This window comes from Pseudophryne corroboree, chromosome 1, assembly GCF_028390025.1.
Source record: "Pseudophryne corroboree isolate aPseCor3 chromosome 1, aPseCor3.hap2, whole genome shotgun sequence".
NCBI classification, from domain to species: domain Eukaryota; kingdom Metazoa; phylum Chordata; class Amphibia; order Anura; family Myobatrachidae; genus Pseudophryne; species Pseudophryne corroboree.
Genome location: NC_086444.1, coordinates 1035012017 through 1036165449, shown reverse-complemented (window position 1 = coordinate 1036165449; position 1153433 = coordinate 1035012017). Strand labels below are relative to the sequence as shown.

At 45.6% G+C, this 1153433-nt stretch overlaps 1 protein-coding gene, 1 long non-coding RNA gene and 5 pseudogenes across 26 annotated transcripts; 5 read left to right on the top strand and 2 right to left on the bottom strand.

Moving 5' to 3' along the window:
* Positions 1-119793: 119793 nt before the first annotated feature.
* Positions 119794-119912, top strand: LOC134936442 (5S ribosomal RNA; annotated as a pseudogene).
* Positions 119913-465215: 345303 nt separating this feature from the next.
* SORBS2 (sorbin and SH3 domain containing 2) lies at positions 465216-997572 on the top strand. Of its 25 annotated transcripts, XM_063920768.1 has the most exons (29): positions 465218-465823; positions 589379-589512; positions 722810-722919; positions 748745-748794; positions 757854-757946; positions 760130-760156; positions 760331-760458; positions 800381-800519; positions 815415-815587; positions 860891-860957; positions 864862-864906; positions 868506-868698; positions 883837-883951; positions 892358-892441; positions 901462-901518; positions 916059-916108; positions 918740-918918; positions 926574-928127; positions 929548-929633; positions 930750-930790; positions 933438-933552; positions 933823-933951; positions 943661-943864; positions 953834-954655; positions 956390-956572; positions 964746-964853; positions 968786-968832; positions 987345-987451; positions 988383-997572. In XM_063920768.1, the coding sequence occupies exons 4-29, from the start codon at positions 748785-748787 to the stop codon at positions 988442-988444; spliced, it is 4818 nt and encodes a 1605-aa protein (XP_063776838.1). In that variant the 5' UTR covers positions 465218-465823; positions 589379-589512; positions 722810-722919; positions 748745-748784; the 3' UTR covers positions 988445-997572. The 25 variants fall into 25 exon arrangements, with proteins under 25 accessions (XP_063776856.1, XP_063776857.1, XP_063776838.1 ...); XM_063920773.1 differs by lacking the exon at positions 722810-722919 and having other exon boundaries at positions 760403-760458; XM_063920784.1 differs by lacking the exon at positions 722810-722919 and having other exon boundaries at positions 868548-868698; positions 954212-954655.
* Positions 935129-935247, bottom strand: LOC134933676 (5S ribosomal RNA; annotated as a pseudogene).
* Positions 997573-1050758: 53186 nt separating the features above from the next.
* LOC134937962 (5S ribosomal RNA) lies at positions 1050759-1050876 on the bottom strand (annotated as a pseudogene).
* Positions 1050877-1053979: 3103 nt separating this feature from the next.
* On the top strand, positions 1053980-1054097 carry LOC134943196 (5S ribosomal RNA; annotated as a pseudogene).
* A 149-nt stretch (positions 1054098-1054246) lies between these two features.
* LOC134937951 (5S ribosomal RNA) lies at positions 1054247-1054364 on the top strand (annotated as a pseudogene).
* A 41612-nt stretch (positions 1054365-1095976) lies between these two features.
* On the top strand, positions 1095977-1096800 carry LOC134985615 (uncharacterized). The gene is made up of 3 exons (XR_010191830.1): positions 1095977-1096068; positions 1096305-1096409; positions 1096641-1096800. It is a non-coding gene; the product is annotated as an uncharacterized LOC134985615 (long non-coding RNA).
* The last annotated feature ends 56633 nt before the right edge of the window (positions 1096801-1153433 follow it).

Here is a 1153433-nt window from a genome sequence, read left to right as displayed (position 1 = left end):
GGCAGATGCTCTTATCTTTGATACTGTGTTTGAAGTTTGAGACCAGGCCTGTGTCAACAGCCTTGACACTGTACAACCTGTTTAGGAAGAAGATCACACTTCCCTGGTCATAGCATCTCTGGTGGCTAAACCCCTGCGGTGTTATAAACAAACCCCAGTCTCTGATCACTGTTCCACACAGGGCCCCAGGGATATTAACAGCTTGTCTCTGGAGTTTTGTGGCTATATGGAATACCAGCAAGGTAATTAACTTTCCAACCATTTGTCATCTAAAGACATTTTCATCCATACAATATACGTGACTAGTTGTGGCATATGAAAATGACATGTTCATATCCTGGGGTATGCTATATCTTCCCCCCTACCTAGAGTTTGTCAATTACATTTCCCCTGTACGATATACATTGATATACCATACAATTTGAATAATACTTTAATTATGCCCATTCTGATGTGAAATGGGGGTTCGCTACAATGGAGAACATCAAAGCCATTGTAATAACTATATGCATGTGCAGACGCCAGCCGCACATGCCCATTTTACATACCTATTCACCAGCAGAGTCAGGCTGTCATCGACTGAGAGTCAGGCTGTGCAGTGAGATACCGCCCCCACATCGCCGGACAGGTGATAATGAAAACTGATGGTATCCAAGTATGTCAAAAAGCCATTTAATATCAATGGAAGCAAGGGCGTAGCTACCATAGGTGCAGGAAGTGCAGCTGTTATGGGGCCCAGAACTGAGAGGGGCCCACATTCCCTGTCAAAGTTACATGTGTTAGATACATTTTTTGCCATTGGGTGATACATAGGGGTCCTTTCACACTTTTTCCTTGGGGTCTGCTATATATCTAGGTATGCTCATGGATCTGCTCATTGTAGTGCGGTATAAAATGAACTGGAGGGCATTTTAATGTTCTATAATATGAACCGGGGCACTGTAATGAGGCACAATATGAACGGTGGGCACTATATATCATAATGTGTATTGGCGGTACTGCGCGGCATAATGTGTACTGGCAGCTCTGAAATGTGACATAGGGTGAACTTATGCACTACTGCGATTCATAAAAGAAACTAAGGCACTACTATGGGGCATAACATTAAATAAGGCTCTACTATGGTTCAGAAAATGAACTAGGGCACTATTATAGGGCATAAAATTAATAACTGCTGCAGAGAAGTGTCTCTAGAAGTATTGGTACGGGGTCCCTTCAAAATGTTGCTATGGGGCCCGCAAAGTTCTGGCTACACCTCTGAATGGAAGAATCACTTATTGCACTTGGAATCTACTTCACCCCATCCAGACCAGTCACCAGTGGACGTAACATCAGTGACGTAGCATTAGTGCAAGCATCCCGTAAGAGACCCCATGGTAATTCCACGTCTACCACAGTGTGCTGGACTTCCTATGGATCTCATCTATTCTACCTCAATCATTGTACTAAATTAACAGCATTATTTATAGGACATTTGCATTTACGAATCAATTGTGATGATCCTCCTTTTTATCCTTAGCCATTTTAGTCATACAGGTTATCATATACGTTTATACCTAATGTCTATTATGTATTATTGACTAACTGATGTATTAATGTATGTTTATGACAGCATATAATGGGGCTTATTCAGCGTAGATCGCTATTGAGACAGAAATTGCCATTTTCTCAGAACTGCTTCTACTAAAAAATCATGTGAAGAGCAGACTATTTGGGGGTAAGCATTGGGGTGAGGGGTCCCCTGAACTGTTCTGTCTGGGCCACTCCGGGACATTACACCCTAACACTTATAGTCACTATTTTTCCCACTACCTCCTATGTGTGCTATTTTATCTATGTATATATTTCACCTACTTTATATCTAATTTTAAAACACTTTCTACACTCAGTAACTCTCTTTGCTTATCCTATACTTTATTACACCTCACTATTTTCTACTAGTGTGATACCTCGGAGAGGGAGGGGGGGGGGGGGAGGGTGTTGTGGCTGGGCTGATTTGGGGTGCCCTGCGCCCCGATGTGAACCCCAAAGTGTTAGGGACTTGCTCGATAGAGGTTACCTTGATGCTGTGGGCATGCCCATATCATTGGCCAATTATACGCTAACAACCTCTTATTATATATTAAATACAGTATTGTAATTTACAGTAATGATTGCATTCCTTCTCCTGTAGTACCAATTGCATTCCTTCTCCTATAGTAAATACATCGATTGCATTCCTTCTCCTCTAGTAAATACACACTTGAAGTCAGATTACTTCATTCTTGACCAGGGCCGGCAACAGAAATATTGAGGCCCGGTACACGGATATCTCTGGGCCCCCCCCCCCCCCTTGACCCCCACACCCACACATCCCTCTTTTGGGAGCGAGAAAGGGTGTCAGGGTGAGAGAGAGAGAGAAGTTAGAAAGAGAGGGAGATAAAAGGTTGGATCAGGGAGAGAGAGAAAGAAAGAAAGTAAGTGTCAGAGCGAGAGAGAGAGAGGTTTTCATGAAAAAAAGGGAATAAGTGGAAGAGAGAGGGGAGAGCGAGAGAGAGGGTGTCAGGGAGAGAGAGAGACAGAGAGAGAGTGGAGTGTGAGAGAGGGTGTCAGGGAGAAAGGGATGAGAGAGGGGAGAGAAAGAAAGGGCATCAGGAAGAGAGTGTGTGTCAGAGGGAGAGGAGCAAGAAAGAGACTGAGGGGAGCAGGCGAGAGTGAGTGAGAGAGAGAGCGTTTGTCAGGTAGAAAGAAGGTAGCAAGAGAGACAGTGTCATGGAAAGAAAGAGGGACGGAGAGAGAGAGAGAGAGGGGGGGGGATAGAGAGAGACAGTGTCAGGGAGAAAGAGACAGATAGAGTCACAGAGAGAGTGTCAGTGAGAAAGACAAGGAGACAGAGAGAGACTGTCAGGGAGAGAGAGAAACAGCGTCAGAGAGAGAGAGAGACAGTCATGGAGAGAGAGGAAGAGACTGTCAGGGAGAGAGACTGTCAGAGAGAGAGAGAGAGAGAGAGAGATAGTGTCAAGGAGAGTCAGAGAGAGAGAGATAGTGTCGGGGAGAGTGTGAGACACTGTCAGTGAGAGAGACCAAGTGTCAGGGAGAGGCGGGGAGAGAGTGTGTTGGAGAGACAGACAGTCTCAGAAAGAGAGAGGCAAAGTTACAGAGAGAGAGAGAGAGAGAGTATCAGGCATGCAGAGAGAGAGAGAGAGAGATTAACAGGGAAAGAAAGGAGATAGAGAGACAGTGTCAGGGAGAGAGAGAGAGAGAGGGTCAGGGAGAGAGATATAGTTACAGAGAGAGTGTCAATGAGAGAGACAGTCAGGAAGAGAGAGACTGTGTCAGGGAGAGAGTGTCAGTGAGAGACAGTCAGGGAGAGATAGAGACTGTGTCAGGGAGAGAGAAGGACAGTGTCAAGGAGAGAGTGTCAGTGAGAGAGACAGTCAGGGGGAGAGAGAGAGAGAGAGAGAGAGAGAGAGAGAGGGAGAGAATGTCAGGAAGAGAGAGAGACAGTGTCAGAGATGAAAAGAGGTTGAAAGAGAAATTGTGTCAGGGAGAGTCAGAGAGAGAGAGAGACAGTGTCAGGGAGAGTATGAAAGACTATCAAGGAGAGAGACCAAGTGTCAGGGAGAGAGACAGTGTCAGAGATGAAGAGGTTGAAAGAGAAATTGTGTCAGGGAGAGTCAGAGAGAGAGAGACAGTGTCAGGGACAGTATGATAGACTATCAAGGAGAGAGACCAAGTGTCAGGGAGAGAGGGGGAGAGGGTGTGTCAGAGAGAGAGAGACACACAGATAGTCTCAGAGAGAGAGAGGCACAGTAACGTAGGGAGGGAGAGAAAGAGACAGTATCAGGGACAGTGAGAGAGTGTCAGGGAGAGAGATTGTCAGGGAGAGCGAGAGCAGCAAGGAGAAAGACAGCATCAGGGAGAGAGAGAGAGCTCCAGGGAGATAGGAAAGAGAGTGTTAGGCAGAGAGAGGGAGAGAGATAGTGGCCCTCATTCCGAGTTGTTCGCTCGCAAGGCGATTTTAGCAGTATTGCACACGCTAAGCCGCCGCCTACTGGGAGTGAATCTTAGCATCTTAAAATTGCGAACGATGTATTCGCAATATTGCGATTACACATCTCGTAGCAGTTTCAGAGTAGCTTCAGACTTACTCGGCATCTGCGATCAGTTCAGTGCTTATCGTTCCTGGTTTGACGTCACAAACACACCCAGCGTTCGCCCAGACACTCCTCCGTTTCTCCAGCCACTCCCGCGTTTTTTCCGGAAACGGTAGCGTTTTTTCCCACACGCCCATAAAACGGCCTGTTTCCGCCCAGTAACACCCATTTCCTGTCAATCACACTACGATCGCCTGAGCGAAGAAAAAGCCGTGAGTAAAAATTCAAACTTCATAGCAAATTTACTTGGCGCAGTCGCAGTGCGGACATTGCGCATGCGCACTAAGCGGAAAAACGCGCGATGCGAAGAAATTTTCCGAGCGAACGACTCGGAATGACCTCCAGTGAGAGAGACTGTCAATGAGACAGAGAGGGGAGAAATTGTTAGGGAGAGAGAGGGGAAGAGAGAAAGAGAGAGCAAGCTGGAGAGACATACTGTACCTGACTGCAGAACTCGTCTCTCATGGGGGCAGGCACTTCTTGGCATTAGGCCCCGCCCCCTAAAAACCCGCAAATCGCTGCACTGCACAGGAGCCTGCACCGGTAATCGGGAAGGGGGTGGGGTTATTCCTGTGAACCTTGGGGCCCCTCAGGACCTTGGGACCCGGACGGGAGTACACTTTGTACCCCACTGTCGCTAGGCCTGTTCTTGACTAGCAGCACACACACACACACACACACACACACACACACACACACACACACACACACACACACACACACACACACACACCTTCCCAACTGGTTTTAAGCAGGGACCTACATCAGACTGCACATCAATGATTCAGGCATAATGCAAAGTAAGTCCTATTATTTTCATATAGTGTCAGTATATTTGGGGGTAAGCATTGGGGTGAGGGGTCCCCTGAACTGTTCTGTCTGGGCCACTCCGGGGCATCACACCCTAACACTTATATTCACTATTTTTCCCACTACCTCCTATGTGTGCTATTTTATCCATGTATATTTTTTCACCTACTTTAGTTTATATCTAATTTTAAAACACTTTCTACACTCAGTAACCTTTGCTTATCCTATACTTTATTACACCTCACTATTTTCTACTAGTGTGATGCCTTGGGGAAGGGGGGTGTTTTGTGGCTGGGCTGATTTGGGGGTGCCCTGCGCCCCGATGTGAACCCCAAAGTGTTAGGAACTTGCTCGATAGAGGTGACCTCGACGCGGTTGGCAAGCCCATATCATTGGACAATTATATGCTAACAACCTCTAATTATATATTATATATTGTAATTTACAGTAATGATTGCAAATGCATTTTCGGCCTTCACGCATGCGCAATGCATGCGCAGTCATCCGATAATCGCCTTTGCAACTAAAGCTGAATAAGGCCCTATACACAATATTAGTGATCTGATATATTACTGAATTTTTATTTCTCCTGCCTTTTTCCTTACTTGAGTATGTAACTAAATTAATTATAATTGTGTCACAGATCGCATTATGTATTTAATTATTTATTTTTAGGAATATATAAATTTAGCGTTGTTCAGTGTTTTCTTTGTTTTTCCACCTACGCTTGAGCCAGGGAGTTGACATCCCCTATTTATCTCATAGTGCCATAAGGGCTTTCCTTTCTCTTCCAAAACTAAAGGTAGCACAGGTTATATGCCAAATTGATAAATGCACTATGGGGTTGATGCAGAGTTACACAAAAGTTAACTGCAAGTGCGACCACATTGCACACTCAACTCTGAATGTGTATACTTGCCCATTCCTCTCAGTTGTACGCATTTATGAGACATGGCCACCACTAAGAATCCAATTGCTGATATAGCAGTCACCATTATCAGTGCTTATTTACAATAGCCCTATGCTTGGTGCAAGAGATCTGTCTGAAAACTAATCCCTGCATACACCCAACACTACGTAGCTCTGCATACACCCAACACTGCCTAGATCTGCAAATACACAATACTAGGTAGCTCTGCATACACCCAACACTACGTAGATCTGCATACACAACAACACTGCCTAGATCTGCAAATACCCAACACTATGTAGCTCTGCATACACCCAACACTACGTAGATCTGCATACACAACAACACTGCCTAGATCTGCAAATACCCAACACTATGTAGCTCTGCATACACCCAACACTACGTAGATCTGCATACACAACAACACTGCCTAGATCTGCAAATACCCAACACTATGTAGCTCTGCATACACCCAACACTACGTAGATCTGCATACACAACAACACTGCCTAGATATGCAAATACCCAACACTATGTAGCTCTGCATACACCCAACACTATGTAGATCTGCATACACAACAACACTGCCTAGATCTGCAAATACCCAACACTATGTAGCTCTGCATACACCCAACACTACGTAGATCTGCATACACAACAACACTGCCTAGATCTGCAAATACCCAACACTATGTAGCTCTGCATACACCCAACACTACGTAGATCTGCATACACAACAACACTGCCTAGATCTGCAAATACCCAACACTATGTAGCTCTGCATACACTCAACACTACGTAGATCTGCATACACAACAACACTGCCTAGATCTGCAAATACCCAACACTATGTAGCTCTGCATACACCCAACACTACGTAGATCTGCATACACAACAACACTGCCTAGATCTGCAAATACCCAACACTATGTAGCTCTGCATACACCCAACACTACGTAGATCTGCATACACAACAACACTGCCTAGATCTGCAAATACCCAACACTATGTAGCTCTGCATACACCCAACACTACGTAGATCTGCATACACAACAACACTGCCTAGATCTGCAAATACCCAACACTATGTAGCTCTGCATACACCCAACACTACGTAGATCTGCATACACAACAACACTGCCTAGATCTGCAAATACCCAACACTATGGACGGGATGTACTAAAGGGAAAATTCAGTAAAACACCCATTTTGGGGGTTTTATCGCATTTTCATATATACTGAGACCCGACCGCCGGGTTTTCGCTGCCATGGGTATCGTCCTCTTTTGATGGTGATACCCTATAGAAGCCCATGGGCTTCTTTCGCACCCATCACCGCCGAGCGACGCAACTACCAACCAGCGCCGCACCCGACAGCTCCCCCTCACCTGTGTACTGGCAGCAAGCACCGATCCCCCAGCTCCTTCTCCCCCGCAGCACAGCCATTAATTCTTCCGGCTGCAGGGGGGAGGAGGAGGAGCCTGAAGGCTCCCAGCACACATCACCTCCCAGAGCTGGGAGGTGACGGACCCCACAGAAACCCCTCAGACACCATCTGGCAGGTATCGCGAGGGGTCTGTCACCGCATTGCGATGCTAATCGCATACGTTAGTACATATGCGATTAGCATCGCTGCGGTGGGTGACGAGGGTCGGCGATGTATTTTAATACAGTACATCCTTCCCTTTGTACCTCTACATACACCAAACACTACATAGCTCTGCATGCACCTGACACTGTGTAGCTCTGCATACACCCAACACTACAACCAACACTACATAGCTCTGCATACACCGAACAGTATGTAGCTCTGCATACACCCAACATTACATAGCTCTTCATACACCCAATTCTACATGCCCTTGACACTCAGTATACTTAGACTATGGGGTATATTCAATTAGTGCCGAATTTTCCGACAGTCGGAAAATCCAGGGCCGTCTTTTTGTATGGGCTCAATGGGCTCTTGCCCAAGGGCCCCAGGAGTATAAGGGCCCTTGGCTGATAGCTGAAAGTCTACTCTTTCCAGGGTACCAGCTTTTTGAAAATCAGCCCTGGGAAACCAGGGATATCTGACTTCAAAGCAGTGGTCCCCATCCGAGACTGTTAATTGCTCTTCCCAGCCAGATATCTCAGGTTCTAGTGACTTAGAGTACACTCTAAAAGCTGGGACTCTCCCCTTTCGGTCAAAACTGGCATCTTGTCTCTACTGTGCCCAGAACCAGAATCCAGCAGCTGGTCTCTGCTCCAGCTCCACTCGCCTGGAATCCAGTTTAATATTTTTGTTGGTAGATTGCTCTGGCTCCTGAAATCTGATCCCGACGTCCCCAGTACCTCCTGAAAGGTGGGACTCTCTAATTTTTTATCCAATTGAAAGCTAATAAATCTATTTCCAGGAACTGAAGATATCAACAGTTAAGCAAGCTGCCCTCCCACCAGAAGATGATGAAAATTAAGCCCACTTCACTAACCACTCCTCCCCTGTGTATTAAACACTCCCTACCACCCTGGAAGTCATTCAGCCCAATGCCCCCTTCTACAGTTTAGTGTTCTCCCTCCAGCCCCATCTCCCACCATCTGTGCAGTTAAGGAGTAATTAGCAGAAATTAATGTTCCAGGTCCTACATTCTGAGCGGGAGATAATATAACCCCTACCTCCCTACCTCCCGCGGAACATCAAAGCTGCTGCTGTTAGCACCCCCCACCCCTACCTCTGTAGGATGGGTAGGGGCCCCAGTGCATTGCTTTGCCCAGGGGCCTCCACTGCTGTTAAGATGACCCTGGGAAAATCTGCAGTAAATCGACCTCAGCGTATTCAATAGTATTCAATTTAAACCCATTTTTGCACATACATTTTCGTCTTTGTTTTTTTTTTGTTGAATCGGCATGGGCGAAATCAGACACAAAAACTGTCATAAACTGTCATAAAAAGCCTGCAAATTTGACAAAACATGTGGATCGGCGGCGAAGCCGAAAAAACGGCACAGGCATTGAATAGGTCGCATGTAAATTCAACCTAAACATGGGAGAAAGGTGCAGTTTTTTCATGGTTGAAAATACTGCAGTAATGGAATTCCCCCTACAGTATGTGTGAAAATCCAGTTGACACCAGTCACACCATTTCAGCTGCAAATGGAGATGCAACTGTGACTCTGAATAGCCTGCAGTTGGACATAAATGAGTATTTTAGGTTTGGATGCCCAGTGTGGATAATTGTAAAATGAAGAGTGCAACGCCGCATCCGCCCTTATACTAGACTTACAGAGAGACAAAGCCGCACTTCCAATAATAGATTTACTCCACTTTAAAGTACTGGGTAGTATAAATTGTGGACAAGTTATATCTTTAGTTAGCAACATTTTCACTTAATTTACTAATATTATTAGATGCTTTTCAGATGTTGTTTGTGGATGGATTTTCATATTTTGCTTTGTATTGCCTGAAACGGATTCATCACAGAGATATAACAGATATGTCACTTACACTTCAAATGTTTTACCTGATACAGGGGGTCATTCCGAGTTGTTCGCTTGGTAAATTTCTTCGCATCGCAGCGATTTTCCGCTTAGTGCGCATGCGCAATGTTCGCACTGCGACTGCGCCAAGTAAATTTGCTATGCAGTTAGGAATTTTACTCACGGTTTTTTCTTCGTTCTGGTGATCGTACTGTGATTGACAGGAAGTGGGTGTTTCTGGGCGGAAACTGGCCGTTTTATGGGTGTGTGTGAAAAAACGCTACCGTTTCTGGGAAAAACGCGGGAGTGGCTGGAGAAACGGAGGAGTGTCTGGGCGAACGCTGGGTGTGTTTGTGACGTCAAACCAGGAACGACAAGCACTGAACTGATCGCAGATGCCGAGTAAGTTTCGAGTTACTCAGAAACTGCACAGAGATGTCTTATCGCAACATTGCGAATCTTTCGTTCGCAATTTTAAGAAGCTAAGATTCACTCCCAGTAGGCGGCGGCTTAGCGTGTGCAAAGCTGCTAAAAGCAGCTTGCGAGCGAACAACTCGGAATGACCCCCACAGTGAATTAAATTCATACACAGTCTGATTCAATAAGATAAGTTGACTAAGCTCTGCTATGTCAGCGTCCGGAGTCTTACCTGTACACTGGGGCCGCGGGGCTGGCTTCCTTGGCGATGTGCGGGCAGCGGCAGAGGTGGGCTGCTGCGCCGACCCGTGGGCAGCAGTAGCAGTGGTGAGGGGGTCCGCTCGTGGCGGCGGGACGCTGCTACAGCGGGTCGCTCTTGCTGAGCCGTTGCTAGGAAACCAGGGGCAGTGTACATTGTGGTTTTGCAAAAAGGTCTGCATTACTGGGCGCCGCCATGTTGGAGACCAAATTTTAAGCATAGTTCCTGTTTCTTCCAGCCAATCCAGGGGAAGCTTTCCCTATAAAAGGGGGCTGGTTTAGAACAGGGATGCCAGTGCTTCAAGTTACAACCCTGTTGTAGGTGCTTTAGCCTGTGCTCCCAGGATTCCTGCTGTATTCTGGTACCTCCTGATCCTGCTTGGTCGGTTCTCTGCTGCTGCTGCAGCTCTGCCGTTTCTAGCCTGCTACTGCCTGTGGAAGCGCTCCTGGAAAACCTGGTCCAGTAAGACTCTTTGGGCACAGTCGGCCCCGGGTCTTCTGCCTTGTCTTTCAAGCCACACTCCACAGATCTCCTTCACCAGCCACGCCTTGATACCACCGACCATAGCCTGCAGATTATTATCTTCAGCCTCGTTTTCCAAACCACAGTCCACAGTCCTTGTCTCCAGCCACGTCTTCAACCACCATCCACAGTTCCACAGTTCATCATCTACAGTCTCGTCTTTCAAATCACAGTCCACAGATCTTCGCCTCCAGCCACGTCTTTAACCATCGTGCTCCAGCCTCGGTTCTCTACCTCAGCCCTGTACATAATAAATACTTTCCATTGATTCTCTAACCCCGCCTACGTTCTTCATTGCTCCGTGTCCCATGCGAAGGAACTATATCCAGCCCCCTCATCTGGTTCATTCACAGCCTGCTACCTCCTCGGGCAAATCTCAGCTGCCGCATCCTCAAACTCTGCTAGACGTGACAGTAAGCACTGGCCCAATGGATTCGATGGGTGATCAGGCCTCAGTAGGGGATTCAACTGCAGATATCTGGTCTCGCTTAAGTAAGCAGGAGGCCACACAATCTCAAATCGTGCAGTTCATGCAGAGTATGTCCGAACGTCTCGATTCTCTCTGTGTTGCCATGATGGCCCCTCAAGTATCTACAGCTGCTCCCACATTAGCACCTCCGGTCCCGCTTCCTCCTGTACCAGTACCACTTCCACGGTTGCATTTTCCACCTCCCAGTAAATTCGATGGGAATCCAAAACAATGCCGCGGGTTTCTTAACCAGGGTGAAATCCAGTTCGAACTACAGTCGGCCAACTTCCCATCAGCACGAACCAAAGTAGCCTATATAATTTCTTTACTTACCGGGCAAGCGTTGGAATGTGCTTCACCTTTGTGGGAGAGGATGGATCCCATCTTATCTAACTATCCAGAATTCGTGGCCACCTTTCGAAGAATCTTCGACGAACCGGGCAGGACTTCTGCCGCCTCATTGGAGATTCTGCGCCTGCGTCATGACACGTGTACGGTCAGTCAGTACGTGATCCAGTTTCGCACCCTTTCCTCAGAACTGAACTGGAACGAGGAGGCTCTCATTGCAGCTTTCTGGAGCGGTCTCTCCGAAAAGATCAAAGATGACCTCGCAACTCAGGACGTAGCTGATAAGTTGGATAAACTAATTTCTTTATGCAATAAGTTAGACCTGAGGTACAGAGAACGCTGTATGGAGAGGTTGCGGTCAGATCGCCCTAAGCCTAGAGTTGTTCTTCCACCAACACCATCATCACCAACTGCGGAAGAACCCATGCAGATTAATCGCTCCCACTTCTCCAATGAAGAACGTCAGAGATGGCGACAAGGGAACCTCTACATGTACTGTGGTGCATCTGATCACTTTGTTAAAACTTGCAATCTACGTCCGGGAAACGCCCGCTCCTAGTTTGTGCTGGAGAGGTCAAGCTAGGAGAATTCTCGGAATTACATACCAAGAAAGAGTCTGTCCTGTTAACCCAATTGGAGCTCCCTTCTTCTTCTCTTCTCATCCCTGCACTACTCGACTCCGGAGCCGCCGAAAGCTTCATTACGTCAGCTCTGGTCAAACGATCTGGAATACAAACGGTTCCTTTGGATCGTACCATTTCTGTTACCGCAGTGGATGGAAGTTATATCCCTGAGGGTATTATATCCTTTCGTACTATTCCTCTCAAGATGAAGGTCGGAGTTCTCCATTCAGAAGAAATCTCTTTCCTTGTAATTCCTAAAGCCTCTCATGAACTAATCCTAGGGTTTCCATGGTTAATCTGACACAATCCCCACATAGATTGGCAAACTATGGATGTTCTCTCTTGGGGACAAGACTGCTTTCAGAACTGTTTACCTTCGGTTAGGACTCTCTGTTCTTCCAGCCCTTCCAGCCTTCCTGTGGAGTACCAAGCTTTTCAAGATGTTTTCAGTAAGCAAGGGGTGGACACCTTGCCTCCGCATCGTACTTGGGATTGTCCCATTGAGCTAGTACCCGGTAAGACTCCTCCCCGAGGTTGAATTTACCATCTCTCACTTCCTGAGACACAGGCCATGTCGGAGTACATCCGGGAGAACTTGGAGAAAGGGTTCATCAGGTCTTCTACATCTCCGGCCGGAGCAAGGTTTTTCTTCTTCAAAAAGAAGGATGGGGGGTTGCGGCCCTGTATTGACTATAGAGGTCTCAATGACATAACAGCTAAGAACAGATATCCGTTACCTCTGATTCCAGAACTGTTCGACCGTGTTAAAGGAGCTACTGTATTTACTAAGTTGGACTTATGGGGGGCCTACAATCTTATACAGATTCGCCCAGGGGATGAATGGAAGACGGCCTTTAATACCCGCGACGGCCATTAGGAATACCTGGTAATGCCTTTTGGCCTATGTAACGCCCCAGCCGTCTTTCAAGAGTTCATTAACGAAATCTTCAGAGATCTTCTCTATGACTGCTTGGTAGTGTATCTGGATGACATCCCCATTTTTTCTAGGGATCTGAAGACCCATCGGGAACAAGTCAAAGAAGTGTTAACTTGTTTATGAAGGAATCAGTTATTCTGTAATTTAGAGAAGTGCACCTTTGAAGTACCCACGATTCCATTCCTCGGTTACATTCTTTCAGGGCAGAGGTTACAGATGGACCCCGCTAAAGTCCAGGCGATTCAGGATTGGGCACTTCCAGCTACCCTTAAAGGAATTCAACGTTTCCTGGGGTTTGCTAACTTCTACCGAAGATTCATTCAAAATTATTCTTCTGTCATAGCTCCTATAACCGCATTAACTAGGAAGGGAGCCGATCCTGCCAAGTGGTCTCCGGAGGCTTTGGAAGCTTTTTCATCTTTAAAGGAGGCCTTCACGACTGCTCCAGTTCTTCGACAACCCGATCTCAGCCATCCGTTCTTGGTGGAGGTTGATGCCTCTACTGTAGGAGTAGGAGCAGTATTATCCCAGCTTTTTGAGGACAAGAAGGTCCATCCTTGTGCGTTCTTCTCGCGAAGATTCTCCCATGCTGAACAGAATTACGCTATTGGAGAACAGGAATTACTGGCAATTAAGTTGGCCTTTGAGGAGTGGAGGTATTTGTTGGAGGGAGCTCAGCATCCAATTTCAGTGACCACGGATCACAAGAACCTCCTGTATCTACAGTCAGCCCGATGTCTGAAACCACGCCAAGCAAGATGGGCACTCTTCTTTACCCATTTTAATTTTAAACTCAGTTACCGACCAGGTTCCCTCAACAAAAAGGCAGATGCATTATCTCGCTCCCTAAGTTCAGAAGAACCCTCTGACCGTTCAAAAGAGCAATTTATCCTGGAATCCACCTCTTTTTCTGCAACTAATACCTCTCCACTTACTCCTCCTGGGAAAATCTTCGTTGCACCAAATCTTCGCAAAAAAATTCTTACATGGGCTCACTCCTCCTCCTTCATGGGCCATGCGGGCAGTTATAAGACACTTAAATTAATTCAGCGCTCCTACTGGTGGCCTCATCTCAGGACTGACATTCAGGAATTCGTAGCTGCCTGTCCAAAATGTGCCCAGCATAAAAGTCCCAAAGGTCCACCAGCCGGGTTACTCCATCCTTTGCCGGTACCACGAAGACCATGGACGCATATTTCTATGGACTTTATTACAGATTTACCTATGTCTGGTGGGCGGAACACCATATGGGTCATAGTTGACCAATTCTCTAAAATGGCACACTTTGTTCCTCTGGCTAATCTTCCATCTGCATCCCAGTTGTTAAAATTGTTTATAGCAGAGATCTTTCGACTCCATGGTCTACCACAGGAAATCGTGTCTGATAGAGGTCCTCAATTTGTGACCAAGTTTTGGAGATCCCTATGTTCTGCTCTTGGCGTGAAATTAAACTTCTCCTCAGGATATCATCCCCAAACGGATGGTCAAACAGAGTGAGTGAACCAGGATCTGGAGACTTTTCTGCGTTTATTCATGTCCTCCTCACAGGATGACTGGCTGGACTTCCTCCCATTCGCAGAATTTGCCCATAACAATCTTTATCACTCTGCCACAAAATCTTCTCCATTCTTCATTAATTATGGTTACCATCCAAGAGTTCCTGACTTCCAACTTCTGCCTACGCTCGAGGTTCCTGCCGCAGAGTCAACACTTCGACAATTTACTGAAGCCTGGAAACAAGTTCACAAGACTTTGCTCAAGACATCCAAGAGATATAAGACCTATGCAGATCTGAAACGAAAAGCTGTACCAAGCCTTAAGGTAGGAGATCGGGTTTGGGTTTCCACACGTAACCTAAGATTAAAGGTTCCTACAAAGAAGTTTGGTCCCAGATTTATTGGGCCTTACCCAATCGAAAAAGTGTTGAATCCTGTGGCATACAAAGTGAAATTACCTCCGCAGTTAAGAATTCCTAATGCATTTCATATTTCTCTCTTAAAACCATTGGTACTTAATCAGTTCAGAGCCGCTGTGCCTAAATCACCCAATCAGCACATGGAGACTAATTTGAGATTCACAAGATCCTCGATTTTCGCAGACGTTATGGTCGCATCCAGTACCTTGTTGATTGGAAGGGGTACGGGCCAGAGGAGAGATCTTGGGTAAATGCAGAGGATGTCCATGCTCCAAGACTTCTTCGGACATTTCATGCCAAGTTTCCAACTAAACCACATAGGTGTCCGGAGTCCACCCGCAAAGGGGGGGGGGGGGGGGGTACTGTCAGCGTCCGGAGTCTTACCGGTACGCTGGGGCCGCGGGGCTGGCTTCCTTGGCGATGTGCGGGCAGCGGCTGAGGTGGGCTGCTGCGCCGGATCCGTGGGCAGCAGTAACGGCGGTGAGGGGGTCCGCTCGTGGCGGCGGGACGCTGCTACAGCGGGTCGCTCTTGCTGAGCTGTTGCTAGGAGACCAGGGGCAGTGTGCATTGTGGCTTTGCAAAAAGGTCTGCATTACTGGGCGCCGCCATGTTGGAGACCAAGTTTTAAGCATAGTTCCTGTTTCCTGTTTCTTCCAGCCAATCCAGGGGAAGCTCTCCCTATAAAAGGGGGCTGGTTTAGGACAGGGATGCCAGTGCTTCAAGTTACAACCCTGTTGTAGGTGCTTTAGCCTGTGCTCCCAGGATTCCTGCTGTATTCTGGTTCCTCCTGATCCTGCTTGGTCGGTTCTCTGTTGCTGCTGCAGCTCTGCCGTTTCTAGCCTGCTACTGCCTGTGGAAGCGCTCCTGGAAAACCTGGTCCAGTAAGACTCTTTGGGCACAGTCGGCCCCTGGTCTTCTGCCTCGTCTTTCAAGCCACACTCCACAGATCTCCTTCACCAGCCACGCCTTGATACCACCGACCACAGCCTGCAGATTATTATCTTCAGCCTCGTTTTCCAAACCACAGTCCACAGTCCTTGTCTCCAGCCACGTCTTCAACCACCATCCATAGTTCCACAGTTCATCATCTACAGTCTCGTCTTTCAAATCACAGTCCACAGTTCTTCGCCTCCAGCCACGTCTTTAACCATCGTGCTCCAGCCTCGGTTCTCTACCTCAGCCCTGTACATAATAAATACTTTCCATTGACTCTCAAACCCTGCCTACGTTCTTCATTGCTCCGTGTCCCATGCGAAGGAACTATATCCAGCTGCCTCATCTGGTTCATTCACAGCTTGCTACCTCCTCGGGCAAATCTCAGCTGCCGGATCCTCAAACACTGCTAGACGTGACATGCTACTCTCACTTAGAAAGCATTAGCACATACTTAAATATTCTGCGCAGCCTGCAGTGTTTTACAGTATGGTATCCAATTAAGTAATATAACGTAAGGCTGGGTACACAACAGACAGACATGTTGGTAGACCTGTTGCCGTGTGGACAGAGTGACCGATTCAGGTAAGCATACACACTTATCGATCGGCCACTCGATGTCTCGGTCCTCTCATCTAGTTGGGCGGTCATTTGAATTCAAATGCTCACCCAGCTGTGATGTCTTCCCCAGCAGCAATTGTAAGCGGAACACCTGTATACACAGCTAGATGCGTTGATATTAGTGATGTGCACCGGAAATTTTTCGGGTTTTGTGTTTTGGTTTTGGATTCGGTTCCGCGGCCGTGTTTTGGATTCGGACGCGTTTTGGCAAAACCTCCCTGAAAATTTTTTGGCGGATTCGGGTGTGTTTTGGATTCGGGTGTTTTTTTACAAAAAACCCTCAAAAACAGCTTAAATCATAGAATTTGGGGGTCATTTTGATCCCATAGTATTATTAACCTCAATAACCATAATTTACACTAATTTTCAGTCTATTCTGAACACCTCACACCTCACAATATTATTTTTAGTCCTAAAATTTGCACCGAGGTCGCTGGATGACTAAGCTAAGCGACCCAAGTGGCCGACACAAACACCTGGCCCATCTAGGAGTGGCACTGCAGTGTCAGGCAGGATGGCACTTCAAAGAAATAGTCCCCAAACAGCACATGATGCAAAGAAAAAAGAGGTGCACCAAGGTCGCTGGATGGCTAAGCTAAGCGACACAAGTGGCCGACACAAACACCTGGCCCATCTAGGAGTGGCACTGCAGTGTCAGGCAGGATGGCACTTCAAAAAAATAGTCCCCAAACAGCACATGATGCAAAGAAAAAAAGAGGCGCAATGAGGTAGCTGTGTGACTAAGCTAAGCGACCCAAGTGGCCGACACAAACACCTGGCCCATCTAGGAGTGGCACTGCAGTTTTCTAGCGAGAGGATGAGTGCTTCCATCCTCATGTGAATCTGAACCACTAGCCATGAACATAGGCCAGGGCCTCAGCCGTTCCTTGCCACTCCGTGTCGTAAATGGCATATTGGCAAATTTACGCTTCTCCTCAGACGCTTTTAATTTTGATTTTTGGGTCATTTTACTGAACTTTTGTTTTTGGGATTTTACATGCTCTCTACTATGACATTGGGCATTGGCCTTGGCAGACGACGTTGATGGCATTTCATCGTCTCGGCCATGACTAGTGGCAGCAGCTTCAGCACGAGGTGGAAGTGGATCTTGATCTTTCCCTATTTTCCCCTCCACATTTTTGTTCTCCATTTTTTAATGTGTGGAATTATATGCCAGTATCAATAGCAATGGCCTACTACTATATATACTGTGCACAACTGAAATGCACCACAGGTATGGATGGATAGTATACTTGACGACACAGAGGTAGGTAGAGCAGTGGCCTACTGTACCGTACTGCTATATACTATATACTGGTGGTCAGCAAACTGTTCAAAACTGAAATGCACCACAGGTATGGATGGATAGTATACTTGACGACACAGAGGTAGGTAGAGCAGTGGCCTTCTGTACCGTACTGCTATATATTATATACTGGTGGTCAGCAAACTGTGCAAACCTGAAATGCACCACAGGTATGGATGGATAGTATACTTGACGACACAGAGGTAGGTAGAGCAGTGGCCTACTGTACCGTACTGCTATATACTATATACTGGTGGTCAGCAAACTGTGCAAAACTGAAATGCACCACAGGTATGGATGGATAGTATACTTGACGACACAGAGGTAGGTAGAGCAGTGGCCTACTGTACCGTACTGCTATATACTATATACTGGTGGTCAGCAAACTGTTCAAAACTGAAGTGCACCACAGGTATGGATGGATAGTATACTTGACGACACAGAGGTAGGTAGAGCAGTGGCCTTCTGTACCGTACTGCTATATATTATATACTGGTGGTCAGCAAACTGTGCAAACCTGAAATGCACCACAGGTATGGATGGATAGTATACTTGACGACACAGAGGTAGGTAGAGCAGTGGCCTACTGTACCGTACTGCTATATACTATATACTGGTGGTCAGCAAACTGTGCAAAACTGAAATGCACCACAGGTATGGATGGATAGTATACTTGACGACACAGAGGTAGGTAGAGCAGTGGCCTTCTGTACCGTACTGCTATATATTATATACTGGTGGTCAGCAAACTGTTCAAAACTGAAATGCACCACAGGTATGGATGGATAGTATACTTGACGACACAGAGGTAGGTAGAGCAGTGGCCTTCTGTACCGTACTGCTATATATTATATACTGGTGGTCAGCAAACTGTGCAAACCTGAAATGCACCACAGGTATGGATGGATAGTATACTTGACGACACAGAGGTAGGTAGAGCAGTGGCCTACTGTACCGTACTGCTATATACTATATACTGGTGGTCAGCAAACTGTGCAAAACTGAAATGCACCACAGGTATGGATGGATAGTATACTTGACGACACAGAGGTAGGTAGAGCAGTGGCCTTCTGTACCGTACTGCTATATATTATATACTGGTGGTCAGCAAACTGTGCAAAACTGAAATGCACCACAGGTATGGATGGATAGTATACTTGACGACACAGAGGTAGGTAGAGCAGTGGCCTTCTGTACCGTACTGCTATATATTATATACTGGTGGTCAGCAAAATTATGCACTGTACTCCTACTATATACTACAGGTGGTCCCCAGTCCCCACAATAAAGCAGTATGAGCACAGATATATGTAGCACACTGAGCACTAATACTGGTGGTCACTGGTCAGCAAAACTCTGCACTGTACTCCTCCTATATAATACTGGTGGTCCCCAGTCCCCACAATAAAGCAGTGTGAGCACAGATATATGTAGCACACTGAGCACAGATATGGAGCGTTTTTCAGGCAGAGAACGTATAATACTGGTGGTCACTGGTCAGCAAAACTCTGCACTGTACTTCTCCTATATAATACTGCTGGTCCCCAGTCCCCACAATAAAGCAGTGAGCACAGATATTTGCAGCCACCTGAATAAAACTGAGAGGACGCCAGCCACGTCCTCTCACTTTCATTTCCAATGCACGAGTGAAAAATGGCGGCGACGCGCGGCTCCTTATATAGAATCCGAATCTCGCGAGAATCCGACAGCGGGATGATGACGTTCGGGCGCGCTCGGGTTAACCGAGCAAGGCGGGAAGGTTCGAATCTGCCTCGGACCCGTGTAAAAAGGGTGAAGTTCGGGGGGGTTCGGATTCACTAGTTGATATATCTTTAGATATATCGGCCATCGGTTGTGCCGACGCGATGTGTCTGTGGACAATGTCATTCACATATATATCAGGGGTACACACTTGCCTTCAGGCATGCAATATATATCGGCCTTTCGCTCAAACAGCCGATATATATCGTCTAGTATGTACCCAGTTTAATGCACATTACAGATTACGGAGTTTCAAATGTAATGTAGAGTAAAGTACGTCTACTTTCAATAATTCAAGTGTAACATTTAACTTAGGTGAAGAACCAACCTTTTAAATGGATGAGATAACCTTGCATAATTGTGTAGTCTAGAGTTTTTAATCATCTCAGTCTGTCCTGTTGTTTCCATCTGCTGTGTGGAGAATCGGCAGTCACCTGACCAGAACTGACTGTGTTACACAGATGTCAGAGTCATATCTCCTTAGAATTACCAGACTGCTATTCTTATACTATCTATTTTATCTTGTTTAGCTTTGCCTGGTAGCATGGAACCTAGGGAAACTAATATTAGTCGTGTCACATGAATAATGCACAAATTACTGAAGATAGCCTACTGCGTATTTTTAATATGTATTACAATTTATGTATGGGAACGGATGTGAATTAAATTCTAAGAGAGACTAATAGAAAAAATCTACAGTCTCGACAATTATGAAACCTAAAAGGATTTTAAAGGAGTAGAAGAAAAATCCTTACAAGTACTTTTATCAATATTGAGTAGGTTCAGAATTACTTTTACTCTTTCCAGGCCGGTTAGAAACTGTATTAAATATATGGAAAGGATCCACAGTGCAAACACAGTCCTCAATAAATTGTATCTAAGGACTTCAATATAAAAAGCAGTATTAATCAAGATATCCTCAAAATAGACAGCACATCACATGGTCCATGGCAGGACAAATATAAGGAAACCGGTCACAGAAATAAAACCTTAGTATTTCTGTCCCAGCCTCCTGTGTTCCCATTCTGTATCTGTCCAGCTTTGTTACTAATGGGTTTTTCCCATTCCATTTTAAAATAATAATAATAATAATAATAATAATCTTTTTAAAAATATATAAATAATACTTGTGCCTCCAAAAAAGACAAACCAAGTACCTAATCCCTTCTAATATAAATAGATATGCTATTACCCAAAAAAAAACACCCAAAAAAAACATGTTTTTAAAGTTTTTTATTAGATTCCGCCAGCAAAGTGTGGCAGATTGAAAATGACCGAAACCGAAACGTTAAGCTGTCAGAACAGGGTCACGTATGTTCTTGATTTTTGAAAAGTCCTAGAGTGCCGCCTATCGTTTGTGATATGTTTGCTTTTTGAAGCTCAGGAGGGCACCAGGCAAGCTGTACATTTTACTACATTGGGAGTGCCGAATATCTACATCTGGTATATATATATATATATATATATATTTGCCTTGGCAGCCCAACCATGCTGGTATCCATAGTTCAGTATAAAAATAAGTAAATCTAATAAATGTATGGTGGTGAAAGAAAAGCCCAGTTTCACTGAAAAAAAGACACTTCTGCATGTTTTGAAATGAAAAAACAAAACAAAACTGAAGAACTGTAGGCAGGCACTGTCCGCCTACTTCGGTGACATCACAAGTTGGACAGAAGTTGGAAGGTTGGTTGGTCTGATGAAAAGTTGGTTAGATGTGTGGAGCACTGGTAAAAAGTTGGTGAGATGTGTGGGGCACTGTTTTAGTTGAACAGACAAGTTGGATGGTTGGAAGTTTGGAGTGTTGGAGAAAAGTTGGTCTGATGTATGGCTAGCTTAAGGTTTAAAATGGCAATGGGAGTGCACCCCAGCAACTGTAGTGACATCTGCCCATTCTTCAGTGGTCAGTCTGGCAGCAAATCAGAATGCTCAAACTTCACTCTGATTCACTGCCAGATTGCCCCAGCGCAATTGCAGAGCCTAGTCAGAGCGGTGATGGGGATGTATTAAAACAGAGGTGATGGGGAAAAGTGTTACAGGGGTGGGGATGCATAGATGTGTTACAACAGTGGCGAGGGAGGAGGGAGTAATGTGTAATTAGAGGACATAAGACGGCGAATGTGTTACAACAGAGGTGACAGAGGCCAAATATGTGATAGGGAAGGGGCACAGCTATTTATTTATTTTTTATTTTGTAGTGTGACCACACCCACTAAATGTATGGTTATGACCATTGACTGACCACATGCGCATGTGCTGAGTTCCACATAGGAATATTAGATAAAGGAGAATACTGATGCACACTTTTAGCTCCAAGAACACTAGTAATAAAAACAATTATAATAAACTACAATTTTACATAGAGCAAAATTGAGGTTCTTAGCACAATTTTATCTAAAAATGTGGTTCCACCTCCCACGTCATGGTGACCTCATCAGGTGGGTCCCAACATCCCGAATACTGACATATAAAAGGTTGAGATTGCCTAAAGGATAAAAAAAAAGGGGCAGACTAGATGGGCCAAGTAGTTCTTATCTGCCGTCAAATTCTATGTTTCTATGTTTATATATTATATGGGTGGAATGGTGGCTTGCCTGCTGATGACCCCTGGTTATATATAGCCTACCCATGGGAAACAGTTGAGAATATGGATATTTTAACTTAGTCTAATATTAATTCCCATTTCTAGATGCTATAATTTAGGGTATCTACTATTAGTGAGCTAAAATACTGACTTTATATTATTATTCAATGTCAGTCAGCTTTATCTTGCTGAATTCAGCAATAGGATAATAATAGGTGGCTGTTTTTACAGCTCTAACAGGTGCAGTGTATTTGGTAATTTAGGGGCTATTTATACTGTGGTTGCCAGAACAAGTAAATTACATTTGGGATGGTGGTGCAATGATCATGATTAAGACCCCTGCTGAGGGTCAAAATGTTGATCAGTGATATTATTATTGTTGTTTATTTATATTGCGCCACAAAGGTTCCACAGCCCCTAACAAAGATGGATAACAGAGAGAGCAGGAAGGAAGAAGAATGACATATATAGGACAGGACAAGAAGATGGATGTCACAGAGAACAGGAGGGGAAGATGGATGGTACAGAGGACAGGAAGGGGAGATGAATGCCACAGAGGACAGGAGGGAAAGATGGATGCCACAGAAGACATGAGGGGAAGATGGATGCCACAGAGTACAGGAGGGGCAGATAGATGGTCGAGAGGGCAAGAGGGGGAGATATATGGCTGACAGAAAAGACAGGAGGGGAAGATGGCTGGCAGAGAATGCTGAAGGGGGAAATGGATAGCAGAGAGGGCAGGAGGGAAGGTGGATGACATATAGAACAGGACGAGAATATGGATAGCACATAGGACAGGAGGGGAAGATGGATGGCAAATACTATACAACAGACAGTGGATCATTATGCAAACACTCAGTATGACCTCACAAAACAGAATAATTCAATCCTGAATCCCAAGTTTAAAGAAAATATGGTGAGATTAGCTTCCAGTAAAAAACACTTTTAAGCCACTCCTCCTGGTGTAAACCAAATGCATATAGTAATAGCTTCTCCTAACACAAATCTGGCGGTTATGTCATCCTTGTAGAGCTGGGCTCATCTTGAGATGCATCTGATTCTGCACTTATAATAGAGATGAGCGGGTTCGGTTCTCAGAGAACCGAACCCTACCGAACATCACGTTCCGAGCCCGGATCCGAGTCCAGCTCAGGTTTTCCCGCCGGACTCGGAAACCAGAACGAGGCAAAACGTCATCATCCCGCTGTCGGATTCTCGCGGGTTTTGGATTCCATATAAGGAGCCGCGCATCGCCGCCATTTTCACTCCAGCCCTGGAGAGTGTAGCGAGAGAGGACGTGTCTCTCTCCTCCATGTCTGTCAGTGTCTCTCTGTGCGGGAAAGTGGTGTGGCGACCTGCTCTGTCTTATGTGTGTCATTCCAGTGCTGTGTTGTGCTGCATCAGTCCAGTGGTGGTGTGTTGTGCTGCATCAGTCCAGTCACAGTGGTGGTGTCCTCTGCTGCCATATGTTCAGTGCTGCTGTATAAGTCCAGTCCATTGCTGTGGTGCTGTGTTGTCTTGCATTAGTCCAGTGATGGTGTCCTTGTGCTGCTGTATAAGTCCAGTGGTACTGCCGTATAATTCCAGTGATACTGCCATATATGTCCAGTGAAACTGCCGTATAAGTCCAGTGATACTGCTGTATAAATACAGTTCAGTGGTACAGCCGTATAAGTCCAGTGATACTGCCATATAAATCCAGTCCAGTGGTACTGCCGTATAAATCCATTGTTACTGCCGTATAAATCCAGTCCAGTGGTACTGCCGTATACGCCCAGTCCAGTGGTACTGCTGTATAAGTCCAGTCCAGTGGTGTTTCCATATAAGTTCAGTGGTGCTGTCCTGTGCTGTATATTACAGGTTGAGTATCCCTTATCCAAAATGCTTGGGACCAGAGGTATTTTGGATATGGGATTTTTCCGTATTTTGGAATAATTGCATACCATAATGAGATATCATGGTGATGGGACCTAAGACTAAGCACAGAATGCATTTATGTTACATATACACCTTATACACACAGCCTGAAGGTCATTATAGCCAATATTTTTTACAACTTTGTGCATTAAACAAAGTGTGTCTACATTCACACAATTCATTTATGTTTCATATACACAGCCTGAAGGTCATTTAATACAATATTTTTTAATAACTTTGTGTATTAAACAAAGTTTTTGTACATTGAGCTATCAGAAAACAAAGTTTCACTATCTCACTCTCACTCAAAAAAGTCCGTATTTCAGAATATTCCGTATTTCGGATATTTGGATATGGGATACTCAACCTGTATTTATTCCAAATAAAGGGGTCATTAATATTTAATCCAAATAATTTTTACAGGGTTTGCCCTGTGTGGTGTAGAGGTACGCTCTCCTGTTCTGTATTTTGTTATATAACTCCAGAAAAATAATGGAGAACAAAAATTTGGAGGATAAAATAGGGAAAGATCAAGAACCACTTCCTCCTACTGCTGCTGTTGTTGCTGCTGGGAGTCAATCGTCATCCCAGAGGGGAAGTTGGAAAACCACTTGTACTACTTCAACAAAGCAAATGACTGTCCAACAGTCCTTTGTGAGTAAGATGAAATATGACAGCAGTCATCCTGTTGCAGAGTGGATAACTGAGGCCTTGGCAGCTATGTTGGTGTTAGACGTGCGTCCGGTATCCGCCATTAGTGCAGTGGGACTGCAATGCCACTCCAAGATGGGCCTGGTGTTTGTGCCGCACACTTGGATCGCTTAGCTTAGTCACACAGCTGCCTCATTGCAACTCTTTTACTTCTTTGCATGATGTGCTGTTTGGGGACTAGTTTTTTTAAGTGCCCTCCTGTCTGACACTGCAGTGCCACTCCTAGATGGGCCAGGTGTTTGTGCCGCACACTTGTGTCGCTTAGCTTAGTCATACAGCTACAGTACCTCGGTGCAACTTTTAGGCCTAAAAACAATATTGTGAGGTGTTCAGAATAGACTGGAAATAAGTGGAAATGAATGTTATTGAGGTTAATAATACCGTAGGATCAAAATTACCCCCAAATTCTGTGATTTTAGCTATTTTTATGTTTTTTTCAAAAATCTTCCAGATCCAAAACCAAAACCCGAAAGGGTGGTTTTGGCAAAACCTATCCAGATCCAAAACACGAGTGGGGATCCAGATCCAAAACCAAAACAACGGTGGAACTACATATCCCGGTATGCTATGCCTTTGGCTGTTATGGTGTTCTGGGACATGTATAACAAAGGTTTTTACAGCAGACACTAGGTCTTCTATTTTATGGTTCAGTTATATACTGGTTATACAGTAGAAATGTGGTGGAAAATCAGTCCACAGTATATCTGTATGCAGTATATATAAATCAGTAAACAAATATATGGATCATATTCTGTAAAGACTTTGGGGCTGAAGCAGAATGGGACGTACACAAGTTTGTGTTACATAAATTATGCACATCGCATCAAGTCCTTCATATGTACAGTACTGTATATACTATTTATGTTAAGATTCCTTTTACTGGCCCATTACTCCAATCTGATGATGATGATGATGATGATGATGATGATGATAATAATAATGTGACCTGTAATTAAAGAGATACTAATATAATGAGTAGTCTCTGTATTAGATACTAATATAATGAGTAGTCTCTGTATTTGGGTAATCCGTAGCAGCGTTGTGTCACACACTCTAATTAATAAAGGCATTGTACAATATTCTCCACAGGAATGTGGTATTTGAGGAATGTTCCTCTTTGTAGACAGCTATTTCTTCTACATTTACATAGAGACTATGCACTTAGACTAGTGGTTTTCCTAAAACTCACACTCACCCAGCACTAAAACAAAAGCTATTGTGTTATCACGGAGGAAACAAAATAACACCATTATCTGAGGCTATAAATGGTCTTCAGCACACAAATGGATGGGAATATACTGCTGCCACATCACGGGAATTCACCCATCTAACAGTTCCGAAATAAGTGATGGTGCCCGCTCGGTCGATGCTACACTATGGCACATACATTTGTGTTTTGGGAATTAAACCCTGTTTCCTTCCTTTGAGACATAACAAAGACCAGTCGTTTCCATTGTGCAGCTCTGGCCTGCAGTCATTTTATAAATTGTTTTCATTAAATGCAGTTTTTCGTCCCAATGGTTTTTCTTCGATTGTGAAGTGAGTTGTTATTGATTAACTATTCATTAGAGTCCTGGAATGGAACAATTTGTAATCCACCAGCAAAGGTAGATGTTATTATTTAATTGCAGGAAAGGATTTACAGTCGGAATCCTTCTAATGCTCAGCATGTGACTGCACAAATTCCTTTTTCAAGCACATTTCCTACTTAATATGCCATGGATTTATAACACGGGTACACTGTTATAGTCTTACAGGCTCAGGTTATTTAGTTGTTCATGTTGAAGTTGGATGTTTAAACTTCATTTAATTTACAAGTACATACATCTGACACCACAATCTTCCAGCATCAGGCTGACAGCAGCATGCCTCCCAATAGTCCCGATAAGGAAGTAATGATAAATAACACATGCACAAGTCACAATTGATACCCTATGTCACATTAGTTAGAATGATGATCCAGATTTTATAGGGATGAACCTACAAACTAGTTGGGACCCCGTGGCTAGAAGAAAACAAATCCATATTTACCATTGCAGTATATGTAAAACATATAACAAGGCACGAGCAGGGCCCTCTTCCCTCATGTGCTTTTCCTTCTCTTAATGAAACCAACTTTGACGGCACCAAATCCTGTGGTTTTCTGCTACCCTGATACTTATTTCACACCTCCCAACTTTCTTTAATGTGTAGGAGGGACACATGAGCAGCGAAGCCGCGTACGCTCCAGAGAAAGGGACGTGGCCTCTGTAAAGGGGGCGTGGCTTTGTGGTGATGCCACAATTTAAGCCACGCCTCCCTTGTCCATCACTGAAGGGGGCATGCCAAGCGCTCTGTGAGCTGCTGGCATGCCCCCTTCTCCCTCTGTCACTTGTGAATAGACGCTGTGCGCATGCGCACAGCGTCTATTCTCAGCTGCTCTGCTAAGCAGGGCAGCAAGAGACAGAGCCTCCCAACTGACCCCCCACTGCGGTACACTGCGGCCCGCGGGTGGGACAGTCCCCAAAAATTGGGACTATTCCGTGAAAATCGGGACAGTTGGGAAGTATGCTTATTTCAGTGTCGTCTGCTGATGCAGCTACAGTATGTTTATGTACCCTGTACTTGTTTTTTGTCTTCAACTGTAAGTCACTGTGTTCCTGTTTTGCTTATTCGTTTATGTAGTCTGCAGTCCAGCGCTGCGGATCCCTTGTGGTGCTATATAAATAAAGATAACGCTGGGCGTGGCCACCCAACTCTCATTGGGTTAGCAGCAGGTCTATGACTCCCAGTCCACAGCTGATTGGCGAGAAACTCCTTCCCGCCCTCCCACACAGGTTACATCCAATAGGAGGCTCTGCCCTTTAGCTGCTGTGTGTTCCCAGAGCAGGATTAACAGTGGGGCTGATGGAGCTGCAGGTTCCAGGTCCACACCACAAAATAGGCCCACTGCATCTGCAGCAACATACCCTCCAACAATTTACACATAAACATCAGTACAAATTTGAAAAGGGGGCATGGCCATGGGTAAAGTGATGTGGTCACGCCCCTTTTCCTATACTTTCAATGGAAGATTGTAGAGCCAAAAATCGGTACATACCATAAAAAAAAGGTACTGTCCCTGCCAAAAAAGTACAGTTGGAGGGTATGCCACTGCATCTACAGCAAGTCTCTGCACTGTAGACTGATAGTCTCTGCGCTGTAGACTGATGTAAATGGCCAAATATTCTCTGTAAAGCGCTGCGGAATATGTGTGCACTATATAAATAACTGGTAATAAATAAATAAATCTCCGCACCAGCCCCTCCCCCACCCGCGCCATCCCCACAACCACCCCTCCCCCACCCGCAGCACCCCCGGACCCCTCCCCATCCACGTCTTCCCTGCACCCGCCACTCCACCAACCACAGCACCTACTAGGTGATGCATCAGGCCCTGCGTGCGCTGTTCACGCTGTTGCATGGAGCTACGACCCCTTAACCATCGCATGCCCTTTGTCCGTGCAATAGTTAACCATTCACACAATTATGATTGGAGGTAATACTCCATATAATACAAATATTGCACGCCGCAAGGGCGTGCAAGGGTTAAGGGGACGTAGCCCCTTACGACAATGTGAAGAGCGCCCATAGGGTGCAATGAATCACCTAGTAGTAATAATAATAATACTAATAATAAAAGAACACCACAGCTTCTGCCTCAAACCTCTGATAAATTCACTTAAGCTGGGTACACACTGGGCAACATATTGTCTGTTTGATGGAACGGCCGATATATCGGTAGTGCATCGGCAAGTGTGTACACCTGGTGTGTCTGTGAACAATGTCGTTAACAGACATATCGTGTCAGCCCTTATCTTGCAGATATATCAGCATGGCTGGTTGTGTGTACAGGCAACCCACCGACCACAGAGACTGATATCATAGCTAGATGGGAAAATTCAAATGCCCACCGAGCTGTGATGTCAGGACTGACAGCGGACCTGCAGACAGATCTGCCAATTGCAGGGTCGGACTGGCCCATAGTGGTACAGTGGAAAACACTGGTGAGTCCCACTGCCTGTGGGCCTCAACCTCTCCTCTGATGTTAGGTTCCAGACTGTGCACTTACACAGAGCTGGCCTTAACCAATTTGATGCCCTAGGAAAGATTTTGGCTAGTGCCCCCTAGCATCGCCGCTAGTTCTGCCTCTCACCGATCACCCCTTTCCCAGCACCCAGCACCTGGCAGATCAGATCAGAGTAATAGCCAGCAACATCCCTCACTCATAGCAATCCTCAGTTTGGTGGCATGTGCCAGCAGCAGCATTGGCGCACCCGACCCCCATACTTTAAAACAGGAACAGTGCTTCCCCCCCCCAAAAAAAGGGACGTGTTCTTGCTGGAGTGTGGCATGGCCACACAACAGTACCCCCAATTCAAATGAAGCCACACAGTATTGCAATCTTATACGATAGTGCCCCTTGCTCAAGTTACACCACTCAGAAGTGTCCATATACCTTATACATATTACGCCTCACAGTACTGCACATTGGTGGTCATTCCGAGTTGATCGCTTGCTAGCAGTTTTTAGCAGCCATGCAAACGCTATGCCGCCACCCACTGGGAGTATATTTTATCTTAGCAGAAGTGCGAACGAAGGGATCGCAGAGCGGCTACAAAATAATTTTGTGAAATTTCAGAGTAGCTTCAAACCTACTCAGCGCTTGCGATCACTTCATACCATTCAGTTTCTGATTTGACGTCACAAACACGCCCTGCTTTCGGCCAGCCCCCCCTTGCTTTTTCCTGGCACGCCTGCGTTTTTCCGAACATTCCCTGAAAACGGTCAGTTGACACCCAGAAACGCCCTCTTCCTGTCAATCACTCTGCGGCTGCCTCAGCGACTGAAAAGCATCGCTAGACCCTGTGTAAAACTACATCGTTCGTTGTAATAGTACGCCGCGCGTGTGCATTGCGCCACATACGCATGTGCAGAAGTGCCAGTTTTTTGCCTCATCGCTGCACAGCGAATGAATGCAGCTAGCGAACAACTCGGAATGACCACCCTTATTCACATTACGTCACACTATAGTGCTGCTTACTCACAATTAATCACACCGTATTGCTCCTTATTCATATTACGCTACACCATATTGCTCCTTATTCACATTACACTACACCGGATTGCTCCTTATTCACATTGCGTCCCACCGTATCGCTCCTTATTCACATTACGCTACACCGGATCGCTCCTTATTCACATTACGCTACACCGGATCGCTCCTTATTCACATTACGCTACATCGTATCGTTCCTTATTTACATTACGTCCCACCATATCGCTCCTTATTCACATTACGCTACACTGCATCGCTCCTTATTGTCAGAGACTGGGTGAATGTCAGAGACTTGGTGCAGAATCTGGAACTTGGGGTCAGGTACCAAGTAGTTGACATTACCCAGAACAGAGGCGCGGAGTCTAACACACTGGGAGATCTTCACCAGGGAACCCTGAAAGGGGATATGGTCATCTCTGAACCCGACATGCAGGTTGTGGCCCTCTGTCTGGGTCGCTTAGTACCTGAGCTGATGTTCGAGTAGTCCAGACATTAGCAGCAGAGCCGCAGTAACAGACAGGCACAAATGGGAACTGGAGAGGGTGGCGGGGAGCTCACGGCCAGATGGTATACTAATGCCATGGAGATGGTTCGATAGCAGGTAACACTAGGAGAGGTACAGGAGGTAGTGGTACACAGACAGACTGGGATTAACACAGGTAAACAGGGTAGACCGAAGTCGGTAATCCAGGGAACGTCAGCAGGTGAATAAGATGGAATAATGCTGAAACACGGCAAAGTATCCACTGGACAGATAGCTGGAACCAGAGACATGAACCACGGAGCTGAACACAGGAAACATTAGCTATAACTGGCGAAGCATCATGGGATTGAGAGGCTTAAAAGAACAGGCAGGACCAATCAGCTGAGAGCACCAGACAGGCCCCCCCAGTAATTGATATATCATGCAGCTGCAATGCAGACTGAGCAGGCTGACAGGCTGAATAGTAGGATTCAAGTAACCAGCTGTAATTACAGAATGCAGACACCTGTGGAGTCAGTTGCTGAATGCAGGAGCTGAGGCACTGGGAGACAACAATGCAGGAGCTAGCTGTGACCTGTAGTTCCACAAACTGAAGCAGAGGTAAGTCATAAGAATAACCAGCAAAACATTAGTAATATTAGTTAACGAGGTACTCCACATCAGCTGTGCAGCTAGTATCCTAGTTATCAGGAACAACCTGAATACAAAGAAGAGAGAGCAGCAGCAGCATCCAGGTGCTTGATCAATGCTGAAAGCAGAACTGACAGATTTGCTGATGCTGCATATGACACATATTCACATTATGTCCCACCGTATCGCTCATTATTCACATTACAACACACCATATCGCTCCTTATTCACATTATGTCCCACTATACCGCTCCTTATTCACATTATGTCCTAACGTATCGCTCCTTATTCCCATTACGCTACACCGTATCGCTCTTTATTCACATTACGCGACACCGTATTTCTCCTTATTCACATTACGCTACACCGTATCACTCCTTATTCACATTATGTCCAACCGTACCGCTCCTTATTCACATTATGTCCCACCGTATCGCTCCATATTCACATTACGCTACACCGCATCGCTCCTTATTCACATTACGTCCCACCATATCGCTTCTTATTCACATTACGCTATACCGTATTGCTCTTTATTCACATTACGCTACACCGTATCGCTCCTTATTCACATTACGTTACATCGAATCGCTCCTTATTCACATTACGTCCCACAATTTCGCTCCTGATTCACATTATGCTACATCGTATCGCCCCTTATTCACATTACGCTACATCGTATCGCTCCTTATTCACATTATGTCACATCATATCACTCCTTATTCACATTACGCTATACCAAACTGCTCCTTATTCACATTACGCTACACCGTATCGCTCCTTATTCCCATTACATTACATCGTATCGCTCCTTATTCACATTACGTCCCACAATATCGCTCCTGATTCACATTATTATTTGTTAGGGGCACCCCCTCTTACCCCGATTCAGCAGCAGCACCGCATGCCCACAACTGAGTGGCTGCAGATAGCATACAGACGATCCAACATTACCCCTGGCAGCTCAGCTCAGGTGTACACGAACAGAGCCGCCAGCAGTGGCGCCGACGATTTGGTGCCCCATGGACCACCAATGTTAGCAGAGCCGGTCCCTAGGCAAAGGCAAATGCCATAGGCAATAGAATAGTTTGCCTATAGCTAGGGCCGGCTCTGCACTTACATTATACATTGTTACTCTATTAAAGGGTTAGTTAACTGGTAGAGCAAGAACATGGATGAACATGGGTTATGGGTTTGTTTCTAGAGAAACTACACCAAGATCCCCCTCCTGCCAATCAAATCTAGAGGTTGGGTTAATATATATATATATATATATATATACAAAACAAAGGTAATACAGGTGCGCTGGTTGGAATTAACAGTCCACAGGTGTAGTAATTCCTGACTGTAGCACAGGCACTGATAGGTGCCGCAGCACTTCTTCAAACAAACGACTCCGGACTCCTGGAGCCAAGGATTTTTTCTAAGAACAAAAGAAGAATGCGCTCATAGCGCAGATAAGTTTGATAATTTATTTTCACACAGGTAGGTCAAAGCTGCTCACAATAATTAAAAAGACTCGTACCCTATATTCCCACTCTGTGGGCTGATTACCACATGGTATAAAGAAAGAACCCAGGCAAAGACCTGTACACCGCCGTCCAAGGACCAGGACCTGAAACCCGCATCGCTGGCTGAGGATATCGACCGTGACTCGTCCGGACGCCACGTCAATGGAACAGTCGGAGATACAGTGCACATGGGTGAAGTACCTGACGAAGTACCTTACAAAACGCGTTGAAGTGTGGCCTACCAGACGCTCGATTCACCCGTGTGCACTGTATCTCCGACTGTTCCATTGACGTGGTGTCCGGACGAGTCACGGCTGATATCCTCAGCCAGCGACGCGGGTTTCAGGTCCTGGTCCTTGGACGGCGGTGTACAGGTCTTTGCCTGGGTTCTTTCTTTATACCATGTGGTAATCAGCCCACAGAGTGGGAATATAGGGTACGAGTCTTTTTAATTATTGTGAACAGCTTTGACCTACCTGTGTGAAAATAAATTATCAAACTTATCTGCACTATGAGCGCATTCTTCTTTTGTTCTTAGAAACATTTTTTTTTTATATATATATATATATATATATATATATATATATGGTTTTGTTACCGATACTGCGCTCTTAACTATTCTTAGTACAGTTTTATGAAAGAATAGATGAATCTAGGTTCGGCTGCTAAATACCCTGAAGAAATAGAATGAAAGTATCTACAGGGGCGGATATAGTAAGTATAGCTTTTGCTAAACCGATTAAGCTTAGTATAAACAATTTCTTAGTACAACCAAATAACCATTCATTGAATTTATTTAGAACATATATCTTAAAATCATTAAAACTTTAAAAGTGTTGCCTAAAGGACTGCTGAAGTAGAAGAAACAGGAGAGAGACCTCTACCATAAGGTTTCCACTTTGACCAAATCTACAGCAAGCACAGATTGGCATGAAGAATAATGCATCCAGTTATATAATCATTTTCAAGTGGTGTCCTTTGAAAAATACACTAAGGGAAACCCTTTCATCAAAATGTTAAAGAGGATTTAACTTGCTATAAATAGGAGCAACTTATCTGACTGTTGTTTGGTTCAGAGAAACCATTTCCATCTGAGATAACCAGCAAAAATCGTCTGAATTAGAGTGAAACACCCCTGATGAAGTCAATACTGATGAAACGCATTTGGTGATAGGCAAGTTGTTATATCTGAAGTTAACAGAAACCTTTGGCCCTAACAAGGCACACTGACAACTAAAGAAAGCAATGTGTTAATGTATTGTATAGACTGGAAAACCTAACAATTTTAAAGTTTTAATGCTTTTAAGATATATGTTCTCAATAAATTCAATGAATGGTTATTAGGTTGTACTAAGAAATTGTTTATACTAAGGGTAATCAGTTAAGCAAAAGCTATACTTACTATAGGCGCCCCTCTAGATACTTTCATTTTACCGTATGTGTATATATACAGTATATATATATATATATATATATATATATAGAGAGAGAGAGAGAGAGAGAGAGAGAGTATATATATAGACCCACGCATTGTAGTACTCATGTTTTCTCCAGACTGTCCTCTCTGATAGTCGGCCAAGCCCCTGAGGTATGCTCCCCTACTGCGCTCCATTCCCCCAGTGGGCCCTTAATACCCGAGTCCGACACTGGCCAGATATGTACCGAGCTTAACTGTCCTTCCATCCCAACTTCAAAATTAGAGAAAGTACGGCATTCAACACAAAAGGTGTGATGCACATGTTGGTTAACAATCTTTGGTCTGCACCATAAGGAATGTTAATGATATGATTTCCTAACTTTTAAGGAAGAAACCATGGAGTTGATGTATAAAGCAGTGAAAAGAGTGGAGAAGTTGCCAATAGCAAGCAATCCCCATTTGATGTAGCATTTATTAGGTACGTTCTATAAACTGCAGTATAGCTGATTGGGTGCTATGGGGAAAATCTCCTTTGGTCCTCATCCATTCACTTACCTTTGTTGATATCAAGAAGTTACCCTGGGCAGAGAAAGGCTTTGTAATCTGTATGCTCCAAGAATAATCAAAGTGGATTTACCAAATGGGCACGCTTACATTGACTTTAACCTTGAGGATGTTTTATGATGATAAACAAACATGGTAGATATCCCTCTTAGGAGAGCAGGACATATACTTCAGGCACTAGGATCCAGAGTCTACAGGTTCCTGTGACCTCCAACCTTATGACTAATGCCCATGTGTTGACTGCAGCCATTATTCTTTACACACTTGCAGTTCTTAGCTTCTGAGGTGAGACACCTATTAGATGCAGTACCATCTGTTTGATATCGCTACTGTTAACCCCTGCATTGACACTGTGTGCCTGCAATACCTCCTACCTGCTGTTTACCAATAAACCCAGCATCCTGGTTAAGGACACACTTTTCACACCTGCTGTGCAAATATTGTAACAAGATATGTGCGCTGAGCCCCGTGTTTTGAATTTGTATCTGGATGCATCTCCTTTTTTTTGGTTTTAGGTTTACAAAACCACCCTCAAGTGTTTTGGTTAGGATTCAGATTTTGGTTCAGTTTAAAACTGATTAAAAATCGACAAGCATTGATGACAATCAGTAAAAACAGCTAATCATGTACTTTTTGCAATCTAAAATCCAAAATTCTGATTTAAAATCCAAAATCCGAACCAGTGTATGATTCAAACTGGGACTCTGGGCCTAATTCAGTCCTGACTGCAACAGCAAAATTGTTCTCTAATAAGCAAAACCATGGCCCTCATTCCGAGTCGTTCGCTCGGTATTTTTCATCGCATCGCAATGAAAATCCGCTTAGTACGCATGCGCAATGTTCGCACTGCGACTGCGCCAAGTAACTTTGCTATGTAGAAAGTAATTTTACTCACGGCTTTTTCATCGCTCCGGCGATCGTAATGTGATTGACAGGAAATGGGTGTTACTGGGGCGGAAACACGGCGTTTCAGGGGCGTGTGGCTGAAAACGCTACCGTTTCCGGAAAAAACGCAGGAGTGGCCGGAGAAACGGTGGGAGTGCCTGGGCGAACGCTGGGTGTGTTTGTGACGTCAACCAGGAACGACAAGCACTGAACTGATCGCACAGGCAGAGTAAGTCTGAAGCTACTCCAAAACTGCTACGAGGTTTGTGATCGCAATATTGCGATTACTTCGGTCGCACTTTTAAGAAGCTAAGATACACTCCCAGTAGGCGGCGGCTTAGCGTGTGTAACTCTGCTACATTCGCATTGCGACCGATCAACTCGGAATGAGGGCCCATGTGCACTGCATTGGGTGGCAGATGTAACATGTGCAGATAGAGTAAAGGCCTGTATTCACGGGCAGATGTGGGGAGAGATGTGTGCTGTCTCCCCCCCCCCCGTTCAGCACAGCGCGATGTGTGCTAAGCGTGTGGGGGGGGGGGGGGGGGAGAGGTGACCGGGGGGGGGGGGGTTATTTCACCCAGCGGGTGAAATAAGCGATGTGCTAGATAGGCCAATCTAGCACCAGTGATAGCGACGTGTGGGTCTGCGCATCGCTATCGCTGTGTGGGGTACACCCGGACAGATCATGCTTAAAATCTAAGCAATCTAGTCAGATTGCTTAGATTATCGCTCCGTGAGTACCCCCCTTTAGATTTTTGTGGGTTATTGTTCTGTGCAGGGTAAATACTGGCTGCTTTATTTTTACACTGCAATTTAGATTTCAGTTTGAAAACGTCCCACCCAAATATATCTCTCTCTACACATGTTATATCTGCCCCACCTGCAGTGCATATGGTTTTGCCCATTAAAGAACAATTTTGCTGCTGTGATCAGGTCTGAATTAGGCCATCAGTTCGGATTGGATCTCCTCAGGGGATCCGGACTAGGATTTGGTTTGGTTTTGATGCACAAACTTCGTGAGGATTCAGATTTCTGGAGAACTGAACTGCACATCTCTAATTGTGACCACAATAGGCTATATATCAATAATCCCATCATTACATAGTCATGAATCAGCTTTAAATTGCTACAAAATATAATACCAAGAACATATGGTTAGAGATCAATGAATTTCATTGGAACAAAAAAAGTAATTCATGCTTATGTAACTGGGATATTATAAATGTATGACAAAAATGTAGAAGTAAACTACTGTAATCCAATTTAATTACGGAAACACATTCTTTGAAATGATAGGCGATTAGTTGCTTTTGTCTTTGCGAACCAAATTCTACTCAGAATAATCTGCGCACTCCCGGAAAGGCATACCCTGGTTTCTGGGAACGCAGTGCAAGTGAGTCTCTCCCTGGGGTAACAGTGGATTGGTGAGGGCATACAGGGCTTTGGGATGGGGTGGGAGAGCTGGGAATGCAGCATGGAGTCATTGGGGATAGACAGACTATGGGATGTGTGGGAGAAAGGAGAGATATACATATTTATATATGTGTATAGATATATAAATATATATATATATATATATATAAATAAATAAATATATATATTAATATATATATATATTAGCTAAATACCCATGCTTCGCTACGGACTTTCAAGTATAATCACAAAGAGGTGAAAAGTGCTGGTATGTAAGCAAATTTAATATTGCTTTTTAACAGTTTTATAAATAAAACACAAAACTACACATGTAACATCTGTGATACTGTATACAGTATATGGATAAAATCAGCAAATTACTCAAATGCAATTAATAGTAGATAGATTATTATTATTATTATTATTATTATTATTATTATTAATAAATATAATAATAATCATCATTATTATTATTATTATTATTATTATATTGGCATGCCACTTTAATTATGAAGGACTTCCTCATAAACTATATTTCTCTGACGTCCTAAGTGGATGCTGGGGACTCCGTCAGGACCATGGGGAATAGCGGCTCCGCAGGAGACAGGGCACAAAAGTAAAAGCTTTAGGATCAGGTGGTGTGCACTGGCTCCTCCCCCCATGACCCCCCTCCAAGCCTCAGTTAGATTTTTGTGCCCGGCCGAGAAGGGTGCAATCTAGGTGGCTCTCCTAAACAGCTGCTTAGAGTAAAAGTTTTGTTAGGTTTTTTATTTTCAGTGAGTCCTGCTGGCAACAGGCTCACTGCTACGAGGGACTTAGGGGAGAAGAAGTGAACTCACCTGCGTGCAGGATGGATTGGCTTCTTAGGCTACTGGACACCATTAGCTCCAGAGGGAGTCGGAACACAGGTCTCACCCTGGGGTTCGTCCCGGAGCCGCGCCGCCGACCCCCTTGCAGATGCCGAAAAGCGAAGAGGTCCAGAAACCGGCGGCAGAAGACTTTTCAGTCTTCATAAGGTAGCGCACAGCACTGCAGCTGTGCGCCATTGTTGTCAGCACACTTCATAGCAGCGGTCACTGAGGGTGCAGGGCGCTGGGGGGGGCGCCCTGGGCAGCAATGATAGTACCTTATTCTGGCTAAAAATACATCACATATAGCCCCTAGGGGCTATATGGATGTATTTAACCCCTGCCAGGTCTCAGAAAAACGGGAGAAGAAGCCCGCCGAAAAGGGGGCGGGGCCTATTCTCCTCAGCACACAGCGCCATTTTCCCTCACAGAAATGCTGGTGGGAAGGCTCCCATGCTCTCCTCTGCACTGCACTACAGAAACAGGGTTAAAACAGAGAGGGGGGGCACTGATTTGGCGATATGACTATATATATTAAAATGCTATAAGGGAAAAACACTTATATAAAGGTTGTCCCTGTATAATTATAGCGTTTTTGGTGTGTGCTGGCAAACTCTCCCTCTGTCTCCCCAAAGGGCTTGTGGGGTCCTGTCCTCTATCAGAGCATTCCCTGTGTGTGTGCTGTATGTCGGTACGTGTGTGTCGACATGTATGAGGACGATGTTGGTGAGGAGGCGGAGCAATTGCCTGTAATGGTGATGTCACTCTCTAGGGAGTCGACACCGGAATGGATGGCTTATTCAAGGAATTACGTGATAATGTCAACAGAGACGGCCGGCAAACAAAATAGTACCTGTCCAGGCGTCTCAAACACCGTCAGGGGCTTTAAAACGCCCATTTACCTCAGTCGGTCGACAGACACAGACACGGACACTGGGGTTTATTTACTAAGATTCGTAATTTCCGAAAAAAGGTCAAAGTTCAATCACGAATGACATCGACAGTGTAAAACTGCAACTTTTTGAATGGATTACGACTAATTTACTAAGCTGTCGTATTCGTGTTTTTCTTTGCTTCCGATGTCGATGTCATTCGTGTTTTTTTACCTAATTTAACGGCAGTGATTAGCAAAACACTGCCGTTTTTTTTTACAATCAATCTCGGCCGGATTTGTGTGATCCGTGCTGGGTTTTTTTTTTTTTTTTTTTTAAAGTAAACAATGTAATTTTTTTAAAAAAAATGCGTGGGGTCCCCCCTCCTAAGCATAACCAGCCTCGGGCTCTTTGAGCCGATCCTGGTTGCAGAAATATGTGGAAAAAAATGACAGGGGTTCCCCCATATTTAAGCAACCAGCATCGGGCTCTGCGCCTGGTCCTGGTCCCAAAAATACGAGGGACAAAAAGAGTAGGGGTCCCCCATATTTTTAAAACCAGCACCGGGCTCCACTAGCTGGACAGATAATGCCACAGCCGGGGGTCACTTTTATACTGCGCCCTGCGGCCGTGGCATCAAAAATCCAACTAGTCACCCCTGGCCGGGGTACCCTGGGGGAGTGAGGACCCCTTCAATCAAGGGGTCCCCCCCCCCCCAGCCACCCAAGGGCCAGGGGTGAAGCCCGAGGCTGTCCCCCCCCATCCAATGGGCTGCGGATGGGAGGGCTGATAGCCTTTGTTGAAAAATAAAAGATATTGTTTTTAGTAGCAGTACTACAAGTCCCAGCAAGCCTCCCCCGCATGCTGGTACTTGGAGAACCACAAGTACCAGCATGCGGCGGAAAAACTGGCCCGCTGGTACCTGTAGTACTATTACTAAAAAAATACCCAACAAAACACAAGACACACACACCGTGAAAGTATAATTTTATTAAATACATACACACATACATACATACTTACCTTAAGTTCCCACGCAGGTCGGTCCTCTTGTCCAGTAGAATCCAAGGGGTACCTGTTGAAAAAATTATACTCACGAGATCCAGTGGTCCAGGCTCCTCGGCAAATCCAGGGTTAATCCACGTACTTGAATAAACTAAAAAAACGCTGTCACGACCACGAACTGAAAGGTGACCCATGTTTGCACATGGGTCACCTTGCCCCGAATGCCAGAAACCCACTTTGCCTTCTGGATAAGTGGGTTTCTTCAGCCAATCAGGGAGTGCCACGTTGTAGCACTCTCCTGATCGGCTGTGTGCTCCTGTACTGAGTGACAGGCAGCACACGGCAGTGTTACAATGTAGCGCCTATGCGCTACATTGTAACCAATGATGGGAACTTTCTTCCCTGCGGTGGACCTAAAGTGACGTCACCGCTGAGCAGAAAGTTCCCATCATTGGTTACAATGTAGCGCATAGGCGCTACATTGTAACACTGCCGTGTGCTGCCTGTCAGTGAGGACAGGAGCACACAGCTGATCAGGAGAGTGCTACAACGTGCACTCCCTGATTGGCTGAAGAAACCCACTTAGCCAGAAGGCAAAGTGGGTTTCTGGCATTCGGGGCAAGGTGACCCATGTGCAAACATGGGTCACCTTTCAGTTCGTGGTCGTGACAGCGTTTTTTTATTTTATTCAAGTACGTGGATTAACCCTGGATTTGCCGAGGAGCCTGGACCCATGGATCTGGTGAGTAGAATTTCTTCAACAGGTAGCCCTTGGATTCTACTGGAGAAGAGGACCGACCTGCGTGGGAACTTAAGGTAAGTATGTATGTATGTGTGTATGTAATAAAATTATACTTTCACGGTGTGTGTGTCTTGTGTTTTGTTGGGTATTTTTTTAGTAATAGTACTACAGGTACCAGCGGGCCAGTTTTTCCGCCGCATGCTGGTACTTGTGGTTCTCCAAGTACCAGCATGCGGGGGAGGCTTGCTGGGACTTGTAGTACTGCTACTAAAAACAATATCTTTTATTTTTCAACAAAGGCTATCAGCCCTCCCATCCGCAGCCCATTGGATGGGGGGGGACAGCCTCGGGCTTCACCCCTGGCCCTTGGGTGGCTGGGGGGGGGGGACCCCTTGATTGAAGGGGTCCTCACTCCCCCAGGGTACCCCGGCCAGGGGTGACTAGTTGGATTTTTGATGCCACGGCCGCAGGGCGCAGTATAAAAGTGACCCCCGGCTGTGGCATTATCTGTCCAGCTAGTGGAGCCCGGTGCTGGTTTTAAAAATACGGGGGACCCCTACTCTTTTTGTCCCTCGTATTTTTGGGACCAGGACCAGGCGCAGAGCCCGATGCTGGTTGCTTAAATATGGGGGAACCCCTGTCATTTTTTTCCCCATATTTCTGCAACCAGGATCGGCTCAAAGAGCCCGAGGCTGGTTATGCTTAGGAGGGGGGACCCCACGCAATTTTTTTTAACAACAAAAAACACTTTCCCACCCCTTCCCATTGATATACATGCACGGATCTCATGGATCCCTGCATGCATCTCAAATCACGAATAAAAAAAGCAGGTCTGTTTTTTTTTAGGACTTTTTTGCGAATTGTAATTTTTCACGGCAGTGTTTTGTGTTTTTTTGCTTAGTAAATGACCGAGATTCGTATCTAAACAGGCGTAATTTGACCGATGGTGTATTCATTCGTAATTTTTTACCTGAACTAGCAAAAAATTACGAATGCTCTCATCACTGCCGTGATTAGTGTTTAGTAAATGACCGAGATTGACCGAGATGACACTTTGATGAAAAAACGGCATCTCGGTCAAAATCGGGAGCTTAGTAAATATACCCCACTGACTTCAGTGTCGACGGTGAAGAAACAAACGTATTTTCCTTTAGGGCCACACGTTACTTGTTAAGGGCAATGAAGGAGGTGTTACATATTTCTGATACTACAAGTACCACAAAGAAGGGTATTATGTGGGGTGTGAAAAAACTACCTGTAGTTTTTCCTGAATCAGATAAATTAAATGAAGTGTGTGATGATGCGTGGGTTTCCCCCGATAGAAAATTATTGGCGGTATACCCTTTCCCGCCAGAAGTTAGGGCGCGTTGGGAAACACCCCTTAGGGTGGATAAGGCGCTCACACGCTTATCAAAACAAGTGGCGGTACCGTCTCCAGATAGGGCCGTCCTCAAGGAGCCAACTGATAGGAGGCTGGAAAATATCCTAAGAAGTATATACACACATACTGGTGTTATACTGCGACCAGCGATCGCCTCAGCCTGGATGTGCAGAGCTGGGGTGGCTTGGTCGGATTCCCTGACTAAAAATATTGATACCTTTGACAGGGACAGTATTTTATTGACTATAGAGCATTTAAAGGATGCATTTCTATATATGCGAGATGCACAGAGGGATATTTGCACTCTGGCATCAAGAGTAAGTGCGATGTCCATATCTGCCAGAAGATGTTTCTGGACACGACAGTGGTCAGGTGATGCAGATTCCAAACGGCACAAAGATGTATTGCCGTATAAAGGGGAGGAGTTATTTGGGGTCGGTCCATCGGACCTGGTGGCCACGGCAACTGCTGGAAAATCCACCGTTTTTACCCTAAGTCACATCTCTGCAGAAAAAGACACCGTCTTTTCAGCCTCAGTCCTTTCGTCCCCATAAGAGTCATATCTGCCCAGGGATAGAGGAAAGGGAAGAAGACTGCAGCAGGCAGCCCATTCCCAGGAACAGAAGCCCTCCACCGCTTCTGCCGAGTTCTCAGCATGACGCTGGGGCCGTACAGGACCCCTGGATCCTACAAGTAGTATCCCAGGGGTACAGATTGGAAAGTCGAGACGTTTCCCCCTCGCAGGTTCCTGAAGTCTGCTTTAGCAACGTCTCCCTCCGACAGGGAGGCAGTATTGGAAACAATTCACAAGCTGTATTCCCAGCAGGTGATAATCAAAGTACCCCTCCTACAACAAGGAAAGGGGTATTATTCCACACTATATTGTGGTACTGAAGCCAGAAGGCTCGGTGAGACCTATTCTAAATCTGAAATATTTGAACACTTACAAAGGTTCAAATCAAGATGGAGTCACTCAGAGCAGTGATAGCGAACCAGGAAGAAGGGGACTATATGGTGTCCCGGGACATCAGGGATGCTTACCTCCATGTCCCAATTTGCCCTTCTCACCAAGGGTACCTCAGGTTCGTGGTACAGAACTGTCACTATCAGTTTCAGACGCTGCCGTTTGGATTGTCCACGGCACCCCGGGTCTTTACCAAGGTAATGGCCGAAATGATGATTCTTCTTCAAAGAAAATGGACGACCTCCTGATAAGAGCAAGGTCCAGAGAACAGTTGGAGGTCGGAGTAGCACTATCTCAAGTAGTTCTACGACAGCACGGGTTGATTCTAAATATTCCAAAACCGCAGTTGTTTCCGACGACACGTCTGCTGTTCCTAGGGATGATTCTGGACACAGTCCAGAAAAAGGTGTTTCTCCCGGAGGAGAAAGCCAGGGAGTTATCCGAGCTAGTCAGGAACCTCCTAAAACCAGGAAAAGTGTCAGTGCATCATTGCACAAGAGTCCTGGGAAAAATGGTGGCTTATTACGAAGCGATTCCATTCGGCAGATTCCACGCAAGAACTTTTCAGTGGGATCTGCTGGACAAATGGTCCGGATCGCATCTTCAGATGCATCAGCGGATAACCCTATCTCCAAGGACAAGGGTGTCTCTCCTGTGGTGGTTACAGAGTGCTCATCTTCTAGAGGGCCGCAGATTCGGCATTCAGGATTGGATGCTGGTGACCACGGAGGCCAGCCTGAGAGGCTGGGGGAGCAGTCACACAGGGAAAAAAATTCCAGGGAGTGTGATCAAGTATGGAGATTTTTCTCCACATAAATATACTGGAGCTAAGGGCAATTTATAATGCTCTAAGCTTAGCAAGACCTCTGCTTCAAGGTCAGCCGGTATTGATCCAGTGGGACAACATCACGGCAGTCGCCCACGTAAACAGACAGGGCGGCACAAGAAGCAGGACGGAAAATCATGTGATAGCACTGTCAGCAGTGTTCATTCCGGGAGTGGACAACTGGGAAGCAGACTTCCTCAGCAGGCACGACCTCCACCCGGGAGAGTGGGGACTTCATCGGGAAGTTTTCCACATGATTGTGAACCGTTGGGAAAGACCAAAGGTGGACATGATGGCGTCCCGCCTGAACAAAAAACTGGACAGGTATTGCGCCAGGTCAAGAGACCTTCAGGCAATAGCTGTGGACGTTCTGGTAACACCGTGGGTGTACCAGTCGGTGTATGTGTTCCCTCCTCTGCTTCTCATACCCAAGGTATTGAGAATTATAAGACGTAGAGGAGTAAGAACTATACTCGTGGCTCCGGATTGGCCAAGAAGGACTTGGTACCCGGAACTTCAAGAGATACTCACAGAGGACTCATGGTCTCTGCCGCTAAGAAGGGACTTGCTTCAGCAAGTACCATGTCTGTTCCAAGACTTACCGCGGCTGCGTTTGACGGCAGGGCGGTTGAACGCCGGATCCTAAGGGAAAAAGGCATTCCGGAAGAGGTCATTCCTACCTTGGACAAAGCCAGGAAGGAGGTGACCGCACAACATTATCACCACATGTGGCGAAAATATGTTGCATGGGGTGAGGCCAGGAAGGCCCCACGAAGAAATTTCAACTCGGTCGATTCCTGCATTTCCTGTAAACAGGAGTGTCTATGGGCCTCAAATTGGGGTCCATTAAGGTTCAAATTTCGGCCCTGTCGATTTTCTTCCAGAAAGAATTGGCTTCAGTTCCTGAAGTCCAGAAGTTTGTCAAGGGAGTACTGCATATACAACCCCCTTTTGTGCCTCCAGTGGCACTGTGGGATCTCAACGTAGTTCTGGGATTCCTTAAATCACATTGGTTTAAACCGCTCAAATCTGTGGATTTGAAGTATCTCACATGGAAAGTGACCATGCTGTTGGCCCTGGCCTCGGCCAGGCGAGTGTCAAAATTGGCGGCATTTGTCTCACAAAAGCCCATATCTGTTTGTCCATTCGGACAGGGCAGAGCTGCGGACTCGTCCCCAGTTTCTCCCTAAGGTGGTGTCAGTGTTTCACCTGAACCAGCTTATTGTGGTACCTGCGGCTACTAGGGACTTGGAGGACTCCAAGTTGCTAGATGTTGTCAGGGCCCTGAAAATATAGGTTTCCAGGACGGCTGGAGTCAGGAAAACTGACTTGCTGTTATCCTGTATGCACCCAACAAACTGGGTGCTCTTGCTTCTAAGCAGACGATTGCTAGTTGGATGTGTAGTACAATTCAGCTTGCACATTCTGTGGCAGGCCTGCCACAGCCAAAATATGTAAATGCCCATTCCACAAGGAAGGTGGGCTCATCTTGGGCGGCTGCCCGAGGGGTCTCGGCTTTACAACTTTGCCGAGCTGCTACATGGTCAGGGGCACACCCTGACTGAGGAGGACCTGGAGTTCTCTCATTCGGTGCTGCAGAGTCATCCGCACTCTCCCGCCCGTTTGGGAGCTTTGGTATAATCCCCATGGTCCTGACGGAGTCCCCAGCATCCACTTAGGACGTCAGAGAAAATAAGAATTTACTTACCGATAATTCTATTTCTCGTAGTCCGTAGTGGATGCTGGGCGCCCATCCCAAGTGCGGATTGTCTGCAATACTTGTACATAGTTATTGTTACAAAAATCGGGTTATTATTGTTGTGAGCCATCTTTTCAGAGGCTCCGCTGTTATCATGCTGTTAACTGGGTTCAGATCACAGGTTGTACAGTGTGATTGGTGTGGCTGGTATGAGTCTTACCCGGGATTCAAAAATCCTTCCTTATTGTGTACGCTCGTCCGGGCACAGTATCCTAACTGAGGCTTGGAGGGGGGTCATGGGGGGAGGAGCCAGTGCACACCACCTGATCCTAAAGCTTTTACTTTTGTGCCCTGTCTCCTGCGGAGCCGCTATTCCCCATGGTCCTGACGGAGTCCCCAGCATCCACTACGGACTACGAGAAATAGAATTATCGGTAAGTAAATTCTTATTTTTTAGTCTTTCCTTCAGGCTAGAGAATGGCCAGGCTGTCAGAGGAGCTGACTCTGGAACAGGCAACATACTGTACAACTGGCCATGGGAGAAGCAGTCACTCCTGAGATCCACACCAGCCACTTTCAAACTCTGCCTCTGAGCTTTGTTAATGGTCATGGCGTAGCAGACCTTTACCGGGAAGTGCAGCCGTTTGAACTGGAATTGGAAGTCTGATGGGACCAGAGGAATTCTCAGAATGAAGACAGTCACTTCCTGCCCGATGTGAATACTGTCGCTTCAAATACATGTTTGTGCAGAGTCTTCACCTGCAGCCTGGTACCATTGCATAGTTTGGGTGTCTGTAGTCTCTGTGTCTTATTTTCTGGACAATATGATATACTGTACCTAAAGTTAGTTTATCACAGAAAATTGACCCGTATTTGAATAATGGACTGCTCTGCAACCGCCACTGGCAAGGAAGTCCAGGAACAGAGCATTGTGTCCTCCCGCCTCCGCAACCTGGTATTGCCGGTACCATGCATTATTTATAGCCCCGGCTGGGTGGGCTGTCTTAACTCTCCTCTGTGAGGGGGAAATTCCCAATAATCATCTCACCCCTTTTAACCCCTTTGTGGGTGGAATTTTGAAAAATCCCTTCTTAGTGGGTGCCTTCGTGACAAAAGCAAGCTACTGTTTAACTTTCAAGTTCCTAGTCCTTATGGTTAAGGAGATTTTGTGATGAGTCAGTGGTATTTGCCTTTTACAACAATTCGCTTGCAGCGCGGGGGAGGTGTTTCCAATCACTATTGTCTATATATTGTGCATCCCATTATACGTTATGGAAGAAGGGGTTTGATTTCGCACAGAGCATGTTTAGATAATGTCACACAAATACAGTGTTTTGTGAAGTTGGAATAACCAACATCAATCAAACAAACCCTTGATTTTAGGGTAATGATGTGTGTTGGTGGTGCTCCCAAGAGTCAGAAAGGACAGTATTGTAAACTACAGGAGAAAAGAAGGACTTATGGTGGGTAGACACTAGGCAATTTTGTAAATAAAATCACTAATTTTACCCTTTGAGCAATATTGTTTATAATATCGCCCAGTGTGTATGCTACCAGCGATGGCTGATGCGTGCTCCCAGGGGTCATTAACGACCTCCGCTGTCGGCTGTACATGCAGCTCAATCTGACTATATCGTCCGATGCTGCATGTTCGGGCTGACTGCAGCATGACGTCACTGTGCGATATCGACTGCGATATTGCATATTGTGTACGCTCTATGGGCCTAATTCAGATCTGATCGCTGCTAAGAGGGCGATCAGATCCAAACTGCACATGCGAATGTAGTGTGCAGGCACGTAGTATGGGTAAAACGGGCTTCGCCAGTCAGCGTAGGGATGGTGCGAAGAATCCATTCGCACAGGCGTTCATAAGGAGATTGACAGGAAGAGTCCGTTTCTGGGTGGCAACTGACCGTTTTCAGGGAGTGTCCGGAAAACGCAGGTGGGCTCAAGCGTTTTCAGGGAGGGTGTCTAGCGTGAACTCCATCCACGATCATCAGTATTCTTACGCACATGAAGAGTAAGTTCTGGGCAGCACAGAGGATGCACAAAATCAGTTTGTGCAGCTCTGCTACACATGCGATCGCACACTTACACAGCAAAAATACACTCCCCCTGTAGGCGGCGACTATCTGATCGCAGGTCAGCAAAAAACGCAGCCCAGCAATCAGATCTGAATTAGGCTCTATGTCGGCTGCCTGGCATGGGAGAGGAAACACTATGCGATATCGCTCAGAAACACTATACGATATCGCATAGTATGTACCCACCTTTAGAGTGCCCCAACACCAAAGTCCTTTTCTCCTGTAGCTTACAATACATCCCATTATGTATCAGAACAAATTTTCATTGAGATGATTATATAACATTTAATTTTTTTCATTTCATATTTTTAGGAGGATATTTTTTATCTGGATTCCTCACAATCTGTATGATCCAGTAATATTTTTTCCATTTCATACATTTTGGTGGAAATTTATTCATAACATTTGCAGCAATACAAGTGAGCCTTTCATCTTGTACATGAGTAGCTATGACAACATGACAGCACAAAGGCGTAACTTCCATAATCACACTGGAAGAATATGTGTTATACTGAATGTGAGAAGTGCAAATGTCTTCTTCACCTATGCTGGGGGCAGAGGCGGAACTACCGCCAGTGCAACCAGTGCGTTGCACTGGGGCCCGCCTCTGTCCAGGGGCCCAAAGCATGTAATGAGTCAAACTGACTCATTACATGCCGCTGTGTGCTGCGGGCAACCGCTGCCCACAGCACACAGCCGCCCGGACAGAGAGGAGAGGAGCAGTGGTACGGGGGAGAAGGAGGGAGGTGGAGGAGGGAGCCGCAGCAGTGCTTTGTTACTGGTGGAGGCGCTGCTGCTGCTGTCCCTCTGCTTCACTATAGGCTGTCTTCCGAGAACAGCCTATAGTGAAGCAGAGGGGCAGCAGCAGCAGCGCCTCCACCAATAACACAGCGCTGCTGCGGCTCCCTCCTCCTCCTCCTTCTCTCCTGCCCGGGAATCGTGACCAGAAGCTGCACCGAGGAGCCTGAGCCAGCGGAGAGGGTAAATATAATTATTTCTTTCTTTCTTTCTTTCTTTCTTTCTTTCTTTCTTTCTTTCTCTTTCTTTCTGTCTTTCTTTCCTTGTACAAAAAGGGGGACTGCCTGCCGCAATGTGTAAAAATGGGGGACTGCCTGCCGCAATGTGTAAAAATGGGGGACTGCCTGCCGCAATGTGTAAAAAGGGGGAATCTGCTTGCCGGAATGTGTAAAAAGGGGGAATCTGCTTGCCGCAATGTGTAAAAAGGGGGAATCTGCCTGCCGCAATGTGTAAAAAGGGTGAATCTGCTTGCCGCAATGTGTAAAAAGGGTGAATCTGCCTGACGTAATGTGTAAAAAGGGGGTATCTGCCTGACGCAATGTGTAAAAAGGGGGAATCTGTCTGTCGTGATGTGTAACAAGGGCACACTGTCTGCCGTAATGTGTAAAAAGGGGACGCTGTCTGCCGTTATGTGTAAAAAGGGCACGCTGTCTGCCGTTATGTGTAAAAACTGTACGCTGTCTGCCGCTATGTTTAACAAGGGCACGCTGTCTGCCGTTATGTGTAAAAAGTGTACGCTGTCTGCCGCTATGTGTAACAAGGGCACGCTGTCTGCCGTTATGTGTAAAAAGGGGACGCTGTCTGCCGTTATGTGTAAAAAGTGCATGCTGTCTGCCGCTATGTGTAAAAAGGGCACGCTGTCTGCCGCTATGTGTAAAAAGGGCACGCTGTCTGCCGTTATGTGTAAAAAGGGGGATACTGTCTGCCGTAATGTGTAAAAAGGGGACACTGTCTGTTGTAATGTGTAAAAAGAAGAATATGTCTCATGTAAGGTGTAAAAGGGTCTCTACCTGGTGTAGTGGTGCTACTGTGCGGCGTAATTTGAATAATGGAGACTACTGTGCACCATTTTATGAATTGGTATTATTTTGTGGCCACACCCCTTCCCCACGAAGCAACGCCACTATGTATTTTTGCGCGCGCCTATGGCGCGCACTGCCCCTGTTTTGCATGCAGGGGTGGGGTTCCGATGCCGTTTCTTGCACACAGTGCTAAAATGTCTAGTTACGGCACTGTTGCTAGGTATCCATTTCTCTGGCCCTAAGCAGGTCCCCCTCACCAGGTCCTCTCCAGGGGTGAGGGGGTGGACTTGGATGGGATGGGGGGCCCAAAGCATTTGTCGCACCTGGGCCCACCGCTCGCTAGTTCCGCCACTGGCTGGGGGACTTGTGTTCTAAGATTCACGGAAATAATAAACAGCATCTGTAACATGCAACATTGGATAATTCTACTGTCATACCATATATGTATCCATGGTGGTAACGGACTGTTACGGGCCCATAGTCCCAGTGCTTCGTGAAAGATACCTCTCTACAGCAGTTATTCATTTTGAGTCCCTTAATAGTGAAATAGTTCATTTTCTGTACAATGGTAGTGCCCCAGTTAATATTATGCCCCATCGTAGTGTCCAAGTTTATTTTATGAACCATTGTAGTTCCCTAGTTAACATGATGTTACAGTGTAGGGCTGCCAGTACACATTATGCCACACAGTATCCCCAATTCTCATTATGACATACAGTGTCCCCAGTTAATTTTATGCCACTTTACAGTGCCCCCTGTTCATACTATGCTACATTAGAGTGTCCTCCATTTCAAATGATGCCACATTACAGTATCCAATTCATATTATTCCACATTATTTCATACTGTGCCGCATTACGGTGCCCCGGTTCTTATTATGTAACAGTATAGTGGCCGCCACATTACAAGTAGCAGATCAGATCATGACAGATTGCAGTGCCCTCCAGTTCAAATGGTTCCACATTACAGTGGCCTCTTAACATTATAACATCCACTACACACTCCTCTCACTGAGAATGTAATGTCACACAAATCAGTCTGGGCAATGGATCACAACCAAATGCTTAGCAGGCAAATTTGGGAAATTTGTATGCATCTTTATAACCTTGGTCCAGGCCCCCATAAACCTCTGGGCCCCATAGCAATGGCATCCCTTGCACACACTATAGTTACACCCATGTATGATTTAGCATTAAATGAATTCTCTTGAACTGTTTCTTATATAACACGGCCATTCTCTATTACTCTTCTAACTTTTATTATTATTTTACATTTTTAAAACAATATTTTATTGAGGATATTAACATAACACATAGAATAGCGAGACAGCTGAACATGTTACCAGAACAGGAGACAGAAACATATGCAAAGAAAGAGCAAATGGTATGTAAGAAAAAGAAAGAACCAAGAGTGCAGACTGCAAGACCAGGAGCGAGCAGAAAGGTTTTCATACATAAGGAGGCATAAAACCAGGTTGGGGAGGGGCTCGGGGTGAGAAATGAAGCAGCGGGAATGGGGGTATGGTACTGATCCATAAAACAGTACCAGAATTGTGATAGAATGGTGGGGCAAGGGTATGGCAAAAGAAGTTAGCAGAGTCCAGGTGTGAATAGAGGTTTAAATTGAAACCACTGAAAACCAGACGTGATGGAAGGTATCCCTCATGTTATCTGTAAACCCATTAATGTATTCTATTATTTTACGTTTCATCTGTATGGACATGGACTGACCTACTGTATAACTCAGTGACTGTCAGGAGGTCATTGGTGCCTCATTGGTGAACAGATGGGATGGTGTCCATTATTGACCCATTCATCAGTCCTAACTTGTATTGATAGTAAAACTGTAGTATTGGTATCAGTGGCGGAACTAGCGAGCGGTGGGCCCAGGTGCGACAAAATGCTTTGGGCCCCCCCCACATCCCCCCCACACACATCCCATCCAAGTCCACCCCCTCACCCCTGGAGAGGATCTGGTGAGGGGGACCTGCTCAGGGCCAGAGAAATGGATACCTAGCAACAGTGCCGTAACTAGACATTTTAGCACTGTGTGCAAAAAACGGCATCGGAGCCCCACCCCTGCAAGCTAAACAGGGGCAGTGCGCGCCATAGGCGCGCGCAAAAATACATAGTGGCGTGGCTTCGTGGGGAAGGGGTGTGGCCACAAAATAATACCAATTCATAAAACGGTACACAGTAGTCTCCATTATTCAAATTACGCCGCACAGTAGCACCACTACACCAGGTAGAGACCCTTTTACACCTTACAGCGGACAGATTCCTCTTTTTACACATTACAGCAGACAGCGTGCACTTTTTACACATAACGGCAGACAGCGTGCCCTTTTTACACATAACGGCAGACAGCGTGCTCTTTTTACACATAGCGGCAGACAGCGTGCCATTTTTACACAACGGCAGACAGCGTGCCCTTTTTACACATAACGGCAGACCGCGTGCCCTTGTTACACATAGCGGCAGACAGCGTACACTTTTTACACATAACGGCAGACAGCGTGCCCTTGTTACACATTACGGCAGACAGCATCCCCTTTTTACACATAACGGCAGACAGCGTCCCCTTTTTACACATTACGGCAGACAGCGTGCCCTTGTTACACATTACGGCAGACAGCGTCCCCATTTTTACACATTACGGCAGGCAGATTCCCCATTTTTACACATTGCGGCAGGCAGATTATCCCTTTTTACACATAGCGGCAGGCAGATTACCCCTTTTTACACATAGCGGCAGGCAGTCCCCCATTTTTACACATTGCGGCAGGCTGATTCCCCCTTTTTACACATTACGTCAGGCAGTCCCCCCTTTTTACACATTGCGGCAGGCTGATTCCCCCTTTTTACACATTACGTCAGGCAGTCCCCCCTTTTTACACATTGCGGCAGGCTGATTCCCCCTTTTTACACATTACGTCAGGCAGTCCCCCCTTTTTACACATTGCGGCAGGCTGATTCCCCCTTTTTACACATTACGTCAGGCAGTCCCCCCTTTTTACACATTGCGGCAGGCTGATTCCCCCTTTTTACACATTACGTCAGGCAGTCCCCCCCTTTTTACACATTGCGGCAGGCTGATTCCCCTTTTTACACATAGCGGCAGGCAGTCCCCCATTTTTACACATAGCGGCAGGCAGGCCCAAGAAAGAAAGAAAGAGAAAGAAAGAAAGAAAGAAAGAAAGAAAGAAAGAAAGAAAGAAAGAAAGAAAGAAAGAAAGAAAGAAAGAAAGAAAGAAAGAAAAAGAGAAAAAGAAAGAAAGAGGAATTATACTTACCCTCTCCGCCGGCTCAGGCTCTTCGGTGCAGCCGCGTCAGACGATTCCCGGGCAGTAGAGGAGGTGGAGGACGGAGGTGAAGAAGGGAGCCGCAGCAGCAGCGCTTTGTTACTGGTGGAGGCGCTGCTGCTGCTGCCCCTCTGCTTCCCTATAGGCTGTTCTCGGAAGACAGCCTATAGTGAAGCAGAGGGGCAGCAGCAGCAGCGCCTCCACCAGTAACAAAGCGCTGCTGCGGCTCCCTCCTTCACCTCCCTCCTCCTCCTTCCCCCGTCAGTGCCGCTGCTCCTCTCCTCTCCGGGCGGCTGTGCGCTGCCTGCAGCGGTTGCCCGCAGCGCACAGCGGCATGTAATGAGTCAGTTTGACTCATTACATGCTTGGGCCCCTGGACAGAGGCGGGCCCCAGTGCAACGCACTGCTTGCACTGCCGGTAGTTCCGCCTCTGATGGTATTATGAAGAGTATTTTTGTTATGTTTTTAATGAGAACTTTTTTTCTGTGGTGAGTGATTTCATTTCAGCTGAGAATGAGGATGAGTAACACAGGCCACAGAATATAGAGAACTACTAACAAGGTCATAACTTTTAGTGCTGTCTCCCAGTCTTGTTCCTGAGGAAGAGGAAGGGCATCTATACTTAGTAATACATGCAGAAATATCTTCAAGAACAAAGGTGGATTTAGACCTCATGGGGCCCTAAGCAAAACATCCATTTGGGGCCCCCCTTCCTCAAACAATCCATAGCACTATATCCTGTCATCACTGCCCCTGGCTGTGTCTGTGCCTCCTTTTCTTGCATGTCCATAAGGCGGTAGCAGCAGCACAGGTTCTACCTGAACTCCTGCAATGGGGGCAGATTCCAGAGCCTTCTCTCGTGCAGTGTGGGGACCGATTCTGCTTTTCTACAGTTTTCCGACACCACCATCAGCTCTCCCAGTAGCTGCACTGCTGCTTGCAGGAGAGGCTGGAGATAATCAGAATCAACCCTGAACAACAGCGCCAGCAGGGGCGGATCATACTTTTCTTTTAGGTTGAGCTGGCAGTGGACAACCACCTGATGTGAGAGGTTTGTGTTACAGTTTTGGAGCAAGCAGGAATCCAAAGGATGGAAAACAATGGGAAAGCGCTACCTTATCTGTTGCAGATTTTATTTAATAAAATTTATCACATAAATCTGTATTTGATACCGGCCAGCATCAAAAAAACAATTAAAAAATATTCATTATTACTCCATAATTCTATAAAAGCAATATTATTATTAAATTCTCAATACAATATAGCTTGAATTAGTTTTAAGAACAAAAGCAGCTGCTCTATAAAACTGATATGCACCAAAGTCTCCTTCATGCAATCTTCCGTGATACTTTGTACCACCTTAATATTTAATAGGCTCACTGGTAACTCCGCATGCGTAATGATAACGAGCATAACATGCACTAGAAGCTGATATCCACATAATCAGTCATTCAGTTAGTAATTGAGCTCAGCATATAGTTACTTTGCAGTATAATAATTAGTAGCCTTTCTCACAACTTCTGATTAGTGTTTAAAAGCGTTCATGCATAGCCTTGCAGCATTAGTGTGAGCAGTCCATGCCTCTCACATACAGGTTAGTTACCAGGAATCTATGCCATTCAGCATGCTTCTATTATAACACGGATTGGTGATGTCCCTCCCGGCTGGTACTCTCCCCGTCAGCCGTGTGCGGTCACTTCACAGCAATTCGTCCCCTTTCTTTGGCAATGGGGTGTGCGGTATGCCGGCCAGCTTATGAGTGGTCTGTGGCTGTATCCTGTATGCTGGGAGATCGTACATCCAAAATGATGCAACAACAAAGGGGAGAGAGAGACCATGGACAGGTGCAAGAAGCAAGATGGGAGCTGGCAGTAGATGGATTTTTCTTTTTAATTTTAGTATCTTTATTGGATTTTTTTGTCATAATAAAGAACAGAAAAATAGAAACAGTACAGAGTTATTGTATACAAAGTATTGTATAGAAAAATAAGGGTCAGGCAGAACAACAAAATAATTTCAGCAATAAGATAGGCAAAAACAATTCTAAAAGGTAGAGGGGCCAATTCAGTAAGGTTGGTGTGAGCGGGCACCAGGCTGGGGGAACGAAGGAGGTCTCTTACCTCCGTCTTCGCCGGGCAGGCAGTGGCGAATGGGCCGCGACGAGCCAAACAGGGCTCCGCCCCTCCCAGCGTCATATAACAGATGCTGCGGAGCGGGAGCAGTCAGTCGGGCGCAGGAGATGGAGCGGTGAAGAGCTCCGGAAGAGAAGAAGACGGCAGAAGAAGATCCGGCGGTGGAGGAAGAAGCGGCGGCCGAAGAAGAAGGGGAAGCGGCGGCGGAAAGAAGAGGAAGCGGCAATCGGAGAAGAGGAAGCGGCGGCCAAAGAAGAAGAGTAGGCAGAGCCCGGGATCCAGCGCGGAGGTCCGGCTGAGAGTGCTGCAGTGTGTGGGCAGCAAAAGAGCTAACGAAGCTCCCCACTGCAGCCTCTCCCTACGATCAGGGTAAGCGGCCTTGGGCCAAGTGTTTACTCTCCCTAGACCACCAGGGTGTCAGGCATTAGGCCTGTGGCCACGGACGGGCAATAGGCCCGAGCAGTAGTTAGGAGGAGAGGGGCCCCGCACTCATAAGTAATCCTGGCATTAGGCCAGGATTACTATTCCCCAAGTAGGCAGGCACTAGGCCTGAGGCTGCAGTCAGGCACTAGGCCTGTGGCACAGTTAGGAGGAAGGAGGCCACAACTGGTATAAGTAGTCTTGGCATTGGGCCAAGACTACACCTCATTTGGTAGGCAGGCACTAGGCCTGAGGCTTCAGTCAGGCACTAGGCCTGTGGCACAGTTAGGAGGAAGGAGGCCACAACTGGTATAAGTAGTCTTGGCATTGGCATTGGCATTGGCCAAGACTACACCTCACTTGGTAGGCAGGCACTAGGCCTGTGGCCCTAGATAGGCGGGCATTAGGCCCGATGGGCAATATCGGCAGTAGGCCGCGGGAAAGATAGGATTTGGATTGTGATCTCTGCTGTAGGGAGCTCTAGTCCAGGGTTGGCACGCCGTCACCACTTTAGTGTCCGGAGGGACTGTGGAGAGACTGCCCGGCCTCACACGGTCGATTCCATGACTCTGGAGTGGGCGGCGGCCCCCGTAGGGAATTAGGTTGCACAGGCAATTATCCTCCAGATGCGAAGCAGCTGAATCTTCACCAGACCGGACTATAGAGGTAACTCACATTTCATTCTATTGTCATTTTTTTACCCTGTATTTGCTTGTACTGTTTGCTGGAGTTAGGTGAAGTAGCTAACCAGGTTGTACTGTTTAGAGTTTATAGAAAATTGGCTCAGTTCCGTTGTTTGCCATTTATTAGTTTGTAGGGAGGCTGCTGTCATTCTCTTTCCAGGAACAGCGATTCGTGGCAGGCAAGCTGACAAGAGTGCCAGTGTGAGTATACTCTGTGTGGGTGTGTGTCTTGGTCCGCGTTGAGCGCCAGTTTGCGAGACCCCGCTAGGCCTAGCGGGCTCGCTTTCACCTAGGTGCGCAAGTGCTGAGTAGGTGACGTTTGGGTGGCTGAGGCAGTGCCGTAACTAGGTATTTTAGCGCTGTGTGCAAGACACGACAGTGGCGCCCCCCCATGCAAGATAGGGGCAGTGCGCGCCATAGGAGCGCGAAAAATTTATAGGGGCGTGGCTTCACGGGGAAGGGGCGTGGCCACAAAATAATAGCAATTCATACTACGGTGCACAGTAGTCTACATTATTCAAATTACGCTGCACAGTAGCGCCACTACACCAGGTAGAGCCCCTTTTATACATTACAGCAGACAGCGTCCCCCTTTTTACACATTACAGCAGACAGTCCCCCCTTTTTACACATTGCGGCAGCCAGTCCCCGTTTTTACACATTGCGGCAGCCAGGCCCCCTCTTTACACATTGCGGCAGCCAGTACCCCTTTTTACACATTGCGGCAGCCAGTCCCCCTTTTTACACATTGCGGCAGCCAGGCCCCCTCTTTACACATTGCAGCAGCCAGTCCCCCTTTTTACACATTGCGGCAGCCAGGCCCCCTCTTTACACATTGCGGCAGCCAGGCCCCCTTTTTACACATTGCGGCAGCCAGGCCCCCTTTTTACAGCCAGTCCCCCTTTTTACACATTGCGGCAGCCATCCCCCTTTTTACACATTGCGGCAGACGGTGACCCCCTGAGAGAGAGAGAGAGAGAGAGAGAGAGAGAGAAAGAGACATATACTTACCATCTCCCTGCTGGCAGTCAGGCTCCTCGTGCAGCTTCCTCGGTGCAGGCAGTGAGGTGAGAAGGAGGAGGAGGGAGGGGGAGCAGGGAGCCGCAGCAGCGCTATGTCATTGGTAGTAAGCGCCGCTGCAGTATCCCCCTCTCCTTCCGTATTGGCTGCCCGGCGCTGCTGTGGATGCTGGGATGGAAGAACCGCATCCCAGCATCCACAGCAGCGCCGGGCAGCCAATACAGAAGGAGAGGGGGATGCTGCAGCGGCGCTTACTACCAATGACATAGCGCTGCTGCGGCGCCCTGCTCCCCCTCCCTCCTCCTCCTTCTCCGCTGCCCGGCGCTGGTCCTCTTCTCCCTCCACAGCGCGGCGCACGGCGCACACAGCAGAGGCGGCATGTAATGAGTCAATTTGACTCATTACATGCCGCTGGCCATGCGCCCTCAGGGCAACTGCACTGTGTGCCAAGCCCACTTGGCACACACGTAGTTACGGCCCTGGGCTGAGGCCCGCGGGCCAGTGATGACATTCACCTGACCGGTGAACGTCGCGGCCACCCCGGTGTGCCATCTTCCCCCGTCGTGGATGGAGTGGGCACATGGTGATAGTGTCTCTTTTTCCCCTAGCCGTCGGCCCTCCAGGCTGAATCCCCGTCTTGAGGTCTAAAGGAAGGATTTCACCAGACGACGTGAACCCGCGGTTGGGAAACGAGGAAGGCAACTTGAGGTAAGGAACGCGGTACACCTGCACGGCAGCAGATACTACACGGTACCGCCACCCATACACTTGGCGTAGTCGGCAGGATCCTCTTGTAAGAATGGACCGATAAGACAAGTCGGAGAGCGGCAGTGATGAGTCTCGGGCCAAGCTACCCATTGGGGCAGCCCTGAACCATCTCGACAAGTTCGATGGACAAAATATGCCCCTGACGGAGTGGATCGAACAGTTGGAGACTACTAGTGAACTCTACCAGATCCCAAAGAGCGTACAAGTTAATTTGGCGTTGAAGGTCCTAACTGGTGACGCCCGGAAGACGGTACGGGTACGCCTCGAACGGCTCCGGAGGAGCCTGGCGGACGTCTTCAAAATTCTAAAGGACGTATATGGAGAAAAGGCTACCACGACCACGTTAAAGAAGCGCGTTTTTGCGCGGATCCAAAGGGAGGCTGAGACCATCTCCCAATTCGCCAACGCGATACAGGAATATATGACCGACATCCAGACAAGGGAGGATGAGGAACTGATGACGGGGATTCGACCTTGAGGGGTATCCTAATAGGTGGACTGAGGAGTAGGTACCTAAGGAACTATCTCCAGGACAAGGTCGATGGGGATGACAAGCTTACCTTCTTTGAAGTATTGGGTATGGCGCTGAAGAAGGAAGAGAATGCGGAATTTAGTTCCAGCGCCGTGGCCACACAACAAGCTCAACCGGTATATAGAGTTCGGACACCGGAGGTTAGTCCCTTGGAGGGCTGCATCTAAGAATTAACCACAACACTCCTACTCGTCCAGGAAGAAGTGTCCCAGTTGAGGCAGAGAGTGGAACGGGCAAGAGGGGTTGGGATGACAAGAAAAGTCCCCTCGGAAGAGAAGAGAACAGGAGACTACTAGACTTCGGGGAGAGGAGGTGCACTCGAGGGGACCCCGCAAATTGGTGTGCTGGGAGTGTGAGGAGCCTGGACACTTTGCTCGGGACTGCCCAGTCCGCCGACGTGGCAGAGAAGAGCGCAGGAGGCCTTTAAACTGAGGTCCCTCGCGGTGGCGGGACAATCCGCGGGGGGGGGAGGCGAGCGAGTAGATGTCGTCAACTCATCCGATTTGTTTGGTGAGTGTCCCACTGTAGTAGCGAAGTTGGGAGGGAGGGATCAACGTTGTCTTTTGGATACAGGATCGCAAGGGTCCACTATGTCTGAGAAACGTTTTAAAGAAGACTATGCCCATCTCACGACGACCTGTGTCGGGAATTGGCTGACCCTCGTGGCTGCGAACAATCTCCCTATTCCCGTAAAGGGGGTCGTGTGGATCGAGGTGGAGGTATATGGACAATCTCTCGGGAAGAAAGGGTTTGTAGTGGTCAGTGGAGAAGAATTTCAGCATGGACCGCTGATCCTGGGAATGAACATCCTTCGGAGTCTGGACCAAGTTCTCGTGCAAGACAAGGGTCCACAGCACTGGAAGTACCACGGAGTACAGAAACCGGTGCAGCAAGCTTTTCAGAGGGTCGTCCGGCGGAACGATGAGGCCGCCTCCGTGGAGTTTTCACGTCCTCTAGGTCTGATCAAGACACAGCATAATCAAAAGGTGAGGATCTCAGCGAGACAAGAGGTGGTCCTGGAATTGCCCGTCCGTTCGCAGCAGTGGTTGGAAGGGAGAGAGGTTGTGATAGAACCTTGTTGGTTCAGACAAGTGGAGGCCGGTTTGCTGCTGGCCAGAGCCGTAGCGGTGGTGAGGGATGGCGTCGTAACCCTACGCGTGTGCAATGTGGGAAACTCTCCGATCAAGATTCCGGCCAGGCCGGTGTTTGCCCATCTGGAGGCTATCCCTGAGGGTGGTATCGAACCTAGTCCCAGAGTTACCTTGAGGCCTGATGCATGTGAGCCTTGGACGTTGGCCGTCATCATCGAGGAGAAACAAGAGCCAACCGCTGAATGAAATGAGAGAGTAATTCTGGAACAAATGGACGTATCGCTGGAGGGCCTCAGTAAAGCAGAGGAAGACAGGGTGGAGCAAATGCTGTGGGCATGACAGAAATCGTTTTCACGTAACGAGGAAGACTTCGGTCACACGACGGAGATAGAGCATGAAATTAACACTGGAGACAGTTTGCCTGCTCGGGAGCGGTATCAACAGATTCCCCCGAAGCTGTACCAGGAGGTCAAAACTATGATTCAACAAATGTTGACCAACGGCGTCATCAAGTAGAGTAAGAGTCCATGGGCTGCCCCGATTGTTTTGGTGAAGAAGAAGGATGGGACGATTCGATTTTGCATGGATTATCTGAGTTTTAACAGCTGCACCGTTCGAGATGCCTATCCATTGCCCCGTATCGAGGAGTCACTGGCTGCTATGGGAAAGTCTTGGCATTTTTCCACGCTGGATCTGGCCAGTGGGTACTGGCAGGTGCCCGTAGCGGAAAAAGACCAGGCGAAAACAGCATTCATCACTCCCATGGGACTCTTTGATTTCTGTCGAATGCCCTTCAGGCTCTCCAATGCACCGGTCACGTTCCAATGCCTTATGGAGCGCTGCCTCGGGGACTTAAACTTTGAGGCGATTCGTATCTATTTGGATGAAATCATAGTGTTTGCCCCCACTTTGGAGGAACACTTGCATAGATTGGAACAAGTGCTTCAACGATTGGAACAGTACGGCCTCAAACTAAAACCAAGGAAATGCCATCTCTTGAAGTCCAGTCTGGAATACCTGGGACATGTGGTCTCAGAGGAAGGGGTGAGGCCCACCCCCGACAAAATTGCCGCTGTAGAAGGATGGAAGACTCCGGGCAATGTGACGGAGTTGAGAGCATTTCTTGGATTGGTGGGCTACTACAGGCGGTTTATACGGGACTTTGCTAAGATCGTGGGACCACTACACGAATTACTGCGAGGTGTTGCTACCGATGTACGGAACCGGGCGGTGGCATTGAATCAAGCGCAAGAGGATGCCTTCGCTTGTCTGAAACAGGCCCTCACCCAGGCCCCAGTACTGGCTTATGCCGACTTTGATAAGCCGTTTATATTATACACCGACGGGAGTCACCGAGGACTGGGGGCTGTACTCTCCCAGCTACAGGAGGGCCAGGAACGAGTGATTGCTTACGGGAGCCGGAGCCTCCTGGAATCTGAGCGGAATCCAGACAACTATAGCACATTCAAGCTGGAGCTGCTGGCGGTCGTCTGGGCGGTCACCGAAAAGTTTGCGGAGTACCTAACCGCCGCCGACTTTGAAGTTGTCACGGATAACAACCCCTTGTCACACCTGAATACAGCCAAGTTGGGCGCTCTGGAAGAGCGCTGGGTGGCTCGCTTGGCAAAATTCTCGTTCAAAATTCGATACCGACCAGGAAAGGTGAATACGAATGCGGATGCCTTGTCCCGCTATCTAGTAGAGTTACCTACTGGTCCCACAGATGAGGAGCGAGAAGGACAGGAGATCTTTGACCTCGCCAGGGTGATTCCCCCTTCAGCAGAACCAAAGATCATGTGTGGAATTCTGCTACAGAAAACCTTGCCGGCTGGGCTATAGAACAAGGGCGGGATCAGGAGGTGCAATGTGTCCGCGGGTGAAAGGAACGGAATCACTGGCCTTCCTCCTCGGAGAGACTACAACTTAGCCTGTGGGGTAGGAAGCTGCTACATCAATGGGATCGGATGGCCATACGGGAAGGGGTGTTATGTTGTCAGACTTACCTTGAGCAAGAGCTTCGGAAGGTGTGGCAGATCGTTCTCCCTAAAGACTTAGCCCGTGCTCTGGTGACCGAAGCGGACGAAGAAGGGGCCCATTTTGGAGCTGAGAAGACGCTACAATGGATCCATCGTCAGTATTTCTTTCCAGGCTTGCAGACAATGGTTGAAGAGGTATACCAGACATGTAGAAGATGTGCTGTTACGAAGGGTGGCGAGCAGCGGGCACCGGTACAGACCATTAGGACCACAAGACCCCTTGAACTCCTCATGGCGGACTATGTTTTGATAGGGGAGTCGGTGCGTGGGTATCAATATGCTATTGTGATGACCGACCACTTTACTAAATTTACGGTAGTTGTCCCTACCATGGACCAAACGGCCGACACGGCAGCCAAGGCTATTGTTGAACATTTTATCTGCAGATATGGCTGCCCGGAGTGCATCCATTCCGATCAAGGTGCGTGTTTCCAAGGCTGGGTAATGGAGCGGCTGTGCCGCACCTATGGCATGCACAAATCAAAGACCACACCATATCACCCGCAGGGAAATGGAGCCTGTGATCGATTTAATCAGACGTTGCTACAGATGTTGAGGGTCCTAGAGGCCGAAAAGAAGCGGCGCTGGCCTGACTTCGTTCCGGAATTGGTATGGGTGTATAACAATAGGGTACACCGGACCACTGGTTTCTCACCGTATTTTTTGCTGTTTGGCCGATCAGGGAAGGAATTGCAAGACCTTGATCTGTCTCTACCCATGGAAGATGATCAGTGGACGCACAGTGGATGGATCGAGGAGCAGAAACGGCGCCCGAAATTTGCCAGGGATGTGGCAGCGGGGAACATTGGGTCCAAACTGCATCCTAGCCTTGGACGGACATTGGGAGGACCATTTGCTGATGGTCAAAGGGTGCTAGTTCTAGAGAAGCAACCTGGGAACAAGTTGAGCGAGCGATGGGAGGTGATGCCTTATATCGTACAGCAGCGGGTGTCTCTTGACAACCCGGTCTATGAGGTGAAGGCAGAAGACGGAAGCGGACGTGGCCGCACTTTGCATCGGAACATGCTGCGCCCTTGCCTCTTTGAGGATTTGTCTCCCCTTGAAACGGTCCAAGTGGCCACCCCTGGACAGGATGAAGATGATTGGTGGGTTCCTCCATCTGATGTAGCACAAGAGCACCTGCCGTCTGAAAGATCAGCCGAGTCCGCGGATCCAGAGGGATCTGTTTCGCCCCCAGCTACTCTGCCTAGGCGTTTCACCCGAACGACGTTGGGAGTGCCAGCCCCCCATTTTTCAGATCCAAACTTTGAGTGAGCGACAGCTCGCATCTTTGCAGGGACTACAAAGGAAACAGGGGGGGGGGGGATGTGAGCAGGCACCAGGCTGGGGGAACGAAGGAGGTCTCTTACCTCCGTATTCCCCGTGCAGGCAGCGGCGGGAAGTGACATCGCGGCGAGCTGGGATTCAAGCCCCTCCAATCGCGTCGCGGCCATTTGAATTTGGCGCCGGGCGGGAGCCAATCGGGGCTCACGCCTGGTCAGCCAATAGGAACCGCCCCCTCCCAGCATCATATAACAGATGCTGCGGAGCGGGAGCAGTCAGTCGGGCGCCAGAGACGGAGCGGTGAAGAGCTCCAGAAGAGAAGAAGACGGCGGAAGAAGACCCGGCGGCGGAAGAAGACCCGGCGGCGGAGGAAGAAGCGGCGGCCGAAGAAGAAAGGGAAGTGGCGGCGGAAAGAAGAGGAAGCGGCGGCCGGAGAAGAAGAGGAAGCGGTGGCCAAAGAGGAAGAGGAGGCGGAGCCCGGGATCCAGCGCAGAGGTCCGGCGGAGAGTGCTGCAGTGTGTGGGCAGCAAAAGAGCTAATGAAGCTCCCCACTGCAGCCTCTCCCTACGGTCAGGGTAAGCGGCCTTGGGCCAAGTGTTTACTCCCCATAGACCACCAGGGTGTCAGACATTAGGCCTGTGGCCACGGATGGGCAATAGGCACGAGCAGTAGTTAGGAGGAGAGGGGCCCCGCACTCATAAGTAATCCTGGCATTAGGCCAGGATTACTATTCCCCAAGTAGGCAGGCACTAGGCCTGAGGCTGCAGTCAGGCACTAGGCCTGTGGCACAGTTAGGAGGAAGGAGGCCACAACTGGTATAAGTAGTCTTGGCATTAGGCCAAGACTAAACCTCATTTGGTAGGCAGGCACTAGGCCTGAGGCTGCAGTCAAGCACTAGGCCTGTGGCACAGTTAGGAGGAAGGAGGCCACAACTGGTATAAGTAGTCTTGGCATTGGCCAAGACTACACCTCACTTGGTAGGCAGGCACTAGGCCTGTGGCCCTAGATAGGCGGGCATTATGCCCGAGGGGCAATATCGGCAGTAGGCCGCGGGAAAGATAGGATTTGGTTTGTGATCTCTGCTGTAGGGAGCTCTAGTCCAGGGTTGGCACACCGTCACCACTTTAGTGTCCGGAGGGACTGTAGAGAGACTGCCCGGCCTCACACGGTTGATTCCGTGACTCTGGAGTGGGCGGCGGCCCCCGTAGGGAATTAGGTTGCAAAGGCAATTATCCTCCAGATGCGAAGCAGCTGAATCTTCACCAGACCATTTCGTTCTATTGTCATTTTGTTACCCTGTATTTGCTTGTACTGTTTGCTGGAGTTAAGTGAAGTAGCTAACCAGGTTGTACTGTTTAGAGTTTATAGTAAATTGGCTCAGTTCCGTTGTTTGCCATTTATTAGTTTGTAGGGAGGCTTCTGTCTTTCTCTTTCCAGGAACAGCGACTCGCGGCAAGCAAGCTGACAAGAGTGCCAGTGTGAGTATACTCTGTGTGGGTGTGTGTCTTGGTCCGCATTGAGCGCCGGTTTGCGAGACCCCACTAGGCCTAGCGGGCTCGCTTTCACCTAGGTGCGCAAGTGCCGAGTAGGTGACGTTTGGGTGGCTGAGGCCCGCGGGCCAGGGATGACATTCACCTAACTGGTGAACGTCGCAGCCACCCCAGTGTGCCATCTTCCCCCGTCGTGGAAGGAGTGGGCACACGGTGATAGTGTCTCTTTTTCCCCTAGCCGTTGGCCCTCCAGGCTGAGTCCCCGTCTTGAGGTCTAAAGGAAGGATTTCACCAGATGAAGTGAACCCGCGGTCGGGAAACGAAGAAGGCAACTTGAGGTAAGGAGCGCAGTACACCTGCACGGCAGCAGATACTACACGGTACCGCCACCCTTACATTAGCAAATTCTGCTAATCAGCAGAATTTGCTAACCATTAGCACGCATGCTGGGGGCCGCCCAGCACTGGGCAAGGCTGCCCAGCATGCTGACCGGCGCCTCACCCCCTGCTTCAAGCAGAAATTGCGAACAGCACGTTATTTCTGTTTGTTAGCAGAACTTAAGGATGACTCCTGCCGGCGCAGCTTAGTGTGACGTCACGCAGCCGCTGCGGCCGCACCCTCCGGCACCCCCCCCTCCCCCTCTATTCGTGTGTACCAGCCCACCGTTTGAGCTGGCATGCCTCCGCAACGCTCCGTTTCCACCCAGAAAACGGAGCATTGCCGCCCCCCTCCTACCCCGCGAACGCCTCTGCCTGATTGACAGGCAGAGGCGATCATATTTTCTGCGCCCCCGGGCGCATGCGCAGTAGGGCTTGCTGCGCATGCATCCGCGGCCCCTCAGCAAAAATTCCGTACGAATCGCTACTTGCAATTCATACTGAATTTGCCCCTGAGTTCATAAACATTCCTAAAGAGTGTTATAATATATGCTATAACATATTGTAACCACCAGGCCCAGAACAAATACAAAATAAATATGCATACAATCACTCAATAAAACAATCACAGTATTAAGAAAGAAGGACATAGATGAGGAAAAGAGTTAGAAGGTGGGGGAGGACTGTAGTAGTCACTGAGAAAACCACCAAAAGAGAAACAGAGACACAGAAAATATACAAAGATATTGGAAGAACGGTATTGACATGTATTAAAGAAAGGAGCAAGAAACACATGGAGCCTAAAGGTAAATCATAGGTTAAATGGGAATACAGAGTCTACGGTAAGATTCCCAGCTAAGGGAGTTAAATAACTGCAAAATATGCTGTTGTGAGGAAGAGACTCAATGTAGGGGCTTCATTTCCTATAGAAACGTAGAGCATTGCGGTCCAAGTAGGGAGGCCAATCCCAGAGCATTTTTTCAATCCTGGGATTCGGGATTGAAAAATGCTCAATCCCGGGATTCCTGGGATTGCAGTAGGGATCAGTGTAGGGAGCAGGGAGAGTATATGTGGAGGGCAGCAAGGGAGGGTGGATGTAGGGAGCAAGGGAGGGTGGGTGTAGAAGCATGTAAGGAGCAGGAAGGGTGGGTGTAGCGAGCAGGAAGGATGTCAGGAGCAGAAAGGGAGGGAGGATGTCTGGAGCAGTGAGGGAGGGTGGGTGTAGGGAGCATGTAAGGAGCAGGAAGGGAAGGTGGGTGTAGCGAACAGGGAGGATGTCAGGAGCAGTGAGGGAGGGAGGATGTCTGGAGCAGTGAGGGAGGGTGGGTGTAGGTAGCGATAAGTAAATATTACTTACTCTTCTTAGGCGGGCAGAAGTCATGGGCACACACATACACTGACCGCGCTGGCGGCATTTCAAATGTAGCGCTGGCCGCCAGCCAGTCAGAACTGGCAGTCCGCAGCCAACCAGGAGCCACGACTGCTGCCGCTTCCCTGATTGGCTGCTGGTCTGCCAGCTCTGATTGACTGGCGGCCGGCACTACATTTGAAATGCCGCCAGCGCGGTCAGTGTGTGTGTCCATGGCTGCTGTAACTACCTCGCTGACAGCCGGGCAGTGCTGTGCTATAGTGCTCAGCGCTGTCCAGCAAAACTGCGCATACACACCCTAATCCCGTGAATCCCGGGATTGGAGGCTCCAATCCCAGGATTTAAATCCCTGCATTTTTGGGCCAAAATCCCGGGATCCCGCTGATCCTGATCCCGGGATTGGCCTCCCTAGGTCCAAGTCAGGGAGAGTGGACTGGCATTCAAGGTATAGTGTAGTATTGAGTAGCAATTTGAGGTTCTCAAGGGAAGGGGAAGTTTGGAAAATCCAATGATTTAAAATCAGCTTTTTCCCCAGGGTCAATAATACATACAAAAAGGGAGTATAATGTACCTGGGAAGGGGGTAGGCGCCAGGTGGTAGTGTTCAGGCCAAGGATTGCTGCTGGGTCCATAGGGAGAAGAATACGGAAACAGGGACGTTTTTTCGTTTGGGCTCAATGGGCTCTTGCCCAAGGGCCCCAGTAGTATAAGGGGCCTTGGCTGATAGCTGAGGGTCCCCTCTTTCCAGGGGTACCAGATTTTTGAAAATCAGGGGAACCGGAGATATCCGACTTCAAAGCAGTGGTCCCCATCCAAGCCTGTTAATTGGTCTTCCCAGCCAGATATCTTAGGTTCTGTCTGACTTAGAGTGTTTCTGAGGGAATACTGCAAACGTTGGGGCTCTCCTCTTTCGGTGGACACTGGCAGCTTGTCTCTACTATGCCCAGAACCAGAGATATTAGCCTTCAAGCAGGTGGTCCCTGTTCCAGATCCACACGCCTGGTATGCAGTTTTATATTTTCATTGGTGGATTGCTCTGGCTCCTGAACTCTGATCCCCAAGTCCCCAGTACCTCATGAAAGGGGGGGACTCTATAGCTTTTTTTATCCCATTCAAAGCTAAGAAATCAATTTCCAGGAACTTGAGATATCTGCAGTCAAGCAAGCTGCCCTCCCACCAGAAAATGATAAATATTAAGCCCATTCCAATATCCAGCCTTCCCCTATGTATTAAACACCCCCTAGCACCCTGGAAGTCATGTACCAGGGCCCCTTCATTCAGCCCAATGCCCCTTCTACAGTTTAGTGTTAAGACGGCCCTGTACGGAAAGTAGACTTAAGATACCATAACACCTTATGCCAAAACTGTTTCACTTTCTGGCAATGCCAAAAATTCTGCATCAGGAGAGTGTTAAGCGTTTCCGAGGAAACCATATGTTTACGCTGCCCAGGGGCAATATAAGCTTGGTGGAGAAACCTAACATGGATCTCTTGGAGCTGGGCTGAGTGCAGGGCCTTATGGACAGAAGGAAGGGGGGAGAGGAAACAATCCGTGTTTGGAGTTCAGGACCAATCGGAGGACCATCTAGAGATCACAGGGGGCCAGAGAACATCAGGTTTACATGGGAGCAGGTCATGATATAACCAGCTAGTTTTATAGGAAAAATGTTGTCGTTTTAGTAAAAGAGGTGACAAAGGGTCACACCTCCGCTCATGCACTGGAGGAATAGGTAAAGATTGCATATAATGACGAATTTGGAGAAACATATAAAAAGTAGATGGGAGCACAGCATGCCGCTCAGCTAAGTCTACAAAAAACACTATAGACCCACCAGGATCAAACACATCCCTAATGATATCAATTCCCTTAGACTTCCAGGCAGGAAATCTGTTATTGTCTAGAGACGGGGGGTAAAACATGGGTTCCCACACAAAAGAAATGAAGGGGGAATATTCAGGGTTCCTATTTATGGCTTTATTTATAGCCCCCCATGAGAGGTAAGCATCCCAGAAAAGCATGTGCTACAGGTGGAAGCAGGGCCTTGGGAGTGTGGAGAAGAGCCCTAAGATCATAAGGATGCATGAGGGCTGGTTCCAAAGCTCAATTAACATAAGAGGAGGTACCCAGTAACCAGTCAGATATGTACCTAAAATTCACGGCTCTAAAGAAGGCTAAGAGGTCGGGGACAGCGATACCACCATCCTTGCAGGGAAGTTTGAGCTTGTTAAGGGAGATTCTCGACTTCTTATTGTTCCACAAAAATTTAGAGAACAGTCGGTCACATAATGTTAAGTCAGTTCAGGGGGGTTGGACAGGTAGCATCTGAAAAAGATAGGAGATTTTAAGGAAAACAATAAAGAGATAGGAAGGGAGGACCAAGTGGTGAGAAACTGGGATACTTTCGTGAAGACTGGGGCATAATTAACCGAGTACAAATCCAGTATATTGACTGGAATATAAACTCCTAAGTATTTCAATTTAGATGTGTTCAGCTGGATTTGGATAAGAGTGGGAGAAGAGGAACGGACGCATGCTACCGAAGTGAGTGGAAAGAGCTCAGACTTGGAGGCGTTTATCCAATAACCCGCAAAAGAGCCAAAATTAGAGATTACCTGCATAATTAGGGTAATAGAGGTCTCAGGGTTTGAGATAAAAAGGAGCATGTCATCTGTGAACAGACTAAAATGCAGCTCAAAGTCACGGACCTTAACACTGGAGTAGCCGGGTAGGTGAGGTAGCATGATGGCGAGGGGTTCTATTGCGATGGCAAACAATAACGGTGAAAGGGGGCAGCCTTGCCTAGTGCCCCTGTGAAGAGGAATGGGGCTAGATAAGTAGCCATTACACATTGCTGATGGGGAGTAGAGGGTGCGTAGTACATTGATCAGATCCAGCGGGAACCCGAATCTATCCAAAGCAGTGTATAGGTGATCCCAGCTAACAAGATCAAACGCCTTCTCAGTATCTAAGGAAAGCACATATTGTGGGTCAGGGTTCCGACTAGAGCATAACCAAGTAGCTGCTGCTATGATTTTATGAATATTAGTGGTGGAGTGGCGGCCGGAGATAAAGCCTGTTTGGTCTGGGTTGATAATAGAAGGAAGGAGCCCCTTTAATCTATCCGCAATAATTTTAGTGAACAATTTATAGTCAACATTTAGGAGAGATATGGGGCGATAAGAGCCAGGAAGATGGGGATCTTTGTCAGGTTTGGGAAGAAGACAGACCAGTGCATCATTCAAATACAGGAGGATAGAGTGGGAAGTTAAAATTTTATTAAATACCAAAGCCAGAAGTTCCACCAATTTGAGCAGTAGCATTTTATAGTACTCTCTTGAAAAGCCATCAGTCCCTGTAGCCTTTAGTGGTTTAAGACCCTTAATAGCTTTTTCCACTTCCTGCGGAGTAATTGGGGAACATAGACCATTGGCTAGGGACAGGGATATCCGAGGGAGGGGATGAGTACCCCAAAAAGATTATTTTGCTTGTTCATCAATGGGAGGTTGGAAGTATATATTTATGTAAATATCTGAAAGGAGGTGAGCCATATCACAAGACTTCGCAGTCAACAAGCCATCAGCACATTTTAGCATCTGGATTACAGAGGAAGGCACAGAACCTTTCAGAAGATTGGAAAGAAGACGACCCGTTTTATTACCAAACCTATAAACCGATGACTTTTGTGAAAAGTGTGACGGTCACCCATGGCTGCCAGAACGGCATTAAACTGGGATTTAGATTCCAGGTACAATTTCTTGGAGGAGGGGGAGGGGTGTTGTTTGAAATTCTAGTAGGCTTCAGTTAAACATCGCTGAGAACGTTTAAATTTAGAGAGGAAATGTTTTTTTCCTCGTGGAGACATACGCTATAAATCTTCCACGGAGAACTGCCTTTGACGCCTGCCAGAATGTCAAGAGATCAGTGAAGCAAGCATACTCATTTTTCAGTCTGAACTCTTCCCAGAACACATCCAATTTGTTGCAAAACTTCAATGAGGAGGCAAAAGCAGTCGGGAAGCGCCAGCATTTAAGGGAGCCACAGTCTAGGGAGGTAGTGAGGGACGTCCAGACTAAGGAATGGTCAGAAAGAGACATAGTTTCCATTTGTGACTCGGTAGTCGTAGGGACCAAGGTGTCTGACAATAAAAGGAAATCAATCCTGGATAAGGTATTATGAGCAGCTGAGGGACATGAGTACTCCCTGTCAGTAAGGTGGAAAAATCTCCACACATCAGTTAATTGAAGTTTCTGTGCAAAAAAGGGAACACCAAGGGCAGGGGGAGAGCGTGCATTGGCAGAGGAGTTAAAATTAGAGATGCCAATATTAAAGTCTCCGCCCACATTCATAGGGAGGGAGGCAAATGGGTAAAATTTAGCCAAAAGGTTTTTGAAAAATATCTTAGAGTATGAGTTCGGGGCATACACAGTGCACAAAACATATTTTGTATTATACAGGTTAACCTCTAATATAAGAAATCTGCCATCTGGGTCATAGACAGAATGAAGAACCTCAATTTGCAAGTTACGTTTAGGAAGTATTAAGACACCTCCAGCTTTAGAAGTATAGGGGTCATCAGAGAGCACCTTCCATCCTAGAATATCCAATTTTTGGGCCTCCGGGGAGAGGAAGTTGGTCTCCTGCAAAAACACCAAGGGGGTCATTCTGACCTGAACGCTCGCTGCAGTTCTTCGCAGTGCAGCATTAAGGTCAGAACTGCACATGCGCTGGTGCCACAGTGCACATGCGCATGGCTGACAGCCAACGGCTGTCGTTGCTAAGCGATCGCCTCTGCCTGATTGACAGGCAGAGGCATAGCTGGGCGTGAGGGGGCGGCACGGTAGCATTTGGACGCAGTTTTGTGAGCGCAGTCTGGCCAATGCAGGCGTGACCGGACCCGCAGTGCTGCGTGACGCTATGCATTACTTTTGTACTTGTGCGGGGGGGGGCGGCCTGACATGCGGGGCGGACTAGCCCTGTGCTAGGCATCCCCCCGCATGTCAGTGTAAGTGATCATAGCTGTGCTAAATTTAGCACAACTACGATCAGGTCGGAATGACCCCCCAAGTCCATATGTAATCTGTTTAGATAGATCAGAATCTTCTTCCACTGAACAGGGGAATGAATTCCCCCAAACATTCCATGTACCTACTTTAATTGAAGACATATAAAAACAGATATATAACGGTTAGAATTGCAAACAACACGCACACCCAGAAACCCCAGGGGGGGAAGAGGCAGACATATGAGGAGGGGAAGGGGGGTTGGGAAGGTAGTAGAAGCATCGAAAAACAAGAACAAAGAGAAAAAGAGAGCCTTGGGGGGGGGGGGGGGGGGGCACAATAACAATTCCAGAAAGACTTCACGGGAAGTAGAGAGAACAACAAGTAATACCCCTTTCACACTGACAAATATTTCCCGGGTTATTGCACATGAATGCACATCAACCTGGGAATATGCTCAGTGTGAAAAGGTCCTGTAAGAATATCCCGGGTCATTTGTCTCGGCATTTCATCCCAGGTCTCGACCTGGGTTGAATCTGGAATTGACCCAGGATGCGCGCAGTGTGAACGGGTATGCCAGGTCAAGGCGACCCGGCACCCGTTCTCTGCATAGGAGGAGGCGGTGCTTGGAGATGATTATCTCCAAGCACAGCCTCCGGTAGTGTCAGCAGTGACGTCACCAACCTGGCAATATGCTGTGTCGGGCCGCAAGTCTGAAGGGGTCTCAATCCGGGTCGCACCTGGGAAGCACACATTTACACCTGGGAAGCACCCGTGTAAATATTATATCTAGAAGCGCATCAGCAGAGGGGATGAGGGATAGTAGAGCGACCAAACAATGGGATTCACTGTCTAAGTGGGTAGAAAAAACATTGAGGCCTCTACATTAATAACAGTAAATAAAGTGCAGGAAGCCATAGGTATAACATAAAGCAAACTCACAAGCTGGTATAAGTTTACATTACCCATATGACCAGTAGAAGCATGTAGAAATAGTCTATGGAAATCCACAAAATGGGTTCCGGTCCAAGGGGTGCAAAGGAATAAAGAAAGGAGTACAATGGCAATGCAAAGGAAGCAACAGAGGATTAGGAGAGTCCCGAGACAGGGTCAAATTGCACATTCATTCCAACAGAAAGTCAGGGGTGAGGAGTTCAGAAAGAAAGGCAGCGTCATCCTCAGGGTTGGTGAAGTCTTTGAAAGATGAGCCCTCTAAGGTCCTCAGGCGTGCGGGATAAAGTAGAGTGAACTTGCGGCCATCCTGAACAAACTTGGGGTAGGTAGGGGAAAACGCCTTCCTGAACCTGGTAAGTTCTAGGGAGAAATCCTGAAAGATTAGCATGTTAGCATCCTCCCAAGCCAAATCACGCTTGCGACGAGAGGCAGACCACAACGCTTCATTCTGAAGGACCTTGAGACCCTGGAATAACACAGCCCTCAGCCGAGGAGATGATGAGGAGGGGCAGGTGTGACCTGTTCTATGAGCACGCTCCACCATCAGGTCCGAGCAGACATCTTGTACATGATGGAGATCTGGTCCCTTTATAGACTCAGGCAACCCAATGAGCCTGAGGTTATTACAAAGTGACCTATTCTCAAGGTCGTCAAGCTTCGACCACGCCATGATTTCATATATCCAGCGGTGTGCTCCACATGTAAAACTTGTTTAGCCAGCTGCTTGTATTGACTCTTGATGTCGAGGACAGCCTTCTGCAAGGCTGCAGCTTGTGACTGTGCTTGTTCCAGGAACATAGGCTGCACATTCTCCTTTACAGCCCTGACAATGTCTTCATAAGACAGGGAGTGAGGAGGAGGATGGGGGATTAGTGTGTTCCCTGTAGTCTTAGTCCCAGCAGTGACATCAGAAGTGGGAGGCAGGGGAGCCTGGCAGTCAGCCCAGGCACCCGCCGCCGGAACCCCAAGGTCCAGAGATGCTGCGGCGGCCATATTGGATGCAAATCCACGAGCAGCCTCAGGTTTAGCATGGGAGGCTTTGTCCTGAATGGTTGGAGCCAGAAACCTGTCCATTAGGAGAGCCGGACACCAGGAGGGTGGACGTGGGCTGTAGACCGCTCAGTGGACGTCCAGTATGGGCGATAAGCAGGGTTAGTGGCGGGAGGAACCGGAACTACAGGAGGGAGTGACTACTCCATGCAGCGCTGGAACTGTAAGTCGGCAGTAGATGTTTCAGAAGAGACAGAAATAGCAAGAGAGGTGGAGACAGAGAGGCAAATAGAGGAGAGAGAAAGGAAGGGTCAAGAGAGAAGCAGAGAGGAGAAAGGGGAGACAGAGGCAAATAGAGGAGAGAGAAGCAGAAGAAAAGGGGGTGAGGAGAGAAAAGCAGAGAAAGAGGGGAGAGAAGGGCAGTCTATATCTGGACAAACCAGGAGGCGGGGGAGAGTCCAGGTTTGCTCTTTTTCAAGATAGGGGATGCAGGGACCCTCAGTACCTGTGTAGCAGTCTATAGAGCGGGTGATCCTGTATCAGAGGTGTGGAAGGGCACAGCAGCAGAATGACAGAAGACGCAGTAATAAATCTGACATCTCAACCAGTATAGGGGACACAACGACCATTTACTCTCGCATATTCACAGTAGGAAGAGACATATGCCCTAGCATGGACAAGTTAGCAAGTGCTTATAACAAACAATTTCCTCTCCCAGCGTTAGTCCCAATCACAATGCAGCAAGCTCCTGGGACTTTAGTCTGCCCTCTCTCTGCCCGGCTGGCTGATAGAACCAGACAGCTGTACTACTGCGAGACTTTTAGCTCACTGCACGTCCCTGCTTGTCACATAGAATCATAGAAATTGACAGCAGAGAGGAATAACTTGGCCCATCTAGTCTGCCCTTGTATATACACATATACACACTATGGTTCATTTTTGTCATGAGCCAATTAACTTGCCAGTAGGGAGGAAACCGGAGTACCTGGAGGAAACCCAGGCAAGCACTGGGAGAATATACAAACTCTACACAGTTAGGGCCATGGTGGGAATTGAAACCATGACCTCAGTGCTTTGAGGCAGTAATGCTAACCATTACACCATTCATACTAAAAAAGTATGCAAATCATTTTATTCAATGGACACTAACATGCTGTACATAATATTATAGCTTCTGCAGAACTGTGGCCTTCCATTTTGTGATTTTTTTTTTATAAGTACAAATGTAGCCACGCTCATCATGGCTACATCTAGGCAATAATGTGCCTTGTTTGCTGCGACCACGTGCACGTGTGTCTTAGCCATGCCTGCGCCTATTAAGAATGTATTGTGCAGCAATTGCCACAGCAAGGTGCGGCCTGGCGCAAGTTCAACTAGGTGCACCCAGCGTACAAATATTGCTGCGGGAAGCCACGATGATAGTGGCTAAGGGGGTGGTTCAGACCTGATCGCTGTGCTGCTAATTTTGCTGTCAGTATATTTGCACCATGCAATTACATGGTGCGAAAATGTCCCTTAGTCAGCGGACAGCTGCAAATCCATTTGCAACTCACTCACCCTCAAATGGTTTTTCCAGTGTGTGTAGTCTGTGCGCAGCCCAGGACTTAGTCCTGCAGTGCGAAAAGAACAGGCTGATCGGGTCCAGAGCTGACGTCACACACCCTCCCAGAAAACACTTGGTCATGCCTGCGTTTTTTCTGGCACTCACAGAGAACGGGCAGTTAACACCCTCAAACGTCCTCTTCCTGTCAATCACCTTGCGAATGGCTGTGCAATCGAAATTTTCGCACCACCTTGTTATTATTTTGCGTGCATACACATGCGCCGTCAATCGGTAATCGCCTGCTGTCTGAAAATTCACAGCAGGGATCAGCTCTGAATTGGGCCCAATGTCTGTATAGCTGGAATTTTGGGGTATTGCCTTCTCACATCTGTGCATGCAATGACTGCACCTCAGGCAACCTGGAGGAGACTGCCAGCACACATGGGTATATATGGGAGCTTTTAGGAGATTATATATGGGAGAACAAAAAAAAGTGTGTGTGTGTAAATATATATATTAGTGATGAGCGGGTTCGGTTTCTCGGAAACCGAACCCCTCGAACTTCACCCTTTTTACACGTGTCCGAGCCATACTCGGATTCTCCCGTATGGCTCGGGTAACCCGAGCGCGCCCGAACGTCATCATCCCGCTGTCGGATTCTCGCGAGATTCGGATTCTATATAAGCAGCCGCGCGTCGCCGCCATTTTCACTCGTGCATTGGAAATGTTAGGGAGAGGACGTGGCTGGCGTCCTCTCCGTTATTGTTGAACTTGATTGTGCACTATTGCTTAATTGTGGGGAGGGCTGGGGAGCAGCTGTATAATATAGGAGGAGTACAGTGCAGAGTTTTGCTGATCAGTGACCACCAGTTATCCGTTCTCTGCCTGAAAAAAACGCTCCATATCTGTGCTCAGTGTGCTGCATATATCTGTGCTCACACTGCTTAATTGTGGGGACTGGGGACCAGCTGTATTATATAGCAGGAGTACAGTGCAGAGTTTTGCTGACAGTGACCACCAGTATACGTTGTCTGCCTGAAAAACACTCCATATCTGTGCTCAGTGTGCTGCTTTATTGTGGGGACTGGGGACCACCAGTATAATATTATATAGGAGGAGTACAGTGCAGATTTTTGCTGACCAGTGACCACCAGTATATTATATAGAGCAGTACGGAAGGCCACTGCTGTACCTACCTCTGTGTCGTCATTCATTAAGTATACTATCCATCTACATTCTATACCTGTGGTGCATTTTAGTTTTGCAGTTTGCTGACACAGTGACCACAAGTATACTATATATAGCAGTACGGAAGGCCACTGCTGTACCTACCTCTGTGTCGTCATTCATTAAGTATACTATCCATCTACATTCTATACCTGTGGTGCATTTTAGTTTTGCAATTTGCTGACACAGTGACCACCAGTATACTATATATAGCAGTACGGAAGGCCACTGCTGTACCTACCTCTGTGTCGTCATTAAGTACACTATCCATCTATATTCTATACCTGTGGTGCATTTTAGTTTTGCAGTTTGCTGACACAGTGACCACCAGTATACTATATATAATAGCAGTACAGTACGGAAGGCCACTGCTGTACCTACCTCTGTGTCGTCATTAAATATACTATCCATCTACATTCTATACCTGTGGTGCATTTTAGTTTTGCAGTTTGCTGACACAGTGACCACCAGTATACTATGTATAGCAGTACGGAAGGCCACTGCTGTACCAACCTCTGTGTCGTCATTCATTAAGTATACTATCCATCTACATTCTATACCTGTGGTGCATTTTAGTTTTGCAGTTTGCTGACACAGTGACCACCAGTATACTATATATAGCAGTACGGAAGGCCACTGCTGTACCTACCTCTGTGTCGTCATTCATTAAGTATACTATCCATCTACATTCTATACCTGTGGTGCATTTTAGTTTTGCAGTTTGCTGACACAGTGACCACCAGTATACTATATATAGCAGTACGGAAGGCCACTGCTGTACCTACCTCTGTGTCGTCATTCATTAAGTATACTATCCATCTACATTCTATACCTGTGGTGCATTTTAGTTTTGCAGTGTGCTGACACAGTGACCACCAGTATACTATATATAGCAGTACGGAAGGCCACTGCTGTACCTACCTCTGTGTCGTCATTAAGTATACTATCCATCTACATTCTATACCTGTGGTGCATTTTAGTTTTGCAGTTTGCTGACACAGTGACCACCAGTATACTATGTATAATAGCAGTACGGTACGGAAGGCCACTGCTGTACCTACCTCTGTGTCGTCATTCATTAAGTATACTATCCATCTACATTCTATACCTGTGGTGCATTTTAGTTTTGCAGTTTGCTGACACAGTGACCACCAGTATACTATATATAATAGCAGTACGGTACGGAAGGCCACTGCTGTACCTACCTCTGTGTCGTCATTCATTAAGTATACTATCCATCTACATTCTATACCTGTGGTGCATTTTAGTTTTGCAGTTTGCTGACACAGTGACCACCAGTATACTATATATAGCAGTACGGAAGGCCACTGCTGTACCTACCTCTGTGTCGTCATTAAGTATACTACCTGTGGTGCGTTTTAGTTTTGCAGTTTGCTGACACAGTGACCACCAGTATACTATATATAATAGCAGTACGGAAGGCCACTGCTGTACTTACCTCTGTGTCGTCATTAAGTATACTATCCATCTACATTTTATACCTGTGGTGCGCCTCTTTTTTTCTTTGCATCATGTGCTGTTTGGGGACAATTTTTTTGAAGTGCCATCCTGCCTGACACTGCAGTGCCACTCCTAGATGGGCCAGGTGTTTGTGTCGGCCACTTGTGTCGCTTAGCTTAGTCACACAGCGACCTTGGTGCGCCTCTTTTTTTCTTTGCATCATGTGCTGTTTGGGGACTATTTTTTTGAAGTGCTATCCTGTCTGACACTGCAGTGCCACTCCTAGATGGGCCAGGTGTTTGTGTCGGCCACTTGTGTCGCTTAGCTTAGTCACACAGCGACTTTGGTGCGCCTCTTTTTTTTTTTTGCATCATGTGCTGTTTGGGGACAATTTTTTTGAAGTGCCATCCTGCCTGACACTGCAGTGCCACTCCTAGATGGGCCAGGTGTTTGTGTCGGCCACTTGTGTCGCTTAGCTTAGTCACACAGCGACCTTGGTGCGCCTCTTTTTTTCTTTGCATCATGTGCTGTTTGGGGACAATTTTTTTGAAGTGCCATCCTGCCTGACACTGCAGTGCCACTCCTAGATGGGCCAGGTGTTTGTGTCGGCCACTTGTGTCGCTTAGCTTAGTCACACAGCGACCTTGGTGCGCCTCTTTTTTTCTTTGCATCATGTGCTGTTTGGGGACTATTTTTTTGAAGTGCCATCCTGCCTGACACTGCAGTGCCACTCCTAGATGGGCCAGGTGTTTGTGTCGGCCACTTGTGTCGCTTAGCTTAGCCATCCAGCGACCTCAGTGCAAATTTTAGGACTAAAAATAATATTGTGAGGTGTGAGGTGTTCAGAGAAGACTGGAAATGAGTGGAAATTATGGTTATTGAGGTTAATAAAACTAGGGGATCAAAATGACCCCCAAATTCTATGATTTAAGCTGTTTTTTAGGGTTTTTTGTAAAAAAACACCCGGATCCAAAACACACCCGAATCCGACAAAAAAATTTCGGTGAGGTTTTTGACAAAAAGCGTCCGAATCCAAAACACGGCCGCGGAACCGAATCCAAAACCAAAACACAAAACCCGAAAAATGTCCGGTGCACATCACTAATATATATATATATATATATATACAGAAATAAACAAACTGCGGCACTCGGGGACTGATAGAAGAATCAATGTATTAAGCAATTCAAGATATCCATCGACGTTTCGGGGAATTCAACCCCTTTCTCAAGATGTGCAAGTGTCAAAAGAAAAAGAAAATCCCACTCACCTTTTAAAAGAAGAGAGAGAGTCCGCCACGACACCCGTGGATACGTTTCCCGAGCTTCCGGGTCCAGCAAAAAAAGGGGGAGGCGCCAGGAGATGACACGGCATGACGTCCGCGCTATGCCCGGCCCGCCCGTTGCTTGGCAACGCCTGACGCTGCACCCGCTGGCCGGAGGCCCAGTACGGGCAAAAGAATCTCCATCAGGCATGTCGTCTCCTGTACTTCAACGCACATCATCTATCTCATCATTTGCCCCTGCAACCTTTGCTACATAGGTAAGACGATCAGGACTTTGAGGGAACGGATGACCCTGCATCGTTCGGCCATCAAGGCCGCCATCGCAGGGTCCCCCTCTGACCAGCCAGTGGCCAGACACTTCCAGGAGGCCAAGCATGCACTGGGAGATCTCAAGCACATCATCATCGACCATGTCCCCAAGTCCATCCGGGGGGGCGACCGCGATGGCATACTGCTTCGCAAGGAGGCGTCCTGGATCTTCGGGCTCAACACGATTCACCCGGCGGGCCTTAATGAGAGAATGGTGTGGAGTTTTTTTGGTTAGATACCAGGGGAGATTCCGGCCTCTGTCTTACCCAGGCTGGTTACCTACCGGCCCCATGATATGTGGACTCTAGGGTCACATGGATTTCCCAGGACTATCCTTTATTCATGTGTGATGCTTAGTGACACTACTTGTATTGGGGATGTTGGCATAGTACCTCGGTGCCGGGCACTAGCATGGGTCATATTCCTTATGGTGGATATGTATTTAGCCTATCTAACCTACTGGTGCCGACGAGCGGACCATCATTATGGCATTGGGGTCGGTTGTGATATGTTATAGATGCTCAGTTGACAATGATTGTTATGTGCACATTTGTTTTTTCTGTCTTTCTAAATGCTGTTCTCTCGGTCTCTTTCCTTTCCCCAGCCTCCGGTCAGCGGGTGCAGCGTCAGGCGTTGCCGAGCAACGGGCGGGCCGGGCATAGCACGGACATCATACCGTGTCATCTCCTGGCGCCTCCCCCTTTGTTTGCCGGACCCGGAAGCTCGGGAAACGTATCCACGGGTGTCGTGGCCGGCTCTCTCTCTTCTTTTAAAAGGTGAGTGGGATTCTCTTTTTCTTTTGACACTTGCACATCTTGAGAAAGGGGTTGAATTCCCAGAAACGTCGATGGATATCTTGTATTGCTTAATACATTGATTCTTCTATCAGTCCCCGAGTGCCGCAGTTTGTTTATTTCTGTGTTCATACCCTTCTGAGGGCACCAGGGCATGTAGCCAGCTGTGGGAGTGCCGGGCTTTCCATACAATATATAATAAGAATTTACTCACCGGTAATTCTATTTCTCGTAGTCCGTAGTGGATGCTGGGTACTCCGTAAGGACCATGGGGGTATAGACGGGCCCCGCAGGAGACTGGGCACTCTTAAAAGAAAGATTAGGTACTATATCTGGTGTGCACTGGCTCCTCCCTCTATGCCCCTCCTCCAGACCTCAGTTAGGGAAACTGTGCCCGGAAGAGCTGACATTACTAGGAAAGAATTTGGAATCCAGGGTAAGACTCATACCAGCCACACCAATCACATCGTACAACTCGTGATAACTATACCCAGTTAACAGTATAAACAATAACTGAGCCTCTCTCAACAGATGGCTCATACAATAACTAGAGATGAGCGCCTGAAATTTTTCGGGTTTTGGTTTTGGGTTCGGTTCCGCGGCCGTGTTTTGGGTTCGAACGCGTTTTGGCAAAACCTCACCGAATTATTTTTGTCGGATTCGGGTGTGTTTTGGATTCGGGTGTTTTTTTCCAAAAACACTAAAAAACAGCTTAAATCATAGAATTTGGGGGTCATTTTGATCCCAAAGTATTATTAACCTCAAAAACCATAATTTACACTCATTTTCAGTCTATTCTGAATACCTCACACCTCACAATATTATTTTTAGTCCTAAAATTTGCACCGAGGTCGCTGTGTGAGTAAGATAAGCGACCCTAGTGGCCGACACAAACACCGGGCCCATCTAGGAGTGGCACTGCAGTGTCACGCAGGATGTCCCTTCCAAAAAACCCTCCCCAAACAGCACACGACGCAAAGAAAAAAAGAGGCGCAATGAGGTAGCTGTGTGAGTAAGATTAGCGACCCTAGTGGCCGACACAAACACCGGGCCCATCTAGGAGTGGCACTGCAGTGTCACGCAGGATGGCCCTTCCAAAAAACCCTCCCCAAACAGCACATGACGCAAAGAAAAAAAGAGGCGCAATGAGGTAGCTGACTGTGTGAGTAAGATTAGCGACCCTAGTGGCCGACACAAACACCGGGCACATCTAGGAGTGGCACTGCAGTGTCACGCAGGATGTCCCTTCCAAAAAACCCTCCCCAAACAGCACATGACGCAAAGAAAAAAAGAGGCGCAATGAGGTAGCTGTGTGAGTAAGATTAGCGACCCTAGTGGCCGACACAAACACCGGGCACATCTAGGAGTGGCACTGCAGTGTCACGCAGGATGTCCCTTCCAAAAAAACCTCCCCAAACAGCACATGACGCAAAGAAAAAAAGAGGCGCAATGAGGTAGCTGTGTGAGTAAGATTAGCGACCCTAGTGGCCGACACAAACACCGGGCCCATCTAGGAGTGGCACTGCAGTGTCACGCAGGATGTCCCTTCCAAAAAACCCTCCCCAATCAGCACATGATGCAAAGAAAAAGAAAAGAAAAAAGAGGTGCAAGATGGAATTATCCTTGGGCCCTCCCACCCACCCTTATGTTGTATAAACAAAACAGGACATGCACACTTTAACCAACCCATCATTTCAGTGACAGGGTCTGCCACACGACTGTGACTGATATGACGGGTTGGTTTGGACCTCCCCCAAAAAAGAAGCAATTAATCTCTCCTTGCACAAACTGGCTCTACAGAGGCAAGATGTCCACCTCATCTTCACCCTCCGATATATCACCGTGTACATCCCCCTCCTCACAGATTATCAATTCGTCCCCACTGGAATCCACCATCTCAGCTCCCTGTGTACTTTGTGGAGGCAATTGCTGCTGGTCAATGTCTCCGCGGAGGAATTGATTATAATTCATTTTAATGAACATCATCTTCTCCACATTTTCTGGATGTAACCTCGTACGCCGATTGCTGACAAGGTGAGCGGCGGCACTAAACACTCTTTCGGAGTACACACTTGTGGGAGGGCAACTTAGGTAGAATAAAGCCAGTTTGTGCAAGGGCCTCCAAATTGCCTCTTTTTCCTGCCAGTATAAGTACGGACTGTGTGACGTGCCTACTTGGATGCGGTCACTCATATAATCCTCCACCATTCTATCAATGTTGAGAGAATCATATGCAGTGACAGTAGACGACATGTCCGTAATCGTTGTCAGGTCCTTCAGTCCGGACCAGATGTCAGCATCAGCAGTCGCTCCAGACTGCCCTGCATCACCGCCAGCGGGTGGGCTCGGAATTCTGAGCCTTTTCCTCGCACCCCCAGTTGCGGGAGAATGTGAAGGAGGAGATGTTGACAGGTCGCGTTCCGCTTGACTTGACAATTTTGTCACCAGCAGGTCTTTCAACCCCAGCAGACCTGTGTCTGCCGGAAAGAGAGATCCAAGGTAGGCTTTAAATCTAGGATCGAGCACGGTGGCCAAAATGTAGTGCTCTGATTTCAACAGATTGACCACCCGTGAATCCTTGTTAAGCGAATTAAGGGCTGCATCCACAAGTCCCACATGCCTAGCGGAATCGCTCCGTGTTAGCTCCTTCTTCAATGCCTCCAGCTTCTTCTGCAAAAGCCTGATGAGGGGAATGACCTGACTCAGGCTGGCAGTGTCTGAACTGACTTCACGTGTGGCAAGTTCAAAGGGCATCAGAACCTTGCACAACGTTGAAATCATTCTCCACTGCACTTGAGACAGGTGCATTCCATCTCCTATATCGTGCTCAATTGTATAGGCTTGAATGGCCTTTTGCTGCTCCTCCAACCTCTGAAGCCTATAGAGGGTTGAATTCCACCTCGTTACCACTTCTTGCTTCAGATGATGGCAGGGCAGGTTCAGTAGTTTTTGGTGGTGCTCCAGTCTTCTGTACGTGGTGCCTGTACGCCGAAAGTGTCCCGCAATTTTTCTGGCCACCGACAGCATCTCTTGCACGCCCCTGTCGTTTTTTTAAAAATTCTGCACCACCAAATTCAAGGTATGTGCAAAACATGGGACGTGCTGGAATTTGCCCATATTTAATGCACACACAATATTGCTGGCGTTGTCCGATGCCACAAATCCACAGGAGAGTCCAATTGGGGTAAGCCATTCCGCGATGATCTTCCTCAGTTGCCGTAAGAGGTTTTCAGCTGTGTGCGTATTCTGGAAAGCGGTGATACAAAGCGTAGCCTGCCTAGGAAAGAGTTGGCGTTTGCGAGATGCTGCTACTGGTGCCGCCGCTGCTGTTCTTGCGGCGGGAGTCCATACATCTACCCAGTGGGCTGTCACAGTCATATAGTCCTGACCCTGCCCTGCTCCACTTGTCCACATGTCCGTGGTTAAGTGGACATTGGGTACAACTGCATTTTTTAGGACACTGGTGAGTCTTTTTCTGACGTCCGTGTACATTCTCGGTATCGCCTGCCTAGAGAAGTGGAACCTAGATGGTATTTGGTAACGGGGGCACACTGCCTCAATAAATTGTCTAGTTCCCTGTGAACTAACGGCGGATACCGGACGCACGTCTAACACCAACATAGTTGTCAAGGACTCAGTTATCCGCTTTGCAGTAGGATGACTGCTGTGATATTTCATCTTCCTCGCAAAGGACTGTTGAACAGTCAATTGCTTACTGGAAGTAGTACAAGTGGGCTTACGACTTCCCCTCTGGGATGACCATCGACTCCCAGCGGCAACAACAGCAGCGCCAGCAGCAGTAGGCGTTACACGCAAGGATGCATCGGAGGAATCCCAGGCAGGAGAGGACTCGTCAGACTTGCCAGTGACATGGCCTGCAGGACTATTGGCATTCCTGGGGAAGGAGGAAATTGACACTGAGGGAGTTGGTGGGGTGGTTTGCGTGAGCTTGGTTACAAGAGGAAGGGATTTACTGGTCAGTGGACTGCTTCCGCTGTCACCCAAAGTTTTTGAACTTGTCACTGACTTATTATGAATGCGCTGCAGGTGACGTATAAGGGAGGATGTTCCGAGGTGGTTAACGTCCTTACCCCTACTTATTACAGCTTGACAAAGGGAACACACAGCTTGACACCTGTTGTCCGCATTTCTGGTGAAATACCTCCACACCGAAGAGCTGATTTTTTTGGTATTTTCACCTGGCATGTCAACGGCCATATTCCTCCCACGGACAACAGGTGTCTCCCCGGGTGCCTGACTTAAACAAACCACCTCACCATCAGAATCCTCCTGGTCAATTTCCTCCCCAGCGCCAGCAACACCCATATCCTCCTCATCCTGGTGTACTTCAACACTGACATCTTCAATCTGACTATCAGGAACTGGACTGCGGGTGCTCCTTCCAGCACTTGCAGGGGGCATGCAAATAGTGGAAGGCGCATGCTCTTCACGTCCAGTGTTGGGAAGGTCAGGCATCGCAAACGACACAATTGGACTCTCCTTGTGGATTTGGGATTTCAAAGAACGCACAGTTCTTTGCGGTGCTTTTGCCAGCTTGAGTCTTTTCAGTTTTCTAGCGAGAGGCTGAGTGCTTCCATCCTCATGTGAAGCTGAACCACTAGCCATGAACATAGGCCAGGGCCTCAGCCGTTCCTTGCCACTCCGTGTGGTAAATGGCATATTGGCAAGTTTACGCTTCTCCTCCGACAATTTTATTTTAGGTTTTGGAGTCCTTTTTTTTCTGATATTTGGTGTTTTGGATTTGACATGCTCTGTACTATGACATTGGGCATCGGCCTTGGCAGACGACGTTGCTGGCATTTCATCGTCTCGGCCATGACTAGTGGCAGCAGCTTCAGCACGAGGTGGAAGTGGATCTTGATCTTTCCCTAATTTTGGAACCTCAACTTTTTTGTTCTCCATATTTTATAGGCAGAACTAAAAGGCACCTCAGGTAAACAATGGAGATGGATGGATTGGATACTAGTATACAATTATGGACGGACTGCCACGGTTAGGTGGTATAAAAAAACCACGGTTAGGTGGTATATAATACAATTATGGATGGACGGACTGCCTGCCGAGTGCCGACACAGAGGTAGCCACAGCCGTGAACTACCGCACTGTACACTGGTTGATAAAGAGATAGTAGTATACTCGTAACAACTAGTATGACGACGGTATAAAGAATGAAAAAAAAACCACGGTTAGGTGGTATATATTATAATACAATTATGGTTGGACGGACTGCCTGCCGAGTGCCGACACAGAGGTAGCCACAGCCGTGAACTACCGCACTGTACACTGGTTGATAAAGAGATAGTAGTATACTCGTAACAACTAGTATGACGACGGTATAAAGAATGAAAAAAAAACCACGGTTAGGTGGTATATATTATAATACAATTATGGTTGGACGGACTGCCTGCCGAGTGCCGACACAGAGGTAGCCACAGCCGTGAACTACCGCACTGTACACTGGTTGATAAAGAGATAGTAGTATACTCGTAACAACTAGTATGACGACGGTATAAAGAATGAAAAAAAAACCACGGTTAGGTGGTATATATTATAATACAATTATGGATGGACGGACTGCCTGCCGAGTGCCGACACAGAGGTAGCCACAGCCGTGAACTACCGCACTGTACACTGGTTGATAAAGAGATAGTAGTATACTCGTAACAACTAGTATGACGACGGTATAAAGAATGAAAAAAAAACCACGGTTAGGTGGTATATATTATAATACAATTATGGTTGGACGGACTGCCTGCCGAGTGCCGACACAGAGGTAGCCACAGCCGTGAACTACCGCACTGTACACTGGTTGATAAAGAGATAGTAGTATACTCGTAACAACTAGTATGACGACGGTATAAAGAATGAAAAAAAAACCACGGTTAGGTGGTATATAATACAATTATGGTTGGACGGACTGCCTGCCGAGTGCCGACACAGAGGTAGCCACAGCCGTGAACTACCGCACTGTACACTGGTTGATAAAGAGATAGTAGTATACTCGTAACAACTAGTATGACGACGGTATAAAGAATGAAAAAAAAACCACGGTTAGGTGGTATATATTATAATACAATTATGGTTGGACGGACTGCCTGCCGAGTGCCGACACAGAGGTAGCCACAGCCGTGAACTACCGCACTGTACACTGGTTGATAAAGAGATAGTAGTATACTCGTAACAACTAGTATGACGACGGTATAAAGAATGAAAAAAAAACCACGGTTAGGTGGTATATATTATAATACAATTATGGTTGGACGGACTGCCTGCCGAGTGCCGACACAGAGGTAGCCACAGCCGTGAACTACCGCACTGTACACTGGTTGATAAAGAGATAGTAGTATACTCGTAACAACTAGTATGACGACGGTATAAAGAATGAAAAAAAAACCACGGTTAGGTGGTATATATTATAATACAATTATGGTTGGACGGACTGCCTGCCGAGTGCCGACACAGAGGTAGCCACAGCCGTGAACTACCGCACTGTACACTGGTTGATAAAGAGATAGTAGTATACTCGTAACAACTAGTATGACGACGGTATAAAGAATGAAAAAAAAAACACGGTTAGGTGGTATATAATACAATTATGGTTGGACGGACTGCCTGCCGAGTGCCGACACAGAGGTAGCCACAGCCGTGAACTACCGCACTGTACACTGGTTGATAAAGAGATAGTAGTATACTCGTAACAACTAGTATGACGACGGTATAAAGAATGAAAAAAAAACCACGGTTAGGTGGTATATATTATAATACAATTATGGTTGGACGGACTGCCTGCCGAGTGCCGACACAGAGGTAGCCACAGCCGTGAACTACCGCACTGTACACTGGTTGATAAAGAGATAGTAGTATACTCGTAACAACTAGTATGACGACGGTATAAAGAATGAAAAAAAAACCACGGTTAGGTGGTATATATTATAATACAATTATGGATGGACGGACTGCCTGCCGAGTGCCGACACAGAGGTAGCCACAGCCGTGAACTACCGCACTGTACACTGGTTGATAAAGAGATAGTAGTATACTCGTAACAACTAGTATGACGACGGTATAAAGAATGAAAAAAAAAACACGGTTAGGTGGTATATAATACAATTATGGTTGGACGGACTGCCTGCCGAGTGCCGACACAGAGGTAGCCACAGCCGTGAACTACCGCACTGTACACTGGTTGATAAAGAGATAGTAGTATACTCGTAACAACTAGTATGACGACGGTATAAAGAATGAAAAAAAAACCACGGTTAGGTGGTATATATTATAATACAATTATGGATGGACGGACTGCCTGCCGAGTGCCGACACAGAGGTAGCCACAGCCGTGAACTACCGCACTGTACTGTGTCTGCTGCTAATATAGACTGGTTGATAAAGAGATAGTATACAATACTACTAATATACTGGTGGTCAGGCACTGGTCACCACTAGTCACACTGGCAGTGGCACTCCTGCAGCAAAAGTGTGCACTGTTTAATTTTAATATAATATTATTTATCATGTACTCCTGGCTCCTGCTATAACAACCTGCAGTGCTCCCCAGTCTCCCCCACAATTATAAGCTTTATATACAATACACTGATGTGCAGCACACTGGGCTGAGCAGTGCACACAGACTGAGTCACTGTGTGACTGTGTATCGTTTTTTTCAGGCAGAGAACGGATATATTAAATAAAACAAACAACTGCACTGTCTCTGGTGGTCACTGGTCACTGTGGTCGTCAGTCACTAAACTCTGTCTGCACTCTCTTCTAATCTACAGTATCACAGCAATCTCTCTCTCTCTCTCTCTTCTAAATCTAATCTAAATGGAGAGGACGCCAGCCACGTCCTCTCCCTATCAATCTCAATGCACGTGTGAAAATGGCGGCGACGCGCGGCTCCTTATATAGAATCCGAGTCTCGCGAGAATCCGACAGCGTCATGATGACGTTCGGGCGCGCTCGGGTTAACCGAGCAAGGCGGGAAGATCCGAGTCGCTCGGACCCGTGAAAAAAAAAGTGAAGTTCGTGCGGGTTCGGATTCAAAGAAACCGAACCCGCTCATCTCTAACAATAACCCTTTAGTTAAGCAATAACTATATACATGTATTGCAGAGAGTCCGCACTTGGGACGGGCTCCCAGCATCCACTACGGACTACGAGAAATAGAATTACCGGTGAGTAAATTCTTATTTTCTCTACGTCCTAGTGGATGCTGGGTAATCCGTAAGGACCATGGGGATTATACCAAAGCTCCCAAACAGGCGGGAGAGTGCGGATGACTCTGCAGCACCGAATGAGCAAACTCAAGGTCCTCCTCAGCCAGGGTATCAAACTTGTACAATTTTGCAAAAGTGTTTGAACCCGACCCAGTAGCAGCTCGGCAAAGTTGTAAAGCCGAGACCCCTCGGGCAGCCGCCCAAGAAGAGCCCACCTTCCTCGTGGAATGGGCTTTTACTAATTTAGGATGCGGCAGTCCAGCCGCAGAATGTGCAAGCTGAATCGTGCTACAGATCCAGCGAGCAATAGTCTGCTTTGAAGCAGGAGCACCCAGCTTGTTGGGTGCATGCAGGATAAATAGCGAGTCAGTTTTTCTGACTCTAGTCGTCCTGGAACATAAAGTTTCAGGGCCCGGACTACGTCCAGCAACTTGGAATCCTCCAAGTCCCTAGTAGCCGCAGGCACCACAATAGGTTGGTTCAAATGAAACGATGATACCACCTTAGGGAGAAATTGGGGACGAGTCCTCTATTTTGCCCTTTCCATATGGAAGATCAGATATGGGCTTTTACATGACAAAGCCGCCAATTCTGACACACGCCTAGTCCAAGCTAAGGCCAAAAGCATGACCACTTTCCACGTGAGATATTTTAGCTCCACGGTCTTAAGTGGCTCAAACCAGTGAGATTTTAGGAATCCAACACACGTTAAGATCCCAAGGTGCCACTGGAGGCACAAAAGGGGCTGAATATGCAGCACCCCTGTAACAACGTCCGAACTTCAGGCAGTGAAGCCAGTTCTTTTTGAGAGAAAAAGGGATAGGGCCGAAATCTTGGCCTTTATGGATCCTAATTTTAGACCCATAGTCACTCCTGACTGTAGGAAGTGCAGGAATCGACCCCCCTGGAATTCCTCTGTAGGGCCTTCCCGGCCACACACCAAGCAACCTATTTTCGCCATAAACAGTGAAAAAGTCTTGCTGTCACGTCTTTCCTAGCCTTTATCAGCGTAGGAATAACTGCATCCGGAATGCCCTTTTCCGCTAGGATCCGGCGTTCAACCGCCATGCCGTCCAACGCAGCCACGTTGGATCAGACAGGGTCCCTGTTGCAACATGTCCTGACTGAGAGGCAGAGGCCATTGGTCCTCTGAGAGCATTTCTTGCAGTTCCGGGTACCGAGTCCTTCTTGGCCAATCCGGAGCAAAGAATATTGTTCACACTCCTCCGTTTATTACAATTCTCAGCCCTTGGGTCTGAGAGGAAGAGGAGGGAATATATAGACCGACTGGAACACCCACGGTGTTACTAGTGCGACCACAGCTATCGCCTGAGAGTCCCTTGACCCAGCGTAAAAACCTTTTTTATCTTTTTATTGAGGTGGGACGCCATGTAGTCCACCTAAGGCAGTTTTGCAAAACTGAGTGAAGACTTCCTGATGAAGTCACCACTTTCCCGGGTAGAGGTCGTGTCCACTCCCGGAATGAACACTGCTGACAGTGCGCTTACTTGATTCTCCGCCCAGCGAAGAATTCTGGAGGCTTCTACCCTCGCCACCCTGCTCCTTGTGCCGCCCTGGCGGTTTACATGAGCCCCTGCGGTCTGACTGGATCAGAACCGGTTGGTCGCGAAGCAGGAACTCCGCTTGACTTAGGGCGTTGTATATGGCCCTTAGTTCCAGGATATTGATGTGAAGGCAAGTCTGTTGCTTGACCACAAACCTTGGAAATTTCTTCCCTGTGTAACTGCCCCCCACCCTCGGAGGCTTGCATCCGTGGTCACCAAGACCCAGTCCTGAATGCCGAATCTGCGGCCCTCGAGAAGGTGAGCACTCCGCAGCCACCACAGGAGAGACACCCTGGCCCTGGGGGATAGGGTGATTAACCGATGCATCTGAGATGTGATGCGGACCACTTGTCCAGTAAGTTCCATTGTCCTTGCATAGAACCAGCCGAAGGGGATGGCCTCGTATGATGCCATCATCCTTCCCAGGACTCGAGTGCAGTGATGCACTGACACCTGTTTTGGTTTTCAATGGATTCCTGACCAGTGTCATGAGCTCCTGAGCTCTCTCTATCGGGAGATAAACCCTCTTCTGGTCTGTGTCTAGGATCATGCCTAGGCGAGGCAGATGAGCTGTAGGAACCAACTGCGACTTCGGAATATATAGAATCCAGTCGTGTTGCCGTTTCACTTCCAGAGAAGGTGATACGCTGTCCAGCAACTGCTCTCTTGATCTCGCTTTTATGAGGAGATCATCCAAGTATGTGATAATAGTGACACCTTGCTTCCGCAGGAGCACCATCATATCCGCCATTACCTTGGTGAAATTGGTAATGACAATCCCGTACCGCAATTCTGAGGTACGCCTGATGAGGTGGATAAATGGGGACACTAAGGTATGCATCCCTTATGTCCCGATTCATTTCAGGCTTGCAATGACCACTCTTAGCGATTCCATCTTGAACCTGAACCTTTTCAGGTATATGTTCAGGGATTTTAATACAATATGGGTCTAACCGAACCGTCTGGTTTCGGGATTATAACATGGTTGAATAATAACACCCTCTTGTTGAAGGAGGGGACCCTTGACCACCACCTGTTGAAGATACAATTTATGAATTGCAGTTAACACTGGCTCCCTCTATTGGGGGGAAGCCCGCCGGGTCCTCGGTGAGGGGGCATCTTCTCACAGTCCAGCCTGTATCCCTGCGATACAATTTCTATTGCCCAGGGATCTAACAGGGAGTGAACCCACTTGTGGCTGAACTTACGAAGGCGTGTCCCCACCGGGCCTAGCTCCGCCTGTGGAGCCCCAGCGACATGCAGTGGATTTTTGTAGAGGCCGGGGAGGACTTCTGTTCCTGGGGACTAGCTGTGTTGTACAGCTTCTTTCCTCTGCCCCCGGCTCTGACAAGAAAGGACGCACCTCAGACTTTCTTGTTTCTTTATTCGAAAAGCTGCATTTAATAATGTCGTGCTTTCCTAGGCTGTGCAGGAATATAAAGCAAAATATCAGAATTACCAGCTATAGCTGTGGAGACCAGGCCCGAGAACCTTTCTCCACACAATCCTCAGCCTTCCATATGCCTCTTAAGTCGGCATCATCTGTCCAATGTATATTCTACAGGACACGTCAAGCAGAAATCGACATAGCTTTTGTCTCTAGGACCCAGTATACTCATGTCCCTTTGGGCATGCTTTATAATTATATATCTATCACTTAAGAAGACAGCATCTTAAAATATTTATATGCATACTAGGGTCTCAATCTCTGCTGATAAGGTACCTGTCCACGCTGCCACAGCGCTATAAACCCATGCCGACACAATCGCCGGTCTGGGTAGTATACTAGAATGTGCACACTATCTGCAGGATCCCTGAGAATAGCTAGTGCAAACAGGACACCCAAGGGGAAGATGCTCAACACATCCTGGCCCTAGTGGGGAAAGGATACAGCCTGAGAATTCTCTTGTGGGAAGCTGCCGTCTCTTGTCTGGAGATTCCCGCTCTTTTTCCTCATGAGAGGAGGGAAATTTACCTCAGCATTCTTCCCCTTAACATGTGTACTCTCGTGTCAGGGACAGATGAGTCATCAGTGATATGCAAATCATCTTTTATTCCAATAATCATATATTGAATATCTTTTAGCCCTCTTGGCTGTAACTTTGCATTATCGTAGTCGACAGTGGAGTTAAACTCCGTGTCGATACTTTGTTATTTTGGATAGTGAACATAGAGAGACTCTGAAGGACTCTGTGACATAGGGACAGACCAGGGTAGATTTCCTTTCTGTTCCCTAACCTTTTGTGCAATAATTTTACCTCAGCACTTACACATATCCAAACAGGTGTCAGCGTTGTCGACGGAGACACCCTCCCACACACATATCCGCTCTATCACCTCCTTAGAGGAGCCTTTTACCTCAGACATGTCGACACACGCGTACCGACACACCACATACACAGGGGATGCTCTATTTGAAGACAGTTCCCCCACCAGGCCCTTTGGAGAGACAGAGAGAGAGTATGCCAGCACACACCACAGCGCTATATAATACAGGGATGTACACCATACTGAGTGATTTTTCCCCTATAGCAGCTTATATACACAGTTTTTCGCCTAAATTGATGTGCCCCCCCTCTCTTTTTTACCCTTTGTGTACCAGGATACTGCAGGGGAGAGCCTGGGGAGCTTCCTTCCAGCTGAGCTGTGAAGAGAAAATGGCGCCGGTGTGCTGAGGAAGAAGGCCCGGCCCCCTCAGCGGCGGGCTTCTGTCCTTTTATGTACTTTAATGGCGGGGGTTAATGCACATATACAGTTTATCAGACTGTATTATGTGCTTTTCGCCAAGTAAGGTAATCTAATTGCTGCCCAGGGCGCCCCCCCCCCCCCCCAGCGCCCTGCACCCATCAGTGACCGGAGTGTGTGGTGTGCTAAGGGAGCAATGTCGCACAGCTGCAGTGCTGTGCGCTACCTTAATGAAGACCGGAGTCTTCAGCCGCCAATTTTCAACTTCTCTTCGTTCTTCTGGCTCTGCAAGGGGGACGGCGGCGCGGCTCCGGGACCGGACGACCGAGGACTGGGCCTGTGTTCGATCCCTCTGGAGCTAATGGTGTCCAGTAGCCTTAGAAGCCCAAGCTAGCTGCAAGCAGGTAGGTTCGCTTCTCTCCCCTCAGTCCCACGTAGCAGTGAGTCTGTTGCCAGCAGATCTCACTGAAAATAAAAAACCTAACAAATACTTTCTTTTCTAGGAAGCTCAGGAGAGCCCCTAGGGTGCATCCAGCTCTGGCCGGGCACAGATACTAACTGAGGTCTGGAGGAGGGGCATAGAGGGAGGAGCCAGTGCACACCAGATATAGTACCTAATCTTTCTTTTAAGAGTGCCCAGTCTCCTGCGGAGCCCGTCTATACCCCCATGGTCCTTACGGAGTACCCAGCATCCACTAGGACGTCAGAGAAATATATATTTATATATATATACTATATGTACACTACCTATACACTACCTATACACTGCCTATACAGTATATATACATACATATACACACACACACATATATATCAGAGCCTTACTTAGACATTTTGTTGCTCTGTGCCAGCTACCAGTCTCTGTGGTTTCAATATTTCATACAACCTATATACTCACCGGGAATAGAAACATTACCAAAGCAGTACTGTTTAATTAATATGTAAGACCTACTATATATGCATTTATAATTATATTCATAAGGCCCTCACAGTAAATGTATAGGCTGTGCCCCCCTTCCTATACATGTACATTTTAAAAATTACCGCCATTCTCCTGCCCCTCCAATACATTTGCCGGCCGGTGAAGCTGTTCCTCTGCTGCGATGTGCAGTCAATGGGGGTGGCGATGGGAGATGTGGCAGAGAGGGGGTGGTGATAGGAGAACTTTCCGGCTCCCATAGTAAGATCCAGCGCACCATCCATCAGTTCACCACCGCCCGTAGTGGTCCTGCGACCCGGGTGCATACAGGCCAGCGGGGTCAAGTCACGTGGCAGACGTGAGCCGGGCAGTGCGCTCAATGGCAAGTAACATGCCGCGTGCTGCAGCCTCAGCATCGCTGCAAAGGAGCAGCAGCAGACCTAGGCTTCTGTCTGTCTGTGGGCCGCTGGGCCCTAAGCGCCTGCCTATGTTGCATAGCGGTACATCCACTACAATTCAAGAAGGTTCACAAACACCACTACAAACTCTTCCAGATTATCTCTCCAAGTCTTATTTACTAAGCCTTGGAGAGATAAAGTACCAGCCAACAAGCTCCTTACATTTTTCAAACCCAGCCTGTAACATGACAGTTAGGAGCTGATTGGCTGTTACTTTATCTGCGTCCACTTTATCTCTCTCCAAGTCTTAGTAAATAGACCCCCATGTCACAAGCTCCTTAGAGATCCATCAATAGTGGAAGCGCCCACCAAATTGTGCTGCCTTAAATGTACACAGTAAGCTCCAGTATCAGGCAAATTGCTGTTCACCTGCATATACTGCAGGGTGTTACCTTTGTAAGGAAATTTGTGATTATTAGTGAATATATAGATGTCTGTTTTAATTGTTTCTTGAGGTAATTCTTAAAACACTGCAACATTAAGGGGTATATTTACAAAAGTGCAGGTTTACAGAAGTGGAGATGTTGCCCATAGCAACCAATCCCATTCTAGCTATTATCTTCTAGAACAGTGATGGCGAACCTTGACACTCCAGCTGTTGTTGAACTACACATCCCAGCATGCCATGCTACAGTTTTGCTATTTGGCCATGCTAAAACTGATGCAGGGCATGCTGGGATGTGTAGTTCAACAACAGCTGGAGTGTCAAGGTTAGCCATCACTGTTCTAGAAGGTACTAGATCCATAAGTAGAATCTAATTTGGTTGCTATGGGCAATATCTCAACTTCTATAAACCCACACTTTAGTAAATACTGTATACCTCTAAGACTTTAGTCATAAGTGTCTTCAATTTTATAGTTTGTGTGGTTATTTCTGAAACATTAAGACATTCAAATGTCTTCTACATCTGTAATACAACAACTGTGATGGGTATGAAATAAACAGTCCAATATGCTTATCACCAATGTATAAAGTCTGTACAATAAGAATAGACTTGTAAATAGGTATTTCATATAATTTTATAATGTCTGTGCACCTTGTAGAAATTTAACTGAAGCATGCAAATTATTGGTGCATATTATATACACATTGTTGGTGCTTTTTATTAACAAATACTGTATATCTACCATTTCCACATCAAATCCCTTTTTATATAAATTGGCAATAAATCTCCATTATTATCTAGGTAAATTGTATCTGAGTCAGCAGTGGAGGGCAACATATTTTGTTTTCTTTTAAATGAGTACAATAACCTCTCTGTATCACTGTGTGTGGTCCAAAAGCCATTCTCAAATCACTGTGAAATTCTGTACGAAACCTAGCCCTGTGTGTTTCAGACCTCTCATGTAAGGCTGCGTTTCAGTTGCAAGAATACCTGAATAGAAGTTGAGATGTTTGGAACATACAGAATGCTGGAAGTATGCACGGAATCCACTTTAGTGTGGTTTAGTGGTCGCAACAGCTGCTTAAATGTGTGTTGCTTAGAATGGCTATACAAATTTATGCTGTGCTCTATGATATATATTTTTAACAAAACAAAAAAACAGAATAATGGAAAAGACAGCATGTAAGTTAAATATCTGCTTAGTGTGAGTAAAACATTCACCAAAGTTTATTCACTATACAGATCAGTACTATACAGCCCTAGTGCTTGACTTAATGTTGGGATAAATTGACAAAACAATGGGGGTAATTCAGACCTGATCGCTAGGGTGCGTTTCTTGCATCCCTGCGATCAGGTAGTCGCTGCCTACAGGGGGAGGGTATTTCATGTGTGCAGGTGTGCGAGTGCGATCACATTTGTAGCAGAGCTGCACAAATACGAGTTTGTGATTTTGTGAGATTGTGCAGTCTCTGCTCAGCCCGGGGCTTACTCAGCCGCTGCGATGATCGGGGCCGGAGCTGACGTCAGAAACCCTCCCTCCAAACGCCTGGTCCATTCTGCGTTTTCCCGGACACTCCTCTGAAACGGTCAGCTGCCACCCAGAAACGTCCTCTTCCTTTCAGTCACCTTGCGATCGCCTGTGCGATCATTTTTTTCGCACCATCCCGTCCGATGCGCTGGTGCATTGCGGTGCATACACATGCGCAGTACAGACCTGATCGTCTGCTGTGCGAAAACGCAGAGCAGTGATCGGGTCTGAATTACCCCCAATGTGTGTGTGCTGTACAAATTTTTTTGAAAATACAATACACAAAGAGGACGAGTAATTCAATGTTTCAGTGTCTTTAATTCACACTGTCAGAATTATACCTGTATCTTACCTTAACCCTGTTTAACACCACATGCACAGTTCCGGCATCGGGACCTCTGTCTCCATGGTGCTAATACATTATGTCACCATGTGACCTGTAACCAGGACAACATACTATACCTAAATTTGTTGTCTGTTATCACACACTCTTGCTAACACAGCTATGTAGGAAAAGCTGTGCACCAGTTTAAAGAATGCGTAGCCCTTCATAGATAAGCCATCTGAGCTTACCTTAATACTGGCTGCAGTGAACAGACTGTCGCCAAACATTTTAGTATTATTGGCCATATTGCCATTTCTGTCAAGGGTGGTAAAAAGATTTGAACTGCTGTTATAATGCGAATGCAAATTAATTCATCCCTTCTATTTGTAACTGAATAAGTCTTAAGACTGCACTGATTTTTGCTCACTCTGTGAAACTTTATAACCACGTATATATCTATTAACCCTCCTTGCAGGGCTGCCATCAGGGGGGCCCAGACACTTAGGGGGGCCCAGCCCTGGCCCCTACTCAGTGTAGATGTCATGGATGTGTGGTCCTGGTACAAGGAATAAAGTGTGAGTAGGACAGCCACAGGAGAAGGCTGGATGCAGGGGCCAGCTGAAGATACAGAACAGGGTGTCTGGCTGGAGACACAGAAGGGGGGAAATGGCTGGCTGGAGTGACAGAAGGGGTGCTGGCTGGAGACACAGAAGGAGGACTGGCTGTTGAGACAGAAGGAGAGCTGGCTGGAAACACATGTAATACCCTGAAGCTATTGCACCATGGAGATCCCCTTGTGATTTTTTTTTTTTGTTTACATTGTGGAACTACAAGTCCCAGAGTAGATCGTGGGCTGAACTTTATGTGACCCTGTCAGATTGGGACAGGGATTTTGCCGCCAATTCTCTGGTCCTGTCACTTCTTACCCAGCAACATAAAAAGTCTGGGAAACATGTCCCCAGCTGATTGGGTCCCCTGGGTTGTAGGGCAGAGTGACCAGGGGGTGGTCTGTTGCTGGGGCCCCGGGAGCCAGTCATCATAGAGGAGAGGGGAGGTGGAGGAGCACCAGGACCCTTAAAAGAAGCCTCACAGCACAGGAGGGAGAGACCTGGAGGAATGGGAATATGTACCTGGGGAAGTGGAGCCATGTAGTGTCCAGAGCCTGAAGACTGGAGTATGCAGCGCTGGGAGGATCGCTGCCAGAGGAGACCTGGAGGAATGGGAATATGTACCTGGGGAAGTGGAGCCATGTAGTGTCCAGAGCCTGAAGACTGGAGTATGCAGCGCTGGGAGGATCGCTGCCAGAGGAGACCTGGAGGAATGGGAATATGTACCTGGGGAAGTGGAGCCATGTAGTGTCCAGAGCCTGAAGACTGGAGTATGCAGCGCTGGGAGGATCGCTGCCAGAGGAGACCTGGAGGAATGGGAATATGTACCTGGGGAAGTGGAGCCATGTAGTGTCCAGAGCCTGAAGACTGGAGTATGCAGCGCTGGGAGGATCGCTGCCAGAGGAGCCCTGGAGGAATGGGAAGATTACCTGGGGAAGGTGTCGCCATGTAGCCCCAGGAGCCGCCTGCCAGTGTGTGAGGACCGTCTGCGCAGAGAAGAAGCCGAGGGGAGAACCAGCGACCGGAGCACCAGTGCCAGAAGAATGCCGGAGACCCTGCCTGAGGAGAAGAGCTGGCCGCGTCAGTGCCAGCGGGGATGGAGTGCGGAGAAGAGCCGCCGCTGCTGAGAGACTGGAGCGCTGGGCCGGAGGAACCGCAGCCCGTCCAGCAGAGCAGTGATGACATCCGTCCCCTGGATTCCAAGGAGCGGCAGATGAGAAGCGCGCAGGCACCGCGAAGGACGACCCCGGGAAGAAGACCCCAGCGAGGACCCCTGGCGGCTGGAGTATGGCGAGGACCCGAGAAGACCCCAGCGTAGAGATGACGGCGCGGACCGGAGTCTGCTGCACAAGAGGAGTGAAGACCCGGAGACGGCGCGGCGGCAGCTGAAGAGGAGAAGACCGGACCGGAGACTGAGGAGGGAGACTCCAGACAGCCACGCTGAAGATGCGGAGGATCGGAGGTGGCAGAATCGCCGCAGCGATGGGTGAGAACTTGCAAACAACCCTTCCGCTGCCAGAAACTCTGCCCCTGTTGAGCCCTTCCGCTGCTTGAACTCTGCAAAGAGGGGACATAGTATTAGTAAAGGGGGTAGACACCCCTAAGATCCCCTGTGTCCGGTATTTAACCCCTTCCGCTGCATGAACTCTGCATTTGGGGAACATATTTACTAAGTGGGTAGGTTGCCCTTCATGAGTGCCCCGGTGAGACAATTAATAATAAAAGGGGTGTGCTCCCCTCATGATAGTACCCCCGCAAAGTTTAGTTAATTAGGGGTTGCGCTCCCCTCATTTGTATGTGCCCCGCATATTTGTTTTGGGAATGTTGTAAAAGGGGGTAGACTGCCCTTATATATTGGTACCCACATCTGGGATTGTTTGGTAGGGGGTAGGAGTGTAGACACCCCTTGGTAAGTGCTGCGGTGATAGTTCTTTGATGCAAGCTCCGCCCAGCAGTGTGAAAGCTAATGTTAATGCATTTATCTGCTATTAAGGAATGCTGGTACTGATAGTTCTTTTTATGCAAGCTCCGCCCAGCAGTGTGAAAGCTAATGTTAATGCATTTATCTGCTATTAAGGAATGCTGGTACTGATAGTTCTTTTTATGCAAGCTCCGCCCAGCAGTGTGAAAGTTAATGTTAAAGCATTTATCCGCTATTAAGGATTGCTGATACTGATAGTTTTTTTTTATGCAAGCTCCGCCCAGCAGTGTGAAAGCTAATGTTAATGCATTTATCTGCTATTAAGGAATGCTGGTACTGATAGTTCTTTTTTATGCAAGCTCCGCCCAGCAGTGTGAAAGCTAATGTTAATGCATTTATCTGCTATTAAGGAATGCTGGTACTGATAGTTCTTTTTATGCAAGCTCCGCCCAGCAGTGTGAAAGCTAATGTTAATGCATTTATCTGCTATTAAGGAATGCTGGTACTGATAGTTTTTTTTATGCAAGCTCCGCCCAGCAGTGTGAAAGCTAATGTTAATGCATTTATCTGCTATTAAGGAATGCTGGTACTGATAGTTCTTTTTATGCAAGCTCCGCCCAGCAGTGTGAAAGCTAATGTTAATGCATTTATCTGCTATTAAGGAATGCTGGTACTGATAGTTCTTTTTATGCAAGCTCCGCCCAGCAGTGTGAAAGCTAATGTTAATGCATTTATCTGCTATTAAGGAATGCTGGTACTGATAGTTCTTTTATTGCAAGCTCCGCCCAGCAGTGTGAAAGCTAATGTTAATGCATTTATCTGCTATTAAGGAATGCTGGTACTGATAGTTCTTTTTATGCAAGCTCCGCCCAGCAGTGTAAAAGCTAATGTTAATGCATTTGTCTGCTATTAAGGAATGCTGGTACTGATAGTTCTTTTTATGCAAGCTCCGCCCAGCAGTGTGAAAGCTAATGTTAATGCATTTATCTGCTTTAATTGTGCACAAGTTACCTGCTTACCTGCTACTTGTATTGCTAACGCTGGTTACCTGAGACTGTCGTTTAATAGCCATAACCAGCCTGCTTTAATCGTGCACAAGTTCCTGCTTACCTGCTACCTGTATTGCTGACGCCTGTTACCTGAGACTGTTGTTTAGTAGCCATAACCAGCCTGCTTTAATTGTGCACAAGTTACCTGCTTACCTGCTACTTGTATTGATAACGCTGGTTACCTGAGACTGTCGTTTAATAGCCATAACCAGCCTGCTTTAATCGTGCACAAGTTCCTGCTTACCTGCTACCTGTATTGCTGACGCTGGTTACCTGAGACTGTCGTTTAATAGCCATAACCAGCCTGCTTTAATCGTGCACAAGTTCATGCTTACCTGCTACTTGTATTGCTAACGCTGGTTACCTGAGACTGTCGTTTAATAGCCATAACCAGCCTGCTTTAATCGTGCACAAGTTCCTGCTTACCTGCTACCTGTATTGCTGACGCTGGTTACCTGAGACTGTTGTTTAGTAGCCATAACCAGCCTGCTTTAATTGTGCACAAGTTACCTGCTTACCTGCTACTTGTATTGCTAACGCTGGTTACCTGAGACTGTCGCTTAATAGCCATAACCAGCCTGCTTTAATCGTGCACAAGTTCCTGCTTACCTGCTACCTGTATTGCTGACGCTGGTTACCTGAGACTGTTGTTTAGTAGCCATAACCAGCCTGCTTTAATTGTGCACAAGTTCCTGCTTACCTGCTACCTGTATTGCTAACGCTGGTTACCTGAGACTGTCGTTTAATAGCCATAACCAGCCTGCTTTAATCGTGCACAAGTTCCTGCTTACCTGCTACCTGTATTGCTGACGCTGGTTACCTGAGACTGTTGTTTAGTAGCCATAACCAGCCTGCTTTAATTGTGCACAAGTTACCTGCTTACCTGCTACTTGTATTGCTAACGCTGGTTACCTGAGACTGTCGTTTAATAGCCATAACCAGCCTGCTTTAATCGTGCACAAGTTCCTGCTTACCTGCTACCTGTATTGCTGACGCTGGTTACCTGAGACTGTTGTTTAGTAGCCATAACCAGCCTGCTTTAATTGTGCACAAGTTCCTGCTTACCTGCTACCTGTATTGCTAACGCTGGTTACCTGAGACTGTCGTTTAATAGCCATAACCAGCCTGCTTTAATCGTGCACAAGTTCCTGCTTGCCTGCTACCTGTATTGCTGACGCTGGTTACCTGAGACTGTTGTTTAGTAGCCATAACCAGCCTGCTTTAATTGTGCACAAGTTACCTGCTTACCTGTTACTTGTATTGCTAACGCTGGTTACCTGAGACTGTCGTTTAATAGCCATAACCAGCCTGCTTTAATCGTGCACAAGTTCCTGCTTACCTGCTACCTGTATTGCTGACGCTGGTTACCTGAGACTATTACTTAGAAGCCATAACCAGCCTGCTTCAATTGTGCACCAGTTACTTGCTTACCTGCTACCTGTATTGCTAACGCTGGTTACTTGAGACTGTTATTTAGAAGCCATAACCAGCCTGCTTCAATTGTGCGCCAGTTTCCTGTTTACCTGTCACTTGTAAATTTTGTTAGGATAATAAAATGGAGTTGGATACTATATTATGTTTGTGTTGTCATTGTGTCTGAGAGGTAAAGCAGGTCTGCCGCTCTGATCACCCGAACCTGATTCACACTAGCACCCCACAATTTAGTTCAAGTTTTCGGCACCGTAAATGTCATGTGTTTGTTTGTGAATAAGTCTTAAGACTGCACTGATTTTTGCTCACTCTGTGAAACTTTATAACCACGTATATATCTATTAACCCTCCTTGCAGGGCTGCCATCAGGGGGGCCCAGACACTTAGGGGGGCCCAGCCCTGGCCCCTACTCAGTGTAGATGTCATGGATGTGTGGTCCTGGTACAAGGAATAAAGTGTGAGTAGGACAGCCACAGGAGAAGGCTGGATGCAGGGGCCAGCTGAAGATACAGAACAGGGTGTCTGGCTGGAGACACAGAAGGGGGGAAATGGCTGGCTGGAGTGACAGAAGGGGGGCTGGCTGGAGACACAGAAGGAGGACTGGCTGTTGAGACAGAAGGAGAGCTGGCTGGAAACACATGTAATACCCTGAAGCTATTGCACCATGGAGATCCCCTTGTGATTTTTTTTTTTTGTTTACATTGTGGAACTACAAGTCCCAGAGTAGATCGTGGGCTGAACTTTATGTGACCCTGTCAGATTGGGACAGGGATTTTGCCGCCAATTCTCTGGTCCTGTCACTTCTTACCCAGCAACATAAAAAGTCTGGGAAACATGTCCCCAGCTGATTGGGTCCCCTGGGTTGTAGGGCAGAGTGACCAGGGGGTGGTCTGTTGCTGGGGCCCCGGGAGCCAGTCATCATAGAGGAGAGGGGAGGTGGAGGAGCACCATGACCCTTAAAAGAAGCCTCACAGCACAGGAGGGAGAGACCTGGAGGAATGGGAATATGTACCTGGGGAAGTGGAGCCATGTAGTGTCCAGAGCCTGAAGACTGGAGTATGCAGCGCTGGGAGGATCGCTGCCAGAGGAGACCTGGAGGAATGGGAATATGTACCTGGGGAAGTGGAGCCATGTAGTGTCCAGAGCCTGAAGACTGGAGTATGCAGCGCTGGGAGGATCGCTGCCAGAGGAGACCTGGAGGAATGGGAATATGTACCTGGGGAAGTGGAGCCATGTAGTGTCCAGAGCCTGAAGACTGGAGTATGCAGCGCTGGGAGGATCGCTGCCAGAGGAGACCAGGAGGAATGGGAATATGTACCTGGGGAAGTGGAGCCATGTAGTGTCCAGAGCCTGAAGACTGGAGTATGCAGCGCTGGGAGGATCGCTGCCAGAGGAGACCTGGAGGAATGGGAATATGTACCTGGGGAAGTGGAGCCATGTAGTGTCCAGAGCCTGAAGACTGGAGTATGCAGCGCTGGGAGGATCGCTGCCAGAGGAGACCTGGAGGAATGGGAATATGTACCTGGGGAAGTGGAGCCATGTAGTGTCCAGAGCCTGAAGACTGGAGTATGCAGCGCTGGGAGGATCGCTGCCAGAGGAGACCTGGAGGAATGGGAATATGTACCTGGGGAAGTGGAGCCATGTAGTGTCCAGAGCCTGAAGACTGGAGTATGCAGCGCTGGGAGGATCGCTGCCAGAGGAGCCCTGGAGGAATGGGAAGATTACCTGGGGAAGGTGTCGCCATGTAGCCCCAGGAGCCGCCTGCCAGTGTGTGAGGACCGTCTGTGCAGAGAAGAAGCCGAGGGGAGAACCAGCGACCGGAGCACCAGTGCCAGAAGAATGCCGGAGACCCTGCCTGAGGAGAAGAGCTGGCCGCGTCAGTGCCAGCGGGGATGGAGTGCGGAGAAGAGCCGCCACTGCTGAGAGACTGGAGCGCTGGGCCGGAGGAACCGCAGCCCGTCCAGCAGAGCAGTGATGACATCCGTCCCCTGGATTCCAAGGAGCGGCAGATGAGAAGCGCGCAGGCACCGCGAAGGACGACCCCGGGAAGAAGACCCCAGCGAGGACCCCTGGCGGCTGGAGTATGGCGAGGACCCGAGAAGACCCCAGCGTAGAGATGACGGCGCGGACCGGAGTCTGCTGCACAAGAGGAGTGAAGACCCGGAGACGGCGCGGCGGCAGCTGAAGAGGAGAAGACCGGACCGGAGACTGAGGAGGGAGACTCCAGACAGCCACGCTGAAGATGCGGAGGATCGGAGGTGGCAGAAGCGCCGCAGCGATGGGTGAGAACTTGCAAACAACCCTTCCGCTGCCAGAAACTCTGCCCCTGTTGAGCCCTTCCGCTGCTTGAACTCTGCAAAGAGGGGACATAGTATTAGTAAAGGGGGTAGACACCCCTAAGATCCCCTGTGTCCGGTATTTAACCCCTTCCGCTGCATGAACTCTGCATTTGGGGAACATATTTACTAAGTGGGTAGGTTGCCCTTCATGAGTGCCCCGGTGAGACAATTAATAATAAAAGGGGTGTGCTCCCCTCATGATAGTACCCCCGCAAAGTTTAGATAATTAGGGGTTGCGCTCCCCTCATTTGTATGTGCCCCGCATATTTGTTTTGGGAATGTTGTAAAAGGGGGTAGACTGCCCTTATATATTGGTACCCACATCTGGGATTGTTTGGTAGGGGGTAGGAGTGTAGACACCCCTTGGTAAGTGCTGCGGTGATAGTTCTTTGATGCAAGCTCCGCCCAGCAGTGTGAAAGCTAATGTTAATGCATTTATCTGCTATTAAGGAATGCTGGTACTGATAGTTCTTTTTATGCAAGCTCCGCCAAGCAGTGTGAAAGCTAATGTTAATGCATTTATCTGCTATTAAGGAATGCTGGTACTGATAGTTCTTTTTATGCAAGCTCCGCCCAGCAGTGTGAAAGCTAATGTTAATGCATTTATCTGCTATTAAGGAATGCTGGTACTGATAGTTCTTTTTATGCAAGCTCCGCCCAGCAGTGTGAAAGTTAATGTTAAAGCATTTATCCGCTATTAAGGATTGCTGATACTGATAGTTTTTTTTTATGCAAGCTCCGCCCAGCAGTGTGAAAGCTAATGTTAATGCATTTATCTGCTATTAAGGAATGCTGGTACTGATAGTTCTTTTTTTATGCAAGCTCCGCCCAGCAGTGTGAAAGCTAATGTTAATGCATTTATCTGCTATTAAGGAATGCTGGTACTGATAGTTCTTTTTATGCAAGCTCCGCCCAGCAGTGTGAAAGCTAATGTTAATGCATTTATCTGCTATTAAGGAATGCTGGTACTGATAGTTTTTTTTATGCAAGCTCCGCCCAGCAGTGTGAAAGCTAATGTTAATGCATTTATCTGCTATTAAGGAATGCTGGTACTGATAGTTCTTTTTTATGCAAGCTCCGCCCAGCAGTGTGAAAGCTAATGTTAATGCATTTATCTGCTATTAAGGAATGCTGGTACTGATAGTTCTTTTTATGCAAGCTCCGCCCAGCAGTGTGAAAGCTAATGTTAATGCATTTATCTGCTATTAAGGAATGCTGGTACTGATAGTTCTTTTTATGCAAGCTCCGCCCAGCAGTGTGAAAGCTAATGTTAATGCATTTATCTGCTATTAAGGAATGCTGGTACTGATAGTTCTTTTATTGCAAGCTCCGCCCAGCAGTGTGAAAGCTAATGTTAATGCATTTATCTGCTATTAAGGAATGCTGGTACTGATAGTTCTTTTTATGCAAGCTCCGCCCAGCAGTGTAAAAGCTAATGTGTTAATGCATTTGTCTGCTATTAAGGAATGCTGGTACTGATAGTTCTTTTTATGCAAGCTCCGCCCAGCAGTGTGAAAGCTAATGTTAATGCATTTATCTGCTTTAATTGTGCACAAGTTACCTGCTTACCTACTACTTGTATTGCTAACGCTGGTTACCTGAGACTGTCGTTTAATAGCCATAACCAGCCTGCTTTAATCGTGCACAAGTTCCTGCTTACCTGCTACCTGTATTGCTGACGCTGGTTACCTGAGACTGTTGTTTAGTAGCCATAACCAGCCTGCTTTAATTGTGCACAAGTTACCTGCTTACCTGCTACTTGTATTGATAACGCTGGTTACCTGAGACTGTCGTTTAATAGCCATAACCAGCCTGCTTTAATCGTGCACAAGTTCCTGCTTACCTGCTACCTGTATTGCTGACGCTGGTTACCTGAGACTGTCGTTTAATAGCCATAACCAGCCTGCTTTAATTGTGCACAAGTTCCTGCTTACCTGCTACTTGTATTGCTAACGCTGGTTACCTGAGACTGTCGTTTAATAGCCATAACCAGCCTGCTTTAATCGTGCACAAGTTCCTGCTTACCTGCTACCTGTATTGCTGACACTGGTTACCTGAGACTGTTGTTTAGTAGCCATAACCAGCCTGCTTTAATTGTGCACAAGTTACCTGCTTACCTGCTACTTGTATTGCTAACGCTGGTTACCTGAGACTGTCGTTTAATAGCCATAACCAGCCTGCTTTAATCGTGCACAAGTTCCTGCTTACCTGCTACCTGTATTGCTGACGCTGGTTACCTGAGACTGTTGTTTAGTAGCCATAACCAGCCTGCTTTAATTGTGCACAAGTTCCTGCTTACCTGCTACCTGTATTGCTAACGCTGGTTACCTGAGACTGTCGTTTAATAGCCATAACCAGCCTGCTTTAATCGTGCACAAGTTCCTGCTTACCTGCTACCTGTATTGCTGACGCTGGTTACCTGAGACTGTTGTTTAGTAGCCATAACCAGCCTGCTTTAATTGTGCACAAGTTACCTGCTTACCTGCTACTTGTATTGCTAACGCTGGTTACCTGAGACTGTCGTTTAATAGCCATAACCAGCCTGCTTTAATCGTGCACAAGTTCCTGCTTACCTGCTACCTGTATTGCTGACGCTGGTTACCTGAGACTGTTGTTTAGTAGCCATAACCAGCCTGCTTTAATTGTGCACAAGTTCCTGCTTACCTGCTACCTGTATTGCTAACGCTGGTTACCTGAGACTGTCGTTTAATAGCCATAACCAGCCTGCTTTAATCGTGCACAAGTTCCTGCTTACCTGCTACCTGTATTGCTGACGCTGGTTACCTGAGACTGTTGTTTAGTAGCCATAACCAGCCTGCTTTAATTGTGCACAAGTTACCTGCTACATGTATTGCTAACGCTGGTTACCTGAGACTGTCGTTTAATAGCCATAACCAGCCTGCTTTAATCGTGCACAAGTTCCTGCTTACCTGCTACCTGTATTGCTGACGCTGGTTACCTGAGACTATTATTTAGAAGCCATAACCAGCCTGCTTCAATTGTGCACCAGTTACTTGCTTACCTGCTACCTGTATTGCTAACGCTGGTTACTTGAGACTGTTATTTAGAAGCCATAACCAGCCTGCTTCAATTGTGCGCCAGTTTCCTGTTTACCTGTCACTTGTAAATTTTGTTAGGATAATAAAATGGAGTTGGATACTATATTATGTTTGTGTTGTCATTGTGTCTGAGAGGTGTCAAAGTCAGAAAAATGTCTCAATGCACGTTGCCATATTTGCACCGCACACTGGTCCGCGCTGCGCGTGCGTGCGCTCTCCCGTGGATGCGCATACCCGCAATAACGTGCACTCGCAGGCGCGGTATGCGTATTTACGGTAGAGTTTATGTAGTCGTAGCGTGCGACTCATTCGTTACAAATGTTCACAATTAATGTAGTTTATAGATCATGGTCCCTTTGATAGATTCTGAAAGTTTGGTTAAAATACAATGTCCCAGAGCTGAGGAATCCCTCTTTATATCGTACGAAGGGTCTAACAGGAATCATACAGCAGTGTTTGGTACCCATCGGAAGAGTATTTAATTAGCAATATTCCGGTGTTGGTTTGGAGCGTATTAATCGCTCGTGCGAATAGTTATGGACATAAGAAGTTTATGTCCATTTCTATTAATTACACATACTCAGGTATGCGGCGGGAAACCCAGTTTCCCACCCACCTGAGCTGTTGGAAATCGTCACAGCCCACCTGTATGAATCACCCTATGACCTTTTGTTATGATGCAGGGCCGAATTCCTTCGGCCAATGGACAATGGGATTGTAGGACCAGGAGATTGCATTGTGTGTGGGGCATAAATAGGCAGGCCGACCACATCCAGCTCTCACTCTCTCATCAACGGTTATCTGCTGATAGCCGGGAGCTGGATATCGAGGCGCAGGCGATCATACCCTTTGTGCGTAAGTTTCTCTCCGTAATCATTGTCTTTCTGTGAGCCAATTTCTCTCATCTCATCTCTCTCTCTCTCTCTCTCTCTCTCTGTTCTGTTCTCTCATATCTCCCCTAGACTAGGCTAGTATTGTATTGTATTAGATAGTATTGTATTATATTGCATTTAGGTCAGTGTAGTATTGTCTTTTTGTATTTATTGTTTAGTTCTGTGGTTAGGAAGTCTCTGTTATATTGTAGTGTATCATTTGTACTGTTATCCCCTTTTACAAGTATATTAGATATAATACAGTTAATAGGCCTTGGAACCTAAACCAGTATCTGTGTATTTCCTATAGTGTTAAGTGTTCACTTGAGCGTCGGTGACGCTCAAGCAGCTTTGTAGTTAGTCAGGTTACACAAGGTTGCACATACACCCTGTACTCACATTAAGGTATTCAGTGTATTTCATTGGTATAAGGTTTTATCATAAAGGTATAGTGTTGTGAGCGTCTGCATCGCTGGTGACCTCCTCGTGGTCTCGAGCGTAAGCTACGCCATAGCGAATCATTACCCTAGACATAACCAATAACGTGTCCTGTGATCGCTGGGCCGTGAGCGAACGTGACGCTTGAGCGTCTCGCCTACGGCTGAGCGATCGTTACGCAACTAGCGTACCATTACGGTACTTCTTAAGTAAACAGCGTACAGTGTTCTTAGCTTCATAAAGGGTTGTTATACGACAAAGGAATTTAGCATTGTCAATTGGGGGCTCGTCCTATACTTCTCACATCTGCACTAGGTAGATCAGCAGACATTATCCCCCAGCAAAGGGTGGGAGATTGTCTCATAGTGCTGGCGGGATAAGCGTCTGCTTCGCTTAGATAAAGAGTGCTGAAGGAACCCGGGAACCGGAAGTAAGAACAAAACGCTTGTGTCTTTTTAAAACTGTTTATTTTTCTTTTGTCTTGCGTACGCACGCATATATCTGCATTTCTGTTTCATTTTCGTATATCACTATTCCTGTTTGCCAATTTTATAGTTGATAGAAAGTGCTAAAAAGAGATTTGCTGTTATTTAATAGTAGAGGTAATAGTTAAAGTATAGAACAACACACGGTTTGTCTGAGATACAAGGCAGTCAGTGTGGATTGCGGTAGATGATCAGGGATCATTTACATTGATAAAAATATATTGTGTTACGGTGGATCTTTATATTGCGTACACGTGTCGCTAACAAAGACTAGCGTACGCAATCCAAAGGCAGACGCACGCAGCGTTCATTACGCAACGTAGCGTCCGGTTACGCCCACGTAGCTCAAGTTGTGATAAAGTGAAGTAACGCAAAGGCGATAATTAACGCACAGCGGTAGATAACGCGACGCGGTAAATAACGCAAATCTAATTTTGGAAAATCTGAAATTTAGTTTAACAGATCCTGCTCCTAATTGGTAACACTCTTGGCCTGAAGACAATTTCTGCGCAGAAATAGACATAGAAACAAAGTGTACATGTGTTGAGTGAGTGTGTTTATACAATTTTAAAGGTGGAACCACAAGGAAAGCCGAGTACTCGTCAAGGGACATACGTGTAAGTGACATATACGGTGGCTAGGGAGGCATCTCTGGTTAAATAATATTTGAGCATTAGAGTATAGCGGACCATAAGGTAACAAGACCAGGAGGTCATAAGGTAACAAGACCAGGAGGTCATAAGGTAACAAGACCAGGAGGTCATAAGGTAACAAGACCAGGAGGTCGTAAGGTACTAAAAGAGGTCCGCTATAAAAGTCCAGTGGCACAACGCCTGGGGTGTTGGTGCAGAACCCATATAGGCCATACAAGCTCTGGCTGAAGGAATCGCAGCCGGAAACATAGATTCCATTGATCTTTCAGTACATGACAAGTAGTGCTCGTATACTGAACGATTGGACCGCACGTTATTGTGTGCAGTAGTTAGTAATCTGACCTAATACCATTAGAGTAAAGTGGTCACAAACGCTATTTGTACATTCTGACGTGATTTGTGTAATTTTTTATTTTTGGAAGGGAAGTTCGCTGGTCACTCAGGAACTATCCAACAACCGATACTTGCTGGGGACTGGTAGGTCCAGCACGCCCCAGTAAATAAAGGTTCACAGGGGCCTTGGGTTGGGTACCGCAGCTCTGGTTACAGTGATTGCGGCACAGGCCAACGTGGGCGAGAAGTAAGTGGGGTACTTGATAAACCACCACCGCCGGCCTGCCCAAGGACATCTTGGTTTGTTTGTAAGGGTTCGCTGAAAGCCTTGATATTCAAGGAGGAATAAGCAACGCCTGCAGATTATGGGGGCCATTTGTTCAGGTAGGGGGCGATCAACCCTGGTTCAGGTTGATTCTGTGAACCGACCAGTTGGGTCGGCACGATATGTAATGTGTGAAAAATATGGAATTCACACCGAATCTTTATGTGATGAATGGGAGAGAATGACTGTACAAGACAGGGACAAATTCCCAAGAATAGGTAGCTTTAGTCCAGAAGTGTTACAAAATTTAAGGAGGAGGATATGTCTCGTAAAATCAGCAAAGAGACGAATTCAGCATCATGATTATTTACAGTTATGGCACCAGGAAGGTGAGATACAGAGAGGTTTGGCTCTGGCGGCAGGATCTGGGGCAGTCAGGAAGTTGATTGCCACAGCTCCTCCTCCACCATACATTGCAGGAGAGAAGTTGATTGCGGAGAGAAACGCACTGGGTTGTAAAACACAAACTCTTAGTAACACTGTAAATGTTAATGATGTTAACCAAATAACTCATGCAAGTATTAACCCGTGCAAGATGTACCCTGTTTTGAACCTTCCTCAGGAGTGTGATCAAGAAGACGATTCAGCAACAATTTCAGCTCTCTCTCTTGCAGCCACCATAGCAGAGACCACAGTAGGCACAGCGACACCCACGAGATTAGTGAAAGCCCCTAGCGGAGGGATAGGTGAGGTCGTGTCAACGGGTAAGTACGGCACCATGCACTACACTGAAACAATTGTACCACAACAAGCTGTAGAATCTACACAGGAAGAGGCTGTTAGAATTGCTCCTGTAAGGGTAATAGCAGTTCCCAATGGAAAAACAGATGTGTCTGGAGCCACTCCCATAAGGAACATTGCCATGTACACTCCATTTTCCAGAATGGAATTAAGAACAATAGTGTCCGAATTTCCTGACCCCAGAAAAGATTTAGTTGCTAGCCAAAAATACATCAGGGATCTAGGTAACACTGTAGAACCCAACAACAAGGATTGGCAGATACTGCTAAGAGCTTGTTTACCTTCCAATGTTGATGCAAATCAGTTTTTAGCTGATTGTGCATTGGATAAAGATGTACCGCTTACAGACGTGTACAACAAGGATAATGTAAAAAGGATAAATTTACAGCTAAAAGAGTATTTCCCAGCCGTTGTTAAATGGAATAAAATATTTTCCATTAAGCAAAAGGAGTCCGAAACGGCAACAGAATATTTTCACCGGGCACTATTAGAAATGGCAAAGTACACTGGTATAGAAGACATTAAGACCAACCCAAACCATCGGGAAGTAGCAGTATCTGTACTGATGGATGGTTTAAAGGAAACATTAAAAGCTAGGGTACAGACCACACAACCATGTTGGCGAGGTCTGTCAGTGTCCACATTGAGAGAGGCTGCTATTGATCACGACAGAAACATCACTAGGCACAGAGAGTCGCAAAGTGATAAGTTGATGTCCGTAAGTATACAGGCGCTGACCACAAGGCAGCCTGCGTATGTACCACCGAATCCTGTGGGTAAGGCAAGTGTAATAACATGTTTTTCTTGTAACAGACCGGGACACTTTGCACGAGAATGTAGAACAAAGAATGTACAAAGATCTTTTCAACCCCCTAGACAACAACACAAAACACGACATTGGGAGCAGGGTCCACAGAGGCGGAGTTTTGAGCCACATACAGGGGAAACAAAAAGATATCCCCCGAACAGAGATTGGCATGCCTCTGGTAGTTCCCAACTAACTCCCTCACAAGTAGTTGCTGCCAGCGGGATTCAGGGAGGTCAGCATACCCAATAGGGGTGTGGCCATACCTGTAATCTGCAGCCAGTTAAGTTGATTGCTAGTCTTGGAAGCGAACCAGAAATTGCAATCAATGTAGCTGGTAAAACTTTAAACTTTCTTGTAGACACAGGGGCGGCCAAGTCAGTGATAAATTCGACAGTGGGCATGAGAACCACTGGTAGGACAATTCCAGCCATGGGAGTAACAGGAGTAGTCCAGCACTACCCTGTTAGCAAACCAGCCGAGATTACAATAGGGCCTTTGCATACCAAGCATTCCTTTTTGCTGGCTGCATCGGCACCAACCAATCTCCTGGGAAGAGACTTACTATGTAAAATGGGTTGCGTCATTTATTGTACTCCTGAAGGTGTATTCTTGGACATCCCTGAGAATCACGCTCAGGAAGTACGAGACATGCTAGACTCCCCATCAAAATTAATGTCACATTCCATTATGACAAATAGGAATCCATCCCAAGTAGAAGAGATGATATCTCAGATACCAGAGTCACTTTGGACAAAAGATGGACAGGACACTGGATTAATGGCAAACGTAGCTCCAGTAGTTGTACAAGTAAAAGATGGTAGGATAGCTCCAAAAATCCCACAGTATCCTCTGAAGCCAGAGGTGGAGCTAGGAGTTTTTCCCGTAATAGAGCGCTTGCTACAACAGGGCATTCTAGTAAGAACGTCCAGCACCGCAAATAGTCCCATCTTCCCTGTTAAAAAGAGTGGGGGGAGGGGTTACAGGCTAGTGCAGGATCTAAGGGGGATTAACAAAATAGTTGAGAGTCAGTTCCCCGTAGTGCCTAATCCAGCTGTCATCCTAATGCAAATTCCTCCCACTGCCAAATTTTTCACTGTTATTGACCTCTGCTCCGCTTTCTTTTCGGTACCTCTGCACCCTGACAGCCAATATTTGTTTGCATTCACATACAGAGGAGTCCAATACACGTGGACTCGGTTACCCCAAGGTTTCATAGATAGTCCAAGTATATTTTCTCAGGCTTTGCATGATTGTTTACAGTCTTTCCAACCAGACAGTGGATCAGTATTGATACAGTATGTGGACGATTTATTACTGTGTTCAGATTCACTGGAAGCATCTCTGAAGGATACGAAACAGCTCCTGTTTCATCTTTCAGACACAGGTCACAAGGTTTCCAAAGACAAGTTGCAATTATGCCAAGCTAAGGTAAAATATTTGGGACACTGTCTAACACAAGGACTGAGACACCTGACCGCTGATAGAATCCAAGCCATTAGAGACATGACACTGCCACAAACCCAGCAACAGATCAGGACGTTTTTAGGAATGTGTGGGTATTGCCGTAATTGGATCCCAGGGTTTTCCATATTGGCGCTACCTTTGCAGGAAATGGTCTCCTCAAACAAACCTGATCGGATTTCGCATACAGACGAATCTGAAACAGCATTTGAGAGACTCAAACAGTGCCTAACACAGGCACCAGCACTAGGTATGCCAGACTATGGGAAACCCTTTGAACTATACGGAACAGAAAGTGCTGGGTGCGCAGCAGGTGTACTAACACAAAAACACGGTGACGCCAGCAGGCCAATTGCATACTACAGCGCCCAGCTAGACACGGTAGCGCGATCCCTCCCCACATGCTTGCGTAGCGTTGCGGCGATAGCATTGCTAGTGACGAAAAGCGAAGATGTCGTGCTAGGCCACAACCTCACAATCCATACACCGCATGCGGTATCTGCCTTATTGAATTCTGCCCAAACCAGACACGTCTCATCTGCAAGGTTTACAAGATGGGAATTGGCATTAATGGCCCCAGTAAACATCACCATAAGGAGATGCAGCGCATTAAATCCTGCAACATTTCTCCCAGGTGTGCCTGGTCAGACACAAAGGGTGGAAGGTGAGAGTGATGGGGAAGGAGGATTTAATGCAAAGGAAGATACACATGATTGTATGGAATATTTGACCCAAAATTTTACCGCAAGGCCTGACATCAGTGACAATCCACTGAAAGATGCAGAACTCACGTTCTACACGGACGGTAGTTGTCACAGACAGTCAGACTCGGGAGACTTGTGTACTGGATACGCAGTCGTAGATGACCAAGACACCATAGAAGCGGAACCGCTAGGCCCACCTCACTCAGCCCAGGTTGCTGAACTGGTCGCCCTAACCAGAGCATGTGAATTGGCTAAGGGTAAGTCAGCCAATATCTACACTGATTCCAGATACGCGTTCGGGGTAGTCCATGATTTCGGAGCCCTATGGCGGCTCAGAAATTTCATGACGGCAGCTGGTACACCGATAGCGCATGCAGCTCACATAAAAAGGCTTCTAACAGCGATACAGGAACCCGACAGAGTGGCTGTTATCAAATGTAAAGCACATACATATAGCCAAGACCCAGTATCCCTTGGTAACAGCCGAGCAGACGAAGCCGCAAAGCTTGCAGCTGCTACCCCCATACAGACAAATACCACACAGTTGATGGTATTTAATACCATCAACACACAGAAGTTGTGTGAGATGCAGAATCTGTGTTCCACACAGGAAAGAGCAGTCTGGAAGGCAAAGGGATATGGCCAGGAGTCCTCAGGGCTCTGGACGGATGGACATGGTAAACCAGTGGCCCCCAGGGCATACCTTCCATGTCTGGCTGAAGCAGCTCACGGGCTGACTCATCTAGGCAAGGAGGGGATGTGCAAATTGGTAAGAGCATACTGGTGCGCCCCAGGATTCTCCTCTCATGCGGGTAAAAGAGCAATGTCATGCCTTACCTGTCTGAGAAAGAATATTGGAAAAGCAATACCTACAGAACCATCCCATATCCCACCTGCCGGCGGCCCTTTCCAGGTAATACAAATTGACTTCATTCAATTACCCCCATGTCGAAATTTGAAATATGTACTTGTCTGTATAGATGTTTTCTCGAATTGGGTCGAAGCTTTTCCAGCAGCTACAAATACCGCTATGTTTACAGCTAAGAAAATTGTGCAGGAATTTGTATGTAGATATGGTATCCCTAGAATCATTGAAAGTGATAGGGGTACCCATTTTACAGGTGATGTCTTTCAAGGAATGTGTAAATTGATGGGAATTGATAGCAAGCTGCACACTCCGTACCGTCCACAGGCGAGTGCGAAGGTCGAAAGAGTGAACAGCACTATTAAAAATAAATTGAGTAAAGTAATGGCAGAGACAGGATTGACGTGGCCAGAAGCTTTACCCATTGTTTTGTATAGCATCAGAACCACTCCCAGGTCCCCTCTTAACCTGTCCCCTTTTGAAATTCTGTATGGCCGACAACCGCATGTCATGATTAACCCTCAGGATGATTTGAAATGTAACAATGAAGTAACTGTAAAGTACTTGATTAACATGAGTAAACAGTTGAGGAATCAAAATGATAATCTGAAGTTGATGATTCCTGATTTACCAGATAGTAATTGTCATGACATTGAACCTGGGGATTATGTAATGATACGAAATTTTCTACGCTCAGGTTGTCTTATTGATAGATGGGAAGGACCATACCAGGTCTTATTGACTAGCACCACAGCATTGAAGGTTGCTGAGAGAGAGACTTGGGTCCATTCATCCCACTGCAAAAAGGTTGCCGATCCAGAGAAGTCCCGTGATAAGGAACAGACGGTAGAGGTTGTATCACTGGAGTGTCTGTTCCAGGAGGACTGAGGCGGCACCTGAGCCTTGAAGACCGAAAGCAGTTGTCGACTCCCTTCTCCCTTTTATTGTTTTTCTCCACTTCCCAGCCCCTCTCCCTTAAAATTTCTTTTTTCCCCTTCTCATTCTTCTCTATTTCCTCCTCAAAGATGGACTTGCCCCAAGAGACTGTGATCCGGATTTTGATGTTAACCATGATGTTGACCAGAGCAGTCTGTTCCGGCGAGAGTACCATAGAGGTCGAGAGAGGTTCTGGAATGGGTTCCGATTATGATGATGGAGGCGTAGTTTTCCAAGATCAACCAAACCAACAAGCAAAGGCGAGTATCAGAAAACGATCCGATAGAAGAAATTGTGATGGATTGTTAGCTGAAGAAAATTGTATCTGTAGGCTCTGTGATAATCTGGTTGAAGATGGATGCATAAAGAAATGCCAATCCAGTTTTAATATCCATATGGACCGGCATCCATTGAGTGACTATCACTCCTTAGTGGGTAATGTGTTAAATAAGACCGATTGTTGGGTATGCTCTCAAGTACCTCAGGGACACAGCAAATCAGGGCTAGTACCATTTCCTTTAACGTTAGGGGAGGTACTTGAGCTAAGTGGTGGGAGACCGGTGGACCGGAGGTTTAATATCTCCAGCCCTCCTAGTTTGAAGCTCCACCAATACCATGTGGATAGGTCCCTCATATGTTTTAACATCTCCAATCCCAGAAAACCGGGAAATTGGGAAGTGTCATGGAGCAACCTTACCATGACCTTTTCACACAGAGCAGATAGAATGCCTACAGATACAGAGCTGGTACGCCACATAGCCAGTAGAGGAAAATCTTTTCGGTATCGATATACCTTAGGAAATAGGATTACTAGAGTTGGAGAGGTATCACCAGGATACTGTGCACATGTCATACAAACTGATACGTGCATTAGGCAGATGGAAGAATTAGGGTCAGGAGATTTCACCTGGAAGGTTTGTAACATGGTCATGTCCTTCTCCGTCCCTTATGTTCTCCCCGATGACGCATATTTCATATGCGGGAGAAAGGCGTACAAGTGGCTAGCCCCAAACTCTGAAGGATTGTGTTATATTGGAAAAGTATTGCCTGAAGTGATGACTGTTACACATGACAAAATGAAGGACATACACCGTGGTGCCCAAGCTCCTTATACTCACACTCATTACGAGCACCGAGTTAAAAGACAACTGTCAGAAAGGTTAGAGCATCCGGCCTCTGATCTTATCCATGAATCCACCGGGATTCAGGTTCTGGTAGCGTTAGATTTCACTCGCACCGCTCGAGGTGTGATGAATTATAGATACATTTCCGCACTCGCCAATTTGTTAGATAATATCACTGAAATGTATGATGACACTTTCAGATACACTGGAAGAGAACTTCAAGCTTATAAAACAGAACTAGTTCAGCATAGGATGGTTCTTAATTATCTTACAGCAGTAACAGGCGGATATTGTGTTACATTGGCAACACAGTACGGCATAAAGTGTTGCACGTATATCACAAATAGCACCGAGGATCCGGTAGAGGTCATAGACCAAAAGATGGACAATATTCTCCAATTGAAGTGGGAATTTCGTCGAAAACACAATCTCACCCTTGCTGCTGTAGGTAATGAGCTGACTGGTTGGGTGTCATGGTTGAACCCGCGAAATTGGTTCTCCGGTTTAGGAGACTGGGCTCAAGGAGTCATAATGGATGTTGGAAAGTTTCTACTATGTATCTTGGGTGTCGTTATATCGATTGGATTGATATTTAGATGCGGGCAGGCTTTAATGAGGTGCAAACAAAGTACAAAAGTGATGAGCTTGAGGAGTGAGGAAACTGTAATTAACCTGGATTTGATTTATGACCCAATGATAGAAACCAGAATGTGATGAAAATGCGATTATACGGTCCGTTTCTTTCACCTGTTTTTCTGCTTTTCTCCAAGATACAAAGACCCCCTTGGACGAGGAAGTTGACGAGACGAGATGTATACAGACAACAGACAAGCACCAAAGAAGAAGATTTGACAACTTTAAATATGGACACTTGATGAACTTTGCCATGGATCCCCAGTTTCCCTAGTATCTTTAAACTTACGCTAGCCCAACATTTTTGTAAATCTGATGGCTCAGACAAAGCTATTTGCTCATGCCTAAGGAGCAATACAGCGCAAAGAAGACGACTCTCAACAGATACCGAAAACAACTTCGACGACAGATGTACATTTCCCTGACATAGAATATCATTGCATTTTTCGTAAGTGTTCTTTATCTTCATCTCTACAACCCTCAGGTAACGACACACATAGACGATAGGGAATACAGGCACAGATATCAGCAACCACATACCTCCCCCATTCATGTATCATCAACTAAAATGTGCATCCCCATTTTGTTACAACCACAGCCGAAATGAGCTCGGTAGAGTTTGACAGCCCATCCACAGACCTGTACCACAGGATAAGAAGGAATTCAAATGTATACTTCGCAATACCTCGAAGCTTGATTTACAACACGTACGGCACGATGATACATGACCCCCCAAACATGGATTCATACACACATGCTTCTGCTATCTCACTAGGTCATACCCTCTTCACACCTTCTCCTCTCTCCTCCCTTACCCAACCATGGAAATCAATTAACCCCTGACTTACATTTTTCTCCTTAAATGTTTTGTGGCAGTTATTATTGACTGCCAAAGGGTGGACTGTCAAAGTCAGAAAAATGTCTCAATGCACGTTGCCATATTTGCACCGCACACTGGTCCGCGCTGCGCGTGCGTGCGCTCTCCCGTGGATGCGCATACCCGCAATAACGTGCACTCGCAGGCGCGGTATGCGTATTTACGGTAGAGTTTATGTAGTCGTAGCATGCGACTCATTCGTTACAAATGTTCACAATTAATGTAGTTTATAGATCATGGTCCCTTTGATAGATTCTGAAAGTTTGGTTAAAATACAATGTCCCAGAGCTGAGGAATCCCTCTTTATATCGTACGAAGGGTCTAACAGGAATCATACAGCAGTGTTTGGTACCCATCGGAAGAGTATTTAATTAGCAATATTCCGGTGTTGGTTTGGAGCGTATTAATCGCTCGTGCGAATAGTTATGGACATAAGAAGTTTATGTCCATTTCTATTAATTACACATACTCAGGTATGCGGCGGGAAACCCAGTTTCCCACCCACCTGAGCTGTTGGAAATCGTCACAGCCCACCTGTATGAATCACCCTATGACCTTTTGTTATGATGCAGGGCCGAATTCCTTCGGCCAATGGACAATGGGATTGTAGGACCAGGAGATTGCATTGTGTGTGGGGCATAAATAGGCAGGCCGACCACATCCAGCTCTCACTCTCTCATCAACGGTTATCTGCTGATAGCCGGGAGCTGGATATCGAGGCGCAGGCGATCATACCCTTTGTGCGTAAGTTTCTCTCCGTAATCATTGTCTTTCTGTGAGCCAATTTCTCTCATCTCATCTCTCTCTCTCTCTCTCTCTCTCTCTGTTCTGTTCTCTCATATCTCCCCTAGACTAGGCTAGTATTGTATTGTATTAGATAGTATTGTATTATATTGCATTTAGGTCAGTGTAGTATTGTCTTTTTGTATTTATTGTTTAGTTCTGTGGTTAGGAAGTCTCTGTTATATTGTAGTGTATCATTTGTACTGTTATCCCCTTTTACAAGTATATTAGATATAATACAGTTAATAGGCCTTGGAACCTAAACCAGTATCTGTGTATTTCCTATAGTGTTAAGTGTTCACTTGAGCGTCGGTGACGCTCAAGCAGCTTTGTAGTTAGTCAGGTTACACAAGGTTGCACATACACCCTGTACTCACATTAAGGTATTCAGTGTATTTCATTGGTATAAGGTTTTATCATAAAGGTATAGTGTTGTGAGCGTCTGCATCGCTGGTGACCTCCTCGTGGTCTCGAGCGTAAGCTACGCCATAGCGAATCATTACCCTAGACATAACCAATAACGTGTCCTGTGATCGCTGGGCCGTGAGCGAACGTGACGCTTGAGCGTCTCGCCTACGGCTGAGCGATCGTTACGCAACTAGCGTACCATTACGGTACTTCTTAAGTAAACAGCGTACAGTGTTCTTAGCTTCATAAAGGGTTGTTATACGACAAAGGAATTTAGCATTGTCAATTGGGGGCTCGTCCTATACTTCTCACATCTGCACTAGGTAGATCAGCAGACATTATCCCCCAGCAAAGGGTGGGAGATTGTCTCATAGTGCTGGCGGGATAAGCGTCTGCTTCGCTTAGATAAAGAGTGCTGAAGGAACCCGGGAACCGGAAGTAAGAACAAAACGCTTGTGTCTTTTTAAAACTGTTTATTTTTCTTTTGTCTTGCGTACAGGTCTGCCGCTCTGATCACCCGAACCTGATTCACACTAGCACCCCACAATTTAGTTCAAGTTTTCGGCACCGTAAATGTCATGTGTTTGTTTGTGGGTGGACATTACACACAGAAGGGGGGTTTGCTGGAGACACAGAAGGAGGACTGGCTGATGAAACAGAAGGGGAGCTGTCTGGAAGCAAAGAAGGGGAGGCTAGCTGGAGACACAGAATGGAAACTGGCTGCAGACACAGAAGAGGGGGGGCAAGTTGTAGACACAGAGGGGGGCTGGCTGTGGACACAGAAGGAGGGCTGGTTGGAGATACAGAAGGGGGCTGGCTGGAGAGATAGAAAGGTACTGGATGGAACCACAGAAGTAATCTGGCTGGAAGGGGGGCTGTCTGGAGATGCAGATGAAGGACCAGCTACAGACACAGAATGGGTGGCTGGCTGGAGATACAGATGGGGGGCTGAAGAGATGCAAGGAGAGCTGGCTGGAGACACAGAAGGTGGGCTGGCTGGAGACACAGAAAAGGGTCTGGCTGTACATACCGGAGGGGAGCTGGCTGGAGAGACAGCAGGGAGTGCTGAATGGAATTAGAAAGACACTGGGGGGATCTAGAGCAGCGGTCAGGGAACAGGGGTAAATTATCCCAAATGGGGTAAAAATGAAATTCCTGGGGGTAATGGATGGTCGCGCTGCCGAGACACAGCCCCGTCCAGCACCGCCCAGCTTGCGATGTGACATGCTGACGTCACACCACGCTCCCTCCTGCCTGCCCTGTGCTGTGCTCCTGGCCACCCTGTGCTGTATTCCTGGCCGCGGTGTGACGTGCTAATGTCACACCGTGTTCCTTCCCGCCCGTTCGTCCTGCACTGTCCTGTCCTCCCGCCGGTGGCCCACCAACCCACACACAGAACTTGAAGTGTTCTGTGGCTGACCGCTGACGGAGTACCACAGGATCAGACAGTTGCCCACATAACAGTGGGAAATTCCCACTGACATTATTGAGGTGAGGATGTGACCATCTGTCTCCTAAAAATCGTGTGTCCCACCCTTTCCCCCCTCAACCATCTTTCTTACATTCATTCTGGTGTTTTGGGGAGAAAGTGATAATTAACACAATCATTGCCAAAAAAATAATTGGCGAAAATAATAATAAAAAATATAATAATAATAATAATTGTATATATACATATATATATATATATATATATATATATATACAAAATAAGGACTCCTGGGCAGTCAGTTAAGTGAAACAAGCTGCTCCTGTTAATATCAACGTTTTGGGGCACTTCCCCCATCATGACTGGGCACTACCCCTTCCCTGTCACTACCCTACTACCACATATCCACGTTTTCACTTGGCCTTCGTGAACACTCATACACAGAGAATGTTCATTTATATTACTGGAGTGATGACCTAGAAGGCACAACATCGCTACAGTCAAACCACGCTGGAAATGCCCAAACACATCCGATCTTGGAAGCCAAGCAGCGTTGGGCCTGATCAGTACCAGTAGGGGGGACCACCTGGGAAGATTAGGTACTGTATAGAACGAATCTGAATAGGGGCCTGAGAAAGGAACATACTCCATGTGAATACGAACTCACGTTGAACACATATTTGTATTTCACTTATATAATGTTCCCTATTTCACTTTATGCATACCTTTTACAGTGTGTACATTTTCCCCCTTGCCCATAAGGGGTCGAACTAATGCGTAGGCACGGTATCTTATTAAATTACACCCCCTATGGCAATTTAACTCCACTCACGCCAAACTCATAATATATGTGTCATTTTATCTATCCTTTTTCTTTCTTATTGTATATAATGGTCTTATACAATTGCGTATGTATAATGCACAGATATAAGCTGCTAAATTCTCCACTATGTTTTACTGAATTACACACCAAGTCTGACCTTTATATCATACTCCCATAGTGATGTCCGCAATTATACACCTTTATAAATGTACAGCAAAGCATTTCATTCATTATAATCCTGTTTAGCTATTTCTCTTATAATTTATGGTAAAATTAGGTGTTTACAAAACAATACCATGCTCCTGATACTCTTATTTACTTTTTTTTATTTATTTTTTTATGTGTAATTATCACCATGGATACCGGGGTATCTGACAAGTGTCAGATGAACTATTAGAAAATGGCCGCCGCTACCTGGAGACCTATGGACATAATCACATCAAAAATGGCCACCATCTTTTGGACTTTACAAAGACTGGCTCCAGTCCTTCCCCCTGTGAACTGTAGCCACTGACAACAAGAAATGGATACGAGCACGGAATCGCCGCGGGCGCATGCGCAGCAAGCGCCGGAAGTGGGGCGGAAGTGACGCGCCGAGTCCGCCGCCGCCGGAAGTGTGGCGGAAGTTCCGCCTTTTATCATTCTAGAGCCGTTTTACAGTGTTTTTAACTGTTTTCTAAGTGTGAATCAACTCGTTTTTACTTATATTCAGTCCATAATAACCTGTTAAGCATTGATTTATATATATGAGCAGCCTTAAAGTATTTAACATGTAATTGCATCACATGACTATATGTGAAGTCATAGGCCTCCCACTGATCACTTTGGCTATAAAAGCATATACTGTCTCATTCTGTCCCTACCCCTTGAAGAAGTCTCATCAGACGAAACGCGTTGGGTGACCTGTACCTACCTCATTCTAAGATAAGGAAAAATTATTTATTTTTTAGTGCATATATTTATGTAAGTGCTTTTAGTTCAGTTGTGTATATATTGTTGTTCCTATTTTTTATGTGTTTCTTTTATGTTCATTTTAATAAACAGGTATATTTTTAAGATTTTAACTGGCAATTTATTTTATTGACTCCTTGGTCGCTATTTATCCCTCATCCCCTCCTTTTTCTTACATTACTCCCAGGGAATTACCACCCCTGTATTTATTTGAGGGAAACAGCTGACGCCCCACTAGCAGCATAGGGGAGTGTCATATAAGCCAGCTATCACACAACATATTTGTTTCTTATCGCATGTGGCGCAGTAATAATCCTTGTTTTTACACATATATATATATATATATATATAAAGTAATGTTGAAATACTCAGTCTCTGCGCAAACAGTCCAAATGTTTCCAGAGTTGATTCCTCTCCTGCTTTTAAAACTCCTCCATGTGCAGCTACATCCAGCTCCAAGCCAAAGGAGCAGAAGGGTATTGTTGCTAAGAAATTAGGAGAGCGCACTGGTAAGTTTAAAATGTAATATCTTTATAAATAAAGTGTAGTAGCAACGTACATTTCAGTTTCAGAAGACAAATACAGCATGTATTTAAAAACCGTCAGGGCTCTGCTCTGCTCCGTCTCGCTGTTAGCACTGCACCGGCTCTGGTTCCAGCAGCTGACGTCACAACGTCCACGGTGTGTAGCCATGCCCAATGCGTTTCAACCAATAGTGGTCTTCGGTATATATATATATATATATATATATATACACACACACTATCTCAGAAATGCCATATAAACAGTGATAACCAGTATATATGCACAATAATATATGATTTCCATCCTTTCAAATCAAGGGGTAATGTCAACGTATATAAATATATTTTGGGGTAAAAGGTAAAAAAGTTCCCTGACCCCTGATCTAGAGGGACCCTGCAGGGCTGGTGCTGCAGAAACACATGAAGTGAGGCTGAAGAGAAGTGGGGGGAAGGGGCTGGAGATTTTTCTCAACTACCAGAATTACTGGCACATTACTAACTCCTTTTCCCCCCAACCCTTCCCCCCAGCTGTGCTACTGTGCAGGTGCTGTTAGGGGAGGGTGAATGATGTGGCACCACAGTCTATTTTGCCTCCATGGGGGTGGGCTGCCTATTTTGACAGTCCTGAGCTTTCTGATGGCAGCCCTGTCTCCTTGGTCACTTCATAAATACAATGTTTGTCTACACAGATCATACACCCACACAAATACAGTAGTATTCTGATCAATAAGTGGGCTGATACAATTCACTTTTAAAACAAATGTAACCATGTAGCTGTGCAGTTTAAAAATAGCCGTACATAACATATAATCTGCTAATGTGGGTAATATTGTTCCGATATATTTGCATACAGTATGTGGGCAGTAAACATTCCAAATGCTCTTCACTACTAAAATGATGAGATCTAGATATATTTGCAGAAATACAGCACTTTAAGCCAACAAAACTATGTAACATTGCAATTATTATTATTATTATTATTATCCTTTATTTATATGGCGCCACAAGGGTTCCGCAGCGCCCAATTACAGAGTACATAAACAAATAATCAAACAGGAAAACAGCAACTTACAGTTGACGACAATATAGGACAAGTACAGGGTAAATAAACAGCTACATCTGCAGATGACACTGGAATAAGTATTAGGTGGCAGGAGACTGCTGGATTTGGTGCAGTTGAAGATTATTAAAGTAAGAAAAAGGATAAGCACATGAGGGAAGAGGGCCCACTCGTGAGAGATTACATTCTAAAGGGGAGGGGTAGACAGACATGGGTGGCACAGACGGGGTACATAGAAAGCGTGGAACAGAGGGTTAGGATGAGATTTGGCTGGGTTTGGTGAAGAAGTGGGTTTGAAGTTTTGTAGAGAGATGGAGAGTCTAAGGGGGAGAGGTAGGGAATTTCAGATAAGTGGTGCAGCACGTGAAAAATCTTGGAGGTAGGAGTAGGAGGAAGTAATCCGTAGGCAGGAGAGTCAGCGTGCATTAGCAGAGTGAAGAGGATGGGTGGAAGTGTAAAGGGAGATAAGGTCAGAGATGTAGATGGGAGAGGAGTGGGTAAGGGCTTTGTAAGTGAGTGTGAGAAGCTTGAAATGGATTCTGAAAGGGAAGGGGAGCCAGTGAAGATCTTGTAAGAAAGGAGAGGTGGACGCAGCGCGTTTGGTGAGGAAAATGAGCCGGGCAGCAGCATTGAGGTTAGATTGGAGTGGAGAGAGGTATTTTTCAAGAATGCCAGTCAGGAGAAGATTACAGTAGTCCAGTCTTAAGATGACCAGTGAGTGGATAAGAGTCTTAGTAGCATCCTGGGTCAGAAAGGGTCTGATCCTGGAAATATTTTTTAGATGAAAACGGCAGGTTTTGTGAGAGGTGCTGAATGTGTGGTTTGAAGGAGAGGGAGGAGTCAAGGATTACTCCAAGACAGCGTACTTGGGAACAAGAGGAGATAGTAGTGCCATCAATAGATAATGAGATTGTAGGAGGTGAGGTTATGCTGGAGGGAGGGAAGATGATCAGCTTGGTCTTAGACATGTTAAGTTTAAGAAAGCGCTGGGACATCCAAACAGAGATAGCAGAGAGACAGTTGGAGATACGAGTGAGGAGAGCAGGGGAGAAGTCTGAAGAGGAAAGATAGATTTGAGTGTCATCAGCATAGAGATGATATTGGAAATCAAAAGAACTAATGAGCTTACCTAGTGAGGACGTATAGAGAGAGAAAAGAAGAGGACCAAGGACAGAACCTTGGAGTACACCTACAGTTAGTGGAAGTGAGGGGGAGGTGGAGTCATGAAAGGAGAAAAGGAGACAGAGAATGAACGTTCAGAGAGGTAGGGAGACAGCCAAGAGAGGGCAGTATCACGCAGACCAATGGAGTGAAGGATTTGCAATAGGAGAGGATGGTCCACAGTGTCAAAAGCAGCCGAGAGATCAAGTAGAATAAGTAGAGAGTAGTGTCCATTAGATTTAGCAGCATGGAGGTCATTGCATACTTTTGTAAGGGCAGTTTCAGTGGAGTGGAGAGGACGGAAGCCAGACTGGAATGTGTCAAGCAGTGAGTGTGAGGAAAGAAAGGAAGTAATTCGGTTGTAGACAATACGCTCAAGGAGTTTGGAGACAAAAGGGAGGAGAGAGATGGGTCGGTAGTTGGAGAGAGTGTTTGGATCAAGGGAAGGTTTTTTAAGAATAGGAGAGATGAGTGCATGCTTGAAGGCAGAGGGGACAGTACCTGATGAGAGGGAGAGATTGAGAAGGTGGGAAAGATGGGAAAAGGCAGAAGGAGAAAGGTAGCGGAGGAGGCACGAGGGGATAGGGTTAAGTGGGGAAGTGGTGAGGGGACAGGAATGAATGAGCACCATGACTTCCTCACCAGATGCGTGGGAGGAAGATGTCAGATTTGGTGAGAGGGATGGGGAGGAGAGGCAAGGGATGGGAGGAGGCTGGTTACTGTTGGTCTGGTGTGATGTGATGTCCTCATGTATGAAGTAAATTTTGGATGTGAAGTACGTGGCAAAGTCAAGAGCAGAGAGTGAGGAAGGGAGACAAGGTGGAGGTGGGCAGAGGAGTGAGTTGAGAGTGGCAAAGAAGCGCCGGGGGTTGGAAGAGGGGGAGGAGATGAGGTTCTTGAAGTATGACTGTTTAGCAAGAGAAAGGGCAGCACTGAAGGATGAGAGCATAAGTTTGAAATGGAGAAAGTCTGCCTTAGAGCGTGATTTCCTCCAGTGACGCTCAGCAGTATGTGAGCATTTTTGCAGATATCTGGTGCATATGGTGTGCCAGAGTTGAGGTGTTAATTTGCGAGGGTGAATAGTGGTTGGTGGAGCAACAGAGTCAAGAGCACAAGTAAGGGATGCATTGTATATGGAAGTGGCTTGTTCAGGGCATGAGAGAGAGAGAGAGAGAATAGGAGAGAGAAGTGAGTCAAACAGGGAGGAAAGGAATGTGGTGTCAATAGCTTCAATGTTACGCTTAGTGATGGTAGCCTTAGGAGGTAGAGATGGGGAAGCAGAGAGAGAGATAGGTTAAAGGAGAGTAGGTGGTGGTCAGAGAGGGGAAATGGGGAGGTGGAAAAATCAGAAATATCACAACGGTGAGTTAAAACCAGATCTAGTGAGCTCCCATTCACATGGGAGGCTGAGGAGGTCCACTGGGAGAGACCAAGTGAAGAGGGGAGGTTAAGGAGTTTAGAGGCAGGGGATTGTGTGGGGATGTCGATAGGGATGTTGAAATCACCTAGGATAATGGTGGGAATGTCAGAAGAGAGGAAGTGAGGAAGCCAGGAAGCAAAGTTGTCGATGAATTTGAAAGCAGTGCCAGGGGGGCGGTAAATGACAGCTACTCTAAGATGGACTGGTTGGAAGAGGCGTATGGCATGGACCTCAAATGTAGCGAATGTAAGGGACGGTTCTGGTGGTATGAGTTGGTAGGAGTAACTAGAAGGTAATAGGACCCCAACACCACCCCCATGGAGACCCCCAGGTCGGGGTGTGTGTGTAAATGCAAGGCCCCCAGCAGTGAGAGTAGCAGGAGAAGTAGTGTCAGAGGGCGTAATACAAGTTTCAGTAATGGCTAGTAGGTGCAGGGAGTTGGAAATGAAAAGGTCATGAGTGGGGACCAGTTTGTTACAAACAGATCTGTCATTCCAGAGGGCACAGGATAGGGGGTATGAATTTGGAGGAGAGATGTGAATGAAATTATTAGTGCTGCTGTAGCGATGAGGTGAGACTAACTTTGAGGGCAGGGATGATGAGAGAGTAGTGATGGTCCGGGTGCCTGAGCTAGGATAGGAAACTGCAGGAGGTGGGCAGGGGGGGAGTTCAGTGTGATGTGGATTGAAAGCTACACACAAATGTATCAGTTTCATATTGATTTGGATTCAATTAAACATCTACATGTATATTATCAGTAACTAATACTGAATTAAATGTAACAATTGTAAAATATTTGTACCTGTCTTGTAGCAAGATTATATATGATGGATATCATGACTATGGGGTTGATGTATCACGCACTGAAATGAGTGAAGTGGTGGATCAGTGGAGAAGTTTATCTAGATCTTTGTAGTGCATACTCCCATCCAAGTGACAAATCCATAAAGGTTCTTTGTTTAGTACCCTGAGAATAATTCACCCCTGCTAACATCAATGACATGGAATTAATATCACGTCAGCCTGTCTGACTCGACATAACGCTGTCACCCTTGTCCACAATCTGACCATCGATAACTTGACTATATCCCACAATAGCAGTCCAATTTCCTAAACGCTGTACCTAGAGGTTAGAGTAGGAGGCTGATACCTCCGAACCATGGAAGACGACCAATCAGCATTATGATTCCAATGCAATAAGCAATGTATTCTATGAAACATTTTTGGAGATGTCAAGTGGGTCTAGGCCTGATTAATGGCTGTGACATTTGCATATTTCCATGCAGCCACTGCGTACAAAGATGCAACCACAAATACATTAGCGAACATCCCTCAATCAGACCCTATGTCATTTTGGGGGAATCAGCTACAGGTAACAGCCGTCTGGGGCTCCTACTATCAAAATCACTAAGATAATCAAATGTATATAGTACTGTAGAAGATAGTAATTTAATTCTATAAATATGTGTTTATTTTTATCTTGGAAATGTCTTATCTTTTAATAGGTATTGTAATTTAACAGTAAAACCGACAGTAGGCTGCTGTAGACAGGTGTGTGTCAATTTTAAGAAAATAAATCAGCCAAGATGTCTGACAATGTAAGAGGCCTGCATATGCCTTTCAGCACCATTGTGCACCACTGGCTTCAAGTTACATACAGAGTAACCTGCTTTATATGACAAAAAGCCACATTACCACTGAGATTACACAGAGCTGGGGACAGAAGGTGTTCTGTGCAGCGTAAAATAATCTCTTCAGGGTGGCAGGAGAATTTGGCACATCGACCTCAACTGACTTAAGAAATGGTGGGAATTGGCCTAAACTCAGATTTTATCTCTTATGTCCAAGATTTGTAGGGACTTTTTTTTAAGAAGGAATTTTAAGTATAAAAGTCCCATTCTGTCTGTAACTGAAAGATAATCTCACAGATGGGCTTAAAGGGAAGTTGTAATTCAAATAGATCCTTGTAAGAGAAGGAAATTGCTCACAGTGTCAGTATAATAGTTACCTATAATGTAATTGAGACCATTTTATCCCTACCTACCAGTGTTATAAGTAAGAGGTTTAGCTTACATGCAAACTGTGTGTCATAAAGCTATGCATAATGATTTTCTTTGTGCACATGATGTGATTCATGGTTATATATTTGATGTTTTTGTTTTGAAATAAGGCTTGTTACTGCAATTGTGTAACATGACTGTACCAATGGCTGTAAAAGCTACATAACACGCTCTGATTGTATCTACTTATATAGATAACAGACATCCCATAGGGCACAGCTACTAGGGGCAGCGGCCATAGGAACTAGCGATTACAATGGCAAAACCAGTTTTATTGGGGAATTTTTCTGCCATCAGTCTTAATATGAAAATACAATGGGCCTAATTCTGAGTTGATCGCAGCAGCAATTTTGTTAGCAGTTGGGCAAAACCATGTGCACTGCAGGAGGGGCAGATATAACATGTGCAGAGAGAGTTAGATTTGGGTGGGGTGTATTCAAACTGAAATCTAAATTGCAGTGTAAAAATAAAGCAGCCAGCAGTTACCCTGCACAGAAACAAAATAACCCACCCAAATCTAACTCTCTCTGCAAATGTTATATCTGCCCCCCCCTGCAGTGCACATTGTTTTGCCCAACTGCTAACAAACTTGCTGCTGCAATCAACTCAGAATTACCCCCAATGTTGTGGTTTCGACAAAATAGACTATTGCAACTTGCCATATTGTTTATTAAACCTACTTGTTTGGCCATTCAGGAACCTAGGACCATTGTGTTTCATGACACATTCATTGAAATAGGACATTTATTATAGCAGTACCTGGTGTCTCATATTAGTTAACATAATATAAATCTATATAATTTAAATATATATATATATATATATATATATATATAAAACAAGCAATTACCGGCACTCCACCTGTTCAAATGATGCCTCCGGTGCCATCCAGCTGATGCAGCATATGTAGTAGTCGAAAAACGGCGGCACTCGGTAAGGACTTTCACAACCTCAGATAAGGACCTACCGATGTTCAATAATAATTCTTTATTACCCTCATATACCCGTAACAAGAATTTAAAAGACCTATTGGTCCATAATGACATCTCTGGATACAAACCGGCACCAGTGGCAACATTTTTAACAAGAAAACCAGGGTGCTATAAGTGTGTGGGCTGCACAACCTGCAACTATATGGAGACTGGCCCAGGATTTTCCCATCCCCATACAGGTAAATTCATTAAAATCGCTAAAGTCCTCACCTGCACTAGCACCCATGTCATTTACTTTATACGATGCCCATGTGGGCTGTATTACATTGGCAAGACCTCCAGGCAGTTCCGTGAAAGGATGGCGATGCATAGATCGGCCATCAGGGCTGCCCTGGAGGCTGACCATCAAGCACAACCGGTAGCCAGGCACTTTAAAAATTATAAGCATAATTTAGCATCCTTAAAATACAAAATTATAGACCAGCAACCAGCCAACATCAGGGGTGGTGATCGAGCTCTCCTCCGCAGGGAGGCGAGGTGGATACATCGCCTGAATACTCTAGTACCAGCAGGTTTAAATGAGCAATTGGGATTGCACTGTTTTTTATAGAATTATAATAGCGTGATTTGATAAGTGTCTTTGAACGATTTATGAGTAGTTTAACATTTATCACCCATAAGAGTACACTACTGGGCATCAGGGGTCCATTGATGTTGTTTTTTGCACTGTTTTACTGTGTTTTAATGGAATGTATTATTTGTGTACATGTTGCCTAGGTGACCGGCGCCCTGACGAGGAAAGGAGCGCGCCGCACATGTGGGTGGTGACGTCATCCGGACCCGCCGGGTAGTCACGCAAAAGGAACAGAGGGTGATGCGGTGAGGGTATAAAGGTATGTTTTCTGAAATACACCTGTTGTTCTGATGAAAGTTTCATTACTGAAACGTTAACAGCATAGACGGAGTGTCTGTCTCTTTATTTGGTTGTGAAAGTCCTTACCGAGTGCCGCCGTTTTTCGACTAATATATATATATATATATATATATATATATAGCGCTATATATATATATATATAGATAGATAGATATAGATAGATAGATATAGATGTATATAGATAGATAGAGATAGATAGATAGATAGATAGATAGATAGATAGATAGATAGATAGATAGATAGATAGATAGATATAGAGCTATATAGATATATAAAATAACCCATTACACTCTACTGTAGAATTAGGCCAGTATGTATTATGCATCGCATATTGTATGTAATACTGTACATTCTGCCACTCCTTGCATGCATAACAGCTTTTATTAATGCTGTATACATAAATAATTGTGAATATTTACGAATAGGACAGCTGTTCCGATAGGACCTGTTTTATGTTGTGACCCAGGAGTCCTACTGTACAGGTACATACGTCAGCCTGCAAAAGTGCAACAGAGGGACAGAGGGGTAGATGTATTAAAGTTCCCTTTTCGATCGTTAAATACCGGGTCCCGCTTCACCGCATTATCGCAGTGAACCAGGCACCAGTATCGCCCAAATGTATTATGCTACCTTGAGCCGTTAACGGAATTCGATATTGCAGCCCTCTGGTGATATAGGAGCTCCGTTTTTTCTCCACCCCACAGATCTCATGCGCATGCGTCGGCGGTGTGTCCCAGCTCTCCTCGCGTCTGTGTTCTGGTGCATGCGCCGGCTGGGAGTCCCAAGTCTCCCCACGTCTCTGTTCCGGCGCATGCGCCGGCTGGGAATCCCAGCTCTCCCCGCATCTCTGTCCCAGCGCATGCGTATTGAGTGCAGGGACGCCATCTACATATTATATTTCCCACAGCGGTCACATGATACAAATAACTTTATTAAAAAGATTACAAACAAACATGGCCGCCGGACGAAAAAACGAGATTAGGGAGCCGCACCGCATGCAAACAAACGGCGAAGTCGAAGACTGCAGGCGACGAAGCGGAGATCCGGAAAAGCTGTTCATACATTAGGTAAGTCCCGCAGCTGCCGGCAAGAGGGTGGAGACGGCGAAAAGGTGAGGGGCCCATAGCGCAGCACGAAAAAAATACCACAATTCACAATCATACATCAGGAGGTGCGGTAACTACAGCAATTAGTGTGTCCAGTTACCGTTTTTACCCAGTAAACCAGTTCATACATCTGCCCCAGAGAGAATTTTCTAATATTAAATATGTTTACAAAGTGGAGAGAAATGATTTTGTAGTGGATGTCCTTGCTTTGTGAGGGTCCAGTATGATACTGCATCCCCTTTGTGGAAGACAAATCCACCTCCTTGCATACAGTAGGTGTACTAGCACACTGTTCCCAAGGGCAGCAATTCAGAGGCATAGTAAGGGGTACTGGAAGAAACACTCAAACATACTGGTGTAAAGCCAAATTGAATTACAGGGCTTATCCACATCCATTATAAATTAGATCAATACACTGTGAACTGGACACGTATGGGAGAGAACACAAAAAATTCCTATTCATTTTGTCACTTATGCAAAGGGAAAAACGAATGAGAGGGATGTGTATAATGGCAAATTTGCTATTTTTACCAACAATTTCTGTTCATATGTTGTAAAGTACTGTACCATGGGGGTCATTCCGACCCGATCGCACGCTGCAGTTTCTCGCAGCGATCGGGTCAGAACTGCAAATGCAACGGCGCTGCAGTGCGTCAGCGCATGCCAGTTGTTGTTGCCTAGCGATCGCCTCTGAGGCAGAGTTGGTCGCTGGGCGGAATGACCCCCAATGTACAATGTGCACATAGATAAACATATATAAAGTTATCCTCTTCAACAAACAAATAAGCCTCATGGTTGTCTGACCATTTCTATCCAACCAAAATATATTCTATAATCTTTTGGACAAGATACCCTCTAAGGGTCCTACCTATATACTCCTACAGGCACCCCCTCCTAGTCATCATTACATGGCAGTCCGGGAGTGTTGTCATAATGGGTTGACTGAACCTACCATAGCTATTTAAGCAGATAGGATGGAGTTGTGCAGTCTGTGCTGCACCTAGTCGGATTGGCTACAGCTCTTGTCCAATCGGGAGCTTCTTGTGCTACACACCTGCCTTTATTTGCAAGAGTTACCAGTGATGTTTTTAGATACAGTATGCACTTTGCTAGTTAATGCATCCACCATATATTGCTTAACCAAGTTACATAATGACAAGTGCTCACTCTCTGAAAGTAACAAATAGGCACATCTTTAAAATGAAGAGCAAGAAGAGAAGCTGCTTATCTCAGGCTCAGGGGGAAAGCAATCATAATGTACTGTATGTTCAAACAGTTCTTGCAAAGCACCCATTTAACTGTTGACATTGCAATTTTGTGATATTTACTAAAGTGTTTCACTGCAGAAACAGCACAGCAGAAACCGCTATTATTCCAGCATAATTGTACTCCACGGATTCACAATGCTTTGCTCATTATGCCCTATACAAAACCATAACAAAATCTGCAATCTAAAAAGTTGGTAGTTTTTAACATCTTGTAATACTGTGGGAAACATTGATAGATAACTTTGCAAAGACATACGGGTTGCTAATATTTGAGGAACACAACCATGATACATTTTCAAAACATAGTTGACAACAGCTGTCAGAGGGTAGTCTCTGCACAAACATGTCCCAGTTTTGCCAGTGTTAATTTACTACACAGTAAAAATGGGTATCACAAATCTCCCAGTCAGCAAGCTATGTTCATATTATCAATTTGATAACTATGACTAGATATCTGCATCTTACGTCACATTTTAGGGCCTAATTTAGATTTGTATACAAACCCAATGGATTCCATACAAATCTAATGTTTGTAGGTCTGCACTTGTGCAGAACAGGTCCAGCATCATCGCTCGCAGTCCCCCCTTAGCTGCAGCATAATTGACATGATGTGGTATTTGGGGGCGGAGACCAGGACCAGTCTACAAAGAGGGCGTGCCAAGCCCAAGGTCTGCGTTGTCAGATACAGACTTCCTCTTCCCAGCAGAGAGGTTCCGATGACCACTCTGAGTAAGCTTTGGCTTACACACACTGGCCGACAGTTGCGACAATCGAGACTGACGCAGCACTCAGATCACAGATGCTGGCAGGAGGCACTTCCCTGCCAGGGCCATCTGAACAGCAGTGTAGGCCCAGCCATGTACTGGGCCCCCTACCCATCCTCTAGCGGTAGGGGTGGGGGGTGCTATCAGTGGTAACTTTGATGTCCTGCGGGCGGTAGGGGGTGTTCTATCTTCCGCTCAGCATGTAGGACCTGGAGCAGTAATTTATGCTAATCACTCCTTTACTGCACAGATGGGGCTAAACTGTAGAAGGGGGCATTGGGCTGAATGAAGAAGCCCTGGTACATGACTTCCAGGGTGGTAGGGGGTGTTTAATACGTGGGGGAGCGGAAGATAGTGAAGTGGGCTTAATATTTATCATTTTCCGGTGGGAGGGCAGCTTGCTTGACTGCAGATATCTCAAGTTCCTGAAAATATATTTCTTAGCTTTGACTGGGATAAAAAAAACTAGGGAGTCCCACCTTTCACAAGGTTCTGGGGACTTGGGGATCAGAGTTCAGGAGCCAGAGCAATCCACCAACGAAAATCTAAAACTGCATATTACGCATGTGGAGCTGGCGCAGGGACCAGCTGCTTGAAGGCTGATATCTCTGGTTCTGGGCCTATTAGAGACAAGCTGCCAGTGTCCACCAAAAGGGGAGAGTCCCAGCTTTTGGACTATACCCTCAGAAAAACTCTTAGTCAGTCAGAACTCAAGAAATCTGACTGAGAAGTGGAATTAATAAGCTTGGATGGTGACCACTGCTTTCAAGTTGGATATCTCCGGTTCCCCAGGGCCGATTTTCAAATATCTGGTACCCCTGGAAAGAGGGGACCCTCAGCTATCAGCCTGGGGCCCGTATACTCCTGGGGCCCTTGGGCAAGAGCTCATTGAGCCCATATGAAAAGACAGCCCTGTTCCCTGCGACTGTGCAATACCAACCTCATCAGAATCAGGCTCCTAGGTTACATGACTTTTTTTTTGTTATTTATGTATTTATGTATTTATTTAAGCTTCTATACATCTTCCAGTAGCTAGAGATCCCTGAGCAATCGTGCAAACTCTGAGCCAGTTGACACCACTCATGGGAAAGCACCGAAGAATCCTATTTAGCAGATATTGGAGACTTTGCAGGTGATTGGGGGCAAAGCACTAAAAGCAAGTATGTTTTAACTAGTGATGTGCACCGGAAATTTTTCGGGTTTTGTGTTTTGGTTTTGGATTCGGTTCCGCGGCCGTGTTTTGGATTCGGACGCATTTTGGCAAAACCTCCCTGAAATTTTTTTGTCGGATTCGGGTGTGTTTTGGATTCGGGTGTTTTTTTTATAAAAAAACCCTCAAAACAGCTTAAATCATAGAATTTGGGGGTCATTTTGATCCCATAGTATTATTAACCTCAATAACCATAATTTACACTCATTTTCAGTCTATTCTGAACACCTAATACCTCACAATATTATTTTTAGTCCTAAAATTTGCACCGAGGTCGCTGGATGGCTAAGCTAAGCGACACAAGTGGCCGACACAAACACCTGGCCCATCTAGGAGTGGCACTGCAGTGTCAGGCAGGATGGCACTTCAAAAAAATAGTCCCCAAACAGCACATGATGCAAAGAAAAAAAGAGGCGCACCAAGGTCGCTGTGTGACTAAGCTAAGCGACACAAGTGGCCGACACAAACACCTGGCCCATCTAGGAGTGGCACTGCAGTGTCAGGCAGGATGGCACTTCAAAAAAATTGTCCCCAAACAGTACATGATGCAAAGAAAAAAAGAGGCGCAATGAGGTAGCTGTGTGACTAAGCTAAGCGACCCAAGTGGCCGACACAAACACCTGACCCATCTAGGAGTGGCACTGCAGTGTCAGGCAGGATGGCACTTCAAAAAAATAGTCCCCAAACAGCACATGATGCAAAGAAAAAAAGAGGCGCACCAAGGTCGCTGTGTGACTAAGCTAAGCGACACAAGTGGCCGACACAAACACCTGGCCTATCTAGGAGTGGCACTGCAGTTTTCTAGCAAGAGGATGAGTGCTTCCATCCTCATGTGAATCTGAACCACTAGCCATGTACATAGGCCAGGGCCTCAGCCGTTCCTTGCCACTCCGTGCCGTAAATGGCATATTGTCAAGTTTACGCTTCTCATCAGACGCTTTCAATTTTGATTTTTGGGTCATTTTACTGAACTTTTGTTTTTTGGATTTAACATGCTCTCTACTATGACATTGGGCATCGGCCTTGGCAGACAACGTTGATGGCATTTCATCGTCTCGGCCATGACTAGTGGCAGCAGCTTCAGCACGAGGTGGAAGTGGATCTTGATCTTTCCCTATTTTAACCTCCACATTTTTGTTCTCTATTTTTTAATGTGTGGAATTATATGCCAGTATCAATAGCAATGGCCTACTACTATATATACTGCGCACAACTGAAATGCACCACAGGTATGGATGGATAGCATACTTGACGACACAGAGGTAGGTAGAGCAGTGGCCTTCCGTACCGTACTGCTATATATACTGGTGGTCACTGTCAGCAAACTGCAAAACTAAAATGCACCACAGGTATAGAATCTAGATGGATAGTATACTTGACGACACAGAGGTAGGTACAGCAGTGGCCTTCCGTACCGTACTGCTATATATACTGGTGGTCACTGTCAGCAAACTGCAAAACTAAAATGCACCACAGGTATAGAATCTAGATGGATAGTATACTTGACGACACAGAGGTAGGTAGAGCAGTGGCCTTTCGTACCGTACTGCTATATATACTGGTGGTCACTGTCAGCAAACTGCAAAACTAAAATTCACCACAGGTATAGAATCTAGATGGATAGTATACTTGACGACACAGAGGTAGGTAGAGCAGTGGCCTTTCGTACCGTACTGCTATATATACTGGTGGTCACTGTCTGCAAACTGCAAAACTAAAATTCACCACAGGTATAGAATCTAGATGGATAGTATACTTGACGACACAGAGGTAGGTAGAGCAGTGGCCTTCCGTACCGTACTGCTATATATACTGGTGGTCACTGTCAGCAAACTGCAAAACTAAAATGCACCACAGGTATAGAATCTAGATGGATAGTATACTTGATGACACAGAGGTAGGTAGAGCAGTGGCCTTTCGTACCGTACTGCTATATATACTGGTGGTCACTGTCAGCAAACTGCAAAACTAAAATTCACCACAGGTATAGAATCTAGATGGATAGTATACTTGACGACACAGAGGTAGGTAGAGCAGTGGCCTTCCGTACCGTACTGCTATATATACTGGTGGTCACTGTCAGCAAACTGCAAAACTAAAATGCACCACAGGTATGGAATCTAGATGGATAGTATACTTGACGACACAGAGGTAGGTAGAGCAGTGGCCTTCCGTACCGTACTGCTATATATACTGGTGGTCACTGTCAGCAAAACTCTGCACTGTACTCCTCCTATATAATCCTGCTGGTCCCCAGTCCCCACAATAAAGCAGTGTGAGCACAGATATATGCAGCACACTGAGCACAGATATGGAGTGTTTTTCAGGCAGACAACATATACTGGTGGTCACTGTCAGCAAAACTCTGCACTGTACTCCTCCTATATAATATACTGGTGGTCCCCAGTCCCCACAATAAAGTAGTGTGAGCACAGATATATGCAGCATACTAAGTACAGATATGGAGTGTTTTTCAGGCAGACAACGTATACTGGTGGTCACTGTCAGCAAAACTCTGCACTGTACTCCTCCTATATAATACAGCTGCTCCCCAGTCCCCACAATTAAGCAGTGTGAGCACAGATATATGCAGGACACTGAGCACAGATATGGAGTGTTTTTCATGCAGACAACGTATACTGGTGGTCACTGTCAGCAAAACTCTGCACTGTACTCCTCCTATATAATATACTGGTGGTCTCCAGTCCCCACAATAAAGCAGTGTGAGCAGGGATATATGCAGCACACTGAGCACAGATATGGAGTGTTTTTCAGACAGACAACGTATACTGGTGGTCACTGTCAGCAAAACTCTGCACTGTACTCCTCCTATATAATACTGGTGGTCCCCAGTCCCCACAATAAAGCAGTGTGAGCACAGATATATGCAGCACACTGAGCACAGATATGGAGTGTTTTTCAGGCAGACAACGTATACTGGTGGTCACTGTCAGCAAAACTCTGCACTGTACTCCTCATATATAACATACTGGTGGTCCCCAGTCCCCACAATAAAGCAGTGTGAGCACAGATATATGCAGCACACTGAGCACAGATATGGAGTGTTTTTCAGGCAGACAACGTATACTGGTGGTCACTGGTCAGCAAAACTCTGCACTGTACTCCTCCTATATATTATACTGGTGGTCCCAAGTCCCCACAATTAAGCAATAAGCACAAATATTTGCATCAACATTAATAAACGGAGAGGACGCCAGCCACGTCCTCTCCCTAACATTTCCAATGCACGGGTGAAAATGGCGGCGACGCGCGGCTGCTTATATAGAATCCAAATCTCGCGAGAATCCGACAGCGGGATGATGACGTTCGGGCGCGCTTGGGTTAACCGAGCCATATGGGAGAATCCGAGTATGCCTTGGACCCGTGTAAAATGGGTGAAGGAACCGAACCCGCTCATCACTAGTTTTAACCTTAGTAAAAGACGTTGCACTGCAGGTGGGGCAGATGCAACATGCACAGAGAGATTTAGATTTGGGTGTGGTGTTTGTCCAAACTAAAATCTAAAATGCAGAGTGTAAAAACAAAGCTGAACAGTATATGTGGGATTGTCCATGTGCAAAGTTTGTCCTTTTCTTGTTCCATCCCAACTCTGAATGGAATGGTATCAACACCCGGCGCTTGGGATGCCGACAGTCATAATACCGATAGCAGCTCAGGATCCTAACATGTAGTACAGTAGATAAGTATACTATGTCTAATCCCCAAATCCCCTATCCATAACCCTCCTTTTCTGCAGCCTGACCCTAACCCTCTCACCCCAACCCAACCCCCGCAGCCTTGGTGGTGCATAACCCTAACCACCCACTACTGCAGCCTAAACCTAACCCCACCACCCCGCAGCCTAACCCTAGCCCTCCCCCCGCAGCCTAAACCTACCCCTCCTCCCTCTTCCACATGGCTTACCTGTCCGTCGGTCCAGCGAATCTACATTCGAAATCCCGGTGCCGGGATAGTGATCAATGTCAAGATCCTACACCGGCATTCTGAGTAGTGTTGTGATTCTGGTGTCAGGATTTTGACTGCCGGGATCCCGACCGGATCCCCTCTGAATCAGCCGCTGTTTGTGGTGGGAAAACTGCCTATGACACAGTATTCCAGATGTAGACAGCCTCCTGTAGCTGCCATACTGTGGAAATGAATAGAGGGAAAGAGCCAGGCTGCCAATCCCAACATCTGACATTGATATTTGCATTGCATACAAAGCACATATGCATTCATCTGCCTGATTAACTGTAATTCTCCTCCTCCTCTTACCAAATTACATTTTACTGACATTTAGCCTGTTCTCTCTATCAAAAATAACGTTTTTAAATTATCAGATCACTTTAATTTATCATAGGATAAGGTTTGGTAATTCTAATCTTGTTTGGGGTGACACATCTTGTACAATCCGTTACACTTGCATTAAACTGATTATTTTCATAACCTTGGCCAGTTCCATTCATTTGCTTTCTTAGTTTGTGTATAGTAGGGGTCATTCCGAGTTGATCGTAGCTGTGCTAAATTTAGCACAGCCACAATCATCTTCCCAGATATGCGGGGGGACGCCCAGCACAGGGCTAGTCCGCCCCACATGTCAGTCCGCCCCCCCCCCCCTCGCACAAGTACAAAAGCATTGCACAACGGCGATGCTATTGTACTTGAAGAGTATCTCCCGGCCAGCGCAGCTCCTGCGTCTGGCCGGGAGTTACTCGTCCCTGCCCTGGGTCACAGCAGCTGCATGTGATGTCACGCAGCCGCTGCGGCCCGTTGGCCAGACCACGCCCTGAAAACTGCGGCTAAACACCGCTGTGCTGCCCACTCCCGCCCAGCGAATGCCTCTGCCTGACAATCAGGCAGAGGCGATCGCTAGGTAATGACGGCCTTTGGCCGTCTGGCATGCGCTGGTGCACTGCGATTGCTGCGCTGCGAACAACGGCAGCATGCGATCGAGTCGGAATGACTCCCTGTGTCCTTGAACTGAGCACAAACTGACACAATGTCTGCTCAAACCTACACTCTACACTCTAATCCTATGTATGATCTCCATAATTATTTGAATAACATGGAAGCATTTTGGATTTTTATCATTTATTTTTATTTTTTCATCAGTTGTTTTTTTTTCCTTTGATCTACTTCTCACCATATCTACAGATTGTGTGGAGGATCAGATTAATGTGCATTCCTCGCACATTTCTGCTACCACACTTAGAGCTGTCACAGTAAGCCCCTGTTACAGGATTCCTTCTGACTGAGAATACAAAACATGATATGCCCTGTGTGTTTGGCACTGCATAATGCATGATATCATCTTGGCAAACGGCTCACTAAGGAATTGTCTACTCTAGGCTCTCAATAATCATATAAATTAAGAAAAAAGTTATTAACCTTTCTTTGACCTAGAAGTAAACTTTGTAACTAATAGATTTCCTTATTTTTGATCATATTATAATAATAATAATAATAATAAAGTATTACCTCTAATTACTTTACATAATAATAACTCAAAAGTTTTTACTATTACTCCATGGCCTGAGCACTATTAATTATATATTAACAGTTATTCATATCCGCGTACATATCCCACAGCACTTTCCCTGCCCCAAAGGAGCTTACAATCTATATTCCCTACCACATGTACACATACATACACACTGGGGTTAATTTTTGTTTTGATCCAATTAACCTACCAGTGTATTTTTGGATTCTGGGTGGAAACCGGAGTACCTGGAGGAAACTCATGCAGGGGGGGGGGGGGGGGGTATACAAACTACAGTTATGAACGTGGTGGGAATCGATCCCAAGACCCCAGTGCTGTGAGGCAGTAATGCTAACCATTACACTAACCAGATGTCTTATGTAAGTAGTCACAGCTACCTGTAAAGAATGACAACTACTAATTCCATATTCAGAGCATGCAGCATTGTAGCTTACAGTCTTGAGAAAATACAGTATTTGGATTATACTTTTAAAGTATCTATACACTGTACTACTTTAGTCTTTGACAACATCATATGTTCTGGGGGCTTTATTGCTTTTGTTTTGTGTTCTGTTTTTTTGTAGGCGATTTGTCTCCTGTAATATCTTATGACACTGGCTCTCTGGTCCTAAACAGTTTTACTGCACTATCCAGAATTATGATGATAATAATGATTGTTGGCTATGAAAGCAGTTAGGTATACTGTAGTACTTTAGAAGAATATTGGTAATTACCTAGCAAATGATGCAATAATCTTCTAAATCCTGGGAGTGTTCTTTATCCTCATTCAGATCCCAAGCATTTCCCTGAGCTTAGCTCTAATGTCAGAGTTACAATAATGCTTGTGGAGCAACACAATGGCAGTATATTAACATATTAGCCTTGCAATTCTTATAGTGGCCAGAAGGAGAATAAAAAAAATCCATATAGAGATAAATGCTGAATGTTTGGAGACTTTTTAGAAAATAAAGCTCCTAAGAATATGTTATCGGGCATCCTACACTGTTGAGAATGAGCTGTAGTGCTAGATGGTCTCAATGTTGACACTCAGCATATACTGTATTTATGTGGCTAGTTTATAGTTCAGCAGATACACTCCAGGATGCGGAGTAGCCCACAGATTGATGTCACCCCTTCTAGGCGTCACACCCGGGTGCGGGCCGCACCCCCCGAACCTGCCTTGTGACGCCACTTGTCAGACAAGAAGGTGGATATGCAGGATGCAGTTGATATTAGAGATGAGCGCCTGAAATTTTTCGGGTTTTGTGTTTTGGTTTTGGGTTCGGTTCCGCGGCCGTGTTTTGGGTTCGAACGCGTTTTGGCAAAACCTCACCGAATTTTTTTTGTCGGATTCGGGTGTGTTTTGGATTCGGGTGTTTTTTTCAAAAAACACTAAAAAACAGCTTAAATCATAGAATTTGGGGGTCATTTTGATCCCAAAGTATTATTAACCTCAAAAACCATAATTTACACTCATTTTCAGTCTATTCTGAATACCTCACACCTCACAATATTATTTTTAGTCCTAAAATTTGCACCGAGGTCGCTGTGTGAGTAAGATAAGCGACCCTAGTGGCCGACACAAACACCGGGCCCATCTAGGAGTGGCACTGCAGTGTCACGCAGGATGTCCCTTCCAAAAAACCCTCCCCAAACAGCACATGACGCAAAGAAAAAAAGAGGCGCAATGAGGTAGCTGTGTGAGTAAGATTAGCGACCCTAGTGGCCGACACAAACACCGGGCCCATCTAGGAGTGGCACTGCAGTGTCACGCAGGATGGCCCTTCCAAAAAAACCTCCCCAAACAGCACATGACGCAAAGAAAAAAAGAGGCGCAATGAGGTAGCTGTGTGAGTAAGATTAGCGACCCTAGTGGCCGACACAAACACCGGGCCCATCTAGGAGTGGCACTGCAGTGTCACGCAGGATGGCCCTTCCAAAAAACCCTCCCCAAACAGCACATGACGCAAAGAAAAAAAGAGGCGCAATGAGGTAGCTGTGTGAGTAAGATTAGCGACCCTAGTGGCCGACACAAACACCGGGCCCATCTAGGAGTGGCACTGCAGTGTCACGCAGGATGTCCCTTCCAAAAAACCCTCCCCAAACAGCACATGACGCAAAGAAAAAAAGAGGCGCAATGAGGTAGCTGACTGTGTGAGTAAGATTAGCGACCCTAGTGGCCGACACAAACACCGGGCCCATTTAGGAGTGGCACTGCAGTGTCACGCAGGATGTCCCTTCCAAAAAACCCTCCCCAATCAGCACATGATGCAAAGAAAAAGAAAAGAAAAAAGAGGTGCAAGATGGAATTGTCCTTGGGCCCTCCCACCCACCCTTATGTTGTATAAACAAAACAGGACATGCACACTTTAACCAACCCATCATTTCAGTGACAGGGTCTGCCACACGACTGTGACTGATATGACGGGTTGGTTTGGACCCCCCCCCAAAAAAGAAGCAATTAATCTCTCCTTGCACAAACTGGCTCTACAGAGGCAAGATGTCCACCTCATCATCACCCTCCGATATATCACCGTGTACATCCCCCTCCTCACAGATTATCAATTCGTCCCCACTGGAATCCACCATCTCAGCTCCCTGTGTACTTTGTGGAGGCAATTGCTGCTGGTCAATGTCTCCGCGGAGGAATTGATTATAATTCATTTTAATGAACATCATCTTCTCCACATTTTCTGGATGTAACCTCGTACGCCGATTGCTGACAAGGTGAGCGGCGGCACTAAACACTCTTTCGGAGTACACACTTGTGGGAGGGCAACTTAGGTAGAATAAAGCCAGTTTGTGCAAGGGCCTCCAAATTGCCTCTTTTTCCTGCCAGTATAAGTACGGACTGTGTGACGTGCCTACTTGGATGCGGTCACTCATATAATCCTCCACCATTCTATCAATGTTGAGAGAATCATATGCAGTGACAGTAGACGACATGTCCGTAATCGTTGTCAGGTCCTTCAGTCCGGACCAGATGTCAGCATCAGCAGTCGCTCCAGACTGCCCTGCATCACCGCCAGCGGGTGGGCTCGGAATTCTGAGCCTTTTCCTCGCACCCCCAGTTGCGGGAGAATGTGAAGGAGGAGATGTTGACAGGTCGCGTTCCGCTTGACTTGACAATTTTGTCACCAGCAGGTCTTTCAACCCCAGCAGACTTGTGTCTGCCGGAAAGAGAGATCCAAGGTAGGCTTTAAATCTAGGATCGAGCACGGTGGCCAAAATGTAGTGCTCTGATTTCAACAGATTGACCACCCGTGAATCCTTGTTAAGCGAATTAAGGGCTCCATCCACAAGTCCCACATGCCTAGCGGAATCGCTCCGTGTTAGCTCCTCCTTCAATGTCTCCAGCTTCTTCTGCAAAAGCCTGATGAGGGGAATGACCTGACTCAGGCTGGCAGTGTCTGAACTGACTTCACGTGTGGCAAGTTCAAAGGGCATCAGAACCTTGCACAACGTTGAAATCATTCTCCACTGCGCCTGAGACAGGTGCATTCCACCTACTATATCGTGCTCAATTGTATAGGCTTGAATGGCCTTTTGCTGCTCCTCCAACCTCTGAAGCATATAGAGGGTTGAATTCCACCTCGTTACCACTTCTTGCTTCAGATGATGGCAGGGCAGGTTCAGTAGTTTTTGGTGGTGCTCCAGTCTTCTGTACGTGGTGCCTGTACGCCGAAAGTGTCCCGCAATTCTTCTGGCCACCGACAGCATCTCTTGCACGCCCCTGTCGTTTTTTAAAAAATTCTGCACCACCAAATTCAAGGTATGTGCAAAACATGGGACGTGCTGGAATTTGCCCATATTTAATGCACACACAATATTGCTGGCGTTGTCCGATGCCACAAATCCACAGGAGAGTCCAATTGGGGTAAGCCATTCCGCGATGATCTTCCTCAGTTGCCGTAAGAGGTTTTCAGCTGTGTGCGTATTCTGGAAACCGGTGATACAAAGCGTAGCCTGCCTAGGAAAGAGTTGGCGTTTGCGAGATGCTGCTACTGGTGCCGCCGCTGCTGTTCTTGCGGCGGGAGTCCATACATCTACCCAGTGGGCTGTCACAGTCATATAGTCCTGACCCTGCCCTGCTCCACTTGTCCACATGTCCGTGGTTAAGTGGACATTGGGTACAGCTGCATTTTTTAGGACACTGGTGACTCTTTTTCTGAGGTCTGTGTACATTTTCGGTATCGCCTGCCTAGAGAAATGGAACCTAGATGGTATTTGGTACCGGGGACACAGTACCTCCAACAAGTCTCTAGTTGGCTCTGCAGTAATGATGGATACCGGAACCACGTTTCTCACCACCCAGGATGTCAAGGCCTCAGTTATCCGCTTTGCAGTAGGATGACTGCTGTGATATTTCATCTTCCTCGCAAAGGACTGTTGGACAGTCAATTGCTTGGTGGAAGTAGTAAAAGTGGTCTTACGACTTCCCCTTTGGGATGACCATCGACTCCCAGCAGCAACAACAGCAGCGCCAGCAGCAGTAGGCGTTACACGCAAGGATGCATCGGAGGAATCCCAGGCAGGAGAGGACTCGTCAGAATTGCCAGTGACATGGCCTGCAGGACTATTGGCATTCCTGGGGAAGGAGGAAATTGACACTGAGGGAGTTGGTGGGGTGGTTTGCGTGAGCTTGGTTACAAGAGGAAGGGATTTACTGGTCAGTGGACTGCTTCCGCTGTCGGCCCAAGTTTTTGAACTTGTCACTGACTTATTATGAATGCGCTGCAGGTGACGTATAAGGGAGGATGTTCCGAGGTGGTTAACGTCCTTACCCCTACTTATTACAGCTTGACAAAGGGAACACACGGCTTGACACCTGTTGTCCGCATTTCTGGTGAAATACTTCCACACCGAAGAGCTGATTTTTTTGGTATTTTCACCAGGCATGTCAACGGCCATATTCCTACCACGGACAACAGGTGTCTCCCCGGGTGCCTGACTTAAACAAACCACCTCACCATCAGAATCCTCCTGGTCAATTTCCTCCCCAGCGCCAGCAACACCCATATCCTCCTCATCCTGGTGTACTTCAACACTGACATCTTCAATCTGACTATCAGGAACTGGACTGCGGGTGCTCCTTCCATCACTTGCAGGGGGCGTGCAAATGGTGGAAGGCGCATGCTCTTCACGTCCAGTGTTGGGAAGGTCAGGCATCGCAACCGACACAATTGGAGTCGGACTCTCCTTGTGGATTTGGGATTTCGAAGAACGCACAGTTCTTTGCGGTGCTACTGCTTTTGCCAGCTTTAGTCTTTTCATTTTTCTAGCGAGAGGCTGAGTGCTTCCATCCTCATGTGAAGCTGAACCACTAGCCATGAACATAGGCCAGGGCCTCAGCCGTTCCTTGCCACTCCGTGTGGTAAATGGCATATTGGCAAGTTTACGCTTCTCCTCCGACAATTTTATTTTAGGTTTTGGAGTCCTTTTTTTACTGATATTTGGTGTTTTGGATTTGACATGCTCTGTACTATGACATTGGGCATCGGCCTTGGCAGACGACGTTGCTGGCATTTCATCGTCTCGGCCATGACTAGTGGCAGCAGCTTCAGCACGAGGTGGAAGTGGATCTTGATCTTTCCCTAATTTTGGAACCTCAACATTTTTGATCTCCATATTTTAATAGGCACAACTAAAAGGCACCTCAGGTAAACAATGGAGATGGATGGATTGGATACTAGTATACAATTATGGACGGGCTGCCGAGTGCCGACACAGAGGTAGCCACAGCCGTGAACTACCGCACTGTACTGTGTCTGCTGCTAATATATAGACTGGTTGATAAAGAGATAGTATACTCGTAACTAGTATGTATGTATAAAGAAAGAAAAAAAAACCACGGTTAGGTGGTATATACAATTATGGACGGGCTGCCGAGTGCCGACACAGAGGTAGCCACAGCCGTGAACTACCGCACTGTACTGTGTCTGCTGCTAATATATAGACTGGTTGATAAAGAGATAGTATACTCGTAACTAGTATGTATGTATAAAGAAAGGAAAAAAAACCACGGTTAGGTGGTATATACAATTATGGACGGGCTGCCGAGTGCCGACACAGAGGTAGCCACAGCCGTGAACTACCGCACTGTACTGTGTCTGCTGCTAATATAGACTGGTTGATAAAGAGATAGTATACTCGTAACTAGTATGTATGTATAAAGAAAGAAAAAAAAACCACGGTTAGGTGGTATATACAATTATGGACGGGCTGCCGAGTGCCGACACAGAGGTAGCCACAGCCGTGAACTACCGCACTGTACTGTGTCTGCTGCTAATATAGACTGGTTGATAAAGAGATAGTATACTCGTAACTAGTATGTATGTATAAAGAAAGAAAAAAAAACCACGGTTAGGTGGTATATACAATTATGGACGGGCTGCCGAGTGCCGACACAGAGGTAGCCACAGCCGTGAACTACCGCACTGTACTGTGTCTGCTGCTAATATAGACTGGTTGATAAAGAGATAGTATACTCGTAACTAGTATGACTATAAAGAAAGAAAAAAAAACCACGGTTAGGTGGTATATACAATTATGGACGGGCTGCCGAGTGCCGACACAGAGGTAGCCACAGCCGTGAACTACCGCACTGTACTGTGTCTGCTGCTAATATATAGACTGGTTGATAAAGAGATAGTATACTCGTAACTAGTATGTATGTATAAAGAAAGAAAAAAAAACCACGGTTAGGTGGTATATACAATTATGGACGGGCTGCCGAGTGCCGACACAGAGGTAGCCACAGCCGTGAACTACCGCACTGTACTGTGTCTGCTGCTAATATGTAGACTGGTTGATAAAGAGATAGTATACTCGTAACTAGTATGTATGTATAAAGAAAGAAAAAAAAACCACGGTTAGGTGGTATATACAATTATGGACGGGCTGCCGAGTGCCGACACAGAGGTAGCCACAGCCGTGAACTACCGCACTGTACTGTGTCTGCTGCTAATATAGACTGGTTGATAAAGAGATAGTATACTCGTAACTAGTATGTATGTATAAAGAAAGAAAAAAAAACCACGGTTAGGTGGTATATACAATTATGGACGGGCTGCCGAGTGCCGACACAGAGGTAGCCACAGCCGTGAACTACCGCACTGTACTGTGTCTGCTGCTAATATATAGACTGGTTGATAAAGAGATAGTATACTCGTAACTAGTATGTATGTATAAAGAAAGAAAAAAAAACCACGGTTAGGTGGTATATACAATTATGGACGGGCTGCCGAGTGCCGACACAGAGGTAGCCACAGCCGTGAACTACCGCACTGTACTGTGTCTGCTGCTAATATAGACTGGTTGATAAAGAGATAGTATACTCGTAACTAGTATGTATGTATAAAGAAAGAAAAAAAAAACCACGGTTAGGTGGTATATACAATTATGGACGGGCTGCCGAGTGCCGACACAGAGGTAGCCACAGCCGTGAACTACCGCACTGTACTGTGTCTGCTGCTAATATAGACTGGTTGATAAAGAGATAGTATACTCGTAACTAGTATGTATGTATAAAGAAAGAAAAAAAAACCACGGTTAGGTGGTATATACAATTATGGACGGGCTGCCGAGTGCCGACACAGAGGTAGCCACAGCCGTGAACTACCGCACTGTACTGTGTCTGCTGCTAATATAGACTGGTTGATAAAGAGATAGTATACTCGTAACTAGTATGTATGTATAAAGAAAGGAAAAAAAAACACGGTTAGGTGGTATATACAATTATGGACGGGCTGCCGAGTGCCGACACAGAGGTAGCCACAGCCGTGAACTACCGCACTGTACTGTGTCTGCTGCTAATATAGACTGGTTGATAAAGAGATAGTATACTCGTAACTAGTATGACTATAAAGAAAGAAAAAAAAAACACGGTTAGGTGGTATATACAATTATGGACGGGCTTCCGAGTGCCGACACAGAGGTAGCCACAGCCGTGAACTACCGCACTGTACTGTGTCTGCTGCTAATATATAGACTGGTTGATAAAGAGATAGTATACTCGTAACTAGTATGTATGTATAAAGAAAGAAAAAAAAACCACGGTTAGGTGGTATATACAATTATGGACGGGCTGCCGAGTGCCGACACAGAGGTAGCCACAGCCGTGAACTACCGCACTGTACTGTGTCTGCTGCTAATATATAGACTGGTTGATAAAGAGATAGTATACTCGTAACTAGTATGTATGTATAAAGAAAGAAAAAAAAACCACGGTTAGGTGGTATATACAATTATGGACGGGGTGCCGAGTGCCGACACAGAGGTAGCCACAGCCGTGAACTACCGCACTGTACTGTGTCTGCTGCTAATATAGACTGGTTGATAAAGAGATAGTATACTCGTAACTAGTATGTATGTATAAAGAAAGAAAAAAAAACCACGGTTAGGTGGTATATACAATTATGGACGGGCTGCCGAGTGCCGACACAGAGGTAGCCACAGCCATGAACTACCGCACTGTACTGTGTCTGCTGCTAATATATAGACTGGTTGATAAAGAGATAGTATACTCGTAACTAGTATGTATGTATAAAGAAAGAAAAAAAAACCACGGTTAGGTGGTATATATAATTATGGACGGGCTTCCGTGTGCCGACACAGAGGTAGCCACAGCCGTGAACTACCGCACTGTACTGTGTCTGCTGCTAATATATAGACTGGTTGATAAAGAGATAGTATACTCGTAACTAGTATGTATGTATAAAGAAAGAAAAAAAAACCACGGTTAGGTGGTATATACAATTATGGACGGGCTGCCGAGTGCCGACACAGAGGTAGCCACAGCCGTGAACTACCGCACTGTACTGTGTCTGCTGCTAATATAGACTGGTTGATAAAGAGATAGTATACTCGTAACTAGTATGTATGTATAAAGAAAGAAAAAAAAACCACGGTTAGGTGGTATATACAATTATGGACGGGCTGCCGAGTGCCGACACAGAGGTAGCCACAGCCGTGAACTACCGCACTGTACTGTGTCTGCTGCTAATATAGACTGGTTGATAAAGAGATAGTATACTCGTAACTAGTATGACTATAAAGAAAGAAAAAAAAAACACGGTTAGGTGGTATATACAATTATGGACGGGCTTCCGAGTGCCGACACAGAGGTAGCCACAGCCGTGAACTACCGCACTGTACTGTGTCTGCTGCTAATATATAGACTGGTTGATAAAGAGATAGTATACTCGTAACTAGTATGTATGTATAAAGAAAGAAAAAAAAACCACGGTTAGGTGGTATATACAATTATGGACGGGCTGCCGAGTGCCGACACAGAGGTAGCCACAGCCGTGAACTACCGCACTGTACTGTGTCTGCTGCTAATATATAGACTGGTTGATAAAGAGATAGTATACTCGTAACTAGTATGTATGTATAAAGAAAGAAAAAAAAACCACGGTTAGGTGGTATATACAATTATGGACGGGGTGCCGAGTGCCGACACAGAGGTAGCCACAGCCGTGAACTACCGCACTGTACTGTGTCTGCTGCTAATATAGACTGGTTGATAAAGAGATAGTATACTCGTAACTAGTATGTATGTATAAAGAAAGAAAAAAAAACCACGGTTAGGTGGTATATACAATTATGGACGGGCTGCCGAGTGCCGACACAGAGGTAGCCACAGCCATGAACTACCGCACTGTACTGTGTCTGCTGCTAATATATAGACTGGTTGATAAAGAGATAGTATACTCGTAACTAGTATGTATGTATAAAGAAAGAAAAAAAAACCACGGTTAGGTGGTATATATAATTATGGACGGGCTTCCGTGTGCCGACACAGAGGTAGCCACAGCCGTGAACTACCGCACTGTACTGTGTCTGCTGCTAATATATAGACTGGTTGATAAAGAGATAGTATACTCGTAACTAGTATGTATGTATAAAGAAAGAAAAAAAAACCACGGTTAGGTGGTATATACAATTATGGACGGGCTGCCGAGTGCCGACACAGAGGTAGCCACAGCCGTGAACTACCGCACTGTACTGTGTCTGCTGCTAATATAGACTGGTTGATAAAGAGATAGTATACTCGTAACTAGTATGTATGTATAAAGAAAGAAAAAAAAACCACGGTTAGGTGGTATATACAATTATGGACGGGCTGCCGAGTGCCGACACAGAGGTAGCCACAGCCGTGAACTACCGCACTGTACTGTGTCTGCTGCTAATATAGACTGGTTGATAAAGAGATAGTATACTCGTAACTAGTATGACTATAAAGAAAGAAAAAAAAACCACGGTTAGGTGGTATATACAATTATGGACGGGCTGCCGAGTGCCGACACAGAGGTAGCCACAGCCGTGAACTACCGCACTGTACTGTGTCTGCTGCTAATATAGACTGGTTGATAAAGAGATAGTATACTACTAATATTATATATACAGTACTGGTGGTCAGGTCACTGGTCACTAGTCACACTGGCAGTGGCACTCCTGCAGCAAAAGTGTGCACTGTTTAATTTTAATATAATATTATGTACTCCTGGCTCCTGCTATAACCTATAACTGGCACTGCAGTGCTCCCCAGTCTCCCCCACAATTATAAGCTGTGTGAGCTGAGCACAGTCAGATATATATATATACATTGATGCAGCACACTGGGCTGAGCAGTGCACACAGATATGGTATGTGACTGAGTCACTGTGTGTATCGTTTTTTTCAGGCAGAGAACGGATATATTAAATAAAACAAACAACTGCACTGTCTGGTGGTCACTGTGGTCGTCAGTCACTAAACTCTGCACTCTCTTCTACAGTATCACAGCCTCAGGTCAATCTCTCTCTCTCTCTCTCAACCCTAATCTAAATGGAGAGGACGCCAGCCACGTCCTCTCCCTATCAATCTCAATGCACGTGTGAAAATGGCGGCGACGCGCGGCTCCTTATATAGAATCCGAGTCTCGCGATAGAATCCGAGCCTCGCGAGAATCCGACAGCGTCATGATGACGTTCGGGCGCGCTCGGGTTAACCGAGCAAGGCGGGAAGATCCGAGTCGCTCGGACCCGTGAAAAAAAACATGAAGTTCGGGCGGGTTCGGATTCAGAGAAACCGAACCCGCTCATCTCTAGTTGATATGCCGGCGGATCCCGCTGCTCAGGATACCAGAGATGTAATCCCGACCGCTGACAATGCTGACAGCTGGAATGCCGGCTAACAGGTGCTATTCCCACTTGTGGGTGTCCACGACACCCATAAAGCGGGAATAGAACCTGTGGCGAGCACAGAGAGCCACCGAGCCCACAAGGGGCTCCGTTGTGCTCAGCCCTCTCCCCACAACAGTCTGCCGGTTGGGATCCCGGGATCAGTATGCTGACCTCCGGGATTCCGACCGACGATATATCAGCCCCACCCGTATATGCTCTTATTGTGTGTAAAACAGTGACATAAAGCAAACTAAATATCTGCTGAATTATAGACCATACAGTGACCCCATAATATAAATTTCTTTTAAAAATGTTGAAATCCTTTTAGCACCTTATTTATCACTTATCACTTTATCATTGAAATGTTTCAGAATGTGCTTTCGGGCAAGCATGATTTCATTATACCCAACACTGGAAAACAAGGGCAATGAAAATTCACAATCAATTGAAGTAGCATTTCAGCAATTTAAAATAATGGACAGAATAATCAAACTCTCCGCAATTATGCCTGAAAGGCGCTTTGGGTTCATTTATTTATATGCATGGGCCACAGTACATTTTACGCAGCAAATCACCATCAGTGCAGTATCTAGCTCTAACACACTGGTTCTCCAATAGCCTTGCTGTGCGTCACATACTCGCTGCATTAAATATCAGACATAATGTATATCTTTACCTGTCAATGCTGCAAATGTGACATTGATTAACGCTTGCTCTAAAATGTTGACCTTGTCATCACACACTTACTGTGTCCTTCAAACAATGATTTGATAGTGATTTATAGTATATGATTATACACAGACATACACTACACTGAATGAAAACGTTGTAATAAATGCAAATAAAACTGAGTTACAAAACTCTTATAATACAATGTAGTCAAGATGATTAAAAGCGCACAGCAAGTGCACACTATAGAGTATGCCGTGTAATAGGGTGTTCCTCATGCACACGTCTACTTTTACGTTTTCTAAATTATAATAATAGGGTACACTAGGGAAAAAAATGTTTTAAACTTGAATACAGTTCAAAAGAATTAAGTTCACAATGTGATATAAGCAGCCTAAAGATGATAAAGGAGAGGTATACACAGTACATTACCAGTGTTCCCAAACTGTGTGTCGTGGCACCCTGGGGTGCCTCAGGGCACTTGCAGGTGTGCCCTGGGTTGGTGCTTCAGGGCCAATTCAATTTATTTATGGTCAATGTAATAGGCAAAACCAGTGGTGGTGGCTGTCAATCATTAATCCTGTCCCTCACCACATAACTGGACCTAAGGATGACATATAAGCAGAATTTACTTAATTTAATGTTTTTCTGAATTTCTCAATAAGAAACTTTTGGCCTAGGGGTCCCATAAAAAAAAATCTGATAATTTAGCGTGCCGTGATTCAAAAAAGTTTGGGAACCATTGTGTTATATAATCTGAAGGACTAATGAAATGGACAGAAAACAACGCTCTAGAAGTTATTTTAAGAATTACTAATACAGTTTCACTGATGATAATAATAATAATAATGATAATAATAATAATAATAATAATAACAAACATTACATTTTTCACAGTAATTTGAATTAAGACCATCAACATGCCTGCCCCTCCTGCCGCTCCTCCTGTATGCTGCACAGTCATCTGTCTTCAGCCCTCCTTGTGCCAGCCTCTGCTCTCTAGCTGTTGCTTGGGCTGTCCTCGGCGCCTGGCTCCACAAGAACCTGCTGCGGCCAGCTGGGAGCCCCGGTGCCGCGAGGCCGGATCGCCGGAGCATGGGGGGGTGCTGCCATGTGATTGGTAGCTGACCCCCTTGTGGCTATAACCCTGTTGCTGCCGTTAACCCGCCGGAGATGACCTCAATGGCTGCTGGAGGCTGTGGGGCTTGGACCTGGTCCTGAGTGGCAGCACCTTCTCCATCACTCTCCTCTGGACTCCTCTAAAGTGCTGGGTGGTCTGCAGTGGCACTTTGACCGCAGGCTGCTCCATGGTTTGTGCTCCCACCTGATTGTATTGTCACCATATGCCAGATTCCATGGAGGGGTGAGTAGCTGCTTCCTCGCCATTGCCCTTGCACTCATTTTGTTACTTGCTGCCCAAGCTAATGTAACAGCTCCTGGAGGGGCTATGCTTCTTCATGGTTCCTCTATTGTTGTGTCTGCACCCCCATTATACTTCACCCGCCACAAACGCATAACTGGACTTTTGCTGCCACTATACAGTATGCAACTGTATTTGCTTACCAGTATCTTCATTATTGTATTTGAAACTGATACACTGACCCCCTCTGGTGGCCACTGACGTTATCTATATTACTTATTGTTTGTTCAATTTACTCTTCATAGAGAGGAACTCTGTGCCTTTCTCTATGAAGTTATTGCTGGCCCCTTCCCATCCTTTACGAGCTCCTTAGGACTTACAGGGCTTGACTTCTCACTCACACTGGAGCCTGGGATGCGGCCCTAAGGCTGTTATTTGGCCTGCCTGGACCACTGTCCTCGCCTGATATTTCATCTACAGACTGTTTTTTCCTTTGTTCCCTTTTACTGATTTCTCCCCCTCTACAGCCATTTTTTCACTATGTCAAAAAACAAGAGGCATTTGCAGGTCCCAACCAACTTCTTTGGATTAAAATCGAAGGGCCCACAGAACCCTGCCATGCCCTCGGACTCTCCCCCTTCTTCTCCATGCTCATTGGAAGCAGGTATCGACCCTCAGATTCAATTGGTAATGACGAATCTATGGGAGGGAGTTCAATCTGCGTAGAAACAAGAACTCTCTAACGCTATTACGGAATTCATCTGTCTCACAGCTCTTGGTAACCGAATAGATGCTTTGGAATGGAAGACTGACGATCTTGGCCACTCCCAGCATTGCCTCGACAAGGAGCTCACTAGGCTGCATGAAGAAGTGGAGGTGCTTAAAGAACGTCAGGAGGACTAGAAGAACCGCTCTCGTCGGAACAACTTGTGCATATGCAATGTTGCGGAATCAGTCCTTGGCCCTTTGTTGCCGTCATTCTTGAAAGACTTATTCAAACACCTCGTACCAGACCTCATAGATGAAGATTGTCTTTGAGATAGGGCTCATAGAGCGCTTCGTGCAAAACCTTCCCCCACTCAGCCAGGGATGTCATTGTCTGTTTTCATTATTTCCACTCAAAAGAGAGAGTCCTGTCATCCATTCAAGTCTCCCCAGAGCTCTTGTTCCAAGGCATGCAATTACAAGTTTTCCAGGATTTAGCTCCCTTTACCATCCAAAAAAGATGGGATCTCCAGCCTGTGACTCGGATCTTGTGACAGCAACATATTCGGTACAGATGGGGGTTCCCCTTTCAACTTCACGTTTCAGTAAATAACTCCGTCCACTCTGTTAAAACTTTGACTCAAGGGCAGAAATTTTTGTCAAAGCTTGATCTCCTCGCAGCATCATCTGAAGCCTACGCTACAGTCTCTCCCCCTAAATCGCAATGCCTCCAACCTCCTTTACCCAACTGGACAAGAGTAACCCATCAGCGCTCTGAGGACAGTGAATATCCCCGAACTGAGAGGGTACCCCATAGCAATTTGGTCTCTCTGTTTTTGGGCTGTGTATCCATGCCCTGCAATATCCATTGGTTGATGGAGGCTTAGCCTTCCATTTTAGTTTCTTTTATATATACGTTTTTTGCTAATGTATTGTTTGTTTAGACTCTGGATTTTCGTATATGTTATGTACATGATGTTGTATTATTTCGTCAGTCTCTATCCCTTTTGCCCACCACCCCCTCTTGCCTCCTACCCTTCCCCGTCTCTCTCTTTCTTCCTTCTCCCCCCTCCTTTTCTCCCATTAATATTTTTCTCTTTTTCCATTTGTTTTGACACAGTCCTACACTTTTCGTATTGTGGTTTCTAATGCTGTATTGTGGCCATCGCCACATTTGATTATTATGTTCCAGGCGGTCTTGACTATGTTGCATAGTCTCCCAGTTACCCCCAAATTTTCCATTTTTGATGTTTATATTTTTTTATGCTGCTCTCTTCTGTGGTGGTCCTTGAGTGGGACCTACGATTTCAGGGATTTATCCAATTTGGTTCTTTCTTTTCTTACTCTCTTCTCTTTCTCTTTTTTTCTTGTGGCTTTTTTCCAATCTTTTTGCTCTCTTTTTCTTTTCTTTTTATGGGGTGGCCCTGCCGGGCTCATACTGTGCCTTCTCAGGTTATTATATGCAATATGTAGCACTCCCTTTTATACATAGTCATGTCTCTTAAAATATTATCTGTCAATGTTAATGGCTTGAACTCACCTAGGAAGCGTACTGTGTTTCTGAAAGCCTGCTAGCGAGAAAAAGACGATATTGCCTTTATCTAAGAAACGCATTTCACTGGTTTACATACCCAGCTTAGAGGTAGGTGGTTTTCTTAGTCTTTCTTCACCTCGGCGGATTGTAAAAAATATGGCGTGGCCATTTTAATCCCCCGTAACATCCCGTTTGTCCACTCTAAAACTGTGATAGACCCGGATGGGCGGTTCCTTATGGTAATAGGTACCCTCCGCTCCATGGCTCTCACTCTAGTCTCTATTTATGCTCCCAACCATGACCAATCCCTGTTCTCTGAATCCCTGTCTAAGCACTTGGACAAAGATTTGCAAGGTCGCATTATTATGGGCGACGATTTTAATACAGTCATCGACCCATTGCTGGATAGAACCAGTCCTCCTACTCAAGCTTCCTTGATGACCCTCCCTAGGGCCTCTCATACCCTCATTGCCTCCTTAAAACGCCACAGCCTCTGTGATACCTGGTGGTCACAACATCCTCACACTAAAGACTTTACCCATTTTTCGGCCCTGCACCAACACTATTCCAGGATCGATATGATTCATATTTTCTCTACCCTAATACCTCTGATTACTGATGCAGGCATTACTACACTGACCTGGATAGACCGTACAGGGGTCTTTCTCCTTATAGGTATATACCGTACACCCCTTTGACAGTATAAATGGCGCCTTGATGACTCGCTTTTGCAACATCCTTCTGCATCGGCTGAAATTCGGTTGGCAATCACTCACTATTTCTCAGAAAACACATCTCCCGACATCTTAGTGTCCTCTGGGAGGCTCATAAGGCCACCATACGAGGTGCTCTAATGGCAAAATCATCGGCAATCAGGAAAAAAGCTGTGCTGGAGGTCCAGTCGCTTGAATCGGAAATTGCCACCTTATCAACTCAACATAAAACATCCCCCAGTGCTTCTCTGCTCTCTCAAATCGAATCTTTACGGAGCCAACATAATACCCTTCTTTCAAATCACGCAGCACTTATTCTACGGAAACTTCGGCAATGCTTTAATGATAAAATGGATAAAATGGACTCCTTGCTGGCCAATAAACTGCGCCGCAAACATGCGCTAGGCGCAATAGATAAATTATACTCGCCACAACGTGGTTCCTATACATATGCCCCTGAAGTGATGACCGAACACTTCAGGACTTTTTGCGCGAATGGGGGAGGGGATCGGGAAGTGCTGCAGGTGGGGTAGGGGCAGGGGAGTGGGGGCCACGGATGGTGGTGGTTCAAATTTTGTGTGATACCCTCACTGAGAAAAACCATATATGGGGATGAGATGATTATAACCATTCATACATTTAATCTCCGAAAGAAACCCAGATGCGTTTGAACATAACCATTTTTCCCGTGAGTAGGGTACGCCTTATATTCATCCACTAAAGTATAAAAGAAACCTTTATGTGCTTCTATCAGACCCTCTTTGTGTGAGTGAGGTACGCCTATTCTTCTGGTAAAGAGGGTTCATCACCAAATTGATGCTGTCTGACACAGTGATGGATAAAAGATACCTTTATGGGTTTTAACCCACTGTTTGGAAAGTGAGTTGGGGTACGCCTCTTCAGTGGACGAATATTGTCTTCTTCATGTGAATGTGTACAGCAATAAGAGAGACTTGTCTATAGTTAAAAACCTTGGCCCTCATTCCGAGTTGTTCGCTCGTTCTTTTTCATCGCATCGCAGTGAAAATCCGCTTAGTACGCATGCGCAATGTTCGCACTGCGACTGCGCCAAGTAACTTTACTATGAAGAAAGTATTTTTACTCACGGCTTTTTCTTCGCTCCGGCGATCGTAATGTGATTGACAGGAAATGGGTGTTACTGGGCGGAAACACGGCGTTTCAGGGGCGTGTGGCTGAAAACGCTACCGTTTCCGGAAAAAACGCAGGAGTGGCCGGAGAAACGGTGGGAGTGCCTGGGCGAACGCTGGGTGTGTTTGTGACGTCAACCAGGAACGACAAGCACTGAACTGATCGCACAGGCAGAGTAAGTCTGGAGCTACTCTGAAACTGCTAAGTAGTTAGTAATCGCATTATTGCGAATACATCGGTCGCAATTTTAAGAAGCTAAGATTCACTCCCAGTAGGCGGCGGCTTAGCGTGTGTAACTCTGCTAAATTCGCCTTGCGACCGATCAACTCGGAATGAGGGCCCTTATTACACATATATACATTACTCTTTTTTCATGTCAACATCTGCATGAGAGGAGAGCATCTTGTAGAAGAAGAAAGAAGGTTGCCCACGCTTCAGTGTGGAGATCTAATCCACCTTAGGGACGTATTGATAAGTATATACTATTTTGGTGTGTTTAAGCGCCTGCTATCTTGAGTCCCACAAATCATTTATCTTAATACATTTCCCCACAGTGTCAGATAAACATTTCCACAGAGTGCAAGATACACATAGTATCGGATACATATTGCCCCAGAGTGTCAGATGAACATTGCCCCAGAGTACCAGATACAGATTGCCCCAAAGTGCCAGATACACATTGGCCCACACTGTCAGATACACAGTGTCCCAGAGTGCCAGATACACGTTGCTCCAGAGTGCCCCCCCCCCCCCACTGCCTCTGTTGTTTCTGCTAAGAGAGGGTAGGAGAGCTCAGAGCTGCGCCTCTCGTGCCCCTCTATGCTCGTGAAGTCTGGTCTCCGGCGGCGGGTATCACAAATGAGGGACCGGTTCGTTAGCCAATCAGAGCTCGTGGACCGACATCCTATCAGGAGCCGCGGCTTCCGGTCCGTGAGTTCTGATTGGCTAACAAACCAGTGCCTGATTGAGATTTACCCCGCTGCCACTACCTCCGGTGGCCGGACACCGCAGAGCATTGAGGGGCATGAGAGGTGCTGTGCTACGCTCTCCTCCTCTCACACAGCACTGGGCTGCAGGTATGGTGGACGGGCCAGCGGTATGGCGTATCAGCTGGGAATTTCTTACCGGTACGCCGTATCACCCCGTACCGCCATATTTGCAGCACTGTGTGCTCCACATGGCACAGTGTGCTGGGGGCTTAGCATATGTGTAGTGTACATACAGTAACAGGCTGTGTATTGTGTTACACATGGCGCAGGGTGATGGTGGGGGGGTGCTGAGCATGTGTGTATTCAACAGTACAGAGCAGGCTGTATGGGGCTGCTGCTGTCAGTGTCTGTGTCTGCGTTTGTGGCTATGCCTGTGTTGCTGCTGCTGTACCTAATGACGTCACCCGGAATCCACCACCAGACACACACAGTCAGTGAAAGACTCAGGCATTGTGCTGTGCTTGCTGCCACCCCCTTCTCCCAGGAGCGTAATCCTCCCTTTCTCCCTGGTGTGTGACCCCACTCCTCCGCATGCCTGGTGCCGGCCATGTTCCAGAGACCACACCCGGCAGTGTCTCAATCAGTCCAATTCATGAGAGCTGTGCGCCATTCACCGCAGATACCTTCTGACCCCCTGACATGCAGCCGCACCCACACATTCTGAGGAGCAGCAGGAGGAGGAGATGAAGCTCCGCCTCCCGAGTCCCGGCAGCCACGGCAATAAAAGCGGGGCGGATCACAGCTCACAGGCACGCTACAAAGTACCCACTGCCAAATTCTTAAGGGTATGCCGTACCCAAGCATACCAACACACTTGCACCACTGTCTATATATTTGGCCAGAACTGTGACTCTATGACTCTGACACTGCCCAGCATTGTGACTCCGCCCAGCATTAGGAAATGAGTCACAGATCTGGGCAAATATATAGGAGATGGAATAGTAAATGCCCTCGTATTAGACTTAAACTACTCCAGCGTCCCACCAGAGGGGGAGGACTGGGTATCCCAGACTTTAGAAAATACTTCTATGCTGCGCAGCTCTCTCAATGTGTAAAATAGGCAGTTTGCCTTGGACCCACATACGTCTCCTCTGATTCCATTGTATCATAATCCTGCCTTCCCCCCTGGTATGTGTATATCCTCCTTTACTACCTTGCACTTGGGTAACATATTTTATATCAATGACATTACTTCTGATGCTTCCTTTCCTCAGTTCGCAGATATTCGTGATGCAACAGTAATTCCAACTGCTGACTTCTTTTATTGCTATCTGCAAACTAGACACTTCCACTCCACAATCACCTCCACTCTTCTTAATAGGAAACTATCCTCTTTTGAATATAAAAGCTGGTAGCGTTCCGATACTAAAGCTTAATCTCTGACATCTACCCTGCCCCGGGCTCCTCACGAACTGGCATGGGAAAAGGATCTGGGACTTACTACAGACAATGAGGATTGGGTTGACAACTGGGATAATGTTACTTCCAGTTCCATTTGTGTTAAAATCAAAGAAAATATTTATAAATTGCTATACTGCTGGTACTATGTTCCCTCTCGTCTACATCGTCTACATACTATGGGGGTGATTCCGAGTTGATTGTAGCTGTGCTAAATTTAGCACAGCTACGATCATCTTCCCAGACATGCGGGGAGACGCATGTCTGGGAAGTCGTGGCACTCGTGGCACTCTCCTGATTGGCTGTGCGCTCCTGTAGTGTGATTGAGGCTGCGCACTGAAGATACAATGTAGCGCATAGGCGCTCCATTGTATCCAATGGTGGGAACTTTGCGGTCAGCGGTTGACCGAAAGTAACCTCACCGCTGACCGCAAAGTTCCCACCATTGGATACAATGGAGCGCATAGGCGCAACATTGTATCTCTGCCGTGTGCAGCCTCAATCACACTACAGGAGCGCACAGCCAATCAGGAGAGTGCCACGACGTGGCGCTCCCTGATTTGCTGAAGGGACCCTCTTTGACAGGAGTCAGGGGGGATCCTGGCAGTCGGGGAAAGGGGTCCCATGTGTAAACATGGGACTTCTTTCAGTGCGTGGTCGGGTTTCCGGTTTGTTTTTTTTCCAAGTACGTGGATTATACAAAGAACAGAAGATACACTGGATTATGTGAGTATAATTTTTTCAACAGGTACCCCGAGGATTCTACATGGAGAAGAGGACCGAGCCTCGTGTGAACATAGGTAAGTATGTATGTATGTAGGTGTGCATGTAAGTAATAAACTTTTACTGTCACGGTGTGTGTGTCTTGTTTTTTGTTGGGTAATTTTTTAGTAGTAGTACTACAGGTACCAGCGGGCCCGGTTTTCCACCGCATGCTGGTACTTGTGGTTCTCCAAGTACCAGCTTGCGGGGGAGGCTTGCTGGGACTTGTAGTACTGCTACTAAATACAATATTCTGATTTTTTACACTTGGCTATCCAAGGGTGGCGGATGGGGGGGACACAGCCTCGGGCTTCACCCCTGGCCCTTGGGTGGCTGGAGGGGGGACCGCTTGATTTAAGGGGTTCCCACTCCTCCAGGGTACCCCGGCCAGGGGTGACTAGTTGGGGATGTAATGCCAGGGCCGCCAGGACCACAATAAAAGTGTCCCCCGGCTCTGGCATTATGTACCTGGCAAGTGGAGCCCGGTGCTGGTTCAAAAAATATGGGGGACCCCTACGCTTTTTGTCCCCCGTATTTTTTGCACCAGGACCAGGCGCAGAGCCTGGTGCTGGTTGATGAAATATTTTTTTCCCATATTTTGACAACCAGGACGGGCTCAAAGAGCCCGAGGCTGGTTTTGGACCCCACGCATTTTTTTTCTTACATTTAACACTTTCCCACCCCTTCCCACTGATAAACATGCACGGATCTCACGGATCTGTGCATGCCTATCAGAACACGGTAAAAAAAAAGCAGGTCTATTTGAAAACTGCTTTTTTTTACGATTTTTATTTATTCACGGCAGTGTTTGGCTATTGCCGGCAGTGTTTGTGAAATACAAATTTTAGTAAATTACAGAGTTCTACCAAATAACAGGCGTATTTGACCGATGGGGTATTCATTCGTAATTTTTTTCTTTGACTTCAACAAAAATACGAATGCCCTCATCACTGCCGTGATTTGAGTTTAGACACTTTGAAGAAAAAACGCCATCTCGGTCAAAATCGGGAGCTTAGTAAATATACCCCCTAGTGTAATAAGGCAGCCGATCCTAATTATTGAAAGTGATCTCTATCCTATTACTCTATTTTCAATCAGCGCAGAAAGAGGTTGTGTTTTTTTTTTTTTGTATGAGCTATTTGTTGCCTGCATGTTGCCCCAATGTCTGGTAGAAAGAATTTTCACTCCCTGCCAATCAGCTGAGAGCACAAGGCCCCTGTTTAGCATCTGCAATATAAATCTAGCCATGTGTCAACTTTTTTGGAACTCAAAGTTTGCCAAAAAGTATGGGAGGCTGTCCCGTGCACATGACGTCATTACACAGATCTTTTTACATGAAGCCAAAGGAAACATTAGTGATACGACCCTGTGGTAAAATCTACGGCAACATGACAGAAAATAGAAACATGATTAATTTGTATAAATAAATGTAGCAACTCCTACACAGTGTGATTTTTCTCAGAATAACTTCATTCACTTCATTCTTTCAAATAACACATTTTAGAAAAAAGATCTCACAGTAACTCTGCAGCCTAATTGGCCACTGCAATGAATAGAATTACTAAAGAGTAATCTTTATGAAAAGACTCACAACTCTTTTCATAATGTGGGGGAGATGTATCAAAGCTTGGTAGAGATAAAGTTGAGAGAGAAATAAAGTACCAAACAATCAGCTGACATTATATAGGTTGTGTTTGAAAAATGTCAGTTAGGAGGTGATTAGCTGGTATCTCTTCACTTTATCTCTCTCCAAGCTTTGATACGTTTCTCCCAGTGTGTCTTTTTCCAATCATATGACAGATGTGCGACTGCATATATCTAGGGGTCCTTGACATGGGCTGGAAAAGGCGTAAGAGCATGGTGTGGACATGTACAGTAGTCATGAATTGCGACTAAAGTGCCCCAAAAAGTCACATGAGTAGCTGCCTGGAAAGGTTAGGGGTACTATAATCCTGCTGTAGGTTGCGCATTGATGACGGCATCTAATTGGTCACACACGTTGAAAACAAACCCCTAAATTCAACATCACTGCAAAAGTGCTGCAACAGTGTTTTAAAAGTCACTGTACCCTGCAGTGCACACTTGTTTTATCCAAATAAAAAATGACTTAAGGCCTATACACACTAGACGAGAAAGTGAAAGATCTCGCTCAGAAGGGCCAATCTAAGCGAGACCTTTTACAATCTCGTCCAGTGTGTACACTTAATGTCGTTAACGATGCATGCTCCCGCGCATCGTTATCGACCCCCATGTTCAGACGAGGGAGGTCCTCGTTAACGACAGCCATGCTGCAGATGCAGAATGGGCGTCGTTCCCCCGCCTTCGCTCCCTTCCCTGCTTGCATCAGCAAGTGTGTATGCACTTGCCGATGCCAGAACCCTTCCGGATCCCTGCTGCTGCTAATATAGGCGTCGGCGGGGACTCGTTCAGTGTATATGGGGCTTTACACAACCCCAAAACATCATTGAGACCACTAACCTGCCAGGAAAATCTTCTGAAAATGTATAACTATGTCTTCATAAATAACAGCATGCACAAGTGTAGGCTGGGTGTATGAATGACCCTTGAATAAGGCCGACTTGCAAAAACAAAAACAACTTTTTGCAGAAAGAGTTATCTAAGTGAGATTAATGTGGTGGAGTGGGCATACTTATGGTGCATAGCTTGGAGGCCTTTTTCCACAGTTACTAAAGAAGTGCCAGTGTCACCTCTGGAATGTGGGTGTGCTGTACATCTGTATACAGTAGGTACGGGGATACACCAGTCTGTGCTTATAAGAATGTATTGCCTTTTTTGCACGTGTAAATGCTGTCCCCGGCTCAGCTAATACACAGCAGCGACCAGCAGGTCAGAAAGGTCTGTATGCAGACAGCTCCCTTTATATAAGCATGGTAACAGCTTGCGCTCATTGGTGGTCAGTCCAAGTTGTTCGCTAGTTGCATTCGTTCGCTGTGAGCAATAAGGCAAAAAAACATAAATTCTGCGCATGCGGCGCAATGCACACGCGCGACGTACTATTACAACGAACTATGTCGTTTCACACAGGGTCTAGCAAAGCTTTTCAGTCACACTGCTGGCCGCAGAGTGATTGACATGAAGTGGGCGTTTCTGGGTGTCAACTGACCGTTTTCAGGGAGTGTTCGAAAAAACGCAGGTGTGCCAGGAAAAACGCTGGCATGGCTGGGTGAACGCAGGGCGTGTTTGTGACTTCAAAACAGGAACTGAACAGTCTGAAGTGATCACAAGCACTGAGTAGGTATTGAGCTACTCTAAAACTGCACAAAAAACTTTGTAGCCGCTCTGCAATCCTTTCGTTCGCACTTCTGCTAAGCTTAGATACACTCCCAGTGGGCGGCGGCATAGCGTTTGCACGGCTGCTAAAAACTGCTAGCGAGCGAACAACTCGGAATGACCACCATTGTACAGTGTTGCTCTGCAGTGGGTTCAGGATAGTTAAGACTATCATACATAGTTAAGGGAAGAATTGTGTGGAATGTTGCTCGTAAACACTGTATATGAGTTACACACGATTTAAATTGTTGTGTGTGAATATACCCTAAATTGCAGAATAGCCTCCTACAGATTCATTATATTCACTGGGCGACTTTTTACAGGTAAATACATAGCAGCGTAAAAAGGTAATAATCGGGATTGCTATAAAGCAGGTTACTGAACATTTTCATTTTCTGCTGCTTTCAGGAATAATCCCTAGTGTATAATTTTGTTTTACGTCATCATTTAGTAGCAGGAGAGAAGCGAAGGGCTACAGTAAATGACTGTGTACTGTAAGTGGATTTGTGATTTGAAATGTTTTGATGCTGACTTTGGTTACATTTAAATTAAATGAGCAATTCTGACTATTGAGTTACATAAATCAATTTGTTATAGAGATGGAAGGTTATGTCAAGGAAATGTTAAACATCACTTTACTGAATATCATTTTAATTCACACAGTGCCAATAGCTACTTACAGTGAAAATATAAATTATTTGATTCATATAAAAGGAAGTACATATACCAGATTAACCCATTCTGTGGATACGGTTTAGTCATTGGATTACGGTTTAGTCATTTAGTCATTTGCTTTGCCAATACAAGCTTAATACATGATATAAAACCTTGTTCCTGCATTTTCATCTTATGATTCTATAGTCATCATGGTAACCACTGAGGACAGGACCAGATTATGGGCTACAAGGGGCTAGGGCAAAAAATGTTTAAGCGCCCTCTACTAAGAAGCAGAGCAGCTGTGACCAGTTATGTGTGAGTGTGGCAAGTGCCGTGTGGGTGTGACTAGTGCTGTGTGGGTGTGACCAGTGCTATATGGGTGTGGCTGTGTCATGTGGGTGTGGCTGTGCCATGTGGGTATAGCCTTTGCCAGTGCCGTAACTAGGCATTTTAGCACTGTGTGCAAGAAACGGCATTGCCCCCCCCCCCCCATGTAAGAAAGGGACAGAGTGTGCATGAAAAATATAGAGGGGCGTGGCTTCTTGGGGAAGGGGCATGGCCACAAAATAATCCCAATTCACACTACGGTGCACAGTAGTCTCCATTATTCAAATTACGTTGCACAGTAGCGCACTACACCAGGTAGAGCCCCTTTTACACATTTCGGCAGACAGTCTCCCTTTTTACACATTACGGCAGCCAGTCCTCTTTTTTACACATTACGGCAGACAGCGTCCCCTTTTTACACATTACGGCAGACATCGCGCCTTTTTTACACATTACGGCAAACAGCGTCCCTTTTTACACATTACGGAAGACAGCGTCCACCTTTTAACACATTACGGCAGACAGCGCACCCTTTTTACACATTATAGCAGACAGCGTCCCCTTTTTACACATTACGGCAGACAGCGCCCACCTTTTTACACATTACGGCAGACAGAGTCCCCTTTTTGAACATTACGGCAAACAGTGTCCCCTTTTTACACATTATGGCAGACAGCATCCCCCTTTTTACACATTACGGCAGACAGCGTCCCCCTTTTTACACATTACGGCAGACAGCGTCCCCTTTTTACACATTACGGAAGACAGCGTCCCCCTTTTTACACATTACGGCAGACAGCGTCGCCTTTTTACACATTACGGCAGACAGCATCCCCCTTTTTACACATTACGGCAGACAGCATCCCCCTTTTTACACATTACGGCAGCCAGTCCCTCTTTTTACACATTGTGGCAGACAGAATGGATAGATAGATAGATAGATAGATAGATAGATAGATAGATAGATAGATAGACAGACAGACAGACAGATACTTACCATCTCTCCCCGCTGGCTCAGGCTCCTCGGTTCAGGCTTCATGCAGCAGATCCCGGGCAGGGGAGAAGGAAGAGAATGGAGGGGGACTGGAGCCGCAGCAGCGCTATGTAATTGGTAGTGGCACCGCTGCAGCTGTCCCTCTCCTTCCGCATTGGCTGGCTGACACCGCTGTGAATGCTGGGATGAGGGAAGCGCATCCCAGCATTCACAGCAGCGCCGGGCAGCCAATGCGGAAGGACAAGGGACTGCTGCAGCGGCGCCACTACTAATTACATAGCGATGCAGCGGCTCCAGTCCCCCTCCCTCCTCCTCCGCCTCCCCTGCCTCCAGCGCTGCTGCTCTCCTCTCCCCTTCTCCAGTGCTGCGCAACCAGCACAGCAGAGGGTCGGCTTGTAATGAGTCAATTTGACTCATTACAAGCTGCTGGCCGTTGCGTCCTCAGGTCAACTGCGTTGTGTGCCAGGCACACCTGGCACACTCGTAGTTACGGCACTGGCCTGTGCCATGTGGGTGTAGCCTGAGCCATATCGGTATGTATATATAAAAACAGAACAATTGCACAATTTTGTGAGAAACCTAGAAAATACAATGTTAATACTAATGATGGTGGGCCATCTCTTACAAGGATACCTGGATCTGGAACTCTATCTGCCCCATTATTAATATGGCCCTGGTTGTGGGTCTCTACCTAGATTTTCAGAGATTGTGTTCAATCTGTGTCAATCTGACCTAGAGCTCAGTAGTTGAAATGCTCGAAAATGTTCAACCGGTTAAAAAAAAGCAAATTTCACTGGATTGATGGCAACAAATATGTTCATAGCACAGTTATTAATAGACCACAGTTCAACCTGGCAGAATTAAGGTGCGACATCCGTGGTTTGCATTAACGTGAATGTTTTTAGATACTTTTTTTTAAATATTATTAAACACTATTTTTAATGAAGTAAAATGTACTTTAACATTTATTTTTAAATCAGAATCAACTTTTGCAATTCATGGCTTGCCAAAATGTATCTATTTGAGCTCAACTGTCTTCTAGAGATGAGCGCCTGAAATTTTTCGGGTTTTGTGTTTTGGTTTTGGGTTCGGTTCCGCGGCCGTGTTTTGGGTTTGAACGCGTTTTGGCAAAACCTCACCGAATTATTTTTGTCGGATTCGGGTGTGTTTTGGATTCGGGTGTTTTTTTCCAAAAACACTAAAAAACAGCTTAAATCATAGAATTTGGGGGTCATTTTGATCCCAAAGTATTATTAACCTCAAAAACCATAATTTACACTCATTTTCAGTCTATTCTGAATACCTCACACCTCACAATATTATTTTTAGTCCTAAAATTTGCACCGAGGTCGCTGTGTGAGTAAGATAAGCGACCCTAGTGGCCGACACAAACACCGGGCCCATCTAGGAGTGGCACTGCAGTGTCACGCAGGATGTCCCTTCCAAAAAACCCTCCCCAAACAGCACATGACGCAAAGAAAAAAAGAGGCGCAATGAGGTAGCTGTGTGAGTAAGATTAGCGACCCTAGTGGCCGACACAAACACCGGGCCCATCTAGGAGTGGCACTGCAGTGTCACGCAGGATGGCCCTTCCAAAAAACCCTCCCCAAACAGCACATGACGCAAAGAAAAAAAGAGGCGCAATGAGGTAGCTGACTGTGTGAGTAAGATTAGCGACCCTAGTGGCCGACACAAACACCGGGCCCATCTAGGAGTGGCACTGCAGTATGTATGTATAAAGAAAGAAAAAAAAACCACGGTTAGGTGGTATATACAATTATGGACGGGCTGCCGAGTGCCGACACAGAGGTAGCCACAGCCGTGAACTACCGCACTGTACTGTGTCTGCTGCTAATATATAGACTGGTTGATAAAGAGATAGTATACTCGTAACTAGTATGTATGTATAAAGAAAGAAAAAAAAACCACGGTTAGGTCACTGGTATATACAATTATGGACGGGCTGCCGAGTGCCGACACAGAGGTAGCCACAGCCGTGAACTACCGCACTGTACACTGGTTGATAAAGAGATAGTAGTATACTCGTAACAACTAGTATGACGACGGTATAAAGAATGAAAAAAAAACCACGGTTAGGTGGTATATAATACAATTATGGTTGGACGGACTGCCTGCCGAGTGCCGACACAGAGGTAGCCACAGCCGTGAACTACCGCACTGTACACTGGTTGATAAAGAGATAGTAGTATACTCGTAACAACTAGTATGACGACGGTATAAAGAATGAAAAAAAAACCACGGTTAGGTGGTATATAATACAATTATGGTTGGACGGACTGCCTGCCGAGTGCCGACACAGAGGTAGCCACAGCCGTGAACTACCGCACTGTACACTGGTTGATAAAGAGATAGTAGTATACTCGTAACAACTAGTATGACGACGGTATAAAGAACGAAAAAAAAACCACGGTTAGGTGGTATATATTATAATACAATTATGGATGGACGGACTGCCTGCCGAGTTCCGACACAGAGGTAGCCACAGCCGTGAACTACCGCACTGTACACTGGTTGATAAAGAGATAGTAGTATACTCGTAACAACTAGTATGACGACGGTATAAAGAACGAAAAAAAAACCACGGTTAGGTGGTATATATTATAATACAATTATGGATGGACGGACTGCCTGCCGAGTTCCGACACAGAGGTAGCCACAGCCGTGAACTACCGCACTGTACACTGGTTGATAAAGAGATAGTAGTATACTCGTAACAACTAGTATGACGACGGTATAAAGAACGAAAAAAAACCACGGTTAGGTGGTATATATTATAATACAATTATGGATGGACGGACTGCCTGCCGAGTTCCGACACAGAGGTAGCCACAGCCGTGAACTACCGCACTGTACACTGGTTGATAAAGAGATAGTAGTATACTCGTAACAACTAGTATGACTGACTATGACGGTATAAAGAATGAAAAAAAAACCACGGTTAGGTGGTATATATTATAATAATACAATTATGGATGGACGGACTGCCTGCCGAGTTCCGACACAGAGGTAGCCACAGCCGTGAACTACCGCACTGTACACTGGTTGATAAAGAGATAGTAGTATACTCGTAACAACTAGTATGACTGACTATGACGGTATAAAGAATGAAAAAAAAACCACGGTTAGGTGGTATATATTATAATACAATTATGGATGGACGGACTGCCTGCCGACTGCCGACACAGAGGTAGCCACAGCCGTGAACTACCGCACTGTACACTGGTTGATAAAGAGATAGTAGTATACTCGTAACAACTAGTATGACACTATGACGGTATAAAGAATGAAAAAAAAACCACGGTTAGGTGGTATATATTATAATACAATTATGGATGGACGGACTGCCTGCCGACTGCCGACACAGAGGTAGCCACAGCCGTGAACTACCGCACTGTACACTGGTTGATAAAGAGATAGTAGTATACTCGTAACAACTAGTATGACTGACTATGACGGTATAAAGAATGAAAAAAAAACCACGGTTAGGTGGTATATATTATAATAATACAATTATGGATGGACGGACTGCCTGCCGAGTTCCGACACAGAGGTAGCCACAGCCGTGAACTACCGCACTGTACACTGGTTGATAAAGAGATAGTAGTATACTCGTAACAACTAGTATGACTATGACAACGGTATAAAGAAAGAAAAAAAAATACCACGGTTAGGTGGTATATAATTATACAATTATGGATGGACGGACTGCCTGCCGAGTGCCGACTGCCGACACAGAGGTAGCCACAGCCGTGAACTACCGCACTGTACTGTGTCTGCTGCTAATATAGACTGGTTGATAAAGAGATAGTATACAACAATATACTACTATACTGGTGGTCAGGCACTGGTCACCACTAGTCACACTGGCAGTGGCACTCCTGCAGCAAAAGTGTGCACTGTTTAATTTTAAATTAATATAATATTATGTACTCCTGGCTCCTGCTATAACAACCTGCAGTGCTCCCCAGTCTCCCCCACAATTATTATAAGCTTTTATACATTGATGTGCAGCACACTGGGCTGAGCTGAGTGCACACAGACTGAGTCACACTGTGTGACTGCTGTGTATCGTTTTTTTCAGGCAGAGAACGGATATAGCAGAGAACGGATATATTAAATAAAAGTTAACTTAACAACAACTGCACTGGTCACTGTGGTAAACTCTGTCTGCACAATCTCTCTCTCTCCCTCTCTCTTCTAATCTATTCTAATGGAGAGGACGCCAGCCACGTCCTCTCCCTATCAATCTCAATGCACGTGTGAAAATGGCGGCGACGCGCGGCTCCTTATATAGAATCCGAGTCTCGCGAGAATCCGACAGCGTCATGATGACGTTCGGGCGCGCTCGGGTTAACCGAGCAAGGCGGGAAGATCCGAGTCGCTCGGACCCGTGAAAAAAAAAGTGAAGTTCGTGCGGGTTCGGATTCAAAGAAACCGAACCCGCTCATCTCTACTGTCTTCAAGCTGCTTCACAAATGTATGGAAAGGCATGGTAGTATGTAAACTGGCTGGAACATAGTGTAACCAGCTTGAACATGAGCATCATAAATGTTTAACTTTCTGAAACGTAAATAGCTCATATTTTTTCATGTTATGCAGTCAGGTTAATAATATAACTCTAGACATTTTCATGTTATGCAGTCAGGTTAATAATATAACTCTAGACATTTTCATGTTATGCAGTCAGGTTAATAATATAACTCTAGACATTTTCCGGTTTCTATTATATGGGCCCTGTTGTCAACATACTGTAGTTGAGGAAACCAGCCCCAGGGCATTTGGGGTGGGATGTACTAAACATTACTTCTGCGATGTGGTACATCTTCCGGTGCAAGAATGTGAAAAGTCAAGAAACAAAATTTACGAACTTCTTTGTAAAAGGAAAAGAATGCAAAATAACTGACTTCAATACATGCCACACCCCAAATGTGGTTTGTTTAATTGAATGCTCTTGTGGACTATTCTACGTGGGACACTGCTATTACACCACCAGGGGCTCCATCCAAAAAGACCGGGTAAGAATACTTCTGTCTACACCCAATAAGACTATTGCCTTTTATTTCTGCATCAACAAATGATTTTTATTTATATGGCTAAAGCCATGTTGTCAAGATATCCTGTCATGCATGCCATGTTTTAGGGATAGCTTTCTTTGTTTTAACTACTGTGTTTCATTGTTTCATTGTCAACATTAGTCTTGTATTTTTATTAAATTTATCAATTTGGGAAAATATTCCAGCGCCCACTGTAATATACCACATTCCCCTTTAGTGCCTAAACCTAACCTTCACCTGGTTGTGCCTAACGCTAACCCCCCCCCCCCCCCCTGTCCACAGCCTGACCCTAACATCCCACTCCATGCAGCCTTAAAGGGGGGTACTCACGGGAGAGATGTGTGCTGAGCGATCTTAACACAGACCGCTCAGCACACATCTCTCACCCCGCTCAGCACAGCGCGATGTGCTGAGCGAGGGGGAAAGCCGACGGGGGGCCGCTCACTTCACACAACGGTGAAGTGAGCGACCCGCTAGATTGAGCCTGCATGCAGGCTCAATCTAGCACCGGCGATAGCGATGCGCGGGACCGCGCATCGCTATCGCTGGAGGGCATACACACGGCAGATCCGTGCTTAAAATCTAAGCAATCTAGCAAGATTGCTTAGATTTTAAGCACGGATCTCTCCGTGTGTACCCCCCTTAACCCTAACCCAGAATACCGACTGCAGCATCACGATGGTCAGAATCCCGACAGGTGAAGTAAGTATACCTACCTTCCACCAACCTTCTAACACCCCTTCAGCCCCCCAACCCCCGGTCCGCTGACTAACCTTCCCCCCGTAACCTAAACCTAACATTCCCCACCCACCTGTGGCTTACCTGTCAGACGGTCCGGCGGATGCTCGTTCGGGATCCAGGCAGGCAGGATTCTGGTGCTGTGCTAGTGACGGTATTCAGGATGCTGGTGGCAGCATTCCAAGTAGTGTCGGGATTCCGGTATTGGTATTCTGACTGCCCGGATCCTGACTGGATTCCCTCTGCATAAGGGGCATAATCATCAAAGCAGATTCACATAGCATTTTACAGGGTACAAAAAGCCACTCTCCGTTAAGAATCCTGCACACTGAAAATGGGAAAGAATATTGGGCACTGTTGAATACATAATTTAGGGATACGCACCAATGTAATCTATCATCATAACCCTGAAATAAAACTGGCAAAACAAATTAAGTAAATTACAACTTGAATGTTAAAATAAAAAAAACTAATAAAAAAAAAACTTGTGGAGTAAAATAAGGCTGAAAAACCAGTTCATTGGGGACATGGGCCCTCATTCCGAGTTGTTCGCTCGCTAGCTGCTTTTAGCAGCAGTGCACACGCTAAGCCGCCGCCTACTGGGAGTGAATCTTAGCTTAGCAGAATTGCGAACGAAAGATTCTCAAAATTGCGAATAGAAATTTCTTAGCAGTTTCTGAGTAGCTCGAGACTTACTCCTACATTGCGATCAGTTCAGTCAGTTTCGTTCCTGGTTTGACGTCACAAACACACCCAGCGTTCGCCCAGACACTCCCCCGTTTCTCCAGCCACTCCCACATTTTTCCCAGAAACGGCAGCGTTTTTTCACACACACCCATAAAACGGTCAGTTTCCGCCCAGAAACACCCACTTCCTGTCAATCACACTCCGATCACCAGAACGAAGAAAATTCCTCGTAATGCCGTGAGTAAAATACCTAACTGTTGAGTAAAATAACTAAGCACATGCGCTCTGCGAACATTGCGCATGCGCAGTAAGCGACTAATCGCAAAATCGAGAAAATCGGCAACAAGCGAACAACTCGGAATGGGGGGAGTGTATTTCTGCATAGCGGGGCTGCGATCACTGGTGCAGCCCTGCTATGCAAAAAAAGATTCCTGTAAAACAAGACCAGGGTGAGAGTTACTTACCCTGTGCGATCAATCCAGTGATGCAGATCCCGGGATTGATGTCAGACATCCGCCCACCAAACGCCTGGACACGCCTGCGTTGGACTCACCACTCCCCGAAAACGGTGAGTATCCGCCCCGGAACGCCTCCCTGCTGTCAATCTTGTTACGATCGCTGGGCAACAACGCGCATGCACATTGCGGGTGCCGCGCAGCCGCTGTCCCAACCCGTTCGCACCGCTGCAACAGCTGGCAGCGTGCGAACGGGTCGGAATGACCCCCAAAAGGGCCATTCTAGTGGGTATCTCTCACCGATAGAAAGTACTGGCTGGACACAAGGAGAGGTAGCTGTGCACTCAGGACAGGTCTTCTGCCTGGCTGGCTGACCCTCATACCCTGTACCAGCATACCCTCTGGGTGGGCCCCCTCCCCTGAACGGTGCATGCGCAGGTCTCCGGAAACATGGCGCCCGCCATGATCCGGAGACCAATTTGGCTACAACGCATGTGCGGCGGCCATTTGGTGGTGTTTTCCACCACAAACGCTGCGCCTGCCACTGGACTCCGGTAAGGTAAGTATTTAAATGAGTGCAGTGTGTGCGGTGTGGGTCCCCCCTGGACACAGGGGCCCGTGTGCACCGCACACATTACACCCATTATAGAAACGCCAATGCCTCCAACATTTTACACTTGAAAACCGGTACAAATTAGGAAAGGGGGCGTGGTCACGGTTAATTTGGAGAGTCAACAATTGGTACAAAGCCCTTTTTGGCAGGTACAGACCATAAAAAAGGTACCGCACCTGATTAAAAGGTACAGTTGGAGGGTATGTACCAGCTAAAGAATATAATCAGCCTCAACAAGTTTGCAGCTCTAGGCCTCAGGCAGGTTGACAGTTGTGCAGGCCTGTGACTCGCTCAGTAAAGCCGCTGTCACAACTGAGGGCCTGAGCTGACGGGAGGCAGCCTCAGTTGTAGGGGCTGAGATGTACCGGAACCTGGGAGGTTGTATCAGACCCCTGGACATGTAAGTAACATGAATAATAACTGCCCGAAGGCGTGACCACGACAACTTAGATAAAAGTCAATGATGTTTATTATGACAACTCCGCAACACAGCAGCAGTAAAAGAAAACGTAAAAGTCAGCAAATAATAAATACAGTTCCTGGGTACTACAGGATGGCAGGAGCCACAGGGCACTGGTAGTGTGAGATAGTTCTTATGATCTTCTAGATGGAAAGTCCTTACCAGGCCCGACTGTAGCAATGGAGATAACCCAGGATTGTGCCAGCTGGTGTTCCAGGAAAAGCTGGGTTGCTGAAGGTAAAACAGCTGCTGTGGATACTGGCTGGAACCAGACTGTTGTTAGCACGGAGTGGATACTGGCTGGAACCAGTTAAATAATAAATGAACTTGGGAGCGATGAAATATGAACTGAAATGTAGAACTTGAGAGCGGAGAAATAATAATACCGGTGGAGAGTGGTAAAGTGTAGAAAGGACACCGGCCCTTTAAGGGAAGCTGTACTCTGCTGGAAGCTGAGCTGGAAGCAGGTAATGTTGTAGCTGGAAACAGATGAATCCACAATGGATTGGAGAGTCAGGCTACACCGCAGGTGGAATGCTGGTGCGGGTCTCTATGGTGGAAGTCTTGAGACAGGAGCTGGAACCTGGAAGACAATCACAGGAGAGAGACAAACAGGAACTAGGTTTGACAACCAAAGCACTGACGCCTTCCTTGCTCAGGCACAGTGTATTTATACCTGCAGCAAGGAAGGGATTGGCTAGGCAATTATGCAGATTAACAATACTGACAACAGATTGGAGGAAATGATCAGCTGACAGAATCCAAGATGGCTGCGCCCATGCAGACACTTGGAGGGAAGTTTGGTTTGTAATCCATGTGGTAATGAAAACAGTAATGGCGGCGCCGGCCACTGGAGACAGGAGACGCCAGGCTGACAAGTGCACATCCAACCACGCGGACACAGCGGAGGCCGCGGCTGACGTAATCGCCACTCTGACACTCTGCATGCAGAAGCTCAGGGACGGCGGCGGAGGCCGCGGGAGACGCCATGCCAGATGTAATAAGGCGTTACTGTGACAGCGTCTCAGAGAGACAGGAGAGGATGCAGGAATGTGAACATTAGGATAACAGATGGGATCCGGTCCTGGAGCGCTGAGCCAGCCTTAGGAGGCATCTGATGGGTAAGAAATGGCGTCCAGATACCCGGATCGTGACAGCACCCCCCCCTTTAGGAGTGGACCCAGGACACTTCTTTGGCTTTTGAGGAAACTTGGAATGGAATCTCCGGACCAAGGCAGGAGCATGGACATCAGAAGCATTGGTCCATGAACGTTCCTCAGGACCATAACCCTTCCAGTCAATAAGATATTGTAGTTGACCGTAACGGTGACGTGAGTCCAGGATCTTGGCCACTTCATACTCAACGCCTCGTTGAGTTTGGACTTTCGGAGTTGGAGGAAGTGAGGAATGAAACCGATTCAAGATCAGCGGTTTCAACAGGGAAACATGGAATGTCCTGGGTATTTTTAAGAAGGGAGGCAACTGGAGTCTGTAAGCAACAGGATTGATGACTTGTTCAATCTTGAAAGGGCCGATATAGCGAGGTGCAAACTTCATACTGGGAACTCTTAACCTCAAATTCTTCGTGGATAACCATACCCGATCACCCACCTTGAGAGCAGGAACTGCTCGACGCTTCTTATCCGCAAACTTCTTGTACCTGAACGATGCCTTGAGCAGAGCTGATTGTACGCTCTTCCAGATATTGGCAAACTGATGCAAGGTGATATCCACTGCGGGAACAGAAGTTGCTGGAAGCGGTTGGAACTCAGGAACTTTAGGGTGGAATCCAAAGTTAGTGAAGAATGGTGTTGAAGCAGATGAAGAATGATACTGGTTGTTATGACAGAACTCGGCCCAGGGAAGTGATTGAACCCAGTCATCTTGAGAGGAGGACACATAGATGCGGAGGAAGGCCTCCAAGTCCTGATTCACCCTCTCGGTTTGACCATTGGTCTGAGGATGGTAAGCCGTGGAAAACTTTAGCTTGACTTGGAGGACTTGACATAAACTTCGCCAGAATTTGGCTGTGAATTGAACTCCTCGATCTGAGATAATTTCTTCAGGAAGACCGTGGAGTCGGAAGATCTCTTGTATGAATACTTGAGCCAACTTGGAAGCTGACGGAAGACCGGTGAGAGGAATGAAGTGTGCCATCTTGGTGAACCGGTCAACTACCACCCAGATGGTATTGAACTTGTTGCACATGGGTAAGTCTGTAATGAAATCCATCGACAAGTGGGTCCATGGTCGACGGGGAACGGATAGTGGAACCAGTTGCCCCGCAGGCGACTGGCGGGATACTTTATGTTGGGCACACTTTGGGCAAGATGCAATAAACTCCAAGACGTCCTTTTTCAGAGTTGGCCACCAATAGGACCTAGAGATAAACTCCAGGGTTTTTTGGATACCTGTATGTCCGGCAAAACGGGAAGCATGGGCCCAATGCATGAGCTTCTTCCTTAGCATCGGCTTCACAAAACTTTTCCCTGATGGGGGCGTAGAGTCCATCCCTACCGTGGAGAATGCCAACGGATTTATAATAGGATGCTTGTCTGAAGACTCTGACTCATTTTCTTGCTCCCATGAGCGGGAAAGGGCATCGGCCTTGCGATTCTGAGAGCCCGGACAGAACTGGAGTTTAAAGTCGAACCTGGAAAAGAAAAGTGCCCATCTGGCCTGACGAGGGTTGAGACATTGTGCGCCCTTCAGGTATAAAAGGTTCTTGTGGTCTGTAAGTATGGTGATTAAATGAGAAGCTCCCTCCAACAGATACCTCCACTCTTCTAGAGCGAGCTTGATGGCTAGCAACTCCTGGTCGCCAATGGCATAGTTGCGCTCAGCTGGGGAGAACTTCCGGGAGAAGAAACTGCAAGGATGTAAATGGCCATCTTTAGCCCTCTGAGATAACACCGCTCCTACTCCAACGGAGGAGGCATCCACCTCTAGGATGAAAGGAGAGTCGATGTCAGGCTGTTTCAGGACAGGCGCAGAGATGAACCTCTGTTTTAAAAGATGAAAAGCTTGCATGGCTTCTTCAGACCACTTGGACGGGTTAGCACCCTTCTTGGTGAAAGCAGTAATAGGCGCCACAATGGTGGAAAAGTCTCGTATAAACTTTCGGTAATAATTGGCGAACCCTAAGAACCTCTGGACCCCTTTGAGGGTTAAGGGTACCGGCCAATTCTGAATTGCTTGTAGTTTCTCAGGATCCATCTCTAGTCCGGAACCGGACACAATGTACCCTAGAAACGGAATGGACTTGACTTCAAAGACGCATTTTTCTAATTTGCAATAGAGATGATTGACACGGAGACGGGACAGAACCTCTTTAACCCAAAAACGATGTTCCTCTAAATCGTTGGCAAAAATGAGGATATCGTCTAGATAGACCACGACATGACGGTATAGAATGTCTCTGAAAATCTCATTGACAAAATGCTGGAAGACAGCTGGAGCATTGCTCAATCCGAAGGGCATGACGAGGTACTCATAATGTCCGTCACGGGTGTTAAAGGCGGTCTTCCACTCGTCACCCTCACGGATCCGGATGAGATTGTATGCACCTCGCAAGTCCAGCTTTGTAAAGATGGTAGCTCCGCTAACTCTGTCAAAGAGCTCAGTAATCAGGGGTAAAGGATAACGGTTCTTGATGGTAATGTCGTTCAAACCTCTGTAGTCGATGCACGGCCGCAGACCACCATCTTTCTTTTTTACAAAAAAGAAGCCTGCGCCGGCTGGGGAAGAAGAAGGTCGAATGAACCCCTTTGCTAGGTTCTCTTTAATGTATTCCTCCATAGAATGCGTCTCAGGCAGAGACAACGGATAAGTTCGGCCTCGAGGTGGAACCTTCCCTGGAACGAGATCAATCGGGCAGTCCCATTCTCTATGAGGAGGAAGGATATCAGCAGAAGCTTTACTGAACACATCCGTGAAATCTTGATATGGAGGAGGTGGAACATCAGACGACCTGGGGGAGGAAGAACAGACAGGCAATACTTTAAACAAACATGTCTCTGCACAGGAGGAACCCCATGCCAGGATTTGCGTAGTCGTCCAATCAATTGTAGGATTGTGAAGACGGAGCCATGGAAGGCCCAGGACCACAGGATGTGTGGCTCTTGGAATCACTAAAAGTGAAATAAGTTCGGAATGAAGAACTCCCACTCTCAGACGAACTGGTAGAGTCCTTAGAGCAATAACAGTATCAAAAATTTTACTGCCATCCACGGCAGTTAAGGAAAAGGAGGAAGGAAGTCTCTCGGTGGGTAGGGACCACCGTTTAACATAGGCTTCAGTAATAAAGTTCCCAGCTGCTCCGGAATCAAGGAGAGCAATGACGTTCCGATAACGTTGAGCAACTTGAAGCGAGACTGGGAGATTACAATCATGAGGAGATGGAGAGGAGATCATTACTCCTAGCCGGCCCTCTCCTGGGCGAGCTAGGGTTTGGAGTTTTCCCGGACGTTCGGGACAGGCATTGATGGTGTGAGACGGAGCTGCACAGTAAAGACAAAGAGACTCAGAGAGACGTCTTCGGCGCTCAGCAGGAGTTAAACGGGAACGGCCAATTTGCATGGGCTCATCTTTAGATGGTGACAGTTGACGAGGAGGAGGAGCAGAAGATTTTGGAGCAGATGATCTTCCACGCTCAGTTGCTCTCTCTCTGAAACGTAAATCAACTTTCGTGCAGAGTGAGATTAGCTCATCTAACTTAGAAGGTAAGTCTCTGGTAGCTAACTCATCTTTAATAAGCTCAGATAAGCCATGCCAGAATGCAGCATACAGGGCCTCGTCGTTCCATGCCAGTTCGGATGCCAGGATCTGGAACTGTATCAGATATTGTCCTACAGTACGTGACCCCTGGCGTAAACGGAGAATCTCGGATGAAGCTGAGGTTACCCGGCCTGGCTCGTCGAAGATGCGCCTGAATGTTGACACGAATGCAGTGTAAGAAGATAGCAGGGTGTCGGACCTCTCCCATAACGGTGATGCCCAGTCAAGGGCGGAGCCACTGAGAAGAGAGATGATGTAGGCAATTTTTGTACGGTCACTGGGAAAATTGCCAGGTTGTAGCTCAAACTGAATCTCACACTGGTTGAGAAATCCCCTGTAGAATCTTGGAGATCCGTCAAATTTTGCTGGCGTTGGAAGATGAAGACGTGGAGCAGAAATGGGTAAGGTGGGTGGGGTTATAGCTGGAGTCACTGTGGTTGACGCACCAGATGCGCCTGATCCACGGAGAGTTGTCTGAATCCCATCCAGCCGAGTAGAGAGATCCTGGAGACAGCGGATGATGTGGCCCTGTGCAGCCTCCTGATGTTCTAGTCGGGCTGCCAGTTCTTGCATCGGCCTGGCCGCTTGATCCTGGTCTCCGGCTGGATTCATTAGGTCAGTGCTTACTGTCACAACTGAGGGCCTGAGCTGACGGGAGGCAGCCTCAGTTGTAGGGGCTGAGATGTACCGGAACCTGGGAGGTTGTATCAGACCCCTGGACATGTAAGTAACATGAATAATAACTGCCCGAAGGCGTGACCACGACAACTTAGATAAAAGTCAATGATGTTTATTATGACAACTCCGCAACACAGCAGCAGTAAAAGAAAACGTAAAAGTCAGCAAATAATAAATACAGTTCCTGGGTACTACAGGATGGCAGGAGCCACAGGGCACTGGTAGTGTGAGATAGTTCTTATGATCTTCTAGATGGAAAGTCCTTACCAGGCCCGACTGTAGCAATGGAGATAACCCAGGATTGTGCCAGCTGGTGTTCCAGGAAAAGCTGGGTTGCTGAAGGTAAAACAGCTGCTGTGGATACTGGCTGGAACCAGACTGTTGTTAGCACGGAGTGGATACTGGCTGGAACCAGTTAAATAATAAATGAACTTGGGAGCGATGAAATATGAACTGAAATGTAGAACTTGAGAGCGGAGAAATAATAATACCGGTGGAGAGTGGTAAAGTGTAGAAAGGACACCGGCCCTTTAAGGGAAGCTGTACTCTGCTGGAAGCTGAGCTGGAAGCAGGTAATGTTGTAGCTGGAAACAGATGAATCCACAATGGATTGGAGAGTCAGGCTACACCGCAGGTGGAATGCTGGTGCGGGTCTCTATGGTGGAAGTCTTGAGACAGGAGCTGGAACCTGGAAGACAATCACAGGAGAGAGACAAACAGGAACTAGGTTTGACAACCAAAGCACTGACGCCTTCCTTGCTCAGGCACAGTGTATTTATACCTGCAGCAAGGAAGGGATTGGCTAGGCAATTATGCAGATTAACAATACTGACAACAGATTGGAGGAAATGATCAGCTGACAGAATCCAAGATGGCTGCGCCCATGCAGACACTTGGAGGGAAGTTTGGTTTGTAATCCATGTGGTAATGAAAACAGTAATGGCGGCGCCGGCCACTGGAGACAGGAGACGCCAGGCTGACAAGTGCACATCCAACCACGCGGACACAGCGGAGGCCGCGGCTGACGTAATCGCCACTCTGACACTCTGCATGCAGAAGCTCAGGGACGGCGGCGGAGGCCGCGGGAGACGCCATGCCAGATGTAATAAGGCGTTACTGTGACAGCGTCTCAGAGAGACAGGAGAGGATGCAGGAATGTGAACATTAGGATAACAGATGGGATCCGGTCCTGGAGCGCTGAGCCAGCCTTAGGAGGCATCTGATGGGTAAGAAATGGCGTCCAGATACCCGGATCGTGACAGCCGCACAGCAGAGGCAGCAGTGGTGATATGGCCACCTATGGGCGGCAGTATCACAGCCTTCACTTTAATCACTAAATTTGGTAATACAGAGTTCTTGTAGCCCAGACTGTAGGAAGTGCTGCCAATCAGATGACGTGGCCACAGAGGCACTGCCTGTCAGCACTAGGCGCCGCCAATCGTGGCTGCATCGATCACTAGACCACCAGGTGTAAAAGGCTCTAACTGTGCAGCAGCGTGACTGGGTACAGGGGAGCGGCGGGCCCTGCTGACATCTTGGGCCCCGTAGCAGCCACATCCCCGGCACCTATGGTAGTTACGCCACTGCCCTCCTCTCCGAGTCCTAGTTGCAGCCGTGATGTAGTAGATGATCGAGTTTCTTCATTTTGTCACAAACCACATCAGAGTATTTACCCAGGGCTGCGGTACTTCTGTGCTTGTTGTCTTTCACTCATGCTGCAGATTTTGAACTAGAATTCAGGCTTCTTCTGTCTCACTTGACAGTTGTTTTGTCTTGTTGCCAAACCAGTATGTGGAACGGGAAACCCCATTTATAGTGGATGTTATTTTCTCTGAAGGGAAACTTCTATGTTATGTGTATGCTCATTCTTGTGTCACTAGAATGGTCTCTATATTTATATAACCCTGTTTAGTTTTAACAGATGGGGCCCAGTGAAAATTATCATTGGGTCATTGGGCCAGGTACAGTATCTCTAGGTGTGGGGACTAATCAGTGTTCTGTTACAGAGAGTGAGAAGGTTATTTGGGAGGGTTTTGTCATATCAAGGCTTCCTAAATCTCCTGCCTTGTTTTCTTATCTTGTAAACAATTGGGACAGAGATATATAATGAGGAGCTTTGTAAAACACAGATTTTCCAATGTTTTTGTTTTATTACATTTTGCAGTTTTCTATTCAATGAAAAAAAGATTATTTTTTTTTCACTAAATTGCCCTTTATTAATTACTATACCCCCTCTTGTGTTTCTGGGTTTATTGAGGTTTTCTTTTCTGAAATTATTGGGCTATCTCCGTAGAGCGTGCTTTCTTTCTGGTTAAGGATTTTGAGGGTTTTAGAGGTAGATTTACTAAATGCACTTTTCATAGCTGCCTTGTTCATGGGATTTAAAAGGGTAGAAATATTAACCCTTAATATACCAAGCCTACCTCGTCAACGTACTTTACCAAGCTGGGGTCTTCAGAGGACCCCACAGTTTTTTGCCTAATTCTCAACTGTTTGATGTAGTAAATTACTAAAATTATGTTTTTGGGGTTTCTGAAGGGATACGTTCTAGTAAGGGTATGACAGCATAAAATATTTTGTTTATTTATTTCAAGAGTAGTTAGCCAATAAAAGCCATATATTCTTCTTCATTACAGTGAGTACATTTTTACATCCAATTGGATACTGTATATTCTTGTAAAAAGGTTATATAATTTTTCCACAGTAACAGTACATCACTATTCATGTGTTGCCATCGCTACAGTCCTTAGCACATGTCACAGTGGTGGTTGTTTTCCTGTGTTTCTCACATATAAAATGTTCTGCATTTGTAACGTAGTAAACCAAGCGGGGTCCCGTTGGGACCCCAATTGTGTTTTTTATTATTTAAATTTTTTTGAAAGAACATTTTATAAGCCTAAATGCACAGTATGTATCTTAATCCGACGCGGGACACATAGAAAAATCAGGTGTAAAATAGTTGTTATAAATACGTCAGGATAACAATATAAAAACATTCTGGGGTCCTCAGAAGACCCCCCTTGGTATACTAAAGGTTTAATACAAATCCTGACAGTATTATTATTGTCCCTTTAAACTCAGCAGCTGACCACACAGAAGACAGGGCAACTTTAATGGGCTGCTTAGTCTATCCCTTGTATTTTTGGTAGTCTTTAGATTTAGTAACACAGTTGCCTTTGCATGTCTTAATTGTCTCTTACTGTCTATAAATGGTGATAATCATTTTATAAACTTAGGGACAGATTAAACATTGAGTTATATCCCTGTTATCATGTGTTATGAATGTGATCCGTTAGTAGCCAATCAGCTACTAATTGTTATTTTTCAAACACATGACAGGAGCTGATTGGTTGGAGCACAATTTATCATTCATTAAAAATGATAACAAAAATATCACTTGTTGTTAAATCTGCCCCTTAATAAAAATTTTGGTAATAATGGTATCACTGCACCGGCTTTGTGTTATCATAATGAAGAGAAAAAAATATACCAAGGCTCATAATTGTTTGGACAATACAAAACCTTTCATTAAATATATAGCCTGCAAAAAAAAATGACACAAAATGGGATATTTCAAGACAGTAGCACTAATACTTAGTTGCAAAACTATTTGCTTATTCTACTGCCTGCCGTCGTCGGGGCCTAGATTCAACAAATTTAAGTAAACGTTCCTGAGGAACATTTGTTCATTTCCGTTGTAAAGCACAAAAAAAATCTCATGGTTTGAGAACTCTTAGGTCCTTACATGACTGCCTAGCTCTTCCCACATGTGCTCAATGGGATTAAGGTCAGTACTTTGACTTGACTACTTTAGTAATACTCTAGTACAGTGGTTCTCAAACTCGGTCCTCAGGACCCCACACAGTGCATGTTTTGCAGGTAACCCAGCAGGTTCACAGGTGTATTAATTACTCACTGACACATTTTAAAAGGTCTGCAGGTGGAGCTAATTATGTCACTTGTGATTCTGTGAGGAGACCTGCAAAACATGCCCCGTGTGGGGTCTTGAGGACCGAGTTTGAGAACCTGTGCTCTAGTACATTGTTTTTGTTTTTAGTCGAAGTAGTTCTGAATCATTTTGGAACAGTGTTTGGGATTGTTGCCTTGCTGGTAGATCCATTTTCAGGGCATGTTCTTTTTCACAAACAATCCACGCACAGTACAGGGTCTATCAGCCTATCAAGTGCTGTGACTTGCTCAGTGGCGCCATCGGTGTCGGCAGTCGTGGCTATGGTGTACCGGCTACTAATGTCTTAATGTTCTGCCATACTGGCCCATAATACTTTATTACACCATTGTAACTGGGATCCTGAGAATGATTAAGAGCATGAATATTGGTTGGTATTTTGAGGTGAAAGGAGACCCCAAAAATCACATTAGGATGTATAATTGCGGGAGCTGGTGTTGAGAGTGTCCTACTTAAATAGCCACCAAGTCACGCCTCGCAGGATCTTTTTCATACTTGCTACAGAAACAGTTGACTAGTCGGACCAAGGTTAGCCTCAACATCATAGGATGACATGAGATCTTTTAATAGCATAACGAGAATAATGATTCACTCTTGCCAGGCTGATAGCTATAGTGTAATGTTTTACAAAGCAAATGTTTATTGATATAGGAGGTAAAATTAACTTCAAGACAAGGGCTGTAGAACACATTCCTTTCCTTATCTCAGGGTGCCAAATAAATATAATAGGATGGAAAGTACGCTTGGAATGACCTAGACTTCCTGCTTGTATAGCAGAATATTTATACTGTATCTCATTACATTTTCTTGGAAACGTTAAAAAGATACTTTGTATTGCAACTTTAATAGGCCATGTAACATTTATTTTATCTCCCAGTTTATGTAACGTATAACGATTACATGAAAACGTATTTAGCACTGGCACATGCCTGACAGCTATTCATTGCACTTAGTAAATACATTTCTGAGCATTGTAGTATGGTTTTCCGGCAGTCGGGATCCCGGCGGGCAGCACACTGGCGCGGGATCCCGACCGCCGGCATGCCGACAGCGGGATGAGCGCAAATTAGCCCCTTGCAGGCTCGCTGTGGGCTATGCGCGCCACGCTATTTATTCTCACTCCAGAGGGGTCATGGACCCCCAAGAGGGAGAATAAGTGTCGTTATGCCGTGTGTCGGGATTCCGGCGCCGGTATACTGAGCACCGGCATCCCAACAGCCGGCAAACGGAATACTACCCATTTCTGAGAGACAATACTATATTTGTAATGAAATATTGTGAATAAACATAAGCAAAGCTTCCCACAATGGCAATTCAAATAGTTATTATAATAAAATTATACTGTAATAAGTGTTTGAGGTCTTCCCAAACAAATGTTGTAACACCTCTCTCCAATGTATAGTTCCAGACCTAGATTGAGGAAACCGGTCTAGACCACCTCATAGCAGGATCTTTATTTCTTCCTATACTACCATCATGAAACAACTTTAGAGGAGAGATCTCACCACACAGGCAAAAAAATTAACATGACATTTGTATCATATTTGTAATTAAAAGTAAGTGTACCAATTTACATAAATGGTGGTGCTTCCACTGAGTGATTAAGGATTCTAAGTGAAACAAAAACCCAAAGGGTAAGGGGGCAGACTCTTAACGTGGTCAAAAACTCTTTTAATAGAAAGTAGGAGTATACAAAGAATTAAAACTTAGCCTTTAATAATGACCATTAATAATCCCTAAGATTAGGTATGCATTCACAAACAAAAACAATTACATATATTGTGAACAAATGTTCTCATTGCAAAGGTGAAATATGGACTAAGACATACATGTACACATACACAGTAAAAAATACATTTATTAGCTAAAAGGCAATCAGGTCCTTTTTCATATTTATGAATGTTGTAAACAAGGATTTTGATTCATCAATTGACAAAAAGACAGTTGGGTGTCCGTGAGACGATAGCATGGGCACTTTTCTGGCCATATATTTCTCACTGTATCTAAGATGCCTACAACATAAACATTTCGGGTTTAATAAAAGCAACAATGCAGTCATTCACAAACCCCCCCCCCCCCCCCCGTGAATCTTTCTTTAGAGAGGTCAGTCAACAATAACCAAAATGCAAAATGCTCAAAAAAATGCTATTTCCTGTCGAAAAAGCCTCCCACCAGGTGAAACATACGTTCAAAGAAAACTGAAGGGTATGTCCGCAACTTGCGCATAGCGGACTACCCTGGCATGAAGGTCCAATATGCTTACAGATGATATGTTAGTTATACCCCTTTTACACTAAAATCCCGGGTCTGACCCAGGATTTGGAACATGGTTCCAAGCCGGGTCTCCCCCCATTTACACTGCAGTGTCGATCCGGCATATTCCTGGGTCGGCACCGTTTACACTGCACCCGGGTGCAGTGTCTTTTGGGCTGGCACTTAGAGATGATGTAATCTCCAAGCGTCGGGAAACACTGCAGAGCGGGACTCCGGAGAGTCTTGCCGGGGGCAAGCACAGCAATCTGGAAGCTGCTGTGCCATGTCCCCAGCCGCTGCATGGCAACCAGCACGGTGCACACTGTCTGCCGGACACTGCGGTACGGGAGGTTTGCCATGCTGTAAATGGGTGCCGGGTCGGCTGACCCGGCTTACCCATTTACACCGCCTCCTACCAACCCTGCGTATGTGCCGTGTTGGATTCCCGGGAAAGTGGACCCGGGGTTTAGGAGAAGGACCCTTTTACACCGTCTGCAGTCCCGGGTTTTTGCGCGCACCCGTGCAAAATCCCGGGATATTTCAGGTGGTGTAAAAGGGGTATTAGTTACAGTTTGCCTTTTGACAACTAAAGACAGTGAGAAATATATGGACAGAAAAGTTTATTATTGAAAATACCCTGAATCATTCTGCATATACCTCTGGTTGTTTATGCCTATTTTGAACACATACTAAAGGTGCATACACAGTCACACTGGGCGTTTTTGCCCAGCGTGTATGCACCGCGATGATGGCTGACATCGCTGGGCTGAAAATCACTCAGTGCATACACACTGAGCTATTTTCCCCCCTGCCCAGCGATGTCAGTGGGGATGAATGGCTTTCCATAGCAGGAAGCTATGGAAAGCCGTTCACCCCGCCGTTCATCTACTGGTAATACCAGCAGATGAATGACGGCTGCCGGCGATTAAGCAGGGGCGCGCATCAGCGCACATCGCTCATTGCCGGGATACACACTGGCCGGTTTTGAGCTGAAAGCAGCTCAACACACCAAAAGCCCAGTGTGTATGGGCCTTTCAACACCCCAGCACTGTGATCTCCCTTCTTTCAGTCAGAACAAGGGCAACCCAGTTATTCTTCCACTGGCTGCGCCAGTGGCGGAATTAGCGAGCAGTGGGGACAGGTGTAACATATGCCCCCACAGTGCTAGATATGCCCCCACAATGCCAGATACACATATGCCCCCGCAGTGCCAGATATGCCCCCACATTGCCAAATACACATGCCCCACAGTGCTAGATATGCCACCAGAGTGCCAGATACACATATTTCCCCACATTGCCAGATATGCCCCCACATTGCCAGATACACATGCCCCCATGGTGCCAGATATGCCCTCATAGTGCCTTTTTTGCCCCCACAGTGCTAGATATGCCAGCACAGTGCCAGTTTAGATATTTTTACCTGTGCATTGCCAGGTATTTCATGCACGTTGCCAGGGGTCTCCAGCACGTTGCTATGGGTTTCATGTGCGTTGCCAGGGGTTTCATGCATGTTGCTATGGGTTTCCTGTGCGTTGCCAGGGGTCTCCTGCGCGTTGCCAGGGGTTTCCTGCGTGTCGCCAAGGGGGTCCCCTGCGAGATGCCAGGGGTCTTCTGGCCACTGTTCAAGTAAAGTATGGGAGGGTGTTTGTGGGCTTCAATATGTATAATTCTAGCCCCCGCAGTTGATTGAGACGTGCTGGGGGCTGCGGAAGTGCTTCCGTACATTACAGTGTGAAAAAAAACCTTAAAATGCCCGCCACCGGGGAGACAGGTGCTAGAGGCCAAATGTGACTTCTAGCGTCTGTCATCGCCTTGGCGGCGGCCATTTTTGGTGGGGGGGGGGTTTTACCTTGCAATGTACGAAAGCGCTGCCGCAGCCCCCAGCGCGTCTCCATTCACTCACTGCGGGGGCTGCGGTGGCTAGAGTAACTGCCTATGCTTTGGGCCCCCTGACAGCGGTGGGCCCCAGTGCAAGGCACTGCTAACACTGGCGGTAGTTCTGCAACTGGGCTGCGCTGATTTCCAACTTTTAACAGCCAAAAGCAGAAAGGAAAAGTTCCCAGCTCTCTGGCGTTTACTGTCTTTCTAAGGCAAATGGGGGATAGCAGAACTTTGAAAGTACCTCAGTAGTCCTGTCTATGCTATCATCTCACGGACACCCAACTATCTTTTTGTCAATTGATGAATCAGCAAAATTCTTGCTTACTACATTCATAAATATGAAAAAGGACCTGACTGCCTTTTAACTATTAAATGTGTTTTACTATGTATGCGTACATGTATGTCTTGTCTTTGTCCATATTTCAGAAGGCATAAGGAAGTGATAAACCAGTGATATGTGCAAGGTGATAAAGGCACCAGCCAATCAGCTCCAATATGTAAATTAACAGTTAGGATCTGATTGGCAGCTGCCTTTATCACCTTGCACATATCTCTGGTTTATCACTTCCTTATGCCTTCTCCAGGTTAATACATCTGCCCCACAATTTCTTACTGACAGGGGTTCTCCACTCTCCTTCATTCTTCTACAAACTAAATATCTGGAAGTTAATCAAATACTCATTGAATACTGAGACATTCCATAGCTCTGCTCCCGCCAGATGAGGTCCCTTTGTAGTGGTAACATATTTTTTTGGGAGGAGCTATGCATGTCCCATGAATAGGTATGATTTCATCTATGTATGATGTTTAACGCTATACTATCCAGTAAACCCTTGTAAGGTATAGTATAGATGACAAGCTTACTAAAATTATAGCTTTTCCACCTCATTCTCTGCTGGAGGGGGTGTAGACTGACAGCAAAGTTCCTCTTTCTGGGACAAGATCCTGTACAGTATTTCTGCTCTCTGCCACTTCTATGTTTTGTTCCCAAAGAACACCAGGTGCTTTGTCCTATGTCACTACCTATAGGATACAGATGAAAATTCTGCATAATAAAGGTCCTCATTCCGAGTTGATCGCTCGTTAGCTGCTTTTAGCAGCTGTGCAAACGCTAAGCCGCTGCCCTCTGGGAGTGTATCTTAGCTTGGCAGAAATGCGAACGAAAAGATCGCACAGCGGCTACAAAGTAATTTTTTGCAGCTTCAGAGTAGCTCCAGACCTTCTCCTAGCTTGCGATCACTTCAGACTGTTCAGTTCCTGTTTTGACATCACGAACACGCCCTGCGTTCGGCCAGCCACGTCTGCGTTTCCCCAGGCACGCCCGCGTTTGTATCTGACACGCCTGCGTTTTTACACACACTCCCCAAAAACGGGCAGTTACTACCCAGAAACACCCACTTCCTGTCAATCACTCTGCAGTGAGCAGTGCGATTGAAAAGCGTCGGTAGACCTTGTGTGAAACTGCATCGGCTGTTGTGAAAATACGTCGCGCATGCGCACTGCGCCGCATACACATGCACAGAAGTGCCACTTTTTGACCTAATCGCTGCGCTGCGAACGAAAACAGCTAGAGATCAACTCGGAATGACCCCCAAAAATCCCACATCATAGCTGCAGCTAGATGACGCATTGCTGAAACATGGAAGCAGAAGGCCAGGGTGGTGACCAGACCCCTCTTCCCAAGCCTCCACCAATTTCTGCTCTTGGTAAAGACTTGATGTTGCTATTTTTCTTAGATAATTTATTTGCAGATGTTTGTACCCTAATCCTCCTAAATAAAACATAAAAAATTTTAAAATGATCATTGGGGGTCATTCCGAGTTGATCGCTCGCTAGCAGTTTTTAGCAGCCGTGCAAACGCATTGTCACCGCCCACTGGGGAGTGTATTTTCGCTTTGCAGAAGTGCGAACGCCTGTGCAGAGGAGCGCCTGCAAAATCGTTTTGTGCAAAACAAGACCAGCCCTGTAGTTACTCTTCATGTGCGTTGATTCTAATGACGGAGGGATGGCTTTTGACGTCACACTCCCGCCCAGCCACGCCTGCGTTTTTTCTGCCACACCTGCGTTTTTCTAAGCACTCCCTGAAAATGGTCAGTTGACACCCAGAAACGCCTACTTCATGTCAATCTTCCTGCATTCGGCCATGCGACTGGAATGTTCGTTACACTCTGTGCAAACCCATGATGATCATTGTACCCGTATGACGCGCCAGCGCATTGCGGTGCATACGCATGCGCAGAAATGCCAATTTTTACCCTGATCACTGCGCTGCGAACAGCGGCAGCTAGTGATCAACTCGGAATGACCCCCATTGTATACAGAATGTGTATAGTAATAATAAAACAAATACCAATATTTTTGTTAAATTAAAAGTAAAAACATTGGCCCTCATTCCGAGTTGATCGCTCGCAAGGCGATTTTAGCAGAGTTACACACGCTAAGCCGCCGCCTACTGGGAGTGAATCTTAGCTTCTTAAAATTGCGACCGATGTATTCGCAATATTGCGATTACAAACTACTTAGCAGTTTCAGAGTAGCTTCAGACTTACTCGGCATCTGCGATCAGTTCAGTGCTTGTCGTTCCTGGTTTGACGTCACAAACACACCCAGCGTTCGCTCAGACACTCCCCCGTTTCTCCGGCCACTCCTGCGTTTTTTCCGGAAACGGTAGCGTTTTTATCCACACGCCCATAAAACGCCGTGTTTCCGCCCAGTAACACCCATTTCCTGTCAATCACACTACTATCGCCGGAGCGAAGAAAAAGCCGTGAGTAAAAATACTATCTTCATTGTTAAATTACTTGGCGCAGTCGCAGTGCGAATATTGCGCATGCGTACTAAGCGGGATTTCACTGCGATGCGATGAAAATTACCGAGCGAACGACTCGGAATGAGGGCCATTAGCTGTTATTCTCTATACAACTTCTTACAGTGGGTATATTTAGCAATTTAAACTGAATATAATGCTAATTCTGTCTTATAGTATGCTAATTATGTTGTTACCTGATATGTCACTGCTGTGCTTTTAAAGATCATTGGTTGCCATGATGTACACATTCATCTGTTGGGGAATGACTGATTGATGTGTTCTATTAAGTTTAAACTAACCAAGAAAATAGTAATACAATCAACCTACAGACATAGCAGATGTCTATAATAAACAATCCACATTATTCAGAGAAAAAGAATTAGTACTCAATGGATCATGTTAAATAAATTCTGTTACACTTCAAAACAAACTTTCCCTAAAAACCCCCCCACAAAACTAGATACTTTTTTAGAAATAATTATATCAAATCACATAAAGAAACATTACAAATATAGTAATTGCATATAAATAATTATATTACATTTCAGAAAAAAAAACTGAATAACAACAAAAGTATAACTGCAAAATATTTAATTCCAATAATTATTGGAGGGGTGAATCCAAGTGGAAAACGACTCATTGAGATTCAAGGTCAACGTGGAAAAAGGAATTAAACAACTGCGCAACTACAGCTTTGTCTATTTTGCTTGCTATTCATTATAGAATGTTATGAAACCTTGATACTTTTGTATCACTTTTGTCTCTTCACAACTATATTATTATGACATTGTACACTGATTCCTTGTTCATATTGCTTCAGAATCAATTAAAAAATATATTTAGCATGCTGTATATACAGTACAGTACTGTGCAAAAGTTTTAGGCAGGTGTGGAAACAGTGGAGGATTTACCACAAGGCAACCAAAGCGGCTGTTGGTCCCAGGGGGCCCTCTGACAAGGCTGTATAAAGGGCATTTCCAACGGACCATGAGCTTCACCGACATTGTCTGAAAGCTGGGCTGGCTGAATACTCCCGGCAGGCTGTCAGTGATTATTAGGCAGCTGTTGGGTGCCAGCTCCAGCGCATACCTGTGACTCTAATCCTGCAGAATTGTGCGTATGACCAGACATGACACATGTGTATGACGTCAGATGCTTAGAGAGAGGAGCCGGGATGTTCACAGAAAACAACACAAGGTCTTCCAGTGTACTTTATTACGGGAGACAGTCGTTAGGTCGACAAGCATTAGGTCGACATAAATTGGGTTGACATGGTCACTAGGTCGACATGGTCAATAGGTCGACATGCAAAAAGGTCGACATGAGTTTTTTCCCCAAAAAAAACTAATTTTTTTTCACCTTTTTCATACTTAACGATCCACGTGGACTACGATTGGGAACGGTAACCTGTGCCGAGCACAGCGGTAGCGGAGTGAGGCACCTTGCCGAAGCATGGCGAGCGAAGCGAGCCATGCCAGGGGACGCGGTGCTCTAATTGGGGTTCCCCGTCACTTTACGAAGAAAACGACACCAAAAACAGTAAAAAAAACTCATGTCAAACTTTTTCCATGTCGACCTTGTACATGTCAACCTAATGACCATGTTGACCTAATGCATGTCGACCTTCAGTGGTCGACTCAATGTATGTCAACCTAATGCATGTCGATCTAATTAACCACACCCCTTTATTACAGTGTTATTTTAAATACAGTGTCTAACAGCCACCTGCTACAATCATGGCTATTTTAAGTGCTACCATGTATAGGACATGCCTGCTACAATCAGTGGGGCACTATATATAATCAATACAGTCACACTGACTGAGGGGTGTAATAATGAATATTATAAGGGATGGGGGCCTGCTAGGCTGCTACAATCAGTAAGCGGGGGGAAAGGCACTCATATAATGCAGTCAACACTAATGTGATTGGGTGTAAAAATAAAGTACTCTCAAATTAAAAAGTATAAATAACAATACATAGTTCGTAACACACCGGCCAGCATGATCACAAATAAATACATATAAAGAAGTCACAATCAATAGTTTAAAAAGATTTTTTAAAAGTCCATATACAGTACCTAGTGAATATAGTAATTCATATCTCAAGTCCCATATTCAGATTGCAGGGTTCTCAGTCAATATTGCAATCTGTATTGTTCATATGTCTTAATTAATTCTCAGCTCTATGGCGTTCTTAGCCACTCTTATCAGTCCTTTGTTAGGAAGAGGTGGAGGAGGCAATCCGGTCCTTACGAAACAGAGGGACATTTTGAAATTAGCAGTCTTGATGGTCGTGCTGAGTGTCCCCGGGATCCCCACATTGCCTGCATGAGCTGCTATTGAACTGTCTAAACACAGTTCCACCATATCTGGTAATCACCCACTGTTTAAGTTGACTGGGAAGCCTGCCTTTTTTCTGAAGAAATATGCATACCATGTTTTATATTTAAGAGCATTTTTTTCTACTTAATGTTGTATGTCAATTAAAACTGTGTTACACTATATGTTCTCTTTTTCATCTTTGTTATATACACCATCTATGGAGATGATATAATGAGAATTAAGTGACCAGTGAACCAACGAAGAAGCGCTGGTTAAGTTGTTCCTTAATTTTTTTGTGTCTTTGTTAGGAAGACAATATACTGTAGAGCAGAAAAGAGAGAGAATAGCCGTACTCCTGGCCAGGAAAAAGAAAAACATATGGAGAAGAATTGTCTCCAATATCTTCCAATCACATGTGGGTATTAGCTGCGGTGTTTCCCAGCTCCTGGTGGTTCACCTTTTTGCGGTTGCCTTGTCTGAAGTATTAAGGCTGTGCAGCATGTGGTGGTCAGCCAGTGGGGTGGTTAGGAACAACCATCTATGCGTTTCTCCACCTTTAGGTAAACTCAGCGGCTTCCTCCGAGGTCATGATTGACCGTTATTGCATCCTTCAGTCAGTGACAGTATTGACTAAATATCAGTGCCTTTAGTGTGACTCCATTATACGAGGTCTGACAATTAAGTTAGTGAAATCATTACTGTGCAGTAGCGGATTTACCACTAGACAACCAAATCAGCCGCAAGGGCATGGCGGGTTCCAGGGGGCTCCCCGATAGATCATGGAGTTGGGAGGGCATTTCTGATTTCTGCCAAAAATGTCTGAGAGCTGGGCTGGCTGAATACTCCCGGCATGCTATCAGTGACTAGATCACTGCCAGGTGCCAGTTGCCTGCACCTGCCTGTGCGCAGTGTCTACAGTGTGATTTAATTACACTAGTACAACTATTATCCGGCTGCTATAATCGGGCGAGGGGCAGACTAGGAGCATACACTGACTTGGGGGGCAGTACAATAAGTAGGGGCCTTTCTGCTTTAATTGGTGTGGAGGGGGCACACTGAGGAAGGGGGGCACAAAATCTGTGTCTTGCTTAGGACCCCATGAGGTCTAAATCCGTCTCTGTGTGGAAATAATGCTGCAAAATAAGAATGCTTTCAAAAATAGAAGTGTTAATGGTTTATCTTTATTAATTAACAAAATGCAAAATCAACTGAAGAGAAAGCTAAATCAAATCAATATTTGTTGTGACCACCCTTTGTCTTCAAAACAACATCAATTCTTTAACACTTTCACACAGTTTTTGAAGGAACTCGGCAGGGAGGTATTTACAAACATCTTAGAGAACTAACCACAGATCTTCCGTATAGTAGGCTTGCTCAAAATGTTCTGTCTCTTCATGTAATCCCAGACAGACTCGATGATGTTGAGATCAGGGCTCTGTGGGGGCCAAATCATCACTTCCATGACTCCTTGTTCTTCTTTATGCTGTAGATAGTTGTTATGATGGGATAGTATCGTGATCATGGTACTTGGGTTGCTGGCGGTCAGAATACCAACAGCGCCAACCCGACGCGCAGAATCCTGACACCTGGTAGGTAAGTAAGCTAGCCCTCCTGTTCTACTTACCTAACCCTAACCGTCCTTCCTGCAGCCTGACTCTAACTACATCACCCCTCCCCGCAGCCTAATTCTTACACTCCCCGGAGGTGTCTAAACCTACCCCCTACCCCACACACACACACACACCTTCCCACAGCCAAAACCTAACCATCCCACCCGCAGCCTAACCCTAACTCTCCCCCCGCATTCTAAACCTAATCTCCCCTCGTGGTCTGACCCTAAGGATCCCCGGCATACTTACTTTGTTGGTATTCTGGCACCAGCATTTTGATCCATGTCGGGATCCCAGCATCGCCATTCTGACCAGTGTTGGGATTCCGGCATGAGTATTCTGAGCCTGAATCCAGAATGCCGGTATGCTGACCACATTCCCCTTAATGACATTGGCTGTATGTTTGGGGTCGTTGTCCTGCTGCAGAATAAATTTGTAGCCAATCTGATACCTCCCTGATGGTATTGCATGATGGATAAGTACCTGCCTGTATTTCTCAACATTGAGGACACCACGTTTGCGATTAGTGCTGCTTGCAAACACACAGCCACTTTAGATGGACACAGAACAGCCAATTAAACTAGCAGACTACAGCACAGCACACAGCAGAATGCCCCATGTATACACTGACTACACACATAGCTCAACCAATTTACAGCAGAGTACTGCACAGCACACTGCAGCATGCCCATGTATACATTTACACTGACTATATAACACAGCTCAGCCAATACAGTAGTAAGAGCAGAGTACAGAGCAGCACACAGCAGCATGCCACTGTATACAGTTACACTGACTATTTGTAACACAGCTCAGCCAATGCAGTAGTAAGAGCAGAGTACAGCGCAGCACAAGGCAGCATGCCACTGTATACAGTTACACTGACTATTTGTAACACAGTAAAGCCAATACAGTAGTAAGAGCAGAGTACAGCGCAGCACACAGCAGCGTGCCACTGTATACAGTTACACTGACTATATAACACAGCTCGCCCAGTACAGTAACAGCAGAGTACAGCACAGAAAACAGCAGCTTACCCCTGTATACAGTTGCACTGACTATATAACACAGCTCGGCCAATACAGTAACAGCAGAGTACAGCACAGCAAACAACAGGGTGCCTGAACAGAGTGAAATGGTACCAAGTCCCAGCCGAGGTGCCCTTATAGAGAATCTAAAACCCATAAGAATCTGACGTCGGGAGGATGACATTTTGCCTTTTTGTTGAATCTGAGCCTGGTGGGAAAACCCAAGCCACAGCTCGGATTAACTCGGATCCTGGAAGTTCGGAGTGGTTCAGATTCCACATAATCCAAACCGCTCATCTCTAATTTTCAATAGGCCTTTAAAAAAGGAGACTTCAAGAGTGCAGTAGAGGAAAAGAAAAGAAAAGGAAGACAAGTACAGTATGTCAGTGTTTTGTGTTATGCTACAAGCTGATATATTTACAGTCTTCAAGTGATTATTATAATACTTTCATAAATCATGTAGCTGATTTTTTGTTTCTAAAGCTAGTTGAGTACTGTCAGCTAAGAAGTACTGAATATAATCATTTTCAAATTGGTAAATTTTGAATTAGGTTGAAAGCTTTATCTAATATCAGATGCTAAGCATGCAATAACAAAGAGATGCCCTAAAGAAGGTTAAATACAGAATGGGGAGGAAGGAGGGCATGTTAGAACAGTTAAGGGGGAGTTCCTATGGGATGGAAAGTCAAAGGTTGTTTCAGAGGGCAACAGCTTGGCATATCCTATGAAGAAGACCTCAAGTTAATAGTGGGTGAGGAGAGTTTTACAAAAGCTCCATGCTGCCAGGTTCCAACAAATGTATTGGGGCAAGACATCATGGATAAAGCTCATGTGTTCTAGTTTCTGAATTTGACAGACCTTGTTGATTTGGAGGAGCTTTATCTTCTTCTAGTTAAGTGCCACTGGGCACCTACAGTAGCTGCATCAAGGACTTTTACACGAGTGTTATTGAATGCCTGGGAGTGCCTAGTATCAGCTGTGGGCATAGAAACATAAAAACATAGAGTTTTGCTGGCAGATAAGAATCACTTGGTCCACCTAGTCTGCCCATGTACACTCACACACTAGGGTTAGTTTTAGTCAGGAGCCAATTAGCCTACCAGTATATTTTTGGAATGTGGGAGGACACCGGAGTAACTGGAGGCAACCCACGCAAGAAAGGGGAGAATATGCAAACTCCACATAGTTTGTGGTGGGCCAAGGCCATGCTGGGAATCCAACCCATAACCTCAGTGCTGTGAGGCAGTAATGCTAACTGTTACACCACCTGCATTGCTGCATAGCTAAAGTGGGAGCAAGGATGCAATTGCTATGAAACCCAGATGCTTAAGGGGCCTAGACACAGGTCATATAGTTGTCTTACCAAATTCTTAGAATTACCTGCCAAGCAATTAGGTCTGACCTGTTGCCAGGCTTAAATCGGGTGACATTATGCATTGTGTTTTTAGTAAATGATGTGTGTGTGTAGTGGATATTATAATGGTAAAGGGGTCTGTATGGTGGCATAATATTAACTGGGCACTGTAATGTATCACAGTATGAACTGGAGACACTATAGTGTGGCACATAAGGAAATGGGTGCACTACAATGTTTAATAACATGTACTGCGGACCAGGGGTGTTTTAACATAGTAGGGGGCAGGCTCCGTTCCATGGCGCAGTAGGCTCTGGCACTGAGTCTACTGCGTATGTACAGGTCTCCGGAAACATGGCGCCCGACATGTGCCGGAGACTAATCACTAATGCGCAGCTGGCATTTTGGCAGCAGTGCCGATGCAGGACTCCAGAAAGGTAAGTAATAAAACATGGGTGCATTACTCCCATTAGAAACAATGGGTGCACTGTGCGACATAAAAAGTACTGGCAGCACTTCAGTGTGTTATAATGTGAACAAGGGCACTACTGTTGGGCATACAATGAACTAAGGCCAGTGGTATAATAAGGCTGGCGCGAGCAGGGCATGTGGCAGACCCGGCAGAGGGGGGCACAACTGACCAGTGCAGTGTATTAGCCGGACATCCTGCTGGGTGCACTACTCACTACCTTGCAGCATGCCACCCCAAATCCCTTCCAGCTGGAGAGGAGAGAAAACTTGCAGACCAATCGACTAAGGTGGGTATTCAAATTGCAGCGAAATTGAGGCAATTTACAGCATGATCACGCAAACAAAAAAAATTGGCCAATTCAAGTTAAGAGAAATATCAGAATCAGAATCAGCTTTATTGGTCAGGTATACTCGAGTATACTAGGAATTGTGTTTAAATTCAAAGTAACAAAGTCAGGTTTGGATTCCGGTGAGTTAACAGTTCTTGCAAAGGTGATGGTTATCTTCCGTGGGATAGAGATGGTTTTGGGGGTGGGTGGCATGGGTTCCAAATGTTCTGTTCCGGCGTCCCGTACATTCCAGTCTCCGCATAAATTACTCCTCTGGTGTACAGGATGTTTGTTCCCTGGATGCGTTTTTTGTGGTATCAGCCACGATTGGTTTTCCTCCGTTCACCAGGTGCCCATGCTGTCTTGGTGAGGGTCTCTTCTCACACGGCTGGTTGCCCGGTGAGTAAGTTCTGCATAGACTGGAGGGTATGGGTCGCCGGCCCTCCAGAACGGAACCCAAAACCATCTCTAACCCACAGAAGATAAGCGCCACCTTTGCAAGAACTGTTATCTCACAGAATCCAAACCTGAAATTGTTACTTTATTTATTATTTATTTATTAACAGTTTCTTATATAGAGCAGCAAATTCCGTTGCGCTTTACAATTGACTTTGAATTTAAACACAATACAGTATTTCTCTTATGAACTTGAATTGGACAATTTTTTTTCATTTGCATGATGATCACACCATATCACTATGTCTTTGTGTTATTTTGATTGTTCAATTGTCACATATATTGCACCTAAATAAACCTTGTCACGCACATACCCGTTCTGTATTAATTTATAGATCACTGACCATAACTTAATTCATATAGAAACAACTCCGAGCGCTGCACAACTAACCATCCTTGTACTCAGTGAGGTCTGGTATCCCCATATATGCCAGCAGCATGGCAAAGAAAACAATAGGACTCTGTGCGCAAGGCCCTTCCAGCCTTACCTAAGTTTTGAGTACACTTAAAAATACTAATTTGTTCTGTATGTGCCTACATTCGTATGCTGACATGCCACTTGTACCTCACATTTCTAAAGGTGGAATGGAGAAAGGAGGGGTTTGCAAATGCAGCTACAATTGCTATCATAAACAACTTAATATTGGGCAAGCTGGGAGGTTGAAAAAAACTTATAACGCAACATTGGATATTGGATTATTTTGTAACTGCAGTTCAGAAAAGGAGATTGTGAATTATTCTATAATCTTTCTTTCTACAACCCTAAACATACTTTTGGAAGGAGACATTCTCTCTCTTATGTTTACGGACAATGACCAGGTTCATTATCCACAAAATGTTTCCTTCGGCCCTGGGAAACATGCACTCTATTTAATGTCTTAATGAAGACCTTTTGCTGATTGGCCGAAGGAACATATATCAATGATTTGTAATAATACTTAATCAACATTGTATGCTAAGTGAATATAAAGAGGGGCAAATTCTCTCCAATCATCCCTGTGATTCAAGTATTTAGCCCCTTTGGCAGCGTTTGGTGCACCACAAAGTTTGAATTGGAGAGGGGTCTTGTTATATTTAATTAAAGTGGAGCCATAAGCAGCAGCACTTATCTTATGGAAAGGTTCCGTCATCGGCTTGGCTAAACCCACTGTTGGAGCGTATTAGGCTCTCCTGTCCCCTGTGGTAGTATGACCACACATGTGGCAGAGGAAGCAGAACACACTGCAAATGCAAACTGCAAAAGTCTGTTATGGTCATGCGTTATATACAACAAAACAAGGAACTAGCGCTTCAAAACAATGGTGCAGCAACAGTTGCTGGGGCGGTCACCAACACCCCCAAGGATACGTCTAAAAGGTCAAAGATGGGTTGCAGCCGTGCGCACCTCTAGTACAATATTCACACATCCAGTCTCAGTATGTGGTTCAGAAACTCTGGGTGATTTCTTGTAGAGGGATAAGTTCACAGATTCCACTTAAATCTCATGGTCATGCGTTATGCTCAGATGGGTTTCTCAAAGGCATGTGATTCCCAGCCATTATTGCACCTGTGATCAGTTATTCCTTGGTTTCTAATCAATGTAACAGGGTGGTGGGAATAGCCCTACTTCCATCATGCAGCCTAGGGCTCGTTGGCACTACAGTATGGTACCCCACACACTGTGTTTTTTCCTTGCTATATTGCCAGTAACCCTAGCTGGTAAAGTCTAGTCTGGTTGTGGAAAAACTTGTGAATTCCCCCCCAATTTTCTCACTACCAGCATAGGTTGGCAGTGCTATTGCTGGTTTTAAGGAAATACAGGTTTCTCTAACGTCCTAAGTGGATGCTGGGACTCCGTAAGGACCATGGGGGATAGCGGCTCCGCAGGAGACTGGGCACAAAAGTAAAAGCTTGAACTAGCTGGTGTGCACTGGCTCCTCCCCCTATGACCCTCCTCCAAGCCTCAGTTAGATTTTTGTGCCCGAACGAGAAGGGTGCATGCTAGGTGGCTCTCCTGAGCTGCTTAGAGTAAAAGTTTATTTTAGGTTTTTTATTTTCAGTGAGTCCTGCTGGCAACAGGCTCACTGCATCGTGGGACTAAGGGGAGAAGAAACGAACTCACCTGCGTGCAGAGTGGATTGGGTTTCTTAGGCTACTGGACATTAGCTCCAGAGGGACGATCACAGGTTCAGCCTGGATGGGTCCCGGAGCCGCGCCGCCGGCCCCCTTACAGAGCCAGAAGAACGAAGAGGTCCGGTGAAATCGGCGGCAGAAGACGTTCCTGTCTTCAACTAAGGTAGCGCACAGCACTGCAGCTGTGCGCCATTGCTCTCAGCACACTTCACACTCCGGTCACTGAGGGTGCAGGGCGCTGGGGGGGAGCGCCCTGAGACGCAATAAAAAACCTTAGGATGGCAAAAGAAATACATCACATATAGCTCCTGGGCTATATGGATGTATTTAACCCCTGCCAGTTTTCCAGAAAAAAGCGGGAGATAAGGCCGTCGTGAAGGGGCGGAGCCTATCTCCTCAGCACACAAGCGCCATTTTCCCTCACAGTTCCGCTGGAAGGACGGCTCCCTGACTCTCCCCTGCAGTCCCTACAGAATCAGGGTAAAAAACGAGAGAGGGGGGGCACTATTGGCAGCTAAATTATAAACAGCAGCTATAAAAGGGAGTAACACTTATATAAGGTTATCCCTATTGATATATATAGCGCTCTGGTGTGTGCTGGCAAACTCTCCCTCTGTCTCCCTAGTGGGGTCCTGTCCTCTATCAGAGCATTCCCTGTGTGTGTGCTGGGTGTCGGTACGATTGTGTCGACATGTATGAGGAGGAAAATGATGTGGAAGCAGAGCAATTGCCTGTATTAGTGATGTCACCCCCTAGGGAGTCGACACCTGACTGGATGGTTGTATTTAAAGAACTACGTGACAATGTCAGCACTTTACAAAAAACTGTTGACGACATGAGACAGCCGACAAATCAATTAGTGCCTGTCCAGGCGTCTCAGACACCGTCAGGGGCGATAAAACGCCCGTTACCTCAGTGGGTCGACACAGACCCAGACACGGATACTGAGTCCAGTGTCGACGGTGAGGAGACAAACGTAATGTCCAGTAGGGCCACACGTTACATGATCACGGCAATGAAGGAGGCATTGAATATTTCTGACACTACAAGTACCACAAAGAAGGGTATTATGTGGGGAGTGAAAAAACTACCAGTAGTTTTTCCTGAGTCAGATGAATTAAATGAGGTGTGTGATAAAGCGTGGGTTTCCCCCGATAAAAAAGTGCTAATTTCTAATAAATTATTGGCACTATACCCTTTCCCGCCAGAGGTTAGGGCGCGTTGGGAAACACCCCCTAGAGTAGATAAAGCGCTCACACGTTTATCTAAACAAGTAGCGTTACCGTCTCCTGATACGGCCGCCCTCAAAGAACCAGCGGATAGAAGGCTGGAAAATATCCTGAAGGGTATATACACACATACTGGTGTTATACTGCGACCAGCAATCGCATCAGCCTGGATGTGCAGTGCTGGAGTTGCGTGGTCGGATTCCCTGACTGAAAATATTGATACCCTGGATAGGGACAGTATATTACTAACTATAGAGCATTTGAAGGATGCATTACTATATATGCGTGATGCACAGAGGGATATTTGCACCCTGGCATCAAGAGTGAGTGCTATGTCCATTTCTGCCAGAAGAGCGTTATGGACGCGACAGTGGTCAGGGGATGCGGATTCCAAACGACATATGGAAGTATTGCCGTTTAAAGGGGAGGAGTTATTTGGGGCCGGTCTATCGGATCTGGTGGCCACGGCAACGGCCGGAAAGTCCACCTTTTTACCCCAGGTCACCTCTCAGCAAAAAAAGACACCGTCTTTTCAAACTCAGTCCTTTCGTCCCCATAAGTACAGGCGGGCAAAAGGCCACTCATTTCTGCCCCGGGGCAGAGGAAGAGGAAAAAGACTGCACCAGGCAGCCTCTTCACAGGAGCAGAAGCCCTCCTCTGCTTCTGCCAAGTCTTCAGCATGACGCTGGGGCTTTACAAGCGGACTCGGACACGGTGGGGGCCCGTCTCAAAAATTTTAACGCGCAGTGGGCTCACTCGCAAGTGGACCCCTGGATTCTACAGGTAGTATCACAGGGGTACAAACTGGAATTCGAGACGTCTCCCCCTCGCCGGTTCCTGAAGTCTGCTCTACCAAAGTCTCCCTCCGACAGGGAGGCAGTTTTGGAAGCCATTCACAAGCTGTATTCCCAGCAGGTGATAATCAAGGTACCTCTCCTACAACAGGGAAAGGGGTATTATTCCACGCTGTTTGTGGTACCGAAGCCGGACGGCTCGGTGAGACCAATTTTAAATCTAAAATCCTTGAACACTTACATAAAGAGGTTCAAATTCAAGATGGAGTCACTCAGAGCAGTGATAGCAAACCTGGAAGAAGGGGACTATATGGTGTCTCTGGACATCAAAGATGCTTATCTCCACGTCCCAATCTACCCTTCTCACCAAGGGTACCTCAGGTTTGTAGTACAAAACTGTCATTATCAGTTTCAGACGCTGCCGTTTGGATTGTCCACGGCACCTCGGGTCTTTACCAAGGTAATGGCCGAAATGATGATTCTTCTTCGAAGTAAAGGCGTTTTAATTATCCCTTACTTGGACGATCTCCTGATAAGGGCAAGGTCCAGGGAACAGTTAGAAGTCGGAGTAGCACTATCTCAGTTAGTGTTACGTCAGCACGGGTGGATTCTAAATATTCCAAAATCGCAGCTGATTCCAACGACACGTCTCCTGTTCCTAGGAATGATTCTGGACACAGTCCAGAAAAAGGTGTTTCTCCCAGAGGAGAAGGCCAGGGAGTTATCCGAGCTAGTCAGGAATCTCCTAAAACCAGGCCAGGTGTCAGTGCATCAGTGCACGAGGGTCCTGGGAAAAATGGTGGCTTCTTACGAAGCGATTCCATTCGGAAGATTCCATGCAAGAACGTTTCAGTGGGATCTTCTGGACAAATGGTCCGGATCGCATCTTCAGATGCATCAGCGGATAACCCTGTCGCCAAGGACAAGGGTGTCTCTTCTGTGGTGGCTGCAGAGTGCTCATCTACTAGAGGGCCGCAGATTCGGCATTCAGGATTGGATCCTGGTGACCACAGATGCCAGCCTGAGAGGCTGGGGAGCAGTCACACAGGGACAAAATTTCCAGGGCTTGTGGTCAAGCATGGAAACATCTCTTCATATAAACATTCTGGAACTAAGGGCCATTTACAATGCCCTAACTCAAGCAAAACCCCTGCTTCAGGGTCAGGCGGTATTGATCCAATCGGACAACATCACGTCAGTCGCCCACGTAAACAGACAGGGCGGCACGAGAAGCAGGAGGGCGATGGCAGAAGCTGCAAGGATTTTTCGCTGGGCGGAGAATCATGTGATAGCACTGTCAGCAGTGTTCATTCCGGGAGTGGACAACTGGGAAGCGGACTTCCTCAGTAGACACGACCTTCACCCGGGGGAGTGGGGACTTCATCCAGAAGTCTTCCAAGAGATGGTAAACCGTTGGGAAAAACCAAAGGTGGACATGATGGCGTCCCGTCTCAACAAAAAACTAGACAGATATTGCGCCAGGTCAAGGGACCCTCAGGCAATAGCGGTGGACGCTCTGGTAACACCATGGGTGTACCAGTCAGTGTATGTGTTCCCTCCTCTGCCTCTCATACCAAAAGTACTGAGAATCATAAAAAGGAGAGGAGTAAGAACTATACTCGTGGTTCCGGATTGGCCAAGAAGGACTTGGTACCCGGAACTTCAAGAGATGCTCACGGAGGACCCGTGGCCTCTACCTCTAAGAAAGGACCTGCTCCATCAGGGACCTTGTCTGTTCCAAGACTTACCGCGGCTGCGTTTGACGGCATGGCGGTTGAATGCCGGATCCTGAAGGAAAAAGGCATTCCAGAAGAAGTCATCCCTACCCTGATAAAGGCCAGGAAGGATGTAACCGCGAAACATTATCACCGCATTTGGCGAAAATATGTTGCGTGGTGTGAGGCCAAAGAGGCCCCTACAGAGGAATTTCAACTGGGTCGCTTCCTACATTTCCTGCAAACAGGACTGTCTATGGGCCTAAAATTAGGGTCCATTAAGGTTCAAATTTCGGCCCTGTCGATTTTCTTCCAAAAAGAACTGGCTTCTCTGCCTGAAGTCCAGACGTTTGTCAAAGGGGTACTGCATATACAGCCTCCTTTTGTGCCCCCGGTGGCACCTTGGGATCTCAATGTGGTTTTGGGGTTCCTAAAATTACATTGGTTTGAACCACTCCCCACTGTGGAATTAAAATATCTCACATGGAAGGTGGTAATGCTGTTAGCCCTGGCTTCAGCCAGGCGTGTCTCAGAATTGGCGGCTTTATCTTATAAAAGCCCTTACCTGATTTTTCACACGGATAGGGCAGAATTGAGGACTCGTCCTCAATTTCTCCCAAAGGTGGTTTCAGCGTTTCACGTGAACCAGCCTATTGTGGTGCCTGCGGCTACTAGGGACTTGGAGGACTCCAAGTTACTGGACGTAGTCAGGGCCCTGAAAATATATATTTCCAGGACGGCTGGAGTCAGGAAATCTGACTCGCTGTTTATCCTGTATGCACCCAACAAGCTGGGTGCTCCTGCTTCTAAGCAGACGATTGCTCGTTGGATTTGTAGTACAATTCAGCTTGCACATTCTGTGGCAGGCCTGCCACAGCCAAAATCTGTAAAAGCCCATTCCACAAGGAAGGTGGGCTCATCTTGGGCGGCTGCCCGAGGGGTTTCGGCTTTACAACTTTGCCGAGCAGCTACTTGGTCAGGGGCAAACACGTTTGCTAAATTCTACAAATTTGATACCCTGGCTGAGGAGGACCTGGAGTTCTCTCATTCGGTGCTGCAGAGTCATCCGCACTCTCCCGCCCGTTTGGGAGCTTTGGTATAATCCCCATGGTCCTTACGGAGTCCCAGCATCCACTTAGGACGTTAGAGAAAATAAGAATTTACTTACCGATAATTCTATTTCTCATAGTCCGTAGTGGATGCTGGGCGCCCATCCCAAGTGCGGATTGTCTGCAATGCTTGTATATAGTTATTGTTACAAAATTCGGGTTATTATTGTTGTGAGCCATCTTTTCAGAGGCTCCTTCGTTTATCATACAGTTAACTGGGTTCAGATCACAGGTTGTACGGTGTGATTGGTGTGGCTGGTATGAGTCTTACCCGGGATTCAATATCCTTCCTTATTATGTACGCTCGTCCGGGCACAGTATCCTAACTGAGGCTTGGAGGAGGGTCATAGGGGGAGGAGCCAGTGCACACCAGCTAGTTCAAGCTTTTACTTTTGTGCCCAGTCTCCTGCGGAGCCGCTATCCCCCATGGTCCTTACGGAGTCCCAGCATCCACTACGGACTATGAGAAATAGAATTATCGGTAAGTAAATTCTTATTTTTTACAGTATATTATAATGGTTCATGTTATTTGTTCATTCACATTATTTTTTTGCATTGTTTCGTTTTTAGTTTTTATTTGTTGTTTTACATTATTTTGTTTTTTAGATGTTGTTTCTTTTACAATATATTTTTGTTTTTTAGGTTTTTTAATGACTGGTGACATACAGTACAGTAGCTGCAATGCAACAATTGTTTGTGTTGCTTTTTCAGAAACTTTATCAAAATATTCAAGACTCATGGCAACAAGTTTTAACCATTACAGGTTTCTCCCAATTTTGCAACAATTTGTACTCTGTTACTGTACATACAGTGACAACCACAAACACAGTACATGTATGTCACTTATGTAAAGCCTATAACTAGTCCTGTGTGTTTGGGCTTGGATTTATTTTTAGCAGTACATACATTCTAAAAAGCAGAACCTCACAGCACAGTATACCTCCCTGACTACCTGTCTCTCATATTGCCTAAACTCCTACATACCTGAACCTTCATGACTCATCTCTTTCTATCTGTGGGTGTTGTTGGCAGCAGAGCTGTCATTTTCCTACTTGTCACGTTTATAAATTGACCTTATTCCGCAGCATAGAAAAGAAACATTGATTCAAAAGTATGCTCACTGTATGGGACACTTGTTAAGGCTTCAGTTCATGTCAAGGACTAAATAACTGAAAGGTAGAGTCACACATTGCACAAAGAACCCTTTTCTATAAAGACCATTCCAAGAGAGTTAAAAATGATTTCTGCTTATATAACTTAACCTTTTAACACTTGCAAGATTATCGCTGCTACATTAGATGTTTATTTAAGGGGATTTTGTCAAAAATTAATCTTTTGGTGTGTTTATATGAAAGTATTAGGATATATAAGCACCAATGTTTTTTATGGAATTGACAGGTGGTTAGGGGTTAAAAGGGGCTTGGTTTGTTTTGGATTACTGAATGACAGTTAATTAGCCTACCCCTCCACACACACACACACACACACACACACACACACACACTTGGCCTAGGCCTTCCAGTCTATCATCACAGTTGCTCCAGTCATTAGCAGACGTATAAATGACAGCCTACAGGATTGCCAGGATCGCATTGCGGCCTGCTGCTTCCCTGTCCAAATTGTACACTGGCTTGGTGCCACAAGTCCTGTGGGAACCTCCCTGGGCCTGTTACCCAGTATCATCCAACTGTGGCCAGCTCACAATCGGAGATGGGATATCATCCCCACACAAAGAGGATACTTTTTAAGAAAATTGTCGCTTGTTCCTTTACTTTGTCATCATCCCCTCATGCTTATACAACTTATCTGTGTTGATTAGATGCAAGTCTAAGATGAAGTATGCATGAGTCTGAACTCATCAAGGTAACCAATGGTCTGATGTAAGATGATGTTCATACAATCTATCTGTGTTAATTAGACACAAGTCTAAGGTGAAATATCTCCCTATTCGTGACCCTGAACTTATCAAGGGAACTGTTGGTCCAATGTAAGCTGATTTTCACTGGTCTTATTGTTGAATCACAATAAAATGTGATTTCCATATTAAGCATCTTCCAAAGAATTACCCCTGAAGACGTCTCTTAGAGATGAAACGCGTAGGGTTAAACATTACAGGTTTCATTCAAAGAACCTGTGACTGGGGAAAATGCTTCCCTACCAATAAGGGTGAAATCTATGTTCACCGAATTATGTACTGTATGACAAAATGTTTGAATGTATTTTCTTTATCTCATGCTGTCTAACTTTAGCATTTTAATAAACTGTGATTGATATTATTTTTAAAATAAAATTGTATAAGGGTGTCAAACTATTTCTAATAATAAAGTATTTACATTACTTTCCCTACAGATACAATCTAGTAAGATTCCTTAGTAAGTAAGGTTAGAACTTCTTTTTCAATTTTATCTGAACAGATCTGAGGACACTAAATCTAGTGTTCCTGATTTATACCATCCAGAATGAGATTGTTGACATAACAGATACATTTATCAATAAAACGTTGCTTTCATATATTTGTGTTTATCCAGTATGTATTCAGTATAGCAAGTTTCTTTGTTGACGTTCAAACGATACAGAAGTTTGAACGGAACATGAATCCAACGCGTTTCGTCCCGAAGGACTTCCTCAGGGGTACAGAATCTGGATGGCAAATGGAACAACTACATTCTTGAACAATAACAATTTCTGTTAATGAATACAATAAATAATTACAGTACATATTAGAAGCCCAAAATTAGCGTGCCATACTGATAGTGCCAGCTTGGATTAATCTAAAAACTAATAAAAATTATGCATTATTTGGGTATTAGAATTAACAGAGAGGGAATGAGAAGCAGGTTGAAAAAGTAATACATTCCGAACTGTATTTAGTACATGTAAACAGTAGGGTAGTCACAGATAAAAGATTTCTGTGGGTAAAGCATCATTAAGAGGCTAATGACATAAGAGGCCACCAACAGATGTTGGACCTAAAGTGGATCAGAAAAAAATCAATGGAGTTAGGATAAACTTCAAACAGTCTATTCCTAGTGCCCAACTTTATAAGGAAAGGTTATACATACCAATAGGCAGAGTATAATATATCGTACTGAACTTTTAGTAGGCAACGTATGACCTTCGGCAAACAGTCTAGTATAAATGGAACACCTATAAGAAGTTATATAGGGATTTATTAGACCTTTCAGGTATTCCGTCATACTGGCAAATATTTAATCCATAAAGTGCTAGTCACTAAATAAATGTAATAATAGAGAACGCTCTATTTATTAATTCAGAAGCAACACGCATAACCAGCGCTATTAGAAAGTATCAGTCTTTAACATCATTTAATAGGTGATGGCAATTATACAGGCTAACCAAAAATAATGAAAGATCATCACACAGCAGTTTTACATCTATATATGGGAACAATGAAGAAACATCTGCAGATATGCCATACTTACAATGGGTATGATGTGTTCCTCACAAAGTTCAGTAAGTGAACAAGGCTAATCTCTGTGACTGCTATTTAAACCCCCAGAGGGATGACCTCACTTCCTCCCTAGTAATTTAATGAAGTAATGGGAATGAGGTGCCAAAAAGGACTTAAGAGGCTGGTGCAAGGCCTCCCTATACAATGTGCTCACTGTGGGGAAAGCGATTTTCTAGTAAATATAAAAATAATATATGTTATGCTGAAGAAAATACTCATAACAGCCTAATAAGAACCGGTGAAATGCACTTCCGGTGTGCATTCCACCAGCATCTGTGCACTTCTGGTTCGTGTTCCACCAGGATATGAGCAGCAGAAAGCGCTCGAACATTGTGTGTGTTCACTGTAATTGCATAGTGCTAAGACTTATATGCTGGTGGAGGCTAGGGGAGCAATATAATTGGGTATGGGAAACTAAAAAATCTAATTGATGTAAAACATAAGTACACATACAGGTGGAACGCACTTCCGGTATGCATTCCACCGATGCCTAGTGCTTCTGGTTTGCGTTCCACTGGAAACCTAGACAGATATACCGAACCACAAAAGTGAAAACAGCACAAAACGTACATGAAGCCCTGTGCTGGTGCTTATATATACTATATATATAACAGATGATTAAAAGGATTGCCCAAAGAGGGTATAAATAGGAACATCCTTTGGAGGTAAACCGCACCCCCTGACGAAGTCCCTATTGGATGAAACGCGTTAAGTGTGGCCTGAGACATGGACGTTGTGACGTCTCCTGCTGGAATCAGAACCGGTTGAGAATCAAGCCACAATATCGTTGTAGAATGGTTAAGTGACTGTGCTATTCATGCTGACCTTTTTTAACCTTGATGTACGTGAGCATATTTTTCAAGTAAAAATTGTGTATTTTTTATTATTCATGAGTGCGCTCTCCATTTGTTCTCTCTCTCTCTCTCTCTCTCCATTTAGATAGATAGATAGATAGATAGATAGATAGATAGATAGATAGATAGATAGATAGATAGATAGATGATGGATGTAGTTACGTGACCGGCGGTCACAATACCTCCCCCTACATCCCGTAGCCTGACAAGCCCGACAGTCGGCATGACAACTAATAGGGACTATTCCCGCTCGTTGGTGTTCCCATAGAGTGGGAATAGAACCTGTGGCGAGCTTAGCTCGCCACCAAGCCCACAGCGTGGCGAGCCCGCAGTGTGGAGAGCGTTCTGCATTCTGTATTGGAATGCTGACCGCCAGGATTCCGCCCGCTGGTAAAACATATAATTATTATTATTTATTTTTATTTTCATGTTTTAAATAAACTATGAGCTTATGAAGTACACTTTGTTCCAGTCCATTGCCGGAACTTACCACATGAACTCTTTTTCCCCCTCTCCAGGGCTCTGATGGGTGAAATGCAGAACATCTTTATACTGTAGCTGCATCCAGGATGTAATCTGTAACTGTGCCCCAGCCAGGGTGACTCACACAGCGGGTACATCACCTCTCGTTCCATTGAGAGGGACTTCTGGCCTACTTCCAGCTTCTACCACCACCCTCTGGATCTGTAGCCTGTATAGCATAATGCACACTGGAATTGGATTTCAGGCTTTACTAGGTGCGCACACTGCCACCTCCACCTCAGTTTATATTTTTGTCCAGCCTAAAATCCAATTTTGCAGAAAGCTTAAAGATGGCCATTTTCTGTAAGATAAGATACAATACTGGTTACGTGTCTAAGGCAGACAATCAAAATGTAAAATAGAAACTCAATAAATATTATCAAAAATTGCTTCTACAATTATTCTCATCTATTTTTGACATAACTAAACTGAGATAAACCTCAATAATAATTTTAATAATAATAATAATAATAATAATAATAATAATAATAATGTAACTATGTACAGAGAGATAGAGCAATACAGAAAGGCAGACAGAGAGAGATAGAGAGAAAGAGAGAGAGAGAGAGAGAGAGAGAGAGAGAGAGAGAGAGGACGCCTGCACTGGAAGTGTGTTAGAAATTATAACTAATATTTCATATATTACAATGTAATGGATGCTCTTCCGAATATTATATAAGCCTATATTGAAAAAAAAAACAGAATATTCCTAATTGGAGGACATCAAAATATAGTCAAATTCATAATTGAAACCTTTAAATCTTTAATCACTTTCTTTAAAATATATTTCTAAACTGCCGGGCCAAATATATGAAATATAGCTACTGTAAGTGATTAAAGAAGAAAAATAAGAGAAACAGTTTTAAAATCACTGTAGTTTCAATTCAACCTGTTAGAGAATATATAGTGTAGTATATATTTACTTTGAACCTAAAGTCATAGCACTGTAATTAAAGGAACATATACAGTATAATATAATATAAACAGTTTTACTTGATAACATTAACAGTGCTGAATAAATTCAATTCTTCTAATCATCAGAAATTATGAATATTACATCAACTAGTCTGATATTAAAGATTAGCCTTTCACATTGCCCCTGTTCATATATCAAAGATATTATATTTGTTCCTTTTCACGTTATTATAAATTATTCTCATTCATTCCTGATTTTCATTTGTGTTGTCAGATGTTAGTTATAAATTATGAAAGGGTATTATAATGTTATATTTATCATGTAGAGTTTACATACGGTATGTAACAGTAAATACTGTATATCCTTTATGTTAGGGAGGCCAATCAGTGGGATCCCAGGATTTGGCCGAAAATTGCCGGGGCTCCAATCCCAGGATTTCAGGATTCATTTGTGCATGTGCAGTAATGCCGGGCAGTGCTGAGAAACAGCAGCACCCGACTCAGACACTGTGCGGCTGTGCGCAGCGTGATGTAGGTCACACTGCACAGCCACCTGTCTGCCCCTTCACCTGCGCCCGGCCATCTGCTTAATGATGCTGTGTGGCTGTGCGTGGCATGTTGTAGGTCATACTGTGCAGCCACCTGCCTGCCCACTTATGGACTACGGCACAGCAGTGCCCAGTCTGGTGTATCAATCTCGAGTATCCCGGGCAAGAGAGTTTTTCAATCTCGGGATTGAAAAAAATGGCCTGTTATTGGCCTCCTACTTTGTTTCTAATATGCTTCCTGCAAGATGACAATCTCACCATTTAGTTTACATCCCATTCATAGAATTTATACATCACTTGTATAACATTCATAATTTAAATGTACATGTATGAACAGGGCCAGATTAAGGCAGGTGGGGGTCCAGGGGCACTTCTCCCCCACCCCTGCTGCAGCAGGCTATACTAATCACTTCAGTGTTACAGATGGATGATAGTCTGAGCCCAGAGAGAAGCATACACAACCACTCTCTCTGAGAGTCTGCACCAGCAGCACTCACTCACCTTTACGCTGCAGGTTGCAGTGCTGCAGTGCTGCCTGCTCCATGAGCGGAAGGAACCCAGTCATCTGAGTGAGGCCAGAAGTACCCTACTCCACTGTGTAGGGGCCCCTACTGCGTGGGGGCCCCAGGACTGCCGCCCCTGTCGCCCCTCCCTTAATTCGGCCCTATTGATGGGGGCAACATAGAGACTTACAGTTGTTCCCCAATTTTCTAAAAAAGTGACCTTATCGTGTGTATGTGCTTTCTGATTGAACCCTGGCTGTCTGTGAGTCCTCACTGGTCAGGTTACGTGAGGGTGAGTGAGTGCTGCTCCCCGAGCTCGGACCATAGGCGTGCGCAGCACATTTTATTAGGGGGTGCACCATCGGAGGGGTGTGTCTAGCACCATCTATTGATGGTCAACACAATATACTTGTACCAATCCTAATAATGCAGATGCATTGTCAGATGTTGTGGTGTTCACCAAACAAACACCCCTGATGGCACTCACTACAATTACACTGCTCCTCCGCAGCTGGTCAGGCTCCTCCTCTCTTTCCCCTGAAAGCTGCAGCAGCTTACTTACAAGTCAGTCACTCACTGACACTGACAGTCACAGACTAGTACTGCCGCTGCTGGAAAAACGAGTGACGTGTCAATGCTGCTGCCGGCCGCCTGCCAGTATTGAATTTGTCTTCCTAAGAGGAACGCTGGCTGCATGCTGCTTCTCATCAGTGCCTGGCATTGGCATAGCATAGGAGGAGAGAGGTGGGCATGTGGCGGGTGGGCGTGCGAGCAGCATGGCGTAATAATCACATCACATTACGCTGTTTTTTTACATGGAAGTGGAGCCGGGAGTTTGAAAGCCGGTGGCAGTGGCACCCTTGATTAACCTAGGCGGCCGGTCAGTAATGCAGTCCTGACAGGGTGCAGCGCAGAGGGGACAGCAATCAGCCTGCTCGGCGATCGCTGCATCAGGCATGTGAGATCGGGGTGCCAGACATTAGGGGGTGCCTGTGCGCACCAGGCACCCCCCCTGCGCACACCTATGGCTCGGACTATCCTCCATATGTAACACTGAAGTGTTTAGAATAGCCTGCAACAGCGGGTGGGGAAGGAGGGAGGGTTCCCCTAAAATGTTTAATAATCTTTTACTATTACTTGGTCACAAACAGGACAGTTCAGTGAGTAATAAGCCTACTTCAGGCTATGGGAGTATTTACGCCTAGACCTGCAGAGTTGTTAATGTCAGTAATGTATGCTACCAATGCCACTTTCCCTGTGTGCATGTTTTCCGACATATGTACGTGTTTACTCATTATTTGCAGTTGGCATAAATGCATTGTGTATGCCGACACGGTAGAGTCAGAGATGTGTACATACTGTTGGTGAAAAAAATATGAATTTGCATTCACTTTTTATGGATGTCGATTTTCTACAACTCTGCACCAGCCCCAACACTTTATCACCTCCTTTCAAATATCTCTTTACTTTTTCATGGCCTAACATTGTAGTCCAGTATCTGTCAATGGCAACCACTTATGGAAACATTAGCATTTCTGGTCACCGCCAATGACACACAGCCATGTGTGTTAAGAGCCACTGCCCTTCTTATCGACAAAGTATATATCCTAAAAGTGGTAATACTAACCAAACAACTGTATATTCAGTAGGTACCACATGTCATACCAGCGGCGGAACGAGTGGTGGTCCCTGGTGCAATAGCATTCTTTGGGCCCTGCGGCTGCAACCTCGAAACCCAATTTAGAGACTCTTTGACTGGTGCATGGCTTTACGGTACACAGGATATCAGTATCACTTGTGCACAATGCAAAATAGTCTTCAATCAAATCAGGATGACTATTTTGCATTATACATGAATAATACTTATACCCTGTGTGGAGACAGTGTTTTGTATGCAGGGAATGGGTCAGATGGAACAGCAGAAATGTGAATTGGGTGGGCTGAGATTCTGGAGAGTCTTTACTTACCTTGGCCTACACCAGAACTGCAGCAGGCAGAGGTGGCTCCCCCTCTCCTCCCCTGGTAGCAAAAGCAGGACCGCCTGAGAGAGGCAGAGCGGAAGAGCTGAGTATTCAGAGAAAAGGGGAGAGGAGAGGTGAGGGGTCCCCTCAATCTCCTCCTTTCCTGGGGTGAAGCAAGCCTTTTTGGCAAAGTCTTATTACGGTGACCCCATCCTAGTGGATAACAGTCACTTTTTACCTGCATGAATACCACATATTTCAGTCAGTATCAGTGACAGCAATGTACTACTGACAGCATTAATAGCCCCCATATACTACAGACAGAATTAGTGACCTTTATATACTACAGACAGTATCAGTAACCGCAATATACTACAGACAGCATTAGTGACTGCAATGTACAGTACTACACACAGTATTAGTGACCGCAATGTACTAAAGACAGTGGGCCAGATGCATCATCGCTTGGAAAGTGATAAAATGAAGAGTGAAAAAGTACCAGCCAATCAGCTCCTAACTGCCATTTTTCAAACACAGCATGTGACATGGTAGTTAGGACCTGATTGGTTGGCACTTTTTCACTCTCCATTTTATCACTCTCCAAGCGATGATGCATCTAGCCCAGTATCGGTGACCACAATTTACTACAGATAGTATCAGTGACTGTAATGTACTACAGACATCATTAGTGACCATCATATACTAGAAACAGTGTCAGTGACCGCAATGTACTAAGGATGGCATTAGTGACCGTCATATACTACAGACAGCATTAGTGACCTTCATATACTACAGACAGTATCAGTAACCACAATATACTAAACACAGTATTAGTGACCGCAATGTACTAAAGACAGTATCAGTGACCACAATTTACTACAGATAGTATCAGTGACTGCAATGTACTACAGACAGCGTTAGTGACCACAATATACTACAAACAGTATCAGTGACCGCAATATATTTAGGACGGCATTAGTGACCATCATATACTACAGACAGCATTAGTGACCGCAATGTACTACAGACAGTATCATACCAATGACCACAATGTACTACAGACAGCATTAGGGACCTTCATATATTACAAACAGTATCAGTGACAGCAATGTACTAAGTACGGCATTAGTGACCGTCATATACTATAGACATTATCAGTGACCACAGTGTACTACAGACAGCATCAGTGACCACAATGTGCTACAGATAGTATCAGTAACTGCAATGTACTACAGATGGCATTAGTGAACAACTAAGTGTAGCCCACCGGACCCCAGTCTGGTAAGACTGTTCCAGGGAAGAAGGGTGCTGGCTTGTGAAAAGATCCTAAAGGTGTGTACACAGTTAGATGATATTTTAAACCATATGGTTGATTCTGACACATCGGAATGATATTGTTTAAAATCGTCCAGTGTGTACGCACTATATGATGCCAATGTGTGCTCCCGCACGTCATTCTCTATCAGACTGCATGCACGATTTCAAAAGGTTCTTGCCACTTAGCCAAAAGTTAACTTTGTACTAAAGGAACCAAACATGCACTCTGTCCCCAGGAGCAAAGATGCATAACTGGGCATTGTTATTGTACACACACTGCCGTGCCTGTTGAGCCTGTTTTAAGTGCTCTCTCACTACTGGCACCAGTACAGCAATCCTCTCCTGCATCTGAGATACATGCTTAATAACAGTTTTATATGGAAGTATCATTTTATCTCAGCACTCTCGGTACTGTAAGCAGTCCATTAAATAAAGTATATATATATATCTATATATATATATATGAGATGTGCGGCTGCCACTTTTCGTGTTTTGGTTTTGGTTCTAATTCCACTTTTGTGTTCTGGTTTTGGCTTGGTTTTGCCAAAACCACCCTTTCGGGTTTTGGTTTTGGTTTTGGATCTGGATGATTTTTAAAAAAAACATAAAAACCACTAAAATCACTAAATTTGGGGGTCATTTTAATCCTACGGTATTATTAACCTCAATAACATTCATTTCCACTCATTTCCAGTCTATTCTGAACACCTCACAATATTGTTTTTAGGCCAAAAGGTTGCACCGAGGTGGCTGTATAACTAAGCTAAATGACAAAAGTGTGCGGCACAAACACCTGGCCCATCTAGGAGTGGCACTGCAGTGTCAGACAGGAGGGCAGATTTAAAAAAGGCCCCAAACAGCACATGATGCAAAGAATAAAAAGAGGTGCACCGAGGCTGCTGTATGACTAAGCCAAGCAACACAAGTGTGCGGCACAAACACCTGGCCCATCTAGGAGTGGCACTGCAGTGTCAGACAGGATGGCACTTTTCAAAAACTAGGCCCCAAACATCACCTCATTCAAAGATGTAGAAGAGGTGCAATGAGGTAGCTGTATGACTAAGCCAAGTGACACAAACAATTTGCCCATCTAGGAGTGGCACTGCAGTGGCAGACAGGAGGGCAGGTATCCAAAAAAAAAGGCTCCAAACAGCACATGAAGCAAAGAAGAAAAAGAGGTGCACCGAGGTTGCTGTATGACTAAGCTAAGCGATACAACCACCTGGCCCATCTAGTAGTGTCACGCAGTGGCTGAATGTCGAAACTGGGCTGCAATTGTTCGGTCCACTGACAGCATCTCCTGCACGCCCCTGTCATTTTAAAAAAAAAGTGCAATTGGTGGACTTATACGCAGTACCCCAGGACTAATACAGCAGTACCCCTGGACTCATACGGCAGTGTAGGACAGGATGGCGCTTTTCAAAAACTAGGCCACAAACAGCACCTCATGCAAAGCTGTCGAAGAGGTGCAATGACTAAGCCAAGCGACACAAACAATTCCCACTGGAATTATACGTCCAAATCACTGGAATTATACATCCAAAGCACTGGAATTATACTGCAAAATCACAGGAATTATACTGCAAAATCACTGGAATTATACATCCAAATCACTGGAATTATACATCCAAATCACTGGAATTATACGGCAAAATCACTGGAATTAAATGGCAAAATCACTGGAATTATACGTTCAAATCACTGGAATTAAATGGCAAAATCACTGGAATTATACGGCCAAATCACTGGGATTATACTGCAAAATCACTGGAATTAAATGGCAAAATCACTAGAATTATACGTCCAAATCACTGGAATTAAATGGCAAAACCACTGAAATTATACTGCAAAATCACTGGAATTATACTGCAAAATCACTGGAATTATACGGCAAAATTACTGGAATTATACTGCAAAATAACTGGAATTATACGTCCAAATCACTGAAATTAAATGGCAAAATCACTGGAATTATACTGCAAAATCACTGTAATTATACATCCAAATCAATGTAATTATACATCCAAATCACTGGAATTATACGGCAAAATCACTGGAATTATACAGCAAAATCACTGGAATTAAATAGCAGTACCACTGGACATATACGGAAGTGTCAGACAGGATGGCACTTTAAAAAAATAGGCCCCAAACAGCTCATGATGCAAAGATGAAAAAGAGGTGCAAGATGGAATTGTCCTTGGATCTTCCCACCCACCCTTATGTTGTATAAACAGGACATGCACACTTTAACAAACCAATAATTTCAACGACAGGGTCTGCCACACGACTGTGGCTGAAATGATTGGTTTGTTTGGGCCCCCATCAAAAAATAAGCAATCAATCTCTCCTTGCACAAACTTGCTCTACAGAGGCAAGATGTTGACCTCATCCTCATCCTTCAATTCCTCAGCCCTTTAACTGTGTACATCCCCCTCCTCACAGAGTATTAATTCGTCCCCACTGGAATCCACCATCACAGGTCCCTGTGTACTTTCCGGAGACAATTGCTGGTCAAGGTCTTCCCGGAGGAATTTATAATTCATTTTGATGAACATCATCTTCTCCACATTTTCTGGAAGCAATCTCCTACGCCGATCGCTGACAAGGTTACCGGCTGCACTAAACACTCTTTCAGAGTACACACTGGAGGGGGGTGGGGCAACTTAGGTAAAATAAAGCCATTTTGTGCAAGGGCATCCAAATTGCCTCTTTTTCCTGCCAGTATACATATGGACTGTCTGACATGCCTACTTGGATGCTGTCACTCATATAATCCTCTACCATTCTTTCAATGGTGACAGAATAATATGCAGTGACAGTAGACATGTCAGTAATCGTTGGCAGGTCCTTCAGTCCAGACCAGATGTCAGCTTTCGCTCCTTACTGCCCTGCATCACCACCAGCGGGTGGGCTAGGAAATCTTATTTTTTTCCTTGCAGCCCCAGTGGTGGGAGAAATTGAAGGAGGAGCTGTTGACGGGTCACATTCCGCTTGAGTTGACCATTTACTCACCAGCAGGTCTTTGTACCTCTGCACACTTGTGTCTGTTGGAAAGAAAGATACTATGTAGGCTTTAAACCTAGGATCGAGCATAGTGGCCAAAATGTAGTGCTCTGATTTCAACAGATTGACCACCGTGAATCCTGGCAAAGCGAATGAAGTGCTCCATCCACAAGTCCCACATACTTAGCGGAATCACTCCGTCTTAGCTCCTCCTTTAATTTCTCCAGCTGCTTCTGCAAAAGCCTGATGAGGGGAATGACCTGACTCAAGCTGGCAGTGTCTGAACTGACTTCACGTGTTGCAAGTTCAAAGGGTTGGAGAACCTTGCACAAGACGGAAATCATTCTCCACTGCGCTTGAGTCAGGTGCATTCTCCCTCCTTTGCATATATCGTAGGTGGATGTATAGGCTTTAATGGCCTTTTGCTGCTCCTCCATCCTCTGAAGCATATAGAGTGTTGAATTCCACCTTGTTACCACCTCTTTCTTCAGTTGATGGCAGGGCAGGTTAAGGAGTGTTTGCTGGTGCTCCAGTCATCGGCATGCAGTGGCAGAATGTTGAAAGTGGCCCGCAATTTTTCGGGCCACCGACAGCATCTCCTGTACACCCCTGTCATTTTCAAAAAATTCTGCACCACCAAATTAATTGTATGTGCAAAACATGGGACGTGCTGGAATTTGCCCAGTTGTAATGCACGCACAATATTGGTGGCGTTGTTCGATATCACAAATCCCCAGGAGAGTTTAAGTGGGGTAAGCCAATGCGCGATGTTGTCCCTCAGTTTCCGTAAGAGGTTGTTAGCGGTGTGCCTCTTACGGAAAGCGGTGATACACAGCGTAGCCTGCCTAGAAACGAGTTTGGATTTGCGAGATGCTGCTACTTATGCCGCTGCAGCTGTTGTTGCTGTGGGAGGCAATTCATCTACCCAGTTGGCTGTCACAGTTATATAGTCCTTAGTCTGCCCTGTTCCACTTGTCCAAATGTCCGTGGTTAAGTGGACACTGGATACAACCACATTTTTTAGGACACTTTTTCTGACGTTTCTGTACATTCTCGGTATCGCCTGCCCAGTGAAGTGGAACCTAGATGGGATTTGATACCGGGGACACAATACATCCATCAATTGTCTAAATCCCACTGCACTAATCGTGGATAAAGGACGCACGTCTAACATCAACAGAAGTGTCAAGGCTTCAGTTATCCACTTTGCAACAGGATGACTGCTGTCATATTTAATCTTCCTCACAAAGGACTGTTGGACAGTCAATTGCTTAGTTGAAGTAGTACAAGTGGTCTTCCGACTTTCCCTCTGGGATGATGATCGACTCCTAGCAGCAACAACAGCAGGCGTACCACTCAAGGATCCTCCGTAGGAATCCCGGTTAGGAGAGGACTCGTCAGTCTTGCCAGGGACATGGCCTGCAGGACTACTGACATTCATGGCTCAGCAGGAAGTTGACGTTGAGGGAGTTGGTGGTGTGGCTTGCAGGAGCTTGGGTACAAGAGGAAGAAGGGATTTAGGTGCCATTGGACTGCTTACGCTCTTATCCAAAGTTTCACAACTTGACACTGACTTCTGATGAATGCGCAGCAGGTGACGTATGAGGGAGGATGTTCCTAGGTGGTTAACATCCTTACCCCTACTTATTGCAGATTGACAGAGGCAACACACAGCTTGACACCTATTGTCCGGATTTGTGGAGAAATAATTCCACATCGAAGAGGGGGCTTTTCTTGGTATTTTGCCCAGGCATCACAATGGTCTTCTTCATCCCACGTACAACAGGTGTTTCCACCGGTGCCTCATTTAAACAAACCACATCACCATCAGAATCCTCATCGTCAACTTGCTCAGCGCCAGCAACACCATTATCATCATCCTTCAACAGTGACATCTTCAATTTGAATATCAGAAACTGGACTGTGGGTGCTCATTCCAGCACTTGCAGGGGGGGTGCAAATGGTGGAAGGAGCTACCTCTTCCCGTCCAGTGTTGGGAAGGTCAGGCATCGCAACCGCCGACACATTTGGACTCTCCTTGGGGATTTTTGATACCATCTCAGAACGCACAGTTCTTTTCTGTGCTTTTTCCAGCTTAACTCTTTTAATTTTTGTAGTGGGAGGATGAGGGCTTCCATCTTCATGTGAAGTTGAACCACTAGTCATGAACATAGGCCAGGGCCTTAGCCGTTCCTTGCTACTCCGTGTCGTAAATGGCATATTGGCAAGTTTACGTTTCTCCTCAGACCATTTAAATTTCTTTTTTGGGTCTTTTTACTGGACTTTGGCTTTTGGGATTTACATGACCTCTGTAATCACATTGGGCATCGGCCTTGGCAGACGACGTTGATGGCATTTCATCGCCTATGTCATGGCTAGTGGAAGCAGCTTCAGCACTAGGAGTAAGTGGTTCTTGATCTTTCCCTATTTTATCCTCCAAATTTTTGTTCTCCATTATTTTTCTGGAGTTATGTAACACAATATGCGGCACAGGAGCACTAGACATATGGCAGCAGAGTATACCACTGTGACTGCTTGATCACTGGAATGACTGATGGCTGATGCACAGGACACTACCACTGGTCTGATGCAGGACAATACAGCAACACTGTACGGGACTTGTTATTATTATACAGCAGCACTGGACATATGGCAGCAGAGTATACCACTGTGACTGCCTGGTCACTGGAATGACTGATGGCTGATGCACAGGACACTACCACTGGTCTGATACAGGACAACACAGCAACACTGTAAGGGACTTGTTATCATTATACAGCAGCACTGGACATATGGCAGCAGAGTATACCACTGTGACTGCCTGGTCACTGGAATGACTGATGGCTGATGCACAGACACTACCACTGGTCTGATGCAAGACAACACAGCAACACTGTAAGGGACTTGTTATTATTATACAGCAGCACTGGACATATGGCAGCAGAGTATACCACTATGACTGCCTGGTCACGGGAATGACTGATGGCTGATGCACAGGACACTACCACTGGTCTGATGCAGGACAAAACAGCAACACTGTAAGGGACTTGTTATTATTATACAGCAGCACTGGACATATGGCAGCAGAGTATACCACTGTGACTGATCACTGGAATGACTGATGGCTGATGCACAGGATACTAACACTGGTCTGATGCAGGACAACACAGCAACACTGTAAGGGACTTATTATTATACAGCAGCACTGAACATATGGCAGCAGAGTATACCACTGTGACTGGTCACTGGAATGACTGATGGCTGATGCACAGGACACTACCACTGGTCTGATGCAGGACAACACAGCAACACTGTAAGGGACGTGTTATTATTATACAGCAGCACTGGACATATGGCAGCAGTGTATACTCAGGGCCGGTGCAAGGTTTTGTGTCACCCTAGGCAAAACTTCAGCATACTGCCCCACCCCACACACACACACACAGGTGGCATCTTATTAGTACACCTGCCGCTTGCTTGCATGGAATACATCAACACCCTTTTTTTTTTATTGCATTATTTTCATTACCTACATATAAATAAATGAGGGCAGTCAGGAAACATCTTTTTTATGTATGTAAATTGTGTCCAATTCTATATGAGTACCACTTAGGGGTTAATCCAATTAGTCATGATGATATCGCAGGAACAAATCATCGCGGCAGCAGCCGCACTTTACAGCGGACCAAACTTGCTCAAAAGTGCTTGCGGCCCCATAGGGTAATGAGCAATTTTGTGCGAATCCAGGATGTGAAGGGTACAAGGCTGTGTACCGTTGCTGGAGTTTAAATGCCATGGCAACGGTGCTTCGCAGTTAATTAAATTTACCGCAATGTCTGTTCTTATAGCTGTACAAAGAATGTATTTTACAATATTCCCCTTAAGTATTAGTGATTTAATGCCTAATTCAGCAGTTTTTACTGTGTGATTTATACTGAATTAGACACCATATATGCTTTAAATTTGATAACTTATGTGAGCTTATTCAATTGGGTGTGCATATTATGCAGTAAAAATTACCACGGCTATCGCAACCTTTTTTTCATTGCCGCAGGTATGCAAACCCCTGATACCTGTGGTATCCAATTGAAAAAAACATTGTGGTAATATTTATTGCAAAAATACATGGCGGAATTTTACTTTATTTTTTTAAATCAGCCTGTACTTTCCCCACCCCAAAATAAATAAAATAAATAAATAAAACATTGCTGCCCTCTCCTTGCTGTCCCAGCTCCATTTGATTCAATAATCGGATGCAGCACTGCCGAACCTGGAGAGGAGCGATGCTGAATCCACCGGCGAGAGGAGGAATTGGGGAAGACAGTTGAGTGAGAGAGGAGAAATAGGGGGATACGGGAGAGAGAGGAAAAATAGGGGGAGACGGGAGAGAGAGGAGGATGGTGGAAATAGGAAAGAAAGGAGGAATAGGGAGAGAAGGGAAATAGGAGGAATAGGGGGAGAAGGGAAAGAGAGGAGGATGGGGGAAATAGGGAAGAGAGGAGGGATAGGGGGAGAAGGGAAAGAGAGGAGGATGGGGGAAATAGGAAAGAGGAGGAATAGGGGAGAAGGGAAAGAGAGAAGGAATAGTGGGAGAAGGGAAAGAGAGGAGGATGGGGAAATAGGAAAGAGAGGAGGAATAGGAGGAGACGGGAAAGAGAGGAGGAATAGAGGGAAATAGGAAAGAGATGAGGAATAGGGGGAGACGGGCGAAAAGGACAAGGAGGAGATGGCAGAGAGAGATACACAGTCAGAGTAGAAGACAGGAGGGTATTTACCTGCCTGTAGTGTAGTTCTGTTTTAGTGTAATGCATAGATAATGAAGTTATGAAAGGTACTTATAGTACAGAGATGAGTCCCTAGGTAGCAGATGCTGTCTGGGATCCATAAGTCTCCTCCCTGCAGCTGCAGCCCCGTCACTGCTGGGTGGGAATGTCTAGAAATTTGTGGAGCATCGATGGCTGTCACTGACACAGTCGTGCTGTTCTCGGCAGCCATGTTCCAGTGGACATTATGCTCTGCCATAGGGGGTGTCCGATAGTTGGACTGATGGTATGTAGATACTGCAATTTGCATTGGAGGTGGGTCTCGCAGTAGGAAGCCATAGATTGTGTCATTGGCATAATGTTGCAGTATATGTATGAGCACAGTATATATATACGGTGTGTATGTATATATATATATATATATATATATATAAATACTGTGTATATATATATACTGTGTGTATATATATAAGTTGTAACACTGTAAGGGAACAAGGTGCCGTTTCGTGGGGTAAATGGCAGCTATGCAGCAGCTGAGGAATCACACAAGTCCAGTGTGTGGCGTAACTGGCCACGACCAGTTTTATTAAACAGAAAACAAAACAAACATCAAAAGAAAATACCTTGCCTGTCCAGCACTAACTAAACATAAGACGTTCCTAACTATCACTAAACAAAAACACAGGGTTCTCCAGTAAACACTGTATAGCTCACTTGTATAAGGAAGCTCCTCTCACAGAGATTCTGCAGTCTCTCCCCAGGCAATCTGCCCACACTAATCAGGCTAGCAGCCCTAAAAGGCTCTTGCACAGCTGAAAGCCCTGATTAGCCCTCTGTGAGGCAAAAGACCCGAACTGGGCCCAATGTCTGGAACTTGCCCTATCTCTCTTTCAGGGCACTTATCCAGCTTTTCCAATACACTGAAAAGGTTCTGACAAAACAAAACATTTTCCTAGAAGTTTTCACATGTAAGACAAGAAGATGGGACAAACATACCTGCCCTCAAACACTATTCCAGTGTTCTTGTCACATATCCCCCTCCCATGTTTCGACCTAGGGGACGGAACACTTGTAGCCCCCAAACAGAAGATGCGGGACAATGCATCTGCATTGGCCAATTGTGTACCCGGTCTATGTTCGACAGTAAACTTAAAATCCTGCAATGCTAGAAACCATCTAGCTACACGAGCATTCTTGCCTCTATTTACATACATCCATTTTAAAGGGGCATGATCTGTCACTAGTCTGAATTGTCTACCCAAGAGGTAGTATCTCAAGGTATCTAGTGCCCACTTAATGGCCAAAGCCTCCTTTTCCACAATGGCATACCTTTCTTCATGCTCATTGAGTTTCCTACTCAAATAAATGATAGGGTGTTCGTCCCCATCTCTGGTTTGGGACAGCACAGCCCTATCCCTACCTCTGAGGCATCTGTCTGTACCACAAATTCTTTTGAAAAATCTGGTGTTATCAATACAGGTTGTGAACACAAAGCCACTTTCAACGCTTGGAACGCTTTTTCTGCATCAGGGTTTCATTTCACCATATTTGACTGCTTCCCTTTGGTAAGGTCTGACAATGGCACTGCTGTGGTCGCAAAATTGTGAATAAACCGTCTATAGTACCCAGTTATTCCCAAAAAAGCCCTTACCTGTTTTTTATTCACTGGACGAGGCCAGTTTTGAATAGCATCAATTTTATTCAATTGGGGCCTAATCAGACCTCTACCTATGGTGAAGCCCAAGTATTTGACCTCCTCCATTGCGAGGCAGCACTTCTTTGGGTTAGCTGTTAACCCTGCCTCTCTGATTGAGTCCAGTACTGCTTGTACTTTAACCAAATGGGACCCCCAGACTGTACTGTGAACAACCACATCATCCAAATAGGCAGCTGCAGATTTTTTGTGGGGCCTCAAAATTTTATCCATCGCCCGTTGAAAGGTTGCTGGAGCCCCATGCAACCCAAAGGGTAACATCTTATACTGGTACAGCCCCTCCGGAACCGAAAAGGCTGTTTTTTCTTTTGCGCTATCAGATAAAGGTATTTGCCAGTAACCTTTGGTCAGGTCCAACGTGGTGAGAAACCTGGCTGTTCCCAGCCTTTCTATAAGCTCATCCACACGGGGCATGGGGTATGCGTCAAACTTGGACACCTCATTTAACTTACGAAAGTCATTACAGAAGCGTATGCTACCGTCTGGCTTCAGGATGAGAACTATGGGACTGAACCACTCACTGTTAGATTCCTCTATGACTCCAAGTTCTAACATGGTTTTAACTTCTTTAGAAACAGCTTCTCGCTGAGCTTCAGGAATCCTATATGGCTTTAAATGAACCCTGACCCCTGGTTCTGTGACAATGTCATGTTTTATTATGGTCGTTCGGCCAGGCACCTCTGAAAATATCTCCCTATTTTGGATGAGAAATTCTTTAACCTGATTGTTCTGATCAGCTGATAATGTCTCTGACACCTTTACTGCAGGAAGCAACCGAGGTGAAGACACCGAAGGGCAAGGCTCCGCTGACAGAGACAACCTATCTTTCCAGGGTTTGATTAAGTTAACATGGTAGATTTTTTCGGGTTTTCTCTTTCTCGGTTGGTATACTTTGTAATTAACCTCATTCACTTTTTCCCTAATCTCAAATGGACCCTGCCATTTAGCTAAGAACTTGCTTTCCACAGTGGGTACCAACACAAGAACTCTATCTCCAGGAGCAAATTCCCCTACCTTTGGTATTCCAGTTATATACCCTCTGTTGAGCACTTTGGGCCTGTTCCATGTGCTCTCTGACAATAGGTACCACGGCTGCAATCCTATCCTTCATTTGTGTTACATGTTCAAAAACGCTTCTATAAGGAGTGGGCTGTCCTTCCCACGTCTCTTTGGCAATGTCCAACAGCCCTCTGGGGTGTCTACCATACAACAAATCAAATGGAGAAAACCCCGTAGAGGACTGAGGAACTTCTCTGATGGCCATTAACAAGTAGGGCAACAAACAATCCCAGTTTTTCCCATCTTTATCAACAACCTTTTTTAACATACTTTTTAATGTATTATTAAACCTTTCCACCAACCCATCATTTGGGGATGGTAAATGGATGTCCTGAGGTGAGTGACCTTAAATAATTTGCACAATTCTTTCATGATCCTTGACATAAATGGAGTACCTTGGTCAGTCAAAATTTCTTTTGGTATTCCCACTCTAATTGTTACGCACACCAGTGCTAACAGGAGTATACCGGTGTATGAACAGAGAGGGAAGCGAAGCAAACGTACTCACAGACAGTATAACATAACATACACAGGAGGTGATGGAATAACTAATAAACACAAAGTGAACGGAGAAGCCCAAAGACTCAGGAATTGGGTGTCTCCCTAGTGTCAGGAATGCTCAGATGGAATAGAGCGGACAATGAAGCGATGTGTAGTGATTTAACATGTGGAGCACCTGAAATGATGTTGCTAAGAGCAACAGAAAAAACCCCAAAGGGTTACCAACGGGTGTGGGAATAAACTCCTTGGTCAGAGATAGAAATATAGACACAAGGAGAGTATCCACAATCCTAACCCCCACTTGCAGGGCACAGGTTCAGCTTACTGCCACTAAACTGACACCTGGACGCCCTGCACAGTGAGGGAGGATTAAGCAAGCAGGTCTGAGAGTACAGCCGCAAACCTGCTGGGTTCACAGAATAGCAAAAGAACCCCAGCAGGTCAAACAACTGACTCCAGTCTTACTGCTAGGTCCGGATTGGCAGAATGAAGTACCGAATCCCAAGGCCTATTCGCAGTAAGCAACAAGTAAATACAAAGTCACACAGTACTAGCTAACTCTCTGGAACTGACTAACAAACAAAGATTCAGCAGCATTTGCCTAGCCTGAGAGGATGGTTTATATAGCAGGTGCTGTCCACGCCCCACTCAGACCTCACAGACTGTGAGCACAAAACCAGCGCCGGATTCCCTGCCGTGCACAGAGCCTGTAACCACTACACAGTAAAAACCCGGACCGGAGTATCAGCTGCGCTCAGGTTACTTCGCTAACACTTGCCTCCCGGTTGCCATGGCGACGTGGCAGCACAGAGCAGGAGATCCTAACAGTACCCCCCCTCTGACGAGGGGTCAAAGAACCCCTACCACCGGGTTTATCGGGGAACTGCGAGAAGAAAGAGTGTATCAGTCTGGGGGCATGAAGATCACAACTGCGCACCCACGACCGCTCCTCCGGGCCATACCCCTTCCAGTGCACCAAAAATGACAGCCGACCCCGAACCATCTTGGAGTCAAGAACCCTTTCAACCACAAACTCCCTCTGACCCCGTATCAGAAGAGGAGAAGGTCTTCCACTGGAAGAAGGATTACTAACCGCCAGTTTTAAAAGGGAACAATGAAATGTTTTATTGATACCCAATGAACGGGGCAGATCTAACTGAAATGCCACCGGATTGATAACCCTGGTGATCTTATAAGGGCCGATGAACCGGAGGCCAAACTTATGAGATGGCTGTCTCAACTTCAAATTCTTGGTGGACAACCAGACGAAGTCTCCTAATTTGAAGCTGCAGGGTCTTCTCCGCTTATCAAAAACCCTTTTGGTCACTAATGACACAGACACAAGGGCTTTCTTCACTTTCCTCCAAATACCCCTAAGGACCGAAACAACAGAGGAACCACCAGACGTGGAATCCAGGGGGTCAAAAGAATTGGCCTTAGGATGATGCCCATACACACAAAGGAAGGGAGAGATCCCTGTAGCAGAGTGAGCCGCGTTGTTATAGGCAAACTCCGCCATGGACAGATGAGCAACCCAGTCAGTATGACACTTGGAGACATAACACCTGAGGAACTGCTCCAAGGACTGGTTCACCCTCTCAGTCTGCCCATTAGACTGTGGATGGTAGCCTGACGACAAGCTCACAGAAATCTGGAGATCAGAACAAAATGCCCTCCAGAATTTGGCCACAAACTGGGATCCACGGTCAGAGACCACATCAAGTGGCAACCCGTGGAGGCGCACAACATGCTGCATAAATAACTCAGACAGGCGTCTGGCCGATGGCAACCCAACCAGTGGAACGAAATGCGCCATCTTCGAAAAACCTGTTAACGACAACCCAAATGGCTCTCATCCCCAAGGATTTGGGCAAGTCCACCACAAAATCCATGGAAATGTGGGTCCATGGCTTAGACGGAATAGAGAGTGGATGTAATGGGCCGACAGGAACCCCTCTAGGAGTTTTATTTCGGGCACAAACGTCACATGCCCGAACCCACTCATCCACATCCCTAGCCACCGAGGGCCACCACACCGCCCTAGACAGCAACTCCTGAGTTCTGGCAATACCCGGATGCCCTGCCGACCTCTTGGCATGGAATTCCAGGAACACTCGCTGTCTTAACCTAGGAGGCACAAACAAGAGACCTACCAGAAGGTCTGGAGGAGCCTGCTCCTGTGCTCTAAGGACTAATGATAAGAGGTCCTGGGTAATGCCCACTTTAATACATGATGGGGACACAATGGGCAATGGCTCCTCGGTGGTCTCTTGAACTGGAGCAAAACTCTGCGAGAGCGCATCAGCCTTGATGTTTTTTGACCCAGGGCGATATGTTATCAAAAAATTAAAGCGAGCAAAAAACAAAGCCCATCGAGCCTGCCCGGCATTGAGCCGCTTCGCTGACTCTAAATATGCCAGATTCTTATGGTCGGTGAGAATTGAGACCACAAACTTAGCCCCCTCAAGCCAGTGTCTCCACTCCCCGAGTGCATCCTTTATAGCCAACAATTCCCGGTTACCCACATCATAATTCATCTCGGCAGACGAAAATTTACGGGAAAAGTAAGCACAGGGATGAAGGCGATTATCAACACCCCCATCTGAGAGAGCACTGCCCCAATACCTATCTCAGAGGCATCCACTTCTACCACAAAAGGACGCTCTGGATCTGGGTGTCGCAGCACCTTGGCCGAGACAAATGCCCTTTTGAGACGGGCAAAGGCCGCTTTGGCCTCACAAGACCAGTGAGCAACATCCGCCCCTTTCTTAGTGAGTGCCACCAAGGGGGCCACTATAGACGAAAATCCAGCGATAAACCGTCTATAAAAATTCGCAAAGCCCAGAAAACGCTGAAGCGCCTTCAAACTAGTGGGCTGCACCCAATCCAGGACTGCCTGTACCTTAGAACCCTCCATTTGGAAACCTTCTGAGGAGATAATATACCCTAGAAATGCGATTTGCTGGACTTCAAACTCGCACTTCTCCAGCTTCGCCCCAAGCTGGTGGTCTCTGAGTTTCTGGAGGACTAAGCGTACATGCTTCCGATGTTCTTCCAGGGAATGAGAGAAGATTAGGATGTCATCTAGATAAACAACTAAGAATCTATCCAAATATTCCCTGAGCACATCGTTCATGAATTCCTGGAAGACTGCCGGGGCATTAGAGAGCCCAAAAGGCATCACCAAATATTCATAATGCCCTGAGTGGGTATTAAAGGCAGTCCTCCATTCATCCCCCTCTCTTATTCGGATTAGATTGTAAGCACCGCGTAGGTCAATCTTAGAAAAAATGGTGGCAGTACGAAGCTGGTCAAACAAAACCGAAATGAGAGGCAGTGGGTACGAGTTTTTAATCGCGATACCGTTCAATTCCCTGAAGTCGATGCAGGGTCGCAACGAACCGTCCTTTTTACCCACGAAAAAGAACCCCGACCCAACTGGGGACTGTGAGGGTCTGATAAATCCCTTAGCCAAGTTCTCCTGAATGTACTCTGCCATAGCCTGAGTCTCAGGACGTGACAGGGAGTACAACCTGCTCTTGGGAAGCTTAGCATCCGGCAACAAATCAATGGCACAGTCATAGGGGCGATGGGGAGGTAGTACCTCCGCAACTTTTTTGGAGAACACATCCGCAAAACCTGCATAACATCCTGGCAATCCTGGCAAACTTAGCTGCGAGAGCCTGACTGGAAGGCTCAAGCAACTCCTGAAACAATCACTACCCCAACTAAGAATCTCCCCAGAGACCCAGTCAAAGTGAGGGTTATGGGCCCTTAACCAGGGTAACCCCAAAACCAATGGGGCAAAAGAACAGACAGTCACATAGAAAGACAATTTTTCAGAGTGTGTGGCTCCAATAAACAAAGGAATTTGGCTGGTGCAGGAGGTAATTTTACCCTGGGACAATGGTTCCGCGTTTAACCCACAGATCTCAATCTCTGATGCCAAAGGTACTGAGGGAACAGAGTGTTCCAGGGCGAATTGACGGTCCATGAAAACCCCATCGGCCCCACTGTCAACAAAGGCCTCAGTCTTGACAGTTTGACCGAGGATCTCCAAAGTCACCGGAATGAGAAAAGTCTTTTTAGGAAATTCTGACTTCTGGCCTGACAGGATATTTCCCATCACCCTCAGGCCCTGAAGTTTTCCGGTTTTTCTGGGCATGATACTACAACATGACCTTTATTCCCACAGTACAAACACAAACCCTGCTGTCTCCTCCGCGACTTCTCACACGAGGAGAGGCGGGTAGCCCCAATCTGCATAGGCTCCTCGGAATATTTCTCAGAGTCTGAGGCTCCCTTGGGAAAAAAGGAAACTGCGGTCTCCCTTTCAAGCCTACGCTCTCTCAGCCGTCTATCCACCAGGATGGATAACTGCATGAGCTGATCTAAGCTATCAGGCAAGGGATATTGTACCAGTTGGTCCTTTATCTGGTCAGAAAGGCCCCTTCGGTACTGGTTTCTCAGGGCTGGGTCATTCCACTGGGTATCATGAGCCAACCTCCGAAACTCCGTACTATAAACCTCAGCTGGCCGTTGCCCTTGCTTAAGAACCGTAATCTGAGCCTCGGCTGAAGCCATCTTGTCAGGGTCATCATACAAAATGCCCAGTGCCGTAAAAAAAGCATCAACACTTTTAAGCGACGGACAGTCAGGCTGTAACCCATATGCCCAGACCTGTGGGTCTCCTTGTAGCAAGGAAATCACCATGCCCACCCGCTGAATCTCCGACCCAGAATACTGGGGCCTAAGCCTGAAATATAGCTTACAGCTCTCCTTGAAACAAAAGAACTGCGAGCGATCTCCAGAAAAACGATCCGGGAGATTTACTTTCGGCTCCTTAACCCCTGAACTTGCCGCTGCTGCTGCGTGAGCTCCGCTAGCGGCCTGCGGGGTGTTCATTTTAATGGACATCTCATTAAATTGTCGAGTCAGGACCTGCACCTGATCGACCACCTGTTGCAAAGTATTTTGAGGGGTATGCTCCATATTCCCACAAAATTTCAACAGGAGTAGGGCTGCTGAATATGTTACGCACACCAGTGCTAACAGGAGTATACCGGTATATGAACAGAGAGGGAAGCGAAGCAAACGTACTCACAGACAGTATAACATAACATACACAGGAGGTGATGGAATAACTAATAAACACAAAGTGAACGGAGAAGCCCAAAGACTCAGGAATTGGGTGTCTCCGTAGTGTCAGGAATGCTCAGATGGAATAGAGCGGACAATGAAGCGATGTGTAGTGATTTAACATGTGGAGCACCTGAAATGATGTTGCTAAGAGCAACAGAAAAAACCCCAAAGGGTTACCAACGGGTGTGGGAATAACTCCTTGGTCAGAGATAGAAATATAGACACAAGGAGAGTATCCACAATCCTAACCCCCACTTGCAGGGCACAGGTTCAGCTTACTGCCACTAAACTGACACCTGGACGCCCTGCACAGTGAGGGAGGATTAAGCAAGCAGGTCTGAGAGTACAGCTGCAAACCTGCTGGGTTCACAGAATAGCAAAAGAACCCCAGCAGGTCAAACAACTGACTCCAGTCTTACTGCTAGGTCCGGATTGGCAGAATGAAGTACCAAATCCCAAGGCCTATTCGCAGTAAGCAACAAGTAAATACAAAGTCACACAGTACTAGCTAACTCTCTGGAACTGACAAACAAACAAAGATTCAGCAGCATTTGCCTAGCCTGAGAGGATGGTTTATATAGCAGGTGCTGTCCACGCCCCACTCAGACCTCACAGACTGTGAGCACAAAACCAGCGTCGGATTCCCTGCCGTGCACAGAGCCTGTAACCACTACACAGTAAAAACCATGACCGGAGTATCAGCTGCGCTCAGGTTACTTCGCTAACACTTGCCTCCCGGTTGCAATGGCGACATGGCAGCACAGAGCAGGAGATCCTAGCACTACTAAAAACCTGCACCAGCTCCCTAGCTATCGCCTTGGTTGTGATAGTGCGTAAAGGAACAGCCTCAGGATATCGGCATAGTCCATTATTACCAAGATATACTGATGGCACCAAGCGGACTTTAACAAGGGCCCCACGAGATCCATGGCTATACTGTCAAACGGGACCTCTATAATAGACATGGGAACTATTGGGCTCCTGAAATGGGGTCTAGGGGCATGATCTCAGTTTTTAGTTTATCATAGTCCCGAGCCTCAGCAGGGCTTAAATCAAAGTATGCTTTTTGGGGCTCACCTGACAGAAAAGGTGCCAGCAGACTGGCCCACTGTGCTTTCGGCCAGTTCTCACGCTCGGCAGTCCTTTCAAACGTGGTCAGGTAGGCATCCACATCATCAGCCTCTGTCATTTTCTGCAGGAAGTGACTGGGCCGTATAGAACTAGAGCTGGTCGGAGCAATGACGGCCACATCTCCAATCCGGGCTGCAAGGCTCTGCACCACTTCTGTTAAGGCCTCTGTATCCTGACGCTGTTGCCTGTAAAGTTCGTCAATAGCCACCTGCTGCTTTCTCCTATTTTCCTCCATTGCCACCTGCTGCTGTCTGTTGGCCTCCTGCTGTAGTCTCCAATTTTCCTCCATTGCCACCTGCTGCTGTCTCCTATTTTCCTCCATTGCCACCTGCTGCTGTCTGTTGGCCTCCTGCTGAGCCGCTGTAGCTTGCAGCAAGGCTTTAAGAAGTTCCTCCATGTCGATTTTTCAGGCGGCTTTGTCGCTGCTTTCACCCAGGACATATATCAAATCCTCAGGGGTGAATCTCAGCAACTTCACACTGGGCTTTATCTGCATAAACCACTGTTTTCTGCAGGCCTCATAAAGCTGCTGCTTTCACTTATGCGCAGAACGGAATGCTCGCATTCTCCACCAAGTTGTAACACTGTAAGGGAACAAGATGCCGTTTCGTGGGGTAAATGGCAGCTATGCAGCAGCTGAGGAATCACACAAGTCCAGTGTGTGGTGTAACTGGCCACGACCAGTTTTATTAAACAGAAAACAAAACAAACATCAAAAGAAAATACCTTGCCTGTCCGGCACTAACTAAACATAAGACGTTCCTAACTATCACTAAACAAAAACACAGGGTTCTCCAGTAAACACTGTATAGCTCACTTGTATAAGGAAGCTCCTCTCACAGAGATTCTGCAGTCTCTCCCCAGGCAATCTGCCCACACTAATCAGGCTAGCAGCCCTAAAAGGCTCTTGCACAGCTGAAAGCCCTGATTAGCCCTCTGTGAGGCAATAGACCCGAACTGGGCCCAATGTCTGGAACTTGCCCTATCTCTCTTTCAGGGCACTTATCCAGCTTTTCCAATACACTGAAAAGGTTCTGACAAAACAAAACATTTTCCTAGAAGTTTTCATTTTTCTAATACATGTAAGACAAGAACCCGGGACAAACATACCTGCCCTCAAACACTATTCCAGTGTTCTTGTCACAATATATATATATATACACTTTGTATATATATATATATATATATATATATGTATATATATACACATACATAAAACCATGGTATATATACATTTATATAGGAGTGTACAGTATATGTCATTTATTCATGTATATACTGTAAATTGTATGTTTTTAATAACATCAAGAGGGCCGGTCTGTGAATATGTATGTATATATATCTCTATCTATTTAGATTGATAGATATACAGACACACAAAGTAGTAGCAGCTATCCTCCTATACTGCCAATTCCCCCCCCCCCCCCCCAATACATATGAGTGGTGGGAACCCCCCTTTCCCGTCCACAGCGGTGGCCAGAATCCCCATACATTACACAGGAGTGGCGGCAAAGCCCCCCCCCCCCCCTTGCCCCACCATTTATAAAACATGAGCAGCAGCAGCGGCAGGCAACCCCTCTCTCCACAGCTGCAGCAGCCGGCAACTCCCCAACCCACACGCCCGTCTGCCTGTTCGCCTCAATAGCAGTAGCAGCGGCGGTGGCCGGCACATCCCCCGTACTTGATAATATACATGAGCGCCCAGCGCCGGCAAGCTCCTCCATCCCCAGAGGCACACTCAGTGGCATCTCTCTCCTACCCCATCCTACAAGAAACACAGCAGCCAGCATTTTCCCCTTACTCTCCCACCCCGCAGCACGCCCACTGTAGCAGTCTTTACTAACCCCACCCCCACCTCCCAGAGCAGTAGCTGGCCTCTCCCACCTCCAGAGGAGTGCAGCAGTAGGTGGGCAGGCACCCACCGCCGCCGCTCCCTACTCCCTCCCTCCATCTCAACCCGTGGTAGCAGCCGTCAGTAAACCTCATTACCCCCCTTCCCGCCACACTCCCCACAAGCAGGGATCTAGTGACAGCGTTGTCTGTGGATGGTTAGACTCACAGCCGCCACTAGCTAGCGCAATCTGTGAAAGGAAGATTCATTTTCAGTATGAAAGATGTAGCGGTGCCCTCAAGTGGCTGGCGCCCATAGGCAGCTGCCTAAAGCTGCCTAATGGTGGCGCCGGCCCTGTGTATACCACTGTGACTGATCACTGGAATGGCTGATGCACAGGACACTACCACTGGACTGATGCAGCACAGTACACCACCACTGAACTGATACAGTACAACACAGCACTACTGGACTGGACTTATACAGCAGCACTGGTCATATGGCAGCAAGAGGACACCACCACTGTGACTGGACTGATGCAGCACAAGGCACGGACACTAAGGACACTGTGAGAATGGAGACACGTCCTTTCTCTACACTCTCCAATGCCGGAGTGAAAATGGCGGGGACGCGCGGCTCCTTATATGGAATCCAAATCCCGAGAGAATCTAACAGCAGGATGATGACGTTTTGCCTCATTCTGGTTTCCGAGTCAGGCGGGAAAACCTGAGCCTGACTCGGAGCTGGGCTCGGAGCGTAAAGTCCGGTAGGGTTCGGTTCTCTGAGAACCGAACCCGCTCTTCTCTAATATATATATATATATATATATATTATATACAGTTATAAAGGCGCTCCAATAAAATAGATGCAAAATTAATAAGAAAATATATTAATAAGAGAATACATTAGTGGCACCTGTAAAGAAAGAAATACAATTTTTTTTCCGCAGTAACATAATACAGAGTATCCCCATGTATGCAAATCACACCAACAGTTTTCTCCTTATGTAATACAAATGGGGGATATACAACCTCAGGCGCTTAGAATACTAAACATAAAGTTCTTATATGGAAAAATGCATTCCTTTTCACTAGATGTCTTCGTATTTCTCTCTCTTGTTCCACTCTATGCTTGTTTTCCACTCAAGGTGATGGAATATGTAAAGGGAATATTCAAACAAAAGAAAGATATATAGTGTAACACAGTTTCATAAAGTCATTTTATGTAAACATAATTTCTACTTAATGATGTTCAATTCTACCGGGCGTATCCGCCGTAATTTAGTATATGAACAAGATGGTGCGTACCACACTCACTATAAACAAAGGATGAATCAAGCTCATAAAGGTATCTTTTAGCCGTAAGAAATCAGCGTACCTAACTCACAATGTCACTGGAAGTTGTGAAGCATCAAGGTTTCTTTTGTATGTTCCCCTGCACCACTTCAGATAACTTAGGCCTTGTCCTCAGAATTCATGCCTGTAGTATTCAACAGCAGACAATTTATCCTCCATCATCTGTCAATATGAGGACGCCAAATAGACCGCAGCAGATGTACGTGTCAGGTTAAATCTTGATTGTTCTTATTCCCAGTTCAGAGACAGGTATAAAGAGATCAGTTGCTATCTGCGACAGGAGGTAAACGCACACGTGCAGGCCTGGCCAACCTGTGGCTCTCCAGCTGTTGTAAAACTACACATCCCAGCATGCCCTGCCACAGTTTTAGTATTCCCTAATAGCAAAGGTGTGGCAGGGCATGATGGGAGTTGTAGTTTCACAACAGCTGTAGAGCCACAGGTTAGCCAGGCCTGGTTTAATGAGTTCACCAATTTGGCTTTCATAAGAGTAACCAGGCTACCAGAATCTAACAAAGCCTCTACCCGGTTGCCTTCTATAGACATTTGCTTACCTGTCTCAGCCTGTCAGTATGCAGTGTAGGCTAGCTGAACAAAAAAAGACACTATGCAAAAACATTTTATCATATTATTATCAAGTCTTTTACAAGGTAGTAACCTTCTTGGTAGTACTGGCCCACTTTCAAACAATGTTTTAAATGATGTGTACCCAGTGCAATATCAGCGGCAGCAGGGTACACATCGATGCTTGCTAATGCTGGCAGTGATGGAGCGACAATGGGGGCGGGGGAGTGGCAGCCTGGGAAAAGAAAGCCAGAACAGATCTACCATGTAAATCTTATAGAACCTTGGAAGGATAGAGCCGATGTGTCAGCCATCCCAGTCCCTCCAGTAAACCCGGTGCCTTTGGATCTCGTAGTAATAATAGCTAAAACCCGCTCAACTGTTCGACACCAAGGGGCTTAAGAATTTCTCAGAAGAAATAGAGTTTACAGACATACCGGGTAAAACAAGTCATTAGACATGACATAATTACTGACCCATGGGTTAAGGTTAACCTAAAGCCCTGTAGAATATTGGAGTTGGGGATAATTTAAGAGACAGAGTGGTCAAGTTCCACTGTGCTTATTCCGAAGCCAGATGGGAGTTTGGATAGCTTCTGTTATGTCAAAACAAGATGTTGCCATTTGGGTTACATGTGGCACCCACCTCCATTCAAAGGATATAGAAATTGATTTGGACCGAGCGCTTATGTGTGCTAATGTATAGTGTGCACACTATACATTAGCACACATAAGCGCTCGGTCCAAATCAATTTCTATATACGTCAAACAATAACCTGAGCAGCCTCATTTCACAAGCGCAGCAAACTATATTTATTTATCCATTCAAAGGATGATGGATAGAATTCTAAGGCCACATAGACAGTATGCTTGTGCTCATTTAGATGACGTAATCATCTATAGTCCTGATTGGCAGTCTCACTTACCCAAGCAGTAGGTACAAGTAGTGTTCGACTCCATCTGTAAGACAGGATTGACAGCCAACCCCAAAAAAAAATATTGTCTAGGGATAAAAGAAGTAAAGTATCTTGGAAACACCATTGATAGAGTTTTGATAAACCTCAACTTAGTAAAACTGAGGCAATACAAAATTGACCATTGTCCCTAGATAAGAAGCATGTGAGAGCGTTCTAAGGAATCACAGGGTATTATAAAAGGTTTATACCCAATTTTGCCACTTTTGCTGTCCCACTGACAAACATTACCAAGGGCAACCAGAAAGTTATGGTTAAATAGAGTCCTGAAGCAGAAAAGGTATTTCAGTAGTTGAAGGTAGCATTGTGTAACCAACCATTTATGATGATGCCTCACTTTCTAAGTGAATTTGTGGTGCAAACTGATGTATCGGATGTAGGGATAGGTGCGGTCCTATTTCATAACATCCTCTTATTTACTTAAGCAGAAATGTAAATGTACATGAGAGATACTATGACACTGTCGAGAAAGAAGCATTGCCAATAAATTGGGCATTAGAAACTCTCAGCTACTATTTGCTGGGGGGAAAAATCAGGTTGATCACTGATCATGCCCCATTAAAATGGATGTCTGAGAATAAAAAGAGCAATGGAAGAATAACAAGATAGTTCTTAGCATTGCAAAACATTTTCAGTACAGCACAGGCCAGGAAGCCAACTGGCCCATGCAGATTCATTGGGGTAAATTTACTAAGGTGGGAGATTTTTAGAACTGGTGATGTTGCCCATGGCAACCAATCAGATTCTACTTACCATTTATCTAGCTGCTTCTAGCAGATAATAGATATAATCTGATTGGTTGCTATGGGCAACATCACCAGTTCTAAAAATCTCCCACCTTAGTAAATTTACCCCATTGTCTCGTGTTTTGTTTGGGAGCTGTCGTTGATTTGCCGCACATGTTAAAACAGATAAGGGATAAAAGCGCTTGTAAAGCGATAAATGGGAGATATGTTTTTGGCCTATGTGATTTAAACCAGGGCCGTAACTAGGGAACGGCAGACGGTGCCTTGCACATATCGCAGTTTTACAGTGGGCCCACTGTCTGCTCTTACCCCGAGTTGGCAGCTGGTGCAGGTCATTGGCTATGTGACAGTAGGAAGCGCTGTTCCAGTGTGTGGTGCGCTCCTCCTCTGGTTGTGATGCAATGTATGTGTAGGTTGAAGAACAAGTGAGACCGAGTGTGCTGGAGTGCTCTCTGTGAGGAAGATGTTGTTAGAGACACACACACTCTCTCTCTAGGAATGATCTACCTGGCGTAATGTGTTTAAGGGGCTCTACCTGGCTTAATGTGTTTAAGGGCTTTACTTGGCATAATCTTTATAAGGGGCTGTAAAAGGCATGAAGACCTGCTGGTATGTTCTATGAGTCTCAACCCCAGGTATACAAAGGTCACTGCCCAGAAGACCTCTGTGAGCTCAGCCCTCCTTGGAAGGAGAGCCGTTGATGGCTAAAACAATAAGGGGCTCTACCTGGCGTAATGTGTTTAAGGAGCTTGCTCTACCTGCCATAATGTGTGTAAGGGCTCTACCTTGCGTAATGTGTATAAGGGGCGCTACCTGGCATAATGTTTTTGAGGGGCCCTACCTGGCATAATGTGTTTAGGGGGCTCTACCTGGCGTAATGTGTTTAATGGGCTCTACCTAGCGAAATTTGCATAAGGGGCTCTATCTGGCATAATGTTTATAAGGGGCTCTTCCTGCCATAATGTGCATAAGGGGCTGTACCTGCCATAATGTGCGTAAGGGACCATACCTGCCATAATGTGTTTAAGGGGCTCTACCTGGCATAATGTGTTTAAGGGGCTCTTCCTGGCCATGCCCCTTACCTCTGAAACCACGCCTCTATATTTTTGCCACTCACTGTTTTAAATATAAGGAGGGGGGCACCAATTCTCCTTCTGGCACAGAGAGAAGGGAGGGCTGCACCCATAAAGCCCATTTTAGATTTTAGGCATTATGGACCTGATTCAGTAAGGATTGCAAATTCTGCAAGTAGCAGAACTTGCAATCATTTTGATCACATCCTGGGGGACGCCCATCGCAGGGCAAGGCCACCCAGCATGCTATCAGCCGGCTCCCCTTAGACCATACTGAAATTGCGGTTGCATATATGGGTGTATGTAGAGAGAAAGAGGCTCCATTCAAGCCCCCTCCTCTCTATCCAGCAGCGCTGTAGCTCTGGGCACTAGGGTCCCTAGGGGACCTTAGTGGTTTCCCGGAGCCTAGAGCGCATGTGCAGATCTCCAGGAAAATGGTGCCGTGGCCAATGTCCCTGTGATTTTCCTACTGCGCATGCACAAAACACCGGGAAAATGGCACCACGCTATTTTCCCAGTGATCTCTGCAGCACTGCGCCGCGGGACTCCGGAGGGTAAGTGTTAAAAATAATGGGTGCAGGGTGTAAATACGCCAGCATGTATATATATATATATATATATATATACACACACTAGTTACAGTCCTGTATGGGTTTACATCTCTTGTTAAGGCAATAAAAATGTTTTTCTCTCCTTCACATTTTTCAGTGTGTGTTGTTCTTCATCTCTCTCCTCTCCTCTAGCTAACATGCATATTCTCCCCCGCACATCCTACACATTACTTTTCTTATAGCGTTCTGTCATTGTGTGTGCAGCTAGTGGATGAACTCCCTGTGTTCAGCATATGCACAGTGTACCCTGACTGTGATCCATTATATGCTCAAAGTAAGTGTATAATGAAAAAAGAAGTACATTCTCCATTGCACATATTATTCCTTTTCTTTTGGTTTCAAGGATAATCAGACATAATTTTGAGTTTCAGGAATATCACTTTATTTTCCCAGCTGCTTGTTCCTCTTACCATGAAGGTAATGAAAGAATGCTTATTTATCTTTACAGCACATCACAACATTTACTTTTTTTCAGATAAGTTTTGAATTTATCTCAATAGCATTGTGGCCGGAGAGACTAACCAGCCACACGTGTAATGGCGGCTGCGGCACTGAAGGGGTTAACCCTCGTGCCCGGCGCCATGTTGCGGACAATAGGCGCTTGGCGTCACTGTTAAATGTACTTACGGCGCTGGGCGCAGACTGTTTAAAAATATGTTTAATGATGTGTCTTAACATGTCATATGTAGTGCTCTGTGCACAATTGCAGGAATGCATGTTTAAATGTATTTATATTTAAGATGTGGTCACCTGTATATTTAAAGGAAAAATGCACTTACTATAGATGTCTGAATAATCATCTCCTGTCAGTAGGAAGTGGCATGCTAATGGCCCTGTCCTAGCAGAGAGGTGTGAAGGACAATACCTTTTGATGTGTAAGTTCCTTAGAGAAAGATGCTAATCACGTGGGATCTCCTTATCCCATAGATAAAGTCTATGGGCTTGGAACCTGTTTGTTTCATGTAGCTGATTTCATTGATATACGAATCCTGAATGGTAGATGCAGGAAGGAAGAATATTTGTTTGGTAAATCCAATACAAACCGTATTTAAAGCGATGTGTTAAATGTATCAATGGTGAAGTGTAACCTCCCAGGTGGTAGGAATTGGAGTTTACATTATACAAAACTTTGTCTGTGTGTGGCAGGAAAAAGGAAATAGCTTTTTTGCACTTACTGACATCCTTGTAAAATGTAATTTATTTATATTTTGTGCGATAACCTGATTGGTTGGAGAGGACAGGGAGGGCTTACCCCCCTGTGGTACTGTGTGGAAAATTGACATAAAAAGGAGGCCTGCGTGCCTCCAGAGAGTTTTTGTACCATCTTTATTCTGCTGGAACATCTTGCTGTATGCTGTTGCCCCTAGCAATAGGGATTAGTCTTTTTTAAGGCTATTATTGAGCAAATAAACATCTGCCTCAAGAAGATTGCTTCATCTTGTGACCTAGAGGGTTATTGCAAACATAGCCCCGTCCTCCGGCTATCCAGGGAAGCACCTAACGTCTCCAAGTTCCGCCTTCCGCCAGCTACCGGTAGAGGCCTAGCAAGGATTCGTCAACACCACACAGGTGTGGTAACGCAGTGTGTCGGCACATACAGAGCAGAACCGTGGTTCCAAACGCCACGGCAGGTTAGGAGTTTGGTGGTGGCAGCATAAACCCGCCCACAGCGCAGTGGGTGGAGTCAGTAACAGGTGGTTACTGACGGTAAGCGGGAATCCCCTATGTGTTCAGGTCCCGTGTGACCTAACCTTCCATTCTGTGCACAGGAGACGGGACGCGAAAGCAGTGAGTGCTTTCGTACGGGACCGTCCTGTCACAAGCATGTAAAAGGAATGATTATGTAATCTGAAAGCTCTTGGGAGTACTTGCATTACAGGCAAAGCCTTATGTTCCAGCATATAGTTCACATTTTGACCAAGAAAACTTTGGGAATGGGCTGAGCTCAGAAGCTCCAATCATACTTACCTACTCTCCCAGAATGTATGGGAGACTCACAAAATGCTTTCTAACAGACACCCAGGAAAGTACGAGACCTGACTCTTGGATCCTGTCCACTTCCACAGGGAAGGCACTGTGGAAGGTAGTTTACTGCCACTGACATACTGTATGCAGTTGTGTGAATTACTACTGTACAGCTCCATAAAACACCTGGATTGAGCATTTACCAGAGAATAATTGAATTTTGGCAAGTTTGCAACAAGTATTACCATAAGTATCATAACTAGAGGTTCATGGTCGTTGAGACAAACTTTATGGCTGCCTAAAGGTTTCACGGGTGTAGTACGGTATGCCGGCGCTCGGGCTCCCGGCGACCAGCATTCCGGCGCCGGGAGCCCGACCGCCGGCATACCGACAGCGTGGTGAGCGCAAAGGAGCGGACACTATTTTATTCTCCCTCCAGGGGGGTCGTGGACCCCCACAAGGGAGAATAGTTGTCGGTATGCCGGGTGTCGGGATTCCGGCGCCGGTATACTGTGTGCCGGGATCCCGACATTCGGCATACAGAAGACCACCCAGTTTCACAGCCATCCACCTCTAATGCTGGGTACACACTAGACCATGGGTCTTCAACCTGCGGCCCTCCAGCTGCTGTGGAACTACAAATCCCAGCATGCCCTGCCTCCGTTTTAGTATATCTTAGTAGCAAAACTGTGGCAGGTCATGCTGGGATGTGTAGTTTCACACAGCTGGTGGGCCACAGGTTGAAGACCCATGCACTAGACGATAAAGTGGACGATGTGGCCCATACCAACATTTCATCCACAATATCATCTAGTGTATGCACAATGGGCCTAATTCAGACCTGATCGCTGCTGTGCGTTTTCGCACAGCAGCCGATCAGGTCTGAACTGTGCATGCGCCAGCGCCGCAGTTCTGCAATCGTCTCTGCCTGATTGACAGGCAGAGACGATCGCTGGGCGGGAGGGGGTTTGGCCGCCATTTTAGGGGCACGGTCCAGGCAACACAGGTGTGCCCGGACCGTGTGGGGAACGGGCCGCGGTGATTGCGTGACATCACATGAAGCCGCTGCGACCTGAACAGCGACGAGTAGCTCCCTGCTGCACTGGTAGGGAGCTACTCTTCAGGTACAAAAGCATCACCACTGTGCGATGCTTTTGTACTTGTGCGACGGGGCAGGGCCTGACATGCGGGGTGGGCTAGCCCTGTGCTGGACGTCCCCACGCATGTCAGGGAAGCTGATCGTAGAGGTGCTAAATTTAGCACATCTACGATCACATCTGAATTAGGCCCTATGTCGCCTAACGATGCGCGCTCCTGCATGTACAATGGGCGATATCGCCAGTGAGGGCCATGCTGCCTAATGCGGTCCCACTGACTGCACATGCGAGGTGACCATTGAATGTAAGCCGCCGGCATGCTCAAGGTCCCGGCTTTTCCCCACAGAGGAGAAAGAGCTGCCCAGCAGCAGTACAGAGAGGCTGTATCACACTAGGGGCAGCCATGAGACCACGCCCCTTGACGATCACACCTACAGAGTGCAAACACTTTTCCTTACCGCACTGGTGTCACCACACCTGATGACTCCACTGGCTGACACTTTAATGTACCGGTGTTAAAAATGGGGTTTAAGCTCGCCGTACGTACATTCACTCTTTACAATGTTAATCCAGGCTCGACCAGTGTGACTAGAACTACAGCTTTGAATCTCTAGCCTTTCTGGAGACTATCTTTAAAAGTGATTACTTACCTGGTTTTAAACTATAACCAGAATACCAGTTTCAGCATTAATGATGGGGGGTTTATTTTATTTTAATTACTCTCTGGGCCTGAGCAGTTTGCTTATTTTACTTATGCAGCTAACCAACACCATTAGGGGGGGACTGTCGGGACAAGACACCCAGACCGGACAGAAAGGGGGCCTAGATGGCAGTGGTGGGGACAGTACCGGGCCACCAGGGCTGTAGATAGCACACCAGCAGGCAGCATCCATGTACAGACAGGGACATCAGCATTTCAAATGTGGCACTGGCCACATCCCCCAGCCCACCACACTTCCTCCCTCCTTTCATCTCTCCATGAGTCCCCTGCGCTTCCTACCTCTGCAAGCCCAGTGACTGCCTGCCTGCCTGACTGCCTGCTTGCTAAGGAAGTTCTGCAGCTGCCCCAGGACCTGAGGTCACGCTACAGCTCTACTGTAATTGTAAAAATAAGCACTTTATTTATCACCCTCTCCCTGTCCCCCTTAGCCTGTAACCCTCTGCCTCTCCTTCTCCATCTCTCCCTATCACCCACTCCCAGTCACCCTCTGTCTCTCTTTGTGATCCACTGCCTCTCCCCATCACCCTTCCTCTCCCCGTCATCCTCTCCCCATCACCCTCAGCCTGCCAACCTCTGCCTCTCCCGACTGTCCACACGCCCTTCAGCTTTGTACCGCCTCCCTTCAGTGGGCCCCCACCATTGCATTCCACCTGTGGACCCTTCATGTCCTAGTCTGACAGTTTTCACACAATTTATATGCATCTTCCTCACGCTAAGGTCTTTTACTGTACTGTTTGACTTTGGGACCACTAGTGAAAACAGTTCTCTAGGCTCACCCACCAAATAATTACCATCTATTACATTTTAATTATCTGGAGTCATAATAGAAGTCCAAACAAAGTACTATTATCCCTTCTTCCAAGTATGTTTAGAACAAATGTGGCAGTTATTGGTACTACAGCTAAATTCTGCATTACTGTTATCTTCTCCCCTCACTGCTGTTGTGTGCATTCATAGTGTGCAAGAGTTAACGATTATTGGTCCCTGGAGTATGCAGCCCTTCATTTAGAGTGGGGAAGAAAAGAATTGCCAGAACAGTTTAACTAATAACAAGCTAACAAAACATTTCTGTCTGCCCACATACGGTCAATCATACATCCAGAGACATCCCTGTACTTTAGACTGCAGGTCACTCATTTCAAAGCTCTGTCCTGGATGTCTTCCCATTTAAAGTAAGACTGTAATTGCTACTGTAGCGTAATGTGGGAACATAAGAACATATTTATTAAAGAAAGACTAACAACCTTATTTTTTCTGCAAAAGTCTAATTTTTATCAATGTTTATTACAGGGGCAGCTCAGCAACAGTCAGCTACTGCTTGGGAGATACTGGCCCAGTGTGGTAAAAGTTACTTATAGACTCATGTGGTAATATCAGTTATATTATATTTGTCATAACAAGGTGAGAGAAAGAGGAGAAAATGGTGCACTATGATACAACCTCATAATCTAGGGGTTCCAATAAAGGTTAAATGATGTTAATTTGACTTCAGCACCAATTCTTAGCATCTTTAAGCGCAAACAAGTATGTGGTGTCCGTTGGACTCTCTCCCTCTGGTTTTGGGTGTGCTTCTTTGTCTCTGTAGTTCTTTTATCTACTGATGTAAACAAATGGCACGTTTCAGAATGTGCTTATGGCATGCACCCTACTAACAGATTTTTTTGCTACTTGTGATTTATTTTGTGTATGATTACCAGCTACTATTCCATCCTGTTTCCTCACCTGCCTGCCTGACAGTCACGGTAACTGTTCATCAGTTTTTTCTGACTCTTCATATCTACTACTCATCCTTACGTGTGGCCGGTAATTTAACCGCATACCCCTCTGGCCAACTTGAGTCTTCCATTGTAGCAGTTTATCCTGTGCAACAAAACTCTCCACAAAGTCCATCATCTCACCTGCTGTTGGCACACAGGGTCCACACATTCAGTCAGTAATAACACTATCATTATCACTAACTGATACTAACACCATAAAACATTATGTTTGGGATAATGTCTGGTATACAGTAAGGAATGTTTACACTGGATTTGATTTCCATGTCAGTTATTTAAAAGAAATAATTTGCACAAATATGTGATGTAATTAAAAATGCAAGCATTAAAGACTTCAGTAACAAGACTGTGTACGTAAGCTTGGGCAAACTTCTCATACAAATCTGCTTGGGCCGCACAAATTCTCTTTCATTGTTAATTGTCCAGAAATAACTGGACAACTTTTCCCATCCATGCTTACAATGGAGGCTTCTGCCTGTGTTCATTCATTTATGTTGTGGAACACATTAAGGAGCCGAAGTGAACTGTAAGCTTTATAAAGGCTGCCCGAGTCAATTATTTCTGCTCAAACATTAGCCCAAACAGGAAGTGCACCCAGATAAACATGTCTACTATTTATTTACTATATTGTATATGCTTTGATAATCATTTAGAGATGGTATTTATCTGGCTTCACAGGATTAAAGATCATAATTGAATGCATACTCCAGCTCACTTGAAATAGAACCTTCATTAAGGCATCTACGGTAATTACACGGATGTTTTCAAGAAGAATTTATTTTATTAGAATACACTTTTCTATTATGTCTACAAAGCACAGTGGTATGGACTAGCTTACAGTTTATTGCTCATTTGATTATTAATTGATAATATATTGATATGATTTTTTTATTATTATTATTATTATTATTATTATTATTATTATTAGTAGTAGTAGTAGTAGTAGTAGTAGTAGTAGTATTATTATTAGTATTATTATTATTGTCATGTGTTGCATCCCATGAAGAGGTGCAGTGTGGAGCCAAACCCGGGCTTGTTTGAGGGGCCTGGATCCACCATCGCCAACAATTATCAAACAATTATCATTAATACTGGTGACTCTTTTTCTGAGGTCTGTGTACATTCTCGGTATCGCCTGCCTAGAGAAGTGGAATCTAGATGGTATTTGGTACCGGGGACACACTAACTCAATAAATTCTCTAATTCCCTGTGAATTAACGGTGGATACCGGACACACGTTTAACACCACCCAGGCTGCCAAGGATGACTGCTGTGATATTTTATCTTCCTCGCAAAGGACTGTGGGACAGTCAATTGCTTACTGGAAGTAGTACAAGTGGTCTTCCGACTTCTCCTCTGGGATGACGATCGACTACCAGCAGCAACAACAGCAGCGCCAGCAGCAGTAGGCGTTACACTCAAGGATGCATCGGAGGAATCCCAGGCAGGAGAGGACTCGTCAGACTTGACAGTGACATGGCCTGCAGGACTATTGGCTTTCCTGTCTAAGGAGGAAATTGACACTGAGGGAGTTGGTGGTGTGGTTTGCAGGAGCTTGGGTAAAGGAGGAAGAAGGGATTTAGTTGTCAGTGGACTGCTTCCGCTGTCACCCAAAGTTTTTGAACTTGTCAATGACTTCTGATGAATGCGCTCCAGGTGACGTATAAGGGAGGATGTTCCTAGGTGGTTAACATCCTTACCCCTACTTATTACAGCTTGACAAAAGCAACACACGGTTTGACAAATGTTGTCTGCATTTCTGTTAAAATAATTCCACACCAAAGAGCTGATTTTTTTTGTAATTTGACCAGGCATGTCAATGGCCATATTCGTCCCACGGACACAGGTGTCTCCCCGGGTGCCTGACTTAAACAAACCACCTCACCATCAGAATCCTCCTTGTCAATTTCCTCCTCAGCGCTAGCAACACCCATATCCTCATCCTGGTGTACTTCAACAGTGACATCTTCAATTTGACTATCAGGAACTGGACTGTGGATGCTCCTTCCAGCACTTGCAGGGGGCGTGCAAATGGTGGAAGTCGCAAGCTCTTCCCGTCCAGTGCTGGGAAGGTCAGGCATCGCAACCGACACAATTGGACTCTCCTTGGGGATTTGTGATTTAGAAGAACGCACAGTTCTTTGCTGTGCTTTTGCCAGCTTAAGTCTTTTCATTTTTCTAGCGAGAGGATGAGTGCTTCCATCCTCATGTGAATCTGAACCACTAGCCATGAACATAGGCCAGGGCCTCAGCCGTTCCTTGCCACTCGGTGTCGTAAATGGCATATTGGCAAGTGTACGCTTCTCATCAGACGCTTTTAATTTTGATTTTTGGGTCATTTTACTGAACTTTTGTTTTTTGGATTTTACATGCTCTCTACTATGACATTGGGCATCGGCCTTGGCAGACAACGCTGATGGCATTTCATCGTCTCGGCCATGACTAGTGGCAGCAGCTTCAGCACGAGGTGGAAGTGGATCTTGATCTTTACCTATTTTACCCTCCACATTTTTGTTCTCCATTTTTTTATGTGTGGAATTATATGCCAGTAATATATCAATAGCAATGGCCTACTGTACCGTACTGCTATATATATACTGGTGGTCAGCAAAATTCTGCACTGTCCTCCTACTATATATACTGCGCACAACTAAAATGCAGCACAGGTATGGATGGATAGTATACTTGATGACACAGAGGTAGGTAGAGCAGTGGACTACTGTACCGTACTGCTATATATATACTGGTGGTCAGCAAAATTCTGCACTGTCCTCCTACTATATATACTGCGCACAACTAAAATGCAGCACAGGTATGGATGGATAGTATACTTGACGACACAGAGGTAGGTAGAGCAGTGGACTACTGTACCATACTGCTATATATATGTACTGGTGGTCAGCAAAATTCTGCACTGTCCTCCTACTATATATACTGCGCACAACTAAAATGTAGCACAGGTATGGATGGATAGTGTACTTGACGACACAGAGGTAGGTAGAGCAGTGGACTGCTGTACCGTACTGCTATATATATACTGGTGGTCAGCAAAATTCTACACTGTCCTCCTACTATATATACTGCGCACAACTAAAATGCAGCACAGGTATGTATGGATAGTATACTTGACGACACAGAGGTAGGTAGAGCAGTGGACTACTGTACCGTACTGCTATATATATACTGGTGGTCAGCAAAATTCTGCACTGTCCTCCTACTATATATACTGCGCACAACTAAAATGCAGCACAGGTATGGATGGATAGTATGCTTGACGACACAGAGGTAGGTAGAGCAGTGGACTACTGTACCGTACTGCTATATATATACTGGTGGTCAGCAAAATTCTGCACTGTCCTCCTACTATATATACTGCGCTCAACTAAAATGCAGCACAGGTATGGATGGATAGTATACATGACGACACAGAGGTAGGTAGAGCAGTGGACTACTGTACCGTACTGCTATATATATACTGGTGGTCAGCAAAATTCTTCACTGTCCTCCTACTATATATACTGCGCACAACTAAAATGCAGCACAGGTATGGATGGATAGTATACTTGATGACACAGAGGTAGGTAGAGCAGTGGACTACTGTACCGTACTGCTATATAATACTGGTGGTCAGCAAAATTCTGCACTGTCCTCCTACTATATACTACAATGCAGCACAGATATGCAGCGTTTTTCAGGCAGAGAACGTAGATATTTTCAGCACACTGAGCACAGATATTTGCAAGCACACTGAGCACAGATATTTGCAGCACACTGAGTACAGATATTTGCAGCACACTGAACACAGAAACTGAGAGAACGCTGCACGTCCTCTCGCTATCATCTCCAATGCACGAGTGAAAATGGCGGCGACGCGCGGCTCCTTATATAGAATACGAATCTCGCGAGAATCCGACAGCGGGATGATGACGTTCGGGCGCGCTCGGGTTAACCGAGCAAGGCGGGAAGATCCGAGTCTGCCTCGGAACCGTGTAAAATGAGTGAAGTTCGGGGGGGGTTCGGATCTCGAGGAACCGAACCCGCTCATCACTAATTTTAAGTACTAAAATGACCTCAGCCAGTATAAAAAAGCGGGAAGACCGCGCGCCATTGAAGGGGCAGGGTTTCACTACGAGCGTATCCAGCAGCTCATAAGCGCCATTTTCCCTCTGCAGTGGACACAGACGCTGACTGACAGGGACGTGCAGCTCCTCCGAAGAGACTCCAGATTACCTCAGCGGTACCAGGGGGCAGTGTCGGACTGGGGCATGTAGGGCCCACTGGGGGAATGCAGTGGTAGGGACCCATGTTTAGGGGTGTGGCCAGTCCGCAGAGGGGGTGTGGCCTGCCACCCCATTGGTTTGACTAACCATTAGAGAGTGCAACGTCTTGGCCCCTTCATAAATATACAGTAAATTCATCTGCTGCATGCATGATAATGTACAGTACCAGATTAATAACAGATTAATAACAGCAATGCACTGTAGAAAATACACCATAGTACAGTATAAGGTAACATATGTATTTATTATTATTATTATTATTATCCTTTATTTATATGGCGCCACAAGGGTTCCGCAGCACCCAATTACAGAGTACATAAGCACATAATCAAAACAGTAAAACAGTGACTTACAGTTGAAGACAATTTAGGACAAGTACAGGGTAACTAAGCATATCTACACCAGTAAATGACAGAGAAGTTCCAGGTGGCCAAAAAACTGCTTGATTTGGGCAGTTGAGGATTATTAAAGTAAGAAAAGGATAAGCACATGAGGGAAGAGGGTCCTACTCGTGAGAGCTTACAATACATGTATGATGTATAATTCAAGTGCACGGTCTGGAACCTGATCCCTAGAGGAGGGGGGGGGGGCCCAGGCAGTGGTGCCCACCGGTGGTTTCCCCTGTACCCCTGTGGGCCAGTCCAAGCCTGCCAGGGGGTCATAGCAGGGGGGAGCACTTACTAGTGTACTAAATCCCCAATCTGGATACTTAGTCTGCGACCCGGCTAAGCTTGGCATTAGCAGTAAGGGTGCTGTGTACTGGCTCCAGGCAGTGGCGCACCCAGGGGGGGTTTCCGAGTACCCAGAAACCCCCCTCCACTAAAAAAAAAATATATTTTTGTTTTATTTTTTATTTTTTAGCTGCATGAGTATTATTAATGACTGTCTAGCGTCCTCTGCAGCCTGCTGTCTTCCTGGTGGCACTTGCAAGTGCAATAAAAGTTTACTTTATTTTAATTATAGTACATATATATCCATGTGCCTACATATATACACATGTATATACATACATACATATATATAAACACACACACACACATATGATATATATATACATGTGTATATATATGTGTACTGTATGTGTGTGTGTATATATATGCATGTTTAATATGCTATGTATATGTGTATATGGGTTCACTACGATCTCCCGGCGGCCGGCCTCCCGGCGACCAGCATACCGGCGCCGGGAGGCCGGCCGCCGGCTTACCAACAGAGTGGCGAGCGCAAATGAGCCCCTTGCGGGCTCGCTGCGCTCGCCACGCTACGCGCGCCACACTATTCTATTCTCCCTCCAGGAGGGTCGTGGACCCCCACGAGGGAAAATAAGTGTCGGTATGCCGGCGGTCAGGCTCCCGGCGCCGGTATGCTGGTCGCCGGGAGCCCGACCGCCGGCATACTGAAGACCACCCGTGTATATGTATGTGTGTGTGTATGTATATATATATATATATATATATATGTGTGTGTAGATATATGTATATATATATATATATATGTGTAGATATATATATATATACACACACACACACACACACACACACAGACACACTAGTTTTACGGACCAAGCATATACTGGGTCACCTCAGTCCCCACCCCCGTGATTGGCTCCGCCCAGTTCTGGAAACCCCCCCATGCAAATCCTGCGTTTGCCACTGGCTCCAGGCTATCTCTGTGTCTCTCTTGAAAGGGCTCTTTGTGGGTTAATTGTGCATTTAATCTTTTCCTGTGTGTGTGTGTGTGTGTGTGTGTGTGTGTGTGTGTGTGTGTGTGTGTGTGTGTGTCTGTGTGTGTGTGTGTGTGTGTGCTGTCACTGTCACAATATGTCAGACAAAGAGTGTGTTTCATGTAAGGCACAGTGGGGGTGATTCAGAGTTGATCATTGCTGTGCTAAATTTAGCACAGCTACAATCAGGCACACTGACATGCAGGGGAACGCCCAGCACAGGGCTAGCCCGCCCCGCATGTCAGTCCCTGCCCCGTCGCAGAAGTACAAAAGCATCGCATCACAATAGATCATGCGCGCTAGCCGGGAGCTACAGTACTCACCGCTGCCCGGGTTGCATCGGCTGCCGGTCGCACGCACAGCACCGATCAGGTTTGAATTAGCCCCAGTGTTCCTCTTCTCCGGGGGTTTCACTACAGTGTACTCAGTGCAGTGTACTTTCCCAGGCTAGCGGGGTAGAGCCAGCTTGGCTGGATCCCATTAGGGGAATGATTTCCAATATTTCTACTAAATTACCCCGCAATGAGAAAGAGACGCAATACTTAAGAAAATCAATGACTGAGTTTATGAACAGAGACTCAGTACCCAAACTAGCATCTCAGATCACTACCATTTGTCCGCAAAAACATCCTTTGGCCCATATCCTCCAGTCTCACTCTGATGAGGAGGGGTCAGACATGGAGGAGGGGAAGGTGGACTCAGAGGTGGGGGACGCAACTCTGTCACAGGGAATAGAAGCTTTCATAGAAGCTATCAGAGAAGTTATACATATCCCTGATAAGGTAACAGAGACTGAGGAATCTTATTTTAGTATAAAAAAGAAATCCTCAGCCACTTTTCCTACGTCAAAGGAACTAAATACCCTGTTTGAAGAACCGTGGGTTAATCCTGATACAAAATTTCAAATCCCTAAAAGTTTGCTATCATATTTTCCCTTTCTTCCTGAGGATAGGAAAAATTGGGAAAATCCACCAATATTGGATGCATTAGTATCAAGGCTCTCACGGAAAATTGTATTGCCTGTCCCGGGTGCAGCCTCCCTGAAAGACGCGGCTGATCGAAAGATTAAGACTACGCTCAAATCTTTGTATACAGCTCTGGGGGTGGCCCAGAGACCCACTATAGCATGTGGGTGGATTACTAAGGCCATCGCCAAATAGTCAGGTAACCTAATTGAGGGGTTAGGTACCTTGCCTCAGGGGGAGATTATTTTACTCCTGCAATATATACAGACCTCTGCAAATTTTATGGTGGAAGCCATAAAAGAAATAGGATTGCTTAATGCATGCACCACTGCTATGGCAGTGTCAGCATGCAGAGGCTTATGGCTACGCCAATGGACTGCTGACGTGGACTCCAGGAAAGGTGTGGAAGGCCTACCCATCACAGCAGAGGCCTTATTTGGATATGAACTAGACAAATAGATCTCCAAAGCTACTGCGGGTAAGTCCACGTATCTTCCTTCTGCAGCTCCCCCAGCCAGGAAGGCCTACTCAGGACCTAATCTACAGTCCTTTCGGACGGCCAAGTTTAAGGGCAAAACCAGAGGTTCTTCTACAGCCACCAGAGGTGCTAGAGGTAAACCACAAAAAACAGCAAGTGCCGGTTCACATGAGCAGAGCTCAAGTTCTGCTTCATCAAAGCCTTCAGCATGATGGTGGGCCACGATGCCTGAAGGACTGGCAGGTGGGAACCTGACTAAAATTTTTCAGTCACATCTGGACAACATCATGCCAGGATCCCTGGGTCATAGATCTTATTTCCCAGGGCTACAGACTGAAGTTCAGGAGCTCCCACCTCACAGATTCTTCAAATCAAGCTTACCAGTTTCACAAGAAGCAAGTATAACCTTACTGGACGCCATTCAAAAACTGGTACAGACTCTGGTCATTGTTTCAGTTCCACCTCATCTGCAAAACAAGGGATATTATTCCAACTTGTTTCTAGTACCGAAACCGGACAGTTCGGTAAGACCGATTTTGAACCTGAAGTCGTTAAACCCGTACTTACGAGTGTTCAAATTGAAGATGGAGTCTCTGAGAGTGGTGATCTTAGGTCTGGAGGAGGGGGAATTCCTAGTGTCTCTGGATATCAAGGATACGTACCTTCACTTCACTTCCGATCTGGCCACCTCATCAGGCTTATCTACGATTTGCACTGCAGGACTGCCACTACCAGTTCCAGGCACTTACTTTTGGTCTCTCCACAGCACCGAGGTGATAGCAGAGATGATGTTTCTACTCCACAAAGAGGGAGTGAACATAATTCTGTACCTGGACAATCTTCTGATAAAGGCACCGTCCAGGGAGCGGTTGTCGGCCAGCATTGGCCTCTCGACCAAACTACTCCTGGATCACAGGTAGATTCTGAACTTACCAAAATCTCACCTGGAACCAATGCAGAGGCTCTACTTCCTGGGAATGATACTGGACACGGGGCCTAATTGAGACCTGGTCGCACGCAGGCTATTTTTTTGCACTGCTGCGACCAGGTAATCGGGTGCAATCGGCTGTGCAGAGAGCTGCACAAACAAAAGTTTGTGCAGTTTCTGCACTGCCGAGGATTTACTCAGCCGCTACGACGATCCGGGATGTTGCTGACGTCAGGAACCCTCCCTGGAAACAGCCGGTTATGCCTGCGTTTTTCCGGACACTCCCAGAAAACGTTGAGTTGCTGCCCACGAACGCCTTCTTCCTGTCAATCTTCTTGCGATCGCCGGTGCTATCGCTTTCTTCGTTCATTTCGTCACTGCCCGGTGACGGCCGGCGACGGCGGCCGACGCACCTGCGCATTGCGGGTCACACGCATGCACAGTACAGACCCGATCACATGGCTGCAAAAAAATGCATTGTGCGATCGGGTCTGAATGACCCCCACAGTCTCAGAGAGTGTTCCTTCCCTTGGAGAAGGCTGTGGAAATCCAGTCGATGGTTCGGGCTGTCCTGAAGCCAACCCGGATCTTGGTGCATCTGCGCATTCGCCTTCTGGGGAAAATGTTGGCCTCTTACGAGGCGCTTCAGTATGGAAGGTTTCATGCGAGGCCCTTCCAGCTGGATCTGTTGGACAAATGGTCCGGATCGCATCTTCACATGCACCAGAGGATCTCCCTTCTGTGGTGGCTACAGACTTCTCACCTCGTCGAGGGTCGGAGGTTTGGAATTCAGAATTGGATTCTACTAACCACAGACGTAAGACTCAGAGGTTGGGGAGCAGTCACCCAGGGGGTGCAGTTTCAAGGAAGATGGTTAAGTCAGGAAGTCACCTTCCAATAAACATCCTGGAACTCAGGGCAATCTACAACACCCTTCTGCAGGCCTCATCTCTACTTTGGAATCAGGCCATTCAGGTCCAGTTGGACAATGTAACAGCAGTAATGTACATAAACCGACAGGGCGTGACGAAAAGCAGAGGAGCAATGTCAGAGGTGTCAAGAATTCTCTCCTGGGCGGAAAAACACGCCATGGTGTTGTCATCGGTCTTCATTCTGGGAATAGACAACTGGGAAGCAGACTTCCTCAGCAGAAACGACCTGCACCTGGGGGAGTGGGGCCTCCACCCGGTGGTGTTCCAGTGGTTGACACGTCAGTGGGGATATCCACAGATCGACATGATTGCCTCTGGACTCATCAAGAAGCTCATGCGGTATTGTTCCAGGTCGAGAGACCCACAAGCAGTGCCGGTAAACGCTCTGACAACTCCGTGGGTCTACCAACTGGTGTACGTGTTTCTTCCACTTCCTCTGATCCCAAGAATTCTAAAGAGAATAAAAAAACAAAAAGTTCAAGCAGTCATCATTGCTCCAGACTGGCCTCGAAGGGCCTGGTACGTGGATCTTCCCGAGATGTTGATAGAAGATCTGTGGCCTTACCTCTTCGCGAGGATCTTCTGCAACATGGCCCGTTCGTCTATCAAGACTTACCGCGGCTACGTTTAACGGCATGGAAGTTGAACGGGATCCCTTACAAGGTCATCCCAACTATGATCCAAGCCAGGAAGGGGGTAACATCTAAACATTACCACCGTATATGGAAGAAGTATGTCTCTTGGTGTGAGAGCAGACAATATTCCGTGGTTGAATTTCAACTGGGACATTTCCTGCTTTTTCTGCAGTCGGGAGTGCACGTGGGCCTACGCCTAGGCTCTATTAAAGTCCAAATTTTGGCTTTGTCTATTTTCTTTCAGAAGCAGTTGGCTTCTCTCCCTGAGGTCCAGACGTTCTTGAAAGGTGTTCTGCACATCCAGCCCGCCTTTGTGCCTCCCACGGCACCTTGGGATCTCAATTTGGTGCTGCAGTTCCTCCAATTGGACTGATTTGAACTGTTACAGGAGGTTGACGTAAAGTACCTTACGTGGAAGACCATCACACTGTTGGCCTTGGCCTCAGCAAGACGTATGTCGGAGCTAGGGGTGTTGTCTCACAAGAGTCCCTACTTAATTTTCCATGAGGACAGAGCTGAACTCAGAACTCGTCAGCAATTTCTTCCTAAGGCGGTGTCCGCTTTTCACATCAACCAACCTATTGTGGTTCCGGCTGTGACGGACACCTCTGCTACTTCAAAGTCTTTGGATGTTGTGAGGGCTTTGAAGGTATATGTAAAGAGAACAGCCGGTCACAGAAAATTCGACTCGCTGTTCGTTCTCTATGATCCCAATAAAATTGTGTGTCCTGCTTCAAAGCAGTCTATCGCACGCTGGATCAGGCTCACTATCCAGCATGCTTATTCCACGGCAGGCTTGCCGGTTTCAAAATCTGTACTCTACTAGGTCGGTGGGTTCTTCTTGAGCGGCTGCCCGGGGTGTCTCGGCTTTACAGCTCTGCCGAGCAGCTACTTGGTCAGGTTCGAACACGTTTGCAAAGTTCTACAATTTCGATACTTTGGCCTCTGAGGACCTTCAGTTTGGTCAATTAGTTCTGCAGGAACCTCAGCACTCTCCCACCCAGTTTGGGAGCTTTGGTACTTCCCCATGGTACTAAATGGATTCCCAGTATCCTCTAGGACGTAAGAGAAAATAGGATTTTAATTACCTACCGGTAAATCCTTTTCTCGTAGTCAGTAGATACCGGGCGCCCGCCTGGTGCTTTGTTCTTCCTGCACTGTTACTTGGTTAAGTATTCTGGTTTGTTCAGCTGTTGCTGTTCATGTTTCAAGTTTGGTTAGCATGGCTTTCCTATTGTTTCTGTGTGCTGGTTCATTATCTCACCACTTTCCTTATCTATCCTTCTCTCAAAGTATGTCCGTCTCCTCGGGCACAGTTTCCTTAAAGTGCCCAAGGCTCCTAGTGGACCCGTCTATACCCCATGGTACTAAATGGATTCCCAGTATCCTCTACGGACTACGAGAAAAAGATTTACTGGTAGGTCATTAAAATCCCCAAAATTTTTTTTGCTTTAATGCTTATAATAAAATTGTAATAATATTTGCTTTATCATTTGTCAGAGTATTTATTATGTTCAGGTATTATAGAGGGGGTGGTTTATTAATGTAAGAACGCAAGCAGTCAGTGTGTATGTATAAAAATACATTAACATTGTCGCTTTTATTCCAAGCAGCTGCTTAGACCAGCTGCATAAATGTGCGCTGCTTTATTGCAAATCCATCACACACTAGCTTCCAGATTTAAGACTGGTAATCTATAGCCACTTCCTGAATACTGGTGATAATGTGTAAAAATGCATGGAAGGGAAACTTGCCCTATCATATATATAATTACAATTGGTATCCCTATTGCAACTGTACAATCAACAGCCCTGATCTAAGGGGGTTATTCTGAGTTGATCGCTCGCTAGCAACTTTTTGCAGCGCTGCGATCAGATAGTCGGCGCCTATAGGGGAGAGTATTTTAGCTTTGCAAGTGTGCGAATGCTTTTGCACCCGACGGCACAAAAAAGTTTTTTGCAGTTTCTGAGTAGCTCTGGACTTACTCAGCCTCTGCGATCACTCCCAGTAAACGGTCAATTGACACCCACAAATGCCCTCTGTCAATCACCTTGCGATCAGCTGTGCGAATGGATTCTTCGTTAAATCCATCGCCCAGCACCGATTATCTTTGTACCCATACGATGCGCCTGTGCAATGCGGTGCATACGCATGGGCAGTTTTGCTGAGAATTAACCTGATCACAGCGCTGCAAAAAGTTGCTAGGGAGCGATCAACTCAGAATGACCCCCATAGTCATGTAAGGTTTTATGCTTCATGGACCAATCTAGGTTAGGGTAGAAATCTGTAATTTTGCTTTATTTGGGATTACTTTCAATTGCTCCCAGAAATAAGTCAGGACAGACCATACCCATATTATCTATGGTCAGAGAAAGCTTGATGTGGAATATCTACCACTGTAACCTTTTCATCTCCTTGGACAAGATGTATCAAACTATAAGTTTACGGTAAAATATCCTAAAAAAAAATAGTTTTCTGAGCTTTTCCTCATCACTTTGGTATCCCCCCATATATATTATCTGTTGCTGTCCCTCCCCCAGGGTTTTTATGGTGCTGCGATCTGGATACTTGTATGAAGCTCTCAATAGCGGATCTTGCCACGAGCAAGCAGGATTTTTGCACGGGGCGCCGCTGTCCAGAGGGCGCCGCTGCCATGGCAAGATCCGCTACTGGTGCCGTGCAGTGAGCGATGATGACGTCATCACGCACCGCACGGCATTGTGGAAGCGGCCGTAGACACTAGAGGTCATAATTACGGCGCGCACTGGGGGAGGGGGGGCCCGCCAAAGGAAACTTTCCCCCTGGGCGCCACGAGGTCTAGAACCGGCCCTGGAAGCTCTAGAAAGACGTAGCATGTATCGTAAATTGGTCCGATAGTGGCCCCTAACACATGCAGATCCTGGTGGCTGTGCAGGCATATTACATTAGCTGTGTCAAAAACCTGGAAGTGAACACTTTGTCAATACAGATGGACATTTCTAAGCTCTTCCAGCATGATTTTAATGCAGCATAGCAACAGACAGAAGGTAAGTACGCAATGATAGACGTTAGTGATTGCATATTAGTTGCAATCGTTAAATACATCTCACCCTTAAACTTTGTTGGCTATCACCCAGCATTTTAGTACAATCTGTTTTTTATTAGTTCAGGAAAAGCAAATAAACAATTGAGGCCGACAAGGCCATAAACAGATAAATGCAAAGAAGAGTCAGTATATAATTGAACATAACTGCACAACTGTAGATGCATTTGATACCATAAAAGCGAAATGTAAACAGACATCAACAATACATATACAACCATAATGAGAATACTGATAAGAAAGAAATAGAAGAAGCAGAAAATAGAAAGTAGAGAGACGTAGGATGGGAGAAGGGGGAGCAGGGAACACAGTGACGTTTACAGAGTATCAGATAAGGGGAAGGCCAGATGGACTTGGTAGTAAGGTGAATTTTTAAAGGCCAACCAGTTTCTCCAAGTAGCGGTAAAATTTAACAAGGGTGATTTCATAAAGGATGATAAGTCGTCCATTAACATACAATGATCAAGCCTCTGAAACCAACGGGAGATAGGAGGGCATGTGGTGGTTCTCCAATAACAAGGTATTATTGTCTTTGCGGCATTCATCAGATGCCGCAGAAGCAACGTTTTATATACTGAGATGGGCAACTCCATCAGGTTAAACAGCCAAAATTCAGGCGTATTGGGTAGTGTAAGGCCAGTAATTTTTGAACAAATATCACGTATCGTTAACCAAAAACACTTCAAAACCGTACAACTCCACCATATATGGAGAGGAGTGCCTGATTCATGGTTGCATCGCCAACACGTAGACGGTACGGTGGGAAGCATCTGATGAACCTGTACTGGACATCTATACCAACGAGCTAAGAGTTTATATTGGGTAGCTAATACTTGAAGAGAAGAGTAGCTAGCAAAAGTGTGGGTAAAAATACAGGTCCACTGACCCTCCATCAAATCCCTACATAACTCGCCTTGCCAAGCCGAGACATAGGAGGGAAGACCAGCATTTATATCAGTGAGACACAAACTATATAGCTGTGATATGAAGTGTTCAGGGGGGCTATCAGACTGGCAAAAAGAGTAAAATTTACTGGGGGGGGGGGGGGGGGTGACAGAGCGTGTTTCCTGAAAGAGTGGATGAAGTGTCTAACCTGCAAGTAAAACCATAAGGAATTAGTCGGAAGGTCATATTTCCGCTGGAAATCCTCAAAAGAGCAAACACCAGAGCTTGTAACTAAGTGGTGGATACGAGATATACCGGCATTAGACCAGGAGGGAGGTTTAAATGGCGGCATTCCTGGGGGGAAAATAAGAATTTACTTACCGATAATTCTATTTCTCGTAGTCCGTAGTGGATGCTGGGGACTCCGTAAGGACCATGGGGAATAGCGGCTCCGCAGGAGACTGGGCACAAAAGTAAAGCTTTAGAACTACCTGGTGTGCACTGGCTCCTCCCCCTATGACCCTCCTCCAAGCCTCAGTTAGGATACTGTGCCCGGACGAGCGTACACAATAAGGAAGGATTTTGAATCCCGGGTAAGACTCATACCAGCCACACCAATCACACCATATAACTTGTGATCTAAACCCAGTTAACAGCATGATAACAGAGGAGCCTCTAGAAAAGATGGCTCACTACAGCAATAACCCGATTTTTTGGTAACAATAACTATGTACCAGTATTGCAGACAATCCGCACTTGGGATGGGCGCCCAGCATCCACTACGGACTACGAGAAATAGAATTATCGCTAAGTAAATTCTTATTTTCTCTGACGTCCTAGTGAATGCTGGGGACTCCGTAAGGACCATGGGGATTATACCAAAGCTCCCAAACGGGCGGGAGAGTGCGGATGACTCTGCAGCACCAAATGAGAGAACTCCAGGTCCTCCTCAGCCAGGGTATCAAATTTGTAGAATTTTACAAACGTATTTCCTCCTGACCAAGTAGCTGCTCGGCAAAGTTGTAAAGCCGAGACCCCTCGGGCAGCCGCCCAAGATGAGCCCACCTTCCTTGTGGAATGGGCTTTTACAGATTTTGGCTGTGGCAGGCCTGCCACAGAATGTGCAAGCTGAATTGTACTACAAATCCAACGAGCAATAGTCTGCTTAGAAGCAGGAGCACCCAGTTTGTTGGGTGCATACAGAATAAACAACGAGTCAGATTTTCTGACTCCAGCCGTCCTGGAAACCTATATTTCCAGGGCCCTGACAACATCTAGCAACTTGGAGTCCTCCAAGTCCCTAGTAGCCGCAGGCACCACAATAGGTTGATTCAGGTGAAACGCTGAAAACCACCTTAGGGAGAAACTGAGGACAAGTCCTCAATTCCGCCCTGTCCGAATGGAAAATCAGATGCGGGCTTTTACAGGATAAAGCCGCCAATTCTGACACGCACCTGGCCCAGGCCAGGGCCAACAGCATGACCACTTTCCATGTGAGATATTTTAACTCCACATATTTAAGTGGTTCAAACCAATGTGACTTTTGGAACCCAAAAACTACATTTAGATCCCAAGGTGCCACTGGAGGCACAAAAGGAGGCTGTATATACAGTACCCCTTTCACAACGTCTGAACTTCAGGGACTGAAGCTAGTTCTTCTTGGAAGAAAATTGACAGGGCCGAAATTTGAACCTTAATGGACCCCCATTTCAGGCCCATAGACACTCCTGTTTGCAGGAAATGTAGGAATCGACCTAGTTGAAAATTCCTCCGTCGGGGCCTTACTGGCCTCGCACCACGCAACATATTTTCGCCAAATGCGGTGATAATGTTTTGCGGTTATATCTTTCCTGGCTTTGATCAGGATAGGAATGACTTCATCCGGAATGCCTTTCTCCTTCAGGATCCGGCGTTCAACCGCCATGCCGTCAAACGCAGCCGCGGTAAGTCTTGGAACAGACAGGGTCCTTGCTGGAGCAGGTCCCTTCTTAGAGGTAGAGGCCACGGATCCTCCGTGAGCATCTCTTGAAGTTCCGGTTACCAAGTCCTTCTTGGTCAATCCGGAGCCACGAATATAGTGCTTACTCCTCTCCATCTTATAATTCTCAGTACCTTGGGTATGAGAGGCAGAGGAGGGAACACATACACTGACTGGTACACCCACTGTGTTACCAGAGCGTCTACAGCTATTGCCTGAGGGTCCCTTGACCTGGCGCAATACTTGTCGAGTTTTATAAACATGTGGAAGACTTCTGGGTGAAGTCCCCACTCTCCCGGGTGGGGGTCGTGTCTGCTGAGGAAGTCTGCTTCCCAGTTGTCCACTCCCGGAATGAATACTGCTGACAGTGCTATCACATGATTTTCCGCCCAGCGAAGAATCCTTGCAGCTTCTGCCTTGCCCTCCTGCTTCTTGTGTCACCCTGTCTGTTTACGTGGGTGACTGCCGTGATGTTGTCCGAATGGATCAACTCCGGGTGACCTTGAAGCAGAGGTCATGCTGAGCTTAGAGCATTGTAAATGGCCCTTAGCTTCAGGATATTTATGTGAAGTGATGTCTCCAGGCTTGACCATAAGCTCTGGAAATTCCTTCCCTGTGTGACTGCTCCCCAGCCTCGCAGGCTGGCATCCGTGGTCACCAGGACCCAGTCCTGAATGTCGAATCTGCGGCCCTCTAGAAGATGAGCACTCTGCAACCACCACAGGAGAGACACCCTTGTGCTTGGTGACAGGGTTATCCGCTGATGCATCTGAAGATGCGACCCGGACCATTTGTCCAGCAGGTCCCACTGGAAAGTTCTTGCGTGGAATCTGCCGAATGGGATTGCTTCGTAGGAAGCCACCATTTTTCCCAGAACCCTTTCATTGATGTACTGAGACTTGGCTCGGTTATAGGAGGTTCCTGACTAGCTCGGATAACTCCCTGACTTTCTCCTCCGGGAGAAACCCCTTTTTCTGGACTGTGTCCAGGATCATCCCTAGGAACAGAAGACGAGTCGTCGGAATCAGCTGCGATTTTGGAATATTGAGAATCCAATCGTGCTGCCGCAACACTACCTGAGATAGTGCTACACCGACCTCCAACTGTTCCCTGGATCTTACCCTTATCAGGGAATCGTCCAAGTAAGGGATAACTAAAATTCCCTTCCTTCGAAAGAGTATCATCATTTCGGCCATTACCTTGGTAAAGACCCGGGGTGCCGTGGACCATCCATACGGCAGCGTCTGAAACTGATAGTGACAGTTCTGTACCACAAACCTGAGGTACCCTCGGTGAGAAGGGTAAATTGGGACATGAAGGTAAGCATCCTTGATGTCCCGAGACATCATGTAGTCCCCTTCTTCCAGGTTCGCAATCACTGCTCTGAGTGACTCAATCTTGAATTTGAACCTCCGTATGTAAGTGTTCAAGATTTTAGATTTAGAATCGGTCTCACCGAGCCGTCCGGCTTCGGTACCACAACAGTGTGGAATAATACCCCGTTCCCTGTTGCAGGAGGGGTACCTTGATTATCACCTGCTGGGAATACAGCTTGTGAATGGCTTCCAAAACTGCCTCCCTGTCAGAGGGAGACATCGGTAAAGCCGACTTTAGGAAACGGCGAGGGGGAGACGTCTCGAATTCCAATTTGTACCCCTGAGATATCACCTGAAGGATCCAGGGGTCTAATTGCGAGTGAGCCCACTGCGCGCTGAAATTCATTGAGACGGGCCCCCACCGTGCCTGATTCTGCTTGTAAAGCCCCAGCGTCATACTGAGGGCTTGGCAGAGGCGGGAGAGGGCTTCTGTTCCTGGGAACTGGCTGATTTCTGCAGCCTTTTTCCTCTCCCTCTGTCACGGGGCAGAAATGAGGAACCTTTTGCCCGCTTGCCCACGAAAGGACTGCGCCTGATAATACGGCGTCTTCTTATGTTGAGAGGCGACCTGGGGTACAAACGTGGATTTCCCAGCTGTTGCCGTGGCCACCAGGTCTGAAAGACCGACCCCAAATAACTCCTCCCCTTAATAAGGCAATACTTCCAAATGCCGTTTGGAATCCGCATCACCTGACCACTGTCGTGTCCATAACCCTCTACTGGCAGAAATGGACAACGCACTTAGACTTGATGCCAGTCGGCAAATATTCCGCTGTGCATCACGCATATATAGAAATGCATCCTTTAAAATGCTCTATAGGCAATAATATACTGTCCCTATCTAGGGTATCAATATTTTCAGTCAGGGAATCCGACCACGCCAACCCAGCACTGCACATCCAGGCTGAGGCGATTGCTGGTCGCAGTATAACACCAGTATGTGTGTAAATACATTTTAGGATACCCTCCTGCTTTCTATCAGCAGGATCCTTAAGGGCGGCCATCTCAGGAGAGGGTAGAGCCCTTGTTCTTACAAGCGTGTGAGCGCTTTATCCACCCTAGGGGGTGTTTCCCAACGCACCCTAACCTCTGGCGGGAAAGGATATAATGCCAATAACATTTTAGAAATTATCAGTTGTTATCGGGGGAAACCCACGCATCATCACACACCTCATTTAATTTCTCAGATTCAGGAAAACTACAGGTAGTTTTTCCTCACCGAACATAATACCCCTTTTTGGTGGTACTCGTATTATCAGAAATGTGTAAAACATTTTTCATTGCCTCAATCATGTAACGTGTGGCCCTACTGGAAGTCACATTTGTCTCTTCACCGTCGACACTGGAGTCAGTATCCGTGTCGGCGTCTATATCTGCCATCTGAGGTAACGGGCGCTTTAGAGCCCCTGACGGCCTATGAGACGTCTGGACAGGCACAAGCTGAGTAGCCGGCTGTCTCATGTCAACCACTGTCTTTTATACAGAGCTGACACTGTCACGTAATTCCTTCCAACAGTCCATTCACTCAGGTGTCGACCCCCTAGGGGGTGACATCACTATTACAGGCAATCTGCTCCGTCTCCACATCATTTTTCTCCTCATACATGTCGACACAAACGTACCGACACACAGCACACACACAGGGAATGCTCTGATAGAGGACAGGACCCCACTAGCCCTTTGGGGAGACAGAGGGAGAGTTTGCCAGCACACACCAGAGCGCTATATATATACAGGGATAACCTTATATAAGTGTTTTTCCCCTTATAGCTGCTGTATTATTAATACTGCGCATAATTAGTGCCCCCCTCTCTTTTTTAACCCTTTCTGTAGTGTAGTGACTGCAGGGGAGAGCCAAGGAGCTTCCCTCCAACGGAGCTGTGAGGGAAAATGGCGCCAGTGTGCTGAGGAGATAGGCTCCGCCCCCTTCTCGGCGGCCTTATCTCCCGTTTTTCTGTGTATTCTGGCAGGGGTTAAATTCATCCATATAGCCCAGGAGCTATATGTGATGCATTTTTTGCCATCCAAGGTGTTTTTATTGCGTCTCAGGGTGCCCCCCCCCCCCCAGCGCCCTGCACCCTCAGTGACCGGAGTGTGAAGTGTGCTGAGAGCAATGGTGCACAGCTGCAGTGCTGTGCGCTACCTTGTTGAAGACAGGACGTCTTCTGCCGCCGATTTTCCGGACCTCTTCTGTCTTCTGGCTCTGTAAGGGGGCCGGCGGCGCGGCTCTGGGACCTATCTATGGCTGGGCCTGTGATCGGTCCCTCTGGAGCTAATGTCCAGTAGCCTAAGAAGCCCAATCCACTCTGCACGCAGGTGAGTTCGCTTCTTCTCCCCTTAGTCCCTCGATGCAGTGAGCCTGTTGCCAGCAGGTATCACTGAACATAAAAAACCTAAAACTAAACTTTTCACTAAGCAGCTCAGGAGAGCCACCTAGTGTGCACCCTTCTCGTTCGGGCACAAAAATCTAACTGAGGCTTGGAGGAGGGTCATAGGGGGAGGAGCCAGTGCACACCAGGTAGTTCTAAAGCTTTACTTTTGTGCCCAGTCTCCTGCGGAGCCGCTATTCCCCATGGTCCTTACGGAGTCCCCAGCATCCACTAGGACGTCAGAGAAATCAGGGTTATTATACCGGGGCGTAGATAAAGGAATTCCCGAGATAAAAGCAGAAAGGGTCTTGTATTTTTGCCAGCACTGAAGTGTAGAGCCCAGAGTGGGGTGAGCGAGGCGGGGACATCTAGACATCGACGGGAGGACGCCCGAAGGAACAGGAGCTGCGTGATCCACAATAAGCATTGTTTCGTAACACGAGGTCCAGACATCTCAACAACCCTAGCAAGGTGAACAGCATGATAGTACGCTAGAAAGCAGGGCAGCTGAAGGCCACCTCGAACTCGGTTTCAAATTAGAGTAGCTCGAGATATGCGGGGTCCAAGCGATCCCCAGATAAATCGACCAACCATACTTTGCAAGTCCCTAAAAATGGAAGATGGTATGGAAATAGGTAGAGTTTGCAGCAAGTATAAGACCTTGGAGAAGATACTCATTTTGATTACATTTAATCTACCCAACCAGGACAGATTCAGCAGGGACCAATTTTGAAAGTCCGTCTTAATTTGCTTCACGAGAGGAAGAAAATTAAGTTGAAACAGGGAGTCAATGGGGGTAATTCCGAGTTGATCGCAGCAGGATTATTGATAGCAATTGGGCAAAACCATGTGCACTGCAGGGGAGGCAGATATAACATGTGCAGAAAGAGTTAGATTTGGGTGTGTTATTTTATTTCTGTGCAGGGTAAATACTGGCTGCTTTATTTTTACACTGCAATTTAGATTGCAGATTGAACACATCCCACCCAAATCTAACTCTCTCTGCACATGTTATATCTGCCTCCCCTGCAGTGCACATGGTTTTGCCCAATTGCTAACAAAAATCCTGCTGCGATCAACTTGGAATTACCCCCAATGTTAGGAGACAGCAAAACCCCTAAACATTTAAGCTGGGATGGATTCCAAAGGAAAGGGAACGAGCCTTTAAGGCTATTCATTATAGAGGGGAGTGCCGAGATATTCAGTGCTACAGATTTTGCATAGTTTATTTTAAAATCAGAGACAAGACTAAATCTGTTGAATTCATGCATGAGGGCAGGGAGAGAGGTCACTGGAGCAGTTACGGTGGCAAGAAGATCGTCGGCAAATAAGGCCAACTTATATTCAGAGTGTCGAAGTCAAAAATATTACATAAAAAGAACATACAAACTACACACATTTAAGTCGCTATACTTGCAAATACGCACAGCGAGCACAGCAATATATGGTAACACACGCATTTACACGGACATGCCACAGAGATGGATTCAACACTTATTTCATGCAGTACATAATTATAATAATATCAAGCGCCAGACATCATGATGATTTAAAATGATCTAATGAAGTAATGTCATGTATGTGTATTATTTGAATGAAACAAGATAGACCGGTCATATTTACTATTAAAGCAACCAGATTAATGTGTAGATTCATTTGGTAGTTGTTATAAAGTTGTAGGACATTGCAACAAATAATTATGATTAAATGTATGTAAGCTAAAATCACTTTTATTAGAACAATAGATATTCCAAACAGGTAGTGGACAAGAAGCTCAGGCCAGCCCCTTTGGACATCCCCAAGGCTGAACCTGTTCAGCATATACAAAGAGACTAGTGACTCATCATGAATGAGTAAGTCCCCTCCCCCAGAAACTAGATAACACATTGCTGACCACACAGGAAGTGAGTTGCTCTTTGGTACCAGAGGATGAAGGAGTTGCTGGCTGACCAGTTCCTGCATTTATTTACAGAGAGAGAGAGAGAGAGAGAGAGAGAGAGTGATATGGAAAGACGAATTTATATAACTTAAGGATAATGGTATTGTATGCTGGCCTGTAACTGTATGTAACTGTGAATGTAACTGTATGTTTTAACTGCTTACTGTGTGAGTGTAACCATGTAACTATAGGTATACTGTACTTTGTAATATATTGAATCTATATCCTTTTAATAACAAATATATACATCAATGAGCTTTGGAACTCAGATAATGTGTGGGCTTATTGTTTTCTCTTATGGGATGCAGTGTTTTGCGATGTACAGCACACTTTTATCGTATATGGTAATAAGATGCGCCTGGCGTCTGCAATATTTATTAGAGCGGGCATTTTAAATATTTGTGAGAAAGCAATTTGGCATTCACAAGAGCCACCGAGCTGTAAACCTTGAATATTATCGTTTGAACGGATCGCCCTCGCCACCGCCTCCATGCATAGGACAAAAATAAGGGGAGATAAAGGGCATCCCTGACGCATACTGTTCCGAATCACAAATGGATCCGATAAAGCCCCATTTACACGTACTCGTGCAAAGGGATTGTTATAAAGAGCAAGTATCCTATGCAAACAATATGGCCCCAGTCCTAAACAACAGAGAAGACCCTCCATGAACCGCCAGTCAATCCGATCAAAGGCCTTTTCCGCATCTGTGGATAAGAGAATCATAGTCTCATTGTTACGCACAGCGTGATGGATAAGGTCGATGATTTTTGTGGTATTATCCTTGGCTTCCCTGCCCCTCACAAACCCCACCTGATCCCAATGGATCAAAGACGGCAAGAGGTGATTTAGCCTGTTAGCCAACATTTTAGCATAAAGTTTGATATAATTATTAAGTAAAGAGATAGGTCGATAGCTGGAGCAGTGAGTGGGGTCCTTCCCCTCCTTAGGGATTATAGAAATATGCGCCTCCAAAGATTGGGGGGGGGGACACATTTTCAGCAGTTATTGCATTACACGCTTTCAAAAACAAAGGCATGAGGGATGACTGGAACGATTTATAATAACTCACCGGGAAACCGTCCCGGCCCGGACTCTACCCAAGAGGGGTAGCAGACAGGGCCAGTTCCAATTCCTCAATAGCAAAAGGCCATTCAAGGAACTCTACATCATCTCCAGATAACTGAGGGTAATTCACAGAAGAGAGATAATCATTGACTGCCTCCACGGCTAAGAGAACATCAGATAGAGACTGGTCTTTTCTTAAATTATAGAGATCCATAAAGTAAGATTGAAAGGCCCCTGCCATTTGCGGACCAGTTGGACCCTACGCCCTTCTGAGTCCCGGATTGAGTGAACATAAGACTTCTGGCGTTGAGATTTTAGTGCTTTCGCTAACATAGAGCCAGGTTTATCACCCCATAAATAGAATTTATGGCGGTATCTCTGCAATTCAAATTTGGTTTTCTCTTGTATAAGTTTTTTAAAGACTAATCGTGCCTCAGTGAGATCACGCAGCACCCGTCCATCAAGCGACTGCTTATGAGAGAGCTCTAAAGATTGGATACAGGTCAAAAGTAGCCTTCTTTGAGCCTCTCTTTCTTTCTTTAATTGGGAACCCAATTGGATACATTTACCCCTAACTACACATTTGTGTGCCTCCCAGATCATAACAGCAGGTGTATCAGGCAAGTCATTTAGAGAGATGTAATCAGTGATAGTTTGGAGTAGGCCATCTTTCAGTCGTGTATCATGGAGCAAAGTCTCATTAAATTTCTACGTCCAAGGTTTTACAAAGACAGTAGGGAGACAAACGGAAGCATATATAGGAGCATGATCCGACCAAGTAATCTGGCCTATCCGACTATCAGTGAAAAACTGCAATTGTTTATGATCCACTAAAAAGAAGTCAAGGCGAGCGTAAGAGGCATGAGGGGTAGAGTAGAAGGTGTAATCTTTGACTGTGGGGTGGTGCAATCTCCAAAGATCGGCCAACTGACTATCGTGCAGAAGTTTACGTACTCTACGATGGTCCCTAGTGGAATGGTGCAAAGGCCTAGTAGAAGAGTCAAGTGCGGGGTCTAGGGTCCAATTAAAGTCTCCCCCTAGTATCAAACAACCCTCCCTCAAAGGTTCTAAGAGTCGCATAACCTTAGTAATGAATTTCCTTTGATGTTGATTGGGTGAGTAAACATTAACCAGGGTATATACCTGGTCAAAAATCTTACATTTTAAAACTTGCCATCTTCCAGCCACTAAAACATGATTAGGGAAGCATCTGAAATAACTAGGTGGAGAGATAGGAGTATAGCCACACCCAATGACTTACCGAGAGGGTTATCACTACAAAATTGGTGAGGGAAGTTACAGTTTCTAAGGGGAGGGGCAGCATCTTGTTTGAAATGTGTCTCCTGCACAAAAGCCACGTCAACCTTTTCAGAGTAAAGTTCTCTCAAAAGAGTAGAACATTTTTCAGGGATATTTAATCCTTTGACGTTATAAGAACATACAGTAGTTTCAATGTCCTCACTTTCAAAGAGGCCATGTCAATTTTGGGAGAAAACGCGGAATATGTGCAGGAGAGCCCATTTGGAGATACATCAAGAGACAGAGATTCAACCTCACGAAGAAACCACGACAAACAATCAAGCGTGAGAGGGGGGGGGTAGGAAAAAAGGGAAGGGAGAAAAATACAGAAGAGTAGAAAGAATAGAAAAAAGTAGAATCCAAAAAAGCATGCAAAAAACAACAATAACCAAAACAAATGGAAGAAAGAAATGTCCGCTATTGGATAGCATAGGCAAAACTTGTTCACCCATGAACCAATAAAAAAAATGCGGACCGACCCAACTGGGGCGGGGCATCTGCGGCCGCCACCCAGGGCCCCTTAATCTGTAATAGTAACAAAGCAATAACATAACAGTAGCAAAATCCTGCAAATAGAGAATAGAACAAAACGTCATGCTTAGGGTAAGCACATAAACAGCGGACGGTATGTGGATCATAGCCGTGTTTCCAGAAAAACAGTATCGCGATTAAGAAACAGTATAAAGTAAAAACAACATAAGGAACACTTGCAGAATGAAGTCCAGAAAACACTTGGGTTAACAGCCTAGGCCGCAGCCCTAGCAAGTAAGTCCCGTAGCAAACAGTAGAAAGAAGTCCAGTAACTACATATGAGAAAGAGACGGCTATCAGGTACCGGAGGACTCTAGACGAGAGTGTGATGAAGCTTGTTCTTTCTTGTGAGGACGCACAGGCGTCCAAGGTGCACGCGTTGGAGGAGGCGTGGGAGGATCCAATCTAGCATATAGTTGTGTCCATTCTGGTAGCGACGGCGCGTCAATGGAGAGAGCAGAACAAAAGCGATCCAAGTCATCTGGAGATTGTAAACTAAGATTAAGACCCTCATGGGAGACTTGGATGCTCAGAGGGAAGCCCCAACGGAAACGGATATTCTTACGCTTTAAGGCATCCGTAAGCGGTTTGAGGAGCCGTCTGTGCTGAAGAGTATTCCAGGACAGGTCAGGGAAGATTTGGATTTTAGAACCACTAAATTCAATCCCGTCGAGTTTCCTCGCTTTTGCTAGCACATCTTCCTTAACATGGCAGTAATGGAGGCAACAGAAAATATCCCTGGGAGCTTCAGAGGAAAGGCCTTTCAGACGTAGTGTGCGGTGTGCGCAATCAAAGAGAATAACATTGTCCGGTTCCGCCTCTGTGATTTCGTTAAAAATCTTGGTGAATACGTCCACGATACCCGGCCCTTGTACATCCTCAGGGATGCCACATATACGGAGATTGTTTCTCCTCCCCCTGTTGACCAAATCGTCCATGCGGCGCTGAAGCGCCTTGAGTTCTTGAGCGTGTGTGAAGACGGTGTCTCCAAGTCGTCGTTGGTAAGAAACCAAATCACTGAGGTGACCCTACACGTCATACACATGATGGGTAATGTGGGATAGATCGGCTTGAAGCGCAGAGAACTCCGCCTTGACTGTAGCACCAATTCTCTTTTCTAAATCCAAGAAATCAGATTTCGTAGAGGGAGATCCTTTTGGGTAGGAAGGGATCTAAGATGTTTTAAGACATCGGCCATGGTGGGCTCCGTAGATGTGTCAGACCCACTCTGAGGTCATGACGTCGGTGGTGTCAGCAGGAGAAGAGTCAGGAACAAAACAATTATCATCGCTTTGAGTGTCAGTTCCAGGGACAAGATAACGGAGCAAATTAGACTGCGAGGCTGTGGTTCCGGACACTTGGTGCGAGACATCCGCCCGCTCTTTCTGGTTCTTCCCATCAAAAAGGAAATGTCCGCATACGTAATGAAATATAGCAGGACTAGCAGCAGGAAAGGCTAAAAAAAATACATCAGCAGATAGGGGAGACCACGGTCACGGCCACAGGATGCACCACCCCATACCGCATGGGTGAGCTAGGGGGTCATGGCATTAAGATGGTCGACTCGGCATCAGCCCCAGTGGTACGGCAAGGATAACATGAGGATCACAGCTGGAGCTAGGAGATGTAGCATAGAGGCAGAACAGCAGTGGAGATGAGACTAATGGGAAAGCTGTGCTGTTGTTGGGGTCCCAGAGTATTCAATCATTAGAGGTAACAGGCCAGGAGAGTGAGACAAATAAAATAAAAATTTGTATATGGAGCACCACAGAGCCACCAGCGTTGTATAGGATCTGCGGGTATCAGGCACAACAGAGTCTGGAGGGAGAGAGTAAGTGCAGGGAGAGGTGTCCTCCAGGGAGCTGCACAGCGGGGGTCCCAATGGTGAGATGAAGGAAGGGGGAGAGCAATGATTCCAGGGGCTAGCTCTTAGAATCGTGGGGCCAGATAGCGCTGGAGTAAGGCTCACCTAGTACTCTGGAAGTGGGCAGCAGATCACGATGTGTGCCCCTACCAAGATGGCCGCCGGGCATCCCGCAGCTCCGTCAGGCCGCCTGAGATCCTGCTGTCCCCGGCGCAGGAGGCAGGCAGGCGCAGCAGAAGAGGACTCTTCAGGGTGTCCAGCGGCAGCCAGAACACCAGGAGGCAAAGGGGGAGAGCCGTATCCGCGGCACCGGAAGCGCGAGCCGGCCCAGAGGTATAATTGAGGTCCCGGTCTGGGGGCTGCAGGTAGGCCACAATCCGCTGGAACTACAGAGTCCGCTCCCCGATTCCGCGGCGCTTACCAGGCCACACCAGGGGGGTCAGGGGAGGCAGGAATGGAGCCAAACAGAAAAAAAGTGCCATGGGAAAGAAGGTTTGAGGGGAGAAGGCCACAAATAGTAGGAGCCCACAGCAAACGTGACTGTCTCCCTCGGCAGCCGGGCCACGCCCCCTCACCCAGCATTTTAAAATAAATAATTGCATTGATTCACATCTCAACTTTTATTAATAATTCCATTAAACTACTTAATTATTGTATTCTTATGGATATTGTTAATAGGTATAAAGAATGAGGAATTTGGGATTTGTACTAAACAATAAATTATGATTTATAGCCATATTCGGGCTTGTAAGTTAAAACCCTCTTGTCTAAAGTGAATACTGGTTCTTTTTAAAATTAATAATACATATTAGGACTCATATAGAGATAGGTGCATTTTCACCCTAATTAAACGTACATTTACAACTATCCATTACTCTGACATGCGGGAAAACGCTCCGGAACAGGGCAAGTCCGCCCCGCATGCAAGGCCCTGACACCCCTTCCCCACCGGCACATATGCAAAAAAATTGCACATCGGCGAGGCTTTCGCATGTTTAGGGTAGCCTAGCTGCGAAGGCAGATGGCTACCTGCTCCTTGTGATGTCACGCAGCCACCACGGCCTGCCCAGCAAATGGTCCAGGCACGCCTGCATTGTCCGGACTGCGCACCCCCAACGTCGCCGCGACGCCCCGTAAAACGCTGCACACACACACCCATTAAAAAAAGAACAAACACTCATTATATTTCCTACTTTAAATATAATAACATTTTAGCACAGCACTAAATTTGGCTTATTTTATGACGAAAAACCAAATATACTATAATAACAAAACTATACACATAATGTATGCTAAACAAACATGGTAGAATGCTACAGACAGACACTGAGGGGGACATGTACTAAGTAGTGATACGAGTGGAGAAGTGAGCCAGTGGAGAAGTTGCCCATGGCAACCAATCAGCTGTTCTGTATATTTTTATAGTTTGCAAATTATAAATGTTACGTCAGTGCTGATTGGTTGCCATGGGCAACTTCTTCACTTTTATCACTGCTTAGTACATGTCCCCCTAAGGGGCTACTTCAGCAAGCCTTGCAGAAGTGCGGAAATCGCTATTTGCAGACTTCCGCACTTCTGCATGCAATCACAGTTTAAGAGTCCGTGGGGAACAGTGACGGGGGCGTCGATGCCGTGATTTGTGGGTGTCGATGCACCATTTGGGGGGCGCGGTTTGGACAACTCAAGCATGTCCGGACCGGTTGCGGGGCGGGCCACAGCGGCTGCGTGACGTCACACGCAGCCGCTGTGACCCCCAAAGATGGATGCCCTCTGACTGTCTTCACAGCTAGACTGCGTAGGCAGGGGGCAACCCTAATCATGCGAGCACATCGCTGTATAGTGGTGCGCTCGCATGTTAGCGAGCTGGGGGGACAGGAACTGGCATGTGGGGCGGACTTGCCCTGTGCTGGGCGTCCCCCCGCATGTCAGAGTAAAGGGTTGTAGTTGTGCGTTTTTTCGCACAACTACAACCCATGCTGAATAAGGCTGTAAGTCAGGTATATTGGGTCTCCAGCAGATGATGGAATCTGTGAATCTTAATAAATATAAGACCATTACATGATGCACTGTACCATTGTCTGCTGAATGCCTTACAGCTTCCTTGGTACTGTATGAAATGCTAATAAATCTAACATAGGCTACTGCAAGCTCAAAGCAGAATTGAAAATTATACATACAAAATAAGTCTGCAAGTGACTACAGTACCAACTGGAGTTTCTGTAGGTGTAAAGTTATCCAAGCAGCAAATCAAAGATAATATGACCTTGAATAAAAGAATGCTACAGATTAGATGGTGAGTGCTTTTTTCTGTCGCTGCTGGGGACACTAGTGGTGCCAGACTAGCATTCCTTCAGCATTGCCTAGGCATGAAGTCTTACAGCATTTATATTTGGACTGTAGCCTGTCAGGAAGGGTTCATGATCTCATCAGCTACCTATAATGGGTGTCTCTTGTGACTCCTAAATTTGTATTTACATTCATAGAAATCTAAATTTGCTCATTAGGACATTTCCAACATTCTCAAAGCGTTTTTACAACTTTATGTCACCCAAACGGTATATCCATTTTTGTTGCATTGAATGTGACCCATAACTGTATAATGCAGGAAAGCAGAGCATATATGTAACATATACTCAGGCAACAAAAATGCACATTTGTAGGCTCTTATGTCTTTTTTTTTTTTTTAAATAATAGATTTTTATCGAATAAAGAGTCAGCGTAACTTAATACATGGGCCAATATTTACTAAGAATTCGAGATTGTCCGATTTGTGTTTTTTTTTCAAAGTCCCAATCCGGGAATTCACTAAACACCAATCTCGGCAGTGTTTGGACTATTCGTAATGGTTTGATTTGCAAAGTTCCGAAATACGAATGAATAGACCATCGGTCAAACGCGGCTGATATTTCATACAGTACGGGAATTCACTATTCATTCGTATTTGGGTGTTAGTTTCTGAGTGCTCAATTGCGGTCGTATTTTTTTGAAAATCGGTAAAAAAAGCGGCAAAAAAATAGACCTGCTTTTTTCATCCGTGTTTACATGTGTTGGCACTTACAAATCATTCTAACCTGAATTAGGATGCCTATAAAAGGGACACAAACTTCTCTCATGCAAAATAATTTATTTCCTTATGTTTGCAGCCCAAAACTTGTAGATTTGTAAGGCAATACACATTTTTCAACATATATCCATTATTACACACATTTGTGGTCAACTTTCAAATATTTCAAATGTTGTTGTTTCTGCATCATGTTTTTAAATCTGATTACTTATTTTTAACACACTCAAACATGGCACAACAATAATGTCAGTCATTTTCGGACTGAATTATCTAAATATTATCCCCAACATATTAGGACACTTTTAGCCAACTCAATTGTGTTTTTATTGTCAATTCATCTAGAGAAGAAATGTTAAACAGTTACAATTCACATTGTAAATTGTATTGGTCATGGATGAATCTGCCTGGCTGCCAATTAGTCTGTCTGCTGGCTCAAAGAATGATTAGAATCTAGAAAGAGTAATGATTAGAAAAAAATCAAGTGGTCTGCTTTCTGCCTGCTTAAGACAATCTGCCTGGCTGCCAATTAGTCTGTCTGCTGGATCAAAGAATGATTAGAATCTAGAAAGAGTAATGATTAGAAAAATTCAAGTGGTCTGCTTTCTGCCTGCTTAAGACAATCTGCCTGGCTGCCAATTAGTCTGTCTCCTGGCTCAAAGAATGATTAGAATCTAGAAAGAGTAATGATTAGAAAAAAATCAAGTGGTCTGCTTTCTGCCTGCTTAAGACAATCTGCCTGGCTGCCAATTAGTCTGTCTTCTGGCTCAAAGAATGATTAGAATCTAGAAAGAGTAATGATTAGAAAAAAATCAAGTGGTCTGCTTTCTGCCTGCTTAAGACAATCTGCCTGGCTGCCAATTAGTCTGTCTGCTGCCTCAAAGAATGATTATAATCCAGAAAGAGTAATGATTAGAAAAAATCAAGTGGTTTGCTTTCTGCCTGCTTAAGACAATCTGCCTGGCTGCCAATTATTCTGTCTGCTGGCTCAAAGAATGATTAGAATCTAGAAAGAGTAATGATTAGAAAAAAATCAAGTGGTCTGCTTTCTGCCTGCTTAAGACAATCTGCCTGTCTGCCAACTAGTCTGTCTCCTGGCTCAAAGAATGATTAGAATTTAGAAAGAGTAATTATTAGAAACAAATCAAGTGGTCTGCTTTCTGCCTGCTTAAGACAATCTGCCTGGCTGCCAATTAGTCTGTCTGCTGGCTCAAAGAATGATTAGAATCTAGAAAGAGTAATGATTACAAACAAATCAAGTGGTCTGCTTTCTGCCTGCTTAAGACAATCTGCCTGGCTGCCAATTAGTCTGTCTCCTGGCTCAAAGAATGATTAGAATCTAGAAAGAGTAATGATTAGAAAAAATTCAAGTGGTCTGCTTTCTGCCTGCTTAAGACAATCTGCCTGGCTGCCAATTAGTCTGTCTGCTGGCTCAAAGAATGATTAGAATCTAGAAAGAGTAATGATTACAAAAAAATTAAGTGGTCTGCTTTCTGCATGCTAACAACTATGTGCAGCTCAAACAGTTTCCTGCTAACAAAAAATACAAAGATGATAAAGAAATGTGCGTACAAAATTCCTGTTGTTGTTTGTACCAGTTATAATTAATGATGTTGTACAAATTGTCAAGGAGCTAAGTGTTATATATATTCTGTTAATCATACACTTGGTAAGTGTTTTGTTTCTCTTCTCTTTAAAGAAATGGGTGTGTGTTTTTTATGTTTATTTGGGTGGTTGCTTGTCCTGGCCTTTGCCTTTACCACTGTCGTGTTGGAGCGCCTTGGTGGTGATGACACTGGCGTTACATTTGGAGTAGTCGTACCAGAACTGCTGCTTGTTTGCTGTTGCTGCAGGGATCTGAGTGTTTCATTGAGGTTAGTGAGGGTGGCATTGAGTTCACGTGTTGCAGCATTTTGATTGTCTTCAATTCTGGACATGGATTCATTGATCATTTGACTGCTTTCTAAAATGTTGATATAGCTATGCTGTTGTCTGTGCTGTTCTTCCATTATGCGCTGTAAGTTGCCTATGACATGTGTAATGTCTGCACGCATGATTTCCATGGTATTTGCAATTCTTGTGTTTGTTTCATTTTGTCTACTCAGATTTCTGCTGATTCGTCTGAGGTGAGATGGTAGGCTTGCAAACATTTGGGTCTGCCTACGCAGGCAATCTTCATTAGTGGCCTGCTGTTTGTGGCAAATGTGTCTGGTTACTTTATTTTGAAAGCAAACACATGAGTTGTATGGTACATCAGACATACTCCTGCCTAAAAACACATTGTAATCCATAATGTGTTGCCTTATAGTGTCTCCAACCAAAACATAGTAATGTTTTTGTATGCAGTTGGCAATGTTAGGACAAACACACATGTGTAAATGATTCTAACAACCTTACTATTTGCAAAGCTTACACATGAGTTTCTGTTGCAGCATCTTCCACACATTGTGCTACTGTATGGCTGATGTGGACATACATATCTTTACTGGATGTTGTGAAGGCCATTTTGTTAGGTTTCCATTTCATGTTTTACTGACTTGGGTAAGTATAGCAGATTTTGATGGGTATTTACTTAATGAGTTTAAGTAAATGGTTTTTTAAAGATCTGACATTTTTAATTGTTATCACAGTTTGTTACTCACAATCAAGATGAGGGGAGTGTGGTTGGCGTCTTGGAGGTGTGTCCAAAATTTGGAGTGGGGGCACCGAACAAACAGTAGATAATCTTCGTGGCGGGGTAGCCTGCTGTGGTTGGCCCTGGACATCAGACCTTGCTTTCTTTGCTGGCAGATGTTTTTTGTGGTGTGTTCCAGAAGTGTGCCTTCTGCTGCTTAAGACTTCTTTGGATGGACCTAGTATTGAATGTGACATTTTGTTATGGCCATTCATTTACAAACCTAACCTATACTACAATGGACACTTTACCTGCTTCCGCAGCATCATCATCATCAGATGTGATGGGAGTGACTGTAGGACGACCAGTACTGCTTTTTTTCAACACTGTAAATCCCCAAAAAATAAATATTCATGCTATTGTTAATACATCCACCCATTATGCTTATAAACATTACATCTTTAAAAAATTGATGTTTTATTATGAATTTCAAAATAAGGACATTAAACACAAAAAGCACAACATCAAACCCAAAACATCGACCAATAGCCATATGCACTATGGAAAGTGCAACACAGGGAATCATATACAGGACACAGACATAGGACACAATTCCAAAAACATACACTAACAAGTCAAAAAACACACAGCTTCATTTTCTAATAAAAGGAAAAAAATTACAGATGCAATATAGAAATAGGTCTGTGATGTGGCACTCCAAACACACATTACCACAATATGAGGCCAACAAAAAAAACTAATAAATAATAAAATAAAAAAAAACAGTAAGGTAACTAAGTCTGCAGTTGTTGTGTCAGTGTACAAATACAAACTCAAAATGAACCAGCAAATAGTGGCCTTGACTTAAACAATATTACATTGAGTACTAATGAAATTACACATGTAACTGCCTTCAAAGACACTTTGCACTACTCCAGCCTCTAACATATCAACCACTGATTTGGAAACATTGCACATGGATAACTGAAATAAAAAACATATTCCAACTTTCAAAATGTACAATGTGCAAAAGGAAAACATTATTGCGGGACAATTCAATGACACACCAAGTCCAAACTACACATGGAAAATCTACTGTCCAAAAACCACATGACATACAAGCAAGTAAGACGTTACATTGACTTTTGTATGAAACATGACCCAAAACAATGTATTTGATGACGCACACTTGAAGATGGGAGTAATATGCAACGTCACATGACACACATTTAAAACATACATTAAGCCAGCAGTAATGTCATAGAATGTTAAGGCAAATACACATGCTCACCATCCTTCCTGGGGCGATCGGAATCCCGGACATGGGTTGCAGACACTACTTCTGGAGGGATTATAGTCCGCATGGGCTCCTCATAGTCCAGATATGTGGCAATACAGGGCAGACCACCACCGGTTTTGCGAGCCGACTTCGCCTCCTTGGCCATTTTGGACTTGACACGTCGCTTTATGTCATAGTACCATTTGCGCCACGTGTCCACCGTCCGCTTCACCACCCCCTCACTATTTACAGCAGCAACTACTTTCGCCCACAACACCGTCTTCCTCCGTGTTGGCACCTTGGCTGACTCAGGCCCAAATAGCTGCCGCTGATACTTCATCAGCTCCCGCACCAATGCCACATTTTCTGCATAACTAAGCTTTACATTACGCCCAGTCTTAGTAGTGGTGCGTGGCTGCGGAGCTCTCTGACTGTCACTATCACTGTCACTTGAGGCTGCTGCACCAACCTCACCCACCTCCTCCACCTCACTCACACTCACCTCCTCCACCTGACCGACCTCCTCCCCCTCACTCACACCCTCCACCTCACCCACCTCTGAGTCACACATAATTGTGTGTCTAAACACTTAACACAGAAAAATAAAAAGACAAACAACACACTCCTCCACTACCACTGCACAAATCACACACACACACACACACACACACACACACACACACACACACACACAGTGATAAGGGACTATAAATAAAAAATACTTGGACCAAAATTAGACAAAACCACAAAAAACAAGACTACAAGAATGACAAGACTACTTTCAAACACAATACAGGTTGAGTATCCCTTATCCAAAATGCTTGGGACCAGAGGTATTTTGGATATGGGATTTTTCCGTATTTTGGAATAATTGCATACCATAAAGAGATATCATAGTGATGGGACCTAAATCTAAGCACAGAATGCATTTATGTTACATATACACCTTATACACACAGCCTGAAGGTAATTGTAGCTAATATTTTTTATAACTTTGTACATTAAACAAAGTGTGTGTATATTCACACAATTCATGTATGTTCCATATACACCTTATACACACAGCCTGAAGGTCATTTAATACAATATTTTTAACAACTTTGTGTATTAAACATAGTTTGTGTACATTGAGCCATCAAAAAACAAAGGTTTCACTATCTCACTCTCACACAAAAAAGTCCGTAATTCGGAATATTCCGTATTTCGGAATATTTGGATATGGGATACTCAACCTGTACTACACTCAGAAATCGCCCAAAAAACTCCTCACCAAACCAACTACTCACCAACCTCCACAGCACAACCTCCCTCCTCACCACTAACTAAACCCACGAGGTGCGGACGGTTTGGGGCGTATTTATATGGTTGCGCACAGACACTCCTACCATCTGAAACACAACCAATCACGAACGGGGATGAAAATCGAAACTAAAAGTGAAAATGCGGCAGCGGGAAAAAAAAAACCCTGCCGCGTTTAACTTAGAAAAGAACCCAGCAAAAACAACAAAAACACGTACGCAAACGACAATGACGGCCGCAAATGTGCCAAAAAAAACGACTGGCATCGACATCGGAAAACACGAAAACAATAAACTCGAATGCTTAGTAACTTGGCGTATATAGGCCCTCATTCCGAGTTGTTCGCTCTGTATTTTTCATCGCATCGCAATGAAAATCCGCTTAGTACGCATGCGCAATGTTCGCACTGCGACTGCGCCAAGTAACTTTGCTATGTAGAAAGTAATTTTACTCACGGCTTTTTCATCGCTCCGGCGATCGTAATGTGATTGACAGGAAATGGGTGTTACTGGGCGGAAACACGGCGTTTCAGGGGCGTGTGGCTGAAAACGCTACCGTTTCCGGAAAAAACGCAGGAGTGGCCGGAGAAACGGTGGGAGTGCCTGGGCGAACGCTGGGTGTGTTTGTGACGTCAAACAGGAACGACAAGCACTGAACTGATCGCACAGGCAGAGTAAGTCTGAAGCTACTCTGAAACTGCTAAGTAGTTAGTAATCGCAATATTGCGAATACATCGGTCGCAATTTTAAGAAGCTAAGATTCACTCCCAGTAGGCGGCGGCTTAGCGTGTGTAACTCTGCTAAATTCGCCTTGCGACCGATCAACTCGGAATGAGGGCCATAGTTTCAAAAAGTTGCATGAAAATGCACCCGATACAAAACGAGTTTAAACACTACACAAACCGATGCAAACACGAATCTTAGTAAATATTGGCCATGGAGGTGATACATACAATACTGCAGTTAATCCACTGACAATTCCATATTTAGAAATATGTAACCACCTCTATACACATCAAAATTAGTTAAACAACTTACAATCAAGTAAGTAAAATGGGGAAAGAGACAAAAGGGTTAGACAGAGACATACAGGGGTAGACAGGATATTAACATTGCATCGTGTGTCGTGCACAACAACCATCAAGCAAACTTACTGACTAGTCTAGAGTAAGTCATGGGATAGGTTACCACTTGGCGATTGTAGCACAGTTAAGTCAATAAGATCATTATAGATAATGGACTGCCCATTATTCTTTCGGTATTCATTCCACTAAGACCACTTCACACGTGCAGAATAGGTGAAAGAAGTGTATGAACATTTGGCCGTTTCAAACAGATAATGTTTATGGACTTTATTCACAATGTGCCTAATATTCGGCACAGAAGCGGATTTCCACAACTGTGCTATGGCGGCCTTAGTGGAGATCAGTATGTGACCCAGAAGGTATGCCAGGGCTAAAACTAGGATTTTCGTCACCCAGGGCAAGGCAGTAATTTTGCGCGATCCCAGCTACTGGAGCTCACTCACACAGCGTCGGAGCCAGCTGAGAGCAGACATGTGGGTCAGATACATTGCCCTGGGAGCTGTCTGCTGTCTCACTGGAGCAGCACAGCACTGCCGGTAAAAAAAAACCTGCTCCTCTGTAACTCCTTGGCGCCCCCTCAAATCCTGCACCCGGGGTGCATGCCCCCTTAGGGCCACCCCCCCCTAGTTACGGCCCTGGGTATGCATCACTACGAGAGAGTTTTTGTGTAGTATAATGAAATAATGCCACAACTGGGTCAGCTGTAATCGGCACTAATAGCACATCTTCTATCAATGAGAATATCTCAGACCAAAGCGGGCGGAGAACAGGACATTCCCAAAAAACATGGTATATATTCCCAATGTAACCGCAATTTCTCCAACAGAACTGAGAAGTGGAGGGCCATATACTATGTTGCCGCTCAGGTGTAAAGTACGCCCTCTGACACAGTTTGTAAAACATCTCTGAGTGGCTCAAACATTTGGACATCTTAAAACAATTAAAAGAAATAGCATCCCACTCGTCCTCCCGTAGATTTCTAGAAAGGTCCCTTTCCCATTTAAATTGAGCTGGTAGTTTTCCTACTTTAAAAATAATTACTATAAACTGGTAGCATTTTGTTATACCACCTCGGTGCTGAGGGGAGGTCAGTCTGGAGTGTAAAATTTTAGGAAAGGGAGGTAGAACATACGGCCTTGGGATGTAGGTTGTCAGCCAGTGGCGCAATTGAAGAAATTTATGGAAGTATTGTTTGGGGATGTGGAGCTGTGTCTGCAATTGGGAAAAAGATGCCATCTGACCCTCTGGGAAAATATCTCTCAGAGTCGAGAGACCAACTAGCTTCCATGAATCAAGCCTCAAATCCGGGATAACTTGCGCTATCGTCAAAAGCGTTAAGTCTGGGGCGGGTAGCCTTATGCCGTCATGTTTAGAGATAGTTCTATGCCACATGGAGAGGGTTGTTTTAATTGCAGCTCCTGGGCCAGGTAGGGGAGGGGCAATGCGGGGAGGTAGCCAAAGCAGGTCAGTAAGTATAGTCGGTTATACAAAGGAGCGTTCTATCAGCACCCAAGGCTAAGGAGCTAGAGAAGTAAACCAGTCCCGTATCTGGCTAAGTATGCATGCTGCATGATATTCATCCAGATCGGGGTAGGCCACTCCACCAGAATGTTTAGGCAAAACAAGAGTCTGTCTAGCTATACGCGGTTTAGAGCCCTTCCAAATGTATCGGGAAAGCACCCCATAGAACTTATTACTAAGTATAAGAATAAGTACATAAGTTTGGGAAGTAAAATCATCTTAGCCGCCGCAATGCATCCCAACCAAGATATTTCATGGTTCAGCCAGTCCTTAATCAGCTTCTCAACGTTGTGAAGCAATACCTTGTAGTTACAGTCAAATAAGTCACTATATCTAGCCAGGTGGACCCCAAGGTATTTAATAGATCTATGTGGCCATGCGTATCTGTATTTGTCCTTAAGTATCTAAACCTCCTCGATCGGGATGTTTATGGGGAAAGCCTCAGTCTTAGAAGTATTACGTTTATAGTAGGAGATAAGGGAGTATTCCTCCAGCACTTGGTGAAGTGGCGGGAGCGAAGTTTCGGGACATAGCAGGCAAAGTAGAATATCATCTGCAAATAAGCTAATTTTATGGGTCAGACCCCCTAACTCAGGACCCCTAACACCGTCAGTAGATCTGATATTTGCAGCCAGTGGCTCTATGGCCAGAGTAAATATAATGGGAGACAGTGGGCAACCTTGTCTAGTGCCATTAGAGATGTCAAATTTTGCAGACAAACAGCCATTTACGAATACCCTCGCAGAAGGAGCAGAGTACAATGCCAGGATGGAGTCTAATATCTGGCCACAAAGGCCAAAGCGCTGTAGAACTGATTTCAGATACCCCCAATGCAGTCTATCGAACGCCTTTTCGGCGTCCAAAGACAAAACCAACAAGGGTTATGATCACAGTATTCAATGATGTTGAGCACCCTGTGAGTATTATCCAGGGCCTGCCTGCCCGGGACAAACCCAACCTGGTCAGCCGCGATCAACGAGGGGAGAAGGGGACCCAGACGGGTTGCAATGACCTTAGCAAACAATTTAATATCTGTATTTAGCAGGGCAATCGGGCAGGTAGTTATGGACCGAAGAGGGGGGCTTACCCAGTTTTGGGATCGCTACAATCTGTGCTACCAGCATTTCTCCGGGGAGTCTCCCGGAGGCGGACGCCTCATTGAAGACTGCCAAGAGCAACGGGGCCAGACTGCTTTTATAGGATTTGTAAAAATTAGCTGGGTAACCATCAGGACCCGGAGCCTTGTCTGCAGGCATAGCATCAATAGCTGCCTCCACCTCAGAAAGAGACCAGGGAGCACACAGGGATCGGCAGGCGGCCAGGTCCAGGGCAGGCAGGCCCAAACCATCCAGAAACGCATCAACATCAGAATCTGATGGCTGGGGGGTATTGGGGTCTGTACGTAAATTATAAAGCTGGGAGTAATATTCCGCGAAGGTATTAGCAATGTCATAGGGGTCCGAAACTTTACAGCCTGTGGAGCTATACACATAATGTATCTGTTATGATTCCAGCACTCTGGTCAGAGGAGATCTTATGGCAAGGACCGGAGCACTGGAACGGAATGCTGGGGAAGGGAGCAGGACAGGAAAATAGCCCCTGGCGCCCTAACTCTGTTGTCTCACCCGTGTTGTCAGAAATCCCCTGCAAGACTATGGTTTCTTGAGCCCTTGGCAGCCGCGTTTGAAGGGCGGATTATGTCTGCCCAACTTCGATGCCCCCCGGTCTTAATGAGAGACAAAGGGAAACCCGAGACAGGGTGATAACAAGAGGCCCTCTAACTAAACAACCAGGCCAGGGGCTAAGCAAACTCAAAACTATAATATGTGCGGAGAAACCGCCAGGGAAAAGGACAACCAAAATATCCACTTGTCCAATTCTCCTACCCGGCACCGCCGAGTACCAGAGAGGACTTGTGGAAGCGGAACCCTCTGCAAATGCTCCAAACACAAAATATAAACGGTAAAGCGGCTGAGCCGCAACACACGGCAGAGCCGCAACTCACGAACACCACTGGATATAAAACGGTGATCAGTCAGGACTCCAGGGAACCAAACGACCTCTTGGGATGAGATGACAACTCCCGAATACCGGACTTCTGAGGACTGGAATGACCGGATACAGCAGGACTGGAAACAGACTCTCGGCAAACAAAGGCAGCATGCAGGAAGCTATTACCGGCGTCTGTGAGAAGCCCTGGGAGTGTATTTAACAAGGAGTCCTCCAATTAGCTGCTAAAGGCTGATTAGAATAAATGCCGTGCAGCTGCCTTGCTGCTCGGCCAGAGAGCAGGTGAATATCTTAATTTCCTAAAGCCTAGCAATGGGGAACGCGGTCCGCCAGTGGCGTCCCCGTTGCTAGGGTCCGTGCGGCTCAGCGCGCCCGGCGTCTAGCATTGCTAGGGAGCCGGCGGCTGTACGTGCACGGCGTCTCTAGTTGCTAGGCGCCGGGCCGCGCAGACTATCAAGCGGACCCCAGCGCCTAACAGTACCCCCCCCCCCTTGAGGAGGGGTCAAGGAACCCCTAAAGCCAGGTTTCTGAGGAAATTCCCGAAAAAATGCCCTCTTGAGCCTCGGGGCATGAAGATCCTTATCCAGGACCCAAGACCTTTCCTCCGGACCATAGCCTTTCCAGTGAACCAGAAAATACAGCCGATCCCGGGACAATTTGGAATCGAGAACCTTCTCTACCAAGAACTCCTGTTGTCCCTGTATATCCACTGGAGATCTACCCTGAGAGATCTTCCGAGGAAATCTACTGGAAGAAACGTATTGTTTCAACAGGGAACAATGAAACGTATTTCCAATCCTGAGAGATCTTGGTAAACGTAATCGAAAGGCAACTGGGTTGACTCTTTTAATAATAAGAAATGGCCCAATAAATTTGGGTCCCAGTCTAGCCGAGGATTGTCGAAGCCTGATGTTGCGAGTCGACAACCACACCCTATCTCCCACCTTAAAAGTGCAAGGACGTCGGAGCCTGTCAGAAAATTTCTTCTCTCGAAAGGCCGCTTTTCTGAGAGCAAGGTGCACCTTTTTCCAAATGGCTCTGAGATGGGAGGTTAAGGTAAGCGAGGAGACCGAGGAATGATGAAAAAAAAGAATTAGCTCTGGGGTGAAAACCAAAAACTGAAAAGAATGGAGACTCTTTAGTGGAGGAATGACAAGAATTATTGTAAGCAAATTCAGCCAACGGAAGAAACTCGGACCAATCATTCTGGAGTTTAGCTGAATACAAGCGCAAATATTGTTTCAATGATTGGTTAACTCGTTCGGTTTGCCCGTTGGATTGTGGGTGGTAACCGGATGTTAACGACAATCTCATCTTCAATGAGGCACAAAAACATTTCCAGAATTGTGCGATGAATTGTGGACCCCGATCAGAAACAATATCAGTAGGCAACCCATGAAGCCTGAATACATGGCGGAGAAACAAAACTGCCAACCCTTGGGCAGAAGGCAATCGGGGAAGAGCAATAAAATGAGCCATTTTGCTAAAACGGTCCACTACCACCCATATGACTCGGAATCCGGCTGAAAGGGGAAGGTCAATCACAAAATCCATGGAAATATGAGACCACGGCCTGAGAGGAACATTTAAGGGCATAAGTTGCCCGATGGGCAAGGAACGGGGAACCTTATGCTGTGCACAAACCTGACATGAATAAACAAATTCCTTGACGTCTTTAGAAAGACCAGGCCACCATACTGAGCGAGAGACTAACTCCAATGTCTTAGAGACTCCTGGATGCCCTGAAACTTTGTTATCATGGAATTCCGTTAAAACAGTAGCTCTCAAAAACTCAGGGACGTAAAGACGACCAGCAGGAGTAATTCTAGGAGCTTGGTGTTGAAGCTGTTTTAACTGGGTAAATAAATCTTGTGTGAGGCCCGCCCAGATGACCGAAGATGGAAGTATGGGGGTAACAGGATTGTTATTGTGAACCGGAAGAAAGCTACATGACAGGGCATCAGCCTTAGTATTCTTGGAACCAGGCCTGAAAGTGATTATAAATTTGAAACGCGTAAAAAATAATGCCCAACGTGCCTGCCGGGCATTAAGCCGCTTAGCCGATTCAATGCATTGCAGGTTCTTATGGTCAGTCAATACCGAAATAGTATGTTTTGCTCCCTCCAGCCAATGCCTCCACTCCTCGAAAGCCCACTTTACCGCCAGTAACTCCCGATTACAAACGTCATAGTTGGATTCAGCGGAGGAGAATTTCCTGGACATAAAGGCACAAGGATGTAACTCCAGAGACTCCGGATCCTTTTGAGAAAGGATAGCCCCCACTCCAACCTCCGAGGCATCAACCTCCACCACAAAGGGCAATTCCGGATTAGGATGTCTGAGGACTGGAGCCGAGACAAAGGCTTGTTTCAAGGCCCGGAAGGACAACTCAGCTTCATGCGACCAGTTGGTAGGATCCGCTCCTTTCTTTGTCAGAGCTACAATGGGAGCAACCAGGTCAGAAAAAGAATGAATGAACCTCCTATAATAATTCGCAAACCCTAAAAAGCGCTGAATTGCTTTTAAATTGGTGGGTTGCGCCCAACTAAGGATGGCCTGGAGTTTCTTTGGTTCCATGGAAAATCCCTGAGGGGAAATTATGTACCCAAAAAAGATACTTCCGTGACATGAAACTCACACTTCTCCAGCTTGGCATATAAATGATTCTCACGTAACTTTTGAAGAACCAGACGCACCTGGGTAACATGTTGTTCCATTGATTCAGAAAAAATCAGGATGTCGTCTAAGTAAACGACCACGAATTTCCCTAGGAAGTCACGGAGCACATCGTTAATGAGGTCTTGAAAAACTGCCGGAGCATTGGACAGGCCGAACGGCATCACCAGGTATTCGTAGTGACCCGACTGAGTACTGAAGGCCGTTTTCCACTCATCTCCAGATTTAATTCGGATGAGGTTGTACGCTCCTCTAAGGTCAATTTTAGAAATAATCACAGCAGAACGTAACTGATCAAAGAGTACAGAAATCACGGCAAAGGATAGGTGTTTTTAACTGAGATCTTATTCAGGGCTCTAAAATCAATGCAAGGTCTAAGCGAGCCATCCTTTTTCTCCACAAAGAAGAAGCCTGCACTTAAAGGAGATTTTGATGGTCTAATAAATCCTTTCTCAAGGCTCTCCTTTACATAATCATTCATAGCCGCAGTTTCTGGCCCGGATAATGCATATAATCTTCCCTTTGGCAATGCGGCACCAGGAATTAACTCAATAGCACAATCATAAGGCCGATGGGGAGGCAGAATGTCCGCATTGCCTTTGGAGAAAACATCAGCAAACTCCTGGTATTCCACCGGAATGAGTTCTGGAATGATAGCTGCTACTCTGACTGGAAACGTGATACATTCCTTATCACAAAAAGAACCCCAATGTGAAATCTCCCCCGACCGCCAATCAATGGTGGGATTATGAAAGGCCAGCCAAGGGTGACCCAGAACAACTGGAACTTCTGGGCAATGTGTAAGAAAGAACTCGATTTTCTCGGAATGTAGAGCTCCTACTGTAAGTAGTACAGGGGGTGTACGGAGAGAAATAATCCCATTAGACAGCGGACTCCCATCTAAGCCATGCATGGTGACACACCTACCCAAAGGTAACTGAGGAATGCCTAAGGCCTTAGCCCAAGTTAAATCCATAAAGTTTCCTGCAGCTCCACTGTCAACAAAAGCCGACACCGAAGAACTGAGGCTGCCAAAGGAAACTTTAACTGGGACTAAAAGGGAGTTATTCGAGGAGATAAGCTGCAGACCTAGGTGAACCCCCTCACAATTCACCTGGTCAAAGCGTTTCCCGACTTGTTCGGACAATTACAAGCAAAATGTCCCTTACCCCCACAGTACAGACAAAGACCAGAATTTTGCCTTCTGGCTCTTTCTTCAGGAGACAGCCGGGAGAGACCCATCTGCATGGGCTCCTCTACGTCTTCAGGAATGGAATATACACACGGACTTGACCTTACAGGTGCTCCTTTTTCAGCCCTCCGCTCTCTGAGACGACGATCAATCTTAATAGAAAGCTCCATGAGTTTATCGAGAGTCTCAGGAGCGGGGTACTGAAGGAGACTGTCTTTTATAGACTCTGATAAGCCGAGGCGAAACTGACTGCGCAGGGCTGGGTCATTCCAGCCACAGTCGTTCGACCAACGGCGAAACTCCGTACAATAAACCTCCGTAGGATTTCTACCCTGTCTGAGAGCGCGCAACTGACTTTCAGCGGACGCCTCTCTATCAGGGTCATCATACAAGAGCCCTAAAGACTCAAAAAAAGCGTCAACTGACAACAATGCCGGATCCTCTGCTCTTAAACCAAATGCCCAGGTCTGAGGATCCCCCTGGAGCAAAGAAATAATAAACCCGACCCGCTGAGATTCAGTACCCGAGGAAGTCGGTCTTAAACGAAAATAAAGTTTACAGGATTCTTTAAAATTAAAAAACTCTTTTCTATCACCAGAAAAATGGTCAGACAAATGCATCTTTGGTTCAGGGACTACCCTTGGGGAAGCTCGCAAAAGATCTTCCTGCGACTTCACCCGAAGAGAAAGATCCTGAACCATCTGAGTAAGTTCTTGAATCTGGCTGACTAAGAGCTGACCAGGATTTGGCCCTAAACCTGTTAGATTCATGAGGCCGATAAACTCTCACAAAACTGAATGAGAAAAAATTAAACCCCGTTTAATTTTAAGTTTTGGTATGGCCGGTAATAATGTTATGATTCCAGCACTCTGGTCAGAGGAGATCTTATGGCAAGGACCGGAGCACTGGAACGGAATGCTGGGGAAGGGAGCAGGACAGGAAAATAGCCCCTGGCGCCCTAACTCTGTTGTCTCACCCGTGTTGTCAGAAATCCCCTGCGAGACTATGGTTTCTTGAGCCCTTGGCAGCCGCGTTTGAAGGGCGGATTATGTCTGCCCAACTTCGATGCCCCCCGGTCTTAATGAGAGACAAAGGGAAACCCGAGACAGGGTGATAACAAGAGGCCCTCTAACTAAACAACCAGGCCAGGGGCTAAGCAAACTCAAAACTATAATATGTGCGGAGAAACCGCCAGGGAAAAGGACAACCAAAATATCCACTTGTCCAATTCTCCTACCCGGCACCGCCGAGTACCAGAGAGGACTTGTGGAAGCGGAACCCTCCGCAAATGCTCCAAACACAAAATATAAACTGTAAAGCGGCTGAGCCGCAACACACGGCAGAGCCGCAACTCACGAACACCACTGGATATAAAACGGTGATCAGTCAGGACTCCAGGGAACCAAACGACCTCTTGGGATGAGATGACAACTCCCGAATACCGGACTTCTGAGGACTGGAATGACCGGATACAGCAGGACTGGAAACAGACTCTCAGCAAACAAAGGCAGCATGCAGGAAGCTATTACCGGCGTCTGTGAGAAGCCCTGGGAGTGTATTTAACAAGGAGTCCTCCAATCAGCTGCTAAAGGCTGATTAGAATAAATGCAGGTGAATATCTTAATTTCCTAAAGCCTAGCAACGGGGAACGCGGTCCGCCAGTGGCGTCCCCGTTGCTAGGGTCCGTGCGGCTCAGCGCGCCCGGCGTCTAGCGTTGCTAGGGAGCCGGCGGCTGTACGTGCACGGCGTCTCTAGTTGCTAGGCGCCGGGCCGCGCAGACCATCAAGCGGACCCCGGCGCCTAACAGTATCTGTGTTTCGTACGCCGGCCTCTTAGTTTCCTGGCGAGAAGGCGACCAGCCCTGTCACCGAAAATGTAGAAGTGCTGATTCAGCAGATCCAAATTCCGCTGGACCTCTTGGAGAGCATAAGTATTCACGTGCCTGCAAAAGAAGCTTATAGAGTGCCTTATCGGAGGGGTTGCTTTGTGTGCAACTTCCAAACTAGCGTCCTCTATTTCTGCTTCATCAAATTTAGACCTGTAAGCCTTTTTAAGTCTGGCCGACGTTTGTATGGCCGCTCCACGCACCACAGCCTTAAGGGAACACCAGTGATTAAAAGTGTTCGTCTCCTCTGGGCAATTGGTTTGTAGATATAAGGAAATAGAATTCTGATTGGACTGCTTGGCCTCTGGCTGAGTTAAAAGGAACCTACCAAGTCTCCAAGGGCCCGGGGCGGCTCTACGCAATGCAAAGTCCCATTGGTCAAATAGAGGGGAATGATCAGACCAAGTCATGGGTAGTATATCGATTCGGTTTATAGACGGCAGAGTCCATTTGTCTGTCAGCAATAAGTTGATTCTCGAGTATGTACGATGGACGTGCGAGTAGTAGGTGTAATTTCTGACCGTCAGATGTTTTGAGTGCCATGCATCATATAGGTCAAATTCACCTAATAAGGTACGGAAACCCGAGGCAGATTCCGGGGGGGGCTTTAGTTTTCAACACCGTAAAATGAGATCTATCAACCCGGGGATCTAAGACCAAGTTAAAGTCGCCAAGAACCATAACAGCCCATTTAACATATTTCTGGAGAACCGTACAAATTTTCCTGCAAAAGGGAAGCTGTCTGGAATTAGGGCCATAATAGGAGGCTATAGTAACGTTAGTGTCCTCAAGTCGCCCAGCTAAAATCAGAAACCTCCCCTCAGGGTCAGTGTATTGAGAGGAAACTACAAAAAGGCAATGCTGTGAAACGAGAATAGCAACTCCTGCTTTCTTGGTGGGACCATTGACCATATAACAGTGAGGGAATCAATTGTCAAAGAAGCGGGGGGGTCTACTTTGCAGAAATGCGTCTCCTGAAGCGCTACAATCTGCACTTTCATCTTATGAAAAGAGGACAAAGCTACTTTCCTCTTCTGAGGCGAGTTCAGACCTTTGGCATTGATTGAGATACAGTTAACCATAGTGTAGGAGTAAAGAGGCTGCTAAAGCAAAGCCATTTCTGTGTGTGCACTTCACCGACCGACACTTAATCCATATGGGGGAAGGAAGGGACAAGACATCACACATCAGGGGAAACATACATAAAAACAAAACAAATACAGAAAGTAAAAGAACAGACTCCAACGGGAGTCATAGAGAGGCATCTAGTAGTGAACGCCCCACCCAGAAAGTGTAGGGGGGGTAGTGACCCACCTCCCCCGCACTCATCCAAGGAACCTCAATAACACACATTAGCCCATAACTGGGAACAGTAGAAAACTCGACGTACGCCCTACAGACCTATCAATAGGGAGAGAATAAAAGAAGGGCGCTAAAGAGAAAAACCCAACCAACAGTAAACAATGCTGAAAATATTACAAAAGTAACTCCCTGGAAGCATAAAAAATTACATACATTATGGAATGTGAACTAAAACAACCTTATCATACTGAGAAGTTAGCATAAACAAAAAAAATTCCTAACCCACGGGAACGTTTAGGTATGCTTCACAACCGTCGCCCAGTCCTGCTGAAGTTGGCGGTCAGGCGGAGAAGTCCCTGAATTGCTGGAGAGGCCCCACCTGGTAAGAAGCTTCATGCCATCATCAACCATAGCAACAGCCACGGTGGAGCCTTCCCGGGAGATCAGGAGCTTAGTCGGGAAGCCCCATCTATAAGGAATGCCTTTTTTTCTGAGAACAGTTGTGACGTGCCGAAATGAGCGTCTTTTCTGTAGAGTAGCCTGAGAGAAGTCCCCAAAGAGTTGGTAGTGTCCCAATATTTCTTCCGAATGCCACAATGGTCTGGCAGCCTTGAGCAGGGCTTCCTTAATATGGAAAAAATGTATCCTCATTAAGACATCACGAGGGACCCCGTCCGGGGCATTTCTCGCTTTGGACAGTCTGTGGATGCGATCAATAAGGAGATCCGATGCGGAGGCCGACGGCAATAGTTTCCGAAATAGCTCAAGGGCAGCATCATGTAGGATACTGTTTGAGATGGTTTCCGGGACACACCGCTACTTGAGGTTGTTTCAGCGCGATCTGTCCTCGATATCAGCCATTTTGTCACGAAGAGAGGATACTTCATTTTCCAGCGTCTCGTGGGAAACAATTAGATCGTTATGAGATCCCACCACTTCTCCCATTTTAGATTCTAAATGATTGGTACGTTCGCCTAGATCGTCTATGGCATGTTGACATGCTTGGAATGTTGCACGAAACTCCGCCGCAACTTCGTCGTTGAACTGCGCCAGTAGGAGTTTCATGGTGCCGACTGTTAAGGCATCACCCTCGCTCGGCTGAGAAGAGTCGACGGCGCAGTGGGCAGGGGATAGTGACATAGCTGCAGCCGGGGGAGGGGTTCGCACTGCAATGCCAGCATTCATTCCAATCTTCGTCGCAGTAGCAGCACGGAGAGGCAAAGGTTTGAAAAAAGCCACCTGAGACACAGATTTGGACACTATGTTTCTTCGGAGGCATAATGTTATAATGAAGATAATGTTGGTAGAAGGCTCAAATTGAAATTTCTCAGGCAACACTGTTAAGGCATCAGTTAGAGCATATCAGATCATGGATGAGTGCAGGGGAGGGAGAGAAGAGCCAACAAGAGAAATCACATCCGAAGCTGCGGTGATGTCAACGCTCCAGCCCACTCACTCAGTGCCGCCAGGGTTGGGTGTAACAATATTCCTTGGAGGCCAGTCGCAGGGTCGTAGTAAATGGGCAGAAACCGGACCGACCGTCAGGAATAGCTAAAATGGTCGCCGTACCTTTACTCCCGATCTGCGCCCTCCAGCAGGCCCCACAGTGAGCAGTGATGGGTCCGACGGTCTGAGGTGTTAGGGCGAAGAAGTGCTCCGGCTGCCGTCCGCACTTAAAGGGGGTTTTATTACCCAGGCACTATTGTGAGGGAGCCCACTGCAAGCCGCGACGGAAGCCTGTGGTCAGGGGCGCCCAGGAGACCTCCGGTGGCAAAGGGTGCAATATACACTAGCCCCTGGTCAAACCTAAGTGTGGAGCCGTGCTGAGGGGATCTCCACTCGGACAGACAGTGGCAGGAGAGACAGCGGTGATTAAGGGGAGGACCCGCGACTTCTAGGTCCTCTGCAGCAGCTTCCGATCTTAGACGGGCGCCGTCCGCCATCGCCAGCCTGGACTCCCGCTGTACACAGCGTGCACAGGCTCCCGGCATGCAGACCCTCTGTGAGTGCTCAGCGAAGCGGGGGAAATGAAGCCGGGCCGGGCGGGTGTTAGCCGCGAGTAGTAGGGATCCGTCCACGGACTTCCGGTGGGCCAAGTCAGCTACAGGGGGGCTCGAGGTCCCGGCTTCAGTGGGGCAGGGAGGCCGCAGCCTGCAGGGTCGGAAAAAAACGCCCCCCGGCTCCGCAGCTCAGCCCCACCGACACAGAATGACCAGGGCAGCTTGTTGCAGCAGGTATGGAGCGCTGCTGTAAAGAAAGCCGAGTAGAATAGACTATATTTCCACTTTCTCGTGGAGCTCTCAGCCGACGCGACCACTCAGCATGCAGCTCAAGCCACGCCCCTGTAGGCTCTCATTTCAACCAATAAGAGAAAGCTATTTGGTTGTACTGTAAAAAATGATTTTAAAAAATTTATAAATATGATAACCCCATCTTATCCTATTGGTCCAAACTCAGTTTGGTACATCTTCTGCAGTCCCTGCTTTATAATTTTTTTTATCCAATAAAATTAATGGGAGAGGGTTCCTCCAGAACCCTCACTGGCAATGGCTGCTGCTTATAGCCTGTTAACCGTGCATGCCCAGAACGGTCCGGCTCCCAATATAGAAGAGAGATTCTAGCTTTTATGTGATCATTTCCCATCTTTACACCTTGCAGGGATGACTGAGATCTTTCCGGAGTCCCCCTCCCTGCATGTGGCTATTAGTACATATGGGGGAAAGTCAATTTCTTATTGCTGTGAATAGCTTGTGTGTGTCTCAAGACAGCCAGGTCGCACATGTGGAATAAATTAGGGCTTGTACCGTATATTGACTATGCGGTGGTGCCCTAAAATGAATGGATGCTCTATTATTTCTGTAAATTGGCATCAAAACCTAAGAGGCAAACTGGATTATTGGTATACCGAGTTCAGGATGTGTGACCAGCGGACAGGATGGCATCCCGATCTTTAAAATCCCGACAGGGGCGAGGTAAGTATGCTATCCCCTCTCACCTTCCCCCTAACACTTCCTCCCTGCAGCCTTACCCTAACCCTCCCCCCATAGTGCCTAAACCCAACACCCCACCCCCCTGGTTGTGCCTATCCCTAACCCCCCTCCCTGCAACCTACTCCTCCCCCCCCCCTCCCACCACTCCTGCAGCCTTAGAAGAACCCCCCTGGGTGGCACCTAAACCTAACCTTCCACCCTCCCGGCCCTAACTCGCCCGCTAAACTTACGGTCAGGATGCTGGCTGTTGGGATTCCCGCGTCGGTCTCCTGACCCTGTCAGTATTCTGGCATCAGCATTCTGACGGGTGTCGGGATTCCGGCGTCGGGATTCTAAATGCCAGTATCTTAATTGCATCCCAGTTGCCCACTCAGGGCATGGACATGGTTTGGGTGTTAATCTTAAAATATTTCAGTAATGATAGATTAAAAGCAGGCCAGGTAAATGTTCCAATTGTACAAGACTATACAAATTAAAAGGAGGCAAACTTAAATCCAATAAACAGTTAGGACAGGCAGCAATAAATCAAAGTCCAAACTACAGTACAAGCCATCAACAGGAAATCATGGGAAAAAAGAAAAATGTACCCAGACTGAAGCAGACCTTAAACCATAATGAGTGATCAGCCTGCTTAATACAGTGCACGACTGTGTCTGAGGCCGTACGCCTGCACACAAGAGAGTTATTATCTGATGAAGAAATAGGTATTTTGAAACAACAGTGAAATAAATGTGTCCAATCAGGTTCAGATAACATTGATGAGACTAAAATGTGTAAAATGCATATATACACATCCATAGCATATGCAGTGTTCAACATACACACACATTCCTCCAAGTGATGACAGGCTGAGGTCTCCTGTAAGACTGCACTGTTGGGAAGGAGCCCCTTTATCAGATGGAGAGAGAGCCCCTGTGATAAGAAGCAAGGACCCCACACAGGAGGTTGCAGTATGGAGATTATGTAGAGTTAATGGCAAAGCAGAAAAAAGCAACTTTGATCCTGGACAAAATATGTTGCAATCCAATGGGATTTGGGGAGGTCAGTCCGAGTTGATCGCTAGCTGTATTTGTTTGCAGCGCAGCATTCAGGCTAAAAATCGGCAGTTCTGCGTATGCGTATGTGGCGCAATGCGCACGCGCGATGTACGGGCACAACGAACGATGTCGTTTTGCACAGGGTCTAGCGATGCAGAGTGATTGACATGAAGTGGGCGTTTCTGGGTGGCAACTGACCGTTTTCAGGGAGTGTGCGGAAAAACGCAGGCATGCCAGGAAAAACGCAGGCGTGGCTGGGCGAACGCTGGGCTGGGTTTGTGACGTCATATCCGGAACTGAATTGTCTGAAGTGATCACAAGCGCTGAGTAGGTTTTGAGCTACTCTGAAACTACACAAAAATGATTTGTAGCTGCTCTGCGATACAACCATTCGCACTTCTGCTAAGTTAAATGCACTCCCAGTGGGCGGCGGCATAGTGTTTGCACGGCTGCTAAAACTAGCTAGCGAGCGATCAACTCGGAATGACCCCCTATAGCACTGATTTATTTGCATGCAGGGAAAATATGGACTGCATTTACAGATAGCAAACAAATACTGAGTAGTTTTGTTTTTAACTGTCAACATTAAACTAGGACACAAGTCAATACCGAATCTAAGGGGCATATTTATTAACATTATTTTTACAAAAAAATGTCAAAAAGGTTTCACATTATTTTAGTATCACTCAAATGTGTTAAAGGGCTTTTTTTTTATTAACCCACATCGCATTTCCCATACTTATAATGGGGAATGCAATAGGGCCGAATTTACTTTAAAAAAAAAAGCAAAAAAACACTGCTGTGAGCCCTGTGATTATAACGCCTGCTGGCACTGCGATAAGCAGCCTTTTGCACAGCTTTCTCTGCCCCCCGGCAGAGAAAGCTGTGCGGGACTGGGCTCCGGTGATCAGCTCTGTGTGTCCGATGAACACACAAGCTGATCACCTTTAAAAAAAAAAAAGGTTAAAAATAAATGTCATACTTACAGTACTAGTGCCTGGAGCCGGAGCCGGGGATCTGCCAGGCACTGGGTCCTCCCTGTGCTGTGCTGTAACCCCTTTGCAGTAAAGTGATGCTGCAAAGCGCAGCTCACTATACAGCACAAGGGGTCACAGCACAGAAGCAGGATCCGGCGCCCGGCAGCCTCCTGGAAGCAGTGGAAAGTGGCTCCTGGGACTGGTAAGTATAAATCCTTGGGGTGAGGGCTGTTTGCGGCACGGGGGTAGTCGCGATGGGGGGTGTGATCCCGGCGATGGTGGTGGTGACGGACAGTGGTGCATGCGCAGCAGTACATCGGGGTATTTTTTACGAAAAATACCCCGATGATGCTGCAGAGAGGCATCGTAGGAACAGAGCTTTCTTGCAAGCTCTGTCCCTGCATACAATAATTGATACATCCATGCGATGTACTCAATTATCGCATTGCGAGTTTGGCCAATATTATCACCTGTCATCCACATCATCAGATGCAGACGGTGATAAATCGGCCCCTTTATCTGTTTGCTCATTTAAAATGTGCCCCCTTTCAGTGCTATGGGCAACATTGGTTGCTATGGGCAACATCTCCACTTCTAAAAAAAAACCTCACACTTTAGTAAATTTACCCCTGTGTATTTGGGGGCACTTTAGTCAGGAATGTTTCACCCAAAACATAGCTAGAGTTTAAGAAACCAGATAATTGGTATGTCACATTTGCACCCTGTTGCTAAACTGGTTCACACACCAAGAAATGTGCTCTCTCAAACTCTCTATTTTCTTCCAATAGTGAATAGTGAGTGCGAGTGAAGATGTTGCGGCTCTAAAATCAGTGATTTGCATTACAGATTTCATTTTCTGCTGACCAATACCATTGCAGCAATTACAGTACAGACGGCCACTAAGGACACAGATGAAATGAAAAACTATTTTGAAGCCTCGAAGACCTTCTCCATGAATCCGAGATCCCTCACCCCCCCCCCCATTGACACTACATAGGTGTGTATTATGCATTCTACATCAATTTCAATTGACTGACTGAATATTATTAATTGATTTAACAATGCACATAACGTGAGCAGATACAATATTCCTGCAATAAGGATAGATTTTGTGCTACTTAAAAAAATGAGCATCGACTGACTTGACAGACCAAACTAATTTTCTACACACTGAAGATTTCTTTTAGAAACTTACAAAATTTCATCAACTTCAAATCACATTTGAATTGTATTCTTTATTGCTTCCTTATTATATACGCACTAATCGTATTTAAAAAGCAGCTTGGTACACAGTACTTAGGGTTGCCATAATATCCCTTTAATCCAGGACACCTATGAATTATACAGGTTCTGTGGCTGGCTAAATTAAATTCAAGGCTGTTTCACCAGGTTTTAATCATCCGTAGAACATGTGTATTAAAGGGATATTATGGCAACCCTAGGCATACTCCAAACATATTCCCAAACTTTGGCAGCACAGTTTTCCACGCATATTGGGCCTGATTCAGATGTGGTTGTTCTTGCTGCTTCTGTTGCTATCTTTTGCCATACGCAACTGCGATTATATGCTAATATGGGCAGAAGTAACCTGAGCATATGGACGCCCGCTGCTCTCGCATCATTTCCATCCAACAGCATATAATAGCTGATACATCTGCACCATTGACACAAATCGGAACATGTTGCAGTGTCTGAGTGCCTCTGAAGACGTACAGACTGAGCTGCTCTCGCGGGACGCAGAGGGCTCTCCAGTACAAGTAAGATCACAACTGCTCATTTCTGCATGCATAGAAAACGCTTTCTGAACGGCCATGACACGCCTGCATGTGACCTACTGTACCACTCCCCATTTCCATCCCCAAACGCCATATTCCGGTCACTCACTCTGCGACTAATTCCTCGTTGCGACCGCTATAGCAACTCAGTTGTTGCGTTTGCGTGCTGCGGCTCATACGCATAGTTAAAAACATTGATTGATTTGTTTACAATAGCCGCCTTGAAGTTGCAACTGCATCTAAATCAGGCCCATAATAAAGCACCTCACAGTTACCTCCTGCATTATTTTTCATGGGCCACTCAAACACTGGATATATTTATTGGATATATTGTGACTTAACTACCTGGATCTCATGATAATAAGTGCTCTTTATTAAATACTATGGGCATGACTTGATCATATAAAATGTAATGATCTCTGAAAGCAGCACTCTGGTATAATACACTAACTATCGCACATGAAAATATATAGTACATATGAAGTAGTCAACAGATCAACTCTAGAGTTATGAAAACACTGCATATTTGTACAATTCAGTGTATACACTTTCTAAAACTAAAGAGGCCATTATGATACAATGCAGCTTCATACATACAGATATAAATCATTGATGCCTTTGTGCCCTAAAAATATACAGAATTCAGATCTCCATCACAGATACCCCAAAACCCGCACTTATTTCAAGATCCTTGCTGTCAAAGGACAGTTGTCGCAAATCCTTTCGAAAAAAGCAGCTCAGTCTTTATTGTGGGTTCGACAAACTTTCTACGAAAAGTCTGACAAAGCCGACTCCCTGTTGGCCAATAACCTCCGCACCAAACGCCCCCTTAACTGAAGTCATACTCTAAAATGTCTCAACGGCACCATCACCCATGAACCCCAAGTAATGACACTGCAATTTTGCCAGTTTTACGAATCTCTCTATAACCTCTCCCATGACTCTGCTACATCGGCACCGGATCTCACCTCTATTTCCCATTACTTATACTCCTGCTTTTTACCCAAACTATCCATGACTCAACTTCAAACTCTTAACTCAGCAATTACTGATGAGGAAATTAGAGCAGCTATTAAACTACTGCGCCGCTCTGAGGGAACCGGACACAGACGGCTTCTCTGCCCTTTACTACAAAAAGTTTACTGAACCTCTACTTCCCATGCTTCGCTCTCTTTTCAATTTGCTATTCGCGGGCGGTTTGCTCGATGATGCCACCACCAGGGCCAACGTAATAGTCATTCCAAAACCCCAGAGAGAGCCTACAGAGATTGGGAATTACAGAACAATCTCTCCCCTAAATGTTGACCTAAAGCTTTTTGCTAAAATTCTTGCCATGCGACTCGCCCCTATGCTCCCATCTTTGATCCATCCAGATAGAGTGGGCTTCATTCCCAATAAACAGTCATCCTCATCCACATAGCAACAAGCTGCTTGATGTCGGCCTTGATGGTGGCGCTCGACACTGAAAAAGTCTTTGACAGAGTAGCTTGGCCTTTTTTGCAACAGACTCTTTATAATATGGGATTTGAGGGCGCCTTTCTCCATGGGGTTAATTTCCTTTATCATAATCCAATGGCTTCAGTATTGGTAAATGGCCTTTCATCTGAACCCTTTCAGATTCATAACGGGACCCGACAGGGCTGCCCCCTTTCTCCCCTATTGTTCGCCCTTGTTATGGAACCGCTGGCTGCAAGGATCAGACCAAATAAAAGTATCATGGGTATAGCAGTGGGACACTTGGATCATAAAATATCATTATATGCGGACAACGTAATCCTGACTCTGACCAATCCTACTATTTCCCTTTCCGACCCTGTTTACTGAAGCTCGCACCTATGGCCAATACTCGAACTACAATATCAATACTGACAAAACAGAATTTCTGGATATAAATATGCCACACTCTGATCTACTGTTGTTACAGGCTGAATATCCATTTCGATGGCAACCCAGCAAACTTAAATACTTGGGTGTTTACCTTACAAAATCATATAGACAGCTATATGCGGCTAACTTCCCGAGATTGCTGGCTTCCATCAAATCGTACCTATCGGCATGGGACAAACAGTTAATCTCGTGGTTCGGTCACACTGCAGCGGTCAAAATGAACATTCTTCCCCGTTTATTGTATCTCTGGCAAACACTTCCTATCCATATCCCTACGTCAACCCTCAAGCACTTGCAACGTGAGATTTCTAATTTTATATGGGCGGGTAAGAAGCCGAGAGTTAAAATGCGAATATTACAGAAACACCAACACTTTGGAGGTGTGGGCATACTTGTGTGCATTGGCATGTCCCTCCGACTCAGAAAGTGTGGACGTATATTTAAGCCCACACTCTCTCAGTTTATTCTCCCTCTGCCCTATTATGGTGCTCCCCCTCTAACTGACCAATCTCTATCTCCCTCCTCCCTACAGTACGGTTCTCATTATCCATTTGGGATTTTTGTACTCGTTTCTATAAACTACGCTCGTTTCACTCCCTTTTGGTTCCCCTCTGGAACAACCTGCCTTCATTCCAGGAATGGATCACTGTCAGTTCCAGTTATGGACTAACCACAACCTCTTATTTCCTTTGGACATTGTCTTTCCCAAACTTTGCTAGCCTACAATCCCGCTTTAATCTCCCCCACAGGGTCTTTCACCAATTTCTACAAATTCAGCATTTCTACCTCTCCCTACTTCGACTACGTCCACTTCAACCATTGAATCTCTTTGTCGGCATAACCAGTCTTCTAAGGAGCTCGTTACATCTCTGTATCAACTTCTATTATCCCACAATCATAGTTGATTAAAAATGTCACAGATTTTGATATGCCTTCTTCACTCTTATTTACACTTTTAGCTAGACCGATTTCCCACCTCCCACAACCCACGCATAAACTGATTACCTATATACTCAATACAGCTAAGTGCCAAATTGCTGCACATTGGAAGTCGATTACCCTTCCCCCCTTACCTGCCACTATCAACACTATATGGTCGACCTATATGCTGGAACGGATATCCTCAGTTATTCATGATACTCCCACTCAATTTGTTCGTGTTTGGTCTCCCCGGACTACTTATTATGAGGCCGAACCCCCTGTGGCTACCATTTAATTTAATTTCACCTAGTCCTGTAGATGTGCGCACACCTCGGCTGGCTATCCTTCTTTCCTTCCACCCTCCTTTCTTCTCTTCTTCTGTTCCACTATTCCTCTTTTCCTCTTATCCCCTATTTCTTTCTTTCTTTCTCTGTCTTTCTTTCTTTCTCTTTCTTTCTTTCTTTCTTTCTTTCTTCTTTCTCTATCTCTTTCTTTCTTTATCTCTTTCTTTCTTTCTCTATCTCTTTCTTTCTTTCTCTATCTTTCTTTCTTTCTTTCTCTATCTCTTTCTCTATCTTTCTTTCTTTCTTTCTCTTTCTCTATCTTTCTTTCTCTATCTTTCTTTCTTTCTTTCTTTCTCTATCTCTTTCTCTATCTCTTTCTTTCTTTCTTTCTTTCTGTATTTCTCTATCTCTTTCTTTCTCTATCTTTCTTTCTCTATCTATCTTTCTTTCTCTTTCTTTCTCTTTCGTTCTCTTTCTTTCTTTCTCTATCTTTCTTTCTTTCTCTATCTTTCTTTCTCTTTCTTTATCTCTTTCTTTCTATCTCTTTCTTTCTCTGTCTTTCTTTCTCTTTCTTTATCTTTCTTTCTTTCTTTATCTCTTTCTTTCTCTATCTCTTTCCTTCTTTCTCTATCTCTTTCTTTCTCTATCTCTTTCCTTCTTTCTCTATCTTTCTTTCTCTTTCTTTCTTTATTTCTTTCTTTCTCTATCTATCTTTCTTTCTTTTTCTTTCTTTCTTTCTTTCTCTATCTCTTTCTTTCTTTATCTTTCTTTCTCTATCTTTCTCTTTCTTTCTTTCTTTCTTTCTTTCTATCTTTCTTTCTCTATCTTTCTATCTTTCTTTCTTTCTTTCTCTATCTTTCTTTCTATATCTCTTTCTTTCTTTCTCAATCTCTTTCTTTCTCTATCTTTCTTTCTTTCTTTCTCTATCTTTCTTTATCTTTCTTTTTCTCTCTTTCTTTCTTTCTCTATCTTTCTTTCTTTCTTTATCTATTTCTTTCTTTCTCTCTCTCTTTCTTTCTTTCTCTCTCTTTCTCTCTCTCTCTTTCTCTCTCTTTCTTTCTCTTTCTCTCTCTTTCTTTCTCTTTCTCTCTGTCTTTCTTTCTCTCTTTCTTTCTTTCTTCCTATATTCTTCTGCTCCTCTATTTCTCTTTTTCCTCTCATATCCTCCCTTTTTCATATACTTTTCTGGTCATTGTTCTGATTGTTTTCCCTCAACTAGATAAAAAAAATGTTTTAAGTTCTATTTCAGTATTTTGGCAGGTTACACCTTTACTGATCTTTCTTATTGCCCTTAAGATTTCAACCCCAACTACTTGTTGTCTACATTAATGTGTATATTGTTTTGTTTATAGAGCTGCTCGATCTAATTGGTGTAACTTTTTCCTATTATACTTAATAAAATGTATTAAAAAAAAATATATATATATATATATATATATATATAGAATTAATACTATATAATATTCATTATGCCTTATGACCATGTATGAACATGCTTAAAAATTGTGAAGCCAGGTGTCCCAAAGTCTTAAAGGGGTACTGACGGGGGATATGTGTGCTGGGCGATCTTAACACAGACCGTTATGCACACATCTCTCCCCCCACTCAGCACAGCGTGATGTGTGCTGAGCGAGGGGGGGGGGGACTGGGGGACGCTCACTTCACACAGCGCTGAAGTGAGCGACAAGCTAGATTGAGCCTACATGCAGGCTCAGTCTAGCACGGCGATAGCGCCGCATGGGGCCGCGCATCGCTATCACTGAGGGGCATTCATACTCCAGATCCGTGCTTAAAATCTAAGCAATCTAGTCAGATTGCTTAGATTTTAAACACGGATCTCTCCGTGTGTACCCCCCTTTAGGCACAAAGTAGAGGCTTACTGAATATGCCACTAAATATATTGGAGATGCTAATCAATTATATTGTAAAGAATAAACTTAGGTACTCACAATTACCAGATAGGATGGACTGGTCCCTTGTCTGTAGTCTGGGCAAACAAAAACCAGGACTACTGTAGCCTACATTCAAAAACAATTTGGCAGTGTACAAGGAATAATCAGAATCCAATGCTGAGGTCAGGGCAGGCAGCACTTCAGAGTGTAGCATGTATATAATACAGAGGTCAAGGCAGGCACTGAACCAAAGGGTTGTAAGATTCCAATTCAGAATCAAAACAAGATGAAACAGAGCAGGAATTCCACAGACACACTGATCTTGAGTCAGACACAGCCACGTCTGTGTATTATGCTAATGCCGCAGCCAATTTAATCTAAACTGAGATGCCCACTTGCCAGGCTGCAGCGTAGGGGGTCTGCACTGCTTAAATATTGTGCAGGACTTTAAAAGAATTTACATGCCTGTATGTAGTGGTGGTTTAGGTTGCCGGCAGGTGAAAGGGCCCACAGCAATCTGCCAGAACGAGGGATTGGGGGGGGGCTTCAGAAAAGCAGAGTGGTAGGGGTCTGACAGAGTAGAGGGCGGGACCAGACGGGATGGAGACAGGTGTCGCTTATACGAAAATGAGATACTAAGTTTGGGGTTCAACAAGATATTGGTGTTTTCCAAGAACTGTTCTTGATAAATAGGTTCTTCTATACAAAGTCCCTTTGTCAGCGATTACCTCCTAAAAATATTGGGTGAAACAAAAAAGGCTTAGTTATCTTAGGATAAAGGAATAGTACACCACACACATGAAATAGTGCAAAGGCAAAAAATGTCTATGTTTAGAATTTCGTGAAATTCTATTTGCATTTTTTGAAAAAGCAAAATTATCTCTTTTTCTATTTTCCTGTGCCAAACATCTGTTGTGTGTTATTTAAACATAGACTTCTGCAGACAGAGATTACCAGACAAAGCACTGAGGACGCTACTGTATGTATCACAGTATTTGTATAGAGTGTGTTAGCCAAAGAGAACAAATCGGATTTAATTTAGACTACTATGTATCTGTGATCAAAGACTACAAGGAAATATGAGAGCTACTTAATATACAGTATATACAGGCGAGAGAGAACACAAGAAGGGAAATAATTTACAGTTTCTATACTGCCATCTGGTAAGTATGTAGCATATAACCATGCATAAAGTGCACATACAAGGCCTGATTTAGGTCCCAACGCTAATGTGGCGCATGCCGCAAAGTATGATGTTTGGTACTTTGCACATGCTCCAGACCTGTACTGCACATGTGCAGTACGGACCTGTGACATCGGTCACACTAGGGACCTTGGGGGTAATTCTGAGTTGATCGCAGCAGCAAGTTTGTAAGCAATTGGGCAAAACCATGTGCACTGCAGGGGGGGGGGGCAGATATAAAATTTGCAGAGAGAGTTAGATTTGGGTGGGTTATTTTGTTTCTGTGCAGGGTAAATATTGGCTGCTTTATTTTTACACTGCAATTTAGATTTCAGTTTGAATACACCCCACCCAAATCTAACTCTCTCTGCACATGTTATATCTGTCCCTCCTGCAGTGCACATGGTTTTGCCCAACTGCTAACAAAATTTCTGCTGCGATCAACTCAGAATTAGGCCCCTTATTCAGGTCGCATTGCCACTGTACACGTGTAGGTCCTGTTTTGTGCATGCGCGGCCGGGAGAAATCGATCATATTGCTGTGAACGCCTCTGCCTGATTGACAGGGAGAGACGTTTGTGGGGCGGAATGGGGCGGTGGCGATGCGGGGGAGGCGACTCGGCGTTGGGCGGCCGTGGCATGGGAAACGGGGGGCGGATTCAGGGCGGCCGCATGACATCACATGCGGCCGCTACAACCCGAAAAAAGGTTGCCCTGTGTCTGTCTTCGCAGCCTGGCTGCAGAGGCAGCGGGGCTTCCACAAATCAGCGAAGCAATTGCAATTGTATTACGATTGCATCGCTGCCGGGTATTTGCATGCTGAGCGGTCTTGCCCTGTGCGGGGTGGCCTTGAGCATGCGATCGCAGCCAGTTGCAGTTTTGCTAAATTAGCAAAAATGCAACTGAAGCTGAATACGTCATAAGACTGTCAGTGATTGACAGTAAAAAAAAATAGGTATGTCATATTTTGAGGGGGGAACAGGGCTAGGATCTCCGTCCGAGGTGGCGGCAGTTGGCATCCGCAAGCCCATGGCTCACACGGTCGGCTGATGGTGTCGCAGATGATCCGATATTTCGAGAAAACAGCTAATGACAATCTTATAGCGGCCACATCTACCAGTGATTCATACTGGTAACCATACTCTACCATTTAATAGAAATATATATTTGGCATATCTGAATTAAGTTTACCAATAATCTTAAGAAAATAACTGAATATAATCCTCTGCATTTGATTCTATGTAGATTATTAATATAAATACTGAATAAATACTGAATTATTATTATTATTATCCTTTATTTATATGGCGCCACAAGGGTTCCACAGCGCCCAATTACAGAGTACATGAATAATCAAACAAAACAGCAATTTACAGTTGATGACAGTATAGGACAAGTACAGGGTAAATAAACATCAGCAGATGACACTGGAATAAGTATCAGGTGGCAGAAGACTGCTGGATGTGGTGCAGTTGAAGATTATTAAAGTAAGAAAGGATAAGCACATGAGGGAAGAAAAGAGAGCCCTGCTCGTGAGAGCTTACATTCTAAAGGGGAGGGGTAGACAGACAGGGGTGACACAGAAGGGGTACATGGAGAGTGTAGAACAGAGGGTTAGGATGAGATTTGGCTGGGTTTGGTGAAGAAGTGGGTCTTGAGAGCCCGTTTGAAGTTTTGTAGGGAGGTGGAGAGTCTGAGGGGGAGAGGTAGGGAATTCCAGAGAAGTGGTGCAGCACGTGAAAAATCTTGGAGGTAGGAGTGGGAGGAGGTGATCCGTAGGCAGGAAAGTCGTCGTGCATTAGCAGAGCGAAGAGGACGTGTGGGAATGTAAAGGGAGATAAGATCAGAGATGTAGATGGGAGAGGAGTGGGTGAGGGCTTTGTAAGCGAGTGTGAGAAGCTTGAAATGGATTCTGAAAGGGAAGGGGAGCCAGTGAAGGTCTAGTAAGAGAGGAGAGGTAGACGTAGTGCGTTTGGTGAGGAAAATGAGCCGGGCAGCAGCATTGAGGATAGATTGGAGTGGAGAGAGGTGTTTGTCAGGAATGCCAGTCAGGAGGAGATTACAGTAATCCAGTCTGGAGATGACCAGTGAGTGGATAAGAGTCTTAGTAGCATCCTGGGTCAGAAAGGGTCTGATCCTGGAAATATTTTTTAGATGAAAATGGCAGGTTTGTGAGAGGTGCTGAATGTGTGGTTTGAAGGAGAGGGAGGAGTCAAGGATTACTCCAAGACAGCGCACTTGGGGGCTAGAGGAGATAGTAGTGCCATCAATAGATAATGAGATTGTAGGAGGTGAGGTTATGCGGGAGGGAGGAAAGATGATCAATTCGGTCTTAGACATGTTAAGTTTGAGAAAGCGCTGGGACATCCAGGAAGAGGTAGCAGAGAGACAGTTGGAGATACGAGTGAGGAGAGCAGGGGAGAGGTCTGGAGAGGAAAGATAGATTTGGGTGTCATCAGCATAGAGATGATATTGGAAACCAAAAGAACTAATGAGCTTACCTAGTGAGGACGTATAGAGAGAGAAGAGGAGAGGACCAAGGACAGAACCTTGGGGTACACCTACAGTTAGTGGAAGTGAGGGGGAGGTGGAGTCATGAGAAGAGACAGAGAATGAACGGTCAGAGAGGTAGGAAGACAGCCAAGAGAGGGCAGTGTCGCGCAGACCAATGGAGTGAAGGATTTGCAGTAGGAGAGGATGGTCCACAGTGTCAAAAGCAGCAGAGAGATCAAGTAGAATAAGTAGAGAGTAGTGTCCCTTAGATTTAGCAGCATGGAGGTCATTGCATACTTTTGTAAGGGCAGTTTCAGTGGAGTGGAGAGGACGGAAGCCAGACTGGAATGGGTCAAGTAGTGAGTATGAGGAAAGAAAGGCAGTAAGGCGGTTGTAGACAATACGCTCAAGGTCCTTCACTCCATTGCACATGTTATATCTGCCTCCCCTGCAGTGCACATGGTTTTGCCCAACTGCTAACAAAATTCCTGCTGCGATCAACTTGGAATTACCCCCATGGTTTTGCCCAACTGCTAACAAAATTCCTGCTGCGATCAACTTGGAATTACCCCCTATAAGTGATACGATTTTGGGATTTTCGTGTAAGCACTGGAGTAGCCACTGGTGCAGAGGTCTACCATTTTCCCCCTATTCCCTTTCCAAACAGTTAGTTGCCAGGAACATGGCAGGCTCCATGTTTCCAGAGACCTGCGCATGTGCAATAGTCGCCTGGAATATGGCGGGAACCATGTTTCCGGAGTCCGGCACATCAGCAGAGTCTGCACCGCAGAGAGGAGGGGACCCGCACAGAGTGTATACATGGCCCCATCTCCCATCACTGCGCATGCCCCAACGCCTCTATTTATCAAGCCGTGAAGGAGGTTTCAATGGGAAAATTCATAACCAGGACAGCTATTGGATGCGCTGACCTGGCATGATTTTAATGAAAAAATTCTGTTAATTCATCTACTATAATTGCAAATAGCAGTGATAACAAATAGTAATTAATATGCTTCTTACCCCTTAATAAATAGGCCCCTAAATCATTATAACAGGGGGAAGGGGGCAGAGTGGAGAGTATAGAGCAGTGGAAGATCTCAAGATACAGTCATTGGTACAAATTTCAAAAGGAAGTCTCTGATCTTTTTTTATAAACTTCTTAAGCAGAAGTGGGCAGCTACAGTATGTGATGTACAGTAAGCAGATTTGCACTAGCTAAGTAGTTATTTGAGTTAAACATCTGTGCTCAAGCATGGATATCCTTAAAATCTATACCAAGGTTTGTCATACTTGGTCCTCAAGGCACCTTAACAGTCTGGTTCAGAACTTCCCAAACTTGTTCATCAAAGCACCCTAAGAGTCCAGGTTATAATGATATATGTAACATCACCGGGGTTGGCAGGGTATGTATAAGTGGTTGAGAGAGGTATCACAGTTGTTGGGTGGCTATGTGACAGACCTTTCCCCTGGTATGTTGTTCCCCATATCTTGTCTTGTAGTACCATGCTCAGAGAGGTTGGATAAATTATTATGAATCAAAAGTGAGTCAGCAATTCCAACAGATCTTTTTATTGAGCTGCAATGAACTCTGGATTGAAGATGATTGATTGACTTTGAATTCAAAGAATCACAAAAGAATTGGACGTCAAAGAAGAACAAGCTACAGTTCACACCACAAAGGATCATTCAGTATGCAAAAGCCAATTGGTTTGAATCACAGATGAAGAAGATTACTATTGGAATCACAAATCAACATTAAATGATTGGAATCATAAATAATTGCAAAGTGGGATGTAGTCAGGTGGTCAGTGGGAAAGTGGGATCCCGGTGGTCAGCATACCGATGTTGGGATTCCGGCCGCCAGGATGCCGGCAGGGGGCCCAGGGCTATTTTCACTCGTGGGTGTCCACGACACCCATAGAGTGTGAATAGAGCCACCATGCCCACAGCATGGTGACTGCAGCGAGCCCGAAAGGGGCTTCATTGTGCTAGCCCTCCTGCCAGCATCCTGGTGGCCGGGATCCCAGTGTCGGTATGCTGACTGCCTGGATACCGACCGCCGGTCATCCATCTCCTACTCGCATGTGATGAGAAGAATAATGGATAACATACTTAATCATAAATAATAATTATCTAGCTTTCCCTAGCTAAGGTACAAATATCTTCACTGGCAAATATCATTGGAGCTCTGATTGAAGTTTGCTGTGCCACAGCGTGTCAATGGGGTAATGGGCACACAGATGTATGGGGAAATCCTGGGTTGGGATAATGTCAATTATACTAAGTTCTTTATCCAAAGAGGGTAGCTAGCTAGGAAGGGTAACGTCACTTGACAATGGCAAACTCACCCAACAATGAGGGGCTTTGGATGGAACAAACACAGGGCATAATTCTGAGTTGATCGCAGCATCAAATTTGTTAGCAGTTGGGCAAAACCATGTGCACTGCAGGTGGGGCAGATATAACAAGTGCAGAGAGTTAGATTTGGGTGGGGTGTGTTCAAACTGAAATCTAAATTGTAGTGTATAAATAAAGCAGCCAGTATTTACCCTGCATAGAAACAAAATAACCCACCCAAATCTAACTCTCTCTGCAAATTTTATATCTGCCATACCTGCAGTGCACATGGGGCCTAATCCAGACCTGGTCGCACGCAGGCTATTTTTTGCACTGCTGTGACCAGGTAATTGCCGCTTACAGGGGAGGGGGTTAGGGCTTTGCAGCGATGCGTTTGGCTGTGCAGTAAGCTGCACAAACAAAAGTTTGTGCAGTTTCTGCAGAGCCCAGGACTTACTCACCCGCTGCGATGATCCAGAAGGAAGCTGACGTCAGGATCCCTCCCTGGAAACGGCCGGGCACGCCTTCGTTTTTCCGAACACCCCCAGAAAACGGGGAGTTGCCGCCCACAAACGCCTTCTGTCTGTCAATCTTCTTGCGATCACCGGTGCGATCACCGGTGCGATTGCTTTCTTCATGCAGGTTGTCGCTCTCTGGCGACCCCCATCGCCGGGCAGCGGTGCACCTGAGCATTGCGGGTCACGCGCATGCGCAGTTCAGACCCGTTTGCACGGCTGCGAAAAGATGCAGCGTGCGAACGGGTCTGAATGAGGCTCATGGTTTTGCCCAACAGCTAACAAATTTGCTGCTGCAATCAACTCTGAATTACCCCCACAGTCTGTCTCAGTTGCAGGACTTTGCTTATATTTGCATTAATCACTCAGTCCTTCCTGCACTTGCATCGAACTCAGTTTTTCGAAGCAAATATCTACCTTGTACTTGCAGGGTAGTCTTTTTAGAACAAATATCTGCTTTGTATTTGCATTAAACTGTCTTTTGTTAACACCTTTAGTTGGTTTTAACTTGTAGAATATAGCGCCGCTGGCTGTGCACTTTTAACACTGCACAGCCAATAAATAAAGGGTTGCGGAGGTTGGAGGGAACACTTGCCTGTGGTCTGGGCTGTCAATTACTCAAGGTACTCACTTAGACCCTTGGAGCAGAGGTATGTACTTGCTGTACCTGCTCTAAATGGTTCCTCGCTGATCCAAGATGGCCGCAGCGTCTGCACCTCTCACCAGGCCTGACACTGTCCGGTCACCCCACTGCTCACTCTTCTGTAGCGCTGCTCTCACCGCCCAGCTTCCTGCAGCTGGCACTTTTTCTTAGCTCCCATCCTGCTCCATGTTATGCCTGCGTCTCCAGCACCTCCTATCTCAACTCTCTGCTCTTGCTTCTTCTTCCCACAAAACTCTCCTCTACCCAAGTTGCCTTTGTCTAATCAACTCAAACCACGTGACCGGACTCTGTACACAAGGCTGGAGGTAAGTGTCAAGGTAAGTCGAGACCGGTTGAAAGACAGAACCCCGGGCAGGAATAATTGCACCTTTGGTAGAGTATAAAGTAAAGGTTTAACAGGAAATTTCGTTTTCAATAACATGGCAATCTCCTTTGAGAAGATACCCACCTGCACAGCCTGTGAGAGACATATATCAAAAGAGATGATACCCACCTGCACAACGTATGAGAGACATATATCAAGACATATATCAAGATCCGTTTTAAAAAATAACGGTGGGATCATTCTGCAAGGAACAGTATGTACTGTTATCCGACAACTGGCGACTAATCTCCACTTTATAATCACTTAAACCCTGAACAACAATCAAGCCGTCCTAATCCGCGGCTCGAATAACAATATCTTCTCTGGACCCCAGAGATATGAGCGCTGTAAATTCAGATTTAGTAAGACTAAAGCGCCCTTTATCCTGCCTAATAGTGCTTCCATCAAATATCTTGTAAGATTGGTGGATTCTCTTGTGGACACTCCTACAACTATGCAGGATAAAGGAAGCCTTAAATTAATTAAGCTTCATGAGAGTCCAGGTGGCTTGATGTCGTTATTCACACTGAACAGTGTCATCATGGCCTCTTTACCAAGCCAAGAATCATTGTTTGTATAGTGATCAGATATGTGATAATGAGAGAGATAAATAGATAGATAGATAGATAGATAGATAGATAGATAGATAGATAGATAGATAGATAGATGGTAATTATTGTATTACTGTTTATTATTTATTAACAGTATATATACACTGCTCAAAAAAAGAAAGGGAACACTGAAATAACACATCCTAGATCTCAATGAATGAAATATTCTTATTAAATACTTTGTTCTTTACATAGTTGAATGTGCTGACAACAAAATCACACAAAAATTATCAATGGAAATAAAATGTATTAACCCATGGAGTCACACTCAAAATTAAAGTGGAAAAACACACTACAGGCAGATCCAACTTTGATGTAATGTCCTTAAAACAAGTCAAAATGAGGCTCAGTAGTGTGTGGCCTCCACGTGCCTGTATGACCTCCCTACAATGCCTGGGCATGCTCCTGATGAGGTGGCGGATGGTCTCCTGAGGTATCTCCTCCCAGACCCTGGACTAAAGCATCCACCAACTCCTAGACAGTCTGTGGTGCAGTCTGTTGGTGGATGGAGCGAGACATGATGTCCCAGATGTGCTCATTTGGATTCAGGTCTGGGGAACGGGCGGGCCAGTCCATAGCATCAATGTCTTCATCTTGCAGGAACTGCTGACACACTCCCGCCACATGAGGTCTAGCATTGTGTTCTCTGGCAAATGCCAAACGTCCTGCACGGTGTTGGGCTGTAAGCACAACCCCCACCTGTGGATGTCGGGACCTCATACCACCCTCATGGAGTCTGTTTCTGATCGTTTGAGTAGACACATGCACATTTGTGGCTTGCTGGAGGTCATTTTGCAGGGCTCTGGCGGTGCTCCTCCTGTTCCTCCTTGCACAAAGGCGGAGGTAGTGGTCCTGCTGCTGGGTTGTTGCCCTCCTACGGCCTCCTCCACGTCTCCTGATGTACTGGCCTGTCTCCTGGTAGCGCCTCCATACTCTGGACACCACGCTGACAGACACAGCACACCTTCTTACCATAGCTCGCATTGATGTGCCATCCTGGGTGAGCTGCACTACCTGAGCCACTTGTGTGGGTTGTAGACTCCGTCTCATGCTACCACTAGAGTGAAAGCACCGCCAGCTTTCAAAAGTGACCAAAACCTCAGCCAGAAAGCATAGGAGCTGAGAAGTGGTCTGTGGTCCCCACCTGCAGAACAACTCCTTTATTGGGGGTGTCTTGCTAATTGCCTATAATTTCCACCTGTTGTCTATTCCATTTGCACAACAGCATGTGAAATTGATTGTCAATCAGTGTTGCTTCCTAAGTGGACAGTTAGATTTCACAGAAGTGTGATTGACTTGGAGTTACATTGTGTTGTTTAAGTGTTCCCTTTATTTTTTTGAGCAGTGTGTATGTATATATATATATATATATATACACAGTTGTGCTCATAAGTTTAGATACCCTAGCAGAATTTGTTATTTTCTGCCCATTTGTCAGGGAATATGAATGATAACTCACAAACTTTTCTTTCACTCATGTTTATTGGTTGGGTGGAGCCATTTATTGTCAAACAACTGTGTTTGCTCTTTTTAAATCATAATGACAACAGAAACTACCCAAATGTCCCCTGATCAAAAGTTTACAAGCCCTGGAGATTTTGGCCTGATAACATGCACACAAGTTGACACAAATGGGTGTCAATTGCTACTAAAGGTAACCATCCTCACCTGTGATCTGTTTGCTTGTAATCAGTGTGTGTATAAAAGGTCAGTGAGTTTCTGGACTCCTGAAAGACCCTTGCATCTTTCATCCAGTGCTGCACTGACGTGTCTGGATTCTGAGTCATGGGGAAAGCAAAAGAATTGTCAAAGGATCTGCGGGAAAAGGTAATTAAACGGTATAAAACAGGAAAGGGATATAAAAAGATATACAAGAAATTGAGAATGCCAATCAGCAGTGTTCAAACTCTAATTAAGAAATGGAAAATAAAGGGATTCTGTGGAAACCAAATCACAGTCAGGTAGACCAACAAAAATTTCAGCCACAACTGCCAGGAAAATTGTTCGGGATGCAAAGAAAAATCCACAAATAACTTCAGCTGAAATACAGGACTCTCTGATAAAAAGTGGTGTGGTTATTTCAAGATGCACACTAAGGAGGCATTTGAAGAAAAATGGGCTGCATGGTCGAGTCTCCAGAAGAAAGCCATTACTACGTAAATGCCACAAAGCATCCCGCTTACAATACACCAAACAGCACAGAGACAAGCCTCAAAACTTCTGGAACAAAGTCATTTGGAGTGATGAGACGAAAAAATTGACCGTTTTGGCCACAACCATAAACGTTACATTTGGAGAGGAGTCAACAAGGCCTATGATGAAAGGTACACCATTCCTACTGTGAAACATGGAGGTGGATCGCTGATGTTTTGGGGATGTGTGAGCTACAAAGGCACTGGAAACTTGGTCAAAATTGATGGCAAAATGAATGCAGCATATTATCAGAAAATACTGGAGGAAAATTTGCACTCAGAGGCCCGGAAGCTGCGCATGGGACGTACTTGGACGTTCCAACATGACAATGATCCAAAACACAAGGCCAAGTCAACCTGTCATTGGCTACAGCAGAATAAAGTGAAGGTTCTGGAGTGGCCATCTCAGTCTCCTGACCTCAATATCATTGAGCCACTCTGGAGAGATCTCAAACGTGCAGTTCATGCAAGACAGCCCAAGAATTTACAGGAACTGGAGGCTTTTTGCCAAGAAGAATGGGCAGCTTTACCATCTGAGAAAATAAAGAGCCTCATCCACAACTACCACAAAAGACTTCAAGCTGTCATTGATGTTAAAGGGGGCATTACACGGTATTAAGAACTGTGGTATGTAAACTTTTGATCAGGGTCATTTGGGTAGTTTCTGTTGTCATTATGATTTAAAAAGAGTAAACACAGTTGTTTGACAATAAATGGCTTCACCCAACCACTAACCATGAGTGAAAGAAAAGTTTGTGAGTTATCATTCATATTCTCTGACATATGGCCAGAAAATCACAAATTCTGCTAGGGTATGTAAGCTTATGAGCACAACTGTATACACACACACACACACACACACACACACACACACACATACAAACAGCATGCTAGAGCCAACAGCGGTAGTGGACAAGAGGGAATTTTGCAATGGTGGCGGGATTTCCCTGATAGCCTCACCCCATCAGGATTAGCCACTGTATACTGTATATCGCAAGTATATATTCTTCATTCAAGTATCTCTATATATTAAGTCTCTGTATTTCACTACTAAATCCAGAAGTATATGAATGCCTGAATTCTGACAAATGTGATCTGTGATTGAACAGTGGGGGTCAGGTTTAATCATTCCCTGTTGCTCTGTCACCACATGCATTGCTACTGACATTCAGAATGTGGCACTGAGTCTTTGAATGTTGCTATTATCCATATTTGGAGTCCTGTCTGCTGCAATGTATTAGTGTCTGTTACATTTCTGTTTGTTCTGTAACAATATCATATAAATAGTATAAATAAATAGGATGAAACAAAGCAATTTAAGGATCTTTTCCTTGGAAAAACATTTATGGCATATATATCAAAATCATTTTTACTAAAATAAAGGTGAAAAAAGATGTGTTTGCACACCCATATCAAATGATTTTAGTATCACCATAATGTACTACTGGATAATTGGAGCATAATTCCTAAAATCCTCTCCCAAGTCCTTAAATTAGCATTTATTTTTTTTAGTAACCATATCAAATTTCACATACTTGTAATGGGAAATGCAATCTGCCCAAATTTACTAAAATGAAATTGTAATAGGAGCCCTGTGATAATAATGCTATCTTCCGATAGCGTTAATAGGGCTTCCCTCCGGTTCCCCTACTCCTGTACAGCCTTCCCTGTCTGCTGGAAGTGAAGGCAAAGCTCAGATCTGACCCCTGTGATCAGACATGTGTGTCTGATAGACCACAGCCTGTTCACTGTTTTAAAAAAAAATATAGAAATAAATAAATAAAAGTAACACTTACCTGCACCCAGAAACTGGTGATCAGTGATACGATGAGTGAAGACAGTAATTTGATCGCTGTGCTCTTGCTGTAAATCCAGCATCTTACATTACAGCACCCGGGGATCACAGCTGAGCACTGGATTAGATGATCAGCTGCCTTCCCAGATCACTGATCACCACTTCTGGTCAAGGCCAGATTAACAATGGGGCTTATTGAGCTGCAGCTCCAGGACCACTGTCCAAACAGGCCCACTGCATCTGCAGATTGCTATGCTGAAATAGACAGGATATTTTTTTTCCTTCTACTCCAGTGTCCAGTCTGGCAGAAGTCATCCGAGGCCCCGCTCCCACCTGGTCGCAAACTCCCCACCCCACCCCTTCAATCATGCTGTATATCTAAAGTCGCCGCCGGCATACAGCACAGTATGTATTATATCATGGAGGTGCAGTGGAGGGCTTCCATTGCCCTCCGTGCGCTGCATATGCATGGTGACCTGGCACCTTCGCGCCACGTGATGTCACGGCGGTGCCGTTGCACTACTATCATGCCCAGAATAGCATACTAGCCGTAGTGTGTACAGATTCTACACAGGCACACAGCAGAGCCCAGGCAGTCACAAGTTTCACAACACTGACAGCAGCTACACTGAAGTGAGGTGACATGACAGACCTGCTTGCTGCCTGGCTGCTGCTGCTGCGACTGTTAGCACAATAATATAGTATGCAGGGCAGCAGGGCAGGCTAATGCCCAGTGCCAGATTGCCCAGTGCCACATGGGCCTGGAGCTGAAATTTCTGAAGGGCCTATTGCAGAGGTTCTCAAACTCGGTCCTCAGGAGCCCACACAGTGCATGTTTGCAGGTAACCCAGCAGGTGCACACTGCACAGGTGTATTAATTACTCACTGACACATTTTAAAAGGTCCACAGGTGGAGCTAATTATTTCACTTGTGATTCTGTGAGGAGACCTGCAAAACATGCCCTGTGTGGGGTCGTGAGGACCGAGTTTGAGAACCTCTGGCCTATTGTGTACCTCAGAAGGTGGTGTGACAAGTGCTGCAGTGGTGTAACTAGCGACAAGGGTGTGTGACCAGTGTGGTGTGGGTGTGGTCAAAATATGGGGTGCAGCCTATGCCATGAGTATGGCTATTTATATCCATGGGGGTCATAGGGATTAAATCAGACCTGATCGTACATGTGCAAAAAAACGCAGATCTACAATCAAATTCTTTGACATGCGGGGGGGGGGGGAGGGGGGACGCCAAGCACAGGGCAAGTCCGCCCCGCATGCCGGATCCAGCTTACCCACAGACATGCAAAAGCAATGCACGGTGGCGATGCTTTCGCATGTTTCAAGTAGCCCTCTGAGTGCCTACACAGCTTAGCTGCGAAGGCAGATGGCTACCCACCATGTTAAGGGTCGCAGTGGCTGCATGTGATGTCACGCGACCCGCCCCAGCAATGGTCCAGACACGTTTCTCTGTTGTCCGGACCACGCCCCTTAAATGCAGGGATGATGCCCACAAAGTGCAGCGCCGACGCCTTGTTCCCGCCCCCCCCCCCCCCCCCCCCCAGGTTTTAAACTGCGTTCTGAAGAGAAGAATGCAGTTTAGGACCTTGCACTTGCGCGTACCGGTGTACATGCATAAGCAGATGAGCAAAAAATTTTAGCGATTTTTGCACATCAGCGACAGGGTCTGAATTAGGCCCATATCTAGTTCCTACCTTCAACCACTTAATAGTTAACTATAACAAGAAAAAGTTTGTGACCACCTTATAATACAGAGCATCAGTGACCAACATAAGATACTGGAAGCATTGCAGCAACCTTCATAGTGAGCTGTATCAACATGCAAAGAAGGTGGAAAGGAGAGCGATGATGGGACAACACAGAGCAGATGTGGAATGATTAGAAAAGATGGGGTCAAAACAGACAGGGAACTAAGGGCTTCTAGGACACACAAACCGACACAGGCACCACTTAGGAGTCTGTTCATGAAGCAGTGAAAAGAGTTGAGAAGTGAGCCAGTGGAGAAGTTGCCCATGGCAACCAATCAGCTGCTCCGTATAATTTTATAATATGCAAATTTTAAATGTTACGTCAATGCCGATTGGTTGCCATGGGCAAATTCTCCACTGGCTCACTTTTCACTGTTTCATGAATAAACCCCTTAGTGACAGACACACTTGCTGACACAGACATCATTACTAACACAAATACACTGATACAGACAACCCTTACTAACATGTTCACTCTTACTGACACAAACACACTTATTGACAGATACCAATTGCTGACACAGAGACAGGTTACTGGTACAAACATACTTACATAAACAGACACCCCTTACTGACACAAACACCCCTTACTGACAGATACCACTTGCTAACACAGACACCCCTTACTGACACAAATTCCACTTACTGACAAACATAGTGACAAAGACACTTACTGACAAACATTGGCACACACACCACTTACGGACACATACATACTTACTGACAGACACTCCTTACTGAAAAAGACACAACTTACTGACACAAACACACTTACTGACAGAACACCCCTTATGGAAATACGTAGATTCCACTTACTGACACAGATACCCTTTCTGATACAGACACACACGACAGACACCACTTACTGACACACACTACACAGATAAACTTACATGCACACACAGTACTAACAGATGCTTACTGACACAGACAGCATTTCTTGACAGACAGACAGACAAACACACAGAACACAGATAAACTTACTGTCCCCCACAGAAGTTGTCATTGCAGAACTTGCAGTGGAATCTGGCTTCTATCCTCCTCCCTTGCCCTCAGCCGCAGCCTAAGTCAGTATGCACTGTATGGCGCACAGGTGCATGACCTTCATGACATCATGACCTAGGCAGTGCTGGACTCATCTTCCAAGTAGCGCTGGGCTCAAACCTGGCCTGGGCCAAACATTTCTTACATTGGCACTGCATACAGATGCAGTAGTGTTGGTGGCTAGCTGGCTGCTGCCAGTTATTGGTCCCAGTGATGGTCGTGCTGCACCCTCCATGTAATGGCACCCACATTATGTTGCTCCACTTAAATGGCCTTGAGGTGGCAGGCACACAGGGTGAGGGTAAGGGGGCTGCACAGGGTTGAAGTGGCCGGCACACAGGGGTAAGGTGGCCAGCACACAGGGGTAAGGTGGCCGGCACACAGAGTTGAGGTGGCAGGAACACACAGAGGTGGTAGGTACCCACAGGGGTGAGGTGGCATGTACCCACAGGGGTGAGATGGCAGGTACCCACAGGGATAGGGTGGCAGGTACCCACAGGGATAGGGTGGCAGGCGCACAGGGTTACAGTGGCAGGCGCAGAGGGGTGAGGCCGCAAACACGCACAGGGGTGAGGCGTCAGGCACAAAGGGTGAGGTGGCAGACACACACAGGAGTGAGACCTCAGGCACACAGAGTGAGGTAGAGGGTGAGGTGGCAGACACACAGGGGTGAGGTGGCAGGAACACACAGGGGGTGAGGTGGCAGGAACACACAGGGGTGAGGTGGCAGGCACACACAGGGGTGAGGTGGCAGGCACACAGGGGTGAGGTGGCAGGCACACAGGGGTGAAAAGTTGGGAACACAGGGTCAGTGGCATAACTATATATATATGTGTGTGTGCCCCATTGCTATGCCCTTTTCCCCTCCCAGCCGCTAGAGTCACTTCTCTCCACAGCATACCTCCCGTCTTTGCAGTGCTCACTTCACACTGTAAGTGCTTCTGCAGCTCACTACAGGCGCTAAGCAAGGCGTCAGGATGCGGGGCTCCTCTCATCCTGGTGTGGGCTGTCTGATGTTGTCGGGCGCTGAACGGTGTGGCACGATCCGACTCTCTGTTGCTGGGAGGTGTGGCGTTCCCTCTGCAGCATTCTTTAGCATGTGTGGTATTACTGGTTGCTGGGGGAGTGGAGTGGACTGGTTGGGCCTCATAGCAGCCGAAGTCGAACATTCTGCACCCGCGGGCCGCGGAAGCTACGGGTGACATCATAATCAGATGCTCAGTCTGGCCCTGACCACTGCTCAGAGCCTCCGGGGTCTGGACTCCCCTCCCACCCAATGATGCTTGCTCCGGCGTCTACTTTCCCATCCCCGCCCCATACTATTTCTATTGATTCCAGCAAACACATCGCAGGTGTGGCTATGTATTTTCACATTCCCCACCCACCCCTGGAGGGCACAGAGCGGAGGCGGAGCAATGGGAGGTTGGGATGTAGCATTTCAGCAAACGCTGGTGAGATCACCTGCAGTGGACACCCCACCATCGCATGTACACTACGCTGGCGCTGGCTGCACTGGAGGGATCCTGTGGGCCTATTTTCAATGGGGGGCCTGGAGCTGCAGCTCTATCCGCCCCATTGTTAATCCGGCCCTGCTAATGCCTCTGCTTAATAAATAAATATATATATAATATATAAAAAATATTTATAAAATAATATAATAAGATTCTACTTCTCATTTATCTAGCACCATCTAGAATATAATACCTGGAAACTGATTGGTTGCTATGGGCAACATCCCATCTTAAATAGAACTCCTATTTTAGTAATTTTACTCCCTAGAGTCTAAATATAATATTCATAATATATACATATATATATATATCTGGTGGTGTATCTGGCACTGCGGGGGGCATTGTGTATCTGGCGCTGCCGGGACTATTGTGTATCTGGTGATGCAGCGGCCTTTGTGTATCTGGTGCTGCTGGGGGAATTCTGTGTATCTGGCACTGCTGGGGGCATTCTATGTATCTGGCACTGCCGGGGGCATTGTGTATCTGGCACTGCCGGGGGGCATTGTGTATTTGGTGCTGCCAGGGGCACAGTGTTTCTGGCACTGATGGGGGCATGCCAGAGGCATTGTGTGTATCTGGCACTAATGAGGGCATTGTATGTATCTGGCTATCCCAGGGGCATTGTGTGTAGTGTATCTGACACTGCTTTGGGCATTGTGCATATCTGCCACTGTCAGGGGCATTCTGTGTATCTGGCACTGCCAGGGAATTTGTGTGTATCTGGCACTGCCAGGGGCATTCTGTATATCTGGCATAAATAAGCACGTAGAAAAACCATCACTCCACATTATGCAGAAATATGTGAGTTGCCCTGGTGCCCTCCTATATGTGTAGAAACAGGTAGCACTCATGGATCTTTTACAGAAGAATTCACACCACAGATGTGGTATTAGAAATATCTATCAGAAATATAGATCATGTATGATTGTTGGATGTTGCAGGAGGCAGAGTTTGAATTTAGAAGATATTCTGCATTGTCATCAATAAAAGCACATTATTTTTATGAGATATGAAGGGGACGGTTTAATCAAGGTATTTACATCCATAATACTTACCAAGCTAAATACCCACACTGGACTGCCCATTCTTTGTTTACAGTTCAATTGTGCTGTGAATGCTCCGTGATGCTGAATCTTGCAAGACCTGTGTCATCAAGCATGGTGAAGCGGCACAAAGGATAGTCCAGTGTGGTGTGTATGTAGCTTGGTAAGTATTATTCTGTATGCATCTTGGCAGAAAATATTCCATCTGTCCTCTATCTATCTATCTATCTATCTATCTATCTATCTATCTATCTATCTATCTATCTATCTATCTGTGCATGGCCGTAAGGAGGGCGGTGCTGCCACATAGGGTAGGATGCCCTATAGATGAAATCTGCCCTACTCACCTGGCAGCCGTTGCCCTCTTCCGTGTCCCAGCTCCTGCAGCCTGCACAGTGGGAGAGACATAATCACGTCTCCCACAGTGCTGTGCAAGGAGGCGGGGGAGCGTCCTCAGAGTGGTCCGACTCTTCCAGCGTTTGGTATGCTGGTTATGGACAGCCACGCTAGAGAACTCTGGGTTTTGACAGAAGGGAAATTGGCGGCCACATATCACATTGCTGCTTATGTGTGTACAAGGCATGCCTATTAAATAATGAAACTGATGCTATAATTTACATTTTAACTCTGTTCCCCTTCTATGCACTCCCCTTCTGCATCCACACAGCTCTGAATTCTTATTTTCTATTGTTCAAACTACAAAGCTGTACTGTAGCTCATTATCTGTCAGCTGTCTCAACAGCTCAGTTGTTCTCTTCTTTACCTCAGTAACCGATGCAAAACGGGTTCCCTTGACTACAGATATGACTTTAGGGAAAAGAAAGAAGTCACAAGGTGCTAGGTCTGGCGAGTATGGAGTGTGTTCTAGCACTGCAGTCTGTTTCTTAGCCAAAAACGGCTTCACAGAGAAAGCTGTGTGGGCTGGTGTGTTGTCCTGATGGAGGATGAAACCATTTTTCCAGAACTCTGGCCTCTTCTGATTCTTTCCTGCAAATTTGTTAGAACGTTCTTTTAGTAATGCTGATTCACTTTGATGCCTTCTGGTACTCAGTCTGCCAAAATAACACCATTGATATCAAAGTTAACAATTAAATGGCTTTGAATTTGCATTTGCTTCAATCTTAGTGATGATGGTTGCTTTTCATTAAGTTTGTGGTGTTGTTGTTTTTATTATCATTGTTTTATTCAGAGGTCAATAACGTAGCAGGTGGTGCATACTTCATATAAGCAAACAGGGGAGGGAGATTGAGGTGGTTGAAGTAGGTGAGAAGCCACACCCCATAGCACAGACCACACCTCCACATCACTAGCCACACCTTTATATCAGTGTTAGGTGCCGCGGTCCGCGGCGCCGCTCGGTCTGCTTCCGAGCGACGCTCACGGCCGCCGCACCTCCCTCCCTGCCCGCCCGGCGCCTAGCAACGCCAGGACGCCGTGCGTACTGTAGCCGCCGGGTCCCTGGCAACGCTAGGACGCCGGGCATCCTCAGCCGCTGGGTCCATAGCAACGGGGACGCCATTGGCGGACCGCGTTCCCCGTTGCCAGATAGGATTGATTAGTTTCTCGTGCAGCAGGGCAGCTGCACGGCAACTAGTAATTAGGGTCTGGGGGGGCTGGTCTTGCTGGCCCTCCTGTCATTGGCCAGCAGGGTCTTTTTATGGGAGCCAGCACACTGCAGCCTCGCCGGTGATAGCTTCCTGTATGCTGTTCCTGCCTTGCAACGTCTGTTCCTGGTCAGCTGTATCTGGTCGATCCTGCTCCCTGTGCTCCTGAGTTCTGGAGTTCTGAAGCCGGTCCTGGGAATCCTTCCTGTCCAAGTGAACCTGTTGCAGTCATCTGGGGGTTCTCGCTTGTTGGGGTTCTCTCCCGGTTTCGTGAGTAGCGGCCTCTGCCGCGTGTTGCGGCCTAGGCCGCTTAGTCCTTGTGTTAATTTTGTATTGGTGGTTTTTGCGGAGGTTTCCGCTTTTCACTGTCCTCCCCGGAACTCGGCGGTGCCGTGTGGGGGAGTGGACAGTGGTATCTTTTGTTGTTCATTTCCTTTGGCGGCGTGCCGCACATATATTTAGTTTTAGGGTAATTAGTAGCCCCTAGCTTTCTGTTTGCTTTAGTTAGAGGTCCCCTTGTTATTATCCTGTCTCGGTTCACGCCTTGTCTCACTCTAAGACCTGGGGGCATCGGAGTTGGGCAGACCTAATCCGCCCTTCAAACGCGGCTGCCGTGGGCCCAAGAAACCATAGTCACTCAGGCGTGAACTGACCACACGGGTAAAACAATGGCGGTAGGGTGCTAGGGGCTATTCCCGTACCACCCCCTTATTTCAGCGTCACGTCCTGGTGCTCTGGACTCACTACGCAACATCTCTCTAGTTCTGAGCAACAGGAACGTAACATTATAACCGGCCCAAAAACAACAAAAAAAGAATAATATAAAGAGTTATTTGTTTTTGGTTGGCCTTGAAATTCGGCCTCATGAATCCGGCAGTATTAGGACCGAATCCCAGCCAGCTTTTGGCCAACCAGATTCAGGAACTAACTCAGATGGTTCAGGATCTTACTCTTCGGGTGAGATCGCAGGAAGATCTTTTGCAAGCCTCCCCGAGTATGATTCCAGAACCAAAGATGCACCTTCCTGACCGTTTTTCAGGTAACCGAAAGGATGTTGCCTTGTTTTCTGTAGATGCCTTTTTTAAGTCTCTAGGCCTTCGGTACGATGACCCTGATAGAGAAGCGTCGGCTGAGAGCCACCTGCGTGCACTTAAGCAAGGGAAAAATCCAGCAGAGGCGTATTGTACCGAGTTTCGCCGTTGGTCGAACGACTGTGGCTGGAATGACCCGGCCCTGCACAGTCAGTTTCGCCTCGGTTTGTCTGAAGTTATTAAAGACAGTCTCCTTCAGTACCCCGCTCCAGAGACTTTAGACAAACTCATGGAGCTTGCTATTAAAATTGATCGTCGTCTCCGGGAGCGGAGGGCTGAAAGAGGAGCTAGTTTCAGGCCTAGTCCATGTGTGTATACTTTCCCTGAGGACGTCGAGGAGCCCATGCAAATGGTTCTCTCCCGGCTGTCCCCAGAGGAAAGAACCAGAAGGCTAAATTCTGGTCTTTGCTTGTATTGTGGTGGCAAGGGACATATCGCACGTAATTGCCTGAATAAGCAGGGAAACGCTCTGACCAAGTGAATTGTGAGGGGGTTCACTTGGGTCTGCAATTGATCTCCTCTACTGATTCCTTATTAGTTCCTGTAAAAATTTCCTTTGGTAGTCTCAGTTCGTTGGTGTCGGCCTTCGTCGACAGTGGAGCTGCGGGAAATTTCATGGATCTTGGTTGGGCTCAGGCTTTGGGCGTTCCACAGATACCTTTGGATAAACGTATCACCATGCACGGCTTGGATGGTGGTCCGCTTTCCAATGGGGTAATCACTCACCGCACACCTCCAGTACAACTGACAGTGGGGGCCCTACATTCGGAGAAAATCGAATTTTACCTTACCCATTGTCCGGCTGTTTCCATAGTTTTGGGTCACCCCTGGCTTGCCTTTCATAATCCCACCATAGATTGGCGGTCTGGGGAGATTTCCCGATGGGGTCCCTTTTGTATTAAGGAATGTATCTCCCGTCCAGTCCGGGTTGCGGCAGTCACCCGAGAACTTATTCCTTTGGAATATCAGGACTTTGACGATGTTTTCTGCAAGGGTAATGCGGATATTCTGCCTCCTCATCGGTCCTATGACTGCGCTATTGACTTAGTTCCCGGTGCCTCTTTGCCTAAAGGGAGACTATATGCCCTGTCTGGGCCGGAAACTACGGCAATGAATGATTATGTACAGGAGAGCCTAAAAAAAGGCTTCATTAGGCCCTCGAAATCTCCATTGAGTGCAGGGTTCTTTTTTGTTGAGAAAAAAGATGGGTTGCTCAGACCATGTATTGATTATCGGGCTCTGAATAAAATTTCTGTTAAAAACACCTACCCCTTGCCACTGATTTCAGTACTATTTGATCAGCTCCGGACTGCCGTTATCTTTTCCATGATCGATCTTAGAGGGGCTTACAATCTCATCCGAATAAAATCTGGGGATGAGTGGAAGACGGCTTTCAGCACACAGTCGGGACATTATGAATACCTTGTGATGCCGTTTGGGCTGTCTAATGCTCCTGCTGTATTTCAAGATCTCATTAACGACGTCCTTCACGACTTTCTAGGAAAGTTCGTAGTCGTTTATTTAGATGACATTTTGATTTACTCTGAGTCTTTTGAACAACATATTACCCATGTGCGACTGGTCCTTCAGAAGTTACGGGAAAATCATTTATACGCCAAACTGGAGAAATGTGATTTCCACATCACAGAAGTGTCCTTCCTGGGGTATATTATTTCTCCTAAGGGGTTTTTCATGGAACCAAAAAAACTCCAGGCCATCCTAAATTGGGCACAACTAACGAACTTAAAAGCAATTCAGCGCTTTTTAGGGTTTGCAAATTACTATAGGCGTTTTATTCATACGTTCTCAGGTTTGGTTGCTCCTATTGTGGCATTGACTAAAAAAGGAGCGGACCCTTCCAGTTGGTCGCCTGAAGCCAAGTCTGCCTTCCTGGCCTTAAAGCAGGCCTTTGTCTCAGCTCCAGTACTCAGACACCCTAACCCGGATCTCCCCTTTATTGTCGAGGTAGATGCCTCAGAGGTTGGAGTGGGGGCTATCCTTTCTCAGGAAGACCCGGAGTCTCAGGAATTACACCCATGTGCCTTCATGTCCAGAAAATTCTCCTCCGCAGAATCCAACTATGATGTTGGTAATCGAAAATTGTTGGCAGTTAAATGGGCTTTCGAGGAGTGGAGGCACTGGCTGGAAGGAGCAAGGCATACCATTACGGTGTTTACTGACCACAAGAACCTGCAGTATATTGAGTCAGCTAAACGGCTTAATGCTCGATAGGCACGTTGGGCGCTGTTTTTTACTCGCTTCAGGTTTATTATCACCTTCAGGCCCGGTTCCAAGAATACAAAAGCCGATGCCCTGTCACGTTGTTTTCTTCCGGTTCACAATAACCACCCGGCTACTACCCCCATAGTTCCATTGTCTGTCATCCGGGCTGGCCTCACACAGGATTTATTTACACAGCTAGTCCAGCTTCAGCAGCAGGCTTCCAAAGTCACTCCTGCAGATCGTCTCTTCGTCCCTGAATTTCTGAGAGGCACTGTTCTAGCTGAGTTTCATGATAATAAGGTTTCTGGTCATCCGGGTATCACTAAGACCTTGGAGTTAATCTCTCGCTCAGTGTGGTGGCCTAATCTTTCTAAAGATGTAAGGGAATTTGTCCGTTCCTGTCAGGTTTGTGCTCAGTACAAGGTATCTCGATCGTTGCCGGTCGGGCAACTCATGCCTCTAGCCGTTCCTCTCAGGCCATGGTCACATATATCCATGGATTTCGTGGTGGACCTTCCTCTTTCAGCTGGATTTCGAGTCATTTGGGTGGTAGTAGACCGTTTTAGTAAGATGGCCCACTTCATTGCTCTCCCCCGATTACCCTCTGCTCAAGGGTTGGCAGTTTTGTTTCTCCGCCATGTGTTCAGGCTCCATGGTTTACCCAGGGATATTGTCTCTGATCGGGGACCGCAATTCATCGCCCGTTTCTGGATACGTTTTTGTGCCTCATTAAATATGAAACTCTCTTTAACATCTGGGTACCATCCACAGTCTAACGGACAAACTGAACGTGTTAATAAGTCGTTAAAACAGTATTTACGGCTATATTCGGCCAAACTTCAGAATGATTGGTCTGAATTTCTTCCTTTGGCCGAGTTTGCCTATAATAACTTTTGTCATTCTTCCACCAAGGAGTCCCCATTCTTTTCGGTCTTGGGCTTTCATCCTAGAGCCAATTCTTTTTACCCTCATTTTCCAGTCTCCTCGTTGACCTTAACTTCCCATCTCAGAATGATTTGGAAAAAGGTGCACCTTGCCCTTAAGAAGGCTGCCTTCCGAGAAAAAAAAAATTCTGATAGGTTCCGACGCCCATGCACTTTTAAGGTGGGAGATAAGGTGTGGTTGTCAACCCGCAACATCAAGCTCCGACAACCCTCGGCTAGATTGGGACCCAAATTTATTGGACCGTTCCTTATCGTTAAGAAGGTCAACCCAGTTGCTTTTCGGCTACGCTTGCCTAAATCACTCAAAATTGGCAATACTTTTCACTGTTCCCTTCTGAAGCAGTATTTTTCTTCCAGGAGATTCCCTCGGAAGACTTCCCAGGGTAGACCTCTGGTGGATGTTCAGGGGCAACAAGAGTTCTTGATGGAGAAGGTTTTAGATTCCAAAGTTTCTCGGGGCCGGCTTTATTTTTTGGTTCACTGGAAAGGCTATGGCCCGGAAGAAAGGTCTTGGGTCCTGGATAACAATTTACATGCCCCTAAACTTGAGATTATTCTTTCAGGAATTTCCTCAGAAACCCGGCTTTAGGGGTTCTTTAACCCCTCCTCAAGGGGGGGTACTGTTAGGTGCCGCGGTCCGCGGCGCCGCTCGGTCTGCTTCCGAGCGACGCTCACGGCCGCCGCACCTCCCTCCCTGCCCGCCCGGTGCCTAGCAACGCCAGGACGCCATGCGTACTGTAGCCGCCGGGTCCCTGGCAACGCTAGGACGCCGGGCATCCTCAGCCGCTGGGTCCATAGCAACGGGGACGCCATTGGCGGACCGCGTTCCCCGTTGCCAGATAGGATTGATTAGTTGCTCATGCAGCAGGGCAGCTGCACGGCAACTAGTAATTAGGGTGTGGGGGCTGGTCTTGCTGGCCCTCCTGTCATTGGCCAGCAGGGTCTTTTTATGGGAGCCAGCACACTGCAGCCTCGCCGGAGATAGCTTCCTGTATGCTGTTCCTGCCTTGCAACGTCTGTTCCTGGTCAGCTGTATCTGTTCGATCCTGCTCCCTGTGCTCCTGAGTTCTGGAGTTCTGAAGCCGGTCCTGGGAATCCTTCCTGTCCAAGTGAACCTGTTACAGTCATCTGGGGGTTCTCGCTTGTTGGGGTTCTCTCCCGGTTTCGTGAGTAACGGCTTCTGCCGCGTGTTGCGGCCTAGGCCGCTTAGTCCTTGTGTTAATTTTGTATTGGTGGTTTTTGCGGAGGTTTCCACTTTTTACTGTCCTCCCCGGAACTCGGCGGTGCCGTGTGGGGGAGTGGACAGTGGTATCTTTTGTTGTTCTTTTCCTTTGGCGGCGTGCCGCACATATATTTAGTTTTAGGGTAGTTAGTAGCCCCTAGCTTTCTGTTTGCTTTAGTTAGAGGTCCCCTTGTTATTATCCTGTCTCGGTTCATGCCTTGTCTCACTCTAAGACCTGGGGGCATCGGAGTTGGGCAGACCTAATCCGCCCTTCAAACGCGGCTGCCGTGGGCCCAAGAAACCATAGTCACTCAGGCGTGAACTGACCACACGGGTAAAACAATGGAGGTAGGGTGCTAGGGGCTATTCCCGTACCACCCCCTTATTTCAGCGTCACGTCCTGGTGCTCTGGACTCACTACGCAACATCTCTCTAGTTCTGAGCATCAGGAACGTAACAATCAGTAGTCACACATCCACCATGCTGGTCACACCCCCTGACACAATAGGCCCTTCATAAATATCAGCTCCAGGCACATGAGTACCTTAATCTGGCACTGCTCCTGGGTGCAGGTAGGTGTAAGCGGAGTGTGGGTGGGGGGAGCTGCCGACACATGCACTGTCACAGACTCTGGGTATTTGTCATGAAAAATACCCTGAGAATTGTGTATATATTAATGTTGCTCCCGGCTAGCTGATTGCTGCTCCAGACTCGCTCTGGCCCCGCCACAGTGTCTCTGATTCCCTGCTGCACCCGATTCGCTTTGTCCACCTCATTGACCTTACTATGTTGACAGTGCGGCTCCCTCTGGCCCCCCACTGTGTCTGCTGCCCCCAGCTCACTCTGCTCCTTGGACACACTGTGCAGATGGACTGCAGGATCACATCGCAGGAAGGTACATGAATTTCTGCTTCTTAGGTATAAGCAGCACGACTACTGTGGGCATTATGTGTATAAGCAGAGCTGCTTCTGTGGGCACTGTGTGTATAAGCGCCACCACTACTGTGGGCATTATGTGGGTAAGTGGCACTACTGTTGGCATTATGTGGGTAAGTGGCACTACTGTGGGCATTATGTGTATACGCGGCACTGCTACTGTGGGCACTATATGTATAAGCAGCACTGCTACTGTGGGCACTATATGTATAAGCAGCACTGCTACTGTGGTCGTTATGTGTATAAGCAGCGCCGCTACTGTTGGCATTATGTGTATAAGCGGTGCCGCTACTGTGGGTACTATGTGTATAATATGGTTCTACTTCTGTGGGCATTCATTCATACGTGTGCGCACAGGGGGCACCTGGTGAGCAAGTAACCCCCTAATGTCCGGCACCCTCACGCGCCAGTGATGATCATCGTGACCATGCAGCTAATTACAGTAATTGACTGTGTCTCCCCCACCGCTACACCGATGCGCCCGCCGCCCAGTCAGGACTGCTGTCACATAGTGTGTACAATTCACTGGCTGGTAGCCGCACAGGAGGACTTACGTGACGTACAAGAGGACTTATGTGAAACATCCTCCTGACTTGTGCCTCACGATGTGACGTGATGTCACACGCGCGCCCTCCCTCTCCGCTGGCCCTCACTCTCTCTTCTCCCCTCAGCGCTGTCAATCCTCAGCATTCCTCTCAGGAGGACTCGGAGCCGCTGCTGATACAACAGTAAGTCATCGCTCAGCATTGCAGCCTGTAGCTGAGCCTGCTCCTGCTGCAAAATGGGGGCCAGGCCAGGTCAGGGGGAATAACATCCATGAATTGAAGTAACCCCCCAAAAAAAAATTAGATCTCAGGGTGCACATAGAAAAAAAAAAGAGAAGAACGGTTACATAAATATAATAGCTGATTTAAGCAGTCCATAGTTTCCTGAGCTGGGATCATTACATGTATCTGGCACTGCTGGGGGCAAACTGTGTGGGGTAATGTGAATTTCGGCTCATACTGTGTGGAGTAATGTGAATTTGGCTCATAATGCGTGGCATAATGTAAATTTTGTCTCATACTGTGTAGGGTAATGTGAATTTCGGCTCATACTGTATGGCGTAATGTGAATTTGGCTCATACCGTGTGGCGTAATGTGAATTTCGGCTCATACTAAGTGGCATAATGTGAATTTAGATCATACTGTGCGGTGTAATGTGTATTTCGTCTCTTACTAGGTGTTGTGTTTTGTGAATTTATCACATACTGTGTGGTGTAATGTGAATTTATCCCATACTGTGTGGCGTAAAGGTGAATTTTTCCTCATACTGTGTGGTGTAATGTGAATTTATACCATACTGTGCGGTGTAATGTGAATTTCGTCTCTTACTAGGTGTTGTGTTTTGTGAATTTATCACATACTGTACTGGGGGTAATTTCAAGTTGATCGCAGCAGGAATTTTTTTAGCAGTTGGGCAAAACCATGTGCACTGCAGGGGAGGCAGATATAACATGTGCAGAGAGAGTTAGATTTGGGTGTGGTGAGTTCAATCTGCAATGTAATTTGCAGTGTAAAAATAAAGCAGCCAGTATTTACCCTGCACAGAAATAAAATAACCCACCCAAATCTAACTCTTTCTGCACGTTATATCTGCCTCCCCTGCAGTGCACATGGTTTTGCCCAACTGCTAAAAAATTTCCTGCTGCGATCAACTTGGAATTACCCCCACTGTGTGGTGTAATGTGAATTTATCCCATACTGTGTGGCGTAATGTGAATTTGGGCTCATACTGTGTGGTGTAATGTGAACTAATTTCATACTGTGTGGTGTAATGTGAATTTATCTCATACTTTGTGGCGAAACGGGAATTTATCTCATACTGTGTGGTGTAATGTGAATTTCGGCTCATACTGTGTGGCGTGATGTGAATTTGGCTCATACCATGTGGCATAATGTGAATTTCTCTAATGTCCTAGAGGATGCTGGGGACTCCGTAAGGACCATGGGGGATAGACAGGCTCCGCAGGAGACAAGGGCACTTTAAGAAAGAACTTGACTCTGGGTGTGCACTGGCTCCTCCCTCTATGCCCCTCCTCCAGACCTCAGTTTGAGACCGTGCCCAGAGGCAGATGGGTGCACTGCAGGCAGCTCTCCTGAGTTTCCTGCTAAAAAAGTATATTTGTTAGGTTTTTTATTTTCAGGGAGCACTGCTGGCAACACACTCCTTGCATCGAGGGACTGAGGAGAGGGGAGCAGACCTACTTAAATGATAGGCTCTGCTTCTTAGGCCACTGGACACCATTAGCTCCAGGGGGAGTCGGAACACAGGTTCGCCCTGGACGTTCGTCACAGAGCCGCGCCGCCGTCCTCCTCACAGAGCCAGAAGAAAGAAGCCGGGTGAGTATGAGAAGAAAGAAGGCTTCAAAAGGAGGCATAAGACTTTGTGAGCTTCACTAAGGTAACGCACAGCACGGCAGCTGTGCGCCATTGCTCCCATACACCTCACATACTCCGGTCACTGTAAGGGTGCAGGGCGCAGGGGGGGGGGGGGCACCCTGGGCAGCAATATAAACCTCTTATTTGGCAAAAGAGAGCATATATACAGCTGGACACTGTATATATGCATGAGCCCCCGCCAATTTTACACTTTTAGCGGGACTGAAGCCAGCCACCAAGGGGGCGGGGCTTCTCCCTCAGCACTCACCAGCGCCATGTTTTTCTCCACAGCACCGCTGAGAGGAAGCTCCCCGGACTCTCCCCTGCTTATACCACGGTAGAAGAGAGGGTTTTAAAGAAGAGGGGGGGCACATAATTCGGCGCAGATATTAATAACAGCGCTACGGGGAAAACATTAAATCGCTGTGTTTTTCTTGGGTCATATTGCGCTGGGGTGTGTGCTGGCATACTCTCTCTCTGTCTCTCCAAAGGGCCTTGTGGGGGAACTGTCTTCAGAAGAGCATTCCCTGAGTGTGTGGTGTGTTGGTACGTGTGTGTCGACATGTCTGAGGTAAAAGGCTCTCCTATGGAGGAGATGGAGCAAATGTGTGTGTGTGTGTGTGTGTGTGTGTGTGTGTGTGTGTGTGTGTGTGTGTGTGTGTGTGTGCGCGCGCGCGTGTGTGTGTGTGTGTGTGTGTGTGTGTGTGTGTGTGTGGTGTCTCCGTCGACACCGCCGACGCCTGATGGGATATGTGAAATTAAGGGCTAACCCATGTCTGTCCCTATGTCACAGAGACTTTCAGAGTCTCACAACGCTCACTATCCAAAATAATAGACACTGATATCGACAAGGAGTCTGACTCCAGTGTCGACTACGATAATGCAAAGTACAGCCAAAACTGGCAGAAAAGTATTCAATATATGATTATTGTAATAAAAGATGTTTTGCTTATCACTGATGACTCATCTGTCCCTGACACGAAGGTACACATGTTTAAGGGGAAGAAAGCTGAGGTAAATTTCCCTCCTCTCATGAGGAAAAAGAGCGTGAATCTCCAGACAAGAAGCTGCAGCTTCCCAAAAAGAATTCTCAGGGAGTATCCTTCCCCTAATGGGGCAAGGATATGATGGGAATCTTCCCATAGGGTGTACAAGGCATTGACACGTTTACCCAAAAAGGTAGCGTTGACTTTACAGCTATCCTCAGGGATCCTGCAGATAGCAGGCAGTAAAAGTACTTTGAAGTCCATTTACACACATTCTGGTACACTACTCAGACCGGCGATTGTGTCGGCATGGGTTTATAGCGCTGTAGCAGCGTAGACAGATATCTTATCTGCTGAGATTAAAACCCTAGATAAGGATACCATGTCATTGTCCCTAATATATATATATATATATATATATATATTTATATGTAAAAGATGTTGTCTTATATATATATATATATATATATATATGTGTATATATTAGTGATGAGCGGGTTCGGTTTCTCGGAAACCGAACCCCCCCCGAACTTCATCCTTTTTACACGGGTCCGAGGCAGGTTCGAACCTTCCCGCCTTGCTTGGCTAACCCGAGCGCGCCCGAACATCATCATCCCGCTGTCGGATTCTCGCGAGATTCGGATTCTATATAAGCAGCCGCGCGTCGCCGCCATTTTCACTCGTGCATTGGAGATGATAGGGAGAGGACGTGGCTGGCGTCCTTTCCGTTTATTGCTGAAGTTGATTGGTTTATTGCTTAATTGTGGGGAGGACTGGGGAGCAGCTGTTAGGAGGAGTACAGTGCAGAGTTTTGCTGATAAGTGACCACCAGTTTTTATCCGTTCTCTGCTCACACTGCTTAATTGTGGGGACTGGGGAGCAGCTATAGCAGGAGTACAGTGCAGAGTTTTGCTGACAGTGACCACCAGTATACGTTGTCTGCCTGAAAAACACTCCATATCTGTGCTCAGTGTAGTGATGAGCGGGTTCGGATCCTCGGAATCCGACCCGCCCGAACTTCACCTTTTTTTTACACGGGTCCGAGCGACTCGGATCCTCCCGCCTTGCTCGGTTAACCCGAGCGCGCCCGAACGTCATCATCCTGCTGTTGGATTCTCGCAAGACTCGGATTCTATATAAGGAGCCGCGCGTCGCCGCCATTTTCACACGTGCATTGAGATTGATAGGGAGAGGACGTGGCTGGCGTCCTCTCCGTTATAGTAGAACACAGAGTGACTTAGTTAGTTATAATTGTGGGGAGGATTGGGGACGGGGAGCAGCTGTTAGGGAGTACAGTGCAGGGTTTTGATTATACCACCAGTGAGTTTAATCCTTTGTTTCTCTGCCTGAAAAAAACGCTCCGACCACCATATCTGTGCTCACTCAGTGTGCTGCACTGCTGCATGATATATCTGTGCTGAGTGCACTGCTCTGCTCACACTGCCTAATTGTGGGGACTGGGGAGCAGTTATAGCAGGAGTACAGTGCACAGTTTTGCTGACAGTGACCACCAGTCCAGTATACGTTTGTCTGCCTGAAAAACACTCCTGTCTGTGGTGGCTTTTTTTTTCTTCATACTAGTTTAGCAGTCTGCTGACAGTGTCCACCAGGTCCGTTATTATTTATTATACAGTATATTATATTTATTTTATATATATCTAGCAGTACGGTAGGCCACGGCTGTACCTACCTCTGTGTCGTCAGTGCACTCGTCGTCCATAAGTAATATAATACTATACTATCCATCCATCTACATTGTATACCTGTGGTGGCTTTTTTTTTTCTTCATACTAGTTTAGCAGTCTGCTGACAGTGTCCACCAGGTCCGTTATTATATTATACAGTATATTATATATATATAAGCAGTACGGTAGGCCACGGCTGTACCTACCTCTGTGTCGTCAGTGCACTCGTCGTCCATAAGTAATATAATACTATACTATCCATCCATCTACATTGTATACCTGTGGTGGCTTTTTTTTTCTTCATACTAGTTTAGCAGTCTGCTGACAGTGTCCACCAGGTCCGTTATTATATTATACAGTATATTATATATATATAAAAGCAGTACGGTAGGCCACGGCTGTACCTACCTCTGTGTCGTCAGTGCACTCGTCGTCCATAAGTAATATAATACTATACTATCCATCCATCTACATTGTATACCTGTGGTGGCTTTTAGTTGTGCGCATTAAAATATGGAGAACAAAAATGTGGAGGCTAAAAAAATAGGGAAAGATAAAGATCCACTTCCACCTCGTGCTGAAGCTGCTGCCACTAGTCATGGCCGAGACGATGAAATGCCATCAACGTCGTCTGCCAAGGCCGATGCCCAATGTCATAGTACAGAGCATGTAAAATCCAAAACACAAAAGATCAGTAAAATGACCCAAAAATCAAAATTAAAAGCGTCTGAGGAGAAGCGTAAACTTGCCAATATGCCATTTACGACACGGAGTGGCAAGGAACGGCTGAGGCCCTGGCCTATGTTCATGGCTAGTGGTTCAGCTTCACATGAGGATGGAAGCACTCATCCTCTCGCTAGAAAAAAGAAAAGACTTAAGCTGGCAAAAGCACAGCAAAGAACTGTGCGTTCTTCGAAATCACAAATCCCAAAGGAGAGTCCAATTGTGTCGGTTGCGATGCCTGACCTTCCCAACACTGGACGGGAAGAGCTTGCGCCTTCCTCCATTTGCACGCCCCCTGCAAGTGCTGAAAGGAGCACCCGCAGTCCAGTTCCTGATAGTCAAATTGAAGATGTCAGTGTTGAAGTACACCAGGATGAGGATATGGGTGTTGCTGGCGCTGGGGAGGAAATTGACAAGGAGGATTCTGATGGTGAGGTGGTTTGTTTAAGTCAGGCACCCGGGGAGACACCTGTTGTCCGTGGGAGGAATATGGCCATTGACATGCCTGGTCAAAATACCCAAAAAATCAGCTCTTCAGTGTGGAATTATTTCAACAGAAATGCGGACAACTGGTGTCAAGCCGTGTGTTGCCTTTGTCAAGCTGTAATAAGTAGGGGTAAGGACGTTAACCACCTCGGAACATCCTCCCTTATACGTCACCTGCAGCGCATTCATCATAAGTCAGTGACAAGTTCAAAAACTTTGGGCGACAGCGGAAGCAGTCCACTGACCAGTAAATCCCTTCCTCTTGTAACCAAGCTCGCGCAAACCACACCACCAACTCCCTCAGTGTCAATTTCCTCCTTACCCAGGAAAGCCAATAGTCTTGCAGGCGATGTCACTGGCAAGTCTGACGAGTCCTCTCCTGCCTGGGATTCCTCCGATGCATCCTTGAGTGTAACGCCTACTGCTGCTGGCGCTGCTGTTGTTGCTGCTGGGAGTCGATCGTCATCCCAGAGGGGAAGTCGGAAGACCACTTGTACTACTTCCAGTAAGCAATTGACTGTCCAACAGTCCTTTGCGAGGAAGATGAAATATCACAGCAGTCATCCTGTTGCAAAGCGGATAACTGAGGCCTTGACAACTATGTTGGTGTTAGACGTGCGTCCGGTATCCGCCGTTAGTTCATGGGGAACTAGACAATTGCTTGAGGTAGTGTGCCCCCGTTACCAAATACCATCTAGGTTCCACTTCTCTAGGCAGGCGATACCGAGAATGTACACAGACGTCAGAAAAAGAGTCACCAGTGTCCTAAAAAATGCAGTTGTACCCAATGTCCACTTAACCACGGACATGTGGACAAGTGGAGCAGGGCAGACTCAGGACTACATGACTGTGACAGCCCACTGGGTAGATGTATTGCCTCCCGCTGCAAGAACAGCAGCGGCGGCACCAGTAGCAGCATCTCGCAAACGCCAACTCGTTCCTAGGCAGGCTACTCTTTGTATCACTGCTTTCCAGAATAGGCACACAGCTGAAAACCTCTTACGGCAACTGAGGAAGATCATCGCAGAATGGCTTACCCCAATTGGACTCTCCTGGGGATTTGTGACATCGGACATCGCCAGCAATATTGTGAGTGCATTACATCTGGGCAAATTCCAGCACGTCCCATGTTTTGCACATACATTGAATTTGGTGGTGCAGAATTATTTAAAAAACGACAGGGGCGTGCAAGAGATGCTGTCGGTGGCCAGAAGAATTGCGGGCCACTTTCGGCATACAGGCACCGCGTACAGAAGACTGGAGCACCACCAAAAACACCTGAACCTGCCCTGCCATCATCTGAAGCAAGAGGTGGTAACGAGGTGGAATTCAACCCTCTATATGCTTCAGAGGATGGAGGAGCAGCAAAAGGCCATTCAAGCCTATACATCTGGCCATGATATAGGCAAAGGAGGTGGAATGCACCTGTCTCAAGCTCAGTGGAGAATGATTTCAACATTGTGCAAGGTTCTGCAACCTTTTGAACTTGCCACACGTGAAGTCAGTTCAGACACTGCCAGCCTGAGTCAGGTCATTCCCCTCATCAGGCTTTTGCAGAAGAAGCTGGAGGCATTAAGGGAGGAGCTAAAACAGAGCGATTCCGCTAGGCATGTGGGACTTGTGGATGGAGCCCTTCATTCGCTTAACCAGGATTCACGTGTGGTCAATCTGTTGAAATCAGAGCACTACATTTTGGCCACCGTGCTCGATCCTAGATTTAAAACCTACCTTGGATCTCTCTTTACGGCAGACACAAGTCTGCAGAGGTTAAAAGACCTGCTGGTGACAAAATTGTCAAGTCAAGCGGAACGCGACCCGTCAACATCTCCTCCTTCACATTCTCCCGCAACTGGGGGTGCAAGGAAAAGGCTACGAATTCCAAGCCCACCCGCTGGCGGTGATGCAGGGCAGTCTGGAGCGACTGCTGATGCTGACATCTGGTCCGGACTGAAGGACCTGCCAGCGATTACTGACAAGTCGTCTACTGTCACTGCATATGATTCTCTCACCATTGAAAGAATGGTGGAGGATTATATGAGCGACCGCATCCAAGTAGGCACGTCAGACAGTCCGTACGTATACTGGCAGGAAAAAGAGGCAATTTGGAGGCCCTTGCACAAACTGGCTTTATTCTACCTAAGTTGCCCTCCCTCCAGTGTGTACTCCGAAAGAGTGTTTAGTGCCGCCGCTCACCTTGTCAGCAATCGGCGTACGAGGTTACTTCCAGAAAATGTGGAGAAGATGATGTTCATTAAAATGAATTATAATCAATTCCTCCATGGAGACATTCACCAGCAGCAATTGCCTCCAGAAAGTACACGGGGACCTGAGATGGTGGATTCCAGTGGGGACGAATTAATAATCTGTGAGGAGGGGGATGTACACAGTGAAAGGGGTGATGAATCGGACGATGATGATGAGGTGGACATCTTGCCTCCGTAGAGCCAGTTTGTGCAAGGAGAGATTGATTGCTTCTTTTTTGGTGGGGGCCCAAACCAACCAGTCATTTCAGTCACAGTCGTGTGGCAGACCCTGTCGCTAAAATGATGGGTTCGTTAAAGTGTGCATGTCCTGTTTTTACAACATAAGGGTGGGTGGGAGGGCCCAAGGACAATTCCATCTTGCACCTCTTTTTTCTTTCATTTTTCTTTGCGTCATGTGCTGTTTGTGGAGTATTTTTTTGAAGGGCCATCCTGCCTGACACTGCAGTGCCACTCCTAGATGGGCCAGGTGTTTGTGTCGGCCACTAGGGTCGCTTAGCTTAGTCACACAGCTACCTCATTGCGCCTCTTTTTTTCTTTGCGTCATGTGCTGTTTGGGGAGTATTTTTTGAAGGGCCATCCTGCGTGACACTGCAGTGCCACTCCTAGATGGGCCAGGTGTTTGTGTCGGCCACTAGGGTCGCTTAGCTTAGCCATCCAGCGACCTCGGTGCAAATTTTAGGACTAAAAATAATATTGTGAGGTGTGAGGTGTTCAGAATAGACTGAAAATTAGTGGAAATTATGGTTATTGAGGTTAATAATACTATGGGATCAAAATGACCCCCAAATTCTATGATTTAAGCTGTTTTTTAGGGTTTTTTGAAAAAAAACACCCGAATCCAAAACACACCCGAATCCGACAAAAAAAATTCGGTGAGGTTTTGCCAAAACGCGTCCGAACCCAAAACACGGCCACGGAACCGAACCCAAAACCAAAACACAAAACCCGAAAAATTTCAGGTGCACATCACTAGCTCAGTGTGCTGCTTTATTGTGGGGACTGGGGACCACCAGTATAATTAATATTATATAGGAGGAATACAGTGCAGAGTGCACTGCTGTACCTACCTCTGTGTCGTCATCCATTAAGTATACTATCCATCTACATTCTATACCTGTGGTGCATTTTAGTTTTGCAGTTTGCTGACACAGTGTCCACCAGTATACTATATATAGCAGTACGGTAGGCCACTGCTGTACCTACCTCTGTGTCGTCATCCATTAAGTATACTATCCATCTACATTCTATACCTGTGGTGCATTTTAGTTTTGCAGTTTGCTGACAGTGTCCACCAGTATACTATATATAGCAGTACGGTAGGCCACTGCTGTACCTACCTCTGTGTCGTCATCCATTAAGTATACTATCCATCTACATTCTATACCTGTGGTGCATTTTAGTTTTGCAGTTTGCTGACAGTGTCCACCAGTATACTATATATAGCAGTACGGTAGGCCACTGCTGTACCTACCTCTGTGTCGTCATCCATTAAGTATACTATCCATCTACATTCTATACCTGTGGTGCATTTTAGTTTTGCAGTTTGCTGACAGTGTCCACCAGTATACTATATATAGCAGTACGGTAGGCCACTGCTGTACCTACCTCTGTGTCGTCATCCATTAAGTATACTATCCATCTACATTCTATACCTGTGGTGCATTTTAGTTTTGCAGTTTGCTGACACAGTGACCACCAGTATACTATATATAGCAGTACGGTAGGCCACTGCTGTACCTACCTCTGTGTCGTCATCCATTAAGTATACTATCCATCTACATTCTATACCTGTGGTGCATTTTAGTTTTGCAGTTTGCTGACAGTGTCCACCAGTATACTATATATAGCAGTACGGTAGGCCACTGCTGTACCTACCTCTGTGTCGTCATCCATTAAGTATACTATCCATCTACATTCTATACCTGTGGTGCATTTTAGTTTTGCAGTTTGCTGACAGTGTCCACCAGTATACTATATATAGCAGTACGGTAGGCCACTGCTGTACCTACCTCTGTGTCGTCATCCATTAAGTATACTATCCATCTACATTCTATACCTGTGGTGCATTTTAGTTTTGCAGTTTGCTGACAGTGTCCACCAGTATACTATATATAGCAGTACGGTAGGCCACTGCTGTACCTACCTCTGTGTCGTCATCCATTAAGTATACTATCCAATATCCATCTACATTCTATACCTGTGGTGCATTTTAGTTTTGCAGTTTGCTGACACAGTGTCCACCAGTATACTATATATAGCAGTACGGTAGGCCACTGCTGTACCTACCTCTGTGTCGTCATCCATTAAGTATACTATCCAATATCCATCTACATTCTATACCTGTGGTGCATTTTAGTTTTGAAGTTTGCTGACACAGTGTCCACCAGTATACTATATATAGCAGTACGGTAGGCCACTGCTGTACCTACCTCTGTGTCATCATCCATTAAGTATACTATCCATCTACATTCTATACCTGTGGTGCATTTCAGTTGTGCGCAGTAAATATAGTAGTAGGCCATTGCTATTGATACTGGCATATAATTCCACACATTAAAAAATGGAGAACAAAAATGTGGAGGTTAAAATAGGGAAAAATCAAGATCCACTTCCACCTCGTGCTGAAGCCGCTGCCACTAGTCATGGCCGAGACGATGAAATGCCATCAACGTCGTCTGCCAAGGCCGATGCCCAATGTCATAGTAGAGAGCATGTAAAATCCAAAACACAAAAGTTCAGTAAAATGACCCAAAAATCAAAATTAAAAGCGTCTGAGGAGAAGCGTAAACTTGCCAATATGCCATTTACGACACGGAGTGGCAAGGAACGGCTGAGGCCCTGGCCTATGTTCATGGCTAATGGTTCAGCTTCACATGAGGATGGAAGCACTCATCCTCTCGCTAGAAAAAAGAAAAGACTTAAGCTGGCAAAAGCACAGCAAAGAACTGTGCATTCTTCTAAATCACAAATCCCCAAGGAGAGTCCAATTGTGTCGGTTGCGATGCCTGACCTTCCCAACACTGGACGGGAAGAGCTTGCGCCTTCCACCATTTGCACGCACCCTGCAAGTGCTGTAAGGAGCACCCGCAGTCCAGTTCCTGATAGTCAAATTGAAGATGTCACTGTTGAAGTACACCAGGATGAGGATATGGGTGTTGCTGGCGCTGGGGAGGAAATTGACAAGGAGGATTCTGATGGTGAGGTGGTTTGTTTAAGTCAGGTACCCGGGGAGACACCTGTTGTCCATGGGAGGAATATGGCCATTGACATGCCTGGTCAAAATACAAAAAAAATCAGCTCTTCGGTGTGGAATTATTTCAACACAAATGCGGACAACAGGTGTCAAGCCGTGTGTTGCCTTTGTCAAGCTGTAATAAGTAAGGGTAAGGACGTTAACCACCTCGGAACATCCTCCCTTATACGTCACCTGCAGCGCATTCATCATAAGTCAGTGACAAGTTCAAAAACTTTGGGTGACAGCGGAAGCAGTCCACTGACCACTAAATCCCTTACTCTTGTAACCAAGCTCCTGCAAACCACACCACCAACTCCCTCAGTGTCAATTTCCTCCTTACCCTGGAAAGCCAATAGTCCTGCAGGCCATGTCACTGTCAAGTCTGACGAGTCCTCTCCTGCCTGGGATTCCTCCGATGCATCCTTGAGTGTAACGCCTACTGCTGCTGGCGCTGCTGTTGTTGCTGCTGGGAGTCGATCGTCATCCAAGAGGGGAAGTCGGAAGACCACTTGTACTACTTCCAGTAAGCAATTGACTGTCCAATAGTCCTTTGCGAGGAAGATGAAATATCACAGCAGTCATCCTGCTGCAAAGCAGATAACTCAGGCCTTGGCAGCCTGGGCGGTGAGAAACGTGGTTCCGGTATCCATCGTTAATTCAGAGGCAACTATAGACTTGATTGAGGTACTGTGTCCCCGGTACCAAATACCATCTAGGTTCCATTTCTCTAGGCAGGCGATACCGAAAATGTACACAGACCTCAGAAAAAGACTCACCAGTGTCCTAAAAAATGCAGTTGTACCCAATGTCCACTTAACCACGGACATGTGGACAAGTGGAGCAGGGCAGACTCAGGACTATATGACTGTGACAGCCCACTGGGTAGATGTATTGCCTCCCGCAGCAAGAACAGCAGCAGCGGCACCAGTAGCAGCATCTCGCAAACGCCAACTCGTTCCTAGGCAGGCTACGCTTTGTATCACCGCTTTCCATAAGAGGCACACAGCTGACAACCTCTTACGGCAACTGAGGAAGATCATCGCGGAATGGCTTATCCCAATTGGACTCTCCTGGGGATTTGTGACATCGGACAACGCCAGCAATATTGTGCGTGCATTACATCTGGGCAAATTCCAGCACGTCCCATGTTTTGCACATACATTGAATTTGGTGGTGCAGAATTATTTAAAAAACGACAGGGGCATGCAAGAGATGCTGTCGGTGGCCCGAAGAATTGCGGGCCACTTTCGGCACTCAGGCACCGCGTACAGAAGACTGGAGCACCACCAAACATTCCTGAACCTGCCCTGCCATCATCTGAAGCAAGAGGTGGTAACGAGGTGGAATTCAACCCTCTATATGCTTCAGAGGATGGAGGAGCAGCAAAAGGCCATTCAAGCCTATACATCTGGCCACGATATAGGCAAAGGAGGGGGAATGCACCTGACTCAAGCGCAGTGGAGAATGATTTCAACGTTGTGCAAGGTTCTGCAACCCTTTGAACTTGCCACACGTGAAGTCAGTTCAGACACTGCCAGCCTGAGTCAGGTCATTCCCCTCATCAGGCTTTTGCAGAAGAAGCTGGAGACATTGAAGGAGGAGCTAAAACAGACCGATTCCGCTAGGCTTGTGGGACTTGTGGATGGAGCCCTTAATTCGCTTAACCAGGATTCACGGGTGGTCAATCTGTTGAAATCAGAGCACTACATTTTGGCCACCGTGCTCGATCCTAGATTTAAAACCTACGTTGTATCTCTCTTTCCGGCAGACACAAGTCTGCAGAGGTTCAAAGACCTGCTGGTGAGAAAATTGTCAAGTCAAGCGGAACGTGACCCGTCAACATCTCCTCCTTCACATTCTCCCGCAACTGGGGGTGCGAGGAAAAGGCTAAGAATTCCGAGCCCACCCGCTGGCGGTGATGCAGGGCAGTCTGGAGCGAGTGCTGACATCTGGTCTGGACTGAAGGACCTGCCAATGATTACTGACATGTCGTCTACTGTCACTGCATATGATTCTCTCACCGTGGAAAGAATGGTGGAGGATTATATGAGTGACCGCATCCAAGTAGGCACGTCAGACAGTCCGTACGTATACTGGCAGGAAAAAGAGGCAATTTGGAGGCCCTTGCACAAACTGGCTTTATTCTACCTAAGTTGCCCTCCCTCCAGTGTGTACTCCGAAAGAGTGTTTAGTGCAGCCGCTCACCTTGTCAGCAATCGGCGTACGAGGTTACTTCCAGAAAATGTGGAGAAGATGATGTTCATCAAAATGAATTATAATCAATTCCTCCGTGGAGACATTCACCAGCAGCAATTGCCTTCAGAAAGTACACGGGGACCTGAGATGGTGGATTCCAGTGGGGACGAATTAATAATCTGTGAGGAGGGGGATGTACACAGTGAAAGGGGTGAGGAATCGGAGGATGATGATGAGGTGGACATCTTGCCTCTGTAGAGCCAGTTTGTGCAAGGAGAGATTGATTGCTTCTTTTTTGGTGGTGGCACAAACCAACCAGTCATTTCAGTCACAGTCGTGTGGCAGACCCTGTCGCTGAAATGATGGGTTCGTTAAAGTGTGCATGTCTTGTTTATACAACATAAGGGTGGGTGGGAGGGCCCAAGGACAATTCCATCTTGCACCTCTTTTTTCTTTCATTTTTCTTTGCATCATGTGCTGTTTGGGGACAATTTTTTGGAAGTGCCATCCTGTCTTGATTGACACTGCAGTGCCACTCCTAGATGGGCCAGGTGTTTGTGTCGGCCACTTGTGTCGCTTAGCTTAGTCACACAGCCACCTTGGTGCGCCTCTTTTTTTCTTTGCATCATGTGCTGTTTGGGGACAATTTTTTGGAAGTGCCATCCTGCCTGACACTGCAGTGCCACTCCTAGATGGGCCAGGTGTTTGTGTCGGCCACTTGTGTCGCTTAGCTTAGTCACACAGCCACCTTGGTGCGCCTCTTTTTTTCTTTGCATCATGTGCTGCTTGGGGACTATTTTTTAAATCGGCCATCCTGTCTGACACTGCAGTGCCACTCCTAGATGGGCCAGGTGTTTGTGTCGGCCACTTGGGTCGCTTAGCTTAGTCATCCAGCGACCTTGGTGCAAATTGTAGGACTAAAAATAATATTGTGAGGTGTGAGGTGTTCAGAATAGACTGGAAATGAGTGGAAATTATGGTAATTGAGGTTAATAATACTATGGGATCAAAATGACCCCCAAATTCTATGATTTAAGCTGTTTTTTAGGGGTTTTTGAAAAAAACACCCGAATCCAAAACACACCCGAATCCGACAAAAAAATTTCGGTGAGGTTTTGCCAAAACGCGTCCGAATCCAAAACACGGCCGCGTAACCGAATCCAAAACCAAAACACAAAACCCGAAAAATGTCCGGTGCACATCACTAATATATATATATATATATATATATATATATATAAGACATGCCCAAAGAGACGTTAGTCTACTGGGTTCTAGAGTCGACGCTATGTCGATTTCTGCTAGACGTGTCCTGTGGCACATGCAGTGGACAGGTGATGCCGACTAAAAGAGGCATATGGAGTTGTTGCCTTACAAGGGTTAGGAATTGTTTGGAGAGGGCCTCTCGGATCTCGTCTCCACGGCTACGGCAGGTAAATCAAATTTTTTGCCATATATTCCCTCACAATCTAAGAAAGTGCCTCATTATCAAATGCAGTCCTTTCGTTCCAATAAAAGCAAGAGAGCACGTGGTTCGTCCTTTCTTGCCAGAGGTAAGGATGGAGGGAAAAAGCTGCACAACACAGCTAGTTCCCAGGAACAGAAGTCCTCCCCGGCCTCTGCTAAATCCACCGCATGACGCTGGGGCTCCCCTGAGGGAGTCAGCTCCTGTGGGGGCACGTCTTCGACTGTTCAGCCACGTCTGGTTCCACTCACAGGTGGATCCATGGGCAATAGAAATTGTTTCCCAGTGTTACAAGCTGGATTTCGAAGAAGTGCCTCCTCGCCGTTTTTTTCAAATCGGCCCTACCGAAACAACCCCTGGAAAGGGAGATAGTGTTACATGCGATTCACAGATTGTGTCTGCAACAAGTGGTGGTAGAGGTTCCCCTGCTTCAAAGAGGGCAGGGGTACTACTCAACTCTGTTTGTGGTTCCGAAACCGGACGGTTCGGTCAGACCCATTTTAAATTTAAAACCCCTGAACCTTTACTTAAAACGGTTCAAGTTCAAGATGGAATCACTCAGGGCGGTCATCGCCAGCCTAGAAGGGGGAGATTTTTTAGTATCTCAGGACATAAAGGATGCATACCTACATGTCCCCATATATCCTCCTCATCAGGCGTACCTGAGATTTGAGGTACAGGATTGTCATTACCAATTTCAGATGTTGCCGTTTGGGCTTTCCACAGCCCTGAGTAATTTCACCAAGGTAATGGCGGAAACGATGGTGCTCCGGCGCAAGCAGGGTGTCACAATTATCCCGTACTTGGACGATCTCCTCATAAAAGTGAAATCATGGGAGAAGTTGCTGAGCAGCGTATCACTTTCACTGAATGTGTTACAGCGACACGGCTGGATTCTCAATATTCCAAAGTCGCAGCTGAATCCTACAACTCGTCTGCCCTTCTTGGGCATGATTCTGGACACAGACCAGAAAAGGTTTTTTCTTCCGAAGGGAAAAGCGCAGGAACTCATGACTCTAGTCATGAACTTGTTGAAACCACAACAAGTGTCAGTACATCATTGCACTCAAGTTCTGGGAAGGATGGTGGCAACATACGAAGCCATTCCATATGGCAGATTCCATGCAAGGGCCTTCCAATGGGACCTATTGGACAAATGGTCCGGGTCGTATCTGCAATTGCGTCAGCGGATCGTCCTGTCTCCCAGGGCCAGAGTTTCTCTCCTGTGGTGGCAAAACAGTGCTCACCTTCTAGAGGGCCGCAGGTTCGGCATTCAGGACTGGATTCTGGTGACCACGGACGCGAGCCTCCGAGGTTGGGGAGCGGTCACACAGGGAAGAAATTTCCAAGGACTTTGGTCAAGTCAAGAGACTTGTCTTCACACATCCTGGAACTAAGGGCCATATACAACGCCCTACGTCAAGCGGAGATCTTACTTCGCAATCGACCAGTTCTGATCCAGTCGGGCAACATCACCGCAGTAGCTCATGTAAACCGCCAGGGCGGCACAAGGAGCAGAGTGGCAATGGCGGAAGCCACCAGAGTTCTTCTCTGGGCGGGGAATCATGTAAGCGCTCTGTCAGCAGTGTTCATTCCGTGAATGGATGACTGGGATGCAGACTTCCTCAGCAGACACGCTCTGCATCCGGGAGAGTGGGGACTTCATCAGGAAGTCTTTGCGCAGATTGCAAGTCGGTGGGGACTACCACAAATAGACATGATGGCATCCCGTCTCAACAAAAAGCTACAAAGGTATTGCGCCAGGTCAAGAGACCCTCAGGCGGTAGCTGTAGACGCCCTGGTGACACCGTGGGTGTTCCAGTCGGTGTATGTGTTTCCTTCTCTTCCTCTCATACCCAAGGTGTTGAGGATAATAAGAAAAAGAGGAGTGAGAGCAATTCTCATTGTTCCAGATTGGCCACGGAGGACCTGGTATCCGGATCTGCAAGAAATGCTCACAGAAGATCCGTGGCCTCTTCCTCTAAGGCTAGACTTGTTACAACAAGGTCCCTGTCTGTTCCAAGACTTACCGCGGCTGCGTTTGACGGCATGGCGGTTGAACGCCGAATCCTAGCGGAAAAAGGTATTCCGGATGAGGTCATTCCTACGCTAATAAAGGCTAGGAAGGACGTGACATCTAAACATTATCACCGAGTATGGAGAAAATATGTTTCTTGGTGTGAGGCCAGGAATGCTCCTACGGAAGAATTCCACCTGGGCCGTTTTCTTCGTTTCCTACAAACTGGAGTAAATTTGGGCCAGAAATTAGGCTCCATTAAAAGTTCAGATTTCGGCCTTATCCATTTTCTTGTACCTCCGGTGGCGCCTTGGGACCTTAACGTGGTGTTAAGTCTCCTTAAGTCACATTGGTTTGAACCACTTAAGACAGTGGAGTTGAAATATCTCACCTGGATGGTGGTCATGTTGTTAGCCTTGGCTTCGGCTAGGCGAGTTTCGGAATTGGCGGCTTTATCACATAAAAGCCCCTATCTGGTTTTCCATATGGATAGAGCGGAATTGCGGACCCGTCCTCAATTCCTACCTAAGGTGGTCTCATCCTTTCATATGAACCAACCTATTGTCGTGCCTGTGGCTACACGTGACTTGGAGGATTCCGAGTCCCTTGATGTGGTCAGGGCTTTGAAAATTTACGTGGCCAGGACGGCTAGGATCAGAAAAACAGAAGCACTGTTTGTCCTGTATGCAGCCAACAAAGTTGGCGGCCCTGCTTCAAAGCAGACTATTGCTCGCTGGATCTGTAACAGGATTCAGCAGGCGCATTCTTCGGCAGGATTGCCGTTACCAAAATCGGTTAAGGCCCATTCTACTAGGAAGGTGGGCTCTTCTTGGGCGGCTGCCCGAGGGGTCTCGGCACTACAGTTGTGCCGGGCTGCTACTTGGTCGGGGTCAAACACCTTTGCAAAGTTCTATAAGTTTGATACCCTGGCTGAGGGGGACCTCCTGTTTGCTTAATCGGTGCTGCAGAGTCATCCGCACTCTCCCGCCCGTTTGGGAGCTTTGGTATAATCCCCATGGTCCTTACGGAGTCCCCAGCATCCTCTAGGACGTTAGAGAAAATAAGATTTTAAACCTACCGGTAAATCTATTTCTCGTAGTCCGTAGAGGATGCTGGGCGCCCGTCCCAAGTGCGGACTACTTCTGCAAGACTTGTATATAGTTAATGCTTACATAAGGGTTATGTTTTAGTTTCATCGGTCTTGGACTGATGCTATGTTGTTGTTTTCATACTGTTAACTGGGTAGTTTATCACGAGTTATACGGTGTGATTGGTGTGGCTGGTATGGATCTTGCCCTTGGATTAACAAAAGTCCTTTCCTCGTACTGTCCATCTCCTCTCGGCACAGTTTTTCTAACTGAGGTCTGGAGGAGGGGCATAGAGGGAGAAGCCAGTGCACACCCAGAGTCAAGTTCTTTCTTAAAGTGCCCATGTCTCCTGCGGAGCCCGTCTATTCCCCATGGTCCTTACGGAGTCCCCAGCATCCTCTACGGACTACGAGAAATAGATTTACCGGTAGGTTTAAAATCTTATTTTTGGCTCTTACTAAGTGGCATAATGTGAATTTATCTCATACTGTGCGGTGTAATGTGTATTTCGTCTCATACTAAGTGTTGTGTATTGTGATTTTATCACATACTGTGTGGTGTAATGTGAATTTATCTCATACTGTGCAGTGTAATGTGTATTTTGTCTCATACTAGGTGTTGTGTATTGTGATTTTATCACATACTGTGTGGCATAATGTGAATTTATCTCATACTGTGCGATATAATGTGTATTTTGTCTCATACTAGGTGTGGTGAATTGTGAATTTATCACATACTGTGTGGTGTAATGTGAATTTATCTCATATTGTGTGGCGTAATGTGAATTTATCTCATACTGTGTGGTGTAATGTGAATATATCTCATACTGTGTGGTGTAATGTGAATTTCGGCTCATAATGTGTGGCATAATGTGAATTTGGCTCATACCATGTGGGGTAATGTGAATTTCGGCTCATACTAAGTGGCATAATGTGAATTTATATCATACTGTGCGGTGTAATGTGTATTTCGTCTCATACTAGGTGTTGTGTATTGTGAATTTATCACATACTGTGTGGTGTAATGTGAATTTTGGCTCATACTGTGTGGTGTAATGTGAATTTATCTCATACTAGTGGCGTAATGTGAATTTATCTCATACTGTGTGGCGTAATGTGAATTTTGTCTCATACTGTATGATGTAACGTGAAATTTAGCTCATACTGTGTGGTGTAATCTGCATACTGTATGACGTAACCTGAAATTTGGCGCATATTGTGTGGCGTAATGTAGTGTGAATTTTGGCTCATACTGTGTGACGTAACATGAATTTTGGCTCATACTGTGGCATAATATGCATTTAAACTCATGCTATATGCTGTAATGTGAATAAGGGGCACTAATGCCAGTAGCTGGAGAGCATGGGGACATGTGTGACAAATTCTGCTTTCCTGCGGAGGTGGGGTCAGATGGCTTAGAAAGAGGCATTTTTAAACTTTTACTTGTGTTATACTAAAACCCAAAAGTTCAGCCCCCTTAATCTCCCGTACTTTGCAGAGTGGCCCACTCAAAATCAAGGTGTAGAGGCTGGGGGGTGCAAGGGGGGGGGGGGGGAATGTACAGTACATGCACCTAAGTCCACCACTCTCTAGTTCCGCCACTGGGTCAGGGATAGGTTAGGGAAGTGCTAGCAGCGATAGAGTGCAGCGGAAGCTATGACTCAGGTTTATGCCATAGCGGACAGTCAGTGCTGGCCAGTGGTCACAGCATTATGTTTCATTTAATTTCTCTGGGGTGTATTATATCTACTTTATTATGAACTAGGGAGAAATTAGATTAAGCCATGTGATTCTACTGAATGTAAAATATTGCTAAATATGTTCCTGGGCGGTGCTAGACACATCCAAAAGGTGGGGCTAGACATGCTCAAAAGGTGGTGCGAGACACGCCCAAAAGGCGATGCTAGACACGCCCCTCCGGTGGTGTACCCCGTAATAAAATTAGCTGCACATGCCTATGTGGGCATTATGTGTATAAGCAGCGCTACTACTGGGGGCATTATGTGTATAAGCGCACCGCTACTGTGGGCATTATGTGTATAAGTGACATCGCTACTGTGGGTATTATGTATATAAGCGGCACTGCTACTGTGGGCATTATGTGTAAAGACATTACTACTGTGGGCATTGCATATAAGGGGCACTACTGTGTGGTGTAACGTGTATAAGGGGAAATACTGTGTAGTGTAATGCAGGGGCGTAAATTCATGCCAGGCAAAATAGTAGGTGGTGCCCCCCCACCAGTGGTTTCGGCTTGCACATGTGCTGATGTCACATCGACATGTCAATGGTACATCTGGGAGAATAAAGATTCCTTATTGCAGCTAGTTGTGGCGATAAGTAGAGATGTGCACCCGCCACTTTTCGGGTTTTGTGTTTTGGTTTTGGAATCGGTTCCGCGGGCGTGTTTTGGATTCGGACACGTTTTGTCAAAACCTCCTGAAAATTTTTTGTCGGATTCGGGTGTGTTTTGGATTCGGGTGTTTTTTTACAGCTTAAATCATAGAATGTGGGGGTAATTTTGAGCCTATAGTATTATTAACCTCAATAACCATAATTTCCACTCATTTCCAGTCTATTCTGAACACCTCACACCTCACAATATTATTTTTAGTCCTAAAATTTGCACCAAGGTCGCTGGATGACTAAGCTAAGCAACCCAAGTGGGCGGCACAAACACCTGGCCCATCTAGGAGTGGCACTGCAGTGTCAGACAGGATGCCACTTAAAAAAATAGTCCCCAAACAGCACATGATGCAAATAATACATAAAAAATGAGGTGCAAGATGGAATTGTCCTTGGGCCCTCCCACCCACCCTTATGTTGTTGTATAAAAAGGACATGCACACTTTAACAAACCCATCATTTCAGCGACAGGGTCTGCCACACGACTGTGGCTGAAATGATTGGTTGGTTTGAGCCCCCACCAAAAAAGAAACAATCAATCTCTCCTTGCACAAACTGGCTCTACAGAGGCAAGATGTCCACCTCCTCCTCATCGTCCGATTCCTCACCCCTTTCACTGTGTACATCCCCCTCCTCACAGAGTATTAATTCGTTCCCACTGGAATCCACCATCACAGGTCCCTGTGTAATTTCTGGAGGCAATTGCTGGTAAATGTCTCCACGGAGGAATTGATTATAATTCATTTCGATAAACATCATCTTCTCCACATTTTCTGGAAGTAACCTCCTACGCCGATCGCTGACAAGGTGACCAGCTGCACTAAACAGTCTTTTCGGAGTGCACACTGGAGGGGGGCAACTTAGGTAAAATAAAGCCAGTTTGTGCAAGGGCCTCCAAATTGACTCTTTTTCCTGCCAGTATACGTACGGACTGTCTGACATGCCTACAGTGATGCTGTCACTCATATAATCCTCCACCATTCTTTCAATGGTGACAGAATCATATGCAGTGACAGTAGACGACATGTCAGTAATCGTTGGCAGGTTCTTCAGTCCGGACCAGATGTCAGCACTTGCTCCTGACTGCCCTGCATCACCACCAGCAGGTGGTTTTGTAAATTTGATCCTTTTCATGGCAGCTCCAGTGGCGAGAGAAAATGAAGGAGGAGCTGTTGGCGGGTCACGTTCCGCTTGACTTGACAAGTGTCTCACCAGCAGGTCTTTGAACATCTGCAGACTTGTGTCTGCCGGAAAGAGAGATACAACGTAGGCTTTAAACCTAGGATCGAGCACGGTGGCCAAAATGTAGTGCTCTGATTTTAACAGATTGACCACCCGTGAATCCTGGTTAAGCGAATTAAGGGCTCCATCCACAAGTCCCACAAGCCTAGCGGAATCGCTCCATTTTAGCTCCTCTTTCAATCTCTCCAACTGCATCTGCAAAAGCCTGATGAGGGGAATGACCTGACTTAGGCTGGCAGTGTCTGAACTGACTTCACGTGTGCAAGTTCAAAGGGTTGGAGAACCTTGCACAACGTTGAAATCATTCTCCACTGTGCTTGAGTCAGGTGCATTCCCCCTCCTTTGCCTATATCGTAGGCAGATGTATAGGCTTGAATGGCCTTTTGCTGCTCCTCCATCCTCTGAAGCATATAGAGGGTTGAATTCCACCTCGTTACCACCTCTTGCTTCAGCTGATGGCAGGGCATGTTCAGGAGTGTTTGCTGGTGCTCCAGTCTTCGGCACGCGGTGGCTGAATGCCGAAAGTGTCCCGCAATTCTTCGGGCCACCGACAGCATCTCCGTTACGCCCCTGTCGTTTTTTATAAAATTCTGCACCACCAAATTCATTGTATGTGCAAAACATGGGACGTGCTGGAATTTTCCCACATGTAATGCACGCACAATATTGGTGGCGTTGTCCGATGTCACAAATCCCCAGGAGAGTCCAATTAGGGTAAGCCATTTTGCGATGATGTTTCTCAGTTTCCGTAAGAGGTTGTCAGCTGTGTGCCTCTTATGGAAAGCGGTGATACAAAGCGTAGCCTGCCTAGGAACGAGTTGGCGTTTGCGAGATGCTGCTACTGGTGCCGCTGCTGCTGTTGTTGCTGCGGGATGCAATACTTCTACCCAGTGGGCTGTCACAGTCATATAGTCCTTAGTCTGCCCTGCTCCACTTGTCCACATGTCCGTGGTTAAGTGGACACTGGGTACAACTGCATTTTTTAGGACACTGGTGACTGTTTTTCTGACGTCTGTGTACATTCTCTGTATCACATGCCTAGAGAAGTGGAACCTAGATGGTATTTGGTACCGGGGACACACTATCTCAAGAAATTCTCTAAGTCCCTGTGAACTAACGGCGGATATTGGACGCACGTCTAACACCAACATAGTTGTCAAGGCCTGAGTTATCCGCTTTGCAACAGGATGACTGCTGTGATATTTCATCTTCCTCACAAAGGACTGTTGGACAGTCAATTGCTTACTGGAAGTAGTACAAGTGGTCTTCCGACTTCCCCTCTGGGATGACGATCGACTCCCAGCAGCAACAACAGCAGCGCCAGCAGTAACAACAGCAGCAGTAGGCGTTAGACTCACGGATCCATCGGAGGAATCCCAGTTAGGAGAGGACTCGTCAGTCTTGACAGTGACATGGCCTGCATGACTATTGGCGTTCCTGTCTAAGGAGGAAATTGACATTGAGGGAGTTGGTGGGGTGGTTTGCAGGAGCTTGGGTACAAGAGGAAGAAGGGATTTAGTTGTCAGTGGACTGCTTCCGCTGTCACCCAAAGTTTTTGAGCTTGTCAATGATTTCTGATGAATGTGCTCCAGGTGACGTATAAGGGAGGATGTTCCTAGGTAGTTAACGTCCTTACCCCTACTTATTACAGCTTGACAAAGACAACACACAGCTTGACACCTGTTGTCCGCATTTCTGTTAAAATAATTACACACCGAAGTGATTTTTTTTTGTATTTTGACCAGGCATGTCAATGGCCATATTCATCCCACGGACAACAGGTGTCTCCCCGGGTACCTGACTTAAACAAACCACCTCACCATCAGAATCCTCCTTGTCAATTTCCTCCTCAGCGCCAGCAACACCCATATCCTCATCTTGGTGTACTTCAACAGTGACATCTTCAATTTGAAGATCAGGAACTGGACTGTGGGTGCTCCTTCCAGCACTTGCAGGGGGCGTGCGAATGGTGGAAGGAGCAACCTCTTCCCGTACAGTGTTGGGAAAGTCAGGCATCGCAACCGACACAATTGGACTCTCCTTGGGGATTTGTGATTTAGAAGAACGCACAGTTCTTTGCTGTGCTTTTCCCAGCTTTAACTCTTTTCATTTTTCTAGCGGAAGGATGAGTGCTTCCATCCTCATGTGAAGCTGAACCACTAGCCATGAACATAGGCCAGGGCCTCAGCCGTTCCTTGCCACTCCGTGTCGTAAATGGCATATTGGCAAGTTTATGCTTCTCCTCAGACGATTTTAATTTAGATTTTTGGGTCATCATTTTACTGAACTTTTGCTTTTAGGATTTTACACGCTCTGTATTATAACATTGGGCATCAGCCTTGCAGACGACGTTGATGGCATTTCATCGTCTCTGCCATGATTAGTGGCAGCAGCTTCAGCACTAGGTGGAAGTGGATCTTGATCTTTCCCTATTTTATCCTCCACATTTTTGTTCTCCATTTTTTAATGTGTGGAATTATATGCCAGTAATATATCTGGAATTAGACGGCAGTAATGTCTGGAATTAGATACCACTATATAGATACCAGATACCACTGTGACTGGAATGATGATGACCTATGCACAGTGACAGGACACTACCACAGCACCCTACAGCAGCAAGATGCAGCACAAGACACTGGACTTTTAGTCACCACAATACAGCACTGACAATGAGCACAGATATTAAGCACTGTTCAGGATACTAGAAGTGACACGGTTCAGAAAGATACACCTATGGCCTACTGTACTGTACTACTATATACTGGTCACCACAATGCAGCACTGTACTACTATATACTAATCACCACAATGCAGCACAGATATTGAGCACTGATCAGGATACTAGAACTGAGTCTGACACGGAGTTGCAAGATACAGCAATGGCCTACTGTACTACTATATACTGGTGATCACCACAATGCAGCACTGTACTACTATATACTGGTCACCACAATGCAGCACAGATATTGAGCACTGATCAGGATACTAGAAGTGACACAGAGCAGCAAGATACAGTAATGGCCTACTGTACGGTACTACTATATACTGGTGGTCACCACAATGCAGCACTGTACCACTATATACTGGTCACCACAATGCAGCACAGATATTGAGCACTGATCAGGATACTAGAACTGAACTGAGTCTGACACAGAGCTGCAAGGTACAGCAATGGCCTACTGTACTGTACTACTATATACTGGTTGTCACAACAATGCAGCACTGTACTACTATATACTGGTCACCACAATGCAGCACAGATATTGAACACTGATCAGGATACTAGAACTGAGTCTCTCACATGGAGCTGCAAGATACAGCAATGGCCTACTGTACTACTATATACTGGTGGTCACCACAATGCAGCACTGTGCTACTATATACTGGTCACCACAATGCAACACAGATATTGAGCACTGTTCAGGATACTAGAAGTGACACAGAGCAGCAAGATACAGCAATGGCCTACTGTACTGTACTACTATATACTGGTGGTCACCACAATGCAGCACTGTACTACTATATACTGCTCACCACAATGCAGCACAGATATTGAGCACTGATAAGGATACTAGAACTGAGTCTGACACAGAGCTGCAAGATACAGCAATGGCCTACTGTACTGTACTACTATATACTGGTGGTCACCACAATGCAGCACACTGAGCACAGATATTGAGCTTTTCAGGCAGAGAACATAGCCACGTCCTCTCCACTCAATCTACAATGCACGAGTGAAAATGGCAGCGACGCGCGGTTCTTTATATGGAATACGAATCTCACGAGAATCCGACAGCGGGATGATGATGTTCGGCATCGTTTGGGTTAACCGAGCAAGGAGGGAAAAACCGAGGCTGCCTCGGACCCGTGTAAACCACGTGAAGTTCGGGGGGGTTCGGATCTCGACGAATCGAACCCGCTCATCTCTAGCGATAAGGAATCTTTATCTTCAGGTGCTGTCTGCAAATGATAATAAATAGAGCCCTGAGGAGGGGTTTTTATCAAAGCTCGGACAGAAATACATTTGTAAGAGATAAAGTACCAGCCAATCAGCTTTTGCCTTAGATTTTACAGGCTATGGGGGTAATTCCAAGTTGATCGCAGCAGGAAAGTTTTTAGCAGTTGGGCAAAACCATGTGCACTGCAGGGGAGGCAGATATAACATGTGCAGAGAGAGTTAGATTTGGGTGGGGTGTGTTCAAACTGAAATCTAAATTGCAGTGTAAAAACAAGCAGCCAGTATTTACCCTGCACAGAAACGAATTAACCCACCCAAATCTAACTCTCTCTGCAAATGTTATATCTGCCCCCCCCCCCCCCCCCTGCTGTGCACATGGTTTTGCCCAATTGCTAACAAACTTGCTGCTGCGATAAACTCAGAATTACCCCCTATGTTTAAAAAATGACAGCGGATTGGTTGATATTTTATCTCTCATGATCTTATCTCACTCCATGCTTTGAAAAATACCACCATTAAAAGTTTTATTATAATAATTAGTGCATTTTCTGAAAATCAAGTTCTTGTTTCCTTTCTTTCTTCATAGACATAGCAGCAGAGCTGTAGACCATTGTGCACACTTTGATCTGTTATCAGACACATTCCAGACTCTTCAGCTGAAGGTGTCTTCAAGGGGGTTTTTGGAGCTTTGACGGCAGTCAGCAGTGTCTGCAGCAAGACACTATGAAATGAGTGGAGAGAGATATATTCAAGGTCAGAATCCCCCTCTGTCTTTCTTTCTTTGTGCCCCTCTGACAGCTAGAGCCCGGCGGCAAATGTCTCTATTGTCACTGGTGTGACGTGACTAAGGGGCACTACTGTATGTTGCAGTGTATATAAGGGGCACTACTATTTGGTGTAATATGAATTAGGGTCACTACATGCGGTGTAGTGAGACAAAGATTGTGCTACTGTGTGGCGTAATTTGAATTGGGGATATTATTGTGTGGCCATGCCCCTTCCTTATGACACCACACCCCTTTTTTGTGCTGTGCGCTTTTAGATAGTATATTGTTCCTTTAGAAAGCATTGGAGGTAGAGCACAAATTAGTTTGCAGGGAGGTGCCGAAAACCCTAGCACTGGCCCTGGCTCTGCCTAATGGGGGTGGTCTCAGGATGTAGGTGGCAGGGAAATGAGTTCCACCACCCAAAATATCATGGCCGGGATGTAATGAAGTCCGCCCACTGTGAATATCTGATACATACTTCATTCTTTGCTGCATTTTCTATAGAAGTTTGGGGGTAATTCCAAGTTGATCGCAGCAGGAATTTTTTTAGCAGTTGGGCAAAACCTTGGGGGTCATTCCGAGTTGTTCGCTCGTTATTTTTTTCTCGCAACGGAGCGATTAGTCGCTAATGCGCATGCGCAATGTCCGCAGTGCGACTGCGCCAAGTAAATTTGCTATGCAGTTAGGTATTTTACTCACGGCATTACGAGGTTTTTTCTTCGTTCTGGTGATCGTAATGTGATTGACAGGAAGTGGGTGTTTCTGGGCGGAAACTGGCCGTTTTATGGGTGTGTGCGAAAAAACGCTACCGTTTCTGGGAAAAACGCGGGAGTGGCTGGAGAAACGGAGGAGTGTCTGGGCGAACGCTGGGTGTGTTTGTGACGTCAAACCTGGAACGAAACTGACTGAACTGATCGCAGATGCCGAGTAAGTGTGGAGCTACTCAGAAACTGCTAAGAAGTGTCTATTCGCAATTCTGCTAATCTTTCGTTCGCAATTTTGATAGGCTAAGATTCACTCCCAGTAGGCGGCGGCTTAGCATGTGCAAAGCTGCTAAAAGCAGCTTGCGAGCGAACAACTCGGAATGACCCCCCTTGTGCACTGCAGGGGAGGCAGATTTAACATGTGCAGAGAGAGTTAGATTTGGGTGTGGTGTGTTCAATCTGCAATCTAATTTGCAGTGTAAAAATAAAGCAGCCAGTATTTACCCTGCACAGAAATAAAATAACCCACCCAAATCTAACTCTTTCTGCACATGTTATATCTGCCTCCCCTGCAGTGCACATGGTTTTGCCCAACTGCTAACAAAATTCCTGCTGCGATCAACTTGGAATTACCCCCCTATATTCTTTTTCCAATACTAATTTGTGCAGTAATCTTATAGCCTGAGATTATACAGATGCCTAAATTCCGGCATGCCGTGGCGTTTGTGGGAGCGTGCCCGGCAACAGGGGTCGCCGGGTTACGTCGCGTCCTACGAAGAAAGTGGTCGCAGAGCCGACCGCAAGAAGATTGGCAGAAAGAAGGCGTACCTGGGGGCGGATTCGGACCGTTGGCTGCCGTTTTTGGGGAGTGGTAAGGAAAACGCAGGCGTGTCCAAGAGAACTGAGGGCGGATGTCTGACGTCAAAGCCGGCTCCAGCATCGCAGAGATCTTCGCACAGGGTAAGTATGTCCAGGGCTAGTAAAGTTCTGCTTGAAAATTATTTGGCTTAGCAGGGCTGCACAAGTGATCGCAGCCCTGCTAAGCTAAAATACACTCCCCCATAGGCGTGGACTAGTTGATCACTGCAGCAGCAAAAAGTTGCTGGCTGCGATCAACTCGGAATGACCACCTTGGAGGGGGAATAAGCGGAAACGCTTGTGCTCAGGTAGCGGTAGATAAGCTCCCACTACCTGTTTCTATATGTCAGGCAATAGAAGACAATAGACAACAGAAGTGTGGTGGTACAAGTTCCAGCGATGCATACATATCGTGGAAACGCCACATCATGCTGCTCTTTTGAGCTCTTTTCAATTGTTAGAGGCACTGGACCTGATTCTGAGATGCATGCAAATAAGACGGTATCCCATGGGTATGTTGTGTGTGTGACCCATTCTGAGTGCACACCAGGGCCATGGGGAAGTGTGTGAGCACTGCCGTCATCCGAGGGCACATGGTCCACCATCACTGTCCCACAGTCCCTACGTCTGGTTAGCAGGGTGACTAGAATGGCAACCTACTGCCAGTAGTGCAGTTTCACATCCAAAGGATGCTCCAGGCACACAATCTGCATACTGTAGAGCTGCTTGGAGGGTCCGGGGCAGCTCTCTACAGTCTAATGTCATGGCCCCTACCCAGTGGTGCAAGTGTGCGGGTACGGTCGGGTACGGTCGGGTACGGCGTACCCTTAAGAATTTGGCAGTGGGTACGCCGTACCGCCAACTGCACACATTGCAGCGCACCAGTGATGCGCCCCGCCATTACTGCCGCCTCACACTTTAGGGAGAGAGGAGAGCACAGCATGCGCCTCTCCTCTCCTGCCTGAGACAGTCCGGCGGCGGCGGCGTGCACTGAAATGCCGGTTTGGAGCCAATCAGAGCTTGCGGACCGGCAGCCAATAAGGAGCTGTCGCTGCCGGACTGCAAGCCCTGATTGGCTCGCGGACCAGCGCCAGATCTAAAATAGGAGGACGCGGAGACCGGACTGACGGCAGGAGGGGCGCGTGCTGTGCTCTCCTCTCCCCGGCTGCAGCAGCAGAAGACAGTGCCAGCCCCAGGCAGCAGCAACAATGGTGAGTTGCACTGCTGGGGCATATCTGGCACTCTGGGGGCATGTGTATCTGGCAAAGTGGGAGCATATCTGGCACTGTGGGGGCATATCTGGCACTCTGGAGTCATGTGTATATGGCAAAGTAGGGGAATATCTGGCACTCTGGGGGCATGTATATCTGTCACTGTGGGGCATAATTGGCACTGTCTGAGGGCATATCTGGCACTCTGGTGGGAATATCTGGCACTCTGGTGGCATGTATATCTGGCACTGTGGGGGCATATCTGGTACTGAAGGGGCATATCTGGTACTGAAGGGGCATATCTGGCACTCTGGGGGTATGTGTATCTGGCAAAGTGGGGGCATTTTTGGCACTGTGGGGGTATGTCTGGCACTGTGGGGGCATATGTGTATCTGGCACTGTGGGGGGCATATCTGGCACTGTGGAGCATATCTGGCACTGTGGGGGCATATCTGGCATATGTGTATCTGGTACTGTGGGGGCATTTGTGCATCTGGCACCATGGGGCATTTGTGCATCTGGCACCGTGGGGCATATCTGGCACGGTGTGGGAGTATCTGGCACTGTGGGGGCATATGTGTATCTGGTACTCTTGGGGTCATATGTGTATCTGCCCCCCCCCCCCCCCCATATGTGTGTCACACCCCCATTTTAATTGGCCGCGCCCCATGTGGCATTTGGCCACATCCATTTTTTGGGCGTGCGCACACAGTACCTATAAGACATTTTGTCTTCTTGCACCACTGCCCCTCCCCCTTGTGTGACATCATGGCTTTATGGGAGGGGCCATCATAGGGCAGCAGTAAGCCCTGCTCCACCATTGGTGCATGCTATTTTTTGTCATATCTTCTGCACCAAGCATGGGCTTAGTGTAAAAAGCATATCTACCGATGACAGCAGAAATATTTGATAATAAAGTTAAAGATTAATAATTCTTTTAAAAGGGGCGTACATACTTACCAATGTGTACAGAGATGTGTGCTGAGCATTCTAGCGCACAGAAGGCTCTGCACACATCTCTCCCCCCGCTCAGCACACAGTGCGATGTGTGCTGAGCGAGGATATGGGGGATGCTTACTTCACCACTGGGATCTAACTAGGTTTGACCTACATGCAGGCCAATCTAGAGTCAGTGATAGCGACACGCGGGGCCGTGCATCACTATGAGGCATACACACGTAGAGATCTGTGCTTAATTTCTAAGCAATCTAGTCAGGTTGCTTATAAATTAAGCATACATCTCTCCGTGTGCACCCCTCTAAACAAGTCCATCACTTTTTGCAACTAATTTTTCTATTTATCTATTATCTATAATTTTTCTATTATGGCATCTCAAGATATGTTTGGCACTGCATATGGGGGGAAATGGTGTGTGTGTGTGTGTGTGTGTGTGTGTGTGTGTGTGTGTGTGTGTGTGTGTGTGTGTGTGTGTGTGTGTGTGTGTGTGTGTGTGTGTGTGTGTGTGTGTGTGTGTGTTACATTACTCTCATCCACATATAGCCCAAATTCTTCTACAGAATTTTTGTTATTGCTACTGATATTTCTAGTTATGTGAAACATGTAGCATACTGTACCTTGATACTATTTTTACAGATTCCTATCCTCCCACAAAAATAACACTTGATTTCTTAATGCCCACGTTCCCGGAAGTTTATTATAAGTAGGCGATAACTTCTGTAAATGCCGATTGTGGTGTATGGAGGAGTGCAATCCAGCATTTCTCTAACGTCCTAGAGGATGCTGGGACTCCGTAAGGACCATGGGGATAGACGGGCTCCGCAGGAGACATGGGCACTTTAAGAAAGACTTTGACTCTGGGTGTGCACTGGCTCCTCCCTCTATGCCCCTCCTCCAGACCTCAGTTTGATACTGTGCCCAGAGGAGCTGGGTGCATTTCAGGAGCTCTCCTGAGTTTCCTGTAAGAAAGCATTTTTGTTAGGTTTTTTATTTTCAGGGAGCCTGCTGGCAACAGACTCCCTGCATCGAGGGACTGAGGAGAGAGAAACAGACCCACTTCTCTGAGTTTCAGGGCTCTGTTTCTTAGGCTACTGGACACCATTAGCTCCAGAGGTAGTCGGAACACAGGTCTCACCCTGGAGTTCGTCCCGGAGCCGCGCCGCCGTCCTCCTCACAGAGCCGGAAGATAGATGCCGGGTGAGTATGAGAGGAAAAGATCTTCAGAGGCGGCAGAAGACTTCATTGATCTTCACTGAGGTAACGCACAGCACTGCAGCTGTGCGACATTGCTCCCATACACCTCACAAACGGCAGTCACTGTAAGGGTGCAGGGCGCAGGGGGGGGCGCCCTGGGCAGCAATATAAACCTCTTATTTGGCAAAAGAGAGCATATATACAGCTGGACACTGTATATATGCATGAGCCCCCGCCAATTTTACACTTTTAGCGGGACTGAAGCCCGCCGCCGAGGGGGCGGGGCTTCTCCCTCAGCACTCACCAGCGCCATGTTTTTCTCCACAGCACCGATGAGAGGAAGGTCCCCGGACTCACCCCTGCTTATACCAGGGTAGAAGAGAGGGTTTTAAATAAGAGGGGGGGCACATAATTCGGCGCAGATAATAATAACAGCGCTACGGGGTAAACATTAAATTGCTGTGTTTTTCCTGGGTCATATTGCGCTGGGGTGTGTGCTGGCATACTCTCTCTCTGTCTCTCCAAAGGGCCTTGTGGGGGAACTGTCTTCATATCTGAATGTTCCCATATATCCTCCTCATCAGGCGTACCTGAGATTTGCGGTACAGGATTGTCATTATCAATTACAGACGTTGCCGTTTAGGCTTTCCACGGCCCCGAGAATTTTCACCAAGGTAATGGCGGAAATTATGGTGCTCCTGTGCAAGCAGGGTGTCACATTTATCCCGTACTTGGACGATCTCCTCATAAAAGCGAGATCACGGGAGTAGTTGCTGAGCAGCGTATCACTTTAACTGAATGTGTTACAGCGACACGGCTGGATTCTCAATATTCCAAAGTCGCAGCTGAATCCTACAACTCATCTGCCCTTCTTGGGCATGATTCTGGACACAGACCAGAAAAGGGTTTTTCTTCGAAGGAAAAAGCGCAGGAACTCATGACTCTAGTCATGAACTTGTTGAAACCACAACAAGTGTCAGTACATCATTGCACTCAAGTTCTGGGAAAGATGGTGGCAACATACAAAGCCATTCCATACGGCAGATTCCATGCAAGGGCCTTCCAATGGGACCTATTGGACAAATGGTCCGGGTCGTATCTGCAATTGCATCAGCGGATCACCCTGTCCCCCACGGCCAGAGTATCTCTCCTGTGGTGGCTAAACAGTGCTCACCTTCTAGAGGGCCGCAGGTTTGGCATTCAGGACTGGATCCTGGTGACCACGGATGCGAGCCTCCGAGGTTGGGGAGCGGTCACACAGGGAAGAAATTTCCAAGGACTTTGGTCAAGTCAAGAGACTTGTCTTCACACATCCTGGAACTAAGGGCCATATACAACGCCCTACGTCAAGCGGAGATCTTACTTCGAAATCGACCAGTTCTGATCCAGTCAGACATCACCGCAGTAGCACATGTAAATCGCCAAGATGGCACAAGGAGCAGAGTGGCAATTGCGGAAGCCACCAGAGTTATTCGCTTGGCGGAGAATCATGTAAGCGCTCTGTCAGCAGTGTTCATTCCGGGAGTGGACAACTGGGAAGCAGACTTCCTCAGCAGACATGATCTGCATCCGGGAGAGTGGGGACTTCATCAGGAAGTCTTCGCGCAGATTGCAAGTCGGTGGGGACTACCCCAAATAGACATGATGGCATCCCGTCTCAACAAAAAGCTACAAAGGTATTCCGCCAGGTCAAGAGACCCTCAGGCGGTAGCTGTGGACGCCCTAGTGACACCGTGGTTGTTCCAGTTGGTATATGTGTTTCCTCCTCTTCCACTCATACCCAAGGTGTTGAGGATAATAAGGAAAAGAGGAGTGAGAACAATTCTCATTGTTCCAGATTGGCCACGAAGGACCTGGTATCCGGATCTGCAAGAAATGCTCACAGAAGATCCGTGGCCTCTTCCTCTAAGGCAGGACTTGTTACAACAAGGTCCCTGTATGTTCCAAGACTTACCGCGGCTGCGTTTGACGGCATGGCGGTTGAACGCCGGATCCTAGCGGAAAAAGGTATTCCGGATGAGGTCATTCCTACGCTAATAAAGGCTAGGAAGGACGTGACATCTAAACATTATCACTGAATATGGAGAAAATATGTTTCTTGGTGTGAGGCCAGGAATGCTCCTATGGAAGAATTCCACCTGGGCCGTTTTCTTCACTTCCTACAAACTGGAGTGAATTTGGGCCTAAAATTAGGCTCAATTAAAAGTTCAGATTTCGGCCTTATCCATTTTCTTTCAAAAGGAATTGGCCCCTCTACCTGAAGTACAGACCTTTGTAAAGGGAGTACTGCATATTCAGCCTCCTTTTGTACCTCCGGTGGCGCCTTGGGACCTTAACGTGGTGTTAAGTTTCCTTAAGTCACATTGGTTTGAACCACTTAAGACAGTGGAGTTGAAATATCTCACCTGGAAGGTGGTCATGTTGTTAGCCTTGGCTTCGGCTAGGCGAGTTTCGGAATTGGCGGCTTTATCACATAAAAGCCCCTATCTGGTTTTCCATATGGATAGAGCGGAATTGCGGACACGTCCTCAATTCCTGCCTAAAGTGGTCTCATCCTTTCATATGAACCAACCTATTGTCGTGCCTGTGGCTACACGTGACTTGGAGGATTCCGAGTCCCTTGATGTGGTCAGGGCTTTGAAAATTTACGTGGCCAGGACGGCTAGGATCAGAAAAACAGAAGCACTGTTTGTCCTGTATGCAGCCAACAAAGTTGGCGGCCCTGCTTCAAAACAGACTATTGCTCGCTGGATCTGTAACACGATTCAGCAGGCGCATTCTACCGCAGGATTGCCGTTACCAAAATCGGTTAAGGCCCATTCCACTAGGAAGGTGGGCTCTTCTTGGGCGGGGCTTCTGTATATATGCATGAGCCCCCGCCAATTTTACACTTTTAGCGGGACTGAAGCCCGCCGCCGAGGGGGCGGGGCTTCTCCCTCAGCACTCACCAGCGCCATGTTTTTCTCCACAGCACCGATGAGAGGAAGGTCCCCGGACTCACCCCTGCTTATACCAGGGTAGAAGAGAGGGTTTTAAATAAGAGGGGGGGCACATAATTCGGCGCAGATAATAATAACAGCGCTACGGGGTAAACATTAAATTGCTGTGTTTTTCCTGGGTCATATTGCGCTGGGGTGTGTGCTGGCATACTCTCTCTCTGTCTCTCCAAAGGGCCTTGTGGGGGAACTGTCTTCAGAAGAGCATTCCCTGAGTGTGTGGTGTGTCGGTATGTATGTGTCGACATGTCTGAGGTAAAAGGCTCTCCGACGCCTGATTGGATATGTGAAATTTAGTGCTAAGATGAATTTATTACACAAAAGATTAGAGAACAGACTATGGGGTAAATTTACTAAGGTCCCGATTTTGACCGAGATGCCGTTTTTTCATCAAAGTGTCATCTCGGTAATTTACTAAACTCAAATCACGGCAGTGATGAGGGCATTCGTAATATTTGGAAGTCCTAGGAAAAAATCACGAATGAATACACCATCGGTCAAAATGCGGCTGTTTAAGTATGAATCTCGGTCATTTACTAAGAAGTGCAAAGCCAAAAAAAACAAAACACTGCCGTGAAAAATTACAACTCGTAAAAAAGTGCTTAAAAAAAACAGACCTGCTTTTTTTATCCGTGATTGGATAGGCATGCACGGATCCATGAGATCCGTGCATGTATATCAGTGGGAAGGGGTGGGAAAGTGGTTATTTTCTTTAAAAAAATTGCGTGGGGTCCCCCCTCCTAAGCATAACCAGCCTCGGGCTCTTTGATGGTGAAAAAATTGACAGGGGTTCCCCCATATTTAAGCAACCAGCATCTGCGCCTGGTCCTGGTTCCAAAAATACGGGGGACAAAAAGAGTAGGGGTCCCCCGTATTTTTAAAACCAGCACCGGGCTCCACTAGCTGGACAGATAATGCCACAGCCGGGGGTCACTTTTATATAGTGCCCTGCGGCCGTGGCATCAAATATCCAACTAGTCACCCCTGGCCGGGGTACCCTGGGGGAGTGGGGACCCCTTCAATCAAGGGGTGCCCCCCCCCCAGCCACCCAAGGGCCATGGGTGAAGCCCGAGGCTGTCCCCCCCATCCAATTGGCTGCGGATGGGGGGCTGATAGCCTTTTGTGAAAATGAAAAGATATTGTTTTTAGTAGCAGTACTACAAGGCCCAGCAAGCCTCCCCCGCATGCTGGTACTTGGAGAACCACAAGTACCAGCATGCGACGGAAAAACGGGCCCGCTGGTACCTGTAGTACTACTACTAAAAAAATACCCAAAAAAAGACAATACACACACACCTTGAAAGTAAAGTTTTATTACATGCATCCACACAAACATACATACATACTTACCTTATGTTCACAGGAGGGTCTGTCCTCTTCTCCAGTAGAATCCATGGGTACCTGTTGAATAAATTCTACTCACCAGATCCAGGGTCCCAGGCTCCTCGTAGCATCCATTTGTAATCCACGTACTTGAATAAAATAAAAAAACGGAGAGCCGAGCCACGCACTGAAAGGGGACCCATGTTTGCACATGGGTCCCCTTTCCCCGAATGCCAGAAACCCACTCTGACTGATGTCTAAGTGGGTTTCTTCAGCCAATCAGGGAGCGCCACGTTGTAGCACCCTCCTGATCGGCTGTGTGCTCCTGTACTGACTGAAAGTGACCTCACCGCTGAGCAGAAAGTTCCCACCATTGGTTACAATGGAGCGCATAGTAGGCGCTACATTGTAACACTGCCGTGTGCCGCCTGTCAGACAGTACAGGAGCACACAGCCGATCAGGAGGGTGCTACAACGTGGCGCTCCCTGATTGGCTGAAGAAACCCACTTAGACATCAGTCAGAGTGGGTTTCTGGCATTCGGGGAAAGGGGGCCCATGTGCAAACATGGGTCCCCTTTCAGTGCGTGGCTCGGCTCTCCGTTTTTTTATTTTATTCAAGTACGTGGATTACAAATGGATGCTACGAGGAGCCTGGGACCCTGGATCTGGTGAGTAGAATTTATTCAACAGGTACCCCATGGATTCTACTGGAGAAGAGGACCGACCCTCGTGTGAACATAAGGTAAGTATGTATGTATGTTTGTGTGGATGTATGTAATAAATCTTTACTTTCAAGGTGTGTGTGTCTTGTCTTTTTTTGGGTATTTTTTTAGTAGTAGTACTACAGGTACCAGCGGGCCCGTTTTTCCGCCGCATGCTGGTACTTGTAGTTCTCCAAGTACCAGCATGCGGGGGAGGCTTGCTGGGCCTTGTAGTACTGCTACTAAAAACAATATCTTTTCATTTTCACAAAAGGCTATCAGCCCCCCATCCGCAGCCAATTGGATGGGGGGGACAGCCTCGGGCTTCACCCCTGGCCCTTGGGTGGCTGGGGGGGGGCCCCTTGATTGAAGGGGTCCCCACTCCCCCAGGGTACCCCGGCCAGGGGTGACTAGTTGGATTTTTGATGCCACGGCCGCAGGGCACTATATCAAAGTGACCCCCGGCTGTGGCATTATCTGTCCAGCTAGTGGAGCCCGGTGCTGGTTTTAAAAATACGGGGGACCCCTACTCTTTTTGTCCCCCGTATTTTTGGAACCAGGACCAGGCGCAGAGCCCGATGCTGGTTGCTTAAATATGGGGGAACCCATGTCATTTTTCCCCCCATATTTCTGCAACCAGGATCGGCTCAAAGAGCCCGAGGCTGGTTATGCTTAGGAGGGGGGACCCCACGCAATTTTTTTTAAAGTTTTACAGTGTTTATTTAAAAAAAAAAAATTAACCCCAGCACGGATCACACAGATCCGGCCGAGATTCATTGTGATAAAGTCGGCAGTGTTTTGCTAATCACTGCCATAAAAAACGGGAAAAAAACACGAATGACATCGACATCGGTACAAATGAAAAATCCGAATACGACAGCTTAGTAAATTAGGCGTAATAAATTCAAAAAGTTGCAGTTTTACACTTTCGATGTCATTCGTGATTGAACTTTGACCTGAAACGGGAAAATACGAATCTTAGTAAATTTACCCCAGGGTATCTACCCATGTCTGTCCCTATGTCACAGAGACCTTCAGAGTCTCACAACGCTCACTAACAAAATAATAGACACTGATATCGACACGGAGTCTGACTCTAGTATCGACTACGATAATGCAAAGTACAGCCAAAACTGGCAGAAAAGTATTCAATATATGATTATTGTAATAAAAGATGTTTTGCATATCACTGATGACTCATCTGTCCCTGACACGAGGGTACACATGTTTAAGGGGAAGAAAGCTGAGGTAAATTTCCCTCCTCTCATGAAGAAAAAGAGCGGGATTCTCCAGACAAGAAGCTGCAGCTTCCCAAAAAGAATTCTCAGGGAGTATCCTTTCCCTAATGGGGCCAGGATACGATGGGAATCTTCCCCTAGGGTGTACAAGGCATTGACACGTTTACCCAAAAAGGTAGCGCTGACTTTACAGCTATCCTCAGGGATCCTGCAGATAGCATGCAGTAAAAGTACTTTGAAGTCCATTTACACACATTCTGGTACACTACTCAGACCGGCGATTATGTCGGCATGGGTTTATAGCGCCGTAGCAGCGTAGACAGATACCTTATCAGCGGAGATTGAAACCCTAGATAAGGATACCATGTTATTGTCCCTAGTATATATATATATATATATATATATTTATATGTAAAAGATGTTGTCTTTTATATATATATATATATATATATATATATAAGACATGCCCAAAGAGACGTTAGACTACTGGGTTCTAGAGTCAACGCTATGTCGATTTCTGCTAGACGTGTCCTGTGGAACATGCAATGGACAGGTGATGCAGACTAAAAGTGGGATATGGCGTTCTTGCCTTACAAGGGTGAGGAATTGTTCGGAGAGGGCCTCTCGGATCTCGTATCCACGGCTACGGCAGGTAAATCAAATTTTTTGCCATATATTCCCTCACAATCTAAGAAAGCGCCTCATTATCAAATGCAGTCCTTTCGTTCCAATAAAAGCAAGAGAGCACATGGATCGTCCTTTCTTGCCAGAGGTAAGGGCAGAGGGAAAAAGCTGCACAACCCAGCTAGTTACCAGGAACAGAAGTCCCCCCCGGCCTCTGCTAAATCCACCGCATGACGCTGGGGCTCCCCTGAGGGAGTCAGCTCCTGTGGGGGCACGTCTTCAACTGTTCAGCCACGTCTGGGTCCACTCACAGATGGATCCATGGGCAATAGAAATTGTTTCCCAGGGTTACAAGCTGGAATTCGAAGAAGTGCCTCCTCGCCGGTTTTTCAAATCGGCCCTACCGAAACAACCCCTGGAAAGGGAGATAGTGTTACATGCGATTCACAAATTGTGTCGGCAACAAGTGGTGGTAGAGGTTCCCCTACTTCAAAGAGGGCAGGGGTACTACTCAACTCTGTTTGTGGTTCCGAAACCGGACGGTTCGGTCAGACCCATTTTAAATTTAAAATCCCTGAACCTTTACTTTAAACGGTTCAAGTTCAAGATGGAATCACTCAGGGCGGTCATCGCCAGCCTAGAAGGGGGCGATTTTTTTGGTATTTCTGGACATAAAGGATGCATATCTGAATGTTCCCATATATCCTCCTTATCAGGCGTACCTGAGATTTGCGGTACAGGATTGTCATTATCAATTACAGACGTTGCCGTTTAGGCTTTCCACGGCCCCGAGAATTTTCACCAAGGTAATGGCGGAAATTATGGTGCTCCTGTGCAAGCAGGGTGTCACATTTATCCCGTACTTGGACGATCTCCTCATAAAAGCGAGATCACGGGAGTAGTTGCTGAGCAGCGTATCACTTTAACTGAATGTGTTACAGCGACACGGCTGGATTCTCAATATTCCAAAGTCGCAGCTGAATCCTACAACTCATCTGCCCTTCTTGGGCATGATTCTGGACACAGACCAGAAAAGGGTTTTTCTTCGAAGGAAAAAGCGCAGGAACTCATGACTCTAGTCATGAACTTGTTGAAACCACAACAAGTGTCAGTACATCATTGCACTCAAGTTCTGGGAAAGATGGTGGCAACATACAAAGCCATTCCATACGGCAGATTCCATGCAAGGGCCTTCCAATGGGACCTATTGGACAAATGGTCCGGGTCGTATCTGCAATTGCATCAGCGGATCACCCTGTCCCCCAGGGCCAGAGTATCTCTCCTGTGGTGGCTAAACAGTGCTCACCTTCTAGAGGGCCGCAGGTTTGGCATTCAGGACTGGATCCTGGTGACCACGGATGCGAGCCTCCGAGGTTGGGGAGCGGTCACACAGGGAAGAAATTTCCAAGGACTTTGGTCAAGTCAAGAGACTTGTCTTCACACATCCTGGAACTAAGGGCCATATACAACGCCCTACGTCAAGCGGAGATCTTACTTCGAAATCGACCAGTTCTGATCCAGTCAGACATCACCGCAGTAGCTCATGTAAACCGCCAAGATGGCACAAGGAGCAGAGTGGCAATGGCGGAAGCCACCAGAGTTATTCGCTTGGCGGAGAATCATGTAAGCGCTCTGTCAGCAGTGTTCATTCCGGGAGTGGACAACTGGGAAGCAGACTTCCTCAGCAGACATGATCTGCATCCGGGAGAGTGGGGACTTCATCAGGAAGTCTTCGCGCAGATTGCAAGTCGGTGGGGACTACCCCAAATAGACATGATGGCATCCCGTCTCAACAAAAAGCTACAAAGGTATTCCGCCAGGTCAAGAGACCCTCAGGCGGTAGCTGTGGACGCCCTAGTGACACCGTGGTTGTTCCAGTTGGTATATGTGTTTCCTCCTCTTCCACTCATACCCAAGGTGTTGAGGATAATAAGGAAAAGAGGAGTGAGAACAATTCTCATTGTTCCAGATTGGCCACGAAGGACCTGGTATCCGGATCTGCAAGAAATGCTCACAGAAGATCCGTGGCCTCTTCCTCTAAGGCAGGACTTGTTACAACAAGGTCCCTGTATGTTCCAAGACTTACCGCGGCTGCGTTTGACGGCATGGCGGTTGAACGCCGGATCCTAGCGGAAAAAGGTATTCCGGATGAGGTCATTCCTACGCTAATAAAGGCTAGGAAGGACGTGACATCTAAACATTATCACTGAATATGGAGAAAATATGTTTCTTGGTGTGAGGCCAGGAATGCTCCTATGGAAGAATTCCACCTGGGCCGTTTTCTTCACTTCCTACAAACTGGAGTGAATTTGGGCCTAAAATTAGGCTCAATTAAAAGTTCAGATTTCGGCCTTATCCATTTTCTTTCAAAAGGAATTGGCCTCTCTACCTGAAGTACAGACCTTTGTAAAGGGAGTACTGCATATTCAGCCTCCTTTTGTACCTCCGGTGGCACCTTGGGACCTTAACGTGGTGTTAAGTTTCCTTAAGTCACATTGGTTTGAACCACTTAAGACAGTGGAGTTGAAATATCTCACCTGGAAGGTGGTCATGTTGTTAGCCTTGGCTTCGGCTAGGCGAGTTTCGGAATTGGCGGCTTTATCACATAAAAGCCCCTATCTGGTTTTCCATATGGATAGAGCGGAATTGCGGACACGTCCTCAATTCCTGCCTAAGGTGGTCTCATCCTTTCATATGAACCAACCTATTGTCGTGCCTGTGGCTACACGTGACTTGGAGGATTCCGAGTCCCTTGATGTGGTCAGGGCTTTGAAAATTTACGTGGCCAGGACGGCTAGGATCAGAAAAACAGAAGCACTGTTTGTCCTGTATGCAGCCAACAAAGTTGGCGGCCCTGCTTCAAAACAGACTATTGCTCGCTGGATCTGTAACACGATTCAGCAGGCGCATTCTACCGCAGGATTGCCGTTACCAAAATCGGTTAAGGCCCATTCCACTAGGAAGGTGGGCTCTTCTTGGGCGGCTGCCCGAGGGGTCTCGGCACTACAGCTGTGCCGAGCTGCTACTTGGTCGGGGTCAAACACCTTTGCAAAGTTCTATAAGTTTGATACCCTGGCTGAGGAGGACCTCCTGTTTGCTCAATCGGTGCTGCAGAGTCATTCGCACTCTCCCGCCCGTTTGGGAGCTTTGGTATAATCCCCATGGTCCTTACGGAGTCCCAGCATCCTCTAGGACGTTAGAGAAAATAAGATTTTAAACCTACCGGTAAATCTTTTTCTCGTAGTCCGTAGAGGATGCTGGGCACCCGTCCCAAGTGCGGACTACTTCTGCAAGACTTGTATATAGTTATTGCTTACATAAGGGTTATGTTATAGTTTCATCGGTCTTCGACTGATGCTATGTTGTTTTTCATACTGTTAACTGGGTAGTATATCACAAGTTATACGGTGTGATTGGTGTGGCTGGTATGAATCTTTCCCTTGGATTACAAAAATCCTTTCCTTGTACTGTCCGTCTCCTCTGGGCACAGTTTCTCTAACTGTGGTCTGGAGGAGGGGCATAGAGGGAGGAGCCAGTGCACACCCAGAGTCAAAGTCTTTCTTAAAGTGCCCATGTCTCCTGCGGAGCCCGTCTATCCCCATGGTCCTTACGGAGTCCCAGCATCCTCTACGGACTACGAGAACAAGATTTACCGGTAGGTTTAAAATCTTATTTTTGCAATAATGCTGCCACTAACTTCATGCTGATTGCTGACAGGAAAGTCAGAGCATCACAACGGAGGATCCTGCAGAATGCAGCTGAGGAAAGCCACTGCACTAGATGAATTGCTGTCATTCGAATAGATGGTGATATTAGTAGTAGTATGGATATGGCATATTTGTTTTCAATGAAGACAGTTCTCTGCATGTTTCAGCACGTAGTGTACTTGGGCTTTTTCAAGAAGATGACTGTACGGGACTTTACATCACTGTTAATCTTGCTGCATGATGATCATCACACCCCCACTACATTATTATAATTTCCTCCTACTACACAGTAGATATATACTAATTTATTTTACTTTATATTTTTTTACATCCAGATCATGCTGCTTCATGCCTTATGTGTTCCATACTGAAACACAGCTTTCATGTCTGATGGGCAATTTAATATAAGATGACAAGACAATAAAGTTCTTGAGCATATTGTATGCCTTAAAAAAAGGGTTGGGCTGCAGACCATTTAGGTGATAAAGTGATATCAAGCATTAATGTCGTTTTGCTAGCTATTGCATCGGTGCTGGGAGTAGAGAACACAGCAAGGGTATGTGGAATAGAAGACAAACTCCTTCAGTCTATGCAAACTATTGAAAGAATATAATAAACCTCAACCCACAGGGAATATTGACTTTCTTCTGCACTCACTGATGCTATAAGTGGGTAGCTAAAGTACTGTACACTAATTGAATTTCTAAGATCATATGCATTCGAGCACAACAATATTTAAAATTGAATTTGTTTTGGTGTAAGAGAATGAATTAATATTTTATAGCTAACAGATTCAGAAGTCATGGTTGAATAAAATGGACTTATTATGTGAACAACCGCAACATCTCACTAATACCCCTTTCACACTGACAAATATTTCCTGGGTTATTGCACATGAACGTGCATCAACCTAGAGATGAGCGGGTTCGGTTCCTCGGAATCCGAACCCGCCCGAACTTCATGTTTTTTTACACGGGTCCGAGCGACTCGGATCTTCCCGCCTTGCTCGGTTAACCCGAGCGCGCCCGAACGTCATCATCCCGCTGTCGGATTCTCGCGAGGCTCGGATTCTATCGCGAGACTCGGATTCTATATAAGGAGCCGCGCGTCGCCGCCATTTTCACACGTGCATTGAGATTGATAGGGAGAGGACGTGGCTGGCGTCCTCTCCGTTTATAGAGAGTGAGACTAGAGTAGAGAGAGACACAGTAGTAATTTTGGGGAGCATTAGGAGGAGTACTTTAGGAGGAGTACTACTACTTGCTGAAGTGATAGATAGATAGTGTGACTGTATAATGTATATCTGACTTGTGGGGGAGACACTGACAGTGGGGAGCAGTTAGAGTCTGAGAGCAGGACTCAGGAGTACATATAACGTACAGTGCACACTTTTGCTGCCAGAGTGCCACACTGCCATTGTGACCACACTGACCACCAGTATAATATATATTGTGATTGTCTGCTTAGGAGTACTACTTGCAAGTTGCTGATAGTGTGACCAGTGACCTGACCACCAGTTTATAATAATCACCACCAGTTTAATATATATAATATATATATATATATAATTGTATATAATATATATATAATATTGTATACCACCTACCCGTGTTTTTTTTTTTTTTCTTTCTTCTTGATACATACTACTATAGTAGCTTACTGTAGCAGTCTGCGGTGCTGCTGAGCTGACAGTGTCCAGCAGGTCCGTCATCAGTCATTACATAATAAATATATATTATATACCTGTCCGGCTGCAGTACTAGTGATATTATATATATATATATATTGATTTCATCTCATTATTATCCAGTCTATAGTAGCAGCAGACACAGTACGGTAGTCCACGGCTGTAGCTACCTCTGTGTCGGCAGTCGCTGGTCCATCCATAATTGTATACCACCTACCCGTGGTTTTTTTTTTTCTTTCTTCTTGATACATACTACTATAGTAGCTTACTGTAGCAGTCTGCGGTGCTGCTGAGCTGACAGTGTCCAGCAGGTCCGTCATCAGTCATTAGTACATAATAAATATATATTATATACCTGTCCGGCTGCAGTACTAGTGTGATATTATATATATATATATATATATATATATATATTGATTTCATCTCATTATCATCCAGTCTATATTAGCAGCAGACACAGTACGGTAGTCCACGGCTGTAGCTACCTCTGTGTCGGCAGTCGCTGGTCCATCCATAATTGTATACCACCTACCCGTGGTTTTTTTTTTTTCTTTCTTCTTGATACATACTACTATAGTAGCTTACTGTAGCAGTCTGCGGTGCTGCTGAGCTGACAGTGTCCAGCAGGTCCGTCATCAGTCATTAGTACATAATAAATATATATTATATACCTGTCCGGCTGCAGTACTAGTGTGATATTATATATATATATATATTGATTTCATCTCATTATCATCCAGTCTATATTAGCAGCAGACACAGTACGGTAGTCCACGGCTGTAGCTACCTCTGTGTCGGCAGTCGCTGGTCCATCCATAATTGTATACCACCTACCCGTGGTTTTTTTTTTTCTTTCTTCTTGATACATACTACTATAGTAGCTTACTGTAGCAGTCTGCGGTGCTGCTGAGCTGACAGTGTCCAGCAGGTCCGTCATCAGTCATTAGTACATAATAAATATATATTATATACCTGTCCGGCTGCAGTACTAGTGTGATATTATATATATATATATATATATATATATATTGATTTCATCTCATTATCATCCAGTCTATATTAGCAGCAGACACAGTACGGTAGTCCACGGCTGTAGCTACCTCTGTGTCGGAAGTCGCTGGTCCATCCATAATTGTATACCACCTACCCGTGGTTTTTTTTTTTTCTTTCTTCTTGATACATACTACTATAGTAGCTTACTGTAGCAGTCTGCGGTGCTGCTGAGCTGACAGTGTCCAGCAGGTCCGTCATCAGTCATTAGTACATAATAAATATATATTATATACCTGTCCGGCTGCAGTACTAGTGTGATATTATATATATATATATATTGATTTCATCTCATTATCATCCAGTCTATATTAGCAGCAGACACAGTACGGTAGTCCACGGCTGTAGCTACCTCTGTGTCTTTTAGTTGTGCCTATTAAAATATGGAGAACAAAAATGTTGAGGTTCCAAAATTAGGGAAAGATCAAGATCCACTTCCACCTCGTGCTGAAGCTGCTGCCACTAGTCATGGCCGAGACGATGAAATGCCAGCAACGTCGTCTGCCAAGGCCGATGCCCAATGTCATAGTACAGAGCATGTAAAATCCAAAACACCAAATATCAGTAAAAAAAGGACTCCAAAATCTAAAATAAAATTGTCGGAGGAGAAGCGTAAACTTGCCAATATGCCATTTACCACACGGAGTGGCAAGGAACGGCTGAGGCCCTGGCCTATGTTCATGGCTAGTGGTTCAGCTTCACATGAGGATGGAAGCACTCAGCCTCTCGCTAGAAAACTGAAAAGACTCAAGCTGGCAAAAGCACCGCAAAGAACTGTGCGTTCTTCCAAATCCCAAATCCACAAGGAGAGTTCAATTGTGTCGGTTGCGATGCCTGACCTTCCCAACACTGGACGTGAAGAGCATGCGCCTTCCACCATTTGCACGCCCCCTGCAAGTGCTGGAAGGAGCACCCGCAGTCCAGTTCCTGATAGTCAGATTGAAGATGTCAGTGTTGAAGTACACCAGGATGAGGAGGATATGGGTGTTGCTGGCGCTGGGGAGGAAATTGACAAGGAGGATTCTGATGGTGAGGTGGTTTGTTTAAGTCAGGCACCCGGGGAGACACCTGTTGTCCGTGGGAGGAATAGGGCCGTTGACATGCCTGGTGAAAATACCAAAAAAATCAGCTCTTCGGTGTGGAAGTATTTCACCAGAAATGCGGACAACATTTGTCAAGCCGTGTGTTGCCTTTGTCAAGCTGTAATAAGTAGGGGTAAGGACGTTAACCACCTCGGAACATCCTCCCTTATACGTCACCTGCAGCGCATTCATAATAAGTCAGTGACAAGTTCAAAAACTTTGGGCGACAGCGGAAGCAGTCCACTGACCAGTAAATCCCTTCCTCTTGTAACCAAGCTCACGCAAACCACCCCACCAACTCCCGAAGTGTCAATTTCCTCCTTCCCCAGGAATGCCAATAGTCCTGCAGGCCATGTCACTGGCAATTCTGACGAGTCCTCTCCTGCCTGGGATTCCTCCGATGCATCCTTGCGTGTAACGCCTACTGCTGCTGGCGCTGCTGTTGTTGCTGCTGGGAGTCGATGGTCATCCCAGAGGGGAAGTCGCACTCGTAAGACCACTTTTACTACTTCCACCAAGCAATTGACTGTCCAACAGTCCTTTGCGAGGAAGATGAAATATCACAGCAGTCATCCTGCTGCAACGCGGATAACTGAGGCCTTGGCATCCGGGGTGGTGAGAAACGTGGTTCCGGTATCCATCATTACTGCAGAGCCAACTAGAGACTTGTTGGAGGTACTGTGTCCCCGGTACCAAATACCATCTAGGTTCCATTTCTCTAGGCAGGCAATACCGAAAATGTACACAGACCTCAGAAAAAGAGTCACCAGTGTCCTAAAAAATGCAGCTGTACCCAATGTCCACTTAACCACGGACATGTGGACAAGTGGAGCAGGGCAGGGTCAGGACTATATGACTGTGACAGCCCACTGGGTCGATGTATGGACTCCCGCCGCAAGAACAGCAGCGGCGGCACCAGTAGCAGCATCTCGCAAACGCCAACTCTTTCCTAGGCAGGCTACGCTTTGTATCACCGGTTTCCAGAATACGCACACAGCTGAAAACCTCTTACGGCAACTGAGGAAGATCATCGCGGAATGGCTTACCCCAATTGGACTCTCCTGTGGATTTGTGGCATCGGACAACGCCAGCAATATTGTGTGTGCATTAAATATGGGCAAATTCCAGCACGTCCCATGTTTTGCACATACCTTGAATTTGGTGGTGCAGAATTTTTTTAAAAACGAGAGGGGCGTGCAAGAGATGCTGTCGGTGGCCAGAAGAATTGCGGGACACTTTCGGCGTACAGGCACCACGTACAGAAAACTGGAGCACCACCAAAAACGCCTGAACCTGCCCTGCCATCATCTGAAGCAAGAAGTGGTAACGAGGTGGAATTCAACCCTCTATATGCTTCAGAGGTTGGAGGAGCAGCAAAAGGCCATTCAAGCCTATACAATTGAGCACGATATAGGAGGTGGAATGTACCTGTCTCAAGCGCAGTGGAGAATGATTTCAACGTTGTGCAAGGTTCTGCAACCTTTTGAACTTGCCACACGTGAAGTCAGTTCAGACACTGCCAGCCTGAGTCAGGTCATTCCCCTCATCAGGCTTTTGCAGAAGAAGCTGGAGGCATTGAAGGAGGAGCTAAAAGGGAGCGATTCCGCTAGGCATGTGGGACTTGTGGATGCAGCCCTTAATTCGCTTAACAAGGATTCACGGGTGGTCAATCTGTTGAAATCAGAGCACTACATTTTGGCCACCGTGCTCGATCCTAGATTTAAAACCTACCTTGGATCTCTCTTTCCGGCAGACACAAGTCTGCTGGGGTTCAAAGACCTGCTGGTGACAAAATTGTCAAGTCAAGCGGAACGCGACCTGTCAACATCTCCTCCTTCACATTCTCCCGCAACTGGGGGTGCGAGGAAAAGGCTCAGAATTCCGAGCCCACCCGCTGGCGGTGATGCAGGGCAGTCTGGAGCGACTGCTGATGCTGACATCTGGTCCGGACTGAAGGACCTGACAACGATTACGGACATGTCGTCTACTGTCACTGCATATGATTCTGTCACCATTGAAAGAATGGTGGAGGATTATATGAGTGACCGCATCCAAGTAGGCACGTCAGACAGTCCGTACTTATACTGGCAGGAAAAAGAGGCAATTTGGAGGCCCTTGCACAAACTGGCTTTATTCTACCTAAGTTGCCCTCCCACAAGTGTGTACTCCGAAAGAGTGTTTAGTGCCGCCGCTCACCTTGTCAGCAATCGGCGTACGAGGTTACTTCCAGAAAATGTGGAGAAGATGATGTTCATTAAAATGAATTATAATCAATTCCTCCGTGGAGACATTGACCAGCAGCAATTGCCTCCACAAAGTACACAGGGAGCTGAGATGGTGGATTCCAGTGGGGACGAATTGATAATCTGTGAGGAGCGGGATGTACACGGTGATATATCGGAGGATGATGATGAGGTGGACATCTTGCCTCTGTAGAGCCAGTTTGTGCAAGGAGAGATTAATTGCTTCTTTTTCGGTGGGGGTCCAAACCAACCCGTCATTTCAGTCACAGTCGTGTGGCAGACCCTGTCACTGAAATGATGGGTTGGTTAAAGTGTGCATGTCCTGTTTATACAACATAAGGGTGGGTGGGAGGGCCCAAGGACAATTCCATCTTGCACCTCTTTTTTCTTTCATTTTTATTTGCGTCATGTGCTGTTTGGGGAGTGTTTTTTGGAAGGGCCATCCTGCGTGACACTGCAGTGCCACTCCTAGATGGGCCCGGTGTTTGTGTCGGCCACTAGGGTCGCTTATCTTACTCACACAGCTACCTCATTGCGCCTCTTTTTTTCTTCTTTGCGTCATGTGCTGTTTGGGGAGTGTTTTTTGGAAGGGCCATCCTGCGTGACACTGCAGTGCCACTCCTAGATGGGCCCGGTGTTTGTGTCGGCCACTAGGGTCGCTTATCTTACTCACACAGCTACCTCATTGCGCCTCTTTTTTTCTTTGCGTCATGTGCTGTTTGGGGAGTGTTTTTTGGAAGGGCCATCCTGCGTGACACTGCAGTGCCACTCCTAGATGGGCCCGGTGTTTGTGTCGGCCACTAGGGTCGCTTATCTTACTCACACAGCTACCTCATTGCGCCTCTTTTTTTCTTTGCGTCATGTGCTGTTTGGGGAGTGTTTTTTGGAAGGGCCATCCTGCGTGACACTGCAGTGCCACTCCTAGATGGGCCCGGTGTTTGTGTCGGCCACTAGGGTCGCTTAGCTTAGTCATCCAGCGACCTCGGTGCAAATTTTAGGACTAAAAATAATATTGTGAGGTGTGAGGTATTCAGAATAGACTGAAAATGAGTGGAAATTATGGATTTTGAGGTTAATAATACTTTGGGATCAAAATGACCCCCAAATTCTATGATTTAAGCTGTTTTTTAGTGTTTTTTGAAAAAAACACCCGAATCCAAAACACACCCGAATCCGACAAAAAAAATTCGGTGAGGTTTTGCCAAAACGCGGTCGAACCCAAAACACGGCCGCGGAACCGAACCCAAAACCAAAACACAAAACCCGAAAAATTTCAAGTGCACATCTCTACATCAACCTGGGAATTTGCTCAGTGTGAAATGGTCATGAAAGAGTATCCCGAGTCGAGCGTCCCGGCATTTCATCCCAGGTCGCGACCTGGGTTGAATCCGGAATCGACCGGGGATGCGGTGCAGTGTGAATGTGCCCTACCCGGTATTCTGTACACGGGACTGTAAAAATGCCTCTGATTGGAGCTTTCTTGGGCTCAGAAAAGATGATGTCATCATCCAGAGTCCAGGAAAGCGGAGGAGAAGCCCTGGAAAGCACAGAAGCAGAAGAGACAGGCAACATGATGACCTTGACAGATCAGGAGATCAGAGTGCTGCTCAGCATAAGGGGGGAGGAGGAAATAAAGAGACAGATAACAGGCACAGTGAAAGATGCTATTATTTATAAGAACATTGCAAAGCTGCTTGAAGCCAGAGGAATTATCTGTACACAACAGCAAGTTGTTAAGAAAATGAAGACGCTGAGAAAGCAGTTTTTGGAGGTGCATGACAACAACCGTAAAAAAAGTGCGGCTGGCCAGATCGAGTGGCAATACTGTGATATCAGCGCAAATGTCTTTGGACACACAGCTATCTGCAATCCTGTGAGTCTGTCTTCCAGTTCACAGTACACTGCTACAGAAGGCAGTCAAGGTCCTGAAGATACACAGACAACCAGTGAAGTCTGCCTGCCATCACCCCTGTTAATTGAGGACACACCTGAGAACGGCGAACCTGAACATGACACATCCACCCACCTTAGCAAGCATACGTCTAGCCATGATGACAGCATATCTGACACCGTTGATGAGGTTGTGGAAGCTCAGTCCAGTGACAGTGGGACTGTGCAAAGTGCCATCACCGCAACTTTTCAGAAAAACTGTAAGTACCGTATATACTCGAGTATAAGTCAACCCGAATATAAGCCGAGGCACCTAATTCTACCACAAAAACCTGGGAAAACTTATTGACTCGAGTATAAGCCTAGTGTGGGAAATGCTGCTGTAGCCGTACACAGCCCTCAGTGCCAGATATGCCCCCACAGTGACAGAAATGCCCTCATACTGCCAGATATGCCCTCATACTGCCAGATATGCCCTCATACTGCCAGATATGCCCCACAGTGCCAGATATGCCCTCATGCTGCCAAATATGCCCCACAGTGCCAGATGTGCCAGATATGCCCTCATGCTGCCAAATATGCCCCACAGTGCCAGATGTGCCAGATATGCCCTCATGCTGCCAAATATACCCCACAGTGCCAGATATGCCCTCATGCTGCCACATATGCCCCTCATGCTGCCACATATGCCCCTCATGCTGCCAGATATGCCCCCTCATGCTGCCAGATATGCCACCCTCATGCTGCCAGATATGCCCCCTCATGCTGCCAGATATGCCCCCTCCCCAAGTGCCAAATATGCTCCCCCAGTGCCTGTTACTTACCCCTCCGTCGATCCCGCGCTGTCTTCTGAAGGAGGGACACGGAGCGCACAGCGCGCGCCTCTCCTGTGTCCCTCCTGCATCTCCGGCGGCCGCGGCGGGTCTATTAAAGGAAGTGCCGGTTCGTGATCAGAGGTCACGAACGGGTACTTCCTTTAATAGACCCGCTGCTGCCGCCGGAGATGCAGGAGGGACACAGGAGAGGCGCGCGCTGTGCGCTCCGTGTCCCTCCTTCACACTGCTCTGCCTGTCACACTGACTGACTCGAGTATAAGCCGAGGTAGCTTTTTCAGCACAAAAAAAAGTGCTGAAAAAGTCGGCTTATACTCGAGTATATACGGTATATTTTTTCAATTCTAAACACACATAGCACAGTATTATTATTATTATATTGGTTAAATATGAGCCAGTGATAATGGTGGGTGGCCGTTTTCTCCACTGCTGCACTTCCCCAATTTTTTCACAACATGTGGTGACGATACTGACAGTCCGGATCCTGAACATCTGACCACGGGAGTTGAGTATGCAGTCAGGGAAGGGGGGTTAGGGTAGGGAGGGAAGAGGCTTAGGGTTAGGCTGTGGGGAGGTGGGTTAGACACCACCCAGGGGGACTTAGAGTTTGGTACTTACCAGGGAGGGTTAGGTTTTGGCTGTCAGGAGGAAGGATTAGAGTTGGTGACAGGGTGCAGGGGGGTACCATGATGACCAATTATGGTCAGGATTGCCACATTCAGAATGCCTGCATTGAGAACCCCGGGATATAGTTTTCACTGCTTTATATATAGCTCAATGTAACTTGTTGCAGAGTTAAGCTAGTGTGTAGGTGGGTTAATGCCACAAACGCATGTTTGCTAACGCTGCTATTTTTATGTACGCTCAGTTATTTAACTTATCTTCACAGTTTTTAACATTCCGCCTAGAAGGAAGAAACTGAAGAAAGTAAGAGCAAGTAGCTAAAGCCATGACAAATGTCCTTGTTGAACAACTCAGAGAGATGGAAACTGCTATGTCCACACAGGAGGATGCAAGGCTCCACAGGTTTATAGAGGCCGAGCGCCAAATGCAAGACACATTTATTGCCCAAGTCATGACAATGCAGGACCGCATGAATAGAGAGCAGCATGAGTGTCATAGGGAACTGCAACAAATGAACATGGCTTTCTTTGAACTTTTGATCAATACTTCGAAAGCTCCAACCCAACACCACAGCTCACAATACCCTGAGCAGGGTTATTCCACATTTAATCTTGGCCCATACTATGCTCCAAGTACTGCAGCATCTAACGCACAAAGGGGGTCATTCCAACCCATTCGTACACATCGGTTCATCGCTGCAGTGCGAACGGGTCAGAACTGCGCATGCGCAGGGGCCGCGTTGCGGACACCGACCAGACTAAAGAAGAAAGTGAACACTAGCGCGATCGCAAGAAGACTGACAGCGGGGAGTCGTTCCTGGGCATCTACTCACTGTTTTCCGGGCATGGAGAGCCAAACGCAGGCGTGTCCAGGCGTTTGAAGGGCGGATGTCTGACATCAAATCCGGGACCTTCATCGCTGGATCGATCGCACAGGGTAAGTAACTGCAGGGCTAGTCTACTTCTGCACAAAACTTTTTTAGCATAGCAGGGCTGCACAAGCGATCGCAGCCCTGCTATGCTAAAATACACTCCCCCGATAGGCGGCGTCTAGTTGATCGCACGAGCAGCAAAAAGTTGCTACGTGCAATCAACTCGGAATGACCCCCAAAGTTCAGAGTTAAGTGTATACTGCAATTTTACTTAAACTTATGGGCACATTTATCAATGAGTGATAAATTTCACTGTGAGTGACAAATTGCACCATCCAAACAGTTCCCAGATGTTTTTTTTTTATAGATGGCAGTTAGGAGCTGATTAACTGGAGCACCAACTGATTGGCTGATGCAATTTATCACTTACAGTGGTGGTTAATAATAAAGTGTTTATGCACAACTGTTTGTGCATTATGTTTAATTCTTATGGTTTACTTTATTGCAATTTTTGTTTGGGATGGGGGTGGTATGGGAGGAGTGAGGGTTGCTTATGGCTGTTGTGTTTATTTTGTATAGTGTCTACAAACCTCAAAACGAACACTTACTTTTTTTATTTTATACTGCAGGGATAATGTGGCTATACATTGGTGTAATTGTATCTAAAACCCTACCAGCGTGCATTTTTTTCTTGGAATTCAAAAGTTATGTGAAACTATATACATAATGTACCCAAATGTGCGTATCATAAGTAGACCATGTTTTCCTTGTTTTTGAACAAATAGAAACTATTGTTTTACCATATATATGCATGCTGTTAATGTATTGTTGTTTTTTTGTTAAAAATTGCACCTATAACACAAAGGTGGTAATCAAACTAAACAACATTTAATTAACCAAACATGTTGTGATGACTTTTCGAATACTCAACTTTTCTAATAATGATGAAAGGGTTGTAACTACTATTGTAACAGTGCTGCAAGATTTGACGTAATAGTGTCACGGATTTGTTCTGCTGTGGAGTTTGTGTCAGCACCAAAAAATGCACATCCAACAGGTGGGTTTCCATCATCAGGGTCCTGCATAGTCCACTCAGGAAGAAATAGTTCATTGTTAAGTTTGCAGATGTTGTGTAATATACAGCATGCAGCCAATATATTAGGCATGATCTTTAGATCAATATCATTTCGCTTCAGCAAACAACACCATCTTCCTTTTAACCTGCAAAAGGTGTTCTCCACCACCATCTTGCTGAACTCAGGGTGTGTGTATATTAGAGATGAGCGCCTGAAATTTTTCGGGTTTTGTGTTTTGGTTTTGGGTTCGGTTCCGCGGCCGTGTTTTGGGTTCGAACGCGTTTTGGCAAAACCTCACCGAATTTTTTTTGTCGGATTCGGGTGTGTTTTGGATTCGGGTGTTTTTTTCAAAAAACACTAAAAAACAGCTTAAATCATAGAATTTGGGGGTCATTTTGATCCCAAAGTATTATTAACCTCAAAAACCATAATTTACACTCATTTTCAGTCTATTCTGAATACCTCACACCTCACAATATTATTTTTAGTCCTAAAATTTGCACCGAGGTCGCTGTGTGAGTAAGATAAGCGACCCTAGTGGCCGACACAAACACCAGGCCCATCTAGGAGTGGCACTGCAGTGTCACGCAGGATGTCCCTTCCAAAAAACCCTCCCCAAACAGCACATGACGCAAAGAAAAAAAGAGGCGCAATGAGGTAGCTGTGTGAGTAAGATAAGCGACCCTAGTGGCCGACACAAACACCGGGCCCATCTAGGAGTGGCACTGCAGTGTCACGCAGGATGTCCCTTCCAAAAAACCCTCCCCAAACAGCACATGACGCAAAGAAAAAAAGAGGCGCAATGAGGTAGCTGTGTGAGTAAGATTAGCGACCCTAGTGGCCGACACAAACACCAGGCCCATCTAGGAGTGGCACTGCAGTGTCACGCAGGATGTCCCTTCCAAAAAACCCTCCCCAAACAGCACATGACGCAAAGAAAAAAAGAGGCGCAATGAGGTAGCTGTGTGAGTAAGATTAGCGACCCTAGTGGCCGACACAAACACCGGGCCCATCTAGGAGTGGCACTGCAGTGTCACGCAGGATGTCCCTTCCAAAAAACCCTCCCCAAACAGCACATGACGCAAAGAAAAAAAGAGGCGCAATGAGGTAGCTGTGTGAGTAAGATTAGCGACCCTAGTGGCCGACACAAACACCGGGCCCATCTAGGAGTGGCACTGCAGTGTCACGCAGGATGTCCCTTCCAAAAAACCCTCCCCAAACAGCACATGACGCAAAGAAAAAAAGAGGCGCAATGAGGTAGCTGACTGTGTGAGTAAGATTAGCGACCCTAGTGGCCGACACAAACACCGGGCCCATCTAGGAGTGGCACTGCAGTGTCACGCAGGATGTCCCTTCCAAAAAACCCTCCCCAATCAGCACATGATGCAAAGAAAAAGAAAAGAAAAAAGAGGTGCAAGATGGAATTGTCCTTGGGCCCTCCCACCCACCCTTATGTTGTATAAACAAAACAGGACATGCACACTTTAACCAACCCATCATTTCAGTGACAGGGTCTGCCACACGACTGTGACTGATATGACGGGTTGGTTTGGACCCCCCCCAAAAAAGAAGCAATTAATCTCTCCTTGCACAAACTGGCTCTACAGAGGCAAGATGTCCACCTCATCTTCACCCTCCGATATATCACCGTGTACATCCCCCTCCTCACAGATTATCAATTCGTCCCCACTGGAATCCACCATCTCAGCTCCCTGTGTACTTTGTGGAGGCAATTGCTGCTGGTCAATGTCTCCGCGGAGGAATTGATTATAATTCATTTTAATGAACATCATCTTCTCCACATTTTCTGGATGTAACCTCGTACGCCGATTGCTGACAAGGTGAGCGGCGGCACTAAACACTCTTTCGGAGTACACACTTGTGGGAGGGCAACTTAGGTAGAATAAAGCCAGTTTGTGCAAGGGCCTCCAAATTGCCTCTTTTTCCTGCCAGTATAAGTACGGACTGTGTGACGTGCCTACTTGGATGCGGTAACTCATATAATCCTCCACCATTCTATCAATGTTGAGAGAATCATATGCAGTGACAGTAGACGACATGTCCGTAATCGTTGTCAGGTCCTTCAGTCCGGACCAGATGTCAGCATCAGCAGTCGCTCCAGACTGCCCTGCATCACCGCCAGCGGGTGGGCTCGGAATTCTGAGCCTTTTCCTCGCACCCCCAGTTGCGGGAGAATGTGAAGGAGGAGATGTTGACAGGTCGCGTTCCGCTTGACTTGACAATTTTGTCACCAGCAGGTCTTTCAACCCCAGCAGACCTGTGTCTGCCGGAAAGAGAGATCCAAGGTAGGCTTTAAATCTAGGATCGAGCACGGTGGCCAAAATGTAGTGCTCTGATTTCAACAGATTGACCACCCGTGAATCCTTGTTAAGCGAATTAAGGGCTGCATCCACAAGTCCCACATGCCTAGCGGAATCGCTCCCTTTTAGCTCCTTCTTCAATGCCTCCAGCTTCTTCTGCAAAAGCCTGATGAGGGGAATGACCTGACTCAGGCTGGCAGTGTCTGAACTGACTTCACGTGTGGCAAGTTCAAAGGGCATCAGAACCTTGCACAACGTTGAAATCATTCTCCACTGCACTTGAGACAGGTGCATTCCACCTACTATATCGTGCTCAATTGTATAGGCTTGAATGGCCTTTTGCTGCTCCTCCAACCTCTGAAGCATATAGAGGGTTGAATTCCACCTCGTTACCACTTCTTGCTTCAGATGATGGCAGGGCAGGTTCAGTAGTTTTTGGTGGTGCTCCAGTCTTCTGTACGTGGTGCCTGTACGCCGAAAGTGTCCCGCAATTTTTCTGGCCACCGACAGCATCTCTTGCACGCCCCTGTCGTTTTTTAAAAAATTCTGCACCACCAAATTCAAGGTATGTGCAAAACATGGGACGTGCTGGAATTTGCCCATATTTAATGCACACACAATATTGCTGGCGTTGTCCGATGCCACAAATCCACAGGAGAGTCCAATTGGGGTAAGCCATTCCGCGATGATCTTCCTCAGTTGCCGTAAGAGGTTTTCAGCTGTGTGCGTATTCTGGAAAGCGGTGATACAAAGCGTAGCCTGCCTAGGAAAGAGTTGGCGTTTGCGAGATGCTGCTACTGGTGCCGCCGCTGCTGTTCTTGCGGCGGGAGTCCATACATCTACCCAGTGGGCTGTCACAGTCATATAGTCCTGACCCTGCCCTGCTCCACTTGTCCACATGTCCGTGGTTAAGTGGACATTGGGTACAACTGCATTTTTTAGGACACTGGTGAGTCTTTTTCTGACGTCCGTGTACATTCTCGGTATCGCCTGCCTAGAGAAGTGGAACCTAGATGGTATTTGGTAACGGGGGCACACTGCCTCAATAAATTGTCTAGTTCCCTGTGAACTAACGGCGGATACCGGACGCACGTCTAACACCAACATAGTTGTCAAGGACTCAGTTATCCGCTTTGCAGTAGGATGACTGCTGTGATATTTCATCTTCCTCGCAAAGGACTGTTGAACAGTCAATTGCTTACTGGAAGTAGTACAAGTGGGCTTACGACTTCCCCTCTGGGATGACCATCGACTCCCAGCGGCAACAACAGCAGCGCCAGCAGCAGTAGGCGTTACACGCAAGGATGCATCGGAGGAATCCCAGGCAGGAGAGGACTCGTCAGAATTGCCAGTGACATGGCCTGCAGGACTATTGGCATTCCTGGGGAAGGAGGAAATTGACACTGAGGGAGTTGGTGGGGTGGTTTGCGTGAGCTTGGTTACAAGAGGAAGGGATTTACTGGTCAGTGGACTGCTTCCGCTGTCACCCAAAGTTTTTGAACTTGTCACTGACTTATTATGAATGCGCTGCAGGTGACGTATAAGGGAGGATGTTCCGAGGTGGTTAACGTCCTTACCCCTACTTATTACAGCTTGACAAAGGGAACACACGGCTTGACACCTGTTGTCCGCATTTCTGGTGAAATACCTCCACACCGAAGAGCTGATTTTTTTGGTATTTTCACCTGGCATGTCAACGGCCATATTCCTCCCACGGACAACAGGTGTCTCCCCGGGTGCCTGACTTAAACAAACCACCTCACCATCAGAATCCTCCTGGTCAATTTCCTCCCCAGCGCCAGCAACACCCATATCCTCCTCATCCTGGTGTACTTCAACACTGACATCTTCAATCTGACTATCAGGAACTGGACTGCGGGTGCTCCTTCCAGCCCTTGCAGGGGGCGTGCAAATGGTGGAAGGCGCATGCTCTTCACGTCCAGTGTTGGGAAGGTCAGGCATCGCAACCGACACAATTGGACTCTCCTTGTGGATTTGGGATTTCGAAGAATGCACAGTTCTTTGCTGTGCTGCTTTTGCCAGCTTGAGTCTTTTCATTTTTCTAGCGAGAGGCTGAGTGCTTCCATCCTCATGTGAAGCTGAACCACTAGCCATGAACATAGGCCAGGGCCTCAGCCGTTCCTTGCCACTCCGTGTGGTAAATGGCATATTGGCAAGTTTACGCTTCTCCTCCGACAATTTTATTTTAGGTTTTGGAGTCCTTTTTTTACTGATATTTGGTGTTTTGGATTTGACATGCTCTGTACTATGACATTGGGCATCGGCCTTGGCAGACGACGTTGCTGGCATTTCATCGTCTCGGCCATGACTAGTGGCAGCAGCTTCAGCACGAGGTGGAAGTGGATCTTGATCTTTCCCTAATTTTGGAACCTCAACATTTTTGTTCTCCATATTTTAATAGGCACAACTAAAAGGCACCTCAGGTAAACAATGGAGATGGATGGATTGGATACTAGTATACAATTATGGACGGGCTGCCGAGTGCCGACACAGAGGTAGCCACAGCCGTGAACTACCGCACTGTACTGTGTCTGCTGCTAATATATAGACTGGTTGATAAAGAGATAGTATACTCGTAACTAGTATGTATGTATAAAGAAAGAAAAAAAAACCACGGTTAGGTGGTATATACAATTATGGACGGGCTGCCGAGTGCCGACACAGAGGTAGCCACAGCCATGAACTACCGCACTGTACTGTGTCTGCTGCTAATATATAGACTGGTTGATAAAGAGATAGTATACTCGTAACTAGTATGTATGTATAAAGAAAGAAAAAAAACCACGGTTAGGTGGTATATACAATTATGGACGGGCTGCCGAGTGCCGACACAGAGGTAGCCACAGCCGTGAACTACCGCACTGTACTGTGTCTGCTGCTAATATATAGACTGGTTGATAAAGAGATAGTATACTCGTAACTAGTATGTATGTATAAAGAAAGAAAAAAAAACCACGGTTAGGTGGTATATACAATTATGGACGGGCTGCCGAGTGCCGACACAGAGGTAGCCACAGCCGTGAACTACCGCACTGTACTGTGTCTGCTGCTAATATATAGACTGGTTGATAAAGAGATAGTATACTCGTAACTAGTATGTATGTATAAAGAAAGAAAAAAAAACCACGGTTAGGTGGTATATACAATTATGGACGGGCTGCCGAGTGCCGACACAGAGGTAGCCACAGCCGTGAACTACCGCACTGTACTGTGTCTGCTGCTAATATATAGACTGGTTGATAAAGAGATAGTATACTCGTAACTAGTATGTATGTATAAAGAAAGAAAAAAAAACCACGGTTAGGTGGTATATACAATTATGGACGGGCTGCCGAGTGCCGACACAGAGGTAGCCACAGCCGTGAACTACCGCACTGTACTGTGTCTGCTGCTAATATATAGACTGGTTGATAAAGAGATAGTATACTCGTAACTAGTATGTATGTATAAAGAAAGAAAAAAAAACCACGGTTAGGTGGTATATACAATTATGGATGGGCTGCCGAGTGCCGACACAGAGGTAGCCACAGCCGTGAACTACCGCACTGTACTGTGTCTGCTGCTAATATATAGACTGGTTGATAAAGAGATAGTATACTCGTAACTAGTATGTATGTATAAAGAAAGAAAAAAAAACCACGGTTAGGTGGTATATACAATTATGGACGGGCTGCCGAGTGCCGACACAGAGGTAGCCACAGCCGTGAACTACCGCACTGTACTGTGTCTGCTGCTAATATAGACTGGTTGATAAAGAGATAGTATACTCGTAACTAGTATGTATGTATAAAGAAAGAAAAAAAAACCACGGTTAGGTGGTATATACAATTATGGACGGGCTGCCGAGTGCCGACACAGAGGTAGCCACAGCCGTGAACTACCGCACTGTACTGTGTCTGCTGCTAATATATAGACTGGTTGATAAAGAGATAGTATACTCGTAACTAGTATGTATGTATAAAGAAAGAAAAAAAAAACACGGTTAGGTGGTATATACAATTATGGACGGGCTGCCGAGTGCCGACACAGAGGTAGCCACAGCCGTGAACTACCGCACTGTACTGTGTCTGCTGCTAATATATAGACTGGTTGATAAAGAGATAGTATACTCGTAACTAGTATGTATGTATAAAGAAAGAAAAAAAAACCACGGTTAGGTGGTATATACAATTATGGACGGGCTGCCGAGTGCCGACACAGAGGTAGCCACAGCCGTGAACTACCGCACTGTACTGTGTCTGCTGCTAATATATAGACTGGTTGATAAAGAGATAGTATACTCGTAACTAGTATGTATGTATAAAGAAAGAAAAAAAACCACGGTTAGGTGGTATATACAATTATGGACGGGCTGCCGAGTGCCGACACAGAGGTAGCCACAGCCGTGAACTACCGCACTGTACTGTGTCTGCTGCTAATATATAGACTGGTTGATAAAGAGATAGTATACTCGTAACTAGTATGTATGTATAAAGAAAGAAAAAAAAACCACGGTTAGGTGGTATATACAATTATGGACGGGCTGCCGAGTGCCGACACAGAGGTAGCCACAGCCGTGAACTACCGCACTGTACTGTGTCTGCTGCTAATATAGACTGGTTGATAAAGAGATAGTATACTACTAATATTATATATACTGGTGGTCAGGTCACTGGTCACTAGTCACACTGGCAGTGGCACTCCTGCAGCAAAAGTGTGCACTGTTTAATTTAATATAATATTATGTACTCCTGGCTCCTGCTATAACCTATAACTGGCACTGCAGTAGTGCTCCCCAGTCTCCCCCATAATTATAAGCTGTGTGAGCTGAGCAGTCAGACAGATATATAATATATATAGATGATGCAGCACACTGGCCTGAGCCTGAGCAGTGCACACAGATATGGTATGTGACTGACTGAGTCACTGTGTGTATCGCTTTTTTCAGGCAGAGAACGGATATATTAAATAAACTGCACTGTGTGTCTGGTGGTCACTCACTATATAATATATTATGTACTCCTGGCTCCTGCTATAACCTATAACTGGCACTGCAGTAGTGCTCCCCAGTCTCCCCCACAATTATAAGCTGTGTGAGCTGAGCAGTCAGACAGATATATATAATATTATATATAGATAATAGATGATGCAGCACACTGGCCTGAGCCTGAGCAGTGCACACAGATATGGTATGTGACTGAGTCACTGTGTGCTGTGTATCGCTTTTTTCAGGCAGAGAACGGATTATAAATAAAACTGGTGGTCACTGGTCACTATCAGCAAAACTCTGCACTGTACTGAGTACTCCTAATGCTCCCCAAAATTAGTAAATCAAGTGTCTCTCTAATCTATTCTAAACGGAGAGGACGCCAGCCACGTCCTCTCCCTATCAATCTCAATGCACGTGTGAAAATGGCGGCGACGCGCGGCTCCTTATATAGAATCCGAGTCTCGCGATAGAATCCGAGCCTCGCGAGAATCCGACAGCGTCATGATGACGTTCGGGCGCGCTCGGGTTAACCGAGCAAGGCGGGAAGATCCGAGTCGCTCGGACCCGTGAAAAAAAACATGAAGTTCTGGCGGGTTCGGATTCAGAGAAACCGAACCCGCTCATCTCTAGTGTATATGTTACTTTTTCAGAGCTCAACTGAACCTGTTGGGTGTAGCCTTTCATAATCTAGTGGCATAAAGGGTATGCTGTTCCCCGATGATGTGAACGGGGATCTCCACCCCTTTCATGATCATAGAATAGTGTTTTAAAATGGGGAAAAAAATATATTGCAGAGGAGTCAAAACTATAAGAAGATGTGGATAAAAAATGATTTAGGCAATTATATACAACCATTACAGCTAAAATAGAGAACATAGGAGATCATTTAAAAAATGTTTACCTCTTTGGGGTACAGCCAGCCACCCTGCTTCTCCTCTACAATGTTGAAAAGAACTCGGAAGTCATGAGATCTTCCTTGCCAGCCAATAAACACATCTAGGAAACTGAAATACATTTAAATTGAAAAAAGATATACTGTAAAACACCCATGCGACTCACCCCACCACACCAAAAAAAACACCTATTAATATTTGTGGTCCACAACAGCCTGTAATATGATTGAGTGCCATCCTTTCCTGTTAAAATGGTCTGTAGGGTTGTCACATGGGGCAATAATGGGGATTTGTGTCCCATCAATCGCTCCTGCACACTGCGGATAGCCTCGCTTCACAAATCCTTTTATGGTGTCCTGTAAGCGCTGTCCTTGTGGAATACATATGAAGCGCTTGTATAAGGTAGACACCATCGCCTGAGTCACTTGCTGGACTATGACACAAACTGAACAAGCACAAGATTATGCGGTACTCTCCCGAGTTAGCATCGATTGGGTCTCCTAGGCCTGGTGGTCTGCATGTCAAGTGCCTGGGTAAGTAAGCCCAGCATGTAATCAAAGGTTGCACGAGACATACGGAAGTTAGCCTTCCACTCATCATCCTGGTAAGCTTCCACGGTCCTCATAAAGGCTTCTCCGTGCTGGCAATTTCTGGACCACAATGATTGGTTGGTCCCCGTGTTCAGTCTCAGGATGGTACTAATTCTGGATGATATGATGCCTCTCCTCCTGCGCAAATACTGGCGGCGACTAGCAGCCCTTTCCACCATAAATTGCGCCCTCCTCCTCCTCAAAAAATACATGTGCAGTATACTGCACAGTGTGACAAGATGCATCATGTTCTCACTGGCTGCGTTAAACATCAGCAAAGAAGAAAGAATCACGAGCTCCGGCATACACTCTGGTACTCCGTTGGCCATGACTGCACCAATGCTGTGAGCAGGCCCCACCCCTCCCTTTGGTTGCCTATTGTGACCTCATCTATGTGAGCCAGACAAATGTCAATTTCTAATGACATACATATGTATTTGCAGGGATTTCCCGGTATCAGTGTAAAAGGGGCTGTGCCTGGTCGATCCCAGGTCTAAGTGCAGTGTGAAAGGGGACATTCCCGGGACCTTCCAACCCTGTCGACCTAGTGACTGTCGACCTATAGTGGTCGACCTAAACACTGTTGACCTAGACACTGTCGATCTAATGATCCACAGCCATGCTCCAAGGCTGCCATGACACTTTTGTTTGTCACAAGCTCTGATGCACCAACCAGCAGCAATATCACCTTAGAACTTATTTTGAAATGTTGGTCTTTAGAGTTTACAATGTAACAGAGATTGTAGTAATTAAATGAATAGGACACATCCAGGACATTGCCATAGATAATAATCTGCCGTAATTTCTAGCCATGTCCAAATATTCTGCTGTTTTTTACTTTACTAATCCCTTTTAGTTTATGCAGCACATACTAAAAACTGTCCCTTATTTTAAAATGCTACAAACGTACATTGATCTTTTATACCATTTGTCTTATGTATAATTGAAACCACTGTAAGGTCTACATGCACACTGACAGCAACAAAATGCTTTCAAAGTAGTCTGACATGGATGTAAATACATCTAACATTAGAAACCATTGTTCCAAGAAACTATATCAATCTGCTTTTTTACTTGAGTTGCATTTATTTGCTGTAACATTGGACCTAATTCAAGGTTGATTGCAAAAGCAAATTTTTCCTCTAATGGGCAAAACCATGTGCACTGCAGGTGTGGCAGATATAACATGTGCAGAGAGAGTTAGATTTGGGTGGGTTATTTTGTTTCTGTGCAGGGTAAATACTGGCTGCTTTATTTTTACACTGCAATTTAGATTTCAATTTGAACACACCCCACCCAAATCTAACTCTCTCTGCACATGTTATATCTGCCCCCCTCCCCCTGCAGTGTACATGGTTTTGCCCATTAGAGGAAGATTTTGCTTTTGCAATCAACCTTGAATTAGGCCCATTTTAGGGAATATCGCTTGTTAAATTTCTATGTGTCTCTGCATTTCAGCACAATGGAAAGCATGCAACTGTTGGTAATGTACATCAGACATGAATTGATCATGACTACATCTGATATGCATTTTTACTAGCATGAAAAATTATTCTAAAATGCCAGGGGGTGTATATCCTTTATGGGTTTGTCAGACAAGAGCTTTATTAAATGTTGGTCACACCATGTTCTGGATGGCTTGTTTCCAATTTTTTCCATCAGAAGTGTGCTAACACTGGAGTTAATGATCCTGTTGCTACATTTCAGCTGAGTTTGCTTGTGCTGTAAAAAATGTATAATGGTGTTGTACTGTGGACCTAATTCAGAGTTGTACATTAATGCAAATGCGATTTTCTGGGCTTCGGAACTGCTAATGGTAGCATGTGAAGCTGCTGCCCAGAATTAAAAAGCGACACCCACCAGAGCGATTGCAAACTCATTTGCAATTGCGTACACATTCACAGCCTATCTATATATATAAATCACTCACTTACTCACTCACTCACTCTCTCACTCATCACTAATTCTCTTACTTCCCGATATGTTAGGAAGCTGAAAATTTAACAGAGGTATTCTTCAAGTGGGAAATAGGAAGACTACTTAATTAGAATTCTAGTAAACCTCCAGTAGGGGATGAAAAGGGTGTTGACATAATGACGTAATTACCGATGTGTGGTTTGCGTTAATGGAATGATAACACCCAAACCAACAATTGGATCAAAATTATGATTGCATCTCCAGTGTGTAGAATTTCATAAACTACAAAAATGGTCCTGTCACTTTTTACCGTATCTGCTACGGGTGCTCCTCGGGTAACGCTAAGAACCATGGATTAATATTTATTTACTAAGATGTCTCAAATTTACATCTCTATAGATTTACCAAATTTTTAACACTCATTTATATAGTATGAACAACCGTGAAAATCAGAAACTCCCGTGTGAAGAACGGGTAGAACAGCTAGTACAAAATAAGGAGGAACATCAACTGTTCGAGTAGGTCTATGGCGTCACAGACTGGCCACGGCAGTAGTGACACAGGCGCCATGTTTCTCTGCGTACATGATCGGCATAGCGTACAACTCTGAATTAGTCCCTGTGTTCCATAATACTAGCTGCATGATCCAAATCGAAGAAAACCTGTGCAAATCATTAAAATGTAGCAAAATCAATTAATTTCTACTTTATAGTTATTTTATCTCCACACTAACTGGATATGTACTGTATGTAAAATGTACATTGTCATAGCTACGTGTCTAAATACAACATCAAAGCTGAATTGATGTAAAAATGCTATAGAAATGTCTTGCACAATTTGACAACTAATAAACAATAATCATAGACTGTTTTTTTAAATAGATTGAGGGACACCTTAATTAATCTACACACTTACAATGGAAAATAAGCATTTTGGTAATGAAAACTGGCAGATATTTGTAAGCCTTTTCTAGTTGTTTCTGACTCATTTAACTGTGCACAGGTGCTTATTATATTATTAAAAGATTTGATTGTCTACATTACTGCACAATTAATCATCAACTTCAAAAGTAAACAGATGCAGATGCTTTATGTTCAAGCATATTTCAGTGTGCCTGAAGATAAAGCACTCTTATAAAGGACGCTAAATATAGCATTAAAGAAACAATAAAGAAAATGTTAAAACAAGGTGTGTGCTAATCAGTAGCCAAGATGCTATAAAATGTTACTTTTACTGACAATTAAAAATATTTAACATCACTTATGTGGGAGTACACTGAGAACAAAGACAATTCAACTACACGATTGAGAAGAATGAAAATAATTTGCTCCTCTGGAATTTTTTCTTTTTAACTCACAATTTTTCTCATTGTATTTTTGCACAAATTAAAAGAGTCTATTATATCTCAATAGTTTACATAGTAGTTAGAGTAAGACCGAGTACACATTAGGCCGATATCGGCGCAATTTGCTGAAGGCACAACAAATCATGCATAACGGCTAGTGTGTACCCACTATTGTGCGCTCCTGTGGGTCGTATGCGATGTCTTCCGGTCGGCCATGCTGCGCTGGCAACTGGAAGATATTGCATGCGCCCCGGTGCTTTGTAATGAAGGACGGAACAGTGATCGTACAAGTGTGCACCTGGCCATAGGCACCTGCAGCAGTGTTTCTTAAGTCCAGACCTCATACAAACAGCTCATGTTTTCATGATTTATTTAATCACACACAGATGACATGGCTGGATCATTTATTATCCTAACAGTTGTCATATACAGGAAAGCCTCAAAATATTAGCTGCTTGAGGAAAATGAATTAACAAATACTACGTTTTAAGAGCATCTGTTTTACTGATCACGGAAATTAGAAATTCTGCTCATAGAAGAATCTGAGAATGTATGTTTTATTGAAATGTCTTTATTGTACTAATGCCTTAGCCACTGCCCACATGATTGCTCTTTGTATATGTTAAAAATTAATAAAAGCTGATTGCAAAAAAACAAAAAACAAAAAAAACTATGTATAGTACATTAGAGAGATGCTCTTCACATGCACATGGCTAATGTATATGTTGCAACCAGGGGTGTGGTTCTGGGGGCCCCATAGCATAATTTCCATGAGCCCCCCAGGTGACTGCTCAAAGGCACGTCCCTGTCCCCCCCCTCCCATGGACTACTAAAAGACCCCCTTCACCCCCCATGACTACTTAAAGACCCCCCTGGTGGATTACCTGCAGTGGGTAGGCACTTACCTCTGGGGCCCCATTTGCAGCTTTATACGTGTTAGCATTGTGCTGCTGCCCTGCAGTCACATCTTCTCTCCCAGACGGCTCCGTATAGGGATGGTCATCGGCCATCGACGATTCAAAATCAGCAAAGGTCGATGTCGAATACTTTTACCATCGATGGGGGAGAACCAGATGGTTTCCCGCCATCAATGGTTCACTGCTAAAGAATGTTTTTTCTTTATCTCAGTGTCAGGGCACAGAGCTTAGCCCTGCCCCTTGACACCCGCATAGCCACCCCACCTGGGCTCTGATTGGCCCGCATTTCATTATACAGTAATGTAGGGGTGAATATCGATGGGTAAAACCATTGATGGATCTCTTCCAGATGGTTTTACACCATTGATGTTATCCATCGATGGATAACCCACCGATGGCCATCCATAGCTCTGTATCATCTCTCCTCAAAGTCGCTGGGAGGAGGCGGTCCAGTGGTCCGTGACATCCCTGCAGACTCAGCCACGCCTCCTCCCAGCATCAGTTAGTATTAGTACTCAGGAGAGGCGGTGTGAGTTGGTGTGGCTGCAGATACAAGCAGCCATGGCCGGGGTTCAGCAATTAGGTGCAGAGGAAGTGTAGGACACGGGCCCCAGAGATGGCCTGGACTCCATAGCAGCCACATCCGCTGCACCTATTGTAGCTACGCCCTTGTATATAAGGGATGTAGTTATGTTACCGGTGGTCTCCTGACAATACTGGCACCTACTTCCCGCCCCCTCACAATCCCGACAGATCAGCATGCCGACTTGCAGGGACTATTCCTATTCGTGGGTGTCCACATAGTTGGTGAGGTTGAAAAAAGAAAAATGTCCATCGAGTTCATATTCATATTCCACGACACCCACGGAGTGGGAATAGAACCTGTGGCGAGCGCAGCGAGGCCGCAAGGGGCTTCATTGCGATCGCCCCCCTCCCCGCCGGGCATTTCAATGCCGGGATCCCGGCGCCAGTGTGGTCCGCCGGTCACGCAATACAGACCCGTATATACTGCATGTTGTTCTGAATAATGCAGGGTGGGGTGGGGGATGGGCATTTATTAACTGTTTCTTTATTATTTTCATGTAAACACAGGCAACACAGAATTATTAGGACAGTGACTGAACTCACAGCTCACCTTCAGTCAGTTTTATGTCTTTATATTCTTATTTGGATTGCTACCAGTCTTCAGATCCTTCTTTCAAAGTACACTGACTGTCTCACACTGGTGCTGCTAGGAATGCTGGGAGGTCGGGCTTCCCATAAGGCTTGCAGATAATTGGGGCTGGGCTGGACAGTGACTACAGGGATGCTGGGAGAAGCTTTAATGTCATCGTCCCTCCCAGCATGTCTATCAGAGAAGAGCTATAGTGCACTTTCACAGGGAAGAATGCTGGCTCATGGATGCTGGGCGGAGGCATGACATCATCGCCCTTTCCAATTGGCGGGCAGAAACTGGTGGGGGAGGGCTGGGTGACGCTGGATGAGGGGAGAACACAGAAGGCTTCAGGGTTTTCTGGGAGGAGGTGTGACCATCCCTCCAAGCATGCAGGAAGTACTGCAGAGGTGAGAGCTGGTGCAGGGGAGGTGAGCCCGGGGGCGTGGCCATATGCTGCTGGGCCCCGTAGCAACTGCACTCCCTGCACCTATGGTAGCTACGCCCTTGGTTCCAACTCTGTACTACGTTTTTCTGGTTCTTTGTACAATCTGCTCCACCACAGAGCACCAGGCTACAGATGGGCTAGAGTAGCTTTGCTCATTCTGTTTCTGCAGTTTTTTTGTCTGTAATCTTATTTTGGACGGAGCATAAGCTCTTCAGTTGCTGAGCTGACCTAACCTACAGTATCTGTCCACTGTGTCCATCCACTCCAGTGGCTGTGCTGACCTGACCTATCTATGTCCATCATGTCCATCAACTCTAGTGGCTGAGCTGACCTGACCTACAGTATCTGTCCACTGTGTCCATCCACTCCAGTGGCTGAGATGAACTGACCTACAGTGTACACCATGTCCATCAACTCCAATGGCTGAGCTGACCTGACCTACAGTATCTGTCCACTGTGTCCATCCACTCCAGTGGCTGAACTGACCTGACCTACAGTATCTGTGTCCACCATGTCCATAAACTCCAGTGGCTGAGCTGACCTGACACTGTGTCTATCCACTCCAGTGGCTGAGTTGACTTATCTGTCCACTCCAATCCTCTCCTGCTGTGTTGTTAATATTGGCTGAGCTAGAGTACAGTACAGGCAGTTAACAAGTCATTGTTTATTATTTTTTATATTGCAGGAGCTTAGTTACATCTATTGTCTAAGTGTGTCAAACTGATGTTGCACTGTGACTCCGCAGCCATACCACACTGCTTTCGCACAAATAATATAAGCACTGTGACTCTGTATTGTGACTTGTCATTTGCTAAAAAAAGTCTTAAAAAATCTTTCAGCTATATCACAGCACCTGCAATCTCCACCGCCAACACCATCATCATCAATATACTCACTAATGATTGGAGGTAGTCCACATTCCAATTTGATAAGGCTAGGTGACTCCTCCCCTATCAAGGATTCCTCAGAAGAATCCTTGAGTGCTAGGCCTGATGATGATGATGATGATGATGATGATGATGATGATGATGATGATGATGATGATGATGATTCTGGGGTAAATCTTCATCCCAGAAGGGGACCAAGAAGACTACTAGTAGTCTCAAACAACAATTGAATGTTTAACACTTTTTTGCAAGAGGAAGCAAGTATGACAGCTGTCACCCAGTCGCACAGCGGATCACTAACGCCATGATGGATATGCTAGTATTAGATCTGCATCCAATATCTGCCAGAAATGCAGTGGGGTTTAGGCAGTTACTTGAGGTTCTTTGTCCGTACTAGCAAATTCCATCTCAGTTCCATTTTACTAGAGAAGCAACTCCTCATCTGTACCAGATTGTTACAAAAAAAATGAATTATTGGCTTACAAAATGCCATTGTACCTGCTGTCAACTTAACCACTGATATGTGGACACTGGGCAAACTAAATATTACATGACTGTGGTAGCCCACTGGGTGGGTGAATCACCTTCAGCAGCAGGAACAGCAGCAGCATCCAACACACAACAGCAGCTCATTCAGAGGCAGGCTATCACTAGCTTCACTAAAGGTGCACAGACACTAGACAACCTATAAACAATGCATTCTCGTTAACGATTTCCCTTGAACTCCCCCGGCAGCTCCCCGACAGTCCTGGGCAAACGATATAGTACAATACACATAAGATATATCTTAAGATCTGGGAGTGGCTACATCCAGGAGCATTCTGTCACTGACGATAGCTTCAGATCTACCCTGCAGCAAGGAAGATCAGAAGCTCCGACCAATGACCAGCGGGGCCGCGCATCGTGATTGTTATCGTTCACAGACACTGAACGATCTGCACTGTTATTAACGATTTGTAATTCCGATCCATCGGAAATTGCCAAATCGCTCATAATAACGTCTAGTGCAGTGGTTCTCAAACTCGGTCCTCAGGACCCCACACAGTGCATGTTTTGCAGGTAACCCAGCAAGTGCACAGGTGTATTCATTATTCACTGGCACATTTTAAAATGTCCACAGGTGGAGCAAATTATTTCAATTGTGATTCTGTGAGGAGACCTGCAAAACATGCACTGTGTGGGGTCCTGAGGACCGAGTTTGAGAACCTGTGGTCTAGTGTATGGGCACATTAAGAGCTGCACTGCTGACAACCTGTTATAAAAACTAAGGTATATCATAGTAAAATGGCTTACCCAGCTTGTACTTACCTCAGAATTTGTAATTTCACAAATATTGTTAAAGCATTACAGCTGGTTGCTCACACAATCAACTTGCAGTCAACACTACATTTTGACATCTGGTCGGCTCTAAAAGAATTGCCAAAATTAGTGACACCTCTCCTGTAACTTCATCTGATACATTTAACAGCCAAAGAATGGTGGAGCATTATTTTAATGAAAGCATACAAATAGGTATGTCACAGACTCCCTTTGACTACTGAAAGGAAAAAAAGGCAATTTGGAGGCCCTTGTACAAGCTCACTTTGCATTACTTAAGTTGCCTACCCTCCATTGTGTACTCTAGCACAGCCGAGAATCTTGTCAGACAACGGAATTGGAGGCTACTTCCTCAAAATGTGTAAAAGAAGATGTTTAGCAAAATGAACTTCAAATTCCACACGGAAGACCTTTACCGGCAATAACATCAAAGTACAGAGAATTCGATTATGGTGAATTCCAGCAGGAATTAAATAATATTGTGTAAGGATGATGTACACACTGCTGAGGGTGAGGATGAGGATGATAATGACAATAACATCTTGCCACTGTAGAGATCAGAACTATTAGCTTAGCTGCCTTAAGCCCATTAGTAGCTTGTTTTGTGGGGGCCCAAACAGACCAAGCACTTCAGCTACAAAAGTGTCAGTCCCTGTCACTGAAGTGCTTGGTTTGTTAAACTGTGTATGTCCTTTTTAATATCCGACATGAGGTTGGTCGAGAGGTCCCAAATACAAAATGCACATCAAATGAATTCAATTTTAATTTAAGATGTGCTAGAAATGCTGCTGTAACTCAAGGTAAAACATCAATAGGTAAAATAACACTAGAAGCAATTATTTTTTAGTGTTGGGCCCCTGTGAATGCAATATATAACCATTAAAAAGTACATAAAACACATTTATAAAATAAAATTGGTTTTGTGCGCCACGGACATACTGGTGTTTTAGATGCGTTTTGAACTCTAATAACAAAAAATGATAGCAAAAAAGCATATCAAAGGCTGTGCTGTCAAATAATTTACATGAAAAGAGTTATGTGTGCTTGTGGACAGAAAAATACTTCAAAAATTATGTTATCTAAGAGAGTCTGTGGAAATTACAGAAGGAAAAGGTACAATCCCACTGCTTCTATGCCACTGGATGGACAGACTTGTACTAAGCAATAATAAAAGGTAAGGTGGGCCCTTATTTCAAATAAACCTATTTCCTTTTGGACTGAGTTTACTGTACACTATAGCAGAGCATACAGTATTTGCCCATCATGGAAATTCTGAAGCAGTAATACTGCATTCACAGCTATGACATCATAATAATTTTCAGAAGTGTCACAAGGTGGGTTTGAGGGGTACGAACCACACCTGGGTGTCAGCTTTCCAGGGGGTAACACCAAAATACCGGCTCCTCCATAGTGACAGGGAGTGCTGCACTGAGCCATTCTTGTGCATCCGCATTACTTGTTCACACTCAAAATTACAGGACTTTATCCGGGCTTCACCCACTCTGTGGAATGCCCTCCCACGCACAATAAGACTCGCCTTTAGTCTCCAAACCTTTAAACGTTCCCTGAAAACTCACCTCTTCAGACAAGCCTATCAAATTCCAGACCCACCCACATAACCTTCAGTGCTTCCCTATCTAATTACATCCTCTCTGTACAGTATACATAGCATCACATATTTTGTCTTTCTTTACTCTCACACCCTCCTGACACTTGGCCAACATTGCGGGGTATCATCATACAACCCATTGAGAACCTGGCAATCTGGTGGGCCATTATGCAATAGATGGCATCTATCCTTGTGTATCTATGCCTATTTCCCTATAGATTGTAAGCTTGCGAGCAGGGCCTTCCTACCTTTATGTCTGTCTGTTTTTACCCAGTTTTGTTCTATTACTGTTGTTCTAATTGTAAAGCGCAACGGAATATGCTGCGCTATATAAGAAACTGTTAATAAATAAATATGTCGATCAATATGGTGAGTCCATAATGTTCACATGTTCCGAATGTCAACACTCAGTGCATATACATGTTCAAGATATCAACAGATGACATTTCGAAATCCACATTGTTGACACTGACATAATCTACCCATTTTCAGAATGTCGGCATTGTGAATGTACATAAGCAGAATGCTGACAGTACTATTTTATCTTAAAACTAATCCTAACTGCAGCCTAATCCAAACTCTAATTGGTGCCTAACCTCCACCCTAATTGTATGTGTCAACATTGTTACTATCGACATTCACAAAGTAGACATTTGAACATGTTGACATTATGACAATGTCGTCATTGTGCAGGTTGACATTTTCTTTTTTGACATTTTAAACACGTTGGTATCCTGAATGTCCACATTCAGAACATGATGACATTCTGCTGTTGACATTTTGATTGTCAACATTCTGAATGTTGACTACCTGGAACCCCAGCAAATATCCTGGCAGCAATGCCTATAATGTTAGCATCATTGTTGGATTTAGGCGGCATACCCTGTACCGTGTAATAATGCAGAACTCTAAGAAGATTGTTTCAGACTTTTATTGACGGCGCAAAATAATTTTCCATGAAGGAGAGAAATTGAGCTGAGTGCTACGCAAAATCCCATCATTTGCATAAAAACAACGATTTGGATTCACATTTTGAGAGATTTCTCTTGAAATATCCTAATTTGTTACTGACAATTTTACAATATCATAATTAGTAATAGATACTGTCACTGAAATCATCAAGAATGCGACATTGTGAAATTAATTCTAGAGGTTGCTATGTGTAGCGGGCTCTCATAGACATGACCAGTGGCAGGCTCGGACTGGCCCACAGGGGTACAGGGGAAACCACCAGTAGGCCCCACTGCCTGGGGGGCCCTCCTGCTCTAGGGATCAGGTTCTAGACTGTGCACTTGAATTATATATTATACATGTTACCTTATACTGCACAGGATTATGATGTATGCTCTACAGTACATTGCTGTCATTAATCTGGCACATTATCATGCATGCACTAGCATTAATTACTATATAAATTATCAAGGAGTCCAGACCAGGTACTCTATAATGGTTAGCCAAACCTCTGCTGTGGCTGGCCACACCCCCTTTGGAGGCTGGCCACACCTCTAATCATGGGCCCCTACCACTGCATACCCCCGGTGGGCCCTTCATGCTCCAGTCCGACACTGACCAGTGGTGTGCAGAGGAAAGCTGCTGAAGACAGACAACTACCAGGAGGGTAAGTATACAACAGCTTTATTTTAAAAAGCACCTACCACACAGGGGTAGTTCTAGACCATGTAGAGCCAAGGGTGAAAAGTACTTTTGGAACCTCCCTTAAAAAAAAAATCTATACTTTTTTTTGTGTGTACTAAATAAAAATATAAACCTCTGAAAAAAATGGGCGGACAATGGCCCTCATTCCGAGTTGTTCGCTCGCTAGCCGCTTTTCGCAGCAGTGCACACGCTAAGCCGCCGCCCTCTGGGAGTGAATCTTAGCTTAGCAGAATTGCGAACGAAAGATTCTCAAAATTGCGAATAGAAATTTCTTAGCAGTTTCTGAGCAGCTCGAGACTTACTCTGCCACTGCGATCAGTTCAGTCAGTTTCGTTCCTGGTTTGACGTCACAAACACACCCAGCGTTCGCCCAGACACTCCCCCGTTTCTCCAGACACTCCCGCGTTTTTCCCAGAAACGGCAGCGTTTTTTCACACACACCCATAAAACGGCCAGTTTCCGCCCAGAAACACCCACTTCCTGTCAATCACACTCCGATCACCAAAACGAAGAAAAAACCTTGTAATGCCGTGAGTAAAATACCAAACTTCTTAGCAAATTTACTTGACGCAGCCGCAGTGCGAACATTGCGCATGCGCAGTTAGAGGAAAATCGCACCGATGCGAAGGAAAATAACGAGCGAACAACTCGGAATGAGGGCCAATGTCTTCAGTTGCTAGTCACTATTCATGTAGGTGATCACTTGGTCCGGAAACTGTTTGTTTGCGCCTGCTGCCCCCTGTCACTGGAGGAAAGACGCATCAGTGAGCAGTGCAGAAGGCATATGTTGGAGGTCGCGCCTCCTTGGTGAGCCGCTGGGTCCTAGCTTCCAGCAGCTGTTGCCCACCAGTAAACCAAGGCAGCGAGGAGCGCATCTTTATCAGATGGGCTGGCTGGTTGACTGAAACTATGCCCCCAGCCCACTTTGTCTTGTGCAGAAACAATGCCAGTCCCCTCCATAAGCCACTCCTGCCCACACACAATATAAAAGAAAAATAGGTATGATGAATAGTGGGCTCAAAGAATGCTTCATGTAATGTACCTTTATCAACACCAACTGTACATGAATAAATAGCAATAGGCATATTTGGCTCACATTTACAGCACATTTCCAAGGACATACTGTATGCGCTTGTATTCTATACATATGCTTACAAGTACACAGCCAGTAAGAAAAAATGCCTACACACAGAAACAGGGGCAAACACATCTGAAATGACAGCTTTAACTCTATCAGAAACAATCACACATGTGCACACTCACAGAGAATCAGCTCATCCCCCACTCAATCACCTTTATGTAGGGAAACCTAAAGAAGATTACAGTTAAGTAGTGTCAAGAAGCTCTGAGTGTACTGAAAGTGACAGCTTCTCTACAAGCTAAAGTATGGTAACTGCACAATTTATTCATTCATTTACTTATTTATAAAGTATGTTACCAAGAAAAAATACATTGAAAGATTGAAAGTCAACAATACTGTATCTTCTGGACATTCTGCAATATAGTAGCGAAGTAGGGAGCAATAGAAAATATGGACATACTAATATTTGCTGGTTCATACTTATTTATTCACTCACTCACTCACTCACTCAAATAGTTGTTAAAAATGTTAAATCATTTACAAAAGTTCAGTGTTCATATGCACGCAGGGACACAAGGGGAAATTTGGCAAGCAGCAGGTTTTCCGTCATTTAAAACCTACTGTATGAACAAACCCAGTGGTTTGGGGTGGCCAAACCCAGTGTTTACTAAGCATCGGATCTGACACTGCTGTAAACCACTACTGTATCCTGCTGCAAACTTGACAAAATCTGCCTCTGTTCTCCAGCATTGCACATATACCTAGGATCTGTGCAAACTTCTATATAACAAAAATAAAAATATAAAGACAAAAGATTCTGAAGTCTAGGCTCATAGTAAAAAATATCCCCACCCAATGTTCTACTAAACAATATTATGCCTTACCAACAGAGCCGTAAATGGACTTTGTGGTGCCCCGTGCCAGAGAGAGAATAGGTGCACCCCCTTACCCCCATTTTTTCAATAGGCGCATGCCTTGTAGGGAAGGGGCATGACAAGATTGATCCCAGAGAAAGCCCATGCTATGATGCCCCTTTATATATATATATATATATATATATATATATATATATACACACGTACACTGCTCAAAAAAATAAAGGGAACACTTAAACAACACAATGTAACTCCAAGTCAATCACACTTCTGTGAAATCAAACTGTCCACTTAGGAAGCAACACTGATTGACAATCAATTTCACATGCTGTTGTGCAAATGGAATAGACAACAGGTGGAAATTATAGGCAATTAGCAAGACACCCCCAATAAAGGTGTTGCTCTGCAGGTGGTGACCACAGACCACTTCTCAGCTCCTATGCTTTCTGGCTGATGTTATGGTCAATTTTGAAAGCTGGCGGTGCTTTCACTCTAGTGGTAGCATGAGACTACAACCCACAAAAGTGGCTCAGGTAGTGCAGCTCATCCAGGATGGCACATCAATGCGAGCTGTGGCAAGAAGGTTTGCTGTGTCTGTCAGCGTAGTGTCCAGAGCATGGAGGCGCTACCAGCAGACAGGCCAGTACATTAGGAGACGTGGAGGAGGCCGTAGGAGGGCAACAACCCAGCAGCAGGACCGCTACCTCTGCCTTTGTGCAAGGAGGAACAGGAGGAGCACTGCCAGAGCCCTGCAAAATGACCTCCAGCAAGCCACAAATGTGCATGTGTCTACTCAAACGATCAGAAACAGACTCCATGAGGGTGGTATGAGGGCCCGACGTCCACAGGTGGGGGTTGTGCTTACAGCCCAACACCGTGCAGGATGTTTGGTATTTGCCAGAGAACACCAAGATTGGCAAATTCGCCACTGGCGCCCTGTGCTCTTCACAGATGAAAGCAGGTTCTCACTGAGCACATGTGACAGACGTGACAAAGTCTGGAGACGCCAAGGAGAACGTTCTGCTGCCTGCAACATCCTCCAGCATGACCGGTTTGGTAGTGGGTCAGTAATGGTGTGGGGTGGCATTTCTTTGGGGGGCCGCACAGCCCTCCATGTGTTCTCCAGAGGTAGCCTGACTGCCATTAGGTACCGTGATGAGATCCTCAGACCCCTTGTGAGACCATATGCTGGTGCAGTTGGTCCTGGGTTCCTCCTAATGCAAGACAATGCTAGACCTCCTGTGGCTGGAGTGTGTCAGCAGTTCCTGCAAGACAAAGGCATTGATGCTATGGACTGGCCCGCCCGTTCCCCAGACCTGAATCCAATTGAGCACATCTGGGACATCATGTCTCGCTCCATCCACCAACGCCACGTTGCACCACAGAGATGTCCAGGAGTTGGCGGATGCTTTAGTCCAGGTCTGGGAGGAGATTCCTCAGGAGACCATCCGTCACCTCATCAGGAGCATGCCCAGGCATTGTAGGGAGGTCATACAGGCACGTGGAGGCCACACACACTACTGAGCCTCATTTTGACTTGTTTTAAGGACATTAAATCAAAGTTAGATCAGCCTATAGTGTGTTTTTCCACTTTAATTTTGAGTGTGACTCCAAATCCAGACCTCCATGGGTTAATAAATTTGATTTCCATTGATAATTTTTGTGTGATTTTGTTGTCAGCACATTCAACTATGTAAAGAACAAAGTATTTAATAAGAATATTTCATTCATTCAGATCTAGGATGTGTTATTTTAGTGTTCCCTTTATTTTTTTGAGCAGTGTATATATATGTAAATAATACACACACATTCATAGACCACAGCAAGAAAGTGGATTTGAACACAAATCCTCTTTATACCATATTCATGCACATAACTTTAGAGCTTGTTTTATTCAGTTACAATAACATTTATTAAATGACGCATTTCAAGATTTTGCCATAGCCAGGATTCAAATCTATAACCTGTTGAATTCTGATCAAACACCCTACTCATTGAGCTATTTGATCCTGCATAAAAACGATGAACACTATATGAATTTACTGGTACTTTGTAAAAAAAAATTATTAATATTGCGGCTGAGCAGATCTATGTAGTATTGCAGCCAATCTCTTGCAGCTATACACTACATAGATCTGCTCAGCCGCAATACTGATAATTTTTACACAAAGTATAAGGTAAGTTTCAAATAGTTAGACTTCTCTAGCTTAGCATTATCTACCTTTCTATGCAATGGCAGATAGCTCTATGAATAGAGTGTCCGACTGCAATACCACTGGAAATGGGTTTAAATACTAGGTATGTCAGCATCTGGAAATGTAATAAAGGACAGTGTGACTGAATTACAAAGAGATCTCAAGTTGAGTTCATGAATGTTGTATAGGTATTAGTGACAGAAGGTGTCAGTGTAGAAGACAGGGCCGACCAGGGCTTCAAAAAGGGGGGAAGCTGCAAGTGAAAGTAATTAAAACAGATAAAATGACAAGTGCCGCCAACAGCACCCCCTACCCTGCAGCGCTATGTGTGGTGCCCCCTCCCAGGGCCGGATTAACAATGGGGCGGATGGAGCTGCAGCTCCAGGCCCCCCACTGAAAATAGGCCCACAGATTCCCTGCAGTTCAGATTGTGTTGACAGGAAAAAAAAACTTTTCTCTTGTCATCACCAATAGTATTCCCTCACTCGACTCCTGTCTCAGAGAGCCAAAGCTCTGCCTATCCCCTTCCAAGCTGCCAGCAGCTGTGCACAAACGCTCTCCCAATGTCGGCTGAAGCTCATACCCAGGCCAGGTTCGATATAGGCTCCGCCCCAGATCGCAATAAGCTCCGCCTCCTTGTCCATCTACAGCAGTGCTCACGATTGGCAAAAGGTCTTCTCACATGCCATCCCATTAAAGCTCTGGGCCATTACAAGCTCCGCTACCTGGTTCTTCCACTGCTGTGCCCTCTGATGCCGAAGCTCCGCCCCTGGGCCATTCTAAGCACCGCACACTGGACAGTACACTGGAGTGCTCCCCGCCTGGGTCATCTGTGAGGTGTTCTGCAGCTGCTGTTTGAGGTACAAAGGAAGGGTGGTATTCATGTGACCGGCAGTCAGGAGACCGACGGCCACATGACCTCCACCAACATCCTGCATCCTCACTATCCCAATGGTCGGCATGCCGACCAACAGGGATTATTTCCAGTTGTGGGTGTCCACGACACCCATAGAGTAGGAATAAAACCCGTGGTGACCGCAGGTCGTCACCGAGCCCGCAGCATGGTGAGCGTAGCTGCATTCACCCCTCCCCATCCCGGCATCGGTATGCTTCCAGGATCCCAGCGTCGGTATGCTGGGAGACAGCCGGTCAGCCATACTACACCCCAAAGGAGGATATGCTGTGTATCCCTATGCCCATGACAGCACACTAAGCAGTCCTGACTTTCTCACACTAAGGGGGTCATTCCGAGTTGTTCGCTCGTTATTTTTTTGTCGCAACGGAGCGATTAGTCGCTAATGCGCATGCGCAATGCCCGCAGTGCGACTGCGCCAAGTAAATTTGCTATGCAGTTTGGTATTTTACTCACGGCATTACAAGGTTTTTTCTTCGTTCTGGTGATCGGAATGTGATTGACAGGAAGTGGGTGTTTCTGGGCGGAAATGGGCCGTTTTATGGGTGTGTGTGAAAAAACGCTACAGTTTCTGGGAAAAACGCGGGAGTGGCTGGAGAAACGGAGGAGTGTCTGGGCGAACGCTGGGTGTGTTTGTGACGTCAAACCAGGAACGACAAGCACTGAACTGATCGCACTGGCAGAGTAAGTCTCGAGCTACTCAGAAACTGCACAGAGAAGTCTTTTCGTATTATTGCAAATCTTTCGTTCGCAATTTTAATATGCTAAGATTCACTCCCAGTAGGCGGCGGCTTAGCGTGTGCAAAGCTGCTAAAAGCAGCTTGCGAGCGAACAACTCGGAATGACCCCTTAAGCTTCTGTGTTAACACCCAAAATCCTAACATTTAAAGTTATGTCTGCATGTTCTGTGACCTTAATTGCATACTGTTTTAAATATTGCTCAGTATATATATATATATATATATATACAAAGCGAATTGAATCGCACACACCTTCTAAATAATTTGCTGGGTGCACGGTGAAACAATCAGTACAAGGTAATCCGTGTTTTTTTTCCACATGAACCAGCACACCAAAAAGTAGCAAAATTTTCAATTCATTTAATCCATGTTAATTCTCCAAAAGTGCAATGTGCAATGTGCAAACATAGGCATGAGTAATAAAAATAATACTTAGCAGTTCAATGCATCAGAATGAATGGAGCTGCCATTCATTCTGATGCATTGAACTGCTAAGTATTATTTTTATTACTCATGCCTATGTTTGCACATTGCACTTTTGGAGAATTAACATGGATTAAATGAATTGAAAATTTTGCTACTTTTTGGTGTGCTGGTTCATGTGGAAAAAAACCATGGATTACCTTATATATATATATATATATATATATATATACTGTGTGTGTGTATATGTATATATATATATATATATATATATATATAAAATCTAATATTATCCATCTATTGTGCATGATAATCAATTGAATTCTGGCCAATGTGTATTACGGACGCTACCATGTGGTGTAATGTAACAAACAGACGCTGCCGTGAGAGGTGTAATGTGACTCGGACACTTCCGCGTCGTGTAATGTAACTAATGGATGCTGCTGTCCGGTGTAAAGTGAATAGTGACTAACGGACGCTGTGCAGTGTAATGTGACGAATGGACGCTACCGTGCTGCGTAATGTGACTAACGAATGCTTCCATGTGGTGTAATGTGACTCGGACACTACCGTGCAGTGTATTTTACCTAACGGATGCTGCTGTGCGGCGTAATGTGACTAATGGACGCTACCGTGCATCATAATGTGACTAACGGATCCTACTGTGCAGCGTACTGTGACTTGGATACTACCGTGCAGTGTAATGTAACTAACGGATGCTGCTGTGCGATGTAATGTGAATAGTGACTAATGGACACTGCTAGCGGTGTAATGTGACTAATGGAACTGCACACTATTGTGCAGTGTAGTGTGACTGTCGTACACTACCGTGCAGTGTAATGTAATTAACGGACGCTGCTGTGTGGTGTAATGTGACTAACGGACACTGCTAGTGGTGTAATGTGACTAACAGACGCTACACACTACAGTATGGTGTAATGTGACTGTTGTACACTACTGTGCGGTGTAAACTGGCTAACGGACGCTGCCGTGCAGTGTAATGTAATTAACAGATGCAGCCGTGCGGTATAATGTGACAAACAGATGCTGCCATGCGATGTAATGTAACTAACCAACGCTGTTGTGCAGAGTAATGTGACTAATGGATGCTGCCGTGTGGTGTAATGTGACTAACAGAATGCTGATGTGCGGTGTAATGTGACTAACGGATGCTGTTGTGCAGTGTAATGTGACTAATGGACGCTGTTGTGCGGTGTAATGTGACTAACGGATGCTGCCGTGCAATGTAATGTGACTAACAGATGCTGCTGTGCCCTTTATAAAATATAGAGGGTGGCACCAATGGACTTTCAGGCACAGGCACCAAAATGTTTAGTTATGGCTCTAGTGGTCACTGATGCTCTCTGTAGTATACGGGGGTCACTGATGCTCTCTGTAGTATATGGTGGTCATTGATGCTCTCTGTAATATACAGTAGTCACTGATGTTCTCTAATATATGGTGGTCACTGATGCTCTCTGTATTAAACAGGCGTCACTGATGCTCTACGTAATATATGATAGTCACTGATGCTCTCTGTAATATATGGTGGTCACTGATGCTCTCTGTAGTATATGGAGGTCACTGATGCTCTCTGTGGTAGACGGGGGTCACTGATGCTGTCTGTAGTATACGGGGGTCACTGATGCTCTCTGTAATATATGGTGGTCACTGATGCTCTCTGTAATATATGTTGGTCACTGATTTTCTCTGTAATATAGGGTGGTCACTGATGCTCTCTGTAGTATACAGTGGTCACTGATGTTCTCTGTAATATAAAGTGGTCACTGAAGCTCTCTGTAGTATATGGTGGTCACTGATGCTCTCTGCAGTATACAGTGGTTACTGATGCTTTCTGTAGTATACGGGGTCACTGATGCTCTCTGTAGTATACAGTAGTCACTGATGCTCTATGTACTCTATGGTGGTCACTGATGCTCTCTGTAATATATGGTGGTCATTGATGCTCTCTGTAGTATACAGTGGTCATTGATGCTCTCTGTAATATATGTTGGTTACTGATGCTCTCTGTAATATAAAGTGGTCACTGAAGCTCTCTATAGTATATGGTGGTCACTGATGCTCTCTGCAGTATACAGTGGTCACTGATGCTGTCTGTAGTATACGGGGGTCACTGATGCTCTCTGCAGTATATAGTGGTCACTGATGCTCTATGTAATCTGTGGTGGTCACTGATGCTCTCTGTAATATATGGTGGTCATTGATGCTCTCTATAGTATACAGTGGTCACTGATGCTCTCTGTAATATGTAGTGGTCACTGAAGCTCTCTGTAGTATATGGTGGTCACTGATGCTCTCTGCAGTATACGGTGGTCACTGATGCTGTCTGTAGTATACAGTGGTCACTGATGCTCTCTGTAGTATGCAGTGGTCCCTGATGCTCTATGTAATATATGGTGGTCACTGATGCTCTCTGTTATATATGGTGGTCACTGATGCTATCTGTGGTATACAGTGATCACTGATGCTCTCTGTAATATATAGTGGCCTCTGATGCTCTCTGTAATATATAGTGGTCACTGATGCTCTCTGTAATATACGGTGGTCACTGATGCTCTCTGTAATATATGGTGGTCACTGATGCTCTCTGTAGTATATGGAGGTCACTGATGCTCTCTGTAGTAGACGGGGGTCACTGATGCTGTCTGTAGTATACGGGGGTCACTGATGCTCTCTGTAATATATGGTGGTCACTGATGCTCTCTGTAATATACAGTGGTCACTGATGATCTATGTAATATATGATGGTCACTGATGCTCTCTGTAATATATGTTGGTCACTGATTTTCTCTGTAATATAGGGTGGTCACTGATGCTCTCTGTAGTATACAGTGGTCACTGATGTTCTCTGTAATATAAAGTGGTCACTGAAGCTCTCTGTAGTACATGGTGGTCACTGATGCTCACTGCAGTATACAGTGGTTACTGATGCTTTCTGTAGTATACGGGGTCACTGATGCTCTCTGTAGTATACAGTAGTCACTGATGCTCTATGTACTCTATGGTGGTCACTGATGCTCTCTGTAATATATGGTGGTCATTGATGCTCTCTATAGTATACAGTGGTCATTGATGCTGTCTGTAATATATGTTGGTTACTGATGCTCTCTGTAATATATAGTGGTCACTGAAGCTCTCTATAGTATATGGTGGTCACTGATGCTCTCTGCAGTATACAGTGGTCACTGATGCTGTCTGTAGTATACGGGGGTCACTGATGCTCTCTGCAGTATACAGTGGTCACTGATGCTCTATGTAATCTGTGGTGGTCACTGATGCTCTCTGTAATATATGGTGGTCATTTATGCTCTCTATAGTATACCGTGGTCACTGATGCTCTCTGTAATATGTAGTGGTCACTGAAGCTCTCTGTAGTATATGGTGGTCACTGATGCTCTCTGCAGTATACGGTGGTCACTGATGCTGTCTGTAGTATACAGTGGTCACTGATGCTCTCTGTAGTATGCAGTGGTCCCTGATGCTCTATGTAATATATGGTGGTCACTGATGCTCTCTGTTATATATGGTGGTCACTGATGCTATCTGTGGTATACAGTGATCACTGATGCTCTCTGTAATATATAGTGGCCTCTGATGCTCTCTGTAATATATAGTGGTCACTGATGCTCTCTGTAATATACGGTGGTCACTGATGCTCTCTGTAATATATGGTTGTCACTTATGCTCTCTGTAGTAAACAGTGGTCACTTATGCTCTCTGTAGTAAACAGTGGTCACTGATGTTCTCTGTAATATATAGTGGTCATTGATGCTCTCTGTAATATATGGTGGTCACTGATGCTCTCTGTAATATATGGTGGTCAGTTAGTGCTGGTGGGTGTCCGCCGCTGGGGCTGTAATGAGTCTCCTGTTATGTGACGGTTGTGCTCGCTTACGCAGCAGGAGAGCAAAGCCATTCTTCACTGCTCCTTCTATATGATGCCTCCTCTAATGGCAAATGTAAATCAGCGCCCACCGCTGATGTGAGCTGACCATGTTGGGTACTCAGCTTCAAGGTGCATGGTGGGAGTATTAGAGGAAACCACTGAACACAAAGTGGAGGGGCTCTCCCACAGCTGAACTTCTTCATAAAAAAATAAAAATAAAATTACAAGCAATCGGCTAGTGGTTGACGGCAGGCACGGTGGGGCTCTGAGAGAGGGGGCCCCAGGATAACATATCCCCTGCTCCCCCCTCCTTAATCCGATCTGCTGCAGTGGTACACAATCGGCCTTAGAGATGAGCGGGTTCGGTTTCTCTGAATCCGAACCCGCCAGAACTTCATGGTTTTTTTCACGGGTCCGAGCAGACTCGGATCTTCCCGCCTTGCTCGGTTAACCCGAGCGCGCCCGAACGTCATCATGACGCTGTCGGATTCTCGCGAGGCTCGGATTCTATCGCGAGACTCGGATTCTATATAAGGAGCCGCGCGTCGCCGCCATTTTCACACGTGCATTGAGATTGATAGGGAGAGGACGTGGCTGGCGTCCTCTCCATTTAGATTATAAGAGACTGAGAGAGATTTACTGGAGCTGACTAGGAGGAGTACTGTTACTGTAGAAGTGTAGAGACTGAGTGGAGAGAGTTTACTAGTGAGGACAGTGCAGTTTACTTTATAATCCGTTCTCTGCCTGAAAAAAGCGATACACAGCACACAGTGACTCAGTCACATACCATATCTGTGTGCACTGCTCAGGCTCAGGCCAGTGTGCTGCATCATCTATTATCTATATATAATATTATATATATCTGACTGCTCAGCTCACACAGCTTATAATTGTGGGGGAGACTGGGGAGCACTACTGCAGTGCCAGTTATAGGTTATAGCAGGAGCCAGGAGTACATAATATATTATATAGTGAGTGACCACCAGACACACAGTGCAGTTTATTTAATATATCCGTTCTCTGCCTGAAAAAAGCGATACACACAGTGACTCAGTCAGTCACATACCATATCTGTGTGCACTGCTCAGGCTCAGGCCAGTGTGCTGCATCATCTATTATCTATATATAATATTATATATATCTGTCTGACTGCTCAGCTCACACAGCTTATAATTGTGGGGGAGACTGGGGAGCACTACTGCAGTGCCAGTTATAGGTTATAGCAGGAGCCAGGAGTACATAATATATTATATAGTGAGTGACCACCAGACACACAGTGCAGTTTATTTAATATATCCGTTCTCTGCCTGAAAAAAGCGATACACACAGTGACTCAGTCAGTCACATACCATATCTGTGTGCACTGCTCAGGCTCAGGCCAGTGTGCTGCATCATCTATTATCTATATATAATATTATATATATCTGTCTGACTGCTCAGCTCACACAGCTTATAATTGTGGGGGAGACTGGGGAGCACTACTGCAGTGCCAGTTATAGGTTATAGCAGGAGCCAGGAGTACATAATATATTATATAGTGAGTGACCACCAGACACACAGTGCAGTTTATTTAATATATCCGTTCTCTGCCTGAAAAAAGCGATACACACAGTGACTCAGTCAGTCACATACCATATCTGTGTGCACTGCTCAGGCTCAGGCCAGTGTGCTGCATCATCTATTATCTATATATAATATTATATATATATCTGTCTGACTGCTCAGCTCACACAGCTTATAATTGTGGGGGAGACTGGGGAGCACTACTGCAGTGCCAGTTATAGGTTATAGCAGGAGCCAGGAGTACATAATATATTATATAGTGAGTGACCACCAGACACACAGTGCAGTTTATTTAATATATCCGTTCTCTGCCTGAAAAAAGCGATACACACAGTGACTCAGTCAGTCACATACCATATCTGTGTGCACTGCTCAGGCTCAGGCCAGTGTGCTGCATCATCTATTATCTATATATAATATTATATATATCTGTCTGACTGCTCAGCTCACACAGCTTATAATTGTGGGGGAGACTGGGGAGCACTACTGCAGTGCCAGTTATAGGTTATAGCAGGAGCCAGGAGTACATAATATATTATATAGTGAGTGACCACCAGACACACAGTGCAGTTTATTTAATATATCCGTTCTCTGCCTGAAAAAAGCGATACACACAGTGACTCAGTCAGTCACATACCATATCTGTGTGCACTGCTCAGGCTCAGGCCAGTGTGCTGCATCATCTATATATATTATATATCTGTCTGACTGCTCAGCTCACACAGCTTATAATTGTGGGGGAGACTGGGGAGCACTACTGCAGTGCCAGTTATAGGTTATAGCAGGAGCCAGGAGTACATATTATATTAAAATTAAACAGTGCACACTTTTGCTGCAGGAGTGCCACTGCCAGTGTGACTGACCAGTGACCTGACCACACTGACCACCAGTATAGTTAGTAGTATACTTATATTGTGATTGCCTGAAAAAGTTAAACACTCGTCGTGTGACTTCACTTGTGTGTTTTTTTTTTTTTTTTTTATTCTATAAAAATAAAACTCATTCTGCTGACAGACAGTGTCCAGCAGGTCCGTCATTATATAATATATAATATATACCTGTCCGGCTGCAGTAGTGATATATATATATTTTTTATATCATTTATCATCCAGTCGCAGCAGACACAGTACGGTAGTTCACGGCTGTGGCTACCTCTGTGTCTCTGCACTCGGCAGGCAGTCCGTCCATAATTGTAATACCACCTAACCGTGGATTTTTTTCATTCTTCTTTATACATACATAGTTACATAGACATCTTCTCTTTATCAACCAGTCTATATTAGCTGCAGACACAGTACAGTACGGTAGTTCACGGCTGTGGCTACCTCTGTGTCTGCACTCGGCAGGCAGTCCGTCCATAATTGTATACCACCTAACCGTGGTTTTTTTTCATTCTTCTTTATACATACATAGTTACATAGACATCATCTCTTTATCAACCAGTCTATATTAGCTGCAGACACAGTACAGTACGGTAGTTCACGGCTGTGGCTACCTCTGTGTCTGCACTCGGCAGGCAGTCCGTCCATAATTGTATACCACCTAACCGTGGATTTTTTTCAGTCTTCTTTATACATACATAGTTACATAGACATCTTCTCTTTATCAACCAGTCTATATTAGCTGCAGACACAGTACAGTACGGTAGTTCACGGCTGTGGCTACCTCTGTGTCTGCAGTCGGCAGGCAGTCCATAATTGTATACTAGTATCCATCTCCATTGTTTACCTGAGGTGCCTTTTAGTTGTGCCTATTAAAATATGGAGAACAAAAATGTTGAGGTTCCAAAATTAGGGAAAGATCAAGATCCACTTCCACCTCGTGCTGAAGCTGCTGCCACTAGTCATGACCGAGACGATGAAATGCCAGCAACGTCGTCTGCCAAGGCCGATGCCCAATGTCATAGTACAGAGCATGTCAAATCCAAAACACCAAATATCAGAAAAAAAAGGACTCCAAAACCTAAAATAAAATTGTCGGAGGAGAAGCGTAAACTTGCCAATATGCCATTTACCACACGGAGTGGCAAGGAACGGCTGAGGCCCTGGCCTATGTTCATGGCTAGTGGTTCAGCTTCACATGAGGATGGAAGCACTCAGCCTCTCGCTAGAAAAATGAAAAGACTCAAGCTGGCAAAAGCAGCACAGCAAAGAACTGTGCATTCTTCGAAATCCCAAATCCACAAGGAGAGTCCAATTGTGTCGGTTGCGATGCCTGACCTTCCCAACACTGGACGTGAAGAGCATGCGCCTTCCACCATTTGCACGCCCCCTGCAAGTGCTGGAAGGAGCACCCGCAGTCCAGTTCCTGATAGTCAGATTGAAGATGTCAGTGTTGAAGTACACCAGGATGAGGAGGATATGGGTGTTGCTGGCGCTGGGGAGGAAATTGACCAGGAGGATTCTGATGGTGAGGTGGTTTGTTTAAGTCAGGCACCCGGGGAGACACCTGTTGTCCGTGGGAGGAATATGGCCGTTGACATGCCAGGTGAAAATACCAAAAAAATCAGCTCTTCGGTGTGGAGGTATTTCACCAGAAATGCGGACAACAGGTGTCAAGCCGTGTGTTCCCTTTGTCAAGCTGTAATAAGTAGGGGTAAGGACGTTAACCACCTCGGAACATCCTCCCTTATACGTCACCTGCAGCGCATTCATAATAAGTCAGTGACAAGTTCAAAAACTTTGGGTGACAGCGGAAGCAGTCCACTGACCAGTAAATCCCTTCCTCTTGTAACCAAGCTCACGCAAACCACCCCACCAACTCCCTCAGTGTCAATTTCCTCCTTCCCCAGGAATGCCAATAGTCCTGCAGGCCATGTCACTGGCAATTCTGACGAGTCCTCTCCTGCCTGGGATTCCTCCGATGCATCCTTGCGTGTAACGCCTACTGCTGCTGGCGCTGCTGTTGTTGCCGCTGGGAGTCGATGGTCATCCCAGAGGGGAAGTCGTAAGCCCACTTGTACTACTTCCAGTAAGCAATTGACTGTTCAACAGTCCTTTGCGAGGAAGATGAAATATCACAGCAGTCATCCTACTGCAAAGCGGATAACTGAGGCCTTGACAACTATGTTGGTGTTAGACGTGCGTCCGGTATCCGCCGTTAGTTCACAGGGAACTAGACAATTTATTGAGGCAGTGTGCCCCCGTTACCAAATACCATCTAGGTTCCACTTCTCTAGGCAGGCGATACCGAGAATGTACACGGACGTCAGAAAAAGACTCACCAGTGTCCTAAAAAATGCAGTTGTACCCAATGTCCACTTAACCACGGACATGTGGACAAGTGGAGCAGGGCAGGGTCAGGACTATATGACTGTGACAGCCCACTGGGTAGATGTATGGACTCCCGCCGCAAGAACAGCAGCGGCGGCACCAGTAGCAGCATCTCGCAAACGCCAACTCTTTCCTAGGCAGGCTACGCTTTGTATCACCGCTTTCCAGAATACGCACACAGCTGAAAACCTCTTACGGCAACTGAGGAAGATCATCGCGGAATGGCTTACCCCAATTGGACTCTCCTGTGGATTTGTAGCATCGGACAACGCCAGCAATATTGTGTGTGCATTAAATATGGGCAAATTCCAGCACGTCCCATGTTTTGCACATACCTTGAGTTTGGTGGTGCAGAATTTTTAAAAAAACGACAGGGGCGTGCAAGAGATGCTGTCGGTGGCCAGAAGAATTGCGGGACACTTTCGGCGTACAGGCACCACGTACAGAAGACTGGAGCACCACCAAAAACTACTGAACCTGCCCTGCCATCATCTGAAGCAAGAAGTGGTAACGAGGTGGAATTCAACCCTCTATATGCTTCAGAGGTTGGAGGAGCAGCAAAAGGCCATTCAAGCCTATACAATTGAGCACGATATAGTAGGTGGAATGCACCTGTCTCAAGCGCAGTGGAGAATGATTTCAACGTTGTGCAAGGTTCTGATGCCCTTTGAACTTGCCACACGTGAAGTCAGTTCAGACACTGCCAGCCTGAGTCAGGTCATTCCCCTCATCAGGCTTTTGCAGAAGAAGCTGGAGACATTGAAGGAGGAGCTAACACGGAGCGATTCCGCTAGGCATGTGGGACTTGTGGATGGAGCCCTTAATTCGCTTAACAAGGATTCACGGGTGGTCAATCTGTTGAAATCAGAGCACTACATTTTGGCCACCGTGCTCGATCCTAGATTTAAAGCCTACCTTGGATCTCTCTTTCCGGCAGACACAAGTCTGCTGGGGTTGAAAGACCTGCTGGTGACAAAATTGTCAAGTCAAGCGGAACGCGACCTGTCAACATCTCCTCCTTCACATTCTCCCGCAACTGGGGGTGCGAGGAAAAGGCTCAGAATTCCGAGCCCACCCGCTGGCGGTGATGCAGGGCAGTCTGGAGCGACTGCTGATGCTGACATCTGGTCCGGACTGAAGGACCTGACAACGATTACGGACATGTCGTCTACTGTCACTGCATATGATTCTCTCAACATTGATAGAATGGTGGAGGATTATATGAGTGACCGCATCCAAGTAGGCACGTCACACAGTCCGTACTTATACTGGCAGGAAAAAGAGGCAATTTGGAGGCCCTTGCACAAACTGGCTTTATTCTACCTAAGTTGCCCTCCCACAAGTGTGTACTCCGAAAGAGTGTTTAGTGCCGCCGCTCACCTTGTCAGCAATCGGCGTACGAGGTTACATCCAGAAAATGTGGAGAAGATGATGTTCATTAAAATGAATTATAATCAATTCCTCCGCGGAGACATTGACCAGCAGCAATTGCCTCCACAAAGTACACAGGGAGCTGAGATGGTGGATTCCAGTGGGGACGAATTGATAATCTGTGAGGAGGGGGATGTACACGGTGATATATCGGAGGGTGAAGATGAGGTGGACATCTTGCCTCTGTAGAGCCAGTTTGTGCAAGGAGAGATTAATTGCTTCTTTTTTGGGGGGGGTCCAAACCAACCCGTCATATCAGTCACAGTCGTGTGGCAGACCCTGTCACTGAAATGATGGGTTGGTTAAAGTGTGCATGTCCTGTTTTGTTTATACAACATAAGGGTGGGTGGGAGGGCCCAAGGACAATTCCATCTTGCACCTCTTTTTTCTTTTCTTTTTCTTTGCATCATGTGCTGATTGGGGAGGGTTTTTTGGAAGGGACATCCTGCGTGACACTGCAGTGCCACTCCTAGATGGGCCCGGTGTTTGTGTCGGCCACTAGGGTCGCTAATCTTACTCACACAGTCAGCTACCTCATTGCGCCTCTTTTTTTCTTTGCGTCATGTGCTGTTTGGGGAGGGTTTTTTGGAAGGGACATCCTGCGTGACACTGCAGTGCCACTCCTAGATGGGCCCGGTGTTTGTGTCGGCCACTAGGGTCGCTAATCTTACTCACACAGCTACCTCATTGCGCCTCTTTTTTTCTTTGCGTCATGTGCTGTTTGGGGAGGGTTTTTTGGAAGGGACATCCTGCGTGACACTGCAGTGCCACTCCTAGATGGGCCCGGTGTTTGTGTCGGCCACTAGGGTCGCTAATCTTACTCACACAGCTACCTCATTGCGCCTCTTTTTTTCTTTGCGTCATGTGCTGTTTGGGGAGGGTTTTTTGGAAGGGCCATCCTGCGTGACACTGCAGTGCCACTCCTAGATGGGCCCGGTGTTTGTGTCGGCCACTAGGGTCGCTAATCTTACTCACACAGCTACCTCATTGCGCCTCTTTTTTTCTTTGCGTCATGTGCTGTTTGGGGAGGGTTTTTTGGAAGGGACATCCTGCGTGACACTGCAGTGCCACTCCTAGATGGGCCCGGTGTTTGTGTCGGCCACTAGGGTCGCTTATCTTACTCACACAGCGACCTCGGTGCAAATTTTAGGACTAAAAATAATATTGTGAGGTGTGAGGTATTCAGAATAGACTGAAAATGAGTGTAAATTATGGTTTTTGAGGTTAATAATACTTTGGGATCAAAATGACCCCCAAATTCTATGATTTAAGCTGTTTTTTAGTGTTTTTTGAAAAAAACACCCGAATCCAAAACACACCCGAATCCGACAAAAAAAATTCGGTGAGGTTTTGCCAAAACGCGTTCGAACCCAAAACACGGCCGCGGAACCGAACCCAAAACCAAAACACAAAACCCGAAAAATTTCAGGCGCTCATCTCTAAATTCGGCCTTTCATAAATTTCAGTTCCAGGCCCAAGTGGACGTTAATCTGGCACTGCCCCCTCCGCTCAAACCTAGTTACGGCCCTGCTTACCAAAAAGGGCTTGTAGAATAATAGAGGGGAGACATGCAGTCCCACCCACCCTGCTTCCAACCAGCTATACTGTAGGTCAGCATGGTTGGGTTTCCTAGGGGTTCGAGCTGGAAAAAAAACTTACAGGCCTCCCTGCTAGGTATACAAATCCCTAGTGACATTAGCACTAGGACTAGTCCCACCTAACTGGTACTGGGTGTTGGGCTAATAATTTTATATAAATCATAATAATTATAACAATGTTCTTTACTGACACACTACAGGTTCCGAATAGCCCGTCATGCCCAATTTTAAGGACTGCCAGGGCATGCTGGAACTTGCAGAACCACAAGCACCAACATGCCCTGGCAGACAGGGTCCACTGGCATGCACACATTGAATGGGGCAATAGTTTATTTAAAAAAATTTTTAAAAACCTCCCCAGATCCACCGTTCACCCTTTTATTACAAACTAATCCCTTGAGCAATGTCCTCTTAATTTAGTCATCTTCTTACTTGGAAGAAAAAAAACTCATAAACATAGCTGAGTTGCTATCAATGGAAGTCCATCACAAATGATAAGTCCATTCTGATTGGTCACAGCACGTCAGCTACCACATTATGACCATACTGTTGGTTTTACCTTTATGGTTCCACCAGCCCCAGTGGTAAAGCCTAGAGCTCTTTAGAGGAAAATCAGGGTGACCCACACTCTTTATCCCCAATTTTTTTTACCTTAGGTTTCATGACGTAGGGTTGGCAATAGGGTTGCGTAGGGTTGGCAATTAATTTAGGAGGAAACCCCACACTGTTTTTAATTTTGCCATTTTTGTATTAAAAAGCTTGTACAGATTCAAAGGATCTGCACAGTGCTTTCTATAAGCATGCCTGCCAGGTCTGTTATTTTTGCTGCAATTCCATCAAAACTGCATAACTATTTTGTTGATGACATTTCTATACAGATATCCTTGTTCGCAGAGGATCTTTGTCCAGGCCCAGTGCTACAGTCCCCCCTGATGGCGGCCCTGGGGCAAAGCTACAACAATCTCTATTTCCAACAAACACACATTTTCATCGTGATAAGAGCTTTTCACCATTTGATAAATAGGTCCCTCAAATCACGCATGGTGACAGGTGAAGCAAAGGGGTTAAACTCCTCCCCTGTTGCACAGGAGAAATTTAAATGAGTGAATTTACAGTAGCATGACATTTCTTCAGAGCTTAGATGCTCCAGTGCGACATTGAAGAACTCTCCCCCTTAACATTATCCTGCCACCACAAATGTGACTGACAAACACTGCTCTTTTCTAGATGGAACCATGTGTCAACGTCCTTGGGGAGTTTTTCTCCTGCGCTACTGCACTTAATCTAATAAGAAGGGAAATAGAGTTGTTATCAGCATTTATATTCTGATGTGTTTGCACATACAGCAGGGAATGTAAACAAGTGGCAGAGAATTAATAGCAAGAAAACATGAAGGAATGATTAGGAATGTTAACTCCTCCACAAACACCTACGTTTCATTGCTCACTCATTGCAGCACAGATTGTAGGTTTGGTCGTGTGCTGAAATAGTGAACCTCTATGTTGAATTTACATTTGAACATTTATTTAATTTTAACAATTGCCTAGGTCTGTCCAAAATACTGTTTATCAAAAGCAATCAAGTTCCAAAAGTGCATATGAAATACGAAATGTCCTCTGCGTAGATAAAAGATAAATGAGAAGAAGGTTATATCTTATGCTTTGTGTAATACAGTTATCTATTTTGATCTTATTACATCTTTCCATTACATCTGAGCTTTAGGGGACAAGTTGTTGCAGGGGATACTTAATTACTGGAGCAAATCAGCATTGCTCAAGTGCGGGGACAGCTCCCCCGAAATGCAACCATCCCCATGGTCAGTAACACTGCTTCTTCAGTAGCACTGATACTTACAGAGGCCGGGTGTTCCCAGTGCGCATGCGTGACCTCAGAAACACATGCGTATGGCCGTAAGAAGTCACTCAATTCGGAGGAGGTGTAGGGGTCCGCTGGGATCCCTCTTCGCAAACCCAGATCTGCCAGATCTGGCTGGTTGGAAGGAAAATCTGGTAATGGATGAGAGCAAATGACAATTGACCATTTGCTCCAAAATACTGGAAAATGGACAAAACCTGCCTTTCAGTCAAATTGGTTAAAACCCTTAGTTAACCAATTTGTATGAAAGACACTTTTTGTCCGTTTTCCAGTGTTTGGGAACAAATGGTCGATTGTCATTGACTCTCATCCATTACCATATTTTCATTCCAACCAGCCAGATCTGTCAGATTATCTGCCAGATAATTATATAGTGTATGCCCAGCTTTAGGCTGGTGTAAAGTTCGATTTACTTACACAAGGATAAGCAATACCTAACCATACTGTGGCTCGGGCCGCTGCGGCCGCTACACATGAACAATAACCGTTAAGATGTGTATGCACGTTGCGTATACACACCGACACGCTGTTCACACAGTGCAGTGACACGTGTGGCTGAATACACCTTATTCACCAAACAAGAATGGAATGCGACACCAGTAGTTAAATTAAATGTTATGTTGTGGTCCAACGCATCAATAATATTTACTCAAAAGATTCATGTCAAAGATACAAAAATATTACAGAGAAGAGCTACAACCAATAGCACATACGTTTGTTCGCCAGCGCTCTCGGATCCAGGCCTCAGTCAGTCTTAGCAAGATGACCTTCAGAGAATAGACTGGTGCCTGGTCAGGGAGCCTTTCTTTTATACAATGGGTCCAAATTCAATACAATGGGAAATGTAAGCTCTTCTTCCATAGGTCATGGGGCAGGTCATTTACAGTACATAAGGGGTCATAGGTTGGTTTGAATGAGTGGGCGATGCTTGGTCCAGGTGTGCTTGCAGGTCTCCACCACCGGGTTCCCGCCGAATATCAAGAGTACAGTATTTACAGTATTGGCAAATATTACAATTCTGCGCATAACTATGCGCAGAAACATGCGATTAACTGCACATAACAACCGGAATGTAGATCTCAAAATACTGCACGTTTGGATACCAAACACTAAGTCCTAACCTTGCTCTGTCCCCTCACATCCTGTAAAGCTGGATACCTCTATTGTTCTACCTGTCACGATCCGGGTATCTGGACGCCATTTCTTACCTATCAGATGCCTCCTAAGGCTGGCTCAGCGCTCCAGGACCGGATCCCATCTGTTATCCTGATGTGCACATTCCCGCATCCTCTCCTGTCTCTCTGGACGCAGTCACAGTAACGCCTTATACATCTGGCATGGCGTCTCCCGCGGCCTCCGCCGCCGTCCCTGAGCTTCTGCATTCAGAGTGGCGATTACGTCAGCCGCGGCCTCCGCTGTGTCTGCGTGGTCGGATGTGCATCTGTCAGCCTGGCGTCTCCTGTCTCCGGTGGCCGGCGCCGCCATTACTGTTTTCCAGACCACATGGATTACAATCCAAACTTCCCTCCAAGTGTCTGCATGGGCGCAGCCATCTTGGATTCTGTCAGCTGATCATGTCTACCAATCCGTTGTCAGTATTATTAATTTGCATAATTGTCTAGCCAATGCCTTCCTTGCTGCAGGTATAAATAGGTTGTGCCTGAGCAAGGAAGGCGTCAGTGCTTTGGTTGTCAAACCTAGTTCCAGTTTGTCTCTCTCCTGTGAATGTCTTCCAGGTTCCAGCTCCTGTTTCCAGACTTCTGCTATAGAGACCCGCACCAGCATTCCATCTGCGGTGTAGCCTGACTCTCCGATCCATTCTGGACTCACCTGTTTCCAGCTACAACATCACCTGCTTCCAGCTCAGCTTCCAGCAGTGTACAGCTTCTCTTAAAGGGCCGGTGTCCTTTCTGCAGTTTACCACTCTCCACCGGTATTTATTATTTCTCCGCTCTCAAATTCTACATTTCATCTACATTGCATCGCTCTCAAGCTTTATTTATTATTTAACTGGTTCCAGCCAGTATCCACTCCGTGCCAACACCTGTCTGGTTCTAACCAGTACCCACAGCAGCATTTTATCTACAGCAGTCCAGCTTTCCCTGGAACACCAGCTGGTACGACCCTGGGCTTTCCTCATTGCTACAGTTGAGCCTGGTAAGGACTTTCCAACTTGCAGATAATAAGAACTGTCTCATACCACCAGAGCTCTGTGGCCCCTGCCACCCTGTAGTACCCAGGAACTGTATTATTATTTCTCTGCTGATTTTTATGTTACTTTTTACTGCTACTGTGATGCATGGAGTTTGTCATAAATAAATATCATTGACTTTTACTCAAGTTGTCGTGGTCACGCCTTCGGGCGGTTTCTCTTCATGTTACTTACATGTCCAGGGGTCTGATACAACCTCCCAGGTTCCGGTACATCTCAGCCCCTACAACTGAGGCTGCCTTCCGTCAGCTCAGGCCCTCAGTTGTGACAGTAAGCACTGACCAAATGAATCCAGCAGGAGACCAGGATCAAGCGGCCAGGCCGATGCAAGAACTGGCAGCCCGACTTGAACATCAGGAGGCTGCACAGGGCCACATCATCCGCTGTCTCCAGGATCTCTCTACTCGGCTGGATGGGATTCAGACAACTCTCCGTGGATCAGGCGCATCTGGGGCGTCAACCACAGTGACTCCAACTATAACCCCACCCACCTTACCCGTTTCTGCTCCACGTCTTCATCTTCCAACGCCAGCAAAATTTGACGGATCTCCAAGATTCTGCAGGGGATTTCTCAACCAGTGTGAGATTCAGTTTGAGCTACAACCTGGCAATTTTCCCAGTGACCGTACAAAAATTGCCTACATCATCTCTCTTCTCAGTGGCTCAGCCCTTGACTGGGCATCACCGTTATGGGAGAGGTCCGACACCCTGCTATCTTCTTACACTGCATTCGTGTCAACATTCAGGCGCATCTTCGACGAGCCAGGCCAGGTAACTTCAGCTTCGTCTGAGATTCTCCGTTTACGCCAGGGATCACATACTGTAGGACAATATCTTATACAGTTCCAGATCCTGGCATCTGAACTGGCATGGAACGACGAGGCCCTGTATGCTGCATTCTGGCATGGTTTATCCGAGCGTATTAAAGATGAGTTGGCTACCAGAGACTTACCCTCCAAGTTAGATGAGCTAATTTCACTTTGTACAAAAGTTGACTTACGTTTCAGAGAGAGAGCAACTGAGCGTGGAAGATCATCTGCTCCAAAATCTTCTGCTCCTCCTCCTCGCCAACTGTCACCAACTAAAGATGAACCCATGCAAATTGGCCGTTCCCGTTTAACTCCTGCTGAGCGCCGAAGACGTCTCTCTGAGTCTCTCTGTCTGTATTGTGCAGCTCCGTCTCACACTATTAATGCCTGTCCCAAACGTCCGGGAAAACTCCAAATCCTAGCTCGCCAAGGAGAGGGCCGGCTAGGAGTAATGATCTCCTCTCCATCTCCTCAAGATTGTAATCTCCCAGTCTCGCTTCAAGTTGCTCAACGTTACCAGAACGTCATTGCCCTCCTGGATTCCGGAGCAGCTGGGAACTTTATTACCGAAGCCTATGTTAAACGGTGGTCCCTACCCACCGAGAGACTTCCTTCCTCCTTTTCCTTAACTGCCGTGGATGGCAGTAAAAATTTTTATACAGTTATTGCTCTAAGGACTCTACCAGTTCGTCTGAGAGTGGGAGTTCTTCATTCCGAACTTATTTCACTTTTAGTGATTCCAAGAGCCACACATCCTGTGGTCCTGGGCCTTCCATGGCTCCGTCTTCACAATCCTACAATTGATTGGACGACTACGCAAATCCTGGCATGGGGTTCCTCCTGTGCTGAGACATGTTTGTTTAAAGTGTTGCCTGTCTGTTCTTCCTCCCCCAGGTCGTCTGATGTTCCACCTCCTCCATATCAAGATTTCACGGATGTGTTCAGTAAAGCTTCTGCTGATATCCTTCCTCCTCATAGAGAATGGGACTGCCCGATTGATCTCGTTCCAGGGAAGGTTCCACCTCGAGGCCGAACTTATCCGTTGTCTCTGCCCGAGACGCATTCTATGGAGGAATACATTAAAGAGAACCTAGCAAAGGGGTTCATTCGACCTTCTTCTTCTCCAGCCGGCGCAGGCTTCTTTTTTGTAAAAAAGAAAGATGGTGGTCTGCGGCCGTGCATCGACTACAGAGGTTTGAACGACATTACCATCAAGAACCGCTATCCTTTACCCCTGATTACTGAGCTCTTTGACAGAGTTAGCGGAGCTACCATCTTTACAAAGCTGGACTTGAGAGGTGCATACAATCTCATCCGGATCCGTGAGGGTGACGAGTGGAAGACCGCATTTAACACCCGTGACGGACATTATGAGTACCTCGTCATGCCCTTCGGATTGAGCAATGCTCCAGCTGTCTTCCAGCATTTCGTCAATGAGATCTTCAGAGACATTCTATACCGTCATGTCGTGGTCTATCTAGATGATATCCTCATTTTTGCCAACAATTTAGAGGAACATCGTTTTTGGGTAAAGGAGGTTCTGTCCCGTCTCCGTGTCAATCATCTCTATTGCAAATTAGAGAAATGCGTCTTTGAAGTCAAGTCCATTCCGTTTCTAGGGTACATTGTGTCCGGTTCCGGACTAGAGATGGATCCTGAGAAACTACAAGCAATCCAGAATTGGCCGGTACCCTTAACCCTCAAAGGGGTCCAGAGGTTCTTAGGGTTCGCCAATTATTACCGAAAGTTTATACGAGACTTTTCCACCATTGTGGCGCCTATTACTGCTTTCACCAAGAAGGGTGCTAACCCGTCCAAGTGGTCTGAAGAAGCCATGCAAGCTTTTCATCTTTTAAAACAGAGGTTCATCTCTGCGCCTGTCCTGAAACAGCCTGACATCGACTCTCCTTTCATCTTAGAGGTGGATGCCTCCTCCGTTGGAGTAGGAGCGGTGTTATCTCAGAGGGCTAAAGATGGCCATTTACATCCTTGCAGTTTCTTCTCACGGAAGTTCTCCCCAGCGGAGCGCAACTATGCCATTGGCGACCAGGAGTTGCTAGCTATCAAGCTCGCTCTAGAGGAGTGGAGATATCTGTTGGAGGGAGCTTCTCATTCAATCACCATCCTTACAGACCACAAGAACCTTCTATATCTGAAAGGCGCACAATGTCTCAACCCTCGTCAGGCCAGATGGGCACTTTTCTTTTCCAGGTTCGACTTTAAACTCCAGTTCTGTCCGGGCTCTCAGAATCGCAAGGCCGATGCCCTTTCCCGCTCATGGGAGCAAGAAAATGAGTCAGAGTCTTCAGACAAGCATCCTATTATAAATCCGTTGGCATTCTCCATGGTAGGGATGGACTCTACGCCCCCATCAGGGAAAAGTTTTGTGAAGCCGACACTAAGGAAGAAGCTCATGCATTGGGCCCATGCTTCCCGCTTGTATCCAAAAAACCCTTGAGTTTATCTCTAGGTCCTATTGGTGGCCAACTCTGAAAAAGGACGTTTTGGAGTTTATTGCATCTTGCCCAAAGTGTGCTCAACATAAAGTATCCCGCCAGTCACCTGCGGGGCAACTGGTTCCACTATCTGTTCCCCGTCGACCATGGACCCATTTGTCGATGGACTTTATTACAGATTTGCCCATGTGCAACAAGTTTAATACCATCTGGGTGGTAGTTGACCGGTTCACCAAGATGGCACACTTCATTCCTCTCACCGGTCTTCCGTCAGCTTCCAAGTTGGCTCAAGTATTCATACAAGAGATCTTTCGACTCCACGGTCTCCCAGAAGAAATTATCTCAGATCGAGGAGTTCAATTCACAGCCAAATTCTGGCGAAGTTTATGTCAAGTCCTCCAAGTCAAGCTAAAGTTTTCCACGGCTTACCATCCTCAGACCAATGGTCAAACTGAGAGGGTGAATCAGGACTTGGAGTCCTTCCTCCGCATCTATGTGTCCTCCTCTCAAGATGACTGGGTTCAATTACTTCCCTGGGCCGAGTTCTGTCATAACAACCAGTATCATTCTTCATCTTCTTCAACACCATTCTTCACCAACTTTGGATTCCACCCTAAAGTCCCTGAGTTCCAACCGCTTCCAGCAACTTCTGTTCCCGCAGTGGATATCACCTTGCATCAGTTTGCCAATATCTGGAAGAGCGTACGATCAGCTCTGCTCAAGGCATCGTTCAGGTACAAGAAGTTTGCGGATAAGAAGCGTCGAGCAGTTCCTGCTCTCAAGGTGGGTGATCGGGTATGGTTATCCACGAAGAATTTGAGGTTAAGAGTTCCCAGTATGAAGTTTGCACCTCGCTATATCGGTCCTTTCAAGATTGAACAAGTCATCAATCCTGTTGCTTACAGACTCCAGTTGCCTCCCTTCTTAAAGATACCCAGGACATTCCATGTTTCCCTGTTGAAACCGCTAATCTTGAATCGGTTTCATTCCTCACTTCCTCCAACTCCAAAAGTCCAAACTCAACGAGGCGTTGAGTATGAAGTAGCCAAGATCCTGGACTCACGTCACCGTTACGGTCAACTTCAGTATCTTATTGACTGGAAGGGTTATGGCCCTGAGGAACGTTCATGGACCAAAGCTTCTGATGTCCATGCTCCTGCCTTGGTCCGGAGATTCCATTCCAAGTTTCCTCAAAAGCCAAAGAAGTGTCCTGGGGCCACTCCTAAAGGGGGGGGGGGGTGCTGTCACGATCCGGGTATCTGGACGCCATTTCTTACCTATCAGATGCCTCCTAAGGCTGGCTCAGCGCTCCAGGACCGGATCCCATCTGTTATCCTGATGTGCACATTCCCGCATCCTCTCCTGTCTCTCTGGACGCAGTCACAGTAACGCCTTATACATCTGGCATGGCGTCTCCCGCGGCCTCCGCCGCCGTCCCTGAGCTTCTGCATTCAGAGTGGCGATGACGTCAGCCGCGGCCTCCGCTGTGTCCGCGTGGTCGGATGTGCATCTGTCAGCCTGGCGTCTCCTGTCTCCGGTGGCCGGCGCCGCCATTACTGTTTTCCAGACCACATGGATTACAATCCAAACTTCCCTCCAAGTGTCTGCATGGGCGCAGCCATCTTGGATTCTGTCAGCTGATCATGTCTACCAATCCGTTGTCAGTATTATTAATTTGCATAATTGTCTAGCCAATGCCTTCCTTGCTGCAGGTATAAATAGGTTGTGCCTGAGCAAGGAAGGCGTCAGTGCTTTGGTTGTCAAACCTAGTTCCAGTTTGTCTCTCTCCTGTGAATGTCTTCCAGGTTCCAGCTCCTGTTTCCAGACTTCTGCTATAGAGACCCGCACCAGCATTCCATCTGCGGTGTAGCCTGACTCTCCGATCCATTCTGGACTCACCTGTTTCCAGCTACAACATCACCTGCTTCCAGCTCAGCTTCCAGCAGTGTACAGCTTCTCTTAAAGGGCCGGTGTCCTTTCTGCAGTTTACCACTCTCCACCGGTATTTATTATTTCTCCGCTCTCAAATTCTACATTTCATCTACATTGCATCGCTCTCAAGCTTTATTTATTATTTAACTGGTTCCAGCCAGTATCCACTCTGTGCCAACACCTGTCTGGTTCTAACCAGTACCCACAGCAGCATTTTATCTACAGCAGTCCAGCTTTCCCTGGAACACCAGCTGGTACGACCCTGGGCTTTCCTCATTGCTACAGTTGAGCCTGGTAAGGACTTTCCAACTTGCAGATAATAAGAACTGTCTCATACCACCAGAGCTCTGTGGCCCCTGCCACCCTGTAGTACCCAGGAACTGTATTATTATTTCTCTGCTGATTTTTATGTTACTTTTTACTGCTACTGTGATGCATGGAGTTTGTCATAAATAAATATCATTGACTTTTACTCAAGTTGTCGTGGTCACGCCTTCGGGCGGTTTCTCTTCATGTTACTTACATGTCCAGGGGTCTGATACAACCTCCCAGGTTCCGGTACATCTCAGCCCCTACAACTGAGGCTGCCTTCCGTCAGCTCAGGCCCTCAGTTGTGACACTACCCTTTGAATAAATGTAACTTGCTGGCAATGTGTGTGGAGACTATGGGTTTAATTCTAAGTTGATCGCAGCAGGATTTTTGTTAGCAGTTGGGCAAAACCATGTGCACTGCAGGGGAGGCAGATATAACATGTGCAGAGAGAGTTAGATTTGGGTGGGTTATTTTGTTTCTGTGCAGGGTAAATACTGGCTGCTTTATTTTACACTGCAATTTAGATTGCAGATTGAACACACCACACCCAAATCTAACTCTCTCTGCACATGTTATATCTGCCTCCCCTGCAGTGCACATGGTTTTGCCCAACTGCTAACAAAAATCCTGCTGCGATCAACTCAGAATTACCCCCATGTGTAAATTGTGCACTATATGAATTGAATATTGAATATGTCTTTGTAGCTTTTCTGTTCGAATGCATATGCTACCATATATACTCATACCATGCGCCAATGCACAAGGCTCGCGAACCAGTGTACGTAGCGTGCGTGTATGCGTACGCATGGTGAAAACGTGCTGTTGTGTGTGTAATATTTTCGACTTTGACACTGGGTACACACTTCAGGATGTCGGGCAGGACATACGTTGTATCAGCAGCGACCACATCCGCCCATATCCCGGAGCATGCAGGGCAGTCACATATCTTTTGCTCTCAAGCGCAGAACAAAAGATATGTGACGTTGTATACGAGCCGCGGGACCACACATCGTATACGAGATCACCCGTACACACTGTCCGATGGTACCGATATATCGTACGAGCCGGCAGCTTGTACAATATATCGGGTGCACATCAGGCAGTGTATACCCAGCCGTGTTTAAAAAAACATATGTAGTTTTTAAGTTTCAAACTACTAAAGCTGGATGAATATTTTTCAGTTAAAAATCCTTCAAGCACTGCATATATTATATATGACCTAAAATTGTATTATTAATGTATACTAATAGAGCTTTGTTCTTAGTTTAGGTCATTGCCGAAAGTGGATATAACTTTTAAATAGTTTTGCAGCTTACAGTTCTTGTTTTAATTATATTTTTACTTTATTTTAATTAATGACTTGTCTATAAAATAAATATGTTACTGTTCAATACACATTAAGCACATTAATGTAGAAATTAAATATATGAAATCATGATAGATAAATAATCTATCATTTGATCGTACACAATAGGTTTGCAGAGAGGATTATGGGGACACACCTTAATACCATGATGACTCACATATACAGTATGGGGAAAAAAATACGAGCAAGCAGAGTTATTTAGGAAAACATAGTCATATTTTATTTAAGACAATGCATCTTATATTATTACGCATATTTAAAGTATAACCTGGAACTTAATCTTGTTATTGAGTTTCTTCCTTCTTTGCCCAAACAAGAGCTTCCCAGATCCTTCCAGCCTGGTCACCACACCTTTTTTCAATGTCTTAGCACGAGAAGTCAAATATTATCCTCTTAAAGAATAAAAATGATTACCGAATACACAACTGGGGAACATGCATAAATGTGAATAAAAAAGATTAATGTTAATACATCAGCATAATGTATGACAGATGAGAGATAGAGATTTCATTGTAGAATTAGAGTCACATTGTACTTCGGCCATTCTTGAGTGATAAGCGGGATAAGTGTCAGTAGAAGTCTACTCATTGACTTGAGGTCCACAATGAAAAAAAACTTCCAGAAACATATAACAGATGTTAAAGACGATAGGAATCACACCAGACATGCTGTAATTTGTAAAAATCACGTTAAGCTAAAAAAAGAAATATCAAAAAGGCAAAGGGGGAATGTAATAGGGTGTGAGAATCAGGAAGTGAGACATTTTGTGAGGGTTCTACTGTTTTGTTTTGGTTTTTGTCTTGGTTCTTTTAAAGTGGCAATCATTTACAGTACATAACAAAACCAGATTCATTTTGCTATGTAAATGATTGCCACTTTATAAAAACAAAACAAAACAGGAGAACCCTCACAAAATCTCTCACTTCCTGATTCTCAGACCCTATTACATTACCCCCAAAATGTGTGTGAATAACCAAGAAGAATAAAAATGTAGGGGTAGATAAACTGGAACCGCTGGAAGTACAATTGACAATATGGTATTAAGGTTGCGAATGGGTTAATTGGATGTGTGTACTGTGTGAAGTATAAGATACGTACCAGGGCAGATACAAGTAACCAATGTTTGGAATCAGATGAGGATGCAAATAAAACTGCTTAGCTCTAAAGGGTCAATCCAATTGTGAGCAATGTTTTTGCCTCCCCTACTTTACGGTAGCTCGTACTTGCACCATTTTTTTTCCGCAACCCCATAGGGCTGTCTACAAAATTGTGTGAGTTTGGGTGGAGATCAGGACCCAAGATGTGGTGCCATTGCCAGCAACTCGCACCCTTTCCCTGCAATTGTATTGCCTCTGGGAGTATTGAGTGGGAATTATTTAATTCTGTTCGCATGTGGTATGAATGAGATTATTGGTGCAATAATAAAATGAATCCACTGCAGGTGGAGTTATTTGTGCAGTATCAAACAATGTTTACAGCTCTTATTGAGGACTTGGAAGTGGAACCTTAAAGCGGGAGTTTGGGAGCCCTAACTCCGACTCAAAGTGCATGGAGCCCTAACTCCGACTCAAAGTGCATGCTAGCATTTTCGTCGTCATTGGAGTGGTTTTCAGCACAGTCTCTTCTTTGCATTCTGCTCCAGTCAATGAGTGGGGAGCACCGCTGTGAGCTTGATTCCAGCTTTCCTTGGATGGGAGCTGGCCTGAGTCAGTGTTTTTTGCAAAAAAACTAATTGGTGAGATGAAACGCGATTGTAATAGAGTGCCATACTGACTAAGGCTGGCTTTTTTATTTTATTTATTATTATTAGTAGTAGTAGTAGTAGGAGTAGGAGTAGTAGTAGTTATTTTTAGTCATTTCTATTGGGCTTTTTTTCTGTTGAGTATACTATTGTCTCACAGCATACTTATTGGTAGGCCTTGAACGGTACTTCCCTCATACATTTGCATGAGTTGGGGATGGAATCCCAGCGGCCCGCCGCCCGTAGGTCAGAATATCTACACCGAGATCCCGGACGTCAGAATGCAGGCAGCGGGGTGAGCGCTAGAAAGCCCCTTGCAGGCTCACTGCGCTCGCCACACTGTCAACTCAGTGACTCGCTGCGCTCGCCACAGGTTCTATTCCCACTCTATGGTTGTCTTGGACGCCCACGAGTGGGAATAGCCCTGGCGCAGCTGTCGACATTCTCATTGGTCGGGATCCCGGCATCAGTATTCTGACCGCCAGGGTTCCAACCGGCATACCTGCTTATTACTTTTCACAGGAGCACTTGTATACTTTTAATGCTGTTTAAACAAGATACACTTTAAATCCAGCTTTGAAAATTGCAAAAATCTATGATTTTGACAAATTGCTGTTCAATACATTTCCCCATTTGAGTAAGCAGTCTGTGTATATGTGATGTGTTTTTGCTTTAGAAACAAGTAGTTGCTTTTAGCGTGCAATCATTTGCACTGCTTCCGGGTGTATTCACAACATGGCTTTCATTTGTGTTCCAAATTAAAGTTTCTGTAACTTTTCATGGATTGGCTCCATTTGTACTCCAGTAACATCCTATGATGAATTCCCAGGCTTAGACGGGTATTTATGATGCTCTGATTATAGGGGCTTGGCTTCCTGCTACTCTACCACTGGTCAAGCACTAAATACTTGAGCTTAACGTGCTTTTTCTGTCTGATTCTCTGCTGTCCTGGATTGTTCGATGACTATAGTGACCTATACAATCCTGACCCCAGCTTTCTTCTAGAACTCCCCTTGGCTATCTGCTTGCCCTGAACTCAGATTCTCGTTTACTTTGCTTTCACCTAACCCAGATCTCGAACCTAAACCTTAGCTATTATTTGATGCTGCCAGCCAAGACAGAGCATGATTGACCTAACCCCTGCTTACTGATTCCACAATCTTATGATATCCTACTGAACATAACTGTTATGTCCGGTACTAACCCAGGGGTCACAACCTGAGTAGCGTAGCAATGAAGACCATTGCAGGGGTCAGTGATAAATAGAGAAGGGAAGTCGTGGCTGAAACTAGAAGTTGGTCAGAAGTCTATTAAAATCAAAGTGAGTATACAAAGATTGTGGCAAATATAATGTTTCCTACACTGACAGGTTATACTATTAGTAGTATTATTAGCACTTTTAGTAATTTTGTCAGTAAACATGGAGGAAAGCCATGATAAGAAGGTTAGATGGCCACAAATTTGTTAGGGGTCTAAGGAAGTTAAATATAATCAAGGCCAGTTGTGTACAGTAAGTTCATTTTTTTTACTTTATTATGAGTTACAATCACCAGAAGACAAGCACAGCATATACAGTACTCCGTATGATTGTGACTTCTTCCAGATCTAGTGAATAGGAGGACTAAATGTGTTAAATGGGATCCACTCGAATTACTCCAAAGGAGAAATGCCAATAAGCAACTTAGACTACCCAGGTAGTTAATTTACAGTTCATGGGGGAATCGTTTCATTTACTGTATACTGTAGATTTCTCAGATATTGTGGAAAGCACAAGGAGTTTAACTAAGTATCACCTACACTTAAACTGGATAACAGGAAACTATGAGCAGGGTCAAAATATATTACATGTCTCAGACTTCAAGGTATTAATCTTTAAGAATGAAAGATCACTGAAACAGGATTGTAATAACATAATCTGCAAAAAGTGCCCACCTCCACCAGTAATTTTTGGATCAAGATAAATGCTACACATCAGAGACTCAAAAAAAAGGTCAAAAAGCCCTGTCATATACTGTATCATTCACACCAAGCATCAGTTGTGAAATGTACAAAACTGAACTGCATGGAAAGAAAGCATAAAACAACACATACAGACCATGACTATCAAAATACTTCTCAATATCAACTACAACTACCACGATGAAGCATGAGACTAATATATCAGGTTATTTACATGTGTATGGTTTAGATCTTATTTTTATTGAATGTGTAACAGAGTTCGCACTGCCTCACCTGTGATAAACTTTTTACTCCAGAGTTTTGGTTATAAAAATGATTAGAATAATGCAAAGAAGATATTTCAAACAGATTTTTTGTATTTTTCATATACTTTATTCAGTCAAAACTCTGGCACAAACGTTAGTATGACAGGAAAGGCTCTGCCTCACCTGCCTCACCCCACCACACGTCACTGGAGTGGGGTGGATGTATTAAACCTGGAGAAGTGATAAAGCAATGATAAGTGGAAGGTGATAACACACCAGGCAATCATTATGGTCTGAAAAATGACAGGAGCTGATTGTCAGGTGCGTTATATCACCTTCCACTTATCACTGCTTTATCACTTCTCCAGGCTTAATACATCTGCACCGTTATACCCCTTTCACATCGCACTGAAAACCCGGTACCGACACGAAACGGGTCCATGTGCGATGTGAAAGGTCCAAATGTGAATTAGCGGGTCGCCTGACCCGGTAATTTAACCCGGTAAAAAAGAAGGGTTTTACCCGGGTTGATTACCGGGTCAGGTGCGGTGTGAATGGGAGCCGTGTCGATGCGACACGGTTCCCATTCACAGCATAGGGAGAGGCGGCGCAGGAGATGAGCTCATCTCCCAGCGCCGCCTCCACCCCCGCTCCTGCTGCTGCTGCTCCCTCCGTTGCTATGGCAACCGACCCGGTATATTGCCGGGTCGGAAAGCCAGCAGCGGAGCGCAAATGCCGGATCCCACCCGGTAAGTACACGTTTGTCTTACCGGTTAGGATCCGGCATTTGCGGTGTGAATGCGGTATTACCTACCTGCCTAGTGGCAGGGGCCATTTGTGGTTTGATGGTAAAATTGAGCACAGACACATTGATATGCTTGCCTGAAATACTGCTCTAGAAGAGGGTCTATATCAAATCTAAAGGAGGAGAGCTCCACAGCCTCATACTTGTTCGTGACTAATCTTCATGCTCAAGATGTGTCCTGAGTTCGATCCCAGGTCTAACCTGTATCCCATCCTTAAGGGTAATACACAGTTAAACTTGTGGCATAAAACTTTAACCTAAAAATAGGTTAAGAAAAGGTTTAGGAGTGCGCACATATGCTTAAATCACAATAGGCTGCCATAGTAACCACTTCTGCTATGCAAATATTAAACTGAATCAACTTTACACAATTTTTTTTAAAATAATAATGGTGATACAAGTTTGATCATTTTCTCTAATCCAGTTCATTATATGGGAGTACTTTAAAATACAGGATGGACCCTGTACACTTGTCATTGTGGACACTGCCCACTTGTCATTGTGGCTCACAGAATGTAAGATGTCCTCTTGCACTCTTTGAGGCTAATGCAGAGTGCGCACTATGCCAAGCGGTAAAGCCTAGCCTGCATGAATTCACAGTGCATACAGGTATGCTCAGAATAGTTGGCACATACTTATGTGCCCATGCAGATTTGAGTGATTGTACTACTTGAATGAGCAAATGAGGCAGGACAGAGTTCTCTAGAATAGGCTAAGTACAGTAAGGGTGTGTTTGTGCAATTGTGACTTGTATACTCGGGAGAAGACGCACACAGTATACGCCTGGGGAAACGCATAGGGGGGAATTCAAATGTTTGAAAAGTCAGTTGGGTGTATGTTTTTTTCTATCTAATAGACAGGGGGGGGAAAAGACACCCAACCGACTTTTCAAACATTTGAATTTCCCCCATAGTATTTGCAGGTGGACTGATGCAAATAGGTATGATGATGATGATGATGATGATGATGATCGCCACCGGTACTAGCAAACCACTTGTGACTGTTGGTTTTTAAGCACTTTTTGACACTGATTGGCTTTTTTTTTTATTATTTTTTATTTAACTCTAAAATGGTTTCCTGTTATATCATAGAGTTCTTTAGTATTATGGTTCACTAATATCAAATGAGTTTGTTGCACATAAAATAAATGGGTAATAACATGGGCGATAGAGCGACGTTGTCTATTGTGCATGGAGCTTACGAGTGATCAGGCTGTGGCTGCTGTTATGCTAGGTATTGGAACGAGGTCTGCACTGTAAACCAATGACAGACTGCTTCCTGTTGGCCATTATAAAGTTTTTTTTTATGGCAACGCTTCCAATTGAATCTGCCCCATGGCTTTGTCCCTCAAAAAACTGACAACTCTGGTGAATAACAGATAGATGGCAGACCTATACAAGATAGTGTGCACTAATGAAATGCATCAGACTGAACTAGTTACATACATGAATATGAGCAAGTCAGAGCACACTCCCTCTTAATGTAAAAAAAAATATTTTTTTTTATCCAGTGCTACAGTATTTTATGAAATCTTGTAATGTATGTGGTGAGAGCAATCTGAAGGCAGTCTTGTAGTCTCTCGTTACAAAATGAGCTTCATGTGTTGCACTTTATTGTGTTTATGTGTGAAAATGCCTATTCACATACATAAGCAGATCCAAACATTCTTCTTCTTTTTCAAAATTGTATTTATTGAGCAAACAATGGCAGTACAATCAAAGGTCAGTAATCCTCCAACAACCAGACACCATTGGGATAAAAAAAAGAGGTATATTACAGTCAAACGTGCAGTGTAGTATATGTTAATAAGTACAAAGTAGATAGGATACTACATAAAATCTCACTGAACATGACATTGAGGCTAATTCAGACTGGATCGTTGCAGCGGCAGCGATCGCAGTCTGAATTGTTTTGTGGAGTGCGCACGCGCAGTGGCCGCACTGCGAGTACGCACCCTGGGAGCCCAGTGAGATGCTAAAAGTATCTCAGGGCTGCGATTGCTACTGCCTGATTGACAGGCAGAGGCGGTCATGGGAGGGGGCGTGCCAATGGCGTTAGAACACCGTTGGCGGGGCGTGGTCTGGATAACGGAGGCATGTCTGGACCATTGGGGAGGGGCGGGCCAGGGTGGCGGCGAGACATCACGTTAAGTGGCTGTGACCCAGGACGCGGTGGGTAGCGGCCTGCCAGCGCGCAGGAACTGCGCTGGCAGGGAGCTACCCGCCAGGTGCAAAAGCATCACCGCTGTGCGATGCTTTTGCAACTGTGCGGGGGAGTCCTGACATGTGGGGGCGGACTAGCCCTGCGTTGGACGTCCCCCGCATGTCAGATCTGTAGTAAGAAAAAAGAAGGTGTAGCCATCATCTGTTCTTCCTTTTCCAGTTTTCATTATGGTCCAGAGCTGAGAACTTTGGAGAAAACGCAGGGTATGCAAAAGGAAGTGTCCCGATCCGGGTATCTGGACGCCATTATTTACCTTTCAGGTGTCTCCTGAGGCTAGCTCAGCGTCCTAGGCCCAGTTCCCAGCTGTGTTGCTAGCATTCATATGTCATGTCTCATCTCTGCTGGTCCGTGGATGTTGTCCTTCCGGTGCCCGGGCGACTGGCGTGGCGTCGCCAGCCGGCGGGGCCTCGGGCATCGTCTGTGTATTCTCAATGCATTACAGGTTATGTGGCACTCCTCATCTACTGCGGCCGCGGCCGTCCGCGCTGGAGGTTTGAGACGCAAGTCGGCGTTCTCTGTGTTCACCGCCGCCATTACAGAGGAATCTCCATGTGGTGTTACAAACAAGGTTTCCCTCCACTGGCCGGTATGGACGCAGCCATCTTAGTTCTAGTCACATGATTCTGTCCTCCAATCCATAGCTCCGCTGAAGTCTGCCTAATTGCTCATCCAATCCCTGCATACCTAAGGGTATAAAGGGATTGAGCCTGAACCAGGAAATCGTCAGTGCTTTGGTTGTCAAACCTTGTTTCCAGTCTCTCTCTCCTGTGGTTGTTTCCATTTAAGGTTTCCAGCTCCTGTTTCCAGATTCCACTAAGAGACCCGCACCAGCCTACCATCTTGCGGTGCAGCCTGACTCTATAGTCTCCTGTGTTTGCTCCAGTCTCCAGCTACAGTTTCATCTGCTTCCAGCGGTCAGCTTCCAGCAGTGATCAGCTTTCTTAAAGAGCCGGTGCTTTTCCAGCGGTTACCTGCATACCATCGGTTACCTGCATACCATCGGTAACCTGCATACCATCGGTACCTGCAAACCATCGTTTTCTACATCTTCGCTCCCTAGCTTCATTCTACTTTCTGGCTGGTTCCATCCAGCATCTACTCTATGTCTTAACACCTGGCTGGTTCCATCCAGCGTCCTCAGCAGCTACCTTAACTACAGTGCTACCAGCTTCCAGTGAAACATCTGCTGGTGTGTTCCTTGGTTATACCTCATACTACGGACGGGTCTGGTAAGGACATTCCATCTCTAGGACATTAAGAACTGTACCTACTGCTACCAGTACCCTGTGACCGTTGCCAACCCGTAGTTCTCCAGGAACTGTTTTTATCAAATCTACTGTATATCTTCATTGACTTATTACTGCTGTGATTACATGGAGTTCTGTTAATAAATACTTATTGACTTTTAATCCTGGTTGTCATGGTCACGCCTTCGGGCAACCTTTCTACATCCTACTCGTATGTCCAGGGGTCTGATAAAACTTCCGAAGTTTAGCTTCACCCCAGCCCCTACAACTGAGGCTTCCTCCTGTCAGCTCAGGCCCTCAGTTGTGACAGTAAGCACTGACCATATGAATCCAGCCGGAGACCAGGATCAAGCGGCCAGGCCAATGCAAGAACTGGCAGCCAGACTCGAACATCAGGAGGCTGCACAAGGCCACATTATCCGCTGTCTCCAGGATCTCTCTACTCGGCTGGATGGGATCCAAATGACCCTCCATGGTTCAGGGGCGTCCGGTGCATCCACCACAGTGACACCAGTTGTAACTCCACCCACCTTACCCATTTCTGCTCCACGTCTTCATCTTCCAACGCCAGCAAAATTTGATGGATCCCCAAGATCTCTCAACCAATGTGAAATTCATTTTGAGCTACAACCTGGCAGTTTCCCTAGTGATCGCACTAAAATTGCTTACATTATTTCCCTCCTCAGTGGCTCCGCCCTTGATTGGGCATCACCTTTATGGGAGAAATCCGACACCCTGTTGTCCTCATATACTGACTTTGTAACGACTTTCAGGCGCATCTTCGACGAGCCAGGCCGTGTAATTTCTGCTTCCTCTGAGATTCTTCGTTTACGCCAAGGAACGCGTACTGTGGGACAGTACTTAATACAATTCAAGATCCTGGCATCTGAACTGGCATGGAACGACGAAGCCCTGTATGCTGCATTCTGGCATGGCTTATCTGAACGCATCAAGGACGAATTAGCTACCAGAGACTTGCCCTCTAAGTTGGATGAGCTAATATCCCTGTGTACAAAAGTTGATCTACGGTTCAGAGAAAGGGCAACCGAGCGGGGAAGATCATCTATCCCGAAATCTTCTGCTCCTCCTCTTCGTCAACCGTCTCCACCCAAAGATGAGCCCATGCAAATTGGCCGTTCCCGTCTATCTCCAGCTGAGCGTCGAAGACGTCTTTCTGAGTACCTTTGTCTTTACTGTGCAGCTCCGTCTCATGTAATCAATGCCTGTCCCAAACGTCCGGGAAACTTCAAGTCCTAGCCCGCCAAGGAGAGGGCCGGCTAGGAGTAATGCTCTCCTCTCCATCTCCTCATGATTGTAATCTCCCAGTCTCGCTTCAATTTGCTCAACGTTATAGGAACGTCATTGCCCTCCTAGATTCCGGAGCAGCTGGGAATTTTATAACTGAAGCATATGTTAAACGGTGGTCCCTACCCACTGAGAGACTTTCCTCGTCCATATCTTTGACTGCTGTGGATGGCAGTAAGATTTTTGATGCAGTTATTTCCTCAAGAACTCTACCAGTTCGTCTGAAAGTAGGAGTTCTTCATTCAGAATTAATTTCCTTCCTAGTAATTCAAAGAGCCACACATCCAGTGGTTTTGGGCCTTCCATGGCTTTGTCTCCTTACCCCTTCGATTGACTGGATGACTACTCAAAACCTGGCATGGGGTCCTTCCTGTACTGAGACCTGTTTGTCCAAAGTGCTTCCCGTATGTTCTTCCTCCTCCAAGTCGTCTGATGTTCCACCTCCTCCGTATCAAGATTACACGGACGTGTTCAGTAAAGCTTCTGCCGATATCCTTCCTCCTCATAGGGAATGGGACTGTCCAATCGATCTCATCCCGGGGAAGGTTCCACCCCGAGGCCGAACCTATCCGCTGTCTTTACCAGAAACGCATTTTATGGAAAAATATATTAAGGAGAATTTGGCGAAGGGCTTCATTCGACCTTCTTCCTCCCCAGCTGGCGCAGGTTTCTTCTTCGTCAAGAAGAAAGATGGTGGCCTGCGGCCATGCATCGACTACAGAGGCTTGAACGACATCACTGTCAAGAACCGATATCCTTTACCCCTGATTACAGAACTCTTTGATCGAGTTAGCGGAGCAACCATCTTCACGAAATTAGATTTGAGGGGTGCCTACAACCTCATCCGGATCCGAGAGGGTGACGAGTGGAAGACCGCATTTAACACCCCTGATGGACATTATGAGTACCTCGTCATGCCTTTCGGATTAAGTAATGCTCCAGCTGTCTTCCAGCATTTTGTGAACGAGATCTTCAGAGATATCTTATATCGTCATGTCGTGGTTTATCTCGATGATATCCTCATCTTTGCCAACAATCTGGAGGAACATCGTTTCTGGGTAAAGGAAGTTCTGACCCGTCTCCGTGTCAATCATCTCTATTGCAAATTGGAGAAGTGCGTTTTTGAACTCAAATCCATTCCGTTTCTAGGCTACATTGTGTCCGGTTCTGGACTAGAGATGGATCCTGAGAAACTACAAGCTATTCAGAATTGGCCGATACCTTTAACCCTCAAAGGGGTCCAGAGATTTTTAGGATTCGCCAATTATTACAGAAAGTTTATACGAGACTTTTCCACCATTGTGGCGCCTATCACTGCATTAACTAAGAAGGGTGCTAATCCGTCCAAGTGGTCTGAAGAAGCTATTCAAGCCTTTCATTTATTAAAGCAACGATTCATCTCTGCTTCGGTATTGAAACAGCCCGACATCAACTCGCCTTTCATCCTTGAGGTGGATGCCTCTTCCGTTGGAGTAGGCGCGGTGCTATCCCAAAGAGCAAAAGATGGTCATCTGCATCCTTGCAGTTTCTTCTCCCGTAAGTTTTCCCCAGCTGAGCGCAACTATGCCATTGGCGATCAGGAGTTGCTGGCAATCAAACTCGCTCTGGAGGAGTGGAGATACCTGCTGGAGGGAGCTTCTCATTCTGTTACCATACTTACCGATCACAAGAATCTTTTGTATTTGAAAAGCGCACAATGTCTCAATCCTCGTCAGGCCAGATAGGCACTTTTCTTTTCTAGGTTCGACTTTAAACTCCAGTTCTGTCCGGGCTCTCAGAATCGCAAGGCCGATGCCCTTTCCCGCTCTTGGGAGCAAGAAAATGAGTCGGAGTCTTCTGACAAGCATCCTATTATCAATCCGATGGCATTCTCCACGGTAAGGATGGACTCTACGCCCCCACCAGGGAAAAGTTTTGTGAAGTCGGTGCTAAGGAAGAAGCTCATGCATTGGGCACATGCTTCCCGTTTTGCCGGACATACAGGCATTCAGAAAACCCTTGAGTTCATCTCTAGGACTTATTGGTGGCCAACTCTGAAAAAGGACGTCATGGAGTTTATTGCTTCTTGCCCAAAGTGTGCCCAACACAAAGTATCCCGCCAGTCGCCTGCGGGGCAACTGGTTCCATTATCTGTTCCCCGTCGACCGTGGACCCATTTGTCGATGGACTTCGTTACAGACCTGCCTATGTGCAACAAGTTTAATACCATCTGGGTAGTGGTTGACCGGTTCACCAAGATGGCGCATTTCATTCCCCTCACCGGTCTTCTGTCAGCTTCCAAGTTGGCTCAAGTGTTCATTCAGGAGATCTTCCGACTACACGGTCTTCCCGAGGAGATCATCTCTGACAGAGGAGTACAATTCGTAGCCAAATTTTGGCGAAGTTTGTGTCAAGCCCTCCAAGTCAAATTAAAGTTTTCTACAGCTTACCATCCTCAGACCAATGGTCAAACTGAGAGGGTGAATCAGGACTTGGAGGCCTTCCTCCGCATTTATGTGTCTTCCTCTCAAGATGACTGGGTTCAACTCCTTCCCTGGGCCGAGTTCAGCCATAACAACCAATATCATTCCTCATCTTCTTCAACACCATTCTTCATCAACTACGGATTCCACCCTAAAGTTCCAGAATTCCAACCGCTTCCAGCGACTTCTGTCCCAGCAGTTGATATCACCTTGCGCCAGTTTTCAAACAACTGGAAGAATGTTCGAGCGGCTCTGCTCAAAGCATCGTTTAGATACAAGAAGTTTGCAGATAAGAAGCGTAGGGCAATTCCTGCCCTCAAAGTGGGTGATCGTGTTTGGCTGTCTACAAAGAATTTGAGGTTGAGAGTTCCAAGCATGAAGTTTGCTCCCCGTTACATCGGTCCTTTTCAAATTGAACAAGTTATCAATCCTGTTGCTTACAAACTCCAGTTACCCCCATTCTTGAAAATTCCTAGGACATTCCACGTTTCCCTTCTGAAACCGCTGATCCTGAATCGATTCCATTCTGCACTACCTTCAGCTCCTAAAGTCCAGACTCAATGGGGAGTTGAGTATGAAGTTGCCAAGATTCTGGATTCACGTTTCCGTTATGGTCAGTTACAATATCTTATTGATTGGAAGGGCTATGGCCCTGAGGAACGCTCTTGGACCAATGCTTCAGATGTCCATGCTCCTACCTTGGTCCGGAATTTCCACTCCAGATTTCCTCAGAAGCCTAAGAATTGTCCTGGGGCCACTCCTAAAGGGGGGGTGCTGTCACGATCCGGGTATCTGGACGCCATTATTTGCCTTTCAGGTGTCTCCTGAGGCTGGCTCAGCGTCCTAGGCCCGGTTCCCAGCTGTGTTGCTAGCATTCATATGTCATGTCTCATCTCTGCTGGTCCGTGGATGTTGTCCTTCCGGTGCCCGGGCGACTGGCGTGGCGTCGCCAGCCGGCGGGGCCTCGGGCATCGTCTGTGTATTCTCAATGCATTACAGGTTATGTGGCACTCCTCATCTACTGCGGCCGCGGCCGTCCACGCTGGAGGTTTGAGACGCAAGTCGGCGTTCTCTGTGTTCACCGCCGCCATTACAGAGGAATCTCCATGTGGTGTTACAAACAAGGTTTCCCTCCACTGGCCGGTATGTGCGCAGCCATCTTAGTTCTAGTCACATGATCCTGTCCTCCAATCCATAGCTCCGCTGAAGTCTGCCTACTTGCTCATCCAATCCCTGCATACCTAAGGGTATAAAGGGATTGAGCCTGAACCAGGAAATCGTCAGTGCTTTGGTTGTCAAACCTTGTTTCCAGTCTCTCTCTCCTGTGGTTGTTTCCATTTCAGGTTTCCAGCTCCTGTTTCCAGATTCCACTAAGAGACCCGCACCAGCCTACCATCTTGCGGTGCAGCCTGACTCTATAGTCTCCTGTGTTTGCTCCAGTCTCCAGCTACAGTCTCATCTGCTTCCAGCGGTCAGCTTCCAGCAGTGATCAGCTTTCTTAAAGAGCCGGTGCTTTTCCAGCGGTTACCTGCATACCATCGGTTACCTGCATACCATCGGTTACCTGCATACCATCGGTACCTGCAAACCATCGTTTTCTACATCTTCGCTCCCTAGCTTCATTCTACTTTCTGGCTGGTTCCATCCAGCATCTACTCTATGTCTTAACACCTGGCTGGTTCCATCCAGCGTCCTCAGCAGCTACCTCAACTACAGTGCTACCAGCTTCCAGTGAAACATCTGCTGGTGTGTTCCTTGGTTATACCTCATACTACGGACGGGTCTGGTAAGGACATTCCATCTCTGGGACATTAAGAACTGTACCTACTGCTACCAGTACCCTGTGGCCGTTGCCAACCCGTAGTTCTCCAGGAACTGTTTTTTATCAAATCTACTGTATATCTTCATTGACTTATTACTGCTGTGATTACATGGAGTTCTGTTAATAAATACTTATTGACTTTTAATCCTGGTTGTCATGGTCACGCCTTCGGGCAACCTTTCTATATCCTACTCGTATGTCCAGGGGTCTGATAAAACCTCTGAAGTTTAGCTTCACCCCAGCCCCTACAACTGAGGCTTCCTCCTGTCAGCTCAGGCCCTCAGTTGTGACAGGAAGAAAACATGAGGAGAGAACAGAAAGAGAAAAGAACAAAGGAGAAAGAAAAAAAGAGGGGAGAGGAGAGAATGATGGAAGGAAAAAGGGGTTAGGGAACAAGGGAAGGATGGAGGAGGAAAAGAAGCAATGAGCATAGGAGAAGGGGTATAGAACAACAATCAGCTATACAGGGTGCAGCAGACGCAAGCATTCTTAAAAGAAGAGGCCAATTTGTTTTAAATTCAGAATTTGGAAGGAATCAACATCCAAAATGTCTCTAAGCCTGTGTTTCTGAACAGGTCTTCAAGTGCAGATGAAGATTGGCATCTATTACCTCCAACTGTAGCTGACCTTCATCAGTTGTAGTAGGTAGCTGCTGTTTACATAAACTCAAAAAATCCGCACACTGCAAAGGGAAGAATGGGTTGCAAAAAAAAAGACATTATTATTAGACTATCCACACTGAAGCTGTTAAAACATTCTTCAAAATTATGATTAAGCTTAACCAAGAAATCTGTCATAACATGAGTGACACCAACAGATGAAGAATTGATAAAAATAAGTTCAATTTGAACTTAAATGCTTTGCGCCCCATTTAACAAAGAGTGTGACAATGTCTATAATATTTATCTTATTTAAATCCCTCTAAAAGGTTAAAGAACACAGTACGCTATTGGCGTATGGACTACCGTAAGAGTACGCACGTTGCGTACCAAACGCTTTAGCCGTGGTCGAGACGCACGAGCGGCACGTTCTCTCACGGCTAAGAGCGTACAGGCAAGCACGCTATAGGCTGCCGACTAACGTAATGGTATGCTATCAGCGTAGCGGACGCTTGAGACCACGAGGAGATCACCAGCAGCGCAGACGCTCACAGAGTTAAACCTTAACAACTATACCTTGAACAATGTATCTATACAGTAAACCTTCGTGCAATGATAGGGTGTAAATGCAACACAGTGTAACCTTATTAGTTCAAAAGCTGTATGAGCGTAAGTGATGCTCTGAGAACCCCTTAGTAATACAATAATCAACCAAATACCGGTCTAAGGTTCTAACGCCTTTAGTGAGAGAATGAGAACGTTCACTTTGCAAAAGAATACACTTTACAATTTATACACTACCAAGATAACATAGAATATCTAACCAAGTAACTACACATAAAATACAATAAAGACACAAGTACGTTTAAGGGGGAGGGGAGAGAGAGGGGGAGAGAGAATGGCTAACAATAACAATAAGACAATATGGTTGCAGAGAATCTTTGTGGAGAGAATACTTGAGCTTACCCATACTGGCTGTCCCTATATACACAACACCCAGCAACAACACAATGGTACCGCATGGGACAGAAGCTAGACTCCATTTTGGGAAAACTCCCATGATTCCAAAGACTGCAACACATGGTTCAAAGGGGGAGGGGAAAACACCCAGCAGCAGCCATTTCTTACAAACCAACTAATCTTATTCCACATTCCAATCCAACTTCCTAGAACCATCTTATTCAATTTCACATTCCAAACAAACTCAGTATTTCAATAACCAGAGCATATGGTATGCTGGCTATGCTATATGAATCATCACAAGAACCACACATATCAGCCTGCCATTGCTACAAGCACATGACTACAGTAACAAAAGGAAGTATGCTTTGACTTTAAACCTTCAGCAAGATGCATCATGTAAAACTACTATAATCTGTTATAAATCACCAACCATAAATGTATACCAGGAATGCTATGCTACAGATTGTCTACTGTTCCAATTCATTACAGATTTCATAGAGTATTATCACCAACACATAACAATCACACAACTGCACAAGCCTCATTAACCTTAAGCCATTTGTATCTCCACTAACTATTCAATACCAATCATTTCACAACTACTTTAAACTATGCCAATCAGCCATGTGGATTCAATACTTAGCCTTTCGCTTGGAGCCTGGTGATAAGCAAGCCATTTCTTCTGGATGCCAGCTTGGTTCTGAGTGTAGCTACAGTACATCTGTTCTCTGAGATCACAAGCAACTGCACTGATCTCTCTTTTTGGCCAGGAACTACCTTCCTGTTTGACTAGTTCCTGGGGGAGGGGTCTCTCTTGCTTTGTATATGCTGATCAGGTTCAGCCCTGCAAACTGCCAACTGTATCATTCATTGTTCTAACAAAGGGATTTTAGCTTTTATACATATAATCATATCTATCCGCTGCAATGTCCCACAACTTCACAACAAGTATCAAATTAATCTACACACCAATCTGCTTGTTTCAATATTAAACATGACGGGTGTATCTGGTTCTGTTCAAATAATACACATTCATGACATTAATTCATTAGCTAATTTTAAATCTCCATGATGTCTGGTGCTTGATATTATTATAATTATGCACTGTATGAAATAAGTGTCGAATCCATCTCTGTGCCATGTCCGTGTAAATGCGTGTGTTACCATATATTGCTGTGCTCGCTGCGCATATTTGCAAGTATAGCGACTTAAATGTGTGCAGTTTGTATGTTCTCTCTATGTAATATTTTTGACTTTGACAAGTGATAAGCAATTTATCACTCACTTAAAATGATAATAGGTGCACCTTTCCAGTATCTATTAAGGCAGGTACTGCTCTCTGCCCAGGGGCTGGCTGGCAACTTTCAGCCTGGGGGGCAGACGCTAGCAAGCATCCCAGCTTTTCACAGGGAATCTGCAGTCAGGTGGCCCTGGAACACTTAAATTGGACTGGCTCGGGGGGCAGATGGCACCCTGCCCCCCTGCCCAGCCAAACCCTGTCTCTGCCCCATCCCTGCAGCTCTCTGCACATTCTCTCCTATTCTCTGCCCCTTCTACCCACTTTCTATCCCCTTCCTCCTACTCAGTGGCGTAAGTTTGTCCCAGTTGCCGGAGGCAAGAAAAATATTGGTGCCCGCCCTATATATCATCCGTGAGCCAATAAGATGCCATTTGGAGATCCGAGTAAAACCGAACCCGCTCATCTCTAATTCTTACTACAGTATATGAAGCTACGACAAAACCGTTGCAACTAGTCAGATCTATGTAGGGGTCCAACCACACACTACATAGATCTGCTCAGTCACTCACAATGCTGATTATTTCTCTGATTATTAATTTACAAGTGTCATATCCAGGATTAGAACCCACAACCTTTTACACTGGAAGCATGCACCTTACTGGTGGATATATCTGCTCTTGCATAGGAAGTATGAGAATTCTAACTGTATGAAGTTACTTGTAATCGTCAGAGAAATAACTTCATATAGTTAGAATTGTCATGTTTCCTTTATATGAGCAAATAGCTTCATCAGTAAGGTGTCTGCTTCCAGTGTATCTATAATAAAGAAGGTGTGATTTGTAAGGTGCAGTGACTAGTGGGGAAGTCGGGTACGGAAGAGATAGCGGCTGCTGTCAGTGTCAATTAACTTAATTGATTAATGTTGCTGAACACACGGAACAGGAGGAGAGGTGCCCCCCTTCAAAACAGGAGCCCAGCGGCAGCTGACTCCGTTGCCTCCCAGAGTTCTGCCTCTGCTCCTACTCTCTGCACTTCAGTCCTGACACTCCGACCTCCCACAGATCCTCTTTATTTGTTGTCGTCTGTGGATGAGAAAAAAGTGCTGCCTGGTAAAATAACACTAACACTCGCTGGATAGCATTACAACATTAAACACCAGCAGTGGTTATGTAAATTGGCTGCGAGCAGGAACGAAAAGCAGCCGCTATATTGTGCCTAATTTTTCCCCATGTTAAATGGGGCCCTAAAGTATGTCATTGAACAAGATAAACAGTATATCTATCTTTTCCTTGCAACTGTTGGTTCTGCACGTTAAGGTGAGAATATACATCACATATAAAACACAATGGTGGCCATAAATTCGTTATATTTATTAGCGTTCTTGATAGTTGAAGTGTGAAGAAATTGTACAATTTCATTTTTGAGATCAATAAACCTCTTAAAAACTTTGCTCTTACTCAACCAACAAATCACCCTGGAAATAAGAGTGCAGCAAGAAACTGAAAAGTCTGAGCTGAAGACTTGATGTCGCTTATATATTGCTAACAATTTTAAACACAGTATCCAAAATATATTTGTGGCCACTTGAGAGTCTGGCACCAAGCCCACTTTCATGAATAAGACAATGCAATGACTGCACATAAGGCAAAACCCCGTTCAGTTTAGTGACCCAATCATTCTACCTTTCTTATGGGCCAGCCGGCTCCCGAGCTGAGCATCCACCGGCCTGGAGGCAGACACCCATCCCTGTGCTGCATTCCGGGCTGGATGGGTGGCTTCTCACCTTACCCTGCCGGGAGTTAGGTAAAAAATCTTAAAAAAGAGGGGGAAAAAACTTAAAAGAAATCTTAGAAATTGAACACTGTGGATCATAGCAGTTTGCAGGCTATACCTGCACTGTGGACCGCCAATTGACTAGTCCTTATTTCTGCATGACCATCTAGAACCATCCTGATTTTTGCACCCAAAAAGAGGTGGATCTTTTGTTTGGAGGTGAGTGTGCTCTGAGCTGTCTCTCTCCAAATGCAATGTCCAGGAGGGTGCGCTGACCCAAATGCACAATTCTCTCTCCGTCCTCTATTAATGCAGGACATGCCCCTGAGCTTCTCGCTGCTCCAGAGAATGGATTACACAGTTGGAGTCACTACAGATATCTCTGTGCCATCACAGCTCGCTGTAAAAGGGTGTACATACAGGTATGTGCTACTCTAAAATGCACACCACCTGCATTAACCCTATAAGCTCCTGGCTGGTTCTGTTTGCACCATTATATATGCATACGTACATTAACCCAGTGTTACCCTGCATCCTGTTTCCTACCAGTAAATAAACCAATAATCACTAGAGATGTGCACCGGACACTTTTCGGGTTTTGTGTTTTGGTTTTGGATTCGGTTCCACGGTTGTGTTTTGGATTCGGACGCATTTTGGCAAAACCTCCCTTAAGAATTTTTGTCGGATTCGGGTGTGTTTTGGATTCGGGTGGGTTTTTTTTTAAAAACCCTCAAAAACAGCTTAAATCATAGAATTTGGGGGTAATTTTGATCCTATAGTATTATTAACCTCAATAACCAGAATTTCCACTCATTTCCAGTCTATTCTGAACACCTCACACCTCACAATATTATTTTTAGTCCTAAAATTTGCACCAAGGTTGCTGGATGACTAAACTAAGCGACCCAAGTGGGCGGCACACACACCTGGTCAATCTAGGAGTGGCACTAAAGTGTCAGACAGGATGGCACTTAAAAAAATAGTCCCCAAACAGCACATGATGCATAGATAAAGTTTTTTAAAAAAGAGGTGCAATATGGAATTGTCCTTGGGCTCTCCCACCCACCCTTATGTTGTATAAACAGGACATGCACAATTTAACAAACCCATCATTTCAGCGACAGGGTCTGCCACACGACTGTGGCTGAAATGATTGGTTGGTTTGGGCCCCCACCAAAAAAGAAGCAATCAATCTCTCCTTGCACAAGCTGGCTCTACAGAGGCAGGATGTAGTATTATATACCACAATGCAGCACTGATACTGAGCACAGATATTGAGCATTGATGAGGATACTAGAACTGACACGGAGCAGCAATATACAGCAATGGACTATTGTACTTTAGTATTATATACTGGTCACCACAATGCAGCACTGATACTGAGCACAGATATTGAGCACTGATGAGGATACTAGAACTGACACGGAGCAGCAAGATACAGCAATGGACTGTTGTACTGTAGTATTATATACTGGTTACCACAATGCAGCACTGATACTGAGCACAGATACTGCGCACTGATGAGGATACTAGAACTGACATGGAGCAGCAAGATACAGCGATGGACTATTGTACTGTAGTATTATATACTGGTCACCACAATGCAGCACTGATACTGAGCATAGATATTGAGCACTGATGAGGATACTAGAACTGACACGGAGCAGCAAGATGCAGCAATGGACTATTGTACTGTAGTAGTATTATATACTGGTCACCACAATGCAGCACTGATACTGAGCACAGATACTGAGCACTGATGAGGATACTAGAACTGACACTGGGCAGCAAGATACAGCAATGGACTATTGTACTGTAGTATTATATACTGGTCACCACAATGCAGCACTGATACTGAGCACAGATATTGAGCACTGATGAGGATACTAGAACTGACATGGAGCAGCAAGATACAGCGATGGACTATTGTACTGTAGTATTATATACTGGTCACCACAATGCAGCACTGATACTGAGCACAGATATTGAGCACTGATGAGGATACTAGAACTGACACAGAGCAGCAAGATGCAGCAATGGACTATTGTACTGTAGTAGTATTATATACTGGTCACCACAATGCAACACTGATACTGAGCACAGATATTGAGCACTGATGAGGATACTAGAACTGACACTGGGCAGCGAGAACAGCACTGGACTATTGTACTGTAGCATTATATACTGGTCACCACAATGCAGCACTGATACTGAGCACAGATATTGAGCACTGATGAGGATACTAGAACTGACACGGAGCAGCAAGATACAGCAATGGACTATTGTACTGTAGTGTTATATACTGGTCACCACAATGCAGCACTGATACTGAGCATAGATATTGAGCACTGATGAGGATACTAGAACTGACACGGAGCAGCAAGATACAGCAATGGACTATTGTACTTTAGTATTATATACTGGTCACCACAATGCAGCACTGATACTGAGCACAGATATTGAGCACTGATGAGGATACTAGAAATGACACTTGCAGCAAGATACAGCAATGGACTATTGTACTTTAGTATTATATACTGGTCACCACAATGCAGCACTGATACTGAGCACAGATATTGAGCACTGATGAGGATACTAGAACTGACACTGGGCAGTGAGAACAGCACTGGACTATTGTACTGTAGTATTATATACTGGTCACCACAATTCAGCACTGATACTGAGCACAGATATTGAGCACTGATGACGATACTAGAACTGACACGGAGCAGCAAGATACAGCAATGGACTATTGTACTGTAGTATTATATACTGGTCACCACAATGCAGCACTGATACTGAGCACAGATATTGAGCACTGATGAGGATACTAGAACTGACACGGAGCAGCAAGATACAGCAATGGACTATTGTACTGTAGTATACTGGTCACCACAATGCAGCACTGATACTGAGCACAGATATTGAGCTGATATTGGGCTTTTCAGGCAGAGAACATAGCCTCGTCCTCTCCGCTCAATCTACAATGCACGAGTGAAAATGGCGGCGAGGCGAGGCGCGGCTCTTTATATGGAATCCGAATCTCGCGAGAATCCGACAGCGGGATGATGACGTTTTCCCCCATTCAGGTTTTGCGAGTAAGGCGGGAAGAACCTAGGTTGCCTCGGACCCGTGTAAACCACGTGAAGTTCGGGGGGTTCGGTTCTCGGTGAACTGAACCCGCTCATCTCTAATAATCACAGAATGGCTCTTTACATTCACCTGTAATGGACCAATAAATTAATTTGAGCAATAACAATTCTGAGGGGCATAAATGGGATCAGTAGTTGGGGTGGTATGCTGATCCTTGTAGTGCCATATTGGAGAAACCTGGCTCCAGGTAAGTTGGCTCTCACTTTAAAAATACATAAACATATGACCCAATTATGCCTTGCGGTAGCTGCAGCTTACCATATGTCTGCAAAAATATGTAACTGAGATCTCTGCATTGCTATTTTCACCTAGGATGTATGGGGTCCATGTACTAAGGGATCAGATGGCCAAACAAAAAGGCAGGTCCAATCCCTGTTCCTTTTCGCTTCTCGTTATGCAGTAAAGGGATTTCTCTGCCTTCTGCCTGCTAGCGCTAATATGGGTAAATATATGATGTGGCGATATGGGGGAGAAGCACTAAACGCACGTTATGTGCACTATGCCGCTTCTCCCCCATGTATGATGGCTGCGGTGCGGGCACAGTTATAGGGGCGCTATTCACCCCTCTCCATATCAGTGCTGCTATCTAAAAGATAGCAGGCCGATATGCGCGGACAATGTATGAACGGTCAATATCGCTGACCATTCCGAAAACCTGGCGCTGTCAATTTCTACAGCTGCAGGTGGCGAAGCCCATAGACCACAGCATGGACAGAGCTGTCCCTGGTTGTGGCTGGTGTCGGTTTCAGACTGCGCTGGGGATCCCTCGTGAGTAGTGAGATCCCGCACATGCGCACAGGAGCCTGCCGGGCAGGGAGACACAGCACATTAGCACTAAGCTGATGCACACAGCTCAGGCAGGGCATCGCCGCAGAGGGGAGCGTCGGCAGACAAGATGTTCTTACATTCTGCTGATGTCCCTTCCTGCTTCACCTCGGTACGCACGGAATGCACGATGCATGCCGCTATAATACATTTACCTAATAGTGGGCTAGAATATTGTGCTGTGGCAGAGCTAAGTGATCTAGCTACTACTGAGAAGAGAGGTCACTTACCGTCAGCTGTCTTCTCCAGCACCACCTCTAGCTGTCATCAGTCATCTAGTCTCATGGTTGAGACTAGATCCTCTTCAGAGAAGTGTGGGAAATACAATATGACCCACGATACGAGGAGGGAGAGCAAGGTTCAGAAAATGGGAGCCAAAGTGTACCCTTGCTGGCTCGCTTTGCTCGCCACACTTCAGACTGCTAATGGTACTATATGGTGACGTGGATAGTGTAATTGCTCTTCCCCCTGTGAGATTGTTTTTCCTATGGTTTTCATTTTCTTTGAAGGTGATCTAGCTACTACCCTCCTCAAAGTTTGAAAAAAAAATATTCCTAATGCTAAAGCTACATGGGACTCGGGAGACCAGAGGAGAGAGGTGGGTGAGAGCACTGAGAGGTCACAGTGTCAGGATGCGCAATGCGCTCTGCTGTCACCACCAAGTTGTGATGGGGAAGCTTAATGATATTTTCAGTACAAATCACGTCAGTCACCTCCTGCTTCTCACCGATAACAGGTGAAGCACGAGCAGCTTTTTCTCCACTACCAGTGGATTTTTGGCACATGGTGCCCTGTGTCTCTTTTGCTGGTCCACTATGGTGTGCTGGGGGAATTTGTTATATTCGAATAAGCCAATAAGCCTGGTTAAGCATTCTTCCACGTGGACTGCATTGCACACCACTGACACCTATCAACAGCATATGTTCTGTCTATATCTTTGATAAATAGGGTGACGTTTCATTTAGTTAGGCTGTAATTTGGGTAGGTCAGGGGTTGTGACAAGTGAGATTGTAGCTGAAGGGTTAAATGAGGAATCCGTAAAGCATACAAGTAAGTGCCACGTAGGCTGGCTTTATTTGTATTACCAAATATGGTCAAGCACTGTATGCTTGCTATACATTGATACTGTGTATCTGCTAATGCTCTAGTTTCACCATGTAGCCTACACATGCACGGACGCCCTTATATGGAGATTCCCCTCTTGATTGGCTCGTGCTATGTGTCCTTCCTGCATATGAGATCCTGTATGCTTTTACTAAACTGCCTAGTAACTGTTAACGAGCCAATGACAATGTAACACATACTGCTTACACCCATGTATCCTGTCCTTTTTAACAAGCTGTTGCCCCCCTAATAAACCAGAGTGATTCTTAACTATCAACTGTGTGTTTTCTGTATGGTGTTAAGTTTTGCTCTCACGGGTACCTAAGAGGTCATCACATCGAGGTGGTTCAGAGATATTATCCTTACAATTTGGGGGCTCGATGCCGGGATCCAGCCGATCGTCCCCTGATCGGTAAGATAGAGAATTTTGTTGTCTGTCTTGTCCGCTAAGGGATTGCGACCATCTACTGGATCTGAACTCACTCCGTGTTCCGGGAACACGTGACAAGGTAATATTTAAGTCCGGGACTTAATGTTACGTAGTTTTATGTAAAGGATTTTTTTAAGGCGCCATAAACAGGTATCAGGGATACCATAGAAGGACCAGGGGTCCACGTAACAACGCCTCCTCGATTTGATCACCTAAATATTTGTATGTCTGTCTTATAAGTACTCATATTGTAATTTTTCTATTAAGGACACTCAGTGAACGGGTGGTAAGTGCACGGACGCTGAGTGTCAGAGGACATTGTTGTTTACAGTGATTTTAAGTACATTTAGAAGTTGATTTGTGACAAATATTATTGTGACTGTATTAACTAAAACACTGACATATTATGGGATCGCACCAGAGTAAGGAGACTGAATATCCCCCGCCCTTACCAGGGGAGACATGCAAGGAATACGTTGCCCGTGTGTCTCCCACAAACTATTATCTTGTCAATCCCTGGGTAGATAATTTGTCAGGCTGGACAGAAGCCGTAAAAAGTCCCAGTCCTTTCCCTCGAAATGGATCAAATTATCCATTCTATATGGATATGGTTAAGGGACTATGTTTAGGAGATAAGGCAGCCTGGCCGTGGTATGATCACGACCCCCAGTGGAATATGACATATATGAGGGCGGGAGGGGAACAATGGCTTACCATAGCACCCTACTGGCGCGACAGGTCCGCCATTAAGAAACAAAAGACATCCATAGACTGTAATAAATTACACAAAGGAGAACAGGAAAGATTAAATAAGTTAAAAGAGGCCACCTGCCCACCTCCTTATACCCCACTTTACCCATCTTTAACTGATGAGGAGATCCTAGCGGCGGTCTCTCTACATCGACCGCCACCTCTCAACCCCGATCTTCCCCCTCAAGACAACGTTCCCATAATGCCACCCCCTGTAAATGACCCACCACCTAGACCCGCTCTCACCAGAAGGTCGCCCGACTCAACTATCGTAGACCTCAATGTTACTAGTCCACACCACACACGGGCCGGTGCACATTTTTCCGGTTCCACTGCGGAAGCACTAGACACTAGTAACCCAGATATATCCATCGATCATCTCCCGTTTATGACGGTCGGTGACCAACTCCTAAAGAAACCTATAGAAGTAGAGGACCTCGATAGGATAATTAAAAATTGCCCTAAGCCAATGGTCACCCCCTTAGGATGTATCACATACTTAAAAAAGGCTTGTAAGGGACGTAGTTTCACACAGGAAGACATGAGACTTATTATTGATGGTGTCATAGATCACTATAATGGTTGGGACTGGGCAAAAGTCCCCTCGATCAGTACTGTGGCAGCCAACCAGACCGCAACCGGTTACCCACTTAATACCCAGAGTGGCATTGACACTATGTGGACAGAACTCACAGAGCATATGGGGGAGGTGTTTAAAACTCGCTCGTCTCTCCCCATAGCTGTAGCCTGTAAGCAGAAAAATAGTGAAGGAGTGACAGAATTTTGGAAGAGATTTAAGAAATGCTGGTCTGAGGAAGCAGGACTTAGTCTGGTAGGTAGTGACAACCTTCTCATTTCTACATTTGTTAACAATCTGCTGCCCTCAATTGGCCTCACAGTAAAACAGAGTGTTTCCAGTTGGACCTCTGATAATCTTAAAGATTTTGAAAAACATCTATATGAAAAAGAGGCAGCAGGCTGTTTTGAAATGAGGAAAAATACTGCCACCACACCCTCACACAATTTTCAGAATCACCCTAGGAGACAGAACCGACCTTTCCGTCCCCCACGGGACAGCCTACCTCAGAGGGCCCCTGTGGGACCCCCAGTCAGAAGACAAACATGCTGCTATAATTGTGGAAGGGATAATCACTGGGCTAGAGATTGTCCATATCCCTCAAGCAAGCCCCGACAGACCCCGGCCCCCATGCAGACCAACCAGCCCAGAGACGCTTCCCGATTCCAGATTGACTGGCAGGGACAAACCCGTTGACGGGGCCCGGAGGAGGGTATCCCAGCCTTTACCCAGGTCACGGAGCACTGGAAACAGCCGCCGCTTGTCACCTTGATTGTGGATGGAAGACCCATCCCGTTCCTGGTGGACAGCGGCGCTACTACCAGCGTTCTGTGTAGGGACCTCTACAATGGTCCCCTGGAAAGGACTGCTCCTTCTATGGGAATCAATGGGATACCCACAAGAGCTTACATCACGATTGCCCTCCCCATAGAGACCTCAAAAGGCCACTACATGGGGAGACACATATTCACTGTAATACCTGACTGTCCAATCAACCTATTGGGAAGGGACCTTCTCAATGCATTAGAAATCACAATCAGCCCATCTGAATCAGGCAGCGGCATAGACATCACATCGCCACACTTACCCATGTGGGAAACCTCTAATCTGTACCCTGAGTTAGACACTGTGGACCCGCAGATATGGTCAGACGGGCCCTATGACACAGGCTTAATATCCTGCACACCGTACAAGGCCACACTTAAGCCCGATGCACAGCCAATCTATCACAAACAATACCCTTTGTCCAGAGAGAAAATAGAGGGTCTTAGACCTATGGTGCAGCGATTTTTAGGACAAGGCATCCTCAAACCCGTTGTGTCCCCATACTGCACACCAGTTAATCCAGTACCCAAGGCAGATGGTACTGTTAGATTTGTACAGGACCTCAGGGCAATAAACCAACTGATTGTCCCCATTGCACCCATTGTACCCGATGTGAACTCACTCATCTCAGCCATCCCTGTAGATGCTGCTTACTTCTCAGTAATTGACTTGAAAAATGCATTTTTCAGCATACCAGTGGACCCTCAGACACAACTGTTATTTGCATTTTCTTTTGAGGGCCAGCAGCTAACATGGTGTCGATTTCCGCAGGGTTATATTGATTCCCCTGTCGTGTACAGCATCATGCTCCAAGCCACTTTAACACCCTGGCACCCCCCCTATGGTTCCGTCCTGCTACAGTATGCAGATGATCTGCTTATCTGTAGTTCAAGAGAGGAGGCATGCCGAGAGGATGGTTTATCACTGTTAAACTGGCTCTGTAAATGTGGACACAAAGTGTCAAAGACAAAAATGCAATGGTGTAAAAAGCATGTTGATTACCTAGGTTTTGTCCTCACAAAGTGGGAAAGGAAAGTCAGTCCACAGCGCATTCAGTCTGTATTGGGTCTGGTCCGCCCAACCACTCAGAAAGAAATGCTATCTTTTCTGGGAATGATAAATTATTGCAGACAGTGGATATCTGACTGTTCCTACTATGATAATATTTTGAGACAAGCCACACTCAATGACAAACCTAAACAGATACAATGGTCACAAGAAATGTTAAATGCATATGAAAGCTTAAAATGTATGTTGATGAAAAGTCCGGCATTGGGCCTCCCAAACTATGTACAACCATTTCATTTATATGCAAGGGACAACTGTAAAACCATGGCGGGGGTACTAACCCAAGAACATGGAGGTAAACTGCGCCCCGTGGCATTCTTTTCTAAAGTAATGCCTGTGTCGGTCCAAGGTATGCCTGCCTGTCTTCGGGCACTGGCGGCCTGTGCAATGGTGGCTGAGATGGCAACTACACTCACCCTGGGACACCCCACTGTCCTTCACACAACCCATGATGTGATGGCCATACTTAAAGGGTTACACACACAGCACATGTCAGCCCAGCGTCTTAGTGGATATGAGGTCCTGCTACTAGGAAGCCCCTCACTCACCATTAAGTATGCAAACACATCCTCAGGCCCCGCACCCATTCTTAATGCACTTCTAGGACTAAAGGGTCCCCAAGATGACATACCTGACGACCATGACTGTTCTACATCAATAGAGTCAGAGACCTCCCCAAGACTGGATATGTCCCCTGTACCAATACCAGGTTCTGACCATGTTTTTGTGGACGGCTCATGTAGCAGACCCAATGACTCTACATACCAGGCGGGCTACGCTGTTGTACACCCCCCAAATGACATCCTAGAAGCCAAACCTATCCCATACCAGTCAGCACAAGCAGCAGAGCTCATAGCCCTTACAAGAGCTTGCCAAATGTACCAAGACAAACCTGTTACAATTTACACAGATTCCAAATACGCCCATGGCGTGGTGCATGATCATGGTATGATATGGGCCCGCCGAGGGTTTGTGGTAGCCGACGGGAAAGGAATTTCCCACGCACAACTCATCACAGATTTACTCCATGCCATCACACTGCCCTCCGATGTTGCAATATTGCATTGCAGAGCTCACACGGGTGGCAAGGATGACATATCTAAAGGTAACGCCCTTGCTGACAAAGCTGCCAAAGAAGCAGCACTGCAAGCCATTAACCAGTCACATATGACCGTCATGACACCTCCTGTGATTGACGATCAATATCTGATAACTGAATTACAGGCCTCAGCATCCCCAAAAGATTTAGATGACTGGGTATTCCCTATATTGCAGAAAAATCCTAAAACAGGATTGATCTGCAAAGAGGGGAGACCATGCATACCACAATCAAGTGCCCCTTTGTTCATTGCTCACTACCACGGGGTAGGACACCATAGCAAAAGCACCACAGCTATACTCTTGAGCAAAGACTTTTATATCACAGATGTTAAAACATTGGTAGATCAGTATGTCAGCAGATGTATTACCTGTCTACGCAATAACCCTAACAATCCTATGAAAGCAAAACATCAGCATCTTGAGTACCCCACCACGCCTTTTACACACTTGCAAATTGATTTTACGCACATACCTAGCAAAGGAACAAAACAGGAATACGCCTTGGTTATAGTGGACATGTTCTCACGATGGCCAGAGGCATTCCCAACAAAAGCAGAAGATGCCAAAACTGTAGCAAGAATTCTAACCCAAGAAGTTATCCCCAGATGGGGATGCCCGTTACAGATCAATAGTGATAAAGGCGCTGCCTTTACAGCAAAAATCACACAAGCCTTAGTAAAAGCACTCCAAATAGAGTGGAAAATCCACATTCCCTATCATCCTCAAAGCTCAGCGATAGTGGAGAGAATGAACAGAACTTTAAAGGACAAACTCAGGAAAGCAACAGGAGGGACGTTCAATAAATGGAAACAGGTCCTCCCCATTGTCCTAGCAGAGATTAGGATGACCCCCCAAAAGACTCTGGGTTATTCACCCTTTGAAATACTTATGGGAAGACCCTTTCCCACACCCTGGGCTAAGAAACCACTAGTAGTACAGGAAGGGGACCTAGAACAGATTAAGGAAGAATATGTCAGATCCCTTATGACCAGACTGAGTGAAATTGAAAACAATGTTGTACGTAAAAATCCTTTTAATCCACAGGAACCGACACATCCTTTCCAGGTCGGAGACAAAGTCGTTGTGAAGGTGCTCCCCAGGAATAAAGGCCCAGGAGATTTCACCTATGGTCCAGAGACGGAAGTCGTGGCAGTGACCAGGACGGCTGTCCTTACCGAAGAGGGGCCCACGTGGATACATGCATCCCGAGTGAAGAAAGTCCCAAGTGCCATCCCTGATAGAGAAGAGACTCAGGAAGGGGTACTAACGGGAGTAGACAACTCTGACCCCCAACTAGGAGAAGAGGTACTAACGGGGGCAGACAGCCCTGACCTCCACCATGAGGGAACAGAGGACTCCCCAGCAGATGGAGCGATCTCGGAATTCTGGTCAATGGTGGACTTACATCATCCTGTTGACCCTTGCTTACCAGATACCCCTGCACAGGACTGAAGTAGACATAACACAAACCCATGGAGTAATTACCCTATGGTACAACTCCTCCAGCACACATGTCGCCACTTATATTGTAGACTATTTCAAATTTACTAAACTCGCTGAAGCAAGACGTTCCATAGATCAAAAGATTAGACACTCAAGAGGCCCTGAAACCGTCTATATTTGTGTTACCAGTACACACTGGGGAAACAACTGTGATTATTGGGGAGCGATAGGGTGGAATACTGGGACTGACTGGGGTTACAAACCAACGGAAGCCCTGGCTAAGAAAGACAAAAATAATAAATCCCTAATTTCTAGAATGTCTGTCTTTAAGATGGATACTGGTTCACACAAATTCAGACTAAACATAGAAAACCCTAGCCCCACTGACAGTGGCACTTATGTATTTGGGCTCTGGTATGAAACAGGATACTACAGTGATAGGGAAGTGTTCCATTTAAAAGATATGTACAATAATAGTGAGTATTCTGCAACATCCACAGCCACATCCAGACAGGAGAAGCCCCTCAAACCCCATATAACCACCTTTAACGAAATAATAGCCATTGATAATCCCTCATTTGAGGACACTCTAGCTATAGAAACAGGTTTTTCAGATATCAACTTCTGGTTAGAATGGATGAAATATAATGCTATCAAGCATAATAAAAGTAACTGTTATGTTTGTGGCAAATCTAGACCCCATTTAGGTACTGTGCCTTTAAATATCCCAGTATCACAAGAAGGTTGTTTCTTCAGCCTTTACAATGGCACAGAAACCAACAGTAGTGAATGTGAGCTGTGGAAAAAGGAATACCCCATACTGTCTAAGAATCCCAACCCAGGTAACACCATAACTATATACCCTGGTAATTACACTTGTTATGTATCCAATGACACCTCGGGTAGAAATTTGAAAACTTTCCCCCCAGGATATTGTGCAGAGAGAAGGACTACTGTCCTAGTTAACCAGACTAAATCCCTAGGAGATATCTATTATATCTGTGGGGACATGAGGCTAAGAACAAAATTAGACACCCCATGGAAAGGAGAGTGTGCATTGGCTAAAGTAATCATGCCCCTCCATATTCTCTCAGAAGATGAGCAACCACCTTCTCCTACTGTAGCCTCCAAGAGAAGGAAAAGAGAGAGCCCAGAAGGTAGCTTTGACCCCCATGTATATATTGATGCTATAGGAATCCCTAGAGGAGTTCCTGATGAATTTAAAGCTAGAGATGAAGTTGCTGCAGGTTTTGAATCTTTAATCCCTATAATAACTGTTAATAAGAATGTTGCTTGGATTAACTATATATATTATAATCAGCAGAGATTCATTAACGACACCAGAGACGCCTTGGGAGGAGTAGCTGAACAGTTGGAATCCACTACCCAGATGACATTCCAAAACCGTATGGCCCTAGATATGATATTAGCAGAAAAGGGTGGAACATGCGTGTATATAAAAAGGGTAGAAGGATGTTGTACCTACATACCAGATAACACAGGTCCCAATGGTAAGGTCACCTTAGCTATTAAAAGGTTAGAGGATTTATCCATTGAGCTGAAGAGGAATTCAGGTATTGATAACCCATGGAGCCAATGGTTTGGATGGTTTGAAAATTGGAAGCAGGCCCTTGTCCAGTTAGGAATCTATATATTGATTATTCTTGCTATTATCTGTGTTGTTGTTTTTTGCATCATACCATGTTGCAGAAAGCTTGCTACCAAAGGTATTGAGAATACCCTTATGTATGAATCCATTGCCCCTGCACACGTAAATTCCCCTGAAGGCTACAAGCAGTACCTTGCCAAATACAGGAATAAGGAGTTTAGTAAGAAGAATCATATCATTTAAATGTATGATTCTAAGAGGGGATTGAAGGGTTAAATGAGGAATCCGTAAAGCATACAAGTAAGTGCCACGTAGGCTGGCTTTATTTGTATTACCAAATATGGTCAAGCACTGTATGCTTGCTATACATTGATACTGTGTATCTGCTAATGCTCTAGTTTCACCATGTAGCCTACACATGCACGGACGCCCTTATATGGAGATTCCCCTCTTGATTGGCTCGTGCTATGTGTCCTTCCTGCATATGAGATCCTGTATGCTTTTACTAAACTGCCTAGTAACTGTTAACGAGCCAATGACAATGTAACACATACTGCTTACACCCATGTATCCTGTCCTTTTTAACAAGCTGTTGCCCCCCTAATAAACCAGAGTGATTCTTAACTATCAACTGTGTGTTTTCTGTATGGTGTTAAGTTTTGCTCTCACGGGTACCTAAGAGGTCATCACATCGAGGTGGTTCAGAGATATTATCCTTACAGTAGCCACCATGGGGAAGATGGTAATACAGTAGGTCTTATTTTGCCTATAATTTATTTTCTCCAATATTGGAGATATACTGTAGGTCAGTGTTTTTCAACCACTGTGCCGTGGCACACTAGTGTGCCCTGAGCAGTCTCCAGGTGTGCCGACATAGAAGCACAGCCAGGCTCGTCAGTGTTTTGCCGCTACTGAGGCCCTGGAACGATTAATACTGGTGGGTTTAGTGGTTGCAGAGCCAGTTCTAATTTTGGGCCCGGGCAGTGTTGGGACCTTTTGGCTTTCTCAGATGTGACTCAGGCGTTACCTATAGAGAAGCTGCAACATGACATCCTAGGACATGCAACTGCACCATGCATCACCATTATATTTGAGTGTGCCTTGGCAATAGTTAAATCTTGTTCAGTGTGCCGCGAGTTGCAGAAGGTTGAAAATCTCTGCTATTGGTGAATAATTTGGATAAATAATTCAACTGTTCTGATCGGGTTAGCAAGTATTTGCCCCAGTGAAGTTCTATTTGCAGGCAGCTTGTAGAACTGTTTTTAGTTTGCTTTACACAAAATTAATACATTTCAAATTATTATTATTTATTTTCACCATCACAAACTATCCTGCCTTCAATGTCACTCCTTATGTGAAATCATCTAAATAATGGCACACCATGTAGAAAGCATCTGTTCATTCATCTGAAAGAAGTACATTTCTTTCAATAGATTACCTGAGTTCTACTCTCTAAGGGCAGTTGTTACCAAAAGACAATTTTCAACAGTTTTTATCGATTTTAAATTAATATTTAGTTCAAGGGGCTATAACACACATGTAATAAGAGTGGATTTTTTAATATTATTTTTTAGATGTTACTACTTGTGTGTTTTAGCCCCAGAAACACAACATCAATTTTGATTTCAGATCGATAAAAATGGATGAAATCGACTTTTAGTAAACAAACCCCTAGGGGACACATTGATCAAAGAGTGTATCTGGGATATATGCTGCAGTCCCCCGTAAATACATCTGGGTGATGCTTGATATTTGCAGGTACCTCCCAAAATCAATTGTTTTGTACGATCCCCCAATTTTGATTGTAAAAGCAGCCTTCATCGGCTGGCAGGGGCTGCTAAAATGACGAATTTACCAAGCTCTGCAATTCCCGATTGCACACACATACATGATCTGATCTGATGACTGTTTATTCATAGTACTGTGGCCACTGGACAGCCCCTGGGCCAGGAAGTAAAGTGATCTCGTCAGGAGGGCTGGAATTTGTGTTTGCAATTTTGCAGGAAGCTTCAGCCTCTCGGATATCTTTCACTGATCACCTACCTGGGTGATCGACCCTTTGGTCGTTTATTTTTTCCTTTATTAGAATCCCCCAAAACATCCCATAGTATATAATCAGCTATGTTTCACAAGGAATGGCCAAGTTCCTGCAAAATACTGGCAATTGTTCCCACCGATGCCGGAATCCCGAGTAAGATCACACTGCCGGTGGGGGAAGGTGGGGGGCGGGTTGGTGCGGGTAATTAGGCTGTGGAGAGGGAAGGGCTAGGTTTAGACGGCGGGGAGGTGGGTTAGGTTTAGGCACCACCAGGGAGGGTTAGGTTTAGGATGTGGGGAGGTGGGTTAGGTTTAGGCACCACCAGGGAGGGATAGGTTTAGGCTGCGTGGAGCAGGGTTAGGTTAGGCTGCTGTAAAGAAGGGTTAGGGGATAAGGGATTCTAAACAGCGGGATGCCGCAGTAGGTATTCTGACCGCTGGCATCCCGCCTGCTGGCATTGCAGCTCTAACTCGAACTTGCCACAACTATTCTGATAGCTAAGAAAAAGTTATCCAGTACAAGTCACCCATTCATATAATACACCAAAATATTCCAGAAACTGGCTTTGTGCGTGTGCGCAATGTCAGATTCTTCACATGAGAGACTCCTCCAATACGCCGGGGAAGTAACTCGCAGGGACAGCAGTTATCGCTACCGTTGTCCCTGTGGGTTTCCCTATGTACATAGCGGGGATACTTGCATCAAAGTGTTAATAATCGCAGCAGTTCCACGATTATTAAATAATTCAGAGGTTTGTCATTATAGTCAACCTACACCAAAAAATCTGTACGGTATATAATTTTATTGTTTAAAACACCAAGGTAGAAGGTCTGTCATAATGGGTGGTATTCATGTGACCGCCGGTCAGCTGACTGACAGTCACATAACCTCCTCCACCAGCCCGACGGCTCACTATCCCGATGGTCGGCATGCCGACCAACAGGGACTATTTCCACTCGTGGGTGTCCACGACACGCATAGAGTGGGAATAAAACCCGGTCGCCACCGAGCCCGCAGCGTGGCGAGCGCAGCGAGCCCGCAAGGGGCTTGCTGCACTCGCCCCTCCCCGCCGGGATCCTGGCGTCGGTATGCTGCCGGGATCCCGGCGTCGGTAAGCTGACCGGCGGTCTCCAGTACTACACCCGTCATAATAACTAGTTCTGATTATAGGGGATTCTCACAACATGACAGCAAAGTGATCTCACTCACATGCTGACCTGCTTACATAACCTAATCTTTAGTTAATACTCCGTACAATTCTTATGATAATTAGATTTGTGTAACTATAACAATACATGCTATTTTTGTTTTACTGTGACGCAAATCTCTTCTATTATCATATTGCAGCCCCAGCAACACGACCCCTTCCATCCGGTACAACATGCTCTGCTCCTGCACTTCCCCCTTAATCTATTATTTCAGTCACCTCTGCCGAACTAGTTAGCTGATGAGAAAGATGTTTCACCACAGGTGATGGCAGTCATAAAGTAAAAGGGAAGTCCAGGAGCAGTGCATGTTATACCTGATGGATGGGGTCATGTTGATATTAAGATATCCATACTTAAATCAATGAGCAGCTTTCTAGGTCACTAATTGTAACAGTGATATTGGGACTCTTTTTAAATAGATAAAAATAATACTGAATTCCACTGGCAGCAAAGGTGTTAATTTGGATAAACAGGAGCTGTGTGGTACTGTGGCATGTACTGAAATGATACAATTATAATATTAAGCAACATGGATAAAGCACACTGTAATTGAAAGAAATTAGCATTCAGGGCTGATGACCTGCACATGGTCAGCCATGCTTGCTGTGTAAGCCTGTCTGTTGGCTGTTGCTATAGTTACAAAAAGCTAATGCAACCCAATGAGCTATCTGCTCTGCAGCCATTTTCCTCCCTGGGAGCAGTGTGCTCTATTATGCCTGCCTAGTCTTGATTTAAAAGGGGGAAAATATATATGTAGAGTGAAAGGTGCAGCAGTGTAGGAAGACACAGCCAGCATAGCTGAGAATGCCTTCCATCTCCCATCATTACAGGCTGCCGGCTGCTGCTCCTGTGAGCTGAGTATGGAATGCAGGCTGATAGTGCTGCATATCCTCTGTCAGGAATGGAGTAGGTTTTTTTGTCTTGTAAAGGCAAGGTTCCTCTGCAACGTTATCTGCACGGCTAAGTACTAGCTCTTCACAAGGAAAGCTTAGTGACCCAGACAAAGGGTGTTGCCCTTTTTGTAAGCCTTCTTTTTTTTTTTTTCCATTCTATCTAATACAAGAAGACAGCAGTAGTGAAGAAGCAGGTGTATTACCCAGCCGGCTCTGTGCTACTAACCACAGCCTCACATTATCCTTCCTGGATACCTCTGCTCAGCACACCAAGATTGCTGGTATCCTGTGCAACCAAGGTAAGAGTTAACTCTATACATGGGGGAAAATGATTTAAGGGCAAATATTAATGTGATTTCCATGACTTGTGTTTGTGAGAAAATAAGTGATATTGTGCCTTAACCATTTTTATTTTCAGTAGTTTTTGGTTCATGATTCTGCCAGAAATCAGCTTTTAATTGGCCGCATCAAGCAGGTTGGACCCAGCAATTGCAACATTGTTAGTTGCCTAAAGATATGTTTCAAACTGGCAATGAAGTTATGTTATGCTGGGAATAATAATTAAATTTCCACATAATAATTAAATTTCCAATGCATTACAAAATATTGTCATACACATGCAAATTTTATTTTACATTTGCCCACTTGCGGCGCCTGCCTTCTGGTTTTCCCGCAATGCCTGTCGACACGCACACTACACCCCATTCCCAATCACCATAGTTTTTAAACTGTACATTTTTCTGCACATATATATGGGAAGATTTTAGTGATGTCAGATACTTGGCCTCCAGGATACTCCCCTGTCTCCTCATTGTTGTGGTATGTAGATCAGAGTGGCAGGTGGCCCGTCTATATTTTAGGCTGGCATTTGTTTACCATGGCTAGTAAAAGTTGGTAAATAATTGTTCACATCTACAGCAGAGTGATGCTGTTGTTACTGTCTAGAATAGCCCGGGCATAGAAGAGTTAATCAAATCTCGCTTACACCCCACTACTCAGCTTAGCACACCCACTGTGCTTCATAGCATGGAGTCTAAAGGAAAAATAGACAGCAGCAGCAAGCTGGGAGTGGAGCACGTACAGTGTGTGATGCTGGCTATAATAAGCATACAGTCTCATTTACCTCACATAAAACAGGATCTATCACACAATGAAACCAGTCTGTTACTCCTCAGATATTCATAACCACAACACAGACCAACACCCACCAATAATTCATTCTCTACCGTGACAGATCAGCTATCACTATTGGTAAAGGTCAATAGAGGCTGCAGAGACTGTCATCGGTCAATACTTAAATTATATTCAAGGATTCAGCTAAACACAAAGCTCGGCACACATGTCTAAGCAGAAGGGAAACATGCTGCATTCACTCAACTAGTTGAAATAATACTTTTCCTATCAAATGCAACACATCTCCTTTGTTCATTTACTGTGTGTGCAAATATTAACATTTCCATATAGTTAATGTTAACCAAGGTCATTTGTTTAACACAGTGTATCAGGTCAAACATTGATGCTGAAGTTCTAATTACAGTATGCATGTTGATGTTGCAGCCATGTCGTTTATATAAACTTTATTGACATGAGCCTCTGTGCACAATAACGCAGTGACAATGTGACAGCCGTCAGTCTAGTAAACAGATTTTTACTGTGTGTGTGTGTTTGAGGCTTTATCCTCATGTTCTTTTTAAATTGATATTTTGTTGTTTCCATTTGAATGGTTATTTGGGTCTTTTAATGACCAGGGGTTTTCTTCATCCGCTACTATGGTATGCATTGTGGTGTTATTGATTTTGTTCTTCCTCCCCCACCCTGTACTGTTGCTAGCTATTTTTTTTTTCTACTGTGCCATTGATATTGTCTTATATTGAATATACTATATAAAGTAATATTACTGGAAAATGTGTGCATAATCCTGCATCATTAGAATCCGTAAAAGTAATTTTGAAATATAATTTCTTAATCATGTTGTTCATTAATTGTGAAACAATGGAGGTGTTAATCTCTGGAAATACTGGGGGAGTAATACCCCTTTCAGACATAAGCGCATCAGTTCATGTCTGCAAGTAATGAATGACCTAAGTTGACAGTCCCGGATCGGTGCCCCTTCAATCGACCAGGATTATTCCCAGGACTTGCAACCTGGGTCAGTGCCCTGGCATATGTGTGAAAGGAATGACTCAGGGTATGCCTAAAATAAATTAATTGGTGGGAACAGTATCGCTTGGAGATTACATCATCTCAAAGCGCCCACAGTAAATTGAGAGACCAGGGTCTGGTGTGAAGTGTGACGACCTAGGTCATCACCCATGTGTGAATGGGGGTTAAGTACAAAAATCCCTGGCTTCAACCCCTGCTTGGTGTCCGGGGTTCCAACCCGGTTAAAGCCAGGGTTTTAAAACTGAAAGGGGTGTTAGAGACTTTCTGCTACAGCCTTATAAGGGATGAGGAATGAAGGTTAGATGACTAGACGGGCACAAGTCCCACGCAGGATGTGTCAGTGTGACCTACACCTAATGTCTTAACTGTTAGCATTGCTAAACATATAACATTCAAAGCCTCAGTACTGATAGTGGTCATAATTTACTGGGCCAGATTTAACATACTAACACTCACTACTTTTGCCACGCCCTACCTCCTCACCTCCTTCTCATTGTCAACGACCACCAGAACTATCCACATGTATCAGTATAAGTGTATTATAACTATAATTAAGTGAGCATTGTTCCTTTTTTTTGTTTTTTTCCACTGATGAGCATGAATAAGAAAAACATAATTGAGGATGAAACAATGCAGGTAGCCTTTCACCTTGCAAGTCCCTAACTCAGTCTCCAGGTCTATGTGGCCTTTTCACAAACCATGGAGACTGGTGGGGGTATGATCAAGAAGATATTTGCTTGACTTCTGTACTATAGTTCATTTTAGGATTAAGTCAAACTGGAGGGGTCCGTTTCTTTCTTTGTTCTTTATTCAGAAGAAATTTATAAAAAATAAATAAATAAAAATATATACATTTTAGTTTAATATACACTTTACAGGCACATGTGAAACCTGAGAATCCATTACAAACCTATTTGATTATATCCTGATTCTGTATAGGCCTCAATTGGTTTTGTTTAAGCTTACAATAGAACAATGACTAGTAATAAGAAGACTTTTCAGGCAATGTTCCCTGGGGAAAAAGATATTCAAATAATCCTCTTTTAAAAGGAGAATGGACTCCTGGAGAACGTTTTTACATGGCAGCCCAATGAGACAATACCTGCTATGTTTTTAGAGCAGTGCTTCTCAGCTCCAGTCCTCAAGTACCACTAATACCCCTTTCAGGCGTGCATCAAAATCCCAGGTTTATGCACACGAACGCACATCAACCTGGGATTTTGGTATGTTTGAATGCAATCAACCCAGGTCCACGACTCTTCTCCCGACCAGGGTCATGGAGCTCAGACCCGGGAATTTGCCGACATGCTAGACCTGTCATTTCCCTGGTCTGATGTCTGAAAGGAGTATAAGAGGTCATTTTATGTGGATTTCTTTAATTATGCACAGGTGAGTTAATCTATTTTGCTCAGTCAGTAATTATCCCACTTGTTTTCATAGATTATTTGAAACATGACCTGTTTGAAAAACTTGAGGGTTGAGAACAACTGTTTTAGACGTTGGCAGATCTATTTCTGCCTTCAGTGGTCTCATTACTACATGGCCGGTAATTCTGAGGCAGCGCTATGAGCAATAGAAGCAGCTTCATCAGGTAAATGAGATGCAATAGGATAATGTACATACATACGCATTTAAAAGTGGAGAGTTCCCACCTGCCGACTTTGGGTGGGCCCCCTCCTTTTTAACGGCACAGGAGGCTTTGCCATTATACCAGAGTCTACTGTGCATGCGCAATTCTCTGGAAATATGGCGCCCGCCATGTTTCAGAGACTAAATCCCTACTGTGGATTTTTTGCCGGTGACTTGTTTTTTTCTACCGTGGCTGCAACTACGATTCGGAAAGGTAAGTTATCGAACATGGGTGCAGTGTGTGCGGAAATGCCCATACATACATACATACATACATACATACATACATACATACATACATACATACATACATACAACTGGTCAAAAGTTTTAGAACACCAGCATTTCTCAAGGTTTTATTGAACTTTGAGTTCAGTGTCTCAATGTACTATTCCAGTGGTTCACTAACTTTTTGGAATCACGGCACCCTAGCGTATCAGAATTATTTTCATGGCACCCCCTAGGCCAAAAGTTTCTTATTGAGAAATTTACAAAAAAATTATTAAATTAAGCAAATTGTGTTTATCATCCTTAGGTTCAGTTGCGTGGTGAGGGACAAGATTTGCTTCTGTTTGTCCGCATATTTTATGATGGACAGCCACCAACACTGGTTTTGCCTATTACATTGACCATAAATAATTTGAATTGGTCCTGGACCACCAATCCAAGGCACCTCTACAAGTGTCCCAAGGTGACATGGCACACAGTTTGAGAACCACTGTACTATTCTATAAAAGCATGGAACAAATAAAACAATTGGAAATGAAAATAAATCTTGGAATCATTTTAACAAAATGTAGTCTACATTTTTGACTCCTCAAAGTAGCCATCTATTGAACATATAACCAGCAAGCACACTCACAGCATTATTTCTACATTTGAAGCCAAATATTGTTTGAAAAGTTCTGCCCAACACTGTTGTACTTCTGGTTTGCTTTGCTTGTACCCTTCTGTCAAGTTCATCCCAAACCAGCTAAATTGGGTTTAAGTCTGGAGGCTGTTCTGGCCATGCCATGATTTGAAGCTTCTTGTCTATTCTTTTCCTTGAAGGTAGATTTGACATAGCCTTGAGGTATGTTTAGAGTCATCATCTTGCTGTAGGATGAAACACTGACCAATTAGGCTTAGACCATAGGTCTGAGTATGGTGCTATAAAAAGCTGTGGTAGCCCTTTTGGTCTGGGTTCCAGTCATTTTGTGCAAATTGCTAACTTGGGATCCATCAAAAGAGCCCCAGACTACCATGCTTTCTCCACCATTAAATTATATTTCTCTAACGTCCTAGTGGATGCTGGGGACTCTGTAAGGACCATGGGGAATAGACGGGCTCCGCAGGAGACATGGGCACTTTAAGAAAGAATTTAGATTCTGGTGTGCTCTGGCTCCTCCCTCTATGTCCCTCCTCCAGTTTGAATCTGTGCCCGGACGAGCTGGGTGCTGTTCAGTGAGCTCTCCTGAGCTTGCTGTAAGAAAGTATTTTGTTAGGTTTTTTTATTTTCAGGGAGCTCTGCTGGCAACAGACTCCCTGCATCGTGGGACAGAGGGGAGAGAAGCAGCCCTACTCTCTGAAACTAGGTCCTGCTTCTTAGGCTACTGGACACCATTAGCTCCAGAGGGATCGTACACAGGATCTCACCCTCGTCGTCCGATCCCAGAGCCGCACCGCCGTCCCCCTCGCAGAGCCGGAAGACAGAAGCCGGGTGAGTATGAGAAGCAAGAAGACTTCGAAATCGGCGGCAGAAGACTCCGTTCTTCACATGAGGTAACGCACAGCACTGCAGCTGTGCGCCATTGCTCCAAACACACCTCACATACTCCGGTCACTGTAAGGGTGCAGGGCGCAGGGCGGGGGGGCGCCCTGGGCAGCAGATGGACCTCTGTTGGCAAAAGTACTCATATATACAGTTGGGCACTGTATATATGTATGAGCCCCCGCCAAAAATATATGTATTTTAGCGGGACAGAAGCCCGCCGTCGAGGGGGCGGGGCTTCTCCCTCAGCACTCACCAGCGCCATTTTTTCTCCACAGCTCCGCTGAGAAGAAGCTCTCCCCTGCAGATCACTGTAGAAAAGGGTAAAAGGAGAGGGGGGGCACATAATTAGGCGCTAAAAACACAGTATACAGCAGCTACTGGGTTAACATTAAGTTACTGTGTTATTCCTGGGTTATATAGCGCTGGGGTGTGTGCTGGCATACTCTCTCTCTGTCTCACCAAAGGGCCTTGTGGGGGAACTGTCTTCAAAAAGGGCATTCCCTGTGTGTGTGGTGTGTCGGTACGCTTGTGTCGACATGTCTGATGAGGAAGGCTATGTGGAAGCAGAGCGGGAGCAAATGAATGTGGTGTCTCTGCCGACTGCACCGACACCTGATTGGATGGATATGTGGAAGGTTTTAAATGATAATGTTAATTCCTTGCATAAAAGGTTAGACAAAGCTGAAGCCTCAGGACAGTCAGGGTCCCAACCCATGCCTGATCCTATGTCGCAGAGGCCGACAGGGTCTCAGAAGCGCCCACTATCCAAAATTATTGACACGGATACCGACATGGATTCTGACTCCAGTGTCGATTACGATGATGCAAAGTTACAGCCAAAATTGGCTAAATCCATCCGTTTATATTATTATAGCTATTAAGGATGTGTTGCACATCACAGAGGAAACCCCAGTCCCTGACAGGAGGGTTCATATGTATGGGGAAAAGAAGCCGCAGGTAACTTTTCCCCCCCTCACACGAGCTCAATGAGTTATGTGAAAAGGCTTGGGAATCTCCAGATAAAAAACTGCAGATTTCCAAAAGGATTCTTAAGGATTCTTTCCCGCCAACGGACAGGTTACGCTGGGAATCCTCCCCTAGGGTGGACAAAGCTTTGACACGTTTATCCAAGAAGGTAGCCCTGCCGTCACAGGATACGGCTACCCTCAAAGATGCTGCGGATCGCAAACAGGAGGTTACCCTGAAGTCCATTTATACACATTCGGGTACCTTACTGAGGCCGGCAATCGCGTCGGCTTGGGTGTGTAGTGCTGTAGCAGCATGGACGGATACCTTATCTTAGGAACTTGATACCTTAGACAAGGATACTATATTAATGACCCTGGGGCATATTAAAGACGCTGTCCTTTATATGAGAGATGCTCAGAGAGACATTAGCCTACTAGGTTCTAGAATAAATGCTATGTCGATTTCTGCCAGAAGGGTCCTGTGGACTCGGCAATGGACAGGTGATGCCGACTCAAAAAGGCACATGGAGGTTTTACCTTACAAGGGTGAGGAATTGTTTGGGGAGGGTCTCTCGGACCTCGTCTCCACAGCTACGGCTGGAAAGTCAAATTTTTTGCCATATGTTTCCTCACAGCCTAAGAAAGCACCGTATTACCACATGCAGTCCTTTCGATCACAGAAAAACAAGAAAGTCCGAGGTGCGTCCTTTCTTGGCAGGGGCAGAGGAAAGAAGCTGCACAACACAGCTAGTTCCCAGGAACAGAAGTCCTCCCCGGCTTCCACTAAATCCACCGCATGACGCTGGGGCTCCACAGGCGGAGCTAGGCCCGGTGGGGGCGCGTCTCCGAAATTTCAGCCACAATTGGGTTCACTCCCAGTTGGATCCCTGGGCAATAGATATTGTGTCTCAGGGATACAAGCTGGAATTCGAAGAGATGCCCCCTCACCGATACCTCAAGTCGGCCCTGCCAGCTTCCCCCTTAGAGAGGGAAATAGTTTTAACTGCAATTCACAAATTGTATCTTCAACAGGTGGTGGTCAAGGTTCCCCTCCTTCAACAAGGAAAGGGTTATTATTCGACCATGTTTGTGGTACCGAAACCGGACGGTTCGGTCAGACCCATATTGAATTTAAAATCCCTGAACATGTACCTAAAAAGGTTCCGGTTCAAGATGGAATCGCTGAGAGCGGTCATTGCAAGCCTGGAAGGGGGGGATTTTATGGTGTCTCTGGACATAAAGGATGCATACCTTCATGTCCCCATTTATCCACCTCATCAGGCGTACCTCAGATTTGTGGTACAGGATTGTCATTACCAATTTCAGACGTTGCCGTTGGGTCTCTCCACGGCTCCGAGAATATATACCAAGGTAATGGCGGAAATGATGGTACTCCTGCGGAAGCAAGGGGTCACAATTATCCCATACTTGGACGATCTCCTCATAAAAGCGAGGTCAAGAGAGCAGTTGCTGATCAGCGTAACACTTTCTCTGGAAGTGTTACGGCAACACGGCTGGATTCTGAATATTCCAAAGTCGCAGTTGGTTCCTACGACTCGTCTGCCTTTCCTGGGCATGATTCTGGACACAGACCAGAAAAGGGTTTATCCATACCTCCCAACATTTCTTGTTTGCAAAGCGGGACACACGTGCGGCGAAGCCGTGTGCACTCCCGAAAAGGGGTGTGACCTAAGAAAAAGGGCGTGGCTTCGTGGAGGACCCGCGATCGCGAGCCACGCCCCCATTTTCGTCACTGAGGGGGCATGCCCAGCGCTCTGTGAGCCGCTGGCATGCCCCCTCTCCCTCTGACTTCAGTGAATAGACGCTGTGCGCATGCGCACAGCGTCTATTCACCGCTGCTCTGCTAAGCAGGGCAGCGGGTGACAGAGCCTCCCAACTGCCCCCCCACCCCACCCCACCGCGGGACACTGTGGCCCGCGGGTGGGACAGCGGGACAGTCCCCAAAAAACTGGACTTTCCCGCAAAAATCGGGACAGTTGGGAGGTATGGTTTATCTCCCGATAAAGAAGGTTCAGGAACTCATGACACTGGTCAGGGACCTATTAAAACCAAAACAGGTGTCAGTGCATCTCTGCACTCGAGTCCTGGGAAAAATGGTGGCATCATACGAGGCCATTCCCTTCGGCAGGTTCCATGCGAGGACCTTTCAATGGGACTTACTGGACAAATGGTCCGGATCACATCTTCAGATGCATCGGTTAATCACCCTATCCCCCAGGGCCAGGGTGTCTCTCCTGTGGTGGCTGCAGAGTGCTCACCTTCTCGAGGGCCGCAGATTCGGCATTCAGGACTGGGTCCTGGTGACCACGGATGCAAGCCTCCGAGGGTGGGGAGCAGTCACACAGGGAAGAAATTTCCAAGGTCTGTGGCCAAGTCAGGAGACTTGCCTTCACATCAACATCCTGGAACTAAGGGCCATTTACAACACCCTACGTCAAGCAGAGACCCTGCTTCGTGGTCAACCAGTTCTGATTCAGTCAGACAACATCACCGCTGTGGCTCATGTAAACCGACAAGGCGGCACAAGGAGCAGGGTGGCGATGGCGGAAGCCACCAGAATTCTTTGCTGGGCGGAGACTCATGTAAGCGCACTGTCAGCAGTGTTCATCCCGTGGGTAGACAACTGGGAAGCAGACTTCCTCAGCAGGCACGACCTCCACCCGGGGGAGTGGGGACTTCATCAAGAAGTCTTCGCACAGGTTGCAAGTCGGTGGGAACTGCCACAGGTGGACATGATGGCATCCCGCCTCAACAAGAAACTACAGAGGTATTGCGCCAGGTCAAGAGACCCTCAGGCGATAGCTGTAGACGCCCTGGTGACACCGTGGGTGTTCCAATCGGTCTATGTATTTCCTCCTCTTCCTCTCATACCCAAGGTGTTGAGAATCATAAGAAAAAGAGGAGTGAGAACAATGGGGGTCATTCCGAGTTGTTCGCTCGGTAAATTTAATCGCATCGCAGCGATTTTCCGCTTAGTGCGCATGCGCAATGTTCACACTGCGACTGCGCCAAGTAAATTTGCTATGAAGTTAGGTATTTTACTCACGGCTTTTTCTTCGTTCAGGCGATCGTAATGTGATTAACAGGAAGTGGGTGTTTCTGGGCGGAAACAGGCCGCTTTATGGGTGTGTGGGAAAAAACGCTACAGTTTCTGGGAAAAATGCGGGAGTGGCTGGAGAAACGGAGGAGTGTCTGGGCGAACGCTGGGTGTGTTTGTGACGTCAAACCAGGAACGACGAGCTCTGAACTGATCGCAGATGCCGAGTAAGTCTGGAGCTACTCAGAAACTGCACAGAGATGTCTTTTCGCAATATTGCGAATCTTTCGTTCGCAATTTTACTATGCTAAGATTCACTCCCAGTAGGCTTAGCGTGTGCAAAGCTGCTAAAAACGGCTTGCGAGCGAACAACTCGGAATGACCCCCATTACTCATTGTTCCGGATTGGCTAAGAAGGACTTGGTATCCAGATCTGCAAGAAATGCTCACAGAGGACCCGTGGCCTCTTCCTCTAAGACAGGACTTGTTGCAACAAGGGCCCTGTCTGTTCCAAGACTTACCGCGGCTGCGTTTGACGGCATGGCGGTTGAACGCCGGATCCTAGCGGAAAAAGACATTCCAGATGAGGTCATTCCTACGCTGATAAAGGCTAGGAAGGACGTGACAGCTCCACATTATCACCGTATATGGCGAAAATATGTTGCTTAGTGTGAGGCCAGGAATGCCCCTACGGAGGAATTCCAGCTGGGCCGTTTCCTTCACTTCCTACAGTCAGGAGTGACTTTGGGCCTAAAATTGGTTTCCATTAAGGTCCAGATTTCGGCCCTATCCGTTTTCTTTCAAAAAGAGCTGGCTTCTCTACCTGAAGTTCAGACGTTTGTGAAGGGAGTGCTGCATATTCAGCCCCCTTTTGTGCCCCCGGTGGCACCTTGGGATCTTAACGTGGTGTTGCGTTTCCTGAAATCCCACTGGTTTGAACCACTCAAAACGGTGGAATTGAAATATCTCACGTGGAAGGTGGTCATGCTACTAGCATTGGCTTCGGCTAGGCGTGTGTCAGAATTAGCGGCTTTGTCACATAAATACCCCTATCTGGTTTTCCATGCGGATAGAGCAGAGTTGCGGACCCGTCCACAATTCCTGCCAAAAGTGGTTTCATCTTTTCATATAAACCAACCTATTGTGGTGCCTGTGGCTACTACTGACTTGGAGGATTCCGAGTTGCTTGATGTGGTCAGGGCTTTAAAGGTTTATGTAGCCAGAACGGCTAGAGTCAGGAAAACAGACTCTTTGTTTATCCTGTATGCTTCCAACAAGCTTGGTGCGCCTGCTTCAAAGCAAACTATTGCTCGCTGGATCTGTAACACGATTCAGCAGGCTCATTCTGCGGCTGAATTACCGCTGCCAAAATCAGTTAAGGCCCATTCCACTAGGAAGGTGGGCTCTTCTTGGGCGGCTGCCCGAGGGGTCTCGGCATTACAGCTGTGCCGAGCGGCTACTTGGTCAGGTTCAAACTAGAGATGAGCGCCTGAAATTTTTCGGGTTTTGTGTTTTGGTTTTGGGTTCGGTTCCGCGGCCGTGTTTTGGGTTCGAACGCGTTTTGGCAAAACCTCACCGAATTTTTTTTGTCGGATTCGGGTGTGTTTTGGATTCGGGTGTTTTTTTCAAAAAACACTAAAAAACAGCTTAAATCATAGAATTTGGGGGTCATTTTGATCCCAAAGTATTATTAACCTCAAAAACCATAATTTACACTCATTTTCAGTCTATTCTGAATACCTCACACCTCACAATATTATTTTTAGTCCTAAAATTTGCACCGAGGTCGCTTTGTGAGTAAGATAAGCGACCCTAGTGGCCGACACAAACACCGGGCCCATCTAGGAGTGGCACTGCAGTGTCACGCAGGATGGCCCTTCCAAAAAACCCTCCCCAAACAGCACATGACGCAAAGAAAAAAAGAGGCGCAATGAGGTAGCTGTGTGAGTAAGATTAGCGACCCTAGTGGCCGACACAAACACCGGGCCCATCTAGGAGTGGCACTGCAGTGTCACGCAGGATGTCCCTTCCAAAAAACCCTCCCCAAACAGCACATGACGCAAAGAAAAAAAGAGGCGCAATGAGGTAGCTGACTGTGTGAGTAAGATTAGCGACCCTAGTGGCCGACACAAACACCGGGCCCATTTAGGAGTGGCACTGCAGTGTAACGCAGGATGTCCCTTCCAAAAAACCCTCCCCAATCAGCACATGATGCAAAGAAAAAGAAAAGAAAAAAGAGGTGCAAGATGGAATTGTCCTTGGGCCCTCCCACCCACCCTTATGTTGTATAAACAAAACAGGACATGCACACTTTAACCAACCCATCATTTCAGTGACAGGGTCTGCCACACGACTGTGACTGATATGACGGGTTGGTTTGGACCCCCCCCAAAAAAGAAGCAATTAATCTCTCCTTGCACAAACTGGCTCTACAGAGGCAAGATGTCCACCTCATCATCACCCTCCGATATATCACCGTGTACATCCCCCTCCTCACAGATTATCAATTCGTCCCCACTGGAATCCACCATCTCAGCTCCCTGTGTACTTTGTGGAGGCAATTGCTGCTGGTCAATGTCTCCGCGGAGGAATTGATTATAATTCATTTTAATGAACATCATCTTCTCCACATTTTCTGGATGTAACCTCGTACGCCGATTGCTGACAAGGTGAGCGGCGGCACTAAACACTCTTTCGGAGTACACACTTGTGGGAGGGCAACTTAGGTAGAATAAAGCCAGTTTGTGCAAGGGCCTCCAAATTGCCTCTTTTTCATGCCAGTATAAGTACGGACTGTGTGACGTGCCTACTTGGATGCGGTCACTCATATAATCCTCCACCATTCTATCAATGTTGAGAGAATCATATGCAGTGACAGTAGACGACATGTCCGTAATCGTTGTCAGGTCCTTCAGTCCGGACCAGATGTCAGCATCAGCAGTCGCTCCAGACTGCCCTGCATCACCGCCAGCGGGTGGGCTCGGAATGCTGAGCCTTTTCCTCGCACCCCCAGTTGCGGGAGAATGTGAAGGAGGAGATGTTGACAGGTCGCGTTCCGCTTGACTTGACAATTTTGTCACCAGCAGGTCTTTCAACCCCAGCAGACTTGTGTCTGCCGGAAAGAGAGATCCAAGGTAGGCTTTAAATCTAGGATCGAGCACGGTGGCCAAAATGTAGTGCTCTGATTTCAACAGATTGACCACCCGTGAATCCTTGTTAAGCGAATTAAGGGCTCCATCCACAAGTCCCACATGCCTAGCGGAATCGCTCCGTGTTAGCTCCTCCTTCAATGTCTCCAGCTTCTTCTGCAAAAGCCTGATGAGGGGAATGACCTGACTCAGGCTGGCAGTGTCTGAACTGACTTCACGTGTGGCAAGTTCAAAGGGCATCAGAACCTTGCACAACGTTGAAATCATTCTCCACTGCGCCTGAGACAGGTGCATTCCACCTACTATATCGTGCTCAATTGTATAGGCTTGAATGGCCTTTTGCTGCTCCTCCAACCTCTGAAGCATATAGAGGGTTGAATTCCACCTCGTTACCACTTCTTGCTTCAGATGATGGCAGGGCAGGTTCAGTAGTTTTTGGTGGTGCTCCAGTCTTCTGTACGTGGTGCCTGTACGCCGAAAGTGTCCCGCAATTCTTCTGGCCACCGACAGCATCTCTTGCACGCCCCTGTCGTTTTTTAAAAAATTCTGCACCACCAAATTCAAGGTATGTGCAAAACATGGGACGTGCTGGAATTTGCCCATATTTAATGCACACACAATATTGCTGGCGTTGTCCGATGCCACAAATCCACAGGAGAGTCCAATTGGGGTAAGCCATTCCGCGATGATCTTCCTCAGTTGCCGTAAGAGGTTTTCAGCTGTGTGCGTATTCTGGAAAGCGGTGATACAAAGCGTAGCCTGCCTAGGAAAGAGTTGGCGTTTGCGAGATGCTGCTACTGGTGCCGCCGCTGCTGTTCTTGCGGCGGGAGTCCATACATCTACCCAGTGGGCTGTCACAGTCATATAGTCCTGACCCTGCCCTGCTCCACTTGTCCACATGTCCGTGGTTAAGTGGACATTGGGTACAACTGCATTTTTTAGGACACTGGTGAGTCTTTTTCTGACGTCCGTGTACATTCTCGGTATCGCCTGCCTAGAGAAGTGGAACCTAGATGGTATTTGGTAACGGGGGCACACTGCCTCAATAAATTGTCTAGTTCCCTGTGAACTAACGGCGGATACCGGACGCATGTCTAACACCAACATAGTTGTCAAGGCCTCAGTTATCCGCTTTGCAGCAGGATGACTGCTGTGATATTTCATCTTCCTCGCAAAGGACTGTTGAACAGTCAATTGCTTACTGGAAGTAGTACAAGTGGGCTTACGACTTCCCCTCTGGGATGACCATCGACTCCCAGCAGCAACAACAGCAGCGCCAGCAGCAGTAGGCGTTACACGCAAGGATGCATCGGAGGAATCCCAGGCAGGAGAGGAATCGTCAGAATTGCCAGTGACATGGCCTGCAGGACTATTGGCATTCCTGGGGAAGGAGGAAATTGACACTGAGGGAGTTGGTGGGGTGGTTTGCGTGAGCTTGGTTACAAGAGGAAGGGATTTACTGGTCAGTGGACTGCTTCCGCTGTCACCCAAAGTTTTTGAACTTGTCACTGACTTATTATGAATGCGCTGCAGGTGATGTATAAGGGAGGATGTTCCGAGGTGGTTAACGTCCTTACCCCTACTTATTACAGCTTGACAAAGGGAACACACGGCTTGACACCTGTTGTCCGCATTTCTGGTGAAATACCTCCACACCGAAGAGCTGATTTTTTTGGTATTTTCACCTGGCATGTCAACGGCCATATTCCTCCCACGGACAACAGGTGTCTCCCCGGGTGCCTGACTTAAACAAACCACCTCACCATCAGAATCCTCCTGGTCAATTTCCTCCCCAGCGCCAGCAACACCCATATCCTCCTCATCCTGGTGTACTTCAACACTGACATCTTCAATCTGACTATCAGGAACTGGACTGCGGGTGCTCCTTCCAGCACTTGCAGGGGGCGTGCAAATGGTGGAAGGCGCATGCTCTTCACGTCCAGTGTTGGGAAGGTCAGGCATCGCAACCGACACAATTGGACTCTCCTTGTGGATTTGGGATTTCGAAGAATGCACAGTTCTTTGCTGTGCTGCTTTTGCCAGCTTGAGTCTTTTCATTTTTCTAGCGAGAGGCTGAGTGCTTCCATCCTCATGTGAAGCTGAACCACTAGCCATGAACATAGGCCAGGGCCTCAGCCGTACCTTGCCACTCCGTGTCGTAAATGGCATATTGGCAAGTTTACGCTTCTCCTCCGACAATTTTATTTTAGGTTTTGGAGTCCTTTTTTTACTGATATTTGGTGTTTTGGATTTGACATGCTCTGTACTATGACATTGGGCATCGGCCTTGGCAGACGACGTTGCTGGCATTTCATCGTCTCGGCCATGACTAGTGGCAGCAGCTTCAGCACGAGGTGGAAGTGGATCTTGATCTTTCCCTAATTTTGGAACCTCAACATTTTTGTTCTCCATATTTTAATAGGCACAACTAAAAGGCACCTCAGGTAAACAATGGAGATGGATACTAGTATACAATTATGGACTGCCTGCCGAGTGCAGACACAGAGGTAGCCACAGCCGTGAACTACCGTACTGTACTGTGTCTGCTGCTAATATAGACTGGTTGATAAAGAGATGTCGTAGTAGTATGTATGTATGTATGTATAAAGAAGAAAAAAAAACCACGGTTAGGTGGTATATACAATTATGGACGGGCTGCCGAGTGCCGACACAGAGGTAGCCACAGCCGTGAACTACCGCACTGTACTGTGTCTGCTGCTAATATATAGACTGGTTGATAAAGAGATAGTATACTCGTAACTAGTATGACTATAAAGAAAGAAAAAAAAACCACGGTTAGGTGGTATATACAATTATGGACGGGCTGCCGAGTGCCGACACAGAGGTAGCCACAGCCGTGAACTACCGCACTGTACTGTGTCTGCTGCTAATATATAGACTGGTTGATAAAGAGATAGTATACTCGTAACTAGTATGACTATAAAGAAAGAAAAAAAAACCACGGTTAGGTGGTATATACAATTATGGACGGGCTGCCGAGTGCCGACACAGAGGTAGCCACAGCCGTGAACTACCGCACTGTACTGTGTCTGCTGCTAATATATAGACTGGTTGATAAAGAGATAGTATACTCGTAACTAGTATGTATGTATAAAGAAAGAAAAAAAAACCACGGTTAGGTGGTATATACAATTATGGACGGGCTGCCGAGTGCCGACACAGAGGTAGCCACAGCCGTGAACTACCGCACTGTACTGTGTCTGCTGCTAATATAGACTGGTTGATAAAGAGATAGTATACTCGTATGTATGTATAAAGAAAGAAAAAAAAAACCACGGTTAGGTGGTATATACAATTATGGACGGGCTGCCGAGTGCCGACACAGAGGTAGCCACAGCCGTGAACTACCGCACTGTACTGTGTCTGCTGCTAATATATAGACTGGTTGATAAAGAGATAGTAGTATACTCGTAACTAGTATGTATGTATAAAGAAAGAAAAAAAAAAACCACGGTTAGGTGGTATATACAATTATGGACGGGCTGCCGAGTGCCGACACAGAGGTAGCCACAGCCGTGAACTACCGCACTGTACTGTGTCTGCTGCTAATATATAGACTGGTTGATAAAGAGATAGTAGTATACTCGTAACTAGTATGTATGTATAAAGAAAGAAAAAAAAAAAACCACGGTTAGGTGGTATATACAATTATGGACGGGCTGCCGAGTGCCGACACAGAGGTAGCCACAGCCGTGAACTACCGCACTGTACTGTGTCTGCTGCTAATATAGACTGGTTGATAAAGAGATAGTATACTCGTAACTAGTATGACTATAAAGAAAGAAAAAAAAAACCACGGTTAGGTGGTATATACAATTATGGACGGGCTGCCGAGTGCCGACACAGAGGTAGCCACAGCCGTGAACTACCGCACTGTACTGTGTCTGCTGCTAATATATAGACTGGTTGATAAAGAGATAGTAGTATACTCGTAACTAGTATGTATGTATAAAGAAAGAAAAAAAAAAAACCACGGTTAGGTGGTATATACAATTATGGACGGGCTGCCGAGTGCCGACACAGAGGTAGCCACAGCCGTGAACTACCGCACTGTACTGTGTCTGCTGCTAATATAGACTGGTTGATAAAGAGATAGTATACTCGTAACTAGTATGACTATAAAGAAAGAAAAAAAAAACCACGGTTAGGTGGTATATACAATTATGGACGGGCTGCCGAGTGCCGACACAGAGGTAGCCACAGCCGTGAACTACCGCACTGTACTGTGTCTGCTGCTAATATAGACTGGTTGATAAAAAGATAGTATACTACTAATATTATATATACTGGTGGTCAGGTCACTGGTCACTAGTCACACTGGCAGTGGCACTCCTGCAGCAAAAGTGTGCACTGTTTAATTTTAATATAATATTATGTACTCCTGGCTCCTGCTATAACCTATAACTGGCACTGCAGTGCTCCCCAGTCTCCCGCACAATTATAAGCTGTGTGAGCTGAGCACAGTCAGATATATATATACATTGATGCAGCACACTGGGCTGAGCAGTGCACACAGATATGGTATGTGACTGAGTCACTGTGTGTATCGTTTTTTTCAGGCAGAGAACGGATATATGAAATAAAACAAACAACTGCACTGTCTGGTGGTCACTGTGGTCGTCAGTCACTAAACTCTGCACTCTCTTCTACAGTATCACAGCCTCAGGTCAATCTCTCTCTCTCTCAACCCTAATCTAAATGGAGAGGACGCCAGCCACGTCCTCTCCCTATCAATCTCAATGCACGTGTGAAAATGGCGGCGACGCGCGGCTCCTTATATAGAATCCGAGTCTCGCGAGAATCCGACAGCGTCATGATGACGTTCGGGCGCGCTCGGGTTAACCGAGCAAGGCGGGAGGATCCGAGTCTGCTCGGACCCGTGAAAAAAACATGAAGTTCGTGCGGGTTCGGATTCAGAGAAACCGAACCCGCTCATCTCTAGTTCAAACACTTTTGCAAAGTTCTACAAGTTTGATACCCTGGCTGAGGAGGACCTTGTGTTTGCTCATTCGGTGCTGCAGAGTCATCCGCACTCTCCCGCCCGTTTGGGAGCTTTGGTATAATTCCCATGGTCCTTACGGAGTCCCCAGCATCCACTAGGACGTTAGAGAAAATAAGATTTTTACTTACCGGTAAATCTATTTCTTGTAGTCCGTAGTTGACGCTGGGCGCCCGTCCCAAGTGCGGACTTCTTCTGCAATACTTGTATATAGTTATTGCTGCAATAAGGGCTATGTTATTGTTGCATCAGGGTTGAACTGATGCTCTGTTGTTGTTGTTCATACTGTTGACTGGGTAAGTTTATCACAAGTTATACGGTGTGGCTGGTATGAGTCTTGCCCTGGGTTTCCAAAATCCTTTCCTTGTACTGTCAGCTCTTCCGGGCACAGTTTCTCTAACTGAGGTCTGGAGAAGGGACATAGAGGGAGGAGCCAGAGCACACCAGTATCCAACTTCTTTCTTAAAGTGCCCTGTCTCCTGCGGAGCCCGTCTATTCCCCATGGTCCTTACGGAGTCCCCAGCATCCACTACGGACTACGAGAAATAGATTTACCGGTAAGTAAAATCTTATTTTTCCTATGTATAATCTATAAATTGCTATTCTATATGAAACATGGTATCTTCAAACTGCATATGTCAAGTATTGAAATCAAATGCCAGGGTCCCTACTTTGTCCGCACATCTTTCAATGCTATGACCATAGGTTTGTGTTAGGGCTAACTGTTTACCTAAAAACAGCATGAACCCTGGAAGAGAGGTCTGTGTCTCCAGATCTACTTATCTTCCCTCTCCATATCACAAAGAAATGTGTAGCCCTTACAGGTCATGTGTAGATGGAAAAATCATGCCTTGTAAATGATTGTCGCTTTAAAAAAAGTCAGAGAATGTTCGGCATCCCACACCTCTGGCAAACTCGGACCCTATTACATATGCCAGACTAAGGGGTATATTCAATTAGGGTCAAACTGCCATCTGTCGAAAAGACATCAGTTTTTGACTTTTTAAGGTCAAATGGTGATTCGACCTATTCAATCCCATCAGTTTTTATTCGACAAGTCGTGGAATTCGACTTGTCGAATAGTATGTGAATCGGCGGTATAGCTGCCGATTCACGTACTTTTGAGTGAAATGGGGCCAAATTCGACAGGATTTGGCCCGGTTTCCGACCATCTCAGTCCGACATAAAAAAATGTCGGACTGAGATGTGGGACCCAGAGGAGGAGAGGGGGGAGAGCCGCGGGCATACAGGGGAGAGCAGCACTACAGCACAGCGCTGCAGCAGGATGTCTCATAGCCGCGCCGCTCACGGCAGCGTCCACCCGGCTCCAGTAAGTGAGGTCACGCTTGCTGGAGCCGGGTGGACACTGCCGTGATGTCTGGCGGCTGTGAGACAACCTCCTGCAGCGCTAATGTAGCGCTGCTCTCCTCCGTCTGCCTGCGGCTGTCCCCGTTGGTCTCCCCGGGACTTGCCCCCCCTCTCCTCCTCTGGGTCCCTCATCTCAATTCGACTTTTTAAAAGTCGAATTGAGATGAGATTGAATAGGGGTTGTTGGATCCATTCCGACAAATGCATGTCGGAATGGATCTGACCCTAATTGAATAAACCCCTAAGTCTACAAAAGGTGACAAGTCTTTTGAAGCCAACCTAGACCAAGACAATGCAGGTAATAGGCTCTAAGGATGTTTTACACTCATCAGAGAGGACAGTTATGTACCTTTTACAGATCAGTGAATCCCAATTATTTCCTGCCATATGTGTAATTTAGTCAAATATCACTGTCAGAAGCTTTAGTCAAGTATCACTCTGTCAGAAGCTTTGTGGACACTTCTGACAAATATGTTGTAACTTCTCTGTAAGACCCTGCTAGCTTGACAAGTAGAACCTGTTTGAGGGGAACAAAGGAATTGTGTATCCATAAAAAGAGATGTCTCCCAAGAATGAGTGTTCATTCCTTGGGGAGCAGCCACATGCAGGGGACACACCACACGTCCTATTCTTGTGAACTCCCCCACAACAGAAGTTCCTAAGGCCTCTGTTATAAGTGTCCTGGATTTATGAACGTTATTTCTTTTACTTTATTTCTAAAACTAATTTGCATTTATAACCAGTATACCATATTAAGTGTTTTTGTAACTAAACCCTGTAAATATTTTTTATGTTAAATACATTTAATCTAGCATATTCTCAGTGATTCTTTTTGAATCTGCAAGCCTGTGAGGCCAATGCTACGGGTTCACTACGGCTGGCCGGCGGTCGGGCTCCCGGCGACCAGCATCCCGGCGCCGGGAGCCCGACCGCCGGCTTACCGACAGCTTGGCGAGCGCAAATGAGCCCCTTGCAGGCTCGCTGCGCTCGCCACGCTACGGGCACGGTGGCGCGCTACGCGCGCCACACTATTTTATTCTCCCTCTATGGGGGTCGTGGACCCCCACGAGGGAAAATAATTGTCGGTATGCCGGCTGTCGGGCTCCCGGCGCCGGTATACTGAGCGCCGGGAGCCTGACCGCCGGCAAACAGAAGACCACCCCAATGCTACTGTACATACTTATGTGTACTGTAATTATGTGTGAAATATTATTTGTTCAAAGAATGTAAGGACTTCATATTAATCCTTCATGGTGGCAGAGAAATTTTGTATTTATCAGTAAATTTCCGAAGTACTTACAGTTCACGATCAGCTGTTTCAGTTTTTTTGTGTCTGAAGGCAGGTACTGTAGGTTCATGACAGTGTCACAGTGGTTGATTTACTAAGTTACAGCAATACTTTTAATAGCAAAACGTGGAGTGTTTTCCCATTTATCTCTGAGTCAGATTATAAAAATATATAAGACTTTACTCTTAACCCATTACTAAAAAAAAGGACTTTAAAGGACTTAAAGAAAAAGAACCTCTGAAATTGACATTAGGGCCTTATTCGGCTCCAGTTGCAGTTTTGCTATTTTAGTAACACTGCAACTGGCTGCGATCGCATGCTGGGGGCCGCCAAGCATGCAAATGGCCGTCAGTGATGCGATCGCAATGCAGTTGCATTTGCATTGCTGATTTGCGGAAGCCCCCTGCCTCTGCAGCCAGACTGCGAAGGCAAACGCAGCGCAGCCTTTTTTCGGCTTGCAGCTGCCGCGTGTGACATCACACGGTCGTCCTGGACCCACCTTTTGTTTCACGCCCGTCCAATGCCTAGTCAACGCCCCACAACGCTGCATCGCCACCCCGTTCCGACCTGCGAACGCCTCTGTCTGTCAATCAGGCAGAGGCATTCGCATTCTCTCGGCTGCGCACACGTGATATGAGACCTCTAGCAGTTTCCCACTTCCCTTTGTACCTTTTCAGGTTATTCACTGGTCTTGAATTGCTTAAACTTTTAATTTAAAAAAAAGAAAAAAATCTAAAAATTGTGCTGCTGTAAAACTTTTGAAAGGATGTGTGCATGCTGCTGATTTCACAAACTGTGATATGGAGTACATATAAAGATTACTGAGGAAAGTAAAGAAAATGGTGTAAAGAAAACCTGTAGTAATACAAATGACGTAAAACTCTGTTCTAATTCTGGTTGTGAAATACTGTACTCCACTAAATCCATTTTTTTCCTCTCAGAAATGGCTTTCTTCAAGAGTTTGGGTGTGTGGAACTTATCACCTCTCAAATCCACCCAGACCCTGCTGCCTATAACTCTGATATGCCTATTATAATATAACACATGGACTTCTTCTGTTACGTTTATGTGTTAATTATAATATGCTAACAAGCTGCAGTGTCACTGTCTAGCTCTTCAACTAGTCAATATCTGGAACCTTCTTGAAAATGTAAGGGTTAAATCAAATGTAGATAGACACAGACCTAATCCTTCTGATTACACATTAATGGTTTGCAAACGCCTTTTGTCTGGATTACTGCAGTCAGCAAGTTGATTACCTGTCATTAAATCTCCGGATTTTGTGTTTATATTATTAAATAATAATGTTAATTTTCTCTTTCTTTTTGTATACTTGGAAATGTGGGAAGTGAATGAAAACATCCTTTAATACATGTTTAACAATGCCAACCTTAAGTAAGTCTAAATATATTTTATACTACAGGTTGAGTATCCCTTATCCAAAATGCTTGGGACCAGAGGTATTTTGGATATCGGATTTTTCCGTATTTTGGAATAATTGCATACCAGAATGAGATATCATGGCGATGGGACCTAAATCTAAGCACAGAATGCATTTGTGTTACATATACATCTTATACACACAGCCTGAAGGTAATTTTAGCCAATATTTTTTATAACTTTGTGCATTAAACAAAGTGTGTCTACATTCACACAATTCATTTATGTTTCTTATACACCTTATACACACAGCCTGAAGGTCATTCAATACAATATTTTTAATAACTTTGTGTATTAAACAAAGTTTGTGTACATTGAGACATCAAAAAACAAAAGTTTCACTATCCCACTCTCACTCAAAAAAGTCCGTATTTCGGAATATTCCGTATTTCGGATTTTTGGATATGGGATACTCAACCTGTATATATAATTTGTTGCTTAGTATTTAAGAGTGTACAGTACATGTCACCTGTACTGGAGACAGCTATATTGTGGGCTGAACTAATTGTGGTTTAGTGATAGTGCTAGATGATGATGATGATAATAATAATGTTATTTATATAGCCTTTTTCTCCCAATAGGACTCAAAGGCGGGGGGGAGTCATTGTTTTTTTTCCCCGTCAGCTACCACTAGGCGGCACAAAATAGAGCAATTCAATTGTTGCTCTGTTTAGACGCTGGTTAGCTGCGGTGGAGACATTTCTACTTGCAGCCTCCTGAGGTGCGAGCTGAAATGTGTGCATAGTTGGCTGTTTGGGTGCCTTTACCACTGTAGGGCGGTATTCTATTAGCTGTGGTGAGTTACCGCAGCTAAAGGATTCTCCCAGGGCTAGCCAATTAGTCCCGTAAGCCGGCACTTATTGGGAAATATGCACACACGCAGCAAAATCCCTGATAACCAAGCCCAGAAGACTCATTATCGGATAGTAACACATGGGCTCGCGGTCTTATCATGAATCCCTTGTGTTATCGGCTGATAACGGGTGATTTACTGCATGGTAAAAAAGGGCTGTAATTGGATAGCCCAATAGCATTATATGGATAAAAAGACAATTATTACCATAATGTAAATCACTGCATATAATAGCATACCACCTTTAGACTTTTAGACACGTCAATACTAATGAGTGCCCGAATGGAGAAACAATTTAATTACTCCATTGGGCACCTATTCATATAGACGCCCAGCAGGGAATGTGCAAAACTATTCAATCACACCCAAAGTGCTTTAAGTTTGCCTTTGCAAAACAAAATACAAATAAGTTTAACAAGGGATATTAGTGAAATGCTTGAGTAAACAGGTACGTTTTGAGTCTGTTTTTTAGAGGATACTATAGTGAAGGCAAGTGAGTGCAATAGAGTTGGAGTTGCAAAGATAAAAGCTTGACTTCCAGATGAATAGAGGGAATTTCTCTGTGCTGCTAATAGTCCTTCAGATTACAGTAATCGAGTGGTTTAGTAAGGAATCAGAAGGTGCTTCAGGTACCATGGGCTCTGGTCATGTGGTGAAAACCAGTAAGTCAATCTTGAAAAAAAATTCACAATCTTACAGGCAGCCAGTGAAGGGAGTAGAGAATGGGTGTTTATATGGCTGCGACGGGGCTGGTTGGTTAATAGCGAGGTAATATTTTGTACCAAATATTTTGCTGGGAGAGCAAGGTAGAGCGCATTGCATTAGGCTTTACGTGATGGTACAAATGCATGTATGACTTTAGTTAGATCTTCGGAGGTAACTTAATTCGGACTATGTTCCTCAGATAAAAGCATTGTTTAAGTGTTAACCAACTATCCAGGACAACATTATGATTCCGCACATGTTTAGTGTTTTGTTATTCTGAACCCCAAACATAAGTCCTATTGGTTGGCTATGCTACACTCTTGTCCTGTGACCTATCATAAAGACCTTTGTTTTATCAGGATTCAGTCACAGCTTTCCAACACTCATCCACTCCTGGAGCTCAGCTAGAACAGCTATTAAGGGTTGTATTGGGTTCTCAGTACCTGGGGCAAAGGACAGGTATGTTTGTGAATCATCTACATAGCCGTGGTAGACCAGGCCATGACATCTGATTATTTCACCCAGTGGTAGCATGTACTGTATACTGCAAGAAGCATGGAAGATAGTATAAGAGCCCTGTGGAAAACAACATGGCTGTGGCACTGGTGACGATGTGTATACTTCAGAAGACACTCTCTGTGATCTGCCAGTGAGCAATGATTTAAACCAGCTAAGGACTATGCCATGTCCACAGAAATTTTTCAGACACTTATTTAGAATTCCATGGTTTATTGTATCAAATGCTGCAGAGAGATCCAGAAGGAGTAAGATTGAACAGTCACCTCTGTCTCTTGCCATCAGATGATCATTAAGCACACGCATCAGGGCTGTTTCTGTGCTGTATCTTCTGAATACTGTCTGGAATGGATTGACAGGTGGGTTTCTAGTTGAGTTTTAACCACTTTCTCCATAAACTTTTCTAGAAAAGGAAGGTTTGATACCGGACTGTAGTTGGTCATGCAGTCTAGATCTAAACTAGTTTTTTTAAAGAAGTGGTCTAACAATTGCTTCTTTTAGTAAATCAGGAAAAATTCCTGTCTGCAAGGAGAATTGAACTATTTTTGCAAATACAGGGCCAATTATGTCTATATACCCTATTAGAAGCTTAGTTGATGCAGGGTCCAGATCACAGGTAGTGATAATTTCAGCAATGTCTTTAACATCTATTGGGTCAAAGCTGGTCCATTAAGACAGGTGGCTTACATTGACAGGTTTGGAAATTTGGCAACTCTTTGATGGCATTGTGAGGATTCCAGTCTGGATGGGGGATACGTTGTATATAAAGAAGTTTGAAAACTCTTTGCATCTTGACTGGGAGAGGCTTCATCAGGCTGCAGGCATGCTGGTTTGTAAAGCATCTCCACTGTGCGGAAAAGCTGAGCTGGCAAATTGTTTACTGCCATGATTTCATTTCATAGGATTTCTGTTTCCTTATGAGTGATTGTGGATTGGTATTCTCCAATACTTTTCATTAGTTTTAATTTATCCTCTAACAGGTAAGTATAATTCCTTAATCTTTCAGGTCTACTACCTCTTTTATTGAGTTCACTAACACTGTTGTCAAACCAAGGAGCTTGACTGTGTGAAACATGGGTTTGTATATGCACAGGGGCGATAATATCCATTGCAGCAGTCATATACCTATTATAGTAACTGACTAGTGAACAAGGATCTTCACATGTGTCCAATAGCGCAGAGAGATCCAGATTTGCTGTAAGAGCCTGGAGAGTCATACACCTCCTTGAACGATATCTGGTCAACTTCATGGGCAAAGTTCTATTTCGAGAGGTTGTAACTGAGAACCAAATTAAATGGTGGTCTGACCACGTGACTGAGTTTATTTCAGGTCAGAGACTTCTAACCCACTCTGGAAGACAAGATCACGAATGGGTTCACTTTTATGGGGTATATGCAATTGCGGTCGAATTCCCGAAATTGTCGAATTTCGGGAATTTTTCGCCCCAAAAAAAAAATCGTCAATGCAATTCAGTGCTTTCCGTCCAAAAAACGGACTTTCAAAATTCGACTTTTTGAAATTCGACTTTTGTCAAATTCGACTTTTCTGCAATGATACAAGTGCTGCAATTCGACCAAAGTGTATTCAATTGAAGTTTGGAAATTCGACAGCAGTGATTTTAGACAGTAAATTCGACATTTTCAATCTGCCACACTTTGGTGGGTGAAACTAATAAAAAAAAATTTAAAACATGTTTTTTTTTATTGATAATAGCATATCTATTTATATTAGAAGGGATTAGGTACTTGGTTTGTCTTTTTTGGAGGCACAAGTATTATTTATATATTTTTTTAAATATTTTTTATTTTATTTTTTTAGATGGAATGGTAAAATTCAGAAAAAAAAATGGCGTGGGGTCCCCCCTCCAAAGCATAACCAGCCTCGGGCTCTTCGAGCTGGTCCTGCTTCTAAAAATGCAGGGGGAAAATTGACAGGGGATCCCCCGTATTTTTAAAACCAGCACCGGGCTCTGCGCCTGGTGCTGGTGCAAAAAATACGGGGGACAAAAAGAGTAGGGGTCCCCCGTATTTTTTACACCAGCATCGGGCTCCACTAGCTGGACAGATAATGCCACAGCCGGGGGTCACTTTTATACAGTGCCTTGCGGCCGTGGCATTAAATATCCAACTAGTCACCCCTGGCCGGGGTACCCTGGGGGAGTGGGGACCCCTTCAATCAAGGGGTCCCCCCCCCCCCAGCCACCCAAGGGCCAGGGGTGAAGCCCGAGGCTGCCCCCCCCCCCCCCCCATCCAAGGGCTGCAGATGGGAGGCTGATAGCCTTGAGTAAAATGACAGAATATTGTTTTTCCCAATAGTACTACAAGTCCCAGCAAGCCTCCCCCTGCAAGCTGGTACTTGGAGAACCACAAGTACCAGCATGCGGAGGAAAACCGGGCCCGCTGGTACCTGTAGTACTACTGGAAAAAAAAATACCCAAATAAAAACAGGAGACACACACCGTGACAAGTACAACTTTATTACACACTGCCGACACACACATACTTACCTATGTTGACACGAAGCAGTCGGTCCTCTTCTCCAAGTAGAATCCACGGGTACCTGAAAATAAAAGATAATTATACTCACCTGATCCATGGTCCAGAGATAAATCCACGTACTTGTCAAAAAAAGAAAACGAACACCCGACCAGCGAACTGAAATGGGTCCCATGTTAACACATGGGACCCCTTTCCCCGAATGCAGAGAGACCCCCCCGTGACTGCTGTCACTGAAAGGTCTCGTAAGCCAATCAGCGAGCGCAACGTCCTTGCACTCTGCTGATTGGCTCTGTGCGCGTCTGAGCTGTCAGCGCATCGCACAGCTCCCTCCATTATATTCAATGGTGGGAACTTTGCGGTTAGCGGTGGGGTCACCCGCCGGTCAGCGGCTGACCGCGGGTAACCCCACCGCTGACGGCAAAGTTCCCACCATTGAAAGTAATGGAGGCAGCTGTGCGATGCGCTGTCTGAGCTTAGACGCGCACAGCCAATCAGGTGAGCGCCACAGAGTAGCGCTTCCTGATTGGCTGAAGGGACCTCAGTGACAGGAGTCACGTGATGTCCCGACATTCGGGGAAAGGGGTCTCATGTGTCAACATGGGACCCCTTTTAGTCCGGTGGTTCGGGTGTTCGTGTTTTTTTTTTTTTTGCCAAGTACGAGGATGATCTCTGGACGTGGATTTATCTCTGGACACTGGCAGGTGAGTATAATTTTTTTCACAGGTACCCTCGGATCGTCGAAGACTGTGGCAGTCGGCGTGTCAACATAGGTAAGTATGTATGTGTGTCGGCAGTGTGTAATAAAGTTGTACTTGTCACGGTGTGTGTCTCCTGTTTTTATTTGGGTATTTTTTTCCCAGTAGTACTACAGGTACCAGCGGGCCCGTTTTTCTCCCGCATGCTTTGGAGGGGGGACCCCACGCCATTTTTTTCCGGGTTTTTCCCCGTTTTTTTTTAAATTGCGGCAAAATCCGGCAAATCGGCAGTTTTTCACCCGCGGGACTGTCGAATCGTTTTTCATTGAATATGGTGAATTCCGGAAGCCACCTGCCGGAATTCACCTGTCGAATTGTGTCGAATTAAAAAACGGCGACAATTTGCCGCGATTCGCCGCTAATTGCATATACCCCTATATGTAGCAAAAGGAATGACTTGTGTGAGTCCCAGTGCACAGAAGATCTTGGCTAAGGCACGAGAGCTCATCATTAACCAATCCATTCAAATACCAAAGGATCAGCCATATTTGATGCTCCAGAACTAGTCCAGCACCGTGTCTGCAATTTCTTGTAGAAATATATCTTTCCATCTCCAGGGAGGTGGTAAATGAGAAGTACTCCGAAACCTAATTCTATAGAAATCTGGACAGCGATTCCCTCAAATGAGCGAGTAATTTGCATTTGATGGACCCTAAATTTAACTGCTTTTTTTTATAGCAGATGGCAACTCCACGTCCCCTGCAGTTTAGTCTTGGGTTGTGAATGTGGGAATTGCAGCTTCCAAGATAGGTTCTGCAATTTCGTCTATCCAAGTCTTTGTGACAACACAGATTATTTCTGAAGATTCAATAAGGTCATTAATTATAGCAGTCTTGTTTCTTTTATAGATCTGGAATTAAAGAAAAAATGGACCTGATTGGGCATACCAGCAGGCCTGTAGTTCTCTTTATGTTTAATGCAGGGGCTCTGGGCATGGAAGTCACAAAGCGAGAATTTACAGTTCTGTTCTTCCAAGCACAGGGCTGTCTGTTAGGTACCAGTCCTGTGTGTCTCCTTTTTGAAACTGTGGTGAGCCTAAAGTAAGAAACTTAGATGGTTACAGGGGAAAAGAGATCTTCAACCTCTCTTCCCACAACTGCCCTGGTGAGTTTGTTTGAAAACGCCAAGGGATTTAAGAATGGAAGTTGTGCAGGTTTAATAGGAACTGCAGCAGGTGGTGAATGGAGTAATAAACCTGGATGTGTACAAATACTATGGGTCATCAATATTTCCTTTATTTATGGAAATTGATCTAAATCGACATTGATTATCCCAGGATGAATATCTTGGTAAATAACCATGGCAGTTTACTGTATCTGTTATCTCTGAAATGACTTTTTTATTTATTATTATTATTATTATTATTATTATTATTATTATTATTATTATTAAATAGAAAGGTATTGCAGGCTATCATTGCAACACATTAAGGAGCAGCACTGATATCTAGGTTACACTGCTCACCTTACCTGATCAATTTATTAACCTATTGGGTGCGGGTTTCCAGCAAGACCATAGCGCCGACATCTATCCAGTAACATGCTGTAATCAGGCTACTTTGTGAGCAGTAAGCTTGCAGTATGTACATGATGGAGCAACAGTAAAAGAGTGTAATGTGTTTCACTGCTCCCAGTATGCTAAATGTGTCCGTACAGAGCAGTCATAAAGGTTAGGAAACGTGGGATGGGAGCCAGAGACCTTGCTTCATTAAACAGAATGTATTTGTATGTCTCAGTTTTAAAAATAGTCCTCACAAGATGTAATTATGAGGTGTGTATTTCTCACTTACCATCTAGTTTGTTGAGGGGATCAGATTTAAAAACAGATCTGTACGTACCTTCCCAACAACATCTTGTATACACTGGCGTGGTGAGCTAGTCAATTGCTGTACAGACACGCCTGCATATTAACTCGCCAAAAATGAAAATGAGCTGCATCGGCATCCTGTTTGCTGCTGTAGGAACCCCCTTTAAGGAATTGTGGGAAAGGACGTGTACATTGCTCATTATTATGTGTTCCTTTTAGTCAAATATATATCCAAAGCTACTGGGTTTAAAAGAAAATATACAGCTGTATTTCTAACTTGCAGAGCTGTTTCTTCATACAGTGCCTTGCTAAAGTATACACCCCCTTGGCTTTTTTCCTTTTTAATCTGAATTTTATGTGATGGATATGCACAAAATAGTCTGAGCTGGTGAAATGAAAGGAGAAAAATTTATATAAAAAAGAATTTTTATAAATAAAATGTGAAAATTGGCATGTGCATATGTATTTACCCCCTTTGCTATGAAGCCCCTCAAAAGTTCTGCTGTAACCAATTACCTTCAGAAGTCACGTAATTAGTGAAATGAAGTCCACCTGTGTGCAATCTAAGTGTCACATGATCTATCCGTATAAACACACCTTTTCTGAAAGGCCCCATAGGCTGCAACACCACTAAGCAAGAGGCATCACACCATGAAGACCAAGTGATTTAAGACTGGGACGGAGGTACACCTTCCAGCAGGACAATGACCCGAAGCATACTGCTAAAGCAACACTCGAGTGGTTTAAGGGGAAACATTTAAATGTGTTGGAATGGCCTATTCAAAGCCCAGATCTCAATCCAATTGAGAATCTGTGGTCAGACTTGAAGATTGCTGTTCACAAGCGGAAACCACCCAACATGAAGGAGCTGGAGCAGTTTTGCCTTGAAGAATGGGCAAAAATCCCAGTGGCAAAAATGTGGCAAGCTCATAGGGGGGAATTCAATTATTTGGAAAGTCGGTTGGGTGTCTGTTTTTTCCTGTCTATTAGATAGGAAAAAAACAGACAACCAACTGACTTTTCAAACAATTGAATACCCCCATAGAGACTTATCTAAAGCGACTTGCACCTGTAATTGCCGCAAAAGGTGGTTCTACAAAGTACTGACTTTAGGGGAGTGAATAGTTATGCACGCTGAAGTTTTCTGTTAAGTTGTCCTATTTGTTTGCTTCACAATAAAAAATAAAAAAAACATCTTCAAAGTTGTAGGCATGTTCTGTGAATTAAATGATGCAAACCTTCAAACAATCCATTTTAATTCCAGGTTGTGAGGCAACAAAACATGAAAAATGCAAAGGAGGTTTAATACTTTAGCAAGGCACTGTAGATCTCATCAATTAAAGTTATGGGACAGAAGCTTGTACATTGACCATAAGAAGTAATTGTATTTTTTTTGCAAAGTTCATATTATATGTTCTGTCATGTTTACAAAAAGTTTTTGCTATATTTTTGTTTATAAGGTAAGACTTGCATGGCTCCTTTTTAGCTGAGCTTAAGCTAACCTTGCTGTTTGTTTAGCATAGATCTGGTACAAGTCCTTTACTGTAGAGAAAGCAGGGTAATTAGGTTTTCGGTGGAACATGTTAATTGTCCGCCATATGTTCTGTAAACCGTTTGTGGTTCTAAACTTAACAAATTGCTTGTGAATTTACTACCTATACTGCATGCTCTGTTGGTGGTCAGTCATACCCCTTTCACACCGCAAACCCGGGTCCGACCCAGGTCTGATATGGGTCAGACCCTTTCACACTACACTTTCAACCCGGGTTATTGCAGGTTTGGCTCCTTTTAACTCAACCCGGGTTAGCAATTAAAACGCCATGGATGTCATTTTAAATGGACTCTTTTTGTCTCAGAAAGATGAGGTGTCAGAAGGGGACAAAAGGAGAGGGTGGGGACAGCTCACAGCATTGCAGGAATCATGGCTAACGGAGCTATGTTTTTATACACAGTTGCATCTCTAACCGTTCCTGTAACATACCTCCCAACTGTCCCGATTTTCGTGGGACAGTCCCATGTTTTTGGGACTGTCCCGCTGTCCCACCCGCGGGCCGCAGTGTCCCGGGGGGGCGGGGGGCAGTTGGGAAGCTCCTGTCACTGCTGCTCTGCCAATCAGCACTTTTACATGAATGCAGGGTTGAATAACCCAGGTTGGACACTTTAGACTGCACATTGACCCGTCTCCAACCCGTGTATAACACTGCTTTTATACCGGGTTGAAATGCAGGGTTACTCGACTCGGGATATTCAAAAGTGGTGCTTTTAGACTGCACCGCGACCCGGGTCAAGCCAGCTCAACCCGGCAATATCCCGGGATATATTTGCAGTGTGAAAGGGGTATCATTGAAGTACCTCAGAGCTCTGCAAAGGTTGGTTATAAGGTTGAGACACGTCACTAGTGTGAACATTGATGTCTGGTCATGCATGCAAAATACCACTGTGCTAGGTTTCACTGCTACCAAAGTAGCTGTGATGGGATTTCGGAGCCTTTATAAATGTACCAAGATGCACATTTTACAAATTTCATTATTATATAGGCAGACAATGTTTTATTGCCTTGTGAATTTCATTTTTTTTCCTTCAGGATATACAACACTTTTTTTTTTTTTTTCCCCCCCCTTTTCTTTTAGTGGTGAATTTCTTTCTTTTTATTTCATTGGCTGGGGAAAATTTATCTATAGAAGATAAAATGTACTTTTCCATGATTTCCCCCATATTTAGTTTGACATAATAATGACTTATTAACTTATGTATAGGAATACCAAATATGTGTACTTCTGTACATGATTTCACACCATTTAACAGGGCCCAAGAACTATGGTGTATAACTATGGTGTGCACAAGTTCTTAGATATAGGTCTTGATTGAGAGTTGTACATAGAGTAATGGTTTGCGTACAACTCCGTTGTTTTTTGTTATTGTCACCCTGAGGAAGGATAGAATATCCAAAACGCGATGGTGCTTAGTGCTATTTTGGACCCCAGGTTTGAGGTTTTGCTTTGTTTACTCTTGTTTTTCATCCACATAAGGACTGGTGTCTTATGCCGAATCAGCTCTCTTCCCATACAGAATTAATGGGTTTTTTTTGGAAAGTTTGAGCAACCGTCCTATTAAGGATGTACGGTGGAACAAACTGATGGCCTGAGGGGATTGTTTTGAATGTTTTTTTTATGTATCTCCATGGATGTATTTTTTATTACTTTTTATGAAGGTGACTGTATAATAAATACCGTGTGTTTGGACAAAGAAAAAACCTTTTTGATATTGTCCTTTAAATTTTACGTGGTTGTGGACGGGTGTCTTGAACCCTAAATCCGAATCGGTGGAGGCACTGGAAAAAAACCTTTCAAAGAACATAGGGAAAGGTGTTCAGGTGAGTGCCGTCCATAAGGGAGAAGATGAGGTCCATCATATATCTGTTGGGTATACACACAAAGAGTGAAAGAAACCTTTTGATGCACGCATTTCATTGATAAAAGGATGTTAAGGCAGATATCTCAGAGACTGACATTTGACTATTCTAGCAACGCTTGTGGACCACTCTATTGTTTGGTTGTGAGTGTTAGTTAAGAAACAGTGCATTGCTTCAGGGTTATGTAGTCAAATTGATGATGACCCAGACCTGTTGTTACCTCTAAGAAACCAAACAGATTTAAACGCCAGAAGGTTGTTAAACAAGTTTTTACCTCATTCTGACCATTTAGTTGACATACGTCCTGAATCCTGGGAAAGTCCAGGAAAGAAATTCACACCTCACAAGAAGATGCTGGCTTGCTATCCCCTCGCTACGGAGCTAAGTAAAAATTGGGAAACACCCCCGCCGTTGGATTCACAAGTGGCGCTGCTGGTGGTGTCCTCTCCTCTGCCTGTAACTACCGTCACCTCTTTGAAAGAACCGACGGATAAGCGTGTGGAGGGTTGCTTAAAAGCTATTTACACCCTCGCTGGAGCTGTGCATCGGCCCACTATTGCAGCTACTTGGGCTGCGGGAGCTATTGAAGCGTGGGCTCAGGAGTTGGAAGCAGAGCTTGCCTTCCAACTTTTCTGATAATGCTAGACAATGTCTCTCGTATATTGTCACAGCATCCCAGTACATTAAGTAGGCAGCTTCTGATGCCGGTATTCTGGCAGCCAAGGCTTCTACTACGTCCATTTTGGCTCGCCAAATTCTCTGGTTACGATCCTGGTCTGTGGATCTGGTTTCTAAGAATTCCCTGGAGGTACTCCCTTTTAAGGGAGACATTCTTTTTGTAGAGGATCTCAAAAAGATTGTGGCTGACCTAGCTTCCGCTAAGATGGCGTGTCTACCTAGTACTGCTCCTTCGGTCCCGAAGATTATTAGTACTTCCTTTCGTTCCTTTCGTCCTCCAGGTAAAGCAAAACGTCAGGCGTACCCGAACAGGCTCGCACTTCCAAAACCACTAAGCCCCAACCTAAACGTGCCTGGGCCGCCCGTCAGCCTGCTTCCAAATCAGACAAGACTACTGCATGACTGGAAGGGCCTCCCCCTGGGGGATCCCAGGGTGGGAGGCCGGCTTCTAAGGTTTACCCAGGAATGGTTGAAGACCACTTCCGACGCCTGGGTACGGGAAGTCGTCACTCACGGATATGCCATATCCTTCAAGAATCGTCCCCCTCATCGATTTTTGCCTTCGGATCAGGTGAAGGCAAAAACTCTTCACTTGGTGGTACAATCCCTCCTGGATACAGGTGTGGTAGTACTGGTGCCTCTGGCTCAGAGAGGCAAGGGGTACTATTCACTGCTGTTCCTAGTCCCGAAACCGAATGGTTCCTCCTGTCCCATTCTCATCCTCAAGTGCTTGAACAAATTTGTGAGAGTCTCCAAATTTCATATGGAAACTCTTTGCTCTATTGCTCTGGCCTTGGATCCCGGGGACCATATGGTCTCCCTGGACATACAGGGGGTGTGGTTCATCAAATCGACAGTATCTAGGTCGACAATGTTTAGGTTGACCACTATAGGTCGACAGTCACTAGGTCGACATGGATGGAAGGTCGACAGGGTTTCTAGGTCGACAGGTCTAAAGGTCGACATGAGGATTTTTTATTTTTTTTTTGGTGTCGTTTTCTTCGTAGAGTGACCGGGATCCCAAATTAGTGCACCGCGTTCGCTTGCCATGCTTCGGGCATGGTGCCTTCGCTACGCTACCGCTTCGCTCGGCACAGATTACCGTTCCAATCGTAGTCCACGTGGATCGTTAAGTATGAAAAAAATCAAAAAAATACATTTTTAAAAAAAAAACTCATGTCGACCTTTAGACCTGTCGACCTAGAAACCCTGTCGACCTTCCATCCATGTCGACCTAGTGACTGTCGACCTATAGTGGTCGACCTAAACATTGTCGACCTATATACTGTCGATCTTCAGACCGGATCCCCATACAGGATGCTTACCTACATATACCTATTGCAGTGTCGCATCAGCAATACCTGCAGTTTGCTATTGGCAACCTCCATTATCAATTTCGGCCTTTACCTTCTGGTTTGACCACGGCTCCGCGAGTCTTCACGAAGGTCATGGCGGTAATTACGGCTTTACTCCGCCGTCAGGGTGTCAGGATCCTACCGTATCTGGACAACTTGCTGATCCTGGCGAATTCCCCAGAAATTCTCCTCTGTCATCTGGATCTGACGGTCCAGTTTCTGCAAGCTCACGGGTGGCTCATCAACTGGTCGAAATCCTCCCTGGTCACTGCTCAGAGCATCGTGCATCTGGGAGCGCTGTTGGACACTGACAACCAGCGGTAGTTCTTGTCTCCGGAGAAGGTCCTGAACCTTCAGGACAGAATTCGATACTTCTTCTCCTGTCCGCAAGTGCCGATACACTCAGTGATGCAAGTACTAGGTCTCATGGTGTCGGCTTTCGACATGGTGGAGTACACTCCATTTCATTCCCGCCTTCTGCAGAAGCTGATTCTTGCCAAGTGGGACGGCCTGCTTCACCGGATCAGGTCTCACATGATCTCATTGTCTCTGGAGGTTCGTCTGTCACTGAACTGGAGGCTCCAGGACCTACGATTGAGCAGTGGTCGTCCCTACTGGATCTCCAACTGAGTCCTTCTGATGACGGATGCCAGTCTGAGGGGTTGGAGCAACACTCTCTTCAGGGTTGGTGGACCAAGGAGGAGTCTCTCTCCTCCCGATAAACATTCTGGAATTGCGGGCAGTGTTCAATGCTCTAACCCTGGCCCAGCATCTGATACAGAACAGGCCTGTTTTAAGTACAGTCGGACAATGCCACCACGGTGGCATACATAAATCATCAAGGTTGCACTCGAAGCCGCATGGCAATGAAGGAAGTGTCAAAGATTCTTCAGTGGGCGGAACGCCATCTACCAGCCATATCGGCAGTGTTCATTCCGGGGGTCCTCAACTGGGAAGCAGACTTCCTCAGTCGTCAGGACATACACAACGGAGAATGGAGCTTCCATCCAGAAGTATTTCAACTCCTAGTGGAAAAGTGGGGCCTACCAAACGTAGACCTGATGGCATCTCGACACAATCACAAGGTTCCGGTCTTCGGAGCAAGGACAAGGGATCCTCAAGCAGCGTTCATGGATGCACTGACAATTCCATGGAACTTTCGGCTGTCGTACGTGTTTCCTCCAGTGTTACTTCTGCCCAGGGTGATAAGGAAGTTCAAGCAAGAAGGAGGAATCCTGCTTCTGATCGCTCCAGCGTGGCCCAGATGGCATTGGTTCTCAGACCTACAGGGTTTCTCGATAGAGCATCCTCTTCTACTTCGACAACGCCCAGACCTCCTCGTTCAGGGCCCTTGTGTATACCAGGACTTGGCCCGGCTGGCTTTGACGGCGTGGCTCTTGAAGCTTCCATTCTGAGGGCCAAAGGAATTTCTGAGGCGGTCATTCAAACCATGTTGAAGGCCTGTAAACCGGCTTCTGCTCGGATTTATCAGAGGGTCTGGAATTCTTACTTTGCTTGGTGCGCAGGTAACAATCCTGATGCTTACAAGTTTAGTACGGCCAAACTTTTGGCCTTCCTACAACGGGGCCTGGACTTGGGCCTTCGTCTGGCCTCCATCAAGGTTCATATTTCTGCCTTGTCGGTGTGGTTTCAGAGAAAAATTGCGACTCTGCCCGATGGTCATACATTCACTTAGGGTGTGTTACGGATTCAACCTCCCTATGTCCCGCCTGTGGCTTCTTGGGATTTGTCGGTGGTTCTGGAGGCCTTGCAAGAGTCTCCATTTGCTTTAGGACATCCCCGATGTTATTCCCTTTGGAACCCAGTGTACCCCGCTGCAGAAAAGGAGATTTATGGTAAAAACTTGCAGTACACCGGGTTCCACAGGGCGCCCATCCTGACGCACTTTGTATGGCATTAGCTGCTGATACCTTCTCCTGTCGTGAGAATGTGGTGTACGTGGCTACTAACGGATGTCGTCTCTTTTGCCTGCTACCACATTGGACTGGTTAACGAAACTGAGCTCCTGTGCACGGAGGCAGGGTTATAGAGGAGGAGGCGTTGAGCATCTTGGGAACAGTCAAAGCTTTAGCCAGTTGGTGCCTCGGATCAAGATCCTACTCTACACCCCCACCCGATTTTATTCCCTGTGGAACCCAGTGTACCTCGCAGAAAGAGATTTAACAACGGTAAGTTCTTACCATAAATCTCCTTTTTTTTTCTGTGTGTGGTTTGTTTAATGCAGAAAGTCTATAAAAAATACTGTTTTGAAACAAAGGCTCCATTTGAATAACATTGGTGATAATGGCTCATGTTATATTTCATGTGAGCTTCACTCATACTGTCTATAAGCAAAAATTACCAGTGTCGGGTGTAGTGAGTACAAGGTGGGGCCCAGAGGCTTAGGGGAGCCCCCCTTAGGGGGGTTTAAAGTTGCATACAATATCCCAGATTTGTCTGCTAAGCAAATACAGTTAAAAATTATATAACAATATAATTAAATCCGTTTAAGAATGCAGCTCCCATAAAAGTACTATGGAATACTCTATTTGTTCAGAAAAGATAAAATATGAAAAAGGAGTGCACATACTGTATGTGTAAATAAAAAAAGTACATTTGTTCATTATACACTGTTACGAATATATAAAATAGATGATAACACTGATTTTGACCACTGCAATGTATAAAAATGCATAATTACCACATATAGGGAGCAAAATATATTACCACATCTAGTTCATAGATAGATAGTTCTTGTGGCTCCAAAGAGAATGGTTAGGTATTTGTGCAAAGTGCCTGGAGGTAACAGGAATGCAATTCTAAGGGCTTTTAGCTTGTAGTTCAATAACGATTTTGAACTACAACGGAGAAACGCGCCAAGGGTAACACACACCGCTCTGTGCCGCTTTCTGAAGTTGCATGTACCCAAACGGAGGACATAAGCAAGGACCACCTGCACTGCTCCTTGTGGACACCGTACCTATTCAAGGTTAAAGCACTTGGAAGTGCATTCCTATTACCTCCAGATGTGGTAATATATTATTTCACAATGAAAGCAACAAAAGAATATCTTGGTCAAGAGTAGCAGTGATGTCTTTCCCGAGTGCTGTATCGGGCTCTAGGATGGCTTATTACTTTTATTTCTTTCACATAATCTGGGGAAGTCTTCTTGCTGCTCTGCAATTCTCTTCCATGTCTTATATGGCTGTTGGTTTATTCCCTTACAAACATTATTAAGCAGTAAAAAGGATTTAGCACATGTTTAGTGAACAGTTTTATGTTATATAGGCTCCCTGAGAGGTTTGCATCTGGTAGCTGTTAGTTTAAATACCTGCTGAAACAGAAACACAGAGTGGAGACCAGTTTAATTTGATCATACATCAATGCCATAAAAATATTACTGCAGTACTTCTTAAAGAAAATAAAAGATAAATAAAGGGTGTAAATAACCGTTTACAATGCTTAACAACATCTAGGCAATTACTGTATATGTTATATCCCCTAAATTATACAACCAGGGACCTAGTATTTTCACCATCATTATCCCCAACATCATCACCATTATCCTCATCCTCCCAACCACCCATCTATTATTGTAAGGTACCACAGTATTCTGTAGCACTCAGTGGCGTGTGGTGAGGTCAGTGGCTGGTGAGGCACTACAGCCATAATGTCCGCCGAATCCTGCCGATGACCCCTACCGCCATCTAGCCAATGCCCACTACTGCCTCTGAGCCGATGCCCGCTGCCACCGCCAATGGCTTACAAACTCGCCCACCATCAACTGACCCAGCCCTCCGCCACTAATTTGCATCTCAGTCCGATGCCTGCCTGCCTGCTCGTCATACTTGTGATATATTGTACATTTTTATAGGAAAAAAATAATAATTAGTGTTTGGGAGTGGGAGGAGGACATGAATGCAATTTTGTTGTCCAGGGCTTCCATTAACTTAATGGAGAAGGGTCTGAATGGGTTAAAAAAGTGTAATAAAAAATGTGTGAAGTCCCCCCTCCTAAGTATAACCAGCATTCTTGGTCATTAAAAGATGATCCGTGCTAGTATACAATATATGTAAAAAGAGCAGCTTCTACTTCAATGTTGATTCGTAATAATAAAAAAAGGAAGGCCTGGTTATTTGGGATCCCGGCAGTAGAAATACCATCGCCAGAATCCCGACACTGCACGGAATGCCAGCACCAGCATCCCGACTAGGATCACAAGCCTGGCGCCAGAATCCCGATAGCTAGGATACCGAAAGAGTCATTGCCGGGCTGCCGGAGAGGTAAGCCGCACGGGAAGGGGGTCAGGTTAGGTTTAGTCTGTGGGGTGAGGGTTAGGCCGTGGGGAGTGTGGTTAGATTTATGCTACAGGAAAGGATTGGTTAGGTTTAGGCACTCCCAGGGAGGATTAGGGTTAGGCTGCGGGAAGGGGAGGCTAGGTTTAGGCAACTCCGGGCTAGGCTGCGGGGGGAAGGGTTGAGTTTAGGCTACGGGAAGGGAGTGAGGGTTTTCATACTTACTCGCCCCCTGTTGGACTTCTAACCATCAGGATACTGCGGTCAGTATTCTGACCACCGGCATATCAGCCCCATCCCGGTTATTTAGCTATTTGCACTGTATAGTAAAGTGTGTGTGGTGCTGTACAAAATGAAAAATAATGAAAAAATGTCATAAATGTTTATAGTCTTTTTTTAGATTATTGAAAGGAGACAGTGAGACTTCTCAGCGGTGCAGGGTGCCAGCAAAAGGTAGCTTGTATAGGGAGTGATAGTGAGACCGCTAAACGCCACCAGAATTTATTCTCAATACTGAAGAATAACATTGGGTGGAAACTCCATATGGGCGGGATGTATTAAAATACATTGCCGCCACCTACCGCAGTGATGCTGATCGCATATGTATTAACATCGCAATGCGGTGACAGAGGCCCCCGGCGATACCTGTGAGGGGGGTATGCGGGGGATCTCCGTCACCTCCCTGGAGTCTTTGGCTATCCCAGGCACCTCCTCCCTGCAGCTGGGCTGCGTTAATAGCAATATAGCAGAGGGGAGAGGGTGCCCGGCGGGGTCAGGAGACGGCACAGACGAGGGCAGCAGACTAGGTAAGCATGAGACCGGCAGGTGACAGAAACCGGGGGCGGGGGAGAGGAGGAGGACTCGGCAGCTGTGCCCACACCCCACACATCCTGCTGACGGCGACACCCAGCCCCGCAACCCCCGCTGCACTGACGCTCCAATAGTCACAGACCCCCTGCTCCACGGCTCAGCGGCGGTAAGAAGCCCATAGGCTTCTATAGGGTATCACCATCTTTTGATGGCGATACCCTCAGCCGCGAAAATGCCACGGACGGGGGTTAATACATATGAGAATGCTGTAAAACCCCCGAAAACGGGGGTTTTACTGCATTTTCACTTTTGTACATCCCGCCCTATTTCACTTAAAATTCTTACCTTTCTTCTACCTGAGGGCAAGCATTGGAAGGAGCTGCAGGGGACCCAGCATGCAGTCAGCCCTGAAGCAGCACATTGCAGTCATTCTCCCCATAAGGCTCATTTCTTCCTGTCCCTTAGCTACCGCCGCGGGCGAGAGCGACAAGCTTGCACTGTGGGAGGGAGCAGGGTCAGAGGAGTCATGAGTTGGAGGAGAGAAGCCGGGACCCAGGGGACAGGGGAGAGCCGAGCGTTAGCGTGATCAGTGTGATCTCCCAGACGCTGCTCCGCTGTGCCGTCCTCCTCCATCATCATGACAGCGTCCGGCACGGCACAGGAATTACAAGTAGGAGCCAGCAGCGGGCCCCTATCTCTCTCCGGGACAGGAGTACCCGTAGTCCCCCCTTGATGACGGCCCTGCGCCTGAGTATATGTGGCTGGCAGGGCAGGGCCGTCCCGCCTGGTGCCTGTAGCTCACCTCGTGCCGAGCACTACCGCGGCTCTGCTGCCTGCAGGATCAGCAGGTGGGTGAAGCTTCGGTAGAGGCGAGGAGGCGGATACTGTCCCCGGGTGCCGGTGCTCAGTGGCGGAAGGGAGAGCTCTGAGTCTCTTTCTTGTCCCGCTGTGTGATTGGACCAGCAGATCCAGCACTGAATCCTCAGTCCAATCACATGTGCCTCACTGGCAGGGGCGTGCTTTCCCTGTCAGCAAGGCACTTGGAGAAGTGCCGCTTTCAGTGTTTTTTTGAATGGGCTTTTACAGCCCAGTGTTTGGCCCCGCCCCCCGCTCTGTCCCCGTTCCCAGTGTCAGCGGGAGGCACTAGCTATCAGTCTCCCAAACTAGTTTAATAATCTAAAATGTTTAGAATAATATAAAGAAGATACATATGACACAGAATATGTGTCATATGTATCTTTTTGTATTATTTTAATCATTGATGACAGGGGAGGCACTGCCTCCCCTGACTGCACGTCCCTGGTAGCACTGGGCAGTTGGGAAGAACATAAGGTTAAGGGGGTAAGTTGTAAGGTTAGATGATGAGATGAGTGCAGAGAGAATGTACTGCAGGCGATCTGAGGAGTGGAAAGAGTGCAATATTTAGCATGAGGAATATCTTGACTATTTTGTCTTTAAAAAAGGTGGCAAAATCACGGGCTATGTCTGAGGGAGGAAGGTCGAGGAGGTGCAGGTAGTAGAGAGGCACGTTATAGGTTGCAAAATGACATGGGGAGTTAGAAGGCTTGGTTGGTATTACACAAGTAGTGTTTGTGTGCTTGCCTAGTGAGGGGGTACGGCAGTTCTGTAAGGTGAGGTGTGCGTATGAGCAGTGGTGCAAGTAGCAAAAATGCCTTACGGGTACTGTGTGCGTGCGCCTTCGTCGCGCGCGCAAAAAATGGGTGTGACCAAATACCACATGGGGCGTGGCCAATGAAATGGGGGCGTGATACACATATGGGGGGAGGGGCAGATACACGTATGACCCCAATAGTGCCAGATACACAAATGACCCCAATAGTGCCAGATACACAAATGACCCCAATAGTGCCAGATACACAAATGTCCCCCCAGAGTGCCAGATACACAAATGTCCCCCCAGAGTGCCAGATACACAAATGTCCCCCCAGAGTGCCAGATACACAAATGTCCCCCCAGGTATAACATGCCCCCCCCCCAGGTATAACATGCCCCCCCCCCCCAGGTATAACATGCCCCCCCCCCCCCCCAGAGTGCCAGATATGCCCCCAGTGCCAGGTATAACACCCCCCACCCCCCAGAGTGCCAGATATGCCCCCCCCCAGAGTGCCAGATATGCCCCCCCCCCCAGAGTGCCAGATACACAAATGTCCCCCCAGAGTGCCAGATACACAAATGTCCCCCCAGAGTGCCAGATACACAAATGTCCCCCCAGAGTGCCAGATACACAAATGTCCCCCCAGAGTGCCAGATACACAAATGTCCCCCCAGGTATAACATGCCCCCCCCCCCCCCAGGTATAACATGCCCCCCCCCCCCAGGTATAACATGCCCCCCCCCAGGTATAACATGCCCCCCCCCCAGAGTGCCAGATATGCCCCCAGTGCCAGGTATAACAGCCCCCCCCCCCCCCCAGAGTGCCAGATATGCCCCCCCCCAGAGTGCCAGATATGCCCCCCCCCCCAGAGTGCCAGATATGCCCCCAGTGCCAGGTATAACATGCCCCCCCCCCAGAGTGCCAGATATGCCCCCAGTGCCAGGTATAACATGCCCCCCCCCCCCCCCCCAGAGTGCCAGATATGCCCCCAGTGCCAGGTATAACATGCCCCCCCCCCCCCCCAGAGTGCCAGATATGCCCCCAGTGCCAGGTATAACATGCCCCCCCCCCCCAGAGTGCCAGATATGCCCCCAGTGCCAGGTATAACATGCCCCCCCCCCCCCCCCCAGAGTGCCAGATATGCCCCCAGTGCCAGGTATAACATGCCCCCCCCCAGAGTGCCAGATATGCCCCCAGTGCCAGGTATAACATGCCCCCCTCCCCCCAGAGTGCCAGATATGCCCCCAGTGCCAGGTATAACATGCCCCCCTCCCCCCAGAGTGCCAGATATGCCCCCAGTGCCAGGTATAACATGCCCCCCCCCCCCAGTGCCAGATATCCCCCAGTGTCAGGTATACATGCCCCCCCTCCCCTGCTCACCGCTGCCGTCGCCGTCCTGTCTGTGTGAGGGAAGGAGAGCGCAGCCTGCGCCTCTCCTTCCCCTCAGTCTCCGGCGGGTGTCTCAGTTTAATTCAGCGCCGATCCGTGAGCCAATCAGAGCTCGCACCCGCGAGAATATAGATCAGTGCCGTTTTGAATTTTTATTGCCATTTTACGTGAATCTCTATGTATAGTATGCCCACCCTAATGGCTCCCGCCGAGCAATTGGCGGCTTGTAAACCTAGTTTAGAGTTATGAGACCCCTTTTATGCAGTGCATATGTAAGCACTAAATCTGCAGTACTTGCCTCCTTTTATTCTATACAGGCTTTAACTTAATGCATAGTAATCCGTAATCACTCTCTAATCAAAAGACAGTTCGTATAGACCATTGTCCAGACTCTTCTTCAATGGATTTACGCTAGTGAGTCTCTTGCATAAAAAAGGAAGTGTTATCCCAATTTTATTTGTACCATACAGTGCTGTAGTTATTACCACATCTTAGGGGCATTACCCTACACTTACGGTTGCGGGGGTGTCTAAAATGGGATACAGTTAATGTACCGGCTGCCGGGATCCCGGCGATCAGGAGACCAACGCCGGAATCTTGACAGCCGGTGAAATGCTGGCGGACGAAATCCCTAACAACACAGGTTAATCCCACACCACCAACCGAGCTGGAATATAACCTGTGGCAAGCGAAGCGAGCCACCAGGCCCAAAGCGTGGTGAACACAGCGAGCCCACAGGGGGACTCGCAGCCTCTTTACCGGGATTCTGACAGACGGGATGCCGCTGCCGTTATAGTGACAGCTGACATACAATCTGCCGGTCAAACATATGTATTCTGTCTAAAATAGTGAATAAGTGATGTAATAATATCATTATTATTTTTATTATCTTTTATTTATATGGCGTCACATGGGATCCACCATGCCCAATTACAGAGTACATAAACAAATAAGCAAGACAGGAAGACAGTGACTTACAGTTGGAGACAATATAGGACAAGTGCTGGGCACATAAACATATCTGCATCAGCAGATAACACTGAAATACAGTATCAGGGAGGCAGAAAACCACGAGATTTGGTGCACAGAATAGTTTAAGTAGGAGAAGGAAAGCACATGAGGGAAGAGGGCCCTGCTCGTGAGAGCTTACATTCTATAAACACTCGCGCAGTGTTCAATGGCCCCTGTGCGCCTCTACAACCTGATTTATGAGAGTATGTGGGGGGGAAAGAAAGTCAAACAATGTAGTATGAACATTTGTTTGTTACACACAAGCTTTAGAGAACAATAAATTAATAGTTTACTTGGGCATAAAAAATAAGGTATGAAAGAAAAGTCTATGCAATTTTATTAGCAAATGGTGATGGATATTTATATTCGATAAAAGTGAATCAAATAAAAGTGCACACATTTAATATTACAGCGCATCCGGAAAGTATTCGCATCGCTTCATTTTTTCACATTTTGTTATTTTACAGCCTTATTCCATAATGGAATAAATTAATTTTTTCCCTTCAAATTCTACACACAATACCCCATAAAGACAACATGAAATAAGTGTTTTTTGTGATTTTTGCAAATTTATTAAAAATAAAATACTAAGAAATCACATGTACATAAGTATTCACAGCCTTTGCCATGAAGCTCAAAATTGAGCTTGGCTGCACCCTGTTTCCATTGATCATCCTTGAGATGTTCCTGCAGCTTAATTGGAGTCCACCTGAGGTAAATTCAGTTGAGTGGACATGATTTGGAAAGGCACACACCTGTCTGTATAAGGTCCCACACTTGACAGTGCATGTCTGAGAACAAACCAAGCATGAAGTCAAAGGAATTGTCTGTAGACCTCAGAGACAGGATTGTCTCAAGGCACAAATCTTGGGAAGTGTACAGAAAAATATCTGCTGCTTTGAAGGTCCCAATGAGCACAGTGGCCTCCATCATCCGCAAATGGAAGAAGTTCGGAACCACCAGGACTCTTGCTAGAGCTGGCCGGCCGTCTAAACTGAGCGATTGGGGGAGAAGGGACCTAGTTAGGGAGGTGGCCAAGAACCTGATGGTCACTCTGTCAGAGCTACAGCATTACTCTGTGGAGAGAGGAGAACCTTCCAGAAGGACAACCATCTCTGCAGCAATCCAACAATCAGGCCTGTGTGGTACCGACGGAAGCCACTCCTTAGTAAAAAAAAACTCATGGCAGCCCGCCTGGAGTTTCCCAAAATGCACCTGAAGAACTCTCAGACCATAAGAAACAAAATTCTCTACTCTGATTAGACAAAGATTGAACTCTTTGGCGTGAATGCCAGGGGTCATGTTTGGAGGAAACTAGGCACCGCTCATCACCAGGCCAATACCATCCCTATAGTGAAGCATGGTGGTGGCAGTATCATGCTGTGGGGATGTTTTTCAGTGGCAGGAACTGACAGACTAGTCAGGATAGAGGGAAAGATGAACGCAGCAATGTAAAGAGACATCCTGTATGAAAACCTGCTCCAGAATACACTCGACCTCAGACCAGTGGTGAAAGTGTGCGGGTACGCTCGAGTACGCCGTACCGCCGGCAACACACTTTGCACTGCAGGAGCTGCAATCATGATCCGCCCCAGCAAACACTGAGGCTGGGCCACTGAGGAGAAGCTGTTCCCTGCTGTCTGAGGCAAGCAACACGGAGATCATTTGCATAGCTCCACCCCCTTGCCCACTAGCGCCGGGACCCGCCAATTTTAAAGTGGAAGTCAAAGCCATGATGACAGCATTGGACAGCGCTGGCTGACAGGTAGAAGCAGCGCTGCTAGTGTTTTGCAGCCCTGTGTGCTCTGAGAGGAAGGGGATTATGAAAGAGGCACTGTGGGTCAATGTATAAGTATATCTGGCACTGTGGGACATTTGTGTATCTGGCACTGTGGGGCAATGTATATCTGGCACTTTGGGGGCATTTGTTTATCTGGCACTGCGGGATAATGTTTATCTGGCACTGGGGTAATGTATATCTGGCACTGTGGGGGCATTTGTGTATCTGGCACTGTGGGCAATGTGTATCTGGCACTGTGGGGGCATTTGTGTATCTGGCACTGTGGGGCAATATGTATCTGGCACTGTGAGGCAATGTGTACCTGGTACTATTGGGGTCATGTGTATCTGCCCCCATTTTCATTGGCCACGCCTCATGTGGCATTTGGCCACACCTTCGGCACGCGCACACAGTACCTATAAGACATTTTTTCTACTTGCACCACCGCCTCAGACTGGGGCAATGGTTAATCTTTCAGCAGGACAACGACCTTAAGCATACTGCCAAGATATCAAAGGAGTGGCTTCAGGACAACTCTGCGAATGTCTTTGAGTGGCCCAGCCAGAGCCCAGACTTGAATCCGATTGAACATCTCTGGAGAGATCTGAAAATGGCTGTGCACCGACGCTTCCCATACAGCCTGATGGAGCTTGAGAGGTGCTGCAAAGAGGAATGGGCAAACTGCCCAAAGATAGGTGTGCCAAGCTTGTGGCATCATATTCAAAAAGACTTGAGGCTGTAATTGCTGCCAAAGCTGCATCAACAAAGTATTGAGCAAAGGCTGTGAATACTTATGTACATGTGATTTCTTTGTTTTTTATTTTTAAGAAATTTGCAAAAATCTAAAAAAAACTAAAACTTTTTTCATATTGTCGTTAGTGATGAGCGGGTTCGGATCCTCACGATACGAACCCGCCCGAACTTCACCCTTTTTTTCACGGGTCCGAGCAACTCTGATCCTCCCGCTTTGCTTGGTTAACCCGAGCGCGCCCGAACGTCATCATCCCGCGGTCGGATTCTCGCGAGATTCGTATTCTATATAAGGAGCCGCGCGTCGCCGCCATTTTTCAGTCGTGCATTGGAGATGATCGTGAGAGGACGTGGCTGGCGTCCTCTCAGTTTCTATGTTCAGTGGGCTGCAAATTGTGCTGCAAATATCTGTGCTCAGTGTGCTGCAAATATCTGTGCTCAGTGTGCTGCAAGTGCAAATGTCTAAGTTCTCTGCCTGAAAAACGCTCCATATCTGACTGTGCTCAGTGTGCTGCAAGTATCTGTGCTCAGTGTGCTAATTGCTTTATTGTGGGGACCAGCAGTATTATATAGTAGGAGGACAGTGCAGAGTTTTGCTGACCAGTGACCACCAGTATTATACATTCTCTGCCTGAAAAACGCTCCATATCTGTGCTGCATTGTAGTATATAGAAGGAGGACAGTGCAGAATTTTGCTGACCACCAGTATAAATATATATATATATATATATATATATATATATATATATCGTTACGGTACAGTAGTCCACTGCTCTACCTACCTCTGTGTCGTCAAGTATACTATCCATCCATACCTGTGGTGCATTTCAGTTTTGCACAGTTTGCTGACCACCAGTATATACTATATAGCAGTACGCTACAGTAGGCCACTGCTCTACCTACCTCTGTGTCGTCAAGTATACTATCCATCCATACCTGTGGTGCATTTCACTTTTGCACAGTTTGCTGTCCACCAGTATATACTATATAGCAGTACGGTACAGTAGGCCACTGCTCTACCTACCTCTGTGTCATCAAGTATACTATCCATCCATACCTGTGGTGCATTTCAGTTTTGCACAGTTTGCTGTCCACCAGTATATAATATATAGCAGTACGGTACAGTAGGCCACTGCTCTACCTACCTCTGTGTCGTCAAGTATACTATCCATCCATACCTGTGGTGCATTTCAGTTGTGCGCAGTATATAATGTAGTAGGCCATTGCTATTGATATATTACTGCCATATAATTCCACACATTAAAAAATGGAGAACAAAAATGTGGAGGGTAAAATAGGGAAAGATCAAGATCCACTTCCACCTCATGCTGAAGCTGCTGCCACTAGTCATGGCCGAGACGATGAAGTGCCATCAACGTCGTCTGCCAAGGTCGATGCCCAATGTCATAGTAGAGAGCATGTAAAATCCCAAAAAATAAAGCTCAGTAAAATGACCCAAAAATCTAAATCAAAATCTTCTGAGGAGAAGCGTAAACTTGCCAATGTGCCATTTATGACACGGAGTGGCAAGGAATGGCTGAGGCCCTGGCCTATGTTCAAGGCTAGTGGTTCAGCTTCACCTGAGGATGGAAGCACTCATCCTCCTGCTAGAAAACTTAAAAGAGTTCAGATGGCAAAAGCACAGCAAAGAACTGTGCGTTCTTCTAAATCACAAATCCCCAAGGAGAGTCCAATTGTGTCGGTTGCGATGCCTGACCTTCCCAACACTGGACGGGAAGAGGTTGCGCCTTCCACCATTTGCACGCCCCCTGCAAGTGCTAGAAGGAGCACCCGAAGTCCAGTTCCTGATAGTCAAATTGAAGATGTCACTGTTGAAGTACACCAGGATGAGGATATGGGTGTTGCTGGCGCTGGGGAGGAAATTGACAAGGAGGAGTCTGATGGTGAGGTGGTTTGTTTAAGTCAGGCACCCGGGTAAACACCTGTTGTCCGTGGGACGAATATGGCCATTGACATGCCTGGTCAAAATACAAAAAAAATCACCTCTTCAGTGTGGAATTATTTCAACCGAAATGCGGACAACTGGTGTCAAGCCGTGTGTTGCCTTTGTCAAGCTGTAATAAGTAGGGGTAAGGACGTTAACCACCTAGGAACATCCTCCCTTATACGTCACCTGGACCGCATTCATCAGAAGTCCGTGACAAGTTCAAAAACTTTGGATGACAGCGGAAGCAGTCCACTGACCACTAAATCCCTTCCTCTTGTAACCAAGCTCCTGCAAACCACACCACCAACTCCCTCAGTGTCAATTTCCTCCTTAGACAGGAAAGCCAATAGTCCTGCAGGCCATGTCACTGTCAAGTCTGACGAGTCCTCTCCTGCCTGGGATTCCTCTGATGCATCCTTGAGTGTAACGCCTACTGCTGCTGGCGCTGCTGCTGTTGTTGCTGCTGGGAGTCGATCGTCATCCCAGAGGGGAAGTCGGAAGACCACTTGTACTACTTCCAGTAAGCAATTGACTGTCCAACAGTCCTTTGCGAGGAAGATTAAATATCACAGCAGTCATCCTGCTGCAAAGCGGATAACTCAGGCCTTGGCAGCCTGGGTGGTGAGAAACGTGGTTCCGGTATCCACCGTTAATTCAGAGCCAACTATAGACTTGATTGAGGTACTGTGTCCCCGGTACCAAATACCATCTAGGTTCCATTTCTCTAGGCAGGCGATACCGAAAATGTACACAGACGTCAGAAAGAGTCACCAGTGTCCTAAAAAATGCAGTTGTTCCCAATGTCCACTTAACCACGGACATGTGGACAAGTGGAGCAGGGCAGACTCAGGACTATATGACTGTGACAGCCCACTGGGTAGATGTATTGCCTCCCGCAGCAAGAACAGCAGCGGCGGCACCAGTAGCAGCATCTCGCAAATGCCAACTCGTTCCTAGGCAGGCTACGCTTTGTATCACCGCTTTCCATAAGAGGCACACAGCTGAAAACCTCTTACGGAAACTGAGGAACATCATCGCAGAATGGCTTACCCCAATTGGACTCTCCTGGGGATTTGTGACATCGGACAACGCCACCAATATTGTGCGTGCATTACATCTGGGCAAATTCCAGCACGTCCCATGTTTTGCACATACATTGAATTTGGTGGTGCAGAATTATTTAAAAAACGACAGGGGCGTGCAAGAGATGCTGTCGGTAGCCCGAAGAATTGCGGGCCACTTTCGGCATTCAGCCACCGCGTACCGAAGACTGGAGCACCAGCAAACAGTCCTGAACCTGCCCTGCCATCATCTGAAGCAAGAGGAGGTAACGAGGTGGAATTCAACCCTCTATATGCTTCAGAGGATGGAGGAGCAGCAAAAGGCCATTCAAGCCTATACATCTGCCTACGATATAGGCGAAGGAGGGGGAATGCACCTGACTCAAGCGCAGTGGAGAATGATTTCAATGTTGTGCAAGGTTCTGCAACCCTTTGAACTTGCCACACGTGAAGTCAGTTCAGACACTGCCAGCCTGAGTCAGGTCATTCCCCTCATCAGGCTTTTGCAGAAGAAGCTGGAGACATTGAAGGAGGAGCTAAAACAGAGCGATTCCGCAAGGCATGTGGGACTTGTGGATGGAGCCCTTAATTCGCTTAACCAGGATTCACGGGTGGTCAATCTGTTGAAATCAGAGCAGTACATTTTGGCCACCGTGCTCAATCCTAGATTTAAAACCTACGTTGTATCTCTCTTTCCGGCAGACACAAGTCTGCAGAGGTTCAAAGACCTGCTGGTGAGAAAATTGTCAAGTCAAGCGGAACGTGACCCGTCAACAGCTCCTCCTTCACATTCTCCCGCAACTGGGGCTGCGAGGAAAAGGCTAAGAATTCCGAGCCCACCCGCTGGCGGTGATGCAGGGCAGTCTGAAGCGAGTGCTGACATCTGGTCCGGACTGAAGGACCTGCCAACGATTACTGACATGTCGTCTACTGTTACTGCATATGATTCTGTCACCATTGAAAGAATGGTGGAGGATTATATGAGTGACCGCATCCAAGTAGGCACGTCAGACAGTCCGTACGTATACTGGCAGGAAAAAGAGGCAATTTGGAGGCCCTTGCACAAACTGGCTTTATTTTATCTAAGTTGCCCTCCCTCCAGTGTGTACTCCGAAAGAGTGTTTAGTGCAGCCGCTCACCTTGTCAGCAATCGGCGTACGAGGTTACTTCCAGAAAATGTGGAGAAGATGATGTTCATCAAAATGAATTATAATCAATTCCACCGTGGAGACATTCACCAGCAATTGCCTCCAGAAAGTACACAGGGACCTGAGATGGTGGATTCCAGTGGGGACGAATTAATAATCCGTGAGGAGGGGGATGTACACAGTGAAAGGGGTGAGGAATCAGACGATGAGGAGGAGGTGGACATCTTGCCTCTGTAGAGCCAGTTTGTGCAAGGAGAGATTGAATGCTTCTTTTTTGGTGGGGGCCCAAACCAACCAGTAATTTCAGTCACAGTCGTGTGGCAGACCCTGTCGCTGAAATGATGGGTTTGTTAAAGTGTGCATGTCCTGTTTATACAACATAAGGCTGGGTGGGAGGGCCCAAGGACAATTCCATCTTGCACCTCTTTTTTCTTTCATTTTTCTTTGCATCATGTGCTGTTTGGGGACTATTTTTTTGAAGTGCCATCCTGCCTGACACTGCAGTGCCACTCCTAGATGGGCCAGGTGTTTGTGTCGGCCACTTGGGTCGCTTAGCTTAGTCATCCAGCGACCTCGGTGCAAATTTTAGGACTAAAAATAATATTGTGAGGTGTGATGTGTTCAGAATAGACTGAAAATGAGTGGAAATTATGGTTATTGAGGTTAATAATACTATGGGATCAAAATGACCCACAAATTCTATGATTTAAGCTGTTTTTGAGGGTTTTTTGTAAAAAAACACCCGAATTCAAAACACACCCGAATCCGACAAAAAATTTTCAGGGAGGTTTTGCCAAAACGCGTCCGAATCCAAAACACGGCCACGGCCGCGTAACCAAAACCAAAACACAAAACCCGAAAAATTTGCGGTGCACATCATTTTGTCGTTATGGGGTATTGTGTGTAGAATTTTGAGGGAAAAAATTATTTTATTCCAGTTTGGAGTAAGGCTGTAACATAACAAAATGTGGAAAAAGTGAAGCGCTCTGAATACTTTCTGAATGCACTGTATTTAATAGTTCACTATCAGTGTGGTGGTTTTTTTTTTTTTTTTTTTTTGGGGGGGGGCGGAGGGTTTATATGCTGACTTTTGCCATTGATGAATTTTACAAGGACATTGTGTGAGGTAGAGTAACAAAAGGTACCAGTCATTTTTCTGTAAAATGTTTTCTTTTAAAAGAAAGTGACAAATCTATTATTAATCTTGGTTTATCTCCCAAGTATTATTTGCTTCAACTGAGTGCTGTGGTAGATGGCAGATAATAAGATGAATTTTGCAAAGCCGAACCAATATTTGATTTACTGTACACCGAGATTCTTAATAAAAGTTTTTCTAACCATGTGCATTGCACAGGTCACTTTATTTGTGTTTTGAAATGCAGTAAAAAAAATTTTATATATAATATATATATATATATATATATATTAAAAGCAACGTGCAGCGGCACTCGGAGAAATAAACCAATAAAGCAGAGTGGTATACAACGTTTCGGAGCTTTAATGTCCCTCCGTCATCAGGTATACCTGATGACGGAGGGACATTAAAGCTCCGAAACGTTGTATACCACTCTGCTTTATTGGTTTATTTCTCCGAGTGCCGCCGCACGTTGCTTCTATTATTTGGACCTGCCGAAGGTACCTAGGAAGGCACCGGGACATTTGTTCTTGTATTGGGAGTGCTGCCCGAACGATATATATATATATATATATATATATATATATATATATATATATATATATATATATATATATATATGGAGGTGGTGTTCGGCACTCTGTACTTGAAGGCTGAAAGCTGCTCCGGTGCCCTGCCAGCTGAAGTCAGTATAAGGCAGGAAAAAACGGCTGGCACTCAGAGACTTGCAAAAACGACTCAGACTAAGTGGTTAAATGCCAACGTTTCAGGGGATAACCCTTTTATCAAGACAACCAGATAGTACAATGTAATAAAATTTATAGCTTACCTAATCACCGCGTGTACAATCCGACCACGGCACCCGCAGGGACCCGATGACGTCATTGGCGCTGGCCAGCGCCGGCGACCCGGCGTCAGAGGGGGGCGTGGCGGATGACGTGAGAAGTGAACCCATCACCAAGGAAACCAAACATAGAAACGGCTGTAGGAGAAAATGTAAACAATGACTCATTCCTGTCCAGTATTCTGCAGTGCAAGATGCAGTCAGTGAGGGGAAGGGCATATGGCAAATTCTAACCAAAATAGAAATAATATTATGCACTATATTGTCTACGTAAAAAGCGGTGTGCATAAACAGTTTATCTGTGGTTAATGAATCACAAATGAAGACATGTGTTTCTAAGCTGTATTGTTGCCCCTTCAATAACTGTCCAGCATTATGCAGTGCAAGATGCTGTCAGTGAGAGCAAATAGCAACTTCTATCCAAAAATGAAACATTATAATGCATTAAAATATCAACGTGGAAAAACGGTATGCATAAATAGTTGAGCTGTGGTTAATGAATCACAAAAGAAGACATGTGATTCTAGGCTATACTATTGCCCCATCAATAACTGTATAATGTATATACTGATGACTATACTCCAATCAACTAACAGACTATAAAGTGATCAATTAAAGGAAGTTCATGTCGCATCAAAGAAAGCTAGTATAAGAAAGAACATCATTAAGTCCCTGGGGTTTGACGGTCTGTAGCGTATGGATCCAATTGGCCTCTTTCTGTAACAACGTGCGACCTCTATTTCCTCCTCTTGGGGATTCTGACACTCCATCTATAATTTTGTAGCGAATGGAAGAGATGCTGTGGTTGAATTCTTTAAAATGCCGAGCCACAGGCTGGTCCCCTCCACGACCTTCTAAGGCAGCTCTTATACTTGATCGGTGTAGTGCTATTCGTTCCTTGAATTGACGAATAGTCTTTCCAATGTATAATAGGCCGCATGGGCACTTGATGTAATAGACTACATACCGACTCGTGCATGTATAAGGTTTCTTGATCTTGAATTCTTTGCCCGACCTTGGATGATAAAAGGTGGCTCCTGTTTCCAAGCTGCTGCATGTAGTGCAACCGAGGCATTTGAAGTTGCCCGGTTTGCGAGATAGAAAATGTGTGGTCTGAGGGGATCTGAAGTTAGTGATATCGTTATGTACCACTGCATCTTTGATGTTACGCCCCCGCCGGTATGAGGGTAGGATAGAAGTGTCCTTGAGTGCACTGAGTTGTTTGTCTCGTGTCACAATTGGCCAAATTTTTTTCGCCTTTCGCATAACTTCAACGTTAGAAGTAGAATATTCTTGTGGCCATACTATGCAATTGAAATTCTTTTTGGACTGTGTTTTCAATAATAGATTTGCACGATCTTGTGATAGTGCTCTTTCTTTAGCTTTTTTTAAAGGTTTTAATTTATACCCTCTGAGGATAAATTTGCGTATCATGATATCCATTTGTTTACTTGCTTCCAAACGATCACTGCAAATGCGCTTGATTCTGATGAACTGCGAATAGGGTAATCCCCATTTCAATGCTGGAGGGTGGTGACTATTCGCATGTAGAGTAGTATTTCTGTCAGTGTCCTTTGTAAACAGGGAGGTATGCAATTGATGGGAAGCGTCTTGTCTGATGGACACATCTAAAAAATGAATCTCATTATAACTAGAGGAAAAAGTGAACTTGATTGAAGAATCTAAATTATTGATTTCTTGCATTGCTTGTACGAAATGATTTTCAGTGCCTGACCACAAAACAAAGATGTCATCGATGTATCTATAGTATGCCTTGATGTTGTTAGATACTTTGGGGTTGAATAAGAACAAATCATCTTCAACCTCCCTCATAAAGAGGTTGGCAAAGCTCGGAGCCACGCAAGACCCCATGGCGCAGCCCGAGCCCTGCCTGTATATCTTCCCATCAAACAAAAAATAATTGTGAGTCAGGGTCAATTCTAAGAGCCGAATGAAAAATTCAGAATCAGGACCAGAGTATTTTTGTGAACCCGTGATGTAACGCCTGACTGCCTCAATACCTCTGTGATGGGGAATATTGGTATATAGGCTAATGACGTCAATGGTGCACATCAAATACTTTTCGGGAAGTGGAGATAATTTCTCAATTTCTATCAGGAATGCAGTGGTGTCTTTGAGGCAAATTGCTTGATCCTGCACAATCGGTTGTAGATAGAAATCCAAAAATTTTGAAATGTTGTAGAAAAGGGAATCCCGGGCTGCAATGATTGGCCGGCCGGGTGGGCTCGTAGGGTTCTTGTGGAGTTTTGGAATGGTGTATAACACCGGAATTACCGGCCATTCCACTGTAAGAAGATCCTTGGTCTTAGAATTAATGACGCTTTCCTTGACAGCTTCATCCAGAATGTCGTCAATTTCTCTTTTGTAGGTTGTCGTTGGATCCGAGAGCAGCAGATGATATGTAGCTGTATCAGAGAGTTGTCTGTAGATTTCTGATTTATAAGCCTGTAGGTCTTGTACCACTATGCCTCCGCCCTTGTCTGCTGGGCGGATGACAATATCAGTGTATTTAGCCAGGTTGTTCAATGCTGTATGTTCAGCAACAGATAGATTATTCTCTTTAGAGTTATGATGTGGCTGAAGATCTTCATAAACGCCATTGATATGGTTGATGAAACATTTAATGTTTAAATTTGTGGAAACCGGATCAAATTGTGAAGGTTTGTGTAGAGGGATGTCCTGCGCCATAGATGATGCATCTTCTCCAAAGTATTCCTTCAGTCTTACCCTCCGACCGAATTTGTATAGATCTACTTTGTTGGTGAATACATCTGGTTTCTGGGTTGGGACATATGACAGGCCTCTATTGAGTACGGCTAGCTCGTCTGGTGTTAAAGTCCGGGTAGATAAATTGAAAACTATGCTTTCTTGTTCTTGGCTTTGCTTGATTTGCCTTGCCCATTGTCCACCTCTGCGGGTGTAGGGCCTTTTTTGGGTTGTCGAGCTGCCCGAGTAGTGACCCCCGCTGGGGGTTTCTTTACGTTTTTTGACGTTGTAGCCTCTACACATTCTGCCTCGCTAGATGATTGAGCGCTAGAGTTATCTGTTTCCAGATTAAATTTTCTTTGGCGTCTATATTTAGGTTTCCTGTTTGTGTCTGGATGTCGACTAAAAGCCCAGGCGTAGACTTTCTGTTCTAAGTAGTCTCTATCCACGGTATTACGTTTAGTTTTTTTAAATTGAATCAGCTCCTGGCGATATTTTTCAATGTCCACTGCTAGTTTGTTAGACAAATCCAGAGACGTCTCTGCTTGGATGATATCGATATGACTCTGCTCGTAAGTTGTTATTCGTTCTTTAGAGATGCCCAGTTCCCTACGCGATTCCTCTATTACTAAGAGGATCAAATCGTAGGAACACTTATTCAATACGGCAGCCCAACGCCGGCAAAAATCTGGGTTGTGTCGACCAATCGTCGGAATGTTCCGGATCCTAAATCCACGAGGGATTTTTTTATCCCGGTAATAATCAGATAGCGTTACTCCATGGAAGTAATAATCAATTTCCCTTTTCTTTAAACGATTTAGGGTTGTGAATACTTGTTCAGCTGTTTCTGCTCCACAAGCATCCTCTAGTTTGTCAGTGAATAAAATTGCGTCTGCTTCAGAATCCGTCAGACATAGTCCTTCCCCAACTGGAAGCGTTACACTGCAAAATCCTGGCACTGCATCTGCAGTGGTCATGCTTCTCCAGCCAGTAAACTGTTAAAAACTGTAAGCAGCAGTCTAAGGGTAATGCTGCAATCCAACTGGTGCCTGAACAGTCCTGGTTGGAAATTAATCCAAACTGGATGCAAATAAATGGAGGTGGTGTTCGGCACTCTGTACTTGAAGGCTGAAAGCTGCTCCGGTGCCCTGCCAGCTGAAGTCAGTATAAGGCAGGAAAAAACGGCTGGCACTCAGAGACTTGCAAAAACGACTCAGACTAAGTGGTTAAATGCCAACGTTTCAGGGGATAACCCTTTTATCAAGACAACCAGATAGTACAATGTAATAAAATTTATAGCTTACCTAATCACCGCGTGTACAATCCGACCACGGCACCCGCAGGGACCCGATGACGTCATTGGCGCTGGCCAGCGCCGGCGACCCGGCGTCAGAGGGGGGCGTGGCGGATGACGTGAGAAGTGAACCCATCACCAAGGAAACCAAACATAGAAACGGCTGTAGGAGAAAATGTAAACAATGACTCATTCCTGTCCAGTATTCTGCAGTGCAAGATGCAGTCAGTGAGGGGAAGGGCATATGGCAAATTCTAACCAAAATAGAAATAATATTATGCACTATATTGTCTACGTAAAAAGCGGTGTGCATAAACAGTTTATCTGTGGTTAATGAATCACAAATGAAGACATGTGTTTCTAAGCTGTATTGTTGCCCCTTCAATAACTGTCCAGCATTATGCAGTGCAAGATGCTGTCAGTGAGAGCAAATAGCAACTTCTATCCAAAAATGAAACATTATAATGCATTAAAATATCAACGTGGAAAAACGGTATGCATAAATAGTTGAGCTGTGGTTAATGAATCACAAAAGAAGACATGTGACTGCACTGCACTGCAGAATACTGGACAGGAATGAGTCATTGTTTACATTTTCTCCTACAGCCGTTTCTATGTTTGGTTTCCTTGGTGATGGGTTCACTTCTCACGTCATCCGCCACGCCCCCCTCTGACGCCGGGTCGCCGGCGCTGGCCAGCGCCAATGACGTCATCGGGTCCCTGCGGGTGCCGTGGTCGGATTGTACACGCGGTGATTAGGTAAGCTATAAATTTTATTACATTGTACTATCTGGTTGTCTTGATAAAAGGGTTATCCCCTGAAACGTTGGCATTTAACCACTTAGTCTGAGTCGTTTTTGCAAGTCTCTGAGTGCCAGCCGTTTTTTCCTGCCTTATATATATATATATATATATATATATATATATATATATATATATTATTTTAATAAAAAGAAAAATGAAAAACAAAAGTTATGGGATTACACTTCCGTGTAATATTAATTCCAATATATAGAAAAAGATAGTTATGATCTGCATCGGTCCTTTTTTGTTTTGACTTTTTATTCAGTTTAAAACAATTATGAAAAGCTCTAAGTTGTTTTTGGTCTGTGATATTTTTACATTTTGGACTTAATGATTTTGTCAGTTGTTACAACAGTGACACCTGCACGACATTTGCAGTGATGACACAATAAGAAGAATCTGTATATTTTGTTGAATTTGGAAATATACAGAGTAGAATTTCTTGAACCTGCAACATCTACCTCAGTCCAAGCCTATCAGCTGATCATAGTTTGAGCAGAACATCATAAATACTGTATAGCCAAGAGTGAGTGAATGCTACATCATACAGATGTAGCCATGCTGCTCTATCCTCCGTGTGGTGTGTAATGCCTTGATTTCCGTCTTTTGTTTCTCTTATTTGCAACCGATCAAAGATGATTAAAATGGAGAAATCCAATATTATAGCTAAAACTAGTATCAAATTGTATTTGGTACACAACCACTGTGTACTAGGCTTACTAATGCACTGTTGTACTAATGTGCTACGCTATTAGGCATCTCTTTCCTTTCTTCATTCTTTTGCGAAATCTAGATCTGATAACGCTGATAAGTAAATTTTGCTGCAACAGAACATCTTATAATGGCAATCTCCACAGGAGGAGAGCTAACTGTAATAAACCACAATAAATGATACATTCCCAGTTAAGCTGGCACTGCTGTTTTCACTGCTCTGGGAAAGTCTGCTCTCCTATCCCTACTCTTGGCCTTGTACATTCTTGGAACTTTTCCGAGTCATAGAGATCTCTTGAAATAAATTTCCATAGTAAAATCTACTTAACAAAAGTATTGACAGTCTGCCTAACGATTGCCGTGCTGCCAAATGGAGGAATAAAAGCCTCTCTAGTAGAAACATTAAGCCGTACTCTTATTCATGACTTCAGGTCCTTGGCATTTTCATAAAGGACTGGCCAAACGGACAGGCATCTTTCTACGTTACATTTGATTTGCAATGGAAATTAACATTTCAAGATGTTGCTGGCTATTGTCTTTTACCTGAAGAAAGTTCTTTGACAACAACCCTGTATAGACAAGATCATTGTGTAGTAGTTGAGTGCAAATGTATTTATATAGTTTCGGCCTTATATCGCTCTCATAATATCATTAGTAGTATAGAGAAGTATGGTACTGACAAATCCTTAGCTAAAACTGGAACGCTATGTACTATCATTTGTGTATTTCAAGTGAAGTGAGAGTGAGCGTATGAATTAATTTCTAAAGGCTGCATACCAATGTGTTCCAGCAAGAGAGGCAAGGATATCCTATAAATACAAAATATCTAACTATATAGTTTATCGGACATAATAATTTGCATGGTGCTTTTATTGTTTATTCAGACAAAGCAAACTCTTAAGATATAAATAAAAAACACCAAAATGATTTTTGATGCTACTGTAAGTGCTAGAGGATGGGTAATATAACACAACTTCTAGTGCCCAAAGTGGCTTGCTGTCTCCTGATTGCAAACCAAGGAAGAAAACCAATAAGCGACTACAAGACAATGTATACCTAGCAATAAAATCATTCTCTCTGGGTGCGTGGCTAAGTGGCCACTGGAGACAGACACCCATTTTCAGAGCTCCAGATCAATCCACAAGGAAATAGGGTTGTTGATCTCCATATCTGGTGGACAAGGTTGATGGCTGTGCCAATGATAATTGTGGCTGAGCAGAAACCTCCTTTTCCTCAGTTCTTGCCTCAGGCACTGGAGCCAGTAGCTATGTTCAGCCACTATCTTTAAACATCTGCAGCCGGCTTGTACTGAATCTTCTCAGAGCCAGACGCCCACCTAGACAGTTCATGCAGAGGACAGAATCGCTGGACTTTTTGTACTGCAGATTGCAAGCTGCAGCCCTGGGACCTTATCAGCTCCGTTGAGACAGCCATGTGGCTTGCGCACTGTAGGGGATGTGCCCAAATCTGGGAAATGTGGCTACACCTCCAAAAAAATAAAAAAACTTAATTGTCTTTAGTAGAGCGCACAGAGCTTTGCACCAGTGGCAGGTCACAATTTATTATCCATGGTAGGGCCATTTTATAGGCACACTAGGCCCCACAACTCTAAGGGCAGGGGCTGGCTGGCAACTTTTAGCCTGGGTGGCAAGTATCTAGCACTGGCCCATAAGTTATGGCCCATCATTAAATCACGTGAAGAAGGACCACCACTTACGCCACCAGAGCTGGATTAAGCCTTGGGGGCCCCAGTGGATGGGGGGGGGGGGTCTGTATAAGATTGTGCATACCTCCCGACATGACCTGTTCCAGTAGGGACAAAATGGTTTGCTCCTGGACTTGCCTCTTAATATATGAATGGCGTCACCTGTGTTAAGCTGAAAGTTATGTCAGCACAAAAGAGGAGGCAAAGCTCTCATCCCCCCTGCCATCGCTCTCTACGTTATCTGCTTTCATAATACCGATCTGCAATGCGGATTTAGTTAATATACCGGCTGTCGTGATCCCGGTCTTCAGGATCAGCCGGAAAAATGCAGACGGTCGGAATACCGACCAATACCTATTCCCACTCTGTTGGCCGGTCCACGCCACGACCCGAGGGAGAATAAAACCCGTGGCAAGCTAAGCTCGCCAATGGGCCTGAAGCGTGAAGAGCCTGCGAGGGCACTTGATGCGGGATCCTGACAACCGGCATCCCGTCAGCCGGCATATCATATTGAACCTGTTCAATGTGAGGGGTCTATTCATGTAGCAGTGAAAAGCCTTGTATCAGTGATTACAGGGCTTTTCACTGCTATCGCCTATTAACAGAAGTTGTTACCGTGGAGAAATCTCAGATTTCTCCAGCGTTACCCCAACTCTGTGTAAGGATCACTTCCCCATACATTAGTATGGGGAGAGAAATTTATATAAGCACGGAAAGCTGAGGTTGGCGTAGACAGCCTACAAAATGGAGAAAGGCAGCGTCTCCTCCCTGTTCTCCCCGCCCCCTTCTGTTCTGCGGCCAATCATTGGAGCACAAGGCATATGCAATTATGCATATGCCGGGTCTCCTGCTCCTGACTGTTCGTCCCGCTGCTCCGGTGACCTCTGGCTGCGAGCCTACCCCCACCGTTGCTATAAGGTGACCCGACATACAACTTATTGCCCCCGCTGTCCCAGTGCCCCCTTGTTCTGCCCCGAACCTCCGTCGCTGCTATAGCAAGGTGACCCGACATGTACATTCCAGGTCACTTCTGCTGACTGCCCTTTGCCCCCTCGTCTTGCCCCCACCCTGCTCTGGCTGCCGGCTCACTGTTCCCCGGTCTCCGCTCTAACCAGTGTCCCACCGCCGCCACTGCTTCTTCCCCGGTGCATGAGCAGTAAAAAGGAAACAAGCCGAAGGTCAGAAGGAGACGGAGAAGCCGGGATCGCCGAAGACCCAGTTACCGGATCGCAAAGGGGAGAAGGTAAGTATTAATGAATTGCTAGTTTAAAATGAAAAAAAATAAAATAAATCACGATCTAAGATTGCGATGTTTAGTGATAACTAAACCCTAAATATCGCATTCTTTCATGAATTGACCCCTAAGTGTGAAATAGCACTGGTTATAGCACATTTGACGCTTATCACCTTGTTCATCTCCCCCAAAGTCCAGGTGTATGTGTGTGAGCTGTTTTTGCGACATTGGTTGCAGTGCCCCAAAAGCCACAGCGTGACTGACATGCTGCTGGCGTTTAGTGATGGAGGGAAAATTTCTAAAAATAAGGCTGTGTTGTCCCCGTTTTCTTGGCGTGCCAAAGCCAGTGCTATACTGGCCCCAGCAGCGTGATTTTGTAGGACATCTTGAGTAGCCTGAGGGTTACTCAGATGCCTGATGTTCACGCAGTTGATTCGATGCTGCGTCAGAGAAGCTGGCAGTAGCCATCTTTTTATTAAAGACGCCTCCTGCATCTATTGCAGAATTTTGCATACAAAGATGCAGTGGCAGCGAAATTAGTGTCCATGTCTGACCACTCCATCATACATATGGTCGTGCAGACAAACAGGGGGTGATTCAAACCTGATCGCTGCTGTGCGTTTTCACACAGCGGGCAATCAGCAATAGCCTGCGCATGTGTATGCACCGCAATGCGCACGCTCGTCTGCCAACAACAACGGGCATCGCCGGTCAGCGTCAGGATGGTGCTAAATGCACGGGCGTTTGCAAGGTGATTGACAGGAGGCCGTTTGTGGATGGTAACTGACCGTTTACTGGGAGTGTCCGGAAAAATGCAGGCATTCCAAATCGTTTTCAGGGAGGGTGTGACGGTCACTCCGGCCCCGTTCAGCCTGTTCTCATCGCACTGAAGGAGTAAGTCCTGGGCTGTGCACAGACTGCACACAGTGGATTTTTGCAGCTCAGCGTAGACACTTGCGATCGCACACTTGCGCGGCGAATTTACATCCTCCTGGGGGCGGTGACTATCTGAACGCAGGACAGCAAAGTTAGCAGCCCAGCGATCAAGTCTGAATCACCAGCACAGTACATACAACTGGCATTTGGGGGAGCTCATGCATGCAGAAAATCCTAACGGTGTCATTCAACAGCAAAAAAAAATGATTGAAAAATATTATATTGCAATACTAGACATACACTTACCTGGATTTTTTTTTTTTCTCCTTGTTTTCTCTGCTTTTCTCCCATGTCTCTTCTGTTTTATTTCTTTTAACTGAGTTCTTCTTTCCTTCTGCCACTGTTTTCTGTTTCACTTGCTTACATGGTGCAGTCAGGGGCAGACTTTCTATATGGGAGTCTCCTATTGACAGAGGCTCACATCGGGTCATAGACTCATGAGTCATTCTAATATATTTGAATGTTAATCAATATAGGGCCTCCTATTAAGAATGAGCCTACTATTTTATCTGGGGGTGGGCTTGGGCGTATGGGCATTGGGGGCACTGCAAATGTCTGAGGTCCTGGGTGACAGGGCCGCTAACTGTAGTCCGGCTGTGGCACTAATATATTAACAGTCACATGCTTGCTGTGCATGCCTCAGGCTGCCACCTCAGCAGTGAATCACTGAGCACAACAGCATACAACCAGTCCACTCTCTACTGTGGCTGCCTATGCGCGTCCGAATCGCTAACAGCATGTCCTTGGTGCTAAATTTTTTTTGAACTACAGGGCTACTAAAGCCCCATAGTGTCATTTAAATACCGACAGTGACCGTTAGATCATGGCTGCATCAGCCACTGGACCACCAGGGCACTAGCTGACGGTGGGGCCCAGGGGGCGCACGGCACCCTGTTCGCGGCCCAGCCCACTACTGTCTAGGGGCCTACGAGCAGTGGTGGGCAGGGCTGTAACTAAGTGTGTGAAGAGTGTGCTCCGCACATAGCGCTGCAGGGTAGGGGGCGCTGTTGGCAGATTTTGTAAATTATTAATTATCTAATTACTTTCACTTGCAGCTTCCCCCCTTTTTGAAGCCCAGCATCTCCTGACCGCCTCTGTCTCCTACCCCCACCCTTTTTGTCACTAATACTTGATAGCTCTTTTGTTGATCAGCTACACTCTCCTTTATTACATTTCAGGATGCTGATGTGACCAGGATTTGAACCCGTTGCCTATGACATTGCAGTCGGACACTCTATTCATTGAGCTATCTGCCCTTGCATAGATAGCTGGAGAATTCCAAGCTGCAGAGTTTTAACCATTTGAAGCTTACCTTGTACTTTGTGATGGGGTGATCTGCGCTATGGCTGAGAAGATCTATATAGTGTGTGGCTGCAAGGTATTGGATGTGTGGCTGCACACTGCATGGATCTGCTCGATTATGGTGCTGGTTATTTTTTATTTTTATTTTACTCTGTACAGGTGGCTTCATATATTTAGAAATCTCATTGTTTTTATGCGGGATCAAGTGGCTCAGTGGGAGGGGTGTTTGGGTGGGATGCAGCAAGGTTGTGAGGCCCTCCCTGGTGATAGCTGTCACAGACACCATTCCAATTTGAGCCAATCACCATGCTGTAAATGGGTCCCAGGTTGGATTACCCATCTTAACCATTTCCACTTCCCCTTAACCCGGGTCCTACTTGTTTCGCCCGTTTTGGATTCCCAGGTAACTGGACCTGTTTTTTTGGGGGGTGGGGCCTTTTCCACTGAGCAAAAACCGGGGCTGATGCGGTGTGCAAATAACTGGATAATTCAAGGCAGTGGAAAAGGGGTATTATTTACTTCAGTGATTGGAAGAATAAAATGAAATCAAATATAATAATAATAATAATAATAATAATGTTGTCCCTTGAATCTTCTACTTTGTTTGAAATGTTGCAGGACAAAATGCCTTTGCATGTAATGACCCACTAGAGTCATTGCAAGATTTATCTGTTGGCCGGATGCCAGGACTACAGGTTTGTACCTCTAAAGGTCTATTAGGGAAAGAGCCCTGTACATAAAAATATTTATATTGTAGGTCACCTAACTCCATCAGTGCGGTACTGCGCTAATGTTCATACCAGATTTTGGTTGGATGTTAAGGCATGTCTATATGCTGCTGTAGATATCCCCCCAAAGAGAGACCCTCAACTCACAGAGGTGCCCACCTGCCAGCCGGAATTACAGCATGTTACTAATACGCAATCCCTTTACAATGATAACATTATACTATATTCTGTTCCTTTTCTTTCAAAATGTTGCGTTCTCAATAAATGTCAACAAAATTTAAAGAAATGAAATGTAAATAAATGTATTGACTGCCTGATCTTTAGTTTCACACATCAACCTGGTAAATTCCACTTTAAGCTTCTTCAAATATTCTAATATTGATCCCTTCCAGATGATGCTCACACTCTGGGTGAGGTGAGGTTTGTAGGTGCCCTAGGCAAAGCTTCACATTACTGCCCCTAATACCCCAATACACTCCTTCAAATCCATAAGTATAAAACCACACTTACGGGTTTACCAAAGTCTATGACAATGGGGTGAATCAATTTTCATAGCATATCCTTTCTGTAAATGTAATGCATTTTATTGCAGAACCAAAGCACCCATTATGCCCATTCGCCTTCCCCATTAACATTTTACTCATCAATTCACCCCCCCACTCAACATCCATTAACCCATTCCTCTACAATAATCCATTAATCAATTCACCCTCCATGCACTCATTAACACATTCATCCATACTATCAGCACTGATTAGTGTCCCTCCACCAGGAACCCATTTATTCATTCACCACCAACACCCGTTAACCCATTCCCCTCAAGAATCTATTAATTTACCCTCACAGCACCCATTTACAGATTTCTCCATCCTGCCTGCACACATTATCATCCCCATATACAGCACCCATTAATCAATTCACACACTCAACACTTATTAACCTGTTCCTCTCAAATCAATTAATCCATTCACCCTCACAGTACCTATTAATCCATTCACATCCAGTACCTTTTTAATAAATTCACCCACAGCAACCATTAACTCTCTTCTCACAGAATCACACACCAGGAAGCCGTTACAAAGTCCTCTTACCTGTTTGGTTTCCGCTGCTCATTCAGCTCCTAGTTCTTCTTGTACAGCCTGGGAGGTGGAGCTTGCAAAATTGGCATTCTACCATGTGAACATTTCTTGTCTAGAGGATGTATGTGGACATTTTTTATACAACTCCTTGTCCCCACTGTTGCTCTTCTTTATATCTCTCCCTAAAGTCACTATTCAGCTATATCTAAATTTTCTCTGTCTCAAATTCTTTAATTTGTTTTAATAATTTATTATTGAGATACAGTCCTGTTAATTTGTGTTTGCCACTAAAACATGATCTAGTAAATAACCAAAAAATGCTGACCGTGTGCGAACACCTTGCTGTAGAGAAAAGTACACGGGTGTGTTAGAGTAGAACCATCATTTAACTACATGTATCTATAGTCACTGATTATGTCACTGACCTTGCTAGGCTCTGGTAGCATAAGAAATTAGCTGCACTAAGCAACATCCAATATGTCTGGCTGTAATAAAGATGGCATGGATGTACTAAATTTAAAGCTTACATCATACATTTTTGATTGGTTCTTACAAACCTAGCGAGCTCAGCACAAAATAAAACTCCCAATAATGTACATCTAGCAATAATTAAACATGTCCATTGATCTTCTTTTTATGTTAGCTCTGTAGTAATTGAATGAATTGCAGTTGAAACTGGTGTGTAGTGTATGTCACCATGTGTCTGGAATAACATATTTACCTGCACTAAAGAGTGTTTGTGTTTTTACTTTGTTAACAGAGTATTTTTGTAAAAGTATAAGCCGGCTTCTTAAATCTCATAGCCCTGGCCAGGATTATGCTAAATGCCTCTGGTTATTACAGGTTGAGCTAGTGTGAGATAGTGCACCTGCATCTCTTTCCCTCTGTATATTGTATTAAGTCTCAAGCAGAGTAGCACCTCATTACCTAATTATGGTGTGCAAACTAGGCCCCCCTATTTTTGTAAAAGTATAAGCCGGCTTCTTAAATCTTACTTCCATGTAAATGAGAAGAAACGGACACACAAATGCTTTTTTTGTGATGGTAAACACACAACAGTTTGGATGGAGATCACCTTTTTTTCCGGAAGTTCCATGATCACTGCTGGCATATTTTTAACGGGTGTGGATTATTAGATATACACTAAAAAAGGTCTACAGTCAATAGGTTGACCACTAATGGTCAACATGGAATAGGTAGACCGTAGAAAAGGTCGACCATGTCACAAGTTTGACAGAGCCAAAAGGTCGACATGAAAATAGTCAATGCAAAAAAGGTAGACGCAATTTGTTTTGGCTTTCTTGGGTGTTTTCAGTTGCATCACAAGGGGGGGGGTGCGGCCCGCATCTGGGTGTCACCTGCTGGGGGGTGACACCAAAGTGTCATCTCCTGCTCAGTAACAGGAGCTGGGTGCTGCACTGTAACATTACATGCAGTAGCCAGCTCCTGTCATCCTGTAGAAGTCAGCACTGCAGAAATGCCAGTATCCGGGGGCAGCGCGCATCTCCCGGAACCTCGAAGTGCAAAAACGGGGGTCAGGATGCTTGGCCACACCCCCTCCCACTAAGCTTCATCCCTCTCACGAAGCCACACCCCTTTTGCGGCCACACCGGGTGTCAGCATCTCACTGGCTGCCATCACCTCTGCCTGATTGATAGGCAGAGGCGGTTGCGAGGCGGGAGGGGGCGTGCCAACGGCGTTTAGAACGCCGTTGGTGGGGCGCAGTCCGGACAGTGGAGACGCGCCTGGGCCGTTTGGGGTGGCGGGCCACGGCGGCTTCGTGCACTGCATCTCGAGACCTGGCGAGTAGCGGCCTGCCAGCACACAGGAGCTGCGCTGTCAGGTGGCTACTCATCATGTACAAAAGCATCATCGCCGTGCAATGCTTTTGTACCTGTGCAGTGGGGGGTAGGCCCTGATATGCGGGGAGCGGACTAGCGCTGTGCTGGGCGTCCCCCCACAGAGTAAATGATCGTAGCACATCTACGATCAGATCTGAATCAGGCCCTTAGACCAGATACTATTTTCAACACTCCTCCCTGGAACTTGTATCACTAGACTACTTCATTCCACTACTTCAAGGCCAGGGAGTTACTTACCTGGCCATAGGACTGTCAGCAGTTTAGGTTAATAACAGTACCTTTTTTTTTTTTCTTCTGTTCATTGTACCATTACCTTTTTTCATAGGGGAAAAAAAACACTGCAAGCAATATAATACAATATATACGACTGTCATTTTAAATACACATTTTTATTGATTGCTCTTTTCCTGAGTTGGTGCTCCAGGTGGGGTTACCTAACAAGCCCAAACATAAACTACCTGCTGGTGTTCCTCCAACTGAGCTGAAGTAACTTTCCCAGCTCTCAGAACGCTAGCAGTACTTATGCCAGGATCTCTGCAGCCATCATGACCTATTGTTAGTCGACCTTTTCACTGTCAACGTATCATCCGGATACAATTCACAACTTAATTCTTGCTTCCTGACCAGCAGATCCTTACAGTATTGGGTAAGGCTAGAACTGCAGTATGACCCTGTTGGGAACCAGTAAATGGCAAATAGCAAGAGCAATTACAGAAGATGTCCATCCTATACAGGTATTTTACTAGTAAATGCCTCTTGCTCAAGAAGATGTCACATTGACAGTGGTCCAGTGCTTGGAAGACCTGTTACTGGGTGTCACTAGCTGATGGCAGGAAAAACTCTGCTCTTCTGACACTTTCCTGCTTGTAATGTGCTCAAATTGTTAATGCTCGTAATTAACTCCAATTGGTCACTGCTCTCTACATATGACAAGCTTGTGACAAGCACTGATTTACTAAGCGCTCTTGACACATTATTAGCCACAATGTGTCAAAACGGTGGAATATCACATATATTCTGTCACCTGCAGAGTGAATAACTCCGAAAGCATCTAGTATAAATGCTCTTCATGACAGGACTATGGGCCTAGTTTAAGACCAGATCGCTGGGCTGCTAAAATTGTTGTCCTGCGATCAGATAGTCGCCGCCCAAGGGGAGTGTATATTCGCCGTGCAAGTATGCGATCGCATGTTTACGCCGAGCAGCTAAAAAATCCCTCAGTCAGCGGACAGCTGCAAATCCGTTCACACCTCACTCACCAGTGAATGGTTTTTACCAGTGTGTGCAGTCTGTGTGCAGCCCAGGACTTACTCCTACAGTGCAATGAGAACAATCTGATCGGCGCCGGAGCTGATGTCACACACCCTCCCTGAAAACGCTTGGGAATGCCTGCGTTTTTCCTGAGACTCCCAGAAAACACCCACACCCACCCACCCACAAATGGCCTCCTCCTGTCACTTTGCATGCGAATGGCTGTGCGATTAGAATTTTCGCACCAGCTTGTCGCTGACCGGCGATGCCTGTTGATTGCAGATGTGCGTGTGCATTGCGGTGCGAAAACGCACAGCAGCGATCAGGTCTGAATCGGGCCCAATATTTAGTTTTGTACTGTATTTTTGTTCTTTTTATGTACAAGTAGGTGACCACATAGTAATATCATTGTATACAAGTTTATTAGGCCAGATCATTAATCAGGGAACACCAGAAATAGTAGAGTAAGTGTGGAATATCTGAACTGTTGTGTTTTCCAAATTTCCCCCACACATTTCAAGTGCAGATGTTAAAATATATTGGAGCAACCAGCTATTTTACATTTACAATCTAACACTTGGCAGCCCAATGATAATGTGTATTTCCAGTGGGTTTTTTGCCTAAATCTCACAGAACATCATGGAGACTCCATGAAATAGCAGTGATCTCCCAGAAGACTCTAGAAAGCTTCTGGAGGTTGGGCTGCGTGTGTGGGCACAACAGGTGTAGGCAGGTGAAGCAGGGCCTTTCCTGTTATACTAACATATAAACCAGAGCTTTGACTATATAAAGTATATTAAAAATACAAAGAATATATTAGAAGTATCTTCTTTGTATTATTCTAATCATTTTTATAGTCAAAACTGTGGAGTAAAAAGTCTATGGCAGGCTGTCTGCACATCTCTGATCAAAAGTCCCCAAACTTTCAGCAGGAAATACTGCTGCACCTATGTATAATGCCCACATAAACCCTTTGGCTTATACTAGCGGTGGGCAAAATACGGCCCGCGGGCCGGATGCGGCCCGCACACCGATCCTGCCCGGCCCACTGCCTCCCACCAGCGAGCAATGACAAGCGGCCTGACCGGCTGAGCTGCTTGTCATTGCTCTGCACTGCAGTACCTCCAAGCTGCCAGTGGCGCCTCTCTCCCCTGCTGCTCCTGCTGCTGCGTTGTAGCAGCCTCCTCCAGAGTCCCCAGTGACAACGGCTGTGTTCAGCCGAGAAGGGGGCGGGGCTACGTGCCGGTGAGGGGGCGGGGCTACACGGGACCTCAGGGGGGCGGGGCTACATGGGACCTCAGGGGGCAGAGCTACACGGGACAAGAGCCAGACTGCTATAGATCCATCCTTCCTGCCACTGCCAGCCAGATCAGTAAGTTAATGGGAAAAATTAAAGAAAGGGGTGTGTGTGTGATAGTGTGTGTTTATTTGTGTGTGCGGGCAGTGGCGTCAGACTATTTTTAGGTTTGGGGGAGAGATCTTTAGCTCTCGCTGTACCAACCCCTCCCGTGTTCTGTCACCATGTCACCCCCATGTTCTGTCACTGTCACCCCCCCCTCGTGTTCTGTCACTATGTCACACCCCCCGTGTTCTGTCACTATGTCACACCCCCCGTGTTCTGTCACTGTGTCACCTCCCCGTGTTCTGTCACTGTGTCACCTCCCCGTGTTCTGTCACTGTGTCACCTCCCCGTGTTCTGTCACTGTGTCACCTCCCCGTGTTCTGTCACTGTGTCACACACCCCCGTGTTCTGTCACCGTGTCACACATCCGTGTTCTGTCACTGTCACCCCCACCGTGTTCTGTCACTGTGTCACACCCCCCCGTGTTCTGTCACTATGTCACACCCCCCGTGTTCTGTCACTATGTCACCCCCCCGTGTTCTGTCACTATGTCACACCCCCCGTGTTCTGTCACTATGTCACACCCCCCGTGTTCTGTCACTGTGTCACCTCCTCGTGTTCTGTCACTGTGTCACCTCCCCGTGTTCTGTCACTGTCACACCCCCCCATGTTCTGTCACCGTGTCACACATCCGTGTTCTCACTGTCACCCCCACCGTGTTCTGTCACTGTGTCACACCCTTTGTGTTCTGTCACTATGTCACACCCCCCCGTGTTCTGTCACTATGTCACACCTCCCGTGTTCTGTCACCATGTCACCCCCATGTTCTGTCACTGTCACCCCCCCCGCGTTCTGTCACTGTGTCACCCCCCGTGTTCTGTCACTCCCCCCGTGTTCTATCACTGTCACCCCCCCCGTGTTCTGTCACTGTGTCACCCCCCGTGTTCTGTCACTCCCCCCGTGTTCTATCACTGTCACCCCCCCCGTGTTCTGTCACTATGACACCCCCCCACCGTGTTCTGTCACTGTGTCACACCCCCATGTTCTGTCAGTGTCACACCCCCGTGTTCTGTCACTGTCACACCCCTTGTGTTCTGTCACTGTGTCACCTCCCCGTGTTCTGTCACTGTCACCTCCCCGTGTTCTGTCACTGTCACACCCCCCGTGTTCTGTCACTGTCACCCCATCCCCGTGTTCTGTCACCGTGTCACCCCCACCATGTTCTGTCACTGTCACCCCCCCCCCCGTGTTCTTTCACTGTCACACCCCCCGTGTTCTGTCACTGTCACACCTCCCGTGTTCTGTCACCCCCCATGTTCTGTCACTATGTCACCCCCCGTGTTCTGTCACTATGTCACCCCCCCGTGTTCTGTCACTGTCACCCCCCCGTGTTCTGTCACCCCCCCGTGTTCTGTCACTATGTCACACCCCCGTGTTCTGTCACTATGTCACACCCCCGTGTTCTGTCACTATGTCACACCCCCGTGTTCTTTCACTGTGTCACACCCCCCGTGTTCTGTCACCGTGTCACACATCCGTGGTGTCAGACTGTTTTTAGGTTTGGGGGAGAGATCTTTAGCTCTCGCTGTACCAACCCCTCCCGTGTTCTGTCACCATGTCACCACCGTGTTCTGTCACTGTGTCACCCCCCCCGTGTTCTGTCACTGTTACCCCCCCCGTGTTCTGTCACTGTCACCCCCCCCCCGTGTTCTGTCACTGTTACCCCCCCCGTGTTCTGTCACTGTCACCCCCCCCCCATGTTCTGTCACTGTGTCACCCCCCCCGTGTGCTGTCACTGTCACCTCCCCGTGTTCTGTCACTGTTACCTCCCCGTGTTCTGTCACCGTGTCACACATCCGTGTTCTGTCACTGTCACCCCCACCGTGTTCTGTCACTGTGTCACACCCCCCGTGTTCTGTCACTATGTCACACACCCCGTGTTCTGTCACTATGTCACACCTCCCGTGTTCTGTCACCATGTCACCCCCATGTTCTGTCACTATGTCACCCCCCCCCGTGTTCTGTCACTATGTCACACCCCCCGTGTTCTGTCACTGTGTCACACCCCCCGTGTTCTGTCACCCCCATCCCCGTGTTCTGTCACCGTGTCACCCCCACCATGTTCTGTCACTGTCACCCCCCCTCCCCGTGTTCTTTCACTGTGTCACACCCCCCGTGTTCTGTCACCGTGTCACACATCCGTGTTCTGTCACTCTCACTTCCACCGTGTTCTGTCACTGTGTCACACCCCACGTGTTCTGTCACTATCACCCCCATCCCCGTGTTCTGTCACTATGTCACCCCCACCATGTTCTGTCACTGTCACCCCCCCCTCCCCGTGTTCTTTCACTGTGTCACCCCCCCCCGTGTTCTGTCACCGTGTCACACATCCGTGTTCTGTCACTGTCACCCCCCCTCCCCATGTTCTGTCACTGTGTCACCCCCACCGTGTTCTGTCACTGTGTCACACCCCACGTGTTCTGTCACTGTGTCACACCCCACGTGTTCTGTCACTATCACCCCCATCCCCGTGTTCTGTCACTATGTCACCCCCACCATGTTCTGTCACTGTCACCCCCCCCTCCCCTTGTTCTTTCACTGTGTCACACCCCCCGTGTTCTGTCACCGTGTCACACATCCGTGTTCTGTCACTGTCACCCCCCCTCCCCATGTTCTGTCACTGTGTCACCCCCACCGTTTTCTGTCACTGTGTCACACACTTGTGTTCTGTCACTGTCACCCCCCCTCCCCGTGTTCTGTCACTGTCACCCCCCCTCCCCGTGTTCTGTCACCGTGTCACCCCCACCGTGTTCTGTCACCGTGTCACACACCCGTGTTCTGTCACTGTCACCCCCCCCTCCCCGTGTTCTGTCACCGTGTCACCCCCCCATGTTCTGTCACCCCCACCGTGTTCTGTCACCGTGTCACCCCCACCTTGTTCTGTCACCGTGTCACACCTTTCCCCAGGGGCCATAACACACTGGATAATTTGCTTGCTGCACAATAATTATCCTAAATAAAATGTTAATGTGTAAAAAGGCTCTCTACCTGCCGTGATGTGTGTAAAAGGGGCTCTACCTGGTGTAATGTGTGTAAGTGGCGCAATTTGAATAATGGAGACTATTGTGCAGCCTAATATTAATCTGTATTATTTTTTGCCCACACCCCTTCCACATGAAGCCACGTCCCTATATTTTTGGCAAGTGGGGCGAGCTGCTATTTTGTATGTGGCCCTCGGATACTGACAGGAAATGTCAAGTGGCCCCTCAGCTGAAATAATTGCCCACCCCTGGCTTATACTGTTATATTGTGAGTAAATCTGACTCTGGTACTAGCCAGTGCCTTCTGACCCATTTACCTCACTGCACATCCCTGCTCTCCACCTACCTACCTACGGTCGCCACGGGTTCTATTCCCACCGGTCACATGAATACCACCCCTCATTGATAGCTACAGTAGAAGCTGTGTGCCCAAGAATGTGTGAAGAATTACAGGTGATTTGGGCCCAAGGAAGAGTGTTGTGTGGTCGATAATGCCCAAATGGACAACTGGACCAAAATATATTTCTCTAACGTCCTAGAGGATACTGGGAATCCATTTAGTACCATGGGGTATAGACGGGTCCACTAGGAGCCCTGGGCACTTTAAGAATTTGATAGTGTGCGCTGGCTCCTCCCTCTATGCCCCATCTACCAGACAGTTTAGAAAATGTGCCCGGAGGACCCGGTCACGTCGCATGGAAGCTCCTGAATAGTTTTCTGCATTTATTTTATCTGTTTGTTACTTTCAGGCAGGACTGGATGGCACCAGCCTGCCTGCTTCGTGGGACTTAGGTGGTGGTGGGGGGGGAGGGCGGCCCAACCTCTTGAAGGGTTAATGGTCCCATTCCCCAATGACAGAACACTAGCTCCTGAGGGAACTATTCGGCCGCCCCACCATGGCAAGCGTACATTCCGGCAGCACACCATCACCCCTGATAGAGCCAGAAGATAGAAGAGTGGTGAGTACTAAGCCGGCGTCCCAGTTAGCGGGTCGCCAGTCATTATGGTGGTATGAGGGTACAGAGACGCACGGCTTCTACAGCGGCGGCGGAGTCTCCAGAGTCGGTACACAGTGCCAACGCACCGCTTCTGAGGGAGCGAACTGAGTCTAAGTACACTACGGGGGTGTACACCGTTCCCAGACTGGCATTACAGACTTAAAAGGTGACTGACTCCATTTTAGGCACTAAAAATTACCTTGGCCAGTATAAAAAAGCAAGAAGCAGGAAGACTGCATGCCATTGATGGGGCGGAGCTTCACTATTAGCGGATCCAGTAGCTCACCAGCTCCATTTTCCCTCTGCAGTGGACACAGACGCTGACTGACAGGGACGCGCAGCTCCTCTTTAAAGACTCCAGATTACCTCAGCGGTACCAGGGGGTCATAGCAGTGGGGGAGTGCTTACTAGTGTATTAAGTCACCAAACTGGGTACTCAGTCTGTGACCCGGCTAAGCTTGGCATTAGCAGTAAGGGTGCTGTGTGCTGGCTCCAGGCTATCTCTGGGTCTCTCTTGAAGAGCTCTTTTTGGGTTAATTGTGCATTTAACCTCTTCCTGTGTGTGTGAGTATGTCAGACAAAGAGTGTGTTTCATGTAAGGCACAGTGTTCCTCTTCTCCAGGGGGTTCACAGCAGTGTACTCAGTGCAGTGTACCCTCCCAGGCTAGCGCGGCAGAGCCAGCTTGGCTGGATTCCATTAGGGGAATGATTTCCAATATCTCTCAAGTTGTCCCGCAATGAAAAAGAGACGCAATACTTAAGACAATCGATGACCGTTTATGAATAGAGACTCAGTACCCAAATCAGCGTCTCAGTTCTCTACCATTTGTCCTCAGAAACGTCCTTTGGCTCATATCCTGCAGTCTGACTCTGATGACGGGTCAGACATGGAGGAGGGGGAGATGGACTCAGAGGTGGGGGAGGCTACTCTGTCACAGGGAATAGAGGCTCTCATAGAAGCTATTGGAGACATTCTGTATATCCCTGATAAGGTAACAGAGGACACTGAGGAGTCATATTTTCCCTTTCCTCCTGAGGATAGGAAAGAAAGGGAAAATCCACCAATGGTGGATGTATCAGTATCTAGGCTGTCACGGAAAATTGTATTGCCTGTCCCGGGTGCAGCCTCCCTAAGACACGGCTGATTGTAGAATTGAGAATACACTCAAATCTTTGTATACAGCTGCTGGGGTGGCCCAGAGACCAACTATAGCATGTGGGTGGATTAGTAATGCCATCGCCAAATGGCCGGGTAACGTAGTTGAGGGGTTAGGTACCTTGCCTAAGGGGGAGATTATTTTACTCCTTCATCATATACAGGACTCTGCAAATTTTATGGTGGAAGCCATAAAAGAAATAGGCTTGCTTAATGCACGCACCACTGCTATGGAAGTGTCAACACGCAGAGGCTTAGGGACTGCCGACGCGGACTCCAGGAAAGGCGTGGAAGGCCTACCCTTCACAGTAGAGGCCTTATTTGGAGATGAACTAGACAAATGGATCTCCAAAGCTACTGCGGGTAAGTCCACGTATCTTCCTTCTGCAGCTCCCCCAGCCAGGAAGGCTTACTCAGGACCTAATCTTTCGGACTGCCAAACCTTTCGGACTGCCAAGTTTAAGGGCAAAACCAGAGGTTCTTCTACAGCCACCAGAGGCGCTAGAGGTAAACCACAAAAACCAGCAACTGCAGGTTCACGGGAACAGAGCTCAAGTTCTGCCTCCTCAAAGCCTTCAGCATGACAGTGAACCGCGATGCCTGGAAGACCGGCAGGTGGGAGCCCGATTTTAAAATTTTTTAGTCACATCTGAACAACATGCCAGGATCCCTGGGTCATAGATCTAATTTCACAGGGCTACAGGCTGGAGTTTCAGGAGCTCCCACCTCCTAGATTCTTCAGATCAGGCAACCCAGTTTCACAGGAAGCAAGTATAACCTTACAGGACGCCATTCAAAAACTGGTACATACTCAAGTCATTGTTCCAGTTCCACCTCATCTGCAAAACAAGGGATATGGGGGGTCATTCCGAGTTGATAATAGCTGTGCTAAATCGCCCAGCACAGGGCTAGTCCGCCCCGCATGTCAGTCCGGCCCTCGCACAAATACAAAATCATCGCACAGCTCCTGCGGCTGGCTGGGAGTTGATCGTCGCTGCCACTGGCAGCAGCGGCTGCGTGAGACGTCAGTTTTTGAACCTCAAGTCATTGAACCTGTACTTACGAGTGTTCAAATTTTGAACCACAAGTCATTGAACCTGTACTTACGAGTGTTCAAATTCAAGATGGAGTCTCTGAGAGCGGTGATCTCAGGTCTGGAGGAGGGGGAATTCCTAGTGTCTCTTGATATCAAGGATGCGTACTTCACATTCCGATCTGGCTGCCTCATCAGGCTTATCTATGGTTTGCACTGCAGGACTGCCATTACCCGTTCCAGACCCTGCCATTTGGTCTCTCCACGGCACCGAGAGTGTTCACCAAGGTGATGGCAGAGATGATGTTTCTACTCCGCAAACAGGGAGTGAACATAATTCCATACCTGGACGATCTTCTAATAAAGGCACCGTCCAGGGAACGGTTGATGGACAGTATTCGCCTCTCAACCAGACTACTCATGGATCACGGGTGGATTCTGAACTTACCAAAATCTAATCTGGAACCAACGCAGAGGCTTTCCTTTCTGGGAATGATACTGGACACGGAATCTCAGAGAGTGTTCCTTCCCATGAAGAAGGCTATGGAAATCCAGTTGATGGTTCGAGCTGTCCTAAAGCCAACCCGGATCTCGGTGCATTTGTGCATTCGCCTTCTGGGGGAAATGGTGGCCTCTTACGAGGCACTTCAGCACGGAAGGTTTCATGCGAGGCCCTTCCAGCTAGATCTATTGGACAAATGGTCCAGATCGCATCTCCACATGCACCAGAGGATTCCTCTGTCGCCAAGAGCCAGGATCTCCCTTCTGTGGTGGCTACAGACTTCTCCCCTCATCAAAGGTCGGAGGTGCGGGATTCAGAATTGGATTCTGCTAACCATGGACGCAAGCCTCAGAGGTTGGGGAGTAGTCACCCAGGGGGTGCAGTTTCAAGAAAGATGGTCAAGTCAGGAAGTCGTCCTTCCAATAAACATCCTGGAACTCAGGGTTATCTACAACGCCCTTCTACATGCCTCATCTCTACTTTGGAATCAGGCCATTCAAGCTCAGTCGGACAATATGACGGCGGTAACGTACATAAACCGACAGGGTGGAACGAAGAGCAGAGCTGCATTGTCAGAGGTGTCAAAAATTCTCCTCTGGGCAGAAAAATACGCCTTGGCGTTGTCGGCAGTCTTCATTCCAGAAGTAGATAACTGGGAAGCAGACTTCCTCAGCAGACACGAATTGCATCCGGGGGAGTGGAGTCTTCACCTGGAAGTATTCAGGTGCTTGACACGTCGGTGGGGATATCCACAAATGGACATGATGGCCTCTCATCTCAACAAGAAGCTCCAGCAGTATTGTTCCAGGTCGAGAGACCCACAGGCAGTGGCGGTAGACGCTCTGATGACTCCATGGGTCTACCAGATGGTGTACATGTTTCCTCCACTTCCCCTAAAGAGAATGATAAGGGAAAAGGTACAAGCAATACTCATTGCTCCGGACTGTCCAAGAAGGGCCTGGTACGCGGACCTTCTGTAGATGCTCCTTGAAGATCTGTGGCCTCTGCCGCTTCGCAAAAATCTTCTGCAACAGGGCCCGTTCGTCTATCAAGATTTACCGCGGCTACGTTTAACGGCATGGAGGTTGAATGGCTAATCCTAGCAGGAGAGGGATTCCTGACAGGGTCATCCCGACTATGATCCAAGCCGGGAAAGGGGTAACATCTAAACATTACTACTGTATATGGAAGAAGTATGTCTCTTGGTGTGAGAGCAGACAATATTCCGTGGTGGAATTTCATCTGGGAGGTCTCCTGCTTTTTCTGCAGTCGGGAGTGGATGTGGGCCTACGCCTAGGTTCTATTAAAGTCCAGATTTCGGCTTTGTCTATTTTCTTTCAGAAACATTTGGCTTCTCTCCCTGAGCGTTCTTGAAAAGTGTTCTGCACATCCAGCCTCCCTTTGTGCCTCCCACGGCACCTTGGAATCTCAATTTGGTGCTGCAGTTTCTCCAATCGGACTGGTTTGAACTATTACAGGAGGTTGACATAAAGTACCTTATGTGGAAGACCGTCACACTGTTGGCATTAGCCTCAGCAAGACGTGTGTCGGAACTAGGAGTGTTGTCTCGCAAGAGTCACTACTTAATTTTCCATGAGGACAGAGCTGAGCTAAGAACTCGTCAGCAATTTCTTCCTAAGTTGGTGTCCGCTTTTCACATCAACCAACCTGTTGTGTTTCCGGCTGTGACGGACACCTCTGCTACTTCAAAGTCTTTTGGATGTTGTGAGCGCTTTGAAGGTGTATGTAAAGAGAAAGCTCGTCACAGAAAATCAGACTAACTGTTGGTTCTCTATGACCCCAATAAAATTGGGTGTCCTGCTTCAAAGCAGTCTATTGCATGCTGGATCAAGCTCACGATCCAGCATGCTTATTCCACGGCAGGATTGCCGGTTCAAAAATCTGTACAGGCCCACTCTACTAGGTCGTGGGTTCTTCTTGGGCGGCTGCCCAAGGTGTCTCTGCTTTACAGCTCTGCCGAGCAGCTACTTGGTCAGGTTCGGACACGTTTGCAAAGTTCTACAAGTTCGATACTTTGGCCACTGAGGACCTACAGTTTGGTCTGTCAGGTTTGCAAGAACCTCAGCACTCTCCCACCCGCCACTGTCATTTGTTGCCGCCGCCATCGGCAAGTGTGTATGCACTTGCTGATGCCGACCCCACCGCCGGGTCCCATCGCGGACGATGTTCAATCGTCACATGTGTTCCAACCTTAACACTAACAGGGACTCTTAATATAATGGTCCCATGAACTTCTTAGGCAAAGCTCTTGTGTCTGACCAGCTAATAACGTAATTGTGATTCATGTTTGAGGGTTTTTTTTTTGTTTGCTTTATTGTGTTATATTATTGGCCCCCATTTAACAATGAGTCTTAATACCAGCAACATATTTTGTTTAGTATCACAGTCATACTAATGAATATGCCATTGGTATTTTAACATTACTTACTGTACCTGTTTGGCAAGGACCAGTGACGTTTCCCTCCTCAGTGGGGTCCTCCACTCTGCAGCTGGCAGCCTAACTCTGCCAGTGATGGGCTTCTCTGCCATGCGCGACGACCAGCCTATGCTCGTGCATGTTTCTTTTATCTGGCAGGGAACCGGCAGTACCTGGAAGGCTTTGCTGAAACTGCCATTAATGTAACAATAATTGAATAATTAAAAATAACTGTAAAATTATTGTAATATAACTTGTGAAACTCGACACATGTAAAAATTAATGTGGCCTGGAAAATACTGATGTACAACTGAATTGCAATCTAGGACAAAGACATTCCTAAATATATCAAATAATTAGTAATGAGGATGGCACTGCCACGTACTGTTTTGCAGAACTGACTGGAAGAAACTGTTCTGTAATATAATACCATTGACATGCGGTGAGGCCAGCAAATGGTGAGGCAACGGATGATTGCGTTGGAAACTCCCCAAGAAAAGGGGGGGGGAAGCATAGGGCTCCCCCTATTTAACCAAAACCAGCACTAGGCTGAACCAGCCAGGTGGGATAATGCATTAGCAGTGGAGACATTAAGTGTTGGGACCCATGTCATAGCATTAAACACCCCCCCCCCCTCCCCCCAAACTAGTCAGCCCAGGGTTGGCATTCCTCAGAAAGTGGGCCCCCCAGAATTTAAATGGGGTCCCCCACCTGAGCAACAACCAGCACTGGGCTGATAGCCCAGTGCTATGCACCACACACCTGGTGGCGGTGGGTGTGGAGTTCATGACATACTAATACTGTTCTTTACAGTTGGCCTACAGGTCCCAGCATGCCGGCACTTAGAGAACCACAAGCGCCAGCATGCCCGGACATTAAGGGCCTGCTGGCGTCCATAGTCCGCCTGTAATGAAAATATTAAAATAAAAACACAACACCTAATGTTGAAATAATCAAGCAGCAACTTCACCTGGGGGCGGCGGCCTTTTAGCTCTTTTTCATGGCCGCCGCATCCACAGGGTTTCCGGCGTCTTCACCTGTAGGGCAGCAGCGTTTAAGCTCTTTTTCATGGCCGCGTGCCACCCCAGGGCTCCCGTCGTCTTCTATCTTTGGGAGCTCTTGCCTGCTTCCTCCCCGCCACCGGACTGACCGCCGCTGTCTCTCCACTAGCTTATATAAGCCAGTTGAGGGGGCGGGGCGATGACGCATCGAGCCGTGATTGGCTCGCGGCGGCCATCTAGTATTTAAAAAATAACGCTGAGGCGTCATTTTTTAAATGGGAAGCTGGCTCTCCACTGACGAACTCTGCAGAATGGCTGGCAGGGACTGGATCCTCTCGGGTCCACGTGTGTCGCCAGCCACCCTTTCTCCACCGGGTCCCGCCGCCACGATGCTCGCCACTTCGTGCCACTGCATGTGCCTGCTGGATCCGCTGGTCCAATCATATCTGCGGGACTGATAGGTGCGTGCATTCATGCCCCTGTCATTGAGGCACAAGTATAGGTGCTGCTTCCCCATACTTTTTCAATGGGCTTTTACAGCCCATGGCTTCGCCCTGCCCGCCCCCCGCTACCCAAACTTTAGTGTTAGCAGCGGGAGGCACCTCTCCCGCTGCCTCCAACCCCAATTTTCAGGGATTTGCTAAGGGGAAAATGATTAAAATAATAAAAGAAGATATTTATCACAGAATCTGTGTTATAAATATCTTCTTTGTATTATTTTATTCAGCCTCCCCTGACTGCACGTCCCTGTATAATACCCCTTTCAGACCGCATATGGCGGGTCGCACCCGGGAGCCTGACACGTTGATCTCCAAACGCCGCCCGTCCACACACAGTGAACAGGGAACCAGGTCGTATTAACCCGACTCCCGTTCACACCGCACAGCGAGCCGGGTTCAACCCTACTTGCTACCCGAGTTGGAATACCGGGTCGCTCGACCCGGTATTTCAACCCTGGCACCTTTAAGACCGCACATTAACACGGGTTATGCGCGTTCATGTGCCAATAACCCGTGTTCATAGGTGGCGGTCTGAAAGGGGAGAGCAGAATGTCCACATAAGTCACATTGTAACAACACCCAGCCTCTTCCCAAAGTCAGGGTTTTACTCTGTTATGTAAAAGAAACAACTTTTCTGCAAGTTAATCTGTTTCCTTTAGCAGTGTTTGCCAAGAATTAGCTGTGTGTACTTTTGGATATGGAAGTGACAGTAAAAGGAAACAAAAAAATATATTTGTTCTATTTAATTTATAAATACGCAAATATAATGTTGCCCATCTGGGACAAAGCCATTGTTTTATATCTTACAATGGGTTGTTGCCTGTGCTTCCTTACTTTCATGGATAGAGAGACCTACTGTATGTGTAAGTGGTTGCAATCCATATTCGGCAGTACGTTCATAGTACCAAGAGCCAGTGTCTGATCAACCTGATTAGGCTGCAGCCAGGAATGGGAGAGGGTGTGTGGGACAGGGAGTCATGTTGCATAACTTGTTACCTGCACATGCCCAGTACCATTGGTTATTTACTAAGCATGCATACACACTGCTCTATGCAGCACCTTAACAGGTCTTAATGGCATCCTGTGCCAGCATGATGTCATGCCAGGGGGACGGGCCACCAACTTCCAAGAAGAACAGCACTGGCGTGAGCATCTTCGGGATGCTCCACAGGTATGTACAAGCTGCAGTGTACATGTCTGGAGCATTCAACAGATGCTCCAGGCTGCACTGCAGCAGCAATACTGGCTGCAGGATGCTGTAGTAGGTACCTTGCTAGCCAGACGCAGGAACCATGGGTCAGCAACAGTGCTACCCACAGAGCCCTTCACTTTGTGCAACAGCACCACTCACCCACCCACGCCTAATTACGGCTCTGGCTTTGTCTTCAGCAGTACTACAGGGAGGCTAGGGGACGGGTCTGCAACCTGTGGCTACACATCCCAGCATGCCATGCCACAGTTTTGTTTTTAAGGCATGCTAATACTGAGGCAGGGCATGCTGGGATGTGTAGTTCCACAGCAGCTGGAAAGCCGCAGGTTGCAGACCCATGGTCTAGGGCAGGCATTCCCAACCACGGTCCTCAAGGCATACTAACAGTGCAGGTTTTAGTGATATCCAGGCTTCAGCACAGGTGACTTAATTAGCACCTCAGTTATTTTGATTTAACCATCTGTGCTGCAGCCTGGATATCACTAAAACCTGCACTGTTAGTGTGCCTTTAGGACCGTGGTTGGGAATGCCTGGTCTAGGGTGTATGGGAACCTTAATTAGGCCCTGCCTAGAGCATAAATCATACCTTCAATAAGCACATGAATGAGTTGAAAGACAAATTATTTAATTTCAAGCCCTTTCAGAACTAGGAACATGGTGCAGAGAGACAAAAAAAACACCTGAAGTATTTAAGTTGTCTAGTTATCAAACAATGGAGATAGAAAAATATCTTCTTACCGTAATTTATCAATAAAAGATACTGACTGGCACTGGTAGCTGGCCAGTCCTGGTCCCTGCTGGCTTTGTTGTTTTACATGTGCACACTGTGCTGGAAGCCAAGACTTCAAGAGTTAAAAAATAAAATGATAATTTTAGAATATTTTTTACAACAAATTTTATTTACTTGAATGATAAAGTGTATTTTCCATTTGAGGTTCTTACTATTGCCCCCCTACGATGACTAAAAGAATATTTCAGCAGTACATTTAGATGCAATCCTTCTGATATAGGGCCACGAAGGCTATCCCCGAATATATCCGGTAATATCTATTGCTCTGGGCTTTTCTCTATATAATACTATAGACCCCTGCATTTTCTAGTGATAGCAGTGTCCTAAGTTCTATAAACACTCTAGTGCAGTGATTTTCAACCTTTTTTTAGTCACGGCACACCGAACAATATTTTAAAATTCCCAGGGCACACCATCAGTTCCCCACAGAAAAAAAAACAAAAAACACACATTGGCCCTCACAGTAAAGAAAAATACACACATACATTGGCCTACACAGTTGCTCCCCACATAAATCATGTTGCTCACACATAAATCAATCACATTTCTCCCCACATAAATCGCATTGCTCCCCACATTAATTATTCACATTGTTCCCCCCATAAATCCATATAAATCCTTATTCTCCCCACATAAATCTTTTTGTTCCCCACAGGAGAAATAAAATAACAAATATTAGCCCCTACCGGTCAGCTGTCCTCCTCCCTGTCCCTTGGTTGCGGGCGTTCATAGTGGAGTGCTGCAAATACTGAGCAGGGGGCGGTTGGGCAGGTGTGGATGTGGGTTGGCAAGGAAAGCTGTGTATGCAGGCGGGAACTGGAAGATGTGTAAGCAGGCAAGTGGGCTGGCTGGGTGGTAAACGCGGCAGCAGTGACCTATAATATCACACAGCCGCGTCTTCAAGTCATAGGTCACGGCCGGAGCATGACTGATCCTCTAAAAAGAGCCCGGGCTAACAGTTCACTCTGAAGGTGCAGGACACTGCTCTGGCTCCGCGGCACACCTTGCAACTGGTCGCGGCACACTAGTGTGCCACGGCACACTGGTTGAAAAAGCCTGCTCTAGTGCAACTTTCTGTATGCTAAATTCATACACATAGCCAAGGAAAATATGTGTTGAAACACCAAGGAGTTGGGAATTAAATGCCTATTTTCAATGTTGAGTCTCTTAATTGGCAATAATTAGGCCAATTAGTGAAGCATTTTTTGATGCTAAACAGTAATGTTAAAATCTGTTTTAAAATAATTGTAGATTTAATATAAAAAGCAAAGTAGACAGATTGCTGTTTCTTATACTGCAGTTTGGTTTTGGGTTTATACATTTAGGGCCTCTTTCAGATGCAAAGTGCTGTCAGATGTGATCTGCATCTGCCCAATTTACTACCTAACGGGCCGTATTCACGGCCCGATTTGGGGTAAGATGTGCGCTGAGCGAACCGCTCAGCACACATCTCTCACCCCGCTCAAGACCCGTGCGATGTGTGCTGAGCGTACGGGGGGGGGGAGGGTGCTCATTTCACCCGGCGACCTGCTAGATTGAGCCTGCATGGAGGCCAATCTAGCACCAGCGATAGCGATGCACGAGGCCGCGCATCACTATCGCTGTGGGGGTACACACGGGAGAGATCATGCTTAAAATCTAAGCAATCTGGTCAGATTGCTTAGATTTTAAGCAGCGATTGCTCCGTGAGTACCCCCTTTACACTAATGCGAGTCATGCATATGTACCGCTCCTTCCATTGTTTCCCTGTCTCAGCAGTCCTCTTGGTTTCAGCATTTATACTCTCTCCAAAGATCTATCTGAAACAGACGTCCAATCCCCGTCGATGTGCCTCAAACGACCATGGAAGTCAGGCTTTCATGTTCATGTCACGCATATGGGATGTATCCGTTTTGTGCATCAACATGATAACCACCCAGTTGCTGCGCCAAAAAGGTGCATATCACAGACCGAGATCCAGCCACGCACACGGCAAACTGTCCACTCTCGTATCATCTGTGAAACAGAGCATGCACGGTACAGCACATACGCAGTCTGCAGTTGCTTCTTGCGGCACATGCACAGCATGCTGCAGACCATGTGAAGCATCCGCTTTGAGACTAGCGCCTGATTTAGAATCGGGACTTTAATTCCTCCTAAATTGGTATATTACAGTAAATAACTGGTCTGGTCAGTATTTTAATATAGGAGTGTTATTAGCTGAACTATTTGAAGTGATAGAATCTTGTTTTGAATTCATTTGTGCTGATTGACAGGATCACCTACATCACTGGCACATGACTGTACTGACACTTTGGTTTTTCCAGGCATACACATTTAGAATCTATTTGCGCACATCATACTAAGAACGTTATTGTCTTGCAATCATCACATCTCCATGACTGAAATAGCTGTCTGCCAGCTGAATTTATGGCTTGGCATCTCTCGCTGTGTATATGTTGCTAATACAGCATTTGTGTTTGCATAGTTGGCCTAAGGTAGCGGAGCACAGCACGCGGGCCTCATGCTGCCCACACGGCCATTTTTGCAGTTGCGGGTAACAGGTACAGGAACTGCACTATTTCTGTCCAATCATCTCTCTTTTGCTACTCAGAAGCAGCACGCCTACCTTTTGCTGCGTCTTACCTTAGCAGGCAGAAGATGGTGATTTTTTAACAATATTGAGCGGATTACAATAAAGAGGTTCCAGTCATTTCTGCTGATTACATTTTTCTAAGCTAGTTGCATTTAATTGCATCTCCTTCAAATGAGTATTCTCTTCCAATGTGGCCCTTGGACCCAAAAAATGTTGTGCACCCTTGGTCTAAAGGCTATGAAAGACCAACTTAGATATCCCCAAATCCTAAAATGATAGCCACATTGTCATTATCTGGTGCATTGCGGCAAAACTGATTAATATAAATGAGATTTTAACATTTATACATTACTAGCGACCAGCTTGTGAAATTTTGGAGGCTTTTTTTTAACCAAGGTCTTATAAGATTTGAATGTGGAAAACAGTTTTTTTTTTTTTTGCAATCGCGTCCTATGCATAACTTCAGCAAGTTTAGATTACGTAATAATATAATAGGAGCCCCCACATTCAAAATGTGTTTGTGTGGGGGTATGCCGGAAAGGTTGTAAAGAATTTATACATTCTGTTGTGTAAAGAACGACTTCACTGTCCGTACTGAGTAATAAACTTGAGTCTGGGATTTGAATTTGCAGAGCTTTTCCGACTTGTTTATTTGTTCCTAATTTTATATCGGTAAACAGGGCTTACATCAATTTTTCTGGACATTCCGGATAATACTGTACGTATCAATCTCTACATAGTATAAAATAGAGTCCACCATTGTGATATATAGCGCTTGGACGGACGTTTTTCCTTTGACTTGTTTCACTAAAATCACCACTGCTCGGCTCTATTAGATTAATGTTTCCTACACCTAAACCTTCCTCGACAAATGCTCTATAGATTTGTGAAAACCACATCAAATGTACAGTGGTTGTCAAGCTTAGCCCGACCAAACAGACAGATGCTGACTGGGGACTTTATTTTATACTATGTAGAGATATAATCTGTTTTAATAGGCATTTTAATGTACTGTAGGACATCTTTTCACAAGGAGGTTTGTGAGTTTAAAGCTGTACAATTCACCTTTCATCCTGATTTACTAAGATGGGAGTAGAATCATACATACTGTACAGCATAGGGAATGCATTAATGTGTCCAGGATACACAGATGGCACCCATTCAGGAGACTAGAGCTTCATACTGAGGTTTACATTCACATCAGCATCCAACTTTCAAACAGTGCATGTTTGTAGTCTGAGGTTTCTGGAAAGGAATGGTGGGGACTAAAATCAACAGAAGTAGAAAATTAATTTAAACTTCCTGGACATACTTTTATTTCATGCAGGTGCCCAAGGAATATTTTTATTTTAATCTACAGTATGTGTTAGCAACCTGGAGTTTCAATTAGAAAAGTAAGACTTCATAATTCCTTTTTATGGACTTGTGAGCAGGTATAGGTGGTCATTCCGAGTTGTTCGCTCGTTGCCATTTTTCGCAACGCAGCGATTAGGTGGAAAATGCGCATGGTACGCAGCGCACATGCGCAAAGTAATTTAACACAAAACTTTGTAGATTTACACAAGCTCGAGCAACGTATTTTCTCTGACGTCCTAGCGGATGCTGGGTACTCCGTAAGGACCATCGGGAATAGACGGGCTCCGCAGGAGACTGGGCACTCTAAAGAAAAGATTAGGTACTACATCTGGTGTGCACTGGCTCCTCCCTCTATGCCCCTCCTCCAGGCCATAGCTGGATGCACTCTAGGGGCTCTGCTGAGCTTCCTAGAAAGAAAAGTATTTCTTAGGTTTTGATCTGCTGGCAACAGACTCACTGCTACGTGGGACTTAGGGGAGAGAAGCAAACCTACCTGCTTGCAGCTAGCTTGTGCTTCTAGGCTACTGGACACCATTAGCTCCAGAGGGATCGAACACAGGGCCCGACCTCGATCGTCCGTTCCCGGAGCTGCGCCGCCGTCCCCCTTGCAGAGCCAGAAGACGGAAGAAACCGGAGGAAATCGTCGGCTGAAGACTACGGTCTTCATTAAGGTAGCGCACAGCACTGCAGCTGTGCGCCATTGCTCCCTATGCACACCACACACTCCGGTCACTGATGGGTGCTGGGGGGGGGGGGGGGGGCGCGGGCGCGCCCTGGGCAGCAATTAGAGTACCTTACATGGCAAATTGACACATAATACAGCTTTTAAGCTGTATATGTGCATAATCCCCCGCCATTATACAGATAAAAAAGCGGGAGAAGCCCGCCAAGAAGGGGGCGGGGCTATCTTCCTCAGCACACCGGCGCCATTTTCTCTTCACAGCTCCGCTGGAAGACAGCTCCCCAGGCTCTCCCCTGCAGTTTCCAGACATCAAGGGTAAAAAAGAGAGGGGGGGGGGCACTAAATTTAGGCGCAAAACTATATATAAAAGCAGCTAAAGGGAAAATCGCTTTTGTTAGTGTAAATCCCTGATTATAAAGGTGGCACTGCCGTCTCAGGGTACGGCTGCCTTAAAGGAGCCTACAGATAGAAAGCAGGAGGCTATCCTGAAGTCTGTGTATACACACTCAGGTACTATACTGAGACCTGCTATTGCTTCAGCATGGATGTGCAGTGCTGCAGCAGCGTGGTCTGATTCCCTGTCTGATAACATTGATTCCCTTGACAGGGACACTATATTGCTAACCATAGAGCATATTAAAGACGTAGTCTTATATATGAGAGATGCACAGAGGGACATTTGCCGGCTGGCATCTAGAATTAATGTGATGTCCATTTCTGCCAGGAGAGTATTATGGACTCGGCAGTGGACGGGTGATGCTGATTCTAAAAGGCACATGGAAATTTTGCCTTATAAGGGTGAGGAATTGTTTGGGGACGGTCTCTCGGACCTCGTATCCACAGCAACAGCTGGGAAGTCGACTTTTTTACATCAGGTTCCCTCACAGCCTAAGAAAGCACCGTATTATCAAGTACAGTCCTTTCGGCCACAGAAAGGCAAGCGGGTTAGAGGCGCGTCCTTTCTGCCCAGAGGCAGGGGTAGAGGGAAAAAGCTGCACCATACAGCCAGTTCCCAAGAACAAAAATCCTCCCCTGCTTCCACTAAGTCCACCGCATGACGCTGGGGCTCCACATGTGGAGCCAGGTGCGGTGGGGGCCCGTCTCCGCAACTTCAGCGACCAGTGGGTTCGCTCACAGGTGGATCTCTGGGTTCTACAAGTGGTATCTCAGGGATACAAGCTGGAATTCGAGACGTCTCCCCCTCGCCGTTACCTCAAATCAGCCTTGCCAGCTACTCCCCAGGACAGGGAGGTAGTACTGGCGGCAATTCACAAGCTGTACCTCCAGCAGGTGATAATAAAAGTTCCCCTCCTTCAACAGGGACGGGGTTACAATTCCATAATGTTTGTGGTACCGAAACCAGACGGTTCGGTGAGACCCATTCTAAATTTGAAATCCTTGAACACTTATATAAGGAAGTTCAAGTTCAAAATGGAATCGCTCAGTGCGGTTATTGCAAGCCTGGAAGAGGGGGATTACATGGTATCACTGGACATCAAGGATGCTTACCTACATGTCCCCATTTACCCACCTCACCAGGTGTACCTCCGTTTTGTGGTACAGGACTGCCATTACCAATTCCAGACGTTGCCGTTTGGTCTGTCCACGGCACCGAGGGTATTTACCAAAGTAATGGCCGAAATGATGATACTCCTTCGAAAGAAGGGAGTTATAATTATCCCGTACTTGGACGATCTCCTTATAAAGGCGAGGTCCAGGGAGCAGTTGTTGGTCGGAGTAGCACTATCTCAGGAAGTACTACAACAGCACGGCTGGATTCTGAATATCCCGAAGTCGCAGCTGGTTCCTACGACGCGTCTGCTGTTCCTGGGTATGATTCTGGACACAGAACAGAAGAAGGTGTTTCTCCCGGAGGAGAAGGCCAATGAGTTGTCATCTCTGGTCAGAGACCTCCTAAAACCAAAACAGGTGTCGGTGCATCACTGCACGCGAGTCCTGGGAAAAATGGTAGCTTCTTACGAGGCAATTCCATTCGGCAGGTTCCATGCACGGATCTTTCAGTGGGATCTGTTAGACAAGTGGTCCGGATCGCATCTTCAGATGCATTGGCTGATCACCCTGTCCCCGAGGGCCAGGGTGTCTCTGCTGTGGTGGCTGCAGAGTGCTCATCTACTCGAAGGCCGCAGATTCGGCATACAGGACTGGGTCCTGGTGACCACGGATGCCAGCCTCCGAGTTTGGGGGCAGTCACTCAGGGAAGAAACTTCCAAGGACAATGGTCGAGTCAGGAAGCTTCCCTACACATAAACATTCTGGAACTAAGGGCCATTTACAATGCCCTAAGTCAGGCAAAAACCCTGCTTCAAAACCAGCCGGTGCTGATTCAGTCAGACAACATCACGGCGGTCGCCCATGTAAACCGACAGGGCGGCACAAGAAGCAGGATGGCGATGGCAGAAGCCACAAGGATTCTCCGATGGGCGGAAAATCACGTGATAGCACTGTCAGCAGTGTTCATTCCGGGAGTGGACAACTGGGAAGCAGACTTCCTCAGCAGGCACGACCTCCACCCGGGAGAGTGGGGACTTCATCCAGAAGTCTTCCAGCTGATTGTAAATCGTTGGGAAAGGCCACAGGTGGACATGATGGCGTCCCGCCTCAACAAAAAGCTAAAAAGATATTGCGCCAGGTCAAGGGACCCTCAGGCGATAGCTGTGGACGCTCTAGTGACACCGTGGGTGTACCAGTCGGTTTACGTGTTCCCTCCTCTTCCTCTCATACCAAAGGTACTGAGGATAATAAGAAAGAGAGGAGTAAGAACTATACTCATAGTTCCGGATTGGCCAAGAAGGACTTGGTACCCGGAACTACAAGAAATGATCTCAGAGGACCCTTGGCCTCTGCCTCTCAGACAGGACCTGCTACAGCAGGGGCCCTGTCTGTTCCAAGACTTACCGCGGCTGCGTTTGATGGCATGGCGGTTGAACGCCGGATCCTGATGGAAAAGGGCATTCCGGTTGAAGTCATTCCTACGCTGATAAAAGCTAGGAAGGATGTGACAGCAAAACATTATCACCGCATATGGCGAAAATATGTTGCTTGGTGTGAGGCTATGAAGGCCCCAACAGAAGAATTTCAGCTGGGTCGTTTTCTGCACTTCCTACAGTCAGGAGTGACTATGGGCCTAAAATTGGGATCCATAAAAGTCCAGATTTCGTCCCTGTCTATTTTCTTTCAAAAAGAACTGGCTTCACTGCCTGAAGTTTAGACGTTTGTTAAGGGAGTGCTGCATATTCAGCCCCCTTTTGTGCCCCCAGTGGCACCTTGGGATCTCAACGTTGTGTTGGATTTCCTAAAATCACATTGGTTTGAGCCACTTCAGACTGTGGAGTTGAAATATCTCACGTGGAAAGTGGTCATGCTTTTGGCCTTGGCTTCGGCTAGGCGTGTGTCAGAGTTGGCGGCTTTGTCATGTAAAAGCCCCTATCTGATCTTCCATATGGACAGGGCAGAATTGAGGACTCGTCCCCAATTTCTCCCAAAGGTGGTATCAGCGTTCCATTTGAACCAACCTATTGTGGTGCCTGCGGCTACTCGGGACTTGGAGGCTTCCAAGTTGCTGGATGTAGTCCGGGCCCTGAAAATCTATGTTTCCAGGACGGCTAGAGTCAGAAAAACTGACTCGCTGTTTATCCTGCATGCACCCAACAAGCTGGGTGCTCCTGCTTCAAAGCAGACTATTGCTCGCTGGATCTGTTGCACGATTCAACTTGCACATTTTGCGGCTGGACTGCCGCATCCTAAATCAGTCAAAGCCCATTCCACGAGGAAGGTGGGCTCTTCTTGGGCGGCTGCCCGAGGGGTCTCGGCTTTACAACTTTGCCGAGCTGCTACCTGGTCGGGATCAAACACGTTTGCAAAATTCTACAAGTTTGATACCCTGGCTGAGGAGGACCTTGAGTTTGCTCATTCGGTGCTGCAGAGTCATCCGCACTCTCCTGCCCGTTTGGGAGCTTTGGTGTAATCCCCATCGTCCTTACGGAGTACCCAGCATCCACTAGGACGTCAGAGAAAATAAGATTTTACTCACCGGTAAATCTATTTCTCGTAGTCCGTAGTGGATGCTGGGAGCCCGTCCCAAGTGCGGAATTCTGCAATACTTGTATATAGTTATTGCTTAACTATAGGGTTTTTTTGTTCTGAGCCATTAGTTTAATGAGGCTCAGTTGTTGTTCATACTGTTAACTGGGTATAATTATCACAAGTTGTATGGTGTGATTGGTGTGGCTGGTATGAGTCTTACCCTGGATTCCAAATCCTTTCCTAGTAATGTCAGCTCTTCCGGGCACAGTTTCCCTAACTGAGGTCTGGAGGAGGGGCATAGAGGGAGGAGCCAGTGCACACCAGATGTAGTACCTAATCTTTTCTTTAGAGTGCCCAGTCTCCTGCGGAGCCCGTCTATTCCCCATGGTCCTTACAGAGTACCCAGCATCCACTACGGACTACGAGAAATAGATTTACCGGTGAGTAAAATCTTATTTTCATTGCTCGAGTGATCGTAGTGTGATTGACAGGAAGTGGGTGTTTCTGGGCGGAAACTGGGCGTTTTCAGGGAGTGTGTTAAAAAAAACGCAGGCGTGCCAGGTAAAAACGCAGGAGTGGCCGGAAAAACGGGGGAGTGGCTGGCCGAACGCAGGGCATGTTTGTGACGTCAAACCAGGAACTAAACGGACCGAGGTGGTCGCAATCTAGGAGTAGGTCTGGAGCTACTCAGAAACTGCAAGAAATTATTTAGTAGCAGTTCTGCTAATCTTTCATTCGCTATTCTGCCAAGATAAGATACACTCCCAGAGGGCGGCGGCCTAGCATTTGCAATGCTGCTAAAAGCAGCTAGCGAGCGAACAACTCGGAATGAGGGCCATAGTAAGGTAATATTCAAGGAAGAAGATGAAAAAAGAAAGATACAGTGGACAGTCTATTGCAAACTTATAAAATAACATTTCAGTCTAAACAAGCAATCTCCTTTACAAAATTCAACTTATCAGTTACAAACTCAATAAAGGTGCCTAAAAAGACAAGACCAGCGACATTCTTGTTGTGGAATTTAGAATCAATGGAACCATTTTTGTAGAATTAGTTTCCAGCATTTTGTAAATTGAAGTGATCACTTTCCCATCTGTTTTAGCACTACTTGCTCAGTACTACCTGCATGCTGGTGTGATCAGGGCCTGGTAATGCAGATAGCGTCCTTATGGCCCTCCCTCCACTGCGTGGTGATGCCAATTACATTGCCATGCTCCCCACTCTTGTCCCTTGGACCTCCCATCCAGGATCTCCCAGAGGTGATATCAATAAAGTAGGTACTGTATAGGCCAATAGAGATAGTTGGGCAGTTTAACAATCCCATAATGAAACCGACAACCAACTCAAGATGAGCATCCAAGTGACATTTATAAACCTTTGATTATCAGCACTCTGCTAGCAGGCAAGAGAAACTTTATTTTATTGGTTTGTTGTAGTGATGAGCGGGTTCGGTTTCTCGGAAACCGAACCCCCCCGAACTTCACGCTTTTTACACGGGTCCGAGGCAGACTCGGATCTTCCCGCCTTGCTCGGCTAACCCGAGCGTGCCCGAACGTCATCATCCCGCTGTCGGATTCTCGCGAGGCTCGTATTCTATCGCGAGACTCGGATTCTATATAAGGAGCCGCGCGTCGCCGCCATTTTCACACGTGCATTGAGATTGATAGGGAGAGGACGTGGCTGGCGTCCTCTCCGTTTAGATAGAGAGTGAGACACTTGATTTACTGGAGCATTAGGAGTACTCCGAGAGTGCAGAGTTTTGCTGATAGTTATACTAGTGACCACCAGTTTTTTTATTATTTAATATAATCCGTTCTCTGCCTGAAAAAAAACGATACACAGTCACATACCATATCTGTGCTCAGCCTCAGTGTGCTGCATGATAATATCATCATATCTATGTATATCTGACTGTGCTGAGTAGTGCTCACTGCTCACACAGCTTAATTGTGGGGGAGACTGGGGAGCAGTTATAGCAGGAGTACATATTTAACAGTGCACACTTTTGCTGCCAGTGTGACTGACCAGCAGTGACCACCAGTATATTGTCTGCCTGAAAAAGTTAAACACTCGTGTGGTGTTTTTTTTTTTTTATTCTATAAACGCATTCTGCTGACAGTGTCCAGCAGGTCCGTCATTCATTATATTTCTATCTTCTTCATACTAGTAGTTTAGGAGTCTGCAGTGCTGACAGTGTCCAGCAGGTCCGTCATTATATAATATATACCTGTCCTGCAGTAGTGATATATATATATTTTTTATATCATTATCATCCAGTCTATACTAGCAGACGCAGTACGGTAGTCCACGGCTGTAGCTACCTCTGTGTCGGCACTGGCAGTCGCTCGTCCATAATTGTATACCTACCTGTGGTGGTTTTTTTTTTTTCTATCTTCTTCATACTAGTAGTTTAGGAGTCTGCAGTGCTGACAGTGTCCAGCAGGTCCGTCATTATACAATATATACCTGTCCTGCAGTAGTGATATATATATATTTTTTATATCATTATCATCCAGTCTATACTAGCAGACGCAGTACGGTAGTCCACGGCTGTAGCTACCTCTGTGTCGGCAGTCGCTCGTCATCAATAAGTATACTAGTATCCATCCATCTCCATTGTTTACCTGAGGTGCCTTTTAGTTGTGCCTATTAAAATATGGAGAACAAAAATGTTGAGGTTCCAAAAATACCACTTCCACCTCGTGCTGAAGCTGCTGCCACTAGTCATGGCCGAGACGATGAAATGCCATCAACGTCGTCTGCCAAGGCCGATGCCCAATGTCATAGTACAGAGCATGTAAAATCCAAAACACCAAATATCAGTAAAAAAAGGACTCAAAAATCTAAAATAAAATCGTCGGAGGAGAAGCGTAAACTTGCCAATATGCCATTTACCACACGGAGTGGCAAGGAACGGCTGAGGCCCTGGCCTATGTTCATGGCTAGTGGTTCGGCTTCACATGAGGATGGAAGCACTCAGCCTCTCGCTAGAAAAATGAAAAGACTTAAGCTGGCAAAAGCACAGCAAAGAACTGTGCGTTCTTCGAAATCACAAATCCACAAGGAGAGTCCAATTGTGTCGGTTGCGATGCCTGACCTTCCCAACACTGGACGTGAAGAGCATGCGCCTTCCACCATTTGCACGCCCCCTGCAAGTGCTGGAAGGAGCACCCGCAGTCCAGTTCCTGATAGTCAGATTGAAGATGTCAGTGTTGAAGTACACCAGGATGAGGAGGATATGGGTGTTGCTGGGGAGGAAATTGACCAGGAGGATTCTGATGGTGAGGTGGTTTGTTTAAGTCAGGCACCCGGGGAGACACCTGTTGTCCGTGGGAGGAATATGGCCATTGACATGCCTGGTGAAAATACCAAAAAAATCAGCTCTTCAGTGTGGAAGTATTTCAACAGAAATGCGGACAACATTTGTCAAGCCGTGTGTTGCCTTTGTCAAGCTGTAATAAGTAGGGGTAAGGACGTTAACCACCTCGGAACATCCTCCCTTATACGTCACCTGCAGCGCATTCATCATAAGTCAGTGACAAGTTCAAAAACTTTGGGCGACAGCGGAAGCAGTCCACTGACCAGTAAATCCCTTCCTCTTGTAACCAAGCTCACGCAAACCACCCCACCAACTCCCTCAGTGTCAATTTCCTCCTTCCCCAGGAATGCCAATAGTCCTGCAGGCCATGTCACTGGCAATTCTGACGAGTCCTCTCCTGCCTGGGATTCCTCCGATGCATCCTTGCGTGTAACGCCTACTGCTGCTGGCGCTGCTGTTGTTGCTGCTGGGAGTCGATCGTCATCCCAGAGGGGAAGTCGTAAGACCACTTTTACTACTTCCACCAAGCAATTGACTGTCCAACAGTCCTTTGCGAGGAAGATGAAATATCACAGCAGTCATCCTGCTGCAAAGCGGATAACTGAGGCCTTGGCATCCTGGGCGGTGAGAAACGTGGTTCCGGTATCCATCATTACTGCAGAGCCAACTAGAGACTTGTTGGAGGTACTGTGTCCCCGGTACCAAATACCATCTATGTTCCATTTCTCTAGGCAGGCGATACCGAAAATGTACACAGACCTCAGAAAAAGACTCACCAGTGTCCTAAAAAATGCAGTTGTACCCAATGTCCACTTAACCACGGACATGTGGACAAGTGGAGCAGGGCAGACTCAGGACTATATGACTGTGACAGCCCACTGGGTAGATGTATTGACTCCCGCCGCAAGAACAGCAGCGGCGGCACCAGTAGCAGCATCTCGCAAACGCCAACTCTTTCCTAGGCAGGCTACGCTTTGTATCACCGCTTTCCAGAATACGCACACAGCTGAAAACCTCTTACGGCAACTGAGGAAGATCATCGCAGAATGGCTTACCCCAATTGGACTCTCCTGTGGATTTGTGGCATCGGACAACGCCAGCAATATTGTGTGTGCATTAAATCTGGGCAAATTCCAGCACGTCCCATGTTTTGCACATACTATGAATTTGGTGGTGCAGAATTATTTAAAAAACGAGAGGGGCGTGCAAGAGATGCTGTCGGTGGACAGAAGAATTGCGGCACACTTTTCGGCGTACAGGCACCACGTACAGAAGACTGGAGCACCACCAAAAACGCCTGAACCTGCCCTGCCATCATCTGAAGCAAGAAGTGGTAACGAGGTGGAATTCAACCCTCTATATGCTTCAGAGGTTGGAGGAGCAGCAAAAGGCCATTCAAGCCTATACAACTGAGCACGCTATAGGAGGTGGAATGCACCTGTCTCAAGCGCAGTGGAGAATGATTTCAACGTTGTGCAAGGTTCTGCAACCTTTTGAACTTGCCACACGTGAAGTCAGTTCAGACACTGCCAGCCTGAGTCAGGTCATTCCCCTCATCAGGCTTTTGCAGAAGAAGCTGGAGACATTGAAGGAGGAGCTAACACAGAGCGATTCCGCTAGGCATGTGGGACTTGTGGATGGAGCCCTTAATTCGCTTAACAAGGATTCACGGGTGGTCAATCTGTTGAAATCAGAGCACTACATTTTGGCCACCGTGCTCGATCCTAGATTTAAAACCTACCTTGGATCTCTCTTTCCGGCAGACACAAGTCTGCTGGGGTTCAAAGAACTGCTGGTGAGAAAATTGTCAAGTCAAGCGGAACGCGACCTGTCAACATCTCCTCCTTCACATTCTCCCGCAACTGGGGGTGCGAGGAAAAGGCTACGAATTCCGAGCCCACCCGCTGGCGGTGATGCAGGGCAGTCTGGAGCGACTGCTGATGCTGACATCTGGTCCGGACTGAAGGACCTGACAACGATTACGGACATGTCGTCTACTGTCACTGCATATGATTCTCTCCCCATTGAAAGAATGGTGGAGGATTATATGAGTGACCGCATCCAAGTAGGCACGTCAGACAGTCCGTACTTATACTGGCAGGAAAAAGAGGCAATTTGGAGGCCCTTGCACAAACTGGCTTTATTCTACCTAAGTTGCCCTCCCACAAGTGTGTACTCCGAAAGAGTGTTTAGTGCCGCCGCTCACCTTGTCAGCAATCGGCGTACGAGGTTACATCCAGAAAATGTGGAGAAGATGATGTTCATTAAAATGAATTATAATCAATTCCTCCGTGGAGACATTCACCAGCAGCAATTGCCTCCACAAAGTACACAGGGAGCTGAGATGGTGGATTCCAGTGGGGACGAATTGATAATCTGTGAGGAGGGGGATGTACACAGTGATATATCGGAGGATGATGATGAGGTGGACATCTTGCCTCTGTAGAGCCAGTTTGTGCAAGGAGAGATTAATTGCTTCTTTTTTGGTGGGGGTCCAAACCAACCCGTCATTTCAGTCACAGTCGTGTGGCAGACCCTGTCACTGAAATGATGGGTTGGTTAAAGTGTGCATGTCCTGTTTATACAACATAAGGGTGGGTGGGAGGGCCCAAGGACAATTCCATCTTGCACCTCTTTTTTCTTTCATTTTTCTTTGCGTCATGTGCTGTTTGGGGAGTAGTTTTTGGAAGGGCCATCCTGCGTGACACTGCAGTGCCACTCCTAGATGGGCCAGGTGTTTGTGTCGGCCACTGGGGTCGCTTAGCTTACTCACACAGCTACCTCATTGCGCCTCTTTTTTTTCTTCTTTGCGTCATGTGCTGTTTGGGGGGTGTTTTTTGGAAGGGCCATCCTGCGTGACACTGCAGTGCCACTCCTAGATGGGCCAGGTGTTTGTGTCGGCCACTTGGGTCGCTGAGCTTAGTCATCCAGCGACCTCGGTGCAAATTTTAGGACTAAAAATAATATTGTGAGGTGTTCAGAATAGACTGAAAATGAGTGGAAATTATGGTTATTGAGGTTAATAATACTTTGGGATCAAAATGACCCCCAAATTCTATGATTTAAGCTGTTTTTTAGGGTTTTTTGAAAAAAACACCCGAATCCAAAACACACCCGAATCCGACAAAAAAAAATTCGGTGAGGTTTTGCCAAAAACGCGTTCGAACCCAAAACACGGCCGCGGAACCGAACCCAAAACCAAAACACAAAACCCGAAAAATTTCCGGTGCTCATCACTAGTTTGTTGTTGATGTGCTTTTTTTTTTTTTTTTTTTTCCCCCCCCTCTCTTCACATCTTACACATAGCAGGAGCCCTGTCCCTGCAGGTGTATTTTAATACATTCAGGTGATCAATAATTTTTCATTGCCACATACAATAATTTATAATTATCAAATCTGAGACCTGATAATATACCAGGGACAGGATTTGCTTCTGTCGGTCCACATATTTTATGATTGACAGCCACCAGCTCTGGTTTTGCCTATTACATTTACCATAAATAATTTGAATTGGAACTGGACCACCAATCAAAGGCACCCCTGCAAATGTCCCGAAGCACCCCAGGGTGCTATGGCACACAGTTTGAGAACCACTGCTACTGTATATGCTGACTTGTACTGCCCCAGTACATGTGCTTGGTTAAATGGGTTCACTACGATATGCCGGCGGTCGGGCTCCCGGCGACCAGCATACCGGCGCCGGGAGCCCGACCGCCGGCTTACCGACAGTGTGGCGAGCGCAAATGAGCCCCTTGCGGGCTCGCTGCGCTCGCCTCGCTGCGCTCGCCTCGCTGCGCTCGCCTCGCTACGGGCACGGTGGCGCGCTACGCGCGCCACACTATTTTATTCTCCCTCCAGGGGGGTCGTGGACCCCCACGAGGGAGAATAAGTGTCGGTATGCCGACTGTCGGGATCCCGGCGCCGGTATACTGTGCGCCGGGATCCCGACAGTCGGCATACTGAAGACCACCCTGGTTAAATAGCCATCCTCATTAAGAGTGCATACTGAAACTAGTATATCTGGTACCAGAGATCTCTGCGTATATACAAACCAGCACAATTCGGATTACATACACTCAATACACCATCACTAAACAGTCTATATACAAATGCCCTATTGCTGCCTATTCAGCCGCTAGTGGACAAATCTGAACCGCCTGTAAATTTTATGATTGGCTACGGAACATGTACAAAAACGTGCAAGATCTATCTGCAAAACTGACTGGTGTGGTCCTCTGCATCAGCCCCTATGCGTACTTCAGCAGCTATACCTGAGTAGGTGGTACTATTTCTTTTGCTCTCGTGGTGTACATTCTTCCAGAGTTTAGTTTGTTAATCTTCCATGTTATTTTAGATGTTTTACACGTACTGGTCACAGCAAAGTTTATTCCACAATCCTTCACACCATGCTTGAATATAGAATTGTATTGTGCAGGCACTACGTGGTGTTACCGCGCATGAGAAAGCAAATAAAAAAAGTGCTTCAGCTACCCCATTCATGAACACCGATATTTGACAAACCTGAAAATAAGAATTCCTAGCCAAGCACTCTAAAGTTCAATGCCTCAAATATTGTAGAACTGGCAACAGTGAGGCAGAAATTTTATTGATAAACTAGGATCATTCAGGCTATCACAGAAATAATGCATGCTCCAGTTTGTAGCCCATCCCACCAGACCTTGACAGTAAAAATGTGGAAAAAGCATGAAAATTTCCAAGATGGAATTAAACCTACCTGTCATCAACCAACTGACCCCCAAAGCCAACTGACCTTTCCACATCAGGGGCACTATTCTGGTCACCTTGCCATGTGACTTTGCAACCGCGATGACCTACAGTATCACCATAAAAATAAAACAAAGTTCCATATTGCCAGTGCAGCTTAACTCTTCTCTGCTCAGATATTGACCTGATGATGAAGGGCCACAAACCTACTTCAGTCATCACAAGTGGTCTATAAAAAAAAAGAAGAATTTTCATGAGCTTGAGGTCAAATACAATATCCAATAACATTTTGTGAAGAATCCACAAAGCCAAGTTGCACCGCTTTCTCAATTTATGTTACACAGAGTGTAGCAAACTCTAGAACATGGAGGACCAATAGACATAAAGGGGGATATTAAATTGTTTGAAAAGTATTGTTTGAAAAGTCGGTTGGGTGTCTGTTTTTTTACTGTCTATTAGATAGAGAAAAAAAGACATCCAACTAATTTTTCAGACAATTGAATATCCCCCCAAGGGTTCTGCATAGTGCACCATGTAGTTCACACTAGACTCTGAGTCATCAGCCAACATTAAAACACCAGTTCCTCAGCAGCTGGAAATGTTCGTTTTTGCAGTTAACACCCTGTAACCCACTTCACTGCTAGAACAAAAGTGGCATAAGAGCAATTACACACAAGTCTCAACTTTTGCCAATCTCAACCATGCCCAGAACTCTATATCATAATGCAGATTGCCCAAATGATGCACCACACTGCCTTTGGCTGTATGAAGAAAAAAAAATCTTGCCAAAGCAGCAGCAGCAGCCTTGCGGTCCAGATACCTACTTACTAAGACAGGGTCTCATCTAGACAAATATCACAAAGTCTTCCCAGTTACATCTAATATTAGGTCCATTACCTCTCTCCCTTCTAGAAACATATTGCCACATCAAAGGTTACCGGAATAAAGACCCAGTAGGTGCCATGTTTCAACATACAATTCCTGCAATCTGACAAGAATGAGACAAGCTCCTCTGTGCTACAGTATAAGACCTTAAAAAGTGGAATGTGACCCCAATAATGATGAAGAGACCATTATCCAGTAGGAGAAGAATGGTTGGAAATTGACCTTGTGGCAGGCTGTTCCATTCTGGTCCTCTGGTCAAGTTGCTGCTCATGGAAGAGAAGCTGTACCATGGGTTAGCTTGATTGTTGTGCTTTCCTCTTCCCAGCCACATCCTCCGTAACTCCTACAGCATGTCCTTTACTCCATTAGAGCATATTGCAAATCCTGCACTGATGTAAATGGTTTCAGCAACAAGAAGTGCTATTGTGTGAAGAAACCCAGGCATTACTTTGATGTCTTTCGCAATCTGCTACATAGATGCCAGACCTCAGAGGGTATTGTGTCTAGACTCCACCACCCCTGCAGCAGTTCCAAGTTCTTACTCGGTCTAGGCTGGGCAATTTTATTCTTTAACTACTTTAATCCCCACCATCATTGGCCTTCATATTTATCACCAGCTCATTCTTACCCTTCATTTCTCCATATTTATCATGCAGGTACAGTAGGCCAGGAAATCCTTGTCAGCTCTGTTGCATAGGTTGACGTTGCCACTAAGATGGCTGCCTAACAACAAATATTTTAATCAGGTCCGACAGTCCTTCCCTATCCTACCAAACCAACTATCCAGGTAGCCCACTATGATGATGAGTACTCACCTGTCCTCTAGCTCTAAGATTGTCCATACCAGATGTAGGAAACCCATAGCACTTTTGCCTGCTGTGGAACTACAAATCCCAGCATGCTCTGACACCATTCTGTTAGGCGATGCTAACACAGTGGCAGGTCATGCAGGCATATGAAGCTCCAAACCGCTGGAGTGCCACATGTTGGTTACCCCTAGTCTATACTATCTGCCTAGTTGTTTGTGTCCCGATGAAACAGATTTAATATTATATTCCCTATAAACTTTAATGAGCCACATTAAAATAATATGTTGCAGATCTGAATTAACACTTACATAGTAATTATTGAATATATTCAGTAGTGTTAATTCAGAATTAAAAAACAAATCTAGAAAATCTAGAATTCAGTACAAAAAATCAAACACATAAAACCCCAAAGAATGTTGAAGACACAATATTCCAACGTAGCATAATTTCGTAACAGAGATTTACGTAACCGTTCTGGAGTTAATGATTATATTCCTAGTTAGATATTACAGTGCAGTCACATTTTACTATGTAAACATGCACTGCACAAATGGTTAGAACATGATAGTCAGTAGTTACGCATTTTGTATTGTTTACAATTTACTTACCACCATCTTTCATAGGATATTCTCTTGGTCCAATAAATTACCGTTCATTATGTCAAACATTTTTTACAAACAACCGCGCTACTGTCTACTAATTAGGACAATTAATAAATTCAGTATTGCACACTCGATATAGTTCTTAAAACTAAAAAAACAATCAAATCTGTCACATAAAACAGTTTAGGAACATAGAATAAATATATCAAAACCGTATACAGTATCTCAGGCTTGCTATAACGGATTACATACGCCTTACTGGCGGTCGGGATGCCAGATGTCAATATCCCGACATCGGCAACCCGCCCGCCGGCAGCGGTGCGGGCGCTAAGAGTTCCCACGAGTGGGAATAGCCCTGGTTTATCTGAATTCCAGCTGTAGGTATTGTTGGCTTCGGGATTTCGGCGTCTGTATCCTCAATGCCGGGATCCCGAATGCCGTAATTTTAACTGCAACCCGCTATAACAACATTGTAACACAAATAAGCTTCGTTCTGACCACAGTGTCCATGGGCGGGATGTAGCAATCAGCATCCCGCCACTCTCCGCATGCATAGCAGTGTTTACCAATGCCGTATACATGAGGAAAATCATGAAGGAATGCTCTTGCAGAAAGAGCTGTCCTTTGCGATGTGTGGACTTCCGCTTTTATGCCATGGGCGTCCGTCTGCACATGTGTCTCCGATAACTGCTGTGATCCCTCCATTGATGCCTACAGCTGCATCACCATTGGTTTCTATAGGGTATGCGATACTGCCAGATTTACCAATAATGGGCATACAAAGCAGTATCCCGTTTGCCAGAATCCCCTCGTTGCTCGCCACATTCTATTCCCACTCCCACAGTCGGTTGGTGGACCCACCAACCGACTGTGGAAGTGCGGGCAGGTGTCTGGATTCTTTGTCGGTTTTCTCAGCGGGTGTCAGGATTCCGGTGTCTGTCTGCTAAATGCCGGGATCCTGACACAGAGGATGGGGGCATCCCAGGAGCTGCCAGAGTGTTGGTTTGTGCCCTATGTGACATAGGCATCCTGGGGGTCCCAATATGCGGATTTCCCTGCGCTTGAAGATACGGTCATCTCCAGGTGCAAGCCTTAAAGACACGGCATGCAGGTGCATTACAACCGGGGTGCAGCCCGCACCGTGGTGTCACCCACCGAGGGGTGACACCAAAGTGCTGACTCTTCAGGGACAGGAGCAGGGTGCTGCAATGTGACATTACGTGCAGCACCTTGATCCTGTCATCGGGGGTAATTCAGACCTGACCGCTCGCTAGCATTTTTTGCAGCGGTGCAATCAGGTCAGAACTGCACATGCGTATGCACCGCAATGTGCAGGCGCGTCACACAGGTACAAAGCGGATCGTAGCTCAGCGATGGTTTTGTGCAATAAATCCATGTACACGGGCGATCACAAGGAGATTGACAGGAAGAGGGCGTTTGTGGGTGGTAACTGACCATTTTCTGGGAGTGGTTTGAAAAATGCAGGCATGTCCAAGCGTTTGCAGGGAGGGTTCCTGGCATCAATTCCGGTCCCGGACAGGCTGAAGTATTTGCAGCGGCTGAGTAAGTCCTAGGCTGCGCAGAGACTGCACAGGATCTGTTTGTACAGCTCTGCTACACATGCGTTCGCACACTTGCAAAGCGAAAATACAGTCCCCTATGGGTGGCGACTATCTGTTCGCAGCAGTGCAAAAAAAACCTAGCAAGCGATCAGGTCTGAATTAGACCCATTGTGCAGGAGCCAGTACTGCACTTGCACTGGTCCCCAGAGGCAGCCCACATCTCCGGGACCCCTGGAGTGATGAAACGGCCCCTGCCCACAAGGCCACACCCCTCTCCAGTAGGGCCACACCTCTTTTTCCCTGAGCCGCACGCTTAATGTGCCCTCCCGAATCGGGAGTCACTGCAATCAGTGACGCCTCTGACTGCACCCATGTGCAGTGTGAACGGTGGCGACCCAGGAAAATCCCAGGTCAGCACTGCAGTGGAAACAGTGTACCCTTAAGAATTTAGCTGTGGGTACGCCGTACCCACCGCCGCTGAGCCGCCACTCCCTCCCTCCGCTGCTGCTTTGAGAGGAGGAGAGCGCAGCGTGTGCCTCTCCTGCCCCTCAGTGTCTACCTTCACTTTGGCGCCGGCCCGTGAGCCAATCAGAGCCCGCGGACTGGCAGCCGGACCGCATGCTTTGATTGTCTCACGGATCGGAGCCTAATTGAAGGTAGACACCTGCATCGCTGCCGGAGATTGAGGGGCAGGAGAGGCGCATGCTGCACTCTCCTCCCCTCACACACAGGACGACAGCAGCAGCGCAGTAAGCAGCAGGGGAAGGGGGTGGGGAACTGTGAGGACGTGTACCTGGCACTGGGGGCATATCTGGCACTGGGGGGGCATTTCTGTATCTGGCACTGGGGGATCATGTGTATCTGGCACTGGGGGTGTATCTGGCACTGGGGGCATTTCTATATCTGGCACTGGGGGCATTTCTGTATCTGGCACTGGGGGCATATCTGGCACTGTGGGGGCATTTCTGTATCTGGCACTGGGGGCAATGTATATCTGACACATTGGGGGCATTTCTGTATCTGGCACTGTGAGGCAATGCATATCTGGCACTCTGGGGGCATTTCTGTATCTGGCACTGAGGGCATTTCTGTATCTGGCACTAGGGGCATATATCTATCTGGCACTGGGGGCATATCTGGCACTGTGGGGGCATTTCTGTAACTGGCACTGGGGCGCAATGTATATCTGACACATTGGGGGCATTTCTGTATCTGTTACTGTGAGGCAATGCACATCTGGCACTCTGGGGGCATTTGTGTATCTGGCACTGTGGGGCAATGTGTATCTGGCACTGTGAGGCAATGTATATCTGGCACTGTGGGGCAATGTGCATCTGGCACTGTGAGGCATTGTATATCTGGCACTCTGGGGGCATTTGTGTATCTGGCACTGTGGGGCAATGTGTATCTGGCACTGTGGGGCAATGTGTTCCAAATCCTGGGTCGGATCCGGGATTTCCGTGTAAATGGGGCATTAATGGGATGATGAAAGCTTAATGAGGCTGTTGCATGAGATGTTAAAGGATTAATGAAATATGTTACAAATTAGCAGGATTTCCATATTTGATTTAAAATAATGCTATTTAAAAAGAATAAAACTAGCCAACAAAGTGCGAGTCCTCTGGTGACAGAAGAATACAGAATCACTAGAATTCCTAAGATTGCTGTAGTGAAGTGCACAGAGAACCCTCCCCTGTCACAACAGCTTGAGCGAGATTTATAGAGGTCACAGCCACAAAGCATTTTTCACAGTGGCTCCTGCTGCTGAAAGTAAGCTACTAATTGCTATCTTTTCTTTCAGTCTTGTTTGCAGTTAGCCATTTAACTTAAAAGATAGTAAGCACTGATGAGTAACATGGAAACCCGGAAGATTCCTTCGGGTGTGAGTGAGACAATATTAATAGCAACATTGTATTGTTTAGATTATTTTTATTCAAAATGGTCTATTCGTGTAGGGTTACATTATGGAATTGTTACTTTTCACTGTACAGTATGTCGCATAAGTTTGATGCAATATGTAGCTTGGTTAAGTAGCAATCCATGTAACCTAGCTTGTTTTGCTGTGCGATCTGATATGACCGGGTCCTGCAGTCCCATCTTCTCTCCCCCCCCCCCTTCCCCCCCCCCCACCCCCACTGAGTTATCAGGATTTATTTATATTTTTAATTTATCCTATAATAGGTCTGCATATGCGCCACTAGTACAGTCCACCAGTGGAGTGTTGAGCATGGAAGGAAAAAGTAATAGGGAGAGAGCGGGGAGAATGCTCTGCATAGGATATGCTGTTGGCCATGCAGTGAGGACCAGTCTGGTGCCCACTAGCTTTCCCAGTCTCCATGCAGCAGCGGTAGTGGGGGCAGATGAGAGTCGTGGCAGGGGGAGGTTGAGGTTTGGTGATCAGCTGGGGTGGGGGGCAGAGAGCGGGTGTTGATGGGGGGGGAGTGGTGCTGGGGGCAGAGTGCAGGTGTCAGAGGCAGGGGGAGGAAGTGCAGTCGGCATTGGCAGTCTCAGTTAACTGCTGTGGACAGACATCTCTGCTTCCCTGCCAAGTAGCACTGGGCACTTGCAATTGCCCATTGCCAGTGTAGGGAGCGGGGAGAACGCTCTTCTCCCTCAGAACCCTCCTTACGTCATCCTGTGAAGCGAAATGGAAAGCTAATTTTTCTGTGCTTCTATGAATCATTCTCCCCATGCTGCTGTATGGGGAAGCGATTTCAACACCTATCAGAAACACCGCTGGAGAAATCTGAGATTTTTAAGATTTAGGGGATTGTTTACTAAAATACCTAACATTCTGAAAACTTGACAAATCGCAGTTCGTCTTTATCCTGCTTAGTCTGGTAGAACAAAAAAAGTATGGCATTTTTTTCATACCTGATTAGACAGTATAGAGGCAGAGAGCTGATAAGCTGGTGTTAAAGGTATGCCTTTAGGCAACCGCCCCCTCTAGTCACACACTCCTCTGGATTTAGTGTTGTAAGCTCAATTTAGGGACAAAGTATAGATCCTACATAATCTTACATCCAGGGCCATCTTAACAGCAGTGTAGGCCCCTGGGCACAGCAATGCACTGGGCCCCCTACCATCCTCCAGCGGTAGGGGTGGGGGGTGCCATCAGCGGCAGCTTTGATGTTGCGCGGGCGGTAGGGGGTGTTCTATCTTCCGCTCAGCATGTAGGACCTGGAGCAGTCATTTCTGCTAATTACTCTTTTACTGCACAGATGGGGCTAAACTGTAGAAAGGGGCATTGGGCTGAATGAAGAAGCCCTGGTACATAACTTCCAGGGTGGTAGGGGGTGTTTAATACGTAGGGGAGGGGTGTATAGTGCAGTGGGTTTAATATTAATCATTTTCCGGTAGGAGGGAAGCATGCTTGACTGCAGATATCTTAAGTTCCTGAAAATATATTTCTCAGCTTTGAATGGGATAAAAATCTAGAGAGTCCCACCTTTCAGGAGGTTCTGGAGACAGGGGATCAGAGTTCAGGAGCCAGAGCAATCCACCAATGAAAATCTAAAACTGCATATTTGGCGTGTGGAGCTGGAGCAGGGACCAGCTGCTGGAAAGCTGATATCTCTGGTTCTGGGCATAGTAGAGACAAGCTGCCAGTGTCCACCAAAAGGGGAGAGTTGCAGCTTTTGGATTATACCAACAGAAAAACTCTAAGTCAGACAGAACCTGAGATATCTGGCTGGGAAGAACAATTAACAGGCTTGGATGGTGACCATTGCTTTCAAGTCGGATATCTCTGGTTCCCCACGGCCAATTTTCAAAAATCTGGTACCCCTCGAAAGAGGGGACCCTCATCTATCAGCTAGGGTCCTTATACTCCTGGGGCCCTTGGGCAAGAGCCCATTGAGCCCATACGAAAAGACGGCCCTGCTTACATCTCCAAGTTAAATGCTTTCAGGGGTACTTTTACGTGGCAATATCCATCTCCTATATATTAGCCTAAATCTGTGACTCTGTGCGTGCCCGTAACGCTGGGCGGAGTCACAGTGGCTGCATGCAGGCCAGGAACAGTCCCCTCCCTCGGTCCGCTCATCCCCGCCCCGTCTCCGCCCAGTGCCCTGTCTCTCTCCTCCCCGTACACTCCCTGTGCGTACCCTGGTGATCCTGCAGCCGGGGAGCGGGGACTGTAAGCCGGACTCGCCGTCACCGCACAGTCCGGAGGAGAATGCCAATGTGCTGCCCCCCCTCCCACAGCATTCACCCCACCCGCGGCGCACGGCCCTCCTTTCACCCGCGGCACACACCGCATCCCACCCGCGCCGCACGGCCCTCCTCCCACCCGCGGCACACACCCCTCACCCAACCACTGCACTCCCGTCCCCTCCCCCACCTGCTGCACCCCCCACCCCTCCCCCACCCGCGGCACCCCCGCACCACCCCCGCACCACTTCTCCCCCCCCGCACCCTCCACCCCACACTCCCCTCCAACACCCGCAGCACTCCCGTCCCCTCCTGTAGCACCCCCCGCCCCTCCCCCACCCGTGGCACCCACCACATCCATCCCCCACCCGTAGCACCCACAACCCAAAAAACCCACCCTCTCTCTCCCCCACCCGCAGCACCCCCCCTACACCCATCTCCCCCCCCCCCCTACACCCACGCACCCTCCACCCCACCCGCGCCGTACGGCCCTCCTCCCACACGCGGCACCCCACCCGCGCCGCACGGCCCTCCTCCCACACGCGGCACCCCACACGCGGCGCACGGCCCTCCTTCCACCCACAGCATCCAACACATCAGCCCCCCACCCCCGGCACACGGCCCGCGGCACCCCGCACCCTCCCACCCGCGGCACCCCGCACCCTCCCACCCGCGGTACCCACAGCATCCACCCCACCCGCGGCACACACCTCTCACCCAACCACTGCACTCCCGTCCCCTCCCCCACCTGCTGCACCCCCCACCCCTCCCCCACCCACGGCACCCACAGCATCCACCCCACCCGCGGCACACACCTCTCACCCAACCACTGCACTCCCGTCCCCTCCCCCACCTGCTGCACCCCCCACCCCTTCCCCACCCGCGGCACCACCCCCATACCACTTCTCCCCCCCCCCCCCGCACCCTCTACCCCACACTCCCCTCCAACACCCGCAGCACTCCCGTCCCCTCCTGTAGCACCCCCTTATCCACCCCACCCGCCAAACCCACACCATCCACCACATCCGCCCCCCACCCGCGGTACTCCTCCCTCCTTCCCGCTGCACTCCCTCCCCCAACCGTAGCACTCCCCCACCCACAGCACCTCCCCCCATACCCACCTCTCCTCGCTACACCCACACCCCACCAGCCCCTCCCCCACCCGCAGCATCCACGACATCCGCCCCCAACCCGCGGCACACACCCCTCCCCCACCCGTAGCACCCACACCCGCAACCCCCCCCCCCCCATACCCACCTCTCCCCCCCGCATGCTCCACCCCACCCGGCCCTCTCCCACCTGCGACACCCACAGCATCCACCACATATGCCCCCCCCTCCCACCCACAGCATCCACCACATCCACCCCCCACACACGTCCCTCCAACACCCACGGCACTCCCACCCCCTCCCCCATCCGTATCACCCACACCCGCATCACACCCCTCCCCTGCCCGCAGCGCATCCGGACCCCCGCAGCCACCACTCTAACAACCACAGCACCTCCGGCCCCCTCCCCACATCAGAGCTCCAGGGTGCAGGGGATCTGCGTCCCCTGCAGAGGACAGCGCCTGTCAGTAAGCGGTGGGTGTCCGGTGCAGGGACCAGGTGTTTCCCTGCACCAGAGTGGAAGTGGCGACGGGCAGCGGCGCTTCAAACTTGACGCCGTTTTGCCAGCCAATCTGAAGCGCTGGCGGCGGGAGTTCAAATCCGGCGCCGTCCGCGAGTGAATCATGGCTCGCGGGGCGCCGGCCAATCAGATTGTCTCGCCGGGTCATTGGCCCCGCCCACGGCATCTGACGTCAGATGCCGGGCGGGAGCCGAAGAAGACGACCGCGCGGAAGAGCGCAGAAGACACCGAGCGAGAGCCGAAGAGGGAGGCCGCGCTGAAGAGCGGTGAACAGCCGGATGGAGGGAGAAGAGCTCCGGTGCCCGCTGAAAAGGACGGAAGACGCCGTGCTCCTGATGGAAGATGACCCGGACCAGGTGAAGCCTCAGTGAGGTGGTTTCTCACTCACCCCCCCTTTCCTCCCTAGACCGTCAGGGATCGGGCACTAGGCCCGTAGGTACAGTCAGGCGCTCCCGGCCTGTGGGTATGTAGTCGGGCCCTCTCGGCCCGTGGCCATTTATAGTCGGGCCCTCCCGGCCCGAGGGCGCATGGTGGGCATTAGGCCCCGTTAATAGGTGCACCCCCCACCCCTCTCTTCAATAGGGACCCCACTGTCTAAAGCACCCCGGGCCCCCCATGGTCTTAATCCGGCTCTGCCTTCCCCCATTCGCGGACCTACCACACCCTCCCCTTCCCCACCCGCAGCACCTCTTGACCACCTATCTACTGGCCTGTGTATGTTCAAAGGCGTGCAGGGGTTAACGGGGCGTAGCCCCAACCGACGGTGTGAAGAGCGCCCGTAGGGCGCGATGAATCACCTAGTTTACTATATGTGTTGATAAATGTAAAATGATTTCACATCTGTGATCCATAACAACCTACAGTATGCGTTTGTGCAGATCACATTTTGCGACGAGACATGAAGGGAAGTATTTATCAAAGCTTGGAGTGAGATAAAGTGTTAACCAATCAGCTCCTAACTGTCATTTTTAAAACAGCCTGTAAAATGTAAGGTAGAAGCTGATCGGCTGATACTTTAACTTTCACAATTTCTCTGACGTCCTAAGTGGATGCTGGGGACTCCGTCAGGACCATGGGGAATAGCGGCTCCGCAGGAGACAGGGCACAAAAGTAAAAGCTTTAGGATCAGGTGGTGTGCACTGGCTCCTCCCCCTATGACCCTCCTCCAAGCCCCAGTTAGGTTTTTGTGCCCGGCCGAGAAGGGTGCAATCTAGGTGGCTCTCCTAAAGAGCTGCTTAGAGTAAAAGTTTTATTAGGTTTTTTATTTTCAGTGAGTCCTGCTGGCAACAGGCTCACTGCAACGAGGGACTTAGGGGAGAAGAAGTGAACTCACCTGCGTGCAGGATGGATTGGCTTCTTAGGCTACTGGACACTAGCTCCAGAGGGACGATCACAGGTACAGCCTGGATGGGTCACCGGAGCCGCGCCGCCGACCCCCTTGCAGATGCTGAAGAGAGAAGAGGTCCAGAAATCGGCGGCTGAAGACTTCTCAGTCTTCATGAGGTAGCGCACAGCACTGCAGCTGTGCGCCATTGCTCTCAGCACACTTCACACCAATGGTCACTGAGGGTGCAGGGCGCTGGGGGGGGCGCCCTGGGCAGCAATGAAAGTACCTATACTGGCTAAAAAAATACATCACATATAGCCTCTGGGGCTATATGGATGTATTTAACCCCTGCCAGGTTGTCAGAAAAACGGGAGAAGAAGCCCGCCGAAAAGGGGGCGGGGCCTATTCTCCTCAGCACACAGCGCCATTTTCCCTCACAGAACTGCTGGTGGGAAGGCTCCCAGGCTCTCCCCTGCACTGCACTACAGAAACAGGGTTAAAACAGAGAGGGGGGGCACTTATTTGGCGATATGATTATATATTAAGATGCTATAAGGGAAAACACTTATATAAAGGTTGTCCCTGTATAATTATAGCGTTTTGGTGTGTGCTGGCAAACTCTCCCTCTGTCTCCCCAAAGGGCTAGTGGGGTCCTGTCCTCTATCAGAGCATTCCCTGTGTGTGTGCTGTGTGTCGGTACGTGTGTGTCGACATGTATGAGGACGATGTTGGTGAGGAGGCGGAGCAATTGCCTGTAATGGTGATGTCACTCTCTAGGGAGTCGACACCGGAATGGATGGCTTATTTAGGGAATTACGTCATAATGTCAACACGCTGCAAGGTCGGTTGACGACATGAGACGGCCGGCAAACAAATTAGTACCTGTCCAGGCGTCTCAAACACCGTCAGGGGCTTTAAAACGCCCATTTACCTCAGTCGGTCGACACAGACACAGACACGGACACTGACTCCAGCGTCGACGGTGAAGAAACAAACGTATTTTCCTTTAGGGTCACACGTTACATGTTAAGGGCAATGAAGGAGTGTTACATATTTCTGATACTACAAGTACCACAAAAAAGGGTATTATGTGGGGTGTGAAAAAACTACCTGTAGTTTTTCCTGAATCAGATAAATTAAATGAAGTGTGTGATGATGCGTGGGTTTCCCCCGATAGAAAATTATTGGCGGTATACCTTTTCCCGCCAGAAGTTAGGGGGCGTTGGGAAACACCCCTTAGGGTGGATAAGGCGCTCACACGCTTATCACAAGTGGCGTTACCGTCTCCAGATACGGCCGCCCTCAAGGAGCCAGCTGTTAGGAGGCTGGAAAATATCTTAAAAAGTATATACACACATACTGGTGTTATACTGTGACCAGCGATCGCCTCAGCCTGGATGTGCAGCGCTGGGGTGGCTTGGTCGGATTCCCTGACTGAAAATATTGATACCCTTGACAGGGACAGTATTTTATTGACTATAGAGCATTTAAAGGATGCATTTCTATATATGCGAGATGCACAGAGGGATATTTGCACTCTGGCATCAAGAGTAAGTGCGATGTCCATATCTGCCAGAAGATGTTTATGGACACGACAGTGGTCAGGTGATGCAGATTCCAAACGGCACATGGAAGTATTGCCGTATAAAGGGGAGGAGTTATTTGGGGTCGGTCCATCGGACCTGGTGGCCACGGCAACAGCTGGAAAATCCACCTTTTTTACCCCAAGTCACATCTCAGCAGAAAAAGACACCGTCTTTTCAGCCTCAGTCCTTTCGTCCCCATAAGGGCAAGCGGGCAAAAGGCCAGTCATATCTGCCCAGGGGTAGAGGAAAGGGAAGAAGACTGCAGCAGGCAGCCCATTCCCAGGAACAGAAGCCCTCCACCGCTTCTACCAAGTCCTCAGCATGACGCTGGGGCCGTACAAGCGGACTCAGGTGCAGTGGGGGGTCGTCTCAAGAGTTTCAGCACGCAGTGGGCTCACTCGCAAGTGGACCCCTGGAGCCTACAAGTAGTATCCCAGGGGTACAGATTGGAAATTCGAGACGTCTCCCCCTCGCAGGTTCCTGAAGTCTGCTTTACCAACGTCTCCCTCCGACAGGGAGGCAGTATTGGAAACAATTCACAAGCTGTATTCCTAGCTGGTGATAATCAAAGTACCCCTCCTACAACAAGGAAAGGGGTATTATTCCACACTATATTGTGGTACTGAAGCCAGACGGCTCGGTGAGACCTATTCTAAATCTGAAATATTTGAACACTTACATACAAAGGTTCAAATCAAGATGGAGTCACTCAGAGCAGTGATAGCGAACCAGGAAGAAGGGGACTATATGGTGTCCCTGGACATCAGGGATGCTTACCTCCATGTCCAAATTTGCCCTTCTCACCAAGGGTACCTCAGGTTCGTGGTACAGAACTGTCACTATCAGTTTCAGACGCTGCCGTTTGGATTGTCCACGGCACCCCGGGTCTTTACCAAGGTAATGGCCGAAATGATGATTCTTCTTCAAAGAAAATGGACGATCTCCTGATAAGGGCAAGGTCCAGAGAACAGTTGGAGGTCGGAGTAGCACTATCTCAAGTAGTTCTACGACAGCACGGGTGGATTCTAAATATTCCAAAATCGCAGCTGTTTCCGACGACACGTCTGCTGTTCCTAGGGATGATTCTGGACACAGTCCAGAAAAGGGTGTTTCTCCCGGAGAAGAAAGCCAGGGAGTTATCCGAGCTAGTCAGGAACCTCCTAAAACCAGGAAAAGTGTCAGTGCATCATTGCACAAGGGTCCTGGGAAAAATGGTGGCTTCTTACGAAGCGATTCCATTCGGCAGATTTCACGCAAGAACTTTTCAGTGGGATCTGCTGGAAAAATGGTCCGGATCGCATCTTCAGATGCATCAGCGGATAACCCTGTCTCCAAGGACAAGGGTGTTTCTTCTGCGGTGGCTGCAGAGTGCTCATCTATTAAAGGGCCGCAGATTCGGCATTCAGGACTGGGTCCTGGTGACCACGGATGCCAGCCTGAGAGGCTGGGGAGCAGTCACACAGGGAAAAAATTTCCAGGGAGTGTGATATAGTCTGGAGACTTCTCTCCACATAAATATACTGGAGCTAAGGGCAATTTACAATGCTCTAAGCTTAGCAAGACCTCTGCTTCAAGGTCAGCCGGTATTGATCCAGTGGGACAACATCACGGCAGTCGCCCACGTAAACAGACAGGGCGGCACAAGAAGCAGGAGGGCAATGGCAGAAACTGCAAGGATTCTTCGCTGGGCGGAAAATCATGTGATAACACTGTCAGCAGTGTTCATTCCGGGAGTGGACAACTGGGAAGCAGACTTCCTCAGCAGGCACGACCTCCACCCGGGAGAGTGGGGACTTCATCGGGAAGTCTTCCACATGATTGTGAACCGTTGGGAAAGACCAAAAGTGGACATGATGGCGTCCCGCCTGAACAAAAAACTGGACAGGTATTGCGCCAGGTCAAGAGACCCTCAGGCAATAGCTGTGGACGTTCTGGTAACACCGTGGGTGTACCAGTCGGTGTATGTGTTCCCTCCTCTGCTTCTCATACCCAAGGTACTGAGAATTATAAGACGTAGAGGAGTAAGAACTATACTCGTGGCTCCGGATTGGCCAAGAAGGACTTGGTACCCGGAACTTCAAGAAATGCTCACAGAGGACTCATGGCCTCTGCCGCTAAGAAGGGACTTGCTTCAGCAAGTACCATGTCTGTTCCAACATTCCTACCCTGGTCAAAGCCAGGAAGGAGGTGACCGCACAACATTATCACCACATGTGGCGAAAATATGTTGCGGGGTGTGAGGCCAGGAAGGCCCCACGAAGAAATTTCAACTCGGTCGATTCCTGCATTTCCTGCAAACAGGAGTGTCTATGGGCCTCAAATTGGGGTCCATTAAGGTTCAAATTTCGGCCCTGTCAATTTTCTTCCAAAAAAAAATTGGCTACAGTTCCTGAAGTCCAGAAGTTTGTCAAGGGAGTACTGCATATACAACCCCCTTTTGTGCCTCCAGTGGCACTGTGGGATCTCAACGTAGTTCTGGGATTCCTCAAATCACATTGGTTTAAACCGCTCAAATCTGTGGATTTGAAATATCTCACATGGAAAGTGACCATGCTGTTGGCCCTGGCCTCGGCCAGGCGAGTGTCAGAATTGGCGGCTTTGTCTCACAAAGCCCATATCTGATTGTCCATTCGGACAGGGCAGAGCTGCGGACTCGTCCCCAGTTTCTCCCTAAGGTGGTGTCAGCGTTTCACCTGCACCAGCTTATTGTGGTACCTGCGGCTACTAGGGACTTGGAGGACTCCAAGTTGCTAGATGTTGTCAGGGCCCTGAAAATATAGGTTTCCAGGACGGCTGGAGTCAGGAAAACTGACTTGCTGTTATCCTGTAGGCACCCAAAAAACTGGGTGCTCTTGCTTCTAAGCAGACGATTGCTAGTTGGATGTGTAGTACAATTCAGCTTGCACATTCTGTGGCAGGCCTGCCACAGCCAAAATATGTAAATGCCCATTCCACAAGGAAGGTGGGCTCATCTTGGGCGGCTGCCCGAGGGGTCTCGGCTTTGCAACTTTGCCGAGCTGCTACTTGGTCAGGGGCACACCCTGGCTGAGGAGGACCTGGAGTTCTCTCATTCGGTGCTGCAGAGTCATCCGCACTCTCCCGCCCGTTTGGGAGCTTTGGTATAATCCCCATGGTCCTGACGGAGTCCCCAGCATCCACTTAGGACGTCAGAGAAAATAAGAATTTACTTACCGATAATTCTATTTCTCGTAGTCCGTAGTGGATGCTGGGCGCCCATCCCAAGTGCGGATTGTCTGCAATACTTGTACATAGTTATTGTTACAAAAATCGGGTTATTATTGTTGTGAGCCATCTTTTCAGAGGCTCCGCTGTTATCATGCTGTTAACTGGGTTCAGATCACAGGTTGTACAGTGTGATTGGTGTGGCTGGTATGAGTCTTACCCGGGATTCAAAATCCTTCCTTATTGTGTACGCTCGTCCGGGCACAGTATCCTAACTGAGGCTTGGAGGAGGGTCATAGGGGGAGGAGCCAGTGCACACCACCTGATCCTAAAGCTTTTACTTTTGTGCCCTGTCTCCTGCGGAGCCGCTATTCCCCATGGTCCTGACGGAGTCCCCAGCATCCACTACGGACTACGAGAAATAGAATTATCGGTAAGTAAATTCTTATTTTTCTCTCTTTCCAAGCTTTGACAAATATTCCCCTTTATGTGAACAGTTGGCCTTATGACATTACTGGGGTGTCTTGTGGAACTCACTCTAAAGAATGTAATCCTAAGTAAGCAAGCCTCTTTAATGAGTACATTCAGACAGCCAAATAAATTGGTAGAAATTAAGAGTGCTTGTAACACGTAGCATTGTTACCACTGCACTCATGATATACATGCATTATTTAATGAATTATAACTTTTCTCCAGTGTATATGTAAGCCACTAGATTACACATCAGAACATAAGCAAACCTTCATGTGATAAAATAGCCGTGGTTTCTGGTGACGGACGTGAGATGCCAAGAGCTTCCAGTTACAAATAGTCCAAAATAGTTGACAAGATGAATGGTTAAATCTGAAGTAGAAAGTAGACAGTGTGGTGTCATAAGGAATAGAAGCCCGGTTGTTTTATCATATTCATAACACACAGATTCAGAACACAAAGCTACTAGCATCTAGTGAAAACGACCCACATCCACTTTTCACAAACACTTCCTCAAGAATGTAAAGTATGAAATCTTCTAAGTAATGAGCATGTACAATTAGCTGGGAATGTTAAACAATTGTGCGCCGCTACAGGAGAGAAACATGGCTTTCAACACAAAGGAAATTCCCACTGAAAAGTAGGTTAACGAATCGGTAGATGGCTGCATCTGATGTTATTCTGAAATAGCATTGTCTTTATTATGCAAAGATATCACCAGCAATGTTTTTTTTTTTTTAATAGATCCCTATTTGTCACAGTTACTCTTTTGACTTGGAAAAATACATGTGAAAAACATAACAAAATAACAACATTGTTATGTATAGCTGTCTTTTCTGTTCTAAAATCACTGGTAGTTGCAGTTACACTGCTGCATTATTTATCAATTGCTCATACAGCAGAGTAATAGGCGGAACTATAGTGGGTGCAAGGGGTGTCACCCAGAAGCTTAGGGAGGACCCAGGTTATAAAGTTGCATACCAATATTGCAGATTAGCAATTCGTTCCAATACATTCCAGCCTGATTTGTGTGACATTACATTTTCAGTGAGAGGTATGTAGTGGATGTTATAATGCTAAGAGTGCACTGTAATCAGGGCCGGTTCTAGCCCTTTTGGCCGCCTTGGGTGGAAAATAGGGCGTGGCTTCATACAGGGGGCGTGGTCAGTTACGCCCCCTGTACAGTAGAGTAGCGCCGCTGAAAGAGGGGAAAAAAAAGGAATACTCACTATCCCCACTCCTGATTCCCGACCGCTGCAGACCTCCGCCGGCGCTGCTCCTCTCCTCGGATCATGCATAGACAGACACTAGAGGTCAATTATGACCCCTAGCGTTTGTGTCAGTCCCACAATGCTGTGCGGTGCGCAATGACGTCATCGCGCACCGCACAGCAAAGGTCCTCTCCACGAAGGGAAACTAGACACGTAGTGTCTAGTTCCCTTCACAGCGGGGGGACACAGCGGGCAGTAATGGATCTTGCCATGGTGCTGCCCCCTCTGGATGGCGCCGGTGCCCTCCGGAAGGCGGCGCCCCGGGCAAAAGTCTTGCTTGCCCGTGGCAAGATCCGCTACTGACTAAAATGTGGCATAATTTGAACTGCTGGCCACCACAGTGTGGCACAATATGTACTGGAGGGCCTGCTAATGTGGCACAGTATGAAAAGGGGGCATTGTAATGTGGCATAATATGAACTGGGAAAACTTGTATGTCATAATGTGAATTAGATATACTGTGTGGAATAAGGTGTACTGGCAGCCATACAATGTGAAGTACTATAGTTCAGAAAATGAACTAGGGCACTAATATGGGATATAAAATTAATAACTGCTATGGAGAGGTGTCCCCTAGAAGCACTGGGACAGAGGCTCCTTCGGTATTTTGCTATGAGACATACACAATTATGGTTGTGCACCTGGGAAGAGTTCATATATTTTATCTGTAAGAGCATCATCAAAGATGAGTTTGATCTATGGAGGTCACATACTAGGATGATTTTCTTTTTGCCACTAATGATGTGTCATAGTTCAAACCAATCCCAACTCACATACATGAACAACAATAAAAATTACATGCACAAAAATGACATGCACAAAATAAATAGCCAAATGCACGGCAGCACAGGTCACGCATTTTAACAATCTATTTTCTTACTGTAATAAGAAAGAGGATAATTTGTAGGCTATAATCAAAAATAACAATCTAGCTTTTCCACTCAATTTTTATGTATAAAAATATTTATTTTACGTATAGTATTACATTAGTTATGCTAAATATTTTGCCTCCTCATCCCAGCCTTTGTGGTAATACTTTCTAATAGGAACAGTAATTGGAGATCACCCACACTCAAAGTACAGTAACTTTTTCAAAATATCTGCCAGGAGCATTGCAACTGTTAATGTATGCTAGAGCTGGGTCCCACTCCGGTATTTTGGTGAGCCTGCTGCTTGTGCAAGGTGTGGTTTTTTTTTTTCCCCTTGGTTTTTTTTTTTTTAAATCTTACCCCTATTGCATTCTAATGGGTTGTTTCACGCTCACATCCGCACTCAGAAATTATCCTAACAATAAAACATATTTGTCTGCCACCACCAAAGGAATTATGGGAAGTAACTGCTCCCACTACGGCTTTTGGGTTCCTTACAGTAATACTGTGTGTGTGTCTGTGTGCCCTTGAGGAAAACCACTATGATGTGGTTGAAACAGCTGTCGGGCTGGTACCGGTTATAACTGGAAACGCAACTGTATGTAGAACAAAGACTGTGGCTGTGACTTTAAGACAAGGCTGAAGAAGAACTGAAAACTGTAGCTGTGACTTTAAGATGAGGCTGAAGAATACTGTGGCTGTGTCTTTTAAAAAGAGACTAAAGAATACTATGGCTTTAAGACGAAACTGAATAATACTGCAGCTGTGTCTTTTAAGACGAGACTGAATAATAGTGTGGCTGTGTCTTTAAGACGAGACTGAAGAATACTGTGGCTTTAAGACGAGACTGAAGAATACTGCTGCTGTGTCTTTAAGACGAGACTGAAGAATACTGCAACTGTGTCTTTAAGACTAGACTGATACTGGATATAATTGGTAACACAACTGTAGTCCAGACTGGGTAGCAAAAGAGCAGAGTTTTACCGGAACCAAGGTAAAAGTGTTGCCTCTTAGGGAGCTCAGCTATTAAGCTCACACTGAGCTGTGTGACACAAGGTACTGGCCGCCTCTGTAACACAAGTCTCTTTACTTATACTTCCTGGTCCTTGGTGATTGGTGAACAGGGTCAGGTGATTCAGGGAGTCTCAGGCTGGCACGGGATTGGATAGCTCCAGGTCAGGTGATCAGGCCCTATCATGTCAGTACTCCAGGCCAGGATCTGATATGGAGTGAGGCCTAGCAGGCTGAAAAAACACTGAAGCTCGAACCCCTACAAATGAACAGAGGATGCTGACCCTTAGGCCTAAACTCCAATTGCTGAGCACAATGTATATGGTGACTACTGGAGTCAGACAGGCGTATAGTATAATGACAACAATGATTGCTGTGTAGGCACAGCATAGAGAGACTTGCTGAATTCAGATTCACATAGAAGGTTAATCAACAGCTCGTTAACGCTCACCTTCCAGGCAGAGAAATCGCACTCTGGAAACTAATGGTACTGGCAAGCTGTTTATCCCAGTGAACAGAAAAGATGCAGGATCCAGGATAGATGGCAGAGGTAAGTCACCAAATATGAGAACTACAGTCAAGATCGTGACATGTGTCATGTGTATAAATGCATTAATAATGTGTGGCAAATGTGTAAGGGACACTGTGTGTCACTGTGTGTATAAGTTCACTAATAATGTGCGGCATATGTGAAAGGGACATTATGTGCATCAGTATGTGTATAAAGGCATTAATAATGTGCGGCATACTGTATGTGTAAGGGACATTATGTGTATAAGGGCATTAATAAAGGTTGGCATAATGTGTAAGGGGCATTACTGTGTGGTATTATGTGTTTAAATGCATTACTAATGTTTGTCATTATGTGTATAAGGTGCTGTACTGTAACGTATAGAAAGGGCATTACTGTGTGGTCTAATGTGAATAAAGAGCAATATGGTGTGGTGTAATGTTAATAAGTAGCAATTCAATGTGAATAAGGGGCACTACTGCGAGGAGTAACGTTTATAAGGTAAAGTGGTACTACTGTGGTGTAACGTGAATTAGGGACATTATCGCATGATAAAATATGAGTAAAGTTGCCTTACTGTGTGGCATAATTTGAATTGGGGGTACAATTGTGTGGCTATGCCGCTTCCCAGCAAGAACACACCCCTTTTTGGGATGTGTGCCGAATGTGCGAACTGTTCCTATTTAAAATATGGGGGGTAGGAACACAAAAATGAGGACTGCTTTGGGTGAGGGGTGATGGTGCTGGGAAAGGGGTGCAGGGTCAGAGGCGGAACTAGAGGTGGTGCTAGGGGGCACCAGCCAAAATCTTGCCTAGGGCATCAAATTGGCTAGGGCTGGCTCTGCGCCTAGGGCAGCATTTACTGAATCAGGGTCTCATGGCCTACTATCACTGAATGTTTTCAAGGTCTCTTCATAGAATCAGAATTGAAATAATTCAGATCACATGTACATCTTTCATGTGTCGGTCCGTAAATAACACACCTGTGCTGCAGCTGAGAGATGGGGAAAACAGGCATTGTTAGCGGTCCATAGCACCAGATTTGAGAAGCAATGTAATAAGTCGCACTGACAAAAGATAAAGGTTAAAAAAAATCTGTTTCCTAATTGGTGGTTTTTCGTAGCTGCTGCTTGTAGGCTTTTCTGGATGTGGGATTTAAAAGGGCAATAATATGCAAAACACTTCTGTTTTCTCTTTTGAGAAAACAACTTTGTGCTTTTTACCTTTCCCATATAATAGTGTCTTAAAACATACTTGTTTATTACCCACATTGGTACAAGAATGCAGCCTATTATTTCCCTAGGAACCAGTGACATCACTGAGGCAGTTGGGCAGAGGGATTTCACTAGTTTATGTTGCATTGGCAAACTGAATATTGGTTTACTAGAGTCTTATTTACAGATGTATGCAATGCTGATGATTATGCAGCTGAGCGCTTATCGACTGACAGTGCATGGTTCATGGCTGCACTAAGCATGTGCCAAGGTTCCTTTTGCCAAGTTCCTTGCTGTGAGGATTTACTTGCACAGTGATGGACAGTCAGGGACCATTTGGGGCAGGTACAGGGAATGGCAACAAAAAGAAAGGCGTGTCGCGACCATTTTCTGGGTGGTCTGTGCCTACCGCTGCGATCCCATACACAGAAAACATGGTGCCAGCATCTCAGGGGATTTGCGACCACCACTGCGTGTTTGTAAGTATATGCCGAGATTTGTGAGGCGACTCAGTCCATTTCCATGTGGCTACAGCATTAGCATATTTCCTCCTCATAAGGAATCACAGCTGCGAATGCAGTAGCGTCCCTCTCTGATTCAGGCCCATAATACACAAAATAACTGTCTCCATGTTATGTAGGCGATCAGTACACGGAATACTATGCTATAAGGAATGTAGGTGATCAGTATACAGAATACTATGCTATAAGGAATGTGGGTGATCAGTACACAGAATACTATGCTATAAGGAATGTAGGTGATCAGTATACAGAATACTATGCTATAAGGAATGTGGGTGATCAGTACACGGAATACTATGCTATAAGGAATGTAGGTGATCAGTATACAGAATACTATGCTATAAGGAATGTAGGTGATCAGTACACGGAATACTATGCTATAAGGAATGTAGGTGATCAGTACACAGAATACTATGCTATAAGGAATGTAGGTGATCAGTATACAGAATACTATGCTATAAGGAATGTGGGTGATCAGTACACAGAATACTATGCTATAAGGAATGTAGGTGATCAGTACACAGAATACTATGCTATAAGGAATGTAGGTGATCAGTACACGGAATACTATGCTATAAGGAATGTAGGTGATCAGTATACAGAATACTATGCTATAAGGAATGTAGGTGATCAGTACACGGAATACTATGCTATAAGGAATGTAGGTGATCAGTACACAGAATACTATGCTATAAGGAATGTAGGTGATCAGTACACGGAATACTATGCTATAAGGAATGTGGGTGATCAGTACACGGAATACTATGCTATAAGGAATGTAGGTGATCAGTACACGGAATACTATGCTATAAGGAATGTAGGTGATCAGTACACAGAATACTATGCTATAAGGAATGTAGGTGATCAGTACACGGAATACTATGCTATAAGGAATGTAGGTGATCAGTATACAGAATACTATGCTATAAGGAATGTAGGTGATCAGTACACGGAATACTATGCTATAAGGAATGTAGGTGATCAGTACACAGAATACTATGCTATAAGGAATGTAGGTGATCAGTACACGGAATACTATGCTATAAGGAATGTGGGTGATCAGTACACGGAATACTATGCTATAAGGAATGTAGGTGATCAGTACACGGAATACTATGCTATAAGGAATGTAGGTGATCAGTACACAGAATACTATGCTATAAGGAATGTAGGCGATCAGTACACGGAATACTATGCTATAAGGAATGTAGGTGATCAGTACACAGAATACTATGCTATAAGGAATGTAGGTGATCAGTATACAGAATACTATGCTATAAGGAATGTAGGTGATCAGTACACAGAATACTATGCTATAAGGAATGTAGGTGATCAGTACACGGAATACTATGCTATAAGGAATGTGGGTGATCAGTACACGGAATACTATGCTATAAGGAATGTGGGTGATCAGTACACGGAATACTATGCTATAAGGAATGTAGGTGATCAGTACACGGAATACTATGCTATAAGGAATGTAGGTGATCAGTACACAGAATACTATGCTATAAGGAATGTAGGCGATCAGTACACGGAATACTATGCTATAAGGAATGTAGGTGATCAGTACACAGAATACTATGCTATAAGGAATGTAGGTGATCAGTACACAGAATACTATGCTATAAGGAATGTAGGTGATCAGTATACAGAATACTATGCTATAAGGAATGTAGGTGATCAGTACACAGAATACTATGCTATAAGGAATGTAGGTGATCAGTACACGGAATACTATGCTATAAGGAATGTGGGTGATCAGTACACGGAATACTATGCTATAAGGAATGTAGGTGATCAGTACACGGAATACTATGCTATAAGGAATGTGGGTGATCAGTACACGGAATACTATGCTATAAGGAATGTAGGTGATCAGTACACGGAATACTATGCTATAAGGAATGTGGGTGATCAGTACACGGAATACTATGCTATAAGGAATGTGGGTGATCAGTACACGGAATACTATGCTATAAGGAATGTAGGTGATCAGTACACGGAATACTATGCTATAAGGAATGTGGGTGATCAGTACACGGAATACTATGCTATAAGGAATGTGGGTGATCAGTACACGGAATACTATGCTATAAGGAATGTAGGTGATCAGTACACGGAATACTATGCTATAAGGAATGTAGGTGATCAGTCAGAGAAGGCCTTAACCAATATGATGCCCTAGGCAAGATTTTGGCTGGTGCCCCCTAGCACCGCCGCTAGTTCTGCAGGAGATGCCTGGCATGAGTCAGCTGGCAGCTCTGCTAACGTCGGGCGCCTTCTGTTCATGAAAATGCATCTTATTTGCATTACTATGTGGCTAGGATGCACAAGCAGCTTCTGCTGATTAAAATGCTATGCAGCATGCCTATATTCTGTGTGTGACTGTGGCTGTATCTGCATACAAAATGCTACATTACAGTGATTTCCAGGAACACACTGCAATATAGCATTTCGTATGCAGATACAGCCGCAGTCACACACACAATGTAGGCATGCTGCATATCATTTTAATCAGCAGAAGCTGCTGGTGCCCCTAAGCATACCAAATGCCCTAGGCATTTGCCTAGTTTGCCTATGCCTAAGGCCGGCTCTGTGATCAGTACACGGAATACTATGCTATAAGGAATGTAGGTGATCAGTACACGGAATACTATGCTATAAGGAATGTAGATGATCAGTACACGGAATACTATACTATAAGGAATGTAGGTGAGCAGTGCACAAAATGCTATGCTATAAGGAACGGTATATTAGCAGACATATAACTTTAATGCAATGTCTTCATAATTTTCAGTATGTAATTTTTATTAGCTTTGAAATTACATTTAAATGTTCACAATGGATTAGTGTCTGCGACAATGGCGCCTCATATCTGTTAGTAGAGAAACAGATTATTGCAGGGAACTACATGGGTGATTAAATAAAGATAAATGTCCTTAACAGAGACAGGTAGGGCACCAGTGGTTCTTAAGTGATTGTTGAACTATGTGTCTCAGCATGCCCAGTCATGCTGGGGCTTATACTGTAGATCCACAAAAGCTGGAAAGTCAAAGATTGTCTTACAAGCCTGGTCTAGAGCAGTGATGGGCCACATGTGGCCCCCAAGCCTCCAGCTACTTTCTACTTCATTGTCCTAATTGGTTTGTTTAAAAAGCCTACTGATATCTTATTACAGATTAGTTTCTCTTTCATTGATTAAATGTATTCATTTAACTTGCTACTGAGATTAGGAGTAATGTGCATTCCCTTCAAAGGCTAGAGGGCCACCCAGTGCTGCCCCTAAACTGTATCAGGTTGCCTATCCTGGTCTAGAGGATGCAGTGAACTTGAGTTTGTGTAAAGTATGAATATAGCCTGTCTGGGAGCAATAGGTGTAATACACTTCCACACTAGTCCTCTCCAATATGCGTTCTGCCTGAAACCATGAACTTGCTACCAGCAAGCACTGTGAATGTTATTGCTGGTACATGCAATGTAATGCAGGCTGGCATGTTCCCTGTGCCTGCTCTCACTGTAATGATGTAGTGAAGGAGCCAGTTTGATAGGTAGCCCCTGGAGAGGAAGAAAGGGAGGTCTCTCCTGCACACAGTCTGATTGCAGACAAACCCTGCTTCTGCTGGAAATAGCTCAATGCTCTGAGAACAGTAGCAGCTGAAATTCCTGCTCTCTCTGACCGTGTCTCTCTTCCTGCTCCCTGTAGGCACTCTCGGGATTTGGGTAAAACCGAAACTGTTACAGCTGAAACCCTTGCTTTAAGTAAACACAGACTGCATAGCTGAGAGCAACCCTAGTACCTGGCTGCACTTGTCCTGGAGGTCTGAGCGCACCTGACTGGTAGGTACAGTTCTATCCATTCCTCATTTTATGCTGTCTGCTTGTGCATTATATATGGTACAAGGTTCAGTGTGACAAGGGGTAACATTATAGTTTTTGTGAGTTTTGCCAAGTCTGCCTGGGTGCTGAGTTCTATCAGGATGAATGTGATTATTGTTCATAAATCATAAATGCCTTAATTGTTTGTCACCTGGAACTGCAGCAAGATGGGCACTGCGTCCTGCAAACACACATTCTGCATCACTTCGCTTTTATCCTAAGGATATCAGCTGCAAAGGCAGGACGCTGTATGGATTTATTTCCCAAAGTGGCATTAGCACCCTGCATTCTGTACTTATGTTATCCTTAGCAACGTTGGTAGTATATGACCCATTTGTATATGAGTTTGTAGTTCTGTCATTGTAATGATGTTTGTAGCCATTCAGCATACATGGTTTGGTGATTGCAGTTATATAATGTATGGCACTTGGTTTGGGGATTGCAGCTATATAATGTATGGCACTGTGAAAGTATAGTTTCCCACAGGGCAGGATTTCAGAGATCAGTGTAATTCTAACCCTTGTATTACAATTATTGTCCACTACAAGCACATGACACTAAATGAAATACCTGTGGTTTTAGTTATATAATGTGTGCAGTGAAAGGGCTATATTGTCAGTGGGGATTAGAAAAACACATCCTGCATAAGCAGGTCGCTATAAATTCCTGTCCTCACTGCCCCCCCCCCCCCCCACTCCCAACTAAAAAGACAAAATACATTCCATAGTGTACTGTGCTATCTTGTATCGCTAACCACTTGAGTCATTGCAAGCACATCCCAAACTGTTACGGTCTGGAGTCCATTGACAAGACTGGAGACGCCGAGTCTCAATTAGGATGCTTTCCTTTTTTAGACACCTGTCCACCTTGGCTTCCTCTCTGTGTGGACAGTAACTACCAAGCATTGCAGTCCGCACAGATGTCAGATTGTAGAGGTCCTGCTGTGCATATACTCAGTGGTGGGATTCAAATAAATTAACAACCGGTTCTATGTCCTAATGACCATTTTAAGTATACCGAAAGGTAGCTTAATAATTCATGCATTTAATACTCAAATAACACCCATTATGCGTTATGCCACACACTGTAATGCCAATTACATATTATGATACACACAGTTATGGTGCTGACACCATTTTATGCCCACACACAATAATGCCACTTACATTGCCTGGGGACTCGTGTGTGTTGCCAGGGGTTTCATGCGCGTTGCTAGGGGTCTCCTGTGCGTTGCCAGGGGTTTCATGCATGTTGCTAGGGGTCTCCTGTGCGTTGCCAGGGGTTTCATGCGCGTTGCTAGGGGTCTCCTGTGCGTTGTCAGGGGTTTCATGCGTGTTGCTAGGGGTTTCCTGTGCGTTGTCAGGGGTTTCCTACGTGTTGCTAGGTATCTCCTGGCCGCTGCCCCAGTAAAGTTAAGAAGGGTGGATGCGGACTTCAGTGGTTACTGCTAGCCCCCGCAGTAGATTGAGACGCGCTGGGGGCTGCGGAAGCGCTTCTGTACCATAGCAGTCACAGCAGTGTAAAAAAAAACACCCTCTTAAAATGCCCGTCGCCGAGGAGACAGGCGCTAGAGGTCAAATGTGACCTCTAGCATCTGTCTCCTCCTTGGCGGCGGCCATTTTTGGTTCTTTTTTTTTTACATTGCTATGGTACAGAAGCACTTCTGCAGCCCCCAGCGCAGCTCAGTCTACTGCGGGGGCAGCGGCGGCTAGCGTTACTGGGGCAGCGGCGGGTTCCATGGGTGCTCCTCGCGGTCCATGGGTGCTCGGGCCCGGGAGCACCCACGCAATTAGCAACCGGTTCTAAGAACCATACCTAACTCTAGGTATCGGTTCTGAAGAACCGGTGCGAACCGGCTGAATCCCACCACTGCATATACTGTATTACACTTACTTGTGTCCCATGAAATTAAAACATTGCCTGTATTTCTATACATCCAGCACTGAACTTTATCTTGATTACTGTGCAAATTTAAAATAAAATGTACATTATGTAATACATTTTTATCAATGTACATCAGGCATTCCAAAACTCTGCTTCAAGACACACTAATGGACACACTGGCCGACATCACTTCACGATATGAACGATCTCGTTCATTAATGAACGAGATAATGTTCATATCGTGCAGTGTGGAGGCACCAGCGATGAACGATGCGCGGCCCCGCGCTCGTTCATCGCTGGTACCCTGTCGGCTATGCATGCAGGCCAATATGGACGAGATCGTCCATATTTGCCTGCACGTCTACGGAGCGGGTGACGGGGGGAGTGAAGAAACTCCACTCCCCCTGTCACTGCCCCCCCCCCTACCCTGCGCCGCCGGGTCGCCTGTCTGCCGTATCGGCGGTCGGGCAGCTCGGCGGCACATCGCCAAGTCTGTAGGGCCCATTACAGTCCAGGTTTTAGTGATATGCATGCTTGTCCACAGGTGACTTAATTAGTACGTCGGTTATTTTGATTTAACCATCTGTGCTAAACAAGTATATCACCAAAACCTGCACTGTTAGTGTACTTTGAGGACTGATGTTTGAAAAGCCCAATGTACTTTCTCACTGCTGTTCTATACAATTTTCTTTGCTGTCGCTAAATGGCCTTAATTTGTTAAGACAGTCATTGGCTTTTAATATTGACTAATTGTTTAAATAATTTTTTTTCTGCCGGCTGCTCAATGTGTGGTTAAGAAACAAAGGATCTGACACAGAGATGACCAGTCTCTAATAAAGGATGTGTCATGTCAATATATGTGCATTGTTCTTTACAGGAGAGATTTGCTTGCCCAAAACATACAGCGGCTGATTTATCTCTGAGCACTCCTTGCATGCTCTGCGATAAATGTGTATCTTTGCCTGTATTCAGAGTTCACCACACTACCCTTATCTATCCACCTGTAGAATTAGCTGTCATCGCTATCAGTGCACAATTTTTCCCAGACCTATCCTTGGTGCTAGAGATCCATCTGTAATGAGACCAGTCACTGTGTCCACTCACCACTGAACAGGCTGCCATTCCATCCACACTCATGAAACACTTACACTACATGCAAATGTCTGCTCAGTAATGGTGAAGTCATGACGACAAGTATGGACAAATACATAAGTAGGATGCAGAATCGGGCTAGTTTCCACAAATTTTAGTCAGATGATGGACCTCACTGGAACATTGAGTCCAAGAATGGATTTGACAAGTTAGTAAGGGTCATTTAATAATAGCTATGTAAAAATCATTAAAAACACACATATAAAACATAATTTGGAGTTGTTTCACTGTCATGATTAATGTAAGACTTGGACTAGTAGAGAGAAAAAAGTAAATGAATAAAGGGGGTTGTCATATACAGTGGGAGCAGGCAGGACTGCTTCCTGTATACGTATTAACCGTGGGACCAACAAACTGCACAAGTTGGCACATCTCCATTTGAGATGCAAGAATCCTGACAGCTAGTGAAATACCGATGCCTGGAATCCCGGCCACCTCCAGGTATTCCCACTTCGAGTGGGAATATAACCTGTGGTGAGCGAAGTGAGCCACCGGGCCTGAATGGCGAGCCCGCAAGGAGATTCTCTGCCGGGATTCTGAAAGATGGGATGCCGCTGTCTGTATACTGACTGCCAGCATTTCGTCTGCCGGTAAATCATATGTATTCCCTCCGTATTCTGGGGGCAATTCCCACTATTGTAAAGCTATAGTACAGTATGTATGTGGTAGACAGTCAAACAGGTAGTGCATGCTCAAAAAACTGTATTCCACTTGACAGCAATCTGCATTTCTGCGCCTTCATAAATGACCATTAGCACTTTTTGGCAAAAATGGCCTTCAGACTATTCTTAATATTTTTACACTTTGGCTCCCATAACATAGTTTTTACACTTCTTGCTTTAGCACTCAGCCATGGGGTTAAGGCTCTAAACTATAATCCATGGCCTGTAGGCAGAACCTCACAAGAGTGAGGAGGAACTTTGCACGCAGACAGCAGTCATTTTTAGATCCCTGTACACCTTGGGTAGAGGTTGGTGGAGACCCAATGACGACATCACATAATATTATGTATAGGATTGAGAAACTCTGGGTCTTATAAATTCCAGATTACCTCTTCCATATAATTAATAGTATTAATCTAGGTACGCACCAAGCAGTTATTGGACCACTTTGCCATAAATCAGGTGATTGGCCTGTTTTATGTTGTAGTTTGTAGGCATGAGTGTTTGGCCAAATGCCAATAAAACTGTCCAAAAATGGCTAGAAACGCTCAGCCCCGATAATCAAATCGGTCAGCATGCCAGAAGATATTGGCCAAAAGGTCTTGGTATTGTGCAGAGTGTGGGCATTCTCTCTGCCCATGTCCTACGATTTATCCTGAATACCTCATCCTCCTTGTGGGTGGACATAAGCAAATTCAGTGCGGTGTGGCAAAAATTCGGTAACTTCATTTTTTTTTTTTAATAGACTGACAATTCTAAATTCCGTTGTCGTATAAACAACCCTTTATGAAGTCTAAGAACACTGTACGCTGTTTGCTTAAGAAGTACCGTAATGGTACGCTAGTTGCGTAACGATCGCTCAGCCGTAGGCGAGACGCTCAAGCGTCACGTTCGCTCACGGCCCAGTGATCACAGGACACGTTATTGGTTATGACTAGAGTAATGATTCGCTATGGCGTAGCATACGCTCGAGACCACGAGGAGGTCACCAGCGGCGCTGACGCTCACAACGCTATACCTTTATGTATAAACCTTATACCAATGAAATACACAGAATACCTTAATGTGAATACAGGGTGTAAGTGCAACCTTGTGTAACCTGACTAACTACAAAGCTGCTTGAGCGTCACCGACGCTCAAGTGAACACAACACTATGAGAAAATACACAGATACCTGTTTAGGGTCCGAAGCCTATTAACTGTATTATATCTAATATATTTGAAAAAGGGGATAACAGTACAAATGATACACTACAATATAACAGAGACTTCCTAACCACAGAACTAAACAATAAATACAAAAAGACAATACTACACTGACCTAAATGCAATACAATACAATACTATCTAATACAATACAATACTAGCCTAGTCTAGGGGAGATATGAGAGAACAGAACAGAGAGAGAGAGAGAGAGATGAGAGAAATTGGCTCACAGAAAGACAATGATTACGGAGAGAAACTTACGCACAAAGGGTATGATCGCCTGCGCCTCGATATCCAGCTCCCGGCTATCAGCAGATAACCGTTGATGAGAGAGTGAGAGCTGGATGTGGTCGGCCTGCCTATTTATGCCCCACACACAATGCAATCTCCTGGTCCTACAATCCCATTGTCCATTGGCCGAAGGAATTCGGCCCTGCATCATAACAAAAGGTCATAGGGTGATTCATACAGGTGGGCTGTGACGATTTCCAACAGCTCAGGTGGGTGGGAAACTGGGTTTCCCGCCGCATACCTGAGTATGTGTAAATAATAGAAATGGACATAAACTTCTTATGTCCATAACTATTCGCACGAGCGATTAATACGCTCCAAACCAACACCGGAATATTACTAATTAAATACTCTTCCGATGGGTACCAAACACTGCTGTATGATTCCTGTTAGACCCTTCGTACAATACAAAGAGGGATTCCTTTAAACAGGGACCTTCTATTTTTAACCAGACTTTCAGAATCTATCAAGGTGACCATGATCTACAAACTACATTAATTGTGAACATTTGTAACGAATGAGTCGCACGCTACGACTACATAAACTCTACCGTAAATACGCATACCGCGCCTGCGAGTGCACGCTATCGCGGGTATGCGCCCTCACGGGAGAGCGTACGCATGCGCAGCGCGGACCAGTGTACGGTGCAAATATGGCAACGTGCATAGAGACATTTTTCTGACTTTGACAGTCCACCCTTTGGCAGTCAATAATAACTGCCACCTTCTAAAATATTTAAGGAGAAAAATGTAAGTCAGGGGTTAATTGATTTCCATGGTTGGGTAGGGGAGAAGAGTGGAGTAGGTGTGAAGAGGGTATGACCTAGTGAGAAAGCAGAAGCATGTGTGTATGAGTCCATGTTTGGAGGGTCATGTATCATCGTGCCGTACGTGTGGTAAATCAAGCTTCGAGGTATTGCGAAGTATACATTTGAATTCCTTCTTATCCTGTGGTACAGGTCTGTGGATGGACTGTCAAACTCTACCGAGCTCATTTCGGCTGTGGTTGTAACAAAATGGGGATGCACATTTTAGTTGATGATACATGAATGGGGGAGGTATGTGGTTGCTGCTATCTGTGCCTGTATTCCCTATCGTCTATGTGTGTCGTTACCTGGGGGTTGTAGAGATGAAGATAAAGAACACTTACGAAAAATGCAATGATATTCTATGTCAGGGAAATGTACATCTGTTGTTGAAGTTGTGTTCGGTATCTGTTGAGAGTCGTCTTATTTGCGCTGTATTGCTCCTTGGGCATGAGCAAATAGCTTTGTCTGAGCCATCAGATTTACAAAAATGTTGGGCTAGCGTGAGTTTAAAAATACTAGGGAAACTGGGGATCCATGGCAAAGTTCATCAAGTGTCCATATTTAAAGTTGTCAAATCTTCTTCTTTGGTGCTTGTCTGTTGTCTGTATAGCGTCTCGTCAACTTCCTCGTCCAAGGGGGTCTTTGTATCTTGGAGAAAAGCAGAAAAACAGGTGAAAGAAACGGACCGTATAATCGCATTTTCATCACATTCTGGTTTCTATCATTGGGTCATAAATCAAATCCAGGTTAATTACGGTTTCCTCACTCCTCAAGCTCATCACTTTTGTACTTTGTTTGCACCTCATTAAAGCCTGCCCGCATCTAAATATCAATCCAATCGATATAACGACACCCAAGATACATAGTAGAAACTTTCCAACATCCATTATGACTCCTTGAGCCCAGTCTCCTAAGCCGGAGAACCAATTTCGCGGGTTCAACCATGACACCCAACCAGTCAGCTCATTACCTACAGCAGCAAGGGTGAGATTGTGTTTTCGACGAAATTCCCACTTCAATTGGAGAATATCGTCCATCTTTTGGTCTATGACCTCTACCGGGTCCTCGGTGCTATTTGTGATATACGTGCAACACTTTATGCCGTACTGTGTTGCCAATGTAACACAATATCCGCCTGTTACTGCTGTAAGATAATTAAGAACCATCCTATGCTGAACTAGTTCTGTTTTGTAAGCTTGAAGTTCTCTTCCAGTGTATCTAAACGTGTCATCATACATTTCAGTGATATTATCTAACAAATTGGCGAGTGCGGAAATGTATCTATAATTCATCACACCTCGAGCGGTGCGAGTGAAATCTAACGCTACCAGAACCTGAATCCCGGTGGATTCATGGATAAGATCAGAGGCCGGATGCTCTAACCTTTCTGACAGTTGTCTTTTAACTCGGTGCTCGTAATGAGTGTGAGTATAAGGAGCTTGGGCACCACGGTGTATGTCCTTCATTTTGTCATGTGTAACAGTCATCACTTCAGGCAATACTTTTCCAATATAACACAATCCTTCAGAGTTTGGGGCAAGCCACTTGTACGCCTTTCTCCCGCATATGAAATATGCGTCATCGGGGAGAACATAAGGGACGGAGAAGGACATGACCATGTTACAAACCTTCCAGGTGAAATCTCCTGACCCTAATTCTTCCATCTGCTTAATGCACGTATCAGTTTGTACGATATGTGCACAGTATCCTGGTGATACCTCTCCAACTCTAGTAATCCTATTTCCTAAGGTATATCGATACCGAAAAGATTTTCCTCTACTGGCTATATGGCGTACGAGCTCTGTATCTGTAGGCATTCTATCTGCTCTGTGTGAAAAGGTCATGGTAAGGTTGCTCCATGACACTTCCCAATTTCCCGGTTTTCTGGGATTGGAGATGTTAAAACATATGAGGGACCTATCCACATGGTATTGGTGGAGCTTCAAACTAGGAGGGCTGGAGATGTTAAACCTCCGATCCACCGGTCTCCCACCACTTAGCTCAAGTACCTCCCCTAACGTTAAAGGAAATGGTACTAGCCCTGATTTGCTGTGACCCTGAGGTACTTGAGAGCATACCCAACAATCTGTTTGGTTTAACACGTTACCCACTAAGGAGTGATAGTCACTCAATGGATGCCGGTCCATATGGATATTAAAACTGGATTGGCATTTCTTTATGCACCCATCTTCAACCAGATTATCACAGAGCCTACAGATACAATTTTCTTCAGCTAACAATCCATCACAATTTCTTCTATCGGATCGTTTTCTGATACTCGCCTTTGCTTGTTGGTTTGGTTGATCTTGGAAAACTACGCCTCCATCATCATAATCGGAACCCATTCCAGAACCTCTTTCGACCTCTATGGTACTCTCGCCGGAACAGACTGCTCTGGTCAACATCATGGTTAACATCAAAATCCGGATCACAGTCTCTTGGGGCAAGTCCATCTTTGAGGAGGAAATAGAGAAGAATGAGAAGGGGGAAAAAGAAATTTTAAGGGAGAGGGGCTGGGAAGTGGAGAAAAACAATAAAAGGGAGAAGGGAGTCGACAACTGCTTCCGGTCTTCAAGGCTCAGGTGCCGCCTCAGTCCTCCTGGAACAGACACTCTAGTGATACAACCTCTACCGTCTGTTCCTTATCACGGGACTTCTCTGGATCAGCAACCTTTTTGCAGTGGGATGAATGGACCCAAGTCTCTCTCTCAGCAACCTTCAATGCTGTGGTGCTAGTCAATAAGACCTGGTATGGTCCTTCCCATCTATCAATAAGACAACCTGAGCGTAGAAAATTTCGTATCATTACATAATCCCCAGGTTCAATGTCATGACAATTACTATCTGGTAAATCAGGAATCACCAACTTCAGATTATCATTTTGATTCCTCAACTGTTTACTCATGTTAATTAAGTATTTTACAGTTACTTCATTGTTACATTTCAAATCATCCTGAGGGTTAATCATGACATGCGGTTGTCGACCAAACAAGATTTCAAAAGGAGACAGATTAAGGGGGGACCTGGGAGTGGTTCTGATGCTATACAAAACAATGGGTAAAGCTTCTGGCCACGTCAATCCTGTCTCTGTCATTACTTTACTCAATTTATTTTTAATAGTGCTGTTCACTCTTTCGACCTTCGCACTCGCCTGTGGACGGTACGGAGTGTGCAGCTTACTATCAATTCCCATCAACTTACACATTCCTTGAAAGACATCACCTGTAAAATGGGTACCCCTATCACTTTCAATGATTCTAGGGATACCATATCTACATACAAATTCCTGCACAATTTTCTTAGCTGTAAACATGGCAGTATTTGTAGCTGCTGGAAATGCTTCGACCCAATTCGAGAAAACATCTATACAGACAAGTACATATTTCAAATTTCGACATGGGGGTAATTGAATGAAGTCAATTTGTATTACCTGGAAAGGGCCGCCGGCAGGTGGGATATGGGATGGTTCTGTAGGTATTGCTTTTCCAATATTCTTTCTCAGACAGGTAAGGCATGACATTGCTCTTTTACTCGCATGAGAGGAGAATCCTGGGGCGCACCAGTATGCTCTTACCAATTTGCACATCCCCTCCTTGCCTAGATGAGTCAGCCCGTGAGCTGCTTCAGCCATACATGGAAGGTATGCCCTGGGGGCCACCGGTTTACCATGTCCATCCGTCCAGAGCCCTGAGGACTCCTGGCCATATCCCTTTGCCTTCCAGACTGCTCTCTCCTGTGTGGAACACAAATTCTGCATCTCACACAACTTTTGTGTGTTGATGGTATTAAATACCATCAGTTGTGTGGTGTCTGTCTGTATGGGGGTAGCAGCTGCAAGCTTTGCGGCTTCGTCTGCTCGGCTGTTACCAAGGGATACTGGGTCTTGGCTATATGTATGTGCTTTACATTTGATAACAGCCACTCTGTCGGGTTCCTGTATCGCTGTTAGAAGCCTTTTTATATAAGCTGCATGCGCTATCGGTGTACCAGCCGCCGTCATGAAATTTCTGAGCCGCCATAGCGCTCCGAAATCATGTACTACCCCGAAGGCGTATCTGGAATCGGTGTAGATATTGGCAGACTTACCCTTAGCCAATTCACATGCTCTGGTTAGGGCGACCAGTTCAGCAACCTGGGCTGAGTGAGGTGGGCCTAGCGGTTCCGCTTCTATGGTGTCTTGGTCATCTACGACTGCGTATCCAGTACACAAGTATCCCGAGTCTGACTGTCTGTGACAACTACCGTCCGTGTAGAACGTGAGTTCTGCATCTTCCAGTGGATTGTCACTGATGTCAGGCCTTGCGGTAAAATTTTGGGTCAAATATTCCATACAATCATGTGTATCTTCCTTTGCATTAAATCCTCCTTCCCCATCACTCTCACCTTCCACCCTTTGTGCCTGACCAGGCACACCTGGGAGAAATGTTGCAGGATTTAATGCACTGCATCTCCTTATGGTGATGTTTACTGGGGCCATTAATGCCAATTCCCATCTTGTAAACCTTGCTGATGAGACGTGTCTGGTTTGGGCAGAATTCAATAAGGCAGATACCGCATGCGGTGTATGGATTGTGAGGTTGTGGCCTAGCACGACATCTTCGCTTTTTGTCACTAGCAATGCTATCGCCGCAACGCTACGCAAGCATGTGGGGAGGGATCGCGCTACCGTATCTAGCTGAGCGCTGTAATATGCAACTGGCCTGCTGGCATCACCGTGTTTTTGTGTTAGTACACCTGCTGCGCACCCAGCACTTTCTGTTCCGTATAGTTCAAAGGGTTTCCCATAGTCTGGCATACCTAGTGCTGGTGCCTGCGTTAGACACTGTTTGAGTCTCTCAAATGCTGTTTCGGATTCGTCTGTATGCGAAATCCGATCAGGTTTGTTTGAGGAGACCATTTCCTGCAAAGGTAGCGCCAATATGGAAAACCCTGGGATCCAATTACGGCAATACCCACACATTCCTAGAAACGTCCTGATCTGTTGCTGGGTTTGTGGCAGTGTCATGTCTCTAATGGCTTGGATTCTATCAGCGGTCAGGTGTCTCAGTCCTTGTGTTAGACAGTGTCCCAAATATTTTACCTTAGTTTGGCATAATTGTAACTTGTCTTTGGAAACCTTGTGACCTGTGTCTGAAAGATGAAACAGGAGCTGTTTCGTATCCTTCAGGGATGCCTCCAATGAATCAGAACACAGTAGTAGATCATCCACGTACTGTATCAACACTGATCCACTCTCCGGTTGGAAAGACTGTAAACAATCATGCAAAGCCTGAGAAAATATACTTGGACTATCTATGAAACCTTGGGGTAACCGAGTCCACGTGTATTGGACTCCTCTGTATGTGAATGCAAACAAATATTGGCTGTCAGGGTGCAGAGGTACCGAAAAGAATGCGGAGCAGAGGTCAATAACAGTGAAAAATTTGGCAGTGGGAGGAATTTGCATTAGGATGACAGCTGGATTTGGCACTACGGGGAACTGACTCTCAACTATTTTGTTAATCCCCCTTAGATCTTGCACTAGCCTGTAACCCCTCCCCCCACTCTTTTTAACAGGGAAGATGGGACTATTTGCTGTGCTGGACGTTCTTACTAGAATGCCCTGTTGTAGCAAGCGCTCTATTACTGGGAAAACTCCTAACTCCACCTCTGGCTTCAGAGGATACTGTGGGATTTTTGGAGCTATCCTACCATCTTTTACTTGTACAACTACTGGAGCTACGTTTGCCATTAATCCAGTGTCCTGTCCATCTTTTGTCCAAAGTGACTCTGGTATCTGAGATGTCATCTCTTCTACTTGGGCTGGATTCCTATTTGTCATAATGGAATGTGACATTAATTTTGATGGGGAGTCTAACATGTCTCGTACTTCCTGAGCGTGATTCTCAGGGATGTCCAAGAATACACCTTCAGGAGTACAATAAATGACGCAACCCATTTTACATAGTAAGTCTCTTCCCAGGAGATTAGTTGGTGCCGATGCAGCCAGCAAAAAGGAATGCTTGGTATGCAAAGGCCCTATTGTAATCTCGGCTGGTTTGCTAACAGGGTAGTGCTGGACTACTCCTGTTACTCCCATGGCTGGAATTGTCCTACCAGTGGTTCTCATGCCCACTGTCGAATTTATCACTGACTTGGCCGCCCCTGTGTCTACAAGAAAGTTTAAAGTTTTACCAGCTACATTGATTGCTAGTCTTGGAAGCGAACCAGAAATTGCAATCAACTTAACTGGGTGCAGATTACAGGTATGGCCACACCCCTATTGGGTATGCTGACCTCCCTGAATCCCGTTGGCAGCAACTACTTGTGCGGGGGTTTGCTGGGAACTACCAGAGGCATGCCAATCTCTGTTCGGGGGATATCTTTTTGTTTCCCCTGTATGTGGCTCAAAACTCCGCCTCTGTGGACCCTGCTCCCAATGTCGTGTGTCGTGTCGTTGTCTAGGGGGTTGAAAAGATCTTTGTACATTCTTTGTTCTACATTCTCGTGCAAAGTGTCCCGGTCTGTTACAAGAAAAACATGTTATTACACTTGCCTTACCCACAGGATTCGGTGGTACATACGCAGGCTGCCTTGTGGTCAGCGCCTGTATACTTACGGACATCAACTTATCACTTTGCGATTCCCTGTGCCTAGTGATATTTCTGTCGTGATCAATAGCAGCCTCTCTCAATGTGGACACTGACAGACCTCGCCAACATGGCTGCGTGGTCTGTACCCTAGCTTTTAATGTTTCTTTCAAACCATCCATCAGTACAGATACTGCTACTTCTCGATGGTTTGGGTTGGTCTTAATGTCTTCTATACCAGTGTACTTTGCCATTTCTAATAGTGCCCGGTGAAAATATTCTGTTGCCGTTTCGGACTCCTTTTGCTTAATGGAAAATATTTTATTCCATTTAACAACGGCTGGGAAATACTCCTTTAGCTGTAAATTTATCCTTTTTACATTATCCTTGTTGTACACGTCTGTAAGCGGTACATCTTTATCCAATGCACAGTCAGCTAAAAATTGAGTTGCGTCAACATTGGAAGGTAAACAAGCTCTTAGCAGTATCTGCCAATCCTTGTTGTTGGGTTCTACAGTGTTACCTAGATCCCTGATGTATTTTTGGCTAGCAACTAAGTCCTTTCTGGGGTCAGGAAATTCGGACACTATTGTTCTTAATTCCATTCTGGAAAATGGAGTGTACATGGCAATGTTCCTTATGGGAGTGGCTCCAGACACATCTGTTTTTCCATTGGGAACTGCTATTACCCTTACAGGAGCAATTCTAACAGCCTCTTCCTGTGTAGATTCTACTGCTTGTTGTGGTACAATTGTTTCAGTGTAGTGCATGGTGCCGTACTTACCCGTTGACACGACCTCACCTATCCCTCCGCTAGGGGCTTTCACTAATCTCGTGGGTGTCGCTGTGCCTACTGTGGTCTCTGCTATGGTGGCTGCAAGAGAGAGAGCTGAAATTGTTGCTGAATCGTCTTCTTGATCACACTCCTGAGGAAGGTTCAAAACAGGGTACATCTTGCACGGGTTAATACTTGCATGAGTTATTTGGTTAACATCATTAACATTTACAGGGTTACTAAGAGTTTGTGTTTTACAACCCAGTGCGTTTCTCTCCGCAATCAATTTCTCTCCTGCAATGTATGGTGGAGGAGGAGCTGTGGCTATCAGCTTCCTGACTGCCCCAGATCCTGCCGCCAGAGCCAAACCTCTCTGTATCTCACCTTCCTGGTGCCATAACTGTAAATAATCATGATGTTGAATTCGTCTCTTTGCTGATTTTACGAGACATATCCTCCTCCTTAAATTTTGTAACACTTCTGGACTAAAGCTACCTATTCTTGGGAATTTGTCCCTGTCTTGTACAGTCATTCTCTCCCATTCATCACATAAAGATTCGGTGTGACTTCCATATTTTTCACACATTACATATCGTGCCGACCCAACTGGTCGGTTCACAGAATCAACCTGAACCAGGGTTGATCGCCCCCTACCTGAGCAACTGGCCCCCATAGTCTGCAGGTGTTGCTTAGTCCTCCTTGGATCTCTGTATCAAGGTTTTCAGCAAGCCTTTTCAGACAACCAAATTACTCCACAGTAGGCCGGCGGTGGCGGTTTACCGAGTACCCCACTCACTCGCCCACCTCGACCAATACGACCTGATCACACCGACGTGGTGCTGGCGTACTCGATACAGGGCCCCTATGGAACCTTCAGTTTACTGGAACATATGAGGGTTACCCGCAGGACACTTACTCTTTCCAGTAAAGGTGGGGTTGTTAGATAGTTCCTGAGTGACCAGCGAACTTCCCTTTAAAAATAAAAAATTACACAAATCACGTCAGAATGTACAAATAGCGTTTGTGACCACTTTACTCTAATGGTATTAGGTCAGATTACTAACTACTGCACACAATTACGTGTGGTCCAATCGTTCAGTACACAAGCACTACTTGTTATGTACTGAAAGATCAATGGAATCGATGTTTCCGGCCGCGATTCCTTCAGCAAGAGCTTGTATGGCCTATATGGGTTCTGCACCAACACCCCAGGCGTTGTGCCACTGGACTTTTATAGCGGACCTTTTAGTACCTTGTGACCTCCTGGTCTTGTTACCTTATGACCTCCTGGTCTTGTTACCTTATGACCCGCTATACTCTAATGCTCAAATATTATTTAACCAGGGATGCCTCCCTAGCCACCGTATATGTCACTTACACGTATGTCCCTTGACGAGTACCCGGCTTTCCTTTTGGTTCCACCTTAAAGTTGTATAAACTTATGTATACAAAACCACACTCACTCAACACATGTACACTTTGTTTCTATATCTATTTCTGCGCAGAAATTGTCTTCAGTCCAACAGTGTTACCAATTAGGAGCAGGATCTGTTAAACTAAATTTCAGATTTTTTTTTTTTTCCAAAAATAGATTTGCGTTATTTACCGCTTCGCGTTATCTACCGCTGTGCGTTACTTATCGCCTTTGCGCTAATTCTCGCTTTGCGCTAATTCACCTTTTTCGTGACTTGAGCTACGTGAGCGTAACCGGACGCTACGTTGCGTAATGTACGCTGCGTGCGTCTGCCTTTTGGATTGCGTACGCTAGTCTTTGTTAGCGACACGTGTACGCAATGCAAAGATCCACCGTAACACAATATATACTTTTATCAATGTAAATGATCCCTGATCATCTACCGCAATCCACACTGACTGCCTTGTCTCCTAGACAAATCGTGTGTTGTTCTATACTTTAACTATTACCTTTACTATGAAATAACAGCAAATCTCTTTTTAGCACTTTCTATCAACTATAAAAATTGGCAAACAGGAATAGTGATATACGAAATTGAAAAAGAAATGCAGATAAATGTATGCGTGCGTGTATACGCAAGACAGAAGAGAAATAAAACAGTTTTTAAAAGACACAAGCGTTTTGTTCTTACTTCCGGTTCCCGGATTCCTTCAGCACTCTTTATCTAAGCGAAGCAGACGCTTATCCCGTCAGCACTGGGAGACAACCTCCCACCCTTTGCTGGGGGATAATGTCTGCTGATCTACCTAGTGCAGATATGAGAAGGATAGGACGAGTCCCCAATTGACAATTCTAAATTCCGTTGTCGTATAAACAACCCTTTATGAAGTCTAAGAACACTGTACGCTGTTTGCTTAAGAAGTACCGTAATGGTACGCTAGTTGCGTAACGATCGCTCAGCCGTAGGCGAGACGCTCAAGCGTCACGTTCGCTCACGGCCCAGTGATCACAGGACACGTTATTGGTTATGACTAGAGTAATGATTCGCTATGGCGTAGCATACGCTCGAGACCACGAGGAGGTCACCAGCGGCGCTGACGCTCACAACGCTATACCTTTATGTATAAACCTTATACCAATGAAATACACAGAATACCTTAATGTGAATACAGGGTGTAAGTGCAACCTTGTGTAACCTGACTAACTACAAAGCTGCTTGAGCGTCACCGACGCTCAAGTGAACACAACACTATGAGAAAATACACAGATACCTGTTTAGGGTCCGAAGCCTATTAACTGTATTATATCTAATATATTTGAAAAAGGGGATAACAGTACAAATGATACACTACAATATAACAGAGACTTCCTAACCACAGAACTAAACAATAAATACAAAAAGACAATACTACACTGACCTAAATGCAATACAATACAATACTATCTAATACAATACAATACTAGCCTAGTCTAGGGGAGATATGAGAGAACAGAACAGAGAGAGAGAGAGAGAGAGAGATGAGAGAAATTGGCTCACAGAAAGACAATGATTACGGAGAGAAACTTACGCACAAAGGGTATGATCGCCTGCGCCTCGATATCCAGCTCCCGGCTATCAGCAGATAACCGTTGATGAGAGAGTGAGAGCTGGATGTGGTCGGCCTGCCTATTTATGCCCCACACACAATGCAATCTCCTGGTCCTACAATCCCATTGTCCATTGGCCGAAGGAATTCGGCCCTGCATCATAACAAAAGGTCATAGGGTGATTCATACAGGTGGGCTGTGACGATTTCCAACAGCTCAGGTGGGTGGGAAACTGGGTTTCCCGCCGCATACCTGAGTATGTGTAAATAATAGAAATGGACATAAACTTCTTATGTCCATAACTATTCGCACGAGCGATTAATACGCTCCAAACCAACACCGGAATATTACTAATTAAATACTCTTCCGATGGGTACCAAACACTGCTGTATGATTCCTGTTAGACCCTTCGTACAATACAAAGAGGGATTCCTTTAAACAGGGACCTTCTATTTTAACCAGACTTTCAGAATCTATCAAGGTGACCATGATCTACAAACTACATTAATTGTGAACATTTGTAACGAATGAGTCGCACGCTACGACTACATAAACTCTACCGTAAATACGCATACCGCGCCTGCGAGTGCACGCTATCGCGGGTATGCGCCCTCACGGGAGAGCGTACGCATGCGCAGCGCGGACCAGTGTACGGTGCAAATATGGCAACGTGCATAGAGACATTTTTCTGACTTTGACAAGACAAAAAATGGTTTACTGTGAGCATTGATATTGGGACCTTCCACTGACAAAAATCAGGTGGTTTGATTGAAAAATCGCTTATTATGTAGCTAGCTTTTACCCCTTTCACACCACCAATGCCAGTTCCCACCCGGGAATTGGAAACGGGTCCTTCCTGTGTGGGATCTGGCATTGGACGCTGCTGCTGGCTTCCCCGACCCGACAATATGCCGGGCGGGTTGACATAGATGCGGGGGCGGAGCCGGCAGTGGAAGGTGGGGATCATCTCCGCACCGCCTCTCGCTGTTGTAGTGACTGGTCCCGGGTCGGATCGACACGGGAGCCCGTTTACGCAGCCACTGACCCGGTATTCAACCCGGGTATAATACTGCTTTATTCCTGGGTTGAATTGCCGGGTCAGGCGACCTGGGATTTCAGCTATGGTGCTTTCACACCGCACGCTGACCCATGTCGACCCGGCAATATGCCGGGTCGATACCGGGTTATTTGTGCGGTGTGAAAGGGGTATAAATGAGTTGTACTTGCCCTAATGTAGGCTTAGGGGTCACTAATATAGTTCTAAAAATAATCATAGGATCTGCTTAGTTTACAGTTTTAAAATAAGACTAAAACCAAAATGTTTTTAAGAATCTTTTTCACATTTGCCTTGTACAAAATATATATGTAGGCATGTGTACATATAATTTTTTTTCCATTGACATGGCAGCTAGCATCTGAAACCAGAAGTGGACAACTCCTGGTATCAGAAGGGTTACAGGGGCCTACACACGGTGCGATTGTGCCTAAAGGCTGATTTTGACTTTGCTATTTCCCTTGAACTCTACAGAGTCCAGAGCCACCGATATTGACTGTACACATGGTGTGATTTTGGCTATGTACAATTTTGACTATACTAGAAACTAGGTTGTATGCTTTCTAGTCAAAATTGACCTGCCTGCAGAGTCTGTTTTTCCTAGCGATGCGGACCCTGTGGGGCCACGCATCGGCATCGCAAGCTGTATACACATGGTGCGATATGCACTATGTTTTCTACTGATATGGACTATATAGTCCATATCGGTAATTATATTGCACCGTGTGTATGCGGCTTAACTGTTAATTTGTTGCGCAGTAACCTGCTACACTTTCAGTTATGATCTAGAAGTGATTTAGATATACACAGGCACCTTTTAGAGTCTGCATCCCTGGCCACCATCCACTGTATTGTGGATTCATTTGGAGGACAGGGAGCAGTGACCTTTCCCACAGTGCTAGTACATACATTAAAACCTAGAAAACCTTGCATACTGCCTGCTATAGTATAGAGTATATCGCAATATGTACCATACAGGTCAGAAATAACAAAAAAAAGTGCTGACATTTTGGATTTAAACATTCATCTTATGACACTTTGCGAGTTTTCTGCTTTGATTAACCTCTAGATAGTTATTAAATGCTAATGTAATTAGTCAGACATTATTTAGTGCATTCCTTGACGTTCTGCTCAGTTCCCCAACATGTATTGCACAGTACAGTACGGTAAAGGTCATAGAAGGTAGACACAGGCCCATATTCAGCTACAAGAAAGGAGTCTCCTGGGAAAACAGGAATGCCTTTTATTTGCTTCATTTTACCTCTGGGCTCAGTGCTGCAAACAGTAACATTTTGTGCAGGTTTTGGCGACACAGTGATGCCTTTGTGAACTTTCCAAAGGTGGTGTCAAATAGATTGGGAAAATAAGTTAAATAAAAAAAAAAAAATGCCAAGCCAGCACTCCTTATCCGTCTTTAATAAGGTATACTCCCACAGAACAGTGCAGGCCTTGATGAACCTAGCAGGGATGCTTGTATACACAAGTGGGTTACCAATGTATTCAGATGCATGTTTTTTTTTTTTGTAGGGCTTGGCAGGGCTTGATACCCTAGTACAGGAAGCTAGTTGCACCTGCCCAATATAACTTTATTATACTTGGTATGATAACATGCAATTACAAGTATATAAATGCATGAATGGTTAGGAAGCTCACTGTTTGTCTCTGAGGAGCAGAAGACTACGCAGACACACCTATGACCAATTACAAATCATAAACTATGTGACTAACTCAGGAGTTCCATGGTAAAGGCTTAACTTCCCACATTAACCTTTATCTGAAGCAGGAGAAGACCATAACGCCTCTGAACAGGGTCATGCGTCACATTGATGGACTGGCCATGTCACACTGGGTGTGTCTTGCGCTTGAAATGCAAATCTCCCCTGTCTTGCCCTCAAAGCACCCTTGTATTACTGCACATACCTGATGGTGGGACTGTCCTAATGAAATTGGGACAGTTTGGAGCTATGGTGTACTGAAAATGGTCTACCTCAGATATATAAGGGCATATTTATTAAAGACATTTTGCAGGAAATCCCCCCCCCCCCCAAATAAATATTTTCAGGGGATATCCGCAAAATTTATAAATCTCCTACATGTTTCTGAGCGCAATATCAGCACCTGTAGGTTTCTTTGGGACCTGCTATATATGAGATTACCAAGCACCGGAATGGGGATCTTGCTCCATTAGCTAATGTCCTCTTACTGTAAGTTGGTGTTGGCCATTGTAGCCTATAGGCTGCATATCGCAAATATTACCCGGAGAGTAGTTCTCTGGATCCCTCCCCAGTAATAAGGACTAAGGACTGTGCATGCACAGTAGGATGCCCTAGGTTCCACAGCTCAAAGTTAAGTCATCGTTGAAGCTATAGGACCCCTGACCTTGGATGCATCTGATGCTTAATACATCTGGACAGTACAGGATTTCGTATTGCCAAGAATAGCAGCAATAAGAAATTCTCATTACCTGGTCTAAAACCCCAAAATTGATAAATGGACCCTATAGTGTGCAATTTGTAGAAGTTACCTGGATCAATCCCCGCCCAGGGCCGGCGACAGGGGGGGTCAAAGGGGACAACTGTACCGGGCCCCATGTATAAGAGGGGCCCCAAGTATATGCTGATAAGTACTCGGCAGGGATGTGAGCCGTCTTGTCCAAATAGGGCAGCGAGCTGCAGGTGGTGTGGCCACAGCCTTAGAGTAACAGGAGCCTCTCACACAAAGTGACTGTGCGTCCACTCTTCCGGGTTCTGCTGGGTTGCAGGCAGTTACGGGACATGGCAGCAGCTACATTGGCCAGGATTCCCGTGCCCTGCACTGGCCTCTTCTTGTAGGGTCTGCTGTGCGGTGTTCAGGTCTGGGGAGTAGAGCACAGGTGCGTATCTCCCCGGGGTAAGAGTGGATTGGTGTGGGGATACAGGTCTTTGGGATGGGGTGGGGGTGGGGGAGCTGGGAATGCAGCATGGAGTCATTGGGGAGAGAAAGACTGTGGGGTATGTGGGAGAAAGGAGAGAGGGAGACGCGGACTGTGGTGTGTAGGGGAGGAAGGAGAGATATACATATTTATATATTTGTATAAATATATATACTGTATATAAATATATATATATATATATTCTTTTTTTAACAGTTTTTTATATAGAGCAATTTCCGTTGCGTTTAAAAAAAAAAAATTCTCATCTGAGGGGGCCCCAGAGATATCACTGTACGGGGCCCCATGATTTCTGTTGCCGGCCCTGTCCCCGCCACAATGTCCTCTTATAACTGTATTTGTAAATACCATATCTTGTAAGTGAGGCATGCAAACCACTTGTAAAACCCTATGTAATTCCATGGCTTTACTAAAACTACAGTATTCACCGTCCAAACAGACCTAGGACTGATCAGGAATTAAGGGGTCAAAGTACCCCTTATAAGCATAATTTCTAATCCACTATTATCGCTGCAATAAAAGTCATCACTTATGCAGTCACACTATGTCCAATTCTGTACATGTGCACAAAATGTGATCTTGTAGCCTATGGGATACAATGGGAAATGCGATCAAAAGATTTCAGTAGGGAACCTGTTTTCGGAAGATTGACTGCAGAAATAACTTAGGAACAGGCAGCCTCCCTCTCCAGCCCAACAGCTTGTGCTGGTCTGTGGAGGATCCTATCTCCCTGCATGATGTCCCACTGCTGCTGCACTGTTATGCAGTGAACAGGTGAGAAGTGCTCTGGCCAGGGGAGGGCCATGGCACTCTCCCTCTGTGTCCCTATCTTAGGGGGTAATTCCAAGTTGATTGCAGCAGGATTTTTGATAGCAACTGGACAAAATCATGTGCACTGCAGGGGAGGCAGATATAACATGTGCAGAAAGAATTAGATTTAGGTGTGGTGTGTTCAATCTGCAATCTAATTTGCAGTGTAAAAATAAAGCAGCCAGTATTTACCCTGCACAGAAACAATATAACCCACCCAAATCTAACTCTTTCTGCACATGTTATATCTGCCTCCCCTGCAGTGCACATGGTTTTGCCCAGTTGCTATCAAAAATCCTGCTGCGATCAACTTGGAATTACCCCCTTAGTCCAGCTGTGTCCCTATCTTAGTGCAGCTGTGTACAGGTGGATCAATTCTTATAGCTCATGCACCATACAAATACTTTTTCTCATTTAGGGAATAATGATTGAAAACAGTTGTGTTTAAATTAGAGATGAGCGGGTTCGGTTTTACTCGGATTTACTCAGATTTACCTGAATCTCCTTATTGGCTCACGGACATCACATGTTTTGGTTAGCCAATAAGAAAAATCCAGAAAAAAAGAACTTGCGATAATTCTGGCGTTAAGAACAGAGTAAATCCGAACCCGCTCATCTCTAGTTTAAATACACGTGCCAGAACTGGTGTATATAGTGCAGCATCATTGTAGGCCACTCATTACAGATATACAGCACCTATAACGCTACACACACCTGCTCAGCATGACACAGCCCCCGCTCCCAGCAGTAGGATTTCCAGGAACCCAACAGCTCCTGTGTGAGTACTGAACACCCCCCTATCATCCAGCCTTGGTGTCTGTCATTTTGACAGGATTTTAACTAGTATTCATTATATAACTGCAACTTAAATATGTATTGGTAAACAGATAAAATAACAAAAATTGTATCGGTGTCCAAATATATATGGACCTAACTGTATGTGTTTATGTTTACTGTTTACATATAAACTATTTCTGCTATACATACTTAAAAAAATACAGTTAGAATGTAATTAGACAGTTTTTGAGTTTGTGGAATCCCTATGAAAATCCTTCATGGGAGGTAAATTATTTAATACAATTATGGCCTGGGATTAGAGGGTTGTTTGTGTATGGAAAGTACACATGTACATTTTGTTTGAGGCCCAAGACTTGCTTACATCTTTCCTCTTTTCCTGTATCCACTGGCAGCTAAAAATGGTCACTACGTTTCCATAGCAGCAACTGTATAAGTTCCTAAAGCTTAGGCATGAAGTTGAATGTTGAATTTCTAGATGTAGAGTTTTGATTGCATCACTAATGGTATTTATTAAAACAGAACTAAGAACTGGGGATAAATGGATAACTCCTATTGACTAAATCGCAGATGAGTAGCGATTGAACGTTGTTGAAATATCATATAACACCAAACTTCCAGAATATACTTGGTATCTTGTGTAATTTCCATGGGGACAAAGCTCTTGACACAGAGTCTTAACTGCCCACTGTATGAAGTACGCCTTGCTATTGAGAGCTACTGTACACTAACAGGGCAGAAAACAAGAGTAATGATCATAATTGACTCCCCTCTCTGATCGGCCGGGAGGCTCCCGAAAATCGGGTGGCACTCCCGGCAACCATGAAAGCAAACAACTGGGCGAAACCATGTTGCACTGCAGGTGGGGCAGATGTAGCTTGTGCAGATAAATTCAGATGTGGGTGGGATATAGTGTTTCTGTGCAGGGTAAATACTGGCTGCTTTTGCATGTCGCCCACAAATGTTAGCTTTGTTTTTACACTGTAATTTAGATTATAGTTTGAACCCCCCCCCCCCCACCCAAATCTAACTTTCTCTGCACATTTTACATCTGCACATCTGCCCCACCTGCAGTGTAACATTGTTTTGTCCAGTTGCTTGCTTTTTTGCTTTACTTACAGTGCAAACATGAATCAAGCCCTTAGCCCAGTGGTTTCCAAACTTTTTTGAATCACCGCGCCCTAGAATAGCAGAATTTTTTTCACGGCACCCCTAGGCCAAACATTTCTTATTAAGAAATGTTGAAATAAATATTACATTAAGTAAATCGCGTTTATATGTCATCCTTAGGGTCAGGTGTGTGGTGAGGGACACAATTTGCTTCTGTTTGGCCACATATTGTATGACTGGCAGCCACCAGCACTGGTTTTGCCTATTATTGACAATTAATAATTTGAATTGGTCCTGGACCACCAACCCAGGGCACCCCTGCAAGTGTCCCGAGGCACCCCAGGGAGCCACGGCACACAGTTTGGGAACCTCTGCCTTAGCCTGAAGGTAATTTTATACAATATATGTAATAATTCTGTCGTTGAAACAAAGATTGTATACATTGATTCATCAGAAAGCAAAGGTGTCATTATCTTAGTCATGCTCAAAAGCCTGTGGATTTCATAATATTTTGTGTGTGTGTGTGTGTGTGTGTGTATATGTATGTATGTGTGTGTATATATATATATATATATATATATATATATATATATATATATATATATATATATATATATAAAGTTCCAAAGTCCGGCACTCCCCACAGCATAAGAAACTTGAGCCGGTGCCCTCACAGGTAGAGGATAAACAACAAGCGCAGGTGCGGCACTCGAGCCACGATAATCAGCAAAAAATAACAGGCGGAGACTGTATAATTCAATCAATCAACGTTTCAATATTTGAAAATATTGTCATCAGGATTATAATAGTAAGTGCAACACATACCTTTTATAGTGCCCACCAAACAAGAAGAAAGCGGTTCCCGGGCTGGGACTGCACACCCGCCCCGTCGCCGCACACCCACTGACGTCACCCGTAAGGCGCATTCTACTACGTACATCGTTACCATGGTAACCCAAAAACAAGCTGAAAAAATGCAATACAGAATTCATTGTCGACACTGTAACAATACAATACAAAATCAATGCTGACATATACATAAAATACAACACAAAGAAGACTTACCTACACATAGAGACAGCGATAATACATTGCCTCACAATACAGACTAGCAGCAAAGATAATTTCAACGTAAACTTGCAAAGGTGATACTCTCATTTAACCCGTTAGGGGAAATGACATTTAGCCTATAGATCCATCGCGCCTCACACTTCAAAAGGCGCAGGGAGCGATCACCTCCTCGGGCATTTGGCAAAATAGTATCGATCATCCGATATCTTAAACTTGAAAGGGTATGGTGAAATTCCGCAAAATGTCGGGCGACCGGCTGGTCGCTAGAACCGGAACCAATAGCTGCCCGAATGGCACTCCGATGGTTACCCATTCGCTCTTTAAACTTGCTCTCGGTTTTACCGATATAATTTATCAAATTATTTGCCCCTGCGGTTTGAGTTATATCGGTAAAACCGAGATGATCGATACTATTTTGCCAAATGCCCGAGGAGGTGATCGCTCCCTGCGCCTTTTGAAGTGTGAGGCGCGATGGATCTATAGGCTAAATGTCATTTCCCCTAACGGGTTAAATGAGAGTATCACCTTTGCAAGTTTACGTTGAAATTATCTTTGCTGCTAGTCTGTATTGTGAGGCAATGTATTATCGCTGTCTCTATGTGTAGGTAAGTCTTCTTTGTGTTGTATTTTATGTATATGTCAGCATTGATTTTGTATTGTATTGTTACAGTGTCGACAATGAATTCTGTATTGCATTTTTTTAGCTTGTTTTTGGGTTACCATGGTAACGATGTACGTAGTAGAATGCGCCTTACGGGTGACGTCAGTGGGTGTGCGGCGACGGGGCGGGTGTGCAGTCCCAGCCCGGGAACCGCTTTCTTCTTGTTTGGTGGGCACTATAAAGGTATGTGTTGCACTTACTATTATAATCCTGATGACAATATTTTCAAATATTGAAACGTTGATTGATTGAATTATACAGTCTCCGCCTGTTATTTTTTGCTGATTATCGTGGCTCGAGTGCCGCACCTGCGCTTGTTGTTTTATATATATATATATATATATATATATATATATATATATATATATATATACAGGTTGAGTATCCCATATCCAAAATGCTTGGGACCAGAAATATTTTGGATATGGGATTTTTCCGTATTTTGGAATAATTGCATACCATAATGAGATATCAAGGTGATGGGACCTAAGTCTAAGCACAGAATGCATTTATGCTTCATATACACCTTATATACACAGCCTGAAGGGGATTTTAGTCAATATTTTTCATAACTTTTTGCATTAAGCAAAGTTTGTGTACATACACACAATTCATTTATGTTTCATATACACCTTATACACATTACCTGAAGGCCATTTAATACAATATGTTTAATAACTATGTGTATTAAACAGTTTGTGTACATTCAGCCATCAAAAAACAAAGGTTTCACTATCTCAGTCTCACTCAAAAAAGTCCGTATTTCGGAATATTCCGTATTTCGGAATATTTGGATATGGGATACTCAACCAGTATATGTGTGTGTGTGTGTGTGTGTGTGTGTGTGTGTATGTGTGTATATATGTGTGTATATATATATATATATGTGTGTATATGTGTATGTATGTATGTATGTATTATTAGTGTGTGTGTTATATATTATACATATATAGCCCATTTAATTGTTGCCGTATGCATGGTGTGCCCAGGTGTGACTATTCGCACCCAAGATTTGATAATGTATGGTCTGTACACACATGTCCATGTACGTGCATGATGCCCACGGCAAACTATCCGTGGTGCGAATAGCTGCAGAATGGATGAGGCTGGCTACATCTGTATATAGTGTTCATTCTAGCTATCTAATCAGGCAGCGAGCCTGTCTGCAAAAAGGGGATTTTTAGTGCCTAAGGTGCAAGTGCTCAAAAAGGTGCATGGTTGCCTAGAAAGGGTTGTGCCCTTGAGACATTTCCCTTTTCATCACTCACGGAGATGCTGGGCTGCCCCCACTGTAAACATGCATCTATTCACCCTGTGGTAAGTGTTCAACGCTACTGCTCTTCCCCACAGGACCCTATGTCCTGTGGATGGGGACAGTGCCCAGTAGGCTGTTTCAGCAGGGTGTTCTCATTAGAACCGGGTGCTGTGCTGCGCTGAAACAGGCTAGCGGGAACACTATATATACATATAACAGTTGACATGGTCATAATGTCAACCTTGGCTATGTCAACGTTTATCGTGTAGACTGATGAAATGTCTACATATCATCCGTCGTGGCCCAGCGGTGACTTACTTACTCTTGACAACTCCAGCACTGCTTCCAGGTTACTGTGACTTCCAGGCCTGAGCTGTTATCCTACGCCACTCTGGTGAGTATTTCTCCCCTATCTCTAATCCTAATAGCAACCCCTAACCCACTCTCTTGAATGCCTAATGCTAACCTCCCCAATGCAGCCTGGCCCTCTCACCCACAGCCTAGCCCTAATGTATTGTGTGAGGGTTGTCGCAAATTTGCGTTCTTGCACAGTTGCAAATAATCATTAAACTATGTGGCATTGCGTGCGACTCAGAATAAGGCTCTATGGGTGAACCCTCTTTAAAGTATTTTGCAGTTGGGCTAGTTCTGTAAAAGTTCTAGAGTTTATTGTTATTATTTACATCTGAATTCCAGTAGTCAAAATGCTTAAATACATCTTATACAAGACAATTGTATAGTCTCCCGATTTGACTGGACTGGACATCTCTGCCGCTAGCATTCTGTGGTATCCTCTATGTATGCTTCATGTAGATTAATGTTACATATTTAGTAAGCTGAAGTCTTCACTAGTGAAATAAATGAGCTGTGATTTCATCCATTCAGAAAGCTTCTGGTATTCCAGTCTTTTGTTTATGTATGGCATTGAGGAGCGACCTTTTATATTGTAATGCAAGCAACAATAGTGATTCTTTTCTTCAGAGAAGTGTCTGGAATTTGCCAGCAGCAGACATGAGGGCATGCGATGAGACGTATCCTACATTTTCAGATTAAAAACTAAATTAATAAATACAGTATATATTTATGCGGTATAATGCCATCGCCTATAAAAGCATTGAAGCTGCAGATTTTCTTCTTTATATGGTAACAGAACTCTTGTGTTACTTCTGGTCTTCTTTTAATTATATTAAAGCATTCCCTGTACTTTGTAATGCTTGCTATTTCTAATTGGAACCTGTCCTGATAAGAAAGGAGAGACCAGATATGCCAACACTGGCAAGGAATACTAGGTTTTTTAGAAGATGCAAGTTCCCACTCGGTGTGTATGTAGTAAATGGGGCTCGTAACTGAACAGAAGCAGCAGTGAGCTTATTATGGGCCTAATTCAGACCTGATCGTAGATGTGCTAAATTTAGCACATCTACGATCAGTCACACAGACATGCGGGGGGACGCCCTGCGTTGCCCGGCCTGTGTCCCCTAAACGGCGGCCAAACGCTGCTGGCCCGCCCAGCGACCGCCTCTGCCTGTCAATCAGGTAGAGGCAGTCGCAGGACTGAGACAGCTGTTGGCTGTCTGGCATGCGCTGGCGCACTGCGGCGCATGCGCAGTTCAGATCTGATCGGCTGCTGTGCGAAAACAGACAGCACCGATCAGGTCTGAATTAGGCCCTATGTTGACTGTAGATTCAACACGTAGACAAGCATCCTTAAACCAGCAAAGAGACTTTTATTCTAATACTAATAAAAGGACCTGGCATACCCTCAATCTGCCCACTGAACTACTGTATAATGGTCCCCCACGCACTCCTTTACGGCACAGGGAGGTCCTGCTGCTAAGATCTGCAGAGATAGCTGTTTCAGGGGTAGCCTGAGGTGCAGACTCTCACTGAGAATGCATGTACAGTAGGAGATGGGACAGACTTTACCAGATTACTGTATAATTTACAAAGAAAAATGACTAGATATATTAAATAATAATCCCAATATTGTACACCATAACAAAACATCAGAGGTAGCAAAAGAACATTAAGTATATTAAATGTGACTTATTTGACTAAGCTAATTTTAAGCAATATCATGATATTCTCGAGCATTGGCAGTGTCAAGTGATCCAAAGTTACCCACCAACAGGGGTTAAGGTGGGGGGGGGACGAGGTGGAACTGCGTTCCATCACCTATAATTGCAGGTCGAACTAGTTCCACCTCCTCCACGGCCTTGCACAGTAATTCCATAATGTGTATAAGCGGTACCACTTGTAACATAACGTAAATAAAGGGCACTGCTGTGTGTCGCAACGTGAAAAGGGACACTACTATGTGGTGTAATATGAATCAGGAGCACTACATGTGGTGTAATATGAATCAGGGGCACTACATGTGGTGTAATATGAATCAGGGGCACTACATGTGGTGTAATATGAATCAGGGGCACTACATGTGGTGTAATATGAATCAGGGGCACTACATGTGGTGTAATATGAATCAGGGGCACTACATGCGGGGTAATAGGAATAAGATTGTGCTACTGTGTTGTGTAATTTGAATTTGGGGTACTATTGTGTAACTACGCCCTTTCCTAATGAGACCACTGTCCCTTTATAAAGTATGGGAAGTAATGTCCAAATTTATAGTTTGCAGGGGGACGCTGAACGCCCTAGCACTGACCCTGGCTCCGCCTAATGGGAGGTAGGGGTGGGGGGTAGGTGGCAGGGGAAATGAGTTCCACCACTTCTCCAGAACCACTTTAAGCCCTGCCCACCAATTTACCGCAGCCAGAGACATCCATTGTCTCCCATCCCCATAATCATCTAACAATATTCGGCTCTGTTACATGCATTCTAGCAGAAGCGTAATCTGGGCAGTACTGTATAATGTTCATTATGTTTGCAGCATCTTTTTGGGACACAGGGCTCTGTTTAAGTAATAGTGGGTAAGTGCCACCAGCATTCTTCCCTGATAGATTGGCAGATCAAACAACATGCGCCTGGGCCCTTATCACATCTACTGCATTCTACTGCGTATATTCTGGTATTGGTAGAGGTCAGAGACCACAGAAGTTGCCGATGGAAGTGGGTGTCTAATATGATTACAACTGAAACATGAAGCTGTAGGTGTATATTGTTATCTATCAGCACACTTTATTACTAACCTCTGCTGACCGGGAACCGGCTAACAGAAATGAAGCTGCATCTATTGACCAACGTCGGAAAGGTTTTCTGGATGCACAAAGCTGCTCCAGGAGTTGCTGCCTGGAGACGAGCTGTTTGTGATGTTTGGCAGCCAATATGTTAGTTTTGTTGTCATTTGAAATCTTAAACTCAACTTTAGAGAACTTGAGCAAATAAGCACTTTTGAAATACGATCCAATGAAAGCAAGGGGAAAATGCTACAGACATAGGGATTGATAATCCCTAACCTGATATACAGCAAGGATTCACGGCGCAGCAGTGCTCTTATTTTATTTGCTGAGTTGATATAACGGGATGCGTGTAAGATACCGGCTGTCGGAATACCAAAACTGGAATCCCGACACCTGTCAGAATGGCGACACCAGAATCCCGACAGGGTCAGGAGACAGACACTGGAAACCCGACACCATAAGTATAGGGGGCTGGTTAGGGGGGGCGCAGGTTCCGATGCCACCCGGGGGGGAGGGGGTTTAACATAAGGCTGTGGGGGGAGGGTGAATAGGATTATGCTGCGGGGTAGGGAACTAGGGTTATGCTGCAGGGAGGGGGATTAATGTAAGGCACGACTGGGGGTGGGGTTAGGCAATAAGGGGGGGGGGTTAGGGTAAGTCTGCAGGGGGGGGGTTAGGGTTAGGCACTAAAGGGGGACGTTAGGGTTAGGTACTAAAGGGGATGATAGGGTTAGGATGCAGAAGGAAGGGGTGAGGGGATAACCTACTTACCTCTCCCCTGACAGGATTTCAGTGATCGAGATGCTGGCATCAGTATTATGACCTCCGGCATCCTGTTGACCGGTCAAACATACTGAACCAGATATAACTGTGCCCTGTATGTAGAGAATAATGTTACCAATAGATGTAGTGATTTTGTTGCTCTTCGCTTCTGTGTTTAATCAGTAAATGTAAAACCAGAACATCTTAATGTGCGTTTATATGAACAAACCCTGAAGCAGTTTCAAAATATACTGAAATACAGACTGTATGAAATTATTTGGTGAGAAAAGATATTTATTAATTCAGCTTTCAAAGATGAGAACAAATCTATACTATTTTGGAAGCCTTACAGGTCTTTCTAGATGGTTGCCCCTTCTAATATAATTGGGTTACAGAAGGCTGTTTACATGTGGCTTTCCAGACTTTAGTCTATTTTACTGAATATTATTTTTAATGCTGCACTTTGTTTTTGAAGCTTGAATATTTAGCATTGTTGTATACTTGGTAAATATAGCAACATAAACTATGGGAGATATGAAGAAATCACACTGAAATAACAGATATGGAGGACCTAAGCACTGCATTTTCCCGGTTCCGGTAAGAATGGTCGATCATGTTATGGTCGACAGTCATTAGGTCGACCACTATTGGTCGACATTGACATGGTCGACACATGAAAGGTCGACATAAAGGTCGACATGAGTTTTTTAACTTTTTTTTGTGTCGTTTTTTTTCGTAAAGTGACTGGGAACCCCAATTAGTGCACCGCGTCCCCTCGCATGGCTCGCTTCGCTCGCCATGCTTCGGGCATGGTGCCTTCGCTCCGCTGCCGCTTCGCTCGGCACACTTTACCGTTCCAATCGTAGTCCATGTGGATCGTAAAGTATGGAAAAGTTCCCCAAAAGAAAAAAAAAAGTTAAAAAACTCATGTCGACCTTTTCATATGTCGACCTTTCATGTGTCGACCATTTTCATGTGTCGACCATGTCAATGTCGACCAATAGTGTCGACCTAATGACTGTCGACCATAACATGGTCGACCATGTGAACGGATACCCATTTTCCCATCTATAGGCAATGGGGGGGATTTACACAAGCACAGGTTAGACAGAAGAGGGAGGATTGTGTGAATGTAAATGGGAAACTAATATGTATAATTGTCAGCTTCAGTATAAGCTGTTTTTCATTTCTGACATATACAGCACATGGTAGTCCTAATTAAACTTCCCATATTCTGAGACGTCTGTATCTCCATCTAACAACCAGACTGTCACCAAATCTGGTAGAAAGACTAATTAGGAAATGGGAAGTAGGATTCTGCTGGGAAAAATGCAGAGTAATAAGTCACCAGTTGGGGGAATATGTTGCTGTACAATGTGAAAACATTGTGAAAATGGACAGACAAAAAAACTATCAAGACAGCACAGTAATGAATAGTTACCGCTGTTGTGTTCCACTAATGGTACTACTACCAACAACATGTCCATCTGATCTGTAGAAAGTAGATCTTGCACTGGTTTCCGTACTCTGCCAGGTTAAATTTCCAGGTATCCTGTTTCTTCAGCTGAAATAGGATCTGTATGCAAGCTATGGTGGGTTCTAAGCTCAGAGAATGGCCATTGTATAGCAGTTGTTCATATAAAATATCTTTGCAAGTAACGCACAATGAGGTAAAGCAGGGGTGGGGAACCTTTTTCTACCAAGGGCCATTTAGATATTTATAAAATCCTTCGGGGGCCATACAAAAATGATCAACTTAAAAATGAACCTGCCCCCAGTCAGTAGTTATGCCCCGAGGAGATATACCCCTGGTCAGTTGTTATGCCCCCAGTAAGTATGCCCCCAGTCACTTGTTATGCCCCCTAGTAGCGACGCTTACACACACACACACACATTAAAAGAAAATAAAACCACAATACTCACCAGCCCCGCTCCTGCTTCCGGACTGTTGCCCTCCGCCTGGCCGCTCGCCCCTCAGAACTATGAGAGAGACGTCATGACATCTCTCCCATAGCACCGCACAGGCACTCACGCACACTGCCAGAGCCGGAAGCCGGTGCTCAGGAGTGAGCTCCTGCCTCCGACTGCTGCTGAGAGTAAGAAGCCGGGCACCTGCTAGTAACAAAATCTCAGCGGGTGCCCGGCTAGGTGAGCCTGGCCGGATCAAGTGGCTCTGCGGGCCTTATACGGCCCTCGGGCCTGAGGTTCCCCACCCCTGAGGTAAAGCAAGGTGCATGATGGTAATGATTATCAATAGGAATGTGTTTCTGATGATTCCCCATTACTTTATACCTCTATGATGCAAATGATTGGCTTTCTGGTATACAACAGAGCCATACTAAGCGCCTTGAGTCCTATTGGAGAAAGAGCGCTATATAAATAAAATTATTATTATTAATTATTATTATTACTCCCCCTATAGGCAATTTATTGCACTTAACGTTTGTCACGTGGAATCCTGCTTTCCATTCCTCTTCCTAACAAATTTGGTGACATTTTGGTTACAAGATCGAGCTACAGGCGGATCTGAATATGGACCTATTTATTTTGCCCACTCTGTATTTACCATTTTAAATGCACCAATATGTTGGTGTAAGCGATACTTGTCTACTTTATACTTAGGGGGATGGATATTCAATTGTTTGAAAAGTCAGTTGACTGTCTGTTTTTCCCCCCTATCTTATAGACAAGAAAAAAACAGACACCCAACCGACTTTTCAAACATTTGAATTCCACCCTTCATGCTTATTGAATTAACTTGAAAGATGTTTCTCACTGCATGCATACATACAGTATATCTGGCAAAGCCTGCATAATATGCCAAAATATTCCACTTTACCCAATCTTTTTTATGCTACATATGCCTGTTTTATATGTTATAATGTTTGTGATCACGGACTTGTCTTTGATCTTGATAGATGGAGCCACAGGGGCGTTTTTATTAAGTTATTGATTCTTGCAGCCAATCCTCTGAAAACAGATTTTTTTTATTTTTTTTGTTGCTTTTTTTTAAGACGGTGGCAGCATTTAAATATCAGGGTCATTTATCAGAAAGGTACCATCTTCTATATTCCATCGCTTAAGCAGTCCCTATGGCTTTCTAAGGGCACTGCGGAAATTGCCAATTTACCCAGCTTAGCTTTTCAGAGCTGGCAAGCGGTAGCTTCAGAATCTTTGCCAGCCTCTACTTGTGCATTTGCAGCCCTGTGAATGTTGTGATATTCTAAATCAATGACTACACATGTATAAAGCACAGTGATATATTCTCACATGGCATATACAGTATTGTCATATTTTTTTTTTTTGTGTGCTTTCACATATTGTAGGTTAAACATCTGTGCTTGAGACCCGTTAATCAGGATTGCTCTGAATTTGGTAGTGCTACAAATGTGGTTCGCTGATTACCAAAACCCTATGTGGTGGATGGATTATTTACCCCCATTTATCAGCCTGATACCCAATAATCTGTACAATTTGTACCGCCACATGCATTGCTAAGTTTCTCAAAGGTGATCTCTTTCAGCGTTCAGAAAATGTCCAGATTTTCTGGAATGTGAGAAACATGAGAGACACCATCATGTCTTGCAGTGAGGAGGGGCAGAACTACTCTATATATACATATATATATGTTAGTCCTATATTGTCTGCATCTCCTATTAATCCTTACATTTACCATCAGAACAATCACCAATGATTACCTAGAAGTAACTTCAGAGGCAAAACTTCAGCCTGTCTCGGTTTCAACACCTCACCTGTTGCCTGGAAGACAATGTTTCTGGTACCTCCGATGGTTTCGCCACCAACTTGCTTTCTACTCATATTTTTGGCAGTAGACCAGAGTATATTCTTGTACATGGACCTTCTCCAATATAAATGTTGTATTAGTTAATGTAACCAACAAAGCATATGTGCCAAACTGTATTGTGTGAGTTGACAATAGATGCTAATACGGCGTACAGTATACTGTATATGTACCTTTTGGCATTAAGTGCACATTTGCAGCCAGTATGATTACTTTGCTGACTCGGCACAGTTAATTAGTGGGAGAAGCCTGAATCTGGCCGGCTTCTCCACGTCCAGTTTACTCTGAGTCTGAGATATCTCAAAAAGGCTGATCAGCTTTTATTATCCAAAATAAATTGGATTCCATCTTTTTCTGAAATGTTCCTTGTTCCTGTCTGTTGCTGTTTGAAGTATTGCAGTTTACTAAGGCTTTCTGGCATGTTAATCTCAACTAATCGCAATTAAACAGCATCTGGTTAATGACTTGTTATTCCTAGCACACAAATGCTGACATTGTAAGGTAACAATTACCAATGGTTCTCTTATTCCACTAAACCTCTTTATCGTGCTTCCCTATGCAAGTTGCTGTTTTCGGGAGAAGATAATCTTTCAATAAAGAGAAAGATCGGAAGTGGTATTTCATAGAGCATTAAGATTTATTGAGCTTTAGGTTCGGTTTAACATGTTCCCTCTGACAAACGAGGGATAAGCTTTTCATGTCATTTATATCACTTTACAAAGGTTTTCAGTGGGGTCTTATAAGGTGGAAACTGCTTCTGGTTGTAGCCATAACAGCCAATATGGTATTTGCCCAGCAAAGTGTGATTCTGAGACGTATGCTATGTCTATGTCGGACGCAGTGCTACTGCACATGGGTCAAGTCATGCTGCGCATGGATCCATGGTCTGTGCACACAGAGTCGCTGTTGAGACGCTCAGTTTCAAAAATGTCTTAAAAATGTATTTGTCATTGACAGAAGGGGGCTGTGTGCTCATACAGAGATGGTCCATCTTATGTATGTGTGATGGAGTGTCGCAGAAGCATTTCCGCACACGCTTAAATGTACACAAAGGCTTACTCGCTCACATTGGAGCACATACTCAAGCAGAGTACAGTATCTGCACCTACCATGGGGCAGGGGCGAGTTTTGATGGTGTGACTGATGGTTACATTTAAAGAAGCACCAAGTGGTATTACAGCATGCTCACAGTGGACCTCTCAATCCTTGCACAGTCGGACGCACACTTGTACATCATGGGAAGGGCTGATACTAGCAGTAACATATAGTTGTAGTCTCGACTATTGCAAAGTAGCTAAAGCCATCTCAATAGCGTACAACTCAGGCCAGCTCCATAGGGGGGGATTCAGTTGTTTTTCGACACTAATGCGCCCAATGGAGCAATTCAATTGTTGCTCTGTTCGGAAGCGAACAGCTGCCTGCACTGGAATTTCTACTTGCAGCTACCCGTGTTGGTAAGCGGGAATGTGCTAAAAAAGTGACCTGTTTGGGTGCCCAAATGGCACTTGTCACATCACACCCAACACTTTAGTTGGGTTTAGCCATTTTATGCAGCTAAACCTGTCTCTGCAAAGCGCGATCAACTTGGAAAAAAAACAACAACAATTGAATAGCACCTCCCTGATCTCCTGCGATATCAGGCGCACATAAACATTTGAATTGTCCCCACAATGTCCAGCAGTTCTGTACCAGAAAAGTGGGACAATTACAAGTTCCTGATGTCGCAAGGCAACACTACCACTTTATTTAGGCCGTGTTCCAATTTCATTATGTTGAGTCTCTTGCTTGTTGGATGTCAGGACCTGCAAAAAAAAAAGTACTCTTAAGTGATTCAATAAAAGTAAATATGTGACTTGTTACAGTATATTTATGTGCTTTGCCTTTAAATATGCCATATTATTATTTGCTGTTGTTGCCATTAATATATTTGAATTGACAATTGTATATATTATAGCAATGTAACACGTGTACTTATGAATATTAGTACAGCAAAATAATGATCTGAATTTTCATATATGGTTATCATGTAACAAATGTTTTGCAGCATTAAGTTGTCTGGTGGCTCTTGCATAAGCTACAGTATGCCCAAGCATCAGTAACTGAGTAATTGTGTAAAGCAGCTGGGCCTTTGCTGCTCAGCATTTGTTTCCCATGAATCATAATCATTAAGAGGAATAACTGTGCAGTCAACAGTGCAAATGCCTTCCCTGTCTCATTCCTTGTCAGTATTCCAGATTAATTCTCCTTCGTTACACCACTGCAATTTTGGCTGCGTATTCACTGTAACAATAGTACAAGTTGGTCAAGGGAGAAAGTAACGCTGTAAACGTCTCATTATGTGCATGAAAGCATTGTGTACAGCCGTACTTCGTGCAGGATACTGATATTACATGTATGCCAGAGACGATGCTATTCAACATCACTTGCATGCAAAGGTGTTGACCTTCCCTAACCTTAGGACAAAGATGCCTATTCTGCTTACGAACGTTGTACTGTCATTAGTTTAGCAAGAACAGCAGTGAAGTGTTTGATATTATAAGCTACAGCTACTGCAGGAGCTAATTCTAGTTTTCTGTACATGCATATTTGTACACTGGTACCATTAGCATACTTTTTTTTTTCTTTTTTAAATAGTCTTAGCGTTCATATACAGGGAATACACTACTGTATGATCTTATCACGGGTGAGAGTTGCCATTGTGGGTGACAAACCTAAAATGAGGTTAGAACTTTACTGCTTTTCCACCGAAATCCCAGGTCTGACCTGGCATTTCACAGGGTCTCACTCTCCAATGTCCCCGTTTTCCACTGCACTGTTTTCCTGGGTTTTTCCTGGGTTGACAGCATTTCCACTGAATAAGGGAAAACCCGGAAAAGCACAATAAAACCTGTGTTACCATAAAAAAACGGCCTTTCTGGCCTTCTCTGTGCTCTGTCACCTGTGCCCAGCACCCAGTCTGTAGACTGTGTGTGACCAGCATGTGAAACCAGCCTCTACAGCGCCCTCTCTGTGCTCTGTCACCTGTGCCCAGCGCCAACTTGTGGCCTGTTTGCCCAGCTCTGTGCCCACCACTACCAATAGCGACCAGCATGGAATCAGCCTCTCCCAGCGTCTTCCCTGGGCGATGACATCAGCTGCCAGTGCCCAGGAGGGACCAATCAGCAGCTTTTTGGAAATTCTCAGGTCGTAAATCCTGGGTAAGAGCTGTTTCCACTGCAGCTCACGCGGGAAAGACCCATTAAAAACCCTGCTTTTTACCAGAGTAAGAGTCCCAGGTCGCGTTACCTGGAATTTTGGACTTGTAGCTGTTTTCACTGACAAAAATCCCGGTTAGGTGCATGTTCATGTGAAAAACTCCAGGATTTCAATGCTAGTTGAAAAGAAGCATTTATTATTTATCTATATATTATCACCAGTTATTTATATAGTGCACTCCTATTCTGCAGCACTTCCACAGAGGTCATTCACGTCAACCTTTACCCCAGTTGAGCTTGCAAGCTATATTCCCTAGAATGGAGCACCCATAGGAAACCCACACACTAAAATTAGGAGAACATATAAACTCCACACAAATAGGGCCTTGGTGGGAGTTGAACCCAAGACCTCAGAGTTGTGAGGCAGTAATGTTAACCACTATGCCAACCGTACCACCCTATAAATGAATATATATGGCTTTAACTTTTTTTTTTAAGAAAGTCATTTCTAACAACTTTACTCTCCTCGTTGATTTTGCACATCATTTTAAAATGGCTATTGTGTACCTATAATACAAAATGTATTTTCTTAATTACCTTAATTATAGAGACACCATATTTAGGTGCTTTTAGCCAGGATATAACAAGATATGTATGGTCAGTGGTCTGCAGTACATCTGCTTTCATTGTACAGGTTGAGTATCCAATACCAAATATTCGAAATACAGAATTTTTTGAGTGAGATAATGAAATCTTTGTTTTCTGATTGCACAATGTAAACAAACTTTGTTTAATACACAAAGTTATTAAAAATATTGTATTAAATGACCTTCAGGCTTGGTGTATATGAAACATAAATTAATTGTGTGAATGTACGCACACTTTGTTTAATGCACAAAGTTATTAAAAACATTGGCTAAAATTACCATCAGGCTGTGTGTATAAGGTGTATATGAAACATAAATGTATTCTGTGCTTAGACTTGGGTCCCATCGCCATGATATCTCATTATGGTATGCAATTATTCCAAAATACGGAAAAATCCGATATCCAAAATAATTCTGGTCCTAAGCCTTTTATATAAGGGATACTCAACCTGTATAATGATTTTTCACACACTATGTAAAATTATGTAGGCCCTAGATTAACAGAACACAATAATGGGTGAGATTCAAATGATATATCACGCCCAATTTCCTTTCTAAAATGATCTCTGTTATCGCGCATATTGCGCCCATAGTAATCAGGTTTAGCTGTGTAAAGGGTTTGGTGCCTCGCTACTCCGGGGGTAGCGAGCTGAAATAATGATACCACGCCCCTGAGGGCAGAAACAGAAAGGGTGTGGAAAGGGGTGAAAAGAATTGAATCCCGCCCAAGGAATATTCCTAAATGTCTCAATCTAAAATACTAGACACTCCAAGCTATTACCCGATGAGTAGTCTAGCAGCATGCACCAAGCAGCATTAGTTTATCCCTTTGTGTCATCTCGGGTCAGCACTTCCACTCAGGCAATGTAGCAAGGCAGTGGGCAGCCATTGATAAAATCCATTCAGTGGTTCCCAAACGCTGTTCTCAAGGCACCCCAACAGTCCAGGTTTTGGGGATATCCCTACTTGTGCACAGGTAGTATAATCAAATTGAGTGAGATACTAATTATGTCACCTGTGCCTAAGCATTGATATCCTTAAAACCTGGACTGTTGGGGTGCCTTAAGGACCGTGTTTGGGAACCACTAAGTTAATTATTATTTTATTTTGTTAGCAGTTTCTTATATAGCGCAGCATATTCCGTTGCGCTTTACAATTAGAACAACAGTTATAAAACAAAACTGGGCAAAGACACAGACAGACAGACGTAGGAAGGCCCTGCTCGCAAGCTGACAATCTATAGGGAAATAGGCATTGATACACAAGGATAGATGCTACCTGTGGCATAATGGTCCACCAGATTGCTAGGTTCTTAATGGGTTGTATGATATGATCGTCCAGCAATGTTGCAAGACAAAATATGTGAGGTTATGTGTACTGTACAGAGAGGATGTAATTGGATAGGGAAGCATTGAAGGTTATGTGGGTGGGTCTGGAATTTGATAGGCTTGTCTGAAAAGGTGAGTTTTCAGGGAACGTTTAAAGGTTTGGAGATTAGAGGAGAGTCTTATTGTGCGTGGGAGGGCACTCCACAGAGTGGGTGAAGCCCGGGTAAAGTGCTGTAATTTTGAGTGGGAACAGGTAATACATGTGGATGAGAGACTCAGATCTTGTGCAGAGCGGAGAGGTCTGGTAGGGAGATATTTTCTTCTCATTTACCGGCCTCCTGAAGATGGAAAGATATTTCTACAAGAAATTGCAGACACTGTTGCTGGCCTGGTTCTGGAACATCAAAGATGGCTCATCCTCGGGGATTTCAATGCATGGGTGGATGATGAGCTCTCACGCCTTGGCCAAGACCTCCTGTGCACAATGAATGGTCTGGGCTTCACACAGGTCATTCCCTCTGCCACACATAAAAGTGGTCACACTCTCGATCTTATCTTTCAGATTGGATTAGAAGTCACAGACCTAAAAATAAACCCAGTCATCTGGTCAGACCACTACTCCCTTTGGTTCTCAGTTGCAACCCCTCAAATAAGATCTCTGCCCGTGGAGTTGGCCAGGTATCGTCCAAGGAGGGGTATAACTCAGCAAATCTGGATCTCTCTGCTATACTGGGTGCCTGTGAAGATCCCTGTTCCCTAGTCCGTTATTATAATAGGGATGTTATGGCTGCAATTGATATTATCGCCCCTGTGCGTATAAGACCTCGTAAACCACAACGTCAAGCTCCATGGTTCGACAACAGTGTTAGTGAGCTCAAGAAAAGGGGACATAGACTGGAAAGACGATGGAGGAAGACTAACCTAGTGGATGACAATATAAAACTAATAAAGCATAACGAAGAATATCAATCGACAATCACTCGTAAGAAATCACAGTTCCTGTCAAATGAGATCACAGCAGCAAATAGGCCAGCTCAACTTTTCCGCACAGTGGAGATGCTTTGCAAGCCAGCATGCCTGCAGACTGATGAGACCCTCTCCCAGGCAAGATGCAACCAGTTAGCAGATAAAATATCCACCATCCGGGCTGGAATCTCCACAGTGCCATCAAAGGAGTGCCAAACTGCAAAGCCTGCCAATATAAGCTACCTACCTTCATGGACCAGCTTTGACCCAGTGGATGTAAAGGACACTGGTGAAATTGCTCGGATTTTGCGTCCCACCACCTGTGATCTGGACCCAGCCTCAACCAAGCTTCTAATAGGTTGTATGGATATAATTGGTCCTGTCTTTGCAAAAATTGTTCAATGCTCTTTGCAGACAGGCATTTTTCCTGGACCCCTAAAGGAAGCAATTGTTAGACCGCTTCTCAAAAAACCTAATTTAGATCCCGACTGCATGACCAACTACAGAACGGTATCAAACCTTCCTTTCCTAGGAAAGGTTATTGAGAAAGTGGTTGCAAATCAACTGGAAACCCGCCTGACAACCCATGATATTTATGATCCATTTCAATCAGGATTCAGGAGAAGACATAGCACTGAAACAGCCCTGGTGTGTGTGTTAAATGATCTTCTGATGGTAAGAGACAGAGGTGACTGATCAATATTAATCCTTCTGGATCTCTCTGCAGCATTTGATACCGTGGACCATGGGCTTCTGATTGAGCGAATGATACATTCCTGTAGTCTGGATGGCACAGTCCTAAGCTGGTTCAAATCATTTCTCACAGGCAGGTCACAGAGAGTATCGTCTGGATTATACTCATCACCACCAGTGCCATTGTCATGTGGTGTCCCACAAGGTTCTGTACTATCCCCATGCTTTTTGCAGTATACATGCTCCCATTGTCCGAAATAATCAGGCGCCATGGCCTGGTCTACCACTGCTATGCAGATGATACACAACTGTACTTGTCCTTTGCTCCGGGCACTGATAACCCAATAGCAACCCTAAAATGGCTGTCTAGCTGAGCTACAGGAGTGGATGAGCGCCAGTTGGCTGCGACTGAACCCGGATAAAACAGAGGTCCTTATGATACGACCGCAACATCAAAGGACAAGACTGCAGCATAACCAACCAACTGGAATTACACTCGGGGATTCAGATTCAGAATTACAGACCAGTGATCGTGTGCGGAATCTTGGCGTCGTCCTGGATGGTGGCTTGACACTTAAACATCAGATATCAGCCACAATCAAATCCTCATTCTTTCACCTGAGGAACATAGCCAGAATCAAGCACTTAATTCCCTCAGATGATATGCCAAAAGTCATACATGCATTTGTATCATCTCGATTAGACTACTGTAATGCCCACTACCTTTGTCTCCCAGCAAAAGAATTGCAACGCTTACAGGTGGTGCAAAACACAGCTGTCAGGCTGTTAACCAACCAGCCCCGTTCTAGCCACGTAACACCCATCCTCTACTCCCTTCACTGGCTGCCTGTAAGATGGTGAATCATCTTCAAGATTGGCTTACTGAGTTTCAAAGCATTACATGACCAGGGCCCAAGGTACCTGAAACAGCTCCTGGCCCCATACTGCCCCACTCGATTACTGCGATCTGTAGATGAAGGACTTTTAGCAGTACCTAGAATCTACCGTAATTCATCTGGGGGTCGAGCTTTTAGTCATGTGGCTCCGACTCTATGGAACTCGCTTCCCCGCACACTGCGAGAGGCCCCAACTATAGAATCCTTCAAAAGTAGACTCAAGACTTTCCTAATTACTCAATCATTTCCAGTGTCCCTTTTAGTATCTTCATGCTTCTGTATTTTATGAAAATGTACTTCATTATTTTCTATACTATATTATGCTATGTATCTGTTACGCGCCTTGAGTCCTATTGGAGAAAGAGCGCTATATAAATAAAATGATTATTATTATTATTTTGAGATGAGTGCAGAGGCAAACGCAGAATTTAGTAAGGGGCGTTTCTGTGGGAGGGTGGGTGCTTGTGTGTGTGTATATATACACACACACACTCACTCTCCCTGCAGTAGAAACCAGGAGGCACTCAGCGGTCTTTGTGAGTAAATGAATGTATAAAAGTACAAAAAGCATATTGTACCGTGTTAACCCCGAGCAGGGCGTTTTTGTCAAGCCTACAGCATAGCACTTTGAAAAAAAATGCCCTGCGCAGCGTTGAAACGTCAGTACACTATGCCTTTTGTACTTTAATACATTAATCTACTCACAAAGACCGCTATACACACACACACACACACACACACACACACACACACACACACACACACGCACACATTCATACATAGATACATACATACACAAGCAGATAGACACAAACATACATACATACATAGCTACAAATAAGTACATACGGTACATACATACATACATACATACATACATACATAGGGTTCCATCAGGGGCTGGGAGCAGGCAGGCAGCAATGTGAGGTTGGAGGGAACTGCTGTGGCTGAGCATGCGCACCCAGCAGCTCCCCCTTCAACCCCTCCGGACATTCTACAAGCAGAGAGCTACTGTAGCTCTCTGATGGTGCATCAGTGCAGCAGCTCCGCGGTCGCGATCGCGGCTTTTAACTGAGAAGGAGACCGCTGTGTCTCAAAAATAAAAGATTCAGCTCATCGGGGGGGGGGGTTCCAGATACTTGGAAACCCCCCCTGCGTGCCGCAACTGGAGTGAGGAGAGTGGTGAGGGAGCCTATGTTTGGGAAGACCGGTAAGGAGACTATTACAATAATCAATGTGGGCGATGGTTAACTGGGTCACTACATGTGAGCTACAGGTTTATCCAATATGAAAACGTATCTTTTCAGAGTCTAGATCATCAGGTCATGCCACAATGTGACTTGTCACTATTTTATTAAATGATGAAAATTCGGATTTTCCTTGGCAATAAGGCTTCGCCCTGTAAACAAAGGTAGTACCGATATCACAATGCAGCTGATTATCTTTTTAGCTCAGTGGTTCCCAAACTTTCTTGAATGACGGCATGCCCTAGATTATAAGCATTTTTGTTACGGCACCCCTAGGCCAAAAGTTTGTTGTTGAAAAAATCTGCAATAATTAATAAATGAACTGTACATGTCTGTCATCCCTAGATTCAGTTATATGATGGTGCTTCTGTTTGTCCATATATTTTATGATTGGCAGCCCCCCAACACTGATTTTGCCTATCACATTACTTAGTCCATTACAAAATCAAATTTATTTTCTATCAAGCCATGGCACCCCTGCCAGTGCCAGTGCCCTGTGAAAACCAGTTTTTAGAACCACTGCTGTAGCTTTTTTCTATCTATGGATTGTGGCAAATTGAGGTGTATGCCCTATGTCAAATGCTGTGTATTACTGAGCTTTATGATGTGCCATATAGCTTCTGGCTACTGGGGAAAATTATATAGATTTATGCGATAAAGAGCCACAGTGCACCATGTATAGCATGGGCGTAATTCAGTTTACTGTGGTCAATTACTGCAGCTAATTGATCCCCCAGGTGTTATTCAATTATCCCTGATAGCCGGCAGTATCCGGATTTTTTTTCCACCTGCCTGGAGGCAGGAGATGAAATATCCCTGATAACTAACCCATTTTTGTAGCCACGATTGCGAAAACACATGAATCCAATTAACTTATTCTCGATCATGTGTGTTTTCACATGAAAACTGTGCTTTTTGCGCTGTAAAAATGGGTGGTACAGTAATTGAATTACCCCGGTAAAAAAATCACAGTAAAGTCCTGTTTTCACTGCGTGAACATGTATTGTGTACAATTGAATTCCCTGTATGAAATAAGTAAAGGTTAGCTCTCTATGGGGGTCATTCCGACCCGATCGCTCGCTGCAGTTTCGCATGCGCCTCTGAGGCAGAGGCGGTCGCTGGACGGGAGAGGGCTGGACGGCCGCCGTTTAGGGGGGCGCGGCCTGGCCAACGCAGGCGGGGCCGGACCGTTGGAGGGGGCGGGCAGCGGCAGCTGCGTGACGCCACACACAGCCTCTGCGGGCCGGGGAGCGACGAGTAGCTCCCGGCCAGCATGCTAAAGCTGCGATGCCTTTTCACTTCTGCAGGGGGGGGGGTGCTGGCACTGACATGCGGGGCGGCCGCATGTCAGTGTGAATGATCGTAGCTGTGCTAAATTTAGCACAGCTACGATCAACTCGGAATGACCCTCCTATATGCAGTCTCATTTGCCATCCTATACAGTAACATGGCTGTCCTTATACAGCTTTCTAATTACACCACATAGGGGTATATGCAATTGCGGTCTAATTCCCGAAATTGTCGAATTTCGGGACTTTTTCGCCAAAAAAAAAAATCGACAATGCAATTCAGTACTTTCCGTCAAAAAAACGGACTTTCAAAATTCGACTTTTTGAAATTCGACTTTTGTCAAATTCGACTTTTCTGCAATGATACAAGTGCTGCAATTCGACCAAAGTATATTCAATTGAAGTTTGCAAATTCGACAACAGTGCTTTTAGACAGTAAATTCGTCATTTTCAATCCGCTACACTTTGGTGGGTGAAACTAATAAAAAAAAAATAAAACATGTTTTTTTTGGTGTTTTTTTTATTGGTAATAGCATATCTATTTATATTAGAAGGGATTAGGTACTTGGTTTGTCTTTTTTGGAGGCACAAGTATTTTTTATATATTTTTAAAAATATATATATATATTTTTTTTTAGATGGAATGGTAAAATCCCGGAAAAAAATGGCGTGGGGTCCCCCCTCCAAAGCATAACCAGCCTCGGGCTCTTCGAGCCGGTCCTGGTTCTAAAAATCCGGGGGGAAAAATGACAGGGGATCCCCCGTTTCTCTAACGTCCTAAGTGGATGCTGGGGACTCCGTAAGGACCATGGAGAATAGCGGCTCCGCAGGAGACTGGGCACAAAAGTAAAGCTTTAGAACTACCTGGTGTGCACTGGCTCCTCCCCCTATGACCCTCCTCCAAGCCTCAGTTAAGATTTTGTGCCCGAACGAGAAGGGTGCACACACTAGGTGGCTCTCCTGAGCTGCTTAGTGAAAAGTTTAGTTTTAGGTTTTTTATTTTCAGTGAGACCTGCTGGCAACAGGCTCACTGCATCGAGGGACTAAGGGGAGAAGAAGCGAACTCACCTGCGTGCAGAGTGGATTGGGCTTCTTAGGCTACTGGACATTAGCTCCAGAGGGACGATCACAGGCCCAGCCATGGATGGGTCCCAGAGCCGCGCCGCCGGCCCCCTTACAGAGCCAGAAGACAGAAGAGGTCCGGAAAATCGGCGGCAGAAGACGTCCTGTCTTCAACAAGGTAGCGCACAGCACTGCAGCTGTGCGCCATTGCTCTCAGCACACTTCACACTCCGGTCACTGAGGGTGCAGGGCGCTGGGGGGGGGCGTCCTGAGACGCAATAAAAACACCTTGGATGGCAAAAAATGCATCACATATAGCTCCTGGGCTATATGGATGCATTTAACCCCTGCCAGAATACATAGAAAAACGGGAGATAAGGCCGCCGATAAGGGGGCGGAGCCTATCTCCTCAGCACACTGGCGCCATTTTCCCTCACAGCTCCGTTGGAGGGAAGCTCCCTGGCTCTCCCCTGCAGTCACTACACTACAGAAAGGGTTAAAAAAGAGAGGGAAGGCACTAATTACGTGCAGTATTAAAGATACAGCAGCTATAAGGGGAAAAACACTTATATAAGGTTATCCCTGTATATATATAGCGCTCTGGTGTGTGCTGGCAAACTCTCCCTCTGTCTCCCCAAAGGGCTAGTGGGGTCCTGTCCTCTATCAGAGCATTCCCTGTGTGTGTGCTGTATGTCGGTACGTTTGTGTCGACATGTATGAGGAGAAAAATGATGTGGAGACGGAGCAGATTGCCTGTAATAGTGATGTCACCCCCTAGGGGGTCGACACCTGAGTGGATGAACTGTTGGAAGGAATTACGTGACAGTGTCAGCTCTGTATAAAAGACAGTGGTTGACATGAGACAGCCGGCTACTCAGCTTGTGCCTGTCCAGACGTCTCATAGGCCGTCAGGGGCTCTAAAGCGCCCGTTACCTCAGATGGCAGATATAGACGCCGACACGGATACTGACTCCAGTGTCGACGGTGAAGAGACAAATGTGACTTCCAGTAGGGCCACAGGTTACATGATGGAGGCAATGAAAAATGTTTTACACATTTCTGATAATACGAGTACCACCAAAAAGGGGTATTATGTTCGGTGAGGAAAAACTACCTGTAGTTTTCCTGAATCTGAGAAATTAAATGAGGTGTGTGATGATGCGTGGGTTTCCCCCGATAACAACTGATAATTTCTAAAATGTTATTGGCATTATATCCTTTCCCGCCAGAGGTTAGGGTGCGTTGGGAAACACCCCCTAGGGTGGATAAAGCGCTCACACGCTTGTAAGGGCTCTACCCTCTCCTGAGATGGCCGCCCTTAAGGATCCTGCTGATAGAAAGCAGGAGGGTATCCTAAAATGTATTTACACACATACTGGTGTTATACTGCGACCAGCAATCGCCTCAGCCTGGATGTGCAGTGCTGGGTTGGCGTGGTCGGATTCCCTGACTGAAAATATTGATACCCTAGATAGGGACAGTATATTTTTGCCTATAGAGCATTTAAAAGATGCATTTCTATATATGCGTGATGCACAGCGGAATATTTGCCGACTGGCATCAAGTCTAAGTGCGTTGTCCATTTCTACCAGTAGAGGGTTATGGACACGACAGTGGTCAGGTGATGCGGATTTCAAACGGCATTTGGAAGCAACATGAGAAGACGCCGTATTATCAGGCGCAGTCTTTTCGTGGACAAGCGGGCAAAAGGTTCCTCATTTCTGCCCCGTGACAGAGGGAGAGGAAAAAGGCTGCAGAAATCAGCCAGTTCCCAGGAACAGAAACCCTCTCCCGCCTCTGCCAAGCCCTCAGTATGACGCTGGGGCTTTACAAGCAGAATCAGGCACGGTGGGGGGCCCGTCTCAATGAATTTCAGCGCACAGTGGGCTCACTCGCAAGTAGACCCCTGGATCCTTCAGGTGATATCTCAGGGGTACAAATTAGAATTCGAGACGTCTCCCCCTCGCCGTTTCCTAAAGTCGGCTTTACCGATGTCTCCTTCTGACAGGGAGACAGTTTTGGAAGCCATTCACAAGCTGTATTCCCAGCAGGTGATAATCAAGGTACCCCTCCTGCAACAGGGAACGGGGTATTATTCCACACTGTTGTGGTACCGAAGCCAGACGGCTCGGTGAGACCGATTCTAAATCTAAAATCTTTGAACACTTACATACAGAGGTTCAAATTCAAGATTGAGTCACTCAGAGCAGTGATTGCGAACCTGGAAGAAGGGGACTACATGATGTCTCGGGACATCGAGGATGCTTACCTTCATGTCCAAATTTACCCTTCTCACCAAGGGTACCTCAGGTTTATGGTACAGAACTGTCACTATCAGTTCAGACGCTGCCGTATGGATGGTCCACGGCACCCCGGGTCTTTACCAAGGTAATGGCCGAAATGATGATATTCCTTCGAAGGAAGGGAATTGTAGTTATCCCTTACTTGGACGATTCCCTGATAAGGGTAAGATCCAGGGAACAGTTGGAGGTCGGTGTAGCACTATCTCAGGTAGTGTTGCGGCAGCACGATTGGATTCTCAATATTCCAAAATCGCAGCTGGTTCCGACGACTCGTCTTCTGTTCCTAGGGATGATCCTGGACACAGTCCAGAAAAAGGTGTTTCTCCCGGAGGAGAAAGCCAGGGAGTTATCCGAGCTAGTCAGGAACCTCCTAAAACCGAGCCAAGTCTCAGTGCATCAATGCACAAGGGTTCTGGGTAAAATGGTGGCTTCCTACGAAGCAATCCCATTCGGCAGATTCCACGCAAGAACTTTCCAGTGGGACCTGCTGGACAAATGGTCCGGGTCGCATCTTCAGATGCATCAGCGGATAACCCTGTCACCAAGAACAAGGGTGTCCCTCCTGTGTTGGTTGCAGAGTGCTCATCTTCTAGAGGGCCGCAGATTCGGCATTCAGGACTGGGTCCTGGTGACCACGGATGCCAGCCTGCGAGGCTGGGGAGCAGTCACACAGGGAAGGAATTTCCAGGGCTTATGGTCAAGCCTGGAGACATCACTTCACATAAATATCCTGAAGCTAAGGGCCGTTTACAATGCTCTAAGCTTAGCAAGACCTCTGCTTCAAGGTCAGCCGGTGTTGATCCAGTCGGACAACATCACGGCAGTCACCCACGTAAACAGACAGGGTGGCACAAGAAGCAGGAGGGCAATGGCAGAAGCTGCAAGGATTCTTCGCTGGGCGGAAAATCATGTGATAGCACTGTCAGCAATTCCGGGAGTGGACAACTGGGAAGCAGACTTCCTCAGCAGACACGACCTCCACCCGGGAGAGTGGGGACTTCACCCAGAAGTCTTCCACATGATTATAAACCGTTGGGAAAAACTCGACAGGTATTGCGCCAGGTCAAGGGACCCTCAGGCAATAGCTGTAGACGCTCTGGTAACACCGTGGGTGTACCAGTCAGTGTATGTGTTCCCTCATCTGCCTCTCATACCCAAGGTACTGAGATTGATAAGATGGAGAGGAGTAAGCACTATATTCGTGGCTCCGGATTGGCCAAGAAGGACTTGGTAACCGGAACTTCAAGAGATGCTCACGGAGGATCCGTGGCCTCTACCTCTAAGAAGGGACCTGCTCCAGCAAGGACCCTGTCTGTTCCAAGACTTACCGCGGCTGCGTTTGACGGCATGGCGGTTGAACGCCGGATCCTGAAGGAAAAAAGGCATTCCGGATGAAGTCATCCCTATCCTGATCAAAGCCAGGAAGGATGTAACCGCAAAACATTATCACCGCATTTGGCGAAAATATGTTGCGTGGTGCGAGGCCAGTAAGGTCCGACGGAGGAAATTCAACTGGGTCGATTCCTACATTTCCTGCAAACAGGAGTGTCTATGGGCCTGAAATTGGGGTCCATTAAGGTTCAAATTTCGGCCCTGTCAATTTTCTTCCAAAAAGAACTAGCTTCAGTCCCTGAAGTTCAGACGTTGTAAAAGGGGTACTGCATATACAGCCTCCTTTTGTGCCTCCAGTAGCACCTTGAGATCTCAATGTAGTTTTTGGGTTCCAAAAGTCACATTGGTTTGAACCACTTAAATCTGTGGAGTTAAAATATCTCACATGGAAAGTGGTCATGCTGTTGGCCCTGGCCTGGGCCAGGCGTGTGTCAGAATTGGCGGCTTTATCCTGTAAAAGCCCTTATCTGATTTTCCATTCGGACAGGGCGGAATTGAGGACTCGTCCTCACTTTCTCCCTAAGGTGGTTTTCAGCGTTTCACCTGAACCAATCTATTGTGGTGCCTGTGGCTACTAGGGACTTGGAGGACTCCAAGTTGCTAGACGTTATCAGGGCCCTGAAAATATATGTTTCCAGGACGGCTGGAGTCAGAAAATCTGACTCGCTGTTTATCCTGTATGCACCCAACAAGCTGGGTGCTCCTGCTTCTAAGCAGACTATTGCTCGTTGGATTTGTAGTACAATTCAGCTTGCACATTCTGTGGCAGGCCTGCCACAGCCAAAAATCTGTAAATGCCCACTCCACAAGGAAGATGGGCTCATCTTGGGCGGCTGCCGGAGGGGTCTCGGCTTTACAACTTTGCCGAGCAGCTACTTGGTCAGGAGCAAATACGTTTGTAAAATTCTACAAAATTGATACCCTGGCTGAGGAGGACCTGGAGTTCTCTCATTTGGTGCTGCAGAGTCATCCGCACTCTCCCGCCCATTTGGGAGCTTTGGTATAATCCCCATGGTCCTTACGGAGTCCCCAGCATCCACTTAGGACGTTAGAGAAAATAAGAATTTACTTACCGATAATTCTATTTCTCGTAGTCCGTAGTGGATGCTGGGCGCCCATCCCAAGTGCGGATTGTCTGCAATACTGGTACATAGTTATTGTTACCAAAAAATCGGGTTATTGCTGTAGTGAGCCATCTTTTCTAGAGGCTCCTCTGTTATCATGCTGTTAACTGGGTTTAGATCACGAGTTGTACGGTGTGATTGGTGTGGCTGGTATGAGTCTTACCCGGGATTCAAAATCCTTCCTTATTGTGTACGCTTGTCCGGGCACAGTATCCTTACTGAGGCTTGGAGGAGGGTCATAGGGGGAGGAGCCAGTGCACACCAGGTAGTTCTAAAGCTTTACTTTTGTGCCCAGTCTCCTGCGGAGCCGCTATTCCCCATGGTCCTTACGGAGTCCCCAGCATCCACTACGGACTACAAGAAATAGAATTATCGGTAAGTAAATTCTTATTATTTTTAAAACCAGCACCGGGCTCTGCGCCTGGTGCTGGTGCAAAAAATACGGGGGCCAAAAAGAGTAGGGGTCCCCCGTATTTTATACACCAGCATCGGGCTCCACTAGATGGACAGATAATGCCACAGCCGGGGGTCACTTTTATACAGTGCCCTGCGGCCGTGGCATTAAATATCCAACTAGTCACCCCTGGCCGGGGTACCCTGGGGGAGTGGGGACCCCTTCAATCAAGGGGTCCCCCCCAGCCACCCAAGGGCCAGGGGTGAAGCCCGAGGCTGTCCACCCCCATCCAAGGGCTGCGGATGGGGGGCTGATAGCCTTGAGAAAATGACATGAATATTGTTTTTCCCAGTAGTACTACAAGTCCCAGCAAGCCTCCCCCGCAAGCTGGTACTTGGAGAACCACAAGTACCAGCATGCGGGAGAAAAACGGGCCCGCTGGTACCTGTAGTACTACTGGGGGAAAAATACCCAAATAAAAACAGGAGACACACACCTTGATAGTAAAACTTTATTGCACACCTGCCGACACACACATACTTACCTATGTTGACACGAAGCAGTCGGTCCTCTTCTCCAAGTAGAATCCACGGGTACCTGAAAATAAAAGATAATTATACTCACCTGATCCAGGGTCCAGAGATAAATCCTCGTACTTGTCAAAACAACAAAACGAACACCCGACCAGCGGACTGAAAGGGGTCCCATGTTGACACATGAGACCCCTTTCCACGAATGCAGACACCCCCGTGATAGCTGTCACAGAAGTGTCTCTTCAGCCAATCAGCGAGTGCAACGTCCTTGCACTCTGCTGATTGGCTCTGTGCGCGTCTGAGCTGTCAGACAGCGCATCGCAAAGCCTCTCCATTATATTCAATGGTGGGAACTTTGCGGTTATTGGTGGGGTCACCCGCGGTCAGCGGCTGACCGCGGGTAACCCCACCGCTGACGGCAAAGTTCCCACCATTGAAAGTAATGGAGGAAGCTGTGCGATGCGCTGTCTGAGCTCAGACGCACACAGCCAATCAGGTGAGCGCTACGACGTGGCACTTCCTGATTGGCTGAAGGGACCTCAGTGACAGCAGTCACGTGGGGTCCCGGCATTCGGGGAAAGGGGTCTCATGTGTCAACATGGGACCCCTTTCAGTCCGGTGGTCGGGTGTTCGTGTTTTTTTTTTTTGCCAAGTACGAGGATTTTATCTCTGGACGTGGATTTATCTCTGGACACTGGATCAGGTGAGTGGTTTTTTTTTTCACAGGTACCCCGGATCGTCGGAGTCGAGACGTGGCAGTCGGCGTGTCAACATAGGTAAGTATGTGTGTGTCGGCAGTGTGTAATAAAGTTGTACTTTTTATTTGGATATTTTTTTCCCTGTAGTACTACAGGTACCAGCGGGCCCGTTTTTCTACCACATGCTGGTACTTGTGGTTCTCCAAGTACCAGCTTGCGGGGGAGGCTTGCTGGGATTTGTAGTACTACTGGAAAAAACGATATTCTTTCAATTTTGACAAGGCTATCAGCCCCCCATCCGCAGCCCTTGGATGGGGGGGACAGCCTCGGGCTTCACCCCTGGCCCTTGGGTGGCTGGGGGGGGACTCCTTGATTGAAGGGGTCCCCACTCCCCCAGGGTAACCCGGCCAGGGGTGACTAGTTGGATATTTAATGCCACGGCCGCAAGGCACTGTATAAAAGTGACCCCTGGCTGTGGCATTATCTGTCCAGCTAGTGGAGCCCGATGCTGGTGTAAAAAATACGGGGGACTCCTACTCTTTTTGTCCCCCGTTTTTTTTGCACCAGCACCAGGCGCAGAGCCCGGTGCTGGTTTTAAAAATACGGGGGATCCCCTGTCCAATTTCCCCCCGGATTTTTAGAACCAGGACCAGCTCGAAGAGCCCGAGGCTGGTTATGCTTTGGAGGGGGGACCCCACACCATTTTTTTTTCGGGGTTTTCCCGTTTTTTCCCGTTTTTTTAAAATCGCGGCAAAATCCGTCAAATCGGCCGTTTTTCGCCCGCGGGACTGTCGAATCCGTTTTCCATTGAATATGGCGAATTTCGGCAACCACTTGCCGAAATTGGACGGTCGAATTGTGTCGAATTTAAAAACGGCGATAATTTGCCGCGATTCGCCGCTAATTGCATATACCAGCCTGTCTCCTAATTACTCCCAAATTACCTTCTTATGCTCCGCATGGAGTCTTTGCATACACCCCCCAATAAAGGACTGTGCCATCAGCAGCTTTCCATGCTGAACAGTATAATGCTGTTTTCATAGTGTTTTTCTTTGTTTTGATCCAGTTTGCCCTGACAAATATAAGTTAAATGTTGACTACAAGGAATAAAGCTTGATCTCCCCGATGTGAAATATGTACATATAAAGAATGAACTAGCTGTCTCGCACAGCAACACAATGCTGTCTGATTCTTCTTTGTGTGGTTATACCCGTGGAGGTGGGATGTGTTCCCTTCTCAGCTGCTCAGCACACAACAAAGGGATGATAATAAAGGCTGCTTCTCCCTCTCTCCTGTCTGCTTTGCTTCCTGCTCGTGTCTCTTATCATTATCGCTTCTTACACATGCTTTGGGGGGGTTTTGTATCCCTCCTTGTACAGTTGACATCTCTTTTATATCTGATCTCCATACAGCCCCAACACCCATCTGTCTGTCCTAAATAGACAAAGTTCTTTTACACATTTGTGACCCTTCTCTGTTTAAAGGTAACTGAAACCTGTCTACACAGATAGTATTATTCCAGCATCCCCACTGTCTCCCTTCTGTCTGCATGCGCTGCCCATTCATCTTCTGCTTCATTGGAATTTACTATTCATGCTCTTATATACCACCCTTTATAAAGCAAATTTCGGATGCATCTTTTGCATACTGCTATATAGTACAGCATAATATAAAGTACATGCAGATCATACTTGGATATCATGAACTTATGTTGTTGTTACGTTAATATTAATTTATGTAGCACCATTATAGTCTGTTGGACTTGACTTTTGCTTTGTCAGTACAGTATATTGCCCAGGTCACAAGGAGAAATATGTTCAGGGACCAGATTGCCATTAGAGACTTCACCGCCCTGCAAGATGCACTAAATACAACTTATTAAAAGCTATATTTTTATTAAATAAACATAACAAGTGTGCCCCAGCATATAGTCTATTCTTTTTCTCCTTTTGTAGCATATACGTTATTTACCAAAAATGTAACAACACTAATTTATAAAGTGATATAATCTCCAGCACATTATAATATTGTAGCCATTGTGTGGCATCATCAAGTAAAAAAATGGACTATTTGACATATATTTGATGGGGTGCCTTGTTCCTTATGCGGAATACAAGATTCATGTTAAGCCACCAGTAAAGAAGCAATGAATATTCTCTTCCCGGCACTTTACTGTGCCCTGTATTGGTGCCATGCCACTCATAACCGTTATCAAGAATCATCTGCAGTGCAGTGAGATGAAGTTATACAGGGCCAATGAAATGTTCCAGGGTCCGTCTACAGTATGTGTAATATCAGTGCAGCCATGGACAACTGTTGTCATTATTACAGAGGATTACACCTGTAGTGCATCTGTACCAGCCATGCATATAAAATTGGATTTATTCTGTGTATGACTTTTTTCCTGAGCATTTCTTAGGGACTTTATTCATGCAACTAATTCCTTACATGGTCCTATCAACCGTTGTAAGTAGCGGATGAGACTATAATCTCAGACAACATGTAAATATACTGTATACATGCTACTGTTTTACTTGTGCCCTGTTATGCAAACGATATGCAGATATTCGCTAAATATACTGATATTACAGATTTATTATCTATAATACTTATGTTTCTCTAACGTCCTAAGTGGATGCTGGGAACTCCGTAAGGACCATGGGGAATAGCGGCTCCGCAGGAGACTGGGCACAACTAAAGAAAGCTTTAGGACTACCTGGTGTGCACTGGCTCCTCCCTCTATGACCCTCCTCCAGACCTCAGTTAGAATTTTGTGCCCGGCCGAGCTGGATGCACACTAGGGGCTCTCCTGAGCTCCTACAAAAGAAAGTATATTTTAGGTTTTTTATTTTCAGTGAGATCTGCTGGCAACAGACTCACTGCTACGAGGGACTTAGGGGAGAGAAGCGGACCTACCTGCTTGCAGCTAGCTTGGGCTTCTTAGGCTACTGGACACCATTAGCTCCAGAGGGATCGAACACAGGCCCAGCCTCGGTCGTCCGGTCCCGGAGCCGCCGTCCCCCTTGCAGAGCCAGAAGCAAGAAGAACGTCCAGGAAATCGGCGGCAGAAGACTCCGGTCTTCATTAAGGTAGCGCACAGCACTGCAGCTGTGCGCCATTGCTCCCTGTGCACACCACATACTCCGGTCACTGATGGGTGCTGGGGGGGGGGGCGCCCTTGGCAGCAATTAGAGTACCTTAAGAGTGGCAAATCACACAGAGCGGGAGAAGTCCGCCGAAAAAGGGGCGGGGCTATCTCCCTCAGCACACTGGCGCATTTTCTCTTCACAGTGCAGCTGGAAGACAGCTCCCCATGCTCTCCCCTGTAGTTTTCAGGCTCAAAGGGTTAAAAAGAGAGGGGGGGCACTAAATTTAGGCGCAAATCTGTGTATTATAGCAGCTATAAGGGAAAAATCACTGTGGGTAGTGTGAATCCCTGCATTATATAGCGCTCTGGTGTGTGCTGGCATACTCTCTCTCTCTGTCTCCCCAAAGGACTTTGTGGGGTCCTGTCCTCAGTCAGAGCATTCCCTGTGTGTGTGCGGTGTGCCGGTACGGCTGTGTCGACATGTTTGATGAGGAGGCTTATGTGGAGGCGGAGCAGATGCCGATAAATGTGATGTCACCCCCTGCGGGGTCGACACCTGAGTGGATGGACATGTGGAAGGAATTACGTGACAGTGTCAACTCCTTACATAAAAGGTTTGACGACATAGCAGATGTGGGACAGCCGGCTTCTCAGCCCGTGCCTGCCCAGGCGTCTCAAAAGCCATCTGGGGCCCTAAAACGCCCACTACCTCAGATGGCAGACACAGATGTCGACACGGATACTGACTCCAGTGTCGACGTCGATGAGACTACTGTACATTCCAATAGAGCCACCCGTTACATGATTACGGCAATGAAAAATGTGTTGCACATTTCTGATATTACCCCAGGTACCACAAAAAAGGGTATTATGTTTGGGGAGAAAAAAGCTTCCAGTGGTTTTTCCCCCATCTGATGAACTAAATGTGTGAAGAAGCGTGAGTTTCCCCCGATAAGAAACTGGTAATTTCTAAAAGGTTACTAATGGCGTACCCTTTCCCGCCAGAGGATAGGTCACGTTGGGAGACATCCCCTAGGGTGGATAAAGCGCTCACACGTCTGTCAAAGAAGGTGGCACTACCGTCTCAGGACACGGCCGCCCTAAAGGAGCCTGCAGATTGAATGCAGGAGGCTATCCTGAAGTCTGTATATACACACTCAGGCAATATACTGAGACCAGCTATTGCTTCAGCATGAATGTGCAGTGCTGCAGCTGCGTGGTCAGATTATCTGTACCTTAGACAGGGACACTTTATTGCTAACCATAGAGCATATTAAAGACGCAGTCTTATACATGAGAGATGCACAGAGGGATAATTGCCGACTGGCATCTAAAATAAACGCAATGTCCATTTCTGCCAGGAACTCGGCAGTGGACAGGTGATGCTGATTCTAAAAGGCACATGGAAGTTTTGCCTTACAAGGGTGAGGAGTTGTTTGGGGATGGTCTCTCGGACCTCGTATCCACAGCTACAGCTGGGAAATCAACATTTTGCCCCATGTTCCCTCACAGCCAAAGAAAGCACCGTATTATCAGGTACAGTCCTTTCGGCCCCAGAAAGACAAGCGGGTTAAAGGCGCGTCCTTTCTGCCCAGAGGCAGAGGTAGAGGGAAAAAGCTGCAGATACAGCCAGTTCCCAGGAACAAAAGTCCTCCCCCGCTTCCTCTAAGTCCACCGCATGACGCTGGGGCTCCACAGGTGGAGCCAGGTACGGTGGGGGCCCGTCTCAAGAATTTCAGCGACCAGTGGGCTCGCTCACGGGTGGATCCCTGGATTCTACAGGTAGTATCTCAGGGGTACAAGCTGGAATTCGAGACGTCTCCCCCTCGCCGTTTCCTCAAATCTGCCTTGCCGACAGCTCCCTCAGACAGGGAGGCAGTGCTGGAGGCAATTCACAAGCTGTATTCGCAGCAGGTGATAGTCAAGGTACCCCTTCTTCAACAGGGACGGGGTTACTATTCCACAATGTTTGTGGTACCGAAACCGGACGGTTCGGTGAGACCCATTTTAAATTTGAAATCCTTAAACACTTATATACGAAGGTTCAAGTTCAAAATGGAATCGCTCAGGGCGGTTATTGCAAGCCTGGACGAAGGGGATTACATGGTATCACTGGACATCAAGGATGCTTACCTGCATGTCCCCATTTACCCCCCTCACCAGGAGTACCTCAGATTTGTGGTACAGGACTGTCATTACCAATTCCAGACGTTGCCGTTTGGTCTGTCCACGGCACCGAGGGTATTTACCAAGGTAATGGCAGAGATGATGATACTCCTTCGAAGGAAGGGAGTTATAATTATACCGTACTTGGACGTTCTCCTTATAAAGGCGAGGTCCAGGGAACAGTTGTTGATCGGAGTAGCACTAGCTGGGGCAGTGCTACAACAGCACGGCTGGATCCTGAACATTCCGAAGTCGCAGCTGGTTCCTACAACGCGTCTACTGTTCCTGGGGATGGTTCTCGACACAGAACAGAAAAAAGTGTTTCTCCCGGAGGAGAAGGCCAAGGAGTTGTCATCTCTAGTCAGAGACCTCCTAAAACCAAAACAGGTGTCGGTGCACCATTGCACCCGAGTCCTGGGAAAGATGGTGGCTTCTTACGAAGCAATTCCATTCGGAGGGTTCCATGCAAGGATCTTTCAGTGGGATCTGTTGGACAAGTGGTCCGGATCGCATCTTCAGATGCATCGGCTGATAACCCTGTCTCCAAGGGCCAGGGTGTCGCTGTTGTGATGGCTGCAGAGTGCTCATCTTCCAGAGGGCCGCAGATTCGGCATACAGGACTGGGTCCTGGTGACCACGGATGCCAGCCTTCGAGGTTGGGGGGCAGTCACACAGGGAAGAAACTTCCAAGGACAATGGTCAAGTCAGGAGACTTCCCTACACATAAATATTTTGGAACTAAGGGCCATTTGCAATGCCCTAAGTCAGGCAAGACCCCTGCTTCAAAACCAGCCGGTGCTGATCTAGTCAGACAACATCACGGCGGTCGCCCATGTAAACCGACAGGGCGGCACAAGAAGCAGGATGGCAATGGCAGAAGCCACAAGGATTCTCCGATGGGCGGAAAATCATGTGTTAGCACTGTCAGCAGTGTTCATTCCCGGAGTGGACAACTGGGAAGCAGACTTTCTCAGCAGACACGACCTCCACCCGGGAGAGTGGGGACTTCATCCAGAAGTCTTCCAAATGATTGTACACCATTGGGAAGGGCCACAGGTGGACATGATGGCGTCCCGCCTCAACAAAAAGCTAGGATGTTATTGCGCCAGGTCAAGGGACCCTCAGGCGATAGCTGTGGACGCTCTGGTAACACCGTGGGTGTACCAGTCGGTGTATGTGTTCCTTCCTCTGCCTCTCATACCCAAGGTACTGAGAATAATAAGAAGGAGAAGAGTAAGAACTATACTCGTGGTTCCGGATTGGCCAAGAAGATCTTGGTACCCAGAACTTCAAGAAATGATCTCAGAGGACCCATGGCCTCTGCCGCTCAGACAGGACCTGCTGCAGCAGGGGCCCTGTCTGTTCCAAGACTTACCGCCGCTGCGTTTGACGGCATGGCGGTTGAACACCGGATCCTAAAGGAAAAGGGCATTCCGGATAAAGTCATTCCTACGCTGATTAAGGCTAGGAAAGATGTGACCGCAAAATATTATCACCGCATATGGCGAAAATATGTTGCTTAGTGTGAGGCCAGGAAGGCCCCAACGGAGGAATTTCAACTGGGTCGATTTCTGCACTTCCTACAGTCAGGAGTGACTATGGGCCTAAAATGGGTTCCAGTAAGGTCCAGTTTTCGGCTGTCCATTTTCTTCCAAAAAGAACTGGCTTCATTGCCTGAAGTTCAGACTTTTGTTAAGGGAGGGCTGCATATTCAGCCCCCGTTTGTGCCTTCAGTGGCACCGTGGGATCTCAACGTGGTGTTGGATTTCCTGAAGTCGCATTGGTTTGAACCACTTAAATCCGTGGAGCTAAAATACCTCACGTGGACAGTGGTCATGCTGTTGGCCTTGGCGTCGGCCAGGCGTGTATCAGAATTGGCGGCTTTGTCATGCAAATGCCCTTATCTGATTTTTCATAAGGATAGGGCGGAATTGAGGACTCGTTCCCAATTTCTCCCAAAGGTGGTTTCAGCTTTTCATTTGAACCAGCCTATTGTGGTGCCTGCGGCTACTCGTGACTTGGAGGATTCCAAGTTGCTGGACGTAGTCCGGGCCCTAAAAATCTATGTTTCCAGGACAGCTGGAGTCAGAAAGACTGACTCGCTATTTATCATGCATGCACCCAACAAGTTGGGTGCGCCTGCTTCAAAGCAGACTATTGCTCGCTGGATCTGTAGCACGATTCAACTTGCACATTCTGCGGCTGGACTGCCGCATCCTAAATCTGTAAAAGCCCATTCCACGAGGAAGGTGGGCTCTTCTTGGGCGGCTGCCCGAGGGGTCTCGGCTTTACAACTTTGCCGAGCAGCTACTTGGTCGGGGTCAAGCACATTTGCTAAATTCTACAAGTTTGATACCCTGGCTGAGGAGGACCTAGAGTTCGCTCATTCGGTGCTGCAGAGTCATCCGCACTCTCCCGCCCGTTTGGGAGCTTTGGTATAATCCCCATGGTCCTTACGGAGTTCCCAGCATCCACTTAGGACGTTAGAGAAAATAAGATTTTACTCACCGGTAAATCTATTTCTCGTAGTCCGTAGTGGATGCTGGGCGCCCGTCCCAAGTGCGGATTGTCTGCAATACTTGTATATAGTTATTGTTTAACTAAAGGGTTATTGTTGAGCCATCTGTTGAGAGGCTCAGTTATATTTCATACTGTTCACTGGGTATACTATCACGAGTTATACGGTGTGATTGGTGTGGCTGGTATGAGTCTTACCCGGGATTCCAAATCCTTTCCTTATTGTGTCAGCTCTTCCGGGCACAGTATCCTAACTGAGGTCTGGAGGAGGGTCATAGAGGGAGGAGCCAGTGCACACCAGGTAGTCCTAAAGCTTTCTTTAGTTGTGCCCAGTCTCCTGCGGAGCCGCTATTCCTCATGGTCCTTACGGAGTTCCCAGCATCCACTACGGAATACGAGAAATAGATTTACCGGTGAGTAAAATCTTATTTTTACCTGTGAAGGGTTTATTTGCCATAGAGTACCATGCCTAATATATTCTAAATTACAGTGAGAAAAGGCGCGTTTTTTCCTCACGTTGTCCTCATTAAAGTGATTGTGTGAGTAGACATGAGGTCAGGTCAGAGTTCATGCCCTCCTGTTACAATTACACTTGCAGTCCCTGCCCAGATCTATATGCAGATATTTGCTGCCCCTATCTATGTAGCTGTCATCATTATTATCAGAGCACATGTGCACCAGCCCTGTCCATGGTGCAAGAGATCCTCCTGAAATTAATCCATCTACATGCCCTCACTAAACTTTTCTATGTGTCTACGCCCCATTACCGCCCTACTCAGCCGCAACCAGAGTTGCCTATGACTTTGTGTCTTCCCATACATATACTTGTATGCTCTCCTATGAAGCATAGGCTGTGCAAGATCGGTCTGCCAACCAGACTCAACCCCTTGGTGACCAAATCGGTGTGTACTATATGATTCTTTCTCAGAGCAGCAATAATTATATTAATATCTGATACTAAAGCTCAGTGGAGCTTCAGCTACTCTTTAGACATATTTGATAAGGAATTGTGACAACAGCCTTAAAACATCATGTTGCAGTTTCCAAATAAATCTCTGCTTACTAATAATAATCCACATTTTTCAGGGCTGTGCACTTCAATGGAAATTGTAGATTGAGCGGAGGATTCTCACAAGACATCTGAGACACACAGAGCAGCAACACGTTTTCAGTAGCTGTGTTTAAACATTCTTTTACATGAAGCTTGAACTCACTGATATTTCACTTCACAGGCAAATAGCTTTCCATCTGTGGAATGTCTTTTATCCAGGAGGATCCTCCTTTATCTCTGTGGTAGGCTGTCTGATTCCCACCACTCTCACATTAATGCATTGATTTGACAGGGAGGCCCACTGGAAGTACCTGTAATTCAATCGTATACGTATAGGATCTTCCTTTCAGTGCAGGTCTCATTTAGCTCTGTAATAAATGATATACAGAAAACAAGGCATAGTAGTGCAGATATGTGGCCTAGTTAATTCTTTTGATTCAGTGGCATCTTTTTTTAATATCTAAAATGATAAGTGGTGTTGTATATACATATACTATGTATTGCCTGTAATCATCATGAATAAAGCCCCACAACACCTGCATGGTGCTGTTTAATGACATCTTGTAGGTGCCATGGGGCAATGATAATACCGCCAACAGGGCCCTGTTCCACAGCGCCACTTGCACACCTGAAAATAGTGGTTCGCTAGCCCGGACTTACATGCAAAGTTATGTTATTGTGTGCACAAGCCATCCTTTCTGGAAGCACGGTGGGAATCTGTGGAGGTTACCCTGCTTAACGATATGTCTGGAGTTCCCCCAGCAATTATTATTGACTGACAAATCTATATTTAATAGTTTGCTTGTATAGGACATATTTTTATGACACATTACTTTGTGTGCACTTTAGAGTGGCAGCTTTTTTCCTGGAGCTCACCTCTTTCTGTGTGCTGGAGAACTGCTCCGATTTTCTTGTAGCTCAGAGGCCATCCGGGAGCTTAGCCCAGCTTCCTGGGAGTCCAGGTCTTCTCTTGACATTCTAGCAAGCTCCCGGACATTCTGGGAGATTAGGCAACCATGGGGTCAATCCAATACATGGCAAGTGTGAGTTAGCACAGCAACAGCTGCACTTGATGGCAGCCTGAACTCGCACAAAACTACTTGCAGCTCCATGCGGTAATTGCATTGACCCCTAAGTATGATCATCTGTCAGTAGTTGTCTATTAATTAAACCTGTGATGCGGTCAGGATCCCGATAGTCAGAATATCCACAGCGGAGTCCCAACAGTCAGGATCTCCACAGTGAGTATGGGGGGGAGGGGTGTTAGGGTTCGTCACTAGTAGGAGGGTTAGGTTTAGGAAATGGGGGTCAAAGCCGTATCTACATATGTGCAAAGTGTGCATTGTACTTGGAGCGCATTGTACTTGGAGCGCATTGTGCGCCTTGTCCCTAATTGGCTACCCTTGAGATGATAGCAGGCAGCGGCAGTGCTGGCTTCTAGTACTACGCATCCTGCCAGGGGAGAGGCTCACAGTCCTGTGTCCCGAGCAGTGCAGGGTATGAAAGCGGCGGTGGCCGTGTCCTTCCGCTGTGTGAGGACGGCGGGGGGGGGGGGGGGTCGCATCCTCCCTAGTGATAGCCTGCTGTAATGTGTAAAATGAGGGACTCTACTCCGGTAATGTGTAAAATGAGGGACTCTGCTCCTGTAATGTGTTAAAAAAAAAAAAAGGACTTTGCTGCTGTAATGTGTAAAAAGGGGACTCTGCCTGTCGTAATGTGTAAAAAGAAGGACTCTGCTGCCATAATGTGTGAAAAGAGGGACTCTGCTGCTGTAATGTGTAAAAAGGCACTCTACCTGCCGTACTTTGTAAATTGGGACTCTACCTGCCGTACTGTGTAAATGGGGACTCTACCTGCCGTACTGTGTAAATGGGGACTCTACCTGCCGTACTGTGTAAAATGGGACTCTACCTGCCGTACTGTGTAAAATGGGACTCTACCTGCCATACTGTGTAAATGGGGACTCTACCTGCCGTACTGTGTAAAATGGGACTCTACCTGCCGTACTGTGTAAAATGGGACTCTACCTGCCATACTGTGTAAATGGGGGCTCTACCTGCCGTACTGTGTAAATGGGGGCTCTACCTGCCGTACTGTGTAAATGGGGGCTCTACTTGCCGTACTGTGTAAATGGGGACTCTACCTGGCGTAATGTGAAAAAAAGAGGACTCTACCTTGCATAATGTGTGTAAGTGGCGCTACTGTGCTGCGTCATTTGAATAATTAATTATTTTGTGGCCACCACCCTTCCGCATGAAGCCATGCCTCTATATTTTTGTCAAGCGCACTGGCCCTATTTTAAATTGTGGGGAGACGCCGATGCTGTTTCTTGCACACAGCGCTAAAATGACTAGTTACGGCACTGCATATTACCTCTTTGTGCAGAGGATTTAAGTTTGGACAATAGTAATCGGGGGAATATCAGGTTGGTCAAGGGGGGTGAGACATGACTCTTTAGCCAATGTCTCAATCATAGCACTTTCAATAATCACCCACGGTTTTAGGGAGTCGGATTGAAACCAGTCTTTAATTTGGCTCAACATACAAGCAGACTGGTATGCCTCAAAATCAGGAAAGGCAGCACCTCCTCTATGTTTCGGAAGGAAAATAGTATTTAATTTTAGGCCTAGACTCTTTCCATACATATTTAATAAGAATTTGGTTAAACCTGGTACAGGTTGAGTATCCCTTATCCAAAATGCTTGGGACCAGAGGTATTTTGGATATGGGATTTTTCCGTATTTTGGAATAATTGCATACCGTAATGAGATATCATGGTGATGGGACCTAAATCTAAGCACAGAATGCATTTATGTTTCATATACACCTTATACACACAGCCTGAGGGTAATTTTAGCCAATATTTTTTATAACTTTGTGCATTAAACAAAGTGTGTCTACATTCGCACAATTCATTTATGTTTCATATACACCTTATACACACAGCCTGAAGGTCATTTAATACAATATTTTTAATCACTTTGTGTATTAAACAAAGTTTGTGTACATTGCGCCATCAGAAAACAAAGGTTTCACTATCTCACTCTCACTCAAAGTCTGTATTTCGGAATATTCCGTGTTCCGGAATATTTGGATATGGGATACTCAACCTGTATAGAATTGTCTGGGAAGAGGTCTCGGTATAGTGTGGTAGAGGTACATTAATTTAGGTAATAGTACCATTTTAGCAGCCGCTATGCGGCCTAACCAAGAGACTTCTTGCATCATCCGTCAATAAAGGTTTATAATTGTAATCTATTAAGTCACAGTCCCTAGCCAGGTGAACACCTAAATACTTGAGAGACTAACTGCCAAGCATACCTAAAGTTTTTTTTAAATTCCTTTAATAATTCCTCAGGAATAGGAAGAGGGAGGGCCTCATTCTTAGAAGTATTCAGTCTATAGTACGATAGCTCTGAATTCTGCTTCAGAACTTGGTGCAGGCGAGGGAATGAAATCTCAGGTTGCAATAGACATAAGAGAATGTCATCCGCAAACAGACTAATTTTATGTGAAATATCACCAATGATAGGACCATGGATATCCGCTGATGATCTGAATTTCTCAGCCAGGGGCTCAATCGCTAATGCAAAGATGAGAGGCGATAAAGCACAGCCCTGTCTCATACCATTGGTGATATCAAACCTCGCAGAGAGGCAACCATTGACAGACACTAACAGATGGCAAAGAGCAGAGTGCAAGAATAGAGTCGAGTATGCGTCCCTGAAAGCCAAAACATCGCAATGTGGCCTGTAAGAACCCCCAATGAAGTCTATCAAATGCCTTCTCGGCATCTAAAGATAAAACTAGAAGAAGGGACTTGTAGGAGTCACAATAGTCTATAACATTAAGAAACCGACGTGTATTGTCTGGAGCCTGTCTGCCCGGTACAAACCCCACCTGATCCGGATTGATAAGAGTAGATAAAAAAGAGCAGATGCGATTAGCAATCAGTTTGGCATATATTTTGACATCCGCGTTCAACAAAGCTATGGACCTATAATTTGAACAGAGGAAGGAGATTTCCCTGGCTTACGAATAGTCACAATTTGTGAAGCCAACATTTCCTTCGGGAAACATTTAACAGCTGAAGCTTTGTTAAATACAGATGCCAAAATCGGCGCCAGATCTGCTTTGAACACTTTATAGAAGTGTGAGGGGAAGCCATCCGGGCTCGGGGCTTGGTTAGATGGTAATAAATCAATAGGCGCTACTATTTCATCAATTGACCAGGGGGAGCTTAGGGACAGGCAGGCCTCAGAGTCTAACGATGGAAGTGATAAAGAGTGCAAAAAGAGATCAATGTCCACCTTCGTTGGCTGAGGGGTGTTTAAATCATCCCGTAAATTATAGAGGGTTGAATAATATTCTGCAAACGAGTTATCGATTTGGTACGGGTCAGATATCTTAGAACCCCTAGTGGTGTATACATGTTGCACCCAGTCTCTTACCTTACGCCCCCTCAACTTACTCGCTAACAATATGCTGGCCCTGTTGCCAAAAACTTAGAACTTTTATTTCAGGCGCGCTATATTACGCTGTACTTCTTTTAATGAAAAGGAATTAACCTTCTCTCGAGCAAGGAGGAGTCGCTTAAAAAGAGTTTTGTCAGCCGAATTTACCTTATGCGCTTTCTGTATATCAATGGCCTCTTGTTCAGCTTGTTCATAAGTACGTTTGTAGTCCCTTTTTAATTTTATCAGCTACATGTATGTGTATAGCTGAGCCTCGAACGACAGCCTTAAGAGAACACCAAGTATATTAGATAAATAAACAAACAATAGAGCACATCAGCACAGCAGCAAGAATTCTCCAAAGCAAGGGATAGGGTAACACAGCCACCTCAGAGCAGCAGGCACTCACCAACTTGAAATGGAGTCTGGAGCGGAAAATCAGGTATAGCAGGGAGCACTGAGAACATCTGCAGACGCCTTATATGCCTTCTGTCTTCTTGAACAATAGCCAGAGCAGCTTCAGCAGTCCCAGTGCCAGAGATGAGTGGGAATACACTTTACAGCCAGGGACAGAAGCTGTTAAAGTTGCCACTGCTCCGCTGACACAGGTTCCCAAAAGCAGATGCACCCCCTCCAGTCAAGATGGCGCCGTCGGCCCTTTAAGTGAGCCCGCAGCGTCACACAGACCTAAAAGCCGCTCAGACAGGCTAGTCTCGGCGCGCTGTTGGGTGCTATGAAGGGGATCCGGTCAGCAGTGGAGAGCACCAGAGGCCTCCAGTCCCAGATGTCCGGCAGCGGGACCCGCAGTCTGCGGCGGGCACCTCTCAGAGAGACTGGACCGGAAGCCACACTCACCTCCGCTCAACGCAGCAGGGCAGAAGGCACATAGATTGATGTCTGTGGGGAAGGGGGAGAGATACCCCCGAGAACGGGCTGCAGCTGCAAGCGACGTCCGCACCGGGTCCAGCAGGAAATCGAGGCCCCGGTTTCACCTGGGCTGCGAGGCTGCAACCCGCACAGATGCAAGAAGCAGCTGCCGACTCCGCGGACCTCACTACCCAACACTGATAGACCTCAGCAGGTAGGGATGGGTCCCCAAAACCACCTAGGGGATGGCGGAGGAGGGAGATAGATAGACCCAAGGCAGGAGCTCCAGCTCAGCACGTCTGCTTGGGTTTTTTTGCGAAGCCACGCACCCAACGTTTTTTTTGCGGCCGCCATTAGATGGATCCCGATGGCAGCAAGTCTATTTTTCTGCCGTATGAGCACCCAGCAGCTGCGGAGGCCCCTTTTTGTCCCGCAGCCTCGTGAGGTGTGAGAAAAAATGTGTGCAAACTCAGAAGTTTGGACGCTCAAATAAGTAGTTTAGACGGGTTTAGCCGTATTAAGCAGCTAAACACGGTTTGTTTGCGATGTGCATGTGAGCAAAAAAAAAAAAACTGAATAGTGACAATTGTTTGGACGTCTAAACAGTTTCGTTTAGACAGGATTTTTAGACGCTCAAAACAACTGAATCAGCCCCATTAATATCTGAGAAAAAATGGTCACAGAAAGGGAAGCCTTTTTTTAATAGCATGTCCAGGAAATAGATTTAATCGGCTATTATTATAACTGCCTGTCATATGACCCACGTTGCTGTTATTTATGAATCTAAATTTCTTTCTCAAACTAAAAACACGTTCAAAAGTAGCTGCCAAAACCATCAGCCCTCTCCATTAGTAATTATCACATGTCAAGGTTATCTGAGTGGGGAGCAAATGTTACAGAAAGGAACTGGCTTGTGAAGCTTGGCTCTAGTCATTACCAAGTTACTGTAACATGCCTTATGCTATTTCTGATAAATGGTCTGCTTGTTAGAAAACACTGCAGTTCCTGAGTTGTACTCAGCTTAGAAGTTATATACGTATTATTCAGTGCGGTCAGGTGAGGCAGTGCCTCAGAGGAATTGTAAGGAAAAATTACTTCACAGAAAGGATATTGGATAAGTGGAATAGCCTCCCATCAGTGAGGGTCGAGGCTGAGACAGTAAAGCAATTTAAACATGCACAATATAGGCATATGGATATTCTTACAAATAACTAAGGATAGAAATAGGGTTGAGGTCACCTAAAGGTTAAGAAAAAGGGGCAGACTAGATGGGCCAAGTGGTACTTGCTGTATATGCCATCAAATTCTATGTTTCCATGTAACTAGTGACTAACAAACCTATATATCTCATATGCTGTGCATGTGCAGTGCCAGTCTTTTGAAAAGATGAAAGAGTCCTTGTTTCTTTGTCGGGATGTCTTGCACAGGGAGAGTGGTTCTCGCTACTGTTGACACTGCAGAATTGAATGCATACTGTAGTTGTGAAAACACAATAATACCAGCCACAACGTAGATTGTTAGTGTTGCTACACAGGCCCTTCAGTGAGTAAGTAAGGGGCTCCACTGAAAATGCTGTGACACCAGCAGGGTGCTGGAAGAGGGCGAGAGAGTAGTCTACTAGAGTAGTCTAAGCAGGGAGTATCATCTCTAGAAATGTATTCAGGCTCCTTGTTTTCTACTGACTAATGTAGCACACAGAGTGTTCATGTTAGCTATACAAAGTGAGACAGCCAAACTGCTAGTCACGAGAAAGCATCCTAGCAATTTTCTAACAATTAGTCATTTATACTAGTGCCTAGTGTAATGAAACTTCAAACAGTGTGTTAGATGTGTTCTATAACATTATCACAATGAAAGTCAGGACAATTATAGCAGTAAAGGGGGATGGTAATGAAACACTGGTAGGAATAGGTATGCTTGGAACAGATAAAACATAATGGGAGAGAGAGAAATACTGGCCGAGATCCCTGCAAGGCCATCAGAACCATGCATGTTCTATTCTACACAGAGCACCAGAGAGAGGCAGCCATGTTGGGGACACTACATTGGTTACAATGTGCGAATAAGCACTACATTGAGAGAAAACATACAAGAATATAATGAACAGTGAACAGGATACCCCCCTGCACAGATAATTCAGAGGGCGCACACACTACATACTGTAGGTTACAGTGGGGCAAGATGAGCAATTCACACAAGTGTAACATGCAGTGGGAAACTAGAGAAAAGATAAAGAACAGTTGAGGTAAAGATATTAACATACAATATATGATATGACATCGATTAACACAAACATGCACGAAAATGACTTTCTAGAAAGAAAAACAAAAATATAGCCATGTGTTTTACTGAACATTTACAGAAAGATAAAGGCTGTTCATAAAAGGGTAATTTGTGCTCTGCATTCAGAGCCTCCAGTGTTAGATATACCCCTGTGGGCTTTCTGCTTAATCTGCAACAAAGATTGAAATTTAGTTTCCCTAACTATTATAAAAGCCCTTAGAAAAACTGATTTAATTGCATTAGGTGTCTCCATAGACTTAAGTGCCTGGCTGCAGTTCACAGCAACGTGAATTTTACTTAAACAGGATTGACTATGCATCTCTAGACAGAGAAAGTGCCACTCTTGGCTGTAAATTGTTATTTTGGCAACAGGACAATCGTTTGCATTATTTAAGCCCCAAGTATAATTTGGGATTAAACCTTCATAACAGATATTAAATATTAAATAGCCAAAACATAATCTGTTATCTCAGGCTTTCTTAACTTGCAAAGTGCTGCTGGTGAAATATATATTAGGCTTATATACAGAATTTACTATAATCCTACTGCTATAAAGGTCAGTTCAGAACCAGGCTCAAGGCAGCAGCATGTAAAGATGTAAGAGAGTTTATTCATGTCTTCTGGCGACTGCTTTATCATTACAGTTTCCATATTGAAGTTCTATTACTAGGCAGAGTTGTTTGCTTTTACTGCCTGTGGATATGGCCACAATACTCACTTATACCCCTTTCACATCGCACAAATAACCCGGTATCGACACGGCATATTGCCGTGTCGAAACGGGTCAGTGTGCGATGTGAAAGCACTTTGGCCGAATTAGCGTGTCGCCTGACCCGGTAATTTAACCCGGTAAAAAAATGAAGGGTTATTACCGGGTTGAATACCAGGTCAGGCGCAGTGTGAATGGGAGCCGTTTCGATGCGACACGGCTCCCATTCACAGCTTAGGGAGAGTCGGCGCAGGAGATGACCTTATCTCCCAGCCCCGCCCCTGCTGCTGCGCCCCCCCCCCCCCCCCCCCCCTGCTGCTATGGCAACCGACCCGGTATATTGGCGGGTCAGAAATACACCAAAACAGAGCAAATGCCGGATCCCACCCGATAAGGACATGTTTTTCTTACCTGGTGGGATCCGGCATTTGCGATCTGAAAGCGGTATTATGGATAGCTAACCTGTGTTGTACCCAAGAGTAAAAGTTACAGGCAGGGCCGGCTCCAGGCATGTTCCAATAGAGCGACCGCGCAGGGCGCCACCCCCAAAGGGTGCTGCACGCTAGTGCTGCCAAATTGGAGCCTGCTTGGAGCCAGGACAGGTCCTTCATCACTGCAGTGGCTGTCTGCGCCAACAAGGGGGAGTGCTGTAGGCGGGACAAAATACTCTGTGGGTACTGTGCGGCGCCTGCGTCTGACATCAGACACCGATGCCGCACAGCGCGCACAGAGTAGCTTTGCTTTAGTCTGCCCACAGTACTCTCCCTCATCAGCACACACAGCCACTGATGGGAGCGGGCTGCGGGACGGACGCTGCTGCAGACTCAGTGCAGCTGTCCCGCGGCCAAACACACGCGGGGGCATGTGTATCTGGCACTCTGGGGGCACGTGTATCTGGCACCCTGGGGGCACGTGTATCTGGCACCCTGGGGGCACGTGTATCTGGCACCCTGGGGGCACGTGTATCTGGCACCCCGGGGGCACATGTATCTGGCACCCCGGGGGCACATGTATCTGGCACCCCGGGGGCACATGTATCTGGCACTCTGGGGAGCACGTGTATCTGGCACTGGGGGGGGGCATGTGCATCTGGCACTGTTGGGGGCATATAATGTGTATCTGGCACTGCTAGGGGCTTGTATGTGTATCTGGCACTGTAGAATCATATAATATGTATCTGGCACTGTAGAAGCACATAATGTGTATCTGGCACTGTGGTGGCATATAATGTGTATCTGGCACTGCTGGGGGAATATAATGTGTATCTGGCACTGCTGGGGGCATATAATGTGTATCTGGCACTGCACTACTGGGGGCATATGTGTATCTGGCACTGCTGGGGGCATATAATGTGTATCTGGCACTGCACTACTGGGGCAAATGTGTATCTAGCACTGCTGGGGGCATATAATGTGTATCTGGCACTGCTGGGGGCACATAATGTGTATCTGGCACTGCTGGGGCACATAATGTGTATCTGGCACTGCTGGGGGCATATAATGTGTATCTGGCACTGTTGGGGGTATATAATGTGTATCTGGCACTGCACTACTGAGGGCATATTATGTGTATCTAGCATAGCTGGGGGCATATAATGTGTATCTGGCACTGCTGGGGGGCATATAATGTGTATCTGGCACTGCTGGGGGCATATGTGTATCTGGCACTGCTGGGGGCATATAATGTGTATCTGGCACTATGTGGGCATATAATGTGTATCTGGCACTGCACTACTGGGGGCATATGTGTATCTGGCACTGCTAGGGGGGCATATAATGTGTATCTGGCACTGCTGGGGGCATATAATGTTTATCTGGCACCGCGGGGGGCATATGTGTATCTGGCACTACACTACTGGGGGCACATGTGTATCTGGCACAGCTGGGGGGCATATAATGTGTATCTAGCACTACTGGGGGCATATTATGGGTATCTAGCACTGCTGGGGCATATAATGTGTATCTGGCACTGTTGGGGGCATATAATGTGTATCTGGCACTGCTGCGGGCATATGTGTATCTGGCACTGCACTACTGGGGGCATATTATGTGTATCTAGCACTGCTGGGGGCATATAATGTGTATCTGGCACTGTGGGACATATATTGTGTATCTGGCACTGTGGGGGCATATAATGTGTATCTGGCACTGTGGGGACACATAATGTGTATCTGGCACTGTGGGGACACATAATGTGTATCTGGCACTGTAATAAAGTTGCAAGGACATGCCCACTATTCCAGGAGCATGCACATGGGGGGGCTTTCAAATTTTCTAGCTCAGGGTGCTAGTAGGCCTGGGGCCAGCCCTGGTTACAGGACTGCATGTTCAAACCAATAAAGGTTGTCTACCACTGCCAGTGGTGGATTTAGTTGACAACACAGTAGGTGTTGTTATCACTGTGACTTACCGTCTACATAGGTGTCATGAATACCGACTTATTCTGAAAATATACAGTCCATCAGCACCACTCACACTTAATAAAATCCAGTCTACAGAGCATTTGGGCAGTGCTCAAGATCCCCCTCCCTCTCCCTCTCCCTCTCCCCCTCTCTCTCTCTCTCTCTCTCTCTCTATTATCCTGTGTTACAGTATGTTCCTACTGTATTTTATAACATAGAAAATACAAAAATTACATTGGAGTCAAAATTTGAAAAAGCTGTAACCAAATAGGCATCGCCTTTGTATAATCTTACACAGCAGATATTACAGTTGATCTTGAAAAAGCAATGCTTGCAAGCAGTAACATACTGTATTACTTTGTAATATATGATGATGCTTTATAGTTTTTTATAATAACACTGACTCTGGGCTTTCACAACTTTGTCCTATTCAGAAAAGCTGCTAAACTTGGTACACACCTATACAATTGTCGGCCCGTTCCTCCAATATCGCTGTCCCGATACAGGACTCATGTACTGTTTTGAGACGACTTTACAAGGCCATATCGGACCAAAAGTGTATGGTTAAATGCATACACTTTGTACACCTTCCTTCCTATATGTAGTATTTAAATGGCATAATACATGGACAAAGCCATAGTGACTACTCACACGTTTCTACCACAGTACATGTATGCTCCTGTTCTCTTCCTGCGTTTTTGTTTTGTGATTATGCCAATGTCCAGCCCATTATGGTAATTCTGTTTACATCTACCATGACTGTAGCCTGAATCGGGAGAGTGTGTATGGTGGTATAATAATTTACTTTCAATATTCTGGATAAAGGGGGATCGGAAGTAAACATTGTAAAGGTGTGTCTGCACCATTTTCGGGTCACCCGATTGGGTGTGAAGTCGATCAAACCACTGATTCGATAGGTGTGTACCCAGCTTTACCATAGGGGGATTATAAACAAGTGTGCTACCCATTAACAATGCAATAAGTGCCCAAAATAAAAAATAAAAACCTGCATGTTTTCTGGCATCTTCCCCTGCTCCCCATGGGACTGGAACACTCCAATTTTGTCAGCATGGCTCAAGCAGAGAGAGGTTCCCAGGGACACCTGTCTGAGGCACATAGATGGACCAGAGTCATATCCCAGCACAAGCACTATAGCTAAGAGGGAGACCTACTGTGAAAAGAAGCCCAGCTCCAAGGTTCTTCTCCACCTATACTGCACATACGTGGCTCCAGACAGCACATGTACTTTGCCATTTAATTAATTATCGTGGCAAACAGCATTTCATTTCATTCTTTAGATGGGCATTTCTCTGGAGACCCATTAACCACTTCATATGGTAGAAGGGATGAGTAACAATGTCCCAGAATTACACGGGAACAATAACTGATTTTCACAATGAAGCCATGCATACGAAATCTCTGTGAATATATAGCCACACTGTTCTTTGCACCCCCTATTCATCACTACGTCTCATTCACACTGTCCCAGTGACTCTCCTATCAATATCAATTTATTATTCACACTCTGCACTGACTCTCCCTATATTTTTTAGTACTCACACTGTTCATTGCATCTCTCTCTCTCTCTCTCTCTCTCTCTCTCTATATATATATATATATATATATATATATATATATATATATATATATATATTTTTTTTTTTTTTTTTTTTTCACACTGCATCCCCGTCTACAGGATGTCCATTTATCATCCACTCCGCCCACTCCCTATCTCGCCCACTCTCTCAGCACTTTGTACTGCTGATTCTTCTGTTTTATATGTATAATGCAATAACAGATAACATGCATTGAGGGATGATAAAACGTAGCTGAACGGATTTATTTTACCCTAACAAAACTTGTACAATATTTCAACTGGAAGTTGCTGGCCAGCTAACTACAGATAAGTGCACATCCTCCTAATTAACATGGGCATTACGGAAATCTATTACACATTATTATTTCCTGTCAGAGAATCTTCAAATAAAAACCTTGACAAAAAACTAATGGAAAAATGATATTATACTTACTATTATGAAATCAGACATTTTAATAATGTCATACTGTAGATGAATTACGCTAGTCATATTTGAGGCGATTGACCCATTCGGACTCTATATCTCTTGGTGGTATCAGTACATACTTTCGGAAAGGACATCTGGGAAATTACCCAATCAAGTTAAATGGTAGAAAGATTTCTCTCAAGTTTTGTCTGAAGAAGAATGGGATGTCATCTTTAAAACTTGTTTTAGGATACCTTAATGTGTTCACCACTCAGAGATGTACTATAAACTTCGTCCCTCAGTCTCCTAGTTTTGTTGGAGGAAATGTGCTTTGATAGGGGATATTTTCCACGTCTTCTGGTCATGCCCAGTTGCACAACTGCTCTGGAGGGAAGTATTTCTTATGATTGGCGAAGTATTGCGATTTGCTGTCTCTGCAGATCCATTAACCGCTTTGTTTCTTTTTTTCCGGGAAGTATGTCCCAGGAGGACAGGTACCTTATGGGACATATTTTGGTGGCAGTCAGGGCTTCCATTGTCCAGATGTGGAAAACCCCTCTTATACCTACTATCGCTGTTATTACAAGTAAAGTTCATAAGCACTACGTATTTGAAACGGCGGAGACTTCTTATTCAACTTCTGTCTTCTCTTGTCATATGAAATGGTTTAAATGGGGAGAGTTCAGGAAACGAATGGGGCATTCCACTATTTACAGCGCGCCAATAGATTTTGACGTCTTGAATTCCCCTAACTCGGATTCTTAAGCCAATATGTTTTAACTGCATTGATATATGTTATTTATTTTGCTCTTCACATGTGAATATAAGCAGGTTCTGTTTGTTTGATGTGAGAGTGGTCTGGTACTCCCCCCTCCCCCCTTAACTTTCTCCCTTCTGTATCATCACTGTACATAATTTTTTGTTTTCTTATTTGCTTATAGCTTGTCTGTTTGTTTGTATTTCTTTTTCTGTGTAAAATCTAAAACCCAATAAAGATTATTAAAAAAAAAAAACACTGTTGAATCTGCCCCTATGTGCTAGTTATAAAACAAACTATTATTATTATTGATATTTTTTTTTATTTGATGTCATTTATAGTTCATATATAAATGAAATCTATGTATGGAATATGCTACATTCGTTAAAAATTCATACCGACTGTTTTGAGTCATTATCAGCAATAGCATAATGATGCATACCTCCCAACTGTCCCAATTTTGCGGGACAGTCCATTTTTTTGGGCTCTGTCCTGTGGTCCCACCCGCGGGTGGCAGTGTCCCGTGGTGGGCGGGGGCAGTTTAGAGGCTCCTGTCACTTGCTGCTCCTGCCTAGCATGCGCACAGCATCTTTCATGGGAGACAGAGTGACTAGGGGCATGCCAGCAGCTCACAGAGCGCTTGGCGTACCACCTCACTGACAAAAACGGGAGGTGTGGCTTGAGATATTGTCATTGTAGTGCGACCATGCCCCTTTTCACAAGACCACGCCCCCTTTTGGGCACGGGCAGGGCATTTCCCAGGTCTCGGGTATAGTGCGAAAGGGGTCTCAAGTGAAAAACCTGTGATTTTTCAGAGGTGGAAAACCCGGGTCTGAGCAGGGAAATTCCTGGGTCATATGTCTGAAAGTGGTATAAGTGTATGCCATAGCTGCAACAAAGTTAGAATCAACAGAACAACTGGTTATGGATAGAAAAGTCTTTATGCAAGATTAATATATTACTTATCTTCCTCACTTTCATACAGTACTTTGCAAGAATTTTTTTTTACTAAATTGCTCATGATGGGTTGCGGTCAGGATCCCAGCAGTCCGCATCACAACTGTCCGGATACCGACAGTGGGATGCCGATGGTCAGAATGGTTCCCGGTACAGGGGTTCGGCTGCGGGGATTGGAGAGGTTAGGATTAGGCTATGAGGGGACAGTTAGGGTTAGGCTGCAGGGGGAGGTTTAGAGTTAGGCTGTGGGGGGACGGTTAGGGAGGACATTGTTAGGGTTAAGCTGGGTACACACATAGGGATGTCGGCCCAATTTGCCATTTCGTAAGGACATATTGCCTACGTCGCTCGGTGTGTACGGGTGATTGCCTGCTCCTGCTAATGAAGGACGGAACAGGATTGTTCCATCCTTCATTAAACTTGTTCTAATGTGTATGGGCAAGCCCCACTCAAGGATATTCGTTCCTATGTCAGAACAAATGCCCATCATCCCAGTGTGTACCCGGCTGTAGGAGGGGATGGTTAGGGGTTAGGTTGCAGAAGTGGTGGGGTAGGGTTAAAATTCTTAACAAAATTCATTGGGATTTTGACCGCCAGGATGCCTCTGTCAGCATCCCGACGATCAGAATAGTAACTACCGGGATTCCGTATCCAACCCAATCATGACTTTGCCTCGTATCCAATTGCCTCATGCTCCCAGTCTCTGAGACAGTGTTCACAGCAGATTTGGACTGTCGCACTGAACTGGGACAGTTTACTGTAGGTATGTTGGAGGCATATACTGTACATTCTATCATATTTTGATCATACCTGTCCCTGGGAATCCATATTCTGCTCATTTCACTACTCTCATTATTGATATAGAAGATGGGTACAATTACATTTCTGTATTGGTTCTAGGTGGCTACTGCTAAACACATCTTTCTTCCCCCCCCCCATCCCCCCCCCCTAATTCCCTCGGATTTTTGAGTAAGGCACTTTGGGCCTCATTCAGAGATGTACCCACCCCCTGATGGTTTGTGTACATCTCCAGTTGTTAAGAGATGGGTGCATGTGCTGGATCTGAACTGCGTATTCGCTGGTCCCCTGCGTTCCTGCCTTAGCAGCAGCATGATTGCCATGCTGCAGTGTTTGAGGGGCGGAGCGGCGACGGGGAACGTTCTACAGAGACGCAACAGCGAGGCTCACTGCATTTTTTTCAGAATCAGGCCCTCTGTTGCTAAATTCAAGAAACGTCTGAATAGTGGGTAAGGTGGCAGATTCCCCTCTCCGCCCCTTGGATCTTACAGAGATGTAAAACAAACCTTCACATTCAGCACAGGATATGTGTTTGATAATATTTATTTACTGAAATAAGAGTAGATGGTCTCACATAAACATCCAGCAGATGTTAGTAATGCAGATAAAGAACTCTTTATACAAAAATAACATTCTATACAAGTTCTAATTGCAGTGTAGTTGGGTTAGTTCATCATCCTTATCTGCTGTCTGTTAGTCAGTAACCTATGGTCAGGTTTGGTGTGGAGTCAATGATTGTGTAGCAGCTTACGTGTTAGGACTGTAAACTATATCTGATATTTGAATTTTGTTTTTATTATTCCTGTAGAAATTAAGCTATATTATAGTTGATCACTAAAATGTTGATAAAACAGATGTCATAATTGCTATTGACTTTAACAACAAGATTAATTAACCTAATGCGAAACGGTGTCTTTAGGACCATTAACGTCCACACAACACTTATGTATACCTGCCAATACTATCCCATTAGCGGTCCTGAAGCACACGGACCTAGAGTAATATAGAGCGTGGGTGGTTATCGTGAAATAGACATGAATATTCAGCCTGGTACAAAGTAGCCGCACAGATTTTTCTGCAGCTCCTGGATGGATGTTAATAATAATAACGTGAATATGAAATGAAGTTTTCCCTTTAGTCCCTGGTGACTCAGAAACATCTGCTTGTCGCTATCTAGAATGCTTATCTCCAGGACGATTAAACACTGAAATGATGTATTCTAGCTAAGGTGTTTATAGCTAATTATTTCTTGCACGCGTTCTGTAGGCTTCCTTATGCCGGACTCCATGTTAGCAACAGCTGACCTCGGCAGGGAGCTGCAATGCATGCAGTTATGTCATATTCAGCTGTTTACAGAGATCTGGAGGCTAATCTCATTACAGCTGATTAATAATTATTGGTGATCTTCTAAACCAAGTCGGCTCGCTTGTAAGTACTCATGAATGTGAATGTCTTGTTGTGTATATTTCAGCGGTATCGCTAATTTTTCATGGCTAATATCACCATTACACAGTAATTCTAAGGCGCAAAAACAGAGCGATGATCTCATGCAGCGTGTAATGTCAAATTGCATCTAACCTGTAAACTGGTACAATCAAATCGGGTATGAAACATTCTGCAGCTATATTTTATAGAACAATCTACATGTTACAATACTGTAACAGTAATCTCACACGGAGCTAGAAATGGTATCTTCTCTATGGGCATCGTCTGGTTATTTTAAATGCATGACGATAGGTTGATACAGTAGTCTACCCAGAAGGTTTTTCTTTTCTGTTCAGGGTGTTATTTCATAACCATACAAGATCCTGCACAGCCCCACCCCTCCCCTCCCCCATAAAGCTCTTGTGTGATTTCTGGGAATATACTGTAACGTAGCATTTCGTATCCAGATACAGCCACAGTCGCACACAGAATATAGGCATGCTAATTATTATTTTAATCAGCAGAAGCTGCTTGTGCGTCCTAGTCACACAGCAACGAAAATAAGATGAATTTTCTGGAAAAAAAATACACCCAACATTAGCAGAGCTGGATGGCATATTAAGGCAAGATATATGAGGACACACCTGTATCCAAGCAGAGGTCACAGTGTTAGCGGCCGTGTGAGTGCTGTGTGTGGGTAGGTTTGTTGTGCAATAGTGTTCGGTATATGTGTAAGGGGCATTATGTGTGTCAGGTGTACAAGGCCATTAATAAAGGTTGGTATAATGTGTAAGGTGCATTATGTTTATAAGTACATTTATAATAATGTGTCATATGTGTAAGGGGCATCACTGTGTGGTATTATGTGTATAAAGGCATTACTAATGTGTGGCATTATGTGTATAATGTTCTCTACTGTGTGGCGTAATGTATAGAAATGCCACTACTGTGTGGTCTAATGTGAATAAAGAGCAATATGGTGTGATGTAATGTGTATAAGGAGCACTACTGTGATTAGTAATGTATATAAGTTAAAGTGTACAAGTTAAAGTATACTGTATGATGTAACGTGAAGAGGAGACACTATTGCATGATATAATGTGAATAGCACTATTGTGTTGCGTAAATTGAACTGGGGTTACTACTGTGTGGCCATGCCCGTTCCAAAAAGAATACGCCCCTTTTTGGGCTGTATGTCAAATGTGCACACTGTTCCTATAGAAAATATAGGAGATAGGAGCACCAAAATGAGGACTGCTATGACTGAGGGGTGATGGTGATGGAAAAGGGGTGCAGGGCCAGAGGCAGAACTAGCAGCAGTGCTAGGGGGCAACAGCCAAAATCTTGCCTAGGGCATCATATTGATTAGGGCCGGCTCTGACCATGAGGGAGGTTTCTCCCCCAAATTACAGTTACTGTAGGAGCTGATTGGTTGCTTGGAGCTACTTCTTTTTATCTCTCTCCAGCATTTGATAAAAATCCCTCAAGGTTCTTTTTGTTGCCTTCCACGTCCCTATCTATGTGAGAGAATAGTTTTGTATGTTCACAAGTACTTTTTGCTTGTCCTCTTTATGAAATAGCACAGTATGCTACAATTATATTATTCGGTCGTAAGGCTGTGAATATCATCCTGGAACCCCCACAGGGATTGGTGAAGTAGCACTGGCTCAGAAGTAGCAGTGGGCCAACTGCTTTTAAATCACACTAACAGTTCCCCATAACTGTTGGATGTTTTCCGACTCTCAGACGGAAGCTGGATGACCTCCGTCTCTCTGACGGAAGATGGGTGTTCTCCGTCTCTCAGCCAGAAGCTGGATGATCTCCATCTCTCTGTCAGAAGATGGGTGTTCTCCGTCTCTCTGACGGAAGATGGGTGTTCTCCGTCATTCAGCTTTAAATTGTGTGTTCGCCATCTCTCAGATGGAAGATGGGTGTTCTCTGACTCTCAGTTGTAGTCTGCATGCTGGAAACCTAATAATGTTCTACTCCTAGCTGTAAAATGGAATTCTCATCCTCTTTGATAGAAAGTGTGTTCTCGTGCTCTAAGCTAAATAGGGTGATTTGCACCTCCTTTTTGTTGTGTCTAAAATACAACTTGCAGGAGAAAAACAGTAAAATCCCTATGGGAAGATTTGCTGCAAATTTTAAATGATTTATATTAGTGGTTGTGTTAGTATAAATTAGCTTTTAAGTTTGTGCAGTGCCGATTTCAGGGTCATTAAGTTAGACTTTATAGAAATTTCCTGAAGAGAAACAAAATACTACATTAGAGAAGACAGATCATTGCTGAACTACTGTAGTGTATATATATATATATATATATATATATATATATACCGTATTTGCCGGCGTATAAGACGACTGGGCGTATAAGACGACCCCCCAACATTTCCACTCAAAATATAGAGTTTGATTTATACTCGCCGTATAAGACTACCCCCCTTCCACACACCAAATAAAACATAAAAGAACATCAGATTTGTGACATACTGTATATTATGACCTGATAAGAGATTTGGATAGGGAGTATTTATCAAGGTATGCATAAGAAGGGGGGAGGGGGCGAGGAGAAAGTTGTAAAATGTATAAAAGTATACCCCTGTGTGCATTTAGTGTTACCGGTTTCACATGAGTGCCATTAGTATTAGTGCCATTACAGTACCTGTCATTGTTACCATTGTACGGCCACAACGCGACTGCAGCGCCTCCGGCCAGGCCCTGCATCTCCCTGTAATTGGCACTAGTGACCCGCCGCGGCCGCACTGGATATCGCGCGATACTGGATGGTGAGTAGAATGAGGTGGGCGGGCATCGGGAGGCCACTATGGGCACCGGGCGAGTATCGGAAGGCCACTATGGCAGCTATGTCTATCCCAACTGAAGTGCACCCGGCGTATAAGACGACCCCCCCACTTGGAGGCATGTTTTTCAGGGCAAAAAAGTAGTCTTATACGCCAGCAAATACTGTATATATATATATATTAGTATGTTCCCTTAGTGCGCTCTTATTATACACTACTGAAATGTCTAATTACTTTATGTCAGTTAGTGTCTGAGTTTACTAACATAAATACTATTATATTTCCAAACGGGAAAGCAAGCTTCAACACAGAGAGAATCCTTTGTCGGTAAGGATCAAAAATAGATAAAAGAAGAAATATCTCTATGGAGCGCTCTTATTCTATAATCTGATATAATTAGATGACTGTTGGTGGATGTTATATAAAGAGAGGATGACCTTACACATTTATACACCCATATTAGAATCACATATATCTCTTTATTAAAAGATTTTGATTTAAAACTTATCATAAAACTTTTCCTTTTCTTTTACATTGGAGATACAATTGTATATTTCAACATTATTTGTATAAGGAAAAAAACAACAATATAATGAGCTTTCACCCAACGCGTTTCGTCTATATCGACTTCCTCAGGGGTGTTTTCTAAATAACAGCTCTCTGTTTATATTGGAATAACTGTAGTATTCAAAAGGTATGAAGTTCTAATTGAACCAAAGTTGTACTGAAAAATATTTATTACCAAGTTGAAAAAACTTGAAGAAAATTATTCCCAGAATATGATAGCATTTATTGGGATTCCTTATTATAGGCCACCTAATGGATTATATTCTTCTCCAGCATGTAGATATATATTTCATTCATTTTTCTTGGCTCATTGGGTTGGCATTTCCTCAGTTTTTCAAAGTATCAGTGAAGTCCAACAGAAGGGATCCACTTGTAAACTTAGGATAAAAATATCCCTTTCATTTTCCAGCAGTTGTCCTATAGGTCTGCCTGCATAGGTATCCAATATTGGATACCTATGCAGGCAGACCTATAGGACAACTGCTGGAAAATGAAAGGGATATTTTTATCCTAAGTTTACAAGTGGATCCCTTCTGTTGGACTTCACTGATACTTTGAAAAACTGAGGAAATGCCAACCCAATGAGCCAAGAAAAATGAATGAAATATATATCTACATGCTGGAGAAGAATATAATCCATTAGGTGGCCTATAATAAGGAATCCCAATAAATGCTATCATATTCTGGGAATAATTTTCTTCAAGTTTTTTCAACTTGGTAATAAATATTTTTCAGTACAACTTTGGTCCAATTAGAACTTCATACCTTTTGAATACTACAGTTATTCCAATATAAACAGAGAGCTGTTATTTAGAAAACACCCCTGAGGTAGTCGATATAGACGAAACGCGTTGGGTGAAAGCTCATTATATTGTTGTTTTTTTTCCTTATACAAATAATGTTGAAATATACAATTGTATCTCCAATGTAAAAGAAAAGGAAAAGTTTTATGATAAGTTTTAAATCAAAATCTTTTAATAAAGAGATATATGTGATTCTAATATGGGTGTATAAATGTGTAAGGTCATCCTCTCTTTATATAACATCCACCAACAGTCATCTAATTATATCAGATTATAGAATAAGAGCGCTCCATAGAGATATTTCTATATATATATATATATATATATATATATAATATAAATCAGACTTGAAAACGTTTAAAACAACTTTTCCATTATTAGGTCCCGATAAAGAAAAAGTTGTTTTAAACGTTTTCAAGTCTGTGGAGTGCCGCCATCATTGTTGGTATCCAGTTCACTTGGGACTTGTGGAAGGCACCGCAGCCCTTAACTGGAATTCCCCACAGTGAGTGCCGGGTCCTTTTGGTATGTATGTATGTATGTATGTATGTATGTGTATATGTATGTGTGTGTGTGTGTATATATATATATATATATATATATATATATATATATATATATATATATATATATATATATATATATATAGTATACAGTGTGAATTTCCTTTACATGGTCTCGCCTTGCGCACTGAAAATTTGGTGACATTTCTTATAAGAAGTTTTTGCTGTAGATTGCTTGGAATAGGTGAACTGCAATGGTAGACACTAACGTATATGTATGGAATACATACTATTTACTGGCGGGTGAGATGCTGGCTGTCAAGATCCCAACAGCGGCATCCCGCTCGCCAGAATGACTGCATCTGGGCGAGCGATAAGAGTCCCCTTGCGGTCTCAATGCACTTGCCATGCTGCGGGCTTGGCGGCTCGTTGCACTCACCATAGGTTCTATTCTCACTCTGTGGGTGTCGTGTGCACCCACGATGGGCAATAGTCCCTGTGCACCAGGATTCTGGCTGTCAGCATTGTCTGCTGTCAGTATTCCGGCGTCTGTATCCTGACCGCTGGGATCCCAACAGCCGGCGAATTGATTGCAACCCATATGTATATGTGTGTATATGTGTGTATATATAAATATTAAATGTATATATAAATAACTATGTTGTGAGTCCCATACTAAATTATGGCCTGATTCCTGATTTAGCAATGGCTGCAGTATAAATGCCCACGCAAGCGTCCAATGATAGTTTGCTTATGTGTCTGAGTCGCACTGCGCATGCACCCCTATTGTTACCTCTCAGAGGCGTAGTGCATATTCGGATGCAGGGTCTGTGGATAACTAAGCAGGCACAGGTATGTTGCTGAAAGCGCATGTCTCCAAAAAACGCTGAAACTCTCACACAGGTGACCAAACTCGGACGGAGAAACTGCACCTGCCCTAGAGCTGGTGCAAGTGTTGATGGTGCATCTCTAGGATGGAAATACACCAATCCCAGGACATTGCAAGTGGGCATCTCAGTTTGTAGAAAGTCACCACGGCATTGGCGAAGACGCATATGCGACTGCAGCAAAAGACACAGCCACATCTGAGTCTGACTTAAGGGGGGTACTCACGGAGCGATATTCTAAGCAATCTGACTAGATTGCTTAGAATTTGAGCATTATCGCTCCGTGTGTACCCCCTACAGCGATAGCGATGCGCAGCCCCGCGCATCGCTATCGCTGGTGCTAGATTGGCCTGCATGTAGGCCAATCTAGCGGGTCGCTCACTTCACCCACCGGGTGAAATGAGCGGCCCCCTTCTTCCCCCGCACGCTCAGCACACATCGCACTGTGCTGAGCGGAGGGAGAGATGTGTGCTGAGCGGTTAGTTCAGCACACATCTCTCCCGCATCGGCCAGTCTATATGGGCCTTTAGAGTCAACCCCTATAAAATGGAATTACCCTGTGTTTGTATGGTTCATCAACACCAACAAAGTACAAAATAAATAAGTAATTTCAGACTATGCTTATATTCAAAACCTTTTTGAATAGTTTTGAAAACCTTTCAGATATTACAATAGAGCCTTTTTCTTCTTGTGCCTTCTCATTACAATAGAGACTATCGTATATTCTCGGTCTGTCCAGCTGATAGTTCCCCAAAGCAGCAGCAGCAGAACCATGCCATCCGTGTCTTGAGCCAAGCTTCAATATAAATGTAACCTCCGCCACTGTTGCATCTCATTAAAACATAGGTAATGATTGTATCGATCCTTGGACTGCTGTATTTTAGCAGATTTTTGCTTACAGTGCATTTTATTTAGAACACAACCCCCCCCCCCCCCCCGCCCCCCTCTCAAAGAAAGAAAAAAAATATATATTTTTCATATGTGTCATAGAGACAAGGAGTTTTCTTTTCTAATTTGATTCATGAAAATACCTGGGAGAAAGGCATCTTTTCCCATTCCACCCCTGAGTCTCTGTGCTGTTCCTCTCCCAGCAACATGGTGGTGACTGCATCTTGGTGGCACCAGAAGATCTAACTGATTTTCTCCACTTGCCAAATTGTCTGATATTCTAAAAATCCCTAGCTACAGTATACACCCATCTACTCTGTCTAGCTAGACTTAACATTGTCCTCACTAATTGCTTCACTACGCATTTTAACCTGATCACTTAATAGCTTTAATTTATTGTTTGCCATATCCAGAGGCATCAATAAAATTAATTCATTATACAAATGAGTGGTCCACAAGTGCTGTTTGATTCAATCATGATGGTATTCTATCGTCCTAGACATATCCACAGAGATGTCCTAGCGTTCTCAAAAAGTTAGAGCGATAACAAGAGAGTACTCTGTTATATCACACACTCCTCCTTATTTCAGATTAAAACTCTGGATTCCCCAAGACTTAAGGTGGGTACACCCTTGCCGATAAAGTAAATGACGTCGCTCATTTTGCCCTTCCTGAGCGACGTTGTTTACCATAAAGACTAGTGTGTACGCTGCCCATCTACGAGCGATGCGTGGCCCCGCAGATTGTTAACGACCCTCGCTAACAGCCGTGCATGCAGCTCAATTTGGACTGTCATCCAAAAACTGCATGCACGGCCCAGCCGCGGCATGACGTCACTGAGCGATATCGTTTGCATATCTCTGTGTATATGCACTGCCGCCGACCACCCCGGCAGTGAAGGGAACACACTAGGCGTCGTCACTCATAGATCGCCTAGTGTGTCCTCACCTTTAGTGAGATGCATTCACATAAAGGTATGTTTTACATTTCCCCAATTAGGACGTCTGCACTCTTATGGGAGCAGCACTCACCTATTGTTCAGCAGCTCCATACCCCAAAACTTGAATCATCCAGTTTGATGGATTACCAGAATCACCCGAACATCGGGGGTAATTCAGAGTTGATCGCAGCAGCAAATTTGTTAGCAGTTGGGCAAAACCATGTGCACTGCAGGTGGGGCAGATATAACATTTGCAGAGAGAGTTAGATTTGGGTGGGTTATTTTGTTTCTGTGCAGGGTAAATACTGGCTGCTTTATTTTTACACTGCAATTTAGATTTCAGTTTGAACACACCCCGCCCAAATCTAACTCTCTCTCTACACGTTATATCTGCCCCCCTGCAGTACACATAGGGAGTCATTCTGACCCGTTCACATGCTGCTGTTTTTCGCAATGGTGCAAATGGGTCAGTTCTGCGCATGTGCGGTGGGCGCGTCGTTGCCCAGTGACGGCCATCGCTGTGCAACGACTCGCTGTGCAACGACTTGACTCTATACCCTCACAAATTAGTAAAGCTCTGTCTACTGTGTCTACTGTGCTCATCCCAACCTTAACGAAAATCTGTAATCTCTCCCTGTCTACTGGTATCTTTCCTTCTCTATACAAGCATGCAGTGATTACTCCCATTCTGAAAAAACAAAACTCTGACCCGAACTCTCTCTCTAACTACCGTCCCATCTCTCAGCTCCCATGCCCCTCCAAGCAGGGCCGTAACTACGTGTGTGCCAAGGGGGCTTGGCACACAGCGCAGTTGCCCTGGGGGCGCAACGGCCAGCGGCATGTAATGAGTCAAATTGACTCATTACATGCCGCCTCTGTGTGCGCCGTGCGCCGCGCTGGAGGAGAGAGACCAGCGCCGGGTTCAAGGAGGAGGAGGGAGGGGGAGCAGGGAGCCGCAGCAGCGCTATTTGATTGGTAGTAAGCGCCGCTGCAGCATCCCCCTCTCCTTCTGTATTGGCTGCCCGGCGCTGCTATGGATGCTGGTATGCGGTTCCTTCATCCCAGCATCCACAGCAGCGCCAGGCAACCAATACAGAAGGAGAGGGGGATGCTGCAGCGGCGCTTACTACCAATCAAATAGCGCTGCTGCGGCTCCCTGCTCCCCCTCCCTCCTCCTCCTTCTCACCTCACACAGCCTGCACCGAGAGGGAGCTGCACGAGGAGCCTGTCAGCGGGGAGAAGGTAAGTATGTCTCTCTCTCTCTCTCTCTCTCTCTCTCTCTCTCTCTCAGGGGGACACCGTCTGCCGCAATGTGTAAAAAGGGGTCCTGGCTGCCGCAATGTATAAAAAGGGGGTCTGGCTGCCGCAATGTGTAAAAAGGGGGCCTGGCTGCCGCAATGTGTAAAATGGGGTCCTGGCTGCCGCAATGTGTAAAAAGGGGGACTGGCTGCCGCAATGTGTAAAATGGGGTCCTGGCTGCCGCAATGTGTAAAAAGAGGGACTGGCTGCCACAATGTATAAAAAGGGGGTCTGGCTGCCGCAATGTGTAAAAAGGGTGCCTGGCTGCCGCAATGTGTAAAGAGGGGGCCTGGCTGCCGTAGTGTGTAAAAAGGGGGACGCTGTCTGCTGTAATGTATAAAAGGGGCTCTACCTGGTGTAGTGGCGCTACTGTGCAGCGTAATTTGAATAATGTAGACTACTGTGCACCGTAGTATGAATTGCTGTTATTTTGTGGCCACGCCCCTTCCCCGTGAAGCCACGCCCCTATACATTTTACGCGCGTCTGCGGCGCGCACTGCCCCTGTCTTACATGGGGGGGGGGCGCCACTGTCCTTTCTTGCACACAGCGCTAAAATGGCTAGTTACGGCACTGCCTCCAAGCTACTGGAGAGACTTGCCTACACTCGCCTCACACACTTTCTTAACTCACACAGCCTACTGGACCCACTTCAGTCAGGATTTCGTGCCCAACACTCCACAGAGACAGCACTGACTAAGGTAGTGAATGATTTGGTCACTGCTAAATCTAAAGGACATTTCTCTCTCCTTATTCTCCTTGATCTCTCTGCTGCTTTTGACACTGTTGACCACTCTCTTCTCATACAAACACTACAATCCCTAGGTATTCAGGACACAGCCCTTTCTTGGTTCTCATCCTACCTATCCAATCGCTCCTTCAGTGTTCGTTTCTCTGATTCCACCTCTACTTCGCTACCTCTCTCAGTTGGAGTACCGCAAGGCTCAGTCCTAGGTCCTCTGCTTTTCTCTATCTATACCACATCTCTTGGCAAACTAATCAACTCTTTCGGATTTCAGTACCATCTGTATGCGGATGATACTCAAATCTACCTATCCTCCCCTGATTTGTCACCATCTGTATTGGGCCGTGTCACTGAATGCCTTTCTGCCATTTCATCTTGGATGACATCTCGCCACCTCAAACTTAATATTTCCAAAACAGAATTAATTATATTTCCACCGGCCAATAGTAGTTTCCAACCTGATATCTCTATCACTGTTGAGAACTCTGCAATCACCCCTACCCCACAAGCTCGCTGCCTAGGTGTCATTCTTGACTCTGAACTGTCCTTTGTTACCCACATTCAATCTGTCTCAAGATCATGTTACATACATCTAAGAAACATATCCAAAATACGCCCTTATCTTACACAAGACACAGCAAAAACTCTAATCCATGCTCTCATTATCTCCCGCATTGATTATTGTAATAGTCTCCTGACCGGTCTTCCCAAACATAGGCTCTCACCACTACAATCCATTTTGAATGCAGCTGCGAGGCTAATCTTCCTTGCCAGACGTTCATCGTCTGCAGATCCGCTCTGTCAGTCCCTCCATTGGTTACCGGTATTCTACCGTATTAAATATAAAATACTTTTACTCACATACAAGGCTATTAACCAAACTGCACCAACATACATCTCTTCACTCATCTCAAAATATCTCCCTACCCGACCTCTCCGCTCTGCACAAGATCTACGTCTCTCATCCACACGCATTACTTGTTCACACTCAAAATTACAGGACTTTATCCGGGCTTCACCCACTCTGTGGAATGCCCTCCCACGCACAGTAAGACTCGCCTCTAGGAGGTCATTCCGAGTCGTTCGCTCGGAAAATTTCTTCGCATCACAGCGTTTTTCCGCTTAGTGCGCATGCGCAATGTCCGCACTGCGACTGCGCCAAGTAAATTTGCTATGAAGTTTGGATTTTTACTCACGGCTTTTTCTTCGCTCAGGCGATCGTAGTGTGATTGACAGGAAATGGGTGTTACTGGGCGGAAACAGGCCGTTTTATGGGCGTGTGGGAAAAAACGCTACCGTTTCCGGAAAAAACGCGGGAGTGGCTGGAGAAACGGAGGAGTGTCTGGGCGAACGCTGGGTGTGTTTGTGACGTCAAACCAGGAACGATAAGCACTGAACTGATCGCATATGCCGAGTAAGTCTGAAGCTACTCTGAAACTGCTACGAGATGTGTAATCGCAATATTGCGAATCTTTCGTTCGCAATTTTAAGATGCTAAGATTCACTTCCAGTAGGCGGCGGCTTAGCGTGTGCAATACTGCTAAAATCGCCTTGCGAGCGAACAACTCGGAATGAGGGCCCTAGTCTCCAAACCTTTAAATGTTCCCTGAAAACTCACCTCTTCAGACAAGCCTATCAAATTCCAGACCCACCCACATAACCTTCAGTGCTTCCCTATCTAATTACATCCTCTGTAGAGTATTCATAACATCACATATCTTGTCTTTCTTTAGTCTCACACCCTCCTGACACTTGGATAACTTTGTGGGGTATCATCATACAACCCATTAAGAACCTAGCAATCTGGTGGACCATTATGCAATAGTTAGCATCAATCCTTGTGTATCTATGCCTATTTCCCTATAGATTGTAAGCTTGCGAGCAGGGCCTTCCTACCTCTGTCTGTCTGTTTTTACCCAGTTTTGTTCTATTACTGTTGTTCTAATTGTAAAGCGCAACGGAATATGCTGCGCTATATAAGAAACTGTTAATAAATAAATAAATAAATAAACTACAAGAAGAACGAAGAAAGCGATTGCTGCCGTGATCGCAAGAAGATTGACAGGAGGAAGGCGTTCCTGGGCATCAACTGACCGTTTTCTGGGAGTGGTTCGGCGAACGCAGACGTATCCAGGCGTTTGCAGGGCGGGTGTCTGACGTCATTTCCGGGACCTGACAGGCTGAAGACATTGCAGCGGGTAAATAACTCCAGAGCTACTCAGAAACTGCACAAAATGTTTTTGCATAGCTCGGCTGCACAAGCGTTCGCAGCCTTGCTTTGCAAAAAAACCCCTCCCTCTTAGGCGGCGTCTAGTTGATTGCACGAGCAGCAAAAAGTTGCTACGTGCGATCAACTCGGAATAAACCCCATAGTTTTGCCAAACTGCTAACAAATTTGCTGCGATCAACTCTGAATTACCCGCACACAATCCACTTCTCAAATCAACCCTTTTAGTAGTAGCGGTAGGAAATAGAGTTTGAGGTCTACACTGGATATCTCAATAAACAATATTTACTCATGCATAATAACAATGATTCCAGTCAGAAACAAAAACAAAATATAAAAAAAAAGTTTTAAAAATATTTAAGAAAATATACCCCACAAATGGAGTATGGTTTGTTCCTCTCTATGCCATGAGGCATGGAGACATGGTCACCCCACCACTCTGATCCCAGGAAAAACAGGTGGGGAAAATCAAGGTCCGAAAGATAAGATAGTAATAAAGGATTGGAACCAAACCTGGATGTTTCTAAATAACCAATTCCTTTTGGAATGTGCTTCCTTTCTCAGGGAGGGGAGCCCAGGTCAAGTGAGATTGAGTGTACACACTGCAATCTTGCTAATTACCGACCGATATATTGCATCGTTTGGTTGCATTTTATCTTGCTCCTGTACACACTAGATCAACCTTCATGCCACTCCGTTCTAGGGACACACTGAGCAATGTAGGCGATATGTTGATACGAAATGGCATATTAGCCCGACATCTCTCCAGTGTGTACTCAACTTAACTTGGCCATCTAGGGGCTTTATGGGGGTTTACTGGTGGCTCACTGGTTGCTCCTCCTGGAAGCACTTGGTAAAACATGCCAGGCTTGATTGTCAGCTGTACTACAACTCCATGTTTTCTCTAGTTGTAGGAGGGTTGTCGCTATCACCACCAGGTTTCCTTACCAGGATCTGGAACATCCCATGCTTTTTGGGAAATGTGTAGCTATTGCTGCATCTCTTTACTGGTTTATCTGCAATCTTCCTGACCACTTCCTGGGGAGCAGTACTGTTGGGTATATGAGAGAGTGCCAGCTCAAAACACTGCATGATTTGTTTCTGGGTGGATTAAACCGTGCATTAATCTGTTGGCCACCAGAACACAGTAGGGACAGTCATCTTACAAAAATATGCAAGATCTTAATAGTAATGGTGCTTATTGGCTCATGTAGCTATTATAGTAATTGTTCATTTAAGTGCATACACTGACTACAAGAGTGTACAGCTTAGACAGTTTACATTTCTCTTTTTTTACAGTTTTACACACAGGCCTGGCAAAGGGTAATCCAAACACATGCATGTACATGATTGTCAACTGCTTAGTCTGGGCCAGCAGATTTTATCTTTAGATTTCCTTCCTAGACTTACTGTATGTCAAGACTTTGTCCCCAGGGTTTAGTGCTACCTCTGAGCCACATTTGTCCCCAGAAGGTTTGGAGCCATATGTTGGGGCCATGGCTTGGAATTGGCAGCAGTTGGTGCTCTCTGCTTCACTGCTGCATTTGGCCTCCTTGAGCTGTTGTGGGGTCATCCAGCACTGTCGTTTTCTGGTTCTCAGGCGGAAAATGGGAAAGGCAGTCCACCGGCCCTCTGGAACCCCACTAGGTATGTGTATTGTATTTTATACATAGTGATGCCAAGCACACTAATCCCCTTGGGTTGTATTTACAAAAGTCAGGTTGTAAAACTTGACACTTCTGATCGTGTTAATGCCCGATATTTAAAATGGCAATGCTTTTATTATCTGTGTCTTGCTAGTAAAAGAATTGCCCTTTTAAAAATCGTCATAAACATGCTCAGTAGTGTCGGGTTTTACAACCTGACTTTTCATAAATAAACCCTCTAGTGCGCAAAGTTCACTTCATTATGCATAGGGTGGGGGACCTAACCGCAGCGCTATTAGAAAATATTGACATAGTCTGAAAGTAAAACAAGATGTCACTGTATGACAGGATGACAAGTAACACATTAGTGAAGACGTTTCCCAATGACCTATTCTGCTGCGGTTACAGCTAATTTAGTTATACTTTTTCTGACAGGTAAATAGAGACAAACAGTTAAAAGTGCTTTTTCCTTTCTAGCATGATATGTAGCCAAGAAACATGTCCGCTCCAGTCTGCCAAGCCTAACAAACTGCGTCTCCATATCCCATCCAATCCCTGATGTCCTTTACCGACAAACATCACACTTGTGAGCCTTGTCTAAGTGTCTCTTCAGCCCTTTACTGACCCACATTTGTAGCCCTGGGCTTCTCCATTTCAATCCAATCATAAACACCTTCTGTTCCAAACATCTGAAACATGCAGCTTTCCCTAGGTGGACTGCTGCACTTTTATTGTGAATTGTTCATTATCACTGCTGTGCAGGGAGAAGAGAGAAGATGTTTTGTCAGTGACGAGTGAATCATTCCTACAGAAAATGTGAGACCTCAGCTCAGATATAAAACCTCAGCTCGTATTGCTATATAGCAAATAGCATTATAGTAGTCTGGGGTAAAGGGACCCTCAAGATTTGTATTGAAGGAACACCTAAAGCGTACAGGCTTATAGTACAGATCACTAAAAGTAAATGCTATGTTAAAATTGTCTGTAAATTAAAAACGATAGTTTTTTTTCACACAAAGTTCTGTTGTGCTTCGTATACAGCGACACATCCATTTCCATTCCACTGTGCATGTGTATACTCCCTGAGTGTGACCTGGTGACAGTGTAGTGGTAGATTGACTTACTGCTCTGTGACATCATTTTTAGTTTTTGGTGGAAAGTGCACATCTGGCTCCTTGCATACAATACCCTGATATGGCCGCTCCCCAGATGCCTATAATGGAGAAGCACAGAAAATATCTCTGTCATCATATTACAGCAGGCCTGGGTTAATAAAGCCCCTCTCCTGTGAAAGTCACATATTTTATTTTTGTTTTTACAATTTGTTTTCTTAGCAAATACGTAATTGCTTCAATAAAACATCAGGATGCATTCACAGTCAGCACATTAGAATCCGTTCACTAGTGCCGGAGACCATCCTCCTGAAATGCCCTTGAACTTCCGCGAATGATACAGCTTTCACAGGCGGATATACTTCTCTGTGCCGGGTGGCATGTGTTCGCAATTGCGCTGTAATCTCCAACAGCAACTCGCCCCTTCCCCATCCTCTACAGCTCAAGTGGGCAAGGTGGCAAACTTGCGCATTTCTGCATAAGCGCATATTCGTAGGGTGCATTTCTGAATGTTATGTAGTACATTACTGGCGTAGGTCTCACTCCATCGGCAACATTGGATTTTAACTTCTCTTTCTAAACTTCATCCTAAACTGAAACTTTTCCATTAAAAGCACCAATTCCCAGCATAATCACAGATACATTAAAATAGTTGAAATGGTCAAATACATATTTAAATGACTCCACCCAAAGTGTGGCCTCTTCACAGATCAGGATTTAGCTGACTGCAGCTTGAATTGATACCGTGCTTCCCCTTTAACCTGAAACCAATTGCATTTTGTTGTTACTCTCTCTTGAAACGCAAACAATAAAGGTTTATTTCTACACCTACGCCTTCTTCCTGCTTCCAGCTTAAGGAAACTTGTCTTCCAATCTGACAGCAGTGATTTTGGACCTCGGCCAATCTGAGAACAATGTGTGTGGCATTTGAGTTGCATTCGGCCACATCAGATCATACAGACATTCAGTACGCAGTACTAGTTCCTCTGGGTTAGTACGGATTGCCAGGCAGTGCTAACAGTAACATTCTCACCTTACATGCTGAAAACGTTAATTCTAACAACTGAAACTTGTGTAAACCCACTTAACTGACGATTTTTCCCTTCAAAAACGGTTAATAACATTGTTTTTTTTAAATGTATTTTATTTAATAAAGTTTTAAAAAGTATTTTTCTAAATATTTAAACATTATATTATGCACATCTACAGAATGGATCTCCTTATCAAAAACGGGGGGACAGGGTGGGACGGCGCAGTCGCTTGAAATCTGACCATGCCAGTTAAGTGGATAGAGGGAATAGCAGTATATTATGTGTGCTTGTGCTCAACTAAGATCTCTTTGGTGTCTGCTCCTTTCAGTTCTTAGCTCTTCTGTGGCATTATCTGAGGAAATCTTATGTACCTTTTTATGTTTATTTTGGCAATATCCATTCTACTGCCATTCGGTACATCCTCACTATTGGCATATTACTTAGAGCCCTACACAACGACAGTACACACTGTTTTGTACTGCAAAGGACAGCTACTTATATACATAAAAATATGTAATTTAGTTGTGTGACTATACAGTATATCAATGTAAATCTTTTTTACAAAGCTGAAGTATTCTATTTAGTTTTGTACATTAATAATAATAACATTGCTCTTTTTAAACGTTTTGTTTCTTTTTGTACCACACATAGGGGTATATGCAGCTGGAATTCGACCGTTTTTTAATTCAACACAATACGACAGTCAGACACCCTCCCGCCGGGACCCGAATTAGACATATTCAATAAAAAACGGATTCGACAGTCCCGCTGTCGAAAAACGGACCAATTGACGATAGTGTGCGTCCTGGATTCGACTTCATGGACGGCACAAAAGTGTTTAAAAAACCCTGAAAAAAAATGCGTGGGGTCCCCCCTCCTAAGCATAACCAGCCTCGGGCTCTTTGAGCCGGTCCTGGTTGTAACAATACGGGGGGGGGGGGGGGGGGGGGAAATGACAGGGGATCCCCCGTATTTTAACAACCAGCACCGGGCTCTGCGTCCGGTCCTGGTGCAAAAAATACGGGGGACAAAACACGTAGGGGTCCCCCGTATTTTTAACACCAGCACCGGGCTCCACTAGCTAGAGAGATAATGCCACAGCCGGGGGACACTTTTATACCGGTCCCTGCGGCCGTGGCATTAAATTCCCAACTAGTCACCCATGGCCGGGGTACCCTGGAGGAGTGGGGACCCCTTAAATCAAGGGGTCCCCCCCTCCAGCCACCCAAGGGCCAGGGGTGAAGCCCGAGGCTGTCCCCCTCTTCCAAGGGCGGCGGACGGGAGGCTGATAGCCAAGCCTCAAAAAAAGAATATATTTTTTGTAGCAGAACTACAAGTCCCAGCAAGCCTCCCCCGCAGCTGGTACTTGGAGAACCACAAGTACCAGCATGCGGGGGGAAACGGGCCCGCTGGTACCTGTAGTTCTACTGCAAAAAAAAATACCCAAATAAAAATGGAACACACACACCATGATAGTATAACTTTATTACATACATGCACACCGACACACACATACTTACCTATGTTGACACGAGGCTCGGTCCTCTTCACCAGTAGAATCCACGGGTTACCTGTAAATAAAATTATACTCACAAAAATCCTGTGTAGATCTGTCCTCTTCTGCTTGTAATCCACGTATTTGGCAAAATAAAACGCAAAACCCGATCCACGCACTGAAAGGGGGCATGTGTTTACACATGGGACCCTTTTCCCCGACTGGCGGGACCCCCTGTGACTGCTGTCAAAGAGGGTCCCTTCAGCCAATCAGGGAGCGCCACGTCGTGTCACTCTCCTGATTGGCTGTGCGCGTCTGAGCTGTCAGGCGGCGCACTCGAGATACATGTAGCACATAGACGCTCCATTGTATCCAATGGTGGGAACTTTGCATCAGCGGTTGAGGTTACTCGCGGTCAACCGCTGACCGCAAAGTTCCCACCATTGAATATAATGGAGCGCCTATGTGCTATGCGCCGCCTGACAGCTCAGACGCGCACAGCCAATCAGGAGAGTGCCACGACGTGGCGCTCCCTGATTGGCTGAAGGGACCCTCTTTGACAGCAGTCACGGGGGGGTCCCGCCAGTCTGGGAAAGGGGTCCCATGTGTAAACATGGGACCCCTTTCAGTGCGTGGATCGGGTTTTGCGTTTTATTTTTTGGCAAGTACGTGGATTACAAGCAGAAGAGGACAGATCTACACAGGATTTTTGTGAGTATAATTTTATTTACAGGTAACCCGTGGATTCTACTGGTGAAGAGGACCGACTGCTTTGTGTCAACATAGGTAAGTATGTGTGTGTCGGTGTGCATGTATGTAATAAAGTTTTACTATCACGGTGTGTCTGTACCGTTTTTATTTGGGTATTTTTTTTGCAGTAGAACTACAGGTACCAGCGGGCCCGTTTCCCCCGCATGCTGGTACTTGTGGTTCTCCAAGTACTAGCTTGCGGGGGAGGCTTGCTGGGACTTGTAGTTCTGCTACAAAAAAAACAATATTCTTTTTTTTGAGACTTGGCTATCAGCCTCCCATCCGCCACCCTTGGATAGGGGGGACAGCCTCGGGCTTCACCCTTGGGTAGCTGGAGGGGGGACCCCTTGATTTAAGGGGTCCCCACTCCAGGGTACCCCGGCCAGGGGTGACTAGTTGGGGATTTAATGCCACGGCCGCAGGGACCGGTATAAAAGTGTCCCCCGGATGTGGCATTATCTCTCTAGCTAGTGGAGCCCGGTGCTGGTGTGAAAAATACGGGGGACCCCTACATTTTTTGTCCCCGTGTTTTTGGCACCAAGACCAGGCGCAGAGCCCGGTGCTGGTTGTTCAAATACGGGGGATCCCCTGTCATTTTCCCCCCCGGATTTTTACAACCAGGACCGGCTCAAAGAGCCCGAGGCTGGTTATGCTTAGGAGGGGGGACCCCACACATTTTTTTTTTCAGGGTTTTTAACCCATTCCCACCCCTTCCCAATGAAAAACATGCTCTGATCTCTCCATATTATTTTAGTCAGTAAAAAAAATATATATATTCTTTTAAAAAATATATTAAATAATACTTGTGGCTCTTAAATAGACAAACCAAGTAGATTATACCTTCTAATATAAATAGATATGCTATTAGCAATTAAAAAAAAACCACAAAAAAAATGTTTTAAATTTTTTTTATTAGATCACGCCAGCAAAATGAGGCGGACTGAAATTGATGAACTGACTGTCGAAAAGCACTGTTGTCGAATCGACGTTCTTCAATTGAATATACTTTTGTCGAAAAGCCGCATTTTTACCATTGCAGACATGTCGAATTTGACAAATGTCAAATTACAAAAAGTCGAATCTGAAACGGCCGTTTTTTTGTCAAAAAGTACTGTATTGCATTGTCGAATCAGTTTTTACTGTTGAAAATGCCCCGTTTTTCGACATTTGCGGCAATTCGACCACAATTGCATATGGCCCATACTGTATATAGTAAAAGTATGTAAGCTCAAATTGCTTATCAGTTCTTGTGATCTGTGCATGTATTTACAGTATTTTGTATACGCTAATAAAAAGCACAATTAAAGGAATATGCAGCAATTGTTCATTATACACGCACAACTTAAAACATTGATTGCGCCAATTTGCCTTTTCTCTATCGTCCTAGTGGATGCTGGGGTTCCTGAAAGGACCATGGGGAATAGCGGCTCCGCAGGAGACAGGGCACAAAAAGTAAAGCTTTAGGATAAGGTGGTGTGCACTGGCTCCTCCCCCTATGACCCTCCTCCAAGCCTCAGTTAGATTTTTGTGCCCGGCCGAGAAGGGTGCAATCTAGGTGGCTCTCCTAAAGAGCTGCTTAGAAAAGTTTAGCTTAGGTTTTTTATTTTACAGTGAGTCCTGCTGGCAACAGGATCACTGCAACGAGGGACTTAGGGGAGAAGAAGTGAACTCACCTGCGTGCAGGATGGATTGGCTTCTTGGCTACTGGACATTAGCTCCAGAGGGACGATCACAGGTACAGCCTGGATGGTCACCGGAGCCTCGCCGCCGGCCCCCTTGCAGATGCTGAAACGAGAAGAGGTCCAGAATCGGCGGCAGAAGACTCCTCAGTCTTCTTAAGGTAGCGCACAGCACTGCAGCTGTGCGCCATTTTCCTCTCAGCACACTTCACACGGCAGTCACTGAGGGTGCAGGGCGCTGGGAGGGGGGCGCCCTGGGAGGCAAATGAAAACCTTTTTTGGCTAAAAATACCTCACATATAGCCTCCGGGGGCTATATGGAGATATTTAACCCCTGCCAGAATCCGTTAAGAGCGGGAGACGAGGCCGCCGAAAAAGGGGCGGGGCCTATCTCCTCAGCACACAGCGCCATTTTCCCTCACAGAAAGGCTGGAGGGAAGGCTCCCAGGCTCTCCCCTGCACTGCACTACAGAAACAGGGTTAAAACAGAGAGGGGGGGCACTAATTTGGCGTTAGAAATATATAAAAAAGATGCTATAAGGGAAAACACTTATATAAGGTTGTCCCTATATAATTATAGCGTTTTTGGTGTGTGCTGGCAAACTCTCCCTCTGTGTCTCCAAAGGGCTAGTAGGTCCTGTCCTCTATCAGAGCATTCCCTGTGTGTGTGCTGTGTGTCGGTACGTGTGTGTCGACATGTATGAGGACGATGTTGGTGAGGAGGCGGAGCAATTGCCTGTAATGGTGATGTCACTCTCTAGGGAGTCGACACCGGAATGGATGGCTTATTTAGGGAATTACGTGATAATGTCAACACGCGCCAAGGTCGGTTGACGACATGAGACGGCCGACAAACAATTAGTACCGGTCCAGACGTCTCAAAAACACCGTCAGGGGTTTTAAAACGCCCGTTTACTTTAGTCGGTCGACACAGACACAGACAGGGACACTGAATCCAGTGTCGACGGTGAATAAACAAACGTATTCCTTATTAGGGCCACACGTTAAGGGCAATGAAGGAGGTGTTACATATTTCTGATACTACAAGTACCACAAAAGAGGGTATTATGTGGGATGTGAAAAAACTACCGTAGTTTTTCCTGAATCAGATAAATTAAATGAAGTGTGTGATGATGCGTGGGTTCCCCCCGATAGAAAATATGGGCGGTATACCCTTTCCCGCCAGAAGTTAGGGCGCGTTGGGAAACACCCCTTAGGGTGGATAAGGCGCTCACACGCTTATCAGAACAAGTGGCGGTACCGTCTATAGATAGGGCCGTCCTCAAGGAGCCAGCTGACAGGAGGCTGGAAAAATATCATAAAAAGTATATACACACATACTGGTGTTATACTGCGACCAGCGATCGCCTCAGCCTGGATGTGCAGAGCTGGGGTGGCTTGGTCGGATTCCCTGACTAAAAATATTGATACCCTTGACAGGGACAGTATTTTATTGACTATAGAGCATTTAAAGGATGTATTTCTATATATGCGAGATGCACAGAGGGATATTTGCACTCTGGCATCAAGAGTAAGTGCGATGTCCATATCTGCCAGAAGATGTTTATGGACACGACAGTGGTCAGGTGATGCAGATTCCAAACGGCACAAAGGTGTATTGCCGTATAAAGGAAGAGGAGTTATTTGGGGTCGGTCCATCGGACCTGGTGGCCAGGGCAACTGCTGGAAAATCCACCGTTTTTACCCTAAGTCACATCTCTGCAGAAAAAGACACCGTCTTTTCAGCTTCAGTCCTTTCGTCCCTATAAGAGTCATATCTGCCCAGGGATAGAGGAAAGGGAAGAAGACTGCAGCAGGCAGCCCATTCCCAGGAACAGAAGCGTTCCACCGCTTCTGACAAGCTCTCAGCATGACGCTGAGACCGTACAGGACCCCTGGATCCTACAAGTAGTATCCCAGGGGTACAGTTTGGAATGTCGAGACGTTTCCCCTGCGCAGGCTCCTGAAGTCTGCTTTACCAAGGTCTCCCTCCGACAAGGAGGCAGTATGGGAAAAAATTCACGAGCTGTATTTCCAGCAGGTGATAATTAAATTACCCCTCCTACAACAAGAAAAGGGGTATTATTCCACACTATATTGTGGTACTGAAGCCAGAAGGCTAGGTGAGACCTATTCTAAATCTAAAAAAATTTTGAACACTTACAAAGGTTCAAATCAAGATGGAGTCACTCAGAGCAGTGAGAACGAACCGGGAAGAAGGGGACTATCTGGTGTCCCGAGACGTCAGGGATGCTTACCTCCATGTCCCAAATTTGCCCTTATCACTAAGGGTACCTCAGGTTCGTGGTACAGAACTGTCACTATCAGTTTCTGACGCTGCCGTTTGGATTGTCTACGGCACCCCGGGTCTTTACCAAGGTAATGGCCGAAATGATGGTTCTTCTTCGAAGAAAAGGCGTCTTAATTATCCCTTACTTGGACGATCTCCTGATAAGGGCAAAGTCCAGGAAACAGTTGGAGGTCGGAGTAGCAATATCTCGGATACTGTTACAACAGCAGGGGTGGATTCTAAATATTCCAAAATCGCAGCTGATCCCGACAACAAGTCTCCTGTGCTTAGGGATGATTCTGGACACAGTCCAGAAAAAGGTGTTTCTCCCGGAAGAGAAAGCCAGGGAGTTATCCGAGCTAGTCAGGAACCTCCTAAAATCAGTGCATCATTGCACAAGGGCCATGGTAAAAAAATGGTGACTTCCTTCGAAGCAATTCCAGTCGGCAGATTTCATGCAAGAACTTTTCAGTGGGATCTGCTGGACAAATGGTCCGGATCGCATCTTCAGATGCATCAGCGGATAACCCTATATCCAAGGACAAGGGTGTCTCTCCTGTGGTGGTTACAGAGTGCTCATCTTCTAGAGGGCCGCAGATTCGGCATTCAGTTTTGGATGTTGGTGACCACGGAGGCCAGCCCGAGAGGCTGGGGAGCAGTCACACAAGGAAAAAATTTCCAGGGAGTGTGATCAAGTCTGGAGATTTTTCTCCACATAAATATAGCTAAGGGTAAATTTATAATGCTCTAAGCTTAGCAAGACCTCTGCTTCAAGGTCAGCCGGTATTGATCCAGTGGGATAAAACATCACGGCAGTCGCCCACGTAAATAGACAGGGCGGCACAAGAAGCAGGAGGGCAGTGGCAAAAACTGCAAGGACTTTTCGCTGGGCGGAAAATCATGTGATAGCACTGTCAGCAGTGTTTCATTCCGGGAATGGAAACTGGGAAGCAGACTTCCTCAGTAGGCACGACCTCCACCCGGCAGAGTGGGAACTTCATGGGGAAGTTTTCCACATAATTGTAAACCGTTGGGAATTACCAAAGGTGGACATGATGGCGTCCCGTCTGAACAAAAAACGGGACAGGTATTGCGCCAGGTTAAGAGACCCTCAGGCAATAGCTGTGGACGTTCTGGTAACACTGTGGGTGTACCAGTCGGTGTATGTGTTCCATCCTCTGCTTTTCATACCTAAGGTACTGAGAATTATAAGACGTAGAGGAGTAAGAACTATACTCATGGCTCCGGATTGGCCAAGAAGGACTTGGTACCCGGAACTTCAAGAGATGCTCACAGAGGACTTATGGTCTCTGCCGCTAAGAAGGGACTTGTTTCAGCAAGTACCATGTCTGTTCCAAGACTTACCGCAGCTGCGTTTGACGGCATGGCGGTGGAACGCCGGATCCTAAGGGAAAAGGCATTCAGGAAGAGGTCATTCCTACCCTGGTCAAAGCCAGAAAGGAGGTGACCGCACAACATTATCACCACATGTGGCGAAAATATGTTGCGTGGTGTGAGGCCAGGAAGGCCCCACGAAGAAATTTCAACTCGGTCGATTCCTGCATTTCTTGCAAACAGGAGTGTCTATGGGCCTCAAATTGGGGTCCATTAAGGTTCAAATTTCGGCCCTGTCGATTTTTCTTCCAGAAAGAATTGGCTTCAGTTCCTGAAGTCCAGAAGTTTGTCAAGGGAGTATTGCATATACAACCCCCTTTTGTGCCTCCAGTGGCACTGTGGGATCTCAACGTAGTTCTGGGATTCCTCAAAACACATTGGTTTAAAACCAGTCAAATCTGTGGATTTGAAGCATCTCACATGAAAAGTGACCATGCTCTTGGCCCTGGCCTGGACCAGGCGAGTGTCAAATTGGTGGTTTTTTCTCAAAAAAGCCATATCTGTTTGTCCATTCGGACAGGGCAGAGCTGCGGACTCGTCCCCAGTTCTCTCCCTAAGGTGGTGTCAGTGTTTCACCTGAACCAGCTTATTGTGGTGCCTTGCACCTACTAGGGACTTGGAGGACTCCAAGTTGCTAGATGTTGTCAGGGCCCTGAAAATATGTTTCCAGGACGGCTGGAGTCAGGAAAACTGACTTGCTGTTATCCTGTATGCACCCAAAAAACTGGGTGCTCTTGCTTCTAAGCAGACTATTGCTAGTTGGATGTGTAATACAATTCAGCTTGCACATTCTGTGGCAGGCCTGCCACAGCCAAAATATGTAAATGCCCATTCCACAAGGAAGGTGGGCTCATCTTGGGCGGCTGCCCGAGGGGTCTCGGCTTTACAACTTTGCCGAGCGGCTATTTAGTCAGGGGCAAACACGTTTGTAAAATCCTACAAATTTGATACCCTGGCTAAGGAGGACCTGGAGTTCTCTCATTCGGTGCTGCAGAGTCATCCGCACTCTCCCGCCCGTTTGGGAGCTTTGGTATTATCCCCATGGTCCTTTCAGGAACCCCAGCATCCACTAGGACGATAGAGAAAATAAGAATTTACTTACCGATAATTCTATTTCTCGGAGTCCGTAGTGGATGCTGGGCGCCCATCCCAAGTGCGGATTATCTGCATTACTTGTACATAGTTACAAAAATCGGGTTATTATTGTTGTGAGCCATCTTTTCAGAGGCTCCGCTGTTATCATACTGTTAACTGGGTTCAGATCACAGGTTGTACAGTGTGATTGGTGTGGCTGGTATGAGTCTTACCCGGGATTCATAAATCCTTCCTTATTGTGTACGCTCGTCCGGGCACAGTACCTAACTGAGGCTTGGAGGAGGGTCATAGGGGGAGGAGCCAGTGCACACCACCTGATCCTAAAGCTTTACTTTTTGTGCCCTGTCTCCTGCGGAGCCGCTATTCCCCATGGTCCTTTCAGGAACCCCAGCATCCACTACGGACTCCGAGAAATAGAATTATCGGTAAGTAAATTCTTATTATTTGGTTATCTTGAAAGAGCGGGCATCTGGCTCAAACTAACCAGATTCTATTCCTGAGGGTAAATTTACTAAGATGGGAGTTCTATTTAAGATGGGATGTTGCCCGTAGCAACCAATCAGATTCCAGGTATTATCTTCTTGAAGGTGCTAGATAAATGAGAACTAGAAAAATTTAATTAAATTAAACTCCCATCTTAGTAAATTTACCCCCTAGTCTGGTTGCCAACTTACAGAGGAAGATACTTTCTCAAGTTCTCCATTGGATTAACACAGCCGCTCAAGCAGTCAGCACAACTTTTGTTGACTTCTGGGGTAAAAGTCCTCTATGGCATATACTGTACGGCAATTGCCTGCCAGCTAAATGGAAGAATGAAGCACATGTGAAATTACAAATTATTTCAACGAACATCACCCACATTGGCCACCCATCATTCACAGTGCAGTTGCTAAACTCCTTGCCAAATTGAACTGTGAGCAATGGGTGGCCTATTTTGGTGACGTCTGTTGAAATAATTTGTAATTTCACATGTGCTTCATTCTCCAGATATTAATGACAATCTCAGCATGTTCTGTTTGTGGTAGCGCCATTGTCATTAATGTCACTACCTGCAAAAGAAAACTCAGTTAAGACTCGAGAATAAATAAAGATACATTAAAATGAAGAACACCATTGTTATTCTTATGAAATTCTGCGTTATTTTTATACATCACATGGCTACCGTCTCAATTCAAAATTCAGAGTTGTATCCAAGATGGCCGCCATACTGGTGACCTACCCTAAAAAGTTTTCCCAGACTCCAATATCATATGTGTAGATACTGAGTCAATATTTATATATACACTATCTCAATTGTATTTTTTCTTTGTGAATTGAGCAATTTAGTTATCTGATTGGATACTATTCCCAGTAGCTGTGCTTGTTCTATACTGTATGCTGTAGGAGTGGACATTTATGGAAGGTCCTTATAGTTTAAAATGGTATATTTACCATGGCTGTATATAGTATTCATGTACACGAGGAAGTGTCCGGACTACTGACCAGAGAGAGCCCAAGCACAGTACATGTAGGTGGTCATTCCGAGTTGTTCGCCCGCTAGCTGCTTTTAGCAGCCGTGCAAACGCTATGCCGCCGCCCTCTGGGAGTGTATCTTAGCTTAGCAGAAGTGCAAACAAAAGGATCGCAGAGCGGCTGCAAAATAATTTTGAGCAGTTTCAGAGTAGCTCCAGACCTACTCTGCGTTTTTCCTGGCACGCCTGCATTTTCCCTAACACTCCCTGAAAACGGTCAGTTGACACCCAGAGACACCCTCTTCATGTCAAACACTCTGCGGCTAGCAGTGCGACTGAAAAGTTTTGCTAGACCTTATGTGAAACTACTTCGGCTGTTGTGAAAGTACGCCGCTCGTGCGCATTGCGCCGCATACGCATGCGCAGAAGGGACGCTTTTTTGCCTACACGCTGCGCTGCGAACGAAAACATCTAGCGAACAACTCGGAATGACCACCGTAACCTACACAGATGCACCTGCCCAATAATACATTGTCCATGGAATCTGAAACCAAATTTGATGTTAGTGATTTAATTTACATAAGACTGCAAGGACAAAATACAGTTCTTATTTCACATCACTACTAATGTGGCAAATCCCACGCAAGTGTACTATTCTTTTTATAAATGTGAAGGGCAGACGCGATTCTCCTAATCCCTTTAATCATCTCTAGTACCAGCTCATATAACTAGATTAGTCCCACATAAAAGATACTGCTGAAGATTTCCTTGGAAACAAGATCATCAGGTTTTTGTGTAATCAGTCACGATATATGCCTGTAGCAAGGAGCAGGAGGGAAGCTAATGAAGGCACTGTTACTCATGGTGTTGTGATAGAGCTGTCAGCGCAGCTTCACACCTCCAGAACTCGCTCCTCTTAAGGGCTGTTACTTTTCAGTTTCCTTGGCTCTCTGCTATACATTTTATGGGGGTTTGATTGGCTGCAATATTATTTCAAGTGATAAAGTATAATAGTGGAAAATTTGTTTCTACTTGAACATCATCTCTAGGGCCTGAGGCACTGTATATTTGGGTCATAGTAACACTGGGAAGCCTGTCTGCCTGACTGTGCTGCTGAGCTTAGAACATTGTCCCTTTCGATTTGCCATGACTAGTATAAAATAAATGATGTACATATAGAAGCAATTTACAAGATTTGTTGGTAATAAATACAGTCAAAGGGCACGTGCGTCCATATGTACAAGATTGCGTACGTCTCTCAATTGGGGATTATTTTATCAAATGTGTTAAAGCAAACAAAGACTCTTAAAAAAATTCTGAGACTAAAATAAAGTTTTTTTGGGTGATTTGTGTATCACCGCTTACTACACTCATTAAAAACAAAACTAAAACGCTAACCAGGGTTGCCGGATACCATTGGGAGTTAATTAAAGGGGAACAGATGCTGAAGTATTGCATTTGCAGCAGGTATTTGACAAGGGTGCGCAAGGAGAGAGTTCAGTGTAGAGATATATCTTCAGTTACCAGAACACATACACTGGTTGATTAAATCCTGGGGATGTCAATGGCATTCAAAAAGTGCCAACTGTTACAGTCCACTGCACCGGAAGGAGGCATGGTCTTGAAACATGGGTGTGATGTGGGAAGGTAGGAATATTGTTTGGGGCAGATCTAGGCCGTGACCTAACTTTTCTGGATTTTCTAGGTTTAGGCTTTCCTTGTCAGTAGCGAGAAGTCATCATTTAGCAGTCACTCTACGTCCTGGAGAAGTTTCACTTTTTGGAAGGTAAAGACAGGAGATAGGCCAGGGATTCCCAACATGGTCGTCAAGGCACAACAGCAGTTCAGGTTTAAGGATAGTCATACTTAAGCACAGGTAACCTAATTAGTACCTCAGTTATTTTAATTTAACGACCTGAGCATAAGCATGCCATGTTACAGTGCTCCAGTTCACATTATGCCACATTCAATGCCTCCATTTCATATTGTGCCACATTACAGTGCCTCAGTTCTTATGTAACGTTATAGTGGCCTCCACATTATAATGAGCAGATCAGATTTGCCACATTACAGGGGCCTCCAGTTCACATTATGCCACTTTACAGTTCCCCTTTACCATTATAACATCCACTACACACTCCTCTCACTGAAAATGTAATGTCACATAATTCAGGCTGGGAAATGGATCAGACACAATGGCTTAGCAGGCAAATCTGGAAAGTTGGTATGCAACTCTATAACCTGGATCCAGGAAACCCTCATAGCAATGGTACCTCTTGCATCCACTATAGTAACGCCACTGTCTTAAATGCTTACTAGTATCCATTAACTAAACACACACCTTTAACTAAAAGACTTTTGCAAGTGCTTTGCCTATCTATTGTGTTTCTGTTCTGGGCCCTTTTACAAGGTGAAGAAGTTATGTATACCCAATGTAACAACATTAGAGGGCATAGGAAGCTCTGGCCATATTGTATTTATCATACCTAAATAACTCATGTTTTTACCAAATTACTATTAGCCACAAGGATATAACTTTTAATCCACTGTTATATTTGTACATTTAGTGGAAACTATGTTGTCCTCTCACAGGGCTGGATTAAGGAGCAGCAGCCTGTGTAGCGCTGGATCAGCAGAAGCGGGCAGCCCAGGATCAGTGTCTTGCGGGATTTCACTATACCACGCGACTGACTGTACACGGAGGATCTCCTCAGCGGCTGCTGCTAATGAACAGCTGAGCCACGGGAGGGAGACTCCTCTGGTTCAAAGAGCAATATGGGGGGGGGGGGGCTAATGTGCGGAGACCCTGGGATGACCGCCCCCGTCACCCATCCTTTAATCCGGCCCTGTCCTCACATGACCTCCTCCTATCTCATTGCATTTCTGTCTTCTAGGAACCTCTGTATTGCTGTGTGTACCAGAGTCCATTCTTTGCACTAAGGGAAATATTTTACACAAAACAAGTAGTGTTAAATGGGAGTAAAAAAAAATGTTTCTCTCTGTAGTTTATAAGGATATTACGAGCTCTATTGCCATGTAAAGGCATCCATGAGTGCTTTCATGCTGCTCACGGAAATCTGTGGTGACTAGATCTATAACCGTATACAGTGAAGTTGAGATTTTCCTGGTAATACACACATTTTCCTAATTATTACTGAAATAATGGAATCTGAACATGCTGTTTATACATATTAGCATTGCTTGTGCATTATATAGTGATACACGATGAGAGGTCTTTGTTCTTTGTTTATCAGGTATGCCTGAGTTATGCCGCTTTATCTCAACTTTTAACACCTTGGTTTTCCAAGTACAGCAGCATTATAAATGACCTCTGAATTTATTATCTATTTTCAGTTTGAGTTATGCTAGTTTGATTGACAGGCTGTAAGTGCTTGTTTCTGAGTTTCACTCTACAGCGAGCTGGAACCTTGCATTACCATCGTAAAGCAGAGTATAGCGCAGGGTAACTTTCTGCATTCCAGCAAGACTTTATAGCATACACAAATTAGGTAACTTGACGACGCACAGGTTTTGAGTTTGTTAATTCTAGAGGTGTTGAATTTCTTATATTTGATATATATCATTATGCCATGCAGGTGCACTGGTGTAAAACAAAAGTATTTTGCTGTTTACATTCAGGTCACTTTATAAATGACCTCTAGTGGCGGCAGCCAGTGCGCATGCTGAACCCATAGTTAGCCCATCAGTTCATATTGACCAAAGTACCTCATGACGGGTTGGTATAGATATCCTGGCACAAAGGAGCCTGACAGCAGCACCCTGACTTTTAAAATATCAATGGATTTTGGTATATATTTTAAGGCTAATGGTGTGTACACACGGTGAGATCTTTGCTATGCCCGATTTTTACTTTGCGATTTCCCCTGAACTCCCTGGAGCCCAGATAGGACAGATTTTGACTAACTTTTCTTGAGATATGGACTATGTGTGCTTACAATGTTGGCTTATGTGAGATTTTGGCTTATATGAGACTTAATTGACATGTGAGATGAACTAGATAGTACACTGATCTAGCAAGGATTGACTTGCCTGCACAGTCTATCTTTTCTTGCGATACCGACCTGGCGGGACTGTGCATCGGGATCGGGATCGCAAGTGGCATAACACCTTGCGATTTGCACTAACTTTTCTTATAGTCAAAATTGAAAGAAAAAAATCTCACCGTGTGTACACAACATTACTGTAATCGACCCCTCCCACAGCATATTCCTAAACCCCCACAGCCTAACCTTCATCCTAGTGCTTAGCCCTAAACCTAACCCAACCCCAGTACTTTCCACTGGGATTTTGACTGTTGGGATGCTGGCATAAGGTACTTTGGGCACTATAAAATGATGGGCTAGCTACATTCCCCGCACGCCTCAGTGATTAGTGTCAGACTGATGGCCACAGGGGCCTGGATCTGTTGAATGATATTGGCATAGCTAGTGGTGCCACTGCGGGTGCTGTGGTCAGTACCATGGAGGTACCTAACAAATGCTGCCTACAAATTTCCGTATGTGATGTACACCAAGGATGCAGTTATAGAGATAGCTGTAATATGCAGTAGGCTCAACTTCCAGTGCCACACAGAGCCTGAGCCAGGGCCGGATTAAGCCTTGGTGGTGCCTGGGGCACTTAAGACAGGAGGGCCCCGGTGGAAGGTGGGGAATGTATATTAGATTGTGCATAACTCCCAACATGTCCCATTCCAGGAGGGACAAAATACTCTCTCCCTGAACTTCCCACTTAATATATGATTGATAAGAAAGGTGTTTCAACCAAGACAGGTGATTGCAATCATAAATTAAGAAGGAGGTCCAGGTAGAGAGCATGTTATCCGTCCTGGAATGGGTCATGTTGGGATGGATTGTGTAAATTACATTTAAACCAATCGTGTATATTAGTTTTAAACTAATAGTTTAATAATGGCTGGGTACTGCTTACAGCTCCACCTAATTGAAAGACAACAACTATATAGTAGTTAACCTTAAAATACACATAGAAAAATAAAATACTTTGGGGCAGATTTATTAAGCCTGGTGAAGTGATAAAGTGGAAGGTGATAAAGTACCAGCCAATCAGCTCCTGTCATTTTTCAAACCCAGCCTGTGACATGCCATTTAGGAGCTGATTGGCTGGTCATTTATCACTTTCCACTTTATCACTTCACCAGGCAAAATAAATCTGCCCCTTTATCTTGTCACATGCAAGAATAGCAGCAGCCTCTGTACTACTTACACACTGAGACAGGACTCAGGAGGGCTCTCTAGACCCAAATGGTTATGTTGCATAACAGTCTACAAAGGACTCGGATGCCTAAGTAGGAAAGAGGAAAAGCTGGGTCCCCGTGTCACTTACAGCTCTCTCCAACCACCTATCTCTCCTCTGGTCGGAAAGCTCTATCAGTAGCTCATGAAACATGATATTCCTGTGTCTCTTCCTGCACTGCATACTGTCCTGCTCGCATTCTGGCTGCTGGTTCTGCTGCTGCTTAAGAGGGAAAGCTAGTGATGTCAGTGTGCTCTGGCCAGGGGCCCCCTGACAAAGGGGGGCCCAGGGTACAGTATGCCCTGCATCCCCCCTTAAGCTGGCTATGGCCTGAGCCAAGGGAAAATATGTGCTGAGGGTGAAGCAGACATCTTGGTGGGGTACATATGTACCTAATTTGTAAATCTCCTCTCTGGGAGAAGCCCGGAGAGGAGAAAGAGATGGTAGCTGATGGACGCAGGGCCGGACTAGTTGCCTCATCAGGTTCTAGCGATGAAATGCAGTAAGTGTCATATATGAAGGGGGAGCTAGGCCAAATGACGTGGTTATTATAGAGTGATATGATTGATGATGCATAGAGGGCTCCACCACAATTTTCCACACATCTGTAGTTACATCCTTGGTCCATGAACTTGCATTTCAGTCTTATTTCTGTAAGGAAGGTAAAGAGGGGAAAGTAGTTCCCAACTGATCCTCAAGCTGGGACAAGAACCTGGCTAACAGGACAGTTTCCAAAAATCAAAACTGAAGTGCCATATGAATTGGAAGGAATACTATTGTATAGTCTTATCCTGTACTTTAATGAGATTTACTCTGCAAATAAACTACAGATGTGTCCACATACTTCAGCCCTTCTAGTTACTCTGTAGCGCCAAGTGTCTTTATGTGTGACTTTTTTCCATTAAAATGTGTCTTATTCGCAAAATGATGCAAATAGGATGCATAAACAGCTTATGCTGATTAAAATTATATGCAGCATGCCTATATTCTGTGTGCGACCTTGTCTGTATCTGTTGCAAAATACTACACTACAATGTGATGCACCATTTCATATGCAGATACAACGATGCAAATAAGATGCTTTTTCAGCCAAAGGACACCCAAGCTAACGGAGTTGCACGGGACCTGTCCGCTCACTCACACCAAGCTTCTTCCACTGCGTGATGTATTGAGGCAGACCCCAGTAGGGGCAGAAAGATCGTTGGTGGGGATCAACAGTGGTGGTCTGAGGGGTCCATTGCCAGCCAGAGCAGAGAACCAGAAAGTCTACCCGGGATGCGTTCTGGTGATATACATCTCATATGCTCATTTAAGAACGGACTGCTGAAGTTCTTTTATATCTGAGAGCTAAACAGTCTATGAGAAATATTGTGGATGAGTTAAGTGGAAGTGGAAAGTTATTGGATGACCGTTTCGCTTTGGACGATATTCTTTATTGATGAAGTGGAACATCAGTGCTATAAGGGATGTACTTGATGATACTTCATTGTAATATTGATTGACTTTCATTGGTAGCGTCGGCAAAGAAATTACTCACCTTTACCATGAGATGTATGAGGACTCATCTGTAGGCTGTGCATATAAAACACTGGAATCACTCATCCACAGACCCTTGTGCCTCACCATATATCCTTGCTAAACTCATACCCCTTTTCCATTGCCGCTAAAATCCGGGTTATTGCCGTGATAACCTTGGTTGCGGCCCTGTGGATAAGGTTTTATCCAAGTCCAATGACCTAGGCATCCATCCCAGCTAGTTTGCAGAGTTGTTCCCGGGAAGGACCCAGGTTAAGGGGTAGTGTAAACGGGTAAGGGGGTGGAGCTGGAATCTCTACTGGGGCTAATGCTGATTCTGAGGCTCCATGCGGCTACTGCACCCATTTGCATTGTAAACATCTCCAAATCCAAGTCGCAGCCACATTGGAAAGGGGTCAGTCAGTCCCGGGACTTGGGTGTAAAAGGGGTATCACTGGTATTCACTCTATCCATCTTACTTAGAGGACTTTTTTGTTATACTGGTGGGGTAATTAACATGTATCACCTCTTAACAACCATTTACCACGCCAAGAGGAGCCCATGTGAAAAAGCAGATTGTATTTTCCCTCCCACTGACATCCTATCACTGCCAGGGAAGGATTCCTGTAAAATGTGCAGAGGTTTTTATTATTGCTTGTTAAATTTATCCACTATTCCCATAAAAATCTGTGGGGACGAGAGTTAGTGGCTCAAAATAGGTTAGCCGCAGAGAAATATCTCAATAGGAACAGTCCAATTAAGTATGAGGTGCAAATTGTAAATTTTTCCACAAATGCGCATTGCAAATTCATTTTGCAGTCCAGTTAGAAACTCACACTGAGGGGGGCGTGGCCTAGCCTGCAAGCTGAGAGGAAGCCTTCTCTATGAGCTCCTGCTGGCCCCGCTCATAAAACCAACATAAAACCTATTTCACGGGTCTCCAAGCACCTCTGTACTGGACCACCTGCTTCCCTGATCACTAAGCACCAGAGGGGCTCGGTTGCAGAGCCGGGGAGCCCTTATCAGGGCTTCTGCAGGTTGCGGCCTTCCCCTCCTCAAGAAGCCGGGGCCTCGATTTGGGAGTGGAGCCGTCGGTCCGCTGGACCTGGTGCGGCGATTCTGCGGACCCCCTCTCCCACCTGAGCGGCGCTCCCTGACACCCAAGAGCTCACCCATCAAGTACTGACCCTCACAGGAGACCGGCGGCCGGACAATCTGCGGGAGGTAAGAGCCGGGACGAGTGTGACTGGCGGCCGGCGGCCATCTTGTGGTTGGCGCCGCCCGGACTTTGAGCTCTACTTGCCGATCCCCGGCCTCTCCAGGCGCCTGCCCTCCGACCCCCACCTCACACATCCTTGCAAGACAGATCTCCCCCTCACTGGCGGGGATTAACGACCCGGGGACCTCCGGAGGATCCGTGTCTTATTTACAGGTGGCGGCCATCTTGTGACTGGCACAACTCTCTCCTCACTCCATAGCTAGAACTGGCTGTAACTCTAGCTCCCTCTTGTGGCGACTTTTAGATTAGACAACTCACAGCCACTATAAATATATTTCTATACTTCTGCCTATTCTCACACCTGCTCCACCCATAAAACCATGCCGGCTTCTACACCTGTGTGACATTTCTCCTCGCCCATGTGCGCTGTTCACGGACTGATGCCTACCGGTCCTGAGCTACTACTCGTTGGGATGTAACCTGTTATACTTCCCCTTTTTTTTTCCTCTCCATGTGACCTCATTATAGCTTGCTCCTTGCGTGAGGCGACTCCTACTGTATAAATCGGTCCTCCGTTGCCCGCTTATTTTTATGGAAAAATTTCTCATACCCACCCCGATGTCAATTGCTGACCCTGCCTCTACAACCCGAGGCGATACTGTGTGGGGACACTCGTCTGATTCAGATTGCTCTGTCACCCGTTCCAGGTCCTTACAAAAACGCAAGTCTGCTCCGGCCAGTAAGCCTCCCAAAATGAAACCTGCGGATATTGCGGCGGTGCTGGGCCCTCTGCTAGATGAAAAGCTGGCGGGCATTAGAGAAGCTATTGACTCTACTCTATCCAAATTAACTCAACACTCTGGCCGCTTAGATGACGTCGAACAGAGGGTGTCTACCCTGGAGGATGATTTGCATGCAGCACAACTCACCATTAATTCACAGCAAAGTGACATTTCGGATCTGACCCAGAAGCTAGATGATTTGGAGAATCGCGGACGCAGAAGTAATCTCCGGGTGGTGGGTATCCCCGAATCGGTCAAAGGCCGTGAGTTACTTGACCTTCTTTCTAACTGGATACCGCAACAACTGGCCATGGATCTCAAAGGTGCCCCTCTGGCTATTGAGCGGGCACACAGAATCGGCCCTGAACGTAAAACAAACTCTGGTCGCCCTCGCCCGGTGATCATGAAAATCCTTAATTATGCCGACAAAGCTCGACTCCTAGACCACTACCGGAAGACGGATAGCTTAACCTACAACGGAGATCGGCTCTTGATATTTCAGGATTTTTCCACCATTGTCGCTGCTAAACGCAAGGAGTTTGCCCCGTTGTGCAAGCAACTGTTTAACGCCAAAATTAAATTCTCTCTCCTGTACCCGGCCCGGCTGCGGATCTTCGAGGACGGCAAGCCGTTGTTCTTCGATGACATAACACTCGCCAAGGCACACTTCTCGAGTTTACCCACTTGACTGTTGCACTGTTATTATTGCTTGCATGCATGTTTTTCTCTCTTTTTCTTCTCCATCTGTAGGTCACGTGGAGAGGAATAATTGCGCAGCTCTGTGTATACAATGAGCTGTAAATTTTCTTGTTTTTCTTGTTTGTTTTTTATGTTACTGTTTAATATTGTTGGTTGCACCTGCCGGATCTGCCGACCCCGATCCTCCATGGGTCAACCCCTTCCCGCTCGCTGGGACGGGCAGGGGCCCTACTTTACCTCTAGTATATTTTTTCTTGCATTCCCATCCATCGGTATAGGCTGATATAGCTGACCCTGCTCCTACTCCCCCCGCCGCCGCGGAGGATACCCCACTCCTTGCCTTCAATATAGTATCATGGAATGTGGAGGGTCTTAACGCTCCAGTGAAGCGCAAGAAAGTGCTCTCCCACCTCCACCGTTTGACCCCTCACATCACCTTCCTACAGGAAACACATTGGCTGGACGATCCCCGTAACACTCTACGTGCCCCCTGGATCGGGGATTGTATCTCGGCCCCTTATTCTAATAAGACCAGGGGAGTTGCCATCCTTTTTCACAAGTCCCTACAATATTCGATACGCAGAAGGTTTCTCGATCCTAATGGGAGATTTATTTTGCTAGATGTGATTATTGATAATGTCTTGTATACTCTCCTTAATCTATATGCCCCAAATGTCTCTCAACAGGATTTTTTTGCAGTTGTCCTACAGAAACTTTCCTCTTGGGGGAGCTCTAATCTAATCCTGGGAGGAGATTTCAACGCGGTCATCGATCCGTCCATGGACAGGTCTGGGGTGAGTACTTCATCCTCCAAATCCGGCTGTGATCTTCTTTCCTCCCTCTGTTCACAACTTGCTCTCTCCGACCCTTGGCGTATCCATCACCCTCTTCTTCGTGATTACTCTTTCTACTCTCACCCCCACTCTACGCACTCCCGTATTGATTATATTTTCTTATCCCGACACCTCTTCCCTAAAGTCACTCACACATCGATTAAAAATATTATTATCTCAGACCATGCCCCTATTATGATTTCTCTTAAGCTTGCGTTGCCCCAATGTTTTTCCAAATGCTGGCGATTCCCTGCTTATCTTACTCACTCTGAGGATTTTCTCCTACACCTTAGACACACTTGGCACACCTACGTTGCTGATAATTTGGCCCAGGCGGAGGATGTCTCACTGTTCTGGAGCGCCTCTAAAGCTGTTATCCGGGGCCACATTATCTCATACATAAATTCTAAACGCAAAACATTTAACTCCCGCCTCCATGAACTGAGCTCCCTTCTCACCTCAACTTATAGAACGTATAAGCGTTCCGACACTCCCGCACATAAAGAGGCATACCTGACTGCTAAACAAGTATATGATACCTTCCTAACAGAGCAGGCCCAGACACGATATGATTACCAGCGGAACAAATTTTTTAGATGGGGTAATAAATCGGGCAGACTCTTGGCGAACCTCGCTCGGGGACCCCGCACTCGCACATGGGTTGAGGTGGTTAAATCTTCAGACACTATTATATCAGATCCGACAGCCATTTGCGCCGAATTTATGCAGTTTTACAAATCCCTATATACAGCAGAGCCAGATAACGTGGAGACAGGTGAATCCTTTTTGCATGACGCTCAGCTTCCTGTCCTCTCTCGAGATGACAGGGACCTTCTCGAGATGTCTATAACTGAGGAAGAGATACTCACAACTATCAAATCTTTACCAAACGGCAAGAGCCCAGGCCCTGATGGCTTTGGGGCTGAATACTATAAATTACTTAATGCTGAACTCACACCCACTCTAGCCAAATTATATAATCATATCCTTACCTCCGGAACTATACCCTTATACTTCAATGAGGCACGGATAATCGTAATACCCAAGCCGGGTAAAGATCCCTCCCTCGTGGGTTCCTATCGCCCTATCTCACTTCTTAACCAAGACTTCAAATTGCTTACCAAACTAATGGCCAACCGTCTACAGTCTTGTCTGCCTCATCTCATTTCCCCGGCCCAGTTAGGCTTTATTAAAGGCAGACAATCTGTACAAGGTATTAGATCGGCGATAGCTGCTATTTCCCATACCCGCCTTCATAATTTGGAAGACAATATTCTTATTAATCTAGACGCCGAAAAGGCCTTCGATAAAATCGCTTGGCCACACCTTTTTAGAGTGCTCTCCCATCAGCAATTTGGCACTAATTTCTGTAGTCTAATGCGGACCCTCTGCACTGCTCCGATGGCCCAGGTGGTAGTTAATAATGTGGCCTCCTCTTCCTTTTTTCTTGAGAGAGGCACCAGACAAGGATGCCCTCTCTCCCCTTTGCTTTTTAATTTGGCCTTGGAACCTTTTATTCGTTATATCCAACTGCTACCTGGGTTTAGAGGCATTGTTGTTGGGGATCGCGAACTCAAAGTTATAGCCTTCGCAGATGACCTACTTATATGTACCTCTGACCCTAAATGCTCCCTTCCTGTATTGGTAGAGGCAATTGACAGATTTTCGTCTTTTGCTGGCTTCTCCATTAACTTTGCCAAGTCTGAAGCCCTGGCCATATTTGGCCAGGCGAGACTGGGTTGGATTAGACCCTTCCCGTTTAGATGGGCCCCCTCACATATCACCTTTTTAGGAGTGGCTCTACCACAACATCTCTCCACCCTCTATGCACGTAATATAACCCCGATCATACATAAAATACGGACTGAACTTAGCCTATGGCAAAACCTTCCCCTTAATATGTTAGGGAGATGCAACCTGTTTAAAATGGCAAGCTTCCCGAAACTCCTGTATATTCTCCAAATGACTCCCATTCTTCTCACTAACTCCGACTTTTCTTTACTTAATACCTTGCTTTCCAAGTTTATATGGAACCGTAAGCGCCCCAGGATAAGTCTAAAAAAAATGTCGCAATCGGTGCGCCAAGGGGGTGTAAACCTACCAAACATTAAACAATACAATCTAGCGTGCTTACTACGTTTCGCTATGGATTGGCTCAGTGGCAACGATGTATTCACAGATACCAAGTTAGAATCTCAGCTTTGTGCTCCTCTCTCTCTTGCTTACCTTCTACATGCCCGGCCCTCTCAAATAAAATCTCCCCAATTTGATAACCCACTATTGTCTTCCACTATTAAGGCGTGGAAAATGGCTAGGAAAGCTCTTGGTCTCAAATATTATTACTCAGTCTCTCTACCTTTGCTTGGAAACCTGGAGTTCCAAAATGGTACTGCCTCTTTGCCTTTTGGTGCTTGGTGCTCCTCTGGTTTAAAGACTCTACGTAATCTGATGACACCTACTCACACTCCTTTGCCATTCCAGGAGGCTATTGAGAAATATGCAATTTCACCCCTGCATGGATTTTACTACTCCCAGGCTATACATTATCTTACATCCGTTCTCCCTCACCTCACGGGAAAAGACTTTGTTAACCCCTTAGACTCCCTTTTACGCTCCAACACATACTCCATATCTTCTATCTATGCGCGCATCCGCACTGAACTGGACCCCCACACTGATTTTCCTGATCTGGCTAAATGGATCTCCCAAGTTCCTACATTCACAGTAGACACCCTATTAGATACCTTTTTTATGACCCTTAAACTAATACCGGCTAGTATATATCAGGAAATGGCCTATAAACTGCTACACAGGGCATATATTTCGCCTAAACAAGGTTTTCTAATGGGTATATCAGATAGGGCCGGATGTAATAAATGCTCAACGGTAGAAGCTGACCTTTTCCATTGTCTCTGGGCCTGCCCTGTCATTCAAAAATTCTGGCATACCTTACACCATTATGGCACCTCAACGCTAGGCATCCCCTTTCAATGTACTGCTCCCTGGGCATTCTTTGGTCATCTGTCGGACCAACCTGGAATTCCACGCACTGATAAAAAATTGATAGTGTTACTTTCAGCAGTGGGGAAAAAAGCTATATTGCAACAGTGGATCCATCCTACCTCTCCTACTCTCCCTATGGCTACCTCTAGGTTACTCTTCTTATTTAATATGGACTGGCTGGAAGCCTCTATTCACAAGGAAACCCTGACTCCTGCACTCTTTAAGTGCTGGGATAAATACATTTGTACCCTCCCTCCCCACACTAAACTAGCAATACATAAATGTTTCCAATCTAACTTTTGGTACTCTCTCCGACAACTTGATAGCCAAGTTTCTCTAACTGACTGAGCTTCCTATCTTCCCCTCTCCCTCTTCTTCATCCGTACTTCCCTCTCCACACACTTCCTCTTTTCTTTCCCCTCTCTTCTTATTTCTGCTGTTTCTTCCCTGGCGGATTGGATGGACACTTCTATGGACGGATCGGTGGCCTGTGGCTCTTGGTAGGTGTTTTTGCTTATTTTTGTTCTAACGTTTTTGTGATGTTCTTTTTTACCTCTTCTTTTTATTTTTTATTTGAACTGCCGGAATTGAGTGTCAGTTTTTAGTCAGTCATATTTAGTCCCATTCTCAATACATTATAGCCTGACCGCCGCTCTTCTGGTGGTTTACAATTTGTTCTTGTTAATTGTTTTGGAAAATTGGAAAATTTCCTCCACCTACTCATATATGCTGTGTACTTTTACCTTTCTTATCTGCTTACTTTGATGTCGATATGTCTGATATGTATGCGGTTTTTTTTTCCCCTCATTTCTGTACCATGTTTTGGAGGTATTTAATAAACATATTTGGAAAAAAAAAAAAAAGAAACTCACACTGAACCAGTAAACTCGCATTTTTCTGTCCACATCTCCCTGAGGTTTTGAAGAATAATAGCTTTTTATCATTTTTTATATTTCAAGTCACCTCAAAATACCCCAAAATAATTTTCCTGTTTTTTCTTTCATATGACATAAATGAGAAAATTATTTTTATCTTTTTTTTTTTTTTTAAATGCACAAATCAGCCATCTGTCACTGCTTATTGTCACTTTTCTGGGGACCAGGAAGGTTATCACTTTTTGTATGCACTTCTCTCACATCGCATGTGGCAGACAATTCCCAAACCCCAGCTGTAAGTACAGCAAATAGGCATTTTTAATTGTGTTTAGGAATTATTGGGTGCCTGGATTTGTGCGAAGTCTGCGAGTTTCAAGAAGCAAACTCGTATTTGGCAACTCACACGCACCTAATTGTATTGAATGCAAGTGGAGGGGGGTGATGGGAGTAAATACAATTGACAATACCCTCTCATCATTCTCTTATCTTTTGACATTCTTTTACCCCCTATATTGTTACAGTTACCTGCCACCTAACTTCTTTATCATTCCATTTTTATCTGATATACTGTAGTTAAACCTGCTTCTTTCTCATTCCCTGTCATTCCCTATATTTCTCTGACGTCCTAGTGGATGCTGGGAACTCCGTAAGGACCATGGGGAATAGCGGCTCCGCGGGAGACTGGGCACAAAAGTAAAGCTTTAGGACTACCTGGTGTGCACTGGCTCCTCCCCCTATGACCCTCCTCCAAGCCTCAGTTAGATTTTTGTGCCCGGCCGAGAAGGGTGCACACTAGGGGCTCTCCTGAGCTTCTTAGTGAAAGTTTAGTTTTAGTTTTTTTATTTTCAGTGAGACCTGCTGGCAACAGGCTCACTGCATCGAGGGACTAAGGGGAGAAGAAGTGAACTCACCTGCGTGCAGAGTGGATTGGGCTTCTTAGGCTACTGGACACCATTAGCTCCAGAGGGACCGAACACAGGCCCAGCCTCGGAGCTCGGTCCCAGAGCCGCGCCGCCGGCCCCCTTACAGAGCCAGAAGCGAGAAGAGGTCCGGAAAAATCGGCGGCAGAAGACATCAGTCTTCAACAAGGTAGCGCACAGCACTGCAGCTGTGCGCCATTGTTACTCAGGCACACTTCACACTCCGGTCACTGAGGGTGCAGGGCGCTGGGGGGGGGCGCCCTGAGCAGCAATGTAAAACACCTTGGCTGGCATAAATACACCACATATAACCCCCAGGGCTATATGGATGTATTTTAACCCCTGCCAGAACTCACCAAAAGCGGGAGAAAAGGCCGCCGAGAAGGGGGCGGAGCCTATCTCCTCAGCACACTGGCGCCATTTTCTCTCACAGCTCCGTTGGAGGGAAGCTCCCTGGCTCTCCCCTGCAGTTACTACACTACAGAAAAGGGTTAAAAAAGAGAGGGGGGCACTAATTAGGCGCAGTATTAATAAAACAGCAGCTATAAGGGGAAAAACACTTATATAAGGTTATCCCTGTATATATATAGCGCTCTGGTGTGTGCTGGCATACTCTCCCTCTGTCTCCCCAAAGGGCTACTGGGGTCCTGTCCTCTATCAGAGCATTCCCTGTGTGTGTGCTGTGTGTCGGTACGTTGTGTCGACATGTATGAGGAGGAAAATGGTGTGGAGACGGAGCAATGGCCTGTAATGGAGATGTCACCCCCTAGGGAGTCGACACCTGAGTGGTTGAGCTTATGGAAGGAATATGTGACAGTGTCAGCTCTTTACAAAAGATTGATGACATGAGACAGCCGGCGACTCAGCCTGTGCCTGTCCAGGGGTCTCAAAAGCCATCAGGGGCTCTAAAACGCCCGTTATCGTAGATGGCAGATACAGACGCCGACACGGATACTGACTCCAGTGTCGACGATTAAGAGACGAATGTGACTTCCAGTAGAGCCACACGTTACATGATTGAGGCTATGGAAAATGTTTTTACACATTTCTGATAATACCAGTACCACTAAAAAGGGTATTATGTTGGGTGAGAAAAAACTGCCTGTAGTTTTTCCTGCATCTGAGGAATTAAATAAAGTGTGTGATGATGCGTGGGTTTCCCCCGATAAAAACTGTTAATTCCTAAAAAGTTATTAGCATCATACCCCTTCCCGCCAGAGGATAGGGCACGTTGGGAAACACCCTCTAGGGTGAATAAAGCGCTCACACGCTTGTCTAAAGGCACGGCCGCCCTTAAGGAACCTGCTGACAGAAAGCAGTAAAATGTATATACACTCACACGGGTGTGATACTACGACCAGCAATCGCCTCAGCCTGGATGTGCAGTGCTGGGGTGGCTTGGTCGGATTCCCTGACTGACAATATTGATACCCTAGATAGGGACAGTATATTACGGACTAAAGATGCAGTTCTATATATGCGTGATGCACAGAGGGATTTTTGCCGACTGGCATCAAGAATAAGTGCGCTGTCCATTTCTGCCAGAGAGGGTTATGGACAAGACAGTGGTCAGGTGATGCTGATTCCAAAAGGCATATGGAAGTATCGCCTTATAAAAGGTAGGAGTTATTTGGGGTAGGTCTAACAGACCTGGTGGCCATGGCAACGGCTGGGAAATCCACATTTTTACCCCAGGTAGCCTCTCAACATAAGAAGACGCCGTATTATCAGGCGCAGTCCTTTGGGCCCCATAAGGGCAAGCGGGCAAAAGGCTCCTCATTTCTGCCCCGTGGCAGAGGGAGAGGAAAAAGGCTGCAGCAAACAGCCAGTTCCCAGGAACAGAAGCCCTCTCCCGTTTTCTGCCAAGTCCTCAGCATGACGCTGGGGCTTTACAAGCGGACTCAGGCACGGTGGGTGCCCGTCTCAAAAATTTCAGCGTGGGGGGCGTGGCCTGGCTAGCATAGAGGAAGGTCGGGTCTCTGCTGAGCTCCGGCTGGCACTGTATCAAAACCCACTTTTTGACCAGATTTGGAGGCCCACCGACAAGGGACTAGTCCCCTAAGCCCCACCACTACACCCAGCACCTGGAGGAAGAAGCTGCGGAATCGGGGGGGCCCTGCGTTGCCCCCTGCGGATTGCGGCCTACCTCCACCCCAGAAGCCGGGGCCTCGATTTTGGAGCTGTGCCGGCGTTTCCTGGGACCCGGTTCGGCGACCCTGCAGACTCTCCCACCCACCTGAAAGGCTCTCCCTGGCACTGGGGGACTCACCCACCGGGCGCTGATCCTCGCAGGAGACCAGGGACCGGACGATCGGCGGGAGGTAAGGGCCGAGAAGTGTCTGGCTGGCAGCCGGCGGCCATCTTGCGGTTGGCGCCGCCCGGCCTCTAGACTTTACCTGGCCGATTCCCGACCTCTCCAGGCGCCTGCCCTTCCTCCCCCGTCTCACACAACACTGCAAGCAAGATCTAGCAAGATCTCTTCCCCCGCTGGCGGGGATCGACGACTGGGAGTCCTCCGGTGGACCTAACTCTCACTGATAAGCGGCGGCCATCTTGGGACTGGCAAAGCACCCATCAAACTCCCTGACTGGTGCTGGCTGTAACTAAGGCTCCCTCTTGTGGCGAATACTGGTATAGTCAACTCAGCCACTATACTTATATCTCTATAACCCTGCCTGTTCTCCTATCTCCTGAAGCCAGCACCTACTCCAGAGAAAGGCCGACGGAATAGCTCTAGCGGCTGCGTGCGGCGATTATCATACCCCGCACCCAACACTCAGACCCGCAGCTCCATCCCCCCTCTCCTGCGACCTCAATCAATCACTGGCTCTGTGCCCCTCCTGAGACTGAAGGGATCTCCTCCACCCCTGCCACCCACCTCGAAGCCCCTATACGCTCTCTTGGGAGGTGCCGGCTTGGACCACCCTCAACCTCCGGCTCTCTGCAACCCGCTCCAGCGGCGGCCGCTTGGTGAGTCTCTGGGACCGTGGTCCCTTCTGCCTCCATCCACCTAAACTCCACCGAGGCCTCCACTGGCACCCACCTGGGAGCCGCTTTCACATCACCCTGCGGTCCTCTCCCCCGCCGGGTCCCCGCCCCAGGGCTGCCCCGATCGCCGGCTGGTCCGTGCCCGGGACGCGTCCCTGTGGTCCCCGAGCGGTGGAGATAGTCTCCGGGATCCCCTCTCCTGCGACTTCGGACTCACACTCTCCAGTCCGGGCCGGGGTGCCCTCCCTCTGCTCTCGTGGTCCTCCCTGGGCGGACTCCATCTGCCGGGCTCGGCTGATGACCACACCGTAATGTCTCCTTAAGGCCCCCGAGTCACCTTCCCTGGCCCTGAGCCTCATAGCGGGAGCGCCACCCCCATTCCTCACCCTACTTTCCACCTACCCCCCTACGCCCCCAAGATGACCAGGGGTAACAAAAAATCCCAGGGGTCCGACCTCACACCATTTCTGACCAAAAAAGGCACCCCAGCCACGAACAGGCCTGACAATCCCGGCCCCTCTCAGGCCCCCTCCGAATCGGAGGCCGAAGATGACGATCTCACGCCCCTCACCCGTAAGGACTTCCTCTCCCTCCTTAAGGAGATGCGGGACATTAAGTCCTCAGTCCAAGCTCTACACTCCCTGAAATCCGATATAGCCGATATCGGCTCCAGAACTGACCAACTCGAAAGAAGAGTCGAAGAGGTGGTAACGTTCCAGCAAACAGCAGAGACCGAGTTGCATCAACTCCGTCAGGATGTTGCCCACCTCCGGGAGGAGAACGAGGACCAAGACAATAGAGCAAGGAGAAATAATATGAGGATTCGGGGTATCCCTGAGGAGGTCGAGGCATCTCATCTTGAACTCTACCTTAAACGCCTTTTCGCACACCTATCGCCCGACACCCCCGAGGAACATCTCCTCCTGGACCGAGCCCACCGGGCCTTGCGGCCGCGCTCCCAGGACTCTTCTCAGCCCAGAGATGTCATTCTCCGAATGCACTACTTCACTGCAAAGGAGGCCGTTATGAGGGAGGCCCGACGGCTGGGATCTGTGACTTTCCAAAACACCCCACTCCAGATTTTTCAGGATTTATCCCCGCTAACCTTAGCTAAACGCAGGGACTTCAAACCCATCACTTCCCTGCTCTCCCGTCACAACGTGAAGTACCGTTGGGGTTTCCCTTTCCGGATCTTAGTGTGGCACCAAGGGAAGCTCCTCACAGCTAGAGACCAACCTGAGGCCCAAACACTCCTCTCCAAACTGGGCATCCCCGTTCCTGACCAAGATGTCCACTCTCCACGCCTCCCACCACGGACACAGCGAGATTCACTTCGGTCTCCTCGTTCTGAGTGGTTCACGGTGCCGTCCTCCGGGGCCTCCCAGGCCCCACCTCCAGTGCCCTGAGAACTCTCACCTCTCTACGCTACAGCACCCTACATTGAATTGGGACGATCACTTCTGGTCGTACCCCCCCACCTGAAGTGCTACATTACCTTAGGTTCTTAGTGACCTTACCTCCTGACCCCTCGGTTGCTTCACAATAATATTGTTGTTATCCTCTATTGAAATGTTACATCGTTTGGTAGTTTAAATGTCTAACTGCCCACATATTCAAAAGTTACTCTCTTGATATGTTCCCATGCAGATACTTGACCCACTCTTTCCCCTCCTCCCCCTCCTCCTATTCTCCGCCCCTTGGGGCGGGCGCTCCGGCTATCATCTCTTCCTGTCTTCTCTCCAGCTCTCTCCCTCAGGTACCCCCAGGGGAGGCTTGCCTCCTGTCTTTCCCCGAGCGGCTCGTGACCCGCGATCGGGGCCCCATGCCGCGCCCCCACAGGGCCCCGGGCCCTACCGCTGACCTAGGTGCTTCCCCAACGCCTAGTATTCCCTCCCCTTGTCAGCTTTACCGGTCCTGGCCTCCTCCGCCAGACGACCAACCACCCCCCCACCCCCTCCGGTCCTCTTCCCCTACCACCCCTCCTCTGACCACACTCTCTCTCATTTCATATATCTTCGATCTGTCTCCCCCTCCCCCTTCTCCACCCCCAACCACTCCCGCCCTTTCAAATCCGACCACCTCACTGCTGCCTGCCCATGGGTCTCCGGGTACTCTCCCATAATGTGAAGGGCTTGAACAGCCCTCAAAAGAGAGGCAAGCTATTTGCCTCCCTTAAACACCATAGAGGCGATTTGATTTTCCTACAGGAAACTCACTTCGTGCACGAATCTCACCCTACCCTGCAATGTAAACCATTTCCCGTTTCCTTTCATGCCTGCGATCACCTAGCCAAAAAACGTGGAGTAGCGATCTTAATTGCCCGCCACCTGTCTTTTGAACTCCTAGACTCTCATGCTGACAAAGACGGCCGATTCCTTGTCCTAGTGGGTAAACTCAACAATAATATATGCACCCTGGTTAATGTTTACGCCCCTAATCAGCGACAGGAACGGTTTTTTACAAGGATAGATAATCTCCTCACTCGAGTCCGACAGGGCGACCTTATACTTGCAGGTGACTTCAACTCCGTTCTCAATCCACAGCTAGACCGCTCTACCTTTCCCCCTACTCCTTCCCCGTCAGACTCCCTTCGCTCTAGATCCCTCCTCCGACTCATGCGATCCCAACTTCTCTACGACTCCTGGAGGATAAAAGACCCCTCTGCCCGCGACTACACCTTCTACTCTGCCCCGCATAACTCCTACTCCCGCATTGATATGGTCCTGCTCAGTCATGATCTTGCTTTGAACCTCCGCGATGCCCATATCCACCCACTGATCTGGTCCGACCACGCCCCCATCTCCTGCGACCTCGCAGGTCTGGCTTCCCGTCCTCGCCCTATGACATGGCGCCTCAACGATTCCCTCCTACACAACCCTGAGACAAAGTCCCATCTCCAAGACAAAATCTCTGATTATTTCACCTTAAATGACTCCCCCGATATTTCTAGACCCACCCTCTGGCTGGCGCACAAGGCTGTCCTTCGAGGACACCTCATCAGCCTAGCCTCAAAAGCTAAAAAGCAATCCCTTTCCCAATACAACAGGCTCTCCATTACACTCCATGCACTTGAGACCCAACACAAGGCGTCTTCCGACCAGGCGGTCTTGTCCGAACTTCGCACCATTAAAGCGGAACTCGATCTTCTTCTTACTACACGGGTGGCCAAGCGCCTTAAGTGGCTTCGCCAGTCCTTTTATGAGAAGGGTGACAAGGCGGACAGGATCCTGGCGGCTCGACTCCGCTCCACAAGAGCCAAAACCAACATTGTCACTATCAGAAACTCTCTCAACCAACTTATTCAGGACCCCACAGCCATTAGAGCTGCCTTCCAATCCTACTACACCGACCTATACAACCTTCCGCCCCCTCCACCGGGCTCTTCCCCCCAACCTCGATCCGACCTTATCTCCCACTTTCTCTCTGCTTCTAAACTACCCAGACTACCCCCGGACGCCTTGGACCTTCTCAACGGTGAGATTACGGTGGAAGAAATCACCCAGACTATACTCATGCAAAAAACCGGCAAATCTCCGGGCCCAGATGGGTTCACCGCTCTCTACTACAAGAAATTCTCTGCCCTTCTCTCCCCCCACCTACACTCTCTCTTCAACGGGATTGTCCAAGGCGACCCTTTTCCCCCTGAGATGCTAGAGGCTAGAATTGTGGTGATCCCCAAAGAAGGCAAGGACCCCCTTAATTGCGCAAGCTATCGCCCCATATCCCTCCTGAACCTAGACCTGAAAATCTTCGCTAAGATCCTGGCCAACCGTCTTAACCCATACCTCCCTTCCCTTGTTCACTACGACCAAGTAGGCTTTATCCCGGGCCGCCAGGCAAGAGACAACACCAGACGTGCCATTGACCTTATACATATCTCTAATTCCAGGAGATGCCCCACGATCATGCTTTCCTTAGATGCCGAAAAAGCATTTGACCGGATCTCCTGGGACTTCTTGAGACCCACCTTGGAGGCCTATGGCTTGTCCGGTGGCTTCCTCACCAGCATCCTAGCATTATACTCCACCCCCTCGGCCACCGTCCTTATCAATGGTACCCCATCCGCCCCACTTAGCATCTCCAATGGCACACGTCAGGGCTGCCCCCTCTCCCCCCTAATATTTGCCCTTATTATAGAACCCCTTGCCTCTCAAATTAGAACACATCCAGATATACACGGAATAAAGGTAGGCCCCACAGATCCCAAAATCTCCCTCTTCGCAGATGACATCCTACTCTCCCTGACCCAGCCCCTTATTTCACTCCCAAACCTATTCTCGGTTCTACAAGCCTATAGCCTCATCTCAGGCTACAAGATCAACTACTCCAAATCTGAGGCCATGATGCTACATATCCCCCAACACCAGGCGGAGTCCCTTCGCACCAATTTTAAATTTAAATGGCAACCCTCAAAGATAAAATACCTAGGGATATACCTAACCCCGCGCTACGACTCCCTCTTCCGGGAAAACTTCCCACCCCTTCTTACCAACACACTAGCCGACCTGACCTCTTGGAACAGTCTCTTCATCTCATGGCTGGGCAGGATCATAGCAGTTAAAATGACCATAATCCCCAAATGGCTCTACCTTTTCCAGACTCTCCCTGTGGCGGTCCCGGCCCCCTTCCTCCGCAATATCCAACGAGCCCTTGTGCGCTTTATTTGGAACCACAGACCTCCCCGCATTGCTGCCAACACCCTGAAAAGAGCAACCTCCATGGGAGGCAGAGGACTTCCCGATGTCAAATTATACTACCTCGCCTCCCACTTATCCCACATTGTCACTTCCTACGCTCCTCCAGGATCGGTTTCTTGGCTGGACATCGAAGCAGCCTTCATTGGCATCCCAGATCTGACCCCCCTATGGGGACTCCCCTCTGCCTCTCGACCCCCAACCTCTAAACTTCTTCCCACCATCAAATTCAACCTCAAAACCTGGGACACCCTCTCTCTGAAGTGGGGTCTCACTACTACACCCTCACCCTTAACCCCCATCTGGCAGAACCCCATGTTTCCCTCCGGACTCTCAGCTACGAGATCCCGGACGTGGATAACTCTGGGCCTTAAATTCCCAATCGACTTTGCCGATCGAGGCCAATGGCTGTCCCTCCCGGACCTCCAGCAGAAAACCCCCTCACAGCCACTCAACCCCTTTCAATTCTTACAAATACGCCACTTTTTAACCTCCCTCCCTTCCACCGCCTTACTCCGTGCCCTTACTCCCTTTGAATCCCTATGTGTCAACTCCCACTCCTCCAAAGGCACAATCTCCCAACTTTACTCTCTCCTACTGGATTTTTCCCTGCCCCTATCCCGGCCCCATGAACTTGCATGGGAACGGGACCTCGGGCCCCCACCTGAAACTCAGGATTGGGAGGACATGAGACTAGGGATTGCTAAAAGCTCTATTGCCACCGCCTTTAAGGAAACGGCCTACAAAGTTTATTACCGCTGGTACTATACCCCCGACCGTCTTAACAAATTTTTCCCGTCCTCCTCTCCAGCCTGCTGGAGGAACTGTGGGGAGAGAGGTACTATGCTCCACATATGGTGGACCTGCCCGGTTATCGTCCCCTTCTGGGATCTGGTCCACTCCCTCCTCAACTCACTTCTAGAATCCCCTGTAATGAAAGACCCTTGGGTCTCCTTACTGTGTTATCCCCCCCCACTCCTCAATAAATTCTCCCAAAAGCTGACCTCACACATTCTAGCCGCAGCTAAATCACTGATCGCCCTCAACTGGAAGAACCCCTTACCACCCTCCCTACTATCCCTCAAAGCTAAAATCTGGCACATCGCCTCAATGGAAAAGATAACCTATTACCTCCACGACCGGGGCCACGTCTTCGAGCAGGTCTGGGCTCCCTGGCTCGCCGCTGAACGTGGTTAGCCGGCTCCCTCCACCTGCTCCAGCTCCTCCCGTAGACCCATGGGCACCCACTTACTTCTCCCTTTGACATTCCTCCTTATCTCATCTCCTATCTTTCTCAATTATCTCTTCCTCCTATTACCCTCTCTGTCCGTGTCTCTTCTCCGTTTCCTCCCCCCCCTATTATGACCGTCCTGTTCTCAAGACTTATATTATGCATGGTTACAAATGTGGTTATTTCCCCCCCCCCCCTGTTTCTCTTCTCCCCCCCCCCCCCCGATTCCCATGTTTGAACTTGATTGTTTTTCCCATACCAATTAACCCTGTTACTCACTGGAAAACTGTGGTCTATTTTGGACACTGGCTATGTTGGCCATATGTCCCTTGTACTCCTAGAATGCCTTCTTTATGTACCTGACCACGCAAAAATAAAGAATTTCAAAAAAAAAAAAAAAATTTCAGCGTGCAGTGGGCTCACTCACAGGTTGACCCCTGGATCCTTCAGGTGGTATCTCAGGGGTACAAATTGGAATTCGAGACGTCTCCCCCTCGCCGTTTTCTAAAGTCTGCTTTACCGACGTCTCCCTCAGACAGGGAGGCAGTATTGGAAGCCATTCACAAGCTGTATTCCCAGCAGGTGATAATCAAGGTACCCCTCCTACAACAGGGAAAGGGGTATTATTCCACGCTGTTTGTGGTACCGAAGCCGGACGGCTCGGTGAGACCTAATTTAAATCTGAAATCCTTGAACACTTACATACAAAGGTTCAAATTCAAGATGGAGTCACTCAGAGCGGTGATTGCAAACCTGGAAGAAGGGGATTATATGGTGTCTTTGGACATCAAGGATGTTTATCTCCATGTCCCAATTTACCCTTCTCACCAAGGGTACCTCAGGTTTGTGGTACAGAACTGTCACTATCAGTTTCAGAAGCTGCCGTTTGGTTTGTCCACGGCACCCCGGGTCTTTACCAAAGTAATGGCTGAAATGATGATACTCCTTCGAAGGAAGGGAGTTTTAATTATCCCTTACTTGGATGATCTCCGGATAAGGGCAAGATCCAGGGAACAGTTGGTAGTCGGGGTAGCACTATCTCAAGTAGTGTTGCGGCAGCACGGTTGGATTCTTAATATTCCAAAATCGCAGCTGATCCCGACGACACGTCTTCTATTCCTAAGGATGATCCTGGACACAGTCCAGAAAAAGGTGTTTCTCCAGGAGGAGAAAGCCAGGGAGTTATCCGAACTAGTCAGAAACCTCCTAAAACCAGGCCAAGTGTCAGTGCATCAGTGCACAAGGGTCCTGGGAAAAATGGTGGCTTCCTACGAAGCAATTCCATTCGGCAGATTCCACGCAAGTACTTTCCAGTGGGACCTGCTGGAAAAATGGTCCGGATCGCATCTTCAGATGCATCAGCGGATAACCCTGTCACCAAAGACAAGAGTGTCTCTTCTGTGGTGGTTGCAGAGTGCTTATCTTCTAGAGGGCGCAGATTGGGCATTCAGGACTGGGTCCTGGTGACCACGGATGCCAGCCTGCGAGGCTGGGGAGCAGTCACACAGGGAAAAAATTTCCAGGGCTTGTGGTCAAGCCTGGAGACATCACTTCACATAAATATCTTGGAGCTAAGGGCCATTTACAATGCCCTAAGCCAAGCAAAACCTCTGCTTTAAGGTCAGACGGTGCTGATCCAGTCGGACAACATCACGGCAGTCGCCCACGTAGACAGTCAGGGCGGCACAAGAAGCAGGAGGGAAATGACAGAAGCTGCAAGGATTTTTCGCTGGGCGGAAAATCATGGGATAGCATTATCAGCAGTGTTCATTCCGGGAGTGAACAACTGGGAAACAGACTTCCTCAGCAGAAGTCTTCCACATGATTGTAAACCGTTGGGAAAAACCAAAGGTGGACATGATGGCGTCCCGCCTAAACAAAAAAATGGACAGGTATTGCGCCAGGTCAAGGGACCCTCAGGCAATAGCTGTGGACGCGCTAGTAACACCGTGGGTGTACCAGTCAGTGTATGTGTTCCCTCCTCTTCCTCTCTTACCAAAAGTACTGAGAATTATAAAACGGAGGGGAGTAAGAATATACTCGTGGCTCCGGATTGGCCAAGAAGGACTTGGTACCCGGAACTTCAAGAGATGCTCACGGAGGACCCGTGGCCTCTACCTCTAAGAAGGGACCTGCTCCAGCAAGGACCCTGTCTATTCCAAGACTTACCGCGGCTGCGTTTGACGGCAGGGCGGTTGAACGCCGGATCCTGAAGGAAAAAGGCATTCCGGATGAAGTCATCCCTACCCTGATCAAAGCCAGGAAGGATGTAACCGCAAAGCATTATCACCGCATTTGGCGAAAATATGTTGCGTGGTGCGAGGCCAGTAAGGCCCCGATGGAGGAATTTCAACTAGGTCGATTCCTGCATTTCCTGCAAACAGGAGTGTCTATGGGCCTAGAATTGGGGTCCATTAAGGTTCAAATTTCGGCCCTGTCAATTTTCTTCCAGAAAGAATTAGCTTCAGTTCCTGAAGTTCAGACGGTTGTAAAAGGGGTACTGCATATACAGCCTCCTTTTTGTGCCTCCAGTGGCACCTTGGGATCTCAATGTAGTTTTGGGGTTCCTAAAGTCGCAATGGTTTGAACCACTTGAATCTGTGGAGTTAAAATATCTCACATGGAAAGTGGTCATGCTGTTGGCCCTGGCCTCGGCCAGGCGCGTGTCAGAATTGGCGGCTTTATCCTGTAAAAGCCCTTATCTGATTTTCCATTCAGACAGGGCGGAATTGAGGACTCGTCCTCATTTTCTCCCTAAGGTGGGTTTCAGCGTTTCATCTGAACCAACCTAATGTGGTACCTGCGGCTACTAGTGACTTGGAGGACTCCAAGTTGTTGGACATAGTCAGGGCCCTGAAAATATATGTTTCCAGGACGGCTGGAGTCAGAAAATCTGACTCGCTGTTTATCCTGTATGCACCCAACAAGTTGGGTGCTCCTGCTTCTAAGCAGACTATTGCTCGTTGGATTTGTAATACAATTCAGCTTGCACATTCTGTGGCAGGCCTGCCACAGCCAAAATCTGTAAAAGCCCATTCCACAAGGAAGGTGGGCTCATCTTGGGCGGCTGCCCGAGGGGTCTCGGCTTTACAACTTTGCCGAGCAGCTACTTGGTCAGGGGCAAACACGTTGGCAAAATTCTACAAAATTGATACCCTGGCTGAGGAGGACCTGGAGTTCTCTCATTCGGTGCTGCAGAGTCATCCGCACTCTCCCGCCCGTTTGGGAGCTTTGGTATAATCCCCATGGTCCTTACGGAGTTCCCAGCATCCACTAGGACGTCAGAGAAAATAAGAATTTACTTACCGATAATTCTATTTCTCGTAGTCCGTAGTGGATGCTGGGCGCCCATCCCAAGTGCGGATTGTCTGCAATACTTGTACATAGTTATTGTTAACTAAATCGGGTTATTGTTGTTGTGAGCCATCTATCCAGAGGCTCCTCTGTTATCATGCTGTTAACTGGGTTCAGAGCACAGGTTGTACGGTGTGATTGGTGTGGCTGGTATGAGTCTTACCCGGGATTCATAAATCCTTCCTTATTGTGTACGCTCGTCCGGGCACAGTATCCTAACTGAGGCTTGGAGGAGGGTCATAGGGGGAGGAGCCAGTGCACACCAGGTAGTCCTAAAGCTTTACTTTTGTGCCCAGTCTCCTGCGGAGCCGCTATTCCCCATGGTCCTTACGGAGTTCCCAGCATCCACTACGGACTACGAGAAATAGAATTATCGGTAAGTAAATTCTTATTTTCTGTTATACCATTTACTCTCCCCACATATTATTTTATTTTCCTCCCACCATTTTACCTATCTCTAATATATTATCCCACATACCATAATATTACCCCTTCTCTCTCAGCCATATCATTCCATAAACATATACCTTGTTTAAAGAAAAAAATACCTTGAATATATTTAGGCCATGTAAAAAAATTATCTTTTACTTTGCTTATTAAACTTCACATTTTATATGGTTATTAAGTATTCATAAATAAACAATAAATGGTTTATAATTGTGTCCTCTACCATTACTCATAACTATACATAAGTAATTATCTTATCAGTAACAATAATATACAAAATAGGTTTGCGCACACATATATAAAATCCAATTGCTTGGGGTGTGAACTCAATGGGTAACATGCATACAGGCCATATTGTGAAAGTAGATTGCACTTACCAGGGACTTTTGCAAAAAGAGACTCCGGTTTATTACTCAGAAACTTAGTGCAGAGCGATGTTTCGGTCACAGAAAGCGACTTTCATCAGGACACATTCCAGAGCACGCCAGGAGCGCCTGTTTTTTTTGGTGTGCTCTGGGATGTGTCCTGATAATAATCTCTGTTGAGTGGACTCTACTTCTTACACTATGGACTGTAATAATAATAACAATTATATAAAAAATATATATAATCTTACTCCGGCACTCACGGCTTCCCCCTTAGGGTGAAACTTGCTCCGGTGCCCTCCCCAGGGACCACGTCCCTTATGCAATGTAGATGAAAAACATAGGCGGCACTAGGAGACTTGTAACTCAAACCAAACGTGTATTGTGAGGTCAACGTTTCGGGGACCACCTCCCCGTCCCGTCTTCAGGACAACAGTACAGTGTGCAAACAAACATTTAAATACAACAACTTACCCCCCATCAGATCTCCCCACCGTGGCATACATGCATATACATACACATATATATATATATATATATATATATATATATATATTATTATTATTATTATTATTTTTATTGTATTTTTTTAATATAACATTTGTTTAGTTTTTGCATACATTTTTTCTTTTACTACGTATGTATTTATATGTAAAATATTTTCTTATCTCCACGTGTTTCTTAAAAATACATTTATTGTAAAAAAAATTTTTTCAAAAAATACTTTTTTCTCTCCGTATTTATTATACCATAGTTTTTCTTCTAAACATATATAATTAAGGAACACCATTGGTCACCAGAACCCCCCCCCCCCCCACATCCCAATTTAAATCTAAACTGCATCTTACCAATGCTGAACTTTTAGGGGATGGCTGACGCCCTATAGACTATAAGGGAGTCTTCATAGCTGTCAAATATTGGACGTTTAATTGTACTTAGCACTCTCACTAGTGGCACTATACCTCCATCACATATATATATATATATATATATATATATATATATATATATATATATTCAGGAATTTTAAAAAATAAATTATCTGGTAGCCGTGGCCCAACAGCTGTTTCAACCAGCCCCTGAGGAGAACCGTTCTGGTTGAAACAGCTGTTGGGCCACGGCTACCAGATTGTGCTTCACATGAATTTTTTTTGAAGAATAAAACTCTTTTCACGTTCATCTAAATCGTGAGTGCTGGTACTTTCTTTTTCTAAATTGCTGAAAAAGTGAGTGTAATATATATATATATATATATATATATATATATATATATATGTATATATAATATATTACGGTCATTTCATAGCAACCATTGGTAATAATACAATGTCTGTAATCCTGTTATAGTATCATAGTATCAAGTATAATTGAAGATCGAACTTTGTTACAGTATCCAAGGGCAGACCATCTTTGCCTGGTAACCATGGTTCCCAGATACTATAGTACGGCCCAGTTCATCTTTTTACCATTGCTGTCAGTGTTTTCATTGCATACTTTGGGGCTGATGCAGAGTTGGGCTCAGTAATGCTGTCACTGACTAATGCAAAGTTACAGCACTAGTGTTTGCACCCATGTTACGTCAGGCACGGCACATAGGGGCAGATGTATTAACCTGGAGAAGACATAAGGAAGTGATAAACCAGTGATATGTGCAAGGTGATAAACACACCAGCCAATCAAATTCTAGCTGTTAATTTACATATTGGAGCTGATTGGCTGGTGCCTTTATCACCTTGCACATATCACTGGTTTATCACTTCCTTATGCCTTCTCCAGGTTAATACATCTGCCCCATAGATTCTTATCTCTCTCTCACCATAAAAATGGGGAAATGTAATTATATATGCACACAAAACAATGCATGCAAGAGCAACTAAGATACAACAGTTCACTTATGCTGGCAATCATCAACATATACTTGCACCATTTCAGTGCAGTCAGCCCTTATGCTGATGTACGTGAGCGAGCAACTGGTGCTCTTTAACCACAGCAGCATCTTATATGGTTAAAGCCCCTTTACAGCAGCATCTACTACAGTATTTTGTGCTCTTCCTGCTTTAAGTTGACACGTGCTGCATCGGAGATAATAGTCTAAGCTGGAGAGATAAATCAGAGATACCTCAGAGATCCTGTCATTCAGGAACTTCATAAGATGGGATTGTTTTATATCACTGCAGCTGAACTGAAGCCGTAAAGTCATTATGCTCCAATTACAATAGATCTCAAGCAGCCACTGTTTATTGAGTGCTGAAGGCATCAGATCCTTGCAGAATTCCCTCTTGCTCTATCTGTCTACCCCCCAGGAGCCTGTATCTGATTCTGTAAATTACACATGCCAAAGAAAAATTGACTTGAAGTCACCTGCTGGCAATTATATTCCTAGCACCAATTCCGGTCTATAGTGCCACTAATGGCTTCCAGAGATTTGTGTCTGTACCTTTTTCCTTTGTTCTGCAATAATAATATAATTTATATTTGTAGCACACGCGTCATTCCTGCATACTGGCTTTTCTTGGAATCTGTGCAGCTCAATAAGAGCAGGCAGTGGGTTTAAAAGTCCATCTCATACTGCGCTAATGTTCTTCACGAGGGTAAGCTATAAAAATAACGTTTATTATCACTTCTATTTAAAAGTGACTTTATTACTGCCAAAGTCTTACTCTATGTTGGTCACATTTTGCACAGATGTTACATTATTCACTAGTTTAGTCATTGTCACCATCGTAATTCTCCCACAGAATCACTGACTTGTAGTTTTAATATGGATAACAAACCATGATGCGTATTGTCGTGAATGAACTCAGAGTGCTGTCTATAGACTAGGCTAAAGCTGTACACAGATTTGGGCCAATGCAGCATTTAATCAACAGTTACATCCAAATTCATACTGTAGTTAAAATGGTAATGCAATTACATGCTTGTGCAAAGCTGCAGCAATGGCAAGATTTACAGTATGTAGGTGTAGGTCTGCAGCAGAAGCATATACTGTATGCCAGATTTATGGCACACATGCATCACATACAGCCATGTTGTAAAATGTTTGTTTTGATAGAGAAATATGCATTTGCTTGAATAAATTAAAGAAAACATTCTGTGTATGGGAAGAAACACTCTCCTCCTATAGGACTGCAAAACAAAACCCTAACAAAATGTGTACAACCTATAATATATGCATGAGCAATGCAAAAAAGCACCTATCTGATTCGGAGGTGAATCCGCAGTCAATCAATCACAAGTAGTTCATTGGTGCTGACAACCATCATCATCAAGGTGTATTTGCACCTGTCCTCCTCCACCCGCAGTTGATACAACATGGGTATGTGCAAGGCATCCATTCTCTGTTATGCAAACACAAACTTACTGTATTTGGCCCACGTTAGGCTACCCTTGCCCTCCCGCATCTCACTTCTTCAGCTGCAGGTCGGAGGAGCTATTGTCAGATTTGATCAAATTGGCATATTTGTGGCCTTATGGGCATTGGTGTTCATTCCGAGTTGATCGCTAGCTGCCGTTGTTCGCTGCGTAGTGATCAGTGAAAAAAACAGCTAATCTGTGCATGCGTATGGTCCGCAATGCGCACGCGTGTCATACGGGTACAAAGTCCATTGTGGTTTTGCACTGGTTCTAGCGACGATTCCAATCGCAGACGGCCGCAAGGTGATTGACAGAAAGTGGGCGTTTCTGGGTGTCAACTGACCGTTTTCAGGGAGTGCTTAGAAAAACGCAGGCGTGTTGGGGAAAACACAGGCGTGGCTGGGTGGGTGTGTGACGTCAAAGGTTGTCCCTCCATCGTTAGAATCAACGCACAGAATAAGTAACTACAGGGCTGGTCTTGTTTTGCACAAAAAGATTTTGCAGGCGCTCTTCTGCAAAGCAAAAATACACTCCCTGGTGGGCGGCGACAATGCGTTTGCACGGCTGCTAAAAACTGCTAGCGAGCGATCAACTCGGAATGACCCCCATGGACAGAACTAATTTGTATATTTTATGCTACGCAAACTGGTATAATTCCAACTCCACATCCGCTCCATGGTGCGTTCCAGCCCTTCAGCCCCAACCGCCTGTCATTTATTTGCTACACATATATGTAGATCTTGTCAATCAATGTGCAGGCCAAAATTTTTTTTCCAGAGGCTCCTTTTTATCTGATTATTGACCACTCTCACATGTGAATGCAATCAATCACTGGCTGATCACATTTCCAGGATGCCAGATCCAACTCAGGGGCACTCATTTGGGAAAGACTCCTGGCTCAACATTTCAGTTACGTAGTTTTTTTCTGTTTAATGTGACTCTTTCACATACCAAAGATTGAACCCAACGATCACTTTACTATTAAATAACAGGGTATCTCAACAATAAACATTTAAGCTTCATTTTCTTTCTCCACTTGAAGGCAGAAAATGTTTATAGCTGATGAGAACGCAGGAAGTTCAGCATTAAGTTATTGTCGTGCTTGCCGGAATAATTGCTGGAGCTTTGATCTTGTGTACTGGATTTGTGTTTTGAAGGATGTTTATCTCTTTTCTAAAACATTAACAGTGATTCCTTTGATTAGTTTGCCCACTGATTCCATGAAACAAGGCATCAAGAGGCCATTGCACTATATAAAGACTAGGGCATGTGTATTAAGCTTACAGAGTAAAGGTCAGGTTAAACCTAGCCTTCCCTGAGTACTCCTAGTGGAATTACACTACTTGGTCAGAGCAAAGGCTTCAGTCTGATTGTTGTTTTATTCACGCACTAGTTATTTACAAAGGGGACAATGGGGCATAAATACAGCTTTTCACCCACAGATAATGTGATTTCAACTAGGCTGCTGAGTTTTGCAGGGCAAAATGGCCAACGTTGTGGAGGAATAGAAGTTTTTGCAGACAGAGGGGAACAGGTAGATGGGGGTAATCCCATTGATGTCTACCAGCCCACAGCGATTCACACATGCCCTGAAAACACACATGCTCAAGAAAGAAGCCCACCAGCCCTCCTAACACTCTTAAGTCAAGTCCTCTGTTCTTCAGCTGTATCTGTTCCCAGTTTTCTATACCCCAGCCCTCCTAGACTGTAAACTTTCACAAGGAAGGCGCTCTCGCCCTGCATTATTCTTGTCCCAGGTGCCACCCCCCTCCTTCACAGTCAGCAACTCTGATCATTTCTGGCTGCTCTTCCCAAGGCACTGTATTCCTACTGTAAGTCTTTGTACTGTCAGATTTAATTTATTTATATTGTATTGTTGGTTTATGCCATTTACGGGCACTCGGCAATGCATATTAGTAAAAGATAATGGTAACTGGGTACAGTCCATAGATTAGTGCTGCATAGGTTCCTGTAAGTTCTGTACATTTTGGAGGGGTCATTTGGAACATTGGGGCAGATGTATTAAACCTGGAGAAGGGATATAGCAGAGATAATGTGGAAAGTGATAACGCACCAGCCAGTCAGCTCCTAACTGCCATTTTTCAAATCCTTAATGATTGGCTGTTACGTTATCACTGCTTTATCACTTCTCCAGGTTAATACATCCGCCCCATTGATCCCAACCGCAGATCATTTTATGCTGCTGAATTTTATTCACATGAAATATAAGTGAGCACTTATATCTTCTATAAAGGACTATATGATAATGATTTAGGAAATTGTTGGTATAACATATATAAACTTTGCATGGAAATAGAACTACGCATTTGTGAGAACAGAAACCAGAGTGACTGAAATCCCTGCTTTGAATCATTGGTTATTATGAAGCTACATTTATTTGGAGCTTTATATTTAGCCTGCAGTGCAGGGAATGATGAAAAAGTTCTCAGCTGTATCTCGCTGGGAATCTAGATGCTGCTCTGGTCCCATAAAGGTCAGTTCCATTCATAGGTGCTGCTGCCATTTATGGCTATATTTGCTATTCTTCCAGAAATTAAAATATGATACTGGCTTAGATCGCATCGATATCAGTTGATTTACATGAAATAATATGAAATGGATGCAATTCAGTTTTGCATTATTTATACCACATGAGCTATTATTATACTCCATCTATCTGCACTGTAATAATAGACGACTTGGCAATAGTCCACTCTAGTTTGGGGAGAAAATTAAGGGGATTTAAATCTTGATATTTTGTCTTTGGTCCCTCATATTGTAAGCGCAAAAGCTGGCTCATAACCTAAGTAAGGGGCAGCCAGGTCAGTGCTAGTACTGACCGTACATGGCAAGTCTACTGATGTAGCCGCAAACACTTTCTGTATATGTTACATACAGGCATCTTTAAAGCAATCCTCTTCATTATTATCTTATTAGTATTATTAGGTGAAGCTCCAATTCATGTACCCCCTGCATCCACCACTCTCTACTCCAGTACTTCTTTCCCCCAGCACCCTCACTTAATTTATCCGTCAGCATCCTTCATTTCTCAGAGCACTCTCAATTCAATTATACCCAAGCACACACACACATATGCTATTTGCCATCTCCCACTCATTCATCGCTGTTACGCCATAAGATGCCATTCCTCCGATCATTCCAGCTGTCAGGAAAAACGTTGTTGGTGGGAACGCAGCCCTCATATTGGCACAGTATGTGCAGGGTCGCCCAGAGGCACAGTATGCGCTGTCACCCAGAGGCACAGTATGCGCTGTCACCCAGAGGCACAGTATGCGCAGGGTCGCCCAGAGGCGCAGGGTCGCCCAGAGGCACAGTGTGCGCAGGGTCGCCCAGAGGCACATTATGCGCAGGGTCGCCCGGAGGCACAGTATGCGCAGGGTCGCCCAGAGGTTTAGTATGCATCTTGTGATGGACGGTGCATGTTTTGTCTATGTGTCTTAAGACGCAACGTAGATACAGCATTGAAACTTGCACCAGCCCCATGGCAGTGCAGTTTCTCCATCTGACAATGGCCTCCTGTGTGAGCGGCTTTGCATCTTTACCCTAACTAACCCTTTCCCTAAATTTAGCCTGACCCTAACTCTTGTTGAACATGTTGGCATTTTGTCAGTGTCTACATGTTGAATGTCAACATTCTAACCGAATCTGTCAACATTCTGAATCTGTTGACAATGGCCCTGATTCAGAGGTGGATGCAAATCATGTGCAGCCAGTGGCGTAACTACTAAGGGTGCAGCTGCTCTGGGGCCCAAACTGCTTCCAGGGTCCGCAGCACCCCCTGCACCCAGCCAACTGTATGGCTTGTGACTCCCCCACCCCCCACTGGAAGAGCAGTCGCAGGTGCCATCCCCCCATCAGAAGAATTGGTGAGTGCTATACATGCTCCCGGCCCACAGCGGCCGTGCCCCCCACCCCCAAGTGCCGGAGCTGCAGAGAGCCATGTGGCCGAGGAAAGGGCTCTAATTCTCCGCTCCCTGGCTGCCCCCTGGAAACCTGCGCTACCTCCTGCCTGGGCAGCTGATGGCAGATAGCGTGGAGGAACTGGGGTTCTCCCTATGCAGCTACACAGGGGGGCCACTCAGGGTGGATGCTCTCTATGCAGGTGTTCGGGAAGGGGTGCTCCCCATTGGGGGTCCCAGGCTGCACTATAGAGGTGCAGTTTGTAATGCCTCTCTCTGTTCCTACTCTCTGCTGCCTCTCTCCCTATGTCTTAGCTGCCTCTCTCTGTCCCTACTGTATGTCCCTGCTGCCTCTCTGTCACTTCATCCCTGCTGCCTCTCTCTCTGTCCCTGATGCCCCTCTCTCTGTCCCTGGTGCCTCTCTCTCTCTCTACATCCCTGCTGCCCCTCTCTCTTTCCCTATGTCCATCGTGCCTCTATCTGTTCCTACTTCCCTGGTGCCTCTCTCTTTGTCCCTACATCCCTATGCCTCTCTGTCTGTCCCTGCTGCTCCTCTGTCCCTGTGCCCCTCCTGCTCCTTTGTCCCTGTGCCCCTCCTGCTCCTCTGTCTGGCCCTGCTGCCCCCTCTCTGTCCTACTTCCTTGCTTATGCTCTCTGCTCCTACGTCCCTGCTGTCTCTCTCTCTGTCCCTATGTCCATGATACCTCTATCTGTTCCTACAGTATGTCCTTGCTGTCTCTCTCTCTTTGTCCTTACTGCCTCTCTCTCTGTTTTCCTGTGTCCCTGCTGCCTCTTTGTCCCTACGTCCCTGCTGCCTCTTTCTGTCCCTATGTCTTTGCTGGCACTCTCTCTGTCTCTGTGTCCCTGCTGTCATTTTCTGTGTAGACCTGAGTTGGGACCCACAAAGTTGTAGTTACGCCCCTGTGTGCAGCTATGATTTCTTCACAAGTGCGAAAATATGCAAATTTCAACTTGAGCATTCCTCTTGTGCACTGTCGTGCAACTGACTGACCAACCTGGGATGCCTATTTTGCATATAAACAATGCTCAACTGCGCTAGTGGATCCGATCACTCCACCATTGCTGCAACATCGACTCCGTGAGCAGCCCCTGCCTGGTGCAGAGCCTCCCTTGTAACTTTGCCAATATACGGCCTCTGTGATATTGGTGTTGAGAGATTGCAGCCACATGGCAAAACTATTCCATAATGCCCACGGATCGCAGACACCGTCTCAACTCATAGTGATGTGATATCATATGCAAATGTGTATGCCACAAAATTATATATCTAATCGTCCCACAGCGTGAATGTGGTTGACTAGGAAGAGGTTCCATGTAGTGTGAGATTGTACCGCTTAGGCAATCCGCGCATCCAGAAAGCAAAAGATCTGGAACTGGTGAGCAAACCTGTAGCTCACTGTAATAATACATTTACATTATCTACAGTCTTAGTACTGTACTTTGCAACTGTAAATAACTTCCAGTTGTTGCATAACTACTCAAGTCAGGATGTTAATAAATACACAGCAGGACCAAAATTGCCTTATATAACTATGAGAAGCAATAAGACTCCAGGGAGTGGGATTAAATAGTTTTTCCCCGCTGCTGTCATTTTATGGGGCCAGACAGAGCAATTCAATTGTTGCCCATTCTGGCGCAATTTGCCGTAGGAGGACACATTTCAGCTCGCTGCCTCTTGAGGTGGTGTGCTTAATGTGCGATAGGTCTACATTTTGGGTGCCCAAATGGAAGTTTGGTTGGTCAAAGCAGTACTTTAGATGAGTTTAGCTGCTTTGCGCAGCTAAACCCAGTACTAATGGGCTCGTGCACGTGGCCCTCATGAGGGGAACAATTGAATTGCTCTGATGGGTGCCGATTAGGTTGGAATCCCACAAAACAAATCACCAGTGCATAGTACTTGCTTATAGTAAATCCTATGTTGGTGCAAGACATCTTGATAAATATTATAGATGTTATTAAGAGTTTCCTACAAACTGTTAAATCAGTGCTTCAGTGCCTTAATTATCAGTTCAGACCATAAAATGTTGCGGTGCTCATAGACTTGACACGCCACTAGACAGGTATAGGTATGGCAGGTGCATCTTAGGTCTGGTTAATGGGAGTATTGTGTCTTCTGGAAAGAGTGATCACTTGTATAATGTATCCCTTGTGTTATAGGTAATCCTGTACAAGGCAATGCAGCTGTTATAAAACTTTACAATTTCCAAATTGAATGAACTAATCTAATAAATCATGCAATTCAAAGCTCTTAAGGCCCTAAAGTAAATAATCCCTATCAAGTAGGTGAAAGGTCTTTTTTAGCATTTAGTGACAAAAGCATTGGAGTATGAGATTTGTCTGCATGGCCAATCGAGGATATAATTAATCATTGTTGGAATGAAACACATGTGGTCTTTGTGTATTACAGAAAATAAAGAGGAGAGTGTGGGGGGCTAAATGGTGTGCAATAATTTTGTCAACGTTTTTTATATATCCGGTCTTACTAGAAACATTGTCATGTAGCGTTCACAGTTAAGTGGGTCTATGCTCTCTTTCGTTATCACCCTTATATGAACTACTAACATTTTACATTTAGGAACACTCATTTAAGAAAACAAATATAACTACCAACCACGTATGGTGTAAAGAACTTCTGACGGAACCAGAAACAGCAGTGTAACAAATCTCTTTCATAAAGGCATTTCTTCAGAATTAATTAATCTACGTTGCTATAATATGGTCTGATAATCTCAGTAAAGAAGTTGAGCCCCTTTCAAAAAACATTGCTGACTTTTGATAACGCATCTGAGCACTTATCTTTAAGCAAATAACTAATCAGAACACTGAAGCATTTTTTACAGACATTAAGCAGGTACTTTCTTCATGCACATAGATTTGGAATTCTGGTCTGCAGTGAATTTGTCCTAGCCAGAAACGTGAAATTGTTGGCAAAATATCTGCCTTCACTGAAAGCAATGTGGAAAGTTATGTAGTTGCTGTACCGGTCTATCTAGAAATCGCTGCTGCTGCTGGTGTGTTTGACAGCCAATACCCAGAGCTGCTGTACGTTTATTAGTTTTATTTTGTGTAGCATTTTGATTTGTGGCACTCACATTCCAATTTAGAGGCCTCTTACTAGTGTTGCCTATGATATATTCCAGAAAGTTGAAATAAATAATGCTCTGTAGTGTTTATCTACTTGAAATTAGAAATTACTTGCTCTGTTTATTGGCAAACTGAATTGGTTTCGAAGATAATCTTACAGTTTCCAGGATCCTCTACCTGGTATTCCTCCCAATTAGAGAATGCAAAATGTACTAAGGAGTGGTCTGGCGTGGCAGCTTCCTGAATTACAGCATCTGATTTCATAAGCCGACTATGTCTCTCAGCAAAAATAACATCTATTTAGCAGTTGTTCTGGCCAGGATGCAAAAGTCCTTGTCCAAAGGATGCGATTTCACCAGGTATCTGCTGAATCAGATTTATTTCAGGTGATTCAGTAGAGCCATGGAGTCTGCTGAAAATTACATGGAGATAAGTAGAGTACGAACAAATGTGTTCTAAAGTATTGTGTAAAGCACTATTAATGTCACCTGAAACAAAAAGACAATCTTCCTGACATTTTGGATATGTGACTTATGCTAGACATCTACTGGTTACAGATCTTAACCACCGAACCAGAACCAGGGATTAACGTGATTGGAAAGTTGTGCGAATAAAATCAGTTTAGGTTGAAAGATAACTACCTGACCCCCTTCTTTTCCTCCCTCTCTATTACCTGTTCACTCAACCCTGTTCTCTCATAAATCTACCCTTCAAACCTTACGCATGTGCCTTATTGCTCAAGTTCCTGTATATCTACTCTCTGTAATTGATTGCACGTTGTTTTGGATGGCCACTATGCGTTGTTAGGCTGTATCAGCTAGTTCTATGGCCAGTTGTACGTGTATGTTGATAATAAATGGCACTTTCAATTAACGATGGTACTTTATTTCAAATAATTGACAAGCAGACAGGAACAATGGGCCTAATTCAGATCTGATCGCAGCAGCAAATTTGTTAGCAAATGGGCAAAACCATGGGGGTAATTCTGAGTTGATCGCAGCAGGAACTTTGTTAGCAGTTGGGCAAAACCATGTGCTCTGCAGGGGAGGCAGATATAACATGTGCAGAGAGAGTTAGATTTGGGTGGGTTATTTTGTTTCTGTGCAGGGTAAATACTGGCTGCTTTATTTTTACACTGCACATGGTTTTTCCCAACTGCTAACAAAATTCCTGCTGTGATCAACTAAGAATTATCCCCCATGTGCACTGCAGGGGGGGTCATTCCGAGTTGTTCGCTCAGTATTTTTTTCTTGCATGTCCGCAGTGCGACTGCGCCAAGTAAATTTGCTATGCAGTTAGGTATTTTACTCACGGCATTACGAGGTTTTTTCTTCGTTCTGGTGATCGGAGTGTGATTGACAGGAAGTGGGTGTTTCTGGGCGGAAACAGGCCGTTTTATGGGTGTGTGCGAAAAAACGCTACAGTTTCTGGGAAAAACGCGGGAGTGGCTGGAGAAACGGAGGAGTGTCTGGGCGAACGCTGGGTGTGTTTGTGACGTCAAACCAGGAACGACAAGCACTGAACTGATCGCAGATGCCGAGTAAGTCTGGAGCTACTCAGAAACTGCTAAGAGGTGTGTGGTCGCAATTTAGAGAATCTTTCGTTCGCAATTTTAAGAAGCTAAGATTCACTCCCAGTAGGCGGCGGCTTAGCGCGTGTAAAGCTGCTAAAAGCAGCTTGCGTGCGAACAACTCGGAATGACCCCCATGGTTTTGCCCATTTGCTAACAAATGTGCTGCTGCGATCAGATCTGAATTAGGCCCAATGTCTTCAGCAGGATACGAAGCAGAAATGTGCACGAGCAGGGGTGTATCTACCTATTGGCCAGGATGGCACTCGCCAGGGGCGCCAGGCAAGGAGGGGGCGCCGCCTGGCTGTGCCACCCGCGGCTAAAGGATAGAAAAGCAGTACTGTCAGACTGTACCTGGTGAGAGTCTGTTACTGCTGGAGCGGCGCTGGTGTCCGGCAGCACCACACTTGTAATCAGACTCAAAATAAACTACAACTCCCAGCAGCCCTTGTTGCTGGGAGCTCCCGGCAGCAAGGGCTGCTGGGAACTGTAGTTTATTGTGAGTCTGATTACAAGTGCGGTGCTGCCGGACACTAGTCTGATCACTAGTGCAGTGCGGTGCTGACGGACACTGGCGCCGAGCTGGCAGTAACAGACTCTCACCAGGTACACAGCAATTGTTATATAGCACAGTGCTATAGATCTATTTGTTGTTGAAGATAATAAAAAAGTGCCAAGTGTTTGGGAGAAGGGACTGTAGTACCTGGAAAACTACACGATTTTCGTGCATGTTAGATGTAAGTAGTAAGTATGCGAAAAACTTTAACTTGTTGAGTGTAATAAAGAAAATACATATCTTACCTATTTCAAGGCCATGTTTAAGGAAATGTACTGTATACAGGTTGAGTATCCCATATCCATATATTCCGAAATACGGAATATTCCGAAATACGGACTTTTTTGAGTGAGAGTGAGATAGTGAAACCTTTGTTTTTTGATGGCTCAATGTACACAAACTTTGTTTAATACACAAAGTTATTAAAAATATTGTATTAAATGACCCCCAGGCTATGTGTATAAGGTGTATATGAAACATAAATGAATTGTGTGAATGTAGACACACTTTGTTTAATGCACAAAGTTATAAAAAATATTGGCTAAAATTACCTTCAGGCTGTGTGTATAAGGTGTATATGTAACACAAATGCATTCTGTGCTTAGATTTAGGTCCCATCACCATGATATCTCATTATGGTATGCAATTATTCCAAACTACGGAAAAATCCCATATCCAAAATACCTCTGGTCCCAAGCATTTTGGATAAGGGATACTCAACCTGTATCAGTTAATTGCATAATTGATCATTTTATCTTGGAAGTGATGGCACCCTGATGTTTTTTTCTAACAGGAAGCACTTCTACCATCCAACTAATGGTGTTTGGTTAATGGCTGGGTCCATTTGAGGCTCATCTCACAGCATCTCATTAGCATTTAATTCAGGATGCAGTCAAGATGCAGGTGTTTGGCATTCCGGCGGGTGGAAAGCTGAAGCCAGCATCCCGAAACTGCTCCGAATGCTGATGCTGGCATCCCAACATAGATAGCGATGCAGAATACCAAAATCAGGATCGAGTTGGTGCCAAAGTCTCCACTGGCAAGCCACGTGGAAGGGTTAGGGTTAGGCTGCGAGGGCAGGAGGGCTAGGGTTAGGCTGCAGGGAGAGAGATTAGGATGGGTGGGTTAGGGTTAGGCACCACTGAAGGGGCTTTTGGGGGGCCGGGTTAAGGTCAGGCTGTGGGAAAGGTGGGTTAGGGGGGAGGGATGGTGTAACGTGAATACGTGACACTACTGTGCGGTGTAATGTGAATGAGGGACACTACTGTGTGGCATAATTTGAATTGGAAGTACTATTGTGTCCATGCCCTTCCCCCTCAAGACCATGCCCCATTTCCAATACTCACACCTTATTCCAAATGTGTGTAGGGGGGGGCGCCAGCCCCTTACTTTGCCAGGGGCGCTCGGACTCCTAGATACAGCCCTGTGCACGAGTAACACCAATTAATACTTGTGATGTACATTATGCTTCAAAAGTTATAGTAATATGTCTGTGCAACGTATAGTACAGACTGAGAGGTGCAGTAGTGTAGTGTGCCCATTGTATTTATTTCTGTTGCTCACATGGTTGTTGAAAAATGAAAATAGAACACAGACATGTCAACTCCTATATAGCTGCATCAGTCTTCATTCTGTGACGATTAGGCATCCCTCTATTGGGGTGTAGTATGGCTGACCGACCGTCAGGAGACTGGCGGTCAGCATACCGACACCGGAAGGGATCCCGGTGGGGGGGGGGAGCGAGTGTAGCAAGCCCCTTGCAGGCACGCTGCGCTCGCCACGGGTTCTATTCCCACTCTATGGGTGTTGTGGACACCCACGAGTGGAAATAGTCCCTGTTGGTCGGCATGCCGACCGTCGGGATAGTGAGGGGGCGGGATGTTAGAGGAGGTCATGTGACCATCAGTCTCCTGACCGCCGGTCACATGAATACCACCCCTCTATAGGGCTATTTAACCATAGGATACATTTTTGAATATCTGTGAAAGGAGACAAGTCCAAAAGATGCTTTTTACCTTTAGGGTTTTTTTTCTTCCTCTTGAATTGTTGCCACTTTGTATTGGTAAGTGATTATTATAATGTAATATGGTAGTAAGGTTACAAATCACGGTAACAGGACAGTGTTGGCTCTGCTGAATGCATAGAAGGAATGTTTTGTCATCTGAACTACACAGTGTCAGTCTGACAGTCCATATGGTCTGGATCCCTGTAACACAATAGCACTGATTTTAAATGTCTTTCTCCAGTACAATACAATATAACCAAAACTAGGACTTTCATGGTAATCAGTCCTATGGGTTGTTTTTTGTTTTTGTTTTTCTAAGTTGCTGTAATTCAAATCAAGCTATGGTTATAGAAGTGATTATACAATAGACAAGGTTCAAGTCAACATTGTTTAACCATTAATTAACTTTGTTAGTTTATCATTTGATCTTCTACCCACGCGTCCTATAATTACACATGTAACTACCTCAGTGAGATATTTAAATAGAACCTTACAATAATATAAATATGTATTACTGTCCTGTGATTGATCTTCTGTTTCTTGACACATTCTCTTGCAATTTTTGTCTTACGGAATGGCGTGCAGAATGACTGACTTATATTTGCTCATTGAAGGCGACTCATGCTGATTTACTTATCATAGTGGTTCTCAAACTCTGTCCTCAGCACCCCAAACAGGTCACGTTTTCCAGGTCATCCAGCAGGGGCACTGTGTATGACCAACTGTAATGGTGTGTACACACTGTGAGATTTTTTCTTACGATTTTGACTATATAGTCAAAATCGTAAGAAAAGTTAGTGCAGATCGCAAGGTGAAAGTCACCTTGCGATCCCGATTTGATGCCGATGCGCGGTCCCGCGAAAGAATAGATAGACTGTGCAGGCAAGTCAATTTTGACTATCTCTATAGAAGAGATAGTCAAAATTGACACTTAGCCAAAATCGCACATAGTCAGTATCTCAATCACACTCATTATGTGCTTGCGATACTGACTATGTGCCGATCTAGCCCCTGTCGCATAGTGAGAATCGGGCATAGCCCGAATCTTACCGTGTGTATGGGCCATTACAGTTTACAGGGGAATGAAGTTAAAAAAGCAGTACCACTCTTACATTACCTATTAATATCTTGTGTGAAATGTATTCCTTTTGCTTTTTGGTTATTGTTGTGATCCTTTCTACAAAAAGAGGAAGAACCACTTTCATCAGCTATTTGGAGTAGTAAAGTGTTGCTATAGATATAAACTACAGAAATTTACCAGTTTTCCAGGAATATTTCCTTGGCAATAGAGAAAAACACACGTGTAACCCCCCCAATTTTTTTTGTTTGCTTCGAACTTAAGCTCAGAGAGAGAGAATGAAACGTAGTGCCTTTCTGAATAAACCCATTATCAGTCAACCAAAAGTGTTTCATGTTCAACACAAGTATAATATGAAGAACAGAACATTCCAGCCATCTTCTTAATAATTAATAAAGCCTGTGTTCAGTTACCTTCCAGTGTCATAAAATATGTACTAGCATCACAGTCTGTATCTGCTCAATGAGGGCTGCAGTCTGCCCGCCAGGGAAGCAGCGAGGTATCAAAATAGTTTAAGAAGGAATTTTAATGAGTAGATTGCAGAGGCTATAAATATGGCTGGCAGATAGCTCTGGTTTACTGCCCAGTCTGTTGTATTAATACACCCACAACACTAAAAAAAAAATGAACCCAAGTCCTCTGCATGCCTGTGGCTAATACTCACCTTGGCTGTACTCTAATGCTGCATTACATCTAACAACAAACTCACACCGTAAAACTTTTCAAAGGGGCAAATTGGATCACTTAGCAATAACAAAACACGTGTTTTACTGACATAGCAGTATATTTACTGACAGTGAGCATTTCTTATTGATGGCACAGCATTGTTGTCTAGAAAGTAGATGAGTAGTATACCGTGTTTCCCCGATAATAAGACCTACCCTTACTTCTGCAGAACGGTCCAAAATAAGCCCTACCCCGAAAATAAGACCTCGCTAAATCCCCATTTTGTCCGGTCCCTGCGCTACACTACAATGCCCCCAGCTCCACCCCCCACCCCCCCTGCATGAAATGGATGCCGCTATTAAAGATATAACAGTGGTATCCAATCACAGCTGCAGCGTCTCACTCTCTCACAGTAAGCGCGCACCCTCCCCTCGTTTTCTGTGTTTGACGTTGGCGTGTGTGCCAGCGCCATTTACAGCAGCGCTGCGGAGGAGAGTATACCCTGACCTCACCGCTGACCGCAAAGTTCCCACCATTGAATATGATGGTAAGGCTTTGCGATGCGCTGTCTGACAGCTCAGACGCGCATAGCCAATCAGCAGAGTGCCACGACGTTGCGCTCGCTGATTGGCTGAAGGAACCCTCTGTGACAGGAGTCACGTGGGGTCCCGGCATTCGTGGAAAGGGGTCCCATGTGTAAACATGGGACCCCTTTCAGTCCGTTTGGTCCGGGTGTTCGTTTTGTTGTTTTGCCAAGTACGAGGATTATTTAAAAAGATCCGGACACTGGATCAGGTGAGTATAATTTTATTCACAGGTACCCCGGATTCTTCAGTGACGAGGGGGGCGTGGCAGTCAGCGGGTCAACATAGGTAAGTATGTGTGTGTGTCGGCATGTATGAAATAAACTTTTACTTTCAAGGTGTGTCTCTCTGTATTTATTTGGGTATTTTTTTCCCAGTAGAACTACAGGTACCAGCGGGCCCATTTTTCCACCCGCATGCTGGTACTTGTGGTTCTCCAAGTACCAGCTTGCGGGGGAGGCTTGCTGGGACTTGTAGTACTACTGGAAAAAACAATATTCTTTCAATTTTCTCAAGGCTATCAGCCCCCCATCCGCAGCCCTTGGATGGGGGGACAGCCTCGGGCTTCACCCCTGGCACTTGGGTGGCTGGTGGGGACCCCTTGATTGAAGGGGTCCCCACTCCCCCAGGGTACCCGGCCAGGGGTGACTAGTTGGATATTTAATGCCACGGCCGCAGGGCGCTGTATAAAAGTGACCCCCGGCTGTGGCATTATCTGTCCAGCTAGTGGAGCCCGATGCTGGTGTAAAAAATACGGGGGACCCCTACGCTTTTTGTCCCCCGTATTTTTTGCACCAGCACCAGGCGCAGAGCCCGGTGCTGGTTTTAAAAATACGGGGGATCCCCTGTCAGTTTTCCCCCCGGATTTTTAGAACCAGTACCGGCTCGAAGAGCCCGAGGCTGGTTATGCTTAGGAGGGGGGACCCCACGCATTTTTTTTTCGTGGGTTTTCCCGTTTTTTTTACATTTTTACAAGTCTAATCAAAATCCGTCAAATCGGCCGTTTTTCGACAGCGGGACTGTCGAATCCGATTTTTATTGAATATGTTGAATTCCGGCACCCACTTGCCGGAATTCGACGGTCGAATTGTGTCGAATTAAAAAACGGGCGAAAAATTGCCGCGATTCGCCGGCAATTGCATATACCCTATTAAGAGGAAAGTGAAGACAAAAAAAAAATGTTTTCAATAAAGGTATATTTTTTGTTCACACTTACCTGTTTATTGAAATTGCTGTCAATGTTAATTAAAATAAGACCTACCCCGAACCTTATGGTGTTTTTTGGACCGAAAAAAATCAAATAAGACAGTGTGTCTTATTATTGGGGAAACACGTTAGTAGCAAAAAGGATAGATACTGACAATGAGATAAAAACACATTTACACTCAAACCTATTGGTGTGGTGAGTCCTCTATATAATAGCATCAGAAGGATGACTAGCCTTCCTATGTTTGTTTTTAAATGGTCATTAAAATTTTTATTGGCTGTCAGTAAATTTAAAGACCATTGGCAACTATGATGATCAGAATACCTGATATTCACATGAAGCAGAATTTACTATTCAACGGCTCGAAATCTGTATTATTGAAATCAGACATGGTTGGCGAGTGTCATTTTGTTCTTTTTTTAAGTTACACGTGAGAACCAGATTTTTTTGTAAACCATGGGTAGACTTTAGACATAAAGGTATTTTTAGCAGACTTAAAATAGGTACTTAGCAATGCAGAGCCAAGTTTATTTTTGTAACGAAATGATAAAATTAATTTTTACTGATTTTTCTATGTATGGCTTGAGTTGCTGAAAGAAAATAGGGATAAATTACAAACAGTGCAGCATGTGCACTAAACTCTCAGCAGAAACCTGTTTTCTGTGTTTACCTTACTAGGCAGATACTTTGCTGCCTGGTTACTGGGATTTCGTACCAGTCTCTAACTAGATACACAGAACACATATGAATGTGCAATAATAGGACCGATCAGCCCATAATCTCACAGTGTGTACGCAGCACCCAGGGCTGCTCATCATTCTTAAAGAAGTCTGATTGGATGATTTTATCTACCCTGCTACAAATGTGTATGTATTTCCAATTATCGCTCTGGCATCACTGCCCATAGTTCATTTAACAATGCCATCTTTGTGGCGAACTTAGGACAGATAGTCGTTCGGATAAGTAACGTGAAGTTGGGTAGATTGTGAGTGAAATTGTTCAAGTGTGTACCTAGCATTAGGCCCTAATACAGAGATTTTCAGCCTTTTACAACTCGCGGCACACTGAACAAGATTTAAATATTGCCAAGGCACATTCAAATATAATGGTGATGCATGGTGCAGTTGTGTTTCCTAGGATGTCATGTCGCAGCTTCTCCATAGGTAACGTCTGAGCCACATCTGAGAAAGCCAGAAGAGCCCAACACTGCCTGGGCCCAAAATTAGAACTGGCTCTGCAACCACTAAACCCACCAGTATTGGTCGTTCCAGGGCCTCAGTAGCGGCAAAACACTGACGTGCCTGGCTGTGCTTCCATGGCGGCACACATGGAGACTGCTCAGGGCACACTAGTGTGCCACGGCACAGTGGTTAAAAAACACTGCCCTAATAACTCAGAAACTTAACAAAAAAAGGAAAGAACTTTTTAGAAGATGCTAAGAAACTGGATAGTGCTGTTAAGCAGTGACTGGTCAGTGACGTGATGTTATACGTAACGTGATGTGTTATTTATAGAATCTTCGACAAAAGCAACAGAAAAAAACTGTCAAAACCGAACCTGTAACCCAGATGAACATGTTCTAATTCAATACTTCATAACAATTGCACCTGTTTGTCCAGGAAGCATTGGTTTTAAGGTGTATTTGCCCTATGTACTTATCTTTAGGCCCATCCTTATTAGCAGCAGATCTGTACACAGGTGAGAGGCAGGAGACTGATATAGCAGGCATTCAAGTGGTTGGCGAAATATTGGCCCTACCATTGTATCAGGAAAAGGGCAGTACAACAAAGTGTATTATCATTATTAGAAAACCATTAAGTAATAATTATTATAGTAATGCATGAACTCTAAGCCCAGGATTCAGTTCATTAATATAAAGCTATTTGTTTTATATTGCTGACAAATCTATTTAGCCCTATTGTCCCAGTTTATTTGCTAGTGGTGAGTTTAGTGAATAAGCAGCCTGTCCCTCCACCACATGCAAGAAATCATCCTGACACACGGGATGAATTGGAGCAGTGTCCGTTTCCATGGACTTTTTTTTTCCACAGATGCCACCACTGGTTAGGTTACATTGTCTGTAAGAATATCACCAGTGCCGTCTCCACTAGCAGCCTGCAAACACTCCAGGAATGTGGCGTCCTCCGTAATAATTTGTAGCTCTTTAGCTTGGCTGAAGTTGAAATCAAAGAATCTTTATCAAAACAGACCAGAAATGATTGGATTCGCTTTAGTGTTAGGCAGTGTAAAATATGTGAGCTGCGTATAAATGAGTTTCAAACTGAATGCCAGGAATTTTACTAGATATCATTAGCGCGGCTGCGTGGCCAGAGCGCTCCATGTGTGCACACATTTATTTTACATGTCTGAAAATAAAGTGATCGTAGTATAATTTAAATGTGAGCTGGAGCCAGTGCACGATGAGTCTGCAATTAATGTCTCACCATGCAATATATATGGGTATTTGCTATTCACATTTTTAAACATAGCCATATGTCATCTGACCTCGTTAACTGTGGACTGTAGCTGCTTGTGAATAGCTTTTGTTAGGGACAAAAGGGCAAACACAATATAAAGGTTGTTAATAATATATATGGAAAGTATAATCTTAGTCTTACCCCAGTATATGAACATGTATAGATGGATAACTCAATACTATAAATTGTAATCTGCACTTGGTTAGGGGCTCATAATAAATGACCAAATATTCTCTGTAAAGCACTACATAATAAATAATACATTTCTATGTTAGGGGGGATATGTTTCAAATCTTGGAGAGAGATAAAATGGAGAGCGATACCAACCAATTAGCTTCTAAGGATCATTTTACAGTGTTTGAAAAAAAAACAGGTGATGATTGGTTGGTACTCTCTCTCTCTCTCTCTCTCTCTCTGGGATGTAGTTGGCATCCCGACGTTCACAATGCTGGTGGTCAAGACAGGTACCGGAATCCTGACCGTAGTATGCCAGGGAGGGTTAGGCTGTGTGTGTGTGTGTGTGTGGGGGGGAGAGTTAGGGTTAGGCTGCGGGGTGAGAGGTCGGTGTGGGTTAGGCTGCAAAAGGGGAGGGTTAGGGGTTAGGCTGCAGGTAGGGAGGGTTAGGGCTAGTTAGGGTTAGTTTACCTTTCCCACTGTCGGTATTCTGATCATTGGCATCCTGACTGTTGGGATCCCGCACTCAACTCCTCTTTCCAAGCTTTGCTATATCTTCCCCTTTAATAGTATTTAATATAGCATTCTTACAGCCTGCACCACTTCCCCATCATACTGTAACCTTCAGTAATTTGTGATGCAGATTTATTGTTTGTCACTCAGTATATATGTATTGTCCTTGTTTTTTAGACCACTAAGAAATATTCTGACAGCTATACTGTAGTTCAGTGATAGTGGAATACAACTATTTGTTTGAACAAAGCTGTAATTGTGTCTGATCATACCCCTTTCAGACATACAGCAAAAACCTGGGTTCTTGCCGTGAACGTGCATCGGCCCAGGTTTTTGTTGTGTGAAGAGAAACCACCCGTGTCGAAGTCCCGGGTCCACAACCCTGCTCTCTACCAGGGTTTTCCCCGGGTGTGACCTGTAGTGTGAAGTCATCCATCCTTGGTTTTTAGACGCGGGTTGGAAGAAGAGTCTCTGATTGGCTGTTTGGCTAATGCCTATAACATAACCCAGCTAAGGTTAGACTATTACACAGCAGACTGGGAAATGCGGTATACTTACAGGAAGCTCACACACAAGAAGGGCAGATCTAAAATACTGGCTGATAGCTGGGTGTGGGAGGGGGATGTGAGTGGGAGCACCTTGGTAAGAAAAAAGAATGACCTAGTAAGTAGCTCAACTTTAAGGCAAAATGTATTTAAATAAATAAAACCACAAATTTGCTAAGGTAAGGCTGAATAACATACACAAAAGCGTCCCCATTAAATACACTTCCTGGGCAGACCCGGGTTCAGTGTGAATGCATCCAACCTGGGAATGTCTCTGGTTTTTGGTGTAGTGTGAATGGGGGACTCAGAGTGAGACTCGGGAAATTCTCTGTTTTGATAGGCCTGGGACGTACCCATGTATTTCCCAGGTCTTATGTCTGAAAGGGGTATGAGGGGACTTTTAATAAAACTCTTTATCTGATATTGGCTACATTTCCGGTGTCTTGCACTTGCACATTGTCAAAGAATCAGAAAGTGAATTGACTATCTGTTTAATAGAGGAATGTCTCATTCTTAGGGGTTTGCTAAGATTCTGGGGAGTTCAGATGGGGGCTGTTTTAGATCCTTTACTAATCCACACGCCCCATTATATGGAAGTCTAATAGATTAGAACAGCCTTATGCTCATCAAAATACATATTGTGTATAAAATTAACTTCTGTATGATGAAAGAGACCCCAATATATTATCTACCAATACAAATCATGCGCAGATCTGACTTTGGACGCTATATGAACCCTAACATCCAGTGTTACTGTCATCAGCCCCTTCATTCATTTCCATGAAAACCAAACCTTAGAAATAATGATGGGTATTCAGTTTGCCATAAATGTGTATGGTGTCAGTACTGTAGTTTTATCAGATATAAGAACAACTCTAGTACAATATTTAGTGTAAGCAATATGTCTACGGAGCATTTTATTCCATGTATAAAACGGAACATGATGTAAGAGTAATGGTGAATAATATGCAGTGTAAAATCTACTACATCTTAGAGCTCATAAACATAATTTCTCTATCGTCCTAAGTGGATGCTGGGGTTCCTGAAAGGACCATGGGGAATAGCGGCTCCGCAGGAGACAGGGCACAAAAGTAAAGCTTTTACAGGTCAGGTGGTGTGTACTGGCTCCTCCCCCTATGACCCTCCTCCAGACTCTAGTTAGATTTTTGTGCCCGGACGAGAAGGGTGCAATTCTAGGTGGCTCTCATAAAGAGCTGCTTAGAGAGTTTAGCTTAGGTTTTTTATTTTACAGTGATTCCTGCTGGCAACAGGATCACTGCAACGAGGGACAGAGGGGAGAAGAAGTGAACTCACCTGCGTGCAGGATGGATTGGCTTCTTGGCTACTGGACATGAAGCTCCAGAGGGACGATCACAGGTACAGCCTGGATGGTCACCGGAGCCACGCCGCCGGCCCCCTCACAGATGCTGAAGCAAGAAGAGGTCCAGAATCGGCGGCTGAAGACTCCTGCAGTCTTCTTAAGGTAGCGCACAGCACTGCAGCTGTGCGCCATTTTCCTCTCAGCACACTTCACACGGCAGTCACTGAGGGTGCAGGGCGCTGGGGGGGGGCGCCCTGGGAGGCAAATGAAAACCTTTAAAAAGGCTAAAAATACCTCACATATAGCCCCAGAGGCTATATGGAGATATTTACCCCTGCCTAAATGTACTAAATAGCGGGAGACGAGCCCGCCGAAAAAGGGGCGGGGCCTATCTCCTCAGCACACGGCGCCATTTTCTGTCACAGCTCCGCTGGTCAGGAAGGCTCCCAGGTCTCTCCCCTGCACTGCACTACAGAAACAGGGTATAACAGAGAGGGGGGGCAAAATAAATGGCAATATATTAATATAAAAGCAGCTATAAGGGAGCACTTAATCATAAGGCTATCCCTGTCATATATAGCGCTTTTTGGTGTGTGCTGGCAGACTCTCCCTCTGTCTCCCCAAAGGGCTAGTGGGTCCTGTCTTCGTATAGAGCATTCCCTGTGTGTCTGCTGTGTGTCGGTACGTGTGTGTCGACATGTATGAGGACGTTATTGGTGTGGAGGCGGAGCAATTGCCAAATATGAGGATGTCACCTCCTAGGGGGTCGACACCAGAATGGATGCCTTTATTTGTGGAATTACGGGATAGCGTCAACTCGCTTAAGCAGTCGTTTGCCGACATGAGGTGGCCGGACACTCAATTAGTGCCTGTCCAGGCGCCTCAAATACCGTCAGGGGCTGTAAAACGCCCCTTGCCTCAGTCGGTCGACACAGACCCAGACACAGGCACTGATTCCGGTGGTGAAGGTGACGAATTAACCGTATTTTCCAGTAGGGCCACACGTTATATGATTTTGGCAATAAAGGAGATGTTGCTTTTAGCTGATACTACAGGTACCACTAAACAGGGTATTATGTGGGGTGTGAAAAAACTACCAGTAGTTTTTACCGAATCAGAAGAATTAAATGACGTGTGTGATGAAGCGTGGGGTGCCCCGATAAAAAAACTGCTAATTTCAAAGAAGTTATTGGCTTTATACCCTTTCCCGCCAGAGGTTAGGGAGCGCTGGGAAACACCTCCTAGGGTGGACAAAGCGCTAACACGCTTATCAAAACAAGTGGCGTTACCCTCTCCTGAGACGGCCGCACTTAAAGATCCATCAGATAGGAGGATGGAAAATATCCAAAAAGGTATATACACACATGCAGGTGTTATACTACGACCAGATATTGCGACTGCCTGGATGTGCAGTGCTGGGGTAGTTTGGTCAGAGTCCCTGATCGAAAATATTGATACCCTGGACAGGGACAATATTTTACTGTCGTTAGAACAAATAAAGGATGCATTTCTTTATATGCGTGATGCACAGAGAGATATCTGCACACTGGCATCACGGGTAAGTGCTATGTCCATTTCGGCCAGAAGAGCTTTATGGACACGACAGTGGACAGGCGATGCGTAGAGTAGTTATTTGGGGTCGGTCTATCGGATTTGGTGGCCACGGCTACGGCCGGGAAATCCACCTTTCTACCTCAAGTCACTCCCCAACAGAAAAAGGCACCGACCTTTCAACCGCAGCCCTTTCGTTCCTTTAAAAATAAGAGAGCAAAGGGCTATTCATATCTGCCACGAGGCAGAGGACGAGGGAAGAGACAGCAACAGGCAGCTCCTTCCCAGGAACAGAAGCCCTCCCCGGCTTCTACAAAAGCCTCAGCATGACGCTGGGGCTTCGCAAGCGGACTCGGGGGCGGTAGGCGGTCGTCTCAAGAATTACAGTGCGCAGTGGGTTCACTCGCAGGTAAATCCCTGGATCCTGCAGATAATATCTCAGGGGTACAGGTTGAAATTAGAGACAGAGCCACCTCGCCGTTTCCTGAAGTCTGCTTTACCAACGTCCCTCTCAGAAAGGGAGACGGTTTTGGAAGCCATTCACAAGCTGTATTCTCAGCAGGTGATAGTCAAGGTACCTCTTCTACAACAAGGGAAGGGGTATTATTCCACTCTTTTTGTGGTACCGAAGCCGGATGGCTCGGTAAGGCCTATTCTAAATCTGAAGTCCTTGAACCTGTACATAAAGAAGTTCAAGTTCAAGATGGAGTCACTCAGAGCAGTGATAGCGAACCTGGAAGAAGGGGACTTTATGGTATCCTTGGACATCAAGGATGCGTATCTCCACGTTCCAATTACCCCTCACACCAGGGGTACCTCAGGTTCGTTGTACAAAACTGTCACTATCAGTTTCAGACGCTGCCGTTTGGTTTGTCCACGGCATCTCGGGTCTTTACAAAGGTAATGGCCGAGATAATATTTCTTCTTCGAAGAAAAGGCGTATTAATTATCCCATACTTGGACGATCTCCTAATAAGGGCAAGGTCCAGAGAACAGCTAGAGATGGGTTTAGCACTATCTCAAGAGGTGCTAAAGCAGCACGGATGGATTCTGAATATTCCAAAATCCCAATTATTGCCGACAACTCGTCTGCTGTTCCTGGGGATGATTCTGGACACAGTTCAGAAAAAGGTTTTTCTTCCCGAAGAAAAAGCCAAGGAGTTATCTGACCTGGTCAGGAACCTCCTAAAACCAGGAAAGGTGTCTGTACATCAATGCACAAGAGTCCTGGGAAAAAATGGTAGCTTCTTACGAAGCAATCCCTTTCGGCAGATTCCATGCAAAGGGATCTGTTGGACAAATGGTCAGGGTCGCATCTTCAGATGCACCTGCGGATAACCCTGTCGCCGAGGACAAGGGTATCCTTTCTGTGGTGGTTGCAGGAGGCTCATCTATTGGAGGGCCGCAGATTCGGCATGCAGGATTGGATCCTGGTGACCACGGATGCCAGCCTGAGAGGCTGGGGAGCAGTCACACAGGGAAGAAATTTCCAGGGAGTGTGGTCGAGCCTGAAAACGTCTCTTCACATAAGCATTCTGGAACTAAGAGCAATCTACAATGCTCTAAGCCAGGCGAAACCTCTGCTTCAAGGAAGACCGGTGTTGATCCAGTCGGACAACATCACGGCAGTCGCCCATGTAAACAGACAGGGCGGCACAAGAAGCAGGAGGGCAATGGCAGAAGCTGCCAGGATCCTTCGCTGGGCGGAGAATCACGTGATAGCACTGTCAGCAGTATTCATCCCGGGCGTGGACAACTGGGAAGCAGACTTCCTCAGCAGACACGACCTTCACCCGGGAGAGTGGGGACTTCATCCAGAAGTTTTCCACATGCTATTCAACCGTTGGGTAAAACCAATGGTGGACATGATGGCGTCTCGCCTCAACAAGACACTGGACAGGTATTGCGCCAGGTCAAGAGATCCGCAGGCAATAGCTGTGGACGCGCTGGTAACACATTGGGTGTACCAGTCGGTATAGGTGTTTCCTCCTCTGCCTCTCATACCAAAGGTTTTGAGGATTATACGGCAAAGAGGAGTAAGACTAGTGGCTCCGGATTGGCCAAGAAGGACTTGGTACCCGGAACTTCAAGAGATGGTCACGGACGATCCGTGGCCTCTACTTCTGAGAAGGGACCTGCTTCAGCAGGGTCCTTGTCTTTTTCAAGACTTACCGCGGCTGCGTTTGACGGCATGGCGTTTGAATGCCAGATCCTAAAAGGAAAAGGCATTCCAGAAGAAGTCATTCCTACCTTGATAAAGGCAAGGAAGGAAGTCACCGCGAAGCATTATCGCCGTATTTGGCGAAAATATGTTGCGTGGTGCGAGCAGCGGAGTGCTCCGATGGAGGAATTTCAACTAGGTCGTTTTCCTACATTTCCTGCAATCAGGATTGTCTATGGGTCTCAAATTGGGATCTATTAAGGTTCAAATTTCGGCCCTATCAATATTCTTCCAAAAAGAATTGGCCTCAGTCCCTGAGGTCCAGATTTTTATCAAAGGAGTACTGCATATACAGCCTCCTGTGGTGCCTAAGGTGGCACCGTGGGATCTAAATGTAGTTTTAGATTTCCTCAAATCCAATTGGTTTGAACCACTAAAGAATGTGGATTTGAAATATCTCACATGGAAAGTGACTATGTTACTGGCCCTGGCTTCGGCCGGGAGAGTATCTGAACTGGCGGCTTTGTCTTATAAAAGCCCTTATTTAATTTTCCATTCGACATAGGACAGAGCTGCGGACGCGTCCGCATTTTCTCCCTAAGGTGGTATCAGCGTTTCACCTGAACCAGCCTATTGTAGTGCCTGCGGCTACAGACGACTTGAAGGACTCCAAGTTGTTGGACGTTGTCAGAGCCTTAAAAATATACATTTAAAGGACGGCTGGAGTCAGAAAATCTGACTCGCTGTTTATACTGTATGCACCCAACAAGTTGGGTGCACCTGCTTCTAAGCAGTCGATTGCTCGTTGGATTTGTAACAAAATTCAACTTGTACATTCTGTGGCAGGCCTGCCACAGCCTAAATCTGTTAAGGCCCATTCCGCAAGGAAGGTGGGCTCATCTTGGGCGGCTGCCCGAGGGGTCTCGGCATTACAACTCTGCCGAGCAGCTACGTGGTCAGGGGAGAACACGTTTGTAAATTTTTACAAATTTGATACCCTGGCAAAGGAGGACCTGGAGTTCTCTCATTCGGTGCTGCAGAGTCATCCGCACTCTCCCGCCCGTTTGGGAGCTTTGGTATAATCCCCATGGTCCTTTCAGGAACCCCAGCATCCACTTAGGACGATAGAGAAAATAAGAATTTACTTACCGATAATTCTATTTCTCGGAGTCCGTAGTGGATGCTGGGCGCCCATCCCAAGTGCGGATTATCTGCAATACTTGTACATAGTTATTGTTAACTAATTCGGGTTATTGTTTAGGAAGCCATCTTTCAGAGGCTCCTCTGTTATCATACTGTTAACTGGGTTTAGATCACAAGTTGTACGGTGTGATTGGTGTGGCTGGTATGAGTCTTACCCGGGATTCAATATCCTCCCTTATTGTGTACGCTCGTCCGGGCACAGTACCTAACTGGAGTCTGGAGGAGGGTCATAGGGGGAGGAGCCAGTACACACCACCTGACCTGTAAAAGCTTTACTTTTGTGCCCTGTCTCCTGCGGAGCCGCTATTCCCCATGGTCCTTTCAGGAACCCCAGCATCCACTACGGACTCCGAGAAATAGAATTATCGGTAAGTAAATTCTTATTTTACAAATGTTTCACTCATTGAATTTTTTCTTTTCCCACAGCCAAACTGAAGTCCTTTTCATTTAAATCTGCGAAGTCAAGATGAATACAGGTATGACTTATTAGCAAGCGCAAATAGCATGTATTCATGACACATACCTCCCAACATTTACCTTTTTGAAAGAGGGACCTTTACGCGCCTGCTCGGAAGGGGGCGTGGCCTCTGTAAAAGGCGGCGTGGCTTTGTGGCAATTCTGCGACCGCTTGCCACGCCTCCTGTTTTCGGCACTGAGGGGGCATGCCCAGCGCTCTCCGAGCTGCTGGCATGCCCTCCTCCCTTCTGCTTCCTGTGAATAGACGCTGTGCGCATGCTGATGAAACACATGATGACAGTCGTTATTAACAAATGACAAATGGTACGTAGATAATATAACTGCATACCCACAGGTCTCTGGTACATTATAAACCAGGCTATAGGCAACATGGGGTTCTCAAGATGTTCTGGATCCATTAGCGCTAATCCAATCTGAGAGCCACAGGTTGCCAATACATTATACATGGACCTTACTGTTCCCTTTAACCACATAATTAAAGCTCATCAAAATACTGAATATCAGATTTTTAAAAGCATTATTTCTCTGACGTCCTAGTGGATGCTGGGTACTCCGTAAGGACCATGGGGTATAGACGGGGTCCGCAGGAGACTGGGCACTCTTAAAAGAAAGATTAGGTACTATATCTGGTGTGCACTGGCTCCTCCCTCTATGCCCCTTCTACAGACCTCAGTTAGTATCTGTGCCCGGCCAGAGCTGGATGCACCCTAGGGGCTCTCCTGAGCTTCCTAGAAAAGAAAGTATTTGTTAGGTTTTTTATTTTCAGTGAGATCTGCTGGCAACAGACTCACTGCTACGTGAGACTGAGGGGAGAGAAGCGAACCTACCTGCTTGCAGCTAGCTTGGGCTTCTAAGGCTACTGGACACCATTAGCTCCAGAGGGATCGAACACAGGCCCAGTCCTCGGTCGTCCGGTCCCGGAGCCGCGCCGTCGCCCCCCTTGCAGAGCCAGAAGAACGAAGAGAAGTTGAAAATCGGCGGCTGAAGACTCCGGTCTTCATTAAGGTAGCGCACAGCACTGCAGCTGTGCGCCATTGCACACCACACACTCCGGTCACTGATGGGTGCAGGGCGCTGGGGGGCGCCCTGGGCAGCAATTAGATTACCTTACTTGGCGAAAAGCACATAATACAGTCTGATAAACTGTATATGTGCATTAACCCCCGCCATTAAAGTACATAAAAGGACAGAAGCCCGCCGCTGAGGGGGCCGGGCCTTCTTCCTCAGCACACCGGCGCCATTTTCTCTTCACAGCTCAGCTGGAAGGAAGCTCCCCAGGCTCTCCCCTGCAGTATCCTGGTACACAAAGGGTAAAAAAGAGGGGGGGGCACATAAATTTAGGCGCAAAACTGTGTATATAAGCTGCTATAGGGGAAAAATCACTCAGTATAGTGTACATCCCTGTATTATATAGCGCTCTGGTGTGTGCTGGCATACTCTCTCTCTGTCTCTCCAAAGGGCCTGGTGGGGGAACTGTCTTCAAATAGAGCATCCCCTGTGTGTGTGGTGTGTCGGTACGCGTGTGTCGACATGTCTGAGGTAAAAGGCTCCTCTAAGGAGGTGATAGAGCGGATATGTGTGTGGGAGGGTGTCTCCGTCGACAACGCCGACACCTGTTTGGATATGTGTAAGTGCTGAGGTAAAATTATTGTACAAAAGGTTAGGGAACAGAAAGGAAATCTACCCTGGTCTGTCCCTATGTCACAGAGTCCTTCAGAGTCTCTCTATGTTCACTATCCAAAATAACAAAGTATCGACACGGAGTTTAACTCCACTGACGACTACGATAATGCAAAGTTACAGCCAAGAGGGCTAAAAGATATTCAATATATGATTATTGGAATAAAAGATGATTTGCATATCACTGATGACTCATCTGTCCCTGACACGAGAGTACACATGTTAAGGGGAAGAATGCTGAGGTAAATTTCCCTCCTCTAATGAGGAAAAAGAGCGGGAATCTCCAGACAAGAGACGGCAGCTTCCCACAAGAGAATTCTCAGGCTGTATCCTTTCCCCACTAGGGCCAGGATGTGTTGAGAATCTTCCCCTTGGGTGTCCTGTTTGCACTAGCTATTCTCAGGGATCCTGCAGATAGTGTGCACATTCTAGTATACTACCCAGACCGGCGATTGTGTCGGCATGGGTTTATAGCGCTGCGGCAGCGTGGACAGGTACCTTATCAGCAGAGATTGAGACCCTAGTATGCATATAAATATTTTAAGATGCTGTCTTAAGTGATAGATAGATATATAATTATAAAGCATGCCCAAAGGGACATGAGTATACTGGGTCCTAGAGACAAAAGCTATGTCGATTTCTGCTTGACGTGTCCTGTAGACTATACATTGGACAGATGATGCCGACTTAAGAGGCATATGGAAGGCTGAGAATTGTGTGGAGAAAGGTTCTCGGGCCTGGTCTCCACAGCTATAGCTGGTAATTCTGATATTTTGCCTTATATTCCTGCACAGCCTAGGAAAGCACGACATTATTAAATGCAGCTTTTCGAATAAAGAAACAAGAAAGTCTGAGGTGCGTCCTTTCTTATCAGAGCCGGGGGCAGAGGAAAGAAGCTGTACAACACAGCTAGTCCCCAGGAACAGAAGTCCTCCCCGGCCTCTACAAAAATCCGCCGCATGTCGCTGGGGCTCCACAGGCGGAGCTAGGCCCGGTGGGGACACGCCTTAGTAAGTTCAGCCACAAGTGGGTTCACTCCCTGTTGGATCCCTGGGCAATAGAAATTGTATCGCAGGGATACAGGCTGGACTGTGAGAAGATGCCCCCTCACCGAGGACCCGGCGGGCTTCCACCCAAGAGAGGGAGCCAGTGTTAACTGCAATTCGTAAATTGTATCTTCAACAGGTGGTGGTCAAGGGTCCCCTCCTTCAACAAGAGGGTGTTATTATTCGACCATGTTATAATTCCGAAACCAGACGGTTCGGTTAGACCCATATTGTATTAAAATCCCTGAACATATACCTGAAAAGGTTCAGGTTCAAGATGGAATCGCTAAGAGCGGTCATTGCAAGCCTGAAATGAATCGGGACATAAGGGATGCATACCTTCGTGTCCCCATTTATCCACCTCATCAGGCGTACCCTAGAATTGCGGTACGGGATTGTCATTACCAATTTCACCAAGGTAATGGCGGATATGATGGTGCTCCTGCGGAAGCAAGGTGTCACTATTATCACATACTTGGATGATCTCCTCATAAAAGCGAGATCAAGAGAGCAGTTGCTGGACAGCGTATCACCTTCTCTGGAAGTGAAACGGCAACACGACTGGATTCTATATATTCCGAAGTCGCAGTTGGTTCCTACAGCTCATCTGCCTCGCCTAGGCATGATCCTAGACACAGACCAGAAGAGGGTTTATCTCCCGATAGAGAGAGCTCAGGAGCTCATGACACTGGTCAGGAATCCATTGAAAACCAAAACAGGTGTCAGTGCATCACTGCACTCGAGTCCTGGGAAGGATGATGGCATCATACGAGGCCATCCCCTTCGCTGGTTCCATGCAAGGACAATGGAACTTACTGGACAAGTGGTCCGGATCACATCTTAAGATGCATCGGTTAATCACCCTATCCCCCAGGGCCAGGGTGTCTCTCCTGTGGTGGCTGCGGAGTGCTCACCTTCTCGAGGGCCGCAGATTCGGCATTCAGGACTGGGTCCTGGTGACCACGGATGCAAGCCTCCGAGGGTGGGGGGCAGTTACACAGGGAAGAAAATTCCAAGGTTTGTGGTCAAGCCAACAGACTTGCCTTCACATCAATATCCTGGAACTAAGGGCCATATACAACGCCCTAAGTCAAGCGGAGTTCCTACTTCGCGACAAACCGGTCCTGATCCAGTCAGACCGCAGGGGCTCATGTAAACCGCCAGGGCGGCACAAGGAGCAGGGTGGCGAGGGTAGAAGCCACCAGAATTCTTCGCTGGGCGGAGAATCAAGTAAGCGCACTGTCAGCAGTGTTCATTCCGGGAGTGGACACGACCTCCACCCGGGAAAGTGGTGACTTCATCAGGAAGTCTTCACGCAGTTTTGCAAATTGATGGAAACTGCGTCAGGTGGACTACATGGCGTCCCACCTCAATAAAAAGATAAAAAAGGTTTTACGCTGGGTCAAGGGACTCTCAGGCGATAGCTGTGGTCGCACTAGTAACACCGTGGGTGTTCCAGTCGGTCTATATATTCCCTCCTCTTCCTCTCAGACCCAAGGGCTGAGAATTGTAATAAACGGAGGAGTGTGAACAATATTCTTTGCTCCGGATTGGCCAAGAAGGACTCGGTACCCGGAACTGCAAGAAATGCTCTCAGAGGACCCATGGCCTCTGCCTCTCAGTCAGGACATGTTGCAACAGGGACCCTGTCTGATCCAAGACTTACCGCGGCTGCGTTGGACGGCATGGCGGTTGAACGCCGGATCCTAGCGGAAAAGGGCATTCCGGATGCAGTTATTCCTACGCTGATAAAGGCTAGGAAAGACGTGACAGCAAGACTTTTTAACTGTATATGGCGAAAATAGGTTGCTTGGTGTGTGGCCGGGAAGGCCCTACAGAGGAATTCCAGGGGGGTCGATTCCTGCACTTCCTACAGTCAGGAGTGACTATGGGCCTAAAATTAGGATCCATAAAGGCCAAGATTTCGGCCCTATCCCTTTTTCTCTCAAAAAGAACTGGCTTCACTGCCTGAAGTTTGGACGTTGTTACAGGGGTGCTACATATTCAGCCCCTTTTGTGCTTCCAGTGGCACCTTGGGATTTTAACGTGTGTTGGATTCCTAAAATCCCACTGGTTTGAGCCACTTAAGACCGTGGAGCTAAAATGTCTCACGTGGAAAGTGGTCATGCTTTTGGCCTTAGCTTGGACTAGGCGTGTGTCAGAATTGGCGGCTTTGTCATGTAAAAGCCCATATCTGATCTTCCATATGGAAAGGGCAGAATGGAGGACTCGTCCCCAATTTCTCCCTAAGGTGGTATCATCGTTTCATTTGAACCAACCTATTGTGGTGCCTGCGGCTACTAGGGACTTGGAGGATTCCAAGTTGCTGGACGTAGTCCGGGCCCTGAAACTTTGTTTCCAGGACGGCTAGAGTCAGAAAAACTGACTCGCTATTTATCCTGCATGCACCCAACAAGCTGGGTGCTCCTGCTTAAAAGCAGACTATTGCTCGCTGGATCTGTAGCACGATTCAGCTTGCACATTCTGCGGCTGGACTGCCGCATCCTAAATTAGTAAAAGCCCATTCCACGAGGAAGGTGGGCTCTTCTTGGGCGGCTGCCCGAGGGGTCTCGGCTTTACAACTTTGCCGAGCTGCTACTTGGTCGGGTTCAAACACTTTTGCAAAATTCTACAAGTTTGATACCCTGGCTGAGGAGGACCTTGAGTTTGCTCATTCGGTGCTGCAGAGTTATCCGCACTCTCCCGCCCGTTTGGGAGCTTTGGTATAATCCCCATGGTCCTTACGGAGTACCCAGCATCCACTAGGACGTCAGAGAAAATAAGAATTTACTCACCGGTAATTCTATTTCTCGTAGTCCGTAGTGGATGCTGGGAGCCCGTCCCAAGTGCGGACTCTCTGCAATACATGTATATAGTTATTGCTTAACTAAAGGGTTATTGTATGAGCCATCTGTTGAGAGAGGCTCGGTTATTGTTCATACTGTTAACTGGGTATAGTTATCACGAGTTGTACGGTGTGATTGGTGTGGCTGGTATGAGTCTTACCCTGGATTCCAAATCCTTTCCTAGTAATGTCAGCTCTTCCGGGCACAGTTTCCCTAACTGAGGTCTGGAGGAGGGGCATAGAGGGAGGAGCCAGTGCACACCAGATATGGGCCCTCATTCCGAGTTGATCGCTCGGTATTTTTCATCGCATCGCAGTGAAATTCCGCTTAGTACGCATGCGCAATATTCGCACTGCGACTGCGCCAAGTAATTTTACAATGGAGATAGTATTTTTACTCACGGCTTTTTCATCGCTCCGGCGATCGTAATGTGATTGACAGGAAATGGGTGTTACTGGGCGGAAACAGGCCGTTTTATGGGCGTGCGGGAAAAAACGCTACCGTTTCCGGAAAAAACGCAGGAGTGGCCGGGGAAACGGGGGAGTGTCTGGGCGAACGCTGGGTGTGTTTGTGACGTCAAAACAGGAACGACAAGCACTGAACTGATCGCACAGGCAGAGTAAGTCTGAAGCTACTCTGAAACTGCTAAGTAGTTAGTAATCGCAATATTGCGAATACATCGGTCGCAATTTTAAGAAGCTAAGATTCACTCCCAGTAGGCGGTGGCTTAGCGTGTGTAACTCTGCTAAATTCGCCTTGCGACCGATCAACTCGGAATGAGGGCCATAGTACCTAATCTTTCTTTTAAGAGTGCCCAGTCTCCTGCGGAGCCCGTCTATACCCCATGGTCCTTACGGAGTACCCAGCATCCACTACGGACTACGAGAAATAGAATTACCGGTGAGTAAATTCTTATTTTAACAGTGTACATGTAAAATAAATTGATTCCAGTTTTTCAGGCACATTTTATGTGTTAGGAAATGCGTGCCAGCTATGTAATTTGTGATGGGAACATTCATAAAACCTCATTTTCATAAGCCTGTCACTTCTAGGATGGAAATGTGTCTTATTCGATCATTGGAGGGTTTCATTTTGCTTTAATGCCAGCATTGTCTGTGTGTATTGTTATCATTTCTGTTATAATGTTTCACAACTTTTATAGATTAGTACAATTTAAAGCACAATTTAATTTCCAAGTACATTGTTTCTAACAGATGTGGTAAGCTTTTAACAAATGTATTTTTTATTTTTAGACAAAATAATTCTCCTTTCACAGATGCCCATACGTAGGCAGATCCATGTGCGTCCTAGGGCCTGAGTAGAAGCAGCTATTCTGTACTCAGGCCGAACAGTCGGTTCTATAGCATACTGTCCGTGTGGTTAGACAATGATCACAAATGCTGTTAGATTGCAGCCATCTTACTTCTACCATTTCTACCAGATCCAATCAACATATTATTGTTTGGGATCAATGGTTTTTGACCCATTTAGATCCAAGTAAGTTGTCAGTGTAGTATTTTGAAATTAAGTTGCATAGTGCAATAGGCACAAAATCACTGCAGACTCATAATTCAAAGCGGAATCGGTCAGCTGTAGTGGCTGGGATGGCGAGAAATTCCAGCCATATAGAGATTTTCTTATGTGTGTGTATCGAAACTGCACACCTTGCACTATTCCTGACCTGGATCTGCCCATGTATGGGCCCTTCTCAACATTCATACAGTATAAAAGTTGTTTTCCTTCATTTTGTAAGAATTCATGCAGGCTTTAGAATTTGACCATACACTACACTAACATACACACATTTAACAGAGCGTGTTTCTTTGATGGTCATCTATGCACATGTCCAATTATTTGATTCTTCAAATATGACTAGTCAGGTCAGACTGCTAGTGGACAGCTGTTAAATTACAACTCCCAGCATGTTTTGCTTACCACCCATGGCATGTAATGTGTGTGATAAAATGTTCTTTCCTATTGTCATTTTTAATTGGCCTATATATTTTTTTTTCTATAATTGCATATAGCGGTTTGTTTTTTTTGTTTTCTTCTTATTTTTTTTTCCCAATACAAATTTCCTTTATACAAAGCAGCAATGTGAACACTAATAGCTGGAACACATCTTGGAATAAAGTGTAATGGCTGCAGTTTTTTGTCTGTAATCTTCTACCAATGACTAAGGGCTTCCATCTCCAGCCTATCCATGGCTTTTTACAGATACAGTGGGGCATATGTTAGGGGGAATTCAGTTAGTCCCTGCACTTTTTGGTACCCCCAAACTCAATTATTTTTGTTCACCGCAAAAATGTGAGAGTCCAAGCCACGAGGGGGGCGAGTTCCGATGTTGTTGCTGGCATTACACACCTTTTTAATCGCAACTCGCCCCCCCCACACACACACCCCTGGATGCGGGGACAAGTTAATTGAATTCCCCCCTTTATTTTAAATTCACCAAGTGTACACCTATATTTATATGTGAAACATATATTTATTTGAAGCAAACTTAGTATTAGCAATGTTTTCTACTGCAGACTGGTGCCTGTACTCTCTGCCGAATACGCCACATCTATACTTACCATAAAGATGTGGAAATGGTGACACTGCCACCGTGCTAAACCGATCAGGCAGCAACAGAACAATCTGTATAAAACCAGCACTACCATGTTGCATGGCATTTTCTCAGTCCCTAAACATCACCTTTTTTCTGTATGTCAGATGCAGTAAAACTGTTGTATAAACCTTGTCCTAATCAGTGCCATCAGGTATGAGGTCTAGAATAATGTACATGTAATATTCCATTTCCATTATCAAAATGATGGACTCCTACGGGGTCCTACCTGTACATATTTGTATTATATAATGCCCATGTCCCTTCTTTTATGTCTGTATCTCTTGAGTGAGTCTGAGAACAGAATAGTACCCACTGTGCCCTACCTGACCTAACCCAGGTAAGTTGGATTTTGGAAGCCCTCGGTTTTGGAATCTTCTGCTTATGATATAATGTGTGATTATATCCCGTGACTTGTACACAGGGATGGCATTCAGTATGCCACCTGTTTGGATTCAGGCGCTCAGTATACCGGCGCCAGAATCCCGACACCCGGCATACCGTCAACTCTTCTCCCTCTTGGGGGTCCACGATTTCCCTGGAGAGAGAATAAATAGCGTGGTGCGTGTAGCGAGACCTCAAGGGGCTCACTTGCGCTCGCCACGCTGCCGGCATGCTGGCGATCGGGATCCCGGCGCCGGTATACAGGCCGCCGGGATCCCGCTCGCCGGCCACTCATACTACACCCGTTCACAGAACGAGTCAGTGTGTAGAACAGACCAATAGAACTATGACGTCATATTATTAAAATGTACAAGTGCACCTATTTGCATCGTCATGTTCTTACACAAATGCCACATTTGTATCAGTGGTATGCATTGCATGTGCTTGCTGTGTCTGTGTTCTGCTTGCATCAATATCACTTTGTGTGCTTCCAGATAGCGGTGGATGTGCTCGCAAACGTGCTGCAATGTCTGTCACACTAACAGCTGTGAAGAGAGCGCAAAGTTCTCCAAATCTATTGGCTTCAGGTATAGCAACTAACCCAACCACGGAGAAGAATATACATAATCGTCAGAAGCTTTCACAATTCCTGAATGGCATAGAAAGCCCCTGTACCCAACATCTTTGCCTGGTGGAAACTCCAGCATTCTCATACTTAATGTTTCACAAGGTGTTTTTCAGTACAGCTGGCATAATAAAGTCAAAGCATTTTATTATGGACTAAGATGAAGCTGTTTGCTTTGCTCGTGTGATGTGATGTGGATTCAGGTAGGGAATGCCCATAGCTGTGGGAGGGTGCTTGCAGCAGAATGGAAAAGGGTTATTGGTGTAAAGGTCTAAAGAAGAGAATCCTATGACTATGGTGGCCAATCCTGGGATTGGGATCAGCGGAATCCCGGGATTTAGGCCTAAAATTGGCCGGAATTGAATCCCGGGATTGGAGCTTTCAATCTCTGGATTTGGGCCAATGCTTTTTTTTTATGCCGGGCAGCGTCTGAGGCGATTCAGCATACCGCCGCCTGCCGCCCAGACCTGCTGACAGCCAGACATGAAGAGGGTAAGTATTTTTTAAGTGCAATGCAAGTTTTTTTTTTTCACCACACCAGATGAATCTGGAAAACAGTTCAGAGAAAAAAAAGTGTATCTTTCCTACAAAGGCTAATCGGTAACATTTGAATAAGATAATAAATCTTTGGAAATATACTTTTAAGGACTCCCTAATAGGGATAAAGAAAGTAAGAGCCAGCTGTCTAACATAAGTAAAATTTTAGATATCATTTGAGTAAAATTAGTATGATATAAACTAGTAAGCGAGTCAAATTAATACCGAGGTATTTCAAAGTAGGACCTGTTTTTGGGAACAAAGTTGAGGAAAAGAAAGATGACTCATGGTGGGAGAGGGAGTTGAACGGCATATATTCTGATTTAGTGAAATTTACCTTGTATTCTGCAAAGATACCACTTTTTTTAAGGATCTCTACCACTGCAGCAACATATTGCTCTAGTTTATTTTATGAACCATAGTAGTGCCATAGTTCACATTATGTCACATTGTAGGGCTGCCAGTACACATTATGCCCCCAATTCACATTATAACAGTGTCCCCAGTTCATATTATGTCACATTACAGTTCCCACAGTTTATATTATGCCACACTATAGTGCCTCCATTTCATATTGTGTCACATTACAGTGCCTCAGTTCATATTATGTCACATGACAGCACCCCCAGTTTATATTACTGTATGCCACACTACAGGGCCTCCACTTCATTTTGTGCCACATTATATTGCCCCAGTTCATATAATCTAACATTATAATGCCCTCCAGTTCATTTGTACCACATTACAATGAGCAGGTCCAGCGACATAACTAGATTTATTGTAGGCCCCAAGGTATAAGTTTGTAAGGGCCCCAATGGTGAAAACATGTATTTATCACATATAACTTTAACAGGAAAGGTGGACCCCATAGCTGCACTTCCTGCACCTATGGTAGCTATGCTCTTATATACAAGGCATTTTGTATATGTACAAGGCATAGAATGCATATAGCGGGCGTATCCTATTACTCACGGTAATATGCCCAAAATGTTTTTAGCTGTTAGCGTGATAAAAGCCCAGTGGTCAATTCTGGCTATCCATTTGGTGCAGATTTGTTGCGCACGCCAAATTACCCTGTATGCACAAAAATACCTAGGGTCCATGAAAAGCCACAGACCTAAGTGCTTTTGCGGCACCGATCGCTGAAAAAATGGTCACTTATTGGGGATTTGGCCCACAGTGGGTCAATTTGCTGCAGTAAATTACCGTGGATAATAGGATACTGCCCATTGTATATCTAATTTTCTTGACCGTTTATTCAGATAAATGCATAAGGAAGTATGAAATGTTTATGACCGTATTGGTAATGATGGAAGCCGTGTACCATAAAGCTGGGGCAGAACACCGGGCTTACTCAAGGGGAAAAGTGGGAGGAATGGGGTAGAAGTTAGAAGTGGCGATCAGAAGATGCATAAAACATCTTACAAGTGTGGTAACAAGCCTGGAGTCTTCCAAAAAGGTGGACTAGAACTAATGTGGGAAAAAATTAATATCTCGTGAGTAGAACTATATGATTATCAGTTCTAAGGAAAGCAGTTATAACTCATCTTATACAGTATGTATTCTGTATACACATAACTTTAAATCATTTTTGTTTTGTTTTTGTAGGACAGGAATCCCACTCACCTGACTCAGGTACATGGATATTTGTTTTACTAAATAGTCCGGATAATAATGTATTCTTGTTTCAGTGTTGGGGACTGAGACACAGTGGAAGATGTACTGCAGCTGGCCAGATAATTGCATTGCATTACATTTAATGGGGGGTAATGTTAATGGCACTGTAAAATTGGTCTGGTTTGACTCTAGATATCTGGAGCTCTTACAATGATTGTGTGAAAGATGGTCTCAATGGTGATTCAAGTGGTTCCTCCCTTGCAGCAAAAGGCTATAGAAGTGTCCGTCCAAACTTACAAGAAAAGAAATCTCCTACTCAGGTAATTATGTTATCTCTATTTACTCTGTACAAAGGGATTCGCAAAGTTAAATGTAAATAACATGAGTCAAATGCTGTGTATACATTGTGTGCAGGTTTCCTTTAAACATAAAGGACATTGTATAAATTGTATAAATGATATTTTACCAACCATAATAAATCCGTTCGGATGTTGTGCGACTTCTTTAGGAAATTGCTGCTATCACTGAATGTAAAATGTTTGTGGTCTCATCCAGGCAAAATCACTATATAGGTCATTAGCACAAGTGCAAACCATGTAGCGCATGAGTTTGTGGGAATAGATGGCCGCATCTGTGGGTGGTGCAAATGGTCACCTCCTCCTAAATTGCATACAGTACATGGGACTAGTTATGCTTTCCAATATTTTTTGTTGGACAGAATTATGTAAATTGTAATCCCCCTGTGACTCGTGTTTCTGCACTTTGCTGATCTTTAATAAGTAATGCACGGGCAGACTTCCCTTCACCTTTTCTATTGCTGATAAATTACCAATATCTGATCCTACTCTTCAGTGTGACCAGAGGCAGAACTCTGGGAGGCAACGGAGTCACCTGCCGCCGGGCTCCTGCTTTGAAGGGGGGCACCTCTCCTCCTGTTCCGTGTGTTCAGCGACATTAATCAATTAAGTTAATTGACAGCAGCCGGTATCTCATCCGTAGCCGACTTCCCCACTAGTCACTGCACCTTACAAATCACACCCTCTTTATTATAGGGGTCTGGGACTCAGGGTCGACAACAAAAAGGTCGACACACCTTAGGTCGACGCCAGTTGGTTGACACACCTTAGGTGGACATGGACAAAAGGTTGACATGGACAAAAGGTCGACAGGAACAAGGTCGACATGGAAAAAGGTCGACATGAGTTTTTAATGTTTTTTTGGTGTCGTTTTCTTCGTAGAGTGACGGGGAACCCCAATTAGTGCACCGCGTCCCCTCGCATGGCTCGCTTCGCTCGGCACAGATTACCGTTCCAATCGTAGTCCACGTGGATCGTTAAGTATGAAAAGGTTCGAAAAAAAAACATAAACTCATGTCGACCTTGTCCCTGTCGACCTTTTGTCCATGTCGACATTTTGCCCATGTCGACCTAAGGTGTGTCGACAAATTGGCTTCGACCTAAGGTGTGTCGACCTTTTTGTTGTCGACCTGGAGTCCGGATACCATATTATAGATATACTGGAAGCAGACACCTTACTGATGAAGCTATTTGCTCCTATAAAGGAAGCATGAGAATTCTAACTATATGAAGTTATTTCTCTGACAATTACAAGTGACTTCATATAGTTAGAATTCTCATACTTCCTATACAGGAGCAGATATCTCCATCAGTAAGGTGCATGCTTCCAGTGTAATAGGTTGGTGGGTTCTAATCCTGGATATGACACTTGCAAATTAATTGTCAGAGAAATTATCAGCATTGTGAGTGACTGAGCAGATCTATGCAGTGTGTGGTTGGACCCCTACATAGATCTGCCTAGTTACAATGGTTTTGTAGTAGCTTCATATAGTTAGAATTAGAGATGAGCGGGTTCAGTTTTACTCGGATCTCAAAACGGCATCTTATTGGCTCACGGATGATATATAGGGGAGGAGGGGGGGGGGGGGCACCAATGTTTTTCTTGCCTCCGGGCAACTGGGAAAAACTTACGCCACTGAGTGTGACCAACTACCTTGTGAATATGAAAACCTATTGCTGGCCAGGTAATGATGTCTACATTGTATCTTCCTAAGTGAGCATTGTACCTGTGTAGTGCAGTGGTTCTCAGACTCTGTCCTCAGGACCCCAAACAGGTCATGGTTTCCAGGTCACCTAGCAGGTGCACAGATGTATTCATTACTCAGTAACATACTTTAAAAGAGCCACAGGTGGAGCTAATTATTTCACTTGTTATTCTGTTAGGAGACCTGGAAAATATGAATGGTTTGGGGTCCTGAGTATCGAGTTTGATAACCTGTGGTATATTGTGTACTCACCATAACTCTATTAAACATTGCCCATATGCACTCCCTAAAGAGTGAACATTAAAAAAAGAAATAAATATAATACAGTGGACATGTATTAGGTGTGAATGAATTATGGTGACCTGAAATTAATTAAAGAATGGCCATGCTGTGTACTGTAGATGGTGAGCAATGAGACACAGTGTCATTGTAGAAGATGTAAACGTTGCATGTTTTGTACTAGCATCATCGTCATCTCAGTACCTGCATATGCCTGCACTTTTACCTATATATGTCTGCAATATTAAATGCATACTGTATGTAGGCAACATTGCATACCTCCCAACATGACCCTCTCCAGGAGGGACAAAATGCTATGCTTCAGGACTTCTCTCAAGGTGAGTACACACCAGTAGATATATCTGCAGATCAATTGATCTGCAGATATATCTATGTACGGATCGGGCAGTGTGCTGTGCATACACACTGCCCGATCCGTCGGGGGACTGACGTCATGAACTGGGCGGGCGCCCGCCCAGTTCACCTGTCAATCACCGCCGGCCGCCGCAGCATTTGTACAGGCGGTCGGACGACCGCCCCGTACACACACAGCGACGCGCCAATATATCGTTAGATATATTGGCCGTCGGCTGTGCTGCGCAGCCGACGCGATACGTCTGTGAACGACGGAGTTCACAGACGTATCGCCCGTACACACTGGCCGACGGTCCTGCGATGTATCGGCCGTTCAAGAGAACGGCCGATATATCGACCAGTGTGTACGGGCCTTTAGTTTATGATTGCAGGCACCTGTTTTGAACACATTAATGGATAAGAAAGGTGTTTTACCATAGGTGATGCCAATCACAAATTAAGAGGGAAGTCCAGGAGCAGAGCATTCTGTCCCTCCTGGAGAGGGTCATGTTGGGAGGTATGACATTACCTGTATATGTATGCAACAGCAACCTGTCTGCAACCACAGAGACCGTCTAATTCATCAGTCTTTATTAAAGATCAGTGGTAGTCAGTATCAGGGAAGTTGAGGGGGGAGAAGCACGTACTACGGGATAAATTTACTAAAGCTTCTAAAAATTAAAAGTGGTGATGTTGCCCATTGCACCCGATCATTTTTTGGCTTTCCTTTCTTTATTGCATCCTGGAAAATTATAGACCGAATCTGATTGATTGCTATGGGCAACATCACTTATCAATTTAAAAGCTTTAGTAAATTTCCCCATCCTTACTCAAGCCAGATGGAGGAGCCCAGTACTGATTGTCCCCAACAGTAACAGTTCTCCTCTCTGCCCCCTAATGCAGAGTCCATGTCTGTATAGCAGCACATCGAGCAGTGAGAGAGAAGAGACTGCTGCCGCTGAGCAGAAGCAGTCTCCTCTCTCACTGCCTACTGTGCCGCTGCGCTGCTGGGCCCCATTACCACCGCTCCCTTCCTGGAGCCCTCCGTGTACCGAGCATGAAGCCAGTTTGATTGCCCATGCCTCTACCCAAGTACCAGGGCCTGTTGGAGACCTCGACTGCCTTGGTCAGTATGTTGACATGGACAATGTTGACAGGATTTACTTGTCAGCATTATGTGTCGACACTAACAAAATGTTGACATATGAAATCAGATTGAAATTAAATGTTACTAATGATATCAAGGTCTGCTTTCCCAGTGTTTACGCTAATAATCACCAAAAGGCATTTTCATGTTACTTCATTCCACATCTAAATAGATTATATTTAAATAAGCCTGAAATATCTAATTAATATGGTTTATTGGATGTTCCACCTTCTTTACACTAACTATTATTTTCAGGTGAATTGACGTGCCCCCTAAATATTCGACTGGGCCATCTGGAGCTGTGTGGCCTCTGTTAGTAGTGTTATCCATTTTTTTGTGAGACTCCTATTATTATTTCATATTGAAAGCTACAATTAAACCATTTAAGTCCTCATCAGTCTGCTGTGAACATATAATTATATTATGACTGTAGTAGAATTTACCTTATTACATATAATCAATTTTACCAGTTTTAAAGAAGTTAAAATTCATAACAGATCATTGTGCCATTAACAGTAGAAAAAAACAACAACTATTTTTATACACAAATACAGTCTAATATTTGGAGTTCTGATGAGAGCCCAGATATCCTCCTAAACCTGTAACTTCTTATAGACATGTATACATTGCAGACTACAGTTCTAGATTTATAAACGTCTTTTTTTTTTTTTTCATTTGTCATTGAAAATGTCTCTACCAAAATATAAAAAATACATATTAAACAGCCTTTTATTATATTGGATATATTTCTGACTCTACAGCCTCTTCTTTTTTTTTTTTTTTTTTTACTGAGCGAAAAAATGCATTTCTCTGTTACAGATTTTGCCAGGTTTAGGGCTTCTACCGATTTACGAAACACTCTGCTGCCAAAAGCTATAGCCAGGGCAAAGGCTTCTACATGCAAAGCATGGGGGAGCTTATTTACCATGGTCCATAGTAGTACTGGAGCTGCTGTCCCCCCATAGCAATAGCTGAGAATTGGTACTGAAAAACCTGCTTTGTTATTATAATAAAAACAATTTTTTTAATCTAATACCGTGGGTTTTTATTTCTTCCTATTTTTACTTCCTGTGTTTTTTTTTTTAACTTGTTTTAATTTATTTTTAACAATTAAAGTGTAACTGGACGTTGATGACCCCAGTCCACTGAAAACTGGCTGGCTATACAGTAAGTCTTCTGTGGATACAGTCACCACACTGTCTATAATCATAATGCTGCCACCACAGTGCCAACAGTTATGTCAACATTGTTGAGGTGTCAACATGTCAAATGTTGACATTCTGTAGGATGTTGAGGATTAGGGTTATACACTAGGGAGAGGGTTAGGCTAATAGGGAAGACACTGTCAGAGCTCCTAGGGATCAGCTACTTGGTCATTAAAGTGCTGCGCTCGGACGTACTGTTTTGCCTGCATTCTAATCATGTCAACATTTCATCAGTGTTGATATGATGAATGTCAAAAAAATATACCCAACCCCGACTCCTCTTACTGTTGCCTGCCAGGATCGCCAGGGAGCGGAGTATCACTCGGCTGCCCCAACATTCTTTTCTTGCTAAATTGTGATTAAACTGTGATAAAAGGTGATAGAAAATCTAAGTTATTGCTAAGGCATAGTAACTAAGCTCATATCACCTCTTGTTCTCGAGGTAGCTGCAACGCATCCTTGGATAATATTTTGTTAACATTTTTAACTTTAAGAGACTGAGCTGTTTTATAATGTTTAGTTGTGTGTTGCTTCTATTTTGGTTCAGCTGGTATTTCTTTAACATTATATGCAAAACAATATTACTAGCATTAAGCATAATTACCAAAGGTCCATCACACACATAATTAAGTCTATATCAGGTTTGTAAGCCCTGTCCCAGAAAATGCCCTATTTTTCCTTATTGACAACTATACTATAAATGCCTTTTTTTCATGTCGGATGAAATATTTAATCTAATTTAATTTTATGGGCTTTACAACTTAACATTTGCTGAAGAATGGTATTTGAGATGAAAAAATAGTATGTCCTAATTAAATCCGGTAGTTATGGGTATTGTAGTGTTCCAAGATCCATCAAGCCAGTGTTGCGTGTCACTTGTCTAGATGCAACAGCTCAGTAACAAAATCTCCCTGAAACCCATTTTCAAATATTGGAAGCTATGCTTTACAATATTTTTAGCACTGCAACAAAATGTCCTCAAAGGTGGTTAGTTAATATTTAAATGCTTTATATTTAATATTAGTATAAGCATAAGTACTGCTCCATAATAACCTGTCATTACCATTCTGCTCGCCCCCTGAAGAGTTCATTCCTTAGTTACAGCTGTCTTAGTGAATCCTGAAGAGACAGATTAAGCTCTTTGGCTTGGAGTGTGTTGCCTGTATTTTATATTTATTCTGGGTTCTGTGTACAGCGTTGTTTTTCTTCAATGCAGAGATTCTCCTTTTATACCCATCGCCTACACCCAATGTAGGCAGCCATCGCCTACATCCAATGTAAGCAGCCAATGTTCTTTAGAATATCGCCACAATTTCCAGGAACCAGCTGAAGCATTGGGACATAAAGTACTTTGTATAAAATTAGCAATTTGCCGTATTTACTTGAGCTAGTTACTGTAGTCTACTAGACTACAGTAGCCTGATGAAGAAGATCACAAGCTGTTGCAGCGATAGCTTTTTATGTGGGCATTCTATGATTCTTCTTCAAACCTGTTTATCATGAACAGCAAGCATTACTTGCTCCTTGAGGGGAAGGTCCATGAGGCAAGTGCGGGTTGCGTAATCATACAATTTACAGTAGGTTGTCACTGCCCCATCAACTCTTCAAATTAATACGATTTGCGTAAAAGGGTAGTAGAACGTGACAGGATGGCCTACTCTTCCAGCAGTGCTAATTGTTTTCCACTATCTTTATAAACAGATTCGGGGGACAACTTCAACTTACAGAAACCATGTCATACAGTATATTAGGAGCAGTTGAGGGCTAGAAAAAATCTTTTGAACAGCTGCTTGTGGCCTGCGTTCTACTCATAGACCCATAAATGATCCATTTACACCCAGTGCCGTAACACGGTGGCAGTGTTCTCTGTGTTGGTCCCGGGACATTTTGATGTCATGCCTAGGGAGTGGGGCCACTAGCTTCAGGCAGCGCTGCAAGGTATGGCTCTGCAGTAATGCTGCTGGCTGCTGTTTCAGGCACCTTGCTGCCGCCACCACGGCCATTTGCGTTGGCACTGCTCGTACACCCGTAGTTATGGCCCTAATTTATACTTTTATGCATGCTTTATACTTGCCTTGAGTCTCTGTGCTAGATTTACTGTTGTGCATTTTGAAGTCATTGATCGGTGGCTTTGACCAATGGATTATTTATTTCTGTTACCATTTTAAATCCATTGGTCAATATTGTTGAGACCATTGGCTGTTTTGACAAACAAGAGAATAATCAATTTACATCTAGGGCAGAAACTAGGATTGAATTTAAGTTTCAACTTTTAGAGACTGTACATGTCTACTATTCATAATTTTGATTTCTCTCTAAACAATAATTGTATATTAAATGGCATGTTAATCTCTGGACACCATTTATCATGTTGTTACCTTAACCCATTTTGGCCTGGGTGGGTAGATTTCTACCCAGCACTTCAGTATTTTTTCATTATATCAAACTAAAAAAATTCCTCCAGGTTTTTCTCAAGTGTGTAAAAATTAGCCATCCCTTAAAATGTTTTTGAATAATTGGGTAGAAAACTACCCACCCAGGCCAAAATGGGCTAATAAGCCATAATGACAGAGCATGGTAATATGCAAACTGTCTTATAGCGAGGTTCCTAGTGGAGGCAGAACATGATTTGATGGCCAGACCACCATTGCAGTCAGAAGCTGCTTTTACTACACATCTTATGCAAAAACTCATAAGAGCAGGAAATCTTACTACAGCACAGTACATAATCTTCAAAGTGAATTCACATCTTCATGTTGAACTAGGTATTTCCTCATTGTTACAAGGGGCATCCTAGGATGGCAGTCAGTACATCATATGGGGTTTCCCTGGGTGAGAGGAAGGCTAGTTGCAGGTAGCTGCCGAGTACAAATTTGTGTGCGATCTGGATCAGCTTCTGTGAGACCCAGGTTCACGCATCGCGGATACCCGAGTCTCTCTCCCAGGGGCACATAAATGCACAATTATCTGGCAGTTTGTTCTGACCCAAATGTTATATTATAGCTGTCCCTCTGAACAGTAGGGACCAAACAATGCCATTGTCTATGGTTATTGTCAGAGCGTTTTCTCGTTTCTTACTCGCTAATGTAACCAAGCTGCAAAAGTGTGCCATTAAGTAAGAGCTTCATTTGATTATAACTAGCAAATTAATATCCCAGTTTCCTCTTATGTTGATTTTGGTTTCTCACCACCTCCAGCTTTTTTTAACCATTGACTGCCAACTAAAGTGCTAAAAGCAATTTCCATGTTAATTTTCTCCTATTGCATATCATGAGTGCTGCTATGGCATATGTAAATGTGTATAGTAATCATGTGAAATTCTTGGTATACAGTATGTGGTTAAATATTGTGTATGTTAGACTAACTGGTAGTTGTATTTTATGGATTTTTATCAGTATTGAGATACTTTTATTAAATACCTGTAGAAAAGCATTAATTTTATGTTTGTTAAACATCTAATGTCCATATTTGCTGTAAGTCCACAATAAATATACACAGTATAGAAATAGACTAATTATTGCGGGCCATAAATCTAAGGCTTGATTCCCCATTATGACCCAGGTTGGCGGACATCGATAATTGGTGATCTATCAGGGAATTGGCAAAATACTGCATGTTAAAAAATCCCAGATCCACTGATTCTGATCATTTTTGGGTTGTAATCTGTGAATTGAGGATTTCCAACCTGTTGGATTTTCCCGCACCCCCGACCCAGTCGTTGGTAGAATGGGGAAAAGCCCCAATAGCTGCAAGATTTATGGACCCCGTTAGATGGAAAGCACACGATGTGGATATAAATCTTAGTGGACCCCATTGTGTAAATGAAGTAATTACATTAAACATTTGTTTGCCAGATACTTTCATTAATCTAAATTTGCTAATGTATGATTCTTTTTTTTGTTGTTGTTGTCTTGTATGTCTTGTTTTGCTCTGTGGCTGCACATTAACAACAGGCTCCCCTTCCTCCCCGTAGAAAAGAAAGTTTTCATAGGTCATCGGCTAATTACCAGCAGGGTGAGATAAGTGAGCACATAGTAACCCCGGCAGGTGTTCCCACTTGTACCAGTAAGGAAAGTGTCATGTGTTCTGCTAAGTCCAGCATGAGCATGCAGAAAATTACTACTAATCCACAGATTTCATTTTCTAATGTTAGCACAAAATCAGAACATGTGAACAGTAAAGTCATTCACCAGGAGCGTAAGCAGGAGTCAAGGGAACGTAGAGTTTCCACCTTGAAACTAATCCTAAAAGAGTTCTCTGCAGATGCTAAAAATTATTCTAATACCCTAACAAAAGCCCACAATTCTTCAGGGCTAGACTATTCACCCAGCCTCTTGCCCCATAACCCCACCATTGAAAAACACACAACTTCCCTGTCTGTGGAGCTAGCTTCCAAGTCGAACACCAAGGCCGAAGATTCAGGATTTCATGGACCTGCTGCAGCACTGTCCTCTTCAAAGGCCCCTGCTAGTGTTTCTGGACAAAAGACTGCTACAGAGAGACATGGGGTATTACTGATAGTTTCAAGTATCTTCTCTAACATTGACAAAGGAATGCAGTGTTGTGATTTAGAGAACATTAACCTAACCTAATAGTAATGTGTCCAAACTGATACCTAGAATTACAGTAATTATGATTACGTAGCATGTGCCAGCATGTCAGAACTATAGGGGTCTCTGTACCAATGCTAATGCCTCTACTTCAGAAATTGACCTGCTCCTGAAAAACCCATAGACATTTGGGTCAGATAAAAGTAGTGAGAATAATGGTACTGCTCTCGATAAAACATGGAACCGTTTAGCAATTCGCACTTATTCCCAAGTCCCTTTGACTTTTTAAATACATTCTTAGCATTGATTCAGAGACCTGACATTGTTTGTCCAGTTTTAACATTTACTCTAACATATGGTATTTTGACAAATATATCTCACAAGTGTGTGTGTGTGTGTGTGTGTGTGTGTGTGTGTATACACACACACACACATATATATATATATATATATATATATATATAAGTCTGTGTTTATAGATCTACACACACACACCCATCTAACTGTAATAACAGCAGTCTACATTTAATTTTAAAAGAAGGAGTTCTTTATTCTAACGTCTTGGTCTGCATAATAAAGAACTTCTTCCAGGGCATACCTTCTTTTCCTTGATATCATTTGTAAAAGTACAGAGAATGAATGAAAGGAAGATAGCACTATATTATACTGTATTATTGATATAACACCAAAATGTTATATGGTATCATTCATAGTTACCCAGACTGTGCCATTAAGAAAAACAAAACCCTACAGTATAAATGCCTGATGCTGCATTCAATGCAGGTTGGCCATAGTTGCTCTTTATTGCGCGCATGGAAATAAATGCATATCTTCCTCCACATGCAGAGTTGCATGCATCTTTGCGGTCCACCTCCATCTATTCGTTTGCTTGATTTGATACTCAAAATATATTTAAACAAGGGAGCGCTAAGAACAGGGTCAGTTTAAATCACACATTTATTACAATCCACATATAAACAGCAATATAAAATCAAGGATAATATCCGGATATTAAAACAATATAGTGCACTCTTTATTTAGTCCCATGCCCTGAGCTCGAATTAGTAATTGTCTATTCACACAGATAGATCCGTACAATCTCCACTGGTAATGTAACCATGCTGTCTTGATAATTAATTGGCTTTAAACAAGGCAACCTTCTTATTATTTGTATCCAGCAAAAATGTATCAGTCACTGGAAGGCTCCTTAATAGATAGCAGTAGGGGGAGAGCGCTGTGTAGTAAATGGATGCACAGCGGTATGCTACGACCCCTACGTCCCAGCCGCAGCACGTCTTTTGAAAGGTTACTCACAGCCGCCTCTGCTTCCCTCGGGGTGCAGACCGTTTTGCACTCGGTCCTGCTGTTGCTTTATCCCCGGTCAGGTTTTTATTGCGCTGCGTGCGGTAGTGGGATCCGTTCGTGAAAGAGCTCCTGTCACCGGAATCCAAGTAGTGAACGCCCCTCTTACGCGTTTCTCCGCCCACGGGGCCAGCGGTTTCCTCAGAGGAACTCTCTGAGGTATTAAAACAGGTATTAAAACCCTGTTGTATAACAATACTGTTTTTTATAGTTTAAATCATAACTGCTAAGGTATATGAAAATATGACTTCATCTCAAATAGCTGTAAAACAGAGGGTGGAAGCAAGCTTGATATGGTATCCAGGTAGCTTTAAATCACTTTTTTATCCTTTTGGCAATTAGTGGTTTTATGATAGATGTGTTCAGTATGGGTATGTGTTGCTGTGCTGCTTCTGATCAGAGGCTGTTTGGACAAATGACAAATACCTGTGACTAAAAAAACAGAAAAGTGTAATTGGGATATACTGTACTGTATATCCTTTGTGCTTTCCAATATTAGGGTGGAATCCTTAAGCGGAGAACACTTCTGTAATGCAATGGAACATGTTAGTATAGCCACAAGATGAAGCTACAAACTCATAGTCTAACTTAGCGTGAGCATATTTTATCTGGCATCATGCTAATTTTTGGACACAATTATGTATGTTGCGAGATCAGACCAATTAATCAGTATTGCAGTTGTTGTTAGCATCAATTGGTTTTCTTTGAAATATAAAGGAAACACATTCATATGTATAGTGTATGTGTTCCAACTGCCCAATGCTAATGAAAAGAGATTGAACCAATATATGAAATACAGATATACAAAAATATCTATGATGTATTCCAGGCTCACTGTTTAACAAATGTGTCTTGTTTTCTTGAAGTATGTATACATTTCTACTTTTAAGCAGTAAAGCTAAATGTATCCGATTGGGATACAGTGGCAAACGCATGGTTTCTAGAATGGTGGATTTTAGAGCGAGTGTGGCTAGCAGGGCACGTTCCATAGGAGCGGCCGCTCATGGTGCTGGGCTACAAAGGGTACCCGGATATTTTTTTAATGTGCCAGCTGTCAGTGCTAGTTGACTGTCAGCGGCGGCTCCTGACTGGCTGCTGGACTGAAGCTTTGATTGGCTCACGAGCTGGTGCCATATTTCAAATGGTGCTGCCTGCTGGAGACCGGAATTCGGTGAGGGGCGGGAGAGGTGCACACTACGCTCTCCTCCGCTCAGACACCCAGCAGCGGCAGGCCAGCAGCAGAAGGACAGCAGCTATGAGCACTACAGGGGGCATTACGTGTAACTGGCACTACGTGTAACTGCTACTACAGGGAGCATTACGTGTAACTGGCACTACAGAGGGCATTACGTGTAACGCACTACAGGGGGCATTACATGTATCTGGCACTACTAAGGGCCAATAAGTGTAACTGGCACTGCTGGGGTCAATAAGTGTGACTGGCACTGCTGGGGGCATTACGTGTATCTGGAACTATACTAGGGGCATGACGTGTAACTGACACTATACTGGGGCATTATGTGTAAGGAGCACTACTGTGGGCATTATGTGTAAGACTGCCAATTGTGTGTCTAGAGGGGGGTGATAATACGGTATATATATTTGATAAGTTTCTAATTTGATAACATAATATATAGTTGTGAGGCCACGCCCACTTCCTCAGGAACGCGCCCGCCTTCAGTGCGCGCATTGGAGGAGGACTTGAAAAAAATCTTGCTTAAGGTGCTAGTAGGCCCGAAGCTGGCCCTGGTGGTCAGTCCAGAAGAGTTCATGTTTAAGCCATTGTCTGCTTCATACAAAATGTATTCAGTATTTCAAACATATCCAGGACGAGCGATCACCATAAGCTGTTAGATTCAGCAGTAGGGCCAGCCAGCCTGAGCTGTAAATGTTACTCATCCCATAATAAATATACATACGTAAAAGAACTGTAATTTAATTAATGCAGCTTTAGCACAGGGAATACAGGCCCTGATTGAAGCTGTAAGAGAGGTCTTGCACATTCCTGACAAAGAGTCAGAGGACGAGTAGGAATCCCAGGGCCGTCTTTTCATATGGGCTCAATGGGCTCTTGCCCAAGGGCCCCAGGAGTATAAGGGCCCTAAGCTGATAGCTGAGAGTCCCCTCTTTCCAGGGATACCAGATTTTTGAAAATCGTCCCTGGGGAACCGGAGATATCCGACTTGAAAGCAGTGGTCCCCATCCAAGCCTGTTAATTGCTGTTCCCAGCCAGATATCTCGGGTTCTGTCTGATTTAGAGTTTTTCTGAAGGTATAATCCAAAAGCTGTGACTCTCCCCTTTTGGTGGACACTGGCAGCTTGTCTCTATTATGCCCAGAACCAGAGATATCAGCCTTTAAGCAGCTGGTCCCTGCTCCAGCTCAACACGTCTAATATGCAGTTTTAGATTTTCATTGGTGAATTGCTCTGGCTCCTGAACTCTGATGCCCAAGTCCCCATAACCTTCTGAAAGGTGGGATTCTCTAGTTTTGTATCCCATTCAAAGCTAAGAAATATATTTTCAGGAACTTGAGATATCTGCAGTAAAGCAAGCTGCCCTCCCACCGGAAAATGATAAATATTAAACCCACTCCACTATCCACCCCTCCCCTACGTATTAAACACCCCCTACCACCCTGGAAATCATGTACCAGGGCTTCTTCATTCAGCCCAATGCCTGTTTCAACAGTTTAGCCCCATCTGTGCAGTAAAGGAGTAATTGTAAGAAATTACTGCTCCAGGTCCTACATGCTGAGTGAAAGATAGAACACCCCCTACCGCCTGCGGGACATCAAAGCTGCCGCTGATAGCACCCCCCACCCCTACCACTGGAGGATGGGTAGGGGCCCACTGCATTGCTGTGCCCAGGGGCCTACACTGCTGTTAAGACAACCCTTAGGAATCCTTTTTTAATGTGAAAAAGAAATCCTCTGCTGCTTTCCCTGCTTGTAAGGAATTAAATTCCCTCTTTGAAGCAACTTGGGTTAACCCTGACAGGAAGTTTCAGATTCCAAAACTGTTAATTACATCCTTCCCATTTCCTCAGGACTATAGAAACAAATGGGAAATCCCACCGATAGTTGACGCATCGGTTTCCAGGCTGTCACGTAAGATAGTTTTACCTGTTCCTGGGGCAGCTTCATTGAAGGATGCTGCAGATCGCAAGATAGGGACCCCTCTCAAATCTCTGTACACAGCGGTGGGACTGGCCCAAAGACCCACTATAGCTTGTGCATGGATCACTAGAGCCATTGCAAAATAATCTGGTAATCTAATTGACTGGTAAGATTCCTTGTTTAGGGTGGAGATTATTTTACTCCTACAGCATATACAGGATTCTGCTAACTTTATGGTGGAGGCCATAAAGGAGATTTGACTGCTCAACGCACGCACCACTGCCATGGCAGTGTCAGCACGCAGGGGCTTGTGGCTACGCCAGTGGACTGCGGATGCGGATTCCCGGAAAGGTGTGGAAAGCCTACCTTTCACAGGTGAAGCCCTGTTTGGAGATGAACTGGATACGTGGATATCAAAGGCTACGGCGGGTAAGTCTACATACCTTCCTTCCGCAGCACCCCCAGCTTGAAAATCCTATAATGCACCAACTTTGCAGTCCTTTCGGACAGCAAAGTTTAAGGGTAAGTCCAAAGGTTCTTCTACTGCCTTCAAAGGCAATAAAGGTAAGCCCATAAAATGGCTCACAGGATCAGACCTCAGGTTCTGCTTCCGCAAAACCTTCAGCATGACGGTGGACCGCACTGCCTGGCCAACAGGCAGGTGGGAGCCCGGTTATGATATTTCAGTCACGTATGGACCACATCATGCCTGGATCCTTGGGTAAAAGATCTTATCGTCCAGGGCTACAGACTGTAGTTTTAGGAACTCCCACCTCACAGATTCTTCAAATCAGGCTTGCCAGCTTCACCGGAAGCAAGTATAACCTTACAAGCAGCAGTTCATAAACTGGTACAGACTCAGGTAATTGTTCCAGTTCCACTTCAACTACAAAACCAAGGTTTCTATTCCAACCTGTTTGTGGTACCGAAACCGGACGGTTCAGTGAGGCCCATTTTAAACCTCAAGTCACTGAACCCGTATTTACGGGTGTTCAAATTCAAGATGGAGTCGCTGAGAGCGGTAATCTCAGGTCTGGAGGAGGGAGAATTCCTAGTGTCTCTGGAGTTCAAGGATGCGTACCTTCATATTACGATTTGGCTGCCTCATCAGGCTTATCTAAGGTTTGTGTTGCAGGACTGTCACTACCAGTTTCAGGCCCTACCCTTTGGGCTCTCCATGGCACCAAGGGTGTTTACCAAAGTCATGGCGGAGATGATGTTTCTCCTTCGCAAGCAAGGAGTGAACATAATACCGTACCTGGACGATCTACTGATAAAAGCACCGTCCAGGGAGACGTTGTTACACAGCATTGCCCTCTCCACACATCTACTCCAGGATCACGGGTGGATTCTGAGCCTGCCAAAATCTCACCTGGAACCAACACGGAGGCTTCCGTTCCTGGGGATGATCCTGGAGGTACAGAAGGTATTCCTTCCCCTGTAAAAGGCATTGATGATTCAGTCAATGGTAGGGGACGTCCTAAGGCTGACCCGGATTTTGGTGCATTTGTGCATTTGCCTCCTGGGAAAGATGGTAGCCTCTTACGAGGCACTGCAATACGGAAGGTTTCATGCAAAGCCCTTCCAGCTGGCTCTGCTCGACAAATGGTCCGGATCACATCTACATATGCACCAGAGGATAAGTCTGTCGCCAAAAGCAAGGATTTCTCTTCTGTGGTGGCTACAGACTTCTCACCTGATGGGGGGCCGAAGGTTCGGGATTCAGAATTGGATTCTGCTAACCACAGATGCAAGCCTCAGAGGGTGGGGAGCAGTCACCCAAGGGGAACACTTCCAAGGAAAGTGGTCAAGTCAGGAAACCGTTCTTCCGATCAACGTTCTGGAACTAAAGGCCATATACAACGCCCTTCTGCAGGAATCTCATCTTCTGCATAATCGAGCCATCCAGGTTCAGTCGGACAATGTGACAGCAGTGACATACATAAACCGACAGGGTGGAACGAAGAGCAGAGCAGGAATGTCAGAGATGACCAGGATTCTCCTCTGGACAGAGAGAGACACGCGGTGGCACTGTCCGCGATCTTCATTCCGGGCGTTGACAACTGGGAAGCAGACTTCCTCAGCAGACACGACCTCCACCCAGGAGAGTGGGGCCTTCACCCGGAGGTGTTCGGGTGCTTGACTCATCAGTGAGGGACTCCACAGATCGACATGATGGCCTCTTGTCTCAACAAGAAGCTACAGTGGTATTTCTCCAGGTCAAAAGACCCACAGGCAGTGGCGGTGGACACTCTGGTGACTCCGTGGGTCTATCAGATGGTATATGTCTTTCCTCCACTTCCATTGATCCCAAGAATTCTCAAAAGAATAAAAAGGGAAAGGGTTCAAGCAATTCTCATTGCTCCGGATTGGCCAAAAAGGGCTTATTACGCAGATCTACTGGAACTGCTTCTGGAGGATCCGTGCCCGCTACCTCTTTGAGAGGATCTTCTACAACAGGGACCATTCATCTATCAAGACTTACTGCGGCTACGTTTGACGGCATGGAGGTTGAGCGTCAAATTCTAGCCCAGAAAGGGATTCCGGACAGGGTAATTCCTTCCTTGATCCAGAGAAAAGGGGTCATGTTTAAACATTACCACTTGATTTGGAGGAAATACGTCTCTTGGTGTCACAACAGGAAAGTTCCTGCAGTGGAATTTCAGCTGGGTCATTATCTGCTTTTTCTGCAGTCTGGGGTGGATGTGGGCCTACGCCTTGGATCAGTAAAAGTCCACATTTTGGCCTTAACCATTTTCTTCCAGAAACAGTTGGCTTCCCTTCCTGAGGTTCAGACGTTCTTGAAAGTGGTTCTGAACATCCAACTGCCCACGGCACCTTGGGATCTTAACGTGATGTTGCAGTTTCTGCAATCAGATTGGATTGAGCCTTTACAGGATGTATATGTACAGTTTCTTACATGGAAGACCGTCACACTATTGGACTATTATAAAAGTTCCTACATAGGACTTGCTTTACAAATTAGACAATTTGTTAATAATCTACATATAAAGTGCATATATTCATCGTAGAGTTTTGAAAAAATAAATAAAAAAATTGCAAATATTCATATGGTACGTGGGCCCCCTAGTGGGTTTAGGACCTATATGGTCGGAGTCTGTGGCAGTCCACAAGATAACAAAACCTTTTTATTCTTTAGATCTCCATTATATGTTGGAGGCTAATAGCCTTCTTGAATAACAGCTTTTAGACACCGCTGTTCTGGTCTATTGCTGTATACTTTCTGTATATATTATAGAAAGAATATTCAAGGAAATTACATTCTCTAGGAAGAATAATATTTATATGCCAATATAGTTATATAAGTAAATAAACCGTAAACACTATTAATATACTGGCTATGGCTCCGCTTTAAGGTTAAAGCACGACAGTCTTCCAAGAGATTGGGGCTGAAAACAAAGCAAAAAAAAAAAAGTTGTACTGTAACTTTGCACCTGGATACACCCTATTGCTATGCAAGTGTGTACATAGATACTGGCTGCTTTTGCATGTAGCCCACAAATACTGGGCAGCCTACTGTATTTTACTCTTTTACTTAGGTTTGAGTTAGGACATGTCCCTCCTATATCTAAATCTTTCTGCATACTTTACATCTGCCCCACCTGCAGTGTAACATAGGGGGTAATTCAGATCTGATTGCAGCAGCAAATTTGTTAGCAGTTGGGCAAAACCACGTGCACTGCAAGGGGGGCAGATATAACATGTGCAGAGAGAGTTAAATTTGGGTGGGGTGTGTTCAAACTGAAATCTAAATTGCAGTATAAAAATAAATCAGCCAGTATTTACTCTGCACAGAAACAAAATAACCCACCCAAATCTAACTCTCTGCCACACCTGTAGTGCACATAATTTTGCCCAACTGCTAACAAATTTGCTGCTGCGATCAGATCTGAATTACCCCCATTGTTTTGCCAATGTGGTAATTCACGCATCTAAAGAATATCATTCCAACCAGCCAACTAGTTCAGTGATTATCAGTGGCGGATTTTCCTATGGGCTGCAGGATTGCAGTATTAGCAGAGAGCTGAAGCCACGCCCTGCCTTAACGGCTTCTATTGGCTGATTCCCCAGCAGTCCATAGAAGTTGGGGGTTTGCACATGCCCTGGTATCCATTGTGCAGATGCCGAGACCTTACTGACGGGCTGACTCTCCTTATCTCCGGGCTGGCACGGGTAGCAGCAGCCCCCCTACCATAGTCATCCTTCGACATGTTGCCAACTTTACTACTTTTATTTTTTTACTCTGTATGCTGTAGGGCGCTGGTTTGTATATTGTGGGGTTTTGGCCCCTGTGCTGTGTAAGGTATACTAGGAATGGGCACTTATAATTACTGCAACTTATTTTATTAAAGTGTTACATTTTAGACTGTCCACCCAGATTATTCTGAATATTTTTGTTATACAGGTTGAGTATCCCTTATCCAAAATGCTTGGGACCAGAGGTATTTTGGATATGGGATTTTTCCGTATTTTGGAATAATTGCATACCATAATGAGATATCATGGTGATGGGACCTAAATCTAAGCACAGAATGCATTTATGTTTCATACACACCTTATACACACAGCCTGAAGGTCATTTTAGCCAATATTTTTTAATAACTTTGTGCATTAAACAAAGTGTGTGTACATTCACACAATTCATCTATGTTTCATATACACCTTATACACACAGCCTGAAGGTCATTTAATACAATATTTTTAATAACTTTGTGTATTAAACAAAGTTTGTGTACATTGAGCCATCAAAAAACAAAGGTTTCTCTATCTCACTCTCACTCAAAAAAGTCCGTATTTCGGAATATTCCGTATTTCGGAATATTTGGATATGGGATACTCAACCTGTAGTTTATTGCACTCATTTTGTTTGTTGTAACATAGATACAACAACAAGATTGCCAGCCTTTGTATACTAATCACTCATTGTGTGGATTTTTTCATAGCGTGCAGATGGGCATAATGATGTTTCATTGACTAAACAAATAACTGCGATTAATCATTAACACAGTTTTGCTCTTTTTTTAGTGCCAGCTTGTCAATAAAATTCAGTAATGAGTGTATTTCCCAGTTTAAAGGAATTGTATGGTAAGACTACTTCTGAGGGCAAGACATGGCAGCTGTCATCTAGAATTTAGTGAATCCCCCCTATAGAGATGTATGTTCAACTAATATTCTGCAGCGGGGTACACTGGGGTTCCACAGGGATAACATCGGGGTGTAAAGTAGTGATGAGCGGGTTCGGTTCCTCGGAATCCGAACCCGCCCGAACTTCAGCTTTTTTTACACGGATCCGAGCGACTCGGATCTTCCCGCCTTGCTCGGTTAACCCGAGCGCGCCCGAACGTCATCATGACGCTGTCTGATTCTCGCGAGGCTCGGATTCTATCGCGAGACTCGGATTCTATATAAGGAGCCGCGCGTCGCCGCCATTTTACACGTGCATTGAGATTGATAGGGAGAGGACGTGGCTGGCGTCCTCTCCGTTTAGAGAAGAAATAGATAGGAGAGTGAGAGTGAGACAGTGACACTTCATTTACTGGAGCTTAGGAGGAGTACTCAGACAGAGAGTGCAGAATTTTGCTGATAGTATTAGTTAGTTATACTAGTGACTGACCAGTGACCACCAGTGCAGTTTTATATTATTTAATATAATCCGTTCTCTGCCTGAAAAAACGATACACAGTGACTCAGTCACATACCATATCTGTGCTCAGCCCAGTGTGCTGCTGCATCATCTATGTATAATATCTGACTGTGCTCACACAGCTTAATTGTGGGGGAGACTGGGGAGCAGTTAGGTTATAGCAGGAGCCAGGAGTACATATTAAAATTAAACAGTGCACACTTTTTTTCTGCAGGAGTGCCACTGCCAGTGTGACTGACCAGTGACCTGACCACCAGTATATAGTATACTATATTGTATTGTGAATGTCTGCCTGTAAAAGTTAAACACACGTCGTGTGACTTGTGTGGTGTTTTTTAATTCTATAAAATAAAAAACTCATTCTGCTGACAGACAGTGTCCAGCAGGTCCGTCATTATATAATATATACCTGTCCGGCTGCAGTAGTGATATATATATATTTTTTATATCATTATTTATCATCCAGTCGCAGCAGACACAGTACGGTAGTTCACGGCTGTAGCTACCTCTGTGTCGGCACTCGGCAGTCCATCCATAATTGTATACCACCTACCCGTGGTTTTTTTTTTCTTTCTTCTTTATACATACTACATCTCATTATCATCCAGTCTATATTAGCAGCAGACACAGTACAGTACGGTAGTCCACGGCTGTAGCTACCTCTGTGTCGGCACTCGGCAGTCCGTCCATAATTGTATACCACCTACCCGTGGTTTTTTTTTTCTTTCTTCTTTATACATACTACATCTCATTATCAACCAGTCTATATTAGCAGCAGACACAGTACGGTAGTCCACGGCTGTAGCTACCTCTGTGTCGGCACTCGGCAGTCCATCCATAATTGTATACCACCTACCCGTGGTTTTTTTTTCTTTCTTCTTTATACATACATACTACATCTCTTTATCAACCAGTCTATATTAGCAGCAGACACAGTACGGTAGTCCACGGCTGTAGCTACCTCTGTGTCGGCACTCGGCAGTCCATCCATAATTGTATACCACCTACCCGTGGTTTTTTTTTCTTTCTTCTTTATACATACATACTACATCTCTTTATCAACCAGTCTCTATTAGCAGCAGACACAGTACGGTAGTCCACGGCTGTAGCTACCTCTGTGTCGGCACTCGGCAGTCCGTCCATAATTGTATACCACCTACCCGTGGTTTTTTTTTCTTTCTTCTTTATACATACATACTAAACTCTCTTTATCAACCAGTCTATATTAGCAGCAGACACAGTACGGTAGTCCACGGCTGTAGCTACCTCTGTGTCGGCACTCGGCAGTCCATCCATAATTGTATACCACCTACCCGTGGTTTTTTTTTCTTTCTTCTTTATACATACATACTACATCTCATTATCATCCAGTCTATATTAGCAGCAGACACAGTACAGTACGGTAGTCCACGGCTGTAGCTACCTCTGTGTCGGCACTCTGCAGTCCATCCATAATTGTATACCACCTAACCGTGGTTTTTTTTTCTTTCTTCTTTATACATACATACTACATCTCATTATCATCCAGTCTATATTAGCAGCAGACACAGTACAGTACGGTAGTCCACGGCTGTAGCTACCTCTGTGTCGGCACTCGGCAGTCCGTCCATAATTGTATACCACCTACCCGTGGTTTTTTTTTCTTTCTTCTTTATACATACATACTACATCTCTTTATCAACCAGTCTATATTAGCAGCAGACACAGTACGGTAGTTCACGGCTGTAGCTACCTCTGTGTCGGCACTCGGCAGTCCATCCATAATTGTATACCACCTACCCGTGGTTTTTTTTTTCTTTCTTCTTTATACATACTACATCTCATTATCATCCAGTCTATATTAGCAGCAGACACAGTACAGTACGGTAGTCCACGGCTGTAGCTACCTCTGTGTCGGCACTCGGCAGTCCATCCATAATTGTATACCACCTACCCGTGGTTTTTTTTTCTTTCTTCTTTATACATACATACTACATCTCTTTATCAACCAGTCTATATTAGCAGCAGACACAGTACGGTAGTCCACGGCTGTAGCTACCTCTGTGTCGGCACTCGGCAGTCCATCCATAATTGTATACCACCTACCCGTGGTTTTTTTTTTCTTTCTTCTTTATACATACATACTACATCTCTTTATCAACCAGTCTATATTAGCAGCAGACACAGTACGGTAGTCCACGGCTGTAGCTACCTCTGTGTCGGCACTCGGCAGTCCATCCATAATTGTATACCACCTAACCGTGGTTTTTTTTTCTTTCTTCTTTATACATACATACTACATCTCATTATCATCCAGTCTATATTAGCAGCAGACACAGTACAGTACGGTAGTCCATGGCTGTAGCTACCTCTGTGTCGGCACTCGGCAGTCCATCCATAATTGTATACCACCTACCCGTGGTTTTTTTTTCTTTCTTCTTTATACATACATACTACATCTCATTATCAACCAGTCTATATTAGCAGCAGACACAGTACGGTAGTCCACGGCTGTAGCTACCTCTGTGTCGGCACTCGGCAGTCCGTCCATAATTGTATACCACCTACCCGTGGTTTTTTTTTCTTTCTTCTTTATACATACATACTACATCTCATTATCATCCAGTCTATATTAGCAGCAGACACAGTACAGTACAATAGTCCACGGCTGTAGCTACCTCTGTGTCGGCACTCAGCAGTCCATCCATAATTGTATACTAGTATCCATCCATCTCCATTGTTTACCTGAGGTGCCTTTTAGTTGTGCCTATTAAAATATGGAGAACAAAAATGTTGAGGTTCCAAAATTAGGGAAAGATCAAGATCCACTTCCACCTCGTGCTGAAGCTGCTGCCACTAGTCATGGCCGAGACGATGAAATGCCAGCAACGTCGTCTGCCAAGGCCGATGCCCAATGTCATAGTACAGAGCATGTCAAATCCAAAACACCAAATATCAGTAAAAAAAGGACTCCAAAACCTAAAATAAAATTGTCGGAGGAGAAGCGTAAACTTGCCAATATGCCATTTACCACACGGAGTGGCAAGGAACGGCTGAGGCCCTGGCCTATGTTCATGGCTAGTGGTTCAGCTTCACATGAGGATGGAGGCACTCAGCCTCTCGCTAGAAAAATGAAAAGACTCAAGCTGGCAAAAGCAGTAGCACCGCAAAGAACTGTGCGTTCTTCGAAATCCCAAATCCACAAGGAGAGTCCAATTGTGTCGGTTGCGATGCCTGACCTTCCCAACACTGGACGTGAAGAGCATGCGCCTTCCACCATTTGCACGCCCCCTGCAAGTGCTGGAAGGAGCACCCGCAGTCCAGTTCCTGATAGTCAGATTGAAGATGTCAGTGTTGAAGTACACCAGGATGAGGAGGATATGGGTGTTGCTGGCGCTGGGGAGGAAATTGACCAGGAGGATTCTGATGGTGAGGTGGTTTGTTTAAGTCAGGCACCCGGGGAGACACCTGTTGTCCGTGGGAGGAATATGGCCGTTGACATGCCTGGTGAAAATACCAAAAAAATCAGCTCTTCGGTGTGGAACTATTTCAACAGAAATGCGGACAACAGGTGTCAAGCCGTGTGTTCCCTTTGTCAAGCTGTAATAAGTAGGGGTAAGGACGTTAACCACCTCGGAACATCCTCCCTTATACGTCACCTGCAGCGCATTCATAATAAGTCAGTGACAAGTTCAAAAACTTTGGGTGACAGCGGAAGCAGTCCACTGACCAGTAAATCCCTTCCTCTTGTAACCAAGCTCACGCAAACCACCCCACCAACTCCCTCAGTGTCAATTTCCTCCTTCCCCAGGAATGCCAATAGTCCTGCAGGCCATGTCACTGGCAATTCTGACGATTCCTCTCCTGCCTGGGATTCCTCCGATGCATCCTTGCGTGTAACGCCTACTGCTGCTGGCGCTGCTGTTGTTGCTGCTGGGAGTCGATGGTCATCCCAGAGGGGAAGTCGTAAGACCACTTTTACTACTTCCACCAAGCAATTGACTGTCCAACAGTCCTTTGCGAGGAAGATGAAATATCACAGCAGTCATCCTACAGCAAAGCGGATAACTGAGGCCTTGGCATCCTGGGTGGTGAGAAACGTGGTTCCGGTATCCATCATTACTGCAGAGCCAACTAGAGACTTGTTGGAGGTACTGTGTCCCCGGTACCAAATACCATCTAGGTTCCATTTCTCTAGGCAGGCGATACCGAAAATGTACACAGACCTCAGAAAAAGAGTCACCAGTGTCCTAAAAAATGCAGCTGTACCCAATGTCCACTTAACCACGGACATGTGGACAAGTGGAGCAGGGCAGGGTCAGGACTATATGACTGTGACAGCCCACTGGGTAGATGTATGGACTCCCGCCGCAAGAACAGCAGCGGCGGCACCAGTAGCAGCATCTCGCAAACGCCAACTCTTTCCTAGGCAGGCTACGCTTTGTATCACCGGTTTCCAGAATACGCACACAGCTGAAAACCTCTTACGGCAACTGAGGAAGATCATCGCGGAATGGCTTACCCCAATTGGACTCTCCTGTGGATTTGTGGCATCGGACAACGCCAGCAATATTGTGTGTGCATTAAATATGGGCAAATTCCAGCACGTCCCATGTTTTGCACATACCTTGAATTTGGTGGTGCAGAATTATTTAAAAAACGACAGGGGCGTGCAAGAGATGCTGTCGGTGGCCAGAAGAATTGCGGGACACTTTCGGCGTACAGGCACCACGTACAGAAGACTGGAGCACCACCAAAAACTACTGAACCTGCCCTGCCATCATCTGAAGCAAGAAGTGGTAACGAGGTGGAATTCAACCCTCTATATGCTTCAGAGGTTGGAGGAGCAGCAAAAGGCCATTCAAGCCTATACAATTGAGCACGATATAGGAGGTGGAATGCACCTGTCTCAAGCGCAGTGGAGAATGATTTCAACGTTGTGCAAGGTTCTGATGCCCTTTGAACTTGCCACACGTGAAGTCAGTTCAGACACTGCCAGCCTGAGTCAGGTCATTCCCCTCATCAGGCTTTTGCAGAAGAAGCTGGAGACATTGAAGGAGGAGCTAACACGGAGCGATTCCGCTAGGCATGTGGGACTTGTGGATGGAGCCCTTAATTCGCTTAACAAGGATTCACGGGTGGTCAATCTGTTGAAATCAGAGCACTACATTTTGGCCACCATGCTCGATCCTAGATTTAAAGCCTACCTTGGATCTCTCTTTCTGGCAGACACAAGTCTGCTGGGGTTGAAAGACCTGCTGGTGAGAAAATTGTCAAGTCAAGCGGAACGCGACCTGTCAACATCTCCTCCTTCACATTCTCCCGCAACTGGGGGTGCGAGGAAAAGGCTCAGAATTCCGAGCCCACCCGCTGGCGGTGATGCAGGGCAGTCTGGAGCGACTGCTGATGCTGACATCTGGTCCGGACTGAAGGACCTGACAACGATTACGGACATGTCGTCTACTGTCACTGCATATGATTCTCTCAACATTGAAAGAATGGTGGAGGATTATATGAGTGACCGCATCCAAGTAGGCACGTCACACAGTCCGTACTTATACTGGCAGGAAAAAGAGGCAATTTGGAGGCCCTTGCACAAACTGGCTTTATTCTACCTAAGTTGCCCTCCCACAAGTGTGTACTCCGAAAGAGTGTTTAGTGCCGCCGCTCACCTTGTCAGCAATCGGCGTACGAGGTTACATCCAGAAAATGTGGAGAAGATGATGTTCATTAAAATGAATTATAATCAATTCCTCCGCGGAGACATTGACCAGCAGCAATTGCCTCCACAAAGTACACAGGGAGCTGAGATGGTGGATTCCAGTGGGGACGAATTGATAATCTGTGAGGAGGGGGATGTACACGGTGATATATCGGAGGATGATGATGAGGTGGACATCTTGCCTCTGTAGAGCCAGTTTGTGCAAGGAGAGATTAATTGCTTCTTTTTTGGGGGGGGTCCAAACCAACCCGTCATATCAGTCACAGTCGTGTGGCAGACCCTGTCACTGAAATGATGGGTTGGTTAAAGTGTGCATGTCCTGTTTATACAACATAAGGGTGGGTGGGAGGGCCCAAGGACAATTCCATCTTGCACCTCTTTTTTCTTTTATTTTTCTTTGCGTCATGTGCTGTTTGGGGAGGGTTTTTTGGAAGGGCCATCCTGCGTGACACTGCAGTGCCACTCCTAGATGGGCCCGGTGTTTGTGTCGGCCACTAGGGTCGCTTATCTTACTCACACAGTCAGCTACCTCATTGCGCCTCTTTTTTTGTTTGCGTCATGTGCTGTTTGGGGAGGGTTTTTTGGAAGGGCCATCCTGCGTGACACTGCAGTGCCACTCCTAGATGGGCCCGGTGTTTGTGTCGGCCACTAGGGTCGCTTATCTTACTCACACAGTCAGCTACCTCATTGCGCCTCTTTTTTTCTTTGCGTCATGTGCTGTTTGGGGAGGGTTTTTTGGAAGGGCCATCCTGCGTGACACTGCAGTGCCACTCCTAGATGGGCCCGGTGTTTGTGTCGGCCACTAGGGTCGCTTATCTTACTCACACAGTCAGCTACCTCATTGCGCCTCTTTTTTTCTTTGCGTCATGTGCTGTTTGGGGAGGGTTTTTTGGAAGGGACATCCTGCGTGACACTGCAGTGCCACTCCTAGATGGGCACGGTGTTTGTGTCGGCCACTAGGGTCGCTTATCTTACTCACACAGCGACCTCGGTGCAAATTTTAGGACTAAAAATAATATTGTGAGGTGTGAGGTATTAAGAATAGACTGAAAATGAGTGTAAATTATGGTTTTTGAGGTTAATAATACTTTGGGATCAAAATGACCCCCAAATTCTATGATTTAAGCTGTTTTTTAGGGTTTTTTGAAAAAAACACCCGAATCCAAAACACACCCGAATCCGACAAAAAAAATTCGGTGAGGTTTTGCCAAAACGCGGTCGAACCCAAAACACGGCCGCGGAACCGAACCCAAAACCAAAACACAAAACCCGAAAAATTTCCGGCGCTCATCTCTAGTGTAAAGTTGGATTTTGATCCGAGGCACCAACAGGCTAAAAGCCCAGGATACATAGCACCGCCTCCTCTATAACCCCGCCTCCGTGCACAGGAGCTCAGTTTGTAAGTTGGTGCCCTCAGTGCAGGCAGCTAACAGGAAGGGCTGCGCTGAGCAGCCCTAAAAAGAGCTTTTATGAAGATAGAAGAATTCAAGGGCCGCAGCATAGGCACTTAAAAGTGCTATATGTCATTCTGACATATCATGATGCGGCTCCCTCACCTACCCCGGCGACGCTGTATACTCCCGTGCCCTGGTTGCCGGGTACTTACAGTGGAGGGCTCCGGTTCTTCACCTAGGGCACACACACCTGCTGCAGCTCTCCGGGATCACGTGGCCTCATCAAGGGAGGAGGTAAGAGGGTCCCCCAGACGGGACCCGCTGGAAATCGCGATCCGGCGCGGTTTTTAAGAGACGGACCGCGCGCACTGGCGTGGACACTGTGGCCATACAGTGACCCCACTCGACCACCAGGGCAAGGGCACAGGTCGGATTACCTCATAATCCGTTTTACTAAGGCCCGCAGTACCGGTGGTGAAGTCCTGCAAGGGGATAAGGCTCTGACCTGTAGCCCCTCCCCCAGCCCCAGGCGCCATTGATTGCTAATGTTCCCGCCCTGGAGCTGCTTCTCTCTGCCTCCCTCACTCCCGGTCAGCGTTTGAGCACCATTACACACATGCTGAGCTGACTTTGGGACTGCTGGGCAATGTCTCCTCTGTAAAGCTGCCTGCATCATCAGCGCTGTGCATTTACAGGACACTTAAGTATTCTACATGTCTTTAGACAGTGTTCGTTAAGAACAAGTGCATACATTAAGGGTTATTTAGTACAAGTAACCTGTGATATACATCCAGTCTTTACTGTGCATTGTTATATCTATATTTATACAGTACATAGCTTTACTTAAGTAGTGCAGTTACTTAGTATTGCTAGTCCAGTGCAGTTTTATTATTTGAGATAATTTCTGCATTGTACATGTGACTGTGTGTGTGCCAATAGCTGCTGTGTGATTTCCATTCCGTGTATCTCACATATACTGCTATCCCTATATTCTGTACCCTGAGGGGGCTAAGTGCTTCAGGGTTTTCATATAATATAGTGTTTCACAGGATATACTCCTTTGGTATTTTTCGCTATGTTTTACAGTCACCATATACCTCTTAAATTCTCCATGTGTGCTCTGCTTGCAGTCACACTATACAGGGGGATTTTTGTGAGGTACTTTGCTTATATTGTACTATTTCGCCCTACGTTTATGCTTTCATATCATGTCAGCTACACAGGGTGATAATTCTATGGCTAATCCTGCACCCTGCAGTGCTAATGCCATAGATGACTCTGAGGAAAATATTGCAGCTGAGGGTTCAGGTACAGGGGGTGTTATACCCCTTAGTCAGGCCACAGCAACGGGGGCAAATCATGACCCGCCATGGGCTACATTTTCTAATTTACTGACTATGCTTTTAACTAGACTTGCGCCCCCTATGAGACCTCCTGTGCCATTGCAGCCACATATTGTCCCTGCTGTTAATCCGCCGTGGGCAGATACTCTGTCCTCTCAGTTACAGCAATTAAATCAGTCTTTGGCCAAGCAAAATCCTAACCCTCGCCTGCCTAAGACCAAGGGGTCATCAAAACGGGCCATTACTTCCTCACAATCCACTCATGTTTCAGATACTTCATCTGATGAAGATGGTGCAAATACTGACCCCCCAGACACTGATGCAGATGCTTCTGATGGGGAGTCTACTACACAGGTGGATGTTCCTGACCTTTTGGAGGCTATCAAGCTGATTCTTCAAATTGATGATGATGAAGAACCCCCAGCTACCTCTAAGAAACCAGATAAGTTTAAGCGTCAGAAGGTTACTAAATTAGTTTTACCACATTCTTACCATTTAGTTGACATATACGTCAGGAATCCTGAGAATATACAGGAAATAAATTCTCCCTGTCTAAGAAGATGCTAGCTGGCTATCCTCTCGCTGCAGAGTTAAGTAAAAATTGGGAAACACCGCCTCCGGTGGACTCACAAGTCGCGCGTCTGGTGGTGTCATCTGCTCTGCCTGTCACTACTGTCACCTCTTTGAAGGAACCGACAGATAAATGAGTGGAGAGTTGCTTGAAATCTATTTACACTCTTGCTGGAGCTGTGCATAGGCCTACTATTGCGGCCTCTTGGGCCATAGAGGCCTGGGTTCAGGAAGTTGAAGCGGAACTACCATCTAATTTTCCTGATAATGCTAGACAGTGTTTGTCATACATTATTACAGCCTCTCATTTTATACAGGAGGCGGCATCTGGTGCAGGTATCCTGGCGGCCAAAGCGTCTACTACGTCTATTCTGGCTCGCCGGATCCTCTGGTTGCGGTCCTGGTCTGTAGAACTGGACTCAAAAAAGGCCATGAAAGGTGATCCCTTTTAAGGGAAACATTCTTTATGGGGAAGACCTCAATAAGATTACTGCTGACTTAGCATTTGCAAAAACGGCATGTCTACCTAGTACTATTCCTTCAGCTCCGAAGGCTAAGAGTACTTCCTTTCGTTCCTTTTGACCTCCAGGTAAAGCAAAGGGTCAGGCGTACCCGAAACAGGCTCGCACTTTCAAATCCACTAAGCCCAAACCAAAACGCGCCTGGGCTGCCTGTCGGACTGTTTCCAAAACAGACAAGCCTGCTGCATGATGGGGCGGGCCTCCCTCTGGGGGATCCCAGGGTGGGAGGCCGACTTCTACGGTTTGCTCAGGTCTGGTTACAGACCACTTCAGAAGCCTGGGTAAGGGAAGTCGTCGCTCACGAATACGCCATCTCTTTCAAGAAACGTCCCCCTCGCCAGTTTTGCTCAACAAACGTCCCTTTAGACCCATTAAAAGCAAAAACTCTCCATCTGGTGGTACAATCCCTCCTGGACACGGGAGTGATAGTGCCGGTGCCTCTAACTCAGAGAGGCAGGGGGTATTATTCAATGCTCTTCCTAGTTCCGAAGCCGAATGGATCTTCCCGACCCATTCTCAACCTCAAGTCTTTGAACAAATTTGTGAGAGTTTCAAAATTCCATATGGAAACTATTCGCTCTATTGTTCTGGCTTTGGAGCCCAAGGACTATATGGTATCCCTGGACATTCAGGATGCTTACCTGCATATACCTATTGCAGTGTTGCATCAGAAATACCTGCGGTTTGCTATTGGCAACCTACGTTTTCAATTCCAGGCCTTACCTTTTGGTCTGACCATGGCTCCAAGGGTCTTCACCAAGGTCATGACGGTTCTACTCCGCCGTCAGGGTATCAGGATCCTGTTGTTTCTGGACGACTTGTTGATCCTGGCGAAACTCTCCAGAGGTTCTCCTTCGTCATCTGGAACTAACGGTCCAATTCCTGCAAGCCCACGGGAAGAAGTCTTCCCTGGTCCCTGCTCAGAGCATGGTGCACCTGGGAGCGCTATTGGACACCCACAACCAGCGGTTGTTTTTGTCTCAGGAGAAGGTCCTGAAACTTCAGGACAAGATAAGATGCTTCCGCTCTCGCCCATGTGGGTCGATACACTCGGCGATGCAAGTACTAGGCCTCATGGTGTCGCCTTTCGACATGGTGGAGTATGCTCAATTTCATTCATGCCCTCTGCAGAGGATAATACTCTCCAAGTGGGACGGCCTACCTCACCAGATCAGGACTCAAATGATCTCTTTGACTCCGGAGGTCCACTTGTCACTGAGCTGGTGGCTACTGGACCAGCAACTGAGCAGAGGTCGTCCCTTCTGGATCTCCAACTGGGTCCTTCTGTCGACAGATGCCAGTCAACATCTGTTACTGTCTCCGGAGAAAGTCCTGAAGTTTCAGGACAGGATAAGATGCTTCCTCTGTCGCCCCAGAGTGTCGATACACTTGGCGATGCAAGTACTTGACCTGATGGTGTCGGCATTCGACATGGTAGAGTATGCTCAGTTTCAATCCCGCCCTCTGCAGAGGTCAATCCTTTCCAAGTGGGACAGCCTACCTCATCAGATCAGGTCTCACATGATTACTTTGACTCCGGAAGTTCGTCATTCGCTGACCTGGTGGCTAGAAGACCAGCAATTGAGCAGGGGCCGTCCCTTCTGGATCCCCGACTGGTTCCTGCTGACTATGGATGCCAGTCTGCGGGGATGGGGTGCGGTGTTGGAGCAACACTCTCTTCAGGGTCGGTGGACCAGGGAGGAATCTCTCCTCCCGATAAACATTCTGGAATTGCGGGCAGTGTTCAATGCGTTGACACTAGCCCTACCTCTAGTACAGAGCAGGCCTGTTCAAGTACGGTCAGACAACGCCATACGGTGGCGTACATAAATCATCAAGGCGGCACTCAAAGACGCATGGCAATGATGGAAGTATCAAGAATCCTTCATTGGGCGGAATGTCATCTGCCAGACATATCAGCAGTGTTATTTCCGGGAGTCCTCAACTGGGAAGCGAACTTCCTCAGTCGTCAGGACTTACACGCCGGAGAGTGGAGTCTTCATCCGGAAGTCTTTCAACTCCTAGTGGACAAGTGGGGCCTACCAGATATAGACCTGATGGTGTCTCGACACAATCACAAGGTTCCGGTCTTCGGAGCAAGGACAAGGGATCCTCAAGCAGCGTTCGTGGACGCACTGGCAACTCCATGGAACTTTCGGCTGCCGTACTTGTTTTCTCCAGTGTCACTTCTGCCCAGGGTGATAAGGAAGTTCAAGCAAGAATGAGGAATACTACTTCTAAGCGCTCCAGCGTGGGCCAGACGGCATTGGTTCTCAGACCTGCAGGGTCTCTCGATAGATCTTCTACTTCCGCAACGCCCAGACCTCCTCGTTCAGGGCCCTTGTGTCTACCAGGATTTGGCCTGGCTGGCTTTGACGGCGTGGCTCTTGAAGCTTCTGTACCGAGGGCCAAAGGATTTTCTGAGGCGGTCATTCAAACTATGTTGAAGGCCTGTAAACCCGCTTCTGCTCGGATTTATTATAGGGTCTGGAATTCTTACTTTACATGGTGTGCTGCTAAGAATTATGATGCATTCAAGTTCAGTCTTTTGGCTTTCCTGCAACAGGGCCTGGACTTAGGCCTTCGTCTGGCCTCCCTCAAGGTTCATATTTCTGCCTTGTCGATATGGTTTCAGAGAAAAATTGCGACTCTTCCTGATGTTCATACATTCACTCAGGGTGTGTTACGGATTCAACCTCCCTATGTTCCGCCTGTGGCTCCTTGGGATTTGTCGGTTGTTCTGGACGCCTTACAAGAGTCTCCGTTTGAACCTCTTGAGTCTGTGAATCTTAAGTGGCTTACTCTTAAGGTCTTGTTCTTGCTGGCTATTGCCTCCGCTAGACGGGTTTCAGACTTGGGTGCCTTGTCCTGTCAGTCACCCTTCCTGATTTTTCACAGTTACTCGTCCTGGTTATTTGCCTAAGGTGGTGTCATCTTTCCACCTTAACCAGGAAATTGTGGTTCCGGCATTTACCTTTCCAGGTTTATCCTCCAAACAGCGGTCTTTGGATGTGGTACGGGCTCTCCGTATTTATGTGAAAAGAATAGCGTCTCTTAGGAGATCTGATTCCCTCTTTGTCCTTTTTGTTTTTCACAAACGTGGCTGGCCTGCTAATAAGCAGACCTTGGCCAGATGGATTAGAATGGTGATTGCACATGCTTATGTACAGGCTGGTCGTCCAGCTCCTGCTACCATTAAAGCCCAGTCTACTCGGTCGGTAGGACCTTTTTGGGCGGCCCACTGTGGTGCAACCCTTGAACAATTGTGCATGGCGGCTACGTGGTCATCAGGGAATAAGTTTAGAAGGTTCTATGCCTTTGATACTTCCGCCTCCCAGGATGCTTCCTTTGGACGCCGGGTTCTTGTGCCCGCTACAGTGCGTCTCCTCCCATGAGGAACTGCTTTAGGACATCGCCGATGTTTTTCCCTGTGGAACCCTAGTGTACACCGCTGCAGAAAAGGAGATTTATGGTAAGAACATACCTTTGTTAAATCTCTTTCTGCGAGGTACACTGGGTTCCACAGCGCACCCACCCTGACGCACTTAGCTTCTTTGGGTTTGTATGGCATTAGCCGCTGATACCTTCTCCTGTCGTGAGAATGTGGTGTATGTGGCTTCTAACGGTTGTCGTCTCTCTTACCTGCTACTGCATTGGACTGGTTAACAAAACTAAGCTCCTGTGCATGGAGGCGGGGTTATAGAGGAGGCGGCACTATGCATCCTGGGAACAGTCAAAAGCTTTTAGCCTGTTGGTGCCTCAGGTCAAGATCCAACTCTACACCCCGATGTTATCCCTGTGGAACCCAGTGTACCTCGCAGAGATTTAACAAAGGTAAGTTCTTACCATAAATCTCCTTTTCTACAATATATTGTTGAGATTTAATAGATGAGATTGATATTGATGAGATTTAATAGAATATTTATATATTTACTAATAAAATGGATCCAGCATTAGCCAGGTCACTTCAGCTCTCTGCCTTGTACTGCCCTCTCCTACTCCACACTATACTGATCCTCCTGTCCCCTCCTGGTGATCTGTACTGTCTCCGTCACTGTGGTTGGAGGCGTTGGCAAGGTGTGTGGAAGGGGAGAGATTACGCCCCACATCCCTGTGCATAACATACATACACATATACATGCATATACATTTTGTACTGTTGCCAGGGAAAACACATTGTCATTTATGCCATGTGACAGGTTAAACACTACATTTTTAAAGATAGCTCACTTTAAATCTTGTATATTTGATCAGGGGACATGCTTGCTGTCACTACCAAATAGCGATCATAACATGCTCATTCCCAGCGCCCCACACAATTCCCAAAGCCTTGTATCCTTCTATCTACTTAGCCTTTAACCAGGCAATTTCCTATAATTGCAACATGAGAATGAACTCATCGTGGATTAATTTGCTTTTTATCTGTTTTATGTTATTACTGTATAAGTATGTTTTTCTAATGCTGAGAATGGGAACAAGCTAAAGGGTGAATGTGCAATAATAGAAAAAGCAAAGCCAATTACACAGATACTTAGTTTGATCCTGCCATGCATACTGTGTGCACTGGTTTATGACCAGCCCTGACTAAAAAAAAAAAAAAAAATTATTATCACCACTGCGCACAATTGTGTTTCGATAACAAGCGCCTGTGTTGGTTTCGTTTTTAGTGTTTTTGTTATGCATAAATTTATGCCAGCTACATTTTTTTTTTATAACAGTGCAGATAGATTTTTGACGCCAGTCACTACATGAGAATGGACAACCTTATTTCTAAGTTAGTAGTGAAAAACCAAACCTTCACGGCTACTTGGTATACCTGGTTGGTCTATAAAGAATCAGAACATTACAAATCCCTCCATCGAGGGGCAGTGTGATCCCTGCTAGTTAACTTGGATGTAAACAAGCAATTATTCTGGTCTCAGGATTGGTGGGGAGGAGGGTTCTCCTTCTTTCTTCTTCTCTTTTCTAATTTTTCCATTTCTTCTTTCTCTTCTCTTTTGTACTCTTTTAGTCTTTGTAGGGTTTACCTTTTTATTAGGGTATGTGCGTATTCTTGACCATAATTATTTATTATGTTTGTGTTATACTTGTGATGTTGCATACTTCTTTCAGACTCCGGGTTATATGTTTCTGATCTTTCAGTACCCAAGATAAATTGCTACTCTCTGCAAAACATGTCTTTACTAATTTCCATGACACAAAGTCTGTACTTTTATGAAAAACCCTTTAATAAAATCTATTTGCAAAAAAAAAAAAAAAAAAAAAGGATTTTGATGGCAGATACAGTAAGAACCACTTGGCCCATCTAGTTAGCCCATACAGTACATACACTTACACACTAGCAAGTTGATTTTTGTGTTATTTTAAGGCACTTTAAACAATTTGAGATCCTTCCCACCACATTCGCGCAATTCTGACCTGCAACCTTAAAAATGTGCTCCCACACAATAAGACTTTTTTTTTCTTCTGTCCTCCAATTCTTCAAGTGTTCACTGAAAACCCACCTCTTCCGGCTAGCTTATCAAATTCCAGAACCCCCCGCGTAATCTCCATAAGAAATTGTACCCAGCGGGGCTGCCATCAGAAATTTTGGTGCCCAGGACTGCCAGGACCCTACAACCCTCACCTTCCACTCCCACTGCAGCCAATACAACTTCCCATTCTGGGTGCCAGTTGCCGGTCCCAGGATTTGGCCGGAAGACATGAGGCATGACTGTGGCGGGACGGAACCACAGCAGCAGCACAGGGAAGGAATCCGGAGCAGACCGCTATAAAGAGGCGCCGGCTGTATTTCAAACTGCTGCAGCTCGTGATTGACTTGCGGCCGGCTCCACTGTCCCAGCCTGCAGTGAGCTACAGTCCACACTGCTGCCATGCAGGATCCCTTGCAGTACCAGCAGTCCTGCCCCTGATAATAGCCCTGCTACCAAGTAACTTGCAATCTACACAGGTCACACAAAACTTGCATACAGTGCATCCGGAAAGTATTCACAGTGCTTCACTTTTTCCACATTGTGTTATGTTACAGCCTTATTCCAAAATGGAATAAATTTAATTTTTTCCCTCAGAATTTTACACACAATACCCTATAATGACAACGTGAAAAAAAGTTTTTTTGAGTTTTTTGCAAATGTATTAAAAATAAAAAACAAAGAAATCACATGTACATAAATATTCACAGCCTTTGCTCAGTACTTTGTTGATGCACCTTTGGCAGCAATTACAGCCTCAAGTCTTTTTGAATATTATGCCACAAGCTTGGCACACCTATTTTTGGGCAGTTTCGCCCATTCCTCTTTGCAGCACCTCTCAAGCTCCATCAGGTTGTATGGGAAGCGTCGGTGCACAGCCATTTTTAGATCTCTCCAGAAATGTTCATTATGATTCAAGTCTGGGCTCTGGCTGGGCCACTCAAGGACATTCACAGAGTTGTCCTGAAGCCACTCCTTTGATATCTTGGCTATGTGTTTAGGGCCGTTGTCCTGCTGAAAGATGAACCGTCGCCACAGTCTGAGGTCAAGAGCGCTTTGGAGCAGGTTTTCATCCAGGATGTCTCTGTACATTGCTGCATTCCTCTTTCCCTCTATCCTGACTAGTTTCCCAGTTCCTCTCGCTGAAAAACACCCCCACAGCATGATGCTGCCACCACCATGCTTCACTGTAGGGATGGTATTGGCCTGGTGATGAGCGGTTCCTGGTTTCTTCCAAGCATGACGCCTGGCATTCTCGCCAAAGAGTTCAATCTTTGTCTCATCAGACCTGAGAATTTTGTTTCTCATGGACTGGGAGTCCTTCAGGTGCATTTTGGCAAACTCCAGGCGGGCTGCTATGTGCTTTTTACTAAAGAGTGGCTTCCGTACGCCCACTCTACCATACAGGCCTGATTGGTGGATTGCTACAGAGATAGTTGTCCTTCTGGAAGGTTCTCCTCTCTCCCCAGAGGAATGCTGTAGCTGTGACAGAGTGACTATCGGGTTCTTGGTCACCTCCCTGACTAATGCCCTTCTCCCTCGATCACTCAGTTTAGATGGCCGGCTCTAGGAAGTGTCCTGGTGGTTCTGAACTTCTTCCATTTACGGATGATGGAGGCCACTGATTTCATTGGGACCTTCAAAGCAGCAGATATTTTTCTGTACCCTTCCCCAGATTTGTACCTCGAGACAATCCTGTCTTGGAGGTCTACAGACAATTCCTTTGACTTCATGCTTGGTTTGTGCTTAGACTGCACTGTCAAGAGTGGGACCTTATATAGACAGGTGTGGCGTTTCCAAATCCTGTCCAATCTACTGAATTTACAACAGGTGGACTCCAGTTAAGCTGTAGGAGCGTCTTAAAGATGATTAGTGGAAACGGTGCACCTGAGCTCAGTTTTGAGCTTCATGGCAAAGGCTGTGAATACTTACTGTATGTACATCTGATTTCATAGTATTTTATTTTTAATAAATTTGCAAAAATCACAAAAACCTTTTTCACGTTGTCATTATGGGGTATTGGGTGTAGAATTTTGAGGGAAAAATTGATTTATTCCATTTTGGAATAAGGCTGTAACATAATAAAATGTGGAAAAAGTGAAGCGATGTGAATACTTTCAGGATACACTGTATGTTATTTTTATACACTAATTTAACTCTCTAATCCCAGACCCAAATTGCTGTGTGACTGAATCAAATTGCCCACCAGAGCCTTTTACCCTGCAAACTGCCTGGAACAATATGCAATATGAATCTCCTGTATTACTGTTCTCCTATAGACTGCAGACAGGGCCTGTATAGCTGTTGCTACCTGATCTTGTTTTATTCTGCTTTTGTTCTCAATTGTTAAGTGCAATGGAATATGCTGGCACTATAAATACATGCAATAAATTGATTTAATACTCAACCGCACATCTTTCTTATTGACAAGTTGGCATCAACTGTATAATTACATTACCAAGCATATCGCCTCTCCTTAGAAAGGCAAGGATAAGGTATCTCTCATCATATAAGTTCTAATGAAAAAGGCCGTATGGTTTAGGGTATTACTTCTGAAAATATTACACCAGCGTACCCCATTCCCCTATCTCCCTTCCCTTTATACTTTGTTTCCCCCACATTTTTTTGTTGTGTTTCCCTTTTAATTTTAAAATGTTAGTAAAAATATTCACAGAGTTATTCCTGGGTCTGCTGTAACCACCAGTACCTATTGGTAACCCACAAAGGCTTAAGGGCTTATCCATCTGCGACTAATTGCCACTGTTCTCGATCTGCCAACGGCTGGCTCGAAGGATCAGAGAATTTCATTATGTTGGATTTGCCTGACTCGCCGATTCCAACCAATAAATGGTCAGGATTGATCATTGATCTTGGTGAATCAGGTCACCGATCATCAGATTGGATTGGCAGAACAGGAAACTGGGTCCATAGATGTATGACCCACATAAGCCTGATTCTACTTAGTTGTAATATGCAAGCAGTTCCTCATATATTCAGCTGGTACATGTGGAAATCCTAATAATACCTAATGCATTAAAATTATGAAGTCCTATCATTCAAACCTCCATCACAAAGGAAAATTACCTATAACATAGAAATAAATGTTGTACATTCTAGAAAACATTTTGGTTAAGGCATGAAGAATACATTCCTACAGCTTAAGAAAAGTTTAGTTGCCCTTTAAAGAAAAGGTAAAAACAGTACAGTTGGCTCAAGTACAAATAATACTTGGGTTTTGTTACTCAACATTTTCCGTGTATTGACCAGCTGCTGAGGTTGAAACTATAATTCTCTCCAGTGATTCTAATAACTGCACACTACACAGTAAGCGCTGTTTCTGGTGTGAGAACAGCATCAAATTGATGTATATTGACCTAACCTACCATTTATCCATAATTACTTCCAGTCTGTGGGGATACGGTTGTCACAAAGCACATTGGTACCACTTGTAAGAAACGTATTTCATAGTTGTCTTAGTGAACAGCCAGGATCAGGCTGGTCACTGGAATCCATCATCGAGCATTACTGGGGGTATGCTATTAGCCTCGAAAATGCGGCGGTTTATCGCAGGTCAACTTTTCGCACCTATTGCACAAAAGTTGCTACGAAAACGGATTATCGGGGTATGCATGCTCCCATTTTTTGCAACTATCTTATTCCAAAATCGCAAAAACGAGATTTGCACAATAATTCTAGCCAGCAAAACTAGAGATAATTAAAGAAAAAAATTGAGAAATCTGCCTGTACCCCCAAAAAGCCAAACTAATATAGGCAAACATTATAGAAGTCTGGTAGTGGCCATAATAAACTATTTTGTGTACTTAAAATGGTGGTTATATTAATTTTTTTTTAAATGGGAAAAAAATATAGCAAGCTATTTTTTCTCCGCAAAATAAGTACTATCGTTAAATTAGGGGTACATAAAAATATATATATTTGTTATTTATAGGCAATTTTAAAACAATTTTTAAAAAAAGACTAGTCCCACTTGCAAGCCTAAAAACACATATACCTGTGCCATGCCGTGTAGCCCAATATCCATCACTCGACACATGTCATTATTGGCCAATTAAAATTAATTCAAAACCTTTAGGTGCCTACTTAATCATTCAGGAGGGTGTCCCGGGGGTTCTAAACTAAATCCTCTTATTTTTACCTTAAAATAGGGATTTTGCACTACTTATCACCTGCTCACAGGTGGTGAAAGCCTATGGAGACTTTTTGCAGATAACTTTTTGCAGCTAATTGGATAACGAGTTTTCGCAATTGCGATAAAAAGCCCTGTTTTTACTGCAAAACCACATTTCCGTGGCTTACGGCATATTCTGGTTATTAATGGCAGCCACTATAGCACAGAAAACAACGCATAGACATCTATATATTTTATTTAACAATCAAAGTAGAAGCAAGTGTAGTACACATCACTGTTGCCCTTATAGCTAATAATTCTGCATTGTAAACAATTGTGCGCCTACTGCTGGGGTACATACTTGCCGTTATTTACTATGTACAGCCAATATTGTTCACAGACATATCATGTCACCTGTGCAGCACAGTAGATGGCGATATATCTTACAGCTATTATATATCCGGACAACTGGCTATATAGGTGACCCACTGATCAAAGGCACCACTTACCAAAGTCACTCCTGGTGTGGCAGCACACAGTCCATCCATGCGCCGTGAAAAGGGGGCATGGCTGCGCAGGAGGGGGCATGGCTACGCGTCCTGACCACTCTTTTCGTCACTCCGGGTTTTCGGGATATGCTGCTGGTAAGTGCTCTGGCTGTAGTGCAGGCTCCTACACAGTGACAGAAGCCAGGTGCTGCGCGTAATGTTACAGTGCAGCAACCAGCTCCTATCACTGAACAGGAGCCGGCATTTTAGTGTCACCCCCCGGTGAGTGACACCCGGGTTCGGGATGCACCCACCTAATGACACCACTGCCGCTGACCAACCCATATGCTGGCCGCAGGAACGTGGGATTGGTAAGTGTGCATGCACAAAATTGTTTGTGCATAAACCTTACTAATCATTGGGTACGGCGACCAGACACCTGATCCTTACCCAGCTTTAGTGTCCGATATTGTCGTAAGATTCAAACAGTTTTTGTTTCATTCCATCATAGCATATTGTGTCATTTACTTTCAAACCAATTCCTGATTCTCTTTTATAGTCATTATAGCTCACTAACAAAATCGCAGGTGTTGTTTTATTGATTTTGCTTACACAGGAGAATCACTGCATGGTAACCAAATGTAATACAATTCCGTTTCCATAGCTTTGTTGTAGAGTAACACACTAACATACTGTATGTTTGCTGTCGGCATAGTTATGTTGTACTAGCGTATCATGGGATTAAAATTATTGTATGTGTGTTTTCTTAAAACATATGATTTTTTGGAGACTGTGCGGTTAATAAACTCTTGTTGTGTACGACCCCTTGTCACAAACTCTTTTATATTAGCTGTCCTAATTTAACACCGATTTATTTTTTCACAGACTCCAATCACAGTTAATGGGAATTCAGGCAGCCCAGCCAGTCCTATGAGCTACTATCAGAGGTCCTTTTCTCCAACATACCCCTCCCCACCGTCGCTCAACTCCAGCATCATGACCATGCAACACAACAGAGCTTTGGGTATGTCTAAATCGTTTTATTCATCCATTCATTTGTTACCAGTGTGATAGTGAAGATGTGTGTTTCATTCGTTATAAGTTTTCTCTCTCCTTTTTTAAATTGATATAATCTGTTTTTAAGTCCTTTCGCGGTACTAGGTTTGGTACATGGAATAAGGGTTTACTGTTTTAAAAGTGCCTATAAATGACACAATAGGGATAGGGGTGATCCTTGTGCACAAATTCAGCTGACGACTCAAGTTTTCAGTCAGGGTTTAATTTTCTTGTCCTGCAAGGTTTAAAACTGGGACTAGTTTACAAAGGTGTTCAAAAGACTTCTACAAGTTAGGATTTACAAGTTACAAGTTAATAAAGATATGGGCTGGTAGGAAGAAACCTAGGTGGGGTCCTTATCTGGTTTAGGCAAAACAATAATCCTGGTTTAGTAAAATTCATGAGGGGCAGGGTTACCAGAGATAATAGAATTATACAATACAACTAGCGGAGGTATAATTGTGGTTTCAACATTTTATAGTAAGAGGCAGTGTGGCCATCCGGGCGACTTCCCAGAGGGCAAAGCAGTAATAATTGGTGGGGGCCATTAAGAGCTCTCTGTCTAAATCATTCAACTTAGGTAGGCCTGCCTTCTCTATAAAATCTAGTCCCAAAACTGGTTGGTCAGTAGGGGCCGAGTATAACGTGTCATAATACTGTAGAAAGGCTTCCTCAATCATTACGGGTGTTGTAAGGGATTGTGAAGAAGGGGTTCTAATAACCGATATGTGTTTAGGTGTCGACAATGTTTTAATTAAATGAGCCATCAGGCTACCAGGCCTATTCCCCCATCAGAAATATTTGTTACATTGAAAATGGAGGCTGACCTGAGCCATCTTGGTACACAGAATATCATAAAGCGTTTTAGCCTCCTTATAAGCTTTTATATTAGCATCAGAAGCATTTAATTTCCAAGATATATAAGTCTCCATCACCAGAGTGCTAGCCGAGAGAAACCTTTATTGCATCATTTTTTTCTTGAACGTGACAAATGCAAGGATATGATCCCTTAATACAGGTTTGTACGCAGCCACAATAGATTTGTCATGACTATGAGATTTATTATATATCATGTAATGGTGAAAGTGTGTAGATAAAAACTGTCGAAATTCCTCAGAGGAGGAGTAACCATCTGGAAATCTCCAATTAAAGCTGGAAGGGCTAGGTGATATTAACCGTAAAGTAAACCATGTGGGCGCGTGATCAGATAACAATATCTCTTCTATCTTAGCTGATTCCACTCTATGTAGCATTGAATCAGGTAATAGCCAGTGATCAATCCTAGAAAAGGTGTTATGTGGGTGGGAAAAGAAAGAGTACTCTCTCGCATCAGGATGCAAGAAATGCCACACATCAGAAAGTTGGAACACCTCCATTAAAATAAACAGGGACTCATGGGCATTTTGTCTAACTGTTTTTTGTCCTATCAGTCTACAGCTGTAATCAAAGACCCTTCTTACCAATCTAGCAGGGTAGTGTACAAATGAGAATAGTAAGAGGCACTCAACTTATTAGGAGCATATGTACAGTCTAAAGTAAAGAGTTCCTGGTCTATTTTTACTTTAAGAAATAAAAATCTAACTTCAGGCTCAGTCTGTTTATAAGGGAGATATTTGAGGAAGACAATGGCTACACCTCGTTTCTTAGATGTATATGAGGCATGTCTATAAACACCTACCCATTTATCATGTAAGGTATTCACATCCTCAACTTTCCAGTGTGTCTCCTGTACAAATATTACATGAGATTTAAATTTATGAATGTGACTTAATATTTTCCTCTGTTTAATTCGGTGTATTCAGCCCTTCCACATTCCAAGATAGGAATTTAAGGGACGTAGTGGAATGCGTAGTTTGGCGGTTAGTAGGTCATCAACCGACACCCGTTTTCGGAATGTTATACAAATGAACAAAACATAATAGTGCTCCCCAACAGTCCTAGCGGGCAACCAGGGAGCAATAGATGGCAAAGTGACCGCACCTAACAAAAAGGTATCTAAAGGCAATACCAATAATTTTTGCTCTGTAAATATGGTTAAATAAAAATATACAGAAACTGACAATTTTAAGAAGCCAGAAGGACTGTACCATCCAAACATAATAGATCACTTGCGCCATGGAGGGCCAAGTAATGGTATATCAAACAATAAGGCGATTGCAGTGCCAAGTAATCCACGTGGACCCTGCCTCCCAACAAACCATATAAAAGGAATAGAAAAGCACAACCAGAATATATGCATGTACATAAATTCAAAACCTCTGAATCTAAACATCGTTACATTTAGTGAGATGCTATCGAAAGCTATACTTGGGCACAATGTCAGTCATTAGGGTCCTCAGATGCGGCAGATGAAGCAGCCAGTAAAGAATCAACAAAGTTCTTCGCTGGTTCTGGAGATTCAAAGAATTACGGTTTTCCACCATGGAATACTCGTAACTTGGCTGGGTAGAGTAGAGAAAACAGCACTCTGTTAGAGAACAATTCTTTGAAAATAGGCGTGAATTCCCGTCTACGGGTAGAGACTTGAAAGGAGAAGTCCTGGAATAGCAGCAACTGGTGTCCATCGCGTGACAGATCAGTACCGCGTCTGTAGGCATCCATTATCTTGACTTTATCCATATAATTCAGTAGACGAAAGATCACAGGGCGAGGTCGTTTCTGTGCAGTTTGGTGGTCAGGGCCAACTCGGTGAGTCCGTTCAACCAGGATTGGCAGAGAGGTTGACAAAATGCCCAAAGCTTCTGGTAACCAGGTGGATACCAAGTGATGTAGCTCTCGCGGTTTAATCGATTCTGGAAGGCCTATGAGCCTCAAGTTGTTTTTCCTGTTTCTATTTTCTAAGTCCTCAACCTTATGTAGGACTGTAAGCGAAGAGTCCTGTTGTATAAGTGATTCTGCATCATTCAGTTCGTCTTCTAACGTGGAGATCCTGTCTTCCACCTCTGTGAGACGTTTACCATGCTTTTTCAATTGAAGCACTGCTGAGTTAATCGCGTCTGTTAGAGGCACCAGTTTACTATCCAATAACGGGGGATAGTATGTCAGAGAATTCTTTCGCTGTCTGAGTAGCTGACGAGTGAGACTTTGCAACATGACGAATCCCTCAGAAAAGTCCCCTGATTGTGGGGAGGGGGGCGAAGAAGACACAGGGGAGTGAGGCAACGTCTCTTTCCCTTTTAACGTTTGAGTACCCCTCTGAGGTCTGGGGGTATTAGCTCCGTAGCGTTCCATAGTATGAGACAGTAACACTAATGCAAATTCTGGCAAGGGGCAGTGGAATAAAAGGACAAAGCAGCCTCTTCCAAAATGCAGAAGGTATTCAAGCAGCTAAGCAGACTCAGCACACATTTCGGCAATAACCTCCAGAAATGTGAATAGACAGTCAAAGGCAATGCAGGCACAGAAAACACTAATAACTAATAGGAGACCACACACAAAGATTATGGGTGCAGAAAATAGGAGTTTAATACCTACCGGTAAATCCTTTTCTCTTAGTCCGTAGAGGATGCTGGGGACACCATAAGAACCATGGGGTATAGACGGGATCCGCAGGAGACATGGGCACTTTAAGACTTTGAAAGGGTGTGAACTGGCCCCTCCCTCTATGCCCCTCCTCCAGACTCCAGTTATAGGAACTGTGCCCAGGGAGACGGACATTTAGAGGAAAAGGATTTATTGTTAAACTAAGGTGAGATACATACCAGCTCACACCTCAAACACGCCGTACAACATGGCATTTAACAGAAGTCCAGTCAACGGCATGAACGATGTCAGTAACAGGCTGACTATAACATAACACAACCTGTGTGTAAACATAACTAATAACTGCAGATAGAGTCCGCACTGGGACGGTCGCCCAGCATCCTCTACGGACTAAGAGAAAAGGATTTACCGGTAGGTATTAAAATCCTATTTTCTCATATGTCCTAGAGGATGCTGGGGACACAATAAGAACCATGGGGTTTATACCAAAGCTCCAGAACGGGCGGGAGAGTGCGGATGACTCTGCAGCACCGATTGACCAAACATGAGGTCCTCATCAGCCATGGTATCAAACTAGTAAAATTTCATAAAAGTGTTTGAACCCGACCAAGTAGCTGCTCGGCAGAGTTGCAATGCCGAGACCCCCCCGGGCAGCCGCCCAGGATGAGCCCATCTTCCTGGTAGAGTGGGCCTTCACTGATTTCGGTAACGGCAATCCATCCGTAGACTGAGCATGCTGAATTGTATTACAGATCCAGCGCGCAATAGTCTGCTTGGAAGCAGGAGTCCCAATCTTGTTGGCCGCATACAGGACAAACAGAGCTTCCGTTTTCTTAAGTTGAGCCGTTCTGGTGACATAAATCTTTAAAGCCCTGAAAACATCAAGAGATTTTGACTCAGCAAAGGTGTCAGTAGCCACCGGTACCACAATAGGTTGGTTCATGTGGAACGATGAAACCACCTTTGGCAGAAAATGTTGACGAGTCCTCAACTCTGCTCTATCTTCATGGAAGATTAAATAAGGACTCTCGTGAGACAAAGCCACTAACTCAGACACCCGCCTCGCGGATGCTAAGGCCAATAGCATGACCACTTTCCAAGTGAGAAATTTCAACTCTACCTTCTGTAAAGGTTCAAACCAATGTGATTGAAGGAAATGTAACACCACGTTAAGATCCCATGGTGCCACTGGGGGCACAAATGGAGGTTGGATGTGCAAAACACCTTTCACGAAAGTCTGAACTTCTGGAAGTGAGGCCACTTGTTTTTGAAAGAAAACTGACAAGGCCGAAATTTGTACTTTAATCGAGCCTAACTTTAGGCCCGCATCCACACCTGCTTGCAGAAAGTGGAGAAAACGCCCTAGCTGAAATTCTTCAGTAGGAGCCTTCTTTGATTCACACCAAGACACATATTTTTGCCAAATACGGTGATAATGTTTTGTCGTTACTCCTTTTCTAGCCTGAAGAAGAGTGGGAATGACTTCACCGGGAATACCCTTTCGGGCTAGGTTCCAGCGTTCAACCGCCAAGCCGTCAAACGTAGCCGCGGTAAGTTGTGATAAACGCACGGCCCCTGCTGTAACAGATCCTCTTGTAGAGAAAGAGGCCAGGGATCTCTTTTGAGTAATTCCTGAAGATCTGGATACCAAGCCCTCCTTGGCCAGTCCGGTGCTTGAGGGTCCCTCGACCTGGAACAATATCTCTGAAGTTTCTTGTTGAGGCTAAACGCCATCATGTCTATTTGAGGAATTCCCCAAGGCTTGTTACTTCTGTGAAGACCTCTTGATGAAGACCCCACTCCCCTGGATGGAGATCGTGTCTACTGAGGAAGTCTGCTTCCCAGTTGTCCACTCCTGGAATGAAGATTGCTGCCAGAGCGCTTGTATGTCTTTCCGCCCAGCGGAGCACTTTTGTGGCCTCTGTCATTGCCGCTCTGCTCTTTGTTCCGCCCTGGCGGTTTATGTGCGCTACTGCTATTATATTGTCCGACTGGCTTGGAGAAGGCCGTTGTAAATGGCCCTTAACTCTAGAACGTTTATGTGTAGACAAACTTCCTGGCTTGACCATTTTCCCTGGAAAGTTTCCCCCTGTGTGACTGCTCCCCAGCCTCGGAGACTCGCATCCGTGGTTACTAGGATCCAGTCCTGGATCCCGAACCTGTATCCCTCTAGGAGGTGAGAGCTGTTCAGCCAGCACAGGAGTGAGATTCTGGTCTTGGAGGACAGGATTATTTTCCGGTGCATGTGCAGATGGGATCCTGACCACTTGTCCAATAGGTCCCACTGAAACACTCTGGCATGGAATCTGCCAAATTGAATGGCCTCGTAGGCCGCCACCATCTTCCCCAGCAATCGAGTGCATTGATGGATTGATACTCTCGGTGGTCTCAGAATTTGTTTGACCAAACTCTGAATTTCCAGAGCCTTCTCTTCTGGAAGAAAAACTCTGTAATTCTGTGTCCAGAATCATTCCCAAAAACGACAGCCGTTTCGTCGGATTCAACTGCGACTTTGGCAAGTTTAGGAGCCAACCATGTTGTTGCAGAACTGTCAGGGAGAGCGCAGTGTCCTGCACCAGCTTGTCTTTGGATCTCGCCTTTATCAGGAGATCGTCCAAGTAAGGGATAATTGTGACTCCATGCTTGCGAAGAAGAACCATAATTTCCGCCATTACCTTGGTGAAAATCCTCGGAGCTGTGGACAGCCCAAACGGCAACGTCTGAAATTGTTAATGACAATCCTGAATAGCAAATCTCAGGTAAGCCTGATGCGGAGGATATATGGGGACGTGTAAGTAGGCATCCTTTATGTCGACCGACACCATGAAATCCCCTTCCTCCAGACTGGAGATCACTGCTCGGAGAGATTCCATCTTGAATTTGAATTTTCTTAGGTAAAGATTGAGGGATTTTAGGTTCAGAATTGGTCTGACCAAGCCGTCCGGCTTCGGGACCACAAACGGGTTCGAATAAAAGCCTTCTCCCTGTTGTGACGGGGGAACCCTGATAATGACTTGATTTAGACACAACTTTTGTATTGCATCGCATACTACCTCCCTGTTCGGAAGAAAAGCTGGTAAGGCCGGTTTGAAAAATCGTCGAGGGGGAACGTCTTGAAATTCCAGTTTGTACCCCTCGGACACTATTTGTAAAACCCATGGGTCCAGGGCCGAATGAGCCCAGAATTGACTGAAGAGCTTGAGACGTGCCCCCACCGGTGCGGACTCCCGCAGAGGAGCCCCAGCGTCATGCGGTGGATTTGGCAGAAGCCGGGGAGGACTTCTGCTCCTGGGAACCTGCTACGGCCGGAGATCTTTTACCTTTTCCTCTTCCTCTATTAGCAAAGAATGAGTAACCTCGGCCTTTTTTGTATTTATTTGGCCGAAAGGACTGCATCTGTAAGTGGTGAGCTTTCTTTTGTTGTGGAGGAACATAAGGCAAAAATGACGACTTTACCGCGGTAGCCGTAGATACCAAATCAGCGAGACCGTCACCAAACAAGACACCACCTTTATATGGTCCGCATCAGCATTCCATTGATGAATCCACAATGCCCTCCTAGCTGAGACCGCCATGGCATTGGCTTTTGACCCCAAAAGGCCAATATCTCTCGCCGCTTCCTTTAGGTAGGCCGCAGCGTCTCTTATATAACCCAGTGTCAAAAGGACGCTATCCCTATCCAGGGTATCTATATCAGATGACAAGTTATCTGCCCACTTTTCAATAGCACTACTCACCCACGCAGATGCAATGGTTGGTCTGAGTAGTGTACCTGTGGTGACGTAAATGGATTTTAACGTATTTTCCTGTCTACGATCCGCAGGATCCTTAAGGGCTGCCATGTCCGGCGACGGTAAAGCCACTTTTTTAGACAAACGTGATAGAGCCTTGTCCACAATGGGGGGTGACTCCCACTTTTCTCTATCCCCAGAGGGGAACGGATACGCCAACTGAATTCTTTTGGGAATCAGAAACTTTTTGTCAGGATTTTCCCACATTTTTTAAAAAAGGGTATTCAGTTCATGAGAGGGAGCAAACGTTACCTCAAGTTTCTTTCCCTTATACTGTACATACAGACCCTAGTACCAGGAACAGTAGGGTCCTCAGTGATATGTAACACGTCTTTTATTGCCACAATCATGTACTGAATGTTCTTTGCCAATTTTGGGTCTAATCTGGTATCACTACAGTCGACACTGGAGTCAGTGTCCGTGTCGGTATCTGTGTCTGCCAACTGAGCAAACAAATGTTTGTGACCCCGAGGGGGTCTGGACCTGTGATAACAAATCCTCCACAGACTTCTTCCATACCTGGTTCTGAGACTCAGATTTATCTAATTTCTTGTTAATAAGAGCCACATTAGCATTCAACACATTTATCCAATCAGGAGTCGGCGGTGCCGACAGGGTCACTCCCACAGCTGTTTCTGTCCCTAACACAGTCTCCTCCTGGGAAGAGCACTCAGTCTCAGACGTGCCAACACACATGTACCGGCACCCACAGACACACTGGGCAAATAGGGGACAGACCCACAGTAAAGCCTGTCAGAGAAACACAGAGGGAGTTTGCCAGCTCACAACCCAGCGCTTATCCCGGTTCTGAAACTTCAATATAATGCCTCAGACCTGCAGCGCGTTTATAATAATGTATTTTTGCACCAAATTAACTGTGCCCCCCCCCCCTTTTTGCACCCTGTTACTTGTACAGCAGTGGTGAGGAAGGACCAGCTTCTCTGCAGCTCTGGGAAGAGAAAATGGCGCTGATGAGAGCTGTGAGGGCTAAGCCCCGCCCCCTTAGTGACGCGCTTCAGCCCCGCTATTTAAAAAATAATAATAATAATACTGGCGGGGGTAAGGATTTAGTGCCTAGGCACTCATATCACACTTTGCCAGTCTCATATGAGGCGTTTTATGCTGCCCAGGGCGCCCCCCACGCCCTGCAGCCTGTAGTGCCTCAGAAGCAGTCACTGCAGTCTTCTATCTTCTTCTACTCACCTGTCTTCTGGCTCTGCAAGGGGAGTGACGGCGGGCTCTGGGAATGAACTCCTAGGCGTACCTGTTGTTCCAAACCCTCAGGAGCTAATGGTGTCCTGTAGCCAAGAAGCAGAGCCTTTAAACTCACTGGAAGTAGGTCTGACTTCTCTCCCCTAAGTCCCACGATGCAGGGAGACTGTTGCCAGCAGCCCCCCTGAAAATAAAAAACCTAACATAAAGTCTTTTCAGAGAAACTCAATAGAGCTCCTCAAAGTGCATCCAGTCTGCCTAGGCACAATTCTAAAACTGGAGTCTGGAGGAGGGGCATAGAGGGAGGAGCCAGTTCACACCCTTTCAAAGTCTTAAAGTGCCCATGTCTCCTGCGGATCCCGTCTATACCCCATGGTTCTTATGGTGTCCCCAGCATCCTCTAGGACGTATGAGAAAGTGTTGTGCTATATCAGTAGCAATCCAGTTCTAGAAAAAGTCCAGAATCACAGCCAAAATGTTAGTGTTGGGAGGCCTGGTGCTGGCTGGAGAGACCCTGGCACACAAGATGGTGCTGGAGACCAAGCAGCCACAATGCTGCACACCGTGTGCGTCCTCGCAGGGAGTCCCGGCAATCCGATGCATCTCAGTCCCAGGGGAATCCACGATTAGTCCACTGAAGATGCCTATCCCGCGACCAGTACTGGGAGAGACAAGTGAGCTGGCTCGCGGAAGGTGCCGGATGACGCTGGGGAGGATGGAGTGCTCGTTGTGGCTGAAAGGTCAGGCTCAGGCAGCGAGACTGTGCAGGGGGCTGGCAGTGGGTCAAAAGCCTTCCCTGCGATATCCCGATAGAGGCACCACTCCACTCGGGTAAGTGACGGTGCCGGTAAATTCGCCTCAAATTCCGCTGAAGCTCGGGAGCCCTCTTAAAACGTGGCCACACTGTAGGGACCGCCCACCGGGAGCTTTCCGAGTTTCCGTACATATTTTTTATATATTTAGTATGGATCCGACTTATAACCCCTTCCAAAATTTTGAATGCTGTAAATGAATTTGTGGATGAAAGCAGAGAATATCCACCACTGATAAAGCACTCTGTATAGAAATGGGTGCTTTCCCAGGTGGGTCATTGTATAGTATTAGTATTACCACCAGGTCTCCAGTACTTCACGGTGGCCTGTTCTAACCATGGGGCAGATGTATTAACCTGGAAAAGGCATAAGGAAGTGATAAACCAGTGATATGTGCAAGGAGATAAAGGCACCAGCCAATCAGCTCCCATATGTAAATTAACAGTTAGGAGCTGATTGTCTGGTGCATTATCACCTTGCAGTTAACACTGCTTTATCACTGGTTTATCACTTCCTTATGCCTTATACAGGTTGATACATCTCCCCCATATTTGCAGAATTTTGGGACCTGATTTCAAATGCAGAGGGTGTGCTGATGTGATAGTATGATCATCATGTATCAGGTCTGGGGACGTACTCTGCCCATCCAGGAGTTAGGGAGAGGTCCTCAAACTTCCTGAGTCTCCTGGACATTCCGTCAGAGTATGTAAGTATGGTTACATACTGTAGCCCTCTTAGTGCCAGTATTGAAGTGCTTTAGCTTCACACATGTAGAAGAAAGAAGCAGCTCCTGGGGCTCAGATCACACATCTGACTTTGTGGAAACAACAATCTATTATTATTGTTTATTTATATAGCACCATCATATTTGTCAGCCCTGTACAGAGAATATTTGTAATTCACTACAGTCCCTGCCCCAAAGAGCCTTACCATGTAAATTCCACACACTAGCAGCACATTCACACTATAGTCCATTGTAGCCAGCTTCAGCCAGGTTTGCGTGTGGACTATGTTAGGGGCAGATGTATTAAGCCTGTAGAAGTGATAAAGCAGTGATAAGTGCAAGGTGATAACTTACCAGCCAAACAGCTCCAATATGTACATTGACAGTTAGGAGCTGATTGGTTGGTGCGTTATCACCTTCCGCTTATCACTGCTTTAGCACTTCTCCAGGCTTAATACATCTGCCCCGTACTACAATTAAACCATAACTGAATGGTTAAGGAGTTATGCATGACCACTTCACAGCGAGCTGCCAGGAACGTATTCATTATATTTATTCCCAAGTAGCAAGAGCAGGCGCTGTATTATCATAGTATGGGGAACATCACAAAAAACAAGGCATCTGCAATTCCTGTGGGCTCAGTGCAGTGCTGTAAATAAATGTTGGCCTGTGTGGGGATTGTGGAGCTCTCTGTGCCCATCCCCGTGTATGTGACAGCTGTCACACAACACACTGTTCAGGGAGACATGCATAGCTAGCTCCCCCGGCCAATGTAGCTGGTCCAGTCCGACTTTCTGGAGTCCTGATCGTTCCTGATTTCATCTAATTCCCCCTGTGTGTGGCTTTATTCTGCAGGTCACTTCCTGAGAGTTGTATTAAGAAATAATAACCCTGGTGCTATAGAAATGTATGAGATTTCTGGTAATCAGCTTACATATATATATATATATATATATATATGTATATGAATTTCACTTCATAACGAGATGTGAGCATTGGTTTTACAGTAGCTGCAAATAATATCTCTGCTATTGGGGACTCTATCTCTGCTATTGGGGACTCTGCTGCTTTCCTGTTTTGCTCCTGACGTGGACAGCATATCTATCTCCTGAAACACACTGTGCTTCTGGGAACATTATTCTAATTCACTACAGATTCCAGCACTTCTTGCTTTTCAATGTGAGCATATACAAATGAGCAGAGTATTAATGCTACAGTTGCTTTACCTTCCAAAAATATACCTAAAAAGAGCTTCACTTTCCGTGTATCGTATACTATTTGCATCCAAAACATACTGATAAAGACTCCAGTTTTAGAACTTTTAGGTAACGCCTCAGACAACACCTCCTAACAGTGAAGGCGAACCGTTAAATTGTTTTTCCCAACCCATTTCTAACAGCAGTTAGTTGAGAATGAGAAGCCTGTGGGTATGTATCAATATTTAACACATCGTTAGTGATATTCAATTAGCCGCAGGAATTTTTTGGGTGCGGAAAATAGGCGTTTTTCAAAATGTTTTAATAATATTTGCCGGTTTTTGTGTTGTTTTTTCCCCCCGGATAATTCAATTATGCCCTGGTTTGTTTGTTTTTGCACCCGAAAAATTCTGTTTTCAGGTGAAAGCACATAGGATCTGGGATAAATTGCCAGACCTACTGTATGTGTTTTTGCGATTGCAAAAATGGGGCATTTTATCATAGATTTTTGTTCTCCTGACAAAAAATCCCAGATGTGTGTTGACATCAGGGATAATTGGATAGCCCTAGGCAGGTAAATAACTGCGGCTAACTGAATATCCCCCATTTCTACATGTTTTAGTAGGCACCAATCCTCTGGATTTGAGATTATCAATAATAATAATACAATAATAATATACACTTTTTAGTCAGAAAATTAAGGCATCAATAAATCCTGCGGACTCGATTCATTTATTTATTCCCCATTATTTATATAGCACGTACAGTATTATTCAGTGTTTTCGGGAGAATGTTTCAGTCATATATGTCAGTAGAGCTTAAAATCTATATTCTCTATCACACTGACACGCACCAGGATTATTTATTTTTGTAAAAAGCCAATTAACCTGGCAGTATGTTTTTGTAGTGTGGGAGGAAACCTTTTATTAGACCATAAGGGTTGTTAAGCAGTAATGCTAGCCACCTCACCAACCAGGGTGCCCCAATGCAATTTTGGAAATAAATGTTGCCCTGTGTGTAGTTTGATTATACAGTCCACTTCCTGAGATTTATATTCACACAGAGCCATGATGGGTTTATTTTGCAAGAAATTCTCAGCTTGTGAGTAAGGGGCAGTGACTACAAGTTGCTGCTAGAATCCCTGTCTAAGCACTATTGCCCAAAAGATAACTTTAAAACAAACAAAAAGTAAGATGCGGAATCACTTCTGACCACCAGATAATGACCATTGGTAGGTTATAGTACAAAGGTATTTCTGAATAAGATGGGGTGTAATTTACCGCTGCTGATAGGTTCCCTCAGGGGCTGTCCAATTAGCCTCGATAACCAGCACTCATTGGGGATTATGCTTCAGATGCCTCAGGTACTCAAAACAAAATCCGTGAAAAGCAGCTGCTGGAGTCACGATAACAAATGGGATCAGAAACTTATCCTGGATCCCAGGTGATATCGCAAGATAACAGGTAATTTTTCAGCCAATAAAAATGAATGACCATCGGTTAACATTCAGGCTTTTTAAAAAAAATGACCACAGCTAATTGGAGACCCCCCTGTGTTTGAATGCATATAATGTGTTTTACATACATGCAATAAAAATGTAATGTGGAATTTGACAAACCCCAGAGGGAATGGCACCATTGTAATTCTACTGTTTATTCTTTCATTGTTCCGATTCTACTATCCCTACTACAATTGGAATCCTCTCACCATTTTTCTGCATTTGCCATAACCAGCTTTTGTTATTACTAGCCTGCACTTTTAATGTCTCTCTGCCGTCAGTAATATACTGTAACACATGAAAGCTACTGTTAGCTACTGCTGCCATCATTTCAGGGATTAGCTGGTACTGTGCTAATGAGATTCTGGATAGAGATCTGTGCATCCTTTGTATGCTACTTAGTTACATACTGTATGTGCTGTCCATCCTAAGGGGTTTGCAGTCTCAGAAACTGCACAGTTAGCAGTAGCCATTAGTTTTATAGTAAAATGATTAATACTGTAGTAGTATCTGCAATTATCCTATGACATTAGCATGAGTGTAGAGAGGTGTGTCAGGAGGTGGCTACACTGTAACCACGTTCCCTGAGCTACATGAGGAATGTGCTTAATTTCAGTGTAACTACAAAGAAGACATTCTGAAACAAAAGAGACCTGATATTCTGCCAAAATCAGACAATTGCCATCTGCTTGCGCTATTTGAAACACTTATTGTTCTTGACGTTGCTTTTCACCGGCCTCCAGGGCCCACCCTAATTTGTATAACCTTTTATATTCTTCAGTTGAAAAATGAAACGTTCCATTGTAGCGTAGAAGGATGTTGTGCAATCGCCTATGGTAATGAATGATGGGAAATATTTATTCTCTTCTTTAGAGATTCTGGCATCACTCCCTCAGAAAAAAAATATTTTAATATCTCTATTGTATGTGAAATGTTTCTCAAATGTTGCCTGTTGTCTGAAGAGCTACAACGGTATATGTTCCAAAGCAACTAAACACTTATTTACTGCTGTCCTTACCAATTTCCACAGTTGTCCAGATCATTTACTGTTTAGACATCAGCTGACAGGATATCATTAACTCCTCATGCTTTTCATTTACAATCTTTGACGTGACCATCTTTGAGTGTTTAGAATGTCAGCCTTTTATTCAGTTGATTCTGTTAGGGATACAGTATTTAGTGCAGCCTTCCCTATATCCGTCTCCTGATGATAAAGTATACAGTGGCTTTAAAGTGTCTATAAATGAGGCAATTATGGTTTTAACAAACCCCCAAATTTACCACAAGATACTGTATTGGAATTGTGCCATGTGTAAATCCTACTGGAAAAATGAATCCAAGTTTATTACTGAAATCTAAACCTAATTCGACATGCTTCATGCGGATTTCCTACTAGGCATGTGTGTCATGTGCCTAGGGGCGCTTCCTGCTGGGTGCACCACAGCAGGCCACCCACCCCCTCATCATAGCCACTGATCCTTTTTTCATGCTGCCTCAGCAGGGAAATGGGAGTTTGAGGGCAACGATTGGCATGCAGGAAAGGATGGGGCTCCATGTCTGCTGGGAGGCTTCAGCGTCACGTTGCTACCAGGGGTGGAGCCAGAGCTGACAGTGACACTATCATGATGTCTGTGCAGAGCTGCCTACACTGAAACCGCAGCAGAGGCTGAGGGTGGTTGTGAAGTGGGGGATTTCTCGATGTAGGGAGGCCAATAGTGTTGTGCCTAGAGGCAGCCTGACCCCTACATTTGTCTCTGTTGTGATCGTGGAGAAATCTTTCTCACATACCTGCTGCCTTAACAATGCAGTTGTGAGTGGGATTCACTAACATATAACTACCTACTTTTAGTCCAGCTTTAGTGTGGTACAGCAGGTCACCACCAAGACCTAGTGCTCCTGTGTCTTACTACTGCTAGCCTGAGCGCAGGTAACTGTTGTCTATGCTCATCATGCCATGAGTTCCCCATAATGCAATGAAGATTCATAATAATTGCCGCCAGTATGTATGAAACAATGTTATTGTAATGAATGAACGTTTTCTGTTACAACTGAGCAGAACCTTTTCTACCGGTCATGTGGTGTTTATGTCCCTTATTGGTAGGAGGCCAGAAGAAGACATCTGAAATGTTGTTCTGTTCTCTCTCTAGACTCTACAGAAAGTTACTCCCAGCAATACCAGTCAGAAGTAAGCCGAAGCAGCAGCACTATACCAATCTGCAGGACCTCGGAGGAAGAGAAGAAAGTCACGGTAATTAAAGCACCACATTATGCTGGGATTGGACCTGTGGATGAGTCGGGAATACCAACAGCAATTAGAACGGTAGGAGGAAATATCTGCATTCCTTTTGCTAATGCTTGCCATATGCAGTACTGTCCACTGTAGATGCCACTTTCAGCCTCGCTAGCTCAGGTATACAGATAAAGACTTCTCTTCTACCCTATAAGAAATAACAGAAAGTCGCAGATGTTAGACTCGGTGCCCGGTCATGTTAGTTGCCATGCGTGACTTAGTGCCGGTTGTAGGTCCGTGACATGTAATCTGCAGTGGTTCAAGTTTATGAAAGGCATTCTGTTCTAATTTGTGGTTATCAACAAGTCACTTGGTCTCAGACAAAAAGATTTACATATAGTTAAGTAAGCAAACTGCACCATGGCCTACTGCATATAAAATACTATACATTGCATTGGTATGTGTTTGGTTTAGTATGGGTGTACTAATAACAGGCGGTTGCTATAGGACATGGGGATTTCTGCCACTGTGTCCGCATTGCTCACTGAAATTGTGTGGTTATACCAATTTTGAAATGGGGAGGGACCCTTTAGGCAGTACCCCAGACCATGCTTATAACAGCGAAGTGTCATCCTTATATCCGTATATTGATGAGCTAAGCCCCTCAGGCAGTTGAGATACATATGTGTCCTCATACATCCAGCCTCAGTATGCCATGCAGTGCAAGATGCCGGGCAAGAGTGAGCCGCCAGGTCCTGTGCAACTCTGCTAACATTGGGATTATTTTTTTGCATGTTAGTCGCAATGCAATACAGTTAGGACGCATGAGTAGACTGTGCTGATTAATTTGATATACAGATGTGTCCTCATACATCCAGCCTCAATATGCCATGCTCCGCAAAATGCCTGGCTTGAGCGAGCTGGCAGATCCCGTTCAGCTCTGCTAACGTCGGGTATCTCTCTTTTGTGCCAAAAATTCATCTTATTCGCATCACTATGTGAATAAAACACACAAGCAGACTCTGCTGATTAAAACTATATGCATCATGCCTATATTCTGTGTTCGAGTGCAGCTGTACCTGCATATGAAATGGTACGTTACAGTATTTTCCAGGAAAACACTGTAACGTAGCATTTCATATGTGAATAAAGCTGGTCATACACTATACAATTATCTGGCATATCTGGCTGGTAGGAATGACAATCTAGTAATGGATGAGAGCAAATGACAATTGACTATTTGCTCACAAACACTGGAAAATGGACACAATGGGGTATATTTACTAAGGTCCCGATTTTGACCGAGATGACGTTTTTTCTTCAAAGTGTTTACTAAACTCAAATCATGGCAGTGATGAGGGCATTCGTAATATTTTGGAAGTCCTAGGAAAAAATTACGAATCAATACACCATCGGTCAAATACGCCTGCAATTTGGTAGAAATCGGTCATTTACTAAAAAGTGCAAACCACAAACACTGCCGACAATAGCCAAACACTGCCGTGCTGAAATACAATTCGTGAAAAAGTCCTAAAAAAACCCAGACCTGCTTTTTTTCCCCGTGTTTGGATAGGCATGCACGGATCCATGAGATCCGTGCATGTTTTTCAGTGGGAAGGGGTGGGAAAGTGTTAATTTAAAAAAAAAAAATGCGTGGGGTCCCCCCTCCTAAGCAAAACCAGCCTCGGGCTCTTTGAGCCGGCCCTGGTTGAAAAAATATGGGGGAAAAAATGATAGGGGTTCCCCCATATTTAAACAACCAGCACCGGGCTCTGCGCCTGGTCCTGGTTCCAAAAATACGGGGGACAAAAAGCGTAGGGGTCCCCCGTATTTCTGAAAGCAGCACCGGGCTCCACTAGCCAGATACATAATGCCACAGCCGGGGGACACTTTTATTTAGGTCCCTGCGGCCCTGGCATTACATAACCAACTAGTCACCCCTGGCCGGGGTACCCTGGAGGAGTGGGGACCCCTTCAATCAAGGGGTCCCCCCCCTTCAGCCTTCCAAGGGCCAGGGGTGAAGCCCGAGGCTGTCCCCCCCCCATCCAAGGGCTGCGGATGGGAGGCTGATAGCCTTTTTGTCAAAAAATTAATATTGTTTTTAGTAGCAGTACTACAAGTCCCAGCAAGCCTCCCCCGCAAGCTGGTACTTGGAGAACCACAAGTACCAGCATGCGGTGGAAAACCGGGCCCGCTGGTACCTGTAGTACTACTACTAAAAAAATACCCCAATAAAAACATAAGACACACACCTTGAAAGTAAAACTTTAATACATACATACACACCTCCATATACACAGGTACTTTGCAAAATAACAAAACGGACACCCGACCACTTTGTGGTCAGCGGTTGACCGAAAGTAACCTCACCGCTAACCACAAAGTTCCCACCATTGGTTGCAATGGAGCGCATAGGCGCTACATTGTAACACTGCCGTGTGCTGCCTGTCATACAGTACAGGAGCACACAGCCAATCAGGAGGATGCCACAACGTAGCGTTCCCTGATTGGCTGATGGAACCGTCTTAGACATAAGTCAGAGGGGGTTCCTGGCATTCGGGGAAAGGGGTCCCATGTGAAAACATGGGGCCCCTTTCAGTGCGAGGTCGGGTGTCCGTTTTGTTATTTTGCAAAGTACCTGGATTACAAATGGATTAAAAAAGGAGCCATCTACCCTGGATTTTGTGAGTATAATTTTTTCAACAGGTACACCATGGATTCTACATGGAGAAGAGGACCGACACTCGTGTGAACATAGGTAAGTATGTGTATATGGAGGTGTGGATGTATGTATTAAAGTTTTACTTTCAAGGTGTGTGTCTTATGTTTGTATTGGGGTATTTTTTTAGTAGTAGTACTACAGGTACCAGCGGGCCCGGTTTTCCACCGCATGCTGGTACTTGTGGTTCTCCAAGTACCAGCTTGCGGGGGAGGCTTGCTGGGACTTGTAGTACTGCTACTAAAAACAATATTCATTTTTTTGACAAAAAGGCTATCAGCCTCCCATCCGCAGCCCTTGGATGGGGGGGTACAGCCTCGGGCTTCACCCCTGGCCCTTGGGTGGCTGGAGGGGGGGGACACCCCTTGATTGAAGGGGTCCCCACTCCTCCAGGGTACCCCGGCCACGGGTGACTAGTTGGTTATGTAATGCCAGGGCCGCAGGGACCTAGATAAAAGTGTCCCCCGGCTGTGGCATTATGTATCTGGCTAGTGGAGCCCGGTGCTGGTTTCAGAAATACGGGGGACCCCTACGCTTTTTGTCCCCCGTATTTTTGGAACCAGGACCAGGCGCAGAGCCCGATGCTGGTTGTTTGAATATGGGGGAACCCCTGACATTTTTTCCCCCATATTTCTCTATCGTCCTAGTGGATGCTGGGGTTCCTGAAAGGACCATGGGGAATAGCGGCTCCGCAGGAGACAGGGCACAAAAGTAAAGCTTTCCGATCAGGTGGTGTGCACTGGCTCCTCCCCCTATGACCCTCCTCCAAGCCAGTTAGATTTTTGTGCCCGGCCGAGAAGGGTGCAATCTAGGTGGCTCTCCTAAAGAGCTGCTTAGAAAAGTTTAGCTTAGGTTTTTTATTTTACAGTGAGTCCTGCTGGCAACAGGATCACTGCAACGAGGGACTTAGGGGAGAAGAAGTGAACTCACCTGCGTGCAGGATGGATTGGCTTCTTGGCTACTGGACATCAGCTCCAGAGGGACGATCACAGGTACAGCCTGGATGGTCACCGGAGCCTTGCCGCCGGCCCCCTTGCAGATGCTGAAGTAAGAAGAGGTCCAGAATCGGCGGCAGAAGACTCCTCAGTCTTCTAAAGGTAGCGCACAGCACTGCAGCTGTGCGCCATTTTCCTCTCAGCACACTTCACACGGCAGTCACTGAGGGTGCAGGGCGCTGGGAGGGGGGCGCCCTGGGAGGCAAATGAATACCTATTTTGGCTAAAAATACCTCACATATAGCCTCCGGAGGCTATATGGAGATATTTAACCCCTGCCAGAATCCGTTAAGAGCGGGAGACGAGGCCGCCGAAAAAGGGGCGGGGCCTATCTCCTCAGCACACAGCGCCATTTTCCCTCACAGAAAGGCTGGAGGGAAGGCTCCCAGGCTCTCCCCTGCACTGCACTACAGAAACAGGGTTAAAACAGAGAGGGGGGGCACTAATTTGGCGTTAGAAATATATAAAAAAGATGCTATAAGGGAAAACACTTATATAAGGTTGTCCCTATATAATTATAGCGTTTTTGGTGTGTGCTGGTAAACTCTCCCTCTGTCTCTCCAAAGGGCTAGTGGGTCCTGTCCTCTATCAGAGCATTCCCTGTGTGTGTGCTGTGTGTCGGTACGTGTGTGTCGACATGTATGAGGACGATGTTGGTGAGGAGGCGGAGCAATTGCCTGTAATGGTGATGTCACTCTCTAGGGAGTCGACACCGGAATGGATGGCTTATTTAGGGAATTACGTGATAATGTCAACACGCTGCAAGGTCGGTTGACGACATGAGACGGCCGACAAACAATTAGTACCGGTCCAGACGTCTCAAAAACACCGTCAGGGGTTTTAAACGCCCGTTTACGTTAGTCGGTCGACACAGACACAGACAGGGACACTGAATCCAGTGTCGACGGTGAATAAACAAACGTATTCCTTATTAGGGCCACACGTTAAAGGCAATGAAGGAGGTGTTACATATTTCTGATACTACAAGTACCACAAAAGAGGGTATTATGTGGGATGTGAAAAAACTACCGTAGTTTTTCCTGAATCAGATAAATTAAATAAAGTGTGTGATGATGCGTGGGTTCCCCCCGATAGAAAATTATGGGCGGTATACCCTTTCCCGCCAGAAGTTAGGGCGCGTTGGGAAACACCCCTTAGGGTGGATAAGGCGCTCACACGCTTATCAAAACAAGTGGCGGTACCGTCTATAGATAGGGCCGTCCTCAAGGACCAGCTGACAGGAGGCTGGAAAATATCATAAAAAGTATATACACACATACTGGTGTTATACTGCGACCAGCGATCGCCTCAGCCTGGATGTGCAGAGCTGGGGTGGCTTGGTCGGATTCCCTGACTAAAAATATTGATACCCTTGACAGGGACAGTATTTTATTGACTATAGAGCATTTAAAGGATGCATTTCTATATATGCGAGATGCACAGAGGGATATTTGCACTCTGGCATCAAGAGTAAATGCGATGTCCATATCTGCCAGAAGATGTTATGGACACGACAGTGGTCAGGTGATGCAGATTCCAAACGGCACAAAGGTGTATTGCCGTATAAAGGAAGAGGAGTTATTTGGGGTCGGTCCATCGGACCTGGTGGCCACGGCAACTGCTGGAAAATCCGCCGTTTTTACCCTAAGTCACATCTCTGCAGAAAAAGACACCGTCTTTTCAGCCTCAGTCCTTTCGTCCCTATAAGATCATATCTGCCCAGGGATAGAGGAAAGGGAAGAAGACTGCAGCAGGCAGCCCATTCCCAGGAACAGAAGCGTTCCACCGCTTCTGACAAGTTCTCAGCATGGCGCTGAGACCGTACAGGAACCCTGGATCCTACAAGTAGTATCCCAGGGGTACAGATTGGAATGTCGAGACGTTTCCCCTTCGCAGGCTCCTGAAGTCTGTTTTACCAAGGTCTCCCTCCGACAAGGAGGCAGTATGGGAAAAAATTCACAAGCTGTATTCCCAGCAGGTGATAATTAAATTACCCCTCCTACTACAAGAAAAGGGGTATTATTCCACACTATATTGTGGTACTGAAGCCAGAAGGCTAGGTGAGACTTATTCTAAAAAATTTTTTGAACACTTACAAAGGTTCAAATCAAGATGGAGTCACTCAGAGCAGTGATAACGAACCAGGAAGAAGGGGACTATATAGTGTCCCGGGACATCAGGGATGCTTACCTCTATGTCCCAAATTTGCCCTTCTCACTAAGGGTACCTCAGGTTCGTGGTGCAGAACTGTCACTATCAGTTTCAGACGCTGCCGTTTGGATTGTCCACGGCACCCCGGGTCTTTACCAAGGTAATGGCCGAAATGATGATTCTTCTTCGAAGAAAAGGCGTCTTAATTATCCCTTACTTGGACGATCTCCTGATAAGGGCATAGTCCAGGGAACAGTTGGAGGTCGGAGTAGCACTATCTCGGATACTGCTACAACAGCACGGGTGGATTCTAAATATTCCAAAATCGCAGCTGATCCCGACGACACGTCTGCTGTGCCTAGGGATGATTCTGGACACAGTCCAGAAAAAGGTGTTTCTCCCGGAAGAGAAAGCCAGGGAGTTATCCGAGCTAGTCAGGAACCTCCTAAAAACAGTGCATCATTGCACAAGGGTCCTGGTAAAAATGGTGGCTTCCTACGAAGCAATTCCATTCGGCAGATTTCACGCAAGAACTTTTCAGTGGGATCTGCTGGACAAATGGTCCGGATCGCATCTTCAGATGCATCAGCGGATAACCCTATATCCAAGGACAAGGGTGTCTCTCCTGTGGTGGTTATAGAGTGCTCATCTTCTAGAGGGCCGCAGATTCGGCATTCAGGATTGGATGCTGGTGACCACGGAGCCCAGCCCGAGAGGCTGGGGAGCAGTCACACAAGGAAAAAAATTTCCAGGGAGTGTGATCAAGTCTGGAGACTTTTCTCCACATAAATATACTGGAGCTAAGGGTAAATTTATAATGCTCTAAGCTTAGCAAGACCTCTGCTTCAAGGTCAGCCGGTATTGATCCAGTGGGAAAAACATCACGGCAGTCGCCCACGTAAACAGACAGGGCGACACAAGAAGCAGGAGGGCAATGGCAAAAACTGCAAGGACTTTTCGCTGGGCGGAAAATCATGTGATAGCACTGTCAGCAGTGTTTCATCCCGGGAATGGAAACTGGGAAGCAGACTTCCTCAGCAGGCACGACCTCCACCCGGGAGAGTGGAAACTTCATCGGGAAGTTTTTTTCCACATGATTGTAAACCGTTGGGAAATACCAAAGGTGGACATGATGGCGTCCCGTCTGAACAAAAAACGGGACAGGTATTGCGCCAGGTCAAGAGACCCTCAGGCAATAGCTGTGGACGTTCTGGTAACACCGTGGGTGTACCAGTCGGTGTATGTGTTCCCTCCTCTGCTTCTCATACCTAAGGTGCTGAGAATTATAAGACGTAGAGGAGTAAGAACTATACTCATGGCTCCGGATTGGCCAAGAAGGACTTGGTACCCGGAACTTCAAGAGATGCTTACAGAGGTCTTATGGCCTCTGCCGCTAAGAAGGGACTTGCTTCAACAAGTACCATGTCTGTTCCAAGACTTACCGCAGCTGCGTTTGTCGGCATGGCGGTGGAAAGCCGGATCCTAAGGGAAAAAGGCATTCCGGAAGAGGTCATTCCTACCCTGGTCAAAGCCAGAAAGGAGGTGACCGCACAACATTATCACCACATGTGGCGAAAATATGTTGCGTGGTGTGAGGCCAGGAAGGCCCCACAAAGAAATTTCAACTCGGTCGTTTCCTGCATTTCCTGCAAACAGGAGTGTCTATGGGCCTCAAATTGGGGTCCATTAAGGTTCAAATTTCGGCCCTGTCGATTTTCTTCCAGAAAGAATTGGCTTCAGTTCCTGAAGTCCAGAAGTTTGTCAAGGGAGTATTGCATATACAACCCCCTTTTGTGCCTCCAGTGGCACTGTGGGATCTCAACGTAGTTCTGGGATTCCTCAAATCACATTGGTTTAAAACCAGTCAAATCTGTGGATTTGAAGCATCTCACATGAAAAGTGACCATGCTCTTGGCCCTGGCCTGGACCAGGCGAGTGTCAAATTGGTGGTTTTTTCTCAAAAAAGCCCATATCTGTTTGTCCATTCGGACAGGGCAGAGCTGCGGACTCGTCCCCAGTTCTCTCCCTAAGGTGGTGTCAGTGTTTCACCTGAACCAGCTTATTGTGGTGCCTTGCACCTACTAGGGACTTGGAGGACTCCAAGTTGCTAGATGTTGTCAGGGCCCTGAAAATATGTTCCAGGACGGCTGGAGTCAGGAAAACTGACTTGCTGTTATCCTGTATGCACCCAACAAACTGGGTGCTCTTGCTTCTAAGCAGACTATTGCTAGTTGGATGTGTAATACAATTCAGCTTGCACATTCTGTGGCAGGCCTGCCACAGCCAAAATATGTAAATGCCCATTCCACAAGGAAGGTGGGCTCATCTTGGGCGGCTGCCCGAGGGGTCCGGGCTTTACAACCTTGCCGAGCAGCTACTTGGTCAGGGGCAAACACGTTTGCTAAATTCTACAAATTTGATACCCTGGCTAAGGAGGACCTGGAGTTCTCTCATTCGGTGCTGCAGAGTCATCCGCACTCTCCCGCCCGTTTGGGAGCTTTGGTATAATCCCCATGGTCCTTTCAGGAACCCCAGCATCCACTAGGACGATAGAGAAAATAAGAATTTACTTACCGATAATTCTATTTCTCGGAGTCCGTAGTGGATGCTGGGCGCCCATCCCAAGTGCGGATTATCTGCAATACTTGTACATAGTTACAAAAATCGGGTTATTATTGTTGTGAGCCATCTTTTCAGAGGCTCCGCTGTTATCATACTGTTAACTGGGTTTAGATCACAAGTTGTACGGTGTGATTGGTGTGGCTGGTATGAGTCTTACCCGGGATTCAAAATTCCTCCCTTATTGTGTACGCTCGTCCGGGCACAGTACCTAACTGGCTTGGAGGAGGGTCATAGGGGGAGGAGCCAGTGCACACCACCTGATCGGAAAGCTTTACTTTTGTGCCCTGTCTCCTGCGGAGCCGCTATTCCCCATGGTCCTTTCAGGAACCCCAGCATCCACTACGGACTCCGAGAAATAGAATTATCGGTAAGTAAATTCTTATTTTTTACAACCAGGACCGGCTCAAAGAGCCCGAGGCTGGTTTGGCTTAGGAGGGGGGACCCCACGTAATTTTTTTTTTAAATTTAACACTGATTTCAATTTTTAAAACGGTACACAATGAAGCCCAGCACGGATCTCTCAGATCCGGCCGAGATTCATTGTATTAAAGTCGGCAGTGTTTTACAAGTCACTCACGTAAAACACTGCAAAAAAAAAAACGAATGACATCGACATCGGTAAATCCGAAAACGCAGAATACGACAGCTTAGTAAATTAGTCGTAATAAATTCAAAAAGTTGCAACTTTACACTTTCGATGTCATTCGTGATTGAACTTTGACCTCAGATGGGAAAATACGAATGTTAGTAAATATACCCCAATCTGTCAGTCATACAAATTGGTTAAATCCGTGATTTAACCAATTTGTCTGCACAACGGTTTTTGTCCATTTTCCAGTGTTTGGGAGCAAACTGATAATTGTAGTCTATGCCCTGCTTAAGATGCATTTTTTTGGAGAAAATATGCACAAATGTGCATGACACTTGTATATTGTGTGTGACTGAGACTGTATACAGAGTAGTGCAGAACTTGTATTGCAAAAAAGCTGCGGATGCTACATTGTAGCACTTTGTGTACAGCTTCAGAGACTCAATAGCACACAGATAGACAAGTGTCATATACCAAATTAATCAGCAGACTTTTCGTGCATACTAGTCACATTGCGTTGTGACTAAGACACATTTTTGGCTAAAATATAAAAATATGCACAAAGCGAGAAGATTCTCGCGCAACCTGCCATGCCCAGAGGGGAGGTTTATCATGGACTGCAGCAAAGATGTAAGAGGACACATCAGTAGATTTTGTGTATGTTCCAGTACTTTGCACATGCAGACTGTACATCTTAAGGGGTGGTCTTCTGTTTGCCGGCGGTCGGGCTCCCGGCGCTCAGTATACCGGCGCCGGGAGCCCGACAGCCGGAATACCGACAATTATTTTCCCTCGTGGGGGTCCACGACCCCCATAGAGGGAGAATAAAATAGTGTGGCGCGCGTAGCGCGGCGAGCGCAGCGAGCCCGCAAGGGGCTCATTTGCGCTCGCCAAGCTGTCGGTAAGCCGGCGGTCGGGCTCCCGGCGCCGGGATGCTGGTCGCCGGGAGCCCGACCGCCGGCCAGCCGTAGTGAACCCCATCTTAAGTTGCGACTACACTAGGAGATATTTTAAATGATATTGCTCATTTTCACCCTTCTAAGCAATATCGTTTGTAATATCGCCCAGTGTGTACGCTACAAACAATGAGCTATTTGCACTCCCGCGGGTTATTACCGACCCCCTCTGTCGTCTGTACATGTAGCTAAATTTGGATTTATCATCCAAAACTGCACGTATGGGATGGTGGCAGAATGACGTCACTGAAAGATATCGTTAGTGATATCATACAGTGTGTATGCACTACATCAGCCACCCGGGAGGGTTGGGAAAACACTAGGTGATATCGCTCACGGAGCACATCGCCCAATGTGTACACACCTTTAGTTAGTGGTTAGTGGCCACTAATTCACTGGGCATTAGAAGGCAATGAATAGATAGACACAATGTATTAAAACTTCTATAAATGAAAAATACTGTATATACTTGTTTGCTCAAAGAGTGGTATATGCGAAACAGAGGGGTTTTTTTTTTCTCTATCGTCCTAAGTGGATGCTGGGGTTCCTGAAAGGACCATGGGGAATAGCGGCTCCGCAGGAGACAGGGCACAAAAGTAAAGCTTTTACAGGTCAGGTGGTGTGTACTGGCTCCTCCCCCCATGACCCTCCTCCAGACTCCAGTTAGATTTTTGTGCCCGGCCGAGAAGGGTGCAATTCTAGGTGGCTCTCATAAAGAGCTGCTTAGAGAGTTTAGCTTAGGTTTTTTATTTTACAGTGATTCCTGCTGGCAACAGGATCACTGCAACGAGGGACAGAGGGGAGAAGAAGTGAACTCACCTGCGTGCAGGATGGATTGGCTTCTTGGCTACTGGACATGAAGCTCCAGAGGGACGATCACAGGTACAGCCTGGATGGTCACCGGAGCCACGCCGCCGGCCCCCTCACAGATGCTGAAGCAAGAAGAGGTCCAGAATCGGCGGCTGAAGACTCCTGCAGTCTTCTTAAGGTAGCGCACAGCACTGCAGCTGTGCGCCATTTTCCTCTCAGCACACTTCACACGGCAGTCACTGAGGGTGCAGGGCGCTGGGGGGGGGGGGCGCCCTGGGAGGCAAATGAAAACCTTTAAAAAGGCTAAAAATACCTCACATATAGCCCCAGAGGCTATATGGAGATATTTACCCCTGCCTAAATGTACTAAATAGCGGGAGACGAGCCCGCCGAAAAAGGGGCGGGGCCTATCTCCTCGGCACACGGCGCCATTTTCTGTCACAGCTCCGCTGGTCAGGAAGGCTCCCAGGTCTCTCCCCTGCACTGCACTACAGAAACAGGGTATAACAGAGAGGGGGGGCAAAATAAATGGCAATATATTAATATAAAAGCAGCTATAAGGGAGCACTTAATCATAAGGCTATCCCTGTCATATATAGCGCTTTTTGGTGTGTGCTGGCAGACTCTCCCTCTGTCTCCCCAAAGGGCTAGTGGGTCCTGTCTTCGTATAGAGCATTCCCTGTGTGTCTGCTGTGTGTCGGTACGTGTGTGTCGACTTGTATGAGGAAGTTATTGGTGTGGAGGCGGAGCAATTGCCAAATATGAGGATGTCACCTCCTAGGGGGTCGACACCAGAATGGATGCCTTTATTTGTGGAATTACGGGATAGCGTCAACTCGCTTAAGCAGTCGTTTGCCGACATGAGGCGGCCGGACACTCAATTAGTGCCTGTCCAGGCGCCTCAAACACCGTCAGGGGCTGTAAAACGCCCCTTGCCTCAGTCGGTCGACACAGACCCAGACACAGGCACTGATTCCGGTGGTGAAGGTGACGAATCAACCGTATTTTCCAGTAGGGCCACACGTTATATGATTTTGGCAATAAAGGAGATGTTACATTTAGCTGATACTACAGGTACCACTAAACAGGGTATTATGTGGGGTGTGAAAAAACTACCAGTAGTTTTTACCGAATCAGAAGAATTAAATGACGTGTGTGATGAAGCGTGGGGTGCCCCGATAAAAAACTGCTAATTTCAAAGAAGTTATTGGCTTTATACCCTTTCCCGCCAGAGGTTAGGGAGCGCTGGGAAACACCTCCTAGGGTGGACAAAGCGCTAACACGCTTATCAAAACAAGTGGCGTTACCCTCTCCTGAGACGGCCGCACTTAAAGATCCATCAGATAGGAGGATGGAAAATATCCAAAAAGGTATATACACACATGCAGGTGTTATACTACGACCAGCTATTGCGACTGCCTGGATGTGCAGTGCTGGGGTAGTTTGGTCAGAGTCCCTGATCGAAAATATTGATACCCTGGACAGGGACAATATTTTACTGTCGTTAGAACAAATAAAGGATGCATTTCTTTATATGCGTGATGCACAGAGAGATATCTGCACACTGGCATCACGGGTAAGTGCTATGTCCATTTCGGCCAGAAGAGCTTTATGGACACGACAGTGGACAGGCGATGCGTAGAGGAGTTATTTGGGGTCGGTCTATCGGATTTGGTGGCCACGGCTACGGCCGGGAAATCCACCTTTCTACCTCAAGTCACTCCCCAACAGAAAAAGGCACCGACCTTTCAACCGCAGCCCTTTCGTTCCTTTAAAAATAAGAGAGCAAAGGGCTATTCATATCTGCCACGAGGCAGAGGACGAGGGAAGAGACAGCAACAGGCAGCTCCTTCCCAGGAACCGAAGCCCTCCCCGGCTTCTACAAAAGCCTCAGCATGACGCTGGGGCTTCGCAAGCGGACTCGGGGGCGGTAGGCGGTCGTCTCAAGAATTACAGCGCGCAGTGGGCTCACTCGCAGGTAAATCCCTGGATCCTGCAGATAATATCTCAGGGGTACAGGTTGAAATTAGAGACAGAGCCACCTCGCCGTTTCCTGAAGTCTGCTTTACCAACGTCCCCCTCAGAAAGGGAGACGGTTTTGGAAGCCATTCACAAGCTGTATTCTCAGCAGGTGATAGTCAAGGTACCTCTTCTACAACAAGGGAAGGGGTATTATTCCACTCTTTTTGTGGTACCGAAGCCGGATGGCTCGGTAAGGCCTATTCTAAATCTGAAGTCCTTGAACCTGTACATAAAGAAGTTCAAGTTCAAGATGGAGTCACTCAGAGCAGTGATAGCGAACCTGGAAGAAGGGGACTTTATGGTATCCTTGGACATCAAGGATGCGTATCTCCACGTTCCAATTACCCCTCACACCAGGGGTACCTCAGGTTCGTTGTACAAAACTGTCACTATCAGTTTCAGACGCTGCCGTTTGGTTTGTCCACGGCACCTCGGGTCTTTACAAAGGTAATGGCCGAGATAATATTTCTTCTTCGAAGAAAAGGCGTATTAATTATCCCATACTTGGACGATCTCCTAATAAGGGCAAGGTCCAGAGAACAGCTAGAGATGGGTTTAGCACTATCTCAAGAGGTGCTAAAGCAGCACGGATGGATTCTGAATATTCCAAAATCCCAATTAATGCCGACAACTCGTCTGCTGTTCCTGGGGATGATTCTGGACACAGTTCAGAAAAAGGTTTTTCTTCCCGAAGAAAAAGCCAAGGAGTTATCTGACCTGGTCAGGAACCTCCTAAAACCAGGAAAGGTGTCTGTACATCAATGCACAAGAGTCCTGGGAAAAAATGGTAGCTTCTTACGAAGCAATCCCTTTCGGCAGATTCCATGCAAAGGGATCTGTTGGACAAATGGTCAGGGTCGCATCTTCAGATGCACCTGCGGATAACCCTGTCGCCAAGGACAAGGGTATCCCTTCTGTGGTGGTTGCAGGAGGCTCATCTATTGGAGGGCCGCAGATTCGGCATGCAGGATTGGATCCTGGTGACCACGGATGCCAGCCTGAGAGGCTGGGGAGCAGTCACACAGGGAAGAAATTTCCAGGGAGTGTGGTCGAGCCTGAAAAAGTCTCTTCACATAAGCATTCTGGAACTAAGAGCAATCTACAATGCTCTAAGCCAGGCGGAACCTCTGCTTCAAGGAAGACCGGTGTTGATCCAGTCGGACAACATCGCGGCAGTCGCCCATGTAAACAGACAGGGCGGCACAAGAAGCAGGAGGGCAATGGCAGAAGCTGCCAGGATCCTTCGCTGGGCGGAGAATCACGTGATAGCACTGTCAGCAGTATTCATCCCGGGCGTGGACAACTGGGAAGCAGACTTCCTCAGCAGACACGACCTTCACCCGGGAGAGTGGGGACTTCATCCAGAAGTTTTCCACATGCTATTAAACCGTTGGGTAAAACCAATGGTGGACATGATGGCGTCTCGCCTCAACAAAACACTGGACAGGTATTGCGCCAGGTCAAGAGATCCGCAGGCAATAGCTGTGGACGCGCTGGTAACACCTTGGGTGTACCAGTCGGTATATGTGTTTCCTCCTCTGCCTCTCATACCAAAGGTATTGAGGATTATACGGCAAAGAGGAGTAAGACTAGTGGCTCCGGATTGGCCAAGAAGGACTTGGTACCCGGAACTTCAAGAGATGGTCACGGACGATCCGTGGCCTCTACTTCTGAGAAGGGACCTGCTTCAGCAGGGTCCTTGTCTTTTTCAAGACTTACCGCGGCTGCGTTTGACGGCATGGCGTTTGAATGCCAGATCCTAAAAGGAAAAGGCATTCCAGAAGAAGTCATTCCTACCTTGATAAAGGCAAGGAAGGAAGTCACCGCGAAGCATTATCGCCGTATTTGGCGAAAATATGTTGCGTGGTGCGAGCAGCGGAGTGCTCCGATGGAGGAATTTCAACTGGGTCGTTTTCCTACATTTCCTGCAATCAGGATTGTCTATGGGTCTCAAATTGGGATCTATTAAGGTTCAAATTTCGGCCCTATCAATATTCTTCCAAAAAGAATTGGCCTCAGTCCCTGAGGTCCAGATTTTTATCAAAGGAGTACTGCATATACAGCCTCCTGTGGTGCCTAAGGTGGCACCGTGGGATCTAAATGTAGTTTTAGATTTCCTCAAATCCAATTGGTTTGAACACTAAAGAATGTGGATTTGAAATATCTCACATGGAAAGTGACTATGTTACTGGCCCTGGCTTCGGCCGGGAGAGTATCTGAACTGGCGGCTTTGTTTTATAAAAGCCCTTATTTAATTTTCCATTCGACATAGGGCAGAGCTGCGGACGCGTCCGCATTTTCTCCCTAAGGTGGTATCAGCGTTTCACCTGAACCAGCCTATTGTAGTGCCTGCGGCTACAGACGACTTGAAGGACTCCAAGTTGTTGGACGTTGTCAGAGCCTTAAAAATATACATTTAAAGGACGGCTGGAGTCAGAAAATCTGACTCGCTGTTTATACTGTATGCACCCAACAAGTTGGGTGCACCTGCTTCTAAGCAGTCGATTGCTCGTTGGATTTGTAACAAAATTCAACTTGTACATTCTGTGGCAGGCCTGCCACAGCCTAAATCTGTTAAGGCCCATTCCGCAAGGAAGGTGGGCTCATCTTGGGCGGCTGCCCGAGGGGTCTCGGCATTACAACTCTGCCGAGCAGCTACGTGGTCAGGGGAGAACACGTTTGTAAATTTTTACAAATTTGATACCCTGGCAAAGGAGGACCTGGAGTTCTCTCATTCGGTGCTGCAGAGTCATCCGCACTCTCCCGCCCGTTTGGGAGCTTTGGTATAATCCCCATGGTCCTTTCAGGAACCCCAGCATCCACTTAGGACGATAGAGAAAATAAGAATTTACTTACCGATAATTCTATTTCTCGGAGTCCGTAGTGGATGCTGGGCGCCCATCCCAAGTGCGGATTATCTGCAATACTTGTACATAGTTATTGTTAACTAATTCGGGTTATTGTTTAGGAAGCCATCTTTCAGAGGCTCCTCTGTTATCATACTGTTAACTGGGTTTAGATCACAAGTTGTACGGTGTGATTGGTGTGGCTGGTATGAGTCTTACCCGGGATTCAAAATCCTCCCTTATTGTGTACGCTCGTCCGGGCACAGTACCTAACTGGAGTCTGGAGGAGGGTCATGGGGGGAGGAGCCAGTACACACCACCTGACCTGTAAAAGCTTTACTTTTGTGCCCTGTCTCCTGCGGAGCCGCTATTCCCCATGGTCCTTTCAGGAACCCCAGCATCCACTACGGACTCCGAGAAATAGAATTATCGGTAAGTAAATTCTTATTTTTTTTAATTAAACACCACTTTTTTACTCTGTAGTTATCTTTAGAGAAATTGCGATTTCAAAAATTACCATAATTGCGCAAAAGTCTCTGCTGGGGAGTGGGAGGATAAGACCACATGTTCCTTCTGGAATCCCCACAGGCCAAAAGATATTGCCAAAGACATGTCAGCGTTAGAGGAAAAGCAAGTTGCACTATCGTTTATTACACCCCTTTCACACATGCAGCTCTAGCCCGCATTTTGCACGTGAAGGCACATCAACCTGGGATTTCTGCATGTGTGGAGGGAAACATCTAAGACCCGGGCCCATGACCATGCTCCCATAGAGCTGAGAGACCTGCCAATTTCCCGGGTCACATGTCTGAAAGCAGCACTAGTGTTTGTTCTAGCACCCTGCACCTAATCAGTGAGGAGGGCATATATTCATTTTTAAAGGCAACATTTTATACGTGATGTTTGAATACAGCACATCTAAAATTTGCCCTTCAGAGGTAAAATATGCCTGCCTCACTGATTAGGTGCAGGGTGCTAGAATGAACACTAATTTCTGACCACCCGATTGGTGACTGACTCCAGTATATTTATTTTTTTATTAATTAGTAGACTAAAAGGATTAAAAAACACTGTTTGTGTGTATATAATATTTATGGCATGCATACAATTGTAAAAAATAAAAAAATAAAAAAAATACTAGTGTGTATGGCATGCATAGAAATGTAATGTGACATTTGACAAAAACTCTGGGGTGGAATAGCTCCCAAGTGAACATTCTCTCTGCTTCATTGATTGTTTCCATTCTACGTAACCTTTTACATTTGTAATTCCCAGTTTCCCTCACCATCCTGATTCTGTAATAATGTTATTATAGTGTAATGTCTCCCTGCCTGCCAGTAAAACACTGTAACAGCTGAAAGCCCCTATGTGCTACTGTAGCTATAGAAACACACAGTGATCGTGAACATCTTTTTAGGGACTGGTCAGTGCTGTACAAATGCGTTTCTGGATGGAGATATGCAAATGAGTACAGCAAGGTATCCTGGGCCCAAGTTTATGAATCCGTATAATAAGCGTGTGTGATAAGCAGAAGTGAGGTCCCAGCAAGAAAGGTGCCGTATCTGGAGTGTAATTGATATAATTGTGAACCAAGGGCTGCCATTGTGGTGACAAATATCCTTAATAAGAAATGAATATACTTCTATCACAATAGATTATAAACGTATCTATTGCTCCCATAGCCTGTGATATAAAGCAGTACATGTTCTGTAGAATATTGACTGAGGCATATGTCCATCAAGTAGCCATTAATGTAAAACTCTTATGCCCCATGATAATTCCAGGAGCTGTCGTCACTGGTTCCAGTGAACATGGCATTGTATGCTGCCACTCTGACAAAGCTGTGAATGATGCACTGTCGGAAAGTGATGGTTGAGTCCGTCGGCTTGGGGGAGTCGGCAGTGTGGTAGCTGACAGAGCAAAGGAGTGAGATGGGAGCCTGCATTTAACATAATGACCAGTGAGCCATAATGAATGCATTCTGTGTAACCATGGTGGTATACTTGCAATGCATTTCTGTACTACAGTGAAGCTCCCAGTTGGGGTCAGAAGCGAAGTTTGAAAGAAAGAATTCTATGTCCTTTTACTGAAGCCAGTACCTGCAAGGGCTGGTTTTCTTCTATGACTGTAATTTGTTTGTTTAAATCTCAGGGTTCACTTTTACCCAAAATTTCCCTAGAGAATACAGTGAGAAAACTGTTTATTAGGTGACTCTTACTGCTCATGGTCAGGAACACGCACGCTGTTTTGCTTTCAGTATACAGGCCAATGTCACGGAGATAGGTGAAAAATGACTTTGTTCCAGTAACACTAAACATAGTTCTGTCAGGCCCTGCTGAGACAGCAAATAGAAAACAACACTGAGGGGATTTGCACTAATGAATAATGAATAACTTATTGGATAACTGATTGGAATGGCAGAAATATACAGAGCGCACTACTAGGTATGAATTGATCTGAATGTATTTGCTTCCAAAAATGGGGCACTTGCAATCCGTTACCCACAGCTATTATTCATATGCTATTACATTAGTGCAGATTCCCAAGATCTGTCATTACAGGCCAGGTTTTAAGGATATCCATGCTTAAGTCAAGATGGTTAAATCAAATTGACTGAGGTATTAATTAAGTCACCTGGGCTTAAGCATAGATATCCTTAAAACCTGGATTGTAATGGCGGAGTTTGGGTAATTGTATTAGTGTACAATTAGTAATGTGCTCACACAGGTACTGTATACAAATTCTATGTTCAACTTTATTTTTAGGGGTAATACATTTACATCAAGTCATATTTAGAAGTGTGCATTGTATATTTCTGCCATAGTATTAATTTTAGAAGTTATTCAATAGCAAATCCCCTCTGTTTTTTCCCCTGTTTATTTTGTGTGCAGCTTTTCGTTTAAACAGCCTTACCACTAATAAATAAATAAATTATATATATATATATATATATATATATTTACACCATATTTTATATTTCGTTTATCAACCAATGTCCTGGTTCTTGTGCGAGCACATAACAATTATTCCGGCTTGTAGAATACATTCTGTATCTATTCATTTCTAAAGTCTTTTCCTAAAATGACTAAACCTATATTGTTGTTTTACGTGTGAGAACTGGCAGTAATTTATTGCTAGACATAGCAATGCCTTGTGTCTGCAGTGTGTATCCTCCTTTACCTGTCACAAGCATGCATCTCATCCTTTTAGGACAGCAATGTAAAATCTATACAAAACGTACCTCAGAATACACCCACATCACTCATCCCATAATGCTCCAAACTTGTTTCAACTTTTATCCACATTCATCTCAGACCTCCCAAAAATAGCTCAACAAGTCCCCGAGACACCCATTTGCCACCAAATTCACCCACAAACCTCTCTACCCCTGCCAGCCAGACCTCCCACATATGCCCTGCAGCGGGTTCAGAATGATTTCCTGATAGATGGGATGCCGGCGGTCAGAATACAGACAGTGGCATCCCGACCATCAGAATCCTGACAGGCCAGCAGTAAGCCCCTTAACCCTCCTCTGCCTCTACACTAACCCTCCCTTGTGGGTGCCTAACCCTAACCCTACCAGGTGGTGCCTAACCCTACCAGGTGGTGCCTAACATTAACCCTCCCGGGTGGTGCCTAACCCTCCCGGGTGGTGCCTAACCCATATCATCCCGGGTGGTGCCTAACCCATATCATCCCGGGTGGTGCCTAACCCTAACCCTCCCGGGTGGTGCCTAACCATAACCCTCCCGGGTGGTGCCTAACCATAACCCTCCCGGGTGGTGCCTAACCCTAATCATCCCGGGTGGTGCCTAACCCTAACCCTCCCGGGTGGTGCCTAGCCCTAACCCTCCCGGGTGGTGCCTAGCCCTAATCATCCCGGGTGGTGCCTAACCCTAACCCTCCCGGGTGGTGCCTAACCCTAACCCTCCCGGGTGGTGCCTAACCCTAACCCTCCCTGTGGTGCCTAACCCTCCCGGGTGGTGCCTAACCCTAATCATCCCGGGTGGTGCCTAACCCTAACCCTCCCGGGTGGTGCCTAACCCTAACCCTCCCGGGTGGTGCCTAACCCTAACCCTCCCTGTGGTGCCTAACCCTAACCCTCCCGGGTGGTGCCTAACCCTAATCATCCCGGGTGGTGCCTAACCCTAACCCTCCCCAGCTGCATAACCCTAATACTCTCCGCTTGATGCCTAACCTCCCCTTCTATGTGCCTAACCCTCCCTTCATGTTCCCTAATCCTTCCAGCTCTGCACCCTATCCCTAACCCCCTTCTCCTGCCTAAACCTACCCCCCCCCCCCTCCGCAGTAGGATGCCAGCACGATCCGCTGTCAGGACGATCGGGAGGATGCTGGCTGTCGGTATTGTGACGGCGGTATCCCTTACGGCGTTGGGATCTAGATGCTGGGATTGCGTCCTCCTTCGGGATCCCAGCATTGGTATAGCAACCACCAGGATACCGTCCATCGGGAAGCCAACTGCTTCCCCCTGTGACCTCTCCAACATGCCCATCAGACATTTTCTCACATGCTGCTTGCACCTTCCCCATTGTTACTTAGTTTTACAGCTACTCCTCTGCCTCATGCCTGCAGCAGAAGGTGGGAGAAAATAATTCCCTTCCTGACCCTTGTTTGGGTTGCTGTGTGACCTGCCAGCAGTGCCCGCTTTATAATAGTGAGAAATGAAAAGCTGCAGATGACGCGCCTGTTGCACGCCATTGATTTAGGTGTGTTTTGGAAAAGTTTAGGTAAGCACTCAGTAGTTTCCTCTGCCACGGATCCTATTTTTGACCGGTGTTTTTCTGATAGACTAATGTAGACAGACTTCCACTGAGACAGAAGAAGTCTTCATATGTGACAGACAGACAAGTGTCCTCCTTGCTCTTGGAGATATTATGGGAGATCTGTTAGCAGATTTTCTCAATTTGAGCAATAAAGCACTGCATGTAATTCACTGAAGGACCAGAGTCTTCATAATGTATTATAACCATTTCTGTAGATTTTCATGAATTTCTTTTGATGATGATGATAATGTGACTGGTGGTACCCAATATATTCATTTTGGTGGTGTGTAATATAAACTTACAAAGCATTCTGTATGACACAAGCTCCCAGTGGGTATGAGAAGAAGAGCTTGGAACAAAGAATGTCATGTTCTATTGAAAATGTAATGTCACACTGCGGACCGCAGTTGTCCTTTTAACAGGGTTGAGTCCAACAGGGAAGAATGATCTTTCACTCCTTTTATATTCCATGTCTGAGCAGTCCATAAAAAGATCTGAGTTAATGTATTGTTAAAATATGAAGTAAATCAGAACATCAGACAGTGGGTAAATGCTTCAGTTCTGATGTCAGATGCCCCTTTAATACTGACACGGAAAAGGATTTGCTATTTTGAATGCAAAGAGAACTTGCCCTAATGTTGGATCGTGCACTTGTGTCTGCCTCTCCCAGCTTGTTATTCTAACCACAGCGCAATTTCTTCCAGAGATGGAAGATGGGTTTAATAAGCTCGCCCTACTAAAAACTAGTATATAATGGTTTTATAAATAAAAATATATAGGAGATCTGCACGACCAATACACTGTGTGATGTGGTTTTCTTATTTCACATTTAAATGTAATTGTGTGATAGAGCAACATCGGAGAACACCATTATACTTGCATGTTTCTACTGTCGGGCTTATTGATATTGACATGTGACTATTCATATACAGCGTCATTGCATTGTTGCTTATGGACTTTTTTGTCTTGGGGCTTTTTATTATGATTTGATTGATGAATATATATCATGTGCTCCACTTACAGCTTATAGTAGAACTACCTACATTTATACAGAATTGTGATTATTACATAAAACATACGGGTGTGGTATGTCAACATGAGACATGGACAGGGTCGAACTGTCAGCATGCAGCATGTGATCATGTCGACATTCATCATGTCTACTCATGATATATCAACATTATGATTTGCCGACAAACCATCTCTGGTGGTCACCTACCTTGTCCCAGTGGCAGAACCAGTGTCATGTTCTGGGTCGTGACAGTGCTGTGACCGTCCTTTTCAGCCTGGACATCTGATGGAGCTTCGTTCAGGTGATTATTTCTCCCCCTTTCCCTAATCCTAGCCGTCCTCTAGTGCCTAACCCTCCCATCCGCAGCCTAACCCTTTCATATGGTGACATTTCAGATGTCAAGGTTGGGAATCTATCGACATTTTGAGGATGTCGACAGTTTTAACCTTGTTGATGTTCTGATGTCGACATTGTGGTGTCCGCCTTATGTATGTCGATGACAATTAAACCAGATATAAAAAAATAGAGACACATTTTAAAGGTTGGGATTGTCCCTTTCATCGGAATTAGGGATGGTTGATAATGGCACAGATGATAACAAAATACCTGTACATCACACATTGTGTGTACCCGAAGTTCTAACTACTTTGTTTCTATCTGTGTAGTTCTAAAGCAGGAAGATTTACTAGGGTTGTTCAGGCCAATAATACGTATACATAAAAATAGTTGGGCAATTGCTGACTACCAGAATATGTGCCAAATACATACCATGATATTATCACAGCCAAATGCTGCATTCTGCCCTAAGGCAACCTGCATATTACAATTGTATTTATCTGGCAGGATACAGAAGCCCTTTATGGATTTAGATTGACAAAAACAAGATTGGCCTCATAACCTTAGAGAATAGTATGGTAATTTGAGTAAAATATGTGCTATGTGTCTGTACATGTTCTGCAGTACAGTAACTGGTCTGTGTGCAGTTCTCCCCTAGTGGTGAAAGTGTATTCTGCACATTGTAGCTTATTGGGGATGTCTATGAGAAGCCTGGGAATGGGGCTGCAGAAGATGCACTGCGTGTATTTTCCTCCTTTGCCTGCACTCACATTTTCTGACCATCTACAAATCCTGAAATGTTTTTGTTTTTAATATAAGGACTTTTAAATTCTACCTAAATAAATGTTTTCCTTTTATCAATGGCTTTGCAGCTGATTGTATCATTCTCATTTCACACTCTTCTCTCCGTTCACTCTGTACATGGTGCATGTAACAAAACCAGTTACAAACACAGAGTGAAAGTGATTCATGCACACACAACCATCAGCTCTTTAAGCAAAGCAATAGGTTTCTTACTACAGGTTGAGTATCCCTTATTCAAAATGCTTGGGACCAGAGGTATTTTGGATATGGGATTTTTCCGTATTTTGGAATAATTGCATACCATAATGAGATATCATGGTGATGGGACCTAAATCTAAGCACAGAATGCATTTATGTTACATAAACACCTTATACACACAGCCTGAAGGTAATTGTAGCTAATATTTTTTATAACTTTGTGCATTAAACAAAGTGTGTGTACATTCACACAATTCATTTATGTTCCATATACACCTTATACACACAGCCTGAAGGTCATTTAATACAATATTTTTAATAACTTTGTGTATTAAACATAGTTTGTGTACATTGAGCCATCAAAAAACAAAGGTTTCACTATCTCACTCTCACACAAAAAAGTCCGTAATTTGGAATATTCTGTATTTCGGAATATTTGGATATGGGATACTCAACCTGTATTAGTTTTCAGGGGATTACCACACTATTTGGTTACTGGGCCATTTAACAACAGGGTGTCGCCATAGATATATTTGATCGCAAAAGCCATCCCCATAGATTTCTATTTGGAGAAAAATGTAATATTTACTAAGCTCTGAAAAGGTTAACTCTACAAAGTTTGGCCATGATGGCTAAGCTCATCATTAGACTCTGTAGCCTATAGGCTACATTTTTGCATGAAAACGGGTCTGTTTTGGGGGATTTGGTTTCCCCTGAAAATCCCTGGTAACTGCAGCGACCTGCTGTGTCCCTTGCCCACCGCAGCAGCAGGCAGTCTCTGAGGCCCGGGTGCCTGCACTCAGTGCTGTAACCCCCGGCGGGGAAGCCAATGCAGCGCCGTGACCCACATCCCCCCTCTTCTCCCAACCACGGCAGTGGTCACATGACGAGGGAGCGGTCATGTGACCAGGGCTGCCAGAGGTGCATCACTGCATCGGGAGCTGTCAGGAGCCAGCTCCCGGTGCAGCAACAGGTAACCCCCGATAAGCTGCCTCTCGTGCCAGCTTATTAGGGCTAATAGGACAGCCCTCGGTGGGACAATTAGCCCCGGTATATTACCAGGGCTAATTGGATATTCCCCAAAGACTCTTTGTGGGGCACACTTTCAGTTAAATTTATCGAATTAAAACATAGCTTTTATTATAGAAATTAATATAGAGTGATTGCAGACAAACATAAAATCTAATGAAATTTTTTTTATTTTTGTATCGTAGACATAGAATCAAGGCGCATTTTAAATTCCATGCTTCTAAAGGGTACACACGGAGTGATTTTTACCTAATTTTTAAGCAATCCGACTAGATTGCTTAGAAATTAAGCACACATCGCTCCGTGTGTAGGGTGCTGGTGAAAGGCCCCGCGCGTCGCTATCGCCAGCTCTAGATTTGGCATGCATGCTTGCCAAATCTAGTCGGGTCGCTCACTTCACCACTGTGTGAGGTGAGCGCCCCCTTCTCTTGCCCCCCCCCCTGCCCCCTCCGCTCAGCACACATATCTACCGTGTGTACTCCTCTTAACAGGCTTGTCATCATGTGTAGAGATCATCGAACAATCTGTGTGGTCTGGTGCAAAGAATGTAAATGTGAGATTGCAGATGAGTAACTTTGAACAGCAGGGTATTCGGGCATTTGATACATGCTTTTGTGATATTTGTTGATAATTATTGGTTGAATTGTGTTTGTTTTACATTTTGTAAATGTTGTGATATTCAAATGGAGCAATGTTTATTGGGTCAATTCAATTAGAAGTGATCTTACATCTCATATTCTGGTGCAATGTATGGGAGATACTGTATGTAGTACACACAAATTCCATACATACAGTAGACTTACTGTGCACCATGGATTTTCTGGGGGACTTCTGTGAAATGGGGAGAAAAACCAAATCATACCACAGTAATTGTTTTCACTCGATAATGTTACTATGGATTTACTGTATGGCACGTTTAGACTTTGCATACTTGCAGTCCAAGCGTACAATTGCCTAAAAGTGTATGATTGCTCAATCAGTCTGATTAATACTGTTTATCTCTACAATGGAACTTTGAGTGTTAGGGGTATAGTTACTAAATGACAGCTTTTCAAAAACGCAGATTTAAAAACCACATGCGATCGCACTGCGATGCGAGAAATATTAGGTTCAGCACATACTATCTTGAGACGCGACATTCGAGTGGCGTGTCCGCGCATCGCATCTCAAGGTACCTAAAATGTGCATACAATTCCTCGATTTCTCTCACAGATTAGGTCGAAATCGAAGGATAGCACCTAATATCTCACAAGTGTATGGGCATCATTACTCTTACTAATCCACATCTCTCGCACTCACTGCGTTTTCCTTCTCCTACTCGCTTTCACCACATTTCTCCTCAAATTCCTCTCTCCGTCTCATTTCTCACAGCCCTGTTATTATTTCCCCTTCACTACTACAATACTCTGGGGTATATGCAATTCCAGGCGAATTGCGGCACTTTTTCGCCCGTTTTTAAATTCGACCGTCGAATTCCGGCAGGTGGGTGCCGCAATTCGACATATTCAATAAAAAACGGATTCGACAGTCCCGCTGTCGAAAAACGGGCCAATTGACGGATTTTGATTCGATTTTTAAAAATGTCAAAAATAACGGTAAAAAACCCGAAGAAAAATTGCGTGGGGTCCCCCCTCCTAAGCATAACTAGCCTCGGGCTCTTTGAGCCGGTCCTGGTTGCCAAAATACGGGGGGGAAAATGACAGGGGATCCCCCGTATTTTAACAACCAGCACCGGGCTCTGCGCCTGGTCCTGATGCAAAAAATACAGGGGACAAAAAGAGTAGGGGTCCCCCGTATTTTTTGTACCAGCACCGGGCTCCACTAGCTGGACAGATAATGCCACAGCCGGGGGACACTTTTATACCGCTCCCTGCAGCCGTGGCATTAAATACCCAACTAGTCACCCCTGGCAGGGGTACCCTGGAGGAGTGGGGACCCCTTCAATCAAGGCCCCCCCCCAGCCACCCAAGGGCTAGGGGGGAAGCCCGAGGCTGCCCCCCCCCATCCAAGGGCTGGGGGGGGGGACAGTGCGTGTAGATCGGGTAAATGCGTTTTTTTGTTTTGCCAAGTACGTGGATTACAAATATCACAGGACACTAGATTTAGGTGAGTATTAAGTTTATTTTCAGGTACCCCGGTTTCGTCGACATTGGAGACGTGGCAGTAGGCGTGTCAACATAGGTAAGTATGTATGTGTCGGCATGTGTGAAATAAAGTTGTATTTTCACGGTGTGCGTGTCTTGTTTTTATTTGGGTATTTTTTTGCAGTAGAACTACAGGTACCAGCAGGCCCGTTTCCCCCCTGCATGCTGGTACTTGTGGTTCTCCAAGTACCAGCTTGCGGGGAGGCTTGCTGGGACTTGTAGTTCTTCTGCAAAAAACAATATTCTTTCATTTTACTCAAGGCTATCAGCCCCCCATCCGCAGCCCTTGGATGGGGGGGACAGCCTCGGTCTTCAACCCTGGCCCTTGGGTGGCTGGGGGGGGACCCCTTGATTGAAGGGGTCCCCACTACTCCAGGGTACCCCGGCCAGGGGTGACTAGTTGGGTATTTAATGCCACGGCCGCAGGGAGCGGTATAAAAGTGTCCCCCGGCTGTGGCATTATCTGTCCAGCTAGTGGAGCCGGGTGCTGGTACAAAAAATACGGGGGACCCCTACTCTTTATGTCCCCCGTATGTTTTGCACCAGGACCAGGTGCAGAGCCCGGTGCTGGTTGTTAAAATACGGGGGATCCCCTGTCATTTCCCCCCCCGTATTTTGGCAACCAGGACCGGCTCAAAGAGCCCGAGGCTGGTTATGCTTAGGAGGGGGGACCCCACGCTATTTTTTTTCGGGTTTTTAACCCATTCCATAAAAAAAATATATATATATTTAAAAAAATATATAAATAATACTTGTGCCTCCTAAATAGACAAACCAAGTACCTAATCCCTTCTAATATAAATAGATATGCTATTAGCAATAAAAAAAACACAAAAAAAACATGTTTTTAAAAATTTATATTACATTCCGCCAGCAAAGTGAGGTGGATTGAAAATGACGAATTTACTGTCAAAAAGCACTGTTGTCGAATTTACATTCTTCAATTGAATATACTTTTGTCGAAAAGCCGCATTTGTACCATTGCAGAAATGTCGAATTTGTCATATGTCGAATTTCAAAAAGTCGAATTTGAAAAGTCCGTTTTTTTTTACGAAAAGCACTGTATTGCATTGTCAATTTTTTTTGGGGGGCGAAAAAGTCCAGTTTTTTTACATTTTCGGGAATTCGACCGCAATTGCATATACCCCTCTGTCTTCACTAGTCTGCAATTGTATACTGTTTTCTGTCCTCACTGGCATGTGTAAGCAGCCACAAGGTATCCCCCCCCTTCCCCCATAAGTCATGTTTACATGTGCCCATTTTCATCCCACTGCTTGGCTGCTGGTAACATTTCACCCGTCCTCATGTCCGATCCAACTTCCAGTATCTGCTCACACTCTTCGTTCATTCCTAAGCCTATCTATATATCTTCACTACTCTCCTATCCCTTTTCTTGTGAAATCTGTAACACATCCACCCATCATCTATTCATTTATGAAACCCTCAACCTTTAGAGAAATCTGGTTTTGGACAAAATATAGCCTCTGTCTCTGATACCTGGGCTCTTCTTGAGCAGCACTCCCAGAAGCGGAAACCAATAAGGTGGTGGAGTAAGAATTCTTTCTCCATACTGCATTCTCCAAATTCTCCTCTGGAACCCACCCTTTCTCTTCCTCCTTTTGAAATCCATACTATCCACCTCTTCACTCATCTCCACTTTTGTATTGATGTCATTTAAGCTCCCCTGGGCCAGTTTCCCAATTCTTTTAATAACTTGACTGTGTCACTAATTCCCTAGTCTTTGACCAGCTGACTCCCATAGTGTAAATACAGTTTTCCAACATTGCAAATTTACTGTTGCTTCTATCACTTTCCCACTATGGCTTCTATTACTTTTCCATTGTGACTTCTATCACTTTGTCCTTTGGTCTCTCCTGGTGAACTTAATCTCGCACCCACTATAATGGACACCGCTTCTTCTGCTCCATCTCCTGCTCTCTGACAGAATCATCTGTCCCTTTTCCTCACCTTAACCCATATTAACCCCACACCAGAAGACACCCACATAGCTACACTTAAATACTCTCAACATAGTTCACCTCTCATTTTCTCTATAATAATTACTCTTTCCTGTGACTTTTCTGTCCTGCCACACTGCTAGCTACATCATGGATTAGATCAGTAATATTTCTTCATGCCAAATCATTAAGCACCCAACCCAGTTCATTCTCCTCTGCAAGTTCACCTGTCGTTCACCTCTACAACCTCTCTCTCCACTGGCACAATTCTTTTTCCTTATAAACATGCACTCACCTCACCAATTATAACGATACTATCTTTCAACCCAGTCTTTCTCCCCAGCTTCTGCCCTATTTCTCTCACCCCACTGCCTCCACACTGCTTGAATAACACTTTGCCTGTATGTCAAAGTAGAGTCTTGCTTTGCCCCAACCAACATCTGCTGCATCATTCTGCAGATCACTACATTGGCAGCCCATAGCCTCCAGCATGCAGTTCAAATGACACACCATGACCGTAAAAGCCCATGAGCACACCGCTCTTTATAGATTTCAGCCCTTGTTTTACAGTACCCTGCCTCATGTTTTCTTAGATATGCCTGTAAGATACAATATGTCCAGTGGTGTAGCCAACTTTTAACGTGGGGAAGTGAACATGGAAAAATAGGTGGCCCAGGTGTTTCACAGTTCAAATATCAACATAGAAATAAGAGCAGTTGTCCTTGCATAATTTGTTCTCATTGTCAAATCTTTTGTATTTTTAACCTTTTGTTACTTTTTGATGTTTGTATCCAGCAGACTAACTTTCTGTTTAGTACAATGCTAAGGCAGCTAGATATAATAGGGATTGGGGACTATCATATCATAAGGAATTGACTATCATTACAAATTATAAGTGCCCTTGTGAACCTGATACAGCTTCTGGCCTACTTTTAAAGAAAACTTGAAACTACTAGAGGTAAAAAACCCAAAGAAGATTAAAATCTAAATTTCTGTTATACAATAATATAATTGCCCTTAGATCTTTCCACATGCCCTATATATGCCGTCAGATCTTCCTACATGCCCTTTAAATGTCCCTTAGACCATTAAATGTCCAGTCCACGAGAGCTCCCCACATGCCTTTTTATATATTTTATATGCCCATCAAATCCCCCCACAAGTCCTCAGACTGACCCACATTCCTTTTATGTGCCCAGCAGATACTCCTAAATGCCCTCAGATTTCCCCACATGCCTCTTATAATGCCCCCCAGGCTCCCCATGTGCCGCTTGCACTTACTAGTTATATATAGGGAAGCTAATCCCAACCCATTTTTCGATCCCCGGATTCGGGATTGACAATATCTCAATCCCGGGATTTCCAGGATTGAATTGTCCTTCAATTTATGTATATGGGGGAAAGGGGCACGGTGGTTTCATTTTTAAGTTCAAAATATATTTTAAAAAAACCTACAACCTACTCACTACGAGTGGAGGGGTCCCCGCGGTCTAGAGGCAGCATCACATTCATATGGAGGCTGCAGACAGACCTCCACTCTCCCCTTAGACTGGCTGATGTGACGGCTGATGAAAAGGTGGACGGGCAGGTTTGGATTGCACAGCGATACATCTGAAGTAACACATAACATTTGTTATGATGATTTATATATGTGACCAGTGTGATGATTTAGCTGGAGAGCAGACACATAGTAGGTGCTTGGCGTGTACAGCCTACTTGCGTTGTGTGTATACTCATTTGAAGGATTTGTTGTATGCTGCAGTAAAAAGATTCCTATGACACTCATAGGCTATAACCACACCTTTTAAAACACCATGGGGCAGATGTAAGAAGCAGTGAAAAGAGTGGAGAAGTTACTCATGACAACCAATGTTGCAGCTGATTGGTTGCCACGGACAACTTCTCTACTGGCTCACTTCTCCAATCTTTTCACTGTTTCATACTAGAGAAGCCAATCCCGGCCCTTTTTTTCAATCCCAGGTATCGGGATTGAAAAATTATCAATACCGGGATACCCTTGATTGGGTTGAAGATTTTAAAATTAAGATCTTCAGTGCCCCCCTCCCTTCCCGGACCCGCCCAGCCCACAGAACTACTCACCATCCTCTGGGAGTGCGAGCGGGTTCACTTGCTGCAGGCGGTGGGCGGCGAGGTGCGGTCTGGACAGCACGGGCGGCTGGCATCAGACTGCACAGCGTGACCTCTGACTTCATGTCACGCTGCGCAGTGTGCACAGCCGGGGGCAGGGGAGCCGGGAAAAAGGAGCTGGGCAGTGTCTGAGCCTCCTGAAGACTCTCAACACTGCCCGGCATTGAAAAAACAAGGATGCTTTCTAATCCAGCAATCCCTGGGATTGGAAGCTCCAATCCCGGAATTGAATCCCGGACAATATTAGGTCTAAATCCCGATACCGGGATTTGGCCACCCTACTTCATACATTTCCCCCATGTATGGAATTGAACATGCACTTGAACTAGTGATTGGAATGATAGAGTAGAGCGTAAATCTGCCAAATAATAATAATAATAATAATAATAATATGATATATAATAATAGTACTGCTGTTGCTGCTACTACTTATTATTATTATTATTATTATTATTATTTTATTTATATCGCTCTTTTCACCAGCAGAACTCACAAATCGCTTTACAAGCATCAAAAACATAGCACATAGGTTTAGCATTGCAGCAAGAGGAAAAACAAACCGTGAAACAATGAACATAGTGTCCATCACAGGTAAAATGAACTTAGTGCAGGGTTGGTGCAGCAATCATGGAGTAAATTCCACTGGTTACATAACCCACCCATGACAGGTACCAGGCGAAGCAGCCATTTTGAACATGCTACATTGGTTACCATCGGTGGAATAAGAAATGACAGACAAGATGACACAAGATGGGAAAGTTGCAGAGTACTAAAGCTAGAGCCCTTATATAGCAATCAGTTCCAAGTATTTTTGATTACACCCACGGGTGTGCTAGGCAGGGCAGCCATCTTGAATCTACTACAATGATTACAATGTGTGAGATAAACTATACAAGAAACTACGACATATACGGGTGACTGAAACATGAGTATAAGGCTTCACAGTTTTGTGACACCCATTAACTTAATTTAACAAATGTCCATGACCATAAAATGAGAATTCTCTACAGATACAGTCTATAGAACAGGACACATGGCACCATAATAATAAACTTTTATATTGTCTTTACTTTTCATCCTAAACCGCAGCATAGCAAAATGCACTGCAGTCCTGACTCCTTTCACATTGTAGTAAAAGGGAAAGCGAGTCTAGGCGGTAGATTTACTATAGCTAGTTCTAATACAGACAGGTGCAGGTGTTGCCCATAGCAGCCAATCAGATTGTGTGCATCATTTTCTAGAATGCAACAGAGACATGAGAGCTAGAATCTGGCAATACCTCCACTTTTCATTTTTAGAAGCTTTAGTGAATCTGCTCCTGGGTGAGAAGGGTCGTAGGGCAGCATTGGAGCTGGCAGAGTAAGTGAATGTGCTGGTTGGTTGCTACTGGTACTTCAGGTCCCTATATGGAGAAATGTATAGACCTAGACTAGGGTGCTCACTCTCATGGATGAGTTTATCAGCTTGTGGTAGTAATTATGGGAGGAAAATGCACACAATAACACTATTCATTAATAATCATCCTAAATGTTATTACCAGATGTCACCTGGAATTTAGTACATATAAATATGTATATACTGTATTCACTTCAGTAGTAATTGTAAGCATGCAATACAGCCATACTCGTGTATAGTACTGGATGTGATATATACAGCATTCATAAAATAAAAATCATCAAATGTAAAGTACATCTGTGTACCAGTTAAAAAGATAGGGAGTACCAGTACATAGATAGATAGATAGATAGATAGATAGATAGATAGATAGATAGATAGATAGATAGATACATTATAGGGAAGACATACATAACTTTAAAAAAAAAATGTACCAGTAAGGATATACCAGGTCACCTCAATCTGCCCCACCCCCACTCTGTCCAGTTCCGATCAGGACCATCTTACCAGCAATGTAGGCCAATGAGCACAGCAATGCACTGGGGCCCATATCCATCATCCAGCGGTGGGGGTGCCATCGGCGGCGGCTGTGTCCCATGGGTGTCGGGGTGTTCTCTCTTCAGCTCAGCATGCACTACCTGTAGCAGTCATTTCTGCTAATTACTCCTTTACTGCATGGATGGGGTGGTGGTGAGGGGGGGGGGGGGGGGGGGTTAGTGAGATGGGGCAGGAGGAAGAACACTAAACTGTAGAAGGGGTTCAGAAGCCGCAGCAATCCATCAATAAATGTATAAAACTGCATCCCATGCATGTGGAGCTGGAGCAGGGACTGGCTGCTGGAGGGCTGATATCTACCATGCCCTCATATCGGGGCATGGTAGAGACAAGCAGCCAGTGTCCACCAAAAAAGTCTTAGCTTTTGGAAGATACCCTCAGAAACATTCTAAGTCTGACATAACTGGAGATATCTGGCTGGGAAGAGCAATTAATAGGCTCGGACGGGGGGCGCTGCTTTGAAGTCTGATATCTCTGGTTTCCCAGGGCCAATTTTCAAAAGTCTGGTAACGCTGGAAATAGGAGACCCTCAGCTATCAGTCCAGGGTCCATAGAATCTTGTGGCCCTTGGGCAGCTGCCCATTAAGCCCAATGGAAAAGACGGCCCTGGCCCCACCACCTCTCTATCTGCTTCTCCCCATTTATATTACTTATTTTGGTACAACCTACTGCAGTCCAAATCCTGTCTCAGCTCTGCACTTATCACACAAGATGTACAAGCTTTCTAACAAGCAAGGTCCTCCCTAACTGGTGTTATCATAGCATACATCAACAATTATACTGCTTTTGGTTTGAGTTTGTTAATAATATATCTGTTTGTGCGACATCTTCTTTAAATTGGGGTAATGACGAGAAAAAAAGCTTGTAATTTAAAAAAACAAAACAAAACATGTTGACATAAAACTTGGAATACAGGAGAATATTGTTGAAAGACACCTGAAACATTGAAATCTCTCGCTGGATCTCTCATCCCAGTAACGTGCCTTCTCAGCCCACTGGTACGTATCCCAATACTGTGTGCGTAACCAGGAATATCTATTCAGTTGACGCTCTTATCTGCAGTAATGCAAGAAAACATGGAACAAGTTCAGAGAAATACTGGCCAGTGTAAACTCATTGCTGTGCATGTAGGAAATGGAAAACGTGCTGACAATTCCAAACACTCATATCTCAGCCAAACATTTCTCATAAATAAGACTGTAAACCCTATGAATAAGAAGCCACCAATTCCAGTCTCCAGCTTCGGTCGTCCCAGTGATATTATTGTGCAATCTACATTTCTGTTGAGATTTTGTATTAATTAGTGCTTAGTATTGTCACTTCCTGTCACAGCCACACAATTTAATGAAAGGAAATAGCAGGTGGGCATGTATAATGCAAACAATATAATAGCAATTCCTAATTAATTCCTGGCTAATTAACCTCATTTTAGCTATAGTAGTGATACTGTGATACTGCATGATAGGGTGAGAAATGGAATAGACTGCTAGTGATGGCTGTATTCTTTCTTGTTTACTGGATATATATTTTGACATGTCGGCATTTCAAATGTCGGTATTCTGACTATGGGGGATATCCAGTTAGCCCCGGTCAATTACCAGGGCTAATTGTCCTGCCAGGAGCTATCTAATTAGCCCCAATAAGCCGACACGAGACGCGGCTTATCAGGCAGGCAAAACCAAATCCCCGGAAACAGACCATTTTCGTGCAAAAATGGGACTGTTTCTACCGAAAACACACAGGTTTCACTGAACCTGTGTGTTTTCGGGAGAAAGGACTTTATTTTTTTTACAGGCGATCAATCTGGATAGCCTGAAAAAAAAAATATATATTGGTGAAGCATCAGGAAAAAAAACACGAAAACCATACGATTTTTGGACCCAATGTTTTACTGGGGCTAATTGGATATCCCCCTATGTCGGCTTTTGAACATGTCGGCATAATGAATGTCAGTATTTTGACTGTCTGTATTTTGCCTGTAGGTCAATGGTTGTCGGGATTATGACTGTAAGGGTTCTGTATGATATACAGACGAAGGAATGCTGTTCTTGAGCACTGAGTAAGCAAGAGTTAATGACATTCAGTGCTGTCAGGGTGTAGTTTAGTGGATGTTGTCACATACTGTATCTTAATATGGGTACACACTAGGCAAGTGATTCTCAAACTGTGTGCTGTGGCACCCTGGGGTGCATTGGGACACTTGCAGGGATGCCCTTGTGTTGGTGGTCAGGGACCAGCTCAAATTATTTATGGTCAATGTAATAGGCAAAACTAGTGCTGGTGGCTGTCAATCAATTAATATGTGGACAAACAGAAGCAAATCTTGTCCCTCACCACACAATTGAACCTAAGGATGATATATAAATGCAATTTACTTAATTTAATATTACTTTCTAAATTTCTCAACAAGAAATGTTTGGCCTAGAGGTGCCGTGAAAAAAAAGCTAATACTCTAGGGCGCTATGATTCAAAAAAGTTTGGGAACCCCTGCACTAGGCGTAAATACTCCATGAATGATATTGTCACTGTTTTCCTGGGCAAACGATATAGTGCATACACACCGAACGAAATCGCTAACGATATAGGGCCCGATTCAGCTTGGTACGCAATTGTGCTGAAATCGCCGTAAATCCAGACAATGCAGGCGTGTCCTGTCTATTTGCGGGCAGGAGAAATCTGCTGCAACAGTTTTATACTGTAAGTGCTGTAGCCCGTAGTCCCCATTATTATCAATGGGGATGGTATTATTATGGTCTGACCCCTATGTACCAAACTACAAAAAGTGAAGCTTTTCAGAGTTTGGCTCCGTTGGTTTCCTTAATCATCAGCCTATTTGGGGCATATTTGCTTTCCCTGCAAGTTTAATTTAATTAGTAAATTAAAGTGTCAGTTGCCATACAGACAGATAATCTCACTGCGGCGATTACTAATACATAGGCCTATTAATGTGTACAATTCAATATATGCCCTGCCAGCTGTGTTTACTGCTTATACTCGTATGTGAGGTGGCTAATGCATCAAATTTCATAGTGGTTATACAGATGTGTCCCAACATCAAGCCTCAATATGCCATGTGGTACGAGATGCCCGATTGTGCCAAGCAGTGTAGCATAGTTGCCTCTTAATCGCACCACAGACAAAGTGAATTCACCACTCAATCTGTACCAGAGACGCCAGGCTGCAACTTTAACCGCACAGGAATTAGTTTAAATATGCAAAAAAGTCACAGATAAAGCTCAACGGAACTTGGTGTGACTAAAAGCCGTAGTAGCACTTCTTATACAGATTCAGACTAATTCGCAGACAGATGTACAAGTGTCCCATATAAAATTAGTCAGTGCAGTCTCATTAAGTGTTTTTTTTTTTTTTTTGCATTCGATTGTTTAATTTGTGGAACTTAGGCTCACATACAAGTGAAAGAGATGGCGCAAACCACCAGGTACGCCATGAAGTGCTGTTTGGAATGACTCCAGCAATAGTGTATGAGGAAACATCTGTATTATCATTTGTTTTCTTTTAGTACATAATTGATCCTGGATGTAACATGTCTGTGCTCTCTCTTTTATTTGCTGTAAAATAGCTATATTCCTTCTATTCCTCAATATACATAATTTACAGTATTTATTACATGTATAAATGTGACATGCGGTACAGGGTGGCGCTAAGCACAGGGAAACCTTACCATTGCTATCAATTTGCTCATACTCTGTTACATATCGTTCTACTGGCTGGTAATTTGTAGGAGGGACAGGAAAGGAGCATTCTCCTATAGAGACTCCTCTCACCTTCCTTTGTCTTCATCTGCAACAATAGGCAGGCTCTATAGGCAGGCTCAGAGCATCCAGTATATATAATGTTTAGGTTAGTAGGCATGGATAGTTAAATATTCATATAAACTGTATGGGTAGTTTAAAAGGCAGAGATGTACTTACCCCATGGAAAACACTGTGCATGCCTGAAACACGGACCATGAAATGTAAATCCTGGTTGGTCAGATTACCGCCATCTAGCTAAATATTCTTTTGGAATGTAATCCGTATGTATGATATCTAATTATGTAGAGAGTAATGTGACATCAGCCTGAGATGGGACCAGCTGCATTTCTGTATACAGTAGCTGAGGACGAGGCCAAACATTTCAATATATTCATGAATCCATTCGTACTGTAATATTTTGCTCACGAGACCTATCATTTAGCACTAACTAGATAGGTATCATGTTGTTTTGCTGTAAGTTATTGAAGAGTAGATAGGATATTATGTACCACGGTGCATCAAGGGAAACTCATCTAGGTCTGTACTCTGTAATTCCCTGTACATGATTGCATGTGCATTTTTCTCTGACGTCCTAGTGGATGCTGGGAACTCCGTAAGGACCATGGGGAATAGCGGCTCCGCAGGAGACTGGGCACAACTAAAGAAAGCTTTAGGACTACCTAGTGTGCACTGGCTCCTCCCCCTATGACCCTCCTCCAAGCCTCAGTTAGATCTTTGTGCCCGACCGAGCAGGGTGCAATCTAGGAGGCTCTCCTGAGCTTCTTAGAAAAAAGTTAGTTTTAGTTTTTTTATTTTCAGTGAGACCTGCTGGTAACAGGCTCACTGCATCGAGGGACTAAGGGGAGAAGAAGCGAACCTGCCTGCTTGCAGCCAGCTTGGGCTTCTTAGGCTACTGGACACCATTAGCTCCAGAGGGATCGAACACAGGCCCAGCCTCGGAGTCCGGTCCCAGAGCCGCGCCGCCGGCCCCCTTACAGAGCCAGAAGCAAGAAGAGGTCCGGAAAATCGGCGGCAGAAGACATCAGTCTTCACCAAGGTAGCGCACAGCACTGCAGCTGTGCGCCATTGCTCCTCATGCACACCACACACTCCGGTCACTGAGGGTGCAGGGCGCTGGGGGGGAGGCGCCCTGAGCAGCAATATAAACACCTTGGCTGGCAAAAATACATCACATATAACCCCCAGGGCTATATGGATGTACATTAACCCCTGCCAGAATCCATAAAAATGCGGGAGAAAAGTCCGTGAAAAAGGGGCGGAGCTATCTCCTTCAGCACACTGGCGCCATTTTTCCCTCACAGCTCCGTTGGAGGGAAGCTCCCTGGCTCTCCCCTGCAGTTAATACACTACAGAAAGGGTTAAAAAGAGAGGGGGGGCACATTTTAGGCGCAGTACACAATATATATGCAGCTATAAGGGAAAACACTTTTTTATAGGTGCTATCCCTGTGATATATAGCGCCCTGGTGTGTGCTGGCATACTCTCCCTCTGTCTCCCCAAAGGGCTTTGTGGGGTCCTGTCCTCTATCAGAGCATTCCCTGTGTGTGGGCTGTGTGTCGGTACGGCTGTGTCGACATGTATGTGGAGGATAATGAGGTGGAGGCGGAGCGAATGCCTGTAAATATGTTGTCACCCCCTGCGGGGTCGACACCGGTGTGGTTGAATTTATGGAAGGATTACGTGAAAGTGTCAACTCCTTACATAAAAGGTCGACGACACAGAACAGCCGGCTACTCAGCTTGTGCCTGTTCCAGCGTCTCAAATGTCATGGGGGGCTCTAAAAACGCCCGCTACCTCAGATAGCAGACACAGATGTCGACACGGATGCCGACTCCAGTGTCGACGACGATGAGACTAGTGTACCCTCCAAATAGGTCCACCCGTTACATGATTGAGGCAATGAAAAATGTATTACACATTTATGATTATACCCCAGATACCACATAAAAAGGGTATTGTGTTTGGTGAGAGAAAACTATTAGTAGTTTTTCCTGCATCTGAGAAATTTAAATGAGGTGTGTGAGGAAGCGTGGTCTTCTCCCGATAAGAAATTGATAATTTCAAAACTGTTATTGGCAGCGTACCCTTTCCCGCCAGAGGATAGGCCACGCGGTGAAACACCCCATAGGGTAGATACAGCGTTTACACGCTTATCAGAAAAGGTGGCACTACCGTCTCCGGATACGGCCGTCCTGAAGGAACCTGCTGATAGAAAGCAGGAGGTTACCTTATAAGATATAGTCACACACTAGGGCATTATATTGCGACCAGCCGTTGCTTCGGCATGGATGTGCAGTGCTCCCGCTGCATGGTCAGATTCCCTGTCGGAAAATAACTAGGGATAGGGACAATATTTTCCTGACAATAGAACATATAAAAGACGTGGTCTTATACATGCGTGATGCACAGAGGGATAATTGCCGACTGGCATCAAAAATAAGCGCTAGGTCCATTGCCGCCAGACGGGGGTTATGGACTCGGCAATGGTCAGGCGATGCCGACTCGAATCGGCACATGGAAGTTTGCCCTATAAGGGGGTAAAACTGTTTGGGGATGGTCTGTCAGACCTCGTTTCCACAGCTACTGCTGGGAAATCGACTTTTTTGCCACAGGTTACCCCACAACAATAGAAAGCACCGTATCATCAAGTACAGTCCTTTCGGCCCCAGAAAAGCAAGAGGGCTAGAGGCTCATCCTTTCTGCCGAGAGGCAAAGGTAGAGGAAAAAGCAACAGCTAGTTCCCAAGAGCAGAAGTCCTCCCCTGCGTCCGGTAAGCCCACAGCATGACGCTGGGGCTGCTTAGGCGGACCCGGGTACGGTGGGGGTCCGTCTCAGAAATTTCAGCGCCCAGTGGGCTCTCTCACATGGATCCCTGGGTCCTTCAGGTAGTTTCTCAGGGGTACAGGCTGGAGTTCGAGATGTTCGCCCCCCCGCCGTTTCATTAAAATCTGCCTTACCGGCACCTCCCTCTGCCAGGGAGGCGGTGTTGGTGACTATTCAACACTATAATCACAACAAGTGATTGTCAAGGTGCCCCTCCTTCAGCAAGGAAGGGGTTACTATAACACAATGGTCGTGGTACCGAAACAGAACGGTTCGGTGAGACCCATCTTAAAATTAAAATGCTTGAATTTTTTATATCAGAAGATTCATGTTCAAGATGGAATCACTCAGGGCGGTTATTACGAGCCTGGACGAGGGGGATTACAGGGTCTCCCTGGACATCAAGGATGCGTACCTGCATGTCCCCATTTACCCTCCTCACCAGGAGTACCTCAGATGTGTGGTACAGGACTGTCACTATCAGTTCCAGATGCTGCCGTTGGAGTTGCCCACGGCTCCGAAGGTCTTTACCAAGGTAATGATCGAAATGATACTCCTTCGCAAGAAGGAAGTTTTTATTATCCCGTATTTGGACGATCTCCTGATAAAGGCGAGGTCCAAAGAACAGTTGGTAATAGGGGTAGCACTCTCTCGGGAAGTGCTACAACAGCACGGCTGGATTCTCAATTTTCCAAAGTCACAGCTGGTCCCGACGACACGTCTTCTGTTCCTGGGAATGATTCTGGACACAGACCAGAAAAGAGTGTTTCTTCCAGTGGAAAAAGCCGAGGAGTTGTCATCTCTAGTCAGAGACATCCTGAAACCAGGACAATTGTCGGCACATCAATGCACACGAGTCCTGGGAAAAATGGTAGCTTCGTACGAAGCATAATTCCATTCGGAAGGTTCCACGCAAGGACGTTCCAGTGGGGCCTGTGGGACAAATGGTCCGGGTCCCATCTACAGATACAACAGCGGATAACCCTGTCAGCAAGAAACAGGGCGTCGCTGCTGTGGTGGCTGCAGAGGGCTCATCTACTAGAGGGCCGCAGATTTGGAATACAGGACGGGGTCCTGGTGACCACGGATGCCAGCCTTCGGGGCTGGGGTGCAGTCACACAGGGAAGAAATTTCCAAGGAAATTTCGCCTCACATTAATATCCGGGAGCTAAGGGCTTTTTACAATGCCCTAAGTCAAGCAAGGCCCCTGCTTCAGAACCAGCCGGTACTGATCCAATCAGACAACATCACGGCGGTCGCCCATGTAAACAAACAGGGCGGCACAAGAAGCAGGATGGCGATGGCAGAAGCCACAAGGATTCTCCGATGGGCGACCTACACCCGGGAGAATGGGGACTTCATCCAGAAGTTTTCCAAATGCGGAAAAACCGTTGGGTATGACCACGGGTGGACATGATGGCGTCCCGCCTCAACAAAAGTTGAAAAGATATCGCGCCAGGTCAAGGGACCCTCAGGCGATCGCTGGGGACGCTCTAGTGACACCGTGGGTGTACCAGTCGGTTTATGTGTTTCCTCCTCTGCCTCTCATTCCCAAGGTACTGAGAATCATATGAAAGCGAGGAGTGGAAACTATACTCGTGGTTCCGGATTGGCCACGAAGAGCTGGGTACCCGGAACTTTAAGAGATGCTTGCAGAGGACCCTTGGCCTCTGCCGCTCGGACAAGACCTGCTGCAGCAGGGATCCTGTCTGTTCCAAGACTTACCGCGGCTGCGTTGGACGGCATGGCGGTTGAACACCGGATCCTAATGGGCATTCCGGAGGAAGTCATCCCTACCCTGCTCAAAGCCAGGAAGGATGTCACCGCAAAACGTTATCACCGCATTGGGCGAAAATATGTTGCGTGGTGTGAGGCCAAGAAGGCCCCGACGAAGGAATGTCAGCTGGGTCGATTCCTACAATTCCTGCAAGCAGGAGTGGCGTTGGGCCTCAAATTGGGGTCCATCAAGGTCCAGATTTTGGCTCTGTCGATTTTCTTCCAGAAAGAACGGGCTTCACTGCCTGTAGTTCAGACTTTTTGTCAAAGGAGTTCTGCATATTCAGCCTCCTTTTGTGCCCAGTGGCACCTTGGGATCTCAATGTGGTTTTGGAATTCCTGAAATCACATTGGTTCGAACCACTTAAGACTGTGGATTTAAAAATATCTCACGTGGAAAGTGGTCATGCTGTTGGTCCTGGCTTCGGCCAGGTGAGTTTCAGAATTGGCGGCTTTGTCTTGTAAAAGCCCTTATCTGATTTTCCATATGGATAGGGCAGAATTGAGGACTCGTCCTCAGTTTCTCCCGAAGGTGGTCTCAGTTTTTCACTTGAACCAACCTATTGTGGTGCCTGCGGCTACTAGGGACTTGGAGGATTCCAAGTTGCTGGACGTAGTCAGGGCCCTGAAAATTTACATTTCCAGGACGGCTGGAGTCAGAAAGTCTGACTCGCTGTTTATCCTGTATGCACCCAACAAGCTGAGTGCTCCTGCTTCTAAGCAGTCTATTGCGCGCTGGATGTGTAGCACTATTCAGCTGGCGCATTCTGCGGTGGGATTACCGCAGCTTAAATCTGTTAAAGCCCATCCCACGAGGAAGGTGGGCTGATCTTGGGCGGCTGCCCGAGGGGTCTCGGCTTTACAACTTTGCCGAGCTGTTACTTGGTCAGGGGCAACACGTTTGCAAAATTCTACAAAATTGATACCCTGGCTGAGGAGGACCTGGAGTTCTCTCATTCGGTGCTGCAGAGTCATCCGCACTCTCCCGCCCGTTTGGGAGCTTTGGTATAATCCCCATGGTCCTTACGGAGTTCCCAGCATCCACTAGGACGTCAGAGAAAATAAGAATTTACTTACCGATAATTCTATTTCTCGTAGTCCGTAGTGGATGCTGGGCGCCCATCCCAAGTGCGGATTGTCTGCAATACTTGTACATAGTTATTGTTAACTAAAACGGGTTATTGTTGTGAGCCATCTATTCAGAGGCTCCTCTATTATCATGCTGTTAACTGGGTTTCATATCACAAGTTGTACGGTGTGATTGGTGTGGCTGGTATGAGTCTTACCCGGGATTCAAAATCCTTCCTTATTGTGTACGCTCGTCCGGGCACAGTATCCTAACTGAGGCTTGGAGGAGGGTCATAGGGGGAGGAGCCAGTGCACACCAGGTAGTCCTAAAGCTTTCTTTAGTTGTGCCCAGTCTCCTGCGGACCCGCTATTCCCCATGGTCCTTACGGAGTTCCCAGCATCCACTACGGACTACGAGAAATAGAATTATCGGTAAGTAAATTCTTATTTTTTCTTTCACGTGAAGTACTCATTTTTAATAAACATTAAGTTCTAAAGCCAACAGAATAAAACGATTATCCAAATGACATATTATATGCAGATAATCAATTATACTGTGTAGCTGATCAATAATTAGATAATAGAAATTTGGTTGGTAATTTCAAGAGACAGGTCTGGTAAAGCTGCCACTGATCAGCATGCATGTTGGCACATGTGAAGGTATGTAGAAGTCAGTGACTGGTAAATAAATGGGAGACACTGTAAAGTTGGGAAGGGATGGGCAGAACCTTGCATAAAGAACCAGGGTGCTCCAGAATAACCCTGGCTTATTAGCTTCTAATGACATTTAGACTGCATGTATTGTGTTGCATGGGACAACGGACCTCATTCCGAGTTGATCGCTAGCTGCCGTTGTTCGCTGCGTAGCGATCATTTTAAAAAAATAGCAAAACTGTTCATGCATATGCATCGTAATGCACACGCGCGGCGTACGGGTACAACGAGCATCGTGGTTTTGCACAGGTTCTAGCGACGTTTTCAGTTGCACTGGCGAACGCAAGGAGATTGACAGGAAGTGGGAGTTTCTGGGTGGCAACTGACCGTTTTCTGGGAGTGTTTGGAAAAATGCAGGCGTGGCCGGGCGTTTGCTGGGGCGGGTATCTGACGTCATTACCGTGTCATTCGTCGCAGCAATCATCGCACAGAATAAGTAACTACAGGGCTGGTCTTGTTCTGCACAAAATGTGTTTGCAGCCGCTTGGCTGCACAGGCGTTCACACCCTTGCAATGCTAAAATACACTCCCCCGTTGGTGGTGACTATGCGTTTGCACGGCTGCTAAAAGTAGCTAGTGAGCGATCAACTCGGAATAAGGGCCAATATCTGCATATATAGATAGTACTTCTCAGATAATAAAATGTTACTATATAAAATGTCTGGGATGCCACTATGGGCCGCACATGAACTGTGTATTTCTACACGGCGTTTCCATCTCGTAAATCCTTCTAGATGATATGACAGCTGCTGATACTGATTGTTTTCCTGACACTCTGCTATGTAAATATTTCAGTACATTACATAAGGTTTATAAGATAAATACATGCTAGCAGAATGTAAGCTCTTGGGCAGGGCCCTCTTGTTCTTCCTTTGTGCTATCCTTAATACCAGTGCTCCTTGCCCTGTCTCCTTCTCCCCTTCAGCAAATGTCTTTTACATGTAACTCCTATCTTCTTGTGATACATCTAGCCTGGCATTGGAAGAAAAGCTGCTTTACATCAGGGGTGTTCCACTGCTCCGTGTACCATTGTTCTGGGACCTCAACATTTGTTCTCCCAGTAGAATACATTGTACTGTATATTAGACGTTCTACAACCCTGTGTCACTGTCTATAGGTTGTGATCCTTTAGGTCTACAAAATGCATTAAATGGTTTCTGTATTGTACGCATGTATGTAAAGGAGGTGCAAAATATTTATTTCAAGGTAAAATTGTCAGGACACAGTGCAGAACCTCTGGTAATCTCCTTCCAATGTATAATCATGCACTTCGAGAGTTTTACATAGTATAATTTGGCCAATAAAGGCCTATTTATTCAGGTGATTTTCTCTAAAAAGCTCAATCATGAGTTAAATGATGTGGAATAGGTACGTGAAGGTGTTGTATTGATGGAAGAGGGGTTTTTCATCTTGCAGATATAACTTTTTTGTATACAAAACACTGACTCTACAGATATTTTTCGGTATCCCAAGATAGTGGGAAGACTTTTTAATTTGCAGGGGGAAAAAACAACACTTGCTGGCTATCATTTTCCACCATTAAGAAAAAGGTGTACAAATCAGCTATTTGACACCTTTTAAGAAACTCCAGTACTTTTCTTCTCTTGTGGTCCTGTTATCTCAGCTGAGACTTTTTTGGGGGTGCCTGTGGACTTGCTAATTTTTGTTCACAGCTCCATAGGGCTGCATTCAAAATCTGGGAGTTCAGGGCTAGATCAGGCCCAAGGTGGTCTTGTTGCAGTGCCCTTCCCAACATTTGTATGCCATTGCAATGGCAACTCACCCCCTCACACATAATAGGTTAGACTTCATAGAATATCATAGCTACAGTACCAACCGTCATCATTTTGGCTGGGCGTCACTTTTTGAGGTTGGTGCGTGTGGGAGTAAAATTAAATTCTGTAGCCGCAAGGTGGCTTAAGGCCCGTACACACTGGTCGATATATCGGCCGCTCTCTTGAACGGCCGATATATCGCTGGACCGCCGGCCAGTGTGAAAGGCCGATACGTCTGTGAACTCCGTCGTTCACAGACATATCGCGTCGGCCGCGCAGCACAGCCGATGGCCAATATATCTACCGATATATTGGCGCGTCGCTGTGTGTGTACGGGGCGGTCGGCCGACCGCCCGTACACATGCTGCGGCGGCCGGCGGTGATTGACAGCTGAACTGGGCGGGCGTGTGTACACGCCCGCCCAGTTCATGACGTCAGTCCCCGACGGATCAGGCAGTGTGTATGCTCAACACACTGCCCGATCTGTCCATAGATATATCTGCAGATCAATTAGCCTTTCAGAAGCATTAAGCACGCCACCTGGCATGTGGCCACACCCACCAGGGCATGACCAAACCCACTATTATGCAGCTACACATTGGGGTCCCTATTTTGGGATCTATAATGTTGGGAGGACTGCTCATCACATGGTAATATTACATTTCACCATTTCCCAATGCAAATCATGTACAGATATGTTGAAGTTTTTAGAACATAGGGGACTTGTGTGGTCCTTGCCCAAAAGAGAGAAGTATTGAAAGCAGTCCAGGGAATACCTATCAAGTTTTTCATGTTCATCATAGATGGTAAAACACTTTTCTTAGTGGGTTTGCATTATTTAACAACAGCTTGATAGCATGGTGAAAGCCTTTTTCTAGTAGCATACCAGCTCCATTAGGTAATGTGTACATTGTTACATTTCATGTTACAATCAGTGATCTCTTTCATTGGTGGAGGTATTAGTTAAATCTGCTGAAAGACACCAAACGATTTTCCCTGTGCTGCGGATCTTAGCCTGAGAACTGTTGGATAAAGTAAAATAACAAGCTGTATTGTACAGATTGCTCAGGGTATAAATGTGGCTGGCGCTGTGGTTCAGCAGGTTGGATTAGTTCTTGTTGTATTGTACTTGGGACATACTTCTACCTGCCAGTGGCTAGATCACCCAGATGAAGCATACCTCTCACAGGAGGCTGACAGGGGAGACACTTTGTATGCATAGCAGACATGGATTTGCAAACGGATAATTCACAATCAATAATATCTAATGACTTAGTAGCTCTTCTTAGCAAATTGGTAAGAGGGGTTGTTGTATTGCTCCTTGGATAATTGAAAACCAATAAATTAATTATTTTTCTTATTAATTGTTTCTTTGTTTTTATTACCAGACTGTTGATAGACCGAAAGACTGGTACAAGACAATGTTCAAACAGATCCACATGGTCCATAAGCCAGGTAAGCGAATATCTTTATATTGTGCGATCATTGTTTACAGGCTGGTCTGTTTCCTTTGAGATACTCAAGCCTGCTTGCATTTACAGTATATATAGCTGCAAATCTATTTATAATAGAAGTAGTACCTGTGCATTACTGTATAGCAGGGGTATTCAACTGCTGTGGAACTACACATGCCAGCATGTCTTGTCACAGTTTTAGCATGTCCTAATAGCAAAACTCTAGAGGAGATGCTGGAATGTGTAGTTCCACAGCAGCCGGAGGCCCACATGTTGAATATCCCTCCTGTATAGCAGTGGCAAACGCAGGATTTGCATGGGGGGGGGGGGTTTCCAGAACTGGGCGGAGCCAATCACGGGGGTGGGGACTGAGGTGACCCAGTATATGCTGGGTCCGTAAAACTAGTGTGTCTGTGTGTGTGTATGTATATATATATATATATATATATATATATATATATAGACTAAAAGAATGTCCGGCACTCCAAATAGATCACACAGCTACTGTGGTGCAGTTCTGTAGGAATTTGCATGTACCAGAAGACTGAGCTGCACTCACAGACTTGTAACAAAGAATAAATCCCCGGCGAAGACAAAGAGTCAGACAACCAGGGTACTGTTCAAACGTTTCATGTCTATTTACGACAAAATATCTTCTGGTACATATATATATATATATATATATATATATATATATCTACACCTACACATATATATATATATATATATATACATACATACATACACACACACACACACATACATATACACATATACATAGCATATTAAACATGCATACATATATATATATATATATATATATATATATATGTACACACACATACAGTACACATATATATACACATGTATATATATCATATGTGTGTGTGTGTGTGTGTTTATATGTATGTATGTATGTATGTATATACATGTGTATATATGTATGCACATGGATATATATGTACTATAATTAAAATAAAGTAAACTTTTATTGCACTTACAAGTGCCACCAGGAAGACAGCAGGCTGCAAGGACGCTAGACAGTCATTATTTTTTTTTTTTTTTAGTGGAGGGGGGTTTCTGGGTGCTCGGAAATCCCCCCTGGGTGCGCCACTGTATAGCTTTAGCATTTTTCCAATCAAAATATCCCCAAACATTTAAAAAATAATGTGTTTTTTTAATTGTGATTGTATTATTTTGTATTGAGAATATTCCACATGGGCTGGCTGGCTAACGCCACCTTTTGTGATAATTTATTATAACATGTCCCATAACGAATATATATTTGCTAGTAGAGAACTAACTGCTGCGCATTTCACATTATAGACACCTGACATCAGGGAATCTGATGGGCCGCACTTCTCCTCTCACTACCCTGCATCATTAAAGCACTGACTGTTTGAATCCCCTGGCGCCTAGTACCTAAAACATAGCAGTTAGGGAAATAACATTTACAGATACCAGATTCACTCATTATTTGGGACAAGCTACTAGAAATCTTTTTATTTGGTTAGGATTTTTACGACACCTCTTGGAACCTTTTTCTATAAAAGTATAGCAGATAAGCGAGTGGGAGGGGGGCTGGTATAAACAAATATGTTAGTTAGGTCAAGGAGCACAGTATGTTATATTAAGTGTCTGAAATCATTTCACTACCTAACATTAGAGGCGTAACTCAGTAAGGATAGCAAATTCTGCTAATCAGCAGAATTTTCTATCCTTTGGATCGCATGCTGGGGGCCGCCCATCGCTGGGCAAGGACGCCCAGCATGCTGACCGGAGCCTCCCCCCGCTGAACAATCTGCAATTGCGAAGCGTTCACAGTTTCTGCTTGTCAGTGAAACTGTGGGAGCCTCCTGCTGGCGCAGCCTAGCTGTGGCCGCAGGAGACTCGCTGCCAGTTTCCTGATCGCAGTGGCTGCGTGTGATGTCACGCAGCAGCCGTGATCACGCCCCCGACACGCCCCTGTTCGCTCCGCACCGCCCACCGTTAGCGTCGCTCTGCCCCTGCAACGCTCCATCTCCTCCCTGGAAATGGAGCGTTGCCGCCCACCCCAGAAAATGCGGGCGCTATGCATGCGCCCGCATCTTTTCAGCAAAAATTCCGGTTGAAACGCACACTGCGATCCAACCTGAATTAGCCCCTTAATGGCATAAACTATGACTGCATTACAAAGAAAAAGTAAGATCAATATTTCATGCAAATTCAGCTAACAGTCACGCAGATGATCTATTTAGGCTGTACTGTGAGATGTTCTGATGAGGATGGGTGTTATATATCAGACAAGGGAATCCAATGAGAATATTGATTTAAATATTGAATTTTAGTATGTTGAATTTTTGTTCAATCATTTGCAGTTCCTTTGGTCACGGGGAACTTGTCACTTCCACACAGTGGTAGCCACCATTTTGGGGGTTTGATACAATTCTACAATTCCTAGCTTACAAGGCTAGTTTGTGAGTTGACACAATATTTACAAGAACATAGTTTTACTAGCTGCAAGAGACCAGCGCCGGTAATGTTACTAGTACCTGAGGAGCTGTTCCCTCTACTGTGTATAACAGATGTTCTTTAATAGAGATCACAGCCACAGCATCCATTGAGCTTACCTCTGCCTGTGTTCTAGGAACCATCTTCCTGTGTACAGCTGCAAGTTACATACACAGGTGTACAAAATGCCCATTTGTCAGTAGCCTTACCTCAGATCTTTTGCAATCCCCAAACAAACATCAGTGTACTAAAAAATATAACCATGATTCAATTGAATCTACCACTAATTTTTGTTCACCCATGCTAGAAAAGCTGTGGTTCATTCACAGAATGAATGTACTTTATGCACTGGCCACAAGAAACAATTACCTAATTGGTTATACAAACACATGTGTATCCAGTGGTGCCAAGAGGGGGGTGAAAGCAGGTACTAATTAACCGAGCCCAGGCTGCTGGGAGGGCCCATCAAGAGCCTGGGTCCGCCTCCCCCGAATATACTTACTGCTGGCCGGTGCCATCTTTCCAGTGAATCCTTCGGGAAGATGGGCGCCGCACATTGAAAGCAAATCTTTGCTCTCTAGTGCACATGCGCCATCTTACTAGATGTCACTGAAAAGATGGCGCCGCCACCGGCCGAGGAGGATGGACCCACCTTGCACCCTACTTGCCCCCCCCTTGAATAAATGCCAGTCCCCGTAGAGCACGTGGCCCCGCAATCAATCGTTTGTTAATTTATTTCTTTTTGGGGGGGGCGTAAACATACCCCCTATTAAGGCATCTCCCCGGTACATTACCGGGACCTGGCATGGCTCTCTACGCCCCTGTGTGTATCACCAAAGACATCCATAGAGCCACTTTCCATTTTTTGCTAGAATTACTTGTAACTAAAGTCCAGTCGCATTTTGAACAGCTAGCAGGAAAATGCATTTCTTTGTTAAAACCATTTATCCAGCAAAATCCTTGCACTGCTGTGCGACCTTGACTTATGAAATTATCACAGTTTTTAGTTCCTGAACCGTACGAAAATCTCCCGGCTGCAAATCACAATTACGTTTCTCAAATATTTAAACCGGCTTTAATGGGTGTCTCTTCCTTCAGAGTTCAGCAAATATTTATCTTCAACAGATTGTTATTGGTGTCTTGCATGCAATGTCACTGTAGTAGGCTCCTACCCATTCCATTGTTCAGGGCCTTCAAATGAATGCTTTTTAATATGACAAGGACAAGTACCAAAGCGGGTGAACAAATGGGTAACCAATCATTTTGAAGTGAAATGAGCTGCAAAGTGAGCTGAACCATGAAACATAATGGGGATGTTGAAAGTCATTCTTGATTTGTTCTCTGCATGTAGAAAATATGACTCTGTGCCATTACAGAACTTATAATAATAAGGACTCTCTTGTTTGTTTTTATAGACAATGACAGTGATTTTTCTAACACATCCTATGCATATAATACAGGTGAGTTATTCAGTCTGCATACATAACAATAAGTAAGCACTACTATGCTTAATTGTATCTGAGGTTTAGCATGCTGTAAACTTGTGATAGGCAGTAAAGAGTGTAAAATGCACCCTCGTTATTGAGTAATATTTATTTTCCATTTATTTTAAACCGCAAACTGTAGTTTGTTGGAGATTTAAATGCATTGAGATGAATGTGCATACCGGAATATCATTGGAAATAGTTATTTATTTGATTATTTGGTTTAGTTTACAACAGCGCTTTGAAAAAAAAAAAAAAAAAAAAAAACTTGTCTGAGATTGGTTCAAATATATGTACATGCCATAGGCAGGAGGGTTTTGTGGTTGCCCAGAAACCCTCCTCCTCTTAACCAGCAGCTCAGATTATGACAATAGCAGTAGTATATAATATGATTACTAGAACTGCTGCCACAACATGCAGTTTAAGGGACAGAGCGGAGCTGCGGCACATGTCCAGTTGTAGCAGCTTCCTCTACCAAGTTTGCTGTGTGTGTGGATCTTAACTCTCAATCAGTGCACTGGACCAGAGAGTAGCTGTCAGGAAGAAGAGACAGGAGCCTTACCATGAGGTGGAAGAATGTGCGTTTAGAAAGGTGCAGTTTGGTCTCCTACTGGTTCTATTATGTTTGTTTGTTTATTTAGGGGGTAATTCAGACCTGATCGCAGCAGCAAATTTGTTAGCAGTTGGGCAAAACCATGTACACTGCAGGTGTGGCAGATATTTTTCCTATGTAGTTGATAAAATAGTTGCCTCCCAACTGTCCCGATTTCAGTGGGACAGTCCCGCTATTCGCACACTATCCCGCCCGCTGGCCACAGTGCTCCGCGGGTGCGGGGCAGGTTGGGAGAAAGTTGGGCAAAGCAGCACGCCATCTAACAGTGCTGGGGTAGTGAGCCACGGGCTGCCTAGCTGCTCAGGGAGTGCTGGGCATGCCCCCAAGGTGACTGTCATGAGGGTCGTGGAGCAAGGCCCTACCCCATGCAGCCGAGGCTCCGTACCTTTTCCTGACGTGGGTGCGCCAGGTTCCGACTCCATAGTCCTGAATGTTCAGAGGTATGCAGTTAATATAAAGTTGTTACACAAATTAGGGCACCTTTACTATGGGTGCTAGACACCAAAGAAGAGATGCATTACACCTCCTTACTTACAGTGCATCCACAAAGTATTCACAGTGCTTCACTTTTTCCACATTTTGTTATTCTGCAGCCTTATTCAACAAATGGAATAAATTCATTTTTTCCACTCAAAATTCTACACACAATACCCCATAATAACAACGTGAAAAAAGTTTTTTTGGGGGGGATTTTTGCAAATTTATTAAAAATAAAAAACGAAGAAATCACATGTACATAAGTATTCACAGCCTTTGCTCAATACATGTTGATGCACCTTTGGCAGCAATTACAGCCGCAAGTCTTTTTGAATATGATGCCACAAGCTTGGCACACCTATCTTTGGCCATTTTCATCCATTCCTCTTTGCAGCACCTCTCAAGTTCCATCAGGTTGGATGGGAAGCGCCGGTGAACAGCCATGTTCAGATCAAGAGATGTTCAATCGGATTCAAGTCTGGGCTCTGGCTGGGACACTCAAGGACATTCATAGAGTTGTCCTTAAGCCACTTTTTTGATATCTTGGCTGTGTGCTTAGGGTCGTTGTCCTGCTGAAAGATGAACCGTCACCCCAGTCTGAGGTCAAGAGCGCTCTGGAGCAGATTTTCATCCAGGATGTCTCTGTACATTGCTGGATTCGTCTTTCCCTCTATCCTGACTAGTCTCCCAGTTCCTGCCGCTGAAAAACATCCCCACAGCATGATGCTGCCACCACCATGCTTCACTGTAAGGATGGTATTGGCCTGGTGTTGAGCGGTGCCTGGTTTCCTCCAAACATGATGCCTGGCATTCATGCCAAAGAGTTCAATCTTTGTCTCATCAGACCAGATCAGACCATAGAATTTTGTTTCTCATGGTCTGAGAGTCCTTCATGTGCAATTTGGCAAACTCCAGACAGGCTGTCATGTGCTTTTTACTAAGGAGTGGCTTCCGTCTGGCCACTCTACCATACAGGCCTGATTGGTGGATTGCTGCAGAGATGGGTGTCCTTCTGGGAGGTTCTCCTCTCTCCCCAGAGGAATGCTGTAGCTCTGACAGAGTGACCATCGGGGTCTTGGTCACCTCCCTGACTAGGACCCTTCTCCCCCGATCGCTCAGTTTAGATGGCCAGCCAGATCTAGGAAGTCTGGGTGGTTCCGAACTTCTTCCATATACGGATGATGGAGATCACTGTGCTCATTGGAACCTTCAAAGCTGCAGATATTTTTCTGTACACTTCCCTAAATTTGTGCCTCGAGATAATCCTGTCTCGGAGGTCTGCAGACAATTCCTTTGACTTCATGCTTGGTTTGTGCTCAGACATGCACTGTCAAGTGTGGGACCTTATATAGACAGGTGTGTGCCTTTCCAAATCATGTCCAATAAACTGAATTTACCAGAGGTGGACTCCAATTAAGCTGTAGGAACATCTCAAGGGTGATCAGTGGAAACAGGATGTACCTGAGCTCAATTTTGAGCTTCATGGCAAAGGCTGTAAATACTTATGTGCATGTGAGTTCTTAGTTTTTTTATTTTTAATAAATTTGCAAAAAAACTTTTTTCACGTTGTCATTAATGGGGTGTTGTGTGTAGAATTTTGAGGAAAAAAATAATTTATTCCATTTTGGAATAAGGCTGCAAATTAAGAAATGTGGAAAAAGTGAAGCTCTGTGCATACTTTCTGGATGCACTTTATACCCCTTTTCCACTGACCTGAAAAGTCCTGGTTATTGCGCAGCTACCTTAGATTTAGATCAGCGTAAAAGGATCCACCTGGGTCCAGTCTCCTGGGAATCCTTCCCAGGCACCTAGCAGGGTTTTGCCATGATAGGTCCCAAGTGAGTAGCTGTGTAAATGGGTAACCTGGGTCCTCTGACCCAGGACCCATTTATAGAATGGGAAGGGACACTTTCCTGGCACAAGTAAATAACATCATCTCCAAGCGCCGGCACTGCACCCATGTGTAGTGCCTGGAATAACCTGGAACGGCATCGCGGTGGAAATGGGGCTGTCCCGGGTCTGACTCTGTTTGGAACTGTGTACCAAATCTCGGGTCAGACCCGGTACTTCATTGGAAAAGAGGTATTAGTAATACGAGTGAATTGGTTGTACAAGTCACTATCAGACACACTGGATTTTTAAGTTCACATTAAATTATAATGTGCTTTATTTATGGGAGTAATTTATCTGTTTCCACATACGTACCCTAAGAAATCTTTACACTCCACCCCAGCATTGCTTTATGTGGTTTTATATCTGGCAAATAAAATTGCCGTATTTTGTATAATTATACAATAAATGTAAGATTGTGTGCTCTGTTCTATACAATAATCTAAAGGTGTAACTTATAAATACTTAGCTGCGAGGGGCTGCACTCACCTTTATTTCAGTATACTTTTCAGGAGGCTCGATATAAAGTGGTATATTCATTGCTGTGTATAATATTTGTATCTAATAGTATGTGCACTTGTCTTTGTAACAATAGATATCTACAGCTCTGCTATTCCTGCCTATTCTCACCCTGCAGCAAAGACACAGACATACCGACCACTATCTAAAAGTATCTCTGACAATGGCACTGATGTGTTTATAACATCGTCCCCACTGCCTCCTCCACCCATACCTGTGCCTCCTCCGGCCATGCCTCTCCGCACCAGGGAACTGTCCTCTCCTGAGAAGTAAGTCACCTTCCTAGTGTTCCCTCAGTGTCTTGTCTGCCTAGAGCAGGGGTATTCATCATGTGGCCCTCCAGCTGCTGTGGAACTACGGAACTCAGCTTGCCCTGCGTACTACTAGAAAAACGATGGCAGAACATGCTGGAATGTGTAGTTATTCCACAGCAGCTGAGGGGAGCGTCTCTGTGCACTCCCGTAGCGGGGCTAGTTGCCGGATTTCCTAGTCCCGCCGGGAGTGGACGTTTGCGATGGAGCCATACTAGAGCAGTGTGGCTCCATCTGTATGTTGTAATGTATGGCTGCACGAATGGTGTAATGGTTAGCATTACTGCCTCATAGCACTGAAGTCATGAGTTTGATTCCTATCATGGCCCTAACTGTGTGGTGTTTTTATATTCTCCCTCTGCTTGCGTGGGTTTCCTCTGGGTACTTTGGTTTCCTCCCACAATCCAAACATACACTAGTAGGTTAATTGGCTCAACAAAAATGAACCCAAGTGTGAATGTGTGTGTGCGCGTCCATGTGATAGGGAACATAGGGGTCTATTTACTAAGCCTTGGATGAAGATAAAGTACCAGCCAATCACCTCCTAACTGCTATACCGCAGACTGTGTTTGAAAAAATAGGATTTTAATAACCTACCGGTAAATCCTTTTCTCATAGTCCGTAGAGGATGCTGGTGTCCATTTTAGTACCATGGGGTATAGACGGTTCCGCAGGAGCCCTGGGCACTTTAAGACTTTTCAGCAGTGTGAACTGGCTCCTCCCTCTATGCCCCTCCTCCAGACCTCAGTATAGGAACTGTGCCCGAGGCGACAGACATCTTTGAGAGAAGAATTTATAATAAACTAGTGGTGAGATTCACACCAGCTCACACCATACAACAAACACGCCGCAAAACATGGCCTTCAACATAACCCATGCTAACGTGCATGCTTAACGTAACAGCAACTGCTGTAAAAACATCTTAACACATGAGAACCTGTGTAAAAAGACAAACGTAATTTGCATGAAAAATGAGCACGGGGCGGGCGCCCAGCATGCTCTATGGACTACGAGAAAAGGATATACCGGTAGGTTATTAAAATCCTATTTTCTCTTACGTCCTAGAGGATGCTGGGGTCCATTTTAGTACCATGGGGATGTACCAATGCTCCCAGTACAGGTGGGAAAGTGCTAATGTTCCTGCAGAACTGACTGACCAAACTTAAGGTCGTCAGCAGCCAAGGTATCAAACTTGTAAAACTTAGCAAACGTGTTTGCACCTGACCAAGCAGCTGCTCGGCAGATTTGCAATGCCGAGACACCCCGGGCAGCCGCCCAGGACGAACCCACTTTCCTAGTAGAGTGGGCTTTCACCGAAGTCGGTAACGGCAACCCTGCCGTGGAATGAGCGAGCTGAATGGTACCTCTGATCCAGCACACAATAGTCTGCTCAGAAGCAGGGCCCCCAATTTTGATGGGGTCATAGAGGACAAACAAAGCTTCTGTTTTCCTAATCCGAGCCGTTCTAGCAACATAAATCCTTAATGCTCTGACGACATCCAAGGACTCTGAAACGGCTGAGGTGTCAGAAGCCACTGGCACCACCACAGGTTGGTTGATATGGAAAGACGACACAACCTTTGGAAAAAAAATGCTGACGCGTTCTCAGTTCAGCCCTATCTTCATGAAAGATTAAGTAAGGACTGAGCGAGACAGAGCTCCTAACTCAGACACTCGTCTGCCTGAGGCCAAGGCCAACAGCATGACCACTTTCCAATTGAGAAACTTCAACTCTACCATTTGTAGAGGCTCAAACCAGTCCGACTTACAGTAAGTAACTGCAACACCACATTAAGATCCCATGGCGCCGCAGGAGGCACGAAGGGAGGTTGGATGCGCAGAACCCCCTTCACGAATGTCTGAACCTCAGGAAGGGAAGCCAACTGTTTCTGAAAGAAAATGGACAAGGCTGAAATTTGGACCTTGATAGACCCTAATCTCAAGCCAGCATCCACACCCGCCTGTAGAAATAGAAGACGTCCTAATTGAAACTCCACCGCAGGAGACTTCTTGGATTCACACCACGATACATATTTTCTCCAAATACGAAGGTAATGTTTGGACGTTACCCCTTTCCTGGCCAGAATAAGTATGGGAATTACTTCAGTAGGAATACCCTTACGGGCTAGGATCTGGCGCTCAACTCAACAGCCATGCCATCAAACGCAGCCGCGGTAAGTCTTGATAAACTAACGGCCCCTGCTGAAGCAGGTCCTTGCGAAGAGGAAGAGGCCAAGGATCTTTCAGTAATAACTCCTGAAGATCTGGATACCACGCCCTCCTTGGCCAGTCTGGAGCAATGAGAATTGCTCGAACCCCTGTTCTGATGATCTTGGGAACTGTTGGTATTAGCGGAAGTGGAGGGAACAGATACACTGATTGGAACACCCACTGGGTTACCAGAGCATCCACTGCTATTGCTTGTGGGTCTCTCGACCTGGAACAATATTTCTGAAGCTTCTTGTTGAGACGTGTTGCCATCATATTTACTTGAGGAACGCCCCAACGACTTGCTACCTCCGCAAAGACCACTGGGTGGAGGCCCCATTATCCTGGATGGAGATCATGTCTGCTGAGGAAGTCCGCTTCCCAGTTGTCCACTCCCGGAATAAAGATTGCCGACAGTGCTTTTGCATGTCTCTCTGCCTAGAGGAGAATTTTTGTCACCTCTGCCATTCCCGCTCTGCTTTTTGTTCCGCCCTGGGGGTTTATGTAAACTACTGCCGTTACATTGTCTGACTGGATCAGTACGGGACGGCCTTGTAGAAGGTGCGCCGCTTGATGAAGGCTGTTGTACACAGCTCTCAGTTCCAGAATGTTTATGTGAAGGAGTACTTCTTGATTTGACCATCTTCCTTGGAAGCTTTCCCCTTGTGTGACTGCTCCCCAACCTTGGAAGCTTGCATCTGTGGTCACCAGGATCCAAGTCTGAATCCCTAACCTGCGTCCCTCTAGGAGGTGAGAACTTTGTAGCCACCACAGGAGCGAAATTCTGACGCAGACAAGGTTATCCGTTGATACATGTGCAGATGCGATCCAGACCACTTGTCCAGTAGGTCCCACTGGAAAACCCTGGCATGGAATCGGCCATATTGTAGCCTCGTACGCCGCTACCATCTTCCCCAGCATGCAAAAGCACTGATGAATGGATACTCATTTTGGTCTCAAAATTTATCTGACCATGCTCTGGATCTCCTGAGCTTTTTCCACCGGTAGAAATACTCTCTGTTCTTCGGTGTCCAGTATCATTCCCAGAAATGATAACCTCATTGTCGGTTCCAATTGTGATTTTTGGAAGTTGATGATCCAACCGTGCTTTTGCAGTACCGTCAGGGATAGTGTTATGTCCTCGACTAACTTCGATCTCACCTTTATGAGGAGATCGTCCAAGTAAGGAATTATGTTGACTCCTTTCTTGCGAAGGAGAACCATCATCTTTGCCATTACCTTGGTAAATATTCTCGGAGCCGTGGAGAGCCCGAAAGGTAACGTCTGGAACTGGTAGTGAAAGTCTTGAACCGCAAACCTCAGGTATGCTTGATGCGGAGGAAAAATGGGAACATGCAAATAAGCATCCTTGATGTCCACCGACACCAGGAATTCCTTTCCCTCCAAGCTGGAGATCACCGCATTCAGGGACTCCATCTTGAATTTGAATCTTTTTAAATAAAGATTCAGAGTTTTTAGGTTTAAAATCGGCCTGACCGATCCATCCGGCTTCGGTACTACGAACAGGCTTGAATAATATCCCCTGCTTTTTTGTTCAGCAGGAACCAAGGAAATTACTTTGTCTTGAACTGATTTCTGTATTGCGTTCAGCACTTTTGTTCTGTCCTGAGCAGAAACTGGCAAGGCTGATTTGAAAAATCGGCATGGGGGAAGGTCTTGAAATTCTAGCTTGTAACCTTGAGATACTATTTGTAATATCCAAGGATTCAGATCTGAGTGAACCCAGACTTGGCTGAAGAACATAAGACGTGCCCCCACCCGATCGTACTCCCGCAGGGGAACACCAGCGCCATGCTGTGGTTTTGGCAGAAGTAGTTGTTGACTTCTGCTCCTGCGAGCCTGATGGTGTTGTAGATTTCCTACCTCTTCCTGCGAAGACGGGAGTACCCTTTGCCTTTTTGTACTTGTTGGGCCAAAAGGACTGCATAGTATGAAACTGATATACTTTTTTAGGCGGTGCAGCTGCCGACGGCAGAAATGCTGATATGCCAGATGTAGTAGTTGATATCATGGCATCCAGCTTTTCACCAAAAAGTGCCTCACCATTGTAGGGGAGCGCCTCAATATTTCTTTTGGATTCTGCGTCAGCATTCCATTGGCGTATCCAGAGCGCCCTGCGAGCTGAAATTGCCATAGCAGAGGCTCTTGAGCCCATTAAGCCAACGTCCTTCATAGCCTCAACTATGTAACCTGCAGAATCTTTTATATGACCTAAAATTAGAAGCATATTATCCTTATCAACAGTGTCAATATTAACAATCAAGTTGTCTGCCCATTTTTCCACTGCGTTACCTACCCACGCAGAAGCAAATGTGGGACTGAGTAACGTACCCGTAGCTATATAGATAGACTTCAAAGTCGTCTCTAACTTGCGGTCAGCAGGTTCTTTTAAGGAAGCTGACCCTTGGGCAGGCAAAATTATTTTCTTCGACAGCCTAGACTAGAAACTGAGGTGTCTACCATTGGGGATGACTCCCACTTACGCCTGTCCTCAGGGAAAGGGTACGCTACACGCAACCTTCTAGGGACAGCAAATTTCTTTTCCGGTTTAGACCAAGATACTTCAAAGAATGCATTTAAGTCCTTAGACGGAGGAAAAGTCACCACCTGTTTTTATTTAAATTAAAATAATCTTTCTCCTCTGGTGCATGTGTTGTGTCAGTAATTTCCAACACCTCTTTTATAGCGAATATCATACACTGAATGCTCTTAACCAGTTTGGGGTCTACCCCTCTCAAACCCCAGTGTTGACCTACGTGTCGGAATCTGTGTCAGTGTCCCTTTGCATAATCTGCGCCAGAGAACTTTTTTGGGAATTGGAGGGATCCCGAGTGGATGACGTGGAGGAGTCAGCAAACAGTGCATCCTCCATAGACTGTCTCCAATGCTGTTCAGACTCAGAAAATTTCTTTGCAAGCTTAGACATATTATTCTGCAGCTTTCTCACCCACACAGGCTCAGAACACTCTTGTTCATTCAAATTGGGTTCCTCTGGGGAAGAACTTTCTCCAGACATTGTACACTCTTGTACAGACACACCACTTCCACACCGGGGAGCTAATGGGGACAGACCTACACTAATGTCTGTCAGAGGGACACAAAGGGATTTGCCAGTCCACACCACGCGCCTATAAGGATTGTATACAGTATACACAATCACAGCGCTGTATAATTCAATATTAAGTCCTAATGTAATATGTTGCTCCCCTCCCCTTCCATAACACCCTGGTACTTGTATCAGCGATGTGTGAGGAGAAGCAGCTTCAGGATCAGCACACTGGCGTTTCTGTTGAAGAAAATGGCGCCCATGAGTGTTACTGGCAAGTCTGAGGAGAAAGCCTGCCCCCCTGTAATGGCGCGATTCTACCTCAGTGAACACATTTTTTTATACTGGCGGCGATAGTGTACATCAGCGGCTCACATGTATGTACATTTTGCCAGTGAGAGTGAGGATTTTGATATGTCCCTCAGAGCGCCCCCCACCCCCCCCCCCCCCCCGCGCGCTCTGCACCCTGTGCTGAGAGACCTGTTGTTGCGCAGCATCCCGCGCTGCGCTGGTACCTTTATGCCGCCACGGTGACCGCAGAACCCCTCTCTGCAGGCCTCCGGTAAATACTCACCAGCCTTCTGACTTCTGGCTCTGTTAGGGGGTGGTGGCAGTGCTGTGGGAGTGAGCAGCAGCCAGGCAAGGGCTGTGTTCAGTACCCTTCAGGAGCTAATGGTGTCCTGTCAGCGGAAGCAGAGCCATTGAACTAATGGAGAAGTTGGTTCCTGCTTCCCCCCCTAAGTCCCACGAAGCAGGGAAGCTGTTGCCAGCAGCTTCCCTGTAAAATAAAAAACCTAACAAAGTCTTTTCCAGCAAAGCTCAGTAGAGCTTCACTGATGTGCAGCCAGTCTCCCGGCACATTTTCCAAACGGAGGTCTGGAGGAGGGGCATAGAGGGAGGAGCCAGTTCACACTGTTGAAAAGTCTTAATGTGCCCAGGGCTCCTGCGGAACAGTCTATACCCCATGATACTAAAATGGACCCCAGCATCCTCTAGGACGTAAGAGAAATGACAGTTAGGAGCCAATTGGCTGGTACTTTATCTCCAGCGACTTTATCTCCATCCAAGGCTTAGTAAATAGACCCCATAGACTGTAAGCTCCACTGGGGCGGGGAGTATGTGGATGACCAAATATTCTCTTTAAAGTGCTGTGAAATATGAGTGCGCTATATAAATAACTGGTAATAAATAAATAAATAAGTATACTGCTCCGTGTAAGCATTGTTACTTATTAAGATCTACATGTTGACATAAGCATTGGTACTTAACAGTTCCTGTTCATCTATTGTGTTCTTCTAACAAGTGGTTCCATATAAGTGTTCACGAAAAACTTATTTGTGACTGGATGTAGCCATAAGGATCATTATGCCTAATAACCAATGCAGGGAAATTGTACTGAAGGTCCTATTTGTTTATATCTCTGATTTTGTTGTTGTTGTTGTTGTTCAAAGTACTTAGTAGCTTCATAATGTGGGGTAATGTGCAATCAGGGAGACTGCTAGACTGTTCAGGGAGTTGGGGAGATTGCTGCTAGTTCAGGGAGTGCAGATGGTGGTGCTGTCACTAGGACTAATGTCCCACATGGAGTGGCGGCTGGTAGAGATGCTGTTAGGAAGACAAGAAACCCTAGCAGATAAGAAGCTGCTGTTTGTTTTTTCTTCAGGTGGGCAGATGGTGGGGGGGGGGGGCGGGCTCACTTTCTATTCACCGTAATCAGTGAGCTTGTACATATCTTTATTTTATATCTGAATTGCAGAAAATCTAAAATATGTGATGAGAACCAGACCACTGAGCAGTCCACTCACATCAAGCTTCCCTAACCGTTAAACAGCCCTTCAAGTCATGCCTTGACATGCCGTGGTGTGACTCTGTATCACAGTGTGTCTTTTCATGTGTCATTTTCCATTAAAGTGTGCCTTATTCACCAATAGGAACCGCTTTTGCTAATTTAAAATGATGGGGGTCATTCCGAGTTGATAGCTCGCTGACGTTTTTCGCAGCGCAGCAAACAGGTTACTACTCTGCATGCACCGCAGTGCGCAGGCGCGTCGTATGGGTTCAAAGCGGATCGTTGCTGGGCGATGGATTTAGCGAAGAATCCATTCGCACAGCCATTCACAAGGAGATTGACAGAAAGAGGGCGTTTGTGGGTGGCAACTGACCGTTTTCAGGGAGTGTTTGGAAAAACGCAGGCGTGTCCAGGTGTTTTCAGGGTGGGTGTCTGATGTCAATTCCGGGACCAAAAAGACTGAAGTGATCGCAAGGGCTGAGTAAATCCAGAGCTACTCAGAAACTGCAAAAATCCTTTTTCGTTCTGCTCGGCTGCACACGCGTTTGCACACTTGCAAAGCGAAAATACACTCCCCCGTTGGTGGCGACTATGCGTTTGCACGGCTGCTAAAAGTAGCTAGCGAGCGATCAACTGTGAATGAGGGCTAATATGCGTCATGCCTATTTCTCTAACGTCCTAAGTGGATGCTGGGGACTCCGTCAGGACCATGGGGTTTAGCGGCTCCGCAGGAGACAGGGCACAATAATAAAAGCTTTAGGATCAGGTGGTGTGCACTGGCTCCTCCCCCTATGACCCTCCTCCAAGCCTCAGTTAGATTTTTGTGCCTGGCCGAGAAGGGTGCAATCTAGGTGGCTCTCCTGAGCTGCTTAGAATAAAAGTTTAAGTTAGGTTTTTTATTTTCAGTGAGTCCTGCTGGCAACAGGCTCACTGCTACGAGGGACTTAGGGGAGAGAAGTAAACTCACCTGCATGCAGGATGGATTTGCTTTTTAGGCTACTGGACACCATTAGCTCCAGAGGGAGTCGGAACACAGGTCTCACCCTGGGGTTCGTCCCGGAGCCGTGCCGCCGACCCCCCTTGCAGATGCTGAAGTTGAAGAGGTCCAGAGGTCCAGAAACAGGCGGCAGAAGACTTTCAGTCTTCATAAGGTAGCGCACAGCACTGCAGCTGTGCGCCATTGTTGTCAGCACACTTCATACCAGCGGTCACTGAGGGTGCAGGGCGCTGGGGGGGGCGCCCTGGGCAGCAATGTATTATACCTTTTTTATGGCTAAAATACATCACATATAGCCCTTGAGGCTATATGGATGTATTTAACCCCTGCCAGATCTCACAAACTCCGGGAGAAGAGCCTGCCGTTTTAGGGGGCGGGGCCTATTCTCCTCAGCACACGGCGCCATTTTCCTGCTCAGCTCTGCTGTGAGGAAGGCTCCCAGGCTCTCCCCTGCACTGCACTACAGAAACAGGGTTAAAACAGAGAGGGGGGGCACTTATTTGGCGATATGATTACATATGTGAAAATGCTATAAGGGAAAACACTTGTATAAGGGGTTGTCCCTGTATAATTATAGCGTTTTTGGTGTGTGCTGGCAAACTCTCCCTCTGTCTCCCCAAAGGGCTAGTGGGGTCCTGTCCTCTATCAGAGCATTCCCTGTGTGTGTGCTGTGTGTCGGTACGTGTGTGTCGACATGTAGGAGGACGATGTTGGTGAGGAGGCGGAGCAAATTGCCTGTATTGGTGATGTCACTCTCTAGGGAGTCGACACCGGAATGGATGGCTTATTTAGGAATTACGTGATAATGTCAACACGATGCAAGGTCGGTTGACGACATGAGACGGCCGGCAAACAAATTAGTACCTGTCCAGGCGTCTCAGACACCGTCAGGGGCTTGTAAAAACGCCCATTTACCTCAGTTGGTCGACACAGACACGGACACTGACTTCAGTGTCGACGGTGAAGAAACAAACGTATTTTCCTTTAGGGCCACACGTTACATGTTAAGGGCAATGAAGGAGGTGTTACATATTTCTGATACTACAAGTACCACAAATAAGGGTATTATGTAGGGTGGGAATAATCTACTTGTAGTTTTTCCTGAATCAGATAAATTAAAGTGTGTGATGATACGTGGGTTGCCTCCGATAGAAAATTATTGGAGGTATACCCTTTCCCGCCAGAAGTGAGGGCGAGTTGGGAAACACACCTTAGGGTGGATAAGGCGCTCACACGCTTATAAAAACAAGTGGCGTTACCGTCTCCAGATACGGCCGCCCTCAAAGAGCCAGCTGATAGGAAGCTGAAAAATATCCTAAAAAGTATATACACACATACTAGTGTTATACTACGACCAGCAATCGCCTCAGCCTGGATGTGCAGCGCTGGGGGGGCTTGGTCGGATTTCCTGACTGAAAATATTGATACCCTTGACAGGAACAATATTTTATTGACTATAGAGCATTTTAAGGATGCATTTCTATATATGCGAGATGCGCAGAGGGATATTTGCATTCTGGCATCAAGAGTAGATGTGATGTCCATATCTGCCAGACGATGTTTATAGACACGACAGTGGTCAGGTGATGCAGATTCCAGACGGCACATGGAAGTATTGCCGTATAAAGGGGCGGTCCATCGGACCTGGTGGCCATGGCAACAGCTGGAAAATCCACTTTTGTTACCCCAAGTCACATCTCAGCAGAAAAGGACACAGTCTTTTCAGTCTCAGTCCTTTCGTACCCATAAAGGCAGGCGGGCAAAAGGCCAGTCATATCTGCCCAGGGTTAGAGGAAAGGGAAGAAGACTGCAGCAGGCAGCCCATTCCCAGGAACAGAAGTCCTCCACAGCTTCTGCCAAGTCCGCAGCATGACGCTGGGGCCATACAAGCGGACTCAGGTGCGGTGGGGGGTCATCTCAAGAGTTTCAGCACGCAGTGGGCTCACTCGCAAGTGGACTCCTGGATCCTACACGTAGTATCCCAGGTGTACATTGGAAATTCGAGACGTCTTCCCCTCACAAGTTCCTGAAGTCTGCTTTACCAACGTCTCCCTCCGACAGGGAGGCAGTATTGGAAAAAAATTCACAGGCTGTATTCCCAGCAGGTGATAATCAAAGTACCCCTCCTACAACAAGGGAAGGGGTATTATTCCACACTATATTGTGGTACTGAAGCCAAACGGCTCGGTGAGATCTAAAAGATTTGAACAATTACATACAAGGGTTCAAATCAAGATGGAGTCACTCAGAGCAGTGATAGCGAACCAGGACGATATGGTGTCACTGGATATCAGGGACGCTTACCTACATGTCCAAATTTTGCCCTTCTCACCAAGGGTATCTCAGGTTCGTGGTACAGAACTGTCACTATCAGTTCAGACGCTGCCGTTTGGATTGTCCACGGCACCCCGGGTCTTTACCATGGTAATGGCCGAAATGATGATTCTTCCTAAAAGAAATATGGACGCTTTCCTGATAAGGGTAAGGTCCAGAGAACAGTTGGCGGTCGGAGTAGCACTATCTCAAGTAGTTCTACGACAGCACGAGTGGATTCTAAATATTCCAAAATCGCAGCTTTTTCCGACGACACGTCTATTGTTCCTAGGAATGATTCTGGACACAGTCCAGAAAAGGATGTTTTCTCCCGGAGAAGAAGACCAGGGAGTTATCCGAGCTAGTCAGGAACCTCCTAAAACCAGGAAAAGTATCAGTGCATCATTGCACAAGGGTCCTGTGAAAAATGGTGGTTTCTTACAAAGCGATCCCATTCGGTAGATTTCACGCAAGAACCTTTCAGTGGAATCTGCTGGGAAAATGGTCCGGATCGCATCTTCAGATGCATCAGCGGATAACCCTGTCTCCAAGGACAAGGGTGTTTTCTTCTGCGGTGGCTGCAGAGTGCTCATCTATGAAAGGGCCGCAGATTCGACATTCAGGACTGGGTCCTGGTGACCACGGATGCCAGCCTGAGTGGCTGGGGAGCAGTCAAACAAGGAAAAAATTTCCAGGGAGTGTGATCAAGTCTGGAGACTTCTCTCCACATAAATATACTGGAGCTAAGGGCAATTTACAAGGCTCTAAGCTTAGCAAGACCTCTGCTTCAAGGTCAGCCGGTATTGATCCAGTGGGACAACATCACGGCAGTCGCCCACGTAAACAGACAGGGCGGCACATGAAGCAGGAGGGAAATGGCAGAAACTGCAAGGATTCTTCGCTGGGCGAAAAATCATGTGATAACACTCTCAGCAGTGTTAATTCCGGGAGTGGAAAACTGGGAAGCAAACTTCCTCAGCAGGCATAACCTCCACCCGGGAGAGTGGGGACTTCAGCGGGAAGTCTTCCACATGATTGTAAACCGTTGGGAAAAACCAAAGGTGGACATGATGGCGTCCCGCCTGAACAAAAAACTAGACAAATATTGCGCCAGGTCTAGGGACCCTCAGGCAATAGCGGTGGACGCTCTGGTAACACTGTGGGTGTACCAGTCAGGGTATGTGTTCCCTCCTATGCATCTCATACCAAAAGTACTGAGAATCATAAGAAGGAGATGAGTAAGAACGATACTCGTGGTTCCGGATGGGTCAAGAAGGACTTGGTACCCGGAACTTCAAGAGATGCTCACGGAAGAACCGTGGCCTCTACCTTTAAGAAAGGACCTGCTCCAGCAGGGGCCTTGTCTGTTCCAAGACTTACCGCGGCTGCGTTTGACGGCATGGCAGTTGAACGCCGGATCCTGAAAGGGCATTCCAGATGAAGTCATCCCTACCCTGGTCGAAGCCAGGAAGGATGTAACCGAAAAACATTTTCACCGCATTTGGCGAAAATATGTTGCGTGGTGTGAGGCCAAGAAGGTCCCTACAGAGGAATTCCAACTGGGTCGTTTCCTACATTTCCTGAAAACAGGACTGTCTATGGGCCTAAAATTAGGGTCCATTAAGGTTCAAATTTCGACCCTGTCAAATTTCTTCCAGAAAGAACTGGCTTCAGTGCCTGAAGTTCAGACGTTTGTAAAAGGGGTACTGCATATACAGCCTCCTATTGTGCCCCCAGTGGCACCTTGGGATCTCAATGTTGTTTTGAGTTTCCTAAAGTCACATTGGTTTGATCCACTCACCACTGTGGAATTAAAATATTTCACATGGAAGGTGAAGATTCTATTAGCCCTGGCTTCAGCCAGGCGTGTGTGTCAGAATGGGCGGCTTTATCATATAAAAGCCCTTACTTAATTTTTCATTCTGACAGGGTAGAATTGAGGACTTGTCCTCAATTTCTCCTTAAGGTGTTTTCTGTTTTTCACATGAACCAACCTATTGTGGTACCTGCGGCTACAAGGGACTTGGAGGACTCCAAGTTTCTTGACGTTGTCAGGGCCCTGAAAATATATGTTTCCAGGACGACTGGAGTCAGAAAATCTGACTCGCTGTTTAGCCTGTATGCACCCAACTAGATGGGTGTTCCTGCTTCTAAGCAGACGATTGCTCGCTGGATTTGTAGTACAATTCAGCTTGCACATTCTGTGGCAGGCTTGCCACAGCCAAAATCAGTAAAAGCCCATTCCACAAGGAAGTGGGCTCATCTTGGGCGGCTGCCCGAGGGGTCTCGGCTTTACAACTTTGCCGAGCTGCTACTTGGTCAGGGGCACACCCTGACTGAGGAGGACCTGGAGTTCTCTCATTCGGTGCTGCAGAGTCATCCGCACTCTCCCGCCCGTTTGGGAGCTTTGGTATAATCCCCATGGTCCTGACGGAGTCCCCAGCATCCACTTAGGACGTTAGAGAAAATAAGAATTTACTTACCGATAATTCTATTTCTCGTAGTCCGTAGTGGATGCTGGGCGCCCATCCCAAGTGCGGATTGTCTGCAATACTTGTACATAGTTATTGTTACAAAAATCGGGTTATTCTTGTTGTGAGCCATCTTTTCAGAGGCTCTTTCGTTGTTATCATACTGTTAACTGGGTTCAGATCACAGGTTGTACGGTGTGATTGGTGTGGCTGGTATGAGTCTTACCCGGGATTCAATATCCTTCCTTATTATGCACGCTCGTCCGGGCACAGTATCCTAACTGAGGCTTGGAGGAGGGTCATAGGGGGAGGAGCCAGTGCACACCACCTGATCCTAAAGCTTTTATTATTGTGCCCTGTCTCCTGCGGAGCCGCTAAACCCCATGGTCCTGACGGAGTCCCCAGCATCCACTACGGACTACGAGAAATAGAATTATCGGTAAGTAAATTCTTATTATTCTGTGTGTTGACCACTCCTGTATCTGCATATAAAATGCTACGTTACAGTGATTTCCAAGAAAACACCTTTGTTTTTTGATGGCTCAATGTACACAAACTTTGTTTAATACACACAGTTATTAAAAATATTGTATTAAATGACCTTCAGGCTGTGTGTATAAGGTGTATATGGAACATAAATGAATTGTGTGAATGTACACACAATTTGTTTAATGCACAAAGTTATAAAAAAATATTGGCTAAAATTACCTTCAGGCTGTGTGTATAAGGTGTATATGAAACATAAATGCATTCTGTGCTTAGATTTAGGTCCCATCGCCATGATATCTCATTGTGGTATACAATTATTCCAAAATACGGAAAAATCCGATATCCAAAATACCTCTGGTCCCAAGCATTTTGGATAAGGGAGACTCAACCTGTAACGGGAAAATGACAGATGGCAGATTATCACAGTGTACTAGTCAGATTGATCACCACCTCTCCTCAGATGAGTACAGAGAACAGATGAACAGAGGAGGTGGTTCTGCTTTAGTATCCGTTCATTCCTGAATAATCTGCAGTTTTCAGCAGTGCCCTGTGTTGAAGACCTTATAACTGAATCATATGTACTGTAAGAGATAAAGACATCGCCAATAGTATTTAAAAAGGAAACAAATAATAATCTAGAACTCTGAACAAATTACAGATGTGTCCTCAATACTGTACATCTTTGCTTCAGTCGCGCTACACAGCCTTACTTGGCATGCCAGGTCCTGTGAGACTCTGGTAGAGTCACACGTCTTTTTTGCTTATAATGTGTCTTAGATGCAACTAGGACGCATGAGGGGGCTCTGCTGATTAATTTTATATGCAACACTTGTATATCTGTGTGCAACTGAATCAGCATGCAAAGTGCTACGACTGTGGCTTTTTTCCATTCCAAATTCCGTTGTGCTTCATATAAAGATTTACACAGATCAGTAGAGTCTCCTCGTGGGTCCTAGTCACATTGCGTTGCAACTAAGATGCATTGTTGGTGGGAACAAAGCAAAATCTCCTGAAGCTAGTGGAGTTCCGCAGGACCTGTCAGCTCACTCATGCCAGACATCTCCCGCTGTGTGGCGTATTGAGGCTAGATGTTTGAGGACACATCTGTACAGGGGCGGATTGGGAACAGAAAGCGGCCCTGGAAAAAAATTTGTACTAGTGGCCCCACATGGGCAGCACCAGAGGTGTAAGGTCTAGCCATGGGCCATGGCAGCAGCACCCTCCCCCCAAGACTTTCCAGATAGTGGGTAAGGGATCAAGGGGGAAGATAAAAGGAAATAAAATTAAATATTATGAGCACATTATATGATACACCTTCAGAATTTAGGAAACTATATAATTCTTTAGAAAGATATATTTTCTTGCTTATTACACCAACCGTATCCCAATCACTATTCACCCAATCTTATATGTCAGCCAAGCAGGCAGACATAGCATACACTAGATCATCTGCAATCACAGGCTAAGTGGCAAAGAAATTTTCATATATGCAAATTATTTAGCATCTTATTCATTATGTTTATAAATAGGACCACATGTCCTCATACAAAACAGGCCCCACGGGTGCGTCGGCCCACCGGGAATCTTCCCTATAAACCCTATGGCCAATCCGCCTCTGCATCTGTATGTGTTAAAGATAATAGTATTAATGCAATTACTTAAGAGAAATTTTATTACGAATGTCTTTTCCTGTGTTTTATTAGTCATTTGCCATTTTAAGCTATATTAGTAACAAATGGACTTGTTTATCTTTTCCTGCAAGGAATGAATGGGAGCCACCTGACAGGAAAGTTGACACACGCATGTTTCGTTCTGAGCCTAGAAGCATCTTTGAGTATGAACCGGGAAAATCCTCCATCCTAGAACATGAAAGACCGGTAAGAGCAGCGTGTATGTTGACAGACTGTGTAAGAGAGCAAACAAATAAATTCCCTCAGCACACTTCAATGGACCAGCAAGAGACATACATCCTACATGATAATAGTAATGCAGAGATCTCCATTACATACATTTGCAAACATGGGAAGCCATAGATACCGCATGTCGTCTCTGCTCTGGTGGTTTTAAGCTACTACCACTTCTGGTCATACATTTATGTATTTCTAAATTGAGAGCCAACTCTCCTGGAAGCACCCCAGGATCCTCCAGTATGCACTACAAAGATCAGCATACCCTCCAGCTACTGATCCCATACATGCCTCTCAGAACAGTAATACACAGAATGTCAGTTGCTCAACCTATGTATTGGCTCATCACAGGTGCATGTAAGGGAGGGATTTCAGCAAAGCTATTTAAGAACATGTGCGTTAATGGTTATATTTTATCACAGGGTAAAAAAATCTGTTTGTAATGCAATTTATTATTAAAGTATTTCTGAAGCATCTGATCTATATTGCACTGTCTGAGTGATACTGGCCTGGAGCAGCATGGGTTAGCTTGGCACCATGCCGGGACAGTCTGGGGGGAAATGTGCATGTGTGACTGGTCAGGCATGCGCAGTGGAACTTAAAGGCCTTTCAGTTCCACTTAGTAAAAAAACAAAAACCCCAAAAAACTAAATTGATCAATGAAAAATGCATTATTCATAGAATTAAGCATTTTTTGCTATTATTTTCTTTTAGGCAATTTTTGCCAAAATCTGCAAATACATCAGTGCCATAATTTTTCCATAGTGAATAGACTGAAACCCTGCCCTATTTCCGGTCATAGAGCTTTTGGCCTTTTGATGAATATACCCCTAAGTACTATCTCTCCTTTTCTTTTTTCTTTTTTTATGAAATGTTTTTATTGAAGGTTTTCAGTGAAAAAATAAAGAGTGAAATATAACCATAAAAACAAGAGTATACATATTAATAACAGCAGAAATAGGTAAGCACTCTACGAAAAACAAACTCCATGTAATAGAGCAATACACAGTACGACAAGAAACAAAGGGGGTAATTCCAAGTTGATCGCAGCAGGATTTTTTTTAGCAATTTGGCAAAACCATGTGCACTGCAGGGGAGGCAGATATAACATGTGCAGAAAGAGTTAGATTTGGGTGGGTTATTTTGTTTCTGTGCAGGGTAAATACTGGCTGCTTTATTTTTACACTGCAAATTAGATTGCAGATTGAACACACCCCACCCAAATATAACTCTCTCTGCACATGTTATATCTGCCTCCCCTGCAGTGCACATGGGGGGTAATTCTGAGTTGATCGCAGCAGGAACTTTGTTAGCAGTTGGGCAAAACCATGTGGACTGCAGGGGAGGCAGATATAACATGTGAAAAGAGAGTTAGATTTGGGTGGGGTGTGTTCAAACTGAAATCTAAATTGCAGTGTAAAAATAAAGCAGCCAGTATTTAACCTGAACAGAAACAAAATAACCCACCCAAATCTAACTCTCTCTGCAAATGTTACATCTGACCCCCCTGCAGTACACATGGTTTTGCCCAATTGCTAACAACCTTGCTGCTGCGATCAACTCAGAATTACCCCCATGGTTTTGCCCAATTGCTAACAAAAATCCTGCTGCGATCAACTTGGAATTACCCCCCAAGTACTAACCGTTGCAAAGAAGTTATGCAAGTAAAACTGAGTATCCATAAAGTAGGTGTGGTTTATTAGGTCGACATGCATTAGGTCGACATACACTGGGTCGACCACTGAAGGTCGACATGCATTAGGTCGGCATGGTCACTAGGTCGACATGGAAAAGGTCAACATGAGTTTTTTGACTGTTTTTGGTGTTGTTTTCTTCGTAAAGTGACTGGGAACCCCAATTAGTGCACCATGTCCCCTCGCATGGCTCGCTTCGCTCGGCTACCGTTCCCAATTGTAGTCCACGTGGATCGTTAAGTATGAAAAGGGTGAAAAAAATGGTGAAAAACTCATGTTGACATTTTTGCATGTCGACCTAGTACATGTCGACCTAATGACCATGTCGACCTAACGGTATATACAGAGATAAGTAAATAAGACAGATATAAGACCTAACAGAGGATAACATATGGAGTGCAAAGCATCGCCAGTGTCATTGAAGAGAAAAAGGGCAGGGGAGTGGCGGAGGCATAACAGTCACTATGTAGACAGAAATGATTGGACACACCGTGCAAGCAAAATGGTATGCTCCTGCAGCAGACACGTGTTTGTGAAGGTATAAAACAGATAGCGGGGCACTGATTAGATCATTTGCTAAGAAAATGGCTTGCCGGAAGGAGCTAACCAAGTTTTTAAAAAAGGGATCATCGTATGCTGCTCGATTTGGAGGTATGAGTGTGAGAAGCATAGCGGATATTATGAAAACTCCTAAATCCACTGTATTTTGTCATTAATGTGTGGAAGAAGAACGGTCATTGCAGGAATGCACCTTGCCCTGAAACTGCAACCCAGGGACCGGAGAGTGCTTACCAGGGAGCTGCGAAAGAACAGTAATCTTCCCATGCATACCATTGCACACGAGTTCCAAATGGCCACTAATGTGCCGGTTTCGACAAGAACACTTAATAGGGAGGCCCATAATCTTCAATATTATGGGCGAGCAGCTGCTCATAAACCTCTAATCAGAAAAAAGGATGCTGCCCAGTGCTTACAATGGTGTAAAGAGTGCAAAAACCAGACAGTGGAACAATGGCGGCGAGTGTTATGGAGTGACGAATCACGATTTATATTTTCCAGTCAGATGGACATGTTTGGGTTTGGCGATTGCCAGTAGAACGTCTAATGCCAGAGTGTACAGTACCTAAAGTAAAGCATGGAGGTAGTGGGGTTATGCTGTGGGGCTGTTTTAACTGTTTGGCTTAGGTCCACTAATTGTAATGCATGGTAACATTAACTCTGAGAAGTATAGAGATGTTCTTGATAACTCTGTGCTCCCTACATTGTGGCAGTTCTACGGAAACAACAAATGTTTTTTATCAGAACAACAATGCCACCTGTCACATTTCCAAGTTGACACTGGACTGCTATACAGAAAATTTGGTAACCTGGATGGACCGGTCAGCTCAGAGTCCAGATCTTAACCCCATGGAGATCCTCTGGGATGAATTGGGACGACTAGACCTTCTTTAGTGTCACAGTAGGTCACTGTGCTTAAGGCAAAACATTCCACCTGCTGTTGTCCAGCAACTTGCGGACAGTTTACCAAGAAGGTTGTCTGCAGTAATCACTGCACGTGGTGGACCTACAAAGTAATGACATCAATAAAATCTCGTTGATCTGTTTGCTGTCAGTGTCCAATCACGTTTGTCTATATAGTGTAGATTCTTGCCAGAGATTCCAAACCCTATCAAACATCAGAGGGCATATTTTTTGTGATACATGAAGTGTTTGTGTTTTACAATGCCATTAACCAGGACTCCCCATTGGGGAATAGAAGGAAGAGCAGATGCCATCCAGGTCCTAGCAATACAAACTTGGGCTAGAGTTACGAAAATGGTCCTTAAGTATTATCTTAGTACATGCATTAAGGTGGATTTCATACGTGTGTACAAATTTCTGTTTTCTAAGCCATGATAGTAATCTCCAGGGAAAGGACTTTGACATGGTCTCAATTTGGGGCTATGCTTTAACCACTGGGTGTTAGACAACACCAGCACAGGCTTGTGTCTGAGGCAGGGTGCCCACCTACAGAGTTTTGTGCTTGCATTAGGGCTCAACAGTGCATAGAATTATTGTAAAACAGTGGAAATAGGTTGATTTTTCTGCTTCACTCTAAAGGAAATAATGTGCATAAGCCACTCCTATGTAGGATAAGGCATTTCTGGAATGTCCTGTTTACAGTACATGGACACTCCATGTTTACCAAATAGGCTTGGCATGGGCATTCCCTTACCTACAATTTCCATCTATGTAAACCGTACTGGCTCCTTCACCCTTTTTGAGGCCCAATTGGGGAATAGTCAAAGTGGGAGCAGCAACTGACTGAAAGGGGTGGGTATGGTTCATTAGGTCCACCCTATTTTAGTAGACAGTCACTAGGTCGACATTGAAAAAGTTAACAGGGTCATTAAGTCGACAGGTAAAAGGTAGACAGTGGAAAAACTTGACAGGTACAAAAGGTCAACATGAAAAATGGTTGACTCGAAAAAGGTTGACAACATGTTTGTTTTTTTGGTGCAGTTTTTCACTGTCAAAGCACATGGAACCCCAATTAGTGTTTCACATCCCCTTGTATGGTTTCACTTCGCTTGCCATGCTGCAGGTTACCGTTCCCAATCGTAGTCCACGTGGCTTGTAAAGTACTAAAAAGTTGGGACAAAAAAAAACCCTAAAAAGTTGTGCCGACTATTGTCATGTCAACTTTTTGTACCTGTCGAACATAAACAATGTAGACCTTTTTACATGTCTGCCTAATGACCATGTCGACCAAATGTATGTCGACCATTAGTGGTCGATCTGTTGACTATCAACCTTTTTACTGTCTACATATAGTCCGGATACTGAGAGGGGTCATCATAAAAATAATGATTAGCAAAAGACCATTTCCCTGAGTAGGAGCTGCTTGTCTGCATATACTGTACAGGGAGTAACTAAAAGATCTACCAAATTCTTCTTCTTATTACAATTCATTTTTCTTGTTACATATTAGATTACTGTGTATTCACCTCCTGGTACATCTAGACTGTTTTTTTTTTTTTTTTACTTGTAGAAAATAATTATTAATATCTAATGTGGGTATATCCTTAAAGGTATAGGGAAATATGGAAAACATGAAACATGTAAATATTCTGGAGATAATGAAATAGATGCATTTGCAATGTCCCAACACTTACAAGTACAATCTATTAAAGCATCAATATAATATCTTTAGTAAAAAGCATTAAGAAGTCCTTATTAGCAGTGGAATATCATAAATACAGTGCTTAATTATTTTGGTATGGTACATACATGATTCACAATTTGTCGTCTGGTGAAAAAATATGCCCCCCCCCACACTGACCCATCCATGCACACCCTAACACAATAATGGTGTACACTACATTCTTCATATGAGCCAGTGGCAACTCTTTTGGGTAGATTTCTGATAATGTGGGATCCATAATTAAAGGTACAGTACAGTCTCAGATCAGCCAGGGGGTGTGACATGGTGTTATAAGACGGGAATAAGGTTATGTTGCCAAGACATGTTTGCTGAAGCCTTTACGTAAACACTACACTTCAGAGGACTCGAACGGTGTAGAAAAGCTAAATGCAAAAACAAGATATACAGATGTGTCCTCCATACGGCATAAGACACTTGGCGTGACTGAGCTGCTCCGCAAGGAGTAGTGTATGGTCATGTTTGCATCTTATTCGCATCTCAGAAACAGCGAAACACCACTCCGTGTACTAAGGATGCTGGGCTGCGATTTTAACCACACAGGAATTGGTTTTAAACGCGTACAAAGCCGCAGATGAAGCTGAACTGAACTTTCTGTAACAGCCGTGGCTGCTGCACCTGAGCCCTTCTTACACAGATTCAGACTGTCACACACACAAATATAAATGTTGAATATAAAATTGGTCGGTGGACTCTAGCAATGTAGCTTTGTCACTTCCAGTTATGTAATTAAAATGCACATTTTGAGTGAGAAACAGGCTCGGCCAAGTCCTGGTGTGCAGAGAGGGGCTATTTGCTGCGACTTGAGTAAAAGTGTATGAGGGCACATCTGTAAATCATGTAATACATTGCCACAGATTTCCCAAGAGTTCCAATCTTTCTTGTATGAGGTGAGTGTCATACATGGGTTCAGTGTGTTCCTGAAAGTTCCCTTGTTCTCACATCATATATGGGGCCCCACTGAGTTTGTATTAATGTACGGAGTGTCAGTCACTGTAGGAAATGCTTATGTCATTTCAAGGTTAGGATAATGGAAGGAAAATACGTTTGTATTCTATTACAGTATGTATTGATATTGTTTCTGCCATTTTACCACTGGGTAAAAAGTGATTTCCCTAATAATACCTCCAGGATAGCACCTCATTCATCTAGCATTTTGGGGTCACTTAGATGCTCCTCCATGGGTAGTGATATATACTTTTTTTAAAAATTGTGTGCTTTAGTCACATTATGGGCCGTATTCAATAGGAGTCGGAAACTGCCGCCTTGTCGGAAAGACGGCAGTTTCCGACTGATTGAGGTCGGAAGGGGTTCCGACCTATTCAATGTCGGGCCTTTTCTTCCGACAAGCGGCTTCAGCTGCCGAGCCGCGTGTATTGTCAGAAGCGGGGCCAAACACGACAGGTTTTAGCCGAGTTTCTGACCATGTCAATTCGACTTTTAAAAAAAAAGTCGTAATGACACTGTCGGTACCATGGCAAACCTGTCGGATTTGGCCCGGCATTGAATAGAGTGTTGTCGGGTCCTTTCCGTCGGAAAGGACCCGACAGCTATTGAATACAGCCCTACAGTATATCCGCATATAAAGACACGGTGTACCAGAGACACTAGATTAGTAATTTTGTCTTGCAGGAACTGGTATAAAGTGTGTATAACGACACAGATTTAGCAAATGATACATGGCGAGAGGCATGGCACAGCCACTCATATTGGAACTTATGCCTTTTGTATCCAGATTTGTGATTTAGTCGCACACAGAAGTACCTGTACTGTTAGCCCCAATAGTCTATGTTCCCTTGCATTGTACTTTTGAGGCATAAGTGATGTGACTAAGATGGATAATTGATGAAGAAGAAGCTTGGTTCGGCTAAGTGGCAATGTCCGTGGCATGCCAAACGTGGCTATTTGGCAGGATTTCAGCAATGGTGAATATGGACACATCTGTAGGCCACAAGTGGCAATATTCTGATAAGAGCAGTTACCTGGCAGTGATCTAAAGTACAGTAGACTGTATTTCTTTTTTGTGCCCTTGTTACTATGTATGTATAAAAAGCAGCGTACATTACTATAGACTATATAAACATGAAAACAAACAATGCAATAATCAATATATCGGTATGAGCAGGATGAATAGTATATAAGGAGAAGGCAGTCATTCCCCTGAAATGTAATACATACTATAATATACAGATGTGTCCTTACAACTAGCCTCAATACGTCATGTGGCGGAAAAAGCCTGGTGCGAACATACATGTACCTGTATCTAACGTAGTATTGCGCTCTTGGTATGGTGCTTACTCTTTACAAAATATTATGATTGCATATTTGTACATGAAAAACTACAAAATACAAATTCATGCAGTCACAGGCTTGTTCTCTGTTTGGACCAATATATCTGGAAAGTCGTCCCATTGCACACACAAATAGCCTGGTTTAGAGTTGCATGTGTCTTTGTTCATATAGCATTAGGATGTCGCTTGGTGGAAAATAGGAGTTTTGTGTAAGTTTTGACATAAGTTTACCGGAGAGAATGTTTTTTTTTTTTACAGGTGACCAAATTGGTTAGATCAAATTAAATGAGGTGCTGATTAAGTCACCTGTGGTCAAGCATGGCTAAACTTAAATCCTGGACCGTTGAGGTGCCTTGAGGATTGTGTTTGATGACATATAGGCTAACAGGCACCAATTATATAGCCAAGAGAAGCCATTATATCTGCCATGTTGGCCCCTGTGTGTATAACTAGATGGGAGACAGAGCTTCTAATTTGGAGCTCAAACAGCAGGACTGGTCAGTGTGTGGCTAGCTTTAGTCTATCCAAGCTTAATTGTTGGCGGTATTCTATACAGGGCATCAATTCTACTGCTCCAACTGCACCAAATGCTGAATATCATCAGTTTGCAACTGTATTGGATCACTGGAATCCTGTCATATTCATGTGATTCTGGCCTCTATGTTTGGACAGAATGCTCATGCAGTGATCATTGTGTGATCAGGTGTGTGATGGAAATACAGTCAATGAAGTGAGGCGGCCCTGTGTGTGTAATTTGCAGAGAGACAATCAGACGATACTGTACATAAGGGTGCTGATAATGTATACAGTGGCAGCGCTTCATGTATATCAGGTGACTTCATCCTGTTTAGATCTGAGGTAAACAGATTATATGTGTGAATAATAATGACTTAGCATTTGGGCAACGAGAAGCATTGTGTAGGCGAGCATAATACAGTGTGATTTGTAGGATCTTGTGCTGTGTTTGAAGGCTCTTAACTCATGTTTTGTATAGATTGTGTACTCTATGGAACCAATAATGTGTCCAATGAAATCAGTGAAATAACAATCTTCTGTTACATTAAACACATTGTGAACTATATCCCCTTATAATCCGAACCTGTGTTTTGTGCCTGTTTGCTATTGTGATTATAGTAATTGCACTTTTGTTGAGTACCTTTTCCTTCCCCCTCCTTACTTCTTACTCCAGAATGGCCGTATAAACCCAGATGAGATAGATTTAGAAAATGAACCATGGTATAAATTCTTTTCAGAGCTGGAGTTTGGACATCCGGTAAGTGAGGTTAGCTACTAATGCTTCCAATAGCTGGTAGGAAAATCTAATCCTGTGAACCTTATGGTTCATTAACTCCCACTTATGCACCATCATGGATTAACATATGCTGTGCACCTACTTGCAGACAGAAACCGGCATCAGCAATGAGCATTAACAAATTATTGTATGAGAATAACAAACGCTTTCAGCATGACACTTGCAGAAAAAAGTTATATATATATCATACGGCTTCCTGTAAATCATAGACGCCCACACTTGAGGCTGTCCTAAGTCTGCATGCTGCATCCTGTGTAGCCATTTCCCACATTGACAAGAGGATATAAATGCTTATTACAAATCACTGTAACCGCTATAGCCCTGGAGAGATTAGTGATAAGTGTTCTGTGTTAGCCACGTTTAAATTCAGTACAAACTCCAACTGTGATGAAAGCTTAAACTTATAAAGCTGAATAAGATTTATAATAACGATCAATCCAATGTCATTGCTCTTTATAATAAATGGATAATTTATAGTCCTACGCATATAGTTCTGTAGGTCCAATGTTAGGGTTTAGGTAGCAATCAAAGTAGCAATCCATTTATTCTTTGAAGAATGTTCATTAGTGAGTGTATGACTCTGTTGTGTTTCCAGTTACTGATGTAAATGACTATGATAGAGCAGTTGTTACTTGTTACCGCTGTCTGGACTGCACCCCTTACTTACACATTGCTATTTAAGGAGTTGCAACTGTTGTGTCACTGTAGGTGGTGTGAGGAGTGTATTTTTTACTACGGACACTGTAAAATGGATATCATTGGTGTTTAAGATGGCTAGTATTATGCTTTGTTGCATTTCTAACACATTTACAACTTCTGAGCGAAATGCAGTAGACTGCCCTAAACCGGGATAGACAATATACATTTTCAGGGTGAGGGCATGGTGAGGTTTTTGTATTGCATATATAAAAGGTTTGCCTTAGACCCTGCTACGGAATCCCCATTAGTCACAAGGTGTGTACAGAAAAGTGAATTAATTACTGAATAGATGTCCGCCACAATGTCTCAGCGTTATAGAAATATAAGCACTAAGCCAGTAGTTCTTGAACTGTGTGCCTGTACACCTTGGGGTGCCTCAGGACACTTACAGGGGTGCCCTGGGTTGGTGGTCCAGGAGCAATTCAAATTATTTATGGTCAATGTAGTAATTGGTGATTGCCAATCATAAACTATGTGGCCAAACAGAAGCAAATCCTGTCACTCACCACACAATTGAACCTAAGGATGACATATAAAATAAGAATTTACTTACCGATAATTCTATTTCTCGTAGTCCGTAGTGGATGCTGGGGACTCCGTAAGGACCATGGGGAATAGCGGCTCCGCAGGAGACTGGGCACATCTAAAGAAAGCTTTAGGACTATCTGGTGTGCACTGGCTCCTCCCCCTATGACCCTCCTCCAAGCCTCAGTTAGGATACTGTGCCCGGACGAGCGTACACAATAAGGAAGGATTTTGAATCCCGGGTAAGACTCATACCAACCACACCAATCACACTGTACAACTTGTGATCTGAACCCAGTTAACAGCATGATAACAGAGGAGCCTCTAGAAAAGATGGCTCACTACAGCAATAACCCGATTTTTTTGGTAACAATAACTATGTACCAGTATTGCAGACAATCCGCACTTGGGATGGGCGCCCAGCATCCACTACGGACTACGAGAAATAGAATTATCGGTAAGTAAATTCTTATTTTCTCTAACGTCCTAAGTGGATGCTGGGGACTCCGTAAGGACCATGGGGATTATACCAAAGCTCCCAAACGGGCGGGAGAGTGCGGATGACTCTGCAGCACCAATTGAGAGAACTCCAGGTCCTCCTCAGCCAGGGTATCAATTTTGTAGAATTTTACAAACGTATTTGCTCCTGACCAAGTAGCTGCTCGGCAAAGTTGTAAAGCCGAGACCCCTCGGGCAGCCGCCCAAGATGAGCCCACCTTCCTTGTGGAGTGGGCATTTACAGATTTTTGGCTGTGGCAGGCCTGCCACAGAATGTGCAAGCTGAATTGTACTACAAATCCAACGAGCAATAGTCTGCTTAGAAGCAGGCGCACCCAGCTTGTTGGGTGCATACAGGATAAACAGCGAGTCAGATTTTCTGACTCCAGCCGTCCTGGAAACATATATTTTCAGGGCCCTGACAACGTCTAGCAACTTGGAGTCCTCCAAGTCCCTAGTAGCCGCAGGCACCACAATAGGTTGGTTCAGGTGAAACGCTGAAACCACCTTAGGGAGAAACTGAGGACGAGTCCTCAATTCCGCCCTGTCCGAATGGAAAATCAGATAAGGGCTTTTACAGGATAAAGCCGCCAATTCTGACACGCGCCTGGCCCAGGCCAGGGCCAACAGCATGACCACTTTCCATGTGAGATATTTTAACTCCACAGATTTAAGTGGTTCAAACCAATGTGACTTTTGGAACCCAAAAAACTACATTGAGATCCCAAAGTGCCACTGGAGGCACAAAAGGAGGCTGTATATGCAATACCCCTTTTACAAACGTCTGAACTTCAGGGACTGAAGCTAGTTCTTTTTGGAAGAAAATTGACAGGGCCGAAATTTGAACCTTAATGGACCCCAATTTCAGGCCCATAGACACTCCTGTTTGCAGGAAATGTAGGAATCGACCCAGTTGAATTTCCTCCGTCGGGCCTTACTGGCCTCGCACCACGCAACATATTTTCGCCAAATGCGGTGATAATGTTTTGCGGTTACATCCTTCCTGGCTTTGATCAGGATAGGGATGACTTCATCCGGAATGCCTTTTTTCCTTCAGGATCCGGCGTTCAACCGCCATGCCGTCAAACGCAGCCGCGGTAAGTCTTGGAACAGACAGGGTCCTTGTTGGAGCAGGTCCCTTCTTAGAGGTAGAGGCCACGGATCCTCTGTGAGCATCTCTTGAAGTTCCGGTTACCAAGTCCTTCTTGGCCAATCCGGAGCCTCAAATATAGTGCTTAATCCTCTCCATTTTATCAATCTCAGTACCTTGGGTATGAGAGGCAGAGGAGGGAACACATACACTGACTGGTACACCCACGGTGTTACCAGAGCGTCTACAGCTATTGCCTGAGGATCCCTTGACCTGGCGCAATACCTGTCGAGTTTTTCCCAACGGTTTATAATCATGTGGAAGACTTCTGGGTGAAGTCCCCACTCTCCCGGGTGGAGGTCGTGCTGAGGAAGTCTGCTTCCCAGTTGTCCACTCCCGGAATGAATACTGCTGACAGTGCTATCACATGATTTTCCGCCCAGCGAAGAATCCTTGCAGCTTCTGCCATTGCCCTCCTGCTTCTTGTGCCACCCTGTCTGTTTACATGGGTGACTGCCGTGATGTTGTCCGACTGGATCAACTCCGGCTGACCTTGAAGCAGAGTTCTTGCTAAGCTTAGAGCATTGTAAATGGCCCTTAGCTTCAGGATATTTATGTGAAGTGATGTCTCCAGGCTTGACCATAAGCCCTGGATATTCCTTCCCTGTGTGACTGCTCCCCAGCCTCGCAGGCTGGCATCCGTGGTCACCAGGACCCAGTCCTGAATGCCGAATCTGCGGCCCTCTAGAAGATGAGCACTCTGCAACCACCACAGGAGGGACACCCTTGTCCTTGGTGACAGGGTTAGCCGCTGATGCATCTGAAGATGCGACCCGGACCATTTGTCCAGCAGGTCCCACTGGAAAGTTCTTGCGTGGAATCTGCCGAATGGGATTGCTTCGTAGGAAGCCACCATTTTACCCAGAACCCTTGTGCATTGATGCACTGAGACTTGGCTCGGTTTTAGGAGGTTCCTGACTAGCTCGGATAACTCCCTGTCTTTCCCCTCCGGGAGAAACACCTTTTTCTGGACTGTGTCCAGGATCATCCCTAGGAACCGAAGACAAGTCGTCGGAACCAGCTGCGATTTTGGAATATTGAGAATCCAATCGTGCTGCCGCAACACTACCTGAGATAGTGCTACACCGACCTCCAACTGTTCCCTGGATCTTACCCTTATCAGGGAATCGTCCAAGTAAGGGATAACTAAAATTCCCTTCCTTCGAAGGAATATCATCATTTCGGCCATTACCTTGGTAAAGACCCGGGGTGCCGTGGACCATCCATACGGCAGCGTCTGAACTGATAGTGACAGTTCTGTACCATAAACCTGAGGTACCCTTGGTGAGAAGGGTAAATTTTGACATGAAGGTAAGCATCCTTGATGTCCCGAGACATCATGTAGTCCCCTTCTTCCAGGTTCGCAATCACTGCTCTGAGTGACTCAATCTTGAATTTGAACCTCTGTATGTAAGTGTTCAAAGATTTTAGATTTAGAATCGGTCTCACCGAGCCGTCCGGCTTCGGTACCACAACAGTGTGGAATAATACCCCGTTCCCTGTTGCAGGAGGGGTACCTTGATTATCACCTGCTGGGAATACAGCTTGTGAATGGCTTCCAAAACTGTCTCCCTGTCAGAAGGAGACATCGGTAAAGCCGACTTTAGGAAAACGGCGAGGGGGAGACGTCTCGAATTCTAATTTGTACCCCTGAGATATCACCTGAAGGATCCAGGGGTCTACTTGCGAGTGAGCCCACTGCGCGCTGAAATTCATTGAGACGGGCCCCCCACCGTGCCTGATTCTGCTTGTAAAGCCCCAGCGTCATACTGAGGGCTTGGCAGAGGCGGGAGAGGGTTTCTGTTCCTGGGAACTGGCTGATTTCTGCAGCCTTTTTCCTCTCCCTCTGTCACGGGGCAGAAATGAGGAACATTTTGCCCGCTTGTCCACGAAAAGACTGCGACTGATAATACGGCGTCTTCTCATGTTGAGAGGCGACCTGGGGTACAAACGTGGATTTCCCAGCTGTTGCCGTGGCCACCAGGTCTGAAAGACCGACCCCAAATAACTCCTCCCCTTATTAAGGCAATACTTCCAAATGCCGTTTGGAATACGCATCACCTGACCACTGACGTGTCCATAACCCTCTACTGGTAGAAATGGACAACGCACTTAGACTTGATGCCAGTCGGCAAATATTCCGCTGTGCATCACGCATATATAGAAATGCATCTTTTAAATGCTCTATAGACAAAAATATACTGTCCCTATCTAGGGTATCAATATTTTCAGTCAGGGAATCCGACCATGCCAACCCAGCACTGCACATCCAGGCTGAGGCGATTGCTGGTCGCAGTATAACACCAGTATGTGTGTAAATACATTTTAGGATACCCTCCTGCTTTCTATCAGCAGGATCCTTAAGGGCGGCCATCTCAGGAGAGGGTAGAGCCCTTACAAGCGTGTGAGCGCTTTATCCACCCTAGGGGGTGTTTCCCAACGCACCCTAACCTCTGGCGGGAAAGGATATAATGCCAATAACATTTTAGAAATTATCAGTTGTTATCGGGGGAAAACCACGCATCATCACACACCTCATTTAATTTCTCAGATTCAGGAAAACTACAGGTAGTTTTTCCTCACCGAACATAATACCCCTTTTTGGTGGTACTCGTATTATCAGAAATGTGTAAAACATTTTTCATTGCCTCAATCATGTAACGTGTGGCCCTACTGGAAGTCACATTTGTCTCTTCACCGTCGACACTGGAGTCAGTATCCGTGTCGGCGTCTATATCTGCCATCTGAGGTAACGGGCGCTTTAGAGCCCCTGACGGCCTATGAGACGTCTGGACAGGCACAAGCTGAGTAGCCGGCTGTCTCATGTCAACCACTGTCTTTTATACAGAGCTGACACTGTCACGTAATTCCTTCCAACAGTTCATCCACTCAGGTGTCGACCCCCTAGGGGGTGACATCACTATTACAGGCAATCTGCTCCGTCTCCACATCATTTTTCTCCTCATACATGTCGACACAAACGTACCGACATACAGCACACACACAGGGAATGCTCTGATAGAGGACAGGACCCCACTAGCCCTTTGGGGAGACAGAGGGAGAGTTTGCCAGCACACACCAAAGCGCTATATATATACAGGGATAACCTTATATAAGTGTTTTTCCCCTTATAGCTGCTGTATTGTTAATACTGCGCCTAATTAGTGCCCCCCTCTCTTTTTTAACCCTTTCTGTAGTGTAGTGACTGCAGGGGAGAGCCAGGGGAGCTTCCCTCCAACTGAGCTGTGAGGGAAAATGGCGCCAGTGTGCTGAGGAGATAGGCTCCGCCCCTTTTTCGCGGACTTTTCTCCTGCTTTTTTATGGATTCTGGCAGGGGTTAAAATTCATCCATATAGCCCTGGGGGCTATATGTGATGTATTTTCGCCAGCCAAGGTGTTTTTATTGCTGCTCAGGCCGCCCCCCCCCCCCCCCTAGCGCCCTGCACCCTCAGTGACCGAAGTGTGAAGTGTGCTGAGGAGCAATGGCGCACAGCTGCAGTGCTGTGCGCTACCTTGGTGAAGACGGGATGTCTTCTGCCGCCGATTTTCCGGACCTCTTCTGTCTTCTGGCTCTGTAAGGGGGCCGGCGGCGCGGCTCTGGGACCCATCCAAGCTGGGCCTGTGATCGTCCCTCTGGAGCTAATGTCCAGTAGCCTAAGAAGCCCAATCCACTCTGCACGCAGGTGAGTTCGCTTCTTCTCCCCTTAGTCCCTCGATGCAGTGAGCCTGTTGCCAGCAGGTCTCACTGAAAATAAAAAACCTAAACTAAAACTTTCACTAAGAAGCTCAGGAGAGCCCCTAGTGTGCACCCTTCTCGTTCGGGCACAGAGATCTAACTGAGGCTTGGAGGAGGGTCATAGGGGGAGGAGCCAGTGCACACCAGATAGTCCTAAAGCTTTCTTTAGATGTGCCCAGTCTCCTGCGGAGCCGCTATTCCCCATGGTCCTTACGGAGTTCCCAGCATCCACTTAGGACGTTAGAGAAATACAATTTATGTAATTTAATATTTTTTTTTCTAAATTTATCAATAAGAAGCTTTAGGCCTAGGTGTGCCGTGAAAAAAAATTCTGATACTCTAGAGCGCCGTGATGCAATAAAGTTTGTGAACCACTGCACTAAGCAAATAAGGGTTCAAACTGAACACTCTGATCACATTACATGAACATTATTATTAATATACTGTAGTCCAACACATAACATGTCAATTAATGCATTGGGCACCCTAAATATTGTATAGTATAATCTGTTATATTACTAGATCACATGTAATAATATAACAATTCTGTTTGATATAACTATAAATATATATCTAATAGGATACAAGCGTTGAAATGGAATTAACAGCGCTCGTTATAAAAATGAGTCTTTAGCATTTTGAATAGTCAGAAATATCTCATTGATATTATTGGCTTAATACAGTATATTTACTGTATTGCCACCAAATCCATATAACCACACATTGCTGATAACACAAGCTTGGCTCTGTTCTGAGGGACAATTGCTGGATGACCACTGTTACGACTACTAATGTATAGCCACAGACTGTTGCTTCTGCATGGTTACTGTGAGTGTAACACTATATCATCATTCCTGAAAGGCACAGCAATGTAATAGAATCTTGCACGCGTGGATTACATGAAGGGATTGGGGTTACACAGCCTTTTCCCCCACCTCTGAGGTCTTTATGCAAATAATAGATTGGATTTTGACCAGTTGTACTTCTGCTTTCTAAGTGCATTCAATAAAGATAGTTAAAGCACTAAAGTACACATATATACATATAAAGGTGCATATCATAAAGACTCAATGCCCCTCTCTCTGAATAATTATACACATAAGTGAAGCTAAACTTAGCAGTATTTTAGAAGATAACAGAAAAGTCAAAATAAGTAAACAGATTGGCCCTAAAATCTCTGACGTATCTGTATTGGGCGCAGCGCAAGTGGGCCCCCGGGGGCCAGAGAGGCAAATACTGTACACCCTGCACCCATTTTTTGAATACTTCCATCAGTTCCGCAGCAGCTACTGGGAATATGACATGGCATCCATTTTGTCGGCATTTTGCACATGTGCAGTGGGAAAATCATGGGGAAAATGGCTGCTACGCTATTTTTCCGGGGTGACCTGAGCATGCGCACTACACTATGGGACAGCGCTGGGGTTTTCTAGTGACCCTAGTACCCAGGGTCTATTGCTCGGCCGGCTAGAGAGGAGGGGACATGGATGGAGACTGCACACAGGCCTCCTCCTCTCTTGATGCGCCCCTGCCTAAAATGTTACTCAGTTGGGCATTGAACTTGTTGATGTTTTCTCTATTCCCATTTTATTCATCTTCCACCAACTAGAAAATGTATAGGCACGTTGCTTTTAAAGGGGTGTTTCTAAAAGAGGGTTAAGTGAGCATGTACTTTGCAATGTGTTAAGTGAATAAGTAGTGCAGTGAGTGGCTTAGTAGGTGCAGTGAGGTAGATAAGTAGGCACAGTGGTTGCAATGAGTAGATACAGTAAGTGGGCACACATTTGCCTATAAATAAGCATTCTAGGTGTAATGACTGTGGTTTTAGTGCAGATTTAACATGAACAAATATTTGTAACAAAGAAAGCCTTACAAATGGCCATTATATAAAACAGCAGTGCTATAGCCTCGCTACATGATCATGTAAAGTATACACCTCTTGAAAAACATTTACGCTTTTTGCATTTGCCTTATTTCATTGAAGCGTTAAGTCTTACAGTTTGTGGTGTAAACTGTACTGTGGGAAAATGGTGCACAGGACTAGGGGAGAAATGGTGCAAAATGGGGTGTTTCCAGAGTGCTGGACCTGCATGCCATTCTCATGTGTGAGGACTTTCTGCAGCAGTGTGTCCTATGCTGAGAGTGTGTTGTGTGTGGTGCTTTGTGTGGTCTGCATGGAAACATTTCACAGCCACTTACTAACATCTCTAACTGTTTTTCCTCATGCCACTAGTTTGCTTTCTTCACCTTTTGAAGTCCATTTTCTGGGAATAAAGTAACACCAACACATGTACCATTCTCCATCACTTTGGTAACGGTCTACTATCATGATTATCCATTTCACCTCTGCATTTTTGTTCTGTCTGCTGCCAGCCTCCTAAAAAACTATTGGATTATGTGCAAGAGAGTCCCCCTCGTGTGCCTACTGAGGTAAATGCAATCTTATTCCTTGTTTCTATGGTCTGGGAGCGCACTGCCAATCACACTGAGATTATTATACATGCTTGTGTCTATGGAGGGTATTTTCTAATGGCAAATAGATTACTAGCAATTCACTTGTGCACCCATTGAAATGTACCATCACTGTATTCCGCACCTTTTGTTCCATTCATCTGTAGACAGTTCGCAAAATGCTGGACGGATTCCAAACATCAACTTATACATAATTTCTCTGACGTCCTAGTGGATGCTGGGAACTCCGAAAGGACCATGGGGAATAGCGGCTCCGCAGGAGACTGGGCACAACTAAAGAAAGCTTTTAGGTCACCTGGTGTGCACTGGCTCCTCCCACTATGACCCTCCTCCAAGCCTCAGTTAGATTTTGTGCCCGGCCGAGGTTGGATGCACACTAGGGGCTCTCCTGAGCTTCTAAAAAGAAAGTATATAATTAGGTTTTTTATTTTACAGTGAGACCTGCTGGCAACAGGCTCACTGCAGCGAGGGACTAAGGGGAGAAGAAGCGAACCTAACTGCTTGCAGCTAGCTTTGGCTTCTTAGGCTACTGGACACCATTAGCTCCAGAGGGATCGACCGCATGGATCTGGCCTTGCTGTTCGGTCCCGGAGCCGCGCCGCCGTCCCCCTTACAGAGCCAGAAGCAAGAAGAGGTCCGGAAAATCGGCGGCAGAAGACATCAGTCTTCACCAAGGTAGCGCACAGCACTGCAGCTGTGCGCCATTGCTCCTCATACACACTTCACACTCCGGTCACTGAGGGTGCAGGGCGCTAGGGGGGGGCGCCCTGAGCAGCAATAAAAACACCTTGGCTGGCAGAAATACCACAATATATAGCCCCAGAGGCTATATATGTGATAATTACCCCTGCCAGAATCCATAAAAAAGCGGGAGAAAAGTCTGCGAAAAAGGGGCGGAGCTATCTCCTTCAGCACACTGGCGCCATTTCTCCCTCACAGCTCCGCTGGAAGGAAGCTCCCTGGCTCTCCCCTGCAGTCTACACTACAGAAAAGGGTAAAACAGAGAGGGGGGGCACTAAATTTAGGCGCAGTATATATAACAGCAGCTATAGGGGACATAATTCAGTTAGTCCCTGCATTATATAGCGCTCTGGTGTGTGCTGGCATACTCTCACTCTGTCTCCCCAAAGGGCTTTTGTGGGTCCTGTCCTCTGTTAGAGCATTCCCTGTGTGTGTGCGGTGTGTCGGTACGGCTGTGTCGACATGTTTGATGAGGATAATGATGTGGAGGCGGAGCAGATGCCTATAGAAGGGATGTCACCCCCTGCGGGGCAGACACCTGAGTGGATGGACTTATGGAAGGAATTGCGTGCACGTGTCGACTCCTTACACAAAAAATTTGACGACATGCCAAATGCGGGACAGCCGGCTTCTCAGCTCGTGCCTGTCCAGGCGTCTCTAAGGCCATCGGGGGCTCTAAAACGCCCGCTACCTCAGATGGCAGACGCGGATGTCGACACGGATACTGACACCAGTGTCGACGACGATGAGTCTAGTCTAATGTGCACTAAGGCCATTCGTTGCATGATTGAAGCAATGAAAGAGGTGTTACAAATTTCTGATATAAACCCAGGTACCACTAAAAAGGGTATTATGTTTGGGGAGAAAAAAACTACCCGTAGTTTTTCCCCCATCAGAAGAATTAAATGAAGTGTGTGAAGAAGCGTGGGCTTTCCCTGATAAAAGATTGGTAATCTCTAAGAAGTTACTAATGGCTTTCCCTTTCCCGCCAGAGGATAGGTTACGTTGGGAGGCACCCCCTAGGGTGGATAAAGCGCTCACACGTTTGTCTAAAAAGGTGGCACTACCGTCTCCGGATACGGCCGCCCTCAAGGAACCTGCTGATAGAAAGCAGGAGGTGATCCTGAAGTCTGTATATACACACTCAGGCATTATACTTAGACCAGCTATTGCGTCAGCATGGATGTGCAGTGCTGCCGCTGCGTGGTCAGATTCCCTGTCAGAAAATATTGACACCCTAGACAGGGACACTATTCTGCTAACCATAGAGCATATAAAAGACTCAGTCTTATACTGTACATGAGAGATGCACAGAGGGAGATCTGCCGGCTGGCATCTAAAATAAGTGCATTGTCCATTTCTGCTAGGAGAGGCTTATGGACTCGCCAGTGGACAGGGGATGCAGATTCAAAAAGGCACATGGAAGTTTTGCCTTATAAGGGTGAGGAGTTATTTGGGGATGGTCTCTCGGACCTAGTTTCCACAGCAACTGCTGGGAAGTCAGCATTTTTACCCCATGTTCCCTCACAGCCTAAAAAGGCGCCGTTTTATCAGGTACAGTCCTTTCGGACTCAGAAAAACAGGCGTGGAAAAGGCGGGTCCTTTCTGTCCAGAGGCAGAGGTAGGGGAAAAAGGCTGCAACAAACAGCAGGTTCCCAGGAGCAAAAGTCCTCCCCCGCTTCTTCCAAGTCCGCCGCATGACGGTGGGGCTCCACAGGCGGAGCCAGGTACGGTGGGGGGCCGCCTCAAAAATTTCAGCGATCAGTGGGCTCGCTCACAGGTGGATCCCTGGATCCTGCAAATAGTATCTCAAGGGTACAAACTGGAATTCGAGGCGTCTCCACCCCACCGGTTCCTAAAATCTGCCTTGCCGATTACTCCTTCAGACAGGGAGGCTGTGCTAGCGGCAATTCACAAGCTGTATTCCCAGCAGGTGATAATCAAGGTGCCCCTACTTCAACAAGGACGAGGTTACTATTCCACACTGTTTGTGGTACCGAAACCGGACGGTTCGGTGAGACCCATTTTAAATTTGAAATCCTTGAACACATACATAAAAAAATTCAAGTTCAAGATGGAATCGCTCAGGGCGGTTATTGCAAGCCTGGACGAGGGGGATTACATGGTATCCCTGGACATCAAGGATGCTTACCTGCATGTCCCCATTTACTATCCTCACCAGGAGTACCTCAGATTTGTGGTACAGGATTGCCATTACCAATTCCAGACGCTGCCCTTTGGACTCTCCACGGCACCGAGGGTGTTTACCAAGGTAATGGCGGAAATGATGATACTCCTTCGAAGAAAGGGAGTTTTAATTATCCCGTACTTGGACGATCTCCTAATAAAGGCGAGGTCCAAGGAGCAGTTGTTGGTGGGAGTAGCACTATCTCAGGAGGTGCTACACCAGCACGGTTGGATTCTGAATATTCCAAAATCACAGCTGGTTCCGACGACACGTCTACTGTTCCTGGGTATGATTCTGGATACAGTCCAGAAAAAAGTGTTTCTCCCGGAGGAGAAAGCCAAGGAGCTGTCATCTCTAGTCAGAGACCTCCTGAAACCAAAACAGGTATCGGTGCATCACTGCACGCGGGTCCTGGGAAAGATGGTGGCTTCTTACGAAGCAATTCCTTTCGGCAGGTTCCATGCCAGAATCTTTCAGTGGGACCTGTTGGACCAATGGTCCGGATCGCATCTTCAGATGCATCGCCTAATAACCCTGTCTCCAAGAACCAGGGTGTCTCTGCTGTGGTGGCTGCAGAGTGCTCATCTTCTAGAGGGCCGCAGATTCGGCATACAGGACTGGGTCCTGGTGACCACGGATGCCAGCCTTCGAGGCTGGGGGGCAGTCACACAGGGAAGAAACTTCCAAGGACTATGGTCGAGTCAGGAGACTTCCCTACACATAAATATTCTGGAACTAAGGGCCATTTACAATGCCCTAAGTCAGGCAAAATCCCTGCTTCTACACCAGCCGGTACTGATCCAGTCAGACAACATCACGGCAGTCGCCCATGTAAATCGACAGGGCGGCACAAGAAGCAGGATGGCAATGGCAGAAGCCACAAGGATTCTCCGATGGGCGGAAAATCACGTACTAGCACTGTCAGCAGTGTTCATTCCGGGAGTGGACAACTGGGAAGCAGACTTTCTCAGCAGGCACGACCTCCACCCGGGAGAGTGGGGACTTCATCCAGAAGTCTTCACGCTGATTGTAAATCGATGGGAACGGCCACAGGTGGACATGATGGCGTCCCGCCTAAACAAAAAACTAGAGAGATATTGCGCCAGGTCAAGGGACCCTCAGGCGATAGCTGTGGACGCTCTAGTGACACCGTGGGTGTACCAGTCAGTTTATGTGTTCCCTCCTCTGCCTCTCATACCAAGGGTACTGAGAATAATAAGAAAACGAGGAGTAAGAACAATACTCGTGGTTCCGGATTGGCCAAGACGAGCGTGGTACCCGGAACTTCAAGAGATGATCTCAGAGGACCCATGGCCTCTGCCGCTCAGACAGGACCTGCTGCAGCAGGGGCCCTGTCTGTTCCAAGACTTACCGCGGCTGCGTTTGACGGCATGGCGGTTGAACGCCGGATCCTGAAGGAAAAGGGCATTCCGGAGGAAGTCATTCCTACGCTGATTAAAGCCAGGAAAGATGTAACTGCAAAGCATTATCACCGCATATGGCGGAAATATGTTGCTTGGTGTGAGGCCAAAAAGGCCCCAACAGAGGAATTTCAACTAGGTCGATTTCTGCATTTCCTACAAGCAGGAGTGACTATGGGCCTGAAATTAGGCTCCATTAAGGTACAGATCTCGGCTCTGTCGATTTTCTTCCAGAAAGAACTAGCTTCACTACCTGAAGTTCAGACGTTTGTGAAAGGAGTGCTGCATATTCAGCCCCCGTTTGTGCCTCCAGTGGCACCTTGGGATCTCAACGTGGTGTTGAGTTTCTTAAAATCACATTGGTTTGAGCCACTTAAAACCGTGGATCTAAAATATCTCACGTGGAAAGTGGTCATGTTATTGGCCTTGGCTTCAGCCAGGCATGTGTCAGAATTGGCAGCTTTGTCATGTAAAAGCCCTTATCTGATTTTCCATATGGATAGGGCGGAATTGAGGACTCGTCCCCAGTTTCTCCCTAAGGTGGTATCAGCTTTTCACTTGAACCAACCTATTGTGGTGCCTGCGGCTACTAGGGACTTGGAAGATTCCAAGTTACTGGACGTAGTCAGGGCCTTGAAAATGTATATTTCCAGGACAGCTAGAGTCAGGAAAACTGACTCGCTATTTATCCTGTATGCACCCAACAAACTGGGTGCTCCTGCTTCTAAGCAGACTATTGCTCGCTGGATTTGTAGCACAATTCAGCTGGCGCATTCTGCGGCTGGACTGCCGCATCCTAAATCAGTAAAAGCCCATTCCTCAAGGAAGGTGGGCTCATCTTGGGCGGCTGCCCGAGGGGTCTCGGCTTTACAACTTTGCCGAGCTGCTACTTGGTCAGGGGCAAACACGTTTGCAAAATTCTATAAATTTGATACCCTGACTGAGGAGGACCTTGAGTTCTCTCATTCGGTGCTGCAGAGTCATCCGCACTCTCCCGCCCGTTTGGGAGCTTTGGTATAATCCCCATGGTCCTTTCGGAGTTCCCAGCATCCACTAGGACGTCAGAGAAAATAAGATTTTACTCACCGGTAAATCTATTTCTCGTAGTCCGTAGTGGATGCTGGGCGCCCATCCCAAGTGCGGATTGTCTGCAATACTTGTACATAGTTATTGTTAACTAAAGGGTTATTGTTGAGCCATCTGTTGAGAGGCTCAGTTGTTTTCATACTGTTAAACTGGGTATAGTGTCACGAGTTATATGGTGTGATTGGTGTGGCTGGTAGGAGTCTTACCCGGGATTCAAAATCCTTCCTTATTATGTCAGCTCGTCCGGGCACAGTGTCCTAACTGAGGCTTGGAGGAGGGTCATAGTGGGAGGAGCCAGTGCACACCAGGTGACCTAAAAGCTTTCTTTAGTTGTGCCCAGTCTCCTGCGGAGCCGCTATTCCCCATGGTCCTTTCGGAGTTCCCAGCATCCACTACGGACTACGAGAAATAGATTTACCGGTGAGTAAAATCTTATTTTAAAATGTATTAAACAGATAAAGGATATACTCATTCCTGTTTTATCATTTACGCTATTGATACGTTTATTTAGAAATATTTTTATTCATCAAAAGACCGAAGGAAAAGGGAACATCTGGATTTAGCAGCCGAGGGGTCACACACACGGGCAATGGAAGACACCACTGGCTAAAAGCATAGACACAACTTTCTACTTTACCTTCAGTGATAACACAGTGTTATAGCCCCTACACATTTAATGATTTGCCGCCAAGGTGCCTGAAGGCCGACCCGGCAAGGGGGGGTGATGGGGGGAGTGAAGTTTCTTCACTCCCTGACATCAACCCGGCCCCATAGCCCTGCATGCTAATATGGATGATATTGTCCATATTGGCTTGCAGGCATAAATGACCCGGCACCAACGATGAACGACCGCGAGGCCGCACATCGTTGGTGCCTACACACTGAGCGATATTAACAATTTGAACGAGATTGTTCATATCGGTCGCACACATCGGCAAGTGTGTAGGGCCCATTAGATGTTTGTTTTCACCAAGCCTCTCTGCCATACAGTGTACTATGGGGTATATGCAATTGCCGGCGAATCGCTGCAATTTTTCGCCCGTTTTTTAATTCGACACAATTCGACCGTCGAATTCCGGCAGGTGGGTGCCGGAATTCAACATATTCAATAAAAAACGGATTCGACAGTCCCGCTGTCGAAAAACGGCCGATTTGACGGATTTTGATTAGACTTGTAAAAATGTAAAAAAACCCGGGAAAAACCCCGAAAAAAAATTGCGTGGGGTCCCCCCTCCTAAGCATAACCAGCCTCGGGCTCTTCGAGCCGGTCCTGGTTCTAAAAATCCGGGGGAAAAACTGACAGGGTATCCCCCGTATTTTTAAAACCAGCACCGGGCTCTGCGCCTGGTGCAAAAAATACGGGGGACAAAAAGCATAGGGGTCCCCCGTATTTTTTACACCAGCATCGGGCTCCACTAGCTGGACAGATAATGCCACAGCCGGGGGTCACTTTTATACAGCGCCCTGCGGCCGTGGCAGTAAATATCCAACTAGTCCCCCCAGGCCGGGGTACCCTGGGGGAGTGGGGACCCCTTCAATCAAGGGGTCCCCCCCCCCAGCCACCCAAGGGCCAGGGGTGAAGCCCGAGGCTGTCCCCCCCCATCCAAGGGCTGCGGATGGGGGGCTGATAGCCTTGAGTAAAATGATAGAATATTGTTTTTTCCCCAGAAGAACTACAAGTCCCAGCAAACTGGTACTTGGAGAACCACAAGTACCAGCATGCGGGTGTAAAAACGGGCCCGCTGGTACCTGTAGTTCTACTGGAAAAAAAATACCCAAATAAAAACAGGAGACACACACCGTGAAAGTAAAACTTTATTTCATACATGCCGACACACACATACTTACCTATATTGACCCGCCGACTGTGCCACGCCCCCCTCGTCACTGAAGAATCCGGGGTACCTGTGAATAAAATTATACTCGCCTGATCCAGTGTCCGGATCTTTTTAAATAGTCCTCGTACTTGGCAAAACAACAAAACGAACACCCGGACCAAACGGACTGAAAGGGGTCCCATGTTTACACATGGGACCCCTTTCCACGAATGCCGGGACCCCATGTGACTCCTGTCACAGAGGGTCCCTTCAGCCAATCAGCGAGCGCAACGTCGTGGCACTCTGCTGATTGGCTATGCGCGTCTGAGCTGTCAGACAGCGCATCGCAAAGCCTCTCCATTATATTCAATGGTGGGAACTTTGCGGTCAGCGCGGAGGTCACCTGCGGTCAGCGGCTGACCGCGGGTAACCCCACTGCTGACCGCAAAGTTCCCACCATTGAAACTAATGGAGGGAGCTGTGCGATGCGCTGTCTGCCAGCAGACGCGCATACAGCCAATCAGGAGAGTGCCACGAAGTGGCGCTTCCTGATTGGCTGAAGAGACCATTCTGTGACAGCAGTCACGGGGGGGTCTCTGCATTCGGGGAAAGGGGTCCCATGTGTAAACATGGGACCCCTTTCAGTCTGCCTGGTCCGGGTGTTCGTTTTTTTTTTTTTTGCCAAGTACGTGGATTATAATAAAAGACCACAGGACACTGGATCAGGTGAGTATAATTTTATTTTCAGGTACACCATGGATTCTACTTGGACAAGTGGACAGAGGTCGGCGTGTGAACATAGGTAAGTATGTGTGTGTCGACATGTGTGAAATAAAGTTTTACTCTCACGGTGTGCGTGTCCTGTTTTTATTTGGGTATTTTTTTTCCAGTAGAACTACAGGTACCAGCGGGCCCGTTTTTCTCCCGCATGCTGGTACTTGTGGTTCTCCAAGTACCAGCTTGCGAGGGAGGCTTGCTGGGACTTGTAGTACTACTGGAAAAAACAATATTCTTTAAATTTTCAAAAGGCTATCAGCCCCCCATCCGCAGCCCTTGGATGGGGGGGACAGCCTCGGGCTTCACCCCTGGCCCTTGGGTGGCTGGAGGGGGGGGACCCCTTGATTGAAGGGGTCCCCACTCCTCCAGGGTACCCCGGCCAGGGGTGACTAGTTGCGTATTTAATGCCACGGCCGCAGGGCGCTGTATAAAAGTGACCCCCGGCTGTGGCATTATCTACCCAGCTAGTGGAGCCCGATGCTGGTGTAAAAAATACGGGGGACCCCTACGCTTTTTGTCCCCCGTATTTTTTGCACCAGCACCAGGCGCAGAGCCCGGTGCTGGTTTTAAAAATACGGGGGATCCCATGTCAGTTTTTTCCCCGGATTTTTAGAACCAGGACCGGCTCGAAGAGCCCGAGGCTGGTTATGCTTAGGAGGGGGGACCCCACGCATTTTTCCCCCCTGATTTTTACCATTCCATTTAAAAAATAAATAAATATATATATATATATATATATATATATATATATTTTTTTTTTTTTAATATATAAATAATACTTGTGCCTCCAAAATAGACAAACCAAGTACCTAATCCCTTCTAATATAAATAGATATACTATTACCAATAAAAAAAACACAAAAAAAAACATTTATTAGATTCCGCCAGCAAAGTGTGGCGGATTGAAAATGACGAATTTACTGTCTAAAAGCACTGTTGTCGAATTTACAATCTTCAATTGAATATACTTTTGTCGAATTGCCGCATTTGTACCATTGCAGAAATGTCGAATTTGACAAATGTCGAATTTCACAAAGTCGAATTTTGAAAGTCTGTTTTTTTGACGAAAAGTACTGAATTGCATTGTCGAATTTTTTTTTTTGGCGAAATTGTCCTGTTTTTCGACATTTTCGGGAATTCGACCGCAATTGCATATACCCCTATGTATGTAACCAGCATTCCCCATAGAGCCATAGGAACAAGTGTTACAAGTTATAATGTTCATATTTGACAACAAAGCAGGAAAGAGCATTTGTGAAGTCTCGGTGGGGCTGTAGGGCCGCTTGATGTCCATCAATGATTTATTAGGTTAACAACATGCAGAGTTTGTGACATATTGCGGATAATTTATGTTTTAGACACTTAACTGATGATTTATCCCCTCAAAACCGTTCATAACATTTTTTAAAACATTTTTATTTAATATAGTTTAAAAAGTTTATTTTTTTTATATTTAAATATTATATTATGCACATCTGCAGAATGGATCTCCTTGTCAAAAACTGGGGGACACAGAGGGGCGGCGCAGTCACATGTGATCTGACCATGCCATTTAAGTGGTTAAAAGTCATAAGTAAAAATTTTATATTTACATTGGTAAGCACTGCAAGATACGTGCTGGTCAGCACCAATAACATGCGCCTGGTGAATGCCAGACATATGTCTTATATACTTATACCCATGTTTATAACTATTTGTTTTGCTTACAAAATAGTAATTCACAATTAAGCATTAATAAAACAAACTCTCATACAGCGGAAACAGCTCAACATTATATGTGTGAAAAAAAGACAATTAAATATTTACACGCACATGCATTATCCATGGCTGAGCAACAAAGAACGCACATATCAGTGTCGGCAGAATGTTCACAAACTGCCAATCACACATGTGCTTTGATAGTGCAGGCATCATCATCATCATCATCCAGAATTTACACCGACCCCTGAACGTCTGCAAAAAGGCGTATACGCATCTTGTCCTGTCTGCATCTGTTTTGCAAACACGCCATTGCTGTAGTTGGCCTTTATCAGAGCACCCTTTCCTCCCCATCTGACCTCTGTAGACAGGCATACTGTAAAGGTCCATACACACTTAACGATATAATGAGCGACGTCGCTAATTTTCCCCCTCCTTGAGCGACGTCGCTCATTATATCGTTAAGTGTGTATGCCGCCAGCGGTGACCGATGCGCGGCTCCGCTGGTCGGCAACGATCGTCGCTGTCGGTAGGGCATGCATGAAGGATGTGGACTGTCGTCCACGACCTTCATGCAGGGCTGGCGGGGGCGTGACGTCACTGAGCGATATGAGCGGTCATATCGCTCAGTGCGTACAGGCGGCCGCCGACCGGCCGGCCCGGGAGGGGGAGACTTTAGACGATGTCGCTCACAGAGCGACATCGTCTAATGTGTATGGGCCTTAAGTCCCAGAATCATGCAAGTCTGGATAGGCATGTACTGTATGCGTGCATCCACTTTCTGTCCATGCGCACTGCGATTTCAAACAAGATACACTACACCAACTAAAGTTCAATCTCAAAGCTCACTTACTGTAGTCCCTTTATTCACACCCTTGTTTATTTAGTTCAGTAACCAGTAAAAGTTAGGGCGATGTAAGTGCCCATACTACTATAGTTTGTAGCTGATGTGATACATATGATCTCAAATTACCATTTCACAAGTAAAAAGGTTACATTAAAATGAAATGTTTACGTTTGTTTACACTTGAATTCACAGGAAGTTTAGTAACAATAATGTGCAAGTTATCTTCTAATCAGTTCAGAGATTGAAATAAAAAACTGAAATTATAGATAATTATAGTGGAAATTAGTTTCACTATGGCTGTTATGTAATTAATAAAAGGGCTTCAGTTACTTTCTTCTATATACTTTCAGTAGATATATTATCTGAATGTTCTAGTACGTATTGTGATGCAGTTAGCACTACTGTATATGCAGTAGTCAATGGTAAGAAAAGATCATATAAACAAATGAATGGCTAATGGATAACCTACAGTTTGTAACCTATAATAGACTCATGGCTACAATTGATAGAAATCACATCTAAACATGCTGATTGCAAGTGTTACCGCTTTCAGACTGCCACAATAACCCGGCTAGCGGTTCGGCCTGAAAGGGGCCAGGAAAAATGACTCTGGTCGAGTGACCCAGCAATATAACCCGTGTAGCGACCAAGGTTGGACAGGGGACTGACCCAGGTCACGATGATATTGGGTTGTGCCACATACCACCGGATTGTCAACCTGCAGCGGTCATCTCCAAGCATCCACTTCAAAGCCGGATAGACTCAGGTCATAGAAATCTCGGGTCCGGTGTGAACAGCTGGTCCCAGGAATAACCCGGGTCCAGCCACTGGTGTCAAAGGGGTCTGAGCCAGGTCGCATCTGGGTTGGACCTATGTTCAAAATCCTGGGTAAAACCTGGGATTTTGATCTGAATGGGGTAATACTGTGCATGAGGAGGCACACTTTGCAGTTCTTATTATTGGAAATACTGTATATCAGAACACTATAGCAGTGTGCTTTCTACCTTAGGTAAATGTATTATATTGGAACTACACGTCCTTCTACCACTGTCACTAAGTGCACACTTTGTTTATGTTTTCTTACTGGCATCTTCCTTTTTTAGCCATGTGTTTATAATACCAGGCTCTTATTTATTGTTGCTGTATACAGTGAGCTGCTTTGTGTCGTTTCTCAGGGTAACCAAGAAAAACTCAAGTTTTGTGATGGAAATGTGACTTAAATGTGGAATAGGAAGATTATAAACAGTATATAAGTAAAATAGCTGGGGGAACAACACATTAAGACCATCTAAAGATGGAAAATCCTGTATATTAAATTCTACAGTGTCTGAATGTATAGAAAGACATATTACAGTTACATGTTATGGTAAAAGGTAGGAATGATGCTTTCTGGAATCTTCCACAGGGTTTATGAACCGCTTTGGAAGCAGAAATATATAGCACTTCTACTAATTACAGTATTAAGCTCTGTATAACGTATATGTAATGTAATTGCTGTGCACGTTTTCTAGAGAAAATGATTTGTCATAAGTAATCAAGGAATTAAGAATTGAGCGACATAATCCTGTTAAATAAGCTGTTACAGCAAGGCCCACGGAGCGCAGATGTTTGTGATTATATATCTTATCTACCAGCTAATGACCGACACATGTGACTTTGTTACCGTACGTTGTAGAGGTTATAAGTATAAAGTCATATATATATTAAGCCTGAGAGGTGACCTAACAAGAGCATTGCTGCCTTGTATAGACTGGTTACCTTATTGTGGTGACATAATTATGATTAGCCCTTGCTGGATGGACCGCTGAGCACATTTCAGAAACATACATTTTAGTTCAGTTCTCTCTGCAATATGCCGCTGTGTGTCCTGCTGCGCACATGACTCCTTATTACGGCAAGGAGCATTTGCTTATATTCTTGCACGCCTTTATGGAGGTGGAGGAAGTGTGAGCAAAGACACATCGCTGCACAGGGCTTTCACCGGTTGCCTGGAAGCACTTTGTGGAGAATTCAACTGTCCCCTTATTGTGGGATGGGGTATTTCCTACAGGTGGGGTGCGCAGTTAGAACATGACCTGCAAGCGCCATAATTATACTTTATCCCGCATGTATTGAGGCTTGGATGACATCACTAAACTTTACTTGGTAAGTTTGTCTATTAAAAATGGCATATTGACTTATTTTAATAAACATGGTGGTGGTGATCAATTTAAAACGGTCGTCAGCTGATATCCCTTTTCTGCTCTATAGTTAGAATCATTTTTTTTTTCTTTCAAAGTTTATTTCCCTTACACAACATGTTGGATGCTGACATGGAATAGTAACCAGTGATCGCTGCCTGCAAACTACTGGGCGTTGCACTCGGAGCATTCATGTCAGAATGGTGCACATTATTATATGAAACTAATAACAATACTGTGCCGCTAGTTACTAGTGTACCATTCAGTTGTAAATAACCCTTGCTTTGTCTGTAGCTTATGGTTATTACACTAAAATATGTCATTCTATTTTCTGTTATTATAGGTTCTATTAGACAAATTGTGGCATTATAACTAAAACAAAAGAGCATTACTGGTAGATGGGTAAACCTTCACATTCCCAGTAACCACACAATACAGCAGGCATGCGTGCGGTTCTTGTACCTTAGGCTTGGTGTATTACCATCTTCCTAACAATATTAGTGTTATTGTATTGCAGCTGATTTTCTAGTGGCTTTGTTTGATGCTGCCATTGTATGCAATAGATATCTAGAAGATAACTGTTATTTAAAACCGTGCTATTCGGCAACACATGGTTATGGTTGATTCTGGAAATGGAAGAGATTGCATCAATCCTAGCATTCGTTCTGTGTACGGCCCTCCTTGGACTGCATGTCAGTGTTGCTCATTATGACATGATTTTAATATACCTGTTATACAGCAAGTGTCTATCAGTGTAGGACTAGACAGTCCTGCTAGTATGGACAAGTTGTGTGACATTTTATGTTATGTACCAGAAATAATCTGGCATTGGTATTATTATTAAGATCATTATTTGGAGGAATGCCAGGTTGTGCGAGAGAGCTGCGTTCATTATTCAGGTAATCTACATGTCTGGCTTTCAGTCTTAGGGTACAGTCATGTACGGTTTCCCATAAACACTGTCCAGATTAAAGACTGCTCTTATTTATATTATTATTCTGAAGAAATGTGAACCACTTAACTAGTACTCCATAGACTGACTATATAGCCAAGGAAGAATAGGAACCTGTCCCCTTAGCACTTGGCATTGTGACAACTTGGAGAGGGGGAATCGAGTTCCTTTAGTACTTACTTGTGTTTCAAATACATTCTTGCAGTGAATGTATGATTTTCAGACCAAACCTGCTTCTCCCCCACCTATAGCTACACGAAACTTTTCTAAGGCATATTGGAATCTGCAAAAATTTTGGCCAAATGTGGCAGAATTCCCCAGGTTTGGCTGGTGATGTGGCCTAGGTGTGTATGGGTCCCTCAGATATGTAAGAAGCCACAGTTCAGCCATTACTGTATTTAAGGACATGTTTGTGTTATTTTCCATGAGCAGCAAGTGTACAGCTGGTCCTTTCATCTCTGTGTCCTTTCGTAACCTCACATTTTTCAGACAGCCAAGATGTCAAACAGCATCATTTAAGTGTAAGGGTTTATTAGTGTAGACAGCCCTACATATGACTACATTGGATTTAAAAGGACAACATGTTCTGAAGCAGCTGGACAGAAAACCTCTGTCTGAGCTGATCTTGCGGCAGCATGTTGATGATGAAAATATCTTCATGTTAAGGTGAACACATACAGTATACGATTGTAAGACATAGAATAAACAGTGCAAGAAAAGTGCTATGGATCTTATAACTACATTGAGTCTCCTATAGTTACAGTTGTCTGTCTTTTGTTTTGTTTTTGCAGACATCGTTATACCAATCATCAATAGAAAAGGGTATTGAGAGACCTTCCAGGTAATGCTAACACTGACTCTTGTGTGTGCTCCTAATAAACTTTATATTATATTACAGTATGTTCATTGTGGACACACAGTGCAAAGATGTACATGTGCATTTACTCATCACAACCAACCCGTTCTGATCAATCTAGTGCAGCTAGACAATAAAGTACACTTGTCACTCATGTTCAGGCAGCTTACCCTCATGAACATTCCGGTGCAGTACCCTGACCAGTGATTCCCAACCAGGATGTCAAAGCATGCCGCAGTGGTAACATGCGTGTGTGAGAAGAATTTCATTTTGTTACTCGAAGAAATCATGGCTGGAAATAAGTATTATGTAATTGGGCCTATACCTAGACATGCCACGATACATGCAATGGGGGTGATCTTAACAAATTATTATTATTATTATTATCATCATCTGTTATTTATTTGACACCACAAAGTGTCTGTAGCACAGTAAAGGGAGAATTACAATACTATAAACAAGTTCTAACTCAGTGGTTCTCAGGCTTGAACCTCAGGACGCCCACAAAGGTCACATTTTCCAGGTCACCTGGCAGATGCACTGTGTCGCACCAACTGTCACATTTTAAAAATCCACAGGTGACCTGGAAAACATGAACTGTGTGAGGTCCTGAGTATAGAGTTTCTGTGCTCTAACTGACGATGAGATGCAACAAAAGGAGAGACCGTTATCGTTATCAACAGTAGCACTCAGGGATGCACGCAAAGGCCTGCAAAGATATGCTAATGCCATAGCCGTGGAGACTTCTAAAGAGACACCCACTGCCAGGGTCTCAAAGTCACCAATTCCATTGGATCTCTGGGCAACTCTGCGGTTGCACAGAATGTTTGTTGCGAGTAAACCGTCAGTGTTTACAGCTGCGTATAAATTTGCAGGCTCAGACTCCCCTGCACCTGACTAGTCACCCTCCCCGCCGTTACATCTTCCAGCCAGTCACTATCTGTCAACCTCCCCACCGATACCTGTCCCAGATGGTCACTATCCGTCACCCTCCCCTCTGATGCCTATCCTGCACCCACCATCTGCCGCAAAACTGAAGAAGTATTTAATGGGCAGAAGAATTGCCGGCCCCATCAGCATGGCTTTTGGCTCCCCCATCTCCCATGCTGCAACTGTCAATCTTTGAGCTGTTCTCAGCCGGGACTTGATCGGCAGACAGCACGGCACTCAGGACTGTAAGAGTAGAGGCTGTCACCGCAACACTGGTAGGTAGGGGCCTAAAAGGATTGTGGCACTTCTCTTGTCAGACTTTTGTATTACTCCACTTCTTTGCAACCACTGGGGGGAGGGGTGACGCCTCCTGCTGCGTCACCATACAGCGCTAGGAAGCAGCAGTGATAGCACCTTCAACCACATCTGAATGACACTCAATGTACACTATGTTGCAGAAACGTAAGATAGAGGTGTCTAAAAAATCATGGTAAATTACTAATTTTAAATTAAGAAAGCAGCACTTTAGATTAAAGTAACAATCTTCTGATCCGATGTAATTGCAGATGAGACTTTGACAACCCTCTGAATATGCTGGGCACAGTACATGTATATTGAAATGTGTGAAACAAGTGAATTACTGAGTTCCCCTATCAGATTCACCTTAGTGTCACTTTATTACTGTCAGTCTGAGTGTCATATGCAATATTTCTTATATGCATATGTTTAGGATATTTTATTTATTGCATCATTATATTTAAGATATATACAGTATTCTGTATGTCTATATTCAACTTTCTGATTGAATGTGTACACTTTTCAATAGTAAGCTTATGTACGTACAGTAAACCAGTTTTTATCATTTCCTATTCCTCCACTAAAAAGTTGCCAAGTACTCACCGCCCACTTGGCTGTGCCAAGCCTCACATACCACTGGCCTGATTACCCCCTGTGGTATCGAACAGTAGACAAGTATGTTCTATATATACGGTTTCTTCTACAGGAGTTGGAGAATGCCATTTAAAAATAAACAATACATAAAAAGTTCATCCAGATAAACGTGTGTGTATGTATATGTATATATATATGTATATATATATATATATATATATATATATATACATATACACGCACAAGTGTAGGGTAGTGGGCAAATAGTGTGTAAGGTCCCCATTGCGGAATCTGAAGGTATAAATAAAAAGGTATTCTCCTTTTAAGAGGCAAAGAACAATAATGCTAAATTGTACAAATGCAAAATACACCTAAACAGTAATCATGTAAACACTGTATAATTTCATATTGCATGTACTCCAGCTATTAATAGAGAAAAAACTACATTTATAGATTATTGTAATTCCACAGTATGACGCTTTCCACGTTGAAATTGCTTAAATTGTTTTCATTGTTGAAAACTTGCACGATAACCAAGGTCTGCGTGCTGGTGTGACACTAATATAATGAAATCATTGTTGGCAGTGTGAGTTCTCCATAAGGAAGCTGCAATGTCATGCTCTGATTGTTCCTCAGATTCTCATTGATTTGTGAGAGTGGGGTTTGGACGCAGGCCAGGGTTTCACAAAACCATGTCAGAGCATTGCACAGAATAGATCTAGCATGGAGATACCATGCAAATGCCAAAGAATAATTGCTGCAGAAAGTAAAATTCTATTTCTTGTTTATTTGAAGTTCTGCAAGTGACTACAGGAAGAGACGGAAGTCTGAGCCCAGCGTAGGTCATCAGCAAGCCCACGGTGACCAGACTACAAACAGAAACAGCCTTGGCAGAATTGGAGCTCAAGTCGCAAACGCCTCTTTGCGGAAACCTTTCGTTAACTCCTCTCCTCCATCTCCCTCACGGACAAAAGGTAGATGGCCGATATACTGTGTCACACGCTGCTTTCTGTCTACCAGTAACTTGTGCCAGTGCTTTTCATCCAGTATTTTCAAATCAAAATGCAACAGCGCCACCTACTGTACCTGTATCAACAGTGATTTACCATATAGGTTATCAGGTTATATTGTGATTTAATCTGAAGGTTATTTGTACTAATCTGTACAACTATTTTATAATAAAAAGATTGGAAGAAACAATAAATATGCAGTAGCGAGGTTATTGTAATGACGGGGTGCTGCTGTACAGTACACACTTGTCAGATAATTCATTTATAATGTTGTAATTATTACTTCTATTCACTGTAAACTAGCAGTAGAAAGGTGGGCTCCATTACCCAGAGCAGCTTTAACTTGTTTTTCTTACAAATATACCACATAGAGAGCAATAACATTGAAACAGGATTTGGGAATAGTTTTGTTGGAGAACAAAAATAGCTTTGTTGTAGGCCAGTGGTTCCCAATCTTTTTTGAATCACGGTGCTCTAGAGCAGTGTTTCTCAACCTCGGTTCTCAAGTACCCCCAACAGCTCATGTTTTCCAGGTCACCTAGCAGTTGAACAGGTGTATTCATTACTCACTGACACATTTTAAAAGACCCACAGGTGGAGCAAATTATTTCACTTGCAATCCTGTGAGGAGACCTGGAAAACATGAACTGTTAAGGGTACTTGAGGACCGCGGTTGAGAACCACTGCCCCAGAGTATTAGAATTTTTTTCCCGCTACCCCTAGGCCAAAAGTTTCTTATTGAGAATTTTAAAATGACATATTAAATTAAGTCATTTGTGTTTATATATCATCCTTAGGTTTAGTTGCGTGGTGAGGGACAAGATTTGCTTCAGTTTGTCCTCATATTTTATAATTGACAGCCATCAGCACTGGTTTTGCCTATTACATTGACCATAAATAATTTGATTTGGTATTGGACCACCAATCCAAGGCACGCCCACAAGTGTCCCGAGGCACCCCAGGGTGCCACGGCACACAGTTTGAGAACCACTGTTGTAGATTGTTTTAGAGACTTTGGGCCTCATTCAGAGATGTTCTGTAAGCAAACCTGATGTTTTTCGCCGTTGAGTGATTATTGGCTGTCTGCGCTGTGCATGTGCTGCAATGGTCTTGTAATAGCGCCACAGGGAGGATTTACTCGCACAGTGATTGACAGGGAAAGTTTGTGGGTGGTAGTGAGGAGCAGCAGTAAAAACACAGGCATGTCGCTACAATTTTCTGGGGGATGGTGTTTGAGACTGCGATCTGCGATGTATGCTACATTTTTGTATGCTGGGATTTGCGATGCTGCCGGTAGGTACCGTGGTACATATCCAGGTGGCAGTGACATAGGGGGTCATTCCGAGTTGATCGATCGCTAGCAGTTTTTAGCAGCCATGCAAACGCTATGCCGCCGTCCACTGGGAGTGTATTTTAGCTTAGCAGAAGTGCGAACGTTTTTATCGCAGAGCGCCTGCAAACATTTTTTGTGTAGTTTTAGAGTAGCTCAAAACATACTCAGTGCTTGTGATCACTTCAGCCTATTCAGTTCCGGTTTTGACGTCAACCCCCTTCCCCCACAGCGTTCGCCCAGCCACGCCTGTGTTTTCCCAAACACTCCCTTAAAACGGTCAGTTGCCACCCAGAAGCGCCCACTTCATGTCAATCACTCTACGGCAACCAGTGCGACTGAAATGCATCGCTAGACCCTGTGCAAAACGACATCGTTCGTTGTGCCCGTACATCGCGCATTGCGACGCATATGCAGAACTGCCTTTCTCTGACGTCCTAAGTGGATGCTGGGACTCTGTAAGGACCATGGGGATTAGCGGCTCCGCAGGAGACTGGGCACAACTAAAGAAAGCTTTAGGACTACCAGGTGTGCACTGGCTCCTCCCACTAAGACCCTCCTCCAGACCTCAGTTAGATTCTTGTGCCCGGCTGAGCTGGATGCACACTAGGGGCTCTCCTGAGCTCCTAGAAAGAAAGTATATTTAGGTTTTTTATTTTACAGTGAGATCTGCTGGCAACAGACTCACTGCAGCGAGGGACTAAGGGGAGAAGAAGCGAACCTACCTAACAGGTGGTAGTTTGGGCTTCTTAGGCTACTGGACACCATTAGCTCCAGAGGGATCGACCGCAGGACCCGACCTTGGTGTTCGTTCCCGGAGCCGCGCCGCCGTCCCCCTTACAGAGCCAGAAGCATGAAGAGTCCGGAAAATCGGCGGCAGAAGACTTCGGTCTTCACCAAGGTAGCGCACAGCACTGCAGCTGTGCGCCATTGCTCCTCATGTACACCTCACACTCCGGTCACTGATGGGTGCAGGGCGCTGGGGGGGGCGCCTTGAGGGCAATATATGACACCTTGGCTGGCAAATCTACATCATATATAGTCCTAGAGGCTATATAGATGTAAAATTACCCCTGCCAGTATTCCAGAAAAAGCGGGAGAAAGTCAGTTGAAAAAGGGGCGGGGCTTCTCCCTCAGCACACTGGCGCCATTTTCTCTTCACAGTGCAGCTGGAAGACAGCTCCCCAGGCTCTCCCCTGTAGTTTTCAGGCTCAAAGGGTTAAAAAGAGAGGGGGGGGGGCACTAAATTTAGGCGCAATATATGTATACAAGCAGCTATTTGGGGAAAAATCACTCAGTTATAGTGTTAATCCCTGCATTATATAGCGCTCTGGTGTGTGCTGGCATACTCTCTCTCTGTCTCCCCAAAGGACTTTGTGGGGTCCTGTCCTCAGTCAGAGCATTCCCTGTGTGTGTGCGGTGTGTCGGTACGGCTGTGTCGACATGTTGGATGAGGAAGGTTACGTGGAGGCGGAGCAGAGGCCGATAAATGGGATGTCGCCCCCTGTGGGGCCGACACCAGAGTGGATGGATAGGTGGAAGGTATTAACCGACGGTGTCAACTCCTTACATAAAAGGCTGGATGACGTAACAGCTGTGGGACAGCCGGCTTCTCAGCCCGCACCTGCCCAGGCGTCTCAAAGGCCATCAGGGGCTCAAAAAACGCCCGTTACCTCAGATGGCAGGCACAGATGTCGACACGGAGTCTGACTCCAGTGGCGACGAGGTTGAGACATATACACAATCCACTAGGAACATCCGTTACATGATCTCGGCAATGAAAAATGTGTTACGCATTTTCTGACATGAACCCAAGTACCACATAAAAGGGGTTTTATATTTGGGGAGAAAAAGCAGCCAGTGTTTTGTTCCCCCATCAGATGAATGAATGAAGTGTGTAAAGAAGCGTGGTTTCCCCCGATAAGAAACTGGTAATTTCTAAAGTTACTGATGGCGTACCCTTTCCCGCCAGAGGATAGGTCACGTTGGGAGATATCCCTTAGGGTGGAAAAGGCGCTCACACGTTTGTCAAAAGGTGGCACTGCCGTCTTAGGATACGGCCACCTTGAAGGAACATGCTGATAAAAAGCAGGAGGCGATCCTGAAGTCTGTATTTACACACTCAGGTTATATACTGAGACCTGCAATTGCCTCAGCATAAATAGGGCTGCTGCAGCGTGGTCTGATACCCTGTCAGATAATATTAATACGCTAAGACAGGGATAATATTTTGCTAACATTGAGCATATTTAAGACGTTGTCTTATATTTAAAGGATGCACAGAGGGATATTTGCCGGCTGTCATCCAGAATTAATGCAATGTCCATTCTGCCAGGAGGGTATTAGAAACCCGGCAGTGGACAGGTGATGCTGCCTGTAAAAGGCACATGGAGATTCTGCCTTATAAGGGTGAGGAATTGTTTGGGGATGGTCTCTGGGACCTCGTATCCACAGCAACAGCTGGGAAGAAATTTTTTTACCTCAGGTTTCCTCACAGCCTAAGAAAGCACCGTATTTTCAGGTACAGTCCTTTCGGCTTCAGAAAAGCAAGCGGGTCAAAGGCGCTTCCTTTCTGCACAGAGACAAGGGAAGAAGGAAAAAAAGCTGCACCAGCAGCCAGTTCCCAGGATCAAAAATCTTCCCCCGCTTCCTCTGAGTCCACCGCATGACGCTGGGGCTATCACAGGTGGAGACAGGTGCGGTAGGGGCGCGTCTCGGGAACTTCAGGGACCAGTGGGCTTGCCCACAGGTGGATCTCTAGGTTCTGCAAATAGTATCACAGGGATACAGGCTGGAGTTCGAGGCGACTCCCCCTCGCCGTTACCTCACATCAGCCTTGCCGGCTGCCCTCGGAGAAAGGTAGTACTGGCGGCAATTCACAAGCTGTACTTCTAGCAGGTGAAAGCAAGGTACCCCTCCTTCAACAAGGCCGGGGTTACTATTCCAAAATGTTGTGGTACCGAAACCAGACGGTTCGGTGAGACCCATTCTAAAATTGAAAGCCTTGAACACTTATATACGAAGGTTCAAGTTCAAAATGGAATTGCTCAGGGCGATTATTGCAAGCCTGGAGAATTTCATGGTATCACTGGACATCAAGGATGATTACCTGCATGTCCCTATTTACCCTCTTCACCAGGAGTACCTCAATATTGTGGTACAGGATTGTCATTACCAATTCCAGACGTTGCCGTTGGTCTGTCCCCGGAACCGAGGTATTTACCAAGGTAATGGCCGAAATAATTATCCCGTACTTGGACGATCTCCTTATAAAGGCGAGGTCCAGGGAGCAGTTGTTCGTCGGAGTAGCACTATCTCGGGAAGTGCTACAACAGCACGGCTGGATTCTGAATATTCCAAAGTCGCAGCTGGTTCCTACGACGCGTCTACTGTTCCTGGGTATGGTTCTGGACACAGAACAGGATAAAAAGGGTTTCTCCCGGAGGAGAAGTCCAAGGAGTTGTTGTCTCTAGACAGAGACCTCCTAATACGTATACAGGTGTCGGTGCATCAATGCACGCGAGCCCTGGGAAAGATGGTAGCTTCTTACGAAGAAATTCCATTCGCCAGGTCCCATGCAAGGATTTTCCAGTGGGATCTGTTGGACAAGTGGTCCGGGTCGCATCTTCAGATGCATCGGCGGATAACCCTGTCTCCAAGGGTCAGGGTGTCGCTGTTGTGGTGGCTGCAGAGTGCTCATCTTCTAGGGGGCCGCAGATTCGGCATACAGGACTGGGTCCTGGTGACCACGGATGCCAGCCTTCGAGGCTGGGGGGCAGTCACACAGGGAAGGAACTTCCAAGGCTATGGAAAAGTCAGGAGACTTCCCTACACATAAATATTCTGGAACTGAGGGCCATTTACAATGCCCTAAGTCAGGCTAGACCCCTGCTTCAACACCGGCCGGTGCTGATCCAGTCAGACAACATCACGGCGGTCGCTCATGTAAACCGACAGGGCGGCACAAGAAGCAGGATGGCGATGGCAGAAGCCACAAGGATTCTCCGATGGGCGGAAAATCATGTGTTAGCACTGTCAGCAGTGTTCATTCCCGGAGTGGACAACTAAGAAACCTCAACCCGGGAGAGTGGGGACTTCATCCAGAAGTCTTCCAAATGATTGTACACCGTTGGGAAAGGCCACAGGTGGACATGATGGCGTCCCGCCTCAACTAAAAGTTACAAAGATATTGCGCCAGGTCAAGGGACCCTCAGGCGATAGCTGTGGACGCTCTGGTAACACCGTGGGTGTACCAGTCGGTGTATGTGTTCCCTTCTCTGCCTCTCTTACCCAGGGTAATGAGAATAATAAGAAGGAGAGGAGTAAGAACTATACTCATTGTTCCGGGTTGGCCAAGAAGAGCTTGGTAACCAGAACTCCAAGAAATGATCTCAGAGGACCCATGGCCTCTGCCGCTCAGACAGGACCTGCTGCAGCAGGGGGCCTGTCTGTTCCAAGACGTACCGCGGCTGCGTTGACGGCATGGCGGTTGAACGCCGGATCCTGAAGGAAAAGGAAATTCCGGAGGAAGTTATCCCTACGCTATTTGAAGCTAGGAAAGAAGTGAACGCAAACCATTATCACCGCATATGGCGGAAATATGTTGCGTACTGTGAGGCCAGGAAGGCCCCAAAGGAGAAATTTCAGCTAGGTCGATTTCTGCACTTCCTACAGTCAGAGGTGACTATGGGCCTAAAATTGGGTTCCATTAAGGTCCAGATTTCGGCTCTATCGATTTTCTTCCAAAATTGAACTGGCTTCACTGCCTGAAGTTCAGACTTTTGTTAAGGGAGTGCTGCATAGTCAGCCCCCGTTTGTGCCTCCAGTGGCACCGTGGGATCTCAACGTGGTGTTGGATTTCCTGAAGTCGCATTGGGTTGAGCCACTTAAATCCGTGGAGCTATAATACCTCACGTGGAAAGTGGTCATTCTGTGGGCCTTGGCGTCGGCCAGGCGTGTATCAGAATTGGCGGCTTTGTCATACAAAAGCCCTTATCTGTATTTTATATGGATAAGGCGGAATTGAGGACTCGTTCCCAATTCCTTCCTAAGGTGGTATAATTTTTTCATGTGAACCAACCTATTGTGGTGCCTGCGGCTACTTGGGACTTGGAGGATTCCAAGTTACTGGATGTAGTCAGGGCCCTGAAAAGTATATGTTTCCAGGACAGCTGGAGTCAGGAAAACTGACTCGCTATTTCTCCTGTATGCACCCAACAAGCTGGGTGCTCCTGCTTCTAAGCAGACGATTGCTCGCTGGATCTGTAGCACGATTCAACTTGCACATTCTGCGGCTGGACTGCCGCACCCTAATTCTGTAAAAGCCCATTCCACGAGAAAAGTGGGCTCTTCTTGGGCGGCTGCCAGAGGGGTCTCGGCTTTACAACTTTGCCGAGCTGTTACTTGGTCGGGTTAAAACATTTTTGTAAGAGTCTACAAGTTTGATACCCTGGCTGAGGAGGACCTAGAGTTTGCTCATTCGGTGCTGCAGAGTCATCCGCACTCTCCCGCCCGTTTGGGAGCTTTGGTATAATCCCCATGGTCCTTACGGAGTCCCAGCATCCACTTAGGACGTCAGAGAAAATAAGATTTTACTCACCGGTAAATCTATTTCTCGTAGTCCGTAGTGGATGCTGGGCGCCCATCCCAAGTGCGGATTGTCTGCAATACTTGTTTATAGTTATTGCCTAACTAAAGGGTTATTGTTGAGCCATCTGTTGAGAGGCTCAGTTATATTTCATACTGTTAACTGGGTATAGTATTACGGTGTGATTGGTGTGGCTGGTATGAGTCTTACCCGGGATTCAAAATCCTTCCTTATTGTGTCAGCTCTTCCGGGCACAGTATCCTAACTGAGGTCTGGAGGAGGGTCTTAGTGGGAGGAGCCAGTGCACACCAGGTAGTCCTAAAGCTTTCTTTAGTTGTGCCCAGTCTCCTGCGGAGCAGCTAATCCCCATGGTCCTTACGGAGTCCCAGCATCCACTACGGACTACGAGAAATAGATTTACCGGTGAGTAAAATCTTATTTTTTTTTAGCTTGATCGCTGCGCTGCGAACAAATGCAGCTAGCGATCAACTCAGAATGACCCCCATAGGGCGCTGTGTACAGCTGCGAATGCATTTGCCTACATCTCTGCATCAGGCCCTTTGTGAGATTATTCATATTGTACCCCTGTGGATACTTCTGTCTCTATATTTCTCTCTGTTACTAACACTTTATCCTTTGCTTTACGTCTGTTAATTTCTGGAAATGTCTTTCTTTTATCATGCTGCTCTTTGGATATGGAAGGTGGGGATGTTAGCAGAATGTATCCTCCTCTATTCACTTATTCTGTTCATAAGCCAAATGCCTCGAACGCTGTAGATTATTATGGGGGCTATAGTCATCACTTAGCAGTGCCTGATGATACAAAACGTTCCGTCAACTTTAAGAATGGCTGGCAGATGACTCGTCAGAATGCAGAGGTGTGGAGCAGCACAGAGGAAACAGCATCACCAAAAATGAAGTCGAGGAGTTGTGATGATTTGTTAACCGATGATCACAACAACTTCTGTAGCACCCAGATGAAATCTGAAAGTTTGGGCTCCTTGTTATGTGAAAATAACTCCAAGGACAATTCATTTAATTCTGAAAGCTGTGCTGCAAACAAATCCAGGGTTCGCCACAGGTCGGCTCATGACACTCCAGGGTTTTTAAAATTATACAGAAAAATGCACCGTATAAACCGCAAAGACTTATTGAGCTCTGAAGTGATCTGTTCCGTAAAATCTCGGATACTGCAGTATGAGCAAGAGCAGCAAAAAGGTCTGTTGGAAGGTTGGAGGACAGTGTCTGAAGAAGTGCCAAGAGATATGGTTCCAACCAGAATATCGGAGTTTGAACGACTCATTCAGAAATCCAAATCTATGCCTAACCTTGGAGATGAGATGTTGTCTGCAGTAAACTTCGATATCTCCACCAATCTTTCCTGCCCTAAGCGACGGTTTTCCATTGAATCATTGTTGGATGAAGAAACCCAAGAAAGGCATATACCTCAGGTACAGCACAATGGCAAAGCTAAAACTCTAGTGCCTGTACATATCGAGGTAACAAGTGATCAGATTCCAAGGTCACATGTAGAGTTTTCTGATAGTGATCCGGAAGCAGTTGTGTCTGATCTTAGTGACTTTATACAAATTGAAGGATCCTCCTTTTGTAGTGAGAGTGATTTCGACCATTATTCCTTCACATCATCTGAAAGCTTTTGTGGGTCTGGGCATCACCATCACCACCACCATCATCACCACCACCACCATCGGCACCTCATCAGCTCTTGCAAAGGAAGGTGCCCAGCATCATACACGCGTTTCACCACCATGTTAAAACATGAGAGGGCTAAGCAGGAGAAAAGTGAGTCTTCAGGAAAGCGAGAAAATGATTCAGGCCTTTCCAAGATTGCATTTCTTGTTAGTCCAGTGCCTTTTCGTAGGAAAAAATGCTCTACACCTAAAAGGCAATCTGAGAAGAGCCGATGTAAAGCATCCGTGTTTGACGCTCTGGACTCTGCTCTCCAGGATATTTGTGACCAAATAAAAGCAGAGAAAAGACGTGGGAGTTTACCAGATAACAGCATTCTGCACAGACTTATTAGTGAGCTTCTTCCAGATGTCCCAGAAAGAAATTCTTCGTTAAAAGCATTTCCATTAACCACCGCTAATCAGTCTTACTACCAGCTGCCTCATGATGGTGCTATTCATAACACACCATATCAAAATGATTGTGGAAGATTGCCTATCAGTGCCTCTTACCAGGATGTGGATGCAACCAACAACAACTCCCAAGATAGTCCATACTGTTTTCCAGGTGCTCCACTATTATTTCCTTTATGTCCGTGATGCATCCACCTAGTTCCATTTCATTCACCCTAAAGCATGTAATGTGCCTTCAAACATGAATAATAAAACACCAGCTCTATGTACTGTATGAAGTAGAGATGTGCTAGGAAGATGCAAAACAACCTGGCAACTTCTCTAATTGTGATTCACATCTCCAAAAAACATCAATGATGATCTCTGATTGAGCATCAGCTATATTATCATTACGCAAGCTACTGATGCCTTTATTCTTCCTAGTAGTAGCCTCTAGCCTAGTTACTATAGATTATTATACTTCCTCTTCATCTCTGCTCCAAGGAAGCCATTGTCTTTTGTATATACCATTTACTTATCAGATTGTCAGTTTACTATATTATCTGTATAGAATATTGATTTACAGTTCTTATCAGCACTATTTAGTTTTACATTTAATTGCACATCTTTTTCACTATAATGAACATGGGACACATAATTAATGCTTTAGGCTGGGTACATACCCGACAGACATGTTGGCAGTCCCGCCATCATGCTGACAGAACGGCCAATTAAGGTAAGTATACACATTTACCGATCGGCTACTCAATGTATCGGTCAGGACACCCAGCTGGGCAACATTTGATTTTGCCCGCCCAGCTATGATGTCAGCCCCTGCAGCAAGCGCACGGGCAGTCGGCGGACCGCTCATACACACAGCCAGATGGTGTATGGGCAATGACGCCTGCAGCTGTCGGCACACTGGCACATTCATACATTGGGAAGAAGCGGTATCAGCACACATAATGGAGTTGGTACCGCTTACATCTACCCCTCAGTCTTGTGCTTGGCAGCTGGTTGTGCTGTAAGATTCTGAAGTGGAGTTTATAAAGCCTTCAGGCAAAAATATTGCTACTCCAAGCACATGCCCTAAGCTTACATGTACGAGACTCTTCATTATATTCTGCCATTGTGATATCCCCCCCCCCCCAAACATTCCTTGCTTTGCATGCAGTATGTCCCATGCATGTGAGGAAAGCATGACCTGGTAGTTAGTATATCCATCTGTGTATTTTCCCATCTCTGCAGTATTGCTTGGCTTAATGTGTACGATAAATACATGTGTACAGTATTATATCACACTGCCCCTCCTAGTGGATGCCTGTCTGTCAGGGACAGTGAAGTCACTGCATAGGAATGTGTGCAATGTCTCTGCAGCCGGAATAGGATCAGCATACTGCATATTTATTTTGTATTGGATGTTTTTGCACTTATGTCACTGAGTTAAAATAGGTGTCAAGTTTATGATCAAGAAACATTTAAAGAGTAAGCACAATTGTTTATCTTTTTTTATTTCATCATTTCATTTATTTAATAATTGCCACAATAGTAACACTGGTACTAAGAGCTAACTTAATAGTCTCCTGATTTTCTAGCTGATCAAGATTCTCCCCGGAATTATTCCTCAGCATTCACTGATGTGAGCAGGAATCCAGCGAGGAGGGGAGCGCAGGAGAAGGAGGTACACAGTCCCTTGCACATACTTCTGAGGAAGTAACAATGTTTAGAGCACAGGCTAGAACACTGATGAGAATGATCACTTATGATTTGCTGATGGCGAAGCTACTCCAACGCTGATAGGTGCATTAAGCCTTTGTGTGTTTTAGCTATTTTTTTGTTTTGTTTTTACAGACACAAGACTGAGCTTTATTTTATTGCAGCGGTATTTAATGTGATGTAGATTATTGTGCAAGCACAGTTAATAAAATGGGCATAAGTATATGTAATGTATGCATAGGCTGCTGGTGCTGAAGATACTGTATGTACGCCTCAGTGCGGAAGTATTCTATTGCTGCGTGCCTTTATGTGTGTAAATGACTCTGCATTAGCCCCATTATGTAAGCAACTGATATAACAGCCACTCTTCTCATATACTACATTACCCTGATACAGTCTTATATGTACAGGTGGTGAGATGACAGACCTTATCACTAATGTGGCCCATATATCTATCGGGCAAATCTCCGATTCTCTGACGCTGATCCGATGATCAATGATTTCTCAAGTGATCTGCAAAATACAACATGTTATAATTCCTGACTCGCCGATCCCATCATTTTTGGTTTGGGATTGGTGAAATTAGATTTCTCAACATGTTGGATTTTGCAGATAACCCAATGTAGCCATCACCAGAATGGGGAATTGGCCTGATACATTCCTGATGTACGAGCCCCTTAAGATGTATTTATTTGGTGTTGGTATTAGGAGCACTTGGCACAGATACCCAGGCTCACAGGCCCATAGCTTACTGATGCCCACTAGACCTTGTTGAAATGCACTAGACACAGATACACATTTGAATACACTGTATACATTGTACAGTAAGTCATATCACAGAGGTCTTATGGTTATTGCATAGAGTCAGTGAGTGCCTGAAATACATATACAGTACATTATATCGCATCTGCCTTAATGACTAAAATCTTGCATTTACTACACAAATTATTGCAGTTATGAATATGAGAACACATCAGTATCAGGAGCTATGTATAAATGGACTATCTTAGAGAAATCACCATCATGACCACAAGATATCCGCATTGGTTAATAGAGTCTTATTTTCTATTTTTATGCCTAGGCTGCTAGAGCTGTGTATGATTTCAAGGCTCAGACTCCCAAGTAAGTGCCCTGCTATTGTGTGGAAGGTCTACGTAATTGCCAGTTTCTGCGAAGATTTTACATAACTTCTCCCTTGAGGGTTTATATCTCACGGGTGTAGTATGTTATGACGGCGGTCGGGATCCCGGCGGCCAGGATACAGGCGCCGGGATCCCGACCGCCAGCATGCTGGCCGAGCGCAAATGAGCCCCTTGCGGGCTTGCTGCACTCGCCATGCTGCGGGCACGGCGTTGCGTGTTATACTCCCTCCAGGGGGGTCGTGGACCCCCAAGAGGGAGAATAGTTGTCGGTATGGCGGGTGTCAGGATTCCGGCGCCGGTATACTGAGCGCCAGGCTCCCAACAGCCGGCATACTGAATACCACCCATATCATACCAGTCTACTCTCCTGTAACGGCTGGGAGGCTCCTGAAAATTGGGTGGCACTCCTGGCTACCCAGAAAAAAAGGCAGGTCTCCTGGAACAGACCATCCGCCCACTTCCTGTGCAAAAGTGGGGAGGGTGATAAAGCATTTCGCACTGAATTGTGTCATCCATATGGTTTATATCCACTGATGCTTTTTAAACATTTTACATGCATTCTTAATTCATGTATATGGGCCCTTATTCCGAGTTGATCGCTCGCTAGCTGCTTTTAGCAGCATTGCACACGTTAGGCCGCCGCCCTCTGGGAGTGTATCTTAGCATAGCAGAATAGCGAATGAAAGATTAGCAGAATTGCTACTAAATAATTCTTTGCAGTTTCTGAGTAGCTCCAGACCTACTCCTAGATTGCGATCAGCTCAGTCCGTTTAGTTACTGGTTTGACGTCACAAACACCCCTGCGTTCGGCCAGCCACTCCCCTGTCTCTCCAGACACTCCCACATTTTTCCCTGACACGCCTGCGTTTTTTAGCACACTCCCGGAAAACGCTCAGTTACCACCCAGAAACGCCCCTTTCCTGTCAATCATTCACCGATCAGCACTGCGACTGAAAAGTGTTGCACAAACACCAGCAAATCTACTAAATTTTGTGTTAAATAACTTAGCTCATGCGCTCTGCGTACCATGCGCATTTAGCAACAAATCACAGCATAGCGCAAATCGGCAACGAGCGAACAACTCGGAATGACCACCCTGGTTCGGATACTATAAACTATTTTTTGTAATGCTACCCTACCCAGTACCATTTTTAATTGTGTTGCCTTTACAGCAAACAAGATACTGTAATAATATGAAGTGTTTAAAAAAAATGCAATTATCTTTAAGATTAGCAAAAACATTTTATGTGTATTTTTACTAGCGTAACCCCCCCCCCCATAAAATCACTAGTGCATATTTGGCCAAAGTCAAATAACACACAAAAGTTTTTTCATATAGTGGCAGTGGTTAGCTTTATAAAAAAAATGCTTTCACAAAGGTGTAATATACAAGCAACACATGACCCCATAGGGGCAGCTAATTTGCAATTGACATGGGAACACACGTTACAGTGGCACATCACCACCTCAACATTGCACATTTACCTCGTACCCCATGGGCAAATGCAGGGGGGTTTCCAGTTGCCTGGAAATTCCTCTTTCCCCTGGCTTGGCCAGTGGCTCAAATCATGACCACATTAGCAGTAGTATATACTATGATATTGCTAGAGCTGTGGTGACAACATGCAGTATAAGGGACAGAACGGAGCTGTTGTACTCGCCCAGCTCAGGCGTGCCATCCCTACTGCCAAATCGAACATCTTTTGATGATCACTGGCCCTGTAGATGTGAGGTCTGAAGTATTGCATGTACTGCACTTATACGAAGTAGACTATAGCTTGTTAAGTGCTAATTATACCTTCTTCATGACCTGGCCACACAAGCTCTCATATCAAGCATTTGAAAATCTCCCTCTAGAAATCCTGCATTTGCCCCTGTTCCCCATAGGTACAAGTGTAGTGCAGAGAAATGAGCATTGTTGCTCTACTATCATTCCAAGAGATCTGAGCAGCTGACTGTGCATATCTCAGAATTGAATTGTGCCCTATAAGTTCATTTTACTAAATTAGATTGAGTGCCGGATTCAATCAGGTTGTAGCCTCAGACTTTAACGCCTAGAACTACTGTACTCAATTACAAGCACTTTTCCTTAAGTGGTAAGTTCCCAGCTAATGCACATTAACTCACAGATCCCAGGTTAAGTGCCCGGAGCTATGGGCTAATGCATTTTCAGCGGAAAGCCCTACTTAATGCAGATTTTTGTCCAAGCCTCAGGAGGGTGCAAACCAAAATCCGGAGTAAGTGCAGACTACAGTTGAATGGGCTATTCAATTGGGCTATTGAATGGGCTATACAGTTGAATGGCCATAGCTACAAGCCTGTGATAATTAATATGTCTAATTGAATCCGCCCCTTAGTGTAGTCATTAGTTTCTCTCCGGATAGAATAACAAAAGAATACATACATTTTCTTCCTGTGTTATCATATAAGAGGGTCCAGTTTAATAGCTGACTTTTATATAAATAGCAGTTACATGTTGCATCCTATGTATTTTAGAGAATAGTAGTTTTGCATTAGTTACTACTACACTATGGTGAATTGATGCTGCTTATTATATGTAATAACACTTTTGATGTATTCACACAGATTCCGTATTTGAAATGTGATTAATAACCTGTACTTTTCAGAGAGCTGTCTTTTAAGAAAGGAGATACTGTGTATGTCCTCAGGAAAATAGACAAGAACTGGTATGAAGGAGAACATCACGGAAGAGTGGGGATTTTACCAATTTCTTATGTTGAGGTTAGTAGACCACCTTTATTTGTATTTTAGGTGTTCAGCAAGGAGATACCAATTCAAGAAAATAGCAGCTCAGAATGATTTTCTAGCTGACAAATCCAGGTACCCACAATTAGGAAGAACCACTGTGCCCCAGGGCCAGGAGCTACTCACTTTAACAGAATGTACATGCCATGTATTCTCCTGGGAATAATCAGGATGCAGCTTTCAAAATGTATATTTTGACTGAAATCATTTTTAGGGACACATTGTTATGGTCTGCTTCTTTTTCAGAAAATTAGCCCAACAGAGAGAGTCCAGCCAATGCGACCTCCACCACCCGCACAGGTTCGCGAGATTGGAGAAGCAGTAGCCAAATATAATTTTACTGCTGACACAAATGTGGAGCTAACACTCAAGAAGGTAATTTGTTAAAAACGGCTTGTTACTTTTGTAGAAAAAGGTTAAGAAATTGCAGAGCTTCACATTATGTGTAGATTTATAGCACTGTGCAATAACGGATAGCATTGCTGCCTCAAAGTGTTGGGGTCATGGGTTTGATTCTGAACAGGGCTCTATATGGCCCTGGGCCTCCAGTCTGGCTCATCCAACAGTTCTAAGTAGACAAGGCTCTCTCCTGCTCTCCTTCCCTGGTGCTGTTTATTCAGCTGATTATGGGGTTGTCAAAAGGGTTTGATTAGATACAGGTTGAGTATCCCATATCCAAATATTCCGAAATACAGAATATTCCGAAATACGGACTTTTTTGAGTGAGATAGAGAAACCTTTGTTTTTTGATGGCTCAATGTACACAAACTTTGTTTAATACACAAAGTTATTAAAAATATTGTATTAAATGACCTTCAGGCTGTGTGTATAAGGTGTATATGAAACATAGATGAATTGTGTGAATGTACACACACTTTTTTAATGCACAAAGTTATTAAAAAATATTGGCTAAAATTACCTTCAGGCTGTGTGTATAAGGTGTGTATGAAACATAAATGCATTCTGTGCTTAGATTTAGGTCCCATCACCATGATATCTCATTATGGTATGCAATTATTCCAAAATACGGAAAAATCCCATATCCAAAATACCTCTGGTCCCAAGCATTTTGGATAAGGGATACTCAACCTGTATGCTGCACAGAGCAGTGGGTAGATAGAAAAGTGGTTAATGCAGTTGGTCTGTGAAAAAAAAAAATATGACGGTAAAGACAATTGTCTTGAATTTATCACTGTCTACCTATTATATCATGCTTGTTAGGTAACGTTTTGTGTGATTGTCAGTGGTGCTTCCATTGGTTATTTAACATAATTCAATATGCAAATAGAGAGAGAAAAGAAGTAACCTTGGTTGGGAGCACTTAAACTCAGAGGATTGATAATTATTCATTAAAACTTAACTTTTAATAATTATACTCTTAATATAAAGACATAAAGAAGGCCCAAAAAGTTAAAATATTTAATTTAGCTAGCTTTATGAACATTTTTTGTGTAAATGTTAAAAAAATTGTGATATATTCATTGCATAAATGCACAAAATATGTGTCAGAGATCGTGCAGGATAGTCCTTTTATTGAAGTGGTATAATTAGGAGCCTACAACACCTGGTATTCCCAGGTGGTCATCCAACCAGGTACTTGCCAGGCCCAACACTGTATTCCTTCCAAGATCGGATGAGATTGGGCATATGCAGTGTGGTAAGGTTGTAGGTTCGCCAGAACCATCAAAAGCAGGGTGTCACTATTGCAAGGGGAAACAATTGACTTGGAAAGGAGGTATTGGTTATAGTGTACCACTCCAAAGGAAGAAAATTTATAAGTACAAAGATACTCAAAAAAAAGTATGAAAGTGACCATCATTCACCTACCAGTAACCCAAATCTCAGGGTATTCAAAGGATTTAAAGTATCTGGTCACTTTTGATTCCATGATGGGATGATATAATAGTCGGTGTAAACATTAACCTCTATTTCCAAATGGCATGAGGCATCAGTGTCTCACGGTATTCAGATAGCTGTTTTAATATGAGTAGTAGTATTGGTTCTAATAGAAGCTGAGACTATGGTATCCCTACCCTTCTGCTGTTCTCCTGTCATGCCAGATTACTGGTATTAGGCGGGGAATGAGAGAGGGTGTGACACCGTTTTACAGCTAGAAGAAAGGAAAAAGATCTATCCAGCACTATGGTAGTTAAGAGATATTCCTTGATGTGAAGAACTCGCAGTGCAGGGAATTTGTCTCTATACTCATCCAACATGTGATATTATCATAACTAGAGGACAGGGAAACAAAGCGAACACACATTTAGGTTTCATATGATATTATGGGTACATTGATTTCTTTTTCATCCACTAGGGGTCACTGGAGTACTCTTGGGATATGGACGGCTTCCGCAGGAACAGGGCACTGAATAAATTAAAATTTTGACTACTCCTCCCCTCCATATCCCAGAGTACCTCAGTGTTTTTTTCTGTGCTCGTCGGAGCAACAGGGCTGGTGTGGGGCTCCCACACTTAGTGAATATTTATTTATTTATTTTTATTTTTTTTATTTTTACAACTTAAGCACATCCCTTCCCAGTTTATACTAAAAACGTGGGTCCGGGATAGTGCCGCTGCGCGAAGGCAGCGCATGGCGTGTCGGTACTCACAAAGAGCACCCTCACAGCCACACGCAGTTCACTGACTGCTGCAAGAGCTGGACGGAGCTTACAGAAAGAAGCCCAGTCACAGCCCTCCCTACAGGAAACAAGGTATGCTGTGTGGGGAAAATGTACTAACATCGTGCTGTACGGGGCTCAGAACCGCCCGCACCCGCCGCTAACACAGGCCGCCCGCCCAGCTGCTACGTCCGCGCTGTGCGGGGCTCAGAACCGCCCGCACCCGCCGCTAACACAGGCCGCCCACCCAGCCGCTACGTCCGCGCTGTATGGGGCTAAGCGTCTACTCACAAGCTCACCCAGCCGCTGCGACTGCCGCAGCACAGCCGCTCACACTAGCGCCGCCAAAAGCCGCTCCGGCCCGCCGTACCACGGCCACACTTCCAACACGGCCGCATATATCACGTGTTCCGCCTCCCTGCAATGTTCCAGGGGTCCCGCTTCCCGGCATCCGCTCCCCGCTGAGACACAGCGCTACACGGAGCTCAGGGGTAGAGGGGAGAAGGCTGATCACAGGCAGCGCTGCTGCAAAGGTAATTGGGCTGCCATATTATTTATACTGCATAAGTTATATTAATAGGCTGTTAAGTCTATATTCAATCCACAGTCAGGTGCAGGTTATAAAGTCATGTATTATAACCTACATTGTGTTTATAACTGTAAACTTGGCATGGGGGCCTTTTTAACATGTTTCCTGTTTGTGATTTCAGAACGTTCCTGTCCTACATCTCTACTCCACCGGAAGGGGTGTTAGTGGGAATGTTTGGATCAGGTTTTCATATAGTGCTGGCCACGTGCATAGCACTTCGGCCATGTATATATTTTACACACCTTAAGTAACTATTTTACTGAGTCGTGCAGGTGTCTGTCTTTGTATATTGTATTGTCTGTCTGCATAGGGCACAAGAAAAAAAAAAAAGAAGTATGTTTTGTCGGTTCCCATTCCGGAAGCCGGTTTCATCCCCGGACACTCCATGGTCTATGTTAGCAAATGTAATGGCTGGCTTGAAATCAGAATTGGCCGTTGCTCGACACGAGCGGAAAGCGGCAAGATGGGAGTCTCGGGTAAGACCGCCAGAATTACCGGAGGGCTCTCAGCCTTTGCAGAGGTCCAAGTCCACTTTGGATACAAGGGATAAATTTATTTTGTCTTATAATTTACCAGTTTCTGCTAGGTTGCAGTCTGAAGATTCTATGCCAGACCTCACTGCGCAAAATAAGGGTGAGGAGCGCGAATTAGACTAGCAGTCAGATACTGCAGGTTTTTTACAGCACAAGTATTGATAAAGGCCAGTGTGTTAGTCTCTGAGGTTTACAGAGACTAAGGAGCCTCTGATATATGATAAAGTCGTATTTACTAAACGACAGAGATCTCCATTGGGTTTCCTGTTTCAAAATCTCTCAATAAGATGTTGGTAGATAACCGGTTCTTTACCTCGCCGATTTAAGTCTAGTTACCCGTTTCCACAGTCAGTGACATCTACATGTGAGAATCCGCCATTGGTGGATTCTTGTTTTAAAACTTATAAAGACCCTTCAGATCGTAAAATAGAAGGGCATTTGGGTAACTAAGGCGCTAATTATGGATAACAGAACTCAAGATAACGATCACCGTATACTTCTCACTAATCAAATCTGAGAAGCTGCTAGGTATCTATGTACAGCTTCTCCTACCGGCTGTCAGCTCATTTCTCGCCTTTCTTCGTCGCTAGTTACAGCACAAGCACTCTGGCTGCGTTCTTAATAAGCGGAGTCAGAGGTCAGAAGAATACAATGGCGAGAAGTTGTTTGGTCCTAAATTGGACAAATGGATTTCTGAGGCCATGGGGGTAAAGTCTGTTTTCCGACCATTGCCTCCAACGGTACCTAGACGGAAATACTCTGGCCCGGCGTTCAAATCCTTTAGATCTCAGCCCTTTCGAAGACGTGGTAGAGGAACAGCCACGCCTGGTAGACGAGGCAAGGACGTGGTTTCCAACAAACCAACACCAGTCGTCAGGACGCTAGGGTCACCGATAGGCCACTGGCATGACGGGCTCTCGGCCCATCTCGGATTTCCAATTGTGGGAGCACGTCTTCAGACGTTCCATTTGGCAGAGTTCCAGACATCCACAGATCGGTGGATCCGCAATTATTCGTCATCTGGTACAATTGGCTGTCTCCCGCCACTGCGGGTTTTCAAGACAGGACTGCCTCTGTCGGACGACAAGAGGCGGTTCGGCAATTTGCCATTCAGTCTCTATTGGATTCAGCAGTTTGATTCCGGTCCCTGTACACCAACAAGGTCACGGTTATTATTCCAGTCTGTTTGAGGGGATCAAAAGTCGGATGGCTCCGTCAGGCTAATATTGAACTTAAAGAGTCTCAATCAGTACGTCACTTACTACAATAAAGAGGGAATCTCTGCGGTCAGTAATTGCAAGTTTACAGCCACAGGAATTCATGATTGCGCTAGATCTCAAGGTTGCGTCCTTACACATTCCGATTTGCCACCTCATCAGAGGTGCTTGTGTTTTGCAAAACGGCAGAATCATTACCAGTTTCAGGCTCTACCTGTGGGCCTCTCGTCAGCGTCTTCGGGTATTCACCAAAGTGATGTCTGTGATGATAGTTCATCTCAGATCCCTGAATGTGATAATAGTTCTGTACTAAATCTGCTCATCAAAGCTCCGTCTCAACAGATGTTCCTCCAACATGCGTTGCTAACGTACAAGGTACTAGTTCACCACGGTTAGATTGTCAACTTCAAGAAATCACATCTAATTTCGTCTCATCGACTTCAATTCCTAGTTATGATTCTCGGTACGGTAAATCAAAGAATTTACCTACCAGAACAGAAAGTACAGATTATTTGTCATCTGGTACAATACTGCTCAAGCCACGCACAGTCTCGGTACATTTGTGCATTCGCCTCTGAGGCACAATGGTGGCGGCTTTCGAAGCGATTCAGTTCGGAAGATTTCACTCACGTCCTTTTCAGCTGGATGTGCTCGTACAGTGGTCGGGTTCGCAGCTGCAGATTCACCACAGGGTGAGGTTGTCGCCACGGGCAAGGGTATCTCTAGTCTGGTGGCTCAAAGTACACAATCTAACCGCAGGGAAACGGTTTGGCGCCTGGAATTAGATCATTCTCACGACGGACGCGAGTCTCAGAGGTTGGGGAGCTGTAGTTTAAAATTGTCAGCTCCAGGGTCTCTGGGCGGATCACGAAATTGCTGTCTATAAATGTCCTGGAACTCCGGGCAATTTACAATGCGCTACGACAAGCAGTACACATGCTTCGGTCTCAGACTGTCCAGGTGCAGTCAGACAACGCGACGGCAGTCGCGTTCATCAACAAGCAAGGAGGAGCGAGAAGCCGCATGGCAATGCGGAAAGTAGCTCAAATCCTCAATTGGGCCCAACATCACCAAGTGATATTGTCGGCAGTGTTCATTCCGGGAGTGGACAACTGGGAGGCGGATTATCTCAACCGTCGGGATTTTCATCCAGGAGAATGGGCATTAAAGCCAGAAGTGTTTCACATGTTGATCCAGAGATGGGGTTACCCTCAAGAGGACCTGATGGCATCCCGCCACAATCACCAAACGCCCAGTATGTGTCCAGAACAAGAGATCCAAAGGCAGTGGCGGTGGATGCTCTCGCAATCGCGTGGCCGTACAGCCTCGTGTATCTGTTTCCACCGTTCCGCTGCTCCCTCTGTTGCTAAAACGGATCAAAAGAGAGTCCGCCACAGTCATACTAGTGGCGCCTCATGGGCCTCGGAGAGCTTGGTTCTCGGATCTCCGCGGACTACTCGCAGACAATCCTTGGCCGCTCCACTACGGCCGGACCTGTTATAACAGGGTCTGTTCCTTTACCCCGAGTTAGCGCGGCTGCGTTTGACGGGGTGGCTGTTGAGATCGCCCTCTTAAGAAGAGAGGGTATTCCAGATTCGATTATACCAACCATGTTACGAGCTAGGAAGACAGTTACGGCAGCTCATTATTACAGAATTTGGCGTGCCTATATAGGTTGGTGTGAAGCTCGGAAGTTTCCGAAATCATTTTTCAAGTTATCCCGTCTTTTGTTATTTCTACAGACGGGGTTAGATGGAGGACTGCGTTTATCTACACTAAAGGTGCAGGTATCTGCTTTGTCAATTTACTTTCAAAGACGATTGGCTCTATTGCCGTCTGTACACACCTTTCTGCAAGGTGTCCTCAGAGTACAGCCTCCACTGTTTCCACCTACAGCGCCATGGGACTTGAATCTGGTTTTAGATTTCTTACAGTCTTCATATTTTGAACCCTTACAACAAGTGGATATTAAGTTTCTCACTTGGAAAACAAATTTTCTTCTAGCCTTAAGCTTCGGCAAGGCGTGTTTCAGATTTGGGTGCCTTGTCATGCAAACCACCGTATTTGGTGTTTCATGATGACAGAGCGGAACTTCGGACGAATTCCGCTTTTCTTACCAAAAGTAGTGTCATCTCTTCACATCAATCAACCAATAATAGTTCCTGTGTTAATAGGAGATTCTGGAACTTTGGATGTGGTACGCGCACTACGCGTTTATGTATCCCGAACGTCTACAGTTCGTAAGACGGATACGTTGTTTGTTCTCTATGATGCTGCCAAGATGGGTTGGCCAGCTTCTAAGTAGACCTTATCCAGATGGATAAAACTGACCATACGTCAGGCTTACCTTCATGCTAGGTTACAGCCGCCTACATTTCACACGTTCTGGGGGAACGTCATGGGCAGCTGGTCGGGGAGCTTCTACAACACAGCTTTTGCCGTGCGGCTACATGGTCTTCAGTGCACACGTTTGTGCGCTTTTACAAGTTTGATACGTTTGCGGCATCAGCATCTAGCTTTGACCGCCTAGTGTTACAGGTGCCAAACAGCTCTCCCGCCCACGGGGGAAACTTTGGTACATCCCAAGAGTACTCCAGTGACCCCTAGTGGATGAAAAAGAAAACAGGATTTTGGTACTTACCAGGTAAATCCTTTTCTTTGAATCCATAGGGGGCACTGGACGCCCAACCAGAGTAGTTTTACCTGGCTTGTGGTAAGTTCAGGGGATCTTATGGTAACACACTCTCACCGACTGGTTCAAATTATCAAGTGCTATCGGTTATAGTGTCAACTGTATAGTTGTCAGTAACGTTATGTATCAACTTTATTGTTGTCCATTATGTTATATGTAATTCTCCTTTGTCAACCTCTCTATAGCTCCTGTTCGGCTCAGTAAAAAAACACTGAGGTACTCTGGGATATGGAGGGGAGGAGTAGTCAAAATTTTAATTTATTCAGTGCCCTGTTCCTGCGGAAGCCGTCCATATCCCAAGAGTACTCCAGTGCTCCCTATGGATTCAAAGAAAAGGATTTACCTGGGAAGTACCAAAATCCTATTTTCCCTGGTTGTCCAATCCTTAACCAATCATGCAGAAATTAAACATTTTGCCTTTAATGTTCCACTGTATCAGTTTTATCTGTTGTGTTAAGAGTATCTGTAACAGATTTTACATTACTTTATTTATCAAGTGGCTAGAAATGACACATTATACCTTCAAGGTTCCAATGTAACGGTTTAGTCAGTTATATTTAGGGTCTCTGTAACAAATGTTACCATTACTAAATATAACAAGTGGCTGGGAGCACTGAAAAATAAAAAATAAAGCAGTCTGTGCCATTTTAAGCTATGGCCAATTCAGTACCATATCATTAATTAGCAACTACTGCCAAGTTCTGCCTGCTTTTCATCATCATTTTTATATCATTATCAGGACCAGTTCATAATGTCACACAGCCATTAAACTGCGGGTAACGGATAAGCATTCAAACCATTAATTTACCATCTCTCCTCCAGGCATAATTATTAGCTTTACAGTACAATATAATGCAGTGTGGCTTGGTAATCATCTGCCTCCACTTACCGCTCTGTTGGAAGAGGCACGGTGTGGACAGGGTGACTGTCCGGGTCCGTATCCGTCCAGCTCTGCTGGTCATGTGTGTATGCCCTGCGTGACTACGTTCACTTCTCCTGACGTTCGTTTCACAGGTGTTTGTTCACGTGTAGCCATTTATTCAGCTGATCATGGGGTTGTCAGAATTGCTTAACTGTCTGCTTTTCATTCACCCATATTAACAGTAGAGATCCTGCTTGGGACTGAAGAAGTGCAAGTAAATGAGTTTTACCGAGATGCAGAGTTACTTTTTTTTAAAATTAATAATATGATATGTCATACGTCACAAAACAACAATACAGGACAGTGAGAATGTCATGAAATCCATAATCAAAATAAGAAATACATATTCTGAGATTATGGAAAAGTCAATATACTGTATTCAGCTTTTCCTCTGAAACTTTGCTAGTAAAGTAAACATGAATATGGTGTTGACATGTTAAATACAATCAGGCTAAACCACACTTTTAACAAGTAATAGCAACAACTCTTGGTCACCCAGCGTGGAGGATATATCCACAGCATCAAATCAGGTGCGGAGGTGGCAAGGAGTGACTATCACATGGATGATGTGAGGACCATGTGGAGAGAAAGATATAGGAGAAATGGGAAATCTGAGAACAATAGGAATGTGCTCAGCTAGTAGTTGGTAGGAATATCATGTGATATGCTGAAAACAAACTTCGTCTTTTCTTAATTTTCATTGCGTTTTCATAGATTATTCTAACAATATGAACTAAACACAAAGTAAAGCCCTCACCAACAAAGGGGTGCACCAGGACTGAACAGATCATGTGAAGGGAGAGTGCACTGGACTAAGCATGTTAACAGCCAGAGAACAACATATGGATGCCATGCACAGCTACAAGCACTACCAGTATAAAGATACATGGCTGTGCAGAATGTGATTTATACCAGGGGACCATATGGTATGATCATTATGGAGCGTTTCTCTTTTCTTATACGTGGATTTTCATGACTCATTATTGCATAGACGAGACCTACAGTATCCCTTCATGAAGACGTGGGGTTCCAGGTGCAATCCAACCTCTACCATTAACCACCCCAGGCGGTGACGTAACGTTAAAAATATACTGATATGGTTTATTGAGAGTTTCTTTCCATGTGAGGCCAAAGAGTCAAACTACCGGACATGGGCATTCAGCTACCAACCTGGAGCAAGCAACACCTCATACAGCTTCCAAGAATGGTTGCCCCTCTGGACAGCTCCACAAGAGGTGCCAAAAAGAACCTTCGGTAGACATTTTTCACTATGTATGTGCAACAGTATTTATTTTAGAAAATGACCCGTTTGGTCTCTTGAGTGCAATGTCCCGGTCTCTGCCCGTCAGTGCTTCTCTAAACTGATTAAGCTTGTTCCTTCTAAAATTATTGGGTTTTGTAGCTTCCTTACAAAGCTCTTAATTGAATCTCGTGCAACTGATACCATGTAATAATTTTGTATGCTGATTAAATCTGGTGATCACTATAAATGAAAATCCCTCTTGTCTTCCAGGGTGATCGAGTGACGCTTCTTAAGAAAGTTGATCAAAACTGGTATGAAGGTAAAATACCAGGAACTAGCAGACAGGGCATCTTCCCAGTGTCCTATGTGGAACTAATCAAAAAGAGTCCTTCTAAAAACCCTGGTGAAACCCCTGAACGTTCTCTTTCTCAAAGCTATTCAAGTGATAGGATGCATAACTCCAGCACAGCCACGGTAAGAGATGCTGCCTGACATGTAATCACACATACCACTTACATTGCTTTCTTACAGGTATTTCCTCCATTGTAGATATATGGGAGAGAATAATGATACAGTACATACAACATTATATTGCTTATGAAACAGTCCTCACTGAATGAATGATACTATAAATACATAATGCATGTGTGTAGTCGAACATTGCCAAAAATTGAATCTCTCATATCTTTTATTTCAACAACTGGAAATGGTATCTAGCAAATTGTGTCTACATAAGTGATGATACTGTTCATTATTTCCATTTCATGTCTATTTGGGGTTGGTAAATGTGTATAGATTACTGGTTCAAATCAGTATTGAAGACATATATTAATAATCACTGTGACAGATGAAGGGTGAAAGAGTTATACTGTACAGTAACACAGCAGTACAGGATTATATGTATATGCGAGTAAAATACCTGCACTACACTGTATTTGAGAAGAAAGGGACAAGTGGATTTATTTATTGCTTGCACATTAGTGTTGCAGCATCAGTGATAACTTTAGAGAATAGATATTCAGAATCCTGATAAGATAAATATGGATACTGTAGGAAGAAAACACTCTGCAATATCAGATGTGGGGGTAACAACATACTAAATGGGTCCTCTATAAATGGTACATCCCAAGCCACAGCCTAATAAGCAGTGATGTGTATTGCTGATTTGTCCGCCAGGTGGAGCCTCAGTGCAAGTTTACTTTCTCCAGTATGGTAGTGGAAGTGTTCTGCTCTGGTCAATTCGGGGTCACACTGCTGCTGCTGTAATATCTGCAGCTAATCCTGCCACTTCCATTTGTACGCAGCAGGTTTCTGTTTGCAGCCTATTTATTTATGAAAAAATAGATCTATTTCTCCCAGGCCTATTACAGCTACATTTATTGCAAGAGAGACAGTTTGTGATCTTAAAGCTTTGAGAATTGACCGAAGTCTGATATAGATAATCGATTGGAACATAACTAGGCTTTTTGTATCTCTTTATTCCGCTGACCATATTTTTCTTGCATTTTTATATTTGTACTGCTTTGTCCCACACCCACTAGATGAGAACAATAAAGCTTATAGCCTTGTTCTGACTCATACACCATAACAGAGGTGAAAGCAGGGTGTCCAGTGTAGAGCCGCTCACTCTTGGTCCTGTAGAAAAGCCAGTAACTGTAAATGCTCTATTCCAATGAAAAGGAAACAGAAATAATAAATTCTTTTCAAGTATTTTTATTATCATATAATAAGAAACTCCTATTGCCCTGCAGGTCTATAGATTTGTCTTAGACGGTCATAGACGGCTTACTGTTGCTCAGTGAAGGAACGTGACTTTCTGTAAATAGGATTTTAATTACCTACCGGTAAATCCTTTTCTCGTAGTCCGTAGAGGATGCTGGGGTCCACATTAGTACCATGGGGTATAGACGGGTCCACTAGGAGCCATGGGCACTTTTAAGAGATTAATAGTGTGGGCTGGCTCCTTCCTCTATGCCCTCCTACCAGACTCAGTCTATAAACTGCGCCCGAGGAGACAGACATACTTCGAGAGAAGATTATACACAGATAGTGGTGAGACTCACACCAGCTCACACGTACAACAAAAGGAAGCCAAGCTAACCAACTTGGAACGATTCAGCAACGGCTAAACTAACAAACTGAACCAAGTAACAATGCAGGAATATGAAGCACTGGGCGGGCACCCAGCATCCTCTACGGACTACAAGAAAAGGATTTACCGGGAGGTAATTAAAATCCTATTTTCTCTTACGTCCTAGAGGATGCTGGGGTCCACATTAGTACCATGGGGATGTACCAAAGCTCCCAGTACAGGAGGGAGAGTGCTGAGGTTCCTGCAGAACTGATTGACCAAACTTTAGGTCCTCAGAGGTCAAAGTATCGAATTTGTAGAACTTAGCAAACGTATTCGACCCTGACCAAGTAGCTGCTCAGCAAAGCTGTAAAGCCGGGACACCCCGGGGAGCCGCCCAGGAAGAACCCACTTTACGAGTAGAGTGGGCCTTAACAGATTTTGGACACAGCAAGACTGCCGTAGAATAAGCATGCTGGATAGTGATCTTAATCCAGCGAGAAATTGTCTGCTTAGAAGCAGGACACCCAACCTTGTTGGGATCATAAAGGACACATAGAGCGTCCGACTTCCTGTGACGAGAAGTTCTCTTCACATAGATTTTCAAAGCCCTCACAACATCCAAGGACTTTGAGGTAATTGAGGAGTCAGTAGCCACTGGCACCACAATAGGTTGGTTGATATGAAAAGCCGACACAACTTTTGGAAGAAATTGCTGACGCGTTCTCACCTCAGCTCTATCCTCATGGAAAATCAAGTAGGGACTCTTGTATGACAATGCCCCCAATTCTGACACACATCGAGCAGACGCCAATGCCAACAGAGTGACCGCCTTCCAAGTAAGAAACTTGACGTCCATGTCCTGTAAAGGTTCAAACCAATCTGATTGCAGGAACCGCAGCACCACATTAAGATCCCAAGGTGCCGTAGGAGGCACAAAAGGTAGTTGAATATGCAGAACCCCTTTCAAGAACGACTGAACCTCAGGAAGAGCCGCCAATTGTTTCTGAAAGAAAATGGACAAGGCCGAAATCTGGAACTTGATGGAGCCCAAGCGTAGGCCTACATCCACACCTGATTGCAGAAAGAAGGGAAACCGTCCAAGTTGAAACTCCACCATAGGAAACTTCTTAGAGTCACAGACACATACTTTTTCCAAATCCGATGGTAATGTTTTGACGTTACTCCCTTCCTAGCCTGTATCAGGGAAGGAATTAACTTTTTTGGAATGCCTTTCCGAGCTAAGATCTGGTGTTCAACCTCCATGCCGTCAAACGTAGCCACGGTAAGTCTAGAAGGCGAACGGCCCCTGTTGGAGAAGGTCCTTGCGAAGAGGAAGAGGCCTCGGATCCTCCAGCAGTCATTCCAGAAGATCCGCGTACCAAGCCCTTCTTGGCCAGTCCGGAGCAGTGAGGACCGCCTGAACTCTTGTTCTTTTTAGTGGAAGTGGAGGGACCACATACACTGACTGGAACACCCACGGAGTTACCAGGGCGTCCACCACCACTGCTTGCGAGTCGCTTGACCTGGAGCAATACCTCTGAAGCTTCTTGTTTAGGCGAGAGGCCATCATGTCTTTTGCTGACAGCGCCACCGCGTGCCTTTCTGCCCAGAGGAGGATTCTTGTTACCTCTGAAATTGCCACTCTGCTCTTCATTCCGCCCTGTCGGTTTATGTAGGACACTGTTGTTACATTGTCCGACTGAACCTGAATGGCCTAATCTTGCAGAAGATGAGCCGCTTGTAGAAAGCCGTTATATATGGCCCATAGTTCCAGAATGTTTATCGTAAGGATGGATTCCAGACTTGACCACTTTCCTTGGATGCTTTCCCCTTGGGTGACCGCTCCCCAACCTCTGAGACGTGCATCCGTGGTTAGAAGGATCCAATTCTGAATCCCGAACCTGCGGCCTTCGAGTAGGTGAGAAGTGTGCAGCCACCAGAGGAGTGAAATTCTGGCTTTCGGCACAGGCATATCCGCTGGTGCATGTGAAGATGTGATCCCGACCATTTGTCTAGGAGATCCAGTTGGAAGGACCTCGCATGGAATCTTCCATACTGAAGAGCCTCGTAGGAGGCCACCATCTTCCCCAGAAGGCTAATGCACTGATGAACCGATATCCGGGCTAGCTTCAGGACATCCCGTACCATTGATTGGATCACCAACGTTTTCTCTACCGGCAGAAACACCCTCTGCACTTACGTGTCGAGTATCATCCCTAGGAAGGGCAGTCTCCTTGTTGGCTCCAAATGTGACTTTGGAAGGTTCAGATTCCACACGTGATCCTGGAGTAGTCGAGTTGAGAGAGCAATACTCTGCAACAACCTCTCCCTGAAAGATGCCTTTATCAGTAGATCGTCCAGATATTGAATTATGTTCATTCCTTGCCAGCGGAGGAGTAGCATCATCTCTGCCATGACCTTGGTGAACACTCTCGGTGCTGTGGAGAGGCCAAAAGGCAGTGCCTGGAACTGATAGTGACAATCCAGCAGCGCAAATCTGAGATAAGCCTGGTGAGGCGGCCAGATCGGAATGTGAAGGTATGCATTTTTGATATCCAGGGATACCAGGAATTCCCCCTCCTCCAGACCTGAGATCACGGCTCTCAGAGACTCCATCTTGAATTTGAATTCCCTCAAGTAGGGGATCAATGACTTTAGGTTTAATATTGGCCTTACCGAACCGTCCGTTTTCGGTACCACAAACAGGTTTGAGTAATAACCCTTGTGTTGTAGGTGGAGTGGAACAGGAACAATGACATTTGTTTGAACCAATTTTTGAATGGCTTCCTGTAGAATAGCGCTGTCTGTCAGTGAAACTGGTAAGACTGATTTGAAGAATCTGTGAGGTGGGAATTCTTGAAACTCCAGTCTGTATCCCTGGGCCACAATATCTTTTACCAGAGGCGGATTGGCCATAGGGTCCACAGGGAAGATTCCCGGTGGTCCGACGCACCCATGGGGCCTGTTTTGTTTGAGGACGTGGTCCTTTTTATAGACATAATGAATAAGATGCAAACTAATTTGCATATATGAAAATTACTTTGCCACTGTCTGCCTGCTTGGCTGACATATAAGATTGAGTGAATAGTGATTGGGATACGGTTGGTGTAATAAGCAAGAAAATATATCTTTCTAAAGAATTATATAGTTTCCTAAATTCTGAAGGTGTATCATATAATGTGCTCATAATATTTAATTTGATTTCTGTTTACCTTCCCCCTTGATGCTGGACATCCCCACTATCTGGAAAGTCTTGGGGGGAGGGTACTGCTGCCATGGCCCATGGCTAGACCTTACACCTCTGGTGCTGCCCATGTGGGGCCACTAGTACAAATTTTTCCAGGGCCGCTTTTTGTTCCCAATCCGCCCCTGTCCTTTATCCAGGGGTCTAGCCATGATGACGCCCAAACGTGACCTGCCTGACCTCCAGACTGGGAGGTCCACCGTCATGCTGAAGATTTTGAGGAAGCAGAACCTGGTTTCTGTTCCTGGGAACCTGATGGTGCAGGTTTTCTGGACTTTCCCCGACCTCCTCTAAAGAAGGTGGGAGGTGGTTTGGATTTCTTAAATTTTGCGGACCGAAAGGACTGCAGTGTAGGTGAAGGATAAGATTTCCTAGCCGTTGGTGCTGCTGAGGGAAGAAAGGTTGACTTACCCGCAGTTGCCGTGGAGATCCATGCATGCAAAGCATCCACAAACAGAGCCTGACCTGTAACACTTCTCTTGGATTCTGTATCCGCAGTCCTCTGCATGCCGAGACCGCCAGAGAAGTAGCCCGTGCATTCAGAATGCCAAGGTCTTTCATGGCCTCCACCATGAACCCTGCAGAATCCTGTATGTGACGTAAGAACAAATCAATGTTACTTCTATCCATAGTATCTGAGTCCTATAGCAATGTGCCTGACCACTTTACTATGGCTTCAGAAATCCAAGCACAAGCAATAGTGGGCAGTAAAGTGACGCCATTAGCTGTGTATAGTGATTTGAGTGTAGTCTCAATCTTACGGTCAGCCGGTTCTTTTAAAGCGGTTGAACCAGGAACATGTAAAACCACCTTTTTTGACAACCTAGATACAGATGCGTCAACTATAGGTGGGTTTTCCCACTTTTTCCTATCTTCTTCAGGAAAAGGGAAAGAAATTAGTATTCTTTTAGGGATTTGGAATTTTTTCTCTGGGTTTTCCCAGGTTTTCTCAAATAAGGAGTCTAACTCCTTAGAAGCAGGGAAGGTGACGGAGGATTTCTTATTTAATGTAAAATAAGTCTCCTCATCCTGAACAGGTATTTTCTCAGTGATATTTAACCCTTCCCTAATTGCCTCAATCATCAGTTGCACCCCCCACCCCCCCGCATATCCCCTCTGGGTTTTCCCAGGATTTTTCAAACAAAGATTTGAACTCTTTGGAGGCCGGAAAGGTAAGCAAGGATTTCTTACTTTCTCCACCTGTACGTTCTCAGAAATGTGTAAAACATCCCTAATGGCTTCAATCATGAGTTGCACCCCTTTAGCCAGGGATGCTTCTCCCCCCCCCCCCCCCCCCCCTGCATATCCCCATCACCGTCCCCTGTATCAGAGTCGGCATCAGTGTCCGCTTGCATTATCTGGGCAAGTGTACTCTTTTGTGGGTATGTAGGTGGGGTTTTTGATGAAGTAGTGGGGGCCAAATACTGTAACCCCTCCACAGATTTCCTCAAAAACTGCGTTTCTTTCTCAATATGTGACATCCTAGTAGAAATCTGGGATATCATTCCACTTAAAGAATCCACCCATGGGGGTTCGGATTCAGAAGGTTGAGACAGTAGAGTACATAGAATAGACTCCTCAGGAGAAGATAAACACTCTGTAGCACAGGACACAGAGTCCTTATACATGGTAATGTGGGACACACACACACACACACACACACACACACACACACACACACACGTCAGATACAGTTTCCCCCAGAGTACCTTCAGAGAGTCACAGAGTCCAAGGAGCCAGCCACACAGCGCCCTTGTGAGCAGTTATTGTGATAAAAGCCCGGCGCTGAGTAACCAACCTTAATAGGTTGATTATTACTAACAATGCACTCCCTTTCCCCCCGTCTATAACACCCTGGTACCACAGTAACTGAGAGTCAGCGCTCCCTGTCAGCATCGTCTTGCATGTCTGCAGGGAGGAAAATGGCGCTGGTAAATGCTGGATCCGCTCTGAGAAGCCCCGCCCCCTGTAATGGCGCACGGCTTTCCGCACAAATTTGATTATACTGGCCGGAGGTATCTATGCTAACAGCGGGATTAGCCCCTGTTAGTGTCTGTGACCAGTTTAGGGTGACCGCGCTGGCCCAGGACGCCCCTCCAAGCGCCTACACTAAGTGTTGCTGAGCCTTCCTGGAGCGCAGCCTATCAGAGCTGCGCTCCCACCCTTGTGCCGCCATACCCGCCGGCGACCTGCTAACCGGGACGCCGGCGCTATACTCACCACCTTCTATCTTCTGGCTCTGTTAGGGGGTCGTGGCCGTGCTGCGGGAGTGAGCGGTCGCCTCGGGGGCTTGCAATCATCATCCTCAGGAGCTCAGTGTCCTGTCAGCAGAGATAGAGAACCATTAACTTCTAGAGTTGGTTCCCACTCCCCCCCCCCCCCCCCCCCCTTCCTAAGTCCCACGAAGCAGGAAGGCTGTTGCCAGCTGCCTTCCTGTACCTAATGTTCTAATAAAAAAAAAAAACTCCTAGGAGCTCCCCTAGCTGTGACCGGCTCCTCCGGGCACATTTTCTAAACTAAGTCTGGTAGGAGGAGCATAGAGGGAGGAGCCAGCCCCCACTATTAATCTCTTGAAGTGCCCATGCCTCCTAGTGGACCAGTCTATACCCCATGGTACTAATGTGGACCCCAGCATCCTCTAGGACGTAAGAGAAATAGAAACTAAAAGCTTTTCCCATTTAAAAAAAAAGTGATGTAATTTTAATTGTAGCAAATACAGACCTTACTTATAGTTTGTATTATTTAAATTGCTTTGTGTATATTTTATATTTATTATTGAACTCTGTGTTATGGTGCTTTGCGATAGAGACTCCAACTGAGAGTAAATGAGATCTGGGTAGAATTTGGAAGAAGCTTTGATGAATACATTTCTTACAGGTATCTTATGGGAAAGGTTGTATTATACTGTATATGTGAGAGGTCTGTTGATACTGGAGTCAGAGTGTTGTTATGAGTCTGGAATGTATATAGTAAGCGCTGTTAGCCAGAAATGATGTCTCTGTCCTCTGCAGTAACGTGAAGAAGAGGTTGGTGGCTCATTTTAGTGTCACATTTCTGAAAATATGTTAATGGTCATACTCCAGCGGGTGGCCAAGTGGTGCGTACAACTGGTTCACCTCATACATGTCTGCTTGCTGGAACTGTCTATATAATAAGGCTCCAAAATTTCAGGGAACTCCCAAATTTCGTGGAGCTCTCAAGCAGTCCTGAGTGTAGGCTACCTACCATAACCCACTTGGAGGCCTTCCCCAGTGAAATACGCAGTCCATGTTCTTGATGGCGTAATATGGGTGTAATAGCATCATCATAAGCCTTGGTCCTTAATGCCACTGACCATTGCCACGAATCATATCATATGCCACAGATGCTGCGATAATGCAATTCACTGTGCCATGGCTCTCACACCTCCTATAGTACCTGTGCCTGCCCTATGGTATCTTCCAGGGGACATTTGCAACTATAGTTTTGTTGCATAATATGGAGTCTATCGTGAAAATTCCTTTCAAAATCGGTACAAAACAATTAAACATTTTAAAATGAAAAATTCAATGCCTTGCAGGTACTGATGCAGCATAAAACTGAGCCAGTGCTTTAAACTGTACTGGTTGGCTAGAGCCAGTGCAGACAGACATTTTGTGGACAGAACCAATATTAGCGCTTATCTGTTTATTGGGAAGTTGTGAACTGAATGCTGGTTCAGCTGACAAATGGATGCCCTCACTTACATACAAGTAAGAATGGGCTATGCTACCTTATTTCGGAATGTAGTTATGTGACCGGCGGTCAGGAGACCGCTGGTCACAATACCTCCTCCTACATCACACCCCCTCACAATCCCGACGGTCGGCATGCCAACCAACAGGGACTATTCCCACTTGTGGGTGTTCACAACACCCATAGAGTGGGAATAGAACCTGTGGCGACCGCATCACGGTGAGAGCAGTGAGCCCGCAAGGGGCTTGTTGCGCTCGCCCCCCCATCCCCCCTGCCGGCATTCCGCTGCCAGGATACCGCATACCACACCCCTTATTTTATGTATAGTCAGAGAACAATACAGAGATGTCATGCACGACTGCAAACACTACCAGTATAAGATACATGGCTGTGCAGAATGTGATGTATTCCAGGGGACCATATAAACTATGCTGCCTTTATTTTAAAGCAGGCACATATTGTGTGTTTACAGGCTCCAACATTTGCTATACTAGATTTCCCACCTAGTGGTATATGTAGCCAGGGCCGGCGCTATCACTAGGCAGCTTTAGGCAGCTGCCTATGGGCGGCGACCACTGGAGGGCGGCACTGCACACTGAATGAATCAGACAACGCTTTATCACCCTGCTGACAATTGTTCAACATGAGTTCAACGTGAGTGGGTCATCCCCCGCCCCCGTCCACCCGCTCCCCCGCTCTCGAATGTTACCTCCAGTAGCCTTTCTACAGCTGGAGAGTCAGAGATCTCACTACTCTGAGGAAAAAACTGTCCCACATTAAAAGGCAAATCATTTTGTTGATCATATAATGGTGTACAGGGTATTTATTTGAAGGAAAAATGTATTGCTCTTATGCCAAGTTATTACAAATTTTATAAAATTGTTTCATTTTTGTAAAATGTGTTAAGAGTTTAGGAATTATGACCTCTAATCAGTACTGTTATTTGACATATAATTTTGTATTGGTGTGAACTAGTACAGCTGTATATTTGCTAGGTTAGTTATTTTAGAGTCTGGATTGTGCTAGTGATTAAGCAATTCAAAATATTGCTGGGGGATGGTACCAAGATCAAAATAATGCTAACCATTCATTTGACTATTCCAATGCTGCAATTTAGCATCTATGTAGAAGATACCCACAGCTCAATCATGAAACTCATACTACTACTTTCAATAGGATGACTCAGGCTACCCCAACATGTGACATTTAGAGCACTGTCTGTCAGCGGATAAAGTTACACTTTTCAAATAACTCTCTTGCTCCTTTGGTTTCATGTGCTAATAGTTTTTTGGCATGGTCACCTGCACAATTATATACTTAGTCCTCTTTAACATCATTTATCTTTTTATTTTTATTATTTGTTATATTGTTTTTTTTTCCTTTGACCTTAACTTTTCTTTTATTTCTAAAGTTGGCTTCATCTAAAAGACTTCGCACTCCACCCCTTACTTTAAGACCAGACTCAAGCTCACTTACAGACTCTAGTAAGGGGAACTTAGGAGCTGTGACCAGTGAATGGTTATCACTGACTGTTGGCTTATCACCTTCAACCACACCCGTCCCAACTCCACCACCCTTTAGTGACCACTTTGTTCCCAAGGTAGAGAAGCCAAATTCTACCCCATTAACTGTTTTACAGTCTGAACAGTTTTCGTCGAATGATATCTCTTCCCGAATTAAGGACGGTCATTTTGTTCCCATTACTTCACCAAAAACACTTTCAAGTGGTCAGCATCTTACCATACCTTCACCATTTACTGACACAACACTTTCCTCTCCTATAATTCAGCAGCTTGAGGTTCCTTCCATGTCTGCAACTAACACTGATCACAGTCTGACTGTAAAACAAGGAAAATACCCTGCACAGACTCAGTCTAAAGGACCAATAAATGGCAAACAAGTCACAGAAGGTTATTCAGATCATATCAGTCTATCGGAGACTCCCAGAATTGGCCTGGTTCTCTCAGAGTGTGCAACAGGGTCAGCACCAAGAAAACCAACATCCCTTGACGAACAGGAAGAGGAGATCTGTGAGGAGCTGATGACCATTATCCAAGGAGATCATCTGGCAAGTCAAGATTCGGGGTTTTATAGATGTGAGCCTCAAACAGAGCAACCACCAAGACTCTACATAGAGGAAGACGGGGCAAGTGAAAACTTAAACCCTTCCATTGAAACTATAGTACATCCTATTGTATGTCTCGAAGACTATTCAGCCAATATCAATGCAGAGGTATTTGAGTTCCTAAGATTGAGCTACTCTGTGTTGTCTTGTGTGCTTGCTCAAACAATGTCCTGTTCAAATATGAGTCTTGTCTGACAGAAATGTAAAAAACACGGATCGCACAGTCCTGCTAAGGAAGTTTGTTTTTACCCTAGGCACACATGTAAAGGCATCTACATAGCTAACAGTACAATTTAATGACTATTATTTGTATTCAGTTGTGCTTTAATCAGTACTAAACTGCCAAGATCTTTTCTTCCACTGTTGGATCTAAAGCCCTCAAGGCTGAACAGGGCCGGATTAAGGCTTGTGGGGGCCCTGAGGCAACTAAGGTATGGGGACCCCCACCAATAAAATTGACAATGCGCCTTCTTCCTTTCGCCGCCATTATTTGTATGCCCCAGGGCCCTTACCTTGATAGAGTGTAGCTTGGTCCCGGCCGGCTTCTGGCTTTACTGTGACCAGGACTCAGCACTGGTCACAAGAACCCTGTTTGGCTGGATTTCAGCAGTGCTAAAATGTAGATAAGCCACTGGTGTATCTGGCAGTGTGGTGTGCGAATGCTATCTCCCAGCATTGCCGCTCTACAGACCCACTTTCAGTGTAAGTGGCTGATGTTTTAAGTGCGGCTTAGTGACGGTTGGCTTCTGGCTCTTTTGTGACCAGGGGGTGCCTGCTGGTCCTGGAGACCCTGTTGTGCTGGCTGTCACTCAGCAGCTTTGGTGTGTGCATCAGCGATCACTGACTGGCAGAGTCGCAGCCATATTACATCATATCTGTGCTGCTGCCAGGCAGTGGAACCAGCTCCCAAAAGCAGACTTAATGTAATACCCTGTAACACTGCCGGGAGCCGGCCAGGTTGGGGAAATATTTATGGTAGTGTGCCGCACCCTACAATCCGGCCCTGAGGCTGAACATTGAAATTCAAAGTATAGTGAATAAAAAAATACTACAGAAATAGTTGAGATATATATATATATATATATATATATATATATAAGGAAACAAAGCTGGCACTCTGGATCCTCTGCTGTATTTGCCCGGGTGCCTGCAATAATCTGTGTTGCAGCAGACAATGTAGGAATCCAATAGAAGCGGCACTCAACGGGTCTTTAGTGTGAAAAGAGTAAATCAACGGCAGAGTGACGCCTGGCAGAGGTGTTAACGTTTCAGTTTAATACATAAACTTTCGTCAGAACCAGGTTCTGACGAAAGTTTATGTATTAAACTGAAACGTTAACCTCTGCCAGGCGTCACTCCAGGCGTCACTCCGCCGTTGATTTACTCTTTTCACACTAAAGACCCGTTGAGTGCCGCTTCTATTGGATTCCTATATATATATATATATATATATATATATAAATTTTTCCTTGTTTTAAATATAGTTTCCTTAAGATAAGTATCCTACTGCTTTTTTTGACAGTGCTAGGAACCAATTTGGAATATGTACAGTATGCAGCAGATGCCAGGAAAAAGCTCTCTTCAGTATATGGCCAGCACTTATCTGTCCTGACACACTTGCAGGGACTGGCAGCAATGAGTCCTCACAGCCAGCCACCAATGTTATCGGATTTCACCAGATAACACACATACTGTAGTATATTTTTTGATGCATACTGTAGACTCTTGGTATACTACATAGGAACTTTGCCCGTGACAGAAAGTAGGCAAAATTTAGGGCACTGTGTTTTGATTTGATATATTTTTTTTTTCCATTAATTTTTCTTTCCCTAAATGTTGAAGAGACCCTCCATTTCTGCTGGAGAGCAAAGGTTTCCTGCACCTTTTTCTCCCCAACTTTCTTCTAGTCGTCCATTTCATGCTGAACACACGTCTTCACCTCCACCATGTCAGTCCACTGTATCACACTTCTGTCCTCTAACCAAATTCCCATCCAGACAGGAGACACAATCTCCGCGACTGAAGGTAACACCATCCTGCACGTGGTTTTCAGACATTTGTTTTCCATTGCTAAACAAAGCTTGTGTCCAAGTCTAATCATTTACTGATGGCTGGTGCGATGATGTCTTCTAACAATGGTGTGAGAGTATTAATTCACAAATGTAGTACTTTAGTTAATTAAATGACAAAAATGTCAGTACTCATTGTGTTCAGAGCCAAACAGGGTGTATAGTACAGTATATACTGATACATACATTACAGATATGAGCAGCAAAAACACTTCTATTGTTTGATCTGACGAGAGAATAGCGTCTATCCCATTAATTGGTAGAATAAATGAAACAGACAGATTCTAACATGAAGGCAATTTTAATGTGATGTAAATAGCACTTTTGTAGCCTAGATGCCATCCTCCCCCCACAGTCTCCCATACAGTATGTTCTAACATCCTCCCCCCAGTCTCCCATATGTTGGTGCTGCCTTGTGTCCCCTCCATAGATCTTACCTTGTGAGGACAGCATGTCCTCCTCTTGGGGGTGTGGCATCAGGCTTTGATATCATAGCTTAATGCTGCGCTCCCAGCCGCTTACTGGTGACATCACAGGCAAGAAGCTGATGGTTGCCTCTGTCAGTGATGTAGACAATTATTTATCTTACAAATGAAGCAGTTGTAGACCCCATGGAGGATACAATGAGCTGTGAGCTAATGTTGGAGGGTTATGTGATGTGCAGCTGCGCACAGATCTGAGTTTTACGATAAGTACTGTAATGCTTAATGTTTCTTGCACCCCTATGAGTATCAAGAAAAAATGAGCAATGCTTTTAACCGCCTTACCAACTGAATCACCTCCTATTGGTCTAAGCCTCTGTCGCTATGTATTATTATTATTTATTACCAGTTATTTATATAGCGCACACATATTCCGCAGCGCTTTACAGAGAATATTTGACTATTCACATCAGTCCCTGCTCCAGTGGAGCTTACAATCTATATTCCCTACCACATGTACACGCACACACATTCATGCTAGGGTTAATTTTTGTTGGGAACCAGTTAACCTACCAGTATATTTTTGGATTGTGGGAAGAAACCGGAGTACCCGGAGGAAACCCACGCAAGTACGGGGAGAATATACAAACTCCACAGAGTTAGGGCCAAGGTGGAAATGGAACCCATGAGCTCAGTGCTGTGAGGCAGTAATGCTAACCATTACATTATCCGTATCGCCCTGTGTATTATTGCATCTCAATGCCAGCTGAATCCAGGACACTTATTCAGATAAAACATGCAGTTTATTGGTCTAGTTCTAACACTGATCCCTCTCACGTATAGTGTACATATTATTAGTGTAGCTGCCGCAGTCTATTAATATTATCTAATATATATTTGCATTTGGTCCGTGATTGGAAAGCAGATTACCACTTACTTTTTTAATGGATGGAACGGATGTTTGCATTTTATTGAACTTAATACTTTTATTTTGCATTTGCATTTAATTGTATTTTACATGGTAAATTCATATTTGTTTTAATTATTAATAGCACTATCCAGATATTATACTAACTAATGAATATAACACTTCATTACAGTATTAGAGTGTACAAGTTGAGTACTGCATTTGCTACCAACTGTCAATCCAAGTCTCCTGGAGTACACCAAGCATAGATACTTCTATTTTATCGTGGTGTAAACCTGACGCTTAGACCACTGTTTTCTCCATGCTTACACATGGCCTCTGTGTTACACTTGCAGAGCCGGAATCATATTTAGATGCACCCGACTTAGCACACTGGGCCTGATTCAGTAGTGGACGCTGTCATGTAATGTGAAGTTGCAGTTGTGTCAGTGCTAGCAATCTGTGTTCTAAGAGCCGCTTCCACAGAAGCCATGTTCAGATGGAGATACTGCTCCTGCCATAGGCAGGTGCATCTGTCAATGAAGGACACGAGGGTGCACCAATCGGGGACTGTCTGGCACTACCGACACTCCTACTGCACACGGTGCGAAGTTGGTGTCTCAGGGATTGCACATTCCGGCATAGGTATCTGCACCGGGGGAATGCTGAAACTAGCATTCACATATTAACGCTGGCGTGACTCCACAGACCAACCCAAGTGCAGATTCAGTAGTGTCTACCTCAGAATCAGAACCATTATGTAAAACGCGTCTTTTTTTTTTTTTCCAGGCACATTTTACATATGATTTTTTTTTTACTAAATGCAGTGTAACTGTACATGAGCCAATTCATCATTTATATGATTAGACTATTAGTATGTGTTCAGGCTAGCAGTGTGTCAGCAGCGGCACAGGCAGTGGTGACTTCATTCCTCTACAGACTGTCATTCTCCTGTTTATGTTCTGCATGACGGAGCATCAGCTGTTGCAGGGCTCTCAGTAACTACAAATAAACCCATCATCACACTTTAGGCTAATGGCAGCTGTTGTACGTTTAGTTACCATAGTCTTAAAAAGGACCACACAACTTGTATCTGCTGTACAATAGCTATATCACAAACATACCACACAACTTGTATCTGCTGTACAATAGCTATATCACAAACATACCACACAACTTGTATCTGCTGTACAATAGCTATATCACAAACATACCACACAACTTGTATCTGCTGTACAATAGCTATATCACAAACATACCACACAACTTGTATCTGCTGTACAATAGCTATATAACAAACATACCACACAACTTGTATCTGCTGTACAATAGCTATATCACAAACATACCACACAACTTGTATCTGCTGTACAATAGCTATATCACAAACATACCACACAACTTGTATCTGCTGTACAATAGCTATATAACAAACATACCACACAACTTGTATCTGCTGTACAATAGCTATATCACAAACATACCACACAACTTGTATCTGCTGTACACTAGCTATATCACAAACATACCACACAACTTGTATCTGCTGTACACTAGCTATATCACAAACATACCACACAACTTGTATCTGCTGTACAATAGCTATATCACAAACATACCACACAACTTGTATCTGCTGTACAATAGCTATATCACAAACATACCACACAACTTGTATCTGCTGTACAATAGCTATATCACAAACATACCACACAACTTGTATCTGCTGTACACTAGCTATATCACAAACATACCACACAACTTGTATCTGCTGTACAATAGCTATATCACAAACATACCACACAACTTGTATCTGCTGTACAATAGCTATATCACAAACATACCACACAACTTGTATCTGCTGTACAAATAGCTATATCACAAACATACCACACAACTTGTATCTGCTGTACAATAGCTATATCACAAACATACCACACAACTTGTATCTGCTGTACAATAGCTATATCACAAACATACCACACAACTTGTATCTGCTGTACAAATAGCTATATCACAAACATACCACACAACTTGTATCTGCTGTACAAATAGCTATATCACAAACATACCACACAACTTGTATCTGCTGTACAATAGCTATATCACAAACATAGTTTCATAGCTGGAAAAGTGAGTCTGCTTTCACAAAGTGAACATGGTATACTGTAAGTAACACTAACTTATCTCCATAGTTTTCCCAGAGAATTTCTTGTCACGCGGTTAATATAGTAGAGTAGAGTAGAGACACTGTTCCCTGCCTGCAAAGACTTTCCATTAACTGGCAATAAAGCAGCCTAATAAAATCAATGCCTTAATAATAACAATGGCCTCAGATTCCATTAGCAAGACTTAGTGATTCTAAATTAAGACATTACTCACCAAGGGATTTAAACAAAAAGCTATGAATATATTGTGTGGTTCTGGTACAAGACCAATTCTCATGGCAGCTAACTGAAAACAGGCGGCTATGTAACATTGACCGGCTAATAGTTTCCTGAACAGCATGATGCAATATTAAAGACGATCTACCACTTTTGTGACAGATTTTCTTTGTTAATTGCAAGCAACACCTGTACCAAATGCAAGGTGATAAACGCACCAGCCAATTAGCTCCAATATGTAAATTAACAGTTAGGAGTTGATTGGCTGGTGTGTTTATCACCTTGCACGTATCACTGATTTATCACTTCCTTATACCTTCTCCAGGTTAATACATCTGCCCCACTGTACTGTTTAATTTGCTACATGCTGTATACAGACAGTGTATAACAAATAGGTACCTGTTATAGAGGTAGCACTGTAATAGAAAGATTTGTTTCATTTAAATTCCTAGGTTCGGGCATCCGCTAACAGGCTATTTATCAGGGTTTTCTTTTCGCCCTCGGGGTGAGTTAGCCCATAGTAAATAACAGTGGCTAATTGAATTCTCCCCTTAGTCACCAAAACTATGGGGGAATTCAATTCCAGGCAAATACGTTTGCTTGACAGAAGCAGCGCGACAATAGACGTGCTGATTGCAAAGAAAAGTAATGGCTGCCCCATAGAATAGCGAGCACTTTTGTGTGAATCTGGCAATCGACCAGCTGGACAAAGGGTACGAGATGGGTAGCATTACTGGCATTTAAATGCCTCCCCTATATCTCTGATATTTTTGACACTTGAAGACCTAAAGCTGCACCACCGTAGTGAGATGCTGCCAATCACCACAACACACTCCACACACTACGCTTACCACCTTTGATGTCTCTTCCTGAATCTCCTGGTGGAGTCTCTAGAATAGGCTAGTGTGTTTTATACTGATGTTAGTGTGTATGATCTGTGCTCCTGTGATCTAAGTGGCTAAAAAGCAGAATCTGCAATCTTTTCTTTCTCATGCTGGGGGCCGCCCATCGCAGGGCAAGGCCGCCCAGCATACATAATAGCCTGTCCAGGAGCTGCGACCGCAATTTAATTGCGGTCGCAGCAACTGTGGATGACCCCCTGCAGCCGCAGTAGTGCCACCAACAGGGTTATTGCGGTCGCAGCGCTTAGCAATGTGACCTGAATAACCCCAAAAATCACAAAACTGGCCTTTGCATGTATGTCAACATACTGAATAGTCATATTCCTCTATATGTAAATGCAAAACACACTATGAATACATCAAAATTAAATAAATATAACAAATGTTCATTGAAGTGATTCAGCATTCAAGTACACACTTCTATGTATGAGGAACAGTGTAATTAGTTGCAGTATACATTAAGAGGTCATTTATAAATCACAAAAAAGTGCCTTTGTGTTACACTATTGTGACCATAATTGTCGACTCAGTATACCATAAGATGCACAGCTACTTGGGAAATTCCTCAGTGAGAAATGCACCCAGGTGTGCGGGGGTTGGAAAACTGTACAAAGATGTAAATATTCCCCTTTGAACATCCCCCTCCATTCACTTATTAAACTCTACCATAGAATACTGCACAGTTTGGCCTTATATATGGATTGCTTCAGACCAGGGAGACACTGGGCCTGATTCAGGGGTGGTAATTGTGCAGTGGAGCGTTTATTTGCTACTGGGCATGTGCACAAAGTCTAAGAACCCCCCCTCCCGCTGAGTACACACTAACTAGGGTGGGTGTGTGAGTGTGTATGCATTTGTGTACATCACTATTACCTGAGATGACTAGAACGATCCATAGGTGGGACTGGGAGGTAGACTAAAGTCTACACAAAAAGAGGAGGTGTTATGGGAGTGACATGGATGGGTTTCAGCACCGCAGCCACATTGGCCATATTTTAAGAAAGTTAAAAGGGAGACTGCGCCAGATAGGGGCTGCTCAAGGAGTCAATGGTGGTCATCTGATCACCAGCGCACAAAGGGAATGCTTACACAGGCATTTGCACTTGAGAATCCCTGACAAATCACAGCCGCACATGGTCTGCATGCACTTCTGAATCAGGCCCATTGAGAGCGTTTATTATGGGTCATACTCCATCATGCATAATCTGTCTCCAAAATGATATCTTGCAGTTGCATGCACCACTATGTGCCTAGCCCATACATAGCAGATCACTCTCTCCTCTGCACAGACACCACCATGTTACCCTTTGGTGGAAATCTAGACACACAGCAGAACCAGAGCTACCTCCACTACGTCTCAGGGTTGTTTAACCATCATTAATACTGAGAGGCAGCAAGTTTCTCTGTGAGTTTTTCATAAAGAAGATATGATCTGTTACTGTATTCCGGTGCAAGGGGGATAGTAGTAAAAATTAAGAAGTCAAATCCCTAAATGAACCACGTTTGTGACACTTATACGAAGAATCAAGAACGCAAAGTCCCACAGTACTTGATAGGCTTGTCAAAAGTTAGTGGATATTTTTGATGTCCTCTGACACATAGAAATGTACTAGTTCTAGTATCACTATGTCCCTGTGAGTCATTCTGATTCCAAATGTCAGGGCATTGGCTGCTGCACAAAATAACAGTGCTTTATGGGTATCAGTGCTAGAGGCATGCTGACCCTCAGCTGGTATTCTCCACTCCACAGCAATAACAACTGACAAACCCTGCTCATCTGAAAGCTCACATTGCTGCTCCAGTTTTACACACATTTCATCCTGGAGTTATTTATTTTTGCCAATTTCTGTCAATAGTGGGCACGGCCCCAACTTGCAGTACTCACTAGGAAACCATATTCTTAATATTGGTTTAGGCCAGCAATTGCCTGCGTGTGCAGTATTGAGCTTTATTTGTACAAAATGTGTATACTAGTTCTGGTAGGGTAGCAGCATTTCAGTGAGAGACCCACGCCTGTTGTCCCTGCGATTGCTGCTAACACTAATGCTTGGTGCACTTTTAGTAGGGAGTGCATGCCACTTTTATTCCTAACGCACGCACGCACGCACTGTATGTGTGTGTGTATCTATATATCTATATCTATATCTATCTCTCTCTCTCTCTCTCTATATGTATATATAGTTAGTATATGTAGTCCAAAAAAAGTAAATATATTAACGATCCAAAATATAGATTAAAATGAAAAGTCCCAAGCACAAATGTAAAAAAAAAAAATGTCTTGTATATATAAAGTGCTGTCCAAGTCACACTCCTCAGTGTTCAGGTACAAAGTTGTACCTTAAGCTTAAGTATGATAAAAAAATAATAATTTACCAAATAATGTGAGTCCTTCTGAGTTCTGTGCTTCCAAAGTAATTTCCCTCCCTTAGATCTTCAGTCTGTCATGGGTAGATATTATTACATGGACCATGAAGGAGGGAAAAATCTACACTATAGGGTGGGATATAATGAAGTCCGAGATCACCAGACGTGCGGGATGATGGCCCATCTTCGACATTTACAAGGTAAAACTGTGCCTCGTAAATGATTGCCCCTTTAAAAAAACATCTGCAATCTGCCGGCATCCCGCACGTCCAGAGATCTGACTCCATTACATCCCACCCTATAGTGTAATTCTGATAAAATGTCAGTAAAAAGTGCTCTTGTGCATAACACTGGTTTTAGAGTGGATGCACTGGCAGGGGTATATACATGAAAGGAGAAAATAATAACAGCCTCCAGATGTGTAGTATAAAACCATAAAGTGGACTCTTACAATATTAAAATAGAGTACGTTTCTCTGCTTCTACAATTGAGGTGGCACAGGATCATCCCAATGCATTTTATTCCTCTGTTACGTCTGGGGACTTCCTCAAGGTAGCATAGACCACACACACACACACACACACACTATTATTTTTTCAACAGTTTATGCATCATCCATGTTGTGATTATCATCATCAGTACAGATCTATGGATGCGCCTCCTAAGACATATCTGTGGCATTATCTACTATGACTTGGTCATCAGGTGTGTGACCACACCCTTACTGCTTTCAGGCTACTACAGCCTGCCCCTTCGTATCCCCAGACCGCCTCTCTAAGTACAGAGTGGCATAGCCAGGAAATATGTGCACTGTTTTCTTGCACTTACACAGTCCGAAAAGTTACATTTTGCAACAACAAAAAATCCCCATAAAATATATTTACATCCAACTCTGCATGAAACCCCTGCATGTGTAGCTAATAAAAGGTCCACTACAGAATAATGCATTGATCGTGTTGCCATTTACAATAATATACTGTCCGTGACTGATTGATTTATTTAAGCTCTATGAATGCTGTGCATTTTCTGTTCTTTTATTCCATATGATGATAAGTGCTGTGTGTAGACATTTGCATGTTCTGGTTGTGACCAAGATTAGAATGAGATTTGTTACATTTTGAAATGAATTCACTTCTTATGGTTTTTCCAGTCTGTTTATAAAAGTGACCTGATAGTTGTTGGTAAGCCTCCTCGTAGTCCTGTGATGTCTAGGAAAGCCTGCAGCTCACCTGTGAAAAGCCCCAAAACCACACAAAGGGTAGAGTACCTGACATCCACTTTGTCAATGTATTTTTTCTTGAACCTTTATTAAGCTGCAAAATGTGACAGTGCCCGCATACTGCCCTCAATGGTTTCTCTTTATTCTCCATTATGTGATAAAAGGTATTTGGCATACCTCCCAGCTGTCCCACCTACGGGATACAATGTCCCACAGTGGGGAGGAGCAACACTGCTGCTCTGCATAGCAATTGGAGAGGAATTGGCACACCCCTATAGTGATGCGAACAAAGGTGAAGTTAGACCCCGCCCCCTTTTCCATGAGACGCCACACCCTTTTCATCCGCAGGCATGTACAGAGTCCCAAATCACGGGGCACTAATGTTGGGAGGTATGCATTTAGGAGTATGGTGATGAATTAGCCTGATGATAAAAATGTGAAGTTGCATCTACAATATATACATATATTTTTTACTCTCGCAGTATATGTAACACAGATGTCTCATCTCCATATCTTTTATATGTGTGCTTATCATTCTGCATGGTGTCACTGTATCAATAATCTTTGTTTTAATCATAATTTGTGCTCTTTCATTCTCTGCATCTGTATGCAGCAGCCGTGTGCATATTGGGGGTGATTCCGAGTTGTTCGCTCGTTGCCGATTTTTGCTATACTGCGATTATCCGCTAACTGCGCATGCGCAATGTTCGCAGAGCGCATGCGCTTAGTTATTTTGCACAAAAGTTAGGTATTTTACTCACGGCATAACGAAGCTTTTTCATCGCTGTGGTGATCGTAGTGTGATTGACAGGAAGTGGGTGTTTCTGGGCGGAAACTGGACGTTTTATGGGTGTGTGCGGAAAAACGCAGGTGTTCGAGTTCCAAAACGCAGGAGTGGCTGGATAAACGGGGGAGTGGCTGGGCGAACGCTGGGTGTGTTTGTGACGTCAAAGGAACGAAAAGGACTGAGCTGGTCGCAATGGCTGAGTAAGTCTGGAGCTACTCAGAAACTGCGGGGTAATCGTTACGAGAAAATTAGCGAAGCTTTCGTTCGCAATTCTGCTATGCTAAGATACACTCCCAGTAGGCGGCGGCTTAGCGTGTGCAATGCTGCTAAAAGCAGCTAGCGAACAAACTCAAAATCACCCCCATTGTCTGCGCACCGGCCGCAGTGCGCATGCGCGACCCTTCTCCTTGCAGCTGATTCCTGGAAGGAAGCTGCCGCAAGGTTATCAACAGTGGCGACCAAAGCAACAGCGTGTCCTGAGCGTTTTCAGGGCAGCTGCGTGAATTCACACGCAGCCGTTCGGATAAAAAAATGATGGCAGACCGCCTGACAGCATAGTCAGAGATTGACCTTAAATCAATGCATCCGCTATTAAATTGCGAACGCATTGGAAGGCAGTGCCACACATGCTGGGCGGGCTTATCCTGTGCTGGGCGACCCCCAGCATGTGAGAAGATGGACGCAGCTGTTACTGTGGGAAGCAAGATCTGCGACCATCTCTGAAGAACCCCCGATGTGAATTACAAGTTATTACTGCCACTATAAAACAAGCAAATATTAAACTGGTCTCTCTGCCTGAGATTTCAATTAAGAAAGTCACCGCAGCAAGCCTTGGCAGCCTAATATTGTTTTAATATTGTTGTATGGGTTGAACGCAAAATCTTTCCCTACATTGTGTAAATGGTCAAACTTTGACATCCGTTGAATTACCCATGAAAGGATCAAGTTATACTTGCAAGGTCGTTTCCACGCCATTGCCGGCACCGCGACTCTCGTCCCTTGTGGCCAGTACCTGTACTAGACTTGCATGTTTCACTCACTATTCTTAGGGTTTCAGCACCTAGCAAATACCCACCTTGCCCGTGTATGAGGACTGTTTGCTTTAGTATGGTAATATTTTGCCTTCATTATAGCATACAGTATCATTCAGCACACGTACCAGACGTCACTGGGAGGCTGCAGCTTGTCTCTCCTGCTAACTATGGGCTGTTTCACACTAGCTGGTTTTCACCGGCTGGCAAAAACCTGATCGGCTTTTTGCTTTGCAGTGTTATCAGTGATATATGAAAACACGCTGCTCCTTTCACATGGCACGGCCCCGGTCGGAAATATCCACTGGACGGTCCGGCTGCCTTTGTAGGCAGAGAACCATGTGTGTGAATGGAAGCTTTGACACACAATGTTTTTTTTTAGCCACCGCTGCTGCACATGCGCGGCTCAAAGCCGTGGTGTGTGAAAGACCCTGCCGGATGGCAAAAAGTTTGTCATCCGGTGAAAACCGGGTAGTGTGGCTATGGTGTAATATGGTATCTGGACTCTAGGTTGACACGATTTAGGTCAACAGTGGATAGGTCGACATGAAAAAAGGTTGACATGAGTATTTAACTTTTTCATACTTTGCGATCCACGTGGACTACGATTTGGAACGGTAACTAGCCCGCATGCAAGGGGACGCGGTGCACTAATTGGGGTTCCCGGTCACTTGACGGAGAAAATGACACCAAAGAAACATAAAAAAACTAATGTCGTCCTTTTTTCTTGTTGACCTTGTTCATGTCAACCATATGTCTGTGTTAACCTATTTCTAATGTCGGCCTACCCACTGTTGACCAATGGGTGTCGACATTGAGTTCCACACCCGTGTAATATAGGGGTGTTAGTCTGGCTAAATAATAAGACGAGTGAGATGAATTCATATGCGACAGATGATTTAAGCTGACAAGAGCTACACTAGCGTGAGCAGCATGATGTGTGGATAATGTATATGTTTGTATTTATATACTGAACAGTGGAATGTATATGTAGAATAGTGCTCGGCTTCAGTCTGCATACATGTTGTATCGCTGTTTGACACAATGGGGAAAATCTGTCCGTGCTGTTTTGTTTCTGGGGAAAATAACACGCTTACTGTATGTGTAATTATGTCTCCATATCTGTAGTAAAATGATCTGTATTTGTATATGTGAGTGCTTTATATATATTTACTTGATATTGCTGTTAAAACTGCAAACAGATGTATATTTTTTGTGTATGATTTACTGTGGTCATTTGTATGTATGATTTACTGTGGTCATTTGTATGCAATAGTGCTCTTCCATATCATAAATCTGCAGATAGTACAACATGTTGCTGATATAAAGGCAGCTAAAATAAAATATGTAAAGTACAAGTGACAGCAGGTGTCTGCAGGTGACACTGGTATAATCACGTCTCTCCTCCAGCCGGAAGCTAGAGGAGGATTCAGCGTGGACATTATCATTCTGTAACTTCATTCATCCAGGATGAGTAGCGCAGGTTAAAGTCGACATGTTTTATCATAGCTGCCTTTTAACTGTTTATGTAGTGGGTGATAACAATGCTATAGATCATCTGTAACTATCTCTGTGCTTATGCAATGTTCACATTATGGAAGTGGATGAGCAGATTCTATTACAATGCTCAGTCTCTGATGCAGCTTAGGGCATGGAAAACAATGCTTGGGCTGATCATTCTTCAGGTTAGTCTCAGCAGCAATGCTCCAGCCAAGTGCATCCTTTCACGGACAAGGAGGGTCTTCACCTAGAAGCAGTATCATCTAATGCAATCAGCAGCATAATGGTTTTGCATACATCCTGTACAGAGCCACTGCTCTCACACCCCCTAAGACAATATCGTACCTCAATTTGGTCAGGACACTGAAAATAGAATATGCAGTCACCAGAAGATGTGTATGTGTATGTGTATATATATATATATATATATATATATATATATATATATACAGTCAGCAGCTGCTGCTTCTTTGTCAACTCTTCGGAGGTATATTCATGAGAGATGGTTGTTATCACCTTCTGCCTGCATACTGTTTGCGTATTGTTACTCTGCAGTGATCCATGTTGATGGACTAACCAATGTAGGAGAGTTTGATGTTGCTTGTTTTTCCCCTATTTAAGATTATACTAACGAGAAATTTATGTCTCCCCAGCAGCGAGCTGTATTCACCCATGAAACCATCCAAACTATGGGGGAACCGTAAGTTTACCTCTTTTATTACATGGAATGTGAAATATTTTTTATGTTCTTTTTTAATGCAGTTGAATTATTATTTTTTTCTCTTACATCCTAGAGGATGCTGTGGTCCACATTAGTACCATGGGGTATAGACGGGTCCACTAGGAGCCACTGGCACTTTAAGAGTTGGAGAGTGTCGGCTGTCTCGTCCCTCTATGCCCCTCCTACCAGACTCAGTTTAGAAAATGTGCCCGGAGGAGCCGTTCACATCTAGGGGAGCTCCTAGAGCTTCTTTAGTTTTATTTTTTTTCAAGAGTTATTTAGGAACAGGGAGGCTGCTGGCAACAGCCTCCCTGCTTCGTGGGACTAAGGGGGGGGAGTAGTGTCCGCCATGTGGGGTCTGAGCCACTATCTCCGCTGACAGGACACTGAGGTTCTGAGGGTGATGATCGTTAGCTGCCCCAGGTGACCACTCACTCCCGCAGCAGAGCCAGAAGATTCCAGTGGCGAGTGAGTCACCGGCCCCCCTGGCAAGCGGGGAGCCAGTGTTAAGATGGCGGCAACAGGGTAGGAGTGCAGTATTAACTGCGCTCCGGAGGCTCAGCGGTACATAATGCGGCGCTGTGAGGGGCATCCTGAGTCAGCGTCAGCGCCTATACCCTACACTGGTCGCAAGCCTGTCAGGGACCTTGGTTACACTGCCAGCAACAATCCTCAGGCCAGTATAAAAAACTGAAAGCGGGAAGCAGCGCTATGTTAAGAGGGCGGAGCTTCACCTCAGAGCGGTCCCAGCAGCATTTTCCTGCCCGCAGATCCTCTACAGAGATGTTGACAGGGAGAGCTGTCCCTCCAAGCAACTCCAGCTATCCTGTGCAGGACCAGGGGGTTGTAGAAGGGGGTGAGCTGTGTAAATACTGTGTAGTCTATTAAGGTACACAGTAAGCGCCAGGTAGTGGTATTATACCTACCTAGGAAAGCGCTGTGTGTGGGTTGGCTCCAATCTCTGTGTTTCTCTGTGGTAGGCTTTGGGAAAAACTGTGTCTGACATTTCCCTGTGTGTGTGTGTGGGTATTTGTTGTCTCACATAGCCATGTCTAGGGACTCTGTGTCTTATGCGGCAGAGGACATTTACTCTCAGGAGGAATCCATTCCATGTGCACAGGAATGTAATGTCTTATCTCAGATCCCTATTGCTGAGCCTGAGTGGTTAACCTCTATTAAGGGTATAATCTCTCAGATCTCTACTAGGGTAGCCCATACTGAGACTGAAACTCGGGTTTTAAAGAAATCTATGACAGTTTGGTCAGGTTCTGTCCCTATTCCTTCAAAATCTCTTAACATATACCCACAGAAACGTGCACTTGCCCAGATTATGCAAGATTACACGGATACCAACTCTGACACGGCAGACAGTGATGTGCTGAGGGGGGTGGCATCCCTTGCAAAAGGGGTGCAGCTAATGATTGAGGCCATTAGAGATGTGTTAAATATTACTGACACAACACCTGAGCAGGTTGAGGAGGCTTACTTCACAGACAGTAAGAAAGCCTCGCTAACCTACCCTGCATCAAAAGAATTAAACGCTTTATTTGAAAAATCCTGTGAAAACCCGGAAAAAAAATTCCAGATCCCAAAAAGGGTTCTGGTTGCTTTTCCCTTCCCTGAGGAAGATAGGAAAAATGGGAAAACTCACCCATAGTTGACGCGTCTGTTTCCAGACTGTCGAAAAAGGTGGTTTTACCTGTCCCTGGATCTACAGCGTTAAAAGAACCGGCAGATCATAAGATTGACACTACGCTCAAATCCATATACACTGCTTCAGGGGTGGCGTTGAGGCCTACAATTGCCTGCGCATGGATCTCTAAAGCAATAGTAAAGTGGTCAGGCACATTACTAGAGGATTTGGATTCACTGGAAAGAAGTGACATTGAATTATTTTTACGTAACATACAGGATTCTGTGGGATTCGTGGTGGAATCCATGAAGAACCTGGGTACGCTGACTGCAAGGATATCTTCCATGTCTGTCTCGGCTCGCAAGGGACTCTGGCTATGCCAATAGTCTGCAGACGCGGAATCCAGGATAACTGTGGAGAACCTACCCTTCACAGGTCAGGCTCTATTTGGGGAAGCATTAGATGCGTGGATTTCCACGGAAACCGCGGGTAAGTCACCTTTTCTTCCCTCAGCTACACCTTCTACGAAGAAACCTTTTTCTTCATCGGCATCGCAGTCCTTTCGGACCGCTAAGACAAAAAAGTCCAAGCCTCCTACCACCTTCTTTAGAGATGGGCGGGCAAAAACCAAAAAGCCTGCACCCGCAGGCTCCCAGGACCAGAAGCCTGCTTCTGGTATCTCAAAATCCTCAGCATGACGGTGGACCACGCAGCCTGGAGGACGGGCTGGTGGGGTCGAGACTCAGACGTTTCAGCAACGTCTGGGTGTCGTCTGGCCTGGATCCCTGGGTACAGGATATTGTGTCCCAGGGGTACAGATTGGAGTTTCAAGAAACCCCACCTCACCGATTCTTCAAATCAGGCTTGCCAGCTTTACTGGCAGACAGAACTGTCCTACTGGAAGCTACCCAGAAATTGGAAAGGCCAGAGGTCATTGCCCCAGTTCCACCTCATATGCACAACGTGGGTTACTCTTCAAACCTATTTGTGGTACTGAAACCGGATGGTTCGGTTAGACCAATTTTGAACTTGAAATCGTTAAACCCTTATCTAAGGGAGTTCAAATTCAAAATGGAATCTCTGAGATCGGTGATCTCAGGTCTGGTGGAAGAGGAGTTTCTGGTATCCTTAGATATCAAGGATGCGTATCTCCACATTCCAGTTTGGCCTCCGCACCAGGCTTATCTCAGATTTGAACTGTTAGACAGTCACTATAAGTTTCAGGTACTGCCATTCGGTCCCTCCATGGCACAGAGGGTGTTCACCAAGGTGATGACAGAGATGATGGTTCTCCTCCGCAGACAGGGATTGAACATAATTCCATACCTGGACGATCTGCTGATAAAGGCATCATCCAGGGAGAAGCTATTGCAGTCCATTGCTCTCACGGCTCATCTGCTCAGGGTCCATGGTTGTGGAGATTGTCTTTCCTGGGGATGATCCTCGACACGGAAGTGCAGAGGGTGTTTCTACCAGTGGAGAAAGCGTTGGTGATACAATCAATGGCCCGGGATGTCCTGAAGCAAGCCTGGGTATCGATTCATCAGTGCATTCGTCTTCTGGGGAAGATGGTTGGCTCTTACGAGGCTCTGCAGTTTGGAAGGTTTCATGCTCGATCTTTCCAATTGGATCTCCTAGACAAGTGGTCGGGTTCTCATCTACATATGCACCTGAGGATACGTCTGACGCCGAAAGCAAGGATTTCACTCCTCTGGTGGCTACAAATGCCTCACCTTCTGGAGGGCCGCAGGTTCGGGATTCAGGACTGGACCCTTTAACCACGGATGCAAGTCTCGGGGGCTGGGGCGCAGTCACTCAAGGGGAAACCTTCCAAGGAAGGTGGTCAAGCCTGGAATCCGATCTTCTAATAAACATTCTGGAACTAAGAGCCGTGTACAATGGTCTTCTGCAAGTGGCACATCTTCTGAAAGATCAGGCCATTCAAGTTCAGTCGGACAATAAACCGACAAGGCGGAACGAAGAGCAGAGTGCAATGTCAGAGGTAACAAAAATCATCCTCTGGGCGGAAAAGCACGCGGTGGCGCTGTCAGCGATCTTCATTCCAGGAGTAGACAACTGGGAAGCAGACTTCCTCAGCAGACAAGATCTCTATCCAGGAGAGTGGGGCCTCCATCCAGAGGTGTTCAGGGAGGTGACAAATCTTTGGGGGGCTCCTCAAATAGACATGATTGCCTCCCGCCTCAACGAAAAACTTCGGAGGTATTGCTCCAGGTCAAGAGACCTGCAGGCAGTTGGCGGTGGACGCCCTGGTAACTCGGTGTGTGTTCAAATCGGTGTACGTGTTTCCTCCACTTCCACTAATTCCAAGAATTCTAAAGCTCATAAGGAGAACAGGAGTTCATGCAATCTTCATTGCTCCGGACTGGCCAAGAAGGGTTTGGTACTTGGATCTTCTGGATCTACTGCTGGAAGAGCCGAGGCCTCTTCCTCTTCGGGAGGGCCTGCTGCAGCAGGGGCCGTTCTCTTATCAAGACTTACCGTGGCTACGTTTGATGGCATGGAGGTTGAATGCCAGATCTTAGCTCGGAAGGGCATTCCAAACAAGGTTATTCCTACCCTGATACAGGCTAGGAAAGGAGTAACGTCTAAACTTTACCATCGCATTTGGAAAAAGTATCTATCTTGGTGTGAATCCAAGAAGCTTCCTACGGTGGAGTTTCAACTGGGACGTTTTCTCCTCTTCCTGCAAGCAGGTGTGGATATGGGCCTGCGGTTGGGATCCGTAAAGGTCCAGATTTCGGCCCTATCCATTTTCTTCCAGAAACAGTTGGCTTCCCTCCCTGAGGTTCAGACTTTTTTGAAAGTGGTTCTGCACATGCAGCCTCCCTTTGTGCCGCCTATGGCACCCTGGGCTCTTAACGTGGTGTTGCAGTTCCTCCAATCGGATTGGTTCGAGCCTCTACAGGAGGTTGAGGTCAAGTTTCTCACGTTGAAGGCTGTCACTTTGTTGACCTTAGCTTCTGCTAGACGTGTGTCGGAGTTGGAGGCTTTGTCTTGTAAAAGCCCCTAACCTTCCGAAGGTTGTGTCGGCATTTCATATCAACCAACCTATTGTGGTGCCAGTTGCTACTGACTCCTCAATTTCACCAAAGTCCTTCGATGTTGTAAGCGCTTTGAAAATGTATGTGAAGAGGCCTGCTCGTCACAGAAAATCGGACTCTTTGTCCTGTATGATCCCAAGAAACTTGGGTGTCCTGCTTCTAAGCGGACTATCTCTCGCTGGATCAGGTTCACTATCCAGCATGCGTATCCTATGGCAGGATTGCTGTGTCCTACATCTGTTAAGACCCATTCTACTCGTAAGGTGGGTTCTTCCTGGGCGGCTGCCCGGGGTGTCTCTGCTTTACAGCTTTGCCGAGCGGCTATTTGGTCTGGGTCGAACACGTTTGCTAAGTTCTACAAGTTTGACACTTTAGTCTCCGAGGACCTGAAGTTTGGTCAATCAGTTCTGCAGGAGCTTCCGCGCTCTCCCTCCCATTTTGGGAGCTTTGGTACATCCCCATGGTACTAATGTTGACCCCAGCATCCTCTAGGACGTAAGAAAAAATAGGATTTTAATTACCTACCGGTAAATCCTTTTCTTGTAGTCCGTAGAGGATTCTGGGTGCCCGCCAGCGCTTCGTGATCCTGCAGTGGTTTCTTGGTTCAGTACAGCTTAGTTCTTGGTTAAGTACTGTTTTGTTACTTGGTTAAGTAATCTTGTTCAGCCGTTGCTGAGTTTTCATGCTGGTTAGCTTGGTTTGCCTTGTATGTGTGAGCTGGTGTGAATCATGCCACTATCTGTGTAAAATCCTTCTCTCATGTCCGTCTCCTCGGGCACAGTTTCTAGACTGAGTCTGGTAGGAGGGGCATAGAGGGAGGAGCCAGCCCACACTCTCAAACTCTTAAAGTGCCAGTGGCTCCTAGTGGACCTGTATATACCCCATGGTACTAATGTGCACTCCAGCATCCTCTACGGACTACAAGTAAAGGATTTACCGGTAGGTAATTAAGTCCATTTAAAAAATAAGATTTTACTCACCGGTAAATCTATTTCTCGTAGTCCGTAGTGGATGCTGGGACTCCGTAAGGACCATGGGGAATAGCGGCTCCGCAGGAGACTGGGCACAACTAAAGAAAGCTTTAGGACTACCTGGTGTGCACTGGCTCCTCCCACTATGACCCTCCTCCAGACCTCAGTTAGGATACTGTGCCCGGAAGAGCTGACAAAATAAGGAAGGATTTTGAATCCCGGGTAAGACTCATACCAGCCACACCAATCACACCGTATAACTCGTGATACTATACCCAGTTAACAGTATGAAATATAACTGAGCCTCTCAACAGATGGCTCAAAAATAACCCTTTAGTTAGGCAATAACTATAAACAAGTATTGCAGACAATCCGCACTTGGGATGGGCGCCCAGCATCCACTACGGACTACGAGAAATAGATTTACCGGTGAGTAAAATCTTATTTTCTCTGACGTCCTAAGTGGATGCTGGGACTCCGTAAGGACCATGGGGATTATACCAAAGCTCCCAAACGGGCGGGAGAGTGCGGATGACTCTGCAGCACCGAATGAGCAAACTCTAGGTCCTCCTCAGCCAGGGTATCAAACTTGTAGACTCTTACAAAAATGTTTTAACCCGACCAAGCAACAGCTCGGCAAAGTTGTAAAGCCGGGGGCAGCCGCCCAAGAAGAGCCCACTTTCCTCGTGGAATGGGCTTTTACAGATTTAGGGTGCGGCAGTCCAGCCGCAGAATGTGCAAGTTGAATCGTGCTACAGATCCAGCGAGCAATAGCCTGCTTAGAAGCAGGAGCACCCAGCTTGTTGGGTGCATACAGGAGAAATAGCGAGTCAGTTTTCCTGACTCCAGCTGTCCTGGAAACATATACTTTTTAGGGTCCTGACTACGTCCAGTAACTTGGAATCCTCCAAGTCCCAAGTAGCCGCAGGCACCACAATAGGTTGGTTCACATGAAAAACTGATACCACCTTAGGAAGGAATTGGGAACGAGTCCTCAATTCCGCCTTATCCATATAAAATACAGATAAGGGCTATTGTATGACAAAGCCGCCAATTCTGATACACGCCTGGCCGAAGCCAAGGCCCACAGCATGACCACTTTCCACGTGAGGTATTATAGCTCCACGGATTTAAGTGGCTCAACCCAATGCGACTTCAGGAAATCCAACACCACGTTGAGATCCCACGGTGACACTGGAGGCACAAACGGGGGCTGACTATGCAGCACTCCCTTAACAAAAGTCCGAACTTCAGGCAGTGAAGCCAGTTTTATTTTGGAAGAAAATCGATAGAGCCGAATTCTGGACCTTAATGGAACCCAATTTTAGGCCCATAGTCACCTCTGACTGTAGGAAGTGCAGAAATCGACCTAGCTGAAATTTCTCCTTTGGGGCCTTCCTGGCCTCACAGCACGCAACATATTTCCGCCATATGCGGTGATAATGGTTTGCGTTCACTTCTTTCCTAGCTTTAAATAGCGTAGGGATAACTTCCTCCGGAATGCCCTTTTCCTTCAGGATCCGGCGTTCAACCGCCATGCCGTCAAACGCAGCCGCGGTACGTCTTGGAACAGACAGGCCCCCTGCTGCAGCAGGTCCTGTCTGAGCGGCAGAGGCCATGGGTCCTCTGAGATAATTTCTTGGAGTTCTGGTTACCAAGCTCTTCTTGGCCAACCCGGAACAATGAGTATAGTTCTTACTCCTCTCCTTCTTATTATTCTCCTTACCCTGGGTAAGAGAGGCAGAGAAGGGAACACATACACCGACTGGTACACCCACGGTGTTACCAGAGTGTCCACAGCTATCGCCTGAGGGTCCCTTGACCTGGCGCAATATCTTTGTAGCTTTTTGTTGAGGCGGGACGCCATCATGTCCACCTGTGGCCTTTCCCAACGGTGTACAATCATTTGGAAGACTTCTGGATGAAGTCCCCACTCTCCCGTGTGGAGGTCGTGTCTTCTGAGAAAGTCTGCTTCTCGGTTGTCCACTCCGGGAATGAACACTGCTGACAGTGCTAACACATGATTTTCCGCCCATCGCAGAATCCTTGTGGCTTCTGCCATCGCCATCCTGCTTCCTGTGCCGCCCTGTCGGTTTACATGAGCGACCGCCGTGATGTTGTCTGACTGGAGCAGCACCGGCTGGTGTTGAAGCAGGGGTCTAGCCTGACTTAGGGCATTGTAAATAGCCTTGGAAGTTTCTTCCCTGTGTGACTGCCCCCCAGCCTCGAAGGCTGGCATCCGTGGTCACCAGGACCCAGTCCTGTATGCCGAATCTGCGGCCCCCTAGAAGATGAGCACTCTGCAGCCACCACAACAGCGACACCCTGGCCCTTGGAGACAGGGTTATCCGCCGATGCATCTGAAGATGCGACCCGGACCACTTGTCCAACAGATCCCACTGGAAAATCCTTGCATGGGACCTGGCGAATGGAATTTCTTCGTAAGAAGCTACCATCTTTCCCAGGGCTCGCGTGCATTGATGCACCGACACCTGTATTTGTATTAGGAGGTCTCTGTCTAGAGACGACAACTCCTTGGACTTCTCCTCCGGGAGAAAACCTTTTTTATCCTGTTCTGTGTCCAGAACCATACCCAGGAACAGTAGACGCGTCGTAGGAACCAGCTGCGACTTTGGAATATTTAGAATCCAGCCGTGCTGTTGTAGCACTTCCCGAGATAGTGCTACTCCGACGAACAACTGCTCCCTGGACCTCGCCTTTATAAGGAGATCGTCCAAGTACGGGATAATTATTTCGGCCATTACCTTGGTAAATACCTCAGTGCCGGGGACAGACCAACGGCAACGTCTGGAATTGGTAATGACAATCCTGTACCACAATTTTGAGGTACTCCTGGTGAAGAGGGTAAATAGGGACATGCAGGTAAGCATCCTTGATGTCCAGTGATACCATGAAATTCTCCAGGCTTGCAATAATCGCCCTGAGCGATTTCATTTTGAACTTGAACCTTCGTATATGTGTTCAAGGCTTTCAATTTTAAAATGGGTCTCACCGAACCGTCTGGTTTCGGTACCACAACATTTTGGAATAGTAACCCCGGCCTTGTTGAAGGAGGGGTACCTTGATTTCACCTGCTGGAAGTACAGCTTGTGAATTGCCGCCAGTACTACCTTTCTCCGAGGGCAGCAGGCAAGGCTGATGTGAGGTAACGGCGAGGGGGAGTCGCCTCGAACTCCAGTGTATCCCTGTGATACTATTTGTAGAACCTAGGGATCCACCTGTGGGCAAGCCCACTGGTCCCTGAAGCTCCCGAGACGCGCCCCTACTGCACCTGTCTCCACCTGTGGAGCCCCAGCGTCATGCGGTGGACTCAGAGGAAGCTGGGGAAGATTTTTGATCCTGAGAACTGGCTGCTGGTGCAGCTTTTTCCTTCTTCCCTTGTCTCTGTGCAGAAAGGAAGCGCCTTTGACCCGCTTGCTTTTCTGAAGCCGAAAGGACTGTACCTGAAAATACGGTGCTTTTTTAGGCTGTGAGGAAACCTGAGGTAAAAAAATTTCTTCCCAGCTGTTGCTGTGGATACGAGGTCCCAGAGACCATCCCCAAACAATTCCTCACCCTTATAAGGCAGAATCTCCATGTACCTCTTACAGGCAGCATCACCTGTCCACTGCCGGGTTTCTAATACCCTCCTGGCAGAATGGACATTGCATTAATTCTGGATGCCAGCCGGCAAATATCCCTCTGTGCATCCTTCATATATAAGACGACGTCTTTAATATGCTCTCTGTTAGCAAAATATTATCCCTGTCTAGGGTATTAATATTATCTCACAGGGTATCAGACCACGCTGCAGCAGCACTATTTATGCTGAGGCAATTGCAGGTCTCAGTATAGAACCTGAGTGTGTATATACAGACTTCAGGATAGCCTCCTGCTTTTTATCAGCAGGCGCCTTCAAGGTGGCCGTATCCTAAGACGGCAGTGCCACCTTTTTTGACAAACGTGTGAGCGCCTTATCCACCCTAGGGGATATCTCCCAACGTGACCTATCCTCTGGCGGGAAAGGGTACGCCATCAGTAACTTTTTAGAAATTACCAGTTTCTTATTGTGGGAACCCACGCTTCTTTACACACTTCATTCACTCATCTGATGGGGGAACAAAACACTGGCTGCTTTTTCTCCCCAAAAATAAAAACCCCTTTTATGTGGTACTTGGGTTCATGTCAGAAATGTGTAACACATTTTTCATTGCCGAGATCATGTAACGGATGTTCCTAGTGGATTGTGTATATATCTCAACCTCGTCGACACTGGAGTCAGACTCCGTGTCGACATCTGTGTCTGCCATCTGAGGTAACGGGCGTTTTTTTGAGCCCCTGATGGTCTTTGAGACGCCTGGGCAGGCGCGGGCTGAGAAGCCGGCTGTCCCACAGCTGTTACGTCATTCAGCGTTTTATGTAAGGAGTTGACATTGTCGGTTAATACCTTCCACCTATCCATCCACTCTGGTGTCGGCCCCACAGGGGGCGACATCCCATTTATCGGCCTCTGCTCCGCCTCCACGTAACCTTCCTCATCCAACATGTCGACACAGCCGTACCGACACACCGCACACACACAGGGAATGCTCTGACTGAGGACAGGACCCCACAAAGTCCTTTGAGGAGACAGAGAGAGAGTATGCCAGCACACACCAGAGCGCTATATAATGCAGGGATTAACACTATAACTGAGTGATTTTTCCCCCAATAGCTGCTTGTATACCTATATTGCGCCTAAATTTAGTGCCCCCCCTCTCTTTTTAACCCTTTGAGCCTGAAAACTACAGGGGAGAGCCTGGGGAGCTGTCTTCCAGCTGCACTGTGAAGAAAAAATGGCGCCAGTGTGCTGAGGGAGATAGCCCCGCCCCTTTTTGGCGGACTTTTCTCCCGCTTTTTTATGGATTCTGGCAGGGGTAATTTATCACATATATAGCCCTGGGACTATATATTGTGATGATTTGCCAGCCAAGGTGTCTTATATTGCCCTCAGGGCACCCCCCCCCCCCCCAGCGCCCATCAGTTACCGGAGTGTGAGGTGTGCATGAGGAGCAATGGCGCACAGCTGCAGTGCTGTGCGCTACCTTGTTGAAGACAGAAGTCTTCTGCCGCCGATTTTCCGGAACACTTCTTGCTTCTGGCTCTGTAAGGGGGCCGGCGGCGCGGCTCCGGGAACGAACACCAAGGTCGGGTCCTGCGGTCGATCCCTCTGGAGCTAATGGTGTCCAGTAGCCTAAGAAGCCCAAACTACCACCTGTTAGGTAGGTTCGCTTCTTCTCCCCTTAGTCCCTCGCTGCAGTGAGTCTGTTGCCAGCAGATCTCACTGTAAAATAAAAAACCTAAAATATACTTTCTTTCTAGGAGCTCAGGAGAGCCCCTAGTGTGCATCCAGCTCAGCCGGGCACAAGAATCTAACTGAGGTCTGGAGGAGGGTCATAGTGGGAGGAGCCAGTGCACACCAGGTAGTCCTAAAGCTTTCTTTAGTTGTGCCCAGTCTCCTGCGGAGCCGCTATTCCCCATGGTCCTTACGGAGTCCCAGCATCCACTTAGGACGTCCGAGAAATAGGATTTTAACATGCCAGGAAGTCAAGTAGCGGGAGTAGGTTTACTTGTAGAAGTTGCAAAGCAGGAGCAGTGTTACTTGTAGAAGTTGCGTAGCGGGGGTGGGTTTGCTTCTACAAGTTACGGAGCAGCAGTAAAATTACTTTTAGAAGTTATGGAGCGGGAGTAAGTTTACTTTTAGAAGTTACGTAGCCGAAGTAGGTTTACTTGTAGAAATTCCACAGTGGAAGAAGGTTTATGTGTAGAAGTTGCACAGCCGAAGCAGTTTTACTTGTAGAAGTTGCATAGCAGGAGTAGGCAGAGGCGTCACTTACCTCCTTGACACCCGATGTGGCGGTGAGAAAAGGGGGCGGAGTTTCACTCGAGGGGCGGGGCTTCACGTTCCAGCACCTATTTTAGCTGCTTGGAGATCCAAAAAAGGGCGGGGCTTTGTGTCCCGCCCGAACCCCGGTTTTTAGTCACTTGTGGGGTTCGGGAGGTGCGCGCTGTCTCCCAGAGAGTGCTCTGCCTGCAGTTCTGGCTCCTACACAGTGACAGGAGCCGAGTGCTGCACATAATGTAACAGTGCAGCACTCGGCTCCTTCGGTTGGTGACACCCGGGAGTGGGCCGCACCCCCCTTGTGACGCCACTGGGAGTAGGTTTACTTGTAGAAGTTGCGTAGCGGGAGTAGGTTTACTTGTAGAAGTTGTGTAGCGGGAGTAGGTTTACTTGTAGAAGTTTTGTAGTGGGAATAGGTTCACTTGTAGAAGTTACTTTGCGGGAATAGGTTCACTTGTAGAAGTTACTTTGCGGGAATAGGTTTACTTGTAGAAGTTGCGTAGCGGTAGTAGGTTTACTTATAGAAGTTGTGTAGCGGGAGTAGGTTTACTTGTAGAAGTTACTTTGCGGGAGTAAGTTTAGTTATAGAAGTTGCATAGCGGGAGTAGGTTTACTTGTAGCATTAGTGCAGCTAAAAATAAGAATTTACTTACCGATAATTCTATTTCTCGGAGTCCGTAGTGGATGCTGGGGTTCCTGAAAGGACCATGGGGAATAGCGGCTCCGCAGGAGACAGGGCACAAAAAAGTAAAGCTTTACTAGGTCAGGTGGTGTGCACTGGCTCCTCCTCCCATGACCCTCCTCCAGACTCCAGTTAGGTACTGTGCCCGGACGAGCATACACAATAAGGGAGGCATTTTGAATCCCGGGTAAGACTCATACCAGCCACACCAATCACACCGTACAACTTGTGATCTAAACCCAGTTAACAGTATGACAACAGAAAGGGCCTCTTAAAGATGGCTCCTTAACAATAACCCGAATTAGTTAACAATAACTATGTACAAGTATTGCAGATAATCCGCACTTGGGATGGGCGCCCAGCATCCACTACGGACTCCGAGAAATAGAATTATCGGTAAGTAAATTCTTATTTTCTCTATCGTCCTAAGTGGATGCTGGGGTTCCTGAAAGGACCATGGGGATTATACCAAAGCTCCCAAACGGGCGGGAGAGTGCGGATGACTCTGCAGCACCGAATGAGAGAACTCCAGGTCCTCCTTTGCCAGGGTATCAAATTTGTAAAATTTTACAAACGTGTTCTCCCCCGACCACGTAGCTGCTCGGCAGAGTTGTAATGCCGAGACCCCTCGGGCAGCCGCCCAAGATGAGCCCACCTTCCTTGTGGAGTGGGCTTTTACAGTTTTAGGCTGTGGCAGGCCTGCCACAGAATGTGCAAGTTGAATTGTGTTACAAATCCAACGAGCAATCGACTGCTTAGAAGCAGGTGCGCCCAACTTGTTGGGTGCATACAATATAAACAGCGAGTCAGATTTTCTGACTCCAGCCGTCCTTGCAATGTATATTTTTAAGGCTCTGACAACGTCCAACAACTTGGAGTCCTCCAAGTCGCTAGTGGCCGCAGGCACCACAATAGGTTGGTTCAGATGAAATGCTGATACCACTTTAGGGAGAAAATGCGGACGAGTCCGCAGTTCTGCCCTATCCGAATGGAAGATTAGATAAGGACTTTTATAAGATAAAGCCGCCAATTCAGATACTCTCCTGGCAGAGGCCAGGGCTAGTAACATAGTCACTTTCAATGTGAGATATTTCAAATCCACCTTTTTCAATGGTTCAAACCAATGGGATTTGAGGAAATCTAAAACTACATTTAGATCCCACGGTGCCACCGGAGGCACCACAGGAGGCTGTATATGCAGTACTCCCTTGACAAAAGTCTGGACCTCAGGGACAGAGGCCAATTCTTTTTGGAAGAATATTGACAGGGCCGAAATTTGAACCTTAATGGATCCCAATTTGAGACCCATAGATAATCCTGATTGCAGGAAATGTAGGAAACGACCCAGTTGGAATTCCTCCGTCGGAACCCTCCGATCCTCGCACCACGCTACATATTTTCGCCAAATGCGGTGATAATGTTTCACGGTGACTTCCTTCCGTGCCTTAATCAAGGTAGGAATGACTTCTTCTGGAATGCCTTTCCCTTTTAGGATCTGGCGTTCAACCGCCATGCCGTCAAACGCAGCCGCGGTAAGTCTTGAAAAAGACAGGGACCCTGCTGTAGCAGGTCCCTTCTCAGAGGTATAGGCCACGGTTCGTCCGTGAGCATCTCTTGAAGTTCCGGATACCAAGTCCTTCTCGGCCAATCCGGAACCACTAGTATTGTTCTTACTCTTCTTTGCCGTATGATCTTCAATACCTTTGGTATGAGCGGCAGAGGAGGAAACACATACACTGACTGGTACACCCAAGGAGTTACCAGTGCGTCCACAGCTATTGCCTGTGGATCTCTTGACCTGGCGCAATATTTGTCCAGTTTCTTGTTGAGGCGAGACGCCATCATGTCTACAATTGGTCTTTCCCAACGGTCTATTAACATGTTGAAGACTTCTGGATGTAGACCCCACTCTCCCGGATGAAGATCGTGTCTGCTGAGGAAGTCTGCTTCCCAGTTGTCCACGCCCGGGATGAACACTGCTGACAGTGCTATCACGTGATTCTCCGCCCAGCGAAGAATCTTGGCAGCTTCTGCCATTGCACTCCTGCTTCTTGTGCCGCCCTGCCTGTTTACATGGGCGACCGCCGTGATGTTGTCCGACTGAATCAACACCGGCTTTCCTTGCAGGAGAAGTTCCGCCTGGCTTAGAGCATTGTAGATTGCTCTTAGTTCCAGAATGTTTATGTGAAGAGACTTTTCCAGACTCGTCCATACTCCCTGGAAGTTTCTTCCTTGTGTGACTGCTCCCCAGCCTCTCAGGCTGGCGTCCGTGGTCACCAGGATCCAATCCTGAATGCCGAATCTGCGGCCTTCTAATAGGTGAGCCTTCTGCAACCACCACAGAAGTGACACCCTTGTCTTTGGTGACAGGGTTATTCGCAGGTGCATCTGCAGATGCGACCCTGACCATTTGTCCAACAGATCCCTTTGGAATATTCTTGCATGGAATCTGCCGAATGGAATTGCTTCGTAAGAAGCCACCATTTTTCCCAGGACTCTTGTGCATTGATGTACTGACACTTTCCCTGGTTTTAGGAGGTTCCTGACCAGATCGGATAACTCCTTGGCTTTTTCCTCTGGAAGGAAAACCTTTTTCTGAACCGTGTCCAGAATCATTCCTAGGAACAGCAGACGAGTTGTCGGGATTAAATGGGATTTTGGAATATTCAGAATCCACCCGTGTTGTCTTAGCACCTCTTGAGATAGTGCTAAAGCTGTCTCCAGCTGTTCTCTGGACCTTGCCCTTATTAGGAGATCGTCCAAGTATGGGATAACTAATACGCCTTTTCTTCGAAGAAGAATCATCATCTCGGCCATTACCTTGGTAAAGACCCGAGGTGCCGTGGACAATCCGAACGGCAGCGTCTGAAACTGATAGTGACAGTTTTGAACAATGAACCTGAGGTACCCCTGGTGTGCGGGGTAAATCGGAACGTGTAGATACGCATCCTTGATGTCCAAGGATACCATAAAGTCCCCTTCTTCCAGGTTCGCTATCACTGCTCTGAGTGACTCCATCTTGAACTTGAACTTTTTTATGTAGAGGTTCAAGGACTTCAGATTTAGAATAGGCCTTACCGAGCCATCCGGCTTCGGTACCACAAATAGAGTGGAATAATACCCCTTTCCTTGTTGTAATAGGGGTACTTTGACTATCACCTGCTGAGCGTACAGCTTGTGAATGGCTTCCAACACCCTCTCCCTTTCGGAAGAGACGGTTGGTAAGGCAGACTTCAGGAAACGATGAGGAGGATCCGTCTCTAATTCCAACCTGTACCCCTGAGAAATTATCTGCAGGATCCAGGGGTCTACCTGCGAGTGAGCCCACTGCGCGCTGTAATTTTTGAGACGGCCCCCCACTGTCCCCGAGTCCGCTTGAGAGGCCCCAGCGTCATGCTGAGGTTTTTGCAGGAGCCGGGGAGGGCTTCTGTTCCTGGGAAGGAGCTGCCTGTTGGTGTCTCTTCCCTCTTCCTCTGCCTCGTGGCAGGTACGACAAGCCCTTTGCTCTCTTATTTTTGTAGGAGCGAAAAGGCTGCGGTTGAAAGGTCGGTGCCTTTCTCTGTTGGGGAGTGACTTGAGGTAAAAAAGTGGATTTCCCGGCAGTAGCCGTGGCCACCAAGTCTGATAGACCAACTCCAAATAACTCCTCCCCTTTATACGGCAAAACCTCCATGTGACGTTTTGAATCCGCATCGCCTGTCCACTGTCGTGTCCATAAGGCTCTTCTGGCTGAAATGGACATAGCACTCACCCGAGATGCCAGTGTGCAAATATCCCTCTGTGCATCACGCATATAGATAAATGCATCCTTTATTTGTTCTAACGACAGTAAAACATTGTCCCTATCTAGGGTATCAATATTTTCAATCAGGGATTCTGACCAAACTACTCCAGCACTGCACATCCAGGCAGTTGCTATAGCTGGTCGTAGTATAACACCTGCATGTGTGTATATATTCTTTTGAATAACTTCCATCTTTCTATCTGATGGATCCTTAAGTGCGGCCGTCTCAGGAGAGGGTAACGCCACTTGTTTGGATAAGCGTGTGAGCGCCTTGTCCACCTTAGGGGGTGTTTCCCAGCGCGCCCTAACCTCTGGCGGGAAAGGGTATAATGCCAATAACTTTTTTGAAATTATCAACTTTTTATCAGGAGCAACCCACGCTTCATCACACACGTCATTTAATTCTTCTGATTCAGGAAAAACTGTTTGTAGTTTTTTCACACCATACATAATACCCTGTTTTACGGTATCTGTAGTATCAGCTAAATGTAACGTCTCCTTCATTGCCAAAATCATATAACGTGTGGCCCTACTGGAAAATACGTTTGAATTTCTACCGTCGTCACTGGAATCAGTGCCCGTGTCTGGGTCTGTGTCGACCGACTGAGGCAAAGGGCGTTTTACAGCCCCTGACGGTGTTTGAGGCGCCTGGACAGGCATTAATTGATTGTCCGGCCGCCTCATGTCCTCAACTGACTGTTTAAGGGAAGATAAACCATCACGTAATTCCACAAATAAAGGCATCCATTCTGGTGTCGACCCCCTGGGGGGTGACATCTGCATATTTGGCAATTGCTCCGCCTCCACACCAATATCGTCCTCATACATGTCGACACCACGTACCGACACACACCGCAAACTCACAGGGAATGCTCTAATGAAGACAGGACCCACTAGCCCTTTTGGGGAGACAGAGGGAGAGTCTGCCAGCACACACCACAAAGCGCTATATATACAAGGGATATCCTTATATTAAGTGCTCCCTTATAGCTGCTTTAATATATATATATATATAGCCATTAATGTGCCCCCCCTCTCTGTTTTACCCTGTTTCTGTAGTGCAGTGCAGGGGAGAGACCTGGGAGCCGTTCTGACCAGCGGAGCTGTGACAGAAAATGGCGCCGTGTGCTGAGGAGATAGGCCCCGCCCCTTTTTCGGCGGGTTCTTCTCCCGCTATTTTTCCAGTCAGGCAGGGGTTAAATATCTCCATATAGCCCCTATGGGCTATATGTGAGGTATTTTTAGCCTTGTATAAGGTTTATATTTGCCTCTCAGAGCGCCCCCCCCCAGCGCTCTGCACCCTCAGTGACTGCCCAGTGAAGTGTGCTGAGAGGAAAATGGCGCACAGCTGCAGTGCTGTGCGCTACCTTATGAAGACTGAGGAGTCTTCAGCCGCCGGTTTCCGGACCTCTTCACGCTTCAGCATCTGCAAGGGGGTCGGCGGCGCGGCTCCGGGACCGGACTCCACGGCTGGGCCTGTGTTCGATCCCTCTGGAGCTAATGGTGTCCAGTAGCCAAGCAGCAAATCCACTCTGCATGCAGGTGAGTTTACTACTTTCCCCCTAAGTCCCACGTTGCAGTGATCCTGTTGCCAGCAGGACTCACTGTAAAGAAAAAAAACCTAAACTAAACTTTCTCTAAGCAGCTCTTTAGGAGAGCCACCTAGATTGCACCCTTCTCGTTCGGGCACAAAATCTAACTGGAGTCTGGAGGAGGGTCATGGGGGGAGGAGCCAGTGCACACCACCTGACCTAGTAAAGCTTTACTTTTTTGTGCCCTGTCTCCTGCGGAGCCGCTATTCCCCATGGTCCTTTCAGGAACCCCAGCATCCACTTAGGACGATAGAGAAACACAAATATCCATGTACCAGAAGGACCTATCTCTATTTATGTACAATGGATCTTATCTGTCTGTCAACATAAAACTTTCAGGTACAGCATAATTTAAGAGAAAATAAGAGTCCAGAACTGTGTTCCATATGCCATACTTGCCAACCCTTCCGGAAGCTGCGGTAGACTAATTTTAGGGTAGTCCCCTGGAGCCCCGGAAGGGTATGTGACTCTCCTGTAACCCGCCTGCTTCCTAGTGAAGTGGCCAGGACAGCAATATAATCATGGAAAACACATCAGCAGTGGAAATAAGGTGGGGTTAAATATGCAAATCACACTTTAGCCTTTCCCCTACATGCGGACCCGCGAATCACAGGCATTTCTTTGACTTGGGAGTAGGCCTTTATGGACATGACAGTCCAGTTCCACCCCACAAAGCTGAATAGCTGTGTCTCATCTGCGGGCTTCCCCCGGTGAGGAGAAAAATAAAGTAGTTAAGTATGCCATATACTGATATGAATATAGCAAGGCTGCTTCCCCAGGATTACAGAGATAATGAATCATTACGTACAACCAGTAAGAATAAGCATACCTGCGCATGAGCCATGCATCTTCCCAGAGTTCTGATCTCGTATGTGCATCTTCTCAGATACCAGTCCTTGTACAATTATACCCCACGTAATGAAGATGAGCTGGAACTAAGGGAAGGTGATGTGATCGATGTCATGGAAAAGTGTGATGATGGATGGTTTGTGGGTAAGTACCTCTCCGTGTCTGGCTTCTTACAAATTCTTATTATAGTGCAAAAAAAAAATCCTAAAATATTAAAGCTAAAATAGAACAGTTATCAACTTGTTCCATGGTTGATCACAAAATTTCTAGTACTACTGTTAAATCATTGTACTGCTGCTGTGCAGACTCTCTGTCATATTACAGTATGTACCCCGGTTATATCTAGGTGAATTCCACTCAAAACTGTTTTTTATTTTACTTTTGGTGTAAATAATTAAGTACAAGAAAATGTAGGCTGTTACCTGTGCTGCAGCAGTGCAGTGGCTCCAAGCAGGTCCAGATTAAGGGCCACATGACCCTGGGGCTGAAAGTGTCCAATGACCAACTGTGAGAAGCAGAGCTGCTGTGGCCAGTGCTTTGTGGGTGTGGCCAGTGCCACACGCATGTGTACACTCACTATCAGCACCAATGTGTCCCTAAACACATAAAAGTATAGAAATAGCATATTTTGAGAGGATAGTAGAAATACAATTTTAAAACATTATTATTTATGGCCAGCTATGCAGCCGGTCATGATCATGCTGTCATGATGATGGGCATATTTGTCTGTGAAGGGCTGGAGCTGTAACTCTATCTGGTTTTCACTTCAAGCAGGACATTACCACCTGTGGAGATCTGATTTGTACATAGAAGTCACATGACCTCTTCTGTAAAACTTGCATTAACATGAGTTGGGTAACATACAGCAGGGAGCTCCCTTAGTGAGTGTCTGCCTGAGCAGGAGGATTCAGTAAGTGACTGAAGAGCAGGTTATTTTCTGTTATTAATAATGATAATATTAATGTGTCATATGATTCTTGAGGGTAGTGAACAAGACATATTTGTATTTGTGCCATTTACAACTGTCTCTAATTTGATTAAACTGATAAACCTAAACATAACTTTTGTTTTTTAGGCACTTCTAGAAGGACAAAGTTCTTTGGGACGTTCCCCGGAAATTATGTAAAGAGGCTGTGAATGTATTTTATTGCGTTTGATGCCTGACACTTCACGTCTGTTTCACATTGCTGGGAAGCACGCTTGTATTTTCTCACATGAACTGGTTCACGTGTAATCCTGCTGCTACCTGCCAGCCTGTTCTAGCAGTATTAGAGCCCGTCTATTCAGTTCTCATCACTTCTGACAATATTCCTGCACCAATCGTTACTTGTTACTCTTCATAGCACACACTGCCTTTTGTGAAGCTGGTTCATCCAATTAGAAATGCAGTGCAAACTACCTAGTGACATGAGGTATTAACAGATGTTTGTATGTTTAAGTACATGATCTTGGAGGCAGATACAGCTGGAACACTATCAATGTTAGCATGGGCAGCATTGGCAAATGCCAGGGGTGCCGAGAGGGGGCTTCAATGCCCCCTTCAGCTGCAAAGTTTCTGCAGAGGGCCAGGCGTGATAGGCCAGCCCCCTAGTACTGGGGCCTGACAGTTCTGTTGGTGGCCCAGGATACCGCTACTAATACAGAGGGAGTCTTACAAATTCCTGTAAATGAAAGCCTTTGGACTCTTAGGATCCTGCCCTGTGGTATAGGGATTCAAAAATATCTAATGTATCCTCGGAATAAGAAAATAACCTTTTCTAATAATCTGGGAACGGACTTCGCTTGATGAAACATAAGGTCTCCACACAAAAGAATAAAAGAAATGGGAAAGTATTTATTTGCACTTGGAGTTTTTTTCCATTTATCCATCTATGACAAATTGTGATTTTTTTTTCTTTATGGAATAGTTCAATGAGAAAGACATTTGGGAAAACTGACTACCTGGTAAAAGCAGAACGTTGCTGTAACCAACAGCAACCAACCAGAATCTGCCATTTTTCTACATCTGATGGGTTTCTAGTTTCCTAGACACTTTTTGTACTAGTTTTCTTAAATGTTCCCCCCTCTTCAGTGGGATCATGAGTGATAAGTCATTTATTTTATTTTAATTGTATAGGAGATGTACCCATACATACACCTAAATGTAGTGGTATACAGAAATCCCACCTCGTCCTGGCAGCTAGACTGGCATGTACTCCTGTCACCAGCTAATGAGACTGATATAGTTTCTTCTAGTACAGTAAGGGCATGTACAGTATTGAGAATTACTCCGTGTGAGTACATGTGACATAAATGACAGCAGCAAGTCAATCATACTAACTTAATTGTGAAATATACTGTGTGTTTAAATTGTGGCCTGATAAAGGCACTATGACCTATCGCTCTTTATAATTCCCAATTGATTTCTCTAAATACATACAATAAACTAGCACTGCAGCCTTGCTTATAGCTTTTGTAATATTGCTAGCCACAAGAAGTGGTTCTCTCTACGTTATCCAACTTAGGTGCTAATTCAGACCGGATTGCTGCTGTGCGGGTGATCAGGTCTGAACTGCGCATGCGATCGTGAGAAGATTGACAGGAAGAGGTCGTTTGTGGGTGGCAACTGACCGTTTTCAGGGAGTGTCTGGAAAGACACAGGAGGGACCCGACGTTTTGTGGGAGGATTCATGACATCAACTCCGGTCCCGATCATGGCAGCGGCTGAATAAGTCCTGGGCTGTGCAGAGACTGCACAAACTGCTGCACATGCGATCGCACCCCTGCATAGCGAATTCCCCCTGTAGGCGGCGACTACCTGATTGCAGGGATGCAAAATTGCAACCTAGCGATCAGGTCTGAATTACCTTCTTAATGTCTTGTACTACATACATTTCTTCCTCTATACTAAATGCAGGTGCTGACAGAATGCTTCTATTACCCAAGCTAGGGGTGGCTGAAACACCTGACATCAGTGCCAGTCCTGCATTATGTAACAGGAAGCTGGCCTATCAGGAGAGGGAATAGCAAAGTAATTGTACAATACTAGTGGTGAAACAGCAATAGCAGTTTGCTATACCATCCTTAAAAATGATTCGCTGAATAATGACACACACACTTATTCTCAGTATACTACCATTTAGTGCACAGGGTTATTTAACATTATAAATAATGTGGATATATAGCGCTCAACCCCTTTATTTACACTGTCTGTGGACAGAATTGATATTGATAATTGAACTCAATTGCGGTCAGCAATAACCACGGTTTTCCATCTAATCCATTCCCACAGCATTTTTGTTTATTTACCTGTGGTGAGAAACATCTCACAACAATTTGGACATTTTTGCACGGTCATAATTAAGATTCCCACACAGTTAGAAAGTTACTAACAACAGCTAATTAGTTAGGAGCACTGTGTCTCCTCAATTTAAACTAATTGGTTAATACATTTCCGTTCACTGCATAATTCTTTTTCACTATATTGTCAGGCTGTGTGCAAGTGTTCCCACTGCATCATATCAGAACACTCTGTTACTTACAACAAACACTATTTGTCATCTAGCAGTTTATTCAGGTTTACTACACCTTTATTGTAACATCCTTGACAACAGATAGTGTAAATAAAGGGGTTGAGTGCTATATAGCCACATTATTTATTAGTTAACAAACAAGACGGACGTACTTGTTCTATATTAGTAGCACTCCCCGATACATATAGATACCACGATGCGCAGTAAAAACCACAATTTCCTTATTTAACATTATGGATGGCCATTGATCATAGAGGATTTGAAAACAGCGATGGTCTATGCCCGATGTTGAATGCTTTTGCCATCAATGGGGTAGAACCAGATGGCTTTCTGCTATCGATGGTAGATTTGGGCCCAATTTTTTTTTTTTATTTATTTTTTTTTTTTAATGGTTATTGAGTGCTGCTGCACAGATCTGCTAGTTGCTGGTTGATGAAACAGTGTGGAGTTGTAGTACAGATACACATCCCAGCAGGAGGGTCTGCGACATCCTGCAGCTCTTTGGCAGTTGTCAAACTACATTTCCCATGAGCCCCTGCTATAGACTCCTGTGAGTGGGGATTCTGGGGCATGTTGTCACAAAACTGGCTGGCTGATGTACTTCTGCTCACTCACCCACCAGCCAATCAACCATGCCACCACCTTGATTGTTCGCCTCATGAACCAGTAAGGATTGGAGGAGGAAGTGTGATGGTGTAGTGTCTGCCAGGAAGTGGGCGGGGCCAGGTAGCTACTGATCTATTAAGAGGTCAGCTGTGTGAGGAGAGCAGGAACTCGGCAAGACTCCTCCTGTGTCTGTTAGAGCAGCTGCAGTACGGATAGCGCAGCGGCAGCTGCTGGAGATGCATGTATCATCTGCACATGCGTAAAATGTCGATGGTAAGAACCAACGATGATACATTGTAGCATAAATCCATCTCTATTTAAAATTCAGTACAGGGTATGATGTATCAGTAACAAGTGTGTTCACTCCATGTATAGTTATGAGAATATATTAGATCTTTCTGCATTTCACATTCTTCTATAGGAATTTCGCACTACAAGTCACCAGTATTGAGCCTGACACAGATTCTCATGAGTTTCACAATTTGGCTTTTGTGTACCTACCATGTTATAAAGTAAGTCTATGGATACAGCATTGTGTTATGGAATAGCAGTGACAAGCTGTGAGGGTGCCATGATGAAGCCCAATCGCAAAGTGTTATTGCTGACAAATGTGGTCCTAGGGGCTGATAATGGTGAGCCCCAGGATAACTGACTGAGGAAATGCTCTGTAGCTTTCACAAACACAGAGTGTAATGCAGAGCATGCTGCAACTTGTAGTTCTACTACAGCTAGAAAGCCATTAATTGCTCATTCAACAGGAAATCACAGTAGAATATTGAGGTTTACAGCTTCCCAGAGAGCCTCCAAAGGCGTCATTATATGACATAGTGACGGTGATTGAATTAAAGCGATGGCCCTGATTTGCTGCTCCCAAATGGTGCACACGGTCAGCAGCATCTTTCCGCTTTTTACTCTCGCCCCATAGAGGTATGCAGCAAATATGTGCGGCCTACCCTATATTATATATACAATCCTTACCCCCAAAAAATTGTTTCATGATATTAGAAGTCTGCACCTTTGCATGAATACGGTTTTCTTAAATCTGCATTATTTTACTATGCCCCTAATAACAGCTACATCTTACACACCTAAAGCAGACAGGCTGGGAGGTAAGAAGCCCTGTATTTTACCACAAACTACTGTAATGTTACTGCCGACTTTCACATTGAAATATATCAATATATATTTTAACTAAATGAAAAGATAATACACCCTAATTTCTACCATTCAGCAAGTCTACAGATGGATGCTGCACACTAAGGTGCACAGGAACTTTCTGCCAAAGGGAGTTATACTGTATATATACTTATAAGAATCTTCTGCAATATTATATATAAATGACATAAAAATAAAAATATGTATAGTGATTGGATACCAACCCCCACCCACCCCCCGGGCAAACAAAATGGTGTGCTCCTGCAGCAGACACGTGTTCGTGAAGGTATAAAATAAGTATAGGGGTACTGATTAGATCATTTGCCAATGAAATGGCTTGCCGGAAGGAGCTTAACAAGTTTGAAAAGGGGATCATCGTAGACTATACAATGTCAGAGTCTAGCTCTTAACCCCAAAGAGAACCTCTGGGATGAATTGGAGTGACGGGTGCATTCTAGACCGGCTCTGCATTCTTCAGTGTTGCAGTTGGTCACTTTACTTAAGGTAAAATGACAAAACATACCTGCTGTTGTCCACAAACTTGTGGACAGTTTGCCAAGAAGTCAGGGCCGTCTTTTTGTATGGGCTCAGTGGGCAGTTGCCCAAGCGCCCCAGGGAGTATAATGACCCTAGGCTGATAGCTGAGGGTCATCTTTTGCCAGGGGTACCAAATTTTTTAAAACCGTCCCTAGAAAACGGATGATATCTGAATTCAAAGCAGTGGGTGGTTCCCATCTGAGCTTGTAAATTGCTCTTCCCAGCCAGATATCTCGGGTTCTGTCTTAGTTTTTCTGAGGGAATACTTCAAAAGCTGGGACTCTCCCCTATTGGTGGATACTGGAAGCTTGTCTCTTCTATGCCCAGATCCAGAGTTATCAGCCTTCTAGCAGCTGGTATCTGCTCCAGCTCCACATGCCTGGTATGCAGTTTTATGTTTCCGTTGGTGGATTGCTCTGGTTCCTGAACTCTGATCCCCAAGTCTCTAGTACCTCCTGAAAGGTGGGACTCTCTAGTTGTTTAATCCCATTGAAAGCTAAGAAATCTATTTCCAGGAACTTTAGATATCTGCAGTGAAGCAAGCTGCCCTCCCACTGGAAAATTATGATTATTAAGCCCACTCCACTATCCACCCCCTTCTACAGTTTAGTGTTCTCCCTTCCGCCCCATCTCACACCATCTGTGCAGTAAAGGAGTAATTAGCAAAAATTACTGCTCCAGGTCCTGCATGGTGAACAGAATATACAGTAGAACACCCCCTACCACCCATGGGACATCAAAGCTGCCGCTGATAGCACCCCCCACCCCTACCGTTAGAGGATGGGTAGGGGCCCCAGTGCATTGCTTTACCCAGGGGCCTACACTGCTGTTAAGACGGCCCAGAGTAGGGTGTCGGCAGTAATCATTGCACATGGTGGGCCTCTCACTGCACTGACATCAACAAAATCTCATTGATCTATTTGCGGTCATTGCCCAATCAGCCTTTAGCCACATAGTGTATATCTTCATTAAATTGCAGGAAATGTTTGTAAATTCTAGCTATTTTGATTCCGATGAAGGAAAAAGTAATTGGCTATGAAAGTAATAACTCATATTACATTTATAAAGATATCTAGCAGTGTTTCTGTGAATTTGGCCAGTCACCTCTAAATCACAGCTTCATTTCTATATACTTATTGTATGAACAAATTACAGTAAAGAGAATATCTCCCATGCCTATATACAACTGAACATAAAGCTGATAAGCAAATTTAGTTTCTTATGCATCCAGTTACATATTTGAGTGTTTAAATAATAATCAATGAAATAAAACAAAAACCTGTAAAATAAAATTTAAAAAAAATGGGAAGTGAGAGGCGACACGGTAAAGAAGCTAGATGGTAAGGGAAGATGTATTAGAAACACTTAGATTAACAACATGGAGGCAGGTAAAGGAGCAGTATACTTCAAACATGGACATTTTTCTTATACCAGATTCACTGTGAGGAATTTCCATGATCTAGCAACAGCTAATTTAGCAAATAAAAGGTCTTTGACACATGTGGGCTGGCAAGGTGTGAGAAACTACCTGAGATACTGTAAGTCCAATGTTACTGACTCAAGCAGTAAACACTATGAGGCACAATCATAAAGATCAAACTAAATAATTAATGCGAAAAAGGAACGAAATAAAACCTTATCTGCACTTTCTATCCGGCCTCTACATAGGAAGCAGTTATGGAGCTTTTAAGGTGTTGAACGAGATTTTAAACCAGTCTCAAAGAGTTAACTCACCACCCACGTCTAGACACTAGGGACGAAATTCTAATCTTTTTGACGCCTGCAGCCACTAGATGGCGCCCAACAGAGATATTCAAATATAGCTCTGTTCAGGCGCGATTGGCTAATGGCGCCTACATTTCAGCTCGCACCCATCGGTGCGAGCTGAAATGTTTGAAAAGACACTTTTCCCGATCGCGCCTATTACTTTAGTTGGGTTTAGCTAAACCCGAAACTAATAAGCACGATTAGCACAATAGGGGACATCAAATAAATATCGCCCCCTGCGATCTCACGTCACTTTAGATGGGAGATCGGGGACAATAACATTTGAATTCCCCTCTAGGAAGATTAAAACTGTTTTGAAAGATCCAACCTCAAAGACCCCAAGTACATTCAACCAAAAACTGTCATAGAGGTTATATCCTAGAAGTAAGAAATCTGGGAGTGCACACCTGGAGGCAAATCATCATTCGGGAATGCTGCAAAGAATGCGTCCCCAATTGGATGATTGTCTTCATCTCTAATTAAAGGCAAGTTTAGAGGGGCCAGAGGTGAATAAGTCATAAGCCATCGCACAATGGAGAAGTGCCAAGACCAGAGAGGTAGCATTCTCCTGTCTCAATACGGACCCATCCAGGGGCCTCTTAGTTTAGAACACTAAAGAGTACCTTGCAGACAAAACCAATAAGTCTAGCCTTTATTTATAAATTAACACCTCCATTTTTTATTATTCATGATTGCCTGCCTCTCAAGTTTCCCTATGTACTTCTTAACCACTTGTCTGCCATGGTTGCATTGTTTGCAACCACAACCGGCAGTGCATTATCTGATCGCAAATGATGCCTCCAGTCAGATACACAGAGTGGCCAGCTGCCGGAAGATGCTCTTCTAGCAGCCGCTAATCACAGAGGGCCCTCCCTCCTCTGCCGCCCTGCACCCACCCCCATTGTCTACCATGCTGCTGATCACTGCTGATCAGGCAGCACAGTAGGACCACCCACCCAACAACTGCACAGAGGAGAAGCTGCTCAAACAATTTAAATTCACCCCCTAGTGCAGTGATGGCTAATCTTGACACTCCAGCTGTTGTTGAACTACACATCCCAGCATGCCCTGCATCAGTTTTAGCAAGGCCAAATAGCAAAACTGTAGCAGGGCATGCTGGGATGTGTAGTTCAACAACTGCTGGAATGTCAAGGTTAGCCATCACTGCCCTAGTGTGTACCAGATGAGCAGGTACTGGGAAAATCAAAGTTGCATTGGTTTCCAATGTTCCAATTGTGATCTGATTTCCTGATGTTTGTGGGGGGCAAAAAAACTATATTTTACAAATATTGAAAAATAAAGGTTTTTTTTAATAAAATCATTTTGGATAAGTTTAAATACATGTTCTTCACCTAATTCACTCTTACAAAATAATTTTTCAGCAGTTTTTGAAAAAAATATTTACCAGTTTTAAGTTAAAAGAAATAAAAAATGTGGTTAAAGTTGTTACCCATATTCAAGCTTTAGTTGCATGATCTGAAGTTCCTTCTAAAAACACAAACTGTAAAAGCCATATTTTTGTAGTTCATGTGTGATAAATATACATTTTTAGATTTTTTTTTTATTCTTAAGGTTTTTCAGATTTGAGACACACAAACTGAATTTGGGAACACTTGAGTGACAATTTTTAACTTGGCTTTGATTGTGTTTAATATTTGACTGCTTAACAAGATGTGGTAACAAATGAGACCTTAAGCCAATCAGTGTGTCCTTTAAGTTGTACTAGTTTTCTAATTTATAGCATACGCCAGGTTCAGCCTATCAATTCACTAGTAACTTGTGACATTACAGAGGCATGAGATCCAAAAGTTTCTAGCAAACGGAAAAACAGCTGCCTCTAATATGTCCATAACAATGAATAGGCCCCCAGTACAGAACAGCGTCACATCATGTGTCTAAACAACTTATTAAATACTGCTTAATGCATTGCTCTTTTTGTCCGACCCAAGCAGCTCCATTAATTTGTAGTATTTTGTAAATACTTTACCTGGTTCTTTGTACAGAGTGTCTGTACTGTCTCGTCCTCTCTGTAATCAGGAGCGTCAGAACCAGCATAACGATACCAGCCTTTCTCTGCTCTCTGCCACAATAGGCAGTTCAAATCTGTATAATAGCCTTTTATGGACAATTTTGTGAAACGATTTGGTTTTACCAGTGGTATCTAAATGTACATATTTATTTGTTACAAAGAAATGCTATATAGAGAAACCTCTCTTTTGCAGTATACAGTATTTCATGTTGAAGAACTAAAGAAGCTTTATATTTTGAAGGCTTTGAATTTTACAGTTGTCCTACTGCATGCAGCGTTGCTATAAGCACCTACTTTTCATGATGTTTCTATGGAGGAATTCGGTGTCTAATTCAGGCATGGCTTTCCTTGGCCACGCAGCAGCTCCTGAACAACATCTCCAATGTGATCATAAATGGTAGCTAAGCATCATGGGAGATGCCCCTCCAGAGTAGCTGGTGTAGAAAGGCTTGCCTATACCTGATGTATTGCCTGTATTATTGAAAGCGCACTGTTTCTACTCTCTGTATCTAATTAAAATAAAGTATTTGATACCTGACTACCAGATAATTAACTTTGAATTCTTACAAGCAAACAGTATTTGTGTTATTTACCAATTTTTTTTTATTTTTTTTTTGGTTTCCTTCAATAGACATCTAATAAATTTTGCCTGTAATAAACCACGACTCGGTCATTATTCTGTTTAAATATCAAGAACAGGATCATATGATAACAGTGGAAGAATATACTAGTGATTAGCACCCCACAATGATTATTTTATTTTGAAAACAGAATAATGAGCCATCTATTATTTATATAGGGTGCCTTTGTACTAACCATGGGGGTAATTCCAAGTTGATCGCAGCAGGATTTTTGATAGCAATTGGGCAAAACCATGTGCACTGCAGGGGAGGCAGATATAACATGTGCAGAGAGAGTTAGATTTGGATGGGTTGTGTTCAATCTGCAATCTAATTTGCAGTGTAAAAATAAAGCAGCCAGTATTTACCCTGCACAGAAATAAAATAACACACCCAAATCTAACTCTTTCTGCACATGTTATATCTGCCCCCCCTGCAGTGCACATGGTTTTGCCCAACTGCTTAAAAATGTCTTGCTGCGATCAACTTGGAATTACCCCCCATATGCACGGTATTAATACACATTTCCATCATTTTAACAAAAGTCACCAAATGTATTTATTTTGTGTATGTTTGGTGACACATGCCATAAATACAGTCCTGACATCCGATCACATGAATCATGTGTTACATGTACGAGGCTGTAAGAGGAGTATTGTAGTAGATAAATGTCAATGTTTTAAGTTTGTGAATGATGTGCGGTTAAATTAATAATATATCATACTTACCTACCGTCCTGACATTTCCAGGACACTCCTGATTCTCAGGGAGCCCTCCTGGGCTTCCAGGTGAAACCAGCCTCCCGAATTCCACCCACTACCATAATGAAGTTGGTGGTCCCTCAGCTTTATGACGTGACTCCTCATCATAATCCAGCTCCCTGTGTCGCAATGCCATGAACTGCAGTGGGGATGGGGGTGTGATGATATGACTCGCGTGCCATGCCTCCTGCACTTCTGGCCTGGACTTCCCTCTGGAATCTCCCAGAAGGGACATGTAAAAAGTAGGCAATTACAGATACTGTGTGTCTCATATACACCTACATAACATCTATAAGCAATACAGCAAGATTTAGCAGGAACTTTGTCACTGCTAGAACAGGGCAGTGGACACCAGGAACGGCATGTACCCTGTCACCTAACAACTTTTTGTACTGGTATTGCTAATATAGAGAAAGCTCATATACAGTAGTTCTGACTATATCCTGCAGAATATTGTTCAGGGGGAGTATAAAATGGTATAATATCATCTGTTTCCTAGGTGCAGGGGGCATGGCCAGGTCATTGAGGGATTTTACTGTTTTAGAAGATCCAATATGCATCCAATTTAATACTGTGCATGGGACCGCTTAGTGCCTTCATGCTGCTTGGAGCTGATGGACTCCACATGGTAATGGCCCATCTCTATTTATTCTGCATCAGGTGATGCCCCCTCTATACAATCTAACTCAGGTTATATTCTCATTACCTCCTCTATAATTTGCCCCATATCTGCATATATACTACTAATGCCTCATATCTTGCCCCTTAGTCCTCCTCTTATCTCCCTATCCTACTACATCTCTGATGCCCCCCTCTTTTCCACCCTTCCGGTCCAACAACCCTACCACCCTGCTACTTTTACAGTAGTCTCATTCTCCTCAGTTTCCCCAAAGGACCACTAAGTCCGTTGTCCAACCTCCCCCTAATTTAGATTACCCCTCCTACATTTTACATTTGTATGATCAGGATCTTAAACAATATTTGCTATTTAGTACAGCTAGCCAGGTTATAAGCACAAATTATTAGATGGATGTTGGGGGGTATGTAGTCCTTCACTTTGCCAGGACCCCTAGGTATGGCCCTACATTCAGCTACTACAGAAATAAAATTGTCCTTCTAGTTGTTTTATTTATGTGACTAAATTGAACATAAATTTAGTGAGAAAGATGCTCAGTGTGGCTGATTGACTCAGCACCTGACATGCCAATAGGGGCTGTTTGGGGAAACTGAAGCCACAGTGTATGAGGACACATCTGTTTGTAATATACTGGACTCACGGGCAATAAAACAAGGATAGTAATGGACAATGGGTGATGCATCCCACTACTCTCCGCATGCGTATTGACGTTTACTAATGCCGTATACATAAGGAAAATCATGAAGGACAGACGCCCCATAGGCTTCTATAGGACTATGCCATCTGAAGATGGCATTGCCCACCACATCAAAGACCTAGAATCTATCGCATTATGGGGCTTGGTGCATATTCAGTATACAACTAAATCTCAGGAAACTGCATTTTCTATGGTTTGGCTGCATTTTTCAGCTTGCTGCATCTCACCCAATGAACACTATGACAATACTATATCATCCATTAAACCAGCTCATGAAATATTCCAATAACCGTTTCCAATGATAGCATCCAGCAAATATTTGGTAACCACTTTATTGCAAGAACAGGTAGTCCCAGTCCATCTCAGCAGTCGTCGACAGTCTTTCTCAATTTCGTGCAAACAGGATGCTGGCGTTCATGCAGGCCGTCAATGCCGATGGCCAGACTCCAGGTGAACACCTTCGTTCCAGTGGATAGAGGTCTCCCAGAGTTCCCTAACTGACAAGGAACACCAATAGGGATAATACAACCTCATTCCCATTGATGGGGAGAGATGGAGAAGGATTCCTCTCTCGCTAAAATGCAGCCATACTTGATGGACCACCCACCAGAACCCAAAATATTTTTTTTTAATCACCAACACATAAAATTACAATCAGACTTTATCCAAATACAGGTGAATTTTGCTCCTACCAGAAGAACCTGGAGTCTCAGCATGGAAGTGAAAAGGATGAAAGATGGTTAGCCTGGGCATCTCCTCTCTTCCTAAGTGGACGCATACAGGATTCCACAGTGGTAGCCTCTCCTCACCAATGTGTTTTGATTCCAAAACAATATTTTTCAAGGTATCGCCTCATGTTCATTGACAAAATGACTACACTACGTTTACATCAGGGTGGACATCCATCTGTCTCAACAGGAATAAAGCAGAATTTATTGGACTTTTCATGCATTGAATATCTGATGGATGGATCACTCTCTTTTTTTGTGACTTTATGAGAATTAAGCCAGTTTTTGTTTGGTTAATATCACCTACTAGTATGGAAACATAGAAAACAAAGATATCACAGCCCTGATTCTAGGTCTTATGCTATATGCTGTTTCACAGGGTTGGGTACGCGTGACCAGCGGTCAGCATACCTCCGTCGGGATTCCGGCAATGGAATGCCGGTGAGGGGTGGGGGGAGACTAGCGCAACAAGCCCCTTGCGGCCTCGGTGGCGACCAGTTCTATTCCCACTCTATGGACACTCACGAGTGGGAATAGTCTCTGGTAGTCTGCATGTCGACTGTCGGGATTCGTAGGGGGAGGTGTTGTGATAACTACGTCCCGTTTCACATATAAGGAGAATTGTGTTTGTTGAAAGCAAAATATTTTCTCTATCGTCCTAGTGGATGCTGGGGTTCCTGAAAGGACCATGGGGAATAGCGGCTCCGCAGGAGACAGGGCACAAAAAGTAAAGCTTTAGGATCAGGTGGTGTGCACTGGCTCCTCCCCCCATGACCCTCCTCCAAGCCTCAGTTAGATTTTTGTGCCCGGCCGAGAAGGGTGCAATCTAGGTGGCTCTCCTAAAGAGCTGCTTAGAAAAGTTTAGCTTAGGTTTTTTATTTTACAGTGAGTCCTGCTGGCAACAGGATCACTGCAACGAGGGACTTAGGGGAGAAGAAGTGAACTCACCTGCGTGCAGGATGGATTGGCTTCTTTGGCTACTGGACATTAGCTCCAGAGGGACGATCACAGGTACAGCCTGGATGGTCACCGGAGCCTCGCCGCCGGCCCCCTTGCAGATGCTGAAACAAGAAGAAGGTCCAGAATCGGCGGCATGAAGACTCCTCAGTCTTCTTAAGGTAGCGCACAGCACTGCAGCTGTGCGCCATTTCCTCTCAGCACACTTCACACGGCAGTCACTGAGGGTGCAGGGCGCTGGAAGGGGGGCGCCCTGGGAGGCAATGAAAACCTATTTTTGGCTAAAAATACCTCACATATAGCCTCCGGGGGCTATATGGAGATATTTAACCCCTGCCAGAATCCGTTAAGAGCGGGAGACGAGGCCGCCGAAAAAGGGGCGGGGCCTATCTCCTCAGCACACAGCGCCATTTTCCCTCACAGAAAGGCTGGAGGGAAGGCTCCCAGGCTCTCCCCTGCACTGCACTACAGAAACAGGGTTAAAACAGAGAGGGGGGGCACTAATTTGGCGTTAGAAATATATAAAAAAGATGCTATAAGGGAAAACACTTATATAAGGTTGTCCCTATATAATTATAGCGTTTTTGGTGTGTGCTGGCAAACTCTCCCTCTGTCTCTCCAAAGGGCTAGTAGGTCCTGTCCTCTATCAGAGCATTCCCTGTGTGTGTGCTGTGTGTCGGTACGTGTGTGTCGACATGTATGAGGACGATGTTGGTGAGGAGGCGGAGCAATTGCCTGTAATGGTGATGTCACTCTCTAGGGAGTCGACACCGGAATGGATGGCTTATTTAGGGAATTACGTGATAATGTCAACACGCGGCAAGGTCGGTTGACGACATGAGACGGCCGACAAACAATTAGTACCGGTCCAGACGTCTCAAAAACACCGTCAGGGGTTTTAAAACGCCCGTTTACTTTAGTCGGTCGACACAGACACAGACAGGGACACTGAATCCAGTGTCGACGGTGAATAAACAAACGTATTCCTTATTAGGGCCACACGTTAAGGGCAATGAAGGAGGTGTTACATATTTCTGATACTACAAGTACCACAAAAGAGGGTATTATGTGGGATGTGAAAAAACTACCGTAGTTTTTCCTGAATCAGATAAATTAAATGAAGTGTGTGATGATGCGTGGGTTCCCCCCGATAGAAAATATGGGCGGTATACCCTTTCCCGCCAGAAGTTAGGGCGCGTTGGGAAACACCCCTTAGGGTGGATAAGGCGCTCACACGCTTATCAGAACAAGTGGCGGTACCGTCTATAGATAGGGCCGTCCTCAAGGAGCCAGCTGACAGGAGGCTGGAAAATATCATAAAAAGTATATACACACATACTGGTGTTATACTGCGACCAGCGATCGCCTCAGCCTGGATGTGCAGAGCTGGGGTGGCTTGGTCGGATTCCCTGACTAAAAATATTGATACCCTTGACAGGGACAGTATTTTATTGACTATAGAGCATTTAAAGGATGCATTTCTATATATGCGAGATGCACAGAGGGATATTTGCACTCTGGCATCAAGAGTAAGTGCGATGTCCATATCTGCCAGAAGATGTTTATGGACACGACAGTGGTCAGGTGATGCAGATTCCAAACGGCACAAAGGTGTATTGCCGTATAAAGGAAGAGGAGTTATTTGGGGTCGGTCCATCGGACCTGGTGGCCACGGCAACTGCTGGAAAATCCACCGTTTTTTACCCTAAGTCACATCTCTGCAGAAAAAGACACCGTCTTTTCAGCTTCAGTCCTTTCGTCCCTATAAGAGTCATATCTGCCCAGGGATAGAGGAAAGGGAAGAAGACTGCAGCAGGTAGCCCATTCCCAGGAACAGAAGCGTTCCACCGCTTCTGACAAGCTCTCAGCATGACGCTGAGACCGTACAGGACCCCTGGATCCTACAAGTAGTATCCCAGGGGTACAGATTGGAATGTCGAGACGTTTCCCCTGCGCAGGCTCCTGAAGTCTGCTTTACCAAGGTCTCCTTCCGACAAGGAGGCAGTATGGGAAACAATTCACGAGCTGTATTCCCAGCAGGTGATAATTAAATTACCCCTCCTACAACAAGAAAAGGGGTATTATTCCACACTATATTGTGGTACTGAAGCCAGAAGGCTAGGTGAGACCTATTCTAAATCTAAAAAAATTTGAACACTTACAAAGGTTCAAATCAAGATGGAGTCACTCAGAGCAGTGATAACGAACCGGGAAGAAGGGGACTATATGGTGTCCCGAGACATCAGGGATGCTTACCTCCATGTCCCAAATTTGCCCTTATCACTAAGGGTACCTCAGGTTCGTGGTACAGAACCGTCACTATCAGTTTCAGACGCTGCCGTTTGGATTGTCCACGGCACCCCGGGTCTTTACCAAGGTAATGGCCGAAATGATGGTTCTTCTTCGAAGAAAAGGCGTCTTAATTATCCCTTACTTGGACGATCTCCTGATAAGGGCAAAGTCCAGGGAACAGTTGGAGGTCGGAGTAGCACTATCTCGGATACTGTTACAACAGCAGGGGTGGATTCTAAATATTCCAAAATCGCAGCTGATCCCGACAACAAGTCTCCTGTGCTTAGGGATGATTCTGGACACAGTCCAGAAAAAGGTGTTTCTCCCGGAAGAGAAAGCCAGGGAGTTATCCGAGCTAGTCAGGAACCTCCTAAAATCAGTGCATCATTGCACAAGGGCCATGGTAAAAAAATGGTGACTTCCTTCGAAGCAATTCCAGTCGGCAGATTTCATGCAAGAACTTTTCAGTGGGATCTGCTGGACAAATGGTCCGGATCGCATCTTCAGATGCATCAGCGGATAACCCTATATCCAAGGACAAGGGTGTCTTTCCTGTGGTGGTTACAGAGTGCTCATCTTCTAGAGGGCCGCAGATTCGGCATTCAGTTTTGGATGTTGGTGACCACGGAGGCCAGCCCGAGAGGCTGGGGAGCAGTCACACAAGGAAAAAATTTCCAGGGAGTGTGATCAAGTCTGGAGACTTTTCTCCACATAAATATAGCTAAGGGTAAATTTATAATGCTCTAAGCTTAGCAAGACCTCTGCTTCAAGGTCAGCCGGTATTGATCCAGTGGGATAAAACATCACGGCAGTCGCCCACGTAAATAGACAGGGCGGCACAAGAAGCAGGAGGGCAGTGGCAAAAACTGCAAGGACTTTTCGCTGGGTGGAAAATCATGTGATAGCACTGTCAGCAGTGTTTCATTCCGGGAATGGAAACTGGGAAGCAGACTTCCTCAGTAGGCACGACCTCCACCCGGCAGAGTGGGAACTTCATGGGGAAGTTTTCCACATGATTGTAAACCGTTGGGAATTACCAAAGGTGGACATGATGGCGTCCCGTCTGAACAAAAAACGGGACAGGTATTGCGCCAGGTTAAGAGACCCTCAGGCAATAGCTGTGGACGTTCTGGTAACACCGTGGGTGTACCAGTCGGTGTATGTGTTCCATCCTCTGCTTTTCATACCTAAGGTACTGAGAATTATAAGACGTAGAGGAGTAAGAACTATACTCATGGCTCCGGATTGGCCAAGAAGGACTTGGTACCCGGAACTTCAAGAGATGCTCACAGAGGACTTATGGCCTCTGCCGCTAAGAAGGGACTTGTTTCAGCAAGTACCATGTCTGTTCCAAGACTTACCGCAGCTGCGTTTGACGGCATGGCGGTGGAACGCCGGATCCTAAGGGAAAAGGCATTCAGGAAGAGGTCATTCCTACCCTGGTCAAAGCCAGAAAGGAGGTGACCGCACAACATTATCACCACATGTGGCGAAAATATGTTGCGTGGTGTGAGGCCAGGAAGGCCCCACGAAGAAATTTCAACTCGGTCGATTCCTGCATTTCCTGCAAACAGGAGTGTCTATGGGCCTCAAATTGGGGTCCATTAAGGTTCAAATTTCGGCCCTGTCGATTTTTCTTCCAGAAAGAATTGGCTTCAGTTCCTGAAGTCCAGAAGTTTGTCAAGGGAGTATTGCATATACAACCCCCTTTTGTGCCTCCAGTGGCACTGTGGGATCTCAACGTAGTTCTGGGATTCCTCAAAACACATTGGTTTAAAACCAGTCAAATCTGTGGATTTGAAGCATCTCACATGAAAAGTGAACATGCTCTTGGACCTGGCCTGGACCAGGCGAGTGTCAAATTGGTGGTTTTTTTCTCAAAAAGCCCATATCTGTTTGTCCATTCGGACAGGGCAGAGCTGCGGACTCGTCCCCAGTTCTCTCCCTAAGGTGGTGTCAGTGTTTCACCTGAACCAGCTTATTGTGGTGTCTTGCGCCTACTAGGGAATTGGAGGACTCCAAGTTGATAGATGTGGTCAGGGCCCTGAAAATATAGGTTCCAGGACGGCTGGAGTCAGGAAAACTGACTTGCTGTTATCCTGTATGCACCCAACAAACTGGGTGCTCTTGCTTCTAAGCAGACTTTTGCTAGCTGGATGTGTAATACAATTCAGCTTGCACATTCTGTGGCAGGCCTGCCACAGCCAAAATATGTAAATGCCCATTCCACAAGGAAGGTGGGCTCATCTTGGGCGGCTGCCCGAGGGGTCTCGGCTTTACAACTTTGCCGAGCGGCTATATAGTCAGGGGCAAACACGTTTGTAAAATCCTACAAATTTGATAACCTGGCTAAGGAGGACCTGGAGTTCTCTCATTCGGTGCTGCAGAGTCATCCGCACTCTCCCGCCCGTTTGGGAGCTTTGGTATAATCCCCATGGTCCTTTCAGGAACCCCAGCATCCACTAGGACGATAGAGAAAATAAGAATTTACTTACCGATAATTCTATTTCTCGGAGTCCGTAGTGGATGCTGGGCGCCCATCCCAAGTGCGGATTATCTGCAATACTTGTACATAGTTACAAAAATCGGGTTATTATTGTTGTGAGCCATCTTTCAGAGGCTCCGCTGTTATCATACTGTTAACTGGGTTCAGATCACAGGTTGTACAGTGTGATTGGTGTGGCTGGTATGAGTCTTACCCGGGATTCATAAATCCTTCCTTATTGTGTACGCTCGTCCGGGCACAGTATCCTAACTGAGGCTTGGAGGAGGGTCATGGGGGGAGGAGCCAGTGCACACCACCTGATCCTAAAGCTTTACTTTTTGTGCCCTGTCTCCTGCGGAGCCGCTATTCCCCATGGTCCTTTCAGGAACCCCAGCATCCACTACGGACTCCGAGAAATAGAATTATCGGTAAGTAAATTCTTATTTTTATTATAACAACATTAATGTAAAATAAAAAAATATACCAATCACAATACAGGTATTAGAAAATATTGCAGCTAATGCATAGTGGTACTGCCGATAAATATTAGTTTTCCATCTTAAAGATATTATATGAAGCACGCCATAAGACATTCATTTCATATATAACAAGCAGTAACTATTAGTTATAAAAGTTATATGCAGATGGAATTAAACAGTTAATACCAAATATCTCCTACATCTGGATAGTTAGCTAGTGTGGATCTCTGATATAGTTATAGTATAATCGATGCAGCATTGCACTATACCGCCAGCTTAGTCAGTGTTCATGGAAAGGATGTTGTTGTTTCATTACAACAATCTCCATTTCCAGTCAGGTTGTTAATGATTTGGATCCATACATCCATGTTTTGTTCCAGTATACATACAGTATGTACAATATACAGTATATGACAGAATATGATCTAGATGACATTTTGGAGCAATGACATATTCTGATTTTGCTTTTTTTTGGGAATAATGGCAGATATGTTATAATTCCATCAATATTTTTTTTATACACAATGCTACTTAACATGAGACAGATCTTTCCTGGCACTTAAAGACGTAGACAAATTACATCCATCATTGTTTACTCCATATTTGTATTAGATTTTTGATTCAACAGAATACAGATGTCGCCACGCAAATCATGGCTACATCTTTGCGCGGTTGCATGTATGTCTAATGCGCGCCTTAGATCCAAAATGCGCCCTATTCGCAATGAATGGAGCGGCTAAATACATAGCTAGGTGCGGGATATCACTGCCTATAATCTAAATATTCTCTCTTCTAAAGGGTACAAACAAATTTGTCCACATATACCAAAAGCATGCAAGACTACATGACACAATAGCTATTAATTTCATCACTGCTCAGAAGGGATGAAGCATTTTTTCAATGAGCTGTAGTGATAATAACAAATTTGTCTACGTGTATATATATGTCCTCCTGTCACACAAGGGAGAGCTAAGGAGTATACAGAACATTATACAATATTTGGTGTAGTATATTTTTGTGCCAATGTTTGGCTAGCCCTAGTTAAATATATGTTTCACTAAATCTCTATGTGAAAAGTAGCTAACACAACTTCTGTAATTTACACATTTAAACATTACAAATCTGTAGACATCTGCAGTTAGCAAAATAAAAACCGTGTATGTGGCAGGAGGAACATTAGGGCTATCGCTCCAGCTTGGGCATTCAAGTTGATTCATTAATGTATTTTTAAAGCTTCAAATGAAGACCATTCCTGAGATAAGCACTCAGACACTTCTGACCTCTCAGGATGATGTGCCAACTCTCAGCGCAAACTCCTCCAAGCAGATGACTGAGCACTTAAATGACAATAACTGACTCTTAAAGGCATAGGAAGGCTATAAAAGAGATACAGTGTGTAGACACTGGACTAACCCACCCAAAACTAACTCTCTCTGCACATGATACATCTGCCCCACCTGCAGCGCAACATGGTTTTGCCCTTTAGTGTGCTTTTTTGGTTTGCTAACAGACCTGAATAAGGCCCTAAGGGGGTCATTCTGAGTTGATCGTAGCTGTGCTAAAGCTACGATCAGGCACTCAGACATGCGGGGGGACGCCCAACAAAGGGCTTGTCCGCCCCGCATGTCAGTGCTGCCCCCCCCCCCCCCTCCCCGCAAAAGCATAGCACAGCGCAATGCTTTTGCATTTGAGGAGTAGCTCCAAGCCAACACAGCTCCTGCGGCTGGCCGGGAGAACCTCTTCTCTGCCCGGGTCGCAGCAGCTGCGTGTGATGTCACACAACCACCGCGGCCCGCCCCCCCCCCCTAAACGGTGGCTTAACACCGCCGTCCAGCCTCCTCCTGCCCAGCGACCGCCTCTGCCTGTCAATCAGGCAGAGGCGATCGCTAGGCAACGGCGGCCTTCAGCCGTCTGGCATGTGCCGGCGCACTGCGGCCCCGGCGCATGGGCAGTACTGACCCGATCACACTGCTGCGATAAACTGCAGCGTGCGATCGGGTCAGAATGACCCCCACAGTCCCCAATTGCACCAGCATACTTAGCAGACTTGATGCCTCGTATACGCCCTCTGCAGATGTAAGTGTGCAACAAGGCTCTGGATTATTTCTATACTTGTTCAGAGTTTTCTTGATACATAATCCAGTGGAGCAAGTAAAAATATTTTCTTAGTGATACTGAGTACCGAAAAATGGGCGTGGTCATGTGTTGTGATGGGGCGTGGCCACATGCTGCTAGCAGGAGTGGCTACATGACAGTAGCGGCGTGGCCATGCGACACAGCCCCTTTTTGGGGGGGATTCTGGAGGCAAGGCTAAAAATGTATAGTAATGTCTCCAGTATAATATAGTGATACCTCCAGTATAATAGAAATATATAGTAATGCTCCCAATTTAATAACAGTATATAGTAATGCCTCCATTAAAACAGGAAAATTCAGCCACTGTCGCACTCCCAGTAACCCTGACAAAGTGGGAGGAGCCGTCATGCTGCCAAGCACCATGGTCTTGTTGCTTTGTGTACATTATAATTGTGGTAATGGCAAAGTGGGTGGCAGGTGGTACTGCATACCCGCTGCTAAATTCTTAAGGGTACTCCGTACCCGGCGTACCCGCATACTTGCACCGCTGACATAATCCCAAAGATAACTGAGAGTCTTTCATTTGCCTCTCTAGCACTGCTAAATGTGCATAAAACACATCTGAAAGATATAATAATGTCATATTAATACTCCCATTGCTTGTGTTTAGCAAACAAATACATGGGTCCCAGAACCACTCACTTTAATAAAAAAATGTGTCATCCTACTCTACTGCTTCTGGTTCCCATTACAAATGATGCTTTTGAGCTTCCCATATGCCTCCCCACATAGCATCAGACCACCACACATGCCCTATACATACACCTTGGGAAATCACACTCATAGTTTCAGTGCGGATAATGCTTATACCTACATTGCCTTGATCTCACATAGCCAACATGTGCAGTGCTAGGGACAGAGAGGGGGATGAGAGCAGGCAGCAGTTGGGATAGTGCTGGGGGTGGGGATAGGTGGCAGTTTGGGCAAAGCTGGGGCAGGTAGCAGTTGGGATAGATGGGGTAAAGGCAGGCAACAGTTGGAGTAGAGCTGGGTCTTAAGGAAGGGAGTAGTTGGGGTGGGTGAAGGGGTAGAGGGGGTAAGGGCATGCGCCAGTTGGGGTAGGAAGGAGGGGATAATGGTAGATAACAGTTGAGGTACAGTAGTACTGCAAATTCTCTCCAATTAGTACATGTTTTTGCACTAGAACACTTTTCAATAGTTTTTTCTTTCCTGTTCTGCAGCAATATAGTCTTCTATAGCCTACACATGACTAGTTCCCTGACGAGCTATATATAATAGCCTGCATATACAGACAATACTCGGGAAAGGCAGCAAATTAGGGCGTCAACTAAAAGATATACAGGTTGAGTATCCCATATCCAAAATGCTTGGGACCAGAGGTATTTTGGATATCGGATTATTCTGTATTTTGGAATAATTGCATATCATAATGAGATATCATGGCGATGGGACCTAAATCTAAGCACAGAATGTATTTGTTTCATATACATCATATAGACGCAGCCTGAAGGTCATTTTAGTCAATATTTGTAATAACTTTGTGCATTAAACAAAGTGTGTGTACATTCACACAATTCATTTATGTTTCATATATACCTTATACACACAGCCTGAAGGTCATTTAATACAATATTTTTAATAACTTTTTTTGTATTAAACAAAGTTTGTGTACAATGAGCCATCATAAAACAAAGTTTTCACTATCTCAGTCCTACTCCAAAAATTCCGTATTTCGGAATATTTGGATATGGGATACTCAACCTGTAATGAAAAGAAAATAGACAGGAATAAATGATATATGTGTGACCTTGAGATCAATTCATGGGAAGTACTTGTGCCCACTGTACTGTACCGTCCCTTCATCAGAATAATATTCTCTGTAAACTAGTCTTTCTTGGATAAAATTGAAATTCACTTTGAATATTTGTGAATGGAATAGGGTTCAGTATGATTTACCGGCGGCCGGGATGCCGGCCGTCAATATACCGACAGCGGGATCCCGTCCGACAGTATAATGGCAGTGAGGCAGGCGCAAAGAGTCCCCTTGCGGGATTGCTGCGCTCGCCACGCTTCGGGCTCGGTGTCTTGCCACAGGTTCTATTCCCACTCTATGGGTGTTGTGGACAAGTGGGAATAGCCCTGAACGTCGGGATCCTGACAGCCAGCAAATTAAACTTTTACTGAATAATAGATTATAGGGATTAATTAGGGGCATACAGTATTTCTAATAAAATAATACCAAAATATCCCCATAAAACACAAGGTTTTAGGTGCTACCTACGAACCCATAAATGTGTACAGGGGACTGCAGCAGATATTACAGATATGGGGGCTACTATAATGCCAGATTCACCTAGCATATGGCATTTGTGATCTGTAGCCCATAGGCTACAATGGCACACGTTTTCAGGAGAGGGATAACGAGATTTATGGTAAGAACTTACCGTTGTTAAATCTCTTTCTGCGAGGTACACTGGGCTCCACAAGGAAATAACATCAAGGGGTGTAGAGTAGGATCTTGATCCGAGGCACCAACAGGCTCAAAGCTTTAGACTGTTCCCAAGATGCACAGCGCCGCCTCCTCTATAACCCCGCCTCCATGCCAGTGAGCTCAGTTTAGTTAACCAGCCCAATGCAGTAGCAGGTACCAGAGACGAAAACCGCTCGTAGCCAATTACACCACACATTCACCGCAGGAGAGGGTGTCTGCGGCTATGCCAATACCAACCCAAAAAAGCTAAGTGCGTCAGACTGGGCGCCTTGTGGAGCCCAGTTTACCTCGCAGAAAGAGATTTAACAATGGTAAGTTCTTACCATAAATCTCGTTTTCTGCTGCGGGGTACACTGGGCTCCACAAGGAAATAACATCGGGGATGTCCTAAAGCAGTTCCTTATGGGAGAGGATGCACTGTAGCGGGCACAAGAACCCGGCGTCCAAAGGAAGCATCCTGAGAAGCGGCAGTATCAAAGGCATAGAACCTAACAAACGTGTTCCTCGAGGGACACGTAGCCGCCTTGCACAATTGTTCAAGGGTCGCACCACGGTGGGCCGCCCAAGAATGTCCAACCGACCGAGTAGAATGGGCTTTGATGGTAGCAGGAACTGGACGACCAGCCTGTACATAAGCATGTGCAATCACCATTCTAATCCATCTGGCCAATGTCTGCTTAGAAGCAGGCCAGTCACGTTTGTAAAAACCAAACAACACAAAAAGAGAATTGGATTTCCTAATGGAGGAAGTTCTCTTCACATAGATACGGAGAGCCCATACCACATCCAAAGACCGCTCTTTGGAAGACAACTCAGGAGAATTAAAGGCCCGAACCACAATCTCCTGGTTAAGGTGGAAGGAAGACACCATCTTGGGTAAATAACCTGAACGTGTCCGAAGAACCGTCCGGTCACGGTGAAAAATCAAATAGGGGGACTTATAGGATAAGGCACCCAAGTCCGAAACCCTTCTAGCTGAATCAATAGCCAGCAAAAACAACACCATAAGGGATAGCCACTTAAGGTCAGCAGAGGTAAGAGGCTCAAACAGAGACTCTTGTAAGGCCTCCAAGACCATCGACAGATCCCAAGGGGCCACAGGTGGCACATAAGGAGGCTGAATCCTCAGCACACCCTGAGTGAATGTATGGACATCAGGTAGGGTAGCGATCTTTCTCTGAAACCAAACCGACAAGACCGAAATGTGAACCTTGAGGGAGGCCAGACGCAGGCCTAAATCCAGGCCTTGTTGTAGAAAGGCCAATAGTTTGGCCGTACTAAACTTGAAAACGTAATGATTGTGAGATGCACACCAAGTAAAGTAAGCATTCCAGACCCTACGGTATATCCGAGCAGAAGCCGGCTTACGGGCCTTCAACATAGTTTGAACGACCGCCTCAGAAAAACCCTTGGCCCTCAGGACGGAAGCTTCAAGAGCCATGCCATCAAAGCCAGATGGGCCAAATCCTGGTAAACACAAGGGCCCTGAACGAGGAGGTCTGGTCGTTGTGGAAGTAGAAGGGAACGATCCAACGAGAGGCCCTGTAGATCGGAGAACCAGTGCCGCCCGGGCCACGTTGGAGCGACCAGAAGTAGGTTTCCTCCTTCTTGCTTGAACTTCCGTATTACTCTGGGCAGGAGGGACACCGGAGGGAACACATACGGCAGCCGAAGGTTCCACGGGATTGATAGAGCATCCACGAACGTTGCTTGAGGATCCCTTGTCCTTGCTCCGAAGACCGGAACCTTGTGATTGTGTTGAGACGCCATCAGGTCCACATCTGGAAGACCCCACTTGTCATGGAGAAGTTGAAACACCTCCGGATGTAGGCTCCATTCTCCGGCATGCACGTCCTGACGACTGAGATAGTCCGCCTCCCAGTTCAGAACTCCCGGAATGAACACTGCTGATATGGCCGGCAGATGGCGTTCTGCCCACTGAAGAATCCTTGATACTTCCCTCATTGCCATGAGGCTTCGAGTGCCGCCCTGATGATTGATGTACGCCACCATGGTGGCGTTGTCCGATTGTACTTGAACAGGTCTGTTCTGTATCAGATGCTGGGCCATTGTCAATGCATTGAACACTGCCCGCAGTTCCAGAATGTTTATCGGGAGTAGAGACTCCTGCTCGATCCACCGACCCTGGAGAGAGTGTTGTTCCAACACTGCGCCCCAACCTCTCAGACTGGCATCCATCGTCAGCAGGACCCAGTTGGATATCCAGAAGGGACGGCCCCTGCTCAATCTTTGGTCCTGAAGCCACCAGCTCAGTGACAGACGGACCTCCGGAGATAAGGAGATCATGTGAGATCTGATCCAGTGAGGCAGGCCGTCCCACAATCAACTTCTGCAGAGGGCGAGAATGGAATTGAGCATACTCCACCATGTCGAAAGCCGACACCATGAGACCTAGCACTTGCATCGCCGAATGAATCGAAACTTGCGGACGGGAGAGGAAGCATCGGATCTTGACCTGAAGATTCAGGACTTTCTCCTGAGACAGGAACAACCGCTGGTTGTGTGTGTCCAATAACGCTCTTCCAGTTGATCAGTCATCCGTGGGCTTTCATGCACTGGATTGACAAATCGAGATGACACAGGAGAAGTTCTGGGGAACTCGCTGCAAATGTTATATCTGCCCCCCCTGCAGTGCACATGGTTTTGCCCAATTGCTAACAAACTTGCTGCTGCAATCAACTCAGAATTACACCCATAATGAGAAGCACAATGGCCCTCATTCCGAGTTGTTCGCTCGCTAGCTGCTTTTAGCAGCATTGCACACGCTAAGCCGCCGCCCCCTGGGAGTGTATGTTAGTTTAGCAGAATTGCGAACGAAAGATTAGCAGATTTGCGAATAGAAAATTCTTAGCAGTTTCTGAGTAGCTCCAGACTTACTCCTACACTGCGATCAGTTCAGTCAGTTTCGTTCCTGGTTTGACGTCACAAACACACCCAGCGTTCGCCCAGACCCTCCCCCGTTTCTTCAGACACTCCCGCGTTTCTTCAGACACTCCCGCGTTTTTCCCAGAAACGCCAGCATTTTTTCGCACACTCCCATAAAACGGCCAGTTTCCGCCCAGAAACACCCACTTCCTGTCAATCACGCTCCGATCACCAGAACGATGAAAAATCCTTGTTATGCCGTGAGTAAAATACCTAACTTTTGAGTAAAATAACTAAGCGCATACGCTCTGCGAACCTTGCGCATGCGCAGTAAGCGACTAATCGCTATATAGCGAAAACTCGGCAACGAGCGAACAACTCGGAATGAGGGCCAATATCAGGCAACCTAGTACAATCTTAGCAGTGATATACCTTATCAAGAACTCCCAGAGTTGTGTGACTTTTGTGAGCACAAACTGGGAATCCAAGGGAACAAAAGGTCCGACAGGAACAAGGTCGACATGGAAAAAGGTTGACATGAGTTTTTTATGTTTTTTTGGTGTCGTTTTTTTCGTAGAGTGACCGGGAACCCCAATTAGTGCACCGCGTCCCCTCGCATGGCTCGCTTCGCTCGCCATGCTTTGGGCATGGTGCCTTCGCTCCGCTCGGCACAGATTACCGTTTCAATCGTAGTCCACGTGGATCGTTAAGTATGAAAAGGTTCCAAAAAAAAGGAAAAAATTGTGAAAAACTAATGTTGACCTTTTTCCATGTCGACATTGTTCCTGTCGACCTTTTGTCCATGTCGACCTAAGGTGTGTCGACCAATTGGCGTCGACCTAAGGTGTGTCAACCTTTTTGTTCTCGACCTGGAGTCCGGATACCTGTCTACCTGACATTCAGGAAAGCTGCAGCCCTTGAAGGCTTCAAATTTCTTCTGTCTTCTGAAATTAAGCTATAATATAGGCTGCAAGAGCAACCCCCCTGTTGATTGCCTGCTTACTGCATGGCACCAACTTACAAACTGAGCTCCTGTGCACGGAGGCGGGGTTATACAGAAGGCAGTGCTGTGCATCTTGGGACCAAAGTATTGAGCATGTTGGTGCCTCGGATCAAGATCCTACTCTACACCCCGATGATGGCCCTCATTCCGAGTTGATCGCTCGCTGTTGATTTTCGCAGTGCAGCGATCAGGTTGAAAAATGACATTTTTGCGCATGCGCTAAGTACTTTCACACAAAACTTTGTATTTTTACACAAGCTCGAGAGACGCTTTTCAGTCGCTCGAGTGTTCGTTGTTTGATTGACAGGAAGTGGGTGTTTCTGGGCGGAAACTCAGCGTTTTCAGGGAGTGTGCTAAAAAACGCAGGCGTGCCAGGTAAAAACGCAGGAGTGGCTGGAGAAACGGGGGAGTGGCTGGCCGAACGCAAGGCGTGTTTATGATGTCAAACCCGGAACTATACAGACTGCAGTCATCGCAAGATAGGATTAAGTCTTGAGCTACTCTGAAACTGCATGAAATTTTTTAGTAGCAGTTCTGCTAACCTTTCGATCGCACTTCTGCTAGGCTAAGATACACTCCCTGAGGGCGGCGGCCTAGCGTTTGCATTGCTGCTAAAAGCAGCTAGCGATCAACTCGGAATGAGGGCCGTTATTCCTTGTGGAGCCCAGTGTACCCCGCAGCAGAAATTATAATTATCAGGACCAAATTTCAATAATTAACGTCTTAAGGGGCATATAGTATATGTCAATGGAATGTTTAAAAAAAAAAAAAAAAAAAATAGAACTGCACTTTTTTTCACGTCCTGTAAGTATTTGCTCGCGTTCTTTACGTATTGCATAAATCTCCTGTATTACTTAAATTCCGTCTTATTTTTAATTCATAAACTCTGTTCCACTGACCTCTATGGAAATAGCAATACCCCCGCCACCTAGATGTTGTAGTGCAGTGCTTTACCCCCGCCACCTAGATGTTGTAGTGCAGTGCCTGTGGTACTGATACCGTACACTGGGGGTCATTCCGAGTTGATAGCTCACTAGCTACTTTTAGCAGCCGTGCAAACGCATAGTCGCTGCCCTGTAGTTACTTATTCTGTGCGATGATTGCAGCGACGAAGGTCCCGGAATTGACGTCAGATACCCGCCCTGCAAACGCCTGGACACACCTGCTTTTTTCCAAACACTCCCTGATAACGGTCAGTTGACACCCATAAACGCCCTCTTCTTGTCAATCTCCTTGCGATCATCTGTGCGAATGGAATCGTCGCTATAAGCAGTGAAAAACAACGCTGCTCTTTGTACCCGTACACCGCACGGGCGCATTGTGCCCCATACACATGCGTAGTTTTGCCGTTTTTTAAAATCATCACTACGCAGTGAACATCGGCAGCTAGTGATCAACTCGGAATGACCCCCATTACACTTCAGACTGCAAAAGCCTTTGCCGCAGGGATATATACAGTAGATAGCAGTGGAGCTGCCCCAGCACCTGTAATTTGATACTTCCTGGTGAATAATTTTGCAATGACTACAGGATCTGTGACGATATGCCATGGTAATGTGTGCACAGAAAAAAATGGGATTATTAATACATATGCCCTCGAGGGAGAATTTATCAAGAAAAATGGACTGTGCTAATTTTCATATTGCTCATTATTATATAATGACCTCGGTATAATAATCTGCTCCACATGATACACTGGTCCTTATCATTAGAACTGCTAATACACTGCTGAGTTTACTTATATGATATGCTGTGTCCTACTTTTTACATTGTTGCAGTAAAACAAATCCCGGTTACATTATTATATTAATAAAGTGCTAAGTTGTTGTGTGGAACACAGTATGCCCAACACATTATTGTCTACTTGTCAGCATTAGCCAGCTGCCAGCCTACTCATCATAACACATTCCTACACGATCGCCTCTCACGCATATTGTACATACCGGACTTCTACATTATTGCATCTTCCTATGCACAGGCGAAACCAGCAACCACTATTTGTATAACAGAGCTGGTAGGCTACAGGCATATACATTGTCTTTTAACCGCATATATACAGTATATTAAGCAAACTGCCTAATGAAATTTATTTTATGTTGCCCACCAGTCCACCACTGCCCCCCCCCCCCCCCTTTTTTATATATATATATATATTTGCGTTAAATCTAAAGACATACATTGGACTACAATTCTTCAGGTAGCTATGGTCTCTGTATTCTATTCACTGAATTCTGAGACGTGATGAGCTCTCTGCCTTATCTATATACAGTATAGTATGTTACCACTGCACTGCTTATTTCCTTTACGAAGAATTTACAAGTTCACAAATTAATCTAATCTTGTAGGAGATAAACAGAAATATAGAAGTAGTAATAATAATAATAATAATAATAATGAGGTAGATGGTGATGCAGTTGAATGAAGGCTGAGATTCAGTGTAAAATAGGGGAACTTCTTGAAAGTACAGTAGTTCATGCAGTGTTGTATACAACTGAAGCATGTACAGTGGTTTTGGTATCCTTCCATCTAGCAGATAGCTGCTTGCTGTGTCATGTATTGTAAGTTTAGGAATTATTTGGAGTGATGAACACCAGGAGTCTGACTCAGATGTGGTTGGAGGTTACATAGATGCTGCTCATTTGGAAGCAGCAGTGATGCACAGATAAAGGGGGTCATTCCGAGTTGATCGCTAGCTGCCGTTTGCAGTGCAGTGATCAGGCTAAAAATAGGCATTTCTGCCCATGCGTATGCACCGCAATGCGCACGCGTGACGTACGGGTACAAAGTCCTTTGTGGTTTTGCACAGGTTCTAGTGAACCTTTCAGTCGAACGGCACAACGCAGGAAGATTGACATGAAGTGGGTGTTTCTGGGTGGCAACCGACCGTTTTTAGGGAGTGCTTAAACGCAGGCGGGTCGGTGAAAACGCAGGCATGGCTGGGTGAACGCTGGGTGGGTGTGTGACATCAAAAGCCTTCCCTCCGTCTTTAGAATCAACGCACACGAAGAGTAACTACAGGGCTGGTCTTGTTTTGCACAAAAAGATTTTGCAGGCGTTCTGCTGCACAGGCGTTCGCACTACTGCAAAGCGAAAATACACTCCCTGGTGGGCGGCGACAATGCGTTTGCACGGCTGCTAAAAACTGCTAGCGAGCGATCAACTCGGAATGACCCCCATGGTCATGCAGCAGGAGGCATCTGGTATCCTGCATACGTTTTGTGATCCACTGCTGCATCCGAGGACGCAGCATCGAATCCACTGCGATATCGGCTCACACATTCCCTGGAGCATTAGAGGAGCTTTGTATATGTAACTATTGGACACGTAGGATACGACATATGCTGTAGGGGTGTGATACGCTTTACCGGCATTCGGGATGCCGGTGGTCAGAAGAACAACTGCGGCATCCCGATAAACACAATCCCGACAGGGGGTAGGTAAGTATACTTACCCTCCCCCAATACCCCTGTCAAAGTCAGAAAAATATCACGCTGCACATTGCCATATATGCACCTCATGCGTGTGCCCGCTGCACGTGCATGAGCCCTCCCATGCGTGCGTATACTCGCGGTCGCGTGCACTCGCAGGCGCACAGTATGCGCATTTACGGTAGAGTTTGTGTGCGTCTAGCGGGCGACTCGATCGTTACATATTTTAGTCATATAATGTATTTTGTAGATTATGGTCCCTTTGATAGAATCTGAAAGTTTAGTTAATGTAGCATGTTCGGGGACAAAGAGATTCCTCTTTGTTTGATACGAAGGGTCAGACAGGGGTTACACAGTGGTGTTTAGTATCCATCGGAAGAGAATATAATTAGCAATATTCCGGTGTTGGTTTGAAGCGGATTACTCGCTCGTGCGTATAGATATGGACATAAGAAGTTTATGGACATTTACTATATTTGCACTTTATTACCCATGCGGCGGGAAACCCAGTTTCCCTCCCACCTGAGCAGTTTGGAATAGTCACAGCCCACCTGTATGAACCAACCTATGACCTTTTGTTATAATGCGAAGACGAATTCCTGTGTCCAATGAACAATAAGAATGTAGGGACCATTGTACTGTATTGTGTGTAGTGTATAAAAAGACAAGCCGATCAGGGCCAGCTCTCTACTCTTCACAACGGTTCTCATCACTGATAATCGGGAGCTGGATATCCAGAAAGGCGCTTGCGATTGTTCCCCTTGTGCGTAAGTTCTCTGCAACCATATTTATCTCCTATTTTGTTGTAAGCCATTCTCTCTCTCCTTCCCTCTTAAATGTAATTGTGTTTTTGTTGTATTTTAACGTGTAGTAACTCGGTTAGGTATTTTATGTTAGTTTGGTAGTGTATAACTTGTATTGTGTATTCTTTTGCGATTGAACGTTCATTCTCTCCCTTAAAAGGTGTTAGACCCTTAGACCGGTATTTGAGTGTTTATTATATTGCTAAAGGGTTCTCAGAGCGTAAGAGTCGCTCATACAGCTTTTAAACTAACAAAGTTACACTGTGTTGCATTTACACCTTATCACTGCACAAAGGTTTACAATATAAGTACATTGTTTATGATATTGTTACAAAGGTTTAACTCTGTGAGCGTCAGCGCCGCTCGTGATCTCCTCGTGGTCTCGAGCGTCCGCTACGCTGATAGCGTATCATCACGTTAGTCGGCAGCCTATAGCGTGCTTGCCTTTACGTTTTAAGCCGTGAGCGAACGTGCCGCTCGTGCGTCTCGTCCACGGCTAAGCGTTTGTTACGCTACGTGCGTACTCTTACGGTATTCCATACGCCAATTGCGTACTGTGTTCATTAACCTTTTAGAGTGTTTTAAATAGGATAAATTATAGGCTTTATCAATTGGGGACTCGCCCGCTCTTCACATATCTGCACTAGGTAATTTCAGCAGACATTATCGGTCAGCAAAGGGCGGGAGGTAATATTCCTCGTAGTGCTGACCAGATAAGCGTCTGCTTCGCTTAGTAAGGAGTGCTGAAGGAATCCGGAACCGGAAGGTAGGAACAGTACGTTATTGTCTTTTAAAACCTGTTTAGTTTCTGTTTTGCGAACGTACGCATAAGCACACACACCTGTATTTCTTGTTTAGTATTATTTGTCCGTACCTCATTCTCCTGATTGCCACACACTAGTGATAACGTGCTGAGACATTTGTTGTTATTAATAGTTAAAAGATAAAAAGTAATATTTAAGGGAATAATTGTAAAAGGCACGCACACAGTCTCGCCTAGAAAACAAGGGAGATTTGGGTGGTGTTCAGTGAATGATTACTGTTAAAGATCATTCACATTGATAAACGTGTAGTGTGTTACTGTGGACGTACTTGGTCTGCGTACACGTGTCCTTACAAGGGCAGGACGTACGCAATGCAAGGGTCGACGCACGGAGCGTATATCACGCAACGGAGCGTACGGATACGCCCACATAATACAAACCGCACGATAGTATTGTTTTAATAGGCGATAAGGAAGTAACGCGAAAATAACACAAATCTATCTCAAATCCAAAAGTTTAAAGTTAAAAGAAAAAAAAAAGACTTTCTCTGTTGCAATTCTTCTGGGTTAGACTATTACTGAATGAAAGGAATTCTGTACAGAAATAAGAGTGTTCGAATGTAAGAGTGTGTATATATAAGATTTCTCTTTTATTACGGAAGTGGGAACCATAGGCCAGTAGAAAGAGGTACACCAGCGAGAGTGATATCGTGGGGTGGCTTGGGAGGCGTCCCTTGTTAGTCTCGACATATTAATGAGCAGTAGAGTCTGCTGTACATAACAGACCAGGAGGTCACAGAACAGGAGGTTCAGGTACAGCAGACTAGAAGTAGAGAGCACAACCGAAAAGGGTTGGTGCGAGACCCATATAGGCCAAAAGAAGCTCATCGCTGAAGGAATTTGCAGCAGAAATTTTCAATTCCGCTGATCGTTCCGCACATAAGATTAGTTGCTTGTGTGCAGATACGATTGTACCGCATGTGATTGTGTGCATTAGCGTGTCTTGAATTCAGAAGAACGCTACTTGCACATTGTTAACGTGATTTGTGTAATTTTTTTTATTTTAAGGGAAGTAGCCTGATCACTCAGGGACATTCCAGCGACTGACACTTGCTGGGGAGGGTAAGACACTCCCACACGCCCGAGCAAGTAGACGTACTTAGGTGCCCTAGGGTGGGTACGGAACCTCTGGGAACTTTGGTCGCCGTATTGGCCAGCGTGGGCGGAGTTAAGTGGGCGGACCTCGTTGCAAAACCCCCACCGCAGCCTTACCCCGGACATCTTGGTTTTTGTAAGGGTTGCCGAAGACCCTGATTTGAAGTTAGAGGTAGTGAAAGCAGCACCTGCAGAGATGGGGGCCAGTTGTTCAGGTAAGGGACGATCAACCGAGGTTCAGGTTGATTTGGTAAACCGACCAATCGGGTCGGCAAGGTATATCATGTGTGAGAAATATGGTCATCACACAGAAATGTTGTGCAATGAATGGGAAAGGATGACTGTGCATGACGGGGAAACGTTTCCCCGGGTAGGTAGTTTTAACCCAGAAGTATTACAGAATTTAAGGAGAAGAGTTTGCCTGATTAAATCTTCAAAAAGGCGTATTAGACATTATGATTATTTAACATTGTGGCAACAGGAAGGTGAAATACAAAGGGGGTTGGCGCAAGCCACTGGATCTAACCCTATCAGGAAACTGATAGCCACTGCACCCCCACCACCATACATACCTGGAGAGAAATTGGTTGCAGAGAATGGCACTCAGGGTCATGTTAAATGTATAGAAGTTAAAGATAATGTAACTAAAGTAATCAATGCTAACACTAATCCGTGCAAGTTGTACCCTGTTTTGAACTTTCCCCAGGATTGTGACCAAGAGGATGAGCCCACAACAATATCAGCACTCTCCCTAGCAGCCACCATATCAGAAACAGCAGTGGGCACGACCCAACCCGTAAGATTAGTATCAAAGGCCCCTAGCGGAGGGACAGGTGAGGTCGTATCAACTGGTAAGTACGGCACCATACACTATGCTGAAACCATTTCACCACATGTTGTAGAATCTACTCAGAATTATGTTGTTGGACTTAATCCTGTTAGGGTAATAGCAGTGCCAAATGGGAAAACTGACACTTCAGGAGTAACTCCTGTCAGGAACATCGCCATGCACTGTCCCTTTTCCCGAGCAGAATTAAGATCAATGATGTCTGAATTCCCTGATCCTAGGAAAGACTTAGTTGCATGTCAAAAGTATATTAGGGAGCTAGGAAATTCTGCAGAGCCAAATAACAAAGATTGGAGGACAGTTTTGAGGGCATGTTTACCCCACAGTGTTGATCCGTTAAAGTTTATCGCTGATTGCAAGTTAGATGAGGAAGTACCACTAACAGACGAGTATAATCAGGATAATGTAAAGAGAATCAACTTACAGTTAGGGGTATATTTTCCTGCAGTAGTAAAGTGGAATAAAATCTTTACAATAAAACAAAAAGAAGGTGAATCCACACCAGAGTATTTTCACCGGGCTCTGCAGGATATGGCTAGGTACACTGGTATAGATGACATTAAAACTAATGTACACCACAGGGAAGTAGCTGTTTCAGTATTAATGGACGGTCTAAAAGAGGTTTTAAGGAATAGAATACAAACCACTAGGCCTGATTGGAGAGGTATGTCGGTGGATGCATTGGGAGAGGCTGCTGCTGGGCATGATCGGAATATCATCAGACATAGGGAGTCACAGAGTGATAAATTAATGGCTGTAAGCATACAGGCTCTTACTACTGGGCCACCACCTCAGCCCAGAACTGTGACCCCTGTGGGTAAGTCAAGAGGTATAAAATGTTATAGCTGTCACAGAGAGGGACACATGTCACGTGATTGTAAAACAAAACAAAGGCAAAATTCATATCAATCCCCTAGACAACGACCTGATACGAGACATTGGGATCAAGGACCGCAGAGGTGGAGCTATGAGCCACATGCAGGGGAAACAAAAAGGTATCCCCCAAGAAGAGACTGGCAAATCTCTGATAGTTCCCATCTACCCCCACCACAAGTAATTGCTGCCAGCGCGATTCGGGGAGGTCACCATACCCAATAGGGGTGTGGCCACACCTGTAATCTGCAGCCAGTGAAATTGATTGCAAGTCTTGGAAGTGAACCCGAGGTCCCAATTGATGTAGCTGGTAAAACATTAAATTTCCTTGTAGATACGGGGGCGGCCAAATCAGTGATAAATTCGACAGTGGGCATGAGAACCACTGGTAAGACAATTCCAGCCATGGGAGTAACGGGAGTAGTACAGCACTACCCTGTTAGTAAACCAGCAGAGATTACAATAGGGCCTTTGCATACCAAGCATTCCTTTTTGCTGGCTGCATCGGCACCGACTAATCTCCTGGGAAGAGATTTATTGTGTAAAATGGGGTGCGTCATATATTGTACTCCTGAAGGTGTATTCTTAGACATACCTGAGAATCACGCTCAGGAAGTACGAGACATGCTAGACTCCCCATCAAAATTAATGTCACATACCGTTATGATAAATAGGAGTTCATCCCAGGTAGAAGAAATGACATCCCAAATACCAGAGTCACTTTTGACTAAAGATGGACAAGACACTGGATTAATGGCAAACGTAGCTCCAGTCGTTGTACAAGTAAAAGATGGTAGGATAGCTCCAAAAATCCCACAATACCCTCTGAAGCCAGAGGTGGAGTTAGGAGTATACCCCGTAATAGAGCGCTTACTACAACAGGGCATTCTGGTAAGAACATCCAGCACTGCCAATAGTCCCATCTTCCCTGTGAAAGAGTGGGGGGAGGGGTTACAGGCTAGTGCAGGATCTAAGGGGGATTAACAAAATAGTTGAGAGTCAGTTCCCCGTAGTGCCAAATCCAGCTGTCATCCTTATGCAAATCCCTCCCACTGCGAAATTTTTCACTATTATTGACCTCTGCTCCGCCTTCTTCTCGGTACCTCTGCACCCTGACAGCCAATATTTGTTTGCATTCACATACAGAGGAGTCCAATACACATGGACTCGATTTCCACAAGGTTTCATAGACAGTCCAAGTATATTTTCACAGGCTTTGCATGATTGTTTACAGTCTTTCCAACCAGAGAGTGGATCAATATTGATACAATATGTGGATGATTTACTACTATGTTCAGATTCACTGGAAGCGTCCCTGAAAGATACGAAACAGCTCCTGTTTCATCTTTCAGACACAGGACACAAGGTTTCCAAAGACAAGTTGCAATTATGCCAGACTAAAGTAAAATATTTGGGACACTGTCTGACACAAGGACTGAGACACCTGACCGCTGATAGAATTCAAGCAATTCGAGACATGACTCTGCCACAAACTCAGCAACAGATCAGAACGTTTTTAGGAATGTGTGGGTATTGCCGTACCTGGATCCCAGGTTTTTCCATTCTAGCATTACCTTTGCAGGAGATGGTCTCATCAAACAAACCTGATCGGATCTCGCATACAGACGAATCCGAGATGGCATTTGAGAGACTTAAACAGTGCCTAACACAGGCACCGGCATTAGGTATGCCTGACTATGGGAAACCCTTTGAGCTGTACGGAACAGAAAGTGCTGGTTGCGTGGCAGGCATCCTAACCCAAAAGCACGGTGATGCCAGCAGGCCGGTAGCATACTACAGCGCTCAGCTAGATGCGGTAGCGCGATCCCTCCCCACATGCTTGCGAAGTGTCGCTGCAATAGCATTGCTAGTAACGAAAAGCGAAGATGTAGTGCTAGGACACAACCTCACAATCCATACACCACATGCAGTGTCAGCCTTGCTGAATTCGGCTCAAACTAGACACGTCTCATCAGCACGGTTTACAAGATGGGAATTGGCATTAATGGCCCCCGTAAACATCACCATAAAGAGATGCAGTGCATTAAATCCGGCAACGTATCTCCCAGGTGTGCCTGGACAGGCACAAAGGGTGGAGGATGAGAGTAATAGTGAAGGAGGATTTAAGACAGGGGATGACACGCATGATTGTATGGAATATTTGACCCAAAATTTCACGGCAAGGCCTGACATCAGTGACAACCCACTGGAAGATGTAGATCTTACTTTCTACTCTGACGGTAGTTGTCACAGACAGACGGACTCGGGAGACTTGTGTACTGGATACGCAGTCGTAGATGACCAAGGCACCATAGAAGCAGAACCGCTAGGCCCACCTCACTCAGCCCAGGTTGCTGAACTGGTTGCCCTAACCAGAGCATGTGAATTGGCTAAGGGCAAATCAGCCAATATCTATACCGATTCTTGATACGCATTCGGAGTAGTCCATGATTTCGGAGCCCTATGGCGCCTCAGAAATTTCATGACGGCAGCTGGTACACCGGTAGCGCATGCAGCTCACATCAAAAGGCTTCTAACAGCAATACAGGAACCCGACAGAGTGGCTGTTATCAAGTGTAAAGCACATACATATAACCAAGACCCGGTATCACTTGGTAACAGCCGAGCAGACGAAGCTGCTAAGTTAGCAGCTGGTACCCCCAGACAGACACCACACAACTGATGGTATTTAATACCGTCAACACACAGAAATTGTGTGAAATGCAAAATTTGTGTTCCACACAGGAAAAGGCAGTTTGGAGGGCAAAAGGATATGGCCAGGAGTCCTCAGGACTCTGGACAGATGGGCAGGGTAAACCAGTGGCACCCAGAGCATACCTTCCAAGTTTAGCGGAAGCAGCACATGGGCTGACTCATCTAGGCAAGGAAGGGATGTGCAAGTTGGTAAGAGCATATTGGTGCGCCCCAGGATTTTCTTCCCATGCGGGAAAGAGGGCAATGACATGCCTCACCTGCTTGAGGAAGAATATCGGAAAGGCAATACCAACAGAACCATCTCATATCCCACCTACAGGCGGCCCTTTTCAGGTAATACAAATTGATTTCATACAATTACCCCCTTGTCGAAATTTGAAGTATGTACTAGTTTGTATAGATGTGTTTTCAAATTGGGTCGAAGCATTTCCTGCGGCCACAAACACCGCTATGTTTACTGCTAAGAAAATTGTGCAGGAATTTGTGTGTAGATACGGTATCCCTAGAATAATTGAAAGTGATAGGGGTACCCATTTTACAGGTGATGTCTTTCAAGGAATGTGTAAGTTGATGGGAATTGATAGTAAGCTGCACACTCCGTACCGCCCCCAGGCGAGTGCGAAAGTAGAAAGAGTGAACAGCACTATTAAAAATAAATTGAGCAAAGTTATGGCGGAAACAGGATTGACATGGCCAGAAGCTTTGCCCATTGTATTATACAGCATCAGAACCACTCCCAGGTCCCCTCTTAATCTGTCCCCTTTTGAAATTCTGTTCGGTCGACAACCACCGCATGTTATGATTAACCCTCAGGATGATTTGAAGTGTAACAATGAAGTGACTGTAAAGTATTTGGTTAAGATGAGTAAACAGCTAAGGAATCAGAATGATAATTTGAAGTTGGTGATTCCTGATCTGCCAGATAGTAATTGTCATGACATTGAACCTGGGGATTATGTAATGATACGGAATTTTCTACGCTCAGGTTGCCTTATTGACAGATGGGAAGGACCATACCAAGTCTTATTGATTAGCACGACAGCATTGAAGGTTGCCGAGAGAGAGACTTGGGTTCATTCGTCCCATTGTAAGAAGGTTGCTGATCCAGAGAGGTCCCGTGATAAAGAACAGACGGTAGAGGAAGTTGTATCACTGGAGTGTCTGTTTCAGGAGGACTGAGACGGCACCTGAGCATTGAGAATAATAAGAACGGAGGCAGTTGTCGATTCCCTGTTTCCTTTTATTGTTTTTCTCCACTTCCCATCCCATCTCCCTCAATTATTTCTTTCCCCCTTCTCATTCTTCTCCATTTCCTCCTATAAGATGGACTTGCCCCAAGAGACTGTGATCCGGATTTTCCTGTTGACCATGATGTTGACCAGAGCAGTCTGTTCCGGCGAGAGTACCATGGAGATCGAGAGAGGTTCTGGAATGGGTTCTGATGACAAAGTTGGAGGCGTAGATTTCCAAGAACAACATAATCATCAAGCAAAGGCGAGTATCAGAAAACGATCCGATAGCATTGGCAATAGGAGGAATTGTGAAGGATTGTTAGCTGAAGAGAACTGTATCTGTAGACTCTGTGACAGTGTAGTTGAGGATGGGTGCATCAAGAAATGTCAGTCCAGTTTTAATATCCACATGGATCGGCATCCATTGAGTGACTATCACTCTTTAGTGGGTAAAGTGTTAAATCAGACAGATTGTTGGGTATGCTCTCAAGTACCTCAAGGCCATAGCAAATCAGGATTAGTGCCATTCCCTTTAACTATAGGGGAGGTACTTGAGCTAAGTGGTGGGAGGCCGGTGGACAGGAGGTTTAATATCTCCAGTCCTCCTAGTTTGAAGCTCCACCAATATCATGTGGATAGATCCCTAGTATGTTTTAACATTTCCAATCCCCGAAAGCCGGGAAATTGGGAAGTGTCATGGAATACCCAAACCATGACCTTTTCATACAGAGCCGATAGAATGCCTACAGATACAGAACTTATACGCCACATAGCCGGTAGTGGAAAATATTTCCGATATAGGTATACCCTAGGAAGTAGGATCATGAGAGTTGGAGAAGTACATATCGTACAAACAGATACGTGTACTAAACAGATGGGAGAATTAGGGTTAGGAGATTTCATATGGAAAATTTGTAATATGGTAATGTCCTACTCCGTCCCATATGTTCTCCCCGATGATGCATACTTCATATGCGGGAGGAAGGCGTATAAGTGGCTTGCCCCAAACTCAGAAGGGTTATGTTATATAGGAAAAGTACTGCCTGAGGTAATGACCGTATCCCACACTAAAATGAAGGATATTCACCGCAGTGCCCAAGCTCCTTATACTCACACTCATTACGAGCACCTCGTTAAACGGCACCTGATAGAAAGAACAGAGCATCCGGCCTCTGACCTGATCCATGAATCCACCGGGATTCAATTCCTAATCGCGTTAGATATCACTCGTACCGCCAGAGGAGTGATAAATTATAAATATATATCTGCGCTTGCAAATTTATTAGACAATATCACTGAAATGTATGATGACACATTCAGGTATACCGGAAGGGAGCTCCAAGCTTATAAAACAGAACTGGTTCAGCATAGGATGGTTCTTAATTATCTCACGGCAGTGACAGGTGGATATTGTGTCACACTGGCAACGCAGTACGGCGTAAAATGCTGCACTTATATTACGAATAGCACGAGGACCCGGTCGAGGTCATAGACCAAAAGATGGACGACATTCTCCAATTAAAGTGGGAGTTCCGCAGGAGACACAATCTCACCCTCGCTGCTGTGGGTAATGAGCTGACCGGTTGGGTGTCATGGTTGAACCCGCGAAATTGGTTCTCTGGTTTAGGAGAATGGGCTCAAGGAATTATCATGGATGTAGGGAAATTTCTTTTGTGTATTCTGGGTGTCATCATATTGGTCGGTCTGATATTTAGATGTGTTCGGGGTTTAACAAAGTGTAAACGTAGCGCCCGAGTGATGAGTTTAAGAAGTGAAGATACTGTAATAACAACGACTGATTTGATTTACGACCCAACCATTGAGACAATGTTGTGATGAAAATGTGCTTCCACGGTCCGTTTCTTTCACCCGTTTCTCCTTTGTTTTTCTCCAAGGTACAAAGACATCCGCTTGGAAGAAGAATTTGACAACCTTTTACACAGACAATTGATGGACAATGCCATAGACCCCCAATATCCCTAGCAATTTTAAAATTTTACGATAGCCCAACACTTTTGTAAGCCTATGGACATTGAGAAAGCTTTTGCTCGCATTTTGGCAAAAGCCCAAAGAGACTACAGTCAACATGTACATCAAGACAAGACACCAGACAAGACTTCAATCAACAAATGTATATTAAACTCACATAGTTTACGACTGCATTTACCATAATTGCTTCTTATCTTCATCTCTACAACCTTCAGGTAATGACACACATAGTCGATAGGGAATATAGGCACAGATATCAGCACTCACATATCCCCCCATTCATGTATCATCAACTAAAATGTGCTCCCCCATTTTGTTGCAACCAAAAGCCGAAAAGAGCTCGTAAAGTTTGACAGCCCATCCACAGACCCGTACCACGGGATAAGAAGGAATTCAAATGTATACTTCGCAATACCTCGAAGCTTGATTTAAAACACGTACGGCACGATGATACATGACCCCCCAAACATGGATTCATACACACATGCTTCTGCTATCTCACTAGGTCATACCGTTTTCCCACCTCCTTCTCTTCTCCCCTACCCAATCATAGAAATGTATTATACATGACATATATTTTTCTCTTTTTGAACTGTTTTAGGAAGTGGCAGTTATTGGTGACTGCCAAAGGGTGGACTGTCAAAGTCAGAAAAATATCACGCTGCACATTGCCATATATGCACCTCATGCGTGTGCCCGCTGCACGTGCATGAGCCCTCCCGTGCGTGCGTATACTCGCGGTCGCGTGCACTCGCAGGCGCACAGTATGCGCATTTACGGTAGAGTTTGTGTGCGTCTAGCGGGCGACTCTATCGTTACATATTTTAGTCATATAATGTATTTTGTAGATTATGGTCCCTTTGATAGAATCTAAAAGTTTAGTTAATGTAGCATGTTCGGGGACAAAGAGATTCCTCTTTGTTTGATACGAAGGGTCAGACAGGGGTTACACAGTGGTGTTTAGTATCCATCGGAAGAGAATATAATTAGCAATATTCCGGTATTGGTTTGAAGCGGATTACTCGCTCGTGCGTATAGATATGGACATAAGAAGTTTATGGACATTTACTATATTTGCACTTTATTACCCATGCGGCGGGAAACCCAGTTTCCCTCCCACCTGAGCAGTTTGGAATAGTCACAGCCCACCTGTATGAACCAACCTATGACCCTTTTGTTATAATGCGAAGACGAATTCCTGTGTCCAATGAACAATAAGAATGTAGGGACCATTGTACTGTATTGTGTGTAGTGTATAAAAAGACAAGCCGATCAGGGCCAGCTCTCTACTCTTCACAACGGTTCTCATCACTGATAATCGGGAGCTGGATATCCAGAAAGGCGCTTGCGATTGTTCCCCTTGTGCGTAAGTTCTCTGCAACCATATTTATCTCCTATTTTGTTGTAAGCCATTCTCTCTCTCCTTCCCCCTTAAATGTAATTGTGTTTTTGTTGTATTTTAACGTGTAGTAACTCGGTTAGGTATTTTATGTTAGTTTGGTAGTGTATAACTTGTATTGTGTATTCTTTTGCGATTGAACGTTCATTCTCTCCCTTAAAAGGTGTTAGACCCTTAGACCGGTATTTGAGTGTTTATTATATTGCTAAAGGGTTCTCAGAGCGTAAGAGTCGCTCATACAGCTTTTAAACTAACAAAGTTACACTGTGTTGCATTTACACCTTATCACTGCACAAAGGTTTAAAATATAAGTACATTGTTTATGATATTGTTACAAAGGTTTAACTCTGTGAGCGTCAGCGCCGCTCGTGATCTCCTCGTGGTCTCGAGCGTCCGCTACGCTGATAGCGTATCATCACGTTAGTCGGCAGCCTATAGCGTGCTTGCCTTTACGTTTTAAGCCGTGAGCGAACGTGCCGCTCGTGCGTCTCGTCCACGGCTAAGCGTTTGTTACGCTACGTGCGTACTCTTACGGTATTCCATACGCCAATTGCGTACTGTGTTCATTAACCTTTTAGAGTGTTTTAAATAGGATAAATTATAGGCTTTATCACCCCCTAATCTTCCCTTCCCGCAGGCTAAACATAACCCTCCCTGGTGGTGCCTAAACCTAACACTCCCTCCCTGCAGCTTAACCCTAACCCTCCCCAAGGGTGCCTAACTTTAACCCCCCTCTCCGCAGCCTAACCCTTACTGCCCCCAGGGGTGTGTACACCTAACCCCCCCCTCCCCCCATGGGCTATCACTAACAGTGGTAGGTGTTGGGATTCCGACTGTTCTCGGGGGTTCCAGCACAGGCATTCCGGCTACGTGTCAGATTCCAGCGCTGGGATTCATACTGCCGGCATCCTGACCACATCCCTGCTGTAGCCCTACTTTTTTTTTAGCACTTTTTATCACGCTGCAATACCTTATTATGAAATACTAGTGTGTTTAATGTGAGATGTGGTGATGAGGTGTGTGTATCACAAATCATAGTGTAAAAATACATATGTGTCTTTGCTTGGATGTCATTAGAAAGACATACCGTATTTTCATGTGAGGGGATTCATAACAGCTCACATGCCATTCTCATTGTCTCATATAATTGAAAAAGATGCTGTGTCTAACAAGTGGTTTGCTAGGGGATTTCATGTATTATCCTTTAATACTGATATAATACAATTCTACTACAGCTGCTGCCATGCTCTTATGTAACCAGGGGGCATCTCAAGGGGAGAATCAGTTCCACCTTAGTTTTATTCTCTTTAATAAGAATTTAGTCGCACTGAGCGAACGGTAAACTGACATACAACAAAATCACTGCTAGAAAACAAAAGAAAATTGCATAAGCGTGTTAAAACATCACATTTCTGCATCTGTTTAATATTTAGTAAGTGGCCTATTCACAGTGCCAGATTAAGGTCCACATGGGCCTGGAGCTGACATTTATGAAGGGCCTATTGTGTTCCCCGGAAGGAGGTGTGACCAGCGCTGCAGTGGTGTGACTAGTGATGTGATATGTGTGGTACAGTATGTCTGTGGTCTAAATAGTGGGTGTGGCCTGTGCCATGAGTGTGGCTATCTCCATGGAGGTCATAACTAGTGCCTACCTTCAACCACTTAATAGTTAACTATAACAAGAAAAAATGTGTGACCACCATGTAATACAGAGCATTAGTGACCACCATATACAGGGAGCATCACAGTGACCCCCATGTCATAGAGAGAGCTGGAAAGATGGAGATGTCTAAAGAGGAGCAATGATGAGGCAAAACAGAACAGATGTGGAAAGATTAGAAAAGATGGGGGTAATACAGAGCAGACAGGGAAGAGAGGGCTCCTGGGACACATTTACCAGCACAGACACCACTTGCTTACACACTTACTGACAGACACCACTTACCAACACATACAACCCTTACTAATACAGATTCCACTTACTGACACAAACACACTGCTAGAAAGACAGACAGACACACACACACACCACTTATTGACACACACACACACACACACACACACACACACACACACACACACACACACACCACTGACAGCCTACTGGCAAAACTCTTTCACACCAGCAGCTTTGAACACGGGTTATTGGCACATGAGCGCGCATAACCTGTGTTCCTGTGCGGTGTGAAAGGCACCAGGGGCAATATACCGGGTTGAGCGACCCGGTATTTCAACCCTGCTAGCGAGCAGGGTTGAACACGTGTTTAACCCAGCTCGTTGTGCGGTGTGAACGGAAGCCAGGTCAGTGCGACCCGTTTCCCATTCACAGTGTGTGGACGGGCGGCTCTTGGAGATCATGTGATCTCCCAGCACCGTCCACGCCGAGTCACCGCCGACGTCACCAACCCGGCATATTGCCGGGTTGCAGTCTGCGGTGTGAAAAGGGGTATTGAGGCGGGTCGCACAGTGGGAGCTCCCGTGTCAGGCTCCCGGGTGCTACCCGCCTCAGACGGCATGAAAGTGGTATTACTGATGCACACATTTAATGACACAAACACCACTTACTGACAGATACCCCTTACAGACACAGACATCACTTATTGGCACATACAGATGTAGCCACCTTTATCTTGAGTGGCTGAGGCGTTTGTCCCGATCGAGCATACGCAGCGTACTGGGGCGTAGGGAGGCGCGCCTAGTCACAGAGAGGCTATCTAATCGCACAGAGACAGACGTTTGGCGTTACCTTTACGTGTAATACCTGCGATCATCCACCAGATGTCGCTTTTTACAATCACCACTGCGCATGCGTGTGGGCTCCCGTAAAATATAATACTGAAATACTGTATACTGTATAGTAAGGACTACTTTACTAGTGCGTCTCATTACACTGAATCCCGCAGACAAAGCAACATAAAACCAGTAGTGTACACTGACGCAAATGGACGTGTTAGAAGTTCATTATTGCCTAATGATATTAGGAATATTGTACAGTATGTTAGCATCCTAATCCCGTAGCTATTATGGCTTAATCACAACTAATGGATTTATTCATCTGTCTGCGGCGAAGTGGTGAAGTGTTCCGCTTCCTAAACTCAGAGTCCCGTCTTCGATTCCTAAAGTACTGTACAGTACGAACGCATGTTAGTTTTTTCCAGACACTTTATAATTTTTTTTATTCACATAAACCAGGGCAAAGCTGCAGGAGCAGATGTACTGTTAAGGTTCTTTGCACCATACGGTACACATACAATTCTATAGCAGGGCAGACTCAATCGAAATGGCTACCACCTGTGACTCCTTGCCCCATGGAGGCCCTCAGCTATGGAGCGAGTGATGACATAGATTTTGCGGACAACGGAGCAGTGCTGAAGGTGCGTCACAATCCCCTCGCTAACACACAGGGGCTTCAAAGGCCTACGGAGCAATGCTGAAGGGGCGTCACAAACCCCTTGCTAAAATATACATAGGAGCGATAGGGATAAGCGAGGTCTATGCACATTACGGTACACCGGACTTGATCGCATAGCACACTGTCAAAATGGCCGTTGCCCCTGAACCCCCACCACGTGGCAGGCAGCGCTCGGAGATGGAGTGAGAGATAGCAGTAGTCTTGAAGGCTACGGGGCAATGCTGAAGGAGCGTCACAATCCCCTCGCCTAAATAACAGTACACAGAGGCAATGAGGTCCCGAAGAATGATGAAATAATAAATGCTGTATAATGTACAGTATACAGACCCAAAACAAGGAGCTTAAGCAACAGTGTGGTTCATTAAAGTTAGGGATGTGGTACAGTACAGTAAGTCAGCGGCCAAGTCCCCTAGGTAGGGAGTATATGCAATTGTGGTCGAATTGCCGGAAAGGTCGAAAAAACGGGGCATTTTCGACAAAAAAACATGTCGAATTGGATTCAACAATGCAATACAGTACTTTTCGACCAAAAAACGGACGTTTCAGATTCGACTTTTTGCAATTCGACATTTTTAAAATTAGACATGTCTGCAGTGGTAAAAATGCGGCTTTTTGACAATTCAATTGAAGAATGTCGATTCGACAACAGTGCTTTTCGACAGTAATTTCGTCAATTTCATTTCACCTCACTTTGCTGGCGGAATCTAATAAAAAATGTAATTTTTTTTTTTGTGTTTTTTTTTATTGCTAATAGCATATCTATTTATATTAGAAGGGATATGTACTTTGTTTGTCTATTAGGAGACACAAGTATTATTTATATATTTTTTAAAAGAATATTTTTTTTTTGAACTGACTAAAATAGAGAGAGCATGGTTTTCAGTGGGAAGGGGTGGGAATGGGTTAAAATCATGAAAAAAAATGCGTGAGGTCCTCCCTCCTAAGCATAACCAGCCTCGGGCTCTTTGAGCCGGTCCTGGTTGTAAAAATACGGGGGGAAAATTGACAGGGGATCCCCCGTATTTTTAGAACCAGCACCGGGCTCTGCGTCCGGGCCTGGTGCAAAAAATACGGGGGACAAAAGACGTAGGGGTCCCCCGTATTTTTAACACCAGCACCGGGCTCCACTAGCTGGAGAGATAATGTCACAGCCTTGGGACACTGGTCCCTGCGGCCGTGGCATTAAATCCCCAACTAGTCACCCCTGGCCGGGGTACCCTGGAGGAGTGAGGACCCCTTAAATCAAGGGGTCCCCCCCTCCAGCCATCCAAGGGCCAGGGGTGAAGCCCGAGGCTGTCCCCCCCCCCATCCATGGGCTGCGGATGGGGGGCTGATAGCTTTGTGTCAAAAAAAAGAATATTGTTTTTTTGCAGCACAACTACAAGTCCCAGCAAGCCTCCCCGCAAGCTGGTACTTGGAGAACCACAAGTACCAGCATGCGGGGGGAAACGGGCCCGCTGGTACCTGTAGTTCTACTGCAAAAAAAATACCCAAACAGATACAGATACACTATACACAAGCAGATACAGTGCTGTATAGACCGGATACCTGCTGCTACAGCAGCCACCTGCTATAATGTACTGTACCTGAATCTACTGTAACTTAAAGTACAGTAATCTACAGTAATGTACTGTACTTACAATCTCTTATGGCCTGCAGGCGCCTTGGAGTCCTGCGGACGAGGTCACTCCACCTCCTCTGCAAGGACCTCATGGATCTCCTCCGATTGTAAGTCCGGAGGATCTCCCTGCTGGCCCTCCTGTAGGCTCTGACTTTCTCCTCGTTGCTGGCGAGACTTCTGTCCCGCCAGCGCACGAGGAGACGCAGCTCACCGAGAGCATAAGGACGGTCCCTTACAGCAGCCATGACACCGTCCTTATGCGCAATGAGCGTCTCAGACGTCGTGTGTCTCAGACGTCGTGCTTTCCAGGCATTCAACGTTGTTACCGTGTGACAGTTTCCCTTAGTTTTGAATATGCCCTTTGTTTGACCACGGTATTTTCCACTGTCTCGCCCTACGCCCTTCACTCCTGGGAGCCTGCACATGTCCTGTGCAATACACAAACGCCGAAGATCTACAATGCCGCTGTGTAGTTGCATTTAGCCTAAAGAATCGCTCCTGCAGATGTACTCTGATTTATATGTAACTTGTGTGCACCCTTCCATTGACTGTCTTACAATGAAAATAAAGTAATACAGTATATTATTACAATAAGAAAAAAAAAGAAGGCACATCAGGTCTCGAACCCTGGACCCCCAGCGTGGGAGCCTTCATCGCTAGCCCACGACGCCTCATGAGAGATTCCCAAATTCTTGTGTAAAAGTACAGCAAACAGCGTCCGGCCCCCTCCCCATTGGTGTTGGTTTATGCCTTAGGGGACTCGGATGCGCGCATTTGTAACGCACGGTATTTTCCACCGCCTCCCGCTAGCCCATCGCCCTTCCCCCCTGGGAGCCTGCACAGATCATGCAGTGGACAGGGAGGGAATTCAGGTCCTGTGCAATACACAAACGCCGAAGATCTACAGTACTGGTTTACTCACTCAGAATACACTCATTTCTACTCATTACCGCTGTGTAGTGTCATTTAGCGTAAAGAATCGCTCCTGCAGATCTACTCTGACTTATGTGAAACTTGTGTGCATCCTTCCATTGGATATATTAGAGAAAAAAAAAATATTAAAGTGAATGTCACGGGAACACATAAAAAAAAAAGGTTGGCACTTCCTTCCCATTGGTGTTGGTTTATGCCGTAGGGGACTCGGACGCTCATATAATTTCATTTCAAAGGCACGGTATTTTCCATCGTCTCCCCCTACCCCCATCGCCCTTCCCCCCTAGGAGCCTGCACAGATCATGCAGTGGACAGGGAGGGAATTCAGGTCCTGTGCAATACACAAACACCGAAAATCTACAGTACTGTTTTGCTCAATTAGTTGCGTCAGAATACTGTACACTCATTTCTACTCATTGCCGCTGTGTAGTTGCATTTAGCGTAAAGAATCGCTCCTGCAGATGTACTCTGATTTATATGTAACTTGTGTGCACCCTTCCATTGACTGTCTTACAATGAAAATAAAGTAATACAGTATATTATTACAATAAAAAAAAAAAAGAAGGCACATCAGGTCTCGAACCCTGGACCCCCAGCGTGGGAGGTGGGAGCCTTCATCGCTAGCCCACGACGCCTCATGAGAGATGCCCAAATTCGTGTGTAAAAGTACAGCAAACAGCGCCCGGCCCCCTCCCCATTGGTGTTGGTTTATGCCTTAGGGGACTCGGACGCTCGCATTTGTAAAGCACAGTATTTTCCACCGCCTCCCGCTAGCCCATCGCCCTTCCCCCCTGGGAGCCTGCACAGATCATGCAGTGGACAGGGAGGGAATTCAGGTCCTGTGCAATACACAAACGCCGAAGATCTACAGTACTGGTTTACTCACTCAGAATACACTCATTTCTACTCATTACCGCTGTGTAGTGGCATTTAGCGTAAAGAATCGCTCCTGCAGATCTACTCTGATTTATGTGAAACTTGTGTGCATCCTTCCATTGGATGTATTAGAGAGAAAAAAATATATATTAAAGTGAATGTCACGGGAACACATAAAAAAAAAAGGTTGGCACTTCCTTCCCATTGGTGTTGGTTTATGCCGTAGGGGACTCGGACGCTCATATAATTGCATTTCAAAGGCACGGTATTTTCCATCGTCTTCCCCTACCCCCATCGCCCTTCCCCCCTGGGTGCCTGCACAGATCATGCAGTGGACAGGGAGGGAATTCAGGTCCTGTGCAATACACAAACGCCGAAGATCTACAGTACTGTTTTGCTCAATTAGTTGCGTCAGAATACTGTACACTCATTTCTACTCATTGCCGCTGTGTAGTTGCATTTAGCGTAAAGAATCGCTCCTGCAGATGTACTCTGATTTATACTGTATGTAACTTGTGTGCACCTTTCCATTGACTGTCTTACAATGAAAATAAAGTAATACAGTATATTATTACAATAAAAAAAAAAAAGAAGGCACATCAGGTCTCGAACCCTGGACCCCCAGCGTGGGAGGTGGGAGCCTTCATCGCTAGCCCACGACACCTCATGAGAGATTCCCAAATTCGTGTGTAAAAGTACAGCAAACAGCGCCCGGCCCCCTCCCCATTGTTGTTGGTTTATGCCTTAGGGGACTCGGACGCTCTCAATTGTAAAGCACGGTATTTTCCACCGCCTCCCGTTAGCCCATCGCCCTTCCCCCATGGGAGCCTGCACAGATCATGCAGTGGACAGGGAGGGAATTCAGGTCCTGTGCAATACACAAACGCCGAAGATCTACAGTACTGGTTTACTCACTCAGAATACACTCATTTCTACTCATTACCGCTGTGTAGTGGCATTTAGCGTAAAGGATCGCTCCTGCAGATCTACTCTGATTTATGTGAAACTCGTGTGCATCCTTCCATTGGATGTATTAGAGAGAAAAAAAAATATTAAAGTGAATGTCACGGGAACACATAGAAAAAAAAGGTTGGCACTTCCTTCCCATTGGTGTTGGTGTATGCCGTAGGGGACTCGGACGCTCATATAATTGCATTTCAAAGGCACGGTATTTTCCATCGTCTCCCCCTACCCCCATCGCCCTTCCCCCCTGGGAGCCTGCACAGATCATGCAGTAGACAGGGAGGGAATTCAGGTCCTGTGCAATACAAAAACGCCGAAAATCTACAGTACTGTTTTGCTCAATTAGTTGCGTCAGAATACTCATTTCTACTCATTGCCGCTGTGTAGTTGCATTTAGCGTAAAGAATCGCTCCTGCAGATGTACTCTGATTTATATGTAACTTGTGTGCACCCTTCCATTGACTGTCTTACAATGAAAATAAGGTAATACAGTGTATTATTACAATAAAAAAAAAAGAAGAAGGCACATCAGGTCTCGAACCCTGGACCCCCAGCGTGGGAGGTGGGAGCCTTCATCGCTAGCCCACGACGCCTCATGAGAGATGCCCAAATTCGTGTGTAAAAGTACAGCAAACAGCGCCCGGCCCCCTCCCCATTGGTGTTGGTTTATGCCTTAGGGGACTCGGACGCTCGCATTTGTAAAGCACAGTATTTTCCACCGCCTCCCGCTAGCCCATCGCCCTTCCCCCCTGGGAGCCTGCACAGATCATGCAGTGGACAGGGAGGGAATTCAGGTCCTGTGCAATACACAAACGCCGAAGATCTACAGTACTGGTTTACTCACTCAGAATACACTCATTTCTACTCATTACCGCTGTGTAGTGGCATTTAGCGTAAAGAATCGCTCCTGCAGATCTACTCTGATTTATGTGAAACTTGTGTGCATCCTTCCATTGGATGTATTAGAGAGAAAAAAAAATATATTAAAGTGAATGTCACGGGAACACATAAAAAAAAAAAGGTTGGCACTTCCTTCCCATTGGTGTTGGTTTATGCCGTAGGGGACTCGGACGCTCATATAATTGCATTTCAAAGGCACGGTATTTTCCATCGTCTTCCCCTACCCCCATCGCCCTTCCCCCCTGGGTGCCTGCACATGCAGTGGACAGGGAGGGAATTCAGGTCCTGTGCAATACACAAACGCCGAAGATCTACAGTACTGTTTTGCTCAATTAGTTGCGTCAGAATACTGTACACTCATTTCTACTCATTGCCGCTGTGTAGTTGCATTTAGCGTAAAGAATCGCTCCTGCAGATGTACTCTGATTTATACTGTATGTAACTTGTGTGCACCTTTCCATTGACTGTCTTACAATGAAAATAAAGTAATACAGTATATTATTACAATAAAAAAAAAAAAGAAGGCACATCAGGTCTCGAACCCTGGACCCCCAGCGTGGAAGCCTTCATCGCTAGCCCACGACACCTCATGAGAGATTCCCAAATTCGTGTGTAAAAGTACAGCAAACAGCGCCCGGCCCCCTGCCCATTGGTGTTGGTTTATGCCTTAGGGGACTCGGACGCTCGCATTTGTAAAGCACGGTATTTTCCACCGCCTCCCGCTAGCCCACCATTCCCATTATGCCTTAGGGAACCCAGACACTCATGTACTGTACATGTATTTTAAAAGCACGGTGTTTATACATTGTACTGTACATTCTTCCTTTTACACAAGTAGTTGCGTCTCCATAGGTCACCATCTTTTTCCACCGCCTCCCGTTACGCCTACAGTATTAACATTACAGTCGTCACTGACCAATTGCCAGAGCTGTAGATCAATCCGCCGCTATACTGTACGATCGAAAGTACTGGATTAGTGGAGCATTAGCCACCCAGTGGTGGAGATGTGTAATGCATGCTGAGTATCTAGAACCGCCTCAACGCGCCTGCCAGTGATTAAACTCAGCTATCGCCTTAGCGTGACTAAACGTCCGTCTAGGCGGAGAATCAGTCAAGATAAAGGTGGCTACATCTGTACATACTTAATGACAGACACCCCTTACTGACACAGATACAACTTACTGATACAAATACACAGGCACAAACACCACTTACTGACACAGACACCCCTTACTAATACAGATTCCACTTACTGACACAAATGCTATGATACAGACACACTTACTGATCCCCCTTACTCATACATACAAACACACATACTGACACAAAGACATGTACTGACACAAACAGCCCTTACTGACAGATACCATTGACTGACACAGACACACTTACTGACACAAACACATTTACATAAACAGACACTCCTTACTGACACAAACACACTTAATGACACAAGCACATTTACTGACATAAACACCCCTTACAGATACCACTTACACAGATACCCCTTACTGACACATATTCCACTTACTGATAAACATACTGAGTCACACCTACTAATACAGACACACTTACTGACACACATACTGACTCAGACACCACCTACTGACAAACACAACACACACTTACTGACAGATGTTACTTACTGACACAGACAACACAGATAAACTTACTGACACAGACACCATTTAAACATGGGAGAGGAAACCCCCCAGCCTGGTGTGTGCTGCAACTTGACGGGTTTTGAACTCCAGCTCTGCTCTGACATCCATGAAGGCAGGGACAGATTGGGATGGAAAACCAGTCGGGGAAATTTCTGAAGCAGACCTAAATAGGGGGTTAGAGCCTATGATGGCATATTTAACTGGATCTAATGGTATATAAAGAGCATGTGGAAGAGTGTAATGACATATAGGCATATGAAGGAGTCCGAAGGCATATTGTGGGCATCTGGATGGTCTGATGGCATATAAAATGTGCTTGGGGGGGGGGGGGGGAGGCAAATTGAGACTTTGCCTTGTGACCAACATGCCCCCCCCCCCCCCCCTCTCATCACCACTCCCATCTACTCCAGAACAGCAACCCTCGAAACCAATACCGGATAACACCTTATCATTAGCATTAGCTACTTAACTTCAAACTGTGCTCTCAATCTTCTTTACAGTGCTTTTACAGTGCTGGTGACTGCCCCCTTCCAGCTTCTCTACAATGACATTCCTCCCACTCCAGACCCTCCTCTCCTCCATCACTCTGCTCCATCCCTCACACTACGGCACATCCTCTCCTTCATCCCTCACACTCCAGCACCTCCTCTCCTCTATCACTCTGCACCTTCCCTCACACTCCAGCCCCTCCTCTCCTCCATCACTCTGCTCCATCCCTCATACTCCATCCCCTCCTCTCCCCCATAACTCTGCTCCATCCCTCACACTCTGGACCCTTCCTCTCCTCCATCACTCACACTCTGGACCCTCCTCCATCCCTCACAGTCTGGACCCTCCTCTCCTCTGTCACTCTGCTCCATCCCTCACACTCCGACCCTTCCTCTCCTCCATCACTCTGCTCCATCACTCACACTCTGGACCCTCCTCCATCACTCTGCTCCATCCCTCACACTATGGCCCCTCCTCTCCTCCATCACTCACATTCCGGCCCTTCCTCTCCTCCATCGCTCTGCTCCATCACTCACACTCTGGACCCTCCTCCATCCCTCACACTCCATCCCCTCCTCTCCCCCATCACTCTGCTCCATCACTCACACTCTGGACCCTCCTCTCCTCCATCCCTCACACTCCGGCCCTTCCTCTCCTCCAGCACTCTGCTCCATTCCTCACACTACGCCACCTCCATTCCTCACACTATGGCCCCTACTCTCCTCCGTCACTAACACTCCGGCATCTCCTCTCCTCCATCCCTCACACTCCGGCCCCTCCTCTCCTCCATCACTCTGCTCCTTCCCTCACACTCCGGCACCTCCTCTCCTCCATCACTCTGCTCCATCTCTCACACTATGGCCCCTCCTCTCCTCCATCACTCACACACCAGCACCTCATCTCCTCCATCACTCTGCTCCATCCCTCACACTCCGGCCCCTAGTCTCCTCCATCACACTCCGTCACCTCCTCTCCTCCATCACTCTGCTCCATCCCTCACACTACGGCCCCTCCTCTCCTCCATCACTCTGCTCCTTCCCTCACACTCTGGCACCTACTCTCCTCCATCACTCTGCTCCATCCCTCACACACCAGCACCTCATCTCCTACATCACTCTGCTCCATCCCTCACACTCCAGACCCTCCTCTCCTCCATCACTCTGCTCCATCTCTCACACTCTGGCCCTTCCTCTCCTCCATCACTCTGCCCCATCACTAACACTCCGGCCCTGTCCTCTCTTCCATCACTCTGCTCCATCCATCACACACCGTCACCTCCTCTCCTCCATTACTCTGCAACATCCCTTCAGTGGAACGCACTCCCCCGCTCCATTAGACTCTCCCCGACCTTGCAAAGCTTCAAACGGGCACTAAAAACCCACCTATTCATCAAAGCATACCCTCCCGATGCATAACCCAGTGCTGAAGCCGCGCCTCCACCCCCCTGCCTCATGCCGTGAACATCTCAGCTTTGCTTGCATACTGCCATCTGGCTACCTCCCACTTGCCTGCACCTCTTGTCATCTGTCTGTCGCCCCTCCCCACTAGATTGTTAGCTCTTCAGAGCAGGGCCCTCTTTCCTCTTGTTATCTAAGCCCTCATCTCGACACATTTCACTCGCAGCTCTCCCCTACTCAATGACCATCTTTATCCTGCTAGTAAAGGCTCATCTCCATCTATGGCCACCAGCCTCTAGTAGTACGATGATCACTCCATCAATACTTACATCTTAGCTGTATTATGTCTTGAGAACGTGTGGTGCTCTGTTACCTGTACTCTATTTCTGTTATTTATTTACTGTAATGCTATGTTTTGTCTCCCTGTACTGTCCTTTGTACGGCGCTGCGAAACACATGTGGCGCCTTATAAATAAAATGTAATAATAATAATAATAATAATAATAATAATAATCCCTCAAATTGTGGACCGACCTTTCCTTCATCACCCTCCTTACTTTACAGCCGTGATGCTCAGTTACTGTTAGAGAGAACAGGTCTACAGTGTTGCAGCCGCTCCTCCTCACGTTTCCATGCCTGCCCTCACTACCCCTGCAGGCAGCGCAGCTACTGTGAAAAATAAGAGAAATAAGAAAATGGTGCTCCTTGAAAACTATTTTTTCAAAGTCAGCCGGAATGCTAATACTGGTTATTAAATAAGCTCGCTCTGGAAACACAAATTAGGTTAATAAATTAACATTGGACTCTCTCTGGTAATTCACTTTTTCTACTCCCAGGCATCTAGAGGTGAGCAGTTTATGACTCTTTGAGCAACAAGTGTGGGGGTGGGGGAGTAGCTATCAATCCATAGCCAGTGCTCCCCGTCGTCATACACAACACACATTCCTTGCACTTTGGTGTGTTTTCCTGCTCAATGCAGGCCAAGAAAAATTATTATTATTAACATTATTACCAGTTATTTATATAGCTCACACATATTCCACAACGCTTTGCAGAGAGTGTTTGCCCATTCACATCAGTCCCTGCCCCAGTGAAGCTTATAATCTACAGTATGTGCCCTACCACCAGGGACGTGAGGTGAGAAAAATGGCTGAAGAGGCACTGGCTAGTACCAGAGCAGATTTACACACAATAAATGAGCCCAAGGGTTCATGTGGGCACAGATGCAGCAGTATATACATGTGGGCATTATACGCAGAAGCAGCAGTATGTACATGTGGGCATTATACACAGAAGCAGCAGTATATACATGTGGGCATTATACACAGAAGCAGCAGTATATACATGTGAGCATTATACACAGGTGCAGCAGTATATATACATGTGGGCATTATACACAGAAACAGCAGTATATACATGTGGGCATAGGTGATCATTCCGAGTTGATCGCAGCCAGCAACTTTTTGCTGCTGCTACGATCAATAGTCCACGCCTATGGGGGAGTGTATTTTAGCTTAGCAGGGCTGCGATCGCTTGTGCAGCCCTGCTAAGCTAAAAAAATTTCAAGCAGAAGTTGACCAGACCAGTACATACTTACCCTGTGCGACGATCCCTGCGATGCTGAAGCCGCCTCTGACGTCAGACATCCGCCCTCCGTTCTGCTGGACACACCTGCGTTTTCCTTACCACTCCCCGAAAACGGCAGCCAACGGTCCGGATCCACCCTGGAACGCCTTCTTCCTGTCAATCTTCTTTGCGGTCGGCTCTGCGACCGCTTCCTTCGGTAGATGCGACGTAACCCGACAACCCCTGTCGCTGGGCAATGTCACGCATGCGCACTGCGGCCGCCACGCATGCACATTCCGTACCCGTTCACACCACAACGAGAAACCGCTGCATGCGAACGGGTCAGAATGACCCCCATTATACACAGGCGCAGCAGTATATACATGTGGGCATTATACACAGGTGCAGCAGTATATACATGTGGGCATTATAGACAGGTGCAGCAATATATACATGTGGGTGTTATACACAGGCGCAGCAGTATATACATGTGGGCATTATACACAGGTGCAGCAGTATATACATGTGGGCATTATACACAGGTGCAGCAGTATATACATGTGGGTGTTATACACAGGTGCAGCAGTATATACATGTGGTTGTTATATATAGGTGCAGTAGTATATACATGTGGGTATTATACACAGATGCAGCAGTATATACATGTGGGCATTATACACAGGTGCAGCAGTATATACATGTGGGCATTATACACAGGTGCAGCAGTATATACATGTGGGTGTTATACATAGGCGCAGCAGTATATACATGTGGGCATTATACACAGGTGCTGCAGTGTATACACGTGGGCATTATACACAGGAGAGCAGTATATGCATCTGTGCATTATACACAGGTACAGCGGTATATACATGTCGGCATTATACACAGCCGCAGCAGTACATATACGTGGGTATTATACACAGGTGCAGCAGTACATATACATGGGTATTATACACAGGTGCAGCAGTACATATACATGGGTATTATACACAGGTGCAGCAGTATATACATGTGGGCATTATACATAGGTGCAGCAGTATATAAATGTGGGCGTTATACATAGGTGCAGCAGTATATACATGTGGGCGTTATAAACAGGTGCAGTATTATATACATGTGGGAGTTATACACAGGTGAGCAGTATATACATGTGGGCATTATATACAGGAACAGCAGTATATACATGTGAGCATTATACACAGTTGCAGCAGTATATACATGTGGGCATTATACACAGGTGCAGCGGTATATACTTTACATGTGGGCATTATACACAGGGACAGTAGTATATACATGTGGGCATCATACACATTTGCAGCGGTATATACATGTGGGCATTATACACAGGTGCAGCGGTTTATACTGATGGTAATATGTTCTTTTATTCAGTTATGCGACATGCCCCCTTACATATTTAGTTATGATGTCACCTACCCCCATTATATATATTATTTACGTTGTACCTATATCCTCTCTTTTATATTTAAGTTGTGCCTCCTGACCCCCTTTATATTGAACTTTTGGCCCTGTTCCTCCTTACATGTGTATGTACCGTATGCCCACTAACCACCCCCTTATATATTTCTATGACATGAGCTGCCTGTTCCCCCCCTTTTATAATATAGTTAAGATATGCTCCCATTCCTCTTACTTAATAAATGTATGTATTGACATCATGACCACTGCAGCACCTACCTTGCTCTTCTACTGTACTGTTGTACAGTTTGTGCTGCTCCATACAAGACAGTGTAACATCGGATGCGGGGGCGGAGCTTCGGGCCGGGATGGGGGCGGGGCCTCGGACGGTGGCAGCTAGTTTTGGATATGTAAGCCCACGGGTGGTTGGGACTTCAGCCGGCCGGTTCGGGGTGGATGTGACTGGGCGGCAAGGAGGTGAGTGTGCTGCTGCTGCTGATGACAGGATTTTTTTTTTCCTGTCATCACTGGCAGCACTGCAGGGAGCTCTGAGGGCCTATTTTCAATGGGGGGCCTGGAGCTGCAGCTCCATCCGCCATATTGTTAATCCGGCCCTGCCCCATCCTTTAGTGGTCCGTTACACATGCGGAAATACTAGTTTCTTCATGTTTTAAGTAACTGGTCTTCCTAATCCTTTATTCTGTCCCCTGGTACCACCTCTATCCCTCTCTCCCTGACTCCTACATCTCATCTCATCCTCTCTCCTCTGTCTACAATCCTCTCCTCTGCCTCCCTTTCCCTCCTCTTCTGTTTCCCCATTGCAATTTACTTCTGCCCCTTCAAACCCTTTCTACCCCACCACTCAACCCTGCTCTCTCCCTCCTCTGCCTGTCACCTCACCTCTCCACCACTATCATACTGCACTACCTCCCTGCCTCACTCCTGCATTCTCCCTTCCTAGCCAAGGCCCCAGCACCATCAATTCACCCTCTTTATCCCTTCCTTCCACATTAATCTTACCTCAATGCTACAGCAATCTTGATAATCTCATTCACATCTCTCCCACAAACTCCTACCCCCTATCCTGTGCCCTCTGGAATGCTAGATCTGTTTGCAACAAACTGGCCCCCACTCATGACCTTTTCATTTCCAACTCCCTGCTTCTCCTGGCCATTACAGAAACCTGGATTACTCCCTATGACACCACTTCTCCTGCTGCTTTCTCTGCTGGGGGACTCACATTCTCACACACACCCCGACCCGGGGGTCGCCATGGGGGTGGTGCTGGGATCCTTTTACAATCAAGCTACACATACCAACTTATACCTCCAGAACCATCCCGTACATTCTCTACATTTGAGGTCCATGCAATACACCTCTACCAACCTACTAATCTTCGAATTGCTGTCATTTACCGTCCACCTGGCATTTCCTCCAAATTCCTCGACAACTTTGCTTCCTGGCTACCTCACTTCCTCTCTTATGACATTTCCTCCATTATCCTAGGTGATTTTAACATCCCTATCGATAACACCACAAAATCCCCTGCCTCTAAACTCCTTAACCTCACCTCTTCACTTGATCTCTCCCAGTGGACCACCTCACCCTCCCATGTGAACGGGAGCTCACTGAATCTGGTTTTCACTCACCGCTGTGATATTTCTGATTTCTCCAATTCCCCTTTTCTCTCTCTGACCACCACCTGCTCTCTTTCAACTTATATATCTCTGCTTCCCAATCTCTCCCTCCTAAGGCTACCATCATTAAGCGTAACATTGAGGCTGTTGACACCTCATCCCTATCCCCCCTGTTTGACTCACTTCTCTCTACTCTCTGTCACATGCCCTGAACAAGCTACATTCCTATACAATGCATCTCTTACTTCTGCCCTTGACTCTGTTGCACCGCCAACCACTATTCACCCTCGCAGATCAACACCTCAACCCTGGCACACCAAATGCACCAGATATCTTAAAAAATGCTCACGTACTGCCGAGCGACAGTGGAGGAACTCACGCTCTAAAGCAGACTTCTTCTATTTCAAATGTATGCTCTCATCCTTCAGTACTGCCTTTTCCCTTGCTAAACAATCATACTTCAATATTCTCATCTCTACCCAGTCTTCCAACCCCCGGCGCTTCTTTGCCACTGTTAACTCCCTCCTCTGCCCACCACCACTTCCTCTCCCTTCCTCATTGTCTGCTCTTGACTTTGCACTTATTTCACATCCAAGATTGACTCCATACGTCAGGACATCACATCCCACCAGACCAGCAACCACCCATCCCTCCCCTTCCCTCTTACCAACTCTGACATCTTTCTCCCATGTATCTGGTGAGGAAGTCATGGCCCTCATCCATTCGTCCCTCCCCACACAACCTCCCCACTTGACCCTATCCCCTCCCACCTCTTCCGCTACCTCTCTCCTTCTTCATGTTCACAACTTGCCCACCTTCTCTCCCTCTCATCAGGCATTGTCCCCTCTGCTTTCAAGCATGCTCTTGTCTCCACTATTCTTAAAAAACCTACACTTGATCCAAACACTCTCTCCAACTATCGACCCATCTCTCTCCTCCTTTTTGCCTCCAAACTTCCTGAGGGTATTGTCTATAATCGCCTCACTGCCTTTCTTTCCTCTCACTCACTGCTTGACCCATTCCAGTCTGGTTTCCGTTCTCTCCACTCCACTGAAACTGTCCTCACAAAAGTCTGCAACAACCTCCATGCAGCCAAATCTAAGGGCCACTACTCTCTGCTTATTCTTCTTGACCTCTCTGCTGCTTTTGACACTGTGGAGCACACTCTCCTTCTGCAAATCCTTCACTCTCTTAGTCTGCGTGATACTGCCCTCTCCTGGCTGTCCCCCTAAACTCTCCTCTGTCTCCTCTCATGATGCTACCCCCACCCCCACATCCACTACATGTTGGTGTCCTCCAAAGCTCTGGTCTTGGTCCTCTCCTTTTCTCTCTCTATACGTTCTTTTTAGGTGAACTCATTAGTTCTTTTAACTTCCAATACCACCTCTATGCTGACGACACTCAAATTTACCTTTCCTCCCCTGATCTCTCCATGCTCTCCTCACTCGTACCTCCAACTGTCTTTCTGCTATCTCTTCCTGGTTGTCCCAGCGCTTTCTTAAACTCAACATGTCTAAGACTGCGCTGATCATCTTCCCACCCTCCCGCACAACCTCACCTCCCACAATCTCATTATCCATTGATGGCATGACTATCTCCTCTAGCCCCCAAGTACGCTGTCTTGGAGTAATCCTTGACTCCTTCCTCTCCTTCAAACCACACATTCAGCACCTCTCACAAACCTGTCATTTTCATCTCAAAAACATTTCCAGGATCAGACCTTTTCTCACCCAGGATGCCACTAAGATCATTATTCACTCACTGATTATTTCCAGACTGGACTACTGTAATCTCCTCCTAACTGGCCTCCCTGACAATTACATATCTCCACTCCAATCTATCCTCAATGCTGCAGACCGGCTCATCTCCCTCACCAAATGCACTACGTCCACCTCCCCTCTCCTACAAGCCCTTCACTGGCTTCCCTTCCCTTTCAAAATCCAATTCAAACTTCTCACACTCACTTACAAAGCACTCACCCACTCCTCTCCCATTTACATCTCTGACCTTATCTCCCTTTACTCTCCCACCCGTCCTCTTCGCTCTGCTAATGCACGGCTATTCGCCTGTCTACTGATTACTTCCTCCCACTCCTATCTCCAAGATTTTTCACGTGCTGCTCCCTTTCTCTGGAATTCTTTACATCTCCCCCTCAGACTCTCCACCTCTCTACAAAACTTCAAATGGGCTCTTAAAACTCACTTCTTTACCAAACCCAGGTAAATCTCACCCTAACCCTCTGTTCCACGCTCTCTATGTACCCCATCTGTGTCGCCCCTGTCTGTCTACCCCTCCCCTTAGAATGTAAGCTCTCACGAGCAGGGTCCTCTTCCCTCATGTGCTTATCCTTTTCTTACTTTAATAATCCTCAACTGCCCAAATCCCGCAGTTTTTTTTGGCCACCTTGAAACTTATCTCTTTGTCGTTTACTGGTGTAGTGATGCTTAGTTACCCTGTATTTGTCCTTTATTGTCTTCAACTGTAAGTCACTGTTTTCCTATTTTGATTATGTGCATATGTACTCTGTAATTGGGCGCTGCGGAACTCTTGTGGCACCATATAAATAAAGGATAATAATAATAACAACAGGCCCATTAATTCTTAAGAGGCCAATGGGGCTGCCTAGTGTTCCACAAAGTTTGCATGTGGGAATCGATGCCCTTTTCAGATGGTGTTGGTTCCAGGAACTCTGCTTCTTCCTATGGGAATAATGTCCGGGGTTGCGAAGAGGGATCCTGTGCACTGTGTACCCTGTGACCCTGCACATGGGTGAACACAGGTCACGCATGCACTTTCAAACGGCACAGCACTGGTAAGCAACATTAGTACTTTGGTAACAGTGTTAAAGGTCATGGGGACAGCTGCTTTTTGGAACATCTGTCACTGCACTGGTGCAATACTGAATTGCTCTGGTAATTAAGTGTTCACTGCCGCAACTGAATCACATGAAGCCATCTGTCCCCCGATGCTGAATAGGCCCTAAATATTATGTTTTTCGAAGCAGAATGTTACCAAATTACCATACAGTGGAAATAATGGGCCCTACACACTTACAGATCTGAAAATAAATTCAGTATGGAACCGCACTAATCTTACAATCTAAACGAGGTGTAGAAATGACATCAAAGATGAAGAAACCAATATATATGCAGTTAACAAAAAGATTTTAAACTGCTTTTAATTGGTGGTGCTCCCAGGAATTTTGTAGACTAGACTACAATTAAGAGGAAGAGAAAAGACAAAAAACCCTTGTTTGGGAGCACTCATTTGTAATAATTGGTATAATGTGAAGTAGAATATGTGATGAGATGACATAAAACTTAAAACTTAACCTTTAATTGTTTCATTAAATAAAAAGAAATAAATGTGAAATAATTCTGAGACTCATGTCTATTAATTGGGGTAGCAAACTTGTTTAACCTTTTTAGCAAATGAGGTACAAGTTAATAAAGTAAGGTGAAAATATCAGAAAGAATGTATTGAATGGATACCATAAAGTTCTGATGAAATGAGGGTATCCAGAAAGGTCACTGTACATGCCTTAAAATAAAATAAATAAAGGTTTCAATAGAGGCGTGATGTGGTAGCAAGGTTGAGTTGGCAAAAAGGAGTCTTTTGAGAAGGAGAAAGGGGCCCACTGCACCTGGTATTCTCAGGAGGTTTCCCTTCCTGATACTGACCAGGCCATACCTGCTTAGCTTCCGAGATCGGACAAGATCGGGCGCATTCAGGATAGTATGGCCGTGGGCCTGTTGTTTGAAATGTAGAGAAAGAGATAAGAGGGGAAAAACACTCCTATTACCTGTACTATACATAAATCAAAACCATAAAGGGAAACCAGATTGGTAATCATATGATGACAAAGCGTTCAAGGCTTGCTCATAGATAATGTATAATGCCTTATGATGAGAGTGAAATCAATCAATGCCAACTATTGAAAACAGAGTTTGGAACTGATTAAAGGATGGTTATATAATACTTGACACTATAATGGTTGGTCCCCTGAAGGGAAACCAGATAAGTAATCATGTGCTGATAAGGAGCTCAAGGCTGGCTCACAAATAGTACAATTCACCCTATAGTAAGAGTGAGAGTGATAAATACCAGATGTTCAATAATTGATGCTAATAAATAGAAAATGCTACCATAAATACACTTATATATCAAAATCAAGGTAAAATACCTAAATCTAGTAAATAAACCTTAAAGGCATAGGCGGGTATAGGACAATATTGTACAGGTTTTTTTCTGCAGGTATGGTGTGATTACTGCAGATAGAACACTGTTCTAAAACAGAGGAGGGTGTAATGGTACACAGATGTCTAATATCTGTGATCACTGCCACTAGATATGCGGTCACTACTTAACACAATTGGTAATGAATATAAACACTGGTTAAACCCTGGTGATCTGATGAAAATTACCACAGTGCTAATATCAATTATAGCAATACATTGGTGTATGATCGGGTATGTGGTCAGTGTTTTAGGCAGGGGATTGATTCACATAGTGTTCTGTTAGTTGCCGCTGCATACCAGAAACCCTGGTGGTCTAGTGTTAGTTACCACAGCCGCAAGGTAGGCGGCGAGCGTTGTCCAAGTCTCCTCTGTTGAGAGTCCCGCTACAGTGATGTGCGCGGCCGCCCGCTTCCGGACAGGGGGCGTGGCCGCAATGACGTCACTATGGACGTTCTCCTCGACGTACATTTCACCTTGTTTGGCTTGGTCACGAGAGCCTCTCTCTACTGCTCTCCTGTGGCCAGTACTTATGTGCTGAAACGACCAATGAAATTATCACTTGGATTTAACAGACTGGTGGTTAAGCCTATCAGATCTACGGTGGTTTCATCCTTGCACACCCTCACCCATCCCTCCTATCTCTCTTTATTCACACTTATTCATTATCATTCTCCTTTTCTTATAGATTTCACCAACTCTATTCATTACCTTCAATATTTATTCGTTTCATCATTTTATATTTATTTTCAATTCATTTTTATTTTTCATTTTATTTTCACTTGTATTCATTTTTATATTTATTTTTAGTTTTATATTTATTTTTATATTTATTTTTTCATTTTTTTATATTTATATTTTTTTTATATTTTTATATATATATTTTTTTATATTTACATTTATATATATTTATTTCATTTATATTTATTTTTACATTTATTTATTTTTCTTTTTCTTTATTTTTTATTATTTTTTATTTTATTTTATTTTGTAATTATATTTATTATTAATTTTATTTTATTTTCACTCTTATTCATTCTCATTTCAAGTTTCATTTTCTCATCATTAATATATTTTCATTCCTTCATTCCCATTATCCATTCATTCATCCATTTTCCCTTTCATTTTCATCCACATTTCCAACCATCACCTTCACCTTCACATTTCTTTTTCCTTTCCACCTCTCCCTGTTTCCCTTCCCGTTTCCCTTTTCCAATATGGATTCCTTTGGTCACTCCACCGTAGATCTGATAGGCTTAACCACCAGTCTGTTAAATCCAAGTGATAATTTCATTGGTCGTTTCAGCACATAAGTACTGGCCACAGGAGAGCAGTAGAGAGAGGCTCTCGTGACCAAGCCAAACAAGGTGAAACGTACGTCGAGGAGAACGTCCATAGTGACGTCATTGCGGCCACGCCCCCTGTCCGGAAGCGGGCGGCCGCGCACATCACTGTAGCGGTACTCTCAACAGAGGAGACTTGGACAACGCTCGCCGCCTACCTTGCGGCTGTGGTAACTAACACTAGACCACCAGGGTTTCTGGTATGCAGCGGCAACTAACAGGACACTATGTGAATCAATCCCCTGCCTAAAACACTGACCACATACCCGATCATACACCAATGTATTGCTATAATTGATATTAGCACTGTGGTAATTTTCATCAGATCACCAGGGTTTAACCAGTGTTTATATTCATTACCAATTGTGTTAAGTAGTGACCGCATATCTAGTGGCAGTGATCACAGATATTAGACATCTGTGTACCATTACACCCTCCTCTGTTTTAGAACAGTGTTCTATCTGCAGTAATCACACCATACCTGCAGAAAAAAACCTGTACAATATTGTCCTATACCCGCCTATGCCTTTAAGGTTTATTTACTAGATTTAGGTATTTTACCTTGATTTTGATATATAAGTGTATTTATGGTAGCATTTTCTATTTATTAGCATCAATTATTGAACATCTGGTATTTATCACTCTCACTCTTACTATAGGGTGAATTGTACTATTTGTGAGCCAGCCTTGAGCTCCTTATCAGCACATGATTACTTATCTGGTTTCCCTTCAGGGGACCAACCATTATAGTGTCAAGTATTATATAACCATCCTTTAATCAGTTCCAAACTCTGTTTTCAATAGTTGGTATTGATTGATTTCACTCTCATCATAAGGCATTATACATTATCTATGAGCCAGCCTTGAACTCTTTGTCATCATATGATTACCAATCTGGTTTCCCTTCAGGGGGCCAGCAAGTTTACGGTTTATTATCATTGAATCACCTATGAGCCTTTTTCTGATTTTTTGATTTTCATTTATTATTATTTTCTCCAAATTAAAATTAAAATTCTAGATATACACACACATAGTACATATCATCCTCTAGTATTTTTATTTTTTCTGTGAGAGTTCACCATCTGCAAAACCCCACCCACCACACTACACCTTCATTAAATCTATCTAATGTCATAACCAATCCTAGACACTCAGAATCATCCTGGCACACCCTTGTCTGGAAATACCATTTTGAAACCATCTACGGTCTTGGTTGAGTGTTTAGTACAGAAAATAGTGCACTCTCTCCTGTCACTCATATTTCCTCTACACTGGCCCACGGCCATACTACCCTGAATACGCCCGATCCTGTCCAATCTCGGAAGCTAAGCAGGCATGGCCTGGTCAGTACTGGGAAGGAGAACCTCCTGAGAATACCAGGTGCAGTGGGCCCTTTTAAAGGAAAAATCCTATCCAACGCTTTCCATATTTCTGTTTCTGGAAAAACCCTCCCGGATCATTTATGGTTTTGATTTATGTATAGTACAGGTAATAGGAGTGTTTTTCCCCTCTTATCTCTTTCTCTACATTTCAAACAACAGGCCCACGGCCATACTATCCTGAATGCGCCCGATCTTGTCCGATCTCGGAAGCTAAGCAGGTATGGCCTGGTCAGTATCAGGAAGGGAAACCTCCTGAGAATACCAGGTGCAGTGGGCCCCTTTCTCCTTCGCAAAATACTCCTTTTTGCCAACTCAACCTTGCTACCACATCACGCCTCTATTGAAACCTTTATTTATTTTATGGCATGTACAGTGACCTTTCTGGATACCCTCATTTCATCAGAACTTTATGGTATCCATTAAATACAGTCTTTCTGATATTTTCACCTTACTTTATTAACTTGTACCTCATTTGCTAAAAAGGTTAAACAAGTTTGCTACCCCAATTAATAGACACGAGTCTCAGAATTATTTCACATTTATTTCTTTTTATTTAATGAAACAATTAAAGGTTAAGTTTTAAGTTTTATGTCATCTCATCACATATTCTACTTCACATTATACCAATTATTACAAATGAGTGCTCCCAAACAAGGGTTTTTTGTCTTTTCTCTTACACTTACAGATCTCACTGCACGATATGAACTTTCTGGTTCATTAATGAACGAGAACTCATTCATATCGTGCAGTGTGTAGCCCCAACGATTAACCATGCGCGGCCCTGCGCTCATTAATCGTTGTGCCGGGTCGCTTATGCATGCAGGCCAATCTCATCCATATTAGCATGCACCGCTATGTAGCCGGGTGAGGGGGAGATTGAAGAAACTTCACTCCCCCGTCACCTCCCCCCCGCCGCTGGGTCGCCCGTCGGCCATATCCGCCGAGTTTGTAGGGCCCTTAATTCAGAAATGTTCTACTTAGCTTTCAGTTTAAAGGCAATATAGACAAAGTTACAATCCTTTCTCAGTTATTCCAATTATTGCTGAAATTCATTATTGTGTGCATCCAAAAACGTTTGGCAGAGGATTTAGGAAATTCAATGTTATACTGTATTAACGGGCTTTACGTTTACCTGACAGTATTCGCGGTTACATTTCTTCTGGTCAAAGGACGTTTTTTGATATGTTTAAGCCAGCATAAAATCTTCCCCTTTTGTGGTAGTCTTGTATCCAATCCACTAGATACTGTATGTAAGTATAAATCAGAGGTTTTCAAACTTTAGCCCCCTTTAACAATGTCTTATCTCAATCTCTGATATACACTTACATACTGTAACTTATATTCCCCTCTATCTTTGTCTGTACTTAATTTCCAAACACTAGCACCCACACCCCTTCCCTGTATTAATTTCTTTGTTATTAGTCTCCCCTCCCAGTATTCATTTCTGGGCAGGGGGGAATTCTCCCACATTTGAAAAAAGGGCTAACCTTCTGTAGTTGAGGAAAGAGCCACACCCTTTTCCAATTTCAAGGATTTAAGGTATATAAAACTGTTTGTATGGGTCATTTAGGGGGAGAGATAGGAGGGCGTGCACCATTGGTACTCCTCCATACCTCCCAAAATGACCCTCTCAACATGACCAACATTGATACCCCTTCATACCTCCCAACAATGTATATCATTAATAGAATTATGGCCCCTTTTCCCCCTATTATGCCAGAATGGCACACTGTCCAAATACAGTACTACCTACCTGGTATTGACTCTGACACACAGAATACCACTATGAGCCATGGTACTCTTGCCTAATTTGGGTGGAAAGTGCCAGTCAAGTGAAGACTCTGTGAAAAAGAAAGCAAGAGTAAAGGAGGACAACACTTTATTTTGTCCATCAGTATTAAGCTCCATTGCAAGGAGTAAATTACCAATATTGTGCGGCTCTCTCAGGTGAAGACTTGCAGGTTGCTTAGGGTAGTGAGGTAGGTGTTTAGTAGTTCCCACCATTTTTTTAAAATATCAGTTATTGCAGTCTAGGTTATTGTAATAGTAAACAGAGTAGGCAGCTCAAGCACAGCATTCTGCATTGACCGATAGGAATCATGACAGTAATATTCCCATCTGCAAAATAAAGCTTGCTGGTGCAAGCAGCTACCTGTACACAACTCCAGATTAATATATGGAGCTTGCATATCCCACATCTGTACTTTAAAATATTGTACTTTATTTACGCAAACCCACATATACAGTGAAGTGCCAAAAGTCATGGGATAGCAGTGTGCAAATGTAACAGTAGGTGGCACCACCGAACTGTGACTTCCTGGAAATGGCCACACCTGCATCAGTTGTAATCTGACATCTCGTGAGTCAATCTGAACACCGGCTGGGCTGCTCATGGCAAGGTGATGTGAATTAATGGAGTTCAAACGGTGCATGCTAGTGGGTGCCTGATGGATGACATATTCCTAAGATATGCGGACTTTCAACATTCCTTGATCTATGGTGTCACGTGTGTACTGGGAATACCTCATGGAAGGCATTACCACATTCTGTGGACAGCACAGTGGCTAACCTTGGGTGCTTAATAATTTGAGACCAGCGGCGCCTGACCAGTATTGCCTGTGGTAACAGACAAGTGACACTGGCTCAAATCACATTCAATGTAGGAGGTACTGGGGCATAGCCAGCAGATCAGTGCAGCATTCTTTAACTACCATGGGATATGGGAGCAGAAGACCCACCAGTGTCACTATGACACTGGACACAGCACCACGCCTGGTCTTGTGACGTCGCTCTTTGGACCTCGGAGGACTGACAACATGTGGCATGGTCAGATGTGTCATGGTTCCAGTTGTTTCAAGCGATTGGAAGAGTTTGGGTATGGCGTAGATCAAATGAGGCCATGGACCCCAGTTGTCAACAAGGCACCGCGCAGGCTGGTGGTAGCTCCATAATGGTATAGGTTGGGTCCACTGGTCCGCCTGAACACGTCACTGACCAGTAACTTCTATGTTGCATTGCTTGGTGACCACTTGCAGCTCTTCACGGACTCCATTTACCACCACAACAATGGAATATTCCAGCAGGATAATGCAACGTGTCATCCGTTCCAAGTTATCCAGCATTGGATAGAGGAGCATTCTGGAGAGTACGATGATTGTTGTGGCCACCACATTCGCCCGACATGAACCCAACTGAACATTTATGGTATATGGTGGAGAGGTCCATTTGCACCAGGATCCTTCACTTACAAATATCAAGGAGCTGTAGAAAGCTATCAAGACAGTGTGGATCAACATCTCTCCAGAGGTCTTCCATTCACTTGTTGAATCAATGCAGCATTAAATTGCTGTACTTCGCTGGGCTAGATGAGGTAGTATACACAATACTAGGCACCTATCCAATGACTTTTGGCACTTCAATGTATATGCACTGAGTGGCCCAATTATTATGACCATCAGATGATTTTATGCAAAGTAGGTATTCCACAGATACTGCTGTCTGATGTCTGAATTTTTTTAACAACAGAAATGGGTAAAACTATGCGATCTGACAGACTTTGGATGTGGAATAACTTGCAGCAGTTGTGCAAGAATTAACAAAAGGGCTGAATTGGTGAATTGTTTGAGGTTGGCAGTTTGTTAACGTGTACACAGAGTGGACCAGCAGACAAAAAAAAATGGGTCTGTGGGTTATATAACTCCTGCACGATTACCTAAGACCCCAAGAGCCACTAGGGGTTTCTGCCTACAACAACTGTCCGTTGTCCCCTTAGTGTTTTATACACACACAAGTACTTTGGATGCCACCAGGTCTTGAATCTCCAGGCAGTAGGGGCTTATGTAACAGGCAGGCGATCGTAGGATATACTGTAGCTGGAGAAGTAATGCAGGATAATTCCAATATGGCAGACAGAGAATATTAATGAACTTTAAGTAATAACAGGATTCTCAGAAGACAATGAAGCAAATGGAAATAGGAAAACTTCCAGGGAGTAATATGTAGGTACAAAATATTGATAATGTAAATGATAGCAAAATCTACACAGTGCAATCTCAGGAGGTATTCACAGCAAGGAAGGTATGTTTGGACAGCATAGCATCTGCTAATGAAGTAGCAATAGTTGTATACAATAGTTTATGAAAGCCACAGGTAGTATGCACAGCAAGGGAGATGAATTTCCAAACAGCAACTACTAATGAAGCAGCAGTAATAAGGTATCTTGTTTCATGTACTGTAAGCCATTGGTAGTATCCACAGTAAGAGAGATGAACACAGGTCCAATCAGCAACAACTAAGCGACTACTAATGAAGTAGCAGTAATAAGGTATCTTGGTTCATGTAAGTCACTAATAGCAATATACAAAGATACAGGCACTTAGCTGAAAGAAATAGGGCGGGAAGAATTATCATGGCATCAGCAACAAGATTCCATAAAATCAGCAGCCAGGAAAACAGAGACTGAAGGACAAGGCTACAGAAAGAAACTATCACCAACAATGAAGCACAGGATCTTATAACAGAAGCATGGGCCAATCATACTGCTGCAGGGAGACCAGCCCATGATTACTCACAGCAAGCACAGTTGTGCGACTGCACATATGAGCACTGACTGCTTAGTAATAGCCGGGACCAGAAGAGACGGCGATCGATCTGAGTCCCAGTTGACAAGCAACCACGGGACCATCATTCAGCGGCAGGTCTGATGCAGCATCCCGGCCGACCCGCACTGATGGGGAGCCGCGTCTGCGACTTATAACAGTCAGAGAGCAAGGCATGAGGTAGTAAATGGCTACGGGATGCTTGAGCAGTAGTGGGCTGACTTGTTCAGTAACACAGATGGGTAGCAGTGCATCAAATTAGCGATAATCTGAATCAGGGACCTGCCTATCCTGACTGCATGTCACTGCTATGGGCTACAGAAGCCGAAGGCCTGTACAGTATGTGTGCCTTTGCTATGTCATGCAAACAGGGTAAAATGCTTCCGGTTTGCTCAGGGACACAGGAATTGGACAGTAAATGAGTGGAATTGGGTCATGTGGTCTGATGAATCACGTTTTCAACTGCACCATGCAGATAGCGTGGTGATGATATGGAGACAACAGCACAAAAGTATGAATCCTTCTTGCATCATCGTGACTCATTAAGCTGGTGGAGGCAACATTATGCAGTTTATTACATTTGGGCTAAAATTCCCCACAAAACATACTGAAAGCTATTAGTATGTACTGTATACCTAGTAGAATTTAAGCCATATTATGGACAAAAGCTAGCTCAAAAAAGTGTACTAACTTGGTGGTCATAATAATTTAGCCACCAAGTGTATAAGTATAGTACTTTATTTAAAAAAAAATTCCACCAGCTGTTCTGCTCCTCAGAAGGGAATCCCACTGTCATTGTCCTCCTAATAGGTGGCCACCAGCCAAGTATTCAACAATGGTTCTGGTTGCTTTAGGGTGGTGTTTTAAAAAAAACCTAAAATATATATATATATATTTATACAGATATAGCCACACTCATCATGTCTAGGTATAGGTGCATGCATTCGTACCTTGTTTGCCATGACTGCATTTGCATCTAAGCCTTAAATGCACACGTGGCCCATTTACTTTGAATGGGGCAGCAAAAGAAGCAGCTCAGCGCGGACTCCGGGAGTGCACATAGCTGGCAGATGTACTCTAGCCATGATGAGTGTGGCTACCTCTATATATCTTTTTTAAAGTCAAGTTAATGATGATGATGCCTGTCAAATTTAAATTTGTGTTATATCCATAAATGCTTCTAATGTTCCTTGATGCAGCTGCACGTGACCTACATGCATGACTAATTCTACATGCATTAGGCCACAATTTGTAGCTATAGTTTTACTCTTACGCTCGGGATGTAAAACTGGTCTAAGTGACACCACAATTATTTTATAAATAATAATATATATGTGATTATTCTTTTATTCCAGCATAAGTTTGTTTTATTTTTCTGAAACAGTTAATTTCCAGTGTAGCAGTAGCCAGCGTTCTGCTACCAGAGTACATGAGAACAGAACACCATATTAGTCTTTCAGCTGTCACTGTTTGTTTAGGTGACATATCCAAGCCCTGCACTTCCTTGGTAACTGCTGCAGTAAGTACATGGATGAAAATATGACAATCGGTTTATATAGATATATCATTGTTTTGTCATGAAGATAAGATTATGCAAAATCCTGTACATCGCGCCAAAACTGCTACACTGTTTGCAAAATGACAGATGTGTTTACCTGTGTTTACTGTAGGTCACTGTTTACCTGTATGTAGGTCACTGTCAACCTGTGTAGGTTTCTGCCTGCTGGCACCTGAATTACACAAAAGATTACAAGTAGTTTTAATTGATTCATAGGGTACTGAATAAATAAATAAAAATCCTTCTCATAGTCAGCAGAATGTAGCATACATTACTGATACATGAGCGTATAGAAAGAAGCATCACTTCTAAATTATCGGCAAGCTGCGCAGGAGGAATCGCAAATTGCCACCTTATTAACTTAACACAAAGCGTCCCCCAGTGCTTCTTTGCTCTCTCAAATTGATTCTTTACGCGGTCAACTTAATACCCTCCTTTGTAACCGTTCAACGCTAATTCTGCGGAAACTTCGGCAATGCTTTTATGATAAAATTTACTCCTTGCTGGCAAACAAACGGTGTCGTAAACAGGCGCTAGGAGCCATAGATAAATTATACTCTCTGTAACGTGGTTCCTATACATATGACCCTGGCTGAAGACTTCAGATCCTTTTATAGCTCCCTTTATAATATCTGTCGGATTTGCCCTTTTCATCTTCTGCTGGAGTCGAGGGAATACACTCATACTTGTCTGATACCCCCTGCCAACTCTCTCAGACATCCTGTTAGATGCACTTAATAGCCGGATCTCAGATAAAGAGACATTAGCTGCTATACACTCTATACGTACATGTGCTGCCCTCAAAAGAGCTGGCCCCGCATTTTTCCTCTTTATTCAATTATATCCTGGAAGGAGCTTCCTTTCTCCCAGAGACAACCCGGACTAATATCGCGGTAGTCCTGAAACCTGATAAGAGATTCCACTACTGTTCAAATTATAGACCAATTTCGTTATTGAACATTGACTTGAAGATTTATGCAAAAATCTTAGCTAATCGCCTGGCGTCCTTGTTACCTAGTTTGGTCCACCTGGATCAAGTGGGGTTTGTCCCTGGACACCGGGCGTCGGATACACCAAAAGAGCCATTTATCTAATTTACTCCATTTAAAAGCGGAAAGCTTCCTCCATTCGTCTGGCTCTTGACGCGTAAAAGGCCTTTGACTGAATCTCCTGGTCATTTGCCTTTGCAGTCCTTGGTAAAATAGGATTCTCTGGTACATTTTTAGATGGGGTCAAAGCACTTTACCGCTCCCCATCAGACCGGGTTTTGGTCAACAGTGTTTCATCCGCTAGTTTTGGGATTGCCAATGGTACCAGACAGGGTTGCCCGCTCTCGCCTCTAATATTTGCGCTAGTCATGGAGCCCCTGGTGGCAAAGATTTGCAGTAACACAGCTATACACGGAGTGTCTATGGGCTTATCCAAGCACAAAACTGCGTTATACGCTGATGATTTTCTGTTTTCTCTTACGGATCCAGCTCAGTCCCTTCCATCTCTTTTATTCGAGATACGCTTGTATTCTCATAATTCCGGTTATAAAATTAACATTGACAAAATGGAGGTTCTTGATTTAATATCCTACAGGTTCTTAAGCATGATTTGGAAATTATGCTGCCCTGCAACTGGCATAAATAGAAGATCAAATACCTTGGTATTTACTTGACTCACCATCACCACCAACTGTTTCAGGCAAATTATCCCCGCTTATGGGACAAAATCAAGGATGATTTATTGGACTGGTCCAATTACTACATCTTTTGGATAGGCAGAATAAATTCTGTCAAGATGAGTGTGCTCCCTCGACTTTTATACCTGTTTCAGACCCTTACGATATACATCCTTCCCTATGTCTTTAAAACCTTACAACGCCAAACCTCCTACTTTATATGGAACCGTAAACGCCCTTGTATCAGACTTAAACTACTCCAGCGTCCCTCCAGAGGTGGTGGACTGGGCATCCCGGACCTTAGAAAATACTTCTATGCTGCGCAGCTCTCTCAGTGTGTACAATGGTGCAATAAGAGTGGAGCGGGAAAAGTCTGGGTGAGGATTGAGACTGAAGAGGTAGGTCTAGCCACATTGTCCTCTTTATTGTGGCTCCATAGGAGTCAGCGCCCTCGAGCAGTCCTCTATTATCTCGTGGTGTCTCACTCGCTAGCTACATGGGACTTGGCAATTAGACAGTTTGATTTGGCTCCACATCCGTCTCCCTTGATTCCATTATTTTATAACCCGGCCTTCCCCCCTGGTATGTGTAGGTCCTCTTTTACTAACTGGCACTTGGGCAATATATCCTATATTAATGATATTACTCCTGATGCTTCCTTTCCTCAGTTCGCAGATTTTCTTGAAGGAACGGTAATTCCAAACACGGATTTCTTTCGCTATCTTCAAATTAGGCACTTCCATTCCACAATCACCTCAACTGTGCTTAATATCCTCTATCGAATACATAAGTTGGAAATGTTCCAACGCTTAGGGCTTAATCTCCAACATCTATGCCTTGCTTAGCGACAACTCTACCCCGGCCCGAGCTCCTCATGAACTGTCGTGGGGAAAAGATCTGGGACATGCTGTAGGTAATGAGGACTGGATTGACATTTGGGATAATGCCACTTCCAGCTCAATTTGTGTAAAAATCAAAGAAAATATTTATAAATTGCTCTACCGCTGGTACTATGTTCCCTCTTGTTTACAGACCATGTTCTCTGATGTCTTGGATAGGTGCTGGAGGGGGAGTGCAGATGTTGCCTCTTTTTTGCACATCTGGTGGTCATGCCCAAAAATGTTTACAATTTGGCAGGAGCTTATTACCTGCTCTAGCACCTATTAGAGGCCTCTATTTTTCTACACCTTTTAACTCTCCCCAAAATCAATCGATACCAAAATAAACTGTTTCGGCATGTAGTTTCTACTATGAAGTGCCAAATAGCAATAGACTGGAAAAGCCTATTTCCCTCCCCTATGCAGGTGATAATCTCACAAATTTGGTTGGTGTACAAAATGGAATATATGACTGCTGTTATACGTAATTCCTCTAAACTATTTGATAAAGTTCAGTCTCCCAGGCTAACCTCACAACAGGTTTTCTCCCCATTTGTACCCTGATAAACTAAAAATGATGCCTCTCAACTTCTTGAGTCTGGAGGCCACCGCTCTGCTTCTATCTCCCTTTCCTGTTCCTTCATCTTGACTTGTTCTTTTTCCTTCTTCTCCCTGCTTCTCTCTTTTGTCTCCCCGACTGTTATTCTTTCTTCCACTCTCTGTTTCCAGTTCTCTTTGATGGATTGCCACACCATCGCCGTGAGACATCCTTCTTGCTACTCTAAATTTTTAAAATTGGATCCAACCTATTGATGTTATATTTCATGACAACTTTGTCTGTAATCTAACTGACCAGGCTTCTTGGTATATTTTGTCTGCTGTTATATTTCTGTGATCCGCTCAATACAATTGTGTTAAAAAAAGAAAGAAAGAAGCATCACCTTTGAAGCTAGTGTCTTAAAGAAAGGAAGAGCACAGTTCTAAACTGAATTGAGCAGATGTCTATGAGAAAACTAGAGGGTTGCATGTACTGTATCTAGCAGAGGACAAGCACTTTCAGTCTCCGCACCTCACAGGACAATGGGATTGAGAGGATAAATAAACTGTTCTGGTCAACATCATTGGTGCCTTGAATTTTTTGTATATCATGTACATTAATGTATCTCCTGAAAATATAAACGTAGTGATACGGCTTTGGTCTATAGGCACTCCTATTTGGTACAGAACAGAAAATAATAAAATAACAATTTGGAAAATCAATAGGAGGAGAAAAATGTGTCTTACATGTTGCCAGATAGATGCCAGCTTTCTCCACTGCTTCTGGGAATGTCCTATAGTAAGGGACATTAACCCCATAATGGGCTATCTTTGGGGTAGCACCACAGGACCAGAGGTTGCCGTAAACTCCTTTTAGTTGTATGTTCGGCTACTTAAAAAACTATTTTACAGATCTGGATACATCCTCCTCCACCTATTGATAAATTATCTACACTGCTCAAAAAAATAAAGGGAACACTAAATTAACACATCCTAGATCTGAATGAATGAAATATTCTTATTAAATACTTTGTTCTTTATATAGTTGAATGTGCTGACAACAAAATCACACAAAAATTATCAATGGAAATAAAATTTATTAACCCATGGAGGTCTGGATTTGGAGTCACACTCAAAATTAAAGTGGAAAAACACACTACAGGCTGATCCAACTTTGATGTAATGTCCTTAAAACAAGTCAAAATGAGGCTCAGTAGTGTGTGTGGCCTCCACGTGCCTGTATGTCCTCCCTACAACGCCTGGGCATGCTCCTGATGAGGTGGCGGATGGTCTCCTGAGGGATCTCCTCCCAGACCTGGACTAAAGCATCCGCCAACTCGTGGACAGTCTGTGGTGCAACGTGGCGTTGGTGGATGGAGCGAGACATGATGTCGCAGATGTGATCAATTGGATTCAGGTCTGGGGAACGGGCGGGCCAGTCCATAGCATCAATGCCTTCGTCTTGCAGGAACTGCTGACACACTCCAGCCACATGAGGTCTAGCATTGTCTTGCATTAGGAGGAACCCAGAGCCAACCGCACCAGCATATGGTCTCACAAGGGGGTCTGAGGATCTCATCTCGGTACCTAATGGCAGTCAGGCTACCTCTGGCGAGCACATGGAGGGCTGTGCGGCCCCCCAAAGAAATGCCACCCCACACCATTACTGACCCACTGCCAAACCGGTCATGCTGGAGGATGTTGCAGGCAGCAGAACGTTCTCCTTGGCGTCTCCAGACTCTGTCACGACTGTCACATGTGCTCAGTGAGAACCTGCTTTCATCTGTGAAGAGCACAGGGCGCCAGTGCCGAATTTGCCAATCTTGGTGTTCTCTGGCAAATGCCAAACGTCCTGCACGGTGTTGGGCTGTAAGCACAACCCCCACCTGTGGACGTCGGGCCCTCATACCATCCTCATGGAGTCTGTTTCTGATCGTTTGAGTAGACACATGCACATTTGTGGCTTGCTGGAGGTCATTTTGCAGGGCTCTGGCAGTGCTCCTCCTGTTCCTCCTCGCACAAAGGCGGAGGTAGTGGTCCTGCTGCTGGGTTGTTGCCCTCCTACGGCCTCCTCCACGTCTCCTGATGTACTGGCCTGTCTCCTGGTAGTGCCTCCATGCTCTGGACACTACGCTGACAGACACAGCAAACCTTCTTGCCACAGCTCGCATTGATGTGCCATCCTGGATGAGCTGCACTACCTGAGCCACTTGTGTGGGTTGTAGACTCCGTCTCATGCTACCAGTAGAGTGAAAGCAACGCCAGCTTTCAAAAGTGACCAAAACATCAGCCAGAAAGCATAGGAGCTGAAAAGTGGTCTGTGGTCACCACCTGCAGAACAACTCCTTTATTGGGGGAGTCCTGCTAATTGCCTATAATTCCGACCTGTTGTCTATTCCATTTGCACAACCGCATGTGAAATTGATTGTCAATCAGTGTTGCTTCCTAAGTGGACAGTTTAATTTCACAGAAGTGTGATTGACTTGGAGTTACATTTTGTTGTTTAAGCAGTGTTTTTGAGCAGTGTATATAAAAAAACGTACACCATGGGGTAAATTTACTAAGATGGGAGTTCTATTTAAGATGGGATGTTGCCCATAGCAACCAATCAGATTCTAGTTCTCATTTATCTAGCACTTTCTATAACATAATACCTGGAATCTGATTGGTTGCTATGGGCAACATCACATCTTAAATAGAACTCCCATCTTAGTAAATTTACCCTCATGTTCCTAGACAAATCACAATCCGTCAGGGCAAATGTTCTGTGAACGGGTTGGGATTAGAATGTGGCTGGTCGGGTTCACGGAGGTCAAAATACAGACCCCGGGATCCCGGCCCCCACAGGGCCCGGTGGCTCAGGGAAACACAGCAGCACTGTGTGCTGATCCTCGGGTAAGGCAGCCAGCACATATAAAACATACATTACATGTATGTTTATTTATGCTAACCTAATCCCTAATGTTGTGTGACTGCTTTGCTCCTCTGGTACTGGAGGCGTTCACCGTCTTGAATGAATCATGAAATTAGAGGATTACTAAGGCATTTTTGGAGTGAAATGTGCTACCCAGTGTAAGAAATCTAGGTTTGGGTCAAGAATCATTGTCCTCCAGCACAATATAGGTCCAAAACACACATTTAGAAGTACAAATAGTTGAAAAGGAAAAAATGGACTGTTGTACACTGGGCAGCAATTAGTCCTGATCTCACTCCAATTGAAAATCTTTGGGAAGAACTGAAATCTGCCATTGGGAAAAGTTATTGTGCAAAAATTCAAGCGCTTCAACAAATGTAAAGGAAAAGTATGAGAAACTAGAAGCAGACAGGTGTGAGAAGCTTATAGATATTTACAATACACATTTAGAGGCAGTCATTGTTGTCAAAGGGTGAGCAACCAAATACTGTAGCTCAGATTTTCTGTTTCGTCTTTGGTATTACTACATGTACAGTAAGTTGAAATATAATTTTTTTTAAACATTTTTTGGGGAGGGTGGAGGGGTTCGTAACTTTGGACACCCTAGTAAAATATTCTGATGGTACAAAGTTGGTACATTTCCATTTATTTCAGAATATATTGTGCAGGTTGTACTTAAAATCAAATGTGTCAATGTTAACCATAACTGTATAATATTGGTTGTGCATATTGTTATATAATATAATATAAGAGTACAGTATCTATACAAATAACACACAAGACTGAGATTCAGTGAAAGGCGAAGTTCTCAAAAAAAAAAAAAAAGGTCTGTATCCACACTATAGGTAACACTCACTATTCACCAAACACGGAGCCCAGAAAATAACCTTCACAAACTAAACATAGAATTTATTATCAAGAAATGGAAAAAAAATAAAAAAAAATTGTTTTGTTGATCACTGTTTACCAGTGATATGAACACTAATCACAGATACATGTAAACAACTCAGGTTTCAAAAGTCAGCTCCACATACTATATGGCATTACCCATGTTAAAAAAACATATATTTATGCCTGTGAGTCATTAAGCCTGGAACAGAGCTTGTAGAAATCAGCAGTTGCTATACTGATTATGTAAGGAGGTAGAACTGCAAAGAATGCCACTTATTTAACTGATTCAAACCTAAGGTCCATTAAGATGTCAATTTACCGTATTTACATATATGATCTTGTATAGTCTTAACGTCTGATTATGTTTTGTACAGAGTGATTGACAAAAGTAAGTAGTTTATAAGTAACCTACTTTTCTGGATGGGGCACTGATTCACCAAAATATAATGGGTAACACAAGATAAAGCTTAACTTTTAATAATATACGTTAAAATGAGAAACAGGACATACATAAAATACGGTAATGTACCCTATCAACAAAAGTCTCCAATGACTGATGTAATGGGCCGAAACAGTGTTGACATAATACACAAGTTTGGTCCCAGGGTACAACTACCTGGATATGGAATTAAAATTCCACAATATTTCAACACTTTCCCATATTAATACTTATATGGGAAAGTGTTGAAATATTGTGGATGTGTATTATGTCAACACTGCTGTGTCCCATTACATCAGTCATTTGAGAAATTGTATTGATTGGGTACATTACCATTTTGTTTATGTCCTTCTTTTTGTATTTTCTGTTTACACGTGAGACCTGTTATAGCTTGTATTGTGTATTATATTTTGGTGGATCAGTGCCCCAACCAGGAGAGTACTTTTTTCATTTTCGCTACTTACATACTCCACATTACTCTCATGGGAGCACCAATACAGGGATTAGACACCCATGGAGATGAATCCAGCCTTTGTTTCTCTTACACATCAGGGTTACTGTTCTACCCTGGTATTTGAAAAATATGTAGTTGCCTAAATCCTTTTGTAGATATGTAAGTTCAACACCATTTTGCCACCCCCAAAAATGGTATCCTGCCTCAGTACCCTCACAGCATGGATAATTTAGGGGCATGTTCTCAGGAGCGGAGCGTATACAAGTATGGGACAGTGCAGTCACACAAAACTCAGTCACATACAACCAGTACTATTATTCTGGGAAAATAGGTTCAGGAACTACGTGGTGGGGGTGGAGATATTACAAAAAGTTAGATAGATGATAAATAGTGTTTAAAAAGAAGGTGCTCAAAATGGACTTTAAATAAAACTTATCTTATGGAAGATACATTTTAGCCCAGGACAGGTTCAGGAACCCAGTTCCTGATTTATTAATGAGAGATTCAGGAACTTAGTTCCTGTTGGATCCTGCTGAAAAAATAGGATTTTAGTACCTACCGGTAAATCCTTTTCTCCTAGTCCGTAGAGGATGCTGGGGACTCCAAAAGGACCATGGGGTATAGACGGGATCCGCAGGAGCTTGGGCACACTGAAAAGACTTTGACTGGGTGTGAACTGGCTCCTTCCTCTATGCCCCTCCTCCAGACTTCAGTTATAGGAACTGTGCCCAGGAGAGACGGACATTTCGAGGAAAGGATTTTGGTTTAAACTAAGGGCGAGAAACATACCAGCCCACACCACAAACATACCGTACAACCGGAGTAACAGTAAACCAGATAACAGCATGAATTAACAACAGCAACAAGCTGAAAACAACAAATACACAACCCGTGTGTAAACAAATTTAACCAGCAAGAAAACAGTGTAAGTAACAGTCTGCACTGGGATGGGCGCCCAGCATCCTCTACGGACTAGGAGAAAAGGATTTACCGGTAGATACTAAAATCCTATTTTCTCTTACGTCCTAGAGGATGCTGGGGACTCCAAAAGGACCATGGGGTCTATACCAAAGCTCCAGCACGGGCGGGAGAGTGTGGACGACTCTGCAGCACCGATTGAGCAAACATGAGGTCCTCCTCAGCTAGGGTATCAAACTTGTAAAACTTAGCAAAGGTGTTTGAACCCGACCACGTAGCTGCTCGACAAAGCTGAAGTGCCGAGACCCCCCGGGCAGCCGCCCAAGAGGAGCCCACTTTCCTGGTAGAATGGGCCTTTACTGACTTCGGCACCGGTAGCCCAGCCGAAGAATGAGCTTGCTGAATCGTACTACTAATCAAGCGTGCAATAGTCTGCTTCGAAGCAGGATGACCAATCTTGTTGGAAGCATACAGGACAAACAGCGCCTCTGTTTTCCTGGCAACAGCCGTTCTGGCGATGTAAATCTTCAAAGCTCTCACAACATCAAGAGACTTTGGAACTGCCACAGCATCTGTAGCAACAGGTACCACAATAGGTTGGTTAATGTAAAACGAAGAAACCACCTTCGGCAGAAATTGTTGACGAGTCCTCAATTCCGCTCTATCCGAATGGAAGATCAAGTACGGACTCTTGTGAGATAAGGCCACCAACTCTGACACTCGCCTGACAGACGCCAGAGCCAACAGCATGACTACCTTCCAAGTGAGAAACTTTAACTCAACCTTACGCAAAGGTTCAAACCAGGAAGACATAAGAAACTGCAAGACCACTTCCACAAGGGGCACAAACGGCGGATGGATATGCATCACTCCCTTCAAAAAAGTCTAAACCTCTGGAAGGACAGCCAATTCCTTTTGAAAGAAAATAGATAAAGCCGAAATCTGCACTTTGATGGAACCCAACTTCAGGCCTGCATCGACGCCTGCCTGCAAAAAATGGAGAAACCGACCCAAGTGAAAGTCCTCCGCAGGAGCAGCTTGGTCTCACACCACGAAACATACTTTCTCCAAATACGGTGATAATGTTTTGCCGTAACCTCCTTCCTAGCCTTAAGGAGAGAGTGGGAATGACCTCCCCTGGAATACCTATTCGAGCTAAGATTTGGCGCTCAACTTCCATGCCATCAAACGCAGCCCCGGTAAGTCCGGAAACACGCATGGTCCCTGCAACAACAGGTCCTCTCTTAGAGGAAGCGGTCAAGGATCTTCCACAAGTAATTCCTGAAGATCCGGATACCAGGCCCTTCTTGGCCAATCTGGAACGACAAGGATCGCCTGAACTCTTGCTCGTCGAATGATTCCCAGCACCTTTGGAATGAGAGGAAGCGGAGGGAACACATACACCGACTGAAATAACCACGGAGTCACCAGGGCGTCTACTGCACTGGCTTGGGGGTCCCTTGACCTGGAACAATATCGCGGCAGCTTCTTGTTGAGGTGAATTGCCATCATGTCGATCAGCGGAATTCCCCAACGCTTCGTCACTTCTGCAAATACCTCTTGGTGAAGAGCCCACTCTCCCGGATGGAGATCGTGTCTGCTGAGGAAGTCTGCTTCCCAGTTGTCCACTCCCGGAAGGAAGACTGCTGACAGAGCGCTCACGTGCTGTTCCGCTCAGCGAAGGATTCTTGTGGCCTCCGCCATAGCCGCCCTGCTACTTGTTCCGCCTTGACGGTTTATATGCGCCACCGCTGTTATGTTGTCCGACTGTATCAGGACAGGTCGACCCTGAAGAAGGCTCTCTGCTTATAGCAGGCCATTGTAAATGGCTCTTAACTAAAGAACATTTATGTGAAGACAAGATTCCTGGAGCGACCATTTCCCCTGGAAATTTCTTCCTTGGGCGACTGCGCCCCAGCCTCGGAGACTTGCATCTGTTGTCAGTAGAACCCAGTCCTGGATTCCGAACCGTCGCCCTCCTAGGAGGTGGGAACTCTGTAGCCACCACAGGAGAGAAATCCTGGCCCTGGAAGATAGACTTATCTTCCGGTGCATGTGCAGGTGAGACCCGGACCATTTGCTCAGCAGATCCCACTGAAACACCCGGGCATGAAACCTGCCAAACGGAATGGCTTCGTACGCCGCAACCATTTTCCCCAGAACCCGAGTACATTGATGAATCGACACACTTGTCGGCCTCAGAAGCTCCCTGACCATCGTCTGTAGTTCCAGAGCTTTGTCTTCCGGAAGAAACACTCTCCGTAACTCTGTGTCTAGAATCATGCCCAGAAAGGGCAGCCGAATGGTCGGAATCAACAGAGACTTTGGCATATTTAGCACCCAACTGTGTTGTCGCAGAACCGACAGAGACAAATCCACATTTCTCAACAACCGTTCCTTGGACCTCGCCTTTATCAGGAGATCGTCCAAGTACGGGATAATTGTGCCCCTTGCTTGCGAAGGAGAACCATAATTTCTGCCATGACTTTAGTGAAAATCCGCGGGGCCATGGAAAGCTCAAACAGCAACGTCTGAAATTGGTAATGAGAATCCTGTATCGCAAACCTGAGGAAGGCTTGATGCGGAGGATATACCGGGACGTGTAAGTAGGCATCCTTTATGTCGACTGACGCCATAAAATCCCCCCCTTCTAGGCTGGAAATCACAGCTCGAAGAGATTCCATCTTGAACTTGAAAACTTTCAAGTATGGATTGAGGGATTTTAGGCTCAGAATCGGTCTGACCGAACCGTCCGGTTTCGGTACAACAAAGAGGCTTGAGTAGAACCCCTCCCCCCGTTGGGACGGGGGAACGGGAACAATGACCCTCTGTAGACACACCTTTTGTATTGCTGCCTTCACCACCTCCCTGTCCGGAAGAGACACTGGTAAGGCCGAAATGAAAAACCGGTGAAGGGGCATCTCCTGAAACTCCAGCTTGTATCCCTGAGATACTATATCCAGGACCCAAGGGTCCAGGCCTGATTGAACCCAGACCTGACTGAAGATCCGGAGACAGCCCCCACCGGTCCGGACTCCCCCAGGGAAGCCCCAGCGTCATGCGGTGGACTTGGTAGAGGGAGGGGAGGACTTTTGGTCCTGGGCGCCTGATACTGCAGGCGACTTTCTTCCCCTTCCTCTACCCTTTGAAGCGAGGAAGGACGAACCTTTTCCATGCTTGTATTTATTTGGACGAAAGGACTGCATCTGCTGTTGTGGTGCCTTTTTCTGATGCGTGGGAACATAAGGAAGAAAAGATTACTTACCCGCCGTCGCGGTAGACACCAGGTCAGCCAAGCTGTCACCAAACAAGACACTACCTTTGAAGGGGAGAGCTTCCATAGCTCTCTTGGAGTCGGCATCAGCATTCCATTGATGGATCCACAGCGCCCTCCTGGCCGAGATCGCCATGGCATTGGCTCTTGATCCCAAGAGACCAACATCCCTCGCCGCATCCTTCAGGTAATCTGCAGTGTCCTTAATATAACCAAGAGTCAAAAGAACATTATCTTTATCAAGGGTATCCATATCATTAGCTAAATTCTCAGCCCATTTAGCAATAGCACTACTCACCCATACCGACGCCACAGCAGGTCTGAGCAATGCACCCGTATTAGCGAAAATGGACTTCAGAGACGTCTCCAGCTTGCGATCCGCCTGATCCTTGAGAGCTGCCGTATCAGGGGACGGAAGCGCCACCTTCTTAGACAAACGGGATAGAGCCTTGTCGACATTCGGAGACGACTCCCATTTTTCCCTGTCATCAGAGGGTTAAGGATACGCCATGAAAATTCTCTTGGGAATCTGCCACCTCTTGTCCGGCGACTCCCAAGCCTTTTCACAAAGAGTATTCATTTCATGAGACGGGGGAAACTTCACCTCAGGTTTTTTCCCTTTGAACAAACAAATCCTTGTTTCCTGCACCGCAGGTTCGTCAGAAATATGTAAAACATCTTTAATAGCCACAATCATGTACTGAATGCTCTTAACTAACCGTGGGTGTAAAGCAGCCTCAGTGAAGTCGACATCGGAATCAGAATCCGTGTCGGTATCCGTATCTACCAACTGGGTAAACGACCGCTTTTGCGACCCTGATGGGGTCTGCACCTGAGACAAAGCATCCTCCATGGATTTCCTCCACACCAGTGTCTGAGACTCCGATTTATCTAATCTTTTAGACAATGAGGCCACATCTGAATTAAGTGTACTTAACATTGTAAGCAAATCAGGTGTCGGCTGTGCCGCCAGAGCCAACTCCAGACCCGCATCTGCACCCCCAGCAACCTCCTCCGGGGAGTAACACTCAGCTTCAGACATGCCGACACGTAGTACCTACACACCGACACACACACACACTGCCTCAGCCAGGGGACAGACCCACAAGGAAGCCTGGATAGAGAAACACAGAGGGAGTATGCCAGCTCACACCCCAGCGCCCATATATCCCACCAAACAATATATGTGTAAAGCGCTGCTTGTAACTACAATAATTATGCACCAAATATCTGTGCCCCCCCCCCCCCCCCCCGAATTGCTCCCTGTTACTTGAAGTGGAGCCTGGAGGTCCCGGGCCAGCGTCTTATGCAGCGGCTGTGGATGAGAGAAAATGGCGCTGGTGAGCTGTGCGGCGCGCTTCAGCCCGCTTAAATTTAAAATGAAAATGCTGGCGGGGGTACGGAAAACGGTGCCCAGGCACCGAAAATGCCTTCTGCCAGCCTGCAAGACCCAGTAACATGCTGCCCAGGGCGCTCCCACCCAGCGCTCTGTAAGTGCCGCTGGTGGTGTGTGTGGGTGCATGGAGCGCAGCGCTACCGCTGCGCGGTACCTCGTTACTGAAGTCTTCTGCCATTACTGAAGTCTTCTGCCTTCTGCATACTCACCCGGCTTCTTTCTTCTGGCTTCTGTGAGGGGGGTGACGGCGCGGCTCCGGGAACAAGCAGCTAGGCGCACCAAGTGATCGAACCCTCTGGAGCTAATGGTGTCCAGTAGCCTAAAAAGCAGAGCCCTTAACTAAGAATAAGTAGGTCTGACTTCTCTCCCCTCAGTCCCTCGATGCAGGGAGCCTGTAGCCAGCAGGTCTCCCTGAAAATACAAAACCTAACAAAAGTCTTTTCTAGAGAAACTCAGGAGAGCTCCCCTAGTGAGTGTCCAGTCAGTCCTGGGCACAAAGTCTAACTGAGGTCTGGAGGAGGGGCATAGAGGGAGGAGCCAGTTCACACCCAGTCAAAGTCTTTTCAGTGTGCCCAAGCTCCTGCGGATCCCGTCTATACCCCATGGTCCTTTTGGAGTCCCCAGCATCCTCTAGGACGTAAGAGAAATATCACAAAGAAAAGGGGGTATACCGAGGTATACTCGGGCGCTTGTAACACGAGATGCTTTACTGAGCAGCTGCCTCTAAATATCGGGGAAGTCACTCCCACAATACACAAAAAATATACAGAAAAAGAAAGACTGCGCTTTGATGTTTTCAAAAAATTAACAATATACCAGAGCGATATTTAAATATTGAATTGTACAATTTATTAATAAAATGAGAGATGAGTTTAAGTATATATAAAATTCATATACTATAAAATTGCATACATGTCACTAAATTTTAAAAAGTATGAATTCATACACTTATATTTGGAGGAGTCCGTTCCAATAATGTTCCCCTGTAAGTAAGGTGCTTGTCCAAATGCCCAAATCACTGAATTAAGTAAAGGTCCAAATAGAGGTGTGTAGCTCGCCGTTAGAGGATGCTCCATTTGTCTTTGAAACGATCTCCTCATGCATTACGGACAGTCCTCCTTAAGGCAATTATGTGGGTGTTATATCCCCCAGAAATGGATCAGTGATGGGTGATGATCAGGGGATGGTCCGGTTCTCCACTCCTGTGTTCCTGACTTGGGTGGGTAAACACCGGACGCGTTTTGCTGCGTTCAGCTAGCAGCTTTTTCAAAGGTGAAAAATAGCACAGAATACAACTCAGTCACATGACCACTTGTGACTGAAGGGGCATAGCTGAGTGCTAAATTCACACAGGGCGTGTCAACAGAATTGCGAGTTATCCAGAATTACATATTTCCTGTAAAGTGATGTACTGTATAAACAGTAAATAAATTATATATCACAGAACATTTCAAACATCCAAGTGATTAATGAAAATGAAAAAGATTATGGGGCCCATTTATCAATGAGTTATAAAACTCATTAAAACTCATTGCATATTATAAATTGTGCTCTAGCCAATCAGCTCTCAACTGTAATTTTTCAAACACATGCCAGGAGCTGAACACATGACAGTTGGAAGCTGATTGTCTGGGGCACCATTTATCATACGGAACGAGTATTAACATTCACAAGTTTTATCAGTCATTGATAAAAGGGCCCCTATATTTGTTATTCTGTGACCATTCACAACTCTATGAGCTTATTACCATATTAATTCATGTGACATTTGTAAATATACAGTAGTTACATCATAATACTGTGCATGCTAACCAAGGTGCCACTGGCATTTACGCATCTGAGTGGAAAGATTTATAAAATTTGAAAGAACAAGGAAACAAAATTGTAACATCTCGCAATGGGCATTTTTCAGATGTGGTTGGAGGTGCGTCTCATGTCGCAAAGTAATGATTATCGGCAAGCTGTGCATGCACCAAACCCGTACTGCGCATGTGCAATACAGATCTGCGATGTAGGAAGCAGTACGGAATCAGACTGTCAGACAGTCTGATGCTGTTTGGTGGCTGGGAGGGGGCGGCTACGGTTTCCGTTTCCCAAAACGGAGGTCTGTCACAGTCATTGTGGGTGGAGGTACAAGGCCAGGATGTCTGCCGGAGATTTCCTGGCCTCTCTGTTGCATCTTTAGAGGCCAGTTTGCGCGACCCCATGTGTCACGCAGCCCACCTATGGTGTCGCAGATGAATAAATGCAACATCCTAAGATGTAGCTCGGATCACTAATGCAAGCAGGAGCCATTACCATATTACTGCTGATGCTTCCATGTAAGCTGCAGCCATAACTCCATCCACATCTGAATCAGGCCCCATGTGTAGGAAAGTAATACTGTTTGGGTTTGATTCATGTTTGGAAGCAAAACAAAAAAGCAACAACTGGGCAAAGCCATGTTGCACTCTAGGTGCAGCAGATCTAATGTGCAGAGAGACTTAGATTTGGATGGGTTATATTATTTCTATGCAGGCTAAATATTGGCTGCTTTTGCATGTAGCCCATAAACGTTAGACATATTTTGTTTTACACTGCAAGTTAGATTTCAGTTTGAACACACCCCACCCAAATCTAACTCTCTCTGCACAGTTACATCTGGCCCACCTACAGTGCAGCATGGTTTTGCCCAGTTGTGTGCTGGGCTTTCTTGCTTTGCTTACAATCCTGAATCAGGCCCTTTATGTCCAATTGTGACCATCAACATGTCGCAGCAGGAGCTGAGATTCCTCAACCAGGAGACATTTTTACAATCTTCAGCTGTCCAGTTTGGCTGAGCCTGTGCCCAGTTTCCTGTTCTTAGTGGACAGGAATAAAACCTGGTGAAGTCTTCTGCTACTGTTGCCCATCCACTTCACGGTTTGATCTGACTGGTGCTCAGAAATGCTGTTCTGCATATATTACTGCATGGCCAATAGCTAAAAAACATGACGCAAGACCAATTTTTTGCTGACACGGAGACACTTGTCTTGATCTTTGCATTCAGAGGTGTTACACATGCACAGCGGCTCCTCTTACGGTGGGCCTACAGTAATTCATGTTTGTACGCACATGCTGTAGCTCGGCTTCACAACTGCTGATATTAGCAAGTGAAGCAACTGCCCAGAAATAAAAAGAGACGCCCACCAGAACTATCTCAAACTCATTTGTAATTACATACTGTACACATTCGCAGACTATATGCAAAAATGAGAAAATAAGAATTTACTTATACCCCTTTTCCACTAGCTGTTTTTACCCGTGTTTTTGCACGGGGGCGCGCATCAACACGGATTTTTAGTAGGTGGAAACGGGTCAACACGGGTTGAGTGACCCGGGAATCCAACCCGGCTATTTACCTGGGTAGAACACGGTAATGACACGGATAGCGGTGCAGTGGAAACGGTCATTACACGTGTTTTCAGACCCGAGTAACGCTCTGAGACGCTGATTGGTGCTTCTGGGGCACTGGAAGATGATGTCATCCCTGGGAGACACGCTGGGCACATGCAGGCATTGAGGCAGCAAACAAAACACTCTGAAGTCGCGCTGGGTACATACAGATCTTTTTATTGCAGCAGCTTCCAGACAATATACAGCAGCAGAAGCTCCAGCACAGCAACATGGCTAGCCATATCTGGTCAGACACAGAGATCAAGGAGCTGCTTAATATTCGGGGAGAGGAAGAAATAAGAAGGCAGGTGACTGGAACAGTTAAGGATGCTATCGTCTACAAGAACATATCCCTTATGCTGGCAGAAAGGGGCATCCAAAAAACCCAGCAACAAGTCGTTAACAAATTGAAGGCACTACGCAGACAATTCACCAAAGTACACGACCATAACCGCAAGAAAAGTGGTGCTGGGCGTATGGAATGGCCATATTATGACCTATGCTATAGTGTCTTCGGCAAAACTGCGATAACAAATCCCATAGCACTATCGTCATCCAGCTCTGCCAGTCGCCAGATGTCAGTCGACGAGGACTGTGACGAAACACAGCACAGCCTTCCCAGCTCACAATGCAGCCCATCATCCCCGCTGCTTATATCGGACAGCAGTTTTGAAGACTCGACCGTCAATGATGATTCCATCAGTGCCACTATTGAGGACGTACCACAGTCTCAGGCGGAGACGTCGCAACCCCCCAAGACCACGACTTTGCGCTCAAATAGTAAGTATTACCATTACAAATACAGTTGCAGCAGTCCCTATATGTAAAGGCATGGTAATGTTGCAGAGTATAGCTAGTGTGCAGGTGGGAGAAGGCCACAAACACGTATATGCTACCACTGCTATTTTTAAATTGTTGCTTACATTCTGTTTCATCTCCTTCACAGTCTACAACGTTCCACAGCGGAAAAAGAAACTGAACAAAACAGAACAAACGGTCAAAGCAATGAAGTCCATTATCTTGGATCACCTGCGTGAGGCAGATAGTGAGCTCAATGCCCAGGAAGATGCACGGCTTGAGAGATTCCTTGCGTCAGAAAAAGAAATGCATCAAACTTTTATGAGTCAGTTAATGACCATGCATGATAGGCAGATGACATTTTTTGAACGCACGTTTGCACGTACCATAGGGAATACCACACAAACACAACAGCAAGACACAGCCTACCCACAGCACCCATATGGTCCATACAACTATGAGCCTCCCTCAAATCCCCCAACACAAATCCCGCAGTCCTCAGAATTTCGGGTATATAGACAACTGCCCTAGAGCAGCGGGTTATAAAACAATGTTTGTGTTTTAAGGTTATGTTTGCACTGTATCCTCAACCCTGATACCTACAAATGCAAACATTATTTTGATTTTACAGAGTGCCCTGTTGGCACTTTAAAGTTTTATAGTGTTACCTCAGAAAATGGGCAGTGGGATCCAGATATTTGGGCTACCTTTTTATATTGTTACCTCAGAAAATGTGCGGCAGTGCGATCCAAATATTGGGGGTGACCCGATATCTGCCAAACCAAACATTAGGGGTTTTTTTATACAGAGTGCCCTGTTTGCACTTTACTCTTTTACCTCAGGGCAGGTGTCTTCACCATGTGGCCCTCTAGCTGTTGTGGAAACACATAGCAACACATGCTGGTACATGTTGTTCCACAACAGCTGGAGGGACACATGTTGAAGACCCCTTGCGTTATGTGGAATTTTACATGTTTGCACTTAAATATTTTATAATGTTACCTCAGAAAATGTGCGGCAGTGCGATCCAAATATTGGGGGTGACCCGATATCTGCCAAACCAAACATTAGGGTTTTTTTTATACAGAGTGCCCTGTTTGCACTTTACTCTTTTACCTCAGGGCAGGTGTCTTCACCATGTGGCCCTCTAGCTGTTGTGGAAACACATAGCAACACATGCTGGTACATGTTGTTCCACAACAGCTGGAGGGACACATGTTGAAGACCCCTTGCGTTATGTGGAATTTTACATGTTTGCACTTAAATATTTTATAATGTTACCTCAGAAAATGTGCGGCAGTGCGATCCAAATATTGGGGGTGACCCGATATCTGCCAAACCAAACATTAGGGGTTTTTTTATACAGAGTGCCCTGTTTGCACTTTACTCTTTTACCTCAGGGCAGGTGTCTTCACCATGTGGCCCTCTAGCTGTTGTGGAAACACATAGCAACACATGCTGGTACATGTTGTTCCACAACAGCTGGAGGGACACATGTTGAAGACCCCTTGCGTTATGTGGAATTTTACATGTTTGCACTTAAATATTTTATAATGTTACCTCAGAAAATGTGCGGCAGTGCGATCCAAATATTGGGGGTGACCCGATATCTGCCAAACCAAACATTAGGGGTTTTTTTATACAGAGTGCCCTGTTTGCACTTTACTCTTTTACCTCAGGGCAGGTGTCTTCACCATGTGGCCCTCTAGCTGTTGTGGAAACACATAGCAACACATGCTGGTACATGTTGTTCCACAACAGCTGGAGGGACACATGTTGAAGACCCCTTGCGTTATGTGGAATTTTACAGTGACATGTTTGCACTTAAATATTTTATATTGTTACCTCAGAAAATGTGTGCCTACTGTTTAAAAGGAAAAATATAATAACAACTTTTGAACCAAATTTTTATAACTTAAAAAACAAAATAAACAAAAATTGTTTGCACACAAAAACTTGTCTGTTTTCTCTACTGCAACATTGTTTGAAGATTAGCTGCAATGGTGGCCCTTATGCACTCGCTGGCAGCGTCATGCCGCCCCACCAAGCCTGGTGCATCATGTACAGTGACCCCCGCCCCATGATCATGTACATTCCACTCGGGGAGAAAGTTTTCCTTTTGTATCTCACAAATGTTATGGAGAATGCAGCAGGCCGCTACTATATCTGGCATTATTTTCAAGTCCACATCATTCCTCTTCATGAGGCAGCGCCAGCGTCCTTTTAAACGCCCAAACGCATTCTCCACTGCCATACGGGCCGAACTTAGGGCATGGGTATATGATGTCTGTTCGGGGGATAAGTGAACATGCTGGGTGTAGCCCTTCATTAGCCAGCGCTGTAATGGGTATGCTGCATCACCAATGAGATGGACCGGGATGTCCACACCATGTACGATCACCGATTTCTGTTAATAAAACATTAATATTATTACAGGGGTAAAACTTGACTATTGGTTTATGGGCGAACATTAGTTTAAGTAGTAAATAATCTTACCTCTCGAGGGAAAAGCCATCCACCAAGCTTGTCCTCAGCAATACTGTAAAGATCGGAGTTGGCGAGAACCCTTGCATCATGTGACCGTCCGGGCCACCCTATGAAGACATCTGTGAAACTAAAAATAAAGGTTTATGCATTATCATAAAACAGGCCAAGCCTATTTCAAACACATTAGTGAAACAGTGCTTACCAGTATTTGTGGTCCACTACAGCTTGCAGAACAATGGAATGCCAACCCTTACGATTGTAATAGTCTGCTGGGTTGTCATGGGGGGCGATGATGGGGATGTGGGTCCCATCTATGGCACCAGCACACTGTGGGTAGCCACGCTTCTTAAACCCTTTTATAGTCTCATCTAGCCGCTGTCCTTGTGGCAAGGAAATAAAGCGATGGTACATGGTATCCAGCAATGCCCGCGTGACCTGGTAGACAATCTTGCAGACCGTGCCAATCCCTACTCCAAATAAACTGGAAACTGTGCGATACTCTCCAGGGGTAGCATACCACCAGAGAGCAATCGCTAATCTCCTGGCTGGCTCAATGGGCTTACGGAACCTGGTGGTCTGCATGGTTATTGCGGGGGACAGTAGTTCCAAAACATACTCGAATGTAGCGCGAGACATTCTGAAGTTTGACATCCACTGCTCCTCCTGATATGCTAGAATAGTCTGCATGAATGCTTCCCCATGTCTGCGATCTCTCATCCACATTCTTCGGCTTGGTGTACAGTTCATTGTTATTAAAGAAATAACAACAGTGGATGATATACGCGCTCTCCTCCTTTTCAAATATTTGCGTCGATAGGTAGCCCTCTCTGCAAAGAATTGAGCTCTCCTTCTCCAGCTCTGCAGTAGGTAGCACAAGGTGAAAAGCATCATCAAGCTGTCTGTAGCAGAAAGCAGCAGTAAACTGCAAACAGTCTGCGACTCCATGCTAGACACAGCTACTGCACTGGCGTCCATTGCTGCAATGCTGTGAGCAGGCCCCACCCCTCCCTTTTGGTCCTTTTGATGACATCATCTTGATGAGACAGTAAAAAGTCCATTTGTAATGACAGCAATAGGCTTTTACAGAGCTTACCCGGGTTAAGTGGAAACAGATCAGACACGGGAATAACCCGTGTCGAAGTGTAGTGGAAACGGGGGAGCCGACACGGGTTGTAGCCGTGTTAAACATCCCGGATCGGACACGGTACGTAGGTGGAAAAGGGGTATTACCGATAATTCTATTTCTCGTAGTCCGTAGTGGATGCTGGGACTTCCGTAAGGACCATGGGGAATAGCGGCTCCGCAGGAGACTGGGCACAAAGTAAAAGCTTTAGGACTAGCTGGTGTGCACTGGCTCCTCCCCCCATGACCCTCCTCCAAGCCTCAGTTAGGATACTGTGCCCGGACGAGCGTACACAATAAGGAAGGATTTTGAATCCCGGGTAAGACTCATACCAGCCACACCAATCACACAGTACAACCTGTAATCTGAACCCAGTTAACAGTATGATAAAACTTAGGAGCCTCTAAAAAGATGGCTCACAACAATAAACAACCCGATTTTTTGTAACAATAACTATATACAAGTATTGCAGACAATCCGCACTTGGGATGGGCGCCCAGCATCCACTACGGACTACGAGAATTAGAATTATCGGTAAGTAAATTCTTATTTTCTCTGACGTCCTAGTGGATGCTGGGACTTCCGTAAGGACCATGGGGATTATACCAAAGCTCCCAAACGGGCGGGAGAGTGCGGATGACTCTGCAGCACCGAATGAGAGAACTCCAGGTCCTCCTCAGCCAGGGTATCGAATTTGTAAAATTTTGCAAACGTGTTTTCCCCTGACCAAGTAGCTGCTCGGCAAAGTTGTAAAGCCGAGACCCCTCGGGCAGCCGCCCAAGATGAGCCCACTTTCCTTGTGGAATGGGCTTTAACAGATTTTGGCTGTGGCAGTCCTGCCACAGAATGTGCAAGCTGAATTGTACTACAAATCCAACGAGCAATCGTCTGCTTAGAAGCAGGAGCACCCAGCTTGTTGGGTGCATACAGGATAAACAGCGAGTCAGATTTTCTGACTCCAGCCGTCCTGGAAACATATATTTTCAGGGCCCTGACTACGTCCAGTAACTTGGAGTCCTCCAAGTCCCTAGTAGCCGCAGGTACCACAATAGGTTGGTTCATGTGAAACGCTGAAACCACCTTAGGGAGAAATTGAGGACGAGTCCTCAATTCTGCCCTGTCTGAATGAAAAATTAGGTAAGGGCTTTTATATGATAAAGCCGCCAATTCTGAGACACGCCTGGCTGAAGCCAGGGCTAACAGCATTACCACTTTCCATGTGAGATATTTCAAGTCCACAGTGGTGAGTGGTTCAAACCAATGTGATTTTAGGAACCCTAAAACTACATTGAGATCCCAAGGTGCCACTGGTGGCACAAAAGGAGGCTGTATATGCAGTACCCCCTTGACAAACGTCTGAACTTCAGGCACTGAAGCCAGTTCTTTCTGGAAGAAGATCGACAGGGCCGAAATTTGAACCTTAATGGATCCTAATTTTAGGCCCATAGACAGTCCTGCTTGCAGGAAATGTAAGAAACGACCCAGTTGAAATTCCTCTGTGGGGGCCTTCTTGGCCTCACACCACGCAACATATTTTCGCCAAATGCGGTGATAATGTTTCGCAGTTACATCCTTCCTGGCTTTGATCAGGGTAGGGATGACGTCATCTGGAATGCCTTTTTCCATCAGGATCCGGCGTTCAACCGCCATGCCGTCAAACGCAGCCGCGGTAAGTCTTGGAACAGACAAGGTCCCTGCTGGAGCAGGTCCTTTCTTAGAGGTAGAGGCCACGGATCCTCCGTGAGCATCTCTTGCAGTTCCGGGTACCAAGTTCTTCTTGGCCAATCCGGAGCCACGAGTATAGTTCTTACTCCTCTCTTTCTTATGATTCTCAGTACTTTTGGTATGAGAGGCAGAGGAGGGAACACATACACCGACTGGTACACCCACGGTGTTACCAGAGCATCCACCGCTATTGCCTGAGGGTCCCTTGACCTTGCGCAATATCTGTCCAGTTTTTTGTTGAGACGGGACGCCATCATGTCCACCTTTGGTTTTTCCCAACGGTTTACAATCAGTTGGAAGACTTCTGGGTGAAGTCCCCACTCCCCCGGGTGGAGGTCGTGTCTGCTGAGGAAGTCTGCTTCCCAGTTGTCCACTCCCGGAATGAACACTGCTGACAGTGCTACCACATGATTTTCCGCCCAGCGGAGAATCCTTGCAGCTTCTGCCATTGCCCTCCTGCTTCTTGTGCCGCCCTGTCTGTTGACGTGGGCGACTGCCGTGATGTTGTCCGATTGGATCAATACCGACTGACCCTGAAGCAGAGGCCTTGCTTGACTTAGGGCATTGTAAATGACCCTTAGTTCCAGGATATTTATGTGAAGAGACGTTTCCATGCTTGACCACAAGCCCTGGAAATTTCTTCCCTGTGTGACTGCTCCCCAGCCTCTCAGGCTGGCATCCGTGGTCACCAGCATCCAATCCTGAATGCCGAATCTGCGGCCCTCTAGAAGATGAGCCCTCTGTAACCACCGCAGGAGAGACACCCTTGTCCTTGGAGATAGGGTAATCCGCTGATGCATCTGAAGATGCGATCCGGACCATTTGTCCAGCAGATCCCACTGAAACGTTCTTGTTGGAATCAGCTGTGATTTTGGGATATTTAGAATCCACCCGTGCTGACGTAACACTACCTGAGACAGTGCTACTCCGAACTCTAACTGTTCCCTGGACCTTGCCCTTATCAGGAGATCGTCCAAGTAAGGGATAATTAAGACGCCTTTTCTTGGAAGAAGAATCATCATTTCGGCCATTACCTTGGTAAAGACCCGGGGTGCCGTGGACAATCCAAACGGCAGCGTCTGAAACTGATAATGACAGTCTTGTACCACAAACCTGAGGTACCCTTGGTGAGAAGGGAAGATTGGGACATGGAGATAAGCATCTTTGATGTCCAGAGATACCATATAGTCCCCTTCTTCCAGATTCGCTATCACTGCTCTGAGTGATTCCATCTTGAACTTGAACCTTTTTATGTAAGTGTTCAAGGATTTTAGATTTAAAATTGGTCTCACCGAGCCGTCCGGCTTCGGTACCACAAACAGCGTGGAATAATACCCCTTTCCCTGTTGTAGGAGGGGTACCTTGATTATCACCTGCTGGGAATACAGCTTGTGAATAGCTTCCAATACTGCCTCCCTGTCGGAGGGAGACGTTGGTAGAGCAGACTTCAGGAATCTTCGAGGGGGAGACGTCTCGAATTCCAATTTGTACCCCTGTGATACTACCTGCAGGATCCAGGGGTCCACTTGCGAGTGAGCCCACTGCGCGTTGAAATTTTTGAGACGGGCCCCCACCGTGCCTGAGTCCGCTTGTAAAGCCCCAGCGTCATGCTGAAGACTTGGCAGAAGCGGGGGAGGGCTTCTGCTCCTGGGAAGAGGCTGCCTGGTGCAGTCTTTCTCCTCTTCCTCTGCCCCGGGGCAGAAATGAGTGGCCTTTTGCCCGCTTGTTCTTATGGGAACGAAAGGACTGAGTTTGAAAAGACGGTGTCTTTTTCTGCTGAGAGGTGACCTGGGGTAAAAAGGTGGACTTTCCAGCCGTTGCCGTGGCCACCAGGTCTGATAGACCGACCCCAAATAACTCCTCCCCTTTATACGGCAATACTTCCATATGTCGTTTGGAATCTGCATCACCTGACCACTGTCGCGTCCATAACGCCCTTCTGGCAGAAATGGACATCGCACTCACTCTTGATGCCAGGGTGCAAATATCCCTCTGTGCATCACGCATATATAGTAATGCATCCTTTAAATGCTCTATAGTTAATAATATACTGTCCCTATCCAGGGTATCAATATTTTCAGTCAGGGAATCCGACCAAGCCACTCCAGCGCTGCACATCCAGGCTGAGGCGATTGCTGGTCGCAGTATAACACCAGTATGTGTGTATATACCTTTTAGGATATTTTCCAGCCTTCTATCAGCTGGTTCCTTGAGGGCGGCCGTATCAGGAGACGGTAACGCCACTTGTTTTGATAAGCGTGTGAGCGCCTTATCTACCCTAGGGGGTGTTTCCCAACGTGCCCTAACCTCTGGCGGGAAAGGGTATAGTGCCAATAATTTGTTAGAAATCAGCAGTTTTTTATCGGGGGAAACCCACGCCTTATCACACACCTCATTTAATTCATCTGATTCAGGAAAAACTACTGGTAGTTTTTTCACACCCCACATAATACCCTTTTTTGTGGTACTTGTAGTGTCAGAAATGTTCAATGCCTCCTTCATCGCCGTGATCATGTAACGTGTGGCCCTACTGGACATTACGTTCGTCTCCTCACCGTCGACACTGGATTCAGTATCCGTGTCTGGGTCTGTGTCGACCATCTGAGGTAACGGGCGTTTTAGCGCCCCTGACGGTGTCTGAGACGCCTGAATAGGCACTAACTGACTTGCCGGCTGTCTCATGTCGTCAACAGTTTTTTGCAAAGTGCTGACATTGTCACGTAATTCTTTAAATACAACCATCCAGTCAGGTGTCGACTCCCTAGGGGGTGACATCACTAACACAGGCAATTGCTCTGCTTCCACATCATTTTCCTCCTCATACATGTCGACACAATCGTACCGACACCCAGCACACACACAGGGAATGCTCTGACAGAGGATAGGACCCCACTAGCCCTTTGGGGAGACAGAGGGAGAGTTTGCCAGCACACACCAGAGCGCTATATATATTCAGGGATAACCTTATATAAGTGTTACTCCCTTTATAGCTGCTGTATTATATATTAGCTGCCAATAGTGCCCCCCTCTCTTGTTTTACCCTGTTTCTGTAGTGTAGTCTGCAGGGGAGAGTCAGGGAGCCGTCCTTCCAGCGGAGCTGTGAAAGAAAATGGCGCTTGTGTGCTGAGGAGATAGGCTCCGCCCCCTTCACGGCGGCCTTTTCTCCCGCTTTTTTCTGGAAAACTGGCAGGGGTTAAATGCATCCATATAGCCCAGGAGCTATATGTGATGCATTTCTCTAGCCACATAAGGTTTTTATCAAGTTTTATTGCGTCTCAGGGCGCTCCCCCCCAGCGCCCTGCACCCTCAGTGACCGGAGTGTGAAGTGTGCTGAGAGCAATGGCGCACAGCTGCAGTGCTGTGCGCTACCTTATCTGAAGACAGGAACGTCTTCTGCCGCCGCTTTCTCCGGACCTCTTCGCTCTTCTGGCTCTGTAAGGGGGTCGGCGGCGCGGCTCCGGGACCCATCCAGGCTGAACCTGTGATCGTCCCTCTGGAGCTAATGTCCAGTAGCCAAGAAGCCCAATCCACTCTGCACGCAGGTGAGTTCGCTTCTTCTCCCCTTAGTCCCGCGCTGCAGTGAGCCTGTTGCCAGCAGGACTCACTGAAAATAAAAAACCTAAGTATACTTTTACTTCTAAGCAGCTCAGGAGAGCCACCTAGATTGCACCCTTCTCGGCCGGGCACAAAATCTTAACTGAGGCTTGGAGGAGGGTCATGGGGGGAGGAGCCAGTGCACACCAGCTAGTCCTAAAGCTTTTACTTTGTGCCCAGTCTCCTGCGGAGCCGCTATTCCCCATGGTCCTTACGGAAGTCCCAGCATCCACTAGGACGTCAGAGAAACATCAGATCTAAGAATCACTTTCCCATGAAATCCTCATTGTGAGCGGGATCGCAGCGGCACCTTGATGCATGCGCAGTGTTATTGCAACACATGCGCAGTCTGCCACTTGCATGAGCATAGGCCACAGCGTACAAACATGAATTAGGCCCAGTGTAAAATGACAATAGAGGAGCTGGTGCACATGCCCAGCCACAGCAGCTCCTCCCATGGGCCATTGCAGAGGTCAGTGAACAGAGGCGTAACTAAGGCAGGGCGAGTGGTGCACGTGCCCTGGCCGCCTTGGCAGGCCCAGCAGAGGGGGGCCCCCCCCCGCCGGCCAGGGCATCATGCCCAGTCGCCCCCGTCCCGCTGCAATGTGAGGGGAGGAGAGCGCAGCGTCTCTCCTGCCCCTCAATGTCCTCACTGCCGCGCTGCCAGCGGCGCTGCGTGTCTGTCCCTGTGTCCGTAACTGGCATTGTGGGGCATGTATCTGGCACTGTGGGGCATTGTAACTGGCACTGTGGGGCATGCATCTGGCACTGTGGGGCATGCATCTGGCACTGTGGGGCATTGTAACTGGCACTGTGGGGCATTGTAACTGGCACTGTGGGGCATTGTAACTGGCACTGTGGGGCATGTATCTGGCACTGTGGGGCATGTATCTGGCACTGCAGGGCATGTAACTGGCACTGTGGGGCATTGTATCTGGCACTGTAACTGACACTGTGGGGCAATATGTATCTGACACTGTGGGGCACTGTATATCTGGCACTGTGGGGCACTGTATATCTGGCACCGTGGGGCACTGTATATCTGGCACTGTGGGGCACTGTATATCTGGTACTGTGGGGCAATTGTGTAAAAAGGGGACTCTGCATGCGTACTGTGCAAAAATTTAATGAAGGTGTGCTGAGAGACGACACAAGGGGTAGGTGATAGTGTGCTGAGAGGCGACACAGGGGGTAGGTGATAGTCATGTTGGCACGCCCCATTTTCAGTGACCCCACCCCTTCTGGAGCGTGGCCACACCCCTTCTGGTGCGTGGCAGGCCTCTGTCAGTGAATCACCGGCTCGCTGTCACAAGCAGAGGCAGGTAAGTTGTGCTGGCTAAAGTGCTACATGAGATGAAAAAGCTTAAGATGTAGCCCTGATATTGAGATGTGCTACAAAGTACAACAACAAGAAATACATTTGGATTTGGTGCACCTAGTATATAATATTTTAATCATATGAAATTAAAGTTTCTTTTTATAACAGTATATGATACATTAAGTGCACCAATCGTAGTCTGTCCCTTACTTCCTGGCTGTGCTGTACTTTATAGTACTTCTCAATATGAGGGCCATAAATGAAAATATGGAAATTCTCCATTAGAAATCCTGCATTTGCCCTTGACTGATGTAAGGCATGATTATTTTAATTACTCTTGCCTTCCTGTCAGCTTCATATAGTCTGGGCATTCTCAAATAAGCTATCCTACCCAATTACATCCCTTCTATACAGTCTACACATAACCTCAAATATTTTGTCTTTCTTCACCTTCCCATCCTCCTGACTTCAGGCCAACATTGCTGTGTGACTGTATCATACAGCTCACTAAGAACCTTTGCAATCTTGCGGACCATTAGGGGTCATTCCGAGTTGTTCGCTCGCAAGCCGTTTTTAGCAGCTTTGCACACGCTAAGCCTACGCCTACTGGGAGTGAATCTTAGCATCTTAAAATTGCGAACGATGTATTCGCAATATTGCGATTACACACCTCGTAGCAGTTTCTGAGTAACTTCAACCTTACTCGGCATCTGCGATCAGTTCAGTGCTTGTCGTTCCTGGTTTGACGTCACAAACACACCCAGCGTTCGCCCAGACACTCCCCCGTTTCTCCGGCCACTCCTGCGTTTTTTCCGGAAACGGTAGCGTTTCTTCCCACACGCCCATAAAACGGCCTGTTTCCGCCCAGTAACACCCATTTCCTGTCAATCACACTACGATCGCCAGAACGATGAAAAAGCCGTGAGTAAAAATCCTAACAGCATAGCAAATTTACTTGGCGCAGTCGCAGTGCGGACATTGCGCATGCGCATTAAGCGGAAGATCGCTGCGATGCGATAAAACTTACTGAGCGAACAACTCGGAATGACCCCCATTATGCAATAGATAGCACCTATCCTTGTGTATCAATGCCTATTTCCCTATAAAGTGTAAGCTTGCAAGCAGAGCCTTCCTATTACCCAGTTTTGTTCTATTACTGTTGTTCCAATTGTAAAGTGCAACGGAATATGCTATGCTATATAAGAAACTATTAATAAATAATAAGAATTTACTCACCGGTAATTCTATTTCTCGTAGTCCGTAGTGGATGCTGGGGACTCCGTAAGGACCATGGGGAATAGACGGCTCCGCAGGAGACTGGGCACAATTAAAGAAAGATTCAGGACTATCTGGTGTGCACTGGCTCCTCCCCCTATGACCCTCCTCCAGACCTCAGTTAAGATACTGTGCCCGGAAGAGCTGACACAATAAGGAAGGATTTTGAATCCTGGGTAAGACTCATACCAGCCACACCAATCACACCGTACAACTCGTGATATGAACCCCGGTTAACAGTATGATAACAACGGAGCCTCTGAACAGATGGCTCGCAATAACAACCCGATTTGTGGAACAATAACTATTTACAAGTATTGCAGACAATCCGCACTTGGGATGGGCACCCAGCATCCACTATGGACTACGAGAAATAGAATTACCGGTGAGTAAATTCTTATTTTCTCTGACGTCCTAGTGGATGCTGGGGACTCCGTAAGGACCATGGGGATTGTACCAAAGCTCCCAAACGGGCGGGAGAGTGCGGATGACCCTGCAGCACCGAATGAGCAAACTCAAGGTCCTCCTCAGCCAGGGTATCAAATTTGTAAAATTTAGCAAAAGTGTTAGACCCAGACCAAGTAGCCGCTCGGCAAAGTTGCAGTGCCGAGACCCCTCGGGCAGCCGCCCAAGATGAGCCCACCTTCCTTGTGGAGTGGGCTTTTACTGATTTTGGCTGCGGTAGTCCTACCGCAGAATGCGCAAGCTGAACAGTGTTACAAATCCAGCGAGCAATGGTCTGCTTAGAAGCAGGAGCACCCAGCTTATTGGGTGCATACAGGATAAACAGCAAATCAGTTTTCCTGACTCCAGCCGTCCTGGAAACATAAATTTTCAGGGCCCTGACTACGTCCAGCAACTTGGAATCCTCCAAGTCCCTAGTAGCCGCAGGCACCACAATAGGTTGGTTCAAGTGAAACGCTGATACCACCTGCGGGAGAAACTGAGGACAAGTCCTCAACTCTGCCCTATCCATATGGAAAATCAGATAAGGGCTTTTACACGACAAAGCCGCCAATTCTGACACACGCCTGGCCGAAGCCAGGGCCAACAACATGACCACTTTCCACGTGAGATATTTCAAATCCACGGTTTTAAGTGGCTCGAACCAATGTGACCTCAGGAATCTCAAAACCACATTGAGATCCCAAGGTGCCACAGGAGGCACGTAAGGAGGCTGAATATGCAGAACTCCCTTGACAAAAGTCTGAACTTCAGGCAACGAAGCCAGTTCCTTTTGAAAGAAAATCGACAGAGCCGAAATCTGGACCTTAATGGACCCCAATTTGAGGCCCATCGTCACCCCTGCTTGCAGGAAATGCAGGAAACGACCCTGTTGCAATTCCTCCGTTGGGGCCTTCCTGGCCTCACACCAAGCCACATATTTCCGCCAAATGCGGTGATAGTGGGTTGCAGTCACATCCTTCCTGGTCTTGATCAGGGTAGGAATGACTTCCTCCGGAATACCTTTTTCCTTCAGGATCCGGCGTTCAACCGCCATGCCGTCAAACGCAGCCACGGTAAGTCTTGGAACAGGCAGGGCCCCTGCTGCAGCAGGTCCCGCCTTAGCGGTAGAGGCCATGGGTCCTCTGAGAGCATCTCTTGAAGTTCCGGGTACCAAGTTCTTCTTGGTCAATCCGGAACCACGAGTATAGTTCTCACTCTTCCCCTTCGGAAACACGTAAACCGACTGGTACACCCACGGTGTCACTAGAGCGTCCACAGCTATCGCCTGAGGGTCCCTTGACCTGGCGCAATATCTTTTTAGCTTTTTGTTGAGGCGGGACGCCATCATATCCACCTGTGGTCTTTCCCAACGGTTTACAATCAATCGGAAGACTTCTGGATGAAGCCCCCACTCTCCCGGGTGAAGGTCGTGTCTGCTGAGGAAGTCTGCTTCCCAGTTGTCCACACCCGGAATGAACGCTGCTGACAGTGCTAGCACGTGATTTTCCGCCCATCGGAGAATCCTTGTGGCTTCTGCCATTGCCCTCCTGCTTCTTGTGCCGCCCTGTCTGTTTACATGGGCGACCGCCGTGATGTTGTCTGATTGGATCAGAACCGGTTTGTTTTGAAGCAGGGGACTTGCTTGGCATAGAGCATTGTAAATGGCTCTTAGCTCCAGGATATTTATGTGTAGTGAAATCTCCTGATTTGACCACAGCCCTTGGAAATTTCTTCCCTGTGTGACTGCTCCCCAGCCCCGAAGGCTGGCATTCGTGGTCACCAGGACCCAGTCCTGTATTCCGAATCTGCGGCCCTCTAGTAGATGAGCCCTCTGCAGCCACCACAGTAGTGACACCTGGTCCTTGCCGACAGGGTTATCCGCTGCTGCATCTGGAGATGCGACCCGGACCATTGGTCCAACAGGTCCCACTGGAAAATCCTTGCGTGGAACCTTCCGAATGGAATTGCTTCGTACGAAGCTACTATTTTTCCCAGGACTCGCGTGCATTGATGTTTCGACACCTGTCCTGGTTTTAGGAGGTTTCTGACTAGAGATGACAACTCCTCTGCTTTTTCCACTGGAAGAAACACTTTTTTCTGGTCTGTGTCCAGAATCATTCCCAGGAACAGAAGACGAATCCAGCCGTGCTGCTGCAGCACTTCTCAAGAAAGTGCTACCCCCACTAACAACTGTTCCTTGGACCTCGCCTTTATCAGGAGATCGTCCAAGTACGGGATAATTAAAACCCCCTTCCTCCGAAGGAGTATCATCATTTCGGCCATTACCTTGGTAAAGACCCTCGGTGCCGTGGATAACCCAAACGGCAGCGTCTGGAACTGATAGTGACAGTCCTGTACCACAAACCTGAGGTACTCCTGGTGAGGAGGGTAAATGGGGACATGCAGGTAGGCATCCTTGATGTCCAGGGAGACCATGTAATCCCCATCGTCCAGGCTCGCAATAACCGCCCTGAGCGATTCCATCTTGAACTTGAATCTTTTGATATACGTGTTCAAGGATTTTAAATTTAAGATGGGTCTCACCGAACCGTCCGGTTTCGGTACCACAAACATTGTGGAATAGTAACCCTTTCCTTGTTGAAGGAGGGGTACCTTGACAATCACTTGCTGTGAATACAGTTTTTGGATAGCCACCAACACTGCCTCCCTGGCAGAGGGAGTTGCTGGTAAGGCAGATTTTAGGAAACGGCGGGGGGGAGACGCCTCGAATTCCAGCCTGTACCCCTGAGATACTACTTGAAGGATCCAGGGATCCACCTGTGAAAGAGCCCACTGTGCGCTGAAATTTCTGAGACGGGCCCCCACCGTACCCGGGTCCGCCTGTGAAGCCCCAGCGTCATGCTGTGGACTTACCGGACGCGGGGGAGGACTTCTGCTCTTGGGAACTGGCTGTATGCTGCAGTTTTTTCCCTCTACCTTTGCCTCTCGGCAGAAAGGATGCGCCTCTAGCCCTCTTGCTTTTATGGGGCCGAAAGGACTGTACTTGATAATACGGTGCTTTCTTTTGCTGTGGGGTAGCCTGTGGCAAAAATGTCGATTTCCCAGCCGTAGCTGTGGAAACGAGATCTGAAAGACCATCCCCAAACAGTTCCACCCCCTTATAAGGCAAAACTTCCATGTGCCTTTTTGAATCGGCATCACCAGACCACTGCCGAGTCCGTAACCCCCTTCTGGCGGCAATGGACATTGCGCTTATTTTTGATGCCAGCCGGCAAATATCCCTCTGTGCATCACGCAAGTATAAGACAGCGTCTTTTATATGCTCTATTGTCAGCAAAATATTGTCCCTATCCAGAGTATCAATATTATCCGACAGGGAATCTGACCACGCAGCAGCAGCACTGCACATCCATGCCGATGCAATCGCTGGTCGCAATATAATGCCCGTGTGTGTATATATAGCTTTTAGGGTAGCCTCCTGCTTTCTCTCAGCAGGTTCCTTTAGGGCGGCCGTATCCGGAGACGGTAGTGCCACCTTTTTTTATAAACGTGTAAGCGCTTTATCTACCCTAGGGGGTGTTTCCCAACGTGACCTATCCTCTGGCGGGAAAGGGTACGCTGCCAATAACCGTTTAGAAATTATCAATTTCTTATCGGGGGAAGTCCACGCTTCCTCACACACCTCATTTAATTCCTCAGATGCAGGAAAAACTACTGGTAGTTTTTTCTCACCAAACATAATACCCTTTTTTGTGGTACCTGGGGTACTATCAGAAATGTGTAATACATTTTTCATTGCCTCAATCATGTAACGGGTGGCCCTATTGGAAGGTACACTAGTCTCTCGTCGTCGACACTGGAGTCGGTATCCGTGTCAACATCTGTGTCTGCCATCTGAGGTAGCGGGCGTTTTAAAGCCCCTGATGACATTTGAGACGCTTGGACAGGCACAAGCTGAGTAGCCGGCTGTCCTATGTCGTCAAACCTTTTATGTAAGGAGCTGACACTGTCACGTAATTCCTTCCATAAGTCCATCCACACAGGTGTCGACCCCTCAGGGGGTGACATCACATTCACAGGCATTTGCTCTGCCTCCACATCATTATCCTCATCATACATGTCGACACAGCAGTACCGACACACAGCACACACACAGGGAATGCTCTGACAGAGGACAGGACCCCACAAAGCCCTTTGGGGAGACAGAGGGAGAGTATGCCAGCACACACCAGAGCGCTATAAGTAGATAAAGACAACCTTTCTGTCAAACTTGACAGGTGGTGACACCCCCTTGCTCCTAGGCGCCACCCCCTTTAATATTAAATGATAGTGTTTTATATCGCTTTAATATTAAATTTTATATAAATTTATAGTGTTCGATATTAAACCGTATTAAAAATTGTTGCGTAACACCAGTCGCAGAGTGTCACGCAACACCAGTCGCAGAGTGTCACACAACACCAGGCGCAGAATGTTCAATAAAGATCACAAGTCAGTTTGTGATGAAAAAATTCACTATTTTGAAGTAACACAAAATGTTCTTACATTCCAACAATTTAAACATCACGCTTGGTACACATGGTGTCGTTTTAAAAGTCATAATGACTAATGACCATGTCCATTTTCTTAGATGTACGGAAACATCACACATGGCAATAATTTAAAAACATATTGCTTTTAATGACCAGGAGTGATGAATGATGATCTGACATCTTTTAATGGGCATGAGTTATGAATGATGATCTGACCATGGCCATTTTCTTAGATGTACGGAAGCAGCACACATGGCACTAATTTAAAAACATATTGCTTTTAACGGCCAGGGGTGATGAATGATGACAGCACATTTAAAAAAAAAAAAAAGCAGTTTGTTATCTCTGTAGAAGAACATTAGCGCCACCTACAGGCTTATGTGTTGACTCAAATCGGATTTTCCGTATTTTGGATTCATTAGATATCATAATGAGATATCATGGTGATGAGTCCTAAATCTAAGCACAGAATGCGAGTACATTAGTTCATAAGTACTTCTGTATAATGCTTTTTATGAATTATTTTTGTTATTAAATAAATGTATTCTAAATGTGGAAGGACAGCCATTCAATCTATACAAGCACTTCAAGCACATACCAAATACATATATATATACATATATATGTATTTGGTATGTGCTTGAAGAGCTGAGTATGGCATGTACGGTACCGCTATCAGATTATATCTTTATTGTAACTGAAAAGCATGATTACATTTACTAATGATTATATGTATTTGGTATGTGCTTGAAGAGCTGAGTATGACATGTACGGTACCGCTATCAGATTATATCTTTATTGTAACTGAAAAGCATGATTACATTTACTAATGTATAAACCAAAGATTATATGTTTAAAAACCCCGCCCCAGCATCTTGGAAATGTGGGACGGCATACCACAGGTTGGTGGGGGCCATATGGCTCACAGCCATGGCTATAAGAATAGGAAACCGAGCTGTATTGAGACAGATCACTCAGAAGAAAATTCAAACGAGTTTGCATCGCTATACACCCGTGAAGACATTATGGTAAGTGTTATTATTATTATTATTATTTATTATTATTATCATTATGGATCTAGCATGTTATATTTTATTTTTTATTTTACAAATATGACTGTGAAATAAGTATAATTGTCACCCCACTGAAGGTTGTTTAAATATGTGGTCATTTTAGGAATGCACCGACATTTTTTTATTTTTTTTATTTTATTTTACAAATATAAATAAATTAATCAATACTAAGCGGCTCCCAATGGTACTTACTAAATACCAATTGTAGATTAAAGTGCAGAAATTATATATGAAATGTTAGGAAGCTAACATTTCAAATATAATTTCTGCACTTTAATCTACAATTGGTATTTAGTAAGTACCATTGGGAGCCGCTTAGTATTGATTAAATTAATTAATATTGTGTAAGATAAAATGCACAGGCTAGTTGATCACACAAACAACAGTCATTTATTTTGGTTTTTAATTAATATGATTGCCTGAATGTTGTTTAAAATGTGTCGAGTACCAGGTATTTGTTTTGGATTTTAATGAATGTGACTGCCTCAAGGTTATTTAAATATGTGGTAATAGCGACATCTAGTGGTTCATTTTGGGAATGCACCGACACAGTATTTCAGCTAATTCGTTTGACAGATATTAATCGTATCTCATTTTCATTATTGGTTCAGAGACAGACAATGCAGAACATCAACAGCAAAGATGCTTTCATGGGTAGAACCAGATCTGATGATGATGATGATGCTTTGCCAAGTTATCAAACGGCACATGGTAAGCTATGTCTATAAATGCCATTGACACGTTTTTATTTATATTTCAAGTTTAAATAGTATGAAATTATAGTCAAGGTCTACAATTTGTTCATTTTTACTTATTTTTAAAAGTTTAAATAGTATGAACGTACAACAGTCTGGATACATTGATAAGTAATTATTAAATAGTAATTATTAAATAGTAATTATTAAATAATTATTATTTTCTCATTTTTATTTCCCCCGATTTGACAGTAATCACAAATACAGAGAATTTCGATTCGGTTGAAGATAGCCCATTTGGTTTAGATTTCAGCATTATACCCGATTTTACTAATATTTTGGAATTGGCGCCAGACTGTGAGTAACATGATATCTTTATTTATTTATATTTATTTATTTTTTATTATTAGTTTTATTTATTTATTTATTTTTCCACGGCTAAAGAATTAAAAATAAACCTTGTACACTTGTGCTGATTTGTTGTCAACTGTACACACTTTATATTCTCAAAAATGAATCTCTTTTTCATGTTATTCTAATTTTATACCGTATGTAATATTTATTTTTTCATTTTTTCACCGGCTAAAGATGCCACAAAAATGGATGATGCGACGGCTGACGGTATTCTACGGGATATATTGAACAAACCTGATTATTGTCACAACGCCACTATACAGACCAGCAATGTTGTTGATGAGCGACCGTTTTTCCCACACGCGACAGGGGGTCGGGCTAAAACATTCGAATATAAAGCAGGTGTGTAATCAAACACTGTTATATGTTATATTGTTATGCGGTGATTTAAATGCCGATTTATATGCATCGACGTTTATATTTATTTTATAATATATGTATTTCAGATGACGCTGTAGCAAGGCGCTATGATCCTACGATACCAACAGGCCGTGATACCGGTGCGCAAATACACAGGCCTAGTACAAGCGGGAAAATATCAAAACGCACAACCGCCGCTGAAACGGAGAACCATCATTTCGCAACAGCAGGTGTGTAATCAAACACTGTTATATGTTATATTGTTATGCGGTGATTTAAATGCCGATTTATATGCATTGACGTTTATATTTATTTTATAATATATGTATTTCAGATGACGCTGTAGCAAGGCGCTATGATCCTACGATACCAACAGGCCGTGATACCGGCGCGCAAATACACAGGCCTAGTACAAGCGGGAAAACATCAAAACGCACAGCAATCGCTGAAACGGAGAACCGCCAATTCGTAACGCCGGCAATTGTACATAAGGGCGTTGCTAGGTCATCAGTTATGGCAGTGCATAACGGTTGTATCAACCCGAACAAACGAAGGCCTGCTCGACCAAGAACGAATGAGAGAAGTCATAATTCAGTATTTACAGATCTGAAAAGAAAATTGTCATATTCCGAAAATGATAAGCCGCAACTGAGAAGGATCGCGTTACAAACTGTATCATGCGTAAGTAATGATGTTGCTGTAACATCAAAACACACAGCGTTTAACACTGCAGACCGGGATGTCGCTGGTAATACAAAGACTGTAAAGGTTAAGAGGGCATCGCGTCTCTCAAGAAGTAATGTTAACCAATTGCAGCAATCGAAGGTAATCACAATTCCAGATACACAGGTTTGTTCTGAAACAGAAGCAAGCCACATAGCAGGCATTGGTTTGTTATCAAATATTAACTCAAGAAGTAATGTTAAGCAGTTGTCACAATCCGATGTCATCACTATTCCCGATACACAGGATTGCTCTGAAGCAAGACACATAGCTGGTAATTCTGTGATATCAGATATTGATGACATAAATGGGCAAGAGCTTATTACAAACTGTGTAGAGTCAACGACACAAGAACCGCAGAATAGTTCTGATGAAGTATTATCAGCCGTTGCAGGAATACCTGATAATACTACAACGGTTGATTGTGTAACATCAATCCCCAATATTTTTACAACGACAGCCATGGTACACGCATCGGCTGATGCTTGTGCACCGGCGCGAGGGATAGAGCCCGACATAGTTGATGAATGTCAAAATTCAGAACAATTAGGCCAAGACGCTGAAATACAATTTTACGCGTTGTTGGGTAAGATACGGGAAGATGTTGAGAACATGGGTGTAAAAGCCGGATATTTGTTAAAACACATTAAAGGTGTGAGCCACGGTTGTAAATGTAAACAAGACATTGTTAAAGAAGTTGTTGAGACGTATATGAATGTCATGTCAAAATACATAGATCGGTCGGTTAAGACAAATGAATTTATTAAAGCCAACATACATCATTTTGCAGAAATAAATGAAACTGATCCGTGACTAGGCATGCTAGGCAATGGTTTGAAACGTGTTTTAAATTTAAATGCCTGTAAAAAAAAAACACGAATTAAACCTTGTTTAACATACAAGATCTCACAGTTATTCCGACGTGCAAAGGTGAAACAGGCTGTGACAACATTAACCAGATTGAGAAAGCGCAAGCGGCACAGGGAACATGTGGTAGGCGGGAAGCAGAGTGCGATGTATGTAGATTTAGATCAATCGCCACCCCAAGCATTACCGAATGACGAATCACAGGCTGACAATATTGAGCGCAATGCAAGCCCCATATATGATGATACAGGCAGTGTTGAGTCACCCGGTAATGACGAAGGTCGGCAACATGTATACTTGGAGGCGATTAACTGTTATGAACGACAACGACCGTATTTCAGAGCCGTTGAGTACCACAATCACTATCGGTTTGTTAATTTGGACAGGGTTACATCATTTGTAGAGGGGGTTCGAGCCATTCATACTGCTATACAGGCCATGCTCGATGGTGTCCTTGCGGGCGTGGATCCTGCCGACCGCGTTCAGCTTAGATTGGAGGGGGGTGGGTTACACAACGCCATCTATTCGCATCGTAAGCCGCAAGAAACATTAGACGCTGCCAGTTTATTGAATCAGATTACAAACACGCTTCAAAGTAACGCTGAATTCTTATTATCCACAGGCTTAAGATTTGTGATCAGTATTTTTATGAACAGATCAGGGTCTGGTTTGACTGGGAGGAGTTTACAACGCCTGCCCCAAAGTTTAATAATAAATAAAAGAAAGAGATATCTCTATGACTTCAGGCGCATAGGTAATAACCTGTGTTTGGCCGCTAGCGTCTGTAAACTTCTGGATAAAGGTAACAATGCCAATGATCATGTAATACAGGAGAGAGCGATCCAACTACATAAAGCTTTGAATCTGCCGCTTGATAAAGCGGTCAGCTTTAGCGATGTTGCAATTTTTGAAAATTATTTAAACGTTTCAATCAATCTCCTCTATTATAGTCAAAGTGATTGGAAATACTACAGTACGGACAGTCGTTACAAAGACACGCTGTTTGTGCTATATCACGATTGTCACTTTTATGGGATACTCGATATCAAAGCGTTTCTTGGAGCCCGATATTATTGCATCCATTGTCATAGCGCTTACCATCATAGAAATAATCACGATTGTCTTTTCTTTTGTAAGGCTTGTCACAGGCCGGATTGTATTGACGATGGTGTGACGGCTTTAAGGTGTTCGGTGTGTAGGGTATTTTGTCGATCAAATGAGTGTTTAGAGCTACACAAAGCTTTAGCTCTTGATCACAAAATATCCTGTCTTGAACATGTATATTGTGACAAGTGTTGTCTCTACAGGCGAACAGATCATAACTGCCGAGGCCTAAAGTGCCCCATTTGTAAGGTGTTCGTTGATGGGTTTTCGAACCATTTGTGCTATATACAAACCATCAAGCCGGAAGAGCCCACAAAGAAATACATCTTTTATGATTTTGAGTGTATGCAGGAGACAGGTGTGCACATACCAAACTACTGTTACGCTTTAACATTAACGGGGGAGAAAGACTGGGAGTTTAAGGGTGTTGCATGTATTGAAGACTTTGTAAAGACGTTCATGAAACCAAAATTTGAGCATTACACATTCATAGCCCATAATGCAGGTCGCTATGATGCATATTTTGTGCTGCGCCAGCTGATTAAGGAGAAATTAAAGATGGAATTATTATCTAGAGGCGGCAACATAATGTGCATCACGGTAAAAGATTTGAAGATAAGATTTATCGACTCTTTAAATTTTTTACCCATGCGGCTTAGCAAGTTACCAAAGGCGATGGGGTTTGACGGTACCAAAGGTTATTTCCCACATTTTTTTAACACAGCTGATAACCAAAATTACATAGGCGCTATGCCATCAATAGAGTATTTTGGTCCACAATACATGATGCCTGATGAATTATCTGAGTTTACAGCCTGGTATAAACAGCATGTACACAAACCGTTTAACTTTCAAAAAGAGCTCGTACGATATTGTAAAGAAGATGTGAAAATATTACAAAAAGCTTGTGATGCTTTCAGATCGGCTGTTATAGCCATGACAGAACAGGAATTTCTAATAACAAAGAAAAAAAAAAAGGTTGTGGTTAAACGTCACATCGAAGCTTTTCAATTAGTCACGTTGGCTTCCGTATGCATGGCCATGTACCGTTGTAAATTTTTACAGGAAAAGACACTGGCCCTTGTACCGGGTGATAACTATCACAAGACTCAGAAGCGTTACTCAACGCCAGCCATACAGTGGTTAATGTACATAGAACACAAAGAAGGTGTGAGTATAAGACACGCTTTACAAGGGGGCGAGAAGAAAGTTGGTAAATACAGCCTGGATGGTTACGCCGTGATTAACGGAACACCCACTGCATTTGAATTTCAAGGTTGTTTTTATCACGGTTGTGGTGCTTGTTACAACGCCGATGATAAAAACAAACTGACTAAAACGACCTACGGTCAATTACACCACAAGACGCAGGTAAAGTTGCACTACCTTAAACGTTGTGGATTTCAGATACGTGAAATCTGGGGTTGTGAATGGAAGTCTATGCTAGATTCTGATGCGGATCTACAGGCTTTTCTGAAGGGCAAAGAGTTACCCGAACCCTTGGAGCCGCGTGATGCTCTTTATGGCGGGCGCACAAACGCCATAAAGCTGTATCACAAAACAGGCTGTGATGAAAAAATTCAATATTTTGACTTCACCAGTTTATATCCATATGTTAACAAAACCAAAACGTATCCTATACAGCACCCACGCATTATTTATAAGGACTTTGGTGATGTCACAAAGTATTTTGGTTTTGCCAGGGTTAAAGTTTACCCGCCTCGTGGCCTATTTTTTCCGGTTCTGCCGGTTAAAATGGGTGGCAAGTTAATGTTTCCATTATGTCGCACATGCGCTGAGTCTGGACAGACTGAGCCGTGCGTTCATGATTCAGAAAAACGTGCACTCATCGGTACATGGTGTACCGTGGAACTAAACTTGGCTGTAGAAATGGGGTACATGGTGTGTAAAATCTATGAGGTGTGGCATTTTGATGAGAGCTCTGACAAATTGTTTTCAGGCTACATTAAAACGCACCTCAGGGATAAACAAGAGGCCTCTGGTTATCCCGAATGGTGTACAGACGCCGAGAAACGCCAAGAGTATATAGACGCCTATCAAAAAAATGAAGGCGTGTCTTTACGCCCCGATCACATAGAAATCAATCCCGCTAAAAGACAAATTTCAAAATTGTTTTTAAATTCCTTATGGGGTAAATTTGGTCAACGTAGCAACATGCCCAATACGTGTCTAGTGACCGATCCCGACAAACTTTTTGAATACGCGTTCTTACCGTACTATGACGTGTCCGCTTTGGACTTTGTTGATGATGATACAGTTATGGTAAATTGGAAGTATGCCAAAGATCATTACACCAGGGGCGCAATTTCAAATGTAACTATAGCCATCTTTACAACGGCTTATGCACGTGTTGAACTGTACAAACTACTGTATAGATTACAAGATAGATGTCTTTATCACGACACAGATTCTGTGATTTTTGTCAGTAGACTCGGTGACTGGTGTCCGCCATTGGGTGATTATTTAGGCGAGTTGACCAGCGAACTACCCACAGGCACCCATATAACAGAATTTGTCTCAGCCGGTCCCAAGTCATACGGCTATCGACTAAACAACGGAAAGACCTGTTTAAAAGTTAAAGGTATAACGCTCAATGTTGATAATGCGCAGCACGTTAACTTTGACAGCCTGAAAGAACTGGTCTTAGATTATCCTTTAAATCACGAAGGCGATGACCAGAAAAAGGTTGTGATCCGTCAACCCGGTATAGTACGTGTGAAAAAGTGCTGGCAGATAGAGACGCGTACATTGCAGAAGACGCAAAGGTGTGTTTATACTAAACGGTCTCTTACGGACAACTTCACAACACTGCCGTTCGGCTATTAAGATGGACACCAGATTTCAGCACCCTTTCTCATGTATTTTAGCGGGTCCGTCCAATTCGGGTAAAAGTTATTTTGTGAAAACGCTGTTGCGACACGCTGCAACACATATGACTCATGTACCTGATAATGTTGTTTGGTTTTACACCTGTTGGCAGCCTATATACGACCAACTTCTGCGTGATTACCCCGGTACGCATTTTATAGAGGGCTTACCAGAGTCTTTTAGCGATGATCAACTTTTTCCCCCTGAGAAGATTAATTTAACAGTGATTGATGATTTGATGGACGCGGCAAGTAATAATTCTGAGGTTGAGAAAGCTTTCACAAAGTATGTACACCATCGTAATCTCAGTATCCTGTACCTTGTCCAAAACATATTTTGTCAAGGTAAAAAGAGCAGAACTATACATTTAAACACAAAATATATGGTCCTGTTCAAAAACCCCAGGGATAAAATGCAGGTGGGCATTCTGGCTAGACAAATGTACCCATCGAAACATCGTTTTTTTCTCGAAGCCTATGAATCCGCGACGGCTGCCCCTTATGGTTATTTACTGGTTGATTTAAGAAACAATGCTCTTGACGATTATCGTTTACGAAGCGACTTATTCCCACCAGACACGCCTGTCGCTTTTGTCATTAAGAAGCGCGGTTCTATAAAGCTATAACCGTACAACCTTTAGTCATTTGTTGTCATTCTAACAACGGTGAACGTCGGGGCGGATAAGACGTAATTGGGTGCTTTTAAAAACGTTAATTAAAGCAACACCATTCCAAAGAAATGCTATTTTATCCAACGCTTCAAACGATTTAGTCACGGCTATTTGTGAGATAGCGCTCAACACGCTTAAAGGTAAAATACCGCTGTCTCAACGCCAGTTGAACTACCTTAAAAAGAAGCGAGCGCTTATAAAATCACTTTGTAATAAGAAATGTGCCATTGGAAAAAAGAAGAGGTTGGTTAAACAGTCGGGTGGTTTTATCGGTTCGCTGCTTGGTTTTGCTATACCACTAATTACAGGACTATTGTCTAATCGCTGATGGAGTACGCTGAGAAAATGTATCTGGTACCTCAGAATCAGATAGACCGTTTACATAATAAACCGAACAGCGACAACATACGTAAAACAGCAACGCATGGTCTAGATGTAGAGATTGTGAAAATACTACAGAATAATGATTTATCAGAATATGAAAAAGCAAAGCGATATACAATGTTGTTGCAGAGATACCTGGTGTTGAGTAAACAGGCTGATAGTGAAATGTCAACTTTAGCTCTTTTATCACCCGTTGCAAAATCTGTTGATGAATCAAATAATACGACACAGCCTATTGCACCCGATGCTGTTTATCATGAGCTTTTGAGCGGTGTTAATGACCGGTATAAGAAAAACTGTGAAATACTATTGAGTAAAATGACACGCTCTAAACACATCACAGACTGGAACAGTAAAGGGGAGTTTCTGTACAAAGGCGTCACTGTGCCTGGTTCCAACATGTTAGATTTAATAAGAAGCATCACGCAAAGTAACGGTGTGTCGATCCGTAATATACCGAATGGTTGGCCTGAATTTATGCGGGCAATGTCTGAATTGAATATTCCCTCAACCGTCATAGCCAATGCGGGGAATAGAATGTGTTTAGAACGATTAAAAGCTGAGAAGCAGGATGACTCTGATGGCGCTGTGACATCGCCCATGTCGTTACAAACCCTTAACAAAGGTCGAATAAATGTTTTAAGTCCCCCAGGTTTAACAACACCGCACGGTTACTTACTGCCTAGGAAAAGATCCGTAAATCTATTTCAGGATTCACAGTGGCTGAAACTATAACATATAACTAATTTATAATATTTTTATACACTGCATTTTGTGTTGGTATTTTGCGCCACAATGTTTAACTTATGTCAATAAAATTTTATGTAATGTTTTAAATGCTTCTTTACCGTGTTTTATATATATATATATATATATATACATATATCAATAAAATATGCTTATGCTTTATAAAACAACGTTTTGTTCTTTGTTTCTATTGCTGTAAACGGAAGAAATTTCAAGCACGCGATATAAAGTTTAATAAACAACGTTGTTTATTAGAAAAACATCATAGATATGATGCGTTGTACATAAAACGTATCAAACAGAATGTTGATTACAAGTTACACAAACAATACAACGTTGTGCGTAACACACTTCACACACAGCGTTGTGCGTGAAGCGTTTTATGTACAACGTGTCATAACTATGACACGTTGTACATAAAACGCTTCACGCACAGCGTTGGTTACAAGTTACACAATTCTGTATATATCTATATGCATAATGACTTAGACAATGGCTTCTTGGGAGTCGTCTTACAAAATTTGAAACAAAACAATCATTACGTTTTGTGTCATCACTAAAACGGGCCAGTACATCCACATATTTGTATTTTTTACACATGTAAAATATAAAGTATATGCAATATTGACCGCAAACGGTACTGTTAAAATTTTGCAACTGCTTATTTTGGTGATAAACACTTTTTGAATTCAAGTTTAAAAAATGTATTATTGCTTTTGGGAATAGGGGGCTGTCAAGGGCTAACCCGTAAGAATCAAAAAAATAAGAATTTACTTACCGATAATTCTATTTCTCGTAGTCCGTAGTGGATGCTGGGGACTCCGTCAGGACCATGGGGAATAGCGGCTCCGCAGGAGACAGGGCACAAAAATAAAGCTTTAGGATTAGGTGGTGTGTACTGGCTCCTCCCCCTATGACCCTCCTCCAAGCCTCAGTTAGGATACTGTGCCCGGACGAGCGTACACAATAAGGAAGGATATTGAATCCCGGGTAAGACTCATACCAGCCACACCAATCACACCGTATAACTTGTGATCTGAACCCAGTTAACAGTATGACAAACGTAGGAGCCTCTGAACAGACGGCTCACAACAATAACAACCCGAATTTGTTTGTAACAATAACTATGTACAAGTATTGCAGACAATCCGCACTTGGGATGGGCGCCCAGCATCCACTACGGACTACGAGAAATAGAATTATCGGTAAGTAAATTCTTATTTTCTCTAACGTCCTAAGTGGATGCTGGGGACTCCGTCAGGACCATGGGGATTATACCAAAGCTCCCAAACGGGCGGGAGAGTGCGGATGACTCTGCAGCACCGAATGAGCGAACTCAAGGTCCTCCTCAGCCAGGGTATCAAATTTGTAGAATTTTGCAAACGTGTTTGCCCCTGACCAAGTAGCAGCTCGGCAGAGTTGTAATGCCGAGACCCCCCGGGCAGCCGCCCAGGATGAGCCCACTTTCCTTGTGGAATGGGCCTTGACAGATTTAGGTTGTGGCAAGCCTGCCACAGAATGTGCAAGTTGAATTGTGCTACAAATCCAACGAGCAATCGTCTGCTTAGAAGCAGGAGCACCCATCTTGTTGGGTGCATACAATATAAACAGTGAGTCAGACTTTCTGACTCCCGCCGTTCTTGAAATATATATTTTCAATGCCCGGACCACGTCCAACAACTTGGAATCCTCCAAATCGTTAGTAGCCGCAGGCACCACAATAGGCTGGTTCAGGTGAAACGCTGACACCACCTTAGGCAGAAAATGAGGACGCGTCCGCAGTTCTGCCCTGTCCGTATGGAAAATCAGATATGGGCTCTTATATGATAAAGCCGCCAATTCTGATACTCTCCTGGCTGAAGCCAGGGCCAGTAGCATGGTTACTTTCCATGTAAGATACTTCAACTCCACCGATTTGAGCGGCTCAAATCAATGGGATTTGAGAAAATCCAAGACTACATTAAGATCCCACGGTGCCACTGGGGGCACAACCGGGGGCTGTATATGTAGTACTCCTTTTACAAAAGTCTGGACTTCAGGAACTGAAGCCAATTCTTTCTGGAAGAAAATCGACAGGGCCGAAATTTGAACCTTAATGGACCCCAATTTGAGGCCCATAGACAATCCTGTTTGCAGGAAATGTAGGAATCGACCCAGTTGAAATTCCTCCGTGGGGGCCTTCCTGGCCTCACACCACGCAACATATTTCCTCCAAATGCGGTGATAATGTTGTGCAGTCACCTCCTTCCTGGCTTTTACCAGTGTAGGAATGACCTCTTCCGGAATGCCTTTTTCCCTTAGAATTCGGCGTTCAACCGCCATGCCGTCAAACGCAGCCGCGGTAAGTCTTGGAATAGACACGGTCCCTGCTGAAGCAGGTCCCGTCTTAGAGGTAGAGGCCACGGATCCTCCGTGAGCATCTCTTGAAGTTCCGGGTACCAAGTTCTTCTTGGCCAATCCGGAGCCACTAGTATCGTTCTTACTCCCTTTTGCCGTATAATTCTCAGTACTTTTGGTATGAGAGGCAGAGGAGGGAACACATACACTGACTGGAACACCCACGGTGTTACCAGAGCGTCCACAGCTATTGCCTGAGGGTCTCTTGACCTGGCGCAATACCTGTCCAGTTTCTTGTTGAGGCGGGACGCCATCATATCCACCATTGGTTTTTCCCAACGGTTCACAATCATGTGGAAGACTTCTGGATGAAGTCCCCACTCTCCCGGGTGTAGATCGTGTCTGCTGAGGAAGTCTGCTTCCCAGTTGTCCACTCCCGGAATGAATACTGCTGACAGTGCTATCACATGATCTTCCGCCCAGCGATGAATCCTTGCAGCTTCTGCCATTGCTGTCCTGCTTCTTGTGCCGCCCTGTCTGTTTACGTGGGCGACTGCCGTGATGTTGTCCGACTGGATCAACACCGGCTGACCCTGAAGCAGGGGTTTTGCCAGACTTAGAGCATTGTAAATCGCTCTTAGCTCCAGTATATTTATGTGAAGAGACATCTCCAGGCTTGACCATACTCCCTGGAAGTTTCTTCCCTGTGTGACCGCTCCCCAGCCTCTCAGACTGGCATCCGTGGTCACCAGGACCCAGTCCTGTATGCCGAATCTGCGGCCCTCTAACAGATGAGCACTCTGCAACCACCACAGAAGAGACACCCTTGTCCGTGGCGATAAGGTTATCCGCTGATGCATCTGCAGATGTGATCCGGACCATTTGTCCAGCAGATCCCACTGAAAAGTTCGTGCGTGGAATCTGCCGAATGGAATCGCTTCGTAAGAAGCCACCATCTTTCCCAGGACTCTTGTGCATTGATGCACAGACACTTTCCCTGGTTTTAGGAGGTTCCTGACAAGTTCGGATAACTCCCTGGCTTTCTTCTCCGGAAGAAACACCTTTTTCTGAACCGTGTCCAGAATCATTCCCAGGAACAGCAGACGTGTCGTCGGGGTCAACTGAGATTTTGGAAAATTCAGAATCCACCCGTGTTGTTGCAGCACTAGTCGGGTTAGTGCTACTCCGTCCTCCAGCTGTTCTCTGGACCTTGCCCTTACCAGGAGATCGTCCAAGTAAGGGATAATTAATACGCCTCTTCTTCGCAGAAGAATCATCATTTCGGCCATTACCTTGGTAAAGACCCGAGGTGCCATGGACAATCCAAACGGCAGCGTCTGAAACTGATAATGACAGTTTTGCACCACGAACCTGAGGTACCCTTGATGTGAAGGGCAAATTGGGACATGCAGGTAAGCATCCTTTATGTCCAGGGACACCATAAAGTCCCCTTCTTCCAGATTCGCTATCACTGCTCTGAGTGACTCCATCTTGAACTTGAATTTTTGTATGTACAGGTTCAAAGATTTCAGATTTAGAATAGGTCTTACCGAGCCGTCCGGCTTCGGTACCACAAATAGCGTGGAGTAATACCCCTTTCCCTGTTGTAGGAGGGGTACCTTGACTATCACCTGCTGAGAAAACAGCTTGTGAATGGCTTCCAATACCGTCGCCCTGTCTGAGGGAGACGTTGGCAAAGCAGACTTTAGGAACCTGCGAGGGGGAGACTTCTCGAATTCCAACCTGTAACCCTGAGATACTACCTGCAGGATCCAGGGGTCCACCTGTGAGCAAGCCCACTGTGCGCTGAAATTCTTGAGTCGACCCCCCACCGCTCCTGAGTCCGCTTGTAAGGCCCCAGCGTCATGCTGAGGGCTTTGCAGAACCCTGAGAGGGCTTCTGTTCCTGGGCAGGGGCTGCTTGCTGCCCTCTCTTACCCCTTCCTCTGCCCCGAGGCAGATATGACTGTCCTTTTGTCCGCTTGTTCTTATAGGACCGAAAGGACTGCGGCTGAAAAGACGGTGTCTTTTTCTGTTGGGAGGGGGTCTGAGGTAAAAAGGTGGATTTTCCGGCAGTTGCCGTGGCCACCAGATCCGATAGACCGACGCCAAATAATTCCTCCCCTTTATACGGCAATACTTCCATATGTCGTTTGGAATCCGCATCACCTGACCACTGTCGCGTCCATAAACTCCTTCTGGCAGATATGGACATCGCATTTACTCTCGATGCCAGAGTGCAAATATCTCTCTGAGCATCTCGCATATAAAGGAAAGCATCCTTTAATTGCTCTATAGTCAATAAAATACTGTCCCTATCCAGGGTATCAATATTTTCAGTCAGGGAATCCAACCAGACGACCCCAGCACTGCACATCCAGGCTGAGGCGATGGCTGGTCGCAGTATAACACCAGTATGTGTGTATATACTTTTTAGGGTAGTTTCCAGTCTCCTATCAGCTGGATCCCTGAGGGCGGCCGTATCAGGAGACGGTAACGCCACTTGTTTTGATAAGCGTGTGAGCGCCTTATCCACCCTAGGGGATGTTTCCCAGCACGCCCTAACCTCTGGCGGGAAAGGGTATAATGCTAATAACTTTTTTGAAATTAGCACTTTTCTATCTGGGTTAACCCACGCTTCATCACATACATCATTTAATTCCTCTGATTCAGGAAAAACTACAGGTAGTTTTTTCACCCCCCACATAATACCCCTTTTTGTGGTACTTGCAGTATCAGAGATATGCAAAGCCTCCTTCATTGCCGTGATCATATAACGTGTGGCCCTACTTGAAAATACGTTTGTTTCATCACCGTCGACACTAGATTCAGTGTCTGTGTCTGGATCTGTGTCGACCGACTGAGGTAAAGGGCGCTTTACAGCCCCTGACGGTGTCTGAGACGCCTGGGCAGGTACTAACTGGTTTGCCGGCCGTCTCATGTCGTCAACTGATTTTTGTAATGTGCTGACATTATCACGTAATTCCATAAACAAAGCCATCCATTCCGGTGTCGACTCCCTGGGGGGTGACATCACCATTATCGGCAATTGCTCTGCCTCCACACCAACATCGTCCTCATACATGTCGACACACACGTACCGACACACAGCAGACACACAGGGAATGCTCTTATCGAAGACAGGACCCCACTAGCCCTTTGGGGAGACAGAGGGAGAGTTTGCCAGCACACACCCAAGCGCTATAATATATATGGGAACAACCTTATATAAGTGTTGTTCCTTATAGCAGCTTAAATATATCAAAATATCGCCAAAAAATGCCCCCCCTCTCTGTTTTACCCTGTTTCTGTAGTGCAGTGCAGGGGAGAGTCCTGGGAGCCTTCCTCACAGCGGAGCTGAGCAGGAAAATGGCGCTGTGTGCTGAGGAGAATAAGCCCCGCCCCCTATTTCGGCGGGCTTTTCTCCCGGAGTTTTAGATATCTGGCATGGGTTAAATACATACATATAGCCTCAATGGCTATATGTGATGTATTCTTTTGCCATAAAGGTATTAAATATTGCTGCCCAGGGCGCCCCCAGCAGCGCCCTGCACCCTCCGTGACCGCTTGGTGTGAAGTGTGTGACAACAATGGCGCACAGCTGCAGTGCTGTGCGCTACCTTCATGAAGACTGAAGAGCCTTCTGCCGCCTGTTTCCGGACCTTCAATCTTCAGCATCTGTAAGGGGGGTCGGCGGCGCGGCTCCGGGACGAGACCTGTGTTCCGACTCCCTCTGGAGCTAATGGTGTCCAGTAGCCTAAGAATCCAATCCATCCTGCACGCAAGTGAGTTGAAATTCTCTCCCCTAAGTCCCTCGATGCAGTGAGCCTGTTGCCAGCAGGACTCACTGAAAATAAAAAACCTAAAAACTTTTTCTAAGCAGCTCTTTAGGAGAGCCACCTAGATTGCACCCTGCTCGGACGGGCACAAAAACCTAACTGAGGCTTGGAGGAGGGTCATAGGGGGAGGAGCCAGTACACACCAGCTAATCCTAAAGCTTTATTTTTGTGCCCTGTCTCCTGCGGAGCCGCTATTCCCCATGGTCCTGACGGAGTCCCCAGCATCCATTAGGACGTTAGAGAAAGTAACATTCACGCTTTTCGTTAAAATAAGCGGCCAACCAGTGCTCACCCGGCTGCCCGCTGCTATGCGTATTGATTACAAACGCGCAGGGATATTGCGACAGTTTACTGACCGGCAACATATCGCACGGATATGTTCCTTTAAAAATATGCCGTGTGCTTTGCACGGCGTACAGAATACAGTTTATCTGTAATGTGTTCATTTTTTCAGCAGCGTAGTGTTAGTTTATTTCATTTATAGATAATCGTACAGCACATCGCGCCTTTGATTAATCTCGATGATGTTATCAAATAGAGCGTATATTATCACATTGACTGTCCGGTCCAACGCTTCTGCAAAGCGGAATTCAGCACGTAGATTGCCTGTTCTTATCAGGGAAAGGTGTTCTCCACACTCCTGTTCTGGTGAAAGGTCAAAAGCAAACAGCGTGTAGCCCCTGAGGTACTCTTCGCGGTCAATCAGTATACCATTGTCAGATTTCTGCTTATTTGTGATCTGTATGAGTGACATATACTCTCTTACAGCATTACCGCTTTCAAAGTCGGGTTGAAATGGCTTGGCGGGGTGCGGCGTTCCATCCAGATAAAGGGACGCAAAACTTACATTTTTATGTTCAAAGCACAGGGGGTTCCGGTTATGGATTCCTGAAAATGATTCGTTATCCACGAAACCGGCTATAACTGTTTTCGGCACTTGTCCTAAAAATAAATTTTCTAGATTAAATACTCTACTGCCTGTTGGTACGCTGTAGATTTTCATCCCAACGCGGTCAATCGCGTATTTCGCGTTACCGTTTAACAGAGCCTGCGCGTGCCCAATCCGCACGGCCGGTGAGACCTGAACTCTTTTCACGAACAGGGATGCAGCTGTGATCTGTATTTTAAAGGCATCCGCCTCAGACGACATTAAGCAGAATGCGTCTTTGTTTCTGGTTAGTTTAATCTTCAGATCAACGGCGTTTAAAATTAGTTTATGTTGATGGAAAAGGTCGCAGTGAAGCGGGCCTAGCAGTTCAACAGTGCGACTCTGCGCTGTTGCGCCTGCTCGTTTTTTGAATCCCGTATTCGGTTCGTCCAGCGCCGTGTTGTTAAATTCACCATCCGCATCTTTGTAAAATAATCCTGTTGTGTGTTTTGTTGATGATAAAGCTAAATATTTATCTTATATAAAACCCTTTATGAGGTCTAAGAACACTGTACGTTATTCACGTATGGAGTACCGTAAGGGTACGCTCGTTGCGTAGCAATCGCTTAGCCGTAGTCGAGACGCTCAAGCGTCACGTTCGCTCATGGCCAAGAGATCACAGGCAGGCACGCTATTGGCTGCCGTCTAACGTAATGATTCGCTATAGCGTAGCGGACGCTCGGGACCACGAGGAGATCACCAGCGGCGCTGACGCTCACAATGTTAAACCTTTATATCTAAACCATAAACAATGTAATATGCTGTAAAGCCTTAGTGTAGAGATAGGGTGTAGATGCAACCTAGTGTAACCTTATTAACTTAAAAGCTGTTTGAGCATCACCGACGCTCTGTGAATACTTAACACTACAAGAAATACACAGATACCTGGGCTTAGGGTCCAACGCCTAATATATATATATATTATGAATGATATACTTGCAAAAGAATTAACACAATACAAGTCATACACTACAATATAACATAGACTACCTAACCAGATAACTACACAGGAAATACAATACAATACAATTATGTTTTAAGGGAAAATAAGAGAGAAAGAGGAGAAGAGAGAGAAATAGAGAGATGGCCCACAATAACAGTAAGAACAATATGGTTGCGGAGAAACACTTACGCACAAGGGGAAACGATCGCATGCGCCTCTGGACATCCAGCTCCCGATTTTCAGCAATGATAACCGTTGAAGAGTGAGCTGGATGTGATCGGCTTGTCTATTTATGCCCCACACACAATACAATTCGATGGTCCCTACAATCTCATTGTTCATTGGACACAGGAATTCCTCCTCGCACTATAACAAAAGGTCATAGGTTGATTCATACAGGTGGGCTGTGACGATTTCCAACAGCTCAGGTGGGTGGGATACTGGGTTTCCCGCCGCATGGCTAAGTAAGAGCAAATAATAGTAAATGGACATAAACTTCTTATGTCCATAACTATTCGCACGAGCGATTAATCCGCTCCAAACCAACACCGGAATATTGCTAATTAAATACTCTTCCGATGGGTACTAAACACCACTGTATGACTCCTGTTAGACCCTTCGTACAATACAAAGAGGGATCCCTCTGTCCAGGAACATGCTATATTAACTAAACTTTCAGAATCTATCAAAGGGACCATGATCTACAAAATACATTATATAGTTAAAATATGTAACGATTGAGTCGCACGCTACGATCACATAAACTCTACCGTAAATACGCATACCGTGCGCCTGCGGGTGCCCGCGACTGTGAGTATGCGCACGCACGGGAGAGCGTACGCATGCGCAGCGCGGACGTGTATGAGGTGCAAATATGGCAGTGTGTATAGAGATATTTTTCTGACTTTGACAGTCCACCCTTTGGCAGTCAACAATAACTGCCACCTTCTAAAACATTTCAAAAAGAGAAAAATATATGTCAGGGGTTAATACATTTCCATGGTTGGGTAAGGGAGGAGAGTGGAGAAGGTGTGAAGAGGGTATGACCTAGTGAGATAGTAGAAGCATGTGTGTATGAATCCATGTTTGGGGGGGTCATGTATCATCGTGCCGTACGTGTTGTACATCAAGCTTCGAGGCATTGCGAAGTATACATTTGAATTCCTTCTTATCCCGTGGTACGGGTCTGTGGATGGGCTGTCAAACTTTACCGAGCTCTTTTCGGCTTTTGGTTGTAACAAAATGGGGGAGCACATTTTAGTTGATGATACATGAATGGGGGAATATGTGATTGCTGATATCTGTGCCTGTATTCCCTATACTATGTGTGTAATTACCTGAAGGTTGTAGAGATGAAGAAAAGACATAATTACGGTAAATGCAGTGGTATTCTATGTCAGGTAAATGAACATTTGTCGGTTGAAGTCTTGTTCGGTGTCTGTTGAATGCAGTCTTCTTTGTGCTTTTGCCCATAAGGTGCGAGCAAAAGCTTTGTCAATGTCCATAGATTTACAAAAGTGTTGGGCTAGCGTAATTTTAAAATTTCTAGGGAAACTGGGGATCTATGGCAAAGTTCATCAAAAATCTGTGTATCAGGTTGTCAAAGCTTCTTCTTTAATCCATCTGTTGTCTGTATATCGGCTCATCAAATTCCTCGTCCAAGTGGGTCTTTTTACCTTGGAGGAAACGGAAAAACAGGTGAAAGAAACGGACCGTAGAAATCGCATTTTCATCACATCATTGTTTCTACATTTGGGTCATAAATCAAATCCATTGGAATTACAGTTTCCTCACTCCTCAGACTCATTACCCTAGTACGACGATTGCACTTCATTAAAGCCTGACCGCATCTAAATATCAAACCAATTGATATGACAACACCTAAGATACATAGAAGAAACTTCCCAACATCCATTATGACTCCTTGAGCCCAGTCTCCTAAACCAGAGAACCAATTTCGTGGGTTCAACCATGACACCCAACCAGTCAGCTCATTACCTATAGCAGCAAGAGTGAGATTGTGTCTCCTGCGAAATTCCCACTTCAGTTGGAGAATATCGTCCATCTTTTGGTCTATGACCTCGACCGGGTCCTCGGTGCTATTCGTAATATATGTGCAACATTTCACGCCGTATTGTGTTGCCAGTGTGACACAATATCCGCCTGTCACTGCTGTGAGGTAATTAAGAACCATTCTATGCTGTACCAGTTCTGTTTTATAAGCTTGAAGTTCTCTTCCAGTATACCTAAACGTGTCATCATACATTTCAGTGATATTATCTAACAAATTTGCAAGCGCAGATATGTATTTATAATTCAACACTCCTCTGGCGGTGCGAGTGATGTCTAACGCGATTAGAAACTGAATCCCGGTGGATTCATGGATCATGTCAGAGGCCGGATGCTCTGTTCTTTCTATCAGGTGCCGTTTAACTACGTGCTCGTAATGGGTGTGAGTATAAGGAGTTTGGGCAACACGGTGTATGTCTTTCATTTTGTCATGTGATACAGTCATTACTTCAGGCAGTACTTTTCCAATATAACACAATCCTTCAGAGTTTGGGGCAAGCCACTTATACGCCTTTCTCCCGCATATGAAATATGCATCATCGGGGAGAACATATGGGACGGAGTAGGACATAACCATATTACACACCTTCCATGTGAAATCTCCTAACCCTAATTCTTCCATCTGCTTAGTACACGTATCAGGTTGTACGATATGTGCACAGTATCCTGGTGATACCTCTCCAACTCTCGTAATCCTATTTCCTAAAGTATACCTATATTGGAAAGATTTTCCTCTACTGGCTATGTGGCGTATAAGCTCTGTATCTGTAGGCATTCTATCTGCTCTATGCGAAAAGGTCATGGTTTGGTTACTCCATGATACTTCCCAATTTCCTGGCTTTCGGGGATTGGAGATGTTAAAACATAATAGGGACCTATCCACATGGTATTGGTGGAGCTTCAAACTAGGAGGGCTGGAGATATTAAACCTCCTGTCCACCGGTCTCCCACCACTTAACTCAAGTACCTCCCCTAACGTTAAACGAAATGGTACTAGCCCTGATTTGCTATGACCTTGAGGTACTTGAGAGCATACCCAACAATCTGTTTTATTTAACACACTACCCACTAAGGAGTGATAGTCACTCAATGGATGCCGGTCCATATGGATATTAAAACTGGATTGGCATTTCTTAATGCACCCATCCTCCACTACGTTGTCACAGAGCCTACAGATACAGTTTTCTTCAGCTAACAATCCTTCACAATTCCTTCTATTGTCAATGCTATCGGATCGTTTTCTGATACTCGCCTTTACTTGTTGGTTAAGTTGTTCTTGGAAAATTACGCCTCCATCTTTATCATCAGAACCTATTCCAGAACCTCTCTCGACCTCCATGGTACTCTCGCCGGAACAGACTGCTCTGGTCAACATCATGGTCAACAGGAAAATCCGGATCACAGTCTCTTGGGGCAAGTCCATCTTGTAGGAGGAAACGGAGAAGAATGAGAAGGGGGAAAAAATAATTTGAGGGAGAGGGGATGGGAAGTTGGAGAAAAACAATAAAAGGGAACAGGGGATCGACAACTGCTTTTGGTCTTGTGATTTTCAATGCTCAGGTGCCGCCTCAATCCTCCTGGAACAGACACTCCAGTGATACAACCTCTACCGTCTGTTCCTTATCACGGGACCTCTCTGGATCAGCAACCTTCTTACAGTGGGACGAATGAACCCAAGTCTCTCTCTCAGCAACCTTCAATGCCGTAGTGCTAGTCAATAAGACCTGGTATGGTCCTTCCCATCTGTCAATAAGGCAACCTGAGCGTAGAAAATTCCGTATCATTACATAATCCCCAGGTTCAATGTCATGACAATTACTATCTGGTAAATCAGGAATCACCAACTTCATATTATCATTTTGATTCCTTAACTGTTTACTCATGTTAATCAAGTATTTTACAGTCACTTCATTGTTACACTTCAAATCATCCTGAGGGTTAATCATAACATGCGGTTGTCGACCAAACAAGATTTCAAAGGGAGACAGATTAAGAGGGGACCTGGGAGTGGTTCTGATGCTGTACAGTACAATGGGTAAAGCTTCTGGCCATGTCAATCCTGTCTCTGCCATCACTTTACTCAGTTTATTTTTAATAGTGCTGTTCACTCTTTCCACTTTCGCACTCGCCTGTGGACGGTATGGAGTGTGCAGCTTGCTATCAATTCCCATCAACTTACACATTCCTTGAAAGACATCACCTGTAAAATGGGTACCCCTATCACTTTCGATAATTCTAGGGATACCATATCTACATACAAATTCCTGCACAATTTTCTTAGCAGTAAACATAGCGGTATTTGTGGCCGCCGGAAATGCTTCGACCCAATTTGAGAAAACATCTATACAAACAAGTACATATTTCAAATTTCGACAAGGGGGTAATTGAATAAAGTCAATCTGTATTACCTGGAAAGGGCTACCGGCAGGTGGGATATGAGATGGTTCTGTAGGTATTGCCTTTCCGATGTTCTTTCTCAAACAGGTAAGGCATGACATTGCTCTTTTACTCGCATGAGATGAAAATCCTGGGGCACACCAATATGCTCTTACCAACTTGCACATCCCTTCCTTGCCCAGATGAGTCAGCCCGTGAGCTGCCTCAGCTAAACATGGAAGGTATGCTCTGGGGGCCACTGGTTTACCGTGTCCATCCGTCCAGAGTCCTGAGGACTCCTGGCCATATCCTTTTGCCTTCCAGACTGCCTTTTCCTGTGTGGAACACAAATTTTGCATCTCACACAACTTCTGTGTGTTGATGGTATTAAATACCATCAGTTGTGTGGTGTCTGTCTGTCTGGGGGTACCAGCTGCTAACTTAGCAGCTTCGTCTGCTCGGCTGTTACCAAGTGATACTGGGTCTTGGCTATATGTGTGTGCTTTACATTTGATAACAGCCACTCTGTCGGGTTCCTGTATCGCTGTTAGAAGCCTTTTTATGTGAGCTGCATGCGCTATCGGTGTACCAGCTGCCGTCATGAAATTTCTGAGGCGCCATAGGGCTCCGAAATCATGGACTACCCCGAATGCGTATCTAGAGTCGGTGTAGATATTGGCTGACTTACCCTTAGCCAATTCACATGCTCTGGTTAGGGCGACCAGTTCAGCAACCTGGGCTGAGTGAGGTGGGCCTAGCGGTTCCGCTTCTATGGTGCCTTGGTCATCTACAACTGCGTATCCAGTACACAAGTCTCCCGAGTCTGACTGTCTATGACAACTACCGTCCGTGTAGAACGTAAGTTCTACATCTTCCAGTGGGTTGTCACTGATGTCAGGCCTTGCGGTAAAATTTTGGGTCAAATATTCCATACAATCATGTGTGTCTTCCTTTGTATTAAATCCTCCTTCCCCACCACTCTCATCCTCCACCCTTTGTGCCTGTCCAGGCACACCTGGGAGATATGTTGCAGGATTTAATGCACTGCATCTCCTTATGGTGATGTTTACGGGGGCCATTAGTGCCAATTCCCATCTTGTAAACCGCGCTGATGAGACGTGCCTGGTTTGGGCAGAATTCAGCAAGGCTGACACTGCATGTGGTGTATGAATTGTGAGGTTGTGACCTAGCACGACATCTTCGCTTTTCGTTACTAGCAATGCTATTGCAGCAACGCTTCGCAAGCATGTGGGGAGGGATCGCGCTACCGTGTCTAGCTGAGCGCTGTAATATGCTACTGGCCTGCTGGCATCACCGTGCTTTTGGGTTAGTACGCCTGCCGCGCAACCAGCACTTTCTGTTCCGTATAGCTCAAAGGGTTTCCCATAGTCTGGCATACCTAATGCTGGTGCCTGCGTTAGGCACTGTTTAAGTCTCTCAAATGCCGTCTCAGACTCGTCTGTATGCGAAATCCGATCAGGTTTGTTTGAGGAGACCATCTCCTGCAAAGGTAACGCTAGAATGGAAAATCCTGGGATCCAGTTACGGCAATACCCACACATTCCTAAAAACGTTCTGATCTGTTGCTGGGTTTGTGGCAGAGTCATGTCTCTAATTGCTTGAATTCTATCAGTGGTCAGGTGTCTCAGTCCTTGTGTTAGACAGTGTCCCAAATATTTTACCTTAGTTTGGCATAATTGCAACTTGTCTTTGGAAACCTTGTGTCCTGTGTCTGAAAGATGAAACAGGAGCTGTTTCGTATCCTTCAGGGATGCTTCCAATGAATCAGAACACAGTAGTAGATCATCCACGTACTGTATTAATACTGATCCACTCTCTGGTTGGAAAGACTGTAAACAATCATGCAAAGCCTGGGAAAATATACTTGGACTATCTATGAATCCTTGTGGTAATCGAGTCCATGTGTATTGGACTCCTCTGTATGTAAATGCAAACAAATATTGGCTGTCAGGGTGCAGAGGTACCGAAAAGAAAGCGGAGCAGAGGTCAATAACAGTGAAAAATTTCGCAGTGGGAGGGATTTGCATTAGGATGACAGCTGGATTTGGCACTACGGGGAACTGACTCTCAACTATTTTGTTAATCCCCCTTAGATCCTGCACTAGCCGGTAACCCCTCCCCCCACTCTTTTTCACAGGGAAGATGGGACTATTGGCAGTGCTGGACGTTCTTACCAGAATGCCCTGTTGTAGCAAGCGCTCTATTACTGGGTAAACTCCTAACTCCACCTCTGGCTTCAGAGGGTACTGTGGGATTTTTGGAGCTATCCTACCATCTTTTACTTGTACAACTACCGGAGCTACGTTTGCCATTAATCCAGTGTCCTGTCCATCTTTAGTCCAAAGTGACTCTGGTATCTGAGATGTCATTTCTTCTACTTGGGAGGGAGTCCTATTTGTCATAATGGTATGTGACATTAATTTTGATGGGGAGTCTAACATGTCTCGCACTTCCTGAGCGTGATTCTCAGGTATGTCCAAGAATACACCTTCAGGAGTACAATAAATGACGCACCCCATTTTACACAGTAAGTCTCTTCCCAGGAGATTAGTCGGTGCCGATGCAGCCAGCAAAAAGGAATGCTTGGTATGTAAAGGCCCTATTGTAATCTCGGCTGGTTTGCTAACAGGGTAATGCTGGACTACTCCTGTTACTCCCATGGCTGGAATTGTCCTACCAGTGGTTCTCATGCCCACTGTCGAATTTATCACTGATTTGGCCGCCCCCGTATCTACAAGAAAGTTTAATGATTTACCAGCTACATTAATTGCAACTTCGGGTTCACTTCCAAGGCTTGCAATCAATTTTACTGGCTGCAGATTACAGGTATGGCCACACCCCTATTGGGTATGGTGACCTCCCTGAATCCCGCTGGCAGCAACTACTTGTGAGGGAGTTAGCTGGGAACTACCAGAGGCGTGCCAGTCTCTGTTCGGGGGGTATCTTTTTGTTTCCCCTGTATGTGGCTCATAACTCCGTCTCTGTGGACCCTGATCCCAATGTCGTGTGTCGTGTCGTTGTCTAGGGGGTTGATAAGATTTTTGTACATTTCTCGATCTACAGTCTCGTGCAAAGTGTCCTTGTTTGTGACAAAAATAACATGTTACCACATTTGACTTACCCACAGGGTTTGGTGATATTAACACAGGCTGTTTTGTGGTCAGGGCCTGTATACTTACTGACATTAACTTATCACCTTGTGACTCCCTGTGTCTGGTGATATTCCGGTCGTGATCAATAGCAGCCTCTCTCAAAGTAGCCACAGACAGACCTCGCCAACATGGTTGTGTGGTCTGTACCCTAGTCTTTAATGACTCTTTTAAACCATCCATCAGTACCGATACTGCTACTTCTCGATGGTTTATGTTTGTTTTAATGTCCTCTATGCCTGTGTATTTTGCCATCTCTGATAATGCTCTGTGAAAATACTCTGCAGCTGTTTCTGACTCCTTTTGTTTAATGGAGAATATCTTGTTCCATTTAACTACCGCTGGGAAATACTCCTTTAACTGTAAGCTTATTCTTTTTACATTATCTTTGTTGTACACATCTGTAAGAGGTACATCCTGATCTAATCCACAGTCAGCTAAAAATTGAGTTGCGTCGACATTGGAGGGTAAACAAGCTCTTAGCAGTACTTGCCAATCTTTATTATTGGGCTCTAAAGTGTTTCCTAGGTCTCTGATGTATTTTTGGCTAGCAACTAAATCTTTTCTAGGGTCAGGGAATTCAGACACTATGGTCCTTAATTCCATTCGGGTAAACGGGCTATACATGGCGATATTCCTAACAGGAGTGACTCCTGAAGTGTCCGTTTTCCCATTTGGCACTACTATTACCTTAACCGGATTAATTCTAACAACATCATTCTGTGTAGATTCTGCAGTTTGTGGTGAAATAGTTTCAGCATAGTGTATGGTGCCGTACTTACCCGTTGATACGACCTCACCTGTCCCTCCGCTAGGGGGCTTTGTTACTAATCTTATGGGTTGGGCCGTGCCTACTGTTGTTTCTGATATGGTGGCTGCTAGAGAGAGCGCTGATATTGTTGCCGATTCGTCCTCTTGATCACACTCCTGGGGAAAGTTCAAAACAGGGTACAACTTGCACGGGTTAATACTTGCATTGGTTAATTGGTTAACATTATCTTTAACATTTACACAGTTGCTAAGTGTTTGTTTGTTATACCTTAGTGCGTCATTCTCCGCAACCAATTTCTCTCCTGATATGTATGGTGGCGGTGGGGCCGTGGCTATCAGTTTCCTGATCGAGCCAGATCCCGCCGCCTGAGCCAATCCTCTCTGTATGTCACCCTCCTGTTGCCACAACTGCAAATAATCATAATGCTTGATTCGTCTCTTTGCTGATTTAATGAGACATATCCTTCTCCTTAAATTCGTTAACACTTCTGTGCTGAAGCTACCTACTCTTGGGAATTTCTCCCCGTCATGTACTGTCATTCTCTCCCATTCATCACATAAAGCTTCTGTGTGACTTCCGTACTTTTCACACATTACGTACCTTGCCGACCCGACTGGTCGGTTTATAGAATCAACCCGAACCGAGGTTGATCGCCCCCTTCCTGAACAACTGGCCCCCATAATTTGCAGGTGTTACGGAACCTTACAAAAAAACCAAGATATTCACGATAGGTTGACGGTGAAGTTTACCGAGCACCTCACTCACTCGCCCACGCCGACCAATACGACCTGATCACACTGATATAGTGCTGGCGTACTCGACCCAGGGCCCCTATTAACCTTTGTTTACTGGAACATGTGAGTGTGATCCGCAGAGCATTAACCCTTTCCAGTAAAGGTGTGGTTGTCAGATAGTTCCTGAGTGACCAGCGAACTTCCCTTTTTGAAAAAATAAAAAATTACACAAATCACGTTAGAATGTACAAATAGCGTTTATGACCTTCGTACACAAATAGTACCGGTCAGGTTTACTAATGCACACAATTACGTGCGGTACAATCGTTCAGCACATAAGCAACTAATCTTATGTACGGAGCGACCAGCGGAATCGAAAATTGCGGCTGCGAATTCCTTCAGCAAGAGCTTGTATGGCCTATATGGGTGTTGCACCAACCCTTTTTTTTGGTGTTGTGCCTGTGGACTCTATAGCGGACTTCCTTGTCTGCTGTACCTAGACCTCCTGGTCTGTTATGACCTCCTGGTCTGCTACAGTATGACCTCCTGGTCTGCTATACTCTAATGCTCAAATTTTATGTTTAACCAAGGATGCCTCCCTAGCCACCGTGCATGTCACTTACACGTATGTACCTCACGAGAACTCGATGATTTCTTTTGGTTCAATCTTTAAAATTGTAAAAACAAACACTCACTCACCACATATACACTTTTGTTTCTATTTCTATTTCTGCGCAGAAATTTCTCTTTAGACCAGATGTGTTACAAATTAGGAGAAGGATCTATTAATTTAAATTTCGAATTTAAAATAGATTTGCGCTACTTATCGCCTGTTGCGCTATTTATCGCCTGTTGCGTTACTTAAAAATCAACACTATCGTGTGACTTGAGTTACGTGGGCGTACCCAGACGCTCCGTTGCGTAATTTACGCTGCGTGCGTCGGCCTTTGCGTACGCGAGTCTCCCTTTGTTAGAGACACGTGTACACCAGTCTTTGTCCACCGTAACACAACTAACACGTTTATCAATGTAGATGATCCTCGATCATCTACCGCACACCACACCAATCTCTCCTTTTACCTTTAGGTAGAGCTGTGTGTATTTCTATACCTTAACTGTATTACCTTTACTCTTTAACTATGAAATAGCGGCAAATCTCTCTTTGTACGTTTATCAATTATACAATGGCAAACAGGAGAGTGATATATGAAAATACACGAATGAAAAGAAATGCAGATATGCGTGCGTGTGTACGCAAGACAGAAATAAACAGTTTTAAAAAGACACTATCGTTTTGTTCTTACCTCCGGTCCCGGATTCCTTCAGCACCCTTTACTAAGTGAAGCAGACGCTTATCCAAACAGCACTACGAGGAATATGACCTCCCGCCCTTTGCTGCTGGATAATGTCTGCTGAAATTACCTAGTGCAGATATGTGAAGGACGGGCGAGCCGCCAATTGATGAAGCTAAATATTTATCTTATATAAAACCCTTTATGAGGTCTAAGAACACTGTACGTTATTCACGTATGGAGTACCATAAGGGTACGCTCGTTGCGTAGCAATCGCTTAGCCGTAGTCGAGACGCTCAAGCGTCACGTTCGCTCACGGCCAAGAGATCACAGGCAGGCACGCTATTGGCTGCCGTCTAACGTAATGATTCGCTATAGCGTAGCGGACGCTCGGGACCACGAGGAGATCACCAGCGGCGCTGACGCTCACAATGTTAAACCTTTATATCTAAACCATAAACAATGTAATATGCTGTAAAGCCTTAGTGTAGAGATAGGGTGTAGATGCAACCTAGTGTAACCTTATTAACTTAAAAGCTGTTTGAGCATCACCGACGCTCTGTGAATACTTAACACTACAAGAAATACACAGATACCTGGGCTTAGGGTCCAACGCCTAATATATATATATATTATGAATGATATACTTGCAAAAGAATTAACACAATACAAGTCATACACTACAATATAACATAGACTACCTAACCAGATAACTACACAGGAAATACAATACAATACAATTATGTTTTAAGGGAAAATAAGAGAGAAAGAGGAGAAGAGAGAGAAATAGAGAGATGGCCCACAATAACAGTAAGAACAATATGGTTGCGGAGAAACACTTACGCACAAGGGGAAACGATCGCATGCGCCTCTGGACATCCAGCTCCCGATTTTCAGCAATGATAACCGTTGAAGAGTGAGCTGGATGTGATCGGCTTGTCTATTTATGCCCCACACACAATACAATTCAATGGTCCCTACAATCTCATTGTTCATTGGACACAGGAATTCCTCCTCGCACTATAACAAAAGGTCATAGGTTGATTCATACAGGTGGGCTGTGACGATTTCCAACAGCTCAGGTGGGTGGGATACTGGGTTTCCCGCCGCATGGCTAAGTAAGAGCAAATAATAGTAAATGGACATAAACTTCTTATGTCCATAACTATTCGCACGAGCGATTAATCCGCTCCAAACCAACACCGGAATATTGCTAATTAAATACTCTTCCAATGGGTACTAAACACCACTGTATGACTCCTGTTAGACCCTTCGTACAATACAAAGAGGGATCCCTCTGTCCAGGAACATGCTATATTAACTAAACTTTCAGAATCTATCAAAGGGACCATGATCTACAAAATACATTATATAGTTAAAATATGTAACGATTGAGTCGCACGCTACGATCACATAAACTCTACCGTAAATACGCATACCGTGCGCCTGCGGGTGCCCGCGACTGTGAGTATGCGCACGCACGGGAGAGCGTACGCATGCGCAGCGCGGACGTGTATGAGGTGCAAATATGGCAGTGTGTATAGAGATATTTTTCTGACTTTGACAGTCCACCCTTTGGCAGTCAACAATAACTGCCACCTTCTAAAACATTTCAAAAAGAGAAAAATATATGTCAGGGGTTAATACATTTCCATGGTTGGGTAAGGGAGGAGAGTGGAGAAGGTGTGAAGAGGGTATGACCTAGTGAGATAGTAGAAGCATGTGTGTATGAATCCATGTTTGGGGGGGTCATGTATCATCGTGCCGTACGTGTTGTACATCAAGCTTCGAGGCATTGCGAAGTATACATTTGAATTCCTTCTTATCCCGTGGTACGGGTCTGTGGATGGGCTGTCAAACTTTACCGAGCTCTTTTCGGCTTTTGGTTGTAACAAAATGGGGGAGCACATTTTAGTTGATGATACATGAATGGGGGAATATGTGATTGCTGATATCTGTGCCTGTATTCCCTATACTATGTGTGTAATTACCTGAAGGTTGTAGAGATGAAGAAAAGACATAATTACGGTAAATGCAGTGGTATTCTATGTCAGGTAAATGAACATTTGTCGGTTGAAGTCTTGTTCGGTGTCTGTTGAATGCAGTCTTCTTTGTGCTTTTGCCCATAAGGTGCGAGCAAAAGCTTTGTCAATGTCCATAGATTTACAAAAGTGTTGGGCTAGCGTAATTTTAAAATTTCTAGGGAAACTGGGGATCTATGGCAAAGTTCATCAAAAATCTGTGTATCAGGTTGTCAAAGCTTCTTCTTTAATCCATCTGTTGTCTGTATATCGGCTCATCAAATTCCTCGTCCAAGTGGGTCTTTTTACCTTGGAGGAAACGGAAAAACAGGTGAAAGAAACGGACCGTAGAAATCGCATTTTCATCACATCATTGTTTCTACATTTGGGTCATAAATCAAATCCATTGGAATTACAGTTTCCTCACTCCTCAGACTCATTACCCTAGTACGACGATTGCACTTCATTAAAGCCTGACCGCATCTAAATATCAAACCAATTGATATGACAACACCTAAGATACATAGAAGAAACTTCCCAACATCCATTATGACTCCTTGAGCCCAGTCTCCTAAACCAGAGAACCAATTTCGTGGGTTCAACCATGACACCCAACCAGTCAGCTCATTACCTATAGCAGCAAGAGTGAGATTGTGTCTCCTGCGAAATTCCCACTTCAGTTGGAGAATATCGTCCATCTTTTGGTCTATGACCTCGACCGGGTCCTCGGTGCTATTCGTAATATATGTGCAACATTTCACGCCGTATTGTGTTGCCAGTGTGACACAATATCCGCCTGTCACTGCTGTGAGGTAATTAAGAACCATTCTATGCTGTACCAGTTCTGTTTTATAAGCTTGAAGTTCTCTTCCAGTATACCTAAACGTGTCATCATACATTTCTTTTTTTTTTACTGAAGAAATTTTATTAGAGAAGATTTTACAGTACAGAACATACATAACATTATATGAACAAGAATAAAACCAATAGTACTGTAGCAGCATGTCTGAAAACCACAATACATAGTTGTAGAGTAATACTACTTAAACTAAAGATCTTGAAGGTTGAGAATAGAGAAGAAATTAAAAAAAAAATAAGTAAGAAAGAAGGTAGAGAAAGGGTGGAGTGTAGAATAGGAGGTGTGCTGACCATCAGTCGTTCAGAAAAACTGTAAAGGACCTGCGCATACTTCTGTGCATTTTTATTGAACAATGTGTAAACCTATATAGGGAGGGGTTAACCATCATCTATTACAGGCCTAGGTATTTCGGGGGGTGATGCCGGAAGGATAATAATCAAACCACGGAAGCCATTTCAATAGAGGGGATTGGGGAGCCAGGGAGTATTTAATGCTCATAGTTTCCATTTCGAAATTACGCTGTATTGACGATATAATTTTGGATAAGCGTGGGGGGTCTGTTCTTTTCCAATATTGAGCAATTGCGGCTCTGGTGGCTATGAGGATATGGCCTATCACGTAAGAGTATTCAGAAGGTATTTGAGGGGGGAAATAATGCAAAAAAACAATCTCAGGACGGTGGGGGAGGGACACCTTTGTGACCTTTTCAATTAGCCCAAAGATCTCTATCCACAGTGGCCTAATAACTGGGCATGTCCAAAATATGTGAGTTAAAGTACCTACTGATCCACATTGCCTCCAACAAAATTTAGAGGAGTCTGGCCAGATCTTATGTAGTTTGTCAGGTGTGTGGTATAGGCCATGGATCAGTTTGAACATCATTTCGGTGTGGTTGATGCACCGAGACATTTTAAAAATATTCATAAATATATTTTCCCATTCCTGCTCAGACAGAGGGATGTTAAATTCTGATTCCCACCGTGTTTGGATATGTAATTTCATGTCATTGAGTGGGGAGAGGAGCGTAATATACCACTGAGATATACCACCTTTGTGTTGACTGGAGGAAAAGTTGCTTAAAATATGTGGGGGTGGGGTAGGGGGGGAGAGAGGATCAGGTATATTTGCCTTAATCCAGTGTCTGATGCGTAGGTATTTATAAAAATCCTTTGATGGTATCAGATATTGGGTTTGTAGTTGTTGGAAGGTTTTAAGCTCTGATTTGTCATACAAATCCTTGATCTGTCGAACCCCTAACTCTCGCCAGTTCCGCAGTGGGAGGTCTGGGAGTAGTTTGGAAATCGCCAGGATGGATAGGTGCGTGGAGGGGAGTGTGCAGTCGCCCAGATTATTGACTAATCTGTCCCAGACCTTGAGGGAGTTAGTTATACTCTTCATAAATTTGGTAGAGGGGGGTCTATGTAAGGGTTTGACCCAGATTAAATCTGGTAGAGGGAATCCTGTGCACATATGACTTTCAATATCTACCCAGGGTTTTACGGAGTCAGTCTGGAGCCAGTCCTTCAACTGATCAAGGAGACATGCATGTTGATAAAGTTCAAGGTTAGGAAATGCAAGACCCCCATTACCTTTGGATCTAAACAGACGGTTTCTAGCTATCCTGGGTTTTTTGCCCTTCCAAATAAAGGTAGACATGACAGAATAGAATTTGTTAAGGAGAGCGATCGGTACTAAGTAAGGTATGGCTCTAAATAGGTAAAGGATTTTAGGGAGGAGCATCATTTTTATTGATGAAAGGCGCCCCAACCAGGAGATTTCATAGTTTGTCCATTGTTTGGTGAGGGTTCGGAAGTGGCCCAAAAGAGGAAGGTAATTACACTCCACCGTGGAACGAAAGCTGGAAGGGATCTTAATCCCAAGGTATTGAATGGAAGAGTCCTGCCAGGCATAAGGATATATAGATTGTAGGGTTTGGAGTGGGGTCGGGTCAATGTCAAATGCCATTGCCTCAGTTTTAGCCGTATTCAATTTATAGTAGGAGATTTTGGCGTAGTCCTGTAGGATATCGTGTATGACTGGGAGAGAAATTTCAGGCTTAGTTACAAATAGCAGGACGTCGTCTGCAAACAGGCAAATCTTATGTTGCGTGGGACCTATGTGAACTCCGCTAACTAGGGTAGACTCTCTAATTTTCTCTGCTAGAGGTTCTATCGCCAAAATGAAAATTAATGGCGACAGTGGACATCCCTGACGAGTGCCGTTGGTGATAGGGAAGGGATCAGATAGAAACCCATTACTAAAAACGCGTGCTGAGGGGTACGTGTATAGGCGTAGAACATTCTGTAGGAATTGTCCCGTGAACCCAAACCTGGCAAGAACTTCTGACATGTATAACCAATGAATCCTGTCGAAAGCTTTCTCCGCGTCGAGGGAGAGCAATAATAAGGGTTCCCGCGACGCGGAGCGAGCCTCCAGCAGGGAGAAAACTCTCCTGGTATTGTCAGAGGCTTGGCGACCTATAGTGAAGCCCACTTGGTCTTGATGGACCAATGTGGGGATCAGCGGATTTAGTCTATTTGCAAGCAGTTTGGCATACAACTTTATATCTGTATTCAAAAGTGCTATGGGTCTATAATTTGCGCAGAGGGATGGGTTCTTGCCTGGTTTGAGAATCGTTATGACCTGTGCCTCCAACATTTCTCTAGGGAAGGGGTTAGAGGAGGCGTCGTTGTACAGATTAAGGAGAAGTGGGGAGAGTGAGTCCTGAAAGGTAGTGTAAAAGAGATTAATAAACCCGTCCGGTCCAGGGGCCTTGTCTTTTTTGAGGGCTTTCAGGGAAGCCTGGATTTCTCTCTCAGTCCAGGGTGTGCAAAGTGTGGAAGCATCCTCGGGGGAAATGGAAGGCAGATTAATGGAATCTAGAAAGGACCGTATAAGCTGCAAGGAAGGCTGTGGGGTGAGAGGATCTTGTTTGAGGTTGTATAGTTTCCTATAATAAGAGGCAAATTGGTTTGCAATATCTTTAGGGTTCAGCGATTGCGGTCCGTCTGGGTTTGCTAGGTATTTAATTCTATTAATAAGATTTTTCCCTCTGAGTTTCCGCGCCAGTAGTTTACCTGCCCTATTACCTAATGTGTAGTATTTTTGCTTTAGGTTAGAGACTGCTCTTTGTACGTGTAAAAGGTAGAGACTGTTTAGTTTCCTTTTTGCTTCCGTCAGGGACGCAAGGATGAGATCATCGGTAGGGGATTGTTTATGTTTAGCTTCTAGCGTCGTCACCTCCAACTCATAAGCCAACTGAACTTCCCTGTCTCGACGCGCTATACGAGCTGAGGCATGTATAGCTGCGCCTCTCAGGACTGCTTTAAGGGCACACCAATGATTGGAGATAGAGGTATCAGCGGGGTTGTTTGTGACCAAATAAGAAGACAGGGCCTCTCGTAATATAGAGACTCCGTCCTCATCTCTCAAAATGTAATCCCGTAACCTCCAGGGGCGTGTTGCGGGGATAGGGGTTTTGTATGTCCAAGTCCAAAGTAGTGGCGCGTGGTCTGACCACGATATTGGCAAAATTTTGACTTTAGGAATGGATTGTAATGTCCATTTATCCGTCAGGAGCAAATCGATCCTAGAATAGGATCTATGCACTGCCGAATAAAATGTATAATCTCTGGCCCCTATATTCCTGATTCTCCAAGCATCATATAAGTCAAATTCGGCAAGTAGGTGAGAGAAAGAGGAGGCCAGGGCCTTGGCTGCGTTGGCGGACTGCTTGTCAAGTTTCGCGGATTTGTCTAGGTTAGGGTCAGGGGCTAGGTTAAAGTCACCCATCAGGAAGACCGCGCCTTTCTTGACACTATACAGCTTTTGAAAAAAGGATTTCAAAAATCGGGGTTGATTAGAATTGGGGGCATAGAGGGAGACCAGAGTGACATATTTCGTTCGCAGCTTCCCCACTAGAATCAAATATCTGCCATTGCCATCTACCCACTTACTCTCTAGCTGGAAAGGGCATGATTTATGAAAGAGGATAGCGACACCATTTCTCTTAAACGGCCCACAGGAGGTATAATGAACCGGGTAGTTGGTATTAGAGAACTGAGGGGGGGAGTGTAGTGGGAAGTGGGATTCCTGAATAGCTACTACGTCCGCCTTTTGATCCGCAAAGTATTTTAGAGCCAGGCGTCTCTTATTGGGTGAGTTAAGCCCCTTAACATTAAGACTTAAAAAGGTAGCCATGTGGGAGGGTATGGGGAGGCAATACACAACCCGACGAAAAGCATCAGTAACAATTGCCTCCAATTATAATGCAAATCAGCACAGTCCTCTAAGATAGAAGTGTAGTCAACATCAGTAAAGAGAAGAATATGAGAGTAGGAAACAGAACAAAAAAGAAAACATGGAAAAAAAACAGAAATAGCATCCATAGAGGAGCTAGAGATCCCGTCACATGGGTATCGTGACGGGCAGGTGTGGGTGGGTGGCATACCAGCCAATTTTTCCCACCGTCGCCTCCAAACCAGAACATGTCTAACACGTGATTATCTAACGCAATAATAGATAAGATAGATAAAGAAGCTAAACGAACATAGGTCATCCTAAGATGAGAAGAAATGGGTGTTTGTTGTCTGATTCAGGCATAAACAGTTCTACTTCTATCTAAGTTTAAGTGAAAACATTGAAGCATCCTACTCGAAACATTGATTATATTGTAATGAGGATATAACTACAGATGAACCTGTAGTGGAAGAAACACCCGCTGAATAGTAATTATCATACGATTATTCCCAAGTGATCCTCAGCCCGGAGCCAGTGTCCAGTCTTGGGCTATCCGTTTCGGTGATGTAGCGGGGGGGGCCGGTTGAGTATCGAGAAGGATGTCCCATTTCTTCAGAATTTGAGGTCCATCTTCGGGTGAGGCGATGACGGTAGTTATACCATTGCGTAGCACAATCAGCTTAGTAGGGAATCCCCACTTATATTGAACTGCAGCTTTCCGTAGGGCTGATGTGATGTTAAAGAATGATCGCCTTTTGGCCATGGTCGCTGGAGACAGGTCTTGGAAGAGTTGAAGGGAATCCAGACAAGCCGCCGTAGGTGAAGAGGGCAGCGCTGCACGTAAGATCTTTTCCTTAGTGTGAAAGAAATGGACCCTGAGGAGTGTGTCCCTGGAGGCCTGAGCAGGTGCTTGTCTAGACTTCGGGAGTCTATGGATCCTGTCAATCAGGAGATCCGGAAGCGGAACATCAGGTATCAATTTGTGGAAAAGTTCGGTGGCGTATCCATACAGGTCAGCATTTGAAACATCATCAGGAATGCCTCTTATTTTTATATTATTCCTACGTGAGCGGTCCTCCAGGTCTGTAGTTTTGTCTCGAATGTTAGCAACTTCCTCCAGGAGAGCGTCGTGTGCGGAGATCAAATCATTGTGCGATGTTACTAACTCCTCCATCTTATGTTCAATGTGGTCTGTCCTGTCACCGATTTCAGAAATATCAGCGCGGAGAGCTTGTATATTGGATCTAAGCTCAGATGTGATGTCTGACTTGAAGGAGGCTAACAAGGAATGGATAGAGCGTAGCGTGACCGGGCCATCTAGAGAGTCCATATCCGCTTGTGCGGCGTGGGCCGTGTTGCTTATTGTTGGTGAAGTTGATTGAGATGATTGGGTCAGGTTCGGCGAGGAAAATGGTGCATGTGTCTTCTTACCGGAGGAGGAGGACCCAAAGAAATTCACTTGTGAAGCAGATTTAGATCCCTTCGATTTCTTCGGAGGCATGTCGAGATGTCCCGGGAGGGGTTAGTAGATCATACAGGTAAAAAGAGGATGACCGTAGTGAGTGGTTATTCAGGCAGGAAGCGACGGTGAGAAAGTCATGGTGTTAGAAGGGCATATCTTCACAGGGGGATTCTCACTCCATATATTGTAGTGATAAGCGACGGGTGTAGGGTTGCGTGCTCCTGAGGGATCAAGTGATATATGTTGATAGACAAAGCAGGGCCATGTGTCGTGTGTTTTTTTCCTGGTCCCGTAGTACCGGGCTCCCAACCTGGGCCAGCCAGCGGTCAGGGTCTTCCGTGTAGAGGGTCAGGAATATCCAGGGGGATTCCACCTGGGGAAGGAGATTTTAGCTGTAGCTCTGGATAACAGGTGGGGGGATCCGCCGCCACACAATAGTACCCGAGGGTCCGGGTCAGGCAGGGGCTGGTGAGGACGCAAGCCCAGGGGAAAAGCAAAGCCGCTACTCTCCTCGGAGTGTCTACGCTCCGGTCCCGGAGCGCACTTCCTGGGGGCCTTTAGATTTGGCGTCCTAGCAGACTGGCGGGTCACTGACCGCAAAGACAGATATAAAAGGAGCCACACGCCAGGATCCCCAGGCTCAGTATGTTGACCCCGGTGGTAGGCAGCGCTGGGGTAATATTAGCTGAAGTGATTGGGAGGACATCAGTATGGTAAGCTCCTTTTAGTTGGAGCTCTGGAGCTGCATCCCCAGATGCTCATTGATAAAATATGCCCAGTTTTAGGCCAGCTGCCGGTGGGTAGGTAGGGGCTCTATAAATGTAGCAGGCTTCTGCAGGTGTGTGTGTCTTTTGGGCCCGCCGTGGCCTCGTTCCGGTCCCGGAACTTGCGGCAGGGCCTCCTCAGCACTTTGTTCCCCGGTCTGTAGGTGCAGGGAGCGGTGGCCTCCTTAATTAGGCCTGTGTTGTGAGCAGTGGTAGCTGAGCGACAGCGGGTGAGGGAGAGAGACGCGCCGCGGGCGCCGCAGGTCCGTCGGGCAGCGAGGAACCAGCAAGCTGTTCAAAGCTTACCAGCCGTCGCCGTCTCTGCCTGGTCTGCGGTCACCCCGGGCCTCCGTCTCCGACGTCGCGTCTCCGGCGTGCAGGTCTCAGGGGTCACCTCCTCCGCGCCTCGTCTCTGCCTCCTCCGTGCACCGCTGTTCTCCCCTCCAGGCAGGCGCAGTCTCCGTCTCCGATCTCCCAGGTAGGGGCTGAACACTCGGCCGAGTGTCGGGTTTGGAAGGGGGGAATTTCTACTTTAGTCCCCAGCTTCACAGGGAGGGGTAGGCCGCAACCCGCAGCGACCCTTAAAAGGGTCCCCCGGCTCCGCAATCACTACCCCTCAAGCAGGTGGGTCCAGCAGAGCCACAGAGTAATATGTGGACGAAGATGGGGTCAATCAGAATATGCCTAAGGGTCTTTATAAGCAAAATATCAGGAGCTCCTGAAAAACCCTTCTGATCAGTTTGCTGGCTAGGCCACACCCCCCGTCATCATACATTTCAGTGATATTATCTAACAAATTTGCAAGCGCAGATATGTATTTATAATTCAACACTCCTCTGGCGGTGCGAGTGATGTCTAACGCGATTAGAAACTGAATCCCGGTGGATTCATGGATCATGTCAGAGGCCGGATGCTCTGTTCTTTCTATCAGGTGCCGTTTAACTACGTGCTCGTAATGGGTGTGAGTATAAGGAGTTTGGGCAACACGGTGTATGTCTTTCATTTTGTCATGTGATACAGTCATTACTTCAGGCAGTACTTTTCCAATATAACACAATCCTTCAGAGTTTGGGGCAAGCCACTTATACGCCTTTCTCCCGCATATGAAATATGCATCATCGGGGAGAACATATGGGACGGAGTAGGACATAACCATATTACACACCTTCCATGTGAAATCTCCTAACCCTAATTCTTCCATCTGCTTAGTACACGTATCAGGTTGTACGATATGTGCACAGTATCCTGGTGATACCTCTCCAACTCTCGTAATCCTATTTCCTAAAGTATACCTATATTGGAAAGATTTTCCTCTACTGGCTATGTGGCGTATAAGCTCTGTATCTGTAGGCATTCTATCTGCTCTATGCGAAAAGGTCATGGTTTGGTTACTCCATGATACTTCCCAATTTCCTGGCTTTCGGGGATTGGAGATGTTAAAACATAATAGGGACCTATCCACATGGTATTGGTGGAGCTTCAAACTAGGAGGGCTGGAGATATTAAACCTCCTGTCCACCGGTCTCCCACCACTTAACTCAAGTACCTCCCCTAACGTTAAACGAAATGGTACTAGCCCTGATTTGCTATGACCTTGAGGTACTTGAGAGCATACCCAACAATCTGTTTTATTTAACACACTACCCACTAAGGAGTGATAGTCACTCAATGGATGCCGGTCCATATGGATATTAAAACTGGATTGGCATTTCTTAATGCACCCATCCTCCACTACGTTGTCACAGAGCCTACAGATACAGTTTTCTTCAGCTAACAATCCTTCACAATTCCTTCTATTGTCAATGCTATCGGATCGTTTTCTGATACTCGCCTTTACTTGTTGGTTAAGTTGTTCTTGGAAAATTACGCCTCCATCTTTATCATCAGAACCTATTCCAGAACCTCTCTCGACCTCCATGGTACTCTCGCCGGAACAGACTGCTCTGGTCAACATCATGGTCAACAGGAAAATCCGGATCACAGTCTCTTGGGGCAAGTCCATCTTGTAGGAGGAAACGGAGAAGAATGAGAAGGGGGAAAAAATAATTTGAGGGAGAGGGGATGGGAAGTTGGAGAAAAACAATAAAAGGGAACAGGGGATCGACAACTGCTTTTGGTCTTGTGATTTTCAATGCTCAGGTGCCGCCTCAATCCTCCTGGAACAGACACTCCAGTGATACAACCTCTACCGTCTGTTCCTTATCACGGGACCTCTCTGGATCAGCAACCTTCTTACAGTGGGACGAATGAACCCAAGTCTCTCTCTCAGCAACCTTCAATGCTGTAGTGCTAGTCAATAAGACCTGGTATGGTCCTTCCCATCTGTCAATAAGGCAACCTGAGCGTAGAAAATTCCGTATCATTACATAATCCCCAGGTTCAATGTCATGACAATTACTATCTGGTAAATCAGGAATCACCAACTTCATATTATCATTTTGATTCCTTAACTGTTTACTCATGTTAATCAAGTATTTTACAGTCACTTCATTGTTACACTTCAAATCATCCTGAGGGTTAATCATAACATGCGGTTGTCGACCAAACAAGATTTCAAAGGGAGACAGATTAAGAGGGGACCTGGGAGTGGTTCTGATGCTGTACAGTACAATGGGTAAAGCTTCTGGCCATGTCAATCCTGTCTCTGCCATCACTTTACTCAGTTTATTTTTAATAGTGCTGTTCACTCTTTCCACTTTCGCACTCGCCTGTGGACGGTATGGAGTGTGCAGCTTGCTATCAATTCCCATCAACTTACACATTCCTTGAAAGACATCACCTGTAAAATGGGTACCCCTATCACTTTCGATAATTCTAGGGATACCATATCTACATACAAATTCCTGCACAATTTTCTTAGCAGTAAACATAGCGGTATTTGTGGCCGCCGGAAATGCTTCGACCCAATTTGAGAAAACATCTATACAAACAAGTACATATTTCAAATTTCGACAAGGGGGTAATTGAATAAAGTCAATCTGTATTACCTGGAAAGGGCTACCGGCAGGTGGGATATGAGATGGTTCTGTAGGTATTGCCTTTCCGATGTTCTTTCTCAAACAGGTAAGTCATGACATTGCTCTTTTACTCGCATGAGATGAAAATCCTGGGGCACACCAATATGCTCTTACCAACTTGCACATCCCTTCCTTGCCCAGATGAGTCAGCCCGTGAGCTGCCTCAGCTAAACATGGAAGGTATGCTCTGGGGGCCACTGGTTTACCGTGTCCATCCGTCCAGAGTCCTGAGGACTCCTGGCCATATCCTTTTGCCTTCCAGACTGCCTTTTCCTGTGTGGAACACAAATTTTGCATCTCACACAACTTCTGTGTGTTGATGGTATTAAATACCATCAGTTGTGTGGTGTCTGTCTGTCTGGGGGTACCAGCTGCTAACTTAGCAGCTTCGTCTGCTCGGCTGTTACCAAGTGATACTGGGTCTTGGCTATATGTGTGTGCTTTACATTTGATAACAGCCACTCTGTCGGGTTCCTGTATCGCTGTTAGAAGCCTTTTTATGTGAGCTGCATGCGCTATCGGTGTACCAGCTGCCGTCATGAAATTTCTGAGGCGCCATAGGGCTCCGAAATCATGGACTACCCCGAATGCGTATCTAGAGTCGGTGTAGATATTGGCTGACTTACCCTTAGCCAATTCACATGCTCTGGTTAGGGCGACCAGTTCAGCAACCTGGGCTGAGTGAGGTGGGCCTAGCGGTTCCGCTTCTATGGTGCCTTGGTCATCTACAACTGCGTATCCAGTACACAAGTCTCCCGAGTCTGACTGTCTATGACAACTACCGTCCGTGTAGAACGTAAGTTCTACATCTTCCAGTGGGTTGTCACTGATGTCAGGCCTTGCGGTAAAATTTTGGGTCAAATATTCCATACAATCATGTGTGTCTTCCTTTGTATTAAATCCTCCTTCCCCACCACTCTCATCCTCCACCCTTTGTGCCTGTCCAGGCACACCTGGGAGATATGTTGCAGGATTTAATGCACTGCATCTCCTTATGGTGATGTTTACGGGGGCCATTAGTGCCAATTCCCATCTTGTAAACCGCGCTGATGAGACGTGCCTGGTTTGGGCAGAATTCAGCAAGGCTGACACTGCATGTGGTGTATGAATTGTGAGGTTGTGACCTAGCACGACATCTTCGCTTTTCGTTACTAGCAATGCTATTGCAGCAACGCTTCGCAAGCATGTGGGGAGGGATCGCGCTACCGTGTCTAGCTGAGCGCTGTAATATGCTACTGGCCTGCTGGCATCACCGTGCTTTTGGGTTAGTACGCCTGCCGCGCAACCAGCACTTTCTGTTCCGTATAGCTCAAAGGGTTTCCCATAGTCTGGCATACCTAATGCTGGTGCCTGCGTTAGGCACTGTTTAAGTCTCTCAAATGCCGTCTCAGACTCGTCTGTATGCGAAATCCGATCAGGTTTGTTTGAGGAGACCATCTCCTGCAAAGGTAACGCTAGAATGGAAAATCCTGGGATCCAGTTACGGCAATACCCACACATTCCTAAAAACGTTCTGATCTGTTGCTGGGTTTGTGGCAGAGTCATGTCTCTAATTGCTTGAATTCTATCAGTGGTCAGGTGTCTCAGTCCTTGTGTTAGACAGTGTCCCAAATATTTTACCTTAGTTTGGCATAATTGCAACTTGTCTTTGGAAACCTTGTGTCCTGTGTCTGAAAGATGAAACAGGAGCTGTTTCGTATCCTTCAGGGATGCTTCCAATGAATCAGAACACAGTAGTAGATCATCCACGTACTGTATTAATACTGATCCACTCTCTGGTTGGAAAGACTGTAAACAATCATGCAAAGCCTGGGAAAATATACTTGGACTATCTATGAATCCTTGTGGTAATCGAGTCCATGTGTATTGGACTCCTCTGTATGTAAATGCAAACAAATATTGGCTGTCAGGGTGCAGAGGTACCGAAAAGAAAGCGGAGCAGAGGTCAATAACAGTGAAAAATTTCGCAGTGGGAGGGATTTGCATTAGGATGACAGCTGGATTTGGCACTACGGGGAACTGACTCTCAACTATTTTGTTAATCCCCCTTAGATCCTGCACTAGCCGGTAACCCCTCCCCCCACTCTTTTTCACAGGGAAGATGGGACTATTGGCAGTGCTGGACGTTCTTACCAGAATGCCCTGTTGTAGCAAGCGCTCTATTACTGGGTAAACTCCTAACTCCACCTCTGGCTTCAGAGGGTACTGTGGGATTTTTGGAGCTATCCTACCATCTTTTACTTGTACAACTACCGGAGCTACGTTTGCCATTAATCCAGTGTCCTGTCCATCTTTAGTCCAAAGTGACTCTGGTATCTGAGATGTCATTTCTTCTACTTGGGAGGGAGTCCTATTTGTCATAATGGTATGTGACATTAATTTTGATGGGGAGTCTAACATGTCTCGCACTTCCTGAGCGTGATTCTCAGGTATGTCCAAGAATACACCTTCAGGAGTACAATAAATGACGCACCCCATTTTACACAGTAAGTCTCTTCCCAGGAGATTAGTCGGTGCCGATGCAGCCAGCAAAAAGGAATGCTTGGTATGTAAAGGCCCTATTGTAATCTCGGCTGGTTTGCTAACAGGGTAATGCTGGACTACTCCTGTTACTCCCATGGCTGGAATTGTCCTACCAGTGGTTCTCATGCCCACTGTCGAATTTATCACTGATTTGGCCGCCCCCGTATCTACAAGAAAGTTTAATGATTTACCAGCTACATTAATTGCAACTTCGGGTTCACTTCCAAGGCTTGCAATCAATTTTACTGGCTGCAGATTACAGGTATGGCCACACCCCTATTGGGTATGGTGACCTCCCTGAATCCCGCTGGCAGCAACTACTTGTGAGGGAGTTAGCTGGGAACTACCAGAGGCGTGCCAGTCTCTGTTCGGGGGGTATCTTTTTGTTTCCCCTGTATGTGGCTCATAACTCCGTCTCTGTGGACCCTGATCCCAATGTCGTGTGTCGTGTCGTTGTCTAGGGGGTTGATAAGATTTTTGTACATTTCTCGATCTACAGTCTCGTGCAAAGTGTCCTTGTTTGTGACAAAAATAACATGTTACCACATTTGACTTACCCACAGGGTTTGGTGATATTAACACAGGCTGTTTTGTGGTCAGGGCCTGTATACTTACTGACATTAACTTATCACCTTGTGACTCCCTGTGTCTGGTGATATTCCGGTCGTGATCAATAGCAGCCTCTCTCAAAGTAGCCACAGACAGACCTCGCCAACATGGTTGTGTGGTCTGTACCCTAGTCTTTAATGACTCTTTTAAACCATCCATCAGTACCGATACTGCTACTTCTCGATGGTTTATGTTTGTTTTAATGTCCTCTATGCCTGTGTATTTTGCCATCTCTGATAATGCTCTGTGAAAATACTCTGCAGCTGTTTCTGACTCCTTTTGTTTAATGGAGAATATCTTGTTCCATTTAACTACCGCTGGGAAATACTCCTTTAACTGTAAGCTTATTCTTTTTACATTATCTTTGTTGTACACATCTGTAAGAGGTACATCCTGATCTAATCCACAGTCAGCTAAAAATTGAGTTGCGTCGACATTGGAGGGTAAACAAGCTCTTAGCAGTACTTGCCAATCTTTATTATTGGGCTCTAAAGTGTTTCCTAGGTCTCTGATGTATTTTTGGCTAGCAACTAAATCTTTTCTAGGGTCAGGGAATTCAGACACTATGGTCCTTAATTCCATTCGGGTAAACGGGCTATACATGGCGATATTCCTAACAGGAGTGACTCCTGAAGTGTCCGTTTTCCCATTTGGCACTACTATTACCTTAACCGGATTAATTCTAACAACATCATTCTGTGTAGATTCTGCAGTTTGTGGTGAAATAGTTTCAGCATAGTGTATGGTGCCGTACTTACCCGTTGATACGACCTCACCTGTCCCTCCGCTAGGGGGCTTTGTTACTAATCTTATGGGTTGGGCCGTGCCTACTGTTGTTTCTGATATGGTGGCTGCTAGAGAGAGCGCTGATATTGTTGCCGATTCGTCCTCTTGATCACACTCCTGGGGAAAGTTCAAAACAGGGTACAACTTGCACGGGTTAATACTTGCATTGGTTAATTGGTTAACATTATCTTTAACATTTACACAGTTGCTAAGTGTTTGTTTGTTATACCTTAGTGCGTCATTCTCCGCAACCAATTTCTCTCCTGATATGTATGGTGGCGGTGGGGCCGTGGCTATCAGTTTCCTGATCGAGCCAGATCCCGCCGCCTGAGCCAATCCTCTCTGTATGTCACCCTCCTGTTGCCACAACTGCAAATAATCATAATGCTTGATTCGTCTCTTTGCTGATTTAATGAGACATATCCTTCTCCTTAAATTCGTTAACACTTCTGTGCTGAAGCTACCTACTCTTGGGAATTTCTCCCCGTCATGTACTGTCATTCTCTCCCATTCATCACATAAAGCTTCTGTGTGACTTCCGTACTTTTCACACATTACGTACCTTGCCGACCCGACTGGTCGGTTTATAGAATCAACCCGAACCGAGGTTGATCGCCCCCTTCCTGAACAACTGGCCCCCATAATTTGCAGGTGTTACGGAACCTTACAAAAAACCAAGATATTCACGATAGGTTGACGGTGAAGTTTACCGAGCACCTCACTCACTCGCCCACGCCGACCAATACGACCTGATCACACTGATATAGTGCTGGCGTACTCGACCCAGGGCCCCTATTAACCTTTGTTTACTGGAACATGTGAGTGTGATCCGCAGAGCATTAACCCTTTCCAGTAAAGGTGTGGTTGTCAGATAGTTCCTGAGTGACCAGCGAACTTCCCTTTTTGAAAAAATAAAAAATTACACAAATCACGTTAGAATGTACAAATAGCGTTTATGACCTTCGTACACAAATAGTACCGGTCAGGTTTACTAATGCACACAATTACGTGCGGTACAATCGTTCAGCACATAAGCAACTAATCTTATGTACGGAGCGACCAGCGGAATCGAAAATTGCGGCTGCGAATTCCTTCAGCAAGAGCTTGTATGGCCTATATGGGTGTTGCACCAACCCTTTTTTTTGGTGTTGTGCCTGTGGACTCTATAGCGGACTTCCTTGTCTGCTGTACCTAGACCTCCTGGTCTGTTATGACCTCCTGGTCTGCTACAGTATGACCTCCTGGTCTGCTATACTCTAATGCTCAAATTTTATGTTTAACCAAGGATGCCTCCCTAGCCACCGTGCATGTCACTTACACGTATGTACCTCACGAGAACTCGATGATTTCTTTTGGTTCAATCTTTAAAATTGTAAAAACAAACACTCACTCACCACATATACACTTTTGTTTCTATTTCTATTTCTGCGCAGAAATTTCTCTTTAGACCAGATGTGTTACAAATTAGGAGAAGGATCTATTAATTTAAATTTCGAATTTAAAATAGATTTGCGCTACTTATCGCCTGTTGCGCTATTTATCGCCTGTTGCGTTACTTAAAAATCAACACTATCGTGTGACTTGAGTTACGTGGGCGTACCCAGACGCTCCGTTGCGTAATTTACGCTGCGTGCGTCGGCCTTTGCGTACGCGAGTCTCCCTTTGTTAGAGACACGTGTACACCAGTCTTTGTCCACCGTAACACAACTAACACGTTTATCAATGTAGATGATCCTCGATCATCTACCGCACACCACACCAATCTCTCCTTTTACCTTTAGGTAGAGCTGTGTGTATTTCTATACCTTAACTGTATTACCTTTACTCTTTAACTATGAAATAGCGGCAAATCTCTCTTTGTACGTTTATCAATTATACAATGGCAAACAGGAGAGTGATATATGAAAATACACGAATGAAAAGAAATGCAGATATGCGTGCGTGTGTACGCAAGACAGAAATAAACAGTTTTAAAAAGACACTATCGTTTTGTTCTTACCTCCGGTCCCGGATTCCTTCAGCACCCTTTACTAAGTGAAGCAGACGCTTATCCAAACAGCACTACGAGGAATATGACCTCCCGCCCTTTGCTGCTGGATAATGTCTGCTGAAATTACCTAGTGCAGATATGTGAAGGACGGGCGAGCCGCCAATTGATGAAGCTAAATATTTATCTTATATAAAACCCTTTATGAGGTCTAAGAACACTGTACGTTATTCACGTATGGAGTACCATAAGGGTACGCTCGTTGCGTAGCAATCGCTTAGCCGTAGTCGAGACGCTCAAGCGTCACGTTCGCTCACGGCCAAGAGATCACAGGCAGGCACGCTATTGGCTGCCGTCTAACGTAATGATTCTCTATAGCGTAGCGGACGCTCGGGACCACGAGGAGATCACCAGCGGCGCTGACGCTCACAATGTTAAACCTTTATATCTAAACCATAAACAATGTAATATGCTGTAAAGCCTTAGTGTAGAGATAGGGTGTAGATGCAACCTAGTGTAACCTTATTAACTTAAAAGCTGTTTGAGCATCACCGACGCTCTGTGAATACTTAACACTACAAGAAATACACAGATACCTGGGCTTAGGGTCCAACGCCTAATATATATATATATTATGAATGATATACTTGCAAAAGAATTAACACAATACAAGTCATACACTACAATATAACATAGACTACCTAACCAGATAACTACACAGGAAATACAATACAATACAATTATGTTTTAAGGGAAAATAAGAGAGAAAGAGGAGAAGAGAGAGAAATAGAGAGATGGCCCACAATAACAGTAAGAACAATATGGTTGCGGAGAAACACTTACGCACAAGGGGAAACGATCGCATGCGCCTCTGGACATCCAGCTCCCGATTTTCAGCAATGATAACCGTTGAAGAGTGAGCTGGATGTGATCGGCTTGTCTATTTATGCCCCACACACAATACAATTCAATGGTCCCTACAATCTCATTGTTCATTGGACACAGGAATTCCTCCTCGCACTATAACAAAAGGTCATAGGTTGATTCATACAGGTGGGCTGTGACGATTTCCAACAGCTCAGGTGGGTGGGATACTGGGTTTCCCGCCGCATGGCTAAGTAAGAGCAAATAATAGTAAATGGACATAAACTTCTTATGTCCATAACTATTCGCACGAGCGATTAATCCGCTCCAAACCAACACCGGAATATTGCTAATTAAATACTCTTCCAATGGGTACTAAACACCACTGTATGACTCCTGTTAGACCCTTCGTACAATACAAAGAGGGATCCCTCTGTCCAGGAACATGCTATATTAACTAAACTTTCAGAATCTATCAAAGGGACCATGATCTACAAAATACATTATATAGTTAAAATATGTAACGATTGAGTCGCACGCTACGATCACATAAACTCTACCGTAAATACGCATACCGTGCGCCTGCGGGTGCCCGCGACTGTGAGTATGCGCACGCACGGGAGAGCGTACGCATGCGCAGCGCGGACGTGTATGAGGTGCAAATATGGCAGTGTATAGAGATATTTTTCTGACTTTGACATTGACAATGCATCCGAGCTGTAATTTAATATAGTCTCAATGTACGCGCGGTATGCGTAAAGATTGTTGGATTGTGATATGAGCCTGTCGCCCAAAGTTACATCCACTTGGTTGAATAAAGTCGCTATTGGGTAATTAATAAGTGCGACCCGCGCACCTTGCGGTATCGGCGTGTTATCGGTTCGTACGATCTTACATGTCACGTACAACAGCGTATTGTTCAGATCGTAGTAGTGTTCACCGCTGGCTGCTATATAAAATTCAAGCGGAGCTGTGTCGGATAACGCCGCTAAAGGTTGAACTTCGACGTATAGACTTTTCTCTATGCTAGTTTGTGTCGGGGGCACGTCAAAAAGATCCAGCTCTGTTTTTGCACATTCAACGGATTCGTGGTGTATGAAAGACATGTTTAAAAAATATCACCAACGGCACTCTTCGGCTTTCTCTTCTTCTTTGAGTTGCGTCGTCTCTGTTTTTTATTTAAAAAGGGTATGTCCCAAGGCGGAAGCGTTATCATACGCTTCCGTTTTCTTTTAGACACGCCTTTTCTTGTATATATTAGTCCTGAACCGTCTTGCTTTGCTTGGTTCGCCTCGTGTATCTTATTCACAACGGCCGTTGTGGCTTGCCCGATAACATCTTTCGCTATATTACGAACCGCTGTCTTCATATGCGGTTTAGCCAACTCTAAACCTCTCCGGAAAATAGGAACAGCTTTTCTGAAAAGACTTCGAAAAATACCGCCTAAACCGCAGCCGTACATGTATGCGCTGCCGTGAAAACCTGGTAATCCATTACCGGCTTGAGATTTATAATATTGCGCATAGAGGCCCGGATCGCCATAATTTTTAACAGCGACCATTCTGCTTAGTTAATAAAATTCAGTTTTGCGGCGTCTGAAGTGTAGCTTCACGATCGCTTTCCCAAACTTAAATGCCATGTTCTCGTTTTGGTCGTTCTTTATCTCTATGGCTATCGTGTCAAAATGTGTTTTGCACAATGGTACGTAATCGGGTTTCTCGTATCGTATTGTGACAACCTCATTGTTATAACCCTTCATTTCAACAGTGCGAAGTAGCGGTACATAACTATCCCCGACCCGTTGGTGTTCGATAATGTCTGTGTACACGTACATCGTATATTGGCCGCCTTTGATGTCGGCGCATGGTTTAGAAATATTAGTTTTAGGCTGTAAACCCAGTATCCATGTCAGCTTAGAACCGGCGTGGATTTGATACAACAGTTTACTGTCACATGTTACAACGCGTGCAAATGGATCATACGTTAGTCTTAATCCAACGTCCAGTTTCAGTTGTACAATTTCAGCGTTGATTACGTTCAGTAACGCTTCGATTGTTTCATAAAAACCGGGTTTAATGCACAAACTCGCGACTCTCGCCACCGGCTGTTCGGCCGTTCCATCCCATGATAATTGCAGTCTACAATCTTGTAAATCCAATGTATTCCACGTATGCGGGTATTGTATCTCAGTAAGTGCCACTTCCCATTCGCCATTTAAGTCTATCGGTTTAGCCAACTTTGTCGTATAGTTAGAAATTTTATTTTGTGGGAAGGTAACAGCCGATGCGTTGCTGGGTAAGGTTATGTAGAACGACTTGTCATCCATCGCTCGTCTTGTTTAGATACTGCTGATCTTTATATGTCTTTTATCACCGATGCTGCGACCCAACTGTTAAATTTTGCGGGGTACCCGCGCCACTTGACTAACGCGTATTTACGGCCTCTGACCGTCTTATTTTTTAAAATCTTTTCCACTTTGTAAACTCTGTTATAGTTTTTTGGTATGCTTTGAAGCTCTTCGGGGTAAAAACTACCTGTTATAACTTCACCGTACAGATCTGCCAACTTATAAAGTGGTTTAATCCCTTTAGTGTTCATACTATGTACAACAAAAATCTCCTCAGAAAAGCTCTGTTCGTAACCTTTCTGAAATATGTCCTTATATTTAGAAATACGGACGTGGTCACCGATTCCTAAACAAACTGGGGCTTTCTTACTTCTAAAGTAATCACCGTAGGTCGTTTTGAAGACACTCAATGCGTTAGAGTCATTCACATCGTTTGGAGCGCATTTAATCGTTCTATGGTATGTGTTATTATAGCTGCGTATGAAGTCTTGTAAAACGTCTATATATCTGTAGGTATTCTTTGCCGTGAAATAGCGCCACATGCGTGTTTTTAAAGTCCTATTGAAGCGCTCTATAACAGCAGCTTTCACATCGTTATTGGTCGTGAAATGATTTATACCGTATTTTTCTAACACCTTTTTTAGGTTTCTGTTTAGAAACTCTTTACCATTATCGGTTTGTAGCTTCATCGGCACATCGCCGCGCTGGAATATTTTTTCAAAAGCATTAGCGACCGTTGCTGCATTCTTAGCGGTCAGACTTTCACCCCACACCCTCTTACTGAATATATCGATGATTGTTAATATGTATTTAACGCCATCGTTGTATTTTGACAAATCTATCAGCGAGACCAAATCGCATTGCCACTGTTGGTTTATACCCGATACACAAATCATGTTCCTTTTATAGTTTTTTCTTGCTGGCTTGTGCAGCGTGTATGCGTCTTGTTCTTGTAACCACATTCTTACGTCGGATCTTTTAAATTTATTTTTAACCGCCCCATAATATTTATCAATGCCGCTAAAACTACCTGGTTTTAACACTGTGTAATATGCATCTTTCATCCGCCTGATTTGACGCGCTGCGTTGCGTGACATTCTGCGACTGTTGTTGCGTGACACTCTGCGACTGGTGTTACGCAACAATTTTTAATACGGTTTAATATCGAACACTATAAATTTATCATAACTCATGCCCATTAAAAGATGTCAGATCATCATTCATCACTCCTGGTCATTAAAAGCAATATGTTTTGAAATTATTGCCATGTGTGATGTTTCCGTACATCTAAGAAAATGGACATGGTCATTAGTCATTATGACTTTTAAAACGACACCATGTGTACCAAGCGTGATGTTTAAATTGTTGGAATGTAAGAACATTTTGTGTTACTTCAAAATAGTGAATTTTTTCATCACAAACTGACTTGTGATCTTTATTGAACATTCTGCGCCTGGTGTTGTGTGACACTCTGCGACTGGTGTTGCGTGACACTCTGCGACTGGTGTTACGCAACAATTTTTAATACGGTTTAATATCGAACACTATAAATTTATATCAAATTTAATATTAAAGCGATATAAAACACTATCATTTAATATTAAAGGGGGTGGCGCCTAGGAGCAAGGGGGTGTCACCACCTGTCAAGTTTGACAGAAAGGTTGTCTTTATCTACTGCTATATAACACAGGGATATCACTATACAGAGTGTTTTCCCCTATAGCTGCTTGTATTATATATACTGCGCCTAAATTTATTGCCCCCCCCCTCTCTTTTTTACCCTTTCTGTAGTGCAGGACTGCAGGGGAGAGCCAGGGAGCGATCCTTCCAGCGGAGCTGTGAGGGAAAATGGCGCCAGTGTGCTGAGGAAGATGGCTCCGCCCCTTTTTCGGCGGGCTTTCTCCCGCTGTTTGTGTAAATCTGGCAGGGGTAATTTACACCTATATAACCTCTAGGGCTATATATGGTGTCAGTTTTGCCAGCCAAGGTGTTAATATTGCTGTTCAGGGCGCCCCCCCCCCAGCGCCCTGCACCCATCAGTGACCGGAGTGTGTGGTGTGCATGAGGAGCAATGGCGCACAGCTGCAGTGCTGTGCGCTACCTTGGAGAAGACAGAAGTCTTCAGCCGCCGATTTTCCGGACACTTCTTGCTTCTGGCTCTGTAAGGGGGACGGCGGCGCGGCTCCGGGACCGGACGACGAGGTCGGGTCCTGTGTGCGATCCCTCTGGAGCTAATGGTGTCCAGTAGCCTAAGAAGCCCAAGCTACCACCAGTTAGGTAGGTACGCTTCTTCTCCCCTTAGTCCCTCGTTGCAGTGAGCCTGTTACCAGCAGGTCTCACTGGAAAATAAAAAAAACCTAAAATATACTTTCTTTCTAGGAGCTCAGGAGAGCCTCCTAGTGTGCATCCAGCTCGGCCGGGCACAGAAATCTAACTGAGGTCTGGAGGAGGGTCATAGGGGGAGGAGCCAGTGCACACCAGATAGTCCTGAATCTTTCTTTAATTGTGCCCAGTCTCCTGCGGAGCCGTCTATTCCCCATGGTCCTTACGGAGTCCCCAGCATCCACTAGGACGTCAGAGAAAAATAGTTCTCCCCTAACCTCTCTCATTAACAATTACAGAACTGGCACTCACTGCATGTTTTTGTTCACTATCCTCTGTAGACTCTATCTATGAAAATCTCAGGAGATTGTCAGTTTCTGAGATCACCAAACCACTTTATCTATCACAAACAATCATTCCATGTTCAAAGTCACTTATGGTACACACTAGATCAGAGGTTCTCAAACTCGGTCCTCGGGAGCCCACACAGTGCATGTTTTGCAGGTAACCCAGCAGGTGCACAGGTGTATTAATTACTCACTGACACATTTTAAAAGGTCCACAGGTGGAGCTAATTATTTTACTTGCGATTCTGTGAGGAGACCTGCAAAACATGCACTGTGTGTGCCCCCGAGGACCGAGTTTGAGAACCTCTGTCTTAAAATTTGTCAGTGAGTAATTAATACACCTGTGCACTTGCTGGTTACCTGCAAAACATGCACCGTGTGGGGTCCTGAGGAGCGAGTTTGAGAACCTGCGCACTAGATAGATATATAGTTTGTATATATCGGTAGTGCAGTGACGTGCGGTGAGGCAGAGCCTTTCCTGTCATACTAACGAATACGCCATAGTTTTGACTACATAAAGTATATATAATCAAAACTCTGGCGTATACATATATATATATATATATATACACACACACACACACACACACAGAAAAAACCACAGCACTCACCACACCAGAAGCAGGGCACAGCTATGCACTTACCACTCACAGGGTGGGGTGCATGTAACACAGCACTCTCCACCACAAAAGCGGGGTACACAGCTGTACTTACCACTCACAGGGCGGGGTGCATGTAGCCCATGACCACATCGCTCTAATAAATACAAACAAAGAACCCAGCACTCACCAAAGTAAACTCACTTATCCTCAACAATTCAATAAATAAATGATGGGGGTTTAGTTGGTGGATTGGCCAATGCACGGAAGCCTGCATACCGATTTTCAAGGTACCCCACCTTCATGCAGGTCCTACACTATCACAGAGTCTTAAAACCTGACTACTTTACTGCTGTTACACAACTCATCTGCCTGCTAGATTTAATGTGTACCTGCCACAGACTTTATGGCTTTTAAAGGCACACTAGTCACCTATTGCACTGGCTCAAAGATGATTGCTAAGGAACAGCTGAGACAGGTTCAGGATAATAAAGTCCACACAGGGGTGCATGAGAAAGCTAGTGGCCACGGTTAATAAGAGCTAACCATAGATTAACCCCATCGTATACACACAGAGAAAAAACCACAGCACTCACCACACCAGAAGCGGGGCACAGCTATGCACTTACCACTCACAGGGTGGGGTGCATGTAACACAGCACTCTCCACCACAAAAGCGGGGTACACAACTGTACTTACCACTCACAGGGCGGGGTGCATGTAGCCCATGACCACATCGCTCTAATAAATACATATATATATATATATATATATATATATATCTTCTTTTTATTATTCTAATCATCTTTATAGTCAAAACTTTGAAGTAAAAAGTCTATGGCCATATATTTTCCATACATCTCTGATCTAAACTCACCAAATTTCCTGCAGTATATACTGCTGCACCTTTGACTAATGCCCACAAGACCCTTTGGCTCATAGGGATCCGGTCAGGATATCGGCAGAATATCAACGTTAGAATAGGGTCTCCAGTCCAGCGCCGGAATCCCAACTACCAGGATCCCGAACAAGCAGCCACCAAGACGCCGGAGAGGTAAGCCACACAGTGAGTGGAGGTTAGGTTTAGACTGTGTGTGTGTGTGTGTGGGGGGAGGAATGGGGTGGGGGTGGAAAGGGGGGTTAGATTTAGATGCCACGGGGGAGGGTTAGGTCTAGGCTACGAAAGGGAGGGTTAGGGGGCCAGTAAATCAAAAACACAGCGGCTCATATATTTTGTGTCAATTTAGCTGTGGTACTAGCCAGTGCCTCCTGGGCCATTTACCTCAGGGTCAGTGTACACCCAATATGTCTGTGACCAGCGTCATTCACATACATATCTGATCAGCTCTGCAGCACAGCTGATGCTTATATAGCTGAAAGATATATTGGTGCATCTGCATGTGTATACAGGTGACCCACCAACTGCCCATACACTGGCTGCAGGGACCATTGATATTGATTGGGCAAATTTAAATGCCTGTGCAGTTGCGATTTCTGGCCCAACATATGGAGCAGCCATGTGTATAGCTTCTGTAATTAACCGCTCAGCTGGCACTATGGCCAGTTGGCTGCTTTATCTTTCTAGTGTGCACCAAGCCTTAGATTCATATTCCTACCCATACTAGTGTGTGATTTGAACAACAACTAATTCTAGTGACCTGACTGAATGTTTTTATGTATTGAGCTTCTACCGCATGATTGACTAGTTAGATATTTGCATTATCGAGCAGGTATATCTAATACCTCTTTTATACCGAATGAGGTGGTTCGCATCCGGGAGCCTGACACAGGTGCTTACCAGCTGCCACCCGCCTCAGGCCCCTATCCATCGCTGTTTCCAACCTGGAATACTGGCGTGTTGGTGACGTCAGCGGTGACAGCGAATAGAGATCACATGATCTTTAAGTGCTGCCCGTCCACACAGAGTGAAAGGGAAATGGGTTGCATCGACCTGGCTTCCCATTTGCACAGCACAGCAAGCCAAGTTGAACCTGTGTTCAACCCTGCAAGCTACCCCGAGTTGGAATAACAGGTCACTCAACCTGGATTATTCCAACTGGGCCCTTTTACACCGCACATGCAACATGGGTTATGCACGTTCATGTGCAATAACCCGCGTTCAAAGCTAGTGGTGTAAAAATAGGATTTTAAATATCTACCGGTAAATCCTTTTCTTGTAGTCCATAAGGGATATTGGAGAGAGAATTAGTACGATGGGGTATAGACGGGTCCAAAGGAGCCAGTGCACTTTAAATTTCTTCAACTGGGTGTGCTGGCTCCTCCCCTCTATGCCTCCTCCTACAGGTCAGTTATAGGTAAAACAGCGTCCGAAGGAGAATGACATACTTGAGAGAAGGAACGTAACAACAAGAATGGTGGTGAGATTTATACACCAGCACACCAAAACATAACCGGGCCAGCAACGGCTGGCAACATTAACAGCAACAGCTGAACAGGTAACAAATAACAGAGAACCTGCAGAAGTAACCGCACAGAGGCGGGCACCCAATAGGGGTAATTCTGAGTTGATTGCAGCAGCAAGTTTGTTAGTAATTGGGCAAAACCATGTGCACTGCAGGGGGGGCAGATATAACATTTGCAGAGAGAGTTAGATTTGGGTGGGTTATTTTGTTTCTGTGCAGGGTAAATACTGGCTGCTTTATTTTTACACTGCAATTTAGATTTCAGTTTGAATACACCCCACCCAAATCTAACTCTCTCTGCACATGTTATATCTGTTCCTCCTGCAGTGCACATGGTTTTGCCCAACTGCTAACAAATTTGCTGCTGCGATCAAGAATTAGGCCCCATATCCCTTATGGACTACGAGAAAAGGATTTACCGGTAGGTATTTAAAATCCTATTTTCTCTAGCATCCATAAGGGATATTGGGGACAGAATTAGTATGATGGGATGTCCCAAAGCTTCCAGAACGGGTGGAGACTGCTGCAGCACCGCCTGCCCAAACTGGGTAACCTCTTTGGACAAAGTATCAAACTTGTAGAACTTCACAAAGGTGTTCTTCCCCAACCAGGTAGCGGCTCGGCATAGTTGCAAGGCCGAGACTCCACGGGCAGCTGCCCAGGAAGAGCCCACTGACCTTGTAGAGTGGGCCTTCAAAGACTTAGGAACAAGTAAGGCTGTCGACACATAGGCCTGTTGGATAGTAAACCTAATCCAATGAGCAATGGACTGCTTTGAAGCAGGACAATCCTTTTTTTTTGCGCATCATAGAGCACGAACAAGGAATCCGTCTTCCTGACCCGAGCTGTGCATTTGACATAGATCTTCAATGTGCGCACCACATCCAAAGACTCAGGAGGAGCCGAAGCGTCAGAACAAGACGGAACCACAATAGGTTGATTCAGACGGAATGCGGAGACAACCTTCGGCAGGAACTGCTGTCTAGTCCGGAGCTCCGCTCTGTCCTCGCAAAAGACCAAGCATGGACTTTTACACGATAAGGCCACAAATTCTGAGACACGTCTAGCAGAAGCCAGGGCCAACAACATCACGTCTTCCATGTGAGGTACTTGTCTTCTACTGTCATCAACTCAAACCTGGAGGACTGTAGAAATTGCAACACCACATCCAAAGCGCAGGGTGCCGTAGGCGGCACAAAGGGAGGTTGTATGTGGAGCACATCTTGTAAGAAGGTCTGAACTTCTGGCAATACAGACAATTTCTTCTGAAAGAAAATTGAAAGAGCTGAAATCTGGATCTTAATGGAACCCAGACATAAGCCTTTATCCACACCAGCCTGCAGGAAATGACCCAAGTGAGACTCTGCAGGCGGATACGTGCATTCCTCACACCAAGAGACGTATCTCCTCCAGATATGATAATGTTTTGACGTCATAGGTTTTCTGGCTTGCACCATAGTGGCAATTACCTTTTTGGAAAGCCCTTTGTGAGCTAAGATATTCCGCTCAACTTCCATGCCGTCAAACAAAGCTGCCGTTAAGTCCGGGTAGACAAACAGTCCTTGCTGAAGAAGATCCTTTCGTAGTGGCAGAGGCTAAGGGTCTTCCACGGACATGTCCAGAGGAGTTGCGTACCACCTCGGAGAAAATAGGTAGACCATCCGGTATATCCAAGGTGACGTCAGTGCATACATTGCACTCGCCTGAGGGTCCCAGGTTTGCGAGCAGTACCAACGAAGCTTCTTGTTGAGGCGAGACGCCGTCATGTCGATCTGCGGGTATCCCCACCTGTCGACAATATGTTGAAATACCTGAGGATGTAATTCCCACTCCCCCGGGTGAAGGTTGTGGCAGCTCAGGAAGTCCGCTTCCCAGATGTCCACTCCCAGAATGAAAATTGCGGACAGTGCTCTTGCATTTCTTTCTGCCCAGAGAAGTATTTTTGACACTTCTCGCATGCAGACCTTGCTTTTTGTCCCTCCATGTCAATTGATGTACGCCACTGCAGTGGCGTTGTCCGACTGAACCTGGATCGCCCGATCCCTGTGCAGAGGGGAGGCCTGAATCAGAGCATTGTATATCGCCCGAAGTTCCAGAATGTTGATCGGGAGTAGGGCTTCTTGGGCAGACCACCTGCCCTGGAACTGCACCCCCTGGGTGACAGCTCCCCATCCTCGTAGACTCGCATCCGTCGTGAGAAGGATCCAATCCTGAATCCTGAAAGGTCGCCCTTCCAGCAGGTTGGAAGACTGCAACCACCACAGGAGCAAAATCCTGGCCTGGGGTGACAGCTGAATAATTCGGTGCATCTGGAGATGTGAACCGGACCACTTGTTCAGGATATCCAATTGGAAGGGTCTGGCATGGAACCTTCCGAACTGTATCGCCAAAGATGTATGCAAAGATGAATGGAAACTTGAGCAGGATGGAGAACCATGCGAACCATCTCTTGAAGTGTTCTCACCTTGTCCTCTGGGAGAAGGACCTTTTGAGCTACAGTATCCAGTATCATACCCAGAAACAGGAGCCGTTGAGACGGTTCCAGTTGAGATTTCTGTAGATTGAGGATCCACCCGTGGTGAGACAGAAGCTGGATAGTGCGATCTATATGAGCAGTAGAAGCTCCCTGGAACTTGCTTTTATCAAGAGATCGTCCAGGTAAGGGACAATGTTGACCCCCTGGACTCTGAGCTGGAATATCATTTCCGCCATCACCTTCGTGAACACCCTCGGAGCTGTAGACAGGCCAAAGGGCAATGCCTGAAACTGGTAGTGATCGTTCAGTAGGGCACACCGTAGATAGGCCTGATGAGGAGGCCAAATCGGGATATGCAGGTAGGCATCCTTGATATCCAGTGACACGAGGAATTCTTGTTGTTCCAGGCTCGCGATTACCGCTCTCAAAGATGCCATCTTCAAATTTGAAAACCTTCAAGTAAGGATTCAAGGACTTCAGAGTCAAAATGGGTCTCAATGACCCGTCTGGTCAGACGGGAGTAGTAACCTTGTCCTTGTTGTAGTAGGGGTACTGGAACAATGACCTGGGACTGGACCAACTTGTGGATGGCCAGCAGTAACGTAACACGCATATTTTCCAAAACTGGAAAGCCTGATTTGAAAAATCGTTGCGGAAGAGCATTGTCGAACTCCAGCTTGTAGCCCTGAGAGATAAGGTCCCTTACCCAGGCATCTTGGCAGGAACTGACCCAGATGTGGCTGAAGTGACGTAATCGAGCCCCCACCGCGAGATCCCCTCAGGGTGGGTGGGCACCATCATGCCGAAGTCTTAGCGGAAGCTGAACTGGTGCTTTGATCCTGACAGCCAGCAATGGCTGGTTTCTTAGGCTTACCTCTGGAGCCTCTAGCTGCATTGTAGGCACCCCGGCCCTAGATCGAAATCTGGAGGACCAAAAGGACTGAGTAGACGGTCCCATCTAGCAGGTGGAGCCCCTGAAGGCAGAAACGTGGATTTTCCAGCAGTAGCTTTGGAGATCCATGCGTCCAATTCCCTCCGAAGAGCCATTCACCTGTTTAGGGAAGAGATTCCACATTACGTTTGGAGTCAGCGTCTGCAATCCACTGACACAACCTTAT

Bases quoted from the DNA above. Each gene is read 5' to 3' on its own strand.
- SORBS2 (XM_063920770.1), top strand. The intron at 760,157-760,330 runs GTACATGGATAT...GTTTGACTCTAG, and splicing joins ATCCCACTCACCTGACTCAG to ATATCTGGAGCTCTTACAAT. The intron at 964,854-968,785 runs GTAGAGTACCTG...ATGTCTCCCCAG, and splicing joins GCCCCAAAACCACACAAAGG to CAGCGAGCTGTATTCACCCA.